The following is a 1,153,433-nucleotide window of genomic DNA, read 5'->3' on the forward strand; positions in this document are numbered from 1 at the left end:
TGAGTGAGGACCATGCAAGGTGGTACAGGCTTCTAGAACTGCATTGAATAAAAGAGGGTATTTTACTTGCGACAGTTTGGAGAAGTTTGGGTGTGGGTTTTGTTTCTAGGGGGATAATATTGTGTGTCAGTTTCAACGGGCAAAGCGAGGGTAGGAGGAGGATCTGAAAGGAATGCCTGTGCCCTACAGCATCTGTGGAGGATCCTGAGGTCAGCAGTGTGGAGGAAGGACAGCAGCTTGGAGCAAATCCATGTGTGGTGACGGGGGGGCATGACTTCTGTTGTCTGTCTGGTTCATGGGTGGTACAGGCACTGGAATGAGAGTTTAAAGGATGTTTTGCCATTTCAGAACTAGTCTTTTTTTTTTTAATTTTTTAAATGCTTAAGTTTGAGAGAGAGTGTGAGCAGGGGAGGGGCAGAGAGATGGAAACAGAATCCAAAACAGTCTCCAGTGCTCTGAGCTATGAGCTGTCAGCACAGAGCCCGGCATGGGTCTCGAACTCACGAGGAATGGGATCATGACCTATGCTGAAGTCAGACACTCAGCTGACTGAGACACCCAGGTGCCCTTAGAACTTGATATTCTTGATTCCCTTTTATGTTGAATTAAAATAAAGATCTTGGGGCACCTGAGTGGCTCAGTCAGTTAAGCATCTGACTCTTGATTTCAGCTCAGGTCATGATCTCATGGTTCGTGGGTTTGAGTCTTGCATTGGGCTCTGTGCTGGCATGCAAAGCCTGTTGGGGATTCTCTCTCTGCCATCCCCCCCTCCCCAGTGCCCCTACCACACTTCTTGTCTCTCCCTATCAAAAATAATACTAAAAAAAAAACCTTAAAAAAACAAGCCCCCCCCCCCCCAAAGATTCAGACAGTTCTGGCCTGTATCATGTAAAGGCCTTTCACTTGTAACGGAGAAATCACCGTTTCTTAGAGAAGGAAAGTAATGGGATGAAGCAGTGATGGGGCTGGGTGTGCCATTCCTTGAAAGATCAGAAAAGAAGCAGACTGGCTCTTGAGATTTATTATAGAAAATATCTTGTCATGCACCTGTTGACCAGAGTAATTGGCAACTCAGGTGCCACTGGAGCTGTGTAGGTGATATACACGAGTTAATGTATGTACCTAGTGCATTAGTTTGTGCAGACTGCCATAACAAAATACCACAGCCTGGGTGGCTTAAACGGAAACTCCTTTCCTCCCAGTTCTGGAGGATAGAAGTCTAAGATCAAGGTGTGGGCAGGTTTGGTTTCTCCTGAGGCCTGTCTCCTTGGGTGACAGATGACCACCCTTTTGCTGTGTCTTCACATGGTCTTTCCTCTCTCTGCATGCAGCCCACGTTTCTCTTTGTGTTTGGATTTTTTTCTTACAAGGACACCAATCAGATTGGATTAGGGCCCATTATAACGGCTTCATTTTAACTTAGTCACCTTTTTAAAGGCACTGTCTCCAAATACAGTCACATTCTGAGGTCCTAAGAGTTAGAGCCTCTGCGTATGAATGTTGGGGGACACAATTCAGTCTCTCGCAGTGAGGCAGTATAGGACTGCATTCTGGAGGACTGACATACCCAACTGCAGTGACACCTGTTCTCCTGGACAGGCACCTACTGGATACAGTCTCCTCACCATTGTTGGCATCCCTCATAGATGGGCAACACAGTGTTCTCCTGATGGGGGGTTCCCAGAGTGGCAAGGGGACTGAGATCCAAGTCAGAGGGGAGGGGACACTGAGTATTGGGGATGGGTCACTTCGAGGAGAAAAGACCAGAGAGGACAATGTAGTTGTCAATAGAATTTTGACAAGCTGCCTTGAGGGTTTGTGTGTTCCTGAAAGATATCCTGGGACTGATACGGAAAAGTCCTGGGAAGCAAATTTTAACTCAACATAAGAAGGGAACCTTCAAGTGGTCAGAAACCTCTGAAAATATTACGGATTGTTTCAGAAGACTAGAAATTCTTGGGCGCAGGGTATGTGTAAGCCAGAGGACCTCATAGTGGGGATTTTGCATAGGGGATGCCTGAGTCACCCTGGGGAATTAGGCCGGATGCTGTGAAGGAGTCTCCCAACCCTGGGAGACTGCATTTTCAGGTGCTTTGTATACTGTTGAATACCACACAGGTCAAAGTGTCCCTAAGGTTTTCACCATCAGGGTAAAAGGATGGACTAATTTCTGAACATTAGGTTCCCTGGCTTATTGAGCTTTTTGATAACATTGTATTTTCTAGTTTGTTGTTGAATTGCAATGTTCATTAGAGGCTGTATGTGGGTGCGTGTGTGTGTGTATGTGTGTGTAAGTGAGTCAAGTGAGATTTAGCTCTGACCTTTGTTATTTTCACTCTGAAAACATGTGTAAGGTATCTAGTAGGTGTCAGGCATGGTGAGCCAAGGTTGTATCCACCCAGATGACCGCTGTCTGGTGGGAGAGCTGGTCACTTTGTAAATGAGGTGTCTGGATACAAGTGCCAGTGACAGTTTGGGGAATCACAGAAGGTTCTATGTTTGCAGCAATCAGGGGAAGGTGGGGCTGAAGTGGTAGTGTCAGAATGACCTTCCAAAGAGTTTTAAAATTTTCAGAGTGGCAAAGAAGAGCAAGAGAATACCATGTACACAAAGTCTGGGATGAGAATGTCTACGTGAGGTTCTGGGCACCCAGAGCAGCTGTGAAGGTGCAGAATCCATTCTCGTGATGGGTGGAACCTGGAGCTAGAGCAGTGGGCAGGTGCAAAGTTGTGAGGACTTGTACGTGCCGGCCTGAGAAGAGGCACGACAGATGTCCTAAGAATGTCTCCAGCTCTGGATCTGAGAGTGGACGCCAGACAGGACAGCATTTCTATGAAACTCTATAATTGTATTCCTAGCACCACCCCACTTAAGCAGTTTCAGTTGCATATTTGATTCACATGGGAACGTTTTGGAGGCATTGTTTACCACCTCTAGTACTAACACTGAATCCTACCAGTGCTGCATTCGTGTGCCCAGTGCCGAAATGAACATTATCCGTGCGCTGTCCTGTAATCCTCACAACAACCCTAATCAGGTAAACACTGATACTGCCCTGTTACACAGAGAGGTTAAGTACCTTACCCACGTTCTCACAGCAGCCTGTGGCAGAGCCAGGGTTCTCCCTGGTGCTGGAGCCTGTGGTCCTAACCGCTGCACTCACTCTCCAGCTCTCTGCAACGTACACCTGCAAAGACACGGTGACTTGGGGAGCTTGCTGGTCCCTGGGGCCACATCCAGTGACAGGCAGCAGAGCTGAGACGCCAAGTGATCCAGGGGCATTAAGCATCCCTGGGAACAAAAGGTGACAGAAAATCACCTGTATTTACCAGAATGTTTGTCAGTGGGGGGGAAGCTGTGCAGGATGGGAAGCAACACTTTGAATGGGATACAGAGAGAGGCCAAGAGGCCATCTCAATTAAGAAAAAGCAACCCTTAAAGCCACCTTTTAAAGAGAGGGGTCAGAGCAGTTGCGGGGTTCTGCTCTAGAGAAAGGGATGTGAGTTTGGGCTGGGGCCAGAGTGCACAGGAGAAGTCAGGAGAGGCAGCCTGTAGCCACTAGGTCGTTGCTCAGGCAGCTCTCTGCTTGTCCTCTATATAAACTTGGACAAATGTTTAAAGAACATCGGTGTGAAGAAGTGCCAAGTAACCAGTTGGCCTGGGGTGCCCACATGTCTCCTTTTCTCTTGGGAAGGCAGGTGATGACATTGGGAAGTGAAACAGACTTTGCGGGGCTGGTGTGAGCTGGAAGGCAGGCCAGTGTGGGTAGCCCATTTGGCTGCCAGCAGAGTGTCCCTTGGTGTGTGTGTCAGGAGGGGACAGGCTGATGTGGTCGTCCATCTGGAGCGTGCAGCCAGCAAGCACTGGGGAGGAGGCGGCTTTGGGTTCCATCAAAGTCATGATGTGTAAAAGAGGTCAAAGTTATTCAAGCATCAGAAGCTGAGAAATGAACCCTGTTTGGGAAGCTGGCTCAGTTTGGAGGTGTAGGGCGGTCTTCAGATAGTGCCGAGACTGGTCCTAGAGACTCAACGTTGTGGAGCTCTCAGTAATCATCATGGACAGAAATGGTTCTCAGCTTGAAGCTGCTGATGACAGGGTCAGAGTATCATTTCTCCTTTCAGAAGAGAGAGGCTGAGAGGTGGTGGGGACCCTCCCTCTGCTGTGATGGCCTTTGCTTTGTGTCATCTTGCCACGGCTGGGCATTCTTCATACCCTTGGGCATCAAATAGTCCATTTATATCTTGGTCTTAGCTTTAAGTAACTACCTCCTGGGTCCAGGGTAGCCACATTGCCACTTCTCCAAAAACAGGCCCCAGGTAGGCTGAAGTCAAAGTCTTTAACTGCTTACCTACTGGCGTCTTTGCCTCCCACTACCTGGCCTATTCCTGTCCTTGCTCACCTGGCTCTGATATCCACCCCATTTGGGGCTTGATGACATGACTGGGGAGACCATGGAAGGCCGGAAGTGCAAGGTTTATTTGCCTTCTTTGTGTCTGAAGACTCTTGTGAGAATCTCCCTCTAGTGCAAATATTGGGTTCCTTGCCCCCAATTCCAGAACTTTCCAAACTCCTATGCCACCCACTCCCTCATTAATGTGCTGATGAATTTACAAAGTTTACTCACATAAAATACCTCCTAAGATAGACTTGGCTTGTTGCTTACCCAATATCCATTCTTAACACTCTGCCTCACTAAAAAATCCTGAATTTGTTTGGATAACGTGTCGAGCTTTAAATTGTTTTTTAATGTTTATTTTTGAGAGAGAAAGACAGACGGAGCACTAGTGGGGGAGGGGCAGAGAGCAAGAGGGAGACACAGAATCTGAAGCGGCTCTAGGCTCTGAGCTGTCAGCACAGAGCCCGATGTGGGGCTTGAACCCACCACCAGTGAGATCATGACCTGAGCCAAAGTCGGATGCTCAACTGACTGAGCCACCCAGGTGTCCCTTTAAAAAATTTTTTTTTAATGTTTATTTTTCAGTGAGAGAGACCGAGCATGAGTGGGGGAGGGGCAGAGAGCTAGAGGGAGACACAGAATTGGAAGCAGCTACGAGCTTTAAAGCTACATGTCCCAGCCACCTTTGTGGGACGAGGCAGAAGGAGCCTGTTGGTTTCCAAGAAAGCTCTCTAAATGGAGGGCTAATGGCTGGCTCCTACCCCTTTGTCCTGTGCTCTGCTGCTTGTTGACCGGAACAGGGCCGCCATCCTGAAGGTGGAGCAGTCGCCTGTGACAATGAGGATATCAGGGGGGAAGAGATCATTGTGAGACCTCAGCCTGAAGTCTCAGACTCCATGCCAGGAGCCTTTTTTTTTTTTTTTTTTTTTTTTTTTACCCTTATACCTCTTGTTATGTGAGAAAAATGAAACCCCAGTTGTTGAGGGCATGCTATTTTGGTTTCTGTTAGAGCTGAGTGCTGGTGTTAAGGTTGGTATCTAGTAACACTGCTTCTTTTATCTGAATCCCTTAACTGTGTCTCCTCCATTAGGCATAGGCCTGAAAGGACTCTGGAGGATCAGCTAGGGCTCCTGGAACTCCCCCAACACAGCCTTCTCACATCCAAGAAGGCCCACGGAAAACAGACCAGGAACCTGTCACCCGGCCCTGGTCCCCTGCCCGCCTGGGAGGGTGACTTACTCCATTCACCTGAATTCAAATACATTCTTAGATTGCAAGGGATGAGTAGGCTCCAGGTTGGGCTTTAGGCAAATGGAACAGGTTCTTATCTTGGGAGGGGAAAGTGCAGCATGTTCTGTAGGCACATATGCAGCTGTGACAGCTGTTGTGCCTTCAACAGACTGAAGCACGTTCAGGGCGTGCCCCCTAGGCCTCTGTCTGTAGCCTATCTGATCTGGACCTGGCAAATGCAAGGTTTGCATGAGAGGAGTGTCCCCTCTCTGGCTCACTTCATCAGGCTCTTAAAATTTCTTTTGAGTAGATACTTACTGTGTGTGCTTGGTTTCAGTAGTGCTCGGAGTGCGTTTTTTTTTTTTTCTTTTTAATCTTTTTTTATTTTTAAGAGAGTGAGAGAAAGAGTGTGAGTGGGAGAGGAACAGAGAGAGAGAGAGGGAGACACAGAATCCAAAGTAGGCTCCAGGCTCTGACCTGTCAGCACAGAGCCCTACACAGGGCTTTGAACTACTAACCATGAGTTCATGACCTGACTAAAGTCGGATACTTAGCTGACTGAACCACCCAGGTGCACCCCTCAGAGTAACTTTATGCTCAGTTATCTTTTGAGTCTGGTTTGGTCAACCAGACTCTTTTGAGTCTGGTATCTGGTCAACTTCAGGGCCTGGTGTTGGATGGACATGAGCTAAACTGCCCAACACACCTGTGTTCAAATTTTGCCTCTATCACTTAACCCTGAGGGGGTACCTATGGTGGATTCTTTGGTGAAATGCACCTCATCAGTTTAAAAAAATACTTTTGGGGACAGAGACAGCAAGTTCGGGAGGAGAGCAGAGGGAGAGAGAAACTCAAGCCAGCTCCATGCTCATTGGGGATCTCATGGCCCTGGGATCATGACCTGAGCCAAAATGAAGAGTTGGACACTCAACTGACTTTTAGAATGAGTGGAGGAGGGGCAGAGAGAGAGAGAGAATCTCAAGCAGGCTCTGCACTATCAGCCCCAGTGCAAGGCTCATGACCTGAGCTGAAATCAGGAGTCCAAGGCTTAACTGAGTGGGCCACCCAGGTACCCCCTAGACCTTGTCATCTTTAACAGGACTCCTGTGCTCATGAGGGGAAGTACACCTTTGATACATAAATGGCGAGCCATTCTAGCTTTGATTCAAAATGTGTCCTGGTTCCTTTAAAATCTCAAAACCTAATTAGGTTTAATTTAATTGCAAATAAGCATCTGCCGCATGGCTCCTCTAGGAGAGAGCAGTGCCTTAGATTTGCAGCACCCTTAGGGCAGGCTGCTCTCATTGATCAGTGGGGATGGTGGGGAACAGGGCGGGTGAGGTGGGGAAAAGATACTTTCTGTGTTCAAATCATCGATGCTCAATGCGGTTCCTCTTTTGTTACAGAAATCTTTTTTTCTATGAATACAGAAGTAACAGGTACTCATCGCACACATGTAAATAGTAGGAGAGTGCCTGAAGGGAAAAGCAAATCTTGTGCAACTCTCCCTCTCCAGTGCATCCACTGTGGCCTGTTTGTGCTTCCAGTCCTCTTCCTGCATATAAAAACACACATGCACTGGCATTCACTCACACATACAGACACACATGTTCTTAAAAGGGATCATGGTATCTATAATTTCTACATGTTTTTAAAAAAATTATTTTTATTTTTACTTTAGGGAGAGGGGCAGAGCCGGGGGAGGGGCAGAGGTAGAGGCAATATTAAGCAAGTTCCACGTTCAGCCTGGAGCCCCATGCGGGGCTCCATCCCACAGCCTTGGGATCATGACCTGAGCCAGAATCGAGAGTCAAACGCTCAACTGACTGAGCTACTCAGGTGCCCCTACATTTTTTTCTTTTGAATACCTTTCCCCAATGGTTCATAAAGCTCTATCTAATTCTTTAATTGGCTGTGCTGTATTGCATCCATTGTCTGGATGTACTGTGACTTATTCAGTACTTAGTTGTATGTTTAGAATGTTTGACTTTTTTTTTCCCCCTCTTTGAGACCGTGAAAGATGACTAACCTTTATGTGTGTACGCATGTATTTCCATGGGACTAATTCTTAAAAGTGGAATGAATGGGCCAAAAGTCATGTGCATTTCAATTTTTTTTGAAGTTTATTTTGAAAGCATGCATGTGCATGTGAGCGGGGGTGGGACAGAGAGAATCCCAAGCAGGTTCTGTGCTCTTAGCATAGAGTCTGATGTGGGGCTCAATCCCACGACCCTGAGATCATGACCTGAGCCGAAATCAAGAGTAGGATGCTCAACTGAGCCACTCAGGTGCTCCTCAAATTGTGATAAATATTGCCAAATTTCTGAGTCAGGGGTAGAGCAATGTCCACTCTCACTAGTGCTGTAATTGGGTTCCCAGCTTTTTCAGCTCTCAGTTGTGGTACTTAATCTTCACTAATCCAGCATTTGATAAATGATATCTCCTAGTTTTAATTGAAGTTTTTTATTTGCCTTGTGTAAATTCTTTTCTGTAGACTGCCTGTTCACATCCTTTGCATTTTTCTTTTAGGTTACTGGATTTTTGTGTTGATAGGCACTCCTCACATATTAAGTTTTGCCCCATAGATTGCAGATGTTTTCCCCCACTTCTGTTTGTCTTTCGGTCTTGTTTATGGTATCTTTTGCAATACAACCCCCCCTCCCTTTTTTTAAAAGCGGAATTAAAAATGTTAATGTGTGAGTTTCATGACCTCCTCAAAACTGGGAGTTAGAAGTCCAAGGCTGAATCAGGCTGTGAGCCCTTGGGCAAATCACTGAATCTCTCTGAACTGTAGTTCCTTGAGTTGCAGAAATAATCATACCTAAGGGGAATGTCGGATTGATCATGGAAAATGATGGCCCCGGGTACATCCAGAGATAGTAGGCAAATTCTCATTGCCTGCTTTTTTTTTCATTGCTGTACCAAGAAGGCCATGTGGAGAGTGAGTTCCCCTGTCTGGGGGAGTATGTGTCCTTTACAGCCTCAGTGTCTCCAGTTCCTGCCAACGGGCTTTCTCTGTGGGGCTTTGCCTCTGTGCTCCTGTCTGTGTCCACAGTTGGGGACTCCAGCACCACCAGCTGCCTGCTCACCTACCTCTGGGACAGAGGGCGTTTACCGCTCAGGATGAGTTTGACAGGAGTGCTGGCAGATGGCCGCCGATCTGGAGGTCTGAGACAGGATGGAGTTTGGAGCTCTTCCCTCAGTCTTGCTTTCCTGCCGGGAGGAATCCTGTCTGTCCTTTGGTACCCTTGGCAGTGTTAGGGCTTGATGGGCTGGCCACAGGTGCACGCAAGATGTGGAGAGACCCGAGGGTGACCAGGGAGAGAGAGAAACTCAGTACAGGGGAAGCAGGAGAGAGAGAGAAAGAGATCCAGAGGAGAAGGACAGACTTGAGGTTTGTATGTGTGTCCTCATGCAAGTATTGTCACAGGAAAGAGGGAGGGTGGGGAGGAGGAGGACCACAGCGTCAGTGCCTGTGCAAGACTGTGGTGGGCAGAAAAGAGGAGAGGGACTCCGTTTCACTGAAAAGAGGAAAAGGAGTGGAGAAGGGGATAAAAAGGGAAAGGGAGAGGAAAGGGCAGAAAGGGAATTGCATTGAAAAGCCTTGGGATCCCGACAGAGACCCTCCTCCAGTGCAAAATTTTAAGGGGATGTCAGAAAACTTGACAGTCAACATAAATATTTTTATTAAAAAAATTTTTAGGTCTCTTCTTGAGAGAGAGAGACTGACCCCGAGACTGCGCGAGCAGAGAGAGAGAGGGAAACAGAGTCTGAAACAGCCTCCAGGGATCTGAGCTGTCAGTGCAGAGCCCTATTCAGGGCTTGAAATGGTGAACTGTGAGGTCATGACCTGAGCCAAAGTTGGATGCTTAACCGACTGAGCCACCCAAGTGCCCCAAGATAAATATTTTAATACAACTAAATCAAATTACTGGCAGCCCGTTTTACTAAATAGAGTCTTAGAGCAGGAATGGATTAATGTGAGGCCAGGGAGGGGGAGGTACAAGTGCAGGGTCCATCTTGTCTTCATGCAGATTTGATTCTTTGTTCATCATGGATTTTTTGTGTTAATTTTGATATTAAAAATATTTCATTAAAACAGTGTTTACTCGGGGGTGCCTGGATGGCTCCATTGGTGGAGCATCTGACTTCAGCTCAGGTCATGATCTCATGGTTTGTGGGTTCAAACTCCAGGTCTGGTTCTGTGCTGACAGCTCAGAACCTGGAGCCTGTTACAGATGCTGTGTCCCTCTCTTTCTCTGCCTCTCCCCCACTTGGGCTCTGTCTTTCTCTCAAATGTAAATAGACATTAAAAAAAAAGGTAGCAAAAACATTCTTAGTACTGAGTTTTTTGGTGCCTCTTTAAATTTGTGCCTTATTGACCTTACCTAGTTCCTCCCCTGAAAGGCGACATAGAGGCAAATACCCTGAGTGAAAGGGAGCCAGCGGGGTTGAGGATCTGATGGAAAGAGAGGAGAGGAGCTAGATGGGGAGAGAAGGGAGTGAGCGGGCCGGAGGAGGGAGGGCAGGGAGAGGTGGAGGTCAAGCAGGTGTGAGATGAGCCCAAGATGGAGAGACATGGCTGTGCAGAGGGAGGAGAAGCTGATGAAGGCAGAGGGAGCATAGCAGAGAGACTATGACAGTCCAGAGGGAAGGAGGCAGCAGATGGGGACACGGTGACACTGAGTAAGTAGAAGGAGAGGAGAGAAGGCCCAGGAGCATGTCTACCCCTCAGGCAGAAGCTAAGGGCAGAGACAGAAAATTTCCTTGTGGGCAGTGCAGTCCTCCAGCCTGTGGCTCAGCAGTGCCTGAGGTTTTCAGGGAAAAGGGGGTGCTGTGGGTGCAGCTGTCCCGGGTGGAACTTACCCTCCTCTCCCCCAACCCTTAGACACCTAGCTCATTTGCAGAACCCCTTGGAAAGGAACTAAGAGTGAAGGGGTCTGACGGTCCTCAGGAGGGAACAGGGGAAACTTTCAGCTTGGGGTTAGAACCATCAGATTCTGGAAGAGGGGACATCTCTCAGTGCTGGTGTGGAATGACTTCTACTGGGGGATATTAAGTTTGCATTTACTTGTTCTGGGCATCTTTGTGATTTCGGTATAATTGCCAGACCTCTTCGCTTGTCATGTGTTCATGTTGCTAAAGGAGTCTACTATGAGGTGACTTATAAAAGGCGACCAGCTTGGGAGGTTGGTACAGTGGTTGTCCCCAGATACAGGCGAGGAAACTAACCTCTGGAAGATTGACAGGGCTTGCACACAGTCCGTTGTAAGAGGCAGAGCCTGGAGTCCAGCCCACCAAGTCTAATTCCACAGGTCCACGTTCACCTCTAGTTCAGTGCTGGAGGTCTGCCAGGCTGTAGCATGCACCATATGCTGAGGACAGCAAGCCAGAGGGCACCGTGGTTTATGATGTGGACACTTCTGTCCACCTACATCCCGATATCCATCCCTGTTCCTAAATACCCACTTTTGGATTTTTTTTTTCTCATGTGTGTTTTTCCTTTCCTGTAGATACAGACCATAGGACATTGGGTATTGGTTGATCATAGAGTTATAACTTCCATAAGATACTGCCTGTCCCTCCCTGATTTAATACTGCTCCAAAGAGGAGCAAAGCGAATGGAGGTAACACTTCTGAATGTCTAATGTTCTCCTGCATAAATTTGACCTAAAAGGTAGGAATTATCACTGTATTTTACAGATGTAGAAAGTGAGGTGAGAAGAGTGTAAGTAATTTGTAGTCAGAGGGTAGGGCTGGGGTTTGAACTTGGGTCCATCTGAATCTGCATTTGGTGTTGACTTCCTTGTCTCTCCCTCTGTCTCCTAAGAACCAGACACTCCTGGGCTTTTGTGTACATATTCTAAGACCATGGCACTTAGCACTCTTGTAGTAGTATTACAGTGGGACCAGCCAAGGAAAAGTTACACAGGTTATAAAGGGAAAAGATTCAATGGTCACAGTGGAACCCATCATTATTCCTTCACAGAGTAGGGCACAGGTGACCGTAGAAGGATGTGTACATAAAAGTCTTATATAGAACACAGAATGTGGTCCTTTTCCTTTAAAAGATCATATGCCCCATAACTTGTGTGTAAATGCTTTAAAATGCCTGTCTAGCCCCCTATTTCCACATCCCCTGTACTGTTTGACATGCAAAGTGTCATATTCAAAAGCAAATTAGTCTGAAATGAATCCTCTTTTAAACCCTTTTTATTTCCAAAATCCAGATTTAGAATTTAGGTTCATTAATATGCACAAACACTGCTCGGTTAAGCCTGTTTTAATTTCTCTGTGTGCTTTGTAAATAGGGATTACAAAGACGTTTGAATTTTCATGGCAGATTTTGGAGTAGTGTATACATTCGGGCCATTATCACATAATAAATAAATAACCCCCTGAAACTCAGTGTTGATGGTACCATCCCCAGAATGTTGATTTTTATTCTCCTCATCTCATCATGTGGATATGTGGCTTCATTCTCAACTTGATGGGGGTCTGAATGTGGCTGAAAAATGATGCTCTGCCTTTTGATGTCCATTTGGTGGGCATATGCCAGCCTTAGCACTGAGGGGAATGAAACCTCAGCTTGGCTCCTGAAGCTGGGCTTGGAAGAACACCCCGTTTATTAAATCTTTCACTAAATGGTGACAGTTGTAGGCATTAGTTACTCAGTGTTTGCCAAATGAGCTGGAAGTACAGGCTTTCTTGTTATATGCAGATAACAGAGCAACGGGACTTGTCGAGGAAGGTTCCAGCCATCAGAGTGAGTGGCTAGGAGTCAAAATAGGGCGGTGCCATGCAGAAACTGGGTCCTCAAGAACTCCTTTCCTACAAATGAGGGACAAGATGCATTTTCCCATGATGCAGCCTGGCACTGTGCTTTTAATCATTACCTCTGCATCAGGTTCTTGGGAGAAGGAAGTGTGTCCAGTTGGTAATAAAAGAAACAACAATAACTAGTATGTCTTGAGCACTTGGTGTTAGACAGGGAGCTACCTGGCCTCATGTTCATTATCTTATGTAATCCTCACAACCCTGTGAGATACTTGCTCTTTATTCTCATGTCACAGATAAGGAAAATAAATGCCTAAGGAACTTCCCCAAGATGACACAGCCGTAGAGAGAATTCAGCCCCAGATCAGACTGTGTCAAGCCTGTTCAAGTTCTCTCTCCTGCTGTGTTTATATTGTATCCCAAGGGCTAGTGCAGTGCAGGGTATTAGAGTAGGTGCTCAGAAATGGTTGCTGAGCGAATGAGTCAATGAACCAGTGAGTAAAAGCAGTAGCTTTGCCTTCTCTTCTTCAGGTCATGGTTACTCTATGATACCTCGTTCAAGTGATATGTTTCTGTAGAGGGTTTCCAGGCTCCAAAAAGGTAGGGTCTCTGAGCAGGGTGGCCCATTCCTAGATATGTACCCTCACCCTGCTTTGTTCTTTATCTTAGCCGTCACAGGACCTGTTTATTTGTCTACTCTTATCCCAAATGCAGGCAGACTCGAGGTTCTAACTTATTCATTGTTTTATCTATCTCCAGGGTCTAGCATAGCTCTTGGGCACAGAGAAGGTGGCAGATTTTATATTTTCTTGCACTAGCTGGTTTGAGGGTTGCTTGTTTTGAATAAAAAGCATTAATGGTAGCAGAAATCATGTCAGAGTGCTCAATGCTTTGGGGGAGAATTCCATATTTCACACACGAGTCATGTAGGCATATCCACACTGATAGGTCGGGTTTTCTAGAATTTGCATTGTCATTGGAGACAATAGCGCCTCCAAGAGGGAGAAATGGGTTATTGGAGAGTGAAAAGTTCATCTTATGTGAAAAGCACAGACATTGACACAGTACAAACCAGACATGTAATTATTTGTTATATTAAAATGGGTGTGAATGGGAAAAGTATCTAAAAAGGCTCCTGGGGGTAAATAATGGCAAAAATATTGGGAAACACTGTTTTAATGCATGAGACAGTGATTCATGTGAAAGTGATTTATTGAGGGAATACTCTCAGGAGAAGAATGAGGGAAACCGGGAAGGGGAAGAAAATTAAGCAGAGGAGCATTCTTAGCTGGAGACCAGCTTCAGGTCGAGCCCACTGGTTGCTCTAGAACATTGATTTATATCACAGAGTTGGTTCCATCTTGAGGCAAGTGGCCTTTTGTACCACCATGTCATCGCCATTGGCCACTGGCTCTCCACATGGCAGTGAGAAGGGGGAGTAGCCTCCCATGTGGCTCCTCTTGGCCAAGGACAGTTCTCTGGAGAAGGCAGTAGCATCTGTGAGCCTTTAGCAGCCATTCCTGTGGTGGCTGGGATGCAGTGTACCCACCCAGTAAAGGGGATCTGCACACGTGCCATCAGCATCCTCTATAGTACAAATCCTTCCTCCAGTGGTTTTGGAGAAGTCCTCTGATTTTTTTTCCCCTCTAATTTCTTTTTATCCTGGTAAAATATACATATCCTAAAATTCACCATTTTGCCTTTTTTTTTATGTTTTATTTTGAAAAAGACTGTACACATGCACAAGTGGGGGAGTGGCAGAGAGAGAGAGAGGGAGAGAGAGTATCCCAAGCAGGCTCTGCACTGTCAGCACAGAACCCAACATGGGACTTGATCTCATAAACCATGAGATCATGACCTGAGCTGAAATCAGGAGTCAGATGCTTAACTGACTGATCCACCCAGGTGTCCCCTACCATTTTGGCTGTTTTTTAAGCACACAGTTCAGTGGTATTAAGTACACTCACATTGTTGTATAACCATCACCACTCACCATTTCCAGAACTTTTCTCATCATCCCAAACTGAAACATCATAACTATGAAACAACAACTGCCCGTTCCTCCCTTCTTGGAACTTCTGGCAATTTCTACTTCCTCTCTTCTACTTTCTGTCTTCATGAACTTGACTACTTTGGGTAGTCATAGGAGTAGAATCATATAGTATTTTGCCTTCATTGTCTGGCTTATTTCACTTAGTGTAATGTCTTTAAGGTTCATTTGTTTTGTAGTATGTGCTAGAATTTCCTTTTTAAGGATGAACAATATTCCATTGTAGTATATACCACATTTTGTTGATCCATTCATCTACTGATGGACACTTGGGTTGCTTCCTCCTTTTTGACTATTGGGAATAATGCTGATATGAATATGAGAATACCAATCTCCCCTTCCTCTCATCTTATGCTCAGATGCATTTTAGTCTTGGGGAGAGTACAGTGGGAGGCTCTGATTCATTGGTGCATCCTCACTCGAGGTATAGACCTCAGTCTGTCTTTGGTTATGGAGCACAATGGCTTCAGCAGAGATGGGGAGGGGTCTTGCGTTTGGATAGGAAAGACCCTCCTGCTTTGGAGGGATTAGCTTGTTTTGCAAGTATTTTTAGAAAATGAATTCCTTATTCCATTTTGTAAAACATTACAAGAAGAAAAAATTAGAATGTTTCTAAAACCTCACAAATTGGACAGGTTCTGGACATTTGTTGCTTTGGGTATTTTCTTTGGGGTCTATACTTGACTCTCACCTTTGTGATTCTCCATTGCCTGCTTGATATTTAGAGTATGTAGACAGATAATCAGGCTTGGCTTAGATTTTGGATGAATGAATGAGTAAGGGAATGCGTGAGTCCACGAGTGTGTGGAATCTGCCCTGGATTTGAACCACTGCCTGCAGCATATTCACTTGCTTTCAGAGTAATAAGCAAAGGACATCTGCCTAAGGAATAAACAGGAGGGTGGTCCATGTTTGCTTTAGGCCAAGGTCTGGAGGGAAAGCAGCCTCCAGCTCTAGGGATGGCTCCCTTGCTGCTTGTCTCTGTCCTGACACACCTAAGGACAGTGGAAAAGCAGTGCTTACCTGTTGCCTCTCTCTCAGGGGATTTCTCAAGCCGAGGGGAATGAGATCGTCCCAGCTCTTTACTCTCTTAAGAAGAAAAGGAATTTTATGAGGATAATAATAGGCTGTCCTTGATACGTGAAGAACCTGCTCAATGCTCCTGGTTAGTGGGGGCATTAATTTTGAAGAGTGTTTTCCTTTTTTTTTTTTTCCCCTTGCAAGCGGTGAATTTATGCAACTCTGTGTTCCTAGCTGATGCAAGCTATTTGAAAATAAGGTTTAACGATGATAGTGTGATGATGATACAACCAGTATATATTCAGTGTTACTAATGATAAAACTTTTCCTAAATGCTTTATCTGTGTTTCCTCCTCCATTGCTCATGACGCTATAAAGGCAGTGCTGTAGTTGTACCAGTTGTGTAGATGGGGAAGCTGAGGTCCAAAGAGATATGGTGTACTCAAGGTCACACAGCTGGTAACGGGTGGAGTTTTAGAGGCAGCATTGCAAGGTACCTCACAGTAAGCAGGGTATTTTGCCCTAACCAATCATAAAGGAAGAGAGTAGATTTTCAATGGTTTGTTATGGAGAAAGACCTTTTGTAAAGGGTGCCCTTGATTTGGGGCTTGGAGGGCTAGAAGAATTTGAGGGGATGGGAAAACAGGGCGGGGCATTCCAGGGGCTTGCAGTGCGGTATCAGGGTTTATTTGGGATTCAGATGTAGCTGGACATTCAGCTTTGTGTCAGGATGGAGGGGATGGGTGGTTTGAGGATGACACGGGTAGAAAGGGAGTTTGGGGTCACACGAAGGAGAGTTCGAACGCTGTGTGTCTGCCTCCACAGGTGACCAAAGGTACGTATTTGGGAAATAGCGGCTGGAATTAAGAGGGAAGACTGTGGCCATAAAATGAAACCATGCCTGCCCTTGAAGGAGATTAACCAATCTCTCTCACTAGCCCTCATTTCTAAGAGGAGCAAATCAGGAAGCTCATCAGCTGGTAATTAGTAATTCAAGGTGACTGAACTTGTATTAATGGCCTTTGGACTGCATAGCTTCCAGAAATCCAGGACTGATTAGACATGGCAACAATTTTTATTGGAAGAATGGGAGAGCACCATGGCTTCCTGCAGGGGGTGGTGAGGAGGGAGCTAGTTCTTTAGAGAAAGTTTCTGTGGACAGCCAGAGCGATGAGCACTGAGCATTCCAGGGAGTGTAGAGTGCTCTGTATTAGTTTCCTTGAGCTGTCTTAACAAAGTACCAAAGACTGGATGGCTTAAAACAAGAGGAATGTATTCTCTCCTCATTCTGGGGGAGAGAAGTCTGAAATGAAGCTGTTGGCAGAATAGGATCCTCCTGGAAACCCTGAGGGAGAATCTGTTTCATATCTCTGTCCTAACTTCTGGTGGCTGCTGGCAATCCTTGGCATTCTTGGATTTTAAACACATGGTTCCAATCTGTGTCTCCCTTGTCACATGTCTGTTTTCTCCTTGTGTGTCTTTGTCTCTCTCTCTTTTTTTTTTTTTAAACAAGGACACTAGTCATTGCATTAGGGCCCATTTTAATCCAGTATGACCTCATCTTAACTCATTATGTCTGCAAAAACCCTATTTCAGATAAGGACACATCCTGAGGTTCAGGTGGGCATAAGCTTCTGGTGAACACTGACCCAGTACACACTGTGAGCAGAAGCCAGAGTAGGAAGTGCAAGCTGGGTTGGGTGATAGCTTCACCAGGAAGGGCTTAGCTCGTTGAGTGCGAGGAAGGGAGATCCTCATGGGAATCCTCTGAGGGATCCAACTGCCTCGAGTCTGAGTGTCTCACAGTTATCAGCACACTGTTTGGAGTTTGGAGTTGGCCACCTTTCTCAGGGAGTAACTTGATAATGAAAAACGGGCTGAGAAGGAGGATGTCTGGTGGCAGAGAGCCCAGGTGGGTCAGTACGGAAAGAGTTCACTGGAGAGGTCACTGTGGTCTGAACTAGTGTGGGGGCAGTGGGGTTGGGAAGGAAGCAGCGAGGTGGGTACACTTTGGAAGGAAGACACATAGCAGGCCTTGATGAGAGATGGGATGTGGGAAGGAGAGAGAAGGAGCATCTGAACCTGGGTGGCCAGAATAGGAAGGAAGAAAGCTCTGGTTTTATGAGAAAGACGAGGAGTTTGTGGCCATGGATGTGTTGTGTTAGTGCGGCCTCTGGGACGGCAGCTGGGAGAGACTTCTGTCCTGCAGCTGGAGATGTGGTCAGCTGCTGGGAGATGCTTGTCTTGTCTGCTCAGCTTGAGTAAACCTGACTTGTACGGAAGTGTGAGGAGCCTCCCTACTCTCTCAGGAGGTCGGGTGATCAGAATGTATGTAGTGAGAGCCATGGCCACAGATACCCAGTGAGTGGAACAAGTCAAGGGTGCATAACAGGCTAAGATGGCAGAAGGATCTTAAACACAAATCTTAATAAATAAACCACAAATCTGAGTGTGTCACTCCCTGGCCTACACTCCAGTGTGAGGTGTCCATGACCCTCAGGGTGAGGTCCAGCTCCTTAATGCACGCACAAGGTAACCTTGAGGCCCGATCACATCTTACACCATTCCATCATTCCCTCCTCACTGAAGCCTTTCTGAACCTTGTACAGTTGGAAGAACCTCTGTGCCCCCTTGCTCTGCTGTTGTGCACCTGCCACTCCCCTGGCCTGGAATCTCTTTGGCCCTCTCTCATGTCCTTCAATACCCAAGCTTGGTATCTTATGGCCTATGATAGTCTGGGCTAAGTGTCTTTTTTTCTTTTAATTTTATTGTGAGAGAGAGAAAGCTTGAGTTGGGGACGGGCAGAGAAAGGGGGACGGGGAGAGAGAGAATCCCAAGCAGGCTTCACTCTGTTAGCATGAAGCCCGATGTGGGGCTCGATCCCACCAACTATGAGATCATGACCTGAAGTTGGATGCTTAACCAACTGAGCCACTCAGGTGCCCCCTAAGTGTGTCTCTTGACAGGCCTTTCCCTCAGTAGACTGTGGGCTCCTCAAGGACAAGGGCTCCCTCTTGGGCATCTCTGTGTCCCTATCTTCTCTCACAGGGATGGGCATAGTGTATACAAGAATCAGTGGGTGAATGAGTAAATGCATGGATAGAGAAATGAAATGCCATCTATATTTAGTCCTTTTTCAGGGGTAGCTCTTAACTGTGTGTGTGTGTGTGTGTGTGTGTGTGTGTGAGAGAGAGAGAGAGAGAGAGAGAGAGAGAGAGAGAGCGCGCGCGCTACTGGAGAAGAAAACATTCATTGACCTTGAGGTGGTTTCCACCTTCCCCCTTGGCTCTTGCTCTGCCTTGCCATCTTGTCCTTTTCTCTCCAATGTATCGGGGTCATTAGGTCAACCTAACCATAAGATGCTCATGGGCCACCCCATTCTCATGAAGCATAAGGACTACCAGAATGTTCTCAGAAGGAAACTCTTGATCTGAGAGGTCAGGTGGAGGGCCCAAACTGTCACCTGGTAGATGCATGAATGACTGGAGTAGTCTTTGTGTTTACTTGGACAGTCACAGAGTACAGGAGATGGGTGAGGAAGGGGCAGCATGCATGGTCAAGAGAGAGGTCAGTCTTTGTTTCTTTGTTGATTTTAGCCACATGGTTGGACCTTGACCTCACAGTGAGACTGGATGGCCATCCCTCAGTCTTGAAGAAGAGTTCCTACTTAAGTCTTAACATGGCAGAGGTGTTACCGCAGCATTCTTCCTAAGGAGCACCAGTCTGCTAACTGTGCTAACATTTATGAGTACTGATCATGTGCCAGGCACTGGGCGAAGTCAGCACTTTCACTTGGATTATTGCATTTCATACTTGGGGCAGGTTCTATTTCTTCACCCATTTCACAGTTAAGGAAACATAGGCAAAGAGGGGTTATAACTTAGCCAAGCATGCACAGCTGGTAAGTGCAGATAATGCCTGAAGTGTCAACTCCTATGGGTAATACTTTTCTGGGCCTATAGACTCAGGACTTTTCAAATTGGGCTGAGGAATGATCCTGCCTGCATTTTAAGCAGAAAATTTGATCATGGTTTTAACATTGCTGGATGATGTTCCATGACGACAAAGTCTTTGGTTGGTAGGTTTGGGTTTTAAGTGGTCTCAAAAGTGTATAAAGTTCTGTCCAGACATTTTCCCTATGTGGTTCAAGTTGGATTCGGTTGGGTAAGCAAAATCCATAGAGAAATATTAGTGTTCCTAGATCTTTATCTTAAATCATAACATTTGGTACAGTGGCTTTAATTTACATATCAAAGTTACTGAAAATGAAATGATAAGTCATGAAGGCAAAAATGGCTAAAGATAGAAGAATAATAAGGCCTGATGCTGCATGTATTTAAAGTCAGGAGCCAGTATTTCCATTCCGATGACCATTGCTATCAACTATGTGTTTCTATTCCCAAGTAAAAACATTGGCACCAAAACCTACTTTTTGAGATTTTGTTGTTCCCTTTGAACCCTTTAAATTGTCAAAGGAAAGAGCAAAAGTGCTTTGCTAATGGATGGCTTTCACTTGTACTCAGCTGGGTATTTTATCTTCTACTTATGTGATGATGTTTCAAGTCTTGTTTAACCTTTTGATTGACTATGTGATCTTATGAGCTGTAGTCAGCTCTCTTTCTGGACTTGTCTGGATGCTGCTCTTGATTTCAGGTCGTTCTGTTTCGATTGCTATGATTGTTCTGGGCAAGGCTCATCTGGGTTCAATTCATGCTGATGTATGAGGGATTTGTCCACCTGAATTAGAATGAGATACTATTTTTATGACCTCTTAGGAACTTCACACTTACTGTGGTCCGCAGATTTCTGGGCAGACTCCAAATTGCCAAGCCACACCTTGCCTTACATCTTTTTTCATAAGTTTTAATCAGCTTATTCTCAATGTCTGCTTATGTGCCAAAGTGCTTGACTTCTCAGCAAGAGTTTGTTTCTCTTACTTGGGCCTCTTCGGAGAGGATGGGCTCCTGAAGGGCAGTGATCTCCAAAAACAAAAATTACTGAATTGAGTTCCTGAAGAGAAGTGTAAGCAGATGATTTCACTCATTTTTTATTATTAATGGAAAGGGAACAAAGACTGTTCAATAAATACATCTCACATGTTTTCAGATTATGGCCAATAAAGGAGAAGATAGCAGCTCTACGGAGAATAAGGGCAACAAGGATGTCAAGTTTAAAGGGAAGTCAGGGCAAGCTGAGTGTGAAACATAGAAGCAAAAAGAGATACGGATGGGGAAGCCAGCGCAAGGTGAAGGGATCCTCCTGAGCAGGCAGTAAAAGAGCATATAGAGGACTGAGGACTGGAGGATGTAGTGTATTTCTGTAGATTTTGAGGTGAAAGAGCCCATATTAATGATTTTTTGCTTTGGGTTTTGGGAATCAGAATAAATTATCATATGCTAGGACTGTGCTTTACATACTGATAGAATCTCAGTTTTAGCTAGAGCAATTGTCCTTGATTGGGTTTAGCCTGTCAGCCTTATTTTCAAATTTGAAAATGTATTTCAAAAGATACTTCAAAATAGTTTTGTTAGCAGAACTAAATATTATACTCAAAGAAGGAGAGATCTGTTTTTTGTTAATTATAAATGATGTTTATTTTGCATTTGTTTTAAAAATGTCAGGGCACCTGAATGGTTTAGTCGGTTAAGGATCCAGGTCTTGATCTTGGCTCAGGTTGTGATCTTGCAGTTCATGGGATCAAGCCCACCATTGGGCTTTGTGCTGACAGCGTGGAGCCTGCTTGGGATTCCCTCTGTCCCTCTTTTTCTGTGCCTCATCCACTTGTGCACTCTCTCAAAATAAACATTAAAAAATTATAAAAAAAATCATTGTTAAAAATTAGAAAACCGGTAACATTGGAAAATGTAGGAAATACACAGAAGAAACCCAAAAACTGTGACTCCTGTTTTGCACTGTTTCTTCTTGCTGTAGTATATAATTGTATGCTCTGTGTTTACTAACGTGTAGGGTTCAACTGTGCATTGTTACTACCTTTTAAAAACTTACCACATTACCTTACATTTCGTAGAGTATTTCATTTCATATAACTTATTTAAATACTTCCCTCTGGTGGGCATGCAGGTTGCTTCCAATTTTTGCTTTTGGAAGAATGTTGTAATGAACATCTTTGGCTATTAATTTTCACGTATTTCTCTGATTATTTCCTTAGGGTCGAGTCCTAGAAATAGGAAGAGATGATCAAAAATAACTTCTTTTAAACATGTTTAAGGTTCTTGATACACTGTTTAAAAGCGTGTTCACATTCATATATTCATTCATCAGCATTTGAAGGCTCTTGGGATGGCGGGTTCAAAGCTGGATTGCTGTGGATTTAGTGAAGAGCAAAATAGACCTAGGATCTGCCTTCTGGAACATGCATTCCACTGGAGGAAACAGTGAATAAGTGAACTAATACTTAAAAAAATTGCAGCCAATATGTTTCTCCTCTTCCCCCCCCCCCCAAAAAAAAAAAAAAAACTGTGAGAAGTGCAATGAAGGAAATAGGAAGTGATCTCTAGCAACAAAGGGGCTGGTTAGTGGATGCTGCTCTGGGGATATGGTCTTTGAGCTCCGAGAAAAGTGGGGAAAGGAGCATTACAGGTAGTGAAGATTGTGTGCAAAGGTCCTGAGGTAGTGAGCTCGAATGGTTCTGAACATTGTTAGAAGGCCCCTATGAAAGGAAGGATGGAATGAGATGGGGTTGGAGAGTGCACAGGGGCTGGTCACTGTCACAGAGGGCTTTGTGGACCATTACTGTCTGAGTTTGCATTTCTATGGTAAGAGTATCCAGAGGCCTGTGGAGGGAGAGCTAGGGTTTAACTCAAATTAAAAAAAAAAAAAAAAAAAAAAAAAAAAAAAAAAAAAAAAAAAGCGTCCTGGCTGCTGTGTGAAAAGTGGATATCCAGAAGGGGATGTGAGCATTAGTAGGAACTTAGTATGTAGGTGCCCGACCCAGTCCCCTGGGTGTTCGCGTGTTTTGAGGACTGTTGGACTTAGCTCTCAGAGGCCCCTGGGCAGCCTTGGACCTCGTTTTTAAGAAAAGCTTTGAGTGGTGTTTACCTGCTTAAATCTGTGTGTTTTACATACGGTACTGAATCTTCCCATGTTGTTCCATTAACATCATTTAAAATGTGTTAGTGTTCCTACTGTCTCTCAGTCTCTTCACTTTGGATCTGAAATGCTGCACAATAAATGAAATATTTCAAAGTAGCATTTCTCCTATTGATAGGATTTGAAAAATGCATGCCTAGTATATGAACAAACAAGAAAAGATCAAGAACTGTTATTTGATATTTTTACACCATTCTTCTATTGATGGATATTTAGGTTATTTTCACTGTTGTAAGTAATGCTGTGATGAAGTTCTTTCACATAGACCTGTTTGTGTATTTCCTGTGGATTTCGTCTGTTGGAAAGTATGCCTTTACGAGAATTTTTTACCACATTAAATGCCAGCAGGATTGTGTACCGGTTTAAATTCTGCCAATGATGTGTGAAGGGGTTGGTTTGCTGGCATCCATCTTAACCCAGGATATGAATGAATCTTTCTTTAAAATCTTTGTTAATTGGGTGAATGTAGGTTGATTGGCATTTCTTTGATAATTAGATTATCTTCCCTTGTAGGAAGTGACTTTGTTTTCTTTGCTGAAACAGAACTGTGAACCTAATGCCTGAAGAGTATTTAAAGCTTGTTGCTTGAATGAGTAAAGGCATAGACCTATTTGACCATTTGCCTTTCTTTTGCGAATTGGTTAATATCCTTCATTTGTTAGTTGGAGAGGTCTTTTTCTTGGTACATTTTAGTAGCTCTTTATACATTATAGTAAGTAACCTCAGCAACTTCAAATGTATTTTCCGAGTTAGTCATTTTTCTTTAAATTTTGTTTGTAAGTTTAATGATTTTTGCAATAGAGATTTTTAAAAACTTTTATGAAGTATTTCAACCATTGCCTTTATGGTTTGTGGCTTGGAAACCATACTCAGAAGGGCCTTCCCCAGCCTAAAATTATTATTTTCATATAAATTGACCTATATTTTTGTACTAATATATTTAGTATAAACTATTGCTGTATTTGAATGAACTCCACTTCTTTGTTGTATGGTGTTTATGTAACAAGGTATGGGATTCTTTTCTGTTAAAAATTTTATTTTAGAATTAAAAATTTTTTTTTTACATTTATTTATTTTTGAGACACAGAGACAGAACACAAATTGGGGAGAGGCAGGGAGAGAAGGAGACACAGAATCCAAGGTGGGCTCCAGGCTCTGAGCTGTCAGCACAGAGCCCAATGTGGGGCTTGAGCCCATGAACCATGAGACCATGACCTGAGTTGAAGTTGGACGCCTAACAGACTGAGCCATCCAGGCACCCTTTAAAGGGATTTAAAGTATCACGTGAATTACCCTAGACGTTGCTAGATTCCAGTGGCTCTTTTGGGAGCCGTGTGTGTGCACATACCTACATACATACATGTTATATATATTTAATTTTAAATTCTCAAGTTGACAAAGGAAGTTTTGAATTTTTTCCTTTATCTCTTCAAATATTTTTCTCGTTACTTTTTTTTTTAATTCTAATGTTTATTTTTGAGAGAGAGAGAGTGTGCGAGCAAGTGGGGGAGGGGCAGAGAGGAGAGAGACACAAAATCTGAAGTAGGCTCCGGGCTCCTAGCTGTCAGCACAGAGACAGAGTTTGGGGCGCGAACTCAGACTGTGAGATCACGAGTCGAGCTGAAGTCGGTCGCTCAACAGGCTGAGCCACCCAGGTGCCCCTTTTTCTCATGTTTTTTATTCTATTTTTTCTTGAATGAGACTCTTTTCATGATTCATGTAGTTTGTCTTTTTCTCAATGAGCCAGCTCTTGGATTTATTAATTTTGGTGTTTTTCTTTTTCTTCTTTTTTTAATGAATTGATTTGTGCTTTTATCTTTATTAAACCCATTTTTCCTGTTTTAGTCAGTGTTTTATTTTCTAGTTTCTTGAGTTGATTTCTTAAATAATTGATTTGTTTTATTTCTTAGTTACTAAAGTATTTAAGGCTATGAAATTTACTTTCAGTACATGTTGGCCACTTTCCATGTATTTTGATATGTGTTGGTTATTATTGCTATTCTCTAAAAAAATCTGTAATTGCTGTTTTGGTTTTATTTTTGACCCAAGAATTATTTCCAAGCTGTTGGAATAATTATTTTGTTCTACTTTTGAAATTAATTTCTCATTTATTGTAGTGTGAGTAGAGAATATAATCTATGTTATTAATTTCTTTTTTGGGCACTTAATGGGATTTTCTTCGTTATTTAATATTGGTAGATTTTATAACTATTTAGTGGGCCTTAGAAAAGGAACTTAAATTCTTTGCAGTATACAAAGTATGAATAAAGCTTTTACAATGACTTCAATAATATTAATCAAATCCCCTACTTGAATACTTACTATCTTCCTGATTAGCCACTGCAATTTTCTTTCCTTTGCTTTCCCCTTAGTATTCCCAACATTTTTTCCTTTACAGTGTTGGACTCTGTTACTCAGACCATAGATATTTTGACAGTTAGATCTCAATTGTGGCTTGTGCCACTTGTCAGTTTAAAAAATGACCTCTTTTGACAAAAGTTAATACTGTTACCCTCCGTGAATTCAACCTAATCCTCTGTAAGTAGAAGAATGTCTGCTTTGATCTTCTATGAATTTTTTCTAGTATATTTTTGCCTTTATGTATTTCTTTTGGTCTTTATATTTTAGTCTGGTATCTTTCCCATCTTTGAGTTAAAGCTTTAGTCTTCTTCCTGATAAACATCAGATACTTGTTTTTATTGGTTTTGGATTCATTTTGAGAATCTTTTAAACTGCTGAGTCCATCCTTTGTCTGCCTCTAGTTTTAATTGTTACCTTTGCCTTTAAGTCTGTTTTGTGTTCAGGAGTATTGATCTTTGTGACAGGGAAGACCTATAGTCTACTTGGATTTCCAAGTAGAGTTATTTTTGTGTATTTTGAAAATGGTAAGGTTTTATGGTTTAACATTTTTTATACCTCTGTGTACCCCCATCATTTATTTAGTGCTAATTTTAGTTGTGAATTTTATCAGGAATTTAAAATCCTTTCCTATCACCACTTACTCAGTTTTGAGATCTGTAGTTTTGATGAAGCTTTTTGGTGCTTGAAAGCATGGGTGCAAGTTGCTTCTTTAGTGGTGGTGTTTAATATCAGCCTTGTTGAGTCCTTCATGCTTGAGAATCTTGTGATTGTCCTCTTGGCCTCAGTTGGCCTCTCCTTTCCCTTCCCATTTCTGTATGCCCTCTTTCTTGCTTTCCTGTCCCCCCCCCCCCTTCCTTTGACACACGAATGTCTGGCTGGCTGGATATAGAAGAATACCTCTCCCTCAGACCTTCATGGATGTTGCTCTGCTGTCTCCTGGAGTCTAAGAAGACTTTTTATCCTTTGTATGTCACCAACTTTGCCCTACATGCTTGTGCAGATTCTGGTCTTGATCCTTGAGACTCTAGGATTTCACTAGCATATTTTTCCATGCTGTTCACTTTTCAGTCATTTTTTTTTTTTCCTGAAGCCTGCAAGTCCTCTCAGTAGACATAGTCAGATTTTCTTTACGATCATAAACATTTTCTTTTGCTATATCACTGAATATAATTTTTATTTTGTTTCCTCAGTTCTTTTTTGGGCCCACCCATTCTAGAGCTATGATGTTTATCTTTAACATCCAACGTTATCTCCCTGATTGTTAGGGTAGGTCTGCCATGTGCTTTGGCATTCTGTATAAGTGATGATCTCAAGCTTATGTTTTTTATTGTTGACTTGGTTCATTACGCTGTTTTGAATTCTTCAGTGGACTTGTTTCCCTTTTTTTTATTTTTTAGCTGTCATGTCACTTTATCTTCTTTCATATTTTAGATTTTGATTTATTGCCTCCATAATTTTTTCAATTTCTTGGAGAGTTCAAACCAGTGCTATTACAACATTTTTTTTGTCTTTTGGAATACATCTGCACAAAGAATATGCTCTTAGAGATGCACATTTCTAATTTGTTTAAAAAATTGATTTACTACTTTTTTTTTTTTTTTTTTTTGCTGCACAAGTGTTGCAGGAGTTTCTCCTCCATTTTTTTTTTTTTTTTTTTTTTTTTTTTGCTGCATTTTAACTCTTTTTGAATCTGGACTATTTTTAGGTCTCCTACTTACCCTGAAATAGTCTGGTTGATTTTTCCTTGGATATGCAACTTGTTTTGAGAGGCACCATCACATCCTCTTGAGGAACCAGGTTGGAGGGCTGTCTGTGTCTGAGGTTAGTCTTCTGAGTTATATAGTCCTTTATGAGACTGGCAAGTAGAAAGAGCTGGGTCTGTGGTTTATTGCCACGAGGGAGTTTTGCCTTTGCAGGCCTTTAAATTTTTTTTTCCTTCTCTTTTTTCAATTATTCCATGATATGTCAGAACCACTGATTTGAAAGCATATCCTGCCTCATTGTGGGATGAGATTCCAAATTGTTCCTATTCTATACCTCCATAATGTTGAGCCATATTGTTAAGTTAGTTCCCTTAAAATGGACAAACAAAATAGCACTGAAATATTTATGGCTTCCATTAGATGTGGGTTTAGAAGCATTTTATTCCCCACCTTCCCACTGCAGTTTGCCTTACTTTTGAAATAACAATTTCAATTACAGAAGTAATGCATTGCCATTGTATAAATCTCCAGGAGTCTTTAAAAATACCGAAAGAGAAACAAAAACTCCTTATAATCCCACCATATGGAAATAACCAGTGTTTGCTTTTTGACACATGCTTTCTCTGCGTGTGTACATGTGTGTGTATTAACATAACGTGGCTAATGTACATGCTGTATGGAAACCTTTTTGCTTAGCAATACATTGTGGAAATTTTCCCAGGTGGCTAAATATTCTTCTTCGTCATTAATTTTAATGGCTGTGTAGTACTTTTATTTTCCTCAGGCTTACCTGAGTTTCTTAAGAATCTGTAAAGAAATGCTATGTTTGTAACTAAACAAAAGGTGAACATGGAGGGAGGAGGTACAAAATGGACTTGGGTATAGATTTGCAATACAGTTAGAATTGACTTATGGGAAGCAGTTGGGGAAATAGTGGGGGGCTACGGCATTTCTCTCTGTACACACTCATCCTCATATAGACACAAATATTCCCGTCACTGGGGTATGGAGGGTGGGAAATGCACCAGATGGTCAGGAGTCCCAAAATGAGACTTGGCTCTTCTCATCCCAACCCAATTTGGGGATAAATCACTTGGCCATTTAGCTTTAGTTTCCTCGATGGTCAGATGGGGGATGGTAATACCTATTCCTGCCTACCTTACAAAGAGCTATTTTATTCGTAAATAAGACTGAAATGAGAAAATGTGCAGTTGTTGACTGAAGAATTCTATACAAGGCAGAGGGATATCTGGGTGGCAAAAGTCCATTTGATTCCACCAACATTTATTGAGCACCTAGTCTGTTCAGAGGCCAGTACAGGTAATCGACATAGAGGCACCATCCTGTGCTGAAATGGCCTAGTTAGGAAGGTTTCATTTTTCTCAAATCAATGATCTTCTAGGTGAGAATGCTGGCTTCTGCTCATCACTCTGAGATGATTAATTCATTCATCATGTTAGACCGATTTAATTATTTATTATGTCGTTTTGTTTATTTAATTTGCATATCAATTGCCAGGGCCCTGCATATCTCAGCTTACCGCAGAATCCTATTAAGAAGGTTTTGATGCTGATGCAGGTTCCAGTGGTCTCCCCGGGGGCGAAAACTTTTCTGTAATTGAATACTTAGGCGCTGGGATGCAGCAGCTGGAATCTTTTTCTGACCTGAGGTTCAACGTACTCCTTCCCGCTTGGGTCCAGAGAGACAGCTAGTTGTAAATTATACATTCTCATCTATCCTCTGGTCAATGTTTGCATATTTTACTTTTCCATAGAGGGGACAGCCTTTCCCTCGAGAAACTAGTATCTCCAGCTCTTCGTAGTTGGCTTAAAGGAAAAGAAAGAGCGCTAGCCATTGTTCCCTTATCCACTGTCTCCTGATTGCCTTTTTTTGACCCAAAGGGTCGTGAAGAGGCCCTTAAGAGGCGTTGTCTATGTTCTCATCATTGTACTGTCCCAGCCTTTCAGCAGGGAGCAGTGGGAGAAGAAACGCTGGACTCTTTGGACATTAGACTGGTTTACTTTCCTGTTCATCAGCAGCGGATGAAGTGAGACTGAGGTCTTGGGATTGAATTCCTGGCCACGATCCTTATTAGCTGTGTGATTTGGGGGAGTTAACGAACAATACTGACGGTGATCATATAGCTAAAGAGCATTTAACATAACACATCTCTGGCACCAAGTACTTAATATATTGTCATTTAATAATCTCCCCAGCTTTCCTTTTCTGGTTACTGTGGCTGTGTAGGAAGTCACCCAAAAACTCAGTGGTTCAAGACCGTCACCTCAAAAAAAAAAAAAAAACCTGGGACACCTGGGTGGCTCAGTCAGTTAAGTGTCTGACTCTTGATTTCCGTGGCTCCTGTCATTGTCTCACAGTCATGAGATTGAGTCCAGTGTTGGGCTCCGTGCTGGGCATGGAGCCTGAGATTCTGTCCCTCTGCCTCTCTATCTTGCGTGTCCGTGTGTGCTTTTGCTCACTTGTTCTCTGAAAAAGCATCACAGTCCTTTATTTTGCTCATGCATATGCATGTTGGGCAGGACTCAGTGGAAGAGCCTGTCTCTGGCGTATACAGTATCAGCGGAACGTTCTGTCTGGGGGCTGGCTCACTTACCTGACTACTGAGTGAGGGCTGGCAGCCCAGCCTGACTGGGGTTTGGAGGTCTCAGTTTCTCTGCACGAATGCCTCTTCATGAGTTGCTCGGGCTTCCTCACAGTGTGAGAGGCTGGGTTCCCAGAGTGGGCATCCCAAGGAAGCCAACAAGAAGCTGCAGGTTTTTTCTAACCTGTTCTTAGAAGTCAGCATCACTTCCAGTACACCTTACTGTGGAAGGGTTCACAGACCTTCTAGATTCAGGGGGAGGGGACTTAGTGTTGACATATTGATGGGGTAGAATACTGTGGGTGGGAGATGCTTCGCTTCTTTGGAAAGTACAGTTTGCCTGTACTCCTCCAAGATGGAATTTTCTCCCTCCTTTTACAGAAAGGTTCTGTAAGTTGTCCGTGGTCACAAGCTTGTGGAACAATTGGCTGGGACTTGAATGCTAACACTCTGGCTGTAGTGTGTATGCTCTTCACCACTAACAATCATAATAGCAAACATTTATTGAGTTGCTCTATGCCATTTACTCTTGTAAGCACTTTAAATGTTTTGATATTTAACCCTTGTAACAAACTTTTGTAATGGGTGCTATTTTTATCCATGTTTTACAAACGGTGACATTGGGGCCCTTGGCTGTTAAGACCCTTGCTCAGGGTCACATGGGCAAGTGTCAGCGCTGGGATTCAAACTCAGACTCCAGAGTCCACATGTTTAACAATGCAGTGTAAACGTTCTAAAGTAACAAAGCAAATCGGTTGCACCCCCACTTCTTTCCTTCCACACCAGAGACAGATCTTTTTCTAATAGCCTCCCCCCTCCCCACAGACATTCTGAGGATTAATTTGAGTCATTGAATCGCATTAATAGTGGGAGGAGCTTGTGTGTACAAAGTGTATCCAGCTTTGCCTACCATCAACACAACCCATAATGAAGAGTTAGGTTTTTAGACTGGTTTTGAACCAATCACTCGTGGTTATGGCTTCCCTGTGTGTCTCCCTCCCTCTTTCCTTCCTTTTTCATCACTACCCCAGCCAGTTCTTGTGGCTTGCGGTTTACAGATGCCGTTCAGATCCTGCCTCTCACGTTTACCAAATGGATTGGCAAAGGTTGCTGCTCAGAGAGAGCCTCACTGTTCTCACCTGTAACATATGGTACTAATAGCACCTCCTTCGGTGGGTTGCTGTAAGGATTTAAAAATGGCATGTGCGAGGAACCTTTGTAAAGAAGTTGCTCACATAGGTGCTGACTTGCCTCCTCCTTCCCTGCCTGATGTTTGTCGAAGCACACTTTCTGCTGGAAACTGTTCACCTGGCAGTCAGGCTGTTGCCCTTGCTGCATTCCCCCACAGGAAGTGAGAGGGGTTGAGCTGCCTTAAGTGGATGACTAGGAGTTGAGTTGGATTGGGGTCATGACTGAAATAGACCTCTCTTAAAACACCCCCCTCCCCCCCCCCCCCCCCCCCCCTCAAATCAGAGGCTCTTGCTTTGAGGGATGGGATTTCTGCCCTGGGTAAAAAATGCAGTCGATTGGATGGCATGATCCTGTTTGCTGGGTGTGTGGGAAGAAGACAGTCCTTACTGGTGAATCTCAGTGAAGCCTATTGTCTGTCCTCCGAACTGTGTGCTCTTCTGCCCTTTTCTTTTTTCAATGTTCATTTACTTTTGAGAGGGACCAAGCACAAGTGAGGGAGGGGCAGAGAGAGAGGTACACACAGAATCCAAAACAGGCTCCGGGCTCTGAGGTGTCAGCACAGACCCCGACCTGGGGCTTGGACTCATGGACCTTGAGATCATGACCTGAGCCAAAGTCAGACACTTAACCGACTGAGCCACCTAAGTGCCTCTGCCCTCATCTCTCATGCTTGGTGTCTCGGGCCCCAGGATCCCAGTGTTCCCAGAGATTGGAAGAGTTTTAAGAATGATCTGAGTCATCAAATGGGCACACAAACTGTGTGAGCTACTCAGGTTCATGAAAGTTTCAAAAGAGACGAGGCTAGAAGTGGGGTCTATGTATCCCCCCACCTCTGATTCCCTCCCCTTTTCTCTAATATGCTCAATATAACCTTTGCCTTAGAATCAGTGCATTCGTTTCTACCTGCAACCATTTATTCATTGATCTTGACTGTGCCCTCATGAGAAATGCTATGCCACTGGAACCAACCAGCTAAGCTGCTCCTGATTTTTCTGATCAACAGAAAATGTGAGATAATGAATGATGGTTGCCTGAAGCTGTTAAGGTTTGAGGACTTTGTTAGGCAGCGAGTGATGACTTCATACAACAGGGAATTCTTATTGATGTGTCCCCTTTAGAGGCGCTGGCCTTCTTACTGTGTTACAGTGTCTCCTTTTTCAGGGCTTTCTGTCCATTTGTCCTTTAAGGATGGTTTCAACACATTGCTGGGCCCTCCAAAACTCCTGTTGTTTATCCTAATGAAAATTTTACTATTCTAAAAAATATAAGTTTCTCGTCTTGGCCATGTCTGGGTAGGTCTTATCTTTTTTTTTTTTTTTTTTTTTTAATGTTCTTGAGAGAGAGAGAGAACGAGTGAGTAGGGGAGGAACAGAGAGAGGGGAAGACACAGAATCTGAAGCCGGCCCCAGGCTCTGAGCTGTCAGCACAGAGCCTGACGCGAGGCTTGAATCCACGAACCTCGAGATCATGACCTGAAGTCAGACGCTTAACCCACTGAGCCACCCAGGTCTCCAGGTCTCCCCTTTTATAAACACATTCAGGGGTATCCCTAAATAAAAGGACATTATTTATCTACGAGAGAAATTCTGCTGTTCTTGTAAGCCAGCCAGCCCAAATGGTAACCAGCTTACTCAATACCAGTTGTTACATCACATCATCTGAGGCTCCGGGTAGGAATGGGAGTGGGTTAGTGATCCAGTTATGAAGTAACAGAACTTGGTTTCATCTGGCTCCAGAGACTGTCTATGCCAAATGCCTAAGGATACTTCTTCAGATATTTCCATTAAGTTTTCCTAACAGCAGAAGAGCAAATGTGTGAGTGCTCCTGGGGGGTCTGGGGCATGGCCAGAGTAGTCTGCCTCAAGCAGGGCATTCCTTTAAAGTTTCATGTTTTAACTTAAAAAATTCATGTGAATTTTAAATGCTCATTAATATATTCATGTTGATCCTAACATAATATTACGTTAGGCTAGTTTTGGTTACACTGCTATAACAAACTCCAAAATCTCAGTGGCTTCCTTGAGAACGGAGTGTGTCTGGCATCTATTAGTCTATCAAGGTGTCAGGTGACTCATGTAAAAAAAAAAAATGTATTGCCTCAAATTCCAGTAGCACCCCAGTTTTGGATTTCTTAATTTAGCTCTTAGCTTTGGGATAAGAAAGAAGAAAATCTCTGTGGCCTAATACACATGAAAGTGATTTCTGATTCAAATCACATTTCATTGTGGGTTCTGTGCTTCCTCTTAGGTGGTTGCTCTGGGGTGGTTTTATGTTGTGACACATGTAGCCTCTAAAAAAAAAAAGGGAGAGAGCAAGCATGGAATGTTATATGGGGGTTCTGTGGTCAGGCTTGGAAGGGTGTACAACCCATCCAGTTGACCAGAACCCAGTCACACGGTCCTCTTGGAACTCTGAGAGGACTGGGGAGAGGTGGTCACTTCAGCAGGGTTTGATAAATACATAGCATTACTTCTGCCACAAGCATTTAAAGTTAAAATCAAAAGGTTTTCTACTGTTCCCATAATTTAATGGGTGAGAATGCATTGCTTTGAGAGTGTCACTTGAAAGATTACATTGAGCAAGAGAGCTGACAGTGTGTGTTGGGTTCTTTGTCCAGGCAATTTCTCTTGTATTTGTGCCCAAGTCTCTTAATAGGTCTTGCATAAATAGGTTATTTCACTATTAGAAGTGATATCGGGGCAATCACCAAACAGGCAGGTTCTCAATGCTGCCAGGAGGGTGGCACAATGCAATATTTTAAGCCAACCTTGGTGGGTTTTGGTGATAAGTCCGGTTACTCATATCTGTGGTCTTGTTTACCATTTGTGGGAAATGCTGGTCAAAGGAGTTTGTGAGCAAAGGAAGAGAATCAAGAATACTTTATCACTAATAACCTTAATTTTATTCACATGTAAACAAACTAAAACTCAACACGAATGAGATGCCCGATCAGGTTTTTGTCAAATTCCTGATCCATAGAGACCATGAGAGAACAATAAGGATTGTTGGTTTAAACCACTAATTTTGGAATGAATTTTTACCCAACGACACATAACTAGAACATTCCTCTAATAAGCTCTAACCATGCAATCTTCCAATTTGCTTTTTTTGGTTCAGCCATCTTGACATTTGTCATGAAAACACTAAGTTTTTGCCTTGATAACTGGACAAAGATGCTAACTTCCTTCTCTTCCCAAGGGGCAGGAAGAGAAGGGTATGCAGGACAGCTAGGTTCCTCAGACCCTAGCCCAGTTGACAGAGAGCATCAAAAGCTGAGTTTTCCCCTTCCCCCATCTTCCTGGGAGAGAAACACATAAGACAACATGGATGTGCATGTACCCCAGTTATGACCTACAGCAGCTTGTCTAGAATCAACAGGGCCTGATTCTGAATGTCCTGGTTCAATGTAATCCTTTTATCCAGACCTACCTCAAATTCTTTACCTTTTGATCTCATCTTTTTTGTTGTTTTTTGAGAGTGTGAGTGCACACGAACTGGGGAGGGAGGGGGGTGGGAAAGAGGGAAAATGAATGAATGAATGAATGCATCTATCTTAAGCAGGCTCCATGACCAGTGTGGAGCACCACATGGGACTGTATCTCAGGACCCTGAGATCATGTCCTAAGCCGAAGTCAAGAGTAGGAAACTCAACTGACTGAGCCACCCAGCGGCCCCTTGACCTCATTCTTTTTTTTTTTTCTTTTCATTTTTTAAAGTTTATTTTGAGAGAAAGAGAATGAGCAGGGGAGAGCCTGGGGTGGGTGGGTGGGGGGGCAGACAGAGGATATGAAGCAGGCTATGCACTGACAGCGCGTAGCCCCGATGTGGGGCTTGAACTCACAAACCATGAGACCATGATCTGAGCAGAAGTCTGGCGCTTAACCGACTAAGCCACTGAGGTGCCCTGACCTCATTCTTCATGTGCCACAACAGACCTAGAATTTCCTCCAAAGGTTAACAAGTTGGGGAGGGGAGTGGCAAAAACTGTGATGGGGACCAAATGGCACAGCCCTTTTAAAAATTCAAAAGCTGACTTTTGTTTATGTCTTAAATACTAATGATAAATACTCAGTATAATTTCAAGAGACATTGTGCCACATATATTAGGGTAAATAGAAAACCAAGACAGAGAACTTCTGTTGCTGTTCTCATCTGAACATGAGAAAAAATTTGCTAGGATTGGAAGTTCGCCTGTATTTGGGAGAGTTTTTAACCTGCTAGCAATCCTAAGAAGTTTTATAGGATGAGGTTGTTTGAACTTGGTTGTAAAGCTATTGCATGGAACTTGTCACTCCATTAAGTGGAAGATATCACTGGGGTCCCAATGGTAAGACACTGCCATTTGCAACAAGGAGTCACATCTGTGTGTGTCTGTAAATGTGTAGAAACTTTTTTTTATTGTAGTTAAAATATATATAGCATAAAATTTACCATTTTAACCATTATTGCCACTTTTAAGTGTACAGTTAGTAGCAATAAGTACATTTGTAATGTTATGCAGCCGTTACCACTGTCCAATTCCAGAATTTTTCATCATTCCCAAAGAAACTCTGTGCACTTTAACACTGACTCCCCATTCCCCCTCTCTCTAGCCCTGGGACTACCATTCTACCTGCTGTCCCTATGAATTTGCTTGCTGTAAGTACCTCATAGAATGGAATCATAAGTGGGATCATGCATTATTTTGGATAGCTTTTTAAAATAAGTTTCATTGGAACACAACCATGGCATTCATTTATATATTGTCTATGGCTGCTTTTGCACTGCAATATCAGAGGTAAATAGCTGTATTAGATACTGTATGAGTCGCAGAGCTGAAAATGTACTATCTAGTGTTGTACAGAAAAAGTTTGTAGACCCTTGAACTAGACTGGGGGTGCCTGGCCTCTATGATTTCATTAGCATGGGAAAGGAGTCTCTTTTCCCCATGATTAAGGGTAGATTTTTACAGGAGAAAAATAAGAACCTTGAACTCTGCTTGGTCAAGTTCCTACTCTGTTTTCAACCTTCTTCATATTCTAGTTAAAAAAAAAAAACTGCAAACCATTTTAGAGTACTGCCCACTTTGTCTCATGGTTTTGTTTTCTGCTCAAGGTCTAACCAACTTGGAAAGCCCTTTTTCCACCCCTGAGTTCACTAATTTAATACCCTTTGTTTCTACTAGATGATGTTTATTCCTTTCCCCTCTATGTAACAGAAACCCCTTCTGATCAATAGTGCCTGCTCTGCAAAGTATTTCATAGTTATGAAACGATATTAGCTAAATAATATGCCTTTACAAACTTCCCTTCTCATTAAGATGAGTAATGAATTAGTTCTTCTTATTTAGATTCTGACCTTTGGGTTTTCATTTTCTCCCATGAATAAAAACAAGATTTCGACCTGGAGTTCTAAAACCATTCCAGCACCTGTGTCTCCAAAGTCCTTCTCGTTTTACTGTGTATTTGTTGAAAAAGACAATTCACATTTCCATTTTGCTTTATTTTTCCAAGATTTATCATGTTACTCACCCTGTTGAACATTGACAGACACCACCTCCCGTCAAAGTATGATGCCAAGTTTGTAGGGCATTGGGTTTCCTGTGGCCTTGAGTAACACTGTGGCTTTTTACAGTTTTGCCCATCATTGATTTGAGCTATATATAAATAAGGTTAGTCACTTATAGATTAATAACTTCATAAATATCAACATTATGAATATAATGAACAAAACCTCAGTGAAATGAGTCATTCAGGTTGGCAAACACTTGTGTAAAGAGCCAGTTAGTAAATATATTTCCCCTGAATTTTTTTCAATAAATCTTTATTTACAAAAACAGGTCATACTGTGCCAATCTCTGTTCTCAATCATTCACAATCATGTATTTTTTTTTAACTTTTAAAATGTCTTTTAAAAAGTACATATTGTTTTTAAGATCTCTTTTTAAAAGTGTTGACTTCATGGGTGATACCCATTTTGAGCATATTATCCAATACTTTGGCACATCTTCCGTTTCTGTAATCAGTAGTAACCAGTCTATAATCCCTAAGTGCCTCCTCCCCTGCCCCTGTATAGTAACTTCTGCTGCTCTTGTTTCTTCCACAGCCCCCTGAGGGCTCCCATTGTTTTGGGAAGCTTGAGAGAAAAAACTGTAGAGTGACCTGTGACTGGAAGTTTTTCTGTCCTTGTGTCTTCAACTTTCAGGTTCTCAGTCGTTTCAAGTTTGCATCTCACAGTTTCACTTTTTAATCGTCAATTTTTCCAGTTGAAAAGATGCTTAAGGAGAGTCAGTGAAGGGTGAGCAAAATCACAAAATGCAGAAATCTGTCTAGACTTCTGCTGTTGAGGAATTCAGGGAGGCAGGAGGGGGTGGTTGGGAAGAGGCATCCAGTTGTGTGAATGAAAAACCAAGTGGGAAGGATTTGAGTTGATTCATGGGAGCCAGTGGAGTTGGGCCAAATAAGAAGAAACCAGTTCTTGTTTTCTAGGGTAGGCATGCCCTGTCCTCCAATTCCATCTGGTGGTCCCTGTCAGCCTCCTGGGGAAAGCTGCCTCCCAGCTCCCCTGCTCTGACTTGGAAGGGCGCTCTCACCCATGGTGGAGTAGATGCTCCGGGGTCCTCCCAAACCACAACAATGCCAACTTGTCCCACCTTTCACTGCCCACAGATGTTTTGTGGTCTCTGTGTTTTCATGAAGACCGATTGGTATTGCAAGGAAACTAATAGAATTCTTTAAAAAATACATGAGTTGTTTAACGTTTTTATTTTGAGAGAGCACCAGAGGGGAAGAGGCAGAGAGACAGAATCAGAAGCAGGCTCCAGGCTCTGAGCTGTCAACACAGAGCCCGACACGGGGCTCAAACCCATGAAACATGAGATCATGACCTGAGCTGAAGTTGGATGCTTAACTGACTGAGCCACCCAGGTGCCCTGGAAATTAATAGAATTCTAATTGTGTACCTTTTGTGTGAAACATTGAAGTGTTTGGTATAATAGGAAAAGAATCTTGGACGTGAAATCAAGAAGTTGAAGGTTTAAATCTAGCTTTGCTCAACAGAACCCACATGTCTTTGAGCAAATATATAGGCTTAAGTTTTATACTCTGTAAATTGGGCATAATAAAATCCATCTTGGGAAATTCACTAATTCATTTACACAAATTACTAATTCAGGTAAGTGAGTACCTGCTGTGTGCCGGGCACTGTGTGATGTCCAGCGACCTTAGGATACATGACAGATGGGGATTTACTAGTAGTAGTAAGTCTCCCAATCTAGTAGATGCTGAAAGGACTAGGGACATGGTAGGTGCTTAATACACGGTAGCTGTTACTGTTCCAGCATCATGCCCACAGCTGTTGGTAATCCCAGGTCACATGGTACATGGTTACCTTGTCAGGTGGTTTCCCTGATTCCTAGCATGTCCTGCCAGTTGACCCTTTGACTCTGTGTCAAAACTCAGTGCTGATCTCTGCTCCAGTGATTGACCTGATCACAGGTTCTGACCAGGAGCCTCGCTTTTTCTGCAGCTGCTGTGTCTTCCTGTTTATTGCCTGGGAGAAGCAGCTAATAAAAAGTCAATGGCTCTGCTGGCCCTTCGTGAGTGTGTGCTTCCCTGGTGCATAGGAAGTATAATTTCATGGGCCGTCATGAACCTGTCAGTCCTTGTGTGATACAAGGCAGGGCCATTTGCAGCATATGGGGTTTGGGAACCTGGGATTAGACCAAAGTCAGAGTGGGGGAAAGCCTTGAACATGTCTCCCACCCAAGATCCTGTCCCAGAGAGAGCAGCCCCCATGGACCGCAGATCCGCTACCTCCCCTTTATTTTAAGAGGAAGTTTTAAGAGGAAGACAAATACTGAGACTGTGAAATCAAAATGGACCAAAGGATGTTTTGGATGGGAAGGAGCATTGGATATTTCCAGGCCTGACTCCTTGGTGTCACAGATGAGGTAAGAGAAGGGTACTCAATCATACTTTGTTTCGACAGTATTTATGGAGGACTTATTCTGTGCCCAGCACTCTGAGGACACAGTGACAAATAGGACAGACAGCTTGTGGTAGCCAGTCCCCTAGATGGCTCCCAAGGACCCCAGCCTCCAGGTCTTCACACCCCCGTTGAAGTCTCCTCCACCCCTGAACCAGGCCTGGTGTGTGTGACCCATGGAATTCACAAGTAATGATGTGTCAGTTCCAGGTTATAGTACAAGATCCTGTAGCTTTCATGGTGGTATCCCTCGTTTTGAGGAAAGGCAGCTGCCGTGTCATGAATAGTCTTATGAGCAGGCCCATGTGACCTGCAGACAACAGTCACATGAGTGAGCTTGGATGACTCCCAGCAGTGGTCAGGCTTTCAGACTACTGCCTTCAGGTGTTACAAATTTAATGTGTTCCATGAAAGGAAGGACTGGCAAAGATGAGGGATTGGAATACTGCTGGGATTCAAATGTGTATCTGTGTTTGGCTTTAGGAAGTGCCAGGAAGACACCTTGAGGAAGTTGAAGTTTGAAGTGATGACTGAGGGATCTGGAGGAGTTAGCCTGAGGACACAGTAAAAGGAGGGCAGACCTCAAGGTGGAAAAGAACTTGGTATGTTTGAAGATCTGAAGAAAGGGCAGGTGGCTAGAGCATGACAGGTGTCCCACTAGAAGAGCCTGGACAGGTGACTAGGGGCCACATACCCTGTGGGTCTTGTAGGCCATGGAGTGGAGTTGGGATATCATCATCTAAGTTAGTTCTCCCCATAGAACTTTCTCGGACATTGGCAGTATTCTACATCTGCTCTGTCCAGTAGGGTAGCCACTAGCCACAGGTGACTGTTCTGCCCTTGAAATCTAGCTAGTGCAATTGAGCCACTGAATTAACTTTAATACTATTGGATTTAAATTTAAAAAGCTACCTGTGGCAGGTGGGTACTATATGGGACAGTGTAGAAAGCCAAAGTGGAAGCACGAGAGGTTTCCAGTGGGTAGGGATGTGATTTGACAGGAATCTGCAGGAAGATCTTTCTGGCTGCTGTGGGGAGAGTGGATGGAAGGTAGGCAGGGAGGAGGTGGGGCAGTGGTCGGGGTGGGGGATGGTGGCTGCCCCACCAGCTCCCTGTGCCCTTTTGCGGCCCCAGGACCATGTGAGGGTTGGAGATGCTGAGGCTGGGGTGTCAGTGTGGGATCATTCCCACCTGCTCTAAATTGATGCAGGTGGGGGTGGGCAAGCTCTCCAAGGAGAGTGGTTTCTTAGTTGCAGAAGGTATAGGGATTCCCCTCCTGGCTGTTGCAGGATGGCCCTCCTGTATAGCTGCCTTGGCAAGGTTCAGGTGCGGTGATGTATCTGCAGGCTCTATTCAGGTGGTTTATTGCCTGTGCTTTAGTTTCTTCATCTGCAAAATATGATATGAATACCATCTACCTTTGGGAGGGAATCTCACCTCCTTCCTGAATTGCCCACCGTCTTACTCTTCTCTTTTCCTCCCAACTATTATGCCCACCCTGCAGGCCTCCTAAGGCTCCCTGAGCTCTCCTGCCAGCCTCTCAATGGCACTCATTGGCTCTGCTTGCCTTGGGATATTCACTCTTTTGACTATTTTTATAGCTCACTTATTCTTAGGTGTTGAGTTCTCCAGTAGCACTTCCTGCTTACGCTTGGCATTGTACAAGGAGAATGGACTTTGGTGTCAGACGAGCACAGATTCTCCTTTCATTACCTATTGGACTAGATTAGGTTAAAGAACTTTTCTGAGCCTAAAAATAAGAATAATGATACCTACCTGGGAAGTTACTATGATATATAAAAATGTGCATGAAAGCACATAGTAGCTGCTGAATAAAGTTTGTTGTGTGACTCTTGAGTGAACTTGGAGTCATGGGTGGGGGTGGAGAGTAGTAGCATTACCTAAAGATGTTTTATTCTAGTATGTCAGTTCTGGAATGGGATTGTTGTTGTTCCACATTAGAATAATGAGAAAGCTCTTATCTTTACTGGAATCCCTCTACAGAAAGAGGAGCGCTGTATTTGTGTCAGAGATAATGTGGCCTTTTTACAAGCTTTTGTGTGATAGACAATAGTAGGGACCTTTCATCTGGTGTGTTCAGGGCTTTTGCTGTCTGTTTCTTTACATGGTCTGTCAATTCCAGTCCTTACTTGGCTTCTAAATGATTTGTGTGGCATTTGGTTTGTGAATTGTGGGGTGTGTGTGCATGTATGTGCTGTGTACTTGCATATAAATGCACGCTTGCACAACACGTGTATGCATATGGGAACGTGCCTACCTGTATGCAGGGAGCTATATGCCTGTCCATGTATAGATGTATAGATAAATGCATGTCTGTTAACACACATGCATGTGATGTTGGTAAGTTGATGTTTGTGAGTGAACTTGGCGTTTTCCTACGGATAGAACGCAGATGGGTGCAGCAGACCTGCTGAGATCAAAGTGGACTTGTCTAGGAGAATGGGGTGGTGGGGTTGGAGAGGTCTTTCTCACAGTGGATTTGGCAGCTGGTGGCTGCCTGGACTCCTCTTGGCCCTACTCTTCATAGCTCTGTGACCTTGGGAAGTTGCTCAACCTCTGGGATTAAACAGGATGATGATGTAAATATAGAGTGCTTAGGATAGGGTAGAGGAAAATCACTCAGGCAACACCTGATCTTCTTTCTAAACTTGCCTTCATTGTTATTTCCAACCCTGGGATTTCAGAGCATTTGGTAGCCAGCATGGCTCAGCCTGGCTACAAAGTGTGGCCCGAATTTAACTTAGGGAACCAAGAAGAAGATGTTTTTTTTGTTTTTTTTTTTTTATTTTTTAAAAATTTTTTTTTTCAACGTTTTATTTATTTTTGGGACAGAGAGAGACAGAGCATGAACGGGGGAGGGGCAGAGAGAGAGGGAGACACAGAATCGGAAACAGGTTCCAGGCTCTGAGCCATCAGCCCTGAGCCTGACGCGGGGCTCGAACTCGCGGACCGCGAGATCGTGACCTGGTTGAAGTCGGACGCTTAACCGACTGTGCCACCCAGGCGCCCCAAGAAGAAGATGTTTAAGTGCCTCCTTTTGGGCTCCAGGAAATGACCATCACTGCATGCAGAAGATCAAGAGCTTGAAATAAGCAGGAACAGAAGAGACAAACCCACACCTGGGCCTTTGAAAACAAGTTAGACCCAGATCTCAGGCTGGCACCTGTGTGCTGACCCTGGTTAGATGTGTGGCCTTGGACATACTCCTCTAGGGAATTAGGGGGTAGTGAATGAATCTCCTTATGGGTTATGGGAGGATAGGAGGTAAGTCTACCCAGTGCCTGGTGCAAAGGAAATAGTACCTCTGCTCATCAGATCCCCTGACCTCTGATCCCTGCAAGTGCAAGCACTGATGATAATCTGGAGCACATCCTCAGAAGGGCAGGTGTGAGAGAGAATGGAAGAGATGGAAGTTGTTCACCCTGGGGAAGTTGAGCTCATGTGGCTTCATCTGCATTGACTGACTTGTCCTTGCTTGCTGTCTCTGGGCCTTTGCACAATTCTCTTTGCCTGATACATATGCTTTTAAGTTTTGTGAATTACTTTCTTCACACCCTTTGATCTTATTTCAGATCTTACCACCTCAGTGAGGTCTTTCCTGATTATCCTGGCTAAGTGGGTACTCAAGGTCCCTGGCTTGGTTACTCATTGCCAAGTACCGCACTTAATTCGTTCATAATGTTTATCACCTGATAGAGATTGTGTTGCTTACTTGTTTACTCTTTTATGATTTGCCTCCCATGCCAGACTGAGCTCAATGAGGGCAGGTAGATGGCTTCTCAGTTACTGTCTGTCCATCACAGAACCCAATGCCCCCTCCTTAGTGGTGCTAAGGAAATAAAAATACCTGGGTCCTAACTGTCTAAGGGTAGGAACCTCTTGGGTAGCCTCTCTGGGTCTATGTAAAGTGTTTCAGGACTGAGTGTCCCTTTACTGGGTACCTGAACCAAAAGCAAGGCAGCCACATGTTGCTGATGCCAGAGGTTAGTAGGAAATTCACCTCTCCCTGTAGAAAAGTTCAGGGCCTCAATGACATTTGCCTGCTTGGATCTTCTTCCTGTGAGTCTAATTCTGATCCACTGAGCTGCAGGGAACCAGTAAGAATACTGGCAGCAGATAGCACTGCCCTGTCCAACTGGGCTGGTGACTCCTTTTTTACTAGGGCTCAGCTCTCCTAACCACTGCCAAAGCCATCCATGAGAAAAGGAAAAAGAAGCAATTGAACGCAAATTTACTGCCTGATAGTGTAAGTTAGTTTTTGCCATCTAACAAATAAATGATCCTGTAACTTAGTGGCTTAATAAACAGAGGTGTGTGTGTGTGTGTGTGTGTGTGTGTGTGTGTGTGTGTGTGTTTGTGTTTAAGCTTATGATGCTGTGTGGGTCAGGCACACAGTTGTTGTGGTCTGGACTGTTTGCTTGGTCCCTGCTAAGCATTCTCATGTGTCTGAAATGCCCCATTCATATCTCTGGTGTTTGAGAGACTGTCATCTGAGTTGTCACAATTCTTATCCTCCAGCAGGCTAGCTCTCTCCTTCCTTCTTAGGATGCTTTCAGGGTTCTACGTGTAACAAGAGGGCAACCCCCATGTGCAAGTACTTTTAAAAGCCTCTTTTTGCAGCATGTTAGCTACTGTGTCACTAGCCAAAGTAATTCATATGGCCAAGCCCACAGGTGTTGTGGGAGGGAATGACCCAATGGTGTGTTTATGGGAAGGTAGATTTTGCAAATGGTTTACCATTCTGCTTTCTGGCAGGTGGTTGCATGTGCAATTTCATTCATTCCTTGAGTTTTAGTATTTTTCAGGGATGGGGGTCTTGAGGTTGAAGGAGGTACGTTGACACAATTGGAACCAAATGACAATTGTACTGGACAAAGTTAAAGAGCCAAGGAAGACATTATTTAGGACATTTAAGACATTGCAATAGGGGAGACAGATTGAACTTGGATACACTGAAACAGAGGGTTGGAGAAGTTTTCAGAGCTGAAGTGGGGGAATTCTTAGGCTCTCTGCGGTTGCTAATTCCTTTTACCAAAGGAAAAGTTAACCTTATCATACATCTTTGACAGGTGGTAGTTTGACAGCTTGGAGCAAGGTGCTGCTGAAGTTAGGCTCTTACCCTCCAGCAGAGACTAGGAGGCAGGGGCACACTCTCCTTCAGGGCTTACATTTCATGGAGATGGTTCCTTGGTCTTGGAGAAAAACATTTTGTTTCCTGGATTATAAAACTAATAGGCTGAGAGATTTGCCTACATTTCAAAGAGGCAAGAGAAAGAATTTAGAAGTTTTCTAAAGTAAATGCTCTAAGAAAAGGGAGGTGAAGGCCCATAGTAAGAAACCCGTGTAAAGTTTAATCAATTTCAGGTAACCTTAAGACCACCTTGTTCAGAATGTGATTTGAACACCGGACCATCTGATTCCAACATGCACGCCCTCCTTCCCCCACGATTTATAGTAAGCACATAGCATAGGCTGCACTTGAAAGGTAAATCTGTCACCATTTAGAGGCAGTTGAGAAGCTTCTAAAGAATTTGTCTTATTTGAATGTAACACCTCGATGACTCTGATATAATTGCAGATGCAACATATAGAAAAAGTTGTCTTTAAAATAAGTTGTAGAATTCAAAACCACAATGTCAGAGCCCAAAGCCATATGAATACAAGGTAATCTATTCCCTTGGCTGCACAGGTGAGAGATCGGGTCTTGCCCAAGGTCACAGAGTGAGCCAGGGTCAGACTTTGACACTGTGCCCAGAGCTTCTGACTCCCAGTTGCCAAGGGCTGAGTTCCTTTGGCCCCATCCTCCAAGGCTTTGTACCAAGGGCTTCTCAGTTTTTTTTTTCCTTTCTTTTTAAGGGCTCACTGGCAGCTACTGCTCCAAGGCAGAAAATGTATTCATTTAAATGACTTCGTTTGGAAATAGAAGCTTGAATAATGATGTTACCATTTATAATTGCTCTGATTAACCACACCACGTTTTGCAGTTTAGAATAAAAAAAGCCTCATTTCTTTTGTGATGTGAATTTTAATTGCTTTCTCTCAGGAAGACCCCCTCCAGGCATACCTGCTTGTTCCTTAGCTCCTGGAACCTCAGAAAGACCCCTCTGGGCATACCTGTGTGCTCTCTGAGTTCTCTGGCAGAGATTGGGGGCTGGACACAGGGCATGTATTCTGGGAATACCAGGCTGGTTGAGATTTTGGGACCGAAATCCCTGCTGCTGGTAGGACCATAGTTTCACACTACCTTGGTGGGGGTGCGGGGGGGGGGAATCACAGCACTTAGAGGTCCCACAAGACCCAGACTGAAGACCTGGGATAAGGGAGTTTTTCTTACCAGTATTGGAAGCTCACTGTGGTTGTCATCCCTGAGATTACAAAGGGGGCAGATTCATCCATAATTTATCTGCCAGTGAATGTGTCTTCTCAGATGGATTTCCTTTTTTATTTTTTTTAACCTTAAGGATATTTTCACTTATTTTTCTATTCTTGTTTGACATTTCACCCATATGAAATAAAAATCACAGTGCAGTGAAAAAGGCAAGAGTTGAAGAAAATATAGGTGAATATTTATTTGATCTTAGTAGGAGCAAAGGTTTTCCAAGTTAAAAGCCAAGAAACAAACTATAAGGGGAAAGAAAGATGCATTTGGTTACATAAAAATCTTAAACATTTATAGGTAAAAATGACAAAGAGACAAACAACCTAGGGAAAATATTTACAACATACATGATTCACAATGATAAGTTATCCTTAATATATAAAGAAAACTAATAATCAACAACAAAAAAAATCAATGTCTTGATAGAAAAAGGAGAAAAGGGTATGAATAGACAATTTATGGAAGAAAAATTGCCAGTCAATAAAAATCTGGGGAAAAAATCAGTTTCACTTGCAGTTAATGAAATATAAGTTGATAAAGAATAATCTTTATTTACATTGACAAAAGTTTGAGCAATGATACTGGTGAGGATGAGGTGATGTGGTTGTCAAGAGTATAAATCTCTCCAGTTTTTCTGGAGGGCAATTTGATACATACTTTGAGAATCTTAAAATGTGTATACCCTTTCATCTTGTAATTGCATTCCCAGAAACCTACTTTGGAGAAATAGAGATGTACATAAAAGAGAAAAGGATTTTTATCAGAACATTATTTGGGCTGGATAAAATGGAAGAAAAATTAAAAAAAAAATTTTTTTTTAATGTTTATTTATTTTTGAGACAGAGACAGAGCATGAACAGGGGAGGGTCAGAGAGAGAGGGAGACACAGAATCTGAAACAGGCTCCAGGCTCTGAGCTGTCAGCACAGAGCCCGATGCGGGGCTCGAACTCACGGACCGCGAGATCATGACCTGAGCTGAAGTCGGAAGCTTAACCGACTGAGCCACCCAGGCGCCCTGAGGAAAACAAATTTAAATACCAGCAGAGAGTAGTTGAAATAATTACATGGATTTCATATAATGGAATTCTCTGCAGATATACAAAATGATAGTTTCAAGTTTATGAATGCCATGTGAAAAGTCTCACTATGTTCAGTTTAAAAATTAGTAAACTAATCTTCATATGCAGTATTACTGATTTCTTTTATATATAAAACAAAAGTTAATGGAAGAGAATGAGCCAGAGTGTTAGCAATTCATCGTATCTTTGATAGAATATGGGCAATTCTTAGTTTCTTTTTTAAAAGGAACTTGCAAACTACTTCTCATGCTTCCATAAATATTTATTTTAAAATCTAAGAGCCTAACAAATGATATTAAAACATTAAAATAAGAGAAAAAGAATCAAGTTTGTGATGAGTTTGGGTTTAAATCTGAACTTTGCATTTAGTAGCTGGTTGATCTTAATTTTTTTAATAAAGATTTTGTCTTAATTCCAGTCTACTTAACAGTATTAGTTTCAGGGGTACAGTATAGTGGTTCAACAGTTATGTACATCTCCTTAATCCCCATCACCTAGTTAACCTGTCCCCTGTGCACCTACTCTCTGGTAACCATCAATTTGTTCTCTATGGTTAAGAGTCTGTTTCTTGGTTTGTCTTATAAAAAAATTTTTTTTTAATAATTTTTTCTTCAATTTTATCCAGCCCAAATAATGTTCTGATAAAAATCCTTTTCTCTTTTATGTACATCTCTATTTCTCCAAAGTAGGTTTCTGGGAATGCAATTACAAGGTGAAAGGGTATACACATTTTAAGATTCTCAAAGTATGTATCAAATTGCCCTCCAGAAAAACTGGAGAGATTTATACTCTTTGATCCTTTGTTTTGTTTCTTAAAGTCCACACGTGAGTGAAATCCTATGATATTTCTTTCTCTAATTTCACTTAGCATTATATTCTCTAGCTCCATGCATATCACTACAAATGGCAAATTTCATTCTTTTTTTTAAAGGCTGCATAATACTCAATTTCTGTGTATCACTATATATATGGTGGTAGTATATATATACCATTATATGTATATATGTGTATATATATGTGCACACATATATACCACTTCTTTATCCATTCATTGATTGAACACCTGGGCTGCTTCCATAATTTGGCTATTGTAAATAACGTTGCTATAAACATAGGAGTACATGTATACCTTTAGAATCAGTGTTCTTTGTATTTTGGGGGTAAATAGCCAGTAGTGTGTTTACAGGACCAATAGGGTAGTTCTATTTTTAACTTTTTGAGGCACCTCCATACTGTTTTCCACGCTGGCTGCATCAGTTTGCATTCCTACCAATGTGAGAGATCCTACCAGCGTGAGGGTTCCTTGCCAACACCTATTGTTTCTTGTGTTTTTTATTTCCGCCATTGTGAAAGGTGTGAGGTGATACCTCATTGTGATTTTGATGTACATTTCCCTGATGAGTGATGGTGAGCGTCTCTTCATGTGTCTGTTGGCCATCTATCTGTCTTTGGAGAAATATCTGTCCATGTCTTCTGCCCATTTTTTAATTGAATTATTTGTTTTTTTGTCTGTTGAGTTGTATCAATTCTTTATAGATTTTTGGCCCTCTTTAGTGGGTATGTCATTTGCAAGTATCATCTCCCATTTTGTAGGTTGCCTTTAAGTTTTGTTGATAGTTTACTTCGCTGTGCAAAAGCTTTTTATTTTTATGTAGTCCCAATAGTTTATTTTTGCTTCTCTTTACCTTGCCTCTCTCTGCAGACCTATCTAGAAAAATGTTACTATGGCCGATGTCACAGAAATTGGTGTCTATACTCTCTTCTAGGAATTTTACGGTTTTAGTCCTCATATTTGGGTCTTTAATTTTTTTGTTTTATTTATTTTTTTATAATTTAACTTTATTTTTTTATTTTTTTAAGATTTACATCCAAATTAGTATATAGTGAAGCAATGATTTCAGGAGTAGATAAGTGCCCCTTTACCCATTTAGCCCATCCCCCCTCCCACAACCCCTCCAGCAACCCTCAGTTTGTTCTCCATATTTATGAGTCTCTTTTGTCCCCCTCCCTGTTTTTATATTACTTTTGCTTCCCTTCCCTTATGTTCATCTGTTTTCTCTTAAAGTCTTCATATGAGTGAAGTCATGACTTTTGTCTTTCTCTGACTAATTTCACTTAGCATAATACCCTCCAGTTCCATCCAGGTAGTTGCAAAGGGCAAGATTTCATTCTTTTTGATTGCCGAGTAATACTCCATTGTGTGTGTGTGTGTGTGTGTGTGTGTGTGTGTGTGTGTGTGTGTGTGTGTATATTATACCACGTTTTTTTTAATCCATTCATCCATCGATGGACAATTGGGCTCTTTCCATACTTTGGGTATTGTTGACAGTGCTGCTATAAACATGGGGGTGCATGTGTCCCTTCGAAACAGCACACCTGTATCCCTTGGGTAAATACCTAGTAGTGCAATTGCTGGGTCGTAGGGTAGTTCTATTTTAGTTTTTTGCGGAACCTCCATACTGTTTTCCAGAGTGGCTGCACCAGCTTGCATTGCCACCAACAATGCAGAAGAGATCCTCTTTCTCTGCATCCTCACCAACATGTTATTGCCTGAGTTGTTGATGTTTGCCATTCTGACAGATGTAAGGTGGTATCTCATTGTGGTTTTGATTTGTATTTCCCTGATGATGAGTGATGTGGAGCATTTTTTCATGTGTCAGTTGGCCATCTGGATGTCTTCCTTGGAGAAGTGTCTATTCATGTCTTTTGCCCATTTCTTCACTGGATTATTTGTTTTTTGGGTGTTGAGTTTGATAAGTTCTCTATAGATTTTGGATACTAATCCTTTATCTGATATGTCATTTGCAAATATCTTCTCCCATTGTGTCAGTTGCCTTTTAGTTTTGCTGGTTGTTTCCTTCGCTGTGCAGAAGCTTTTTATTTTGATGAGGTCCCAATAATTCATTTTTGCTTTTGTTTCCCTTGCCTCCAGAGATGTGTTGAGTAAGAAATTGCTGCGGGCAAGATCAAAGAGGTGTTTGCCTGCTTTTTCTTTGAGGATTTTGATGGCTTCCTGTCTTACATTGAGGTCTTTCATCCACTTTGAGTTTATTTTTGTGTGTGGTGTAAGAAAGTGGTCCAGGTTCATTCTTCTGCGTGTCGCTGTCCAGTTTTCCCAGCACCACTTGCTGAAGAGACTGTCTTTATTCCATTGGATATTCTTTCCTGCTTTGTCAAAGATTAGTTGCCCATACGTTTGTGGGTCCATTTCTGGGTTCTCTATTCTGTTCCATTGATCTGAGTGTCTGTTTTTGTGCCAGTACCATACTGTCTTGATGATTATAGCTTTGTAGTGTAGCTTGAAGTCTGGGATTGTGATGCCTCCTGCTTTGGTTTTCTTTTTCAAGATCACTTTGGCTATTCGGAGTCTTTTCTGGTTCCATACAAATTTTAGGATTACTTGTTCTAGCTCTGTGAAGAATGCTGGTGTTACTTTGATAGGGATTGCGTTGAATATGTAGATTGCTTTGGGTAGTATTGACATTTTAACAATATTCTTCCTATCCAGGAGCATGGAATCTTTTTCCATTTCTTTGTGTCTTCAATTTCTTTCATCAGCTTTATTTTTCACCTCTTTGGTGAAATACCTAGATTTATTCCTAGGTATTTTATGGTTTTTGGTGCAAGTGTAAATGGGATCGATTCCTTGATTTCTCTTTCTGTCACTTCATTGTTGGTGTATAGGAATGCAACCGATTTTTGTGCATTGATTTTATATCCTGCAACTTTGCTGAATTCATGAATCTGTTTTAGCAGTGTTTTGGTGGAATCTTTTGGGTTTTCCATATAGAGTGTCACGTCATGTGCGAAGAATGAAAGTTTGACCTCCTCCTGGCCGATTTGGATGCCTTTTATTTCTTGGTGTTGTCTGATTGCAGAGGCTAAGACTTCCAATAGTATGTTGAATAATAGTGGTGAGATTGGACATCCCTGTCTTGTTCCTGACCTTAGGGGGGAAAGCTTTCAGTTTTTCCCCATTGAGGATGATATTAGCATTGGGTTGCTCCTATATGGCTTTTATCATTTTGAGGTATGATCCTTCTATCCCTACTTTCTTGAGGGTTCTTATGAAGAAAGGATGCTGTATTTTGTTAAATGCTTTCTCTGCATCTATTGAGAGGATCATATGGTTCTTGTCCTTTCTTTTATTGATGTGATGAATCACATTAATTGTTTTGCGGATATTGAACCAGCCCTGCATCCCAGGTTAAAATCTCACTTGGTCGTGGTGAATAATTTTTTTAATGTATTGTTGGATCCATTTGGCTAATATCTTGTTGAGGATTTTTGCATCCATGTTCATCAGGGAAATTGGTCTATAGTTTTCCTTTTTAGTGGGGTCTTTGTCTGGTTTTGGAATCAGGGTAATGCTGGCTTCATAGAATTTGGAAGTTTGCCTTCCATTTCTATTTTTTTGGAACAGTTTCAAGAGAATAGGTGTTAACTCTTCCTTAAATGTTTGGCAGAATTCCCCTGGAAAGCCATCTGGCCCTGGACTCGTGTTTTTTGGCAGATTTTTGATTACTAATTTGATTTCCTTACTGGTTATGGGTCTGTTCAAATTTTCTATTTCTTCCTGTTTCAGTTTTGGTAGTGTATATGTTTCTAGGAATTTGTCCATTTCTTCCAGATTGTCCATTTTATTGGCATATAATTGCTCATAATATTCTCTTACTGTTTTTATTTCTGTTGTGTTGGTTGTGATTTCTCCTCTTTCATTCTTAATTTTACTTGGGTCCTTTTTTCTTCTTGATCAAACTAGCTAGTGATATATCAATTTTGTTAATTCTTTCAAAGAACCAGCTTCTGGTTTCATTGATCTGTTCTACTGGTTTTTTCATTTCGATAGCATTAATTTCTGCCCTAATCTTTATTATTTCCTGTCTTCTGCTGGTTATGGGTTTTATTTGCTGTTCTTTTTCCAGCTCCTGAAGGCATAAGGTTAGGTTGTGTATCTGAGATCTTTCTTCCTTCTTTAGGAAGGCCTGGATTGGGTCTTTAATTGTTTTTGAGTTTATTTTTGTGTATGGTGTAAAAAAATGGTCCAGTTTCATTCTTTTGCATGTAGCTGTCCAGTTTTTCCAACACCATTTTTGAAGAGATGCTCTTTTTTCCGTTGGTTATTCTTTGCTGCTTTGTTGACCATATAATTGTGGGTTTAATTTTGGGTTTCCTATTCTGTTTCATTGATTCCTGTGTTGTTGTGGCAGTATCATACTGCTTTGATACTGCAGCTTTGTAGTATAACTTAAAGTCTGGAGTTGTGATACCTCCAGCTTTGCTTTTCTTTTTCAAAATTTCTTTTGCTATTAGGGGTCTTTTGTGATTACATTAAATGTGTAGATTGTTTTAGGTAGTAAAGACATTTCAACAATATTCTTCCAATCCTAGAGCATGGAATGTCTTTCCATTCCTTTGTGTCCTTTCAATTTCTTTCATGAGTGTTTTATAGTTTTCAGAGTACAGGTCTTTCATCTCTTTGGTTAGGTTTATTCCTAGTTATCTTACTGTTTTGGGTGCAATTGTAAATAGTATTAATTTCTTTTTATACTGCTTTGCTGTTAGTGTATGGAAATGCAAGTGATTCTTGTACATTGATTTTGTATCCTGCAACTTTACTCAATTGTTCTGTCAGTTCTAGTAGTTTTTTGGTGCTGTCTCTTGGGTTTTCTCTATATAGGAAGTTTTTCTTCTTCTTTACCAATTGAGATGATTTTCTTTGTTTTTGTTTTCTGCCAACTGTGGCCAGGACTTCAAGTACTATTTTTTAAAATATTTTTTAAATGTTTATTTTTGAGACAGAGCATGAACGGGGGAGGGTTAAGAGAGAGGGAGACAGAGAATCTGAAGCAGGCTTCAGGCTCTGAGCTGTCAGCACAGAGCCCAACCTGGGGCTCCAACTCTGGGACTGAGAGATCATGACCTGAGCTAAAGTCAGACGCTCAACCAGATGAGCCACCCAGGGGCCCCTTCAAGTCCTATTTTGAATCAAAGTGGTGAGAGTGGATATTCTGGTCTTGTTCCTGACCTGAGGGGAAAAGTTCTGTTTTTTCCCCTTTGAGGGTGATATATTCTGTGGGTTTTCCATATAAGGCCTTTATTATGTTGAGGTATGTTCCCTCTAAACCTGCTTTGTTGAGGATTTTTTTTCATGAATGGGTGTTGTACTTTGTGAAATGCTTTTTCTACATCTATTGAAATAACCATATGGTTTTTCTCCTTTTATTGATATGATGTATCATGCTGATTGATTTGTGGATATTGAATCACTCTTGCATCCTGGCAATAAATCCCACTTGATCGTTGTGAATTATTTTTTAAATGTATTGCTGAATTTGGTTTGCTAGTATTTTGTGAGGATTTTTGCAGCTGTGTTCATGAGAGATATTTACCTATAGTTGTCTCCCTCTTTTTTTTTTTTTTTTTTTTGTGGTTGTCTTTATCTGGTTTGGTGTCAGGATACTGCTGACCACATAGAATGAATTTGAGAAGAATAGATATTAACTGTACTTTTAAATGTTTGGTAGAATTCTGCTGTGAGGCCATCTGGTCCTAGACTTTTGTTTGTTGGGAGGTTTTTGATTATTGATACAATTTCCTTCTAATCAGTCTTTCAAAATCTGTTTCTTCATGCTTCAGTTTTGGAAGGTTCTATGTTTCTAGGTGTTTATCCATTTCTTCTAGGTTGTACAATTCATTGGCATAAAATTTTTCATCATATTCTCCCATTTCTTTGGTGTTGGTCCTCCTTTTTCAGGTGTGATTTTGTTGGAGTTCTTTGCCTTCCATGAGTCTGATTTGAGGTTTATCAATTCAGTTGATCTTTTCAAAGAACCAGCTCCTGGTTTCATTATCTGTTCTATTTTTCTTCAGTTGCCATGCCATTTATTTCTGGTCTAGGCTTTATTTCCTTCCCTCTGATGGTGTTGGGTTTTGTCCATTCTTTTTATAGCTCTTTTATGTGTGAGGTTGGATTGTTTGAGATTTTTTCTTCCTGAGGTAGACTTACATTGCTATCAACTTCCCTCTTAGAACTGCTTTTGCTACGTCCCAAAGATTTTGGACTGTTGTGTTTTCATTTTCATTTGTGTCCATGTAGTTTTTGATTTCTTTCTTGATTGCTTGGTTGACCCATTCATTGTTTCAGTAGCATATTATTTAATCTCCATGTATTTGTGCCCTTTCCAGATTTTTTTTCTTTTCTGGTGGTTTATTTGTTTCATAGCATTATGGTCAGAAAAGATGCATGGTATGAACTCAGTCTTCCTGGTTTTGTTAAGACTTGCTTTGTGTCCTAATAAGTGATCTGTTCTACAGGATGTTCCATGTGAACTTGAAAATGTGTATTCTTTTCAATACACATTATTCAGAATACACATTGAGACGAACATATCTTTTAAATCCATGTGTTCCAGTGTGTCCATCAAAGTCACTGTTTCCTTTTTGATTTTCTGTTTGGATGATCTGTCCATCAATATAAGTGGGGTGCCAAAGTTCCCTACTATTATTGTATTACTATTGACTAGTTCCTTTATGTTTGTTATTAACTGCTTTATGCATTTTGGTGCTCTGTATTTGGTGCATAAATACTTAAAATTGTTTTATCTTATTATATAGTGTCCTTCTTTGACTCTTTATAGTCTTTGTTTTAAAATCTATTTTTGTCTGATACAAATCATGTTACCCCAGCTTTCTTTTGACATTCATTTGCATGATACATGTTTTTCCATCTACTCACTTTCAATTTATAAGTCTTTAGGCTTGAAATGAGTCTCTTATAGACAGCATATACCTGGGTCTTGTTTTTTTAATTTCTCCATCACCTGTGTTTTTTGATTGGAGCACTTAGTCCATTTCCATTCAAACTTAATTATTGAAAGATAAGTATTGCCATTTTGTTACCTTTTCTGTGGTTTCTATAGATTTTCCTTGATTCTTGCTGTCTTTCATGATTTGCTGATTTTCTTCAGTGATACACTTATATTTCTCAGAATAAAGATCTGTTCCTAGTTTTTGATTTGTGATTACCATTAGGTTTGTATATAGCTTTTCCTGCTTATTGCAGTCTATATTAAGTTGATGGTCACTTACGGTTGAATCCATTCTTTACTCCTCTGCCCCCTACATTTTAGGTATATGGTGTCATATTTTATATCCTTTTATTTTGTGAATCCCTTGACTTATTTTTACAGATGTACTTACTTTTCATACTACCCTCTATGGTCTTCCTTTCCAGTCAGGGTCATCTTGTAGGGCTAGTTGAATGGTCATGAACTCCTTTAGGTATTGCTTGGACCTTGACAGTTTGGAACCTTCTGTCTGTAAAGTGAAGACAAATGCAGCTCTGCACAAATTTGTTCTAAGGGATAATTCAGAATATATGGAATGTAGCCCTGAATATATTCTCAGTAACTATTGAGTAGGGTCCTTTATTCTCTCTGTTGGTCTGTCTAGCATTTGGATTTGGAAGCTAGGGTCTGGATTGGTCTTTGAATTCTCTGCTATGATTTTGTGCTTGTTTTGGATTTCCCTAGTTAGTTAGCTCCAGCCATTTGTTGCATTTTCCCCAGAGAGGATTAGGTCAAACTTGACATTGCTGTGGTTAAACATTTGAGTGGGCTTGTTTAGGTTTTTTCATTTTGGGCTATGGACTCTTAAATCTGTTTCTTTCTTTTGTTTGACAGAATAAAACTGGTATACCCACTGGTGGCAAAAATGTGACTAAATGGTCAATTCTGTACCCTGTTCATGGACATAGAAACTCATATAACCCTTTTAAAGGAAAGTTTGGAAATAGATATCAAGAGCCTTTTTAAGTACCATCGTATCTTTTGATTCAGTAATCCTATGTTTGAGAAATAGTGTGTTAAGATAGTAAACAGATATAGACCCTAACTTATGTACAATTCCAAAACTGTGTCCTTTTCAGCATCTGAGAAGATATGGCATAAATGTGGTTGTTTGTGCTTGTAAGGGTTAAGGTTCCTTTGGCAGGAGTCTAAAAGTCTACATTTCTGTCCGGATGATGGTGATGAGAATGGCTTCGAAATCAGACACAGTTCTTTCACTCATTGTGGTATAGATGAAAGAGGCCACGTGGGGTAATGGAAGGATCTGATCACTGGTATCAGCCAAAATGGATTTGCATCCAGACGTTGATAGGTGACTGACATGTGATCTTGTACAGATACCTCCCTTCTCTATGTGCCCATTGCCTCATCTGTAAAATGGGTACGATAATGCTAGCCTTGCAGTGATTTTCTGTGTAGAGGAGAATGTCTAGGACTAGGAATGTGATCCTATATCATCCTTCCTTTTTTTTTTTTTACAATGAATTGGACTGGTAATTATGGATAAGTTAGCCTTCTGTGTTGATTCTCCTAGGCTCCCTGGGAGATAGCCAGGCTTCCAGACTCCCTTACACCTCCATAGTCCCCAGAAATAGTGTTGGCTGGGTCCTTAGCCAGCTCCCCTAGAAACTGGGGGTGGGTATGGGCATGGGGAGCAGTTCTGCCTTGTTTCCCCAAACATCATAATGCCATGAGGGCATTAAGACAGAAGCTTTTGCAGGAATTGTTTTCATAAAATAAAAGCTTACAGATTTTAGGTGAATATTATTTTACAATAAAAATCTGAAAGACAAGATTTTGTTAAAAAAAAAATAACGGGTATCTGATACACAAAGTTTGGAAGGTGTGGAGGAGTAGAAAGACTAGGAAAACAAGGACACATGTTTCCTGACCACCCAAGATAACCATTGTTGGTTTTTTCCTGTATTTCCCTTTAGAGTTGCCTGTGCATTTTCATATAATTGAAATCATACCGTATATATTGCCATGCATCTTCCTTTTTGTTCATTTGGCCACATAATACAGACTTTTCTCACATTATTAAAAACTCTTTGTAAAAGTGGCATTGAATCGCTTCATGTTCCTCTATTTAGTGGATATTAGATATATAACTATTCATTTCAGTTATTTTTAAATCAGTTGAAAACAATATTTTCCATATTCGATATTTTCTGTCTCTTATCCTTAATGGCTATATCAGATATTCCTCAAATTATTTCCTTGTTCAGAATGTCTGTATATCAGGCTAGGGCTGGCAGAATTACACCTTTGAATGTCTGTAATGACTCCAGGTTAAATCTTTAATGCATTCTAGCTATTTTTTTAATGTTGTCTATAATTTCTATTGGAAATTGAGATGCTGCAGCAGCTTCGATGAGAAATCATACTTCACAAAGTGGAGAGAACGGTGCATTCCTGATTTGGAGTGGCTGTTAATGGCAAATAGAAAATGACCATTTGGGGTGGAGCTGGGAATAGCTTTTGTTTTAATTTCTGTTAAGAACTGGGACTGGGGGGGGTGGAGACAGAATGAGAGTTGTGTTCCGTTTTGTGGGTAATGTGAATACAGTAGAAATTGAACAGATTTTTTTCTTTCTGTCTCTGGCCTTAGTGGAACTTGTACTAATTTTCTGGAGTTGTTCACCCAGCGCTTACAATTGCTTTTACCAGAAACGATCTCATTTCAGAAGCCTGTGAAGAGGAAAAGGAAATGTGTTCTCACGACTGTGAGTCAGTGTAGAGTGAAAGAAGCCGCAGAGAGCTCTGCGTGTGTCTGTGGGTGTGGAATTGTGTGAGAAAGAGTGTGTGTGTTGGGGGCAATGCATTGACAGAATTAAGTCAGGAGAATGTGGGAAATAACAACAAAGTTCTGTGTGGCTCCTGCTTGACATGCTCGAGTGAATGCCAAGATCTCTTCTGGGACTCAGAAGTTTTGGGGTGTTAGGGCTTCCCTGTCACTGGTAAGAAAGTATCAGAGGGCCTGGTTGATGGGCGGTGCAGGGTGGTTGGGAGTGGAGATCAGAGAGGTTGCCTAACTTTATCAGGATTGTACAGCTCAGTTTTGCTTAATTGCAAAGCTCCTTCTGATTGCACCCTGCCCCATAGCACCTGGTCCTCTGGAATATGATCTGCTGCTGGTTGGGGGTGGTGGTTGTATGTAAGTGGCTCATGGTCATGTGCTGCTCCTAACTAAGGGCAGATAACACTCATGGATGCTCTGAACTTTTAAAAACCATAGCCCAAGATTTGCTATGTTTATATGTCACACCCCCTCAGCTCAGTTCCCCAAAACTCTTGGAGAGAAAACGGATTACAGAGCTGGGAACTGTATTCTGATTAGCATTTCACTTTTGCACCTGCCAGATGGGGCAGATCATTACCTGGAAATTATGTTCAGTTTTTGTATACAAGAAATACTGGTAAATTACCCTAAACAGAATTTATCCATTTATACCTGGGGCAGGTGTGTGAGCACACTTTTTCTACTTTTTGATGCTGTACAAATTCAAACTGGAAACCTTCCCTTTGAGGCTTCAGCTCTTATTTTTTTTCTTTGTAAGATATTTATTCCTGTTTCTTTAATTCACGTATTTGAGTACCTGCCATTTGCCAGGAACCATTCCAGGCGTGTGTGTGTGTGTGTGTGTGTGTGTGTGTGTGTGTGTGTGTGTACGTAAAACAGATGAGGACCCAGTGTGGAGTGAAGGCCATCAAAAAATTGCAGATACTAGGTGCAGGCAAAATGAGAAAGATGAAGAATTGGGTTGGGTATTGTGTCCAGCCTCCAAAGAAGTGATGTTTGAGCTGACATTTCAGGCCCAGATGTCAAGAGTAACTTGCCATCTGAAGAGTTTGGGAGAAGCAAGTTCTTTTAGTATATTTTATTTCCTCCCCGAAATTGGTGTCTTCTTCTGTCTCCATATCAAAATGGTGCCACCATCCACTTAGTTGCTTGAGTCAAAAATGTACGAATTCTCTCCAGTTCCTCATTTTCCCTTTCTATCCCCCACTCTTTTGTCACCAGCCCTGAAAGGTATTCCTAGCTGTCACTTCTCTCCATCTCTGCTCCCAGCTGTCATCATCTCTCCCCTGGACTGCTGTGATAGCTTCCTGATTAATCTTCCTGCTTGCCCCCTTGCCATGCTCCTGTACCTTATAATTATTCTCCAGCCAGTGGTGAAGGTGCTTCGGACCAGATAGTAGCTACTGGCCATGTGTAGGTATTTAAATTTAAATTACCAAGTGGACTAAAATAGACTAAAAATAAAAATTTGTCAGTTACACTAGCCACATCTGAAGTGCTCATTAGTCACATTTGGCCAGTGGCTTATTGCATTTGGTAGTCTAGATAACAGAATTACTTCCGTCATTGCAGGAAGTTCTTTAGGATAACTCGGGGATAGAGTAATCTTTCCAAAGTATACACCAGCTCGTGACACTCTTGCTTGGAACATCAGATAGTTAGGTAGTATTACAGCTCACTGAGAATAAAGGCCAAATACTTTATTCTGATCTAGAGTCCCACATGATCTGGCCCTTCCTACCTGTCTGGCCTCATCATATTTCTGTCTCCTCTTTGATCACTATATTCCAGTCATACTTTGGCTTCCTATTACTAGAACACAAAGAACTTGTTCACTCCTTGGGGCCCTCATAAGAGTTCACACCTGAGTTCCCTTGGCATGGCATGCCCTGTCTTCCCTCCCCCATCCTAAACAAATTCTTTGTGTTGATGGCTCCTTGTGGCATTTAGTCATCAAAATAAATGTCACCATCTCCAGAGGCCTTCCTTGAGTATCCAATCTTAAGTAGCCATCTGCTTGTTACAGTGAGCACTGGGTGTTGTATGTAAGTGATGAATCACTAAATTCTCCTCAAACCAACATTACACTATAGATTAACTGGAATTTAAATGAGACTTTGAAACAAAGAAGCCATCCAGTGGCTGTCATACAACTGAGTTAAATTGTCTTCCCACTCTTACTACTACTGATGTTTTGCTTATTCATTTATTGCTGAATTGTCTTCTGCTTGTCTCAGCTTACTAGTGTCTGGCTTCCCACGTAGCAAAGGCTGTCTGCCTGGTTCAAGGCTACAATCCCAGTGCCTAGAACAGTGCCTGACTTACTGTTGGTGCTCAACTAATACTTGTTTCAGGAATGAATGAATCCTCCCAGGGAAGCAGGACTGCTGCTAGCCCAGATGGCTGCTATAGTGTATGAATTAGAAAAGGCACCCTTTAAAAAAAAAAAAAAAGAGGTTAGAATGGGAGAGAGCCAAAGCATAAGAGACTGTTAAAAACTGAGAACAAACTGAGGGTTGATGGGGGGTGGGAGGGAGGAGAGGGTGGGTGATGGGTATTGAGGAGGGCACCTTTTGGGATGAGCACTGGGTGTTGTATGGAAACCAATTTGTCAATAAATTTCATAAAAAAAATAAAAATAAAGGGCTTCTAGGATTACATGAGGGGAAAAAAAAAAGGCACCCTTTGCTTTGCCTGATCTTGTACAGTGAACATCCTGCCCAACTGCCTGGTAGCGCTCAGAAGGGGGTGACCTCTCTAGGCAAGAGGAATACCAAGTACAGAGAACCTGAAGGAGGAATATGCTTCATGTGTTTGACAAAAAAGGCTGGTGTCTGTGGAACACAGTGTGTAAAGGGGATTGTACAATGAGAAAAAAATCAGGAGATGTGGTTGGGGGACAGGTCATGTGGGGCCTCAAAGGTTGTGGTAAGGAAGTTTTATTAGTGTTCCAAGTACAGTAGGAAGCCATTGGAGGATTTAAGGAAGGGAGAGACATCGGATTTACGGTTTGTTTATTCTCCGTTTTATTTCCTTGCCTTTATGGGTAAATCTGTTCTAACATTTTTCTCAGGTATATGATTTGGGGGAAACTTTTAGTTTGAACGATATTCTCCCAAGGGTCGGGGACTTCTCTGAAGACTGAAAAATCCTCAGACGACACTTTCAGGTGCAGCAATTAGGTCCCAAACGCACATTGACTGTTCCTTGAAAAGCTTTCTGGCATTCATTGCTGCTAATTTTGAAGGTTACAAGTTTTCAGCTTTCTGCTAAAGGTGACAGAGGCACAGAGCAATACTAATTAGGAAAAATCCCAAGTAGTTGATTGTGGCCATTTGGTAGAGTTTTGAAATGCAAATAAAAACATGCGTACAGGGGCGCCTGGGTGGCGCAGTCGGTTAAGCGTCCGATTTCAGCCAGGTCACGATCTCGTGGTCTGTGAGTTCGAGCCCCGCGTCAGGCTCTGGGCTGATGGCTCAGAGCCTGGAGCCTGTTTCCAATTCTGTGTCTCCCTCTCTCTCTGCCCCTCCCCCGTTCATGCTCTGTCTCTCTCTGTCCCAAAAATAAATAAAACGTTGAAAAAAAATTAAAAAAAAAAAACATGCGTACAGCTCTTTCTTTGGAATGGGAATACCTATTCAGCCTAGTATTTGGTTTCAGAATCTGTCTGCCTGTGAACAGGATGTGTGACCTCTGTGTGCATTTTTACACGTGAGTACAGATTGAATTGATAACTTACTCTGGTCTTAATTTCTTCTCTTGAAATGAAAGGAAAAATACATCACTTCTTCCAAAAGTATCCTTTACCATATTCTCTCATTTCTAAGATGCTATAAAGAAAAAAAACACCCTTGGTTAAATTGTAGCTTTTGGGGAACAACAACATAAACATTATATTAAAAGGATATATCAATAGCAAGAAGGAGTCTGGTTTCAGAGAAGTTAAATGTGAAGCCAAGTATCTGTCTTGTATCGATCATTCTCTACTTCGGAATCAAAGCTAATATGGGACTGCTAAATTCTAAGCACTTTGAATACTGACTCATTTAATCCTCAAGGCAATTCTTGAGGTTGGTTTATTATCCCCATGTTCCAGATACAGAAACTGAGGCACAGAGAGGTTAAGTAACTTTTCCAAGGCATGAAGGTAAAGTGTGTTTACATTTTCCACAGTCTGCAGTGACGTCTTCACAGTAATATTACCTGTTATTATTTGTAGATGTATTTTCCATTATCTTTGTTGAGCAGAGCCGAGCCCAACTTGACAAAGAGCCAGCCTGGTGGTCCTGGCTGGATTCTGAACACTTACCTCCCTAGCTTGACTGTCCAGTTCTGGAGTTCTGATCCAGAGCCCAGAGCATTTGGCTGATCTTGGAACCCAGGTTCATCCTCCCACGTGGACCAGCATTTTGACTGGATTTTGTTTGTTCCAAGTCAAGAAAGAAGGAAATACTCAATTATAAAACAGAAAAAAGGAAATAGGAAGAATGCCTTTTTTTTTCACCCCTAGGTAGAGTCCGCCTCTCTGCTGAAACTGTTCTTTTTTTTTAATGGCTGTAAAACGAGGGAGAAATTGAGAACAACGACAACTGCCAAAAGAGCATTTCCCTTTAGGCAAACCTACGTGTGACACTCCATTAACGATACCTGAGTCGTCTTCCATCTAGTGGGAGCAACACAATACTCACGTTAACCAGTCCTTGATGGTGCCAGAAGCAGGTGATGACTGGTCAGTTTCCATCCTGTCAGTCATTTTCAGGCAAACAGAGGGTGTCTCTGGGTTCCACGTGGACACACAGTTGAATGTTTGCAGCACTGCTTGTAGTTCCGTGAGTGCTTGATGGTTGGTCTGCAGCTTATGGCAGAAAGAGGATGAAGAGCTGGACGGACGTAGGTCCTGGGGTCTTCACCTGCCACTCACTCAGCTGATGTCTGTCAACTCTGAGCCTCAGCATCCTTCATCGTGCAGAGAAGAAATAGTAATCACTTATGTCAGCAGGTTATTGTGAGGAGTAAGTGGCTTGAAGCCTAGGAAAGTGATTTATAAATAGGAAGCTGTGGGAAATACTAGCTTCGTTATGATGTATGTTATGTTCAGTGAGCTTTTGATTTGCCACAGAGTTCGCTTGTGTAATTCTGGGTATTTTTGTGTCCTGGGACCCTTTTGCCTGTCCCTTCTCCTTCACAAGTTGCCCATCTGTGAGTTCCTTTGGTACTTGGCAGTTTGTGTATCCGTTCACATATCCATGTCTCCACTCACCCAGCCTACTGAATGCCTGTTGTATACCAGGTACTAGGCTAGGTTCTGGAAAACAAAGATGAATCACATAAGGATGGTCGTGGCCCTTAGGAAGCCTGTAGGCTAACGGGGGAATGGAGGAGTCCACGGAGGAGTGTCATCGGGTGCGGTTGGCACTGTAACTCAGGAGTAGGCTGTAGACAATGAGGATGTGAGGTGAGCACTCAGTTCTGTTAGGGTTGGCAGTAGGAGAGGGAAAGGCTAAAAGAAGTTCCTGAAAAGGAGATGGCACTTGAGCAGAGTCTTGAAAGGTATCTACTTGTCAGGCTGGGGGAAAGGGCATACCTGAAATAGCGCGTAGTAGCCTGGCACATTCAAGAAACTGAATACTGAGTCCTGCCTTGAGAAGAGGGTGTTCAGGGAATTTGTCTTGGCAGATCTGAGATCCAAGAGGCAAGCTGGGGCCATGTGGTGGGAATCCTCAGACACTAGACTGAGCATCTTGAGTTATCTCAGTGTGCATCTTTGGCCTGCCAGCCACTGGCTGCAGGTTTTAGTAGGCGAGTGTCAGTCTTTAGTTTGAATGTTGGGAAATATTTCCTGCCATCTGGTGTAGGTGAGGGATTGGCTGGTACAGGACAAGGATGAAGGCAGGGGGCTGGGTGGAGGCTGCTGCACTGGTCAGAATAACAGTCCAGGGGAGAAGGGATTTGGGGGCAGGTGAATGGGATCAACCACTGCATAGATTCCTAGGGCTGCTATAGCAAATGACCACCAATGTTTTGGTGACTCAAAACAACAGAAATGTATTTTCTCAAAGTTCTAGAGGCCAGAGTCTGAAATCAAGGTATCAGCAGGGCCATGCTTCCTCTGAAAACTCCAGAGCACACTTTGTCCCCTATCTGGTTGCTTCTGGTGGCTATTGGCAATCTTTGTGACTGTATCACTCTAGGCTGTGCCTCTCTTTTCACATGGCCATCTGTGTCTTTTCCTCTTTTGTTTCTTAGAAGGACACTTGTCACTGGAGTTAGAACCCATTTTAGTAATTCAGGATAATCTCATCTCAAGATCCTTAACATGATCATATCTCTAGACTCAGTTTCCCAAAATGGTCATACTCAGTTTTGAGGGATCAGAATGTGGACATATCTTTTGGGGGAGCACCATTAAACCCATTACACCTACTGAATGGATGGAGCTGCTCCTGTTCTCGGGGTCCCTGTAAGTAGCTATAGAAGGAAGGGCTGAGGTCTTGCACAAATGTCCTAGCAAAGTTGTATAAACTCATCGTGTGCTGAAACGCCATAGCATCTCCCCACAGTACCTTTCCAGTGTCTGATGAGTAGATAATGGTAGATCAACCACCTCTGTGAAAAGAGGTGTAAAGACACAACAAATGGGAGCTAAAGCAGGGGAGATCTTTCGAAATAAAGTACAAATTCAAGAGACTGTTATTTGCGGAGAATCAAATTTTCTCCGACAGTTCTGCAAGTACATTGCAACAGTCTCTTAAGCAAAACGTATTTTCTAAAGACAATTCTCCTTGAATTTTACAAACTTTTCTCAGCCTGATGATTGTGTACAACGGAATGAACTCCAGCCTTGCTCTGTTTCTGTTTTTCTCCTTGTTTGCACCCAGTTGCTGTAAATAATGTTGGCAGAACTATGTCTCGGGGAAAAGGCTGCTCATTTTCATGTGGTTTTGTTGCATCACTGCTGACACCCAGGTGAAGCAGCACCAAGTGCTCCCTGACCCACTGTCTCCTTCATTTGGCAGATGCTGTCAGAGGCCTACTGGAAGCTGGGCAGTGCTTTCTGCTGCAGATACAGGGAGAGACTTGATGCAATCCCTATTCCTGACTTGTAGTCTTGTGGGGATAACGGACGTCCACACGGCCATGGCACTGTGCATTGAGGACTATGATAACACAGCGGGGGGTGGAGGGTGGCAGGAGGAGGCAAGGGGGCATAGAGGAGAGATGGATTCCCCAAAGTAGAAGTGGAAACACCCAATAAATACATGAAATCCTACCAACCTCAGTAGACACCAGGCGTGCTACTTAAGACAAGGTACTGTTTTCACTTGTTAAACTAGGCAAGATAAAATTAAAGTGGAATAATGCTCTGTGTTGGCAAGCATGTTAGAAAATAGTCTCAAACACTGGTGGTGGGAATGTGAATTGGTACAAGCTTCCTGGAAAGCAATTTGATGAGAGGTTCAAAAGACTGGAAAAGCCAAGTCTGTTCAAGATGTCACTTTGTGACATTTGCAGGCTCCTTGTTTTCCCTACATCCTCTTGGGTGTCTCCTCCATCATGCTGTTTGCCACATGGGGTTGGAATTATCTGTTGGGGTATCTTTCTACCCCACTAGACGGAGACCAGGATTTCTGTTTCTCTAGTGCTTAGTACTGTGCTTTTCTGAATATTCTAGCCTCGTAATAGCTTTGGGATTGAGTGTTTCCTGAATGTTGCAGTTTCTGTAGAATTTTCCTAGATACTCTTGCATGTTTATTTTTTATGGATCAAATTTAGGATTGCTTTGTCAAAATCCCCCTTCCACTATCTCCCATGAAAATAAAATTGGATATTGGTTGAGATTTCTTAAATGTGTAGATGAATCTAAAGAGAATTAGCCTCTTTACCATATTAAGGCTTCTCATCTATAAGCACGATGACCTTCTGTTGGTTGAAGCTTTATTTTATGACTCTCGGGGAAGCTTAGTTATATATATATATATATATATATATATATATATATATATATATATATATTTTTTTTTTTTTTACAAGTGCAAATCTTGTTGAAATCTTTGGGTTCTTTAGACAGCAGTGTACTGGAGTCCGTCAGTACCTGCTCATAAGAGCTGATCATTTTCAGAACTTCAGTGTGGTGGTTGTAAAACATAGCCATTCTTAAAACTTGTTATATAAGTTTCCAGTGATACATATTATAAAAGTAATAAATACCCAAAAGTCATGACTTTCTAATTGTTTCATTAAATTTTGCTATCAGTGCCCTCGGATTTATTTGGGTGTGTGGTATATCTGTAAGCAGGAAATACTGTGTAACAGGGTACCTTGGCACATCTCCTCCTAGCTGTGCATGCAGTAAAACCATGTTGGGCATGGTGGGAATATTTAAACTGAAAAAATGAGAAATACTATAAATGTTATAAATCGGGGCATTCCCCCCCCCCCCAGCTCACTATTGATGAGTTTATATCAGTGTGTGTGTGTATGTATGTGTATTTAAACATGTATATATAGATAATGGGACATTTTCTGCCCCAGCTTTATATTTTCTTATTGGCTGATAATGTTACATGAAAAAAACAATGAGTTTATTCTTTTACTTTTATGCTAGATGTCTTACTGAATTTGAATAGAAGTTAGAATCATTTTCCTGTTGATTACCTTGGCTTTCCTAGGTAGATACAAATCACTTTAAAATAATGATAATTAAACTATTTTACTAAGAACTTAAATCAGGAATGGGTATTTATTCTAATCAAATATCATTTGGCATCTATTGATACACTTGTATGATGTTAAATTTAAAATACATTTCTCCTTGAATTAAATACACTAATTGATGCTGAAATTTCCTTGTATTTCTGGAATGAAATTTATTTGATCATGTTATAATAATTTTTTTTCATATGTGATAGGACTTGGTTTCTTAATTCATTTTTATTTATACACATGATACTGGTTTAAAAGTTTATAATTTTGTGATTTTGGTTGGATCATGGTATCATGCTTATGACAGAAATCTTTATAAAATGACTAGTGATATGTATACTTTTATTTTTTTTATTTTTTAAACTTCTTTAGTGTTTATTTTTGAGAGAAAGAGAGAGACAGAGAATGAGTGGGGGAGGAGCAGAGAGAGGGGGAGACAGAATCCGAAGCAGGCTCCAGGCTCTGAGCTGTCAGCACAGAGCCTGACACATGGCTTGAAACCATGAACTGTGAGATCATGACCTGAGCCTAAGTTGGAGGCTTAACCCACTGAACCACCCAGGCGTCCCATGTTTGCTCTTTTAAAATTGGCTAAATGTTGCTTAACCTTTGGCCTTGACATCTAGGTAACAAAGCATATAGGACTTTTAAAAATGAGTTGTTGAGGTTCTTTTGTGGCATAGTATTAAGAATTCTCTGTAGGAAAAGAAAGTTGTACATAAGTCTTTTAAGTCCACACTATTGATTATACTAGTCGTGGCTTCTTTATTTTTATTTTTATTTTTAAATTTTATTTCAATTCCAGTGTACTTAACATAAAGCATTAGATTGGTTTCAGGTGTACAATGTAGGGATTCCAGTTAAATATATTACTCCATGCTCATCAGGATAAGAATACACAGAGTCCCCTTCACCTATTTCACCCATCCCCACCCACTTCCCCTCAGGTACCCATCTGTTTTCTATAGTTAAGTCTTTCTTTGTCTTTTTCTCTCTTTGCTAAATTCCATATATGAGTGACATCGTGTGATATTTGTCTTTCTCTGACTTACTTTGTTTAGCATTATACTGTCTAGATCCACCAGTGTTGTTGCAGATAACAAGATTTCATTCTTTTTTATGACTCAGTAATCCATTTTGTGTGTATATGTACGTACACACACACCACATATACCACGTTTTCTTTATCCATTCATCTATCAGTGGGCATTTGGTCTGCTTCCATAATTTGGCTATTGTAAATAATGCTGCAATAAACCTAAGGATTGCATAATCCTTTAGAATTACTGTTTTCATATTTCTTTCAGTGAATATCCCATAGTGCATTTACTGGATCATATGGTAGTTTATTTTGGATTTTTTGAAGAACTTTCTTACTGTTTTCCACAATGGCTGCCCCAATTTGCATTCCCACTAACTGTGGAAGAGGGTTCCTTTTTCTTCATATCCTTGCCAACACCTGTTGTTTCTTCTGTTTTTGACATTTGCCACTGTGACAGATGTGAGCTGATAACTCGTTGTGGTTTTGATGACTTCCCTGATGAGTGATGTATAGCACTTCTTCATGTGTCATCCACCTGGATGTTTTCTTTGGAGAAATCTGTTCATTCTTCTACCCATTTGTAATTGGATTATTTTTTGTGTGTTGAGTAGTATCAGTTCTTGATATATTTTGGGTACTCTTTAGTGGGTATATAATTTGTAAATACTTTCTCCCATTCTGTAGGTTGCTTTTTAGTTCTGTTGATTGTTTCCTTTGCTGTGCAGAAGCTTTTTATTTTGATGTAGTCCCAAAAGTTTAGTTTTGTTTCCTTTGCCTCTGGAGAACTATCTAGAAAAAAAGTTAATATAACTGATGTCAGGGAAATTACTGTCTGTGTTCTTTTTTAGGGTTTTTAATAGTTTCAGGTCTCACATTTAGGTCTTTAATCCATTTTGAATTCATTTTTGTGTATGGTAAAATAAAGTTGTCCGGTTTCATTCTTGTGCATGTAGCTGTCCAGTTTTCCCAACACCATTTGTTAAAGAGACTGTCCTTTTCCCATTGGATATTCTTTCTTGCTTTGTTGAAGATTAAGTGACCATATAACTGTGGGTTTATTTCTGGATTATCTATTCTTTTTCATTAATCTTTGTGTTCTTTTTTGTGCCAATACCATATTGTTTGGATTTGTAAACTAAACAGCTTTGTAATAGAACTTGAAGTCAGGAATTGTGATACCTCCAACTTTGCTTTTCTTTCTCAGGATTGCTTTGGCTATTTGGAATCTTTTGTGGTTCCACCCAAATTTCAGGACTGTTTGTTTTAGTTCTGTGAAAAATGATATTTTGATAGGGATTGCATCAAATGTGTAAATTGTTTGGGATTGTATAGACATTTTAACAAAATTTGTTCTTCCAATCCAATCGCCTTGATCATGGTGAATGATTTTTTAAAAGTATTGTTGAATTTGGTTTGCTCATATTTTGCTGGAGATTTTTGTGTCTATGTTCATGAGAGATATTGGCCTGTAGGTTTTTTTTTTTGTTGTTGTTGTTATCAGGGTAATGCTGATCAAATAGCATGAACTTGGAATATTTCTTTCCTCTTCTGTTTTTTTGAATAGTTTGAGAAGATGAGGTATTAACTCTCCTTTAAATGTTTGGTAGAATTCTCCTGCGAGGCTATCTAGTCCTGGGTTTTTGTTTGTTGGGAGATTTTTGGTTACCGATTCAATTTCCTTGCTAGTCATCAGTCTCTTCAGATTTCCTATTTCTTCCAGCTTCAGTTTTGGAAGGTTATGTCTCTACAAATTTATCCATTTCTTGTAAGTTCTCTAATTTGTTGGCATGCAATTTTTCATAGTGTCTTATAATCCTTTGAATTTCTGTGGTGGTGGTTGTTATTCCTCCTCTTGAATTTGTGATTTTGAATATTCTCTCTCTCTCTCTCTCTCTCTCTCTCTCTGTGTGTGTGTGTGTGTGTGTGTGTGTGTGTTCTCTGTCTCTCTGTAAGTTCATCAATTTTGATGTTTTCAAAGAATTAGCTCCTGGTTTCATTGATAAGTTCTATTTCATTTATTTCTGCTCTAATCTTTATTATTTCTTTTGTTTTGGGTTTTCTTTTTCTAGCTCCTTTAGGTGTAAGGTTAGGTTGAGATTTTTCTTTTTGAGAGAGGCATATATTGCTATAAACTTTCCTCTTAGAACAGCTTTTGATGCATCCCAAAGGTTTTGGAGTATTCCTTATTCTTATTTAAATTTTCCTCTTTTGACTGGTCAGGACTCTGAAGTAGGTTAAACTTACTTACTGTTACTATATTTCTGTTGATTAGTTTTCTAGCAGTGTTACTTGTTGCAGAAAATGTCTTTTTTTAAAAAAATGTTTATTTTTGAGACAGAGTGAGCAGAGGAGGGGAAGAAGGAGAGGGAGACAGAGAATCCCGAGCAGGCTCTGTGCTGTTAGTACAAAGCCCTGTGTGGGGTTCGAAGTCACAAGTTGTGAGATCATGACCTGTGCTGAAAGTAAGAGTTGGATGGTCAACTGACTGAGCTGTGCAGGTGCCCTGAAGGTGTCTTAATAGTTAGGATTCCTTTGTGAGTTACAGTTTTGTTTTGTTTTGTTTTGTTTAATTTACATCCAAATTAGTATATGGTGAAGCAATGATTTCAGTAGATTCCTTAGTGCCCCTTACCCATTTAGCCCATCCCCCCTCCCAAACCCCTCCAGTAACCCTGTTTGTTCTCCATATTTATGAGTCTCTTCTGTTTTGTCCCCCTCCCTGTTTTTATATTATTTTTGTTTCCCTTCCCTTATGTTCATGTTTTGTCTCTTAAAGTCCTCATATGAGTGAAGTCATAGAATTTTTGTCTTTCTTTAATTTCACTTAGCATAATACCCTCCAGTTCCATCCACGTAGTTGCCAATGGCAAGATTTCATTCTTTTTGATTGCCGAGTAATACTCCATTGTATATATAGAGTTACAGTTTTTATCGATGTAAAATGGTTTTATTTGTATTATTTAATATCTTTTAATTCTGCTTTGATGGATAATGGTATATCTGCATTTTTTCCATTGAAAGTTTCCTGTTAAACTTGTCCATCCATTCTTTCACATTAAACCTTTTTTTGAATTTAATTATGATCGTGTCTTAGGGAAAATATTTAGTTGTCCTCTAGTTTTTTACTCAGTATGTGAATAATTGGTTTTTATTAGAAAAGTTGAGGCCATTTATACTGTCATAACTGCTCTATTTTTTCCTGATGTTAATCATCTCTATTTAATGCTTTGTGTTTCTTTAATATTTTTGATGTTTCTTTCTCCCTATCTCCCTTTCTTTTTAACCCAAGTGCAGTGGTTGGCAACCTGTGGCCCATTTTTGTATAGCACACAGGCTAAGAATAGCTTTTACATTTTTAAATGGTTGCAAAACAGTATAAAATAAAGAAGAATATGTGGCAATAACTGTATGTGACTCAGAAACCTGAAATATTTACTGTCTGATCTTTACAGAGTTTGCCAATTCTTCACGTAATAATTAGGTATTTGTACTACATCCTGCATTTGGTTTCACTGTTGGGTACATTTAGTTGTCTTAAAAACATAACTAATTTTAACTTTTTCTAAGACTTATTTCTAATTGCCTTCAGAATACAAAATGTTACCAGTTTTCCCCTGCATAGGATAAAGTAGGTTGGTGTAGTTTTACATACTGTTCCATAGTCTTTATTCATTTCCTCACTTGAGGGTATAGAATGAGATTTTTATGCATGCTTCTAATTTAATCATCATTCTTTAAAATTGTCTTTTTTTTATTTTTTATTTTTAAAAAATTTTTTTTCAACGTTTATTTATTTTTGGGACAGAGAGAGACAGAGCATGAATGGGGGAGGGGCAGAGAGAGAGGGAGACACAGAATCGGAAACAGGCTCCAGGCTCTGAGCCTTCAGCCCAGAGCCTGACGCGGGGCTCGAACTCACGGACCGCGAGATCGTGACCTGGCTGAAGTCGGACGCTTAACCGACTGCGCCACCCAGGCGCCCCAAAATTGTCTTTTTTTTTTAAAGAACCACTAATGATTTTTATATTGTTGATAATTGTATTTATGTCGTTTTTAAGATCATTTCATGTTCAGCTTCTTCTGGCGTTCACTAACAGGCTTTTGAAAACATAAAAAAAAAACCATTTTTCATTTTAAAAATGAATCCCTATTTGGTTAGGGTATTTCTTTTAGTACTTGCCTGAGGAGGGTGGGGTAGGTGGTGATAGAAATGTTTTTCAGGTATTCTCTGCATTTTTTCACATTTGTTAAATATCTTTCTGCTTCTTCCATACATGAACAAAGAGTGCTTTACACCCTGTATCTATTTGATTGGTAGCTTTTGCAGTCTAGTAATTGTAAAGGAGAAGTCTGAGATGAGTCATTTTAATTATAGCTTGTTTGTTTCTTCTTTCATACTGGAAATGCTATTCAGGATGTTTTGGACATTGAATACAACTTATTTTTTTATATGATCTATTTTTTTGGGGGGGAATTCTCTTTATATATCTGTCTTTAATATTTCTAATTTTCTTGTCAATTCATTACTGGGAGTGTTATGTCTGCTTTGGCACCTGTAGTAAGCTTACCTAGTATGCCAGATTTCAGGACTCTGAACTCTGCTTATGGAGAATCCTTTATTATCACATTGAATATTAGAACTTCAACTAATGCTAGGAAAGCATCAACACTGTGTGGTAGGTACAACATATAGAAGCTGAGAGTTAATTTCTGTATCTCTATTCCTCTTTTAAGTAAAGCATCTGTATTAGTTTCCTGTTACTGCTGTAACAAATTGCCACAAACTTAAGGACTTGAAACGGCAGAGATTTATTTTCTTATAGCTCTGGAGGTCAGAAATCTAAAATCAGAGGGTCAGCAGGTCTGTGTACTTTTTTTTTTTTGAGGGGAGAATCTGTTTCCTTGCCTTTTTGGGCAAGATAGCATCTAGAGGCCACCTGCATTGGTTGCCTTGTGGTCTCAAGTTATTCAGTCCTCTGCTTGTATCCTTCCCATCACCTTCTCTGACAATTCTCCTTCCCTCTTTTACTTACAAGAACCCTCATGATTTCATGGGACCTGCTGTATAATCCAGAGAATCTTCCAATATCAAAATCCTTAACTTGTATCTATAAAGTCCCATTTGCCACATAAGGTAACATTTTCACAGAATCTGGGCATTGGGATGTGGATGTTTTGGGGGACAGTCGTTATTCAGTCACCTCCGTACCCTCTCTTGATGTGTGCAGAAAGAACTCTTTTCATCCATGCTGCCATTTGGAAGGCAGTGGAGTTGGTCTCTTTTCCCCTGACTGTCCCCTGTCCGCACCTGCGCATCTTTGCTGACTTCTCTGAAGTATCTGCTGTATGGATGCCTGCTGTCCTAACCCTTAATTCTATTCCAGGGCACCCATTCTACTTCCAGCCAAGTGCAACTATAACTTTTCTTCTTAGAAACCACTTAGTTGTTTTCCCTTCTAACAAGTACTGTATTGTACCCAGTAACTAAAGTATCCAGCATTTCTAAGCAAGGATACCACTGAGCAAGGATACCACAATATATGGAGATTTGCTTTTACTGGGGGAGAAAATAAGGTTTTAGGTTTCTAGAGAACCAACAACACCATAACGATCTTCATTGCCCTCATTTCTTCATTTCTGGAAAGTTCTACATATCACTGCTTCAGTACTTGGTGGCATCACTCATGCTCCTGATGGCTTTTTAAATGCATTAACATTATTTTACCAACTATCGAATTTCAAAACATGTTTTATTTTAATAACATGTCTTTTTTTTCTAGCCTTTAAACTAGATCCCTTTTAAAAATCTCTTTTGATCTCATTAAAAATTTTTTTTCATAGAAACCAGGTTTTCTTGAATTTATGGAGAACACAAAAGGAGAGTGTATGAAGTTTAATGGCATTTTATGCAAAGAATCATTTTAGAAAAGTATATTTTCCCTGCATACTTTATTCTCTCTTGTTTAATTTACAAAATATCCTTCCTAGGCTCTAAATTGGTTGTATTTTTTTTTTTTGTAATCTTTTTATAAATGGGGACGGTTTTACCTCCTGTCCTGGTATGTTCTCCAAAAATAGGGAAGTGAATTATTTGGGGATACTGTTTGCTCACTGCTCAGATAGTGTTTGTAACATTGTATTACCCTGGCAGCTCCTGTCACTCTATCACCTGCTACTTATTCAAGCCAGTTTTTTAAGGTGTGTGTGTGTGTGTACGTGCGTATGTGCATATTAGCGGGGGAGGTGAGGGAGTAATGACAAGTGTTGTCTGGTGACTACATTTACATAGAGAGGAAATATTTCTATTGATTTGATTGAGTGCAATATTTCACTAAACTTTATCAGGACATGCAAATATACATTAAATATACATGTGACCTGGTTGGTGACTGTCTCTGAGCCAGCTCCTTGTAGGTAGTAGTGGGTTGAGTGGTTAAGGTAGACAGGTGCTCTCAGTCACCTGGGACAGGCATTCTGTATTAGTGGAGGGTGGGAGGGACTAGGTGCTGGGCAGTGGGCCAGCCCTTCCAGGTGAGAATGGCAGTACCCTCACAATCAGGACATGGAATGGGACAGACTTGTGAGGTCCAGGAGTGAGCTCCCTGGGGAGGACACAGCACTGTCCACTGTACCGGTTTTCTGCCTTCTGTGCTTGTTATCTTTGGGTTCTCCCTCAGGTCAGGGCTCAGGAAATCTTCCTGAAAGTTCTAGCCAGTGTCAGCTCTTCACGGAACCTAGGGTCCTGGTATTAAAGCGGGGGTGGGGGACAGTGCTATTCACAGAACCTAGGGTCCTGGCGTTAAAACCTGGGCATAGGTTTTAGTGGTTCCTACAAAGGAAGAGAGTCCAAGCAAAAGTAGAAGGGTCTACTTGATGGTCAAGTAGAGGTGGTTTTTTTTCCCATCTGGGCTCAGTTCTTGAGAGATTTGGTTTTGCAGTATGGTGATCAGTCACTGCATTTGAGCCTCTGTTTCCTCATCTGTAAAATGGGTATAATAATAACTCCTGCATTCCAGGGCTCTTGTGTGGATTAAATGAGGTGACACTTTTAAATTTTTTTTTCAACGTTTATTTATTTTTGGGACAGAGAGAGACAGAGCATGAATGGGGGAGGGGCAGGGAGAGGGAGACACAGAATCAGAAACAGGCTCCAGGCTCTGAGCCATCAGCCCAGAGCCCGACGCGGGGCTCGAACTCCCAGACCACGAGATCGTGACCTGGCTGAAGTCGGACGCTTAAGCGACTGCGCCACCCAGGCGCCCCATTTTTAAAGTACTTGTCTCCATCCCTGGCACAGAAAGCTGTGCTCAACAAAGCTGGTTTTCAGTAACATTTTATAAAATCATAGTTGGGAAATGGTAAAATATACAAGATGAAAAAAAGATACAGGGTGAACTAAAAAAATCTAATTAAAGACAGAAAATGGAATTGCTTTGAATTTTCTTGACGATTGGTGATATTAAGCATTTTTTCATGTACTTGTTGGCCACGTGTATGCCTTTGGAGAAATGTCTGTTCTTTACCTATTTTTAAATCAGACTATTTGGTGGTGTTTGTTTGTTACTGAGTTGTAGGAATTCCTTATATATTTTGGATATAATCCCTTAACATCTATGGATTCCAAATATTTTTTTCATTCTATGGGTTGCCTTTTCACTCTGCTAATCAATTCTTTTGCTGTGCAGAAGCCTTTTAGCTTGATGCAGTCCCACTTAACCAATTTTTGCAACAAAGCTTATGCTTTGATGTCGGTCATTTCCAAGATATCATTGCTAAGTCCAACATCAGGAAGCTTTTCCCTTTGTTTTCTTCAAGGAGTTTTACATTCTAGGTCTTATGTTCAAATCTTCAATCTATTTTGAGTTGATTTTTGTATATAATGTAAGATGGAGTGCACTTTCATTTTCTTGCATATGGATATCCAATTTTCCCAACATCAGTTGTTGAAAAGACTGTCTTTTCCCCATTGAGGTATCACCTTATACCCATTAGGATGGCTGTTACCAAAAAATCAAAAGGTAGGGGTGCCTGGGTGGCTCGGTTGGTTGAGTGTCCTGTGACTCTAGATTTCAGCACAGGCCATGACCTCATGGTTTGAGTTTGAATCCTATGTTAGGCTCTTTGCTGATAGCACGGAGCCTGCTTGGGATTTTCTCTCTATCCTTGTCTCCCTCTCTTTCTGCCCTTCCCCTGTTGTGGAGAAAGTGGAACCCTTGTCCACTGTTGGTGGGAATATAAAATGGTCCAGCTGCTAGGAAAAACAGTATATGGTTCCTCAAAAACTTAAAAACAGAATTACGATATGATCCAGCAATTCTAACCCTGGGTATACATCCTGATGATTTGGGGACCTTGAAGACCTGTGCACTCCCATGTTCATTGCAACATTATTCGCAATAGCCAAGATAGGGAAGCAACCTAAATGTCTACTGACAGATGAAAGGATGAGCAAAAGGTGGTATATACATACAATAAAGTATTCATCCTTTAAAAAGAATGAAATCCCTGCTATATGTCACAACACGGTTGAATGTAGGGACATTATGCTAAGTGATATAAGCCTATCACAGAAAGACAAATGCCACATGATTCCACTTCCATGAAGTATCTAAAAATACTGTAGTCAGACTCCTAGACACAGAGATTAGAATGATGCTTGCCAGGGAATGGGGGGGGGGCAGGGGAGGGGGGATAAATGGGGAGCTGCTCTTCAATAGGCATGGCGTTTCAGTTCTGCAAGATGCATACATTCTAGAGATCTGCTACACTGGACAACACTGTGCTTGTAGTTAACAATGCTGCATGGTCTGCTGAAATTTTAAGTGTGTAGATCTCCTGTTAAGTGTTCTTACCACATACTCACAAACATCAACAGAAAGTAGGAACAGTAAGAATTGAGGAGGTTGAGATTATATCATGATTATCATTTTTCAATGTGTATTGATTCTCAGGCAAATACTACACTGTATTAAGGGAACAAAAGCAGAGTTGTATCCTTGAAGCAATGGTTCTCAGGAGGCGGTTTTCAAGCTAGTAGTCAAGGGAAGACTAAGCTTGCATGGCACTCATGGGTTGGATGACCCTATATTGTTCCCCAGCATAATAATTTTAACATTTATTCATTTTTTGAGAGTGAGAGAGACAGAGCATGAGTAGGGGAGGGCATAGAGAGGGAGACATAGAATCTGAAGCAGGTTCCAGGCTCTGAGCTGTGAGCACAGAGCCTGATGCGGGACTCAGACTCACGGACTGTGCGATCCATGACCTGAGCTGAAGTCGGACGCTTAACGGACTGAGCCACCCAGGAGCCCCATCCAATGTAATTATTAATGGTAGTTCTTTTCTCTGTTGGAAGTGTCTTGGTGTAGAGGATAAATTACATACTCATCTTAGTAATGAGGTAGGGGGAGTGCCACAGATGGACCATCTGAGAGGTTGGTGAGGCCACTTCCCTATCTGGACATTGGCTCCTGATGTGCAGGTGGGTTGTTGGGTCAGTCACGGTCTGTTGTTCTTCCTTTTTATTCCTAGTCTGCCTACATGCCCACAACACACATTTTGAGGTGAAACATCCCCAAAGGATGATGTATGATTTGTATGACAGACCTGGAGCCTGTCGACAGTACAGCTCATTCTACTGAACTCTTCCTGGGCCCCCTAGCTTGACTGATTATAGTAAATGAGGTGTCATTTAAGGGCTGGCGATGTGGAGATTATGAGTATTGGGTCTAAAGTACAAAATATTAATTGATAAAAAAAAAAGTAATTAATGAAAACCTAATTAAAGCAGACATCCTGAGCAGGGCACTCCTGGAATCCTGGGACAGTCTCAATTACCAACTTTCCTCCGAGCTTATAATGTGTAATTGGGAGGTATTAGGCTCTAATGGATGAGATTAATACTAAAATTAATTAATGAAAAAGGAAATTAAATGTGAGTTTGTTAAAAATTTCCAGAGGTGGGTCCATTATGCTGGAACAGTAGGTGCTCAAAGATTTATTAATGAAAGTCTTCATGAGTGACAGAGTCTTGCATGCATAACTGACACTGGAGGCCCCCTTTCCGTGCCCAACCTCACCCCGTGTCATCTGTCTCCATTAAGTAGCATCTGATGTCAGCTAGGGTTGCAGTAACCAAGGGGAAGTCTTAATGTGGAAGAATCAAAAAGTGTTCATTATTCTCCAGGAGGGGAGGTGTATTCTGGCCTCCCCTTCCCGCAGCTTCTCTCTTACAGAAAAGGGTAAACAGACAGAGTCTTTTGGTCGCTCAAAAAGAAACTTAAGAATAACAAATCGATGTAGAGTATGATATTAAAAACATTTACTTTTCCTACAACTATATGAAAAAGTAACGTTCTTTCATATCCAGGAGAGCTGTTTTTGTAAATGTTTATGAGTAAGTGACGCTTCCTAGGGCCCCTAATTATGTTGGCTTGCCACGTGCACGGTCTCCCCTGTGCTTCTGTGCACTGCAACTTGACCTTCTGCGTGATTCATTGTTCTCTTCTATTGATCTGCAGTTAATCACTTCTGGGTTTCGATTTTTTCCCCCTTGAAAATGAGTCAGGGAATTTGGGCATGCTCAGGGCAGTTCATGACGCTGCTCAAGCTGTTTCTGAAATTAAGTGGGTGCAAAAGTCACTCGGGGATCTTGTTAAAAATACGTGGATTCTGTGATTGTATCACCAAATAAGCCTGCTGCTTTAGCTCTGGGGTGTGGCAAGGGAATCTGTGTTTTCTTCCTCTTTTTTTTTTCTTTCTTTTGAGAGATAGAGACTTAGTGAGTGGGGAGGGGGGCAGAGAGAGGATATGCATAATCGGAAGCAGGATCCAGGCTGTTAGCACAGAGCCCAACGTGGGACTTGAACTCATGAACCTTGAGATCATGACCTGAGCTGAAGTTGGACACTTAACCAACTGAGCCACCCAGGCACCCCAGGGAATCTGCATTTTCAGTGGGTGGTTTAGATACAGGTGCCTTGGGCCCTGGGATCTCTGATGAGTCAAATGCTTTTTGCCACTGAATGAAGGAGCATGGACTTTAATTCAAAGATGTGGTGGTGTGGACTGAATGTGTGATCCAAAGTACTTAAGTTAAATCCTAATGTCCAGTGCGATTTGGAAGGTGATTAGGTCACACTCATGAAGGAGGTTAGTGCCCTTATAAAAGAGGCTCCAGGGAAGCCACTTGCCCTTGCCTTGTGAAGTTACAATGAAAAGACCCAACATCTAGGAAGCGACTTTCACCAGACACAGAATCTGTCATTGGTTTGTGGGCTTTGTGGCATCTGGAACCAAGCAAGAGATTTCTAGGACAGCCCAGATGGCCTAAGACCATGGGTGTCCTGGACTCCACTTATGTGCTCCCCACATTCTCTTGGCCCTGTTACTCCCACCCCCCATGGTCCTGACTTCTGGCTCAGTGTGTGGGCCCACTCACTGATATTGTCACCTTAACTCCTGAGAGCATGGAGTCTTAGCCTCCACTCGTGGAGAAAGCTGTGCTTGGCACAGCCTTTATTACCCCCAATTTGGTGGGAGCTGCAGTATGTTTGCTGCCCAAATTCGAGCAGAAGGGGCTTGCACAAGCCCTGTACCATGAGGTGTAATGTGCCTTTTCTAAGGGCTGTGTGGAGCAGCATGGGTAGCACAGCCTGTATATGCAGGAGTTAGGACTCTGTGCAGGATGAACCTTAACCAGAAAGTCAGGAAGTAAGGCAGCAGATACATGGCTCTCCCTTATTTTCCAGGAAAGAAAGTTGGCACAACTGTGCCCAAGCAACTGGCTTGCTTGTGAGGCTGTGGCCAACCTAAGAATGTGCTGATCTGTATTGATTTTTATCCTTTTTCTGGTTTCTGTCCTGGCATTGCCTCTCAATACCCTCACACCCAATCTTGGCAAGAATGTTTTTATTTTGAGAGAAAAAGTGCAAGTAGGGGAGGGGCAGAGAGGAAGAGAGCAAGAGAGAATCCCAAGCAGGCCCTGCACTGTCAGTGGGGCTCAAACCCACAAACTAGGAGATCATGACCTGGGCTGAAGTCTGATACTTAACTGACTGAGCCACCCAGACACCCCAAGAATGCTTTGTTTTGCCTCTGCCTTTGTTTCTGGTCTGTGACTGCAGTTTGCTGGCCAGAATTCCTTAGCAGGTCAGGTAATCTTTATGAATCTCTTTATCTGGTAAATGACTACAACACTCTTAGTACTTTTCTCACAGGGACGTTAAAAAAAAAAAGTTTATTTTGAGAGAGCACACATAAGGTAGGGAGGGGGAAGAGAGAGAATCCCAAGCAGGCTCTGCCTTGTTGGTGTGGAGCCTGACTTGGGGCTCAAATCCACCAACCATGAGATGCTGATCTCACCTGAAATCAAGAATTGGTTGCTTAACCGACTGAGCCACCTAGATGGCTCTCATAGAGATCTTTTAAAGCTCAATAATACTTATATTTAATTTATATTTTAAACTTTTAAAAACATTTTTATTCTTGTGAGAGACAGACCGTGAGTGAGGGAGGGGCACACAGAGAGGGAGACACAGAATCTGAAGCAGGCTCCAGGCTCTGAGCTGTCAGCACTGAGCCTGATATGAGGCTTGAACTTGTGAACCATGAGATCATAACCTGAATTGAAGTCGGATGCTTAGCTGACTGAGCCACCCAGGTTCCCCTTCATTTATATTTTAACTTGTTAGAGTATAAAAACTATTTGTTACATAATATATGAATTATATTTTAACGTTAATATAAATATAAGTTAAATACAATTTATAATCTATATATACTTTATAATTTATATTTATAAATACTCACAAATTTATATTTATAACTTAAATAGGATGATATTAATGAAATGTTAATCATCATACTAATTACAGTTATGCTTTTAAGAAAATTCGGGCTCATTTTGTGCAGGCATGGAAGATAGAGATAGAATGAACCAAAATCTACGTTCTAGAAGTGTGCTTTCTAGAATGTGTTCTACAGCCTGTTAAAAGCTACTACTGGAAGCACATTGCATGTGGTGGGGTTTCTGAAGGTGTAGATAACATGTGGCTTTTGCTTTCCTGGAGCTCCCAGGCTGGCAGAACTTTTTGGGCACATACCACCAGGTTATCCTTTAACAATAAAAGGTGTAGAAGTGAATATGACTCCCATCCCCAACCAGGGGAGGGAGGGAGGTTCAGCCCAGGAACACTGCCCCATATTCTCCAACAACTCCCTCTTCATGTTCACACCGAGCATGGTTCTGCATTCCCATAGTTACCTCCAGGAAAGCATCTGCTGACCCAATAGTACAAAAACTTGGTCTCCTCGGAAGCTCTGTTCCTCTTGGGAAAACAGTACCCTGGAATCTGTGTTACACATAGGCCTCCTGGGAGCTGGGTCTACTAAATTAGTCCCACTGAGGCCAGGAGGCTCTGCCAGGCTTGGGGCCGGAATGTGCAGTGCAGTCTCAGGCTGGGTGACTATACTGTGGGGTAGCCATCCTATTCTGTGAGAGAGGTCTTGGAGGCCCCACTGCCCCAGCCCTCTCTCTGTGGCCCATCTGTTAATGTCTTGAGTGTGATACATCTTCCCAGGGCAATAATACTCAACTGGGGGTACTTTTGTCCCCCAGGAGACACTTGACAACATCTGGAGATAGATTTGGTTATCATAACTGAGAGAGATGTACTAATACCATCAAGTGGGTAGAGGCGGGCATGCCATTGGACATCCTACAAAGCACTTGCCTCCACAAAAATGAGTTGTCTACTCCAAAATGCTGATAATGCCAGGACTGAGAAACTGTCGCCTAGACGGGCTCAGTCATCTGGGGTCTGCCTTGGAGAGACAGCTGAGAGTCACTGAGGGGGATTTCTGCTGCCTTGGTATAAGCCAGAACATTTGGCTTGTCCATTGCCTGGCAGCCTCAGATTGATGATCCCTCTGAATCCATGGCTGGAATCTCTCTCAGGATCGTGGTAGACTGCATTCTTTAGTCTCCTGGGAAAAGCAGTGAGTAGTGCAGGTGGGGGTGAGGAACTGCCCCTCCTGAGGGGCAAAGTTCACCCAAATTCTCCTGCAAACAAGCACATTCTGGGTCATGTGCTGACTCAGGGATGCTTCTATCCAGCAGTCATCCATTGGGGGATGGTAGTGGGTGTCATGGGCAAGGGCATGTGGAGGGAGACCTGCTTTCAAATTCAGGCCTCACCTCTACTGAGCTGTGTGACCTTGCTTAAGTTTCCTAACACCTCTGGACCTCCATCTTTGCTGGTGGTGGTCCTGCCTGCCTCACTGTGTGCTGTGCTTGCCTTGGCCCTGGGGGAGGGGACAGCTCTGTCCACCCACCATCTTCATGCAGTCTTATCCCTCTGTTGACTCCCAGGTGAGGGAACTGCCATATGGTTTGGATGTGTCTCCTTTCGCTTTCATAATTTGTTTTGGTTTGACTTGGTCCAGTTTTCTTTGCAGGTTCTGTAGAGGAGGGAGTGGTATTAACTAGGAGGAGGTTGGAGGAGGGACACATTTCAGTTATGAACAGGCATGAAAGGGCACATTGAATTTATCCAGCCCAAGATTTTTTAAAAAGTATACGTAAAAAAACCTCATTTTCTCATTAGGTGCTATAGTTAGTACTTTTGTGTCTCTTCATTTAAGAAAGGAGAATCTCAGGTTCAGTGTCTACCCAAGGTCAGACAGCAAGGTGCTGACAGACTATTTCCAAACCCCTGGTTCTGTAACCCACCCTCGGAATTGTCATGTGGACCAAGTGGAAAAGCGTACTTAAGAAGCTCTTGAGGCAGCTGAGGTGTACTTTGTGGTTTTTGTTTTCTGTGTGCTTTGTGGGTACATGAAACAAGAAGGTTCTGATGGAGGAGGACATACACGATCTTATTTGTGCAGCCTCCCGATTCAGGAGCCGTGGGTGTTTGACTTTGGTGATTGCGTCAGATGGGGTGAGGGGGACCCAGGCTCCTGGAACGGTTTCGCTGGTCAAAGGAGGATGGTCTGCTCTGCGGACTGAGCAGTGTGTGAAGCCGGCTTGTGGCAGGCAGCTGGCTGATGCCTTTGGAGAGGAGGGCGAGGTAGGCTGGGCTCTGAGTGACTGATGGCCCTTCTCTGCCATGCCTTTGAGTCCTTCCTCTGGACCTTCTGCCTACTCTTTCATCCCAACGGTTTCTAGCTTCTAGCATTCCTTGTCTGGGGGCAAGTACCATGGGTCTGGGTGTTTTTCTTTAAAATGGAGGATTTTGGTCTTGAAAACATTTTCTTGGCCAGGTCTTATATCTGACTCTTTGGCGTACTTCATTTCATTTACTCCTCATAGCAACTCTGGGAGGCAGGTGCAAGGATTCATCATACATAACTGAGGAGATTGAGACTCTCACAGCCAATTAAGGGGGTGAAGCTGTGATTGAGGCTCAGGGCTTGGTCATCAAGGCCTGCTGATAGCTCTTGATCTACTTCTGCCTCCCAGTGTCCACTGCCGTTGTCCTAGGCCGAGCCCCCACCAGCTGTTACCTAGGACTAGGGTGTTGGCTCTGCACTGCTTTCTCTGCTTGCTCTCCATCCATTTCCAGCTCCAAAGATACTGAAATCTTAGCTCCTGGAGGGTGCCAACCCTACCTCACATATCCACTGCTGAATCCCCAGTGCTTAACATCATGCTTGGCACATGGCAGGTGCTCAGGAAATATGCATGAGTACATGGATGGATGCTTAGATTTGCATTTTAGAAAGATTATTCTGGTGGATGTGATTCGCTTATCCGTCCATCTATCACCCATCCACCCGTCCATCCACCCGTCCATCCACCCATGCATCCATCCCTCATCCCCTCATTCATCCATGTCTTTATTCCTGTTTATCCAATCAATCATGTATTAGAGCAGGAAAAAGGCAAAACACACTTAGTGCTGTTAGGTCAGACTCAAATAGGTATTATTAAGGGCTTCTCTGATGAGGAAAACATCGTATTATTTCTATTTTAAGAGTGATACAACATAAAAGCAGGCACCTTTCGTGAGTTAACATGTGTCTCAAAATCTGGACCTTCATCTAAAACATTAAAATACAACTTGTGATTTATCTAATTTTCTCTGCAGATGATCAAGAGACAGCATGAGTAATTCAAATACAAGCTAAGTTCTAATTCCTTGCCTGTTAGAAAGCCACTTTCACTTTGGGGTGCAAAACCGAGATTGCAGAAATATTAATATTTAAGACCTTGGAGACCGTCTAAGCTAAGGTATAGGCATGTAAAACAAGTACCTGATTACAGAGCAGATTTTTATAATGTCCAGCCGAGGGGCCATGGAGCCTCACCATCAGGGGACCTGGCCATCATCCCAGGTGCTACCTAGAGCAGGGATCCCAGCTCTCCCTGTGAGATTGGGGTTTGGAGCTGTTGGCACCCCAAAGAGTTGTTAGGGATTCCACGCTCTTCTACAGACTTCTGCCTGTGGTCATAGTTAACAAAGGCAGCTAGCTAGGTGAGGAGGGACGAGATTCCCAGTGCAGGAGCCTCATAAATATGAGATGAGATGGCTGGGATGGAAATGAAAGCTGAGATGCTCAAAAATAAAGCGTGAAAGAGTCCTGGCCCTGTATAAGAACAGGATTGATCTCTGTACGCTGACAGAATGTACGATTTCCCTTTGCTTTACTACAGTGCTTCTGTTTCTATAGAAACCACCAATTTTATAGACAGATCGGCTCCGTGAGAAGGCGCGGGGAGTTCAGTTTGAAGCCAAGTGCCGTCAGGGCACCGGGCACTCCCAACCCCGGGGAGGGGGCTTTCTTCTTTGCTAGCTAACTAGCTCTCCTGGGGATGGTTAATGATTACCAGGCTTGGAACCTGTCACAATTATTATAATCACACTTGCAGTGCCGCTTTCCTTGAACAGAGCCCCCAAAGACACGGCTGGTTGTAGGGCTCTTGGAGCATCCTCACAGAGGCCAGTGGCATGCGGCTTTTCTTTCTTCCATTCATTTGTTCATCAGATACATACTGATATCTTAGCACCAGACACTGTGCTGAGCCCCGGAGGAGTCCCCGTGCTACAGTAAGGGAGACAGACAGGCAAATCGATAACTTCATTTCAGTTCTGTGAGAGAGGTTTTTCTGGCCAGGACTCCCTGAGAAAGAGATGCCTGGTGTTGGCCACATCTCAGGGATGGTCTGGCAAAGGTAAGAGATCCCTGAGTGCTTCCGTTATGTCTGCTGCATAACCAGCTACCCCCAAACCTAGTAGCGACAACCAACACCTGTTTTATATATCCACAATGACTGTGTGGGTCCGAAATTGGGGCAGGGCACAGTGGATAGGTGTGCCTCTGCCCCTTAATGTTTGGGGCCTCAATGGTGGTGGGCTCAAAGGCTAAAGATGGCGAGCATGACCCACATGCATCCCTGTATTTTTAAGATTGTTCTCCTCTATATGGTGTCTACTGGGGCAGGGCTCCTCAACTCACATGTGTAGCACCTGGCTGGGATGGCTAGAACACCTGGGGTCTAGCTGTTGTCACACTTTTTGTCCACTAGCTTGGGTTTCCTTACACAATGGCCTTCTCAGGAGAGCCTTCTGTGGCAGTGGATGCTGCAAGGCTTTTTGTGACTTACCCTCAGGAGTTCTAGAGCATCGCTATCATGGCATTCTACTGGGGAAAACAAACCACTAAAGCTAGAGCAGATTAAAGGGGAGGAATCCTCTTTAATTTTTTCCTTTTGGATTAACTTCAGCCATCTCCAAGGGGCAAGTAGATAACCCAAAGTGGCATAAGCAAAAATGAAATTTATTGAGTCATTTAATCGGAAACTCCTAGAAGAAGGGGTAAGCATAGCTGGACCCTAGGTTTCATCTGAAGTCATCAGTTCCTGGTTTCTGTCTCATCTTCTTACTTTGCTTTTTTTGTGAACTGACAGAACTCCTAGGCACAGTCTTCCCATAGGGAGTCAAGATGGTCACAACTCCTAGCTGCTCAGTGGACAAGAGAGAACGGCCCATCACCACCCATTCAAAGCTTGGCCCAGACTTGCGTTGGTTTGTGTGGGTCACATGAGCACCTCTGAGCCATTCACTCTGGCCAGAGGCATGTGGAACTCCCATTGGCCAGTCCTGAGTTATGGGCCCACACCTGGGGCAGGTAAGGGTAATAGGGGCAGCTTCTTAGAAGATGACCCAGAAGTTCTTAGAGACCATGATGAATAGGTATAGGGTAGTTCAGGTGGTAACTGAGGCCAAGGGAATGAATGGGGTTCTGATGAGCATCTAATGGATGAGCTAAGAAGGTGCACACCATAAAGGCAGCAGAGATGGAGTCCCTGGGGAGGAGGAGGAGCCAGCAGTTTGTGGCTTTCTGGGAACCAAAGGAAGCATGTGTTTCATGAGGGAGGGGATGGTCAGCATTAACAATGCCTTGCAGAAATGAAGTGGGATTCACTCATTCATTTATTGGAAAGATCTATACTGAGCACCCACTATATGTCAGGCATTGTTCTAGTACTGGGGATATAAAAAAAAACAAACAAAACAGACAAAAGCCCCTGCCCTCTGGGATCTTGCATCCAAGATGAAGGTGAAGGGTGGTCACTAGATTCAGCAACACGGGAACCCTTGGTGACCTTGGTGAAACAGTTTCAGTGCAGCACTGGGGTTGGAGAGAGGGTGGAAAGTGAGATGGTGGGCAAGGTAAATGACAACTCTTAGACGGAGTTTGATTGTCAGAGGGAGGAGAGGTAAAGATCAAGGGCTGGACTGGAAGATTCATCTTCACTTTAGTTTTATAGTACGAGAGTTGGGCTCTCCGTTTCTGTGCATACATTGGTTGATCTTCTGATAACCTGTGTGGTCTGGTTCCCCAGAGAAGACCCTTCTACTGGTCCACTTGCCTGAAGATAGGCCCTGAAGGGAGAGGTAATACTAGGATTTTCCCTACCAGGAGTAGATACTCTGGGAGCTCCTGACATCCAGAGAGGACAGGAAGGGACTGCTACCCTTCGAGTGCCTCTGCTACCAGGGGCTGGGAAGAGGCTGGCCAGCAGTAAAGCACTGACAAGCGGCAAGGAGGATGCATTATAACATGGCCCCATCTCTCCATCCTAAACAAAACCAAATAATCCAAACTCTCCACGTGTCTGCATTCTTGATTTAAAATCCCTTCTTCCCGATGGTACCTGCTGCTTGTGAATGGTGAATTGGGGAGACCTCAGATAGTGTAGGGTGGGGGAGGGCAGGATAATGTGGATAATTGGCCCCTGGATAATTTAGAGTTGGTTGTAATTAACCTAATTTTGGAAGCACAGTGCAAGATCGCATACCTGCACTTCTCAGGCGACCTAGTGAGAAAGCTCTTTGTAGTTTCTCTTGTTCACCTGACTATATTTACATCAGTGGTTCTCAGCCAAGGTCCATTTTGCCCCTTGGGTGACATTTGGCCAAGTCTGGAGACATTTTTGGCTGTTACTATCAAGGAGGGGTGCCAGCGGCATCTAGTGGGTGGAGGTCAGGATGCTGCTATAAATATCCTACAATGCACAGGGAAGCCCCCCTCCCACCCCCAGGACAAAGAATTACCTGCTCAAATATCAGCTGTGCTAAGCTGAGAAACCCCGCTGTTTTTGCAGCAGATGGGAGTGGCCATGATGTCCAGAAGAAAGGAAGAGTTGGTACAAGAACTGAACAAGTATATACTGGAAACAATTCTGAGATTCCTGCTGGAACATAGTGGATATTCAGTACTGGGACTGCCTTTATTTTTTTTTCCCTTTTTGCAAGAGAGTTTAGCAGTTGAATTTATATTCACAACTCAGGGCCCTTGTCTAAAGACCTGATAACATTCTGACCCATTCTCTGCTGATGCCACAGTGGGGTCAGACCACGGTCTGTTGTCCTCACAGCTAAAATACTGCTTTTTAAAACTCTCAGGATTGCTTTGTTCTTGGGGTTGCCTGGTTTTGTTTTCTTCAGCAAAAGCCTACAGGCATTTAAATAAAATGTTTGCCTTTCTCTCTATGAACACAGGACCTCCCAGGGCAGGACTGGGCTGGACTCTAGTTTCCCTAACAGCTCTGGCCTTGACACCTGCTGTGGCACTCCCCTGGGTAATGCATTGGGAGGGATGCATTTGCCCCCTGAGAGGGGCTCTTGCGCTGGTGGGGGAAATTGTTAGGTGAATAGAATTCTGAATCTTCCACTTCATAGCTGGTCTGGGTAGACTGAGAGATGACCAACTGTCATGTATTCATTCTCTCTATCCTTCACCCAAAGCTTTGACATCTCTAAATGGCAAGTGGTCAAAACCCCAATGGACATGCTACAGTATGGATGAACCCCTAGAACCTTATGCCAAGTGAAAGCCAGGCACAGTGGTCACATACGACTCGATGTAAAATGTCTAGATTAGATAAATCCAGAGACAGGAAACAGATTAGTAGTTGCTGGAGGAATGGGGAGTGACTAGCTAATGGGTAGAGAGGTCTTTGGAAAAAAAATGTTTTGGAACTAGATATGGGTGGTGATTGTAAAACACTGTATAATACTAAAAATGCCCCTGGGGGTGCCTGGGGGGCTCAGTGGGTTGAGTATTCAACTCTTGATCTCGGCTCAGGTCATGATCTCTTAGTTCATGAGTTCGAGCCCCACATTGGGCTCTGCGCTGAAGGCACAGAGCCTGCTTGGGATTCTGTCTCTCCATCTCTTTGTTCTTCCCTACTTGGGCACATGCATGTATATGCGTGTGCGCGATCTCTCTCAAAATAAAAACATAAGATTAGAAAAGCCACCGAATTTTGTACATTAGATGATTACTTTTGTTATGCGAATTTTACTTAAAAAAAAAATAACCTTATGGACAGAGAGGCTCAGCTGGCCCATCTTTAGACCGCAGATCCTGGGGCCCACCCCATACTGCCCAGCCTGGGTGGGCACCAGGGGAGAGGCTGTCCTTAAGGGGAGCTGGCCCCTCAGAAGCCCTGATAGGAGAGGCCCTGCCCCGTTGGACACTGGCAGCAGGGAGTGTCTACTGGGGTTTTGTCTCTTTCATGTTCCATTGGAAGTGATAAATGAAGCTTTGCATCTGCTTCACGGCAGATTAGTCCCAGGAGAGGTAGCAGACGCTCTGGCAGACACGTTTAAATCCTCCTCAATAGCCGGCTTCCTGCAGGATATAAAACAGAGCTGGGGAGGGAGACACAGAGCGTTGTGCCAGTGGCCACTGCAGGCTCGGAGCAGTCAGCGAGGGCGCTATCTCCCCGGCCTCTGACACCCAAGTGGCTCCGCAGGTGCACAGGTGCAGAAAACAGCCCATTTTTCTTACCACCTCCCCCTTGAGCTCTGCCTTGGGATGTGTGATGCCTGTGTTTTAGTCCCAGCCCTGAGATAAACTGTGAGTGGCCCATAGTGGTAACAAAAGTCAAACAGCTGTCATTTACTAGCTGTGTGATCTTGAATAAATGACATAACCTCTCTGTGCTCCAGTTTCCTTGTCTACAAAATGGTGATGGGATTGCCTATCCTACAGGAACCTATGAGGCTTAGATGAGCACGTACAAATAGGTTTAGTTATATTTATGTAGTATGTGTATGTCCTATAAATACATAAATAAGTATATGTAATATTTAATAAAACATAAATACATTTATATATGATGTAAGTACCATATATAACATACATTTGATGTGAGATACAGGTCCTTCCACAATGTCTGGCCCACAAATGATGGAAAATGTAGTGGGTTCATTCATTGAATCGTTCAGGGAGTTTGTGCTTCCATTGTCTTCTGGGTACAGGGACCAAACCGTGCCTAAGATGAGCACATTTTTTGTCTTGATGAAACTTATGTGTCAGTGGAGAGCTAAAACGAGACCTCAAAGATTGACATAAAAGCAACTTATAATAAAAGCTATGGCTGAAGACAAGTACTTAAGGTGGAAATTAGCCAGGTGTGGCCTTTATATGTGGTGGCTGGGAAAGGCTCCTCTGAGGAGGCGCTGTTGAAACAGGAGCCTACAGAAGAGAACACGCTGGTTATGTGGAAAGTGAGAGCTTTTCTGGGAGGGGAGCACAGCAGGTGCAAAGGCCCTGCCTGTTTGAGAAACTGAGTGGACACCAGTGAAGCTGGGGGTAGCAGGTGAGGAAGGAGGCTCTACAGGAGGTTGGAGAAGCAGGGTGGTCTGCATGTAGGTCCTTGTGGGCTGTTTTACAGCAGTGTGGATTCTGTTGTGAGTTTAAAACAAAGCTGGTCCAATGCAGTGGTGGGACCAGAGTTTTGTATTGGGAGGTCACATTGCTGTTGTGAGGGGGAGTGGTTTGCACATCGTCACACGTGCATTTGGAAGAGCAGCCTGCAGGTTCCTGCATCTGTTCCTGTAAGGGCATCTGCGCCTGCTTCTCTCGTCACCTTGGGAAGATAGAAATTCTAGTGGATGCTCTTTTGGGTCTTCCAGCACCTAGGTCCTAGATGGACATCTTCTCTGCTCTCTTCTGGTGGTTTGTTACAAGTCTGCATGACTCAGTGGTGGGGTAGTGTACCCAGGGTATGGAAGGTATTAGTGGTTAGAACCCAGATCCTTCCCGTGCTACTTATTTTCATGGCTGTCCTCACTCATGCATTGACCCTAATGAAGGAAGCTCTGCTTGTGACCAGACTCTCCTCAGAGACAGCTGGAATAATTTCAAGGAGGTTTATTGTTTTGAGCTATATATCGAGAGAGATTAATCAGGTGACTCCAGATTCTTTGTGCAAGAAGAAGGGTATGTAGGGGATGCAGAAGCAAGGAAAGGGAGAGATTCTGGCCCTGGGGGAGGTTGTGTCTCCTCTTTCCCCTTTCTGATTTGCATGATTCCAAAGTACTGAAGTCATTTGTCGGTAGAGGGATGCCGTAAGAGAGACTTGTGGTCCAGCGCCTGGTGCCTGGGAGAGGAAGGGTAAGGGGCTGGGTCTTCAGTGGTAGCATTTTTTATTAGGCTAGGCTTCCCCAGGCCTGCTCCGCTCCAAGCACTGAGGAGAAGTTGCCAACCTAAAGGCTGTGGTTAACCAGCCATGGGCAAATCCCCTGAGGGGACTGGCTTTGGAACAATTGGGTCAGTTCCAGCCACTGGTGAGCTCTCATCTTACTGCTCTGGGCCAATGTCCACTGGGTATCTGGGGACACCTACTATACCGTGACCTTTTCCTCACCTCAGCCTGTTGGGCAGCTAGGCAACTGAGGCTCTGCCTGCCTGTCCTTGGAATCTATACCCTGTGAAGCACTGTTGAAAGATCTTCCCTACCCCCCCCCCCCCCCCCCCCGCCGCCCAAGTCCTGTTGGGGTTTTGTTGTAAATGATGACTGAAATCCATGCCACAGGAAAATGACAAGTGACAAGTCCTGAAGAGTAGAAGAGTAGAAATGCTAAATAGTAAAACCTTTGGGTACCCAGGCCCTTCTGTAGAGTTCAATATGCAACTAGCATAGGTCTTTCTCCTTTCATTCAGTAAGCATTTACGGACCCCTGACCAAAGTAAGAAAGTAATAATGGACATTTAATGAGCATCTCTTGTGTGCCAATGAGTTCCAAAATATTCTGTGCATATTATCTCTTGTAATATCACTTTCATGAGGATGCTGCTGTCAATATCCTTTTTGGGGATAAAATCACTGAGACTTAAAGGTGTTGGCTACCTGCTAAAGGTTGTTTAGCCACAGCTAGGGGAGGTACTGAGTACTAGAGATAGAACAAGACCAGGCCACCACTGTCCTTTCATCCTTAGTGTATTGCAGAGAGGCTGACGTGAGGCAGACGCATAGACATCTACAAGGATGGGAAAGACTTTGAGAGCAAAGTCCAGTAAGAGCATTGTGATAGGGTACCCAGCCTGTTGTGTTCTTGGATGGGGTCAGTGAGGGAAGACTTCTCTAGAGAAGAGTCTTCCAAGCCTAAGTATATACCCTGTGTAGAAATACTGCACTTGAGTTCTTCCATTGGCTTGTCCATACTCTTCTTTAGGAGCTGTGACTAGACTGGGCAGATAGATGACTTGTCTGTCTTCTCATTTGCTGAATGCCCCCTTCTCCTTTTGTTCCTCCTCAGCCAGTGTGGACATGTCACGTCCATTTGTATCTGCAGGATGTCTTGGACCTGATCTGTGTGCGCTTGGTCCAGGATACCTTTGTTATCTGGTCTCTATAAATGGACTTCTCAAGTCAGTGGCTTGCTGTGAGGGCCTGCATTTCACTCCAGCCATTGTCACAGTGTTGCTGCAGCCTGAGTATTTGTTCCTTGTGGGTTTGGCCCTTTGCTCCTGCCCCCATTCCTTAGAGACCATTATATTTTGCTGTTTTTGGTGGGGAGAGTGACTTCTTAGTCGCACTGTGGTTAAAAAAAAAAAAAAGGGTTACTTTGGTGTGGCCTCTTCTGTGACACCCCTGGGTTGTGCCTTTTAACATTACTGCAACTACAGGGGGTCGCTGAAGGCAGTGCTGTTTGAGTATGTCATGCCCAGTATCATGTAGCCGCATCTTCATGATAGCTACGTGGACTTTTCTGACTTCAGCATAATTTTCTAGTTGGAGGAGGTTCCTATTTTTTGCTAACAGTTCCCTCTCTAACCCCAAGGAGTTCATAGCCAAGCATGACATATGAGAGTAGCCTTTAAAGTTTAAATCTCATCTCTCTCTCCTTGCTGTCTCAGGGAGTGACGTCAACACAGGGTGTTATATGAAGATTCACCTGGGGCTCCGAGGGACAAGAGTGTATAAACATGAAGCATGGAGACTGGTTAAGAAGTCCTGGCAGTCAACTAGGCACTTAAGTGACTTTGAGCCTCTCTCCCTCATGAGTAGGCTTAAAGTAATAAGTACTATCACCTGGGAAGATTATATTTTTGGAATTAAGTCATCTTAATATGTATCAAGGTCCTGGCACCATGGCTGGCGCACAGCAGATGCTTAATAAATGCTAGTGTATTCTTGTTGGTCTTCCGAGAGAACGGTGGTGTTGGGAGAGGAGGTAACTGATTTTACCTCCATATCTCTGTCCAACACGTACTCCCTGAATGGCTAAGAAGATACTCAGCTTTGGTTGGCCAGAGAGAAGGAGGTAAAGGAATATATTTTGCCTTCTAATAATACTCTTTCACCGTGTATCACTTGACCTGCCCTTTTTTCCCCCCAGAGCTGTTATTTCTGCCTGAAATGCTATTTATTAATGATATAATTTATTCACTTCTTTGTTACCTTTCTTCCTTACTAAAACACAAGCCTTTGGAAAGTCAGAACCTTGTCTGATTCACTACCACAGCCCCAGCTCTTTGTCAAAAATGTAACTCATAGTGTACATATTAAGGTAATAGATGATGAGTGGATGAAAAATCTAACCAATGGATTTGTTATTATTACTTTAAATGTTTATTTTTGTCAGCGAGCACCAGCAGAGGTGCAGAGAGAGAGAGAGGGAGACAGAATCCAGAGCACGCCCTGCACTGACAGCACAGAGCCCAAGATGGGGCTCAAACCCAAACCATGAGATTGTGACCTGAGCCACAGTCAGATGCTCAACTGACTGGACCACCAGAAAGCCCCTAACCATTGGATTTAGTTCATTTTGATTAATGGCCATTTTCTCAGCAGGTCTCAGCATCAACTTTGGGTGGAGTACTCAGTTAGACACTAGGTAGAGAGCGAATAAGACAGGCTCTGTTCTCAAGGAAGGAAGGAGCAAAGAAAGGGGTCTCCAACTTGTCCAGTTTCTGAGCCAGTGTTGGTAGAAACAGGGTCTGAAATGGAAGGAGTGTCAATGAACAACACCTGGCATCAAAGCCTTGTCTATTCAGAGTCACGTTCTACTATGGATGTGGTTCCCTCCCTCACCCTAGATTAGCCTAGAAGGCTACCTTGAGTGGCAGAAGAAATTGACATCCCATTGAAATTGATGAAATAGTCAAGCATTTGCCATCAGAATACACTAAAGCATTGCCATTTGGGGAAAACTCCTTTAATAAGAGGGAGGCCTGACCCATGCAAATGGTGAGAGCTGGTTGGCGTGTCTTCTCTTTGTATGGGTTTTACAGAAACCAGAGATGATTAAGGGGGCAAGTGAGTTGGTAAAAGCATCTCTAGAGAACAAGTACTAAATGGCTTCTTTATTGCTCACCTCTCAAGAAACCTTCTGTTGAAACTGCTGGCAGTAAGTGCAGGTTAGGCCTGTGTGAAGTTATTATAAATGCTGTTCTTATGTGTAAGAACTTTATTTTTTAATTGGTATCTTTTTTCCCCCCAACTAATGCAATAGGAAGAATGAAAATTTGTAATTTCTTAAGACACAGGAACTATTGAGAGAGAGAACAAAGAGGCTATTGAAACATTTAGAGACTTCCCGTAAAACCCAAACCACACGGAACCTTCTCACCTCCTTTTCCTGCACAATGGAGGCCTCTCTGAGGAGTGTGGGGGTGGGGGAGCAGGCTGGAAATGCCCATCACAACACGTTACTGAATGAGAAATAGGCTGCGGGGAAAATGCAGAGAGCCAGAGACTTAATGTTCTTGCTGGACTCTCTTCTTCAGACCCTTATGCTCTTTGTCTCATATGCTACCAGCAATTTAAGGTCTAATCGTTTTATGGCTGGGGCTTCAGAACAGTCAGGGTCAGTGAATGTTTGAAACAGCTTTTCTTAGGACTAGGATGAAGTGGAAAGAGTCCTAAAGAACCGAGTTCAGATCCTAGCTGTCCTGGGGTAGGGAGGAAATTTGTGCCTTGGTGAAAAATGATGACTGGTGTAGGCTCTTCATTCCAGAGGACACCCCTCTGGGTCATCTGATTGTGATTTTTGTGTAACCTAGTTTATAATCGATGAGTTTTAAATAATCACTTTCTGTTCTGTGAGGCAGAGGTTCCAATGATCATCCAACCTCCCACAAACCAATCTTAGCTCCATTTGTACATCCATTAAAAAATTTCTCATCTATCGATAGGGCTGTACTTTGGGTTTTCTTTGGAGCCAGTTGCAGTATCTTCCTTTACTGATTAATGACAGAATAAAATAAAGTTAATGATAGGAAAACGAATTTAAAAAATCAGAATTCATGACAGAATAAAACAGTATGTTCATTCTATATCTCTAAGAGAATCATGGTTTTGCCATTTTTTGAAAATTACCTTTTAACACTCGTTACTGACATGTACTCTCTAACCAGCTTAACCTTTTTGAGCCTCAACATCCTCATCTGCAGAATGGGAATAATAATACACAGTGAAATCACAGATTTTACTAAGGGTTTTACCATCCATTGTCCTGTTTATTATTGATAGCTAGATAATATGTAGCAATTAATTTTTAGCTGTTATGGAGAGTGAATGGATAATGTTTGTGAAAACACTTTTATCAAGTGTGATTCATAAAGTGCGATTCAGATTTTAGCTGGAGCTATTGTTGGCATCAAATGATGATTTAAGAGTTGCTCTTAACTCTCTGAAAGCTTGTGATTTGGAAGGGAGAGGAAATTTTCTCTGGTGGCTTCAGGAGGTGAACTGGGGCCGTTGAATAGAAAGTGTAGGATCAGATTTTGGCTGATAATAATAGAGGAGGGCTTTCTAACAACTTGGTGTAATGATGGCGTGGGCTGCTTCATGGGGTAGTGAGGTTCCCGTCATGGGAAGTACGCCAGCAGAGACTGTTGCTCATGGTAACTGCAGTACTAAAGAGCATCCCAGACTTGGCTTTCATTTCTGAGAAGCTTCACGTAGAGAAACACAGGCATATGTGGGAAAAACGGTCATAGCCCACTGCCGGGGAACCTGAGAGCCACAGCCTTACTGTCCTTAGAAACCCTGTGAGCCGTGAGCCTGTGTATACATGTGGATAACATATGAACAATGCCTGGGATAGTGCCTTGCACACTGATGCACATCAAACGCTGCTTTAAGTAATCTGTCCTCTTGGGATAGTTTTTTCCTTGACTTGTGCAGTAAGACAAGAGGTGTTTGTATAATAGTGTGGTATGCACACACAGTGTGTAAAGCAGACAGTCCCATTGCACAGGTTCAGGCTGCTGCCCAGCATACAATTCTGAGGAGCTGGGCATTTGCAGGTAAGGTGAGCTACTGGAGACCAGGTGTGCCATGTGAACCATGTAGGATCCCCTAGATGGGGCTGAGGCTCACTTCCGTGGGCTCTGACTCCAAGTCTCATGGTCTCTTGTTTTCACTTACATCCCAAATTGAGCTCCTCACTTTCACTTCTAAACTTGCTCTTCCTTCAGTCTTCATTCTTCTAATTCAGTCCCATTCTTCTAATTATTGGGACCACAACCCAAGAGTTATTGATGTGTTTTTTCCTATACAGGATCTCCAGAATCCAACCTGATCCCTGCTGCTACCACCCTGGGTTAAACTGTCATCGGCTGTCATCAGCTCTCATGTGGATTAGAGCAGCAGCCCCTAACTGATGTTCCTCTTCTCTGCCCTTGCCACTTTACTGAAATTGTTTCTGCCCCCTAGTCAGAGGAGGCCTGTTAACCCACAAGACATTTTATATTGCTCCTCTGTCCCAAGCTTTTCAGTAGCTCCTTATTTCATTCAGCCTAAAGGCCAGAGTTCTTAAAAATGCCTGCAAGGCTTCATGTGATCTGCCTGCCACACTTTTCTCCCCTCATTCCTATAACTCTTTCTCATTCTCTTTCACTTTTGCTGCTGCAGCCCTATTGACTTATTCTCTTGCCTCAGGACCTTTGCATCTGCAGCTTCTATGTGAAAAGCTCTTCTCCCAGATAGGCAGGTGGCTTATTCCCTGATCTCTTTCATGATTTTGCTCAAATGTCAACTTTTCATTGGGGCCTTTTCTTTATGCTGTTGATTTCAACATGCACCCCTCACCCCTTCCCTGCTGTGTTTTATTCACAGCCGTTAGCACCATCCAACATGTTACCTTGTTTACTGCCTTTCCCTTTCCATTAGAATAGAAGCTCTGTGAGAGCAGGGATTTTTGAATTCTGTTTACCTCCCTTTCAGAACAGTGTTTGGTCCATAGTGGGCACTCACTAAATACTTGTTGAAACCTAAACCTCTGAGTTTCCCAAATACTCTTATGTGTCAGGTTTAAGACAAGAGGCTCTGATGATACTTTCCTGGGATTTTGTTTCTATAGTAGGCAGTCTTTGCCATGTTCCCAATAATCTCTGTATCCTTGTATTCATGCCCGTGTGTAACCCCTTCCCTTCCAGTGTGGGCTGGAACTAGAGACTTGCTTCTAAAGAATAAAATAAGGCAGATATTATGGGATGCCACTTGTTTAGGTTACAAAAGACTGTGACTTCCATTTTGGTAGCATTCTGTCTTTAATGGCACTTTTTCCTGCTGTCTTCCTTACTCTGATGAAGCAGGTGGACATGTTGTGAGATCCTCTGTAGAGGAGCCCATGGGGTAAGGGAGTATGGGAGGCCTCCAAGCACTGACTCATGAAGAACTAAGACCTCAGTCAACAGCCTGTGAGAGACTGAATCCTGCCAAAAACCACATGGGTGAGTTTAGAAACAGATCCTTCCCTGGCCAAGCCTTCAGATGAGACCATAGCCCCAGCCAACATCTTGATTGCAGGCTTATGAGATGCTGAAGCAGAGGACCTGGCTACACTGTGCCTGGATTTCTGAAATACTGAAACAGTGAGATAAGAAACACATTTTATTTTAAACTAAGTTTTGAGGTAATTTGTTACACAGCAGTATATAACTAATGCACATCTGTTTTTTTTTTTTTTTTTTTTTTTCTTGATCCATTGGGAACTATATTCCTTGGCTGGAGAAGTTGAATCTCTTTCCTGTTTGATTCCTTAGCTACACAAACACACACAAACACTCACTTTAGTCTGAGGCATTTCTGACACAACTTCAGGTTCAGCAAACTTCTTGAGACCCTGTTAGTGATGCCATAATGAGATGGGTAAATTCTCAGTACCTTCGGATGCTGCTCAAGGCAGAGTCATAAGTGATGCTTGTTTGATAATGCCGAGATGTGTCACTGCCCGGAAGGCCGTCTGGTATTTATAGGAAGCTGAAAGTTAGGCACTGGGGAAAAATGAGTTCCAGACTGTTGCACTTACTTTCAGATAGGATCATATTCTCTGAAAAATTGCGTAGGATGTTGAACTGATAGGGAATTCAGCATGATTGTTATGGCTCACTGGGCTTGTATTATGGCGGAGAAAAATCATCTTGTCGGGTTGGGAAGACGACAGTCACATCTCCTCAGCCGGCCTGTGATAGATGCTGGAGGACGGATTGAAGACGTGGCTCCATTCTTCTTCCAACCTTAAGACACGGAGTTGCATTTTAAAGTAAACCCACAAAAGGAAGGATGCTTTGACAGACACATTGGGAGGCTCCCCCCGTTGGCAGTGTGCACTGCTAGATGAAACTGGAAGCTTTGAGATAAGCATTTGGAAATTCAAAGAGGCATCTTGTCTGTCATTTGTAATGGCTAAAACCTTGCAGGAAAACATGGTCTCACATGGAAGGATTTGGGGGAAGTAAGTGTGGTCAATCAGTCAATCAATCAGTTGGCTAGCAAACACCTCCTGTATGCTTGTTTTGTGCCCAGAACGATGCTCCATGATGGAAAATACAGTTGAATCAGACTTGATCCTGTTACCAGGTAGGCCATGGAATAGTACATGTTACAACACATGTAAACATAAAACGATCACAGCACAGTGAAATGAGGGCTTGGGCTTTGTGGGAGGCCAAATAGAGTGATTGGTCCTACCCACTGGGAACAGGGAAGGGAAAATAAAGGCTTTTCTGAGTAGGGAAATAACTTGGGTAGGTAAGTGGCGAGGTTAGCATCTAGGGGAGCCTAAGGCATTCTAAGTTGCAAGACCAGGCTGTGCAGAGGCCTGCAGGTATGAATTAGTGTAGCTGAGTCAGGGAATTGAGAAGGCCATCAAGGCTGACATGTGTAAGGCAGGAGAGGTCAGAACGATTGCTGAGACTTGTCTGAGAAGGCCTTGAGGGCCAGGCCAAAGCTTAGATTCTGTTCTACAGGCAACAGGGAGTCCAGGTTGGGTCCTCATAGGGGAGGCATTGGAAGGTTTGGTGTTTGGAAGGGTCACTCATGGATCCCAGTGGAGGAGGGGTTGGAAGAGGTGAGAACAGGGGCAGATGGACCGATGAGATCAGAGAGAGGACATTTGTTTCTGTGCTGCTCTGACCACCCTTATTATTTGCTGTTCTGTTTTTTCCTCCTTTTGCATTAGTTGCAGTCATCTGCAAGTGGTAGTAGACACCTGAGGGGGAGGTGATGCAGGTGGAGTAGTCATTTCAGAAATTACCTAAGTGTCTAGGGAAGACGCAAGATTTTCAAGGCCCATCTCAAAGAGCACCATGAAGCCCCAGCTAGAGGATGGTTTGGCAGTGGGGTGGCCAATTGTCCTGCTTTGCCAGGATGCATGACTTGAGGTGCTAAAACCAGGAATGTTCTGGGCAAACAAGGACAAGCTAGTCACCTGAGTCAACAGGGTAAGGCTGACCAGGCTCCCTGGTATGGAAAATACAGCTTCCTTCTGTTTTGGTTTTTTTTTTTTTTTTGTTTTGTTTTGTTTTTTTGTTTTTTGTTTTTTTTTGTCCTCTTTCTCTCTTCTCAGCCAGGCAGGTCACATACCACCCCATTCCATATTTTTGAGTTAATGGCCATTCTCTGTCCTCTGACCTTTTTGTCAGGGATGTGCATTGGCTGCCCTGTAAAGACTAGAGGCCCTCACCCATTACCTCAGTTGTATGTGGGCCTTGGGCTCCTTGTCCAAACCAGGCATGTGCCCCAGTGGGAGGTTCTGGCTGCTTCATTGGACCTGCCCCCAGTCTAGGATGCTTGTGTGGCTAGGCCTCACGTCCCTGAGGCTGGCTCTAGCCTCCATTTTTTTGTACCTTAGGGAGTGGGCCTGCCTTCCCTCAGCCCCAGGTGCCTTCACAGCCTTCCATGTGTTCCCAGAGCCACCCCCGCCCTTGTGTTTGCCTCTGCCTCAGGTTTCTTTCTCTCTGAGAGGTTGGGCTTGGTGGGACTTGGCCCAAACCAACCCTGTGTGTGTGCCGTTCATGGGCCCAGGAGGAGGCTTTTGCCTCAGATGGTGGTTCTTAGCCTCATGGGAGATTTGAGATTAATGTAATCAGGAAAAATGTTGACAGGATGTTTTCAGTGCTGCCTAGCTATGATGAAAGCCACCGGAAGTGACCTTTACTCCATGCCTCAAGGCCCTGTCTCATCTGCACTAGCGTTTTGTCAGCCCCCACCTCCCCCTGCTGAATAGCTGTGAGTCATTCTGTGTATGCTCGTTTTCCAGTTAGAAGGAAGACACATTGCTCCTTCCACAAAGATGTATTGAGTGTCCGTGCTGTGTCCTCTCCACTTATTCCCACCCCGTGTGGGAGGTCTCTCAGAGTGGGGGTTCATATCCATGATGGCTCCCTTCCCTCCGTGTGCCCTTGCAGGAGCCTATGCAGTGGCCATCTGCCCCTTCTGTGAGAAGGTTCTTCATAATTCTGAGCAGAGCAGTCTTCTTCCATACACTGTCCTTACAAGTTTCCTTTCTCTGCTGATGAACCTTGACAATTACTTTTAGGAAGCTTTTAGGAAGCAGTAGCTCCCACGTCTGGGGATCTGCTTATTTTAGTCAGCTTGAGCCTCATAACAAAACATCACACCTGAGGGCTTAAACAGCAGACTTTCCCCCCCCCCCCCTTATAAGGCTCAGATCAAGGTCCGGCAGGTTTTCATTGTGTCCTCACACGGTGGAGTGGGGGAGGGTGGGGGGCAGTGATTGAACACTCTTCAGTGTCTCTTCCTATAAGGACACTAACCCTGGCAGACCAGGGCCCCATCCTCAGGATCTCAGTTAACTGTCTTAATCTGCTAAAAGCCCTATTCTGCAAATACAGTCATGCTGGAGATTAGTGCTTCAACATGTTAATTTGCGGGAGGGGGACCCAGCTGAGCCTACAGCAGTGCTCTCTTCCATGTCCAACTCCTTACCCTGCTCCTGGTAGGAAGGCTGGGCTCCTGGTGTGAGTGTACTACCAGGGTCATGGGCCGTGGTGGTAGCTAAGGTGGAGGGGATTGAGGGGATGGAGGGCTGGTTCAAATGGCATAAAGGGGTGAGGGGGTAAAAAAAAAAGCTTCTATATTCTAGGTACCAGTCACAACCATTATCGTAAGATTAGCTTATTTATTTGGCAGTAGTAGAATGCCACTGTTAGAAGGTAAATTTTGTGAGCTCCGTTTCCTAGGAGAGAGGCAAGTCTAGAGGTTGTCTGTGAGGGTAGGACAGTTGAGGCAGTTGGACAAGGACTTCAGTGGTTTATACTACAGTGCTGCAGCTCTTGGTGGGTTGGGGAGTTGCATTGAATAAATGATGAGGGCTTTGTATGGCTCCTTCTTCTGGCATAAGTGGATCTTTGGTTGATGGGCAGGTATCTGGCTCCCTAAGGGGGAAGACTTCAAACGAGAATAGAATTTGGCTCACATCTTCTAGAATGTGGACCTACAGGGGTAGTGATCTGGCTTTCTTGGCTACTGCTGATGTTGGCCCCAGAAGAGAAGCCTGGGAGGGCTGGCTTTCCATTGCATTGATGCTAAAGACGGGTGTCCTTTGGGTGTTCCAAAGGCAGGGCTCAGCTTCCTCACCATCACCAAGTGTATTGGACCCAGTGTATTGGAAACAAGTCTGGGAGATTGTGTCAACTTCTCTCAAGTGACTCCTTTCTTTTTTTTTTTTTTTCAACATTTTATTTTTTTATTTTTTATTTTTGGGACAGAGACAGAGCATGAACGGGGGAGGGGCAGAGAGAGAGGGAGACACAGAATCGGAAACAGGCTCCAGGCTCCAAGCCATCAGCCCAGAGCCTGACGCGGGGCTCGAACTCACGGACCGGGAGATCGTGACCTGGCTGAAGTCGGACGCTTAACCGACTGCGCCACCCAGGCGCCCCTCAAGTGACTCCTTTCTTGAATGGGTACCAAGCATGCAGCCTGGAGCCAGGTGTCCTAATTTGGGGATCATTTGTAGTCAGATCAGGCCTTGAGATAGGGACACAGAGCTAGCAAGGGATGAGTTACATGACCATTCTAATACCCATTTACTAATCAATAGTGGAGGAGAAATTTTGAGTACTTAATAAATGGTTTGCTCACACGTTGCCATGGTAATGGCTAATTCTTGAGAGTCCATTTAGGCATGGGTTCTTGAGGCCCTTTTTCTGACCTATGGTTGCTAGGGCTGAGAACGCTTGTGTTCCTGTAAACATCAGAGAAGAACACTTACCTGAATTGATTGAAGTGGGGGGGAGGGGGAGAACCTGTCTCTGTCATTTTGTCTCTGAGGCTGTGAGAATGGGGTAAGGTGTGCCCCACATGGGCCTTGGGCCCATCAAGTCTGAGCACTCTCTCTTCCACCCTAATCTTGCTATCTTTCTTTATTCGTTTTTAGACTTTTTTATTGACAAAAATGGTAAGTTTATATGTAACACATACTTTCTATAGCAAATACAGAAAAAAATGGAAATGTACAGAGGAAAAAATAAAACCCCATGAATAAGAACAGGTGATTTTGATCTCTTTGGTGCACTTCCTTCCTGTGTTTTTTAGATACGTTTCTGTATTTGTATATTTTAAACACAACTGGAATAATTATATATGTGGCGGTTTCTTTCACATCCTGCTTTATTCCTTAATGTGTATCATCGACATGTCCTCACTTTGGGTTATGTGGGAACTCTAAATGATGGGTGATGGCATGCGCTTCAAGTGCATGAGCATACCACAACTTAACCAGTCTGATTTCAAACGCATCTGAATCCTTTTGCATTCCTATAAATAACACTTGAGCGAGGATCCATGTATGCAAGTCATAGGATATCTTCCTGGGAGAGATTTATTTACTCTCTTAATTTCTAAGGATATTAACGATGACACAGGAGGCCTAAGTCCCTTCCCAGGGTATTGGAGCAACCTAGGTGCCCCCATACAGTAATTCTTCTGCTACCATGTTACCCCATTAATGGGCAAAGCAAAACAGAGGACTGATAGATCCTGTTGTCCCAGCTGTTTTGTTATTCTAGTATTTCTGGCTGGGAGTTACCAAAGTCCCTGGAAGGAAAGATGTTAGATACAAGAAGAATCAAGAGAGTGACTTTGACAAGGTCAGTCTTGAGGGAAGGGAATGTGTCTGTCTTCTATACTGAAATAAGGAAGGGTTTTGTGTTGAGTGCCTGTACCTGCCCTGGAATAGTTGTGGAATGGGGGATGTTTCTCACCTGGAAAAGAGAAAGTGGTAGGGCTGGGTAGAGGCTATAGTACCTGATACATAGGAGTTACTGCCACAGCAGAGTCCTTGAAGCTACTTGTCATATGCTGTCTCTTAGCTGGATGAGGGCCGTTGTTCTGACACCTGCTTCCTGCCCCACTGACCCATTCTTAGCCCCCTGGACAGCTGGACCCACACCCCTGCCCTGTCCCCCAGAAACACCATGGCAGAAGATTCCCAGAGCCCCTGCTGTCATCTCTCCTATGTTGTCACTTTCATAGGACATATACCAGATGTTCACATTCTGTGGCGCAAGGACAGGTGGACCCCAGAGGTTCCCTCCTCCTCTTGCCTGATTTCTGTCCATTTTGTCCACCCCCCAGCTCACAGCTGCAGGTGCTGGGGCTCCCCAGACAGCTGCAGTCATCTGCGTCCTGCCTGGGCTGTGTCCTCCCTTCCCCTCCCTCTGTCCCTCTCTGGGCATCTCTGAGGGCTGCCTTGCCGGGAGCAGCTGTTGATTCAGATTTTCATCAGGACTTTGATAATTAAAACTCGAAGCTCTTCAGACATTTGCGTTCCATTACATTGAAGGAGCAGCTGTTTAAATTTCGGGCAGGGAACCAGAGCCTTGTGCAGTGAGCTTGGGTTTAGATTAATCAAGTCAGTAGATTCACTCCCCTGAAAGAAAACTTCCCCCTGCCCCCAGTTTATATGAACAAATGGTATGTTCCAGGCACTGTGCTGTGCTGCTTATGGCTAATAGTGTGCAGCTTAGAGGGAGATGTCATGGCTTTGGATCCCAGCTCTGCCAGTTATTGGCTGTGTGACCTTGAGCAGGTTACCTAACCTCTCTGTAGAATTCCAGAATTGCTACTGTTTGTCATAGATGGTTTGAGGACCAAGTGAAATAAGGCACAGGGGCCTAAGTATAGCATAAGTGCTTAATTAGCGTTTGTTTATATTTTTAGAATTTTATATAATGCCCCCGATGGCTCAGTTCACCCTATCTTACCCTGTTTACAGAAGAGGAAACAGAGGTGAAGTCATGTATGAGAGCACATGCAGGCAGCAAGTGGGATACTAAGCTTTGAGCACTGGACTGCCTGACCGCAGGCATGGGTCCATCACACTGTGTGCCTGCTGCTTCCCTGTCCACCTTCTTGCCTTGCCATCTTTGTGCCTCACTTGTTCCTGTCCTCAACTTAGAAAACAGTGGCCTTGGCTCTGGGAATTGCCAGACTCTACTTCTTTTCGGGGGGCGGGGGGGGGGCAAGTGAGAATTCCTGAATGAATGGAGCCTCTTGATTCTTTATGGGACCCCAGATTTTCCTACCCTCTCTTATGGCAGACATTGAAACATTTGAACAGCAACCTTAAAAACACCACCTGTACATTATAACCCATGTTGTGTTAGCCTCCAGGCTATTGGGACCTTGAGGGAGGGAGGAGAGTCCATCTGTGCACACATAGAGACAAACACAGACACACACACGTGTGCATGCACCATCAGGGAAACGTCCTTTTCCTGGTGTTAACAGTCGATGGGGGGCCTGGAGCAGGAGTTTGAAATTTCCTCACCTAGAGCGGCTGTTCCATCAATAATGGCAGTAGTGTTGGCAGTCGCTGCCATCCTTTCCTGGGGACACATTGTAAGCCTGGCTGCCACCCTGCTGGGGCTTGGCGTACATTATTTAACTCCGTTCCTACAACAATCCTGCAGGTAAGGCATGATTTCTTCTCTATCGCAGGTGAAGCGATGAGACATACAGAGGTTCCGACACGGGCCCCAGGACCCACAGGGAGTAAGCGTGAGGCTGGAGTTCTAACCTGGCTGTGTAGATCTTGGAGCCTGTGTGCCCATGCTCATTGCCTGGGTTCTGATCCACCCGGTATATTCTCTCCTCTGGGATGTCATCTTGTTGGAGTGGAGAACTGGAGTCCAGGCCCAAGTTTCTCTGGGAAGTGCTTCCAGTGGAAGATTTCTGTGCCCCATGAAACAGGTCTCTTGGATCTCTTACTTGATAGTATAAGCTCCCTAAAAACACCAGGTGCAGTGGAGTGAATTGCAATATGAATTGCTCTGAGAAAATATTTGTTCTTTGCTGCTTGAACCTAATAATTACTGGAGAAGAGCCAGGAGTGGGGTTTGAGTTCACACAGCTCACTGCTGTGGTCTGTGATCTGGGGAAGGGCAGTGGCAGGGGGTGCGGGCAGGTCTAGGAAGTGAGGAGAGGAGAGGCGGCGTCAGGGGGGGGAAATCTAGGAGTGGGTAAGTCACCATTCATATGGAGTCTAGGGAGTTTGTAGATGTCTGAACATGGCTCAGGCTTGATCAGGGAGGGAGAACAGACCAGAAATGGTCCCTTGGTGGGTGCAGAGGCCACATCTAGGAAATAACAGGGTCTGAAGGAGATACATGGCCTGCTGGAAGTCTGGCTCACATGCTGGCTGGTTCAGCTTATGCTGCCCCAGGAGTCAGGGGGCCTCATTCTAGCCAGATTTCCTGCTCCCCCAAGCCCCCATGAGTCACCATGTGAAGAAATAGCCCACCTGAAAGACCTAGCTGGTGAGATCTAGCCTTCTTCCAGGAAGCTTCTGGAAGAATACTGGAGTTAAGCAATTGAAGGTCTTCTATGAAGCTGGTGCTTTGGGACAACAGGATAGCCAATGCTGGGAATCTTCAAAGGGACTGTAGAAATTACAAGCACCTGGTAATCACATGCAGTTGACAGTCCCTCATAGATATTTGGGAGTATGGGGAATTAAGCCTTCCTTTCCTCAGCTGCTCTGCTTTCCTTAGGCTGGTGGTCTTCGACGTGTTCCTAGAGCAGTGACAACAGCATCACCTGGGAGCCTGTTAGAAATTCAGCTTCTCAGGCTCTGCCCCAAACCTGCTGAATCAGAAACCAAAGCAATCTGTATGATTGTGATTCACCCTGAAGTCTGAAAACCACTGCTTTAGGCCAGTGACATCCCAAATGTGGCATGTCACCACTGGTAGTTCATGAAACCTTTGGTGTTGTGTGGGCAGGGTATTCAAAAGCATTGAGTCGCACAGAGAAAAGGCTTCCCTTTCCTTTACTGTCCCTCTTCAAGGGGAACTTCTCAGTTTTGGGGTATCTGTAGTGCTCTGCCTTTTAACACTACTGCCTTATTTATATCTGAGAGAAAGCAGGTCTCAGGATCAGAACCCTAGGTGAGAAACCCCATCTTGCCAGTATCTGCTTGCTTTTTGTTGGTGTTGTTAATTTTGCTTTTAGCTTCATTATGTGTTTATGGCAAGTGAGAATAGGTTTCCAGTTTTGGTGGTGATACGGAATTTCTTTTTAAAGGAAGTCGAGAAATAGCCATTTAAAAATTATTCGTGCAGGTGGCATTAGGATTTATCAGTGCTTGTGCTGGAGGCCTGGGAGACTTTAAGAGCCACGGTTAGAAGCCAGCACTGCTGTGAAAAGTGGGCTTATGGACCTGAGAATGGCCACAGTGATTGTCTTGTTGTGGAACAAGGAACCATGTGCGTTGGAATCACTTGGGAGGTTCTGTAGAAGTACAGATGCTTAGGTCCCATCCCTCAACTACTGAATGAGTACAGACTAGGAATCTGCATTTAACAGGCAACCGCCACCCTCCTCCCCAGGAGAGTCCTCTGACCAGTAGACTTTGGGAACCACAGGTGAGGTAACAACACGGGTTTGTGCATCTCCACTCAGCCTTGCTAGGTCAGCTAATCTCCCGGAACCCCATTTCCTTCTCTGTAAAGTGAGGTTGGCAGTGATGGTTTTCTGCTATGGGTGTGAGACTCTGACAGTTTGCCAGCTGTGATAATCTCTGCCTATTTGCCCCATTTTGTGTGAGCTCCACTTGCTTCACCTTGAGGATGTAATTCAAAGCTATTTCCCTGAAGCCCTCGTGGCACTGAGGTTAAGATGGAGTTTAGGATCCAGACAGAGACCCTGAGCCAGGTTTCTATGGGGTTTAACACAAGTTGGGGCTCTCTTGGCAGTTCTGCTCCTTGTAAGGTGTACTTTTGGACACCGGGTATTTTTCCCCATGAGGCTTAACATGTGTGGCCTCAGGTGCTGGCAAACACCACTCAGTCTGTGTATCAGACCGTGGCTGCTTCTGTTCCCAGAATGGAAGGCTGTTTTGCAGGCCAACGCCACGACCTTCCTCAGCTAGCTGCGTGCTGTTTTAACCCCAGAGATCTTGCAGGGCTTTGCAGCACAGGCTGTCATAGAAAAAAAAAAGGGGGGGGGGTTGTTTAAAAGGTAGGTTTGAAGTGGTGTTTAGGGGGATTCTTGGGTGAGTTCATAGCCTGTATCTGAAAGCATTGTCCAGCTTGAAATGGGCCGGGTTTTGACGACATTAGACACTGCCAGCCCAAGGGAACCAGGGCCATCTCTCAGCCTGTGAAGCATCCTCAGGCCCAGCAAGACATGCAGCGACTGGGTGTTGGTGCCAGGGCCTCTGGTTCTTTTACATCCTCCTTGTGTGACCTTGTTAAATCACCTGCTCTCTGCAGGCGTCAGTTTTCCCAGAGCCTAAATGGGGATAATAATGAATTTGCCTCCTGGGGCTATTATAAGGCAGGGACTAAAAAGAAATAACTGGAAAGTGTTTTGCCACCTAGATGGTGGTGTGTAGGTGTTGGCTGTCCCTTTGTCACTGGGAGAGTTATGTGCCGGCCCTTTCTGTCTGAAAACCTTAATTCAGTTTTAATCCCCATGGTCCTGCACATTTAGGGATTTCGTATGTCATTTGGCTTAGAGGTGGCACATTCATGGACCATGAGCCCAGCTCAATGCATAGACGTGAATTCTTCTGAGCACACAGTATTGTCTAAAAATTGCTTCAGGATGCCTTTAGATGGCATCTGTATTCTTTGGTTTATTGAACGTTCTACTCCTCTGTATTGCCCAGTCTGTGGCTTTGCACACTTATATTACCTATGGACCCACAGATCCTTGGAAGTGACCCCTAAACTTCTGGATTTTCAAGTGTAGTCCCCAGGTATAGTGGAAGAACATGCTCCATGTATGATCGGCCCTCCTGCAGTCATCTGGCATGAGTAGTCTGGTCATGGGGCCAGGGGAGGAGGAGTATTGAATGTCACCTGTCTGCCAACATAAGTTGTAGGTAGGGCCCTTCCCCGAATAGCCATGGGTGAAGTGTTGGGAACCATAAGGTGGGATGCCATGCTTGGGATGGGCAGGGTGGTCAGAGGGGGCTTCCCTGAGGAAGCCTTGATGCTTGAAGGACAATTCTAAGGGTGATGAGACAGCAAGGGAAGAGTGGTCTAGGCCTTAGCTGTTTGCCAAGAGAAGGATGTGAAGGCATTAAATGCTACCATGTATTTGAATGACCTCAGTGAAGCCACACTGAGATGTGGATCATGAGGTGGATGGGTGGCAGGGAAGGACCTCTCCCTTGAAAGGCAGCCATTCTAAACGTATCTATCTGCCAATGGTCCTGCAGGAAAACACAATTCTACTTAGAAGTAACTGAAGAGACTTTCATGAAGCAAGTTCTAGAGGCACAAACACGGCTAAGGGAGTGAATCCACAGGGGTGCTGAGGCACCAAGAGGAGTCTGAGTGGAATAGGCTGAAGGAGGGTGGTCATGTAGGTTTGACCTACGTGTTGGATATCCATGTGGATATATTATTTAGGTAGTTAGATATACAAGTCGAAGAGTGTAGGGGACAAGTCTGGAATAAAGTTGTAAAATCGGGAGTAGTAACTGTATAGGTGCTATTTATAGTCGTGGGCTTGGAGTGAAGTCCTCAGGGGAGCAGAGAGAAGAAGTTCACGGACTGAAGCCTGAGCATTCCAGCATCAAGAAGTCAAGAGGAGAATGGGGGTGGGGAAGTCTGATCTGGAGGCTGAGAAGAATGAGGTATGTGGGGGGAGCAAGAAGACAGAGCAGTGTCTGAATCTGGGAGGAGGGAGCAACCAGTCATGCCCACACTGCTGATAGGGCCAGTGTGATGATGTCTGAGAAGTGACCTTGGGATTCAGCATGGAGGTCACAGGTGACCTTGGGGAGTGTGGTGTCACCTTCCTGGTGGCACTGACAGCCTGATGGTAGTGGGTGCCGGGTACGGTGACTTGAGATTGAACAGTGGCTACAGAGGATTCTTTCCACTTCTGTTTCCTTCTAAGGTGAAGCAGAGAGACCGTGAACATGTATGCCTTTACATGCGTATAGTAGTTATTTATTTTGAAGGGAAAAAAGTAATAAAAAATTTAAAAAAGAGAAGATTAAAATGATACCCTAGACCCACCTCTCTTGTACCATGCCTAATAGAATATGTCTTAATTCTCAGCCCCCAACCTCCACCATGCTTATAATTTTTTTAACCACTTACAATGTTAATGGAGGATCAGCCCTTAAATTTTCTCACATAATGTTTCATCACAAGTGGTCTTGATGCCGTCTCTTTGCCACGATAACCTGGGTAGTTAAAACTTGCATGATCTCATTGGGACCTGTTCCCAATCTCCATATTTCCTGTGGAGTCTGAAACTAATGAAGGGGATGAAGAAAATGTCTGTAAATATGTTGTTGTTTTGCAAACACAAGCACTCTTAAATCCAGCTTAATGATTGCTCAGTTTAATTAAACACTCTTGGTCTAACTCGTTACCCACTTCTCTGCACTGATTACTGCCCTGATATGAAAGAAGAGATCCAAATGTGCCTTTGAGGTTCTTTCCCCCATCCCTTTCTTTCCCTTCTTTTTTTTCACAGATGTGAGAGGAAAAAGGTGAAGGGAGAAATCTGGTTCTGATTAGTGTGTTCTTCTGACCCATGTGCCTTAATATGCTTTTAATTGGGGTAAAGTTTTCTCATCTTTCTGTCTATAACTCTCCCCACCTCCCACCATCTCTTAAAAATGTAGTAAGATGTTATTTGCCGACTACAAGTTAAGTGTGGAGTATAGTGGATTTTGGTCACTATACAATCATGTAGCCACCATTTCATCAAGACACAGAATCATTCTTCCCCTCCTTTTCCTTCCCCCTCTCTGCGTATCACTCCTCCCTCCAACACCTTGTCACAGGTAACCACGTAACTGCTTTTTGACACTATAGTTTTTCCATCTTCACAGTTTTATATAAAAGGAATAGAATGGTATGTAATTGTTTGCACTTGACTCTCACTTAGTCTGTGGTTTGTGAGAATTGTCCATCTTTTTTGCATGTATTAATAGTTCATGCTGAGTGGTCTTCGATGATTAGGACCCACACAATTTAATCTATTCACTTTTTTCCCCGTCTCTGACTGAACTCACTCTCTTCATTCATCCTTAAATTGTAAGTGACAGAGACAGTCATAAAGCTTATTTAATATTTTTGATCAGGACATTCAAAATGCTGACTGCTTTACTTGTGCTCACAGCCTTCCCTTTATGTGATGAGCATAAATTGTAATGCTACCGACTCAAATTCTGGGTGGGGATTGGTTTCTGAAATCAACAGATGAGTTGGGAATTGGATAGTGTCACAATTACCCTTGGAAAATTCCTTAAGGCACCCGTGATAAAGTATGCTTGGTTGAGTGATTCTTAAGCATACTGCAGTTTAACATCCATTGAACTAGACTGAAGGAAAGAAGAAGAACGACAGAGAACTATGCAGATGAGTGGACAAGGAAGGCATTCTTGCATTAATGGGTGGGAATTATGAGGTTTTTTTGCTCTATTTTAAGTCTCTGCAACTTTAATTCAAATGATTTTATTTATTCATCCATTTTTAGGTAGTGGGGAATTAATGAGATAATATTTTCAAAAACGAGCCCAGGGTTTGATGTGCAGTGTGTGCTGTGAAATGTTTCATGGGTTGGAATTTACCTCTTGCCAAATCAGAATCACGTATAGAAACTGTTTTTTGAAATCTAGCTGCTGGTGTCTGGTGTGGCCCCACAGATCAGCTTTTGCTCTCATGCCATTGAACATTGGTCTCATAACTCCATTGTCCTATGTTTGTAGGTCAGTGTTCAGTCCTCAGAGGGATCTCAGATGGTGGGGTCCAGCCACCCCCAGACACAGAGTGGGGGAAAAGCACATCTAGCTCTCCTGCTGCTCAAAGTCCCCAGCAGCTGGATATTTTAAGACATGCTTTTTAAATTCTTAGCTGCTTGGCCAAATCAGAAGGTGTCCTTGATGTCTTCTATGGGGGTACTCTAGCACTGAAGGGTGCCCCTGGGTATTTTCATAGGAGAGGCATCAGCTTCCATTTGTCTCCTGGTGTCAGCCCTCAGTCCCTGAGAAATGGGAGCAGCATCTCTTCTTTGCCTGGTGAAATCTGTTTTACTTTTAGGGAGTTGTATAGGTGGTGTGTTGTTGGAGAGGAAACATTTTTCTGTACCTTTCAAGATTCTTCTAGTTGGTCTAGTTGACATGAGATAAATTACTAGGAGAAAAACTAACAAAGTTTCACAACATGGATACTTCCTGTATACATGGGAGAGACCTGGGAAGACCAAGGAACAGCCTGAAATGGCTGAAGCCATTTCCTTGAATACTGTCTTCAGCCAAAGACAAAAGATGTAGGGGAGGGGAGTCTGTTATGGGAGGAGAAACACAATGAACAAGGGTTAAGGTTGGTACATAGCTTTAAATTATTGCCTTCTCTCTTGATAGTAGTTTCTAGAGATTTAGAGTCATTCCCTTCTTCCTGGTATAGTAGAAAGATACCCTTACAGGTGGAGGTTTCCCTTTTACATGTAAATGTCTCTTTAAAAGGGTAACTTCTCCTTTTCAGAGCTGCTTCTGTGTTTGCAGTTTCTTAAAAATAACCAGCTTAAAATAGTATGCCAAAGAGGCATAGTTTTCAGTGGCAAATTTTGCTCTCCTAAAGTGGCATGAGCCAAGAGGGCCTCTTCTGGTGTTAACGAGGAAGAAGAATTGAAGAGGGAGTCAGGTGGAGTTCAGATATTTAGGGAACCCAGATGATTCTTGCTCAACTTTCCTTTGGAAGGCTAAACTGATGAAGTACACACACCAAAACCTGGAAGCAAGTACCAGTACCAATCCTTTTAATCTGAGCAGATACTGTCCAATCACTGATCTGTAGCAATAAGTGAAAAGTTGGGTTTCATGTGTCCTTTCCCTTGAAGACCATTTTGAGGAAAACATAGCAAGCAGACAGTAGGAAGGAAAGTTTATCAGGGAGGTAATTGCAATGGGAGAGGAGAGCTGTGCTTTGGGGAGGCTGGTTGTGATGGGTGGGGTAAGCAGGTGGTCTGATAAATTTGCTGAGCAAAAAGTAGTTTTTATTGAAGTTAGCCAGTCCTTGGAAGGGGCCTGTGGGGAGGAGAGATACCTTACTAACATTTGGTCAAGTTCGTTGATATTTTGTTGAGATTGGTTATTGGAGACAAATGTTTGGGCTGATCATTTCTGAGACAAAGAATTTGGGAGATCTGTATCTGGCCTTATCATAGATAATTAAAGGGGACATCCTAGGTTTCATTAAAGCCTTATGGGAAAGGGTGGGTCTTTGCAGTAAGCTGATTCCTAAATACAGAAGGGGGGGCTTTCTTCACCCTCACTCTTAACCAGGAACACAGGGCTCAGGTAAGTTGGGCATATTCACCAGCAAGCTCTGTCTTGACTTCCCACTAACCCTACTGCATGAATGGGCAGCAGAATGATGGTGCTGAGTATTGCTCAGGTGTACCCAACCTGGAAGAGGGAGGTCAAAGAGCAGACCAGAGGACTTGGCACCTGAGCTCAGGTGGGCAAAGAGGTTGTAGAAGCAAAGAGTTGTACCCCTGGGGCGCTATGGTTCTGCTCCTTTGTAAGATGGGGCCCTAGGAATGGCCAGCTTGTGAGTCAGGTGAGTGGTTCCCCCACTCTGAGTGTGATGGAGGAGATAACCATTGTTAAGCAGCCAACCTAACCAGTTTCAGACTTCAGTTCCATCCTTTGCTGGCTGCGTGACTGCTGGAAGTGGTTTCCTTATTTAAAGTGGGAACAGTGGTACCTGCCTCACTTGGCAAGCTCCTAGGCATGTGAGAGTGACCTTCCATTCTGGATTGGTGGGAAGCAGTGTGATTTCACTGGCTCATTGTTCAACTTTTCTGAGATCTTCCTTTGGTAAAAAGTCAGTGCTAGCGAGGGAAATGGCTTTTAAAAACAACAGCAATTTATCTGTCTTCTGCATTAAAGCTGCAGACATACTGGGAGGGAGGAATATTCTTCAGGCAGGTACCTCTGCTACTAACCATCACAGCAATCTAAAACACAACACCTCGACTGCATGGCATGGAGCATCACCTCGCTGGGCAGCCTGTCCAGCCCAGGGAGAAGCCAGGCCTCAGACACAAAACCATTGTGCAGACCAGAAGGCAGCTTACAGGGTACCTTCAAACTTAGAAGTCCATGAGCAGGGGAAGAAATCTGCAGGCCTTCCCTATAGTGGGCCAGGCCTGAAATGTGTGTTCCAAGGGGCTGAGAACCCTGCTGTGGGGGTCTCTCAGCTGTGCTGTAAACTTTTTAATAGAAGCTCAGACTTGGAAGCACATTGTACATAGCATTTGGACTCCCAGCGAAGCCCTAAAATGGCAAGGGCAGTAATCCTGGGAGCCGTTTTCTCTGCTTTGACCACAAGACATTAACAAAGACATTAGCACAGCCATTTCATTTGAAGGGGCCACAATTTCGGATGCCTCTGTTTCCTAATTGCATCTCTCATCTTCCCTCTTTATCTCTTGGCTTAAGTCATTGGATAGCATATTCCTGAACTAGGCCATTTAGGAAGGGTAGGAAAGAGTTGCCCAAGCTTGATTTCTGGGACCTGGCCTCATACAAATTTGATGCTATGCATTTGGTTTTTAAACTATGTTTTCTAAGACCTTAAACATGTAGCAGAGAAGTACACAGAATAACATAATGAACCCTCATCATCTGGCTTCAAGAATGATCACATCGTGGCCAGTTTCCCTGCACCCATACTCCTATCCACTTTTCAGGTATTGTTAATACATTTTTCCACTGTAGTCAAATTCACTCATGCTTCCCCTTTGTTTTGTCAAACCCTTCCCTCACCCTCAATTCCTGGTGATCTATTTGGTCTTCCTATAGTTGTGACTTTTCCAGCAGGTCAGGTAGATGGAATCATGTATCATGTAGCTTTACGAACTTAGCTTCTTTCAGTTAACATAAAACATTTGATTTTTGTTTGTGTTGTAGTGTCTGTTGGTAGTTGGTTCCTTTTTATTGCTAAGTAGCATTCCATATTTGATTTTTGAACTGGGTTCTAAGAATCCAAGGGCTTGTGGAGACAACTGCCATTGCCTTTATGGGTGATTCATCCAGATGTGTGCAATGGGCCAGGCTTCTGAGGTGCATGGGTATTGGAGCACAGGTAGCTAAATAGTCTGTCTTCCTTGAAATGAATTGATGTGACAGAAGATTGTACCAAGCTAGGAACTAGAAAAGATGCCATCTTTCTGCCTCATAATCAGAGTAGTTTCTAGTTGGTTAGGTAATGGGATTAGATTGAAGACGTTCACCTAGGGTTGATCCACAAATCTCTTTCCCGAGAAAGCAAAAACAATCCTGGTTGTGAAATTTGTCAAGGGAGAGTATATAGGGCATTTTCACAAATGAAGATGGATGCAACCACCAAAATGAAACAACCAAACAAAAACTTGAAAATCCAGTAGTATGTTAAAGGAATAACACAGCACTCTACAACAGAATTTACCCTGGAAATGTAGGGAAAATTCAGCTTTAGGAAGTTAAATAATAATTGTCACATCAACAAATCAAAATAGAGTCACCATATGATTAGTTCAATGGTCTCAAAAAGGAGTTTGATAAAATTCAACACTTACTTTGGTTTAAAAGTTAACAAGCAAGCCAACACACCAAATGCTTTGGTCAATAAGAAATTGAGAGAATAACCCTTGTAATACTAAAACAACAGCAACAATGGAAAAAAACCCAACACTTTTCTAAATTTAAAGCTAATGTAATCATTTGCTATGAAAATTTAGGAGCATTGACCTCAAAACTGATATTAAGACTAAATTGTTTAATACTTCCATCCATCAAAGTATAATAAATAATGGTGATTACAGGTTGAATTGTGTTTTCCGAAAGGATATATGTTGAAGTCCTAACCCTCAGCACATCAGAATATCACCTATTTGGAAAATAGGGTCTTTGAAGATTTAACCAAGTAAAGATGAGGTCATTAGGGTGGGCCCTAGTGCATTAAGACTGGTGTCCTTATAACAAGGGCAAATTCTGATACTCAAGACACGTACAGAGAGGACCATGTAAAGAGACACAGGGAGAATGGCATGTGAACATGATGACAGAATGGACTAGTACATTTGTAAGCCAAGGAACACCAATGATTTCCAGCAAACCATCAGCAGTTGGAGACACACATGGAACAGGTTCTCTCTCTCAGCCCTCGGAAAGAACCAGCCCTACCTACCAACATGCTCATTTCAGATTTCTGGCCTCCAGAACTGTGAGGTAGTACATTGTGTAGGCCACCTGATTTGTAGTACTTTCTTATAACAGCCCTAGGACACTATGTAATAGCTACCATTGAGTGCTCACTATATGTCAGACATGGTTCAAAGTATTCATATCCATGAACTTAATTTTCACCACAATTTTATGAGGAAGAGATGGTTTGAGTTCAAGACTTGAGATCAAGAGTTGGATGCTTAACTGACTTAGCCACCCAGGGGCCCCATAGGAAGAAATGATTATTAACTGATGTTTTGTTGATGAAGAAACTAAAGCTCCAAGATACTAACAAACTTGCCCTTGGCTATTTAATCTTGAGCATCACCACTAGTTATGCCGTGCTCAGATCCATAATAATTACAGTATGTTGGTACTGATATATTTAGACACATAGATCAATGGAACAGCTAGAAACTCAGAAATAGACTTATGTATATGTAAGCATTTAATATATGGTGGATATTAAGGAGTTGATGGATTATTCATTGGTGCTGGAACAATAATGAAAATACTTTAAAAAGTAAAATAGAGTTAGATTCATATGCCACATTATACATTAAAATTATTTCTAGATGAATTAAAGATTTAAATGTATTCATAATTTAACAAGGGAATCAAAAGCCGATACAGGTGAATATTTATTTCTTGTTCAGTATCAAATACCAGAGCATCACATATTCTCTGTAGGCAATTCTGCCAGAATGGGGGATGATTTACAGAATTTACTTTATACTCAGCTCTGTCCTATATGTCAGAAATGACTCAGTGGTGAAAAGAAACTAGAGAAATATCTATAAGAATAGAGAAAATAAGGGGCGCCTGGGTGGCGCAGTCGGTTAAGCGTCCGACTTCAGCCAGGTCACGATCTCGCAGTCCGTGAGTTCGAGCCCTGCGTCAGGCTCTGGGCTGATGGCTCAGAGCCTGGAGCCTGTTTCCGATTCTGTGTCTCCCTCTCTCTCTGCCCCTCCCCCGTTCATGCTCTGTCTCTCTCTGTCCCAAAAATAAATAAACGTTGAAAAAAAAAATTAAAAAAAAAAAAGAATAGAGAAAATAAGTTGGTCTTGATTATAGTAAGAGCGCTTACACGTTAGAATAAACAGCGTGATCATAAAATGAGTGAAGTATATGAACAGGCAGTTTACAAATGAAGAAATGCCAGTGGCCAGTTAAGCTTATGAAAATCATACAACCTCACCTAGTTCAGTAACTTCAAATTAAAACAAGAGGTCTCTGTTTCATCAGTTAAATTGACAAATATTAAAAACAGCAATACTTAGTAGTGGGGATGCAGAGGAAATGAGCAATTTTACACATTGCGGATAGCAGTATTTATTGGAGCAGCTGTTTTGGAAGGTGATTTTACTACATAAAATTATGCATGCCCTTTGATCCCCAGAAATTCAACTTTCAGCAAATTTTCCTAAGGGAATAAATGTGGAGATGTCCTAAAGTTTATCTCCTTGCTTTATGAATAGTAAATTAAGGAAACAAGAAAAATAAGAAAAGGGGATTTAGTTGAGTAAATTATGGGCTTGCAGGATGGCAACCATTAAAGTTAGGTTTTAAAAAATGTTTCATGAAAAGCATTCCTGATGTAGTAATGTCTTTTTTTTTTTTTTAATAATTTTTTATGTCTATTTTTTGAGAGAGAAAGAGTGAGCAAGCAATCCAGGGAGGGGCAGAGAGAGAGAGGCAGAGAGAAATGTCAATAGGCTCCCCACAGCCTGTTGTGGGGCTCAAACTCACAAACTGTGAGATCATGACCTGACCTGAAGCCAGGACTAGATGCTTAACTGACTGAGCCACCCAGGTGCCCCAGTAATGTACTTTAAAAGCAAGTTGCAGGGGCACCTGAGTGGCTCAGTTGGTTAAGTGTCCAACTCTTGGTTTCCGTGCAGGTCTAACAATTTGTGAGATGAAGCCCTGTGTGGAGCTCTGTGCTGACAGTGCAGAGCCTGCTTGGGATTGTGTCTCTCTGCCACTCCCCTACTCGTGAGCTCGCAAATAAACAAACATTAAAAAAAAATAAAAGGTTGAAAAAAGCAAGTTGGCTTTGGTTCTGATTTTATTTTTTAGAAAATAAACGTATATATCAGTGGGGAAAAATTTCAAAATCCATAGATCATGATATGAACAGTGGTGACTCTTGGAGAGGTAAGTGTAGAAGGTGTTGTTATTAACTTTTTTCAAATTATTTGCATTAAAAATGTATTTTTGCAATTAGAATAAAGCTAATAAACCTGACATATAGATGCATATAGAGTTTCATGTATAAATAAATGTGTATAGGATGCCCCTGTATAGTGTACAAACCTTTCAGATGTTAAAGACACCAAAAAAGGCCATGTTGTCAAATGCACTGGTGCCAGCAGGAAGTTTGAATATATGTGACTCAAGAGTAAGCGGAATAGTCTCTAGTTAATACTGATCAATAGCTGTAACTTGTCAAAATGTGTGTTGTTAAAATATGAATACGTTTTATAGGCATTCTACTCCTAATAATAAATAGCTAATATATATTTAGCTCTTAAAATGTGCCAGACTTTTTTCTAGGCTCTACGTGTTTTCCTCTGCTAATTCCTGTAAGAAATCTTGTGAGGTGTGTGTATGTACACCAAGATTCACAAAGTGCATACGATGAATATGCTAGATTTCTTTTGGAGGGAGCACTATGATTTAAGAAAATGTTCTTCTGTGATTAATTTCAAAGAAGATTGTGTTCTATAATCCGCTCCACCTTAATAAATTTTTATTTATTTTGTGTGGTGGCCTCTTAAGATGATCTTGTGGGTACCAAGGGAGTTCTCCAGGGGCTCAAAGCACTGTGAAGACTGAGCATGTTGCTCTCAGTGATGGGTTGGGTTTGATCCTGAAGCAATCTGTAGACTCCCTGGAGAGTGGATGGAATGAAGCGCCTTTAAGCCTACTCTCCGTCAACATCATTTCTGTAGTCTGTTTTCAGTAAGAAAGCCAACAGACTTTCCCTATCTTACCTTGTAACATTTATTATTTCCTGAATAACTAGGAAATGGCATAGGAGAATATGAAAATTGCCCCTGATTCTACTGTGGAATGCATTGCTCCCTCCCTCCCCATGAATTCCTGGTGTGCGGGTGTTGCTGACGAGGGCATAGCTCTATTTCTTTTGGTTTGCCTGGAGGGAGCCTTCCAGGACTGTGGAGAAACTGCAGAGAGAACTCTATGTAAAAGCTCATGGGTGGAGATGAAGGGTAATTGTAGTGAAATCTGAATCAAAGCCATTTCAGATTCCTAGGTGTGCAGCAGGACTTCTTGGTCTGGGGTGTGTCATGCGATGTGGCCTGGGGCTACTTGGGAGAGATACCTTCAACCAAAGGACCTACAGGGATTGAAGGGGATGATAAGGTAACCAGCTTTAGGTATCAGTATATGCTGAAAGGTGCAAAGATGTGATTGAGGCATGCAGGGAGCTGCAAGGGAGAAAAGAAAGGGAAAGGACTGGGAAAATTAACAGGAGTCTGCAATGCCCATTGACCTCAGCATCTTTTAGCAAACAAGACAAATGTCTGAATTACGGTGTTTTGCCAGAGCCATGGACAATAGCAGTGTTTTCTAGCACGGTTGTTGAATGTTTTACTCCCCAGGGTAAAAATCGAAAAATGTATGAAAGTAACAGTGTTGGTGACCCCACCCTTGCCCCCCCGCCCCCGCCACTCCCCATCTCCTGCGTGAGGTCTGCTGTTTTGAAGGTGAGATGCACAGCCATGCAGGTGCAGTAGAGGTTCGTAAGTGCTGGACACATCTCACACGCCTCCATCCGCCATGTGGCACTGCTGCACATAAACATATTGATGGCTTGTGGGGCCAGGCACTGTGTCACACCCCCTTCACGCATCCTGTGAGCGAGTTTCAGGGTCCTCCACCTGGGAAGCCATGGAGGGTGTCTCACTGTCCCGTTACCTTTCCAAGGCCCTGGCAACAGGTTCAGATAGTCATATATTTTATCTAATTATCAAAAGTAAGATAGTTTTTAAAGTTTTAATGACAGTGTTTTAAAATTGTTTTTCCATTTTTCATTGCTGCACTCTGCCTCTAGGTCTTAGTAATTCAGGTATGAGTCTTTCCAACTTTTCCTTCATCATACTTTGCTTCTGGAGGTTGGTGGTGGGGCTTTGGGAGTAGTCAGGGACATTTTAGGGATCTAGACAAGTGGAAGTTGAAATGTAGTTTGGGTTAATGGGGTATATTTCATATATAGTATTTACAGTGTACATATGCACATAAACATATGCAGTATTTATATACACACAGGTATAGTGTATACTGTATACATATACACGCAAGTATACGTACAGTATTGTCTTTTTACAGATGAGGGAATAGAAACTCTGGGAGATTAACTGGTTTGTCCGAGGTCACGTGGTCATGGGCTGGGGTCCGAGATGCTTATCATCTGTGGGTTCTCAGCATGATTGGGATGTGGTTTTGCTTCTCTCTGTGTTAGTGGAGTTGCAGTTGCTAATGGCCAGCACCCTGGAGGATGTGGGAGGGCTCTCTGCCGCCAGCTCCAGCTCGTTTTAGGTAGCTGCGCCTCTGGGAAGTGTTCCTGCACGTGCTGGTGGTACATGAACTTCTCTCACCTGGCTCCAGATGGGGAAAGTTGGGCAGTTCTCATAATTGCTTTGCTACAGTGACTGCTGCTGTTCTTCAACCTGGAAAATTGTTTTGCCGTTTCTCATTGCTTTCACTCTGCCCCCAGTGCTTACCAATTCAGTTTTGAGGCTCTCCCAGGTGAGACAAGGTCCCAGGGCCTCTGCGGAGAACAGGTTGGAGGGGAGAAACCAAACATGACTGAGGCTTTGGATGCTGTTGCTGCAGGGGGGATTGGGCAGCAGGTGTTCAGGTCAGGTGTCCTGAATCTTTTCCACAGCCCCTGACGTTCCCCTGGCAGATAGTCCTGGGTTTTCTGGAATTTCAGCCACTTCCTCTCACGCCTGGGCCGTTTTCTCAAGAATGAGTTTTCTGGTATGTAAATTTTTGGCATTTTGTGTGGGCCCAAATTGTCTCCCATCCTCTAAGGTGGTGAGAAAAGACCATAGGACTGTAGGCTCCATGTTTACTGTTTCTTTGCTACTTTTGCATCCTTTAGTTCATTTCAGTTGGTGTCGAGATCCGAGGGATTGATAAATTCATGTTTATACCACCATCTTTTTCGCCAATGCTGGTTTCCATTCTGCTTTTTGCATTTTCACTTTTCCTGAAATCCTTTCTTAACCCACAGATCTGTCATTCAGTCCTATTGTCTTCTCGTTATGTTGGTCTCTTTGTGGCTTTTTGTTGTCATTTCAAGGGCTGGGTCTCTCTGTATCCAATTGAGGATGCTAACATTTTCTGAAGTGTATTTCACGTTCCTGTAGCAGGTCATTTTTAGAGGTCTACTCTTTAAGTTTTCAAAATGATTTATTTTGCTTTTTTTCTATTTTTATTTTATTTTTTTTTGCTCATCGTAACTTTTCTTTCCCCTGAAGATTTTATTTTCTGACTGCAGATAGGAGACAGCAAGGAACAGAAACTGCCAAGTGTCTAAAACAGGTCTTACTCAAGTAGGGGGCCAGAGGCACCCTTTTCTACTTAGTAGATTGCGTGTATTTCTGATCTGGGGGTTCGCAGTGTGGGAGGAACACATGGTCCACCTCCTTAATTCCAGGTATATGAGGTTCAACTCCCCAATTCCCCTATCTCCACCCAGATTTTAATAAGAGTGATCTGCCATTTACGTTTCTAAATCCATTTCAGTATCCTCCATATGACATGTAATTGTTTTATTGTGAGTCCTTGTTTTCAGTTGTACAGGAAGTTTTCACCTTTTCTGGTGTTTTCGTAGGCGTTGCAGTGAGGTTCTGAGAGAGACCATCAGGGGCTTCTAGCCAGATGTATGTCAAACTGAATGTGACTCAGGCAAGGTCATGCAGCTAGCTGGTGGCAGAGCAAGTCTAATGCGGGGCTCCTTTCTTCTAGACAAACCCTCGGTCTTCAAGACCATCTACCACTCTTGGCCTGTCAGAGCCTGAGCTATGATGTGATTTTGCAGGTGGTAGCTTTGTTAGAAGGTCATTTCTGTTCCAAAGAGTTTTAGCCTGAGGCAGAGTCTTGCTGTGAGGGGCTGTGCTCATAGGATCATCTGCTTTGGGCATTTACAGATTACAAAAAAAAAAAATGTGCATGGAGCTAGAAGTTGCTGAGTGCCCGATCTAAAGATGAGAAGAGTGGTTACATGTCCTGGCCATATAAACTCCCGGGCATTGGAGAAGCAGAGGTGAGGCAGCTTTGAGGTACTGGAGTCTGGTGGTTTTTTTTTTTTTGTTGTTGTTGTTTTGGTTTTTTTGTGCTTAGGAATCTTCAAGACTGCCCTGCTATCTCCTTAGGAAATGGTCATCAAAGACCACCTCTTCCTTGACTACTAGGAAAGTTCCTGCTTCCTGTTTGTGGGTGCCTCTCTCTTGGGGGAGATTGACCTTTCCAGGGAATTTGAGTGTCACTATTTGAGAGAAGGAGCGCACAGGCTTAATGATTTACCAGGGTGGTCTGCCAGCATAGCTCTAACTGCTGTTACCCACGGCACCGTCCCTGGCCCTTGGACCTCAACACACTCCGGATCCACCACTGCTTTGGGACTGACCCAGTCGTGCCTTAAAGGTAGTTTGAACTTTAGTCCTTTGTGCTCTGTCCCTAAAACAAAACAAAACAAAAAACATTCCACATTTTAATGCACGTTTAACACATCGTGGTAGATACAGCCCGGCTGGCAACCACAAACCCATTTGCCAAAGCTGAGTTGTTTCGAGGGAGCTCCCCATACCATCTATACTTATGATAACACTCAGGCGTCAATAAATATTTTATCTACACAATGACCAGTTTGGTGATTTATATAATGCTGGATGCTATTACTGAGTTAAATTGACTCTACAGAACCCTCGTTTTTACTCTTTGTAATTAAATGTTAATACACTTACAGAAATTGAGTATATGAACCAATATCTGCCAGCCAGCCCTAAATGTTTCTGAGGCTTTTGTATGCGTGGCATTGTGCAACAGAGAGAGATGATGGCCTTTTGGGAAAGGAAGCAGAGTCAGAACCCACAAATGTAGGGAACTTGGACTGGATTCTTAATGGATTCTCAGTTTCTTTATCTTTACAATGAGAATGAGTAATTCCTGGATCATAGGATGGTTGTTATGATTAAGTGAGATTGTGTGGGATGACTGGCCTGATGCCCGGCAAAGAACAGCTGCTCGGTGAGGATCGCTTTCTCTATGTACCTTACAGATAGGTTTACTGAGGGCCTGCCATGTTCAAGGCATTATATGTGAATAAACCAAGGTGGGTACCTACCTGCATTATTTCCCTCCCATGATTTCATTGAATGTGAACTCTGTGAAGGAGGGGCAAGTTGTGAATCCCTGTTCTGTCTCTGGTACTTAGAATGGTGTCTGGGACACAGTGGATAATTGGTACAGAATTAATGAATGACATTCAAGTATGGGCTGAATTAATTCATGGAGGATAATAAGGAAGAGTAAGAGTTGCCAACTGGAGGTATTGAGTGTTTTTTTTCATGCAAGAGATACTATGATAGAGTTGAGAGGGCTGTGCTATGGGGCCAGATTGAAAGTCCTTCTATTCCTTATTCCTCCCTTTACCAGCTGTGTAGCCTTGAGGAAGTTTCTTAACCTCTCTAAGCCTCAGGTTCCAACTATGCAAGATTGGTACACTGAATCCCAAAGAGCAACTCACAGGGGTGCTCTAAGGGGAAATAAGGTCGTGCTTGTTTTTTGTTTTTTTGTTTTTGTTTTTTTACCAAAGTGGAAAAAATTTAAAGCCCTGGGAAGTTTTAAATGACCCACAGATGATCATCTCAGGTATTCTTTATGTCTCAGGGGTGAATATATTACAAGGTGTGTTCCTCTCTGGGCCAGGTGGGAGCACCTAGCCGTGGTCTCTCTTGATGATCTGTAAGCCAGGTTACTAATGGAGCTGAGGTCTGGAGTGGGCTCGGAGAGAGCCCCAGAGTCCCCAGGAGAGCCCTGTGTGTACCAGGTGATGGTCCATAACCTTGAACACCAAGACAGTGAGTGGAGACTCAGCTGACTTTACCGGGTGAGGCTTGTCTACAGAGACTCAGAAGGTGTGACTCCTTCTCTCTTTTTTCCCCCCTGGTGAAAAAGTCATATGTTAAAAATAAGTCCCTTGCAGAAGAGATTTTTAGAAATCCAGGTATTCTCACAGTGGTAGCAAAGTTAGTGATCACTTGGCTGGTGTGACCCAGGGCTAAGAATGTGTTTAGGGTAGGACTGTCTTGGTGTGAATCCCAGGCCTGTCATTTCCTACCTGTGAGATTTAGGGCAAGTTATCTAACTGGTTCTCAGTTTCATTGTGGATGAAGTGTGGGTAGTGATCATACTGTCTCAAGGGGCCCTTTGGGGATTCAGTGAGATATTTGTGGAAATGCCTTAGTGCACTGCACAGCGTATGGTAAACACTCAGTGCTAGCCACTGTCATTATCGTTCCTACTTTACATATGGGGAAATGGAAGCTCAGATTTCTTGTGATTCACCTGAGGTCACAAGGAAAGTTCCAGAACCAAACTACAGATCATCTTCTGAAGCCAAGTCATACAATCCTGAGACTTGGCCATACTCAGCTTCATTCATTCATTTATTCGGTATTCACTCAAATGCTTAAACATCAAAGTGCTGGGCTATTTGAACAGTCCTGAAGATTGGCGAATGAAATGGGCACATGCTTCCCGCTTTGGTGGACTTATGTAGTGGGAAGGCAGAATATGAATAAGCGAATAAGCAAATAATTTCAGAGTTTATACTAAGGGATGAATGAACCCTTAGTAACAACCCCATTGCACATAAGCAAGGTGGTATAATAGACAAGAACTGGAGATAATAGGGGGCTGTTTCCCCCTGGAATGTTCACTGAGGTGGCATTTTGATGCATGCGATACCCAACTGAGTCAGCCACATGAAGCCGCATGAAGCACCGATGGTGAAAACATTTCAGGCAGGGGAGGAGGAAGTGCAAAGACCCCGAGGCCCCCGAGAGCTTGGCTTGGGTTTCAGAGGCAGTCGGAAGTTGGCACAGAGCCTGCCAGAAAGCCCTCTAAGCCCATGCTTCTGTGCAGAGGAAACCTTTATTCACCTTTTCCTGACAGATAAAAAAGTTTCCCAGACACAGGGTATGACCTGTGGCCATCTCTTTCTTTCCCTGCTCCCACAGAAATAAACATGAAAAAGGCATCGCGGTTGTGTGAGAAAAGATGAAAGATGCTATTCTGGCTTCTGAGTAGGCAGAACTTTGGCCCCGGGCCAGGAGAGCGGGGTTCCATCCCAACGCTGCACCCCTCTCTGCATCCTTGTACTTTTCATGCCTGTTCCCCACCCTGTGAAATTAGGAGCTAGGCCAGATGACCTGTGTCCTCTGCCAGTGTGGGAGACTAGTGGAATCCCTGTATCTGCTCCCAGGCTGTTTTTGGGTGGCGGAGAGGGGGAGGAAGACTTTGCAGGCTGGTGGACTCTCCAGCTGGTCTCCAAATTGAGCCATTTTTCACTTTGAACTGAAGGTGACCGTTCTCTCCCCTGCTCCCTCATCCTCTCCTTGGCAGGTTGAAGCTGGAGGCTGAGCCCAAACATGGCCTTCTCCTTTGCTCTCTTTCCTCCCCGACACAGTGCACTGCAGTATTGCTGCGACCTTGCCTGGGGCAGAGATGTCTCCTTTCCTGCATGCTCTCTTGGGTCTGCTTGTAAACTGGTGCCCAGGAAGACTGGGGCACATGAGAAGACAGAAATGAACCTGCCACATTCACTACTGTGTTCTCCTCTTGTACCACACACACACATGTACCAGACCAAGGGCCATGGCAGACCACTCAGAGAAGCTGGTCTGAACAGAGGCTTCTGTTTCCAGGGGTTGCCTGACAGTCCTATATCCCAGCAATTGGAGCCAGGTGGACATGGTAGAACAGTCACTGTTTCATAGGGTATCAGAAATTCAAGTGTCATTTGAGAGAGTTTATTGTAATAGAAGGGGTTGTAATATTATACTCTATTATAATAGAAGGGATGCCTTCTATTACATGGGAAGAATCTCTGACCTGAGAGGTTAGGTGATTTGCCCAGGGTTACACAGCAGTAAGTAGAGAATGAATCTGGGACTGCCAGTACAGATCAGCATATCACAGTAGGTGCTGCTGATCCATATAGCATATGATGGGCCATTTCAGATAGTTTCTTTTAAAGTACTGTTTGTTTATGAGATTGTACAATCTGAATCTAACCTATAATGTAGTTATCTTCCCCATTCCTAATTCATACATGGGATTAAACATTAATTAAATATTTATTTGGCACCTCTGTGCCAGGCTCTGTTCCAGGTCTTGGTTGGTAAATACTGAATTGACTCAGTCCTCATAACAACCCTAAGAGATGGGCACTATTATCCTCATTTTTTTTTTTACAGATGGGGAAATTGAGGCACATAGAAATTAAATAACTTGGCCAAGGTCACAAAGCTACCTCCCCCCAATAGTGGAGCTGGGATGCTGGTTCCAGAGTTCACGCTTTTAACCCATACCTACGTATGTCTCACTGGACAAAGAAAATCATCGCCTGCCCAAAGTGGGCATGCCTCAGGGCCACCAAGCACATTGACCTCTCTAGTTTACAGGTGGGAGAGCTGGAGCCTGCAAAGGGTGTGGGAGGGCTGAATCAGGTTCTAGAACACCACTGTTTCTGTTAGTCCTGTCAGTCCTGTCTTTTCCTGCTTTTCTGAGCTGCCTTGGAAGTCTGAACACGTCTCTGGTCTAGAAGACCCAGCAGCAAGTTCATTGTTCTCCCTTGAAGTCCCTTTGCTAACTTGTACCTTTGTTGTTTTCATTCCTGGATTTATTATAATGGGCCCAATTAACCTGAGTTGCCTCATGGAGTCTGTGGGAGAAAGAACCAAATGAGCAGATCAGACACTTTCTCTGGTCCTTGGGGAACGCTCAAGCCATCAGAGAGACATCATCTTATTTATAATAAATTCACTGTTCAAAAAGCTTTAAAACATTTTTTTTCTATTAGGAGTATTGTTTCTATCTGTTGAGTCCATGAGTGTTTGACATTGGATGACTTTATAAAACATTCTACTAATTGGATTTATTAAAGCAAATAAATCAAACACTAATTGGAACGTGCCCTGCCATTATTTTTGCTTACTGAATTAGATATAATGGTGTGAAGGCCTTCTTATCATATTTGTGCACTTACTTAAACACCCCCCTGGCACACACTTCTGCAAATTCAATTAGGTATTCAAAAAAGAATTCAATTTATGCAAGTCTGGTTTACATTCATTCTGGGGGCAAGGCTCTCCTACCCGTGATAGGCTGTTTGCAGTTATAAGCCCCACTTAGATACTGCCTTGCCTTTAAAGCATGGCAGCATGAGGGTGGGATCTTGATGGTTTGGGGGTTTGGGTACTTTAACGTGGGTGTCTGCAGAGCAGGGCCAGCTTCGTGGGTGTGTGTGACCTGAGCAGTCTCATGGAGACTGGCCCTTGCTCCATGCTTATTAGGCTCTGCCATGGCCATCTTGAAATTAATTTTTAAGGAAGAAGCTCTGTATTTTAAATTTGTATTGAGCCCCACAAGCTTTGTAGTTGTATCTATCCCAGAGCTTGCCCTGGTTCTCAGAACTTTTAAGGAGGAAGTCCTTGGTTTGAGCCTTAGCCCTCCCCCTCATTGACTATGTGGTGTTGAGAACGTCATGTGCTCTGGCCGTGTTTTCTTCATCTGTGAATTGGGGGTGTGTACTAGTTTTGACTCATAAAGTACAAGTGCTGTGATGTGGGGGGCGGGGTGCTTATTTAATTACAGACAGTTACTGTGCTGCTGTCACCCTTAGCCCACAGGTCAGGAGTGTAGCTTTAGAAGACACTGGGAGACACATTGTCCCCAGAGGGAGGAAAAAACATTATACAGCTGGGAATTGGGAAAGAGTTGTTAAAAGAACATGACATTCAACAGACATCACTCAAATGGTGAAACGTGGCCCCTTTCTGTGATTGTGTTAAAATTAGAAATTTTTACGGCATTAAAGCAAATGTTGGAATGGTATATAGCCTGCAGACCAATTCTAGACCTTCACTAGTTTTCATATGGCCCACCATTGAGGAATGGTTTTTACATTCATTTAAAAAAGTTTTTTTAATGCTTATTAATTAATAAAGAGAGACACAGGGTGTGAGCAAGGGAGGGTCAGAGAAGGAGCAGACTCCAGGCTCTAAGCTGTCAGCACAGAGCCTGATGTGGGGCTCGAACCCACAAACCATGAGATCATGATCTGAGCTGATGTCAGATGCTTAACCGTCTTAGCCACCCAGGCGCCCCTGGTTTTTACATTCTTAAATGGTTAGACAAATCAAAAGAATATTATTTTGTGACATGTGAAAACCATATGTAATTCACAGGGCAATGTTAATATTTTTTATTGAATACAACTCTGCTCATTATTTATGGCTGCTTTTTTTTTTTTAAATTGTGTTTAAGTTTTTTAAATTTATTGAGAGAGAGTGGGGGAAGGGCATAGAGAGAGGGAGAGAGAGCATCTCAACCAAGCAGGCTCTGCACTGTCAGTGGGGCTCCGTCCCCTGAGATTGTGAGATTGTGACCTGAGCTGAAGTCAAGAGTTGGGTGCTTAACTGACTGAGCCACCCAGGTGCCCCTGCTTATGGTTGCTTCTATGTTGTGGTGTTGCTGCATTGTTGTGACCAAGAGCTAGTGGTCCACTGAAGTGGGCAGAATTCTAGGAAAGCTTCCAAGATCCCTGCCCCATGGCATGCGTGCCCTGTGGAATCCACATCCCTTGGGTGGGACTACTGAGAATCATGTACTTCACTCCCATGATTAGGTCAGGTTAGTGAGAAAAGTGAAGAAAATTTTCAGATGTAATTAAGGTCCTAAATCACTCGACTTTAATCAAGAAGGAGATGGTCTTGGATGGGCCTACCTGAATCGGGCCAGCCCTGCCCTACCCAGAGCAGGAGATTGGGGGCATGAGAGAGCTTATGGGAAGGGGCCACAAGGCCAGGAACTGTGGGCAGTGTCTAGGGGCTGAGAGTAGCCTGTGGATGACAGCCAGCCAGAGGACACTGAATTCTGCCTAATACCATGTGAGCTCCAAAGAGGATTTGAGCCCCAGAAAAGTGACTTCAGCCTGGTGAGGCCCTGAGCAGAGAAGCCAGCCCAGCCTTGTCTAGACTCCTGACCTGCAGAACCCATGAGCTAATAAATGGGTGCCGTTTTAAGCCCCTAAGTTGTGTTAGTCTGTTGCAAGGCTATGAAAACCAATAAAATCAGAAAAGTGGAAATATTTATTATCTGGCTTTTTATGGAAAGTTTGCTAAATGCGGAGTTAAAAGAATAATAAAAAGTAGTCCTACCACATTGCCCTTTCCTGTGCCCCTAAGCATTTAATCCTGCCACATCTTGAGTCTGAATAACTTCCAAGTGTGAACTTGGCACATATCAGGGATGACTGTGGGAGGCCTGAGCCTCCACCCCATACACCTTCTTGCCTGAGACCCCACCTCCATTTCTTGTTCTCCCCAGCACACCGTGGCCTCTATTGTGAGTTAAAAAGCATTCTGTCATGAATGCCTTGACTTCTGAGACTGTGGAGAGGCATCTTGAGCCGAGGCAGTGATTTGGAAAAAGGCACGCAGGCTGGCTCAGTGTACTTCTCACAGGGATTGGAGAAGAGCTTTACCGCCAGCCATTTCCCTCAACCAGAACTTCCTTTCAGGATCAAGGTTGCCTTCCAAGTTCATTGTCATGACAACCTGGTATAATTAGTAAGAATGTAGACTGAGTTAGTCGAGGTTCAAGGCCCTCCCTTTGTCTCTTGTGATTTCTGTGATCTTAGGCTAGTTTTTAAATATTTTTATGCCTCAGTTTCCTTATTGATATGATGGGGGATAATGACCATACATATCTCATGGGGCGCTTGGAGTAATTAAATGAGCTAACGTTGGTGAACCCTTAGAGTAGCGCCGGGCCTGTGTAGCTCAGCACCTGACAGGGAGTGTTGGTTGTCATTATTACCACTCACATCGACTTGAGATTTGTATCTGCCTGGTAGCCTTGTGTCTACATCTCTTTGACCTTGCACCATGATTACCTGGCTCTTCTGGCATGGTGCCCACCACCCTTGCTTAAACCCTGCTCATAGTTTAACCCTGAGCAGCTTGCTCTCTTTCTGGGTCTGCTGCTGGTACTCTTATGTCCCCTCTGATGCTCCTTGGCCTCCACATGACTCCCCTTTTTCCTTCGTTTGGTAGCTTCATGGTTTCTCCTGGCTTCATCCTTTGGCTTGCCTTCATTCTCTGGATTCAGACTTGCCCTCTGTCCTGAGCATTTGCAGACCCAAGGTAAATGCTTTCAAAGGGTCCAGCCTAAGGCTTAGCCCCAGAGCTCTTCTCTGCTCCAAGGCCTAAACTGGGTTTATCCTGACCCCTGAGGGAAGCCAGTGGAAGATACACCAGAGCTCCCTGTGGGGGTTGCAGCCTGGCTTCTCTGCATGAGTGCAGATCTATTTTAAATGCGTTTGTCCATTCATTGAACAATCAAGTCAAACACAGACTATGGACTAGGTGCTGGTGAAGGGATATATGGCATGCCCCTGTTTTTGTGGAGCTCTGGGGCTTGGAGAGAGAGGGGCACAGTCCTGTGGTTTCATTTCCCCCTTTCCCCAGGTCCCCAGTGCTGGATGTATCCGCAGAGCACCCTGAGGGGGATATTTGAGTTTTAGCTGTATTCTTGCCAGGGGATGGGGTGTTTCATTGTTACCCTCCTCAGGGCGCATCACTGTGGTTGATCATGTTCATGTGTGTCAATCAAAGTTCGAGCTGTGCTGGAAGTGAACCTGGCCATGTAGAGCAAGCGAGGACAAATTTCTGCTTTTCTTGGATATTTCTTTTTTCCAGATTTCTCTCTTCACTAGTTTCATCACTGGATGTTATAGGCACAACTCCCCTCCCAACCCTCCCCGCCCCTCCGGAAGCAGCAGGGTGAAACTTGGATTCTGTGCACACACACGGTGTCCTAAGAGGGGCAGGGTTAGAGCAATGGAAAGTATTCGGGCTTTGGTGCCATTACAACCTGAGACTAATGTCTTGACTCTACTACTTCATGCAGGTTAGTTTACTTCTCTGTCTATAGAATGGGTACAATCAGAATGGCAGTGCCTGCAGTGAGGAGTACACATTTAGTGGCCAATAAAAGGAGATGTTAGTATTGTTACTGCTTTATGCGAGGGCATTCTTTCTCCCTGAGATTTCTAGCTGGGCACATCCCTTAGTAACTTTGAGGACAAGTTTTCTTGTGTAAAACGGGGAAAGCAATGTTTCTTTCTTAGAGGAGGGGGTGTCAGACTGCAGCCCCTTGGTTAAGATCAGGCCCATCACCTGGCTTTGTGAATAAAGTTTTATTGGAACACAGCCAGCCACATCCATTTGTTTCTGTATTGTCTACAGCGGCTTTTATGTTACAGTGGCAGAGTTGAGTAGTTGTGGCAGAGACTGTATGGCTGCAAAGTTGAAAATTTTTTAGTGTTGGGCCCTTTTCGGAGGAAGTTTGTCATCCCCTGTCTTAGTGGGGGTAATTGGACTTCCATTTGTATGCACACATCTATAAATACATACTTAACACAGCTCAAGTGCAGTGCCTGGCATATAACAGAAGCTCAGGAAATGTTTAGTTCCTCTTCTGAACTTAATTCTGTTCAAGAAAATACAGGATTCATATCTGAGAAATGCAGAGGCAGACACATTTATATTTTTATTGAATTCTATTCCTTTCTCATTTTCAAAAGAAGAGCTCATGTTTAAAAAAAAATTCTGATTGGCACTATAAACTTTATTTATGCTTTAATGTATCCTAGAGTATGTATCCTGCACTATTTTGACTTCCCTTACAGATGCTGATCTGCTATACATTACCAAACCCAAATGGATTTCCAGAATCCAATTTCCTTGCTACGGTTTTCCATTTCTCTGTTGACTTTTTATGCTTGACTCTTGTCAGAGCATCTGGGGCCTTTGCCACATTTTGACCTCCACCTGTCCAGGGAAATAGCTCCTCTCTCTGGGTGCAGGAAGGTAGGGCTGTGTCCTTCGCCCTGTCCTCCCCTAGTTATGTGGGTCTTCTCCAAACCAGGATGTGTGCTCTGGACACATGTGCTGATTCCTATTCCTGGGGTGGGTTTTTTGTTTTCCCCCATAATGATTGTGGTCGGGTTGACATCAGTTAAATGGGTCTGCCTGTTCTTTAAAACTGAATGAGGGGTGCTTCCAGATGAGTCTTTTGGGAACCTCTGCACTCATTAGTCTTTCCTAAGTCGCCTGCCACCAGCACCTGCAGAGGCAGCCGGGAGCCTTTTCTGTCAGGCGTTAGGGACCTAAGGAATTGCATCAAGAAAGTAAACCTGATTTTTGAGATAGAGGAACAGCAGTGAGACTTGGGGTTATCAAGGGTTTGAATATTTCATGCTATGGGTCCAGAAGCAACTGGTCTTTGCTTTCTTCTCCTCCCCTTGGTGGCCGTCAGTAGCCAGTCCCTGGCTTGCAGTGTGGCTCTGCATCTTGGTGGCTTCTGAGAGTTCCCGGTTCTTTCTGCGTCGCTGGAATCCTTCCCTTTACCACGGCGGGGCTCCCTAGTGATCCGTCACATACACCACAAAACGAGGACCCAGAAACAAGGAAGAGATGTGAGCTAGAGTGGGGCTCTACCCCGCGGCAGCGTGGGTTGCTGTCAGGATGTGTAATCCTGCGCTCGTAACTACTCTTTCTCAATCTGTTGGTTGAGAGGAAGAAAATTCAGGGAGGATGGCTTTAAGGAAATACTTACTAAGTACGTTTTTCTCTTAAATAGGTTTTAACACTTGTGTCTGGGTCAAGCCAGACTAATGGGGAGCAGAACTCTAGATTGAATCCTATTGAGCCCCAATGAGTAGCTTTCCCCCTGTTGTATTTTGGGTGATGCGGTCAGTTTATGTGGAGAACGAGAAATAGTCTCATGTAATTGGCCATGTGCTCCTTGTGTGGGTGTTTCTTCCGATACAGTTCATGATGGAGCATGGGGTTTCTGTTACCAGTGGTCCTGCGGAGACATTCTTGGGTGAGCCAAGCACCTGGAATGGGTGTAATTTTCCTGTGCAATTGGCTTTTGTTGTAGGAACACTGAGTGTCCGGTATCTGAACAGATTTTCCTTTTTCTAGTGGCCATTGGAAGCTCGGAGCCAAATACCAAACTCCCTTTCAGCAGGCAGGCATGTCGGAAACTGCTTTTCTTTCTTTCCTGTCCTCAGCTGTTGTTTTTTTTTCCCCATCATGCCTAGCATGCTGTATTTGCTCCTTCCACATTGATGAAGCCACAGTGGATTTGTGAGTGGTAGTGGTCGAGTTGGGAGAGGGTATATTGGACCGGTTAAGGCAGCCTCCTTTGAATGTGGTCTTTGAGCTTGCTTCAGCCCTTCTCCATGAAGGTGTTTTTTGCATTTTTGCACCTTGAGTGTACGTTTGTGAGGCTGTCTTTCCCTGCACTCTGCAAACTGAGTGTAAGAATTCTTAGTCGATTCTGTGCCAGTGGACAGAAAACATAAAAAAAAAAACTTAACTTTGTTTCTAGAATAAGCAAAGAAATGCATTCTAATGGGAGAGATCCAACCACCTTGGAAGCCCTTTTTCTGATCCTCTCTCATAACCTTAGAAGTGAAAGGCTTGATCCTTGGTTTTGGGGGAATACATTCTCTCTCTGGTCCATTAGAATGAGCATGGGTTATGTGGCTAGGTCACCACAGAATTAATCTTGGCTCTAACATTCCCTTCTGTGTGAGCTGAGAAGGTCGCTTAACCCCTCCGTGCGTTAATTACCTTGTACTTACAGTAAGGGATAAAAATATGCCTCACCAAGTTGCAAGCATTAAGTGAAAGCAAATGAGCAAAAATAAGCAGTCAGTGTCTAGTATGTTGTCTGGCATGGAGCAAATGCTTGAGAGAGCATGCAAAAGGTTCTGCTATGGTCCTAGTTAACCTCTACGATGTCAGTAACATAAGACAAGTTGGGATTTTGCTCTTGGAGAGTGAATGCTGGTATCACTGGTCATGTGACTGGTTGGCTCTCTTCCAGTGTCTCAGGGATCTAGACTCGTTCCCCCTGGATGCCACTGCTTTCACCTATAGTTTTGGAGTTCTTCACAGCAGGGATAGGTGAGGGGGATTCCTTGTAAGAGGTCATTTTTATGGGCCAATCATGCACATGGTGAATATCCCTTTGTTACACATCTCTAGGGCTTACTATGAGGTCTTGCCCAGATGCAAGTGGCCTGGAGACACAGTGCTCTTGTGTGCACAAGAGAGAAGACTCAAACAGTTTGCTATGCTCATAGCATGGTCTTGGCCACTCTTTCCTTATCTCATCCTGGAGGCTGATGTCTATTTAGGATGCTAAATCAGGTTTCCAGTGGACTCTTGAGATGCTGCAGGTGTCCCTTGCTTATCAATTCAAGCAGGTTAAGGATCTGTTGTCTATGGCATTGACCCGATTCATTTGTCTCCTGCAGGCTGGGCTCCTGGCAGGTGATGACATGGTGATGGAGAAAAGGGGGATGGCCTACCTAAGAGCAATGGAACCACTGCCATCACTGCTTTTAAATTGTAAATATAGGGGCTCCTGGGTGGCTCAGTCAGATAAGAGTCTGTATCTGGGTTTTGGCTCAGGTCATGATCTCACGGTTGTGTGAGTTCGAGCCCTACGTTGGGGTCTGTGCTGGCGGTGCAGAGCCTGCTTGGGATTCTCTCTCTCTCTCCTCTCTGCCCCTCCCCAGCTTGTGCTCTCACTTGCTCTCTCTCTCCCCCGCAAAGTAAAAAACAATTGTAAATGTAGTGTATTGTGTTCTCATGTCTGGAGTATTCACACTGTGTTCTGGTCTGGGAAGTTTATAGAAGAACTGATTTGGGGGTGCCTGGGTGGTGCAGTTGGTGAAGCATCTGACTCTTGATTTTGGCTCAGGTGATGATCTCACAGTTTGTAGGATTGAGCCTGCTACGGTTCCTGCGCTGACAGTGCAGAAGATGCTTGGGACTCTTTGTCCCTCTCTCTATCAAATAAACATTTTTAAAAAATTAAAAAGAAGTGATTCGGGAGGATCACTTGGAATTTGTCAGGCGATGTGGGGAAGGAGCTTTCTAGGTAGAAGGGGCAAGTATGGGGCTTGGCAGAGCGGGTTGAGTGTGGGGGTACTCTGTGCTCACTGTTACTGGAACAGAGCTTTGTGTCAGGAGTCCTGTGTTAGCATTATTGGTTCATTCACTCAACAGATACTTAAGCCCCTACTATGTGCCAGAGCTGTTCCCAGCCTTCCTGTAGCTCACTGTCTAGTGCAAACTGGTTGATTGCCTCCCTCCTTGCCTTTCAGAGGCCAGCTGAGTTCTCCGCTGTATCCAGAGTGAAGTACCCTCTCCTAACATTTCATCTCCTGGCCTCCTGTCCTTGCCTGTTGTCCTTGTCAGTATGCACTGGTCATCGACCTTCCTCAGTTACCTGAACTACGAGTGGCACATGGCTGCCATGTGTGGCCTGCTCTCCCTGAGGAGCTGGGTGTAGTGGAGGAGCATTATAGCACAGGACAGGGAACTATTTCCGGTACATGTGGGAAGGCTTCCTGAACCCCTAGTAGTCTGTCACCCACCTCACCTGCAGCCTTTGTGGCACGACGCTAAAATGCATGTGGGTTATTCATTTACTTATTTACCATCATTTTGTCTTGTGGAAGAGTGACAGGACCCTTGTGTAAAGCGCTGTACGGCCAGGGCCTGGGACTCTGTTGGACCTGCATTAACGGCTCAGTTCATGTTGAACTGAAGAATGAATGAATGGAATCAGATTTAGTTCCTACCAAGGCATCAGCCAGTTTCCATCACAGGAAATTTCTTACTGGCTGTAACTTGTTGTAGGTTTCTGCTTTCCATTGTTTCTTGAATCCCTTTCTTCCTCTCCTTTACTTTGTAATTGAGGTATCCACATTAGACATCCCAAATTGCTGTTACTTCTTAGTGCAAAGTTATTTAATACTCTTGACTCAAGCCCAAATGCCTGTATTACCAGAGTACGTCCAGGCCTCCTTTGTTCAGCTGAGACTCCAAATTGGGGTGCTAAGGGTCAGTGCTTCTGGGTTATCATTTATCATTCACACAAGATCTGTCAACAGGACTTCTACCCCACTGAGAACATCCCAGGCCTGGGGTGCAGAGAAGGGTTTTTGTCCTTGGCAGCTGGTGGGGATGATGGGGAAATATTAGGGAAGGCTGCAGACCTGGGCTGGGGCCAGCAATGGATGGCTTCTGTACATGGATTGGAACCATGTTTGCATGTGTGATGGGGGAGGAGGGTGTGTAAGGGAGGCAGATGGTGATGTGATGACACCTGAGCATCAAGGAGAATGGGGGGGGGGTGGTTGCAGAGCTGGCCGGGTGTGAAAGGGGGTTTGGGAGACCATCAGGAGGCTGCTGTAGAACTCTGTCCTGTGCCACCTCTGTGTCCTGCCGGCTCACCTGGATGCCCCTCCCCCCCCCTGCTCCGCAGATGTGCTGGGTACTCCAAAGCCCTGATCAGTCCTCCTTTGGGATGTCATGGCTCCTGTTGATCCAGACCAGAATTTCCTCCTTGGAGCCCTGGTTCTGTAGCCCACATCTTTGTTCACGTCCCCTGGAGGGGACCTACCGCTCATGGTGTATGCTCAGTAAATCCTTGCAGAGTTGAATTGTTAGAACTTACTGTAAAATGGTAGATGGCTTTAAACACTATCAGCACCAACTACGATTGTCTGATTCTTCACAAATTTGATTTTTATGCCATGAAACATGATTTTTCACAAACCACTTTTATAGGGAAGGAGATAGATGTGGAGAATTTATTCCGTGCCAGTTACTTTTCATGTGTTACCCCATTTAGTCCTCATGGTGTTTCGGTCCAGTGGCTCCTCCCCTCTGTGCCACAGGTGGGGAAACTGGGCCGCAGATGGGGAAGCAGCTGGCTGGGGCTGGCCCAGGTTCGCAAGGTGGAGCTGTGTGCAGTTGGTCTGGCCGGACTCTGGAGCTGGTGCTCTCTCTCTGCTGCCCCCAGTGTCTGTCCCTGTTGTAGGAAGCAGTCACAGAGGCATGCCCTGGCATTCATTTTTTCCTACTCAGAATGAGATGTTACTGTTTACTTTCTCGGGAAGGAAGATTGAAATCAATGTAACTAGCCTTATTAACTTTTTTTTTTTTTAATTTTTTTTTTCAACGTTTACTTATTTTTGGGACAGAGAGACACAGAGCATGAACGGGGGAGGGGCAGAGAGAGAGGGAGACACAGAATCAGAAACAGGCTCCAGGCTCTGAGCCATCAGCCCAGAGCCCGACGCGGGGCTCGAACTCACAGACCGCAAGATCATGACCTGGCTGAAGTCGGACGCTCAACCGACTGCGCCACCCAGGCGCCCCTTATTAACTTTTTTAAATAGGAGGGGCTGGCAGATGCCAGCACCTTTCTGAGAGAACCAGAGCAAATATAAAAATCCAATTTGCTTGCCTTTTTTTTTTTAATCTGAGCCAAGCTCAGACACCAGGAGGTATTTACCCGTATCTTTTTTTGTCTGCAGGTGGCTGTTCCTTTGATGAACACTACAGCAACTGTGGTTATAGCGTGGCCCTGGGGACCAATGGGTTTACCTGGGAGCAGATTAACACATGGGAGAAACCAATGCTGGACCCCGCGGTGCCCACAGGTACGTGACCCACTGTGTTGGAGGCTGGGATGAGGGTCACTAACTTCTAGGATGACTTACGGGGACAAATGTATGGGTTGAGTGGAGAGGGCAGTAGACAATGTCCTTCGAGTAAGTTTCTCATCTCCAGGGGTAATCAAAACAAGGCTGAGTGCGTTCTTAAGGTATGTGGTAAGAATCACATGTCCCCTGGATTCAGGAACCTTTGGGATTTCTTTTAGCTTTAAGATTCTAAGTTTTAGCTCTAAGTAGAGCATCCCTGGGTTTTGCTTGGGAACCTAAGAGTAGTTGGATTTGGGGTGGAGAGGAAAGAACTTGTGAAGAATGAGGTCTTTCCTTTTCTTCCAGGACACATAGATAAATAACTTGTATATCTCGAGGGAAACTTCCGCAGTCAGAATATTACTCATAGTTAATGTCCTGACATCCTGAATGCCCAGCTTGTCATTAACCAGCAGGGCTAAAGGGCTAATGTGCTTTCTTGATAGATGGCTGCTTGAGGCAGGCCTATGAGAGTGACATCTGGTATATTCTAGCGGAGGTACACCTGGAGGAGAATACTCAGGAAAAACACACTTAGGGTGGGCTATGCCTGGGTGACTTGAATCTTGAAAACGTTTACCTGGGGACATATGCCAGGAAGAGTTACAACTCTGGGAACATGAGGATCACCTCTTTGGATATGTGATCCCAGGTATAGCGGTAAAGACGGCTGGTTTGGGTGTTGGAGAGGGAACATCATATTTAATGGTTCCTCCCCATCTAAGGGCAGTCTAACCCACATACTATCTTGTTCTTTGTCCACACATCTTGTGGTACTCTTCCTCGCTCTGGCCATTAAATGCTGGAGATCTCAGGCTTGTTCTATACTGCTTCCATGTGTATTAGGTTCTCCAGAGAAACAAAATCAATAGGATTTATAGAGACACATTTAAGAGGAGTTTAGTATGGGAATTGGCTCACACTGTATGGAGGCCGAGAAGTCCCATCATCTGCTGTCTGCAGGTTGGAGAACCAGGAAAACCAGTGTGTAATTTGGTCCAAGTCTGAGGGCCCTAGGATACAGGGCTAATGATATAAACCCTGATCTGAGTTAGAAATCCCAAGAACCGGGAACACCAATGTCTGAGGGCAGGAAAAGGTGGATGCCTGTAGCTCAGGTAGAGAGAGTGAATTTACCCTTCCTTTCGCTTTTTTTTTTATTTGGGCCCACAAGGGAGTGGACGATGCCTCCCCCCCCGCCCCCTGGTGAGTGCTATCTGCTTTATTCCATTCACCAACTCACATGCTTGTCTATTCTGGAAATAGCCTTATAGACACACCTAGAAATGATGTTTTAGCAGCTATTTGGGCATCTTGTAGCCCAGTCAAGTTGACACACACGGTTAACCATCACACTACAGATGGCCTTCACCACTTCTGTGCCTTTGGTTACCATCAGACATCTCATATGAACTCTAGACCACCCACTTCCTGCCTGCCATGTCTTTTTGGCTTCCTCTGGGGAGAAGAATTTAACAGGATGCACTAATAAGCTATAGACAGAGAAGACACTCAGACCTGTCCAGGTAAGGATGTGGCCTCTTTGGCCTCATGGACTTGGAGTTTGGCTGTAAAGCACGAGGCTGCTGGATGGTTCTGTATACTTCCAATTAAAGGCATAAATGGTTATGTAAGTTTTTCATGAGTGTAGATACCCGCCCCCAGTGTAATAAATCTGTCCTGTGGTACAAAATTGAACTTTGCAGATCTAGTAGGATCTTACTTTGCGTGAGCAGAGTCTCCAGCAACTACACATGCCCATTAGTGAGGTGACCGTGGGACAGCCTGTATGTGGGTTGCCCCATCATAGTTTTTAACATTGCTGACTTAATTCTCAAAGGTGCCTTGGTTTAGATGATAGAATCACTCATTCTATTAGAGTCCAGAGTACTTTGCGGAAATACACCACATCTCCTCTGTTTTGCCTGACCATCTTTGACGTTGGCCAAATGTATCTGGATCTTCTAGTGTGTGTATGTGTTTGTATCCAAAAACATCTAGCCCTGCAGGGCCTTATAGACTCTCCAAACTCAACATGTCTAACACTGAACTCTTGATTCATCTTTGCCCCTCTCCCCATGTACTACTCTCTGTGGAACCTTTTCCTCCACCTTACTGTCTTGTGCCTCCCCTTTGTAGCTCAGCTTAAACATCACTTCCTTAGGGTGGCACTTCTAGATACTTCAGCCTGGGTCAGTTATCTCTGTAAATGTTTCCCATTGCATCCTGTGCTTTTTCTCAATGATGCATGTCACATTGGATGTTGTTTGTTTGGTGTATGTTATACCCTCAGATGAGGAGTTCCACATGTGTAGGGACCATGACAATCTTGTTGATAGCTTTATCTCAGTGCTTAATACAGTGCATCATATGTGGTATGTACTAAATAACATTTTATCGGATAGATGCATGGATGGATGGCCAAATAGTCTGCACTAAGTGTACTTTATTATTTAAAATTTTTGTTTGCTTTCTTTTTTTTTTAAATCTTTATTTTTGAGAGAGAGAGTGCAAGTTAGGGAGGGGCAGAGAGAGGGAGAGACAGAATCCGAAGCAGGCTCCAGGCTCTGAGTGGTCAACCCAGAGCCCAACGCAGTGCTCGAACTCACAAACTACAAGATCATGACCTGAGCTGAAGTCGGATGCTTAACCAACTTCAGCCACCCTGGCACCCCTATGTTTCTTTTTTTTATTTTTATTTTTAATTTTTTTTAACGTTTATTTATTTTTGAGACAGAGAGAGACAGAGCATGAACGGGGGAGGGTCAGAGAGAGGGAGACACAGAATCTGAAACAGGCTCCAGGCTCTGAGCTGTCAGCCCAGAGCCCGATGCAGGGCTCAAACTCACAAACTGCAAGATCATTACCTGAGCTGAAGTTGGATGCTTAACCAACTGAGCCACCCAGGCGCCCCTATGTTTCTTTTTTTAAATTGAAGCAGAGTTGACATACGATGTTATATTAGTTTCAGGTGTACTCCAGGTGATTCAACAAGTCTGTTATGCTGTGCTAAGTACAAGTGTAGCTACCATCTGTCGCCATACAATGCTATTGACTCTGTTCCCCATGCTGTACCTTCTCATGACCTATTCATTCCATAGCTGGAAGCCTGTATCTCCCACTCTCCTTCACCGTTTGTCCCGTCCCTGTCTTTGCCTTCCCTCTGACAACCAACCACTAATTTGTTCTCTGTAGATATGGGTCTGATTCTGCCTTTTATGTGTTCATTTGTTTTTTAGATCCTGTATATAACTGAAATCATGATATTTGTCTTTCTCTGACTTTACTATCCAGTGTTTTTTAAATAAAGAAATCGTCAACATCTTCAAATCCCTTTGGGCCCTCTATTTAAACTGACCATGGATTTTTAACCTTTCCTGTAATCCTTCCATTTTACAGATCAGGAAACCAAGTTTCCAAGAAACTGTGTGGCATGGCTCCTTTGCCCACTGTGCCAGTCTCTCTTCCCAGAGGAATAACTCTTCTAATCTTAATTTTTCAGTCCCTCATTACGGGAGAGTGTCATTTCATAAATACCGGATTGTGCTAATACAATCCTCTGAGCTTTTCTAAATAGAGGCATTTGATAACGATCACTGAAATTATTCTGTCATGATGCGCCTGTGGATTGCAGTGGCTCCGTGCGCTTCTTAGGCAGAGAGGCATGAAAGTGAATTTGGATTAGGCAAAATTGTTTGTTCTTCTCATGGGCCGAAACTGAAATCTTACTTTTCCTTCTGTAAAACCAGCACTTTGCATCCTTTGGAAGTCTAGTTTGAGTCTGTTTATTCAGATGTTCCACACCCTTTGACTGATTCCCTTCTGTGGGACAAGCTCTGTGCTGGACTGTAAGTGACACTGTGTCATTTTGGCACTTAGTCCCTCTGCTGGCTTCTCCTGGCAGATGGGAAGAAATTTGAACTCTTTGCTACAGCCTGAAACGTTCTGCATGATCTTGTGTCTTCTCCAAGCTCCTTTTCTTCTCAAAATGCTCCAGGCACACTGGCTCCTTTCAGCGCCTTGGAGACTGAAAGGCTGTCAGGTTGTTGGCTGGCTCCAGACATTTGCACATGCTGTTCCTGCTCACTGGAATGGTTTTCTCCACTCCTTGTGTGGCCAGTTTCTTCAGGTGTCAGCTCGGATGACTGCTTCTCACGGACATTGCCCCTTATCAGTCTATGTAAAGAAAGATTCCCTCCTTGCTGTTCCCATGGGATCCTGTTCTTGGCTTTCAGAGTTCTTAATGTAAACATGTTTCCAGGCCAACTCATTCCAATCCTATGTCATAGCTCAGTGACTTTGGGCCCTTAATCCCTCTGCCTCTCTTTCCTCATCTTTAGCATGGGAACCAGTGTGAGAGTTAAATGGAATGATGGCTGAGTGAGTGTGAAGTGTTTGCACATGGTAGAACTTAATCAGTACTGGTTCCTCTGTGCTCTTTTCTAGTTTTTTTCTTTTTTTTTTTTAAATGTTTATTTATTTATTTTTGAGAGAGCAAGTGAGCAGGGGAAGGGCAGATAGAGAGGGAGTCAAAACTCTAAGCAGGCTCTGCACTGTCCATGCAGAGCCCGATGTGGAGCTTGAACTCAAGAGCTGTGAGATCATGACCTGAGCCAAAATCAGACGCTTAACCGACTGAGCCACCAGATGCCCAACTCGTTTCTGGTTCTTAACAATCTCTGGAGCTGTAAGTCTAAGTTCTTCTTAGAACCATGTCTCCTCCTTCAAGTTCTCCTGACCCAGATGCTTCTTTACCCAGGTGCTTGACTCAGTAGGTGGTCTGCGTGGATCCCTGAGAGACCCAGAGAGGCTTTTCAATACCCAGGGTACTTGCTGCCCTGCGGGCTTGCACATCTCCTCTAGCCCAGCTCTGTCAATTCAGCACTCCCCACCATTGCTTTCACGGCTCTTGTCCTCATCCTTTTCCATGGGAAAAGCCCTCTGGCTGGCATTCCAGGCTTCAGACGTCTGACCTCATCTTTGTTGGGGCTGTCACAGAGGAATGGGGTTACTACACCCACAGACCCTCTTTCCAAGCCTTGATCTGGTTCGTAGAACTTTATGCAGTTTCCTTTGGTTTCTAGCTCTGCCTTTCCCAGCCTTGGCATAAGTGTCTTGGGGACTGAAGGGGACTGAAGTCTCTGAGTGTCCTTTTCAAAGGCTGAAGCCAGAGGCAGTGGGGCTTGGGAGGTGTCCTTTAATTTCTTTCTTGATTAAAAAAATTTTTTTTAACATTTATTCACTTTTGGGAGAGACAGAGTGTGAGTGGGGGAGGAGCAGAGAGAGAGAGGGAGACACAGAATCTGAAGCAGGCTCCAGGCTCTGAGCTGTCAGCGCAAAGCCTGACACGGGGCTCAAACCCACGAACCATGAGATCATGACCTGAGCTGAAGTTGGAGGCTTAACCGACTGAGCCACCCAGATGCCCCTCATTTCTTTGATGCTTGTAAGCTATTATTTTAAGTGTTGGAACAAAGTAAGGTTGACTTGTAGGCTGAAAACCCAGGTGCATAGGAAATGCTGCCTTTGCATGAACTTAAATCGGACCCCAACCTTCAGGGAGTTAGACATAAATTTTTGTCATTTTTGGGGGGTCCCCCCTTCTAGAGGGGTTACAGATGTCATGGGGACTTAAACAGGCCAGGCTATTTTAGTTTCTTCTTAGAAGCCCACTGTCACATTCCTGTGGTCCCTTTGGGTCTAGTAATACTGATGCTTCTTCCCAGGCTTGGATCCCTTGTTTGGAGTCCAGCCAGCCCAGGTGCATCACCCAGCATCCCTTCTGGGGCTAGCACCACTGAGCTGTATGGGACCAGCAGACCCTCCCTTCCTTCCCCCACTGTGGAAGACTATCTGTCCTCACTTTCTACACCCCAAAGGCACACCCTTCTTGTCACAGCCCTTATTTGAAGTCATAACCTCTTGAGTAAAATTTTAAGCTTAACAACAACTAGAAGAAAGAAGGAACCTTGCACTTCAAGCAGCCTCTTCTCTGTGTCCTGCACCGATTTCTAGAGCAGATACAAAGACCCTAGTTAGTTACCTGATCGGAAGGGGCACATGTTAGGAAAAAATCCATGGAAAACACACACCTGGGTGTCTTTCAGCCAGTTGGCTTGCCATGGAAGCAGACACAATCTCAATATTGTGGTGCTAGTTTTCCTTTCTGTCACTGTGATAGCAGGCCGTCACACAGTAGGATTGGTGGAGGAAGAGAGATACATAGACAAGGAAGTGGCCATGGGAACACAGACACAGATTGGAGCAATGCATCTATAGGCCACAGAGTGCCAAGGATTACTGGCAGATACCGGAAGCCTCCTTCCCTAGAGCCTTCAGAGAGAATATATCCCTGTCAGCAACTTGATTTCAGACTTGTACTCTGAAAGTACAAGTTTCTGTTGTCTTAAGCCACCCAATTTGTGGTAATTTGTTACAGCAGCCCTGGGACACTATGACTGGGTCATTCACATATCTGTATCCTGACCCCATCACCTTTCCTACGTTAGAACTAACACCAGGGTGCTGTAAGTAGAGGAACCTTTGCTTTCTTTTAAGAGAACTGACATTTCTGTGTTCACTCTAACCAAGAACTGGATTAAACATTTTCCTGTGCATTTCTGTTTTTTAAGTGTTTATGTAAAAACATTTTTTTGTAATGTTTGTTTATTTTTGAGAGACAGAGTGTGAATGGGGGAGGGGCAGAGAGAGAGAGGGAGACAGAATCTGAAGCAGGCTCCAGGCTCTGAGCTGTCAGCACAGAGCTGGATGAGGGGCTTGAACTGTGAGGTCATGACCTAAGCTGATGTCATATGCTTAACTGACTAAGCCACTCACGTGCCCCTAGTGTGTATTCATTTTTGAGAGAGAGAGAGGGAGAGAGGGAGAGAAAGTGTGTGTGCACATGAGCAGGGGTGGGGCTCCACTCACAAATCATGAGATCATGACCTGAGCTGAAACCAAGAGTTGGGTGCTTAATGGACTGAGTCACCCTGGCACCCCACTATGCATTTCATCTAATGTGCCACCGTCCCATGAATTCAGAGATCTTATCTCCTCTTGTTTTGAGAAAATCAAGCCCCAGAGAGAGAAAGTGATTTGTCCAACCTCATGCAAGTTAAATATGAAAGAGGAGTCAGTCTTCAAATCCAGGGTAGAGAAATCCGTGTTGTATACATGGCACTGTCATCAACAAAGCATTTGTTAATGTTATTTATATTTAAAGTCATGCTTTATGATTGCAAAAATGCACATTTGTGGTAAAGACTATGCATAGTAGAGGTAGCTATAAGAAACAAAATTAAAGTCATATGCTCACACAAACTTACATAAATACATATTTTTCTCTATAATGCTATTTTTAAGTATTTTCCTATGTCATTAAATATTCCTCAAAAAGCACACTTTTTTTTTCAATATATGAAATTGTCAAATTGGTTTCGATACAACACCCAGTGCTCATCCCAAAAGATGCCCTCTTCAATACCCGTCACCCACCCTCCCCTCCCTCAGAAAGCACGCTTTCTAAAAAGCTTCATAGTTTTCCATTACAATGATTGTTCCATGATTTAACCACCCTGTTGATGGATATTTGTTTCCAGTTACTCACTCCTGAATCACATTGCAGTGAATGTTCTTGTACATCTATCTTTGCTCCTCTCCAATAGACGTTCTTACATTTGCTTTCATATATATATATATATATATATATATATATGAAATATATATAGAAATATATATATTTCTGTACTCCCTTCTGTATCAAACGTAGAGTAGTTGTACATTATTTTTGAGATCTGGCAGAATGTCCACATGTCAAACATGGAGTCCTGGATATTTGCCCACAAATTGATGTAGGGAAGATTCTTTGTGGACTCTGCAGCCCTAAACACAAGTCAAGAACTGGCTGGTGATGGCCCCCTGAGTGTAGCACGTTACAGCTCATAGTGTACTAGTTGGAGACCTTCTGAGGATTAGCAGGAATTCTGTTCAAGATAATAATCAACTAGAGAGCAGTCCGAGCACTAGTCCAGGCGGATATCAGCTGTAAAAAGCAGATTGGTCTCTCCAGTGCTGATTTGACGAATAGCAAGCCTCTTCGTAGTCTGTTTTTGAGCTAGCTTCTGTTCTCCTTGTAGGCAGGGGCAGTGAATGTTTGCCAAATGAATTACTCTTGTTAGTAATTGAACTTTCTCATGATACGATCCCAGCATCTATTTCCAGCCTGAGCCTCCATTTCAGCCTTCTTGGCTTCTCTTTCTATATAGTCATGTGAGAGAGGCTGTTAGGCTTGAGTTTAGGGAGTCTAGCCTCCAATTCTGCTTCCTGAATTTGGGAATCTCCCACTGTGTGGAATCTTGGTGGACCATGCAACTTGTCCAGAGGTGAAGGTGCCAGAAATTTACTCTTCCTCATTGCTTGGGTGTGGCTGGACATGGGGCCTGGATGCAGCCCATTGGAGGGAGGGTGGGCCAGAGGCCTATATAGGGGGGTCCCGTGATAGGGGTGTTGTCTGGGCCACAAGAGATGCTACTAAATGAGGTTGCTGAATTGCTGCCGCCTTGGCTCCCCAGAACTGCCTAAATTTCTGTTCATTTTTCAAGGCTATTCTCTAGCTTTCTGTTCATGATGAGCCTCCCAGTATTCATGCAGAACATTTCTGAGTTTGAGAAGGATTGTCATAGTTGATTTTTCTTGTTTCTAACCCCAAACCTTGCAGGTTCCACAGTCTTGTCTTTGGCTAGAAGGCATCTCCTATCTCCCTTTGTCTTACGTCAAAACCCTGAACAGATTAGCCTCCTCCCAGAGGACCTCCCTGAGTCTCCCTGTGTAGGATTGCCTCTTCTCTATGCTCCTGTGGCTGAGTTTATTATATCTTGTCTTGGATTTCTCACTATGGCTGTGAGCTCCTTAAGGGCATAGGCTGCTGATCATTGCTCCCTTCCCTCTGCCCTGCATTGGGCTTGGAACAGGGAAGGCGATCCATGTATGAAGACTGAATTATCATTAAGGTTATAAGCATTTGGAAAGTCAGGAACAAGTTGATATCAGGGAGTTTTGGGGGAGAACCCTGGAGAACTGCTGCTTTCTTTGGCATTTTTATGGTACCTGGTGCACCTGCGGCTTTCCTACCTGGCCTGCCTCCTCTCAGCCTGATGAGGCTCAGTCTGGCTGGACCATTGCTCCCAGGTCCTGCCTTGTCAAGGCTCTTTTGCTCTATAATTGACCCTTGGGACAAATAAAGGGGCCCTGCAGATTCCCCCTCGCTTCACTGTGGGGCCTGGCACGTGTGTGTGGATCTGCTTATGACCTATGTAAGACCCTCCCCATTGGAAAAATGTGATGTATCCAAAAACTGACCAACTGTTTCTTTAATGTAGTGCTTACATTAAAATGATTGGGAAGTATGGGCCTTTAACCATCCTTAATCACTCCTGATATTATTATTGATTGGCTTAAAGCTATAAGCTCTTAAGTTCCCATTTAGCCAGTATTGAATCAATAAGTTTTTCTTCCCTCTTTAATGATTACGTATTATATATTCATTTTTAAAGAGATGCTGAGTCTGTACATATAAGGTAACTCTCTCCAGGACCATCTCACTTCCCTCCGATGTCATGATTAACAGATGGAAGGGTATTGAGAAAGAGGGAGGAGGAAGAAAAGGAGGAAGGGGGTGGGAGGGAAGAGAGAATATATGTATGTGGTAATAGTGACAATAATAGTAGGGAAGCAGTATTTAGGTAGTACTCATCGTGTGGTGGGTACTATCCTGAGCACTTTAAATGTATGAACTTAATCTGCTCACAGCCCTCTGATACAGATATCGTGATCTGCGTTTTACAGATTAGGGAGCTGGTGGCACAAAAACGCTTCTGTGACTTGCCCAAGGCCATAGTTAGCATGTGGTAGAGCCAGGATTTGCCTGCAGGAAGTTTGTGTCGGAGTCTGTACTCTCGGCCGCCTCACTTTTGTGCCTCCTAAGAATGCAGATGATGAATCGGGTCATGTTCCCAACAGCTGCCATTGCCCTCCTTTCACATCACCCATTCAGATCTAGCGTTCACCTTCCAGGGCTGGCACCATCTTTCACTAGATGGATGCTCCATGCTTTATTTAACACCTAAGAAATGGCAGTGGGAGAAGAAAAGATAAAAACCCAAATGTACCCCATATGCCCCAATAAAAGGCAGGGTCTTTGTCTCCAAACAGCTCTTGAAAAAGTTCTTACAGGGCATTTTATATTATGGGATGGTCTCTTATGTCCTTTGAACCACAAAATTAATTAGGGAAACTACATTAGCCGCAGTAACCCCAATCAGTGCTGGTTTGGGATGTTTACAGTGATAACAGAATTGATAGGGGGGAAAAGGCAATAAAATTGAAGACAGGTTTTATATTCTGGAGGATATGACTGGATAATGACAAGTGATAAGGATGGCTTGTAAAAAGCAACAGAGGATCTTTTTGGTGATCAAAATACACATGTTACATAAATGGGAAAACCGGCCTGTTCTAATATCCACATGGATGCTTGCCTTGATGTTTATTTTCTGTGATAAAAAACCTCAGTTCAAAAATCAACAAAACATAAAGGCAACCTATTGAATGGGAGGAGATATTTGCAAGTGACATTATCTGATAAGGGGTTAATAGCCAAAATATATAAGGAACTTAAACATCTCAACACTAAAAAGCCAAGTAATTCAAATAAAAAAATGGGCAGAGGATATGAATAGACTTTATTTTTCCAAAGAAGACAAACAGATGGCCAATAGACACATGAAAAAGATGCCCAAAATCACTAATCATCTGGGAAATGCAAATTCAAGCCACAGTGAGATATCACTTTATATCTATTGGAGTGGCTGAAATAAAAAACACAAGAAATAGTGTGTTGGCAAGGATGTGGAGAAAAGGGAAACTTTGGGCACTGTTGGTGGGAATTCAAATTGGCATAGCCCCTGTGGAAAACAGTGTGGAGGTGCCTCAGAAAGTTAAAAATAGAATTATCATGTGATCCAATAATTCTGAGTATTTACCCAAAGATAACAAAAGTGCTAATTCAAAAAGATACATGTACCTCTTTATTGTAGCATTATTTACAATAGCCAAGATATGGAAGCAACTCAAGTGTCCATCAGTACGTGAATGGTTAAAGAAAATGTATGCACACACAGAGAATGGAATAGTGTTCAGCCATAAAAAAATGAAATTTTGCCATTTGCAACAACATGGATGGAACTCCAGGGTATTATGCTAAGTGAATAAGAGAAAGAAAAATACCATATGACTTTACTCATATGTGGAATTTAAGAAATAAAAAAAAAAAGAAAAAAAACACAGATTCTTAAATACACAGACAACAAACTAGCAGTTGCCAGCAGGGGCAGCTGTGCAAGTGGACGGGGTGATGGATGAAATAAAGGGGATTAAGAATACACTTACCATAATGAACACTGAGAAACATAGAATTGCTGAATACTTACATTGTACACCTGAAACTAGTAAACAGTAACATGGTATGTTAATTATACTTCAATAAGGAATTTTTAAAAAATATTCTTACATTTATAAACAAAATACCTTAATAAACTGTATTTTCTAGACTATTAAAAAGCAGTGCATCCAAATGCTGTAATTGGATGCAAAGGTGATGTAGACAGGTGTCAGTGAACTGAAGAAGTGCTTGCTCTAATGACAGACCCAGATGACAATGGCACAGAGGCCAAGTTCAAATGAAAGTTTCTGTAATATGTGGGAATGGACAATAAACCACTATTTTGTAACTTAATACGTGTGTGCCACTTACTGGACAGTGTTCTAGGGGCTTTACATGATTTTAAATCATTTAATACTGATATGAACTGGGTACTATTAATTACCCGTATTTTACACATGAGGAAGTTGAGCCCTTGAATGTTAAGTACCTCATCCCAAAATTAGTAGCAAATGGAGGAGCTGAGGTTTGAACCCAGGCACTCTGGCTCTAAGAGTCTGTGCTGTGGACCATCGTCTATTTTTAACATAATGTGATATCTTATGAGACATGATTTCAAGTATGTATATGTCATTAAATCATATCTTAGGCATCATAGGCAGACATTTAACTAATTCATGTGCGTGCTGAATATTTTATGTATTAACTAGCCTCAAAACTTTTTGTGGGGTCTTCTCCCTGGGAAATACCCTATTTCTAGGCACCAAGGGTTAACCATCCTGTAGCCAGCTGAATGCAAATATAATAAGCTTGTGAATTGTTCTGAATAATCTGTCATAAGGGAACATTGAATAGAAGCAGTCATGCCTCAGGAGATCTCTAACTGGACAGCAGAGATGACTTCCGTTATGACTCCTTAGTCTTCTGTTTCTACTTCGGTTACTCCCGGGACAGCCTGAGAGGAAGATACTGCCAAGAATCTTCATGATCCTAGTGATGCCATCCCAGTGTAGAGGGTGATGTTTCCATGGATTATTCATCTGACCTGGCTGCTGTGGCAGGGGCTTGGGCACCTCAAAGTGAATACCTTGTTTTTGAATACATGGATTGTCTTTTACTTAATGAGGAAACAGGTTTTTTTTCTTTTAATGCGTTGAAAACCATAGTAATTTGAGGTGTAATTACATAGTATAAGAGATTTGATAAGAAAATGATAGTTTAGTACAAATAGAGTTTATTAAATTTAATGAAAATTGAGGTGGCTTTTTTGTGATTCCATAAAATAGGGTTCAGTAATTTGGAAAACCCCAAGAGCCCATTGTGGTCCCATTTGGGAATGTCCTATGTGTATTCAGTGTGGAGGTCACTAGTCACTTGTGGCTATTGAGCACTTAAAATGTGGCTAGTTCTGCACATGTAAAATTCACAAGAGATTTTGAAGACTTACCGTGCATGAAAAAAATATATGGCATCCATTAATTTTTATATTGGTTACCTGTTGAAGTGATTACATTATAGATCTACTGGGTTAGGTAAAATTATTAAAATTAATTTAAGCCCACCCTTTTTCTTAACTTTATAAATGTGGCTACTAGAAAATTTAACCTGTGTGGCTCACATATTTCTATTACCCATCACTGTCCTAGATTATCAGATTTTTAATTATTTTTTATTTCAGGAGTAGAATTTAGTGATTTATCATGTATAACATCCAGTGCTCATCCTAAAAAGTACCCTCCTTAATGCCCGTCACTCATTTAGCCCATCCTCTCACCCAACTCCCAGCCAGGAACCCTCAGTTCTGTGTATTTGAGTCTCTTATGGTTTGCCTCCTTTTATCTTATTTTTCCTTCCATTCCCCTATGTTCACCTGTTTTGTTTCTTAAATTCCACATGTGAGTGAAATAATATATTTATCTTTCTCTGACTTACTTCACTTATCATAATATGCTCTAGTTCCATTCATGTTGCTACAAATGGCAATATTTCATTCTTTGTTTTTATGTTTGTTTAGAGCGAGAGCGAGAGCGAGAAAGCAGGGGAAAGGCAGAGAGAAGGGAAGAGAGAGAATCCCAAACAGGCTCTGTGCTTTCAGTGTGGAGCCCGATGTGGGGCTCAAACCCACAAGATTATGACCTGAGCTGAAATTCAGAGTCGGATACTCAACTGACTGTGTCATTCAGACTGCCCCGAGATTTCAGTCTTGTTGATCACTGAGTAATATTCCATGGTGTATGTATATATTCCAAATCTTTTTTTTATCCATTCGTCAGTCAATGGAAATTTTTATTGTGTCATTTGTACCAATAGGAATGCCTGTCTTTCATAATAATTAGCATTTATTGAGCACTTACAGTGTGCGAGGCACTTGAAATGTTTTCTCCTTTATGGTTCACAACAGCCCTATGTAGTGTAGGTACCATTGTCTTCCCTATTTTACAGATGGGAAAATTGAGGCACAAAGGGATTCAGTAACTTGCCTGTAGTTGCAGAGATAGTAAGTGGTAGAGAGGGAATTTGAACCAAAGTAGCCCAGTTCAGTGACTTAACTGATGTCTCCCAGGCTGGCCGCCTTTCAACACACTGACACGGGACTATTGTTCCTGGCTTGCTGTGCTCATTTGACCATTTGAGCCTCAGTTTCCCTAGCGAGGAGTAGGCTGGAACATCCCTCGGGCCCTTCCAGTGCTGCTTTTCCTGTAGTTTCTTTGCGCTTCTTTGGGGGCCATGGGAACATGGTGGGGCTGGGGTAGGCGCTGTCTCTTCTACCAGGCCAGTTAGTCTGGTCCTTCTTACTTGGTGGGCAAGGAGACGGTCCTCAGTGCCTGTTCCAGTTCTGCCACTAATCTGGGCCGGTCAGCTACTTTTCTCTGTACTTCCCTGCATCCTTTTCCATGAAATAAGTCTGAAAGGGATTCCTGGAATTTAGTCCTAACTCTGCCATTAACATGCTCTGTTAACTCAGGCCAAGCATCTTCCCTTTCTGGGTCTTACTTTATGTAAAATCAGGAGTCAATTTCTTCCAACTCTAGTGGTCTTTGATTTGTAACTTGTGACTCAAGAGGAAAAGGGTACATTTTTAAATGAAGGAATTAGGTGCCACATTTGTAAAGTAAAATGTCTGAAAAATCTTTTGGTCTTATCTCCTCATCTGTCTGTCTGTCATGGCAGCTGCAAGGAATCACCTATCTTGATAGAGGAATTTGTCTTCATGAGTGTGTGCAGATGGGCACAGGAAGATAAACCTCCCTGTCAAACTTCCTTTGTTCTCAGAGCTGCAATGATTTTCCCTATCCCTTAGGATCATGTGTACATCTTCAGATTTTATTTTCCCAGAATTGTTGATCAGTGAGACATTGGGTCACTTAGAGAAATTTCCCTTTTTTCTAAAAAAGACTTCCTGCCCTCCTTCCTTAGTCCATACAGTTTTGCCCCTGTGCTCTATGCTTACGCAATGCGACTTCAGCTTTGGAAAAGTCACAGTTGCTTTAGCAAACTGGTTTTTAAACTTTCCTAGAATCTGCCAATGTCTTTTAAAAATGCTTCTTAGGAGGATATTATGCTAAGCGAAATTAGAGAAGGACATATCATGTGACTTCACTCATGTGGAATTTAAGATCTAAAACAGATAACATGTATGTGTATTATATATCATTAAATATATAAGACACATTGTATATAATTATACATATTATATAACATAACATAAGCAAAAATAATATAAAAACAGGGAGGGGACAAAACATAAGAGACCCTTTTAAACAAAGAGAACAAACTGAGGGTTGCTAGAAGGGTTGTGGGTGGGGGGGATGGACTAAATGGGCAAGGGGCATTGAGGATGACACTTGTTAAGATGAGCACTGGGTGTTATACATTGGGGATGAATTACTGGATTCTACTCCTGAAATCTTATTGCACTATATGCTAACTAACTTGGATATAAAATAATTAAAAAAAATACTTCCTAGGGCACCTGGGTGGCTTATTCAGTTGAGTATCCAACTCCTGGTTTTGGCTCAGGTCATGATCTCATGGTTTGTGGGATTGAGCCCCATGTCAGGCTCTGTGCTGATAGTGTGGAGCCCGCTTGGGATTCTCTCTCTCTCCCTGTCTCTCTGACCCTCTCCCACTTTTGTGCACATGCTTGCACGCTCTCTCTCTCTCTCTCTCTCTCAAAAGGAATATTTAAAAAAAAAATGCTTCCTTTCCCGTAGCACCTGGCTGGCTCAGTTGGTAGGGCCTGTAACTCTTGATCTCAGGGTTGTGAGTTCCAGCCCCACAGTAGGTGTGGAGCCTACTTAAAAAAAAATGTTTTCTTTCCCAAGTATGTTCATCATCAAGAAAGCCAGGTTGTATTTTCTCAGAATTCTCAAAGCATTACTTGTCATTAGTGAAGTAATTATAAAAGCTACAAATAAGCAAAAGTCTCCAGTGTTCTTTAAGAGTCCTGAGAGTTTCTAAAGTTAAAATAAGACTTCTGGCTAAAAAGGTACAAAAACCTTATAAATGAGAGCTGCTAAAACATACAAGCACAATGAGTCTATCAGTTGGGGTTTAAGAAAGAACACAAAAACCACCCTATGTATTTCAATCAGGAAGGTATTTAACACAGGGTATTAGAGGCCTAAACCTTTGGAAACCCTCACATGGATGGTTAAATGACTTTCAACAAGGGTGACCTCATATTCATTAGGATGGCAGTAATAAAAACGAGAATAACAAAGAAAATAACAAACATTGGCAAACATTGGGGAGGATTCCAAGAAATAAGAATGCTTGTGAATTGTTGGAAGGGATGTGAAATGATACAATTCCTAAGGAAAACAGTATGAAGTTTCCTCAAAAAAGTAAAAATAGAATTACTGTATGATCCAGCAATTCTACCAAAAGCAGGATCTCTGAGATATATTTGTACATCCATGTCTTTTGCAGCATTTATTCAAAATAGTGCAGAGTGGAAACAATTAAATGTCCATCAACCGATGAATGGAATAAAGAAAATTTGTTCTATACATACAGTGGAATATTATTGAGCCTTAAGGAAATCCTGTCATAGGCTATAATAGGAATGAAACTTGAGGACACTATGTTAAGTGAATAAGCCAGTCACAAAAGAGAAGTACTTTATGATTTTATTTATAGGAGGTGTCTAAAATAGTCAAATTCCTAGAAACAAAGTAGAACAGTAGTTGCCAGGGGGAAGGGCAATGGGCAGTTGTGGTTGAATGGATATAGCTTGAGTTTTGCAAGACCGAGTTCTGGAGGTCTGTTGCACAACGGTGCAGGTGCACTTAACACTGCTGAACTGTACCCTTAAAAATGGTTAAGATGATAGATTTTATGTCCCATGTTTTTATCCCAGGTAGAAGGAAAAGGAGTTTCTAGGCTTGCAGCCGCAGTGATGTGTGAAAGAGCTTAGCAGGGTGGCAGGAATGCCGAGTACCCAGGCATGCTTTTGAGTAGGGCGCATCCTTAGTGACTCTGTGCTCTTCTTACATGGAACAAGTAAGTGGGATTGTGAACTTGGAAATCAGCTGATCGGAGTTGGAATGCTGGCGACTAGCAATTTGACCTGGGGCTGACTTGGTAGCCACTAACTGGGAATCCCCAGGAGAGCAAGAAGAGCAGAGGGCAGGGGGCAGAACAGGAAATCCCCGTGCTTTGAGGCATGGCCAGAGGATTGGGCCTCACAAGGAGCTGGAGGAGCACATTCAGAGGGATGGGTGAGGAGCAAGTCTGCATTTCACCAGGAGCACCTGTCCTGTGTCTCCCTTCCCCATAGAGGCTGGGGACCCTGGGACATGCCTTCTTGGTGCTGTGCCTTCCCTTCCTGTAGCCCCCGACTCTCCTTGCTTTACTTTTCTGTCTTCTGCCTTCTGCATCACTCCCATGTTCTTTGCCTTGGGGACTACAAACTAGGTCTCAGAATTCCCTTGTCCCGAGTTATGCATCGGTAGGAGTGGCTATATGTGATCATGCATTTAATACCCGTTATCCTCAATCAAATATTTGTAGGAACAGGAATCAACTTACCCATTCATAGCTAGCTATGTGTCCTCAGTCCTTAGGACTGGCCTTGGCCCCCACTGTGCCCTCAGATAATGTTAACTGAGTTAGGAGACCACTGAAACGTTAAGCTACTTGGAAAAGAAACAAAATCAGAGATGGCCGAATCACAGTCTTGTGGTCCAGAGCACTGTGCCCGGGGGCCTTGGGAAGCCTGGGTTTTCGGCCTGCATGTTGCTGATCCACTGTGTGGCATGGAACATGCTGCTTAGCCTCTCTGGGCCCCAGTGTCCTTGCCCACTTAATGAAGGGCCCTGATTAAGTAACAGCCCCACAGTTCTTTCTAACATCACATAAGTTCCATGTGTCATTTCTGCAGAATTTTTTTCCATTACTGCAGACAGGGACCTCATGATTCAAGAGCAGGGACAGTCTGGAGTCCACGTGGGAGTGAGGCAGGCCAGGTGTGGAAGGCCGGAGTAGATGGAGTGTGTCCAGAGAGCCACCCTGAGTGTAGTTTCAACCTTTGAAAAATAAGTCTCCTTTTTTTTTCCCCCCTGGGTAGTGGCCACAATTAGGAGAGAAACTGCATTTAACACCTATGCTGAATGTAATTGTTATCTGATTTTGACCATTTTAAGCAGTCAGCGTTATAATCCTGATTTTAAAACTACTAAATTTTTTGATTTTGCAATATGGAAAATAATAACAGAAAGGTTATTTGCTTGGATGGAAAGACTGTTTTCCTGTGTTTGACAGGAAACTTTTATAACCTGTGTCCTTGACTCTTTGTAGAGTTAACTTTTGGAAAGGCTGCCTGAAGTATACACATAGAGAGTTCATGGACACTGCAGCCAGAAGAACACGTGCAGAGGACCGTGAGCAAAGCTGTTTAGTTTTCCTGTGGCTCAGGGTTTTCTTTAACCTATTCAGCGAAGGTAATGGGATAGGAGGATGTGGAGATTAAATGAGACAATATGTGAAAACACAGGACAAAATGCTTGCTGCATGGGCACATGATAAGTCCTCTCCAGTACCCACATTTACTTCCTTCCTGTCCTATCTCAGCTGGGACCCACTGTGGGGGTACTGGGTTAACTTGTATCTACAAGGGAAGGGAAACCCTGAGGCCTGAACTGTGTGTGTGTGTGTGAGAGAGAGAGACAGACGGACATACTAGATAGTATGTCTGTGACCCTAACCGGCCCCAGCTGGCTGCCTTTGCAGACCTTAGGCCATTTATAATAAGAGCAGTTGGTAGTGGTCTTTTGTCCTTTGTGCTTGTGGAAGGTCAGGAGGTTCATTTTAGCTCGGGCCTGGGGTGGGAAAGCCTGTACAATATCAGGAGAACCAGACCCTACTTGGGAAGAGGGCTTGACTACAGGGGATGGCCAGGAACAGAGGTGAGGGGAGGTGTCTCCTGCAGACTGGAGCACCTTGGCCAGGTGGCTGGAGGGACTTTCTGAACCCGCTCAGCTCCCCTACCCTTTGGACTCTGCAGTGCTCCCTAGCCCATCTTCTCTGCCTTGGAGAGAGCTGGAGAGGTGTGTCTGGACCCTAGCAGATGCCACACCATATGGAAGCAGTCACCTGTGACTCAGACCTGAGGTTTTACATCATCTTCCCTGCCACACTCTGATCTTTAGGCAAATCCAGCTCGTTTCATTTCTATGACTCGTAGGTTATAATTGGGGGATGGAAGAGGAGATGAGGATCTTGCCACCTGTGATATGTCCACTATTTTCATCATATTTAGGAAATGAGTTTAACACATCCGAAGGCTTGTAGGACTGGGTCCTGTTGATCACTTATAAAAATTACTCATTAATTCATGAGCATTTGGGACCTAAAGTCAAACTCCTTGTGGGTTTCGCTTCTCAAGGGGAAGTAAACATTGCAGAGGATGATCCCCAGACACATAGACTGTGCTTTCCCAGTCTGTCTAGATAACCGCCACCTGAGCTAACTATACTTGGATAGGGATGTACTGTTCAGCTGAGGTGTGAACCCTGAAAGTCAGCATTCTGCAGTGTAGACCCAAGGAATTCGATCTCCTCAGGAGTCCCAGGTACCATAAGCACTTAGGATTTGCAAAATTTTAGGATTGTGCCCACTTCTTTCCTGTCAATGCACCTGCAGGACCTCAGGCTTTGCTAGAGCCTAGGCTCTGCCATAAGGCAACATGGGCAGAAAAACGGGATTTCTAGTCCATGTATACACATTTGAGCCCTGGCTCTACTCTTCACCAGCCTGTCAACATGTATGACCGAGGACCTCTCTGAATCTCATTCTTTTTGTATATAAAAGGTGCATGGGAGCACATGTCTGCTTCACCCTATTGTAAAAAAACAGTCAAGACAGTGGAGGTAAACCTACTTTCAGAACTCAGTGTAGTTGTATGGGTCAGTTGTTGTGACCTTGAATAGCTGGAACCAGGCTTCCTGTTGCAAACACACACAGTGTTTCCTGCTAAAGAGACCGCCCCCTACTTACCCACCAGGCCCATCTGAGGGCGGATTAGAACTGTTGTGGCTGTAAACCCAGCCAATACGGGTTGTAATATAGTAAATTATCACTTGTTTTGCAGTCTTGAAGAGAAAAATAAATGCAATTACACTCATGAATGTTGAAAAATGAAGCAAAGCAGCGTGGATCGGCACATTTGAGGTGCTTTTCCAAATGAAAAGCTGTGTACAATGAATGCTAATGGACTCTCTCCCTCCTACTCCCTAGCATATGGTGTAAAGCGATCTTTCTGGATTAAGGAAGTAGCTGTGCCAAGTGCCCCAGGCACAGGAGAGGGCCCTGAATGGCCCCCACTATAGGAGACCCAGCAAACAGACCCTGATTTCTTCTCTTAGCTGAGGACACAGAATAGACCCAGTTTCCTAAATCATGTACTTGAGTAATCTCGATGATGCCTTGCTGCCTATGGAACGGGCAGGTCATCTGCAGGTCTTCTGTCACTGTCCCCCGTGGACACTCGCTGAGTACCTACTGTGTGCCAGGCATGATGCTGGCATCTCATGCCCTGTCCCTCCTGATCAGTGTTCCCTGTCACCATGCCCTGATGGGCATGATGTAGCCCCGTGCCCACTGGGGCTTATTAAGTGCTCAGAATGTGGCCAGTCTGGTGCACACAACATCTCAAAAGCTTAGTACAAGAAATACCTAAGATGTCTTGTTAATTTTTTATATTATTTAAGTGTTAAAAAAATAGTATTTTATTTTTTATTTTTTTAATTTTTTAAAATGTTTTTATTTATGTTTGAAGGAGAGAGAGAGACAGAGCATGAGCAGGGGAGGAGCAGAGAGAGAGGGAGACAGAATCTGAAGCAGGCTCCAGGCTCTGAGCAGTCTGCACAGAAGCCTGACGCGGGGCTCGAACTCACGAACCGTGAGATCATGACGCGGACCGAAGTCGGTCGCTCAACCGACTGAGCCACCCGGGTGCCCCAAAAAGATAGTATTTTAGATATGTTGGGTTAAGTAAAATACATTAATAAATTTCTCCCTGTTTTACTGTTTTAAACCCGGATACTAGGAAAAGGAGAACCAAAAACATGTGGTGTGCACTGTATTTCTATTGGACAGCACTGACGTAGCCCCTGCCTACCTCTTCTTGTTCTCTACCATACACTTTGCCCCCTTGCTGGTAGCACCCCTTCCAGTTGCTCAGCCATAATATGTTCTCTCATGCCTCAGGGCCTTTGCACTTGCTACCATCCTTTCTCAGAAGGCTCTTTGGCTTTTTCTCAAATGTAACCTTCTGTGAGAAATAGTCTCTGACCATCCTTTCTAAATACATCTTCTTTGTTACTTATCAAAATACTTGTTTTTTCCTAATCATTATTTTAACATTTAGGTATTTAACTGTTTGTGTATCTGTTTCTTCTGAGAACATTAGGATAGAGAACTCGCCTTTTTTGTTTTTTCTGTACTAATCTCATTGCCTTCCACAGCAGTTAGCAGGAAGTAGGCACTCAATTTTTTTTCTAAATGAATGTTTAAATGTCACAAAGGATAAAATATTTTGATTATACTGAGATGTTGAAAGACATTTGGAAATACTTAATGGCGGATCCTAATTTATCAGTCAGTCTTTAAAGAAGGTCTGGGTGAGAAGCATATGGTATATGAAGGATTTAAATGGAGAGAGTCTGGTGAAATAGAGGTGGGATCATGATTGAGGGAATTAATAAGGGATGGGGAAACTCTCAAGGGCTGTCAACAGTGGGGAGCTGTTACTACCTCCTGGACTGAAGGGCAGTGGTAGTAAATGGTGTTCTAAGACTGCCTGACAGGATGTAGAGGAACACAACTCAATCCTTCCACCCTGGAGTATTCAGCTTGTACTCGCCACCAGTTAGACTCAGCCTGAGGTAGAGGGTACAGGAAGCTAGAAGATGCAGATCACAGAGGTCAGACTCTCAGGAGCAGGGTGGGGATCAGTGTGGATTGTGAGTGGGGTGCATAGAGAATAACTGTCATCCTGAAAAGGCACAGGAAGCTATTTTCTGAATGGGCTAGAGCATGTCTGTTCCAGACCAACAACCTATATCTTCAAAATACAAGGATGCTCATGATCACTAAAATTCTTTAACATTCATGCAGAGATTTCTAGTTACAGAATTGGGAGGATAATTACGGCAAAGGAAGAGATAAGGTCATTATTTGCAGAGGATATTATCTACTAAAACCCCCGAGAGAAATAAGTGAAAAACTATCAGGACCTATTAAGAGTCTAGCAAGGGGACTAGTTAGGGAATAAATATACAAAATCAATTTTCTAAATCCTAGCAATAACCAATTAGAAAATATAATTTTAAAAGAGTTCATTCTGTAAAAGGAACAAAAATAGAAAAGGCTGGGGAATTAACTCAAGAGGCAGTATGAAGGACCTTTAGAAGGAAACTATAAACCAAAACTGAGAAAATAAGTAAACAGATGTTACCTTATTCTTGGATGGCAAGATTGGATATTTTTAAAGTTTGTCAATTTAATTTAAAATATATAATGTGAATTACAATAGAAATGTATAAGCAGTGTTAAAGAATTGTTTTAAAGTTTGTATGGAAAAATGGTCACAGATCATGAAACAGATAACAAAAGAGAATGATGGGGGAAGACTTCTAAGTTTTACAAGTGTATCCTAGAATTATTACAATCCAAATAGCATATACCAATCGAAGAAGAGACAGGTAAATTCTGGGTCTGTGGCCTGTATCATGACACTTGACCTCCCTAGAGTATCCATTTCTCCATCCTCAGCATGAGAAAATAAATAATCTTGCTTGGTAGTGTGGCTGTGAGGGTCATTTAGGAAGACTGGCCTGGAAAAGCCTTGAAGCTATGGAATCCTGGGAAGGTAGTGTGTACTTTTTTTTTTTTTTTTTTTTTTTTAGTTTGTTTATTGGGGCAGCTGGGTGGCTCAGTCAGTTAAGCGTCCAACTTCAGCTCAGATCATGATCCCACAGTTGGTGAGTTCAAGCTCCACATTGGGCTCTCTGCTGTCAGCACGGGGTCCACTTCAGATCCTCTGTCCACCCCCCCCCCCCAGCCCCTCCCCTGCTCACATGCATGTGCTCGCGCGCTCTCTCTCTCTCTCTCTCTCTCTCTCTCTCTCTCTCTCTCTCAAAAATAAACATTAAAACAGTTTATATATTGTGATAGCATGTGTGTGAGGACACACACAGGGAAGGGGCAGAGAGGAGGAGAGAGAGAACCCAGGCTGGCTCCAGGCTGTCAGCTCAGTCTCACAAATTGTGAGATCACAACCTGAGCCGAAATCAAGAGTCAGAGACTTAGCAGACTGAGCCATTCCAGCGCCCCTGTATGCTTGATTAATTAGGGGCCTGGGACACATTTTGTTGCCTTCTCCCCCAACCCTGCACCCCTTGGACACCATCTGCTGGGACAGTATGTGCTGCTGTTTCTGCTGAGGGAAGGGTGAAGAAGAGAGAGCTTTGAATCCTTGCTGAGGATGCAGCTTTTTGTTCAACAAACATTGAGTTGCTACAGCCACACCCAAGACGGAACTTATGCCACATGTTTGGGGTAACAAAGACCTTTCCTTGACCAAACTTCAGTTAGGTTCCTTTGGTCCCTCTTCTTGACTGGGCCTTGAGGTTACCCCCATATCCTAAAGCTCCTATCCCCTATCCTATTTTTGGCCTACTTGTAGCGAGACTCCAACTCTTGCAATCTGATCACCCTGTCTTGCCTTCAGCAAGATTCCTATTAAGTCAGGTTAGCAAGAAAATCCCCTCTATCCTTGATGTCTTTTCTTAGTCTTATCCTTGCCTTAGTCCTGTTTCTTGTCTTATCCTTGATGTCGCTGATCCCCCTCACTCTGCTCCTTAGCTACAGATCCCCAACTGTCTTTGTGTATTCAGAATTGAGCCTTATCTCTCTCCCTGTTGCAATATCTCTATTACAATAGTCTCGATTAAATTCTTCCTTACTGTTGTAACAAGTGTCAGAGTAAAATTTTCTTTCACAGTGGTTACCATGGTGAATAAATCCCAGCTTGCCCAAAGGGAGCTTTGGGTTTAATGGATAGACAGGTAGGCGGACCCAAGATCAACTGCATGTAAGAGAAGCTCAATCATTGATTAATTTAACAAACACGTATTGAGAACCTCTAATATACCAGACACTGAGGGTACAACTGTGAACAAGATATTCCAGCTCCCACCTTAATGAGGCCCACAAGATGATGAAACAGATACATGACGAAAACAAACGTAAACAGAAGAAGCACAGAGGAGTTGGTCAGTCACGTTCCTTTTCCATGGGGTTGTGGGGGAAGAGGAGGTTCAGGTGAACAGGAAAATCTTCCTGCAGAAGATGACATCTGAGCCTGCTGTTTGTTGAGTTCAACCGTTGCTTGTGTCCACAGGTTTAGAGCCTTTTAAGCACATTTATGAATAAGTATGAGTTGGGTGTCTCAGGAGCTAGCCTATGATGTGCAGACTGTGGGAAGGAAGACAGCTGAGGTTTCCAGAGGCGGCCCATCTGAGACATGGATGGAGATTATCCTAATAGGATTTCACAAAGACCACTTAGCAGTCTCTGAGCTTGAGGGAAAAATAGTTATGAGCTGAGGGTGGAGAAATGGCCAAGAATCTGGCAACTCGGCGCAAGCTTGTAGAGAAAAGCTGACAGCCAATAGACAGAACAAGATGATGCTTGCAAAAAGGTTAGAAGAAGAGACCAGAGGAAAAAAGTATACTGAGAGATATGAATGGAAATGGAAGCACATTACTATAACTTGGGAACATGCATTAAGATAATTCCAGCTCTGAGAAGGAGAAGAGCCAGGATTTATTCATTGTAGCAGTTCACACTGTCGGGGAACTCCTGGAAGGTGATGTGGGCAGTGGAAGGTGAGAAGTGGCTGGGAAGAAAGCATGTATGGATATACAGCAACACAAGCAGAATTGGGATAGCTGGTCCTAACCCTTCCTCTTTAGATATAGGGGGAAACAGATGCAGAGAAATGCTACAACTTATCCACAGTCGCACAACATAGAGAGTGCTGGAGCTAAGAAGTTGGAACCTTGTACATTGCTAGTGGGAATGCATAGTTGTGCAGCTGCTATGGAAAAAAGTTTGGTGGTGCCTGAGAACGTTGAACGTAAAGTAAGTATGTGACCCAGCAATTCCACTCCTAGGAATATACCTAAGAGCACAGACAACATACTCATTTTGTCACACCCAGCCGCTGCTTCTGTCTTACATTCTTTCTCTGTCTCTCTTCTCCCTCCCTTCCCACTCCTCCTCCTTTCCTATTTATATATACTGGGGAGAGTTGGGATCTGAGTTGTAGCTCTGCCAGTTAGTAAATATAGGACCTTGGTTTCACCGTCCTGTTGCTGACTGGGACTAGATGAGGGTCTTCCAGCCCTGATAGTGTGCATATTCTTCACACACTGTCCCTGCATATGTTCAGGAACTGCAGATCTGGTATCAGTGAGGGTACAATCCCCTATTAAACATGTGCTTTCCCAGCCTTGAAAAGCCTTCATGTCCTCTGACTTCTTCATTGCTTGTTGAGGGAGTTCTTAGACTCTTCAATTTCCGTGGGATTACAAAACTGTTGTTTCTGTTTCCTGGAGCACCTCTTCTTCAAGAGTGAGGTGTTTTGTTTTTGTTTTTAATTGTTTTTGCATGCCAGACCTACATTGGGGTGACACAATATTCATTGAAGTCTTAGACTGTTTTTTTCTACTTGCCCCTCTCTCTCTCCCTCTCTCTCTCTCTATATATATATAGATAGATAGATATCTATATATAAATATATAGATATATAAATATATAATATATATAACTATATATAACAAAATATATAAAAAATATATATATAATATATAAAAATATACATATATCTATATATATTAAATATATAGATATATATAAATTGGGCCGGTTATGTGACAGTGTTATTTGATACAGATTGGGAACACGGAATTTTCTTTGGCTACTCTTCCTTTGTATTTGGACACAGTTTGGCTCTTTCCCTTATGGGAGAGGAAATCACTGGGGACTTAGGAGTCTTGTCTCTGGTCTCTGACTTTATCCAAAGTCTTACACTGGGTCCAGTCCTGCTGAATTGGTAATGGATCCAGTTTCTGGATGGAGAGCTTCCCCTAAAGCTTCTGTTGCTTATGAGTCCTCCGCTTTCATGAAAGGTCATTCTGTTTCAGAGGCTTTTGTTTTTTATTTTTCTAGGCCTAGTCACTGTCTTTTTTTTTCCCCCCATTTGAACCCTGATATGACATAACTGGTTTCCACCTGACAAGCTATTCTGGGGGTGGGATTTAAGGAAAGATGTAAATCCCTAGTGGGGAAAACAAACTCCACTCGGGATGGTTTACATTTATCCCATGGTTTGGCAATACTTTCCAGTTGATTCCCTTCAAATTGGGAGCTATCTCTGAGCTTTTCTGTTTATCCAGTGTTTATTCCCTCCAGCACTGTTACATTTGAAAAGGGAAGATGGGTCTGGATTCTTCTCCTTTCATTTGGGTTCAAGGTGACACTTAAAACTTATAACGTGAAGTTAGGGCTCTCTCTGTATTTCAGCATTAATAGTATACTTGCTCTTTTCACTACTTTTTGTTCACTTCAGTCAACTTTGGAGATGGAGTTTCTGTGAAATGGTACTCAAGCCACCATATTTTCTGAAAGATCTGGCATTCTTTCCACTCTGCCATGCTGGGTGATTATAAATACACTCTTGCACAGCCAGTATGACTTACTCTTATTAGAAAAGGTTTTCAATGACCATTTCACTGAAATGGCCCATTTATATGTCAAGTACATTATTGGATATGTGTTTCTATAAGAATAGAATAGCAACAAACAAAAGACTGAGTTCCAGGCTGCCAAAAAGACACTGTGGGGCCTCCCCAAGCCTCCTTTCCCATGTGTTTATGTCAAGTTGCTGCAGTAGGTGTCAGTGGTGAGTGCCTAAACTAGGCAGTGGGATTAGGTTTTCAGAAGATAATGCTCTTGTTTTCAGTTCAAGATCTTAATTTTGTTGAAAGTGCGGCTGCTGTTGTTGGTGCTGGTATAAATGATCTAATTTAATTTAATTTGCTTCCTTGCAAAGAAGGTGATCCCTTGCCCAGCTGCTGCTCTGGGCATAGAGGGAGCAAGCAGGCTTGGAGATAAGCTCTGAACTTTATCAGACCTCTCCTAGGTTTATGCTAATGAGCAATGCTTAGAGGTTTCAGAAACCTTTTTCCTAGTGATTGCTTTAACTACCAGGCAGAATATCCTCATGAGTCTTCATCTAAGGGGCCATCAGGATGGGGAGGGGTGGAGTTGATGTGGGATTATCTTTTTTGTCTGGTCTGTTGTTTTGCTTCCAGGTGTCATGTCTGTGATGGGTGCAAGGCACATGTCTGGTGGAAGTTAGGAAGGGTCTTTTCTGTGTATTCTCTCACTGTGTGCCAAAGGAAGTTTTGTGATATGAATTCTGAGGGGTAGCAGGTATAGAAGAGTCAAGTGGTCCTTGATTAAGCCCTGGTTGTACCTTACCAGTTTGTTTCTATTCCTGAGTTCTTCAAACTTGCTGAGTCTTGGCTTCCTCCAACCATGTGTGAATTGGGTAAGTGCCTCAAAGATAGAGTGTCTCATTCCTGTCTATATTCTCAGTACCGAATAAGGTGTCTGCCAGATAGTAGGTTTGATAAGTGTTTCCCACATGAATGAATAAATTAATGCATGTATGAAGAAAGGAAATGGATGGATACTTCTGGAAGAGAAGATGGAATGTCACCATTGTGTCTCCAGGCAGACTCATTCCTCAGACAAATACTATTTGGGTATGAGGGGATTCAAAGTCCTGCTATGACAAACAAATTGTGCCTGGTGATGGCACAGCATGCCTCCCCAGTTCTTCTGTCTGTGGTCAGGTTGGGGGCATTGGAAATGATTTGCTGTCACTTACGCAGACATGTATGTACTTGAGAAAAGGGGGCACCAAACCATGCTATTTTTCCATCTAGTCTGCAGATTTACTCAGCCATGGTCTCTGTCTACTCAAGTATTTGACTCAGCTTAGTTGTGTTTTAGGAGCCCATCCTTCAAGGTGGTGGGGATTGAAATCAGCCTCCTAGTTCAATCCTGGCATACACTCATTCTGGGGTACCTGGACCCCAATTTGCTTTAACACAAAACTGTTTTTTTCCAGTATTTATATGAGGCTCTATATCTAGAGCGTAAGTTTTTAGGTCACATTTGAAGTTATGTAACGTGGAGGAGGCATCTAGACAGGCCATGGAGGGGATAGAATCCCTGTGTGAAGGACATACTTCCAGAATGAGCCAATGGAGAAGAATCTTTACACCAATGAAAAATGCTGTGCTTCTTGAAAATCATACTACATAGTCTCTGAACAAGTGTGCTCTATGTACTTCTTGACATATGCAAATATGTCAGTTCTCCTCCACATTGATTATGCATTTATGTTATTTCAATCAAAATCCTTCAGGAATTACTGATTAGAACTTGACAAAATTTATTCTAAGGTTTATATAGAAGCTTAAACCCGTAAGAATAGCAAAAAAATATAATGTTTTAAAAATAAAAGGAGATTTACACAGTAAAAAGTTATAAAGGGTTATAAAAATAATTTAACACTACAAGCAATTTAGTTTATTGGCTGGTGAAATGAAATATAATTGGAACAGAACAGAAAAAAATAAAAAGGTTTGAGTATATGTAAATATTTATTATGTGATAATGGTGGATTTCAGATCAGCAGGGGAAAGAATAGATTATTTAATTAATGCTGCTAGGAAAATTGGCTATTTAGGGAGAAAGTTAGATCATTAACTCAGTCCGTATATGAAAATAGATTGCAAACATGTTAAATGTAGAAGAGAAAAACATAATGCCTTTGAATTTTATGTGATGTTCAAGCGAGAATATTTTAAGGGACACCATCAAAGATGGAAATTACCCTGACTGGTTGATATCATATGTGAAAATGAATGTGAAAAGTCTCCTAAACAAACATAAAATACCCTAATTTTCTATTCCCTCTTTTTCAGCATGGCTCCCCCAGAGAACTTATTCTCCCCATCTCTCTGGGTTCGCTCTGCTTGGTCACTGCCAAAGCTGTCCCTGTCACAACCGCTCAAGTTCGGCTCTCCGGTGGTGTCCGTATTGCCGAAAACTGTGCTGCTCATGTTGTTGGACCTGTTGGGAGCATTGATTCTAGTCGGTTTCTTCTTCTCTTTGAAACTTGCTTATCATTTGGCTTCTAATCCCAGTACACTTAGTGGCCCTTCATCCATGCTGTTTTTCCCTGTTCTCCTTTGCTGGTTCCAGGCCTTCTTAGGGTGGAGTTGCTGCTGGGCCATTTTCTCCAGCTACACAAGCTCCTTGGATGGTTTCATTCAGGTCAGTGGCTTGAAGACCATCTCTTGGCTGATGATGTCCTTCTTCTTCTTCTTTTTTTTTTTAAATCTCCATCCAGGACCTCTTTCAAGCTCTAGCTTGGTATATATCCATCTGCCAACATGGTATGGTCATTTGGTTGTCTGATTGGTTTCTCCAGTACAGCAAGTATACCACGAAACTTGTAATCTCCCCATATCCCCATTCCCAACTTGGACCTCCCCTGTTTATTATAAAGTGGGGAAAAATCTCATCATTAAATAACACAAATACAAATTAAATACCATCTTTTTCTATCTCCAGAGTTGGCAAACAGTGGGCTGTAGGCCAAATGTGGTTTGCATCCCGTGTTTGTAAGTAAGTTTATTGAAGCACAGTGACACCCATTCATTTACATATTGTTGGTGGCTGATTTTGGGGTTACGATGGCAGGACTAAGAAGTTGAAACAGTGACAGTGTGATCTATAAAACTGAAAATACTTTCTATCTGGCTCTTTCTAGGAAATGGTTGCTGCCCCCTGCTTTATCACATCTACAGCAAAAACTTGAGGTGAAGCCATGGCAGATTAACAGAAAGCATCTTGTTCTCTGTTGTTGGGTAGCCGTGTGTGTGTGTGTGTGTGTGTGTGTGTGTGTGTGTGTGTGTGTGGAGAGAGAGAGAGAGAGAGAGAGAGAGAGAGAAAGAGAGAGAGAGAAAGAAAGAGAGAGAGAGAGAGTCTCAATTGGGACACTTAGTGAAAGGGATGCTCCAGGCAGGCAGGGAGGTACTATAAGTATGGATACTTATAATGGATTTTTAAGAATTAGATTGAAAACGGGGAAATGCAAGACAGTGATGATAATTAGAGGTGAGTAACATTACAGTTAATGGTTAAGAATAATAGAAGTTGGATATTGGTAAAAGCACGAGGTCTAACAGCAGAGAAGAGTTTTAGGACCTTAAGGTTATCTTTGGATAATTTCAATAGAAAATTGTAAAGCAAGCAGTTATTCTCAATCTCATGTCAGACAGAATGCTATTTATTAGGTAACACAGTGGCAGAGACAAAAACTCAAGTACTCCTTAAGCTGTGTAGGGGACAGAATAGAAGATGTAAGACAAGAACAAAATGTTCAATGCTAATGAGTGCCTGAGAAGGACATGAGGAGACTAGTAACCTGGATGTTTGAAATCGTGGAGAATGGCCGACTGGAAGGAGCTGCTGTAATTAAGTGTGCATCTAGGGAAGTGGCAGGAACACAGTGCTTTGCAAGTTTGGTTTAGCAACGAGTCAGCTCCTGAGTGCTCTAACGAGGACCACAGAGTGAAGGTGTTTGTAGGGAATGAGACCTGGGCAACCAGCTTGTTCTCTTCCATCTGTGAGTTTTCCACGTGATGGAAAGAAAGTCAGTCGGGAGATAGGCTGGCCTCGGGCTGCGTGGTGAGGACTTCTAGTTCAAAATCATTTCTGCATGGTCATTAGGGGTGCTCCAAGGTAGGCTCTGGAGGAACAACATCGTGGGTTGAATCCACAGCCCATGACCTCATGAAGGAATGTGTGTGGGTGCCCTCGGGGACACCACAGGACTGTAGGTATTTAGCAACTGAACATAAGGGACTTTGGCTTCCTATTGCCAGGCGTTACCAGAAGGTTTGCTTTGGGAAGATAGATTCATAGCACTGCATAATGGTATTCAGCCTTTTCATGGAAGCATAGTCCCTTTAACCTTGTGAGTCTATCCTTTGTCAAATGAATGCCAGGCTGGCTCTCATTAGCATGTGCCTTTTCAGGGTGTGCCTGATCTTCCTTAGTTATTCCATCTGGGATCTCAGAAGGACAGAGGTGGAGACCTTCTTAGGAATCATCTAGTCCAGTGTTTTTCAACTTGAGGACCTGGGAACCTGGCAAGAAGTGGTAATGCTTGAACTGCTTTTAGTATGTCAAGATGCTTGTGCGATGGTGTGTCTGAGCTTCACAGGTTCAAAGAAATTTCAAGTTTTTTGGGTTAGAGTTTGAGTGGAATCAACCTAGTGAATAAGGTTGGTGATCGCATGCTTCTCAAGAGCCCTGATGGGGGGCGGGTAGCAGTTGTATTTTGCTTTGATTAAGAGAAGTTGGAGGGAGAGGTAATTTTTTTACTTTGGAAATTCTATTTCTGTAGTAGACAAGCCTTTGAAAATGTGAGGGTCCAGGGAGAAGTATACTCATAGCAGAGATCAAGAACCACTTGTCTAGTCCTTTCAGTAACCTGCCCCACTCCATTTTATTGATGATGAAATGTGTGCCGAGAAAGAAATGAGACAAGGTGACATAACCCACGTTTTAGGAAACAGAAACAGCAGGATCTGGCAGCTCTGAGACTGATATTTCAAGGGAAGATGAGGGAAACACATATGGAGACCTGGAAGCCACTTTCATGGCTGAAGAGTGGACATTTATTGAGGACCGACTGTGTGCCAGGTGCTGTTTTAGGAGATTCACACACATCCTCTCATTTAATTCTCTGTGATCCTGTGAGTTAGGGATTAATACCCAAGAGATTCAGATGAGGAAAGCAGGGTCCAGGGACTTGAAGGGATTTGCCCAAGGTTATTTACCAAGCAAATAAAGGAGCCTGGGGTTCAGAGCGAAGGTATTGTGGCCCCGCAGTCGACTCCACCCTGCCTTGGAGAATGTGCTTCTTCCCATTTGGGCTGATTTAGGGACATGTGAAGAGGATGGTCTTCCTCAGAAAGAGAAACCACACACAGTGCTTTAAATGCCTCTGACTTGTTTCTGCATACCCCAGAAGCAGTACAGGCCTGGATCTCTGTAAATATTGGATTCGTTGATTTGATGTATTGGATTGTCTGTCCAAGGAGCTCTTCTGTGGAAGAGAGACTTTCATTGTTCCATAGGGCTCTGAATTCACTTAGAGCAGGTGGGAAAGTCCTAGAAAGGAGGCTGGTGGTGATTTAAGAGGAGGTGGGACTTTCTGTTAATTAGAAGAATGGACTTCTTTCACTTAATAAGTTCCGCTGACTCAATAAAAGGTGGAGCCATCTTGGCTGTGACAAGCCCCTCTGTGTTCTGAACTGATGATGGCAACCTCCTTTGTCTCTTGCCCCAAGCCATTGCTTCCAAATCCTACACATCCCTAAGGCGAACTTGGTAGGTCCAGGGAGGGGCTGGAGGGGATGTGCCACCTGGATCTGGTCCTTCCAACATCTAGCAATTCACCCAGCAGTGGCTGCTAAGAGACACTGATAGCTATGGCATCTGGCTCTAAATCCCCATTCAGTGTTTTAGCGGCCAGGCCTGGACCCCCTTATTCTAGGACAACATTGTATGTGTACTGAATGCTGTGCTGGTATCTTCCACATGACCCTCTCAGTCCATGCTCTGCCCCTTCCACCCTGCTTACTGTCTTGGAAGGCTCACCTGGAGGGACCTCACTAGTGCCCTTTGACTTCTGTATGGCCCGAGATTAGAGGGAGGGAGAGAGGACAGCGTGGTCTAGGTACTTATTCCCTGGACGTCTCCCTGTGCCCTTGCTTGAGGCCAAGCCATGTCACTGGACTGAAGGTCACTGCTCCTCTGGAAGGAGCTTCTCATCACTGTTTTCTGTTTGCTCTTGCTTGATTACAGTAACTGCTCCCTCCCTGTGATCTCTGCTGTCCTGAGGGGTGGAGACAGCCTGGCTGAACTTGAACATGTTCTTCCCTGTCTGCCCCTTTATAGTCTCTTCGTTTAGCTCTCATGTATTCTCCTTGTTGAACATGCCAAGTGTGACCCTGATTGATACCTGTGCATTCTTTAGTTTGATCTTCATAAGAACTGGAGTAGATAAACATATTATTATCATCACCCTCCTTTAAAAAATTTTTTTTAACGTTTATTTTTTGAGAGACAGAGACAGAGCATGAGCTGGGGAGGGGATGGGAGAGGGCAGTCACAGATTCCGAAGCAGGCTCCAGGCTCCAAGCTGTCAGCACAGAGCCCAACACTGGGCTCGAACTCATGAACCATGAGATCATGACCTGAGCTGAAGTCGGATGCTTAACTGACTGAGCCACCCAGGTGCCCCCATCACCCTCCTTTTTAAGTGAGAAAGCTCAAGCATAGAATGACCCAGTCACTTTCCCTGGAGTCACGTTGTCTGTAAGGGTTAGACACAGAAGTGGCATCCAAGCAGTCCTTTTTTTTTTTTTTTTTGCCATTACATAAGGATGCCCAGTTCCAGCAGTTCTTTTTCAAGCAGGCCTAAGACACAGGGGAAGAAGAGGAAAAAGCAGGTTATATAATGTTTTTGGAGCCTGTCCCCAGACCTGTGTCCTCATCTTGACTCTCCAGGGGTCACTGCTGCAGCAGGTAGGAACAGTCCAGCCACAGGGCTCTCAGAGCTCCTAAGGGACATGGTAAGGGAGCCTTGCAGAGTGATTTCCCAGATCCCTGAGCTGTTAACCTCTTGAGTTAAATTAAAACTTTATTGCTTTTGAGTTTGAGCTCAATAAAATGTTTTAGTTTTACCCTAGCTTTATACTAAACGAGAGTGGTACCTCTTGCACCCCCTAGAGGCTGAGAGAGGTGGGGCAGTTACTGTGGTTATCTTGACTTTGCAAGGTTAGTTAGCACCACAGACTTGGGGACACCTGCTAAGGATGGGGAAAGCTCTAGTCCCTCCCTGTGTATGCCTTTCGTGCTTTGGAAGCATTTGCCCCAAGCCTGACATCTGCTTCTGCGATGCATTTTGCTGAGCTCTCCTCAGAGGGGGCGGTCACCACAAGGTGTTTCATTAGGTGTCTCAAAAAGCCTCGTAACCGCAGCCTGGCTCACCTCTCCCCTGTGGAGCTGCTTTCTGCATGAGGCAGGGGAGGGTGGATGGTTCAGACATAATTTGCATTGGCAGCAGGAATGTTATTTTTGCATTATAAAGCACGGTGGGTGACCTTATCAGAAATGGGAGAAGGGAGCAGGCAGCAAGCAGGTCTGTGGCTCCTTGTGACATGTGGGGGTTAGTGTGCCATGGGGCTGGTGGGAAGGTGTTAAATCCCTTAGCAGCCTGGCCCCATCTGTTCAGCTCCTGTGCCGACCCCAAATAGGTCTGTCTGTGTATAGATATCTCCTGCACGCAGCAGGCGTGGCTGTCTCGTGACCAGGGGTGACGACTTTGGTCTTTATGAGCACCCCAGGATTGAACCTGAGCTCTGGCCTAGCTGGAGCTTTGGTTCTTCTTCTGCCCAGGTCTCCCCTGTCCTCATTTCCCACAGGCTAGACTGGCCCTGATTTCCTGAGGGGTTGTGACATAACCTAGCTTGCCTTTGAGCACATGCTCTGTCTGGAGTTGTCCATTCCCCAGACTAGACCGCAGAGCTCTGCTTACACTTGCTGTGGGTTCCTGTAGCCAGCCCACAACCTGGAAGCATTCTGACGTGCTCTTCACTCAGGCTTTGGTCCATCCGTGTGCAGCAGGTGGACGTACACAGCACTCACTGCACAGGCTCTTGATTGTCAATAGGATAGTCTGGGATTATAGTTTTTAAAGTAAGTTAGTGGTTATTCAGCAAGAAGCCAAAGTCAGACTTCTTACAGGCCACATTGTCTGTCTCTCTCGCTTACACACACACACACGCTTCGGTTCATGATAGGAAATAGATTTATATAAAATCATGAACCATCAGACATCCTTGGACAGTCAAATAATACAGTCCCCCATTTTTCAGATGAAACTACTGAGACCCAGAGGAGGAGTAAACTTGGCCAATGCCACACAAGTTAGCTCTTTGTACTTTCCCCAGACTGAACCTCGTTCTGCTAAAGTTATCATATGGGGAAAAGAAACCAAACAGAAACAACTCGTGACTTGGAATGAGGTACTTGTTTGACTGCTATGATGATCTTGAAAATCTTCACACGCTCAGGCAAGGGAGAGGGTGGGCTCCTTGCAGAGCAGTGTCCAGGCCCGTTGTCCTTAAAGGCAGCACCTCTCCTTTGTGGGGCCACTCCCCTCCTCACCTCACCTACATGGTAATGGGGGTTGGCAGTTTATTTATATATTTTTTATTTCTTAAGTTTTTATTTTAATTCCAGTTCACATACAGTATCATATTTCAGGTGTCACTGAGTGATTCAGCATCACTCAGTGCTCATCACAACAGGTGTACTCCTTAATCCCCATCACCTATTTAACCCATCCAGGGGTTGACAGTTGATTGTGATGGTCTAAGGTCAGGCAGAACACCAGCTTTTCTCAGAAGGCTGTATCTCAGAGACCCCAAGCTCAACACTTGGACACATTACTAGCAAGTATGGAGAGAAAGTGCCTGGCCAGTGAGGCTGAATGGAGAGGCATGGGTGGGCAGGCAGGGAGTAGAGAGCTTGTCAAATCCCAGTAATCCTACCTCCTAACGCGGGTTTGAGCCCAAATAGGGGCTCATACTGATGGATGAATGGATGGATGGATGGATGGGTGAATGCCAGAAAAGTATAAGAAGTCAGAGGAGTCATCTTGTTGAAAGAACCTCAAATTCAGGTGGTCAGGTGGGGGGACACTGTGGTGGCAGGAGCACTGGCATCAGGCTGATCTCTGAAGATGAGTTTATAAGACTTGTCACTTTTCTCTTACTTTTTGAATTTTACAGACTTCCTACCAGGAACCTATGTTGTTTTTCATCACAAAAACATTTAAAAACACTGTTGCTGCTAGTGTTTTCCCTATCGTTCCTGCTACTGTAGCTGCCAAAGATATTTTGTATGTTTTTTATGAAAGTGAAGTGAAATCATGAAGTTAAAGTGCCTAGCACAGTGCCTGGTACACAGTTGGCATTCAGAAAAAGCTCCCCGCCCCCTCAAGCCCATCTGCATAAATGCTGTTCCCAGCATGTATATTTAACTTGACTGTTGAGTTTTGAAGTTCAGTGTTTTTCCTCATTATCTTCTATTGTTCTGACAAACTTCATTCAGGTTCTTGATCTTGCAGTTTTCTTGGCTGGGTTTCTAAGATTTCATATGCACACACACTTGCTCACATTTATTTTTTCCTGGCCAATTACAGAATTTTCTTCCTAAGGAAGGAGATGTACTCTCTGAGGTCATCGTAATGTGATGATGTGTGGCCAAGTTTTCACCCCTTCCTTCACCCTGATAAGAATGTGGTGCAGAGGTGGCTTTAGTCCAATGCAGGAGCCCCACTGGCTCGCTCCCCTCCTGGCCACCATGAGCGTGGCCCCTTTTTCTGTACGTCTCAGGGAACTCTGTGCCCTCAGTCCATTCCTTTCCCCCAATAAGTACCTGTTACACCTGCCATGTTATTTATACTTCTGCTCTTTGGATTCTGGCCAGCAGAGGTTGTCACCCTTGCCAGTTTTCTTTGGAGAAGTGACAACTTTTGAGATGCTACCATCTGCCACATTCACCTGAATCACTTCCAATTCAGGAGTTTCTGCTTCCAAAAAGAAGTAATTCCTTGGGTTGATTTCTGACAGGTCCGACTTGCGGCAGCTGCTTGAGCAGAGGCAGTGGTGGGAGCGGCCAGTCCTCGGGGGTAGGAAGAGTGGAGTTTCTGTGGTTGCTGCAGAGTCGTGCTAATATTGTGATTCCGTCAGCACACGAAGGTGGTTTGTCGTGCTCATGATGTGCCCTGTGTAATTGCTTATTTACCTCCCGCCTGTGATTGCCTATTGGAAGCTATCAATAGCTGCAGCTTACTTCCCAGATCTCTTTAGGGAACCAAAGTCCATCTCCTACGGGGAGGAATCCTCTAACTGTGGAGTTTCTAAGCCGAAGTTCCTTTGGAAAGAATGTAATCCACATGCTTACTTGGCAAGTGGAGAATTTGTGATCTAGGAAATGAGTTAGCTTCTCCAAGGTCACACGAGGCCTGATGAGATGTGGCTTTCCTAACCTTGGCCTTGCAGAGTCTGGCTGCCCGGCTCTCTGCTAGGAGCAGCCTGTGTTTTGCAGGCACTGGACCCTTCCCTATTTATGTGTCTTCTGGAGTTTTGGAAACGTTCTCAGTGCTTTCGCTGCAGAAAGCAGTTCCAGCATGCGGGGGCACCTGTGCATCCGTGTCTGGCTGCCCCTCGTGAGACCAGGCTGCTGTCGCACAATACGGGAGTGTTCTGATGCAGGGGATTTTTCTAAGAGTGGGCCTTGTTGCAGCAGTGAGTGGTGCCAAATCTTAGATGTGGAACTGAGCTAGAATTAAGTAAATCTCACTGTCTTAACAAACAAATGATTGCAACAAACGTGGCTTCTGTAACGTGCTGAGACCTCGGTGTGGTGCTGCTGGTGAAGTGGGGAACAGGGCGGGATGCCGGGCCATGTAGCCACTTTGAATGTGGAGGTGGGAGGCCTTTGGGCCAAATTACGGTGTTTTAAAGAGGGTGGCAAACTTTGGCTTGAGCCGGATTAAAGCTTTTAGTTTTTCTTTCCCAGAGTCCTAAGTATTTAATGAGCTCTGAACTAGGCATACTTCAAAGTAGCTACACATACATGCTCTCTCATAATACTTACGCAAGCTTAGGAGCTAGATTCTCTTACACAGAGTACAGAAAGCCGAGAAGCTGTTAAAATGGAAAGCGTTGTTTGTTTGTTGTTTTAAGTTTAGCACTAAGTTCTTCTGGCTGCCAGATCTGACCCAAACTGATGTTGAAGCTGTTTATAGTTTTTATTTATCTCCCCTTGTGTGAGTTTTCATGGGCTTCCTTGGGGAAATATTTATATGTTGAGCAAAGGATGTTGCTCCCAACCCCCAGATCCCACCAGGGATGTTACATGTGCCCATACTATCTTTCTAAAAATCTGAGCCATTCTGAATTCTAAAGTAGATCTTGTCCTGGAAGTTTTGGATCAGGAATGTGGGTATAGATGACATCTGCATTGTAAAGTTAGGGAAACAGAGCCTCAGGGAGGCTGAGTGACTTGACTGAGGACACTCAGCTCATGAATGGTGTACTAGGTACAGGCAGTATAGATTTTGAGGGGGTTGTGACTCACCAGAGGGGAGGTTGTCCTCTGAACATGGGGCAGGCCCCCAGATGGTGAGGTGAGATGTCTACTTTGTGGTAAGCACCAGGTAGAAGTGGGATTTGGCTGGGGGGGGTGGGAGGGGGGAGGGTACAGCATACTTCCCATGGAAAGAGGACTTGTCGAGCTTAAAAGACTGTTACTAGCCTTGGCAAACAGCTTAAAGTTGAGGATCCAGAAGCCAAGGGCAAGCAGACCCAGGTCAAAAGGCTTGGAGTGAAGCATCACAGATACCTCCATGGCCATTAATGAGAACGGCAGGAGCTCTGTGGACAGGAACATCTGGGACCCCCCTCAAACGTTGGAGTACTGGGCTTCAATTAGCAACTCCTGCTGGGAGCATGCACTTTGAGCAGTGGATGGGCAGAGTCCACAGACCAGTGCTGACTGGGCAGCAAAAGCTGGGACTGAAACCCATGGTTAGATGTTGAATTGTCACCCCTCCCCCAGAAGAAAGAGAAACACGTTCAAGTCTTAGTCCCTGTACCTGAGGATGTGACCTTAGGTGGAAATAGGGTCATTGCAGATGTAATTGGCTGAGTCATATTGGAGTAGGTGGATCTCTAATCCAGTATGATTGGTGTCCTTTTACAAAGGTGACCCTGAGAAGCCACAGACAGAGAGGGAGAATACAATGTGACCACGGAGGAGAGGAGTGGATTTCTGCAGCTGGGAGTCAGGGAGTGAGTGCCAAGGATTGCTGGCAAAATCCCCAGGAGCTTGGATGAGGGGGGGCACGATTGTCCCCTACAGGTTTCAGAGGGACCATGTCCTTGCTGACACTTTGATTTTAGACTTCAGCTCTTTGAACTGTGAGACAATTAATCTCTGTCATTGCCAGCCACCCAGTGTGTGGTGCTTGGTTATGGCCATCCTAGGAAACTGATAGGCCTGTCTACATCACCTGCCCTGGTGCTCCACCAGGGCTGACTTTTGGACCACCTGGTGCCCGACTGCACCCCAGTTTAACCTCATTTAAATCTATAGGGATGGGAGGAGTGCCTGGGTCGTTCAGTGGGTTAAGCGTCTGATTTCAGCTCAAGTCATGATCTCACGGTTTGTGGGTTTGAGCCCCACGTGGGGCTCTGAGCTGATAGCAAGGAGGCTGCTTCAGATCCTTTGTCTCCCTCTCTCTCTACCCCTCCCCCACTTTCTCCTGTGTGTATGTGTGTGTGTGTGTGTGTGTGTATGTGTGTGTGTGTATGTGTTCTCTCCCAAAAATAGCATTAAAAATATAAACCCTGTGAGGGTGGGACCCAGGCATTAGGGTTTTTAGAGCTCCCCAGTGGGCTTCAAAATGTAGCTGCATTTAAGAACCACAGCCTAAAGGGCCTGCTCCTTAAGGCTCCTGGGCGGAGTGTCCATGTCTCTGGAGTGATTGAGCACAAGGGGCTCTGAGCTGGGCTTCCCCCTGACCCTCAGGACAGTGTCACACCTGTCCCAGGATTTCCTGGGTCATTCTCCTTAATCCTGCCTTTTCTTATCTCTTCCCAGCTTTTCTGCCAGCAGGGTTCAGGGAAATAGCTACTTTCCTTTATAAGTAACACATTGAGAACAGTGGTTGGCGCACAGTAAGTCCTTTCTAAGAGTTTTCTGTTACGATTTCTCAAGCTGCCTTTATAAAATCCTTTCTCTCTTAATCCTCACTTCCTAGAGGGTGACCCCAGGGTGGTAAGATTTTATTGTCCTGGCTCAGAGGACCTTGTTTCTCATTATGCTTTCTTTTAATTAGAGCCCCCTTTCCCCCCCAATTTGCCTGAGAGCTAGATCATGTGAAGGGCACCTTTTTTTCTTTCTTTCTTTCTTTCTTTCTTTCTTTCTTTCTTTCTTTCTTTCTTTCTTTCTTTCTTTTTTTTAAGAGAATGAACACAGAGTAAGTATGGTTGAGCTTCAGAGTGACATTGAGTTGGCTTTTCACTCCCAAGATGAGGCAGAACCATGGAGAGATTCATGCCTGTAGCAGTAAGGGCTGATGGGGTCAGGGAGACTGTGTGGAACACAATCCCTCAGCCAGCATGCAGGAGGAGGCCACCTTCCAGTGCCCACTGGAGCCCAGGGGACAGTCACACCTCATCCTGGCCTCAGGAGGGAGAGACAGACGCTAAAGTAGCCAGTGCTGTGCAGCGTGACACAGGATAGGCTAGTCCAGTGACCTAGGCCAATCTGGGGGCCAGAGATGCGGGAGCCACAAGTGCTGTCTGTTCAGCGCAAAGGATGTAGCTTTAGCTGCCCAAAAAGCAGGCCCTCCCCAAAGGAGCCTTGAAAGGATGAGAGGAAGCGGATGCCAGGTAGGCAGCTGACATTGACCACCATGTTGGGCACTGGTGAAGAAGTGGGAAAGAAACATTGGCGCTCATTTGTGTCGGACCTTGAATTTCCTTGCCAGAGGGGTCAGTGTCCTGTGCAGAGCAGTGGGCAGTTACCACGTGTTCACAATTAGAGAAGGGACGTGATCAATTTTTGCCATTGGTTCCAGCCCAGCTCTTCACATGATGATGACAGGCCCATGGATCTTCAAGGTCATGTTGCAGACCCTTTGATCCAGCCACCCATACGATGCAGGAATCCTGAGCTGGGCCCCTGGTCTTCAGGGTGTTTGGTCTCAGGGAAGATATCCATCCTCCCGTCATGGGCCCAGTTTCACAGACCTCCATCCCAGCCTGGCTAGCTCAGTCTGGGCTCCCTAATTAAAAGGATATGGAGAGGGGCAAGAACTCGTAACACCGGCAACCAACTGGCTGTTTATTTGTGGTCTCATTTCATCAAACACTTTAAAGTTTGTTTGCTTGTTTGTTTATTTAGGGGGAGAGAGCATGAGCAAGGGAGGGGCAGAGAGAGAGGGAGAGAGATAACCTCAAGCAGGCTCTGTACTGTCAGTGTAGAGCCTGACGTGGGGCTCAAACTCATGGACCGCGAGATCGTGACCTGAGCTGAAACCAAGAGTCAGACGCTTGACTGACTGAGCCACCCAGGTGCCCCTTTCATCTGACACTTTATTTATTTTTTTTATTTTTTTTATTATTTTTAATATTTTATTTATTTTTGAGAGCGAGAGAGACAGAGTGTGAGTGGGGGAGGGGCAGAGAGAGAGAGGGAGACACAGAATCTGAAACAGGCTCCAGGTTCCAAGCTGTCAGCACAGAGCCTGATGTGGGGCTTGAACCCACAAGCCGTGAGATCATGACCTGAGCCAAAGTCGGACGCTCAACCAACTGAGCCACCCAGGCGCCCCTTTCATCTAACACTTTGTTTTTTTTTTTAAATATTTTTATTTATTTTTGAGACAGAGAGAGACAGAGCACGAGCAGGGGAAGGGCAGAGAGAGAGGGAGACACAGAATCCGAAGCAGGTTCCAGGCTCTGGGCTGTCCACAGAACCCGACGCGGGGCTCAAACTCACACACCACAAGATCATGACCTGAGCCGAAGTCAGATGCTCAACCGACTGAGCCACCCAGGCGCCCCTCATCTAACATTTTAAATGAGAGCCTGGTACTCTCAAATTGTTACCTCACTTGGAAAATGTTTTTAAACTTCTCTGGGATGGTAGACATATCATCTCTCCAGGTTACAAATGAGACCAAGAGTCACCCTTGATTCCTTCCGTCCCTCAGCCCTCAATTATGTCCAGTTTTCCTCTTAATTATTCCTTAAATCTGTTCTCTCTTTGGCCACCAGCATGCTGCTGTGTCTCTTTTTGGTATGCTTACTTCTTTCTGTACATGGCAACTGGAGAGAACCTTTTCTATTGCTCTAAAGTCCAGATTTCCTCAGCATGCTACAGATCCCTAGGTCACCTCGACCCTGCCCCCGGTGCATCCTCAACTGGACATGCTCATCCTCAACCTCCATTGAGTCTTTCTTTCAGGGCTAGGTGTGTTCCGTTAACTCATTAGCTGATATTAGTTGTTCTCCTGTTTCTGCCTGGTACTCCCATACCTCTGTCTCATTCCTTCACTCTCCACTCAAATGTTTCTTCCTTGGGGTCAGGCCCTGTCAGGTGATCCTACAGTCTTCCATTGTGACACATGCAACAATTTGTAACTGTACATTTATTGCAATGGTTACTGATGAAGACTTAGGTCCTGTCCCCTCCCCTGCCATGCCACTTTCCTGATGCTCATATTCTAGCGCATAGTACAGTGCCTGGTACACAATTGGAATTGAGTAACTATTTGTTGACTACATTAACAGCTGGTGAAGGCAGTGAGGCTCTGTGATACTAAGTAACTTGCCCAAGCTCATGCAGCTCGCATGTGACAAAGCCGGGACTAAAATCCAGCCGGGTCTCTCCCAAGCCCCATGTCTTTTTTGCTACCCCACCTGGTGTGACTTCTGAGTGTGTCTTTGGTCTCAAATGCTGGCCTCGACAGAGGGATTAAATGTCACTTTCTCCAGAAGCCTGGGGTCTGCCGTGGTCGTGGTGACCTGGAGGCTTCCTCATTGAAGATCTTCATTCTGCTCTATCCTAACCTTTTAGCTGTTAGAGATTGATGTCGAGGATTTGCTGACTTATTGACAAGGATGTCAGTGTAAAGAGCCACATTACTCCAACTCCTTTAGAAAGTGATTTTTAAAAGACAGGATACTTGGGTCATTCAAGGGAAAATGTCTTCAACAAAGACATTTAGTCTGTTGTGTTCTGACCTGAGTTTGTCTTCTGGAGGCAATCCCTCCGAGTCAGGAGGCATGAAAGAGAATCGTCTGTCTCTCCAGATGAAGTGTGAAGATAGGGATGAAGGGTGGGTCCTCACAGTTCATTCTGTCACTTAACATATTAATTGACCTCTTACTTGTTGCCAGGCACTGTAATAGGCTCTGAGGATCCAGCTGTGGATGACCTTATGGTCTCTGAATAAATAAATCATGCAAATTGAATGGTCATGTTATGAAGAAGATAAATCACTTGCGCTGATATGTATGAGCTGTCTGAACAGTCTAGACGGTCTAGACCCCAGTGGGGCTGGTGGAACCGGGTCCTGGAGTGTGTGTGTTCCCCAGTCTTGGTGGCAGCCAGGGGCTCTTGATCAGCGTGGAGAAGGGAGTTGACAGCTCCAGAGGGGTGGGTGAGGGCAGGTGTCATGATAGGATAGCAAGCCTTCAAGGTGTGGCTCAGGGTGGCAGGGCCCAGACACTTGCTTTGCCAACTGAATACAATGTGCATATCAGAACCAGGTGAGGGAACTGCAGGTGTCCCAGATGGTAGGCAGGTGGTGGGCAGTCTGCAGCAACAGGGTGTTGGGCACACTCACAGCGGGGCCTGGGAGAGGTCCTCTGGGTGTGCGTCCGTGAGCTCCACTCTGTGACAGTCTGCAGAATGAAGGACCTGAATCCTGGCTGTCGCCTCACCCCTGTATGCCTGCTGTGTCCTGACATTGGGTCTTGGTCTCCTTCATCTGTGGTGTGGATGGCGGAGAAAGGGTGGTGACTGTTCACCCTCAAGAATGCCTGTCATTATAGAAGCTACAGGTGCTGTGGGTAATTCTGACTTCAGACTGCCTGGAGTCCCATCCCAACTCTCATACTTGTGTGCTGAATGTCCTAGGGTGAGTTCCTTAGTCTTTCTATGCCTCTGTTTCTTTATTTTTTTATTAATGTTTTTATTTATCTTTGAGAGAGAGAGAGAGAGTACTAGTGAAGGATGGGCAAAGAGAGAGGGAGACACAGGATCTGAAGCAGGCCCCAAGCTCCAGGCTCCCAGCTGTCAGCACAGAGCCCAGTGTGGGGCTCGAACTCACAAACTGTGAGATGACAACCTGACCCAATGTCGGACGCTTAACCGACTGAGCCACCCAGGCGCCCCTCTGTTTATTTTTAACATGAGGATGATAACACTTAATTCTCAATGCTTAATTCGTGAGGATTAAATAAGAATGTACATAAAATGCCTGGCACGGTGCTACCTGCATAGCAAGTGCTCAGTAAACAGTAGCCATTTTCATATAATTCTTTGCTAGATATTTTACTTACAAAGTAAGCCTATTAAAAATGAAAATTTAAAAATTGGCAAGAAAATTGTCCCAGTTTTATGGGTGAGGAGTCTATGAAAAAAGTGTCTAAATTAGTGCCAGGAGCTAAGTGGCCAGTTAGGGATTCATACCTGGCTGTTGTGTTCAAAGCTCAGCTCATCACCTTACATTTTTTTTTTTTTTCTGACCTGCAAGCTCCAAAACCAGATTTTGGCCCTTGCCTAGGTCTTAGAGCTCAAGGACCTGGGTTTCCTGAAAGACATGGTCTTTGTTTTCATGTCTAAATGCTTTGCTTGGCTCTGCTTTTCTGTGTTGACAAGGAATCATGGGGAATAGTCTCTAATTTTAGAGGACTTTGCAGGAAATAGAAATGTCCAAGGGATTACCATTTATCCAGCAGCTCGGAGTGCACAGATCAGGTGGAGACACTGAAGTCCCAGCAGCCATTTATAATTGGTTTGGGGAACATGTCTCCTGGGAGATGGGCAATTGAGAGAGACCTAAATCTGCCAGAATATATTGGATGGGGTGTCTGGTGTAGGAATATGCTTGGCCCTACGTGGATGGTGGGCAGAAGAGGGCTCCTTGCCTCTAGGCCTGGGCATCAAGGGTGACTTATTCCTGGCAGGTTTGTGGTGAAGGCTTCTTGGAGTCAAATGATAGAACCAGACAGAGGTGGATGACCCTGAGCTCCCATCATACATCTCAGATGAGAAAATGAGGCTGGGGTGGTGGGGGGCAAGTGGAGTGGCTCGTGTTGTCTGAACCTCTCTTGTGTGTCAGGCACCAAGATCAGCTTTGCCGAATGCCATTTCATGGAAAACTTTACACCCTGAAATCTTCACTGTCTAAAATATAGGATTCCTCTCCTAAAACACAGATTTTCATTATGCTTTGCCTGATTAAGGAAGAGGGAGAAGTATTTTCTGCTCTTGAATCACCACACAAATATACTCTATCTCTCTCTGTTTCTGCTTCCTTCTTTGCTCCCTTCTGATTGTTAAGATAGGTTTCAGGGGTGCCAGGGTGGCTTGGTTGGTTGAGTGATTGACTCATGATTTTGGCTCAGGTCATGATCCCAGGGTGGTGGGATTCAGCCCTGCGTTGGGGTCTGTACTGAGTGTGGAGTCTGCTTATGATTTTCTGTCTCTCTCCCCTGCCTCCTGAGTGTGTTGTCTCGCCCCTCCTCTGTCTCGCCCCTCCTCTGTCTCGCCCCTCCTCTGTCTCGCCCCTCCTCTGTCTCGCCCCTCCTCTGTCTCGCCCCTCCTCTGTCTCGCCCCTCCTCTGTCTCGCCCCTCCTCTGTCTCGCCCCTCCTCTGTCTCGCCCCTCCTCTGTCTCGCCCCTCCTCTGTCTCGCCCCTCCTCTGTCTCGCCCCTCCTCTGTCTCGCCCCTCCTCTGTCTCGCCCCTCCTCTGTCTCGCCCCTCCTCTGTCTCGCCCCTCCTCTGTCTCGCCCCTCCTCTGTCTCGCCCCTCCTCTGTCTCGCCCCTCCTCTGTCTCGCCCCTCCTCTGTCTCGCCCCTCCTCTGTCTCGCCCCTCCTCTGTCTCGCCCCTCCTCTGTCTCGCCCCTCCTCTGTCTCGCCCCTCCTCTGTCTCGCCCCTCCTCTGTCTCGCCCCTCCTCTCTCTCTGAAAAGAAAAAAAAAAAAAAGAAGAAAGCTTGGGAAGTTTCAGGAAATGGTGAAGAAGAAAATGAAAATTACCTGTAAAACTAATAACCAGAGACAAATATTGCTAATAATTTGGTATCATTCCTAATTACCTGTTCTCTTTTTTCTTACTTTGTTATCAAAAACAGTATCCTTGTTTAGACCAGTTATAAAAGTAATGTATTCTACAAGGCTTATAGTGAAAAGCAGCAGCCCCTGTCCCCCTCATCCTCCACCTTGATTCTCTCCCCCAGGCAACCAGTTTCACCTCTCTTAGCTGTTGTTTTCTGCTGTGTTCAACACTGCATTTCTAAGTAACATACCAGTGCTGCTAGTCCTTGTTTATTTCATTTGCATATGATTTATTGATTTCTCTGTAAGCTTTCTTAAACTTCCTCTCCACCGCATACATTCACACATCCCAGCATGCTTCCTCACTCCATCTTCCTAGTATGGCATTCACAATTTGGAGGAAAGTCAGTTTTCAGAGTTGGCCTCATTTTAGCCTTATTAATGTTATTTACATCTGGATAAATATTATATTTATATTCCTTTCCTCATTTCTCCTGTCAGTTTAATAACTGCCTTTTAAAATTGATCACTTTTCTTTTAACTCATCACCTGAGTTTTTCTAACTCTCCCCTGAGTTTTTCACTCAACTCATTACATTCAGACTCATTGGGTTATCTGTTGGTTTCATTCTCTCTTCCTTTGTACTTTTGTTCACAGAGCTCTCTAACTTCCTAGTTGAATCTGGCCTGCATAACCTCTGGACCCTGGCTGCAATGGTTGTCCTGGGGTTTCCTGTTCTCTTCTTTCCATAGGTCCTAAGAGTTTCTTTGTTTTTTGTTTTTTTTTTTGTCATTTACTTCCTTGTTCTATTAGATCACTTCCTTCTTCTAGTAGTTTCTCAAGAAAGGTCATGAAAAGTAAAATTTGAAAAATATCTTGTGTGGTTCACAATAATTTTATTCTATATTTACTTTTGATTGATAGTTTGGCTGGGTATAGAATTCTAGTAGCATATAATTTTCCTTTTTTGACATCAATAGAATTCACTAATTTTTGTATATAGTTCTTTTAAAAATTTTTTTAAGTTTATTTTGATAGAGAAAGAGAGCACGGGGGGAGGGGCGGGGGGGGGGGGGAGGTGGGGAGAGAGAAAGAATCCCAAGCAGGTTCTTCACTAGCAGCCTTGAGCCCAGTGCTGGGCTCGAACCCATGAACTGCAAAATTATGACCTGAGCCAAAACCAAGAATTGGGCACTTAACCACTGAGCCACCCAGGTGCCCCCGTTTTGGTATATAGTTATATGTGTTTTGACAAATGCATGGAATCGTCTAGGTGTTACCCTAGTACATACAGAACAGACCCATACCTTTAAAAATTTTTTTATATTTATTTATTTATTTTTGAGAGACAGAGAGAGACTGCACAAGCTGGGGATGGGCAGAGAGAGGAGACACAGAATCCGAAGCAGGCTCCAGGCTCCGAGCTGTCAGCACAGAGCCCGACACGGGCTCAAACTCACAAATTGCGAGATCATGACCTGAGCCAAGTCTGACGCTCAACCGACTGAGCCACCCAGGCGCCCCCAGACCCATACCTTTAAAAAAGTGATGTCATATGGACCCTTTGTAGTCAACCCCTCCCTTCCCTACTTTCCGCTCCTGGCAAACACTGGTATGTTTTCTGTCACCATGGTTTTGCCTTGTGATAGAGCATTCTGAAATGTTGTATCAGTGGAATCCTATAGTGTGTAGCCTTTTGAGTCTGACTTCTTTCACAAAATATAATGCATTTGAGAGTCATCCATATTGTGTATATTACTAGTTCATTCTTTTAGTGCTGAATGGTATTCCATTTCACGGATTTACCATAATTCATCCATTCATTGCTTGAAGGATATTTGCATTGTTTCTAGGTTTTGGTGACTATGAATACAGCTATTATAAACAGTAGCACATGGATTTTTCTGTCAGCGTAAGTTTTTATTTCCTTAAGGTAAACATTAGGAGTGGGGTTGCTGGGTTGTATGATAAATGTATATTGAACCTTATAAGACACTGTCAGTCTGTTTTCCAAAATGGCTGTCCCATTTTGCATACTCATGAGCATTGTGTGAGGGTTCAATTTCTCCATAGCTTCAGCAGCACTAAGTATTTTTTTAAAGTTTAAGCATTCTAGTATGTGTACAGTGTCATCTTACGATGGTTTTAATGTGCATTCCCCTAATGAGCAATGGTGCTGAGCATCTTTTTATATACTTTGCTTTTTATATAGCTTCTTTTGTGATGTATTTGTTCAAGTATTTAGCCCATTAAAAAAAATCGGGTTGTTTGGTTTCTTATCATGGAGTTTTGAGAGTTTGTTTTTTAGAGAGCATGTGCGTGTGAGCAGGGGAGAGGGGCAGAGAAGAGGGAGAGACAGAATCTTAAGCTCCATGCTCAGTGCAGAGCCCAATGCGTGGCTCAGTCCTTCAACTGTAGAATCATGACCTGAGCCAAAATCAAGAGTCAGATGCTCAAACATCTGAGCCACCCAGGTACTCGTTGTTATTTTTTTTTAGAGAGAGGAATTTTTGAATATATTTTGAACGTAAGTATTTTGTCAGGTGTGTGATTTTTAAGTAATTTCATCTAATGGCTCATCTTTTCATTCTCTTATCAGTATCTTTCACACAGCAAAAGTTTTTAATTTTGATAATGTCTAATTTACCATTTTTTTCTTTTATGGATGATGTTTTGATATAATTTCTAGAATTCTTACCTTAAATCAAGGTCATAAAGATTTTCTCATGTTTTATGGGTTTATGTTTTACATTTAGGCTTATGTTACATTTTGAGTTAACTTTTGTATCTGGTGTAAGGTATGGGTCCTGGGTCTCTTTAAATGAATGTGTGATTGTTCTGTCACTGTCGATTGAAAAGACTCTCCTTTTTCCATTAATTATCTTTGTACTTTGTAAATCCCTCAGAATTTTTTCTTGCTGTAAACCTTTAAAATATCTGTCTTTCATCCCAGTGATTTGAGGGTTTCATAATGCTTCGGAGTAGATTTTTTTTTATTAATGGTGCAGGGCTATTTGGTTACTATTTCAGTCTACAGTTTCATTATCTTAAATTCTGGGAACTTTTGTGATTTTTTTTTTTTTTTGACAAATCTGATTAGTTGGCTTTTGGACCTTATAGGCCAGTCCTCTAATTTTCTTGTTCTCTTGTTTCTTTTTTCCTCTTTTGTTCTATTTCCTGGATACTTTTCTCAACTTTATCTTCTAAGCCAACTTTTGTAATTTCAGTTTCAGCTTTCCATATTTTTAACATCTGAGAGTTCTCTTTTGGTTTTCTGAATGCTCCTTTTTTTGTGGTATTCTATTCTTGGGTGAAATATCTCCTCTTTAGGTTTCTTAAAAATGCTTTTTGAATTTTCTTTTGATTGCTGTTTGTCCCTTCCCTCCCAACCCTGTTTGGATCTCTTTCACTCTGTTAAAATTTCCTTAAATACTCGTAATCGCTGGTTGTCTATTCATATTTAAGAGAAGGGGGTTAAAATGTCAAGTGCTTGCATTGGGTAGCAGGGGGCGTGTTCACTGATGGGCTTGACTATACAGAGAAAAGGCAGTAAACTGTCTTTTTCGTTGCTGACCCTTGGGATGTTCACACCTAAGGTCTTGTCTTCCTTATGTGGTCAGTTTACCCAAAGATCCTCCCTTCATGTGAATGCGAAGCATGCAAAGCCTGGCTCCCAGTGCTCAGAGCTAAGTGAGGGATACTTTTTCCACCCTGTGTTTGTTTCCCAGGGTGATTCCTGGGTTTGTATGTCCTCTTAGGCATCTTATGCAGGTCATGGAATCCTACAAGCTAGGTCATCTCTGATTAGTTACCATTTGTCCAACTGGTTTTCTTCTTCTAAAATATTGTTGATATCTCTCAGTTGATGTCTTTCTCCATTCTCTTGGTACTTGTGGGTTTATGTCTTTTTAATTCCTACATTGTCATTTTAGTGAGACTTGGGTAGAAAGAAAATGGAGGTTAACGCATGTGTTTATTACATTAAATACAAGTTTTTGTGTCTCTTTTCTGTAACTATAGATTAATAACTACACACCTGCACACTCACATATTTGCTAGTTATACACAGCTCTTCCTTGACTTATGATGGGGTTATGTCCTGGTAAACCCATTATAAGTGGAGAATATTTTAAGTCAAAAATGCATTTAATATACCTAACCTCTTGAACATCACAGCTTAGCCTAGCTTGCTTTAAACATACTCAAACACATTAGCCTCTAGTTGGCCAAAATTATGTAATACAAAGCTTATTTTATACTAAAGTGTTGAATATCCCATGTAATTTATTGGATACTGTAGTGAAAGCGAAAAAGATGATGGTTTTATGGGTGCAGAGTGGTGCAAGTGCATGGGTTGTTGTTGACCTTCAGGATGATGTGGCTCACCTGGGTTGTGCTCTCTGCCACTGCCCGGCATCAGGGGAGAGTATGAGAAGGTTTCACACCATGTCAGTGCCTTGGGAAAAGATAAAATTCAAAATTTTGTGGCTTCTAAACTTGTATAGATTTTACACCATCATAAAGTGGAAAAATCATAAATCGAACCATCGTGAGTCAGGGACCGTCTGTACATTTTAATTTACAAAATTGGGATAGCTTTTTTTTCTCATTTAAAATGATATCATTAGCATTTTTCTGTCTGAATATTAAATGAGTGAGCTTTTACGTGAGTTAAGTGATTCCATATTGATGTATTATTACTTACTGAATCATGTTTTTGCTCTTGGGCATTGAAGTTGCTTCTGATTTTTCACTATTATAATACTACTGTTCTAACATTTTTTTCATGTAAATCTTGGGATCTGTAATTATTTCCTCTAGATTGGGATTATCCATTTGGTGGTATGGGTATTTGAATGTGATATGGGATTTATATTGTGATATGTAATACATATTGTCAAATTACCCTTAGGAAATATTTTGCTAATATTAGGAATTAACACTGTTTCAAAATATTTTTATTTGATAAGAGGAAATGACACTGCACACATTTGGCTTGTCTTTATTGCTTGTGCAGCTGAATGCATTTTGTCCTCTGTGAATTATCTGCTCATGAACATTTTTATATTTGCTGTATATGTTTATGGGATTTTTATGGAATAAGTTTACCTACTACTTATATTAAAATATGTTTTCGCATTTTTTTTCTTTTCAGGATTTTTGATGTTATGATGAATACTTCTATTTTTTATGTTGTCAGCCACAGAAAACTTTATATCTTCTTTGGCTTTTGGGGTTTAAAAATTATTTCCCCATCCTCAAATATGATAAATATTTTTTAAATACGTTTTTCAGATTTTTAACGGTTTGATGTTTTCTTCCTTTTCATGTTCACCTTTTCATGTATGTTTGCTCATATTGTAAATATATGTGGATACAAATATGTCTATCTGGGGAGACACACACACATATACATACATACGTATACATATACATAGATATAATATGTATATATTTATATTTATATTTATATTTATATTTATATTTATATTTATATTTATATTTATATTTATTCACTCATGATGTGGATAAGAATCTAAGTCTGTTGTTTTCTGAATAGTTCACCAGTGTCCCAGGACAATGAATTCATAGTCTGAACTTTCTCCATTGATTTGAAGTAGGAACTTTCTCATCAAACAAATGCTCTTACAGAGTTTGTTGATGTTCTTTCTCTTTGGTGCCAATAGTTTTCTGTCAATATAACACTCTTGTAGTTATGGTAGCTTTATCAGGTTAGTTAATGCTTAATAAAACATCTCCTTGTCTTTACACTTTACTAACAAGGAAGTGTAGCCTTTCGTGTTTACTTTAAGGTGATCTTTAGAATTACTTGATCTCATTCCAAAAAAAAAAAAAAATTCCCCCCAAAACCCTTGGGTTTTATTAGAATTGCAAATATTGTACCAATTATTTTTTGTGAGAATTTCCATTTTTATTGAGTCTTCAGATTTGAAATCATTACATGTATCTTCACATTTTCACAGAATCTTTTATGTTCCTCAGTAAAGTTTTATGGGTTTCTTCATCTGGCCCTCACACATTTCTGTTTAAATTGATTCCTAGGTATTTGCTACTATTGTGATTTAATTTATTTCCTGTTAGAGTTTCCAAGTGGTTATTGCTGCTATATAAGAAAGCTGTTGTGTTTTATCTGTTTATTTTTTAACCATTCACCTTACTGAACCCTTTTATCAATCCTGCAGATTTTTGAGTTGGTGGTTTGGGTTTTCTAGGTGTTCAATCACATCACCTGTCAAATGATGACCACTTTATCTCACTTTTTATCATATATTCCTTTTTTCTTCCCTTACTTTTAACTTCCCTCCCTCCTTTTTAAAATTTCATTGGGTAGAACTTGCAAATAAGTGTTTAATAATATTGGCATCACCCTGTTTCATTCTTACATTTGGTAGATATGACTTCAGTGTTTCTTACATGGGATGCTGTCTTTTAGTTTCAAATGGCACTGTGTTGTTCCCAGGAAGTGTTCTTCCTTGTCTGGAATACTGACTTTTTAAATTTTATTTGTTTTTTAATTTATTTCTGAGTGAGAGTGTGAACAGGGGAGGGGCAGAGAGAGAGGGAGGCAGAGGATCTGAAGCAGGCTCTGTGCTGACAGCAGAGAGCCCAGTGCAGGGCTCAAACCCATGAACTGTGAGATCATGACCTGAGCTGAAATCAAGAGTCGGATGCTTAACTGACTGAGTCACCCAGGCACCCCTAGAATACTGAATTTTTAAAAGACAAGAATGTTGGAGACTTTATCCAAAGCCTCTTGAGGAACAATAGATTGGAGATTGTTTTTTTCACCTTTATTCTGCTAAAATAATGGCCTATAAATGGATTTTACACTTGCAAACAATCTTTCCTTTCTTGGAATAAGCCTATTGTCCCTGTATGCATATATTTCTTTTTCATATAAGATTAATTATGATTAATTCAGGAAGCATTTTTGTGTGTTTACATATTTATAAGTGAGACTGTTTTATAGTATTAAGTTTAATTTCCAAAAGAATTTTAAAATGTTTGTTAAAGCAAAACAAACAAAAAACAGGGTGACTATATCAAATAGCTCAGAGGGGTGCCTGACTGGCACAGTTGGTAGGGTGTGAGACTCTTGATCCCAGGGTCATGAGTTAAAGCCGTGTGTTGGGTATAGAGTCTGCTTTGAAAAAATAAAGTATTGAAAAAGGGGGGCTCATATTGAAAAGCTAACATACGCTGTCGGGTCCTCTGCTTCCCGAGTCCCACTGTCCTAAGCATCCATGGCTGCTATTTTTGTTTCTGCTGTTGGTTATGTCTACATGTGTGAATACTTTGCTTAAAGTGCTTTTCTTGACTTACTAACATGGAGCATTGTTTACTGGCTTTCTATTGAGAGAAATAAGGACTTGCCCTCTTGAGTGACCTTCTATTTCCTATTATAGTTAGATTTTACTTTGTGTCTTCCACTGGTAATCGTTGACAATCCAGATTTTCTTTTTTCTTTCTCTGTCCGTCCAAAGCCTGAAAGTTTATTTGTTTCTACACACATTTGAGGAGTTCACATAAAGCCTGGTACTAAAATAAAATGAAAGAGAACACAAAAATTAATATTTTCAGTCCAAACAGTACTACATTCTCATATAACTCCTTAACAAAGAGTATATAAGACATGAAATTTTTGAAACCTTATAGGACTCAAATGTCTGGGTCAAATTTAATTAATAGTTTTGCTGGGTATATAATTTTTGGCTGAAAACCATTTTCTGTAAAAAATTTTAAGCTATGGTGACACTTTTTTTCTAGTATCCCCAAGTGGTTGGTAAGAAGATCTGTTGACTGATTCCCTCTTGTCCTTTTTTTTTTTTCTTTTTAAATAAACTGGACTTTATTTAGGCAATCAGAATTAAGAAAAAGTTTTTTTTTTTTTTTTTTTTTTTTTTTTTTTGAGAGAGAGACCAACAGAGTGCTAGTAGGGGAGGGGCAGAGAGAGAGGGAGACACAGAATCTGAAGCAGGCTCTGAGCTGTTAGCACAGAGCCTGATGCGGGGCTCGAACCAATGAACCGTGAGATCATGACCTGAGCTGAAGTTGGATATCTATCCAGCTGAGCCACCCAGGTGCCCTGGGCAATCAGAATTTTAATTCAGGAAACATAGGTTCAGGTAGAAACCTGACTCCTATTCCTTGTCCCTATAGTTTTGAAGCTTAAATACTTGGAAACAAAAAACAAAAACAAAATCACTTAACATTTCAAAGAGACCCCAGGAAATAACTATGAATGGTCAGCTTGCTGTATGTATTTAAGATTTGTGAACTCTTTTATTTGGTTTTAATATCAAGCTTGTTCAGATATCCTAGAATGTCCTGGGAAGCAGACAACAACTCATAGATTCAGACTGGCAGAAAAATTCTTTCTTGTTGACTGAGGCAAGTGGTACAAATTTGGTTTGCTACTTGCTTCCCTTTGATGTGTTTTAGAGTCTCTGATTTCCGTCATGGTTTGGGCTTGGCTTCCACCTTAGTTGTTGCCCTCTGTCAGTCCCTTCAGTTACAGGTTAAAACTCCTCTCTCTACTCAGTCACTTGACAAACCTAAACCCCTGGGGCCAGCCCTCTAGCCCTCCCTCGCCCCTCCCCAGGGCTGTGTTTGAACCTAGGAAGACCCTACTGACTGATGTATGTGATCCAGGAGATTCCCATCATTAGCTCTTGTAAGTGAACGGTCTGCTTGTTCTCTACTCACATCTAAGTGCATTCATGTTGCTTCTTCCACAGAACCTACTACAGAAACATCCGTGAGTAGTGTAGAATTTAGTAAATATGCTGTGTGTGAGATGAAGAAAGTATACACTTCAGAGCAAACAACTGAAAATATCCAACCTTTATTTTCCAGTGCCCATTCTCATCTGTACTTCCACTGGTTTGTTTTTTGTGTTTTTTTGTTTGTTTTTTTTTTTGTTTTTTTGTTTTTTTTTTTTTTAGCTCTTGTCTCTCTGTTTCTCAGCCTTCGGTCTAGTTTGATTTGTTTCTTTTCTTTCACTATATTTTTTCTCCCCTGAATTCTGGAAAGCAGTTAAGCTGTGCTCACAGCCTCTACCCACAAACTTGCATACCTAAGCCCATCTTAGTGTTAAGCAAGGCAAGGGGGCTTAGGAAGGATAAGACCTTCTTTTTCCCAAATATGAGGGTTATTCTCAAGAATTCTTGTGAATGACTTGTTTGCCATGAGATCAGTGACCCTTGAATTCTTGTGTTGCCACTTGATGGAGCATGGTATTACAGATAATAGGGTGGCATTTATTTCCTTCTGTATGAAATAAATGGGATGGGCTGTATGATGGCTAGGATTGTTTTCAGTACTAACATTTTATAATCCTGTGAATTAGATAACTAAGTTCACTTCCGTAGAGTAATAACCGCTCATTCATTCACAAATACACTTATTGAAAACTTACTCTTCATATAAAATTTGAGAGCTTGCAAAGCAATTTACATATATTATCTAATTTAGTACTCCTAAAAAAAATCGATGGGTTCAGTATGATTATTACTGTCTAAATTTACGTATGGAAAATGTGACTCAGATGTTCAGGTGAAGATCATGGGCAGATAGATTGTGTTACAGCATTCTGCCTGCCCAGTACCCACTGAATTGAGCAGACAAAAATTTTTAAGAGCAATAAATAAAATTCATGACAATATCTAACCAAGGTAAAGGGAGTCATCAAAGGCAGTAAACTTTAAACAGGGATAAATAAGGAGAGAAAGTACTGTTGTGCTGTAGTGAGAAGTAATTGGATTTCTCTTTCCCCACCAGCAGAAAGCATGTCCTGAGATTTCTCACTAACACCCAGACATCTGGAGGAAAGCAAATTGAGTAATGGTAACCTCTCTGGTGTTTGACAAAGGAATAAGAAAAATGGCCTGGCCCAGGGGGTGGGCCAAGAGACAAGTTAAAGTGAAAAGTCACGGAGCTGGTTAGCCTTCCCTGATGGGAGCCAAAGCTGCAAGACTACATATTGGATTAGAGAAATAATAGATAATAATAGATAATATCTCCTTAGAGGAAGAGTGAGTACCTGAAAGTAGATGGGTTGTGATTATGCCTATTTCACCAAATCTGAGAAGAAGGAGCAGATCTCTAGTATCCTAACCATGACTGAACATGAACCCTGGACAGGCTCTCGCCTTCTGTCACTGGTCCATTAGGTTATAGAAATCAGGCAGCCCAAAGAATACTCAACCTTCAAACTTCAGCTTCAAGGGGAAAACAAACTGTTTGCTGCCATGTGACAAGAGAGTCAGCTGTCACTTTTGCTATATTTCATGGCAAATAGAATGTCAGGACAAAGCCACCCAAGTGGAGCAACAAAGCAACAGCATGGCAACTTTAGAGCATAGTGTAAAAAACAACAAAAAGGTAAATAAATCTAAAGGCACAGAAGAAGACAAACAAGCATGGGGCTATAGCATGCAAGAGCAATACTTTCAACCTAGAAAGAAATATTAATTAAGGAGCAGAGCTCCTTACCCAGTTGCTTTTCTGTATAGAACACAATGTGATGGGAACTAGAAGTCAGTAAGGTAAGAGTTCAACGATGAGGTGGTAAATTAACAGAATGGGATTGATAGGGACAAAAGGAAACAAGGGGAGACCCAAAATACCATTCATAGTGTTGAAGAGCCCATAGATAAGTTAGAAACAGCAAAAAAAGGAAACAGAAGCACAATAGAATATATATTGCTGAAGTAGACATATGGAGGAAAGTCTTGACCAGCATATGAAGGCAGGTGAAAGTGATGGAAATAGTCAATGGAAGATGAATATAAAGACAGCTAAAAGGAAACAAAAGATTTGAAAAAGATTTATTTGAAGATAGTATGTAGGTATGTGTATGTATATAAAACATTTATTCACATATGTCACATAAATTAATTTAACATAAGAACAAATCCTTTTTGAATTGTGCACAAGACACTTCGTTTTAGAGGTTTACATGTCTTAATTTTTCACAAGAGTATGAGGTCAGTACTATTAGTATTCTCAAATTATGGATGAAGAAAGTAAGACATAACAAGTTAGGGATCTTGACTAAGTTCACAGTTAGTATATATAGCAGAACTGTGATTCAAAAGAGCAGAATTATGCTCTTCTGCCTCTGAATAGAAAAAATTCCCTGAAATGACTGTATAACTAAATTTGCACTTCAGAAGACAGTGTGTTGCAAGTGAGGGCACCATTTCCTCTTCCTGTCAGCAGTGTATGAGGGTTCTAATTTCCACATCTCCCTAACACTTTATTGTCTTTTTTTTTTAATAGAGCTTTTTTTTTTTTTTTTTGAGTTTATTTTCAGAGAGAGAGTGAGGGAACAGTGGAGGGGCAGAGAGAGAGAGAGAGAGAGAGAGAGAGAGAGAGAGAGAGAGAGAGAATCCCAATCAGGCTCTGCACTGCCTGATGTGGGGCTTTAACTCACAAACCATGAGATCATGACCTGAGCTGAAGTCAAGAGTCGGATGCTCTACTGACTGAGCTGCCCACATGCCCCTGGCTTTTTTGATCATAGGATTCCACTTACAAGATACATATAATGGGGTGTTGTTGCGTAGGTGTTACAGAATTTCTCTTTAGGGTTAAGAGAAAGTTTTGGAAATGGGTGGTAGTGGTGGCTGCACAGTATTGTGAGTGTAATGCCAATGGATTGTACACTTAAAAATGGGTCAAATGGCAAATTTTATGTTCTGTACAGTAGTTGCCACGGTAAAAACAATTAATTAAAAAAATGTATTCCAGGAAAATTCGGTACAGAATGTTGAACATTAAGGTATGTGCTAGTGAAGCTGTTAAACCTTAGGATAAAGAAGAAATTACCCAGTGTTAAGATGCAAAAACATCCTTCACAAGAAGATCAAGAAAATTAGGTTGGCCTCATACTCTTAGGAAGCAGCATTTGGTTTTGGGAGACAATGGGATAATGTCTAATATAGACTTAATGGAAAGAAGACACAGCCCAAGAATATCACAGGATATTAAGCCTACAAACAATTGCCCTCAAGAATAAATGTACTCAGAATAAATATAACTTCCACGAGATCTTGAGAAAATTCTGAATCAGAAAATCCAACTAATTAAGAGTGAATAAAAATAAAAGATGCATGAATGCAGAACTCACGGTATAAGGAGTGATGATGAGTAGTGACTCCATATAAATGTAGAATTAACAATAAATAACTCCAGCAATTACAGTTATAGATCAGGATGTGAAGGTCACAAACCCGGGCAACATAATGATAGCAGCCACTAACAAAGCTGAGAAATCGGGAGACGGGGAGAGGGAAGTTGAGAGGAAGTGAACGAGAGCTAATGTCATCTTTCACAGCGCGGAGTCATTAAGTAGTGTTTAAAATTAAAATAAATAGTTAAAAAAACAACATAATTACTCCAGACTCTTACTGTTTTCTTCACAATCTGTGTTCTTAACCTCATAGGGATCTTTTGGCAAATACCTCCTGGTGAAGAAACATTTGAAGGTCTAGATTCCTTTCAATTTTGTTTTCCTTTTCTGTTAAATACAAGTAAAAATAAATGACATGTAGAAACTTAAAAATAGCATGTAATGTTTCCCCCTCCCACATTTGGTAGTATTTATTTCTATCTGTTCTTTTGTCTGTCCAGCCACCCATCATCCATCCTTTTCGTCTCTGTATAGATCCTAAGATATTTACTATGATGTTTGCCATATGGTAACGGTAGCTATTTCTGGGTGGTGAGACTTGGGTTTTTTTTTTTTTTAACTTGCATTTTTGTAGGTTTCTGTAGTTTTTTCAGTTCTCCAAAATGTGTATCGTTTTCACAATAACAATAAAGTGATCTTTCTTTTTTTAAATAAAAGGGCAAAGCACGTATATGTCAAGACATTAACAGTGGCTAATCCTGGATAGTGGAGCTATAGTATATTTTATTCTTTGTAGGTTTCTTTATTTTCTGACACTTTCATTAAAATGTAAAAGGCATTAAAAGAAAGGTGCAAAGGGGCTTGATCTGGGTTTCATAGTTAGAAAGTGGCAGAGCCGTGGGTTCAGCCTAGAGCCGGGGGAACTAGGAATTCTGAGACGGGGCAGGCTGCCACGCGGGCTTAAAGCAGGAAGCAGCCCTGAAAACCCACTCTGGGTAGAACCTGGTTTTCCCCTTGTGGGGGGGGGGGGCAATATTGCAGTTGTTGAGTTAGTTTGTTGTCAGAAATCTAATGCCCAAACTTAAAAAAAAAAATTTTTAACGTGTATTTATTATTGAGAGACAGACACAGAGTGTGAGCGGGGGAGGGGCAGAGAGAGAGGGAGGCACAGAATCTGACGGAGGCTCCAGGCTCTGACCTGTCAGCACAGAGCCCACTGTGGGGCTTGAACTCACAAACCGCGAGATGATGACCTGAGCTGAAGTCGGATGCTCAACCGACTGAGCCACCCAGGTGCCCCTAATGCCCAAACTTGTATAGGAATCCTAAAACCATAGGCTGTGAGAGCTGTAAGGAATCTGGAAATCATTCCATCCAACCTACACATTTAACAGATGAAGAGCTTACAGGCACCAGGTGCTGTTTCATACAGCGTAGGCTTTAGAACTGGAAAATTCTTCTAAGGCAATTGAGTACAATCGTGAATATGGGTTGAGCTTAACACTTTGTGTTACCTGTGCATGAATAGAGTCTGTGTCCAAGTCCTAACTCATCCTAGGAAAATAATCTGTGGCCTTGGCATGGGTTCCTGTTTCAGATTCAACAGATTTAAAAAAAAAAAATTAAAAAAAATTTTTAAATGTATTTATTTTTGAGAGAGACAGACAGACTGAGCACGAGCAGAGGAGGGGTAGAGAGAGAGGGAGACACAGCATTCAAAGCAGGCTCCAGGCTCTTAGCTGTCAGCACACAGCCAGAAGCAGGGCTTGAACTTGCAAACTGCAAAATCATAACCTGAGCCGAAGTCAGATGCTTAACCCACTGAGCCACCCAGGCACCCCCAGATTCAACAGATTTTTGATATGTACTTTCCCTGAGCCCGTAACTGTGCCAGGTAGGTCTTCTCCTCCCAGTACCTATTTTATTGGTATAGAAATTGAGTCTTAGCCTGAGGGCAAGTGACATTCACAGAGTCACTCACTGTAGTTGGTACAGTGGGTTGATAATGACCCCCACACCAGATACGTCTGAGTTCTAACTCCCAGAACCTATGTATGTGATCTTACTTGGGGGGAAAAAGTTATTTGTAGATGTACTTAAGAATCTCAAGATGAGGTGATCCTGGATTTAGGGTGAGCTCTAAATCCAGTGATAGGTATTTCGCTAAGAGACAGGTAGAGGGAGTTTTGAAACACAGAGAGGAGAAGGCCACAGGAAGTCGGGCAGAGGTGAGTAATGTAGCCAGCAGAAGCTGGAAGAGGCCAGGAAGGATTCTCCCCTAGAGGCTCCAGAGAGAATGCAGCCCTGCTTACATCTTCATTTCAGACTTTGGGCCTCCAGAACTTGTGTGAGAGAATAAATTGTTGTAGTTTGAAACTGCCAACTTTGTGGTAGTTTGTTAGGACGGCCCTGGGAAACTCCTCCATCTGTCTGGGATATGGTGGAAAGGGCTCTAAGCCAGGGTAGCTGACTCAAGATTGGTTCTCTCGGTCCATCTCAGAGCCCTTCTTGCCCAAAGGCCTGCAAGTAGGAAGCAGCTGCCTGGTCTGCAGCCTGAAATCACACCTGGCAGGAGATAGTGTGTCCCACATATATACTGTCCCTGGTTCTCAGGCCTGTCCAGCCTCAGAGTAGGTTTGGGGGCCCTGGAGCAAGAGAGAGAAGTGGTCAGTGACAGGAGCAGCAACATCTCTTGCCTGGGCTTTTACTTCAGCTTCTAAACTGACTGGAAGTACCTGCTTGCAACCACTTCCTGTCTAACCCAACTTAGATCCTGCTGGTCTCAGACACTACTTACTGATACACAGCCATCCAAGCAAGGACGCAAAAGCTGGAAACTTCATTTCCTACACTGCTTACCCTGGGCGGGGGTGGGGGGGGTGGGGGGGGTGGGGTGGGGTGGGGTGGATCTCAGTTGGATTCCACCAGGGAGAGATCTTTTAAGGCATGAGATCTGGGAAGCCACAAGCCTCCAGCAACTCAGGACGGGTGTTGATAGAGGTGTCAGCCATTGGCAGGTATAGGGTTGTGCCTGGGTGCTCAACAAATGAGCACTCCCTATGGGGCCATTGGCAGCCAGAACTAGAGACCCTATCCTTCCTGTGATTCCTATACTTAGGGATTTCCTGAAGAGAACTTTCCATTCCCCCAGCCTCCTAATGGTTGTGTAAAGGTCCAGTTGTACAAAAACTCTATTTGCTTGACATATCCAGCGTGGACCCTCCTTTTCTGTTGGAGCCTTGAAAAGAGGCATTGATCCTCTTGAGATGAATATTTTCTCGTGTCTCAGTTCTTCTTAAAAACAGCACATAGCTGGGCACATAACTTAGCTGTTGGTGTCGGTGGTGAAGGAAACACTCAGTCCTGAAAAGTGGATAAAGAATTGGGAGGCACAAGTTTGAAATGAGACAGAGGGCTCCACTGAGAGTCCCAGGGCCTAGCAACACTACTCTGGATGCACAAAGTCTAGTCTGAGTTCTATTGTTTTCCTCCTATCCTTTCTTCTTACTGGAGGCTGAAACTCACAAATACAACAAGGTGAAAATTAGGGAAGTGATCATGGCCAGTTGCACCTTGGAAGGTGTAGTTTCCCCAGTGGAGTACTATAGGTGGGCTGGGATGCTCCTGTTGGTGGGATTTTCATGTACCGCATCTGTTCCCAGGGTCGGACAACCAGACAGGGATCACAGAGATCAACCACTGTCTTTCTGAATCTAATCACAGTTCATGATAATAACCGCTAACATTTATTGAGAGCTTAGTATTTGCTGGGCATTCTTCCTAGGGGTCTACAAACTACAGCCCAAGGGCTGCCTCAGACACCTGTTTTGTCAGGATTTATTGGAACACCGCGTCATTCATTTGTTTATCTATTGTCTGTGGCTGCTGTCATGCTCTCAGTAGAGTCGAGTCATTGTGACAAAGACTGTTTGGGGTGTAAAGCCTAAAATACTGCTTGTCTGGTATGGAAAAAGTTGGTCAGCCTCTCTTCTGAGTCATTATGTATATATTTAAAAAAATTATTTTTGAGAGACAGGCAGAGAGAGAAGGAGACAGAGAATCCCATGCAGGCTTTTTGCTGTCAGCGTAGAGCCCATCACGGGGTTCAAACCCACAAATTATGAGATCATGACCGGAGCCGAAATCAAGAGTCAGATGCTTAACCGACTGAGCCACCCAGGCACTCTGAACCGTTGCATATATTACCTCAGTTAATATTGATGGTGATCTTGGGAGGCTGGTATTTTCATTATGCCCATTTTGCAGACTGGGAAACAGAGACATGGTGAGTCTAAGTAATTTGCCTAATGATGCAGGAAGTAGGAAGTGTCAGAGCTGGGGTTTGCCTGCATGCTGAGTCCAGGGCCTCCATCTTTGTTGTCATATTATGCCCCAAGCACAAATCCACAGGACAAAAGATTTTTCCGAACCTTAGGAATCAGGGTGGTAAATGTGTCAATCTACTTGCTTCCCAAGTAGGGGAGATCCAGGCCAGGGCCTTTGATAGGCAAGGATCAGCCTACTCTCCTTGTTCCATTAGCAGAGGGTGAGAAGCAGGAGTCTTTGCTGTTCAGAAGGGAATTGGTTGAGACTCGGGAAATTTAGTTGCAGCCTCGTGACCTACACTGTAAAAATGATGCAGTATCGGAAATGCATGGGCTCAGAAAATACACCATTCATAGGTTCTTCCTGGGGAAATAATCACTGAAAAGGTACTTCAGAGCATGGAAAGATGAGCTAAAAATCAGGAACTCAAAATGAGGAAATTACAGGATGAAAGGCTGGTGAGCATCCCTGGGGGGCCATCTACAGAAGTCCTATTCAACTTGCTCCAAGGCTCTCGAGGAGAATTTTCATCTCGACAAACTGTCTCTGATTAAGTACCTTGACTGTTGTGTTCACAGCTGTATTCCCAGGACCTACAACAGTGCCTGGCGCATAACCCGCTCGATATACATTTGTTGTAGAACAAACTGGCGACATCACTGCATAGGCAGCCCCACGGAAGGGAGGCTCCTGCCTCTCCCAGTGGCCCCTAGGTGTAGCTTCAGAGCAGACAAGTTCACTATAAATTGTAATCCCTCATTAAAGCCTCTCCTTCAGGAGGAGTTTACCAGGCAAGGTCCCAAGCCCAATTAAATGCCACAACTACTTAGAAAGCAGCTAACCCATGCCAGGAAATGTGACTATAAGGAAACATCTCAAGGTCTCTCTGTGGTGGGTAATTTTTCCACTTCCTTCTACTTTTCTGGCTTTTGTTTTTGTTGTTTTTTTCTCCTCTAGGTAGCATTTTATAATGAAAAACAATACTACAACACATTTCCAAATTTGATGTTTGGTTATTTCTGCAGAAATCCTCCCAAGTGATTGCCTTAGACACCTTTTTGGGCAGTGAGCACAGTAAGGCTATGGAAAAGTGGTTCTCAGTTGAATTGTATCTGCCCTCCATATGTTCAAGTCCTAACCCCCTGGTAGCTCAGAATGTGACCTTATTTGGAAGTAGGGCCACTGCAGATGTTAAGTAGTTACAATGAGCCATACTGGAGTAGGTGGGCCCCTAACCTAATCTGGCAGGTGTCTTTATAAGGAGGAGATTTGGAGACATACATACAGGGAGAAGACCATGTGAATCTGAAGGCAGAAGTTGGGGTGATGCTTCTACAGGATAAGGAACACCAAAGATCACCAGCAAAGCACCAGAAATGGGGGGAGAGCCATGGCATGGATTCTCCTTCGCAGTCCTCAGAAGCAACCAGCCCTTTGAGCCAACATTTTGATCTCCGACTTTAGCTTTTAGGACTCTGAGACAGGAAATTTCTGTTGTTTGAACCACTCTGTTGGTGGTACTTTGTAACTGCAGCCCCCAGCGAAGGAATATAGAACTCATCACCCACTTGGCAGTTGTGATTCTTAGAGTCGCCTCTGCTTCATTATTTCAGCTTCTGCTTCTCTGTCTTTCCATCTGTGTTGGTGGAACTGAGCTGGGGTGGAGCTGACAAGGTTATTCTCATTGGCAGTGTGGAGTATAGATAGAATTCACTGGACTGGGGGGGTGCGCAGGATGGTAGGGAGGAGGGTAACTGGGGGAGAGGGCCGTTGGCATTGTGGCCAGGGAGTCCAGAGTGGAGTCTGGCAGGGAAAGTGGGACCAGGGGAGGAGACTGGAGCTGGTACTGGGAGAAAGGGAAGACTGAAGTAGAGGGGTGCCTGGGTGGCTCAGTTGGTGGGGAGTCTGACTTCGGCTCAGGTCACGATCTTGCAGTTCGTGAGTTTGAGCCCCTCGTTGGGCTCTGTGCTGACAGCTCAGAGCCTGGAGCCTGTTTCCGATTCATTTTCTCTCTCTCCAAAATCAATAAACATTAAAAAAAAAATAAAGACTGAAGTAGGAAAGCATACCTGCAGCTGACAGGCTTGGAAACGGGCTGAGAAGTGGAGAGGAGAGTGCACACAGTCAGGATGAAGGCTTCAGAGAGTTATTAGGGGGTTCTGGGGTTTGATTTCAAGATGCTCCATTGACAGCCACGGAGACATCCTGGTAGCTTCAAGGATTCATGTAGGACTGAGAGACTCTACATGTGTGTTTGTACGAGATAGCATTTTCTCTCCAAGTATCCTCCTCCCACCTTGTGACCTGCATAGGCAGCCGTGTCCCCTCCTGTGGCAGTGAGTGCCCCTCCCATGCTGGCCCACGAGGGCTAGTGCTCAGAGGCCGTCCCTGCAGGTGGGACTGGAAAGGCAATGTCATGCAGTGGTTGAGGGCAGTGGTCAAGAGCCCAGACTCTGGACCCATTTACGGTGTTGTGACTCCCACAGGTGCCCTGTCCCTTCATGGGAAATGGAGAGAACATGCAGTGGACAAGAGGTGGCCTAAGTCTCCCCAAATAGGCTGATGCCCTGGGAACCTCTTTGAAGAAAAACTACTTCCTTTTTTTTTTTTTTTAAAGTTCATTATTTGAGAGAAAGAGAGAGATAGCATTTGTGCATGTGAGCCAGGGAGGGGCAGAGAGAGAGAATCCCAAGCAGGCTCCATGCTGTCAGTGCAGAGGCCGTTGTGGGGCTGGATCCCATGAACTGTGAGATCATGACCTGAGCTGAAATTGACAGTTGGACGCTAAACTGACTGAGCAGCCCAGGTGCCCGAAAAAGTACCTCTCAAATGCATGTGTATATCAGCATCACCTGGGGGCTTGTGAAACCACCACAGCCTGGCTGGGTCCTACTCCAGAACTTCTTCAGAAGGTCTCCGGTGGGGCCTGAGAATTTGCTTTTCTGTCAGGTTCCCAGGTGGTGCTGATGTAGCTAGTTCGGGAACCACATCTTGCAGAACCACTGGCAGCAAGAGATGCTCCTTGGGGTAAACTGCAAAGAGGCTTCCTGGTGCTTCTTGGAGTCACCCATGTATGGACAGTGACCCTGGGACCTCCCTTTTCCTGCAGGTTTGTAGGGCCACCTGTCTGCCTCTCTGTTGCAGTCAGAGATTGACAAGAGGGCCCAGGATGCTGCCACTGATGTGGGTCATGATGGTCGATGTTTACATAGATCTCACCGTGTGCCAGGCACCGTTCTAAGCACTTACCTTATGTAAGCTCCTTGGATTCTCATTACAAACCTGTGGGGCAGGTGCCATTATTACCATCACCACTTTCATTTTATGGCTCAGAGAGTTTAAGCAACTTTTCCAGGGTCACATAGCTGGTAGCTGAGAGAGCTGGGACTTGATAGGGCAATCAGAACCCAGAGTCTGTGTTCTTATCCTACAGTATTCCACTGTGCCTGCAGAAGAAAGGAGGCAAGAAATGACCCTAGTGGTGTTGGCCAAGTTACTTGGACTCTCTTTGCCCTCGTTGTTACCTCAGGAAAAGAAATAGTTTTTCCCATTTCAGATGAAAGAGATACCTTTACATTAAAGAAAAAAAAAGCTGTCAGGATTAATTGGATAACAGCTGTCAAGTTCTTGTATCTCCTTAGAGGATGGGGAAAGAGGAAGAATAATTATTGTGCTATTTCTATGCAGACCCTAGTACATTTGGGGGAGTCAGTAAGTGTCTAATGATATTCTCGGTAATTGGCAATGATTGAAGGGGGGGTTTCAGAGGAGAGACCTTGCTGAGGTTAGGCAGCAGAGAGAGCCTTCCTGTCTGATGGTCAGTGGCTAGAGTCTTCCTGCATTTGAGAGAGGTGGGAGCCTGTGGCCCAGGGTAGGAGGGGACCCCTGCAGGTGGGTTGGCACCATTGCCTGCCCTGGAGGGGTGGGGGAGGCACTACTTGTCTGGACCAAGTTTATGGACCCCGGGCAGTCACAGACCCAGTTAGACCAGTGTGACCCATGAATCAGCTGTATCTGTTTCATTTAGGAACTTGTCAGAAGTGCACATTCTTAGCCACCCCAAACCTACTGGGGGTGGGATCCAGCAGGCTTTCAATAGCTTTACTCCTAGCGCAGTCACCTTTTGGCTGTGTGACTGTGGGCAAGTCACTGTGAACCTCTCTGTATATCAAGTTCTTTGTCTATAAAACAAGGGTGAGAGGCTAGACAGGTGGTCTGTAAAGTGTACCTGGTCTGTATCTCCAATTCCTTCTCTTCGTTCCACAAAGACTGTCTTTGTCTTGCTTCTTGGCTTTGAAACAAGCTATTGCTTCTGCAGGGAACGTTCTTGCCACTCCCTCTCTATGTGTCTGGCTCCTGAGTAACCCTGGGCCTCAGTGTAAACTTTATTTGTTCCAGAGAGTTGCTTGTTGTTTTTTTTTTTTTATACCTCCTCCCCCTAAATGGAGTCTGAGTTAGTGATCTGTCCACGTATATACCCTGTCACCGAACTCCTCACTCCCCGCCCCTGACACTGCCTCTTACATGTCTGTAACGTGCACAGGGGCAAAAACTCATGCTGACTGCTGTTTCTCTGGAGTGTCGGACACATAGTGGGTGCATAAGTAATATCTGAGGGTAGAACCAATTTCATCCAATTTTTTTATTTAAAAAATATTTTTTTATGTGTATTTATTTTTGAGAGAGAGAGAGCGCGTGCGAGCACGCACAAGCAGGGGAGGAGCGGGGGCGGGGGGGGGGGTTGGAGGGAGGGAGGGAGAGAGCCACAGGATCCGAAGCAGGCTCCAGGCTCTGAGCTGTCAGCACAGAGTCCGTCGCAGGGCTTGAACTCATGAACTGCGAGATCATGATTTGAGCTGAAGTAGGATGCTTAACCGACTGAGCCACCCAGGTGCCTGCCCCTCATTCAATTTCTAAAAATCTTGGTTCTAGCAGAGTTTGTGAGGAAACCAGTGGAGGGGTTAGCCTTCATGCATGGATCCAAGTAGGGGAAACTGAGGCTAGAGATATGAGCAAGTTGACTTAGGGATACCCTGGCAGGGAGAACAAGTGGAGAAAGTAAGCCCCAGTGATGGAGGATTTGAGGGGAGGATGCTGTGGAATTGGGGTGCGGACAATGTCTGTGTACGTCTCTGTGGGACTGAAGGGCCCATCTGATACCGGCATTAGATAGCGTGATTCCCTTACCACAGACAACCATGGTCTGGTCTTCCAGTAAAGAGCAAAATAACCTGATGGCGTCTAGCCAGCCCTCATGGCGAGGAATCTACCCTGGCATCACCGGGGCAGACATTTTGCAGGGCTCGTAGGAGCTCTTAACCTTCATTTATGTATTTATTTATCACGGACAAGGTTAAGGACGACCTCTCTGAGAAGTAGGTGGACACTCTCTCCAGAAACAAAGCTCAAAACCATACACCTTCGCCACTGTTGACCTTGCCACTCAGTGGGCACGTGACCAGGTTGCTGTCAGGGTCGGACCCAGTTGTGACAGGGGAGATAAAAGTGTCAGGTGAGGGGAAGGTGGGCTTGAATGCTTCGTGTTTCTTCAAGCCCTGGTATTTTAAAGCCTGGGAAATAATAGCAGTGACCCAATTTAGTAACGTGAAGCCAAGACAGCACTATTTTAACAGGCTTAGTCATCTCTTCGCTTTGCTTTTTTTTCCCCCCTCCATTTCCATTTGTGTCTTTTCCCATTGCAAATATACGAGGTAATAATCCCGTATTTTCCATGGAGCGTGGCAAACATACTATATATAAGACACAGTTGAACATTCTGTGAGTGTAATTGGAGCATAAATGTAACTAATCAAAATATTATCATGCCAATGGATGTGTGAAGACTTTGGAGATTTAAAAAAATATATATATATTTTAGTTCCATGTCATTTCAATTTAAGAGATTTAGAGCTGCAGAAGCAAAGGACTCAGCCCAATGAATGTCAGGAACAATTTGGGGTCTGACAGTGTTACAGGCAGCACTGTTGTTCTCTTTACTCTTAATATGGCAGCAGCCTGACAACTGATTTCCTTTTTGTTCTTTCCTCCCACTCTCTGCCCCTCTTCCTGCCTGTGCCTGCTCCTAGGGCAAGGCTGGCTAACCCTGGGGAGTGTGAGATCACTCCTTGCACCAAACGTAACACACCTGCTTGTGTGGAGCCTAAGAGCTGAAGGATGGGTAGGGTTTCCTTTGTTTGAGTCTTGGCTCTGCTACTCACTGTGTGGCTTTAGAAAAGGTACCTGATCTCTCTGTGCCCCAGTGTTTTCATTTGTATGGAAAGGGTAACAGAAGCAACTACTGACAAGGCTGCAATTAGAGTTGAATGTACATGAGTAAAATGGGATAGTTTGTGTTTGCTGCTGTTGCTGTTTGCTGGCAGGTGTGTCTGAGGGAAGGGAATTGCTGTGGGAACATAAAAATCACTGTGTTTCTTTATAGAAACAAGACCCGAGGAAAAGGGCCTTTCCTCCTTCAACCCCACTCTAGAAGGAGCCTAAAATCCAAGCCAGTCCTGGCTCCTTGCCCACCTACACCTAGTGACTGTAAAACTTGTGGGGGAGGGGAACAGACTCTGCCTGCACACCCCTGTTCCAGGTGAAGAAATGGAGAGAAAATTCTTGGCTCCCAGAGGCACCGTGTGACTAAAACAGTTGCACAGGAAGGAGTGGGAATCTGAAGGGAGAATGGTGTTATATGCCCTTCAGTTCTGTCTTTACGTTGCCCAAAGAGTTGTGATACTTCCCACATCAAAAAGCAGCTAGGACAGAGCCTGTGTCTCACCCTTCATGTAGCAGAGTTCTCACTGGGTCATGGCGTTGGGTTCCATTGTCTTTCCTATAGTAACATTTATTTTTCCTGCGGCGATGTTGAGCTATGCTGAGATGTTGGGGGAGGAGAGATGTGAGGTTGTAAAAGGGGGTAGCCCGGGTCCTGGGGTGCCCCATAGTGTTTTACATGGGCCTGTCCTCATCACAAGATTATGATTAAGGTCTAGAAGGGGAATGTTGGGTGGGGGTTTTGTTTTTGTTTGGGGAGTGAAGAGATGAGAAGTATTAAGGGGGTTGTGCATGGCTGGGATTTTATTCTGCTTTGTGGCCATGCCTTTGTCCTGTCCTCCCCTCTCTCCCTGCTCAGTGTTGTTTTCCCCACCTGTATTTCTCCTGCTTTACCACCTCTGTCTCCCACTCCTTGTGCCCCTCCTCCCTCATCTTCCTGGCTGTGTACTCACTACTCACGTGCTTCCTTCTTCCTTTCCTTCTGCCTCCTCTCCCTCCCTTCCTGCTCTTTTCTCTCCCTCTTCCCCTCTGCTTTCATCATTTCCTCAGGAATGGGGAAGGAATGCAGGCAGCCCAGGTACCTGGTCTTTGGGGAGAGAGGCCCGTGGATAGACCCCCTTCAGCAGTGCCTTCAAATCCACTCGACTGGGCCTAATTCTGTTTTTAAACTACATCATCCATACCTCCATGGGTTATCAGCTGTTTCTTGGAAAATTGCCTTAACAAATTTGCATATGAAATGCTTAAACCCTAACTTCTTGGTCTGAACAAATGATTGCAGAAATAGTTATTACTTGTTCACACAAATTGACTCTGGCAAAATGTTCACAATGCTCACTTTCTTTGAAACTTCAGGAGGTTATTTTCTTTGTTTTAAATAGATATTATGTATCCATTAAGCTGTAATTAATCCCTCCTCCCCATTTTCTGGTATATTAGAAAAGAAGCAAGTTTCTTTCCCCCCCTTTTTTTGACACCTGATAATTAGATTGCTTTCATTGATAATATGGATGATGTTGAATGATATGTTTGCTACTTTGGCTATTTTAAATTGTTATGTTTATGATTGGCTTGATCATTAGTTTTCATGATACTGTTGGTAGAACTATACTTCTCTTCCTTCCATGTATCTTTCCTTACTTTATGGTGCATTTGTGTCTTTTGACATTTTGGTGCCCCCTGCCCTTTATATTGTGACCAGATAGCTAAACTTGAACATTCTGGACTTCTAAATGAAGCCTTGTCCAGAAAGATGTGATAGAGCCAAGTATAGGGCCAACAATGCGGGAATAAACATCCTCTGGGCTTTAGTGAAAGCCGCTGAGAGAAGGTGACATTTAAGTGGTTTAGTAAAGGACCATAGCTGGGCTGGGCTGTGTGGGTTTCAGGAACAACACCCCATGAACAAAAACCCAGAAGCAGGAAAGTCTGCAGTGTGTGTTAGTTTCTTATTGTTGCTGTAACAAATCACCTCAAATTTAGTGGCTAAAAATAACACAGAGGTGGGGTTTTTTTGTTGTTTGTTTGTTTTTCTCTAGTTGAGGTGATCAGAAGTCCTAAATGGGTTGCCCTAGGCTAAAGGTGTCTGTAGGGCTGTGTTCCTCCCTGGAGGCCCTAGGGGACAATATATTGTCTAGTTCTTGGGGGCGGGGGGGGGGGGGGGGGGGCTTCTGCATTTCTTGGTTCCTGGCTCTTCCATCTTCAATGCCAACAGCATAGGACCTTCAAATCCCTCTCTGATTCTGCCTTTTCTGTCTCTCTTGTCCAGAATAATCTGCCCCTATCTTAGGGTCATCTGATTGGCAATCTTAATTTCATCTGAAATTTTAATTCCCCTTTGCTATATAAGGTAACATTTTCACAGGTTCTGGAGACCAGAGTATGGCTGCTGTTTTCCTCACCACGGAGTGGATGTAGTCTGTGTAGGCAAATGATTTTCTCTCTTTTCCTCAGTGTTCCTTGCTTTAAAACAGGGATAGCATGGTATTACCTCATTGGGATGCTCAAAGATGCTAAGAGAAGTGCCTGGGACATACTAAGTTCTCAATGAACATTTAGTAATGTTAAACATAAATTGCACTGGGCACACGGACATCTGCTACTGGCTGTCTATTATGAAATTAGCATTATTGAGTCAGGTCCAGTTTTTCTTCCCTTCCCTTCCCTTCCCTCCCCTCCCCTCCCCTCCCCTTTATTCACTTTGTAAGAGACCCAGAGAGACAGTGTGAGTGGGGGAAGGACAGAGAGAGAGAGAGAGACAGAATCCAAAGCAGGCTCCAGGCTCTGAGCTGTCAGCACAGAGCCCGACACAGGGCTCGAACTCATGAACCCTGACATCATGACCTGAGCCTAAGTTGGATTTAGGAGCCGACTTGGAGCTTAGTTGGCTTAACCGACTGAGCCACCCAGGCGCCCCCAGTTTTGAAAAACTGTGTACTGAAAACAGACAAAAAAGTTTGACACGGAGCTTTCATTTTCCCATTTTCTCGATGAGAACATTGAGGCCCAGTGAGTTTTCATGACTTGCTCAAAGTCACACGACTAAGAGCAGAAGTGGGACTGAAACCCAGCACGTGCTTCATGTCACCACAGCTGCCTTGGCTCCGGGCAGCATTTGGGTCCCTGCTGCCATCCTCTCCCTTCACGTAGATGCTGGCGCTGGAAGCTGGCGGGGCCACCTGTCTGCAGGGACAGCTCTGAGCTCTCGGAGCCCCAGGCCCTCAGCTGCCAGTCGCCTGAGCACACTCATGTAATCTTAATGAACAATGTGCAAAGCCATTAAAAACTCAATTAGGGCTTTCTTTTTACTGCCGACGTGAGGAAATGCAATCCTGAGGTGCTCATGTGTAAACACAATAGCCGCCATCTGCTATGGAGAAGCCTTTTGCCTCCAAAAAGGGGATCTGTGTTGCAGACACATCAATAACGGGGCGCGTATCAAGGCATTATTATGCACGAAGGGGAAAAATGCAAAATTTATGGCCAGCCAGAGAGTACTTCCTGGTTTAATTCCACAATTTTCGGTGCTATGTATAATAACTATGAGGAAACTAATGCTGTTTTATGTTCCTTATCACGTCAGTAGATTTTTTTTGGGGGGGGGGGGAGGGAAAAGAATATATTTACAGTCTTCCCTTTCTTGTTTCTGACTGATCTTGGTGTAATGACTGGCTCATTTTTGATCTCCGGGAAACTGACAGCCCTGGGATGATATTAATTAAGCCAACCTGTTGATCAAAGGGGGCCCCCACTGAGCTGCTGGTAGAGGAGGGTTTTCAGTCCTTAACAGTCTCTAAAACGGCAGGCCTGGGCTCAACTCAGATATGGTTTCCTTCCTTTGTGGAGGATGTGGTCAGAGCTCTGTAAGGTGGGCTATGAGGTGTTTTTAGGGCTCTTCCCAAAGACACTATGCTTGCATTGCTGAATATTCTGGCTTCCAGTCCCTGTGCCTTTGCACATGCTGTTCCCTCTCTTTGAAATGCCTTCCCCAGTTACCACCAGGCACACATCCACGAAAGGGAAACTGACAGGGAAAGAGAAGAGGCTCATATAGACCTTACGTGGGGATGTAAGCTCTCTGCCTTCTGGGATCTCTTCACACATAATGTGGCTGAGGATATTCCTGGGGAAGGGGTGCCGGGAGAGAAAAAACTGAGCCTTGTGCCATGAGGATGTGAGAATACTCAGGTGCGTCCTGCGGACTGGAGGAAGCCTGTTGGCAGGGATTGACTGCAGGGTTGCTGTGGAGGAGAAAATCCATCCCAAAGGATGATGCCAAAGTGGAATTAAGGGGGTAGTGCTGCTGGGTGAGCCTCACCCTGTTTGTTGGAGGATGCCGGGGGGGCATGTAAGTTTGCAGAAGAAGCTATCTCTTGAACCTTACTGACTTTGGAGCTTAAGCATCTCTTTCATGGGTCCCCCAAGAGTGTGCCTCAGCTGAGACACTGCAAGGACCTGCCCAATCCTTGAGCCAAGGACCATTCAAGAGAGCTGTGCCAGAAGTGCAGGGGGAGGGAGGCGGGGACAGGGGGATTGGCATCATTAATTTAGTCGGCAGTGAGCACCTGCCTTGAGGACTTGGAGAAATACACGGGGGAGGATTGCAAGGAGCTGGGGTTTGTTCAGGTACATGCAGGGCGTAAAGCTGGCCAGATTCCACTACCAGGGTTCATAGTGCACTCACAGGCTGACAAAGTTTCACATTCTTCATACTCGGGCTCTGCATAGCCCACTGCTAGAAGACACCCCAGCTCCCCTCGCTGAGTTCATCACCCTTCTCTCTGCATTGTTACCACGTCTCTGCCCTGCTCCAGAGCTGTCCTTCTAGATACGTGAGGCTAGGTTTCCTGGGAAAGAGGGCATCTGGTCTTTTCTGTTCCCGTAGAGGAAGGTAGGCTGTGTTTCAAAATGGGGTAGTTACCCAAATGTAGGAAGGGAGTTCGGATATTGATTGGGTGGCCAAACCACAGGGAAAGTTTCTCCAGCTCATCAGTCTGATTAACCTGGAAGAGGTAACCATGCAGGGCTGGTATCTTAGGAGCAGTGTATGACCATGATGTTCATACTGGCCAGCAGCCCTGATGAGTCTCCACTGCTAAGAATGGACCTTCCCTGGTTATGGCCCCAAACCTTTTTCTTTTTTGTCCAAATTGGGAGCCAAATGATATGACCTTGTGTTTTACTTTTTACATCATACTTCCTTACTAATTGATGACAGGGTCCACTAGTGCAAAGAATCTTCTATACTCCCATGAGAGAGTTCAGATTCCCCCCAGGATACCTGCCCATTACACAGTGTATGCTGGCTGGCTCCAAATCGGTCTGTCGTCCTGTGTCTCTGGTTCACTGGCTTGGGAATACATATGTGTTCATGTTAATGTAAAATGATGACAAAAAAATGGTCCTCCAAAGATGACCATGTCCTAATCCCTGGAACCTGTGCCTGTGTTACCTTACTGGGCAAAAGAGATTTGCAGATGTGTTTAAGATACTTAAATGGAGAGATTATTCTACGTTGTCTGGATATACCCAGTGTGTGAGAGTTCTTATAAGAGGGAGGCAGGAGCATCCAAATCAGAAACAGGAGAGGTGACAGTGGAGCTTGAGGTTGGAGTGATGTCCTTTGGAGATGAAGGGGCCAGGAGCCAGGGAGTGTAGTCTAAGCGTGAGACAAGACAAGGAAACAGATTATCATCTGAAGTTCCTAGAATGAAAGAAGCCTACCTACATCTTGATTTTAGACTTCTGGCCTTCAGAACCATAAAAGCATAAATTTGTGTTCAATTAAGCTATGGAGTTTATGGTAATTAGTTACAGCAGCCATAGGACACTAAACCAGGATCTGAGTCTATTGTCCCCTGGTGCTCCACCTACTTGACCATTGGGCCTCTGTCCTCATAAGGCTGCCTCTGGTCATGAGTTTAAGATCAGTTGCACTGGGTTCTTCTGTTGCCAAGCTTCTTTCTGGGCTCCTCAGGGACAACCACTGTTGCGGCTGTGGGTTCCTCCCCCCCAAAGTGGTGCAGACTCCTTCCCTCCTGCTGGGTCTGCAACCTGCTGATGCTGACTTTTCACCATCCCCTTCTGTCACTTGGACCCCAGAGCAGCACTGCTCATTTCCTCCAGTTTTGCCAAGACCTTCATGAGCAGGACTCCATCCTGCTATACCTTACTGGTCTATGTCCCTTCCCTCCTTTGCCAATAGGCTGGGCGGGGTGTGGTGGGGTGGGCAGCCATCATTTTTTTTTTCTAATATATATTTTTCAATATGCTTGTCTGTTTCTGTGAGCCTTGCACCAAAACACACACCTTTCTGTCTAGTCTAAAGGCTGGGGCATGCATATCAAGTCCTCAAAATAGACATGAGGGGCCAGGGTGGTAGTGGTACCGTGACCTTGACCAGACACACCTCCAGCTTACCTTAATGAAGATCCAGGATATTTCTTGCTTTTTTAAGAATTCGTTCTCAGAGTCGATTCTTTTTCTTTTTTCTTTGTGCCTCTGTTGACACTAGGATACCGCTTTCTGTGATGTCCCTACTTTGTGTGTCATCCTATCCCCTTAAACAAAGGGACTTGTGGGAAGTAAGGGTTCTATGGGGGTGCCAAAACAATAATGCTAGCTGTGGAAATAAACTTCAAAGTTTCGATGCCTTAATAACCCAATAACAGTTTATTCCTTGTTTTCTTAAAGCCAAAATGAGTGTTTCTAATAGGTGGGTAGCCTTCCTGATGGTCATGGTCATTCAGGGAACCAGGCTCCGTTTACTGTGTTCCATTTCTCGTGGAATCCTCTGAATCCTATGCTTTCAGCTAGCTGGTGGATGGGAGAGACAAGGGAGAGGTGATTCTCACACCTCATTGTGCATACAGATCACCTGTGGATCTTGATAAAATGCAGATTTGGATTTAGAAGGCCTGGTGTGGGGCCTGAGATTGTGTATTTTTTTAATGTTTATTTATTTTTGATAGCCACAGAGTGCGAGCAGGGGAGGGGCAAAGAGAGAGGGAGCGAGAGGGAGACACAGAATCTGAAGCCGATTCCAGGCTCTGAGCTGTCAGCACAGAGCCCAACACATGAACCACGAGATCATGACCTGAGCTGAAGTTGGACACTTAACCTACTGAGCCACCCAGGTGCCCCAAGATTCTGCATTTCTTACAAACTCGCAGGTGATGGTGATGCTGTGGGTTGACAGACCATCCTTTGGGGGACAAGATAATGGAGGGTGGGGCAGTGGAAGTAGGGGTGGGGTGAGGGAGGTGGCTTTCACGAACCAAGCCTCCATGTGCCAAGTGGCACACTTCCATACTTGGGCCCCATTGGCTAGAACCCAGTTGTGTGGCCCCACCAATCTCTAAAAAGGAGGCTGGGGGATGCAGTCCAGCTCTGTGCCCAGAACAAAGAGGACAGGTGTGTTAACGAACCAGGAATCTCTCCAAATGGAGGGTAGATAGAAGGCCAAACACTTTCAGCACCTCTGCCTTGTGGGAGGTGGAGCCTCGTCTATCTGCAGTCACGGGGACAGCAGGATAGAGAGAAGCTCTAGGGTCATGGAGGTGGATGTATGTTACGTAGCTCTGCCTCTTCCATGAGCTTGCTCACCACCGGAGCTGGGATGAAGAAGTAGAAGCCTGAGCTGGTGAAAGGGAAATGCTCCCGACTCTTTGTGCTGCGGATTATATGCAGCCCGGTGTGGATTGGCAGGACAGGAGCTGAAATGCCCACAGGGGTGCTATGGGATTCTTAGTGGAGAGAGCCAGGCACTGCTTGCTTCATAGGCTGCCATCCCTACACATAGCTGTGCCACAGCTCTGTGGCAGGTGCAGTCTGCTTCATGGGGCCTGTGAGGCATCACTCATCTATCCCTGGGAAACCTTCTGGAACCCTGAGGCATGTAGGTCAACAAATACAGGCATGTATGCTAGCTCAGTCTTCTTTCTGTGCTCAGTTTCCCCTTGCCATGGTTCTTTCTTTGCTGCCTCAATGGGGAGGTTGTGATAATTAGAGATAATACATGTGCCAAGGGACATCTCTCCACTTACCCTGTGTTAGCACCAGGCCGTAAACAAGGAGACTTGATTCTCTTGGAAACATGGAGGGGTTGGGGAGACGTGGCCTCTGTGCTACTTTCAGTGGCTCCTGTCCCAGGAGGCAGGGAGTTTTCTGATTGGTGGGATGGTGAAAGTCTGATAGCTCTAGGTTCCTGTTTTTCTGTCTTAGTCACCTTGCTTCTCGTTGGCTCATTTTCGGGATAGGCCTACCCATTGACCCTAAGTGGCCATCTCTCCAGGATAGCTCCAGGCCTAGGGATCTGGGTGGAGTCAGGAGGGAGTCCACGACCATCCACCTGCTTTGTGTGCTCCTGCAGAGAAGATAATGCAGAAGCCTGATTTGGCCTCAAGTCCAAGTTACTTTCTCTAATCCAGTTTTGTGAATAATAAAATAGGAATTTTGAACTCTATCTGTCCTGTGTGAAATTAAGTTTCTTTTTTGTTTTCTTTTGAGAGAGAGAGAGAGACTGAGTGAGTGAATGAGAGCAAGCGCAAGAGGGGGAAGGGCAGAGAGAGGGAGAGGGAGAATTCCAAGTATGCTCTGTGCCATCAGCACAGAGCCCAATGTGGGGCTTGAACTGACAAACGTGAGATCATGACCTGAGCCAAAACCAAGAGCCAGACGCTCAACCGACTGAGCCACCCAGGCATCCCTGTCCCGTGTCTATTTTTAAATTCATGCAGAATCCAAGGAGTATGGGCTTTGAATGCTTGGTACCCTCTAGAATCCCAATGAGCAACAGTGCCCAGTACTTATTAGATGGCAGCTCCAATCTTCTGGGTTTTACGGTGCATGAATAAGGCTGCTTCCTAAAGTGGTTTACCTCAGTTGGGAATAAGCAGTCTTAAGGTTTCATTCTGAATTGAAGATTTTAGTGGTTAAAATGAGATTTCAAAGCAACAATGTTTTTCTAGGTAGGAGTCTTCGTCCCAGAATCCCGAGTTGATCTCCTGTGTTTTACGATGTAGTTTATTTCATAGCATCATGGGACTTTAAGTCACAGAGTTCAGCCCTAGCAGTTGATGGTGAAATTTCCTTAGACATCTCTTCACTTGTCCAGGCTCTGTTTAGCCACCTGTAGTGGCCAGGAACTATGTCTCCAGGGCCTTTGTTAGAAGGCCCTTTAAATGGAAATTTGCCTCCTGTGGTTTCTTTCATAGATCTGCCTCTCTAGCACCTTTATCAATTAGCAATTGCCACAGTAATGCTGCCCAGCAAAAGAAGAGGAAACTCAGCGGCAAACAGCAGTGAGCATTTACTCTCACACTCATGGGTCTGAGCATTGATTGTGGACTGGCAGATCTGGGTTGGGGTATTGACTGTGTGGCTGTGCTTCTAGCTGCGGTGTGGGGATGGCTTGGTTCTTCAGTGCTGGCTGAGCTCGGTTCTTGACCCCACATGTCAGTCCTTAATCCTCAGCTGAAAGAGGCAGCAGCTAGCTGGGGCAGTCTTCTCCTGAAAGACGGTGATCGTGCAAGAGGGCGAGCGTAGCTAGGCATATGCACACTTCAAGCCTCTGCCTGATTCAGTGTGTTGACATCCCGTTGACCAAAGCAGGTGCGGCCCAAAGTCAAGGGTGGGGATATGGCCTCTGCCTCTTCTGGGAGGCCCGGGACATGAATCCAGGGTGGGTTGAAGAACTATAGAAACAACCATTTAATCTGTCAAAGTAACTCCAAAGATGCTCCCTTCCTTTCTGTGGGCAGTCATCCTGCCTAATGCTTGAAAACAGTAGTCATGTCTTCTGCACAGAGTAAGAGTGTAAATGTGGAGTTGGAGAGAATCTGGGTCTCCTCCATCCTTCCCTGTCTGAGGGCCTGGGGCAAGTCATTCAGTCTTTAAATAGAATGAAAATCCTCTACTTCCCAGGCTCATTCTGAAAATTAAATTGAATAACATATTAAAAAGACACCAGGCATTACATTGGTACTCCTGAAGTGCTTAGGAATTATTACTTACCCTCTATTCCAGGCCGGACATCTTCTAGTTGTCTCTCACTTTCTTTGGGGTCTTCCTTGCTTAACTGAATATATTCTATGTTTTTTATGTCCTTCTGGGATACTTAGAATCATTCCTTGTGCTGAATGCAGTGTGAAGGGGTAGTTGTCAATTATTCCTTGAACTGCATGCAAGGGTCCAAGCAGAATATGTTGGAAGGACACTTCTTACATTGGAGATGTTTTACATCCATCAAGACAGCCTGAGCTTGCATGAGGTTGCATTTCACATTTTGCACTTAGAGTTTGCACAGGTAGCTGTGTTCCTGGGGTTTTGTTCCATGTTTCCTTTGTGACCTGCTGCATGTGATGTTCCTTCTGTAAATTTATATAGACTGTCTACTTTGTAGAAATATTCATACGTGTTGCCATCTCTCGCTTTTAAAATGTTTTTTGAGAGAGAGCGGCGAGCATGCATGCACGCACGTGCAGGGGAGGAGCACAGAGAAAGGGAGAGGTAGAATCCCAAGCAGGCTCCATGCTTCCCGTGCAGAACCTGATACGAGGCTCAGTCTCACAAACCCTGAGATTGTGATGCGAAACCAAGAGTTGGACACTCGACCAGCTGAGCCACGAGGTGCCCCCATGTTGCCATCTCTTAATTTTTAAACTGCCTTGTTCAGTAGGTTTTCTAAATTCCCAGTTACGGAAGATGATACTCAGGTTGAAAGATAGGATGTGGCTTCCTCAGGATCAATCAGAAGCTCCTAGAGTGACTTGATTTCTGGCCATTAGGTTTGTGGGTATGACTGATTATCAGAAGGATTTTCTTTTTCTCTCTTTGTCTCTACTTCCCACCCCCTTTGTGGGTCTCCAGGATCCTTCATGATGGTGAACAGCTCTGGGAGGGCCTCTGGCCAGAAGGCCCACCTTCTCCTGCCGACCCTGAAGGAGAATGACACCCACTGTATCGATTTCCATTACTACTTCTCCAGCCGTGATAGGTCCAGCCCAGGAGCCTTGAATGTCTATGTGAAGGTGAACGGCGGCCCCCAGGGGAACCCTGTCTGGAACGTGTCTGGGGTTGTCACCGAGGGCTGGGTGAAGGCAGAGCTTGCCATCAGCACCTTCTGGCCACATTTCTACCAGGTATGGCATTTCATGGTTTGAGTTTTTAAAAAGTAATCGTATATATCTCTTGCCCAACTAGAGTTGTTAGGCCAAGAAAGACTTACTTTACTCATTTGTGCAACTTGTATTTACTGAGCCTCTTCTAGCAAGACCCTGCAGGTGCAGAGGCGATCCAGCACGGCCCCCGCCTCCCTGGAAATCATGCTCAGGAAGAGGAGACTAATACATAAATAAGCAGTTACTGTAGTGTGGGACACAGTGGGCTCTCCGGGATGCTGAGGGAACAGAGACAGGGAAGCCTTTTATAAAGTAACTGCTTAAAGAGACCTGATGAGGGACATTCTGTTATTATCCCTATTTTATGGATGAAAAAATTGAGGTTCTGAGAGATGAGATAACCAGTCAAAAGATCACCCCTGAGGAATAGAGCATTTGGGGGAAAAGCAATTAGGAAGGCTTTCAGGCGGAGGTGGCAGCTAGGCTAAGTCTTGAAGGATGAATCAATAATTATTGAAAAAGGAAGGGAAAGGCATTTGAGTTGTCAGGGATGGTGCATGCCAGGGGCTGGAAGAGCGAGTGAGAGAGTTTTGCAGAGTTTGGAAACTCTCCCTTGTTTCAGGGTAGGTCACAAAGGAAATACACAGGGAGCTAAGCTTGCAGAAGAGAGTTGGTCGTGGATGGCTTTGAATGCCAGGCCAAGGAGATTAAGTGTAATCTCTAGAGCAGTGCCACTCAAACTGTTGCAAGAGACCATTTTTTTCTTCTCAACTCACTGTGGCCCAGTGCTTTCATGACTAGTAAAAATGTCACAGCAGTGCCACAGTGCTGCAATAGTTTCTGAACACCTCTCCCACTTGCCCTATTTACCTCACTGCGGGCCGAGAATGCATGGGGCGTAGGCTGGCGTCAGTCTGCAGAGCGTGCCTGGGGGAGCACCGCTCTGGGTCCGCTTGGCCTGGGACTCTTGAAAGCTTTTCTTTTTTTAAAACAACTGTATGCATTTAGGTACAATTTACATATCCTAGAATTTACCCACTGAAGTGTGCAATCCAGTGATTTTTAGTAAATCTAAGTTGTGCAGTCATCACCATAAACCAGTTTTAGAACATTTTCATCACCCCCCGTAAATCCCTTCTGCCTATTTGCAGTTATCCCCATGCCTACCCTTGAAAGGTTTTAAGTAAGAAAGTGACATAGTCAAATCAGCATTTTGGAGAAATTTCTGTAGAGTCTGAAGCAGAAAATGGACCCGAGGCTGGCAAGATTAGTGGCTGGGAGCTCCTCAGGCATCCTTCAGTTCAACATCTATGGTATGTAGTCCCTTCAGATAGACTGTGCAGGCAGCCGCAAACAATATGGAAATGAGTGGAAGGATGTAGCTATGTTCCAGTGAAACTTTATGTCTAAAAACAAGTGGTGGGCCAGATTGGACCTCCAGGCCATGGTTTGCTGAACCTTGATGTAGGTGATAAAGCTGAGGTTTAGAGATGGATACTTAAGTCCAAGGGCACACAGCAGATCATTGGAAAAGTCGGGGCCTGAATCTTGATGCCTGGGCCCAAGACTACCCCCTGTATAACTGAGTATAAAGTAAGTGTGTCTGTAAGTCCACGGATACCCCCAGTGAGGCCTTAGGACTCCAATTGGAAAACCTTTACGTAGGGCCTGATGTTAAATGGATTATAGGGTAGGGCCACAGATGCAAGTATAATGAGCAGGAAAAGTGACCCAGGTGAGGACAGTGCCACTCTTGGCGATGCTCTTCGATGGGGTATAGAGAGGGAAAAGGACATTTCTTGGATACCCTCTTTGTCCCAGCCCTGTGGTAAGCATATTGCCTCTAATTTATCTGTGTAGTAACTCCCTGTGTTGGGAAGGAGCAAGACTTGTGTTCTAGAGTAGGGCATATTATTGGTAAACTGAGGTTCCTATAATCCTGCGTAGGTCCTCTGGCTCCAAGCTCAGTTTCTTGCTTTTGGGGAAAAAAGCCCATTATGAGAATCTTCCACTCCCTAGCTGTGTAATGTTGGATGTATCCTGTCATCATTCTGAATCACTTGCTTTCATTTGTAAACTGGAGAGGGAAATCGGTACAATGGAGAGTTCTTCTGTGCATTGAATGAGATTGCATCTATATAAAATGACATGTCAGGCTTCCAGTAGCCCTCAGTAATTATTGGAGGGAAGGGGGAGGAACAGAGGGGAGAACAGAAAAAGAGGAAGGGGGAACGATTTCTTCTTTGAAGAAATGGCCACTGTGGTTGAGTTCTGCTCTGTAAGCTCTGTACCATCCCTGTGATAGGCAGCTTCATCTGGGAGAATTTTCTCATTTCCAACTTGTCGGCTACTACAGCATCATTATGTTACATTATATCCTCTGCTGTGAGCTTTGTGGTGAGAAGGCCAGTAATGCACCAAAAGCAACAGTTTAGAACAGACACATCTCCCCCACCACCTCAGACATGCATGTGCATGCATGTGTGCGCACACACAGACACACACACACACACACACACATACACACACACACAACCACTAATAGTCCCATGGCCACACACACACAGGGGCACACACAGGTGCACATACACCTGCATGCTCCCAGATTCAGCACCCACACATACATCCAGGGGAGAGAAGGGGAGATCAATCAAGAGATTCAAAGATACTTGCAAAGCAGATTTTAAAATTCATCGGACCCTAAGCTCCCGTCCTGCATGTATGATTCTGTGGACTAAATACAATTTTAGTTTTTAGCAGTGCTGGGACTCAGATCCTGATGGCTTATGTATTCATTTATTAAAGTCATATTTCATAGTTGCAAAATTGACTTTTAGCTCTGTAATAAACACAGAAATTTCATCTTTCCTATTAGTGGGCTCTGTGGCACCAGGGTTTCAGCAGGGCCCGGGGTGAACTCCCCCCTGCCTTCTAGCCCCACACCTGCCTCCTCTCAGGAGCTGGGGCTTATTAAAACTGCCTAAGCTACACTTTAAATCTCTGCCCCTTTGCAGGAGGTATTAACTCTATTTTATGTTTTTAATGATTCTAAACTGTTCTATCCCAAGATTTAAAAAAAATGAGAACTTTTTATCAATTACCTGCTCACTGTGTTTTCTATCACCAGCCTAGGTGAAGTGGTCTTATTCATTGCTTATAATTGCTATGTAGACTTGTGAAATCTAGGACCTGCCTGGCTTGGATTCAACTGGACTTGAAGTCCAGTCTCTTTCTCAGGGATCTGTCACTCTCTAGGATTAGCAACTTCACGCACAGTTCAAGGGGGTGCGTCTCACCGAGGGGGCTGCTTCTCACCGAGGGGGCTGCTTTCGCCCACCATTCACACTCTACCCCATCTCCTCTCTCCCACCTCCCCTTCTCTGCTGGGCAGCAGATCCTACTCCTCATCTTAGCCAGGCCTCCTGGGGCTGGTGTGGGCGAGAGGCCCTCTTGATTTCGCCCTAAAGAATCCCTCTCCATGAAGATATATGTGGTCTTCTTCCTGTGAGGGGAGCTGGTAGCCAACATTTTTCTCTCTCATCTTTGGATAAAATGTTTGCAGCCCCTTGAAACTCTTGCTATGCAGATTCTGTGCTCAAGGACCACCAAAAGGGAGGATAAAATGCCAGCTCCCTTAAACCATGTCCTGACATCTCCTTCCCCTCTCCTAACATGCACACAACCTGCTTTTTGGAGAGGTTGAGGATGATTAATCTCTGAGCCTCTCCTGGGAGATGATTTGCTGGCTTTTCCACAGCTCATGCATGAGAGAGATGTTTATGCCTTTCCATATAAGCCCCAGGAGGTCTTTAAGGTTTTTAGGGGCTGGGGCATGTGTAGTTGACCTTAGGTCCTCATAGTGGCCTTAAGATTGAAGAATGTCCTGCAGAGAACGTGGGTTTCCCGGCCTGAGTCTTGGACTGCATCTCTGCCCCTCGGGGTCCCTGCTCCCTTACATTGACATGGAGTATTGCTGGGTGTTGGTAAGCCTCCTTCTGCCTGTCTTCCACCCCACTCTCCCTGCCTGCTATAAACAGACAGCACTAAAGTAGCCTCTACAATTCTTTACTCACCTTAGTGCCAGCCTCATCGAGAGTGTTCAGGGGACCTGCCTCAGCAGTTGAGTCCAGGTAGGCCTTGGAGGGTTCAGAATGGACCTTCTTATCTTTCCTTTCCCTTCCAGCACTATTTCTGATATATCCAGTCTCGTATCTGTGTTGTTGACTCTTTAATCCCCAGACACTAAAGGTGTCTATCTCATGACAGCTTACATGATTTTTATTAAAAAAAAAAATTGTGATTCTGGAATGGCATGCTAAAGACGCATGCTCTGGGCTCCTTCATGTTTGTGAGCATTTTCCTCTGAGTGATCTGGCAGTGACAGAGAGAGGACTTTCCCCAGTTCTTTCTTGGGAAGCGCTTTATTCTCAGCTGTATCCAGAGTCTGCCCTTTGGTATAAATACACTATGGACCTAGTTCTAATGTCTTGTGAGTCTGGAACCTTTATCAATGAGTTGCTGGGCTGCCATGGTCCTTTTCTCTATGCTTCTGTGCTTTCTCCCGACCACCCTTCCCTACCTAACTCCCTTGGTTCCTGAAGCCACATGTGCCTCTATTTCCATGTAACTCCACATGGACCCAAAGTCCAGCTTCCACCATTTTTTGCCAGTCATGACTTACACCAAAGAGTCTGTTGAGAGAATGAACTTCAGTGGAAACTTGGGGTCGTGGCTACAGGGGACAGTCACATCAGGGAGTCTATTAGCTTCCTCCTCTCCCCAAACCTGCCACCATTCCCTCACATTCCCTCTTTTCTTTCCATCCCTGTCTCAAGAGTAAGAACAACAATAGTAACATTTACCAATATCTTACCATGTATGTTGCAAGCAATTTATAATTATTAACTCATTTAATGGAAAACGAGAACATTCTTTCCCTTGTTTATTATGGAATATTTTTCTTCTATTTTTGAGAAACCCAAATCTCACCTTTACAAAAAAACCCAAGTCTCATGCTTTACAAAAAAAAATTCTCAAGAATTCTGATGAATGAGAGATTCTCTCTTTCATTATAGAATTCTTATTTCTGCAGAAGAAGGGAGAGATAACACTGAACTAATGTATGTTTCACTATCACACACCCATTCTCCCATGACTTGTATTCATTGTATTCATTCATGGAACATGTGTTAATAATTAGGATAGCCCAAGGTCACATGCTTAGTAAGTGGTGTAGCCAAAACTGCAACCCAGGCATTCTGATCGAGAGCTCAAGCATTACACTGTCTTCCTTCTTAAGATAAAGATGGGACACTAGCTATTGAATTTGGCAACTATGAGGTTATTGGTATTTGCCATGAGAGCAGTCCTGGGGAAAGTGTTGGGGGAAAAAGTCCAGATTATAGTGGGAGGGGGGAGTTTTGCAGTGGGAAGTAAGGAAGTGTTGAGAGTGAGTGTTGATGAAACTACTGAGAATCCCAAATGTGATAGTAACACAGCTGGACTGTGCTAAAGCAGATCCTGCTGCCAGAGGGTAGCTTTTAAAGAATATGAGAAGCCTGAGCATTTATACCTATGGCTGAAGCTGATGGGAGATAAAGACCATTGGAATTAGGGAGGTCACGGGCATTAATCACAGTGTCCACATAGTCACATCTTCTAGGTGAAGTTAGTGGGTGACAAGGACAGCTGTTAACTGAGTTGTAAAATTTCCACTGAAATACACAGTTTGGATGAGAGTCAGAATGGAGAATTCAAAGAACTTGTTGCCCTTGAATTCCCGGATACCAGCAGTTGTGTATGGGGCTTATCTTCAAGAGGTATTATTAAGAAATTGAGATTGAGGAGAGAGACCAACCAAGAAACAGACTCTTAAGTGCAGAGAGCAAACTAATGGTGACCAGAGGGCAGGTGGGTGGGGGGAGGGGAGAAATAGGGGCTGAGGATTAGGGAGTGCACTTGTGATGAACACCAGGTATTGTGTGGAAGTGCTGAATTGCTATATTGGACACCTGAAACTGTATGTTAACTGTATTGAAATTAAAATTTTTAAAAACTCAGATGGAATATATTCCTGGGGGATGTAGAATCAAATCAGGGTAAACCCTCCTTGGTTTATGGTAGCTTCTAAGGTAAGCTCCTGTCACAGTTCATAAGAAAGTTTGGGATATTAGGAAGTAATTCTTCTCTGTGTTTCACTTGAAACAACAATGAAAAAGGTGCAGATTGAAATAGTTTCAAGCCATGTTTGGGTGGTTTTTCTGCATTCAAGCGTTATTTATGAAATCCGTTAAAAATGTTCCGTGTGGCTGATTCTTCTTTGGCTGGCCATTAGAATGTGGCCTTTTTACCTTGTTTTGGAAATCCGAGGCAATTGGCAGGGTAGCGTGCTAGAGTAATGTAGTGCCTCTTTGAGAGGCTCTCATGGGAAGCTGAAAGAGAAGGTTTGGGGGCTGGGCGGCTTCCTATAATGCCTACAACCACTTCTGCAAAATTGACTCTCCCCCATGTGTGTTGCAGGTGATATTTGAATCCGTCTCTTTGAAGGGTCATCCTGGCTACATCGCTGTGGACGAGGTCCGGGTCCTTGCTCATCCATGCAGTAAGTCTGTTCCCTCCTCCTCACAGCCTTGCTCCATGCCGGACTGGGGAGCTTGGAGGCTGTAGTCCCCCCACCGCCATTCATTCAGCTCACAACCATTTCTCACCCTCCTTTTTAATCCTTCAGAAATGCTTACATACTCAATGCAATCAGTCCTGAATAAATTCGTCATTTTGCTGGCCTGTTCAACAGGCAGTACCTACAGGAAATTTGCAGAGAGTGGCAAAACATCTTCGTTTGAATCTCTCCCCGTCATTAAGGGAGTCTAAAGTCCTGATTGTTTATTAGTGGGATTCAGACCACTGAAGTGGAAGAATTAGAAGGCTTTGGATGGAATCTTGTGCAATTGTCTTAAAAAAAAAAAACACCACCAAAACACTGGGCAAATTAGCCACTGCTCACTCACAGGGAAAAGTACCCCAAAGCTATTAATTCTTTAAAAGTAATTTTAGATACACTCATCAGCTCTGTGTAGACGTAGGGAGAGATTTCTCATGTGGTTAGTACTTCTGGTACAGTATCAGGAGTCCTCAAAGGCATACTGCTCCTCCCGTGCCCATCCACTTTCCCCTTGAAGCTCCTTTTGTTGTATTTAGGCTGAGATTTCTGGATGTGTTTGTGCAAAGAACTGTGGTTCCCAGTTTCGCAAAATCCCAGAGGCAGTTGGTGGCATCATATCTGGTGACATTTGGCTGGGGGGGGGGGGGACTGTAATCAGAGGGATACACATGGGGATTAGGGCACCTCCGAGGAGGGCTAGCTGGGGTAGCAGCCGTTCTGCATGTTGGAGATTCCCATTAATTTATTGGCGGCTGTCTGGTTCCAGGTATCTCCTGGAGGGCCCTCTCTACTCCCTCCTTGCACCATTGGTTGTGGTTCAGTTTGCTCTTTTCTCCACAAGTGTCTTTGCCCCTGGTTGTTACAGGGCCTTTCAATCCTTTCATTTTGGGGCTGTTTTCAGTTCAGCCCCATGCATGTTGCTTTAATTGAAATGACACTTTCCACTTCTGCAATGAATTGTTAGCATCTTGAACATCACTTCCTTCCCCGGCACTAGAATGCCATTGTTGGACTCATTGCTTAGAGCACCTTCTTTGGAAGAATTTGGGACAAGTTCCAAAGGGTTTTGGCAAAGACAGTCTTTGGGATAATTGTATTTTGTGTCTGTGCAAGAGAGCCCTTCTTCCCCTAAATCAGCCAGCCTCTCAGTGCTGAGATCCTACTGGGTTATTCATTGCTCTGGTCTAAACTTCCTATCCTTTGGGTTACTTCCTGGGTCTTTGGGATTTCAGTCATGCCTGCTGATCTAGACCTCACATGAAGAAGTCCCCCCAGCCACGCAGTGTTTATATAGTAGATACACAGTTAATCCCCTCACCTGGATTAAGCCTTCCCCTCCCTGGCCTTCTGGGAATCAGCTGCCCATTAAAGAATGATCTTTGATGTCAGACTGGACAGCTGTGTCAGGAGATGCCTGCCCTCCCTGCAGTCTACTTAATGCCACACACCCAGCTCTGCACAGCTTTCCCAGTTTTGAGGTAGTCTCTCTGCGAGACCACATTAGTTTCCCCAAGCCCTGTGCACATCCCATCATCGTCGGGGACCCTCACCTCTGCTGCAGCCTGCCACACCCCTGCTTCTTACTCAGTGCTTGATGTTTGCACTCTGTCTTTCTTTGGCTCTTCCCAGGAGAATCCAGTCTGGCTTTCTCATAAGGGATCCCAGATCTCTCCACTCAAGTTGGAGTTTTCCCCTCTGCTGTCACCCCACCTGATACCTGTCCCTTGTTCCAGTCTTAGCTCTGCCCATTGATTCCAAGCACTGTCCATGGTCTGCTATGAAAGCCAAATGCTCCCTTCTCTCTGAGAAATCTCTATGGGAGAGGGTTCTCTGGAGGGTGTTTGATGCTCCCCACCCTAAAGTCTCATGCCCCCCCCTTTGGAGTTCTGCCCCTCCTTGGGGATGCTCCTGAATTTAGGATTCTCCTGACAGCCTCGTATTCCTCCTGCTGAGGAATGTGGATTGCGTGGTTATGGAATTGCTGAGAGCCAGTTACCCAGCAAATGGGCCATGGGATATAACTCAGAAAGACGTGACTCTGGCTGTGTTCCTTTGTAATGTGAGTGCAACACGGAATTCAGCCTAGATGCTTAGGCACCTTAACCTTAAACTTCCCAGAAGTCAAAATGTGAGGACACTGCAATAGTGTCTGGAATTGGAAAAATTCCACTCAATTATATGTACAAATACTGGCAGTGCATATAGTCCTCAGGGGTCTATCCATAGCTCCTGAGTTGTGTGGAGGTGAATGGTACCTCGCAAAAGCCCCTGGTTGAGTTCTCTGCTCAGTCTACGTCTACTCCAGCTTTTTATTCATACTTCCTTTCAGTAAGTAAATTATTTGTGCATTAGCTATGTGTCAGGAATTTGTGCTGGACACAGGGGATACTTAAATGATCAAGTTGGTTAGATCCTTGTCTCCGTGGTGTTAACTTAGCAGACTTGCATAGGGAGGAAAGCTACTAAATAAGTAATCTTAAATAGTAATGAATATAATTTCAGATAGTGATAGTGCTGGGAATATAATAAATGTGAGTGGCTGGCATGAGGGGGGAGTCCTTAGAGTCTAAGGGGCAGGGGAGGTGTCTCTGCACATGTGGTCTGAGCTGAGACGGGAGTCCCCTGTGTAGTGATCTAGGGAGGGGGGCATGCCAGGCATTGGAAACAGTAAGTGCACATGTCCTGCACTGGGAATCCGCAGGTGCTGCCAGAACACCGAGAGTGTAGGGAGCGTAGATGTGGATGAAAGTGGGAGGGAGGCTGAGGCCTGACCACTCAAGCCCCTGAGAGTCCTGATGAGGTTAGGTTTTAATCTAAGAGCAAAAAGGAGCCAGTGGAGGGATTTATCCTAGGGATTGATTTGATCTAAGTGTTACAAGATCACTTTGGCTACTCTGTGGAGAACAAGTTGAAGGGGAGTAGAGAAGTGAGGAGACCTATCAGGGGGAAAGTTCTGGAATCACGGAAGACGTGGTAATGGTCCGGACCAGGCTGGTGGAGAGATGTCCATTCATCATGCAGCATATGCTTCCTGAGTGTATACTCCAGGACAGGCACTGCGCTGGGTGGATGGGAGTAACTCTCTGCCCTCATTCATTCTCTGCCCTTCCACTGGGGCTGAAAACACTGGAAATGAAATCGGCAATTATGTGATCTACAACAGAGTGTAAATTAGTTTGCTAAGGCTCCCATGCAAAACCCTAGTCTAGGGCGGCTTAAAAAGCAGAAATTTATTTGCCCGCAGTTCTGAGATGGAGATGGGGGGGTTGGTTACTCCTGAGGCCTCTCTCCTTTGCTAACTGTGTTCTCACATGGGCTTTCCTTTGTGCACACATGCTCGTGATACATCTCAGTGTGTCCAGATTTTCTCTGCTTATCTGGACACCGGATAGATTAGATTAAGGTCTGCCCTAGAAGCCCCATCTCCAAATACGGTCACAGTCTGAGGTGTTGAGCAGTAGGGCTTCAACATAAGAATTTGAGGGAGGAGGGGCGCCTGGGTGGCTCAGTCAGTTGAGCATCTGGCTTCTGATTTCAGCTCAGGTCATCATCTCATGCTTTATGAGTTCGAGCCCCATTATCTGTGCTGTTAGTGCAGACCTTACTTGGGATTCTCTCTCTCCCTGTTTCTCTGCCCCTCTCCGGCTCATGTGCGTGTTCTCTCATTCGTTCTCGCTCTCAAAATAAATAAATAAAGAATTTGGGAGGCGGAGGAGACACAATTTAGCCCATAACAGATGGTCACCAGTGCTGTGAAGAAACAGGGAGAGAGGTGGACGGATCAGAGATAACATTTAGGAGATAGAGTCAGCTGGTCCCATTTGATAGATTAGTTCGGGAGGCAGAGGCATCAGAAATGGTGCACTCCTGGATTTCCAGCTTACACAACTGGCTGGTGCAGGCTAGGCTGGTGTAGGTCTATCAAAGGTGGAGCCTGAGTGATGCCTTCCAGCGTTCCCACCATGCATGCGTCCTTGGGGGCTGCTCATGGGATCATGAGTCATGCAGACTGCTAGAGGCTTCTGAACTGTCCTTTGGGTTGACAGTGCTTCTTTCCCTCTGAAGCTTTCATATTAATGCATTTATGACTTTGCTTACGGTTGTTAAAATTTTAACTATATGGAGAAATATACATTCTCCCCAGGCCTTGTCATTCTCCACTTCTGTCCTCCAAAACATTTTTTCTATTAACATCAGGTCAGTGCTTATCAATAGGCGATTCCATGAAATATTCCAAAAGTTCCAAGGGGTTAGTGCCTGATTTGCAATTGTAGTCTCGATCGATCTGAACTGAAGTTATGACTTTGAATGATTGCCTCGCAGCTTCCAAAACAGTGACCGACACAGAGGCGTAATACTCAAAGGAAATTATTTTCTCTTACAAACTGAAACCTCTCGTCTATATTTTATAGCCCATTTAACATTTTTGTGTTATTATAAAAGTGTTTTAGCCATAGTCCCCTCTGCTGTCATTTCTCAGCGTTAGCCCTTAGCAGGGTGGCCACCACAGTGGCAACCACATATAATAAATGTCAGCACAATTTTCCACCGGGTTTCTAAGTTTCTAGCTCCCAAGTTGACTTCTGGAATTTTTTAGACTTATTTTTCCTTCTCATCACAACCTTCTGGGGCCATGTCACTGAGCCCGTGGAGTGTCTGTACCACATTTCTAATGTGTGTACTGCTCTTTCTCCTCAATTGCGTGGCTTCCTACTGAGGACCGTCAGGCTTAAAGAGCGAGAGAAAGGGCACAATAATATGTCTTTGGATGTTGCACTGACATCTGCAGGAGTTTAAATGTCACCAGCATCAAGGCATTTTGCCCCAAATGCATAGCTAGTTTTCTGTTAACCCCATTCAGCAGGATCCCACTTTGGGGTTGCTGGGTCTCAGTGGGGAGTGAGGGTGGAGTGTTTAAAACCACAAGCTGGAGGCCAACCTGGGCCCCAAGGACAAATGTGTTTGGTAAGTTGAAGCTGGCAGGATAAATTCTTTCTCAGAGCTGTAGATGGTGGGGGGGATAACAGTTGAGAGAGCATAGGCCTCAGAAGTGGACTGTGGTCAGGGGAGAGGGGTGGAGAAGAGGGGTCAGAGAGGCCAGGAGCTCAGAGAAGTGGCCTGAACAGGTCCCCAACATGAGGAGGATCCTCAGAGAGAGACTTTTGTTGTGAGGTGGGGATGAGGCCCGGGCTCAAAGAGCAGACACCAGAGTAAGGGCATGTAGAGAGAGCGCTAAGCAGGGAGGAAGGTGTTCTCAATAAGCTCCTGTGTCAGGAACCTTGATCGGCGACTAGCAGTCATGTGATCTGCAGCATGCTGCCTGCATTCATGGGGCCAGACAAAGGCAGAACCAGCCAGTGGGAATGATTCTGGATGACTTAGCTGGAGCCTTATAACAGAGACCACACCCAGAGGAGCAGGCCTGCAGATGTGTTTTGTTAGGTCTGCAGGGTGTTTGAATGGAATTCATATATATATGTATATTCATATATATATAGATATTCATATATATATTCATATATATATAGATATATATAGATATTCATATATATACATATATATGAATTCCTAATATATATATATTAGAGCATATATATATGTGTGTGTGTATATATATAGATATATATCTATATATATATCTATATATATGTTTTAGAGAGAGCACAAGCTAGGGAGAAGGGGAGAGCGAGCGAGCGAGCGAGAGAGAGAGAGAGAGAATATCTCAAGCAGGCTCCATGCTGAGTGTGGGTTGCCTTGCCATGGGGATTGATCTCACAACTGTGAGATCATGACCTGAGCTGAAATCAAGGGTCGGATGCTTAACTGACTGAGCCACCCAGGTGCCCCCAAAATTCAGTCAAGATTTTAGAATGAGAGATGTCACAGAAAACCTGGATTTCTTACTTGGGTTGACAAACTGGACACTTGGCTGCTGTCAGCCAAGTACTCTGGAATGGCCTTCATCTGCTGGATTTAAGTAACAGCTGCCTCCTTTTAAGGGGTCGTGGAGCTTTATCCATTTTCCTTAGTCCCCTCCACTCCTTATTGCCTCCTTAGTGCTGAGGCTGGTGTCAGATACCCATTATTATTGTGTGTGTAACGTTCTTACATAGAGAGAAATCTTTACTCAAGTCTCTGTCAAAAGTGGGGAAGTGAATGATGGGGCAAGGAGGTGGTGTTTTGTTTTTGTTTGGTTTTATGACTGAGCTACTTCATTCATTTATGTAAGTGGCTCCTGTAGGTGTGTGGGTTCAACATCTGCCATAAACCATCAGTGTTTAACCAGAATATTAACACTAGGGGCTATTAAGCCTCTGAACTCTCTACCATTAAACCTAGAAGGGAAGCAGGAAGAGGGATTGAAGATGAAGAAATCCAGACAAAAAGTTTTCTGCCGAGAAGCTGGGAGTCAGAAGCAAGCAGGGGACATTGATCCAGAGAAGATCCATTTCTGATTGCAGAAGTCCCAGACGTTAAACCATTTGCCCAATGTCCCCAAGGGCATGAGGAGAGACATCCCTTTGTAAAACCCAGCACAGAGCCTCCCAACATTGGAGTTAAGGCGCTTCTCCCTCCCTGCGCAGAGTGGATGTTCCTTTCCCTTTAAACCTGTGGCATAAATGGGCTTACCAGGTTTACTCTCAGTCCCACTTGAAGAATCGACTTGAACTGATAGTTCCAAAAATAACTTGACAAAATTATACAGGAAAGCAAAAAGGAAACAATTTCAGACAATCAAAGCAGCATGACATTTGTCAGGTTGACTAGATGCAGGAATCTTCAATTCTGAGAAGCCCACAAAGACAGGTCTTCCTGGGCCTTCAATTTTTGAAACCACTTTAGCAGTGGGGTCCTGAGGGTGGCCCGAGGGGGTCTCTGAGCTGTTGTCATTTGTTTAGAAGCCCGAGCAGAAGGTGTGTGTTTTCACACAGCAAGTCTGCCTCTTCATGCCGAGGGGTTTGGGTTTTGCTGAGCTCTATACCTGGTGACACAGGCTGGTGGAGCAGGTAGTGTGTAGCATGAAGGCTGTGGGGACAAATGGCAAGGAAGGGGGGTGGGGATCACTTGTGATAAGATATTCGGGAGCAATGAGAGGAACCTAGAGAGTCAGCACGGCCTGGCCTGCAAGCCCTGCCTCTGGTCTCTGGGGTCCGGGTGACACTGTGGACTTCTCATTGCCCAGGAAGCTGGACATCACGCTAGTTAAATGTTGACTTCGGGGCCAAAATTTGGACTTAATTCTGTTTCTGTCTCTTATTAACGCTACGTAGCTTTGGGCAAATTAAACTTGTTGGGCTTTGATTTCTGCCTCTGAGAGGGAAATAATAATGTGTACTTTATAGGAATGTTACAAAGTTAGATTAGATGAAACACGTAAAGCATTTATCACAGTGCCTGCCATTATAGAAGCTTTAGGTAAGTGACATGATTGTTATTATTTGTCTCTCTGGGTAGTTGACTCTCTCTGAAAAGATGGCCAAAGGCCCTTGTTGAACCTTCTTGATCCTCTTAACAACTGTTCATTTGGTCCCATTGTGGGGTAGTTGATGTCCAGTTTATCACTGATTTGGTTGATGTGTTAGGGGGTCCTTGGCACTTTTTTAAAAAGTTTGTTTTGAGGGAGAGAGAGGAGGGGGAGCGGAGAGGGAGAGAGAGAATCCCAAGCAGGCTCCACGCAACACAGAGCCCAACATGGGGCTCAATCCCATGAACCGTGAGATCATGACCTGGGCCAAAACCAAGAGTCGGATGCTTGACCAACGGAGCCACCCAGGCCCCCCAATGGGATCCTTGGCACCTTTGTGCCTCAGTGACGAAATTATACTTGTAGACATTGGTTATCAGCCCACTCATCTTTGGAGAGTTCAAATAGGCAAGAACCTGACTCCTCAAACAAGGAAAGAGATGAATCCATTAGCCCAACATAAAACTGCTTAATTCTGGAATTGATTGCTCACAGACCCTGTGAGTTTCATTTGAAAGTCCCTTTTCCTGTTATGCCGAGTCCCCAGAGTAAATGACCCACCTCCCTCCCATCCTTAGGAGACACTCTAGCTCAGAGTTAAGAGTGTAGACTCTGCTTGTTTCTTGAGTTCTTGGTGCCTCAGTTCACTCACTATAAGATGAAGATGATCCACCACCAACTGCTTTCAGTTCAGTGAGTTACTATGTGTGCACATGGCACACAGCACCGACTGCTTAGCAGTCGTGAATGATGACTACTGTTTTTCTCCTCCACCTGTGTCCCTCCTTTGCTCTGCCCTCCCTGTGATGTGCATCATCAATGCCATCACCAAGGCCAGGCACCTGGGTCTCAGGCTCAAAGTGCTTTGCTTAAGCTTTCTTCATTTTGCTCACTCAGGCTACAGGGAGGAATTTTCTATGCTGAATCCTCTCCATGTGCCCACCTCCATTTTCTTCTTCCAAACATGCCAGTATTGCCCAGAAGCTAATATTAAGGATTTTGAAGCTCTCAGAGACCTGGATTCATGTGTTAGCTCCCTCACTTTCTGGCTCTCTGTGCCAAACTATAACCCCTCAGAGCCTTAATTTTCTGATCTGTGAGATACTACTCATCTCAGGGTATTGGTGAGGTTTAAGCGAGGTGATCCTGTAAAACTCTTAGAACAAACAGTAGCTGACTCATAGTACGTGATCAAACAGCAGTATCTCCTTATTGCACCAGGCCACTTTCTAGGTGCAGGTTCCACCCTGCTGAGCGCTCATCTTGCATGGCCATCCACGGATGGGGAAGTGGTGCAGGCTGTTGAATTGAGTCCTCATATGCTGTTTGGTTTCTCTCCTAGGAAAAGCACCTCACTTTCTGCGGCTCCAGAATGTCGAGGTGAATGTGGGGCAGAATGCCACGTTTCAGTGCATCGCTGGTGGGAAGTGGTCTCAGCATGACAAACTTTGGCTCCAGGTAAGAATGGAAGTGGCCCCCTGTGTACACGTGCCCATCCCTTGGTAAGGGAAGAAAGTGTGTGCTGTGACAAAGGGCTTGGTGGGTGAGAGGAGGGGATATTTTTTATTTACCTCTGCTCCTTAGATGATACTCTGCATCCATGATCTTGTTAGATCTTAACTCTAATTCTGTTTTGTGGGCACCAGGATACCCATTTTACAGAAGAAGGTGATACCACAAACATAAAAGTGACAGAACTAGAATTTGCAACTATTACCTTTCTAAGCTGGGCTCTAACAGACTTTGTCCATTAAGCCCAGAGACACAGGGCTAAGACCAACTCAGTACTTTAGATTCTGGGTATGTGGAATCCTAAAATCTTGGGTGGAGGGAACCTAGCTGCTACTCAGTGGTCCACCAGATTCCTATTTGTTCCTCCACAGCCTTCTGGTGAAGTCTTATAAAATCACCCTTTACCAGAATATTTCACTAAATGAGCAACGCCATCTCTTCTTTGGCTGAATGAGCCCATCAGGAACGTCTGCTGGAAATTTGTTCTGAGTTTAAATCTGTCCCACTCGTAGGTCTGCTCGTTAGCCTTACTTTCAAAGCAAGATAAAAGAGAATCTCTTTTAGTGGAGGTAGGGGAAAGGATGGGACCTAGAATTAGACACAGATTGTTACAGCATCAGAGATACTCCCACGGATGCTGATGTAGAAATACCAAGGGCTAAGGCAGCACAGAGAGTCAGACTGCTGTTCAGTGAGTAGCCACCAGGCACATGCGGCTGTTGAACATATTTTGGTTTTGTTTTTTATTTTATATTTATTTATTTTTAAATGTTTATTTTTGAGAGATCATGTGCCAGCAGGGGAGGGACAGAGAGACAGGGGCAGAGGATTCGAAGCAGGCTCCATGCTATCAGTGCAGAGCCCCACACAGGGCTCGAGCTCACAAACCATGAGATCATTACCTGAGCTGAAGTAGGATGCTCAACCTACTGAGCCACCCCGGTGCCCCTGTTTTATTTTTTATTTTAAACAGATTCATTGAGGTATAATGGAGATACAGAATTTGAAGTGTGTAGTTTAATACATTTTCACATGTGTGTATATATGTGAAACTTTGATCACAATCAAGGTACTAGACATGGCCATCATGCTCAAAGTTTCCTCATTCCCATTTGTAATTCCTGCTTTCTGCCTTCTTCACTCTTATCTGTCTCCAGGCAATCACTGATCCACGTTTTGTCACTAAACAGTTGATTCTGAAACTATATGGGTTTGAACTGGGTGGGTTCAATTATACATGGATTTTTTTCCGATAAATACAGTATAGTATTTTAAATGTATTTTCACCTCCTTATGATTTTCTTTTCTCTAGTTTCCTTTATTGTAGGAATGCAGTCTATAATATAGCATACAGAACATGTGTTTATTGGCTATTTTATCAGTGAAGTTTCTGGTCAACGTAGGCTATTAGAAGTTTAGTTTTGGGGGAGACAAAAGTTATACATGGATTTTTGTATGTGTAGGGGTTCAGTGCTACTAACCCACATTGTTGAAGGATCAAGTGTATATTAATTTACATGTTCTAGAATTTTCTATAAAGGGAGTCACACAGTATGTACTCTTTTTTCACTCAATTATTTTGAGATTCATCTCTGATACTGTGTATGTATATAGTTTATTTAAAAACTTTTCTTTGTGGAGTAATACTCCATTGTGTGAGGATACCATAGTTGCTTTATATATTAATCTGCTGATGACATGTGGGTTGTTCAAATACTGGTTATTTTAAAATAAGTTGCTGTGAACATTCATGACTTGAATGGACTTAGGGGCATATGCTTCCATTTCTCTTGTGTAGAAGTGGAATGGCTGGGTCATATTCACTCCCATCAGCAGTGTATGGGAGCTATAGTTGCTTACCAATATCCTTACCACCACTTGGTATGATCAGTCTTTTTGGTTTTAGCCATTTGAATAAGTGTGTAGTGTTACTTCACTGTGATTCTAGTTTTCCTTTCCCTCATGACCAAGAATGTTGAACATCTCTTCATGTGCCCATTTGCTTCCATTTGTATGTCGTCTTTGTGCAGTGCCCGTTTAAGTATTGTGCTCATTTATTATTGGTTTGTTTGCTTATTATTGCATTTTGGTAGTTCTTTCTATATTCAGAATACAAATTCTTTGTCAGATACATGGTTTCCAAATGTTTTCTATGCGTGGCTTGTCTTTCTATTCTCTTAACAGTAGCACTGGAGGAATAGTTTTTAAATTCAGATGAAATCAGGGGTGCCTGGGTGGCTCAGTTGGTTGAGTGTCTGACTTTGGCCTCAGGTCATGATCTCACGGTTCGTGGGTTCGAGCCCCGTGTTGAGCTCTGTGCTGACATCTCAGAGCCTGGAGCCTTCTTCAGATTCTGTGTCTTCCTCTCTGTCTCCCCCTCCCCTGCTTGTGCTCTGTCTCTGTCAGAAAGAATAAATGTTTAAAAAACATTAAAAAAAATAAGTTCAGATGAAATCAAATTTATCATTTTTTTTCTTTTTTGGATCTTTTCTGGCATCATTTCTATGAAATGATGATCTTTGCCTAACCCCAGGTCACAATGATTTTTTTTTTGTTTTCTTCTAGAAATTTTATAGTTTTAGCTTTTACATTTAAGTCTGTGATCCAGTTTAATTTTGCATATGGTGTGAGGTATGCATCAAAGTTTGTGTGTGTGTGTGTGTGTGTGTGTGTTTGCGCGCGCACGCGCGCATTTGGATACCTCAGTTGTTGTGGCATCATTAGTTGAAAAGAACATTCTTTGCTGTACTGCTTTCATCCACATATGTGTGGGGCTCTTCCTGGGCTCTTCTGTTCCACTGATCTCTTTGTCTATACCACTGTCCCACTGACTTGGTTACTGTAAGCCTTATAATGCGTTTTGAAACCAGGTATTGTTAGTCCTCCAGTTGTGTTTCATTTTCAGAGTGATTCTGGCTATTCCAGGTCTTTTGCATTACCATAGGACTTTTAGAATCACTTTGTCAACTTCTACAAAAAAAGCCTGTTGGGATTATGATGGGGATTGATTGCATTGAATCTATAAATCACTTTTGGAGAGAACTGACATCTTAGCAATAATGACTTTTGTGAGTATGAACATGGTATATTTCTTCATTTATTGAAGATCTATAGTGATTTCACTCAGCAAGGTCTTGCAATTTTCAGTGTATAGGTCTTACACATTTTTTTTTTGGTCAGACTTATCCTTTTTGGTCTAAAAAGATCTCAATTTCTGACTTTTCACTGCTAGTGTATAGAAATACAATTGACTTTCGTATATTGATCTTGTATCCTAGAACCCTGTTAAACTTAAAACAGCTATTTACATTTAAATTAATCAAAATAAATAAAGTTCAGAACTTAGAAGTCCAGTCAAACTAGTCACATTTCAAGTGCACAGTAGCCACATGCATCTGGTGGCCACCATGTTGGACGAGCAGAGACAGAACATTTGCAACATTGCAGAAAGTGTTACTGGAGAGCACAGCTCAAGCTCCAAGGAAACAGGAATGTTGTTTAGAAGAAACTAACTCCAGTTACCTCCACCTTCATTTATTGAAAGATCTCCATCATGTCTTCAGGTTGACTTAGCGTGAATGTTGGTCCCTAGCCCATTCGGAATCATCTCTGCACACTTTGATGGGATTTGATAGCATTGCTTCTCTTCTTGGATTTGAACCTATCTCCCACAGTTTGGAAAATCCCTGGTGAAATTGCACCTCTAGGAGCTAACAGTTCTTTCTTGTTCCTTAGTGCAGTAGAATGAAAATAACAGTGGTGCCTGAACCTCCTGTTTCCTTGGGCTGCCTGCAGACCCCAAGAATCCTTATAAACTTCCATGTGTCACTTAAGTACTTAGTGCTATTTACTCTTTCAATTGTAATTTGTGTTGTGCATCAGGCTCTCAAGAAGCTTTGTCATTTCGGGGTGCCTGGGTGGTGCAGTCGGTTGAGCGTCTGACTTCAGCCAGGTCACGATCTCGCGGTCCGTGAGTTCGAGCCCCGCGTCGGGCTCTGGGCTGATGGCTCAGAGCCTGGAGCCTGTTTCCGATTCTGTGTCTCCCTCTCTCTCTCTGCCCCTCCCCCGTTCATGCTCTGTCTCTCTCTGTCCCAAAAATAAATAAACGTTGAAAAAAAAATTAAATAAAAAAAAAATAAAAAAAGAAGCTTTGTCATCTCAATGGTATTGTCCCAGTTGGGTCAGGAGACTGAAAAGGAACAATCACAGTATTCTCAGAACCTTTATTTAGCTTTTCCAATTATTTTATGATCATAATTGCTACATTTCTGAGTTGCACGTCCTAAATCTTGGGTTTGTCAGTGGAAGGGTGTTAGAATGTAATAGAAGTTTTGAAGAAAATAGAAACATATGGTGTGGAGCTCTTCCACACCTCATATACCTGCTTTTCAATGTAAACCAAATCTTAAGTCACAGAATGTTTTTCAGGTGGCTTACAGTGGGACATAAAGCATGACAAGATAGCATAAATTAAAAGTGAGGTGACACAAAATAGGAAAAGAAGACCTTGGAGCTGGTCATAATGTTAAAACTGCATTTCTCCACATCTGTGGCTTACCGGTGGGTCACAATTGGAGGCCCCAGTACCACAGCCGCCAACGGAATAACTTGTCAGACATACAGTTCACGGTGTCCACAAGATAAACACAAACCAATTTCTCGGGAAAATTCTAACTCGTTCACACAGAAGCCGGATAGGAATTGTTCCCAGGAGTCCTCATAAAGAAAACAATGTGTGATATAAGGAACACCGTTCTCCACCACAGCCTTATTGAGGGCACACAAGTGACTTTCTCAGGCTTGTTTCCTATAATGGTGCTCTGTGCAAGAGTAGTTTGGGGAGGTGGTCGAAGAGGGAGGGGTGGGCGTGGGCAATGCAATATGACAAAGGTCCCCAATTCTCTGCTAAATCCATCTCCATCCTGGGATACTTTAAATATAGGTGGTGAGTGAAAAGATTCAGTAGCTATTCCTTTAAGGAAACCACTAGAAATACTGTTTCCCTCATCTATATTTCAGGAAATATTGGGAGGTAGATGGTTTATCCTCTGCTCGCCGGCAAATGCCTACTTGGCTGGTTAAGTCCAGGCTTGTATTCAGCAGTGTAGCTGGAAGTAAGTTAATGTCTTTGTACAAAATATGAGGCCCCTGTCATAACACCTGTCACTCAGGATGCCACTGTGCCCTGATCTAAGACAGGCTAAGGCAGTAGTGAATTTCTCATGATTTGGCTGCTTTGGATCTGTTCCAGCGCCTAGAGGAGTAGCAGCCTGCAGACTGGCCAGAGTTCTGTTCCACATATCAAGGCTGTTGTGACTCAGCCTGAGAATCTCCGAAGCAAGTGAAACAGGCATGTTGTGGCCAACAGTCTGCCTTTCAACAATGCTGTTTCCTTCTGTAGCTTCCAAGATATGCTGAGGAATCACTAAGCCACCAAAGATGGAAACATTTTTATCCACCAGTTTTCAGTCTGGGAAATAAAGCCAGTGACTTTGTTTCCAGAATAGTATGTCGGTGCCCCCTCTCTCTGGCAATGTTTGGGGAGTGGTCAGTGGACTCCTAGTGTGAGATAAATCCCTATCATCTGTGTAGGAGAGGATGCTTGCCTTCCTTTCTGTCCAGTGGGGCTCTCTAGCTTGCTTATCCTTAAGTGCTTTCTGATCATAAATTAATAAGTTAAAAAGGAAGACCAGCCCATACCCCTGTTTTACTCTCCCCTAGAAACTTTATATGCTGTTTGGAAGCATATAAAGCTTTTGGTGCGGGCTTTCATTGAATTACATTGCAAGCTCTACCTAAGAACCAATGGACAGGACCTATGCGAAATGTGTATCCCCCAGCCTAGAACAATGAGTCCCTCAGGGAAAAGGCTGATAAAGGCCGATCAAAGTTACAAAAAACTCATCTTGTTTGGGACAGATTTCTCCTTGAGGAGAAGAATATAATGGCATGGCCTCTGGTGGAAGGGGCCTCATTTATAACTTGCTAATTTCTTAGGTGATACATTGGCCTGAGGAATCCAAACCTAGAATTTTTAAGCATTCTTTAAACAAGTAGATGGTTTGCATTCTGCGTGGAATGTCTAGTAACCAAAGCAGCCTACAGTTCGGGAGCCCTTTAAAAAAACAGAACAATTGGGACGCCTGGGTGGCTCCATCCATTAAGCATCCAACTCTTGATTTTGGTTCAGATCATGATCTCATGGTTTGTGGGATCGAGCTCCATGTCAGGCTTTGTGCTGACAGTGTGGAACTTGCTTGGGATTCTCTCTCTCCTTCTCTCTGCTCCTCCCGTTTGCGCATGTGCTCACTGCCTCTCAAAATAAATGTTAAAAGAAATAAAGAACAGTGTTCAGGGTACAGCTAGGTGGAAGTGTGCTGACAGAATATCAGTGCATTGAAAATGTGCCTGGGTACATCTTTTCTGGAAACTAATTGGGCAATAGATAGCTAAAATCTTAAATGAACATACTCGTCCAAGAAGTAATTTTACTTTTGGGAATTTACCTAAGAAAATAACCAGAGACAGAAAAAAATTGATGTATTCATGAGTATGTTCAAAAGGATGAAACCTGAGAATAACCTGAATGTCCAGCAAAAGGGACTGATTAGGTAAATGCTGGAATGTGGTCATTAAGTAACAGATTATAGAAGTATATTAAATGCCATTTCCACTGTATGTATTTAAGTGAAAGGAGCAAGTTATAAAACAATGTGCTTGTATATTTTTATCAAAAAGTAAACATGTATGAATGCATATTTATGCACACATCTACATACCTATGTAAATATGCACATATTAACACTATAAGGCATGTTATCAGGACATTCAGTAATTGATTGTGATGGTAGATTATGTATGCTTTGTATCTCCATCTTTTCTGTTTCCTCCAAATACTTTGAAATGAATATAGGTAACTAATATAAACAGAAAAAAGGGCTAGGCATAGCAGAGTTTAGAAGCAGCAGTGCATCTTCCCCCAAGGGTAAACTTAGCCTCAGCTTTCCCCCACACACTCATCACCACTAGATACCCTTTATCCAAGAGGAGGTTGGAAATACCCCGTGTGTGTCAGCTGGTCTTTATGGAACGCTGTGCTCTACGGGACTCCGTGTGTGAACTTCTCGGGGCTCCACAGCAGGCCCTGTCAGCCCCACCACAGGGCTTGTTTCCAGGCCTCTCCACAAAGGATTTGTTTCCCCATGGGTTTGTACAACAAATAACATTTGACAAGTCCCAGAAATGAGGCCGTGAGTCCAAACGTTTGGCAGAGATCTCCGTAGGGGCAGCATGTGTATTTAGGCACATCACAGGCACTGGACCGGGAGCAGACCCTAATCTGGCAGGAAAAGGCTCTTGCCCTGTGAGCTCATCAGCTCGACAGCAGGCACGCCAGGGCTGACGAGATAAGCAGACATGTCAGTCCTTTCTGCAGCTGATTTTTCCAGTAAACCTGTTCCCCTGCTCCCTGAAGGGCTGCTGCTGGCCCAGGGCTGTGAGTGTGCTGGACCCAGCTCCTCCACGTCCTGCCCACACCTGCATCAGGTGTCCGTTCCATGTGGAACTGCTGTTGAAGACCTAGTGGCCACACAACAACTAGACAATGATGGAAAGTGAATGATAACACAACAGCTGACATGTGTAGCACAGTTGGTTGCATGTATGATGGACTTAATTCTCATAGCCACGCTTTCAGGGAGTTGCTTCTTTTAGCCCCGTTTTGTAGATGAGGAGGCTGTCTTTGAAGACGGTCAGTGAAGTCCCGTAGGTCGTGAGCCGTGGAGTCAGGATGGGATTGTCAGTCTGTGTCACAATCTTTGGTCTTGAACATCTTTGCCTGGTCACCTTGTAGACCCAACACTTATGTCACCATACCAGCCTTTCTTTCCATACAGGTGGCTTCCTATTAAAAAAAGATTCATTTATGTAGCACGCACATAGTTATACACCTCTAATTGGTACTGTACTAGATACTTAAATAGGTCTGTGGTTCTCAAAATTACAAAAAAAAAATCAAAATATAAGTCAAACCCTTAAGTCATACCCTTGGTTTTTTTGTTTTTTGTTTTTCAAATTGTTCCTGTTCATTCTTCTCCCCTTCGCTCTGTTTCCTCAGTATGATGTCTACACTTGTAGTGTGGCTTTCTTCAACTCCCACCTCTTCCTGGAAGTGGCCCTTGTGAAAGTCACCAATGCTTTTCTTGTTGATGAAGCCAGTCGTGGTGATGATGATGGTGATGATGCCTTCAACTTTTCTTTCAGTGTTTGATGATGCTGACTGCCCCTCCTTCAAGTTCCCTCTTGGTTCCATGAAATCATTTGCTGACAACCACGAAGGGTCTGAGAGTTTACCTTACTTGCAGGCTAACGAGTTAGCCTACACAGCTTCATAGATGCTGGCAGAAGATGTGAGCCTCATGGGTCAGAGATCAAGGACTTTATTAGTCACCGCACCACATCACACAGCATGACCTTCATGTTTGCCACAGTCTCCCCCAACCCCTGCCAAGTCCAGTGAGAATGACATGGGGGTGGGTCCGGGTCGGGTTTGCATACAGTGGGTCTGTGCCACTTTTTATTGTTAGCTTTATTAAGATCTAATTTATAAACCATAAAGAATACTAGCAAGTCTAGAATTCAGTGTTTTTTAGTGTATTCACAGTCATGGCATGGTCATCCCATGCTTTTCTTTTCACCTGCAGGTGCCCTAGATCAAAAAATAGCTCCTTCAGGGCAACTCGGGATGAAATTCTAGCTGGGCTTTGGATCTACAGAAGGTTGCATGCTCTCAAATTCCTCTGTACCCAGTGCACCGACCCCTCCTCCCTCATCCTGTGCAACACATCTCTGAGGATTATAGCTAACTTGGACCTGGAAATCTCCCTTCATGCACTAACTCTGTCTTATTCACTTCCTAATACCCTTTCCTCAGTGTCGTCCCTCAGCCTGTCCTCAGTTTATGCACTTGAGGATTTGGTCTCTGCTCATCCCAGCCCTAGCACGTGGGAGCTGAAGGAGCCGGGAGCGAGCAGGACCTGCTTCGTGGAACTTACCATCTGACAGCAGACACAGACATGAAGCAACTGACACAGAGTTAAATATTTCGGTGTAAATGTGGCCCGGCTGTTGGGGAAGAGTGGGTCTGCTGGGTAGGGAGTCGGGGGGATCATGAGTATCTAAGAAGTGGCCTTTGATCAGAGTTCTGAGAGGGGAACTCGAAATAGTCAAAGGGAGATAGAGGCACCCAGGGAGGAGGCACGTGGGCTAGCCCTTCACCACCTGCCCATCCTCTTTGCTCAGGGCTGAACACTCCCTATGGGGCTTATGCCAGGACACTCCTGACTCTCCAGGAACTCTGGACCCAGAGATCCACCCCAAATGAGCAGTCAGTCATGCGTGCATCAGGCCCATGGGAGGGCTTCAGCATAGCTAATCACAAATGATTTATGTCCACTTCTATTTCTTCTAACTTTTAATAAAAAAGAATCAAAAGCTATTGTTGAGAGACTGCCAGAGAGGTACAAATATGTTCTTAAGAGAATCAATGAGTCAGATTTTAGTGAGTTTCCAAATGTCATGCCATTGAAGCAGTATGACTAGAAGTGAAAAGAATATTCATTACAAGTGAATTGTGAGAATTTCACTTAAATATTCCCTAGCCAGGAGATTTCTGGAACAATTAGAATAATTTTCAGCTGGAAATACTGGGCCTCGTTTTCCGTGTGTGTGTGTGTGTGTGTGTGTGTGTGTGTGTGTGAGAGAGAGAGAGAGAGAGGGGGGGGGGGGGAGGGAGGGAGGGAGAAGCACAAAGCAGCTCAGAGAAGTCTTTCTGGACCCTGTATTAGAGTATCTCCTATAAAACAGCCATCACGTCTGTTGCACACAGCTCCCTTTTATTAAAGACCATACTGTGCCCACTTCCACCAATCACAAATCAATTACAAGCCTGCATGCTCTCTCTGAAATGATGACAGCCATTTTTGCAGGCTATGTCTTATCTCTCTGTGAAGGGAATAATGCCATGACATAGCAGAGGGGAGGGGGAATTGCAAAATGATGAGGCCATTAGAGATGCCTCAGTAGCTCATAGAGTAGTGTGAAAACAGCAGATCGTCCATGGCATCCGGTGTTTCTGTGATTTCCTCTCTAGGTAGTTCCTGAGGATAGGTCTTGCCTGAGGGTGGAAGGATGCGTGCATGCTAGGGTCAGAACTACTAACGTGTGGGTATTTGCAACACCTGTTCTTGCAGAGAGTGTGACTCTCAAACAATGTAAACAAACAAAAAGCTAAGGAAAGGTGGAATTTGAGTTGTTGTAAAAGAGATCAGCAGATGAAAGTGAAGAAAGAAAAACGAGAGATTTCAAAGGAAGCTGTCGCCATGATGAGGGAGGCATGAGTATAAAATGGGATTAAGCAGGACGACAGCTTAGCTTAAACTATGCCTTTGTTCAATTAAGAAGATATGTACCTCTTGGATGGATGAATTGGGACTAAGGTTCACCTTCTGGAAAGCAGCATCTTTGTGGGCTTAGAGCTTGGCAAGCAGACAAAGCCTTTGGGCAAAGAAAACAGATAACCTTCCTCCAAGTGGACTCAGTGAGCTGGTGGTCTGGACTGGTCTGAGCAGTAAAGCATGAGCTGGATTTGAATGTCACACCAGTGGCTGGGCATCTTTGGTGCAGTGACCACTTGGTCAACCACAGGAAGTGGCCTAGATTTAAGGGATGTTTCCATTCCCATATTATGAGGTATGGTTTGGCTTCTTCCTTTGCATTCAGGGACTTAAGAGGACCATAATCTTCAAGTCTTGGAGACCTAGGGCAAAGTGAGCAGCATCAGCATCACTAGGGAACTTGTTAGAGATGCAGATTATCTAGCCTCACCCCTGACCTACTGATTCACCCTGGAGGTAATTGCAATGCCTGCTAACTTTTGAGAACCACTGCTTTAGACTGATGAAGTTGGGTTAAGAAAAGCTTACCTGAACCTAATAACATATCAGGTACGCCATTGTTTAATAATGTATTCAGAGAGTCTGTTAGCCAAGAATGTGGGACAATGCTTGGGCAAAGCATCTTCACATAGATATTTCTGGATTAGAGACCGCTGAGGTTTCCAGAAAGCTAGGCATCTGGGCTTCTGTCACAGCATTTCCCAAACTGTTTTCTCTGGAGCAATCATTTCCTGCAAGATGGCAGTTGATGTTCTTTGAATAATCTGTGTACACTACCCTCCTTTCTCAGAGTCATTGTGAACCATGTGTTGTCATATATGGATGGTATTTTGGCAATGTGATTTTAAAGTCTCATTCGCTGGAATCAGATCACCTGGGTCCACTCTGTAACTTAGTCACTCAGCAAAGTCCTATAAGGACATGCTAGTACTCGTGTCGTTGGTTCATGGACTCTTCCCCAACAGACTCACTGAATTGGAATCTGCCTTTTTAATGAGATCCCCAGGGGATTTGTATGTACAGTAGTTTAAGAAGTACTATTCATAAAGCATGTTGCTTGACCTCTCTCTGCCTCGGTTTTCTCACTTGTAGCATTTTTTTAATGTTTATTTTTGAGGGGCGGGGGAGCCAGAACCTGAAGCAGGCTCTAGGCTCTGAGCTGTCAGTGCAGAGCCCAATGCAAGGCTTGACTTGCAAACCATGAGATTGTGACCTAAGCCTCAGTAGGATGCTTAACTGGCTGAGCCACCCAGGTGCCCTGTAAAATAGCATTAATAGGGCTTATCTCATGCTTTGTCATGCATGAGAAGCACCTGGAGGGTTTGTTAAAACTGAACTGGGCACCTGGGTGGTTCACCTGGTTAAATGTCTGACTCTTGATTTTGGCTCAGGTCATGATCTCTGATCTGGTCATGATCTCGAGGTCATGGGATTGAGCCCTACGATGGGCTCCGTGTTGAGCCTGGAGCCTGCTTGGGATTCTCTCTGCCCCTCTCTACCCCTCTCCTGCTCACACTCACTCTCTCTCTATTAAATAAATATACTTAAAAAAAAAAACAACCCAAAACCAAACTAGAATGGCTCCACCCCTAGAGTTCCTGACTTAACGTCTAGGGTGGGGCCAGAGAATTTGCATTTCTAACAACTTTGCAGGGGATGCTCATATAGTGGACGTGTAGACCACATTTTGAGAGCCAGTGTTCTGGATCATTCTAAGAACATAGCTTTTTCCATGCTGACCCTGTTGTCCTTCACGAAGCATGGTGTTTTTTTTTTTTTTCAACGTTTATTTATTTTTGGGACAGAGAGAGACAGAGCATGAACGGGGGAGGGGCAGAGAGAGAGGGAGACACAGAATCGGAAACAGGCTCCAGGCTCTGAGCCATCCGCCCAGAGCCTGACGCGGGGCTCGAACTCACGGACCACGAGATCGTGACCTGGCTGAAGTCGGACACTTAACCGACTGCGCCACCCAGGCACCCCACGAAGCATGGTGTTTCAATACTCAACTTTGTGTATAGTTTACCCTTTTTGCTGTTTTGTTGGAATTAATAACAGAGTATATAAGGAGGAAAAAACTCAGATTGCCAGCCCCAATAAACAATATCTAGAAATGGATATCAGCCCTGGGATTCTCTTTAAAATGTGCTTTTCCAACAACTATTCAGGTGATGGTGATGGCCCAGGAACTTCACCCTTGGAGAAGTACTTTCACAGAGATTTTTAAAGGATTAAGTGAATTCTGTCATGTAAGCCAGTTAACACAGTGCCTAGCACAGATTGTACTTAGAAAATGTGAATGTGACTTTTACTTAATATATGCTCAGACAAATCCTGTTAGGTTAAATAAAATATTTATCAAAGTCAGTCATGGAGCTCTTGATTCCTGGGAGATGTGTTGACTTTTGGGGGAAGTAGGGTGTGATTGCAGGGGTGCTCCAACTTTCCCACATAGGGAGTGTTCTCTGAAGTCAGTTCTTAGCCTGGTCCCCCCCACCCCACCCATTCTGGCTTTTTAGACATCGATTCTGGGGTAGACTGCCAGCAAATCTCAAGGCAGTGGCTTTTGGGACTTCAGGAGACCCCGTGTTTGAGGTACCATAGGAGGAGACAGAGATGGGAAAGTGCTGGGTTAGAATGGATGCTATTGGTGTTTTTGATGGTGTCCTTTAAGAGCCAGCGCCCCCCAGTCCTAAGGCACCGGGCAGTTGGCTGCTATAGGCTCACAGCTGCCCCTTCCCCAAAGAACTGCCCTGGGGCTAATGGGAACAATTTTCTCCTTTTCCCACCTGGCAGGTCCTGACCAGTGACTGACTGACATGGGCCAGCAGTGCTGGCTCCTTGCCTCAAGCTAGGATCAACTCTGGTACATTTAAAGGCTCCCCAGGTCCCATGGAGTCAGGCTGAAGCTGGACTAAGTTTTGATAACATTCTTGCTAGGCTCCTTTTCTTACTGTGTCTTTTACCCGCTTTGTCCTCAGGGCACTCGGTAGGTCACCATGTCTCAGACTCTGCTTCTGGGAAGCCCAGCCCTGTCAGTGCTCACTGGGAAATTTATCCAATTTGCCACGGACACAGAGGGGCTGGAAATGACTCCATGTTAGAATAATGGACATAGGTCTGAAAGAAGAAAGGAAGTGTGCCTGAAATTTCAGAGGAAGGATATACTTATGTGTGCAAAATACCATAGGAGTCAAAAGAAAGTTTCCAGCGTGCGGGAGTGGTGACCTGGGGGTCTGACAGATTCTTCCCCAGGCTTCCACCAGCATCATCCATGCCTTGCTTCTGTCTGGCTTTTCCCAGGACTTTGGCTTCTCTTCTCTGTCATCCTCTTTCCTAGCACCCTAGCATCTGTATCCCTGTGCATTTACACGGCACCCGGCATCTTGGTTGGGAGGATGTACTCTCCCACCTTGTCCCTGGGCTGAGGTCCATTTCAGGTTCTTGGCATCATGCCGCTCCATCCCTCCCTGTGCCTACTCAAACCTGCTCATTTGCTTGTGGGTCTGTTCCTGGTTTGATGAGACCTCCTCTTGTTTTCTCCCCTTGTGTTTTCTTTTCTGCCTGTGTCTGGGGCTGAGACAGCGACTGCAACCTGTGCTGCTTATGTATGCCCTCTGCGTCAGTCCCTTCTCCATGCTGCCACCATGTTCTGGGCCCTGAGCTTGTCACAATGCCTGGTCTTCTAGAATCTCTCCTGATCTCGGCTCCTGGGTTGCTGCTCATGTCTTGACGTCCAGCACCTCCTTGTCCTTCCATCTGGGCTCATCTCTCTGAATTTAACCTTCATTTCTCCTTGCCTGGGGTCCATCACCGTGCCATTTCCCATCATGGCTCTGGACCCTCGTGCCCATTCCTGTCCTGCCATTGTCTGCTCCCAATATGACAAGTGTGATTATCAAAAGGCCTGTTTTCCAGAGATTTTATAAGACAACCTGCAATTTCCTATCCTTCGATGGGAGAAAGCCTGGTATTTCGGGAACTAAAGAGAAAAATGTGAATTATTCAGCGGATGCACTTCTTCTCTGGTTCTGCGGGAAGCTGACATCATTAATAAGAAAAGTAAATAATACTGGAGGTTACAGCAAAATAAAATTTGAACTAAATATGAAAAAGGAACGTTTTGCACTCAATCAGCCCTTTGCTGTTTGTGTTAGTTTCTTATTGCTGTTGTCACAAATTAGGCAGACTTAGTGGCTAAAAACAACACAGGTTTATAACCTTGCAGTGGTGGAGATGAGAAGTTGGAAATGGCTCTTCCAGGGCTACAGGGAGGTATTGGTTGGGCTGCATTCAGTCTGGAGGTTCTAGAGGAAAATTCACTCCCTTACCTTCTGGAAGCTGCCTGCATTCTTTGGCTCATGGCTCCTTCCTCCATCATTAAGCCGTCAGTTAATGTCACTCTGTCAATCAATTTAATCAAAGTTCATTTCGTCAGGATATGGACATTTTAGGGAGCCATTATCCTGTGTAACCCACTTTTCATGGTTAATTTGGAGAGCTCTGCTCCCGCCAGAATACTCCTTTATGTGCTAAGTGTTTTGTACCCCTTCTCATTTATCCATCATGATAATGTCATAAAGGGGGCACCAATATCAAATCCATCGTAGGTATGAAGAAATCAAAGCTAAGAGAAATGAAATCACAATCCAAGGCTGCACATATTGGGCATTTGTTTGTATTTGTCTTATTTCCTATCCTGTCTTTCCCTACTTCCAGCCCTGCCTTCTCTCTGAAGTACCTAGCCTCATGGGAGCTCACCTGTGACCCCTGAGGGACCAGCCACATCCAGGAGAATGTCTGCCTGGGCTTAGGGAACAATGGTGGCCCAGGAGTTTTATATCAGATTGGTTTGTTTATTTATCAGCACATTTTTTCCCTGGATTTAAAAAAAATTTTTTTTTAATGTTTATTTTTGAGACAGAGAGAGACAGAGCATGAATGGGGGGAGGGTCAGAGAGAGAGGGAGACACGGAATCTGAAACAGGCTCCAGGCTCTGAGCTGTCAGCACAGAGCCTGATGCAGGGCTCGAACTCACGGACCGTGAGATTATGACCTGAGCCGAAGTTGGACACTTAACCAACTGAGCCACTCAGGGGCCCCTCCCTGGATGTTTATATACTTCTTTATCCTTAGCATCTGATATTTTTATGAAGTAAAATGTGTACCTCAATTGTTGTGGTCTTCATAAATTCTATCAAGTAGATAATAGTCCATTTCAGTCTGAAGATTTAGGTCTTATTTTCACCCAGGAAAGTGAGCTGATAGATGTTGGGGTATGATTTGATTTCCGTTCCCTCAGCTTCTGTCTTCAGGAGTACCAGTTATTCACCTGGTGCTTCCTGGTCTGGTGTCTGTTTTCTTTGTCAGTTTGCCTTCCTCCTGTCCTTTTATCTGTCCTTTTATCCTTTTTTTGTGATCCGCCTGCCCAACCCCTCCCCCCCAATCGCTGTTTTTATACACTGTTGATTCTGCTGTTCACTTCTTGTGCCCTTGTGAATCCTGCAAATGGCATCGTTTGTTTCCCATAATTCTTTTGAGGTTGATTTTCTTTCTTCATACTTTTCCTTCTCCACTCACCTCTTGAGTCATGGTCTGTAGAGTTCATGTGCCGGCCTTACTCTTGGTGTCTCCCTTCTTATCCCTCGACACTTCTTCACTGTTCAAAGCATTGGGGGTCGGAGGAAAAGCTCTGTGTCTGATGAGCTGTCTTGTCGGGACCTGTGCATTTTTGCTTGTTCCCCCTCACACAACATCCCTTTGTTTACCCTGTCTGTGCCTTTTTTTTTTTTTTTTTGTCCTCAGCTAAGAAATTGGTGGCAAATAGGTGGATCTTGGCTGTGCCCGTTACCCACCCTCTTCCACATTTGGAAATGAGGGGGTGAAGGGTGGGGAGTAGTCACCCCTCATCTGAACAACACATGGTATCTGTAGGCCATGCTCTGCCACCAGGTGGCCTGCTTTCAGATCCCAGCTCTGCCACTTGCAAGCTGTGCCAGCCCAGGCAGGTAGGTGCTTCTCTGAGCCTCAGTTTCCTCCCATAAACAGTGGAGGTAATAGGTCATGATCTCACGAGCCCTGTGTCCGGCTCTGTGCTGGCAGCCTGGAGCCTGCCTCAGATTCTCCGTCTCCCTCTGCCCCTCCCCTGCTTGTGCATTGTCCCTCTCAAATATAAATAAACGTTAAATTTTTTTTTTTAAAAAAGAGATCAAAGTGTTAATGATGATATAAGTCAGTGTGATTAGAAAATACCCAGAACCTTGTCACTCCCTTTCCAGGTCTTAAGGGCCTGCTCAGTAGTGAGGAAAATGGGCTAAATTTTTTGGTGACTCATCTCTTCTGAGGCCTTTCCCTGGGTTCAGCCAATGTTTCCTCAAATGAGGACACGTTCCTGGCATTTGCCAGAATGCCCTCTACTTCCTCCCTGCACTGTTTTGGGAGAGGGAATTGTGTCTGGTGTCTGGTCAGTTCTCATGGTGTGAGCAGGTTGTTCCAACTCTTGGAAAAGTGTGTCACAGCATGCGGCAGGAGGTGGGCAGACTCAGCCCTGATGAGTGCTCCCTTCGGTGGATGCCTTGTATCGTTCTTGTTCGGCCGTGTTGCTTACTTTCTGGAATGGGAGGGGGTTATGGCTGCCCCTCACACTGCCATGCTTTTACAAAAAACCCACTTATTTTATTACTTTCAAGTATAAAATCCATATTTGAGGCAGAAAGTCCAGAGAATGCCAAAAGGTAAAAAAAGAAGGAAACCATCACCTGCAGTCTCCCTGTCCAGCCTGGAGCCAGTCAGATCGAGGCCTTGGTTTCTCTGTGTTTCTTGGCTTTTTGCTCACTGCCCTCCCCTGCCATCTCATTCCCTTGGGACAGCTGAGCACAGTAGCTCTACCCTCTCTCATATCCCAGTCCTGACATCACTGATGGGGCCGTGGATGGATGGAAGCAGGTCACAAGTATGCTGGAAGCATTTACTTTGGACAGGAAGTGAAGATCGCTTCGTGGAAGTTTCCGGGCATGGAGGATGCCATAAGTCCTAAGGTTTTCTGAAATCCAACTAGACAATTAAAGCACTCAATTTTACTTTGGGAAAAGAAAATTAAATAAAGGCAGTGAGGATGGGGTCTTGGTGAAAAGACGCTTGACCTGAAGTTGGAAAAGCTGGCTAAGGGACTTCCTGGCTCTGTTTACTCAGCCACACAGACGTTTGGATTCTGCTGAGAAGAGCAGCAGTAATACACATGTCACACAAGGTTGGGAGGATTCAGAAGGAGATTCAGGGTCTGGCTCATAGTAGATGCTTAATAAACATTCACACAAGCTGCCTCCTCACGCACGAGCCTTACCAGTTATCTTAACTTGCTGCTGTTGAAGGGTCTCATTCAAACTCAGAATATCACACCTGAGATGTAGCATGGTGCAGACAGAAATGTTTGTGCATCCATCTTGATTCTAGAAACGTTTACCAAGTCTGGAGGTCGGGCATGGTGCTGTAGATGCAAGGGGCAAAGTCATGCCCTTGGGGAGCTCATAGTCTAGTCTCCAGTGGGAAACGTGTGTGGGCAAAAATGCATGGAAGGTTTGCACCATACAAAAGAGAGTGACTAGTTTCCAGAAGGTGGTATGACAGGGGAACTTGCTAGAGATGGCGATGGGCTGAGCATAGGTTTTTAAGGGTGAGGGAGTGTCCCCAGGCAGACACAAGGTTCCAGGCAGGGGAAACAGCAAATGCCAAGGAGGAGACATGCCAGGAAGCCCCTGTCCACACCATGCCTGGGGACACAGATAGCCTGTGTGTGGTTATCAGGGCACCAGCCATGGAGCTGGGGGCCAGGCTGTTTGTCACTTGAGGGCCTATATTTTCAGGAACCTACCTGAATCTGTCTTTGGGGGAACCCTGTGGGCTCTGCTTAAGAGATGAAGGAAAATGGGAGGAAGGCGGGCAAGTGCCAACCTTAGACGCAGGCCAAGCAAGGAACCAAGGTGTGTTGAGAAGGCCTGTGCCCTGTATTGCCATTAGGCACCTGCATTCTTGAATCGGCTCCCTAACGAAGTTTATACCTGCATTAGATCACTTGCAAAAGCCAGCCATGGAGACCCCTCCTTATGGAAAGCCTTGGCCCCAGGGGTGTGGGGACAGTTGGGGCTTCCCAGCTGGAGGTCACCTGGTGCCCTGTGATGATATGGTTTCTGCTCTCCCCCCCTCCCTACCTCTGTCTTGCAGCAATGGAATGGCAGGGACACAGCCCTCATGGTCACCCGGGTGGTCAACCACAGACGCTTCTCAGCCACGGTCAGTGTGGCGGACACTGCCCAGCGGAGCGTGAGCAAGTACCGCTGTGTGATCCGTTCTGACGGCGGCTCTGGTGTGTCCAACTACGCTGAGCTGATTGTGAAAGGTGAGTGCCCCCAGCGCGTGCTTCTCCTGCAGGCCTGATTTCAGGGGCTGCTATGGCCCCATCCTCAGAGGGTGCAAGGAACTGAGGTGCCTGTTCTCATCTCCTGCTGCTCCTTCCTGTTATTTGAAGGACACAAGATTTCCAGTCCCCCATTTCCACACTCTGCAAAGAAAGAAGTGAAGTTACTGTAAAATCATGGAATTTTGCATTATTCTTCCAAGTTGAGTCTTACTCATAAGGTCCACCTGTGCAAGCCTGTGGGTCTATAACATGGAAGATATCTCCAAATTTGGCTTTATTTTGCATTTAAAGTTAGAATGAGCCAATGTCCTTGTGTTTTGGTTGTGTTCTATTGCCATGTTCAGAGAATAGAATTATTTCTGAGGGATTGTTTATTGAAAATTCGATGTAGGGGCGCCTGGGTGGCGCAGTCGGTTAAGCGTCCGACTTCAGCCAGGTCACGATCTCGCGGTCCGTGAGTTCGAGCCCCGCGTCAGGCTCTGGGCTGACGGCTCAGAGCCTGGAGCCTGTCTCCGATTCTGTGTCTCCCTCTCTCTCTGCCCCTCCCCCGTTCATGCTCTGTCTCTCTCTGTCCCAAAAATAAATAAACGTTGAAAAAAAAAAAAAATTTAAAAAAAAAAAAAAAAAAAAAAAAGAAAATTCGATGTAATGACAATATTTCAGAAGGACTTCTGAAATAACCCCCACCCTACTGGCCTTGATTCAATTCTTTTCAATTTTCTTGTTCTTGTTCACCTTGAGGTATTGTTGACATGCTTTACATTAAAATATGCACATTGCTTCCTTTTCTGCTTCCTCCAAGGAGCCGGATATCACATTTATTTTTGAAAGCCTATATAATCTTTGTTTTAATGCTTAATGGTTGTGTACTATTTCATCAAGTGAATCATCCCATTTCTTAAAACCTCCCTATTTGTAGTCATTTAGGTAATTCCAGGTGTTTTCGTTTTTGTTTTATCTTGCCTTTGTGCATCAATTAACACTTCAATGGAGTTCTTCCAAAAGAGAACATTTTTATTCCATTGAACCAGATTATTTCCTTGGATGAATTCCCTAGGGGTAGAGTTGGTAGGGCCAACGAATATGAGCATCTTTATGGATTTTTCTTTGTGTCGTAATACTGCTTTTGCAAAAAGTGGTTTGACAGTTTACCCTGGAAAAAAGTAGTATATGGATGTACTCATTTTCCAGCATTATGTTCACTGATTAAAATTTTAATATAGCATAACTTAGCGAATGAAATAATGAACGTATTCATCTTCTGCTAGCTGTAGAATGATACCCAGGGTGTATGAAAGTGAAAACGTGGATCGACTCCCTAGAAGTCTCCTGAGTTGGTTTTCTGGGACAAAGTATGGGTTGGGGTGAGGGCCTTGACCTCTATTTGCTGGACCCCATGTAACCGATAGCCTTGCCTGAACCTAGATTGGGGGTTGTAGTCTGAGAGTTTCTCTCCTGGGCTGTCCTGACTCTAGATGGATATTCATACAGCTGACCAATTGTTATCATTCAGGTCTTAGCTTGAACATCCTCATGCCATCTTCTCTGAGAGAATGTCCCCAACCCTTGTGCTGCTGGGTGCTATCACGTCACCTTGTGTACGTGTGATAAAGTACTTATCACACTTTAAAATTTTATTTTTCCTTTATTCATGTTCTTGGTAGTTCTCCATCTTGCCCTTTAGAAGACGAGCTCTGTGAGAATCGAGGCATTTTTCGTTTTGTTCATGGTTCACGAGGTCCCCAGACTTAGCCACGGGCATGGCCCAAGTGCCGAGTTTGCCCAAATACAAAACTGCCAGTGTTCAACTGTTTTGACCTGCGCGGTTGGTCATTTCGAAAGGCTCAACCTTAAAATACTTACTGAATGATGGATGCATAAATGAGTTATTGGCCTCAGCAGGAACTCATTTCATCTCCATAATGCCATGTACACTTAAGCTGAAGATCAACAAATTAGGCAGTCATGAACAGAACAATCAACAGAGGGAAAAATCATCTTAAAATCATTGACATTGAGTGCCATTAATACATAAAAGAAAGCATCATTTCAATCACATTAGGCTCATATGTCTGCTGTTTTGGTGCCATAAGATTGATTTTGGTAACACAGTGGCCTCTGCAGGCCTTTCAGGCAGTAGGTGAATATGTAATTTCCTGAGCCGCCCCCTGCAGAAGTTCATTATATCCCTCCTGTGGCAGCCTCCTGCTCTGCGGTGGGGACCCACCAGAGAACAGACTGTGTTTGCTCATGCTTTCTCTCCACGGACTTGCCCACACGTTGCAGGTGCCTGGCACCAGGCCGGTAAGGAGGTAACAGGATGAGTGGGGCAGCTAGTGTAGCACTCTGATCTTTTTGCACAATTGGAATCAGAAAGTGCTTGGTTTATTCTTCCTTTCTCAGTTGTGGAGGAGGAGATGTGGGTTACCAAAGTCCCAAAGCCTTTGGGACTGAGGATGGCATCTCCATGGGGAGGCATCATTGCCTTGGTTTGAAAGGGTGGTCAGGGTTCATTGGGACAGTGATTGATCCTTTGTGGGCTGTGCATGGGCTGGGGTTCGGGCTTCTGGGGGAACAGTGCACTGGCCGCATTTCTCACTATGATCCAGGAGCCCTGCTGCCCCCAGTGCCTTCACCTACAGTGCTCGCTGTTCTCTTTTGAGGGACGTGCTGGGTGTCCTCCTTCAGAGGTCTCCTTCACAGTGCGCCTTCTCTGCAACCTGCTCCCCTCTTATTACATCTTGAGAAAGGCTTTTATGGCGGGTGCCTGGGTAGCTCAGTCAGTTAAGTGTCTGACTCTTGATCTTGGCTCGAGTCATGATCTCACAGTTCCTGAGTTCGAGCCCCACATCAGGCTCTGAGCTGACAGCACGGAGCCTGCTTGGGATTCTGTCTCTCCTTCTCTCTCCCCTTCCCCCAATAACACAAGTGCTCTCGTGTGCACGTGCTCGCTCTCGCTCTCTCAAACTTTTGAAAAACAAAGAAAACCTTTTGGGATAGCACTTGTTTGTAGCGACCATTATTTTTCCTTTTTTTAGTTGGTGGCAAGCTAGAAGCTGAGCCCCTTGAATGTAGAAGTCATTTCACATATGCGATCTCATTTAGTCCTAAATATGGCACTGTACCTTAGTTTTATTTTAATTCATTTTACAGCAGGGAGAACAACCACAGCCAGTTGAGAGACTGTCCTAAGGGGCAGAGCTGGGGTTCCGCTGGGTGTTGGCTCATGCTATTTCAGCCGTCTTTGGACGGCCTCAGGGTTGTGACCTTGTTGGCACCTGGTGTCATGATGTCAAAAACAGTGTTGAAGGCAACCAGACTGCATGCAAACTCATGACAAGAGTCTCTGGAGCTGCTGTTAACTTGGCCTTTTAACTCCTGCTTTCTCCATCACTGCTCCCCTCCTCTCTGGAGTGGAGTACTTACTACCTTCCAGATTCCAGGGGAAATGGATTTAATTCTTTTTACCCACATGCTCCTAAATAGCTAACGGTTGCCAAGCCAAGTAAAATGAAAAGCAGGGGACATCCACAAGCAGCAGTGATGTCTGGCCAGGAACCCATGTGAAGGCAGCATCTGGGGGAAAGTGTCCTGTGACTGGCCTCTTGGAGCCCCTGGCCATGACTGAGCAGGATGGGTAGATACTTTAGTACTGAAATATTTGCACTTAAAAAAAAAAAAAAAGTAGGGGCACCTGGGTGGCTCAGTTGGTTAAGTGTTCGACTTCGGCTCCAGTCATGATCTCGCGGTTTGTGGGTTTGAGCCCCGTGTCAGGCTCTGTGCTGACAGCTCAGAGCCTGGAGCCTCCTTCGGATTCTGTGTGTTCCTCTCTCTCTCTGCCCCTCCCCTACTCACACTCTGTGTCTCTCTCCTTCAAAAATAAATAAACATTTAAAAAAATTAAAAAAAGAATAAACATAAATCTTCCTTCTTTCAGGGAATGGAGAAAATTTGAGAAGACAAAAGTATTTTCAAGGGCTAAGTCTTATCTTAGGGGATGGCGCTCCCCAAATGTAACTTCCTGTTCCTGGTTTACACATCACACAGATGGTGTGTGCTGAGGGGGAGGCAGCTGACCCCTGCCACGCCACGTGTCGTAGAAGGAAAACCAGCCCTGGGCACATCTTCCCCCAGGTTTTCTTCATTTTATTCCAGTTCAGACACAGGAAAGTGCCCTGATGCATGGGTTCAAATCCAGGCCTATCTTGTCCCAGCGCTATGACCTTGAACATCAGCCTCTTCTGATAAAGCTGGCTCATCTGGGAATAGAGATGTAGGATTACCTACCTCAGAGTGGTGTGTGTCCAGCCAGAGGATTCAATGAGACAATGGATGTAGAAGTTCTTAGAACAGTGCCTGGCTTGTTGCCCTTAGAAGTGTTTGTTAAATAAACAGTCGTGGTTCGTATGATTTCCCAGGTAAGAGAGTAAGAGATGGTGAAGGACTGGGTGGGTGTGTGGGGATAGGACGCATGACCCAGTGGTGGTTTGATTGCTATCTCTGTGGCCTTGGAGAAATCATGTAAGGCCTCCTCCGCAAAGGGAGACTGGTGGTCTCTCCCCATAGAGTCATGTGCTGATCATGGGGAAAGGGAGGGAGGAGATATAAAAGTGGGTGGTGACATGTGGGCTTGTTTGGGTTGACAAGTTTGGGTCATGGATCATGGGGTTTGGGTCATGGGGTCCATGCTAGGTCAGATGCCCCAGGTCCCCTCCTGTGTCCACCACTGGTGAGCTAGGAATCTTGGGAGAAAGGAAAAGTAGCTGGTCCTTCTTGCGCTCAACCATCTGACCACATGGCAGCACTCGTTCAGAACTCAGGCCATCCTGCATTTGGGAGGTCGCAGGGCCCCTCGGTGCCCAAGGGTGCCCAGAGATGGGTGGAGTGCCCTCTGACAGTGTCCATAGCAGGTGTGTGCACCGTGCCAAGTAATGTCTCTGTCTAAATAGGTGTGTTTATGGCTGGCTGGCTTGTGCTTCATGTGCTATCCCAGGATTGTGAGCATCAGCACTTCAGAAGATACCACCTAATTTGAGTGTAGGTAATATCAAATTCTCAGGGCAACACAGATCAAAATGAAAGCAAATTGGAATTACTTAATTCTGAAGAGCTGTTTATTGAATTGTGATAATGTACCTGGGCATACATTAGATTACTCTATAATTGAGGTTTTGCACAATTGATAGTCCAGTCCCTCAACCTGCCTGTTCCGGACCAGTGCTCACAAATGCACTATTCTCTTCCCATTTCTGGATTTCCTCCTTTCTTAGATTTCAAGATGTTTTTGCTTCTCCCAAGGACATAGGTGTCTTCAGTCCACATTATGCAGGTATGTGACTGATGAAAATTTGCTAAGATAAAAATTTGTTACTGGCAGTGATTTTTGAATCTGTTTTCCAACTCCATATAACAGAAGTAGAAGTCTGATACCAGCACTGAGTGCCTGATGTTCTTTTTTTTTTTAATTTTTTTTTCAACGTTTATTTATTTTTGGGACAGAGAGAAAGCATGAACGGGGGAGGGGCAGAGAGAGAGGGAGACACAGAATTGGAAACAGGCTCCAGGCTCAGAGCCATCAGCCCAGAGCCCGACGCGGGGCTCGAACTCCCGGACCGCGAGATCGTGACCTGGTTGAAGTCGGATGCTTAACCGACTGCGCCACCCAGGCGCCCCCCTGATGTTCTTTTTAAATACTCATGTGACTTCCTACCAGGGCAGCTTGATGGGATCAAGAGTAGGGATTTTGGATGTGAACACACCTGAGCTTCAATTTCAGTCCTGCCCTTCCCCCCCCCCCCCCCCCCCCCCCCCGGTCTGGGTGACTCCAGGCAAATTATGTGTTCCCCCTAGGCCTCAGGTTCCTCATCTGTTCAATGGGATGAATGTATCTAATTGGATCCATTATGAGAGGGAGACAATACATGTATAGATCCTAGTACAAAGTGGATACCCACACAGTTACATCTGTAACCATCAGTAATCATATTTTACTATTATTTAAAAAGTTTTTTACTGCTTATTTTTGAGAGAGAGAGAGAGAGTACACAAGCAGGGGAGGGACAGAGAGCAAGCAAGAGAGACACAGAATCTAAAGTAGGCTCCAGGCTCCGCGCTGTTGACTCAGAGCCCAGTGTGGGGCTCAAACCCATGAACCATGAGATCATAGCCTGAGCCAAAGTCGGACACTTAACTGAGCCATCCAGACGCTCCTATATTTTACTGTTGTTTTAAGGGATATTACTCGAGTACATTGTCCAGTTTTCCTTGTCCTACTTAAAGGAACAATAACCTGTAAGATAGATGTTTAAGATCTCTCTTGGAAATACGATGGAGATCACCAAAGGCAGCCTATTATTCAAAGTCAGTTGCAGAAATGCTTTATTGGGTTGCACTGTCTTTTTTCCTAACATTTTGTTGGAGTATTTAAAGATCTCATGGAGTTGCATCAGGTCGGGCCACACGGAGCCTGCGGTGGCGGCAGTGGTGAGTGTGGCCCCTTGGTTCTGGAGCACATGCTGTGTGGTTGACCACTGCCACTCACGTGGCCCATTTTGCTGACATCACTAGTCTGGTTTCTGTAGGCATTTGAGTTTACAGCCTCTGGTTTAGAGACTGCATGGCTGGAGTGGCAGACTTGGTCCTGCATTCATTTGTTTGAGAGCTGAATGAGCCCCAGCTCTGGGTCAGATGGTGTGGTAGGCCCGTGGTTTATTGGGAAGAATCATGCAAGCCTATAATGCACGGCCATTTAGTTTGTGCTCAGCATCTACTGTCCTGTGTTACTAATCCTACTGATGACCCTATTCTGTAGGTGCTGTTAGCATCTCCCTTTTACAAATGAGGGCACAGAGGCTCAGAGGGGTTCAGTAGCTCTCCCAAGGTCGCACAGCTTGTGCATGATGGAGCCAGGATTTAAAGCCAGGCCTGCTGGTGCTTCAGACTGAGTTCTTTCTTGTATACATTTCTTACAAAATTCAATATAGTAGCTCTGTAATTGGTGTAAGCTGAGGAAATCGAGGGTGGGACAGTTGATACAGTTTGAAAAAGCTGTAGAAGGTTTCTTCAAGTGCTCCCCTCTGAGCTGGCTCCTTGGCCAGTCTCTTGAGCAGAGATAGCCTGGGCCACTTTTCAGACATGAGTGGGTGACATGTTTGAGGTTGCAGATATAGGCTGGGGGATATATTCGGAGTCTTTGTGCCAGACAGAATTGGAGCTTTATTCCGTAGGAGTCAGGGGGCTCTGATGGAACCCCCGTCTGTGCTCCGTGGACAGTAGTGCGCACACACTCGTGAAGCTGGGCCTCTGTATCCATCTGTTCTCCTCTTGCCTGGTCCCTTCCCATGGCCCCGTGCAAAGCCCTGGTCAGGCAGGTGGCTTTGGTAAAAGGCACAGCCTATTTGGAGGAGTGAAGATCAGGGGCATTCAGGACTGGGATCCCTAGAAGCAGACTCGGCAGAGATCTGAATGCAAGAGGTTTGTTTGGGATGTCAGGAGGTAAGGTGAAGAGGACGGGCATTTCCAAGCAGGTGACCATGTGGAGCTCATTCCTACTGGGGAAGCCTAGGATTCAGCATAGACTCCTACGATGTGAGAGAGTTGGGATATTTGTACCCTACCTCCCACCAGTCACTGGTCGAGGGCTGTTCCTGGGGTATTCATATCCTGGTACTTCAGACTTGTTGCACAGGACAGGAGGGGCCTCGGGGGCTTTGGAGAAAGCCCACAGCCATTTAGATTCAGATAGGACAGTTGGAAGTTGGCCCCCACTCACTGACAAAGTAAGGCCTGAGAGAGGGAAGCGTGGGATCCAACAGTTTGTAATACCCAGACCCTGCAGCTTCTGCAGGCTTCCGAAGTGACCGAAGCTGTTGGCCTGTGCCTGGTCAGTGACCGCAGCTGTGAAGGGCCGCTGCATCATGCTAGGAGAACAGGCAGAGCCAGTAATCGCTCTGAGCATGTAGCTTGGGCAGCCACAGGAGCTCTTCCAAGGCCGATATCAGAACTGGACTTGGGAGCATCTGTTCCTGTTCTCTGCCAGCCCTCAGAGGCCAGGGGGACCTGGGGGTGGGGGTGGGGGCACCGTTTTGCTCAGCAGTCAGAGAGTGGGCTTGTGGTAGAAGATCCTGGGCTGGAATCTGGCTTCTGCCCTGTAAACAACTCCCTAGGTCTACCTAGAACCCTGCCACACTCTCCTACCTCTGCTGTGGACACCTGAGTTCTGGTTGGTACACCTTTCCTGTACAGAGCAGGATAGTTTATATTTTCAGCTTCGTAGGCCATACAGGCTCTGTTGCAGCCATTAAACTCTGCTGTTGTGGCAAAAGCAGCCATGGGAAATATGTAAATGAGTGAATGTGGCTGTGTGCCAATAAAACTTTACTTATGAAAACACGCAGCGGTCTGAATTTGGCTCCCAGGTCAGTTTGCCAGTTGGTGCACAGGACCAAGCTCTCCCCCTCTTTCAGTTGGATGACTGTATCAGCTCTTTCCCTGTTCTACCCTTGTGCCACCTGAGGTCTAGTCTCCATATAGCAGCCTGAGTGATAGTTTGAAAACAAGTTAAATTGTGGCATTTGCTTGCTCAAAACCCTCCAGTAGTTCCTGTCATACTCAGAATAAAATCTAAGCTTCTTAACATGGCTTCTAGATCTGGCCCCTCTGTCTCTTTGATTCCTGATCCCCCACCTCCCATATTTGTCCTTTTATTCTCTTTTCCAGCCACACTGGCCCATTTCCTCTTCCTTGAACCATACCGTGATAGTTCTGACCCTAGGACCTTTGTACTTCCTGTTTGTTCTCTCTTGGCTTAAAATGCTTTTCTTCCAAAGAATTATGTGGCTCATTTGTTTAATTCCCTCTGGTCTCTGGTCAGACATCAGTGTCTCAGAGAGCCTCCCTACCCTGAGTACCTTATCTAAAATAGCACCCTTCCCTACCTCCTGTAAAGCTGTATCATTGTTTCAGTCTGGGGTTTTCTTCCTAGCTCGTATCAGGGTTTGCCATTGTCATTTACATCTCCGTATTACATAATCTCCTGAAGGCAGAAGCTCTGTAGGTTTTGCTTCCTGCTGCGTCCAGGATACCTGGCGTGTAGAAGGCGCTCGAACTTGCTATATCCATCATCATCCTCAGTGCTCCCTACACAAGCCTGCAGTAGCATTGCAGGTGACTCCTCACCCCTTCCTGCTCCAAGGTTCTGTTGTTGTTGGAACCTTGGGCTTCCTCCTGTCTCTGGACAGGTTCCGTCCTCTTCACGGGTACCACTTTTTATCTTTTCCTTTAAGTCTTGTTTTCCTTTCCTTCATTCTTTCCTTCATGGCTGTGGAAGCTTTAAACTTTACAGTTCCCTGCAGTACTGCTGTGGCCTTTGTCCTGCTCTGTTACAGTCTGGGGTCTCAGTTGACCTGCCATGGCCATGCTACTTATCCAGTCTGCCATGGGGCCATTCTGATGGTCATTTAAAAGAGACCTCTGGGTTGTCTTTTAGTGCCGGTCAAGGGAAGGCTGGTCTCAGGGTGAGCCCTCCCCCTTCCCCGCCGAGTCCTGCCCACTCGAGTGTACCTGCTTCAGCCTGTGTCTCCAAGTTTAACACCTTTTCATGTCAGTCTTGGCCCATCTCCACCCCCCATCCCCTGTCTGACCTTGGCTTTCCAGAAAGATGCTATGCAAAGAAACTTGAGCACCTCCATCTTCTCTGCAGCCGTCATTTTCAGCAGGAAAATATCCTGATGCTCGGGTTCTTAGTTTCATCTTTCTTTAGTCAACACTTTTATTACTGGGTTGCTTTGTTTGTTAGTTTGCCATGGCTACTCTTGGCAAGAACACCTAGATTGCAAATCAGAGGTCTTGGGTTCAAATCTTGGAGTAACTATGTGAATTAGGAGTGTCACCTCTTGACTCCCTGATTCTAAAACGGAACAATTGTTCCAACCTGCCTAGACTTGAGAAAGGGGTCAAGGATATGTTCATCCTGTGTCAACAAAGTGCTGCCCATATGTTCATGCTTGTCTTCATCAATTGCCGTCAGCCCCGCATTTGTCAACTGCCCAGCCTTAGCCCCAACTCCCTCCTTCTTGCATAACGTCACTGCTAGCTCTTCATGGGAAGGGAAAAATGACAGATGGGAAGAAAGTGGGAAACTTAACTTGAGCATATGTGTGTAGGGGGGAGGCGAACCGGGAGAAATCTATGTATATTGTATTCTATATGGGCACAAAGACCAGCTTATTTTTAAGAAAGCGTAAATGTGGATAAATAAAACCTGACAAGTATTGGTTTCCTTGAATTATTTTGACTACTTTATCAGCTGCATGCTGATGTGTTGCGTTAACACTTTTAACGCTTTTGGAAATTAAATCAAATGGCAATTGCATTAAATCCTCATTCACTTGGAACATTATCCTCCTGTGTTCAAATGGAAGAATTATCTGGGGTGTGGAATGAGCTGTAAGGTCTGTCATTAGCTAACATTTGTGGACCATTTATTGCCTGCCAGACCCTGCCCTGGATCTTCCACGTGAGGTTCTGTTGAGTCCTCACCTGCTCCCATGTTTCAGATGGGAACGCTGAAGCCTGATTCCCCAGCCTACTTAGAGTCTCACTGCCTAAAATCTGTCCTCTTCCTACTGTAATTGAGACTTTTTTTCTGGCTCTCCTAATGCTAATTTTCCATAATGTTCTATTCTGTGGCAGATACTCATGGCATATTGCTTCTGAGAACCCAAGTTTCAGGCCCAGTTAAACTCGATTAAACCATGGGCTCCAGATTCAGAAGGGATGCTGCAGGTCACGTTCTCTGTCCCCGCCCTGGAACCGAATTCCCCTCTGAACTGCTATGCATGGCCTCCGTCCATGCCCCCTACACTTAGGGTTATTCTGTCCCCCTGGGGACATTTGGCAGTATCTGAAGACCTTTTTAATGGTCATACCTGGGAGGGTGTGGAGGCCAAAGATGCTGTAAATGGCCTACAATGTACAGAACAGCCTCCACAGCAAACAGCCAGCCCCAAGGGCCAGTTGTGAAACCGTGACCCCGACCCCTCCCCATGGGATGGTCTTTTTATCCCTGGTGCTCTACACTTCATGTGCAATCCCATGGGCTTCTGGCCAGGGGTGGGGGATGACATATGGGAGAAAGAAGGCAGAGGTAGTTACATGGCTGTGAAGAAGTGATTCAGCTTGTTTGAGCCCCAGTCTCTGAAGAATTGACATTTGACTTCTGGTTTGCTGCAGTGTGCTCTTGTGCCCCCTCCTCCCATTTCTTTCCTAAATACCCATGGGGACCCAGTAAAAAGAAAGTGCAGACTAACCACCCGCTGTTGGGAATATGAGAAACTCTGGCTGCCAGGTCAGTAAACTGCTGTGTGCACCAAACACATGAGCCTCCCCTTCCACTGAGTGGAGCTGTGATTCAGAGCAGATGCCTGACCAAGGACTACATTTCCCAACCTGCCTTGTTCTCAGTGGGACCGTGTGATTTGCTCCAGCCAGGGAAGGTGAATACAAGTACATTCAGAGCCACAGTGTTACTCTTCCCTCTTTAGTTGGCCGTATACAGATGACCCCAAGCACTTAGAAGGTGGAAGAGTCCAAATATCGAATAATTCTGGGTCCCTGAGTCACCTTTTGGAGAAAAATTGCCTGCCAGACAGGCCCGTTATTTAAGCAACAATCAATTATTATCATGTTAAGCTTCTGTGCCCTGGGGTCTGTTTGTTATAGCAGCTAGCATTATACTAATTGATACAAGTTTCATCAAGAAAAGTCATTAGCAGCCTCCCAGGCCTATCCTCTTGAACCAAAGCTTTATAGCCCACTTTTTTTTTAAGTTTATTTGTTTAATTTCAGAGAAGGCGGGGGGCAGAGAGAGGGAAAGAGAGAGTCCCAAGCAGGCTCTGCACTGTCAGCACAGAGCCTGATGCGGGGCTCGATCTCATGAACCATGAGATCATGACTCAAGCCGAAATCAAGAGTCAGACACTTAACCAGCTGAGCCATGCAGGTGTCCCTCCAGCCTGCTTCTGAAGAGATGAGAAGATAATTCTTCCCTTTCCCACTGCTACTGGGCCCAAAAGTTGGCCTGATGGCTGGACAATTATCCTTTTTTTCATGGGTTGCTTTTTTTAAAGGTTAAAAAAAAAATGTCTCTCCCCAACCGTTACTTAATGTAGAGCCTACAGATTCCAGAATAACCTATGAGGGCAGAAATTGTGTGTTTATGTTAAGGAAGGGGGGGTTGGGCATGGCCTGGGCTGTGGCCTAGGAAGCTCAGGAACAATGGAAGCTCGGGAACAAGTCTGCCACATGTGACAGCTTGGAAACCCTATCCAGAAGGCTGAGTCTTAAGTTAGAAAGGAGCTCAAAGACCAGTGATAGCCCTGTTGGGTAGTATAAGACCCCAGTCATATGTGAGGGAACATGAGAGCACAATGAGGGGACAGGGAGCGGGCTGGGGCTCTGGTCGCATAAGGTAGGCTGTTCCAGTGCGCAGTCTGAGTCAGCCCAGTGTGGCCATGGGAGCTGTCATTGTGCCCAGTCTCCCCCAGCACACCACCTCTCTAGCCACGTCACTTTACCTTCCAGTGGAGCCCAGTGATTCCAGTTAGGGGTGGATAGGATGGAGGGTGGGGGAAGAACACAGCACTTTGCACCTCAAAGCAAGCACCACCAGTCATTTAGAAGTGGTCCTCGCCACGGCAGCATGTTTAAACATTAAAAAACAAAACAAAACTGGAGTAATTAGCAAGATGCAGATGCCAAAGAGCAGTATCATAACAGTTAGGGGGAGTAATCAGTGGGGTTCATTATGCCCACACTGTGTTGTTTGTAGACCGCACAGTCCTGTCCCCTGCCCAGGATGTGCTGCCATCCCAATCCAGGGAACTCCAGACCAGTGCTTCCGTGAGGTTTAGTTTTAGAAGTAAGGTAGCTTCCGTTTTACCGCTAATTAGCTTCCAATGACTATTTTTCTGTTCTTCCGTTTTCCTCTTTGTCATAAGAGAAGGCTGTATTATACAGGTGGGCCTCAAATGTATCCCCCCACCCCCACCCTGGAAACACTAGAATGCTTTGCAAAAACGGTGAGAAACAAATGACCTGGCTCTGTAGAATGACGGGGCTCTTAGAAGGATAGAAAATTTCTGTTTCCCCACCACTTGGGCAGATGGATTTCTTTGCTTTTTTAATTTTTAATGTTTGTTTATTTTTGACAGAGTGCGAGAGAGAGGGAGAGAGAGAGCGAGAGAGCACACGCACATGAGTAGGGGAAGGACAGAGAGTAGAGGGAGACACAGAATCCAAAGCAGGCTCCAGGCTCCGAGCTGGTAGCACAGAGCCCGATGCAGGGCTTGAACTCAGGGACCGCGAGATCATGACCTGAGCCGAAGTTGGACGCTCAACCGACTGAGCCACCCAGGCGCCCCTTCTTTGCTTTTTTAAATGTGTTTGTATTGTTTTTTGAAGCATATGATCCTTCTCTCCATACTTTTCTGGACCCTGGTGGCAGTGGGGCTAGGATTCGGCATCTTCTCTTTTAAATGAAGTGTGCTTGTAGCACTTTCTCATTATTAATCCAAGTAGCAGGTCTCTTGTTTATGTATCTAGAGGCAGGTGTGACTCGTAATCCAGTCAGCGGAACTACCCCTTTCTGATGGAACTCAGCTTGGTGGTTTGCAACAGACACTGACTAGCAGAGCCGCTTGTCCTCTGTTCTCAGGGAGGGAGAGTCTCCTGTTGGAGATAATCAGCAGCAGAGTGTGCCCTGTGATTTGCTCTTCTAATCTCTCTTTCGCAAGAGAGGGGAACTGCTGGGGCCCCGTAGGACAGGACTGTGATGTTGCTTGCTACATCTTACGGACTGTTGAAAGTGCCTTTCCTGAGGGCAGACAGGGAGGCTGTACTTCAGAAGCCAGCAGGGCTTGGTTTGACTCCTGGCTCTGTCTCCTTTTTGCTCCTGAATTAGACCACACAAGAGACGGAGCCTCAGTCTCTCCACCTATAAAAGGGAAAGAAGAATGTTATTTGCTTTGCGTTTTCTGAGGCTCAGTGAAATAAAGCATGGAAGTCAAGAGCGTGGGACTTACTTCATGCCAGCTGGGGAAGTTAAAGACTCAAGCAACAATATTATTTGTTCTCTGTATCATTTACTTTTTCTCCTGGAGAGGCAGGAAGGTTACATTTCCCAAACATCCAGGTGGCCAAAGGAATGTGTGCCAAAGTGATGTGTGTCCCTTCTAGGCCAGACCTGTACAGAATCTCCCATGTGTTAGCTCCTTGCCTTTTCCCCTCCTGTTGTGACACTGGAGACCGTATGATGAGGCAGGTAGCATCTCCGGATAGAAGGCTGAGTCCCTGAGTGAGTGAGGTGTGGAGCTCTGTACCACCCCTCCCCACCCATAACCTCATCAGGCTGGGATGTGAATGAAGAGTAGCTGAACTGGCCTTGACTAATGTCCATTTCTCAGACACCCAGGGCATCAGGACAGTGCCGTACTTCACACTTGGAATTTTGTGGGAGCCCAACAGTGGTTGGAGAGGCCTTTGCTGCATTTGACCTCCTAGTGAGAGGAGTTTGCTGATTCTGTCTGCCTGATGCCACCTGGACTGACTCATCTTGAGCTGCCTTGAGCTGCTTTCTGAGCAGTGCTGTCACAGGAATTCTATACTCCTCCTTGTGACTTTTCTTTTGGGGAATTGAGCTGACTGTCCCTTTTCCCCCTCACCTTTCTTTCCCTAGCTAGGCTACTGCACTCCATTAAGTGACCAGGGAAGCTTGCAGACTTAAGGACAAGGGTGACTCCTCCAGATGTCTTTGCCTGTCTCTGCTGAGTCCTAAGCTCTGTTGATTTGGTTCCTTGACTTCTGTGAGCAGTAGGGATGAAGGGAATTGGAGAATACCCACCTCCCAGGCTTTGGCCGGGTGTGGACCTGGTCCTGTTGCCTATGCCTAGGTCCCCACCTTTCCCACCCCACCATATCAGCCATGGCAGCAGGACTGCTGATTAGCTCCTGGTCCCCAGTATCATCAAGAGCTGCCCTGCCATTTCCAGAAACCATGGAGAGGCAGCTCATAGATCTATTCTTCCTATCATTGACTTTGCATGAGAGCCCTTGCCAGGTGTTCCTAGGGTTGGATCTGAGAAGAGCTCATGTAATCCCAAATTTGTCTGTATCCAGGATGCCAACAGAGGTTACCATGCCTTTTGAGGTTTGGGTAGAATGAGATCTGTTTCAAATGTTTGTATATTTCTAGAGATTCTTATTATGGTTCCTTTTTGGTTTTCATGACTTTCTACTGAAAGCCCGCTGGGTTTCAATGTCAGTTACTTCTTCTTACATCTTTTCTCTGCTCTATACCCTCTGTATTTGGAACTCAGTCCCCTTTCCTTAATTTTCCTTCATTCTTTGCCACATACTCTTTGTGGCATGGCTGACTTTGGAGGATTTAGCAAGGGAAGGAGGTTATAGTACAGCAAGGCAAGTGCGTCCAAATGGAATGTGGGATGTGTCTGCTCTGGCAAGTGCTCTGGCCACCCCATCAAGAAGTTCTTGGTGGCTACTGCCTCTTCTGAAGGCGTTGTCCTGGCTCCCCCTTCACCACCACCCCCACCCCCCCGCCTGTTGCGAAGCTCTGAGGCAGAGCATTCTGGCAGCAGACAGTGGCTTTGGGACTGTTTGCACAGCTCATTTCTGCCAGCCCCACTTGCCAGTTATTTCCCCACTGGTTTTGGATTATTTTTGTCTGGCAGATGCATGACTCTCCCCTTGCCTTTCTTGGGCATCTCAGAAGTGGGCCCCATTTTGCCGGAGTAGATCCCACCCTTGCCTTGGTCCTTGACACTTCCGTGGAAGTCTCTGCAGGCCACAGCCCTGCCCAGACCCTTGTGCTTGTCCTGCCAAAGTGTGTGGTTATTGACACGATTGAGAGTAGGAGGGCTCAGCAGCAGCTGCTGTGAGGTGAGAATTGAGAGGGGAGCCATTCTCAGTCTGGACCCTTTCAGTGCTGAGTGGCAGTGATCCACGTGTAACTGGATACAGGCCCAGAGGGAGGGTGTTGGTATGTGTCCCCAGGATGCCCAGGCATGGAGCTGCCTCTGTGCACATTCACATGTCAGGGCTCGAGTGGTGGACTCAGGGCTCTGTCTTCTGTTTCCGGTTTCCTGGTTCCTCCTTGATGTTATCCTCATACATGCTCATGGGGAATGGTGGGGGCAAGTCAGGGGGCCTACAGCTTCAGGCCCACACCTTCTAGATTAACGGCCTCGAAGGCAAGAGAGCCTACTTCTCTCCATGTCTGAATGTCAATCCCAGGAAAGGATTCGGATCATCCCTGCCTGAGTGGATAACCAGTGCTGTACCAGGTCTCCTGCCCAGTAGCATGTAGAAGGGCCCTGTCAGAACCATGTGCTCTGGTCTGCAGCCAGCAGGGCAGAATATGAAGAGTTGAGGTGCTCCAGGAAGATGCAGTGGGGTGGGAACCTTCCCCTAACGAGGGGTTCTGGACAGACAGAAATTGGACAGGTGTGGGTGGGGCACCCCTGGTGTGTACACTGCTCTGCTATGGCTTTGTGGAGTGGTGAGGGGAGGGCCCAAGCCCATGGAAGATGTAAGATTGACTAGTAGGTGTGGTCTACAATCTGGGTCCCTGGGTTTTAGGCTTAAATGACAATGATGCACTTTTGTTTCAGTGAGTTTTTGCAGTGCTGCATGGCCATTTCAGAACCAAAAACATACCTCTGTCTGTCCCTGTCTGAGTCCAGTCTGTCTTTATCTCGGTACCTCTGCTTTCTGACTTCCTTTCTGGCTCCCACACCAGCCCTGTTCATTATTCTTCAGAAGGTCACAAATGGTAAATGGCTCTCTGTGCCTGCTTGCCAGTGCCCTCTGGTGGGATATTTCCTCCTGGGAAACATGGTTCCCCTTCCCTGCCCCCTGTCCTCCCTCCTTCCCTCCCCCTTACCACCCCCCCACCCCGAGCTTGCACTCTGTGTGTCACCCTTTCATCGCTTATTAGTGCCTTGTTGCACGCAAGCGTTTGGAGTGATCTTGGTCCTGTCCACACTGATGGAGTTGTTGACAGTGGCTTCCCTGGTTCTGATACCTTGGGTATGGGGTAGGGCTGCACAAATGAGTGACTTCAGCATCTTCCTGTGAGCCTTCTCTGGTCAAGGACATCAAGCAGTTAGCTCCATTTGCTCCTTAAACCAGTATAGAAATACATACCTGAGCGGTGCTTTCTCTAAATGCCCCTATTAAATGATGGGTCAATGAGGCAAAGGTTATTATACACCTACTACATCCCAGGAATCTTCTAGACACAAGGGATACACCAAGGGATCTGTGTGGGGACAGGGCTTCCATTATCTTGAAGCCTGCATCCCAGAGGAGGAGAAAAAAGGGAAATGAGCTAACAAGTGAGATCATTTCAGAGAGTGTTAAAAATGGGGTTCTTAATTCTGTAAATCACAAGTGCTTTGTGGACTGGGACCACTCGTGTAGATGCCTGCAGCCCCTGAGGAAGACACAAGATGACCTGTACTCACACCCCAGCTCTGCCACTTACGAGCTCTGAGACCCCAGCATGCCCCTGAGCTGCTGCAAGCCTGTGGTCCCATCTGCAAAGTGAGCTCAGAGCGGCTCGCCTCTCAGGTTGGATGGTAGGTGTGAGTAACAGTGGGGTCAGGGCCGTAGCTGCCAACTCGGGGCCCTAGTCCACAGGGTGGGGTGAAGGCAGTCATTGGGGTATTTCCGCATGCCACCCCCAGGGCTGCTAACTGGTATGGATTTAATCAACAGTTGTATTAGTTTCCTAGGGCTGACATAACAGGTGACCACAAACAGAGAAGCTCCACATAACAGGAACTAATTCTGTCAGCCTGTGCGGGCCAGAAGTCCAGCATCAGTGTGTCCGTGGGTTTGATCCTTCTGGTGGATCTGAGGGAGAATCGTTTCTATGCTACTTTTTTTTTCTTGGTGGCTGTAGGTGATCCTTGGTGTCATTTGGCTTCTGGACACATCAGTCCAGTCTCTGCCTCCATCATCACATGGCCTTCTCTGTAGGTCTCTGTGTCTAAATGTTCCTCCTCTTATTAGGACACAAGTCATTGGATGAGGACCCATGCTAATCCAGTATGGGCTGGATTATATCCACAAAGACCCTATTTCCAAACAAGAGCACACTCAGGTACCTGGGGGTTAGGACTTGAACCTATCTTCTTGGGGGACACAGTGGAACCCAGAACACCAGTCTAGTTTCATAGGTGTGACGTCTCCCCTCCAACTCCTCCTGAACTATTCTTGTGCGTCTTGTTTTCTACAGAATTCAGGCACCCCCTTTGACATTGAAAGAGAGCTGTGTGTCTTCCAGGTGAGCGGTGGCCACAGACTCCCCTGGGAGGGGAGAACAGATGAGAAGCTGGGAGACTGGAGCTGCTGCTTTACCTCCCTTCGTCCATGTCTCGGGGCTCTTCCCCTCTCCTTTTTCGCATCCTTTCCGTGTGCCACTGCCCCTCCCCCCTCCAGTGGCAGTGGCCCCACTGCCCCCAGAAGGGGCTGCCTCTGTAATTGGACCCTGTGCCTCTTCAGCCATAGCTCTCATGAGCCCCCTTCCCAGACACCATCACAGACTTTAGGCCCATTACCATTTAGTAGCATCACTGCTCACATGACCTTGTCACGTGTCTGGTTCCTGGTCTTCTGATTCTGCCTCGCCCGCCCTAGTCATCTAACGTGACCTCTCTAAACTGCACATCTGTTAGCAAATGTGTCTGCTCCATTAGACTCTGGGTTCCATGATGACAGGCATGGGGTCGGTGCTTGCTCATCCGGTATCCCATGTGCTTGGCACATTGTAAGCATTCAGTGGACATTTGTCGTATGAATACCCCAGTTACAAGACCTCAACAGCTCTCTGTTACTTCCTGCAAGGATGGGCAAAGCCCTTTGTAGTCTCTTTTCTTCCAGACATTTACACTGCACTCAGTCTGGAAAGCAGCCTAGATCATAATAGTCAGCCTCTGCACTTTTGCACATGCTGTTCCCATTTCCTGGAATGTGGTTCCCCACTTCATTAACTCTTTCATCACTCAGCCCAAACATTTGCCCTCCAGAGAAGCCTTCCCTGGCATCCTTCCCCGCCACCGAAAATTGGGTTAAATGCCTCTCATTTATAATTAATCTATGGACTAATCTATATCCACTTAGCAGGAACTCCTGCTAGAATGGAATGTCTTTGGAGGCAAGGGCTGTATTCAGTTTCTCCCTTTATTTCTGGCATTACTGTGTGTGGAAGGAATTCAGTTCACGGCTGCTTATGTGAAAGCAAATAGTTCTTGAATGTGTGCAAAATGATGAGGATGTCCCAAATAACCTATGATTATTATTATTTCCATTTTCTAGGTAAGATATCAGAGACTCAGAGGTTAAGTGGCCTGGTTAAGGACACACAGCCAGAGTGGCCTTGGTAGGTTGAGTTGTCCCAAGTTCTCCAGGGGGAAGCACATACTCAGACACACAGGAGGGCAAAGGATAGGGTGTGGGTGGCTCACAAGGAGACCCAGGACACTGAGGAAGGCCTGGCTCCTTGCAGAGACTGTGGGAACTTCAGCCACTGCCCTCCTCACGATTCTCTGGAAACTTCTGTTCTAACTGCTCTTTTTAAGTATCGCTCTTGCAGTTCAATGTGTGGGGGACACAGTTTGTTTGTAGCAACTGCTAATGACAGGGCTACTGAAAAAGACTGTCTATTTTTGGAGTTAAGCCTCAGCCTAAAAGAAATAAAAATAAACATTGAGAGGTTTGGGGTTTTTTTTCCTCTTAAGAAAAATCATATAGGGAAAAAAAAAATCAATTCCATCTCCACATGTTCTCCTTCCTAGTGATGGTAGAGTGGGAATTTACTCCAGGGCTGGCAGTCAGGGGTCCTGGGGTTTGAGTCTTGGTTGTGCCATGAGCTCACTTTTTCATGGGATGCTGTCTTCGGTTCCTACTGGTCCCAAGGACGGCCACGGGCTCAGACCTCAGCTGGCTGCAGCTTCCTTTCTCTCCTTCAGTCACAGCTGGCCCCACCGCAGATCTCCGTGCCAGTCTGGACCAGGAAAGAGGGGTTGAGCTTCCCCAGGGCCACTCCCAAGTAGCAGTCCCCCTAAATTCTGCCTCATCTACCTCAATTTTATTTGAACATCATTGAATCATCAGCAGAGTGCCATTGCTAATAGTGATACTAATACTGATCATATTGAACATATTCCGAGAGATTACTATGTGCCATGCCCTTGCCGAGCACCTCTGGAGCATTGTGTTGTTCTACAAATACTTACTTTTCATGCTCCCACCCCCAAAGGCAGAATGCACTTCCTATTCAACTTCGACAGGACCCTGTTGACTTTGAGCTCAGCCATGTGGCTTGCTTTCACCAACAGAATGTGGGAGAAGGAACAGGGTGTCAGTGTCAAGATGAGGTCACATGTTTCTACTGCTGGTCTCCCTCTCTGCAATCCATCATTAGAAGAACCGGATGCTGGTAGCTGCTCTTTCAGCCGCATTCCTGGAGTGAGGAGGGTAAGGAACAGATTTGAACCCAAATTGGAGCCAAGCCGCACTGACCCACAGACCTGAGAAAGTGAAATAAGTGTCTGTATACATCTTGAAGATTCAGGGATGTTTGTTACTGCAGCAAATGCTGACTAATAGCATCACTGCACACTTAAAGAATGATCTTGAGTAGCTCACAGCAGATCCTCTGAAGTAGCTGTAGTATTGCCTCATTTACATGTGGGATTGTACTAGATCTTTTTCTTTGAGGATGCCACCAAGCTGTGACCAGTAACCCCAAACCATGGGATCTGGCAGCATCAGCTCTCAATTCAGGTTGTAGTCGGTGGGCTCTGAAGAACAGTGTCACTGTAGTGAGTGTGGATACTAAAGGTTGACTGAGAGACCATCTGAAGGCAAGAGGCGACACCATCTCTTGGGCTCCTGCTAGTGGAAGGAACTGAGAGCAGTCCTTTATGTTCCACAGAGAAATTGACTTCTAGAAGGCCACCTGCAAAGTCTGGAGTCAGTGGTATTCCATAGGACTTACTATCCCAGTGGCCCATAAAGATCCCAGTCTCACAGTCCTCTAGCTCAGCTGGAGTGATGGCCTGCCAGAGATGTGGGGCCTGTTGGGGCCGTTCGGAGAGCTGAGATTCTCCTGGGCCCTGGTGGCCATATGCAGGGCAGCTGGAAGGTAGGTTAGGCCACAAAAGAATCATGAAGGGAAACAGATCTCAGAGACAGCGTTTTCGAAGTTTCATGTCTGAGTAAGAGATGTGGCTTTGGGGTCTGGTTCCCAGTTGGGACTCCTGAGCCATCTCTGGAACTGCCTGAGGTACCTCCCAACACAACACCTATTGTCACTAGGGCCTTCTATCCACATTGTCCTAGCACCTGGCACCCACTGGATCCCCACTTCTAGCTCCTCCCTGGAGTCCCTTCTCCCCAGATCTGGGCCCTTCTGTGTGAGGACCCCAGAGGACCAATGTGTGAAGGGTGTGGTGCCGTTCCCTATGGGGTGAAGGCATGTGTGTTGATGAGCCTGAACAGTTCTGCAGCCCGTAATGGCTGCAAGGGCAGCAGACGGAGCCGACTGGAAAAGCATTATATTGATTCCAAGAAGTATCTAAAGTGAGAGTTCAAAATACGTTCTGGAAGGCAGGCAGCCCTTGGCTCCGGTGAGGCACTAATGAGCTCCCCAGCCAGCTCCAGCTCGACCTGCATCTTCCCGGCAAAGACCCAGGGCTGGCATTGAAGAGGGCGCCAGCAAGGGCGGTGACGAGGTGATTAATGTGGAGCAGCTTTGTGGGCTCATACCAGCAACTCTCTCTGAGTCTTTTGTTTCTTTTTCCTTTTATCTCCACAAGGCAAAGAGCCTGGGAATTCCTACCCGTATCGTGTTCTGATTTGTTTGCTTGTATAAATGAGCCAGTCTTTGAGAAGAGAGTGACTCTTTCTCTTTTAAAGGGGTGTAATGCCCAGTGATTTGCCTCGTTTCCTCCCCCCTGCTCCTCAACCCCCTCCTGGCTTCCTGAGGCTGAGTCACCCTGTTTCCAGGTGGATGTCAGGATGCACATGTCGCCTGCAGGGCAGGTGCCTAAGCCTTATATTTGGGGAGGGGGTTGAGGGATAGCAGGTGTGTGCCAGCCTATTGAATGGACACCTTTACTTATGAGGTTGCATCACTGTATTTGCATGCCCAGAAGCCTTCTCAAGAGGTCAGCTTTTCTGTTTATCCATCCCGAGATTGGTACCTCATCTCCTATGCAACCTGTTTGTGCTAAAGTGTATCTTAAGCGTAGACGGCAACAAGAAGCAGGCCAGGCAGAGAATGTGGGATCTTTTGTAGCTTATTAAAATATGAGCATCTGTATTCCTTTTTTGTACCTTGGATTTAAAAAAAATGCTACATTTCTCTTACTTTTTAGACGGCATGCCTCTGTAGCACATGTTTAAATTCTGGACCCTGAAGCAAATATCTCAGCCATGAGCCCCTGAACATCAGACTTAGAAGGAAAGGAAACCTGAGTGCCACCAATCGCAAATACGAGAAACTGGCCAAGTCCCTGAACAGGAAACGGCATGATCTTTCATCCTTCTGTGCCTTTTGCTCTGCCATTCTCTTTGCTCTGTGCCCCTTCCCCTTCTTCTCACACTGTCCTCTTTCAAAGCTCAGTTTAAATGTCACCTTCTCTGTGAAGACTTCTTTCACTTTTTCAAGCAGATATGAACATTCCCTCTTCTTATCTCTTTTGAATATACCTCTCATGTAAAATATTTGGTGTTTGTTAATTCATTTAAATATGTAGGAGTCGCTACTATATGCCTAGGCTCTATTATAGGCAGTAGGGATGCGGGGGTTGATCAGACTTGCAAAGTGTGTCTTGTCGACCAGCACTGTCCAATAGAACTTGCTGTAATGATAGAAATCTGTATCTCTGCTGTCTGCTGTCCATAACTCAGTAGCCACGGGTGGCTCTCGGACACTTAAGATGTGGCTGTTGTGACTGAGGAATTGAATTTTAAATTTTATTTAATTTCCATTAGTTTAGTCACAGATGGCTAGTGGCTACCATATTGGGCAGCACCATTCTACAGGAAGAGATGGACTTTGAAAGAGTTAATAGATCAATATATTACTACCAACTGTGATGGGGGCATGTTGGAATCGAGTAGAGTATAGTGGCAGAGAGTAAGTGGGAGGTCTGTTTCGGTAAATGAACAAGGAGAGTTTCTTGGAGGAGGTCACGTTTGGATCTGAGACCTGAAGGATGAGAAGGTGTCAGCTACTTAAAGAGCAGGAAGACTTTGTAGGTAAAGGGAACATTGAATAGGGAATGTTAGAGGTAAGAATGAATGTGGCATGATGGAGGAATTGAAGGTGGTCAGAGTGGTTGGAATGGAGTGGGTGAGTACTGGGAGTAGAGGTTGGGGAGGTGGTCAGGGGCCAGATCACCCAAGGCATTGGAGGCCATGGGGCACAGGTGAGGTCTTGTGGGAAGTCCTCCCATCAGGTGACAAAAGCAGGGCATCAAGTCCACGTCTCCTGGCTGTCATCTCAGTACTTCTGCTGTGCCATGCTGCCCAAGCAATGTGGGCTCCCAGCCTTTGTGGGATGCCAGTCTGGTGGTGAGCCTCATCTGCATTCTGTTTCCATCCCTGTCTCCAGCCTGACTTATTTAGGCCTGTCTAATTTATGTAGCTGCTGTACACGGGTAGTGCATGTTGGGCTCAGGGGCCTGCCCGTATTTGTCTCTGTGAAAAAGAAATACTACCATCTCCATTGGAGCCATCTTTTCTGATCATGATGCTGGGTAGTTAAGATTCTGGGAGCATTTAGCACAAGGAGGAATTGCTGTAGTGACAAGTGGATCCTTCTGTAACCTCCACTTAATTGGAAGAAGTGACAGCCCCAGTGAAGACTCAAATAAAATTTGGTGCAATTAGACTGTACTGAACGGCTGGTGCCAGGACCAGTGTGGAAATCTTGCAGCTGGGTCTTGGAACCATGGAGGAATCCATGGTTGGACAGGAAGAGCCTGTGCTTGAGATCCAGGTGGAGGTGTTCACTTCAACTGCTCATCTCCCCATAAATTCTGTGGGCCTTTTAGCCAGAAGTTTCCTTGAAGGAAGTGGTGGGAGGCACTGAGGCAGAGGGGATCTCTTCGATTGGGCTCCCTGGAGATAAAATCTGAGACAGTGAGTTGGATGCAGAAGGTTTATTCTGGAAAGTTCTATAGAGGTTCACCCATAGATCGGGGAGTGAGGAAGGCAGAACAGGGCAGAGGGAGCAGATCTACAATGTGGTTACAACTGGAGGTGTAGGACTTGGGCAGTTCTGAAGGGAGAACCCTGGAGCCTGGATGGCCCTTCAGCATTGTTCCAAATTCAGGATAGAGGACCAGGCTTTGCATTCACACATGAACCTGTCATTGGCCATGTCTTTTGACCTCCAGCAAACATAGCCTTGGATGAGGCAAGTTCCCAGAGAGGGATTAAAGTGAGCAGTCAGAAGTTGACACTCAGCTGCTGGGTGAGGAGTGCACCTGCCTCCTTGTAAGCAGAACACTACACTACCCACTGCAAGGTCAGCTGGGACCCACAACCCATGGTTCCCTTGGATATTTCTGATCTTCCTCAGATGTTGACTCCAAGGAACCCCCATACCTTGAGCCCCCCCCCCCCAGCTTTTCTCTTCCAGTCCATTTTACTCTGTCCTCTAAATGTTCTGGGTGAAATGGAGCAAGTCCTTTGACTACCTAGACTCTACTACCCCCTCCCTCCCTCTCCTCTACTTGCCTCTAGTGCCTGCACTGGCCTCCAGGGCTCCTTTCCTACTATTTTCTGCTTTTGTTCCCCAGGACTGGTCAACTGTATCTGAAGGCATCTTCCCAGTGAACTTCCCACTCCCACTGTGATCCTTCTCTTTTGGGGGTCCAGTTGCCAGCAGGGAGTCTAAGAAACCTAATATCCACCATCTGTCAGAGCACCATGGTGGGCTCCAGGTCAGATACCAGAATGAGGATTCCCACTCTGCTGCTTTCCAGATAAAGTATACCAGGGACACATACTTTGTTTGTATCATACTTTGCTCTTTTTGAACCTTGCTCATCTGTAAAATTGGGATACATCTACCCACACCACAGAGCTGTTGTGAGGACAAAGCAAGACACACCCACAGCACAGCACCCAGCACATGGTAAAGATGATCATTATTTTGTCTTCATTGAAAGCCATGATCAACTCAGCCAGGCCAAGGGCAATCGAGGCCAAATCTCAGGGTCAAGTGGAGAACCCAGATACAGAAATGCAGTGCTGAGTGTAGCAGATAGTCTTAAATTATCCACAGTTTGATTGGGCCTCCAGCCAAGTCAAGGCCAATGCTCAAGAGATCTGAATTAATGGATGCCTCGAGGGCTACATCTAAGTGCAAAACCACATATCACAGCCAAGGGCCAAGGAGCATTCAGTCCTGGTTCACTCCCCTCCTCTACCTGTACCATCCTCCCACCCAGCTCTCTCCCTGTGCAACCACAGGCTCAGTTTCTGCTTGGGAGAAGGAGGCTCTGAGAGCTGTCTCTCCCCAGTCCTATAACTCAGGCTTAGTGTAGGCATCTTGCTGTCCTTGTGTGCAGTGGGGAGCTGACCTGGAATCCCACGCTCCAGTCTTGTTCTTCTTCCATTGTTGGATGCGCAGCAGGGCACCACAGGCAAATGGAAAAGAAAAAGCCTTGATCGCTGTTTATTTTCCTTAATTTTCATTGTGCTTCTTTTATTTTTACCCTTGATTACAAGCAACAGAAAGTTCCTCTCTGTTTTTTTCCCCCTTTGCAGCTGTTAGTTTGAATAGCATCTGCTAGACTGACACTCCTGGTAGGCTCAGAAAAAAGAGAAATTAGCTAAAAGCGAAACAAGAGAAGCATTTTTAGGTGGGAGCTTCATTTTGCCAGACCTGCAGTCTTTTGCCTGACTTCCAGAGCTGCCTTTGGATGCCAGCCCACAGCTTCTGGAGACCGTGTTTTTGTTGTTGCCATTATTTTTTTGTTCTTTATTTGAAGACAAATGGCCTCCTTGAAGCCCCTGTATGCATAGTTCTGTGGATCCAGTCATATCCTTTATTAGGGGGACAATCTACTTGTCAAGTGGTAAAGATTTCTGTTGTTTTCACGTCCTTTATTTACTCCTTCAGTCTTGTATATTTATTCATTCATCAGACACATTTATGTATCTACAAATCGCTTGCATTTTGCCAGCTAGGACGCAAGTTAAATCAGATGATTTCCCTGACCCTAGAGATACTCACAGTCTGGCTGGGGAGACTTGCATGTAAACCGATGATGGCAGTGAAGGATGAACAACGTCACCGACCGAAAGTGGTCATTGTTAATGTATGGGTGTGCTGTCATTGTCCCTTGGCCCAGTTCTCCATTTTAACACTTGCTGCCTGTGTGACCTTGGGTAAGTTACCCTTTTTGTGTCAGTTTCCTCATCATTTATAATGTGGGAGTGCTAGAATTCATCTCAGAAGGTTATGAGGATTATAGGAGATGATATATAGGTGGTGCTTAGCGGAATGCTGGGGGTGGAGTGAGGTGTTCGTAAATGTCACCTGCTGTCCCTGCTGTTGTTGAGTAAGGGAGAGCTCAGGCTGTGGCTTCAGAGACTGGGGTTCAAAATTTGGCCTCATCACTGAATAATTTAGCCTGTGGCAAGTTACTTAACGTCTCTTCCCTTGCAAACTGGTAATACAGTTTTACCTACAAGGAAGACAATGCTAGTCAAAGTGTTCTAGTCATGGACCACAGTGTCAGCATTGCTGGAGCCTTTATGAGAAATGTGAAGTCTCCGGCACCACCCCAAACCTATTGAATCAGAATCCGGAGTAGGGTATATGTATCTGCGTTTTAAAAGTCTGCCAGGAAAAATAAATAAAAAGTCTGCCCGGGGATTATGATGCGTGCTAAAACCTGAGAAGCCCTAGGATAGAGATAAGGTATGAAAGTTGTCCAGTACCCAACCTATCCAGATACTGAAGATTCATAAAGGTTTTTACAGCTATTACTGCAGTGAGAGCAAATATAAGAGATGGTGAGTAAGGGAACGTCATACTTCACTAGAAGGTTTAATTTGAGCTGACTCTAGAAAGATGATAGGAGATTTTTTGAGAATGAGATCACTTCTGGAATGGAGGCACAGTGTGAGCCAAGGCCCAGTAGTGTTTGGAGAATGGTGCAACATTTGGCGCTGCTTAGGCATAAAGCTCAAGGAGAAGGGTGGCTGGAGATGCAATAATAGAGACACAGCCTGATAGAGTCAAAGCACAAGGATCTGATTTGACCAGGACAAGGACTTTGAGCTTGATCTTGGGCACTGTTGATGGGCTTGAAACACAGAAGTGACCAGATCAGATTTGCTGTTGGCAAGATGAGTTGTGGTGGATGCAGAATGTTACCAGGAAGGCTCAGTGGGTCAGGGCAAACAGTGGTCCCCGGAGTCTCCAGAAGAAACTTGCTACTGAAATTGAACATTGACTGGTATACCAGTTGTCATTTTATGTTTGTTTGTTTGTTTATTTTTTACTTGTTCTTCCTTCCATCTTCCTGCAAATATTCTCTGAATACGTCCGATGTTCCAGGCATTCAGGCATACATACATATGACAAGCAAAAGAATCCTTACTCCACCACGACGAGTGTGATTATTACATAGTGTGATAAGGAAAGGGGGCCAACCTCTATTGATACCTGGCACATGGTAGATGTTATTGTTGATGTAATCACTGCTAGTTAGTATCCCCCGACAGTGTTCTTGAGGCATGCCAAGGATAATCTCAAGAAGTTCTCACAGTGACCCATTTTACAGCTGAAGAAGCTTCACTGAGGGGTGTCACATGTATCAGGACATTAAAAGGAAAGTAACAGATATCGAAGGGAATAGGAGGTTTGCGGAAGTCTTCTGCCCCCACTTCTCCTGCCCCCCGCTGAAACATGCAGGTGTTACAGGACAGAGCTGAGCTAGAAGGACAGTCAGGAGACAGGCTCGAGGACATCTGAGGCTCTAGACAAAGGACAGTTGTTTTGTCCTGTCACCAGCAGGGCAGTCTTGAGAAGATGTTAAAAAGGCGGGTGACATGATGAGAGCCACTTTGGAGAGATGCCCTGACATCTCCGAATATTTGCTGGCAAAAAGTGAGGTCTTGGGAGGTAACATTTTGTGAGGGACGCTGACATTTATTCATAGCATTTCTACTTCTTTGCTTAATTCTCTTAAAATCTGTGTCTATGTCAAAATCTCAGAAGGATGAGTGAGGCCCTGAAGCTCTTCTGTTCCTCACACCCCCACCCCACCCTGAACAATCCCATTAGTAACAGCTCATCAGTCCCTGAAGCATAGCGATGGCAGCCACCAAGGGCTGAACGTGGGCTGTGCATGTGTGTTCTCAGAATGGGAGGCAGAAGGAGGCCAAGAGGAGACATGGAGAGGGGGAGCCCTACCCTGTGCTGTGTTCTTGTCATGCACCAGCTCATGTAATCCTCTCTACATGGGGAATAGACACTGTTCCCATTTTACAAAGAGCAAAGTGAAGCTCAGAAAGGTTAAGTGTCTTACTCATGGTTGTACAGCAGCCGGTTGCCTGCCCTTTTGCCAAAGGCCACCTGGCCTCGGAAGGCTGGTTTTGTTTATTTCTCTGTGGAGATGACATTACTGCTAGTAACACCTTAGCAGTAAGAATCGGTCTTTATGACAGACAAGTTTCTAGCCACTTCCAAGGCCTTTGGGTCCTGTATGTAGGCAGAACAATGCTTCCTCCCCTAAGATACCCAGATCTTCATCCCCAGAACCTATGAACCTGTTACCTTATGTAATTAAAGGGGCTTTTCAGATGTGACTAAGTATTTTAAGATGGGGAGATGATACTGAATTATCTGAGCTCAATGTAGTCATAAGGGTTTTTATAAGAGGGTGGCAGGGGAGTCAGACTCAGAAGGGAGGTAACAACAGAAGGAGGGAGAGAAGGAAGGAGGGAGAAGGAAGGAGGGAGAGAAGGAAGAAAAGAGAAAGAAAGATTGAAAAATGCTGAGCTAGTGGCTTGAGGGAGGAGGAAGGGGCCACAAACCAAGCAATGCAGGTGGCCTCTAGTATCTGAATAAAGCAAGGGAAACCCCTCTCCACTGGAGGTTCCAGAAGAAATGCAGTGCTGCTGACACCTGGATTTTAGGACTGCTCACACACGGAACTATAAGGCAATACCCTTGTTTTAAGCTGTTAGGTTTGGGGTCATTTATTACAGCAGCAAGAGGAAAGTAATAGAGGTTTCCAGGACAGGTAAGGCAGGTGTCCCTGTGCCTTGCTTTGTATGCACAGACAAGATTGAATTTGTATAGCCTCAGCCACCCTTCCCTTCACTGAGCCTCACTTTCCTCACGTGTTAAGTTTGAGGGGGAGAGTGTTAATTGTCAGAGTGCAAGTTTATGATTACCTCACACTCATGGTTCCAATCCCAACAGATTTTATTTGTCGGGAAAAACCTCACTCCCTCTTTGGATGATGTCAGTCCCTGTGTTACACACTCTTCAGACACTGTATACCTCGCTTCCCATGTTTGTCTTTTGTAAGAGTTTCATGAAGAGCTTATTTAGACATAGGGCGAGATAGGGACAGAGTTAAGAAAACAAAGAATGATAAGGCAGCCACAGCAGAAAGCTGGTATTCCCCAGGCTTGGAGGGGCAGAGAAAGGGAGAGCTGGGATGGGGGACATGGGTGGGCGCAGGGTAGCTCAGATCCCAGAGGAAGCAGCTGTTGCCAAAGAAAAGGCATTGAGGAAGGGAGGAAATAGGTGCTTTCTTTTCACCTTTGATGATCTAGGATACCTTCTTATTGGCTGGGGCGAGAATCCCCACTGGGAGTTGAGGGCAAGGGAGGTGAGAGATACAGTCGATGGAGGTGGGTCTCCAGGTGCACGGGGCAGAGCAGAGACTGGATTCAGGGCTCAAACAGGATAATCTGCACAAGTATGCGGCTGATGTTAATTCATTTTCCACTGCTGTGTGATATTCTTTCACAAGATTTACCTCCGTGGTGATACAACACATGACATGTGAGATGATTATGTTAAAAGTAAACTTTCTGAAGGCAAGGATTTTGTTGCTTTGGCCACCATCATCTCCCTACAGACAGAACACCTAGTAGGTGATTAATGAATGCTTTTTGAATGGATAAGTGAATTTGCAGCTATGAAAATACATTGAAAATCACAGATTGCTCTGCATAAGTTCATTTTTATTAATTAAGACCAGCTTCAGAGATGCTAAGTAATTTTCCTAAGGTCAACAAGTACCAGAGGCAGGATTTGAATCCCAGTCTCCTGAGTCCAAGTCCAGTGGTATTCCCACCCCAGTCCAGTTGCTTAGGCCATCTGGTCTTCTTATCCTTTGTAGGCTCCTTGGGTGGCTCTTTCCCCATGACAGCATAGCCTCTGAGGTGCTGCTGCCTAGACTGGATTACTTTTCCCAGGGAAGCACAGTGAGCACGTCTCAGGAGAAGCAGCTGTCCTCTTCCTGGGAACCACTCTGGATGTAGAAGCACACAGCTGCACTGAGTGGAAAGAGAAACGTGACCTTGTATGGTAGAGCTGAAGAGGGGGGTCACTTCAGGCTTGAAGATCTAGAAAGCAGGGGGTGCAACTCCTTATCAGGTCCTTGGCAGTAGAGCATAGGCTACAACTGCACCAAAATGGCAGACCCCCCATTGCTATGTGTGGACCACCAACTGCATTAGGGGTATGACGGTGAGCTGTGGGAGAGTTGTTCCCAGGACCCAGCCCCTATTCTTCCAGATTCTGTGGTTGCCACAGTCTATAGGAAAGGCTGTCCTGGGGAGTGGGCACTATAGCCCGTGATGGGCAGCCTGCCCACAGCTGGACTGCTGGCTGCTGTGGAGCTGGGCAGGACCGGGTTCAAATCCCAAGTTTCTGTGTGCTTCTAGAGTGACCCCTTTTCCTCTCTGCATGTCAGTGTTCATGTAATACAGAGACAGCAAGACAGTAATCCTTTCTTTGCAAGACTAGTGTGAGGATTTAATAATGAAAATAGTAACAAGAAGATAACATTGATGGAGCACTTCTATACTAGGCATTGACCTAAATGTCTATGTGTGTTTACTTATTTAATGCTCACACCAGTTCCCTAGGATCTGCTATTACCTTTGTTGTACATGTGAAGATACTGAAGCTCAGAGAAGTTGTGAGTTGCTAAAGTCACTCACTTAGCAAGTGGCAGGGTCAGGATTTGAACTCAGGTCATCTGAGTCTGATAGTCGTGCTTTCCATCCACTGAAGTTTACCATCTCTTATGATACATTTGAAAAATTGTTAAAATTTGCCATAGGCCCAAAGAGCATCTGGTGTGTGATGGGAGTGTCTCTGAAGTATCCGTTCCTATAGAACTGTGCTGTCCAATATGGCAGCCACTGGGCATATATGGCCCTTTAAATTCAACTTTAAATCAATTAAAGTAAAAATTTCAGTTTCTCAGTCACATGGGCTGCATGTGCCTAGTAGCAACCCTATGGGACACTGTGGTTATAGAACATCTCTGTCATTCCAGAAAGTTCTGTTGGACAGTGCCTGCTATGGATGATGGCAGAGCCCTGAGTTTGGCAGGAGAATGGACAGACTGACCCAGAGTTCCCTTAGGGTCTTAGAAGGGACAGTGAAGGAGGATTCTGGCTCCCAGCTAGGATGGAAAAAATGGAAAGCACCAGCATTCCTTTTGAGGGGCAGTTCTTTGACCAGCTCATTTGGAGTAGAAACACCGGTTTTAAGGTGTCTCAATGTGGTGTCAAAGGGAAGGGAAGAGGCTGCTCCAAGGAGTAGAGGGTCAGATGCTAACATGCTGTGCCTTTAGCAACCTACAGGCCATTAGTGCACTGCGCAAGCCGATCTGGTGGTGTGGTGGGCAGCAGAAGCCACGCCAGAGTGGGTATGAGGCAGTGGAGACAACAGATCTAGATGATTCTTATTTGAGACCAGCAGTATTGCTTTGCCTGGCCGCTTATTTGAAATGCAGAGTTTTGCCCCAAGCCCCAGACCTACTCAGTTGGAATCTGTATTTTTACAAGTCTATCAGGTGATTCACAGAGCCGGTAACCTTCGGGAAGCACTGCTCTAGTGCCTGGTTGGGTGTTTCCAGCCCAGTGACAAAGATGAAGGGAATTACAGGCTGGCGAGTGCCACTGGAAGGGTGGAGCATGGATCCCGAGGTGGATGAGCAGGCGTGTGCAGAGGCCGGTGATGACTTGGGGGAAGTGACAAGGCCAGTGGGCAGGGGTCATGATGAAGCCGAACAGTGTCAGATGCTGCAAAGCAGGGGAGCGGGGAGATAAAGAGGAGAGCTGGGAATGCCAGGGCATTGGTGTTCTTTGGGAAAACTGGCCTAGTAGAGCATCAGGACAGACATAGAATGTGGGCCCCCTCAGGGGAGATTGAAGGGTCAGGCACTGGATAGGTGTTCACCACATGTCTTACTGCCCAACCAAATGGGTTGACCTGATGGGTGGAGGGAGGAAAGTATCTGTGAAATGAGGAGATGGAAGTGAGAAATGTATCCATGTGTGTATTATGGTGTAGGTGTGTGCACATGTGCCCATGGCACCGGGAGTGCTCTGGGAAAAAGCTAGGCCCCTGACCATAGGACTGAGGTGGGAACACTGCTGCTCTGATATCAGCCCCAGGACCCCAAAGAGCCCACAGATCCCATGGGCCTCCCAACCTCACACTCCAAACCGAGCACACAGACCCTCTTCCCCCAGCCTGCTTCTTTGTGTCCGTCTCTCAGTGCTGCTGTCCACCCACTCGTTCAGCCAGAAGCCTGACTGCCTGCCAGGTGCTCCCCAGCACCTGTGAAGGCCACTCAGCTGAGCGTGCCAGCCCTGTTGCCCAAATATTCCTTGTGCCAGCCCACACTTAAGCCCGCTCACTGCTGAGACCTTTGGAGCTGCCCTCCAGCTCTGTCTCCCGTTGACCCATCTCACCTCCAACTTCCCAGCATCATCCTCTCCTCTCCACACACCCTTGTCCCCACCTCTTGGGGGCCCCCTGATGCCTCTAAGATGTATTTCAGATTCCTGAGCCCTACTTCAGCCATCCATTGTAGACACCTTTCCAAGTACCCCATCCCTGTTTAGGCCTGAATAACCTTTGTTCTTGAAATTGCCCTGAAGGTGCACAACTGCGTGTGTGCTGCTTAGACCCCACCGATCTGTCCTTGGACGGGTGCTGCCCATTGAGAAGTAGCACTGAGTTCTGTCCCTCAGTCTCTGAGTTCTCTCCCCCTTTCATTCTTCTCTAACTTGACACTTGTCACAGTTTCTCAGCTGTGTGTTTATGTGAGTGTCCTCTCACACTTCCTCCATTCATCAGGGTTACTGAGCCCCAGCTCCACTATGCAAGCATTATAAGTGCGCTAGGTAGAGAGAGTGATTCTCAAAGTGGTCTCTGGACCAGCAGCATCTACACCACCTGGGAACTTGTTAGGGACTCAAATTCTTGACCCCTGACCCAGACCTACTGAATCAGAAAGTTTGGGGATGGACTGAGGAATCTGTATGTTGAATAAACTCTCCAGGAGATTTATTTTTTAATTTCTTAAAATCTTTATTTAAAAATCTTTTTTAATATTTATTTTTGAGGGGGGGGGAGGAGGGATTGCCAGCAGGGGAGGGGCAGAGAGAGAGGGAGACACAGAATCTGAAGCAGGCTCTGGGCTCTGGACTGTCAGCATGGAGCCTGATGCAGGGCTCGAACCCATGAGACATGAGATAATGACCTGAGCCAAAGTCGGACGCTTAACCGACTGAGCCACCCAGGCGCCCCAGCCCTCCCCGAGATTCTGATACACAGTCACAGTGCAGACTCACTGACTTAGGGGAGTTGCCATGACAAATCTGACAATGTCTAGTGGTTAAAACAGGAAGGAAGAGTGGTTTATTCCTTACTTAGGAAACATCTAAGGTGGGGGACTCTTCTCCAAGTGGTGACTCAGGGACCATGGCTCTGTCTTCTGTCAGCCATCTTGACCACGTGGCTTCTAAAGTCACCCTGCTCTTCTGCATCAGACGTTTGAAAGGAAAAGTTTATTTTCTGATGTTGCTGTTGTTTTTGTTTGTTGGGATGGACCCAGCCTGAAAGTGGCACATGTTTTCACTCACTTGCCATCGGCGAGAACTGTATGGCCACACCTAACTGCAGGGGAGACTGGGAGCATCAGCCACCTTGTGCCAAGGAAGAAAGGGACACAGACCTGTGGGTAGTGAGACAGTCTCTGCCAAGTGAGATGCTCTTTATTTATGAAAGAACAACTGAGACCCTACCTGGCATGAGGCCCAGGGCTCATCTCTGGCAGGGTCACACTGGAGACCCACCAGTCACTGGGGTATTAGTTTAGACTAACAGGGCTGCATAAGCCCTTACAAAACAGGAGCAGGAGCCAGAGAGATGAATGGGAGCTCACCACACATTTGAAGTGTTTGCAACTTATGGGCCATTTGTAGTGGGGTTATGGTGAGGGGGATCTCCTCCTTACTGTTGGTCTCTTTGTGCCAGACACAGTGCTATGGTACTTGAAAAAAAATTTTTTTTTAACATTTATTTTTTTTTGAGAGATTGAGACAGCAGGAGCGGGGGGAGGGGCAAAGAGAGGGAGGCACGGAATCTGAAGCGGGCTCCAACCCATGGGCCATGAGATCATGACCTGAGCCAAAGTCGGACACTTAACAGACTGAGCCACCCATGTGTTCTGATGCCATGGTAGTTTTAACATTAAATGAAAAAGACGATGAGGGAAGCAATGCTTAGGGAGGTTAAGTGGCTTGTCCAGGTCATATAGCTCGTTAGCTGCAGAGGAGGGAGTTGACTCTAAGCCTTATGACACTAAAGGCTGGGGTTTTCAACTACACTTTGATATCTGTATCAGAGTGCATCCTTCTAGAGGCTTCTCCAGATCAGCCTGAGGATCATAGAACTCAGAGCTGGAAGGAAGCCCTGAGGCCTTATGGCCCAAGCCTCTTATCCAAGGCTTGAGGCATTCTGTTTCTGAATTCTACTTCTACCTTCAGAGTTTCTGCTTTATGCAAGGAATCCAAATGTTGGCATCCCTCTGGGTTCTCCTCCTGCCCATGGAGATGCTCGCAGCTCTCAGCAGAGTGCCTGGCGTTCTCCACCTACTGCTCTGGCTCCAAGGCCCGCTCTTCCTGCTCTGCTCCGTGTGCCTGGGGCCTTAAACAGCCTGAGCTCAAGCCTACACAAGCATCATCCAACCCTAGCTGTCCCCCACTCATCGGTCAGTTGCTGGGGATCCGTGGAGGCCCCGAAGACACCAGGTTAAATCACCCGCAGGTGTTGTTCTGTCATTAACACATACCCCTGAGATCTCTAAATGCGAAGTCTATCTATCCTGATCAGAGTTGCGTTAGGAGGAAGGCTTCATTTCGGTTAAAATTAGATTAAAGGGATTTTTTATAAGTTAGGCTAGATTTTATGAAGATACCCTTTTCCATGGAAAGCAGTTTTCTCCTAAATGGAAAAAAAAATCAAAATAAATGAAATCTTTCCTTGATCATTTTTGTTAAAAAAAAATTGTCTTAAATATTTCTGCCATCTGTTCCCTATTATTCCTGAAACTTTGTGTTGAGTATCTGGGGGATGGGAGAGACTCAAAGGGCCATCAAAATTGTTTTAAGTAATTAAAGCTGATAAAATTTGTAAGTTTTTATCTAATCTCTGGATGATTTGATTGGAGTCAACCAGATGTAAAAATGCCTGCGACAAATTATTCTGTGCCTGGATGATATGCAGTTTTGACAAAATATCTTGAAAACAGCTGCTAAGTATGAGATCTGGGGATTTGACAGTGCAGAAGGACAATTCTGTGTCCTCAGGAAAGCTTGGAGAAAATCCAAAGGAACTTGGGTCATAAGAATTAATTGTGCTCATGCAAGAAAAGCCACATTTTTGTAATGGGGAGGCATGCAGTGTCTATGGCTGAGTTCTTTCTCTGTGTGAGGAGCAGGCTATGGGCACATATGTTCTGGTAACATCTGAGGATTAGTCAACCTTTATTTTTCTTGGCCCCTTTTCTTAGGGGAAAGCTCTTATTTCAAGATCAGACTCCTGTGTGCATTCTTTGTCGAACCACCTGTAACCATCCAACAGTTTGGATGTGTGTGGCACCCATCTCCCCATACTGCGTTATAATGACGGTCTCTTCCTCCACTATTGGCTCTGCTACTTGTATCCACATAACCTTGGACTAATCACCTAACTTTTCAAGCCTTTGTATTCAGGTGTGTAAAATAGAGATAGTGAATCTTACTTCCCAGTCCTGCTCTGAAAGGTAAATAAGATATGGCACATTTTATCACTTGTGTAAAGCCCACGGTTTGGTACCTCGGAAATGGTCAGTGTGTGTAAACGTCCCTTTCCTTCCTTATTGGACTTCCAGAAAGAGTGTGATCTCCTCAAGAGGAAGAACTGTTTCTTATTCCTGTACGTCACACAGGAGGCATTTAGTATGTGTTTGTTAAATGTGAGTGACTGAATGAATGGGTGATAAGTGGATGAATGAGGCTTGTTGTTTTCGGCAGTATCTTTCATACCTGCATTGATTGTCCCAGAGATGGGGTCTTCCCCGAAGGCATGGAGGTATCTTGTGGAGGCTTTGGGAGGAGTGACACCTTTCCCTGCAGCACCTGCTGCTACTTTGTGAGATGTATGTGTCTCGGTGTCTATTCTTTGCTTTTTCAGAGCAGTGGGAGTGCCCACCTACCTGTGGTGGTAGGGCCCGTCCTCCTTGATTACTCTTTGTGGTATCCAGGGACTTTCCCCTTCGGACTCTCTACTTGGCCTCTAAACTTGTCCCTGTTACTCCCACCCTGAGAAAGAACACCTTGCTTGATGGGCACATGCAAGGATCATGATGATTACAGGTAATGAACTCTCACTATTTACTAAATACTTGATAGGTGTTACCTCATTTGCTTCTCACAATATCCTTTAATGCAGATACTACACTACTGCCCCATTAATACTGAAGAAACTAAGGCTCAGAAAGGAGAAGTAAATTTCCCAGGGACCACAGCTGCAGAGCTAAATCCTTGCCTTTTGGTCAAGGTTTTTGAGAGAACTGACCAGCTTCCCTGGCTACTCTTGTTTGCCTCACAGTTGGGACTGGGCTTCCATGACTGACGTTTCTTGGTTTTCTGCCTATTTCTCCAGCTTAAAATTTCTGTCCTGGTCATAGGTTTGTGTTTCTATACCTTTCCCTTCAATGTGGCGTTCCCCCAGAGTGCTGCTCACATATGCCTTCATGCTCCATGTTCTTTCTGTTATTCCATCCAGTCTCATTATTTTAATTATGACCAGGGAGGCTGATGACTGACTCCCACACCCATATCTCTTGCTCAGACATTTCCAGTGAACTCCCAATTAATTAGCTGCCAGAGATGTTCCTGTGGATTGCCACAGGCACCTCAAGCTCAAGATGTTCTTCCCAAATCTTTGATCTCCATTAATGGCGCACCATTCATTTATTTCATCACCAACACCAGAAGGAAATCTGAGAGCCATCTTAGGCTACTACCTTTTCCTCAACCTTCCCTACTGCATCCCACATGTAGCCCATCAAAATGGACCTGCCATTTCATCACCTAAATGTTTCTTGATTGTATCTCTTCCCTACCATTGTTATTATCACTGTATCCACTCCTGTCAGTTCTCAACTGGACTCTTGCAGTCCCTTTTTTGACAGGGACATGGAATTATAGTTTGGAGTATAGCATAAATGCAGAAAGGTCAAAATAATACGAATAACACCATGATCAGGACATAGACTATACCCAGCACCACAGAAACCTTTGTGTCCCCTCCAACTCATTAATTCACAAAGGTGTTCTTTTAGTTTTTTTCTGTTTTTGAATTTTATATAAAGAGAATCATAAAGCTATGTATTTTGTCTTAGTTCTTCCATTCAAAATTATATTTGTAAGTCTCATCCATAGTGTGTATAACAATAATTCATTAATTCTTGACTTGAACAATGTTTTGTTATAATGAATATACCAAAATGTATCCATTCTACTGCTGACACACATCTGGGTTGTTTTCTAATTTAGCCATAATGGACCATGCTGCTATGAATGTTTTTGTTGTGTTTTGTTACTGTTTTGTTTTGTGTTTGTGTTATTGGGCACCATTTCTCTTGGGTGTATAACTAGCAGGGGAATTGTTTTTTGGGTTAAATACATATTGCCAGACATTATTCTAATGTGAGGTGTTAGTGTTGTCAGTCTGTTAATATTGGCCATTCTGGTAGGTATATGGTAATATATTTTCATGGTGATTTTTAAACTTGAATTTTACTGATGACTAATGAGGTTGAGCACTTTTACACATAATTTTTTGGCAGTTCAGATCATATATTTTGTGAATTGCCTGTTCAGATATTTTGCCTTTAAAAAAATTGTGTGGTATCTTATTGATTTGCAGGAGTTCTTTGTATTTACTGGATATGAGTCTTTGTCGTGTGTGTGTGTGTGTGTATTCTAAATTATCCTCTCCCATTCTGTGGCTTACCTTTTTACTTAAGGGTGTGTGTTGGTGAATAAAAGATATTAATTTTAATGAAGTCCAATTATCTTTTTTTTACTATGTTTAAAAAACACTTATGTTCTACAGTATCAAAAATCACACTCCTATATTAACTTTTAAAAGCACATATGTGAGCCTATGTGAGTTTTCTAAAATTGATTTTTTATAATATGCTTTATAAAGACCAGGGTTCATTTTATCCATATTATGTCAGTTGACTTAGTACCATTATTAGAAGTGTCGTTTTCCCTCAATTCACTGTTAAGTGAATACTGTTAAGCCTTTTTAATACACTAGGTGCCCATAAATATATGGGTCCATTTCTGGATTCTCTGTCCTTTTCTGTTGGTCTTTTCATCTCGTCACTATTTTGATATCTCATTGTCTTGATTACTATAGCTTTATCAAAACCTTAAAATCAGTCCTAAAGCTCTGCTTTTTATTTTATCAGCAACAACAACAAATAGGAGTTATTGCTCATCTGCCTGTGAGTTAGCTAGAGATCGGCTGATCCTACCTGGGTTCGTTGGTATAGCTGTGCTCAAGCTGTGAGGCTGAGCAGCTCCAATCTCTGCTCTGTTTTCATTCTGGGACTCAGAATGGAGAAAGCAGCTACCTAAGTGGGGGTAATGACAGATGTGCAGGAAGGCAAACCCCACTCCACAGGCACTTAAAAAACAGACTTTGTTATTTATAGGGGTTTTAGGTTCATAGCAGAATTAAAGGGAAGTATAGAGAATTCCTATATACCCCTGCTCAACACAGGTGATGTTATTTATTAAGATTGTTTTCGCTATTCTAGGTTCTTTGCATTCCATATAAATTTTAGCATCAATACATCAAGTTTTTAAAAACACTTTAGAGATGCTGACCAAAATATACACTGAGTCTCTAGAGCAATTTTTGGAGAGTTTACTCCCTTTATAAAATGGAACATTTTAAGCTACGAATATGGAATATCTCTTGAATCATTTTTAAAAATTTTAAATCCTTTTCACCGAAGTTTGAAAGATGTTTTTCTTTTGGTTTTCTTTTTTTTTGTGTCACCGTTTCTTTAAATACTTATTTATGCCAATTTTCTCAGCTCTGTCTCTCCGAGATGCCAAATATCCATATGTTAGACCACTTGGTATTCAACCACAGGTTACTGAGTCTCTTTATTTTTCAGTCATTTTTGCTGTGTTGTTCAGGTATCTACTTATCTGTTTTCACATTCAGTGACCCTTTCTTCTACAGTGTCTGAACTGTTGCTAAGCCCAGAGTAAACTTTTCCTTTTTGATGTGATACTTTTCAGTCATAGAACTATTATTATTTTTTAACTTTTTGTTCCTTTGCTATGATTCTCTGTCTGTCCTCTTGTTCTGTACAAATGTCTTTTAACACCCTCAGTGCATTTGCAGTGGTTACTTTCAAGTTCTCATCTACAGATTCTAACATCTGAATCATCCTGACGTCTGTTATTTTGACTGTGTGGGGTGTTTTCCTTCCTGAATCATCATATAACAACTGTAGCTGACATGCTGTATGTAGTCTAGATTTTGTCAATTTGCTTTCAAGGTATTGAATTTTATTCTGTCAGACAGTTAAATTACTGGCCCATCCTTCTGAAACTCTCAGGATTCTTTGTTAGGATGGATCTCTTTTGGTCTAGTCAGTCATCTTTATGTGTGGTCCCTCCTTTCAGATGTGATGCTCACTACTGTGACTTGTTCTTTCTGGGGTCTTCACTGAATCGCCACTGCACCTGGCCCAGGATTCCAGTGTTTCTCAACCCTAGACAACCTCTGGTATTTGATTTTGGCTCTGAGTCCTGTATGTATTAAATACTCTCTTCTAGATATTCCAGAGTTTTGCCTTCCATATATGCTGGCCAGCAATCATCCAGAGATTGGTAGGGAATCTCGACATGTGCTATGGTACCCTGCCTTACAAATTCCACTCTGGCAGCCCCCAAACTCCCAATTCTACCTCCTCAGTTCAGCAAGACCTCCACCCTCTGATTGGGCTCCATTTCCCAGTACTCTGGCATCTCAAACCACCCTTATCCCCACCAAGACCTCCGTTGGTCTATCTGAGATGTTTCCAGAGGACAGTTAGCAGAGTGAGAAACTACATGTCAGGTAACATATCCAAAGCTCCTTCCAGGATATAGTCTTGCCTTTGCTGTATCCCATGTGATTATTAGAACACTATAACCTTAAAGCGGAGAGGAAGGTGACCTGAGGCATCTCCTATTCTATAGCCCTTGTTCAACCACTGGAGAAACTGAGGCCCTGAGAGGGCAAGGGGCTCATCCAACAGTCTCATGGGGAATTATAACTCTTTCTAGATCCTAGTTTTGCTTACCCCTTTCCATGGCTCCTTTCTCGTATACTTAAATACGTTTTCAAAATTGAAAACATGTTAGAGAATCTAAGAGTTGCATTTTAGGTATATAATGAAATTCTGAAGAGGAGGGAATGAAAAGAAGGTAGAGAGCACAGTGCATATTAGGAAGAGGAAAGAGAGAGATTTTGTACATGAGAAGCCATTGGGTACTGGTCTCCAGGAAGAAGGTACTTGAGGTTTTCCATCTTGAGGACACATGCTCTCAAGATTTGTCTTGATTCTTAACTACTGGCTGGCAGCAGTTAAAAATTTTTAAAAATTATTCCTGTGTATTTTGTAGGTGCTATATTTAACTGCTCCAAAAATCCAAAGACACAAAAGAATATACACTGAAAATTTGTCCTTTTACGTCTTATCTCAGCCACACATTTCTCTTCCCTAGAGATTATCAGTGTTACTGTTTTCTTGTGTATCTTTCCAGAAGTGTTTTATGTGTAGATTAATCAAATTCCCATTCTGTTGTCTTCTTTTTATTACATAAATTGTAGCATATTACACAAGCTCTTTTGAGTTGTACTTTTTTTCTCATTTAATGTATCATGGGTATCTTTCTGTATTTGGACATGAAGAGCTTCCTGTTCTTTCTAATAGCTCCAGGGTGTTCCATTGTATGGATGTACCATCATTTATTTAACTGGTTGCCATGGATGAGCATTTGGATTGCTTCCAGTCTTTTGCTATCAGACAATACCACAATGAATAACCCTGTGCAAACGTCATTTTATTATGCAAGCATATCTTTAGTATAATTTCCTAGGCCTGGGGTTGCTGAACATTTTTAACTTTGATAGATACTGCCAAATTATTCTCCATAAGGGTTGTGCTGTTTTACACACCAATCAGTGATGTGTAAGAGTTGGCATTGGTTTTGACTGTGGTATTTTTCAAGCTGGAAACCACTTTATACATTACCTTTTCCATTCCTCTAGTGCTGTGGATAGAGACTCAGAGGCTCAGACAGCTGGGGTCACTGGATAATCAGTTGCAGAGGTGGGCCTGAATCTGGTACTGTAACTGCTCCACCTGAGTGGTCTGTAGGACCCCAGGATGCCCAGATGTGGACTGTTCTTGGAAAAGTGTATTATCTCACTGTATGAGATAGGTGCAGAGAACATGACTCTTAGTACTTAAAGCTCTCAGTAGGGCCCTCTTTGTTGGGCTGCAGTATGGTGTTTGCTTTTCTTAAAATAAAGGTTAATTTATCCACTCACAAATCCACTACAGACAAAAACTAAGCTGACATCCCAGTGGGGAAGAACTCACAATTAGATCCTGCAGGATTTGGTGAAAGGGGCCATCTTGGCCCCTGAGCAATAGAAACCTCTCCAGGGGAGAAGAGAGATGTCATTCAGAGACTTTGATGATATCCCTATTTCAGTCAAAATGCCCTTGCCTTGCACTTGGTGTCTCCTACATCGTCTGTGACTCATTTGTCCAGGTAAAGAGAAGCACATTATTATGCTCCTCATTTTGAAGGGGAGACTCTTGTCAACATCCTGCCTCCACTTGAGTATGGTGTTGGATTATCCAGGCATCAAGGAGTAGAGGGACGTTTGCCCAATGGATTTGAGTCATGGAGTCTAGAGTCAGCCCTCCCTGAACTCGAATCTCAGTCCTGTCATTAGGACTTAGCAGATATGGGAACTTGAGCCAATTATTTCATCTCTCAGCTTCCTTTTACTCACTTGTAAAAGGGGGATCATAACATTACCCCTACAAGATAAGATGTGCTAGGTAGTGCTGTAGTAACAAATGGTCCCACACTTCAGAGGCTGCAGACTATAAGGTTTATGTTTTATTCACACGACTCGGCCATTGGAGATTGATGGGGACTCTCTTCTACAGTTGTCCATTTCTCTGAGACCTAAGATGGTAGAACAGCCACCATCTGGAACTTTGCTGGTGACTGTGACAGAGGAAAAGAGGATGTGGGGAGCCAGTGTACTGGCTCGTAAAGTTTTCCTCTGGGCATTGTAGGTGAGGAAAGCGTGAAGTCTCCCAATCACCTTTCGTCCTTAACACAGATGGGATTTTAGCCAAAAGGATGGATGTCTCTTTTACTTCCCATTTGGTGGGTGGTGAGTGATAACAGGGAAGGTTTATGTGGAATTTCCAGAGAAAAGAGTCATTTGTGACTCTTTGATGTTATATTAATCTAAGAAATTACCTGTATCTGATGGAATTTTATGAAATCTTGGCTCTTATGTGGCCCTCTATTTCAAGCAGCTTGAGCTTTGGGGAGACTGTGCTCACTGTAAAACCTTATAGTGGTCTGTTTCACATGGTCTGGGGGCAGGAACAATCTTGTTCTTTCATAAGTTTTTAAATTCTGAAAACGATAAAAGAAGACTAAAGGCAGCTTTGAATCTCAATTTTGTCACCCTAGTACATCCATGGTCTGTCTGTCTGTCTGTCTCTCTTTTTATCCACACGTATATGTTTGGCAGAGATGCCGTCAGATGAGAATACCATACCATGTGTATTTCATACAATTTGGGGTTGATGTTACATTACCTGTATTTTGTGTATTCCTTTATGGCCTTCAACATACTTACATTTAACAGTTGTAGACAGTGAGTATACCTGTCTGTATTGGTTTTCTGTTGCTGTGTAACAGATTAGCACAGACCTGGCAGCTTAAGACAATGCATGATTATCTCAGAGTTCTGCAGGTCAGAAGCCTGAGCCTTGCCTGGGTTCTCTGTTCAGGGTGTCACAAGGCTGAGGTCCTCATAGGCTGAATTCTCATTTGGGGAAAAATCTGCTTGCCAACTCATTTATGCTGTTGGTTGAATTCTGTTCCTTGTGGTGGATAGCAAGTCTGCATCTTTTTTGCTGAGTCTCTGCCAGGGGTTGCTCTCAACTTTTAGAGATCACCCTGCCTTCATTGTCATGTGACTTCTTCCATCTTCAAAGCCTATGGTGGAGAATTTCCTTGGCACCCAAACCCTCTTGCCCTTCAGATCTTCTTTACTAGGAAGAGCCCCATTTCTTTTTAGGGCTCATCTCATTAGGTGAAGTCTACTCATGAGAATTTCCCTTTCTTAAAGTCAGGACAGCCGTGTGACATACCCTGCTCACCACCCAAGAAATACAGGGCATTAACACCAGGGAGCCTGAGTGTAGAGAGACACTCAGAATGTTGCCAACCCACCACCTCCTTTTACAGTTGTATTTACCTCTTACAGCTGCTGCAGCAAAGCCCTAAAGACAGGGTGTGGTAAAATGACAGACACATGCTCTCTCACAGTTCTGGAGGCTAGAAGTCTGAAGTCAAGGTGTTGGTGGGGCCGCACTTCTTCTGAAACCTGTACGAGAATCCTTCATTGCCTCTTCCCAGTATCTGGTGGTATGCTGGCGATCTTTGCAATTCCCTGGCTTGTAGACCTAACACTCCAGTCCTCCATCTTCAAATGGTGGTGTCCCTGTCTCACTACATCTTTAGGTTGCCATCTTCTTATAAGGACACCTATCATAGTGGATCAGGGCCCACTCTACTCTGGCATGACCATTCACCTTAACTACTTATACCTGCCAACAACCCTTTTCACAATTAAGGCGAGGTACAGGGCACTAGGCCTTCAGAATAGCCTTTTTTTGGGGGGGGGGATACAATTCAACTCATAACAATGTTCTTTAATTGTATTTTTATGTTTCAAGATTCTGTATGATAGATAAACTTGTAATGGTCACTGTTGAATATGACATAGTTTCATTCTTCCTTGTTTCCTTATAGTATAGTTCTTGGAATGAGATCTCTGCACAGGATTCTTTTCCAATAGAGCAAGAAAGGACCCAGTTTCTTAAGATGACTATGTGCCAGGTACCGAGGTAGATCTGTGTCTGTATGTTTCATTATATCTTTCCAGATATTAGCAACATTTTATAAGTGAAGAAACTCTAGTGCAGAAAGCAACTTTGCTCAAGTGTGCATATATGGTGTATTTGTCAGTCAAGGACCAGCAAGGAAAATGCAAACTCTAGGTATTTGATACAGAAGGAATTTAATGTAGGGAATTGGTTATAGGGTGAGCCAACTCAGAGATTAACAGTGACCAGAAGCTACTACCATTAGGGTGGATGGTCACAAGATGAAGATAGTGTTATTGGAGTTCAGGGTTCTGGGTTACTATAAAGAAGGTGGAATTCTTATAGAGTCTCCAGCAGGAGCTACAGGAGCTCTTGCCTGAGTCAGCGGGAGGGGGAGAGAGAGAGAGATCCGTGAGTATGTATGCCCTGGAATATATGTATACATGCATTCCATATGTATGTATATATGTGCTCTGGACTCTCCTTTCCTTCTACCTCCAGTCTCCTCTGAGTGCGTCTAACTGGTCAAATCAGAAGCCAGGTGACAACAGGATCTTGGGAAACTTGTTCTTACCTTGTAGCCCTCTCCCCTGACCTCTCCCCTGTTACACAGAGCAGAGCCAGGTCACAGAATCTATCTATCTGATAGTAAATGACCTAGGATCACCCTACTTAATAATAGTAAGAGTAGTGATAACAGCATGATCATATTAATAGCTACGATTTACTCTATGTGTAGTATTACTATATGCCAGCCACTGTAGAAATTCTCAACTTACGTTTTCTCTTTTAATCCTCATGATAACTCTGTAAGTTAGGTACTACTAAACTTCTGTATTACTGTTGGGTAAACCAAGGCTCAGAGAGGTTAAACCCTTTGCCCAAAGTCATATGGGTAATAAGTGGAGTCTGAACGCCTGTCAAGTTCTGACTTCCCAATCATTGTTCAAATGCTGGTGGTATTGAATTAAAGCATTTGTATATTTAATGTAATGCATAACTAAAGGCAGGATAGGTATAAAGTGAGACTGTGAATATCAGGCTTGGTTCCCAGAAAACCCTTTGGCCGTGAACCCATGAGCTGACTGGGCCTCCAGTGAATTTGGAGCAACAACCACCTGTCACCCGCCATAGTTTATTCCCTGGTTGTGTCCCAGCCTTGAGTCTTCCAAGTGTCTGAGCAGGTTGGAAGAGTGAGTAGAGATAACAGAAGCCAGGGTTACCATGAGGATTGCCTTGAATAAAGTAAGGTAATGAGAGAAGTGCTTTGTAAATCACAGAGTACCCTGCAAATGACAAGTGACACTATTATAACAGACCAAAGCCTTCGTTTTCACAGGGGCTTTGATTTGAACATTATCATTTTGGCTTTCATTTTGAATGTGATTTGAAATATGGCAGTCATTGAATAGGAAAGACATCTGGTTCAGTGCAGGAAAAAACTAACTAGTCAGTGTGCAGACCTATTCTGTTCCAGCCTCTGTACTGGGCATTGCACACCTCTTCCCTTCAAAGAGCTTTGCACCTAGTGTGGGAGGGTTACAAAGGGCAAACATGATTACAGTTCACTGTGACATGGGCCACGATCAGTGTATGTGCAGCATGGTCAAGTGATGGAGAGGAGGGAGGGTTTATTTACTCTATCTGGAGCCAGAGAAGGCTTCCTAAACTAGACCTCGAGGAGGGAGGGGGAGAGGGGCTCTCCAGGTAACAGAGTCTGCACGTGGAAGGTACAAACGCCTAGAATGGTATCTAGTGTGCCGTGGTGGAAGATAGATGGGGAAGTGGAGGTAGATTCAGCTGCAGAGCCTGATAATGGAGAGCATTCTGTATTGGGCCAAGGAAGCGGAGATTTTTTTTTTCCCCCCCAGGTGTCAGTGCCCTCCATCTGCAGGATGCTATGTGAGTTACAGGAAACACCTTTGTGGTTGACTAGTTGAGTTTGTGACTCACTGCGGAGAGGGAGAATGCACACCATGAAGAGCCTTGGGGAGTCTCATTAACAAGGTGTTAGAAGGACTTACTATAGGATTTGGGCTTTGGTTGGATAATTGGAGTGGAGGAGTGTCCAAGGGAGTGGGCATTTGCTCTAGACTGAAATCTGTCAGGAAGTGGGGATAGTTCTATGATCAGGCATTTGAATAAGTTTAATCCAGATGGAGGTAATACTATAGCAGGATGAAAGTGGTAATTGGTAGAGACGCCACCAGCCTCGCATGAGCCAGGAGAGGGTGCTGTGTGTTTTGTGGTTTGCATGGTGGCCTTGTTTTTGTCTTAGAAAAAATGATGAAGTGGTTTTGTTCTACCTCACTTCATCATGGTAGCAGCGAGCTGGTCTGTTTGGCTGTTGTGTGAGATTGTTTAGGCCAACCAGAGAACAAAAGGCCCTAGCTGGAAGTGTCGGGCCAACTTCCAGAAACCTGATGTCCTAGCTGATGGTAACAGGCCAGTTCCCGGATATCGGGGACTGCCCCAGAGAGCAGGGCAGGTCAAGGTGTCATCTGCTTTTGCATAGCTCCTTCAGGAATATGTGGTATCCCTAAGGTTGACTCTCAGATTCACTGGGGCCTTGGGTGAATTCTCTCCTCCTTTGAGACCATTCTTCTCTCTAGTGAATGGAGGAATGATCTGTGAGCCCTCTCCCTTGAGAGCTGAGATATCATGATTCTCTTTTTGAGAAATTGATGATTCCTGGGTCAGAGTGAGAAGAGCAGAGATAGGAGCATCACCTGGACTGTGAGGGCTCTGTGTGGACCCACCGCACACAGCTCTGCCTGCACCCAAGACTACTCTTAGGTTGAGGTGGAGCAGTGGGTTTGCTGGTCATGTGTCATTTGTCTCTCAACTTGCATTCACCCCAGTCCTAGTAATAATTTTTCCTCTTCCCTTCCTGTCCCTTCCCATCCCTTCCCTTCCTGTCCCGGCCCTCTCTCTGTTTCTGTTTTTGTTGTTGTCTTAATCAGTAAGGGAATTTATTGGTTTATGGAAATGAATGGTCAGAGAAGAGGTCTCACACACTTGTGGTGTGGGTTGATTAAAGGCTCAACCAGTGACTTCACGCATTCCAGCTTCTTGCTCGCTCTGTCTTTCCCTTTACTTTTATTTTTGGCTCGGCTTCCATCATGTACCCATTCTCTGGTCCCACATGGTTAGACAGCAGTGCTAATCCTACCTTTCTCTCTGGAAAGATGAACAGACTACTTCTGATGGTCGGTGGGCAGATTTGGGTCATGTGTCCATCCCCGAACCATCCCTGAACTACAGGGGTGGACGCGTGGATAAGCTGATTGGTGTAAATTGCACTGAAAGATGAGTTCAGCTGGACTGAATCGGGGTCCACTCCTGGAGCTGATGGCGGGTCATATCACAAACTGTCTGGTCTGGCTGTGGGAAAGAGGTCTCCAAGAAAAATTTGGAGTAGTGCTTAACTGAAAGAATTGTGAATACCAATTGAGAAGCCAAAATAAAACTATAGATTATCTTCCTCAGAGATGCCCAGCATCTCTGGCAAGCTCCAGCACTGCCACTGTCTTTCTAAGGGAGACTAAACTTCTTGTTGTCTCTTGGTCTCCATTCTCTGTGTTGTTTGATGGGGATAGAACGGTGCTTCCCCAGCTCTGTAGGGATGTGCATCATTGTCTACTGTTAGAGGACTGTGTGTTCATTGCAGGACACAGGACAGTCATGCCAAGGGGAATGGAAGCCCTTTGCTCACCAAGACCCTGCGGACTGGATCTGTGGAGGGGTCACTGTGTTAGGGGGGCTCTTGTCAGATGAAAGGCCAAGAACACATTCAGGACTCTGGAAACGATTGAGTGTTTACACCAGCCTCTTAAAGCTTCTCCAATGAGGTGTGACTTGCCTTCCTTGAGCCTTGGACTCTCTGCTTGTTCTTCATGGTTTGCATTGATCCCTGGGGTTGGGAATGAGAACTACGCTCTGGGAAGATGAACAAACACCTTGTGAATCCAGCAACATGAATTCTCCCCAGACAGCTCTAGGAATAACTGCCAGAACAAGGCCACAAATAGTGGCAGGCATGGAAACTATGTTCAAGGTTCAGCAGCCCTCTAGGGGAGGGCGGAAGCATCCTGGCCTGGGTGCGATGGGCTGTGACTGGTGGGTAAAGAATGGAAAGGGCAGATGTGGGAGGTTGGAGTCGGAGCCCCTCTGGAAAGTGTGAGGTGGCTGACCAGGAAGTTCTGGGATTGGCAGAGGGGTTGTGGGGCTGCGGGGGAGGGTGGGTACCTCAGGGATGGGAAGCTGCACACACAGTTACATCCTTGCCACTTACTAGCTCAGTGGACTTGGGCATAGCTCTCTGAATCTCTACATCCACATCTGTAACATGGGGAGACAATACTCAGATGTTTCTGGCCTGGGCCCCTCATATCCTTTTCTGTGGACCCTGCATTCTCTGGTGTCTGCAGGGTTCTTCACTCCTATTCTGCCTTGATCTTTGTTCATACAGCTTCAGAGTCTGTGAATTCAACATGGCTGGCCCCAGGGGTGACCGTGGCACTTGCACCTTTGTACCCCAAACCCCAGATCCACTTGTTCCTTCTGGGAAATCTCTTCTCCGCATTGGCTTTGTTCACTGAGCTCTGTGAGGGTGCTCAATGTTGTAGAGACTCAACCAATGAAGGGTAGTCTCGGAGCCTGGGATCTGGACTGAGTGGAGTCCTGCCATTACACACACCCCGACGCTTTCCGAGTAACATCATTAAACATCCCACAGTAGCACCCATAGTGACTGACTAATCCAACATTGTGTGGGTTACTAATGCCTCCTGTTACAGCAGCAACCTTTCCTGCCTCATTCCTGTTCCGGTTTGGATAATTTACCTTGCAGCTCCAGGATTTTCTCCAGAATGGGCAGGGATGACTCACATTATTGCCCTAAAACCCCATGGAAATGTATCACCGCTCGCTTCCTTCCCAGTGTGATAAATCTGATTATAACTTGTAGATGGCCACTCGTGGCTGTGCAGCAGTTTAAAATGCACTGAAAGATTCATTCAGCTAAATCGAAGTTGTCAGGTGGATCGCCAGAGGGAATTCTTGTTGCAGACACAAGTTGTGTTACTTCTGCTGTAGCCTTGTGGCGGCTTTCAAATTGCTGTTAGGAAATAAATCCATTAATCAGTATGGACCGCCCCGACTCACTGTGCTAGGCTGTGGGCTCCTTGGAGGCACAGTGTATGTCTTAGTCCCTCACCTGCCTCTTAGCATCTGGTGTAATATGCCCTAGATAATTGATTCTTTTTTGTTTTTCCAGTATAACATTAAATTCTTAAAAAACAAAAAATAGAATCCCCAGTTATCACAGATAGAAGTGGCCTCAGAGAGAACCTCTTCCAGTCCCTAGATGAGAGTCCTAAGGCCCAGAGAGGGAGAGTGATATCTCCAAGGTCACACAGCAAGATTCCATGAGAGAGCTGGGCATGAACCCTGGCTCCTGATGCCCAGCCCAGGGCTCTGGTTCTCTTTTGTGCTTTTCTTGGCCACTCCTGTCGATGAAGGATGCTAGAAATTCCATTTGGACTTTATTCTACTGTTTTACAGTCTCTTCTGAGTAATAAGGTCGGCTTGTTTAATAAGTTCAGCTTCAAAGTAGGTCAGGGATTTTATTTCTGTGCATGGGCCATTAGCATTCTTAAGTGAGAACACATTTTTTTTTTTAACTGAGAAAATATCCTCTGTGTAGATGAGATGCTCCACGTCTGCCTATTTCCTAAGCTGTGTCAGATCCTTTTATACCACAAAACCTCTGTGAGGGGGGCCCCAGGCTTCTCAATGGAGGCTGAGGCCAGATGGGAGGGATGGGTAGGGGACCACGTGAAGTCTGAGCCAGAAGGGCAAGGTGATTGCCAAAGGCTTCTCAAGCTAGTAGTCACATTGAAGTGAGGTTTCTGGTTTGTTTTGTCAGAGTTAATTCTCTGAAGAACTCCAAATGCTAGTTGAGAGGATTGAGCACTACATCCAGAAATCTCTCCAATCTCTTGTGACTCAAGTTTCTTCCCAGATCCGGTTACCCACTGGCCAAGCTGGTGGAAAGGAGTCGGGGCCTAGATGTTGCTGCTGCTGTTGCCAGGGAGAAGGATCGGGGCACGCCCAGGCGGGGTGCTGGGGAGGGGGGTGAAGGGTGACATGACACCTCCTCTATTTAGGGCTGCTCCTGAGGGTAATAGCAATTTTCTATTTCTAGCAATGACCTGAATTGTTTCATGAGCTCACTCCTTAGTCTGTTGCCTTTAACCTAAATGGGGCTGGTAAAACAATAAAAGAAAAATGGTTTCTATTCAGAATTCCTGTTTGAGGCACCATGTTTGACACAGTGAAGGTTGTGGAAGCAGGAGTGGCCATGTCCCCGGCTTGCAGTGACACGGTTGTAGGGAAGAAAGACACGGACATAAGCAGTGGGTAATGTGGGCAATGGTGGGCTGCATAGGCCTCTGGCAGTGTTTTCCACACATCAGTCTATTCTGAGCCCCCTTCACACTGTTTTTTCCTTACCTATTCTCTTAACACTTTTGCTTTTAAAAACGAGACACTTTCCTCGATCTTTCAAATGAGAATTCATAGCATGGTAATCTCTATATTATTATAGAGAAAGGAAGTCTGTTAGGTTTCTAACACAAGCTAAAGTACGTCTTCGCCTGTTAAACTAATTTATGGATCAGTGCCCGCTGGTGTGCACCTGATTTAATCGCACGCATATCACTAGCATGTACTGCACTTTGGAACGTGTCAGGGAGGATTTCCAAAGCAAGTGAAGTGTTGGCAGGGTCTTGAAGGATGCACCTCTTTGAGCAAGTGCGTGATGACTGTGAATAATCATATATGTTTCTGTGTAAATACATGGGGTGTCTCAGTACACAAGGTTTTGTGGGGGCATAGAGGGAGAGGTGATGTCTTGGTCCCTTGGGGTGGTGTTTTTTATTGCTCTTTAGGTAGTTTTCCAAGAAAACCTCGTGATACTGGCTTTTTCCACTGCCACTCCCTTTAGAACTCCTCCCTGTGTCCCAAGCCAGGAAGAGACAGGTGAGGAAGGCCACTTACTCACCCGCCCATTCATTCATTCATTCATTCATTCATTCATTCATGTGTTTATTTACTGCTACCTCCAAGGCTAGGATTGGAGACATAGATACACATACAACATTACTAACTAAAGGGTAGGGTGGTTGAGGAATCATTCAGATGTTCTGCATATTATGATTGTTAAGGAAGGTATTGTGGTGAACAAAATGAATGATGTAGCCAATGGTTCTCAAACCTGGCTGCACATTGGAAAAGCCTGAGGTGTTAAAAAAAAATGCCGATGCCTAGGTCTCACCCCAGAGATTCTGATTTGATTGGTAAAGGTTGGGAATTGGACATCAGGAGCTTTTTTTTTTTTTTTTTAAATTTTTTTTTTTTTAATGTTTATTTATTTTTGAGACAGGGAGAGACAGCATGAACGGGGGAGGGTCAGAGAGAGAGGGAGACAGAGAATCTGAAACAGGCTCCATGCTCTGAGCTGTCAGCACAGAGCCCGACGTGGGGCTCGAACTCACGGACCGCGAGATCATGACCCGAGCCGAAGTCGGATGCTTAACCGACTGAGCCACCCAGGTGCCCCCATCAGGAGCTTTAGAAGTTGTCCATATGGTTCTAATACACAGCTGTGGGCGAGCCATGGGTGCAATCACAAAAGGTCATTTTTAAAGAATGGTACTTGGTGCTATGGAGGAAATGGGCATGGCAGAACCCAGGCTGTTTGACAGGTAGGTATGAGTTGAGCCTAGCCCTCTCAAAGGGCTCCCCAGAGCTTCAAGCCCTGCAGAGTTTTAACAGTGGTCTTCCTGTTTCTTAGAGCGGCTCATTTCATGCTTCTTGTCTGCAAAGGAACTGGTTTCCTGTAGCTTTTGAATTGACTGTGAGACCCCCGAATGTTCCTACATCAGCTTTCTGGGCAGAACCTCTGTGGTTTGGGGTCAATCTTGAGTACATCTTAACTGTTGGGAAACCTCATTGGGATTTCCAATCAGGAACATAAACAGTTACGTTTCCTTTCCTTGAGGGGAATCAAAACTAGGAGAGGAAATTCATGGGCCAATTTTAAGAGGACATAAAGGCCTCCAAGCTGTGAAGTGTTCCATAGGAATGATGCCCTTTGAGATCAATTCTTTTTTAAAAAAATGTTAATACCTTGGGAGGATTGCTACATTAAACCTGTTTGTCCTTTAGTGTATGTGACTTTAATCAGATTGCTTTCCTGATTAAGATCTAGAAGAGGTTTTAGGCAAGACTTTTTTTTAAAGCTTTGTTATTATATGTGTTTTTCTTCAATGAAAAATGATAGTAATTTCACTGGGACCATCAATGTGCCCCACTGAACAGGCCAAGGTATATCTTTGTAGCAGGGCAAGCTTTCAAATTCACTTCTCATTTTATTGCATGTATGAGTACAAAGGTGAGTTTAAAACAGTTTCTTTCATTTTATATCACCACATTGAGAAATAAAGAGGCAGAGTTTAAGGCTAGGTTTTATTAGTAAATGGTTCTGTATGTGCTAGAACATTTGAATTTATGATACCTTGGTGTAGACCCCTCTGTCCTGCCCCTGCAGTTGGATCTATGTTACACTGAGTCCCATCTATGCAAATATCCATCCCTATCTTGTGGACAGTTTCTTTACCAGGTTATCTTTTTTCAAGTAATTAAAAATTAATGCCTTCATAGATATCACTATCATATAATACATGGAATAAATATACAAAGTGGCCATATGTTAATGACCTTGTTTGCTTACCACTGCAAAGTAAAAAGCACTGGGCTTACCAAATGTTCAAACACGCCTTGAAGTGCATTAAAATGTCTCCTTTGAGGGCATTCTTTAGTAAAAGTAGGCTGTCCTTTTATTTTTATCTAAAGTAGATTCAGCCAAGTCTTCCCCAGTCTTCTGCCTGGTTTGTATGCTTTAATTTCAAAGGTGATTCTGAAACTGATCTTAAAGGAAGCTTGAAGCATGGTGTGTATGCATTTGATTGTGCCTCTTTATATTAACTTGTTGCCAAGATGTTTCCCTTTTTAGTCACAAAAAATTCTTCCTCCAGATCTTTAATTGTTTATCTAGGCTGGATTAGTCACATACTACTCCAAAGTGTAGTGGCTTAAACCAGCAAGGATTTATTGTCTCGCAGGCATGGGCTAGGGGATCATGGTGCAGCTTGATTGGGTGATTCTGGCTTGGGGGCTCTCACAGGCTGCAGTCATCCTAAGTCTAGTCTGAGGGAAGATCTCCCAAGTTCACTTACTCACTTGGCTGTTGGGCAGCCTTCAAAAGATCTTCTTAAAGGATCACTCACATGGCTGTTGGCCTCAGAGCCTCATTAGCTGTTGGCTGAAGATTTCATTTCTTTGGGAATGTGTGGCTCTCCAGAAAACAACTCAATAAGGTTGAGGGGGTGGGGAGGAAGAAAGGGAGAAAGGAGGAAGGAGAGGGAGGGAGGGGGAGGGAGGGGGAGGGGAGAGAAAGGAAGTAGAGAGGGGAAGGGGAGAGAGGGGAGGAGAGGGAGGGAAGGGCAAGAGAGAAGGGGAGGAAGAGTGGAGAGATGGACAGGGAGAGAGGGAGAGGGAGAGGGCAAGGAAGGTGGTAGTCTTTTTGTAACCTAATCTCGGAAGTAACAGCGTCATATCACTTTTGCTATTCTCCTTTTGTTAGACGTGAACAAGAGGTCTAACCCACTTTCAAAGGGTCAGGGTTAAACAAGAATGTAGATACCAGAAGAGTAAATCATTGGGGGCCATTTTAGAGACTGTCCACAGCAATTAGGGTCTCCAAACATCACCAAAAAGTGATGGGCATTTGCAGATACTGTCCAGGATTTTTCTGGCACAGGAAAAATTGAGGTTTAGCTCTTTGTAGCTCTACAATAATAAAAGTAGCATATTAAGTGTCTAAGTATATCTTATACTTCCCAGATTGACAGCTGCTTAATAATGAATCACTGATTGAATTTGAGGTAATGCTACCATCTTCTTCTCTGTCAAGTCCAATAAAGGGATTCTGAAGGACAGCGCCATGCTGGATACATGCCTCTCAGGTTGTAGGCTCTGAATTTCACTGTCTTACATCTTTTTAATAGTTTTGAGCATATGCTTCCTGTTTCCCATTTTTAGGCAACTATCCATCATCCTGATTGAAAACATAATTTTAAAAGTATTATGCTTCTAAAAAATAAATGAAGAGTGCCACTAAAACTTGCAAAACAAAACCCATTTTTTCAGTATTTCTGTGTTACTGAAAAATGCTCTATGGCAGGAAATAGAACCAAATATAGTTATGTGTTTGCCAACTGAATGTTTGATGGAACACAATTTTGTCAGGAACCTGAACTGATTTGTGAGTACTGATGAATTTGAGTAGAGTAAAAAGTAAAAAAATTAACATGGATTTGACACAGAAGGTGTGACTTACAACTGGGAAAATGGATAAATTGAACCTGGTCAAAATTAAAACTTTTGGTCTGCAAAAGCCCGTGTGAAGAGAATGAAAAGACAAGCTACAGAGTGGGAGAAAATATCTGCAAACCACATACGTGACAAAGGACTAGTGTCTAGAATATATAAAGAGTTCTTAGAACTCAACAGCAGAACAGCAACAACAAGAAAACCAAACAGCAACCAACAGTTCAATTAGAAAATAGGTGAAAGTTAATGAGCAGACATTTCACTGAAGAGGATATACAGACAGCAGATAAGCACATGAAAAGATGTTCAGTATCAGTAACCATTAGGGGAGTGCAAATCAAAACCACAGTGATCTATCACGACATACCAGAATGGCTAAAACAAAATGGTAGCACCAAATTTTAGTGAGGATGCAGAGCCCAGATCACTCCTTCATTGATGGTGGGTGTGGTCATAAAGACCAACATGAGGGATCCCTGTGGTGGTGGAAACATGCCATCTTGATTTTACCAGTGTCAGCATCCTGGTTGTGATATTGAATGATAGATTTTTTTTTCTTTTGATGAATGACAATTTTGTTTTTTACACTTAAAGTCTGATGAAAAATCCTATTAAAGAAAATCCAACATCTCAATCAGAAAGGATAACTGTATTTATTCATTAAATATCATCTAGGTGTTCTATAACACAACATGAAAACACCCGGCATGCATATTTAATATTGGTACAATGGATTCAAGACCAAGTGCACGTGGTACAAGCATCAAGGCTAGATTACAAATTGTCATAGTCATAGTCGTCATCCCCATCTTCTCATTTTCTTTTCAATGCATTTGATGATTCTTTGGCAGCATTTTGTGATGGACTCCATGTTAGTGGTTATAAGCATGTTTTTGGACCCAGTTAATTATGGATTGATTAATCAGAACATTGTGAATCATGGACATTGCAGGAATTGATGCTTTTACAGTTGGGGACTATGAAGTGGGTGTATGTGCAGTAGACCTTTGACCTGTGAGGGACACTGGAGTCCCTACTTTATTTGACACAGACGTGGTTTGTGGGGCTGGTGTGCCATGTGTGGGAGTACTTGGACTGCTATTATTCCCACAGAAGGAGATGCCTTTTTTTTTTTTTTGTAAACACTTAATTAAGTCTTTAGTTTGGAACAGTCAAGCAGAATATATCAGATGGTAACCTAGGGCCTTGCTGTGGCTTGATTAATGGCAAAGGAGTTTGATTTCTTTGCCTTGCAATATCTAATAAAACATCTCTTGGGGGAGGATAGAGGTAAAAGACTGATCAGCATTACACAGCATTGCCAATAGCGCATCATCTGCATCAACATTAGCTTTCTTAGCATGGCTTGAATATAATTTTACATTGTCTAGAATTGTGGTCACCTAACAGAAGGCAAATTCCAATGTCTGATTTCTAACTCTTGGCTCCTAGTCTGTAATCCCCACATCCTTCAGGATTTGTACCATCATCTGTGCATCTTTTGGCATGCTCTTGGGAAAAGCCATCTTGCCAGACTCCATGATAAGACTTCTTGAGCTAAATCACCCACATTAATGTATTTCAGTCCTGATCTGGATGCAAGTTCTTTGCCTGGCACGGGTTTTTCCAACCGCTGGTGTACCTGGGATTAGGATATTCGGAAGCAACATGGTCCTCACTCTTGCATGATAGTTTTGCACAAAGTTATCTTTGGGGAAGCAGAGTAAAAGATACATAGGATCTATTATTTCTTAGAACTTGTGGAAGTCTATAATTATCTCAAAATAGTTTTAATTAAAAAGAATTAACACTTATGTTCAAAGTGACAAGCTGAGTTCTCAGCCCAAACCAGTAGGGCCTTTCTGGGCAAGGATCAGCAGCCCTTCTTCTGAGGTAGAGTGCTCTGTTCAAGACCTCTTATACTGCTGGATTTCCTGGTAATATCAAACTACCAATTCTTAAAGCCCCTCTCTACTCTCAAAATATTCTGCACTCCAAGCTTTAGTGAAACAAAACAAAATAGATTGCCTCAACTTTTGTGTTGACTCATCGATTCAACGCGTACTTAGGAAGCATTTATTGTGTGCTAAGGATCAAGGCAGTTGCTGTGAATAGGTAGAAATCTAGAAGTGGTCTCTGCCCTTGTGGTGTTTTCATTCTAGTGGAGAAGACCAGGAAGAACAGCCTCACAAATAAAACCAAAAGCATGTCTGAGAGCATGGGGGAAGTCAGGGAGGAAGTAAGTTTGAGCTGGGCTATGGAGAGTGAACTAGGTGAAGCACAGGGAAGAGGAAACAGTGTGGGCAAAGGCCCTGAGACAGAAAGGATCACAACTCATTAGGCATACTTGAAAACAGATGTATGTATCTCGAGCCTGTGCAGCGAGAGGGGCAGTGGCAGCAGACGAGGCTGAACAGACAGACGGGCCACTTCACTCATGGTATTTGAGGCCACATAATGGAATGTAGTTGTTACCTTAGGAAGATAAGTTGGGCTACAGGGTGGAGAATAGATCTGAAGAGGGCAGAAGTAGAAGCAGGGTTAGAAAGGCTTATGCATATTGTACAAATGATTTAAAGCTCTTTCCTTTTTGTTGATTGAAACTTAGCATACGATACGGCAAAGTACATTGACTTTAATATATGAAAGTATGTTAAACTCGCTTTTGATTTTCATCATAATTTGAGATTCTTTGGGATTTTCTCCATACACAATCACATAGTCTATGAATAATGAAAGCTTTATTACTTCCTTTCCAATCCTTGTATCTCTTATGTCTTTTTCTTGCCCCATTGCAGTAGCTTGAACATCCAGTAAAATGGGGGAAAGCATTCAGTATTTTACTGTTGATTGTGATGTTTACTATGTTTTGATACTTGTTATCAGATTAAAGCACTTGCCCACTGTTCTTAGTTCGCTAAGAGTTTTATCGTGGATAGATGCTGACTTTCATCAAATGCTTCCTTGGCATCTCTTGAGATTCTTACTTGATTTTTATCTTTTAGTCTGTTAATACGATGAGTTATACTGATTAATTTTCTAATATTAAACTGATCTTGTAGTCTTGGAATAAATGCAGTGTGGTCATGATCTATTACTCATTTTATGTATCACTGGATTTGGTTTGCTAATATAATGTATAGGATTCTTATCTCTGTTTATGAGAGATTGAACTGAAAGTTTCTTTTCTTGTGTTATCCTTGTAAGGTCTTGGTGTGACAGTTATCATAGGCTCATAAAATGAGTTTGGAAGTATTCTGTGAAAGACTTTGTGTAAAGGTGGTATTCCCGTGGAACCATTTATGCATGTAAAAATTCAAGCTTATTTTACATTCTGTCTTCAAGTTGAATTTTGTCCCAGGAAGGCATTCTATCTAAAAACTGTCACTTTGTAGATCCCCTCAGAGGTTGCTCTGTATTTCTTGGGGTTCCCTCTGTCTGTGCTTAAGAAATACATGATTAAGATGTTCGAAATATCTAGAATAGTGCCTGAAATGTGATAACCAATAAATTTGCCCTCTTTCTCTCTGTGCATATTCTCTCCCTGACACAAAAATACCCACCTGTAGTGGCCTATGATGGGTCCCAACATGAAGCCACCAATTCTGTTATCAGAGCCCAGTGGCTACCTGCTTGAGTCAGGATTGTGGCTTCTAGGGATGGTGATGGTGGCCCGTGGTCTAATGAGACCTTGCCATGTTCTGTTGCTCCAGAGTCCTTTCTCAAAGGGCTGCTGTTTAGGCTTGCCAATGCTAACTCTGTCTTTGCACTGGATATGGCAGAACATAGAAGTAGCCCTATGGGGGCGAGGGGTGGTGGGTTGGATGAAGCCACTTTTTCAGTTCCTTTCCATAAAGGGGGGCATTCACCTCTTCAACTCCCCCCACAAGCTGAGCAGGCAGTTGTGGGTAAGTCTCTCCTTTTAATCCATCTGGATGCCTTTTCCTTGAGAGCAGTGAATGTTTGTAGTAACTTTAGCCATTTGGGTCACTTTGGTCATTTGGGCAGCTTAGAGAGGAATTGGGTATCTCCCCCTTCCCACCCTGCACACAGGGATGTTCGGAGGAGAGAAATTTGCAAAATAACAATATCTCTAAAGCCCCATCTCCCTCCCTTTGCTCTCTCACTGTGGCTGGTAGCATAGCAACTGATGGAGCTGCCTGGACTCAGGTTGCCCTGATTTGCGTGTTTCTTCCCTCCCTCCCTCCCACCTCCTTTCCCTTTACTCCAGCTTTCCTCAGACGTGTTCTGTTAAGACGGCTGCCATGTTTTCCCCCTGGTGCTTGTTGAGTGTGGGTTGCCTGTCCCAGTGGGAGATTAGCGGCTCCCTCATGCATAAAGCTGAAATTGATTTCATCGCATGTGCTACATGAGCCCCAGATGCCCGAGTGCTGCTCAGATGCTCAGAGTGGAGATGGCAGGAGGCTTGAGAAATGGTGGAATGGCCTTATAATGGAGGGGGCTGTGGGATGGGGAGAGAGACAAGGTGGGAGGCCATAAGGGATGGGAGAAAGAGGGGAATAACTCACATTTATTCGGGGCCTGTCATGTTTCAGAGATTTGCATTTGGTCTTCTCAAGGGCCCAGTGAGATATCTGTTTCCCTGGTTTTACACATGAAGAAACTGAGGTTGAGGGGGAATTAATTAACTTGCCCAGAGTTGTAAAATTAAGAGAGAGGTTATAAGCCAAACTCTGTCTGTCTCACTGCCCATTGTAAGTGAAAATGAATACGAAAATGCAAAGGGATGGAGTCCAGAATATTGGGCCTTGTGCACAGAAGCCATGTAGCGCTCTGGGATGCCGGGCAGGGAGCCTGAGGTAGATGGCACTTGTGTGGGCCAGGCAGACATCATGGAGGTCAGAGCACGACTGTGGCTCCACAGGCATGCATGTGCCAGGACTCACCTGACCTGGTGAATCTTAGTCTTGTGCTAATACTGGTCCCATCCCCCTTGCTGCCTTTTTCAATTCAATCAGTGACCAAATCCTGGCCAGTCACCTAAATCTGTGTCTAGTCCGCTGCCTCTCTAGCCCCATGACCATTACCTTGGCCCAGCATCTATCATTTCTCTCTCAGCGATCGACATGATGTCCCCTGACTCTCATGTCTCTCCTTCAGACCTATTCTTCACCCTGCACTGAGGAGTTGTCCAGAAGGAACAGGTGCCCGTGTCACATCCCTGCTTACAAAGCCTCAGGATGAGGCCCAGGATCCTCAGGAAGACCCTTGCTTATCTGGTCCATGTTGACTTCTCCAGTTGCCTTTTTGCCATTCCTTCCCACCCCTATCTATGTTTCAGCAGGTGATGCTATTCTTCAATGACCCAGTCTCTCCTCATCTCTGTGAAGGCCCTTCCCTCCCAGGTGCCCATTAGTTTCTCTTCTTCTTTCATGACTTCATGATCTGATGTCTCCAGGAAGTCTTCCCTCATTTCCTCCATCTGATTCCCTCCTCCAAGTACTTCCCTAGGGCCACTGTAACTAATTACCACACACTCAATGGCATAAAACATGAAAATTCATTATCTTACAAATATGGAGCTCAGAAGTCAAATGGATTAGCAGGGCTGCATTTCTTTGGGCTCCAGGGGAGAGACTGTTGCCTTGCTTTTTACAGTTTGTAGAGGCTACTTGGCATTCCTCGCTAGTGGCCCATTCCTCCGTGTTCAAAACTACCTGTTCATCATCTTTCTACCCCTCTCTGACTCTGATTCTTCTGCCTTCCTCTTTCACCTATAAGGAGCCTTCTGATTACATTGGGCCCGCCTTGATATTCCAGGATACTCTCCCTGCTCAGGATCCTTAACATCATCACATCTTTGAAGATGTTTTTGCCCTGTAAAGTTCTGGGGAGCAGGATGTGGACATCTTTATTTTTAATTTGTTTAATTTTTTAAGTTTATTTATTTTGAGAGACAGAGCAGAGGAGGGGCAGAGAGAGAGAGAGGGAGAGAGAGAGAGAATCTCAGGCAGGCTCTGTGCTGTCAGTGCAGAGCCCTATGTGGGGCTCGAACTCACAAACCATGAGATTATGCCTTGAGCTGAAACCAAGAGTCAGATGCTTAACTGACTGAGCCACCCAGCCCACCACCCTCCCCCCCTCCCCCCCTCCCCCGCCCTGGACATGGACATCTTCTGAGGACCACTATGCTGTGTACCACACTCTGTGTCATCAAGACCCTGGCCTGCCACTGTCCAGGCTTTTTCACTTGATTCTAGTGTATTGATTCCTACATCTCTTTCCCTCCCTAGTCTCTTAGATTCCTCCAAGGTAGAGGCAGTTGCTTTGACTCACTGTCTTCAGAACATAGAACCAGCCCTCAGTACTTGTTCATTGAAACACAAAAAAACCTTATCTCCCTGGCTCTTATCTGCCCACCTCACTCTCCCCCTGGCTCTCATCTGCCTGCCTCACTCTCTAGCTGCCCTGGGTGTGGAGAACAGTGGGGCAGTTCAGTGCAAGTGTTAAACCCCCAGACCCGAGCGGGCCATCCCAGGTATCCCAGTGCTATCCCGGCTGCAGGACTTTGGGCAGCTTGCTCAACCTCGGTGCCTTTGTGTCCTCACGTGCAGAGCGGAGATAATTATAATGTCTTCCTCTGTCAGTGAGGATCCGGGAAGGAAACCCCAAACCATGGTAGGTATTTCAGACAGACAGTTTTATTGAAGGGAATCACACACATGTTGGGAGGTTGCCAGAGCAAATGTTGGGACACTAAGGTGGCCAGGAATTGCAGGAAGCATCTGTCACACCCGGGGCCATGGTAACACAAGGGAATAGGAGTATGGAGCAAGGGCCCCACTGGGGGATGCTTGGTCCTCCGAGGAGGGAGGCCACAGACGGTACTGCATCTGTGGGGGCAGATGGGAGATTGCAGAGCATCTTCTTCCCTCTTCCACCTTTCTAGTCTCCACATACAGCCTCCCACTGGGAGCGCTGAGCCAAAGCTGGCAAGGGAATCCAAAATGCAGTTTGTAGAATCCCTGCCCCAGAATCACAGAGCCAGTTACAATAGGGTGGCCTTGAAGCCAAAGGTCTGGGGGTAAGTAACTGGCACATATCTTTGGTTTCCTCATCTGTAAAATGGATACTATGATAGTACTTGCCTCAGAGTGTGATAGGAGGAATAAATGAGTTCATATGTGTAAATCCTGGGGTAGAGCTGGCACATGGTGCTGAGAGAGCATTTGTCCCTTGTCCCATGGAATAATAATAGCTCTCTGCATCCCACAGGTGTTACTGACTTGGATGTCTCTGGAACTCAGACACCCAAACTGGCTAAGGCCCGAGTTTCTTCCACCCAATTCTCCATAGCTAGACTGCTGGGAAAGGGTGGGGCAGAGAGTCAGATGATGCCGGATCATGGGCCTGTGCTGTTCTACGACAAGATGCTTCTGTGACATGGCCTCTAATTCTGAAGGTTTAGATTCTAGGCTCTTCCCTCGAGGAGATAGACTCTTGATTAGCAGTCAAGGAAAGAAAGGCTCTTCTGGAATGATAACTCTGTTCTTAATTTTGGGAAGTGGCCCAGCAAAGAGTAATCTCAAAAATATCAATATGCTGGGGGAAACAGAGGAGCAGGGCACAGACAGAGTGTTACAGATCATGAAATCTCGCCTGGTGCTAAGTCGCTATTGAATTATGCGTTTTTAAATGACTTCACTGGTTGCAACATGACTGTGTTAAGTAGACCGAGGCCAAGCTCTTAAATGTACTTGCTTGTGGAAATGTTGGCAGGAGTACACTCTGACATTGCTGCAGCCCCTCTTCATCCTGACACAGGAAAGGGAATGCATTTAATAGAATCTTTGTGTCTTTCTATGGGGGCCACAAAATGAGGGTACCAACTAAGTTTCCTCCCAACTTAGTGCCAACTAAGTGCACTTGCAATGTGCTGGGACTGTTTAAGACTACTGATTAGAATACCTGATGTTATCCTCATGGCAATCCACATGAGGGAGGTGTTGTTATCACCCCCATTTTACAGATGAGGAAACTGAGTCACAGAGAAGTAACTTGCCCTGGTTTTCATAATGGCTTACTTTGGATTTCTCCAAAACCAGACCCTGCAACAGCATTTTGCAAGTAGTTTATTTGGGAATGGAAGAGAACACTGGTAGAGGAGGAGAGTTAGTGAAGCAGGAAAGGAAGGAAGGCTTCTCCTAAAGGATGCATGAATGAGCTGGTAGTTCTGGGAGGTATTTGATGCTCATTCCCACTAGTGATCCCTTAAAAGACTGAAAAGGGGCACCTGGGTGGCTCAGTCAGTTGAGCATCTGACTTTGGTTCAGGTCACGGTCTCACAGTTCATGAGTTCAAGCCCCACATCGGGGTTGCTGCTGTGAGCACTGAGCCTGCTTGGGATTCTCTCTCTCTCTCCTTCTTTCTCTGACCCCCCTACCTCCCAAAAATAAACAAACATCAAAAAAAAAAAAAAGACTGAGTAGAGCAGGCCCATTGTTCCACCAAGGATCAAAGAAACTGGGGTGTTTATCCACCTCCTCATATTCCTCATTGGGAAAGAGTTGTACCTGGGAGTGATAACACCCTGGCATGCCCAGTCTACCCTACAGTGGAGCCATCAAACTCTGGCAGCTGTACAAAGCTACCAGCCAGGGAAATGCAGGTGCTGGAGGTAGGAAGTCATCAGCTCATGGTGGTATTATCCACCAAAACCACACGTGACCTCTAGATAAGTCAAGAGAACTTTGTCTGGGTGCCACCAGAATCAGCTGCATTTGGCTAAAAGGTAGCTGAGCCATAGAAAAAAGAATTGCCTAGAATCCTAAGAACTAGCAGTACTTGTGCCAGAAAAGGGAAGAGTAAATGTCCATGGATGGCCTTCCATGCTGGGGAGGTAAAACTGCTGAAGTATTGTGACTCCAGGATCAAGCCCACCATAGAGCAGGTGCTGTGATAGGATCTGGGGACATAGGCAAAAATGGCTTGGCCTCTGTCCTTGAGACAGATCCATCAACAAGTAGTCTATGTGTGCTGTACAAATTTTGTGATGAATTTGTGCCCAGGGGGTACTGAGGACCGTGTCAATTACAGAGGATGCTGTTGGTGCCCGATCCCCAGGACGATGCACCCTTCCCCTAGTGGCCATGGGTGCGGCTAAAGCCTCACAGTTGCCCCTTGTACTGGATTTAATATTGATTGTTCCCCCCAAATTCATGTTTTTCCTAGAGTCTCAGAACATTTCCACATTTGGAAATAAGGAGGGTCTTTTCATATGTAATTTATTAAGTTAAAATGAGGTCATACTAGAGTAGAGTGGGTGCTCATCCAGTAAGATTGGAGTCCATCAGAAAAGGGAAATCTGGATGTAGGGACACAGACAGATGGAGAAGATGGCCATGTGAAGACACAAATGGAAATTAGACTGACACATCTAAAATCCAAGGAAGATTGAGGACTGCTAGCAAACACCAGAAGGTAGAAGAGGCAGAGAAGCATTCTGCCCTGGAGGCTTCAGAGGGAGCATGTCCCTGCTGACACCTTGATTTCAGTCGTCTCACTTCTAGAACTATGAGAGCATAAATTTCTGTTGGTTTAAGCCACCCATTTTGTGGTACATAGTTATAGAAGTCCTAGGAAATGACTGCACCCTTTGCAGGGTAACTGTTCTCAGCCACACAGGAGCTGCTTGGCTGACGGGCAGTGCCTGCACCCCCAGAGCAGCCTGTTTCTGGTTAATGACACAACGGTGCAAATGGCTGATGCCCTTGCCTCAGTGAGGGACAAGTGAGGTTGTGCACTTAATGCTCCAGAGCTCCAAACTACATCCATGTTTGGCTTCCTGACCTTTCTCCTACCATGCCTCCTACTAAAAACTCCTCCAATCAATGACTTGCACAGAATCCTTGTCTCAAGCTTTGTTTCTTGGGACCTTGGGCTAACACAACCACAGAACACAGAGAACACAACTTTGAGGTGATATCCAGGAAGGCATCCCAGAGGAGAGCTCTCTTGAAGGACAAGGGAAGGTGAGTCACCTGGAGAAGGGGGAAGAGTGAGAGACTATTTCAGAGAAATTCCATGTGTCCAAAAGATAAATCCTGTTAGTATCTGAATTCCCCCATCCTAAAGTTAGGATTTTGATTCATCTCAAGGTGGACTGGGGCCTTTCTTCAAGTGATCTTTTCTCTTAGGAAGGGCAAGCAGACATTGTATTTCTTGCATTTTTTAGGAAGAGTCTGAGAGTGTCTTTCTGTTAGCTGTGCAACTGTACCACAACTTAGCTGGCTCTAAAATTCTTGGGTCATGAAACATCCTCTTAAAACCCGTGTGCGTGTATTATGTTATTATGGTTGGGGACCTCTCCCTCTGCCCTCATCCTAAGGCTGCGTGGGCCCCAGTCCTGGCTTCTTGAATGACTAGGTGTTGGACATTGGGAAAGTTAATCTGCGTCTCTTTCTTCTCTTAAGTAAAACGTGAATCATAATAGTATCTACCCATAGAGTTGCTATGAAGATGGTGAGTTAATATTCTAAGTCAGTAAGAAACAGTGACAGGTGCATAAAATTTTGCAGTTACATATTAGTTGCCACTGCAGTCATTTGGGATTATTACTACTACTTTCACCAGTTTCACCATTACATCACAGTATCTCGAATTGAAATGCTGAGGTCTGAGAACCAATTGTTTAGTCTTTTTTGTTTTGATGGAGATCTCTGTGTCTCTAGATGCTTGGGGGAACTTTTCTTTAGTCTTGTATTTCAACGTATTATCAGTTTGTGCTTAATTTTGAGTTTCATCGTTGATTTTTCCGGGAGCCCACTATGTTCTTCATCCTCTGTAAACTCAGTGCTCCATTTATTTCAAAGAAATTTTCTTTAGGTATGTCTTTGATTATTGTTCTGTTCCACATATTTGATGTCTTCTCCCCAGACACTTCCAATCCTTAGTTTGAATGTCCATCCACTATTTTCTGTGATAATCTCCTTCTTGTTCTTTTTTATTTCTTCATGGCAACTCCAAACTCTTATTTAGGGGAAACTTATAAAATGTTTTCTTTTGCATAAGACATCAAAAATTATTGACTGTATGTTAGGCTAGGGCACAGAGACTAATTCTGGTAGGCATGTTTTAGTAAATTAGTGCTATGTCTACTTGTGCCTTCTGCTCAGGGACCTCATGAGTCCATGCCATGGAAGGAGAAGGTGGGGTCTCTGGTTGACAAGACACAGGTTAGAGTCAGTGAACATATGCACATAGAATCCTTACAGTTCCTGGTGGAGACTTTAGATACTTTTCTAATTAGAACTGTAGAACCATCTTTCATTCTAAAGATGAAAACATTGAGAGTCTCAAAGATTGAGTGGTCTGTCCAGGGTCACAGAGCTGGTTAGTGGAAAGGCAGGTCAAAGAAGGATTTGGACCCTGATCTCCAGCTAGTCTCCCTTTTTCTTTTTGATCCTTAATTCATTATTGTATGAAACAGTGTTGTGTGCCAGTCAGTAGAATATCTAACAAGCATGATGCTTTGAGCATCCATTATGTGCCCTGTGGTCGTACAGCTGAGTAGTTATGAAGCAGAATTAAAAAGAAAAATGGGCCCGGTTTGATTAAAAGTAAAAGGAAAGATGTTCTAATCGGGAAAACTGGCATGTGCAAAAGTGTGGAGGTGGGAATAATAAAGTAGTATGAGGGTATGTGTGTATGTTGGTGGGTAGAATGGGGTGGGGGCATTCTTGCAGACTCTTCATGGGTCAGTCAATAGTGATGCAGTTAGGTGATCAGATAGGGGGCAGCGGGTGGTGGAAAGCATCAGAGGCCAGGTTATATCCACCTTAAACATGTCGAGGGTCACTTTACGTCCTAGCAACATTCAGTTTTTCTCCAAAGGTTTGATTTCTGTCTGGAGCAGACAATGCATACGCACAAAGCTTGCTCTCTAGCTATTTGAAGCACTTTTGCTGTCTGTAGGAATTTCTGGGGAGCCAAACTGTTACAAGTGCTCACAGCGGGAAAAAGAAAGATAGAATTGGTCTGGAGATTGCTGCCTGAGGACAAGGCAGAATTATATTAAGGGGTCACCTCACCACCTACGTGTTGAAGGAGAGCCTTGGCAGATCCAGGGCAGTTGCTGCCCAGGACTTATGTGTGGGTGGCTCACAGAGTCTTGTCCTTGAAGTGCTTTGATGCCTGGTTGGAAGGGGCCAGTGCAGTCTCCGAGTTCAGCTCCCGGAAGGCCAGACCTTGTCCCTCTGGATTTGGTTCCAGACTTTGTCAGCAGAGAGTGTCACCAAATGTGAAAAACTTATTCCTAGCTACACAGTTGATGGTTCAGGATCAAGTAGATAAAGGGGGTTCGTGGTTTCATATGTGAAAAGCCTCATGGATGAGAACTGGTGTGTCCTGAAAAATAATAGGAATTCAAGCATCTGATGATGTTGATAGAATTATTTGGAGATAAATGATAGGTGATTAGAGGCTCCTTCCTCCAGGTATTCTGGGGTTCATCTCTCGGTAAAATTTAGTGGCATTCTTCCCACCTGCTGGGCCACAGGCAAGCCATATTTTTGTTTATTTTCCTTAAACTTTTTAAAAATCATTGACATATAGCACAATACTGGAAGTGCAGTTTGATGAGTTATACAACCCTAGTCAAGATACAGAAATTTTTATTACCTTAGAAAGTTTTCTCAAGTTCCCTTCCAGGCAGTCACCTCAACCAGAGGGAACACTATTCTTATTATTTAATTACCCAAATCAGTCTGCAGTGCATTTCAACACTCCAGAAAGTTCTTTTATGCCTTATCCCAGTGAGTACCTGCTCCCACAGGTATGTAATTTGTTTATCACCATAGGTCAATGTTGCCTCTCCTTGAGCTTTTCATATAAATGGAATCGTTATGCGTTCTTCTTTTCTCCTCCTTTTGCCTAACATAATTTTGGGATTCACTCATGCTGTGTGTCAGTAGTTTGTTCCTTTTTCCTTGCTGTACGGTATTCTGCTGTACGGATGCACATCATTTGGTTGATCCAGAAGCACGCACCTGGGCTCCTCCAGTTTCCTCCTCCTCCTCAGCTTCTGAATTACCTTCTTATTACTTCTCTTTCTGGCAGTCCTTGAGTGAAAGCTAGAATGTGAGCTCTGGCAGCCAGGGTTGTGTCTGTTGTGTTTACCACTGGATCCTCAGCGCTCCAAACAGCATGTGACTGATAGCAGGTGTTCAGTGTTTGTAGGATGAGTGGATTAAGAGTGTTCTGAGCACCTAGTTTTAGTTGCTTACCACTCTGAGCCTGTATGGTATCTTCCCAAACAACTCAGATCGACAGGACCCCCAAGACATTCTCTCTTTGCTTGTAAACGTAACATGAATTTAAGGCCCAAGGGTTGTGAGCTTTGTCTCTGCAAGAGCTTCCCTCTGCACCAGGTTAGGTCCCTTCGTAGACCTCATTAACTGTCTCTACCACCCCCATCATGACCTTTCCCTTCCACTTTATTGGCATTGCTGCTTTAATTGACTGCCTTATGCTCTCATTCCATGGGTCCGGAGAGCCTGCATTTCTCTCTACCACTAAAGTCCCCATACCCAGCACTCTGTCTGGCACATGAGAAGCAGAGAGTACATACTGGTTGGGGTTTCTTTCACAGAGAGTTCTGTAAGGTTGTTCACCTCAAGACCATGACCTTGAGAAGAGAAGGATGCATTTGAAAACAAAGCCTCTGTTATATAATGCATGATTGTGTGCCCCCTGCCCTTTCCAAATTCGCATGTTGAAGCCCTAACCCCTGATGTGATGGTATTAGGAAGGTGGAGGCCTTTGGGAGGTGATTAGGTTTAGATGAAGTCATGTAGGTAGAGCTCCCATTATGGGATTTGTGCCCTTATAAGAGGAGGAAGAGACCAGCTCCTCTCCCTCTCCCTCTCCCTGTCCCTGTCCCTGTCCCTCTCACTCCACCATGGGAGGGCATAACAAGGAGATAATCTGCAAACCAAGAAGAGGGGTTCTCACCAGGAACTGAGTTATCTGGCACCTTAATCTTGGTCTTCGTAGCCTCCAGAGCTCTAAGAAATAAAGGCCTGTTGTTTAAGCCACCCAGCCTTTGGTATTTTGTTATAGCAACACAAACTACTAAGGCAGCCTTCGTAGAAGATTTCTAGTTAGGATATAGCATCTCATGGGTAGGGTCATGTCTTCATCCGTAAAATATTTTAGCCCAAATGTTGAAACTATTAATGTGTTAGGTGGGTCATGGCCATGAGGGACTTAGACATTTACTTCACATTATCCCATGGAAATCTTAGAATGTTTATTTTCACCCAGATGTTTGGGACCCTGGGAGCCTAGAAGCACTAGATATGTGAAGTTTACACCAAGTTCCATTTCCTTACTGATTGTACTCCTGGCTTTAGCCCCTGCATCAAAGGGTGGCTTCAGGGTCTCAAAGAAGTGTAAAGTATTATGGGCATGTGGTGCATAAGCAGGATCTCTGTGCTTTGCCTTTATTCTCAGCATAGCCTCTTCAAGGGTTCATGTATAGGCTTCAGAAGTGTTCATGAATTCCTGAAATGGTGGGCATATGTGCATTTTTCTGGGAAAAGAGTCTGAAATTTCTCACCAGATCTTTGCAAGGGCCTATGTATCCTCAAAAGTTAAAAACTACTTGCATAGACTCCCTTGAAAGATCCTTCTGGTTAATTGCTTAAACATCTGAAGTACGAGAAGAAAAAGGGAGGAGCAGGAATTCTGCTAGGGCCCAAAGTTCTAATGTTCCGCCCCCACCTTCTAGTAAACAGACCCTCCCTGGCCTTGGTTCCCTTTCTGATGACTCCAGTTGTTGGATTAGATGGCCTCATATTTCTTGCATTGTGTGCTTGAGTAGTTCGTTTCAGAGAGAACTGACAAACCTGATATTTCTGTTCATTTAAAAAAAGAGAGGTGCTTACAAAAAAAAATAGTGTGTCTCATATCCCTACTTCTCTTTGAACCACTCATGCATGTGACTTATAAAGAATCCAAAGTCTATAAAGAACTAATCAAACTCAACACCCAAAAAACAAATAATCCAGTGAAGAAAATGGGCAGAAGACACGAACAGACACTTTTCCAAAGAAGATATCCAGATGGCCAACAGACACGAAAAGATTACTCACCATCACTCATCATCAGGGAAATACAAATCACAACCACAATGAGATACCACCTCACACCTGTCAGAATGACTAAAATTAACAACACAGGCAACAACAGATGTTGGCGAGGATGCAGAGAAAGGGGAACATTTTTGTACTGTTGGTGGGAATGCAAACTGGTGCAGCCACTCTGGAAAACAGTATGGAGGTTCCTCAAAAAATTAAAAGTAGAACTACCCTATGACCCTGCAATCGTACTACTAGTTATTTATCCAAAGAATACAAAAATGCTGATTCAAAGGGGCACATGCACCCCAATGTTTATAGCAGCACCATCGACAATAGCCAAAGTGTGAAAAGAGCCCAAATGTCTACTGACTGATGAATGGATAAAGAAGATGTGGTGTACACACACACACACACACACGCACGCGCGCACACACACACACACACAGTGGAATATTACTCAGTGGTCAAAAGAATGAAATCTTGCCATTTGCAACAATATGGATGGAACTAGAGTGTATTACGCTAAGTGAGATAAGTCAGAGAAAGATAACATAGGACTTCACTCATATGTGGAATTTAAGAAGCAAAACATGAATATAAGGGTAATGGAAGGAAAAATAAGATAAAAACAGAGATGGAGGCAAACCATAAGAGACTCTTAAATACAGAGAACACACAGGATTGCTGGAGGGGAGGCGGGTGGGGGATGGGCGTTAAGGAGGGCACTTGTTGGGATGAGCACTGGGTTTTAAATGTAAGTGATGAATCACTAAATTGTACACCTGAAACCATTACTACACTATATGTTAACTAACTTGCATTTAAATTTTAAAAAAGAACCCCAATTATAATTGGATTACTAACAAAAGAGGAAATAAAATAATAATCTGATGGCTGTTTTAGAACCAGGTACAGGAAGCACTGTGATGTACTTCATGATATTTTGTCAAGGGGACAGAGGGAGAGATAATTGTATTGGCTAGTCTGCAGAGGGACATGTGTACTAGTAAGTCATCTGAGATGGAGACATCCATTTACTCGAGGGAAAGTTTGTTACTATATTGTACCTACCACCAGAAATAAGTGAAAAGAGACTAAACATTTGGAAAGATTGATACTTTATTTTCTTTCTGGTGGTCAGCAATTTACTGCTAATGCCTGAAACAGAGCAAAGACCATGGAGGAAAGTCGATTGGCCCAAGCCCCAAAGTATTGAAGTCTGCTGCTCTTAATTCTGTCCAGGGCCAGTCTGTGAATAATTATATTAAGGAGTTGAGCAGAGTTATCACAGAGCTACAAAATAGCACCCTTGGGGCCCCACTGTAGACTGATGGGGACTCTGGAGAGTTGACAATGATGATCAAAAGGTCTATATATTTAAAATGCACAAAGGATGAGCTCAGAAATTATCTGCCTGCCAACTTAACTTCTCTACCTGGAACAAATTATCAAAAAAATCAATTTGCAAACACCTTTGAGATAACAAGGCCTTGAGTAATAACCTTCATGGCTTTGTAAAGAAAAGCATCTAGCTTGACTAATCTGCTTAATTTCCTTCTCTGACCAAATGGCAGGCTATAATAGAGGCAATCTGAAGTTGTCCCTTAAGATTTGCTTCAAATCACACTGAGAAAATATTGTCCACCTCTGTTTCATAGCAATTATTCTGTCTCTGGAGAATCTTTGTGGGTAGGTGATTAATTAGAAAGCAAACACTGAATGAGTCTGATCTATCCCAAAGCTCTCACCTGAGTTCCAGATGGAAACCTGTACCTGCCTTACCCACCTGAATAGCCCAGAGGCCCTCCAAAAGTTTTGATCACATCTGCATTATACTCCACTCCCAGACGCTCCCCCACCCACTGACTCTTCACTTCCTAATTCTACTCCAAGAATCATTAATTTGTTCATATCCATTAACAGATCCCATTTCTGGCAATTGGTTCCAAGAAAATATGAGACCAGAAAAATTGGAGTCATTTGCACAAAGATGTTCATTGCAGCATTATTTACTGTAGCAAAACTTGGCACAACTTACGTGCCCAAGAATTGGAGATTAGTGTGATTGCCTGATAGATTGTTCTGTAGCTATTAAAGACTGTGATGGCAAGATCCATGTTGTCAACAAAGTCTTTAGAATCTAAGAAGTGAGGGAAGAAAAACATTGGGTCTTTATGTTACTGTAGCTGTATGAACAAGGATTAAAAATATGAATAGAAATTGTAATGGAACATGGAGAAATAAAAATGGCTGTTATATTGAGTGGTAGATAAGGGGAGTTATTTTCTCTTTATTGTTACTTTCTTTTTTTTTAAATTTTTTTCAGTGTTTGTTTGTTTTTGAGAGACAGAGACAGAGCATGAGTGGGGCAGGGGCAGAGAGAGAGACAGACAGACAGAATCCGAAACAGGCTCCAGGCTCTGAGCTGTCGACACAGAGCCCGAACCCAAGAACCGTGAGATATGACCTGAGCTGAGGTCGGACACTTAACCGACTGAGCTACCCAGGCGCCCCTATTGTTATTTTCTTTATTGCTTTGCCACTGCTATTTTTTGCTACAAATAAAAATAACAAACATAACCAGTTTGAGTTCTAGAAAATGGGTGTCTATAAGCAAACAGCTTTCCAAAGGAATAGCTGGTCTGGGAAGACATAGAGATGTGGGTTCCATCCTACCTTACCTGCTTCATGATCTTGGTTAGGTGACCCAATCACTTGGATTCTTTGTTTGTTTGTTTTTAATCCATCAAAATGGAGGTGATTGTGTCCCAAGATTTGCACAAAGCAGTGCATGTGAGATTTCTTGGTAAATAAGAAATACAAAGTTAATGTTCATTTCGGCAGCTACGCCAATGGGCTAAGAATTGCCAGAAAGACCTACCATAAGTGCTTGTTGAAATTCTAGTTTATTTAACCAAAGAAATAGAACTTAGTGGAAGAGGAACAACCCATACAGGATGCAAGATAACTCTGCATTGACTTTTCCCTTGACCCTTGATTCCTACAGAGGACACTGTGCCTGTGACATCCTCCTTACTGGAGGAAACCCGCTAGAGTTGAAAAGAAGCTGAATTTTTCCTTTGCCATCATCTTTTTGCTGCTTTGGCTCATAGCACTATTGGGGGGATAACTTCCACTAGGAATCCATGTGTTGCTATGAAGGAAATGGTTACAAACCTCAGACTCTCCTGGGTTTTGAACCAAATTCCACTTCAGTAAGGGCATGTTCTCATTTGAGGACGGAAAACAAAATATTAACCCAGGCAGCTTTGCTGTGTTCCAGAAAAACCATTTATTCACAATTACCTTCTTTCTTTACTTTATTTAAATGGAGATACGGTCGTGTGGTAGAAGAAATACCAATTCAGGTATTTACATTAAAAAAATCTCTCACCACAGTATTGAAACAAAAAAAAAATCATAGAAATTAAGGTAGGATGTGAATGGAGTCATGAAAGGGATTTGGGCTCCTGTAAGTGGCTCACTCTGGAATTCTGTTCTTGTCCTTATATGCTTGGATTCTTCTCTGTAAACCATTTGGGTCTGACATCCTTTGCTGATTGCTTGTCTTCCAGAGCCTCCCACACCCATCGCCCCCCCAGAGCTGCTGGCTGTAGGGGCCACATACCTGTGGATCAAACCGAATGCCAACTCTATCATCGGGGATGGCCCCATCATCCTGAAGGAGGTGGAGTACCGCACCACCACGGGCACCTGGGCCGAGACCCACATAGTTGACTCTCCCAACTATAAGCTATGGCATCTGGACCCTGATGTGGAGTATGAGATCCGGGTGCTGCTCACACGACCGGGGGAGGGAGGCACGGGACCACCAGGGCCTCCGCTCACCACCAGAACCAAGTGTGCAGGTAAGAGCTTCCTTCTTGACTCTGCTTCGAGAGGTCGGGCAGTTGCCCTGAGTGATCCTTCTATTGGCATTCTGCGACAGTCATTCCTAGACTTCTTTGATGCGACTGTGCTTCCTGTTGTGGAAGGCAACAGTCAGGGCTTTGGTCTTGCCTTCGAGGCCCTCCTGGCTCTGGTGATGACTGGGACCCATAGAGCCACCTGACTCCAGCCGTGTCCTGGAGAGTTCCTGGTTCTGACAGTGTTTCCGATGGGACACTGGTTGTGTGCCTCCGGGGATTCCTGGTGCCACTGTAAGTCTGAGGCTTCCTAGCGCTCGAAGTGTCTCTCAGGGCTCCTGGCTCTGAAAGTGTGCCTTGTCACGGCCTCGTTTGGACTACACCTCTGTGTGCTTCTGATTCTTGTTAGCTACCTCAGGTGCTTGTGATGTTAACTTTGTCCCTGAGGATTCCTTGCCTAGGCCTGTGACCCTAATGAGCTCTTGGTTTTGACACTTTGCCTGAGGGTTCCTGGTTCTATTTACGTCTCTGAAAGGTTCCTGATGCCAACTTTGTCTTGAGTACTTCCTGGCTCTGAAAGTGCCTCTCAGTGGATTCTGGAACTGCTTTAGTCCTTGAGAGCTTTCTGGCTCTGTATCCCTCAGGCCCTCCTGGTTCCAACCGAACAGTCTGGGTTGGGACTGTCCCTTCATGGGTCCTCTGGATTCTATATCCCTCCAAGATCCTGGCTCAGTATATCCCAGGGGACTTGTGCCTCCCCCAGTTTCTCTGAGGTTTTTGGTTGTTGCTTAAGAATTTGGTGGCTGAGACTGTGTCTGAGAAGGTTCTTTTGAACCAACTATATCCTATCCCCAGGAACTCCAGGCTTCCATGGTGATTCTAATAAGGGATATTGGCTAGGATTTTATCCCTGACTGTATTCCTGAGATGTTACAGCTCTGAATGTAACTCAAGAAGTTAAAAGAACTCAGTGTGGTTTTTCGCCCTTTAACCATTTGATGTAAGTACTTTTATCTCACATATATATGAAGGAATAGAGACTCCATATTTTCAAACCTTTTGTCCAAAGTCATAGAATTAACCAGTGGCACCGTCAGGATTTGCACTCAGGTTCTTCTGACTCTAATGCCACTGATCATTGGTCACCCCACGGTGAAAAGATAGAGAAGTCTGTGCCACTGGCATGGAATACAGTGCTGGGGTTCTTCCAGGGGGGGACCAGGGAAGCAGTAGCATGAGCCATTGGATTCCAAGGGAGGAAGAGTCACTGATGGGTTCCAGGTGGGGAGAGAAGGACCCATCGGCACAGCGACCCCCATGGAAGAAAAAAACCAAAATACAGTTAGTTCTATAATGCGACATACGTGTCCCTGAAAATCATTGTAGTATGGAAAGTTATGCGATAAAGACTATCAGGGTTATGGGGGAAAATGGGATTAGGGTACTTCGCTCATTCTTCATCAATGACACATTAAAAAAAAAAGAGGAAAATAGTAAAACTGGTCGCACAGTTCACACCTGTCAGTGGCTTAGGATATGCATAAATACTGCAGTACATAGAGTGTGTTTCCTTGCAGAGAGACCCCGGGTTTGCTTTTGAAGCAGGTTGCAGCCTGCGAGCTGGGGTGGTGATGAAGAGGGCTTTCTGAACGTGATGGAAAGTCATGACACCAGCTGTGGGTGCCTGGGGCTCACAGCACGTGCTGTGAACAGAGGCAGCAGGTCGATGTTTGAGGGGGGTACGTTCTCTGTACTCGTGCGTGGCTCAGTGGAGCCGAGTGCAGTTTTCTGCTTCCATAGTGTTTCTATGTGCAGACTCACACATAGCAAATGTAACATTCGTGCTATGCTCAGATTGTCCCCTAATAGGTCAATCATGTTGGAACACACGTGAGTTGTCAGAACAAGAGCTATAGCAGAACTGACTGTAATCACTCTTACGTACCTCAGTAGTCCGTCTGGGTGGTCTATAACCCAAGGTTAGTGAGGATGCCCGTTGCTTGCGAGTATTCCTTTGGATGTTGTCAGACCATTATAATAAATAGAAATGCCATTTTCTTGATTGTTTTCAAAAGCAGGCCTTTGCAAAATTCCTTATTGAAACCTGATTATAAAACCTACTACTTTAAAAGGACATAAGATTATGTTATTAAACCAGGTAATACCTTATCTCAGCTTTGCAATTCAATATTCATCCATAAAAGTAATTGATTTGATCCTACCAATGAGACTTTTCTTTTTCCACAGGGTAAATCTAAGAGTTTCCAGGGTTTTTGATCTTTATAAATGATACTGAAAGTCCTTTAGCAGCCCCTCTGGACGTATTTGCTGATGATCATATAATACATTTTGAAATTCAATCGGAAGATGATCATCTCAATAAAAATTTACAATCTATTGCAAACTGTTGCCACGACTGCGTAATGGATTTTACATGTTGAAAACACAATTGTCTGACTATCACTATAAAAATTATGAGTTGAAATGCTGTTTGTGGTTTTATATTTCAAAAAATGTTGGTGTTTAAGTAAGTTACAGCTAAAATCTTGAATAACCCATATTTTATAAAATGTGTCATCAAGAACATAATCTTCTTTCCCACATTGCCACTGATGGTAGAATATTCTTTGCCTCATAATTAATTTTTAAGAGGATTCCAGGGCTGGTATCCATTTGTGGAAGCTGTTTATTGGGGTTGGTAGTGTGGGTCCCCCCCTTTCCTTTTTCTATTATTAATCGCACTGGAAATGTACTCATTATTTTGCAAAACAGAAAATGAGAGAATGTGGAGTGTGGAAGGTATAATTTCTGCCCAGAGGAATTTACAGACTATGTTAAGATTCCAGCAAAACAGCAAAAAGGGTAAAACATAAACATAAAGTCGAATATTGAAATAGCATACTTCAGGGAGAAAAACCAGGTCGGTGGGGAAAGGCAGTGCTCTTAAAATGGTCTGGCACACTGGTTCACAGAGTTTAGTCCCTGGACCATCAGCATCACCTGGGAACTTGTTAGAAATGCAAATTCTCAGGCCTCAGCCCTGACCTAATGATGCAGAAATTCTGGGAGTGGAGTCCAGAAATCTATGCTTTAAGGAGCCCTCTGAGTGATGCTGAGGCATACCCACATTGAGGAATCACTGATACGCTGTGCCACACCTACGTGCCACTTTGGTGGTGTGCCCACTATGTTGCTTGATCCTTGAGGCCGCTCTGAGAGGTAAATGGGAGGAAAGCTAAGGCACGGCATCATCAGCCCAAGATTGCAAATCAATTCAGTGCTTAGAGCTAAGTCTCTTGGCTCAAGGAATTCCCCATCACATGCTTTGATGGGGTTTCCTCTCTACATGTCCTCTTGAGGGTGGGTTTGCGTGGTAGGGAGACTGGCAACTATGGAGACCAGCTACATGGTCTAGTCAGTCCACGGAGGCTGTAGGCCTTTTCTGCAAACATCTGCTGAGCTCCTTCCCTGGGCCAACCTCTGTTCTAGGCATTGGTGGCAAAGGCTTAAAGCAGGCGCTCAGGCTAAAGCATGGGTGTAGCTCAGGAAGATACCTGGGGGACAATTAAGCAAGGGCAGGTGTGGATGTATTCCAGGTCTGCTAGGTCTGACAGGCCACTTGCCGGGTATATCCTTGGTGCATCAGGAACGGGGTAACACCTTTACAGGTGGACATTTTCAAGAGTTTGGCTGCAAAGCACCATCCTAGCTCAATAGTCTCGAGTTCAGAGCAAGACTGTTAGCCAGTGATGCCAGAACCTGGACAGACTATCACACAGGGAATGTAGGGGTGAGAGAAGAGGGCCAAAGATGATACTCCATGGCTTCTGGTTTGGATGGCTGGGAGGTGAGTGGTGGAACTGTTGGGCGAGATGTAAGACACAATAGATGGGTTAGGGACGAGAGAATGAGTTGAGGTTTGCATATGTTGTGTTTGAGATAAAGATGCATAGCAGGTGATGGCATATGGAAGCCTGGAGCCCAGGAGGGACCAGCAGGGTATCCCTTCATCTTCCCTGAGAACTACCTGATTGCATCTGCATTTTAGAATCAAAGGGGCTCCTTAGTACCAATGAAAGCAGTCTAATTTTCTTTCTTCATACTATTCCCTTGAGATGCCCCATTCATTTATTTTTTTTCATTCATCGTTTTGTTCTTTTGCTCTCTTTAATCATCTGCCATCCTTCCTGAGATACAGGCGTGGGGTGCATATGTGATAATTTACATCAGAGTTCTTTGAAAAGCTCCAAATACTCTTTAGATGCCTGTAATAAAATGAATTATTACTTGTTGCTCTTGTGGTTATGAATTGTTAAAGCAGGAAATCTGACATGTCCGTTTCTCTGGACTGACTAGCATGTGAATGGGTGTACCATTTTCTTTTGTTGTTCATCATCTCACAAGAAATCCTATTTCAGAACACGATGATCATAATCAAGACTCGCAGACGTTTTCTTATCTAGAACAGTGGGTGGTTTTCTCTGGCACATCCCCAACAGCAGACATCCATGGATACTAGTTGGGTCCTGGGAGCTTGTCTGGTGCCCACCCAGCCTCACGTTGAATGCTATCTCTGATGGGAAGATCATGCGCTCCCATAGCAGACCTTCTAACTGCTGGGGATCCTGGGTGGTTACTATTACTCTCTACCTAATATTGGTCTGGTTATCATAAAACTCTGGCTGGGGTCCTATGTGGAAACAGAATATCATGTAGATTTAAAAGAGCAGAGGCTACTAGTGTCAACTATCTGGATTCCATGAGGAGAACCAAGGTCAACAGCATTGAGAATGGGGACCAGGGTCAGCAATAGGGGAAGGCCAGTGAGATGATGAGAGGTGTGGACACCACACTGGTCCAGTTCATCTTTTCTGCAGGTACCACTTTTAATGGGCCATGCACCTGCTTGTTGATGCCTTCAAGCTATCACCCAGCATTAGACAAAAGACATTCTCCCTCATTGTCACCCAGATCTGCCTCCATGCCACACCCACTTGTGTATGGATCCGGTTTTACTCTCAAGAGACCTGTTCCTCCTTATCTCAGAAACAGGTCTTAAGCAACCCAAATTTAGCTCTCTTGTGCTCTGGAAATCTCCTCCCCTTATCCTTAAAGGTCCTGCTTGAGCCAGACTCTGGCAGTAACCATCACTTTGCAGTTGTGGAATCACAAATCCACAATCTAGCATGCCAGGTGATCAGAAGTTCCCTGTGATTGCTTGCTCCCTGTAAATTAAAGGCCCCATTGCCTGGGTACCCACTTCATTGTGGTATTGCCGAATTTAGGTTTTCCAAATGAAAAGTGACTTTGTACAGCCAGAAATGTGCAATACTGCTGCTTTGGAGGGCTCACTTAGTATTCCCTCCACCTGAGGTTTGATTGCACATTATATTTTATTCACATATTTATGGATTCCTACTTGAAGTGATAGGTGTCTGTCTCTTTTCTCTAAGGAAATAGAAAGGAGAAATTCAAATTGCTGAGCTCAATGAAGTAAGAGTAGTCATTAGAATTTAGTGAAAAGAATAGGGCTTTAGAGCCAAAAAGAATCTGGTTTTTATTTCAAGGTGGCACTTGTATCTGGATGACAGTGCATCTGTCTCTCTGTTTCGTTTCTTCCATTTACAGGAGATTATGATACACTGTTTTGTGGCGAACCCTCAGTGAGATAAGTTATAAGCCTAGCAGAGAATCCAAAACATAGAAGCCCCTTAATGAACATTATTTGGAAAAAAACAAAAAACAAAAAAACATCTCCGGCCTAGGAAGAGGGTGTCGGAATCTAAACTGATGGTGTGATGGACCCTGTTGTAAAAAGACTGCTCTAGTACCATTGTCTTTATTTGCTCAGACAGTGGTGGATTAGTGCCAAAGCCCTAAGCTCCTGGGAAGATGGCGAACACTAGCTTTGCAGGTGTTCTGGGTTCGTTGATGTGTGGCTACAGTGGTACCTGATGATGAGGTCAGGGGCGGAGATAGGAGTTGCTCTTTTTCTGATTTTGTCTAAGTCCTACGTAGGAGAGAGAAGCATGTTATCCAGACCCCTCTCTTTCCTGGGAAGCCAAGGCTTATGAGGACTTTTGAACAGGGAGCGGAGGTGTTCCCTCCGCTTGATGTGTGGCTACAGTGGTACCTGATGATGAGGTCAGGGGCGGAGATAGGAGTTGCTCTTTTTCTGATTTTGTCTAAGTCCTACATAGGAGAGAGAAGCATGTTATCCAGACCCCTCTCTTTCCTGGGAAGCCAAGGCATGAGGACTTGTGAACAGGGAGCGGAGGTGAGTCCTGACTGTCTTCAGTGAGCATCCTTAGGCGGGCTCTATGTTTTCAGTCCAGCATCCAGTTCTAGGGCAGAGTGGAGGGACAGCAAGAGAGAAAGAGAAATTGAGAGTCTAGAAAACAGAACAAAGCTATGTAACTAGCCTTGTAAGGCCTTTTTAAAATTTTTTTAAAATTTATTTTGAGAGAGAGAGAGACAGCGTGAGTGGGGGAGGGGCAGAGAGAGAGAGGGGTAGAGAGAGAATCCCAAGCAGGCTCTGTGTTAGCAGCCCAGAGCCTGACATGGGGCTTGAACTCACAAAACCATGAGATCATGACCTGAGCCAAAACCAAGAGTTGGATGCTTAACTGACTGAGCCATCCAGGCACTCCAGGCCATTAAAAGAAAATTTTTGTAAGCCTCAGCTTCAATGCGCAGGTAGCATAACCTGGTCTGAGATTAGATTAGAAGAGGTCTAGATTAAAAGCAAATGGAACTTCCTTCTGAGCAGGATGGTGGTGTGAGCACAGACTTCTAACTCCTATCTCTGCCCTGTCATAATCCTGGTGAGATTACCCATGAGTCTGAGGGAGGCACAGCAAGATCAGCCAATAGCAGGCAGATCACCATCCTACCTAGAACCAAAGCAGAATCTGAAGACCACCGGGGAAACCTCCAGCACTGTGACAGACTAGGGAAGGAGGATCTTCCATGCATGCCACACCATGCTCAAAGGGACATGGTTGCCAGAGTCGTGCAGGTGAGCCCAGAAGGCACCCACAAAAGATGGTTACGACAACCACCTGTGCAAAATTATTTGGAGAAGGGGTGCTCATTGCTCTTCCACTTCCCTTTCCTTCCCTGCCTTTTTAGCTGCTTCTGTGCCTCCTTCCTCCCCTGGAGCATAGGACCATGGAGGAAAGAGGAGGGATTGAAGAGAGAGAAAGCCTGCTCTCACCATACCTGGTTCAGGAGCTGCTGCATGAGCCAGGGGATGTCTGCACATGAGCAGGCATCTGCTGGGACATGATATGTCCCCCTACTCTTCTTGCAGACCCTCTCCCCTCCTTCCCTCTATGTATACAATGTCTACAGGTGGCTACCATGGAACTCCTCCCTTGGCTTCGGGAAGATGAGTTGGAAAGCTAAAGCCTTCTTCCCTACACCTGTTTACAGGTTTCAAGACTCTCTCCTCCCAATCCACCCAGCCTCCGTGCTGTGTGGGTTGAGCCTGGTGTTGAAGGGAGGAGGGGGGGTCCAGTTGGGTGCCTCTTCCAGCCCCTGAGGACCTGAGGAAGACATCTGGAAGTGCCTCAGGTTCTCTGCAGGAGGCGGCCATACTTACTCCTTACTTTTCCTGGTTCTGTAGCCTTGGGTGAAATTCCAAAGTAACGAGAAAAAACCTGTAAAACGTTGTTAGGTTTAGATTTTTTTGCTTCCCCATGATCCCTAGAGAACTAGGGCTCAGAAGGTGAAGTATAGTAAGCCAACTGACCTTCCTGGGGAAATAAATACTCCTTGATTTCTCCTTACCTTGAAAGTTGAGATAAGAAAAAGCCACAGAGAGGTAGTGTTGATGATAATTAAATCTAATATCTTTGGTTTTTTTGTTTATCAGACTTTCTGGATTAAAAAAGTAACTCCCAAATATGTTACAGTTGGAGGTCACTCATTCCTATACCTGGGAAGACCTTGAGATAACAATACCAAGAAAGTGTGTTTCCTTTGGTTCATAGTAATGAAAACAACAGCTACCCAGTTTGAGTATCTATGATATACAAGGCCCATAGCATTGAGGTTGTTTGGAGGATTTTACTTGTAATTCTTGCAGCAGCCTAGTGGAGGAGCCATGATTTCCTCCATCATCTGGGAGGTAAGTGACTTACCCAAGGGGTTATACCTGACCAGGTGGCCTGGCTGGGAACTGAGTGTGTAATTACATAGCTACAAAGCTCTATGACCGCCAGCATCCAGCATCATTATGAAAGCAGAAGGCACCATGACCAAGTTGGGTTTATTCTAGAAAGGCACTGATGAAAAATGTTGAATGCTGGAAAAGCTATTCATATAATGCCTCATATCAATAAGTCAAAGGATAAAAACCATATGATCTCCAGAGAGGCTAAAAAATAATTTGAAAGAAATCAGTCTTCATTACCAATCAGAATTCTTAGTAAGCCAGGAATGGAAAGTCACTGTTTTAGAATTACTATTTCTAGGAGCAAATACTCTTACAGCATCAAAGCCTAAGAGAATAAACTAAACCAAGAAAAAAAAAAGGTATTAGGATTATTAAGAGATTTCAGTATTATGGTCAGACACAAAGCAAATAAACAAAAATCAATAGCCGTATGCTAGTAATAACCACATGAAAATATAATAAAATGTATCCTGTTCTCAAATGCAATTAAAACATAAATACTTAGGAGGAAACCAAGAAACGTACTGCAACTACGTATGAAAACATAAACCCCTGCAAAACTTTTCTGAGGAAGATAAAGCAAGACTTGAATAAATGGAGAGGTATATCATGTAGTTGGATTAGCAAATTTAATATTGTGGGGATATCAGTTCTCCCCAAATTAATTTATGGGTTTAATGCAATTGCAACCAAAACCCTAATGGGAGTCCTTCTGGAACTTGACAGTGATTTCAAAATTGATCTGAAATAATATAGAGGAGAAAGTAATGGAGAACAGTTTAAAAAAGTGGTGTGGGGGGACATTTCATTGTGAAATATCAACATTTATTATAGCTATAATAATTGAAGCCCAGAGAATAATCCAGTATAGAGTGAAACTAGCTATTAAAATTTATATGAGTGGAGAATTGCTTAACAAATAGTATATTTGTAATTGGTTAATAATTTGGAAAAAATAGAATGTGTTGCATGTATATTATGATACGCTAAATAAATCCTGGATCGATTAAGAACTTAAATTAAAATCAGAAAAAAGGAAGAACCAGAAGAAAATATTGTTCTTTTCTTCGGAAGGACTTTCAGCTTATTAAGAGCAAATAAATAAACCCCTGACTCGAATCTTACTGTGTAAAAAGAAAAGAACAGCTTCTCTACTGTATTAACAAAATTCAAAAAACAAATAGGTAAGCTGGATATGGGAAAAGACAACAGAATTTAGAAGAAAGGGATAATATTCTCACATAAAAAGAGCTCTAACAAGTTGATAAAAATGTCATGTGATAGAAAAAAGGGCTAAAAAATATTGACAGGTAATTGTCAAGCAAAATGTGAATGGTGAAGAACAAATTTAACGTGTCCAGTATCACAGATAATCTAAAAAAATGCACTTTTAACCTGTAAGATTACCAAAACATACCTATTTTTCACTGGTAAAAACCAGCGTTGGCAAGGAGCAGTGAAAGCAGTCTTTTACAGGCATTTCTGCAAGTGGGTTAAGTGGCACAGCATATTTAGAAGACAATTCACTAATTTTTTTTCATAACAAAATAATCAGAGCTTCACAGAAGGAGTTGTATATATGGAGGTCATCACTGCATTATTTACAAGGGCAAAACTTGGAAATCACTTCAGTGCCACAACAGTAAGACCATAGGTAAATAAATTTGTGTGTGTGTGAACAGTGGAATTCTATGCTGGTATTACAAACCATGTTTTTCATAGAATATCTAATGGCATGGGTCAGTGTTCATGCTCTGATAAGTTAAAAACAACAACAAAAGTCAGCTTGCAGGATTGTGTATGTAATTACTGCCCCAGTTTTTTGAAATACAGATACATAGCCCCATGAGCTAGTGAGTTTATCAGCAGAGCTGTGAAGTATTGACCAGAATTCCCCATTCCAGATCCTGCCCCCTACATTTCCAGGGGGAGCGCACGTGGCCCCCGTTCACTGCCTGCCCTGAGTTCTAGAACATTGCTCTGTTTCTCCTGGCTGTCCCAACTGGACCCAGTGTGGAGCTGGCCCCTCTCCACCACTCTCCGAAAGCTGCAGAGAACACAGGGTTGTTTTCTGCAGCAGCAGAACTGCTCTCAGTGTTCGGTGGGACACAGACAAGGGTTTGCATTGCTACGCTGCCAGCAAACAACTTGCAGTCCTTCTGCAGACTTAAAGGTCCTTACAGTTGGCAGGGATTTTTTACCTTCTCCTCTCCCTCCTGGATCACGTAGGTAATGCAAAGTCTTCTTCCTCCAGAGCAGTTCCACTGTCCCAAGATTGACTTGGGCTTCAGCTCCAGGCCTTTCTTTGCACATCTTTTGCATTGAGTTGAATACTCAAAGGGAGTGTGGGGAGGGCGGCTGATGCTGAGATCAAATCCTTTCTTGTAATGAGAACAACATTCCCTTAAGAAGAAGGTGTTTTAATTTATCTGTACTCCTTTGAGTGCACGGACACACCATATATGTAGTATATATTTATATGTATGTGCCATTATATATATATATATACATATATATATATTTATATATACATATATTCATGTATATACATATAAATATATACCTTTAAAAAGATTGTGGGCCACTGTAAACATTTTCTCTTTGTTTTGCTATGTTGTATAAAATGTATATAACTGGAAAGTAGGTTTCCCTCTCAGAGTCAAGTGTGGATGTGAAAGATTGTTATAAATTGTAAAGTACTCTATATAAATGTGAGAGATTATTTTTATCATAGTTAGTGCATCATTGACATTCTTGGAAGGTACAGGAACAGTTGCACGCCTGCTGAACCCTGGAATGTGAACACAGCTTTATGTCGTGTATAGATGGAGCCAGGGACAGTCAAATTAGCCCATCTGAGTTAGAATCCAGGTTCTGTCATTAGGATGCTGGGTAGCTTTGGGCAATTTGCTTAACTTCTCTGAGCCATTTTCCCTGTTAAATGGGGATAATATTGCTTACCTCACTGAATAGAAATTAGGGCCATTGGTGTTAATGATGACTAATAACTCACTGAATCTGCTTGCAACCCCATGAAGTACTTGATTGCAAGTCACAACAATTGGGAAGTGGCTAAGGATAGAGGCCCTGGATTCTGACTCTAATTCTTGTTCTTATCCAGTTGGGTATATAACTGTAAGTGCTTGGCACAATGCCCAGAATGTAGTAGGTGTTTAGTAAATGTGAGCTTTTTCAATTTAACACCGAGAGACAGACTTTCTCTGTCCCTCTCCAGGCCCTCCTAGCCAGTAACCCCTAACACCTTCACTGCAGTGGGTTCAAGGGGGCGAAGTTAGCCTCTTGCTGTGCTCCCAAAGGGATTGACTACACACCACAAGAGACAGAAGCCAGTGTCAGTCATGGTTTCTACATCACACACAGCATTGTCTTGACCTGCTGTCATTCTGAGGTGCTTAAGGAGAGCTGTGGCAGGAGCTGAGAGTGGAAGCTGGGGTGTCTTTGAGGACCCAGCAGGGAATTGTTGCCCATCCGCCATTGCCATATAGATTTCCCTAGTTGGGGATGCCTTGAATCACTAGAGCCATGTGCAACTCTTCCTGTGAGCCCTTTTCCCAGCTGGGCCCAGGGCTGCTGTGGGGGCTGCTGCTGTCCTTCCTTCATTGACCTTGATCTTCATCCTTGAAAAACATGAAGTAGTCTTGACACCAAAGCGAATTTTTGAAAATAGAACTTCTATCCCATATACCAATTAATATTTTTTTTTGCTAGTGCATATTCCCTTTCAATCACTGATCCCATTCTTACCATGTAATTATGCCCCATGTGCCATTTATAGCCCTCTCCTTTCACTCAGCACTGTAAGTTAATATTTTACAGGTTCTTAAGGAGTTTTCAATATTGTTTTAATGGCTCATCATGTTCCTCAGAGTCTAATTACAGTAGCTTGCTAAACGATGCCTGTATTGTTGGATATTTGGGTGTTTCCAAAGTATCGTCCTCTCCCGGCCTGTAGTCTTCTGCTTGAATTATTTTCTCAGACTACATTGTAAGGAGTTGAGGTACTAAAAGGTAGAGACATCCTTATGGCTTCTGCTACATTTCACAGATTGCTTTCAGTGAAGTAACTGTGCTCTTTCATAATGATATGAGCACTTTCAGCATAACCTTGGCAGAATTGTGTTACCATGATTTTTTTGTTTTAATTTGCCAATTTCATAGGCATGAAGTGGTATTTTAAGTCTGTCTACAATCTCTGCTTCCTCGTTCTCTTCAGCCTGCCTCATATGTGGCAGCCGCCACTCTGGGCTTTATTCTGTTCCTCAAAAGCACAGTGGCCAAGCTCTTGCCCGCCCCCAGCCTTTGCGCAAGCTGCTCCCTCTCCCTGGAACTCACTCCCCACCTTTCCCTTGCCTAGCCCACCCACCATCCTCCTTTCCGGGTTCCTTTAAAGCTTACTTCACAGGGAGACCTTGCTTAATGTCCTGATCTCAGTTAGGCCCCTTTCTACTTGCTGTTCTAACCATTTTTTATTAGAATTTTTTTTTAATGTTTGTTTATTTTTAAATGTCTTTTTTTTTCAACGTTTATTTATTTTTGGGACAGAGAGAGACAGAGCATGAACAGGGGAGGGGCAGAGAGAGAGAGGGAGACACAGAATCGGAAACAGGCTCCAGGCTCTGAGCCATCAGCCCAGAGCCCGACGCGGGGCTCGAACTCCCGGACCGCGAGATCGTGACCTGGCTGAAGTCGGATGCTTAACTGACTGCGCCACCCAGGCGCCCCAATGTTTGTTTATTTTTGAGAGAGAGTGCAAGCGGGAAAGGGGCAGAGAGAGGGAGACACAGAATCCGAAGCAGGCTCCAGGCTCTGAGCTGTCAGCACAGAGCCGGACTCGGGGCTTGAACTCACCAACTGTGAGATCATGACCCGAGCTGAAGTTGGACACTTAACTAACTGAGCCACCCAGGTGCCCCCCTTTCTAACCATTAATAACACTCTTCACAGAACTTATCCCGATTTGTAATCATCTGATTATTTGTGTGTCTTTGTTTATTGCATGTCCTTTCCATCAGAATGTGGACTCCCTGAGGACAGTACCCTCTTCTCTTCTGGTCATTACTGCCTTACACCCTGCCTGGCACATAGTAGGCACTCACTCAATAGGTGTTGAATGCATGTTGGGAAGATATACATGTGCACTGTGGAAACTTTGGAAAGTCAGAAAGATAGATAAAAATTTAAATGACCCAACATGGCATCATCACTTAGCAATAAAAAAGCTGTTACCAAGTTGGCTTGTTTAATAGTCTCGTGTTCTACATTTAACTCATTAATCAGTTTATTTTGGTCTTTGCTACACGGTGAGGTTTCAGCTTGGTTTACATTTGTGTGACCTTTCATTCCAACACCACTGGTGGAAAAAGCTTAGGGTGTCCCACACAGTGAGGGACTGGGTAGATGGGATGAGAAATTCTTTAGAGAAAGAGAAGGAAGGGAAGCTGGGAGCCTGACCCAAAAAAATCACCAAAGAAAGCGTATCAGAGCGAGGGCCCTAACTTTGAATCCCCTGACCTGACCTAGTGGCTGAGCAGACGGCCAGACCACCATTTGGGAAGCTCATTTTGGGAGGAAAGCTTCCTTCCTGCCCAAGTGGCCAGCACCACCTCTGTTTGCAAGTCCATTAGAGTGCTATCTTTCTAAAGCTTTTATAGCATCTCTGTAGATCTTCACTGTGACTGAGACTAACCTGGATGATTGCCCCAGTTTACACTGGAGGACACGGAGGCTCTCAGGAGTTAGGTGACCTTCCCTAAATCTCAAATCTTGAGATGTCTGTGAAATCACATCTTCTGACCCCAAGCCCTCCAGACTCCTGCCCTCTGGCCACTACAGAAGGTTTCTAAGTGTTGTGAATATTGGATTAAACACATGGCTTGGCAGAAAGGTGGAGGGGATGGGCAGAGGAGGCCGGCTCTGATTAATTGAATGTTTTTTTTTTTTTTTATTTGAAGGTTAAGCAGCAAATCCATTTAAACTTGGTTCAGACTAGTTTATATGGGATGGTATATGAACTAAACACAATAAAATTGAGCCCAGAGGAATATCCCCAAGAAGAAAGAAGTCAATAATGTGACCCTTAATTGCCTTTTACAGTCAGTACGTGTCCTTGACTACTGTACCCACCCCAAAGCATTTGATCAAAGCCACGGCAGCTTAGACATTTAAAGGCCTCTCACAGACAGTAAAGGGCTACCTCCCTGTGCTGAGCTTTGCTAGACTGTAACCCCCTGAGGACAGAAGCTTAAGCATTTCACCCTGGGATTTGGCTAGCATGTGCAGAAGTTTGAAGAATGGATGGGTGTGCATGCTCAGTTAGGTGTGGCTATCAAGGTAATGATGTTCTGTATTGTGGGGAAGTTAGGGTTCAGAATAAATGGGCATCAGGACACTTGTAGTATGCCACACAAAATATCGCAAGAGCATGATGCTTAATTCTGGCCACGTATTTTCAGAGACACCAGATGAAAGACAATGATGTAGGAGAGTGCTGGCCCTGAGGAGTGAGCTATGAAGCCTGTCATGTGAGCAGGCTGGAGATGCTGACCAGAACGTGTGCTCCCCAGTTAGGGAGACTCTGATGCCTGCGCTTCTGGCTTCCGCTGAACATGGTGAGAAAGTTAAGGCAGGTGGTCACTTTTTGATGGCGTTTTGCAGTGATAATGAAAGAAATAGTTTTCATCATTTTAATTTTGGATAAAACCCTAAAAAAGAATAGATGCCAGCACTCAGAGATAACTACTACAAATTTTGGGATGATCCTCCAAATCGGGTTGTTGTGTTTTCTTTTTTCTTTTCTTTTTTTTTTCTTTTTATCTTTTTTTATTATATTTTTTAATGTTTGTGTTTTAGGGAGAGAGAGCGTGTGAGCAGGTGAGGGGCAGGGAGAGAGGGAGGCACAGAATCTGAAGTAGACTCCAAGGTCTGAGCTGTCAGCACAGAACCCAATGCGGGGCTTGAACCCACAAACCATGAGACCATGACCTGAGCTGAAGTCAGACGCTTAACCAGCTGAACTACCCAGGCGCTTATTGTTTTTTTCTTTTTCAAATGTACAACTCCTTGGACAAACTTGAACCAATATGTATATATTTTGTCTATAACCTGTTTCTTTATTTAACAGTGTGTAATGAATATTTTCTCATGTATTTACTTTTTTTTTTTTTTTAGCTTAAGTTACTATAAATAGCTTAAGCATAAATTGAATAGCTTCATGCATCAAGTATGTAACTTGGTACTAAGAGTGTGGCATGATGAATAAAATAGACATGGTTTTTATGGATCCTGAAGACTGTTGGGAGGGACACACATTTAATATGGATACAGAAATACAGTCCGTCTTCATTATTTGTGGATTCCGTATTTGCACATTCATTTACTCGCTAAAGTGTATCTGTGACACCAGAATTAATGCTCGTGAGTTCCATGGTCATTCACAGACATGTGTGGAGTTTTGGAAAATTTACATTCCAGACTGAGGTCAAACAAGGTGATGCTCTGCCTTCTTGTTCCACACCCCCTCTGGTAAATAAATTACCTTTTTTTGTGGTCTATTTAGTGCCCTCATTTTCCCATTTTTGTGATTTTTGTGGGTGGTTTTGCTGTTTAAAATGGCCCCTGAGCGTCGTGCTAAAGTGCTGCCTGGTGATACTAAGAGCGAGAAGTCTATGATGTGCCTTATGGAGAAAATACGTGTGTTAGGTCAGCTTTGTTCAGGCATGAGTTCTAGTGCTGTTGGCTGTGAGTTCAATGCTAATGAATTAACTGTAGATAGTTATATTTATCTATAGTTCATATATAGTTAAATTATATATAAATATATAACAGTTATGTATTATAGCTTATAAAACAAACAAATACATAAATAAATAACAGGGTTGTGTTTTCACTGGTGATGGAAAGGTTGTATAAGAGGCTCCCCTAGAACAGTGGTCGAGTATTTGCTAATTCAGTGCAACTTTATAGAACTATTACAAACAGTGAGAACCAATTATACGTATACACAGATCAGTAAGGTGGGAAGGTGGTCAGGAATGGGAATATACATTTGGATTCTTTGGTTCTAGATATTCTTTAAAACTGTTAAAAGATAATTTTCAGGAAGAGATAAAATCATAATTCTCATAGATCTATAAATAGGAACCTGGTTTTATTTAATTCATTTACAAGGAATTGGTAAGGTGTCACAATCAGTACAGGGGCAAATCCAAAACTCAGAACATTTATAGATTAGGAATATTGACACAACTATGCAAATGGAGGCAAAATTGGCTTTCTCCCTCCCCTTTGGGAGGAGGAGGATTGTCCCTCCCTCTGACAGAACCATTTGCATGTGTATAGACAAATTATTTTGCATTGTGGTCAATTAGCTACAATTTGCAGCCCTGTCAAATAGCTCCTTTAGAGTCGGAATCAGATAACAAGGAAGCTTGCGCCATGGACAATGCCTAGTTTTCCATGGAAGCACAGATTTTTTCCCCACAAAGCGGTGGTGTAAATGTGATCGACCTAGATAGTGTGTGTGGGGACGACAGAAGTGAGCCCTGAGGATGGCCACCATGGTGAGGCTGGATCGCAGAGGCAGCTAGCTAGCGAAGCAGAGTGTGAAGAAAACGTGGTGCTGTCGGGGAAGCAGCAGCAAGACTGTGGGTGGGGGAAGTTGTCCACTGTCTGCAAGTCCAGTAAGCTGTACTCTAACAGGGTCCCCTTGGATTTGGTAACCTGGTGGTCACTGGTGACTTCACGGGAGCAGCTATTGAGGGGTATGAAGACGCAGAAGCCAGAGTGGCATAGGATATAGGTGAAACGGGTGAGAAGGTGGAACTGTTGCTTTGATTAATGTCTTAAGATGCTCTTATATGGATGCACCATCAATTGTATTTTATTTCTGGACATCTAGGTCTTTTCTAATTCTTTAAAAAATTTTTTTAACATTTGTTTTTTGAGCGGGGAGAGAGAGAAAGAGAGACAGAGACAGAGTGCGAGCAGGGGAGGGGCAGACAGAGGTGGAGACACAGTATGAAACAGGCTCCAGGCTCTGAGCTGTCAGCACAGAGCCCGATGTGGGGCTCAAACTCACAAATTATGAGCTCATGACCTGAGCCGAAGTCCAACACATAACCGACTGAGCCACCCAGGCGCCTGGTCTTTTCTAATTTTTCAAAAATTACAATTAATATCTTTGTAGACTATAATTTGTGCACACATCTAATATTTTTTCTAGAATATATAAATACATACATACATACATACCTGGAAGGGTCGTTGCTGGATCAGTGAGCATTTTCAAGATTTTGAAATGGTTCTTCAAAAACTGGGTCAGTTTACACCCCGCCCTCAACAGCACAGGAGCAGCTTTGTTTACTTGGACATGCTCATCTGTAGCTATTACAAGTCTTCATTCCCTTTTTATTCTTCTCCATTTCCCTGAGACAATAACTCTGCAAACAAGTGGTTTGGTGTTTGCAGCTGATAATCAATGGCTTTTATTTCTTATCATTACTCACAAGTCACAGCCCTCTGTTTGGAGCAGAATCAATTCTCTCCCTCGTCAGCCTTAACACGTGTCAAATATTTGCACGTTCTTATCTTTCTTTAGGCTTAGCTTAGGCAGGCTCTGAATTTTTATCACCTGACGTTTTCCCCTCCATAGCCATTCCTCCATTTTCCTTAGGGCATTCCTATCTTACCTCGCCTGTTCATCCTCTTAAGTCATGGCCATGCCTTCATACCCTAGAAAACTCCCATCTTACCTGGGCCAGTAGAGAGGATTTGTACCTTTACCTCCTGAAGCCTGCACTGTGAGCTCTGTTTTTCAAATAAAAACTCTATCCAGCTCATGCACATTGAGGACCTGCTTATAGGATCATATGTCCATTGATTCTCATCTCCGATTTCTATATTTGGTGTTTCTTAGGGTTCTGTCCTTCTGACTGGTTCTCTTTTCATTACACAGTAGTCTCCCTAGATAGATTTACCTGTTCCCCTGGCTTCAATGAGCTACACATTGCCATCTCTCTTCTGAGCTTCAGATCTATACACCTAACTTCTCTTCCTACCCGTCTTATGCCTACCTCAGTCCTATAGGTTGAACACCAGAAACAGCCCATCTCTGTTTGATAAACAGCAGCTTGCCTACCCAGTTCCAGTACCCGGAGTCTTCCTGTCCCCACTCTGCTGTCCCATGCAATCAGCCACAAAACTGCATTTTCCCTGTTTATCCCTTAGAGCTGCTCCCTCTTGAACTTTAGTCTCCCATCCACATACGTGACCTGACAGTCTGTGCTGCCTCAGTTCATTCAGGTATCACATTGGGTTTTATGCCTGTTACCAATCTTTGTCTTACTAGGTTTTGAATCCTGGTAAATTTCCAAGGCAGATTATTCTTTTCTTTTCTGTTCTTTTCTTTTCCTGGCACACTGTGTTGTATTTTTACATGTAATTTCATCTTGCTACTTCTGTGTCTTCCCATTTTTATTCCTTTTCAATAGACCCTGTCAGGGTGGGAGAGGCATCTATGGACCCCATTGCCACTAGGATCAAATACAAAATGACATCATTGGATCCATTGGATTGTCATGCTGGAGTCACAGTCTCATGATGACTAAATGACTTTAAATGTGTAGAGCATTAGTAACATTAGATGTTGTCTATAAATCTTTCTTCAGTGTTAAGAATACTGATATTCTTGCCCTGATATTTGTGGATTTGGGATGCAAAAGGACATTGTGGAGAAAGTATGATTTTCCCAGTTCAGACTCTGATCTCACTACTTAACTAGCTGTGTGACTTTGGGCAAGTTACTAAACTCCTCTGGACCTTCATTTCCTCATCTGAGAATTCATTTACAAATAATAGCCTTCATCTTCTTGGGCCGTGGTGAGGCTTGAAAGAACATATATGTGTAAAGAGTCATTCCAAGAGCCCAGAACTTAATAGGTATCTGAGAAAGGTGGTGATTCTGGACAGCTGGTGTTGCCTGGGTATGTTGGACCGAGAGCAGTCTATAAAGGTAACACTCTTTTGTGTGCTCATACCCCATCTCCATAGAAACCCTTTGGTATGAATAGCCTCATGCTTTCTGGAATTACATCCCAAGGGAGGTCACATCTCTCCTGGACCTATCTACCAGCCTTCTCTTTCCTGTCCCTGCTTATAGTCCTCCTTCTCTCCACCGCACGCCCTCCCCATCCTCTAAAGGACAGCCAGTGTGGCCATTTCGGAGCACATCAGGCCCTCTATCTTCTCTAATTCTCATGAACCCCTCTCACCCTTGGAGTAGCATCCATAGCCTCCCTGCCATTCAAGACCCTTCACTAGCTTTCTCAACCTCCTCTGTCTGCCCTCCCCCTCTCTAGGGTCTTTGTCTTTAGACACTGTGGCCAGGAGATTTCAGGGCTTATGGAAATGTTTGAACACATAGTAAAGCAATTTATTGACTCACAGATATGTAAGGAAAACTGTAAAAAAAACAAAAAAATCTAATCAGCATTTCATGACATATGTAAGAAATATATCTGCATGCTTATTTTATATATACTTATATATAACGTAAATATAATTTATAATCAGATTTACTGTCCAAAAGTTTCATTATGCTTAAGGATAAACTATAGATTAGCTTTTCTCACAGATGAATTCCCAAAGGAACAAAGTAATTGGAGAAACCACAGGTGTTGATAAATTACTCAGTTGCTGGGAGTCAACTAATATGGAAAGCAAAATTATTTTTTTAAATATTTCAAGATAATTTTATGACAAAAATATTACCCTTAATGTTGGAGGTAGAATGTATGTGCATCTTAATATGATATGAGGGGACATTCCAAAACCAGACTGGCCTACAAAGATCACATATAGCCTTGGGCTTCCCTTCACTTCCCCTTTAGCCCCTCACTGCTTAGCTACCTTCTGTTCTGCCATGTGTTTGAACCTGCTGATGACAGGCTCATTCACTTTTTTCCCCTGCTGTGACTCAGTCCTGTGATATTTGATGATGTTCCCAGCATGCTATAAGCCCCGTCAGACTGAGGATGTGTTAGCCTTATTACCCAGTGGGTTCCCAGCCCAGAGCACAGGACTTTATACACAGTGCAGACTCTTAATGCTTCATAGCATTGAGGGGAGGACTGGTTGGTCTTGGGGAGTTACCATGAAGAAAGGGAATGCTGGAGGAATTTGCCTCTTATGGGGTGTTCAAGACTATGCCCAAGTGTTGACAGACTCCTTCAGAACCTATTGTTTAGACGCTTCCATCACATATCCCCCATGTGAACAGGACACACTGCTCACGAAATCTGTACTAAGTTAAGTGACACAAAGATGAGTGAGGTGACCCACAGGTAGGGGATCACCCTTGGCAAGAGATCAAGCCCTTGACTTTTCCCATTGTCAGAGACTCCATGGGCACCGAAGTCCTCTGTAGCCTCTGTGGCAGAGAAGAAAGGTAGAAGGTGGGTAGAACTGGCATTGTAGGTTTCTAGAGGTCCTAGTGTCATGAGTGGAGAGAGAGACTGACATTCCAAGAGGAAAGCAGGAAATCAGCCCAATGGCAGGTGGGGGTGTGGCACGAATATGTCTGGGAGCCATGGTGGCCATCACCAAACACAGGCCAGGAATCACTGAGCACATGTGTTCTGTGCACTGCCTCTCAGCAGACTCCTCAAGGTCAGGGACCACAGTGTCTTTGACGCTCTGGTCCTTTTGAGGCCCTCGTGCCAGCACAGTGCTCAGGGAGGAGGTGATGGATTAGTAAGGGATGAAGTGGATGAACCATGCAAACAGCAGTGTGCCTTCAGAGCAGATAATTCCTCCTGAAGGAGTCTCTCTAGGTATCTTGATTTTATAATGGGTGTTTCATGGGCCGTTTTGGTTGTTAGAGTGGAATAGAAACAGAATACATAGTAGACATTTTACCTAATTCTCTAATTAAACATGAATAGCAGTGGGAGAGGTAGTATCATGCTGTTTTTAAAGATGAGGAAAAAGCTCGGAAAAGGAAGTCATTTGTCCACTAATGAGCTAATGAGTGGCAGACCCAAGCCTGGAAGCATGGGTAAAACGTCTGGTCTGTCCTCTTCTGTAGTATCACCTTGCTTGAATATCGTCAGTAATATTCTGGAAAGGAGACTATCTTGGGAGCAGAGAAGCCTCTCTGCACTTGTAGTTGCAGCAAGTGGATGCCAGACTGTTTGCTGTCTGTAGCCCTTAATGACTTGTGCTTCATGTCTCTGAGCCTCAACTTTCTCATCTGTAAAATGGGAATAAAATATGACTACATCATAAGCTTAGAACAAGGACTCAGTGGATAACATTTGTGGAAACACCTAGCAGAGTTGTTGGCACATGGAGGATAAACAAATATTAGTTGATTTTTAAAAATTGTTTTAATGTTTATTTTTGAGAGAGAGCGAGCAAGCACGCGGGGGAGGTGCAGAGAGAGAGAGAGGGAGACACAGAATCCGAAGCAGGCTCCAGGCTCTGAGCTGTCAGCATAGAGCCTGGTGAGGGGCTTGAATCCATGAGCTGCGAGACCATGACCTGAGCTGAAGTGGGACGCTTAACCGACTGAGCCACCCAGGTGCCCCTAAATGTTAATTGATTCTGATGTTAGAAATGAATTTATGGTATGCTCATGTTTTCTTACACCTGACTTTGGCAAGCACTGAGGTTTGGACTTGTTCATTAGTTCCTGTTTGATCCAGTGTGACACTTTTGTGTTGTTATGTGCAGTGCTGTCCCTCTCGGACTTCCTCTCTGTGAAGGCATTTCTCTGTACACTAGCAATGATATATACCAAACCCACTTTCCTTCTCAAAATGCTTTTTGCTTGTAGAATTCTTTATGATCTAATCTCATTCAGATGTAAGACCCATTTAGTTCACATGTAAAAGGACCCATTTGAAAAGTAAGGGAATGAGGTAGCCCTCAGTTTGGTTTGGGGCCTTTCTGGGGAGCTTAACCAAAGAAATGGAGATCTGCACTCTTTCTCAGGAATTCAAGGGTCACTGGAGTATCTTAATTGTGTTTTTTTTTCTCACTGCATGTGAGGCAATTTGCTTTTTATCCTTGTCATTCTTTGCCGTGGTGGCAGAGATAAAGATTTTCTTCACTGTAGTTGTTGTGCTAAGAAGCTAAGAATATTGGAAGGAAATTGTTTTTTCTCTTGTGCCTTATCTTTACGTAAGTATTCTCAGGGATCTCAGAGCAGCGTAGGAGATGACCTCTGCCTTATTGTCGCTGCAGAGGCAAGATAGAAATACAAGCAGTGGAGAATGAAAGCAACCCTGGCTTCTGTGACTGTGTCTCCTCAAACTGTCAAGGTGATGGTTGAAATGAATCCACTGGTCAATTCCAATTTAGTCCAGCCCCTGCTTTGACACATCTCCCACCCCTGCAGGCCATTGACCAATTGTTTTTCATGATTGATGGAGGTAACAGATTTATTTTTGAAACTGAGGCTGATTTTCATGATCCCAATGTGTCTGGGAAGAGATAGAGGTGGGGGATGGTGGTGGAGAATATTGCTTTGTTAATGGCAGTGACTTCTGTGAAAGCCTCAACAGTTCACAAGCTATGCTGCTAGGGAAGCATGTTGGATGTTGGCCGAGAAAACCTGGGTTCTCGGTCCTGGTTCTACTGTTTACTTGAACAAGTTTCTTAACTCTTCTCTGCTTTATGACCTATAAAATTTGAGCCAGGTGGAAGAGATTGCTAGTAGTCTAACTCATATTGGTTCTCACCTTCTTCCTTACTGAGATCTGATTTTATTCTAGCAGTGATGTGACCAGATAAAAGACTACATTTCCCAGCCTGCCTTGCAGCTGGGTATGGCCATGTGACCACATTCTGACCAGTGAGATATAAATGGAGTGGTGGTTGGGGTTGAGGGAGAGAAGCTCTTTCTGAGGGGAGCAGAAATTGGTGAGGCCCCCTTCCTGCCCTCCTCTTATTCTCTCTGCTGATATAGACCTGGGATGATTAATCCTTGAAGGGATCCAGTTTCTAGGGTGAGGCTCTGACTGCCTCTCTGTTAGACACTCTTGAGTGTTATGTGGACACAAAGAGGCTCTCATGCAAACTGCAGCTGGATTATGTCTTCATATTTCAAGGGACAAATATGTCTGCCCACAGGTGCAAACACTTTTGCGGTAAATGGAATTTGAACCTATGGGCTCTTCAAGGACCTTCACATAGTCCCAAGGGAATCGGGAGTTATTACCTTAACCAGTAATGAGTGATGTCTTTTTGACTCAAAAAAATCCATGGATATTTCTATAGAGATGGACCTCCGTCAGATAAATGTGCATCAATGAACTCAGGTTGTAGATGCTATGAATTGAGTGTTTGTCCCCCCCTCCCCCAAGTCTTATGTTGAAATCCTGATGCCCGGTGTAATGGTGGGGTTGGGAGGCGGGGCCTTTGGGAGATGATTAGGTCCTGAGGACAACCCTCATGAATGGTATTCAAGGCCCCAGAGAGCTCATTCACCCCTCCCACCGTGTGAAGACACAGCAAGGAGTTGGCAGTCTGCAAGCCAGAACAGGGCCTTCACCAGAAGCATGCCGGTACCATTATCTTGGATTTCCAGTCTCCAGAACTGTAATAAATAAATGGCTCTTGTTTATAAGCCACCAGTCTGTGGTATTTTGTTGTAGCAGCCCAATTGGACTAAGAGTGTAGGGCATGAGTATATAATGTGGATGATTCTGAAGTCTGATCACCCAGTCATGAGTAAACAGAAGGAGATGACTGTTGGTGTGGCCAGCGAGGCCTGTGCTTATGTGCAGGGCTGTGACCCTGCTTGGTTGCAGGAGGCACCTCTTACACAGACTTCCATGTGAATGGTGTGCCCTGGAGCGACAGGTTCAGTGGTCTTGACATGCAGGGACCTCTGCACAGACGCCTCTGCTACGGGCTCCTTACAGGGAGGCTTTTCAGCCTCCGTCAGGGGTCCAGGGCAACCCTGGATAATGACATAATCTGCTGTCTGTCCTCCTCACCCACTGGCTGCCTCCCAGTTAAAGTAAGTAAATGGTTTAATAACAGGAGATTGCTGAGGCTTCTCTCTCTGCCAGGCTGGGTCTGCTGGGAGGACAAAAGGAGTCACAGAGATCTGAGAGGGTGGTGGAGGGGAAAGACGAACCATCCACCACGCACTGTTCCATTAATGAAGGACCCCTGACTGAAACCACAGGGGTGTCTGCTCTCTCTGTGCCATCTTGTCCCTGGATGCATCTGTCCTCAGTATGGTTGCCCACAACCCAGCACATGACACAACATGGCCCAGACCCGTGGGTGGGGCCCAGGGGCTTTGTAAGAGTGCTGTAAAAACCCCAGGAAACCTTAAGGTGAGCTCCTTCCCTGCAGCATCGGGGCAGAGTGTTGCCAGCTAGAATCTGAGAAGGGCCCTGATGAACGATCACATTCAGGCTCCCACGTGTTCCTAGATGCTGGCTTGAGTGGAGCCAGAAATTTCCTGTGAAGCTTATCTCAGAGGAGAACCTCCTATCTTTGTTATTACTTAATGATTTATTTTCACCCTGACCACTCCACATGTGATTGGTAGCATCTTCTGATGAAACCAGAGGTCTAGATAGCCAGATTTTCCTCCTGATCCTGAAATCTGCGAGGAGCTGGTCACAAGAGCCTTATTTAATGAGCACTGGCTGGGTCTTGCAGACATTGTTCTTGTTAGCGAGTTCACAGAGATGCAGACACAGCCTCCATCCTTATGTGCTCTGTCCCTGCCTCTCAGAGGTGCCGAGGGTGGAATGTTCAAGCGCAGTGTCTGCAGAGATGGGGTCATGGGTTGAGTGCTGAGATCCAGGTGTGGGGCATCCTGGAGATCTGACAGACTCTACAGCCTATACTCAGGGGAACTTGCAAATTGAAAGGTTTTTATCTATTAGCTGTCGCAGCTGGGCTTCTGGGCAAGGCTGACTGGCTGAGAAGTTGAGCCTGAATTCTGCAAGTAGGAGTGCGTTAGGAGGAGCTCTGGGTTGCTGGCTGGACACCAGAGGAGCAGCATGGGAGGGGGCCACTTAGTTTACCTGATTCGTTCATTCGTTTACTCCCTATTTATTGAATGACGGCTCTGTGACAGGCCCTGTGCTAGGGATTTAGGGGGGAACCTGACATTCTCCCATGTGACTTAGTAGCTCACAGCCTTTGTCACAACAGACACCAAGACATGGACTTCTGGGTTCAACAAAAGACACATAAAACTGTCTTAGGTTGGGCTCCCTAGAAGCAGAGGTGCTGAAATAGGGGTGTAGGTACATGTGATTCACTGAAGGAAGAACCTGGGAGGGAGGGACAAAGGGTGTATTAGTGGAAGGGGCAGAGTAAGAATGTGATCAGGGAACATCGAACCTTGGCCTGATCCACAGGAAAAGGCCCCAGAGCAGCACTGTTCAAAAGAACTTTCCGTGGTAATGGGAATATCCTAGATCTGTGCTGTCCTGCAGCAGAGCCACCAGCCACATGTGGCTACTGAGGATGTGAAATGTGGCCAGTGTGGCTGAGAAACTGAAATACTGATTTTATTTCATTTAAATTCAAGTACTCACATGTCACTAATGGCCACCTTGTTGGACAGTGCAGCTTTAGAGATGTGGTGGGCAGGCTTCTTTTATGAAGGGCCAGCGAGTAAATCCTTCAGGTTTTGTGGCCCACACAGCCTGTTTCAATTACTCAATGGCTGTTACAGCAGAAAAGCAGTCACAGGCAACATGTAAAGGACTGGGTGTGGCCGCGTGCCACTAAGTATTTATAATAACAACTGTCAGGCTGGAGGTGGCCCTTGGGTCACAAAGCAGACGGCACAGGTGCCCCCTCCACACACCCCAGCAAGACTCCAGCATTACGTGGCCTGTGCCAATCCGCCATTGGTGTAGGTCACCCAGGGGAAGAATTGTACTTTCTGGGCAAGATGACACCTGTAGGTTGAGAGTGTTTCCCGGAGCAGGGCAAGGGTGGTGGTGCAGAGCTAGGATCCCTTAGTCGCAGGCAAGGAGAACCTAGAAGGTGCACTACAGTGTCTAATACAACAACAATTTTTATTGTGTGTTCACGGTGTGCTAAGCACAGTGCTGGGTCCTTCACATGGATTCTATCCATTCAGTTCTCAAAATATCCCAATGGGGAAAGTAGTGTAAGTGTCTCTAGTGCATTTCTGCAAAATTCCCTGGTTTTCATCATTTCAGTTTTGTTGTTTTAGTCACCTGTTACCTGCATTATAGCCATATATTAATTCTCTCTCTCTCTCTCTCTCTCTCTCTCTCTCTCTGTTACACACACGTATCTGAAATGCAGGTATGATGTCACCAAGTGTCAGTCGCATGCTTTTTTCTGTCACATAACTTTGTTCTCCCAGAAACCCCAGTGACCTGATCTTTCTTTGCGTTAGCTATCTCTACTTACTCCATCTCTCTGGAGTGTTTTTTAGCCTACACTTTGTCATTTGGAGGAAATAGGAAGCCCCATCTCTCCATGTCTATTTTGGTTTCCCTTGGAAACCAAATAGTTTGGGTACAGGTAGTTTACTTGGGAGATGATCTCACAAAGCACAGTGAAGAGGTGGAGAAGGAGACAGGGAAGGGAATAAAGGCAGTAAAGAAGGTGTTAACAGATTGGTTATCATTGTGGCCAATTAAGGTTTAACTCCACTGGAGACCCTGCCAGACACATACCTTAGAAAGGGTGTTTATGCACCCATTACCACCTCACATCGGATGAGGGTCCTGGAGGGTTAACTCTCCAGCACGGTCCATGGCCCAGGGTCAAGCATATTCCCTCAGAGTGAACCTCTTTTCCCAGGCAGAGTCCCGTGAAGCAGGTTGCCTGTGACCACCAGGCTGTGCTTAGGGTCCCGGAAGCATCTGCCACACTCCCCTTTCTTGCTTTATTATTAGGTCTCCAATTATGGACTTTTGTGTTTTAAGGGGTTTGTTTCCAATTTCTATAGTGCAGTAGTCTGCTTGACAGTCTGCATGGTCAGGGAGAAGTGACAGACTTATTAATGTGGGGTTACTGATGGAAGCCTGCTGTATGAGTCTTGGGTCTTATTTCTGGTTGTCCTAGCAACAATCTGAACTTCTCTGGGTCTCAGTTTTCTCTTCTATGTAATGGGAGTGATAGCAAGGCTTTTGCCGTACCTCAAATGAGGTAATGCATGAGCACATAGTAATCTGTAAAGCACATAGGGATGTGAGTTATTGATTAAGGACTAAGTGCTGTGATTAAAGCAGTGTAAATGATCTAGTAATTATTTTCCTAAGTCTTTAACATCTATCAAGCTGGGCTCTGTATTTAGCCTGCCTCCCAGACTCCCCCGGCTGCTCACAGGGCCAGACTCTGGGGGTACACACAAGACCACCTTGCAGAATCTCTGGACTCAGGGGGCTCATGGCCAGAGAAGAGGCAAGTCCCAGACCAGGGCTCTTCATGCATGGAGATGAAGAACACCATTTAGGCAGACAGAGGAGCATGAACACAGACATGAGGGAGCCTTCGCTCTCTGCTGAGAACAAGCAGATCAGTGCCTTAGGTCTGGGGGGATGTGCTGACAAGGGAGGGGACTTGAGTGCTGTATTCACCTCAGGACTAAAAAAGCAGTGTGACATATTCCAGATTCTCTGGTCTGAGATATTGGGTGATTAGAAAGTGTGAGTCTGGAGGACCCAAGAAGTTGTTGCCACAAAGGTTTGGGTGGCAGAGATGATGAGGCCTGGGCAAAAACAGAGCTGTTCATATTTATAACCTGCTTAGTCAGTTGAAGCCGTGGGAGTGAACTCTTGGAGCTCTATTGAGGAGGGGCAGGAGTGCAGGGGCAGGACACTGTGGTTTCCTGTGGGTCTTCTCAAGTTCTCACACAGCCAGGGTTTTAGGAGCACTGTGTTGTGAGTACCACCACTGCTCTCCACCACTCCACCCTGTAATCATTGGATCTCATGTGGATAGGAGGCTTCCTTTACTGAGCATCTTCCCTAATCCCAGAGTACCTTCTTAGAGAATGGGATGGCACCATAAGCTGAGAGAGGAAGGCAGGCAGCCCCTGATTGACAATCCCTGACCTCCATAGGGAAGGTTAGAAGAGGTATTGTGCCCAGGTAAGGGAAGTTTGCATGACTCCTGTAGAGCGTTGTGATTTGAGGAGGCATCCCACAGTATACACGAGGCAGTGAGTATGTGGTGGCTTGGGGTGAGAGCTCTGAAGGCAAGCTGCCCTGCTTCAAATCTTATCTCCATATGTTATCTAACAGTGTGAGCCTGGACAAGGTATTTCAGTTCTTTTGCCTTATTATTATTTTTATCTTACAGTGAAGGTACTAATAGCATATTCCCATGGGTTTTTGTGTACAGAAAAAATGGTACTGCCCATGTGAAATGTTTGGCGTGAGCTTGTTCACTAGGTGTTATCAGCATATATCCAAGAGAACAATTTCCATGGGGTAATAGAACTGGTTGTATCAGTCAGCTATTGCCATAATAATGCTGCATAACAAAACCCACAAAACCTCACAGCTGTGGTACACAGCAAACATTTATTTTTGCTCATGGGTCCATGGGTTTTCTGGAAGATTCTACTGACTTGGGCCAGCCCTGGCTGATGGGCATATTGCATCAGCTGGCTAGTCAGCTGGGGCCGGATGGTCTAAGGTAGCCTCAGCCAGCAGGACTGTACTTTGCTCTACCTGGTCTGATGTCCTCCAGCAAGCTAGCCTGGGTTTGTTCTCATGGTGGGAGGAGCAGTCTATGAGAGGAAGCAGAAATACAGGAGTATTTTTCCAAGCCTCTTGCCCAAAGCTTGCTATTGCGCCATTGGCCAAAACAAGTCACATGACCCATCCCAGAGTCAGGGGGTAGGGTTGCACAGTGACAGGTCTAATAGTGATGCAGGGAGGCTACTAAGTGTAGTCATTAATGCAATCAGTACTACTTTGGTCTTTTAATAGGTGTTACAGGATAAGGCCAATCCTAATTGGGTTATTCCTCTTTAGTAGAAAGGGCATAATACTGGTTACCATTCACTGGGCACCTCAGTGATATCAGGTACTAAATGTTCCTACTTCAGGAGGATGCTTTGAGGATTAAATGAGATAATGTATGTAAAGCCTTTAGTTGAGCTCAGTGCCAGCATATCATATTAACTCATCAAGTGTTCACCATTATTATTTGTGTTGTTGTCATCATGACTTACCATTATCTTACCTTGCCCCTCCCTCAGTCTCCAGTGTAGGCATTTTAGCTCCATTTAGCAAAGGAATATTGAGACTCAGGGAGATTAATAACTCTCCCAAGGTCACACAGGTAATAAGGGACAGAGCTTTCTCTAGTTCAGAAAATAGTCTGAAGCCTAAGTGATGTCGAAGAAAGTATACTAACCTGAGTAGAAAGTTCTAATTCTGAGCTCAAATCTGAGGCCCTCCAGCTTTGGGCCCATGACCTTAATGATTCTTTGTAGTGCCTCCAGGAGTCTTTGGGTCCTCTTTTGAGGGGGAGCCTTGAAGAGACTTGGGTTGTTTAAAAGGCAGTTGTCTCTGTGGCTGATCTCCCTGGCATGTTTAGACATGGTTTGGCCAGAATCGCTACTGGTGGACACGCTCTGGTCTCATTCTACTCATTCTGCTGGTGAGCCCTTGGGTCTTCCAGGGAAACCTCAGCTGCTCAGTCCTCTCAGCCCCATACCACTGTGAGGCAGATGTCTGGGTCCTCATGGATGATACAGAGCTCCAAGAGGCTGAGGATTCCGTATGAGGCCATAAGGTAGGCCTGCAACCTGGAGCCCTTGAATCTGAGTGTTGTTCCCTTTGTGGCTACCAGGTTTTTCCAGGGCCTGGAAGACCATCCTGCTGTACCTCTCTGTCCAATGCCTTAACTCCTCTTACCACTTCTGGGCTCTCTGGCTGCTTTGGGTGGTTCTCAAGGAACCATCAGTCATGAATGACTCATCCAAGCAATTTGCAGATTCTCTGTCCATTGAAAAGAGTTGCCTTCTTTATCTGCCTCCTGCTGAGGGAAAAGCATTTTCATACTGCTTGTGCTGGGCACAGACTTGGCAGGGGTGGGAGGAGTCTCTTCCCAAGGTCCTTGGCATTTTGGCTTATAGGAAAGCTGATACTCTGCCTGTAGCAGAGGGTTTCACTAGTAGTTCTTTAAATTGATTCCAGGCAGGGTCTGGTAAGGGAGAGAGAGGGGACTGGGGAGGATGTGTAAATTCTCCATCAAAGAGAACCCTGACAGCCTTATAATCTATCAAAATATACTACGCCCTCAGCTCTAACTGCTGCCTATTCATCCAGGATTCTGTCGTATTCTGAGCTCACAGTTCATAAGTTCTCATGGGTACTTTAGGAAGGCCCCTCACACATGGCTAGGGGTAGTACAAATGGGTATAGTCCTTTTGGAAGGAACTGGAAATGTGTATCAAAGGCCTTAAAAATGGTTTATACTGTTTAACCCAGTAATCTAATATGAGTGAAATTATAAGGAATGAATCCAGACCTAGGAGAAAGCTAAATGCAGGGCAATTTATGGTAACAAGAATTGGGAGCAACCTAAATGCCTAACAGTCTGATAATGGTTCAGCAAATCATGGTTCATCCACTTAGTGGAATATTATGCAGCCATAAAATGGTAATTATAGATGGTAACTTGGGAACTGCTTATGATAGGATTCCAAACAAACATGCCAAGAGATACCATTGAACACACATAGTGATTAAAATTGTGTAAAAATGTGTGTGTGTTGTCACAAATGGTGTGGCCCCAACAACAATCCACGTTCCAAGTTCCCAGTGGGAGAGAGGGCAGTTCTCCACTGGAAAGTGAGGCAGGACTAATGCAGAGGTGGCTGCAGGCCTCACAGAGAACCACAGCATTGTTTTAAGTTTCCCGCTCATTTTAAACATCTGTAACCATTCTTCCGAATTTGTGTTTTAAAACTTACATGGAATATAATTAAAGAAGCTTCTGTAAAGATTCTTCCAGATCTGATATCCTAATGTGCATTTTGATTGTTACCACGCATGGGTTCAAAATGTCCATCATGCCCATTTGATTTAGCACTTGAGATCAGGTGCAGTGGAGTGGTGTGGGCAGAAACCAGATTACCATGGGCCCAGGGGCTAATGGACAGTATGTTTAAACAACTCTTTCATAAGGTTTGGCTGTGGGAGGGAAGCATCATATAGGTTTATAGTTGCTGAGAGATAGCAGTTGAAAGTTTCCAGCATCAATTTTTTTTTTTTTGAGATTTTCTGGTTACTTTATAAAACAGGTTTAAACTTGATAAAACTAGTTTAAACTTAAAGGTCATCTTGTCCTCCTGTTGGAGACATTAATGGCTCAAAGAAACAATTGGGAAGGTAATTTAAAATTTTCATGTTTGAGTTACAAAAATCTATCTGAAACTTTATAATTAATGTGCTATGGCAGTCTTTGTTACAAGAGACTTTTTTCTGGCCTTTCTTTAATTATGTGGTATTTAAATCCACTCTGCCATTTAATTCCCTATTAATTTGTGGGTTTATCTTATACATCTTCTTTCTAGTGTTTGAGAAAACAGTTTATAAACAGAGTAGAACATTTAAAACCAACCTATATATTATCCCTTTTTTTAAGTTGAGAAGACACTGTGACTAAAATTTAAGCAAAAATGTTTAGCCCAAGAATAAACTCCTATAACCACCAGTAGTAAAATAATTTTTTACTGGTTCTCATTCCATTCTGTGACTTGTGGCCTTGAGTGTGTGTTTTATTTACTTGGACTCATACTCGGGCTCGTAGTTTTTGTATCCTGCCTTAGACAAATCACTAAGTTGTAAATGAGAGAGACAGAGGTGTGCTGACCTTTGTAACTGAAAATCTGTTGGTGGGTCTGAATTTAGGGTGGATTAGCATGAACCTGAGTCATAAATTCCCCCCTAGACCAGGGTGGGATCTGTTTCCCCACAGCGTAGAACAGGAGGGAAGTGTGGATATCACACACAAAAAGCATGTGTCCCCCATGTTTTAGGTGTAGATTTTGCATGTAGGGCAGAATAGATGTTCATCCTTACTGGATAGCCATCCCAGAGCAGGATTTGGATGAATTCTTCCAATTGATCCCACTTGATTCTATGTGCTATCCCATTTTTTTCTTCTTCAGTTGGTAAACAGCTCATCTGACAGTTTATAGGCTAGGTTATGTCAAACTGAGTATTGGAATGTACTGCTGTATGGGTAGGATCAGCAGTCTGCTGAGAAAGAGGCTCTTTGACAAAACTAAGCCTTGATCTGTAGTGTTTGCCAATGCTTTGGTGTAAATATTCACACCATGAGTGATCTCAAGCAATCAGTGTAAAGTAGCTGAATGTGGGGCTGGGAGGAGATCTGCACAGCTGATTCTCGTGCGTAGTTGCAATTCATCCTACCTTCTAACAACTTCTTTCATGCAATATGCTTTCTTATTTATGTGTTGTTTTCAGAGACCCAGGTTTCAAAACCTTAGGCCTATACCCCATTGGCTTTGTCAGCTCGGAGACGGGCTTATTTGTCATTTCTGTTGCTCCTCATGTATTCAATCAGTCATTCACCCTTCCATTTAACAAGTATGCACTGAGCGCCTACTATGTATTGGGTAATTTCCTCTGCACTGGGAGTACAGCAGTGAACCAAACGAAGTCCGTGCTCTTTGGAGGAGATAGGCTATTACAAAATAAGTACCGTTTTCTTCCAGGTGAACATGATGGGGAAAAAATGAAGCCATGGAAGGGGTTAGAGAGTGATGAGAAGGGGGCTGTGGATGGAGAAGAAGCACTGTTAAATAGGGTGGTTTATGGAAGGCCTCTCTGAACAAAGAACTGAACAAAGTGAGGTAGGAAGCTATTTGAGGGTTTATAGGAAGAACATTCTGGGTCAAGGGAACCGTAATTGCAGTGGATGTGAGGTGGGAACAGGTTTGGCATGGTTGAGGGCAGCAGGACAAAGAACCTGGAGCAGAGCCAGCGACGGGGACAGTGGCAGATCATGCCAGAAAGGTAGCCAGGGCCCAGATCATGGCTTCTCGGTAGAGAACCTAGACCAGTGATTCCCACAGTGTAGACTGCTGACCAGCATCCTTGTCAGTATCTGGGACTTGAGAAGTGCAGATTCTTAGGCCCTGTCCTAAACCTACTGAGGAAGCTCTAGGGGCAGCATCCAGCAACCTGTGCTTTGACGAACCCTCTAGGTGGTGCTGTTGGCTGCTAGAGACCTGGACTCTGGCTAGGTGCCCTTTCTCTGTTTAATCCCTCCCCAGTCAGGGCCACCATCTTCTCAGCAAGCTCAAATGTTATTTTTCATCATGCATGTATGACACTGTTAGGTTCTTGAAAGATACAAGAGAGTACCCACGATGACACTCACAGGCCATCAGATCTGCTCCTGCTGGGATGGGTCCTGGGACTTACACACCTTATCACAGTTCCCATTGTTAATCTCTATTTTTAAGTCTTACCTGTGTGTTCTTAAAGCCAGTGGTGATTGAATTGCTCTCTTTGCTACATGCTTGCTTCTCCCTCGAACAGTTTGATCAGGTATACCCCTATGTCGGTAGTTTTTTTTCTGTAAGGTGATTCTGTTAGAATCTGTTAGAAGTGTAACAATAAGAACAGTTTGCAACACAGCATAAAGTTTATGTAATTTATATGTAACTGTTATGAATTGTTCCATGATACTAAATCTAAATCACATTGATTAGGTCTCAGTCCCTACCCACCTGAGACTTTTGCCCTCCCTTGAAATTAGAAAAGCCTTTGGCAACCTCTATGCAGCCACAATGAACTGAAGATCCACAGCCCTTCTCTGGGATTCCTGATTGCTTGTGGGGAGTTAATGTAGCCTAGCATTATTCAAATCATCAATCAACTGTGTTAATCTCACAAGTACCAATGGGAGGGTGTATATTCAACATTAATTCAAGAACTTCAAAACCTAAGGAAGAATCCTCATAGTCTAGTAGTTAACAATTACTTTTTATAAGTTACATAGAACTGAATTGTGTATGCAAGTCCTTAACAAGCCAGTGTGGGTACCCAGCCGCAGAAATCTTGATGATAACCACAAGCTGATGATTCACAAGTGTTACCCAGCAGGTGTTTTGAACTCCCTTTGGAGCTTGTTCCAGCAGCTAGATCTGGAATTCAGTATCCATTGTCTGAACGTTGGATTTTTATCTGGTCTTAAAAGGAGACACAAAATAAAACGCAAGACTTCCAGAAGGAGAAGTTACTAATTTGGTGCGCAATTCCAGAATCCTAGCATTTCCTAAAATAAGAATTATTACAGTGATGTTTGTTCAGATGTAATCATCCAGGCATATTTCTAAACATATCTGTTATTCTTATTACAAGCAATTCTAGCAACAAAAATAATAATGATTTTTCAAGGATTATAAGTTCATATAATTAAACATCAGAGGAAAATATGGATATCAAAACCTCTCAAAATGTTGAGATGCAGCACATTTTTGCCTATTTTTCTGTTTCTCGTTCATGAATTTCAGCTTAAAATATATCCATTTTTTAAAACCATGCCCTTTTATTCAACAGATTTAAAGAATAAAAGTATTTAGGAATTTAAAATATTCCTTGATATTGAAACTCTCTCTGCTATAATGTGGTTGTTTCAGATTTTATTTACATGGTTGTCATCACTCATGTGGGGGACACATGTATCTATCTGTCTGTTTTCAATCTACTTCTAAGTGTCTGTCTTCCAAAGTTTATTATCATCCCTTCGGCATACTGATGATTTTTTCTTGTTCTGTAATAGCTCCTTGGGGGAGAGTCTCATTACTGTACCATGGCTGTGTTAAGGAGGCCCCAGGGGAGAACGTCACTTCCTTGACACCACGTGCCATGGTTGGCAAAACTTCAGTTACTCGAAGGGTATCTGTGATGTTGAACACCACATGGGGTAGTCACCTGCTGTCATTGACACTGACCCATGAACAGGCCACTTGATAGCTGCCACGTACATGTCATATGGTCATTGTGAGTTCACTCAGGCCTGCCTGTTGTAAATGCTTTCTGGTCTCAGATACTCTGTTTTCATGCCACCTGCCCAACACGTATTTCTATTTCTTCCCTGTGTGCACACACTTACGTAAAGATTTGTGGGTAAATAATGTAGGTTTTCAAGGGAAAGTTCGTTGAAAGGAATTAACGTTTAGAAACTAAGGAATTCTTCAAATTATCTTTACACCTTAAATCAAGCAACACCAGAGCTGAGAATTAGTGAATAAATTATTGGCATGCTGCCATGGTACCCATTCAGTTGCTTGATTGGGGACCTGAAGTCATGCTTAACACCACCCAATGTGGGAGGGTGGTGCAGGGCTCTTTCCCCTCTCTTGTCCCTGGTCTTGGGTGAGGCATTAGTTTCTTATTGCTGCTGTAAAAAATTACCATAAACTTAGCTTAAAACAACATAAATTTATTATTTTTAATAAATAAAAATAAAATTTTTCATACATTTATTCCTATTGCCGTTACAAATTGATTATCTTCTGACCCTCTGGAAATCAGAAGCCTGAAATGAATTTCACGGGGCTAAAATCAAGGTATTGATCATGACATGCTCCTTCTAGAACTTCTAGGGAAGAATCCATTTCCTTGCCTTTCCCTGTTTCCAGAGGTCTCCTTCACTCCTTGGCTCATGGTCCCTTCCTCTGTCTTCAAAGCCAGCAGAGGAGTATCTTCAAGTCTCTCTCACACTCTACCTCTCTAGCCTGCCTCCTTCAATATTAAGGCCCCTTATGATTACATCGGGTCCCCCTAGCTACTCCAGAATAATCTTTCCATTTCAAGATCCTTATTACATCTGCTGAGGCCCTTTTGCAGGGACTTTACCAGGTAAGGTTCCTGTAAGCCATATTCACAGGTTCTGGGGATTAGGATGTGGAAATCTTTGTTTGGAGCAGGAGCATTGTTAAGTCTATCACAGCTGGGACTCTGTGCTATTAAATCCAGTGCCAAAAACCATTGGTTTTTCTCCCTTACTGAGCAGTTGCTCAGGAATGACTGTTTTGAATCATACTTGTTTCTCCATATTCTTTGGATTCTTGGTTTGCAGCCAGGACAGTTCCTTTCTCACTACTCCTTGTCCAGTTCTGGATTCTAGCCTCTCCCTGTGCTTTAGAACTACTTGGTCAGGCTTGACTCACTGCTTGTTTCTTAAGCTGCTTGCTTTGTACAGAGGATATATTGGACAAGTAAAACATCCTAGAGTCCCAGGTAAATCTACTCTACGAGTGTGAGAGCAACACCCAGAACATATCCCTCATACCAGGCAACATTAGAAAACACTTAAATAAGCAATTGGTAGGGAATTATGATAGCAAAAGCTGAAACTAAATCCCATGGTGAGGAAATTTCCATTCTGCCATGTTTTCCCTCATTTTCCCAAGGTGCTCAGTGGCACTCATCCACTGGGGTGTGCACCAGTTTCTTTGTAGTAGTCTGTCTCCTGAGAATGTCATCATCACTTTAACTTCTATTCTCCCTAGCACACCATAAATGGAGTTAACTGATCTCTGCATTCTTTGACAACTATAGTTCCATTTGGTTTATTTAGAAACAAATGTAATTACTTAAACTGGAGAAGACAGAACTACTTTTGCAGGAAAGTCAAAACATGCATCAACACTTATCTCTATAATTATTTTACCAGAAAAAAAAAGTCCTCAGCGGCTTCTCTCACTAATGAAGAAGGCCCTCCACAGTTGTTGGCTACTTGCTAAGTAATATGTCAGTTCTGCTCTTGTGACCATAAACTTAGCCTGGCCAGCCCACCTTAAGTGTCCAGGACTCATGCAGATGAAGCTCAAATACTTCTACTCCAGGACGTATTGTTGAAGAATATAAATATAGCCTTTTGAGGCCGATGGAGCTGGGTTTAAGCCTTTGATTCTGTCTTAACTGTTTTCTTGCTAAGTGTTATTGGGCAGGGGCAGGGGTGACAAACTTTTCTCTAAAGGGCCAGAGGAGTACATATTTTCGGCTTTGTGGACAATAGGGTCTCTGTTGTAACTACTCAACTTTAGCATAAGTAAAAAATGGACATGATTGTACTCCATTTAAACTTTATTTAGAAAAAATAGATTGAATTTGGCCCAGGGGTCATATTTTGCTGACTCTTGGGCAAGATATTCAGTCTCTAAAATTTTAATGATATTAATAATGAATATTAAGAGCTGGCTTTCATGGTATTGTTAAAGTTTAATGAGGTAATGTATATTAAGTACTCAGAACAGTACCTGCCACAAAGTGGATGGGCAATATGTCTTTGAATAGACATATGCATTGGTGGGTGGGTGGAGGGATGGATGAATGGATGGATAGAAAGATGGATGGGTGAGTAGATGGATGGGTGGATGGATGGATGGATGAATAGATAGGTAAATGGTAAGGATGGAGGGATATGGAAGGAAGAAAGAAATAGATGGAGGGATTGGAACTAAATATATTGAACAATAATTTGCAATAACTGGGAGACAGCTCTTCTTTGCTACAGGGATAATGGACTGCATGGAGTAAATTAGTTAACTCATGCTTTGTCACAGGGAACAGAGCAATAGTGCTAAACAGGTAAGCTACAGAAGCTTGTGCCACCACAATAAAAATGGTTTGTTCCTTTTCTACTGCCTTCTCTATCCCACCCAGGAGCTTTGTGTGTGTGTGTGTGAATTAGAGCCATCCCACCTTTCCTCACCATAACTTCCCTCAGTGAATCCAGGACGATCATTAAAATCCCAGAGGTGGAGGCTCCAGTGGTTGCCTGTATTCCCGTCCCATTACACTTATACCTGTCTGTGTTCTCTGTGCTGGGTGTCTTGCTGATGTCCAGATGGTTAGGGACCTGTGATGGCTCTTAGGTCTTAGGGCTGTGAGATCTGTTTCTGCAAATGACTGACCTGTTCTCTTGTGGACCCTCAGGCAGTCTGGATGGGTGGAACGTGGCTAATCCAGTGTATATGTGTCCAAAAAAAGACAACCCTTCACAATTTTTGAGAAAATAAGAAGATGCCCCCCATTCATTATTAGTAACCCTTGAAAATAAATTGAAGAAGTTCAGACTGGAACTTCTGGCTTTAAATTTTTATCTCTGAAACAGACTGCCCCAGCTTGGAAGTAATAGATTAGTAAAGACATTAAAAAGAGAGAGAGAAAGAGAGAGAGAAGCGCATACCTGGGTGTCTCAGTTGGTTAGGCGACTGACTTCAGCTCAGGTCATGATCTCACAGTTTGTGAGTTCAAGCCCCCCGTTGGGCTCTGTGATGACAGCGCAGAGCCTAGAACCTGTTTCAGATTCTCTCTATCTGCCCCTTCCCTGCTAGCACTCTTTCTCTGTCTCTCTCAAAAATAAACAAACATAAATTTTTTTTTAAAGGAGAGATAAAAAAGCAAGACTACCCCACAACACTGAACCCTAGCCCTCAAAATTGGGGCCTGAGCAGAGGTGGACCCAAATAGGTGTGAAAGACCCTTTGCCTTACACTACAGTCTAATTCTTAATTTAGACACACGTGGTCTATTCAAATGAGAAAACAGAGACTTTCTACCAGGTGAGTGAGACTTTTTGTGATAAACATGTGATTAAATACTATAAAAATGGATCCAGAGCTTTATGAGAATTTAAGCGTGAACTGAAAGAAGATAAGACTATATTAAAAATTTGAGGCTTAATGTTACAGAATCTCATAGGTCATCCAGGGCTTTGGATCAAATAGTATGTTCATGTGGACAAAGAGAAGAAAAACAGAAAAAGGAAAAAGATACAGAGGTTGGTTAATGCAAGGATAGAGACGTGTGCTCGTTCTAAGGGAGCACAAACAGAAGCTTCTCACTCAAGCTTGAAAGGAAGGAGAAGCATTTGAAAAATGGTGATACTGCCTGGCAAAGTAGCATAATTCAGTGACCATGTGATCCAGAATTTCCAAGATGGCTCCAACTTTCCATGTTTTTTTCCTTACACTAGAAGATTCCCAAATTGTGTAAAATTAATTTAATTTTTAGGGCCCCTGGGCGGCTCAGTTGGTTGAGCATCCAACTCTTGATTTTGGCTCAGGTAATGATCCTTGGGTCATGGGATCAAACCCCACATTGGGCTGCACTCTGGGCATGGACCCTGGTTAAGATTCTCTCTCTGCCCTTCCAACCCCTCTCAAAAAAAAAAAAAATTTAGACCATGGTGATTGATTGATTGGTTTGGTTTAGTCCCTGGGAACATGAAAGCTCAGTGGTTAGACTCATGCCATTAGCTGGAGTCTGTGAAGATATTTGGCATCAGGAGAGCCAATACTGCATTTCCTACAAGATAGACCTTTCACCAAGATCAGAATGGATGAGGGGCACCGGGGTGGCTCAGTCGGTTAAGTGTCTGACTTCAACTCAGGTCACAATCTCACAGTTTGTGGGTTCGAGCCCCATATCGGGTTCTGTGCTGACGGCTTGGAGCCTGGAGCCTGCTTCAGATTCTGTGTCTCCCTCTCTCTCTGCCCCTCCTCTTCTCATGTTCTGTCTATCTCTCAAAAATAAACTTTAAAACAAAACAAAAGATCAGAATGGATTAGGTGGCCAGTATTTGTAAATGAGTGCCCCAGGTAGAAATATCTAGCAAAAATGGGAAGTTTTAGGATACGGTGGTTTTTCCTCATGAGTGTTGAGTGAGGGCCAGTCAGTACTTATTTCTGGGCTGAGTCTTTCTCCCACATTGTGGTAGTTGAGCTTGTGCCCGTAATCACGTGCTGCTGCTAGTAGGGCCCTGACGGTTCTAGAGCCATCTACTCGGGCTTCTACACGTGTGTTCACTCTTGAGTGCCAAGATTGAGATGGGGCACAGCTCCACTGCCTGTGGGGGTGTGGGTCAGAAGGGAACAGAGGCTGAAAAGAGCCACTCAGCTGAGTTGCTGCCCTCAGCTTACTACCGGCTACCCTACTCTTTACTACCAGATTTAATCTCCTAGAAGGAACAAAAGGAAAAACAATTATTCTGGGAAAGGATGCAGCATGTTTCAAGTGCCAGGAACTGTGCTGGGCGCTTTGTGTGTTTTCTTTCGTGTTGTACTCAATTACTTTATCATCCTGTGTTGTCCCTTTCTCTTTCTCTGACACATGACTTAGCAAATTAGGTATTTTAAAATCGCTAGTGTGTGAATAATGAGAATGTGCTGCAGAGAACATAAGGATCTTCCCCGGGGCCACAGAGTGGTCAAGAGCTAAGCCAAGACCTTGCAGTAGAGACTTCCAGCTCCAGAACTCAGGTCTTTCCCGTACACACTGGCCCCCTCCGTCTTCTGTCATGGTTTAACAGGCCTCTCGTTTCTGCCGTTATCTGTGAGGCCATGGTGTCAGTGTTTATCGTTTTACCCTGCTTTGAAAGAAAAACGCTTGACATTTCTCATTAGAGAGGATTCTCTAAGTTACTGTCCTTTTCTCTTGGGCTGCCAGGAAGCCTCAAGTCACATCGGAAACTTGCCACTGGTCCCAGTGGAAACATCATAGCTGGCACCATGTGTCCTTCTCGCCGCAGCGGTCATTAGCCCTTGTGCGCTTACCCTGACATACATTTTGCCACTGTTGCAGCATGTTCTTTTGTTGGAGGTCACGTCAACTCCTTTGTAGAATGAGGTGGTGAAATAAATGACCAAGCAGCGAACTGAACGCCAGACGTGTCTGCATGTGCCACTGACGACTGTTACTGAACTCTGACGGGCAGCTCCGCCACGTTTCTCTCCCCTCTCACACCGGAGTTTCTCAACATCCCTTGATTTTCTCTTTCATCTACCCTCTTCCAGAACATTCAGAACTAAGTTAGCTGGGGATGAAGAGTCTAGCCCCCATTTTCATTTTGACTGAAGCGGTTCTGAATCGTTTTACCTCTTTCTGTGCATTTTACCCTGTTCTCTCAAAGTGCTGCTTGGTCCTGGCATTTTACTAGATGTGGCTTTTAACAATCATTAGTTTTTCCAACAGTTTGAGCACCTCGATGAATGCTTTGGGTTACCGCAATATTAATAACTCATGCCATTTTAACCTTATGTTCCTGATAAAGGAATTTTCTACTGTTTAAAGCTCAGGGATGAATAATGGCTGAGTGTTTCTGTTGTCCTCTTAAAATGGAGATTACTGTATGTTGAATCACAGTAGAACTACTTTTTTATAGGCTGTGAATAGCGTAAAGGCCCATCAGGTTATTCCAGGCAGTGCCAAGTGAATGGATAATGGTGAGCCAATTATTATAAATAATGCCTTGTTTCCTTTTGGCCCCCGTGCAAATTTCACATAGAAGGATTCTATTAAAGGCTGGGAGATTAAATTAAAGAAGACAGCATTAACACCAGCACCTAACACAGTGCCTGGCCCAAGTCAAGGCTTCATGCTGGCTCAATCAATCTGAGCTCAGCAGGGTTTTGTTTTCTTTTGTTTTGCTTTGTTTATTTTTCATTTTATTCTTCTTTTGCTCTGATAAGGGTTGCTATCCTTTCTCTTTCAGGTTCCTTCATTAGATTGGGTCAGGCCCAGCAGGAGCATGACTTCAGGGCACTTTGCAAAGCTCCTAGCAGCCTAGATGGCCAAACAGAATGCTGCTTGGTGAGGCTGATACCACTAGAACCCAAGGAGGGAAAAAACCAGAAAGGAACATTCTAGCAGAGCAAATAGAGCTGAAGTTAGTCTGAAAGAAGAGGCAAAGCTGGGTGTGGGCACACGAGCGCAGCATTCAGAATCCAGGAGGATCAGGGGCCTGCTGAAATGTGGGTGTGGAGTTGGCTAGGATGGGAGGTTCTGGAAGAAGCACATGGTTGAGGTGAATGTGGCCAAGGTGCTTCTGGGGAGGATGCTGATGCCCCCGAAACAAATTCTGATGTCTCCAAGGCCCTGGCAGAATGGAGTCCCATTTTCTGGGCCTCTCTTGTGCCGCTGGAATAGGCAACCTCTTCTTTCCCTGCTTCCTCCCATATTCCGTAGGGTTTCACCTTGAGGACGCTGAACCATTCTCCAATCTGGGCTTTAGTATCCTTGTTGGCAGAACAGCAGCGTTGGACTACCTGTTCTTTAAGATCCATGCCTTTGTGGTTTTTGTTTGCTTTATTAATAATGATGTGAAACTTTTTCACGTAAAAGCAGGTTTTGTTTTGTTTTTTTTTTTTTTAGGCTAACATACATTTTTTTTTTAAATTATTTATTTTGAAAGAGTGCAAGTCAGGGAGAGAAGCAGAGAGAAGAGAATACCAACCAGGCTCCACGCCGTCAGCACAGAGCCCGATGTGAGGCTTGGACTCACAAAATGTGCAATCATAATCTGAGCTGAAACCAAGAGTCGGACACTTAACTGACTGGGCTGCACAGGCGGCCCATAACATACATCTTAAAGCCGTGAACATTTATGTTTCTCATCTTGTTTTTTTTTGTTTTTGTTTTTGTTTTTTAATTTTGACATTTCTTGCTCTGCACGGATTTATGTTTAATTTCCAGCTACTAGCAATAGTAATTCCACACACCAGCAGAGTCAAGGACCAAGACGAGTGGGCAGTGGGAACTTAATTTAATATGGATGGCTCACTTAAAATTGTGTGAATGTATATAGGAAAAAAAAAAGCAGTACCCATTCCAAAGCCAGCATTATGCAATTTGATGACATCTACGTGATTTTCAGCGGACAGCTCCACGAGGCCAGAGCATTGGTGGAGGAAGAATACATTTTCTAAGGTGGAAGCATGTTCAAATTTAATTCCTGTCGAGGGGAGCCCTGTCCTTTAAGATACAGCTATGCAGAAGGGATGGCCAGGAATTAAGGAAATTTGGATTTGAGAATATTTTTTGAAGCAGTAACAAGGTATTCTGCTGTCTCTTAGCTCTCCTTTCAGCACCGCTTTTCCTTACCTTGCCAGGTTCTTTGCCCCTCCAGGGTCCCCCATCTGCTGCCCATTGGCTGTCCACCTTCATAACTGTCACTGGGTGTGTGTCACCTAAGGAGGGATATAACAGTAGGGAGGAATACGGACATCTGGAATTCAGGAGCAAGAAGTATTCTGGAAGTATAGACTTGAGAGTCCTCAGGGTATAGGTAGCAATTTAATTCATAGCAATCAATGAGACCAGACAGGGAGGAGAGAGATCTAGAATACAATAACAAGCAATACCAAAATTGAGCATATGAGTAGAAAATAGAGGGCCAGCAAAGTAAACCAAGAAGGACAGCCAGGGAACTCTAGGAGCACTCGGGAGCCAAGGGTTGTGTATTTAAAGGGAGTGGTCCCTGGTGTTCTAAACTTGCTGAGTGGTCCCTTAAGGATTAAAAGAAATCCTTAGTTTAGCATGAAGGGGTCCTTGGCAGGAGGATTTCCAACACACAGGTGAGGTTAAAAACCAGATGGAAAGAGTTGAGGACAAGAAAAGTAGAGATCACTTTATTTCACTCTTTCAATTAATTAGCCTGTGAGGTAAAGGGGAGGGTTTCGCCAATACCAGAGAGCGATGTAGAGACTAGAGATTTTGCTCATTACAACAGAGAAGAGTTGGGGTTGTTTCAATTCCCAGCTGGGAATTTGGGAGGAAGCCTGTGGAGGGTGGGGGGTGATTGATGTGGCAAGGCCCCCAAGTGTTGGATGATTTTTTACCTTAGTACCCGGGGTTGTTTTGTAGGAAAGCTCTTTTTTTTTTTTTTTTGAAGCAACTGAAATTTTAATATGGACTGAGCCATTAGGTGATATTAAGGAAGTGCTGTTAATTTTGCTAAGAATGTTAGTGGAATGTGGCTATGTTTAAAAGACTAAGTCATCATTGATGCATACTGCAGTGCTCATAAGGTGAAATGTTTTAAAACTTTAAAAAAGATGATACATGGCAAAATATTAATAACTGGTAAATCTGTGATGAGCATAAAGGTATTCATTATTTTTTAAATGTTTATTTTTTTTTCGATTTTTTTTAAGTTTTAGTTTTTTAAATTTACATCCAAATTAGTTAGCGTATAGTGCAACAATAATTTCAGGAGTAGATTCCTTAGTGCCCCTTACCCATTTAGCCCCCCCCCCAACCCCTCCAGTAACCCTCAGTTTGTTTGCCATATTTATGAGTCTGTTATGCTTTGCCCCCTCCCTGTATATTATTTTTGTTTCCCTTCCCTTATGTTCATCTGTTTTGTCTCTTAAAATTCTCATATGAGTGAAGTCATATGATATTTGTCTTTCTCTGACTAATTTTGCTTAGCATAATGCCCTCCAGTTCCATCCACGTAGTTGCAAATGGCAAGATTTCACTCTTTTTGATTGCCGAGTAATACTCCACTGTATATATATACCACATCTTCTTTATCCATTCATCCATCAATGGGCATTTGGGCTCTTTCCCTGCTTTGGCTATTGTTGATAGTGCTGCTGTAAACATTGGGGTGCATGTGTCCCTTTGAAACAGCATACCTGTATCCCTTGGATAAATACCTAGTAGTGCAATTGCTGGGTTGTAGGGCAGTTCTATTTTTGGTTTTTTGAGGAACCTCTATACTGTTTTCCAGAGTGGCTGCACCAGCTTGCATTCCCATCATAGGAGAGCTCTTTACCGAGAGGGGACATTCAAAAGTGAAAGCCCTACATGACTGTAGGCAAGGGTCCTTGTTTTATAAGGTACTGGTCGAACCCCCCCCCCCCCCCACTTTCCCCCTGTTCCTTCTCAGGTCCGACCTAATGGCTTGATAGCTCTAGGTTCTGGGTTGTCCATTCCTAATTGGCTCATTTCCATTTTATGAGGGGTGGTTTATGGCCATATCATTCCTTGTGGGTTATACATTTTATGGTCTACTACTTATTTATAGCCAGGTCTTTGGTCAAATTGCTGAGGGATGCCTGAGGAGGTGTAGGTGGTATCTGTTGTGTTCATAAGAGGAACCTTATACTTATGGGGGGAGGGGGTTGCTGTGGTCAGACACTCCCAGCATTGTTCCAAAAGACGTCCTTCCCCACCCAGGTACCTCTGGTCCTAATCTTTTCCTTCTCTGCCTATTTTATCCTATTTTTCCCCTCTCATACAAGAAGACTACAGGGCAAGGGATCCAGGGCCCAGGAAAGAGGAATGCCCTTGCTTTATGACAGGGCAGAAGGAGGAAAGGAGGGGTGCCAGGAAAGAAAGGGTGTCAGAACATTTCTTTGGGATGGCCTCTTATTGCTTCTGTGAAGTGGGAGGTAAGATCATGCCCTAATGTTGGGGTAAGGAAGTATTCAGGTGCATGGTGAAAACTTGTGAAAGCAGCAGCGGAGACAGGGAGGGGAGGTGCCAGGACGTGGGGAAGAATTAGCTCAGCTGATATTGGAAGGCTGCGGTCAGTCTGTGGATTGTGTGATTCTAGAGCAGAGCTCCGTGGCCTAGTTGGAGCATGGCCGGTTGAGTTGGTACAGGGTGTTATGGGTTGAATTGTAGCCCTCAGATTTATACATTGAAGTCCTAACCCCCAGATACCAGAATGTGACCTTATTTGGAAATAAGGTCCTTGAAGACATAATTAGGTTGAGGTCATGATGGCTCTAATCCATTGTGACCATGTCTCTATAAAGATGGGAAATTTAGGCACAGACTTGGGCACACAGGGAGAAGGCCATGTGAAGATGAAGGCAGAAATCTGGGTGATGATTCTATAAGCCACGGACTGCCAGAGATTACCAGTGAGCCAGCAGCAGCTGGGACAGAGGCCATGGGACAGATTGTCCTTCACAGCCCTCAGAAGAAACCAGCCCTGTGGACATCTTGACCTTGGATTTTGGACCTCCAGAACTGTTGTAGATAGCCAGTCTGTAGTATTTTGTTATGGCAGCCCTAACAACCTGATACACAAGGGATAAGGTGATTTTTTTGTTCTTTTCATTTCCCGCCTTTCAAGTGGTTGTGAAGGACTTAAGACAAACATTTTAAGAGTACATTCTGAAAGCATTATGAAAGAGATAGCTCAAGGAGTCCAGGATGGGTGGGGAAAGAAGGTAAAATGAGAGAGGACATCTAGAAAAAGGAAAGACTAAGGTATCTGGTGCTGAAATGTTCTTCCAGCTCTTACAGTTGTAATTGTGAGTAATTGTGAGTAGCTTATAGAATCTGTTTCTCTGAACAGTTCAGCCATCTTCCGCAGGTTCCTGCAAAGGTTAATCTTAGCCTCCAGGTTCTTGCTGAAGTTATCAACGTGTTACTCCTCAAATTAGAGCGGCCGCTTAGATCACAGCCAGGGTATTTGCAAATAATCGTATCTTGTTAGGCATTGGCTTACATTTACATATGATAGCCACAGATCCGAATCTGTTCTTAGAGGGACTTTCGAGTTGTCTGAGCTGTGGAGTCTTCAAAGGGCTGTCTGACTCATGTGGATTTAATGGGCTATTTGCCCCGTGATTCAGCATTTCCTAGGCTCCAGCACTCAGAGAATTTGCTCATTAGCTTCGGGAGACAGCTTTTTAATGGAATAAAATAAGGGGGAAAGTGGGTTGTGGTTTCAAAAGCTACTGTGATTAAAATCCTATGGACAGCTGCTGTTCAGTGCGGTGTCACCCAGTGTGAATGAAAAAGTGCCCGCTGTCAGAAAGCCATTGGGCTGTAAATTCTGTTTACTGTACAACTGGCTGCTTTCTGCCGAGTTTAAAGTTTCTGGAAGAGTGCCTCAGTAGACCGCATTGGGCAAAACCAACTTTTTGAAGAAATAACTTTTTATCAAAGAAAATTTGGAAAATGTATGAAAATAATTATCTTTGTAAAAAGTAGATGATCTCTTGAGTTTATCATTGAGGGCGTCTACCCATCTGGTCTGTTATTTCCCCCATGCATACATATCTGTGCATACATTTACTGAATTGGAGTCCTACCATGGTACAGTTTTGAAGCTCACTTTAGTTAATGTTACATCCTCACCACACTCCTGTGCCACGGAAACAGTACTTCCGTGGTGACCTGTGTTCCATTATCATCATTTATTTAACTAATCCCTCTCTTTGGCAATTTAGGTTGATTCTAGATTTTTGCTATTGCACATGATCTAATGTACATTTTTCAATGTATAATTTTTTTTAAAAGATTTGGGCCTCTGGGGATTGCATTAGAATCTCTTGAAGGTCAGCCAGGGGTGTAGAGGGCTTTTGACTACAGTCCCTCTGGCTAACTCCTTTGAGCGTTAAATGCAGGGTCCCTTGGGAGGGAGGGCACTGCCTGATTCTCCCTCACACATCCCCTGGAGGGGTTTTATACATAGAGCTGCACTCAGGAGATGGATGCCCAGGGCTTGGGCTTAAGTGCAAATCGCGATTTGTGTAATACTGTGGGGGCCTCAGAAGCTGGATTGCCTCCTCTCTAATGAGTTAAGGCTGTGACTCACAGGAGGTGCGGGTTATAGCGGATGACTTTTCTTTTTATCCCCCCTCCCATCCTCTTGGATTCCTTATGATGGAAAATTCATAAACTGTTCTCGGTGACAGTTGTGCAAAATGAAAAGCTCTGTGAATGTGTGGAGAATAGATTATCCTGACTGCTGTTAAGCATTTGACAAATTGGGAGTTTTGTCATACATCAGAGAACAATGGAGGAAGAATAAGGAACGATGGGAATCATATAAATACAACACACCTGACGGCCCCCGGCATCATTTGTCTTCCTGTGTGGTGGGGAGGGCAGGGAGAGTGGGGGGATGGGCGGGCAGTGGTCAGGCCACTGGCCTCCCTGGGGCTGTGTGGTGTGCCCCACCACCAAAGTCTGTCTTGGTAACTGTTTTAGGAGATGCCAGGTGGTTTGGGGTCATGTTCATTAAAATTTCTCGAGCTAGTTGCACCTGGGTGGCTCAGTCAGCTAAGCATCTGACCTCTGCTCAGGTCATGATCTCACAGTTCATTAGTTCCAGCCCCACATCAGGCTCTGTGCTAACAGATCGGAGCCTGGAGCCTGCTTCCGATTCTGTGTCTCCCTCTCTCTGTCCCCCGTCTGCTGTGTGTGTGTGTGTGTGTGTGTGTCAAAAATAAATAAACATAAATAAATAAACATAAAAAGATTTTTTAAATTTTCTTGTACTAAAGAAAGATTTCCTATGACTCTGACACGGGATGGGGATTCCTGAAGCCACTAGTGGACCAGACAGGAGTCTCATGTATTTTAGTAGGAGGATGAAAAGGCCACCGAGTCCCCTGCAGCTTAGCGGAGCTGATTCTGGAAGTCTGCCTAAATGAGGTGGACTGAGCACCTGTGGGGGTTGGGGGGAGGGTGGTAGAGAAGCACGTTGGTTTTTTTCCTGGCCTCCTGGGCTCTTATCTACCTTCAACAGAAGGAATGCAGATAGGAGGGGATGGCCAGTCTCTGGACTTAAGTGAGGAAGGACAGTTTGGCTAGAATGTTTGGTTGCTTCTATCACTGAATATCTCAGCAATGAGGCAGATTTGGAGCACAAAGAGAAAGCTGCAGAGAGGGCTATGGGTGGTGGGGTGCATAACTGGCCTGAGAGGGCTGTCTGGGGCTGCAGGGCCATGGTGGGAGGAGCATTGGGTAGACCTGAAAGCAAATTTTCACTTCCCCTTACCAGCAGTATGACAGGGACTGGGAATTGAACTGGCCTCTGGAAGACTCAGTTTTGTGATCTGTACACAGGGATGGTGGTCCCTGCCCCGAGAGCAATGTCATGAAGATTAAGTGGGATACCGTAAGGAGAGCGTCCACATGCACACTGATGGCTCTGATGAGAAAGACAGATACAAACGTGTTGGAGGAACTGGAGACCTCATATACTGGGGGGACACATTTCAAATGGTGCAGCTACTTTGGAAAACAGTTTCCAAGTTCCTTGGAAGGTTAAATGTAGGGTTACCGTGTGACCCAGCAATTCTCCTATGTGTATACCCAAAAGAAATGAAAACATGTCCACAGAAAAACTTGTACCTGAATGTTCATAGCACTATTAGTGACAGTAGCACCAAAGCAAAAACAACCCCTATGTCCACCAGCTGATGAATAAGTAAAATAAATAAATAAATGTATATATACATGTATATACGTATATATATGTGTGTATGTGTATATATACACACAGAAATAACTGTTATTTAAAATGAATGAAATTCACGGGGCGCCGGGGTGGCTTGGTCGGTTAAGCGTCCGACTTCGGCTCAGGTCATGATCTCACGGTCCGTGAGTTCGAGCCCCGCGTCGGGCTCTGTGCTGACAGCTCAGAGCCTGGAGCCTGTTTCAGATTCTGTGTCTCCCTCTCTCTCTGACCCTCCCCTGTTCATGCTCTGTCTCTCTCTCAAAAAAAAAAAAAAGTTAAAATGAATGAAATTCTGATACATGCAGCAATGTGGATGAACCTTGAAAACATGCTAAAGTGAAGATCAAGTCACAAAAGACCATCTATCATAAGATTCCATTCATTTGGAATGTCCAGAATACACAAATCTGTAGAGACACAAAGTGGACTCATGGTTGCTTAGGGCTGGGGGATTTGGGGGGAACCAGAGAGGAGACTGCCAAAGTGTATGGGGGTTCTCTTTGGATGACAAGGTTCTACAACTGATTGTGATTATGGGTGCCCAACTCTGAGAATGTATGAAAAATCATTGAATTGTACACTTTGGGTGAATTGTAGAATATGTTAATTATATTTCAATAAATGTGTTCCCTCCACGTCCCCTCCCCCGCCCCCCACACACACAAAAGAAGGAGAAGAAAAATACCTGGTGCACAGCAGGTAACTTAGTAACTTAGGGGAACAATAGTTAGTAAGCCCTTTCCTGTCTCACAGACCAGTTTGGGAAAGTTGGCAGGGCCTCAGTTCTCCACTTTTCAAATTCAAGTCTTTGTGTTACACTAGTTAAAATCTCTGCCCTCCAAGAGAGACACTGGGCCTTCATTTGAGTCAAAGGTGTCACTGGGGACCACTCTTTCTGTGGAATCAATGTGTTCCAGGAAATCTGGGGGTACAGGCTGAAATGCCAGTTTCTATCAGTTGGATCCCTTTTTGACGCCTCCAGAAAGCACTCTTACTTATCTAAATGCCTGCATTGAATCTGTATACCATGGTGCAAAAAAGCTGTTGAAAAAAAAAAAAAAGCTATTGTGCTAGAGAAAGAAAGAAGTTCTTCCTGCTGTCTAACTCAGGTCTTCCTGTTGTAATCGAAGTCCGCTTCCCACAGCCCATTGGAATCCTGGCATCTGTTGAGGCTTGGATGCCTGGAGTCAAATGGAATAAATGCCTCTTTGAAGAACAGCTCCTGGAGGCCACTGCACATTTGTCACATGTCAGTGGGATCTGCATGTGGATGTGAAATGTATATTTAAAAATGTGCACACACTCGGCTGCACACGCATCCTGCTCCAAATGTGTTTATCCAATTGCCCATCAGAGACCTGCCCTGGGGGGCTGAGCCGACCCTCTCACCTTTGCCTGCCAACCCACAGCTCACCCCACCCCACATCTGTAAGACCCCCTGGCCTCCCTTGCTCCTTTCCCTCTCCCTAGGGGGAGCGTGACTGGAAGGTTCTGCTTTGCAGTGGGTTACCCATCTCTGAAGATAAATTTCTTACCTTGATAGAAACTGGTGGCTCCAGCCCCCATGGCATCCGGCAGTTGAGGAGAACAGGGTGAGCACTGGATTTGGAGTCACTAGTCTCCTTTTTGAACACTGGCAGTGTCACTCAGCGGCCCCCTGGCACAGGTTATGTCAAGTGACCTCTCGGGCTCGGATTCCTCTTTGGTAAAATAAAGGCGCGGACCTAGGTCTCTCAAGGATCCTGTAATTTGGAGAACCTCTTTCTCTTACGCTTCAGGAGAGTAAGAACACCACTATTCAAGTACTGGAGTGTTCTAAATTACCTCCCCCATGAGGACTGGAGGCAGGCATCTGGTCTGGAACTGTGATACTCAATTCTCAGGTCTGGTACCAGACTCTGACGTCTTTCCCTATGGTGGTTTTAAAACATGGCCCCAAGTTCTCTGGTGTTCCTCCCATTGGAACTAGTTTCTGTTCCCTTCCTTGGAATCTGGGTGTACCTGTGACTTCTCCTCCCCCTTGAGAAAAGCAGGGATGAGGTAACTTTTGAGGATGATCTCTTGGGACCCTCGCCCTTCTGGAGACACTCTTGCTCAGAACTTCCCCTTTCTGCAAAGAGAAGTCCAGATGACATAGTAAGGGTACAGGTCAGTGCTACTAGGTGACCTCTTCGGCTGAGCTGACTTTCAGCTGGCTCAGCCCAGGGGCCAGAGATGTGAGCGAAGAAGGTTGGAGACACATTCTTCCTGCTCCAACCCTCAGCCATGCAAGTCTCCTCTGGCTGTTCCAGACTAACCAGTTGATGATGTTCCAGACATTATACAGCAGAGCAAGACATCCCTGCTGCACCCTGCCTCAATTCCTGACAGACAGAATCCATGAGCATAGTAAGCTGTTTGATGCTACTGTGTTTTAGAATGTTTACTCTTGCTAGGGACTGAGTGTAACCCCCAATATGATGATGTTCAGAGGTGGGGCTTTAACGAGGTAATCAGGAAACGAGGTCATGAGGATGAGTCCCCAGGAAGGGATTAGTGCCCTTATAAGAAGAGGAAGAGAGATCTGTGCATGCACTGAGGCAAGGCCATGTGGGCCCACAATGAGCAGTTAGCTGTCTGAAAGCCAGGGAAAGAGTCCTCACCAGAGCCCGACCATGCTGGCACCCTGATCTGACTGCCAGCCTCAAAAATGATGAGACAATAAACGTCTGCTGTTTAAGCCACCTAGCCTGTGGTATTTTGTTCTAGCAGCCAGAATGGACCATGGCAGCTATGTAACAATAGGAAACTGGAATATACCATCTGAGCTCTGATGTTGGCCACCTGGTCCCTTGGTCACTTCGAGCATGGTCTACAAAGTATGAACTGGTTATGCAGATACACTCCCAGGAGGAAAATCTTAGTTTCACACGAGAAGTCACTCTAAGGGTGTCCTTTCTAGGGCAAGGGTCAGACCAAGAGCGAGAGAGATGGAGTCTAGTGGGGATGGTGTAGAGAGATGATCAGGAGCAAACACACAGAGCTCTCTGGAAAAGACTTAAGCCCCAGCCCCCATCTTCCTTCCCCAGCCTACACTGTGGGAAACAGCCCAGCATTGTGTATCCCCAGACGGAGTCTCCTTTCCTCCCACCCTGCACCAAATCAAAGCTATTATCCAAGGACAATGGGGGGACTATGGTCTTTTTCATCTGCAGTGGAGAGGAAAGCTGACAACATGGGTATTTATATCATGCTCTGGCTTTCCAGGGGCCTCATATTCGTTAATGAATTAATCCTTCTTAACAACAGTCCCTTTATTAGGTTGCCATCATGATGCATGTTCATCAGACAAGGGGACTGAGGCAGTGGCTAAGGCTGCTTATGATACATGGGGCTCTACAGCTGGGGCCATTGAGGACTCGCTCATTCCAGAGGCACATGAGGCCATCAGGTGCCAAAAGCATAGTTTGGGACTTGGGAGTCCGGGATTTGGGTATGAGTCTACCTTCGGTATAGCCCTTGGATAGACAGCTTTACTGCCAAGTCTCAGTTTCTTCTCCTGTAAAATAAGTGGAGATAGTAATCCCACCAGGGTATAGAGTTTTCACCACGAGAGGGGGAGGCATGTGAAGATGCCCTGCCAGCTGTGGCACATCCCACACACATTCATTGTCATTGCTTCCAGGTACAAGTGAAGATGCTACAATTAGCATCAGCACCTGCACCAAGGGTGAGGGTCTGCAGGGCAGAGTGGGGGCCGGCCCCTCCAGTCCTCCAGGCTTGTGATGATGACGAGGACTCAGCAGCAAAAGCAAGCACTTACAGATCCCCCCGCCCAAGCTCAGGTCTCCCTACTTTCCCTGATCCACGTCACTTACCCCTTTTTCCACCTCCAACACCCTCATGCTCTTCACCCATAATCTCTGTGAAGAGATGTAATCTCATACACCCATAATCTCTGTCATTCGGGTTTTACTTACTTTATCTTATTTTTGTGTGTTCAGGAAGTGTTTTCTTGTTGCTCCAAGTGTAAGAGTTGTCATTAACGAGTGGTAAAAAAAAAATCCACGGTTCAAGGTGGCCTCTCTCAAAGTTCTGCTCAGATCGAGTCTCAGCATAGGCAGACAAAACAATATATGTCTGTACAGTCTGGACATTCATCCCACCCGTGGTTGGTGGCTCAGTTATAACCTTCAATTCCGAGATCTGACTTTTACATAAAGGCTGCTCAGAGCTACTTTTTTTTTCCCCCTTCCCATTTAAAAAAAAAATTTTGGGTAAAATACATATAACATAAAATTTACTGTATTCGCTGCTTTTAAATGTAGAGTTCAGCACCGTTAACTCCATTGATATTGTTACTCCTCCATCTGCAAAACTCTTGTCGTTTTGCAAAACTGAAACTCTGTGGTCTGTAAACAACAACTCCTCATTCTGCTTCCCTTCTACTGTCTGCTTCTGTGAATTTTCCTGTTCTGGGGACTTCACACAAGCAGCACACTGCACTGTTCATTCTTTTCTAACGAGCTTGTTTGACTTAATGCCCTCGTGGTTTCTCCATATCGTAGCCTGTGTCACAATTTTCCTTCCTTTTTTAAGGCCAAATAATATTCCACGGTATGGGTATACCACATTTGCTTATCATTCATTATCAACACTCAGGTTCCTCTCTCCGGATGACGCTATGAACCTGGGTGTGCCCTGGACCACTTTTAATTCAGAGTGACTGGCGCCATCTGATGGAAATGCGGTGCCAACCAAACACAGCTTCTCCATGGAGGACACTGCACGGGAGAAAACATGGAAACCACCCCCCGGGTCGTGTTCAGTGACCATGTGCAGCAGACAAGCTGATCACGTTGGGTGTGAGAGCAGAAAGCCTCTTTTTGTGCTGTGATGACACTTGGCTTTCATGCTTTGGTGTTTCTCAATCTTATTAAGAGCATTGACTCCCTTCTGCTGGGAACCTTTAAAATTTTTTTTCCTTGATTCCCTATCAATATTAGTATGCTGTTATATGTATCTGCACTTCACATATAGAAAGAGTAAGATTTTTTTCACCCCCAGGAGCCCATCTTCGCCCTTTTAGGGGCACTCATTCCCACTGGAAACACGGTCTGTTCAACTGACTGCCCTACTCGGGGGTTGGGAAGAGAAGCAGCCACCCTCGGGTTCCTCCAGAAGCTCTGCTGCTCCCGTCAACTCCTTTTCTACACATTCCTGTTAATCCTGTTAGATGGAGTAGAACAAAAAGCGATAGCTTAGCGACCTGCCATCCAGTGTTGTCCACTATGGTAGCCAGTGGCCACTCCAATTCAAATCAGCGTGAAATAAAACTAAATCTTCAGTTCCAAGTCATAGGGGCACATTTCAAGGACTGAGTAGCTTTATGTGACTGCTGGTTACAGTATGGGGCAGCCCAGGTCTAGAAGATGCCCATCATTACATGCAGTTCTGCTGGACAGATGGCTCATACACTTGGTAGCTGGAGGGATCACAAGCTCATGAACATCCTGTGTGTTGGAGGGTTCTGGCACCCCTGGGGATCATCCTCTTCTGAGCTACTTGAACTTTCTTTATGGCAAAATCAACATAGATCTATGAATGTTTGACATTCTCCCTTCTAACTGCCTTCCTGTGTCCAAGCATCACCGTACTGACCCTGCATCTGAAATCAGGCAGACCTGGTGGGGAATCCCAGCTCGAATTTCTTAACTTTGGGCCAGTTCCTTAGCTTTTTGGCTCCTCTTTTTCATCACTTGTAATTTGGGGGTCGTGCTTTCTATATCACAGATGTATCAACCAGAAGGCATAATGTGTATGGCTCCCTCATTTCCCCAGGGCCTGGCACATAGCAGGTGCTCAGTAAATGTTGGCTGGGTAAATGATTATCGAATTGTTTGTTTCCTTTGCTGAAAGACAGCAAGCCTGAAGCCTCCGTTTTTTTTTCCATCCTGATTCTCTTGCTCTTCAATTGACTGTGCTGAGGTCCCCACTCTGCAGGGACACATCCCAATCATGTCAGTGCTGGTAGTCTGAGATTGGATCTAGTGGGATAGCTGTATTTATCACTGGGTGGAAGGGGTCCCTCAGAGGTAGCGGTATGGGGGGGGGGGAGGGTCACAGAGTCAGGGAAAATCAGGTGCCAGAGAAGAGCCAAGGTGACTCACATTGCGGTCTGAGTCAGCCCTTGTCAAACTTCAGTGTGCTCAGAGAACCCTGTGGAGCCTGTTCAGTATAGACTGATCCTGTAGGTCTGGGGTGAGCCTGAACTCTGCATTCCTAATGCTTTGCTGCAGTTGTGGGTAGCCTACCAACCACACGTTGAATGACAGGCATCTGAGGACCCACTTACACTGGGGATCTGGGTCATGTGGAGATTCGTGACTCTTGGACCACATCTATAGAATCAGACTCCTGGGGACCAGGGCCTCAGGACCTGGACAATGAGCATGTTTTCCAGTTTATTCTCATTCATCCTGGAGCCTGAGAACTCCTGATCCCTGGACTGATACAGGAGGTGCTGAGCGCCTAGAGGAGGGGAGAGACCCCTTTCCTGGAGTCCACGCACCTCCCCAGAACAGCTCCTCCGTGGGTGCTTCCTGACCGGGAAGTCAAAGTCAGTGTTTGCTCCACTCCTTTGTGCCAGTTTCTGAAAGCCTCAACCCTTTATGTCAATCTTCACAAACCTTACCTGGAACACTCTTTGCTCTAAGGTCTGAAGCATATTTGGATAAGACAGTGAGACATTTGCAAAAACGGAGGTTGAGAATCGATGGTTTGGGCTCAGGGTTTAGTGCAACCATGATTACTCATCTAGCCCTTGACCTTTCTGCAGAGATATCTGAGAAGTGAGTAAATTAATACCAGTGTGTTTTGGCAGGGAGGGCGGGGGGGAAGGTAGGGGGGGGTGCGGCAGTGACAAGAGCCTGATGAGCAGAACTGGGCCTGGGAGGTCAGCTGTCCTTAGGTCTCACCTGGGCTTGGATTCTCTTTGCCTGCCCCCACTGCAGGCTGTGTCCTGAGGGTCAGCCTTGGCCTGAGGCGGAAAGTGGCTGGAGCCCCACCCCAAGAACAGATTCAGCCCTGGGGCCTAGCTCTGACCACTGGCTCCAGAGCAGGTGGAAAGGGATTCTTTTTTTTTTTTTCCAGCTTCATTGAGGTATAATTGACAAATAAATTATAATATATTTAAAGTGTTCATTACGATGTTTTGATATACGTACACTGTGAAAGAATTGTCTCTGAGATAATCTAATGTATCATCTCACATATTTACTTAAAAATTTTTTTTAATGCTTTTATTTATTTTTGAAGGAGAGAGAGAGAGACAGAGCATGAGGTGGGGAGGAACAGAGAGAGAGAGAGGGAGACACAGAATCCGAAGCAGGCTCCAGGCTCTGAGCTGTCAGCACAGAGACCCATGTGGGGCTTGAACCCATGAACTGTGAGATCGTGACCTGAGCCAAAGTCAGACGCTTAACCGACTGAGCCACCCAGGCGGCCCTCTCATATTTACTTTTTAAAATTATTTTGGTGAGAGCACTTAAATTTTACTCTCCAAGCAAATTTCAATCACACAATACAGCTTTACCAACAACAGTTACTGTGGTTTGAGTTAGATCCTCAGGCTTTATTTTACAACTGAAAGTTTGTATCTTTTACCAACCTCTCCCTATTTTCCCCCAGCCCCTGACCATACCCATTTCTACTCTCTGTTTCTATGAGTTCAACTTTCTAATTAAAAACAAATTTTTTTTAAAGTCCCATTTATAAGTGAGTTCATGTAGTAGTTGTTTTTCTTTGTCTGGCTTCTTTCACTTAGCATAATATCCTCCAGCTCCACCCACGTTGTTGCAAATGGCAGCATTTCCTTCTTTATTAAGGCTGAATAATTATTCCATTATGTATCTCTCTCATATTTTCTTTATCCATTCTACCTGTCTACAGACACTTAGGTTGTTTCCATTTGTTGGCTATCGCGAATACTGCAATGAAATGAGAATACAGATATTTCTTTGAGACAATGATTTCATTTCCTTTGATGTATTTCCAGAAGTGGGATTTGTAGCTTGTATGGTAGTTCTTTTTTAACTTCTTAGAGAAACTCCATAATATTTTCTGTAGTGGCTGTACCAATTTATAAACCTATCAATAGTGCAAGAGGGTTCCCTTTTCCCCATCCTTTGCTAAGTGTTGTCATTTTGATAATAGCCATTCTAGTAGGTGTGAGATCATCTCTCATTGTGGTTTTGATTTTCATTTCCTCGATGATTAGTGATGTCGAATGCCTTTTCATGTACCTATTGGCCATTTGTATATCTTCTTTGGAAAAATGCCTGTTCAGATCCTGTGCCCATCCTTTAATTGGGTTATGTGGGTAATTTGCTACTGAGTTCCATGAGTTCATAACTGGATTCTTAATGGACTCCTTAGGCCTCTGTCTAGACCTATGCCTTACATGAGCCTCAGTGCCAGGTGCTCTAAGATGCTCTTTCTTCCTTGACCTTGACTGTCTTCCAGCCGGCCAGGAGCCCCATAGCTGGTGTCTGACACCCCTGCTGAGAGGTTGCCTGTTATGAACAGCACAAACCCCTGGTCTAGGGTGCCTGAAGTGGCAGCTTCCTTCTCAGTGCTCGCTGACCCTCAGGAGGAGCCTAGGTGAACTGCCATGTCATTCCCCCAGCCACAGCAGTGCAGGCATGGCAGGCAACTCATGATGCAGTTAGGGAGCTCTGTGACGTGATGGTATTAAAGGAGGTTTAGTCACAGCCACTCAGCTAAGCATTCCTGGGAGAAAAAGAAGGGTGGAGCCCTCGTGTCCCTCCCAGCCTCTTCCTCACCTCCTTTTCCTTCTCACATGTCGAGAAGAGGAGCTGCTGTTTCCTGGAGGGCTTCATCTGGGAGACTGGACTTTGTGACCTTTATGTGTCCTTGTGACTCTGAGCATATGGGATCCTTTATAGCATGTGTGTGCTGCAGACGTTTTTCCAAACCGGCGGCTCGAGTAGGGGTGCGGGCAGACCAGACCTTGCAGGTGGAAGAGGAGAAGGGGTATGTTGTAAGACACCAGCTAAGGGAAAACACGGGCAGACGGGAGGTGGAGTTCAGTTTCTGTGTATTTGCTTGTCAGGGTTTTGTTTTTCACTCAGTGCATCTTAAATTTTCTGCAGCAACCTTGGTTTGTGGGTACCCTTCTACCCCTCTTTGGTGGCTGGGAAACTTTGGTGTTTGTGAGTCATATGAGGAAGAGAAATGGTCTGGCTTTCAGGACCTTAGGAGAGTTCACTGGCCCTGATGGGTGCCTAGACCCAGAGGACTGGGGGCTCGAACGTCTCCACCTTCCTCCTAGTGGATGTATGCATAAGACAAGCATGAGAATGAGAGAACCTCCTTCCAGCATGTTCTCCCAAGTCCTACCGTTCCACCACTGTAACCACCCACATTGGTGGTGGCTTGAAAAGAACATTCTCAGGAGATGAAAGAGAAAGAAGCCTGCTACTAAGGCATTCTCCTGGAATATTATCGACTCATTTTTTATGAGATTTAAACCTAAATCATACTATTTTGAGGATCCAGATGAACCAGATTCCCCACTTTCAGAAGGGTGGCTTAGCCTCTCCATTTCAGGCCCAACATTAATGATGTTATCAAAATAACAGATGACTATCAAAATTGGGCATACCCTGCATATTAACTAGGATAAAGGGGAAGACACAATATTATAAAAATGTGTGGGTTCTCACCAGATGACTGTTTAAAAGACCAGAAAATGCAGAGGCGGGAGGAGAATGGGGGAGACAGATCAACTACAACGTTGTTGACTCATGGCCATCCAATTTTCAGCAGGAAGTACTGACTCGGCCCCACGTGCACCTGAGGCCACCTGCAGCCCAGGCATCCCTTGTGTTGGATAGCTAAGCATTGCTTACACACACTTGGGTCCTGTTTCCTTACTTTTTGGTTTATTTATATGGCAATCCCTTATTGTTTGATTTGCTTTTGCAAGTATGTTTTTACAGTTAGACGAAGGAAGAAGGAAGGAGATGTTGGTTCTGTGGCAGTTGTTGAGTCTGGACTCCCCTTAGGAGCTCTGGGCTGAGAAGAGCTGGATACCCATGGAGGAGGGGGTCTGGAAGGTGGGTGGGGAGTGATTACTCACCATTGGCTCCAGTTTCCTCTCTCTAAGGCATCTTGGGAAACTCCTCCAGAATTGCCATTCTTCTCCACCTAGTGAGTAAAGGTTTGAAATCTAACAGTTACGTCAATCTCTAGGTTCTGCCTTTAAGTGTATCCTGCTCAACTCCCCTTTTATCCAGTCCCTGCATCTGATCCAGAACAAGCTCTGAAGCATAAACCAGATCATGTCACTCCCCTGCTTAAAATCTCATAGGAATTCTTACTGCGTTAGGAGAAAATCCCAACCCCTCACTGATGGTGGCCCACAGGGCCTAGTATGATTTAGCTGCACCTGCCTCTCAAAACCCATCTCCTTGTCTTGCACTATGCTCCAGCTGGACTGGCCTTATTTCTTTTCCTCAGACTCTTCAAGGTGCTCCTGATTGCATTTGTGTTTCTCTGTGTAGAATGTTCTCCCCACTCCAGATCTTCAGTTGGCTGGCTGATGCATCCTCATTGTGGTCTCCGCTCAGATACCATCTCCCAGGCCAGACTAAAACATTCTTCCTTCTGCCATTCCCCGTTACCATCTCTCTGGTGTATCCTGTTTATTTTCTTCATTGCACCGATCTCTTGAAACTGTGTATGTGTCATTTGTGGCCTTTACTTTTTAATCTTCTATAACACATCATTAGACAGTAAACCCCATAAGAACAAGAACTTCTGCAGTGCCCCTTGCAACAGTGCATGGCATGTGACCGGCCCCCAATAAAGAGTTGTCGTGTAAATGTACAACAGACACAAGCGTGCTGTTCTCCAGCTCTGCCTTGGGTCCCTTCACATTCAGCATGTGCAGGACATTTATTGTCTCTCAGGTCTTAAATGTTTGCCAAGGTGCCAAGAAATAAGTATCTGTTCCATTTCACAAATGGAGAAGTTAAGGCTTTAAAGATGTTGCTCCATCTGCCTATGATCACGTAATGAGTAATCTCGGGACAGCTGGGGATGGAGACCAGTTCTAGCCAATTTTAAAACTCCTTGCTCTATCATCATCTAATAAGTGGTGGTGTTTAGGAGGTGGCCAGGAAGGCTGCCTGGAAGAGGAACATAAGTAACTCTAGGAGAAAGGAATAGCACAGTAGGAAAAATATGTACTCTGGGACCACCCTGGCTGGGTTCCAAGCCTCGCTGTACCCTCTCTTAACTTTGTGCTGTACCAAATTTCTTAACCTCTCTGTGACTTGGTTCCTCCATCTGTAAAATGGAAATATGAATAGTAACTCCCTCCCAGCGTTGTCAAGAAGGTAAAATGAAAGCCGTTAGACCAGTGTCTGGCATGGGTAAGTGCTGTATCAGAAGAGTTGACTACTCTGATCGTAAATATCATCATTCCGCAGCTCGCCCAGCAGGTTGCAGAATCTTCCTTGGGATTCTTAAGAACAATCTGGTAGCGCACAGGTCTGTTTGGAAACCCCACAGTCTGTCTGTCTGCCTCTGTCTGTCTGTCTGTCTGTCTGTCTGTCTGTCTCTCTCTCTCTCTCTCTCTCTCTCAAGACCTGTGGGGGCTTTGAGAAGCAATCTCTCCATTCTATGTGACTTTGGAGGAGAGTGGTAATGTGCAAGTGTGTCAAAGGAACATAAACTTTAAAAGCAGAGAAGAAAATGGATGAGTTAGTGACACAGAGTTGTGGGAAAAGCCACCCACTAAATTACATTTCTGCGCAAGAAAAGAGCTGCAGACAAAGCAGGAATGAATGACGCTGGGGTGGCAAAGACATCAAGAAGCAGAGCTGGTAAGGAGCTGGGAGCCCTCTATTATTTCTAGCATCAAGGAAAGTGTGCTTTTATTATTCTTTTCATAAGTGGTCTCAACTCATTTTTTTTTTGTTGTTGCTTCTTAGTCACAACTGGTACGGCTGATGTCCTTGCTCCCTGCACTGAATCTAGCGCATACATTGGCCCGACAACTGGTCTAGTTACAGAAAGGGTATTCTGGAGAGGTCCTTGGGAACTGTCTCACCTATACATGCTCATTCACAGATGAGAAAACTAAAGCCATGATGAAAAGGGACATTTATTTATTCATTATTTCAGCAGGGATTTATGGAACAAGTTTGCAAGGGCCCAAGCTAGATGCTGGAGAAAGTTGAGAGGGTTCTGTCTTTCTGAGTAAAGCATATGCAATTAACACCTACAAAAGTCTGTTTAATGGAGGTTAACTTGCAAGGAGCTGAGGCCTGAGAATTTCAAGGCTCGAGTTCCAGTCGAAACCACCACTTTTCATCTGAACTGGGGTGATTGAGCTTCAGTTCCTCGCTGGGAAAATAGGGAAGATGGTGTCTGGCCTGTGAATTGCACTAGGATTTTATGAGCACCCACATAATCATGACACGTGCTGATGCTTGATGGCCTATAAAGCAATTTGTAGATGATGCTTTTGTACTGAAGGGATGATAATTTGCAAGCAGAGAATTGCGGCCACTGGAATAATATAATGGGAAAATGAAAGGGACCGTTGTGGAGGGCAGGTTGCATGTTGGGGAATGGGCAGGGAAGAGCCAGAGGTGACTCCCAGTCCTTTATTCTAAGGGGTGGCCCTTTGTGCTGTTTAGAGTAAGTAAGAAAAGAGTCCACTACGGGGAGCAACTCATTCAACTGGGCAGCGACTACCACTTGCTCTTTCTAACTTTGTGACACCTGTGATGATGGAACACATGGAGACCTGGCACAGCCTTCTGTGAACCCAAAGTTTTGCAGGAGACGCAGAATTGTAAACAGAAAGGTACACTGTAGTGCCTTGCCAGAGGGACCCCAAACCCACCGTGTTAGAGATGGCTTCCCAGGAGAGATGATGACTCAGGGGGAGTCCTGAAGGCTATGGAGGCTTTGACCAGTTGGGTTACACTAGGAAGGGTGCTTGAGGCTGAGAAGACAACACAAAGAATGATGTGGCAAGTTCCAGAAACAGGCTGTGGCCTCAACGAGAGTCCTGGACTACAGGTGGACCTGGTGGTGGCAGCCATTTTACAAATAAGTTGAACACCAGGCAGAACTTGAGCTTGGCGAGGGGATGGTGTTTGTGGGAGCCATCTTGGGATGAATGCTTGGTGGCATCTTATTAGGATCCTTCAATGACGATTGTAATTTTTAGTTGGGATTAGTCGTCTCCTATCATAGCCTGTCTTGGAGGTCACGGACAGCTTTGTGAAGTGTGCAGCCAGTTCTGCATGGAAGGTTTCCAGGGTGGGAGTGCAGATAGGATGCACAATCCTGGGAGGCCAGGTGGAGAACATGCACACTGTGATGGGGAACCATGTAGGTGAGCATCCCCCTGGAAGCAGAAAAGCTGGCTCTTGCTTCCCAGGAAGTTACTCAGCTCATGGGGTGCCTCGTGTTGTGACCCAGCCCTTCTATCATGCCATTTTTTTCCTCCAGGTTCTGGGGAGTAATAGAATCCTGCAGGGGGTTTGGGGGGGGGGCGGGACTTCATCTTTGAGCAGGGATAGATGGATTTTATGCATGAGGCCTGCATCTGTTAAGTTCCTGTGATTTGCAGTGTCAGCCATGTGTATGTGACAGCTAGGAGAGTGACATAAGAGGCCCTTTGTGACAACTCCAGGAATGTCTCCACCTGGATGTCACTCATAGACCTCAAACCCAATGTGTCCAAACTTGAATTCATCATTGCTTTTCCCTCAAAAACGTTTGCTCCTTATTAAGGCTGATATCGCCACCATGCCCAAGTCAGACCTTCAGAGTTAGTTGCCTTCGGTGCTTGCCTGCCTTGAACCCCCAGCCCCATATTCCCCCAATTATGTCCATTCTGCATCCTGTGTATCTGTCTTGCCATTGTCCTGGTGCTGGGTCCTCATGTCCCACACCCAACAGACTGCACAGCCTGGTACCCTTTGTGTGGCAGGCCCTGTGATGGGTACAGAGGTCACTGAGACAAGGTGCTGATGGAGGAGGCAGCCTTAGTAAAGGGCAGTGTTGAACCGCTAAAGGAATTTTGTGTTCTATGCTGTGGGGCTTAAAGGGTAGAGGCAAGCCCTGACCAGGACCAGCAGAAAAGTGAGAGAGGGCCTTTTGCCTTATTCTTTTCCCTGCCTATAGTTCCTTTCTCACCAGGGATTCATTTGAAAAACTATGAAAATATTATTTGTTACATTGAAAATGCAGAAAACAGAGCTAAAATAGAAGCCTAAAGGTTTCCTATAGTCTCAACCTCTGTCCAGCTACTATTACGATTTTGTGTCTTCCGTAACAAGTTTTCTTCTTCACAGTTATGGCTTACAAAACTTGAAACGCCCTTGGCTATACTATTTTGTACACACTTTTTTTTTTAATGTTTATTTTAGTACTGAGAGCCTGAGCAGGGGAAGGGCAGAGAGAGAGGTAGACACACAGAATCTGAAGCAGGCTCCAGGCTCTGAGCTGTCGGCACAAAGCCTGACACGGGGCTCGAACCCACGAACCACGAGATCATGACCCAAGCTGAAGTTGGACGCTCAACCAACTGAGCCACCCAGGAGCCCCTTGTACACAACTCTTCTTTACCGAAGGGTACCATAGCATTAGAAAGAACAACAGAACTGTTAAAAAAAAAAGAAGAAAGAAAGAAAAGAAAAGAAAAAAACAGCTCTCTTGTTCTTTCTTGCTAAAAGGAATACATAGCTATTTCACACAATTTTAAAAGATGAAAACCAGTGTAAAACAAAGACCACCTACTACTCCCATAACCTAGAGATAGATGCCTTCTACTAACAGTTGTGTGTATGTTCTTTTAGAAGTTTATGTTCATATAGACAGTTAGATATAAGTATAAATATATGTGTGGTGTGTGGGGGGGTATTATACACCCCCCATATGTCTTTAACCTACTTTGCCCACTTAATACCTTATAGCTCTCTTTTTATTTAAATGTGTTTTGGGGCGCCTGGGTGGCGCAGTCGGTTAAGCGTCCGACTTCAGCCAGGTCACGATCTCACGGTCCGGGAGTTCGAGCCCCGCGTCGGGCTCTGGGCTGATGGCTCAGAGCCTGGAGCCTGTTTCCGATTCTGTGTCTCCCTCTCTCTCTGCCCCTCCCCCGTTCATGCTCTGTCTCTCTCTGTCCCAAAAATAAATAAAAAAGTTGAAAAAAAAAATTTAAATGTGTTTTGAATACTGTGTTATTTTTTAATATCTATAGGATATAACCGTGTATTATAACATCTGTATGACCCTAAATTAATCCAAAGGGAAGTTCCTTTGAGTGATATCCCACATAGATGCATACTAAATTATATGGCTAATCTCATATTTATGGATATTTTAACTTCAGCAGAATGATGAAAAGGTTTGTCTGAGCATATATGTGCTACAGTCCACTTATTTCTTTGGTATAAAGTTCCAAAGTGACATTGCTATGACAAAAAATGTGAACATTTTACTTTTGGGTCTGTATATGTGGTTGACAGAATTATCACATGATGACCTATGTCTCTATCTAATTAACTTCCCTTGAGTGTGGGTGGGACCTGTGATCGCTTCTAACCAGTAGAGTGTGGCAAAGGTGATGATGGGGTTTCGTTCCTGTGATGTTACATTGTATGGCACAAGTGAGGGAATTTTGCAGCTATAATGAAGATATCTAATTAATTTACTTTAAGTTAATCAAAAGAGAGATTATTGAGTGACCTTGACCCAATCAGGTGAGACCTTTTATAGAGGGAGTAGAATTCAGAGGCTGTCTGTCCTGCTGGCCTTAAAGAATTAAGCTACCTTGAGTCTATAGCTCCAATGAAAGGAATTTTGTCAATAATCATATGAGCTTGTCAAGGACCCTTAGCCTCAGATGAGATCCCAGCCCTGGTATACACTTTCACTTGTAGCCTTGGGAGACCCTGAGCAGAGTAGAGAAACTAAGCCCTCCCTGAACTTCTAACCTACTGCATCTATAAGGTAATAAATGCCTGTTAATACGTGCTGTTTTAAGCTGATAAATTTTTGGTGACTAATTATGTTGCAGTAGAAAACTAATACAGTATAGGAAAAATGCCTCTGACAAATTGTAGACAAACTTACCCTCCCAACCAGTATGAGAGCTCCCATTTCCAAGACTTTTTGCCAACACTGTGTATTCACAACCTTTTAAATCTTTGCTAATCTAAGATTTAAAAAAATAGTTTTATTTGTGACCCTCAGTTGCAAATAAGGTTTGCATATTTTCCATACTTTTATTTTAAAACTCATTTTTAATATATTGCCTCATTGTATCCTTTGCCTATTTTTTTTTTTTAGTTTTTTTTTTTTTTTTTTTAATTTTTGGGACAGAGAGAGACAGAGCATGAACGGGGGAGGGGCAGAGAGAGAGGGAGACACAGAATCGGAAACAGGCTCCAGGCTCTGAGCCATCAGCCCAGAGCCCGACGCGGGGCTCGACCTCACGGACCGCGAGATCGTGACCTGGCTGAAGTCGGACGCTTAATCGACTGCGCCACCCAGGCGCCCCTCCTTTGCCTATTTTTGAAAACAATTTTATTGGTTTGTGAGAGTTCTTTACATATGCAGAGAAATACAGATCTTGTTTTATCTGTTACAAATGTTGCAAGTACATTTTATTTTTCCAGCTTGACAATTTTGTTTTTATTTCAGATGTTGTTTATGGTATTTGGTGAGGAGTATGGTATTTGTCTTTTCCTTTTTTCTTTTGTTTCCTTCTCTTTTCTCTTCTCTTCTCTTCTCTTCTCTTCTCTTCTCTTCTCTTCTCTTCTCTTCTCTTTATTTTTAGACAGGGAAAGAGAGTGTGGTGCACATGCAAGTGTGGGGAGGGGCAGAGGGAGAAGGAGAGAGAGAATCCTATGCAGCTCTGCTCCCAGAGTGAAGCCCAATGTAGGGCTTGATTTCAGGACCCTGAGATCATGATCCAAGCTGAAATCAAGAGTTGGATGATGAACCAACTGAGCCACCTAGGCACCCTGGTGAGGAGGGATTTGAATGTTGTATCATTTTGAGTGTTAGAAAGGCTGTTCTAGTGGTCTGTGTGGAAGATGGATTGACGGAGAGAGAAAAGTGAGGAGGCAGTCACATTGGTTCAGGTGAGTTAATGAAGATGAAGCCTGAACTGCCTCAGGTATTGTAGAGATGAAAAAAAAAAAGATCTCAGTTCAGAGATATTTTGGAAATGAAATTCGTAAAGTTTGGTGTATTCAGAACTGACTTTTTTATGGATTGGGAATAGAGACTTCTAGATAAAGTAAGTGATGCATGGTCCTGCCTGCATCGGTGGATACAAAGTTCACTGAGGAAGTTTCTCCACCTCAAATCTATACCACCAGAGGCAAATCCCCTGAGACCAAGCAGCACATACCTCCTGTGATCACAGCCCTGCCTTTATTTCCAGTGGGTGGATGAATAAATCATTCCTGGAGGCTCTTCTTCCCTCCCTAAGAAATGAAAACTTCACTCTTTGGTGTGTTTTCTTTGAATCCCTGTCACCAGACAGACTTGTGGTTTTGAAGCTAAGCAGATTGGCAGGGATGTTTGCTCAAACAAGGATCTCCTTGGACATGCCTGGCACAGGATAGATTTTGCCTTCAACACCTTGGGCAGCCTTGTCTCCAGGCAGGGGTGGGGGCAGGTGGGAGGAGAGTGTTCAGCCTTGCAGGGAACAAACTTCAGTGAGATGTTAGACATCACATGAAAATTTGCTGGCAGGAACAGAGAAGGTAGACTCATCTATTTCTAGACTCTAGAAGATTCCTCACACCATCCAAAATAAATTCTGTAATGGCAGAAATGAAGATCTGTCTGAGAGAGGGTTGAAGCATGCTTGGGGTCTCCCACTGGTGGGAGTAGAGGGGAGACACCAGGGTAACAAAGCTGAGGTCCTGAAAGCCTTCTGACACTACTGAGCTCAAACCCTCAATTGGTCCCTCGGTTCGTTTAATGCAGAGGTTCTCCACCGAGGGCCATTTTGCCCCTGCCCACCCAGGGGATGTTTGACAGTATCTGGAGACGTTGAAGTTGTCACAACTGCGAGGCTGCTATTGGCATCTAGTGGGTACAGGCCAGGGATGCTTCTAAACATCCACAATGCACAGGACAGTCCCCTACAACAAAGAATTATCTGGCCCCAAATGCCACTTGTGCTGAGGTTGAGAAACCCTGTGAACAGCTGACCTCCCCCAATCCTTTACATTTTTCCCTGGGGTCTCTTCTGGGTACTGCTTGGCCTTGTTGGTGCTGAGGATGGGGTGAGAATGAGGACTCAACACCCCCAGGATCCTGGCCCCAGGCAATTCTGCTCATCCTGCAGCTGGAGAGGATAGATGAACAAGCAAATCCATTTGTAAAGAAAGCAGGATCTTTCCTCTCAAGCTCCAAGTCTGACATTTATAAACATTCACTACCGTCTGGCAGGGTTCCCACGTCCTCTGCCAACCCACAGAAGTACTGACATCAACTTTGATTCTGGTGATCCATTCACTTTGCCAGATTGAAGCACTGCGTCTGTCAGACGAGGTCAGCTGTGGGAGGAGGGAGGAGGCTGGAGTTTTGAAATTCTGGAAGTAGATAAATATTCAATATATCTTTGCAGAAGCTGGACAGTCTATACATGAGTCAGAACAGACTGTTTGGATCCTCAAGTCCTGGGACGGTGTTCCTCTAAAACAATCCAGAGACCAGGTGAAACCGAAATAAATTAGCATTAAGTGCTATCTGCATCTCAAGCCTGATATCACTTCCCTACATTTACATGTCAACAGGTGTGTTCTCTACTACATGTTAAGGATTTTTTAAAAAGAGATTCCTCATGGAACAAGGTGTTGTTGTTGTTTTTTAAATGTTGGCAGCATTTTTTTTTCTGTCCCAAGAGGTAAAGAACAAACATTACAAGGAATAAATATTGGCCCTAAACTGTCACTCACAAAGGATACCGATGCCTGCGTTCTGTTCCTGTGAGCCAATTTGACAGAAAAAAATGTTTTTTGTGTGTCTCGAATCTGTTTCTCAGAAATGGTGCCTGGGGGACAGAATCTGGACTGACAGCAGCAAATAGGATTTGCATGGAGGTACTGTCTCCAGCCCAAAATCCCGAGAGGGTTCTCATCCTCGTCTTCTTAATCCCCCTTGGCAGAAGCCACCTCCTGTCTCTCACTCCCCTCCCTTAAAATCAGTCTCCCGATATTCCTGCTTTGGCTGATCTGTTTCTATGTTGGCTTGTTGTCTAGGACTCTTCCCGCACTCCGGTCAACTCCTGCCTGTTACGGCAATTTCATTAATACTCAAGGCCTCAGCCCACTGAGTCTACAGAGAGCTCCTGAACCCGTGTCTCTAGCCTCAGTCTCTCCCTGAGCCATAGACCTGCTGGCCAGTGAGATGAAAACACATCTCCTCCCAGTAACTGCTGCTTCCAACAAAATGCCATTCCCTGTCCATCCAGTGTCAAGAACCTGGACTGGTGTATGACTTCTCTCTCCCCCATAGGTTAGCAAACAGTCTCAGAGTAGCTTAAAATGTGCCCCTTCAATGTTCTGCTGAGGAGACTACCAGATCCTTCATACAGTCACTACTGCCATTATGAGCAGCATGGTTGTCATCTTTGCACCTGTCACTCTCTGTTGTCACTTTCACCTTGACGTGAGTCTAAACAGCAACTTCCCACTCCTCACAAGAGCTTAAGTGTGTCAGCAAGTCCTCCAAACCGAGTTTTCACAGACTAGATAGACAAGCTCCCCGGCTCTCCCGAATGGCTCTCAGCTACACGGCATTACATAGGTGTGTGACCCCAGCGTGTAGCACAGGACCCAGGACAACTATGAAGAAGGCAAAGTAGGGTGAGGTACTGGACAGTGACAGGGAGGGTGGACAGGGCAGGCTTCTCTGAGGAGGTGACACAGGAGTCTAAATGAAGAGCACACCTCCCTTCCTGATACTTTCAGAGTAGAGCTTCCAGCCCGGAGGTTGTCAGAGGCTGGAGGACCAGTAGGCGAGGAGGGTGGGCAGGGGATGTCTCCCTCCAGCAGTGGCAAGGTAAGCACGTCTCCAGGATCTCACTCCTCTGGTGATTCTGAAATCCCACAGTCCTCCCGAGGCCTGGGCCGTGCAGAGACTCCTCGGCGGGGTACTGAGGCTCTGATTCTGCCCTGCCTTCCCATGTTTTCACTGCCATGTTACTTAATCCAAGACTCCCCCGCTGTTTGGTTCTATCCGTTAATGGCCTCATTGACCCTGTAATATTCCGGTGGCTGAGTTGTTCGTATGCAGGAAATTCACCGACCATTTCACTCCACTGGAAATGGAAGAAACATTTGGGGTATTCCTCAGTGTCATTTTCGTTTTCAAAGACACAGAGAACTCGAAGCTGCCTTTCAAATCCTTGATTTAAAGTGTCAGGGACTGGGGCGCCTGGGTGGCGCAGTCGGTTAAGCGTCGACTTCAGCCAGGTCACGATCTCGCGGTCCGTGAGGTCGAGCCCCGCGTCGGGCTCTGGGCTGATGGCTCAGAGCCTGGAGCCTGTTTCCGATTCTGTGTCTCCCTCTCTCTCTGCCCCTCCCCCGTTCATGCTCTGTCTCTCTCTGTCTCAAAAATAAATAAAACGTTGAAAAAGAAAAAAAAATTAAAGTGTCAGGGACTAAAGGCATGGTTAGGTGGAGTCCTCAGAAGCCTCAAGATGGAAACTAGGGAGCTGAGCTGAATGGTAGGAACCCCAGATGCTAATGTTGTAAGGTCAGCGCAAAGGGTAAACTCCCAGGAAATGGACAGGACCTTCAGAGTGGGTGGATTTTTGTCTTCTGAGCAGGACGCACCTCCACACCTTGTTTTTTCCACCTTGTTCTTAAAATGCCTGCTTAAGGAATCCCCAGCTTTGCCAGATTAAGGGAGGAGCGAGACACAGAAGTACGGGCATTTAGTGGTTCTGTCGCTTGGCCTGAAATCACAGGAGTGTGGCCTGTGACTGAACGTCCTGAGGAGTGACTTGGTGTGCCTGCTTTTTGTTTCCATGCATCAGTGGTAATAGCTCCATCCATCTACGCAATGTGCTGTAAAGGTGGAAGCAAAGAGGAGGAAGAAAAGGCCTTTCCTTTGGGCAGAGACACGCGGGTGGAGATTGCTTACTAAGCCTGTCAGGACCTGGACAGCAGTTGGTCAGGATGGAAGCCCTGGAAGTCCTGACAGCAATGGTTGCCTGCATATGCAGCTTGGCTTTTTTTTTTTTTTTAATTTATTTAAATTTATTTTTGGGAGAGCACAAGTCAGGGAGGGGCAGGGAAAGGGAGACACAGGATCCGAAGCAGGCTCTGTGCTGATGGGGTGACGGCCCAGAGCCCGATGTGGTCCTCAAGCTCACGAACTGCAAGATCACGACCTAGGCCAAAGTGGGCCCCTCAACCCACTGACCGAGCCACCCAGGGGTCCCCTGTGCTTGGCTTTGCAGTGCGTCACTCCCACTGAAACCCACGTGCTGTCTGAAGCACGCTTCTGTTTTACCAACAAGAAAGCTGAGGTTCTGCCCGAAGCACCTAGGTTCTAAATATTGGAGAAGTGAGCCTAGATTCAATGGAACAGGATGAAATCCATAGAAGCGATACCATATTTGAGCTGTTTTCCTGATCTGTGGGCTTGCTTTCATGGTTTTGTGTGGCAATCTTGATGACCGTGGTGTCAGCGTACCTGGAAAATAGTGACAGGGTTTTCCAGGATCAGGTAGGGGGCAGTGGGGAAGCATTGGACTTCCCTGCGTCCCCCAACCCAAGAAACACACACACACACACACACACACACACACACACAACACCTATTTGTTTGTGTCTTAGGTCACATAACTAGACTCAACCAGAACTTTCATTTTAATCCAGATCTCTGTAAACAGCACCATCCGACATGTCTTATTAAACATCTACTCTCTGCCAGGCCCTCTGATGGGTGGAGGAAGCTATACATACCTTAGCTTTGCTGAGGAGAGGCTGCAGTTCTCAGGTTAACATTGTATTCCTCTTATACTTGGATAGAACTCTGATTTTAGACTTAGCTTGTTTAATATGCACACTCCAACTTTCCGTCCGTCTTTCTTTTGGCATTTCATAATTCTTTTGTTACATAGTTAGGTGTATTAATCTTTTGCTTAGTGTTTCTTGCTTTTGAGTAAAGAAATAAAAAGGCTTTAGATGCCCTAAGTTTATGAAAGAATGTCCATGTATTTTCTTTTAGGATTTCAATGGATTGATTTTTGCTTTTGAATTTTGATCAATTTGATCTTGGTATACAAATATGCAATGTGATGCATTTCTAGAAAATCCTCCTTTGGGATTTTTATTATACTAAATCCTTGTGGCACTTGGACCTGCTTGTGGATTGTCTAATGTTCCACTGGTCAGTTGGTCTGCTGGTATGACAATTGATTGTTGAGGCTTTATTTTTTCATTTTTTAAAATATTTATTTATTTTTGGGAGACTGCAAATGGGGGAGGGCATGAGAGAGGGGGACAGAGGATTGGAAGTGGGCTGTGTGCTGGCAGACTGACAGCAAAGAGCCTCATGTGGGCTCAAACTCACAAACCTTGAGATCATGACCTGAGCTGAAGTTGGATGCTCAACCCACTGAGCCACCCAGGTGCCTGATTGTTGAGGATTTAATTATTGGCTTTTTGTATGCATTACTCCCATTTAAGGTATTAATTTAAAAAATTGGGAAGGTTTTCCCATAGCTTTTTTTTCTATCTATTCTTGCTACTCTCTTTTCCCAAAATGCCTTAAAATGAATAAAAAGCTGTCTTTTTATCTGATTGGCACAGATTCATTCTCTAGACTCAACTGAAAAAAAAAAAAAAAAAAAACCTCCTCTGGGGAGCCTTCCCAGAGGCTCAGACTCAGACTGAGTCCTCAGACTTTGTTAGGTTCTCCCAACCCTGGTTTGTTTCCAGAGTACCCTGTGTATCCCTCTGTCACCTGTTCATATGGCACAGGCTTGTGATTGGCTACTTTTCTGTCTCCTCCACTGGGCTGTGCTCTCCTTGAGGGCGGCTCCTGGTCAGCCACACTGTTGGATCTTTTTAGCAGAGAGCACAGTGCCTATTTCATGGTAGCTTTGATCCACTCATCTACTGATAGGTAATCAACTACCTGCAACTTGAAGACATAAGACAATAATGTTTATTTTTATTATCTCTTACTGTTTTTGTGAACTGTGATGGGGCTCAGCTAGGTGGCTCTACTTTTGGGGTCCCTGGTGTGGTTCCTCCAGACAGTGGCTCTTAGCCAGGAGCCATGGCTAAGGCTTCTTCACTCACAAGCCTGGTGGTTCATACTGGCTGTCCAGTGGGGGCCTCAGCTGGGGCTCTTGGCTGGAACACCTACTACCTATGGCCTCTTTGTGTGGTCTGTGCTTCCTCACAGCATGGTGGCTGTGCTTTTCAGGAGCAAGAAAGCCTGATGAAACCTGTATCACCTTTTATGACTTGGCTTCAGAAGTCACATTGAAGCATGCCCATCATACTTTCTTGATAGAGGCAGTCTCAAAGATCCATCCAATTTCAAGAGGAGAGGACATAAACCCCACTCATGGGGAGTGGCAAGGTCACATTGCTGAATATGTGGGAGAAGTGATACGGTAATTGCCATCTTTGAAAAATATAATCTGCCACAGTGCTCAATTATTTGTAAATACATGATTTGAGGTCACTGGGATGGTTACATTCCAGGCTCAAATTTGAGCTAGGACTTCTGATTGATTAGGAAGAGAACAGGTGCCTGAGGTGAGTGTGCTCCCTGCTTCCACCTGGGTTGGGTACGCAGCCAAATCGCTGGGTGGTCTTCCCAGTCGGGGAGCAGTTTCAGGAGCTGCATGTGAATGCGTAGTCATGTAGATAAAACATTTTGAGTTCTTGATCATAAACTTCCTCTCCCCCATTCAAAGTACTGGGTTATTAGTTTGTTTTTCCTGCTCTACTTTCTGAAGTAAGTGCTTTGAAGAAGATGGGTGTAGGAGAAATGACACATTAAGTATTTCTGCTGAAATGTGGGGTTTCTGCTCAAATGGAAGGTTCTGTGTTTATGACTGGTTCACAAATTGAAAACTGAACTTGTGTGAACACTCAGGTTTATCATTTTGCTCTCAGAGCCACCTCTCACTAATAGAGAACACTAAAAGGGTTTGAGGAAGCTGTTCCCCTTGGTTCTACCAGGTAAAGATAATTGAGCAGGTAGAGAAAGGCACAAGATGAGAGGAGAGAACTCCCCACTCCCCAGGGAGGACCCTGCTGGGTCTGTCTGATGGTCCCAGATCCCTAGTATTGGGGGTGGACGGGAGCTGGGAGGAATGGGTGTCACTGCTATTTGTGTCTCAGGGACAGCATTTAACCATCCAGTACAACCTTCTGCCCTGTCAGATGACCCACCTGTAAGAAGGCCTCTGCTGAGACCACCTTTAATAAATGTGACGGTTGTCATAGAACGTAGGGTCTGGATTCAGATGTTGTGGGTTCAAGTCCTGGTTCTACCATTTACTAACACTGCAGTCTGGAGCAGGTGACTTGACTTCTCAGTGCCTTAATTGTCCCAGCTCAGTAACAGAGATAATAATGGTACCTACATGTAGGTGTTATGAGGACTTAAGTAAGGTGTTTAGAACAGTGCCCAGTACATAACAAGCACTTAGTAAATGTTAGCTCTCATTTTCCCTGTTACTGTCATTCTTCTCATTGTCTTTGTTACTCATAAACTGCTCTCCCCAGACCTCTAGACCTGTAAACCATATATGTAATTTTAACTTTGCTAGTAGCCACATTTAAAAAAAACGAAAAAGGTGAAGTTAGTTTTAATATTTTATTTAACCCAATATACCCCAAGTATTGTCATTGCATTGTATAATCAATATAAAATTATTGAGGTATTATACATTCCTTTGTTCAGGCTAAGTCTTTGGTTTCTCATATGATGTGTTCCTGTAGCACATCTCTGTTTTGACTGGTCATATTTCAGGGGCTCGGTGGCCCCATGTCCTTGGTGGCCACCATATTGGACAACAAAGCTCTGAGGTTTACGGCATAAATTGAGCAGCAGCTGACAAAATGCCTACTAGGGCAATGAGTACTTACTATGCGTCAGGCACTTTACACGTACCATGTAATTGAATCATGACCATCTTGCCAGCAGATACTTTGTCCATTTTATAGATAGGGTAAAATAGGATAACTAATTTACCCAGAGTGACCCAGCTAGACAGAAACGGTACTTGAAAGTAGGTCTGTGAGATGGAGTCTCCTTCCTGGGGTGAGGTGGTAACTAGAGGCTTGACTTTCTGGTAGTGATACATGAGTGGCATCCAAAGCCAAGGCAGGGCTCTCACAGAAACATTTGTAATGTGCGCCGAGCCTTCTTTGTGACACATTTGAGGAGAGCCAGCTGGGCTTGGTCACAAACAGGCCGAGGACTGAGTCTGGGTCCCAGGTCAGTGCTCAGGATAAATCCAGATTTGGGGGCTGTGTCTGTGACCTAGGTCATGACTCTCTGTAAGGCTGGGATCTGGGTTTAGTATGTGAACAAGAACTGAGTCTGTGACCAGGATCAGAACTTGATCTGGGCCAGGTCAAAGTTTGACCCAAGGCAGAGGTCAGGGCTCCACTTTGGGTCAAGGTCTAAGTTCATTTCCTGGCCAAGGGGCAGCGTGGTACATGCGGCAAACTCACAGGAGTTCAACCTTTAAGGTCAATCCTGTACACCAGACACCTGGCCTGGCAGTGCCTTGGGAAAAGCCAGGCCGTTGTCTCTCACCTGCCTAGTTGTAGGAGTAGAAAACTGGGAAGCGATGCAAATGCTAGTTTAGGGACACAGCTGCAGTGAAGGTGAGGGTCTCAGGAGAAGCCGTAACTTCCCTGGGGAATGTTAAAGGCACACGGTGGCCTGCTGCCTCCACCATGTCTATGTTGGATGGGACCAGGATCTATGAAAGAAGATTCTAGTAGCTGTGTGGCATGGAGTGGTTGTGGTGAGGTGAGAAGCAGGAAGGGCAGGCGGATCTCATGGGGTGCCAGCCAGTGCAGCTGGCTTATGGGCTGAATCAGGGCACTGGGACAGCCCAGGGCTTGGCATGCCATTTGCTCCTAAGGACTGAGCTGAGTGGGCAGCACCACCAGCAGGGTCCCAGAAGGTTGTGTTTGTTAAAATGAGTCAGATAACAGACAGTGGGCCACAAGGGGTCACCTCTGGCACAGGTTAAATAAACGATGGTATAGCTATCCAGTGAAATATTATCCAGCTGGAGAAATGAATGGGGAGTAATTTTCAAATATATCGCGAGGACAAAAGCAAAGTGGAAACAGGGTGTATAGTATGTTCTCTTTGTGTAAGGAAACATGGAAATAAAAATGTAAGTGCCCAAGGATGCATGTGATACTAATAAAAGTTATTACCTAGAGGTTGCCAAGGAGGGTCTTTTTAACAAAGAGCTGAGCTCAGTTCAGGGACCAAGCCACCCCAAAAACTGATGCTTCTCCTCACACTGGAGGGCTATGGGTCTTCATTCCTGCCACTTAGGTCTCAAGGGGCCACATGGTCATCTGAGTGTGGCTAGGAGTGGGGGAGGAAGATCAGGTGAAGGAGCCCTACCTTTGAGAGCCAAGTAAATCCTCACCTACTGGTTGCTATCTCTTTGTGGTCTCCTCCCCACAGCAAGCTTTGTGGACCTGACCATTAAACTGCTTGCTTTTTATTAGTTTGAACTAAAATCGAAATGATTTTTCAAGAAACCCGAAGCAGTGAACAGTGATAGAACTAAACGTCCATTCAGTGCACATAATTCCTCTGGGGTAGAAGAGGCTTGTGTGTGCTGTTGTTGTGTCTGCCAAAAGTCTAAAGCAAACTGTTTCCAAAAAGTATTGTGCATTTATAATGCAGTTTAGGAACGCTTATGTTTTTATTTGACAGATACATATTGCATGAGCACAACATTGAATGTGTATTTAATCAGGATTTGTAAGGAATCACTGGTAATCCCTTTATGTTTCTTCTTTATATTTCTGTATTATAAACTTGCTTCGCTGCACCTACCACAAAAATTACTGAACTAAAAAGATTGACAGTACAATTGAACTAAATACCAATAGACATTCTGTATGTGTGTGTGGTTGTATGTGTGCATGTGTGTTGTGTGTGTATGTATTGTAATATGTTACAGATAGAGTAAAAATATAATTTTGGGGACCCCTGAGTGGCTCAGTTGGTGAGTGTCTGACTCTTGATATTGGCTCAGGTCATGATCCCAGTGTTGTGGGATTGAGCCCCACATCAGGGTCCACACTGAGCATGCAGCCTGCTTGGGATTCTCTGTCTCCCTCTACTCTCCCCTGCCTGTTCTGTATCTCTCACTCACTCTCTCTCAAATAAAATGAAGTTTGATTTTCTTTTGGTGGGGGAGGGATAAATTAGTCAATAAGCTGTGTTGGAGGACTTGGCAACTCTTTGGGGGAAAATTGATTATATCCTCACCTCACACCAAACTCCCAAAAAAAAAAATTTCTCCAGGGGTTACTCTTAAATATTAAAACTGAAATCATAAAACAATTTGAATAATGTATGGGTACATATATAAAAAATCTCATATAGGAAGTTATTTATAATTCCTTGCCTTAGTTTATTCATCTATATAATGAAATAATAAGTATCTTTCTTAAAGGCTTTCTGTGGGAATCAAATGAGTAATCTATGTAATGTAATGTGATATGAGTAATAGAAGTCTTTAGGAAAGTGCCTGGAACGTGGTAAGCGCTATATAAGTATTAACTATTGTATCTGTTTCTAAACATCTCAAATAAAGGAACTAAAATGATAGATATGACTCTGAAATTGTAGAATTTCCAAATGTCAAAAAATAGCATACACAAAACAAAATGCAAATGGCACATTAAAACTCAACCCAGATGACAGAAAAAAATGGGTAAATATTCTATATGTGTAGTTGTTCCAAATCAATGAGAATAAAACTTTCTCTATGTGTAGTTATTCCAATAAGAGAAAAGAAGTAGATTTCTCAAAGGACATAGGAACCAGGATTTCAATAGGCCAATCACAAAAGAAGACATTCATATGAATTCATTCTTTCAGCAAATATTTACCATGTTCCTGGTATCCACTGGCTCTCCAGGAAGTTGGGGTACAGTAGTGGGTGGAAATAAGCCCCTGCTCACAAGGAACGTACGTCGTAAGAGTCAATAAATACATGAACAAGGAGTCCAGTTCAAAAAGAATCAAATGCAAAGTTGAACAAAGAGTGAATCATTTTTTATGTACTCAGCAAATATTTTTGAATTATCATATCTCAGTGATGATGCAAGGACATTGGCCCTCTTAGACCTTCATAATGTGAGTAGAAACTAGTTCAGAGCAGTCTGTCAGGAATTTTGTCAATAAGTGCTAAAAAAATTTTTAAATGGGTGATTCCTGTAACTCAGCAGTTTAACTCATAGGAAGGTATTTTGAGGAATAATCAGAAATGCATAAAAAGATTTCTATACAAGGACATGTATTCATTGATTCATTCATTTACAAGTATCTGTTGATAGGGCATGCCTACATGTGTATGTATGTGTGTCCATATACACACTTCTTGAAAAACTTTCAGGCTGGGGAGGGTCAATGTTCAGCCATGACAAGAGTCAGGTGTATCACTCTTTCAGTAGTGATCAAGGTGTCTATTACCCTCTTGCATGGGACAGAGTTCTCCTCAATGTGAGTCCCTTCAAAGTCTTTCCACTAACCATTAAACAGGAACTATGGATTACAGGAGGCAAGCAAGCCATTGCTCAAATGACTAAACAGACTGGATGCCATTGTCATGACCTTAAACCCAGGGTGTATTTGATTTTATAACCACTGTGTTTGAAGCTCTATTAAGAGATGACTGGGTCTCTAAGGAAATGTTTCCATTGTCAAAATCCGACTCAAGATCATCTCTGTGGACCTGGTAGTCAGGGAACTCACAAATAGTCTTATCATCCATTCGTCCAGACCATCAGTGGTACCATATGACTGAAGTGGTACCATATGCCCGTGCCAGGGCAAGGTAGGGAGAGGTAAGCTCTATGTGCTAGATACTCTACTAAGCCCCAGGTTGTAGAGATGGATGAGATAGGTTCTTCGTTCATAAAGAGTTTGCTATGGAACCAGCTCTGTCATCTCTGTTTTTCTGGCCTGTATCCAAGACCGGTATTTTGTGGTAACCCTATGAATACTTAGGTGAATAGATACCAGAACCATTTTGGTATGAATTTGGGAGGGTGGGGAATCAACTGTGTAGTTCAAATCAGGATTCTGAAAATGAAGTCTGGAAAGTTTCAAAAGCTTTTCATCTGTGTGTATGTCCAGCTCTTTGAGCAAGCTAGCACTGCTAATTCTATACATTAAACCATCAAAGGGTAGTTAGGCAGACCATTAAACAAAGGGTAATCACAAACATCCACAGTTACCAGCATTTTTTGGGGGGGGGGTCTCTCTGAAAACTTTAAAAGTCAACCCCTCTTGATGAACAAATTGCAAAAGATGCCTCTCTTTCCAGTCTAACCCATTCCATAGGAGGATAATGGGTCCCAGCCTAATTTAATTCTAGCCCCATTGGTCCCCTTGACTTATGGCTTTATGTACTGTACAATCATAGATGGCAGCCCAGGTGCCTTGGATCCTTCTAGGTCATTTGTGTAACCTGCTCTGATCCTGTGTCTACCCATCTTTGCTCTGGGCAACATGGTTCAGCCACTCATTCCACCTGTAACCTCAGGGCTCCATTTGGCAGACGTGTGTTTGAGGTTCGTTTTCTTTTTTTATCCCTGAAAGTGTGCACCCCTGACCTTGCCTTCAGGTCCAGCCCTCCCCAAAAAATCTGAAAAAGGCTCTCCACACCCTGGCAAAGGGGAACTGCAGACAGGACCGAGACAGGTGCCTCCTCTCCTCCCTTCTCTCTGCAGAAGAGACCAGATTCAGATGCATCTATGGGGACTAGGGAGGGAGGGCTGAGCTGACACTCTCCCAGCAAAACCACCATTATTATTGTGCTCATCCCTTGGTACTTGGCAAGTAACCCCAAGTTCTGGGTCCACTTGGGAGAATCAAAGTCAGGATCCTGGCCCCTTTGTTCTGTGCTGTTGAACATGCATTTCAGTTATTCCTTTATAGCAGAATTTAAGCTGTTTATTGATTTGGGTGGTAAATTGACCAGTAATGCTCCAGGCAGGAGCCAGAGAGCAGTAAGAATTCTACCCCACCTAGCAGCAGCCCCTCAGCCTCTCAGTTACAGTGTAGTAGCAGCTAGAGTGGTGATAAGCATCTTTGCTTTTAGATGTCACTTTCTTTTCCAGTTTTATTAAGAAAGAACGGACACACTTTACCATATAAGTTTAAGGTGTACAGCATGGTACTTTGATTTACATATATTATGAAATGATTACCACTATAGGTTCAGTTAACACCCATCTTCTATAGATACAATAAAAAGATAAGAAGAAAGGGAAAAAACTTCTTTTTGTGATGAGAACTCTTAGGATCTCCTCTCTTAACTTTCCTGTATATCATACAGCAGTGTTAGCCATAGTCCTCATGTTGTCCATTACATCCCTAGGTTTTATTTATCTTGTAACTGGAAGTTTGTACTCCCACCCCCACCTCTGGTATCTGTAAGTCTGATTTCTTTATGAGTTTGGTTTTTACAAAATTTTCTCATTCGTTCATTCATTCATTCATTCATTCATTCATTCATTCATTTTTAGATTCCACATATAAATGAGATCACACAACATTTGTATTTGTCTGCCTTATTTCACTTAGCATAAATGCCTTCAAGGTTTATCATGTTGTCACAAATGGTAGGATTTCCTATTTTTGTTGTTGTTACTTATTTTTTTGGCTGAATAATATTCTTGTGTGTGTGTGTGTGTGTGTATCACAACTTCTTTATCCATCATCCATCGACAAATACTTAGGTTGTTTCCATGTCTTGGCTGTTGTAGATAATGTTGATAGGAATATGGGTTGCATATTCTTTTCGAGTCAGTGTTTTGTTATGTTTAGTTATATTTCCAGAAGTGGAATTTCTGGATCATATGGTAGTTCCATTTTTAATTTTTCCATACTGTTTTCTGGAGTGGCTGTACTAATTTACAGTCCCATCACCAGTGCACATGGGTTCCCTTTCTCCAAATCAGTACCAGTGTTCTTTTGTCTTTTGGTGATGGCCATTCTGATAGGTGTGAGGTGATATCTCATGGTGGTTTTAATTTGCATTTCCTTAAAGACAAATGACCTTGAGCATCTTTACCTGTACTTGTTAGCCTTTTGTATGTCTTCTTTGGAGAAATGTCTGTTCAGGTCCTTTGCCTATTTTTTAGTGAGGTTATTTGAATTTTTTGCTGTTGAATTGTATGAATTCTGTATATGTTTTGGATATATTAGTCCCTTATTAGATATGTGATTTGCACATTTTTTTCCCATCCTATAGATTGTCTTTGCACTTTGTTGTTTGTTTCCTTTGCTGTGAAGAAGCTTGTCAGATTGTTATAGTCCTGATTATTTTTTTTTATTTTACTGATGGTGCTTTAGATGTCCTATCCAAACAAATGATTGCCAAGACCTATGTCAAGGAGTTTTGTTCCTGTGTTTTCTTCTAGGAATTTCATGGATTCAGGTCTTTCATTTAAGTATTTAATCCATTTCAAGTTAGTTTTTGTGAGTGGCATAAGATATGGGTCCTGTTTCATTCTTTTACATGTGAATACCCAATTTTCCCAGCACCATTTATTGAAGAGACTATCTTTTCTCTTTTGAGTAGTCTTGGTTCCCTTGACAAATATTAGTTGACCATATATTCTTAGGTTTATTTCTGAGCTCTTGATTCTGTTCCATTGGTCTCTGTCTGTATGCTAGTACCATACTGTTTTGATACTATAGCTTTATAGTATAGCTTGAAATCAGAAAGTGTGATACTTCCTGCTTTGTTTTTTTTCCTCAGGTTTGTCTTGTTTTGTTTTTTGTTTTGTTGTTGTTGGGGTGTTTTTTTTTTTTTTTGGCTGTTTGAGGTCTTGTGTGGCTCCATATAAATTTTAGCAGTGTTTTTTCTACTTGTATAAAAATGCCATTGGAATCTTAGTAGGGATTTTACTGAATCTATAAATGGCTTTAGTTAACACATCTAAAAATATTCTTTCAATTCATGAATGTGGGATACCTATCCATTTATTTGTCTTCTATGTCTTTCAACATTGTTTTGTAGTTTTCAGCAGAGATCTTTCACTTCCTTAGTTAAATTTATTCCTAAGTATTTTATTGCTTTTGATTTTATTATAAATGAGATTTATTTCTTTGTTAGAAATTTCATTGTTAGCTCATCAGAAACATACTGATTTTTGTATGTTAATCTTGTATTTTGCAACTTTAGTGAATTTGTTGATTAGATCAGTGTTTTGTTGTTGTTGAGTCTTTAGGATTTTCTATATATAAAATCATGTCATGTGCAAATAGAGATAATTATACTTCTTCCTTTCCAATTCTAATACCTTTCTCTGTTTTCCTTGCCTGTTGCTCTAGATAGGATTTTCAGTATTAGCTGAATAGGAATGAGAGTGGGCACACTTGTTCCTGATCTCAAAGGAAAAGCTTTCCACTTGTCACCATTGAATATGATGCTGGCTGTGGGGTTGTCATATGTAACCTTTACTATGTTGAGATATGTTCCTTCTTTGCCTAATTTGTTCAGGGTTTTTATAATGAAGGAAAGCTGAATTTTGTTGAATGATTTTTTCTGCCTCTATTGAGATGATCATCTGATTCTTTTATTATATTGATGTGATGTATCACATTGATTGACTTGTGTATCTAGAACCATCCTTTTATCCTAGGGATAAATCCCATGTGATCCTGATGCATGAGCTTTTTAATGTGCTGCTGACTTTGTTTTGCTAGAATTACCTGAGAATGTTTCATCTTTATTTATCAGGGAATATTAGCCTGAATTTTTCTTTTCTAGTAGCATCGTTTTCTGGTTTTGGCATCAGTATAGCTGACCTTATAGAATGACTTTTGGAGTGTTCTGTCCTCTTTGATTTTTTAGAAGAGTTTAAAAAGAATTGGGGCTTATTTTTCCATAAATGTGTGGTGAAATTCACCAGTGAAGTCATCTGGTCCTGGGCTTTTCTTTATTGGGAGATTTTTGATTACTGACTCAATCTCCGTATTAGTAATTGGTATATTCAAATTTTCTATTTCTTCATGATTCAGTCTTGGTAAGTTGTATGTTTATATTAATTTCTCTGTTTCTTCAGGTTGAACGGTATTTTGGCATATAGTTGTTCAGAGTAATCTCTTTTGAGCCTTTGAGTTTCTGTGGTATCCTTTGAAATGGCTTCTTTTTCAGTTACGATCTTGTTGGTTTGGATCCTTTTTCATTTTATCTTTGTTAGTATAGCTAAGAGTTTATCAGTTTTGCTCATCTTTTCAGAAAACCAACTCTCAGTTTGGTCAGTCATTTATTTCTATTGTTTTTTTCTGTTCTCTGTATCATTTATCTTTGCTCTAATATTTATTATTCATTTTTCTTCTGCTAACTTTGGGGTCAGTTTATTCCTTTTCTAGTTCCTTAAAGTATAGAGTTAGGTTGTTTCTTTGGGATATTTCTTCATAATACAGGTATTTATTGCTATGAATTTCCTTCTTATAACTGATTTTGCTGCATTCCATAAGTTCTGCTATGTTGTGCCTCCATTTTATCTCAAGAAATAATTTTAGGGGTGCCTGGGTGGTCAGTCAGTTGAGCATCCAACTTCAGCTCAGGTCATGGTCTAGCAGTTTGTGAGTTGAAGCTCCATATCGGGCTCATTGCTGTCAGCATAGAGCCTGCTTTGGCTCCTCTGCCCCCCTCTCCTTCCCCGCTTGTGCACTGGTGCTCTCAAAATAAACAAACAAACATTAAAAACTTTAAAAAACAGAAACACTTTTATTTCCTCTTTAATTTCTTCTTTGATCCATTATTCAGGAGAGTCTATATTTCCATGTGTTTGTGAATTTTCCAATATTATTGATTCCTAGTTTCATGTCATTGTGATCAGTGAAGATACTTGGTTTGATTTCAGTTTTCTTGAATTTACTAAGACATGTTTTGTGGCCTAACATATCATTTATCCAGAAACTGTCCCATGTGTGCTTGAGAAGAATGTTCTGTATGTGTCTGTAAAGTCCATTTAGTCTAGTGTTGTTCAACACTATGTGCTGTTGATTGATTCTCTAGATGATCCATCCATTATTGAGAGTAGGGTATTAAAGTCCCCAACTATTACTGTGTTACTGTTTATTTCTCCTTTATCTTTGTTTTTGCTTTATATATTAGGTCCTCTCATGTTGGGCACATAAATATTTACAGTTGTTATATCTTCTTGATATATTGACCCCTTTATCATACATAATGACCTTGTTTGTTTCTTTTTATCATTAAGTTTAAAGAAGTTTAAAGTCTATTTTGTCTTATATAAGTATACTTACCCTCCTTGCCTTTTTTTTTTTGTTAGTATTTGCTTGAAATGTCTTTTTCTATGCCTTCACTCTCAATCTCTGTGTATATTTAAGACTAAAGTGAGTCTCTTGGAGGCAGCATATTGTTGGATCTTGTTTTATTATCAATTCAGCCATTCTGGGTCTTTTGATTGGAGAATATAATCCATTTACGTTTAAAGTAATTGTTAGGTCAGGACTCAACTGTTGTCATTTTGCTAATTGTTTTCTGGTCATTTTGTAGATTCACTGTTCCTTGTTTCTTATCCTCTTATCTTTTGTGTGCTTTGATTTCTTTTGGTTTCAGTAAGCCTTGACTTCTTACCAGGTTCTTTTGTGTAATTACTATAAGATTTTCTATTGTGAGGCTTACACAATGGGTTTTAAAATTATAACAACCTATTTGAAGCTGATAACAACTTAACTTCAATAGAATTCATATAGTTTACTCTTTTACTTTTTTTCCCCCTCTCACATATTAGGGTAAATTGCTGTTATAGTTTCACATATTATTAAATTTTTGATGTTTTATCCATTTAAAGGCAATACAATTGTCTCTACCCAAGAGCTCCTTTTATATTTTTTCTATTTTTTAATTTTTTAAATATTTATTTCTTTATTTTGAGAGAGAGAAAGAAAGCACAAGCAGGAGAAGGGCTGAGAGAGAGAGAGACAGAGAATCCCACTGTCAGTGCAGAGCCTGATGTGGGGCTTGAACTCACAAACTGTAAGATCATGACCTGAGCTGAAATCAAGAGTCAGATGCTTAACCAACTGACCCACCCAGGCACCCCTATATTCTTTTTTCAAGTATGAATTCCTTCTCTATTCAAATTCCTTTGTTAAGGCTACATATTCAGCCCTTCGTGTTGAATTGGGGATGAGGTACTGATTGGATATGGCTTTGTGATTTAACACATTTTCCCTTCCTGTGACTTTAGGCCTCTCTCTTCTTCAGTCACCAATTAGAAGGACCATTCAATTCTGTAAACATTTTTTGAGCACCTAGTAGATGTCTGCCACCATTCTAGGTGGTTGGAAATACATTGATAGACAGACAAATCCTTGCCTTCATGGTTCTTATATTTTGTAAGGGACACAGAAAACAACCAATAGGCATAATCAATGAATAAATTTTATGATGTACTAGATGGCCTTAAGTACTTTAAGGAAGCGTGCAGCAAAATAAGGGAGATTGAGAATGCTTGTGGTAGAAGTGATTTATAATTTTAAAGAGAGTGGCTAATCTAGGCCTTATTGAAGGTGTTATGTATTAACAGACTTGAAGGAGATAAGAAAGATTTAGTCAAATCTTTAAGGGTTGGGGAGAAGGGAGGAGAGAAGACTTTCCAGAATAGGGACAGCCACTGCAAAGACCCCGAGGCAAGAGTATGTTTTTTGTGTTCAAAGAACACAGGGGGACCAGGGGCCAAGTATGTGAGGGGCAGAGTGCAAGGAGATGAAGGCAGGGGGGGGTAACTGGAGACTGGATCATGCAAGGCCTTGAAGCCCATTAAAAGGATTTAGGTTTTTGTTCTGCATGAAATGGGAGCAGTTGACTGGTGTTGAACAGAAGAAGAAGGTGGTTTGCTTGCAAAGTAAAAAGGATTGCTCTGGCTACAGATTTGTGAACAGACTGTAGAAGGTCACTGCAAATCTAGGATCGAGAGGACGGTAAACATCCAGCCAACAGATGGGTTGGTGGATCCGTGGCAGAAGGGAGAGAACAAGAGGAGAGTTAGGCCTGGGCTTCTGGAAGGCTGGAATTGTTGCCAACACAGATGGAGAAGAATGCGGACAGAGCAGGTTCATTGGGGGAAGACCATCAGTTTAGTTGTAGGCATGTGAAGTTTGGAATCTCCCCCAGATATCTATCTACTAGACAACATGAAGCTGCGTAAAAGATACCTTCAGAGTCAAACAGGCCTTATTTGAAATCAGACTTCTGCCACTGGGTAGCTCCGTGACCTTCAGAAAAGTACTAATGTCTCTGAGTCTCAGATTTTATGCTCCTACAATGGAGACAATTCTCTCTGTATATACTGGAGATTGAGATGAAGATACAGTAATGGAGTGGGTGTGTCATGGAAGCAAAGTTAGCTGTAGAGGTGAGTCTACAGCTTAGTATATTTCCAGAAACATCAGGGATTGAATCTACTCTTAGCTCATGGGCTCTCCAGGAACTCCCTTCTCCAACTCTGGCTTCAGGTTCCTCCTCTGTAAGATGAAAGTTGACAGGAATAACCTTTCAGGCTTGCCTTGGCACTAAGGTTGCATGAATGTGAGGACTTTGGGTTGGAGGGGCTCTGCCTTCCAACTTGCCAGTATCCTGCCTCACCCTGGGGGTTAACATGCATATGTGTATGCATGTACACAGAGACATGCACATATACTCAGCCTAGCCCAGAGCAGCCCTGCAGATTTTCTTCTGTTTGGACAGATCCCGTCTCCCTGGGCATGTCAATGACTGCATCTGGCCAAGCCCTTTTTGATTGGAGGCACACAGATCTCTTTGCTATAGATCTCCTTCCTCTGTGGCCCATAGTCCGGCAGCCTGGTCCTTGCTGATGGCCACACCAGACAGCCATTTGGCAGTCTATTTGGTATAACCACAGTCACTGCCAAGGGGATGAACCCATCACCTCTTTTCAGTAGTTCTAATAAAGAGAGGAGGTAAACATCACAAATCTGGAACACCATCTTATTTACACTGAAAGGTGTTCAGGTCAGGAAACAAGTTTGTTTCCAGTGTCCTAAGATCTGCATGCTTGGCTATCCCTCCATGTGCCTTCTCTCCTCCCTTGGGGGTACCTACACCACCACCTAGGTTGTCCATCTAGGCTTCTTCCTTCCATGAATCCCATTAGACTTACTCATTCACCTCCTCCTGGGAGGTGGTGACCCCCTGATAGCTCTTGTATGGCTCTTTTTGGGGGAGTCAATTATTTTAAAACTAGTTGCTTTCCTTGCAAACTGCATTATGCTTCTGTGATCCAATTTTGAAAAAAGTCTGATGTTTCCTTTCTGTTATCACAACTGTTGGTGGTAAATTGACCGATCTAGCTTTTTTTTTTTTTTTAAACTCTCTCTATATTGGTCCTCTTTCTTGGTACTGGCCTGTTTTTCTTCACACTATTAAGTCTATTCATTTTGAAAATGCTACTTGAGCTGAACATTCTAGTATACTTTATTGTCAGTTTTCTCCTTCCTCATTTTACTCCCTGGCATCATCCCTGACCATCCATTTATCATAGCATTTTTTTTAAAGATTTTTTTTTAATGTTTATTTATTTTTTGAGACAGAGAGAGACAGAGCATGAATGCTGGAGGGTCAGAGAGAGAGGGAGACACAGATTCCGAAGCAATCTCCAGGCTCTGAGCTGTCAGCACAGAGCCCGACGCGGGGCTGGAACTCACCGAGTGCGAGATCATGACCTGAGCCGAAGTCGGACGCTCAACCGACTGAGCCACTCAGGCGCCCCGCATTTATCATAGCATTTTACCACAGTCTATCAAAATGGCCTGCCTTCCCCCACTGGGCAGTGAAGCAGGAGTTGGGAATTGGCCATCTCTCTGGGTGCAGCAACCAGTTCAGGAATGGGAGCTCAGGGAATGATGAATGATTAGGTGAGGGAATTAATAAATTAATAATCATCCACAGGAAAAGATGGTGGTAGATTTACTCCTACCAGTTGTTAAACAAGGGGGCCATCAGACTTCTGTAGATCTCTAATACTGTGGCAACCTACGTAAGCCCCCAAATCCCAGTCTATTAAATGCCTCAAGGTTACAAAATCAAAACCCTAAGGGTAGTCGGTCACAAATAGCCAACTAGGCTTTAAGCTATAGCCACTCAAATAATTTCCTTCCTTTGCTTCCGTCATTTCTACATGCAAGTCTTTCCCTGGCTCCTGTTAGCGTGCACTCCTAACTTCTGGTTTGGTGCTGCCCGATTCAAACTGATTTATGCTCAGATAAACTTGAAAACTTTAACATGCCTCAGTTTATCTTTTAAGAGTTCTAAAATATGTAAACATGTTCATGCCTTTATGTCTCCCTGGACCCTCATCCATCTTACGAAGCACAGAGAGTTCTGGAAGTTAGGTTATTTTCCTGACCAGGAAAACTCCAGATCTGTAAGTTCCAGATCACACCAAGCTATAAAGCCATGGTGACCACAGCATGAAGGGCCACAGGACCTCATGCACTTCATCTTCAGGTCCCTGGGGAATGGTGGGTACCTGGATAGTCTCTGACTTCATCTTGCCATCCTGGGTTAGTTAATTGACTCACTGATAGACCCAGCTAATCAGAAGATGTTTCCTGAGCACTGGCTTTGGGATAGGTGTGCTGCAAGGCGTGGCTGCAATGCATATAACTCCGTTCTGCATGCTCACAATTTAGCAGACAAGTAAACTGAGGGTCCAGAGCAGGCAGTCAACACTAACTCAGGACATAGGGAGGACTGCCTAGAATAAGTGATGTGGGAGGTGTAGGACAAATCTAGTGAGGAGATAAAGGGGAATAGTGTGATGGAGACACAAAGCAGGTCCACGCTGGATGATCCAGGTGCAGAGGTCCAGAGGACAGAAATCAACTGATGCCCCAAGATGCTTACCCCGACTGAATTATAGAGCATGAAGAGTGGAGGGGTGGATAGGAGCTGGTTTCTCAAGAGGCTTGTTGGCCAGCCAGAGTATAGATCTCATTGCAAAAGCATTGGGGAGCCCCTGATGAGTTTTAAGCAGAGAGATAACATAATCAGAACTACATTTGGGGATGCTTATTCTGGCTACTGGGTGGAAGGTTATAGGGGACAGAAGTGACATCAGAATGTCCAAGGAGGCAGCTTTGTGGTTGTTCAGGCAAGATAGGATTGTGGCTGGACCTATCTGCCTATCAAGCAGGTGACGGGACTGGAGAAAAGTGGGCAGATTGGAGAGATTTTTAGAAGGTAAAATTGATAGGTCTTGGCAATTTGTTAGATCAGGGGTTCAAAAACAATAGCCTATAGACCAAATCTGGCCTAGGGCCTGGCTTTGTGACCTTTTATCAGCTCATGTTCACACTACAGCGGCAGAGTTGAGTAGTCGTGACAGAGACCCTGTGGCCTGCAAAGTCTAAAATGTTTACCATTTGGTCTTTTACAGAAAATATTTGTCAACCCTGGGTTAGACACAAGGCACTGGGGGAGGTAGGGGAGGGGAGGGATTTGAGTATGCCTGCTGTTGAGACAGAAACCCAAGAGGTGGGGAAGGGACTGTCCTGGTGTCTCAGCCATGCATCAGCCTTGATCCTTAACTGGATCCTGATATTTTGCCTGGCTCTCCCTAGCCTCCTCCCCAGGGAAACTGGCCCTGCCCTTCCTTCTCTGTCTAGCTGGAACTCTGCTGGGATTTGAATGTTCTTCCAAAGCTGTGACGTTGGATTCATCTGACCACAGGATACCTGCTGCCCCATCCAGCCTGCACAAAGAACTGAGCCTCCAGGCCAGTGCCCACCTTCCTGGGTCTTTCTTGTAACCCATCTAGGACCAGACTAGATCCAGTTGTTTTCCCAGCCCTGGGCCACACAGTCCCTACCCCCTTACCTCCTCCCGCCACCTCCAGCTGTGTTGTTGCAGCCCCAGCAGCCTGTCAGTGCCCCTGAGCCTGTGCCTCAGGGAACCAAGAACCACGGGGGCTGCAGGTGCCATTTGGGCTCTGTCTCCTCCCCTCTGCTCCAGCACTGGTCACCTGCAGGGCCCTGGGCTGGGACTGTCTTTCTTTGAAACCAGGGAACAACCCCTGCTGTCTCTTTCTAAGCAGGTCACTTTTGGTGGGTGTGTAAATCCACTTTTCTGCTTGTCAAAGTGACATTTTCATGATGCCCAAAGTTATTAAGCGGCATCTTTGGGCGCCCACTTTTTAACTAAAGTGAAGCAAGCTGGAAAATGTCAATAGTGATAATGTACAGTTATGTCCCCAATATCCCCTGATTGAGTGCACGATGGTAACGCTACGAACTGCAGAGCCCTTTGCAGGGAATTGCCAGTTAAAGAATTTGTTCAGACTTACAGGTTTTTTAACTGTAAACCCTGAGTGTCTTAAATAAAATACCTGCTGCCACGGCCCTCTGACTGGCTGGGAGTGTCAGAGGCCCAGCCTGCAGTGTTCTGGAGGCTCCGCAGCCCCTGCCCACAGCTGCAGACTTGGAGCCTCCTGGCTTTGCAGCCTCCACCACCTGGTCAGAGGGGCGGGAGGAGCCCATCTGCTCTACAGTGAGACCATCATGCTGATCACAGGAGCCTTTGGTCCCCCAGCACCCCAAGCAGGAGTGATACCTCTGTAGATGGAAGTTCGAATGGAAGGGAGGAAGCAAGCGAGCAGGCAAGCAGGGTCTGGTGATAACAGAACTTGAATGGGGGTGAGGGTAAATGCCCCCGACTCTGCCCCTGGGCTACAGGCCACAATTTCTCCCAGTCTGAGACTGACAGATGCTGGCTTAATTCCTACCACAGTGCTGCCACTCAGTTGAGACTCCTCTTTGAGGCCCAGCATTTTGTGTCCTTCTTCTAGAAAAGCCTGTTCTTGCTAAGGGAAGATACTGCATGGAGACCATCATGGGCAGGGCCGGTGTGGGTGCTCCTGTCACCAGTGGCAAGGCCCTCCTAGCTGCTGCAGTGCCTGCCTGGCCCAGGGCAGGCCGGGCTTGTACTGCCCAGGTTGTTCCTTAGTTCCCACCCCTCTGTCCCTGCCAGCCACTCCTTAGCCAGACACTTGCTGTCCTCCTGAGAGGAGACATCCCACATCCAGCTCCAGTGCAGCCCGGACGCCTCTGTCTCCTCCTTCTGAGGGGTGTCGTCCATCAGAACAACACCTCATTTCTCTTGTGTGCATTTTATTGTGGGCACCTTGCCAGGGTACCTCCTGCACCCTGTGTCTTACTGCCCAGATTCTGCAGCATTCATGGCTAATTTTATTTTTTTTTAATTTTTTTTAATGTTTAATTTATTATTTTTGAGACAGAGAGAGACAGAGCATGAACAGGGGAGGGGCAGAGAGAGAGGGAGACACAGAATCGGAAACAGGCTCCAGGCTCTGAGCAGTCAGCCCAGAGCCCGACGCGGGGCTCGAACTCACGGACCGCGAGATCGTGACCTAAGCCGAAGTCGGACGCTTACCCGACTGAGCCACCCAGGTGCCCCATCACTGCTAATTTTAAATAACGTGTTCTTTAATGTGACAGACATTTGTCCAGCAGAGATGCTGGGTACTGGAGATGTGCTGGCAAATAAGACAGATGTGGGCCCTTCCCTCAAGGAGCTTAGATTCTAATGCAGGAGGCCAATATGAAAAATAATAACAGCAGGGGCGCCTGCATGGCTCAGTAGGTTAAGCGTCCGACTTTGGCTCAGGTCATGATCTCACAGTTTGTGAGTTTGAGCCCAAATCAGGCTCTGTGCTGACAGCTCAGAGCCTGGAGCCTGCTTCACATTCTGTGTCTCCCTCAGTCTCTCTGCTCTCCCTTGCTCACACTCTTTCTCTCTCTCAAAAATAAATAAACATTAAAAAAATATTAAAAATGTAATAACAGCAGATTTTGTTTATGTAAAAAAACTAATCTCTACCATTAGAGTCAAGGTAGACATTACCTTTGCGGGGAGGGTTAGTGACTGAAAGGGGCATGGGGAAGTGGTAGAAGGTAGAGAACGTTCTATTTCTTGACTTAGGTGCTGTTTGCATAGATGTGTTTAGTTTGTGAAAATTCGTAGGGATGATGTTATGTGCACGTTTTTGTATGGATATTAAACTTTGATTAAAAGTTAAATAACTAATTAGAAAGTTAATTAATTGTAATCATGGTGAGTGTTACGGAGAAGGAGAGCAGAGTATGAGAATGTATAAGTGGATCATCTGCCCAGATGTCAAGGTGGAGGACGGGAGTGGCGTTCCTGGGAAAGTGGCAGGCCACTTGATATGGGCTCTGTAGGACAAGAGGGAGTGATCTAGGCTCATAGGGGAAGGCAGCACATTCAGGCAGAAGAGCCAGCATGGGCAAAGGCCCTGAGGTAGGCAGGGGTATGGACTTTTAGCAGAACCTGAGGGAACACCTGTGCGGCTACAGCAGAAAACACAAAGGGCAAGGGGTACCTTTGGGAAATGATGTCCAAGGGTGGGCAGGCAGAAAGGCCGAACCTTGGGGCCCGAATAGGGCCTTTCTCTTTCTGTCAACAGCCTGCATGGGAAGTCATAGAAGGGTGCAAGTCAGGAGGGATGCTTTTTTTCTGATTCATGTGCTAATGGAATCTTCTTGGCTCCTGTGTGGGGGATGGGCTGTGGCTGGCAAGAAGGGCAGCAGGGAGACTAGCCAAGGGGTCGGGCATACTTCCAAGGGGAGGAGAGGGCAGCCTGGGCAAGGAGGGAAAGAAGATGTAAAGATGCATACAGCCTCCCAGGGCTTGGGGTCCTCTGTCTGGAGCATCTACCAACGATGCCCTGCAGTCCTCTTGGAAAGCAGTGTAGCAGTGTAGAGCTCTCACAATAGTGACACCCTTTGACCCAGTAATTCTAACTTTTAGAAATCTGTCCGAATAGAAAACTAAGCTTTATAAACAGTTTCATTTACAAGGAAGTTTTTATTGGTTTTCTATGGCTGCTGTAACAAATTACCACCCACTAAGTGGCTTAAAACAATGCACAGGTATACTACCTTGCAGTTCTGGAGGTCAGAAGTCTGAAATGTGCCCTACAGGCCTAAAATCAGGATATCAGAAGGGGTGCATTCCTTAGAGAGGCTCTAGGGGAGAATCCATTTCCTTGCTTTTTCCAGCTTCTGGAGGCCTCTTGTAATTGCTTGGTTTGCAGTCTCATTCTCTGTCTCCCAAGCCATCTCGGTAGCATTTTCGACCTTCCCCCCTTCTTTCCTTCTCCTCTCCATCTCCTCCTGCCCTCCACTTGATTTTTCTCCCCTACCCCCTTCCCCTATCCTTCACTTATAAAGAGCTTCCTGATTACATTGAGTCCACTGGGATAATACAGCCTAATCTCCCCATTTCAAGATCCCTAATTAACTTAGTAACTTAATTAACTTAACTAGTTAACTTAATCTACAAAAACCCTTTGGCCGGGTAAGGTACCGTATTCACAAATCCTGAGATTAGGATGTGGATGTTGACATTTGGAGAGGGTGTTTTTCTATCCACCACATTGTCATCCCCATGTTGCTGTCGTGGAGGCAGGTTAGAAACACCTGAGGCATCCTTTAGAAGAAAATAGTTAAATAATCTCTTCCTCCTCCTCACCTCTGCCGCATTACAGTGTTTGTGAAGAACTGCCTATGACATGGCCCTGGCTGATGCCATCATATGTGGTAGGAAACTGTGCAGTTTGAAGAAGTACTGTGCTTTGCATGATGTGCTAACACGTTGAACAATTGTGAACAAATAGGATTGCGAGAAACTAGTGGTTCACATTTGTACTACCTGGCAGTTGAATCGTGTGTGTGTTAGTTTCTAACTTTGTGTGTTTCCCTTATTTTCTATAATAAATACATTGATTTTTAAAAAATGAATCTACCAGCATTGGCATGGAGGGAGAGAGGGGAAGCCAGCCAGCCTGGAATTAGCAGAGATTGGAAAGAACCAGGCCAAGATTCTAAAGATTCTCTGGACCGAAAATAGGCTGTTGACTCAGTGATCCAAAAGTTCTTAACTCCCCCTTCTCCTGTTGAGGTCAGTGAGGGGGATGGGGGTGAGTGTGATCATCGAAAGACATTGTTTAATTTTCTTCCCTCGTGGAGATGCTGGTGTTCCTTAGTTACGACGGTCCACTTGCTACCCAAGGCTACTCATGTTTCTGGAAGTGTGGTCTAAGACCCTGTAGTGGGAGCTTCCTGATGACAGCCTGTATATCCACCCAGCACATACAGCCTCACTTAGTGGTTCCAAGCAAGGATGGGTACTAAGCAGTGGGTCCAAATGGACATCTTTAGGAATGTGCTGCACTGTTAGTATAGCAAATACTATAGCAACTCAGCCACGTCGCGCTTGCTTTGTACATGCAGTGAAAGCTACTCATTTGTAACCCACAGAATCCCTTGGTGTGTAAGGGAAATGAAACTTTGTGTTCTTGAACTAAAATTAGTTCATTAGGAGAGCTTTGAGGATCTACTTCATTACTGTCCTAAAAGCCCTGGCTGTCTGCCATTGCCAATGCCTCGACAACTTAAAGAGGTACCAGCGAATCTACACACTTACAAGTAGTAGGAATCTCCACGATTTTTGGAAAGGGCGTTTTGTTATACGTCCTAAGTGTGGTCGTGAACAACTGTAACTTGCAGTAGCTCTTTTTCTTGCATTAATGTATCTCCAAAATTACTGGTAAGTTTTACTTTCGTTCCTGTGATGTTGCTGCCTTGTTACGATTTTGATAATTCTGTCAGTCATTACGGTTTTTATAATTCACTTTTAATAGAATCACCAAGTTCATTGTCAGAAAGTAGGACAGGGACGAGGGGATAGCTGCGGCCTCTTTCACTTGGCCTGTTCAAGTTAGCTGTGGGCAGAAAAGTTGGGGAGCCACTGAGATAGGTGACCCACTGATGAACACAGGGAGTAGGAGATACACGGAGTAAGATGACAGATAATGTGAATTTCCTTGGAAAACCTTTGCCTGCATTTCCTGAAAACATCTAAATGTAGGAATAAATGGTGTATTAATTACAAGCCTCTCACCTTGGTAATTAAGCAATAAAGTCCCATCAGGCAGTGCATTTGTGGGTGATTAGAGCTGTGTTTGGTGGAGTCAGAAACTTGCAGCTGAGGATTAAGTGGTTTTCACCACCTGAGAGATGCATTAATCACCTGGAGCTCCCCTACCTGGTGGATTTGGTTGCTTATTTGGGATGGCATTTACACATTACAGTGAGGAATATATATACGTGCTGAGAGAGCTCTGGAGTCCAGGGTAGTTACTCAGCAAGGACAAGCAGGGTTTCCAGGTGTAGTATCCCGACTCATTTTGGCGTCTGCCCAGGGGTCACCTCTGTGCTACTTTTGGGAGGTACAGAGGGGAGAGATGCCCCAGACACTGTTGACACACCTGGGATGTCCCACCAGATGTAAACAAGCCTTCCAAAGGATGAAGGAAGACAATGTGGGGTAGGACAAGCACATCAGTGTTTAGAGACAGAGAGCTCTAAATTTAAATAGTAGCTTCCGCCCTTATTGCACACCGTTACTTCATCTCACTGATCCTCAGTTTCCTCTTCTGCAGCACCGGCATATTAGTCAGCTACTACTGTGCAAGAAATCAAGCGCAGAGTATCAGGGGCATACAACAGTGAGCATTTATTTAGCTTATGTGTGTGTGGGTTGAATGATCCCAACTGTCTGTTTACACATCTGCAGGTTGGGGGTCAGCTGGTCTAGGTGGCTGGGCTGGCTCTATTCTTTATGTAGTTCTGTTGATCTGCATCTGTTCTTGAGTCTCCCTTTTCTTGGAACCAGTGAGCTAGTCAGGACTTCATCATCTCATGGTGGAGGCACAGAGGGTGAATGGAACACGAGAGTCCTCTGAGGACTAGTGTTAAAACCGGCACATCATCGCTGCTGCCTCGTTCTGTCAGTCAAAGCAAGTCACAAGGCCAGGCCCAAAGACTGGGCCATTCCTTCAGTTAAAAGAACTGGAAAGTCACTGGGCAAAGGACCCTGATAAAGAGAGGGTAGCATTTGTGAACTAATAGTGTAACCTCTGCTTTTTGTGGGGGAGAAGGTCACGTTGTATAGAATTTTGAACAAGGCACCTTTGTGCAATTTAGAGCTCAGTGAGCCTGTCCAACATGAAACAGATAACCCTGTATGTTGCACAAAAGTTAATTTCTGACAGTTGTAAATATCACAAAGGGAATGTAAAGGATGCTAATAGGGACTTCTAATAAGGGGCCCCAAGATACAGTCTTGAGCAGAGTACCTGGAACATGGTAGGCATTCGGTAAAACCGGGTCATTGCGGACAGCTACGAGTATGTGCATGGTATAAAGCAGCCAAGGTGGGAGTTGGGCATGTGCTCTGCTCACCAAGCTTTGCATGCTGGTGTTTGTCTGTGAGGCAGCCCCACAGGAAAAGGCAGTGTCCTTCTTCCCCAGCCCCAAACAGCTCCCCGAGTTTATGGCATACCGTTTATAGAAAGCTCACAGTGGACAGGGTATCTTGTGTCCCACATGAGCCCAAACTGGAATTCAGAGTCTAAGTGTTCTGCTGAACTGGTCATCTTGTGTCCCGCCTTCCCAGGCATCTGACAGCATGAATTGACGCACATGTAGGACAAAGAGTCCTACAAGGGGGAGGAGAGGAGGATGTCTAAAGGGACACAGAGGAGATGGAGAAAAGAAGAGGGGCTCTGGGCAGTATCTTCTGGATCATGGTAACTGTCTTCACAGGGGACTTTGTGACCTTGCATATAAGACATGTTAACTCAAGGGCAAGTGATAATGTGTGGAAGAACACTGGGGGGCCTGTAGAGAACTCACTACTGTTGGCCTCAGGAAGATCTACCCTTCTGGCTGCTCTAGGGGAGCACAGTAGAGACAAGGCTGGGCAGGAGGAGCAGGCAGAAGTGGGTTGGTAGATAGGGTGCAAGTTTAGGCATTTGACTGATACTCATGTGATAGCATAAATCATTAGGTCTTCCATTTAGGGCCTCCCAAAGATGCTGTCATTCCCCAGATTTCCTGTGATCTTGATCATCCCGTGCCTTTATTCAGCAACTGTTTATTGAGCACCCATTGTGTGCAGGACAGTGATATGTATTTTAGATATAATGGTGAACCAGGCAGGGGCTGTCGCTGCCCTCTCACGGCTTGCAGTCCATTGGGAAAGGAAGCATTGGACAGCTGATTTCATGGTGAATGATTTATTCACAGCAGTTGTATCTTACATATCTGAGGCTCAGTTTCCTCATCTCTGAAGTTGCCATAACAATGTCTCCTCCTAAGGTTGTTGTCAGGGTTCATTGAGTTATTTCTGTGTGAAGCTCCCAGCTACATGTAGTAAGAGCTGAAATATCATCCTTATTCCCAGATGATTCCAGGACTGTTGAAGGATCCTGGATTTAGAGATTCAGACTGCTCTCTGTGGGCTGGGTGGGGCCCTTCTGACCTCAAGCGCCAATTCCAACAACTGGACTTCCATTTACGGCGGTTGGTTTGAGTTCTGGTGTTCAGCTTTTATTTGAGGTTCAACCCAGAGAGGCATGGAAGAAATTGGATTTATTTTTATGACAGTTCTTAGTGGAGACTGGCAATCAATCAAATGTCAAGATGCTGTTTTGAAAGGAAGCAGGTTATAGGCGGACTTTGGAGACCAGGCTCCATTTACAAAGTGTGCTATGGTAAACGCATCACTTATTCTCCCTGCTCCTCAATTTTCTCACTCGTAATGTGGGGATAATGATACCAACCTCGGAGGGCTCTTCTGGGATTCAGGGAAATAATGGGAGTGAAATTCTCTGGCACATGCTTGCTGGCACCCAGTAGGCACTCCGTGAATGGAAGCTCCAACCTTTAATGTCTTCAGGTGTTCAATAGAAGGCATTGAATTGATTATTCCAGCTATTTTGCTGCATCAATACTAATTAAGACAATCACAATAATGAGACCAAGTACCATCTATCAATGCAGACACTGTAGGCCACCAGAAAAATACATCACAACTGTAAAGCAGGCCTGGTGTTCAATAACTACTTTGCAATTGATTAATCATCCCCTACATCATGCAGTACTTCAGAGTTAATGAAGCAATTTTACAGTGGTTGGGGTAGTAAACGTTCATAACAAATAGGTGAGGTTGGCATTAACTCATTGGACAGTCTTCTCTGAGCACCATGCGTCCTGTTGTAGCCTTGACGGAGATGAGGCTCCTGACTCAAAGTGGAGGTTTGAAATGGGCAGGTGTCTTAGTTGCTGCTCTTGAGTGTGATAGAAGAAGAAAGTGTGCAGTGGAAGGGCATCTCACCCCACCAGGAGTCACAGAAAGCTTCTCAGTGGACAAGACGCCAATTCTGAGTCTTGAAATTGACTGGAGCTTCATAGATAAGAGGACTGCATTAGTCAGGGAAGGCCAGACTATAGCACCAAATATACCCAAATATATAAAGGCTCAATGCACTCAAAATGTTTTTTAGTTATTTTTAATAAGCTTTAAATTTTGGAATATTTTAAATTTAGAGACAAGTTGCCAAGATGATATAGAGAGTTCTCATCTACTCTCCACCCAGTCTCCCCTAATGTTCACCATTCAAATTTCCACGGTACATTTGTCAAAAGTAAGACATTGGTAGGTTGATATTTAAAAAACACCAGATTTGGGGGCACCTGGGTAGCTCAGTCAGTTAGTGTCCAACTCTTGATTTCGGCTCAGGTCATGATCTCCCGGTTTGTGGGATTGAGCCCCATGTTGGGCTCTGCAATGACAGCTCAGAGTCTGCTTGGGATTCTTTCTCTCCCTGTCTCTCCCCTGCACATGAGCACTCTCTCACGTACACACGCGCGCGTGCTCTCTCTTTCTCCCCAAATAAGTAAACTTTAAAAAAACAAACGAACAGATTTTATTTGGATTTCACCAGGTTTTTTTTTTTCATTTATGTACTTTTTCCATTCCAGGATGTAGTCTAGGATCCCATAGTGCATTTACTGAAGTTTGCATTTTGCTCACTCTGGATGGATAGAATGAGCAGTCTTCTGACCACTCCATCACTCAGGGACCTGGGTGCACAGAGGCCCTGACATCCTCAGCATGTGGCTTCTGAGGTTGTCCTGGTCATCTGGGCCCCAGCACACTGCCAGCAAGGAAGAGCATGGAGGGGTGCATGTGAGGCACTTGGGGGCAGAGGGAAGTCCTAGCTGTCACTTCTCATATTTCATCGGTGCGAGTCAGTCTTGAGATTCTGTACCTTGAGCTTCTGCACCAGGACACAAGGTTCTGTACCTTCTGCTCAATTTTGCCATAAACCTAAAATTGCTCTAGAAAATAAAGCCTGTTAAAAAAAAAAACAAACACAAGACCACCCATAGAACGTGGGTGGAAAATCACAAGACCACCCATAGAACGTGGGTGGAAAATATATTCTCAGGCAGAATAGCTGTTTCCCAGCCACAGCTGTATATGCTGTGAAAGGGGAGAGAATGACTTTGGTGGAGTTGGGTGTCTGTGCCCAGGAAGATACAGGAGTGCATTGGAAGCAGAAGACATTGCATTAATTAAAGTAGAGAAAGGGCAAATGTTGTCGTGCACACTGTACCGGCCAGAAGGTTACAGGGCTCACCTGGGGCGCAGCTGGTGAGTGCCGCTGCAGGAACGCAACCCCAGGTCTGCCTTGGCACGGAACCAGCCTGTGCTCAGAAGGCCTTCAGGACAGCAGCCTGATGGGCCAGATGAGCCACAGGGATGTGCTTCTATCTCCTACATTTCTGTAAGGACGCTTTATCTCAAGTTTTACAATTGTTCGATGTAGGGACAAGGCTTTTCCCCAGATTCCTTCATTCTCCCCCAAAAGAGCAAGGGATGAGAGAGGCACCCAAAGAGCTCCAGACTGATTCACTTTTCCCACCAGGCTCCAGGCTGCATCTGCGCCCAGAGGCTCCATCATGGCTGGGCATGATGGGGATGGCGACACATTGGAGACAGTGTGTCTGCCTGTCATCTCACATGTGATGCCAGTGTCTGTTTATTTCTGGCTGGATGAAATATAATTGCTCCCTAGGCTGACAGTGACAAGTGGTGGTGTGGGGAGTCTACTCCTCTGAGTGACAGGCTGGGCTTGCGCACCTAGACTGACAAAAACAGATCCCGTGATCAGGCACTGGGAGTTTGCCTCTCAGTGTGAGCACCGCCCCCCGCCCCGCCCAGGCATGGGGCTCCAAACTGCTTCGGGTCTAGTGTCTGTGGTTTGGGGGGCATGAGGGGAAGCAAGCAATGCTCTAGTGAACGGCCACATGCAGCCCTGACATGAGGGACCCAGGGCACCAGGATACAAGGTACAGCCTGAGCCACAGTGGAGGGCTCTGATTCCTCCGTGTGGCCATCAGAGTGGCAATGCTTTATTGGGCTTTTTCTTCCTTACCTTAAAAATAATACAGGTCATTTAGGGAAGATTCAGACAACGCAGAAGAGTGAAAAGAGAAACCAGGGTGCCTGGGTGGCTCAGTTGGTTAAGCATCTGACTCAATTTCTGCTCAGGTCATGATCCCTGGGTTGTGGGATCGAGCCCTGCATCAAGCTCCATGCTGAGCCTAGAGCCTGTTTCAGATATTCATTCCCTCTCCCTCTCCCTCTCCCTCTCCCTCTCCCTCCCTCTCTCCCTCCCCCTCTCCCTCTCCCTCTCCCTCTCCCTCCCTCTCTCCCTCCCTCTCTCCCTCTCTCCCTCTCTCTCTCTGCCCCCCCATGCCCTCCTTCCACCTTGCACGTGCTCTCTCTCTTTCTCAAAAAAGAGAGAGAGAAGCCAAAGTTGATTCTAAATGTTTCTAGCCAGACCTGACCACTTTGGGTTTTTGTTCTGTGTCTGTTTCCTCATGGGAAAGAGCCAGGCTGCCTGCTCAGCCCCCACCTTGCAGTTAGCGTGAGCAGTTGTGGCTGCATTGTGCCAGGAGCATGTGAGCTGCATCACCCCCACACCTGCCCTTTATAAGGCCCGCCCCAACTGTCCCTTCCCTCTAATGATGGCAAGATGCAGAGGACCAAGAGGAGGACGTCAGCACTCTGGGGTTCCTTCAGCCCCAGGAGGAACCTGGACTCCTCAGTGACCGAGCAAGGCCTCCCCACACAGATCTATACTGGACCATGATAGGAAGAAAAGAAGTTCTTGTGTTGAGTCTCTGAGGGTACATATGTTATCCTGGCCTGAATAAAACAGCTGCCAAACACTGGGTGTCTGTGCCTGCATATATACACCCACTTACACATACAATGATGGAGTCCTATCTTTAATTATTTTTTGCAACCTGCTTTAGCCTCTCAAAAGTGATGTGAACATCCAAGGTAAAGATACATTTACCCAAACACTTTATATAGACTTTATATTATATGGATGTGCAATAATTAATTGAACTACTCCCTTGTTCCTGGACATTTAGGTTGTTTCCAGTTTTTAAATTTTGTAAATACTTTATTATGAACTGGATGATATATGTCTTTGTGCACATATCCAACCATTTGCTTAGGACACATTCCTAGAAACTGAATTACTGGATTACATTTAAATCATTTTTTCTCATCATAGGAATATCTTTTTGGAAAAGAGGCACTCTGTTAGGAATATATGAGAGATCCACTTTCCCAAAACCATCAACTATCTGAATACTAAGCTTATTTTTTTTAATTTTTTTAAATGTTTATTTATTTTTGAGAGAGAGTGTGAGCGGAGGAGGGGCAGAGAGAGAGAGAGAGAGAGAGAAAGACACAGAATCTGAAGAAGCTCCAGGCTCTGAGCTGTCAGCACAGAGCCCGATGCAGGGCTCGAACTCACAAGCTGTGAGATCATGACCTGAGCCGAAGTCAGATGCTTAACCAACTGAGCCACCCAGGTGCCCCTAAGCTTATTTATAAGTGAAAAACAGTTTGTTTTAATATGTTGTTCTTTGTTTATTGATAATGTTCAGAAACTTTTTCTTGTTTATCAGACCTTATTATGAGTTGCCTCTTTTTTAAGCATTTTTTTTCTGTTGGGGTTTCACACATTTATTATTATTTTGTACGAGCTCTTTACATGTTAGACATAATGAGTTACTAATATGTCTTTCAAGTTTATTTAGTTCTTGGCATATTTATGTTCTTTCTATTCCTTCTATAAAGAAGTTTTTAATTATTTCAGTTTTTCTTAATTGCTTTCAGCATTATTTTTAAATTTTTTTTAATGTTTACTTATTTTTGAGGGAGAGAGAGAGACCGAGCGTGAGCAGGGGAGGGGCAGAGAGAGAGGGAGATCAGAATGTGAAGCAGGCTCCAGGCTCTGAGCTATCAGCCCAGAACCCGATGCAGGGCTCGAGCTTGTGAACTGCGAGATCATGACCTGAGCCAAATTCAAATGCTCAACTGACTGAGCCACCCAGGCACCTTTCAGCATTATTATTTTCCTGGGAAACTAAGGCCAGAATATGAAAATATTGTATAGATTTTCTAGCATTTTTATGATTTATCAAAGGCCTTTGTAAGCCTTTGATCTTTCTAAAATGTATTTTCTTTTTTTTTCTGTATATCTTTTATTTTCTTTTTTTTAATGAAATTTATTGACAAATTGGTTTCCATACAACACCCAGTGCTCATCCCAAAAGGTGCCCTCCTCAATACCCATCACCCACCCTCTCCTCCCTCCCACCCCCCATCAACCCTCAGTTTGTTCTCAGTTTTTAACAGTCTCTTATGCTTTGGCTCTCTCCCATTCTAACCTCTTTTTTTTTTTTTCCTTCCCCTCCCCCATGGGTTCCTGTTAAGTTTCTCAGGATCCACATAAGAGTGAAACCATATGGTATCTGTCTTTCTCTGTATGGCTTATTTCACTTAGCATCACACTCTCCAGTTCCATCCACGTTGCTACAAAAGGCCATATTTCATTTTTTCTCATTGCCATGTAATATTCCATTGTGTATATAAACCACAATTTCTTTATCCATTCATCAGTTGATGGACATTTAGGCTCTTTCCATAATTTGGCTATTGTTGAGAGTGCTGCTATGAACATTGGGGTACAAGTGGCCCTATGCATCAGTACTCCTGTATCCCTTGGATAAATTCCTAGCAGTGCTATTGCTGGGTCATAGGGTAGGTCTATTTTTAATTTTCTGAGGAACCTCCACACTGCTTTCCAGAGCGGCTGCACCAATTTGCATTCCCACCAACAGTGCAAGAGGGTTCCCGTTTCTCCACATCCTCTCCAGCATCTATAGTCTCCTGATTTGTTCATTTTGGCCACTCTGACTGGCGTGAGGTGATACCTGAGTGTGGTTTTGATTTGTATTTCCCTGATAAGGAGCGACGCTGAACATCTTTTCATGTGCCTGTTGGCCATCCGGATGTCTTCTTTAGAGAAGTGTCTATTCATGTTTTCTGCCCATTTCTTCACTGGGTTATTTGTTTTTCGGGTGTGGAGTTTGGTGAGATCTTTATAGATTTTGGATACTAGCCCTTTGTCCGATATGTCATTTGCGAATATCTTTTCCCATTCCGTTGGTTGCCTTTTAGTTTTGTTGGTTGTTTCCTTTGCTGTGCAGAAGCTTTTTATCTTCATAAGGTCCCAGTAATTCACTTTTGCTTTTAATTCCCTTGCCTTTGGGGATGTGTCGAGTAAGAGATTGCTACGGCTGAGGTCAGAGAGGTCTTTTCCTGCTTTCTCCTCTAAGGTTTTGATGGTTTCCTGTCTCACATTTAGGTCCTTTATCCATTTTGAGTTTATTTTTGTGAATGGTGTGAGAAAGTGGTCTAGTTTCAACCTTCTGCATGTTGCTGTCCAGTTCTCCCAGCACCATTTGTTAAAGAGGCTGTCTTTTTTCCATTGGATGTTCTTTCCTGCTTTGTCAAAGATGAGTTGGCCATACGTTTGTGGGTCTAGTTCTGGGGTTTCTATTCTATTCCTTTGGTCTATGTGTCTGTTTTTGTGCCAATACCATGCTGTCTTGATGATGACAGCTTTGTAGTAGAGGCTAAAGTCTGGGATTGTGATGCCTCCTGCTTTGGTCTTCTTCTTCAAAATTCCTTTGGCTATTCGGGGCCTTTTGTGGTTCCATATGAATTTTAGGATTGCTTGTTCTAGTTTCGAGAAGAATGCTGGTGCATAAAATGTATTTTCATATCAAGTTGATGTTGTCATCTGGCTTTGACTAACTCTAAAGGCCAAGAAGGGAGATAGAACCAGACATGTTCAAAACACTAAAAGAAGTTTGGGATGGCTGGCCTGTAGCACTGGAAGAGGATGAGTCACACCAAGGCTGGTGGGATCGTTAAGGCAGTTGCTGAGGGTGATGGGCATCGTGTACAGCACGCTGACTCCAGGGGCCTTTGGGACATCCAGATATGATAGTGGGAACTTCGGTGTGGGTTGCAGTGCATCCTTAACTCTCTGGGGCTGGACCTTGGAGTGGACTCAAGAGGGATGAGTGCCTGTGTCCACATAAGAATGTTTAGAATAGCTTTATAGCCCCAAACTGGAGACAGTCCAAATGGCCATGAACAGGGGAATGGTTACACATATTGGGATATTATGTCCATACAGTGGAATACTACTCAGCAATACAAAGGCAGAAGCTGTTGGCACGTTCAGTAAAGCAATCTCAAAACCTTATGTTGAACAAAGAAAGCTAAACAAAAGAATGCATACATTTATATGACTGCCAAGAATAGGCAAAACTGCCCTCATGCTGATTAAAGTCAGAATAGCAGTTCTCTCTGGGGGTGTGGAGGGTACTTCTGGGGTGATAGGAATAAATGTTCTCATATCAGTTTAGGTGGATGTGTATGTAGGGAAGGAGAAATTCTTCCTCTGCCCTTCCAGGTTTTCCCGCTGGACTAAGAATTAAGTTGACATGAGACAGAGTAACAGAGGGGGAGAAAAAAGCCCAGAGTTTTATTACATGTGTGTGGAGACCCAATATTCAAATTGAGATCTAAGGAAATGACCAAGACAAGTAGATTTTACACTTTTTAGATGAAGAGACAATAAATCTGTGAGGCATTGACAGGAAAAAGAAAACTTACCTTTGGGAGCTTCAATTAGTAAGGAATTCTATACAGAATTTGGGCTGGGGGAGTAAATTAGTAAAAAGGAGCCAGAGTTGTTTATTCAGCCTCCTTGGCTCTCTGGTACTAAGGGGACCAGGTCCAGGGAGGGTACTTTTCACGTGGGAGATGTATATCCTGCCTTTGGGGCAGCAGAGGAGGGTCTTATGCCAGCTGTCTCTTAAGTAACTTTTATTTAAAATAATCAATATGTCAAAGTGGCACGCATTTTAGGGTAGCCTGCCCCTGGCTTCTACATACACATACATAGAAATTTACCAGGCTGCGTGCTTAAAATTTGTGTATGTTACTGAATGCAAATTATAATTATTCAAAAGAAAAAAATTCTGGGAATGCATAAAAAAATGTTCGACTTCAATTTACAGATGAAGCAACTGAATCCCACAGAGGTGATGTGATTTGCTCTGAGTTGATGTTTCAGAACAGAGTTGCCTCATTTCAAGGCTGGAGCCAGGTGCTGATAGAATTGTGATTACTTTGATCAGTGGTAGAATGGAATGCATCCTAGGATCCGGCCCTGAGAGGTCCCCAGGGTGGGAGCCCACAGCCAGCGTTAGCATCAGAGCCCGTGAGGCTGCAATCCCAACAGGAATCTGGCGTGTTAGGCGCGAGTCCCTGTCGCCATGAGCTGGAAGTCTATGCATATTGGGGTTCCCGGCTCCCTCACACATCTAGCTTGACAAAAGCAGGAAGCATGATGAAGTGTGGATACCAGCATTCTCAGCCCACCCCCATCCCCCACATCCAGAGAAACGAGTTTTTGCTGAAAGATAAGTAGAAGTATATATAGTTCCAGAACTGGAGAAGCCATAAAAGGGTCTAAATATACTCTGGAGGAACTTTACACCTAGCTTCACAGGTACATCCCGTGAAATCATTCATGCCAATTTTTGTCTTAAGATGTCCCCAAGGCATGCATGCAACAGTGACAATGCCACTGGGATAGCCCTGCAGTTATTAAATATTCACTGATGATACTTGCAGTCCAGAAGCAAGTCAGACTGAGTGCACCTTCCTGCTGGGAGCTCAAGCTGTCCTGCAGCCCACCGCCTCAGTCGTCTGCAGGGACATAGGAGCACAGGCAGTGACTGCATGCCTCTGCTTTCCTCTGGAGTTTGTAGGAGGAGGCCAGAACCTCCTCGTGGAACTCAAAGGAAACTAGCACACACGTTGACTGATTCAAGAGTGGTTCATCTCCAAGGTTGTATTTCCAAGAAAGAACAAGCAATTGTTACAGTCCTTAACCAAAGGCAAAGGCAGACCTGCCTTAGAGGTGATAGTCGCATCCTGAGGACCGGCCGCATTTGCTCCCAGCCATGGGTTAACCACAGGGCACTGGTGCCACCTCAGAAGCCTCCTAGACCTTTCAGTCCCTGGGAGAAAATTGCCCACAATCTTGAAGAGTCTTTATAAAAAGAAACTAGAGAGTGGGTGGAGCAGTGTGTCTGTGTTCTGCTTCCACTGAGGAGGAAGCCAGGAGAGAGGCTTTCACAACAGACATCGGGTTCCAGTTAGATACCTGGGAACAGTCCTGGGTGGAGATGCCCTAAATGTGTGGGCTCTGGTCCCTGTCCTCCAGAAGATCACACGCTACTGAGGGACACAGCATACTCTCAGTGGCTTACAAGGAGAATCCAGATTGAGGTGTGCTTGTGCTGGTATATGTACATGTCACAGGGTCCCAGCTGTGGGCAGATGGCATGCTCAGTGGGTTAGTAAAGGGAGTTCTATGAAGGGCTGGCTACCAAGATGAAGGCTATGATCTCAAATGGGGGCAGTTTTGCCTCCAGAGAATACTGGCTGTGTCTGCCGACATTTTTGGACACATTTTCATCACAACTTAGGAAAGGTGCTGCTGTCCTATATCATATAGAGGCCAGACAAGCTGTGAAACAGCCAGCAATACACAAAACGACCCCTCACAATAAATATTTCAGCCCCAAATGCCAGTAGAACTGAGGTAAAGCAACCCTGCTATAAAAGAAGGTAGTCACTTCCCAAACCAGGAAGAGGCAGGGAGAGAATATCCCTGCTTGTCCCTGTCCTGTCATCTCTTATCCACCCTTCCTGTTGGCTGAACTCAATCAGATGCCAGAGACGGGGAGAGCCCTGTGGGGCAATCCATAGGACTTAATTTCCTCAACACTGGTTGTTGATGCCAATATCCCCTGTAAGGCAAGAGTGCAAAGGGATAGACTCAACCCATAAGCACCCACAGGTGCTCAGTGTCCCTGTACTGTCCTCTTTTCTGTCTTTACTTGTGCTGATGTTCTTTTAATGTTTGCTGTCAGAATGAGGGCAGGCCTTGAGGGTGGGATTTTTCTCAAAATTCAGGGAAGAAAGAGTGTGCAGGATGCTGGAAGAGAGCTCTGAGATGCAGCTGAAATGTCTCATGTGGATTTTCATACAGTTCAAAAACTTCTCACCTCCTACCCGGCTTGGATGAGAAAGGAAGAATTAAGGAGCTGCAACATTTTTCTAGCACAATGAACTTTAAAAATGGAATTGCCGTGCAAAGCAATGACTGATATTTCAGTAAACAGGCTCAGTACAATTGCATTATGGTTATTTCAGCTTTGACATTTCCTTGCATTTAGAATAGCATCGGCAGGGATTTTTGGAGATCAAGTCGTTCTGTCTTCTCAGGGTCCAGCTTCTTCAAGTTAAGGGTCAAAGAGCATCAGTGGAAGGTGCTGTAAGGACAGGCCATGCCCTCCAGCCTTGGCATTCCGTTCTCTTCTTGGGCACATACTACCCCTCCCTTAATAATAGCTGCATGTCTTTAGACACCATGGGGCAGAAAATACGAGTAAGCTGGACATCTATTAAGTGAACTCCCTGGAAAAAAAGAATGACATATGGGGGCAAGAGAACGTAAGTTTGTTGTTCACCTACTGGGAGCCAGGAACTCTGCTGAGTGCTTTAATGAACTATCTCTGTTTCCAGAAACAGAGCTTCCATCACCCACCCTCACTTCACTGTAGCTGTGGCCTCTGGAGTCACAAAAAGGAAAGTGGTAAGGACAAGATGCAAGGTGGCTTTCCCAGGGGACTTAGATAGTTTGGAATTCCTGAACACATCACAAAGCAGGCAGTGTGGAACTAAAATTAAGCCCTGCTCAAAGAGAAGGATTTTGCAAAGATTGATATAGATCAGGTTCCTTTGTACATTCCAATAATTTCTCCCATCCCTCTGCATTTCTGTGCCATCAACATAGCAACCCACAGTTCAAGGTAAGCACTGAGGATACTCCAAGGACAGTGTAAGGACCATACATGAACATCTGACTTTTGTCCTCATTCTGGAGGTACTTGCCGTGATAGAGCTTACCCAGCAAACTCATGCATCCTTGATGTGGACCATCAGGCATCACTTGACATCCTCCATCTTAGCCATGGTGCTCCTAACTCATTCACACCAAAGATAATGCCCAGAGTCTTGGGGACGCTGAGCCTTAGTTGACATGAATCCCAAGGATCCTATTTGTGTCCAGTTAGCTTTGCATCAATCATAACTGGCGCTAAATAATAGCCATAAAAGGATATGGCTAGGTTGCAGGTGGTTATATCAAGTCATAATTCATAAGGAGAGTCACTTCCATTAATTAGTGTTAAGAATGTCAGTAAATCCATGAAGATGAGGTGGGTTTGACATTAGCAGATGCCCAGCCCTATTTGGGAATCCAAAGTGTGTTAGTTACTACTGCCTGGAGTTGAACTTCTTGCCTGCCTTCCCAGAAGCTATAGAATGGATCTCAGTCCCTCCCCTCTGTGCCATGGAGGTTTATTTCCCTCATGATGGGGTTGTCAAGACTGACAGTGACAGTACTAACCACCTTTACATTAAATACATGATTTATTTAACCAAATGAGTATTCCTACCTGTAACTGCTAAATGTGTTGGCCACAGGCAAGAACTTATGGGTCAGATGAATGACTGTTCCAGCTTTCCTAAGCACTCTTGTCTAGGCATTCTGGGATGAGAGCTGGTTCAGTAGAAGAAACAAGGTGAAGCAGAAGTTTCTGGTTCTCCACTATGGCAGCTCAACCATTTTCCTTGTATGACTTTAAAAAAAAACAATTTTATACAACAAAAGTTGCTGTTTAAAATGATTCTCCTGTGCCTTAGCTATTTGACTGTCTGAACCCATCTACTCTTCCAGTAACAAACAGATTGGCTGGTGGTTTGACCTCTGGCATCAGGGTTGTCCAGGACTGGTGGCGGTATGTATTGACAGAGGGATGGAGACTCTAGGAGGATACTCTATCCCTACCACCTCTCCTTGGCTTTGGGACTTCCTGTGATCTGGTGGATTATTTTGCTGGTATAGAGGCCCTCTTTGCAGAGCAAAGGGTAAGGGCAGAACTTGCATTCTGTGTGTTAAAAATGAGACAGTGATGAGCATTTATGGATGTTTGGAGAATAGGGACTCTCATCGCTTTTCGGCCTTTTGGCTAAGATCAAGTGAGAATAGGGACTCTCTATTTGTTCACTGCTGTATTCCCAAGGCCTAGCACAATAACTGGTATATAGTTGGCATTCCATATACAATTAAAATGAATGAAGGAACCCCTGGATGAGTGCTGAGATGAATACTTAAAGCAAACCTTTGAAGCCATTGCTCACGACCATATAGCTTTTCCATGGAAGAAGAGCTGAGCTTCCAGTCCCAACTTTCCTGTCTCTATCACCCTCGGTTGCCTTTCATGTTGACAGGACACTAATAGTTCCCAATTGAGAAAAGTGCCCAGCAGGGCAGAAGTGCAGGGGACAGACACACATTCCTTGTCATGTGGCTTCTGTGGTCTCAGGCCAGACCCTCGTGAGGAGTAGTCCTATCTGAATGGAGTTCAGCATAACATGGGGTTTCCTCATGCACATTGAGTCTGGCCTCTCCCTGGGCGTCAGCAGCTGCTTTCTTGTCATCGATTGAGGGATGAATTGATGAAGTAGCAACATACATTGACTTTCTTTAACCACAATGTGCAGTGTGTTCGTAGCCAACAGCCAGAGTTCTATAGTTCATAGACACCTATACAGGGGGCAAGCCTCCATGCCGCACACATATTCTGGGTGGGCGAAAAATTCTTGGTTTGGACCTTGTTCCTCTAAGTTGTGAGACCTTGGAGAGTTGCCTCACATCTCTGCATTTCAATTTCCTCACCTCTATAATAGGAATAACAAACAACCTCACTTCACTCTATGGAGGCTTGACCAATCAAATATGTACAAGTTGACACACACACACACACACACACACACACACACACACACACACAAACCCAAACAAATAAAATATGCACAAGTTCTGGCAACGTAATGTCATTCCCAGATTCAGAAAAGCCAGGCGCACATCATCAATGTTCATCTTCTGCATGATTTTCAGGAAGCTGCTCAGCTCTGAGCCTCAGACTCCTCATCTGTAAACAGGAGGTGATGATAATTATTGTCCTGCCTTGTGTCACAGGCTCACTGCAGGACTTGGGTGAGAGATAACTGATGAGGCGACGGAAAAATTCAGCTGCAGAGTTGGTCACACTTGCCTTCAGTTGCAGGAGAGGAACCCATGCCCCAAGTAATTAGGGCTGGTTTGACTGTTGGGGACCTGCTGCTATCGGATCTTGTTCAGAGAGACAGGATGTGTGGCTGACCAGGATGGAGAGGCGTTGTGCCAGTGTGACTGTGGACCCGGGCAGGTCCCTGCCTGAGAGGCTGGTGTGAAGCAGCCCAGATAGAGGGCTTCCAAAATGGTATGGTTGATATCACCGCATAGATAAGTGGCTTAAGAGAGTGATATCACTTCTCTGGGCTCACTTTTATCATCTCCTCTCTTTCTGTTCTTCACTGGAATGTCACCTTCTCAGAAAGCCTTGTGGTATTCATTGGCTTTATTGTGATAACAAAAAATATATAGATCATTGGCTTACTGGAGAAACATTTTTTCCTTGCTCACATTCCCCACGGATATGGGCCTGCTGGAGGCTGTGGTTCTGTTCCATGTACTTTCTCATTCTAGAACCCAGGCAGAAGGACCAGCCCTCGCCCAGACATTTGGTTTCCATGGTGGAAGGCAGAAACAAGAGACTGAGCTAAACACACAAAGTGCACTCAGAGCTTACTATTGGATATGGTACCTGTCACATCTGCTCACGTTGCACTGGCCAAAACAAGTCCTGTGACAAGGGTCTTGTCTCGAGGCAGGGAAGAAGTACAAGTCCCGTGGCCGGGGCAGGATGTAGAATCTCCTTGGAGGAGAGGAAGTAATCGATTCTGAACAGTAACACAACATGCCCCAACTTCCCTGACTACCCCATTTGAAGTTGCAATTGCTTCTAACACCAGCATGCTTGCCCCGGTCTCACTTTATTTTATTTACCTTTTAAGTTTTGTTTATTTATTTTTGAGAGAGAGAGAGAGAGTGTGTGCACATGCAAGTGGGGGAGAAGCAGAGAGAGAGAGGGGAGAGAGAGAGAATCTCATGCAGGCTCACCATTGTCATTGCAGAGCCTGATGCGGGGCTCAAACCCACAAACTCTGAGATCACGACCTGAGCCAAAGTCGGATGCTTAACCAACTGAGCCACCCAGGTGCCCCTGTCTTGTTTTATTTTTATGCTTTATCCTGCATTGTCATCTTTCTGTGTAATTTAGACAGTTTTTAAATTGTCCATCTCTCTGTCTGATCACTCTCTAATGTCAACTCCATGGGGACAGGCATTTTTGTCTGTGTTTTTAGGCACATATCCTCAGATCCTGGGACAGTAGCATAAATACCTTGAGCTGATTCATTACTCCCATCTGTTATTTGACAATAACATTGGATGACGTGTACCAATTGATTCCCTGAGGGGCACCTGGGTAGCTCAGTTGGCTAAGAGTCCAACCCTTAATTTCAGCTCAGATTGTGATCTCATGGTTCTTGGGATCAAGCTCCGTGTTGGGCTCTGTGCTGATAGCGTGGAGTCTGCTTGGGATTCTCTCTCTCTCTCTCTCTCTCTCTCTCTCTCTCTCTCTCTGTCTGTCTCTCTCTCTGTCTCTCTCTCTTTCTCCCTCTCTCTCTCTCTCCCCTCCCTTGTCCCTCATCCACTCACGTGTGTGCATACGCACACACACACATTGTCTCTCTCTCTCTATTAAAATAAATAAAGATTGTTAAAAAAAGAACATATTCCAAATGCCTCCCTGAGCATTGGGTCCTCTCTTACAGGCCCAGTATATCTCAGACACAGAGAGGTGGACAATTTAAAAACTATCTAAATTACACAGAACACCCAGTATACCCATTAGTTTGACATCTGGGCCCAGGTGCCCTAGTAGGAGTGCCTCGACGTATTCTGAAAGGTACTCTTGAGAAGGTGGCCTATCATCGGGACACCGCAGTATGGTCTGCTGACAAGTACTCTCCTCCCTCTGTAACATAACATACTAGGGTAAAGCTGTGGGGTCAAACATCTACCACTCAGTACTTCTCTGAAAACAAAATTAAAAGTCAGATGTCCAATATTAGAATAGTTAACATATTTTTTTTTCTTCTTGTATTTTTGGTAGGAGTGAGGAGTCTAAGAATAAGAATGATCCCCAAACTATCCTCACCTTTCACATAAAATCTTCAGTGCCTTATTTCCTGCATTCTTTTGTGTTCTTTTCATTTGACTTTTTCTTTTCATTGACAAATAAACATAAATTTGACCAGTGTAAGACCAGTGAGCATCCAATTACAGCTAAAGATTTACCAAGTTCAATGATGCTTAATGATTCCCATCATTGCCTAGGGGCTAGAGAAGTGCATTTCTCATCACAAATGTACATGCTTCCGTATTTTCGTTACAGTATTCTGTTTTCACAGAATAATAGCCAATGACAGCATTGATAGAAGATTTAAAAAATTATTCCGAATCTGTTTCCTGAGCACCTACTAACAGCCTGTGACACCGATAGGCAGTTGAGACCTGGTGGTGAGCAGAGAGCAATCTCCCTACCCTCAGGGTGTTTGCAGACCCTCTGGGTAGATATTTGCATCAATAATATCCTGCAAAGACGTGATACAGCCAGAATTTAACTGGTGAATGGCAAAAGCTACTCTATTTTTTTCACCCGTTAGTGCACAAAGTTCAAGCTTTGCAGAGAAAATGTGTTTTAAGGATGTCCCTGAATAATACACAAAAGGGAGAATTGTTCAAAAATTGAACAAACGGGCACCTGGGTATCTCAGACAGTTAAGCGTCCGACTTCTGCTCAGGTCATGATCTTGCAGTTTGTGGGTTTGAGCCCCACATCAGGCTCTGTGCTGACGGCTCAGAGCCTAGAGCCTGCTTTGGATTCTGTCTCCCTCTGTCTCTGCCCCAAACCCCACTTGTGCTCTGTCTCTGTCTGTCTGTCTGTCTGTCTCAAATAATAAATAAACATTAGAAAAAAGTTGAACAAATTTCAAGGAGTGACTGTGTGTAATTATGAATTACTTTCTCTCCTTCCAAGAACTTTCTTTCCTGTCTGAAATGCCACAAGTATTTCTTTTAGATAAAGTGGCTCTAGGATCATGGGAAGCCCAGGCCTGCTGCTTCTATCAATTTTCATGGTTCTTGATGACATATCCTGGTCAGTGACCCCAGCCAGAAACCCTGGCCTCACTCTAGATTATGCCCTTGGTTCACTCCACATCCGAGCAGTTACTCAGGCCCATTGAGTTTATCTGTAATGCCTCCTGCACCCACCACTTCCCCCTGCTGCCGCTGAGTCCAGAGAACTCAGCTCTATCCTGGAGTATTGCAACAGCCTTCCTGCCTGAGGTCTCAATCTGGTCCTGGCTTCACGTTTTTCTAGAAAATCCTAATCTGGCCACTTCACTCTCTACTTAAAATTCTGTGGGTTAGAGAAAGAAAGTAAGTGGATGTCATTTGGGCCGGGGGCGGGGGGAGGGTGGGGAGAAAAGTGTGTAGCAAAGTAAAAGTGGAAGCGAGGGAGAGCAAGTGAGCATGTGGGAGGGGAGAGAGAGCAAGCAGAAGTGGCGTGAGGAAGGAGAGAGAGTGTGGGGAACGAGAAAATAAAAGCGAGTGGAGAGGAGAAAGCGAAGTGTGGGCGGGAGAGAGAGGGAAAGGAAGGCCGGGTGGAGGGAGAGGGGAAAAAGTAAAAGTGAGTCAGGGAGGGAAAGAGAAAGTAAACATGAAAAGTTGAGAGAAATTGTGGAAAGAGGAGAGGAGGGAGGGGGGCGAGTGGGAAAGGGAAAAGGTGAGAGAGACAGATGGACGTGGTCTCCGGGATCACGTGGACCTGGTGCCCCTTGCCCCAGTGTCAGCAAGCCAGCAGGTCTCCTGTTCAGCCTGCTCTGGATCTCATCATTTCTCAGAAATAGGAGACCTGATTGGTGCCGTGTCAGACACACCATCCCTGTGCACCTGGAGTGCGGCCTGCAGAGGCTCTGTTCAGACCAGTATCCTGGCAGGTGGAATCTCAAGCCACCACAGTTGATGATTTGGGTACTGGGGAGGGGAACGTTATTTTGAAATGAGTCCCTTCCGTGATACTAGTCCCCACCACTAGAACTAGTTAGTACCTTTCCCACTCTCATAGTTAAGGAAACGCAAGTTGTTGGAAGCTACCAAGATGAGTTTTCCTGTAGGAAAACAGAAGGATGACACCAGCCTAACCAAGTTTGACTCTTGGCCCCCATTGCTTTGGCAGGAAACACCAGTTAGGTTTCTATTTAACCCTTGGCCCAATTAAGCTTTGTGTTTAGACAGAACATCAGTTGAAGTATGGGCAGGAGTGCTTATAGACACTGACATCAGCAGAGATACGTAAATAAACACGTGAAGGGCTTCTCTACATGTTATCTTCAGTTTGTCTTGTGTTGCTTATACATTGGCTTCAGACTGGAGGTGGGATGTCAGGGCAAGTCATTATTCTTCAGGGACAAGAGAGCAAATGCAAATGTCAAAGCAGAAGTGTGGTATTTAAACATAGGCCACAGAAAGAAACTCTATCAAACTGGACTTACTAATGAATGCCCAAATAGAATGTATTACATAAATCTAATGCACTATCATTTTTCTCAAGAAAAAGAATATTCAGTGTTTCAAGCCATGTCAATCCTTGAGACTGTATTTTTCAAGAAGAGCTAGATTGAATAAAAAAAGTTTTGTGGTCTTATGAGTAAGGTTTCTATAAGTAGAATAGAATGATGTGTGTGTGTGTGTGTGTGTGTGTGTGTGTGTGTGTGTGTGTGATTTATCCTTGGTTTGTGCATGGTAATGTTCAAATAGTCCACTTCAAATCATTCCCAAGTCAAGTCAGGAGCTCTCCCACTGCGTCATTTATACCTTTGAGATAAGTTTCTAAGGACTTTCCCGTAGGCCAGCTCAGTACTGGGAATAAGGAAAACAGAATTACTACATGGCCCCTGCGTATATACACAGTAAGAGATTCTGGACTATCCCTGGAATATTGCCAAAGTACTTACACATCCCTTGGCTTTCTCCAAAAACCAAGCATTGTCCTACCTACTGTCCCTATTGTAGTCTTAATTCCTGTTTGTTCAAAACATGACTGGCAGAGACATCTGACTGTAGACATGCCCTTTTGTTGGTTATATTCTCTTGGTTCCTTCTGGATCTGTCTTGGATTACTTTCATCTGTACCATCCCTTCCATCTTTTATGGCAACTACCCCCTTGTTCTTAGCATAGACACAGGCTTCTAACACACTCTACTCCCCCATGCTCACCACTTCTGACCTGTCTTTTTTGTTCTTTAACCACAGTGTAATTTCTTCTGGGTTTATAAAAGGAAGACATTTTCTGTGGGATAATTGGGAAAGCTTTAACAAAGCAAAACAAATGAGCAGTTATCCCACTCAGGGTTAATCCTGATAATAATTCATTGTATTTCCTACATGGTTTTCTACAATATATGTATTTCCCTCCAAAATTGCGGACACTCTCAGTGCACTCTTTTTATAGTTAAAATAGATCAAAATAGTTTTCATATTGTGAATACTCTGGAACATCATATTTAGTTGGAATAGCATTCTCGTTTATGGATAGCATGTAATTGCTCTAAATAATTCCCAAAGGTTTTGTTTTGTTTTTTTTGGTTTTGTTACTTTTGTTGTTGTTGTTGTTGTTGTTGTTGGGTTTTTTTTTTTTTTTTAGGATTTTTCCAAAATTTTCACTACCATTAACTGTGTGAGGAGAGGCATCTACATCTTACATCAACTTCTTATTTAGGATAAAATACAAGAAATTGGATTATTGAGTCAAATTATATGAAAGCCACCATTTTATCTTTTTTTAAAAAATCTTGGCCAAGAACAAGAGCAAAATACATCTTTTGTTCATAGTTGTACTTTCTTAGCTAAAAGTGATGGTGCCTATAGGCCATCAGTCATCTGAATGTCTTTTATAAATGTAAACAATCCATTTCTGTCCTTTGCCCACTTTTAAAAACTTCCCTGATTGTCTTTTACTTGTTGATTTGTAGAGATCTTTACATAAAGTAGAATCATGGTATTTCTTATGTTATAGGTAGTGTTCTTACTTTTAATTTTCCTTTAATGTGGATTGTGTCTTAAACATGCAGAATTTGATCATAATGTTTATTACTTACTATTCTAATCACAAAAGGAAATGCATCTTCAAGCCAAAGAACTGAGAAAGAACTAGAAAAGCAGGAAAGGCAGAAAACCCAACCAGAGCTAAGCAATTTTGTCTTGTACTCAGTATTTTCTATCATATGAAAAATGTTATTATATAAGATACACATTTCTGTAGCTTTTTTCATATAAATGTATGTCACAATTTTATTATGATAGCAAATCTTTTATGATAATTATTTTGTAACTGAACAGGGTAGTCCATATAGATCTGTATTTCACAAATATTAGAGTCCAGTAATTGCCAAGCGCTGGTGCTCACTACTGGGGATACAGCTATGAACAAAATCAGCCATATTCTGTCGTCTGGACAAGGAGTTTCTGGAAAGCTAGATGTTGGAAAGGAGACCTACAGCCTGTGGAGTGGGTGTGTAAAAGGCCAACTGAAATGGTCTTGGGAGTCCAAGAAAGCTATGTGAAGGTGTATTCGGTTCTCCAGAGAAATGTAATAAAAGTAGATACAGATATAAACACAGAGTAGATATAGATTTTTTTATTATAAGGAACTGACCCACATTTATGGAGACTGACAAATCTCAAGGTCTGCAGTTGACAAGTTGGAGATTGAGGAGAGGCGATGGTGTGGTTCCAGCCTGACCATGCACAGGCCCTAGTCTGGACCCAGGAAGAGCTGATGTTTAAGTTCCAGGCTGAAGGCAGGATAAAACCAGTTTATCATCTGGAAGGCAATCAGGCTGGAGGAACTCTCTTTCAGATCAAAATCAGGGTTTTTATTCTACCCAAGCCTTCAGCCGGTCATTGAGTCCTGCCTTCAGTAGGGAGAGCCATCTGCTTTACTGGGTCTGTTCGTTTAAATGTTAAATGTTAATCCCATTCAAAGACATTGTCACACAAATGCCCAGTACCATGTTGGCTCGAGTGTCTGGGCACCCTGTGGCCCAGTCAGGTTGATATATAAAATTAACCATCATGGAAGTGATGAGTGTGTTACCTGGAGCCTGAAGAACAAGCACTGACCAGACTGGGGAGGTGCAAGTGTGCGCTAAGGTGGGGGGTAGGCTCTGTGCATCCAAGGGCCTGAAGGAAAACTGGGTGCCTCATCAGTGAGGAAAGAAAAGAAGGCATGAGATGAGGAGGGAGATACTGACAGATGCTTGGTCCTGGAAAGGCTCCAGGCCATGGTGATGAGTTTGGATTTTTTCCAAATACAGTAGATAGTATTGGGAGTATTTGAAGCAGGGAAGTGATCTGATGGGGCTTTTGTGTTTGAGCAGTCACTCTGGCTTCTCTGGGGAGAACAGTTTGGTGGAGATGAGCAGAGCAGAAGTGGGGAGGCGAGTGAGGAAGCTTAAGCAGAGGAAGACGTGTGTGACGCATTCCAGGGGTTTTCAGGAGCGGGCATTAGGCTGGCTGCCGCAAGACGGAATATAGAATCAGTGATGGCTCTGGAGTTTCTTCTGTGAGAAGCTGAGAGGTTGATGGTGGTCATGGCTGAGGTGTAAGTACCATAGGTGTACAATTTGGTGAGAAGCTGGGGGGTCTATTCTGGGACACGCGTCTGTGGGACACCAAAGTAGAGACTAGGCCAGCACTGAGGCTATAGATGAGGAACTCAAAGAAGAGGTCCAGTCTAATGACATCAACTTGTGAGTGGGGACAGCTTGTATTTAGTGGGCACTTTGTGCAAGGTACTAGTCCAGGACCTTGACATGGGATATCTCATTTTCATCCTCACAACAAGCTTAGGAGACGGGCATAGATACTGTCCCATTTTTTGAGCGAAGACACTGAGGCACAGACAGGTTAAATAATAAGTTGCAGGTCATGATAAGTGCAGAGAAGAGTATAGAACCCAGACGGTCTGTCTCCCATGCCCTTGCATGAGACTTCTGTGCTGTCCTGGCTCCTCTCACTAGCACAGGGTAATTTAATATAGTGGGTCTCAAATATTAATGTGCATATCGCAGTCTTCTGGAGGACTTGTTAGAATACAGACTGTTTGGCCCCACCCCCAGAGTTTTTGATTCAGTAGGTCTGGAGCAGGAGCCCAAGATTTTGCATTTTTAACAAGTTCCCAGATGCTGATGCTGCTGGTCTGGGGCCTTGCTGTAAGAAGCACCAGTATGGAAAAAGAACAGGAAAAGGCCTAAGGAATGCCAACATTAAATAAGAAGATAAAGGAGAAGTAGCAAGGAAAGGTCACTGGCAGTAATTGGCTTGGAAACAGAGTGTTTCAGGAAAGAAGGGGCCATTTATGTAAAATGCTGCTGGGGTAGCAGGTGAACTAAGGATCAAAAAACTTACTTGAATGTAGTGACTGAGGCCATTGGTGACTTTGTGAGTTCATTAGGACTTAGGGATCAGATGTAGATTTGAGGAAGTGGAAATGAGTTTAAGGAACTCTTTTGAGAAGAGATTCTCTTTTAAGCTAGGCTATCATTGAATTTTATGTTACTTCCAATTTTCTTCTTATACCATTTCAGAGAGCATTGTTACACATGCATCGGTGCAGATGCATATGATTCTTTCAGATAAATTACTAGAAATAGAGTTGCTGTGAAAAATTATTCACATTTTTGAGGTTCTATGGATATAGACTGTGGATAGTCAGTCTGCCCTCTAAAACTGACTGTACTACTAGTAAAGGGAGTTCTTTATTGACCCGCCCTCTCACCAATGCCTGCTGATATTTTTCATTTTAATTCATAGCAATATTATATGTCAAAAATCTTGGGGCGCCTGGGTGGCGCAGTCGGTTAAGCATCCGACTTCAGCCAGGTCACGATCTCGCGGTCCGTGAGTTCGAGCCCCGCATCGGGCTCTGGGCTGATGGCTCGGAGCCTGGAGCCTGTTTCCGATTCTGTGTCTCCCTCTCTCTCTGCCCCTCACCCGTTCATGCTCTGTCTCTCTCTGTCCCAAAAATAAATAAACGTTGAAAAAAAAAATCTTAGTGTTTTAATTTTTAATTCTTTGACACTTGAAGTGTAACAGTTTTTTCATGTTTGCTGGCTACTTAGAGTTTTTCTTTCCCAAGTTACAAATTCACCTCCCTTGAACATTTTTCTTTGGAGGCACCCATCTTTTTTCTTATTGATTTTTGAGAACTCTTTATGTATTAGCAGCATCAGCCTTGGCTGGTTCTGTGCCTGGAAAATATTTTACCATTTATACATGTACTTTTGAGTGTGTTAGTAGTCTTTGATGAGAAAATACTATCTGTTATGTGATTAAATTTATTCATTGTTAATGGTTTGTCTTTGCAAGCTTCCAGTGTAAACCTATTTCATAAATATCTAAATTGTGTCATTTTTTGCTGGCTTTGAGTTTTATTCCATCTGGCATTTGTTTGGGGGTCAGGTAAGATATTTTTCTTATATTCAGCAAAATATGACAACATTGTTTTGTTGCTTTGAAATGCCTCCTTTAGATTCTGAGTTTTTATTTATATTTGTGATTGTGTTTGCATGTTACATTGTACTCTATATATGTTTCTTCTATAGCTATAACCATCACCCCTCTCAGTGAGGGCTAAGGAAGGGGCACTTGGGTGGCTCAGTCAGTTAAGCGTCCAATTTTGGTTACGGTCATGATCTCCTGGTTCGTGAGTTTGAGCCCCGTGTCTGACTGTGTGCTGATAGCTTGAAGCCTGGAGCCTGCTTCAGGTTCTGTGTGTGTGTGTGTGTATGTGTGTGTCTGTCTGTCTCTCTCTGCCCCTCCTCCACTCACACTCTGTCTGTCTCAAAAATAAATAAGCTTAAAATACATATATTTTTAAACAATGAGGGCTAAGGAGGTATTGTTCTCCTATATCTGATTCCTAGGGCGTCTGAAATTCCTAAAGAAGCTCATTTGAAAGTTCTTTTCCTTTCTTCTTCCATTATGGTCTTGTCTTAATGAATCCAGCAAAATGCCTTGAAGCTTTTATGATGTTGCAGGTTTCCCCATATTTATTTCCTTAATAACTTCCATGAGGAAGAGACACTGTTGGAAAGAATGGTCCAGAGACTGGAAAAAATCAGGCACAGCAATGCTGGAGTTATAGATGGATATTGATGTAGAAGGGGCATTCCCCTCATGTACATGTGGAAATGAAGGTTTGAGACCAAATTACCCAGGAATGGAGAGCTAACAAGTCATAGAAGAGAAATAAGAGTGGAACCTTGGGCAACCCAACAAGTAAGTGTCTGCAAGGCCCAGAAAAACAAGAAGTATTCAAGGTAGGGTGTAGAAGTTGGAGCAGTGTTCATCTCAGAAAGCCAAGGCAAGAGAGGGTTTCCAGAGGGCAGACCTAAGGCTACCAGATCCCCAGTCAACAAGTAAGGCAATGGGAGCTTTTCCCAGTTTGAAGAACAGATCATAGGTCAGCAAGTTAGAAATGGCCAATGCATAATTTGAACTCTGAGATTCAAACTTCTTTCTATCACAGATGCAGACAAGAACACCAAGCTAGCTTATTACACTAAATAAGCATTGACTAACACATTTTGCATAAGGGGAAAATGCACTTAGTCAAACAAACAAAAAAAAAGTCTCTGTTTAGCCATCCATTTCAAATTTTTATAGAAAATTGTGTAGGCAGCATCAATTATGCTTGGGCAAATTTAGACTAATTAATGGGTTGACTAAGATAATTATTGAAATTTGTCTATGGATGAAAAGAGGAAAGATGAACCATTTAAATTGCTTTTTGTGTGTGCCTGATGACTATTTCTAAAAGAATGAGACCACTGGGAAGTGTATGAAATGGGAGTGGCCCTGCTCTTTGCAGGGTATGATGATAGAGTAACAAGGCAGATGTTTTAATCAACACTTCAGGATTAATGCCTTAAAAAGTCTAATATGCATAAATACAAATAACATATACCTTATAGAGAAAGATATGTAATTTATTGAGGGTCAGCAACATACAAGAATTCTTCCAGATGCTTTATGTATGTGAATAGCTTTCATCTGTAGCCCAGTGAAGAAGGTATCATCCCCAATTTACAGACGAAGTTCCTGAAGCATAGAGAGGTCAAATAAGTGACCAACTGACATGCCCAACAGAGAGGAACTGAGTCTGATTCCAGTGCCCACACTCTGTGGGCTCTGTCTCTTCAAAGAAGCCTTTCTGGGTGGTAGATAACTTACTAGTTAGGAGGCCACTTCTCAAAGCAGATTGGACTCACCGAGAAGAGCTTTCAGAACCCAGGTGTTTGACCTACCTGTGTCCTTCTTCTTTGTTCCAGTCCCACCAAAATTTTGAAAAAGAATATTTTCTGGATCTTCCTCTTTCATTCCATAAACCCACTCTTGGGTAATTTCTAAAAATGGAACCTATCTTAACGGATGAAACTTGGCTCCACATTAAAGCAGTTCCAAAGTGGAATGTCCAACATGCTGGGAGCTGAGGTGGCCCCTTTGAACCAGTCTGAATTTGTGCCTAGGCAAGAGACCACATGGCTCTGTAGGAAGTGACATGGCTTTGTATCAGGAAAACAACTGGCTCTGCCATTTCCTGGCTGTGAGGTCTTGGGCAGGCCATCTGTTCCTTCAATTCACTGGATAGAAACCTTACTCAAAAAACCTTAACCAAAAGAGTAACTTGATGGCTAACTTGATCAAGTAACTTGATCCTACCCTAAAAAGATTAGGGTAGGATTTGCTGATGTCTCTCTTCTGTTTTCTCCTTCGCCCTCTCTTCCTTTTCCCTTCTCATTCACGTCATTGCTTTTCTCTTTGCTATTTTCATTTACCAGGGACTCCCTTCCAAAAATTGGAAAGGTGCTCTGGAGATACCTGCAGTCTTTTATGACAGAGTCTTACTGCCCTTATTGAGGTCACAACAAAGTTGGGCAGGTATTTAGCAGCCTATTAGGGTAACACAGAGAAGGATAGTGACAGTTCACAAAAGTGAGGGTATACAGAAGACAAAACAATAGATAATTATTCATTATGGAACCATCATTTCTTCATCCACAAAATGGGCTTACAAGTTTCGTTGTGAAGGTAATGGATAATAAACGGGGAGTGCTTGACACATAGTCAATAAATGGCTCCCATGATTTTTTATTTTGAACCAGCCTGTAGTTTCCCCAAAATTATACAATCTCACACTATTCACAGTTCTTTGCCATTTTTTAAAAATTTTTAATATTTTTTATTTTTGAGAGAGAGCGACAGAGTGTGAGCAGGGGAGGGGCAGGGAGAGATTGGGGGACACAGAATGTGAAGCAGGCTCCAAGCTTTGAGCTGTCAGCACAGAGCCCAACATGGGGCTTGAACCTACAAACTGCGAGATCATGACCTGAGCTGAAGTCAGAAGCTTAACTGGCTGAGCCACCCAGGTGCCCCCATTTCATTCTCATTTTTAATTGGAAGTAGTTTAGTCTTTCTCTAAGTGATTTGGATTAAGTTCAAAATTATTCAAGAATTATTGAGATAGGTCCTTGAGATAGAAATGCATCAGGGAGGATCTCTGCCCTTGAGAATATCCTGACCTGATATCACAGTTTTCCGCAGTGCTGTTGAGATACCCTATGTATGTCTGATCAGTGGGAGAGAAGGCAGTGGGTCATAGCTAGCCACTAGAATTGTACATAATATAAATGACAACCTTCCCCTCCTGTTCTGCAGCTGTGGTGAGGGACTGTTACTGGAGGAAGTGTCTTATACAGGATTCTAGGCAAATGAATACGCAGATACTTCTTCACATGGATAATTTTACAATGTTTTTTCAATTTTTATTGCATAGAGGTAAAATGAAACTGACTTCCCTTTTGACCTCTACTAAAGGTAGTTGAGTGAATGTTATGTCTTCATTTATGACATCTAATCACATTGTTCTTCCATGGACCCCTCTCTGGTTTCATTTACTTAGTTATTCCTTAATATTCCTGTTCCCATCTCCCATTTCCAACACCACTTCCTCTGTCTTCTTAATGCATTTAATTTACATTTCTTTGTGTTCTGGAAAGATGTACTTAATTGAGTTTTTTAAATTTACACAAATGAATCATTTATAACTCATTCTTTTTCACCCTTTTTTTCAATCCACTGTATGTTTTAAGTCCCATCTGGGTTAGTATATGTACATTTCACCCACGACTTCTAACCCTTGTTATTTTCTACACTTTCCTTATCCACTCTCCCAGAATGGGCCCAGATTGCCTTCAAGTCACACCCACTGCATCTGACATCCTGATACATGTTCATTCATACAGCTCTGCAAGAAGTTCTCATAATATAACTCAGGGCCTGAATTTCTGGATCATAGATTGTCCTGGGTGCTCTAAGAACCCAGATTGTTTTCCAACAGGGCCAGTCTGAGTTGTGGTTTAGTGTTCCTACCTCCCACACCGCTCTGGCTTCACTTAGGATGAACTCTCTCTCCTACGTGTTTGCCAGCCTTATTAAGTTGAAATGCCAGTACATTGTTTTAATTTTCATTTCTCTGATTACTAATGAGTTTGAGCATTAACCCAATGCTTATTAACATTTTAGGTTTCCTCTTCTCTATTAATTGTCTATTCATAGAACTTCTGCCCATGTGTTCAGAAGAAGGATTCTTATCTTTTCTATTAAATTTTCATGAGTTGAATTTGTACTTCAGATATTATTCAGTTGTCGATTTTGCCAAGTATCTCATTCCAATCTGTGTTCTGTCATCTTTACTGAACATAAATCCATAATTTTATATAATAAAGTTCCTCATTTGTGTGTCTGTGTGTGTGTGTGTGTGTGTGTGTGTGTGTGTGTGTGCCTTTAAAGTTAGTAGAAGTCTTTCCATTCTTAAATCACAAAAATTGTCTGTATTTTGCTCTGTTAACTTTACTCTTTCACTTCTCATGTTTTGGTGTTTGATCCATTTGGAATCCATTTTTGTATGTTTTGTTTTCCATAAGGCGATCCAGTATTTTCAGCACATCTATTAATTTGCCCCCTTGTTTATTCATTTGTGTGCAATTTAACCTTTATTGTATCATACATTTTATGTTTTCAGTGGTGTGCCTTTGAGCTTGCTGTTCAGTTGCAATATAACTACGCCTTTTGAATCTGTCTCAGGATTGGATAGGGCAAGTCCCCATGCCCCACTTCAGGTAGTCATGGACTTTGGTTCTTTCTTATAAATTTTAAACTAAGTTTGTCTGGTTCTCAGAAGAACCCCATTAGAGGCTTTATGAAATTGCATTGAGTTGATAGATTAATGAAAACCTGGCATGCTTGTTATATCATTTCATCCTATTCAAGAACTTGGAATGACTGGGTTTGTTCAGTTTTGCCATGTCTGTTAGATTTTTTTTTAATGTTTATTTATTTTTTGAGAGAGAGAGAGACAGACAGAGTGTGAGAGGGGGAGGGGCAGAGAGACAGAGGGAGACACAGAATCCAAAGCAGGCTCCAGGCTCTGAGCTGTCAGCACAGAGCCCAACATAGGGCTTGAACTCACAAACCTCAAGATCATGACCTGAGCCAAAGTCAGATGCTTAACCGACTGACCCACCCAGGCGCCCCAATGTCTGTTACTAGATATTTAAAAATTGTCTTCATATCAGTCTTGTGAATTCTTGGTTAAGTTGATTCTTAAATGTATTATGGCTTTCATTGCCATAGTGGATGATATCCTTTTTTATTCTGTTTTTTAGTTATTGATGGTGTTGAAAACTGCTAATGATTTTTCAGAGTTGATGCTGTATCTGGCTACCTAGTAAAACTTTTATTGATTCTCATATTTGTTTATTGTGTTACATTTTCTGTGCTTATGATTTATGGTCTGCAAATAATGACAATTATATCTCTTCCTTTCTAATATTTGCCCCTCAGTCCATTCCTTTCTTTCTTCTTTGATAAACAGAAAAATTGATAGTGGGTATCTTTTCTTGTTCCCAATCTTAAAAGGAATGTTACTAAACTCTCTCAAAGAGAGTTAATTATAGGATTGGGGTGTATATATCTCTAGGTATATATTCTTAGTTTGCTTAGAGATTTTAATCACAAGTAGAAATTTAGTTTTATCAGTTTTTCTGTCTGGAATAATTTTGTGATTTTTCTCTTTTTATTTATTAATGATGTGATTTTTTTTCCTCCTGAGACTCTACCTGGTTTTCTGTTAGTTCAAATTACATACCTATTTCCTTATGTGTAAAATGAAAAGTCTTTTACCTGCTATGAATATAAAGTCTTTAAGCATGTATTTTTAATTCTTTAATTCTACAGTGTTTCTTTACTTTTATTTTTTTATGAAATATATTGTCAAATTGGTTTCCATACAACACTCAGTGTTCATCCCAACAGGTGCCCTCCTCAATACCCATCACCTACCTTCCCCTCCCTCCCACCCCCCATCAACCCTCAGTTTGTTCTCAGTTTTTAAGACTCTCCTATGGTTTGGCTCCCTCCCTATCTGATATATTTTTTTCCTTCCCCTCCCCCATGGTCTTCTGTTAAGTTTCTCAGGATCCACATAGGAGTGAAAACATATGGTATTTGTCTTTCTCTGTATGACTTATTTCACTTAGCATAACACTTTCCAGTTCCATCCATGTTGCTACAAAAGGCCATATTTCATTCTTTCTCATTGCCACGTAGTATTACGTTGTGTTTATAAACCACAATTTCTTTATCCATTCATCAGTTGATGGACATTTAGGCTCTTTCCATAATTTGGCTATTGTTGAAAGTGCTGCTATAAATATTGGGGTACAAGTGCCCCTATGCATCAGCACTCCTGTATCCCTTGGGTAAATTCCTAGCAGTGCTACTGCTGGGTCATAGGGTAGATCTATTTTTAATTTTTTGAGGAACCTCCACACTCTTATCCTCCACACTGTTTCCCTCCACACTGTTTTCCAAAGGCAAGGGAAGTAAAAGCAAAAATGAACTATTGGGAGGGACCTCATGAAGATAAAAAGCTTCTGCACTGCAAAGGAAACAATCAACAAAACTAAAAGGCAACCAACGGAATGGGAAAAGATATTTGCAAATGACATATTGGACAAAGGGCTAGTATCCAAAATCTACAAAGAACTCACCAAACTCCACACCCGAAAAACAATCCAGTGAAGAAATGGGCAGAAAACACGAATAGACACTTCTCTAAAGAAGACATCCAGATGGCCAGCAGGCACATGAAAAGATGCTCAACGTCGCTCCTCATCAGGGAAATACAAATCAAAACCACACTCAGATACCACCTCACGCCAGTCAGAGTGGCTAAAATGAACAAATCAGGAGACTATAGATGCTGGCGAGGATGTGGAGAAACGGGAACCCTCTTGCACTGTTGGTGGGTATTCTACAGTGTTTCTACCACATGCACATGGCAAACTTACATCACTGCTGTTGATTAAGGAAGGGTATAAAGTGTGAATATAAGTACATAGTATGAGTCAGAATTGATTTTATTGTTTGTTGGCATCCATATCAGGAAAACATTCAATGCTTTCCCAAACTTCATGCTTACTCCACGCATCTAACAGGACATATATTAAAAAGTTTTAAATTAATTTGGCACATTTGTAGTTTTTTAAACTACATAATACATTTCTGAGGCTCAGAATTCACAAAGCACCAAACGGTAACAGTACAAAGTAACTCTCCCTCCAGTCTGTGTTCCTCCGCTGCCCAGTTCCCCCCTTCCTGTGCTTAATAGGTGCACAGAATTGATAGGTATAGAAGTATTTATGCATGTGTAAGCAAATATGTGTGTGTCACCTCTCAACACTTTTTTTTGAACAAAGATGTTAATGGACCTACTGTTGGGCACATTGCTTTATTCATTTATCAGTATAGCTTGGCTATCATTCAGTTATATACAGAGCATTTTTAGTGGCTGTTTAGTATTTCATAATATAGATGTAACTTCATGGATTAGGAATGCCCTACTAATAGATATATAAGTAGTTTGTAGTCACTTGTTCTTATAAACATTGTTTCATGTATGTGTGAGTATATTAGTCGTAAAAATTCTCTGAAGTAGAATTGTTGATCCCAAGGTGGTTGCAGATGTAATTTTCATAGATTTGCCAAATTATCTTCTCCATAGAGATTGCATAATGTTTCAGTTATTACAGAAATACTAAAGAGCGTGTGTTCTCTGTATGTTCTCACAGCCAAAGTATATTATACACATTTTTTTACTTCTCCAATATGATATGTGAAAATTGTACCTCAGTAAAATGTCATTTTCTTTGGTGGAATTATAAATTAATTTGAGCATCTTTTCAAATATATGAGTCATTTATATTTTTCTTCCCCAGGAACTATCTCTTGTACTCATTTTTCTGTTGGGTTGTTTTTCCTTAATTTATTGATTTGTAGTAGTTCTTTCTGTATCAGGAAAGGTGAGTTATAATTTATTCCAACTTAAAGTCTTTCAACTCTGCTTCCTAGTGGTTTTAGCCATGCTGATGATTTATGTTATTATTTTTTTAATGTCCTTATATCAGTCTTTCCTCTTCTGGCTTCTGGACTTTGTGTCATACCTGGCTGTCTCCCACTCCAAGATTATCAATGAACAAAAGTCTCTTCTGTTACTTTCATACTTTGATCTTTTGCATTTCTGGGGGAGCCCATCTGAAGCTTACCTTTGTGTGAGGTATGGATCCAATTGCATTATTTCCCCTCAGTGGCCACCCAGCACTTTTTACTAGGTAATGTATAGCTTTTCCCACTGATATCTGTTTCACCTTTATTATATGCTAGATCTATGCTGTATTTTATCTCCTTCTGTGTTTTTTATTTAAAAAAATTTTTTTTCAACGTTTTTATTTACTTTTGAAGGAGAGAGAGACAGAGAATGAGCGGGGGAGGAGCAGAGAGAGAGGGAGACATAGAATTTAAAGCAGGCTCCAGGCTCTAAGCTGTCAGCACAGAGCCCAATGCGGAGCTCGAACCCACGAACTATGAGATCATGACCTGAGCCGAAGTCAGACGCTCAACCGACCAAGCCACCCAGGCGCCCCTCCTTCTGTATTTTTCAGTGTATTTTTTTTTTTGGCCCACTGTGTACCAACATCATGCAGCTTTATGTGCTGAAATTTAAAATATGCTTTAATGTCTTAGAGAGTGAATCAACCCCTCCCACCCCTCTCCCCCCACATAATGTTCTTCTTTTTCAGAGTTGTTGGATACTGTTGGTTATTAATTTTTCTTATGAAATTTGGTATCATTTTCTCGGTATTTTTATTGGGATAGCATTACATTTTCATTAATCTAGGGAGTGTTGATATCACATTGTGAAATTTTCTTTATATTATCAATTTTTTATACGCGTCCTATATGCACAGTCTTGTTCTTTAGTGTATGTTAAAAATAAGTGTAGACCCCCATCTCTCCTCAACCAGTAGCCATCACTTTTCACCTGCTCATGATTATGTTAAATCCATACTTCTAAATTAGCCACTTCTATTGATATTTGTGATTTTTCCACTTTATCATAATCTACTCACTTCTCCTGAGGAAGATGATTTAGCTCTCCCTGCTTATCTGACCTAGTACACACATAGGCATCCTTCCCACCTACCTTCTTCATCCTTCCAGTAAACTTATATCCTCATTTTAGTTAGATTGGCATTCAGTGTTTACAGTATTTAGGCTATGTAAATACCATTCACAGTGAGCCATGCAGTAAATTATGATTATTTTCCCTGCACAACTATTATATTTTCCCTGAAGCTAATATTTGCCTTGTTTATGGTTTGCTTGCTTCATTTTTATGTTTTTATTACTAATTCAGCCCAAACTCTTTGGCAATTATCCGAAGTTCTTCTTAAGATATTGAGATGCTTCAGTTACTTTTTCAACTTCATCCTCCTACAGAATGCTCTCCCAGAGCCTCTGGCCAGTTCTGGTCTGGTGTTTCACTTTCTCTGTCTGGTGCTCAGCTGTTGTCCTGGAATCTTCCTTCCCCGTCTACCCCATGATTTTCTGTCCTGTACTCTCATTGTCTCAGGCTCCCTCTTTCTTACTTTACTGATTTATCTTGGAGGAACACTTCCTTCAACAGCTTCTTAAGGAGGTATATTCAGGAGATCAATATGTGAATGCCTTCCACAGTCAGCCCTTACACTAGGTTAGTACTTTGACTGTAAATAATTTCCTTCATGACTTCGAACACTTTATTCTATTATGCTCCAGTGCCCTGTGTTGCTTTTGGGAAGGCGGAAACCATTCTGGTTACTGATTATGACCTGCTTCCCACCTCCTGCCCAGACATGTAGGATGCTATCAATGGCTCATCACTCTAAAATTCCACAATTATATGTCTGAATGCAGACCAATTTTTATCCATTTATTTGGTTGGGCACATGGTGGGCTGTTTCATTCTGACAATATACATCTTTTACTTCTAGGAAAATGTTCTTGAAGTCTTTTGCTGATTATCCCTTCCCTTCATTTTCTGTTCTTTCGTTTTCCGGAACCTTACTATTTGGATCTTGGAACTGCTGGGTTGGTCCTCTGCTGCGGCTGTTTGATGTTTTCTGAATCTTTGGGTTTTGGGTTTTTTGTTTTTGTTTTGTTTCTAGTGGTTTTTGTTGTTTTGTTTGTTTGCTGTACTTTTCAAGAGACTTCTCAGCTCCATCTTAGAACCCTTCTACTGAGTTTTAATATGTAATACTATATTTTTAATTTTCAAGAGCTCTTCTGAAAGTTCCTTTCTCTTCTAACATTTTGGTCAACATTTCACAATATGTTGTCTTACCGCTCTGGGAGTGTTAATAATAGTGTAGTTTTTATTTTTGGTTTAATTTGTCTTCACCTCCAAAGAGTCTATTTCGTCCAGATTTCTTTGTTTTGCTTGTTTGTTTTGATCTTTATCTCTCTCTGCTGGATACTTTCCCCATATATCTGAATTTGGTGAAAAATGTTGAGATTTAGGCTAAGGCAAGTCTGGTGGAGAAGGCGTTGATCAGACAGGAATTAAAGAAATAGGTATATTGAGGTTGATCACTGAGTTAAGCAGGGGAAGATAAGAAGGGGACCATGACTCTCTCGTTTTTGGATTCACCAAGGTCAGAAACACATAGTAGGAATAACAGAGTTGGAGGAAACTGTCTAGCACGGGAGACCATAGGTTTGGGTTTCCTGTGGCATGTGGCTTTTTTTTTTCACCTAGTAAAAAGTTTAATAAGTATAACCAATCTTGATTATGTGTTATTTTCACATAGTTTCCTGGCAGTGCAATGTCCACATTCCCTAAATCCACAGCCTCGAGCCCAGAGCCACATTAAGTGTGCACCCATCCCCAGGCCTCGTCTGGAGATCCAGAGGCAGTCAGCAAGTTTTGAGCCTTCCTGAATGCCAAGCCCTGTAATTAGGATCTGAGGATACAGCAGTGAGAATGGCACAGTACCTGATCCTGAGCTCCTGTTGCCAGTGGAGGAGACTGATTCATAGTGTGGGTAAAACAGAAGTTTGTACACATCACTGTGAAATACTAGAGGAGGAAGGTTAGAGAGAACTCCATGGATTGGCAACATTTAGACCATTTATTGGAAAGTGAATAGGGATTTACCAGACACCACAAGTAGAAGGAGATTTCCGGAAAGCAAATGGCATAGATAATGGGATAGAAGTATGAAAACGTCTGACGTAGGGGGTGGGCAGGAAGTGGCCCATGGCACTGGAAGTGACAGATTACTATCAGTGAAGCAGCCCAGATGAACAGTTAGTAATATCTGTCTGTCTTTGTCTAATACACAGCATACTCACCACTCATGGGAGGGATAAATGAGAACATCACAATGTCCCTATGGAGGCCAATTGTCTTGCCCTCTCAGTACTGAGCAATAATGTTCCCGATAATGGCACAGGTTAGTCCCCATGTGGCTTGATGTGTAATATTTTTGAGTGGCCAATTAATTCTGCTAATCACATTAGTGACAATTAGCAGGATGCTTCTCTGATTAGGGGGCTGTGGTCAAGAGGCTCTTACATACTTGCATTTGCTGAAAAATAAGTCCCCTCTTTGCATAGCCTGTTAATTTCTGCCAACAGGGGACATGAGATTTAGCCCAAAAGAACCCACCCCTTCACCCTCTCTCTGACCACCAATGGCTCTTAAAATAGGAGAGAGCATCTGATACTTACTTAATATTGCTCGAATTGCACAGAAGACTTGGAGAAGGAAACTTGGTATAGGTGTGTTTTGTTGGGTACCTTGGAGTGTTTCTCTGGGATTTCTGCGGAACATGGGGATATCAAGCTAGACAGCCTTGCGTTGAAACTGGCTCCAGAATTTACCGGGTGTGTAATCTCAAGCAAGCTTTTATTTGTCTTACTGTTTTGTTTCATCTCTGTGCCTCACTTTACTCATCTGTAAAATAAATTGTAATGGTACTCAACTTCATAGGGATATTGTAAGAATTAAATGCGGATTTAATGCTGGAATGATGCCTGGTGGCTAGTTAGCGCTCACTCACCATCGTCATTATTACTGATTCAGGAATCTGTTGGGAGAAGTGAGAAACAGGCCATGCTGGTGGTGAACTTAATGGCGGTGAGCCAGACCCAAATCTAGTTGTGCTCCCTGATTTGTCAGATGTCAGTAAAGAGCAAGTCTTCACCCGTGAATTTCGACCATGGCGCGCTGTGCTGTAAATGCATGCAGATCTGTCCACTTTCCTCACTGGACTGTGATGCAGTGAAAACAAACAGCACAACTGTCTTCTCCCCTGCTGCATTCCCAGGCCCTCGCATGCCACCTGGGATGTGGGCAGGGCTCAGAAGTCATGTTGAATGAACGAAAAGATGGAAAGAAAAGTCAGTGTTCTTTTTTTAAAAATGTTTTATTTATTTATTTATTTATTTATTTATTTATTTATTTATTTATTTATTTAATTTATTTATTTATTATGAGAGAGAGAGAGAGTGTGTGTGTGTGTGCTTGCACGTAGGCAAGGGGCAGAGAGAGAGAGAGGGCAAGAGAAAGAATCTGCACAGAGCCCAACATAGGTCTCAAACCCATGAACCATGGGATCATGACATGTGTTGAAACCAAGAGTCAGACACTCAAACGGCTGAGCCACCTAAGTGCCCTAAACAGAAACAGTCGGTTTTCAATCCTGAAATTTCCCCTTACTTCCTGGGCAAGTTACCTAAGCTGAACTTCACTTTCATGATTAGCAAAATGAAAATAATCATTCCTATTTCAGTTAAGAAGAAAAAAGATGGTGTATAAAAGTTTACTAAGTAGAGTGTGTGTGTGTGTGTGTGTGTGTGTGTGTGTGTGTGTGTGTGTATAAAAATACAAACTTATTAACTGATTTATTTTGGAAGAAAATGAATACTCAGAGTTAACACCCAATATATTATCATTATAATAATATTATTATTATTATATTTGCCTTTGTAAGTAAGCACCCAAGTCATATGTGAACATGTATTCACCTTCTAAAAAATGAGAACAGATCAGATAACACCAAGTCCCTAGGCCTGTGGCCCTCCCTCATGGGCTTCCTAGGCATGATGCTTATCCATGGAAGAGGCTTAATCCAATGCATTTCATACATACATATGTATCTTCAAAACTTATTGTCATGTTTGAGGGCATGTTTTTTAAAAACTCAAATGATATTTGCTTATAGTATAGAACTTTCCCCCCCACTTATCCCTACTTCTTCCACATAAGGATATAACATAGTTATTCAGTCATTAATCCATCAGTAGACATTCAGGTTGGCTATACTTCATTCGCCATTACCAAAATAAATGCTCTCATAACTTCCACCATATCATGTCTTGAGGCACAGGGTGTTGCCTTTGGGAGGCTATACAGAAATAGTGTTCTAGATTTTACTAAGTTTTGCCAAGTTGTCCTCCTAAGTGGCTCTATCCATTCACTCTGGTACTAGTGGAATAAGACTGTTTCTCCTCAACTTTGTCAATACTTGATATGATAGGAATAGTTTCATTTCTGCCAATCAAATTGCCCCGAAATGGTATCACATCACCCAACTAATTCAGAAGTTGAGCACTTTCTCATGTGTTGTGATAGATGCTCTGTGGGCATATTTAACCTTGAGGTGACCCAGTGAGTGAACTCTTAGTGCCTTCATTATATAAATGTGCAACAGGGGCGCCTGGGTGGCTCAGTCGGTTAAGCGTCCGAGTTCGGCTCAGGTCATGATCTCGCAGTTCGTGAGTTCAAGTCCTGCATCGGGCTCTGTGCTGACAGCTCAGAGCCTGGAACCTGTTTCAGATTCTGTGTCTCCTTCTCTCTCTCTGACCCTTCCCCGTTCATGCTTTGTCTCTCTCTGTCTCAAAAATAAACAAACATTAAAAAAAAATAAATGTGCAACAAACGGTCACTCATAACATCCCCATAGCCCACAATGTTAAAAGTGGCACGTGTTCATACACAGGAGAGCAGATGTCTCCTGACAGGTGTCCTGAGACAGAGTAAAGGAGAGTTAGGAGCTGAGAGTGGAATAAAAATCATTGATAAGAATGTTGGAACTACCAAGCTTTTGGTTCCAACCTGGGGTTCTCTGGTCACCAGCTGTGGGCCCACAGGGTGAGCCATTTACCCGATTAGGAATATCGGCGTTAACTTCTGTAAAATCAGAATAATGTGAATCTCATATGATTGCTGTGAGGATTAAAGAGAACAGGTAGGGCATAGGTGGCTTTTGAGAAACAGTAGTTTCTCTTCCCATTTGAAAAAAAAATTTTTTTTTTGGCCAGCACATGGGAAGCTGTGGCTTATGGAACAGTTAAATGTTGACACTCTCCGATGCCTGCTCCCACCAGAGCTTTTGGGCTTTGCCTTCCAGAGCATTTGTTTTTGCCCTAAACTCCAAAAGTCATTCTTTCTTCTGTGAGAGATGGTAAGAAAGAAGCAGAATGGCTAATCTTAGCAAGATCCTGTAGCCTCCTGTTGCTAGACAGGGTACACACCAGCATGTCCCATTTACAGATGGGATCACGGAGACTCAAGGTGATGAAGTGACTGCTGACAGCCCCTGCTGTCTGTGTGGGGTCCCTTCTCTGTGCCAGCTACTTCTGGTAGTGTTGGAGAGAGCACTGGGTCTCGTGTTCCCAGCCCTATCTGAATCAAGGGCACTTCAAAACTTCCCCTGTCATGGGGACTCGAAACAGATGCCCTCAGTCACTTCAGGCAGGACATTGTCACTTGCAGGACCTTACCAGGTATGATTGCCTAGTCCCATCAGCCCCCCACTCTGATTTTGTGCCTTCCTTAGGCCATGGACCACCTTCCCTGTCAAAGTGTAGCACTCACGGGAGCTGCCAGGACAGGTGCATTTTTATCATGTGCTTACTATGTGCCAGGGACTTTGTGAATAGCTCCTCATTCACAATAGCTGCATGACTTTTGGGTAAGTTCATTAGCCTCATTCCTCCTCTGTTTTCTGATCTGTACAGTGCGGATTGCTAGCAGGGCTGGCTTCTCATGGGTCATAGGAAGACTCAGTAAGACAGTGCACTTGAGGTATTGAGCACAGAACTGGTTGCATTGTGGGCTTTCATCAAACATTGACCATTGTTGATACACGCCTTCCATCTCCACATCCCCTTACATTGTAGGCCTGATGGTTAGCCCCATTTTACAGCAGAAGCAATTGAGGCAGAGCAATTACAGAGCAACCAGTAAGTAGAGAAATAGGCATCTACACGAGGTCTGGTGGCTGCAGAGTGAGGACAAGCCAGGCTTCGGGCATCTAAGCCACTAGAAATAATGTTGCTTAAGAAGTGGACAGTGTTGTTTGGGTGTGGTGTCTAGACCTGCAGCTCTGTGTCTTGTCCTTGATGTCTTTGTCATGCAAGATGCTGTCCTTGTGAAGATCCACACACAGCCTCTGCTGGTATCTGTTTGCCAAGAACTCACAACAACTCTCAAAGCTGGACATCAGTGTGGTGAAGGGGACAGGAAATACAGTGGCAGGCTCAAATATTGAGAAATTCAAGCAAACACAGCGTATTTGATTTCTTTCCCTGACCCTTAACATCACTGGCTGGAAGGGAAGGGATAGAGACCCTGTCTGCTCACCTTCTGTTTCCCAGTGGGGCTAGCCTCCCCTCTCCTGACCTGCATCCCAGCCCAGGTGCCCTTTTCTTCTCTCAGTGTTCTATGTGGGTCTCCATGGAAACTACAGATAAGGTCAGAGAGGGCAGCCAGCTAGATGGAGTATTCACAAGGTTGGCAGCTTCATGAGAAGGTGGCCAAGCTTCCAGCATTTGACCAGTAGGAGAGGAAGGTGGCTAACACTCAGGATAGCTCAGTGCCATACCCCATGCTCCCTGTTGGCCACACACTTGCCATCCACCTCAGAGAAGGGAGGTGAGTCTGAGGAAGACCACGTACCTGGCCACACGTAAGCAGGGAAGCTGGGACAACGAAATCAGACACAGATATAGCATTTTCCGTGACCCAGGTGCTCTTGAGGCACCTTCTATCTATCAAGGCATTTAACCGTCATAATGACCCCTTGAGCCAATACTATTATTTATAATCATCCCCATCTCATAGATGACAAAACCAAGGTACCAAGAGGTAACTTGCCCAAGGTTATATAGGTAGGAGTGATAGAGCTGGGACACCAACCGGAGTCCATTCTCTTCATTGTGATGCTCACTTATGTTCCAGGTGGATGCGCACCCCAGTCCAGCCATTCGTGTCCCAGATAGTGGATTGACTAAAAGTATCAGGTGCCTTGTCCCCAGATAGGTGATTGACTGAAAGTATCAGGTGCCTTGTCACCTCTCTCTGTGGCTTTCAGAAAGAAAAACAAGATCCTTGAGAGGGACACCCACTATGCAGCCAGGAAGGACCTGGGGTTAAGAGCCAGTGGTGTGCCCAAGGGTTGAGTACCTAGCCCTGCAAAGGAACCCCACACTTGTGGAACAGGCCAGTCCACATTCCACGGCTTGATTTTCTGGAATCAAATTAGGCCAGTGAATAGGCCAGTGGCATTTTCATCAATTTCTCAGCCTTCCCTTGGAACTGAGCCTGATTTCCTTGGCCTCCCGCAACGCTGCCTGCTGTTTACTGAGCACACCAGCTCCTGAAACCAGGCCTGCTTTAGTCATGCAGCAGGGCAACGTGGTGGAGGGAAGATTACAGGTATTAGAGGCCTTTTAGGATCATTTAGAATCGAGCTGTTTTCCGAGCAGGCAATTAATCCAGCTGCATTAAAGAGAGCTACTGGGGCTCCCACACCTCTCCCAGCTTTAAGAAGGATGTTTGGGAGGCTTCTGTTAAATGACTTTCATAGCCAGCTCTGGGGCTCAGTGGGACATCTTCCTTTTGCAGGAGGTGCTGGGAGCCTCTCCCCTTAGAGCTGGAGGTCTACTCTGGGAAGGAGGAGAAGTGAGTGTAGAAAGGATTGGTGTCTGTACCTGGAGCCCATGGCTGGCCAACATTAGCACCTCCAAGGGCCTCAGAACAGAAACTAGAAGAGTGATCTCAGATTTGGAGAGATGGTCTGGGACCTAAAGCAGCAAATACACTTTCTCAGGGCCTTCTCCATCATTTAAAATGGAGTGGACCACAGTGGGTATACCCTTTCACAGAAGTTTATGAATGAGTACCCGAAGGACTCCAGACTTATGCCGTCTACTGAGCACCTATGCATTGAGCACTTGTGTACCCATTATATTAGCCTCAAAAGCAATCCTATGAGGTAGAGACCACAGAAAGGAAGCTGAGGCTCAAAGAACTTAACACACTTGGGACGTGAACCTGTGAGCCCATAGTGGCTGACCCTGCACCCCAAGTTATACACTTCTCCATTGGTCAGTATCTAGGGGCCTCCATTCCCATCCCAAGCATGAGGCAGACAAAGGGTCACACAGCCCAGCCTCCTCTTTCCTGTAACCTTGCCTATCCCCAAACTAAGTTATGTATCCTGCAACTCTATCGCCACATACCACACCATTGTGAAATTGTTAGTTTGGGCATCTGTCCTGGACGTCCTGGAGGGGCCATGCTCTTTCTAGCTCCAGCATCTGGCAGACAGACAAAAGCACTGCTGCTCCGAGAACCCACGCTTGGCCAAGTCTCCTTGTTCTGTGTTTCAGTTTTCCTTTCACTAAAACGAGAGGGTAAGACCATGTGAGGTCTGGGGTCCCCTCCATCTCTGATGTGCTATGAAGCCGTGCATTCATAGGGCTGTTATAAGATAGCCAGCATCTATCCAAAGTGAAGACCGTCTTCTTCGAGTGAGTGTCTGCTCACCCTGGGGTACTAGGAACTCTTGCCTCTGCACTTGTTCTCTTGCATGTGGCATGAGCTTCTCGCATGAGCTTCTACTCGTAGTCTGGATTCTCTTGACAGCTTCTTGTTGTCATGGCTGGCTACACTCCAAAATGAAAGTGCTAGGATTAGGAATCAAGAGGGCCTGGTAGTCAAGAGGCATTCAGTACCTATTTGCTGAATGATTGCCTAAGAATGGCTGTTGACTTTTTTTTTTTTAATTTAAATCCAAGCTAGTTAACATAGAGTGTAATAATGATTTCAGGAATCGAATTTAGTGATTTTTCACTTACATATAACACCAAGTGCTCATCCCAACAAGTGGCCTCCTTAATGCCCATTGCCCATTTAGCCCACCCCCCACCCAACAGCCCTCCATCAACCCTCAGTTTGTTCTCTGTATTTAAAAATCTCTTATGGTTTATCTCCCTGTTTTTATATTATTTTTCTTCCCTTCCCTTATGTACATCTGTGCTGCATGTTAAATTCCAACTGTGAGTTACATATTAAATTCCACCTGTGTTGCATATTAAATTCCACCTGTGTTGCAAATTAAATTCCAGATATTTGTCTCTCTCTGACTGACTTATTTCACTTAGCATGATACACTCTAGTTCCATCCACGTTGTTGCAAATGGCAAGATTTCATTCTTTTTGGTAGCTGAGTAATATTCCATTGTATATATATACTACATCTTTATCCATTCATTGGTCAATGGACATTTGGGCTCTTTCCATACTTTGGCTATTGTCGATAGTGCTGCCATAAACATTGGGATGTATGTGCCCCTTCGAATCAGCATGCCTGTATTCTTTGGATAAATACCTAGTAATGCAATTGCTGGGTCATAGCATAGTTCTATTTTTAATTTTTTGAGGAACCTCCATACTGTTTTCCAGAGTGGCTGCACCAGTTTGCATTCCCACCAGCATTGTAAAAGGGTTCCTCTTTCTCTGCATCCTCGCCAACATTGGTTGTTTCCTGAGTTGTTAATTTTAGCCACTCTGACAGGTGTGAGGTGGTATCTCATTGTGGTTTTGATTTGTATTTCCCTGATGATGAGTTATGGTGAGCATCTTTTCATGTGTCTGTTAGCCATCTGGAAGTCTTCTTTGGAAAAGTCTCTGTTCATGTCTTTTGCCTATTTCTTCCCTGTATTATTTGTTTTTTGGGTGTTGAGTTTGTTAAGTTCTTTTAGATTTTGGATAATACCCCTTTATCTGATATGTCATTTGCAAATACCTTCTCCCATTCCATCAGTTGCCTTTTAGTTTTGCTGATTGTTTCCTTTGCTGTACAGAAGATTTTTATCTTGATGAGGTCCCAGTAGTTCGCTGTTGCCTCTGGAGACATGTGAAGTAAGAAGTTGCTGCAGCCAAGGTCAGAGAGGTTGTTGCCTGTTTTTTCCTTTAGGATTTTGGTGGCTTCCTGTCTTATGTTGAGGTCTTTCATCCACTTTGAGTTTATTTTTGTGTGTGGTGTAAGAAAGTGGTCCAGGTTCACATGCCCTGGTGAGTAGGGCACATCTACTGTCCCAAAGTAAACACTATAATAAATAAGATGGGAATCAATTTATAGAGGCTTCCCTTCTTTCCCAATTTTTGGTGATGCCCTTTTCACTAGTTATAACTCGTTTTAACAAAATATATAGACTGTTCTTTGTCTACCCCTGCTCTTAGGTAGATTTTCAATTTGCTATTATTTTTGTTCTGTTCTGAATACAAAGAAGATATGCTCATTGCAAAATACTAATAACATGTCAGAACATCACAGCTTAGCTTAAACAGAGAAAGTTTTACCCCTAAAGAAACCATTGTTGGTGCTTCAGCACATATTAATGCCTCCCTAACTTTCAGATTTGTTACCAACTTTCCTAGATTCCCAAAAATGTGCTTCCAAACCAAAGGTGGGTCAAAGCTATGTGCCACCAACAGTTGGCAAGAAGTTATGCTTGATCATTTTAATTGTAGTGATTAAGTTGTTTGCTCCTGTATATCACATACATTTCCTGTGTTTTGGGTTGAGTTTGAATGTGTGGGTCCCTGTGCTGAATACTGTGTCACAGGGATGATTCTAGGGCCATGTTTGTCTAAATGTGTTCCAGGGATCTGAGGTTTCACATTTAATTTGTGTGCTTGTTTAGAAAGCACTTACTTGGGCCCCACCCTAGCCCTACCATGTCAGACGCCTTGATTGTGGATGAATGACTTGTGTTACTGCTAACTTGAATGCCTTAATCCCTCTGTTCCCTTTCTATCTGGCCTCAGGTAATAGCTTGGTATGATAATGGCACAGACCAGTGGGACAGAAAGAAGCCTTGGTCCACAGGGAAAGTGCAGGCATTCTACATACATGAAGGCAAAGACCAGACCACGCTGTGCTCAAGGCATCTGTTTCTCTTTCCCAAATTGACCTGGTTAACTCCTCTTCTCCCTGTAACTCTGATCCCCAAAGTTGTCTCATCTTCAAAGCCTGCCCCCAGATCTCCAGGCTAAGCTAACTGCACCCTCTTCAAAGCTCACACAAGAGCTTATGCCTCCTTGAAGGGATATCGTGTTGAGATGATCTGTGTCTGTCTCTCCTCTGAGGCTCTGTGCTCCTTATGGAGGGGAGCCATGGTGCACAGTGTCTGGCTTGCAGCAGGCACAAAGTGACAGGAATGCATGGCTGGGTGAGTTAGCAAGGGTTCATAAGAGTGCTTAGTTTGTCCGCACATTCTGTGAAAGAAGGTGATCCTAGAAAGTGTGGTCCCCCTCCAAAATTCTTTATCAGGTCTTGTTACAGTGAACCATTTCTAATTTCTCCACAAATCTTTGGAAACTACCTCATCAGTCTATGTCCAAGCCCTTTTGTTTCTCAGGATAGATGAAATCAGTTAATAGCTAGAAGCAAACAGCACGTCCACAGCCTTATAAACTCATCCATATTAACATAGCTCAAGTTAACAAACAGGCTTAATTAGCTCATGGACTTTGAAGTCTTCTAGCAGCCTTTTCTAGCCAACATTGGATAAAGAAATAATGGAAGGACAAGAAAGTACAGAAAAGAGGCAGGGGTGAAGCTAAGCCCATTTCATAGTAGCTCAGTTATTAATATTTAAATAAAAAATCCATTCCTTGTCCAAATGACAAACCCATTAAGTCATGTTTTGACCTTAACAAGTTGTTCAGAAATAAATACAATTTCGTCAAGATTTTTAATGTACTTTTAGTTAAATTTCATCCTAGAGGGTGTTTCTAAACCATCAACAGCTGGGTCTGCCCCCCCCCACCCCACCAAACCCCATTCTTTACTCCAGAGTTGGGGCCATTCTTGTTTCCCAGGCATCAGACCATTCGTCAGGCAATGGCTGTCTCAGGCCCCTTTCATCCACATGATTAATTCACTAGGGTTCACCAGCCTTAAGATGTCCTTCCTTAGCTTGACCAGACAGATCCTTTAATGAGCATCCTTCCTTCCCCTTCTCAGTTCCTAAGGTTTCACCCTTCCCCTTCTCAGTTCAACAATGACATTCCTACAAAGTGGACCTACAAGGGCCGTGAACACTGCTGGCCACTAAGTCCCCTTCATAGGTGAGAGAACTGGATCAAGTCTATGCATAGAAACTGGAGCAAGTAAATTTAGAATAAAAACGGTCATTTCTGATTCACATAGAGGGCTGCAAACTTATCTAACTTCTTTCCACAAGAGCAAAGCCTGGCAGGAAACATAAGAGGATTCAAAAAGACAGTTGTGACAAACCAATGAGTGACAGGACCATAAATGGATAGTGGCCAGGTTTTATGGAAAAAGAAATTAGGGCACAAAGCCGACAGGTGAGATGCACTGTCAAAGAGTAAGAGCCCAATTGTTAAAAAAAAAAAAAAAAAAGGCGAGAGAGAGACTATCCCAGAAAATTTGCAGTTCTGTAATATTGAAGTGGAGACATCTAGGGATATATAACCATTACATGCAATTGATTTTATATCATGTGTTTATGTTTTAGGTATTTAAAACTGTGATCCTATGTGGAATCAGATAATAAGCTATTTTTAACGACTTTTCAGAGTTTTCACATAATTGTAATAAGGACTGCTTATAGCATTGGTCATCATAAGGATGAAACTTGGAGTTCTATGTAACATGCACATGATCCACTGAGGCCAATGACATAGGAAGTGGTTTAGGAGATAAAAAATGTCATTGGCTCCAGGCAAGTGGCTTTGAGTCTAAGAGCGCTGTCTTTGACAGAAAACATGTAATTATTTGTTTATCTAACACTTGCTTATTGGAATATCACTGTGAGGAGTGCAGGGCATATAGTAGCAAACATAAAGACAACCAGATGCTATTAGAATGTATATAGAAGGGTGATTTGTCCCATTTCAAGATCTATGAAGGTTACCCAAATAAATGGAATTTGGGTTGAACTGTGTCTGAAGGGTGGAGTAGGCTGACCGGTAAGGAAAAGATATTCTAGGCAAAAGGAAGTAAATTTGCAAAGACTTCAGGGCTGGCAGAAGCAAGACACATTCCTTTAACAGTGAGAAGGCCAGTTTGAGTAATAGTTCAAAATCAGAGGGGCCAACAGAATCAGATCATAGGCCTACCAGACCATGTTAAGAATGTTGTCTCTAGCCTAAGAATGATGAGAAACCACTGGGAGATTTTAAGCAAGAGAGTGACATAACTTTACATTTTAAAACATGCTATATTCTATTAGCTAGAACTTGGAATTCATTTTTCTATAGAGTAACTTAATAGTAGTTCTGTGAAGCCGAAATAATGTTATTAGCACAATGTATCCAGCTAACCAGCCTATTGAAAAGCTGACCTTGGTTGCCAACTTGGTTTATAACTTGGTTTCTATTAAAAAAAAAAAAAAGATTCCAAATTCCAGGCAACCTATTTACAAATGACACTTTGGTGGGGAGGGCAGCCTATAATCTGTTTAGACTTGTGAAAAGCCTCCAACATGTTCCATATCAAAGGTTGTTAAGAAAGGTGAGTAACAGACATTTGGGTTTTTTTTTTTTTTCAACGTTTATTTATTTTTGGGACAGAGAGAGACAGAGCATGTACGGGGGAGGGGCAGAGAGAGAAGGAGACACAGAATCGGAAACAGGCTCCAGGCTCTGAGCCATCAGCCCAGAGCCCGATGCGGGGCTCGAACTCACGGACCGCGAGATCGTGACCTGGCTGAAGTCGGACGCTTAACCGACTGCGCCACCCAGGCGCCCCCAGACATTTGGTTTTAAGATAGCAGAGTAAACATCCTTCTGCCCCCTTCTTCTCTGAGAAATTACCCCTCCATAAAAAGAAAAATCAGAAGAAAAGGAAATGCAAGTGCTGTGGTAAAACTGAGAAGACTCTATCATGCTGGACAGTAACTATGAGGAAGGGCTACAGGATGTAGATCAAGCATGTGGCCAGGTGCTGAGAGAAGACACTTGTGCCTGCAGACATCAAACAATGTCAGTAGAACAGCTTGTGAGATTGGTAGTGTAACCTCAGAGACAAAACCAATAGTCCTTTTGGCATCTGTGTCAGGAATAGAGTACATAGGGGGTGGGGCAGGGCAGTCCCCGGGGTACATTTTGGCACTACAGAGAAGCACTGAAGGAAGGACTGAATAAGAAACACAGATACAGTCTGAGGCACCTGGGTGGCTCAGTCGGTTAAGTGTCCAACTTCAGCTCAGGTCATGATCTCGCAGTTTGTGAGTTCAAGCCCCATGTCAGTCTCTGTGTTGACAGCTCAGAGCCTGGAGCCTGCTTCAGATCCTGTGTCCCTCTCTCTCTCTCTGCCCCTCCCCTGCTTGCACTCTCTCATGCACACACTCTCTCTCAAAAATAACGTTAAAAAATTAAAAAAAGAAAGAAAGAAAGAAGCAGTTTGTTTTAGGGCATCAGGGTAGCAGAGACATTGACCTTTTCCTGGGTAAAATAATCAATGAACATACCCAACACTGCACCATAAATAGTTTTTACTGTGAATTTGGTAGAATTCCTGCTCACTTAGAGGATGGCCCTGCCTCACTTCCAATGAAACCTTGTATAAAAAGCTAATGCAAGTAAAACTCAGAGATTGGTAATAATACTTGTGTCGAAAGGAACTAGTATGGGTTCTACAGAAAGACAATACGAGAAATTAAGGAAAGGAATGGAGTAAAAGGCAAGTAAACACACACATGCATGCACACACACTGATGGAAGGTACTACCACAGATAAAATGAAAATTGGGCCAAATATAGCATCAAAAACTTGAAAGAAAATTAGGTGATTACCTCTTCATATCAAAACACAGAAAAATCAAGCAGGGGACAAAGCACAATCTTGCTTTCATGAGAAATGAAGTGGTTCCACAAAAGAAAACCATCACAGAAATGAAAGAGCCACACCCGAAGCATTAAAAGGGTGAATGAACAGCCCTAAAAATATTAAATGGCCTCACTAACAGTGGGGAAAACAAAATGGAAATCAACAAAGCATTAAAAAGCATTAAAGACATAAGAGACTCTAAAAAACTGAGAACAGACTGAGGGTTGATGGGGGGTGGGGGGGGAGGGGAGGGTGGGTGATGGGGAGGGCACTTGTTGGGATGAGCACTGGGCATTGCATCGAAACGAATTTGACAATAAATTTAATATTCAAAAAAATAAAAATAAAAAGCATTAAAGAGAAATAGTAAGCCTGGAAGGAGTTCAATATACACATAATTAGGGGTGCCAAAGAAGAAAACTAAAGAAATATAATTGAAAAAAAATTCAAGGATAGAAAACAAGAATATGCTCCAGAAATTAAAGGAGACTTACATCTAAAGAATGGAAGGTCACACTAAATTCTCAGAAAACATTCACAATATCCAAACAAATACATATCATTGTGAAATTAATAGATTTACATTCTAAACAAGGAGTCATTTGTTGAAAAAGTGAACGTATCAGGTGACCTATTTTTTTAAAAAAAGGTTTTCCATAGAAACATTAAAACTAGATGACAATAGGATAACATCTTTAGAAACTTCAGAGAAATAAAGTTTGGCCCTCAAATTCTGTAACTAGCCAAACTTCTATTTACATATAAATGCAAGAGACAGACATTATTGAAGACACCACAATTCCAGGAGCACAGTTCCCATTAACATTTCTTGTTAAATTATTAGAAGATAAACTTCAGCAAACAGATAAATGAATTCAGTGTTCTCTGCCTAGCCTTTTTTGCTGTAGCTTCTCCATTCAAAAAAAAACCCACAACTCTTGGAATTAAAATTACAGAAATGGAAATGTGGAAATTACCCAACTGACTTCCATTATGACCAATATTGAAAATAAGGTATTCTCAAAATATCCTCCTATAGCAATTACCTATTTGTTGGAAAATCACAAGTGTGCTTTTACATGAGTAATTATGCTTTTGTAATTAAAGGAAATATTCAGGGACAAAAATGAAAAGAGAGCCAGGAACCAGAGTGATAAGTCAGTGGAAAGCACTGCTTGCCCTAGGTGAGTTTGTCAGTAGAAAGAACCCAGAGCCTAGATTTTAATAGCCATAGGGTGAGTTAGAAGTAAATCCCACTCTCAGTAAAGCTCATGCACTTGAAATAGTGTACCCTCAGTGACAAGCCAAATATAGAGGAAAAAAAATATTTAAAGCATTTAAAGAAATGAAAGATGGGATAATGGATCAAAAAAGCACCAACTGTTGATGAGGCATATTATAAAAAGAATCAAATATAATTTAGATATGAAATTACAAACTCAATGGACATGTTAGGAAGGAAATGAGACATACATGAGAAGAGAAGTAATGACTTGGAAGATAGAAATAGCAAACTACCCAAAATGTACTCAGACGAAAAAGGCAAACAAGAAAGAGGCGTGAGGAGTCATGAGACCAGGATGAGAGAGTCCCACATACACGTTCTGTAAGTGGAGTTAGGGGGAGGGGGCGATATCAGAAGAGAGAGGGCTCAAGACATTTTAGAATGGATGAAAGACAATTCTCAGTTTCCGGAAGTCCAGGGAATCCTCAGCAGAATGATTTTTAAAAAATGATACAAGGATATCTAGACTTACTATTGAAAATTGTAGAGCACTAAAACAGGGTTCAGAGAAGGCTGGAAAAAAATAGGTAGATGACCTTACCAAGAAATGACTAACCAACAGCAGCAATGGAAGCCAGAAAACAATGAAACCTCTGTGGAGTGCTGACAGAGGGAGAAAAAATTCGACCTTGAATTGCGTACTTAATTGAAAATACAGGTGAGAGAAAGATACTCTGATAAACAAAGACCAAGAATTGGCCACCCATGAAATCTCACTATAGGAAAGTCAAGAGGTTGGAGTTCTGGAAAGGGAAAATCAATCCACCCTGGAAGAAAGGCCTAAAATGTAAGAGAGAAAGATGAGCAAAGAAATGGGTAAACAGAGTGGGCAATTTAAATAAACATTGACTTTATGAAAAATAATAATGCTCAATTTGGTGTGTACCTGTGCAGAAAATACAACAGAACTAAACTATTGGGCAATAATAGTATATAAAGTGGGAAGGAGTTGATGGACATTAAGTGTTTTAACATCCTTGAGTTATTTTGGAAGTGGAGTACTGATAATATTGAGACTTTAAATGAAATATGCATAACAAAACTTTAAAAGGTATAGATTAATTTCCAAAACAGTAGAGAGAAAATTGAATTTAAAGAGGGTTAAAAAACCATTTAGAAATTTCCAAACAAAGCAAAAATGCAAAATAAGATGAATTAATGCCAAATTTATTACTAACCATAACATATGTCAATGTACTCAACTCACCTAATAAGAGAGACATTGTCAGATTAAGTTGTTGAAAAAGGACACAAAAACTACATGCTGGAAAATGACATTGGTGCCTTAGTTTTTGAATCTTCCCAAATTCCACCATATAAACAGACAAAGAAATTCAAAGAACAAAACAACAATCCATGGGTAATCCCTACAAAATACCTAGGTGACAAGCTATCCTCATGAATTACAAATTGTGAGTGAGGAGGGTCAAACCAGTGACAACTGGCTTGGCCAACATCGAGATATATTCCAATAAAATTTCTGGACTTTAAAAGAAAAATGAGAGACTCTTAAAAACTGAGAATAAACTGAGGGTTGATGGGGGGTGGGAGGGAGGGGAGAGTGGGTGATGGGTATTGAGGAGGGCACCTTTTGGGATGAGCACTGGGTGTTATATGGAAACCAATTTGACAATAAATTTCATATATTGAAAAAAAAAGAAAGAAAAATGAATTCTTGTGCTTGCAGGCAACAACAACAACAACAAAAAGACTAAATCACTTACATAAAGGAAAGAGTATCAGGTTATTATCAGACTGACAGTTACAAAACCTGCATGGTGTCAGGACTGTGCGGGGAGCAGGAGAGGAAAGCAGTGAGTCATTGTATGAACCTCAGGATCAAAACCAACCAACAGATAACCACTGGAAAGCTTGAAAATCAAAATGAGAATAGTTGCTGAATACTGTGTGCAATAGCAGATAAAAACATAGGGTCAGCAGGAAAGCGTGAAGCATCTGGAACAGTCTGGACCCTGTGAACTCTCAAAAGTAGCCAACCAGAGCCCCCTCCCAGGAATAAAAAGTGGGATTAAAAAATCAAAATTGGGTACCACAGAGACAATACTGACAGGAAATTGAAGGCCAGATAAAAGAAAGTGAGAGGGGCGCCTGGGTGGCGTAGTCGGTTAAGCGTCCGACTTCAGCCAGGTCACGATCTCGCGGTCCGGGAGTTCGAGCCCCGCGTCAGGCTCTGGGCTGATGGCTCGGAGCCTGGAGCCTGTTTCCGATTCTGTGTCTCCCTCTCTCTCTGCCCCTCCCCCGTTCATGCTCTGTCTCTCTCTGTCCCCAAAATAAATAAACGTTGGAAAAAAAAAAAAGTGAGAAAAACAGAGTTGGGGCAACTCAGAAAGTCAACCAGCCTACCTTCTAACATGTTACAAAAACAGCACAAGAGAGCTCTGTGGAGTTAGAAACTAAATGTTCAACTGCATTCTCTTCTGCATATTTAGGAAAACTAACTTCACATAAAAAAGAGGACAGAAAATGCTTGGATTCAAAACACATGCAAAGTTAGTATCATGAAACAGAATCACCAGCCTCCAGATAATAAAAGCATGCCAGAGAAATGTGGCTCCAAGTCACATGAAAATTATAATACACTATTTCAAAGAAGCTAAAGACACTAAGAAAATGATAGAAGATATGATGGAACTATAAAAATCAGAATTAGAGGGGCACCCGGGTGACTCAGTCGGTCAAGTGTCTGACTTTGTCTCAGGTCCCGATCTCAGGTTTGTGGGTTCAAGCCACGCATCAGGCTCTGTGCTTACAGCTCGGAGCCTGCTTCAGATTCTGTGTCTCCTTCTCTCTCTGCCCCTCCCCTGCTCATGCTCTGTCTCTCTTTTTCTCAAAAATAAATATTAAAACAATTCTTAAAAATCAGAATTAGAAAAACCCAGAATGAGATTACAGGACTCAGAAAATAATTAGAAATTTAAGAAAAAGTATTTTAGAAATAAAGACTAAATGAGTAACTGAAGAGTAAATCAACACAACAGATCATGCCTAAAGAAAAACAGGTTAAAGGAAGAAACTTACAAAAGAGTTAAATGGGTTGAAGAGAAAAAGAGAAATTTATAAGACAGGATAAGATCATCATTGCTCTAGTAGAGTACCCAAAGAAGAAACCCAAAGCAAGGGTCCAAGTACCCAAAATTACAATTCAAGAAAAAACAGTTAAACAACAATTCAATAGAAACAACAAAAAATTGCATACTGAAAGGGCCCATGCACTTAAGAAAATTGACTTGGAATGACCAACACTGAGACGTATTTTAGTAACTTGATTTTTACTTAAAAACAAAAAAAATTTGTGCTTCCAGGCAAAATGACTAAGTCATATGTAAAGGAAAGAAAATCAGGTTATTAGGACACTTTTTGACAGCAAAACTTTATGCCAGAAGAAAATGGAGCAACATATTTATATTATGATACTCAAGAAAATGCAAGCCAATGAGCCAAGAACTTTATATACAGCCACACAGACTTTCAGCATAAAGATTACACACCAATTGGTATCAACATGCAAGAAATAAGAAAATGTTCTCCTGGGTTCTTCCTGAAGAATCTTGTCAAGAAAAGCTTAACCAAGATGATTAGAGAGACAGCAACAAGAGGGCTGGTGGTGAACGTTAAATATTTTTAATGGAAAAAATATAACATTAAATGGCTGTGTCCTTTATGAATTCAGTACAATTATGAAGAATACAGAGATACAGGAAGAGGATCTATGAGAAAATTTCACTATTTCAGTAATCAGTGCAGCTAGTAGTGGTATCACACTGTTATCTTGAGACTGTCAAACATACAATATGGAATAAAGCGCATGAGTGGTTATATGACACCCTAATTCTGTTTTACTTTTATCTTCCTAAGAACCAGGATTCTTGGAGAGCAAAGGCAATACACATGTAAGGTGGGAGAGATAAAGTAAAAACCTGTAGTCCTGACTTCAAATCAGAAATGTTATTATGGGGTGCCTGGGTGGCTCAGTCACTTAAGTATCTGACTTTGGCTTAGGTCATGATCTTGCAGTTTGTGAGTTCGAGCCCCATGTCAGGCTCTGTGCTGACAGCTCAGAGCCTGGATCCTGTTTCAGATTCTGTGTCTCCCTCTCTATGCCCCTCCCCTGCTCGTGTGTGCTCACCCTCTCTCTCTCTCTCTCTCTCTCTCTCTCTCTCTCTCTCTCTCTCTCTCTCAAAATACAGAAATACTAAAAAGATTTTTGATTACATTAAAAAAGCATTGTTATGAATCTAAGAGATATTTTATCTTGGTTTCATGTGAAATGGCCAGAATTTGTAATACAAGAAAGAATACTGTTAGTTGGGGTCAGAGGTAACAGAATGAATTGGCTTACAGACTAGATAGAAAGATAGACAGGTAGGTAGATAGATGATGGATAAATGATAGATACATACATACATAAATGATGGCAAGATTATAGTGATAGATAAATGATAGATAGATAGATAAATGATAGATGATAGATGATAAGATGATAGATGATAGATACGATGATAGATAAGAAGCATGTATAGTTGTGTGTACACATGGGTTCCAAGCACTGTCTACCGAGAAGACCTAAAAGCAGTGATAGATACCCCAGTAACAGCGAACTCAGCTAACACTCAGATCTTGGCTTCTAAATACCATCCTCCCATAAAAGGAGCCAGGCCTCCTTAAACAAGTAGTTGATTTCAGAGCTAGAGTAGAGAAAATGAAAGATGAAACCACAAGTCTGTAGATCCAATGACCCAGTATTTTAACAAATAAATTGCACTGGCAAAAAAAAAAAAAAAAAAAAAAGTAAGTGGGATGAAAAGGAACCTACAGACCAGAAAAAACTTTAAGGCATATCTTCTAGAACAAGCAAACAATCAAAAAGGGGGATGGGGGGCTAAACTGTAGTGTTTGAGGATGAACATTTGGGACATAAAACTATAGAGGGATTATCATAGGAGTCAGGATACTGGTTGTTTTTCAGGAAAAGAAAGAGGGTTTGTAACTGGGACAGGGCTTCTGAGGTGGCTGGAAAAGTTTTATTTGTTGACCTGAGACTTGATATCAAGGATATTTGCTTCATAAACATTTATTTTGCTCTATATTTGTTTTATTCAATTTTCTTTATTTGTACTACATTTTACAACAGAAATATTTATTCTGTTTGTTGAAGCTGCATGTGCTTTAAGAGACACATCCCAAACATAAGGATGCAAAGAGCCTGGAAGTAAAGAGATGAGAAAATGAACACATTATTTTTTGTTGTTGAAATAGAGTAAGACATAATGGGCAAAAACTATCCAAAAGACAGCCAGTGCAGCTATAGTAATATCAGACAAAAAAGACCTTACGGCAAAAAAAAATTATTGAGGAAAAAAAAAGGAAACTATGATGATAGGATAAATTCACTAGGCAGATATAATTCTAAACTTGTATGCACCAAATAAAGGAGGTTAAAACATATGCAAGAAGGCGGACTGTACTAGTGAGGAAAATGTTCAAATGTGCCCTCATAGGAGAAGATTTTACACATGTCTCAGCAACTGATACATTAAGCATATAAACCATTAATGGGGATTTAAAAGATTTGAGTAGGAAAATAAGATCACCCAGAAATATAAAGAATCTTACATTTAGAAATGGGAAGATGTATTCTTGTCAAGCAGACTTTGAAAGCTCATAAAATTGATCAAATAAGGACTCAACAAATTTTAAAGCCTGAATACAAACCCACATAAAGACGTCTGTCTCTCTTTCTATCCAGTGGTCTCCTGAGATCCATTGGGAGAGACAGGGAGGAGAGAGAAGTCAACAAAATAATCCTGTATACTTGTAGCTACATAAATATTTTTTGGAATTCCAAATAATGATTCATGTATTAACAAATTATATTAAATGAAGATATAGTCACCTACTATAAAACTATAAACATTTGTGTACAGGTTCTTGTGTAAACAGTGTTCATGCAGAAACTTGAATATGAATGAATGTTTATTACATCTTCACTTGTAACAACCAAACACTGAAAACATCCCAGATGCCCTTCAGAGAGTGAACAGTTAAAACACATTGTGGTACTTGCATACCCTGGAATACTGCTCAGCAATAAAAGAAAATGAACTGTGGATACATACAGCAACCTAAAGGAATCCCCAGGGAGTCAGGCTGAGTGAAAAAACCCAATCCCAGAAGGTTACATACTGTATGATTCCATTTGTATAATGTTCTTGAAACAATCAAGTTTCTGAAATGGTGAGATTAGTGGCTGCCAGTATTAAGAAGAGGGGGGCGTGCCTTGATGACTCAGTCAGTTGAGCATTTGACACTTGGTTTTGGCTCAAGTCATGATCCCAGGATTGTAGGATCGAGCCCCACATCTGGCTCTGTGCTGATCGTGGAGCCTGCTTAAGATTCATTCATTCATTCATTCATTCATTCATTCCCCCCACTTCCCGTGCTTGCACTCTCTTTCTGTCTCTCAAAAAGTAAAAAAAAAAAAAAATTTAAGTTTTAAGAAAAAGAGGATGAGTGTGGTTGGAAAGTAGGTGTCACGGTAGAAGGGCAACATGAGTGGTCCTTGTGACAGAAATGTCCTGGATTTGACAGTATCAATGTCAATAAACTGATTCTGATCTCCTATTGTAGTTGTGCAAGATGGTAAAATGGTGGGGGGGCACGGATAAAGGGTACATAGGGTCTTTCTGTAACTGTTTCTTAGAACTGCATATAAATCTATAATTATCTCAAAATTTTAAAAATTAATAGAAAATCCATTTTAAACTGCAGATGAAAGCATGTGAATATGGCAAAAGCAAGATTTATAGCCTTTAATCCTTATCTTCAAAAAGGCTGAAAATTAGTAAACTAGTCTTTCAAACTAATAAGTGAAAAAATAAACTATTAAATAAACGCAAAGTAAAAGAATGGAGCTAATGACACAGGAATAGAAATTAATAAAATAGAAAAATATACCATAAAGAAGATGAACAAAGTCAAAAGGAAAAGCAGGAAGACACACCACACACACACAGTGAAGGGAAACAATGGTTAACCTGCAAATATGACAGAGCTTAAACAGAAGATAAATATCCTGGATAAATTAGTGGAAAATGGTATGTCAGGACACACACAAAAACAAAAGCTTATGTTATGTACATGACCAGAGGTAAATGTACCCATTATATACTGACAGATACTCCATTCATCTTGGAGGTATAACCCATTCTAAACTGAGTATGGCACTATTAACATAGCTTTCAGCTGCAAAGTGGATGTTGTTAGGGTTTCAAGGACAATGTGGCAAATACACCATCATTGTGGGCAATGTCAACGTATCCTCTCTCAGTTAGTGCTATCTTAATCAGAATAAAAGCATTATTAGTATGGATATTCGAGCAACACAATTACAAAGCACTCAGTAACTGGAGATGACATGGGTTTTTCAAGCATTCATAGGAATTTAATTAAAGTGACCATGTATTAGACATGAATCGGTTCTCAACACAATTTGTATCACACAGATACCACAAATACTGTGGTATTTAATTTGTGGATGGAGAAAAGAGAGCTAAACTTTTTTTAAAAAAAGCATTTATTTGGGATCTCAGAATTGCAATTCACACAGCATGGATTTGGGTAGCAACCCAAATTGTGTCCTACTGTGGAACAAAAATCAGGGGTTCTGAAAGAAAAAATGGAATGCTTAAATATATTGTATACTAAGAATTTTGATTGGTGTTGGTGATAGAAAATTAATCTTGGCTAAACATAATCGGTCGCTACAGCCATCACTAAGCAAGTCTGTTAACCTTAGCAAATTGCAGGTGTTTTCTGCGGAGTCCTTGGATGATTGGGGTTTGGCCTAATGTAGAAGTTTGTGGTTCTATCCAGTGGGCATAAAGCCTACCTCCTTAATGGCCTCTCAGCCCCTTCTTACAACCCCTAGACATAACTGACTCCATTTTATTTCACTTTGCACAGATTATAAAATAATTAACATAAAACCAATAAAAAGATAATTTTATAAAAATCTACATGGGAATTTAGTCCCTCCTAAATTACTCAGGGTTCAAAGAAGAAATCACAGTAAGAATTGGAAAATATTTAGAACTGTGTAATAATGAAAATACATCAAAATGCATGAAATGCAGTTAAAGCAATATTTGGAGAGAAATTTAGACAATACAGTGTTTATATTAGCAAAGACTTCAAGTTGAAATTTAATAGACTAAGCATCTGACTTCAAAGTTAGACTAAACAAAGACTATAGAAAAGAAGTAGAGTAAAAGCAGAACTTAATTAAATGGAGTACAAATGTACAATAGAAAAGATCAACAAAGTGAAAGTTCCTTAATAAAAGCTGAAATAATTGACAAACCTCTGCCAAGATTAAGGGAGGGGAAGATAGTACAAATAACCCATATTAAAGAAGAAAGTAATAAATGTATCAGTGATATAAAAGATAATATCATTTTCAGGCAAATTAATCTGAAAGATTAGGTGAAATGAACACATCTTAGAGAAATATAAAAACTGACTAAAGAAAAAATAGAAAATCTAAACAGTCCTGAAAAATCTGAAATTAAAGAATTTGCTTGATAATCAGTAGCTAATATCCCCACAAAGAAAATGTCAGGTTCAAATGGTTTAATAAGCAAGCTTTACCAAACATCAAAGGAATAGGAAATTCTAATCTTAAATAAAATCTTACAGAGAAGAGGAATATCGGAAACTTCCCCTGATTGATTTTACATGGCAAATATAAATTTTGTGCCCATAGATAAGATCAGCATGAGACAGGAAATTATAGCTTAATTCTGTCACAAACATTCAGAAACCAAAAATTTATTAGCAAAAACTCGTTAGAGCCAACCATATATACAAAATAACTTGATGACTAAGGTGAGTTCATTTTAATATGAGAGTTTACCACTGTTTCTATAAATAAGAAACATTACAACGTGAAGAACAGGTTGTATTCTGACTGGAATCCTTATGTACTGTAAGTGAATTGCTAAAACCACTTTGGAAAACAAAAATCACATGGCAAGATCTAACAAAGCTAAAGATATGCATAACCAGCAGTTCTACTCTTGGGAACAAATTAACAGAAATGAGAGCATAAGTACACAAAAAGACTTACTCAAAAACGTTCTTGGCAGCCATATCCCCTCAAACTGGAAGCTATTTAAATATCTACCAACATTAGGATGCATAAATTGTAGTCTGTTTACAAAATGTAAATCTATACAGCAAAGAGAATGAATAAACTATAACCACGCTCAACACAGATGCATCTTAAAAGCAGAATATGAGAAAAAAAAGTTAGAAAAGAATACATTCTCTTTGGTTCCATGAGTGTTAAAAGATACAAAACTGGTTTACGGTAAAAGAGGTCAGCATAGTGGTTACCTTTAAATGGGGGCAGTCACTGGTTGGGGGATAGCTCTCATGTCATCGTAATGTTTGGATTCTTAGCCTGGGTGCCGGCTACATGTATGTGCTCTTTGAAAATTAATAAAGCTGTACTCCTTGGACTTGTGCACATTTCTGTATATTACACTTGAATAAAAATCTCCTAAAAATCAATTATATTTCTATACCCCAGCTGCAAACAGAAAATATATTTTTTTAAATGATAAATATAATGAAAAAATACCTGTTTCAGATCAAACATTCATACGCTCTCCTTATGAAGAAAATTATAGCATTTCATTGAAAGTCATTGAACATGACCTAAATAAATATATTATTGGATAAAAAGACTCAGTATGTTTAAGATGTTAGTTTTTCCCAAGCTAATCTATAGATCCAGGGACAATTAAAATAAAAATCCTAATGCAGCTTGACAAGTGGATTGTCAAGTACATTGTCTGATATATAGATATGTGGATATATATATATATATATATGTATATGGTGTGTGTGTGTGAGAGAGACAGAGACAGAGAGAGACAGAGAGAAGAGAATAGGGTGTCCAAAGAAGTAAATTGCCCTCCTGATAATGAAGATATTCTATAAGTTACAAAAATGAAGAAAAGTGTGATATTAATACAGAGATAGATAAATGGAAAAGGAGTGAAAGTCCGTAGATGGGGACATACACATAGGGAACTGGTTTCTAAATTCGTAGCAAACAATCCAATATATAGCAGTGAGATAATTGATTATCCATGTAGAAAAATTGATCTGGATACTATCTCTCACCATGCAGAGAATCAATTTCTGATGAATTAAGGATTCACATATCAAAAGGAAACTTTCACATTTTAAGAAAAATGTGCAGAAAAATATGACTGTGGGTTAGGAAATGATTTCCTAAATATTATGCAAATAGTAATGTTGATAAATTCAAATATACTAAAACCTTGAATTTTTGTTCCCGAAAAGCAGCCCAAATGAATTTAAAAGATGAGCCACGCACCAGGAGAAAATATTTGCAACATACAAAGCCAACTACAAATGAGCCTCTGAAATAATATAATGGATCTCAGTGAATTAATACAATTAAGGCATTTACAAAGAAAAGAAAGAGTGAACAAAGAGAAGACATTTTATAAATTGGGAATGACCACGAAGAATTGATAAAGCACTCAATTCTGTTAACATCATGAAAATACGTATTGAAAGTACCATGTGATACGATTACACATCCTACATATAAAAAAAATTCAAAAGTCTGACATTGTCAAACCTGAGCAGGGACGTGGAGCAGGAGTGATAGAGATGCTGGTACACCGGCTGGAGGGAGGTGGAAGTTGGTAAAAGCACTTTCCATATGATTTGGCATTTTATTATCAAACTAAAGATGGATAGATATCTCCTCCATCCTAGCAAGTTCATCCTGAGCTGGCTGACCTAGACAGACTCTCATTCACATATGTCATGGACCATGCAATGAATATTTTTAGCAAATATGTATGTAAAACCTACAAATTGGAAATGACCCAATGGCCCATCAGTAGTAAAATGAATAAATTGTGGTATTTACACTCCGTGGGATATTATATGGTGGTGAAAACGAACAGACAATAGCTATAAATATCAAAATGGGTGAATTGCCAACACATTATTGAGAGAAAAATGCAGATTACAGTGAAAAGGGCATTTTCATCATGATGACTTCATTGGCATAAAGGTAAAAATCATCATTTTGCTTATTTATGTAGGTAAACAGTTGAAAGATTAGCACAAAATTTACAATACTGTTTGCTTCTAGGAGTATAAAAGTATCAATTAGGGAAGGAAGGCAAAGAAGACTTCAGAAGCACTGATAATGTTCTGTTTCTTAAACTTTGGTTATGAGTGTCCTTTTTACTATTCTTAAAAAAAAATTATGTATATGGTGTATGTCCTGGCACCTGGAAATTTAAAAGAAATGGCAGTAATGAAAGAATCTTCTCACAGATCTCTCAAGTAAAAGAAATCAATACTAAAATTACAAAATACCCAGAAAATGACAATGAAAACAGTGCACATCAGAACTGATAGGATACAGCTAATGTGGTACACTCATGGGCTTACTTTGTACTCTTTGATGTTTTGTTGTTTTTTCAAGCCCAGTATATACTCTTTCATGTTTAATGTGTGTAAAAATTAAGGAGCTAACTCAAGAGATTAGAATTTTTCAACAAAATAAGCCAAAGGAAATAGAATAAAGAAAATAAAGTATCCAGAAATTAATAAAACAGGAAAAATAAATGGTTTCTTCAAGAGCCTAAGGAGTAATTGGGGCAGTGATTGAGCTTGTTCCTAGAAAACACTGAAGAATCAATGGAGGATGCAAGAAAAACACCATAGCAACAGCAACAATAACACAACAGCAAAATTAAAAGAATTGGATGGGGGTGCCCGGGTGGCTTGGTTGGTTGAGCATCCACCACTTGATCTTCATCACAATTTCACAATTTGGGAGATCAAGCCCCATGTTGCACTCTGCGCTGACAGCATAGAGCCGGCTTAGGATTCTCTCTTCCTGTCTCTCTGCTCCTCCCCCACTCACGCATGCATGCACTCTCAAAATAACTAAAACTTAAAAAAAAAAAAAAAAAGAATGGGATAGATCTGAGTATCCTGACATATCCAGAATGAACCATAGGATGCACTGGTAATGAAAAAAAATCAAAATGCTGAATTATGTGTACAGTCATTTCCATTTGGGTTAAAAAAATATGTGAAAATAGTTTCTCAGTTATATGTCATTAAATTAGACATATGCCATCATATGACCTGTAACCCAAGTACGTATTTATCCTAGAGAAATGAAAAGTTATGTTGACACAAAAACATGTACATGGAAGTTTTTATCAGCTCTATTTGTAATTACCAAAAACCGATAACATCAACAGATTAATGGATAAACGAAATGTGACACACCCCCATTGGAATATTGCTCAGCAATAACATGGAACAAACTATTAACACAGTGGACGGGGAGTAAATCTGAAAGGCATTATGCTGACTGAAGAAGACAATCTCAGAGGGTTACAGTCATACAATCATATTGTATGATTCCAGTTATGTGGTATTCCTGAAAAGACAACACTATGGTGATAGAGAAGAGACTAGTGGTTGCCAGGGGTTAAGAATGGGGGAGAGGATGTTAGAGACATCGAAACTATGAAGGGATGGTGTAAGTGAGTTTTGGGAGGGTGGTGAAACTATTCTGGATCCTGAGAGTGGTAGCAGATACACAAGATTGATATATCTATCTTAAAATTTATAGATCTGTAACCCACCAAAATAAACATTTTTGTATGATAATTTAAAGTGGTTACATGTATACATTTAGAGGCCTATGTACAGAATATCTCTGGAAGGTTGCACCCCCAGTGCTGAGACTAATCACTTCCTGGGAGAGAAACAGGACAGATGGCTCAGCTCAGGGAGAAGGGAGGAATAGAGCCTTTTCCTGTTTGCTCTTTGTACCTTCTAAAGTTTGTCTCATGTTCATGCATGATACTCAAACTTTGAATGGTCATGTAAATACTGTACAAAATTAAATTTTGTTCCAAATGGAAGACTGGAAGTTACTATGGAAAATGGAGGTGATTTTCTGTTATTGGTAGGACCTTGCCAAAGATTGAGAAAACAAGGGTCAGATCTGTGAAGGCACTAGGTAGACCTTGCTGAGACATTGGTCTCTAAAAATAAGCTCTATACCAGTGTCTGACCATTTTTGGTCTGACCACCAAAATCACAGCAGTAATCATCAAGTTAGAATTATCCAATCCTGATCTCCAAATACATTTTTGTAGTCCCCTGTTAAGGGACATAACTGGAATAATGGTTTCAGATTCTCAACTGAGAACTAACACATTTCACTCTTCAACTTTTAGACCATAATTATCATGTCAACAAAACTACGAACAATGAGCTGTCTATACAAAGAAATTGGTGAAAACCTTTAGTCCTCTCCGAATAAGACAAAAGTCTCTGTCCTGGTACCATTCAAACTTCTCTTGCCCTTCAGTGTTTAAGTCTGGCTTCCCATAGACTTGTTCCTGTTCTTGCCTCATGCTGGTCTCTGCTAGGATGATTCTGCTGTATCAAGACCTTTCTTATTATTTGTGGAGCGGGCAAGATCTTTATTAATGCTTTTGCTCAAGAATTATTTTAAATTCTGAATTTTTATCAGTGCTCCAGCTGAGGAATGGAAATGAATAGAGTAAAATGGCTTTCCCATGTGCCTGCAAGACCCACAGCTTTGTGACTTGCATTTGGAGGGATTTGTCTTCATTCTCTTGCCAGCTGCCCCTAGGTTCTGCCCCTTTGTCTTGATTTCTTGCCAAGGACCCTTTGTCTTGATTTCTTGCCAAGGAGATCATGGGGAAGGTTGTTGTACTTCATCCATTTGGACTGGAAAAATAGCTTGCTTTTTGTGGATCTTTGCTCCTGTGTGTTCAACATAGCACTTCTTGCATAACCAGTAAGCACCTTCCCTCCTACTGTGTATGTCTCTTTGCTCTAAGTTCTTGTTTTTGTTTTGTTTTGTTTTGTTTTGTTGTTAACACTTTATGGGTGTGAATTCATGCATGTGGAAGCTAAAACTTGAGGTGAATTTTAAACTCAACAAAGTCTTGGGAATACATTTTAAGAGAAATGACCCAGATTACTCAAGAAGAATGTAGGCTACAAACTACCATTCTAAGTAGGGAAGGACCCCAGGAATGCACCATCCTGCAGACTTCTGGCACCGTTATGGTCATATGAACCACGTAAAGGGATGAGTACTGGAAACAATGTGGTCCTACGCTTATGCAAGGAATGGTGTTCTTCCACACAGCACATACCACATATGCCTTTAAGGTCCTTGTCTCTTGTGCATAGAAACAGACAACCTCCCTCCTCGTTTCTTCTCTGTGCCCAGCACTTTCCTGTGTGTGTTCACATTCTTAAATTCTTTTTTTTTAAGGGCAACCCTGATTTATAGATGTGGCTCAGAAAATGTGGTAACATGTCCTGCTACAGGTGGAGGGCCCTAGGACTGCTGTGTCAAGGTTAAAACTACCAAAACCCTTCCCCACCCAGAAAGGAGTAGTCGGAAGCCACAGTGGGGACAGTATTGGTTATCCTTGAAGAGCCAATCGTAAATGGATGCTCAACACATTTGCTAAATAAATGAGAGCTGATAGTATTTTCCAGTCCCTTTGGTTAATGAAATAGTAGGACAGCCTCATTTTATAGAGAGAGGAACTAAGTTTCAGAGTGATTCACCTTCAGCAATATAATTAGAGTCAGATTGTTTTTTTAAAATATCCTGAACTATTTGGCGGAGCAAGATACAGTGAGTATAAATAAAGGTCTGTTCCGTACTGGGCACTGAGAAATGAATTTGTGTTACACCTTACACCAGAAGGCAGTTTGACTAGAAACATATATTAAGGCAAAGGATGTTAGGATAACATGTGAGAGGAAACAAGTTGAACATACAGTAGCCTGTGTCTGGCCCAAAAGCCAGGTCTGTTAAGTCAAAATGGGCTTAGGGGACCCATAACAGGAACAGTAACAGCTGGCTTGTTTAGATCACAGACCCTGGAGACAAATGTCTAGCTTCTAATTCCAGCTCTGCCACTTACTTGCTGTGGAACCATGGTCAGGTTGCTTAACTTCTCTGTCCCTTAGTGCACTCAACTATTTTATAATAGGGACGTTCAAAGTACTTATGTTGGTAAGGTTGCATTGAGGATTAAATGAGTTAATATTTTAAATCACTTAGAATACCTCCCAGTGCATAGTAAAGGCAGTTTAAGTGCTTGTTAATAAAACTTATAAAGCATCTTTGTGTTCCTTCACAGAGACTTTATGGGGAATACTTGTATGCCATTTTACAGATTGGGAAATTCAGCACAGTGTGGTCATGTGACCAACCCTCCCTCAAACTGCTGGGATGCAAACCCAGGAGGCTTGGCATGAAGCCGGGATCCACCCCCATTCCTGGCTATGTCTACAAGAATCTTTCTTTAGAACCCACGCCTGGAATACCCTTCCCTTTGCTTGGCAGGCACTCAAACAAAATAAGCAAAAAGGGTATTTTGATGTTCCACCTTAGTCTTGTATTTTGACATACCTTAAAGCCAAAATTAAAAAGGAAACCAAAAGATAATACACACACACACACACACACACACACACACACACACACACACACGCACGCACACACACAAGGGTAATTACTGATTTTATTAAAAACATCTATCACAGAACCACATAACCATTGTTATTTTGGGCCTGGGAATACAATGCACGCTATTAAGCCATGTGATGATTAAAGATAAAAGCGTGATTAAATATGTTAATGAAAGTGCCAGGCTGTATCAAGATGCACGTCCCACGTTGGCCTCGGAGAGGTTGGGCTATCTTTTTGATCCCTGTGTGAACTTTCTCTTCATCTGGGTTTTTTTAGAGGATTAGTTATTTTATGCTAAAAAAAAAAAAAATCCTCTGGATAATGAAATTCTATCTGAACACTGGGGCCTGGCTGACTACCCTGGCCTCCTGCCCCCTGGCTGCTCTGACAGCTCATTTTCATTCTTTTCTTAGTGGAATTGGATTCTCCTACCAATTTCCTCTACTCTCAGGTCTGGAGGGAAGAGGACAAGAGGCAGCCAGGAGGGGACTAATATTTGTCTTGTCCAGGCATTGCATTGGTCACTTCCTGTATTGAGACACAGTTCTAATTTAGCTTATCTGTATCCTTATCGCTATCTTGTTTTAACAGAGCTTGGGGATGTTAAATAATTTGGTGTGGTAATCATTAGTGGACTTCTCAAATATTTTTTGTTCTCCTTCTGGATATATGACATGATTACCCTTCTCTGCCATCTTGGATTAGGTGTATTTATGTGAGTGTAAGTGACATGTATCTCATTTTGCTGGAAGCTTAAAGAGTTCACCATGTGCTCTTTCTCTGACACCCACTTCATTGGTTTGGACCCACGTATAATTAGGATGAGCAGAGCTTACTTCTAACCCTGCTCATGAATATATACCGGGAATGAGAAATAAATATTTGTTTTCATGCCACTAAGATTTGGGACTTGTTTTTACTACAACATAGCTTGGCCTGGGCCTAATTAATACACCCCAGTGTCTCAAGGTCTCACAACTTGGGTGGATCTGGGAGCTAAGATTTGAATGCAGTCTGTCTTCTTTCCTGTTTTTACTTAATTATTTTTTAACGTTTATTCATTTTGAGAGAGAGAGAGAGCATGAGTGGGGAAGGGACAGAGAGAGAGGGAGACATAAAACTTGAAGCGGGCTCCACACTCAGCACTGTCAACACAGAGCCCCACACGGGGCTCAAACTCACGAACCGCGAGATCATGACCTGAACCAGAGTTGGACACTCAACTGACTGAGCCACCCAGGTGCTCCCTGGTCTGTCTTCTTTCAAAGACGTTTTTCTTTCTACTGCCCCAAACTCCTTTGACAGTTGTCAAAGCAGAGCTTGATGCGGAGCTCAAACCCACAAGCTGTGAGATCAGGACCTGAGCCGAAATCCAGTGTTTAACCAGCTGAGCCACCTAGGCACCCCTGCCCCAAACTCTTTTAATGAGGCACAGCCCAATCCTAGGATCGAGGAAGACAGTATCCCATACTACCCTCACCATAGGAAGTACAAGGAAGAGGCACACACATAGCCCCTGGTTAGAATCCTTCCACAGACCCACTGAGGATCCCAGCAAAGGAAAATATAGGACTCAGAACCTCAAGGTCAGGTTAAAATGTTTTGACTTGTTTTGTAACCTTACACTAAAATCATCTAATTTCAGTTTTCCACATATATATTGGGAATGATACCACCAAAGCATTAATATCCATGGCCTCTTTGAAGTCTGATACTAAAAGAGATCCTTGTTTTTTCTCAAGTCAGAGATTTCACAAGATACTGTACAATGTTTACTGCTTTGAGTAGTAAAACATTCCAGAAGTACCTGGAATTGAGTGGCAATAATCTGGGTCTTGGACAAAGAGTATAGGAAGGAAAAGAAGGTTAGGAGGAAAGGACTCTGAGAATAGATTGAATTGAAGGCATCGGTGTCTCCATAAGGAATTAAGTCAATAAAGAAAGCCCAAAATATTAGCTGAGATTATATATGATTAATGGGTCTGTGGGGCTATCTGTTTGCAAAATAGTGTGGATGGACAATAAGGCTTCCAGATGTGTTTCACAAACCAGTGGACTCATTTTTTAAAATTGCAAAACATTATCAGTAAAATATTTCTGAGCACATTTTCTCATACATGCATATACTTACCAATCATGTACATGTACATTACTAGAGTAGCTTATTATGTACATTATATATACTTTGTACATTAAACACATATCGAAGGGGAGATTTTAAAGGGATGAATAAACAGAAATGCATGATGTAATATGATCTTTCCACACCCTCCAACAGATGGTTGAGCATAGGTTGGGATATAGTGACCCACTACTGAGTCAGTAGCTTTGTATCTTTCAGCCTGGAAGTGACTTTGTTGCTACCAGTTACAGAACCCATGGGGAAGGAACATAGGGAAGCTTTTCAGTTGCTTATTTTGACTCAACCTTTCATTGAGCTGAATGTTTCACAAAGGACAGTGAACAAAGTAAAATATTCTTTAATCACATTCCAATGGAAAACAGTCAAAGGGCAAATATAACTCATATTCTTTTCTCTTTCCAATGTCACACAGGGTTGTGAGCCATCTGTGTCCCTTGGAGACCAAGCAGAAAGTTGGGCACATCTTGTTGATATGCAGACAAGTGTTAATTTACATATTTAAAGCAATAGTTTCTGTTGCTCATATGAAACCCAGTCTCCACATAGGACCCTAAAAATCTGTCATCTCAGTAAATAACTAAAGAGTCGAGTGTCACATTGCTGTTTAAAATAATAAAGTAATGAACTCGACTAAGCATATTTTTGAAACTTGAGAATCCCTTGATACAGACCAGCAGTATGCTTGGCGACCCAGTTGTTTGGATGTAAAATAAGGAGACAGGAAGAGAGGAATCCCCTTCAGTAGGAACTTGAAGGTGACTTCCTTGATGGGGGAGAGGGGCAGTTGGTATTTGAATTTCATGAGATAGTATATTGCAAATACTCCCTGCCCAGCTTTCAGAATGTAGGACATGTTGAATGCATACTGTTTGAATCCATACATTTCAGAGACATGTCTGCATAATTTATTCCTGATGACTTGGAGAGTCTAGTAAAGTATTTGGAGGTTCAAAGCTAGACTTACAATAAAAAAAAAATTAAAAACTCAATAAATTTGAAGGCAAAAAGGAAGAAAAAAGCATAGAAAAAGCAAGACAACATATGATAGTAAAATAATTTTTAATTGAACAGTATTCTCAACAAATGTAAATGGACTAAACTCTCTAGTTTAAACATAAAATTGTTTTATTTTATTAGAATACAAAACCCAAATTATATAATTTTCAAAGAGACACACCTAAAAGATAAGGATACAGAGAGATTTAAAGTCAAATATGGGGAAAATATATCAGAAAAACAGTAATAGGAAAAATCTGGTTAAACCATATTAAAGAGATAAAATAGACAAAGTAAAATAATAAATTAGTACTGTATTAAAAAGAGAATTTGATGTACGTCTCAATTATGAAAGATACGTTTATTCTCTGAGTTCCAATGACTCTAAATTTCTATGCACCTAATAACATGATCTCAAAATGTGTAAAGTCAAATTTGACAAAAATACAAAGAGAAAATTTCAGATATATTAATGGGAGATATTTACCATTCATTCATTCATTCATTCATTCAACAAATGTTTGCTGAGCATCTATTTTATTTCAGGATTCCTTCTAACTGCTGAGAATGAATATGTCTAAATTTCTGCTTTTTATGAAGTACACATTCTCCTGGATGGAAAAGATAATAAATATATTTAATATGTCAGCAGTTGATAAGTATTATAAGAAAAAAGTAAATGAGAGGGGACAGAAATAAGGGGACAGAAGATGGCAGAATAAGGGGGTTGTTGTATACATGGTGATGAAAATAGAACTTTTTCATAAGATAACCGGAATGAAGTGAGGGAGAAAGGGAGGTACCTAGATTGGATAAAAGCATTTCAAGTAGGGGAATCAACAAGTATAAAGGCTCTAAGGAGGAGTTCTTGAACTGTTCTAAGAACAACAAAGATGCTAGTGTGAACAGAGTGCATGAAAGAGTTCCTGGAGATGGTATCAGATGCACATCCTTCTATAACTGATAGACCAAGCAGGCAAATAATAAAGAAATAAAAGATTTGTGTGACCTAATAAGACTGATCCAATTGAAAAATATAAAATGTTCATCTAAAAATTAGAGAATATACCTTCTTCTCTAGAACACATAATACAGTTATAAAAATTGATAATCAGCCAATAAAACAAAATCTTTGAGTCAGTATCACACAAATTACATCATCTGATCACAGTGAAATTAAGCTAGTAGTAAAAAAAAAACAAAAATAAAAATTACATTTCTAAAAATCTCTACATTTGGAAATTTAAAAGCATTCCTACAGAATATATAGGTCAATGAAGATATAATAAAGGAAATTATGTAAACTACTTAGAATTAAAAGATAATGAAAATAATACAAATAAAACTTGTGGAATTTGGCTAAACTCATATTGAGGGAAATTTATAGCTTTGAAGTGTGTATAATAATAAATAATATCCAAAAATTTAATGACTTAAGCATCCATCTTAAAAGGGTAAGAAAAGGGCAATATGTTAAAACTAAATCTAATAGAAAGTAAGAAATAATAAATATTAAAACAGGTAGTAAAAAAGGAACAAAAGCTACAACAAAGTATATCAACAAAGCTAAAACTCTTTTGACGTATATAAAAAATATACCAGCTTCCATCTTTTTTCCTTCAAGAAAAAAAGTTGGCATAAACAAACAATATTAGGAATAAAAGAGGATATCCAAAACTACAGCTGATATTAAAAATAAGAAAACACTTATATTATTGGCAATATCAAACAGCCTGAAGTGGCAAGTATTGGTAACTATTTAGAAGAACAGCAACTTTTTTAAAATTTTTATTTGGGGAGGGGGTGCACATGTGTGGGAGAAGGGGTGCACACGTGTGGGGGAGGGGCAAAGAGAGAGAATCCCAAGCAGACTCTGCACAGACAGTACAAATCTTCGCAAGGTTCAGTCTCACGAACCCTGAGATCATGATGTGAGCAAGCTTAAATCAAGAGTTGGGTGCTTACCCAACTGAGCCACCTGGGCACCCTACAACAGCAACTTTTTTAACACTCCTGAGGAGAATGTCATTTGCCATTATCTATTAAATTAAAGATGTGCTATGAAACACATAGAGTCTGTAGAAGCTCTTACACACATAATCTCAGGAGATAAGTACGTGAACTTTCTAAGCATCTTTGTTCACAAGAGCCAAAGAGTTGGGCACTAACGTAAATGTTTATGTCTGGAGAATTGATGAGTAAATTTTAGTTTCTACCCATTCATAAAATTTCATCTTCTAGGACAGTAAAAATGAGTGAACCAACACAAAGATGAGTTATCCAATATGGATGACTGTTACAAACATGATATTTGAGTGAAAAATGTAAGACAAAGAATAATACATACTCATATCCTTTTATATATACCACAAAAGCATGCAAAACCACACAGTATCTGGTTTGTGTATACATGTGTATATCTATAAAAACTGAGAATAGTGGTCACCTCCCAGAGGCAAGAGGTAGAGGGAGGGGATACAATAGATTCTATATATATTGCTAATGTTCTCTTTCTTAATACATGTTGCATACATAGGGGTGAAGCTTATTTTTCTCCACATACACATTTTAAATGCTTTTTCTATAAATGGTATATTTTTATTAAAATATTTGTGATGAAAAATACCATAAGTAACATTTTGTCAATAAGTGAAACTAAGTCAAAGCATATAATTTCCTTGAAAAAGAAAACTTTCAAGACTGACCCAAGAAGAAATCAAATTTAAAAACTATTCAATCAGGGGTGCGTGAGTGGCCCAGTCAGTTAAGTTTCTGACTTTGGCTTGGGTCATGATCTCACAGTTTGTGGGCTCGAGTCCTGCACTGTGCTCTATACTGACAGCTCAGAGCCTGGAGCCTGCTTCCGATTCTGTGTCTCCCTTTCTCTCTGCCCCTCCCCTGCTCATACTCTGTGTGTCTCTCTCTCTCAAAAAAAAAAACTTAAAGAAAAATGAAAAATAGTCAGTAGTTTAACTCAATCATTCAAGGAAATAATATATACAATATAGTCAATACACACACACACACACACACACACACACACACACACACAAGCTCTCCCAGAGAATGGAAATTAAAGGAACATTCCCTATTTATTTCACAAGGCTAGGATACCTTGAGAACAAATCCACACTAGGACAAAAAAAAAATCAAAGGGAAATTATAATGTAGTATTAACCTGTAAATGGGACTACATTCAGTGAGGAATGTTAAAAAGTAGGTGTATAAATTGGTACAACCACTTTAAAAAATTGAAAGTATGCAGAAGGAAACAGCAAACTTTCTCTCTTAAGAACCAGGTAATAAATATTTTAAATACTATAGGTCATACTATCTTTGTCACAACTATACAACTCTGCAGTTGCAAGAAAAGTCATAGACAATACATTAAAAAAAAAATGAATGTAGCTGTGCTCCAGTAAAACTTTACAAAAGCAGGTGATAGGCTGAATTTGGCTTATGGGCTATAGTTTGCAGATCCTTGGTATATATAGAAGCTACATGTATACTACCCTGTGCTCCAGAAGTTCACTTCTAGGTATATTCCCAACAGAAATACATATATATGCTCACCAAAATATTTTTAAAGGAATGCTCTTAACAGCACTATTCTTTTTTTTTTTACTGTTTATTTTATTTTGAGGGGGGGGGAGAGGGAGAGGGAGAGGGAGACACAGAATTCAAAGCAGGCTCCAGGCTCTGAGCTATCAGCACAGAGCCTGACGTGGGGCTTGAACTCGTGAACTGTGAGATCCTGACCTGAGCTGAAGTCAGATGCTCAACTGGCTGAGCCACCCAGGTGCCCCATTCTTTTTTTTTTTTTTTTTAATTTGTGTTTTAATACCAGTAGAGTTAACATACAGTGTTATATTAGTTTCAGGTATACAATATGGTGATTCAGCAGTTACATAGTTTACTCAGTACTCATCCAAATAAGGGTACACTTAATCCCCTTCACCTGTTTCACACTCTCTGCCCCCCCCCGGCCCCCACCTCCCCTCTGGTACCCATCAGTTTGTTCTCTATAGTTGAGACTCGATTTCTTGTTTTTTCTTTCTTTCTTTCTTTCTTTTGGTTCTTAAGTTTCACATATTAGTGAAATCATATGGTATTTGTTTTTTTTTTTTTACTTATTTCACTTAGCATTATACTCTCTAGCTTCATTCATGTTGTTGCACATGACAAGATTTCATTCTTTTTTATGGCTGAATAATATTCCATTGTACATATATGCCATATTTTCTTTATCCATTCATCATTGATGGACACCTGGGCTGCTTCCATAATTTGGTTATTGTAGATAATGCTATTATAAACATGGGATGCATGTATCCCTTTGAATTAGTATTCCTGTACTCTTTGAGTAAATTCTCAGTACTGTGATTACTGGATCATAGGGTAGTTGATATGTCATTTGCAAACATCATCTCCCATTCTGTATGTTGCCTTTTAGTTTTATTGTTTCTTTTGCTGTGCAGAAAGCTTTTTATTTTGGTGTAGTCCCAATAGTTTATTTTTGCTTTTATTTACCTTGCCTCAGTAGACATATCTAGAAAAATGGTTACTGGGGCGCCTGGGTGGCGCAGTCGGTTAAGCGTCCGACTTCAGCCAGGTCACGATCTCGCGGTCCGTGAGTTCGAGCCCCGCGTCGGGCTCTGGGCTGATGGCTCAGAGCCTGGAGCCTGTTTCCGATTCTGTGTCTCCCTCTCTCTCTGCCCCTCCCCCATTCATGCTCTGTCTCTCTCTGTCCCAAAAATAAATAAACGTTGAAAAAAAAATTAAAAAAAAAATGGTTACAGCTACCGTCTGAGAAATTCCTGCCTGTGTTCTCTTCTGGAATTTTTATGGTTTCAGGTCTCACATTTAGGTCTTTAATCCACTTTTTTATTTATTTTTTGTGTATGGTATAAGAAACTGGTCTGGTTATGGGGCGCCTGGGTGACTCGGTTGGACATCTGACTTTAGCTCAGGACATGATCTCATGGCTAGTGAGTTCAAGCCCCACGCACAGCTCTGCGCTGACAGCTCAGAGCCTAGAGCCTGCTTCAGATTCTGTGTCTCTTTCTCTGCCCCTCCCCCACTCATACTCGGTCTCTCTCAGAAGTAAACATTTTTTAAAAAACTTAAAAAAGGAAAAAGAAAGTGGCCCAGTTTCATTCTTTTGCACGTTGTTGTCCAGTGTTCCCAACACCATTTATCGAAGTCTTTTTTCCCATTGCATATTCTTTCCTCCTTTGTCAAAGATTAATTTACCACCTAACTGTGGGATTTTATCTGGGTTTTTATTCTGCTCCATTGACATGTGTCTATTTTTGTGCCAGTACTATATAGTTTTGATTCTTATAGCTTTGTAATACAACTTGAATCTGAAATTGTGATGCCTCCAGCTTTGCTCTTTTTTTTTTAAGATTGTTTGGCTGTCTGAGGTCTTTTATGGATCCATGCTAGTTTTAGTATTTTTGTTATAGTGCTGTGAAAACTGTTGTTGTTTTGACAGGGATTGCATTAAATGTGTAGATTGCCTTGAGTAGTTTGGACGTTTTAATAATATTTGTTCTTCCAATCCATGAGCAGGAAATATCTTTCTATTTCTGTCATCTTCAATTTCTGTCATCAGTGTTTTATAGTTTCAGAGTACAGGTCTCAGGTCTTTTACCTCCTTGGTTAAGTTTATTCCTAGGTATTTTATTATTTTTGGTGCAATTGTAAGTGGGGTTGTTTTCTTTTAAGTTTATTTATTTATTTTGAGAGAGAACGTGCACATGAGCAAGGGAGGGGCAGAGAGAGGAGGAGAGAGAGAAAATCCAAGCAGGCTCCACCATGTCAGTGCAGAGCCCAATGTGGGGCTCGAACTCATGAACTGTGACCTGAGCCAAAATCCTGACCTGAGCCAAAATCAAGATCAGATGCTTAACCATCTGAGCTAGCCAGGTGGTGCCCCAGTGGAGTTGCTTTCTTAATTTTTCTTTCTGCTGCTTCTTTATTAGTATTTAGAAATACAACAGTACATTGTACATTGATTTTGTATCCTGTGACCTTAGTGAATTCATTTATTAGTTCTAATAGTTTTTTGGTGACGTCTTTAGGCTTTTCTATATACTGTATCATGTCACCTTCCTATAGCTTAAGGTTTTTTTTTTTTAATTTCTTGCCAACTTGGATGACAATTTTTTTTTCTTGTCTGATTACTGTGGCTAGGATTTCTAGTGCTATGGTGAATAAAGGTGGTGACAGTGGACATCTTGTCTTGTTCCTGATTTTAGGGGAAAAATTCTGTTTTTCACCATTGTATATGATGTTAGCATAACAACACTATTCTTATAGCTAACTACTTGGAAAAAACACAGTGCCTGTCAGCAATAGAATGAGTAAATTGTAGAATAGTCATACAGTAAAATATTATATAGCAATGAGAACAAATGAAATGATGTTACATGTACACACTATGGTAGAGTCTCACAAATGTAAGGATGAAAAAAATAGACACACAAGTACATATTTATGATCCTGTCCATATAAAAGTTCAAAGACAAACACTGTCTAATATATTACCAGTTAGGATATTGGATATCCTTGGGCGGGGGGATAAGTTATTGGGAGGGAGCATAGTGGGGCTTCCAAAGTGCTAGCAATGTTTTGGTTTGTAAGTGTTGGTGTTGATTACATGGAAACACTTGTTTGGTAGAAATTTACCAAGAGGCTTATTTTTTTAATGTATTTTTCTGCATGTATATATCAGTTAAAAGTTTAAATTTAAAAAGTAAGAAAGAGTATATAGGTGAAATCAAAGTTAGATTCATTGAGAAAATGTCAGGACTATCTCACATTGGGAAATATGTTAATGTAATTACCACATTAATCAACCCAAATAGAAGACTCAAAGCTGAATAGATGCATTAAGTCATTTGCTAGAATTAAAAACCCACTGATAATAAACTAAAAAAAATCTCATAAATCTATGAATAGAAATTAACTTTCTTAATCTGATAAGGGGCATCTCCAAAAATCAGACAACAAGCATCAGAATAAATGATGAAATTTATAAATGTTACCTTTAATACCAGGAAAAACTGAGGAACAAATGCACCAATGCTGTTTCTATTTAGCATGGTGTTAGAGGCAGCCAGTATGGTCAGGGAATTCTTTTTAAAGAAAAAAAAGTATAATTACTGGAAAGGAAGGGGAAAAAAAATGGCCACTCGCATGTACCATGATTGTCTAGAGAGAATAAATATTACAGTATAAATTCACAGGTCTGTAATTGTAGCAAATTATAAATAATGAAGTGTTACATCAATGTTGTTAGATATCAGACCAGTATAAAAGTCATTTACTAAAATGATAGAAGCTGCAAAAGGAGACATAGGTAATGCCATTAGTATAGGGTGGGTTTTTTTTTTTTAGCAATAATATAGTTTTTATTTTTTTAATGTTCATTTTTTTAACGTTTTTATTTTTGAGAAACAGGGAGAGAGAGAGAGTGAGAGCACATGCACGCATGGGGGAGCGGCATAGAGAGGGAGGGAGACCCAGAATCTGAAGCAGGCTCCAGGCTCTGAGCTGTCAGCATGGAGCCTGACATGGGGCTCAAACTCCTGAATCGCGGGATCATGACCTGAGCCGAAGTGGGACACTTAACCGACTGAGCCACCCAGGCGCCCCAATGTTTATTCATTTTTAAGAGAGAGAGCATGAGTGAGAGAGGGGCAGAAAGGGGAGGGAGGACAGAAGATTGGAAGTGGGCTCCAAGCTGACAGCGCAAGCACGATGCGGGGCTCTACCTCTGGAACCAGGAGATCATGACCTGAGCTAAAGTCAGACAGTCATCTGACTGAGCCACCTGGGTGCCCCAATCATATAGTCTTTAAGCCTGTGTGCTCTGGAATTCTTAGATGCATACGTGTAGAAAGGAAACCTGAGTGGCTGCGTGGAGTGTCTAAGGTGCCAGGATTTGGGGGTGTATATTGTATTTCAACTTACACTGCTCCACGTGTGGTAAATCCTTCATTCTACAATTCCTTTGGGAGCTGAGCTCCTCCTTCCTTACTGGAGCACTGTGACTGACAGCCAAGCTGAAAGAGGCTCAGCCCCTATTTATCAGAAGACCCTTTGTGAATGGTCTCCGTGTCTCCTGAGAGCTGCCAGGGAATGGTTTTCTTCTCCCATGGTGCATGCAAGGATGTGCAAAATGAGGAGAGAAGGCGTAGGCTCCGTGCTTCCCCTTGCCTGTTCCTGCTTGTCCTTTCAGGAGCTGAGTCTCTGCCCTGAAACAGGAAATCAGAATGTGCAGATGCCAAAGGCATGGCCCTGTGACCTAGCAAACGGAGGCAATAGGTCTCGGTTCCCTGTGAAAGTGCTAGACCTGCTACAAACTTACCCAATGACATAGAACAACTTGAACCAAGAAAACAGGACGTGGAGAATGTAGCATTTACTTATATTTTCTGATTATCTTTTGCTTTTGAATTTGGATAGATCACGTTGCTGAGTGTCACTGCCCTCATCTCCAAGAGAGTAAGTTCACCCTTTGATCTTTAAAGATCTTTCCTGCTCTGACAGTTTATGAATCTAACACTCAGGATCCTCAGAATCCCTTGGGGAAGACAGGAGATGGACAGAAATATTTAGACTGTTAGTTAGGATGACAAAGCCAGGTATCCATTGAGAGGTCCAACACTCTTGGGAGATCAGAAGAGGAAGATCCACTCCTGTCTGAGGAAACAGGAGGTTTGTAGGAAGAGACGATACTACATTTAACCTATTTTTTTTCTATTTTCTAATTTTTCTAATTAGAGAAGCAATTTTTGCTCGTTATAGGAAATTTAGAAATCACAGAAGGTTGAAAGCAAGGAAAAACATTTATTCCACATATCCATCCTGCCATCCAGCCATCCAACGATTTGACTACCTCTTATGTGCAGACTGTCTTTCTAGGCACCGGAGAGATCGCAGAAAAACAAATACGCAAAGTTCTTTTTCTTGTGCGATTCATTTTTCAGGCCAGGGTGAGTGAAGTCAGGGAAGTAAAGAATCCCATAAATTCCATGAGATAATTTCTGCAGGTGACAAGTGCCAGGAAAGTAAAGGTGGTTGTGGTGGCGACGTGGTGGTTGGGGAGGGGGTTGGGTTGTGGTCGTGGGAGGCCTTTTTGATGAGACCTCACTCATGAACCCACCGCTCAGCATTAGCCACTAATTCCTGGTGGGTTTCCTTTCTCTGCATATTTCCTTTCGTGGATGCTTTTTGCTCACCCACCACTCCTCACACCCCCCCGCCTTTTGAAAAGATGCTTCTTCGCAGCCCCCACTTCATTACTCTTTATAACTGGGACCTCCCCATGCATTGTCATAACGTGTGCAGTGAGAAAACTTGTTTCCCTAATTTTGAAAGAGATCAATAAAAACAAATTAAAACCGGGGATTAGAGGTGCCTTTTTGCCACATTATTTTTCTGAGAACAAAAGATGTAGTGATCTCATCGTTATGTCTCCAGAGGTCTCTAACCATAATATAAAGCCATTTAGTGCAGCTTAACATGGTAATAACTCACTGCTTTTCTGCCCTTACTCCGGGGGACCCCAGGGAGGGAGAAAAAGCAGGTACATAAAGGGGTAGGGATGAGTGAGAAAAGCCCACATCTCCTCATTAGAAGAAACTATAAATTCTATCTGGCTTGGCAGTCCATTTTAAGATGGGACTTTTCTGGGAGAAAGCAGGAGAGGATCAGCACCATAGGGGGACTGTGTGCCTCCCTACAAAATGGGGAAATGAGATGGGGGGGCGGTGAAGAGGAGGAAAGAAGCTAATGTTTGAAGACCAGGTGCTGCCTTTAGGAGTGTTTGCACCTTGGGAGAATCAGGAAAGGCTGCCCTGCTTTAGATTCCAAGCAATTGAAAGGGATAATCCCGTTGAGTAAGAGAGTCTTCCTCCAGGAGTCCCCGAGTTAACCAGAGGACTGTTGGATAGATGAGTTCAGGAAGCACACTACTTCTCTCTCTTAAGACTCTTGTGGGCTACGTGAAACATTGTATATAAAACCTCTAGTTCAGTGAGAAAGACCAGGGTCTAGCATTGCAATTAGAAACATAGGCCCCAGGGGCACCTGGGAGTCTCAGTAGGGCTTAGGTTGACTTGGGCTTAGGTCGTGATCTTGGAGTTCGTGAGTTCGAACCCCGCATCTGGCCCTGTGCTGACAGCTTGGAGCCTGGAGCCTGCTTCAGCCTGTGTCACCCTCTCTCTCTGCCCCTCCCCTGCTTGTGCTCTGTCTCCCTCTCCCCCTCTCCCTCCCTCCCTTCCCCCCCTCTCTCTCTCAAAAATAAACATTAAAATTTTTTTTAATTAAGAACAAACAAACAAACAAAAAAGAAAAACATAGGCCCTGGAGTCAACACCACTGATTTCATATCCTAGCTGAGAACCCTCTCTGAGCACTTGTCTCCTCATCTGTAACATTAGCATTTTAATACCTACCTTATAGGGCGGCTGTGAGGATGAAATGAGATGATTCAGATACAGTGCTTAGTACAGAACCTAGAGCTTACATGGCAACCCTAAAAATTCTCCTAACCTCTTCCTTTTGCAAATGAGCCAACCAAGTCCTAGAGTAGAGTCACTAAAAAAAGCATAGACTTAGTTGACAAATCTGCATTTAAATGTCAGCTCTGCCATTTTGCTGGGTACATGATGTGGTTACTGCTTCTAGGCTCTCGGTGCTTTCCTCTATACAAGGGGACATTGAGACTTGTAACTGTGAGCAGTAAATGTGATTTAAGCCAAGTGCTTTGTCAAGTGCCTGATATGCAGAATTTAAAACTTTATGGGAAATGGATGAGCATTCACAAATTATGGTTGTCATGGTGGCCGTGACCATCATTCTGGGTGGAAGCTAGTGAATTACCAAATTAGGAGATTCATCTATTTAAGCAGAATAGTATTGGGGCTCCTGGGTGGCTCAGTCAGTTAAGTGTCCGACTTCAGCTCAGGTCCAGATCTCATGGTTCGTGAGTTCGAGCCCCGCATCGGGCTCTGTGCTGAGAGCTTAGAGCCTGGAGCCTACTTTGGATTTTGTGTCTCCCTCTCTCTGTGCCACTCCCCTGCTCACGGTCTGTCTGTCTGTCTCTCTCCCTCCTAAAAATAAACAAACATTAAAAAAATTTAAGCAGAATGGCATCAGGTAGGCTAAAAGCAGAGATGGTGAAGATCTGAAAAATATAATTGATAAACTCCAAGCTTATTGGCAAATTAATATTAAGTAATTTGAATATGTAGAACTGTGCACCCAAAAACAGAAAACACATTTTTGAGTGCATGAAAAATAATTGTAAAAATAGATTGTAGTAGGTCATAAAAGAAGCCCAGTTAAATTCTAAAGAATCTGTATCAATACAGACTATGTCCCCCGCCTGTTCTATAATAAAATCCAACATAATAACTAAAGAACAGCTTTTAAAACCATGTGAGTTTGACAACTAAGTAACATATTACTAAATAGTATGGGTTAAAAAGGAAATCGTGAAGAATCATGAAGTGAATAATAATGAAAGCAGGGCGTGTCTCTGTTCTAGAACAGAGCTAAAACAACACTTTTTTTAAATGTTTGTTTATTTTTGAGAGAGAGAGAGACAGAGTGTGAGCAGGGGAGGGGCAGAGAGAAAGGGAGACACAGAATCCAAAACAGGCTCCAGGCTCTGAGCTGTGAGCCCAGAGCCCAACACGGGGCTCGAACCCACGAACACTGAGATCATGATCTGAGCTGAAGTCCAACGCTCAACTGACTGAGCCACCCAGGCGCCCAGACCTAAAACAACACTTAATAGAAAGTCTGGAGCTTTCAATTCATTTGCTGGAAAACCAAAGTTAAAAACAAATGAGCTGGATATACAGATGGAAAAAAAAAATCCATGAAAAGATGTTCAGCATCATTAGCCATGAGGGAAATGCAAATGAAAACCATGAGACATCACCGCACACCTTTCCGAATGGCTCATCTGAACAGTAGTGAGAGCACCAAAGGCTGGTGAGAAGGTGAAGAAGCCGGATCTCTCCTACGCGACTCGTGGGAATATGAAACCGTCTACCTGCTGTAGAAAATACTTTGTCCGTTTGTAAAACTACAGATGAGCTTACCGTATGATCTGGCAATTGCACTCATGGGCATTTATCCCAGAGAAGTGAAAACGTATCGGCACAGAAATTTGCCCGTGAATGCCCATAGCAGATTTATTCCTAATAACCCCAAATTGGAAACTACCCACATGTCCTTCAGTGGGTGAATAATTAAGCAAACCATGGGCCACCCAGACCACGAAATACCATCTGACAACAAAGAAGAACAAACTATTGAGAGAGGCGACAAATGGGATGTAGTCAAGGGAATTATACTGAGTGAAAAAGGAAATCACAAAATGTTACATACTGGATAGTTTCATTGATACACCAGTCTTGAAATCGTAAACTGGTAGAAACACATTGGTGGCTGCCGGGGGTTTCAGGCGATGGGGAGGAGAAGGCGATCTGTCGAGAAAGGGGTAGCAGGAGGGAGCCTTATGCTGGAACAGTTCCGTACCTTAATTGCAGTGGTTTTTACATGAAGCCACACACTTGATAAAATGGCATAAAATCACACACACTCATGGATGAGTGCATTTACAAGTCTGAATAAACTCTGGATTTTGCCAACATCCATTTCCTATTTATGATATTGTACTAGAGTCACATGAGTTGTTAATTTAGGAATGGCAAGATGAAGGGTACATAGGACTTTCCAGGCATTTCTTTGCAAGTTCTTGTGAGTCTATAATTATTTTAAATGTTAAAAAATGAGCTAAACATTCAACTTAATACCAGGAAAAAAAAATAAGAAGAAGGAAATTGATAAAATAAGGATCAATATTAATTGAATGGAGAGGAGATTAAAAGAATGGATGATGATTCTTTGAAAAGAATACTAAAAAAACAAAGCAGACGAATAAGAAACATGCAATAAACACAAATATTTTTCTAGCAAAAGAATATAATGAACTATGTGCTATTAAATTTGAAACTTTATGTTGTATAGATAAAATTAGAGAAAGACATAAAAGGACAAAATTGTCATGAGGCGAAAGAGGACGTTGATATCGACCAATAAGATGAAAGAAAATGGAATGCTCATCAAGGCCTTCCTCCTCAAAAAAGCCAGGCCTGCATGGTTAAAGAGTGAGTTCTACCAGACCTTTAAAGAATACTTTAATTTGTGCTGTTTATTTTTGAAGATAAAATAATGTGTGGCTCCTTTTGTGAAGTTACTGGACTCTGGACACCAAAATAAGATAAGAATATAAGTAAAGAAAAGTATCGGCTCATTTCATACATAAATATATAGAAATTGTCTCCTAACACATATTAGCTAATGAACCCAAGACTGTTTTACAGAAATAATAATCAGATTCATATGGGGCTTATCCCAGGAGTGAACTTTTCCCAATATTAGTGTAATTTACTACATTAATATACTAAAGGATAAAAATCACATGATGGTTTCGGTCTGTGAGACACGGAATTTAATAAAGTTGCTACCAATTTGTGATGATTTTGTTTAAACTGAGCAAAGTAGGAAAGGGAGACATTTTTAAACTGCCAGAGTTTACAAGCCCAAATCCTACAGCAAACATTATATTTAATATGGTGCAGTCCTTTCCAGATCAGGAAGACAAAAATGTCCACTATCACAGCTGCTATTTAACATAATGCTGGAGTTGTTGGCCCACAGTTTAAGGAAAGAAAAAGAAATAAGACATGTAAGGATTGTAAAGGAAGGAATAAAACTCATGATTTGTAGTTGATATGGTAATCCTCCCAGAAATCAGTGTGTGTGTGTGTGTGTGTGTGTGTGTGTGTGTGTGTGTGTGTGTACAGTGAGAAATAAGAGATTTCACCAAGGTTGCTAGATAAACGATCAACTTACAAAAATTTATAGCAAGACTCTATACCAGCATTAATGAATTAGAAAATCTAATTTGAAGCAGTTGTAATACAAATTATCAAATATTTAGGATTTAGCTAGCCCAAGAACTACAAAAATCTCAATGGAGAAAAATTGAAAACTAATAAAAGACCTGAAAGAAGATCTGAATAAATGGAGAAACAGTCCATGCTCATGGATGGGATGATACTATTACACAAATGGAATTTCTTCCCAAATTTACCCATAAATTTAACGCAGTGTCAATAAAAATAACCTGTTGGATTTTTAAGGGACTTGATAAACTTTCTGTAAAATGTGTATAGAGGAATAAAAATCCACAGCAGTCAGCACTGAGGTATTAAAAGAGAGGACTTGCCCTATCAGGTATAAATACATGGTATATACTCTAAAGCCATTTTGTGAAAACACTGTGGTATCCGAGCTATAACAGGCACATGGGCCGATAAAACACAAGTGTGAGTTCAGGAATCAACCCGTGTGTGTACAGCAACTTCAGGCCTGATAAAGGCAGCGCTATAGATCAGCTGAACAGACTATTTGGTAAATGCTTCGGAGAAGAATTTTTTCACTATGTGGTAGAAAATGAAACTGAATCTCAACCTAATACCTCACACCAAGATAGTGGAGCCCAGAAGACCAAAGATGTCCGTGCGAGAGAGAAATCTATAAAGTTAGAAGATTGAAGAACACTTTGTAACCCAGCTTTGCGCAAGGACTTCTCCAGATCCTGACTTTCCCTGGGAAGGGAGTGGAGGACAGGGAGACCCGTGCTGCGTGCCATGCCCCCCAGCAGCCAAGCAGAGTCCCAGCCCGTGCAGCAGCTGGGCGGTGCCTGACAACCATGCTGGGTGAAGTACCACACACTGAGCTAACACAGTACCATGTATTTAAATGAAAGCGGCACAGGCAACCCTATACGTTTTCTAAGAAGACAAAGTAAACACATTAGACTGGCTGTGGTAGAGGAGTGGGGAATGGGGAGGAAAGGGAATAAGGAAACAAAGTCAGGATAGGCTGGCTGGGTGTGCTCAAGTAACAACCCAAAATTCTCAGTGGCTTAACCCCAAACAGAAGTGCATGCCCCTCTCTCTGTCTCCCTCCTTCCTCCCTCTCTTCCTCCTCTCCCTCACTCTCCTTCCTCCCCACCCCCCCTGCACCTCCTTCTTTCTTCCCTTCCTCTTCTCCCCACCCCATTTCCCCTCTCCACCTCTCCCCCTCCCCCTCCCTTTCCTCTTCTCCCTCTCTCCCTCTCCTTTTCACCCTCTTTCCCTCTCCCTCTCCCCTTCTCCCACTCCCCTTCTCCCACTCCCCTTCTCCCGCTCTTTCTCCTCTTCTCCCTCTCTCCCTCTCTCTCCCTCTCTGACCATGGGGATGACCAGAGGGTGACTCCTCCCTCAAGATTTCAGGATCCCAGGTTGAAAGAGGCTTCACTGCAATAGGTGCTTTGATGTAGGAGAAAGTGAGACAGACCAATCACACGTGGGGTTTAAGGATACCCCGAAGGGGCGCCTGGGTGGCTCAGTTGGTTAAGCCTCCGACTTCGGCTCAGGTCATGATCTCGCGGTCTGTGAGTTCGAGCCCTGCGTCGGGCTCTGTGCTGACCGCTCAGAGCCTGGAGCCTGTTTCAGATTCTGTGTCTCCCTCTCTCTGACCCTCCTCCGTTCATGCTCTGTCTCTCTCTGTCTCAAAAATAAATAAACGTTAAAAAAAAATTTTAAAAAAGGATACCCTGAAAGTGACATTTTCTTCTCACGTATCCCTGGGCAAAATAAGTCCTGTGGACACACCTAACTTGAAAGAAACTGCAAAGTGTAACCTGAGTGTATGCCTGGGATGTGGGAGATATGGTAGATGCTATGTCCTTCATTTGGGAGAAAATTTTTAAATAAAATTATTTAAAATTTTTGTTGATTTCAGCGCATCAAAAATAAAGAGTTTTTATTTATCACAGATCACCGTGAACAGAATTAACAGGGGAAAAAACCCAAAATATGAAAAGTCCTCCAAATGAGTATATAATTGAGCAAAGGATATGAAAGGGAGTTTACAAAGGTGAAAACTAAGGCTAATGACTATATGAAGAAATGACCAAGCCCATTAGTATTAGAGAAATGTAAATTAAAATAATAATGGAAAAAATACTTGGTACCCCTCATATTGGCAAAGTTTTTTTTTTTTAACTGGGTAAGGCTAAATGTTGCCATGGATGTGAGTCCACAGGAACCTTTCCACACAGCTAAATTTGGAGTAGCTATTCTGGAAGCAATGGGAGGGCTTTGTTGAATTAAGTTTACATATACCCTATAAGTCAGTGCTCCTGTTCCTAAGAATGTATCCCCTGAAGAAATATAAACAGATCTGGAAGGGGATATGTCTGAGGATGTCTGCTGTAGCACAGTCTCTGATCGGGATGAATTAGAAACCAACTGTGTGTCTGTCAGTGAGGAGTAAATGGATAGACTGTGAAGCATGGGCACAGTGTATGGTTGGGACCAACAGACACAGCCACGCGAACGGGTCTGAAGCAGTGTACTGAGTGATGCAAAGGTAGAACACGTTCCAGCATATGTAACTGTTGTGCATGCGTATATAAGCATTACATGCATTTTGTAAGAGTTCATTCAAGCAAAGGAACATGTGAAGCCTGCAGTGTGTGCTTATGGAGAAAGGCACGGAGAGTGAGGAGTATGGAGAACAAAATATAAAAATGAGCAGAACAGTAGTTGAGGGTTGTATTTCTTATTGCTGCTTTAACAAATCAACACAGAGTCAATTGCTTAAACCAACACGTATTTATTATCCCAGAGGTCAGAAGTCTGAACTAGGTCTAGAAGCACCTGAGTGGCTCAGTCACTTAAGCAGCTGATGCTTGGTTTGGGCTCAGGTCATGATCTCAGGGTTCATGAGTTTGAGCTCTGCATCGGGCTTTGCACAAAGCCTGCTTGGGATATTCTCTCTCTCTCTCTCTCTCTCTCCCCCTCTCTCCCCCTCTCTCCCCCTCTCCCCCCCTCTCTCCCCCTCTCCCCCCCTCTCCCCCCTCCCCCTCTCCCCCCTCTCCCCCCCTCTCCCCCCTCCCCCTCTCTCCCCTCTCCTCCCTCTCCCCCCCTCTCTCCCCCTCTCCCCTGTCTCCCTCCCTGTCTCCCTCCGCCCCTCCCTGGCTCACTCTCTCTCTCTCTCTCAAAATAAATGAATAAAAAAAATATTTAAAGTAGTTCTGTAGGTCTGTGTTCCTTCTGTAGTTTTTGGAGGAGAAGCTGCTCCCTTCCCTTTTCTGATTTCTAGAGGCTTTCTGCATTCCTTGCCTTGTGAACCCCTCCTCTATTTTCAAAGGCAACAAGATAGCATTACCCATCCTCCTCTCTGACCTGCTTCTCTCTTTTATATACCCTTGTGAGTTCATGGAGGCCACTCAGAAAATCCATGATAACCTTCCTTAATTTCAAAATCCTTAATTTAATTGCATCCACAACTGTTTCCTTTGCCATGAAAAATAATATATTCCCAGGTTCCAGGTATTAGGACATGGACATCTTTGGGGAGAAGGGAATTATCTTGCATGTCACAGCAGTTTGGGTTTGGCGCATAGGAGAGCAGGGTGTGTGGAGGGCTGTGCTCTGAACCAACACTGGGGAGGTGAGGGCAGGAGTGACTGATCTGGCCAGAGTAGTTGTTAGATCAGAAAGTTCATATTGAGATTGAGAAGAACTTCAGATGAAGTCCCTGTGAGACTTCTACCCCTCTTTCCCAGGGACACAGCATATAATAGCCCAAAACCAGGTAGAGCAGGCAAGTACCCACCCCTTGTGGTCTCAGCAGAATCGTCTGGCTGCCCTGAGACCTGACTCAAAATTAGACTGTCCTCCCATCAGGGGACCAAGCCTGTGTGATGTGAACAAGTGCTGACTGGTCCTCATGTGAATCGGAACATAAACTGATACTGATCTGTGATATTGGGTTATCATTTCCCCCCACCCCCACTTTCCTACTGTAGGAGGCCTGGCACACTGTTCTTGGGCTTGCCCATGTGACTTGCTTTGGCCAATATAGAATTAGTGGATGTGACATGAGGGAGGCCTTACCAGCTCTTGCATGGCCTGTCTTGGCTCTGATGCATCCATCAGGGAAACAACATACCTTGAGCAGCTGCTGTCGCTTCATCTTGGGCCCTAGAATAAACACACAGGAGGCAGATCTGAGCACAAGGCACAGCCTGGAGCCCAGCCGCCTGGCTGAGCCCAGCCGCCTGGCTGAGCCCAGCCTGGATCAAACAGGCAGATGCATGAGGTCATGGACAAATGCTTGTTGTCAGCCAGTGACTCTGGGGGCCATTTGTTACACAGCAATACCCTATTAACATATGAGCACTATAGTTTTTTCCCAACCGCAGATGACTCCTAAGAGGTAGGTGTCCTGAGCTCCACTTTACATATTATAAAACCAGGTTCAGAAAGGGTTCAAATTATTTGTTCAAAGTCACACAGTTTGTAAACAAATTGTGGTGGCCAGGAGAGAGAAAGTGTGAAACATCAGGCACGTGAGCAAAGCTCTTTGCAGTTGGAGGAGAGATGTGAAGTGGAGAGGGGCTGGTGACTGGTGACCCTGCCCATCACATTTTGCAGAGGGCGGCCTTGAAGGGTAAGTCAAAGTTGAAAGTCAAGGGGAGGGATAGTGACCTCCTCACAGTTCTGATGGGAAGGATAATCCTTTGCTGGCTGTGTGAGAGCCTGTGCTTGGAGTGTGGCTTACAGTGTCATGGCCATGGGCCACCTCTGTTACAGCGGTCAGCCAGGAAATACGGACTGTGCCCGGTAGGCCAGCATCTTTGCCGAGAGGTGCTCTCAGTGAGTGGGGGTGCTCCACCAGTGAGGGAGGCAGGCAGCCAGCCAGGTAAATGGGTCTTCCAGCTACTGCCCCGTCGTGCTCCCTCTTCTACTAGGGTTTTCTTGGTGGTGCTTTGCTCCAAAGTGATTGGAATAGACAGCTTTTGCTTTGTCGTATGCCCTTTCTCAATGCCTACGTAAGTCCCAAATGAGACCCGACAGAGAATGAACCTCCTTCAACTGACAGTGGTTTTTGTTTGAAAATTTTCCTTCAATTTAATTCTCCTCTTGTACATTTCAAAGAATAAAGCCTTGGACATCATAAAAAAAGCTTGGTAGGCATTTCTGGGCCTGCTGACACAGCAGGCCTCTTCAAGGCCCAGCAGCCCTGAGTAGTGTCTATAGATTAATGCTATTCCGTAGGAGATCAAGAATGTCCTGGGGTGGGGGTTTCTCAGCTGGGAGCAGCCTTGGCTTTTTGAAAAGTCCCAAATCTGAATAGAAAAAGTCAACCTGTCCAACTGCAAAGAAAGGTGGTAGTTCTGGGAGAGAGGGACTAACAGTGCATTCAGGAGATACTGCTTTTGTTGATTTGTTTTACCTATCCTAGAAACAATTTGATTTACATGTATCAGCATCACGCAATGGCATATTAGCTGCAGGGAAGACTGTTTCCTAATTCCAGTGCCCATTTCATTCATAGCCGCGCTGCTCGCCAAGGAGAAAAGGAGATGTGCAGTGTTCAGAATGTTGAATGCCTCACCTGGACCCAGCACTCAGTGGCTTTTGACCCTCAGAGATGCTTCAGATTTCCATCTTTCTCCAGCTTTTCCTAGTATTTCCTCCCTTATTTTTTTTTAATTTTATTTATTTATTTTTGTAAATAGACCAGGTAGACTTGCCATGAATTCAGTGTGAACTGAAGTGAAGCCCAGAAGACATTATAGGCTCACTGTCTCCTCCCTCCCACCCTGAAACTCTTTTCCTCTCTGGAAACCAAAACCATGTAATTTAGAAATTGCTTCTCTCTTTCCAACCCGATTTCCTCTGCCACAAAAGTAATTTTTAAACATTCTGAAGCTTTTGTTTTCAGGCTGCAATCATGTGCCTGTGTCCATTTAATTCTTCCTGGTGCCTGAGCACCTGAGCGGTCACGGTGCAGCACCCTGCCCCCAGGTTTAGCCAGCAGTCCGGGTGGCTGCATCTGGATGGGGCCCCAAGGGACGGCCGGGCTCTGGGCCACTGCTGGGAAGTACAGTGCCACCAGCTAGGACATCAGGTTGTGGTCAGGCGGTACCCAGGCAGAATGGAGCACTGGGGGAGATGGGATGAGGACATGGAATGTTCATGAAGTCTAGGCAGTAGGGCCCTGCAATCTGTCAAGGCCTAGTTAGCACGTAAATTACACCGCTGATTTTAACAGAGAGGACTGCTTGTAAGGAATTGTTCTCTCTCATGGTTCTCAAACTGTGCTGAGGGCAGCCTGGGACACCACAGTGAACTCAGAAAGGTATCACATGAGGACATTTAGATTTTAATCTTTTTTTTATGGGGGGGTTAAAATATATCGAATTTATTTACACCCACAAGTGCATAATGATGCTTTAAAATTTTAAACTAATTGGTCACTATTGGAAGATGTTAGAGAACTCAATTTACTCTTTTTATTTTTAAAATGTATTTTTAATTTTTTTTAATTTTTATTTTATTTCTTTGAATTCGAGTTAATTAACATATAGTATAGAATTGGTTTCAGGAGTAGAGTTTAGTGAGTCATCACTTACATCTAACAACACCCAGTGCTCATCCCAACAAGTGCCCTCCTTAATGCCCATCACCCATCTAGCCCATGCACCCACCCATCACCCCTCTAGCAACCTTCAGTTTCTTCGTGGTATTTAAGAGTCTCTTATGGTTTGCCTCCCTCTCTGTTTTTATCTTACTTTTCTTTCCATTCCCCTATGTTCACCTGTTTTGTTTCTTAACTTCCACATATGAGTGAAATCATGATATTTATCTTTCTCTGACTGACTTATTTCACATGAAACACAGCATCGTTTGTCTGACACTGCACAAACTATTAAGCAGAGGTGATCCAAAGTTTCAGCATTAGACTGAGCTACACTCCTTTTGATGCTGTTGTATCTTTGCAAAGCTCGGCTTCCAGTAGCTGGTATGATGAGAAGCAAGTATTGCACAAGTCACCCTGGAGCAGGAAACAAGAGTGGCTTGTTCAGTGTTCAACAGATGCATGCATCCCATTAGTAAGTAATTGTGGTTAAGAGTGACATTACAATATTTTTTGTCTTTTGATTTGTGTGTACTGTTTTCTCAAACTGCTATTAAGTTAGGATATAAATACTTATGAAGTTGCATGGACGAATAAATAAAACTGTGAGGTGTTTCTTTGGTGAGGAGCTCTTTGAAAAATTGTCAAAACCGCAAGAGCACTGTGAACCGAGCAGGTTTAGAAACCTCTGGTTAACGGTATATGAAGAAGTGGCCAGAACAGTGAAAAGGTACAAAGGGAACATGAAGGTATTATACCAGTGTAGGAGCAATGGTGGGAAGTAGGCACTGCTAGGCTGGACAGAACCAAGAGAATGGGCTGGAATCATAACCATCTAAAAGACGGGAAGACAGAGCATTTTTTGGCACGTGCTGGCATCTCTGAGGTATTGCAGTGAGGCTGGCTCTTTAATTGCTGGAGAAGCTGTAAACCACCCTAACCCCTGCAACACACTTCACTCCCAGGAGGGTGGGGGTGGGGTGGATGGGGTGAAGGAGCCAGCCTGCTCTCCCTTCCCCAGCCTCACCGTCTCCCTCTGTCGCCCCCTATGGGGCATGCAGCCAAATGGGGAAGCAGAGATCCTATCCCCAGCAGCACCAAACAGTATAGGAGTGTTGGGAGCAAGGGACACTCGCTCAGGACACAGCCCAGTGTTCTGGGGTTGCAGCTGCCATGCTCACTCTGGGCCTGAGGTCCTCCTGGAAGCTCCAGTTCCCCATCCATGCCCCAAGCTGCTTAGCTGTAGGACTGACAGCATAGGGCCTTTGGAGGAGCCCTCGTCTCACCCTGTTTTCCATCCTGGTCTTGTTCACTGGGTCTTTCCGTGGGAGGACATGAAGCAGCACCCCTCATCCACCTGTGGGTGAGATAAGCGTTTGAGAGCAAGTTTTCCCAGAACAGTGAGGCCTGGACAATCCGTGGAAGCTGGGAGAACAGTAGGAGTAGAGAGAGGAGGGAGGAGTGACAACCTTCAGTCACCGGTCAGCTCTTTAGAACCCTGTTTCCCTGACTGCCATTTTCACCAGGCTGCCCCTCCTCCGTTCCCTTTAAAACACTTAACTACGGTGTGCACTTTTGTCAGCCCACACGTCTGACTGCCCGTGTGGTCGTATCCGTCTGTCTCTCCTAGTGATATTAAGCTCAGGAGAGGCAGGGACTGTGTCTATTTTTGTCACGGCTGTGTGCCACCCCATAGGTGCTCCATAAGTATTGTAAGCTAAATTGTGTCTACAAAGACTTTAGTGTAAATGGAGAGATCAAGGAGCGGCTAGCGGGACCCGAAATCAAAGTCACGTGTTAGGCACAAGTCTTCCTGCACCCCCCAGTCTCCCTTCCCCACTTGCTTTTCCTCTAGAGCACTTACTGCTAGCTGACATTCTGTATAATTTTATGATGATCTCACATGTTTTATAACCACCCCCTCACTCCCCCGCACTAGAACATAATCCCCTTAAGGGCAGAGAGGATTTTTGTCTGTTTAGCTCACTCTTACATCATGTACAATGCCTTGTACATGGTAGGAGCTCAGAAATGTTTATTAAAAGAATGAGTTTGCCCATTGCTTTACTTTTGGCAAAGAATACTCCTATCACGCTGTTACAGCTGCCTCAGTTGTTACTCTCACTTCTTAGGAATGGTATGAGGGACTGTTACAATGCTTAACATCTAGACTGGCCTAACTCATCACTGTGTAGGGGTGTGCATGTGTGCGGGATGGCGGGGGGATCACTGTTCTCATCCTCATGACCGTTTTCTCCTTTGTTCTTGTCTCCTGAACTTTAAATGCGCTGCCTCCTTTGCCTGGGGTTTAATCTTCTCTCTCTGTAGCCCCCCTCCCCCATCCCCCCATACCTTGAACCTTTACCTGGTTAAATTGTCTTCCTCATTTGCCCAAGGCTCCCTCTTTCAAGACAACCTTCTTGGCTTCTAGACTGTATGTTACATTGTTGGTGATTTAGTCTCAAATATCTAACAGTGGAATGTTGTGGGTGAGTTCTGCATTAAACTATAGTTACAAGTCAAACCCGGGGCTTTCAGCCTTCCAGTCAGCGGGCCATGGAAGGTCTGCTGGTTTCCCTGTCAAGAAGCTGCTACTTCAGAGACCATGCTACATTGCCCAGGTGTTTCTGATACCATAGCTTGATCATCAACTCTCATTTTGTTAATGAGCCTATGAAATGTCAGAAATTGCTCGTTGTGGTTAAAATCAGAGACCTGTTGCCTAGCTTAATAATATTATGAGTGGACTCTAATTGCTGAAATTGAAGGTATTCAAAATATGTGAGTTGGCCAAAATATTTTTAAAGCTCTTTCCAGACATACATAATGAAGAAGCACCCAGTAAGACTTCTAGCCTTTAACCTTAGGGATGATTGATTCCTAACCAGTCCTGGTTACCCATTGGATAAAGAGGATTCCGGGTTTCCTAATGTGACTGTAATGGTAATTAATTTTGCCCCTGGAACAGAAGCAGGCAAACTAGAGCTCTGGTGTTGGCTGTTTTTGCAAATAAACTTTTATTGAAACAGCCACGCCCATCTGTATGCGTATGGTCTGTCTGCCTGAAAAATGTTTGCCAACTTCTGCAAGGACAGATTTCTGAGACTTCGTTGCACTTTACAGAATAGATGGTTTGACCTGTTCTGTGTCTGCTTGCTAATAAACATTTGTGTAATAAGTGGTCATTGACATAGTAGAATTTGGCCTGAGGCTTGCTTTTATTATAACCTAATAATGCAGTTGCGGGGAGAATCATTAACCTTCACTCACCTCACATTTCTTTGGTGGTTTCTGGTGTCTATGAGAAAGGATGTAAGGGTTGTGCACGAATCATGATTAAATAGGCTCAGATGAGTTTCTAGTATGAGGCTGTGTCTTTCTGCCTTGTGCTACCTGGAAAGCAGCACTTCCCCTGCAAGAAGGTGATCCAAGAGGTGCCTGGGTGGCTCAGTCGCTCAAGTGTCCACCTCTTGGTTTTGTCTCAGGTCATGATCTCAAGGTCAGGGGATTGAACCCCGCGTTGGGGTCTGTGCTGGGCATGGAAACTGCTTAAAGTCCCCCCTCCCCCGCCCTTTCTCTCTCTCAAAAAAAGGGTGCTTCAGTCTTCGTCATTCCATTCCTCACACTTGGGTCTGCATCTCCTTTTAGAGCATGAGTCTCATGGGAAAGTACCTGTCTTACTCTCATGCATCCCTCACACCTGTCCCATCGCAAAGGTTCCATATGTGTTGCAGAAATAAGGAATAGATACAGCAGCATCTGGACATGCATTAATGGGAGCTTGGCAGCTCCAAACCACAGTTAAAAGCATGAAGCCATGGGAACTAGGCCAGTAACCTACAGAACTCCTATCTCCATGCCTCCTCTACCTGCCTCCCTTCTGGCGGTGGGAGCTGCCTTTGAGGGAATACAGCCGTGTCAAGTACCATCCAAGAGCTTGGTGGAGGCTGTCTCCTTAGTTCCCCTTCTCTGAAAGGCAGAGTATCACCCATGTTTTACACATGAAAAACTGCAGCATGGATGCAGATGAGACAGTGATTTGCTTTAGGTCCAGGTGTTAGCAGAGCCAGTGTTGTTTTCATTATGCCGTAGAGTCTCCAGTGCTCGAGTAGTTTTTCATTAATTAATGAGCCAGTGAACACATAAATGAATTACCTTCTTTATTTCATCGCTACAAGAGGATAGCAACTGAATCACCTTCTCACTGGTAACCTATTCCAGTGGTGCGGGATTCTATTTATCAGGATAGGTAGGACCCAGTGACCCTCAATTGTGAGGGCACCAGCGTTCTCCAGTGAAGCCTCTGGCTTCCTGTCCTTGCTTCCTTTTGCAAGATGTCTGTGGTAATAAGTCAACAAATTCTTGTCCACCAAACATCAGCAATAAATTAAAGGAAGTGGTAGAAAGTAAGCAAGAGAGTGGGTTTGGATAATGCCGGGAGGAAGATGGATTTTAATTTTGTTCCTTTTACCTTTTTCTCCCTCTGTGTATCATTTCCATGCAGAAATTGCAAATTAATGGTCACATCGAAATATCTGTCAACGTATTACTGCTCTTCTAGCATCAAATTATGCCAGCAATAATGTTTCCAGCTGCCTAGGACTTCGTTGCAATTTAATTTGAAAGGAACTCGAATTGCATCTCCAAATGGATAAAAAATTAATTTTACATACAAGCTATCCACCTCCACATTTTCAGCCCCATGCCCCAAATTATCTCAATGTAGGTTCAACTTTGAACGGTACATATGTTACAGCCAACTCCACAGGCTAAGATGAATACATAGAAAATTCATGATTTGGAAATCTGCTTTGCTGCTCTTTTTTTAATAAGATGTTCTGCCTTGATTAAGGTCATTAGGAGAGTCTACAGCTATTGCCTTTGACAGCAGGAGTGGAAGCCAGGCCCGCCTAGAACAAAAAAAAGCCTGAAATTCTGACTTACCCGCATGACTACCCTTCGCGAGTGGAGTGTAAAGAGAGCCCTGATTCACCCCTTCACCTCTTCCCCGCTCCCCCCACCCCCCCGCAGTGTGGAGGTCTTCAGTCATCACTTCCTCTGTGTATTTACTCATTCCTTAATTTATTTATTAAGCAGCCGTGTGTCCCAGTTATGAAAATGAAGAGATCTCGGGGCTCACAAGTTAGCAGATGAGGTGAACATGAACCAAAGCTATAAACGACTCACCTGCTGTTTGATAAGGGCTATGGAGGACATGTGCTAATATGCTAAAGGAAACATGATGGGGGTATTCATTGTGCCTGGGCCAGGAGGAAGTTACAAGGAAAGGCTGGTACTGGAGCTGGGCCTTGAGTGTATTGGCTAGGGATTTGCCAGTGGCCCCCCACGCAGAGGGAAGAGCATGGGCAAGAGCAGGGAGGGATGAGAGGATTCAGGATGTGGTACTCGCCTTTCCCAGCACAATGTAGGGAGTGAGCAGTGGGAAGTGAGGAGAGGAATTTGGAGGTGGGAGGGTACAGGTTGCAGCTCGGGCTCAGGTATTAGGGAGAAAATGATACTTGAAGAAATAGAACTTGAGTAAGATCTAGCGTGCAAACGGGGAGAAGTGATCAGAGGTCAGGAGGACCAGCGTGCCTTCCAGAGGCAGCTACAGGAGTGAGAAAGCTTCTGTAGGCATGAGTCAGTCACACACAGACTCACGCACACACATACACCCCGGCCCTAACCTATGCAAGAACACAAATGAGTCTGGAGCAAGAACAAATAGAACCTTGTGGTCCTCTTCCTCCCCTTTCCTCTTACTCTGTCCCTCCCCCAAAGAGCCTCATGCACCATGGATGGAGACTTTATTCCTCATGTCCAAATTCTGCCCACTACCCTCCCCCAAACAGCCATTCTTTGGTTACCCCTTGGGCCTAGGGATGCACACACACGGGATATGGTCTGATTCTGGAAAGGCGGAACCAGGAGGTTTCCGCAGGCCCTGGAAGTGAGTTTGGGGCAGGGAATTCTGGGTTCCTGGAGCCTTGTCCAAAATAGGAAGCACAGGCACCAGGTGGATGCTTTGACCCCCTGACTCCTGCGTCAGGGAGGGCACATGCCGAAGACGCCAGCGTGGCCTCCTTAATGCGCAGGGTTCAGGACAGGGCTCCTGTTGCCAGGTCTAAAAGCAGAGAGACAGAGTACCCAGAGGCCAAGCCACTTTGATTTTTCATCAGAGGAAGATGTCCCAGCTTCTCAGACAAACCACATTCTCTCCCCACTATTTGTCTTCCCGTAGGCCTGGAAGCTGTTACTTAAGAAGGTCATATGGGTGTGGTTTTTGGTGGCAGAAACCCTAGGCCTCTACGCTTGGACATATTTACACGGGGGATGTAAATTCAACAAAGCAATCTCCACTGCACACGCAAGGCTTTCTCAGCAATTTCCAACTTGTTTGCACCGAATTGAGTGTAAACCCAAGACTGTCCCTGCTACAGGCAATTATCAGAGCAGAAGCTGGGTTTGGAGGCTGAGGTTTGGCGGGGGAGGGGTCGGATTGAAGGCATGAATGCTTCTATCATACATTTTGAAAACTAGTTTTCCTTGTGTCGGATTTCAGGACGTTCTTTTGCTTGAATGCAAAAATAAACACGTCCACCTTAAAGACTCAGGGACGTCGCAGAGGGGACGAAACTGGGACCGCGGAGTCAGTTCCCAAGAACTGGGTCCGAGTTCAGTTCCCAAGAACAGGTCACCATCTGTTCATCTCAGTTTAATAAACATGAACTGGCCCCTCGACAGCCCCTCTACCATGTGTTGGGGTTACTGGACAAACAGAATGTGGTCCCTGGCAGCCTGGGAGGAGTGACAGATAAATGAACAAGCAGTTCCTAGAAAACATGGCAAATGCTGAGTGGGCTGGACACCTGTGCGAAGTGCTGTACGAGCCCAGAGCTGGGGACTTGGCTGTGTGGCCCTGGGTAAGGCACATCCCTTTGTTGACCTGGATTTTCTATGCCAGAGAGTTGCAGGTACCTAGCCCAGAGTTACTATATGATCAGGAGCCACTGTCTTTCCCTTTCTAGAATGGTAGTTCTTGAACTTACAAAACTCTTTCACCCACACGTCTGCCAGAGGTCCTCTTGCCTTGCGCACAGGAGCTGAGCTTTCCTTGAGATTCTGTGCTCTGGGGACCTCAGGGTACCAGTAACACACGTGACCATATTTCCCAAGTCCCCTCTGTCTCTGCTCCCTGTGTTTGTTCCCAAGTGGTGTTTCATTGGTCCAAGGGAGGCATGGAGATCTCAGCCCTTTCTGTGGATTTTGAGGACCTTGTTGAGCTAGGAGTCACACGGGGAACTGTCACACTGGGCTCCAGGTGTCATTCTGCCGTCTTGTTCGCCCACATCCTTTCCTGTTCAATGCCAGCAACAAGTGGAGTCATTTTTTCTCTTCCTCTGAAGGCTGAGCCCAGCTGATCCCACGGCCCTGGGACTCCAGCTTCTGCTTCAACGTTTATTTATTTTTGGGACAGAGAGAGACAGAGCATGAACGGGGGAGGGGCAGAGAGAGAGGGAGACACAGAATCAGAAACAGGCTCCAGGCTCTGAGCCATCAGCCCAGAGCCCGACGCGGGGCTCGAACTCACGGACCGCGAGATCGTGACCTGGCTGAAGTCGGACGCTTAACCAACTGCGCCACCCAGGCGCCCCTCCAGCTTCTGCTTCAAATACACTTCTTAAGGCATTTCTGGAAGAAAGGCCATTTTCTCTAAGAGGAATGCCCACTGTTAGACAGAGGCAATTTTCTCTCTCCCTTTACAGCTCATTTTATACTCATTAACGGCCCTCTGAGATTCGCGCAATAATTTCCACTTTATAGAAGAGGAAACAGAGGCTCAGAGATGAAGTGCCCTTGCCCAAGGTCACACAGCTAGTGAGCACCAGAGTCTGGCTTCACGCCGTGCTCTGCCCGCTCCACTGTTCCCCGCAGCCTGTCTGGTGACAGTGGCATGTGCTTCAGAGGAGGCAAGTGACTTTCCCAGCGCCCTGACCTTCCCGCTCTGGAGGGAGTCTCTGCTGTGTGTCAGGCTCGCACCATCCCTTGCCCTCTTTGAAAAGGCGCCTCTGCCGGCTCCTTCCTTTAAGAGGAGCAGAAAGGTGCTTTGAGCGCCTACCTGCACAGGTGAGCTGTGGGGAGGATTCTGGAGAAGCTGGAGAGCAGAGGTGCAAAGACAGGCCAGTGGGCAACTCAGCTCTGAGTGTGATGGAGTCCCGCCCCACCCTCTCCAGCGGGTCCCGGCTCCTGAGGGCCCAGCATTTCTGCCTTACAGTTCTTGGCCTCCTCCCAGCATCCTCCCCAGGTCCCTGCTGACTGTGGGGTGCCCACGTTGATACCTTTCCCTGGTCTCAGTGCCCCGTGGTATCCCGGTGCAGCACACGTGGAGGCACTGGACCCTCAGGGGCTTCAAACCTCAGCTGTGCACTCGCTATGCGGCTTTTCAGTCACTTCCACTCACGGAGCTTGTTTTCCTCACAGACGAGACTAGAGATGCTTTCCTCACTGATGGCCATGGGGTCTACAGAATGCAGCGTCCATTGGCCTGAGACTCCCTGGGGCCCTCCCGAGTGCGTCTCTGGGCGGGGCTTGGGCTGCAGGGGCCAGCAGACCTCGATGCTCTCACGGGGCTTACTTTCTAGTGGAAAGCTCCCACAGTGGAAAATGATGAGTATGGAAGGGAACAGTTAATAGGATGAGAAAGACACAGGCACTGTACTCTGCCCAGGGACTCAGCAAGGACGTCTTCACAGAGGAGGCAAAGTGAACAGGGAGCGAAAGCAGGAGAGACTATTGCCCAACTCCAGCAGGGAGGGGAAGACGACCCTCAGAGCCAGAGAGGTGGGAAAGGCAGGGTCCATTTCCCTTGGGGGCACACAAAGCACCTGTGCTCTCTTTCCAGACCCCCCTGGTCATGCACGTCTTCTGACTTTGCACACTAGGCATGTGGTCAGATAGACACAAGTTCACAACCCCACGTTGCCACTTGCCGGTCTTGTTGCTGCTCTGCACACATTCCTAGACCTCTCTGGCCTCAGTTTATTCCACTGTAAAGTGGGGCTAGCAGTCAGCCCCTCCCTTCCAGAGTCACAAGATGATGCAGGTGATAGAACCCAGCACCATGGCTGCTGGCCATCAAGTAGGTGTTTTGTTTTTATTGTCTCATTTGTGCTGCAGGGGCACACTGGAGATTCCAAAAAATATTTAACGTGGGCTGTGGTACATTTAAAGTTGTTTAACAAAATGGACGAGTCTTGGATTTAAAAGGGTCTTAAATATCCCTGTACTCCTTCTAAGATGAGGTAAGAGAGCTGTGAGAGCGATTACCTGACTGGGGTGTGGCATCCGTTTTGAAGGCACACCCAGAGGAGGAGTGTCATGGGGTCCTAAGCAGGGTTGGGGGGCCTCCCTGCCAGGAGAGTTCCAGGATCTGGACTTACAGAAAGGCTCTGGCTGGGCCAGGCTGGTGGGAATGCACAGACCTCCCCGGCAAGTAGCTTTTTGCCCACCCTGTGCCTGTACATTGGTTCTCACGCCGTCAGGACTTGTTAAACCAGGCGACCAAACCAGATCATAACTGCCCCCCCCCCGCACTATGGGGACCACACTTTCACCTTCTATTCTGTGTGGGCTCAGCACAATGGACCCTTAGCAACAGCTTGTTCAATGTCACATTTTGAAAGTCACCCGTTTGCTTTTGGAACGCTGGCTCTCTTTTACACAAAGGACCTGTGAACATGAATAATTGGGCTGCATGAGTGACCGTGAACTCCTCAGTCTTTCCAGAGCCAGGCTGCTCACTGTCCCCAGCAGTGCGTGAGCAGGTCCGGACCGGTTTTCCCGGCTCCCTGACATTTCTGGGCATCCTTTTTAAAAGAAGACTGCTTTGAAGTATGTTCCTTGGCAAGGCTCTGATACAAGTCACAGGACATTTTCCCCACAGGGACAGATCCAGGAAATCAGCTTTCAGTGAGTCCTGCCTTCTTTCTTACTGCTACATTGGCACAGGGGCAACCTTACCCCTAAGTGCTCTGAGAGGACCAGAGGGATGATAGAATCCATCATTTTTGGAGAAGGATGCTGCCCAGCACTACCACTTAGAAGACTTTCAGAGTAGAGACAGCATACGCATCCTTATTATTTTTTCTTTTCCCACTGTTCCTATCGCCGCAAAAGAAAAACCACCATATTTTGAGTGGTTATTAAGTTCCAGGTACAATTCTAACTGCTCTGCAAGCAACATTTCATTTAGCCCCCCGCTAGCCACCAGCAAGGGTGGCTACTTGTTACTATCACCATTTTATAAATGAAATAAAAAATGGACCCAAAGAAATTACAGAATTTGGTCAGGTCCTAAAGTAGTGTGGAGGGAAGATACTGAATAAATCTCTAGTCTGTGCTTAACTACTTCCAGCTAAGATATTCAACACAAGAACTTATGGGGATGCTCATCACAAAAGAAGTTATGTTTCTGTTGTAAGAAATGCCTAAGCTTTATAGAATGAGCTGCACATGTGGGGATTTTTTTAAGTGTTTCATTTGTTATAAACCGTTTTTTCCAAAAATGCCTGCATGAAGTGTAAACAGAATATTTGTAATAAAATATGACAGCGAATGTTATATATGGGGGTCTGGGACCATATGGGGAAGGATGGCGTGGGACACAGCATTAGTGTGTGAAGTCATGACCGTATTTGCTTGCAGAATGATGTCTCTGGAGGGGCCTGTTTGGAAAGAAGTAGAGAGGAGAGAAAGGAGGTCGAGGGCTGTCATAGGAACCTAGGAAATAATGAGTTGTGTTGTCAGTGGAAAGAGGGGAAATGGCAAGAAGTCAGCAGTACCTGTGACCATGTGGACAGATTGAGTGCTGCGTGCCGAGCATGTGGCTGGATCTCCAGCCTGTACATCTCAGTGCAGTTAACCGGAGAGAGGGGACTGATTTCCCAAGGGGAGAGGATGTGGCTGGATTAAATATAAGGCAGATCAGAACTCCAGCAACCGTCTAAATTAGTGCATCCCTGGAGCGTTGTGTGTGCCGTTGATGGTACCCAGGGTGGTTTTCGGGAGTACCCTGATGAACCTTCAAGAATGTAACAATTTTGTGGTGTTTTTTTTATTTTTGACGGTTAACGATTCTGTATGGCAAGTGTTATCTTTTAGATGCATGCATTTAAGTAAGAGAAAAAGAGTTTGATTGACAGAAAAATGTTAAACTGCACGCTCTGTGGCGAAAATCATGTAGGCAGTGGCTGAGATAAGTTTGGAGGGCTATTCCCCCGTTTGAGCACGACACCCACTGCCCGCTTCCTGACACTCTCAAAACCCTTGTGTCTTGCACGCGTGTCTTGCAGACCCTGTGCACGGCCCGCAGAACGTGGAGATTGTGGACATCCGCGCCCGGCAGCTGACCCTGCAGTGGGAACCCTTTGGCTACGCGGTGACCCGCTGTCACAGCTACAACCTCACGGTGCAGTACCAGTATGTGTTCAACCAGCAGCAGTACGAGGCTGAAGAGGTCATCCAGACCTCGTCCCACTATACCCTGCGAGGCCTGCGCCCCTTCATGACCATCCGCCTGCGGCTCCTGCTGTCCAACCCCGAGGGCCGGGTGGAGAGTGAGGAGCTGGTGGTGCAAACAGAGGAGGACGGTGAGTGAGGGCGGCTGCCTCCTTGGGAGCGGGGTGTGCAGAACCTGTCACGGGGCCACGCCTATCAGTGATGAGGTGCTTGTTTTCCTGTTCGTTTTCCCTTTAATTTCCTCCTCTATGTCTGCCTCTTCTCCAAGGTCTTCCATGAAGACCCACATAGGCTGTGCATTGCACAACTCCAGGGCGTGCTGTTTCCATAGACACAGCTGTGCACTCAGCTTTGACCCTTCAACACCCCCATCCCTCTTCTCACTTTACGGCACCTTCTAGGTCCAGTGTTTAACCACACCGGTGCCTCCAGAGAGGCATTGTTGAGTCGTATTAAGTGCGTTGAATCTGGGAGTCAGACAACTCTAGAATCTCCAAGAGTTACAAAAAATAATAATAATAATAATGCATATAAGTTACTTAGCACACACATTGGATGCACCCAGACCCAAGTACTCACCCGGATGTCCTACAGGCATCACAAATTCAAAGTATCCGAAAATGAACCAATCTCCCCTTCTGTATTGATTTCTCACTCTGTGTTCCTCATCTCAGTGAACTACATCCAGTAAGTCAAAATAAAGACCCGAAGTCAGCCTGGGAGCCTCCATTTCACCCCCCATCACTCCCACCCCCCCCCCCCCGCCACACACACACACACACACACACACACACACACACACACACACACACGGTTCTAATGAGTCTGTGTGATTTCTCTCCCCGCATGCCTCTTACCTCAAGACTCCAGGAACACAGAGCCGCGTGTAACTCCTAGAACACAGCACTTTTCCCACCCTCTGTCGTTCCGTCCTGTCCTGTCCCATCCCTCCATGTCTGTGGGACAGGCTCTGTTTATCTTCAACATGCTCCTTCCTCCAGGAAGCTTTCCCTGACTGCCCCAAGCTGACTTGGGTGTTCCTTCCCTGACCCCCCCCCCCAACCCTGCATTTTGCATGTAACTCCACTGCAACAGTTACCTTACTTAGGGGAGTACAGAACTTGCTGCTTCTAGGACTTCTCTAAAAAGCACTTTTCAACAGCTGTGTTTCAGTTTTCCTTCCAGCCAAGCTGTCTCTGGCCTTGTGGGGGATCTTTAGTTAGTTCCTTGGAATCACACTTGATAGAGCTTTAAGCCACATCCAACAAAGGGGACTGTGACCTCGTCTGCAGGGCAGGTCATGCATCACTCTTGCCCCTGATCAGGGAAGGGAGCAGCCAGCATGGTTGGGGCTGGAATGCAGAGGGACGACTGGGAAGGAAATCTCAGGAAGTATTGGCAGTCTTCACATGCAGACAGAAGGCCATGGGCAGAAAGATGGTACAAAGGGGTCAGAAGGAGTGGGATCAGAGCCCTGTCATTGTCAGCCACATGAGGTAGCTACCTCCACTTGACCCAGGTGGGCCTCAGGACCTCTAGGCAGAGCCTCTTGCATGCAGTCCCACTTGGCACTCTTGTTTCACATAAGCAAGGCCAAGGACCCAGAGTGGTGGCCCCTGCTGGGGTCCAGACTCACATCCTCAGCTGCAGTGTCCCCTAAAGACACAGAGGAAACTGCCAGCCTCTGCACATCTTGTTCCCCAATTCTCCTTTCCCCAAGTCCCATCTTACAACTGGACGTTTTACACAGTCCACCTACTTGCAAACCCTTTGTGACCCCCCTTTTAAACTCATCATCACAACGACTCTTTGCAACTCCAGCAGACTGCTTTTCTGGGTAGTAGCTGCGGCGGAGACCCAGCCTCTGTTGCCTTGCCCCCACCTTCCTGCCTTGCATTGAACCTCAGTCCACTGTGGACACAGTCTCCCCTGGACCAACCTTGTCCGGTGACCTGAGTGTGTGTTTCCTGTCAACCCGTTCTCATGCAACCCCCAGTGGAGGGATGGGCGTCTCCTCTGGGCTTCTGTCTGCAGCTCAGGATCTGTGGCCTTGGGTTGGGCTCCAGGTGAGGCTGCTGGCCCTTTCCTGGATGGCTCTGTTGTTTCAGAAACGCACAGCCCCTCCTCCAGCAGGTACAAGGATGAGCTGCAACAGAAGGTGAGCTCTGGAGGATCACCCCTGGGATGAGCTGCTTACCCTCTCAGTGCCTTGGTTTCCTCACCTGTTAGATGGAGATCGAAGTAGTGGCCACCTGATGGCTTTTTATGCTCATTGAAAGGAGTGGTACATAAAGAAACTGGAATAATGTCCAGCACATTGTAGGTTTCCAATGAAGGTGGCTGCCACATTTGGATTAAGTCACAGAAAAAAAACAATATGTCTGACAAAAGATCCCAAAGCACAAGCAACCAAGAGACCATTAATCTGCCCTAGGAATCCTCTCTAGAACTCTCGACACGCACTCCCAGTTGGTTGGTGAAAATATGACCTAGACTCTCAAGGAGTGGTGATCTGGTCAGTGCCTGATCTGAAAAGCAGAACCAGGGCAAGAAGGGAGGTTCAGGAGCAAGTTGTTGTTAAGGGGGAGCCACCACCGTTGAAACTCAGCTTGAAAATTCAAGACTCAACCTGGATGAGAGGGTTTGGCCCAGGAGCAGCTCAGGGTATGTTTTCCAGGATGCTCTTCATTGCCTCAGGCTGCTTTTGGAGGATTACCTACATCTACAACAGGAAATCCCAAGTCCCATCTTTAAGCCATGCCTCAACCTCTCCCTTTCTCCTTCCTGTCACCAGGGGTGGGGGAAAATATCACAAAGCCTTTATCAAAATAACTCGAGAGCAGCAATGCTTTGAAATTAAACTTTAATTAAGCACCATTAATAAAACATCAATTCCTGTTCTACAGAGACGTGTGGACATTATCATATTAAAAACACCAACACCCAAGTCTTGGTCCTCAGTCTTAGAGCCATCCTGAGGCCCCACCTCAGGAACCACTGTGCTGAAGGAAGACCTCAGAAGATAGTAGGCCCCTCTATGTGCCAGAATCAGGTTCCCTTCCTCCTCAGGAGGAAAGAAGCACCCTTTCCGTTGCTGGGAGCTCATTCACCTCAAGGACAAACCGGATAGATCATGGCTCTGGTTGATTAAGTGAAACCCCTCTCACAGAGGCAAAGAGCAGCGTCTCGGATTGAGCTGACTGGATTCGTGCTGCTTTTGTCTGTGCTTCAAAATTGTCTTCCGGGGAATTTGCAGAATTTGTAATTTCAGCCCCCCAGTGCCTTTGAGGGCCTATGAAGTGATCCGCGGCTGTGAAAGAAGCCGTGGCTGCTGAGCTCTGTTGCATCAGTTAGGAAGTAGGTAGGAGACCAAATGGGTTCTTCACTTTCCCTGTTTCCACAGATGACTCAGATAAAACCGTGGCTCGCTTGTTTAATGTTTGCTTCTCTGCCTTTCCCCAGACCGTAGTTGCAATTATGAAATGGAATATATGAGGCCTTTAAAGATAAAATCGGTTTGATGATGGCCTCACTTTGGTTACCATTTATTGAGTACCTACCCTGTGCTAGGCACTAATAGGTGTATTGTGCGTGGTGACTTACACCTGAGATTTTATTTTGCAGTGTTTCAAGGCTATAGAAAAATTAAGAGTAGGACAAAGAAGACCTGTGAACCCTTTGCCTAGATCTAGTATTTGTTAACACTGTGCTACATTTTCTTATTCATATGTATGTATGGTATGTTTGACATGGAGATATCACACATAAAAATACATAATATTTTTAAGTATTTAAAAGTAAATTGCAGGGGTGTCTGGGTGGCTCAGCTGGTTGAGCGTCCGACCTCAGCTTAGGTCATGATCTCATGGTTCGTGGATTCAAACCCCTCATTGGGCTCACTGCTGTCAGTACAGAGCCTGCTTTGGATCCTCTGTCTCCTCTCTCTCTCTCTCTCTCTCTCTCTCTCTCTCTCTCTCTCTCTCTGTACCTCCCCTGCTCATGAACTCTCAAAAATAAGTACATTTAAGTAATAATAAAAATTAAAAAATAAAGAAAAGTAAATTGCAGAAGTCCCAACATCTTATCTCTCGACTGTTTGAGAGCATACATTACCTAAGGGTAAGGACATTTTCCTACATAGCCACAACACTATAGGACATCTTAGAAATTTAGCATTAATTTAAAAATAATCAAGTAAACAAATAATCCATATTCACATTTCCAATAATGCTAAGCATGATTTTATGTGACAAAGTCAGAAAATGAGACATTTTTGGCAAAAATGCCCCATGAGTTGGTGATGCATACTTTTCACTGTATCATATCAAGACTTACATAATGTCAGAAAGCCCCTGACATGCTGCATTTGCTCACATACATAGGTCCCTCTACTCTAAGTGTGGTCCTTGTCCCTTTGTAAATCAGCCAATCTGTGTAGTGGCCCTGTGAGGTCTGTTGACTACCCAGTTCCCCACACGCTTTTCACCCAGCGGTCTTAGCCTCCCTGACAATCCTCGCCTGAATCAGTTACTACATTAGTATTTCCAAAAGAGTGAATTTTAAATCTGTCCTTCCCTCTACATGTATTAATTAGCATTCTTTGTTATAGAAGGGTTTTCTCTCCCCATCTCCCTCCCCATTTTTAGTATCCCTACTGACTCAGAGATTCCCCCCCCCCATTTTTTTTTTTTGACTCTGTATTAAAGTCCAGCACTACTTATAATTCTCTTTGGTGCTCACGTTATCTCATCTGTGGCTAGTGGGAGTCCCTTCAGATTGGCTCCTAGGTTCTTTTGACATGTTCTCATTAGTCTTCCTTGCTTCTGGCATAACAAAATATTCTAGACCACCCTTGTAATATCTCTGCCCCAGACCTGAAGTCAACCACTTATCTAAGGATTTCTGGTTGCTTTCAGTGGGGAGTGGTATTTTGGCACTAAGATATACATCTTAGCTGTGATCGATGGGGTGTTACCGCCTCTAGACTTTTCAAGTAGGTAGAACTGAGGAATATAATTTATCTGTTTTAAATCACAAAGTCATACTGATTCATATCACCTCAGGATTCATTCCTCTGTGTTCACCCTCATTCTATACAGATCTCTCCTTCCTCCCACTGTGAGAACTCTGGTTCCCAACATCCACACATTTCTTCATTTGTTTCTTCCTACAGTACATATAAAACAGTTTCAGAAGTACGGTACCAATCCCCCTAAAAACAAGAAAGCAACTTTATTAGGTTAAAGATTTTCTTTTCAGCTTTTCTCTCCTTCAGCAGCCAAAATGCAGTGTTCAAAGGCTTCGTCTTTTCTCTTTGTGGTTATATTATCAATTTGAGGCCCATTTAGGCTCATTTGTTTCCATTTTAAGGCTCGCTTCCCCCCATCCTTTATATTTAATTTTATTTTTTAAAGTCAAAATAGTCACGTGGTTCAAAAGTCAAAACTGCAGAAGTGTATGCTCAGAGATAGTGCCACCATCTCTCTCTCACACTGTTCATGTCCACACCCCCAAGGCCACCATTTTTATTCATTTCAGATATAGTTTTCTTATAGTTCATTTTGCACAAAAGGTAAAAATTATTCCTCTCTTATTTTTATATAAAAGATAGCAAAACAGATGCGCTCCACATCATATGGCTTTGTTCACTTAGTATACTCTGGAAATCACTCCATATTTGTTTGTACAGATTTGTGTTATTCTTTTTGATAGCTGTAGGAGACTCTTTTATGTGCATATGACATGGTTTGTTCAAGCAGCATCCTATGGACACTTAGGTTATTCCCATTACTTGCTATGAAAAGTAATACTACAGCAAATAGCCTTCCACTTACTTTGGTATCTGTGGAGTTGTATTTTCATGGTAAATTCCTGCAAGTGGGTTTTCTGGAGTCAAAGGGTAAAAAAACACGCAGTTTTGTTAGATGTTGACGGATACTCCTCCTCAGAAGTTGTATTGTTTTACATTTTCGCTAGCAATGTAGATGCATTTCTCTTAACACCAAATGTGAGAAAGCAAGCAAACAGTATTATTTCTCCTACTTTGCAGTAAGGAATTGTAGGCTCCCATATAATTTATAATAAGTGTATAAAATATAGTTGATTATAATTAACATGTACATACTATATTAATATCTATATATGATTAATCACATATAATACATATATTATTTCATATAATATGGTAAATGTACTTGCATTATAGGAAAGACTGACATGTCTTGGGAATGAGTGCCTGTATTTTGTGTGCATTTGTAGACGTCTTATTATCTCATTCCTCAGGTCATCGGAAACTAGAAGGACGCTGTATGTTGCTAGGGACAGGTGCATGTATAGTAACAACATGCAGCACATGAAATCAAGAAGAGGGAAGTGACAAAAGGATAAAAGGCAATAACAGCAAGGCAATAAATAACAGTCCAGAGTCATTTAGTGGAAGGGTGTAAAGCTATGCACATCTTAGCAAGTCTGAACACATTGTTTAATTAGAGCTCAGTACATTTTAGAGTTTTACAAAGATGGCCTTGAGATAGTATAAAAGGTAAGGAGAAATGCAATTGTGGTTTTTGAATGCTCGTGTTGACCTAGGTGTTGTGCTGATATCCTTCATTCCTACAGTGAGTTGCCGAATCCTGTGATGAAGGTGTTTATTGATATGATCATGGTTCAGGGAGTTCAAGGAACCTGTCTGAGGTTACCACACAACAAGTAGCAGAACAAATAAATGCATCCCAAAATCTTACCCGTAATTTTTTCTCTGACCATCTATTAGATAATCCTGTAACCTAACCAAAACCTCCCCAACACTCTCTGTGCTTAATTTTTTTCTGTGCCATTCATCATCATCTGAAATACTGTGTGTGTTCACATATGTGTGTGTACACACACACACACACACACACACACACACACACACACGTTTGTTGCCTGCCAAACAGCTAGTAAGTTGCTCATTGACTGTCTGGTGAGTGAATAAATATTTGACATCAAAGTCCATGCCTCTTCCCCATATCACAGGATCTTGTTTATATACACTGTTTAAGAAGGAGAGGATATATGTGACGTATTTTATCTGTATTCAAAACCAACTCATAGTGGCTTGCTAGAGCTAATCATTAGCCTCTGTCTCCACCTCCTAGTTCTGTGATATCATATTCATTGCTCCAAATTGGTCACGGCGGGGAATGTGCACCATGGATATTGGCAGACCTGTTGGTGTTTTTATTTTTCTTGGAAAGTTGGTTGTGAAACATTTACTAACATACCACTGTATAGTTCCATTAAAAAGATATATTTGACAACATGTAAACATTTACCCACAAAAAAAATATCTTTCCTTCACCAAGACTAGGAAATCTGTCTTGTCTCCATCAGATGCACTTAACAGATTCTGGTGGCCTTCAAACCATTTTCAAATTATTTTGATTTTTCTTAAGTTCTGAGTCTCTTTATGAACCAATTAACCAACAAATTTGGCACCTGGAATGGAGAGCCCCGCCCCCCCCCCAAAACAAATAAAAGACCTAGATAAGGTAAACAGGACAGGAAACCTCTGTTGACTCTTCAGGGCTCGGAGCTCTTATATGATTTGTTTACACGGCTACCCACAGAGTTCACAATTATCAGCCCCACTTTCCAGATAGAAAAATGGGGAGAAGAAAGGAGAAGAGGAGAGGAGGGTATAAAACTTTCCTTGATTACACTCTGTCCCCCTTTATGTTGAAATGAAAATTTCCTTTAAATTACCACCTGACTTTTAGGCACAAGAAAACATCTGGTTTAATTACAGTGAATTTACATGAACTTACTGACAAGAAGCACAGTTAAAATTAGCAATTTTAGTGTGTTTTTTTTAAGGGAATGAAATTATAAAGTAATTAACCTTTGTTGTAGAACTCTGTCAGAAGGATGGAAAGTTCTTTGCTGTTAGATACAAGAAGAAATGAAATTGTGGGAAGGGAATATGTGGACTCATTAAAGAATTATAAAGAAAAAAGAAGACTAAAGTAACACAGAATTAGAAGATAAGACGGAAAAAGAATCTTTCTCCAAGAAGTCTTTTCATGATGAGAGAGAGTGGTGGGGGCGGGAGGGGAGACGCAGCTGAATCCAAAGAAAGTAAGTCCGCTTCATTGGAAGGACATCGTGACCTGTGGAGCAGTGGTGTGGTGTGGAAAAAAAAAAAAAAAAAGCTTTAGTGTGGGGCTGAGATGACCTGGCTTTGCTACTCACAGGCAGTGAGATTGCCTTTCAGCAGTTCTGAACCCACATCTACCAGAATAAGGAAAAAAAGGCTGATTCAGAAAATACTTTCCAGCCAGAAGGATCCGGGCTACATCCAGGCTCTATTCACTACTTTGTTACCCAGCTCTGCTTAAATTCCTTTCATATTGGGCACTGCAGTGTCCCTGTCCGTGGATTGGGGGTGGTAATACCATCAATCCCTTTAGGGTGTTCTATGTGAAGGTCTGTATGTAAAGCACCGGACTTTCTGCCGAGAGTACAGACTCGGTGGTGTGTGGCCAATATCAGACATGGCGGGCGGATTTTTAATCGAGGGAGTTAACTAGAAGAAAACCAAAGCGGGGAATCTTTGCAAAATTTCTGTTAGTCATGGGCAGGGGCCCGTTTTAGAATCACCTGTATTCCCTCTATAACCTCCATCCCAGATTTCTCACTCTGACAGTAGAGATGAATATGTGTGCGCCAGTGTTCCAGTAAAATTTTACTTATAAAACAAGCAGCTGGTTGCATTTGGCTATAGCCATAGTTTGTTGACCCTTGATCCCCACTGATTCCCCCCTGTTTTCTCTATTATCTTGACTTTACAATCCGACGACACACTGATTTCCCCCATCGGTATCTCCGGTACCTCTCCTCTGCCCTCCAGAGTCATTTAACAACTGCCTGTTCAGCCTGTCCAGCTGGATTGCTAATCGGTCTCTGGAATTAAACACGTCTAGAGCTGACCCCCAGATCATCCCTCATCCACCCCCAAACTCATTCTTCCCACAGTCTTCTTCATCTCAGTTAATGGCAACTGCCTTTTATTAGTGGCTTGAGTCAAAAGCTTTGATTGTTCACTTTTATCACACCTGAGGCCCTAAATACCTTTCAGCCTGGATTCTCTGTGGTTGGCACCCCTTCGCTTTGTGCAAAGCAGCAGCCCTGCTTACTCCCCACATCCCATCTATCAGCACGTTCTCTTGGCTCATCCTTCAGTAAATAGCATGAACTTGACCATTGCTTACAGTCTCTACTGCTAGGTCTGTGTTCCAAGCCACTGTGATCTCCAACTTGGGCTATTGCAATAGTCCTTCAATGATCTTTCAGCTTCCCCTCTAGCCCCTACACTCTTTTCTCAGCTTAGCAGACAGAGTGGTCTTGGTAAACCACCAGGCAAATCATATCCTCACCCCTCTGCTCAGAACCCTCCATCGGTTTCTCACATCACTGAGATTAAAAGTCCACGTCCTTGCAGTGGCTCACAGGGCCCCACGTGGCCACAACTTCTACTTCTGGCCACCTCTCAGACCCCATCTCCTTCTACCTCGGCCTTACTACACAGATCCAGTCATTGTTCTCAAATATACCAGCTGTGTCCCACCCTCAGCACCTTTGTAGGTGCTGTTTCTTCTCGTTAGAATGATCTTCCCCTAAACAAACAGGGCTGCTTCCTTCACCTGTTTCAAGTCAACGTCTCTTTTCAGGGAGATCCTGCTTGACTATTCTATGAACAACTGGAAGCCTCCTGCACCACACTCTGTCCCTCTTCTCTGCTTCATGTATCTCGTTAGCATTTATCATTTAACATACTACATATTTCACTATACACTTGAGTATCTGGCTTCTCTCACTAGAATGCACACTGAGGAGTCTGGGTTTTTTTGTTGTTTTTTGGTTTTTGGTTTTTTTTTTTTCTGTTTTCTGGGTATTTTCAAGCACCTAGAACAGTGCCAGGTAGAGAATAGCCATGCAATAAATAAGTTATTGGATGAATGAATCCCGAGTCCTCAGGGACAAGATAGATTTTTAAATTACCATAGAAATCAGAAGGTGCTTGTCGAAAGCTATTTAATATACTCAGTAAGTTATGGGAAGATACGGCTTTTATGACTAGCTGTGTAACACCATTCGGGAAGAATGGAGGCAAAAACACCAAGGAAAATAGTAATAATCCTGATTCTGCAGAAAAGCAAATTGGTGTTCTCCAGGATGTGAGGGACCAGGGGAGGAGCAAACACAGAGTAATACTACCTTTGTGCCAGCCACTTTGCTCAGCACTTTACCTGTGTGAATATTTTCAAGTGCCACAACACCCATGAAGCAGGTACTATTTTATCCCTACTTTAAAGTAAGGAAACTGAGCCGCAAAGAGGTTAAGCAACTTGCCCCAGGTTACACAGCCAGAAATGGCAAGAACAGGACACAAACTGGGGCAGTCTGGCTCAGCCTACGGCCTTCGCCATGATGTGATGCTGCTTTTTGGGTCTACAGGACGAAAGTGAGAGTTTCCATTAAAGGTGGTGGTCTGATTCTTAAACTACCTTCCCAAAGAAATGGAGAAGAACACCTTTATTTATTTTTTTTACAGTTAGTAAACTTTATTATTTTTTTTTCAATATATGAAGTTTATTGTCAAATTGGCTTCCATACAACACCCAGTGCTCATCCCAAAAGGTGCCCTCCTCAATACCCATCACCCACCTTCCCCTCCCTCCCACCCCCCATCAACCCTCAGTTCTCAGTTTTTAAGAGTCTCTTATGCTTTGGCTCTCTTCCACTCTAACCTCTTTTTTCTTTTTTTTCCTTCCCCTCCCCCATGGGTTTCTGTTAAGTTTCTCAGGATCCACATAAGAGTGAAAACATATGGTATCTGTCTTTCTCTGTATGGCTTATTTCACTTAGCATCACACTCTCCAGTTCCATCTACATTGCTACAAAGGGCCATATTTCATTCTTTCTCATTGCCACGTAGTACTCCATTGTGTATATAAACCACAATTTCTTTATCCATTCATCAGTTGATGGACATTTAGGCTCTTTCCATAATTTGGCTATTGTTGAAAGTGCTGCTATAAACATTGGGGTACAAGTGCCCCTATGCATCAGTACTCCTGTATCCCTTGGGTAAATTCCTAGCAGTGCTATTGCTGGGTCATAGGGTAGGTCTATTTTTAATTTTCTGAGGAACCTCCACACTGTTTTCCAGAGTGGCTGCATCAATTTGCATTCCCACCAACAGTGCAAGAGGGTTCCCATTTCTCCACATCCTCTCCAGCATCTATAGTCTCCTGATTTGTTCATTTTGGCCACTCTGACTGGCATGAGGTGATATCTGAGTGTGGTTTTGATTTGTATTTCCCTGATGAGGAGCGACATTGAGCATCTTTTCATGTGCCTGTTGGCCATCCGGATGTCTTCTTTAGCGAAGTGTCTATTCATGTTTTCTGCCCATTTCTTCACTGGGTTATTTGTTTTTCAGGTGTGGAGTTTGGTGAGCTCTTTATAGATTTTGGATACTAGCCCTTTGTCCGATATGTGATTTGCAAATATTTTTTCCCATTCCGTTGGTTGCCTTTTAGTTTTGTTGGTTGTTTCCTTTGCTGTGCCCAAGCTTTTTATCTTCATAAGGTCCCAGTAGTTCATTTTTGCTTTTAATTCCCTTGCCTTTGGGGATGTGTCAAGTAAGAAATTGCTACAGCTGAGGTCAGAGAGGTCTTTTCCTGCTTTCTCCTCTAGGGTTTTGATGGTTTCCTGTCTCACATTCAGGTCCTTTATCCATTTTGAGTTTATTTTTGTGAATGGTGTGAGAAAGCGGTCTAGTTTCAATCTTCTGCATGTTGCTGTCCAGTTCTCCCAGCACCATTTGTTAAAGAGACTGTCTTTTTTCCATTGGATGTTCTTTCCTGCTTTGTCAAAGATGAGTTGGCCATACGTTTGTGGGTCCATTTCTGGGTTCTCTATTCTGTCCATTGGTCTGTGTGTCTGTTTTTGTGCCAATACCATGCTGTCTTGATGATTACAGCTTTGTAGTAGAGGCTAAAGTCTGGGATTGTGATGCCTCCTGCTTTGGTCTTCTTCTTCAAAATTACTTTGGCTATTTGGGGCCTTTTGTGGTTCCATATGAATTTTAGGATTGCTTGTTCTAGTTTCAAGAAGAATGCTGGTGCGATTTTGATTGGAATTGCATTGAATGTGTAGATAGCTTTGGGTAGTATTGACATTTTGACAATATTTATTCTTCCAATCCATGAGCATGGAATGTTTTTCCATTTCTTTATATCTTCTTCAATTTCCTTGATAAGCTTTCTATAGTTTTCAGCATACAGATCTTTTACATCTTTGGTTAGATTTATTCCTAGGTATTTTATACTTCTTGGTGCAATTGTGAATGGGATCAGTTTCTTTATTTGTCTTTCTGTTGGAGAAGAACACCTTTAAACCTGCCCTGAGATGTATAGTTGGTTTTGAGAATCACAAGGAAGCCCCCTTAACTCTCTTAGAGTTGTAAGTGTACTACTTAAATATCCAAATAAAAAATATCGAAGGGAAAAAAAATAAACCTGCCCTGAGAACTAGAAGATGATGCCATACCCATGTTGGAAGGAAGGAATGAACGCACTGTTGGAAGAAGCGGGTGTAAATAGGGAAAAGATGACTGAGCTGTAACCATCGAAAGAAACCCCTTCCTCACCCTTGGGGGCCCAAGGGGATAGACTTACAGGTCCAACCTACATTAATATCCTCAAACTCTGGCTGACCAGGCTGAAGGCAAGGCTGGGCTATGGAGCTGGTGGATGGAGTGAGGGATTGGAGAGCAGGAGATGGCCTCTTCATATGCCAGTCTACACTGCAGAGAATGAGAGCTCTCACTCCAAGCCTGCATGTGGTGAATAAGGAAAAGAGGGGGATTTAATGAAAGGCTAGCTTTGGGAAGAGATGCTCCAGTTCAAGGAAGGGGCAGTGTCCTAGATGACTTAAAGCTGCCGTTAAAAATACCAAAAAAGTTATCTCTCTCTCTGAAAAGATGTTCTATGGCCTGGTTATTTTCCTTCTCAAACCTTCCCCTTCCCACCTTCAACCAGGTAGACCTCCTAGCTAGCCAAATGATAGATGGATGTATCTAAATTCTTCCCTTTCCCTCCAGGTTAGAAATATTTAAAACCAGTACTCATATAATCACTAGCAGAACACATTTTTTTTAAATTTTTTTTTTTTAACATTTACTTAGTTTTGAGACAGAGACAGAGCATGAACAGGGGAGGGTCAGAGAAAGAGGGAGACACAGAATCTGAAACAGGCTCCAGGCTCTGAGCTGTCAGGACAGAGCCCGACATGGGACTCGAACTCACGGACTGCGAGATCATGACCTGAACCGAGGTCGGACGCTTAACCAACTGAACTACTCAGACACCCCACTAGCAGAACATATCTTGACCCACCAAACCAAACCATCTCAATCCACCTCTTGTAAGGTTGCATAAAGAAAGATTATTGGACAGATGCTTTCATTCTTATTAAAAGGGACTGATCTGATAATTCAAAGCAAATATCCCCTGAGAATTATGGCAAGAAGCAAGATTTAAAAACAGAATAAAACACTAATCCACATTCTCGCCAGAATGTATAAATAAATGCTGGGCTAGAACATGCACATGGAATTGAATCAATCATGTAAAGAGGTTAGGTCTCCCAGACTGATTTTTGTAAAAGAGTTTAAGACTACTTATTATATTTAGTATTTTAATTTAATAATAAACCGTATAGTGCTTAGGGATACATGTTTAAGAAATAAAAATTATAATGAAAAACAAGATTCATTATTGTTATGAAGTTAAGAAGGTTACCTATTGAGGGTATGAAATTGATTATTAGTAAGTTAATGAGATGAATATTTGTTTTATACATTTGTGTAGTGGCTGTTTCACAAAAGGATAAAATGAGGATACTAAATATAAATACCCTTTTATACTGATAAATTTTACCATTTGTGGGGTATGGAAAAATTCTTGACAAAATATGAACTTCAAATTTTGACTCAAGACACACACAAAACTTATATAATTTTACAGCAAATGGAGAAATAGAATCAATAGTTTAAACTTTTCCAGCAAAGAAAACACCAGTACCGAATGGTCTTGCAATTGCAATCAAATACTCAAGGCACCGGTATCTCCAATCTTATATATACACTTTCAAAGAGCAAAAAAAAAAAAAAAAGAAGTAACACTTTCCTCTTCTTTTTCTTGCTACTAGTGTAACCTTGGTATCTAAACCACACAAGCTTATGAGAAAAAGGAAAATTAAGTGCACATACCCCAAACAGAATATTAGCAAACGATCCATTGCTGTATACGACTAGGAAAATATTAGTTTTATTTTAAGAAATCAATATTGGTTCAACATTTGTAGATCCATTAATGTAATTCACTACATTAACTAAGAGGTACAAAAAATGTGTCATTACTATAATAGATACAGAAAAGCATCAGTTAAAGCTCAGCAGGATATAAAAAGGAAATATCCTTGTATACCAGGAACGAAAAGGATCTTCTTACCCTGATAAAGGGAAACTAAGAAACCTACAAACACCATACTTGAGGATAAAATAATAAAACCATTCTCTTTAATGTTGAAAAGCACACAAATACTTACCAGTCTCTCCATTAAGTATTATATTGATGGCTCTGGCTGAAGACAAGAAAATTAAATAGAGTTAAAATATTGTAAAAGAACAAAACTATTATTGACTGCAATGCTATGATTATTTATATAGATAACCCAAAGAAATTTGTACACAAATTATTAGAATTAAGAAGAGAATGTAACATGTTTGACAAAGAAGTTGACATTAGAAAGTCAATTGTGTTTCTATTTACCCAATAAGTATGTGGTATGCTTTTAAAGATACTACTTATAATAGCAATAAAAATACAGGGTGTTTAGGAATAAACCTAATGTAAGATTTCAAGACATGGAGTATATATAAATGTATAAAGAACTGGAAGATATCAAAGAAGACTTAAATGAGAGAGATGGCATGTTCATAGATGGGAAAACCCATTATCAAGACATGACCTGGAAAGACATCATTTATTTCCCAATTGATCTGTAATTCATGCAGTTCCACTACAGAAATAAGACATTTTTCAAAAATGTACAAGGTCATCCTAAAATGTGTATGGCAGAGAAAAGCCAAGATTGACTAAGACAGTCCTGAACACGAAGTACAAAGTTGCAGGCCTTGCTCTACTAGGTATCAAGATACACAAATCTTTGCTTAATTGAGAAGATGTGGTATTGATACAGGTATAGTCTAAGAGAACAGCTGAACAAAACAGAACTTATATCTATGTGAAAATTTGATGGAAGGCAAAGGGAGTATGGCAGATCAGTTGAGTAAAAAAAAAAATTTTCTTTTTCATTAAGTCATGGTAGAATAGGGAGAAGAATTGAAATTGGATCCCTGCCTCACACTATACATGAAAACACAATTACAAAGAGTTGAAGACATTTTACAAAAGGCCTAACTTTAAAATTATTTGAGGATAATTTAAAAAAATATTGCTATGACCTAAGAGAAAGTATTTCTTAAAGAAGATTTCTTTTGTTAGAGTTTATTTTTTTTGTTCAGGTTTACCTGGCCTTAGGATAATGATTCAAATGCAGTGTGTTCAGGACACACTGGTAACAAAGAGAGGAAGGGAAGGGAAGGGAAGGAAGCCAGTATTGGTGTGTTATCAAGAAAAGTACCTTGTAAGTTCTTTATAGATTTTGGATACTAACCCTTTATCCAATAGGTCGTTTGCAAATATCTTTTCCCATTCTGTCGATTGCCTTTTAGTTTTGTTGATTGTTTCCTTTGCAGTGCAGAAGCTTTTTATCTTGATGATGTCCCAGTAGTTCATTTTTGCTTTTAATTTCCTTGCCTTTGGAGATGTGTCGAGCAAGAAATTGCTGCGGTTGAGGCCAAAAAGGCTGTTGCCTTCTTTCTCCTCTAAAGTTTTGATGGTTTCCTGTCTCACGTTTAGGTCTTTCATCCATTTTGAGTTTATTTTTGTGTATGGTGTAAGCAAGTGATCTAGTTTCATTCTGCATGTTGCTGTCCAGTTCTCCCAGCACCATTTGTTAAAGAGACTGTCTTTTTTCCATTGGATGCTCTTTCCTGCTTTGTTAAAGATTAGTTGGCCACTCAACACCTGAAAAACAAATAATCCAGTGAAGAGATGGACAGAAGACATGAATAGACACTTTTCCAAAGAAGAAATCCAGATGGCCAAGCAACACATGAAAAGATGCTCAATGTCACTCATTATCAGGAAAATACAAATCAAAGCCACACTGAGAAACCACCTCACATCGATCAGAGTGGATAAAATGAACAAATCAGGACACTACAGATGCTGGTGAAGATGTGGAGAAATGGAAACACTCTTGCACTGTTGGTGGGAATCCAAACTGGTGTAGCCACTTTGGAAGACAGTGTGGAGGTTCCTCAAAAAATTAAAAATAGAACTACCCTACAACTCAGCAATAGCACTGCTAGGAATTTACCCAAGGGATACAGGAGTGCTGATGCATGTAGCCCAGTGTTTATAGCAGCACTTTCAACAATAGCCAAATTATGGAAAGAGTCTAAATGTCCACCAACTGATGAATGGATAAAGAAGATGTGGTTTTATATTCAATGGAATACTACTTCTCAATGAGAAAGAATGAAATCCTGCCATTTGCAGCAATGTGGATGGAACTGGAAGGTATTGTGCTGAGTGAAATAAGTCAGTTAGAGAAGGACAGATATCTTATGTTTTCACTCATATGTGGATCTTGAGAAACTTAACAGAAGACCATGGGGGAAGGGAACGGGGAAAAGTAGTTACAAACAGAGAGGGGGGGCAAACCACAAGAGACCTTAAATACAGAGAACAAACTGAAGGTGGATGGGAGCAGAGAGTGAGAGGGAAAATAGGTGATGGGCATTGAGGAGGGCACTTGTTGGGATGAGCACTGGGTGTCGTATGTAAGCCAATTTGACAATAAATTATATTAAAAAATAAACTTAAAAAAATTACCTTGTGAATAACTGGGTTTTAGAATAGTGCCACTCCAAGTGTGGTCCAGGGACCAGCAGTGAATTAGAAACTCTTCCTGGTCCGTGACAAGATAATTACAGAAATAGAGGTTAAGTATTTTAAAAGGAGAGGCTTCCATTTTTCTGTTTTTAAATTTTACCTTTACTTTTTAATTTTGCTATTCTTTTGTGGTTTTGTATTTCATGGTAATACTGGTCCACTGTGGGTTGGAAACAACTACGACAACACAATAATAATCACTTTCATTGGAGGTAGTTTGGAAAGTATTAATAGAATATGTCTCAGAGTTAATCCAGTCAAGTAGTGAGGACACTATGATATTCATCTATGAATTTCGTATCTTCCATTGCTTGAAGATTGTTTTAGGGGCATTAACTCTCTGAGAGTTCTCGCTTGCCCTATGTGGAGACAAGTTTGCTTTCACAGCCTTCAAGTAGAGTAACAAACATTTTGCAGTAAGCATTCCTGTATGGGTGTGGCACCAACAGCATCTAAGTCTGTCTTTTTTTCCCAGCTTTATCGAGTTATATTTGATAAGTAAAATTGTATATATTCAAGATGTACAACAACATATATATATGTACACATTGTGAAATTATTGCTACAATTAAGTTACTAAGTCTTTTCTTCAGAAAAGATCTGATAAAATTGACTACATTAAAACTAAGAACTAATTTTTATCCAAGGGTAACATAAAGAGAAATGGAAAACAGACAAACCAAGAGAGGATTTTTATAACACATGTATCCAATAAAAGGATCAGTAACAAGAATATACAAAGAACCTCTACAAATCAATAAGAAAAGGACAGTAATGGTCAATAAGCATTAAGGGTGCTCAGCCTCTTTAGTAAATAGCTAAAAGCAAATAAATGCTCAATGAAGTATTATTTCATGTTTGCTAGATGGTCTAGAATTTTAAAATCTGGCAGTACTAAGTGTTAGTAAGGATTTAGAGAAGGAGGGCCTTTCAAAACATTGCTGGAGAGAATATAAATCTCTACTGCCCCTTTGGAAAACAATTTGACTTCACTCAGTAAAGCTGAAGACATTTATACCCTTAGTCTATCTATCCTACTCCTGGGTATACCTGAGTGAACTCTTAAAAATGTTCAACTGAACATACAAAAATATTCATAGGCACTGTGTCATAAGATAGCTCTTCTGAGAAAAAGCCCTATCATCCATCTACAGGACATCTCACCATCTACAGAATGACAAAATAAATAAGACTATATTCATAAGATGAATGAAATACAACTACCTGTATCAACTGATATGAATATCAAAACAATATTGAGTGACAAATGCAAATCATTTAATACAAAGACTTACTTTCATATGTATGTCATGAAGCCGGAGGAAGCAAAATGATATCTTGGGATAGATGCATATATTTATAACTCCAAATAAAAATAGAATGATTAGCATAAAACCTGGCTAGTACCTGACTGGGTGTTTTTTGTTTGTTTGTTTGGATATTTTTTGTTTTGTTTTTGTTTTGATGGGGAGAGAGAAGTCAGCAGTATGGAACACACAGGGTACTTCAGTGATGCAGTGATGTTTTGTTTCTTAGAGGGGATAGTTGGTACATGTGTGTTCATTTCGTAATTATTTTATAAACTATTCGTTCACTACCTGTACTTTTGTCTGTGATAGATTTCATAAGAGATACTTTTTAATAGAGTCAAAAATAATATGACGAAAAGCAATAAAGTCCTAGAAATGTAATGTGTAAGGAATTTTAAAAACATATTTCTGACTAAGGGACATAAAAGGAAGCATTAATAAATGACGATTTGTACAGCATTACTGATGGGAGGGCTCATTATAAAGAGGTGTCATTTGTCCCTCAGAGAAGTGAAGAATACAACTGGAATAAAAATTCTGATGGAACATTTTTGAAGTTTTTTAAACTTTTTCTAGTGTTCTGGAAAAACAACAGGGTAGTGAAAGCCCAGAAAACCTCGCAAAAGAAGAATAGTAAAAGAAAGGGACTTGTTCTGTCAACTATTAAAACATGTTACATGAACACAACAGAGAGATACTGTCAGAATAAGAGGCTGTGACTCGGAAATAGAGTGGGGAGCCGCTCAGCATGTGCCAGGATATAAAATAATTGAACATGCTAGGAAAGTGATATTGTAAATCACTGGGGAAAGTTCTGACTGGTCAACTAATTGTTCTAAGAAAACCGTAAAGAACAACAGTGAGATTTCTATTTCGTGCAATATATAAAATACATTCCAGACGGATCAACAAATTAGGTTCAAAAAGAAAGTGGGAAGAAATCAAGCAGAAGACAATACACATGACTCTTGTTCTGATCCGGGGTGAGAACGGGAATTTGCTCTAAACTGGAAATACTAGAGGAGACCAGGTGGCCTGAATGCCAGCTGCTTGATACTCACAGTCTTAACCTCCCCTGGATAGACGCTTGCTAAGAGTAGCATCTCCATTTCTCCGTTCAGCTCACTTTGCAGCTCTTAAATCTTCTCCCAATCCCTGACTGTTGGTAGATGGTTTCACCCTCACTTCTCAAGAAAATGGAGCCACGAGGACACCTCAGCTCTCCATTCCAAAGCAGCTGCACATTTTCCCATCTTGTCTTCTCTCACGAGGGGAAAGGTGCTTCCTCTCCACCCACCCCCATTGCTGCCTTTCAGGACTGGACCCCACCGCTTACTTCAATTTTGGATTTTTACCGGTTGCCTGTGATCCTGCCAAAACCTCTCCAGCCTTTGGAAGGGGGCGCTGCTGTGCTCCTTTTCCCATCCCCGCTCTTGCTGCATCAGTCCCCTGGAGGCCAAAATCACTGGCTTGTCTGGGCAGGGTCTCTCACCTTCTGCGCTCTCCTCTGCCCATGGCAGGAGGCTGTGAGGCCAGCATTCCCCTCTAGATTACTCTTGCTTAGGTCACAGGTAACCTTGAAGACACTAAGTTCAGTGGGCAAATTTAAGTTTGTAGTTTCCTTGACTACTCAGTCATCTCTGTCGTTGTGAACCCGACCCTTCTGGATCCCCCTTTGGCTGCTCCCCTGACAGCCCACCTTCCTGGTTTGCCTCTTGCCTCTCTGAACGTAGCCTCCCAGTTTCTCAGTTTCTTTGTTTCCTCCTGATTGTTAACATGGTAGTTTTCCTCTTGGCTTAGTCCTGGACCTGTTTTGTTGGTTCCCTTATACACAGTTGCTTAATCTTGTATATCCAGCTGCTACTCAACGTTGCCATTTGGGTGCTCTGCATACACTTCAAATGAAACATCGCAAAACTCACCAGCTCCCTTTCCTAAACTAGCCCTCTTGTAAGACTCTTTTTCTGTGAACAGCACTGTGACCCACTCCAGGTGTCTAAAACAGACAAGCTGGGGTCTATCCTTGACACATTGCTTCCATGTTTCACCCTTAACCATCAACCAAATCACATTTGCTCAGCAGCTGCAAATCTCCTGCACCATAAGCTTCTTTTCTATACTACCATTACCATCCTTTCTCCCCAGGAGGACCTTGCTCCTTCCACTGTGGCCCTCACAGAGCCAACGCACCACACTCCCAACAGCTAACCCCCGCCCCCAATTTTGTCCTAGGAACTTCTAATCCACCAACTTTTATTTTCCTCTTCATATCCTGACTTGCTAGACTAGATTTCTCTGCTTGTAATTCTCCCAGTACTTTGTGCCCTTACCTCAAAGTCCTGATGTTTGTGGCAAGGATGAATAGATAGGGAAAGCAATCAGAGATCTGATGATTTAGAAGCTTCTACTTACCTAAAAGATTCAAGAAGCAAATGAAAAACTGACAAAAATATTTGTAACTCATGCAAAAAGAAGCTTATATCCTTAAAAACAGATTGTAATTACAAACCCATAAGACAACGATGGACAAAAATGAAGAGCCATAGAGGAAAATGAGAGCAGGTTATAAAGAGCGTGTTCATAAAAGAGTCAATGCAAATGGCCAATTAAACTGAAAAAAAAAAAAAAAAACGACATTCTCCAGTTTTCTAAAAAGGATACACACACATACACTTAATTTTTTAAATAGTGTTGGCATGGATTGGGAGTAGTCGTGTTCTTCTTTTGGGGGAACCCAGAATGGTACAAACTCTGTGGAAGGCAATCTGGCAATATGTGTCAAAAGCCTTAAAAATAAAATAGTTCAACCACTTTGGCCCAATAGATTAATTTCTAAGAATGTATCTTAGGGAGATCTGCAGAGTTTCATGAAAATACTTATTTATAAGAATTTTCATTGCAGTGTTACCTATAAAAAATTCAAACCAACTTTTTTTGTTTTTGACAAAGCACTCACACACCTACATGTGTGTACATGCACATGTGGTAAAGGGGCAAAGGGAGAGGGAGAGAGAATCTTAAACACATTCCACGTCCAGCTTGGAGCCTGACTCAGAGCTCAATCCTATGACCCTGGGATCATGACCTGAGCTGAAATACAGAGTTGGATGCTGAACTGACTGAGTCACCCCTGTACCCCTCAGACCAAGTTTAATACCCAATAATGTGACTCTAATGGGGCATTAAAATGCATAGCCCCAGAGAACATTTAAGGATTTTTTTTAAACCCGTGATTTGTTTAGTGATAAAAGAAGGTCATAGCACAATATGCATGATAGGAGTTTAATTTTTAAAAATAACATATGTATTTGCATAGGCATAAAAATACGGGAAAAATATCTCCAGATATGGGGATTATGAGTGATTTTGTTCCTTCTTTTTTTTTTTTTACCCTTTTTGTATATTCTTAATATTCAACAAATTCTGTGTATCGTGTCCGTAATGAGAAAAACTAAATATATTTTAATTTAACAATAGGGAACTGATTGCAACATATGGCCAAGGCTATATCGAGAGAGGCGTACCATGATGATTAAGAGTATATGCTTTGAAGCTCATAGACAGGTGTTCAGTTCCCTCTTTACAACTTAAGAGCTGGATGACCTTGAGCAAGTTATTTAATTCTCTTAGCCTCAGTTCCCTTATCAGCACAACGGAGATAATACATCCTGGGCAGAGCTGTTTTGTGGCTTAAATGAAATAATGTATGTAAAATTCTGATCAAAGAGTAAGTGCTTAGTAAAAGTACCTGCTTTTATAATGCCAAAATATAAATAGATCCAGTAATGATTTACATGAATTCATGATTCCCTGGGGGGTTATAACTGGAAGTTTGGAGAATCATTTATTTTATGGCTCAGCATCTTCTGGACCATCGTAATGATGCTGGAATCCAGCAGGAAGGTGCTGGCAGGAAGACTGAGCTGGGTTCAAAAGCCTCCCAGGAAAGGTTTTGCTCATTTGGGCAAAATGCTGGCATTGGTCATCGATTCACCTGCTTGACCAACCAACAATGATTATTAAGCATCTACTATGTGCCAGGCATCAGAGACTCAGCAGTGAGACAAACTAGCTGCCTTCTGGGAGTGAAACAGACTTTTCTAATTGGTGTGGTTTCAAGACACATAGATCCTGTTGGGTTCAGCAATTCGGAAACTGAGGAATAGTTGGAGACTCTTTGGTAGGTCCAGGAAGATGGTAGTGATGCTCACTTTGCATTCCTCGGTTACCAGTCCTAAGGCAAGAGTCTAATTCTAGAATCCTACCGGATGGCAGGGCTGGGGCCTCTTGATGTCCTCCCTACACTGCTCAGGTTTAATTCAAACAAAGACTTTCTTAGTCTGCAGATAAAAAGCCATTTGGTCACCTGGGGGAGGGGGGATAGCAAACTATGGCCCAGGGGTCGACTCCAGTCTAGTGTCTTTTTCTTTCAAATAAAGTTTTATGGGAACACAGCCATGCCCATTTGTATATGGATTGTCTGCGGCTGTTTTGTGCTACAAGCACAAAGCTGAACTATTACAGCAGGTACTGTAAGGTCCACAAAGCCTAAAGTATCATCTGACTCTTTACAGGAAAGCTTGGCCAACTGCTGTTCTAATTCAGTGGGGCTGGGGAAATGAGATGGTAGGTGCCATCAAGTTCCTTTTCCCTTCTGTAGTTCCAGGAGCTGTTCCCCTAGAATCTATCCAAGGAGGGCCCTTTGAGGAGAAGATCTACATCCAGTGGAAACCTCCCAATGAGACCAACGGGGTCATCACACTGTATGAGGTAAGAAGACCCCTTTGCTATACCTCTTGGTTTGGCTTCATTCAATTGACTTCAGCCTGAAGTTGGAAAATTTCTGCTGGGTGCAGGGCTCCAGTGAGGGCATGAAGGTGAGTAAGACACATCTTACCCAAAGGTTTCAGACAATACAGTGAGAAGACAACACAAGGTCATACAGATGAGCAGCTTGACAGCCCCAGTGACCCAGAAGACTGGACACACCACACATTGAAGTGGTTATTTATCTCTTTAGAAAGTAGTAGGGACTCAGGGAGGCAGACTGTCCCAGCAGAGCCCAGAAGACCCAGGCCTAGCACACAGTAGTTATAGTTCACTTTATGTGGAAAACCACAACACCCAGATGATGCTCATCCTACACCTGTTAGTTTCTGGGCTTCCAGAAAAAAATCCCGAAGTCATTCTCTGCCCTGGGGGTGCGTGATTCTTAAGTTTTAATGTTGCTCTTTGGCCACAGCATATTTTATTGTTACTCAGGTGATGGTATCAGAAGCTCCCCTCCCAGCATTAGCAGGGCCTTATCCTATCAGAGATATGACATCATATCAGAGATGGAGCAGAACCTCCTCAGACAGTAAGGTACCCATCAAGCCAACACAATGTGGCTTCCTGAAAACTTTCAAACTTAGAACAAACTGTATAGAAGTCTATTGCAAAACAAAAACAGTGAAACTTCAGTGAGGCTGATATAGCTGAACTCAAGTACTGAGATGTGGTCAAGGTTGACTATCCTCCCACCCTGAATCTTCTGAGATGCTGGGAGACTGTGGTACGGGCTGCAGTAGAGACCACAGCAGTGCAGAAGGAAGGGTATGGAAGCCAAAGCTGCAGTGATGGAGCCCTGCATGCCAGGGTCTCACGTGATGAAGTCCCACATGCCAGAGTCTCATGTGATGGAGCCCAGCATCCCAGTAGCCCTTCTGTGGTATTGCATGATGGCCCCCAGCATCCCAGTAGCACCGCTGTGGTCTCTCATGACCTTTTTCAGGGTCTTCCTCTCTCCAGGCCTGCTGCTCCCCTCTAAGATGAGAGTGGTAATGGCTGCATTAGGGTTCCTGTAGAGGGTTTGAGGTGGGAAAGGTTACAAGCATCCCCAGGCTGAAATGCAGTGCAGCCCCTGAGAGCTCATGCAGAAAGGTACTGAGAGGTATTGAGGTATTGAGAGTGAGCTGTGAAAGAATATCCCCACGTAAGGGAGGGAAATCAAAGAGTATTGGTGATGGAGAAATATTTAGGATGAATTGAATGGACACAGAAGCTCTCTAGAGAGACCTGGAAGGACCTCAGAGCTCTCTGAGGAAGGAGAAAACCATCCATCATGTACAAGGTGTAACACCTTCAGAAAATGCCTTCACTCAGCAAATCCCAGCTTCCTCAAAAGAAGAGCTGTATCATATTCCATTTTGGGCCCACATGGTTGGGAGAAGCTTCCTTCCTGCGGGAAGCTGCTAGGGGCGGGGAGGTACCATATCGACCTTGCCCAGGACATGTTTAGAAGTGCCTCGTTGCGGGGGAGAGAGGGACCAAAAACTCAGCTGAAACAAAGCCTCATCAGTTCAGAGCTACCTGCCATTCTTTGTGAAGTGGAAGCTGCCATCGCATGCGCATACGCATACACACACACACACACACACACACACACACACACACACACGCTCACTTGGTGCTGTTATGTAAATGGCTCTCTATGCCAGATGTTCAAGATTTTTGGAATTCACAGGCCAGTAACATTTCGAAAGGCTTGGAGGACCAACATCCAGTTCTTTACCATTTTTTATTAACATCATTTCATAAAAGACATAACTTCAAAAATACAGAAAGGACATAATTTCAGAATAAAAGGCAGTCCTTCAAATTGAATAAATTTAGCTTTATGAATAACTCATGAGTCTCCTTATTTTTTCTTTTTGCCTTGAATTGAGGACAACTTTGTCCTGAAAAGGCCCTATAGTCTTTGTACCCAGCTGCACTTGGAAACCACTGGGCTGGGCCATGTTGCAGGGGACGTCATATCCCTGCACGGACCAATTTCTTACTTGGGAAGTATCCTGCCTCCTCTGATGTGTGCATGGAATGGGTTAGGAAACTCGCTCATGCTGTTGTGTGAGAAGAAGAGACGATGGGGTGGAGAGAGCGCAAGGGAGCGGTCCCAGCTGTGAGTGATACACCCTGTTCAAGCAGCAGCTCCATGAAGTTGAGGTCTCAGCATATGAGACCTCTGGAGCTCTGGGCTCGATGGTGGGCACAGATCAGTACAGGGCACCCTTCTCAGTTGTGTGTGAGTCCTGTACCTTGTCGATTTCCAAAGACCAGTCACCGGGGATGCTGGCATTTCTGTGATGGGCTCTCCTGGACACAGCTCTGGAGAGACACCTTCAGTTGGCTTCTCAGCTGCTTCCTGTGCTGTGATTACAGAGAGCGAGAGATGGAAGGCTGCAGCTATCTGACTTTTCCGTGAGCTCTGGAGGTCATCTTTTGGGAATATGCTAAATATCTTAGATGATGCGATGAAGGGAGCGAAGGAGTTCATGGGCTGAGGTCATTGTATTTTGAGCATAAACATGGCTGTGACCATGTGCATCAGAGGCTAGTGGGACCTCCGAAGGTAAGAATGTTGGCTTTTGAGATCAGACAGCTTCATTCTGAACTCTAGCTCTGCCATTGTAACCGTGGGTACAGCAAGGAGCTTCTCATTTATATTCATTTGTACACATACATATATGTTCAATGCTGTGTTTGGCATTTAGAAATAGCATCAATGAATGTTAGCTCTCACAGTACATAAAAATGAAGAAATTGAAACCCAGAGAGTTGAGGTGTGAAGACCAAGGTCATAGCTGAGATGGCAGATTTGTGGGTCTTGAGTTCAAGTGCCGACGCCTTGCCCCTTACTCAGTGTGGTCGGTGGACCGGCAGCATTGGCATAACCTGGGAGCTGGTGAGAAATGCAGCTTTCAGGCCCCAGCAGACCACCTTGGTCAGAGTCTCCTGGTAACAAGATTTTCTGGGTGATTCACATGGGCGTGAGAGTTTGAGAAGCACTGCTCTAGACCACACTACTCTTGAGAAAATTTCAGCAATTGATGAGCGAGTATGTCCTCCTAAGCAGAGAGAGACAGGGAGGCCCTTCCACGCTGGGTTCAACCCATTCCCATCCCAGATAGTAAGCAGGAGACCTTGCTTTCCAAGACATTTATAACAGAGTATGTGTTTATGAGGCAATTTCCAAATCTAATTAGATGAAACCAATTTGATTTTTAAAATTAGGTTCTGGTTGTAATTTCTAGAGAGGAACCCATAAATTATAACTCACCCTCCTCTGGTCTCAAAAAGTGTATTTTTTGACAAAGGAAAATAGGATAACACAAATAGAAGAGAAGTCTAGGATTCTCTGTATGTTCCTGTATACAACCTTGGACTTGACAAAGTCAAAAGCCAAAAAGGGAGCAGTGGGTGCAGTAAAGGAGGGTTATGGCTATGTAAACACTGGAAATATTATTCAGTGTAGTAGGTTCAAGTAAGTTTAAATAATTAAATTTCTTTTCCCATGAGTCTGAGTCACAACCTCTGGGTCTATCCTTGGACAGTTCTGCGCCCCAAATCTGAGTGGCTTTGATTATGTCTCATTCCGTCTCTGGGCTTAAGTCCCCTCTTATAATACGAAGGTGTCAGTTTATTCTGGGCTTCAATGGGTAAGAATCAAGAGAAAAATAAATCTATGTCAAACCCACAAAATCGAAGGTTTATACCTCATTTTGGAGTTTCTCTCCAATATGAAACTGCCTATGACTGGAGTCTTTGAACATAATGCAGTGATGACACTTGAAGGAAAAATAGCTAGTGGAAAGGCCCTGGGGTAGGAATGACTTTGGGATGTTTAACAAATAGGAAGGTCAGAGTGACTGAAGCTTCATGAGCAGGGGGATCATGATGATGAGAGCATATGGAAAGTGTGTGGGCAGGGTCGGGTTGTGCAGGGCTCCTAGAGTTCGTGCTTTATCCTGAGAGAAATAGAAAGCCCTGGGAGGATTTTAAGCAGAGGACTAAAAGAATCAGATTTACATTCTTTACAAAAGCACCTGGATTTTGTGTGACTAGTGGGCTGTAGGTACACAGGCATCTTGTAGACATCTGGAAAATGTGCCAGAGGCAAGGACATTTCCATCACCTATGATTTTTCAATGAGGACTCAGCTAGCCAGGTGGAAGATCGGAATGCTTTGTCACATCTGCCTCTCTGCTGCTGCTAACCTGGACTTTGACACCTTTCTTTCAGTCGGGAATTCATGTCTTGGTGGGCTCCCTGAAGCCATGGACCTTGAGACCCTGTGCCTCCCCCAAGGAATGGGAGTCTAGCCCTTACCCTAATGCTATTCCAGGGCTATGGCACAGCCTGTTTTTCCAGCAGTCATGACCTGTCTCCCTGCCTGCTAAGTGGGGGCTCCCAGTGGTCATTGGAGCCCACTGAAGCCAGCCTCCCCTTCACTGTGGCAGGAGGTATTAGGATGAATTAGACCATGGCCTCATATGTTTGGGGATTTGTACTGTAGTGGGATGTACAGAGTATGCGTCTGTGATCAGTTTCCTAACAGAGTGACAGTGCCCAAAGTTAAGTAATGTCAAAGGCCTCACATCTACAAACCAGCAGATCAATATCAGACATGCAGAATCTCGGGCCCCAGCCCAGACCCACTAAATCACAGTCAGTGTTTGAACAAGATCTCTAGATGATTGGTGCCCATGTTAACATATGAGAAGCATTGTTCTAAGAGACACTTCACAAGTTCACAGCCTAGACCCAGGAAGCTCTCCTTGGAGGAAGAACATGGCCACTGAATGAACTGAGTAATATTCCTGCTCACATGGGACCTGAGGGCTGAATATTTTCACCAGGAATATGGAGATCAAGCCATTCCCATAGCCTCTTCCAGAGCCCTGCTTGGGTCTGACCAAGATATCAGGGTTCCCAAGTCCAGGGCCTGGACATGAGGGTTAATGTGGCCTCTCCCACTGTCACTGAACTCTCATGAACAACACAGCTCACCCAAAACAGACCATCACAGCTGCAGACAGGGACTTACAGCCAGAACGGGGTCATGGAGGAAACAATCCAGCCAGTTGTTTAAAAGCTCCTCAATAAAATCATTCAGAGACAAGCTGTTCAGAGTTCATGAAAAACAGTAATCAATACGTGTTTCAATTCTATTAATTGTTCTCGTCTCTGTCCAAAAATAAAAACTGCAGTGTGGGAATTGGGCCAGAAGATGTTACACTAGCAACTGGGTTAACGAAGTGTGAAAATATTTAAAATTCAGACACGTGAAGCTTCCCAGTAAGAGCAGTCAGAATCACCAAGTTTCTAATTACAGTGTATAAATCTGAGAAGCTTAAAGAGAACGAGAGGACCCTAATGAGGCAGGAATGGGTGTCTTGATTATGCTAGAGTTGATTGACATTTATCTTGCAAGCTATTCTAGGCGCCTGGCGTTCAGAGTTAAATAAAACACAGACTTCGCCCCAATAAAACAAAGCGGCATTCCCATGCGGGAGCTCCTTTAAATGGTACAATAGGCCAGAGGGTCGTCAATATTTTTCCAGCATACAGATGGTTGGATTTGATCTGAGCAAAAAGCACGGGCCCCAGAAATCCACATTCCATCAGAGCACATTTCAGGAAGGCTGAGACTGGGGAAGTGTTCAGGCAATCGGAGTGGGTGCACGTGGATGGGGAGAGGGGGCCAGACGCTTGCATGAGCTCTTGAGTGGGCTCTCAGAGGGGGAGGCCCGTAGGAGGCTCAGTTTGGATGTGCCGGCACACCTTCTTCTGTCCTTTGGCTTGGCCACAATGACTTTTTAGGGTTCACTCTCCCCAGACAGTCCAGTGGCTCTGGTCCACAGAGAGGCAGTAGGGTGATGGAATGTGGTCCTGATGGGCAGGAGGTGGTATAGGAGGAAGTGACTAACACAGCCCAAAACAAGAATTTGCATAATTCAGGCTGGAGCTACGTTAATTAGGATACACAATTTGCATAAGGCAGGCGTTTATTGGGTATAACTTGAGCCAGGCTCTAACTGGGAAAAAAAAACTCTTGTTTCTTTTGAATTGTTTAAGCCAGAAATGTGGGAATCATTCATTCTTCCCCACCAGCCACACATCCGATGCTCTAGAAAGTGTGATGGCTTCTCCTGTCAAAACAGACACAGGTTAGGGCACGTGGCCCAATCTCCAACAACACCCTGCTCTGAGCACTCATCTGATGCCTGGAACATTTCAGGACCTCCCTACCCACACTCTCACTATTCCACTGTATTCCACTGCCACACAGAACATCTCAACAGGTAAATCCAACTGCGTACCTTTCTTGCTTTGGCTTCGTCTTAACTTTGGGACCCTGAATAGTCTGGCCCCTGCCTGCCTGCCTGCCTGCCTCTAACTTCATCTCCTGCCCCTGTCTCCATTGCTTTCTGTGTACCAGTCCCTCTAGCCTTCTAGCATTTTCTCAAACCCACCCAGTTCTCTGTGGCTCATGTGGCTTTGTGGATGTCATTTCTTCTGCCTGTAGCATGTGTCACTTTATAGTTCTCATGACTATCTCCTTCCTATTATTCACCTCTAAGAGGCTTTTCCCCTCCACCATCCACTTTATCCAGGAGCCTGCTTGTTTCTTTCATACCATTTTCACAATCTGAACTTAAGTTGTTTGTGCTTTATCATCACCCATGGGACTTGGAGGCTCATAAGGGCATGGGCCCTGTGATGGTTATTTAACGTGTCAACTTGGCTAAGCCATGGTGCCCAGATATCAGGTCAAACATGATTCTGGATAGTTTTATGAGAGTGTTTTTTGGATAAGGTTAACACTTAAGTCAGTGGAATTTGAATAAAGCAGATGCCTTCGATAGTGTGTTTGTGGGCCTCATCTAATCAGTCGAAGAACTGAATGGAACAAAAAACTGAGCTCTCCTGAGCTAGATGGAATTTTGCCTGCATATGACCTTCAGAATTGAACTGTGTTGATGGCTCTTCCCTTGTTTCCAGGCTGACAGCCTTTGGTCTTGATCTGCTTTTGGTCATATTTGTTTTTGCTTTTCAGTGTGTATTCAGGACCTAAAAGAGACGTTTGCACATAGTATATCTACTCCTTGGGTAGATGTGTGGCTTTGTGCTTTATCTTAACAAGGGGTAATGGTGAAAGTTTTGCCTAATAAGTTTAGTGGTTTTCAAGCTTAGCTGAAGATTAGAATCATGCCTTGAGAGCCCAAAAACATGGATAAATAAATAGGTAGGTAGCTGTATAAATGGATGGATGGTGGATGGATGTATGTCTGGGTCTCACTGCAATCCATATAAATCAGAGTCTCTGGGGAGGAGTCTTTATCCATGTGGATTTTTTTTAAAGTTCCTTGGGAAATTCTAACATACATTCAGGGTTGGGGAAAAACACTGCATAAAATGAATCCAGTAAATTCACTCTGAGATGGTATCCTAGCCAAATACCAGCTAAATAAACACAGTCTCAACTCTGGCCTTCCCCTGTCTTCATTCCTCTCTGCCAGAATCCAGCATTATCTGGTGTTATATTATAGCCAAGTCGATCATGCACAGGCTGGTGCCAGATAAGGCTCAAATTCAAGATGCATTGGCCTTTTTTCCTCAAGGTTGCTAAACAGTTCGTTGGATAACTGAAGGTACAGTGGGCTGTACCAGTCTGTCCATATTCCGTTGCATCTTACCAATGGCATCTTGCAACTCTAATGGTGCAGTCAAGCACACACCTTACCCTGTGAATATTTCCCCCTCCCCTATATGGGAGAAATTAGTTCTTTTGTTTATTTATGAGATTAATAAGAGACACGCACACACACAAAACTCAGCTTTGCCAATGGGGCTTCTTCTAAATCTTAAAAATCAGGGCCCTGGGATTCTAGGAGCCATCTTTCCTAACCCTCAGCCCATCACTCACCCTCCATAGGGTGTTTCTCTTCCAGAGACTTGAATAATGCAGGCGTCCCTGGGTAGATGCCATACACAGGTCTGCTGGGCTGACAGGCAGGTCGACAGGTGTCTCAACAGAAATGGCTGTGGGTTGAAAAGAATGATTTCTGGCACTCAGAGTCTGGAAGGAAAGGAAGTTGTGTTCTGACGTGAGTAAGTTACATTTATGTAAGTGAGACCATTAGAGCTGCCTGTCATCCGCTCGTGGAATATCAGGAGTGCCTGTATTGTTGCCTCAGGGTCTTTCTTTTTTCTGTTACAACTTGGGTGTTTGTGATGGAGCCAGGTAACGTGACAGTGGGGAAATCAACAGATGCATAGCGCTTGTTACCTACAGAACGGCAACGCATGTTCTCCTGGCAAGCAGGAAGGCTTTTACAATAAACATTGATCATTCCGTTTAGCTCTAAGAAAACTGAAGTTTCTGCAGGGAAAATGTTCCCGCAGTGTGCATCTGGGGGTATATTTGTCTTGGTGTGTGTGCGTAGGAGCATGTATGTGTGTGTTTATGTGGTTATACGTTGGCACGTGTACTCACGTATATACTTATGCGTTTGTCTGCATGTCTCTGTGAGGCTCTACCCATATTCTCAGCTGCATTCTCGGAATTGCTCTGTCTCTTTGGAGAGTTAACTGTGGGAGACACCAGAGACACAGGGCTCGGTCTGTTTTCTCCCAGGTCACCTCATATCCATGCCATAGGAACGTCATGGGAGAAACTCCCTCTTATTTCAGTAGGCTCCCAGCCATTTCTCACACCATTCTGCCATAATTCCTCTCTTAAGGAAAATTTTGAGTTAAAAAATGATCCGCAGGTCAAACTTAATTTCTAGTACTTACTGTTGTCCTAGGAGAGTGGAAGGAAGGCAGTGACCGGGTAGCTCCGCATTTGGCACAGCACACGCTCTCCTTATGTGTTCCTTACCTGGCAGGGAAGCTGTGTTTTGATGCACTGTGTGCCCACAGGACCTTGTAGAGGAACAGCTGCACACACAGCCACGCAGCTAGAGATGGAACCCTCTCTTTGGCTCCATGGTCCTTTCAGTAAGCTGTGCCCAGAGGCGGTGTCTAAGCTGCCAAGTGTCTCTTTAAACATCCTAAGCTGTTCTCTTTTCATCTCGCGTGTTTTACCTTGTTCTTCCTGTTGCAATTCCACCTGGACTGGGCAGCACATCATGGGCTTGCTGCTTTTAACTGGCCGGCTCTTTCATTTCTGTTTTGGTCAGAGCAGCCCTGTGTTTGGAACGCAAATGAAGGGTGATTGCAAGTTCTCATCTATCATCAGGACATTGGAGCCTGCCTTCTGAAATCTCTGCAGGCTGGAATTCAGATCTGTGATGCAAAGACTATGCTTTCGTTGGCCTCAGGAGAGGGCCTCTGCTTTCCTCCCTTCATCTGAGCTAAGGACCCCTTTTCTTTGACTACTTTCGCTTCATTCTTCATTAGGAGAAAAGTAGTTTCTTAAAATCTAACACCCAAGGACAGAGCCTTGGCCTACATCATTATGGACTCCATACACGCAGGCATACGTACAGCACCCACACATACTTGCATGCAAGCAAGCCCACATGCACACATACATACACGGTCTCCTTCAGAGCCCTTCAAAACGTAGGTCGTAAAAATGGTCATTGCTTTCTTGGGCTTCTTTTTATTTTATGCATAATTTTAGCATGTCTGTTTCATTTCAAGTCAAATAGTGAATCATGCAATTAGGAAATTTAAGATTGACTTTTAGTTTGCCATGGCCGAATAAGGTATTTTTAGTGAGCACCTTTCCCTACCTGGCCCTTGGCTTCTACATCTAAGACCTGGGAGAATTGGACCAGATAGATTCAAAGGATCCTTCCTGCTCTGACCTAACACTTGGGTGCCCAAACTTGAATTCTTCTTACTCGTAGTTTCATGAAACACTTTCCTCACTGGTCTCCGTGTGACCCTCTTTTGTACTTATTCGTGATTTCATTTTTGTAATAACTTACCAGCTACCAGGGCATCCCGAACTTTGACAGTATCTTATATCTACTTATGAGCTCCTCTCATTTCAGCCTCCTGACTCCCCTGGCTATCCTGAATCTTGTATATAATTCCTTTTTTATGTATGTAAATAGGCTCCACGTCCAGCATAGAGCCCAATGCGGGGCTTGGACTCACAGCCCCGAGTTCAAGATCTGAGCTGAGGTCAAGAGTCAGATGCTCAATCGTCTGAGCGACCCAGGCGCCCCCATGATTCCTTTTAACATAGCCTTACTACTTCTATGCATTCCATAAAGGCACATTATTTTATTTTATTGGTGTCTTAACTATAATAAAAGATTTTAAGTTTTATATAATCTTTGGAAACATTTTAACTCCCTATTATGTTGTTAACAGTCATCTCTATTGATGGGTTCAGCCATAGCACTTTCATCTGGACTGCTGTCTAATATTGCAGTGTGTGAAGATATTACAGTGCATTTATCCATTAGTCTCTGGTAGGCATTTGGGATTGCTTCCAGGATGTTGCCTTTGTCAACAGTGGTGATAAGCAGCCTTGTGCATATCTCCTATTGCAAATGTGCAAGGTTTTCTCTTGAGTTTATATCCAAACTAGTCTTACCAACTTATACTCATGTCAGCGAAGTATAGGGGTTCCTATATTCCAGATCCTGTCCAGTATTTGGTATTGTCAGGATTATAAATTTTGGCTGGTTAAATAGATATAAAATGGCATCTCACTGCATTGCTTTGTATTCCCTCAATTATTAAAATAGTTGAATATATTTTTGTATATTTGTTATCATTTGTTTGTATTTCCTTTTCTATGGGATACCTATTCATGTCTTTGGCCCATTTTTTACTGGATTATCTTTTTTATTATTGGTATGTAGTAGTCCTTTATATGTTGTTGATGCAATTTTGTCAGTTACATATGTAACTTGATGTTTTTTACTTCCTATAAAGTATCTTTTGATAACAGAAGCCCTTAATTATATAATAGAGTCAATTTTGTCAGTCTTTACATATTTAGTTAGCACATTCTGTGTCCTTCAGAAGCTCTTCCCTAAACAAAGGTGATAAAGATTATTCCCTCGCTATGTTCCTAATAATAGGAACCAAACAGGGTTTAGTTTTGCATTCTGAATTTAAGTCTTTGGTCTATCTGTAGTTAATTCTTATGTATGGTGTGAGATGGGGTGCAAAGTTCATTTTTTTCTGTATAGATAAACACTTTTCCCACGTCTTTTGAGAATAGCCCTGCCTCCTTCTTGATCCTCCCGGCCATATCTAACATTGACCAGAATTTCTTACATGCATTAATTTTTTCCTGAGCTCTCTGTCCCATGGGCCACCATGCATCTCATCCACACACAATCATAATTATGATAGTTCACACTTAATCTTGATCTCTGACAGAACTGTCTCCTCCTCATCTCATTTCAGAAACATCTTGGTTATTCCTGCCCTTGGCTTTTTCATCTTAAAATCCACTTACCAAATTTGATGAAAACCTCTGTGATAGTTTTGATCAGAATTGCAGTGAACAATAGAACGTCATGGGTGGTAATTGATATGTTTACAATATTAAATCTCTCCATATTTAAGTTTCCTTTAATGTCTCCCAAGGTTTTATTATTTTACCTACAGAGAATAATGTGTTCCACGTAAAATCTAAACTACCAGCTTAGGTCTCCAAGACCTTGCATCTTGCATTTTCTTTCTCTCTCCCATCTCACTGGCTTTTATGTCCTCTGACATGCTGGGTTCCCTCCTGCTTCAGGCTCCGTGCATATGGAGTTCTCAGTCAGCAGAGAGCTCTTCCACCTCCTTTCCCATGGCTAACCCATTCTCACATGATAGGAATCAACGTGTGCTACCTCCTCAGAAAGGCCCTCCCTAACAGTCTTAAAGTAGGACTCCACCCACTCACCATTATTCTCTAGCACTGCTTTCCTGTTCTGAAAACATACATCACAACTCAGAAGTGTTGTATATTTATTTATGAATGTGTCTTCCTGTATTGTAAGTGCCCCGAAGGCAGAAATCACATCTATATTACTCAGCACTGGAGAACTCAGTGCCTTATGCAGTGCTTGGAAAACAGTAGGTGCTCAAAACTTTTTTTTTTTTAATGAGTGAAAATTGGAAAGGTTCCCTTCGATGGCTAAGGTATAATGGTGGTAGAACTATCTCTTGACATCAGGTGACTCACAGATATAACCTAATATGACCATACAAAATCGTAAGATTATGTCCTAAGTCCTATAATAACCTTTAGTAGACTACATGAGGTTCCAGTGACCAGTGAGTTTACATTTAACATGTAGAACTCCACTTTCACTAGGTAAATTTGTCAAGGTTAGGGATCTAACCTGGCATAAAGTAGGCACTCTGTAAGTATTTGTTGAATGAAAAAAAACTGTATTCCAAACTTGAATCAAAGTGAAGACAGCATCTGTAATAAATATTTAAAAACTTTGTGATGAACTTGATTTTTTAAAAAGAGTTTGTTCTTCGTTAATGTTAATTACATTATATATAACAACATTGCATGGTGTTAGGGAGACAGAGGAAAGTAACCCCATTCCCATGCCTTCACACACCAACCATTTCACATGGGCTTTCTTTCTTTCTTTCCTTCTTTCCTTCTTTCTTTCTTTCTTTCTTTCTTTCTTTCTTTCTTTCTTTCTTAATTTCTTTCTTTCTTTCTTTGTGCAATTACATCTTTTGGACAATTATGACTACACTGCAAAATTTGGGTTTTCACTATGTCAAATATTTTTCCAATTTCAATGTAATCTACTTAACTATCCCATTTAATGGCTTTCTGATCCCCTGAGTACAGAGACCATATTTTACAGTCTATTGTGGGGTGTGTTAACTGATCTCCCTAGAATGTAAGACAGGATTTGAGGCATATGCTAAAAATGACCTGGATCTCTTTAAACAGCTGGTTAGCAAAGTTTGAACTTCTGCTTCCTTTTCCTTCTCAGTAGATCTGTCCGTAACAAGCAGAGCCATTCACATGCCTTCCATTGATTATAGAAATACGCTCAAAATGATAGCTCTCTTCATTCAGTAAGAATGAATCTAAGGGAGGAGAGTAGAACAATATGTACAAGTTGGGGTGGAAGTCTGTAAACCTGAAGTTGGAAGGGGTAGTCCTATTTGCTTTCTTGTTTTCAAATTTAAGTCTCTGTTTGCTTATTTCCTAACAAATGGGGGTGAATATGGGGCATGTGTGTGCCCCCACGCCTCCCATGGCAGACATCAGTAATCAATCAGGCCACACTCTTCCCTTGAACCTTAACATGGCCTCAGGATCCCTCCCTTATAGTGCTCTAGGTGGTTGGCATCATGTCATCTGTGATGCTTAATGGTCCTGTTTGTCCTTTCCCACCCACTGTGTGAATGTACTGTCTGCAATTGTGGAAGGCAGTTCTTTTTAATGATGGCGCTGCTGCTTGGGATAAGGCACCTGTACTGTGACTTCCTTCCTGAGGAAGATGCCAGAGGGGAGAAACTCAACACTCAGTGACTCATCTGGAGTGTTTTCAAGATTCTCACTAAAACACAGGGCCACAGGAAGACAGGAGCATGCATGGTGGTTTCAAGACTATTTGGAACTTCCCTTAAGGACATTATGTGTATAACCTGCCCTTGGAAGTCCTCACCAACACATGTATTCCATAATCTTACCGTTCCCAGCCAGTTCTTTTAACAGTATGACAGGAAGTTTGGGTATGAGAGAAAAATATCACATACAATCTCTTCCCCTAGCACAACAATTATTTTTCCTTGTATTTTATCTTTAATATGCATACATCTTTTACCTAACTGTATAATTACATAAAATTCGCTATCATAATTTTTCATTAAGCGTTTTATCACAATCATGATGCTTTTATAGCATCATAGAAACAGCTTATCTTTTTTAATGACTGCATAATTTCCCATTGAGTGTATACACCCTAATTTACTTACCCATTCCACTCCTGTCATCTGTATTTCTGATAACATGGTGATGAATCTCATTCACATGATGGTGTTGTGTGATGGTAGAAAGAACATGGCTTTCAGATCAGATTGACCTGGATTCAAATCCTGGTTTGAATATAACCTGTTAGATTGAAGACTTTTGGGCAAATTAACTTCTCTGAAATTGAGTTATGTTCTTAAAAAAAATTTTAATGCATATAGAAGAAGCGGTATTCAAGCCTACAATCAGGACTATTGTAAGAATTAGATATTTGTTGCCGTCATAGCTACCCAGTAACCATTCAGTGTCGTGGCTGGTTTTCTTCCTCCTCTATTCCATGTATTTCTGTCTTAGACATTCCCCCACATGAAACTACAGGGTTGAATAGAATGAACACTTGTGTAATTCTTGATATGTCTTACCATATTGTTCTCCAAATGGATTGCACCAGTGTGAGCCTGTGTTTTGAGTCTTGTGCTTTTATGCCAATCACTCTGTCTGAGAAACAGGCCTTTGGCAGCCCACCAGAGATTTATGTCAGCTTTCATGATACCCTCAGAGCAGGCTGATGTGTGAAGAGCTCATCACACATGTTGGCAGATCCATTTGCACTCTCCAAGGACGTGCCAGAAACACTCTTCCTTCATCGACTCATTGTTGGCTCCCTCTCCCCTTTGCCCTTGAGTAACAAGTAAAGTGCCTGGCCTCTGACAGTCTCCCAGAAGGTGCTGGGGGCCCCATAAGAACTCAAAACTGGAGGACTCAAAGCTAGGTTGCTCTAGGCTCTGCCACCAACTTACTCTGTACACCACTAGTCATGCCCTCCCAGGGCCTCAATCAGCTAATCTGTAGAAGAGCACTTTGTTGGCCCCGAAGGCTTCGCCACTCAAAGTGTGGCCTCTGTCATCAGCATCATATGGGAGCTCTTGGTCAATGTGTCATCTCAGGCTCCATCCCAGATCTGCGGAGTCAGGGTCTGCATTGTTATAAGACCCCAAGTGATTACAATGCACATTAAAGTTTGACAAGTACAGCACTGAATTATCTTCTGGCCAGGATTTTCTGTCATGCTAGGAACACTTGCTGGGAGCCTCATTTTTTAGAAACATGCTTTCCCTGCACCGTGCCTGTACTATGTCTGGATTTCCCTACCATGCAGTGAGATTGCTCCCCTGCCCAGAAGCCACTCCCTATGGGTCTGGATCATCACAACCAATACTTTCTCCCCTGAAGTGACCAAAGGCATTTTTCTAAAAAACAGATCTTATTAGTCACTCTGTTGTTTAAAGTCCAGCTGTAAATCTCAGCAGCTCTCAAGATAGTTTCTGAACTCCTCTTTAACTTGACCAACAGGTCCCTCTATGAATGACACCCCTTGCTGGCCTCCCTGGCATCCTGTCCTGTTTCTGTACCCACTTTCCCAAGTCCACAGGCTTTATTTAACTGCCACACCACACTCTCCATGTCCCCGCCTTCCCTGTATCTGGAGGCTCCTTCCCAAGCCTTCTTTCGCCCAGTGGAAGCCTGTGCATACTTCAGCACTTTCAAGGACTCAAGGATCCTTCCGGGGACACTTTGTTCCTCTGAACCACCTGAATGAGAGGTTCCTGCTTGTTATGTTACTCTAACACTTATTGCCCTGCACTGTGATTGTTTATTTCTGTATCTGTTTACAACCAGGCTCAGAATTCTTAGACTCCAAGGACACATTTTGTTCCCTGTTGAGCTCCCAGAACCTGGCATATGGTAGGTCTTGCTCCTGGTCTCTCCAGCCTTCTCTGCCTGCTCTCAGGAGATTGAATCTCAGACATCACTGAGCTGCCTTGTCTTCTTACCTTGTGTTCAACAAAGGAGTGCTCTGCAGCAGATAGAGGAAGGAGGGGAGAGGGGGAGGGATAGGTCATCTCTGTTCCATCTCCCTCGGGGAACGTCGCAACTCCTCTCAAGGTTACCTTCCGTGTTCTGGAAACTGCTCTCTCCTCTACCCCTGCTCCCTTGCTAAATTCCCCCTTCTGCACTATACCTGGTTTCCTTCACCCCACCTACAGTGTAAATCGTTCCTTTATTAAACTGTCCTTGAATTACCTATCTGTTTCCTGCTGGGACCCCATTGAGACCCTTGTTACCAGTGCCCTGTACCACTCAGAGTGCTTCTCATCATGTTATTGACCTCAAGCCTTAAACCCTTCAAAGTGAGGATCATTATCTCCGTTCAATACTGAGGCTTAGAGAAGGGATGTAACTTGCCTAAGATCACACAACTGCTAAACCAAGCCTAGATTCCTACCCTGCTGGATTACAAATCCATTCACCTAACTCGTCAGTCGTCTTGCTTTCTCCCAAGGCACTCAATAAATAATCATGGGATTAATCCACATCTCCCAGTCATGATCAGTCCACCTCAGTGGGATGGCCATGTGCTTGCAGATGGCGGGGGGGGGGGGGGGGGGGCGGTTAAAGAGGCAGCCTTGGGACAAAATGGGAGACTGAGGTCTGGAACCATCATGGGCCTGAAACCATCTTCCAGCCTGCATTGTGACTTCCCATCTAGAACCATCAAATCCTTGAGGAGTGGCACTCAGTCAGGACAAGGACTGGCCCAAGGCGGTGGATGGGAGAAAGCAGGTGCGGCCAGATTGGGAGCAGGAGGCTTCATGACCCTCAGCAGAGGGGACTTCACCATCAGGATCCTATTTGCAGATCCCATTCAGCCTGAACATTTTTGCAGCTGAACAGAAGTATGCAAAGCCCTGGCCCTCCCCTGTCATATGCATCTGAATGGTGTGCATGCCCCGATGGCTTTGGGAGGGTTCTGACATGAATTTCTGACACAAATATGCACTGTCTGGTATGTCAATACCAAAGGAAAGTTGCAGAAAGCAGATTGGCATAATATTTCTCAATAGTGGAGAAAAGTTGCCCATTCCAAATCAGTTTTGAAAACAAAAACAAGATGAAACCTTTTCAAACGTCTGCAGAGCAGTGTCAAAATGGGCAGAGTTCCCCATGGCAGCTCCTGAAGTTTCACGCCTTCAAACCAATTATTGTCTTTAAGTAACAAGGGAAGCCTATCCGGGGCCATGAGATGACGCCTTCTCTAATCCATGCTGACAGGAGAGCCCAGTGACCATGTTCAATTTGCACTTTCTGTGGAGCAAGTCCAGCCCCGAAGCGATGGTTGTTGGCGCTCACAGCAGTGCTCCTCTAACTAGAGTCTCTGGAATCCTGCGGCATGGACTGTCTGCACATTGGTGCTTGGGGATGTACAGGTTTTTCTGTTCCAGAAGCATAACAGGATGAAAGGCCTTTTCCTTCAGTCCTCAGCTTCTGGGGTACTTTAAAACCTGAATACATTCTTGCTTTATAGTAAGTGGTTAATAGATAGTTCTAGAAAGGAAGGAAGGGGAAAGGAGAGACAGGGGAGAGAGCAGAACTGACCAGCCAAATCAGCTGCTTTCAGACCTGGATGAGCTTTCAATCCCTAAAGTTTTGCAAAGACAGGGACTTCTGGGTCCTCCTTAAAGCTATTGAATCAGGGCACCTGGGTGGCTCAGTCAGTTAAGCATCCAAATTTGGCTCACATTTCATGGGTTTGAGCCCCATATCGGGCTCTACACTGATTTGCAGAGCCTGCTTGGGATTCTGTCTCTCCCTCTCTGCCCCTCCCCGACTTGTACTTTCTCACAGAGAATGAACGAACTTGAAAAACAAAAAGCTACTGAATGAGAAGTTTCAGGGGTGGGGCCAGACAGTACTTAGAACTGAAGCCCTTCCCCCAAAGGAGTCCCTTGTACAGCCAGGTTTGAGAGCTGCTGAACTCTTTCTGGACTGCCTCCCATCCCCCCCACCTCAGCTCTGGCTGGGGCCTCAGCTTCTCCAAGACTCCTGCCTCCATCACCTGCTAGGTCTTCCTGTGCTTGGTCATCTTACCAAGATCCACCCTCCCCATGAACTCCACAGTAACCCATCAAACACACAGGCCAGCAAACATGGATAGCCTTTTACCAGCAGAACACAGTGTGAACTCTTTAATGTTCTCCTCGACCTTCACAGTCTCTTTAGTCTCCTGTCTGGATATCTCCTGCTTCTCTGTCTATATTCTAGCAGCATCTTTCAGAAGCTGTCCTTTGCTTCTGTACCTTTGTGGACGTTGAATACTTTGTCTTCAAGGCCCCTCTGCCTCACCCACTTCCCATTTGCTGGGTGTAATGCCTGCTTCTCAGTCATCCCAATCATTACCTCTTTTCAGGAAGATTGCCCCTTACCTCCTCCAACTGGTTTTTGTGCAACTCATGCAATATTCTGGGGTGTATTTGTCATTGCATTATAGTGTATATGTGTCCGGGTCCATGCGGGTGTGTGTCACTAGATCTCAAGGCAAGGACTTCGTCCTATTCACCAAGGTTTCCCCAACATCTAGAACAGTGCTAAGCACACAGAGGATGCCCAAGGAATGTTTGACAAGTGCATGACTTTATTTGGCCTCTCTTTTTCTCCCAAAATTGATCTATATAGTCTTAGCTGAAGCAGTAAGTTAATTAAGATCAGAAATATGGCAAAGAAAAAAAAAATGCCTCACTAGCCCTTGTCTTCTAGTCCTTATCTGTTTCTCTCTGCACGTATCACAGATACATACCTTTCTTTAGCTTAGGATTTTTACTAGAACCCTCTCCCTATACATCTTGATGCTATCCTAGATTCCCTCCTGCATTCATGTCTTGGGAAGAAAGATGTTGCCAAGGATTGTTTTATATTTGTGTTCTCACCTGAAAAAAGTATTCCTGTGGCTGCGCTGACAAAGTCTATTTTGCCCTGCCCAGGAGCACTGCAATTTGCTGTAATTGCTCTGCACTTGGCGTGGTCCAGTGGCTGCTACATCATCCCCATAGACCCTGAATCCAGTGACACCAGTTCATCATGCCAGAACTTCAATCACACGTGCAAAGGAGAAAAACATTCTCAGATTAGGCCTTCATCAGGTCATCTTGCTTGCTGTTTGAGGCTTTTGAGACACAGCATTCCCCTTCTACCAACCTGCAAATTCCATCAGACCACTATTGTTCAGGTGAAGAGAGCAGGAGATGTGAACTGTCAGTTACCAACCCTGGTGCTTTTTGCCAGGGGCTCAGGGATCCATTGATGGGAAACACATATCCTGACCTATGGGAGTCCTGGGGCAGCATTGCCTTTGGTATAACCTTGAAAGCTGCAATCCTGGCTCTGTCTAGTCTCTATCAGTAAATTGAGAGTTTTTGTTTGCACGAGAGAAAGTATACCTGTGACATTGCATTCCGGCAGAGGAAAGCAGGGTTTTCTCTGTTGAGGTTTGGAAAAGCCTGAGTATCCAGAGCCACTGATTTGGCAGCGGCAAAAATGATTTGGGGGCAAAATACACACACACACACACACACACACACACACACACACACACGCACACCCTTTGAGATTGGTCCTTCCCACATCCAGATAACATTTGGGTAGTTCAGCAGATGCCAAAGGAATAGAGATCCATAGGGACCTGTTAAGTTGGAGTTTAGCACAAACTTTAGACTTGTTATAAAAAGTTAGTTTGTATTTATAAAACGTGATAATAGTAATAGAAAAAGAAGATAATTTCAATTACTCAGAATCTCACATTTTTCTTTTTCTAGGTTTCCTGCTAGCCCCTGTCTATATGCATATGAATTTTTATGCAGTTGTAATTATTGCACCTCTATGATTTTAAATGCTTTTATCTCACTTAAAAATATGTCATAGTTACGACATTATTAGCATTTTAATGGCTGCACGATGTCCCATCAGGTGGTACTACCACAATTTATGTAACCACCCTATCTGACAGTCTCCAGTATTCCTCCTTTATAAATGAGGCCTCAGTGAACATCTTCATGCATTTGCTTTCTTCCCATCTTCAGATTATTTCCTTTAGATAACTTCCCAGAGTTACGATTGTGATGTCAAAGAACATAGCCTCTTGACCTTTACCTTTCATGGTGCATCGCATCAGCCCCCATCTGAGCTAAAGGGCTGTGAGCACAGAGACTTAGCTGGATGGAGGCCGAGGCCAGTGAGGTATGTGGCACAGGATGAGTTCCAAAGGTTAGGATGGATGGGGGTGTGATGGGAAAGGATGGGGGACTTCGAACCACGTGAGAAAAGATAGATCCAGTCTGCCCCTGGGTGGTTGTTGTGTGGGCCGTTCTTGGGGCCTGATACCTTCATTGTGAGTGGGGAGAATAATGATGACTCCAGCCAGTTGGTAACCAAATCACTGACTGTGATGTGTGATGGGGAGAGGAGGACCCTGGTATGAAATAGGCTCACCCCTGATTGCTTTTTGTCCTGTGCTCCTCTCCTGCAAATACACGTACACAGCCTACCAGCAGTCTTTACAATGCTGCCTCCAACTTGTGCCTGACACCTACCCTCTTCTCTGCCTTTGCTCTTCCCACCCTAATTGTGACCACCAGCGTCTCTTGCCCCAACTGCAATAACAACCCAGCTGTTCTCCTTACTTCCATGCTTGGCCCACATCCACCATAGTCCATTTGACATGGAGCAACCAGTGTTTTTAAAATACCAGGTTGTTCACGTCATTCTCATGCCTCCAACCCATCAAAGGAAATGATGGTAGCATCAGCACGCCATTACCCCCCCAAAACCCTCCAACACACATGGGATTTGTTTGTAGTCTTGTTGAAAACACACCAACAACTTGACCAAACCCAGGTGAATCCAAGAGTTTCTGGCCCTTCTTCATGAATCCAGTAGGGTAGAGATGTAATGTCCTACACAGTTGGATCAAGTTCTTGCATGCAGGGTATCTTCTGGACATTAAACATGATTCCTCTTAGGAAGGATGAAGGGACCAGAAAATGGTCTCAGTGACTGTGTCTTAATTTGCTAGGGCTGCCATAACAAACTGTCACAAGCGAGGTGTCTGAAAAAGAGAGAGATTTATTACCTTACAGTTCTGGAAGCCAGAAGTCCAAAATCAAGATGGTGGATGACGGCAGGGTTGGTTCCTTCTGGAGACTCTGAGGAAGAATCTATTGCCTCTCTCCTGGCTTCTGGTGGGTTGCCAGTAATGCTTGGCAGCCCTTGGTATTTGTGGGTTTGGGGCTGCATACCTCCAGCTCTGCCTCAGTCTTCACATGGCCTTCTTCTCTTCATGTCTCAATTCTCCCTCTAACTTCCTCAAAAAGGACACCTACCATTGTATTTGGGGCCCACCCTAATCCAGAATGACCTCATCTTGAGATCCTTACTTAATTATGTCTGCAAAGACCCTTTTTCCTAATAATGTTACAGTCACAGGTGCCAGATAGTCTTATCTTTTGGAGGCTCACTATTCAAACCACTACAGATGACAAATCCTCTGAGAAAGTGCAATGTAGGATGTCCCTAGAAGAGAAAGGCAGGCTTCAGGTCAGTTTTCAGAAAAATAGGGTATAATTGGGGTGCCTGGGTGGCTCAGTCAGTTAAACAACCGACCTCGGCTTAGGTCATGATCTCACGGTTTGTTGAGTTCAGCCCCACATCTGGCTGTCTGCTGTCAGTGCAGAGCCTGCTTTGGATCCTCTGTCTCCCTCTCTCTCTGCCCCTACTCTCCCTCTCTCACATGTGTACTCTCTGCCTCTCTCAAAAGTAAAAATTAAAAAAAAAAAACAGGATATAATCAGTCCCTTCACTTTTTGAGGATTTGTATGGGGTCTACCTGGCTCCAAGGAGAAGCAGAAAATAAAGAGCAATTCTGTATCCACCGGGAACAGATCCCTAGGCTAACTCTGACCCTACTTTGGGGGAGCTAGGTATGACCTTGGGCAAGATTGAATGGTTCAAACTCAAAAAAAAAGCAACAGAGTAGTACTCCCTGAGGAAGGAATCACTTCCCTAATCAAGATCTAGAAACCACCTTCTCAGGTCACCTCGGCCTTTTCCAGAGGCCTCCTCCACAGCTGCTCCCATTTGTTTCAGCAACCACCCAACCCCACTCCAGACAACGTTTCCCCAAATGGCCCCAAACGTCATAAGGCTAGGAGGTCCTAGACACTGCCAGACTGCTTTCAGTCTCCTGGGGAACTTCATACTCTGGGGACAGACCAAGATAGACCATAACCCCCTGAAAACAGATACCTCAGTGCCTTGGGCATCTTAATCAAGTCCACTGGCTCAGGTTCACGGGCAGGTGGCTGGACTGCAAGGCTAGCTGAAGCCCTTTATGAAATAACCTAATGGGGAAAGAGAAAGAGAACATAACATCAACAGTGATTAGCCAAGGATGGGGAGAATAGAGAATAATTATTTTTCCATTCTGCTCTGTTTGCTCTCTCTTTCTCTCTGGGTTATCTGCTGTTTCTAACAAGCGTTCATTTAGTTTGTAATCAGAACAAAAACTGTATTTACATGGAGCAGCAGAGTGGCAGGGCGGTGGGGGGGATAGCGGGAACATGACAGAATAGTGCACAAGAGCTCAGACGTTTATCTAAGTGGAAACTAGCCCGCTTCCCATGGTCATGATAACTCCAAACTTGGGAGATGAAAGGGTTTGGACAGTCATGTTCAGACCCTCACATACATGTATTCATGTGATGGCTCACTTTTTCTCATCAAAATTATGCTTGTTGGTAACCCGTCACCTGTTATATCTTGGACACACACACACCATACTAACCAACAACACCCCTTATTAATTTCCTGGGGCTGCCATAGCAAAGTACCACAAACTAGGCAGGCTTAAACAACAGCAATTTATTTGCTCACAGTTCTAGAGACTCGAATTCCAAAATCAAGGCACAGGGCCGCACTGTCTCTGAAGGTTCAAGGGGAACCTCTGAAGTTCTTAACTTCAGGTGTCGTCAGCCCCACTTGGCATTCCTGGGCCTGTTGCTGAATTTCTCTGCTCTTCTCCCAGTGTGTCTGTGTCTTTTCTCTTCTTCTTATATGGACACCGGTCACCCCGGATTAGGGCCCACCTTAATGATCTCATTTTAACTTGATTATACTTGCAAAGATCTTATTCCCAAACAAGGTCACAAATTCATATTCACAGGTAGAGGGTGTTTGGACTTCAACATTTCTTTTTGGGGATACACAGTTCCACCCACAGCAAGCCAACTAAGCCTAGTTCTATGTTCCAGGCTCCCACTGAGGCCTGCCTCACCAGACTATGTATACACTTCCTGGAGACAACTGTCTTTGCCTCAGACCCTCCTTCCTCCCACACACAGCCCATTACCAGCACACGGTAGTTCCAGCTTCTCCCTCAGTGACACCGGGAAGCGAGCCCCACCCACCAGCGACAGGGTCATGATTACATTTTGCACAGCCACACTTGGATTTGCATGGCCAATTACCCTTCAAAACTGCACACACTCCCCTTGTGTAGGCAGCAGGGGAACAGCCAGCATCTGGTTCTGTCCCAGGCAAAGCCGCCCCTTCCCCTTAGGAGGGCAGAGAGAAAGAAAGAATTCTTTACCAATCTGCCCAACTGCCCCAGTTTAGATCCCAGCCCACCTGCTCTGCCCGGTTGGTCCTCTCCTGACCCTCCACTTCCAGAAGAGGAGGCAGAACATGAAAAGATGCTCAACATCACTCCTCGTCAGGGAAATACAAATCAAAACCACACTCAGATATCACCTCACGCCAGTCAGAGTGGCCAAAATGAACAAATCAGGAGACTATAGATGCTGGAGAGGATGTGGAGAAACAGGAACCCTCTTGCACTGTTGGTGGACAACAGTGTGGAGGTTCCTCAAAAAATTAAAAATAGACCTACCCTATGACCCAGCAGTAGCACTTCTGGGAATTTACCCAAGGGATACAGGAGTGCTGATGCAGAGGGGCACTTGTACCCCAATGTTTATAGCAGCACTTTCAACAATGGCCAAATTATGGAAAGAACCTAAATGTCCATCAACTGATGAATGGATAAAGAAATTGTGGTTTATATACACAATGGAGTACTACATGGCAATGAGAAAGAATGAAATATGGCCCTTTGTAGCAATGTGGATGGAACTGGAGAGTGTAATGCTAAGTGAAATAAGCCATACAGAGAAAGACAGATACCATATGGTTTCACTCTTAGGTGGATCCTGAGAAACTTAACAGAAACCCATGGGGGAGGGGAAGGAAAAAAAAAAGAGGTTAGAGTGGAAGAGAGCCAAAGCATAAGAGACTCTTAAAAACTGAGAACAAACTGAGGGCTGATGGGGGGTGGGAGGGGGGTGGGTGGGTGATGGGTATTGAGGAGGGCACCTTTTGGGATGAGCACTGGGTGTTGTATGGAAACCAATTTGACAATAAATTTCATATATTTAAAAAAAAAAAAAAAAGAAGAGGAGTCAGAGAGTGAAGTGGCCAGATCTGGGCAGGGAGTGGGGGACCTGGAGGGGAGGAAGATGGCATAGAGAGGCATGGGGCAGAGGAGCTCAAGCCTCCAGCTCCAGGGTCCCCAGCATTAACATCCAAACCACGTGCCAGGGGCTGAGATGAGGGGCTGTCTTGGGGTGAGGCCAAGCTCTGTGAGGAGAGCGTCTAAAGCAGAGAGATGCGCCAACAGGAGAAGTCACAGACACACACTTTTACCCCCCAGATCTGGCCCTTTCTTTCTGTCCCTATACTCGTGGGCACCTCAGAGCTCCTGCCTACTCCACTTATTTGCTGAGTGTCTCTTGTGCTCAGGTAAACCCTGTGCACATGCAACCAGACTTCGGGGGCCCAGGCTCAATCTCTGGCTGTGTCGCATACTGGATAGGATAGACCCACATGTACAGTTGTAACACGGAAACCTAGGAAGGCATGGCACCATACACAACATACACACTCACGTGTGCTCCCAGCAAAAACCGGTCTTGTTATAGCCGTCACAGACTCTCCCTATAGGCCGTGTACCATGGGAGTCAAATTCATTCACTGGCTCATTCATTTATTCAGTATTCATTGAGCACTTAACCGTGTGTCCGGAACTGTTCTAGATGGTTGGTATGATACATCAGTGGGCCAAATAGACACAAATCTTTCTGCTCCTGGAGCTGATGTTTTGGTTATAAGAGGGGGCAGCCTTTACAAAGACTTGACAAGCCTTTGTCAAAAGCCAGAGGAGGCAGATTAGGGCTTTTAATGGCCTCTGCTTACTCCAGGACCACAATGGAGGCCTCCTCCAGCCTGGAGGGCCTCTCTCCCATGGATGGGGCTGGGGTATGTGCTGTGGCAGGGACTTCCATGACTTGGCCTTGCCCAGTGACGCCTGGCTGGCAGATTCCTCTCCCTGACCGAGCAGCAGATTCTCTCTCTCAACCCAGAACACTCCTGATAATCTAGAAGTGCCTCTTCCATGTGCACGTAATTTGCATCTCTCTGTTCTGATCTGAGCTGCACGTTGACTCTGAGGGCAATCTGATGGCCACATTCTTCTTACCTTTCATTTATCAGTTACAAACCACACATGAAATATCGCTGGCTGAGCTTTTTCCCCTTCCCCATGTTAACCATTTGTACAATATGTCTACAATATATTCTTTTAATTTTCTTTATTTTGAGAGAGAGAGAGTGAGTGCAAGCAGGGGAGGGGCAGAGAGAGAGAATCCCAAGCAGGCTCCACATTGTCAGTGCAGAGCCCAACACGGGGCTCGAACTCACGAACCGTGAGCTCATGACCTGAGCTGAAATCGAGTCAGATGCTTAACTGACTGAGCCACCCAGGCACCCCTAAAACAATTTTTTTTCTAACTCGTGGTCTTCACTGCAGAGGCAAAGACCTAAGCACATGGTCTGTTTTGGAGTCCTACTCCTGGGTCTAATCCAGACTTTTGTACTGCTCAGTTCTGACATTATAGAACAACACCTTCCAATAGAAATATAATGTGAGCCATGGGTGTAATGTAAAATTTTCTAGTAGCTGCATTTAAAAAGCTAAAAAGAAACAGGAAAATATAGTTTAATTTTACTAACATATTTACTTCACCCAGTGTATCCAAATTAGCATCGTTGTAGCTTGTAATTAATATAAAAGTATTGAGATATTTTACATTCTTTTCTTCATACTCAGACTTTCAGATACAGTGTATATTTTCCACTAACAGCATGTTTTGGTCCATTCTAACTACATTTCAAGTGTTCAATAGCCAAATTTCAGTTTTGTCATTTGTACAGTGGTCATATGAATACCTGTTCGGTGTCACTGTGAGAACAAAATGGATTTCTGTGTGGGAACTCCTGGGACATTGTCGGGGATCAATAAATGTCAGGCTTTCCTCACCTTCATATCATTCATCCATTTTGAGTGTGTTGGACAAGAGTTAATGTTTGCCTCAAACTATAAATGAACTTTTGAAATATAATAGATATTAATTTGTCCCTTATTTTGTGCTATTTTGTTACTTTTCTCCAACTGTTATTTTTCGTTTTGATTTTATCCCTAAAATTTCCAGGAAGATTACTCTCTGTTGGGGGTGAAATTGCATCCCCCACCACCACCCTGCCCCCGCCAAAAGATATGTTAAAGTCTTAATCCTCAGTACCTATGAATGTGACTTTATTTGGAAGTAGGGTCATTGGAAATGTCATTAAGATGAAATCATACTTGGGGCGCCTGGGTGGCTCAGTTGGTTAAAGTGTCCGACTTCGGCTCAAGTCATGATCCTCGTGGTTTGTGAGTTCAAGCCTTGTGTCAGGCTCTGTGTTCACAGCGTGGAACCTGGAGCCTGCTTTGGATTCTGTGTCTTCCTCTCTCTCTCTGCCCCTCCCTCACTCGTGCTTTGACTCTCTCTCAAAAATAAACATTAAACAAATTTTTTTTTTAAAAGATGAAATCATACTGGACAACGGTGGGCCTAAGGCAATAACTACTGTTCTCATAAGAAGGAAATTTGGTATATGCTAACTAATTTGGATGTAAATTTGAACAAATAAACAATAAAATTTTTAAAAAGGAAGGAAATTTGGGCACAGAAGCACAGAGAGAAGACCATTTGGCAACAGAGGCAGAGATTGTGGAGTGATGTGTCTACAAGTCAAGGAATGGCAACCACCAGAAGCTAGGAAGAGGCACGGAAGGATCCTTCCCCAGGGCCTTCAGAGATAGCATGGCCCCACCCACATCTTGATTTCAGACTTCTAGAATCTAGAAATGTCAGGAAATAAATACCTGTTGTGGAAGCCGCCCACTTTAGGGTCATTTGTTATAGCAGCCCAAAGAAACTAATACACTTTCAATGAACTACTGTCTGTCCTTCCCATCCACTCCTTAGCCCACTCTGCTTCAACTTTATACTCTATCATGAATTTATACTGTGCTCTTGGAGTCTGCCCTGACCTTTACGTCCCCAAATGCAGTAGCCTGAAAGCCTGTCTGTCCTAAGGAGCTGTGCCCCTGGCCTGGATGTTAGAAATGAATGACCAGGGAAGCTGGTCAGTCTCCAAGACTCTGAGCTGCATGTGGCCTCCTGGGACTGGTGCATCCCTAGAGCTCCAGGATTTGTTGTCCTCATCTGCACAAGCCAAAACAGGGATTAGCCTGACCAGGGAAATCCACAAAGACTCAGAGCCTTGAAGAGGGACTAGATGGTTTGTTTGTTCGCAAATGGGAGAAGGACACACCTTTTTCTGTGTGCATGCAGGCAAGAAAAAAATAAAAAACAGGGGATGCCCAAGAACTAAGGAGGACTCTTCAAAAGGAAGAACATAGGTGTTTGTGGTGGTTAATATCCAAGAAGGCCAGATCACAGAAGGCCTGGAGAATGGGGTTGTCTGTGTGTTGTGGCATACCCAGGGATAGGTAAGATTCACCTGGAGTTTGCCATTTGGAATTTGAGTTTCATTCAGAAACACAAGACTCTATATTGTTGTATGAGATACCCAGTTCTCCTTCAGGACAAAGTTTGCTGGAGTATCTATTCCTGGCCCTTCAGTGGGTGATGTTTTACCATCCTTTCTCCCTCTGCAGCTTCTGTGATACCCTCACGTAAACTGTAGGCCTTGGCAACTTTTCTCTTTTACTCTAGCAGAAACTCCATTACATCCCTAAGACTCTAAATGAAGGGAAAAAGAAACACACCCACAATCGATCCCACAGACCCAAAACTGAAACTGTTTCAACTTCTTACCCACATCTAGGAAGATTTTTTTTTCATAGTTACTGTGATAGTGTAGATACAATAACATACTTTCTACCGCTTAGTATTATGTCAAAAACCTTTTTTCCTCCATGTTGCTAGTCTTTGTCATTATCTTATTCGGTGACTATGTAATATTTCATCAAATTGATGGACTCTAATTTACTTATCCATTCCCCTGTTACTGGACACTGCTACTCTAATACAGATAATGCCATTATCTCTATAACCAGTGGATCAAAAGCTGACACAGCAGATACAGTCAGAGTCATCCATGAATTTTGCATAGGGTCAGGTTACAAGTGGTTTCCTGTCTTTAACTTGAGGGCAGCAAATAGGCTAGAGGGTCCTGGGGAGCGGGGAAGAAATGTATTCCCTCAGTTCCAGACCCAGAAGTCCAAAATCAAGGTCCTGACAGGGTCAGTTCCTTCTGGAGGCTCTGAGGGAGAATCTGCTCCATGCCTCTCTCCTAGCTTCCGGTAGCTCACGGGCAGTCACCAGGATCAGTCACCAGGTGACTGTCTCCATCCTCACATGGGCTCCTCCTTAGTGTGCCTTCTACTGCTCTCTTCTTTTATAAGGACACTCTGTTGCATTTAGGGCACACTCTAATCGGGCTCTCTCTCATCTTGAAATCCTTAACTTAATAACATCTGCAAAGATCCAATTTCCCAATCAGGTCAGAGTGCCATCTTCCCAGTGGACATACTTTTAAGGGGTCACCATTCAACCCACTATAGGAAGAGAAGGCATTTAGATTCATGAATACAGTTAGAATTTGCAGATTCCTGTTTCATACATGTTAGCCTATAATCTGCTTATCCTTACAATATATTAGAAACATCTTTCCCTACCCGCGTATAGAGGATCTCCTGGGTTCATTTTTATTGACTGCTGAGTACAGCATAGCATGCGTTTCACTGTTACATACTCTTACCTCATTTTTTTTTAATTCCGTGGATTAATAATGTTTCATCAGTATAAATAATGGCAGAGATGAACATCCTCATGCATAGATTACTACCGTGTGTATACTTTGTCCAACATATCTAATTAGTCGTCTTAATAGAATTAATCAAATATCTCTTTTCTATAAGCTTAATTATGTATGTATATATAGACATATATAATACATATGTGTATATACTAATATTGAATATTTACTAAATGTCAAATGTCAGGCCCTGTGGTGGCATTTCTATATATGATTTCATTTAATTATATCAAAAACATCTGACATAGTTACTGTTGTTATCCTAATTTTCCTCTTCTACACGGAAGAATGCTTTCCAGAAAGGTTAATCAGTTTGCCTGTGGTCCCACAGCTAAAAGAGGCATAGCTGAGATTAGAACCCAGTGCCCAGCCATTTAACCACTAACCTCTGCAGTTGACTTTTACACTGAATATATATGTGTGTGTGTATATGTGTGCGTGTGTGCGTGTATATTATAGACACACACACATATACACATATATATTTTCTGTTCTATTTTTAGACAATACCCTGTTGTAATTGATTGCCATATGTTTTTTTTTATTTTTTTTTATTTTTTTTTTCAACGTTTTTTTTTTTTTATTTATTTTTGGGACAGAGAGAGACAGAGCATGAACGGGGGAGGGGCAGAGAGAGAGGGAGACACAAAATTGGAAACAGGCTCCAGGCTCTGAGCCATCAGCCCAGAGCCCGACGTGGGGCTCGAACTCATGGACCGCGAGATCGTGACCTGGCTGAAGTCGGACGCTTAACCGACTGCGCCACCCAGGTGCCCCGATTGTCATATGGTTTTAACTTTGTTCTTTTATAGCACATTGCTAATATTTGACAGGCTTATTCCCCACTTCCCATTTTTAAAAGTTTCTTACTTTCATCTATTTATTTTTCCAGATAAATGGTAGAGAATTTTATTAAGTTGCAATATAAACCCTATTGGATTTATATCGTACTTGCATTGAATTTATATTAATTTAGGAAGAATTGATACCTTTACAATATTGAATTTCTTATCTAACAGCTAGTATGACTCCATAAAATCTTTCATGTTTCTGAAAGGATTTTGTAGCTTTATTCATTTAAGCACTTCATTTCTAGTTAAGCTTGTTCCTAGATTTTTTTTTCTGACTTTCATGTGTAGAATTTTTCTTGCATTACGTTTTCAAAACTGATTATTACTTTTGTTATATTTTCTGTTTGTTACACATTATGAAGCTATTAGCTTTTTTATATTAATTTTGCAACCAGCTACCTTTGTAAATTTTTCTAGTCCTTTCTAATATGTTTGTCAGCTGATTTGTCAAGGCTATACCTTTTATTTCAACCTCTTAATTGCTTTGGAAATTATATCTGGAACAGAGACATCGTCATTTGTTCTGAACCTAATGGAAATCTTTGGGTTATTTCAACATTAAACGTGAAGCAAGATTTGGATACGAGATACCTTCTAATTTTTATCATGTTAAAAAGTAGCCATTTATTTGTAGGGCGCCTGGGTGGCTAAGTTGGTTAGCTCTTGATTTCTGCTCAGGTAAAGATCTCACAGTTGATGGGTTCGAGCCCCACATCAGGCTCCGTGCTGCCAGTGGGGGGAGCCTGCTTGTAATTCTCTCTCTTTCCCTCTCTCTGCCCCTTCCTGTACATGTGCAAAATAAATAAACTTTTTAAAAATGCAGCCATTTATTTCTATTTCACCAACTCTTACCAGCGGTGGATGTTGAATTTCTTTAAAAGCCGTATAGGTAGCTATTGACTTCCATGCCACAAGTATTTATTGAGTAGTGGCAGACAATGCTGTAGGCAGTAAGTAGTCTCTACCCTTATGGAGAGAGATGGTGCTGGGCTGGAGGGGAGGTTGGAATTTCAGAGAATTAGTCTGAGAAGGCAACTCTGAGGAGGTATCATTTAAACAGAGACCTGAATTCATTGGTGGGTGAGCTGTGTGAGATCTTCAGAAAGAAATCAAGCCGTGCAATCCAAAATGATCAGTGACCTCGTCTTTGACCTCTCAGTGTGTTAATGAATGAAAGCACATTTCTTAATGTTGAGTCATCGGGTACAGCCAAAGTAGATCTCCTTTCATCACAGCGTAGAGTTATTTTAATGGGCTGCTAGTTTGACAGTGTTTAATTTCAGATTTTTGCATTCATATTCATAAGTTTGTCCTGGGGATTTTTAAGACATTCTTTGTCAAGTTTTGTTTTGTACATTAGACTGGCTTAAAAATAGGAATTCTTAAGTTCTCTTTCCTTTTCCTTTTGCTTAGTACCATTTCATTGATGCAGGAATTATTTGCTTCTTAAAGGACTGAAAGTATTCTCTCATAGAACTAGATGTCCCAAGGGCACCTTGGTGGCTCAGTTGATTAAGCATCCAGCTCTTGATTTCAACTCAGGTCATGATCCCCGGGTTGCGAGATTGAGCCCTGCATTGGGCTCTGTTGGAGTGGAGCCTGCTAAAGATTCTCTCTCTCTGCACCCCCGCCCCCAACTCAAGCATGTGTATGCTCTCTCTCTCTCTCTTGCTCTCGCTCTCTCTCGCTCTCTCAAAAAACAAAACAAAGACCCTAGACGAGACTTTGGGTGTAGGAAGGGAACACAACTCACCCAGACATTCTTATGTGGTTTAGTTTATTTTATGCTTATGGATTTATTTAGATTTTCCTTTTTTTCTTCTTCTTTTTTTCAGTCAAATTTGTTAGTATCCGATTGCTTGGAAATTTATCCAGGTTTTCAAGTAGGATAGTGGTAGGGTTGGGAAAAATATTGTACCATATCATTTTAATTTTATCTTTGTCCATGATTATTTGCCTTTTCTCATAAGTAATTGTGTGTGTATTAATTTAATTAAGGTTTCTTCCAAGTGTTATTTACATTTAATAAAAAATGCCCTGTTAGCAGGACAATGTAATGAATTTTGACAAATGTGTGCAGTTGAGTAACTACTACCACTATCAAAATACAGAATATTTCTTTAACCCCACGGAGTTTCCCCATGCCCCTTGTAATCAATTTCTCCTTCTTCCCAGACCCTGAAACCAGTGGTCTGATTTTTGTCACTATAGAACTGTTTCATATAAATACAGTATCATATAAATAAAATCTCATGGGATGTAGCTTTTGAGTCTTATTTCTTTCATGAAGCACAGTGCTTTCAAGGTCCACCCACTTTAATGTCTGTGTCAGTAGTTTGTTTCTTTTTGTTGCCATTTTTATTGGCATATAATTGACATATAACATTGTATTAGTTTAAGGTGTGCAACGCAATGATTTGATATATGTACATACTGCACAGTGATTACCACAATAAGTTTAGCTTACATCCATCAATTTCTTTCCCATTTGCTGAGTAATGCTTCATTGTATGAATATATCACCATTTATCCATTTGTGGATGGAAATTTAGGTTGTTCACAGCTTTGTCTACTCTGAATATTTGTGTACAAGTCTTTGCATAGACATATATTTTTATCTTTCTTGGGTAAATCTTCAGGATTGGGTTTGCTGGGTCATATATAAAGTATATGTTTAACTTTATAGGAAACCACCATTATGTTTTCTAAAGTGGCTGTTCTATCCATTTTGCATTCCCAACAGCAGTATATAAAAGTCCTAGTCATTTTGTGACTTGTCAGTCATTGTCAGGACTTTCAGTCCTCTTTCCCCCTTTACTCTTTGGCCATATAAATAGGTAAGTGAGTAAGGGGTGAGATCTCATTGTGGTTTTAATTTGGGTTTCTCTAATAGTCTTGAACATTTTTCATGTGTTGCTGCTTTCTATAAATCTTCTTTGGTGAAGTGTTTGTTCAGATCACTTGCCCATTTAAAAAATTGGGAGTATCTCATATTTTTGAGCTTTAATAACTCTTTATTCAGGATAGAAGCCCTTTGTTAGATTTGTGTGTTATACATATTTTGGTTTTGTCTGGGACATCTCTTTTTATTTCCTTAACAGTGTCCTTTGAAGAGTAGACATTTTTTCTTCTTCTTTTTTTTTTTTAATGTTTATTTATTTTTGAAAGAGAGAGAAACAGAGTGCAAGCAGGGGAGGAACAGAGAGAGAGGGAGACACTGAATCCAAAGCAGACTCCAGGCTCTGAGTTAGCAGAGAGCCCGACATGGGGCTCAAACTCATGAACCACGAGTTCATGACCTGAGCCAAAGTCTGACCCTTAACTGACTGAGCCACCCATGTGCCCTGAAGAGTAGAAGTTTCTAGTTTTGGTGAACTCCAGCTAATCGGAGTGTTTGGTTTCATGCTTCTTAGGTGATGTCTGAAAATGTAGACCTCGCCCAAGGTCACAAAATATTTCTCCTATGTTTTGTTTTGATTATTGTACCTAGTGTGGAGGATGGTTGAAGATTCATTTTCTTACATGTGGTTGCCAGTTCTTGCACCATTTATTAAAAATACTACCCTTCCTCTAGTGTGATTTATTTCCTTAAAGTTTTAGTAGAATTCCCCAATGAAACCATGTGGGTTTGGATCTTTCTTATAAGAAAGGTCAATATATTACACCTTCAGCTTATTTAATAGATATGGGGATAATTGGGTAATCTAATTGAGCTTTGATAGTTTGTGTCTTTCATATAGTTTATTTAATATATGCTATCAAATTTTATTAGCATTAAGTTGCTCATCACATTCCCATTTTTTCCTTTTAATGTCTCAAGATGGGTAATGATGTCCCTGCTCTCATCCTTGATATTAATGATTTGTATGGTTTTCTTTCAGAATCTTTCTGGCCAGAATTTTGTCTATTTATTGATCTTTTCAAAGAATCAGCTTTTGATTTTATCATTTTTCTTCATTGTTTTTCTGTTTTCAATTTCACTGATTTCTACACTTTATTATTTCCTTTTCTGTGCTTCCTTTATATTTAATCTTCCCTTTTCTGGTTTTTTAATATGCAACTGACATTATTGATATGAAAACGTTCTTATTTTCTAATGCAGGCCTTTTAATGCCATGAAGTTCTGTGTAAGTATGGCTTTAGCTGCCCCCCACGATCCCACTAGTTGAACATACTATGTTTACATTTTCAATCAATTTGAAATACTTTAGTTTCCCTCATGATTTATTTTTTGACCTATAGGTCATTTGACGTGTTTTGTGTGATTTTAACAAATATTGGGGGACCTTCCAGATATGGCTTTGGAATTGAATTTTAGTTTAAATCCACTGTGTTTGGAAAACACATTTTCTGTGATTGCACTTTCTTTTATATTTGCTGAGGTTTATTTTATAACCCAGTATATGGCTTATTGTGGTGAGTGTGCCAGATGAACACGTGCCAAAAGAATACGTGTTTTGCTGTCATTAGGTGTGGGGTGCTATAAATGCTAATTAGGTCAAGGTGGTTTATAGTTTTTCTCAGGCTTTCTCTAGGTGCAATGATTGTGTACTGTTCTGTCAGTTGCTGGGAGCAGTATTGAGGTTTCTAACTTAATTATGGATTTGTATATTTCTCTTTTCAGGTCTATCAGCTTTTGTTTCATGTATTTTTGTTGTTGGGTATATTTTTGTTTTGTTTCATGTAGCCCTAATGTTATTAGGCACATTTTAAATATTTTTATATTTCTATTTTTTTATTGATTTTATTAGCTGTTGGCTTATCTGTTATCTGTTTGCTTTCCAACCGATTCTGTTTTATTTTTTTAAGTTTATTTATTTTGAGAGAGAGAGAGAGAGAGAGGAAGAAAGAGAGAGAGAATCCTAAGCACACTCTGCATTGTAGCCTGGAGTCCCACATGGGGCTTGAACTCACAAAGTAAGTGTCAGATCATGACGTGAGCCAAAATCAAGAGTCAGACGCTTAACCTACTGAGCCAGCCAGGTGCCCCCAACCATTCTTTATTGAATATAACTTTGAATCTACTTGTTTGTTACCTTTTTTTTTTTCAGCTTATTTATTTATTTTGAGTGAGACAGAGACACCAAGTGGGGGAGGGGCAGAGAGAAAGGGAGAAAGAGAGAATCCCAAGCAGGCTTTGCACTGCCAGCAAAACCACGAAACTGAAATCATGACCTGAGCTGAAACCAAGAGTTGGAGGCTTAATGGACTGACCCAACCAAGCACCCCCACTTTTTTGTTACTTTTCATTTTATTAGTTCCTCCTTCTCTTTACCTTGGATTTTCATGAAGGTGTTGTGTTGTTTTTTTTTTTTTTCATTTTCAATGTGTTTTTTTTCTTTTTGAATTAAAGACTGTCAATTTATTTTCACTCTTTTGTATGTAATAAAATAGGCAGTTTTGGCAGCATTCCCCAAGTTTTTATAGGAAGCATAATAGTTACTGCTCCTTTCTAAAATTTCTGGGACAAATTGTGCTTTTGACTTTTTTAAATTAAATCTGATTAGACTTTCTAAAATTCCCAAATGATTTGAGTTTTTGTTTCTTTGTTCCTACTTGTAATTTCTTTCCAAGTTGTCAGAGACTTAGTCATCTCTGCTTCTAAAGTTTTCTTTTAACCCAAGTAGGTAGGTTGTATGAAAGCAGTCACGACATGAGGTAACAAACCCGTGTGACTATTTTCCAGTAAAACTTTATTTACAAAAAGAGAGAGAAGGCAGGGTTTGGCCCATGGGCTGTGCCAAATGCTGTCCCGAAGGGACCAATAAAACATTAATTTGTGTTGTGTTAGTTCTTATATTTCCTTTAACATTTACTTCTGAACCTAAATCAGAAAAGAAAACAAAATACAGTCACAAATTATTTGAGGATGCTTCATCTTTCAAACATTTTGCCTTCCAACCACCTATTGGTACTTTTATAACTTGAGAAATTAATTCACGAGTTTGTACAAATACTGCATTCATTTTGACATTACTCCTGATTTAGTTCCAATTTTAATACAGTATTATAACTACATCTTAGAACGACTTAGATTTAGTAGATCTATCAATTATCATCTTTTTCTCTATAATTTCATTATTATATTACATGATAAATGATTCTGTTATCAGATCTAACTCTCTGGTTACCCATGTGTAGGCAGCAAATAATTTTCTCTTAATAAGAAAGAAATTAATGCTAGGTTTAACACAAAGGGTACAGTTTCCTATTTAAGGAAGGGGTTAGTTCTTTTGCAGAGATCATTTTATATATGTATATATAATTTATTGTCAAATTGGTTTCCATACAACACCCAGTGCTCATCCCAACAGGTGCCCTCCTCAATGCCCATCACCCACTTTCCCCTCTCCCCCACCCTCCATCAGCCCTCAGCTGTCAGTATTTAAGAGTTTCTTAGGGTTTGCTTCCTTCCCTCTCTGTAACTTTTCCCCCTTCTCCTCCCCCTAGTCTTCTGGTAAGTTTCTCAGGAACCACATACTAGTGAAAACATATGATATCTGTCTTTCTCTGCCTGACTTATTTCACTTAGCATAATACTCTCCAGTTCCATCCACGTTGCCAAAAATGGACAGATTTCATTCTTTCTCATTGCCAAGTAGTATTCCATTGTATATATAAACCACATCTTCTTTATCCATTCATCAGTTGATGGACAGTTAGGCTCTTTCCATAATTTGGCTATTGTTGAAAGTGCTGCTGTAAACATTGGGGTACAAGTGCCCCTCTGTATCAGCAATCCTGTATCCCTTGGGTAAATTCCTAGGAGTGCTATTGCTAGGTCATAGAGTAGATCTATTTTTAATTTTTTGAGGAACCTCCACACTGTTTTCCAGAGCGGCTGCACCAGTTTGCATTCCCACCAACAGTGCAAGAGGGTTCCCATTTGGAGAGAGAATTTTTGATCTATCTTCCAGATTCTCTAAATGTATTTCCACAGTTTGTTGCCAGTAGAATACATTTCCTTAAGTTTATCATGAGAACCATATCTTGCATGATAACCAAACTCCTTCAAGGGAAATACATTTATGCCTCCCTGAATTAAAATTCAACCTTTGTCACTTATGTACTCATATAAAGTTAGGTCCACCTCCATTCTGTTCCACTGAATTATTATCTGTCTGTGGGTAAATGATGTATTATTTATAGTAACTTTGTTGTAAGCTTAGTGAAAGGAAATGGTGGTTCCACTTTTTTTGTTATAGTGTTTTTTTTTTCTTTAGTGATACCATGCAGTACTTTTCTTTCTCTGTCTGGCTTATTTCACTTAACACAATGCCCTCCAGATTCATCCATGTTGTCACAATTGGAGTGATGTTGTCACAGTTGGAGTGATGTTTTTTTCTTTTTAAAGACTGAGTAATATTCTACTATAGATAGGTAGATATAGATAGGTATAGATATAGGTGTATACACACACACACACACACACACACACACACACACACTTTCTTTATCCATCCATTTATCTGTGAACAGAAACCTAGGCTGTTGCCATACCTTAGCTATTTCAGACAATGCTGTAATGAACATGGTGGTATGGATGGGTATTTCTTCAAGATACTGATTTCATATTCTTTGAATGTATACCCAGAAGTGAGATTGCTGGATCATATGGTAGTAGTTCTATTTTTAATATCTTGAGAAACCACCATATTATTTTCCGTAGCAGCTCTACAAGTTTGCTTTCCTACCAACAGTGTGAAAGGGTTCCTTTGTCTCCATATCTTCACCAGCCTTCTTGATGAAAGACATCCTAACAGGTATGAGGTGATAGGTTTTGGTTTGTCTTTCCCTGGTAATTAGTGATGTTGAGCACCTATTCATGTACTTGTTGACCATCTGTATGTCTTCTTGGAAAAATGTTCAAGTTCTTTGCTTTTTTTTTTTTTTTTTTTTTTTTTTTTTTTTTTTTTTTTTTTTTTGCTATTGAGTTGTGTGAATTCCTTGTATATTTTGGATCTTAATCCCTTATCATATATATAGTTTCCAAATATTTTCTCCCATTTAACAGATTGCATTTTCATTTTGATGTTGGTTTCCTATACTGTATAAAAGTTTTTCAGTTTGGTGTAGTCCCACTTAATTATTTTTGCTTTTGTCGCCTTTGCTTTTAGTGTCAAATTCAAAAAATCATTGTCAAGACCAATGTCAAGGAGATTACCTCTCATGTTTTCTTCTAGGACTTTTATATATTCAGGTTTTACATTTAATTCTTGAATCTATTTTGACTTGATTTTTGTGTATGATAGAATAAGTATCCAGTTCATTCTTTTGAATGGAGATGTCCAGTTTTTTTCTAATATTGTTTATTGAAGAGATTATTCTTTCCCCATGGTGTACTTTTGGAAGACTTGTCAAAAATTAATTGACTGTATATGCATGGGTTTACCGCTGGGCTCTCTGGTCTGTTCCATTGATGTATGTGTCTGGTTTTTATGCCAATACCACACTGCTTTGATTACCATAGCTTTGTAATATAATTTGAAATCAGAAGTGTGATGCTTCAAGCTTTATTCTTCTTTCTCAGAATTGCATGAGCTATTTGGGGTCTTTTGTGGCTCCATATGAATTTCATGATTGTGTTTTCTCTATCAGTGGCAAACACCATTGGGATTTTGCTAGAGATTGCATTGAATCTGTAGATAGCTTTGGTAGTATGGACATTTTAAACAATATTAATTCTTGTAATCCATGAACATGGAATATCTTTCCACTTCTCTGTGCCTTTGTCAGTTTTTTTTTTTTGTTTCTTCTTACGTTTTTTTTATCAACATGTTATATTTTCCAATGTACAGTTCTTTCATCTTCTTGGTTAAATTCATTCCTAAGTATATGCTTTTGATGCTTATTATAAATGTTTTCTTAATTTCTCTTTCCAGTATTTTGTTCTTAGCATATAGAAATGCAACTGAGTTTTGTATATTTGATTTTGTATTTTACACCTTTACTGAAGTTTTCATTTATTAGTTCTGACTGTTTTGGTAGAGTCTTTAGGTTTTCTATATATAAGTTCCTGTCATTTGCAAACAGAGATAATGTTACTTCTTCCTTTCGATTTGGATGCCTTTCCGGTATTTTTCTTGCCCAATAACTCTGGCTGGACTTCCAGTACTGTGTTAATTAAATGTGGTGAGTGTGAACATCCTTATCTTTTTCCTGATCTTAGAGGAAAAGCTTTCAGCTTTTTACTGTTGAATATGATGTTAGCTGTGAAGCTTGTCATACATGGTTTTTATTATGTTGAGGGACTCTATCTGCACCTAATTTGTTGAGAGTTTTTAATCATAAAAGGATGTTATTTGTCATGTTTTTTGTCAAACGTTTTTTCTGCATATATTAAGATGATTATATAATTTTTATTCTTCATTTTGTTAATGTGGTGTATCACTTTTATTGATTTGTGTATGTTGAACCATCCTTGCAGCCAAGAAGTAAATCCTACTTGGTCATGGTGTAATAATCCCTTTAAAGTTCGGTTGAATTCAGTTTGCTAATATTTTGTTGAGGATTTGTGCATTTGTATTCATGAGGTGTATTGGCCTATAAATTTATCTTATTGTAGTGTCTTTGTCTGGCTTCAGAACCAGGGTAGTTCTAGCCTACTAAAATAAAATTGGAAATGTTCTTTCCTCTTTAATTTTTTGGAAGAGTTTGAGAATGGTATTAATTCTTCTTTACATGTTTAATAGAATTTTCCAGTGAAACCATCTGGTCCTGGGCTTTTCTTTGTTCAGAGGTTTTTGATTACTTACTTAATCTCCTTACTAGTAATTAGTCTGTTCAGATTCTTTATTTTTTCATGATTCAGTCTTAGAAGTCTTGTATGTTTCTAGGAATGTATCCATTTCTTATAGCTTATCTAATTTGTTGGCATAAATTGTTCATAATTGTTTCTTATGATCCTCAGTATTTCTGTGCTGTCAGTTGTAATGTCTCCTCTTTCATTTCTTATTATATTTGAGTCTCCTCTGCTTTTTTAGTTTGTCTAGCTAAAAAAGTTTGTCAATTTTATCTGTAAAAAAAACAGTTCTCAGTTTCATTGATATTTTTCTTTTGCATTTCTAGTCTCTATTTCTTTGTTTCTTGGAATGCAGTTTTCCATATAAATTTTAAAATAAATTGGAACTTAATTTTATGAATTAAAGTCATAAAGACTCCAAATGACATTAGGTTCCATTAATGTACTGGCTTTGGAAGGACTGACTAATTTAGTTATGGAGTTTTCTCATTTGTACATATGGTATCTCTCTTTGTTCAGGACATGTTTATGTCTTCAGTAAAGTTTATTGTTTATCTGTTCTTTTAAAACGTAAGTCCAGAACCATTCTTGTCAAATGTATTCTTACTTGTCCCATATTATTCTGGTTTCCAATTATGAATGGGTTTTTTGTTTTTGATTTTTTGCTATTGCTTTGTATGTATTTAGGTTAATTCTAGCCAAATGAGCAACACCTGTAGAAATTATAAGCTTTGAAAGTGGTCTCTCAAGAGGTGTCTGGGTGGCTCAGTTGCTTAAGCGACCGACTTCATCTCAGGTCACGATCTCACAGTTTGTGAGTTCCAGCCCTGTGTCGGGCTCTGTGCTGACAGCTCAGAGCCTAGAGCCTACTTCAGATTCTATGTCTCCCCCTCTCTCTACCCCTCCCCTGCTCTCACTCTGTGTCTCTCTGTGTCTTAATAATAAATAAATGTTTAAAAAAATTTTTTTAAATAGTCTCTCAAGTTTTCTAAGTTTACTATCTCATAATTTGCAAATAGATTGAGTTTTGTCACTTCGTTTTCAATATCTTTCTTGAGTATTTCATTTCTTGACTAAGTGCATTGGCTTAAGCCACCAAAACAATATTAAAGAGAAATGGAGTTGGTAAATATGTGTGTCTTGTTCATGATTTTGAAGGAAAGAGATTCAGTATTTTACTCTTTAATGTGAGGTTTACTGGGGTGTTTTTTTTCAATTTTTTAATTTTTTTAATGTTTGTTTATTTTAGAGAGAGACAGAGTATGAGCAGGGGAGGGGCAGAGAGAGACACAGAATCTGAAGCAGGCTCCAGGCTCTGAGCTGTCAGCACAGAGCCCAACGTGAGGCTTGAACCCACGAACTGTGAGATCATAACCTGAGCTGAAGTGGAATGCTTAACTGAGCCACTCAGGTGCCCCAGCTCTTTTTTTTTTTTTTTTAAGAGTCCTTACATTTAAGTACTGCCCATCAATTCCTATTTTAGTTAAAGTTTTCATTAGGATATTTATTGGATTTTATCGAATGTCTTTTGGCATGTATATAAATGAAGACTGCCTCTATGACAAGTGCCAGGAAATCTTAACTCAAATTGGTTTAAGCAAAAAGTGAATGCATTGGCTTTAATAACTAAAAACATACAGATAAAGCTGACTTGAAACCAGCTTGACGTAAAGGCTCAAACTGTATCACCAGGATCTGGCATTCCTTACAGACTCTCCCCTTGTGGCCACTTGATATGCTGTAGCAACTCTAAAATCCATGCATTTAGCTCAAGTGCAGTAATGGGGGGGGGGGTGATAGGTATTCCTAGAATTCCATAAGATGTCTTATTTCATCTCACTGGTTTTGGAAGGGCCTTAAGCTTCCCCTGAATCAGAGAATCATTATAACCAGGGTAATGTGATATGCTCCTTTGCTTAGATGTAGAGCACAAGCTTCACCCTTGAACTGGGTAGAGACCCATCCAATACTCATCTGCTGAGAGGAGAGGAGTAAGTGCATCCCCAAGACAAAGCTTTGGTTTTACTTCCCAGCATAAGAGAAAACAAGTACTACATAACACAATAACAGATGTCACTTTAGCATCTATTGACTCTACCATATGGCTTGCCCCCATTAATTTCTGGTAGCAATACATTGTCTTGATATATTTGCTGATGATGAACCATCCTTAGGATAATCCTTATTGAGTCATGGTTTATGCTTTTGATGCACTGATTGGTTCCATTTGTTTATAATTTTCCATCTGCACTTTGTAAGTAAAACTGATCCCTGGTTTTATTTTTGGCCTTACTTGTATCATGTTTTGGTGCTAAGATTATGTTTGGTACCAAATATTAATGGGAAAGTTTTCTTCATTTTTATATGGACTGAAATAATTTAAGTGTCGTTAGAATTATCTTTTATCAAGGCCAGATTAAAAAAAACAACTGGAAAAAGGATCTAGAGTTGATATGGTTTTTATAACAAATGTTTAAATAACTTCTTCAACTGTTCCATAATTTTTACTCCTTTATTGAATTTCATTTTTTCCCCAGAAATAGCATTAGTTTCTAGATTTTAAAATTTGTTGCCATAGAGTTATAGATAATAATTTCTTAAAATTTTAAATTCATTTAATCTCTTTCCTATTCATGGTTACATCACATTTCTCTTTTCTAGTACTTGATATTCTACTTCCTTTATCTTTATTTGCTTCAGCAAATGTGCATATGTTTTTCACAGGGCCAGCTTTAGGTTTTATTTACATACGTATTTTCCCTTTTTATATTATTATTTTCAGTTTCTCATAGTCTACTAATTTCCTTTGGTTTATTTTGTTATTTTTTTCTAGTTCATAAAGTTGAAATTCTTGGATCACTTTACTCAGAGTATAGCTTTAGCTGCTGCCACATCATTTCACATGAAACAGTCTCTATCTTTTTTGTTCATTATTTTTTAGATAGTTCATAATTTTCATTTGGATCTTGTGCTTGATCTGAGGTTTGGGTATTGAGGATGAAATTTCTTAACCTCCAGAAAATTAGGTTTTTATTTTAATTTGATTAGGTTGTAGCTAGAAATATGATCTGTAAAAAATTGCACCTGTAATAGAATTTATTATGCTCTTCTTTTTAGCCAAGTATATATGTGTGTGTGTGTGTGTGTGTGTGTGTGTGTGTGTGTGTGTGTGTATACACACTTATCAATTGATTTAAGGGATTCTATGTTTGGCTTCTATGTTGTTTATGACTATTATCCTTTTTATTTTTCAAAGTGTCAAATTCAGATTTTTTTTTAAACTTTTACATTAAAAGTTTTGTGTCACTTGTTATTTTTCAAATGAGTAAAATGTTAGCACTGAAAAATTCTTAGGCGTGTCATAGAATAGCCTCTCAGTTCTACTAATAGGGAAACCGAGATCAAGAAAGGAGAGAGGCCTTGTCTAAAGCCACATAGTAAATCTGGTGAATCTGAGCTCTTTCTACCATACTTCATCCTCCAAGTGTCCTATGACCAAATTGCTTCTGTATGAAACTACAAGACTAGATGATCTGATACAGGTGAAAATGGAAATGATGACCAAACATAAATAGTTATTGGTCTTAGAAGGATGAGTTAATAAATGATGAGGAGTATGTGGGTGTGAGTTCTTCACTCAGTGTCCCAGGTTCTTCTTATTTGGTATCTCCATCATCCCCTAGGGCATTTGATTATCTTCTGGATCTGACTGGCAGACAAGGGAAAAGAGAGGAAGGGATGGATTCCACATGAGTTTTTATGAGCAGACCTAGAAGCAACATACGTCACTTCCACCCTCTTTCCATTGCCAGAACCCAGGCATATGGCCCCAGCTAAGTGCATAGCTTTGTGTAGCTGTGTGGCCAGGAAAAGAAGGGAGTTCAGTGGACATCGATTTAGTTGCTACCACATCACATCCTTGGCTGGAGAAGAGCCCTGAATGTGGATGTGGGGAAAGAAGCTAGGTTGAGCCCAGGGCCTCTGGATCTGGGCATCAGAATGAGGCTCCAAACTGAGTCTGGAGGACAGGAGCTTTTGTTGGAAACTGGGGCAAAAGCCTAGAGGAGGTCCAAGAAGGGTCCAAGAAGGGTCCAAGAAGATGGACTCCTATATGATGGAGACAAAAGATCCCAGTCTTCTTTTATGTATTTCCGAACACCATAAGTATTACATTTAGAATAAGGAAATATCTTTAAAATTGTGTCATGGTTGGAGCTTCCTGTTTTAGCTGTTCAGAGAGTCAAAGACTACTGTGCTCCTTGTTACACCCACACTTTCGCACATGAGCACATGTAAGCGTGTGCACACTCTTGCGCAGTCTTCCTGAGAGGGTCAGGACCCCAAGACAGCATGAGAAGCAGCAGATGTTCTTGCAAACCCTGCAAGTTCTTCAAGATTAAATGCTGTATAAAGCACACTGCATTATTATCTCTTCTACTTTTTTGGAAACCAGATTCTTGATTCCTCCTTTCTACTGTTCTCCTCTCTCTCTCTTTCTGTCTCTCTCCTCTTTCTCCTTCTCACTCCCCCTTCCCTTTCTTTCTCTCACCTGTTCACTCCCTCTCACCCTCTCTCCCTCTCTTATAAAGGCTGCATATTATTGAATATAGGTCATGGGGTCAACCTGACACCCATTCAGAACTGTCTCCACACTGTTGCCAACATTTCCCTTTTTCCTACTCCATTCTCCACGAGCAAATAGGGCATCTTTCTGAGAATGAACATGTAAATTTCTTTGCATTTTTCACAAACATCTTGGTTGTGTGCTTGCCTCCAGTCTCTTGGGCTCAATTATCTGAAAATAGACCCTCATTTGTCTTAGCCCAGGCTTGGTTAGTTGCAAATAATAGAAACCTACTCCACCTGGCTTAATCATGAGAGGAAGATTTGCTGGAAAGGTACAGGGATAACTCACAAATCTCAAGTCAGCAAAGCTTTGGGGAACCAAAATCGTCAACAGAAACTGAGGCAGCAGCTGGCTCTGTCTGTCCTCATCTTTCTCTCTCCACCCGTCTGCTTTCTCTGTTAACCTGTTCATTATCTCCATTGATCACCTTTCTCTGCTCTCTCATAGTGGCTTCACATGGCAGAATATTCCATTCTAGCCCCTTATGACAGTTCTAAGCTTGATTCGAATCAGAGTGACCTAATTCAAGATTCTTGGGACAAAGGGCCTGATGGATAGGCCAGTTGTCCACCAACTGTGACTGGTGAGGTAGATAGGAAGCTCTGGGTAGCAAAGACATCCCTACCGCCTAGACAGTGAAGTTCAGAAATCACAAAATATTTTAAATATCCTAAAATGTAGCACTAAGAGAGTGTGTTCCAGTGGTTTTGGGCTTGTTTCTGTGACTGACTGTGACAGTGATAATGACTGGGCTTTGAACGTCCTTTCGTTAAGCTAGGAAGATCCATTGTAGCAGGTGATACTCACAATACGACTAACCCCATTTCATAGGGCAGGGCTTGGGACTTGCAGAGAATGGTGACACATCCAAGCCCCCACACGTGCATCATCTGCAGAAATGGTGTTTGAATCCAGCTCTGACTCAGTCCAGTCTTCCTCCAATGTTCCACGCCTGCCTTTGTGTTACTGTGTATGTATATATGGTATGTGTCATCTGAAAATGATGGTTAAAAAAATAATACTCATATTTTTCTTATAGGCTTGTTATTACACTAATATGGGTAGAAGCATTTTGGAAACTACAGAATATGATGTAAATATTATTATGATCTCTTTATCCACTTACCTAGCCACTTACCATTCTGTCGAGGTTTATATTAAGTGATGGCTTGATTCAGTATAACTTCCCTTGTATGTTGTTTTGTTAGGGGATGTTTATAAGGAATGATGGGCAGAGCAGGGGGAAAGGAGACTAAGACAATAATAAACTTCTGAGATATTAAGCCTGCAATGCATTAAGATGTCAACCCTGCTTGAGTTTTGTTAGGGTTTTTTTTAAAGGTTGGTATGTGTGTGTGTGTGTGTGTGTGTGTGTGTGTGTGTGTGTGTGTGTGTGTGTTTAACTATGTTGACATTTTTAGCTATTCCAAATTGAAATCTGAATTATCAAAACTGCTTATGCTCCTGTATTTCTGTCTTGGTAGAAAGTAGACCCACCACCCATAAGCCAGAGACCTGAGGGCATCTTGGACTCTACCCTCTTTCTCGAACCCCACATCCAACTGTCCACCAAAATACCTATTCCTTCAGTATAGTTTCTTCAGTTAAAAGCACTTAAAACCCCATTCATCCCCAAAGAGCCCCACTGTTTTGTTGTTTGTAGTTCATCCTCAGGATTGCTACCAGTTTTCTAAGATGTGCATTTGAGTGTGTCGCTTCACCTGCTCAGAGCCCCTCAGTGGTTCCCATTCTCTAAAGCCCAGGCACTTAGTTTGACTTACAGGGCCCTGCCTTTCTCTTCTCTTGCCTGAACACATCAGAGTGCTTGGCATACCCTGAATATACCATCACCTTCCAACTCCAGCCTTTACAGGGACAGTTCTTTCTGCAGAGATGCTCCTGCATCCTCTCTCTGCATTGTACAGTCTTCTTTATCCAACAAGTTGTGACTTCTTGAAGGTATCTTTCCATATGCAGTGAGAGAGGGGGATAGTCCTGTCCTTATCTGGCCTGCTCTCAGCTCCCCCAGCTTTGCAAATATATTCACATTGTCACTTCTGATAACACACAGCAGCGATTTAAATACCAGCTCCTCTCTAGACTTGAACTCCTTAAGGGCAAAAATTACAATAGCCTTGCTTATATCCCCAGGACCTAGCACAGGGCCTGGCAAAAGATGACTCAATAAAAATTATTTGAATACATTAATCAATCAGCTGTGTCCATGTAAAGTCATGTTTCCTTAGAGGAAAAGAAACTGTATTGAAGCCAGCTCCCTGTGACCCTGTGATTCTAAGAGGGTCTGAATCAGGCACTGGAAGAGTTTTGCCTTCAAAGTCAACAATCAGTTTTATTGCACATTGCTGTCTCTTTAATAAAGCAAGAAAACATAATCTAACCTTGGAAATGTGCATGGCTCTGACATGGGTTAAAGACAACATGAGATATCTTAGGACCATGTCAAATGTTGACGTGGGCCGTGCTGATGGGTGCATTCCAAAGTGGACTGAGGCTATTTCTTGTCTTACTGGAATACCATCTGGATTCAAATGTTAATGTTCAATCCAATTTGTTGCTAAGGCAACCAAGTTATAGGCCATCTTCAATTTAGAAAAGGTGATATTGCCAAAGTCATTTCATAAGTCAGATATGTGAAAAGCACACAACATTTTCCGGGGTGAAGAGTGATATAAATGGTAGCTGGAACCTACAGAATTGTATTTAATCTATATTGTTGCAGTGCTTATGCAAGATAAGTTGGTAAATCCCATGTCTTCTGGGTTACAGCAAGTCTCAGAGCAGTCTGGCTGTGCACCCACGAGCTTTCCAGTATTCCCCAAAACTAACTCAGGATATACTGTGTTTAGTCCAGAGGTTTCAAAATCTGGTTCAGCATCTGGATTACCTGGGAAGGATTAAAGATTCATTGGTTCAACTTTAGACCTGTCTCATTAAAATCAGAATCTCTAGTGGGCTCCAGGAAAATATACCTATTTTTAAAGCTCCCAGGTGATCCTGGTATTATTTGTGAATTGCTATCTAGGTTTCCTGGATAGCACTGCATTTTTTTTTCTTCCCCTGCTTTGGTACTGGGAGGTGGCTTCTCATATTGCTGCCCAAGGTCAAGGTGGTAGTTATGTGGGTAATGACGTCTGAGGGTACCATAGTTCCTACTGACAAAAGATGAACTTGGATATCCTTTGAAAGCACTGACACTAAGCTCATCCTGGTGTCTGGACCAGCACTGCTGATGCTCACAGGGGCAAGCTCTTCCATCCTTGCTAAAGGGGATAACCGAGAGCCTGAACACAGACCATTGATGCTACAAAGACCAAAAACATTATCAGAATCATGGGATTCATTAAAAATAACTTATAGCTCCTTTTCTCCCGTATCCTTCTTATCTTAGGACTCAGGCCTGAGCTCCTAGGACAATCTGATTATAAGACACTGAATGGGTAACTCCTCCCCAGACACTAACCCATGATCACTGGATATTACGTCGTTGCAATGACTGTCTTTCTTATTATAATAAGCTACAGTGATGAGCCCACTATGCCTTTTGTGCATAACAAAGCCCTCACCAAACTCAGCCAACCTAATCCAAAGATGAACCTAAATTGGGTTCAAGAGAGAATCCTGAGAAGGCCTGTTGAGTTGGGGGAAAAGTAAATAATTTGTTAGAGTTTATCTGTTAGATTTCTTAGAGTATTATAATAATGGTTCTCAATGAATCATACCTTCTTGTGCCTTCTTGTGTGACATTGTCACTCTTCCCAACAAGAGATGGGATCTAGTTTCTCTGCCTTTCCACATCTGTGCTGACCATGTAATTTTCTTTGATCAATAGACTGGGGCAGGAACAATGATGTGTAAGTATGGACACTAGGTCTTTAAAGGACTTAACTTTAAAAGTCCCATTCTCACCCCCTAAGGCTACCATTCTGTGGAGAAGTCCAATCTGGTCTTCTGGAAAATAAGAAATCAAATGAGAAGCATCAAAGTATTCTAACCCATAATCAACTAGACATATGAATGAGGCCATCTTGGAACCTCCAGCCCCAGTTTAGCCTTCAGATGAGGGAATACAGCTACATAAGTGATCCCAAGCAAGCTCAGCAGGAAAAACAGTCCAGAGTGCTAACATACAGAGTTATGGCAATAACAACTCATTGCTGTTTTAAGCCACTAAATGTTGAAATACCAATAAGTATCTGATTCAGTACTATGTCTTTATATACAAAAAAAAACCTGCATGCAAAATTGAAAGCATCACATATGATCTATCTGTAGTAAAGCTTGCATTCTTCCAGAATTTTGATATTTAACCGGAGACATATACAGTGTTTTTATTCTATTTGATGCACAATTGAGATTCTACTGTACATGCTATTAGATAACCTGCATTTTTCATATAATAATGCACTCATCATTTTTGTATCTCATAAATAATATTTTATATGATTTTAATGACTATATAATACACCATTGTTAAGATGTGCATAATTTATTTAGCCAGTTCCCGTTACTGGATATTTTTCTACTGTTGTAAGTAATGCTGTGATGAAAGTCCTTGCACATCAGTCTTCCCACCCATAAATGATCATTTTTGTTAGCACGTTTTAGGGATAGTATTGCTTAATTATTTTTGCCAATGTAATAAAAAAAGGAAGAATATTTCACTAATTTTCTTCCATTTTCCTAATCATTTGCATTTACCTTCATGTGGGAATCTGTTGATTTTTACTCCCCTTTATGTATCTGGGAACTTGGGAATACAGTCAGTTCAGACCAAAAATGGCTTATGCATTCCTAAAAATCACCATACTTTGCAAAATTGCACAGTAAAAACTGAAGGGATTAATGGGAAAATGGGATCAGCAACATACTAAAAAACTTTATCAGTAACAGCAACAACGACAAAAAGAACATAGGAACCTACTAAAAATGGTAGCACAAGTTTACATGTTAAATGGTTACAAATACATGAATACTACCATAAATAGTCTTTATTTTTAAGTTTTTGTTTTAGTGCCCCAGTACTCATCACAAGTGCACTCCTTAATTGCCATCATCTATTTAACCCAACCCCACCCACCTCCCTTCTGGTAACCATCAGTTCTCTACAATTAAGAGTCTGTACCTTGATTTGTCTCTCCCCTATTTTTTTTCCTTTGCTTCTTTGCTCTGTTTCTTAAATTCCACATATGAGTGAAATAATATGGTATTCTATCTCTGACTGACTTATTTCACTTAGCACTATACTCTCTAGCTCCTCCATGTCATTGCAAATGGCAAGATTTCATTCTTTTTTGTGGCTAATATTCCACTGTTTGTGTATGTGTATATGTATACATATATATATATACACACACACACCATGTCTTCTTTCTCCATTCATCAATTCACGGACACTCGGGCTGCTTCCATATCTTGGTTATTGTAGATAATGCTGCTATAAACATAGGGGTGCATATGTCCCTTTGAATAGCGCTTTTTATGCTTTGGGTAAATACCCAAAAGCGCGATTGCTGGATCACAGGGTAGTTCTGTTTTCTACTTTTTGAGGAACCTCTATACTGTTTTCCAGAGTGGCTGTACAAGTTTGCCTCTCCACCAACAGTGCAAGAGGGTTCCCCTTTCTCCAGATCCTCACCAACATTTGTTGTTTCTTGTGTCATTGATTTTAGGCATTCTGACAAGTGTGAGATGATATAGTAGTTTTGATTTGCATTTCCCTGATGATAAGTTATGATCACCTTTTCATGTGTGTGTTGACATTTGGAGAAATGTCTGTTCATGTCTTCTGCCCATTTTAATTGGATTATATGTCTTTTGGGTGTTGAGTTTTATAAGTTCTTTATATATTTGGATACTAAACCTTTATCAGACATATTATTTGTAAATATCTTCTCCCATTCCATAGGTTGCCTTTTAGTTTTACTAATTATTTCCTTCACCGTGCAGAAGCTTTTGATTTTGATGTATTCCCAATAGTTTATTTTTGCTTTTGTTTCCTTCACTTCAGGGGACCTATCTAGAAAAAGATAGGTCATGTCAGAGAAATTACTGTTTGTACTGTTTTCTAGGATTTTTATGGTTCCAGGTCTCATGTTTAGGTCTTTAATAACATGGTCTTTATTTTGAAAAAGACTTGAAGTTTGCATGTGGAAGAGAACATGAGGTTGAAGCTTATGAGTTATTATGAATGGATGGGAGGAAGTTAGTCTGAAATGGGAGGGAAAGTTGGAACACCAGATGTGGCTGATAACACATAGTGAACTGAGGGAGCAGGCAGATGTTTGAGGCGTGTGTGTGTGTGTGTGTGTTGTGTATTTTGTGTATTCCTGCATGATTCAGTGCAGTTGGGTGCAGTTTTCTGCATCACCTGTGTTTTTCCTGTATGAAATGACATGTAATCAAAACCTGTGTTATGTTCAAATTATTCCCTAATAGACAAGCCTGCATTTTCAAAATAAATGTCATAGCAGAACTGACTTTCCTGAGCTTGCCATCTTTGTCTCCTTCAGTCCTGCTCTGTCTGCATCCAACCTCATGGAAAATCTTCAAAGTTCTTGTACCCCTTTAAAAGTTTCCAGGGCCCATGCAGGCTTTTCCCATCATTGTATTGTGAAGCCCCAAATCTCTGGGGATATGGAGAGAACACACCAGTTGCTTTTCTAGAATCCAGACTTAGTTCTGTCTGACTCTGTAGCCCCTCTCTTCTTCCTATGCCAAGCCAAGTGACTGTGGGTCACTGAAAAATGTTTTGTTTTTTTTTTTAAGGTAAATATGTAGGTTGAGGTAAAAAAAAAAAATGAAGTGGATTTTTTTTGAAAAAGCATCAGAAGAAAGATTAGTAAAGTAAATGCTCTCCACCAGAAGAAAATGTCAACCTCTGTTTTCTTAACAAAAACATATAATTTTACCTTTTTTCCTTTTGCTTGGTATATGCGAACAGCCCTCTTACCTTTCAGGTCCTTAGTTGACTCACAGCTAGAACAGAGGGAGGGAACAAACACATTTCATGCAAGGTCTGAGAAAAGGGTGGGGAAGAAATGTCTGTGTTAGAACTAAATGACTTTAAGTAAGATCGCCTCCATTGGAATTAGCCAAAATAGAAGCGAGATGTGAGGGGAAACGGAGTGCCCTTTGGGAACAAATTAACCATGAGGGTGGAGAGGTGGCACCAGGTGTAAGTGTGGGATAGAACCCTTTAAGAGCCACTGGGAAGCAGGAGAGGACATGGGCTGAGCGGGACACAGAGAGGCGGTGAGGGCAGTGCGCCCTGCCCTGGCCATCGCGCAGTGTGGCAGCAAGTTGGAGCCCAGTGGAGCCCTTGGCAATCTTGTTGACACATGCAGGACATCAGACAGTGATAAACTCTTCTATTGGGAAGAGTGTCAGCTGTATCCACGATGATTAACATGCTTCTACACATTAAAATTAAGCACATTTAAATTCTCTTTTCAACATGTAGGACTTGCACAGTGATACTCAGGGGCAAGACACATCAGCTTTCTTCTGCTTTATGGATCAAATGAAACATCTCATCTTCCACTAGTGGGCCTGGCAGCTCATCCAAGCCCAATTATTGTCGCACCCTCTCCCCCTCGTATCCTTTGGGAACATAATAGAACTGCAGGCTGACCCACTCACTACAGGAAGGTCCAAGAAGGGCCTCTTAACTTTGGCTCTTTGGGTTGCCTCTGAGCTGTGAGTTGTTCAGGCCCAAGGTGCTCTGGAACCTTTGCTGGTGGTGGTCAGTCCCATCTTATCAAGCTCAGCAAACAGGATATTGACCAGGGCTTGGTGCTCAGAATGTCTCCATTCTAACATGTCTGTGTCTTTGCAAGTAAGATAATCCTGCTGCAGCCTTCCACACTGCTATGCTTGTATTTAGGGTCAAGCCATACCTCTCTCATGTTCTTGCTGCAACACAAAAGTCTCCTCCTCCCTCTGCGAGGTGGAGTTGAAGGGTATTAAATAGAAATTCCTCCCTGTGTTGAAGGAGCTCAGAACTCACACTTAAAAGGACAATTGCTTTTAATTATTATTTTAAAGAGTTCATAATAACCTCCTTTTCTTCTTCCTCCAAAAAATCTACATACCTCTTTAATTTATCCATCAGGCACTTACTACATATTATCAATTTGTTTCTAACTGGGGCCCTTAAAAGTGGGTGTTATTATTATTTTAAAAGCAATGGAAAGAGCTAAGCAATTATTCAGGGTCAATTATATGCAGGAGTAAATCTAAATAAAAGAAGTTTCAACCTCAAGCCTGACTCCACAACCTAGTTTCTTACTCCTAAATGGTATCTTCCCGATCAGTACTTAAGAAGATAGCCCTTGCTGCCTGGTTCATTTTTTCCCCATGTAAAGCATCAAACATTTATTACCTTACACAGTTTATGAGGGTCAGGAATCTGAGAATGACTGAGCTGAGTGGTTTTAGCTCAGGGTCCAGTTGTTAGCTGAGGGTGTATCATCTGAAGGTTTGACTAGGGCGGGAGGATCTGCTTCCAGGATGGCACATTCACAGGACTGTTAGCAGAAAGCCTCAGTGTCTCACAACATGGGCCGCTTTTATGACGTGCCAGATGGTTTCTGCCAAAATGAATGATACAAAAAAGGGAGAGAGAAATCACAGTATGTTTTATGACCCAGCCTTGGAGGTGGAAGGGGACCACACATGGATGTTATTACCAGGAGACAGGGATCACTGGGGACCAGCTTAGAAGCTGGCTTGCACAGGGCATTTACTTTAGTTGATTTTACTACCATGTGTGTCTGCAGTTCCAGGGTGAAAAATGATTTCCTGGTTTATACTTCTTTTAATGAATTAATCCATTTATATTTTCCATTAATTTTTCCAGCCAGAGATGGACATTTTTCCAATTAGAAATATGGATAATTTCAGAGACACAACCCACCAATTAATTGTGTTCCATCTTTTGCTGGTTCATTCATTAACTCTTCGTTGATCATCTACCACGTGCTGGGCATAGTACTAGTTGCCTGGATACAATGAGAGGGAAAATGAATGTTGTCCCTACCTTCCTAGAGTTGTCGATTGAGGAGGGGAGAAAATTATTAGATGAGTAATCACACACATTGATATATCACCACAAAATGTGATGAGTCCTTTGAAATGAGAGCTTATGTGCTATGAAAATGTGTATTATGGGGGGTCTAACTTAGTTTGAAAATCAGGGATAGTCCCATAGCAGGATGTCTTGACCTGAGAACAACTGAACATTCTTTGTTCTGGGCATTGTCCTGTGCATTGTAGGATATTGACAGCATCCTGGCCTCTATCTACTAGATGCCTTCATCCCTCCTTAAGTTGTGACAACCAGAAATGTCTCCAAGTATTTCCCTATATTCCCCAGGCACAAAATATCCCCCAATTAAGGACCACTGCTCTGTAGGAAATTTCCAAATGAAAAGTGTTAGGGGATGGGGCATTTCAGGAAGAGGAAAGACTATGTTAGTGAGATTTTCGTTGACAGATAGTTTCAAATAATAAGGCCCAAACAAAAACAAAAACACAACCCAGTTACCTAATTCTGATTCTCAAGTTTAAATTCAGATCAGACGCTTGCCCAGATAACTTGTTGGCGCCCCTTTAAACAGAAATTCACACTCTGTAGCCAGTCCGCTTGTGCTGAATAAGGTGTCTCCATATAATTGCTAAGGAAAAAACAGGTCTGGCCTGAAGCTCTCTTCCAAAACGTATTTTAACTTATTGAATCTCTGGGCTGGCTAAAGTTGTTTGGCCTTCAGCCTGCTGGTTTATATCACTGCCCGAAGCAGGGTATTATCACTGAGAAATACATGGCCTCACTTTTATTGGAAAGATATTTATAGGTGCTGCTTATATCCTATATGAATATATTTAATGTGGATAGAGTATATAACCAGGCCAGGTATAAAGCCAGATTACTTCCACCAAGACTTGCCTTATTTGAATTTTGAACAGACAAGAATTAGCTTGTGTGCTTAGAATCCTGAAATCTTGAGTGAAAAGAGAACTTAGAGAATCTTATGGGAAAAGCATGGCATTTGGAATGCAGACACTTCTGGGTCAGATTTTGCCTTGGCTCTATGATCTTGGACGCATAAAATAGCTTCAATTTCCTCATATGTAATGAAGATAATAATTCTTATTTCACAGCGTTGTTATAAAGATATATAAGATCATAGCAATGTCTGACATAACAATAGATGTCCAGTAAATGAAATGTCCCTCTTTCCTCCAGATGATCCAGTTCATATTCCTCTTAAGCATCCTCAAGAGATGATCCCCTCAAAATCTGGGAGCTAGTCTGTCCTCAGCTCTTCCCTCACTCTCTACATCCAGAAGATTATCAAATTCCCTCAAGTTCACCTCTGTGTTTTATTTGGGCTGCCATGATTTATTTTTTGGATACTTGCAATGGTTTTCCAATTTGACGGTAGCCACAGATTTTAAAATCTAACTATGTCAGCCCCTAAGTATTACCTCTCATTGTCCCACAGGGTCCAAAATTGATTATGTCTTACCTGTCCAGACTTAGCTCTTTTATGCACCTCACCTTTGATCCTGTGCTCTAGTAATGTCCTTTGTGATGGAGTCCTACAATCTGTTTCATATTCTCAAGCCATTTCAGACATTTCTATGGGTAGAGATTCATCCCTCTCTGACCCTTGTCCACCCACCAGATTAATCCTCAAGGACCAATCAACCACCAAAGCATCTTCTGACCTCCCACTGGCCTCCCTCCCCACTTCATCACCGGTTTGCTCTGACACAACCTTGTTCATATTCCCACACTGACATACTTCATGCCTTATTGACTTAAGTATTTATTTATGGTCTGTCTTCTCTACTTGAGAGTGAATTACTAGGATGCAAGAACTAGATCTTACTAAAGCTTTGTGTTCCCAGCTATTTACACTGACTCCATACTGGTCCATGTTTCATAAGCATTTGACAAATGAACCCAAATTCAGCTTGAATCCCCATAGGGATGTGAACTTGTAGCATTCAGGACAGCAACCTGATTTTGACCGTGTGTCCCATGTCAAACCCAGACTGATTCGTGTTGCATCTTTATTGTCATATCTACTTCTCAACTCCTCCTGCCCATTGATTCTACTTAGAAATAATACATATAGTCCTCAATGTGGCTGCCATTTGACTCTTGGAATGCTGCTGACATCATGCAGCAACAAAATCTTCTCTTGTTGGAGAATTCTTCCACTTACTCCTCATGTAACGTGAAGTTCAGGTCCCTTATCACCTTATCTCCCTGATTGGGATCTGTTGTGGATCACCAGTACCATGGCTAGACCTGAACCCAGGATGCTGGATAGATTCTGACAGCATGGAGGGTCTTCGTCCTGAAAATGATACTGTGATAAGAAGAGGAGAAAATAAAACATGCTTGCATTTATTCCTATGTTTTTCTATAACACGAGTAATAGTAGCTAACATTGTTGAGTCCTTAGCGCATACCAAACACTATAGGAGGAGCAGTCCCAAAACTAGTTACTCTCTCTGTAGTCCCCGAACTCCACTGCTGAACCGTCTTCCTGACCTCCCACATACACCAGAAGCTCCCTGTTGAGACATTGCATCATGGTTATCCACCAGGGTAGACCAAACAAAAGGATTGTTTGTCGATCTCTGATCTCTGCTTAGATGCATCCTTCTGCCAACCTGGCAAGAACGAAGTTGCATGAGCCCATGGTGCTCATAGTCACTTGAGCCACAGTTTATAGCATCTTGTCAAGGCACCCAGGAAGCCAGATTGTACAACCTCAAAAATCACTGCTGAGGACATCATTCAAGGCTCTTTCAAATCAAAGACCCCATATTCCATTTCTTCACTATTTGGTTTTCAAAATGGTTCCAATTTCAGATGTTCCACCCTCTGTCAAAATTGCTAGGATTTTATTTATTAAAATTTTTAATGTTTATTTATTTTTGAGAGAGTGAGTGAGAGAAAGAGAAACAGAGCATGAGCATGAGCGGGGAAGGGGCAGAGAGAGAGTGAAACCAGAATCCGAGGCAGGCCTCAGGCTCTGAGCTGATAGGGAACTAGAACTCACAGACTGTGAGATCATGACCTGGTCTGAAGTCGCACACTTAACCAACTGAGCCATCCAGACGCCCCCAGTTAGCTAGGATTTTAAAGTACCCAAAGCTATTTAATTATACTTATAATCACTCTCATGTCTTGAACACATTTTAGATATCAGGAATTGCAGTTAACTTTTCACATTTATATCCTTGCTGAGTCTTTTCAACTAACCTAAATCAGACAGATTTTTCAATTGAGGAAATAGATGCAGAGAGCTTATCTGACTGGGCTCAAAACATAGGACTATTGTTTAGCAGCTAGGAGAGTTAGGATTTGAACCCAGATATAACTCCAGTGCCCTGACTCCTACACTCCATAACCTATGGCCTCCTGAATCAGTTTATTCTCATACCATAGGGCTAGGTGGGGATCCCATGGGCAATATGCATCTAGAAGCCTGGAGCAAGGAAAGCCTTCAAGAACATCTGTGGATGAGACCATTTATGTATGGCACAAGTGGGGACAAAGACCACTGGAATAGCCATTGCTGTCCAGTAGGATACCATCTTGGTGCCCTGCCAGCACCCTCTGGCTCCCCTTATAGCCACCCTGATACTCCAGTTGTGAGGGTGTCACAGTTCAACCACCAGACTTTTTTTTTCTGTATAATTGATTGCCATTGTGTGAGGATTCTTTTATTCTGACTTCTCCCCCCTTTGTATTTTCTTTCTAAGCACTACAAACATTTTATCCCCTTACCTTTGCCCCTAGATGTGTTCAAATCCTGGCTCCCCTATTTTCCTGGACAGACTTGGCACCCACTCCCATGATACCCTCCACCTGCCCTGGAAATCTGTCCTTCTGAAATCCATTCTTTATATCCAGTTCCAAGACTGCTACATCTTGTCCACAAGGACCCATGAAAGATACCGCCTAGTGTTGTGCAGGGATCTGGAAATAGTCTGCCGATAATGTACCCAGGCAGGAGGCATTATGGACTTCTGGAGCAAGAAACATTCGAATGCTTTAGAACAAGCTCTACTCCAAGGAGACAGAAGAGCCATTTCTCCTAAGAGGAAAATCTCCCTGAACCCCAGCCCCACCCCCCAGCAAAGGCCATCTCAGTCCCAGAGTCCATCAAAACTTCAATTTTCTCAGAGTCTCCCCTATGATGCCATTTTATGTGCTATTAAACAGAACAATGCAGCTCACCAGTAAAATAATCTGCAATAACAGCCCATTAAAAGCCTCCCTTAATATGGAACTTTCTAATTAATGTAAATGGGGTGCAAAGCTTGGAAAGCCAAGTTGATTCTAATGTTCAGGAAGTAGGTAAAATAGGAAAGGGTCTTATTTTTCATTAGCGATCTATTAGGGAATCGAATGAAATCTTTATGGCTTGGATATATTACCCAAAAAGTTACAATTGCTTTGTTTTCTGCCTCATTTCTCTGCCACCTTTCTCTATAAATATTGCTATGTGGTGTTTTCCATGTGGGAAAATAAAATTTTGCATGGATTTTGTGTCTGAGTCTCTCAGGTTCTGAGGATGTTTGGAGATGAAGGGGCAAAGTAGATTAACCCTAGTTCTCACCTAAGTTGGCAGCTGAACCCCAAAGAGTTGAAGACTAGTGTAGTCATTTCCTTCTTCCTCCCTTCCTCCCTTCTTTGTTCCTCCTGTCTTTCTCTTCCCCTCCCTCCTTCCTTTCTACCACTCTCTCCATCCTCTCTCCCTGAAGTATTTATTGAGCCGTTGATCAGTCAGGTTAGGTTAGGTTACCTCTCCTGAATGATAAAACATGAAAAGTTTATCTGTCATCTGTACTGCATGTTCACTGGGGGTCAGTAGGGCAGCAAAGTCACTCCAGGATCCAGGCTGACGGCACAGCCACCATGCTGAACATTGCCAGTCATCCTGTCAGAGGAAAAAGACAAAGTAGCAAAGTGGGATCTGGCTCTTCAAACATCTACCTGAAGGGTGCCTGGCTGATTCAGTTGGTAGAGCATGTGACTCTTGATCTCGGGGTCATGAGTTCAAGCCCCATCTTGGACATAGAACTTAGGTAAAAAAGAAGAGTGTCTACCTGAACACATGGGTCACTTCTACTTACATTTCATTGCCCAAAGTCAGTCATTTGGCCATGCCTAACTTCAGGATCATGGAAGTATCATCATATAGTGATTCCAAAAGGCCCTTCCCATGAGCCAAGCAATGCAGTAACAATCCATGGTATCACAGTGAATTAGAAACAGACCTTTCTCAGGGCGCCCTGGTGGCTCAGTCGGTAAGTGTCTGACTTTGGCTCAGGTCATGATCTCACAGCTGGTGAGTTTGAGCCCCGTGTCAGGCTCTGGGCTGACAGCTTGGAGCCTGGAGCCTGCTTCGGATTCTGTGTCTCCTCCTTTCTCTGCCCCTCCCCTGCTCATGCTCTGTCTCTCTCTGTCTCTCAATAATAAGTAAACATTCAAAAATATTAAAAAAATAGAAACAGACCTTTCTCAAGGAGCTCAGAATCTAGTGGGAGAACCAGAAAGCCAGAGCTTGGTAAATGGGGTACAAGGCTGTACTGGGAGCCCTGGGACCAAGTGGGCTCCAGCCTTCCCCTGGAGCTTCGCTGCAGCTGGTTGTATGACCATCTTCCTCTTTCTTATTGGGATCTTGTGTCCAGGAGGGAAACTCATCCTTTGACCCACTTCTCCAGGTACCTGTCTTCAGTGTCATAGACCCATGATCCAGGGGCTTATTAGAAAGGGAACTATCTGAGACCAGCCAGCCTAGACAGGCCTGAGGCTCAGGAAGGGAAGGCCCACATTCAGGCAGTATGGCCTGAAGTCAGTCATTTGGCCGTGTCTAACTTCAGGATCATGGAAGGTGGGTGTGGGTTAACCTGATTGCTTCATAACCTACTGGTGAGTGCCTGTTGTTGCATCCTGGTGCCAGGAAGTCAGTCATTTCAAAGGATAGGACTCTTTCACCTGAAGGGGGCAGTAGAGCAACTTAGAGCAGGGATTCAGACCCCACAAGGGTAGTGGGAGAGTGGAGAGTGGGATGGGGAAACTGAGGCAAGAACTCAGCAGAGAGCAATACTGAAGCATAAGGTTTTCCTTAATCAGGTGACAGGAGCAGTTGGGCTCCAAACCTATCTGCTAAAGTTGAATGTAAGTTCTTCGAGAACTTCCCCACCACACACACACCGTATAGGCCATGGGCAGGATTGGCTCTGAGGTTGGGGGAGCAAGGGATTAAACCTTAGGAAGTGAAGGGAGTCATTGGCTATGGTGGATGTACCGTAGATAGCCAGACATCATACACTTTATATTCCTGTGCAACATGCCTCTTTAGAGCCCAGAGAGAATGCCCTGGCTAACTTTGTAATCACGTTCCAATCAGCTTTACGGAATTGTGAAACTGATTATCCTGCCGGTCTCTCACAGACTTTGGAGCAAGGCAAAAGGGGCACCTTAATTCTTTGTTGAATTCCATACACTGATGTGAGGAGACTTTAGCTTTTCTATCCATCCCCAGGAGGAAAGGAGCTCAAATTACCTTGAAATTACAATTTAGGGGCATCAAACCTTGGCCAGTCTGTTTCATTTCCCCAATCACCCAGCCAGGGCGGGTAGTACTTGACATATTAACTCTGCTTTAAGAACATGAAAATGAGGTGAAGTGAGAGAGCAAGATCCAGGGGTCCCATGCAGGCTCAGACTCTCTAGGATTAGGAAAATGGGTGTGTGTGGGTGCTTTGAACTTGGGTCCAGGAGTTCTAGGCCTCCCCACAGGATGGTGTGATTGGGATGTCCTAGTCAATTGATATACCAAGGTACTCCCACTGGTTTTTCTTTGCTTTCATTTTCTGTCTTGATGAAATATTGGGGAGTTTAGTATAGCTGCCGGGAAGTGAATACAACTTAGTCATGTGTTTCACCAGCCTAGAGATTCAGAGAAATCTTCCTGCAGTCAAGGAACCTGCCCAGGGTCTTAAACAGTGACCAGGGGCTACTCAGTTGGAGGAAAGTGGGAAGTCCATTACAGATAGGAGGGACTTCACATGCCAAGGCCCAGAGGCACTTGACTACAACAGGAAGAGGGAGGGAGCAAATGGTGGAGAGGAGACTAGGAGGGCCCAGCACAATGAAGAGATCAGAGTCTAAAGGCAGAAGAAGAAGCACGTGCATTAAAAATGAAATATGGGATCACAGGTATAAAAATGGAGATGTGGATAGCACAGCAGAAGCACAAACTGTGGAGTGGTCCCCTTGGAGCCTTGCTAGAGCTACTTGACTTAATGTCACATCTGTCAACTCATGTCTGGAATTCACAAGGAATTTCTTTTTCCTTCCAGTTACCTAGATCGTTATTAAGTCATGACAGTCCTATTATAATAGCTGGTAAGTGGTGAGTGCTTATTATATTTCAGGACCTTTCTAAGAATTTTGCACGGGTATCTTATTTAATCTTTTCACAATCCCATGAGGTGAATACCATTAGTATCCCCATCGTACAGATGAGGAAACTAAGCCTTAAGGAGTTTGTCACTTTGCAGAATGTCACAGAGCCAGTGGTAGAATGGAGGTCCTAACATAGGAGTCTGAACCTAGAGCCCATATCCTAATTGCTGTACCATGATACCTCCAGTGATGAAAATAGAGCTTTTCTATTCCTTCCTTCATTCAGCAGATATCCACTGAATGAGATATGCAACAGGCATAGTTGTGCTGAGTATTGGGAAGACAGGGCTGAACAAGATGGCAAGCTGCATCTTCACATGGAGCCTCCAGTCTACTGGGGGGACAGAAAATCAGTAAACCAGTTAATGCAAAAGAGAATATCAGGTTGCAAAGAAAAAGTAAAATAGACCATGAGGAGAGAAAATAGCAGAGCTTGAAAGGATCTTCAGTGCCGGGCCAAAGAATCAAAACCACGAAAAGGAGAGTAATCTCCGTCATACAATAGATTGACAACAGGGTTGACAAAAGAATCCAAGACTCCTAATAGATTCAGTAGCTATTTATCCGGTGCCTACTCTGTTCTAGGCACCAGAACAAGACAGCCACGGCCCCTCCCCTCATGGATCTTACATTCTCTCCCCCACCATGTGCTGCCTGGATACCTGACGCTTTGCAAGACACACTTTTTTTCCATCAGTTGTCGGTTCTACTAAAAGATGCCCTCCACCTTTGTTTTTCTCCTGTGCTCAGCTCATGGCCAGAAAATCCCAACAAGAGTATTTCCTTCTTACGATAGCCCAGATTCCCCTGCCAAGAGCAGAACATTGGGGAAAATAAAGATAAAGGATTTAGGCCTTTCTCCGACTTCCCAAGGAGGGAATCTATTAATGACTGTATAAAATACGATGGTTTCTACCCTGCTGCACTATTGCTTTTAGGCAATCAACACATACAGAGTTTATCTCTCTTGAATAGGGAAGCAGAGAAAGGGGAGACCCCAGAAAAGTGAAAAGATATTAGTTAATGCATCAAAGATTTGCCCTTATATGTAATGGCTTTTCTTCTCTTCTGCTCAGCCGGGGCAAGGGGCAGTATGGGCTCTGGCTGAACCTGCAGCTTCCCAGATACCCTGCTGAGGTCTCAAACCCCGAGACTCCATAGGGCAGCCTGCCAAGGTGGACAAAAAAGGATTCCTCTAGATATAATTCCTACTGTCGGGTGTAGCAAGGCACCATAGACAGTTTAGCAGCCTTCTTTGGATCTAGATAACTCATATCCTATCTCTAAGCCTGACCTGTTCTCCTACACCCTGTCCTTGTAATCTTCAGATGTAGTGTGTAATCTTCACGCAATCTTCGCAACGAATCTAAAAGACAAGTGCCATTATACAGACAAAGACGCTGAGGCAGGGAAACATGAAACAACTTTCCCAAGGTCACACAGTTAGTAAGTAAAAGACTGTGTGTTTAAATTCAGGCTGGAGTCTGGATTCTTAGGCGGTGGGATATACTGCATCTGCTACCCCTGTTCTGCCCCCAGCCCTGCTGCTGACACTATCCCTGTTGCTATGAGCAGGACCCCTTGTTCTACTGCTGTACTATTAATGATAATGATACTATTTTTTTTTTTCCTGCTGCTTCTCTGATGCTGCTGTGAGGTTTGTAATGCTATCACTACACTTCTGTCTACGGTGTCATTATTGCAAATCACAGCACCCCCGCTACCTACTGCCTTCCTCCCTGTCCTCCTCCATTTCTTCCTTCCTCTTCTCCAACCCCCCCCCCCCATGTTTATTGCCCCAGTCCCAGATAGTCTGCCATGCCTTCTACAGACATTATTCACAGATGGGGAATTGAGGCTCCAAGCTAAGAAATGTCTCCTGTATGGGGATGAGGTTGACCAGTGGCAGCACGGGATTTTAGTTCTCGGTCATTTATTTCAAGCCCCACGGAATTTTCAGATTGATACAAAGAACTTGTAGCTGAGAGCCGATTAGTACTTGGAACCTCTCTATGCCAAGAGATGTAGGTCCAAGGGTCACCGGGGAATGTTAGAAATGCAAAATCCCAGACCCCACCCCAGGCCTGCCGAATTGGAGTCCGGTTTGATTACATGTGAAAGTGGGCCAAGCACTGAAAATGCCCATAGATTCATCCTCTCACATTTAATCCTTAAAATCCAGTAAAGAAACAGAGCAGACGGTGCTATTCCCACTTGAGTCACCCGAGTGGTTCAGAACCAGGAGTGAACGGCAAGCTAGTACAGTAACTCCCTTTCTGTGGGGGGTCACTAAAGATGTGAGAGTCAGGAGACTGAAGGGACTTGAGGGCAGCCAGCCAGATGGGTGTCAGAGGTGAATCTGGATTCATTGCCTTTGCAGTTACCTTTGTACATGAACTTCTGGAAGAATATTTGTTGATGTTATAAATAACTTGGTAGGGGGTAGAATGAGTGCGTGCGTGTGTGTGTGTGTGTTGGGGCAAAAAATGAGGGTCAGTTAGACCACCATCTAACCAGAAGGACTACAACCTGGGAACACTTCCCCCTGGGAACACTAGCCTGGAATTGCATGGGGGGCCCCCTGCTTGAGGACTTCTGGCATTGTGCCATGACTCCTGGGCTCACCGACAGGTCTCTGGCTTTCTACTCCTCCCCATGTAACTCTACCCTATGCCTGACTGCTGTGGCCTGTGAGCATTTCCAGTGAAGACTGATCAAGCAAAGGTGAGAGATGTTTAGTGCCCTGGAAGTCCTCCCTCCGTGGCCTCACACACAGTGAAATGGCTTTGTTGAAGGAAACACAGTAGTAAAAATGGCATTTGTCCAAGTTATCAAAGAAAGGCGGTAATTGCAAAACAAACTCAGAGACAAGCAGCTGACAGCCTCACTCCCTCTTGCTATGTATCTTCTTTTTACACGGATTCAAACTATCACCCCTGTGTTCTTTCTTTAAAGAGGAAAATACGATAACATCACTCTGGTTTAATTCCAGAGTCGGCTTCCTACAGCTTTGTCACAAAGCCTGAACCCTTTATCGTGCCTTTTAAGGCCTTTACTTATCTGACCCCAGCTCACCCCTCTGGCTCATCTCCCCCACCAGATACTCCACTACACAGAATTTCTCACCATTCTTCAGACCCCCTCCCCCCCCCCCAGGCTTTTGTGACTTGGGATCTTTCCTCAGGCTCTTCCTTCTGTCTGAAATTCTTTGCCCCAATCTGCTCTGAAGCTCCTTACTCCCCATTTCATGCCATAAGCAGTGCCCGTGTCTGTCTAACAACAAAAATCTGGGTTCTTAAACCATTGTACCTCCTGAAACTTCCCTCACAGAAGGGGCTAGCAAAACAGGGTTCTCCGGGGTGAGGGTTAGGGTTTGGTGTGAACTTCTCCCAGAGAGGCCGCCATGATTTTGGACAGGAGCGCCCTGGCGTGTGTGTTCCAGACAGGCAGCTGGACTGTCTGGTGGACGAAATGGAGCAAAAAACAAATCTACATAATGGAGCCATTGATCACTGTCACAACGTGCAACCAGCTGTGGCCTGGAGAGGATGCATTTTTCAGGAGAAGTTTTCCTGGGGAAAGAGTATTTGTTGATGTGAGGCTCTTATGAGTATGGTGAGAGTTAGTCAGTGTGAGGGAGATTCTTTCCCTGATGACATTTCAGAGACAGTTTTGCACTGAATCAACTTAAAAATGTCTCTCCTTCTGCTCTTGGAACTTGGGATTGCTCTTTCTCCCCTGCAGGGTGAGAGCATTTCCATCTTCTGTCTGGCGATCTCATCTCTTCAGCCCTGCTCATGACAGCTTTCTAGCGTAATTGGGGATGCGGTTTTCCCCATCCATTGTGATAGTTTGCTGTTGGCAAAATCCAGTCTTTGGCTTCTGGAGATATTTTAATTTGTATAGCTTTCACACCCTTTTCTCCAAAGAGTTATACGATCTTTACACCCTCACACACTGCTCTGTTTACAGCTGCTGCTGTTTGTTTGTTTGTTTGTTTGTTTAATTCCAAGTGCCTGCATTTTGATAGCAAACTTGAACCATCACAGTCTGACCAGGCTCCTCTTCCGCGTGTCTGACTTTTATGGGACTGTCCTGACTCTTTCTCCACTAAATGTGAAGTTAACTGTTAATCACGCTCTTCCTGACTTTATAGCACCTGTCACTTGCTTGTTTTTTAAAAAATGGTTTTATTTACCTGTTTACTTGGTTACCACCTGTCTCCCGCACCTAGAAGTAACCTCCAAGGGGGTGGGAGCTTGTCTTGTTCCCATTTTATCTCCTGACATGGTGGTTACTCAGTCGATAAATGGGGATACAGTATATGATCTTTCCCTCCCATGAAGAAAGCCTTCTTTCTTTCCTAGATTTACACATACATTGCCTTTGCTTCAGAAATTGATGGGAGTTTTGTCAAATGCATTGACATATTTTGGAATCCACTTCAGCCTGTGGATAAGATTCATTATTTTAGGAGAGTCTTAATTGTAATAATCCTTTAGTTTCTCTAAATTTTTTAATGCTTATTTTGTTTTTTTTTAATTTTTTAATGTTTATTTATTATTGAGAGACAGAGAGAGACAGAGCATGAACATGAGAGGGGCAGAGAGAGGGGGAGACACAGAATTTGAAGCAGGCTCCAGGCTCTGAGCTGTTAGCACAGAGTCTGGCGCAGGGCTCAAACTCACAAACCGTGAGATCATGACCTGAGCCAAAGTCAAATGCCTAACCGACTGAGCCACCCAGGCACCCCAATAATCCTTCAGTTTCCTGAAATAAATTCTTATTGGCAGTACTATATTATTTTTTTTAAATTGGTTATTTGGTTATGGTCCTCCTCTCTGCATCAGGCTCTGGTGTTACTAACTTCTTGTGGGAGGCTTCTAGCCATGAGATTGGCCCCCAGAATGAGATGTCCCATCCTACCAGCAATGCATGAAACTGCCCTCTCTGGCAAAGCTCTGTTATTTTAAATTCACTTTACTATTTAGAAAAGCAAACCTAGATATATAACTTCAATTTGTACGTACTTGGATTCCAGTGAGGTTGAGTCTCTTTTCTCCCCACTGACAAATGTGTGTATCTTTGTGAATTTCCTGTTCGTGGCATTCATCATTTTTTCTCCATTTGCATGTTTGTCTTTTTTTATTGACTTGCAAGAACTTATTTTATATTAAGGATTTGACTGTCTCTGCCATATGTATTTTTATATCTCTTGTTTCAGTTTCCATTTTGTTTACTTTTTAGCAGCATTGATGGTAGATTTTGACAATTTTTTTAATGTTTATTTTTGAGAGAGAGAGACAGACAGAATGTGAGTGGGCCAGGGGCAGAGAGAGAGAGACAGACACACAATCTGAAGCAGGCTCCAGGCTCTGAGCTGTCAGCAGAGCCTGATGCGGGGCTCAAACCCAGAAACTACGAGATCATGACCTGAGCCAAAGTTGGACATTTAAAGGACTGAGCCACCCAGGCACCCCTAGATTTTGACATTTTTTAAAACTTGACTTTAAACGCTATCATTTTTTTAAGGTATACTTTCTTCATTTATTTGCACGTGTAAAATGTCCAGGCCAGAGATCAAACAACTGGGCACCTTTATTTCTCTTACTTTACAATTTCATGTATTTTTACATTTGACCACTTAATGGAGGGAGGTTTCTCCTTGCTCACACCTGATGTTCTCCTTAAACCTTAGACACAGCCTTGATAAGGTTTATGAAAGAAAATAAACCCCTGTTGAGTGAGACAGAGGGGGAGGGACTGCAGGGAGGCTCCCTCCTGAGGGAGGCTGAGGGATTTCCCTGAGGCAATGCAGAAATTGAATGTGGTCAGCCTTGAATAGGGTCACCACCTTCTTATGCAGATGTCAGGGACTGGGAAGGCTAGCAAGGCGCCCAGGGCACAGAGTTTAATTAAGGAGGCCCTCCCTCTTGGATGCAGACTTACAAGAGCCACGTTGAGTTTGGCTCCTGGCTGTTGCTTGCTCATTTCCACAGCCCTCCCCACCCCTGCCCCACCATGCCTCTAGGGTGGGGGAGGGCAGCTCCCCAAATAAGGCCCTTGGCTCCTCCCTACTCCTCTGGTACCAGAGACCCCTGGTCCTGTGTAACTCATGCTGTGAGGTGGTCTCAGGGTCATCCCTGGCCTGCTGCTTCTGCTGTTATCATAGAAGTAGGGTTCTGCAGTGCAGGGAGCACAGAGCCTGCCATGGGGTGATGCGCTCAGACCCAATCTCTCATTTTCTGGTTGTGGCACACCTCTGGCTTTCTTCTCTTCCCCACACTCTGTAATATGGGGCCACACCTCTTCTGCCCACCACTCAGAGCTGTGGCCAGGGTCAAGTTGAGTCTGTACTTTGCAAATGACAAAGCCCAACACATATGTCCGTGATTTTCATTACTGCCGCTACAAATTAATATTGGCATCAATGGGTTCGTTTCACATCAGGGCCTGCTGCCTCTGGCCGCCTTACATCAAGGCTGTTGGAAGCATCGATACAGCAGAAAGGTCCTTTGGGGATGTGACCATCAAAAAGGAGTGAATTCTGTTCCCTCTGAGAGTTCTTGTCAACGGCAGAATCCTGTCAGTTTACAAATAAAAATCTAAATATTTAAAAACCCTAAGCCCCTGCCTGAGAATAAGGATTAAAAATGAATATTTATGAACTGATAGTTCTGTAATTCTGTCTTCAAATGCTTCATCTGGTGACACGCACAAGCCTGTTGTCACCCTGTCTTTGGCTCGAAGTCAGAGCCCAGCTGGGCAGTGTACCTCACTATGTGTATGACCTAGATGAAGTCACTCACCCTCTCTGAGCCTGTCTCCTCAGCAGGAAATTGAAAGAGTTAATACTTAACTCATAGTGTTATTCAGCCAATCAAATAATACAGTGGATACTGGGGAGCCTAGCAAAGTGCCAGGCACACAGTAATTGCTCCATAATGGTGAGTGCCCTCCATGTGCCCTGCCTTGGCTGGCATCTCTGTCATTCTTTCTGGCCAGAATGTGACAGAAGTCTCAGGGCCTTGTTTTGTTTTTCAGTTTTGTTTTTATTGTGGTAAAATACACATGATATAAAATTTCCCATCTTAGCCATTTTTAAAGGTGCAGTTCAGTGGTTAAATACACTCACGAGGGGCGCCTGGGTGGCGCAGTCGGTTAAGCGTCCGACTTCAGCCAGGTCACGATCTCGCGGTCCGGGAGTTCGAGCCCCGCATCAGGCTCTGGGCTGATGGCTCAGAGCCTGGAGCCTGTTTCCGATTCTGTGTCTCCCTCTCTCTCTGCCCCTCCCCTGCTCATGCTCTGTCTCTCTCTGTCCCAAAAATAAATAAAAGTTGAAAAAAAAAAATTTAAAAAAAAAATAAAATAAATACACTCACGATGTTCAACATCCATCCCCAGAATTCTTTTCATCTTGTGAAACTGGAACTCTGTACCCATTAAAGGGTAACTATGTGTTCCCCCCTGCACCCACCATTCTACTTTCCATCTCTGTGAGCTGGACTATTCCAGGAACCTCCTAGAAGTAGAATCGTACATACTTGCCTTTTTATGACTGGCTTACTTCATGGAGCATAGTGTCCTCAGAGTTCATTCATGTTGGAACCTGGGTCAGAATTGCCTTCCTCTTGGGGTGCCTGGGTGGCTCAGTCAGTTAAGCATCCAACTTCTGCTCAGGTCATGATCTCACTGTTCATGGGTTTGAGCCCCACGTCGGTCTCTGTGCTGGCACAACTCAGAACCTGGAACCTGCTTTGGATTCTTTGTCTCCCTCTCTCTGCCCGTCCCGGCTCATGCTGTCTGTCTGTCTGTCTCTGTCTGTCTGTCTGTCTCTCTCTCAAAAAAAGCCAAAAAAACAAAAAAAAAAAAAAATCTCTTTCCTCTTTAAGGGTAATGGTGTTCCATGATATGTATAGACCACATTTTATTTATCTGCCTGTCGATGGATGCTTACATTGCTTCCACATGAGTCTCCATGTCTTCTTAATACTTTATTTGCATGTCCTCTGAATTGAATTAAGGACCCATTATCAAAATTGAGCAGACCTTGTCTTCTTTTTACCAAAATTCTAGAATTCCTATTTCCCTTCAATGCAGAATTCCTATTTCCTGACCCAACTCTCTTGCTAACCTGTCTTTAGTTGCCCTTCTTCAATTGGGAACATAGCCAAGGTCTAAAGGGGCTTCTCATCTTTGATGGGTGGACCCTCTGCTCCTGCACTACACCCTGGGTTCTTAGGGAAGCAAAGGACCTTTGAAGCCCCTTGGTTCAAGGTCTCTCAGCCATCTTCCCTTCCACCAACAGTTGGAAGACAAACGGTATCAAAGTCCCAGGAGGAGGAGAGGCTTGGGAAAAATGCTGGTACCCTGCCTGCATTCTCAACCTGCTTACCTGGAGCCTCAGCCTGGGACCACCCCCCTTATGATCCTTCTAAGTTGATCCCAGTCTTGCCCCCTGGGTTCACATAGGAAGAGGTAGGAAAACTCAAACTCAGCAGCTCATCTAGACACAACTGTCAATTCTTCCCTTAACAAAAGGACTGATTCTCAAACATACTAGTCCATGTGATTGAGGCCTCTAACTCTCTTGCCCTTGAACTGAGGACTGGGCTTGATAATTTTGGGCTAGAAGACAGCCCTGGGTATTGAAACTGAAGCTTATTCATTCATTCAACAAATATCGATTGAGGGTTTACCCTTTGCCCTAGCTGCTGGAGTGAGTACCATGAATGCTCCAGATGTGCCCTGTTCCCATGTTATTTAGTCTGATTGGAGTGGCAGGTATTAATCAGAGAGGCAAACAAATGTGAAATTGCATATTTAAGATAGGTGTGAGGATCCCCTTCCATGGTCACTGTAGCAGGGGATCTGAAGTGGGGTATCAGTTGGCTTTTCTTCATGTACTCTCTGAAAGTGGTACGTTGGCTGAAAGTGGAAAAGTGGTGAGACTATAGTAGAAAAGCCACGTGAGACATAAGACTGAGCCATCAGTGCTCAGACCCTAAGTCACAAAGAAACTGTTGACAAATGGCGGTGTCTTTTTGATGTCCTTATTCCTTTACCTTCCAATGGTGCAGCTCCCCCACGGACACCCCCATCAGCCCATCCCTGTCTCTAGCCCAACCCCCTACCCTGCTTGGGCTGCAGCTTTGTACAACTCTAGGGGGCACCATCCACGTGGATATAATATGATTAATGCTCCCTAGAGTTGTACACAGTGATCCTGGCCCTTCAGAGGCAATCATGGCACACTGGACTTGGGCAGGGAAGGTTTGCCTGGGAGCATGACAGTAGAATGGAAACCTGAAGGAAGATGTTAACCAAACAAAGAGGGGATGGAAGAGTGTGCTGTGCAGAGGGAACAGTGTGCCATAAGCCTTTATGGTGGGGGATGCAGGGCTAGTACAAGGTGTAGAGAAAAGGCTAGTGTGTCCAAGTGTAAGATCAAGGGAACATACGTGGTCACTGAGATGGCATGGAAGTGACAGCAGGGGCCAGATCATTCAGGATCTGTGGGCCACAGTGTAGATAGTGGTTTTATCTTACGAGCAATAAAGAACCATTAAAGGACTTCAGTGTTTTTGCAGTAATAATGGTAGGTGCATTTATTGAGGGCTTACTGTTTTCCAGGAGCTGTTCTAAGGTCTTTACCAGTATTCTCCCAATAATTTACTCACTCACATCTATAAGACAAGGATATCATTACCTCCATTTAGCAGGTGAGGAAATTGAGGTACTGGGAAGATAAGCAGCTTGTCCAGAGACTCACAGCTAGTTCTTAACCAGTACAGAAGGCTGCCTCCTGGTTCTAGGGAGTGAGTAGAGACTTATGTTATTTTGTGGTATAGCAGGAGAACCCCAATCTGTCTCCTGAGGGAATACCCACCCCTCTGCCATGGATATGGTCAAGCAGGGTGGGGTGCTGTGTATACGTGTGGCCTAAGGAGACCACTTGATATCTGGGACAGGTGCTAGACCCCATCACTGGCCCTTATCCGGAGCTGGTGCTGAGGACTCTGACAAGGCAGAAAAGCCCTTATCAGCCCACACAGCTGCTTCCTGGGCTGTTTCCCCAGGGAGTTACATGGCAGCAAAATGAAGGCATCCACATTCAGTTCTGCTTGCTGCACAAACTGTGCAGCCATGGGGAGCACCACGTGCCCACTTGAATTAATGTGGCTTGAAGTGTGCACTTGGGTGAATCCATGCCTCATGGCAGGTGGGCGTGAGCCTTGGGATAGGGAAGAAAGGACTGTGGACACAGAGGAGGGGCCATGGAGGCAACTACAGAGCTAGGGGAGCCAGTGACTTTTGTCTGTCTGCTGAGGAAAAAGTAAGAATAGATTGACGATCCAAATGAGGTGATTATGTAGATGAGATGTTCTCATCAGGGAAATATACTTTTTAAGAAACCAGAGTTTCTCAAAATAGTTCAGATTGCTTTACAGACAATCCTAGGCAATGGATGAAAAATGATTTGGTGTCATGGCCATACAATCGGAAAGTTGAATACCCAGGTTTCTCTCTTTCTCTTCCCTGTTGTCCTTACTTCCTGTTTCCTTTGGTCTGTCTGCCCCATCTTCCTTTCTGCACACTGACTTTATTCTTGGCCTGGTTGTTGATTTCTGTGCCACCTGCTTCAAAGAACGTTCATCTTCAGCCTGCAGTGGGATAACTCTGGCCTCCACTAATGCTGGGCCTTTGAGCTGCCCTTTGGGCTGAGCGCGGTCTCTGTCCTCAGAGCAATTGAAGACAAGTAGGCAAGTGTGTCCATGACACCGTGGACTCAATTGACTCAGAAAAGGCAACTATGGGGGCGCCTGGGTGGCTCAGTCGGTTAAGCATACAACTCTTGGTTTTGGCTCAGGTCATAATCTTTTGGTTCATGAGATAGAGCCCTGCATCAGGCTCAGGCTCTGTGCAGACAGTGCAGAGCCTGCTTGGGATTCTCTCTCTCCCTCTCTCTCTCTGCCCCTCTGCTGCTTGCGCTTCTCTCTCTCTCTCTCTCTCTCTCTCTCTCTCTCTCTCTCTCTCGTGTGTGTTTGTGTGTGTGTGTGTTTGTGTGTCTTTCAAAATAAGCTTAAGATAAGCTTTATTTTCAATAAATAAGCTTAAAAAATATTTAAAAAGAAAGAAATGGCAATTGTGGTTCAGGGAATAGGGAAGGTAGTTTTCAACACACAGATTCAGGATGGAAAGGGTAGGAGATACAATTAAACCTCTTCAAGGATACCCAGATTTGAAGACAGATAGCACACCCCCTCCTGTGAAAGTCCCATTTGTTGTTGGAATACTCTTATAGCTCCTGAATTCTCTCTTTGGAGGCAAAATCTGGGCCCTAGGTTTGTCAATGAGGGAAAGAACCAGACCCAGAGAGGCAGTAACTGATGGAGGACTGCCCCCAACCCTACAGCAGGTTAGGCAGCCCAAGGCAGTGTGTGGCCACTCCCATCACCATATCCAAGGCTGACAATGAACCCAGTAATATAGCGGTAAGATGAGAAGCCAGTCCAGACAGGTCTCCATGGGAGTATTTCTATATTTATATTCAGAGCAGTTCAAAGAACATTTCAATTGCTATTACTTTAGCAAACGTCTTTCATGCAAATTTTGATATTTTTCAATGAAGAAGCTTTCATCCGAATCAATGGAATGACTCCACCTCCCACATGAAGCACCCAGTGCCTTCCAGATGCATACCTTGTACATGTTGCCTTCTTTGCATTTGAGGAATTTGTGAGTCCTGCGTCTTGATAGGAGGCTGGAATCCCAGGAGTGGACCCCAGAAAGACATTGTGTACTTTACATACTAGCCCATCAGTATACCTTGAATCTGAGGCTCTGCTGAGGCCCCAGCCCTAATTTCTCTACTTAAAGAGCAGTGAGTTTCAAGGTCTCAGGCTTCATGGGAGGCTAACACTAAAAGCCACACCAGCCAAAGCTCTGGGGTCTCCCACTTCAGAGAGCCCTGCTGTTAATAGCCTTTGAATGGGGCACAGCCGGTGGCTCAGCCAGATAAACATCTGACTTCGAATCAGGTCATGACTTCATGGTTTGTGGGTTTGACCCCCCACATTGGGCTGCACCCTGGCAGTGCAAGGCCTGCTGGGGATTCTCTCTGTCCCTCTCTCTCTACCTCTTGTTTGCATATGGTTGGTCTCTCTCTCAATCAATCAATAAAATAATAGCCTTTGGCCTCCTCAAATCAGCTGCTCCCCTTGAGGTCCAGCTTGGGGAGGCCATGCTGGGTGGTCATCTTCCTAGACATCTCCTCAACATCCTGATTTATGTTCACTTCTCCTGCCGGGGGTCTAGACCATGTTCCTCGTTCACCCCTGACTCACCCAGCAGGGACCCTCAAAGGAAACGGGGGGGATGTTGTTGCACAGGGCAGCTGGCAGGGACACAAGATCCAAAAGCTGGTCTGCTTGGAGGGCATGGAAGTGGCCCAGTGTACCAGTCTGTCCTCCCAGTTACCCAGGTCCCAGGGCCTCGTTGGAGTTCCAGGAGCTCATGGGCCTCTACATCCCTGGCCTGAGTTGAAGCAGTCATTAATCACCTTTTAGGTCAAAGAGTTTCAGTCCTTCCAGTCAGTCCAGACACCAGGTCTGTCTCAGGGGCTGATTCTCAGTCTGATGCTACTCATGACTTTCAGGGGCCCCCATTCCATCCAGAGCAGAAGCCTAAACCTTACAGGGACCCCATTCACCCCTCTCACCCCATCTCCCCTCCTTTGTTCACTGGCCCCTTGCCACACAAGCTTTCTTGCTGTTTATCCAGTCAACCAGACATGATCCCAGTTCAGGGATCATGCTCTTCTCTCAGATACCCACTTAGCTGACTCCCCTTCCTGAAGTCCTCACTCACCTCACTTTCTCGATTCAGCCTGCACAACCCAGTTCCTCGTGTAGCCTGCATGGGTCTTCCCCAGCACTCCTGTGCCTCTTGCTCTGTTCTCCTGAGTTCTTTTTCTTTCTTTTCTATGGCACTTACCATCCGCTAACATACTAAATAACAGACGCATTATGTCCTGTATACCTCTCTCCCCTCCCCTCCTGCCCTGGCTAGTGGAAGGTGAGCTCCAAGAGGGCAGGGGTTTTATCACTCTCTTCACTGGCATATCTCTAGTGCCTAAAATACTGACTAGTTTGTATTAGCTGTGTAAATAATTGCTCACTCAAGTTGAACAAATCTGTGGTTTACCCCAAATCCCCTCAAAGACCCTCTAATGTTGCAAACTGAGGTCTGACTGACCTGCTTGGTATCCTACCAAGCCCTAGGCATTTCCCAGGGTTCATACACATATGGACACATTTTAGCCTCACAGCAAGCCTTTTCTCTTAATGATGAAAGAGTCTGCCTGAAGATCCCCCAGCTGCTAAGCATCATGGCCACAAACCAACCCCAGGCCCCCAAGATCACATGCACACTGTTAATTTAAGTCTTTCAGAAGTCAAAGTTCAGCCTTGTGTTCTCTTTGAATCTTTACTGATGAGACTCCAAACTGATAAGATTCAGTATCTTTCGAACCCCTTCTCAAGTAAAAGGTAGGAGAAGGTTTATATCTAAAAAGAAGCACAAGAATCCAAGAAGTATACTTTACTATGAGGCAAAAGGAAAAAAAAAAAAGGCAAAATCCCAAAGCCAATTTCCTTTCCAGTCTACAGCGTGGCTTCCCCCTACAGTGGGTGCCTAATGAGGCATGGCTCTGGAAGACCAGGCAGTCAGACTGTTCACTGCATGGGTTTTACTCTGCCTTCCCCAGCTCAGGACTCCGTCATTGCCTTTGCAGCAAGCCCGCTCACATGTGCCATGTAGAGTCGTTGGAAGTGCTGTGCATGGAAGCCAGCCAGCCTTGTCTGACCCCAGCACCCACGTTCTCACAGCGCTGTCCACAGGCAGAGCCACAGAGCAGGAGGAACCGAGGTCCCTGTCTCCAGAGGTATTCTGCGTGATTCCCCAATGATCCCCGGCATCGCCTCTGAGGGTGTCTCACTTAGGTGGGACAGAAGGAGGAACTGAATAGAGTCGGCAGAGTTGTTGATGATAAGTTAGAACTCCTTGGGGACCACAGGTGCAGAGATGGATGTCACTGGCCTCCATGAAGGATTGGGATGGGAAGGGAAGAAGGTGCTAGAATCAACGAGGAGCTAGGGCATCACATCTATATCTTCATCTCTAGAGGGCATGGGCTTTTTAGGGAGAAACCATGTTAGCCCACAGTTTGCACCCTCTGAATTCTGATATTCTGTGGGGGGAGAAGGTGTTGGATGGAATACATGTCATGTGTCCCTGCAGAGATAATAAGCCTGGGGCCACCCCTCTGCCAGTGGGCACTTGGGGGAAGAAGAAAAGCTTGGTCCGGTATCAGGAGACCTGGGTTGCCCCTCAGGGGTGCCTCCTAGCCATCTGGCATCAAATCAGTGTCCAGCAGGAGAGAGAAGGCATTGAAGCAGTGATGTACAAGGTTTTGGTGTTCTTTGCTGAGCTGCGGCCAGGCTGAAGGACAGCGGCCCTGGTCCCTCCCTGTGATGGCCGAGTGAGGACATGGGCAGTTAGCACATGGCCCAGGAGTAGCCTGCAGATGGGGGAGGCAGTCCTAACTCCTGGCACCACCAGCGGTGTGGGAGGGAACCACATGCTGGAAACACCAGCCCCACCGGGTTGTAACATCGGTGCCGTGCTCGGCACTGCCAGATGCTTCTCCAAAAAACTGTTCTGTCCACTCACGAGTCCTTGTTTTACAGATAAGAAAGCTCGAGGCTGCCACTGCTTGTTCTAGACCGTATGTTCTTAACACAGTGTTACCACCCACAAGAGATGAAAATTGGCTCTTGCAGGGACCAGGATGCTCAAAAACCTTCCTCTTGTATTCAGATGCATAATAAAGCATACAGTACACAAGCAGCCATACAGATACGTAAAGAGTCCATATACAGCTATCCAGCGTACCTGTAGAGTTAAAACTTCATGAGGGAGATTGAGGGGGGAAATGACTAAATGGGCTTCTTAGGAGGTGATCATGGCAAGGGAACAAGGGTTGAGAAACCCTGGTCTAGACCAGCACTATCTAGCCACTAGTTCTGTGTGACTGTCGATCACCTGAAATGTGGCTAGTCCGGATGAAGATGCTGTGTGAAGTGTCAAATTACACGTACCAGATTTCAAACACTTAGGAGGAAAACCAGGATGTAAAATACCTCATTGATCATTTTGTGAGGATTATATGGTAAAACAATAACATTGTGAATATCGTGGGTGATCATTAAAAATTAATTCCATCAGTTTCTTTTACTTTTCACGTGGCTCCTAGAAAACCTAAAATTACAAATGTGGCTCACATTCTGTTTCTTTTTTTTTTAATTTTAAAAAATTTTTTTAATTTTTTTAATTTTTTTAATTTTTTTATATTTATTTCTGAGACCGAGAGAGACAGAGCATGAGCAGGGGAGGGGCCAAGAGACGGGGAGACACAGAATGTGAGGCAGGCTCCGGGCTCTGAGCTGTCAGCACAGAGCCCAACGCGGGGCTCGAACTCACGAACCGTGGGACCATGACCTGAGCCGAAGTCGGTCGCTCAACCGACTGAGCCACCCAGACGCCCCTCACATCCTGTTTCTAGTGCTGCTGCAGACAACTTTCTGCCAGGATTTGTACCTGAGTTTTCTGACTCCCTCCCGGGCTGTCTTGTTATCCCACAGCTGGCTCCTCAGAGAAGATCCGCCTACTGTGTGACTTTAGGCATTCCCCTTAGCCGGTCTGAGCCTTGGTTTCTCCTGAGTGCTTTGAAAATGAAAAAGTTCCCTCCAGCTGTGAGGTTCCACTGTGGATCCAGCTGAGGGCCTGGGGTCACCACAGGTAGGAGGGTGTGGGCTCCCTGATGACCTGTTTCACCAGAAATGACACCTCCCTAAATAGCAGTGCTTCCTGCTGTGCGTCTGCTTCTGGGAAAAAACCACATGGGCAAGATTAGAAGAAGGGAAAACTTCCAACCCAAGACCAGCAAAGAAAGGCTTAGAATAAATGACCATTTTACCCAAGAAGGGAGAACCAAAAAACAAAAGCTTCCATTTCTTGTGAGCAGGAGGAGACAGAACCAAAAAGGCTTTCACAAAACCTTCCCCTGCCAATAGGGACTCATAAAACATTTTACATACGTGCTCTCTTGGAGTGGATTGATGTTCAGGTCTCCAATATGCCCACCCTTGTATTCCTTTCCTAATGCCTAACTTGAGGGGGAGGGGGTCATAAAATCAATTCTATTTTAGTTTCATGAGGAAGATGCCGAATGAGAGGAAAATGCAGTAGCGTGAAACTTGAGCCTTCAGCTCCCTGCTGCCCCAGAATGTGTTATTATGTGATCAGTGAAGCTGTCCTCAGAAAGCCCTCTGGAATCTACCCCTGCCTCAGCCTTCTAAGGGGGAGGCAGGAAGCTCCAGATGGGAAGGAGAGACCCTCTGGGGCGCTCTGGAATTGCAGTCTGGTGGCAGGTCCCCTATCACCCTGCTCCCCCCCCCCCCCCATTCTCCAAATTTATTCCACCCCAGTCCTCCTGGACTTTGGTTTCCATAATCCCCAGCTCTCTAACCTGAGCTCTCCCCATACCTCCACATTCCAGCCATGCCCTCTCACTTCAGCTAAACCTTCAGCAAACAGGTTCCCACAATAGAGTTTCTGGTGTCCCAGCGTCTGGAAACAAGACGGGCCCGTCTTCATGAGGACAGCAGAGCCCTGAGGCGAAGCAGCTGGAGTCTAGACCCACACTGCCTGGGTTCCAAGCCTGCTCTGCCTCTCACTAGCTTTGAGAACCCTGGAAAGCGACTTCTTCTCCTTAAGCCTCAATTTCCTCATCTGTAAAATGGGGCTCATAATGGCACTGGCCCTCCTAAACTTGTGATGATTTAAGTGAGTAATGTGTGGAAAGTGGTTGGCATGGCTCCTGGCAGATGTTGAGTGGCAATAAATATTAACTCCTATCATTATTATTGTAATGAATTTCTACAAGAAATTTCTACAAATTTCTACAACCCTCTGGGAGGCAGAGGGTTGAGCCTTCTGACCTGTGGTTCCCACAATTCCAGATTAGCCAATCAATGTGTTGTGCACATTTTGGGCGAAAATACCACACAAGGGGTATGCCTTTGTCTATGCCATCTTATCAGGAGGCATCCAACGTCCATATTTCTCATTACTGGAGTTGCTAAGTTTGATCACGTGGTTAGGAAAGTAGCAGGCATTTATTGTGTTTCCTTTTTCGGGATATAAAAGTGAATAAAATGTTACCCATGCTCCCAAGAAACTCTCAAGTCTGATGGACACATGGTGTCCTAGCTACTATTGGCTATAACAAACCATGCCAGAATTTAGTGGCGGAGAGCAACACCTTTATTCTGCTCACAGATTCTGGGGGTCAGGAATTCAAAAGGGCATGACAGAGATGGCTTGTCTCAGCCCCATGATGTCTAGGGACTCGACCAAGACTCAAATGACAAGGGGTGACCAGACAGAGAAGTGGAATCCACTGAAGGCTTGCTCACCTACCAGTCTGGTGCCGAGATAGCCTGGATTCAGCATCTACACACGGCCCCTTTCTGTGCCCCACACATCCTCACTGCTTGGCCACCTCTGATACGGCAGCGTAGATGCTATAGACCCAAGTGTCCTCCTGCGGACAGGTCAGAAGCTGCATTCATTGCCTTTATGACCCAGCCTCTGGAGTCACACAGCATCCTTTCCCCTGCATCCTATTTGTGAAATCATTCACAAGTGATCCCAGACTCAAGAAGCGGGACATAAGCCCCATGTCTTGAGGGGATGAGTGTCAAAGCATGCTGGCCATTTTTAAAAATCCACCAAAACATGGGAAAGCACTGAAGGATCTTTCTACTTATACAGGTTTGGCAACTCAGCCCCAAGAGGGCAAGAGCTTCACCAACTTGGGCCTCTTAATTACCAAACATGTAATTTAATCGAGGGCCAACTATGTACCAGACAGGTATGGACCCAGCTGCCAGGGATGTTCACCAAGCCCCTCCATGGGGTGGCAGGCCCACACAGACCCACCACAAAGCCTTGTGGTCTCACCATTGCACAGGCATTTCCCCCCTCTGGCAACTGGTCACACACGGATGTGCGCAGAGGGCCCAAGACTCGAGGTGCAGGGCAGAGTGAAAAATGCTGGACTTTGGCATCACAATGACTTCAGTTCAAACTCAACTGTACCACATTCTGTGTTTGTTACATTTCCATCCTTAATCCTCATTTATTCAGTAAACCTCATTGACTCCTGTCCTGTGCCAAGCTGGGTGCTGGCCATCACAGCAGTAAACGAATAGAAACCAGACCTTGTCCTCCGTGAAGGATTCCCCCGGCCCCCCCAGGCTGTCTCTGCCAGCAAGGCCTGTGGGTGGCACTGTAAGCTTCCAGGGAGCAGGGTCAAGGGATTATTCAACTTCTCTCACATCTCTGCGCCCAAAGCCAACTGGAGAGGAATTGGTCACACAATTTAGCAACTTAACCAGGTTAAACTCAGCAGAACGGAAATCAGCTGAGTGTGAAGTTGGAAGGCAAGCGGCTTACATTTAGAAACCCAAGAAGTATTGCAATGCAGACTAGAAACAACTGGGAATATCACTAGACAGACTCATTAAGCAAGAAGGTTTCTGTGAAAATGACAAAATCATAGCACCCAGGGCACCCCAGCATGAGATTAAAAGCTGAAAGCAAGTTCAAGCTTCCTATTATTAAGCTGCATTATGACAGTTTAGGAAGAAAGATTTTAGAGCCATCAGAGTTTCTGGTGGCTCTGTTATGGGAATCTGACTGTGTCTTTGAAATTCAGAGCAGTTTGACAGAGTGAAATGATCAGAATATCCCTCCCTTGTGAGGACCCTGAGGAGGGGAGAGGCAGACACTGAGAGTAGCCCAGGGATAAGGATTAAAGGGGCTGCGGGGTGGGGGGCATGTATTGACAGGAACATACTCACCAACAGTCTGTCCAGGAGCTGAAGGGCAAGGTGTTGATTTAAGGAAGGGAGTGAGGTGCCCAAGGTAAGCACTCAATAAATGTTAGTTCCTGTTATTACCACCTGCTGACCAAACTTTGCAGGTTGGGTTGCTGGGTGGTGAATATTAATGACCCTGGGCCAACTGGATTCTGAGCATGCTTTCTCCTAGTGTTTGATCCCAGAGCCACCAGGAAACCAGCCAAAGTCAGTGAACGGGATATTGATTGGAAATCAGCAAAAGCCATGTTGGGCAAACAAGCCAGCTTCCTTCTACAACACCTCTTTGATCCTTGGCAACCGAGGGTGTGCACACACGTCTGGAACGAGCTCCCTGCAGGGCGGCCGCAGGACTGACCGACCCGGCCATTGTAGGCACCGTGCCTTGTGCTGGCAGCTCCAGGGAAGGAGCGCAGCCCAGGCAGGTGCTGGCACAGCAGACCAAACCCACAGCCTGGGCCTCTGACCCTGGGAACCACAGAAGGCTGGCAAGCCCTGGCAAGTGTTAGCAGAGCGCTTTGGCAGGTGAGGTTACAAAATAGATCCTAGGCACTCAACTCTCAGTAAGTGGTGGTTTGGGGTTTCAGCATAGGTTTCTGCGAGACAGAAATCCAGTGGTCTTCCCTCCCCCACTCTTCCCGTTCCTGAATGTCGGCAGCCTCGGAAGGACCAGGCCAGGGGACATTCACAGATCTTCCCATTGGTGTTCAGCCTTAGAAGTCTCATCACCTTCAGGCCTGGTGCCAGTGTTGGCTCCTCCTTACTCGCACATTTGTGGGGATCTTCACCAGCCAGACATTCTGATCAGTAGGTCTGGGATAGGCCCATGAATCTGCATCTCTAACAAACTCCTAGGTGATGCTGATCTTATCTTGCCTATGGACCACAATTTCAGTAGCATTGTTCTTACGCTAGGGTATGACCTTGTATCTCTCTTAATAGCCTACCATCTCCTTTAATGGCTCTCTATTATCCTCAAGGTAAAATTGAAGCACTTAAGTATTCCTAAAAAGCTTTCCATGACCAACCTCAAAGCAGGACTGTCACGTTCTGTTGCATAGTTCATGTACTGCACAAAGACACACCACCAAGAGGGTGAAATCCACTAAGCACAGCAAAGCACTGGGCTGTATTTGCCCGTAGGACTATGATTAGGCATTAAGAAAGGTATATCTTTTTCTTGTCACTGAGGCACCCTCAGCTCACTGATGTATGGGGGGGGGGGGGAGGCTGGGATGGAGAGGGCCTGCATCTGCCTGGAGAGGTGCCTTTTCCTAGTTTGCACAGAAGCACTGCACAGGCCGGCAGCCATCCTCCCAAGAGCATCTCTGTAGCTTCCACTTCCTCCACTGTCCTCTGTCTCCCAGCTTCTCTCACTCCTTTACCTGGTTAACACCTTCACACTCTGTGGGGAAGACTTTGTGGCCCCGGAAACCTTCTCTGTCACGAGAAGCACTGTCCCTTCCTTCAGAGCAGTAATCCTCCTGTGCCTTTGCCACTCCTTCCTGTGGGTGTGCCTATCTCCCTGACCGGACTGTAAGCTTCCGAAGGCTCCCCACGGCTCAGCATGGGCCCCAGGCAAGAGCTCAGTGAATATCTGTTGTAGATTCTATTCTGCAGCCACGAAGACCTCACCGGTGCCAAAACCCAGCCTGCCACTTTTTGTTGTTGTTGCTTAAACATTTTATTTTGAAATAATTCTAAATTTACAGAGAAGTTGCAAAAATAGTGCAGAAAAAAAATAGTGCACAACTTCCCTGAATGTTCATGTTTATGTAGTCATGGTACAGTTATCCACTCTGAGAATTCACATCAGTGCTTTACTGCTGACTAGCGTGCAGACTTTTTTCTCAGATTTCCCGAGTTTTTCCACAGGTGTCCTTTTTTCCCTTCTAGGTTCCCATATAGCATTTAGATGTCACGTTTCCTCCTCCTCCTCCTCCTCCTCCTCCTCCTCCTCCTCCTCCTCCACTCTGTGATAGCATCTCAGTCTTTTCTTGTCTTGATGACCTTGACAGTTTTTAAGAATCCTGACCAGTATTGACTCTGGGTGTGCCTGGTCTTTTTTGTTGTTATTGTTGTGGTGGTTGTTGTTGTTGTTGTTGTTTTTATTGATGGGCTGAGATTCTGGGGCAAAAGCCCACAGTAGGTGTGCACCCTTCTCATCACATCATACGAGGGGGCTCTTGAGCTCAAAATGACTTTTCATTGGTATTGTTGACCTTGATCACTTGGTTAAGGTAGTGTCAGCTGGGTCTCTCCTCTTTAAGCTAGTCTTTTTCCCCTTTTATCCTAGGTCTATTTAAAGTGAGTCACTAGGGGGAGGGCACCTGGGTGGCTGCTTCAGTTAAGCATCTGACTCTTGACTTCAACTCAGGTTATGACAGTTCATGGGTTCGAGCCCCACATTGGGCTCCACAGTAACAGTGAGGAGCCTGTTTGGGGTTCTCTCCCTCCCTCTCTGTCCCTCCCCACTCTCAAAAATAAATAAACATTTAAAAATAAATAAAGTGAGTCACTAGGTCCATCCTCAACCAGAGAGGAATTAGGCTCCCCTTCCTAGGGGGGGAGGGGTGCCAAAGAATTTTTTCTGCTGCTGAAGCCACAACAGCAGCTAGTAACTCTGGGGGAGATGAAGCTGTGCAAACATTTTATTCCTCCTCAGCGTGGTCCACCAGCTCCAGCATTCACCCACAACCCTGCCTGCAGCCGTTACCACTGTAGTGCTCCCGTGGTCAGTTTCCTTCCTTCAAGCATGCCATGTGAGGGCACGTTTCCTTGGCACAGGCCACATTGTGTAATTCTTCTGCTTAATCCCCTTTATGGTGAAGGGTCCATTTCTACCACTGTCATCCCTGGCTGCCCAATCAAATCTCCTGGAGAAATTGAAAATGGTTCCAATGTCAAGGCCTTTGTACCCAGAAGAGTTTGATTCGCTTAGTTCAGGGTAGGGTGCAGGCATTGATATACTGTTTAAAAGGTCTCTAGGGCATTCTGTGCTTTGGAGTCTGGGCTGAGGAACATGGGCCCAACCCAACACTGTGGCAGCTTCTCTGGATGCCTGTCCTCACTCTCTATGGCAGAACTGGTCACTCCCAGATCTGTGCTCCTCCAGGACTCGGTTTCCTGCAATATCCATTAATGCCTCCACTTGTCCCCAAAGTCAGGAACTGGGTCTTCTTCACCGATGTTTTTTCCAGAGCCCGGAGCAGAGTCTAGCACAGAGTAGGTTCTCGGTGAGCATTTGTTGATTGAGAAAATGACCCCGTTTCAACAGAGGCAAAAGCAGTAGCTGTCTGTGCACAAAGTGGCAAACCCATGCGTTCTTTTGCTGGCTCAACAGTGTTAGAAACACCGGGAGCAGCAGTATTTGTGTCATTCACTATCATTTCTCTGCTGTTGTTACAGTCCTCCGCTCTCAAGGAAAAACAAGGGCCCCATGGCCAAGAAGTCACTGGCATGTGCATTTCAGCCATCTGTGCATTCACGCTGTTGCAGAAGGAACATGTTTGCATTTTATTTTTTTAATTTTCAGGAAACCAAGAGACAACATTAACACTTCTAACAAGAAGGGATTACCTTGAATAGATCTCTTTTTGTATGTTTACCTTGGAGGTCACCAAGATGGCTAAGACCGTGCCTGTAACACTTTTATAGTGGGTCCAAAAAAGGACAAAATATTTTAACCATTGTTTTTTTTTTTTTTTTAGTTTAAAGAAAAATAAAGTTAATGTAACTGTTTTTAAAATGAACTGACAGGGGCGCCTGGGTGGCACAGTCGGTTAAGCGTCCGACTTCAGCCAGGTCACGATCTCGCGGTCTGCGAGTTCGAGCCCCGCGTCAGGCTCTGGGCTGATGGCTCAGAGTCTGGAGCCTGTTTCCGATTCTGTGTCTCCCTCTCTCTCTGCCCCTCCCCCGTTCATGCTCTGTCTCTCTCTGTCCCAAAAATAAATAAACGTTGAAAAAAAAATAAAATAAAATGAACTGACTGTGTTGGTAGCCTTAAGACTCGACTAGGTTGAGACCTCCAGGGTATGGGCTGGAAGCCATTGGGGGAAAGTTGGGAGTAGATGGGATGCATAACTTCAGGGTGCTGACATCCCCCTCCCCCACAGGGCTTAAGATGAAGACAGCATGGGCATAGCACGAAGGTGCTAAGCTATAGAGTATGCTTCTGGAGCATCAAGCTGTAGGAGGGCTGGTCTTGATGCAATTTATACTACCCCCACTGCCAGCTGATGCTGTTAGGGGTTTCCTCCACTTGGGGTCATCTGTTGTTGAGTGAGCTCTTTGAACAGCCCTCTGGTCCTCCCAGGGCATCTCGAGGTATTCTAGTAGACTTGTCCAAGTTCTTGCCGCATAATGGCACCCACATACACACACGAGCTGAGAGATGAGACCAAGGTGAAGTAGAGGCAGCAGAGAATGCTTCATGGTTCCCATCTGTCCTTGTAGCATACCACCTGATGGCACACATCACTTCCCTCACGCCAGCTTTGACTTGATACCTCTCTTGGCCTCGGTTTCCACAGCTAAGAAATGGGAATGACCATAAAGAGCCCACATCTTCTTTTTGAGGATTAAATGAGACGGTGTTTGTGTGAGGCCCCCTCACAGTGCCTGGCACAGAGTGAGTGCCCCCAAGTTGTGTTTTTGTCCCGATTGCATCTTCTGACCCTCCCCCCCCCCCCCCCCCCCCGCTTCTGCATTCTGGCCACTTCCTTCATCCCTACTTTATCTCCTATCTTCCCTCAACCCTCATGTAGCATCTCATTCTCAGGACGAGAATCTTGTCAGCTCTGCCATCTGAACTCACCCCGTGCTCAGCCAGTGCCCGGAGCGTGGCACGGCGCTGTCTCAGTGTGAGTAAGAAACAGGCCCTTCCTGATGGGGCTCTTTGAGGAAAATCATTGCTTCTGTTCCTCCTGCCTCTCTTGCCCCATCCTCTGTAGCCCAGGGTAGAAAGGCTGCTTGTTCCTCTGGTGTGCTGCAGCCAGAGCCTTGATGCAAAGGCAAGAGAAGTCATTCGTGGACCCCCTGGAGCCTTACTTCTGAGCAGAGGAGCTGCTTTCCAGGAGTAAAGAAGCAGGGGTCGCTCTGCAATATAAAACGGAAACTGGGGGCGCCTGGGTGGCGCAGTCGGCTAAGCGTCCGACTTCAGCCAGGTCACGATCTCGCGGTCCGTGAGTTCGAGCCCCGCGTCGGGCTCTGGGCTGATGGCTCAGAGCCTGGAGTCTGTTTCCGATTCTGTGTCTCCCTCTCTCTCTGCCCCTCCCCCGTTCATGCTCTGTCTCTCTCTGTCCCAAAAAATAAATAAACGTTGAAAAAAAAAATTAAAAAAAAAAAAGCCAATAGCACTTGGGGTGCCTGGCTTAAAAAAAAAAAGAAAAAAAAAACGGAAACTGAAGTTAAGATTATGATTTAACCCTTGAAGAACCCCTAGCCTCAGGGAAGTTAAGCAAATTGCTCAAGCCACCCAGCTAGTTGATCATTCATTCATGCGTGCAAGGGGAGGAAGTGTGGAACAAAATCTGCCTCAGATCCTTGCCATTTTGGAGCTTAGAGTCTACTACAGGGTTCAGCAGACTCTTTCTATAAAGCACCAGAGAGTGAATATTTTAGAGAGTGTGAGCCGTAGGCCCTCTGCCACAACGACTCAAGTCCCACCCTGGTAGTGGATAAGCAGCTGGAGGTGATACATAAACGAGTGGTGTGGCTGTGCTCCGATCCACTTTTACTTACCGAAACAGATGATGAGACCCATTTGGCTTTCTGGCTTTACTTTTTCAACTCTTGGGCTAGTGAAACATTGAGTGAAACAATTGCATGGTTAAGGCTTTCTGGCTTTACTTTTTCAACTCTTGGGCTAGTGAAACATTGAGTGAAACAATTGCATGGTTAAGTGCAAAATTAGTTGTTCAAAGGAGGGAGATGTTATTTGGGGGAACATAAAGTAGGTGGACTGGAGAGTCAGAGGAGGCACTCATGAAAAGTGACATTTGTGGGGGGAGGGTGCCTTTAATTTATTTATTTTCTAATTTCAGTAGAGTTAACATGCAGTATTATATGTTATGGTATTATAGGTTCAGCTGTACAATGTAGTTATTCAGCAATTCTTTTTTTTTTTAATGTTTATTTCAGAGAGGAAGAGAGACAGAGTACAAGCAGGAGTGGGGCAGAGAGAGAGGGAGACAGAATCCAAAGCAGACTCTAGGCTCTGAGCTGTCAGCATAGAGTGCAATGTGGGGCTTGAACTCATGGACCATGAGATCATGACCTGAGCCGAAGTTATATACTTAACCAACTGAGCCACCCAGATGCCCCAGTTATTCAGCAGTTCTATACATTACTCAGTGCTTATCATGATAAATATACTCATAATCCCCTTCCCCTGTTTCACCCATTCCCCCACCCTCACCCCTCTGGTAACCATGTTTGTTAAAACATTTTAAGTGTGATGTAAGGATAAGGAGTCATTAATTGGGTGAAAGGGAGGCATGGGAAGGGAAAAAGTGTTCTGAGCTGACAGAATAGTTGGTGCAAGGGTCCTGTGGCCAAAGAGACTGCAGTTCTTTTCAGATATTGAAATAGAGTCTTGGAATGCAGGAGGGAGGGGAGGGGAGGCCAGCTCATGTAGAGAGCTGATGAAAACCACAGCATAAGGACTTGCTCTTAATCCCAAGAGCAATGGGGAACCACTGCTTTTCTGATACTAAGGGGTAATGTGACTGGATTCTCCTTACAAAGTTCTCATTCTGGCTTCTGACCAGGAATCTCACTGACAGCAATCAAAAGAGACTCAGGTTGACAGGCAGCTCAGCACCCTTTCCCCCACAAACTTTTTATTTTATGTTTGCCGTTCTAACAAATCTTGCGCTTCCTCCGCTTCCAAAGATTCACATTACATTACACATTTTACGGCCACAAGCTCCATCCCATTCCATTTTTCTCACCTTCTGGCTTTCCTTACCCAGTCCATCCCCCCACTAACTTCGTAAAACTTGCATGTTAAATTTTTCAGAGACTGTTTCTGACAAAGCAGTGGGAATTAGATTTGGTGAAGCCCTTCATAAAAAATTGAAGGCACGCTATATTAACATACATTGATTTATTCATAGTGTTTCATTACAAGTAAGTGAGGATCCTGTAATACCAGGAAAGGTTAGGAGAGCAGGGGAGCGCGGTATATTATATTGACAGCTCGGTGGAAATTGAGTCGCTTTTGGATTGAATTTGGAGTGCAGAAAAGGAATTGGCTAGTAAATAAGGCATGAGTTTTACCTCCCAGTGTCTGTATATCAGTGTGGTTGCCACCAGCCCAGGCAGGGGGACGGGGACAGAATTTCAAAAGGATGCATGAGCACTGGTAACCTAGGCTTGGCTGCCACCCGTCAGAGCTCTCTGGGTGTCTCTGTTCTTGTGTCACCAGGAAACCTGAATCCAGCTGCACACTGGGGACTCAGCTCCCCATTTGCTTGGCTCACCACTGCCGGTCACACTGGGTTTTCCTCAGTTCTCCCAAGACTGTTCCTACCCCAGGCCTTTGCCCAGGTGGTTCCGTCTGCCGAGACCCTAGAATGTTTCACTGCTGCTCTGACTCTGTGTTATCCTCTGCCATCAGCTCACTTCTCCCCTGAGATACCTCCCTGAGCACACTGTCTTAGTTTGGTGACCCTGAAACACCGAGAGGTGGGAGTGGGGAAGGGAAAGGAAGGGACTGTAGCCAGTGATAGATGTGTTTCCCAGCCAGCTATGTTGGAGGCAGTCGGAGTGGAATCCCTCCAGGAAGTCCCCTGGGATGCTGCAGGAGTGTCACATGGGGGGAGCCCAGGGACTGTGTGCATCAACTACCATCATTCTAGCCGCTGGGGGCGCCAATTACCCAGCGCAGGCGAGTGCCCCCCCCCCCCCCCAGGACAGCCCTCAAGCACAGAGAGGCAGATGGTTGCCTTGTTTCTCTCTGAGAAGCGGAGCAGGTGGGGGTGACCAGAGGGAAAGCTGGGGACAGGTTCACTGAGGACCTGCAGGACAGGTATTCCTGCCCAGGCTTTCCTTGCAATGTGCCCAAATCCTTTAGCTCAGTGTGTTTTTCCTCTGGGGCTTGCTCTGCTCTGAGGAGTCCGGTCTGTCTCCTTCTCGGCATGTAGCGTCAATTGCTACTGCTTGACAGAGAAGTTACCTCTTTCTCTAAAACACGTGGCGCCCTTGCCAGAAAACGCAAACGGCTTATTTTTGAGGTAAAGTTGGTGTGTTCCTGTTTCTGTCTGGGTTTGGCCTTCCTGGCACATAGAAGACATTCTTGACCGAAGACAAAGTGATAGAAGGTGTGTGTGTCGTTGACCTACATTGCTCAGAAAGGAAGACACCTGGGCACGGGGTCAAGCTTGTGTTCACATTGGCTGTGTATGCAACAGTTGTGCAGTGCAGGCCCCAGGGTGCAGGCGTATGCAGGACACGTTTGTGAAGGAACAAGTGAATCAATGAGTGAATGCATCCTTTAGTTAATGCGATGTTGTCTCCGGGCCGGGCAGCAACTTCTAGAGTAAGGAGCACAGCTTTTAGATCCAACAGACCTGGGTTTAGTCGTGCGTCAAGGGTAGAACCCTGAACAACCATGAGGATGCATGGCCTAGAGCTACACATGACAGCCCGCACGCCTCTCACAACCGCAATGTGGAGCGAAAGAAGCCGCCCTGTATACTTCCACGGATAAAAAGTACAAGAGCAGGCAACACTAGTCTGTGCTGTGTGTAAGTCAGGATAGAGGTTATCCTTGCTGAAGGGTGGTGGGGAGGGATTGGAAGGGGGCACGCAGGCTACATCTTGGTTCTGGTAATGTTCTTTCAGCCGGGTGCTAGTGATACGCATGTGTCCAGTTAATAAAAATTCGTTGGACTGTATAGTTTCTGTATGTATGTTATACTCTAATTAAAGACATTTTTTTAATGTTTATTTTTCTTTTTGAGAGACAGTGTGCAAGCAGGGGAGGGGTAGAGGGAGAGGGAGACAGAATCCAAGTCAGGCTCCAGGCTCTGAGCTATCAGCCCAGAGCCCGATGCGGGGCTCGAACTCACAAACCGTGAGATCATGACCTGAGTCGAAGTCCGAGGCTTAACCGACTGAGCCACTCAGGGACCCCTAATAAGACATGTTTAATAGGACAAACTAGATGAAACAAATAAACATACAATCCTGTGTTTGTCACTTTAACAACTGTGTGACCTGCAAATGTGGCACACAAAATTGTGATCTATGGGGGCTGGTGCTGGGATGCCAACGGTTTTTGTTACTCTCACAGCAGGGTAAGTGCAGAAATAGAGAGTGAGCACTTAGAAGCTCTCATGGTCCCTTGACATTGCCACAGCCTCCGTGTGGGAGGAGTGGGCGTGTCTGGTTACACAGAGTGCAGACCGGTGTGGCTATTACCAGACTCACATGATGAGTCCCACGCGATGGGGTCTGCAGATCATTATGGGCCAGCAATGGATTGGGAAACACAAAACTGGGCCTTCACCACAGAAAGTTTGGAAAGTGCTGACTTAATGCAGGTTACTTTCAGTTGAGTCTCCATTTCTCCAACATTTAAATGAGATAAATATCCTGATGCCCCGAGGTTTAGGGAAGAGGAACAAGACACCGCATGAGAAAGCAGCAGAGAGCACCATGGGGAGGAAGGGGTGAGGAGGCTGCATTCTTAAGTGGCCTTCCAAGCCATTCTTGTCAGACGTCACACATAAACACTGCTCTACAGCTGTGCTGTCCAATGTGGCAGCCGCTGGCCACACGGGGCTACAGAGCTTTTGAAACTTGGCTAGTCCAAATGGAGATGTGCCATAAGGACAGACTACGTACTAGATGTCTAAGACTTAATATGCATAATAGAATCTAAAATACCACATTAAATGTTTGTGTTGATTACAGGTTGAAATACTAATACTCTGCATATATCAGGTTCAACAAAATGTGAAAATTAATTTTACTTTCTTCTTTTACTTTCTTTTCATGTGCCCACTAGATGATTGAAAAGCGTAGGTGTGGCTCACATTCTATTTCTGTTGGGCAGCAGCACTCTGGCGCATGTCCACAGTGCTCTTCTTGCGAGGCTGGGACCATCTGTAAGATGGACGATCCCAGCAGAACTTGCTGTTCAAACTTACATGCCTCCTTCTCCTTTGCTCTCCTGACATTCCCCTGGATGAGCTCCATCTAGCTTCCCGTGCGAGGTATTTATTTGTTTGCTGGCTTGTTGTACAGATCAACTACAAGGCTGTTGGCTCGCTGGACCCGAGTGCCGACCTCTCCAGCCAGCGGGGGAAAGTGTTCAAGCTCCGGAATGAAACCCACCACCTCTTTGTGGGTCTGTACCCGGGGACCACCTACTCCTTCACCATCAAGGCCAGCACAGCAAAAGGCTTTGGGCCCCCTGTCACCACTAGGATTGCCACCAAAATTTCAGGTATGTGTCTTAGAAAGGGGAAAGGAAGAAGGGTGGTCTGTTTTTTCCCCATTCATAATTTTCCTGGGAGTGAAAAAGGGCAGAGCCAGCTGTCACCTCATGGTATTGGAGCAAGTAAGAGGATGCATCCCCTGGCGTGTATCACTGTAGTTCGTGAAGAAACCAAATCCACAAACCTCCTAAAGTGTAAAAAACATACTAATTAGACTAGACCAGAGGGAACACTAAGTGATTCACCAAATAATTTATCATACAATTGCATTAAATAGGACATCTTCTTCCCATACAAATTCGTTTGTAAAAATATGATTTCTTTTCAAGAATATTCTTTTGGCAGTACAGGGCACAGCCAAAGGTTCTCATGAAATGTTGGATGGATGGATGGATGGATGGATGGATGGATGGATGGATGGATGTTCCAATGCCATGGATGTCTGAGATTTCACCCGCCTGGTCACCAGTAGGGTCCCCTCCACTGCCAGACACATTCAACACGGAATTATCTCAGATCCCATTTTAAAATTTACAAGTTTTGCAAAACCTCTGGCGTGCATGCATACGTATTTTGCATAGACACCCACAGTGGTTTTTGCAACTTAATGTTTTCACTTATCTTTATACCATAAGCATCTAACATGTTGGTACATTGCTTTCATGATAATGTTCTGTCAAGCGGATGGACGTAATTTAATTAAACATTCCCCTGTGGTTGCATGTTTTTAGAAAATAACTCTTCAGTAAACATGTTACAGAATACAGTTTAATTCCTTGGTTTGGATTATAACTTCAGCATTAAATTCCAGAAATTGAAATACTGAATTAAAAGGGCTATGGGTTTTAATAGCTCATCATACAGATGGCTAGATTAGCTTCCCAAGGGATTAGATTACGTTGTCTTCCCATCAGTCAGGGATAAGAGAAGGGAGGGTCTCGTGAAAAAGAGAGAGAGAAAAGATAAGAGGAACTAGTTCATCACTGCTGTAATTTGCATTTCAGATGTGTTTAAGGAGGTCGACTCTGCTTTTACATCTTTGTTAAGTACTTACCCTTCCTGCATTCATCAGTTTATGGTGTGGAACTCTTTGATTGCTGAGGGCTAGTGGCCACATCACTGCCATCCTTCCCCTCTATCTTCTGCACCTTGAAGGGACCCACAGGCAGGTTGGAAGAACTGTGCTGAAAACCTGGGATGCCATGTGACTCTCGCCCAGCCCTTTCCCAGTGTCCTCCTTCTGGCCATCCTGGGTGTCTTTAGGAATGGCAGCAGGGGAGGTAGTTAGCAGGAGTTCTGTGCTGAGTGCCCTCCTCTCTCTGTCCAGCTCCATCGATGCCGGAATATGACACAGACACCCCACTGAATGAAACGGACACGACCATCACGGTGATGCTGAAGCCTGCTCAGTCACGGGGAGCCCCTGTCAGGTGAGGAGGGTTCTTCTCCTGGACTTCGTGCTTTTTCTTCTCTGCACCGTGCAGTGCCCATGAACAGGACTGGCTAGAAGTGAGGCTTCTGGAAAATGAGAATCAGCAGCCCCAAACTCAGTTCAGGGGGTGCCACTAGGCCAAGAGTCTCTCCCCCAGCAGTGAGGAATTAGGACGGGTTCAGAGGGAACATGCTGATGGGGACATGAGGAGGGCTGGGAGAGAACTTCCTGGAACACACCTATGGTCAGTTTATTTAGTGGGGTTGGAGGCATGGAAACAGAATCTCCTGGAAGGATATCCTTTCCATATATGACTGCCATAACAGACACATGGACCGACTTGCTGAATTCTACAAACAAACTAATCATGTAAATGGGACAAGACCTCCAGGCTGGTCCAGTTAGGGCCTTGGGGTACTAGAGTCCCTCAGGAGGACTTGCAAGGTCATACTGCTGACTTTCACAAGAGGTTGTTGGAGTTGAGGAGCATACTTCTGGCCAAGGCAGTGCAAGTAGTTCAGTAGCTAAGCTGAGCCAGTGCAAGTCCCCAGGCTCACGGTTGCCAGGAAGGTGGGTATCTCTTGGAAACAACTGCACTCTGCACAAGGGCAGTGGCTTTCAATTTGGCTCAGTTCAGTTAAACAAGCATGCATTGAGTATCTTATCTACCAGGAATGGTGGGGCACAAGGGACCCAAATGATTCATTTATTCATCCATTCCTTCAAGAAACACCTGTTGAGCAAGTTGCTCAGGGCCAGCCACTGTTTAACCACTTAGGAGACAGTAGCAAACTAGCTGTGAATAAGTCATTTCCTAAGGAAAGTTAAACTTCAGTTGGGAAACAAGAAACATGAAAACATAATTGCAATACAGTGTATGCTTATAGAGAAGAAATTCCCAGCTGACATTCTCAGGTGACACCGAGCTGTCTCTTAAATGTGATATAAGATGTTGCCAAGGCAGTAAGAGGGTCGAGCATTAGGAAGGCATGAAGGAGAGAAGCAGCCTGATGCATGGGTAGTAGTTAATCCAAGGCTCTGGAATTTACTTTAGCCTAAAGGTCAAGGCAGGAGTGGTCGGGTGAGAATGGGGGCCATGTTTGAGAATCTCCAGTTTGTTTGAGGGGTCACAGGTAGCCACTGGATAGCCACATGCAATATCACTCTTGTGACACCAGAGACTGGGAGACCAGCCAGGATGGAGGCAACTGAGATGGTCTAGTTATCTGTTTTCCAAACCAGATCCAGCTCTACCCAGAAATTGTAGGTGGCGGAGCAAATGAAATCAACTGCAGCAATTTGGAAGTTCTCATCTCTTCTAAAGATTTTGGACTGTGTTCTACCCTAAGTCAGGTGAATCCTTCAGGCCTTGCAGTGGGTGTGTGTGGTGTTTGTGGAGCACCTGGCTATAGAACTCTCGCCTTATGTTCTCCACATAGGAGAACTATGTTCTCCACATATGTTCCAGGACTGTCCTACCTGTGATGAGCCAAAACAGGTGGTGGCTCTTATGTCATATGAATAATTACTTGAGTTACTACTTTTCTTCCTGTTACTCTCATGCAACATTTTCATTTGATTCTCTCTGTACATAGATTTCACTCTCTTACACATTCTCTAAGTGATGGTCCTCATTTTCACATGAAGAAATTGAGGCTCAGAAGTGCCCAAGGGCACACAAAAAAGTAGGAAAGCTGAACTTGAGTGCAGGGCCTATAGGTGCCAAATCATGTGTTCCGTTCAGGCCACCAGTGCCTCGCTCCCTTTCCCAGCTCTTACCTCTCATACAGCAGCATCAGTCACCACTTCAAAATCTTAGAAAGCTTCTCAGATGATGAAAGTATGGTCCAGAAAAAAGCAACAGCTTGCCCCACTTTACACAGCAAGTTAGCTGCTGACCCAGGTGCATAGGTCAGATCTGACCAAAAGCCCACGACCTTTATATTGCAGACCCAGGTACTCCCTTTCATTACTGCAAGGCTACAAATCAGCAAGGGGACTTCATCACTTGCAATCCCACTGTGGCTTCCCGGCAGGTGCAGATTCCATGTAGCTCACTGTAGTGTGCTGGCTGCTGGGTGGGGCGATGGACCTCTCCATCCTGACTTTGGTGGCAGCGGACCAGCAGTAGATTGAAATCCCGCTCTGACACTGCTGTGTGACTTTGGGCGAGTTACTTAATCCCCCTGACTCTCAGTTTTCCTTATCTGGAAAGCATGGATGGTAGCTATTTCGCAGAGGCTTAGCACAAAATACGGAAGTACCCAAAGCAGAGCAGACCTTCGAGAGTTATTTGTTAGCTTTGCTTCTTCTCTGTGGCACTTGGAGGTTCTTTCAAAACAGTGTTTGACAATCTACCCTCTCTGTAGGGTCACGGCGTTCTCCACTGCCTTCCTGTTCAAATTTCCAAAGCCTTTTGAGACCCTAATTCCATGATGGGGAAGGAAGGACTGTTGCTTTTTACTTAGGAGCCCCTAACTACTTTCCAGCACAAAGTCTCAGAAAAACTTCTTTTTAAAGAAAAAAATTTTACTGAGAAAGAAGCAATCTTGGTTTTGCCCAGTGGCAGGATAAAGTTAATTCTTCTACAGAGGATTCAGGGTCCCATCCTCAAGATGAATCAGATTATATGTCTGTGAACCCCTGAAAACTCATCGAAGCCAGCTGAACACAGATGGGAGTAATTATCACCATGTTTTATTGGGCAACTGGCTGCTGGGTGGGATTGCAAGTAAGCAACTGTTACGTTCCAAGAGTTTAACCTTGACTAACCTATTAGAATTATTACATCCCTGTTAGAAGTGAGGAAACTAAAGTTCATGCTCACATAGTCAGCAAGTGATAAAGATGAGATTTACATCCAGCCCTTCCCAAAAGGGGTCCTCTGAGCAGCCCAAACTATTTTTTTCTGGGGAAGCTTTCCCAGTTCCCCCAAAGAGGTGCCCCTTACACTTTCCCTCTGAGCCTACATGCTCTTAGTTTGCACATCTTTGTAATAAGCTCATACATCCTAAGACTGTAGTAAATTAGGAGGTGGGAATGGAAATGCCCCAGTAGCAGTGAGAAATGACAGTGAGTAGCAGCAGAAAAACAGGGCAGGTCTACAAAACAGACACAGAGATTCAGCAAACAGGGAGGCATACGTGCTATAGCCCCTCACAGCCATGGGTGTTCATTAGCTGTTCTGGTTCAACTAAAAATGTAGCGTTAGGTTCTGTGTCTTCAAGTTAAAAGAGGCTTCTGGTTTCCATTTAACAAGTAAGCCCTTGCTGCATGTCTGTCCCTGTACATAAATTATCTGTATCCTCACAACGTTGTGATAATCGTCTCCCCCATTTTGCAGATATGGAAACTGAGATAAATAGAAACCAAGTAAGTTGACTCAGGCCACAAAACAAGCAAGGGGTACAGACAGAACTTAAACTCAGTTCAGCTGACCCTAAGCCAACACTCATTTCTCACAACCTCCCGAGGAGAAAGTTGTGCGTGACATACTTTGGTGACATTTCCATTGGGAAAAAAAAAAATTAAATGTCACTGCTCAAAGGGGCAATGCTTGGTGTCTGTAAATGTCTGACTGCTTTTCTTCCCAAGGCTCTGGATCATTGAGAGTGGGTATAGGCTCAGTTTCTGGGATTATTTTCAGACTGTTGCTTGGGCATTTGCCAAGAAGGGAAGGAGATTAACCAGTGCCAGTTAGTATGACTTCCAGGTCAACTGCAGTGACAGTAGTGGCAATATCCCAGTAGATTTCAGTTACCTTAGCCCTCATTCACCTTGAACTCTAGGCACTAGGATGCCCATCTGGGAGGCAGTGGACCATTATATCATTCAACACATATTTATTGAGCCCTTGAGATGTCCCAGGAACTGAGCTAAGCAGGAAACAAGGTAGATACACACCTGTCCTCTTGAGCCTTAACTTTCGACAAGTGTGCATGTGAACAGGAAGGGGGGTGGGGCATCAAGCAGGTGAGCAGACACAATACTGAGCTGAAAGTGGCAAAACAAGATGCTTTGAAGCCTGTGGGGACAGTATATTGATGGAAGAACTGCACTGTCCAGAGAGATGAGCACACCCCTGGCAAGTGGGCCAGTGAAGAGTCCCGCAGGTGGGGGACATGGGGGCATAGAGAAGACAGTGAAGGCTCCTCTCTAACCACAGGGCACAATGAGCTCACTAGATAGATTGGGTCACGGATGCCTGGACTCCTACTTTATAGTTGAATGCTCCTTTAATTTCACTGTATCATGTGATCATTACTCAGTGAGCTGGGTGGGACATACCATCTCTGTATCACAGGAGGGAGCTGAAGTCTAAGATACTGAATGGTCCAAGGTCATGGAGCTCATTCTGCACAAAGTCTGTGTGTGGACCTTGCTTCCTGCTTCTGAGTTCGTTGCTCCCTCAAGAAGTTCTGGGTTCCCCGTGTCTGGGATGCTCAGTGATGACTCAGTAACTTTTCGGTGGGGCTGTTGTGGAGTGAGCTTCCAGTAACTAGAGAATCCGGGGCAGGCAAGATGCCTTCCCAGGGGACCTCCAACCCTGGACTATGCAGGCCCAGCCCATAACGGGACCCCACATCTCTGGGTGGAGCAGCCCATTCTCCAGCAGCCTCACCCCTGGGCCTCAGCTGCAGGCCCCACCCAAGTAGCTTTCTTCCTCCGTCTGCCAGCAGCGTTCTGGTCCTGGCTTAGCCAGACCCCAGCTCCTGCTTGGCTGCTTGCTGCCCCTGGGGAGCCCCATGGGTCTAATCTACTCTGCCTGGTAGAACTGGGCACACAGGGAGGCGAGGGGGAGAAGGGCAGATTGTTGTGTGGGGCTCCTGCACCCCCATCCCTCCATCCAAACCACCTCGGAAGCTTGGCCTATTTTTCTCATACTCCACAATGGAGATTTATTGCTTTTGCATTGCTTTCCTCAGGCCTTCAAAGATTTATTGGTTTTTAAGTGACAGAATCCCAGAATTGCTTAAAAGATCAATCAAATAGTGACTAGAATCTAATATTCAGCTCCAACTCGAACCCGCCAAACCTTCTTCCCCCACGCCCCACCTGTCACGCTGATGTATCTGTAGTAACCTTCATAAGAAAGTAACTTGGCCATGAATTTATCACCCAAAATGCAGTCCCTGAAGCAGAGCCCCAGATTCTGTAGCAGATCCTGCCCCAGAGCCCCAGTTGGCTTCTTCAGGGACGTTCCCCTGTGTTCCTTCCCCTCCCATCAGTCACAGGGACCTGTCCAGTGCAGTCTAGAATCACTTCGGGATTAGCTGCTGCTTCTGCCCCTCTGCCACGCTTCACCTGTCCTGCCCGGGTGGTCTTGCTGGTTTGCCTCCCATCAATTTTTCTTCCTTCAGTCCATCCTCCACTGAGCTGTTGGAGTGTCCCTTAAAATTCTTCTTATATAATTTATATGTATAATTTATTGTCAAGTTAGATAACATACAGTGTATATACAGTGTGCTCTTGGTTTTGGGGGGTAGATTCTCATGATTCCCTTAAAATTCTTAAATGGGTCATTCATTGGCTTTCCACTATGTTGAGTTCAAGCTTGTTAACATGGAACGCCAGGTCCATCAGAATCTGGCTGCAACCTTCCTTTCTAGTTTTATTCCCTTTCACTCCGCCCCGTTACCAGTTTTTACTCAACAGGGCCCAGGGGGCTTCCTTCATAATTCTTTCTTTAATTGTGTTATGCACTTGCCAGTATGTTTCCTTTGGTTTTGTTTCTTGCCCTCCCCTCCCTAGACTGTGAGCCCCAGGAAACCCGAGGCTTGACACTGATGGATTCCCTTTCCCTGGGACAGTGTCCGGCATGTAGTAGGTGCTCAAAACACAAGTAAGTAAGTGACTTCGCACGTCTGTTTTGCGCACCTGGTAGATGGCAGGTGCTGGGACTGGAGGTACCCTTCACAGGCCTTGCCTTCAGCTTCTAAATCTGGAAGAGTGCTACTGCCCCATTGACTTTCTGCCCTGATGGAAATGTCCAGTCTCTGTGCTGTCCAGTCGTCGCCACCAACCACATGTGGCTATCATTGAGCACTTGAAATATGACCACTGTAACTAAGGAACTGAATTTGTTTATTTCTTAAATTAATTTAAATTTAAAGAATTTCAGGGTCATTCATAGCTCGCGGCTACCATTTGGGACAATGCAGTTCTGTCGGGAAGATAATCAGAAAAACTAAAAAAAAAAAATGCTTGGTCAGAGGTTTCTATGAGGGTTCAGGGCAGAGGCACCCATCATTAGCCTGATGGGCTCAGGTGCAGAGAGGGCTTCCTGGAGACAGTGTTGCCTGACCTGAGACCTGCCAGCTTGCGGGGAATTTGCTTAGTGAAGGAGGGGGGAGCAGCATACACAGGAGCCAAGGCAGAGAAGGTGCACGGTGTGTTCAGAGGCGGCAGGGACCTCAGCACACTTGGGCAGAGGGGAGCAGGGAGGCAAAGGAACAGGCTGGGGCGCGGTAAAGAATCATCGTTTTGGGTTTGGACTTTGTCCTGAGAAGTATGGGGAACATTTGGCAGCTCTTGGCTCTCCCGTAAGCATTCCAGCCCTTGTCTATGCCATTCTCTGTGCTGAGCATGGCATTCTCTACCTGTCCAATGTGCAGTTCAAATCTGCTACACCTGGGGCCATTCCCCACCGTGCAGCAGGATACATTGGCTCCCCTGGGGGCCCCCACTCTGCCCTGGCCAGTCCCCGGTCAGGGACTTGTCGTTTCAATCTCTACCAGCCCATGACATCTTAGTGTCCTCCTGCCGTAGCTAACTTCCCAGTGGGATACGCCAGAAAATCAAAGCCTTCTGCAGTCATACCCAGCCTCATGCAGTTGACTCATGAGTGGCCTTGAGCCAGTTACTTAACTCCTCTGATCTCAGAGCTGCTTGTTAGAAAAATGGGAAGTACCCACATCACAGATTGTTGTGAAGATCAAAGGAGGTAAAGTGTGTCAAATGCACACTTGTTCAACTTCCTCCTTGGGTTGGCCAAGCCGTTGAGACCAAGAGTGGCTCCCTCCCCTAGTAGCCATGGGAGAGGTGATTCTCTGAGCCCTGCTGTAAGCTTATGACTATTCATCCTTTGCTGCTCTGACACCAGGGAAGATCTGCATGCAGGGTGCTGACAAGTGTGTGGCTCATAAGGAAACATGCAGTTATCTCCAAGAGTGTCACAAAATCCTCAAAACAATATGCCTTAAAAACAGATCCTCAAATTTCAGCACATTTTCAGAAATACTAAATGAAACAGACAGGGTTAGGGTACCTCAACTGCTTAAAGGCCAGCAAATCAAGGGCTGAGAGCAGTGCCGTCGGCTTGGAGGAGATGCCCATATGTGTTGTGAAATCGAAGTAAATCAGATCCAAAGCATCATCAGGAATGATCATGGGGACCCACGTGAGCTTCCTGAAGTGAGATCTTATAAATATGGGGAACCAGAGTAGGTACCTGAAATCAAAACCAAGCAGGAAAGGTGGGAGCAGATCCCAGTAGGTGAGCCAGGTTTATCCGTTCACAATTCATTAAGTCAGTCAGTAAATACCTAACTGGAATCGGAGCAAACAACCACGTGCCAGACATTGTGCAGCCCTGGAGATCCGGAAATGAGCACACGGTCCCACATGAGGCTGATAGCCTAATGGCAGAGACAGCGCTGTTCACGTGGTGCCACAGACACTCATTGACAACACAGACTGTTAGCCGTGGCCGCCGGTTCTGACTAGGTTGGTGCTACCTCCCCACCCCACCTCTGATGTCAGCTGTGGCTGAGCTGGCCTGTTCCCTGCGTACTAAGTTACAGGATCCCTCCTCTAACACCAGCACCCCCTCCTTTTCTCGTCTCTGCTTCTGTACTTTCTCCAAAACCCCACAGACCTTGTTTGGTCTGAGCGGGCAGGTACAGCTCAGACACCCGGGATTTGGGACACCTGGGTGGCTCAGTCTGTTAAGTGTCCGACTCTTGGTTTGGGCTCAGGTCATGATCTCACAGTTCGTGAGTTTGAGCCCCACAAGGGCTCCACGCTGACAGCATGGAACCTGCCTAGGATTCTCTCTCTCCCTTTATCTCTGCCCCTCCTCTGTTCTCTCTGTCTCTCAAAATAAATAAACTTAAAAACAAACAAACAAACAAACATGGAATTTAATGCCAATAGGAGACAGCAGTCCAGCAGTGCCCCGCCTCCTGTCCTTTGGAGGAGGTGTGTGCCACATGGTTCCCTACACACCTCCATTAGGATTCATTCAGCCCTGCTTGCCCACAGTGGGAGCCATTTCAACAATGCAAACCTTACTGGTGTTTTGTTTTGTTTTTTTTCCCTAAAAGGGAATCAGACCAGGCAGGAGATGAAGTTAGAAAGACTAAAACGAGGCCAGGAGGACAGCAGTGGGCAGGAAATGTGAAGGAGAGTGACACCTGATGAAGCTTGATGGGAAAGGGCCAGAACATTGGTGTCCAGGTGAGAAAGGACATTCACCCAGGGTCTAGTGGTGGTGAAGGTAGAGAGAGGGCCTTGAGCTGACTAGGCAGCAGCTTTGATGATGACTTCTCTCTAAGGAGCAGGCAGGTCGGTGGGGAGGAAAAGACATTGTCCAGAGTGACTCCCACATTTTGGCCTATTCATGGATTGGAGGATGGAGCCCTTCTCTGAGCCAAGGAGCACTGAGGGCAGCAAGAGTCTGCAAGGACATATTATCCAGGAGAGACCATTGGTGGTGAACATGGCCTGGGCACCTAACTGGGGATTAGCAACCAGCTGCGCAAGGACAGGTTGTGTGGTCCAGGAGAGCTCCCTGGGGAGCTCTGAGGGATGTCCTTCAAAGTCAGGTAGGACTTGTGACCTGCTTTCATGGGATGCTTAAGGCCTAGTACACAGGGGGTCAGCTCTGGTTTGGAAGGCCAACAGTATGACAGTCTGAGTACAGGGAGACAGAAGAACATGGTGAATGGTCTCTAACACAACTGTAAGTTCTTTTCACTCCTGATGAGGAACCCCAATCCTTTGCATTTGACAGGTACAGATAGTTAAGACGGTGGCTTTGAAATGCACAGTGACTAGCTGCAGTACAAATTGGAGAGGCAGTCAACTCTTTAAGTTTTTTTTAATGTTTATTCATTTTTGAGAGACAGAGCATGAGTTGGGGAGGGGCAGAGAGCGAGGGACGCCCAGAATCCAAAGCAGGCTCCAGGCCCCGAGCTGTCAGCACAGAGCCCAACGCAGGGCTTGAACCCACAAACCATGAGATCATGACCTGAGCCGAAGTCCAATACTTAACCGACTGAGCCACGCAGGCGCCCCAAAGATCCAGTCAACTCTTAAAGAAAGAAAAAACTTCATTGGAAAGAAAAGGAAAAATTGCCAAGTTTCTTCCAGGATTCCTTTAGTAACTGTGGAGCCCAGATGGGGAGTATGAGACACAATCACAGAAGGCTTTTGCTGGTCCCTTGGAGGTGCAGTGACCAAAATTGGCATCGTTACCATTTGATTCTAAGATAGGAGCACAAAAGGTGTCCAGTTAAGAAGGAAAAATGAAAATTTTGAGGAGTTATTAGCAGGTAGCCTGAGGTGTTTCTGAGTCCATGTCCACTTTGGGAGGGATGAGAAATGACAGTTATACTGGATACTCTTTCTTGAAACATCATTTATTTCACTTAGCTCCCCACTCTCTGGGATACCTTTGCTGGGGCCTGAAGATGAGGAGTGCTATGTGTCCCACTTTGGTGGAGGGATGGGCAAGAGGCACTCCCACATAGACTGTGAGATTTAGCTCTGAAAGTAATACCATTTGTTGCCAAGTCTACACGCTGGCCGGGATTTCATCACACCAACTGGGGAAGAGGAGGAGCCAGATACAAAAAGAAACAACCAGAAATGAGGCATAGTGGGATAAATACTACTGCAGAGCTGTTCCCAGTGGGGCTGCCCCTTACTCTAAATATGACGACTAAGGGCATGTGTAACTGTGATTAGAGGGACATGTAACCACCAGTGAAACTTCCCAAAGAGAGAATGAGTCTGTTGAGTATGGCACAGAGTGCAATCAGGAAGACCACCCAGAAGAACAAAATGGAGGAAAGGTGGGCCCCAGATAATGTAGGTGAGTTTGCATTCACTTCAGCTCACCCTAATTGTATTGCAGGTTTCCCTTTATCGACCCCCCCAAAAAACCCAGTGACCCATCTTACCAAGAATTGGTTCTGGTGTTGATGGATTCTGGATTTTATTCCTTAGGTTCAAACCAAGGAGGAAAAACAGGTGTTTCAGAAAGAATATTTTAAATGGAGCAGGAGGAGCAGTTGCTGGAACATGAAGAACGAAAGAGTGTTCTATTTTGGACCGTCTGCCATCTGGAGAGATGGAAACAGACTGTCACTGGCATGAGGGAAAAGAGACAGTGTGGTTGTCATGTTCACCTCCTACCATAGGGACTATTTAAATTCCAGAAGGCTGGAGAGCTGTAGAGGCATGAGATCAGGGGTTTTAGATTTGAGAACCATTAACATTCAAGTGGTATTTGAAGCACGGGAGGAGCAGGTGACCTTATCCAGGGAGAGGATCTACAGGAAGAGACGAAGAAGACAGCTCTATGAAACTCTGTCAAGGAACAACACAGGAGATGGAGAAGGGCTGGCCATAGAAGTAGAAGAAAAACCAGGGCAGAGTTAAAACATGAAAACCAAAGAAGGTTGTTGTTAATTGTTTTTTGTTTCTGTTTCTGCTTTAAACAGGAGATGGTTGAAATTTTGTTGTTCAGAATTCTCTAAGAGCTCCCAGCAGCTCTTACAGTAGAAAAGAAGAGAGACTCATACCTTGATCAAGGACCATAGGAAAAGGAAGATGATGATACCAACAAAAGTGCTTAAAATGGGCCATATGGTCCAGGCTTGATTTGAAAAGCCCATGGAGCTAGCTGTGCAGATAACAGAGATATTGAGGGCCAGGTGACCCCAATGCTGTTGAGGAATCTGTGCAGAGGGTACAAGGTTGGGAGAGGCTGTACAGACAAAGTGGCATTCAGAGAATAAATGATCAAAGATAAGGTTTTAGTAATGGAACCCCGCAATGGAATAATGTGCCTCCAGGAGTTACCATGTTGGTAGTGGTAGTGGAAGAATGGTAATGGGTTGAAGGTAAACGTCATTGAAGCCAAGTATTTCAAGGACCAAAGAGGCCAGGCTTATCATGGGCAGCCTGTCTAAGGAGATGTAATCCTTACCATGCTAATCCTCCCAACCCCGGGGAGGTGGTGAAACCCTTTGCAAGAGCAACAGGGATTCTACAGGGTGCCTTCTCCTGAGTCTCAGTTTTACTCCAACTTTTATTCTGCTGACTTGTATTTCTCACAGTGTTCTGGGCCCCGTGACAGCTTGCATCACTGCTTTGTCTCAGATCTTGCACAGCTGTAACTGATGGTTCTTAGTCTTTCTGTCTGCAACTGCCCAAAGGTCAGACTTTCAAGTCAGCCTCCATCAAGTGCATTTCTATAGCCTAATCTATTGATGTTCTTCTGAGCTGGTACATGGATCTGTGCCATGTTAGATTCCAAGGAGGTTTACTCTCATCCAAAAAGCATTCTGCACAATGCTCACTCCAGCTGCCTGCGGCTGCTCAGAGAGTTGCCTCCTCTCAGCAGCATTGAGGGAGGTGATCTTGAAAGCCCTGGCTTTTTGGTAGGACAAGCACAACTTAAAGGTTAGAGTCTCTGCCATGAGGCAGAAGAAATTTGTACTCATCCCCTTTCACAACGCAACCCATCATTTTCTTGCCTGGCTATAACTGCTTGCAATTTGCTGTTTAACTGGTGCATTTTCACTTGGATGTAGGTTCCCTAAGCAATTTCTAAAGATTATAAATGTATAAAATAAGTGTTCCTGGTCAGGGCAGGAGGTATAGTAGCACCGATAACACAAGGATTCATGGGCAAGATTTTAAACCTACTCTGTCCAGTACTGAAGCCACGACTCCATGGGGGCTATTTAGATTTAAATTAATATGAATTAAATTAAAACTTTATTTCATTAATTACATTGTCCCCATTTCAAGTACAATAACCATATGTGGCTAGTGACTACCATATTGAACGGCATTTCCATCATCACAGAAAATTCTGTTTTTACTGCAGGGCTCTAGGCCCTCAGGGGGCTGGTAAAAAGAGGTCAAGCTCTGTATATGGCTTCCAAGGGGCTGTTAATGAGGACTTAGACACAGGCATAATGTGTAAGACCCCAGAGCCAGAATGGGACCTGTGACTGGTCCCATTACTGCTGAGACCCTGACCTACTGAACTAGGCTCCCCAAGCTCCACTGCATCACTCTGCATCTGGGAAATGATTTAACCCCAGGGTTATCAAATCACAGTGGCTATTAGAATCCCCTAGGGGGCTAGTAAAAATGTAGATTTTTGCCCATCCCCAGGGATAACAGCACCAGACCTGAGAATCTGTATTTGCACAAGCTCCCAGATGATGGTCATGCTGGTCTTTAACCACAACTCCAGCACCACTGGGTTAGCTTACAGCTGGACTCCCATATGGGGAGAGGAGCTCTTAGGGAAGTATTCTCTTCTGTGGCACCGATGCTTACTTGTTCTCCTGACATGGGGAAGTAATTGTTTTATGTGTTACTGTGAGGTTGCCCCTGTTGGTTTTACAGCTTTTGGAACTTGCGTCTGTTTTGGTGTATGTTTCAGCATGAAGATAATGAATTTTAGTCAAACTAGGATCTCTGCCAGCTTACTTCTCTTTGTAAGGTCCATACGGGGGCCAAAAACACACCCCTGTTTTCCTGCGATGACAACAATGGCGTGTGAAAGAATTCATGTTGTGTTGTTACATGCTGATAGCACATCTGAAGATACCACTTCTGTGCAGATACGGGGCTTAGGTAGAAGATGGATGTTTGGTGAGATGGAATGTCAGGATCTGAACAAATCTGTATTCTTTTGTGGAAGGCTCCAGCAGCCTGGGAGAAACAAATCCATTTCCAACTTTCACTCTATAAAAAGTTGCATATTTTCTTAGATCAGACAAAATATATTGAATGCCAAAATGTTACAGCAATATGGGCGCGTCACTCAGCTGGGTTGGAATCTGTATGCATTGTCCCCCCGGGCCAGTTTTGATTATGTTCTTTTTCCTTTTATTGCAGTCAGCAAATCTGAATTTGCTATTGTGGGGAGAATAGGAAGAAGAGAAAAAAATGAACGTTTTTAACCTTCAGAAAGTTCAGAGGTTCAGTCTGAATAAGCACAAAAACTTTCAGTGTGCCTCTGAATTCCTTGAATTTGCAGAACTGCTCAGAATCCCAAGAGAACTACCTTGCACACAGGATTCAGGCCCTGCTTTGTAGCTAAAAGGCAGAGCAGAAATTATGAGAGGAGCAGAACTAGAGAAGTGGGAAGAGGAATCACTGTACAAAAAGGAGTTTGGTCCCAATCCAGGCTAAGTTTTAGCCTATTGTTCAGTTTCTTCAATTCTAAGCCATCTGCTTCCCACGGCTCTCAGATAACATCTCCCCTGCCAGGACACCCTGTTCCTGCTTAATTGAAGTTAGTTTCCAAGAATAGTTGTCCAAAGCAGTTTCCAATGGCGGGAACGTTTTGAAAGTCACAATAGGAGTTGTAGCTTTGGGATGCAGATGTCTACACATGAGCCAGATGTTCAAAGACATCACATGGTCCACAGCAGCCTTCACATTACCAAAGCCAAGAGTTCTCTCATTGGCCTCTGCAACTCAGAAATGGTTCCTTTGAAACTGGCATCATCTCTCCATTAGGGACCTGTAATACTGCAAGTGTGAAGGGAAACAATCACTTCTATTCAGGTTTAGAGCAATGTGTTTCCCAGGCTTAATTATACCACAGGTATATAAATTACAGAAACATGTTAATGCTCCCATGATTAAAATTATAGAGTGCCTAATTGAAAAAGCATAAACTGAATTGAAGAATTCCTAATTATAGTTTGCTTTGAGGTGTTAATTTCCTCCATAACGAATGCATAATTTCTTGGAACCTAAAAAGGTGGCCTCTTGCATCAGCACGTAGGCTGCAGGCAGATGGGATGGGGTTGTCATCTTTCAGTACAAGAAGTTGACAAGGGAGGTTTGGTTTGGTGGGAGAACCTTGGAAGGGAGCTTTGGAAGGAGGCGGAACTGGTAAAGATGCCGAATCAAGGTTCTACCTAGTGGGCATTAGGACAAAGGACAGGTTAGGAACCCATAGAAAAACTTGTTCCACCTGCCTTTTTCTTCTCTCTCCAAAGCCTCAACCTTTATCTCAGTTGGTTTGGGTGATTTTTGTGCTGTGTCCTGGACCAGTGCTATTATCTGGGAATCTGTTAGAAATGCAGATGTTCAGGCCCTGCCTCCTGACCTACTGAATCAGGAACTCTGGGAGTAGAGCAGTCTGGGTTTTAACAAGGTCTCTGGGAGATTCTGGTGCATGCTAAAGTTTGAGAAGCCCCGTTCTAAAGAGCAAGTCACAGACTGCCAATGTCACATCTAGCTGAGCTTTGTTGAGCTCCTACTCTGGATCAGAACTGGTGATTAGTGACTTCCCAAGCAACATTTCACTTGATATTCAGAGCATCAGACTGAAGCAGGAAAAATTCACCCCGTTTCTCAGGTGAGAAAATAAAGATCCAGAAAGCTGGCTTGCCCAGCCTGTAGCATTTTTGAGAGCTATAGGCCTTGTCTCTAGGTTCAGATGGGGACTCACATGCACTGTGTTGTCCATCTTTTTCATTGTTGTCACCTAGTTTCATCAATAGTTTGCTAATAAATGGGTTTTCTGAACATTGTGGAGCTGAAGGCTGAGCCGCTACTGAGAATGAATTCCAGGTGAGTCATGACTTTGCTAATGCTGAGTCTGACTTTAGAATGAGGGAGGGGGCTCCTAAGTGTCTGTAATAATTGCTAGTAAGGGCATCGATTGTTAGCATGCATCCCTCCTGAATAGTGATGTGAATTCTAAGCATAAAAGGCGAGAGCTCACAAAGAAACTTTTTGAGGTTTGGAAGTAATTCCCCTTCTCTAGTGACCCAAGCAGCTGTAAGTCCTAGATTAGAGACTCTAAGGGCAGAGGAAGCTGCCCTAAGACATACCGCATCTCTGTCTCCTCTGTTCAGACATCTTGGTTTTCTCAGGTTTCTGTTTCCTAGTCTAAACACATAAGAGAGAGAGTCAGTCTCTCTCTCTCTCTCTCTCTCTCTCTCTCTCTCTCTCTTCCCCCCCTCTCCCCACCCCCCCCCCCCAACAATGTCTCTCTCTTTCAATGTATTTGTGTGGGGGCAGGTTTTAGCCAGCCCATAGCCATATGAAACAATAAGCTTATGTTCTTGGCCTATAGCACTCTACCAAATTTTTGCATAATACTTAGCCATTCCCATATGGTTGAAAATTTAGGTCATTTCCAGTTATTTATTGTTATAAATAACCCGGGGGAAAAAAAGTACTTATTTTTTCTTTTGGTATTGCATCTTTAAATAGGAAAAATTTCTCAGTTCAATTACTGACATGAATAAAATCGGACTAAAATGTATTGAATGCCTACACTTATATGCCAGGCACTGACAGCCAATTCATATATATTAACTTTTTTCATTTTTTAATTAAAAAGAATCTCAAAGTAACAAGTATACATAGTTAGGAAATCAGATAGTCGAAGACCATTCGCCTGAGCCACCTTTTCAAACCCACTCCTGTGTCCAGAGGCAACTGCATTGTCATTCTTTACTTCTTCTGGGAATTGGCATTGTCACTACATAATGTGCTGGAGCCTTTGTTTCTTTGTGTTTTCTATCAGCATGGAGCCCGATGAGGGGCCCAAACTCATGAACCATGAGATCATGACTTGAGCTGAAATCAAGAATCGGAGGCTTAACCGACTGAGCCACCCAGGCGCCCCATATAATGTGCTGTTTTAAAATGATTGGTCGTAGACATTATCTGTTTACTTCCTATTATTATAAATGAGAATTTGGCTTTTTTAAATCATCTAGTACTTCCCCTCAAGCTTCCCAATGTAGTTATACCACTATTTTTAGTTAAATAAATACACAATGGCTAATTTTATAATTCTATAAAAGCAGGGCACTTCAGTGCCAAGTGGTATACTATTTTTGTTATAGTATTGTATAATTAGCTCAAAGCTTACTATGTACGAGATACTATTTTCAGTTCTTTACATACATTAACTCAGTTAATTCTCACCCAAACCCTTTAAGGTAAGAATAGCATGAACCCCATTTTAAAATGTGGAAACTGAAGCACTGAAAGATGAGATAACTTGCCCAAGTTCACACAGTTAATATGTTGTTGATCTAGGATTTGAACACAATAGTCTGGCTTCACTGTCTGAACTCAACCACTATGCTATACCACCTGCCATTACTCTTCCTGTCTTGTACAGTTTTTTTCAAAATTCATCCTAGAATACACAATTATTCTATTTTATTCAAGTAATATCTTTATTATGCTATTCATACGTTTTTCTTCTCACAGAGCCCCATCATTTCAGGTTTACCCCTAATTTTCCTTTCTTTTCTTTTCTTTTCTTTTCTTTTATATATATATATATATATATATATATATATATATATATATATATATATATATATATATATATTTGGTCTTTCCGTTCTATTTTCTAGAAAAATAACCCTTGTATAGCAGTTGTTTAAAATTTCAGCAATTATAATTTTTTAAGAGCTATATATGGTTCTCTGAATTTATTTTTCTCATATCATCATCACTTATTGTTTCTAGAAGGAGTTGTTTCTCGGGGCGCCTGGGTGGCTCAGTAGGTTGAGCATCTGACTCTTGATTTCAGCTCAAGTCATGATGCCAGGGTTGTGGGATGAAGCCCTGTGTAAGGCTCTGTGCTGAGGGTGAGAGCGTGGTTGGTTTCTCTTTCCCTCTGCCCTTCTCACCAGCTCACGCTCTCTCTCTCTCTAAAAATAAAAAAAAAAAAGTAAATAAAAATATTTAAAAGAAAAAAGAAGCAATCATTTCTCAAATTTTCTGAAGATAGTATTTTGATTATGGGAGAGAGGCTTTGCTTACTGCTGTATCATCCCCATTTCCTCTTGAGTCATTTTATTTTCCATTTGAATTGACTCTTCTCTTTTATATTGGTGCGTTTCTCACCTAACCAACAAGACTTGTAGTCAGTATTTAAAAGTAAGCTATCGTGATCAGAAAGAGAAATGAAGAAGGCAATTTCATTTGCAGTTGCACCAAAAAGCATAAAATACCTAGGAATAAATTTAACCAAGGAGGTAAAATGCCTGTATACTGAAAACAATAGGACATTGATGGAAGAAATTGAAGAGGACACAAACAAATAGAAAGATATTCCATACTCATGGATTGGAAGAATTAATATCATTAAAATGCCCATACTACTGGAAACAATTCACAGAGTCAGTCCAATCCCTTCAAATTTCCAATGGCATTTTTCACAGAAATAGAAGAAATAATATTAACATTTGTATGGAATCATAATAGACCCTGAATAGCCAAAGCAATCTTGAGAAAGAAAAACAAATATGGAGGTATCACACTCCCTGATTTTAAACCATATTACAAAGCTATAGTAATCAAAACAGTAAGATACTGACATAAGCAGGCATATAGATCAAGAGAACAGAACAGAGATCCTAGAAATAAACCCACAATTATATGGTCAGTTAATTTATAATAAAGGAGGCAAAAATATACAATGAGGAGATGACCACCTTTTTAATAAATGGTGTTGGGAAAACTGGAAAGCCACATGCAAATGAATGGTACTAGACTGATGGCTTATACCATACACAAAAATTAACTCAAAATAGATTAAAGACTTGAAAATAATACCTGAAGCCATTAAAATTTTTTTTTCAACGTTTATTTATTTTTGGGACAGAGAGAGACAGAGCATGAACGGGGGAGGGGCAGAGAGAGAGGGAGACACAGAATCGGAAACAGGCTCCAGGCTCCGAGTCGTCAGCCCAGAGCCCGACGCAGGGCTCGAACTCACGGACCGCGAGATCGTGACCTGGCTGAAGTCGGACGCTCAACCGACTGCGCCACCCAGGCGCCCCACCTGAAGCCATTAAACTCCTAGAAGAAAACATAGGTGACAAGCTTCTTGACATTGGTCTTGGAGATGATTTTTTGGCAAGAATAAAGGCAAAAATAAACACGTGAGACTACATCAAACTAAAATGCTTCTGCATAGCAAAGGAAAACATCAGCAAAATAAAAAAGCATGCTACTGAATGGGAGAAAATATTTGCAAATCGTATACCCAATAAGGGGTTAATATCCAAAGTACATAAAGAACTCCTACAACTCAATAGCCAAGATTAAAAAGTGGGCAGAAGACCTGAGTAGAAATTTTTCCAAAGAAGACATACAAATGGCCAACAGGCACATGAAGAGATGCTCAGCATCACTAATCATCAGGAAAATGCAAATCAAAATCACAATGAGTTACCAATGGCTATTATCAAAAAAAAAAAAGATAAGAAATAACAAGTATTGGCAAAGATATGGAGAAATAAAAACTTTTTTGAACTTTTGGTGGGAATGTAAATTGGTGTAGTCACTTTGGAAAACAGTATGAAGATTCCTCAAAAAATTGAAAATGAACTGTCTGATCATCAATTCCACTACTGAGTATTTATCCAGAGAAAACAAAAATACTAATTTAAAAAGATATATCCACCCCTATGTTCATTGCATTATTATTTATAATAGCCAAGATATAGAAGCAGCCTAATTGTCTATCAATGAGTGAATGGATAAAGATGTGGTACTGTATATGTATGTAAAAAAGAATTAAATTTTGTCATTTGCATCAAGGATGGACCTTGAGGGAATTATGGTAAGTAAAAAAAATCTAACAGAGAAACACATATATTGTATGATTTCACTTATCTAGAAAACAAAGCAAACAATACAAAACTCATAGATCCAGAGAATAGAACAATGGTTACTAGACAGGAAGGGGGCAAAGTGAGTGAAGAGAGTCAAGAAATAAAGATTTCCAATTATAAATAAGTCATGGATATGTAATGTACAGCATGGTGAGTGTAGTCAATATTGTAGTGAAGTTAACCAAGAGAGTAAATCCTAAAACTTCCCATCACAAGGGAAAAAAATATATAACTTTGTATAGTGATGCATGGTAACTAGACTTATTGTGGTGATCATTTCACAGTGTGTGCAAATACTGAATCATTGTTAGACACCTGAAGCTAATAAAATGTGTGTTTATTATACCACAGTGAAAAAAAAAATCCAGTCGCCATGTATTGTGTGTGACAAGTAACCGTTTTAAGACATACCATGTACATGGTATCCTGCTGTGTTACCCCTTTTAGATGGTGCACAACTAAGTGTCTGTGCCAGGAGGCTTTCTTATGAATTCATTACTCTAATGACCATATAATTGATTGTCCAAATTGGAGCACTTTGAGAATGAAGGGGATCAAATAAATACTGCAGGAGCATGGGCATAAACCTGGACTCTTGTGGGAAAACTGGAAAATATGGTTACCCTGTCTATAATCTGCTTGAGGTAATGCGATTTCTTTCAGTAACAATAAAACATTAAATGACACATTATTAGTTATATCAATCTGTATTTACCTTTTGTTTTCTCATTCATAGCTTAACAATAGTGTTCATTTTTATCCTTCTATTCTCAGTGCCTCTTCCATAGTTTTTCAGAAGTGAAAAAGTCCAAAATTTAATTATCTTTGGAAATTCAAATATCTCCAAATACTGTAGCATTCTTTTTTATTTTTTTTAAATATGTTTATTTATTTTTGAGAGGCAGAGACAGAGTGTGTGTGAGCAGGGGAGGAGCAGAGAGAGAGGGAGACACAGAATCCGATGTAGTCTCCAGGCTCTGAGCTGTTAGCACAAAGCCCAACACATGGCTCGAACTCCCCAACCATGAGATCATGACCTGAGCCGAAGTCAGGCACTTAACTGACTGAGCCACAAGGTGCCCCCAATACTATAGGATTTGAAATAAAATCCTGGTAAAAAATAAAGAGTAAATTGTTTATGATATTTAGAATACTTTTTATTTTACAAAGTAAATGTTTAATTTATACAATAGGTCAGTTAATTTTCAAGGTGTTTTTCTTTTTTTTTTTTTTGTAAGAAAAGTTGGAATGTTATATTTTGAAAAACTTTGGTTATTAGGAGACCTGTCGAATTTTCTTCTCTCCACTTTTATAGAAAAATAATTGCCATACATGACTGTTGTAGTTTAAGGTGTACAGTGTGGTGATTTGATTTACATATACTATATCGTGAAATGATTACCACGATAGGTTCAGCTAACATTCATCTTCTCATATATATAATAAAAGGAACAAAAAATCCTCCTTGTAATGAGATCTCTTAGGATTTATTCTCTTAACAACTTTCCTATATGTCACATAGCAGTGTTAGCTGGAGTCATTATGTTGTCCATTTCATCCCTGTATGTTTGTACTTTTTGACCACCTTTCTCCAATACCTCCTCTTCTGTACCTGCCTGCCTCTGCTAGCCACAAATATGGTCTCTTTTTCTAGAAGTTTGGTGTCTGTTTGTTTGCTTATTAGATTCTACATATAAGTAAGATCATATGGTATTTGTCTTTCTCTGTCTGACTTAATTGAGCCTAAATGCCTTCCAGGACCATCCATTATCCATGGATAATATATATTATCCATGTATAATATTCCATTGTATGGACAGACCAGTTTCTTTATCCATTCACCCATCAATGGCCATTTAGGTTGTTTCCATGTCTTGGCCACTGTAAGTAATGCCATGAACATGGGGGTTGCAGATACTTTTTTGAGTTAGTGTTTCTGTTTCCTTTGAAAACCTATCAAAATTAACAAAGGATTATCTAGCTCCCAAGTTGGAAAGGCAGAAGGGAGAAGTTGTACCATTTTCCTCCTGGTTAAATGAGTAAAAGAAATGTTCACAACATAATGTTAATGAAAAAAGGTATCATGTAAAATTACATATAATACAGTTTTAATTCTGTATTTAAAGTGTATACAAATGATGGTTAAAAGTCTAGAAGAAAACTAAAAGACATAAAATAAAGAAGTAAAAGTAAAATGTAGAACTTGATTGGAAGTGCCATGTTTGGGGGAGTGAAGACGTTCAGATTCTCCAGAGGTGGAACTTCTTTCTCCTGCCTAAGGTGTGAGGATAGACAAGTAGAGGCCCAAGTTCAAGAGTTTTATGGATTTATCTACAGACTTTGGATCAGCATCCCTGTTTTCAGCTCCACATTTCACTTCCACACCCCTATACCTTTCTGCTTCAAGATCAGTCTTGCTTGAAATCCATTGGCAAATGAACTCCCTTTGTTCATTTCTCTTTACAGTTTGGCTTTCTTTATCTTCCCACACCAGACACCCCTTCTCTGGCCATGTTTAGTCTTCCAGAATTTTGTTGAAACTTCTCAACCACGAATGGCCCTTCTCTTCTTCTTTATTTCCTTGTAGATTTATATGCTTTTTCATCTTTTCCCATCGTTTAATGGAATTTCAGGAAAAAGGAAAGATAAATGGAGTGCATTAAATCTTCCACTTGCAGCTAGAAGTTCACTTACATTATTATCTCATCCAGTTCTCACAATAATCATTTGCCGTCTTCGGATTTTCAAATATCTTTTAAATATTTAAAGGAAGTTCACAGAGCTAGTAAGTTTCAGAGCCAAAATTCAAATTTAAGGCATAGTTTAACATCTAGGCTCTTTGTACTCCTCAGTGATAAAAGTTGTTTGCGACTTTTGAAATCCATTGCCAAATTATTTCCCCAATTTGATGATTCAATTTACAGTGTTGCTGGAGTTCTGTAATCCTACCATTTCCAACACAACTGTGCTGAGATGGCATGTTATGATTTACATTTACTTTGATAATAATGGCCTTTAAATGGGAGTATATTATCATCTTGATTTGCATTTCTTGGCTTAATGGCAAGGCAGAATTTTTTTTCCCCATGTATTTTTATACTATTGACATTCCTTTTTGTAAATTGTCTTTTTAACATCTTTTTACCTATGGCAGTGGTTCTCAACTAGAGTTAATTTGTTCCACAGAGACGATGACTGAGACATTTTTGGTTGTTACAATTCGGGGGTGGGGACTGCTATTGGCACCTAGTTAGTCAGTAGAGACCAAGGATCCTACTAAATATCCCTCAGTGTACAGGACCGCCTCCACAACAAACATCATTTAATCAAAATGTCAGTAGTGCCAACACTGAGAAACCCTGACCTAGGAGGATCTTGATAACCACCTTCTTTTTTTTTCCTTTCTTTTTTTTTTTTTTGAAAATTTATGAATAGATCAAAGCTTCTCAATCTTCTTGGTCTCAACACCCCTTTACATTATTAAAAAAAATAATGAAGGGGCACCTGGGTGGTTCAGTCGGTTGGGCGACGGACTTTGCCTCAGGTCATGATCTTGCAGTTCGTGGGTTCGAGCCCCGCATCGGGCTCTGTGCTGACAGCTCAGAGCCTGGAACCTGCTTCAGATTCTGTGTCTCCTTCTCTCTCTGCCCCCCACCCCTGCTCACGCTCTGTCCCTCAAAAATAAAATAAATGTTAAAAATAATAATAATAACAAAGGTCCCAAATACCTTTTGTTCATGTGTGTTTTGTCTATCAATATTTGCTATATTAGAAATTAAAGCCACATTTTAAGAACACTATAAATCATTCAAAAATAGTAATAAAATCACTACCTCTTAATATAATAAATTAATATAATATAAATATATGTGTGTTATATATAATTTTATATAAATTGTGTATATATAAATTATTATGTATAAATATAACAAATGTTATATAAATATAAAGTTATATTTTCCAGAGCAATAAAATTAGGGAGAAGAGGTACAGTGTTTAACATTTTTACAAACATTTTTAATGTCTGGCTTAGTAGAAGATAATTAAATTATCCCATCTATTTCTGCACTTAATCTGTTGTCATGAATTGATTTGGTTGAAATATGTAAAGGAAATCCAGCCTCACATGGATGTGTAATTGGAAAAAGTGAGACTAGTTCAATAGCCTGTTAAGGTAATTGTGGATATTCTTTGATAATACACCAAAACTCAGAGAATGGTAGTTTCCACAAGTTTAGTGCAATGAAACTGTATCAGTGAATTTTCATAGTCTGTTACATTAAAATATATCCCTTTACATTGCACTTTGAATGGATATTTTATCCTCATTGATATTTTCTCCTTGATTTTTGTAACATTATGCTTTGGTCCTTTGAAAAAATTTCACTGAATTATAAAAATCTTCCAAATGTTGACACATTTTATTATACAGTATCAAAATAATCACATTTGCTAATATCACCACTGATCTCATCATAAGTTTTTAAGTATTGGGAATCTGTCAAGTTCATAGTGACAGAAAACAAGTTTTCCAAATTGTTTTTTTTGGAATATAGTGCAACAATGATTTCAGGAGTAGATTCCTTAATTCCCCTTACCCATTTATCCCACCCCCCCTCCCACAACCCCTCCAGTAACCCTCAGTTTGTTCTCCATATTTATGAGTCACTTCTGTTTTCTTCCCTTCCCTGTTTTTATATTATTTTTGTTTCCCTTCCTTTATGTTCATCTGTTTTGTCTCTTAAAGTCCTCATATGAGTGAAGTCATATGGTTTTTGTCTTTCTCTGACTCACTAATTTCACTTAGCATAATACCCTCCATTTCTATCCACGTAGTTGCAAATGACAAGATTTCATTCTTTTGATTGCTGAGTAATACTCCACTGTATATATATATATACGACATTTTCTTTATCCATTCATCCATCGATGGACAATTTGGGCTCTTTCCATACTTTGGCTGTTGTTGATAGTGCTACTATAAACATGGGGGTGCATGTGTCCCTTCAAAACAGCACATCTGTATCCCTTGGACAAATGCCTAGTAGTGTAATTGCTGGGTTGTAGGGTAGTTCTATTTTTAATTTTTTGAGGAACCTCCATACTGTTTTCCAGAGTGGCTGCACCAGCTTGCATTGCCACCAACAACGCAAAAGAGATCCTCTTTCTCCGCATCCTCGCCAACATCTGTTGTTGCCTGAGTTGTTAATATTAGCCATTCTGACAGGTGTAAGGTGGTATCTCATTGTGGTTTTGATTTGTATTTCCCTGATGGTGAGTGATGTGGAGCATTTTTTCATGTGTCGGTTGGCCATCTGGATGTCTTCCTTGGAGAAGTGTCTATTCATGTCTTCTGCCCATTTCTTCACTGGATTATTTGTTTTTTGGGTGTTGAGTTTGATAAGTTCTTTATAGATTTTGGATACTAACCTTTATCTGATATGTCATTTGCAAATATCTTCTCCCATTTTGTCAGTTGCCTTTTAGTTTTGCTAATTGTTTCCTTCGCCGTGCAGAAGCTTTTATTTTGGTGAGGCCCTCATTTTTGCTTTTGTTTCCCTTGCCTCTGGAGACGTGTTGAGTAAGCAGTTGCTGTGGGCAAGACCAAAGAGGTTTTTGCCTGCTTTCTCTTCAAGGATTTTGATGTCTTCCTGTATTACTTTGAAGTCTTTCATCCATTTTGAGTGTATTTTTGTGTATGGTGTAAGAAAGTGGTAAAGTTTTATTCTTCTGCATGTCACTGTCCAGTTTTCCCAGCACCACTTGCTAAAGAGACTGTCTTTATTCCATTGGATATTCTTTCCTGTTTTGTCAAAGATTAGTTGGCCATTCGTTTGTGGGTCCATTTCTGGGTTCTGTATTCTTTTCCATTGATCTGAGTGTCTGTTCTTATGCCAGTACCATACTGTCTTGATGATTACAACTTTGTAGTATAGCTTGAAGTCTGGGATTGTGATGCCTCCTGCTTTGGTTTTCTTTTTCAAGATCGCTTTGGCTATTCAGGGTCTTTTCTGGTTCCATACAAATTTTAGGATTAATTGTTCTAGCTCTGTGAAGAATGATGGTGTTACTTTGATAGGGATTGGATTGAATATGTAGATTGCTTTGGGTAGTATCAACATTTTAACAATATTTGTTCTTCCTATCCAGGAGCATGGAATCTTTTTCCATTTTTTGTGTCTTCTTCAATTTCTTTCATAAGCTTTCTATAGTTTTCAGTGTATAGATTTTTCACCTCTTTGGTTAGATTTATTCCTAGGTATTTTGTGGTCTTTTGTGCAACTATAAATGGGATCAATTACTTGATTTCTCTTTCTGTCGCTTCATTGTTGGTGTATAGGAATGCAACCAATTTCTGTGTGTTGATTTTATATCCTGCAAGTTTGCTGAATTCATGAATCAATTCTAGCAGTTTTTTGGTGGAATCTTTTGGGTTTTCCATATAGAGTATCATTTCATCGGCTAAGAGTGAAAGTTTGACCTCCTCCTGGCCGATTAGATGCCTTTTATTTCTTTGTGTTGTCTGATTGCAGAGGCTAAGACTTCCAATACTGTGTTGAATAACAGTGGCGACAGTGGACATCCCTGTCTTGTTCCTGACCTTAGGGGGAAAGCTCTCAGTTTTTCCCCATTGAGGATGATATTAGCAGTGGGTCGTTCATATATGGCTTTTATGATCTTGAGGTATGCATCTTCTATCCCTACTTTCTTGAGGGTTTTTATCAAGAAAGGATGCTGTATTTTGTCAAATGCTTTCTCTGCATCTATTGAGAGGATGATATAGTTCTTGTCCTTTCTTTTATTGATGTGATGAATCACATTAATTGTTTTGCGGATATTGAACCAGCCCTGCATCCCAGGTATAAATCCCGGTTGGTCGTGTGAATAATTTTTTTAATGTATTGTTGGATCTGGTTGGCTAATATCTTGTTGAGGATTTTTTCATCCATGTTCATCAGGGTAATTAGTCTATAGTTTTCCTTTCTAGTGGGGTCTTTGTCTGGTTTGGGAATCAAGGTAATTCTGGCTTCATAGGAAGAGTTTGGAAGTTTTCCTTCCATTTCTATTTTTTTGGAACAGTTTCAAGAGAATAGGTGCTAACTCTTCCTTAAATGTTTGGTAGAATTCCCCTGGAAAGCCATCTGTCCTTGGACTCTTGTTTTTTGGCAGATTTTTGATTACTAATTTGATTTCCTTACTGGTTATGGGTCTGTTCAAATTTTCTATTTCTTCCTGTTTCAGTTTCGGTAGTGTATATGTTTCTAGGAATTTGTCCATTTCTTCCAGATTGCCCATTTTGTTGGCATATAATTGCTCATAATATCCTCTTATCATTGTTTTTATTTCTGTTGTGTTGGTTGTGATCTCTCCTCTTTCATTCTTGGTTTTATTTATTTGGGTCCTTTTTGATCAAACTGGCCTGTGGTTTATCAATTTTGTTAATTCTTTCAAAGAACCAGCTTCTGGTTTCATTGATCTGTTCTACTCTTTTTTTGGTTTCAATAGCATTAATTTATTCTCTAATCTGTATTATTTCCTGTCTTCTGGTGGTTTTGGGTTTTATTTGCTATTCTTTTTCCAGCTCCTTAAGGTGTAAGGTTAGGTTGTGTATCTGAGATCTTTCTTCCTTGTTTAGGAAGGCCTGGATTGCTATATACTTTCCTCCTATGACCACCTTTGCTGCATCCCAGAGGTTTTGGGTTGTGGTGTTATCACTTTCATTGACTTTCATATACTTTCTAATTTCCTCTTTAACTGCTTGGTTAGCCCATTCATTCTTTAGTAGGATGTTCTTCAGTCTCCAAGTATTTATTACCTTTCCAAACTTTTTCTTATGGTTGATTTTGAGTTTCATAGCATTGTGGTCTGAAAATATGCACGGTATGATCTCGAGTTTTTTGTACTTAGGGCTGATTTGTGTCCCAGTATATGGTCTATTCTGGAGAACGTTCCATGTGTACTGGAGAAGAATGTATATTCTGCTGCTTTAGGATGAAATGTTCTGAATATATCTGCTAAGTCCATCTGGTCCAGTGTGTCATTCAAAGCCATTGTTTCCTTGTTGATTTTTTGATAAGATGATCTGTCCATTGTTGTGAGTGGGGTCTTGAAGTCTCCTACTATTATGGTATTACTATCAATGAGTTTCTTTATGTTTGTGATTAATTGATTTATATATTTAGGTGCTTCACATTTGGTGCATAAATGTTTACAATTGTTAGGTCTTCTTGGTGGATAGACCCCTTGATTATGATATAATGCCCTTCTGAATCTCTTGATACAGTCTTTATTTTAAAGTCTAGATTGTCTGATATAAGTATGGCTACTCCAGCTTGCTTTTGTTGACCATTAGCATGATAGATGGTTCTCCATCCCCCTATTTTCAATTTGAAGGTATCTTTAGGTCTAAGGTGGGTCTCTTGCAAACAGCATATAGATGGATTTTGTTTTCTTATCCATTCTGTTACTCTATGTCTTTTGATTGGAGCATTGAGTCCATTGACATTTAGAGTGAGTACTGAAAGATATGAATTTATTGCCATTATGATGTAGAGTTGGAGTTTCTGGTGGTGTTCCCTGGTCCTTTCTAATCTTTGTTGCTTTTGGTGTGTGTGTGTGTGTGTGTGTGTGTGTGTGTGTATACACACATACATACACATTTTCATCTTTTCTCCCCTCAGAGAGTCCCCCTTAACATTTCTGTCAGGTCTGGTTTAGTGGTCACAAACTCCTTTAATTTTTGTTTGTCTGGGAAACTTTTTATCTCTCCTTCTATTTTGAATGACAGCCTTGCTGGATAAAGAATTCTTGGCTGCATATTTTTCTGATTCAGCACATTGAATATATCCTGCCACTCCTTTCTGGCCTGCAAGTTTCTGTGGATAGGTCTGCTGAAGACCTGATCTGTCTTCCCTTGTATGTTAGGGACTTTTTTTCCCTTGCTGATTTCATGATTCTCTCCTTGCCTGAGTATTTTGTGAATTTGACTATGATGTGCCTTGTTGATGATCTGTTTTTGTTGAATCTAATGGGGGTCCTCTGTGCTTCCTGGATTTTGGTGTCTGTGTCTTTCCCCAGGTTAGTAACGTTTTCCACTATGATTTGTTCACATAACCCTTCTACCCCTATTTCTCTCTCTTCCTCTTCTGGGACCCCTGTGATTCTGATGTTGTTCCTTTTTAATGAGTCACTGATTTCTCTAATTCTTAAATCGTGCTCTTTTGCCTTAATCTCCCTCTTTTTTTCTGCTTCATTATTCTCTATAAGTTTGTCCTCTATATTGCTAATTCTCTGTTCTGCCTCATCCATCCTTGCTGCCACTGCATCCATCCGTGATTGCAGCTCAGTTATAACATTTTTAATTTCATTCTGGCTGTTTTTTACTTCTTTTATCTCTGCAGAAAGGGATTCCAATCTATTTTCGACTCCAGCTAGTATTCTTATTATCGTGATTCTGAATTCTGGTTCAGACATCTTGCCTGTATCTGTGTTAGTTAAATCCCTGGCTGTTGTTTCTTTGTGCTCTTTCTTTTGGGGTGAATTCCTTCATTTTGTCATTTTTGAAGGGAGAAAAGGAAGTAATGAGGTAGAAAAATTGAAATTAAAAAAATTAAAATTAAAAAAATATTAAAATTAAAAATTAAAAACACTCACACACAAATCGAATAGATGATGCTAGATCCTAGGTGTGTTTTGGTCTGGGTGTTGAAAGTAGTTTGACAGATTAGAGAAAAAAAGGGGGGTGGAAGGAAAAAAAAGGAAATCATTTGAGAATTAAAAAAAATGAATACACTGAGGTAGACTAAAATGAGATGATGGGGGTAAAATAGAATTTGAAAAAATGTACACAAAAGTAAAGAATATAGTAGAAAAAATTAAAGAAAAGTATTTTTAATAAAAATTAAAAATAAATATGAATTTTTTTCTTTTTCTATATTCAAGAAAAAAGAAAAGAAATGAAAAAGAAAAAATATTTAAAAAGAAAAAAAATGAAATTGTTTGAAAATTTGAAAAAGTGAGTACACTGTAGTAGACTAAAATAAAATGATGGAAGTAAAATAGAATTTGAAAAAATTTACATAAAAGCAAAAGTATAGTAAAAAATTAAAAATATTTTAATAGAAATTGAAAGTAAAAATGAAGTTTTTCTCTTTCTGCATTCAAGAAAAGGAAAAGAAACGAAAAAGAAAAAAATACAGAAAAAATAAAAAGGAAATTGTTTGAAAATTTGAAAAGGTGAATACACTGAGGTAGACTAAAATAAAGTGATGGAAATAAAATAGAATTTGAAAAAATTTACACAAAAGTAAAAAATACAGTAATAAAATTTAAAGAAAAATATTTTTAATAAAAATTGAAAATAAAAATGATTTTTTTCTCTTTATTCAAAAGAAGTGTAAAAGAGAAAAAGAAAAAAAAAGAAGGATATTGAATAGATGGACCTGCTAACAGATTGAAGTAGGACTGAAATTGCTTTGTTTTCCCCTAGAAGTGAGTCTATGTAGCACTTTTTAGTCCATAAACTAAGCCGGTGGTGAGACTTGTGTTCCTGAAGAGCGAGGTTGGCCCAGTTTGGAGGGGCTTAGTGCAATGGCTCCGTTCTCCACTAGATGGCGCTGCTAGCCTACTGGGGTGGATATGTTGAGGTGCTCGTAGGTGCATATGCGCATGTGTGGGAGCGGTGAAAATGGTGCCACCCAGCTGCCCAGTCTGTTCTCCTGGATCAGCAATCCCGCACCCAACCTCTGTCTTCAGCTTCTGTCCACTCCCTGCTTTTTCACTCTCCGTGACCAGGCCCCAGGCAGTACCTGTCTCCTGAGTTTTGTCTCAGATGTGGCTGTTTTTCCCGGCCCCTTAGTTCTGAAGGACTGTGGCTTTGACCCGTTCTGCCCCTCTGCAGGAGGGTCTCACCCAGCAATGGCCAAATGTCGGCTGCACCCAGAAACGCTTGCTGGACCCTGCTGCTGCCGGTGCCCCGAGACTGCGGCCAGGTGCCAGCCCGCCCCAGAAAAAGTTCACGAGACAGTGTAGCAGCAGCATTTCAGGGATTATGGGAAATCACAAGCCACATCTGGCACCAGGCTTCACACTTAACGACCTTTTCCAGCACCAGCGAATGTGGCCGTTCTCTGGGGTCTGCTGGGACCAGGTGGCTTCAACAGTCTCTACCACATGTCCTTCCAGCAGTGGAACCGCTTTTCCCCGTGTGGCCCGAGAGCCTCCCGGACCCCACTCTGCTGCTGGGGATTCACTTTTCCCACCAGAACACTGCCAGGTATGGAGCTGCGGAGTTGCAGCCTTTGTGCTCCCCTTGTTTATAGTCTTAATGGAATTTAAACTCCTTTCTCCTTTCTCCCTTTTTTAGTTTAGTCCCCGCGGCTCTTTCCAATTTTCCACTTTCTCTCCAGCTGCTTTTGGGGAGGGGTGCTTTTCCCATATTCTCCCCCACCCCCAGTGTCGGTCGTCTCTCCACCCACAAAAGCAGTTGCCTATCCTCCGCGGCTTCTCGCTCCCCAAGTTCACCTCTCTCTGCCGCTTACTTGCTGAATTCTGTGGTTCAGGTTGTGCAGATTGTTGTGTTAATCCTCCAATCACTTTTCTAGGTGTGTAGGATGGTTTAATGTTGGTCTGGCTGTATTTCCTGGATGCAAAACACACAAAAAACTTCCATGCTGTTCTGCCATCTTGGCTCCTCCCAAGTTTTCCAAATTCTAACTTTCACATGAAAACTCAATTATGAACAAATACTGTCAGTTTTCCTTAAGTGACAGATAAATTTCATTTATTTTGGAGAAAATGTATGCCAAATATCCAAATGTGAATAACCATAATTTGTTAGTCCCTCTTTTAAGAAAAAAATGGTGCTTCATTTAAAATATGCCTATGTTAGCATGCAACTCGATCACAGAAATACTTTTCCTTAAGAAACTGTAGAACTTCAATAAGCAGTAGAAGGGCGCCCTGGTGGCTCAGTCAGTTAAGCATCTGACTTCGGCTCAGGTCATGATCTTGCGGGTTGTGAGTTTGATTCCCCACATGGGGCTTTGTGCTGACAGCTCAGAGCCTGGAGCCTGCTTCAGATTGTGTGTCTCCCTCTCTCCTGCCCCTCCCCCACTCACACTCTGTTTCTGTGTCTCTCTGTTTCCCTCAAAAATAAAGAAAAACATAAAGATTTAAAAAAGAACTTCAGTAAGCAGGAGAAATGATTGATAAAAAGCTTCCTCTTGGGTCACATGAATGTTAAAAAGACATGTATTCACGGGTTGGAATTAACACTTTTTACTGCTTCATCAAGGACATTCTTTTATTTCATTTTTCTTAATGTTTATTTATTTTTGAGAGAGAGAGAGACAGCATGAGTAGGGAGGGGCAGAGAGAGAAGGAGACACAGAATCTGAAGCAGGCTCCAGGCTCTGCGCTGTCAGCACAGAGCCTGATGTGGGGCTCGAACACATGAACCATGAGATCATGACCTGAGCCGAAGTTGGATGTTTAACCGACTGAGCCATCCTGGTGCCCTTCATCAAGGACATTCTTAAGTAAAACTGGCCTTTTTTTTTTTATAGTGAGTGGAGAATTCAGTGACAAGAACAGTTGGGTATCATTGCTTTGCTTTGTGCCAAGACATAAAGCACTTTGTGCCCACCATCGCATTTGTACTCAGTGCAAGTATCAACACACTGAGAAAAGGCAAATAGAGTCTTAGTATACTATTAAAATAATTTTGATGTTGCAGAATCACAGAAAGGATCTTGGTTGAAAGCTGCTAGATTAAGTGATTATACTATACCCATGGATCTCTTTGATTTACATCACAAAATCAGGGCAAGGTTTCTGCAGGAGGGTCTCTGAAATTTGGTATATATGAGAATACTTCAGCAGGCTTGTTCAAAGTTCATATTTCCAAGCCCCACATCCGGAGATTGTAGTGGGGTCTGGAATTCACAGGCAATTCTATTGTTGGATGGAGAGCTGGCACCTACAGTTCTCTACACTTAGGTGATTTCCAGCTTACTGCACTCCTGCAAATAAGTTCACTGTGGGGTTACATTTCCCCATGGGAAAAGTGTTTTCATTAGTGTAATAATTCTTCCATAGCTTTTATTTGCTCTATCTGGCACTAATATGCCCATTATTATGATTAATTTAGTGGTTAATTAATAATCATTCCATCTACCTTTTTAGAGCTTGGAAGGGCTTTTTTGAGGATAATTGATTTCAGATAGTCTTATAAAAAAAGTGCACAGAGTATTTTCACGTGTCACTTTCCTTAAGCAAATGTCTTTGTTGGAGGTAGAGACATCCAAGGCACCCTATCGATTACTCTTAAAAACAGCCACTGTAACATCTTCTTCTACAGAAGCATCACTATGGGTTTGAATCATGAAGTTTGGAGCCTGAATCCCTATTTAAGCTAGCCTTGTTCAACTTTATTTATTTATTTTGTTCCTCTTACAACATAAAGGGACTCTAGAAAGAACAATGACATTTCAGCTGAGAACTTGGCAGGAGGGTAAAGGGGTTGCTTCCTAGGACATCTGAAGAAGATGACAATGCTAGGAAGCCTGGGGGGAGGTAAACAGGCTGGCTTTCCACTGGGGGACATAAAATGCTTCCAAATGTTTGTTAAAGAAACAAAACAAAACAGGAAGATTTCTCGTTCCCTGGAGTGTTCTATTTCTCTTTCTTGCTTTTCAGAGTTTAAAGTGTAGATGAATTACCTGCAATCTTTTAAAAACAGTTTCTGACTCAGTAGCTAGAGGATGGGGCCCAAGATTCTGTATTTTCAGAACCTTCCTAGATGATAAGGATACTGCTGGTTCAACGCCCTGTGGCAAAGCCCTATGGCATGCTGCTTCTCCTTGTCGATTGGCACTGGTTGCTGTAAGCACTCTTTATTACTTATGTTGACATAAACTGTTTTAAAGTTATTTTTTAAATGAGCTATTGTCATTAGCTAACAGAGCTGTAGGTCAGTGGCCATTGTAAATGGAGTAAACTTTCCTTCATCCATTACTGGATCCTTGATTGACTGAAATGAGACTTTTCAACATGAGCTGGGAAGATAACACTCCCGAAGTACCTTAGGGGTGGAGTATATTGACTATATATTCAAGAGTCAACATTACTCATCAAGCTAGAGGTGTATTGGGCGTGGATTATACCATGTCACCCAAGTACAGAAATCCATCCATCAATTAAAAATATGAAACTACAGGGGTGCCTGATGGCTCAGTCATTTGAGCATCTGACTTCGGCCTAGGTCATGATCTTGCAGTTCATGGGTTCGAGTCCCACTTTGGGCTCTGTGCTGACAGCTTGGAGCCTGGAGCCTGCTTTGGATTCTATGTCTCCCTCTCTCTCTATACCTCCTTCTCTCTCTCTCTCTCTCTCTCTCTCTCTCTCTCTCTCTCAAAAATAAAGATTATAAAACAACAATAAAAAATAAAAATATACTATAGCCAGTTGTAACGTGTTACATTAAATAATCATTTTTAGAGTATTTTCACGTTCCTAATTTTGATTTTCATCACAACACTGAGGTCGTTTATATACCCTTATTTTGAATAAAGTTTAATTTAGATTCATCACAAAAATTATATTTGCTTATATAGAAATTACAGAAAAATGAAAAGGAGAAAGCAATCTCTTATCCATCATAAAATAATAACATTTTGGGTGGGTTTTTTTTTTCATTTTTCTTTATCAAATTAAAAACTTAGTTTGTTCCTAATTGCGATACTCCCTTACAATGTTGGATCCTCTTTTTGCCACATACCATAATAGCAGTTACCATTTTGATGATATTTACTGGGTACTTATTCTTTTATCTTTCCTAGTAGTTAGCAGATTTCCTCCACAGTATTGACTGAATATTCCCTGTGGTACTGCTGACTTGTGATCTTGCCTGTGTGTGTGCACGCTTTGTGTGTGTGTGTGTGTGTGTGTGTGTGTGTGTGTGTGTGTGTGTGTGTTGCGGGCACGCGCACATCCCACTATGTTCTTGGTTTGCCTTCACTGTTCTGTTAGAACTGCCTCTTTCGAGCACTGTGCATATACCACCCATTTTAATTATAGCTTCCCCAACTATTTTAGGATCTAGTCTTCCTAATGATTCTTGTTGTTCCAACTGTCCTTCGCTGTTTTCACCCACTTACATTTCCCTATACATTTTAAAATCTTTTTATCATGTTGCCTAAATAGTCCCCAGTGGAATTGACCTAAATTGTATTAAGACTCTTACTTAATCTGAAATGGTTACATTATCATGAGACTTTGTACCCTGAAAGAGGGCAAACCTATCCATTTGAGGCTTTACTCTTGCTCAGGAAAATTAAGTAGATTCCTTCGTGTAGATGACATCCACAGCTATTTTGTTAAAATTGTTTCTTGCTAATATTGTTTGTGGTAATTTTTTTTGAGAGAGAGAGAGAGCGAACATGGGTGAGGCAGAGAGAGAGGGAGACGCAGAAAGTGAAGCAGGCTCCAGGCTCCGAGCTGTCAGCACAGAGCCCGACATGGGGCTCAAACCCACAAACCGCGAGATCATGTCCTGAGCCAAAGTTGGTGGCTTAACCAACCGAGCCACCCAGCTGCCCCTGTTTATGGTATTTTATGCTGTCTTTCTCCCATTACGTTTGCTAACTGGTTTCACTGGTCTTTAGGGAAACCGTGTGTGACTGTGTGTGTGTGTGTTTTATCCATTCCATTTGCTGAAACGTCTTGTGAGTTTCTTTAATTAAATTTTATTATCTCGGTTTACCAGTCTAATAATCACATCACCTATGAATAATGACAATTTTAAGTCCCCCTTTCCAGTTATGATAGCTTTTCTTTTGGTTTTATACTTTGTTGCATTCGGTAGAGCTTTCTGGGGAATGTTGCCAAATAGTGATGGTTGACCTTTTTGCGTTACCCCCAACCTCAAAGACTAGCCTTACAGGAAATTACCTCTATGTGTGATGTTAGTGGTAGGTTTAAAATAGATATTTTTAAAACATGATAAGAAAAATTACCTGTATTTTTCCACTTATATTGGTGACTCTTTTTAAATGAGAAATGGATGGTAAATTTTATCTTGTCTTTTTGGTGTCTATTCATATGATCACTTTTCTATTACTAAATCTATCTTGTGTACCTGAGCTAAATGACCTGTTTATAGGGAACCAGTTTAATAGTGTTCTAGAGGAATAATTTGCAACAATTTGAGATGCTTTCCCTCTGTTTCTGTCTTATGTAATTGTTTAGATAGCATGGGAATTATCAGTTGTTGAAAGATTGAAAAAAAAATCATTGGAAAAGCCATCTGGCTCCAGTGTTGTTTATTCTAATTTTCTTTTTATGGAATGCTTAATTAATTTATTGTCATTCTTTTTTGTTTAATAACAAAGGCTTTTCAGATTCTGAAAACAGGTTTGGTCCTATCCCATAAGCATTAGACATCATTGTTCTCAGCATAATAGTTTCTAAGGAGTGTGAAATTGTGGTTTTGATTTCCTACTTGATATTAGAGTTATTTAGGAAAGTTCTTATTTTCCCCAGCTGGAAGTTTTTATTTGCTTAGAATTTTGGTTTAGTAATTTCCAGTTCTATCTCATTATACAGAGAGAATATGGTGTATACCTCTGTATACAGAGGTGTTATTGGTTTTTGTGTGTACCCTTATTTTTATCCTGCATATCAAATATGATCTCAAATATTAAAATATTGTTTCCTTGGGGCACCTGGGTGGCTCAGTCGTTTGGGCATCCAACTCTTGATTTCAGCTCAGGTCATGATCCCAGGATTGTGGGATCAAATCCCTCGTTGGGCTCCATGCTGGACGTGCAGCTTGCTTGGGATTTTCTCTCTCTCTCTCTCTCTCTCTCTCTCTCTCTCTCTCTCTCATTCTCTCAAATTAAAAAAAAAAGTTAAATATTGTTTCCATCTCTGTCATAATTTCTGGGACTAGTTTTTCTGATTTTTTGTTTTATTTTTTATTCTTATAATCCGACATTTCAAATTTACAATAGCTACATCTTGTTTCTTTTAACTTTTGTGAGCTCCATTGTTAATTCTTAAAAAGATTTTTTCCACTCAATATCTGGGGTTTTTTGTCAATTTCAAACTTACAGGATGTTGCAAGGATAGAACAGTAAACATCCATATATTCTTCCCCACCCCCCTGACCCACCAGTTGTAAACATTTTGTCGTATTTGTTTTTACCTTTCAAATGGCTGGTGGGTATTTCCTAAGAAAAAGGTCAATCTTCTCTACAGCCACAATACAGTTAGCACATTCAGGAAATTTAGAATTGATACAATAGTAGCATCTGATATGTAGCTCATATTCCAGTTTCCCCAGTTGTATCAATTAATTAACTATCCTTTAAGGCTTCTTAAAATCCAGTCATGAACCCGTTACATTGCATTTGATTGCCAGGGCATCCTGAAAATTTTTAATAAATAAATTCTCTTTTGAGCCAGTGGAGCGTACTGTGGTTTGTCATATAGGGTGATGCCTTAAATTTGGTGGTTTTTTTTTTCCTCATAATTATGTAATTTTCCCCAGCACTATTTATCGATAAAATTTTCTCTTTCCCATTGATTTGTGTGGCTTCTGTTTCTGTATGTAAAATTCATACCACACACACACACACACACACACACACACACACACACACACAAATTTATCCCATTTTCTTTTATTTTTTTTTAATTTTTTTTCAACGTTTTATTTATTTTTGGGACAGAGAGAGACAGAGCATGAACGGGGGAGGGGCAGAGAGAGAGGGAGACACAGAATCGGAAACAGGCTCCAGGCTCCGAGCCATCAGCCCAGAGCCCGACGCGGGGCTCGAACTCACGGACCGCGAGATCGTGACCTGGCTGAAGTCGGACGCTTAACCGACTGCGCCACCCAGGCGCCCCCCATTTTCTTTTAATCATACTCCAGTACCCATGATTTAATTGTTTTAACTTCATTATATGCTTTAATATCCAGTAGTGATTTTGCACATTTATTTATTCATTCATTCATTCATTCATTTAAAAAAAGTTCTTAACTATAATTCTTATTTTAAACAAACCAAAAAAAAAAAACCTCCCATTGAAATTATTAGAATTTTCAAATTAGGGTCATGCACGTCTTCATGGCTCCCAGGGATCACCTAACTAGCCTCATGTTTTATACAGTTTGCTTTTTCCCAAAGGAAAAGCCTCAGTTGGGCCAGAACTGACATCTTTACAGTGTGTGATGCTTTCATCCAGGACTTGAGCATTTCTGTCCCTTTATTTGTCTTCAGTTCTGCACAATTATTTAACACCAGCTCTGCTCAGCCCTATGCTAGGGGCTGGAGATACTCTTTTATTTCACTCAATAGAGAGCTTTATTTTTCCTTGCCATGTCAGTCCTGTACATTTCTTATTTGTTGTGTGATCCTTAGTTGTTTTTAAAGGACTCTATTCTAAAAGGACTTTTTATTGCATCTTGTAGCTTGGTTTTCATGCTGTGCAGTTTATTTATCTCTATCTTCTATCAAACCACTTTACTGAATTCTTTCATTAATTTCAGGAGCCTTTCAGTTGATTCTCTTCGATATATTAGGTCACCATCATATTATCTACAAATGATGATAAATTGCTTTCCTCTCTAAAATGTATATCTTGTCTGTTTTGTGTCTTACTGCATTGGCCAGACTTATCCCATTTTAGATGCAAGTTCTAGAGGCAAAGTGACTTACTCAGCATGTCAGACAGAGCGGGGGAGTGGTAAAGCCAGCACTGAAACCCCTACCTTGCGTTTTAGTTCAGTGCTGCTTTAGAAAAGGTTACCAAATCAAGGTCATCTATCCAAATACCAGCTAACTGGCCTTGTATCTATCCAGTTGCTTTTTCCTGGAAAGAAGGTTGACATTTTCACTGCTTATAGTCCTCCCTTAAAATGACTTCACCTTTCAGGTGCATGGGTGTGCATGCACAAGCATGCATGCACAGATGCACACGGTGTGCATGATGATGATAAATGACATGAAGAAAAAATTTTAGGCAGAAGAATGTAACAGGGTTTGTTAGGATTGGGGTTGTATTTTATTTTTTATTTATTTTTTAATGTTTATTTATTTTTGAGAGACTGAGAGAGACAGAGCATGAGCGGGGGAGGGGCAGCGAGAGAGGGAGACACAGAATCCGAAGCAGGCTCCAGGCTCTGAGCTGTCAGCACAGAGCCTGACGTGGGGCTCGAACTCAGACTGCGAGATCATGACCTGAGTCGAAGTCAGATGCTCAACTGACTGAGCCACCCAGGTGCCCCTGAGCGGTTGTATTTTAAATAAAGTGGTCAGGTAAGACTTCACTGGCAGAGATGAAGAAGCAAGCCTTCCAAGGGTTGCGTATATCTGAGGAAAAAGCATTCCAGGCATAGAAAGTATCAAATGCAAAGGCCTTGAGATAGGAGCATGCTTAGGGTTTTCAAGGAGCAGCCAAAAGGCCACATAACTAGAGAAGCATTAGAAGAGATGACATCCGAGAGTTTGTATGAGAGGGCCTTGTAGACGTTGCAAAGTTGTTGCCTTTTACTCTAAGTAGGAAGGCTTTTAGTACAGGAGTGTCATAACCTGAGTCATGTTTTTAAAGGGTCACTCTGGCCACTGTTGTGTGAATAGATTGTAGGGAGCAAGAGTGAAAGGTGGGAGATCAGCTGAGAGGCTATTGTACTAATCCAATCAGCTGTGGAGGTCCTAGAAGTGGTCAGATTCTGGATATTTATTAAAATTAGAACCATGGTAGTTCTTATGTATGGTATTATGAACAAGAGAGGACCCATGACTAAAAGAAAGGATGTAAGGGCCATCGCCAGATCTTCTGCATTTTGATTTAAAATCTATCTCAATGGAAGTAAGTGCATGCTCTGTGAAAGCTAGTTATGCTTCTTTGAAATGTTGGAGAAGAGGGTATGTTGGAGAAGAGGGTATGGCCCTAGCCATCATCTGATGGTTGTCTGGTTTTTCCTCATAAGGTTTCTTTTGCTTTCATCTGATAAGTAAAACTTAATTGGAACCCTTCAGTTGAATTGTTATGGCCCCTTTACACAATATATTTATATCTCTAAATTTCTACTCAGCATCCACTTTCGCTAAATTTACAAAATGCAGTTCAATCACAGAAGGGTCCAAATGGAAAACAAGGCAAACTTTTGTTGTCTAATTGATAACACTGTAATAATGATGCATGCAGCAATTGTGTTGGCTCCAGCCAACTTGTATAGAGCACTCTACTCTATGGAAAGCACTCTCTAGACACATTATCTCATTTTGTTCCCACACTATCCTGCATGTGCCTCTCTCCTCAGAATCCTTCCCTGTTGGAGCTCCTCGTTGTGCCCTTACCTCCCTGAATTATGCTGAACAGTTAATATCTGTCTCCGCATCTCGGGTCCCCATCAACCAGGGAGCATGTTATTTTCAAATTTGCACCTGCTGCACTGTAGTCACTTGATTAATATCAGATGAATAAATGAATAAGTACATGGAAGACAGAGGGGGCAGTAGGTCACACAGCTAGTCAGAAGCCACGCGAAGATAACACGTGCACATGCCAAACTGTGAATGTCTACCTCATCCCATTTTCTTGCCTTCTCTAAGGGCTATTGTGCAAGGCAAACAGTGAGGGGAAGAAGGAAACCAGGAATTCCCAGAGCCTTGGATTAAAGGTTGGCTAACTAAGACATATCATTGTAAATTTCAGCTTCTTAGTTCTGAGTGACCTTTAATGTGGGGAATGTAATTGCAAAGCTAGATTCTATCGGGGATTATAAAGCTCGCATTTGTTTCTTAGCCCGACTTGTACAATAATGCCAAAGGTTTATCATAGCATTTTTGTATTAAAATGTGTGCATAGTTGAATGCTAAAGCACAGACTTTTGAGAGGAGGAAGAACATCCAAGATTATTCAGTCCATTTCCCTCGTTTCTTTAACAGCTTTATTGAGGTATAATTTACATACCATAAAATCCACCCATTTTAAGTGTACAATTCAGTGATTTTCAGTAAATTTATAGGGTTGTGCAACCATCACCACAATCCCATTTTAGAACATTTCATCACACCATAAAATACCCTGTGCCCAAGTGGAGTTGATTCTTGTTCCCACCTCCAATCCCAGGCAATCACTAATCTGATTTCTATCTCTATAAATTTGCCTTTTCTTGACATTTCAGATGAATGGAATCATACAATGAATAGTCTTTTCCATCTGGCTTCTCTCATTTAATACAGTGTTTTTGAGCTTAATGCCTATTGTAGAACATATCAGTCATTTGTTTCTTTTATTGCTGAATTATATTTTATTATATGGATATACCACATATTGTTTATTTGTTCACCAGTTGATAGACATTTAGATTGTTTTAATATTTTGCCAATTATGAATAATACTGCTATTAGCATTTGTATACAAGTTTTTGTATACACATGTTTTCATTTTTTTGGCTAGGTGAATAGTAGTTTTACATTTACCTTTTTTAAAATTTTATTTATTTTGAGAGAGAGAACACACATAGGTGCGCACGAGTGTAGGAGGGGGTGAGAGAGAGAATCCCAAGCAGGCCTCATGCTGTCAGCGTGGAGCCACTTTAAGGCTCAATTTCATGATCCATGAAATCATGACCTTAGCCAAAATCGAGTTGAACGCTCAACTGACTGAGCCTCCCAGGCACCCCTATATTTACCTTTTTAAGGAACTTCCAAACTGTTTTCCAAAGTAGCTGCCCCATTTTTTTTTAACCTTTCCAACAGCAGTGTATGCCAGTTCCGGTTTTCTCATGCCTGTGGCAACACTTGCTGTTGTCTGTTTAGTGATAGGCATTCTTGTGGGTGGGTGGGTTGGTGGGTGGGTAGTTTCTCATTCTGGTTTTAATTCACATTTGCCTAATGACTAATGAGATTGACCATCTTTTCATGAGCTTATTAGGCACTTATATTTCATCTTTAGTGAAATGTCTAGTCAAATATTTTGCCAATTTTTAATTGAGTTGTTTGTCCTCTTGTTATTAAGTTGTAATGGGTCCTTATGTATGTTGCAGAGAAGTCTTACCATACATATGATTTTTCAAATATTTTCTCTCAACATGTAGCTTGTCTTGTCATTTGCTTAATAGTGTCTTCTGAAGTCCAATATGAATATATATAATATATATACTATATATTACATAGTATATATTCAACATATATAAATTTAATGTATATGAGCTGGATGTCATTATATGTATTATATATTACACGTGTGTGTGTATAATTTTTCCCCCATTAATGGATATTTTTGATGTTGTATTTTACACTCTTTTCCTAATCCAACATCATGAAGATCTCCTGTGTTTTTTCCTAGAAGTTCTATACTTTTAGCTCTAACAGTTAGGACTATGATCTATTTTCTGTTAGTTCTTGTATATAGTATGAATTTAAATTTATATTTTTGCATGTGACTATTCAGGTGGCCTAGCATCACTTGCTGAAAAGATTATTCTTTGACCATCACATTTTCTTGGATTCTCAAGAATCAATTGATCACAAATGTGGGGGGTTATTTCTGTACCCTCATTTCTCCTCCCTTGATCTGTAAGTCTATCCTATGCCAGCACCACACTGTGTTGATTTTCATATTGTTAATCAGGAACTTTAAATCCTCCTTTATTCTTATTTTGTAAAATTGTTCTATTATGGATATTTGCATTTCCGTATATATTTTAGTATCTGCTTATTAATTTTGGTAGAAAGTCTCCTGGGATTCTGATAGAGATTGCATAGAATTGCCATATTAACAGTATTGACTGTTCCAATACATGCACTTGACTATGTCTCTGCATTTATTTAGGTCTTCAATTTTTTCATTGGTGTTTTGTACTATTTAATGTACAAGTATTTCACTTCTTTTGTTCAGACTTATTTATAACTATTATTTTTGTTACTATTGTGAATGGAATTTTCTCTTAATTTCACTTTTAGATTGTCTTTTACTAATGATAAATATACAGTTGATTTTTATGTATTAGTTTTGTGTCCTGTGATCTTGTTGAAATTGTTTATTATAGTTGGGTATCTGTGTGTGTCTGTGTCAGTTTCTGTGTCTATGTGTATTTCTTACGATTTTCTTTGTGTAGGATCATGTCATCTGCAAATGAAAGGTTTCACTTCTTTCCCTCCAATGCCTTTAATTAATTAACTAGGCTCACTGGCTAGAATCTCTAGCACAATGTTTTATTTCACTGCCTAGACTCTATAGTACAGTGATGAGTAGACATCTTTGTCTTGTTCCTGCTTTTAGAGGGAAAGCATTGTCTTTTGCTCTTGAGTGTTAACTTTAACATGTTTCATAGATGACCTTATAAAATTTAGAAAGCTTCTCTCTATTTCTAGCTTATCAGTACTTTTTATCATAAATATGCATTTGACTTTGTCACTTTTTTTTCTGAATCTGTTGGAATTATCATGTGATTTCTTCCATTTATTCTCAATAGATGCTAGATTGCATAAATTGATTTTTGGATAGTAAATCAACCTTGCATTCCTGGGATAAATCAGTTATGATGTATCATCTTTTTTATATGTTGGTAGATTTAGTTGGCTATTATTTGGTTAAATATTTTGGGGCCTATATTCATGAATGCTTAGGCTCTAGTTTTATTTTATTATAATGTATTTCTCTGGTTTTGATATCAGGGTTTCATAGAATGAGTCAGGGTGCATTACCTCCTCTGCTATTTTCTGGGCAAGTTTATGAAAAATCAGAATTATTTATTCCTTAAATATTTGGTAGACTTCACCAGTGAAGCTGTATGGGCTGGGCTTTTTTGAGGGAAGAATTTTAATTACTAATTCAATTACTTCTTATGAGTACATTGAAATCTTCTTTTTTTTCATGACTCAGTTTTGATAAATTATGTATTTGTAGGAATTTGCCCATTTCATCTAAACTGTCTAAGTTTTTTTGGCATAAAGGTTTTTTTAATTTTTAAATTTATAATTTTTAATTTATAATTTTTAAATTTTCTGTAGAGTCCGTAGTGGTGTTTCCTTTTTCATTCTTGATTTTGGTAATTTATGTTATCTCTTTGCCTTTTGGCCAGTGGAGATATAGTTGCCAATTGTGTTGATCTTTTCAAAAAATCAACTTTTGCTTCATTGATTTTTCACTCTTACTTTTATGTTGTCTATCACATTGATTTGTACTTTAATCTTTATTCTTCTTTCTGTTTGGAGTTTAATTTGCTTTCATTATTCTACTGCCTTAAAATGGAAACGTAGATTATTAATTTGAGACTTTTTTTTCTTTTCTATTATAGATGTTGCATATACATGTTTGCAATTGTGAGTTTTCTCCACCCACTCCTGAAATCATTAGTGTGGACAGTATTGTTCAGTTTATTCATTGCTCTTTGGAGAGAGATCTTTGTGCTGAGCTCCTCACAACACGATTTCAAGAAGGCCCACACCACAATTTTAAATGTGAGGAAGTTGAGGCATATAGAGGTTATTTTAGGTTGGGTTCTCTCAGAAACTGACTCATAGGCCAAGGATTTGGAGGCAAGTGATTTATTGAGGGGATGCTCCCAGTAAAAACTAGTTCAAGAGAAGGGGAAGCTGGAAAGAGAAGGTTAAGAAGCCAAACATGGGTGTGTTCTGTGGGGGGCTCTGGCGAGTGAATTTCACCTTGAATAAGTGCCCCTTGAGGCAAAGGAACAGGATTTTTTCACTACTGTTCAAGACAGTCACTGGAGATGCTAGTCTAAGGCCAAATATAGGTGAAGGTTGGGGAAGAGCAGGACTTAAATTTTCTAGCCCTCTTTACCATGAGAGGAAGTGCCAATAGTTTCAGAACAACTCTGAAGAGGTCCGCAGTGCCCTCATTAGCAACAGAGCACACAGAGGCTGGCTGGTGGACACAGAACCAGAAAGAATGACTAAGAAATGTAATAACTGTTCTCTCTTGTGAGATTAAATTACTTGCCCAAGGTCACACGGATGTGTATTGCACTAGAAACCAGGTTTATACATGCTAATACTTTAATCAAAGTTATTAGAAATCCACTAAAGGTGTATTATACAGCCCTTGTTTTATTTACTAATGATAAACTTTTTTTGATGACTAAGGGCTTTACTGTCTATATATGCATCAACCCTGATGCCAGTTGCTGCTGTCTGGGACCTTTCCCCATAGTCATTCTGGCCATCAGAAGGCCCTCTGGTAATCTAGGAAAATAGAGAAACTAAGCACCTTCTTTAGTTATTTAATGAAATTGCATTAACCTAAGGAAGTACAGAGAATGCATAAGAGAGAACAAAGTTAACCTCAGTGAGGAGTGCATTTACAGTGTTCCTGTAGATTATTGTCAGGGCCATGAACACCCAACACCTACATGTTCCTATAGACCACTCAGTCAAATGTCCTTTGGAAGAAAAGGTATTAGCAGACCATGTAAGTATTAGTATGTTTGAGTTAAGACCTTATGCCTTTAACTATTTTCATTGTGCCAATACTAAGAGCTTCTTAGTTGACAAGTTTCCTAAGTCACTAGACCTCCTGGAATAAAGATATTTGCTACTGGGGAGCCTTTTGTATATAATATTAAAACTATGTTTAAAACAACTGAGTTAGCTTTAAGATCAAATTTTTTTAAGAAGTACATTATTTGGTGGGGTAAATTATAGATGATGGTTCAACTTAGGGTGTGCTAAAAAGATGTTTAGCCTTATGGATAAGACTAAGGGCTCAGGAGTCAGACTGTCTGCATTCAAATATTAACCTCAGTGTTCAAATAGCAGTGTGGCTTTAAGTTTCTGAGCCTCTCTGTGCTCTATTTCTCTTATTCTGTCACAATAAGGTAATAGTATCTGTCTCTTAAGAGTTATTATGAAGGTCAAATTAAATAATGTGTTGAATGGGCGTAAGCATGATGTCTAGTAGGTAGTAAGTGCTCATTAAACATTTTCTATTGGGTGAGGTAATCATTGCAATGGGAGCTATGGTAGAAATACGGACAGAGAGCTATGGGAACAGAGGAAGGAGAAACTAGCTCTGGATTGCAAGAGAGAGAAGTCTCTTCAGAAAGAGTAACATCTGATACAGGTCTAGATTGGATGAAGAATCCTCAAGATGCAGAAAAAGGAAAAAGGCATCTTGGGGAGATGGAACAGCATCTAGAATAGCATTGAAGCATGTAGTAAGAACTGACATGAACATGCATCTAAAATTCATTTTCTAAATTTTGCCAATTTCGTTTATTTAATAAGTACTTAGTGAACAGCTGTTATGTGTTTAGCAGGGTATTAGAAGCTGGGGGTGCAGCAGCAAACCAGGCAATAAGATCTCAGACAACAAACCAGGCAAGAGGTCTCAGACCTCATGAAATTCACGGACTATTAGGGAGCAGGCAGAATAATCAGACAAGACCTATTTTACTCGTGATGAAAGCTATCAAAGAAATAAATCAACAGATGTAATTGACAGTGACTCAAAAAAACTGATAATTATGAAGGAATGCTGAGGTAGATTGGAATGACCCAAAGTAATGATTTTGTTTTTATGTATTTTTTTTATTAAAAAAATTTTTTTCTACATGTACTTATTTTTGATAGAGACAGAGCATAAGTGGGGAAGGGGCAGAGAGAGAAGGAGACACAGAAGCAGAAGCAGGCTCCAGGCTCCGAGCTGTCAGCACAGAGCCCTATGCGGGGCTCGAACTCACAGACCGTGAGATCATGACCTGAGCTGAAGTTGGACGCTTAACCAACTGAGCCACTCAGGTGCCCCCAAAGTAATGATTTTAAACAAAGTAAGAATGTTTGAGGGGGATGTCCCTGCTAAGACAAAGGTATAAATATTAGACTCACCTAGGTTTGTGGTTTCATAGTCGCACATTAGGATCATCTGGAGATCCCCTAAAGATTACCCCTAGAGATTCTGATTAGGTTGGTCCAGGGTGGGGCCAAGGAATAGCATTTTTTTAAAAGTCTGCTGGACAATTAAAATGTACAGCCAGAGTTGGGAACCCCTGATCTTCAGCAGCATACTTCTGACTCTGAGATGACTGTTATCTGCCCTCACCGGAAAAATCAGTGACAGTCTCAACAAAATATTAGCTGACTGAATTCATTAAAAGGATTATGGTTGGTCAAGTAGAATTCATTTCTGGGGTGCAAGGATGGTTCAACATACACAAATCAATAAATGTGATGCATCCATCACATTAATAGAAGGAATAGGGAAAATCATATGCTTATCTCAGTAGATACAGAAAAAGCATTGGACAAAATGCAGTAACCATTCATGATTTTAAAAAATGTCAGTGAACTGGCTATAGAAGGAACATACCTCAACGTAATAATATGACAAGCCCACAGCTAGCATATTCAGTGGTGAAAAATTAAAAGGTTTTCTTCTAAAATCAGGAATAAAACAAAGGTGCCCACTCTCACACCTCCCATTCAACATAGTACTGGAAGTTCTAGGCAGAGCAGTCAGACAATAAAAAGAAATAAAAGGTATCCAAATTGGAAAGGAAGAAGCAAAATTATCTGTTTGCAGAAGGCATGATCTCATACATAAGGTGTAATATCGTATGTAATATATGACTGATATAACAATAACTTTATATATATATTATGCAATATAATAGCTTTATAATAAAAGTTAAAGGATAATTTGATAAAGCTACAAAAAACAACATATAAAAATTGTTGCATTTCTGTACGCTAACAATTATCTGAGAAATAAAGAATACATCCCCATTTACAATAGTGTCAAAAGAATAAAATACTTAGGAATACATTTAAATAACAAGATGAAAGACCAGTACACTGAAAACTGTAAGGTACTAATGAAAAAAACTGAAGAAGATGCAACTAAATACAAAGATATCCTGTGTTTATGGATCAGAAGAATGAATATTGTTAAAATGTCCATACTACCCAAAGCCATCTAGATTCATTGTAATCCTTACCAAGATTCCAATGGCATTTTTACAGAAATAGAAAAAAACAATTCTAAAATTTACATGGAACCACAAAAGGTTTCAAATAGCCAAAGAAATACTGAAAAAGAAGAACAAAGTTGGAAACATCACACGTCCTGTTTTAAAACTATATTACAAAGTTATAGTAATCAAAACAGTATGGCAGTGATACAAAAACAGACACATTAACCGATGGAACAGAATTGAGAGCCCAGAAATAAGTCCATGCATATACGGATATATATGTATATGCATATATTTCAAACTAATGTTTGACAAGGAAGCCAAGGATACTCAATGGGGAAAAGATCATCTTTTTAATAAATGGTATTGGGAAAACTGACTATTCACGTGTAAGTGAGTGAACCTGGACTCCTGTCTTGCATCACTCACAAAAATTAACTTGAAATGGATTAAAGACTTAATGTAAGACCTGAAACATAAACTCCTACACGAAAATGGGAAAAGTTACTTGAATTTGGTGTTGGCAATGATTTAATGGAAATGACATCAAAAACACAAGCAACAAAAGCAAAAATAAACAAGTAGTTCCATCCCAAACTAAAAAGCTTTTCACTGCAAAAGAAGCAATCAACAAAATGAAAAGGCAGACTGCAAAATGGGAAATAACATTTGTAAAACACATACCTGATAAGGGACTAATATTCAAAATACATAGGGAAATCCTATAACTCACCAGCAAAAAAAAAATAAAATGAAATAATCTAAGAGTGGAAAAAAGGACATGGATAGACAGTTTCTAAAAAAAAGGTATTCATTTGGCCAATAGGTACCTGAAAAGGTATTCAGCATCACTAGTCATCAGGGAAATGCAAATCAAAACCACAATGAGATATCACTTCATACCTATTAAAGCAACTGTTATCAGAAACACAAAAGATACTGTGTTGGCAAGGTATGAATAAACGAGGATTTTGTACGCTGTTGGTAGAAATGTAAACTGATGCTGCCATTATGGAAAACAGTATGAAGGTTTCTCAAAAAAATAAAAATAAAAATACAGCTAACCTATGATCCAGCATTCTCACTTTTGGTTATATATCCAAAGGAAATGAAATAAGTACCTCGAAGAGATACCTACACTACCAACTTCATGTGTTTTTGAAGTCCTGTGGCTTTTTAAGAACTCCACAGTAGGATGGAACTGGAGAGTGTTATGCTAAGTGAAATAAGCCATAGAGAGAAAGACAGATACCATATGTGTTCACTCTTATGTGGATCCTGAGAAACTTAACAGGAACCCATGGGGAAGGGGAAGGAAAAAAAAAAAGAGGTTAGAGTGGGAGAGAACCAAAGCATAAGAGACTCTTAAAAACTGAGAACAGGGGCGCCTGGGTGGCGCAGTCGGTTAAGCGTCCGACTTCAGCCAGGTCACGATCTCACGGTCCGTGAGTTCGAGCCCCGCGTCAGGGTCTGGGCTGATGGCTCGGAGCCTGGAGCCTGTTTCCGATTCTGTGTCTCCCTCTCTCTCTGCCCCTCCCCCATTAATGCTCTGTCTCTCTCTGTCCCAAAAATAAATAAAAACGTTGAAAATAAAATAAAAAAAAAAACTGAGAACAAACTGAGGGCTGATGGGGGGTGGGAGGGAGGGGAGGGTGGGTGATGGGTATTGAAGAGGGCACCTGTTGGGATGAGCACTGGGTATTGTATGGAAACCAATTTGACAATAAATTTCATATATTAAAAAAAAATGTATTTTAAACATAAAAAAAAAGAACTCCACAGTACACTTGTGAGACACCAAAAGTGCAAAAGGCAAATAATATCTTAATGGTATTCTGAAATATTTTTGATCTTGTAGATCACCTGAATGGCCTCGGGGACACTAAGTTGTTTCTGCTCCCCACACAGGGCCACCACGGCTTTCCCCATCACATAAGTTTGCCTGCCTTGCTCTGCCCTGCCTAATGGCTTTAAGACTGAATTGTTCGGGAAGGAGCTGGAACAGGGCAGTAGAGAAACCTTGAATTTTACTTTTTAAGTCTTGAGGCTGGTTTTGGTGTTGATGAGTTCATTCTGAAATGCTTTTGTGTGTATTGTGTGAAAGAGTAAACGAGTAAAAAATAGTGATATTAAAAACCAGGGTTTTCACTGTAGGAAACAAATTCACGATGGGGAAGGTGAGGAAGAGTCTTGTGTTAATGGATTTGAATTGGCAGTGTCAGTATGAACTGATCATATAAATTTATGAAGCCTATTTATGGGAGAACATGGGTGTTAAATGTCCCCTTTTCTGATTCTGGGCAGTCTTCACCTGTGAACTACAGCATCCTGTCTGTCACCTGACTTAAGTATTCTGAATGGGTAATAGCACCTTGCTGGAGATCTCTTCCCCAGATATAAAAAGGGGGCCATAGGATGTGTTAGTGATTGATGGATGGCTCTGATAGGCCCCTGGTCCTTCATAGAGGAGCATGAGTTATCACCCAGACTGTCAACTCAAGAATCAGAGGGGCCATGAGGCCCCAGTGGCAGGGTCCTCCTCTAATACCTGCAGAGGAATTCCCGCACCTCTTACTCTTCAAGGTTTCTGAAGCACCTGTCCTCTATGAGCTGAGGTCTTGGGACCTCAAATGTCCATCTTCTCACTGGAAGAAATAGAGGAGATGTCACAGGATGGGGAAATGTGGGGGTGAATGCTGTATGTGGTGAGGTGAGCATCTTGTTATTCTTCTCTAATACTATCAGGATTTTTCTACTAAAAAAAAATCCTTTCTGTTTACAACTGCTCCGGAATATGTTTTAATCACTTCTTTTGCACTAGAGATACGACTTTGGAGGAGTTCTTCTCATTTAGATATGATTTTATCATTACCAACAAGCCATAAAGAGCTTAGATAATTATGTTCCTAAGAGAAGGACAATGAGAATGAAGTTATCGCAAGAAACAAAAAGAAACTGTCTGGTCCCCCCACCCCACCCCTGCTTCCTAAAGTGTGCATATCAAGGAAAGGACACTCACACAGCTTACACGTGCCATTCTCCTCCTTAATCAGAGTCCCCTGATCTTTAAGAGGGGCTGGGTCCACTGGAAAAAAGATTTTTACTACCAAATGGTTTATGGCTTCCTGGCATGGTTGCACATTTGCCTCTGAATGGAGAAGCTGCAGGCACAGTAGGCCTGAGGGTGTTGCTGGCTGCACTCAGGCACATTAATCCCAATTGTATGTGAACTGTATGTTGACAACACGGTTTAACCACCACCACCCCGCCCCTCCCCAGATATCCTTTGCCAGGCTTTATGATTTCAGAAGAAGCCGATAGAGCTAAGGAGTTCAGTCTGCCAAGTAAAAACTATTCTGAAGGTCCTTTGTCACATGTTGTTGGCTTATGGAAAAAGAAGGGAGATGGAGAAAGAAAAGGATACTGAACTGTGAATGAAAGTCTAGCTTTTTGCTTTTGCCACAGTTTGACACAGGGCACTCAGCCTGCCAGCCTCAGTGTCTTCACCTGTAATCTGGCTGCTGAGTTTGGTTGAATTGACAAGTGAGTCCTCAGTAGTGAGATTGATGGCATGGCGGGATCCTGGGCTGGCCCCTGGAGACATGTCTTGCCTCCCTCTGTAGCCTTTGGCAGCATTCACGTGTTAGAGCCCAGTGAAGACCCACTGCTTAGCTGTCCATGACCACAGAATCTCATGCCAGTCATGTGCAGTACTCAGGCCAGCCTGGCGGCTCTGCGTGATCCATCCCATCATAGTAGGGCCAAGGACAACAGAAAGCGAGTCCGGGAGTGGGATCCGGCCCCAGTGAAGTTCCAAGGCTTTGGATTCTCAATTTAGAGGGAGAGGGTAACAAAAGGACTCAGGGGTGGCACAAGAGTTTTCAACTTAGAAACAAGGACAGAGGTCTTCTCATGTGGACAGGATTAACCCAAGAATAGTAAGGGATAGATTGGACATCAGAGGAAAGCAAGGACTCACAGGTCTTTGCAAACCCCATTCCTAGAGATGGGGCCTGTTAGTGCCTTCCAACCCAGTCAGGAGAGCATGCAGGCTGGATAGGCTGAGTGCCTCCAAGCCCAGTTCAGTCTTTTAGATCCTACTGCAAGCCTCCACACATGGACCCAAGAGACTGTTGCTCCTTCACTCTTCATTGCCTTTTGCCCTTTTCCTCATAGATTAGAGTTGCATGAGTCAGACCCTCAACAAGCAGTCCTGAGCACTCTAGCAAGATTCAGAGTTTTACTTGAGACTGCTGTTATATGTAAAGCAATGGAGGTCCTGAAAACTCTTAGAGACACCCCTCCTCTAGGTTTGGGTCTTGGGTCTTGGTGATGTCTTTCAGAGACTGTTTTGAGCTTGGCTGTCTTGATAAACATAGTGGTTATACTGTTGAGAAGGACCCCAGAGTTGAGGAGGGAATGTGCCCTGAAGTCATGATTTAATTTAGGCATTTATTGGCTTCAATTTTTTAAATACATACTTTTAGTGTTATTTATTTATTTATTTATCTATTTTGAGAGAGGGGAGCACAAGCAAGAGAGGGTCAGAGAGAGAAGGAGACAGAGAATCCCAAGCAGGCTCTGCACTGTCAGTGCAGATGTGGGGCTCGAACTCACAAACTGAGAGATCATGACCTGAGCCGAAATCAAGATTCGGAGGCTTAACTGACTGAGCCACCCAGGCACCCCAGACTTCAGTTTTATGAACACATATAGATGTCACACACACATATACTTTGGGATGTTAGACGCACTCGCATGTCACACACATTTAGGTGTCCACCCACATTCATCTGAATGTCACACTCATTCAAAGAGTATATGTGTTCTCTCGGTTTTTAGACACCCAGGTCCTACAGATGCTCATTTGGACATTATTCACACTCAGATGTAGTCTGCCCTCCCAGAGAAGTGGCCGTATCCACTCACATGACACTCACCTGCACTCTGGGCTGCTGAGTTCTCATCCAGTTGTGCCCATCAGAGAGTACACATGCTCACTGAGCTATTGCTCTCCTCCACTCAAGGTATCACTCTCTTCCAAGTGTGGCAAACATTCACATGGTGTATTTTTTTTCCATCTGCATTGTTGACGATCCTCATGCTCAAGGAGATTCAGGAGAAGCCCTGCCATATTGTATCATGTTTCCTTGGGTTAGTCCCTCTATACCCTTTTATTTTAGTGAAATAGTCCTCTGCCTCTGTCTTTGTCCAAGTTATGTTTCTTAACCAAGTGTATTTAGATGGACGGCTTGATTAAAGGATGGTAGCGCTCACCATGCTCCATTTTCATAAACCATGTGCTATCTCACTATGCCATCTTTAGAAGATTGGTTTGGGTGACTGCTGAAGTCACCTTTAATTCACAAAAATTTCCTGGAGGCACTCTTTGGGCAATTGATCTTTTGTCTTAGGTCATGAGTCCAGAGAGCTCTGCAAGAAAGATCTTCTAAAAGAAAAGTATTTACAGAGAGATACAAACTGTGGACATTCAAAGAGATGATAAAATGCCATCCAGATCCACCAACGTTTAGGATAACTTTTATAAAAGGAGCCTACATATTTGGCCTACAGCTGGTGTTCAAGGCTCAGTCATCTCTCTTCACAGACTGGTACCTTCTTACTTCCTTCCAAGTTGAAGGGAATGGTACACGATCACTAGACAGGAGCTCAGAGTATTCACTGTTTATTTTGATTAGGGATTCTGTATCCAGTCACATTTAGTTTCATGCCTACTTTCAATTTTAATTTAATTTGGTTTACTTGAACAAGCATTCAGTGATGACTTTATGGGTATCAGGCAACCTAGTGGGCAATGTGGGGTTGGGGTAAATGATGCAGAAATAACTAAGCCACAACTCCCACTGTCCAAAAAGGTAACAGTCTAACCAGAGAAACAGTCCTGTGCTCATATTCTTACAATCCCAAGAAGATATCCATTAGTGAGTTGTAGGGGAACTAAGGTGGGGGGAAACTCATTCAGAGTGAGAGGGTCTAGACAGGCTTCATTGAGGAGATGAAAGATAGACTCAGCCTTTAGGGAAAGTCTTCCCCAGACAGAAGTGGATAGAAGACATTGCATGTGGAGGAAGCATGAACTGATGGAGTGAAATCCCAAGGATGTTTGTCTGGATCCACTGGAATGAGGGGTCCAAACTAAGAGTTTCCGAAAGACAGACTGGAAGCCAGGCACAAGTGTCCCCAGTGCCAGGATGAGGAGTTCAGATTATATCATTAGGATAACAGCTTATGAAAGAGTTTGAAGAGAGACTGTGTTTATATGTTTAGGAAGATCAATGAGTTGACTAGTTTATCAGGTAAGTTAGAGGTAAAGAGACCAGTTGAATCCGGGAAGAGGTAGGGAAGTGCCCAACCTAAGCATTATCAATGAAGGAAGAAAAAGAGGTGGGGCAGATGCAGATTGCTGATGTCAACTGGGCTTTTTGTTTATAGGGGCAGAGTGAGATCTAAGGAGGTAGGAATTGAAAATGAGCCCCAGACTCAATATCTGGTCACTTGATGGTCAATGCTACCCTTCACTAAGGAAAGAAAGGTAGAAGGAGGAAGAGGCAGTTTTGTAGGGGTTGGGACCAAGTTACATTTTGGATATATCCAGTGTGAGCTGGCCTTGGGACATCTAAATGGAGATCTATTTCTACACAGCAGTGGGTTTATAATTCTAAAACTCAGGAGGGAGGTTCACTTGTAGACAGAAATGGTAATAAATAACAAGTGCATCCCTCCAGATCATTGCTCATCTGCTTCTCTTTCCTGTTCAGTGTTTATCAGCTGGTTGTCAAGGAGGAGCGACTTCAAAAATCACGGAGGGCAGCTGATATCATTGAGTGCTTTTCGGTGCCTGTGAGCTATAGGAATGCCTCCAGCCTTGATTCTCTACACTACTTTGCTGCTGAATTGAAGCCTGCCAACCTCCCTGTTACCCAGCCATTTACAGTGGGTGACAACAAGACATACAATGGATACTGGAACCCTCCTCTTTCCCCTCTGAAAAGCTACAGCATCTATTTCCAGGCACTCAGCAAAGCCAATGGAGTAAGTATGGCCACATGAAGGCCATTTCTTGCCTTGTTTGTATTTTCCTATTCTCAAATGAGAAGTAGCATGGCTTTAGAGCAGAGGTTGCCAAACTAAGGCCTGTGGACCAAATCCAGCCCCATGACTGATACACACACACACACACACACATGCACACTTTTTTTTTAAGTACAACAATGCCTTTTCATTTACTTGGTCTAAGGCTGCTTTTGATGCTACACCAATACAGTTGAGTAGTTTAGACAGAGACTTTATGCCACATAAAGCCTAAAATATTTACTATATGACCCTTTACAGAAAAAATTTGCAGACCTCAATATTAAAAGATAAAAAAGGTCTTTCAAATCACCTTTGGGAATATTGCATGCCCATCTAAGGATTAATTTCCTCATCCATAAAATACCTATCTGTTACTTATGAATGCACTAAGCATGTTGTAGTTAATCAGTGAATACTAACTCTTTTATTATTAGCAATAGTCACATTAGAAAATATTCTCTTCTCCCAAAGACAAGGGAAACTTTTTTAGTGTCAGATATTTCTTTGGTCAAGATGGGATACCAGTCATAACATCACAAAATCACGGGGCTGAAAAGGATGGGAAAGGTCACCAAATATCTACCTCTCTCCCCCTACACATAAAACAATCAACATTACAACATCACAGTTGTTAACTGGTATTCGTGCTTATTCTTGAATATCTCTAATGACCGAGAACTTCTTTATGTGGTAATTTTACTGATCTTTGGGGTGTCCGTGGCTCTAAGAAAGCCTTCTATTGTACTGCCTGAAATATGTTTATTTTTTTTTCATGTTTTTAATGTTTTTATTTATTTTTGAGACAGAGACAGAGCATGAGTGGGGGAGGGGCAGGGAGAGAGGGAGACAGAATCTGAAGCAGGCTCCAGGCTCTGAGTGGTCAGCACAGAGCCCAACACGGGGCTCGAACTCACAGACTGTGAGATCATGACATGAGCTGAAGTCGGACGCTTAACCGACTGAGCCACCTAGGTGCCCCAAAATATGTTTCTTATTATAGGTTCTACCCAATGCTCTTGGTCCATACCCTTAGGTCCCAAGAGAACCAATGCAATCACCTTCTTAGGTGGTATTCTTTCAGTTACATAAGATCTTTCCTACCATCCACTTCCCCTCTGTTCAGATACACCCATCTGGTCTTATTTTCTGCAAACTAAATATCTTTAGTTCCTCTTATGACACAAGTATTTCCCATTTTGCTTTTGTGCATATATCTCAGGTTGCCATATTTCACTCAACAAATATACAACAAACACTGACATAAGCTAAGCCCTATAGTTCATATTAAGGTTACATAGTATGCGCAACCCTCCCCTCCCCTGCAAGACTTTTTCTTAACATAAGGGAGTCTGGTGTGTGCCATGTTCCATGGTGTATCTGGAGAAGTGAGAAACTCACTGGAAAAAGGAAAGCTGAAACAAAAGCAAGATTTGGTGAAGTGTGTGCTGAATAGCCTCTGTAGGCTCTGGTGGCCGAGATAGAGAGTTTAGTCTGTCAGTGGCAGTCATTACCTTATGAGAAACCTGGATTGAGGAACTAATTAACATTTTAAATGTCCACATACCCATTTAAATTCCACACTGGTATTTCAGTTCTGCATTTATTACTTGCCCAAGCAACATTCCTCAGAGTCTAAAACTACAAAGAGAAGCTGCCAGACTGCCTTCCATCTGTCCATCTGGTATTTCCTCTGCATGAAACACTCTGATGTATTGAGGAAGAAGACATAAAGATGGGCAGAAAGCATCTGGGGGCTCATCTTGTCTCTGTTTCTCTGCATCCCAGACTGGCCAGTTTGTTGGTCGAGCACAATTCTGAGAAGGTGTGGGTTTCTCTGCTCTTGGCGACATGTCAAGAGGTGCTGTTTGGGTTTCCATGCTGTGAAGAAGAGTAGCAGCTGTACTCAGTTCACTCTATATCACATTCCTACCATGACTCTAATAGAAACCCAGCTGGAGACCGAGTCTATAGAGACAAATGGACCCCAGGAGGAATTCCCCAACCCAAGTGTGGTTGGCCTTGAGTGGAACAAGCAGGTGAGGCAAGAGAACTGTGGGAGGTTTGGCTTTACAAACTTCACACAGTAAACTACTTCCTCAAGGAAGGAGGCTTGCCATTGGGAAAGAAGTCACCCCACTCTGAAGCTACCTCATCCAGGAAGTAGTTTCTACTTCTGCTTCCGGATGAACAAGGCCATTTAATTACTTATGCCTTCCATCCCACACCATGTGTGCTCCCATTTTGGAACTAAGATTTGCAGGAAAGGAATTGGATGGGTGCTTATGCCAGGTGTCTTGAGGGAAACATAGAGGGACAGAGGGACAGGAGGAAACAGAGAGAAAAAGGAGCAGAGGAAGAGCTGTGGGAGCCGGATGCTCAGCATGTTGTATTTTTCTGACAAGGAAAAAACTACACACTATTTCAAATTACTGTATTTAGTATTAAGTTATACTGAAAAGAGTTAAGTTAAAGAGTCATAGGAGCAGAAAAGCCATTCTCAGTCTAACAAATCTCTGCTGGCCCCTCTCAGATTTCTCCATCTCATAAAGGGCAGCAGACAATGCAGTTAAGCCTGGAGGATTTTTGAGGAGAAAATGTTATAACCCACAAATTCTTTATCAGCCCAGTTGTTGTTCTTGTGTAAATACATCAGAAAGACATTCTCAGTATCCAGGGGCTCCCGCATGCTCTGCCTCTAATAAATCATTCAAAGAGCAATTGACCAAGCAATGAATCAAAATAAAGAAATCAAGAACAGAGAAATGTAGAATGAAAAGACCAACACTGAACTTGGAAATTAACTAAACATAGTGTTAATGCTAAATAATTGCTATAAATATGTTACAAAAGAGAAGGTTAATATAAAAAAGTAATTAAAGAGAACATGTAAGGAATTAACAATTCTAATCAAGGTCTGTAATCTGCTGTTATGTCAACAGAAACTGAGAAGGAGCTGGAGGATTGATGAGTGTAAATAAAAATCTGCCAATTTCCCCAATTTAGACAGGATGGAACAAATAGCAACTACTTTATTTTTGATACTGAGAATTTTTGAAAAGTAAATTTTTTTAAACATAAAGGCAGATTTCCAATCTAACCTTTAAAAAACAGGAAACAACAATCTACAAAGAAAATGGGGAGAAGCAAAGGAAACTGTAAGTGATGAAACTGTAAGTGATGAAAATCAGCAACTATAAAGCAAGCCAGAAGACAAAAGTACCAGGTTTGATTCTTTTAAGTGGTTCTTTGTTCCCCTCTTTAAAGAGGAAAAAATATCTTGGATCAAGCTATTTCCATATTACTAGAAGATTAAAACCAAACAAAGGATGAGGCCAAGTCACATTAAATTAAAACAAATTAAAGGAAAGCAAAAAATGGCCATTTGTTGCAGGATAGTCGTTGGCCAGATTGAATAACTTACTGTCAATCAATTTTATTGCTCCCAACCCTACCTGCAAGTTTCATCAGAATGGGGTAAGAAAATTTTAGGGTCCAGGTATATTTATTCTGGATATTAAATAGAGTTTTTTTTTTCAGTTCATCAGACTGGATAAATATCCAGCCTGTGCAATCAGACTACCTACACACAAAACCCTAATAACTCTGATTTTAAGTAAGCTATTAAAAATAGTTACATATGATTGATCAATTAATTAAGTAAACCTCTAGCAAGTGCATACCAAACGTCAAAAAAAGGCATTTCTTCACTCATTAAATGTTGACATAAGATCTGTGTTGAATATTAATGGGATGAGGATAAGGATATTCTGTAAATTCTACAGTAATCTACATAAATGTGGAAGTATTTTAATCCATCTCTGTAAACACAAGGGAGAGCCCAAGTATGATGTACATCATGAGGCATGGTGCTCAGAGACCTTGCAGGTATTTTCCTGAAGTGTGGATTGTTGACAGGCACTTTTACTGGGAATTCTGATCAGATTAGTAATATCACATTTAGCCATTGATGCTTTCTTATGGAGAACAAAGGCAGTGTTGGCTGTTAGAGCACTCTCCTTGGTTCTGACTCCTCAGTGCCAGTCTTTCTTGTGAATCAAACCATATTGTAACCATTTATTTTGGATATGGCTATATCATAGATCTATTATATCATTTTAGAACTGGGTAATTTTGCAGTGTCATCTAATGCAGACCAGCAGCCTACAAAGAAATCTCCAATAAGGTGTTCTTGGCAGGGCATTATAGAACCTCAGCTTGATCACTGCAATTCTCTGGAGGGAAAGAGTTGATTCCTTTGTGGAGCAGGTAAAATTATTAGAACTTTCTTCCTTCTATAAAGCCAAATTTGGTCTTCTTAACTCTGTACTCTTGGGCACTTGTATTTATTTGAACAAATCAAATCTTTCTTCCCATGTCAGCCTCTTGGAGAAAATAAGACCGTACCAATTACCATCTTTGTTTGGTCACCCAGGCTATATCTTATTGATGTCTAACATGCAGTTACTTCTGTTTCTCACTTGGAATGATTTTCTCTATCTTCTTAATCCTATTTATTCTGTACTTTCATAGACATACTCCTTTTTTTCCAATGCCCTCCTTCAAAACGATGCCTAGAACCTAGAATTGTACTTCAAAGATAGTTAGACCATGCCTGCTACATGTTCACTACCCCTCCTCGCCTTACCATTTTCTAAAACATTATTTCCCTAACATTCCAAGATATTTTTCTCACTTTGGGGCCGTTATGCAAGCTGTAATTCTACCTGACTGTCTCTTCTCTTCATTCTTTGCAGAACTAGTACCTTCTCATTTTCCAGGCCTCCTTTTCGATGTCCCATCCTCTGAGAACTTTGCATTTATATTTTCTTTTTTATAAAATTTTTTTTTCAACGTTTATTTATTTTTGGGACAGAGAGAGACAGAGCATGAACAGGGGAGGGGCAGAGAGAGAGGGAGACACAGAATTGGAAACAGGCTCCAGGCTCCGAGCCATCAGCCCAGAGCCTGACGCGGGGCTCGAACTTCACGGACCGAGAGATCGTGACCTGGCTGAAGTCGGACGCTTAACCGACTGCGCCACCCAGGCGCCCCATGCATTTATATTTTCTAAGAGCTGTCCATGCCAGTACTCACTTACATGTTAACCTGTTCTTTTTTTTTTTTTATAACACTGAGCACACTTTTAATTGCACTTATTTTTGCGTAGTGCATGCCTTCATCCTTAAACTGAGAGCTACTGGAGGTAGCAGCTCTGTTTTGTTTGCCTCTGTATTCTCCATACTAAATACAATATTTAACACATAGTAGATACTTGATGATTGTTGCATGAGTGAATGAATGAGAGTATGAACTGTTTCGAACTGTTTCTTGTTTGTGAGTCTGTTTTCTTGCTTATGAAATCGAAATGGTAATATAAAACTCACACAGTCATTTCGAAGATTAAATGAGAAAAGATCTTGAATTCTGAAAGATACCGGGTAAGTGTCAGTGCAGTCTGAATTTCCATTCTGTGTGGCATGAGAGATGTGGTTCTGAGCTATTTTCACCATAGACAGATGAGCCCCTGGAGGACCTTCCTTCCATCGTAGCAGTAAGACTTTTCCCCAGCTGTCTCATTTCCCAAGCTCCAGGCTCCTGGGCAGCCTTGATTTCCTCCAAATCTTCCAAATGGTACCCAGAGTAACTGTCTCAGTTGTAAACAGCAGGTGGGTGCAGTTTTGCATTGTTTTCTCCCCCACTCCTCCCAGAATGAGGTCTGCTGAATCTACTGTTCTCTGCATCCCCACCACCATTAGCCATAATTGTGAAGTTGAAAGGACCATAATTAACGGTTGGATGCAAAACAAGTGTGGCAAATTCATGCAAATATCCACCAGAAGCCACCTTTTCTTGGGCAGGGTTGTTGTGCATGTTATATTTATGCAGAGGGAAAACTCTTTCCTTGCCATATCTTTTTCATCATGTAGGAGCACATTTAACCTGGATGATGCCTCTGCCAAATGGTGATCTAAATAAGAGAATTGGGAAGTAGAGGGTGATTGTTCTCATTCTCTCGCTTTCTCTTCCAGCTCCTGAACTCAATTGCCTCTTGAGAGCAGTTGGAAGCCAGATGCTATTTTGAAGGGGTCCTCATGTTTGCAGTGTAATCACATTATAATAGTGAGGATTATCTAGGTAGAGTGTGGTTATGGAGAGTTCTGTGTCTCTGAATGTACTGGAAGGAGCTATATTTAGTTGTGTCCAAAAACTGTTAAAAGAATGTTTGCACATGGATTGGTTTTCTGAGGCATGGTGGGGTGGAAAGAACTGAGAGGTAGTCAGTCATCAGACAGACTTGGCTTTGAATTTGGGCTATTTCCAATGATGTGAACTTGTGCTGTTACTTAACGTCTCAAGATGAATGACCTACCTCCCCCACCCCCTGCCCAAGTTCTTTTCCTTTTTGCTGCTTTCCTGCAGCTCCTCTCCTGAGGCAGGGGAAGGTTGGAGCGTCCTTATCTAACCTCAGGAACTATGTCTATGTGGAAGCTGTTGACTGTCTTGACTCACCCATCATTTAATTGCTTCATAACTTCACTTCAGGCTTTATTTTTATTAGTTTAATGTTTCACACATGGTCCAAGTCTGACCTCTGTTCTTGTTAAATCTTGTGACATAATTGATTTTGTCTTTGGGGAGTGATCTTGCCCCTCCCAACCCCGTTTCCTGATTCTATTTCTCCTTTAGTGACTTCTCACTTGTCTCCTTTAGTGACTTCTCACTTGTCACGTGAGGAAAGCTCAGGTGGACCATGGAATGAGAAGATAGGGGAGGCCCAAGCTCAGATGGGTTAGGGTTAAGATCATACAGGGCTATCTCATGACTTGGGTTTTAGATATTCCAATCAGGGAATTTATAAGAAAACCCCTGTATTGGTTAGGACAAACTAATTTATGCTATAGTAGCAAACAACCATGAAACCTCCATGTATTATCAGAAAAAGAAATATTGTTCATTCCTTCTGCATGTCCAGAATGGGTCAGCAGAAGGACTCTGTTCATCATAGTCACTCAGGGAGCTGAGGCTAAGGGAAAGTCCATTTTGACATACGCTTACGCAGTCACCAAGGCGGAGAAAGAGAAATGTGGCAAAAGGGCGCTCATTCTAAAAAGTTTCCACACAAAATGATACCCACCACTTGGACATTTCATTGGCCAAGGCTATTTATGCGGCCATGCTTAACTTCAAAAACAATGAGGCAGCTGATTCCAGCCAAGTGCCAAGAATGTGAACTTAAGGTATTTGAGAACATCCTTAATGACCACCACACTTCCTTATTATTGCCCATAATGAAACTTTTCCATAAAATTCCCATGATACATTCAATCTTGAAGCACCTGTCCATTTCCTATTACAGATCCTGAGAACTTTCTATTATTGTGCTCCTACTGCATCCCAGACACTAAGAAGATGCTATCACCTGTGCTACTTCCCAATTGGTCTCACAAAGCGACTCCATTTAAATCAGTGAATGAATAGACTGCCAGGAGCATCCAACAATCTCATAGAATCTCAGTTACTTCATACTGAAGAAGGGATTTTAGTAACAGCTTTCTTATTTTATCTACATCGATACATGGTAAAGAAATGTCTAATACTCCCTGTTGACACTATTCCACTTTGAAAGGCAGTGGTTCTTCCAAGTCTACCATGAAGTATGGTTGAGAGGCCTCAGAAAACTTTAGATCTCTCCCACCCATCAATTGCTGCCAAAGTATCAGAAAACTGTGAACTGAAGACCTCCACGTATTATTTTACTGACTTGTTACCATAGTCCTATGTTAGGAACTTGTCTCTGGATTGTATCAGCTCTGCTGCAGCTGAGTGAAAGTAGAGAGGGAGACTGAACTGGACATTTGGAAGCCAGGGTTATCACCAAAACCTTTCTATAACCACTTTGGAAAGCTTAGGCCTGGTCAGTGCCCCTCCAAGTCCTGCTTTGTCACCGGAGCCTGCTTTGCCTGCCGCATCAACCTGCCCAGTCCTCCTTCCCAATCCTCAGATCCTGGGGATCACCCAGCCTCCTGAGCATACCTACCTCTAAGCTCCATTCTACCATGTGAGCCTTAGCACCTGCTATTAAAAGTTCTGAACTTCTATTGAAGCCCTGTTGGGGCTCAAACTTCTCTTACTAAGTGAGAGAGAAATTCCCTGAGTGTCACCTTGTACAAATACCAAAACGAGCTCTCCCAGGTTGCTAATTTATTTTTTCACTCACTCCTAGTTCCTACAGATTTTATTATCATGGTATGAGACCTGAGGGACCAAGAACATTTTCCTTTCAACACAAAGATACTTTAGACTCATTTGGAAAAGGAAATGGAGGTTACCCAAATGTTGATAGCTGATAATCTTGTCAGTCTGGGTGTTGAGGCTCCAGCCCCCAGCCCTCAAAAGGCTCATGGAAATAGCAACCTAAGTTTCCATTTAGCAGGGGTTTCTGCTTCTATCAGGCCCCTTGCAAACCAAGGGTCCTTATGAAGTTTGGCCCAATTGGCCTCCAAATGGTGAAAAAGTTGGGATACCACTGAATTTGGAAACTGGATCTATGACTTTAAAAACTGGCTCTGCTATTTTTCAGCTTCATGAAATGAATACCTGCCTACTAAACTTCAGTTTCCCCATCTGTCAAGTAGGGACAAGATATGCCCTCCCAAGCTCCCCGGAGTCTTTGTAAGGAATAAATAATAGATTGTGATAACTTTATTCATATTCCTAAGTACCTTTTGAATGAAGATATCACATATACGTGTATGTGTTTGTGCATGCACACATGTGCAAATTCAGCATATGTGTATATATGCATAATACACATAAATATTTTAGCATGTGTATATAATTATGTGTGTATATACGTGAATACGTATGCATACTGACTTAATATAAATTTAAAATTAGCTCAAGAATCTTAGGAGAAGAAACGTTGTCATTACACTAGAGGCCTAACATAGGTGGTTAATGAAATAGAACATTAGCTGTACCTCCTGAGCTTCCTGGAAGCAAAGGCAAAAAGGAATGTATGGCAGATTTGCAAAGCTTCTCTTCGTGGACAGAAGCATACATACTTTCCATGGGAGACTCTAGAAGGGAGATTTATCATGTATATTCTTACATAAGGGGCTCTGAGGAGATACTGGCCAATATCATACTATCTCTACTCCAACACTCAACACTATCTCTACTCCAATACCATACCCAATCAACATTGTGATACAATATTAAATTGAAATTTAATGGACTCATTTACACTCAGTGATTTTGTTTCTTGTGCTGTATAATAGCATTAATGCCATCAATTAATTCCATTAAATAAATTAATGGATCTCAAAGTTTTTTTCCCTAGGCATTGTTGATGAACATACCTGGTACAGAGTCTGTTGCATAGGTTGGCACTGACCATCCATGTGACCTTAGGAAAGTGATTTAAACTCTATGAATCAAGTTCTCATTTGGAAAATTTTTATGCCCATAGTATCAACTTTATCAAAATGTAAATATTAAATAAGATGCATTAAAAATGCTTATCATGGTGCTTGGCTTGCAATAAACACTGAGTTAGTGTCAGTTATCATTATTAGAATATCACAGGTGATATATATGAGGCAGAGGATAGAGGTGTACTAAGGAAAGGACACGAAAAATCAGTGGGTGCACAGACTTTTGAAACCCGTCAATCAAATTTGAATAGACTGGGAATAGGATTCAGGAGGAGGTAATTAAGGGAGGAGAAACAAAATCATCGAAGTCCAAAGTGTGCAAAGACACCAGTTGGCACACTGGATACATCGAGGAGACAGGAAGAGTGAGATTTCAAAGGGAGGTTAGAAATGTACTTACAGAGAAACAAGTGGGCAGTTCTGCAAGCCCTTCCTGGAAACTGAATGTTGGTCATGTTCCAACCTTTGCATCATGGCCCCCAGATTTTCCCATTAACTCAATTTATTGGGCTGCAGAGTTGATGAGATTCACAGAAACCAAACCTACATGAGACTGGTGGAGATAGTAAGCAATGACTTCTTAAAAACTGAATTGTTCATTCCTCCCCTCCAAAAAGATCCCTGAGTCTTTCCTATCTTAGAAGTCTGGGTTGCCCAAGACATCTCACTTGCTGTATCCAGTTGCTCACCAAATCCTAATGGTTCAACACTCAAATTTTCTTCAATCTACATATTCTTCTCATTTCCAGTGTCACCATCCTCATCCTAAATATCATCATCTTGTGCCTGGGAAACCTCAACAGCCTCCTAACTGGTCTTCCCACATCAGCTCTTCCTTGCCTCAAGCAAGTGTAAATTCATACTGTATGTATCTTCATTTAGCAGATGAGCAAGCCAAGACTGAGGATGTGCCGAAGCACATTCCAGGAGCAAGAGACCGAGCTGGGTTTGAACATGAACATGTAAAAATGCCATTAGGCAGCCTTATACATTTAGTGCCTTGATGCTGATTCATTACCCCACAAAGTGGAATCTGACTAGACTGAAATCAGCAGGGTCTCTAAAAGACCTCAGATCCCCCACACATCACATTTATCTCTTTCTCTGCCCAGATATGGCCAGCCTCAATCCCCTGCTTAATCTTGAAACACCTGCTGGCCCTGCCGTTAACATCAACAAATAATGAGGAGCTGTACTAATAACAATTATCATAATAAATTGGCCCTTGATTACATCTGTCACCTGAGAATTTCAAAGACTTTACAAACATCAATTAGTAATTACAGCTCAAAGGATCTCTCACAGAGAGCCGTGAGAGCCGTGATCATTAAGGTCAGATAAGAGCTGTGCAGGGAGGCATGAAGGACGGCTCTAGCTTCCGTTGGTTTAGACCTGGGAGTTCCCAGTCCCTTGTGGAAGGTCTAACGCTCTCTCCATGAGGCCCAGGAACCACACTTTGGACATCCCAGTTAGAGTATAATTCTGGTGTTGAGGAATGGGAAGCATGAAATGTAGTTTTAGAAGGGAGTGTATAGATTATACGGTGCCCTTCTTACAACAGAAAAAGAAACTGTTGTCCAGAGTGGGGAAGTGATTTGCCCAAGGTCAGAGCCATGACTTGAACCCAGTCTCCCCCATTTATCTGCATTTGTTTATTCTGCAAAACTGTGTCATCACTGGCCATTCTCTCCTCTCTAAGGAGATGCTGCTGCTGCTGCTGCTGATGGTGGTGGTGGTGGCAGCAAAAATCCAACAGTCATTTATTAAGGGCTTGCTCTGATCTGGTGGGGAGATACACAGGTAAACAGGTAAATAAGGTACAGTTCCTGCCCTGGAGAACCCACAGTACAGTGGGAAAGACAGTCATGAAAACAAATGTGTACTGTAAACCGTATCAGGGGTCTCATTGGTGGAGTACCCACTGTACCCCTGGAAGCCTGGAGATGGAGGGGATGAGAAGGTACTTAGGAAAAGTTTCATAGAAAAAAATGACAATTCATTTGAATTTTGAAGGTAAGTGGGTATTTCTCATGCAGACAATAGGTCAGAGGACTGAGCGTGTCCTATAAAGGAAGCATCTGAGCAGAGGCCCAAATTGTATCATTCCATGATTTGGGAAGATTTGATAGGATTGATTCTGAGATATAGATAGAAGGCCAGAGAGAGAAAGACAGGAAGCAGATAATGAGGGGTGGGAGGACTTAGCAGGCTATAGTTAAAAGCTTAGAATTTATTCTCTTTTAGACAGGGAACATGATTTTGTCAATAATCCCAGTATCAATTCATTATAATAATAAAGCCATGCACGTCTACTTCTTTGCATCTCTCAGGCACATGTGCGTTCAAAATTTTGTTTAACCCAGTGAGATGTGCATTGGGTATTGCTACCATTCCATAGATGAGGACAGTGTGATTCAGAAAGATTAAGGAATTTGCCCAAGGGATTTGCCCAAGGGATTTACCCAAGTTCACTCAACCAATGAAAAACAAAACTAGAATTTGAATGTCTAACATCCCCCATTTTTTATGGCATGATCCGTATGTGCCAGGTACTGTGCCATCAGTGAAAAGAATGAGCAAGTCTCTTGCCTTCATGGTCTTTCTTTATATCTGGTGGGAAGCATGGAAAGTTCACAAAAATTACAATTTCATGTAAGGATGGGTGAGAATAGAAAAGAATGATCTATGATAGAGGGTGACTGGAGAGTGTGGCAATTGAGTGGAACCATCAGGGAAGGCATCTTGAGGAAGTGACAGATACAGAACTCAAATGATCAGGACATGAAGATTATGAGATTCCAGGCAGAGGGAACAGCAAATGTAAAGGCCCTGAGGACGAAATGAATTGAGTAGGTTCAGGGATTGTAAACAAAAGCAATCTGCCTAGAGGGAGAAAGTAGTAAAAAGAAGAAATGGCAATGTTGGTTTATGCAGGGAAGTAACAATCAAGGGGAAGAGCTGGGGTTTTACCCTTAGTCTACCAGGAATCCATTGGAGAGTTTAAATAGGGATTAGTGGGATCTGTCCTAGGCAGTTAAAAGATTACAGAGAGGCATGAATTATCAGGGTCAAGAAAGGCTGTAGGTAGAGTGGACAGAAAGCTATTGCAGCCATTTAGGAAAGAGATAATGGCTGTAGAGAAAGGTGGTAATAGCTGAGACAAAGAGAACACAATATATTCAGGATGTAGCAAAAAAATATTCTCTCCCTTTAAGAAATTTGTTAATATGGAAAATTTCAAACTTGTACAAAAATAAAGAGTATCATAGACTCATTTCTGTATGCCCCTTATTTCAACAATGATCAACCCATTGCCAGTCTTCTTTGATCTACCCCAATTCACTCCCTCTACTCTGGCAAATATTTTTGACTCCTTGTTTCAAAGTCATTTCAAACTTACAGGAAAGTGTCAAGAATAACATAAAGAGCTTTCATAGACCACCCTAGCTCCCTAATTGCTTACAGATTACCATATTTGCTTTACCATTCCGTTCTCTCTCTCTCTGTCTGTCTCCCCAACTCTGTCTATCTATCAATCTGTCAGTCAGTGATCTGTCATCCCTTTACACCTAAATGCTTCAACATGCATTTCCAATACAGTACAATACAATTACCAGGAAATTAATGTTGATGTAATACCATTAGTCCCAGCTTTGCCACTTGACTCAATTATATCCTTTATGTCAGATTTTTTTGTTTTTGGTTTTTTTTTAATCTGGTCCAGGATCACTTGTTACATTTAGTTGTCATGTCTCTTTAGATTCGTTATATCTCAGCCTTTCCTTGGCTCTCTTGACCTTGAGTCTTGAAAATTATGATAGGCCAGTTATTTTGCAGAATGTCCCCGTGTTGGGTTTGCTCGGGATTAAAGTTATGCCTTTTTTTGGCAGGAATACTACAAAAGTGATATTGAATTCTTCCCAGTGCATCATATCAGGAGGCACTTTATATCCATGTGTGCCATTATAGGTAATGTTAAAGTTGATCCTTAAAGTGTTCTCCACCAAGGTTTTCCTCACTGTAAAGTTACTGTTTCTTTTTAATGTATACATATTTTGTGAGGATTTATTTCTAGACTAGGTAAACATCCTGTTCTTCATCAAACTTTCTTCCCTTAGCTTTAGCATTTGTTGATGATTCTTGTCTGAATCAATTCTTGATAAGATGTTTGCCAAAGGATGTTTTTTCTCATTCCATGATAATTTATGTATTGGTTAACATCTATTGTGAGGATGGGCTCTCCTTTCTCCCTTGTTTTTAATGTGTTATTTATTTCTATTAGTGAAAACTCATAGATTCTGATTGTACTGAGTCCATGATAACATATTGCCATTATTATTTATTTTTATGCTCAGATTGTCCCAGTCTTAGTGGGAGCCCCTTCTAGTCAGTTCCTATATCCCTTTTTTTTCTTTTTTTTTTTTAAGATGTATTTTGCTGACTTATAGCCAGGTGAAAACTATACGTGTATCTTCTGATTTTTGTTTTTATGTACAGATGCATTTGCCAAAGTAGGATGGAACGAGTATATCTCATTTAACAGGTCATTAGTTTGATCTATTGATTTAAGCATTTAAGTAAGCAGTTTGTGGCTCTCATTTGTCTCTCTGTCCAGATCGTGCAAATATAAGAAGTATACCTTCAGAGAAGTACCTTTGTCCTTGTGATATGTCCCCATAAGTTCTTGGAAACTTTTTTTTATTTTTCTGGTACGATTTATTGTGCTTTTTGTGCACCAACTCCAATTCCTTTTAATAGAGAATGGTACTTAGAAACCAAGATCTGAGAGCTGCTGAGTATCGTTGCTGATGGGTATTATTGCTTCTGGCTCTCACAGTGAAAACAAATACAAGATATACATGTACCTATATACTTTCCTATATCTATCTGCCTCTCTGACTGCCTACCCAGTTAATAATAATCTCTGTATTAAAAATCAAGAGTTTATAATTATAGCCCTCATTCCAATCCGACATCACAGGATTCATTTCACTCTTCACCCCTCCCATATTTCAGCTCACTTCTCTGGCAGTGAGAAATTTTAATTATTCTCAACATATTTCCTTATTCACTCAACCCTGGAATACCTAAAAATTATTTTCAGAATTACTAACCTATATCACTTTGTAAAACAAACCAACTAACTAGGATTCAACATAGACTTATAGATGGTCTGTACAAAATATTGTGTTCAGAGTTAGTTGGTTCTTTTTTCTTTCTCTAAGGTATGGTTGTTTATTGGGAATGTAGTTAGGTTTATTTGGTTATCTTTGTTACTAATTTTGGGTTCATTTTACCCATTTATTTTTTGAGATGGGGGGAGGAGCAGAGGGAGGGAGAGAATCTTGGGCAGGTTCCACGCCCAATGTGGGGCTTGATCTCACAAGTGTGAGATCATGACCTGAGCTGAAATCAAGAGTTGGCCACTTAACCGACTGAGCCACCCAGGTACCTGCCCCTTTCCCCATTCTTACTGCTTTTTTTTTGGATATGTAAAACATTGCAACATGGTTCCAAAAGTGTAAGCTATACAAAAGAAGTGTATGCAGAAAGGTACATACCATTTCTTTCCCCCCCATTCCCACTATCCCCTGTGGGAAATCAGTGTCATTGGTTTCTTGTAAATTATTGGAAAAAATTAAGAAGTTCACATATATTTTATTTCCTCTTATAAAAAAGGTGACATACCACAGAGGCCTGAAAATCACTTTATATTATTTCATAGAGATCGTTCTTTTTTATAGCTTCATAGTATTTCATGATGTAGCTATATTAGTCTACTCAATTATTCTCCTATATGTACATATAGATTTTTCCCAGTATTTTTCAATTCCAAGCACTACTGTAATAAAGGAATGTATGAATATATATTTCTGTATTTTGGGAGGTGTCTTCAAAGTTATACATAAGAAATTTTATCTTGGGTATTAAATAATGCTGCAACAAATGTAGGGGTGCATGTATCTTTTTGATTGAAACAACCTAAGTATTCATCAGTGGGTGAGTGGATAAAGAAGACGTGTCATGTATGTACATATATATGTTTATATGATGTGTATATACACGTGCACAGTGGAACACTACTCAGCCATTAAAAAAAAAAAAAAGAATGAAATCTTGCCATTTGTGACAGCATGGCTAGCCAGACTTTGAGGATATGATTATGCTAAGGCAAATAAGTCAGAGAAAGACAAATACTTCATGACTTTACTTCTATGTGGAATCTAAAAAACAAAGCAAACAAATATAACAAGACTCATACTCATAAATACAGAGAACAAATTGTTGGTTACTAGAAGGGAGGGGCTTGGGGGAGAGCAAAATGATTGAAGGGGAACAAGAATGCCAACTTTAATAAAATAAATTGGTCAGGAGCAATGTATGCCATAGGGAATATAGTCAATAATATTGTATCAACTTTGTATGGTGACAGATGGTAACTAGACTTGTTGTGGTGATCATTTCACAATGTATAAAAATGTTGAGTCACTGTGTTGTCTACATGAAACTAATATAATATTGTATTTCAATTATACCTCAATTTTAAAAGAAGTTTTATCTCAATGTTTTTAATCTCCTTTCTCTTATTATAAGTGAAGTCATATATTTTAAAATATATGTTCATATATTTAGGAGACATTTTAATTTAATTTTTTAATTACTGCTTTATATATGTATATTTTTAAGTAAACTTTGTCCCTATTGTGGAGCTCAGACTCATGATCCTGAGATCAAGAATTGCCTGTTCTACTGACAGAGCCAGCCTCTTTTCCTTATGTCTTTTGCCTGATTTTCTATCAGGCTTTTTACCTTTTCCCCTCAATTTCTAAGGTCTATTTATATATAAGGAAGGGATATTAGCTCTTCTCTTTTTAATTTTTTTAATGTTTATTTTTTAGAGAGAGACAAACAGAGTGTGAGCGGGAGAATGGCAGAGAGGGAGACACAGAATCCAAAGCAGGCTCCAGGCTCTGAGATGTCAGCACAGAGCCCTGACGGAGGGCTCGAACTCACGAACTGTGAGATACGACCTGAGCCGAAGTTGGATGCTTAACTGACTGAGCCACCCAGGCAGACCCTCTTTTCTTTTTACTTTAAAGTGTTTTTTTTTTAATTTATTTATTTTGAGAGACAGAGAAAGCACAAGTTGGGGAGGAACAGAGAGAGGGAGAGAGAAAGAATCCCAAGCAGGCTCTGCACTGTCATTGCAGGGCTTGATGGAGGGCTCAAACTCACGAACCCTGAGATCATACCCCAAGCCAAAAATCAAGAGTTGGGCGCTCAACTGATTGAGCCACCCAGGCACCCCAAAGGATATTAACTCTTTCTCTCTGCTATATGTTACAATTTTTCCCAGTTTGTTGTCTTTTGACTCTGCTTATCAGTGTTTTTGCCACACCAAAAAAAAAAAAAAAAAAAGGTAGTGAAATGCATCAATTTTTTTTATTGCATCTACACTTTGAGTCAGAGTGAAAAATCTTACACCAAGTTTATAAAGGAATTCACACATGTTTGCTTCTACTGCTTGTATAGTTTCATTTCTTTACATTTAAATTTCTGATGTTTGGTGTTTATTTTTGTGTATGGTGTGAAGTATGGATTTAATTTGTCTTTTTTCCCCAAATGTCTGTTTGGTTGTCCTAGCAACATTTATTTATAAGTCCATCTTTGCCCCAGTAATTTGAGATGCCCCTTTTCTCATATTTTAGATTTTCATATGTTCTTGGGTCTTTCTCTGGATTTTGCATTCTGTTCCCCTGGCCCATTGGCCTATTTATGCACTAATACCGCACTGGTAAAATTGCAGAGATTTTATGTTTTTAATATGTGTTAGGGCAAGTTGTCCTGCCTGGACTTTCTCTTTCAGTGATTTCCTACTTTTTGAATGTTCATTTTTTCATGCAAGTCTTAGTATCACTTGTCCAGCTCCATAATAATCCTATTAGTAATTTTACTTCTATTACCACTCATTTATACATTAATTAGGGTGAACTGACATCTTTAAGATGTTATATTGTCCTAGCTGAGAACAGAGCATAACTTTTTTTTGTTCCAGTCTGCCATTATGTTTTTCAGGGGTGTTGTAAAATTTTCCTTATAAAGGTTTTGCACTTCTTGGTAAGTTTATTACCAAGTATTTAAGCTTAGTTGTCATTGTAAATGGGATTTGCTGGCATCATATCCTCTGACTATCAGTTGTATATATGGATACTGTCCACTTTATATGTTAATTTTATATCCTGCTAATTTTTATCATTAATTCTGTAAGGATTTCTAGATATACCATGATGTCATTTGCAAACAGAAATATTTTAAAGTTTATTTTCCAATTTATATGCCTCTATTTGATTTCTTTTATACAAGTTGCACTGGCTGCTACTTCCAGTATTTTCTAAAGGGGTAGTGGAGACAGAGAATATTCTACTCTTGATCTTGATGTTAGTGGGGATGCCTTTACTAAATCCCCATTAAGTAGGATGCTGATTTTAGGACTAAAATATATTTTTTCATTATATTATGAAAGTATTCATCAATTCCTATTTTCTTGAGTGGCTTTTTAAATTAGAAATAAGTATTGAATTGCATCAAGTGTTTTTTTTATGTTAGATATAATGATAGGATTTTCTTCTTTGATCTCTTAATACAGTGTGTGTGTATGTATCATATGAATGGATTTCTTCACATCAAACCAACCTTCCACTTCTAGAATACATTCCTCTTGGTCATAGCATTTAACTTTTCTCAATGCAAGTGTTGAATTCTGTTTACTAACATGTTTAAGAGTTTTACACATTCGAACATAAAATTGATCTATAATTTCCCTTTTTTTGTTGTTGTTATTATCTTTACTAAGTTTGTGTGTCAGTGTTAGGCTGGTTTCATAATGAAATGAGCAAGCCTTCCTTCATTTTCCATGTTGTAGAACAATATATGTTAGTGCTATCTTGTCTTCAACAGTCTGGTTGCAGTTTCCCTGTGAAAACATCTGGGCACCGTTTGCATAGTCCTTGATATCTTTCTCTGTTTCTTCTGTGGAATGTGCTGTAAGTTTTTATTTCTATTAGGACCCATTTTCCCTAGGCATTTATCAATTTCATTTAGCTTTTCAGAATTTATTTCCAGACATCTAAGGAGCAGTCTCATTTTTACAGATTTCTTCTTTTTCAATAGTTATTTCCCCCTTGTCATTTCTTATTTGTATAATGGTGCTTCCTCTCTTTTTACCTTTTTTATTCCTTACTATTTTTCTCTTCAGTAGTTTCTGCTTTTGCATTTATCATTCCCCCTTGTATGCTTTTCGGCCCATTTTTTGTTCCTTTTCTAGATTTTTGTGCTAGAAATTTGATTTTTTTTCATTCTTTCACTTTATCACTGCTCTGTTTTTCATAGATTCTGATCTGTAGGATCTTCATTATGTTTTAACTCCACATTCGGCCAGGAGTAAGTCAAAAGAAATTATTTTGGAACTTTCCAGGAGGAAGGACCTGTTTGGTTTTTTAATATTCTTAATAATTTCTAATTTTATTACACTGTAATCATAGAATATTGATAATAATTCTACTTTATGGAACATAGTGATGCTTTCTTAATTAGCTAATGCATGCTCAGTTTTTGTAAATGTTTCATAAGCTCATAAGGGGGAGGTTTCTGTGTGTTAACAGGCTGTAGGGTTTGATGTACATCCACTGGATCTGCCTAGTTATTTTAGCTTTTCTAGGTCTGTGCCTGTCTCTACTCACTTGATCTGACTTATTCTGACAATAGTCTATTATTCTTGCATCTCTTCTAGTTTCTACTTCATAAAAGTGATTATTGTGGGTTTGGTGTGTAGATATTCATACCTGTTATATTTCCCATTAATTGTAGGTTTAAAAAGTGTCCTTTGTTGTGTTTAATGCTTTTTGAATTGTATTCTGGTGTGTCTGATATCAGGATTGCTATTTCTGCTGGGTTTTTTTTTATGTATAATTTTCCCCATTCCTTTATTGTTGCCTTTCTGAATCACTTTGTTTTAGGTGTGACCTTTATACATAGCAGATAGTTGGGTCTTGCTTTATGAGGCAATTTGAAGTCTCTTTCATTTAATTGTGTGAGTTAAACCCATTCACAAGTGTTGACATGACTGACATGTTTGGTCTCAACTCTAGCACCCATTCTTTATATCCTAATTTAATATGTGTTTTCCTTATTCATATGTGCTAAAATATCTTCTGATATTTAGAAAGGTTTGTACGTTTGTTCTGGTACTTACCTTTGTAACTCTTTAATCCTCTTTTCATATCTAACCTTTTCTTGTCTGGTTGGTCAGCATTTTTTCCCAGAATTATTAAAGTATAATTAACAAGTAATAATTGTATATATTTAAGCTGTAATGTGATGTTTTGATGCACATGTACATTATGAAATGATTACCATAATCAGGCTGATTACCATACCTATCACCTCACATTGTGTGTGGTGAGAACACTTAAGACCTACTCTCTTAGCAAGTTTCAAGTATAACATAGAGTGTTTTAGGGGCACCTGGGTGGCTCAGTCAGCAAGTGTGCGACTTTGGCTCAGCTCATGATCTCACAGTCTGTGAGTTTGAACCCCACATCAGGCTCTGTGCTGACAGCTCAGAACCTGGAGCCTGCTTCAGACTCTGTGTCTCCCTCTCTCTCTGCCCCTCCCCCCTCGCTCTCTCTCTCAAAAATAAATAAACATTAAAAAAAAGATAACAATATTTTACAGATCTGCAGAATTTATGAATCCTGCATAACTCTTGGACCAGTATCTTCCCATTTCTCCTGCTCTCTAGCCCCTTAAAACCACCCGTTCCCCTCTCTGCTTTTATGATTTCAACTTTTTTAGATTCCACTTTGTGAGATCACACATATTTGTTTTTCTTTGTCTGGTTTATTTCATTTTGCATAATGTCCTCCAGGTTCATCCATGTTGTTGCAAATGGCAGGATGTCTTTCTTTCTTAAGGCTCCGCAATAGTTCATAGTTCTGTATATACCACATTTTTCTTTTCCCTGCTCCAAACATCCCTCAGACTATTTAGCCATGCTGATCCCCTCAGTGTTCTAGTTGGGGCAACAAAGAAATGGGTCTCTTGGGCAGCATCTTGCCTGTCTGGGGAAGCCAGGCATTCACTGTGCTCTCACATTCCCCCAGGAGAGAAATCGTGGGCTGAGGGGGTCTCTCTGGGCACTGGGCTGTGCCACTTTGGGGGACATGTGACACAAGTAAAATGAAATTGCTCTTCTTACCCTCTTGGATGCATTTGTTTTCAGACTTTTTGCTCCAGTGGGGTACTGCAACCTCTCTGCTGGACTTCTGAGCTCTCATAAAGGTACTCTCCTCTGTAGCTGGGAGGAGAAAATTACATTTCTGTGGGAGGATGAGTGCTGGAAATTCTTATTCTGCCATCTTGCAGACATCACTGGCTTGTCAATTTTTGATGGTATCCATCGACTTTCACCTAGTGCCTGTGAACAACCAATGAATTTGTCCTACTCTCCTTTTCCCCTGTTTATTCTCTTTCTCACTGTTTCTTGCATTACTCCTGCATTGTCAGAAAATATAACATTTCTGTGTTCTGCTCTCAATTATGTCCCTACCTTGTTTTAGTCTTATATTTACAATAAATATATTAAATGCTTACCGTTAGTCTTTTTGCTGAAATTTTCTTGGTCCACTCTTTGTTGAATGAAATTTATCCTCTGATACATTCCTCAAGAAAGAGTCACAGGAGTGGTATTCATTGAGCTGTTGAATGTTGAAAGCTACTTTCCTATAGCTTTGATATTCAAAAGACACCTGGCTGCTGTAAAACTCTTGGTTCATAATTTCATTCTTTGAGTTTCTTGAAAATGCTGCCCCTTATTTCATGGACTTTCATGTTGCTTTGGAGACATCTCATGACATCTCTTGCCCTTGTGATTTCTTTGCCTGGAGTCTTTGAGAACTTTTTTTTTTTTAAGTTGAATTGTTTTATTAGAATCTTGGAATCAATCTTTTGAGTTTTTGGGTCCTTTCAATATATAGGCTCAGGGTGTCTTTTAATTCCAGAAATTTCCTTTGATTATTGTTCTAAATCTCTCCCTATCCAATCGTTCCATCTGTCTTCTCAGGAATTTCAAGTCTACACATACTGGAACTTCTTTGTCTTCCCTCTCAGTCACCTTTCACTGACCCTTGCTATTTTATTCTTTATTTTATTTTCTTTTTCTTGGTTGCTTTTTCCTTTCTTCAGTGCCACTTATTAAAATTTTTCTTTGGACACCTTGTTATTTAAACATCATTTCTGAAGTGCTTTTGCCTTTCTTCTTATTTTCCTAAGTTCACTCAACTCTTTTTTTTTCTGCTGATTTTTTATACATATCAGTTTTTTTATTTTTATTTTTATTTTTATTTTTCAACGTTTATTTATTTTTGGGACAGAGAGAGACAGAGCATGAACGGGGGAGGGGCAGAGAGAGCGGGAGACACAGAATCGGAAACAGGCTCCAGGCTCTGAGCCATCAGCCCAGAGCCCAACACGGGGCTTGAACTCACGGACCACGAGATCGTGACCTGGCTGAAGTCGGACGCTTAACCGACTGCGCCACCCCGGCGCCCCTACATATCAGTTTTTAATCTTTGCATTTCTAATTCAGAGTTGTTTGAGGAAATTTAATTCAATTTGGAGTGGTGGTTACAATTTTCTTTTTGGTTTGTGATGGTTTTGTTTTGTTTTTCCCTTAATTTGAGGGGGGTTTATTTTTATCACTTCAGATGTTTTTATTTTTATTTTCTGTTTTCTTCATAGAGTAGCTTTATTTGGCACTTTCCTTTTATTCATAGTGTAGATTGAAGGTGGCTTACAAGATTTTAGTTTAAAAACACAGTATTCTGATAGGGGAGTGAAATATGATTTTTTAATGGATGACTAAGTCTTGTCTCTGATGGAGGATGGGTGGATGTGTGTTCTTGGACTCATGTTGCTGCTGTTTTCTCTCTCTCTTTTGACTCACAGGATCTTAAAATGCCTCTTGCCTCTTTTCCTTTTCCTCAATAAATCCCCCAAGGGCACATTTCCCTTCTTTTTACCTTATTTTCCCCTATAAGCGATCTATTTAAGGTTGCCACCTTGAATTATGTGTGCCTTCAAGTCCTTTCCCTACTCAATGTCTTAATCTATCAGCATTTTCACACATTTTCAGATTTTTTATACATACAAACTTGGTCTTGCTAGAGATCGTTTTTATTATTATTATTATTATTATTATTATTATTATTATTTTATTATTATTTTTTAGAGAGCTGCACATAGACAGGGGTGGTGGGAAGAGGAAGAGGGAGAGAGAATCCTAAGCAGGCTCCATGCCCAGTGTAGAGCCCAATATGTACTTGATCCAATGACCTTGAGATCATGACCTGAGCCAAAGTCAAGAGTCAGATGCTCAACTGACAGAGCCACTCATGCTCCCCTAAAGATCATTTTAGATCAATCTTACACCGTCTACTAGCTCACCTCTCTTCTCTTTCATGTTGCTTTTCCATATGGCCCTTGCTGTCCACAAAAGCTTGTGCTGAAAACCTTAAAAATATTCATTTGTGGTGTTTAATTTTTTTCCTAACAGTGATTATGAAGTTTTGAGCATTCTCTGTATTTTAATGATGCTAATGTTGTGTACTTTGTGGATTTTTGGAAGAGAGTCAAGGAGAATTGGGGTACAGAGAGGCTAGACTGAGGACCCAGTTGGTGTCCGTACCAGAAGCCAATACTGATTCATAAGCATGGGGTGGGGTGAGGTGTTGGAAGGTCTCTAGGATCAGGCACAGCCAAAATATGCCTTCCAAGGATGGGGGAGGTTGAAACAGGATCCCTGCACTCACTGTCTTGGCCACCACCATCTCTTGGCTAGACTACACCACATTCTTCCTACTTACTAGTTTTTCTTATACAATAAGTCTGTTCTGTATATAACAGTCTCTACATTTTATTTTTTTTTTAATTTTTTTTTCAATGTTTATTTATTTTTGGGACAGAGAGAGACAGAGCATGAACGGGGGAGGGGCAGAGAGAGAGGGAGACACAGAATCGGAAACAGGCTCCAGGCTCTGAGCCATCAGCCCAGAGCCCGACGCGGGGCTCGAACTCACGGACCGCGAGATCGTGACCTGGCTGAAGTCGGACGCTTAACCGACTGCGCCACCCAGGCGCCCCTATTATTTTATTTTTGTAAGTTTATTTATTTATTTTGAGAGAGGGAGAGAGAGAAACAGTGGGGTTGGGCAGAAAGAGAGGGAGAGAGAGCATCCCAAGAAGGCTCCTTGCTTTCAGCACCAAGCCTGATGCAGGGCCTGATCTCAGGAACTGTGAGATCATGACCAGAGCTGAAATCAGGAGTCAGAAGCTTAACCAATTGAGCCACCCAAGCACCCCTAAATTCTTTACATTTAAAAAAAATGTAAATCTGAGGGGTGCCTGGGTGGCTCAGTCGGTTAAGCGTCCGACTTCAGTTCAGGTCACGATCTCGTGGTCCGTGAGTTCGAGCCCCGCGTTGGGCTCTGGGCTGATGGCTCAGAGCCTAGAGCCTGCTTCCAATTCTGTGTCTCCCTCTCTCTCTGTCCCTCCCCCATTCATGCTCTGTCTCTCTCTGTCTCAAAAATAAATAAACATTAAAAAAAATTTTTTTTTAAATGTAAATATGAAAACTTCATTGTTTCTGCAAATAAATCTTTGATGGCTTCCAGTTGTTCTTAAAATATAGGCCAAAACTGTACAGTCTAAAAGGCTCTACGAGGCTTCTGTGTCTAGCTTCACCTCATATCATTCTCCAAGTCCTTCTTTATAATGTAACCATTCCAGACTTGTTTATATCTTCCACTACACCATGCATTTTCTCACGTCCAAGTCTTTTCACATTTGTTCCTGAATCCAGGACACATTTTTTTTTATACTTCATATATCTAACTCCTACTTATCTCCCAAGTCACAAGTTAAATGGTCTTTTCTCAAGGCAGTGTATCTTTTTCCTTCTCATCCACACTTCTTCTTACACATACTTCTTCTTACACATACTTAGCACCTAGTACTTCTTCCTCACAGTGTTTATTGCAACTTGTAATCAGATACTTACTTGTGAGAATAGGTATCTAATGTTAGTCACAAACATTGGAAAATAATGTGTACATGCTCCATGAGGACATGGACCATGTCTGTTTTGCTCATCCTGTAACACTAGTACCCAGCACAATGCCTGGCACATAGTGATCATTCAGTAATCATCCATATAATCAATAGTGATCACATCAATAAATAACTGTTGATTGGCTGACCAAATGAATAAATAAATAAAGGAATAAGTGGGCTGTTGAGGCCCTAGCCAAGTCTTAGAGGAATATTAAGGCAGGAGCCAAAGCAACTTGGCAAACTAGACTATGGTGTCAGGGCTAATTCCCATTGTATTTACTAGGGTATCTCAATCTTGGAGAAGACAAAGGCATGAGTTATGGTAAGTGGGAAAATTATGTGAAAACTAGGGTGAGAACCAAATCCCCATCCTATACATAGGGCAGTCTAATGGAAGTAGAGTAAGAATTGTATGTACTACTCAGGTACCTAGGGCTTCTTGGTCAGGGTAGTGACACAACTTAACCTAAGTCTAACTGGATAATAATTAGCATCTACTAAAATACTTGATGCCTTGGACACTATGCCTCTGAATTAGAGAGACATCCTATAATTTCAGCAGATGGTGAAAGGATGGATGTATAGATGAGACAGACTTGATCTACTCTTGAAATGGGGCTATGAGTAGGTAAGTAGTTGTAGACATGAAGCATTTGGGTTTTTTTAGTGAGCTATGTGTTGTGGGGTGTGGTATGATATGGAGTGATGTCAAGAAAACAGAGTACTGAAAGAAAAGGCATACTGCCAGTAGCTGAAACCAGACTCAGCATTTTGAGAACTTGAAGCAACCTTAGAATACCCTGCCCACTCTACCAAATTGGCCTTTTCCAACCCTGTCTCTGTATTTGATTCATGGGGAAATTGAACCATAGAGAGCAGCAGTGACTTGCTTTATATTGCCCAGCACTGGCAGAGCTTGAGTAGAAGCAGGTCTCAACAGAATCACAACAGTTAGGATATTAAATTCTACTCTAAGGTGATATATACCTGTGTCCAGATTTGCCAGTCTGGAGTGGGGACTGGGCTGTGAGTGAAGTTAAAATGATAGGGAAAGGAAATTATATTGTACTGTCCCAGAATATATGACACATCTAGAAGTAGGATATAATTAATGGAGATAGAACAGAAAGTATACCAAATGTTTCTCCTTTCCCCAAAGCTTTATATAATCTTGGCACAAAGAAAGTACTCATTTCCTGTTTATTGAATGGATTGGGGACTTTGGGTATGTGCACACTGGCCAGACTTCCCATATGTTGGGATGCAGAATGTCTAGCATGTTCCCAACTTGCTTGCTAACAATTCAATCACGCAGAAGGGCAAGAGAGTGACTTAGGACTTTGTTATTCTGTATCTAATTCTAACCAACAAAGACAAATTGGTTATGGAATTAGAGGTGTCAGGAATTTGGGAGAAAGCAGACATGTCAACATCATGTTTGTGAGAGCCAGGGAGAGTCAAGTATAATGAGACATGTGCTCCAGATTATAGAAAACAGCTTTTTTTTTTTTCAACGTTTATTTATTTTTGGGACAGAGAGAGACAGAGCATGAACGGGGGAGGGGCAGAGAGAGAGGGAGACACAGAATCGGAAGCAGGCTCCAGGCTCTGAGCCATCAGCCCAGAGCCCGACGCGGGGCTCGAACTCACAGACCGCAAGATCGTGACCTGGCTGAAGTCGGACACTTAACCGACTGCGCCACCCAGGTGGAGGAGGTGGTGTCAGAAATGGCTCACTTTCACACATGCAACTATGGAAGGGAAGAAGATTCTCAGAAAATTGTCACAAATGACCCAATGAAGGAAAGCAAGCAGTAGAAGAAACCATTGAAACTACCCAGATTCCCTTTAATATGACCCATTTTACAGAGAACATTCCCACAGAAGGCAGGTTAGTGTTTTCACTACTGCAGGGATGAAGTGACCCAGAGGGAGCATGATGTGCTGGTAATATTTGGTGTTTTCATCTGGGGTGCTAGCCATAGGTGCATATTTACTTTGTGCAAAACTTGGCAAACTTGGGTGCCTGGGTGGCTCAGTCAGTTAAGCATGTGACTCTTGCTTTTGGCTCAGGTCATGATCTCATACTTCATGAGTTTGAGCCCTGCTGGGCTCCACACTGACAGCAAGGAGCCTGCTTGGGATTCTCTCTCTCCCTCTCTCTCTTCCCCTCCCCTGCTAACAGGCACATGCACTCAATCACACACACTCTCTCTCTCTCAAAATAAATAAAACTTTTTTTAAAAAAGATTCTTTTTCTCCCTCTGCCCCTTTCTCCTATGTGTGTGTGCTCTCTCTCTCTCTCTCTCTCAAATAAAAACTTAAAGATAGAACACTTGGAAAATTGTAGTTAAAGTTAGTATACTTGTCTCTATGTATGTTGTACTTCAAATGAACCAAGTAATGCCTCTTAAGTATATTTCTTTCACAGATTATTTTTAAATGTTTATCTTTGCATGTTGTAGTAAAGATTGTACTTTGCTTTATTCCTTTAATCTATTCTTACATGTACTATGCCATGTTATTATATGGTACTCACAATTAGTTTTGGTTAGCTTCATAATATTCCACTGTGTGGATAGACTACAATTTCTTTACCATGCCTGTAGGGTTAGACCGGTATGTGGAGCTACACTTTAACTTTTATAAAGACCATTGGAACCAACATCTTAGGATATAAACCTTCTAACATTTCAGGTTATTCCCTGAGAATAGATTCTTAGATGTGAAAAGATTAGATTGACTCTCTTTGAAGTTGAGATCCATATTTACCAATTACCCCCAGCAGTGAAACCTCATCAAACTCTTGCCCGTTGCTGTATGCAATAATCTTGCACAATTGGCAAGTTTCCTAATAATAGCACTTGTAAAAATCTTTTTTCATTGTATTAATACAAAGTTGGAGATTCTTCTTACCATTCCTAGTCTCTTGGTACGGCTCCCACCCTGCACAGTTTCTGGGTGATGGTCATTGCGGTGGTTGCACAGCCATGTGAAGAAAGCTTTCAGTCCTCAGGAGCTTGTGCTTTCTGTAACCATCTCAGGCTTCAGCTCACTGACCCTTTAAACCAGAGAGCAGAAATGGAAGCCAGCAGGAGTTGAACATCTGCTCTTTCTCCAAGCTTGCTTGAAAACAAAAAATTAGTTGGCTCACTTTTATCATCATTTTCAAGTTTTACCTCATTTGTTACTGAAGCTTCTTTGGCATCACATTTAGAGAGTTTTACTTTATTTTCATATTTTTTATTCATAATTTTTCCTTCTTTCTGCCTTCTGGATGTACTTTTTAAAAAACATTTTTCTTGGGGCGCCTGGGTGGCTCAGTCGGTTGAGCGTCCGACTTCAGCTCAGGTCACAATCTCGCGGTCCGTGAGTTTGAGCCCCGCGTTGGGCTCTGGGCTGATGGCTCAGAGCCTGGAGCCTGCTTCCGATTCTGTGTCTCCCTCTCTCTCTGCCCCTCCCCCATTCATGCTCTCTCTCTGTCTCAAAAATAAATAAATGTTAAAAAAAATTAAAAAAAAACATTTTTCTTGAAATGTAGCATTCTTCAAATATCATATGAACATCTCAAATGAATACTTCATATATTTGCATCATTTCTGCATTTTCCAGTTTTTTAATAAAGCAATTGTTTATTTGAAAAAAGAGCACTTTTCAGCATTAAAGAATGTAAAGGAAACACTTGTCCCAAAGAACAAGTCATGTCAACCCAACCTTCTTTCTTTGAGAGAGTTCTTAGGCTGATAAATTGCAGGAGTGCAGTAGACAGAGCATGAGTATCTGAAGTGAATTTGACCCTATTCTCAAAATATTTTTGTGGAAAAACACAGCAGTAGGATCCAAGTGCATAAACAATTGAAGAGATGAGCAGTTAGATAACCACCACAAATTCTGATGAGCAATAAATGCCAGCCCGGAAGATGGATTCTGGTACATGTCATAGAGCTCTATCAGTGCCATTTTCTAGGTTATCACTTATACTAACGATCTGAATAAAAATATAGAAAAAAAATATTTTCAAAAACTTGCATATGGTGAAGCATATGAGAACAAGCAATAGCAATCAGATCAAAGAAGATGGAAGTCAACAGTGGAAGTCAGTATATGACTCTGTACTTGGATTCCAGAAACACAACCACATTTATGTATGTAGGAGCAGGCAGGTATTTTTTTGTGGGGGTAAGTTTGATGGCACATTCATCATGATGACTGAAAAACTGGGATATTTGCTATGTTTAACAGAAGCCCAATATAACTAAGGAAAATAGAATATAGTGATAATCTAGACAATCATATACTGACAAGACCACATGCAGACTGCTGTTTCATATTCTAGTCCCTTCTCATTAAGAGGGACAAACTGGAGGATGTCCTAGGATGAGTACCAGTATTGGTTCAAAGGACTTGAACTCTTATCATTGGAATTGTTGAGGAAGAAGAATGTTAGTGGATGTGAGAACTATCTTTCAGTATCCAGACATCTCTGCTACACAAGCCAAGGGCAGACTTTCTGTGGTCTGAGGAACAGACTCAAGACCACTAGGGAATCATACTTCAGTTTAATCAAAGTGACAGTCTCTAGCATTCAGAGGTATGCTTAGAGAAAATAGACTCTGCTGTAGACATTACCATTTCTTCCTTCACTTAAGTTAGGTATGGCCACATGACTGCTTCTAATCAATGAAACTTGAGTCAAGCAAGTGTAGTTTCTGATACAAAGCATTTAATTGCCAGTGCCCAACTCCAGCATTCTCTTCTCCTGCCTCAGTGAACACTGAAGCCTTGTGTTAAAATGGAGGTATCAGCCTTGGTCTCTGAGTGACTACAGTGGTTATAGTATCCCCCAACCACCACTACTACCCCACTTCAGACCGTCATGCACCTACATTGGACATGTTGGTTTGAGTGGGAAATATACCTTTACTGTTTTTTGCCCCTGCAATTCGTGGGTTTTATATCTCTGCATAACCCTGATGCAATATTGTGATCTCTTATAAGAAATATATTTTTGGTCTTTCAGATGACCAAAATATATTTCTCATATGTATTTGGTCTTTCTTCATGGTTTCTGGTTCACAGCTTCCCAAACCTTAGGATTTTTCTAAGTGTCAATGGTGATAAAGGTGTCTTTTGTTACGTTAATGAAGGTGACTTTGGGACCCCACCCAAGGAGGATGCTAGTTGCCAGGAGGATTAATTTTGGATTAGAGGGTTGGAACTTCTAGTCCCACAGTCCCACCCCACCCCAACCTACTGGACCTCTGGAGAGGGGGGAGGGGCTGGAGGTTGAATCAGCCAATGGCCAGTGACTTAGTCAATAATGACTATGCAGTGAAGCTTTCCATAAAAACCCAGAAGGACTGGGTTCAGAGACCTCTGGGTAGGTGACCACATGGAGTTTGGGGAGAGTAGCACTTCTGGAGAAGGCATGAAGGTTCTGCGCCCCTCCCCACATACTTCACCCTATGCATCTCTTGTATCGGGCTGTTCCTGGGTTATATCTTTTTACAACAAACTGGTGATTTAGTAACCTGTTTCTCTGAGTTCTGTGAGCTGCTCTAGCAAATTAATTGAACCTAAGGAGGAGGTCATTGGAATCTCCAAAATGTAGCTGGTAAGTCAGAAGCACAGGTAACAGCCTGGGTCTTGAAACTGGCATCATTTGAAGTGGGGGATAGGGAGCAGTCTTGTGGAACTGAACCCTTAACCTGTAGAATCTGACACTATCTCCAGGTAGATAGTATCAAAATTGAGTTGAATTCTGTGACAACATTAAGCAATTGAGGATTGCTTAATGTTGTGGAAGGGGAGGAACCACCCTCCCAAAACAGAATTGGGTCCAGGAACCTTCAAAGACCTGACTAACACAAGTGCTTTCAAGATGCAGTAATTTCTTATGAGTGAGCATTAGCAAGACACACATTTGATTTTTGAGACCCATACACTTGCATTCCTTTTTGCCTTTTATTTTCATTGCTACACTATATTCAGATTGTTGCTGGGCGTATTACTTAGTCAACTGGAATTTTCAACTGATTCTAGGGCCTCCTTAGAGATGATCCCAAGAAAGCACACTAAAGTGATGATCTTCCTGAGCACACTCTTCTGTAACTCAACTGCAGGCCCAGTAATATCTCAAGTTTATGGGTCTTGTCTATTTGGGGAACAGTCAACAATAACTAGATAGTTTACCCACCAAAGATTCGATCGCCATGCAAACATACACACACACAACATTACCCATGAAAACTGTGAGGTTCACCAGAGATCTCAGGGCCAGTGTAACTTCTTGAACATGAACTTTGCAGTTTGATTCTTACACATTCATATTGCCTGGGATCTTGTCTAGTATCTGTTTCAGTCTGTGCAGATAGATGCATTTTTTACTTATTATTTACTTACCAACATAGTTTCCCAAAGATGCTCTTGGTGCCATCTACTAACATATGCCACAGTGTACCCATCTAGTGTTATTATTAAAGTTGTCCTGTGCTGGGCAGTCATAGTATTTGATGTTTATAAGTGGTTCTGTCTGGGAGGCAGCTTATGAGGTGATGGGAGCCAGGAATTAAAAGGCACAAAATATGCACCTTGCCTGAAAATAAATGAAGAAATAGAATTAAAAACTGATTCCTGGTGTGCCTGGCTAATTCTGTTGGTAGAGCATGTGGTTCTTGATCTCGGGGTTATAGGTTCAAGCCCTGCATTGAGGGTAGGGATTACTTAAAATCTTTAAAAAAAAAAAAAAAAGGTGATTACGATGGGGGAAGAAATGGAAAGGACACATTTCAGGTTGTAATTAAAAATACATATATAGACATATATACAGGTATACATATGTACATCTTTTCTTTATATAACAAACCAAACCCACAACTAATTAACTGGAACCTCACTTTTGTTGTTCACAGGAGACCAAAATCAACTGTGTTCGCCTGGCTACAAAAGGTATGTTGGCATGTCCTTGTCTGTCTTCAACCATTTAAGGATTTCTCCATCTAGCCACACAGGGAAAGTTTAGGCAACAATTACTAAAAATAAAAGAAAGAATTGTTATTTTCATTGGAGTCATTATACCTACAGTATATGTTAATAAATACCTACAGTGTATATTAATAACACAGTGCCAAAAACATAGTAAGAGCTCAAAAAATACTTGTTGAATCAGTGGATGGATAGATGGATGGGGATCGTGGGGCAGACAGACAGACGGACTGACAGATAGATGAATGGACTGGTACATTAATCAGTAGAGTGATGAATATAAATTTTCTTAAATATTCTTCTATATATTTTCATTATATTTGGGTTTGTGCTTATGTGGGTATTTTTTTAGCATGTCTGGTACACCTGTCTTCTGAGTTTTGTGCTTTTTTCAGCTGGGTTTGGCTTTCACAAATGAGGTGATAGTGTCGGTGCCTTTAATAATGAGAAAACAAACACTGCATTGTTATGTAGTTGGCATTTTCAATACTTATCCCAAAAACTAAGGCAGCATTGTTCAGGCTCATCACTTTTTGTTTTCCTAATTATAATTGAATTGCCTGGCCCTTTCAATTGGTACATGTTTCTGTTTATTACTCTTTAAGAAAAAATCAATGAATGGTTTGTTATCATTTAACCTATTACAAGGTTGAATGGTTAGAAATCAGGTTTATCTTTTTGTTATAGGATGGATATTTTTAACAGCTATTCTCTCTATATAACCACATGAAAATTGGACAATTCTGTTGTCCCTTGCATTTATTGACAGTGTATATAGTTACATAGGATGCTTCCCCAGAGATGGCAATTATAAATATAAGTAGGCATATAATCATAGATATAAAACATAGACAAAGACGATGATCCAAGTGTGTATGTACATATGTGAGTATATACACGCATGCACAGTCATACAGAGGAAAACACATACATATGTGTGGGAAGAGGTAGAAATGAGGGAGGGGAAGAGAGAGGAGAAGGAGGAGAATATGGCTGTTTCACAAAATATGCACCAAGACCTATCACTCATATCTTTCATAACTTTGAAGAAAACCAGCTCAATATGTAGGCTGAGAAGGAAAGATGATACAGGAGGAAGGAGAAGACAGAAGCACCAAGGACTCACTGTGATAAGAACCCCCTCTGATTTCACATAAGTCATGAGAGGCCAGCATGTCCCTAACTTGTTCTCTTTCAGGAACTCAGGCTACTGGACAGACAGAGATAAACTACTCTTTGTGAGGCAAGGAGAATTGATGGCCTGCAAACAAAAGTGACACAAATCACAGGCCTTAGAAGGCTTTCCCACTGAGGAAAACAGATAATCCAAGAGGAAGAACATCATCAATTAGATAGCATTAGAGCTCCGGACAGCTGAGCGTCTGCTGCATCCCGCTTAAAGGGGCAGCCGGGGGAAGGAAGGAAACGTACAGGGACACCTCCTTCACCCACCCCTCCAGCTTTGACCTCTAGACAAGGGAGAGGTTGATGTGGTTGCTCTGCCCTCCATGGCGGGGGTAGGAGGATGTGGTATTCTAAGGATACCCTCTGGGACATAAGCCCCCCTAAAGGGTAGTTTGTTGGATCCTGTTTTCTAAACTGAGAATTGGGAACACATGGTTGGATGGACAAGAGATAGATATGGGAACTTTACAAGAGAATAATTAAAACTCTACTTCTGGGGAAACTTCAGGATCCACTGTCCTCATAGTCCTAGAGACCCAGCATGAAGCACTTCTCCCTGCAGTACAGCTGCACTGGTCCTGAAAGAACTAGAGAGGAAAACATGTACCTCTTCTAAGCATAAGGATTTGTCCTCACATTTGACTTGTAGGATACTGTCTTCCTTAGGGGGGTGTGCACATGTAACATGTGGATGTGTGGAGGGATGGGAACAAGTAAGTGAATGAATCTGGATTCTCAGATGGCTGAGCCCTGGCAGGGCAGGAAGGAGTCAGGAGTCAGAGATAGATTCCCAGCACTGACACCCTCACTTTCCAGGTCTGCGAGGGCCAGCCCTTCAGCCCAGACAAGCGGAGCTTTAGGAGCACGTTGAATAGGACAGAGAGCTGGACAGTGGAGAATGCCAGTCTCTCAGAGTCCCGGGGAGTTACCCCTCTCAGTGCCACCTCAGATAAGAGGCTGCTTGGTGAGAAAAAAGCCAGGAAAAGACAAAGGAAAGCAGACCTGTGTTTGTTTGGTGTCTACTCTGTGCCTCACATTAGCTTTGGAGCACCTGGGGTTGATTAAGGGCAAATCCTGTCTAATTCCGTGCACTCTTCATGAGGACTCTGTAGCAAGGATCTAAGGCCAGGAATGAATATTTGGCCCATCTCTTTCTGGAATCAAATTTCCCCATTTTGTGGGTTTGCTGAAAACACTATTACTTTTAATAGAGAAAAATAAGATACTGGGAATCCCATAGGCTTTGGCAGTATCTAAAGTGCCAGTGACATATTGCACTGGCCATCTGGCTCCCTCCAAGCACTTGGCACTTCTCTGTCATCATGGCACCTTCCTCTTGGGGCTTCCAGTGGGCATCCAACCCCTGGAGTGTGATCACATGTGCAAACTTAAGGCCACTGCTCTGCTGATGTTTTATCCCTGACTCTGGTGACTCCTGGTGGTGTCCATGGTCACCTGTGTGAGTCCTGCAGAATAGAAGGGCTCCCAGGGAGAATGTAACAATCTCCAGCACTCAGGCAGGGTCATTCTGACCTGACCCCAAGCCCAGTGCCTCTTCTGTTAGATTCCACATCTGGCTCCAGCATGACACTCTAACCCTTGTCTGTCTGCAGCATTCCTGTTAGTCACTTGAACTCTGATGCAGCACTGCCCAGTTTGGAGGGTTGCAAAGCAAGGGACCTAGAATAGTTTTCTATGGCTGCTGTACCAGAGTACCAGCAGCTGAGTGGCTTAACAACAAAATTTCTTGTCTCACATTCTGGAGGCTGGAAGTCTGAGGTAAGGTGTCAGTAGGGTTGGCTCCTTTGAGGACTGTGAGGGGAGGATGTGATCCATGCCTCTCCCTAGCTTCTAGCAATCTTCATTGTTCCTTAGTTTGCATCTTCACATGGCATTCTCCCTGTGGGCATCTCGTGTCCAAGTTTCCCCTTTTTTATAGGGACACTAGGTACTGTTAGATTAGGAGCCCACCCTGTTCCAGGTTGACCTCATCCTAAATTAACTAATTACATCTACAAGGACGCTATTACCAAATAAGGACACCTTCTGAGGCACTGGGTGTTGGGATTTCAACATATGAACTGGGGGATGGACGCATAGTTCAACGCATAACAGGACCCATGCATTTAGGGGCAGTGTCTATGTGGTTTCCACTGGAGCCTCTGATTGCTCATTATTCACAGTATAATCCCAGTGGCTTTTAAGGGTGTGCAAGGAGCAAGAACCAGCCCTGTCAGAGGGGGGCCCTGGCAGTGGACTGGTCTAGATTGGACTTCTGTTCCCTTGGGAAGTTTAGGCTGCTTTGGGCAGAGGAATTGCAGGTTCTGTGGAGGGAGCCCTGGGCAGCGGGTAAATACAGTAGGTGGTCCGCACACACCCAATGGCTGGGTCTGTGACAGCAGGACCCTACTCAGACCCTACATGATGGTGGAGCATCAGGTCCTGATCTAGTCAGGTTTCAGGGCCCTGAGCAGAGCCTGCTTTCTGGGGCAGGCACCAGCACTGCTGACTTGGAAGGTCTCTGATGAGGTGATCCTTGGTCTTAACCACTAACTTCCTCATCACATTTTGCCATGGCAGAAGTTCCTGGCACATGCCTGGCAATCAAAAAATGCTCACTGAAATGAATAAATGCATTTGAAGCCGGCATCTTACTGCAGCAAGAGTCAGAGACCTTGAGAGTCTCAGTTGATCTCTCTCAAACTCCAAGGTGCCATGTTTCAGGTTATCCCCATCTATCCATTCACAGAACATTTTTTAAACATACCTACTGCCAGTGGTTTCATGATAAACCTGCTCTTTGTAAAAGAAAAGCCCTTATTTGTAGTCTTTGTTGATCTCCAAAGTATAAATATCCCCACCATGTCCAATATCAAGTTACCAATGGTTTAATAACTGGCTTGCAAAAAAGTCCAGAGTGTTTAACACCCGGGTCTAGCAAGCTAATACAAGCCAGCTCCAGCACACCAAGGCCTCTACCACCCAGTTTGTTAGAGGATCAGACGATATAATAAACATCTAAGTGTTGTATTTACTGTGAGGTGTTTTGGCAAAAAATATTGTCAATAAATGTTATTTCCTTTGTGTAGTCTGCTCAGTCAGCATCTGTGAGCTGGGTACCTTGAAAAGAACTAGGGTTTTGTGCTGAATCAGCAGGCATGATGCCTGTCCTCAAGGAGCTCACGATCCAGTGTGGAAACAGACCTTGCATGAGTGATTTTGACAGATAATCGTGGACTTATGATTATGATCAATGCTTCCAAATGGAAGTGAAATGTACTGAATGGGGGCTAAAGTACCGTTGGGGCCAAAGCTCCATGCAGTAATGGCATGTATGTTCCTGGGCCTTCATCTGGGGTTCTGTTTCTCTGGGACTGGTCCAGTATGGGAGATACAACCCTTCTATTACCTCCATCACTACCCCTTCTCACCTAAACACTGGGAATTGCACAATACCCAGACCAAGGGTAGGATTGGAAGGCCAGCTGACTCAGCATCTCAGATTGTGAGAGGAGCCATACCCCTGGTCCAAAGTCCCTGTTAAGAGTCAAGACTGTATGTATTTAGAGGATTGAGAGGGTAGGGATTTGCATATCACCAGGGGGCAATATTTATCTACAGAGTGAGGGCAGAACCACAAATTGAAGGCCCAGCTAAGGGACTGTGGGGTGGGAGTTTGATATTTGCTAGTAGAAGGGTAATTCTAGCATCAGGATAGGCTCACCTCAAAAGCCTTGAAAACGGTCTTTTTCATCGATGGAAGGGTCTTGTTGGCATTGCCCCAGATTCACATTCTTTTTTATCTTGTTGATCAGCCAGGGGTTGCCTGTTATTAACTTTGGCTAGAGATTTAGAGGAATTAGAATGTGAGTTCAACCATAGTGGGGAAGTGGATTTCATCGATGAGTAGATAAAGGCAAATAGGAGCTGTCTTAAGACAGATTCCCTGGAAGCAGAGCCTGAAGCAGGGATTTGGGTGCATTTAATGTATTGATGGAGGGCGCTTGGAAGAAATCTATAAATCAAAGAGGGAAGTGGGATGGTAAAAAGAAAATGTTAAAGCAAGAATCTGTTCTCAGATAAATGCAAGCCTAGGCTAGATGCAAGTGGAGTATAAAATTCTCCAAAGTTCTGCCTTGAAGCAAGAAGACCAGGTTTTCTGTGTCTCTCCCCCATAACAATTAGTCCTTGGTACTTTCCCCTTTCCTTACCCTTCTCCCTCCCCTCAATTTCTCAGGTGGCTCCAGGGGAAATGGTATCCCAGAGCCTTGGCCAAAGTCTCTGGAGAATGTCACAGGTGTGAGCCCTTAGTCTTAATACCCACAGCAGCAGGGGCACGGGGGTGTGGGGGAAAGGTTGGGTATGATACACTGACCTGCAAAGGGGATCTGGGAGTGGCACCAGTGGCACCACTGATCTTATTATAAAGAGGATGTGTTTCATCATCGGGTTGAGGGATAGCAAAAAGCTCATGGAATTGCCTCAATTTCAAGAGCTAAAAGAAAATCCTGAAAGTCCTGTGCTTGGCACACTCTACTCTGAGAATTTGTTCAGAGCTGCAGAGAGAAAACTTCAGCTAATGGGTAAATAAGCATTACATTTTTGGTTTAGAAGCAGAGAATTATTATCACTCATTCTCTGAAGGGAGGGCAGTATGAAGATAACAATGAGGCTTCATTTGTGTTGTTAAAACAGGAATTGTGAGATAGAGCAAGTATGTGGGAGGTACATTTAGACCCATTAAGTAAGGTTTACCTCGTATTTGGAAGACGAGGGATGGGCTCAGTTTCAGAACCAGGTCGAAAATGGAATCTGAACATACTCAGAGACCACTCTTGGGAAGATAGAGCATGTAGAAATTTGCAATGAAAGTGCAACCTTAGACTTCCAAGGTTCTGAAGCTTAGGCTGGAGGGAGTGTGGGGGTGGGGAACTGCCTTTCCTGTGGAAGATGATTATCTTCTGTGGTGGAAGGTGCCCCAGGCTATAGCTGCTGAAGGAGGGACCTGAGCATCTGTTTGTGCCTTTCTGACTCAGAGCAGGCCAAGGGGAAAATGGTTTCTGATCTAGAACCATACCAGTCAGTTTCTCTTCCAGAAACTGATGTCCATTTCCACCCAACTCCCTGTCCTGTCTTATTCTCCCTTGCTTTCCTCCATGCACCCCTCCATTCACTTCTCTACTTTCTCTTGCCCACACTCCCTGCCTCCCCCAGACTTGTCTGCATGACCTGGCCCCTTACTACCTTTCAGCCTCTCCCAAGCTTCTATCCTCATACTTGCTATATTCTTCTGACTTACCAAGTTCCTTCTAACTTCAGGGCCTTTACTCATCCTTCCCCCTCTGCCCAAAATTATCCAGCCACTGTATGTGCCTGTATAACAGATAAATATCTTTCTAACTGCAGCATAGACACACTTCCTCAGAAAGATCATCCTGACCTCCAATCTGATGTATATCCCCAACATTTTCCACCTGAAATCATACCCTGTACTTTTTTTCATAGCATTCATTTTGACTTGCAAATATGTACATTTTTTTTTAGTTTGCTTACATGTTTAGTGTCTATCCCAGCCACATTCCAAGTGTAGTAAAAGCATTTTGCCTATTTTGAGCACTGTTGTGTCCCCAGATTCTAGCATACTTTCGTGCTCAGTAAAATATATTGAATGAACAAAGGGATAAATCAATGGATGGTCAATTGATTAATGGATAGATGGATGGATGGATGGATGGATGGATGGAGGCTAATAGGTTATTCTTTCATGGCCTCTTTTTTTTTCAAATACAACCTATTTGTCAGCACTGTTCTCTTTCAATGTAGGAGTAAAAAGGAATGAGGTAGAGATCAACTATGTAATCTACAGTACCCATTCACAAAGGCCAGCCAGGCTCTGCTGGGGTATTTGCTATAACAGGGACCTCACTACTGGCCCAAAGAGTTCCTCCCACCATGGGAGGACACTTCATTTGGAGGGAGCCTCAATATCATAAGTCCATATTGGCTCCCCGTTATTTCTGCCAATGTGTCTTTGAGGCCACATAGATCCTGTCTGCCTTTCCTCCCTCCAGAAAATAAAATTTGCTTTCTCTGTGTCCCTCCGCCCCAATTAGGGTCAAGCAGGTACTTACTTGCCTGTCTGCCCTCTCCCTGTTGGAACCTCTCTGGCCACCAGCAGACAACAGCACTCCCATCTCTGGCACAAGCCAGGGAGGGAACACAGCTGGTTCTGCAGACTCCCGCTGGGTGCGCCCGAGTGGCAGTTAGAAAAATCAGCTTTGATTTGATTTGCAAACTGAGCCTAGTCATTGAGACAAAATAAATCCGGAAACCCATAAAGCCATTTGCAGAGTTGCTTTGCAGAAGACAGCCACAGTTTTAATCTAGTAAACACTCTCTAACGATCCCATTAAAACAGCCCCCTCAGAGTAGGTGCTGAAAGCTGAACTCCAGAATAATGAAGCATGAGATAAGGGGCCAATGTCACCAGTAGATCCATGCTGCCCTGTGGTGGTGATGGACTAAAACCATTGTCCCAATGGCAGTAGGCAAGAGACGTGGGCAATGGTCTTTTGTAAATGTGGTTTATTTTTATAATGGCTAAGCCTGAGGTGGAGCATTTCATCCAGCATTTTCTCTTCTCTCTTCATAATGGATTCTCACCCCTGCAGAGAGTGGCAGGACAATAAATACCCATTCTCTAGTGAGATGCCCTCATTTTGCAGATGCTAAGACTGGAGCCAGGAAGGGGAATGATGTGTCCATAGATTCCTTATCTGTAAGAATAACATGCCACAGGTGGTGTGAGAAGCCAAGCAAGATGTAGGTATTGTCTCCTATCAGATAGGAAATTCCCATCACCTGCCCTCCCCTCTGTTGACCCAATTCTATGCAGAAGGTTCTATCTTTATGAAGCTTCTTTGAGAGGTTGCATGGAATAATGGGGAATCAGAGTCACCTGGATTTAAATCCCACATCCTAAACTTAACTGTTTGACCTTGGGTAAGTCAACCTTTATGAGTCTATCACTTCACTTTTAGGCTGGAGATCATTCATTCTTTCTCATGATTATTTGAGGTAATGCACATAAAAGGTCAGGAATATAACAGATTATAAACATCTTTAGCTTCCCTCCTTCATTCTTCTGAACCTTCTCAGATAGGAGACCTGGAGACCCACCTCTCTCTCTGCTGTTCTCTAAGGAAGAAAACCCAAAGCCCAGGCTCTTGTCATTTCTCATACAATTTCACAAATCACACATTTATCAAATGCACTCAGGCTAGATCCAAAGTGCAGAAACAGGCACAGGAATGATGCTGGCCTCACTTCTTGGTATTTAACCTCTTCATCAATAGGTTGTTATGTTTAAATGAGATTCTACATAGCAATCATGTATTTTTATTGACTATAGCATTTTGCTCATGCACCTGCTGCCCTTTGACTGTAGCACTTTTCCTTTCCTTCTGATCTACCTAACAATTTCAGGAGGGACTCAGGACCACAGGATGCCCAAATCTAGCTGTGGTAGCTGAAGTAGAGACCCCAGTGAGGGATCACTTATGAGAGGCAAACTATAGTGAGTCAGTCTATTGGAAAACTCTTGACTCTTGTTCAGTCTTTAGAAATCCTGCCAGAATTTCAGAGGGAGAAGTCCAGGGTGTGTGCTTGGGGGTTAGAGTAGGGTGGTACTGTTTCTCTCTAGCCAAACCCAATAAGGTGAATTTTCCATAGTGAGGGTTCTCAGAATTGCTTGAGTATAACAGATCTCCTTGGCCCTTGGCCCCTTTTATTCTTACCCAGTGTCTTCTAGGCCCTAAAATTCCAAAGGAATAATTTGGCTTTTCCTGAAGGTTTTGTGACAAGATAGAAGAAGAAGATTATATCATAAGTAGACCAAAATAACCCAAAGATGACATTCACGTTAATATTTTTCTTTCTACAACCACTGACACATCTCTCTAGTCTTCTTTTGTCCTTACCCTATCCCTTCTCTCTAGACTGTTCATACTTCTCTCTCTCTCACACACACACACACACACATACACACCTTTTCCCCCACCCCACTCAGGAAGACAAAGCTGGAGCAATAGAGTCCAGGAAAACAAAACCAACACCAACACTTGCCCTTCAAGCATGTCCTCGGGAAGCCTCAGTTCATCCCTATGAACTACAAATGAGAATTATCTACCCAAGACCTGAGACACCTGAGTTGACCTTAGCTCAAATCTGATGCTCCAGAGCAACTGTATCTCACAAAGGGATAGGAGGAATTTTAAAATCATGAGTCAGAGAAAGAGGAAAATGTTTCTGGAGACAGGGTTAGAAATAAAGAGAATAAAGCTCTATTAGAGCTTTCTCTGAAGGGGTTTCAATGTAGTGTTGAAAGGGGGGGTGAAGAGGGCTAGCAAAAATTAACCATCTGTGATACCAGTCATGGTACTATGGTGCTGTGTACCAGTCATAAGGCTGTGTATGTTGACATGAGTTTATAATGAGATGATAGAATCAAAGCCTGGCATGTATTACACACTAAATAAATAGTGATCATCATTATTACCCTTACTCAAGAAATGAAGCAGTATAATCCCAGAAGGGTTGAATAAAGAACACAAGGTTCCACAGAATTGCAGCTGAGTTCTAACTCCAAAGCTCATGGCATTCCCATGACACCATTTTGAATCTTGTCAATGACATAGACGGTGTGAGATTCTGTGAGTCAGAGTCCCCTATCTCCTATTTGTTAACCCCTTCTCATGACTCTATTCCAATAATAGTCGATAATAGAATATTTAGAGCATGATGGGTCTTTTGTTTCTCTTTGGCGGTGTCCAGGCTAAGTCCTGAGATCTGTAGCAGACCTGGTGCCTCAAGGAGCCCTCAGCTTTTTACACTACTATAATATATTGAAACTAATAAACCAAGAAATTAGTTTGCCTTCAAGGTTATCTATTCTAGTGTCATCTTTAGTCCATCAGCATCTCTTTCTATTCAACATTCTTTGCTTGAGAAGGAAATAGAAGTCAAAAATCAGAAAAGAAGTCTGAAGCACTTATAATTCTGATCTTCTTCTTTGCACAATCTTAATATTTTTATCAATATTAATATATATGAATGGGGGCTGGAAACTATGGAGAGAGCAGGGTCATGAATCCTCTAACAGAAAATCCATATGATGTGGGAACCAGATGGCAGAAGAGAAAGCAAGGGATTACTACCTTTTCTTCTGCAGGATTAGTTAGGATAGGTCAGGCTTAGCTGCAATAACAAATTAATACCCAAGTATCAGTAGCTTAATATCAGAAAGTTTTCTTTGTTGTTATGCCATATAGAATATATGTGGTCTCAAAAGATGCCATATTAGGGAAGAGAAAGTATGGGGATAGTAACCTGGATCTTGAATACCTCACTTGGAAATGACTCTAGTCACTTCTGCTTACATGGCTCTGATGAGGCTTGGATTCTTCTGTGTGACTAAGAAGGAGTGATAGGCCAGGCACAAGTAAACACTAGTCATCTCTACACAATATTATGAGCTCTTTTCCTGTTTCCACTTCCCTTTGTGTCCTGCTGAGACCCATTATCCATCGCCCGTCTTCTGCTACTGTACCCACTAGAGAGACGTCTTCCCATCCCAACACCTATGCAGCTGTGTCTGCCCTTCATAGCTAAGCACTCCTACCCAGCAGAGTTGGAGCCCTAGGTGGTAGAGTGGGGAGGCTCCTCTGGGCCTGTCAACCAAACTAAGGCTTTAACTTTTTTTTTAATTGATTTAATCCTTAAAAGAACTTCATGAGATACTTATTAGTATTCCCATTTTATGGGTAGGGAATTGAAACTCATAAGTGTAATTTTCCAAATGACACAGCTAGTAGGTAAATACTAAACCAGAATTTCATTTCTTCATTTAATTTTCCATAGATATATATTGAGTGCAACTTAGTATTGACAGTGGCCTCTTGTCCCATAGAGGTTAAGAAATTTGTCTTTGGATTTGGACAGTCTTTGATTCTAGGCTAGAAGAGGCACTTAACTGCTCTGTGTCTTGTTTTCCTCATCTGTAAAACCATGACAATAGCACCACTTATTTTATGGGACTAATGTAAGAATTCAATGGGCTAATGCATATAAAGTGCTTAGTGCAATGCCAAGCTTATAATAAGCACTCAATGGGTAGCTAGTGGAACAACAAAAAGATAAATTATATCAATATAGCATGATAAGGGCTGTGATAAAGGTAAATCCAGGATACTGTGGGAGCAGAGAAGGGAAACATAAATCACTTTAGGGTGTGCATTCTCAGGTACGTGGTTACTGAGACAAGTTTTAAAAGAGTGACAGTTATCATATTGAACAAGGCTGGAGAGTAAGGCAGGGAAGTCTTCTGAGTTGAGGAAGTAGCATGTGCAGATCTTGGAGGCAAGAAAGCATGCCACTGAACTTGAATGGGTCAAAGCAAACAGACAGATGCCAGTGTGACCAGAGGGCAGGAGTGAACAGAGGTGGAGGCTGAAGTGGCAAGCAAGGCCAGGACACCAAGGACTCAGCATAGCCCCATAATATATGTGATATATATATATCATATATATATATACACACACATATATATGTATATGTGTATATATATACATATATGTATATATGTATATGTGTGTATGTATATGTATATATATATGTGTGTGTGTGTGTATATATATATATATATATATATATATATATATACATAGTCCTGAGACTGTGGGAGCCCTCTTGGAGGTGCTTAAGCAAACTGCCTTTGTCCGAAGGCCACCCTAGTTATAGCTTAGAAGATGGATCAGAGATGGGGTTTCAGAGCACAGACAAGGTGGGAGCATGGGAGAACAGGTAGAAGCCACTGAAATGGGACAAGTGAGAACATTTGAGTCATGTCTTCTCAAGCTTTCTGTTTCTTTTTCTGACATGCATGCAAGCCATATCCTGCCTACCTCAAAGGTGGGGGAAAATTAATAAAAATAGCCACTTAGACTAGGGGTTGGCAGACTTTCTGTAAAGGGCCAGATAGTAGGTATTTTCAGTTTTGCAAGGCCTGTGGTGTCTGTCACACCTACGTAGCTTTGTCATTGCAGCACAGAAAGCAGCGAAATAAATATAAAATGAGAGTGTGACTATGTTCCAATAAAACTTTATTTCTGGACATTGAAATGTGGATTTTGTATAATTTTTGTACACCATAAAGTATTACTCTTCCTTTTGTTTCTTTGTCCCCCAACCATTTAAAAATATAAAAACCATTCCTAGCACATGGCCACACAGGGAACCGTGGGAAGCTGGATTTGACCCATGAGCCATAGTTTACTGACCTCTTAGTATGTGCTTTGAAAATGGCACAGTTCTTCATACCTTAAAGGGAGGAATATTATGATGACAACTAAGTGGTAGTTACATTTTATAGTATTTCATGACCTCGATCAAGCTTGGTATTTGTGTGAATTTTTGAAATTATGTATTTCCTATTTACCAGTTGGTGTGGAACACCCTACCTCTCTCTCCATTTGCATAAGGGCTTTATACGGTTTTGTTGATGAATCAGTAGAGGAACATGCAGCCTTTTACCAAGCATAAGACACCTTACTGCCTTTTGTATCATTTTCTTTATAAAGACAAGTGGTTGGTCTCAGAGGGCAGGAGCATTAGTCATGCAAACCAGGGTTGGAATACTGCATCTGCCAGTTGCTAGTTGTGTGATCTTGAGCAAGTTACAGTAGTTCTCTGGTTCATGTATTCACTTGTCCATTTATCCAACAAATATTCACAGAGTACTTACTACATGCCGGGTACGAGATTGCCTAGTAAATGGAACGCTGTGACTACCTTCAAGGAATTTACAGAATCAAGGAGAAGTCAGCCATTAATAACACGGGAAGGTTTATCACTGTATAAAGGGAAGACTAGGGTGTGATGGGAAAACAGAGCGGGCCATCTTCTCCATACATGGTGAGATGCTCAAGACTCCCAATAAAGGAATTCCAAACTGATTTCCTGGAGGATGAACAGTTGCCAGCCAGGTAAAGGGGCAGGAAGGGAGTGCATTCCACACGAGGTGATGAGGCTGGATAAGGCCTACAGATAAGAAGGTAGGGGGCTGTTGATAACAGAGAAGATTTCATTGCCCTTTGGGCAGAGAGCGTGGACCAACAGGCAAGGATCTGTCATTGAGGGTCTGTGAGCTGGTGGAGGGGATTTGACATTTACCTTTCTCATGCCCTTCAGCTGAAGGGTGGAGAGTGGATTGATAGGGGGCAAGACCGGAGACAGGAAGACCAACAGGAGGCTGCTTAGGTAATCCCCAGTGAAATATGAGGGTGGCTTCAACCAAGAGGAAATGAAATTGGAGAGAAGGAGGAGGAGGCGTCCAGAACCTTCCTGGAATATAATAACTAAGGCATGCTGAGTAATTAGAAGTGGGAGGTCAGTAAAAAGGAGGGGTAAAGGATGACTCCCAGATTGCTAGACCGAGGCGCTACGTGGGTGGGGCCACCATTTACTAAGAAAGCAGAGACTGGGAGAGAAGACACCAAGTGGAAAGATGATGCGTTCATTTGTAATAATACCGACCTTTCTGGGATGCTCTCAGTCTCAGAAACATTGTGTGTGAGGCACCTGGCATGTCGTGGGGCCTTGATAAATGCTGAATCTTATTCTCGTTTCATTTTTAAAAATCTTTTTCGGGCCTTGTTGTGTTAGATCACGATGTTCTTTTGCTGTTTAGTGTGAGCTCTTCAGAGCCACAAGAACTATGGTTTTGTTCACCGTGCCACACGTTTTCATGTGTGTTTCTTTCTCTCCTTCTCTTCTGCATGCTGCCTGGGGACTGGCTTCCTTGTGGTCAGCACCAATGGGCAGCGCCCAGGTGACCCCGGGGACTCCACTCTGCCTCCTCACCACAGGTGACCATCAGAGCCCTGGGCGGGTGGGAAGGGATTGAGAGTGGCCCATGCTCAGGGCATCCTCCAGGCCAGGTGCCCCAGAGAGGAACTGGCAGTCCCTCCACCCCACCCATCCATCTACCCACCTATTCTTCCAGCCACCCACCCATTCACCCATCCACCCATCTCTCCATCCCTCCTTTCATATGCATCTATCCACTCATCCATTCTAATGCTTACTACTAAGTACCTGCTGTGTGCCAGGCGCTGTTGCAGGCATTGAGGCATACAACGATGAGGCAAAAAAGACATGTTCCTGTGACTTTCTGGGAAGGGAAAGAGCCACACAAATCAATGTACAACTGTAACCATGAGTAGTGCCACAAACGAGAGGTATGTGGTGTTCAAAATAGACAAACACATATACCTGGAGCAAAGGGAGTGTGTCCCCAGGAAGTGACAACTTAGCTGTGGTCTGAGGTTAGGGAAGAAGTTGACCTACTACGTCTGTGCTTAGGAAGTAAGTAGATCAGGCTGTGATCCCAGGCCTACTATTTGTCCCAGACAGGCCCTTTATTTTTTTTTAACGTTTATTTATTTATTTTTGAGAGAGAGAGAGAGAGCGAGCAAGCACGCATGCATGCACACAAGTCGGGGAGGGGCAGAGAGAGAGGGAGACACAGAATCTGAAGTGGGCCCCAGGCTCCAGGCTCCAGGCTCCAGGCTCCAAGCTCCGAGCTGTCAGCGTAGAACCCGATGCAGGGCTCAAATCCACAAACCGTGAGATCATGACCTGAGCCAAAGTTGGATGCTTAACTGACTGAGCCACCCAGGCACCCCTGGGACAACCCCTTTCAGTGTGATGATCTCAACTTCTCCTATGTGTGAAGCAGGAGTAATCATGGTTACCTCTTAGGGGGCGCCATTTTCTCGCAGTCTCTGCACAGGCAGCGTCTTCTGGAGGTGTATTCCAAAACCATACAAGATGACGAGTGTAAGAAGGGCTGGTATGGGAGTGCCCAGTCCAGAGTAGGTATATGTTTGAAGTAAATACCAGCCCCTTCTATCAAATACACTGCAGTTTGATCTCATGTCGCATAAACATCCATTGCTCTTCAGAGACTGGGCTGCAGAGCCCATCTGTGTCAGAGGCTAATGCCCATTTCAGGGCCTGATAGACAAGGGATGCTGCTGACCTAGAGATTCTACCTCAGGGGCTCATTCTTGTCATTACAGTCGTTGGCGATTTCAAATCTTTTACTGTCACCTCTCTCAGTTGTTGCTCAGACAATGGCCTCCTCTCTACTGGTCCCTGACTGGCTAGTTTGTCATAGGGGGAAAGGGGGTGCGGCAGGCAGTCATGACAGGAGTCTGGCCATCCAGTACCTCACAATCCTCTACTGTCCACCCCCTTTCCCAAATTCAGAAATATCACTGCTGGGGCACCTGGGTGGCTCAGTTGCTTAAGCATCCAACTCCTGATTTTGGCTTAGATCGTGATCTCATGGTTCCTCAGTTCAAGCCCCATGTCAGGCTTTGTGCTGACAACGTAGAGCCTGCTTAGGATTCTCTCTCTCCCTCTCTCTCTCTCTGCTCCTCCCCCATTCATGTTCTCCCTCCTTCCCTCCCTCCCTCTCCACACACACACATACACACACACACACACACACACGCACTCTCTCAAGATAAATAAACATTAAAAAAAAAAAGAAATAGCACTGCTAACGAATGTCTCTGGGTTCTCTAGACACAGAGCCTGAGATAGGGATTCTTGTGCAAATCATTCATGGAGGAGTATTCTCAGAAGAAAGTGAGGAAGACAGGGTAGGGCAGGGAAGAAACTAAGGGAGGATGTGGAGGCCTGTGTCAGCCTGAGCCCACAGGGGCCTCTGGAGTGTGGGCGCTGCCCCCACCTTGAAGTCAGGGGCCAGCAGTTGTGCCACTGTGTCAGCCAGCCATTGGCCACGGGCTCCTGTGCGAGTGCACAGCCTCCTAGAGAGGCAGCTCACCTCCGCCTTACGGCACTTCTGCCGAGAAGGAGGTATCTGTGAACCTTTAGCAGCCAGCACGCTTGGCAGATAGAGATGAGGTGCACCAGCCCTGGAGAGGAGATCTGGGCAGACCCTCCATGTAGCATTTGCTACAGCCCGGCCCAGCTTTCCTCCATAGCCACCTCCATAGCTCAGCGTGTCACTGCCCACGCCCCAGGAGTGTCCTCCTAGCCACTCATTACCTGTGTGACTTTAAGCAAGTTGCATTGGCTTTTTTCACCTGCAAATCTAATTGTCACACTTCACAGTCATTTTACCGATGACTATTAGGGGACCCTGGAGAGTGCCCTGCTCCACAGCAGCACATAGTAGGCCTTCAGGAAATGTCAGTCTCCTACTATCCCCCCATCATAGGCCCACCAGCCTCACCCTCACTCTCACCCCCAGGGCTGTGTGGTCAGAGTGAGGGGCCAGTGACTCCACCCCCGTGCCCACACCCACTTTACTGAGAAACCGTGCTTCTCCAGAGCAGGTGAGGGAGCTCCATTTCCACTGGGCCATTGTTCTCTGGGATCTATTCAAGTCGAGCAGCCTGATAATGTTTTCTTTAAACAGAGCCAATTCTGTATCAGGCACATTTGTTCTTACCTCCTGCCTCTGAGGTGTCTGAATGTTCCTCCTCTGACAGGTTTATTTCATCGTGTTCCATTGGTTTCTCGGCCTCATTTGATGGGTGAGGTGCCTGCGAGTGTTTCTCTTTGAGCAGAATGTCCCTTTCAAAGGGTGTTTTTGTTAATGCTCTTCCCCTGGTAGCAATAAGGGCTGGTGTAAATAATAACTGTCGGATGTGAATGACGAGGAGTTTAGACCGTGAGCGCAGGCTGCCTCATTTCAGATCAGCAGCAGCTCGGAGAACTGTGGAGCCACGTTGTGTGTCAGGGACAGGCCGGCATTTGGAGTCGAGGCTGTGTTCAGCTCTCGGCTCTGCCCCAGTTCTGGCCTGGCGATGGTGGGCAAGCGGTTTCTTTTCTCTGGGCTCCCTTCTTTTCCGGACAAGTGGGGATAGCAGTGCACCCGGCCATAGTTAATGGGGAGAGCGAAATATGATAGCAGCCTTAGCTTCCTTGCTCAGCTAACTCTGACTAGCTCTTCAGGTCTCTGACTTCCTGACCTCACCTTCAGAGAATCTATGTTCAGGGACAGGGCTTGTCACCCTCGGCACTAGGGACACTTGGGGTGGGCAATTCTCTGTGGTGGGGGGCTGCCATGTGCGTGTTAGGATGGTCAGCGGCACCTCCGGCTTCTACCCACTAGATGCCAGTAGCACTTCGTCCCTCAATTATGACAGCCAACTATATCTCCAGACAGTCCCCCCGGTCCCCTGAGGGACAGTAGCTCCCCCTCTTGAAATCCTTCAGAGCTGCAATGTTCAATAAACATAGAACTTGAACCATGTCTGTAACTTTACATTTTTACAGAAGTGTTTATTTTTGAGAGAGAGAGAGAGAGAGAGAGAGAGAGAGAGAGAGAGAGCGAGCCCGTGCAAGAGCAGGGGAGAGGCAGTTGGGGAGGGGGGGGGTGGCGGGGACAGAGGATCCAAAGTAGGTTCTGTGCTGACAGCAGAGAGCCTGATATGGGGCTCGGACTCATAAACCATGGGATCATGACCTGAACCGAGACACCCCTATAATTTTACATTTTTTTAGAGTCACATTAAAAAAGAAAAAAATAACAGATGAAATTAATTTTACTAGGTATTGTTTAATCCAATGCATATAAAACATCATTTTAACATGCAGTTATTATTTTAAAATCACTAGTGAAAGGTATTTTATGTTCTTTTTGCCCTAAGTCTTTGAAATCTGGTATACATTTTACACTTAGAGCACTTCTCAATTCAGATGCTACATTTCAAACAGTTAAAATGAAATATCACCCTAAAAAGATAAACATTGTGTTTAACAAGTAAACATATTTTAAACTAGCATAGTTTTAAAATTTAAATTAGTTAAAATAAGTAATAAAATAAGTTTAAAAACTCAGTTCCTCAGCCACACTAGCCACATTTCAGATGCTTGGTAACCACATGTGGCTTAGTGGCTACCATTCTGGACAGTGCAGATCTAGAGGTAAAAAAAATGTCTTGATCATCTTTGTGCCTAGTCATTGAACAGAAGTGTATATTCACAGAGTAGTGGCTCAGGAAATGTTCAATTACTTGATTCAGATTTCACACACACACACACACACACACACTTGACAATGTCTGGAAATGCATTTGGTTGTCACAAGTGGGTTTGAGGGTAGAGAACAGGGATGCTGGCCTTGAAAAAATAAGGTAAAATCTCTCGTGGCCAGTGTTGGATGTCTTTCTGTTGTTGACTTGAGGCTGCAGTGGACAGATGACTAGCTCACATTTCACCTGAAGGACTTGGGGTGTCACAGGTCCACCATGAGAGAAAGAATGCCCCTTCTCTGCCCCTGCAGTAACTGAGCCATGCCTCCAGTCTGAACCGCTGGGTCCATTTGGAGGCTGGAGTGATGCACTAACTGTCTGCCTGAGCCGAACCCCTGTCAGACTCCAATTCACTACCTTGGCTCTTCCCAGTGCCCACTGTCAGTCTGTCACAAGGAGAAGGGCTTTGGGACAAGCCCTCATATGGAGATTCTGTTCCTTAAAACTGGGGGAACTTGGGCAAATCATTCAGCCTTGCTGATCCCAGGTCCTCATCCATGAAATGATGTGGAAGAGTCCCACCCCTGGGACTCGTGGCGATGGTCATCAGAGAAAATGGATGCGTTTCTAGCATGGCTCCTGCTTAAGGGGGTGTCAGATACACCTCCCCTCTATTGTTCCTTTCTTTCCCGTTCACTTCATGTTGAAACCCTCTATTGTTGTTTTCCTGGCAGTTTTTAAAATCAGAGCCTTGCCGCAGTAACAGGATTCAGGCCATAAAACACTTCTCTGAGATTGCTTTGCAACTGCTTCTAAAGCCACCTTCCCAGGGCCAGCTTATAAATTCTGGACTAGGTAGACTTTGAGCCTTTGAGACAAAAGTGTGTGGGCCCAGAGCAGATGGGGAGGCAGCGCAGCAGCCTCCTGAGGGCTCCGCTCGGTGCCTGGTGGCTTAGGCAGACTGGGACACCCTGGGGCCTCAGGGACCCCCGCAGGGATGCTATGCCCCCTGGCAAGGATTGAGGGATGGTATGAGAACAGGAGCTGGAAGCATTAGGACCAGATGTAGTGCTCTGGAAAAGGCTGAAACCCAAGCACCTACAGTGACAGACTGTGCTTGGTGGACCCACAGCTGAGACAGCCTGCCAGATTGGCTGGAGAGAGGCAGCAGCTCTTGGGGAGGCGGGGCGGGGGGGAGGGAGCTTCAGGGATGTCTAGCAAGATGAGGAAAAGAACAATGAAACAAGCCAGGTGTGTTACAGACTTCCTTCATCCTGTGGCATGTGCAGAGGGCTTCACATCATTAATGCAGTTAAGCTTTCCACCAACTCTACCCCATAGGGTGCTATTAGCATCCTCATTTACAGATGAGGAAACTGAGGCTCTGATGATTGAAAATCACACAGCTCAGAAATGATAAAGCCAGGAACTGAACCTAGATTTCTCTGGAGAGTCTGTACTCTTACCCACCATGCTGTGTGCCCATGGTCACCATTAGTGGATACCGATTATGGGCCAAGAACCAGGAAATACCATAGCAAAGGGGCTCAGGACTGTGCTTCAAAACCACATAATGACTAGCCCTGGGACTTTGAGCCGCAGAGAGGTTACAATTGTCCTATTTCCTTATAGGCAAAATGGGGATACTAATAATAACTATTGTTAAGAGGAATAAATGAGATAATACATTTTGAGTGCTTAAACTTGTGCTGTTGCTTTTATTATTATCATAAACCCATTTTACAGATGAGGAAATTGAGGTCCAAATAGGAGGAAGCAGCCAAGCTCACCTGTGCCATGGCATCCTGTGCCATGTTCACACTGATTACATCAGCAGGGCCTGCCTTCTCACAGCCCCTCCCTTTGCTGTGATGCTCTCCCTCTGTTGTCTACCTTACTCACCCGTTACGATCAAGTCTATACAAAACCTTCCCTGACCCCCACTGTCTCGGGCTACACTGAGCGGCGATGCTCAACTGGCCAGGCCAGTGTATACAGAGGATCCCCTGAGTCAGCCCCGAGTGAGGGGCCTCATCAACATGGCCACATTCACACCCCAACCACACTTTCTTGGAGCTGTGTGGTTTCTGTCACTTCTTAGCCTGTGCCCAGACACATACAGTGGTCATTTACACAACCCCATGCATGAGCAGACTTATGGGTTGAGTGGATGATTGACAGTAATAGATCATGTGCCAAGTATTGGGTGCTCTCCCCACCCCATCCTCTGCCTCACCTCACCTGACTTACCATCTGCCATTTGGTTAGGCTCACTGTGAGTCACTGAGCACTGGTTGTCTATCCAGTATTTGAACTCTGTGCAGCCCCATCTGCCAAGCTTCCTAGAGGATGATTCTCTGGAGTTTCTGGATAGAGGTCCCCTAAATCTACTGGTTCATCCCTGCATAGGCTGTCTTGGGCTCACCTGGTGCTGACCCAGGAGAGGTCAGGCTTAGAGGCAGAATGCATAGGCACCTCCGGACAGACATCTCAGTCCTCTGAGCATGCCCCTGGAAGCAACAGCCATGGCTGCAAATGCTCTGGACCTCACTCCTAGCCTCTAACACAGAGCTGCTTTCCATCCATCCTTTGGGGAGAAGGGTAGATCAGCTTTTAGTACAGAACACGGTGATTCAGTGTTTCTGCTTCCAAGAGCCAAGGGGCAAAGGCTAGAAGAAAGAAAACATGTTCATGGTGGATTTGCCTGGAATCTCAACAATCGATGCTGTTCCCACTGCTGGTTTTATTACCCTTGCTCAGTTTCGTTGCACTAATCTGAATTCTGTGCTGCGTGTTTACCGGTCGTTCCCTCTGATCCCGCTCGTGCTTCCACTAATCCTTCCTATAGATTTCTTGTTCCCTTCCACGCCTCCCCTCCTTTCCAGGCTCTAAGGCTTGCTGTAGGCAGCATGTTCCAGAGGCAAGATCTGGGCAAAGCTACCTAGGCTGGGCAGATCTTAGCATTTCCTCCCCCTTCCTCCCCCTTTGGGTCAGGTAATGTGGTCATCCCGTGAGAGATCAGCTTGGCCAGAGTCGGTTGGAAAGAACTGAATTCTGTTTCTGAGTAAGAGCCTTGGGGACACCTTGACCCAGCACACCCTGCTGTACTGTTCAGACAAATAAAGCCAGTCATAGTGGCCTTCCTGAAGCCTCCTGCGCTGCTCAGCCCATGACCAAGCAGGGGTGTCCTATCCTCTTCCCATATCTAATTGGCCCTAACCCCTATTAGTGATTGCATTTTACTCAGCTAAATGCTAAGACCTCCCTCCTATTCCCAGCCCATTCCCAGACTGCTTAGAACATGCCCGAGCTTAGCCTGGTGTTGTGGATTCAGTGTCTTCCCCCAAAAGATATGTGGAAGGCCTAACCCCAGTTCCTGTGAAAGTGATCTTATTCAGAAAGAGGGTATTCACAAATGTACTTAGTTAAGATGGGTCATGAGGGCAGGCTCTAATTCAATGAGACTGATGTCCGTACAAGAAGGAAACATCATGTGAAGACAGACCCACCTGGAGGATGCTGTGGTGACGGAGGTGGAGTGGGCTGCCGAGGAAATTGCCTAGCAAACCTGCAGTTCAGAGGAGGCAAGGGAGGATTCTACCCAGTCTCAGGGGCAGCCTGGACATCTTGATTTTGGACTTCTGCCCTCTAGAACTGTGAGAGAGTACATTTCTGTTGCTTTAAGCCACTCAGATTGTGGTAACTTCTCATGACAGCCCTATAGAACTAATACACTTGGAAACGCAGGAATCCAGAGCACTGGGCAACGGGAAGGAGTCCACCCTCAAGGCTGTTCCCTTACAGTGGACAGACCTCCATGAGACCAGGGCCAAGAGTTGCCATCCCAGAGAATTTATTTGGCCAACCTGTGGGGCCTCCATGTTGGCTGTATTCTGTGTTTGGCTCACAGCCAGCCTCTGCTCTGTGGCTCTGACCCTCTCCTTTTTGGTTCTTCCTCCTGCTTTTGAGTAGTCCTAGCATTTGCTGCTGGTCACACCCTGGCCTTGACCTCTGCCTCACCATTCAGGCAGTGGTAACCTATTCTCTGTGTCCTGACCTTGTTTGGCCTGAATACCATCCCAGTGGGCTTTTGTGCCCACCGCTACAGTGACTGCTCAGGAGAAGGCTTCCCTTGTTCCACAGCTGCCCCAGACTTCCCTGAACTCCACAGGAAGAACTACGATCTATTCAGGGTGACCATGCACTGTCTCACACCGGCTGCCTGGAAAGTCTAACAGGACCATCTACTTGGCCACAGGGCACACCAATGAGTGTGTGTTCTCCTCTCTTACATCTGTGCTTCAGACTAAACCCTTAATCCCCAGTGCAAACTGTGGGTGCTCCTCTCTGCCACAGCTAAGCAGCTTTGAGCCCCCCAGGCTCAGGCTCAGGCTCAGTGCACAGATTTCTACAAGCAGGGAGCCAGTCCTGCTGGCACTGAGATGGCTCAGCATCTTCTTCCTTGTTGGCAGGGCGAGCCTCGCCTGGACCGTAGGGAGCCAGGGTGGGGAAGGGAGAGAGGAGGCCACTGGATGGTCTCAGGGAAGCCCATGACATGTCCCATACCACTGATGACATGTGAAAACCAACTTTGTAATCTAGCTTTGGCTAAGCAGTCATGCATGCCCTTTGCTGTATACACCTGTAATAGCTTTGATTTTCAGCTTGGAGACTTCTCTCTCCTGCCAGGTAATGAGCTCCTAGACAGCAGGACTGTCTCTTAATTACCTCACATGCCCAGCACCTTGCTGTCCTCACTGTCAGCATTGTAATCCTAACACCACTCATCAGGCAGTGTCCAGGACTTTTTCTCTGCGGCCAAGAGTTGAGTTGGTGCTAATGAGATCAGGGTAATGGGTTTAGTCCATTTGGAGGTCACTTGGCTCCATCCAGTCCCATTACATGGGCTAAGTATCACTGCTGGCCAAAGTCCTGTCAGAACTCTAGGCATAGGCTGACCTCTCACTGTGGGTAGGTACAGGCAGAGCCCTAAACCCCACACAGGCTGGCTCCTGATGCCTCCTTTAGATTTGATGCCTACCTCAGCCACATCTTGGTCTTTAACCTTAACTGTAGCAGTCTACAGAGTGCACCCAGCTCTAGCCATTGCTTGTGGCCCTTCTCTGGTCACGGGCTAGGGTCTTGGCACTCACACTGTGGGCTTCTGGGCACACGAAGGAACAGTTGAGGGTATAGGGAAGTATGAAGGGATTCTCAGCTCACCAGTGGTGAAGCCCTGGAACGTGGATACCTTACAAGGGATGTGTCAATAATGACAATGTCTGGCATCAATCAGGCATGACTCCTCTTAAATAAGTATAATGCAGAATTATGAACACATAAAAAAAAATTCAGAAGACCAATTCTCCTGCACCCAGAACACATTAACCATAAGGGTTTTACATAGCCAGCTTTTCTACTGTATGTAACACGACTGAATTAGAATTTGACCTACACAGAGCATTTGCTGTGTAAAGCAAGGTCCACCCAGAAACAGATTCAGGAGATGCATAGGACCAAGCAGAATCAGCATTTGAGGAACAATTTATTTGAGTGGCCGGAGTGCTTTCAAACAATCAATTAAAGCTATTCCCATCTCATGAGGTGCTAACCTCCATTTAAAGCTGCAAAAGAAGGCAACCTCTGTCAGCAATATTTAGCAGTTTTAGTTGTATAGGCTGTGATGAAGTCAATTCCAACCTCTTAGAACCAGCTGGGTGATATTGAGGGAGGCTGGGATATTAGAAATCTGTATCTTCTTTACACTTAACTCAGTACTTATTAAATGGTTTTCCCCAACAAGGCTAAAGCTATCTTTGAAAAACCCGTGTCTCTGTAGTGTTTTCCAGCTCCTTGACATTGACTCAGAGTTAAATCTTGGCTAAAAGCAATTACTGTCATATGATGAATTGAAGCAATTTATTTATTACTTGAGAAACATCCTAGGTGATGTCACTTAGAAGAATGATGGAATAATCCTTCTCAAGTGCTCCATTATCAACCAGACCTAGTGAGGGAGGCACCGTTCCCAGGTGTGGGGAAGGTAGTCAGAAATTTTTAAAAATTATCATCTTGAGACCAGAGAAAGAATATTAGGAATAAAGTAGACAACAGTTACTTAAACTTGATCTAGGCTTGTCTCCCTGTATAATTATATGAGATGCTGTGGTGGCTAAATATCAAGAAAGGAATTATAGGGAAAGCCCAGAGATTAATAATAAAACTGAACTCAGTGTGTTAAGGGCTTAGAGATGGTGGTTGATATACAAGGAAAGTGAAAAGGATGAGTGAACTTAAGTTAAAAAGGTCAAGTTTAAATATCATTTGAGCAAAGTCTGTATAATTTGACCCATATAACAAGATCCACATGACATGTTCATCAATCCCTTCCATATTAGAATATGATATGTTGGCAAGAGGGCATGAGGGGAGATAATTTCAAGAAAAGCAGGTATAAAATGGAGCTGCGTGATACAGCAGGTGGCAAACTCAGCAGGGACAGGCATATATACAAAGGCGTCTTAATCTAGCTGATCAAGATAATATTCTAGATCAAAATACCAGTAAGCAGTACCTGCTGAGCAACCTAGTTTAACACCTAGCTGTCCCGAAAGCCAGCCACAATTTCTCTAACTTGGCCTTGACCTTGCTGAAATTAACACACGGTCCTGGGCATTCCTCCTGGATTATAAGCCCAGACATCTCTCCAAAGTGGCGATGAATATCATCACTTGTTCATAGGAAGCCCTTGGTGGCCCTTGGCCTGTTTGGCCTCACATCCCTCCTTTGTTCTTCCCTTGCTGCCTGGGATGTACAGGTGACCCCTGCAGGCTGTGTTTCCTGGGCCGCATGTCAACTGGTATCTGGGTTTGGCCAGTAAGGAGACATTAATTACACAGGAAGAGGAAGGAGAAGCCTTTCCCTCTTGGCTTCAGGCGCCTTCTTTGGCAGTGACCATGTCCCCTCCATGACTCCACTTCTGGCGATCTTCCAGAATCCTAACTTCTTTTGGGTGACCCCAACCTCTGGGCTCTGATGATACCACCACCTCCTTTTGTCTCCGGTCTAGGTTGGGTAATGACTCCTGGTGTTGCTATTGTCTCGGTTGCCTCACCATCTTCTCCTGATCCCCGTGTGTCAATTCTCTAGTAAATATGTTCCATTTTAAATGTTTGGAGTCGTTTCCCTTTTCCTGGTTGGATACTGGTGGATGCAGAGCCTGTGCTGATTTCTAGTGATTCTTCCTTCCTGTAGTAAATGGTAAGGGAAAAAATGTGATTTAATCATCCAGTCTGTGTGTTTTTTTTCCTGTATCAACATCACACTTTACTCTTGTGAAATATCTGGAATCCACATTTTCCCATTAAAAAAAAAGTCAACAACAGCATTTGTTTCTCCCCAGGCTTCTCGCACCCCTCCTGTTTGCTACAATTTCAATCCTCAAAGACTGCCAAAGTAGTTCATGATCACAATTACAAATGCTCTCAATGCCTTGGGATGCAATTTGTAAAGTCTGGAGGCTTGAATCTAATGAAGTATCCAGATGCTTTCCTACCAACTTTTTTCCTATCTTGGACTTAAATTCCATCTTAAAAATAGCCTACCATTCTGAGAATTCGCTTCCAGCAAAATCAAGAAGGGATATGGTACATACCTGACTTTAGAAGAGCCAGAAAGTTGCCCAGCTTTCTCATCTTTTCCCTGTTGCCTCCTCTTGGCAAACCCCCCATAATCAGAGATGTCTGCAATCCTTAAAACCTTCACTGGCATTGAGGTAGCAGCTCAGAGTCAGAGTTTGAAAGGTTTTCTCTCCTGGGTGCCAGATGCGTGCAAAGCCAGAGTAAAGACAGAAAAACTCTCCAACAAGAGAAGTCATTAAGTAGACAGGGGTGAACTGCCAGCACAGTAAGATTTGGGGATAATATGCCCTTAGATAGCTAGGAGGCGACTGTGTATTTTAAAGACTGCGGCTATTAGGAATTGTGTTCCCGAGAGCCAACTTCCTTTCTTTACCATCAGCAATGATCACCAGCATGGGTTATGCATCCACTGGGATTTACTTGGTTTTGTCAATTGCAATTAGACGTTCTTTATCTGAGACTTCTATTTTTGCTCCATATCTTTACAGGGAAGTTCTCTGAAATAAAGCTATAGAATTGGGCCTGTAGCCAGTGAGAGCACTTTGAGAATGAATCGTTAATCCCTTGTTGCCACATTTTGTTATTGCTGCCATTAAGTCATCCAGATGTAAGCCTGATACAGGCCTTGCCTATAGGAAGAGAGTTAAGTGAATCACTCTGGGGGTCTCTGCCTCCCTTCATCCTAAGGATTAGATGAACTCAGGCAGCAGGTTGCAAGGAAGCGTCACCCCAGTACCCATAGTGCACCCACAGTTTATAGACATAGAAACGCCCACCTACCAACCCTGGAACTAGTTCCAAGGCCATGCCATCATTTTGCCCCATGTGTGAGCAGTTCCTCAGAGTTTGTCAAACTTTTTTACCTCTGTTCTTACATTTGATTCTTTGAAAATCCCTGTGAACTTGGCATTTACTCCGTATTTTACAAATGAGGATATCAAATCACATGGTGGTTAACAGGTTTGGTCAAGGTCACACAACCAATCAGGATGGAATCTGGATGCAAATTCATGTATTTCTGATCTGAAACCCATTGCTTTTGACTGATCTCATAAAACCATAGAATCTCAATCCCAGAAGGGTTGTAAGAGGTTGTAGAGGCCCTCTACATGATGGGAGAATACCAAGTTTCCAGATAGTGTCTTTCATTGTTGGTGACACATTCTCCTGCTTTTGTGGGTAACTTGGGGACTTGGGGGTTGACCCCATGGGAGTTTCATGTCTCTAAAGATGACAGGGAGAATGTCTCTCACCCAGGACATGGGTATCACTGGAATCAAAGGATGCTGACTTGAGGTGGGAAGCAGGGTCAATAAGCAAAGAAAAAAGGTCACTGTCCTATGACAGTGAAGTGTTGAAGGCTTGGTTAAGCATTCCAGAAGCCCGGGAGGTGAGAACACGTAGAGACAAAGTAGGCAGATACAAAGGAGGGCCAACTCTGGAATAGGACTGGGGAACTATGACTGCTTTTATGCTCCTCTCTACATTATAGTACTGTATCACAGGCTTGAGCCTCAGCTGGATAGTGATTCCACATAAAAACCTTTCTTTGTGTTGGCCCCTAATTTACCCCCATCACTCTACCCAGTGATATTAGCTCCAATTTTTAAAATTAAAGGGATCAATCTATTATTCCGTCATCCACAGTGGCTTTTCAACATTTTGAAAGCAAGAACTAAGTCTCATGTGAATCTTCCACTCTCTAGGCCATGAAGTCCTATTCTGACTGCCATTCCTCCAAAGTCAGTGATCTCTGATTTTAGTATGCACTTGAATAACCTACATACCTTGTTAAAATACAGGTGCTGATTGATTACATCTGGAATGGGGCCTGAGATTCTGCATTTGTAATAAGCTCCCAAGTGATACTGATGCTTCTGGTCTTTAGATCACACTTTGAATGGCAAGCCTCTTGACCTGTCTTTACCCTGGAGCCCCCTCTCCAAGGGTAGAGTCAACAACTGGATAAGCCTCACCAGAGTGAACTGACTAGTACAGTGTTAAGCAAAGCTAATTGCCCTTGGTGGATATCAGGAATCCTTGGGGAATATAAACTGCGATGGTTGTTTGACAGCATGGGAGGAGATGGTAGGGAGATGGAGCATGGTGACTGGACTCTATGTATGGAGGAAATACTGAGGGAGAGGGGAAGGCTTCAAGAGACCAAGAGCTATTCCTTGGGCACCAGGTTTCCATATGCAGCAGTGAGTAGGTAGTACACTGAAAGCCAGATGTGAACTCTGAGCTGGAGCTGGGAGGAATCTGGATTCTAAGACATCAGTGATTTCATGGACAGAGGACAGAGGGCAGCAGCAACATCTTTGAGAGGACAGGTTTGGCCTTTGGGAGTGTTCAGAGCTCAGAGGGCCCGGTTGGCTAAGATATAAAGTTGGGCATGCAACCTCATGTAGAGACAGTAGTTTCCTGTCAGTGTGGGCTGAGTTCATAAGATTGTTTTTGATGATTACATCACACAAGGGACTTAGGTAGAGGCTTGAAGCTACTCCAGTTGGATAAATTTACCACCTGGTGCATAGCTGCCGGTTCTGATTTACGTGGACTATTCTCAGGCTGGCTCCCAGTGGATGGCAGAGATGAAGAGGACACATCCAAGTCCCTCCCTCTTCTCTCAGTTACTAGGCTTGTCCCTGCTTAGTGGATAGAAAGTACCCAAGGCCAGAAAGAGGGCTTTTTAAGGGACTGGGAGACTGATACAATATGAAGTTTGACTCTCATGAAAAGGGTGGCTTAGAGCAAAAGTAACACACCTCCCATGTTGCTTCCAGTTCTTCCTCTGAAAAATTCCTCTGGATTTCTGGCCAGTGAGTCAGATGGCCAAACTTCTTTGTGGACCCAGTCCTGGCATGTCCTTAACTACACCTCTGTCAAGGACAGTTCATTATAGTGATAAGGGGGTGAGCCCTGTACACAAAGTCCCATCTCTGAAACTCACTAGTTATATGGTCTTGGACAAGTCATTTAACCCTTCTGTGAAGTTTCTTAATCTATATAAAAGGGGAAACAAAACTAGTACCTCCTGAGTTTTTAGAAGTTTCAATGACTTCATGTATGAAAAGTGTTGGGCACATTACTTGGCACCCAGTAATAGATCAGTACATTTAAGCTAACATTTTATTTATTTATTTACTTATTTATTTATTTAGAAAGAGAGTATGTGCAGGGGAGGGACAAAGAGAAAGGGGGAGAGAGAGAATCTCAAGCAAGCTCCATGCTGTCTGCTTAAAGCCCGATGCGGGGCTTCATCTCACAAAGGTGTGAGATTATGATCTGAGCCAAAATCAAGAGTCAGATGCTTAACCGACTGAGTCACCCAGGTGCCCCTTAAGTTGATTTTTTTTAAGTAGTAGTAATTGAGCTTCTGTTTGATGATGAGCTCAGTGCCTGCCTGAGACAGCCCATTGTATTGCTAGGAGACCCCACCATGAGCCAACCCTTATGTGCTTCCCCATAAGTCTCGTCTGCTCATCTGCTCTGTTGAGAACTTATATGTAAGGCCTCATGTAGATTCGTCTGACTCTGCACCAGGCTCAGGGCTAGCCCATGCTCTGTCTCTGTCCCTCTTTTCTTCCTCTCAGATGAAGGAGCCACATGGGAATGCTCTCTGGCCTTCAGTCCCAGAGACATTTCCTCTGTACCTGTACCACCCACCTTTAAGTGCTGTTGGCATGCTTACTTTTTCAACAGAGGTACAGTTCCACAGTGACTCAAGCAAATGCCCTTGAAAGGGTGCTAAAGTGGACATTGGGTTGGCCATGTCCCAGGGCTTGTTCCTGTCCCTGTACCTGGAGTCTGGTTGGGCCAGCCAAGTATAACTCCTCCTCATCACTTCCTGTATAGAGTTTGTGATTTCAGCCCTGATGCCTGTCGGCTGAGCTCACTAAATCTCTCTAAACCACTGGCTGGCCTTTCCAGATAGATTCCCTGGTTCAAGTATGTTCCATTGTTGGTTCATGGTCACCACTTAAATCTAGGGACGTCTTGGAACTTAGTTGGGAAAGGGTTTCTAACACATATCCAACACCTTCACTTTCCTTTGGATGGAGCTTGATTCTATCCTAGGAGCAGTGTTTGACCCAGCTGATTATTCCTTCCTTCTTGAAACACTCTTCTCTTGGCTCTAGGGCACTCTACACTCCTGGGTTGTTTTATTAACTGTCTGGCCACTCCTCCTCTGCCTCCTGTGCAGGCATATCATTGTCTACCCACTCACTAAGTGCTGTAGACTCTCTACTCTCTCTCTAAGCCTCCTTCTCCTTTTACTCTTTATTCTTTCCCTGGGTGTCTCCATCAACCCCGAGCTGCAGATACCATCTATCTGTATGCATAAATCACACATTTTTACCTCCAGCTCAGACTTCTTTCCAGAGCTCCAGACCTGCACTTTTAACTGCCTCCTTTTCTAGAGTAGATCTCCAGCTCAGATTGCCCCAAACACACCCATTCTCTCTGTACAGTTATACTTTGCCCATTGTTTCTTGAGCTCATAAACAGCACCATCACCCACCTTCTTATGAAAACCAAAAAGTTGTAGTCGTCCTCCACAGTTCTTTGCCCCTCACTCTCTGCATCCATCCCAGCAGCAGGTTTTATTTATATGCATTTCAGTAATTATCTCTTTTATTGCCATCACCATCTCCTAAATCCACACAGCTATCATCTCCCACATAGATGCCTGCAATGGTTTCAAAATTTGTCTCTCCAAGTCACTTTGGCTCCACACTGAAGCTGGAATGATCAGTCGGAAAAGTAAATCTGACCATATTATTGCTGCATGAACAACACTTAAATGGCTCCCTGCATTTTATGGGGTAAAGAACAAAAGCTTTTATTGTAGCTTCTGATGCCCTGTGTGGATGGGCCCCTGCTGCCTCTTCAGCTTCCCTCTCATCATGCTCTCCTTGCTTTCTTGCCCACATTATTCTCTATTTCTTTCATTTCTCAAGTGCACCAGTCTCCTTGCCCCATCACACAGCCTCAGCCAGTGCTGTTCCTTCCACAGCTCCCACTTGCTCCTCTTGTGTTCTCTGCCCATGTCTTCCCAGGAATGATTCACTTCCCTATTGTGTGCTTCCCGAGTGCCATGTGCCTCTCTTTTCTCATTGTTAACAGATTTGCAAGCTTACTATTATTGATTCTCAGTTCATTAATTCCGTCTCCTGAGTCCCACTCATCACTCACAGTAGGCTCCTCGAGGGCAGGGACTGTGCCTGTTTCACTCACCACTGTGTCACTGAATGCCTGTGCTTGTGATCATTTACTGAAGGAATGAAGTGTGAATCTCTTTAAGCCAAGCCAGTAACAGTGTTCCTAGGGTAATAACATCCTCTCCAGGGCTCTTTTGCCTTTGTACCCCCAGTCTCTAGAATAGGATCTCACAGCAGGTGCTAAATAAAGTTCAGCTATGCCAGTGAATGCTCCCGAGCCAACTTCCTTCCTTCAAATCAAAACAAAAAGACTGACACAATTGAAGAAATTGTCATCTGAGGTGTTCAGCTTCCTTGATGTTTGGTACACAGTGGACTAGCCTTATCTCAGAAAGCATGACTCCAAACTAGGAAATGGGGGCTATGTATGGTTCCTTGGAACTAGCCCCCATGCTGGAATATGAGACCAGCCCTGCCAAAGAGGTGGTTGGCTAACTCCCCCATGAACTCACTGAGGCAGAGATAGGCAGAGCTTGCTCAGGCAGCCCTGGGATTTGATGAGCTGGTCTTGCCTTTAGCTGATTAAGGGAACTGAATAAAATCTCTGACCCGTAAGTCCATCCAAGAGAAGGATCTCTCATCCCATAGACAGCATTGTTTGGCACACAGTACATGGGTGCTCAGTAGCAGATGAATGAAGCAAACAAACATCTTTATATCCTTCAGTCACGTGTAAGCCGACAGGAGGAGGGCAGCCTGTGTGAGACACTGACATTAGAGAGCTGAGAGCCACACTCCCTGTTCTTGAAGACTTGCCGTTCCCACGGGGGAGACTTGTCCCAGTTACAAGAGAGTTTGGGGAATGTGCTCTGATGGGGGAAACACTTGACACTCTTAAACAAGAAGAGGGGATGCATCCTTGTGCTGAAGGGCTGTTCTTAAACATCAGTGGGCTTGGGGAATCAGAATCGTAGCTTATGGGCATTAGCTTTCCTTCAGTTCAGCTGAGTTCTGTGAGCACGTGGCTGAAAAAGGAGAAATTCAGTTTGGTTCCATGAGAACAAATGTGTGTGGGCAGCAGTGTCTTCCCTTCAGCTAAACGTCGAACAACCGCAAACATTAAGAGAACACCTAGTACAAGCCAGGCTCGGTACTACCATGAGGAAACAAAGATAAAGGAGGCATAATCTCCCCCCCAAGGTGCTGGCAGAGCACTGGAGGAGACAGATGGAGAAACAAATAGCTAATAATATCAGTATATTGAGGTATGTGCAAAGTGTTACAGAGAGTTAGGATTTAGTAGAGAGAGAGGCACTCTCCCAGGGGCACAGGCAACCAGAGGAGACGCAGATGGTGATGAAGGATGAGCTGGTGCTGAAGTGGCAGAAACTGGGAAGTAGGGATGTGCCAGGCAGAGGAGTCTTTGGACTTAACCTGCTGCACACAAATGTGGTGCTGGGGAATATGAACGGCAGCAGGAAGGAATTCACTCAGGGTGCTGGTAACCCGTGGACCACTCTCCAGAAGTGTTCCTGTAGGTGTCTACAATGAGAAGTGGCCTCTGATCCCCGGCACATTGCCTGAAGAGGCCAGGCTGAGGTATTTTTTGGCTACCTGGAACCGAATCAGAGAGTTTGTACCTGGCAGAGCACATAACATTGGCATTAAATTCCAGAAATGGAGTTAGTCACATAGAAGTGTTTTCTGAACCCCAGGAAATTAGCTTTAATGCACCAAATTTCTGACACACCGTTTGTTTCATAGAAGGCAAAACAAAAACTTTATGCTTTTACCTTTAAAATTTGAGTGATTTTAATCATGTTACCTTAACACAAAGCTCTTGTTTTCACCATTTACCAGAAAGAATAAAGTTGGGTTTGGGATGATTTCATGAACCCAAGAATAAAACTGTAAATAGATCCATGGTTTGATTCGAGGGACAAATCAGTGTGAGGGATGAAACGCTCCACTTGACCTCACCAGAGGATAGGGATTCCCTGTCACAGCAGTTGTGCAAACTTGGGACTTTCACTTCATTTCTCTGCACCTCAAAAAGGGGGAGGTATAATCCAATATCACAAAGGATTGATCCTCAAAAAGAGTACAAGGGACAATATGTGTCATGCTCTTAACACAGTGCCTGGCACATAGTCAGCGCTCAGTAAGTGGAACCTATTGTCATTATAATTGTTTTCTGGTCGTATGTGTGAGCCTTTTCCACATCTTTCTTCTTCTTTCCCCTTGAAGGTGCCTCCACTCAGAATTCTAACACCGTGGAGCCAGAGAAGCAGGTAGACAACACCGTGAAGATGGCTGGTGTGATCGCTGGCCTCCTCATGTTCATCATCATTCTCCTGGGCGTCATGCTCACCATCAAAAGGAGGTGAGTGTCTGGTGCTGCCCTGCAGACTCTGCTGACCCCAGCTGGCCCAACGCTGCCGTGTGGCCAGGTCTTTGCTCTGCTGATCTCTCCGGAGCAAGCACCTTCTTCTGTGAGTGTTCAAGTCCTGAAGTAATTGAGCTAATTGTGGCTCATTGTGTTGGCATCTGAAAGGTGTGTGCTGCCTGCTTGGCAAGTGGCCCTGTGATGGTCAGTTTCTTAGGGAACCATCGATCCCTATGGCTGGGCCACCCTGGTGTGCCATGGGGTTCCATGTCGTGAATCTTCTCAGAGTTAGCTGCTCTGTTGTGATTGATCATGTCTCATCAAGGTTACTAGGGAGCCCCAGAAATACAGATGCAGGAAAGTAATGCTTTATTCTTTTTGCTTTCACTCACCCTGATTTCTCTTTGGTCCTCCAGCAGCATCCTACACTGCCCCCTGCATGGCAGAGATAAAGCCTCCCATGGGGTGATAGTCCCAAGGGAAGATTCCTTCCTACTCCATGTCCCATAAGGCCTTCCCAGCTGGATTGTTGCTACTTGTTCTTTCTGAACGGATGTCTTCCTGGGCGTCTCTGGTCCACTAACACAGTTATCACATGTTGCATGGCTCATGAAAGCCAGGTACAGGCTCCTCCTTATCTCCAAGATTCAACACACTGACATCTTCTGTTTTCAGACATTCACAAGGCTTGAGGCTAACGCAGGGGAATTGCAGAGAGGGAAAGGAGCCATTCATCCAGGAAAGCTGATGAATATCAGCTGTCACTGTCCCAGGATGCACTGTTATTCCTCCAAACCGGAAGTCCTGGGGCCCACCTCTCCTTAGCCCCTGGACTGCCCCCATGTATCCATGTCTACTACGCACCCTCATGTCTTCTCAATTTCAACATCGTGGTCCCAACCTTGGTCTCCACCTTCCTGCTCCCCTCCTCTGCCAAAGCAAACAGAACCTTTATCTACATTACATTATGTGCTTCAGTGCGCCCTGCCACCAACTTGAAGATACTTTTACATCATTAAACAAGCCACAGCCTGAAGCTCTGATGTCTGGTTACTGACAGAGTTCAGAGCAAACCCAGTAACAAGGACCAGGGACTTGCTTCCATCTGTGGAAGGAAAAGTGCTCGTGAAATTTGTGTCTCACCAGAAAACAAAGGGACAGAATGCCCTAAAGACAAAGTGCCGCTTCTATCTAAGGACTCTCATGAGTATAAGGAAAGTTTTTTTAAAAATCCCCTTTTCCAATTATCAGTGAGTCAGAAATACTGGGGTTCCCGCTGTACATGGCAGTCAGCCTTCTCTTAGCCATTTCGGCTCCAGAATATCCCTGTGTCTTTCATGACTCTGTTCTGAATCAGCCAGTCCTCCCTCTGGCCAGGATATCTTACTGGTAGGACCTTGTCCTTTTCTTGACATCTTTTGTCTAACAGAACCACTCCTTTCTTCAGGCTCTCAGCAGAATAACTGGAGAGTTAAGGTTCTTATCCAGCTACTGATTTTCTGGTTGGAGAGGGGGAAGGGTAGGTACTACATTAATATTGGGGAGCAAGAGCTCCCAAAGCATTGAGGACAGCATTGCATTGTCATATCATCATCAACCGTATGACCATATTGCAGGTATCAGTGACAAGTCAGCTATTAGATGAAGTCAAACATGAAGTCTGATTTCTCTGGGGGCGATGGTCACATGTAAGATTGCTGACATGTTTCTTAGAGACACACGCATTAGAGGCAGAGGTGAGCTGGGGATTGTCTACCTGGAAAAAGTAACTGATTTAATAGAATCTCATTCCTCTTTGATAGACCTGAAATGTTCTCATTCTTTGCCACTGATTTGTAAGTCAGATAAGCTCTTCCAATTTTGCTCTTTCTAAAGCCTGGCTTAACCCACGTCACCACCGTCTGTGAGCTTGTGAAGAAATTTCACTTCCTTCTCCACAGCTATTTCTGCAATGTGTGACTTCTCAGGAGGGAGGAAAGGGCTTTCTGTTTCCAGGGTGGGAACAAGTATAAAGAGAGCCCTTTGTGTGGCTTTAACCTCTATTGCGTGTCTTCATCATCTCTCACCTCTATCAAAACTGTCCATCAGACCCAACCAACAGGCATCACATGACCACCATTTGTCCCGAGAAGCAAAACTCAGATGTTTTGGCAGTGAGGCAGATGGGTGGAGGTGGAGGTTGATCAGTGTTTGCATATACAGTATCTTTTGGAGAAAAGAAGACCTTTTGCTGACCTACTTGATAGTGATAATTTACAGATAGGTGTAGGGCAAGGAAAGGAGAGGAGAGGAGAAAGAGAGCATAAAGGTAGGTCTACACACTTTCTAACCTACAGTGTCTTCTGATGTCTAGAGATGCCCCCAAAAGACAGTGGAGCATTTGGTGAGCTCCCTTAGGTCTTCTTACTCCAGCCCTGTGTAGAAGTATGGGGAAAACTTCATTGTTCAATTGAGTCTGTCACTATCTTACTGCTGGCCAGAATGCTGCCCACAGCTACCTAAAAAGAAGAGATATTACACAAAAAGAAACCCCCAAATAATAGGCAGATCATCACAACTCAGGACCCTGGTGTGTCAGCGTCTCTTCAGTGTCCCAGTGTGACCTAGAGTTCGTTCCTGGTTGCAGGAACTCTCAGAAGTCAAATGCCTGCTACGTCCTCTCCACTGATTTGAGCTGGGTCTTCTTCCTCACCTCTACAGACATGGGAGTAGTGGTTTCCTGTTTTCTCTGCTACTAAGGGATTCAGCTGGCTTGAAAACTTCCCCAAAGCTTCAGACAAAAGGTTTCAGTACACATGAGATGTCCCTCGATTGTTCTGTAGAGTTCATCATCATTGGCCTTATAGGGCTTCCTTGTGACTCCCTAAAGAGAGTCTTTCTCTTGCTTTTAGGTGTTTTCTTTTGTGATACTAAAATAGAAAACCAACTGAGAATGGGCTAGAGATACAGAGGACCAAGGGAAGGACTTAATGAAAGCAGCTAAACAATTTACATTCCAAAGGTGGGGGTGGGCAATAGAGGGGTAGAGACATAGTCTGAGGGATGTTTTGTTGCTTGGTTGTTTTGTAATGGATAGAGAGGATGTTGAGAAATATAAGGTTGCAGAAAGGGGTCTGAAATGTTGGGGGGTGATTCAATTTTTTTAACGTTTATTTATTTTTGAGAGAGACAAAGTAAGAACAGGGGAGGTACAGAGAGAGAGGGAGACACAGAAACCAAAGTGGGCTCCAGGCTCTGAGCTGTCTGTCAGCACAGAGCCTGATGCAGGGGGCTAAAACTCAGGGACCCATGAGAGCATGACCTTAGGTGAAGTCACACACAACCAAATGCGCCACCCAGGAGCCCCTGTTGGGGGATGATTCAAACAGGATTCCCTTACAGTTTGCAAAAGATACAAGTTAAAGTATTTTTTTTTTTGTAGTACCTTTGGCTGTTTGGAGAGGATTTCTTTGAATGCAGACCAATGCAGAATCAGGACTACATGGAGATATAAAGGTTTACAGGAGCATTATAAGAAGGGAGCCTGAAGCCCCTCCCTGATATATCAAGTTACTTACCAGGATATTGGATATTGGCTGGATGATTGGCTCCATCCTTTACTCCTGGTTCCCTTGATCACATGTGGACCTCAGAATGGTCTAGAATGGGTTTCTGTATGCACCTAGGTAATAGAACATACCTCCTTTTCATGACCACCCTGTTGAGTTTTGAAATAGAGACTCATTACTACAGTCCTGGTCATCTTCTTCCCTGGCCTCCTCCCTTTAGAATTGCTAGACATCTGGGGCACCTGGGTGGCTCAGTCAGTTGGGCGGCCAGCTACAGCTCAGGTCATGATCTCACGGTCTGTGAGTTTGAGCCCCGTGTTGGGCTCTGTCCTGAGAGCTCAGAGCGTGGCGCCTGCTTCTGATTCTGTGTCTTCCTCTCTTTCTTCCCCTTCCCTGCTTGCTCTCTGTCTGTGTATGTGTGTGTGTGTGTGTCTCTCTCTCTCAAAAATAATAAACAATAAAAAAAGAATTGCTGGACATCCTCTCCCAAAGAAATGTGCAGCCAAAGGGTTGCTAGGCCACCCCTGTGGTCCCTTGGCTTACTACCTTAGGGCTCTGGGAGCTTTCAATGAAAATTAAGGTGGCAGGCTCAAGCCTTAAGGCTTTAACCTTGATGTTTGAAGGTATTTATTAGCCACTCACATATGAGAAGTTCTACATTTTAATGTTTGTTTGGGGGGATATGCTCATAGGCGCTCATGCCCACAAGCTTGCCATAGTCCCAGTTTATTCCTTGGGACATACTTCCTAAAGTCTGAGCATGGTCCTCCAAGGCTTAAGGCATAACCATTTACTTTTGCATGGGGAAACAGTGAAGGCAGTTTAAGCAGGATTCTTTGGTATATTTGTACCCCAAGCCTTGTCTGGATCCTCTATTAACTTTTCATTCCCTTTTTACTTTTCAAATGGAAACTGAGCAACTTTTAGGAGACCTTTTTGAAGTCAGTTCCCACACATGGTTCTAGCCACTTCCTTCTCCCCTCCTCCTCCCCCTGCCCAGCTCTTTCTGGTCTAGCCTCAATTTTCTCCCAACCAGGTCTGTCCAGATAGTAACTTTTCCAGGAATGAATTTGAAGTATCTTGAGTTTGAGATATGAGAGTCTACTTTGAGATAAATGTGCATCTCTTGGTGTACTTTGATTCTCTGTGACTTCAGTCTGCCCCAGAAGTTCCCAGTCTCATGGGTACATACATCTTGTTTTTGTGGACTGGGAAGCAGAAAAACTGGGTCCCATTTATGTGCTGTTTGCCTTGGAGACGCAACAAAGCTCAGCCTTTCCTTTCTCACCTGTGAGATGTGGCTAATCCTATGGGGTTGTTCTGAAGATCAAATGAGCTAATGGTCTGGACAGGCTTTATTTCCTATCCCTGCCTAAGTGGTTATAATGCACAGTATTAACAGAGACATTCATCTCACACATGACCATCACCTGTACCAAGCCAGCTCCTATGCTAATATGCGAAGAACAGTACTGCAATCAGTACATATCATCTAAGCTAATTTGTTTATTTTCCATTTAAACTGTCACCATATTGTGATTTTAATACTACAAATAATCATGGTAGGATAGGACATTGGTACACCTTTGTTTGAGAAGAGGAAACTGAAGTTCAAAAAGGTTTATAAGTTGCCCAAGGTTTTGGGTACAGTTGAAATACAAAACCAGGCTCTGTGACTCCAGAGAGTTAACTGAATGCTGTTACCTTCTATTCTATTAGTCCACGCAGACTGGTAGAAAGTAAGTGAATCCTGAAATAGGAAGCTGGCAACCCAGGTTCAGGGGTCATTTTCTACTGCTCTCTGCTGTAATGCATATTGTGTCCCTGAATCAAATGTCAGGTGTTTGTGTTCACCTACAAGTTTCCTGTCACTCTCTAACCCTCAGCCCCAAGTTCTTCCAAGTAGGACTCCCAACTAATACCTCTAACGTGAGTCTTCCCACAAGCCCCCAACCCCAGAAAGATGCATTGATACTCCCCTGCATGTAGCCACTGTACCATGTACACAGGTCTTCAGGTGTGAATTTAGCCATGTGGTGGTTGTCATTTTGCTGGCCTCAAGGTGAAAATGACCTGAGAGGGCAGGATCTTCTGCTTTAGCCTTTTCTCACCCTATATCATCTGCCTCTGGACATCTGCCTTGAAAACCCCTCAAGGTTTTCATGGTCAAAGCCCAAATCATCACCTGTCCACCTACCTGCTCACAGTCCTGTGTCCCCATCTCAGTGGCAGGCACTCCCTCTCACTCCATCAGCCAAACTGATAGGGTTGCTTCGCCCTGATACTTCTGAACCCGCATCTTTACCTTCTCTTGGTCACACTCTCTCCTCACTCCCTGCACTGCCCCTTCCCTGGTGGAGGCCCCCATAGCTCTATTGTATGAGTCTCCTCCCCAGCCCCGCCCCTCCAACCCATCCTCCACAATGCAGCCAAAGTAACATTTCAGAAAGGAAACTTGTACTCCCAAACCTGCTGTCTAAAATCCCTTGATGGCTTCTCCTGCCTTATAACAATAGTTCCTGGGGTAGAGATGAGAAAAGAAGCACATGCTTTAGGACATCTGGAGAATTTTGTCAAGCTGCGCTGTCCCCCTGCTCACAGTAACTCTGGAACATTTCCTAAAGTCTTATTCTACTGTTATACCCTTGCTTGTGAAGCTTCCTCCTCATTCAATACCTGTGTACCTTAGTTCCATGTGACCACATTCTACCCCTGTTTAAGATCTAATTCAAAAGCTGCCTTCTCCAGTAAACCCTTCCTGACCTCCAATCTAGACACAATCTCTTCACCATCTGGATCCCCTCTGTGAGGATCCATATTGTATCCTGTTATATTTGTCATTTGTATTCATGTCTTATCTTCTTTACTAAACCATCAGCTGTCTATTCTGATTCATCCTTATCACAAATGTGCCATGTGGATACTGGGGATTCCCTAAAAACGTGTTGAATGGAGGAGTCTGGTGAAATTAGAACAGATGGGGCCCAGAATTAACACTCCATCCCTTGGGCAGGAAAGCTTCACTCAGGACATAGACCTAAATATCAACATGGAGCACCAAGAATAAGTCCAGTCCTGTGGTGAGGGCGTAAGACTAAAAGGGCAGCATAGGAAAGATATAGCATGATCTGAGCCTTCAGGGAACACACTGTCTATCAAGGGGGGGGGGGGAAAAGAGTGAGTCAATAGGGAAAGGGAACTTGTGGGTCAGCCAAAAGAGACTGTACCACTATGAGATTATAGTGTGCTGCAGATCACAAAGCTGAAATGTGGAATTGAAGGAAAGTACCCCAAATCACATAGCTAATAAGTGGCAGAGCTGGGTCTCAAACTTGGCCCGTCTGATAATGGATATGACACTCTTAAACACCTGAATGTCTAGCCTGAATGAAATATAAAATAGGACTTGCTGAGATGCTGAACTGTAAGTCATGATTTTGAGTGGTTCGTTGCAGTGGATGAACAGCCCAAATTAAGGATGTCATGCTGTTTTGTCCACCCCATTCTAAACAGCTCCTTGCTCCATCCACTGAAAAGTGAATCCTTCTGTTTGCACTCCCTACGTAGCCACTCAGGCCAGAAACTTGGAGGTCCTCTTCAGTATGCTCACATTTAATCACCTACTTTCACTTTCACATCTCCTTCCCCATGGCCATTACGAGATAGGCCCCCAACATCTCTTGCTTTGACCTCTGCAGCAGCATTCATGACCCCAGTCCCTCTCCCCTACAACTTTATTCTCACAGTTCTGCCAGAATCATTCATCTAGAAAAATATTTGGTCACTGGTACTTCCTATGCCCAATGGTGTTGAGACTGAGCTCCATAAGCTCTTTGGGAACTAAGACCTGCCAACATTTTGACATTCTCACCTTGCTAACTGACCTAACCATTCTATAAACAGTTCCATCTTCCTGGAAATACCCTTCCTCCTACTCCATCTAAATGCTCCTTGACTTTATAACTCAAGCATCATAGACTCTAGGCCACCTTATCTGTCCCCCTCCCCACCCTTCCCCCCTGAATATGGTCCCACTGCTCCCTGTGTTGCCATAATACCATTTATCACTCCAGAAGACACTAGAGCCTAGTGGTTATTAATGGAGGCTCCTAAAGTCAGACTGCTTGGATTCTCATCCCATACTCAACTATGTAAACTTGAGCAAGTTATCTAAGCTTCACTTTCCTCATCCTCAAAACAAGGATAATAGTGCTTCATAGTGAGGATTAAATAAAATAGTCCACATAATGTACTAGATCAGTACCTGGCACATAAGTGACCTCCTGCTGTTTAAGTGGTAGCTCTTATTATTTGTTTTATAAGCTCCTTATCTGGCTCTCTCATCAGACATTTGGGCTGGATCAAGATCTCATTTGTCTTTCTATCTCTGGTACTTAGCAGGGAGCAGGCACACGTAGTAGGCCCTTGAGAAGTTTTTGCTGAGTTGATGATGGAAAGATGGACGAGTAGATGATAGATGGATTGTTGGATTAAAGGGAAGATGAGTGGATGGATGAATAGATGAGTGTGTGGGTTTATGGGCTAGATGGATAAGTGGGTGGATAAATTGCTAAGTGGGTAGATGGATGGATGGTTAGATGGGTGGAGGGATGGGTGGTTGGATGCATGCATAGATGGATACATGGATGGGTAGAAGGGTGGATGGGTAGGTTTATGAGCTAGATGGATAGGTAGATGATCAAATGGATGGTTAAATGGACAGCTCGGTCCTGTTTAGTATGGAACAAAGGAAAGTTGTGCCTCGCATCAGTTTTGTCAGCCAGCTGAAAAGAAGATTGTGTAATATGTGATTTATTAAGTTTGGAGTTGTTTTTGGTTTTTTTTTTTTTTTTTTCCTAAGCACAGCTGTCTTCCTGCTCAGGATTTTTGGTCTCAGGCAATCTGTTACTTACAATATCACTGTATCCTTGTGAATTTAGACCTTCAGTAAAACTTCTTCAAGCCTCAGAGAAAACACACATGTATACTGTGTTTTGGCCACACAGAAAAGAACTATAATCCTTGCCCTGGAAGACTTTGCAATGTAATTGGGAAAAGATACTCAATTAATAGAAGTTTGTCAGTTGCTCTTAATCTGGAGTTGCCTTAAAGCTGGGTCAGGGATAGCACTGGCTTTTGATGACAACCAGGATAACTCAGAAAAGCTACTTTGAAGAGGTGGTTTGAAGATAGGGAAGTGTGTTGTCCTGAGGAGGTGGCCCAACCATAGGTAAATCCTGAAGGTTGGAAGCAGAGAAGCCCAGAAGGTCCAGAATATTGAGTGCAGCCTGGGGCCCAAGAGCACAGCCTGGGGCTGCTGATGATGAGGAAATCTGGCTCAGGATGGAGGCCTTGCCATTGGCCCCAAACTGCACAACAGCAGTAGGATCCTCACTATGAGTGAGGAGTGACCCCTTAGAGCCTCAGATACCTCAACCAAAAATGAGAAACATAATGCCTGCTCCATGGGGTTATGGGGAGGATTAAAAGATTTAAGGCATGTGTCATATCAATGCCAGACCCACTGTGCTGCTCAACATACACCTGTTTCTTCCTTCATATAGGCAGCATAGGCTGGTGGTCAAGTACGTGGGCTTAGACCCATGTTGTTGTCCAGCTTTAGAGCCTCATTGCTATCAAGTCCAGTTACTAGCTGCAAGATCTTAAGCATGTTACTTAACCTTCTCTGCCTCAGTTTCTTCATCTGTGGCTGATAATAATACCCACCTGTCATGGTGGTTGTGAGGAATACATGAGTTAATATTTGAGAGCCTAGAACAATGCCTGACACATAGTAAGTGCTACGTAAGTATTTTCTCTTCTTTTAATACTATTTTAAATATTCCTAAAGAGGTGAACACTTTGTTCCTGGTTACCGGAGTGAGAAGCAGCAAACCTTATATGTATGGATAAGGTGGGGGCATAAATTCCCCTTTACTGAGCATTCATAATGTCAGGTGTTTAGCTTAATATAATTTACTTAAAATACTTTATATATTATATATCATATATAATCTGAATATGATTTAGATTAATCTAATATTAATGCCCACTTTTGGGAATAGGTAATTATCACTCCCAACTTTGACATGGAAAAACTGAGACTCAGAGATACCTAAATAGTGACTTATCAAAGACATGTAGTTAGCAAGTGGTGGTGCTGGGATGCTAAGACATCACATTTCCACTCCACAAAGATGTTTAGGCTGGCAGTCATCCATGCCATTCACCATGGTACATGGATCAGGAAACACAGGGCCAGGGGGAGGAACATTGCCCAGAATGTCACAGTGAGGAAGTGAAAGTTCTGGGATCAGAACACTGCGCTCTCGATTCTCAGCCTGCTTATTCTTGACAGAATGGGGAACATACATGTCTAGAAGTCTTCATCAAATGGATCCTGCACTTTCTTCCCCAAGGAATCAAATTTCCAGTCACGGGACCACAGAGCCAGCAATGAAGGAGAGGAATGATCTCCTTACAGCATGAACCTGTATGGTTGGTGGGAGGGATTTGGTGACTTACATGGGCTCTTCCACTCCCACCCATCACGGCAGGGAATTCTTCAACCCTTTCATCATCTAGGGTCCCTGTTCATCTGACCCAAGACACTGAACAGTTTTATGAGTGAACAGATCTTGCTGCAATGTGGCTCATTTTCCCCAGCCCAGCTTCACAAGCAGGCATGGAGCTGCTTTTCTGCCATGACTTCTTAGCTCTCAGAGTCACTTATCTTCTGTAGCTGGAGTTGGGCTCTCCTGATAAATAAGAGAAAGCCTAGAGATCGCCTGCCTAGAGGTCACCCTGCTTAGAGGCTTTGGCCACTTCGAACTTGAGAGGGAGAAATTTGAGGCTCTGAGGACATGTTCCCACCCTGCAGATATAAAACTGTATCTTCCTGTGCCAAGCAAACCGGATAACACTTGCAATTAACCAAATAACTCAAGAGGGAAGGGAACTTTTCTTGCCTATTCAGATGGATATTTGGGGACCTTAATTATCAGCAATTTTTCTCAATCCACAAATGTTTCACTTATTGTCAGTGCGGCTAAGTCTGTAAGATAAAAGCATTCCTATTTATTTTCCTACAAAATACAAAAAGTTATAACAAAGGGAATATCATGGACTTGTTTGAGATTTTTATTATTCAGAAGCCAAGAGCTAGAAGGGACATCAGAAAGAGATTGCAGGTAGTGATTTTTCAAACATTCTTTTGGAGAGTGGAATTCTTAGTCATGTGACATTTTAAATGAAACTCCCAATTTATAAAAGAGGTAAAAATGGAGAAGAAGTGCTTGCTGGCTTTCATGGATAAGCAATCCTACCTGCTCAGTTTCCCCCATCCCATTTCAATGAGGCTACTGTATAGAGCCCCCAGGATCCTGCACACACAGTTTTTAAAACTAATGGTCTGGTTCAGCTCATCTGAGGATCAGATAAGGAAATAAAGGCACAGAGAATTTTTTAAGGTTGTAGTCTATTTAGATTGAAAGTTGGAATTCCTTTCTCTTCGTCCAGTGCTTTTTAATGATGAAGTTTGAATTTTGTTCCGGTTATCTACTGATAGGTAACAAACTTGAATTTTAGTGACTTATATTTCTTATGAATCTATGGTCTGGTTAAGGCTTAAAAGGAATGACTTGTTTTGTTCCATGATACCAAGGGTCTCAATCGACATAATCCAACTGGTGAGGGCTAGCTGGATATCTCTCTTCATACAGTTTTAGGGTCTCTCCACAGGATCTTTTCAGCATGGCTACCTCAAGATACTTAGACTTCTTACATGGAGAGTCAGAGTTCGAACTCAGAGTTCAAAATACCCAGGCAGAGCTACAAGTCTTCTTCCTCATCTATCCTAGAAAGTCCCAGAATGTAATTCTTACCACATTCTTTTGGTCACATAGGGCCATTCCTGCTTCAGTGTGGGAAAGAACTACACATGGGCATGCATACTGGGAAGCGTGGATCATTGGGGAGCCATCTTTTTTTTGGGGGGGGAGCCATCTTGAATGCTGCTACCTGATTACCTTGCTTTTGGCAAGACCTTACCTGACTTATTTAAATAGGTTCTGATGCAGTTTGACCTGAAACAGAGAACATAAAGTCATTATGGCTTTCCTTAGATCTTAAGGGAACTGTCATGTGAAGAGTGGTAGAGTAGTTCTAGAAGGCCACAGAAATATGACCCAGGACCAAAAAGTCGTAATTACAAGGAGGCTAGTTTTGACTGACTATAGAAAAGGACTTATAAACAATTAAAACAGCCAACATTAGATGTGGCTTTCTCTGCATGAGTAGTGAGTTTCTCCATCATAAGAGAGGTCTCTCTCATTCCTTCTGCCACTGGAAGTATTTGATTCTCAGCAAAGATGATTAGAAGAGAAACTTGCATCTCCTTGAACTTTGGGATGCTGAAATACTATGTGCATTTCTAAGAATCAAGATTTCATATAAATCTAATTCTTGTTTGTTTGTCTTTTCTTTTTCCCCTTTTTTGGACATTTCCTTCATCTGACTGCCCATCAATATATAGAAGAAATGCTTATTCCTACTCCTATTACTTGTAAGTATCGACCCGGGGAAACTTTGCTTCGTGCCCTGTAAGGGAACCTGTAGCATGCATTTCCTGCACCAACCAAGTGTCTGTTGGTTTCTCATACTCACTTCTGTCTAAGTCATCTGTAGCCCCAAAGTTTTTATTTCCCATAGATGTTTTCCATTTGAAAATGCACTGTCATTGTTGCATTGTTGATGTCTGTTATGTTTCTTCCATCTTGGACTCCTCCCTCCCCGTCCCCCCCGCCTTTGTTTGGAGCTGTGAAGGGCTGTTTCTCCTTTGGCAGTGTCGTTTTATAGTTAGAAATCCCCAAATTTCAAGAAGAGGTCAACCTAATCCCCCTGCAGGACTTGCAGACATAAAACAGAATCACAGATCTCAGCAACTTCAGAGCCCATTTATGTCTACTTGGGGAATGTGTCGCCTTAAGGGGCTCAAAGGTTAGAGAGAAATTCATTGGCTGTTTCCACTATTTCATCAAGTCTACAGGGAAATGGGACTTTACCTAGAACCAGCTTCATAGGTGACAGAAACATCCGAGGTCTTTGGGCTGGAATTATCTCAGTCTGGTGTTTGGCAATAGTTATCTCCTGTTATCAATGCATTTTGTTGGTAGTTATGTGTGGGCTGTTGCCTGTCAATTTTTTTGCACTTTCTAAATAAAAATGATGATTTTTCTCATTATTAAATCAGACATTTTGAAAACATGAAGGTAAAGAGAAAGAAAAACTACACGAATAGATCCTTGGTATGAAAAGTTAAGAAAACCACTGAAGTAACCCCATATCCTTAATATGCATTTCCAGTGTTTGAACATTGAGGTCCAGAGAAGTGTGTGAAATCACACATCCAGTGGGATTAAAACTCAGAATGTCTGGCTTCTGGCAAAGTGTATTGTCCATCATTCCACGTCTAGCTCTACCCCGGCATACCCCGCCTTACGAGAGAGGCCATGCCTGTTAGTGACCATCTGCTGAAGCCTTCACAGACGCAGATTTAGCCAGCAAAAGGCTCTCCCACCCACTCTGCTCAGTGTTTCGGTCTAAGGTCAACAGGCTAGGCACTGAGTAAATAAGATTCTGGTGCCACCACCATCATGTTCTATAGGAACCGATGGACCCCACCATCAACACTGAAAGTACCGGAGAACCTGTTTTGTTTGTTCATTCACTCATCTGGCAAACATGCATTGAACATGTTCATTATGTTCCAGACACTGTGGATGGAGAGATGGCCAGGACTTTGAACGCTACCTTCCTAGTGTTCAAGCCTGTCTGGGGACTAGTGTAAAATCAAATGCTTGAAATGTTGGCTGAGACGCACCTATATGTACTGTCCTATAGAGGCATTTACTCAGGTGACTAATTTTTTAATGGGGCAGGGGATAGTTACCAGTGTTTGTAGAGATGGATTTGCCCACTCCTGAAGAAACAAGAATTCTAAACAGAGGGGAACCGCATCTGGAAAGGCACAGGGGTTAAAATGATATGAGGTGTTGTTGCTGTGGTGAAGAGAATGAGCTTCAGGAATCATGCAGCTCTGGGTTCAAGCCACATCTTTGTCACACACCAGTTATGAATCCTTGAGGAAATCCTCAGAACTCCTGGAGCCTTATTTCTCTTAACTCTAAAATGGGGGTAACAGTGCCTAACTCAGGGAATGAGGGATTTTATAAAGTGCCTCGCACAAAGTTGGCACTAATGAAATGTTAGTATTCTTTATTTCCTTTTGTAGAAACCATAAGGGGTCAGGAAAGTAGTGGTGGCCCCTGGGAGCTCCTCTGGCCTTCGAGAGGTTCTTCTGGCACCAGTGTTCCACAGTAGTTACAGGCATGCGATGACCCGTCCCTGTCTCTGGGCACCTCACCTCCTCCGTCTGTTAGACAGTGTGCATAGCACTGTCTTTGGATGCCCACTTCATGCCAGGCACTGTGCTGGGTAATGTGGCAGAATCCAAGATGCACAGTGCAAGAGTATAGGAGACAGACTAGCAAGTACTTGTACTTCGAGGTGCAGTGATAAACAGTTGTGCAGTTGTGCAAACTTAGAGTTCTAAGTCACAGATTTATTTAATGTTTATTTCTGAGAGAGAGAGAGAGAGCAAGAGAGTGCACACGAGCAGGGGAGTGGCAGAGAGAGAGGGGGACAGAGGATCCCAAAGCGGGCTCCGCACTGACAGTAATGAGCCTGATGTGGGGCTCAAATCACGAACCATGAGATCATGACCTGAGTGCAGTCAGACACTCGACTGACCGAGCCACCCAGGTGCCCCCTAAGTTACAGATCTTAGCGTGTGAAGCTCATGCCAGCTGGGGAACTGAACGTGGTTGAAGATTCAGAGGAGGAGAACTGGAAAGGCAGACAGAGAGGTAGGAGCAAAGCTTTAAGAACCAAGTCCGTTGCAGAAGGAAGATTTGACAGTAGAGATGCAGAGAGATGGCAGTGGAGAACGTGAGCGTGTCCCAGACATCTGAGCATCAGCAGTCATTTGTGCAGGTCATGGGGTGGGTTGAGGGACAAAGCCAGCCTAGAGCCCATGAGGAGGAGGATACTTCTTTTTAACCACCAGACCCTAAAGCAGAGGAGGAACATGAGAGTGGCTACTTGAAGGGTGAGAAAGTCCTGGGCACTTGTATACAACGAAGTAGAGGAGTCTGTGCAGAGGAAGAGGCTGAAGATGCTGGTGGGGGGTGGGTGGTTAGGGGGAGGGCACGTCTGGAAGGGAAGGTCTGGAGGCAAAGTGGGGATAGGGAGCAGCCTCAGAGGGGAGGCACGACAGGTTCTGTGAGACTGTAGGATGGAGAGATGAATGTAGGTGGAGAAAAGGGAACAAAAAGGAAATGCTGACACCCGTGATTTCCAGATTCAGAACTCCATTCTTAGGTGTCGACCCCAAGTGGGTGCTTTCAACCTGCCTGGAGAACCTCAGTTCTGTTCATGGACATCAGTACCTTGCTAGGGACAAGAAGTGGTAGCTATTCCTGGCTGACAGGGACACCCTTGAGGCACTTCTGTCTTTGCCATCCTGGGTATTTGCCAGCTGGTCAGAGCTGAGAGCACTGGGCTGCCAGATCAGAAGTAGCCAGGGGATTAGAGTGAAGAGGGACCAACAGAGTGCTGATAATGACCAGGATAAACAGAGCTGTAGACCAAAGGAACCGAGACCTAAGGACAGAGAAGAGTCTATAATGGGGCCCTTCATTGTCCAGCACATGCTAAAAAATAGGGAGATAATGTGAGTTTTGTTGTCAGACCTAGATCCCGATTCTATGTCAGACTGTTCAGACCTTGAACATACATGGAACCACTCTGAGCCTCAGTTTCTTCATCTGCAAAGTGGTGATAACAATGTTAACTCCCCAGGTTTTTGTGTTTTTGCCAGGGCTGGTGAGAGGGTATACGTAGAGTGGCTACTACAAAGTAGCAGCTATGATTCCTTACATTCCAAGCTAACCGAAATGCCTCTCTAGAATGCCTTTTTGCTTTTCCCTATAGTAAAGAAGCTCCCAACCACTTCAGTGTCTGCTTTTTAAAAGGATATTAAGAGTTGGAATGTGTTCACAGATTAATTTATCTCAAGGTGTGTGATGGGCACTGTAATTGTTTCAAACAGAGACATTTTAGTGTAGCAGTTCTTGAAAAAGCACTAAGTTGTTTACCAACTGTTCCAGCAGAGAGAGAGCACTTAACTGTTCCACTTAGCCTTAGGTAAATGCCTGTACACGTGTCATGGAGACAGAAAACAGTGACCTGGGCTGGGCCTTGTCTGCAGAGACTCTGGAACTCTTGAGTTCCCATATCCTTCCCATCTTTCCCCATTCCAGCATATTTGAATCCTACATCTACCCTTCAAGGTCCAGATCTAACAGTGCTTCCTACAGGAAGTCTTCCCTGATTCTCTCCACCCACGGGAATGGTGCTTTTCTCTGAACTCTCACTGTAATTACTTGGTATCATGGGCAGGAAGGGGCAAATGTGTCTTAAGAATATTTCTTGTTCTTTCTGGTTTTCCTCATGTGAATGAGAAGAGCAAGATGATATTAAAAGCCATAACAGCTGAAGTCAACAGGGAGATGGTCTGTTCTCAAAAAGAAAATAAATGGCAACAATTTTTAGCTACCTCCAGACCCTTTCCCTTCCTTGCTTCTCTATCTTTAAGGCAACCTCTGCTCCTGTGCAGCCTCTGGGTCTCAGTTGACTAAGATGTAAAGTGGGGACTAAAAATGGGTACCTCGCAGAGATCTTTCAAGGATTCAAGGACATAATAAAATGCTTATTATGTAGTAGATCTTCAACCAAAGTAAGAAATCACCTCCGTTGGTCAGTGCATACACTTTTTCACATCATAGGCTGTTGCAAATCAAGTATTGTTGCCTCAGTACATGTAAAGAGGAATTTAAAATGATTATATCAAGAGATACTCAAAAATCTTTTTATGTAATTCATCAGCCACTTCAAATAAAAATGAAGAAAAGATAGGAATTGAAGGAAACAATTTAGAGATGATAAGTATCAATTACCAAAAGCTGACAGCAGACATGTTGACAAGCGGAAGGGGAAGGTGTCACCATGAGGGCCAGGCAGAGATGGCAGCCATGTTGCTGTGCAGCCAAGGGGAGGACTTTGGTGAGAACTGATTCCTCCCCCTCAACCCCCCTGGAGCAGCTCAGTCCCTTTGAAAGTGCAGCCTGGGAATCTGCATCTTAGCACACACCTCAAGTTCTTATTTTGCATGCCTACTTTGAGAGCAGCTTTTCTCCTGACACCCTTACATCACCCTGATACAACTTTCCCTTTCTCAGTATCACACCTTTGCACTTCGCCCTCTTCCTGGGATGCCTAGCCACCCTCTGTGCCTGGAAAATTCCAACTGAAGGGGGAAATTGCCATTCGTATTTAGGCAGACCGTATTCGTGTCCTCACCTTTGTTGTTGCATCCAGCCTTCATTCCTTTGTCCCCTGACTCACTCATTCACGAACAATTCTTAGGTTATTCTGCCCGTGGTGTATTTGCACGTCTGTCTCCTTGTTGACAAGGACTGTGTGTTACTCATCTTTCATTTCCTGATGACTAACTTGGAGCCCAGAACAAATCAGACATCATCAGACTGTGTCGATTACTTGAATGAGTGCACCCAGGTGGGTGTATGTGTGAGGTTGCTACCCCCATTTTGTTTTCTCTCCCATTGAATTATGCTTTTCCATTCTCGTGAAGATAGTATCCATCTTCATACATTTTTGGCGTATGGTGACGGGGGGGGTGTCTTTCGGATCAGACGTATTTTTGTAATTTTATATTGGTTTTAGGTTTAGAAATGTTGTACTTGCATTTCACAATTATAAATGCATAAAATTAATGAATACTGCCACAACAAGATAGATATAAATGCAGTGGGCTAGATCATGTGCACAGATAGATTTGGATAGGGATTGCAACTGAATGGATGCTTTATTGTTCACTCTATTGAATTAGAGTCTAAACACATCAGTCATAAATACCAAACAGAGCAAATCTATAAGTCAGAGGCTCTGTCAACTTAATCAGGGAAGATACAAATGAGCATTTCTCCTCCAAAGAAGATAGAAGATGTGCATACTTCAGTTTTAAGTTTATACTTTAAGTTTTAAAACCCAACTAGGTTTTAGTGATGCCTTGAGGCTTGGAAAGGTCTGCCTGTGATTCTGCTTCTGTTCTGTAAATGCATTTGAACTTTGTAAAGCAGGTAAACAGGAGTATGGGGAATACTGCTGACAGAAAGCAGTGACATACCAAAATGTGGTTGGAAAGAGAAGTTCTCGTGGAGAAAGTTACGATGTGCTACTCACAGCTCCCTTCACGAATGAAGGACTTTGGGTGGATATCCCGTAGTGTGATTATAAGAGCAGAGGGTAGTTCTATTTTTTTATTTTTTGAGGCACATCCATACTGTTTTCCACAGTGGCTGCCCGAGTTCGCATTGCCACCAATAATACACGAGGGTTCCTTTTTCTCCACATCCTCACCAACACTTGTTGTTTCTTGTGTTTTTTATTTTAGCCATTCTGACGGGTGTAAAGTGATACCTTATTGTGGGTTTGATTTGCATTTCCCTGATGATGAGTGATGTGGAGCATCTTTGTACGTGTCTGTGTGTCTTCTTTGGAAAAATGGATAAAGAGGTTGTGGAAGTGTATGTGTGTGGGGGGGAGGGTATAAAACGTATATGTATATAAAATGGAATATTACTCAGCCATAAAAAAGAATGAGATCTTGCCATTTGCAACAACATGGATAGATCTAGAAGGTGTAATGCTAAGTGAAATAAATTATCTGAAGAAAGACAAATACCATATGATTTCACTCATGTGAAACTTAAGAAACAAAACAGAAAAAAAGAGACCACCAACAAAAAAAACTTCCTGAATACAGAGAACAAACCACTGGTTACCAGAGACGAGGTGGTGGTGGGGATGGATGAAATAGATAAAGGGGATTAAGAGTACACTTACCTTGGTGAACAGTGAGAAATGTATAGAATTGTTGAATTATTATGTTGCATACCTGAAACTAATATAATACTATATACTTCAATTTTTAATTAAAAAAATTGTTTTTTAAAGAATGAAAGACTTACTCCCTTAGTGACCAGAATTACTGCTGGTAGACAACTCTTGGCTGACAGCCCCTTTTGGGATCATTTTTCCTTCAGAGCTGCTTCATCCAAGGTCGTCCAGTAGCTATTCAATACAGGGGTGTGAGAGTCACCCCAGCTTCAGAGCTTCCCATGGGGTTGCCTTAAGTCTTCATTTCCCATGCATCACCAAGTTCCCCTTCCACCCACTCTTTCCCTTCCCTTCCCTCACCTGTCTTTTCCTTTCCCTCCCATAGATGTTGACCCCAGAAGCGCCTCCTAATTCATCTCCTGCCTGTCAGTCTCTGTCTCAGAGTCCAATTCTCAAGGAACACAGTCTGCTACATTTCCATTGGCTTCTCTTCCATTTGTCCACTGGAGACAAGTGGATTTGAGTATGTGGCATGCCCCTCCCCTGCACGTGCACGTATCATTGCCTGTGGACCCTCTGTGTACCAACTAATTGGGGTCACCACTTGTTGCCTGCTGATGATAAGTAAACTCTAAAAACTTCATCCTTGGGCACTCATTCATTCACAGGCATTTGCTCTTCTTTGGGCTGTGGGCATCACCATGCATAGCTCTCGCCTGGGGGAGCTCACTGTGCATCACAAAAGTGACTGTAGCTTTTGCTGGACCAGCCAGAGGAGAGAGCGAGGGTCAGAAGTGCCCACCACCATGCTCCTCAAGGCCCTCCAGGGCAGGATGGGTTTAATTCTGAAAGCCCTTGCCTTTAGCAAGCATCCCCAGAGTGGGAACGACGCTTTCAGCTAGGGCTGTAGCAAAGATAGGATCCTGAGGGGCTCAAACTGGAAAATGCCTTTCTAAACGTTTCAGTGTAGTGCTTTTAATGGAAGGAAGTGCTTTAGTTAAGCTCTGCAGTGTTGATAATGATGATAATGATTATGTCGTGTTTGTATATACAGCTTTACCTCTTCCAAAGTGCTTTCCCACTTAGTGCCTAGGTGTCTGGTTGGGCTTGGAGGCACTTAGCAAGGTATTATTGGATGGATGCCTATGCCGTGCAGGAAAGAGCCCCAGCATCCTGGCTCTGCACCCTCAGGAACTTGACTGAGTCCCACCTTCAGTGTCTTGTCTGTAAAATGGGGGTAATAACATCTACATTGCTGTTTCCGTGACATATTCTTTCATTCATGAGCATTTACTGAGCAGTTGTTCTTTTGTGCTAAGTACCGAGCCAGGCGTTAAGTATTTAGAAAGAAATACTCTTCTTTCAGGAAGCTCACAGCTTAAAAGGCAACTTTCACATATTAAAAAGTTATAAAATAATGTTATATATACTTGGAAGAGGAGAGTGAAGACATGGCAGAGGGAAGAAGTCACTGAATCTGCTTTGAGGAAAGACACCTCTGGACCAACTTAAGAGGGTGCCTCACCAAAGAAATGATACCCACATTTCTCTTTGGCCTCACTGTCTAGAAATACACACACACACATCGCTTCTCGGCCTTTTGGCTAAGATCAAGTGTAGAAATACACACACACACACACACACACACACACACACACACACACTCATGCACACATTGTATGACTAAATAGATTACATGCTGGGGAATGAGTTGGGAACAAAGAAATAGAGTAGAGAGGGAAAGAAAAGAGGAAGGAGAAAGTGTGAATCCCAGTGCCACTACTTAGCAGCTGTGAATCCTGAGTGTTCTGAGTTTGTTTCTTATCTGTATAATGGGAATTTTAGTGCTCACTTCATGAGATTATCTTAAGAAATTAAATGATATAATGTCTGTGCCAGGGGAATGGTTGTCTTTTATTAAATGGCAGAGCTGAGCTGGGACATAGCCGTGGTGGGTGGTGTCGGGTGTTGGGGGAAGATAGAAGTTCTAACTTCCAAATGTAAGTTAAATGGAAGAAGAATTTGCCCAATAGAATGAAGAGGGTCTATTGTAGATAGTGGTTCTTAAACTCACAAAATGTCTCCCTGAGTAATCGGATAAGACATGCCTCCTCCTAGCATCTGTCCATGCGGATATCGGTGAGAGAGGTCAGAGTCAGTTAATGATTCTGGCCAGCGTCACGAAGGTGGACGAAATCATTTCAACACAAGAAGACTTTGTAGACCAGTGGTCAGAAAAAAGGCTGGGGTTGTTAGAAGGTCTACCCGTGGTTATTTCTAAAATAGGAGCTGGAGAGTAACAGGTCTGTCACTACCAAAACCTGCCTTAAAAGTGGAAAAGGTCTCAGAATGCAGAAGGGCCACTCTGTTGTGACCAGTCCCATTGTCACATTAGGAATGTCGCCTCCTTCCTGGCCACAGAGTTCAGAGTGTATGTTTGAGGAGGGCAGCGAGGTAGGGAGAGTACCATAAGTCACAACTCATAAAGACTGGAGAACTGATTTCATTGGTCTCAAGGGTTGGCTAGACATTTTAAAGTTCACCAGGTTACTCTAATCTGAAACCATGGCTAAAAACCATCCAACTGAGAGACCTTGAGAATCCAGGGTCATGGAATATAATCATTTGGAAGATAAGCACGAGGGCTTGTTCTGGCCACTTAACCTAGAACCTCAGTTGGGAATTTGTTCCCACTGTATCATCAAATAGACACAGCTTTGGTTATGCTAATGGAAATCGAGTTTGGAAGGCAGAGTCCAAAGAAGACAGAGCCCTATTTGCCAACACTGTTTCCTTCCTTTAGATATTGAGGTAGACAATCTGTATGCTATTCACAAATGTGTAGATGCCATTTAACAAATGGCAAAAATGACCCAGGCACATTTTAAAATATTATTTAATTTATCATAACAATCATTCCTCTTAGTGGTGTTGGTACCACTGTGAGGAGTAAAGACCCCTCAGCCATCATCTGTCTCCTGGGAAATAGGGGTTCATGAGCCTTCTCTTCATCAGTGAAACCTCAAGGAGCCCAGTACTACTTCTTGTGAAATCTGATTTTTATCAGAATAAACATTGTTTGAGCTTCTTTCTGGAGCAGTTTTTAATTCCAATGGCTTTGAACCACTGGGCAAAACATTCTAAAAGGGTGGGGATTGTTGGGTATATGGCAACCACACAGTTTTTGTTTTTGTTTTTGTTTTTGTTTTTAAGTAGAAGTATTAAAAGACCCAGTTTTTAGGGGGAGACTTGACTTTGTAACGAGTGAAAATGTGGTTTAATAAGGTTATAAACCAAATCGAGCCTTAAGATTAAAGAAGGCTTGTTTTGTTTTGAAAAATAGCTTAGCGACAATGAACGTTTTTAGAAATGAAGAAAAGCTAAGATAGTCTGCATTTTACTTTATTCTGCCTTCCCACATCATTTATGACTTGGACATCTGATGAAGAGAGAGCTTCTAGTGAAACCTCTAAATTCAGATACACTTAATAAGGGATCTCATTCTATTCTTTTGTGTTGTCTTTGCTTTCTACAGCAAAACTACTGTGAAGATGTGGGATGTAAGGTTTTTCCAGGAGATCAGTGGCTGGCTCAAAGTGTATGCATCCACTATATTACTATGCAGGTGTAGTAATCTAAGCTGGGAGCAATTTGCTCAATAAATTATACTTTTATAATCTCATCTCTCACCTCTTAAGGGTATTAAACAGTACTTTTGCCTTAGCTCTTAATGGTGAGGAAAACCATACTCAGTACCTAGAAGCAATGTTGTAAAGAGAAGAGCATGGACTGAATTGGTGTTTGAATCCTGCACTTGGCCACTTTCTTTCATTTTTTAAAAAATGTTTATTTATTTTTTAGAGAGAGAGCGGGGGAGGGGCAGAGAGTGAGAGGGAGTCATAGGATCCAGCGCAGGCTCTATGCTGACAGCGGCCTGCCTGGTGTGGGGCTCAAACTCAGGAACTGAACTGTGATATTATGACCTGAGTCGAAGTCGGACGCTCAACTGACTGAGCCACCCAGGTGACCCTGGACTCTGCCCCTTTCTAAGCTAACCTGAGCCTGTGTTTCCTCATCTGTCAAAGGAGGACAATGATACCAAAATTGGAGGGTTGTCTTGGGGATTTACCAAGGATTACATAAAATAATACAACACGTGTACAGCATCTAATTTTGTATCTGGTACATGGTTGGTGCTTGGTACATTGCAGCTATTATTGTATTTTATGTTATATGTCTACTGGTGTTTTGCACTTTAGAAAGTGCTTTTATACAGATCTCTCCTATTAACTTTCAAGGCACTCCAGTGAGGAAGTATCATTAAATGCAAGGAAATGAAGTCTCACCCAACTGAACAGGGTCACAGGCTACTCGAAGAAAGAAATCCATGGAACAGAGTTACCAGTGACTGGTACTGTGCTCTCATGATGGATTGAGAGGTGGTTGTGACAGGGATCGGGCAGCAGAACTGGGAGGAGCTATGCCCTCTGAGATCAGATGGAGTATGCCATGAGCTAAGTCCAGTGTCGGTCACTGCCTGAAAGTATATAACCATTGTTCCAAATTATAATTGGAGAAAAGAAGAGAAAAACACCTGTTCCCACCCCCTTATTCCATTAAGTACACTCACTGTCTAAATGGGACAAGACTCAAACAGGAAAAAGGTCATTCATCTTTTTCTAGCTGTAAGAAATTTTATAATCTGAATTGGAAGAATAAGGACAAAGATTAAAGGAAAGATAAGGTCGGGGGTGATTTTTGTTATTTCTTAAACGGGCTTTTTGAGTTCCACTTTTAATATTTTAGAGCAAACTTTTGTTTCTTAACATGTTTTTGTTTATAATGTCTTACGAATAAAGTTGTGCTATGGAGAGGATTTTATTCAAATTCAGCTATGCCAGACATAGAAGAATAACATTATATAAAAATGTACCCAGATGATTATGATATTTAGCATGACAACAGGTGTCTGGTTTCATTTTCTGGACAGTTAAGGTTTGAAAGCTTCCTCCCCCCCTTCTTTAAAAATAAGTATACGATGAGTTCGAGCCCCGCGTCGGGCTCTGGGCTGACGGCTCAGAGCCTGGAGCCTGCTTCCGATTCTGTGTCTCCCTCTCTCTCTGCCCCTCCCCCGTTCATGCTCTGTCTCTCTCTCTCTCAAAAATAAATAAAAAATAAAAATAAAAAAAAAATAAGTGTACGATGGCATTTTAGAATCAGATGTTGATACCTGAAAGAAATCTTGCTTGGTTTTGATTGGGCTTGTGTTGAATCTATAGATCAGTTTGGTGAAAATCAACATCGTAACAGTATTGAGTCTTTTGGCCCAGGAATATGGGGTTGTCTCTCTGTCTGTATGGGTCTACTTTCATTTGTTTTATCATCCACGTGTTGTTCTCAGTATGCAGGATCCCTGCATCTTTTGGTGGATTTATACCTGAATGTTTCATTTTTCCATGCTATTTAAATGGCACCATTTTTTAAATTTCATATCTAATTGTTCATATATGGAAATATAACTAACTCTCGTATGTTAAAAATTATTGCACCTGGTAACACAAAAAACAAAGACAAAAAGGTTTCAGTTGGATAAAATAGTAACTTGTTTCAAGCACACAGGGCTATTGCGTGAAAGAGGGATTAGACAAGATAAATGGATAAGAAAGGACAAACGTGTGCGTGTGTGCACAGACACACTGCAACATTGCACAGCCATAAAAAAGGATGAGATCTTGCCATTTGCAACAACATAGGTAGACCTAGACAGTACTACGCTAAGTGAAGTAAGTCAGACTGAGAAAGATAAATACCATATGATTCCATCACATTTGGATTCTTTAAAAAAAAAACAGACTAATAAACAAAAAGAAAAATCAGTCCTATAAATACAGAGAATAAACCGATGGCTACCAGAGAGAAGGGAGTGGAGGGAGGGACAAAATGAGTGGAGAGTGGGAGATATAGGCTTCCAGTTGTGGAATGAATAAGTCACGGGAATACAATAAAATAGAGATTATGGTCAATGATACTGTAATAGTGCCGTATGGTGACAGATGGTAGCTACACTTATGGTGAGCATAGTATGTAATATACAAAGAAGTTGAATCACTGTGTTGTACACCTGAAACCAAAGTAACATTGTGTGTCAACTGTTCTCAAATTAAAAACAGAAAAAAGTTGTATGGAAACCAATTTGACAATAAACTTCATATATTGAAAAAGAAAAGAAAAGAAAAGAAAAAAGATTGATTAGGCTCACCCAGGCCAGGTACTTAGCAAAGTACCCACTACATACCCAAAATGTTAGTTCCATCCGTGTTGCCTTCTCACATTCTGTGTTGCTCTGAAAGCCAGGCTCTATTCCATGAGTGGAGGTTATGGCAGTTAGAATTATGTGATGGTTAAGACGTTAAGACTTGGTTTTAGGCAGACCTGGGTTTGGATCCTGGCTCTACCATGCACTAGCCGTGTGCTCTTGAGTATCTCTCTCACCCTCTCTGCTCTTCAGTTTTCTACACTATAAAGTGGGGATGATTGATCCAAGATAGGGTGCTGACTTTACCAGAGTACAGTTCCTGGCACCTAGCAAATGCTCAGTGAGCATTAGCTACTCTCATTGTTGCTTTGTTGTTGTTGTTGTTGTTATGTTGCAAGGAGGAAGATGCTGGAGAAGCCTAAGTAAGAAAGGCCTTTCTAACAATGCTTGTCCAACAATAGACTAGGTTGAATGTGGGGTAGTGAGCCTCCCATCACAGAATAATGGACCACCGTTATCTAGGCTGTCCCAAGGGAAGTCAGGCTTCCCAGAGAGTTTCCCCTGTGTCAAAGTACTGATTCCCCCATGGCATCAGAAGCAAGTGGCGGTGGTGGTGCCAGTCTCCCTGGTCACCTAAGACATTTGACCCACAGACACCAAGAGCTTGGAGGAGTAGACAGAAATGGCATCCACGAAAAAATGAACACAGACCAGACTTATCTTTCCATCAGCTGCAGTTTATGATTGCACATTAAATTCAATTGCTTTCCTTAGGAGTCTGGTGTTGAGACCCATCCTCTCCAGCCCAGTGCCATCCATTCTGGCTTTCCCAAGGAGTGCAGACAGACCAGCCGCCTTCCTAGTGTACGCTAATTAATTTATCTCATGCTTGTGATTTTACGGTGCTTAAGTGCTGGAGCATTTCTGTTTGTTCTTCTCCCTGCAAAGCACCTCACGTTACATAAAGACCATGAATCTCCATTGCAAACGCCGTCTGTCTTGGGCTACGGAACAGCCCGCCGGCAGCCTGTTGTCTTGCTGGCTCTGCCTCTTACAGCCAAAGTAACACATCCATTAATTTATCCTTAATGACATTTTGACATTCCAATCAGTTCATCAGATGTGCCTTATGCAAGCCTTCTCCCGCACGGCCAGGCCAGGGTGCCAGGCCACTCTTGATGCATAATGCATGAAACCAGTGCAGTGCACGGTACACTCTGACAGACACATCGCGTGCTTCTCACAGCCCTGGCTCCCCGAGTGATCCACACTGATGCCTTCAGCAATGTTTTCCTCTGTGCTTCCAGCTTGCTGTGCTTAGGGGAAGTGGGTCAGTTCAAAGAGAGATGTCCTGGCTCAGAAACATACATGCAACTGTGCTATCTGAGGAGAAGTGATAGCGTATCAAACCCCTGCCACACTCAAAGGATTAGAGAAGCTTTAGTTCCACCAGTTCAGGTTCAAGGAAGACCTATGACAAAACCTAACATCCTGAATTTCATTACCCTGCTTCTACTTAAAAATAATGATGGCAAAGACATTCTGATAACAATGGTATCAAAGAAGAAATGAAAATTATCCTTAATACCCTCCATATAACACGTTAGCATAGACACGCTTCCTCACAGTGGTAATCACAGGGTACACAGTTTCATTCTCTGGGTTTTTTTTTTAACTTAATGTAAGCCAGTTAGCATTCTTCAATGTTGTTACATAGTTTTCATTTTTAATGGCACTCTATCATTTTAATAGCTGCATAATATTCCATCCGGGGGATGCACCATCATTTACTGAAGCAATCCCCTATCGGTAGACATTTATGAGGTTTGCAATTGAAGAAAAGCTGCAGAAAAGGCTAACGGGGAGAACAGGACTCTGCAGGCTAAAGAATCGGGGCTCCATTCCCTCCTGGTCCCTTTACCTGTTTTATGAGTTTGGGATTAACCTCTGGGCCTCCGACTCCTCACCTATAAAACAAAAGAAATAATCATTCCTTTGTCATGCTGCTGTGAGGGTTACAAGTGTTTTCAAGGTATGGAGCACATGCTGGTATTTCCTACATGTTACACTGTTATATTCACCTGTCTGTACCAGTGGTTGTAGATCAGGGGCAGTACTGCCCTCCCCAGCCTCCCTCCTGGGGACATTTGACAGTGCCTAAAGACATTTTTTATTTGTCACACCTGGGAATGAGAGGCATTCCTGGAAGGTGGTGGGTACAAGCCACGGAACCAGATAAACATACTGCCGTTCACAGGACAGCCCATGCGGCAAAGAATTCTCTGGCCCCACATGTCAATCGTGCTGAGATCAAGAACCCCTGCCATACACACAGCTGTTGTCCAATGTCCACGTAATACATGGATTTTTATTATTATTTCATTAGGATAAAGCCCCAAGAAAATGGAAATGCTTGAGTAAAGAGTATATTGTGCTCACAGGCAGTTCTAGGAGAAATGAGCTGGGGTTGGGGATGGGAATAAGGTTTGAGGTGACTGATGGAGAATAGAGAGCAGGTAAGTAGTATGTGCTCCACAGTGGGGCCGGAGATGACATTCCATAGACCAGTTCTCCAAGTATAGTTCCAGCATCTCCTAGGAACTTGGAAATGCAGATTTTCAGATCCTACCTCAGATTCACCAAATCAGAAACTCTGAGAGTGGAGCCTAATCATCCCTGTTTTCAACACGCTGTCTAGGTGATTCTGGCGCACCCTCAGGTTTGAGACTCTCCATCGTGCACCATCCGTAGAGAAAGGCCCTCCTGTAGAATAATAAAAAGGACCTGTTCCAGTACAGACACTTGGTGCAGAAATAGATTAAAAGTGTCAGGTCTAAGTCATGGGGATGCTCAAATATGGGACAGAGCAACAATAAAGGAATTAAACGTGTTACTCATTCATTCATTCATTTAGTCAGTAAACATTTTTAAAGCTTTTACAACGTTGTGCCAAGTGCTGAACTAGGTGCTAGGGAAAAGTGAACTAATGGATGTTATGGAAGCCGTTATAATGAAGGATGGTGAGAACAGCAGGAAGATGACTAGGAGATGAAATGTAGGTAAAGTATGTCCCATCAGGGAGAGATCAGAAAAGGCCTCCTGGAAGACATAGTGCTCCAGATGGAACTTAAAGGGCTTGTGATCTGTTTATACGTTAATTCAGCAGGTGCTTGTGCCAGCAACTGCGTGAGGCCCTGGGGAGTGGGAAGCGCCCGAGGCCAGCATGGCCCCTGCTGGTGTGGTCACAGTCTAGCAGGGGAGATGACCCTGGGGGCTGGCCATCCAGCAGGCCATCGTGGTTTCTGGAGGGAGCCAAAGGCCTGTAGTGGGGTGGGAGGAGGGGGAGAAAGAGAGGGCCCTGGGTCAAGGTCTGAGAAGAGGAGTGGGCACAGGGATGTGGAGTACAAAAGGTGGTTCGGTGAACTAGGGAAGGAATAGCTGCAGAGCCTCAGGAAGGAGGAGAGATGGTTTAGAAGAGTTTAGTAAAGTCTGAAGGCTTTGTGGTCATCCATCCATCCATCCATCCACGTATAGGCTGGTTGGGTAGAACAGGCAGCCCAACCCAGGGCATCCAAGAGGGCATGGACAGGAGACATAGTTCAGCTCAGCCTCAGCTCAGAGGAGAACATCCCCATCTAGGGACTCGCCTCTCTGGGAAGAGGCTGCCTGGAGACATGACAAGTCCCTGTCACTGGAGTTGACAATCAGGACCTGCATGTCCACTTGTTGAGGGATGTTGCAAGGGACCTTCCAGCCATGGTGGGAGAATGTCTCGAGAGCCCCAAAGGCCATTCCAGCCCAGAGAATCCAAGACTCTGTAACCTGTAATGAGGGTCAGAACAGGACCGGGAGCAAAACATCTGCCCGAGAGTCTGGCTTGGTTTGTGGTTGTGTAAGCAAGGTATGGATGGAGTAGGGCAGGGTGCGGGGAGAAAAAGTAGTCATTTTGGTTCCCTGGAGTGTTCATCTCGGGGAGAAGATCAAACACAAAATTAAGGTAAAAATAAAGCAGGGGAAAAGCATGTGGTCTGCCAGTGTGAAGAAGGGAGAGAAAAAGAACTGGCATTTGTGGAGTGTTTCTTACGTACCAAAGACCATGCCAGGAATGTACACTTACTATTTCTAATCATCGTAGTCACTCTGTGAACAAGGGCCTATCAAATACCATTTTATAGAGAAGGAAACTGAGTCTGATAGTCTCAGAGGCGGAAACGCAAGTAGGATTCAGCAGCTTGTTAGAATCAGGTTAGCCTGGAGCCACAGTCCATTTCCACAGAATCAACAGCAGAGGGCTGTTCACTTTGCCCAGAGGTTCAGAGCTCAGTGGCCTGAAAGCACTTCGGGAACTCAGCACTGTCTCAGCCAAAGATTCTGTCCTCACTGTCCTATGAGGCAGTTACTCCCTTCTCGTTGTTTATTATTTAACAAACACTTAACACAGAGCTTATCTGGTAGGTGACACATCCTGTCGTAAGTTCATTAGTATTTGTAAGTTAGTAGCTATTGCAAACAGTTGTCATAAGCATTCACTGTAAGTACCCCCTATTTTAAAGATAAGGAAACTGAGTTGTAAAGAAGCTAAACTGTCCAAGGCCACATAGCTAGTAAATACTGGAGCTGGGACTTGAACCAAGGCACTCTTGGCTCCAGAGCCCATGCTGTTCCCTCTGGGTTCTGCTGCAGGGTCCAAGAGATAGTGTGGCCATGTGGGCAGTGGGAGGAGGGCCTAGCATCTGTCTTAGGCCTTCTTCTGCACTGGTTCCCCTGCCAGCCTGCTAGACAGTGGTCAGACTAAATCTGACTCTGTCCTTTGTGAAAACAGCATAATACATAGGAGAGTCCACCTGGGCAAGAAAGAGAGAGGGGCAGCCACAAGGAAGAGGGAAGCAGAGGCAGACAGGTAGAGTCATACACATGGAGAGCAAGACAGTGGAGAGATGGAGGTGACAGGCAGTGGCTGGGATCCTTCAGTCTTTCAAATTGTGGTGGCATCTGCTGTGGTTATTTCTATAACTTCGCCATTCCAGTGGAAACACATAGAAGCCCCAGGCTAGGGTGATGGGGGTGGAGGAGGAAGGACCCACCAGCTATGTTCTAGAATTGGTACCCAAAAGAAGTAATGGGCTGACCCAATGTGCATTGCCTGCAGGATGTGAGCAGATGTGAGTGTGAGCTTTCTGCCTGCACGTGTGTGCTTATGTATGTGAGTGCGTTTTTGCCTGGAAAGGAAGGGACCCAGCTGAGAAAGCTTTGGGACAAGGGTGGATACATATAGGTCCTTGGCTAAGCATGACACAGCAAGGAATCTTAGAGAACATTCAGAAGCCTGACTGCCTGAGTTTGAATCCCAGCTCTGTCTCCTAAAGCCTGGGTGACTTTCCATGAATTTCTTCCACGCTCTCTGCTTCTCCCTCTCCTCTGTGAAATGGGGATGTGTTTACCAATCTCCTACAGTATTTAGGAGAATTAAAGGAGCTAACACATTGTGTTTGTAGTAGCCTTAATAGTGCCTAGCATGGAATAAGTGCTGTTTACATGTTTATTAAATAAATGAAATGGATTTGGGATTTAGTATTTCATGGATCTTGTATTCATTTCCTAGGGCTCCATAACAAAATACCACCAACTGGATGGCTGGGGGGAAAAAAAAGAAAACAGACAGACTTAGTCTCTCACAGTTCCAAAGGGTAGAAGTCTGAAATCCATATGTCACAGGGTCATTCTCCCTCTGGAACTCTGGGTAGAATCCTTCCTTGCTTCTTCCAAGTTTCTGGTGGCTGCTGGAAATCCTTGGCTTCTAGTTGCCTCACTCTGTTCTCTGCCTCTGTCATCACATGCCTTCTCCATGTGTGTCTTCATCCAAATTTCCCTTTTCTTATAAGGATACCAGACCAGTTGGAGTAGAGCCCACTCTGATGACTTCATCTTAACTTGATTACATCTTTAAAGACGTCATTTCCAAGTAAGGTCATTCACAGGTATCAAAGGTTAGGACTTTAACATATATTTTAGGGGGACACCCTGCAACCAGTAACAGTCATTTAAATAGCATCTGTTACTGCCTTGGTTCTAAGATGCCAACTACCCCCCGTAGAGAAATCAATACCCAGTAAGGGGAAAGGGCATGTCTCTGGTAACAGGAAGATATTTGGACCTCTGAGGCTGGCAGCCAAGTCACCTGCCTCCTGCTCCTCCACTTCCACAGGTGAAGGATGATAGGGACTCCTCACTGATTCAGACCAGCTAAGGAGTGGGTTCTCAAACATCCGGGTCTTTAAACTTCAGCATGCGTTAGAACTGCCCGCAGAGATTATTAATCATCCAGAGTTTCTGAGTCAGTAGGTCAGGGGTGGGGCCAGGGAAATTGCATTTCTAATATGTTCCCAGGTGAAGCTGATGCTGCTGGTCCAGAGACAACCCTGTTCTATATCAGTGGTGCTCAAGCTCGGTGGCACATTTATAATCACCTGGAGAGCTTCTGAAAACCCACACGCCCAGGCTGCACCCCAGACCAATTAAACTAGAATCTCACCAATAGTTTTTGAAGCTCCCCAAACGATTCGTGCAGCCAAGGTCGAGCAGCATTGCTCTAGAATACATCAAAGAACGTTTTTAGAGAAAAGGCATTCTTCAGAGCATCTGCTCTAAAGGATTCATGTTTCATAAATAATGAGGCCATTTAAATTAACATGGCTACTCCTTATATTTAAAAGATTACCAGAGAACATGTATTGAGTGCTTACTGTGTACGATTCTCTGGGAAAAATGCTTTGCTAGCCACATACGATTTAATTTTGCAGCCACTTTCTGGGAAAGTACTACTGTTACCTACTTTTCAGACTGGAGGAAACTGACATGCCGACGGATGAGTACTTGTAAGAGCTCACACAGCTAGTCTGAGATGGCGCCAGGTTTTGATGCCAGGCTGTCTGGCACCAAAGCCAGTGTGTTAACTGCTTTGCCATTCTGCCTCCTGATGTAAGAGAAAGAGGTGTGTTCTCCTTTGAATTCTGCACATACCCATATCCTCATTTATACTACCAACTCTAATGTGGTAAAGCCCAGCCTCTGCCTCAGTTACAGTAGTTCTGGATTAGTGAGGTTTGGATTAATGAGGTTTTGCTGCGTTCATAAGGAACTAAAATCATATGTGCCATGGACTGAATTTGCACTTCTAATTTCATTCTGAAAAGAGAGGTGGAGGGGCGCCTGGGTGGCGCAGTCGGTTAAGCGTCCGACTTCAGCCAGGTCATGATCTCGCGGTCCGTGAGTTCGAGCCCCGCGTCAGGGTCTGGGCTGATGGCTCGGAGCCTGGAGCCTGTTTCCGATTCTGTGTCTCCCTCTCTCTCTCTGCCCCTCCCCTGTTCATGCTCTGTCTCTCTCTGTCCCAAAAATAAATAAAAAACGTTGCAAAAAAAATTTTGAAAAGAGAGGTGGAGGAATGTTGGAACAGGTGCACTGGCAGGTAGAAAGCAGGGTTTGGGTCCTGTGGCTTCTGCCATTGTGCTGTGTGCCTTGGCTAAGCCCCTCCCCTGTCCAGGCCTGCTTCTTCTTGAAGAAATTGAGAGGCTGGTACTTTTCCCTTACAGTTCTGATGCATCACTTTAATTAGAGATCTGATCATGTCAGCACAGAAGCATCCTGGCTTCAAAGGGTACAGTGCTGCCTTTTAATAGGAGTAGAGTCTCAGCTCTGTATTTTCTTTGTCCACCTCCTATGGGCTGAGGATTTCTCTCTGGCTCCAGTGTTCTATCTAATCTTTGTGGCTTCCTAGGAAACTGTCTAGAGATACCAACAGAGGATGAGCCCTATGTGGAAAAAAAAGAGTGCCTTATCCATGCCTCCCCAGGAGCATGGGCATAGCTCTTCACATTTAGGGAAAAATCCTAGGTGGAGGCCCCAACACTCTCCCCCCATTGGCTGGAGCCTCCTGTTCCCAGCACAGAAAAGATTCAAGGGTTTTTCAGGATCCAGATGGTCAATTCCCTACCACCTCTATTCCAAGTGGCTTCTCAGTCTCTACTGGAACTTTGCCAATGAGAGGCAATGCGTTACTTCCAAAAGCCCAAACAGGGCAAGGGTCATGCCTGGCTTTTTACATCATGATCTCTTTCTAACAGCCACTGGCACAAAGTAAGGGCTCATTAAATATTTTTCCAACAAATTAATGTGCAAAGAGGAAGAAACTACTAACTTTGGGAAGGAGACGAGTAGGGGACATTTGAGTTGGGACTTAAGAGGTGTAGAGAAGGTTACCAAAGAATTAAAAATGGGAAGGACAGTCAGGCATTAGGTGCTTCCAAAAGAGACCCAAGCAATTGTACTTTGTTCTTTCTTCCTTGTTTCAAGCCAACCTGGTTCTAATTCTGCCCCTGGGGCCACAACAGAGCCAGAGAGTCAGATGTGTGAAGAGGGCATTCCTGAATATTCCTTCTCCTTGAAAAATAATCCCCATTGTTTCAGACATTTCTTCTCTCAGAGCATGATTTCAGAACCCTTCACAGCCCCGCATTCCTCTCCCTTGAGTCATTCCACCTGCCACTATCCCTTATAAAGAGTGGTGCTCAGAATAAATCATAGGACTCACGGTCCATCATGGGCACATCCCCTGCCACCTACCCTCACTCAGCTAACAAGCAAAGGTCAGAAAGACCTCAGAGTGATCTGTTAGAAGAAAGAATGCCAAGAGCTATGGTCACATCACATTGTCCCCGCCTGTCAGAAACAGTAAACTTCGGATTGCTATGTCTTAAAATGTTCTTTGGCTCTAGAAATGTCCCTGCAGAGGAATAGATAGGCTTATGAGTGCTCTCTTTTTACCAGCTTCTGGTACCCCCTACTGGTGAAATTGTGTGACCCAGTTGGCAAGAATCTCAGAACAACTAGAGAAAAAAATTCCAAGTTTCATAAGTCACAAGTACTTGAATCTTGAAGGATCTGAAGATTCCATAAGTTATGTGACTCTCCCATGTATCATGTAACTATTTTATGTGATTAAAAAAAACCATTTTATAGCTATGGCTATAGTGTGGGCTTTGAGGGAAAAAAATCTGATTTCTGTGAGCATTCCATTAATTCTGCAAACATCCCAAGAATTCTGTGACAACTACCGGAAGAAAATGCTAAGTTGTCAGCCAGAAATATTCATAAGTAGAAATATTTCAGGTCACAAACTAATTTTGTGCAAGTTTTTCTTCCTCTTTCCTTGTATGTATCTTTTTTTAAAGTGGTTATAATTTGCAGTCGGAGTAGGATGGCAATCTCTTCTGCACTTCAAATTGTAGACTTTTAATTATAAATTTGTACAACAAATTTATTGAGCACTGGCTGTGTGCCAGACACTCAGCAAGAAATCAGAGTAGGTGTGAGAAGTCAAAAACCCTTCATCCAAGAGGCTCTTGCCCTAGTGGGTGGGAGAGTTGGATCCCTGCAATTCAACTAAACAGGTGCTTAGCTGGCATGGCAATGAGGCCTTCCTTGATCTGAGAAGGTTCAGACCAACCATTGGTGTTTCTTAGCTCCATGCATTTCTTCTCCCTGGCTTTCATCACTTTCGTGATTTTATAGCTGTGTTTGTGTTTATCTGTTTAGCACCTGTCTTTGCCGTTAGTCTCCGTGCTCTGTGAAGGTCAGGGTCATGTCTGGCTTTTGTCACTGTGATCTTACCTCTAGCAGAAGCCGGTACATGTAGGTGCTCAATAAATATTTGTTCAGTGAATGAGTCAACCAAGAAGAGAAAATCACAAATCTATGTAGAGGAGCAAGAGAAACCTTCAAGGAGATGTGACATTTGAATGACACTGAGCCTTGAAGGATGGAGAGGAGGGGCCAGTGGAGAAGAATGGGGACATATTAAGGAATGTATAGTATTGAGGAATGGTTGGGGGGTGAAGATGAGGTGGCTGGTGTTCCCTAAGAGAAGGTGTGTATGGAAGATAAGGCTGAGTTGAAGCCTAGAGCCATAGCCTACGGGTCTTTCATGCCCTACTCATAGACTTGGATTTCCCCCCTTCTCTTAAGGAAAAACAGGGAGGGGGGGTCTGAGTTAACTCGATGGCTATAGGAATAAAATGATTTTTCCTGTTTTACCAAGATGGTTTTTTAATTCTTAAATTTTGAATTCTGATAGAATATAGATCCCAAAACTATAGTTTTATGTTTCTTTCTTTCCACATCCCTTCCTTCTATTTCTACTTTGTAGCTGTGTTTTCCAGCTGCTAAAACACCTGTCTGTACATTTTTAAATTATTATATAGCATCATCATCGTGAACACATAGTGTCAACCATGGGCTGAATACTAAGGATGCCATACTCCTTAGTTTTTACAACTCAGTTGGTTGTCGAGTTTTTAAATATCTATGTTTCAGAGAAGTTCAATTTTTCATTTTTCGTCCAGGTTTTCAGAGCTACCCAAACATTTCTATAAAAGGCCATTTTTCACAGATGCAGCAAGGCCTTTTTTTATTATTATTATTCCTTTGGAAATGAATGACTTGTGCCCAAGACAACTCTCTCCATATTATTTTACCCCTAATGGAATGGGATTGGTTGGGAGTTATGCCCCTACGGAAATATCAAAGCCTCTTGTACACACTCACTTATAGTTTTAAAGTTAACTTTCTTATTGGATTTCCTTTTATTTCCTGCCAGGGCAATGTGAGCAGAGCTTAGATAGAGGCAAAGGATCTGCTGTATATCTTTTCAAATTTATGATTAAGAAGGTCACATATACATTTTTAAACACACTCCTTTTTGATAATAAATGAAGAATAAAATTTCAAAATGTCATCAGCAGTAGACCCACTCATTTTTCCTTCGTTGGCACTCCCCCTGGCCCCTGTCTGACTGCCAACACTGGTCCAGTACTTCCTTTCTGGTTGTTTTTCTGTCTACCAGGAATAGTTTGACTCCTGGAACAGAATGCCTGTGGCTAGAGCATTATATACAAAACACGCATTCCTATTCCCAAGAACCCCTCTTTTCTCAAGCCAATGGGAGGAAAAACGGAAAAGAAAGGGAAAAAGGGAGGGAGGGAGGGAGAGAAGAAAGAAAGGAAGGAAAGAGGGAAAGAAAGGAAGGAAAATAAGGAAAGGGAAGGAAGGGAGGGAATGAAAGGGAAGGAAAGGAGAGGAGGAGGAGGAGAGGGAAGGAGGAAAGATGGGAGGGAAGGAAGGGAGGGAGGGAGGGAGGGAAAGAGTGAAGGAGGGAGGGAGGGTACGTGTGTTCCATTTTAGGCTGCATTTGTCTTCAAATTGTGGCCGAAATGGGGGAGATAAAATTCTCTTCTTGGCGGGGGTTTCCTGGATCCAGATTCCTTTGCCTGGTTCTCCACTGAGCTCTCTGCTTCCAGAGCTAGCACTACCTGGACTCCATGCCTCTGGCTTCCAGTTGGGTTGAGCAAATGAGACCCACTGTTCATTGGTCAGGGGGAGAGAAGAGGATGTAGCCAGGGTGTTGATGCTTCTTGTTCCTGCCATGTGAGGATCAACTGAGTTCCTCGAGAGAAGGCTGCTGCTTCTGAGCCGGTGGTCTTATCTTCACAACTCTCTCCTTCAGGGTGCCAGTGACTGCTTCCTCTGCTTGTCCCTCTGGACACGTGGGTGGCCAACAACTCACAGGTCACTATAGTGGACCTTAGGTTCCCCTTCACCCTTCTTACTTTTGTCAGTAGTCCTTTTGCACATAAAGTCTCCCCAAATCATTCTCACTTGAGTATGCCATCTGTCATTCTTCCGTGCAGTCCACATCTAGATCCAGGGATCCATGGGAAGGGTGTTACTCCCCATACTATCAAACTAGAATTCAACCTAGATGAACTCACCTAAAATACTTCTGTGTCTAGGTTTTATCTTCATTTCATACCTCCTCTGATAGGGAGATCATTCCTCTTGAAACTGCATATTTCAGGACCAGGCAGGCTCAATTTTGGAAAAATTTTTCCTGAATTTGACTCCTCTGGGAGATCTGTTGTTTCCATGTTGATATAGGAGTGATTAAGATTGAAGTTGAAACCAAGTCCTATGGAAAATGGAGCAAGAGACCTGGGATAATTTACCCCCAAGACATTTAATGTGTCCATCACCTTCCGTATCACAGGAACATAATAGCTATATTTAGAATTGGAAATGTGGGGAAATCTCAGAGGGACTGCATTGGTTTTTTAGAAATGTTTGAAAAATTGTCATATGCAAGAGGGGTTACTAATATTTTTGTACTTCTAATGATCTAAGAATAACCGGTTAAAATTTAAGAGAAGTAGGTTTCAAATCCATATGAAGGACTTTTTAAACCTTCAGCTGCCTAGGGAGGCGTCCAAATCTCTACCACTTGATATCCAGAGATTTCACAGTGGGTCTCTTGAAGGGGGATTTGGACATTAGAATGTGGTTGGACCAGCAGGGATGATATAAAAACAAGGATGCAGCTGTCACGTGTTGAATGTTCACTGTGCGCCAGGTGCTGTATTCCATGCGTTTCACATATGATCTCAGTTAATCATCACAGGCCTAGGATCTTGGTCCCATTGTTGACTGATGTACCCAGAGGACGAGTTCAGAACTTAAAGAGGTTAAAGAACTGGCCCTGGGTCATGCAGCTGGCAGGTGGCGGAGATAGTATATGAACCCAGGTCTTCCTGATGCCAAAACCAATAGTTTTAACATCCAGTAGATGGTGTCATGATGACCTGGGGAACTAGGTGGCCATGCACAGGCCTAACCCTGCCCTACCTCCATGAGCTGGGGCCTCTGCGTGCTTTTATCCGCTCTCAAAATGATTCTAATTTCCATCACACTTTGGAAATCACTGATTTAAACTAGTATTATTATAAATGCCCATCTGGTTCTGAAGGTCTTTCATTCCTATGAATGATCGTCAGGCATCAAGTTCAGCTTTAAAGTTTCTCCTTTCAAGCTACAGGACTAACTAACCCTCACTCTCACCCTCACCCTTCACCAACCACAAGTCTCTACTTCAGTTGTCCATTGTTTGGCGTGTTATTTTATTAGCTTAGTCCCTGAGAAAGGTCAGACTCCATTTTGAATCTCATTCAGAGCCATGAGAACAGAAAGGGCCACTCAGCTTCTTCCCCACTTCAAAAGGAGAGCAAGGAAGCATCATGTAAGTCTCATTGGTTTCCGATTTTAAGCTCAAGTAAAGAACATACCTGTTGTTGGAGATGATCCAGAATAAGCCTCATATTTCCGAGTAAATGAAAGCCATTAATGGTTTCAGGAGGATTTAGGCTTATTCCACCTTGACATTGGAGGACCCATCTTGGCTCTCTCTGTTCCTGGAGAATGAACCAGGTTTGGGGGTTGAGGATGATGGGTAGGGCGGAAGAACAATCTGATCTTTCCAATGCTTTAATGCAGCTGGAACCATCTGACTGTGATTTTTTCCCCTTGCACATGTCCCAAAGGAAGCTGGCCAAGAAGCAGAAGGAGACACAGAGTGGAGCCCAGAGGGAGATGGGGCCTGTGGCCTCAGCCGACAAACCCACCACCAAGCTCAGCGCCAGTCACAACGATGAAGGCTTCTCCTCTAGCTCTCAGGATGTTAATGGATTCAGTAAGTTGACCCAGCTAAGGGGAAGGGAACATCCATGGTTCAGCTTGACCCTGGTACCTCTGCTGTGGACCCCTCACAGTGGTCAGATGCTGTAGGGTATGGGTTCGGGATGCTTCCTTGGATGTTCCAAGGATGAATGTTCTCCCTGGCAAGGACTTGGGGCAGCCCATCTTGAGGGAAAAGGAGGATTTAAGAATATTCCCCCAAAGCAAATGGAAATGGGGCAAGCCATCTTAACTGCTTGTGGAAATAAATAGATACAGGTTAAAACTAATAGTAGTTTAAAAAAAAAAGAGGACATAGTTATGCCCATAAGGAGAAAAACATGCCGCATTGAAATGAGTGTCTTACAGTTTTCAAAACGGTGTTTCATATAAACCATGTTAGGTAGGTGTGCCACTAATTGCCATCTCTGTTTTGAGTGCTTAGGAAACTGAGGCTCAGAAAAGCAACTTCTGCAATGTCCCAAGGCTGATGAGTATACCTATCCAAACCTGGAACCCATGTCTCCCAAGCCTGGCCAGGTCCAAATTATAGCCAGTGTTCCAAGGGGCCTTTAGTCAAGAGCACCTGAGCCCTCATGCAGAATTGATACAGGGTCTAAGATTTCAGAGTTAAACCTTATCCAAAGGAAAATCTCAAGACTGGTAACCTAAAACTAACTTTTGTTCTCATCTCTCTTTAAGACAATTCTTTTTCCTAGATTTAATAGAAATGCTAGATTCCCCAGCCTCTGCTCCAAATTAGGGAATTCAGGAAATCTAAAGGAACGTGAGCGTAGACAAATGAATGTCCTCCACACAGTGTGTGGCAAATGGAAGAAACCATAATTTGTATAAATCACTTAGATATGATCAGTTGGGGGGGGGTTCTATGAGAAAATGAAGAAAGAAAGGAAACAAATATTTATAGACCATCTTCGTCCTCACCATGGCCCCGTGAGATACTGCATATGATTGTTCCCATTTTATAGGTAAGGTAGCCAAGGTTCAGTGCATGCGGCTGACCTTCTCAGAGTTGCATAGCTAATTCCTGATGGATCCATGTTCTGAGGGTAACTCAGACCCGTGATTGCTCATCTTAAGTATAGCACAGAACTCCTCTGAGAAAGTTTTCACAATACACATATGTAGGCCCTACACCTTACTGACTAAATCACAATCTCCTGAGGGAAGAGAGGTAGGGAGATGAGGGGAGGGGTAAGGTGGGATGTGGATTTTGTAAAAGCCACTTAGACGGTTCTTACAGGCACACTGATTAAGAACACTGAACTTTGAGGGAAGCAATAGCCATTTTCAAATATTGACATGCCGCCTTGGGAAGGAGATTAGTTTTAAACCTATAAAAAGGTTGAGAAAATAGTAAAATGAATATTCCTTTACCTTGTACCTAGTCTCACCAATTATTCACATTTGCAATATTTGTACACACACACTCTCTCACTCCATACTATATATTATATATGTATACATATATAAAAATATCCTGTATATATATAATTATATTATATAAAATTATATTAAAATTTTATAAAATTTTCAGAACCATTTAGAAGTAGGTTGCAGACATCATGACACTCTACTTCCAGAGAATTCCTAAGAACTAGGAAAACTCTTCAACGTAACCATTATAAAATTATCTGACCCAAGAAATGTAACCTTATATCAGTATCAAATATACCAGCATACAGTTAAATTTCCTCACTGGTCCTAAAATATTTATTGTTGTTGTTGTTGTTGCTGCTGCTTTAATCCAGGGTCCACTCAGGTACTCACATTATACTTGGTCATCATGTCTCTCCATCACTTTTCATCTAGAACAGCCAGCCCTCCCTCCTTTTTTTTTCTTTCAGGGCATCGACACATTTTAAGTCTAAGCCAGTTGTCTCCTAGAATGTGGCACAATCCAGATTTATCTGATTTTCTTCACCATGATTGCACTCAGGTTAACATGTTGGCAAAAATTCAACATAGGTGGCATCATGTCCTTCCCTTTGCATCATCTCAACAGACAAATGCTATCATTTTGCCCGTTATTGGCAATGCTAAGTCTGCACACTTCTTAAGATCGTGTAATGGCTTTAAAGACAAAGTCTAACAGCGCATACTGATTATTTCATGAGCAAATATTTAACTTGCATTTTCCTCAGAGAGCAGAGCAAGTGTGCAGTCTGCCTACCCACGAAGCCAGCTCTTTTTCCTTTCTCAACCCAGATGAATCGCTGGGATTCATACATTCCCTTGGGCCCAGAAAAAGGCGATAGTGACATAGGCATCCAGGAGAGGCACAAAAAGGGTTGACAAGGAAATGGACTTGGTGTGTCCTGAAAGAAAGGCCCATCTGAAGATCCCTGAGAGTCTCTATCTATATTCATCTGTCACTGATTCTCCTGCTTTCCCTGGGAGAAAGGAAGGTCAGTAACAAGTCTAGCTGATAGACAATCCTGGCCAAGTGATACCCATTCACCCCAGACCTTTCCTATATAGGCCAGATTCTTGTGCACACCTTTTTCCATGTGTAAAAATGCCTGGGAAGGCTGAATGTCAAAATGGAAAGACTTCTGGGAAGTCTGAGTGCCAAAACTATTATAGTCAAAGATACATGACCTCGAAATTCTAGGTATTTGATCTTGTTTTCTGATCACAAGTGGAAACCTGGGTAACACTGATTTCTTGGATTTCAAGGGGGAAACATCACTGTATTCCCCAGGGCTAAAACTTAAACTCTTAAGAGGAAAGCATCCAAGACCAAGGTAGATTAGCCAGCCAAAGAGGAGGAGAAATCCTATCTAGTAGAATCTAATCAGACATTTTCAAGTCTAGAGACAATATTTCCAAATGATTGATATGTGTGTTTGTTTTATATGCATACACACACAGATACACACACACATACCTTTTAATGGCGTTGCTTTTAAAAAAAGACATTGAAATTGAAAAAAAGTTCAGTTGACAGTATACTCAATTATTAAGAAATTTTGCATTTGTTTGAGTCACTGAATATTTTAGTACTCTATCTATGCATCTGGTGTCCTCAGGCTATAGCCACAAACACGCTCTGGGGATTCTTTTTAATACCCTGGAATGCATCAGGTACCTTTAAAATGCCCTGTGGAACCGCTGGGATGAGATTTGAGGGGAAAAAAATGTAAGTAATGCTTACACTAGAGATGTAGAAATTGCTTCTGAAATCACCCTGATGTATGTAAAATTGAATCTATTTTCTTGGCATTAGGGAAGTGACTGTCTGGCTTCTGCAGCGGCTTTAGGAGGCCCTGAGATTATTTGCAAATGTTAAGGAAGCAGGAGAAAGACAGAGTACAAGAATAGATGTCACATCAGAAAAGATTACGAAGAATGTGCCCTGAGCAATTATTTCATTATTGAACAGGTGGGCTCCTGCCTGATTCAAATTCTGCATCTCCCTGCATAGGTTGATTTTCAGGGGTTTTCTATTCCAAATAACTGTTGCTGTTCCACAGCATCCATTCTGTCAAGCTTCCAGATTTTGTATAGGAGCAATGACCTCTGGGAAGCAAGGGTGATGGGGCCTTTGCCATTGTCAGGTGTGGGCCTTTGCTTTGGAGTGCTTCAGCATTCTTGAAAAAGGAGTGCATGTCACATTTAAAGGACAAACAACATGCATTGTTTTCAGTTTAAAGAAATGGCTGGCTTTTATTAAGTAATCTCATTTTGATCTTATTGCCCTGTGTACCTGATTGTTATTTATTTACTTATTTTTTTCTTTTAATATCTTTCACTCACTGGGATAATTTTTCCAAGTCTTTCTTCTGGTGCTGTCTTTTTACACCCATGCTTAACTCTTTTTCTTTATATCTGTTGTTCATGGTATCATCTTCTCTGTGTTCATTTTCAGTCCAAATCAAAGTGCTTCAAAACAAATCCCTGTTGAATTTCTGTGCTAGTGATGCCTGCTGGCAGGCCAGGTCCAAGGACCAGAGGGGTTCCTGCGGGACCAGCCAAGAAGGTCCCTGGCTGTGCGCAGGATAGAAATCAAACACGGGCCAGCAGGAGGTGAAAGCAGAGTTTATCGAACATGTAAAGAAAGTGCCGAGTATCCGGGAGACTCAGCGAAGGAGTCTCATCTTTATTTGGGGCCTGGAGCTTTTTTATTGGCAATTATAGTCTGGTGTACATGTCCCCTCGGGCATCCAGGAACTGGTTGGAACAAAGCCAGGGGCCCAGCTGTTATTACTTGGAGTGGGTGGGTATTGGCATGGAGACGTCTAGTGCTGGTGGTCTGGTCATTCTCTGTTCTAAGGAAACCAATAACCCCTTGTCCCTTACAAGGAAGACATACACTGCATTGTGAGGCGTGTGTAGAGTGGGGTGCAGGTCCTAGCAAAGGATAAAAACAGGTTTTTGTGGAGTCCTTCAGTTTCCCTATCTCAGTGTGGAGCTCAGTTGTCTAGGCTTCCCATGCTGGCATCTGACAGACTCACTTGCCCTCTGGGTGCTGTTGGTAAACTCTGTCTTCATTGCTTTGCTTCCATTGTACTGAAAGGCTGCATATCTGGTGGATGTGAAGGCAATTGGTTTCTAAGCAGCATCAGAGGCTGGGCCATCAAGCTCTCTGCTCTCTAAGTAAGGATGTAGGCATGGTTGAGGCCCTGGAGGTGAGATTCAGTGGCCACTTGCCCAACACTTGGTACATGCCAGTCCCTGTGCCATGAGTCCTGAGCACAGTTTGGGGAGGGGAATAATTATACCGATGAATAAAAATGGGCATTGTCTTGCATATAATGTGTTTCTACTGAGTTTTTCATAGTTTACAAAAGTCCTTTTGCAGAATATTGGAGCCATAGATCCTTATTCCTGCACCAAAAGAAAGCTTGTATGTTTATTATCACCCCCATACTACAGATGAGGAAACTGAGGTTCAGAGAGACCCTATGCCCCAAATCATACAACCATTTGCAGAGTTAAGGGTCTATTTCTTCTGACATCAGTTTGCTTCTATCCATCTAGCTCTGTATAGAATTTAGGAACATATTCAATAACAGTACCTACAGCAAAACAATAATAAGAGAAATAAATGATCAAGATGTCGGGAACACATAAATGAAGACAAGAAGGTCAAGACCAGGTTGTATTAGAATGTAATTTATTATGTTAAAAAACAATCTAAATATGTAGACTGGTAACTTTCATATTCCAGTTTGGCTCTGAGCTTTCTAGTAGCAAAAGCCCAAATAGGAAGGTAACTTTCATTGGCACCCATTACATATTAGGCCATATGCTCTATATAAATCCCACTCTTAAGCCTCCTAGGAACCCAACAAATTAGATATTATTCCCACTTCATAAACGGGGGAACTGAATTTCAGAGAATCAAAATAAGTAAACCCAACATCACATGCGCACAGAGTGGGGATGGGATTGGAAGCCAAATAGGGTTATCTGACTCCAGAACCAGCGCCCCTTGTCCTGTACCATGAATGGTAGCCCACACTCAGCAGTCTAAATGGTGGCCACTCATGGCCAGGAGACAGGGAGAACACCACTCCTCTCCTGATGGCCAGCCAGCTCTTCTCCCATGTGGACAGGAGCTACTACCATAGCCATGTGCCACATGGAGGCCTGTCCCAGGCCTGGGCACTGGCAGGGAGCCCATCAGATTCCCACAAACTGCCAGGCTCTGTGATAAGCACACTCAGATACGCATCTTCATCAGTCCTCACAGAACCCTGTATAGTGGTATGTTTATTACTAAACCCATTTTACAGTTGAGGAACCTGGTGTTCTGAGATATTGCAAGATCTTCCTCAAGTCACGTGATGAGTAAATAGTGAGGTCTGGACTCCAAACCAGACGTTCTCCTTTCAGAACCGAACATCTTTGTCTTTCCTGTAACCTTTAGCTTTCTGCCCACCACAAAGCTAGGTGAAGGAGAGAAAGGAGATTAAGGGGAATAGCCCATTCTGCTGGCAGGACAGTGCCTCCTCTTAGTTCTGTCTAACTTGACAGAATTAAGTCTGTCTGCTTGAGAGCCTGAAGCTCCTCCCGCAGGAAGACAGCTGTCCGGTCGATGCTCTAACAGGAGATGGGACTGTAGACCAGATGGCCCCATCTTCAGGCATCCCTGATCTGGACCAAGCCCTAGATAAAAGGGATGACCCCAGACACAGAGAGCTCACAGCTGGGGAGGGGGACAAGTAGTCCAACAACAAGCATCTTTTCACAGCCCTATAGGGGCTACAGGAGCAGCCTTCCTACAAAAAGAGCCTCAAGATTCTTCCCCTGACTTTGTGCCTCCAACGCAACCAAAAACATATTCAGTAGCCTCAGAGCTTGTGGTAGCCTCAGAGATGTTTGCTGCTGCTGAAGAGGGTTGGTCCTGAAACCTGATTCCTTTCTGATCTCCACCCCACAGAGCTCCTAAAAGGGTGTCCTCACAGGTATGTCAGGGAATGTCCAAGCTTGGTATCCTGCAGGATGGTTTGGCAGAGATGGGGCAGGCAGAGGGAAGCACCAGGCAAAATTTTAACCTGATGATTTTAAGAACATATTATGTAAATTAAGAAATTCAAATGGGAAACACAGTGTTTGACTTTAAAAATTTAATGGCTGAGGTTGCTGTAAACTCCTTCAGGAAGATTCCCGCACCCTGTCAGGAGGATGTTGAGCCAGCTGGAGAAATGGGTCTCTGGGAAAATTGGTTGGGCTGTGTCCTTCCCTGGGGAAACTATGCCCCTGATGATGTGTGATATTAAGGATTGCTAATGATGCCTCGCCTTTGTTTGGTACCTGCTGGGGCAGTCATTTTGTTAGATGCTGTTCACATATTATCTCTAATTCTCAAAGCATTGCAACCAGGTAGGAATTATTATCCTGATGTCATAAATAAGGAAACCTAAACTCAACAAAATTAAATACATTTCTGCTGTCCTGTCTTTGCACTATTCCAACTTGACCTTCCTTTCTTTTGCTTAAAACCCTTCAGTGGCTCCTTGTAGGCTAAAATCCTAAGCTGACCAGAATGTACCCTGACCACTGCCCAGCTCTCTGGCCCATTTGATACCCACTGAGCATTTGTTTAAATGTATGAATGAGAGAACCAGTGATGAGCTGGAATTCAATGAAGATCTGCTAGCTCCATGCCCATATCTGGTCCCAGCTCCTCTGGTAGTGAATTCTCTCTCCTTTTAAGCTGCAGTCTGCTTTACGTAACTTCCATCCATTTATTCCAGTTTTTGCACACAAGTGTATTGGTCAAGTGTATTGATGGCCCTTGGCTGCCCTCTGATGTCACATAAAGTAGGAAAGTCGGTCTTTCTCTTCCTACAGTACCCACCCCCCCATCCCTTGCTGTTGGACTTCAGCCATGTGTGTGCCCTGAAGGTCGTTCCTTCAGGCTGAGTAGCCCACATCAGCCATCAGCCTTCTTCAGGATACATTTCTGTTTTCCAGTCAGCTCAAAGTCTCAGTTGGCACCTCTGTCTCCATTTGGTCCATGTTCATGGAGTTCATGGTCTCCAAGATGAATGTGACTCTGCATTAGGTTGAATTGCTGGAAGTTTAGAGAGCCACTATCACCCTCACTCTAGATTCTAATCCTGGGTTCAGAGTACACTGCTCATGTATGAATGAACCCCCAAATATCCATCACATATCTGCCTAATGCAGAGCTCAGGGCTTCCAACTAAAACTTTCTCATTCAGCCCAAGTAAAGATGATTTGGGGGGCCCAAGTGAAGGACTTTATATATCATCTGTGCTGTCTTTGTGTTAGATTTGACCCTGTTATCTCAGCGTACTGAGATTATTTTTGATTTCTGTTGTGTCAGCCAATGAGCTCACTTAATCCTCCCAGTTTGGAGCCTCAAAATGTAATAATTACTAGATTATTAATATTCATAATACCAGCTATCCTCTGTTGCTCATTATGTGCCTATTTCCATCTGAAATTATATGCATTTATATGCATTATCTTATCTCATTGGTATGTTGGGAGGATTAAATAAGTGTTATAATTGTCCCTGGTGATTTACAAGTGAGGAAACTGAGGTTTAAACAGTAATGAACTTTCCTAAGGCTCATAGCGTTAAGTAGCAGAGCTGGAACTGAACCCTGGATCCGACACACCAAAGCCTTCAGCCAAGACAACTCCATTAAACCACAGGGGTTGTTATTCCCATTTTATAAAGAAGGAAACTGAAGTCCACAGGTACTGAGTAGTGAGTCATTTGCTCAAAGCAGTGGTTTTCAGAGTGTGGTCCCCTAATGAGAAGCATCAGCATCACCTGGGAATTCTTTGGAAGGAATTTCTTGGGCCCCACCCCAGACCTAAGGAACCCAAAGTTCTCAAGGTTTCTAACAAAGGTTTCAGGTGATGCTGATCCATGTTTGAGTTTGAATCACTGGCTTCAGCTAAATCCCAGGACTGTCAGACTCCAAAGCCTTTGCTCTTTACGTGCTAAGTTGTCTCTGATAATGGTAGAGTTACAGCACCCTGGGAGATAAAGGCTAATAGCCCCTTTCTCAGGGTGGAGGCACCAAGAAGGCATTGCCCTTTGGAGGTACTGGACCTTAAGGTTGCTAAAACCCATTATAGCTTTGAGGATCCCCAAGCCCAGGATTCTTTCTCAACTATCTCTGGAGCTTTCGCTCCTTTTATCTGAACAGCAAACAATCTAACAGAATGGAAGGAGTGGAAATTTACAAGAAAAAGCAATCATGAGTCACACAGTGAAACCAAGACCTCAACAGAATATCATGAAGAGAAAAAAAATGCACAAAATTCTGTTTGCAGGGACAATTATATTTTCTCATTGCTCCAAGATTAAATTGAATCTAGAAGAAGAATTGAATGTTACAAGCTTGCCACCTCCAGTTTTATTGAATATTTTACAGAGATTATTGAATATTTTGTAATCATCCACTTGGCTGACAGATTAAAGGACATACTTGATTCCTGGCAATCCAAAGTTGAATGGAATTATTTATTCTCTGGAAGTGCAAAATAGAAATTTAAGTGGCCTTGAAAAAGTAGACAGACTGTCTATCACAAACACTGAGGTAAATTAACACATGTTTCAGAGAAAGATATTAGACTCAAAAAGGGACATGATAGACCATCAAAACTAAACATTGCCTTAGACACCACCTGATCCAACCGTTCCATCTTAAAGAAGAAGAGTTGAGTCCTAGAGAGTTTCCTCAAGGTCACTCATTGAGTCACTAGCAGAAGAATCTGGGCTAGTATTGGGGGCTGTGACCACTCTAGTTCTTGTCCCCCAGTCTCCTTCAGATGAATGAAATATGGTCAGTAATGATTTATCTTCTCTAGAACCCCAATCCAATTTCTGCACAAATAAAATCTTCTCAAATTGAATTATATTTTTCATCTCCTGGTTATGGGAGCCAACGTTTTCCTTTAAATATTCATTGAATACCAACTATAATGCCAAGCAGTGTAGGGGTTGTGAAGATAAATAAGGCATGGTCTTTGCCTTCAGGGATATTATTGTCCTCCAAGAAGAGACTTGTAAGTGGATTAGTTTCAATAAATGTGATAAGTGATGAAGAAAAGGTGTGTATAGTGCCCTAGGAACACTGATCATAGGATTGGCAAGTGATTGATTCTACATCAGATGATACTGCATGAGAGAATGGATTTTGACTTGAAGGAGGTGCAAGAGGAGGATTGTCCCTGATGGAAGGGACAAAGGCTTGGACAAGGGTCATGGTAGGCTTAGAAAAGGGGGCTTGGAGTATAAGGTGGTGTGTGTTGAGAGGATACGGCCAGAGATATGGCTGGAATAGTAGCTGGAACCTGCCCGAGAAGAGTCACATTTGTAGCCTACTTAAATTCACTTTCCAGGAAGGGCTACCTGTTTGGAAAATAGAATGATCCTAGTTGAAGTTGCCTCTGCATGTTATTGGAACCTGGCCTCATATTCCCTTTGATTTGTATAGATTTCACTTTCCGTTGTAGTTAAGTAGGGATGGCATTGTATCAGCCACAGACTTTTATTTTCATTATGAGCTGGCCCAGCCATTCCTTCTCAAAGAGATCTCAGTAAAGCTACAAAGCTAAATTTGCTTTTGACAATTTATGCTGGGTCACTACATCTTGAGAAGAAAATAGATTGTGCTCTGTACCTCACAAGCAGTCCTGAATCACAACAGGGCACTTAGAAAGTGCTTGTTAAAGTAATCAGGGATAAAGAAGTGAAGTTGAACATGTAAATATGTAGTTGCTAGGTAGCAGAATAAACCAAACTTAGAGACCAGGTTTTTTGTTTTTTTGTTTTCCCTCAGCTCAGTGCTACAGCCTTGATGAGTTGAAAGCATAAATAGTAATTCTCCTCACTAACATTTTATGTGTAATTACTGGACAAAGCACTTTACATGCATCATTTCATATTCTCAACAACTCTGTGAGGCATATTAGGGAAACTAAGACTCAGAATTTAGGTAACTTGCTCAAGGACACCCAGCTACCAAGAAATCAAATCTGAGTTTGAACCTGGGTTTATATGATTGACCTATCAGCAGCCCATCTTTCTTGAACCAGTTTTCTTCACTTGACTTTTCCTTTTCTGGTTTTCCTCCTTCCTCCCCAGCCATTTCTTCTCATTCTTCATCAATCCTCTTATCCCCAACCTCTAACCACTGAAGCATCCCAGGGCTTAGTCCAGAATCTTCTCTTTTCTGCTCATACTCAGTATAAGTGGGTGGTGATGACATTAAATGAGATCATGAGCACAGGAAGAGGCCAGATTTGGAGCGGAAGAGGGGGAGTTTACACATCTTGACAGGTTAGGTTGGAGATATTATTGAGTCATTGAAGGGGTGTCAAGTAGGTAGTTGGATCTGTGGGCCTGGAGCTCAGCAAAGGAGCGCAGCCTGGAGATATAAATGTTTGCTACCTTGTGTACACAAGGTGATTGAAGACTTTGCCATGAATAAGGAAACTGAGGCCCATTGAGATGAAACACATTGCCTTGGGTCACTTAGCAAGTTAATGGAAGAGCCAGAATGTTGAACCAGGACTTATACATCAGGAGAGCCTATAGAAAAGCAGTTAAAGCTGAGAGCAAAACACAGGACTCTAAAAGGGACTGTGTGAATGTGATCCAAGAACAGAACCTTCTGGTCGTCCATCTGGATTCTGAGATGGAACTCAAAGTGTGTGAAGAAGTTAATGGGTTAGGTGGTCTCATGACTGTCTACTCAGCCTGGATATGATAGAGTCTCAGTATTCAAAGCAAAATTTTCTGATTTGAAGTAGAAATTTCGAAGAACCTGAAGTCTGATTTATATGTTAATGGGTCAGGAGTGGATCTATATATCTTGGGAAGTCCATGAAGGAGTAGTCATAGGGTTGGCTCCATCACACAGTTTGAGGAGCCCATGTAAAATTTTTGCCCACAGAGGTGGGCAGCAGGTATGAGGTGAAGATAGGAAGTAGAGATTTGCCAAGAGGACATCTTTAAGAGGTAGCATTTGAGGAAGTGGAAGAAAAGATCAGAAGGCCACAGACAGGCAAAATCCCTCTGTTCCCAGCATTACCACCCTCCTTATTCTCTGGGTGGTGCCCCACATATTTCTGGAGGAGGGTGTCATGAAGTTTAGTTACTTAGGCTGCCTTTCACTGAGATGCTCTTGACTCAGCTGTGAGAACTATCCACACCACATCTAATACATCTGTAACCCGTACCTGCATCTACAGCAGACAGATTTCAAATGAGGAGATCCCCCAATCAGAATATGAAGTGTTGGTGACATAAACAAGAAAAAGGCAATTCCTCCCTTAAAAAGCCTGTGATGTGATAGGGAATGCAGACAACGGTGATCTGGAATGATTCCTCCAGTAGAGATAGGTGTGGGAAGCTGCAAGGAAAGTGGTGTCTGGTGAAGAGAAGTTATCCTGGCCCATTAACCATGTGCTTCATTTCTCTTCAAGTGATTTATTTTTCACCTCACCAACCATGTGAGTTGACTTCCTAATTATGTGGAGCCTGGAAATGAAAATAAAATTTCAGGTCCTTAGCACCACAGCAAGAGAAGATGCATTAGATGTAATCATAAAGATACATTCAGCAGAGATGCAGTGCAAATTAATCTTGGCATGTTCCTTTCCCTCACTTTCTACAAGTTCCACCTCACATTTTGATTATTCTTTGTCTTCCATATAACTAGAACCCATTCACACCCACTATCTCCATCTTTGTCCAAGTAACTGCCATCTCTTGCCTCCGTAAGATCCGTAACCCCTAAATAATCATCATATTCATCCTTGTGATTCTGTAGTCCACGTTCTTCTTAACAACTAAGGAGATGTATTAAAGGCAACTTGGAACATGCTTATCCTTCCCTGGCTTGAAACAGTTCTATAGCTTCTCATTATTCTTAAGCTACAAACCAAAGTCCACACAGGTTTTTCCCTCTCCACCTTTCTCAAACTCTCTCACATCACTGTACCCTTCTCTGTGAGCTCCAGCCATACTACCTTCTTCTCTTAGTAGTTCACCTTTTCCACACTCCTTCTACCACAGGACCTTTTCCTACACTATTGCTCTATCTCATGCAGACTGCGCAAACTACAGCCCATAGGCCACATAGAGCCCACTCTTTGTTATGGTAAATAAAGTTTTATTGGAACACACCTATGTTTATTTGTTTACAAACTGTCTATATATAGCTGCCTTTGTGCTATATCAGGAGAGTTTAGTAATTGCTACAGAGACTGTCTATCCCACAAAGTCTAAATTATTTACTATCACTTAACAGAAATGTTTTCCAACTCCTCATCTGGTTATACCCACATTCCCCTCCTAACTGACTCCTTTAGATCTAAATTCACAGATTTATAACATTCCTAACCCTTTTCTCCCCAGTCCAGATTGGATTTCTTTGTTAGGTGCTTCATAGAATTTTGTTCCCCTTTACTTCTCAGCACTGATTTCATCTCCCAAATGTGTTTGTTTAAGGCCCAACCCTTCTGACAGATGGCAGGTTCCAAGAGGAGAGGACCACTTATGTTTTGCATTCTACTGTATCCCCAGCATGTAGCATGGTGTATGGCACATAAAAGATACCCAAAAATGTTTGTTTTATTGAATGGATAAATGAATGGATAGATGTATAGACAGACAGGACTCAGACAAAGAAATCCTATATACTAAGTCAGAATAAAAAGGACTATGCTTAGTACAGCTGACATTATATTCTATTGTCCTTTTTTCTGCATCCAGAATTGAGTGTACACAGACCAAGAAATCAAAGAATGTTTTTTTTTTACCAACCAGTTGATATCCAGATTTTAGCATGTCTCCTACCTCCTGCCACTAATCCCTAGTCTTTCAGCACCAAAGGGAATTTTATAAGTTCCTTTTCATAGTTTTTGCAAAAGTGGGAACTGCTACTCAAAATATTCTCAAGTGCTCTACTATTGGTTGGTTTGGGAATGTGATGCAATCATTCTTCCATTCATAGGAACAAGAAAGGAAAACAGTTCATAGTTTTTATATCACAAATACATGCAAAAACTCAGGTGGACCGCTATTTGGCTTTGCCAGTGGAAGAAGAAAAAAAAGTTAAATACAAGAAGCAGATATAACAACAGATTATGGTTCTCTGTTGGCTGGATAGCCTTACAACTGGCCATGGGAACATCAGTTGTCTGGGAAGGTTCTGGGAGACAATGGGCACTCATTACATGGATCCAATTTCTGTGCTCATAGAGAGTTGGCTTCCTCATACCATTTGTCTTGGAAGCTATTTCTTTGGCTATTGAAACTCACCTAGTAGAAAGGAAGTGAGTTGGTTTACTAGGTGAGAAGAAGCTAAGATGAGTTGATAGAGTATCAGTAGGAAATAGAACTAGGCTCCTCAGGCTGTGTCAAGTTGATCCAGGAAAACATGGAGGAGTTGAATTTTAAAGGATGAGTGTTATGAGTTTGTCAAGACAGAAAGAAAGAAATATGTCACTGTTCTTTGCCTTGTTATAATATACCATATCAACATTTAATGGCCTAAATCAACAGTCACTGTATTTTGTTTGTAATTCTGTGGGTCAGGGGTTTGGGCAAGGCACAGCAGGGATATCTTGTGTCTGCTTGAAAATGAAGAGACAGCTGGAATGACTTCAATGGCTGGAAATGACTGGGGCAGCTATTCAAGGTCCATATGTTTGGGGCCTCAGTTCTTCCTTAAGTGGCATCTGCTAGGGATGGAATGCCCAAATGCTCCTTTATTTGCACATCTGACCCCTTGGTTGAAATTGCTAGAACAACCAGGGCTAGCTGGCATTGTTCTTTCTCTATGCATCTAACTTAGGCTTCTTTGTAGCATGGCAGACTTATGGCAATCATACTTCTTGCATGATGGTTGGCTCCCCCCAGAGCAAGTGTTCCAAGAAGGCCAGGAGGAATGCCAGTCTTATTAAAAACCAGGCATCACCTCTGCTGGCCAGAACTGGCTAACATCATCTCTTTTGCTTATCATTATTAAAACCAGTGACAAGCCAGCCTAAGAGTGGAGAAACAGGCTCCACCTCTCAATAAGAGAAATGGCATATGCCTACAGGAAGGGAAGGACTCAATTGTGGTCCTCTTGGAGGTGAACTACCACACTGTTCTAAAGGAAGAGAAGAGTACATGTACAGAGGCATAGAGGTACAAGAAAGTCTACTTGCCTGTAATCAAGAACAGGGGTGCCTGAGTGGCTCAGTTAGTTTAGCACCTGACTCTTGATTTGAGTTCAGGTCATGATCCAAGGGTCATTGGATTGAGTCCTGGGTCAGGCTATGCACTTAGTGTGGAGCCTGCTTAAGATTCTCTCTCTCTCTTTCCTTCTGTCCCTCTCCCCACTCATACTCTGTCTCTCTAAAATTAGAAAAGTGAATAAATAAATAGAAATACTTTCTAGAATTCCAGTTAGGTTGATAATTCTTCGATTACTAGCACAGTACAACAGTGTCTCTAAAGATTTTCAGCATCTAGAAAGAGCCTTTGGTAACTCCTTGTAAGTGTAAGTGCATTGCCTAAAATACAGAGTCCAAAATATGTCAGTGATGTTAACTTCTCTGTAGGGCCTGAGAGAAAATGTGAAGAGCAGAGATAGAGCTTCGGGTCCTTGTCCAAGGTGCTGATTGTCCTTGAAGTCAAGCACCCTGACCCTTTTCTCAGAAAGTCCCTTCCTTTGGACTTGTAATTAGGAATATTCTGACCTTTTGGAGTGTTAGTTGCATGAGGTTAAGTGGTAGGAGATTAACTTGGAAAAATAATCAAGGACTATGTTTTAAAGGGTCTCAAAAACCTGTGAGTTGGAAATTTATTGTTTTCTGCAAGGAGCTAACACAGATCTTAAGAAGTGGATGGGCAGGGATGAGCCTAATTTTGGAAAGATCATCCTAGTGACAGTGAGGAGAATGTTATTGGAGTAAGGGTTAATAAGGCTAGTAAAATTCAGTATTGTCTCTGCATATATCAGATTCAGGGAAAGTGACTTAGCACAAAATAGTGGCGTCCATGGAAATTTTATTGTACACACATACCCACACCCACACATACACACATACCTGATTAGAGCATTAACATTCACTAAAACCCAACTAGTGGACCAACTATTTGTAATGAATCAGGTGATAGAGAAAGGATACTCTGTGACATTCCATTCTTGGGACTGTTGTTAAATCCAGAAGTATTGATTAGATCTCCCTGCTTGCTCCATATTTTCTTGATCAATCAATATTTTGATGCTTTGATGCCTGGAAATACTTGCAGATGTTTTAAATGAGTGTCCTTATTCAGCTAATGTCTCATTGGGCCAGTTCAGTTTTTCCAAGGTGAAAGCCCTTTTCATCTTCAAGGTCTTTGATGTAGGTCAGATGAAATTCCCTCAGATCTATAGATGTGACAGAGACTCAGAAAGTAAGACAGTCATTCCAGACTAGCAGAGTCACTTCTGCTGCCGCTGCTGCAGTGAAGACCTGTGTGGTCCTCCACTGAGTCTTCAGCCAGCTGTGCTCTAGCAAATGTATGCACTTGCAAATCTGGTCCCTGGGCTCTCTCTTATTAATAACCCTTCTTATTCTATCCATCACTCTCATGTCAAATTGATCATCAGCCAAGGTTTGCCTAATAATTCAATATCATTATTATGCTTTACTTATAAAATAAGTACTTGACTAGCCTGTTCTGCAATTTAAAAATGCAAATTTTTACCATGCCACTGCCCAGCCAAAAGCCTAACACAGGCTTCCCATTGTTCCCAGGATGAAGTTAAAATGCATCTCGTGGGCTACACAATTCAGAATGATCTGATTCCTGTCTATATCTTTGGTCTCATCTCTGGCTACTCTCTGGATTTCTCACTATAATCCAATTATATTAATTTTCTTTCTGTGCTTTGAAAACGCTAAGTATTTTCCAACATCATGACTTTCACAATTCTGTTTCACATTCCTCTTCCCAGAACATTCTTCCTGTCATTCATGGTTTAGCCCTTATTTATCCATCAGATCTGTGATTAACTGTCACCTTTTGAGGGCTTCCCAATCACCAATCTAAATAAGTGACCATTTATTCCTACTAGCCCTGTGTTCTACTCCTTCTTAGCATGTATCACAAGTATCATGTATGCAAATGTTTATTCACTGAAGATTTATTTGGCTCATGTCTGCCTTCTTCACTAACTTATAAGTCCAAGTGCAGAGGCCACTCCTATTTTGTCTACCACTGTATACCTGGAGACTAGTATAGTGCTTGGTATATAACATATACTTGGTCAGTATCTGTTGAATGAATTACTATGTTAATTTTGTGATCAAGATGGATCATAATGATTCGCTTTTAACTATTCTGTATTTGACCAGTTGTTGCGTGCTACTGGAAAGGCAAGGACCTTTAGGCATAGAGATGACTAATATAACTCGGGCTTTGATCCCATTGTGGGGGTAGGGAAACCAGAAGGGAGACCATTGTACTAGTCTGAGAAAGATATATGGGGTACACTTTGTAATTCCATGTCTTAGGAAGTTCTAATCTTTGTATCTTTGTCCTCGTCATTAATGAAAAAGGTCTCATCACCAAATAACTGGTTTCCTTGGACTCCACCATTCAGTGCAGGTCTGGAATACAGAAGGAACACTCTTCAGAACTGCTGTGTGACCCCAGCTTGCCCCTACCCTCATGACCTTCTCTTTCTCTTCCAGTGGCCTTTATGCTTCTAGGTTATTTTTCTTTCCACACCCTCACCCCAATCACTGTTTACCCTCCTCCAACGTGATCCCCTTGTGGATCTTCCCAATGTCTGGGAAAATGGGAAAAGAATGTTCCTGCTAAAGGCTCCCAAAGCCAGGTGCCTGATGCATTCAAGGAAAAGCAAGGAAACCAAGACCCCATGCCAGCTCAAGGGTCTAGATAACAAGGTTTTCATGATGAAAAGTCTGCATTATTCTTCATTGTATAGCATTTGCAATTCCAAACCAGTGGACCCCAAGAGAAGCACAGACTTCTCTGATTCCAAATCCTTCCAGAAAGCACCAGTGTAAATGGGATTGCCCCAAGATGCTTCTAAAGGACAACAAATACCCTTATACCTTATGAGGGCTGAGTCCCACTGCCATGCTAGCTTTCTGAAGCTGAAGCCACTGCTTTCAGGATCTCTCCTTGGTGCTGATTCTGATCTTAGCCCCTTAATGTCCTTCCTCCTTCTGCTTGCCTATTACTGGGTTCTGCTATGACTCCAACCTAGCTATACTGGACTATTCCAAGTTCTCATTTAAGCTACTCACCACTCTAGTCCCATAATGATTCCCTGCCTGTCCCCCAAATCTAGTACATCTACCCCATTCAGACTTACTCACTTAGTCCCTGCTTGGCATGGAGCCCAGTGTAATGCTGTCAAGGATGTTAGCTGGCACAGTCACTTCTGTCATTGTTTTCTAAAAGCATAGTTGCTTTTTCAACTGACCCTAGACATGGTGAGTGTTTAGTCACCATTCCAAGTCATTTATTTAGCATGAAAATTTATTAGTTAGGCCATTGTTTAGCAAATTCATCACATTGCACTTTTTACTTAGCAGAATCACTTAATTAGTGTTTTATTACTGGAATTGACTGTCAATTATGTGGCTAATTCATTTACTTAGGGAATGAATTTTTTATCTCGGTAAGGCAATTCAAAGTGCACTGTTAACTCTTTAATGATTAAAGACTGTTGTCAGTGGCAATTCATGTTGTAAGGAAAATTAAACCATTTATTTCCCTTGAAGAATCAGATGTTGGGAAAATCTTTGGAAAAGTGTAGAGGGAGTAGTTTAGAACCTTGCAAAAATTAAAGAACCTTCATTAACCGAAAGACTCAGAACACTTGGCAAAGCTGAATAAAACTGGCTGGAGAGTTTTCATTGGACTCATTTCAATAAATTATTATACTCTTATATGTGTATATTGCTGTAAATGTCTGTAATGCTCTTTGATTTACATTATTTTGGGGGCCTCTCACAAAAACATTGTAGAGTGACACTAGAGTTTATGGTTGGCAGCCTCTAAGGCAGCCCCAGTGATTCTTGTCTCTTATTACACCTTCCTATAAAATCCCTTCCCTTGGATCCCTTCCCTAGTGACTGGCTTATAATGAATGAAATATGGCAAAGTATTAGGGTTTAACTTTCAATATTAGGTTATAAAAAATACTATGGCTTCCATTTGATGCTTTCTCTCATTCTCGCATTAACCTGCTCTGTGGGAAGCCAATTGCCACGTTGGGGGTTGCCCTATGAAGAGACCCACTGAGCAAGGAACTGAGGGAGGTCTCCAGGCAATATCCAGAAGGGACCTGAGTCCCTTAACTCAAATATCCCCTGAGAAAATCAATCTTCCAAAATCACATGAATGAACTTGGAAATGGATTCTCCCACAGTTGAGTCTTCAGATGTGACCATAGTCACAGCTGATAGCTGAATGCAACCTCATGAAAGAGCTTGAACCAGAAGTACCCGTTAAAGGCTACACTGATCCCCAGAAATTCATGTTGTAAGGAATGATCCATTGTGAGGCAGTAGATGTTTGTTATTTTAAGTTGCTAAGTTTGGGAATCATTTCTTATGTGGCATGGCTACATGCTACTACATGGTTTAGCATGTGCAGTGTTACAATAATTTACCAAAAGCCTTTTGGTTAATCAGTAGTAAAGCCAGCATTTAACCTCAGCTCTTCTGATGCATTGCTGTAGACAAAAAAAGAACATGAACTACAGTGAAGACACCTCATTGCAATTTTCAGGGGTCCTTAAAGTTTTTTTCTGTTAAGAGGCTGCTTTTCTAGAACAGTGGTTCCCTTGTGACCTGCACACCTCCATTACCTGGAGATGTCATTGGGATTCTGGAAAAGCTTGCTTGTGGAACTACTCTTCTTTGCCATGTTTCTATCAGGAATTGAGTCAAAATTTCCCTTTCTGGCCCCCAATCACTGCCCTGCTCCCTCATTGTATGGTTATAACTTTAGTTCCTCAACATGACTGGCTCAAACTAAAGCTATTGAATTATTAGGTGCAGAATGTGAAGCTAAGGTATTTATATTTCATATGTTCACTGACTGACTCTTGTATAGTACCAGGATAGGGATCCACTATATCAAATAAAGAAAGTTGCCATTTCATGGATCAACTTGTATAATACAGCAGGGCTGTAGGCTAGGGCTGCTAGGCTAAACCGTGATGTGCTTTATTAGTTCACATGCTACTTATGCATTGTTTACTTCACATATTTGGTACACATTGCTCTGTTAGCTCTAACAAGAGAACTATTAGGCATGTGTTCTTCCCAAAACAAAGGTCATCAGCTTTGGGTGCTTGAATTTTTTTCCTTGGTTGGTTTTGAACAGTACTAAGCTGTAGTACCTCATTCATTCACTAAGAGTAGAAAGGACAGTGTTTGCTTTACTTATGAGCGACTCTAGGATTGTTAATGTACAAATTGTATTTAACTCAAAATTGCCTCGGAGAGATCATCTAATCCATTGCTATTCAAAGTACAGGTCCATGCACCAGGAGTATCAGTATCACCTGAGATCTCATTACAAATGCACTCTTGGGCCACATTCCAGACCCACTGAGCCAGAATCTGCATTTTAAACTATTTCCAAATGATGTGCATTAAAGTTTGAGAAGCACTGGTCTAATCCAACTCTGTAACTTTAAGGTTAAGATACACAAAGGTGAAAATAGTTGTGCAAGACAATTTAGTGGCAAAACCAGGATGAAAACTCAGGTCTTGTAACTTCAAAACTGTGTTATTCCCATTCTGTTAATGCTCTGTTGTCTTAGTGGTTTATTATATCCACAAACTGCTTACGTATCCAGGGCATAGTTTGAAATGGGGAAACCAGACTGCTATCCACCCAGTACAATGGTAAACTCATTTCAAACAGCTGTTGCACATTTAAATTTCATCTCCGAGACAAGTTTAGCCATTTCATTTTCTGTTTCTTACACATCAATGAAATACAAAGTCACCTGTCAGGCTGAAAGTTGTAAAATCTGTCAAAATTGAGTTTTTCTAGTTTAGCTAAGTATTACTTTGCAACTGTTTTGCATACCTTTGTCTTATTACGATTTTGATGAATGAGAGGGAGAAAATAAGATAAGCCATGTTTTCAGTGTTGGGCATTATTTAAGGTTTTTTCCTCTCATCACACATCTTCCTGTGAGGATGGGGGTCTTGGAGTATAGCGATACATACGTAACAAATGCTGGGCTGGCCATTTTTAGTATGAGCACAACCCTAGAGACACTGATAATGTCTCATGTCCAACCTAAGCTGACAACCTTCAGTATGAGAGAAGCACAATGCATCTGGTGATAACTAAAATCACCACAAGCCCATCTGGGGAAGAAATGCATTTGGAGTAAATGTGGCTTCTTGCTCCCTACACCCATCAAGGCTAATGGAACTGAGGCAGGAAATAAAGATCTTGCTACTCTCACCATAGAAATAAAAGGGCATGAGAGATGAACCTTGAAAACAGGTATCATGTCTATCAGCAAGATGGCAGATGGGTTTCAGAGGGGCAGGTGTACTTACCAAATAAACAAGTATTTACTGAACAACCACTAGATCCTAGAGATGTATTGGTAAACAAGAGAGATATGGCATCTGCCTTCATGGAGCCTACAGTCTAGAGAAGGACACTAGACATTAAATAACTTAACTATTAATTGTTCAACCACTATTGTGATTCATGGAGATGACATCTATGTCCAGGAAGATACATTGTGGTTCACGAAGATGATATTGTTAGGCTCTAACATGATACTTTCAGATGGGGATAGGGGCAGATAGGAATGTTTTCCTTGATATCTTGAAATATTCATAAAAGTTAATAGATTTTTTAATAAACACCCATCCACTATTCATCACCTAAATTCTACTATTAACACTTTACCGCACTTATTTGATCACCTATTTCCCACCAATCCATCCCTCAATCCATCTTGATTTTTTGTGCATTGCAAAGGAAATTTCAGACATTAGTATACTTCCCTTCCCCCAAATACTGCACTTGCATATCAATAATGCAAGCTCAATGTTCTGTTTTTTCTTTTCAGGTAAAATTTACAAAGAAAAGCATGGATCTTAAGCTTTTGATTCCATGTGTTCAACGGTTGCATACACTTGTACAACCCAAGCCCCTAACAATATACAGGCAAGCCAGGAAGACCTCTCATGCCCGTGCCCAATCAAACCCTGCCCCCACTCCGCCTAATAGGTTACCACAGTTCTGCTGTTTTTTCCTACCATGGATCTGTTTGTCTATTTCAGAAGCGGTAGTGGCTTTTGAGCTGAGTTCTGAAGGATGAATAGGAATCCACTTGGCCTTGGAAGGTTCAGGAAGGTTAACAATTCCAGGAGAATAACACATCATGTACAGTTTCTCAGGTGGATAAGAACTTGCGTGGCTTCAGCCTAGTAAGCACAGGACTGACAGACACTAGATGAGGCAGACGCTAGACCAGAACCTTGAAACCATATTAATGATCAGGAATGTAGCTAAAGGGCAGTGAGCAGCCAATAAATGGCTTCAGCAGGGAGGTGACATGCTCAGCTTTGGACTTCTGAAAAATTATCATGCCTCATTGTAGAGAACAGAACATGGAGAAACAAGAAGGGATTCAGGGAGATGTGAAGACACTGTTCCAGCTCTTATGGAGAAAGAGAGAGGGGTAGCGTATATGAGGGTCCAGGCTGTGTCCATCCCTTCTTATATTGGACTGACCTCAGGTATGTTGCACTTCTAACAATTAAAAATCACAGTGTTTGGTTTTCCCTTTCTGACTTCATTTTTCAGTGATAGCATCCAGAAATCTTTTGTGGAAAACTATGGTTCAAAGAGGTTAAGTAACTTGCCCAAAGTCACACAGCCAGCGAGCGGTGGTATCACAGTTCTCCCTCAGGTGTATTAACGTTCAAAGCCTATACACTTTTCACCACTTCTGTGTCTTCAGGGAGTGATGGGAGTTTCTCAGCCTTTCTAATTGGAATCATTCTTCCCTCATTATATTAGATTCCTCGTCCACTCCAGAATGTTCAGGGTAGAAGACTGTGCCAGCAATCCCAACGAACTTGTGTGTACTTTGAGGACAAGCTCATCATCTGTAGCCCAGATTTTTCTTTAAGTGATGGTTTTGGGATGGGGGCAGGTGATCCAACATGACTCTACCAATAGGTGGTTTTATTTATTTTTATTTATTCTGGTTGTCGCTCTGCCAAACACAGAACTGACATGTAAGAGCCACCTGAATTTTCTCATGCTTGCAGCTCAACCAATCCCTCTATGTCTGTCTTACACCCTTCCTCATACAATCTCAGTGTTTCCCTCTATTCAAACTCCTCTCCAAAGCCACCCCATTGTCACTCTTTTTTATGTTTGGAAGAATATCAAAACTACACAATTCACTGGTCTTTGTTATTTCTACTTCAAGTAACTGACCAAATATGTTCTTTGAAGTTCTTTTGAATATTCTGTTCACATTAACATGCATAGCCATATACAGATCTTCTTGCTGATAATATTAAAGAACTTCACAATAATATTAATCTTCCTAACAAGTGACCTCAAAGTTTCCTCTTACTTTTATAGACTTCATTCTCATCTGATAAGTAATACACTCCCTAGAAATCCATTTCTTCCCAGCCAGTTTTTCTATTACACTTTGTCATGAGTTTACAAATTTGTTTAAATACATATCTCAGTGTCTATTTATGGGGTATTTTTCTGTAAGTCAAAGTTCAGGTAGTCCATTAACCTTGAAACATCATTGTCTCTGAAAGTACAAATAAATGGTGGGTATGGAATAATTAAGCATTAGATATTGCAGGAAAGGACTTGTGTCTGCAGGAGCTAAAGAAAGCATTTTCAAAGTCCAGAATTGTATCCCTTCTCCTTTGTGCTTCAACAGTATGTTTCCAGGATCCCGCATACACCCCCTTACTTCCTAGTTTGATCACTAAATACACAGGACCCCAAGCACCCTGTTGTTGCTGTAGGTATGTTGCTTCTGGCAACGCCCAGTGATCTGCATTTTTATTTCTGTTGAATTCGGTTTATAAAACCTACGTGGTAGAATACTGGTATCAGCACATTAGCTGTCTTGTTCTCCCACAGATCTTCTTGAAATTGTGACCAAAAAAAAATGATTTTAAAAGTTTTTTTTAAAATAGCAAAATCCTTTTTTCAGAAACAGTCATACCCAGAAGTCTGTTTTATGAAACAGATATAAAACCATCTTGCTCTGATTAGAGAAAAGGTGAGGGAAAACCCATGGGCTTTCCAGGCCATGCTCGCACATGCACACACACGTACATGCACAAAACTCGTCACGGATCCAATCCTCTGACCCACAGCAAACTCTGAACAGAGGTCTCCCTTCCTAACTCTGGCTCAGTGTGGACACCAAGGCCACAGACTAAGAATTCACTCGTTCCCTCCCCTCTAGACCCCATAGGCGAAACTTTCCACTGTATGTTTTACAAAAAAATGAACATAATGACCCCAACCACTAGTCATTTGAACAGGAAAATACTGGTGGCTTTTAATTAACAGGACATGGGTCATAAGAGCAAGGCTATCACATGAATGACACTTTAACATTGAGCAGTGTATGGAATGCACAGCCATTGTGGCAGCCCTGTGGGCCCCTGGAACATAGGAGCATCAGGAAAGATGAGGCTCCAGCTGGTGGGGCTCTTCCAGACTTAGGGTTTCACAGAGAGGCATTTCTTTTCATTATTGCTATAGTCACCCAGGGTCCAATAACCAGCTCTCAGCTTAGAGACAAGAGAGCAACTCAAAGGCTAGTGTTCTCTTGCATGAAGGATCCTTATGCCGGAACTGCTGCTGCCTTTTGGCTGTGGTAGTGGCCACAGGAATATGTGATACAGTTGTATGAAACTAAACACATGAGCACACCCCCACACGAATACACACACACGTGTACACACACACACACACACACAAAAGTGCACACACACACACACACACACAAAAGGTTTATTCTAAACCTGGTAGAATCTGAATGCAGTCAGTGGAATGTGTCTGTGTCATTTTCCTGATTGTGATGTTGTGCTGTGGTTACGCAAGATGCTAACATTGGGGAAAACCACGTGAAGGGTATGAGGGACCTCTCTGCATTATTTCTCATGGCTGCACGTGAATCTATAATCCTCTCAAAATAAAACTTCTTGTTTAAAAAGAGCTGGTGCTCTGGTGATGGGCTGAGGTAGAACTTCTGGTTCTGGTCACATCCATCACCGTCTTCAGATGTCCTTCATGGTTTTCCCAGGCATCTACTCACTCGCCAATAATCGAGCATGTGATAATAGCATCCTGCCAATTTCTAACAATTGTGAAGTGGCTTATTTGTGTCTTTTTTTCTTCATCATTTTTGGCAGAAGTTTGTCAGATTTATTGGTGTTTTCAGAGGAAACAGCCAGCTTTTGCTTTTCTTCAGCATCTCTGTTTATCTTTAACTTCTATTGTGCTCCATTAACATCTGTTCTTATATTTATTTACTTATTTTCTACTTCAAATGACTATATTTTTCATCTCTTGAAGTTAAGTTTGTACTTCTCAAATTGACTCATCCTTTTTCCATGATGTGCTGCATTATTGCCGTGGTTCATAATCCACCCCCCCCCCTCATTTTCTCTTTAATCAATCTGCATGTATTTATTTTATGGCCCCTTTGATTGTTTTATTATTTTCAATTCTTGGGAGGCACATTTCTCTGTGTACCACGTCTGCCGACTCTCCCTCACAGGAATAAGCTTCTTCACACGGCTTGTCTTTCTTTATGTTTTGTTTTCCACTATGAATTTATCATTAGTGGAAGTAGTTTTGTTCTGGGGGAATTCACGTGTCTTGGATTATGAAAATACCTCCATAGGGTGGTTTCCCATTTGCCTGTCAGGACAGAGGGTTTTGTATGTTGCTTTCTATGTTTGCAGTTCATCACACAAGTAGCTATGGACCCCAGACCCACGTGTGGTAGAAGTCCAGGGTTTCTTTTGTTCTGTTTTTGCTTCTATTTGAAAGCTATCCACCCTTGTTTTTATTCTACTAATTGATACCTTCAGCTCACAAACACTCACACACACACACACACACACACACGCGCACACACACACACACACTTAGATATGCACACCCATGCTTGAAATTAGATCCTTGAACTAAGATCAAGATTGAAATAATATAGATTGACTATCCATTTATGAAGGATGAAGGAGTTGATACGCTTTTATTTCTGGTGATGCATCAGTCACCCACATCTTTTTGTTGGTAAAATTTCAGATTTTAGCCAAGAATTGTTATTTTAGATATTTTTACATACATTTTCTTTTCTCTTTTATTCATGTTTGTTTTGATTTTTATTCTCCTATCTATGTTTAACTAACTTTGGTGTTGAACAAATCAATTCTTTTATAACATGATTTCCTCCAGCGTCCTGGGGTTTTTACTTTTTATTTTTTCCCTTATTTCCCTACCTCCCCAAGCCTCTGGAAAAGAATCCGAGCCAGTATAATTTCTGAGTCTTTGTATAGCAGGTAATATCTTCCTGGAACCTCACGAGTGAAAAAACAACTTACATCATTGTATAATTTTGGGGTCACAGCCTTCTTCCCTCAAAAACTTTCTTCCATCACTTTCTGGCATTTAAATTTGGGCAAGGGAAAATAGAGTTAGTGTTGTTGCTCTTCCTTTATAGATAACCATTTATTCCAGCCTACATGTTTATCTAAGTGCTTTTTCATCAATAGTATTTAATAGTATTTAAGCAGTTATATCTGGAGACTTATTCTATCTTTAAGTTGTACACAGAGAAGGGCACCTGGGTGGCTCAGTTGGTTAAGCGTCTGACTCTTGGTTTTAGCTCAGGTCATGATCTCACAGTTCATGGGATTGAGCCACACATTGGGCTTTGTCCTGACAGTTTGGAACCTGCTTGGGATTCTCATTCTCATTCTCTCTGTCTCTCCCTCTGTCTCTCCCTCTGTCTCTGTCTCTCCCTCTCCCTCTACTTCTCCCTCTCCCTCTGCCCCTTCCCTGCTCTCTCTCTTTCTCAAAATAAATAAATAAACATTTTAAAAATATTTTAAACATAGGGGAAGGGAAAGAAAAATAAGATAAAATCAGAGAGGGAAGCAACCCATAAGAGACTCTTAAATACAGAGGACAAACTGAGGATTGCTAGAGGGGAGGCAGGTGGGGGATGGGCTAAATGGGTGACAGGCATTAAGGAGGGCACTTGTTGCGATGAGCACTGGATGTATATGTAAGTGATGACTCACTGGGTTCTACTCCTGAAACCAACACTACACTGGATGTTAACTGACTGGAATTTAAATAAAAAAAAAAAAAGAACACACATACAAAAAAGAACACACACAAAATATTTTTATTATTATTTTTTTAATATATGAAATTTATTGTCAAATTGGTTTCCATACAACACCCAGTGCTCATCCCAAAAGGTGCCCTCCTCAACACCCATCACCCACCCTCCCCTCCCTCCCACCCCCCATCAACCCTCAGTTTGTTCTCAGTTTTTGAGAGTCTCTTATGCTTTGGCTCTCTCCCACTCTAACCTCTTTTTTTTTTCCTTCCCCTCCCCCATGGGTTTCTGTTAAGTTTCTCAGGATCCACATAAGAGTGAAAACATATGGTATCTCTCTTTCTCTGTATGGCTTATTTCACTTAGCATCACACTCTCCAGTTCCATCCATGTTGCTACAAAGGGCCATATTTCATTCTTTCTCATTGCCATGTAGTACTCCATTGTGTTTATAAACCACAATTTCTTTATCCATTCATCAGTTGATGGACATTTAGGCTCTTTCCATAATTTGGCTATTGTTGAGAGTGCTGCTATAAACATTGGGGTACAAGTGCCCCTATGCATCAGTACTCCTGTATCCCTTGGGTAAATTCCTAGCAGTGCTATTGCTGGGTCATAGGGTAGGTCTATTTTTAATTTTTTGAGGAACCTCCACACTGTTTTCCAGGGTGGCTGCATCAATTTGCATTCCCACCAACAGTGCAAGAGGGTTCCCATTTCTCCACATCCTCTCCAGCATCTATAGTCTCTTGATTTGTTCATTTTGGCCACTCTGACTGGCATGAGGTGATACCTGAGTGTGGTTTTGATTTGTATTTCCCTGATAAGGAGCGACGCTGAACATCTTTTCATGTGCCTGTTGGCCATCCAGATGTCTTCTTTAGCAAAGTGTCTATTCATGTTTTCTGCCCATTTCTTCACTGGGTTATTTGTTTTTCGGGTGTGGAGTTTGGTGAGCTCTTTATAGATTTTGGATACTAGCCCTTTGTCCAATATGTCATTTGCGAATATCTTTTCCCATTCCGTTGGTTGCCTTTTAGTTTTGTTGGTTGTTTCCTTTGCTGTGCAGAAGCTTTTTATCTTCATAAGGTCCCAGTAATTCATTTTTGCTTTTAGTTCCCTTGCCTTTGGGGATGTGTCGAGTAAGAGATTGCTATGGCTGAGGTCAGAGAGGTCTTTTCCTGCTTTCTCCTCTAGGGTTTTGATGGTTTCCTGTCTCACATTCAGGTCCTTTATCCATTCTGAGTTTATTTTTGTGAATAGTGTGAGAAAGTGGTCTAGTTTCAGCCTTCTGCATGTTGCTGTCCAGTTCTCCCAGCACCATTTGTTAAAGAGACTGTCTTTTTTCCATTGGATGTTCTTTCCTGCTTTGTCAAAGATGAGTTGGCCATACGTTTGTGGGTCTAGTTCTGGGGTTTCTATTCTATTCCATTGGTCTATGTGTCTGTTTTTGTGCCAATACCATGCTGTCCTGATGATTATAGCTTTGTAGTAGAGGCTAAAGTCTGGGATTGTGATGCCTCCTGCTTTGGTCTTCTTCTTCAAAATTCCTTTGGCTATTCGGGGCCTTTTGTGGTTCCATATGAATTTTAGGATTGCTTGTTCTAGTTTCGAGAAGAATGCTGGTGCAATTTTGATTGGGATTGCATTGAATGTGTAGATAGCTTTGGGTAGTATTGACATTTTGACAATATTTATTCTTCCAATCCATGAGCATGGAATGTCTTTCCATTTCTTTATATCTTCTTCAATTACCTTCATAAGCTTTCTATAGTTTTCAGCATACAGATCTTTTACATCTTTGGTTGGGTTTATTCCTAGGTGTTTTATGCTTCTTGGTGCAATTGTGAATGGGATCAGTTTCTTTATTTGTCTTTCTGTTGCTTCATTGTTAGTGTATAGAATGCAACTGACTTCTGTACATTGATTTTGTATCCTGCAACTTTGCTGAATTCATGTATCAGTTCTAGCAGACTTTTGGTGGAGTCTATCGGATTTTCCATGTATATTATCATGTCATCTGCAAAAATTGAAAGCTTGACTTCATCTTTGCCAATTTTGATGCCTTTGATTTCCTTTTGTTGTCTGATTGCTGATGCTAGAACTTCCAGCACTATGTTAAACAACAGCGGTGAGAGTGGGCATCCCTGTCGTGTTCCTGATCTCAGGGAAAAAGCTCTCAGTTTTTCCCCGTTGAGGATGATGTTAGCTGTGGGCTTTTCATAAATGGATTTTACGATCTTTAAGTATGTTCCTTCTATCCCGACTTTCTCAAGGATTTTTATTAAGAAAGGGTGCTGGATTTTGTCAAAGGCCTTTTCTGCATCGATTGACAGGATCATATGGTTCTTCTCTTTTTTTTGTTAATGTGATGTATCACATTGATTGATTTGCAAATGTTGAACCAGCCCTGCATCCCAGGAATGAATCCCACTTGGTCATGGTGAATAATTCTTTTTATATGCCGTTGAATTCGATTTGCTAGTATCTTATTGAGAATTTTTGCATCCATATTCATCAGGGATATTGGCCTGTAGTTCTCTTTTTTTACTGGGCCTCTGTCTGGTTTAGGAATCAAAGTAATACTGGCTTCATAGAATGAGTCTGGAAGTTTTCCTTTCCCTTCTATTTCTTGGAATAGCTTGAGAAGGATAGGTATTATCTCTGCTTTAAACGTCTGGTAGAACTCCCCTGGGAAGCCATCTGGTCCTGGACTCTTATTTGTTGGGAGATTTTTGATAACCGATTCAATTTCTTCGCTGGTTATGGGTCTGTTCAAGCTTTCTATTTCCTCCTGATTGAGTTTTGGAAGAGTGTGGGTGTTTAGGAATTTGTCCATTTCTTCCAGGTTGCCCAATTTGTTGGCATATAATTTTTTATAGTATTCCCTGATAATTGTTTGTATCTCTGAGGGATTGGTTGTAATAATTCCATTTTCATCCATGATTTTATCTATTTGGGTCATCTCCCTTTTCTTTTTGAGAAGCCTGGCTAGAGGTTTGTCAATTTTGTTTATTTTTTCAAAAAACCAATTCGTTGATCTGCTCTACAGTTTTTTTAGATTCTATATTGTTTATTTCTGCTCTGATCTTTATTATTTCTCTTCTTCTGCTGGGTTTAGGCTGCCTTTGCTGTTCTGCTTCTATTTCCTTTAGGTGTGCTGTTAGATGTTGTTTTGGGGATTTTTCTTGTTTCTTGAGATAGGCCTGGATTGGAATGTATTTTCCTCTCAGGACTGCTTTCGCTGCATCCCAAAGCGTTTGGATTGTTGTATTTTCATTTTTGTTTGTTTCTATATATTTTTAATTTCTTCTCTAATTGCCTGGTTGACCCACTCATTCTTTAGTAGGGTGTTCTTTAACCTCCATGCTTTTGGAGGTTTTCCAGACTTTTTCCTGTGGTTTATTTCAGGCTTCGTAGCATTGTGGTCTGAAAGTATGCATGGTACAATTTCAATTCTTGTATACTTATGAAGGGCTGTTTTGTAACCCAGTATATGATCTATCTTGGAGAATGTTCCATGTGCACTCGAGACACATACAAAAAAAGAACACACAAAAAAATATTTTTTAAAAAAAGTTGTACACGGAGAACTTTTTGCTTTTGAAGGTTGCATTTTTTATTCTGCCAAAGAGCTGTTTTTACAGATATCCTTTATTATTGCATCTGCGTCATTTATTCTCTTCTTTAGTAACACCACTATGTCTTTTCTGTGTCTGTTTTCTGTTCTCTGAAAATGTCTTTCTGGTGTCTGAGCACATGAACTCATGAGCGCACATGAGCAGGTAGGGACAGAGGACCTAGAGTCCCCTGCAGGTTAGTTGTCCTCAAGTTTCTGCCTGTTGCTTATTCTCATTCCAGGCTCCAGTGTCCACGTTAATACCACTGTTGTGTTTGGGTTTCCTTAAAATCTCCCCTTTCCTCACCCAGCGAAGTTTTTTCCATTTGTTATTTTATTTTTTTTAATGTTTATTCATTTCTGAGAGACAGAGCACAAGCAAGAGTGGGGCAGAGAAAGAGAGAGACAGAGAGACAGAATCCAAAGCAGGCTCCATGCTCTGAGCTGTCAGCACAGAGCCTGACGCAGGGCTCCAACTCACAAACCTTGAGATCATGACCTGAGCAGAAGTCAGACACTTAACTGACTGAGCCACCCAGGCATCCCTTGCCATTTGCTTCTTGACCCACAATTTGAAAAAAATGTTCTCAGTAATCTTTCACTTCCTTTATTCTTCTGTGTTTTCTTGAATTTTGTTCCCAAGAAAATACACGCAATCTAGAATTCGTTTCCATTTCCCGTTGTTTAGGTTAACATGCCAGTAACAGGAGAAAAAAAGAAATCAAACTGGCTTAAACAGTATATTAACATGTCAGCTCACAGAACTGGAAGTCCAGAGTTTAGGGCAGTTCCCAGGGTTGGTTGAAGTATCATTACGGACCCAAATTCTGGTAAGCTCTTCACTTTACCAGCTCATGTTGGCATTGCCTTCTTCTTGGTTCTCCTCATGGGTGCAGGATTGCTTTAGCAGCTCCAAGCATCAAACCCACAAATGGTGTAATGCCCAATAGGAGAGAGAGGCCCCCGGAACAGCCTTCTTAGAGATAGAGAAATCTTTCCCAGAAACCCCCTCCTATCTCACTAAAAACTTTTGAAAAATTGGCAAAGAAGATAAGAGCTCCTGATTGGCTTAAGGAAATCCCAATTTGACCCTATATCTAGGAATAGGGTCATCTACCTGAGTCACGAGGAAAATGTGTGGGCACCTAAACTAATTTGAGGGCTCTGCCAGAAAGGATAAAGGTAGGGGATGATGGTTGGGTAAAAAGTCAACACTGGCTGCTTTTTTACTTTTGAAATTTATATTTTTCTCTGCCTTCAGAGTATCATTTTCCTTATTTTTAATATGGTAGAATTTTCTAAGACCATGTTGTTTCATTTCTGTTTACTTACTATAAAAAAGGAGGAGAAAATTTCTCCAGGACTGGTGTTTGCTGTAAACAGAGCAGGAAGATTCTCACTGTTGTCCTTACTGCCCAACTGGCGGGAACCCTTTTCTTGTGGCTTAAGCAGAAGGAGGAAGGGATGTTGACAGCCCCCATCCCTCTGCAGAGTGTCTGATACCATCCCTCCATCTGATCTGAGTGCTATGGAGGGAAGAATTTATGTTCTGCCCACAAAGAGGAGGATTGATCTCTTTATCAGAGGAAGTAAGTCAATCCAGAAGTCACCTTCCCCATGACTACTCCGGTCCCCCCCTTTTTTTTTCCTAATACTGAATCTGCTTCCTAGGGTATAAAGGTCTTTGTCTACATTCTTTGGCCTTTGCCATGTTAGAAACCCCAGTGAAAGCAGTTGAGGGGGAGAAAGGGCTTGGAAATACCCAGCCTCCCATATTTGGTCGCTTAATCTTTGATTATCAGAGCCCAGAGAAGGAAATAAGAAGGTGAAGCATTTTTTTTTCCTATCCTTCAGGCTAGTGTTACTTGAAGTAACAAAGAATCTCAGTGTCAGTTGCCAGTTATACAATGTCCATTTCAGCTCTGTAAAGTGTGGCGCAGCAGGGTGGCATTGTACTTACTACCAGTGTTACAAGTTCAACCCTACGCCATTTGGCCAGACTTCAGAAGGAGAAGGAGAAGAAAACATAGACAATATTTGTGGCCTTGAATTAGAGATTTCTTGCACAAGACAAAATAACCAACCATAAAGGAAGATAATTGATAAATTCAACCTGATCAAAATTAAAACTTATGCTTTTCAAAAGATACTATTAAGAAAATAAAAGGGTAAGCCTCAGACTGGGAGTAAGTATTTCCAAAACATACATATGATAAAAGGCTTATATCCAGATTACAAGTCAATAATAAGATAACCCTCTAAAAAAATGGGCCGAATATTTGAACAGACACCTCACCCAGAGAAGGAAAACAAATGTCACATAGGTACATAAAAATATACAAATTAAAATTACAGTGAGATCCTACTGTACAACCACTAGAATGCCTAAAATTAATAAAAGTTACCTAAAATTAATAGAACCGTGAAACAAGAGCTGGTGAAGATGTGTAGCAATGGGAGCAAACTAGCTATAAGCAAGAACATGGAAGAACCTCAAAAGCATCATGCTAAGTGAAAACATAGGAGCACCTGGGTGGCTCACTGGGTTGGGCATCCAACTTCCGCTCAGGTCATGATCTCACAGTTCATGAGCTCGAGCCCCACGTTGGGCTCTGTGCTGACAGCTCAGAGCCTGGAGCCTGTCTTTGGATTCTGTGTCTCCCTCTCTCACTCTGCTCCTCCCTTGCTAGTGTTCTCTCTCTCTCTCTCTGTCTCTCTCTCTGTCTCTCTCTGTCTCTGTCTCTCTCTCTCTCTCTGTCTCTCTCTCTCTCAAAAGTAAATAAACATTTTTTTTAAAAGCCCAGCCACAAAACACTGTATGCAGTATGATTGCATATATATGACATTCCAGAGAAAGCAACTACTGCAACAGAAAGCAGAGTAATGGTTGCCATATGCCAGGGCCAGGAAGTATTGGGTACTGAATGCAAAGAAAAAGAGAGAGAGAAGGTTATTTCACCTGCCGTTGCATTGAAAGGCAGTATATCCTGAGTAGATATGAGATGGGGGGGGAGGTGTGAATCTACTGTGTCTCAAGAAGTGCAAGTCAGTACACTTATACTAGTTGAAGTCCAGAATTTGGAAATATGGAACACAATTTTCTTACAACATGGCTCCTGAACTCAAGCCAACTACTTCATCTATGCTTCACCAAAGAAATTGCAATCCTTTTCAACCCAAGAGGGAAAATTGCCCTATGTTGAATCAGGTGAAAGGTGATTTTATACAATTTCAGAGATTTTTTTAAAAACTGTGACAAAATGAAGTCTCCATCTTCATACACATATGCAGTGTGATACTGACATAATTAATGGGTATTCCTCCCAAATTCTGATGCTAGGTTAGTTCACCGACTTACATTTTAATGCTATTATAAGTTTATTTTCTTGAGGCTTTACTGATATTTGGTAGCAATGGTGGGGATCAGGCAGTGCCTGCTAGCAGCCAGGGGTCACCTCGAGACGTCTTCCAATGGATCCCATTTAAGGTTACAACGACCTTCTTCCACGATGATAATGGTCATCGCCATCTCTGATGCCAATTACAAATAAAGATCTTAGTAATCTTTCTGAAGTCCCATAGCTAGAAAGTTGTGAGGTTCGTATCTGAAGCCAGATTTTGTCTTCAGGTTCTGTACTCTGACCCTGACACCTGCTGTTGCCACAGCACCCCCGCTGTGTTTGTTCTAATCACGTCTCCACTCTGAGCAGGTGAGCCCGCCTCATCCCCACCTCAAACCTTCTCTCCGGTCCCAGACTCTCCCCTCTCAGCAAGCAGTCTCCAGATATTTACCCATCCCCTCTTTGTGCTCTCCTGCCCTAAAGGGTACACAGATTGAGAGGAATTATTTTAGATGAAATAAGAAATAGAAACTATAGGAATTTGGTTGGCTAGTTAAGAAATTGTGTCTTGACTCTGTGGAGGCTTTTGCTCAGAAGAATGACTTGATCAAAGCTGTGTAAAAAGAACTGTGAAGGCAGAAAGACCCCTGGGGAACCTGATGGAATAGTCTTGTCATGGGGACTCAAACTAGGACAGTAACAGCAGGAATAGAGTAAAATATTTAGATGGCCATGGAGTGTGTCCTGAAGGAAAGAAGAGAGAAGCCCTAAAAGACTCCCCAGATGCTCTCGCCAGTCTGTGATTCTCATGTGCCAAACAGCACATCTTGTACAACATCAGAACAGCAATGGTTTCTTCCCTGTTCACCTGAAACCAGGCACTTGCAGGCATTATTTCATTGAATCCTCACAACACCTGTCTTTCCTGTATTATAGATGAAGATACTGAGCTGTGAAACTGTAGTCGCTTGGCCAAGATCATCGAGCCCATAACTGGGTGATGAAAAATACGAACCCCATTCTCTCTGATTCTGGGACCCAGACTCACAGCATTTCTCAGGGTCCTGCTCTTCTCATGGGACACGGTCAGGCCATTTCTTAAAAAGTTATATAAACATTGTAGTGAGCATTAAAAGTAAATGGCATGTTGCATCCATGGGCTAGAGCTGTCTTACACTAGATCAGTTGTCTCTGAAGTTCACTATAACTCTAAATCAGCTCTCTTTAGAACTTGACTTGGCTCTGGGTAAGTCTGTGTATACCTGCATTGCCCAGTAATCACCTATGCTGTTGAGCCCTGGAAACATGGCTAGTCTGAAGTGAGATAAGACTACACTGAAGCGGGGCACCTGGGTGGCTCCGTCACTTAAGTGTCCAACTTTGGCTCAGGTCATGATCTCGTGGTTCATGAATTTGAGCCCCACATCAGGCTGTGTGCTGACAGCTTAGAGCCTGGAGCCTGCTTTGGATTCTGTGCCTCCTTCTCTCTCTGCTTCTTCCCCACTCTCACTCTGTGTCTCTCTCAAAAATAAATAAACATTGAAAGAAATTTTAAGCTTACACTGAAGCAAGTGAAAAATTTTGTACTTTGGATTTCAAAGCCCTAGTACAAATAAAGAGTGTAAAATATATCATTAATGATTTTATACTGACTGTTGAAATATTATTTTGTGAATTGAGTCAAATAAAATTTATTTTTTAAAATAATTTGACTTAATTCACTTTGCCGTATTTAATGTTGCTACAAGAAAATTTTAAATTACTTATGTGGTTTGCATTACATTTCCTTGGACCTCTTTGCCCTATTATGTAACTCAAGTATTCTCCATTTCTGTTCTTCTTTTTCTCTAGATCTGTGCTGCCCAATATAGTAGCCACAAGCCACCATGTGGATAGTTAAACTGAAATTAATTAAAATTAAACAGAACTTAAACTTCAGTTCCTTGGTCACATTAGCCGCATTTCACATGCTCATGAGCCACACGTGGTTAGTGACTGCCATATTGCACAGCACAGATATAGACCATTTCCATCATCATGGGAGGTTCTATCAGACAGAGCCGATATAGGCTGTACATACTTATAGCAAAAAACCACAGAGGTGGGGTGTGAATGCCTGTAGCTTGAAAAACATTTCTGGAGTGCCCAGCTCCACAGCACATCCCCCTCCCATCTCCCAGGCACCTGTCCCTTCCCACCTTTGTTAGACTTGTTTATACACACCTTATCTCTTTTTCTTTCTTGCAAGGGCTGTGGCATGCTTATCTCCCTCTGAACACACTTTCCTCCACCCTCCTGTATGTATGTGGTATCTAACACCAAACTTTATACAATATAGGTACTCAGTAAATATTTGTTAACCAGTCAGAGTGGCAATTCCTACCAAGTAATTGGAAATATGTGTCTGGAGCTACAGGGAGATCTATAACGGGGATAAAAAAAATAGAAAAGTCAAGGCCAGAAGGAAGGAGAACCAGTAGAGGGACAGAGGAAATAGAGGGACTGTGGTGACCCAGGATCTCCTATGCATTACCCAAAAGCCCCTGACAGGCAACCACAGAAGTTGTTGCAGGGGAACTCCCAGGCTTAGGCAACAGCTATAGAAAAAGTGCAAAAGAAATCCAAAATATTATCATGTGATAAATAAACATGCAAAACCCATTAAGGAGAATTCAAAATTGCATGAAAACCAAGGGTCTGGTGAGGAGAAAAATGAGCAGCGTTCTCTCCCAGGGCCAGCTGGTTTGAGTTACATTTTATGAGCAGCATGTGAATTCCAGTGCCCTTGTTGAATTAGCCGCGGAATCGCACGTTAGTTTTAAGGCTCCCACTCGAATAGGAACATCATAACGCTTTTTAATTGGGGCTGATAAAAACGTAGCATTACTTGTAGGTTCCTGAGAGAAGTGAGTTGTGAAATTGGGTTTTCATTAAACCTAATGATGGAAAATTAAGTATAGTGCGTCTGGTGAAATGGGCTGTGATAAAAGGCATCACTTCTGCATTATCGGAGGTTAATAAGGAAATAGGTGAGGTAAGATACATTGGAGAAGGGAGTCCAACTAGTTGAATTAATAAACCTTGAAAGCCCCTTGGTTCTGAGCCTTTACAGCATCATTAGCACCAGCGTTGACATTATTACGAATGTTACAGCAATACAAAGTTGTTAAATTTCAAATGCATTTACTTTCCATTCCAGTGTTGGTTTTGCTGACACCAAGTTTACAATCTGTCTAGCACTGTGTTTAGGGAAAATATCCATATTGGTTTGGGGAACATTTGGCATCTCACAAAATTTGCCAGGTGCCCATTCCTAAGAAGCCTGTCTCTGCCAGGCAGTCAGTCCGTCTTCCAGGCAGTCCGTGCCCCAGGTCCTTTGAAAGACCATGGATCTCTGAAGACACCTGTCCCCATGTGTGATGGCGGTTTAGGTGGGAGACACTCACAGGGCTCCAGGCACTGACTCTGGCCCATGCTTTCCTGGGCGTCATGAAGTGCAGCATCCAGAGAAGTAAACAGAAATGCCCCTTCTCCATTCCCAACCCCACCATAGGGTCACAGGAGTGATACTCGCTGGAAGGGTGCCCCCTATCTGTGACAGCTGGGGCACCGGCAAGAACTAGTGTGTCCTTAAAGAAAGGAATTCTTCTTAAAACCCTTCAACAGCTTCCCTCTGGCTGGGAGATTCTCACATGTTCACAGCCTTCTTGACCTGCCTCACACCATCTCTGAGAGCTTTGCCCCCATCACGTGCCCACCCATCTCCTCCGCCCCTTCTCGGCCTCCTTCTCTTCCCTCAGTGTGGTTCCCTTCTTCGGCTTCTGTTCTTGTGCTTCAGGTGGTTCTTCTTGTCTGTCTGCCATACTGGACTGTCAAGTCTGGAGGGTGCGGTCTGTGTTGTGTGCATTGCCAGTGCCTACCACAGTCCCTGGCACATTGACAGTGAATTCTCAGTAAATTGGCCTCCTGATCACAAGGGTGTGCTGGAGAGTGAAAGCAGCCCCCACATTTGCAAGGCTCTCCATTTAATCAATGTCGTTGAAGATGTACTACATGTTACCTACAGTCACAGGAGGGAAAGGAAGCAGGATTTTTCTTCTGTGCAGTCCAGGAAGCTGTGCTAACATCTCACGTAGGCCCTTCTTCCTTGTACATAAGCCTTTGCGCTCTAGGTCTTTTTGTTGGCAATCCTTCCTTACTAGGAACAGTTTAGCTCTTGCTGTCACATAGGAGATTCCACTTCCACATACAGAAGCATTGTCTGAGGGATTATTATGACATGAGCGACAAACAAGCTAACAGGGAACACAGACTTTGAAAAGACAAGTTGCAGAAAGTCAGGAATATACACTGAAGCCTCCCTGGGAGTGACTGTGGCATAGGCTTAATGGGGTCTGTGTGGGTACCTTAATGTGCCTGAAAACACCAGGATCATCATCTGTGGCAGTTCTGATCTCATACATGCCACAACTGGAGGCTCTGGGGCATAGACAGTCCATGACTTTGGGAGGAGGTTGAGGAAACCAAGCATAGATGGTTGTGAACTGGCCCTGAAAGATCAACAATGTATGCCTGGCAGGGAGTCCATAGGGCAAGCATGTGGCTGTCCTGGCCAGAGGGGAACAGAGGAATTCAAATTTCCCCTCGGCATGCATCAATTTCCAGTTGGTGGGGGGGGCAGGAGGTGAGCCAGCAGAGGGCAGTTAGCATGACTCAGTGGGTATAGAGATTATTATCAAGGAGAGTACAGATCTTATATCAAGGAGAGATTTGATAAAGGAGATGGGGCATAGGACCCAGGCCTGGGAGAAGTAGCTGGCAGGACTGAAGGAAGAGGTTCAGCGACACTCCTGGATCAAGAGTGTGAACTGGTGGGGAAACTAGATAGTAGACAGAAGCCAAGCACGTTGCAGAGCCCAGAGCTGGAGAGAGCAGCTGAGGGGGTCAGGGTCCAAGACTGGCTTCAGTTCCTCCCAAGGATGTAGGCAGATGGAGCAGGAGCAGACACATGGCTCTGGTCTCCAGAGACCTGGGCTCTCCTCACTTGCAAGCAGGCACCAGAGATGATTTCCAGGCATCCTAGTTCCTAAACTGCTGTCTGGCTTCTCACTGGCTCTGAGATCGGCCCTAATTGGCCAAGACCACCCTCTCAAGCCTGGAGGAAGGACTGAGACAGGCAGAGGATGGCAGCTAACCTGGAACTTGGTCACTGCTCCATCGATAAGCACCCTTGAAATAGAAACACACCCAGGGTTATTGTGTTCATTGGTTCGTTTGTTGTTTTAATTTTTAAATCTGCCTCCACAGCCATGCGAGGGAAGCAGTGTCCTCAGCTTCCTGATCACTTGAGTCCTGAGTTAGTTCCCCTGCCCTGGGGGGTGGTGGAGAGGACAGAGGACAAAACTCTCATAGGTGATATGTGCTTTGCCCCCTTCTCTTTAAAGCAGATGGCAGCCGTGGGGAGCTGTCCCAGCCCACCCTCACGATCCAGACTCACCCCTACCGGGCCTGCGACCCTGTGGAGATGAGCTATCCCCGGGACCAGTTCCAGCCTGCCATCCGGGTGGCGGACCTGCTGCAGCACATCACCCAGATGAAGAGAGGCCAGGGCTATGGGTTCAAGGAGGAATATGAGGTAAGAGACCACCCTGTGGAGAAACTTCCTGATGGGCACAAAGGCTTCATGGGTGCTGAATCCTTGCGACTCAAAGGATGGTTCCCAGGCCAGCAACAACAGCATCGCTTGGGAGTGTGTTGGAAAGGCACCATCCCAGTCCCCACTCAGACCTACTGAATCAGTTTGGATTCCTGCCTTCCTTCAATAGGAAGATGGAAAGGATCAAGTCCCATATCCCACCTGTTGTAAAAAAAAAAGCCAGCCAGTCTCCCCTGCCAGTGATTTCCCGGAGACTTGCTTGCTCGTAGTCCCCTCTGGGCCCATTACCTTGCTTCTGCCGTGTTCTCAACACCCACCCCCTGAGTCACTTTCACCTCTGGTATCTGCTTCTCTCTCTTTGTACCTTCTCCTCACCCTGGCTTTGGACATCCCTTCTCTCCCTCCCCAAGGCAACTCCAGTGCAGAGGACTTGTGAGTAGTGGCTGTTACTGAGGTTTGGGGAATAACAGAAGGATTGCAGCAAAGTACAGGAAGTGCCTGAATAAAAGTCCTTCTGAGGTTCCGGCCTCCTGACAGGTCTCTGTCCACTCTGTCCCCAAAGTTCTTTGTAGTATCCTCAAATTTTTCCTTTTTTTTTTCAATTTTTCCCAGCATCCAGGAAAAGAATTCCCACGCTCTCCCCACACTCATTTGTTTATGCAAAACAGTTTAGCTTTCTCCGTCTCCCTCCTTTTGCTTCAGACCTTGCCCCTCAGGCCTCACCTTTTACAAAGAAGAAAATAAAATAGAAGGAAAAATTCATTAAGATGTTTTCCTGAACTAAAGAGCACCACCTCACTCCCCAGGAAGAATTTTGCAAGCCTCCTTGTGCAGCCAGCTTTGAAAACAACATTTCTTTCTTTACTTTTCCTTTCCTCTCTCTCTCTTTCTCCCCCTCTCCTCCTTCCTTCCCAAAATATCTTTCGAGCGTCTACTGTGTGCCAGGCTCTGAGTTATGTGTACTAGTTTTTGTAGGTTTTTTTTTTCACATGCACCATGTTCCCCAAATATGCTAGGGTCGGTAACACTGTATGCAGTGCAAACGCATTGACTAAGACTGTACATATTTGGAATTCTTGATAGTGCAGACTAAGTTTATCTCTCAGACTATATTCTGAGAAAGAGCTTACAAAGCAGTATTTCAGAAGCTATGTGAGCTCATGAAATTGTGCTAAACTTGGGGGGAGGGGCGGGCTGCTGAGTCCAGACAGCCAGATTCCAGTACAATAAACTGTGTGATATTAACATATCATTTTGCTACCTGAGTTTTAAATTCTTTATTAGTTGAATGGAGAGTTTGGATAAGGTGATGTCTAAAGACCTCTCTGGTCCTAAAATTTTACGAGAGTATAAAACACAGTGGCAAGGGGCATGTTTGACACATTTATGAGAACAAAAACGTTTATGTCCATGGATGTGAGTAATTACCAGCTCAGGAGAACTTGCGCTTAATTTCAAATATGATCCCAGTAAAATAGCATTTTTTCATATCCTCAATCCACAAATTTGGGGAGGAAATCGGGGTAATATTTGGAGGAAATGGTCTCATCACTGCTCATCCCTGGGCCTTACTTCCTAGGGGGTTTGTTGAATGGTCCCAGTCCCTGAAAGTGTGGAGGCGTACATGGGTATGTGCTTATACACACCTGTGTACATATCTTTGGTGAGTGAATGACAGGAGACAGTGTGCTGTTGGTAAATGCATATTCAATGTCATGATGCTTTATAAGTCATTAGTCATACTATTTCATTTAAGGTTCCAATAGCATGAAGGGAGACTGGGGACTTATCAGAAAGGGGAAGAAATAGTCAAAGACTGAGAAACACTGTTCTAAGAAACTGAGGTCTAAAATTTGAAAACAAAAAAACAAATACATTTGACTACTTTAGTGCATTTCCTTCCAGGGTAATATCTTTTTGGAAAGTACATCCCTGTGTGGTATGATTTGGATTGATTTTTTTAAATTTATTTTTCTGCCTTTTTACATTTCCCAAACTTTCTGGAATGGAAATGATGTGTTTTTATAATATAACAATACATTTTGCTCCATCATTTAGACCCCAAACGGAAATATCACTTAGTGGACTAATCCTGCCTTCACTTCGTTCAAATTATATTAACCAGTTAACTTGAATGTTTAGCTTCCAGTTAACACATTTTCTGATTAGCAGGAGGTAAAGTGGGAAGCAGCCTTATTTAATGGGAATCTTCCCACAATCTGCCAGTCCCCTTTCCTAGACATTAGGTGGATATGGCTTTGATCATCAAAGCACCCATGATGTCTGGAATCTACATAGTGGGCCTACGAGCCACAGGTTTGCTTGAAGACCATGCCCTGTTGTAATCATAAGGATCCTGAGCCTCCACTCCTACTCTTAAACCAACATGTTCTGTGCTCTTTCTTGCCTATGACTCCTGCTCAGCTTTTTTCATACAAATGGGTGGGTTTGACAAGTTGACATATAAGGGACCTCTAACCTATAGCAAACTGTGTCTTCTAAAATTCAGTTCAGCTGTACAGTCACATAAATTTGTTCAATAAATATTCACTGAGTATTTACCATTCCCAAGGAGCGTTCTACATATTTGGATACAGAATTGAACAAATTGGACAAAGATTCATTCCCTCATGAAACTTGTGTTCTAGCAAGAGAAACAAGAAATCAATTACAGACTTAAAAACAAGTTATTTTATTAAAAGCCTTGGAGAAGACATTTACTGCTCTTCAATCTAGACCTGAGCTAATGTTGGAACAGATGAAGTGTGTGTACCTTTGACACTTCAGTAATATTCTCTAGTTTTTCAACAAGAGGACAGAGAAATGTCTTACAAATGCATATTGATGTGAAAGGCTAGTTTCACCTTTCTTGATGCCTCACAAATAAGGGGAAATGGCTTGTGAATAGTGTAACTATAAAACAAAAATAATTATAATTGAGAATTCAGACAAAAAAGACAAGTCATTTCACAACAATTCACTTAATATGTTAGTAAATAATATGTTCAACAGTGAAACATACTATTTGCTGTGCTACACACTATCCCAAATCTTAATGACGTGAAACAACCAATTTACTGTGCTCATTGATTCTGTGGGTCAGAAAATTGGACATAGCACAACAGAGTCTGCCTCTGCTCCTTGATGTGTGGAAACCTTGACGTGGAAGCCTCTAAAGCTGGGGCTGTAGTCATCAGAAAGTGTCTTCGCTTTCATATCTAGTGATTGCTGCAGGCTGTCCCCTGGGGTCTCAGCTAGGGTTGTCATCTGGAACACCTACACACGGCCTCTTCAGGTGGCCTGGACTTCCTCACAGCACGGGAGCCTGACGATGCTGGACTTCATACATAGTAGCTCATAGGTCCAAAGGTGAGCCTCTTAGCTAACAGTAGAAAGTACATCATCCTTTGTGACCTAGACTCGGGCATCACACAGCATCGCTACTACCTCATTGTATTGGTTATAAGCAAGTAATAACTGCCTATATTCTAGGGAAGGGGAATTAAACTCCCTCTCTTGATAGATGGAGGGGCAATTGCAAGATTCTACAAGAGAATGCAGAACAGGAAATACTGGACAATACAATCTTTGGATGATACACACTGCCACAAATACCATGGAAAAAGAAAGGATAGAGCAAGGAAGGGAGATAGTATATTCCAGGGACGTAGAGTAAACAGGGTTCCAGTATTAAATAGGGTAGAAAGGTAGTCTTTAATTAAAAGAAAAGTTTTGAGCAGATACATGGTGGAAGAAATCTAGAGGCAGAAAGGTCCAGATCAAGGGAGTACGAGGAGGTCAAAGGTGGTATGAGTAGAGTGAACAAGGAGTAAAAGTAATAAAAGATGACATTGGAGAAATAAAGGGGGAATCTGACCATGTAGTGCCTCATAAGCCATTTTAAGGACTTTGGCTTTTACTCTGAATGAAATGGAAAGCCACTGCAGAGGTTTGAGAAAACAAAAAACTATTTCACATTACTTTGAAATGTTCATTCCAGCTACTGTGTTGAGAAGAGACATAAGTAGGCAAGGGTCAAAGCAGGGAGACCAGTTAAGAAGCCATGGCAGTAACCCAGGCAAGAGGCAATGGTGACACCACCAAGGTGTGGCAGTGGAGGTGGTGAGAAATGGTTGGATTCTGAACATAGCTTCCAGACAGAACCAACAGGGTTTCCTAATGCATTAGCATGGTGTGTGAAAGAGAGAGGCTTCCAGACAGAACCAATAGGGTTTCCTAATGCATTAGCATGGTGTGTGAAAGAGAGAGAGAGGATTCAAGGGTGACTCCGGGGCTATTACTTGAACCACTGGGAGGATGGAGTTGCCACTACCAGATATAGGGAAGCTACAGGGAGAACAGACTCAGGGCCAATGGAACAATCAGGAGTTCAATTTTGAACTGAGTTTGAGATGTCCATTAGACATGTTAGTGAAGATGGAAAGTAGGTAATTGGACATACGAGTCTGGAATTTGGGAAAGAAGCCTGAGCTAAGGAGAAAACTTTGGGAGTTACTGTCATATAGATGATATTAAAGCCACAAGCCCTTGCTTCAAGGTCACGAAGCAAGTGAGCATTGATTGACAGAGATGATAACCAAGGATGAGCCTTGCGGAATGTCAATTCAAAGATGTTTGAGGACTCTCCATAGGCCAGATGTTGTACTAGGCTCTAGGAACTGAGAGGAGACAGAGCCCTTGCCTTCTGGGAGAACTTAGAGCCTATTCTTAGACACAGACATATGAACTGATCACTTCAGTATCTTGAGAAAAAGTCACAATAGAGTACTGTGGGAACCCTTGTGGGTGGTGTGCATGAAACCTAGCCTGGGGATGGATGGCTGTTGGCTTTCTGGAACACATAAAGCCTAAACCAAAGCTTGAGAAATACGAATCACCAAATTCGAAAGCAGGGAAGGCTGTTCTGGGCAGAGGGACTAGAAGAGTCTGTGGCATGGAGGTATGCATAGCAGGTTGAATTATGAGAACCAGAAGCAGTTTGGTACAAAAACTATGTTTGGCATACAAAGCATGGAGGGAGATAGGGCTGGAACTATCAGTAGGAGTGGGCTGTGGTGGTGAAGCAAGGGGATATTTTTCAGGCTAAGTAAGGAGTTTGGATTCTATTCTAGAGGTCATGCAGAGCCGTGGAACGGAGTAGCATTTTTTAAAGTTGAATTCACATTCTAGATGTAACTGTCTGGCATTGATCAGAGCAGGGAGACCAGAGGCAGGTAGGCGGCTGGGACAGTAATTGAAGGAAAAGATGGAATTGCTCAAACCAGGAGACTGGGCCCAGAGCCCAGATAAGCCCACACATGTTCTCTCCTGTAGAGACATAGAATCAGTTCGTGCTCTTTGGCATGTAAACGTGAGTCTCTCAATATGTATTTTAAGTTCAATGACTTGAAGTCATATATGAGTTGTTCTGAGTTAATAGTCAAAATGCCTGGATTCAAGTCCTATATCTTTAATTAAGTATCTGGGTGACCTTGGGCAGGTCATTCTCCTCCTCTGGGCCTCCATTTCCATATTTATGCAATAAAGGAAAAAAGGGGTTGGTCAGAGTGATCCAAACAATGCTTATGTCCTGCATATTTTGTGAGCCTAAGGAGGAACTGATTGTCCCGGACTGATAGTCCAGCTAGACCCCTTTCTGGGGCTGCCACCCCCATAGTTACATGTCAAGTCCCAGCAACCGTGGTTGACCAGGGGCCCTGGGTTCCTAGGAACTCAAGGAGACCTAAGGCTAATTAACCTCACTTGCCATACAAATAGGAAGTTTGGAGGTTTTCAGTCTTGGCCACACATTAGAATTACCTAAGGAAGTTTTAAAAATGCCAATGCCTAGGCTGTCCTTCAGACTAATTAGAATTCCTAGAGGTGGGATCCAGAGATCTATATTTTCTAAGCTCTCCGGATAACTATAATTACTTCCAAGGTTGAGGGATGCTGGCCTAAGGAGACTCCTTGGAGTCCCCAGAGCATGCTCTGCCTGTGCCCCCAGACCTATCACCTCACTACTCTCCTTGCTGCTAGTCACATCTGATGCCATGGGGCATGTGATAGCCACTCACAGAGGTGATAGAGCACAGCCATGTTGAAACTAAGGGGCTTCTGCTCATGATCTTGGACTGCAGAATCTTCTTCCCTCTTTCCTGTCCTGTTTTCCCAGCCCAGATTCTCCTACCCTCCCCAGCTACAAAACAAAAGTCTTAGCACACTAACAAATGCTAAGAGATGTTGGCTGGAGAGAAGAGTTGCCTAAAGCCCAGACATCATCGCGGTCAGAAGAGCAGCAGGCTCAAGGAAGATGAGGAACAACAGGAAGGGGTGACTTTGTCATGGGGAGAAGGGAAGCCTATTAATCCCAGTTCAATCCAGCCAGTCTGTCATCGCAATGAATGATGAGCCCAGTAGGGTGACCAGAAGGTATCTGGTTATTATAGCCCCGTGAAGACTATTTAAGGCAACAAGGAACAGCTGTGAGGAATAGGATACAGCCTAATGAAGAGCAAACATTTGTTCATTCTCCAGCTCTGGACAGACACACTGCGTGCATGGCGTCTGTTGGGTGAAGCCAGTGTTGTCATGTGTCTGCTAGTCGTCTGTGGGTGACACTGGCAGGCAGCCTTCGGATGGGGCATAACCATAAAGATGGATGCTTCAGGATGCCCCAGTGCCCTCTTGTCTGCTCGGAGTCACCTGAACAGAGGCAGAATAGACCTTCACAACTTTTCTCTCCTCGGTTGATGAGGTTAGTCACAGAGCATCCCACTGCAGGTGATTCCTGAGAGATCTGGTCTACCCCCTCAATAGTTTACGAGTGAGAAGAGAGATTCTGGGGAGGGGCCTGGGGAGTTAGCAGATGCCCCAGGGCATGAAAGGGAAAACCATGGCTGTTCTCCAACTGTGGGAACTCATAATGACCAAAATAGGAAGACTTGGATTCCACCTGCTCATATCACTCCACTCCTCATGGGTTAAATCGAGGAGAAAACGGGCCATTTCCGGAGGGTGGCCCAAAGATATCAGTAACCCACGTGGGTTCAGACTTGAAAGATTTTCTAGCAGGAATAAAACTCATGTAGGAGAGACTATTAATGCAGTGTTTTCCTTTGAGCTTATTTTTATTTTTCTACTTAGAATTCTGTTTGGAACCCAAAAAACAGTATTTTCTGTGTTTGGTATGAGAGCCCTCCCCAACCAAGCAAGCAATTTTCAGATGGTACCAGAGAAAAATTCCCTTGACTAAGAGTCAAGACTTGGTTTTCAGTCTGTTTCTGACATGCTGGGTGGTCTTGGACAAGATTGCTCCCTCCCTGGGTCCCCACTTCTCTCCTGTGAGATATTTGGCTGTGTGGAGTGGACTCCTGAAGCTTCCACTTCATTTGGCCAGAAACACTTACTGAGTACCTACTGTGTACCTTACCTTACACTGTTTGGAGACCTAGATATCATTAGAAAGCTCAGCAAAGGAAATAAGAAACCCTACGTTAAAGGAAGATCGTGGTCTTAGTACACCATGTACTTCTATAACAAACTCTAGTTAAAATGCTTTGTAGCACGTGGGGAAGGGCAGTCCAGGATGAGTGTGTGGGAGGGTGATAGTATTGTTTATTTTTGCTTTTTGTCAGTTATTACTGTCAAGATCAATCAGAATCTTGACAAAAGATGAGACACTGCATTGAAGAAGAGTAGAAGAAGGCTGGGTAGAGGAAAAGGATGGGTGGCAGAGGGAATCTTGTGCTCAGGGTCTTGGAAAAAAATCATTGACGTGTTTCAAACCACTTCTTAGAAGGGAAACATAGTTGTTTGCCCATGAAAAAAGAGAAATAAAAATGAAGCCAGGTGGGGAATTCACACCCTTTGCCTTGTTTTCCTGGACAGAATTAACAAGGCAGTAGTTTAACAGCCCTCCCTCAACTCTGGCTGACTCTGTTTCAGGGAGAGCTGTTGGCCCAGAGACAGCCACGCAGAAGCTCGTGCATGAAGACAGAGACAGTATGTGGAGGGGTCCAACAGTCTGTAGCCTAGAATGGGATGCAGGAATCCCCCAGATCATGGTCTCAGAGCTGGGAGGAAAAGAGGGGCCCTAGTGTGAGCTTCTTTGTTAGACTATCGGCCTCATGAAGGCATGGACCGGGTCTTACTCATCTCTCTTCTCTGAAGCATCTGCAAAATAGTATATAAATACTAACTATTAACTTAATGGAATTACAGAGTGCTGGCAGAAATCTTTGTAATTAAGAATAGTTCCATCCGGGGCAGGGGGCAGGGGATGGGAAGCAGTATTGCTTAAAGAAAGATACCAATGTAGAAAGACTCGCACATCTCTCGCTGTCTCTATAGGTACACTGAGTATCTGCCTTAAAATCTAAGTTGACTCTTCCCCAGGAACGTGTTGTTTCTGTTTACCTTACTGCCGAAGACAGTGGCTCTCAAACTGTGATGGGTGTCAGAATCACCTGGAGAGTTAGTAAAGAACATTAGGACACAATGATAGGACATAGGTCCCATCATTGACACGGGACAGGACCCAGCCCTCTGCATTTAACCAAATTCTGTAAGGAGATTTGAATCACTACCAGTTTGAGAAGCACTGCCCTGAAATTTGTTTTTAAAAGAGACCTTGTAGCTTTTCAGGGGACTTTTTAAATGGTGCTTTGTGACTCTGCACACGGACACACGTGTACTCAGCAATTCCACCTTGATCAAAGCTCCTGTCACAGACAAATACCCCATCTTGCTGCCATCTGATTTTCTACTCAGCTTCCCCAGCAGAACTCATAAATTACCGTCTATTTAGTGACATGGTCGCAATAATATTTGCTCTCCTGATGCCACTCTGAGTAGATATCATCAGTCATCCTCTCCTGCCTTCTCTATCCACATTTATAATCCCTAAAGGCATGTGGTTTTCAGCCCAGAAAGAAGCATTCATTGCGAGCTTAGCCTCTGCCAGGGCCACCACTAATTCATGCAGCTCCTTAGAGTGAAATAGCGAAAGGTTCACCTGTCTCAAGATGCCTGTTCATAATATATCCAGAAATTTACATGCCTACCAGATGTATCATGCTTCCTTAGATGTGACGCTCTTGCTTTGTGCACAACCAGTACAGCCATCCACGGCAGCCCTTGCCATCTACCAGCTAACCTTGGACTTCAGTAAGTGTGGGTGTTTACCGAATTCATGGACCTCAGTTGAGATGAGACCTTGGGCTTCCTGAACAGCTCATACAACTCTTTCTCACTTCCTGAATACTCTCTCTTACCTGTTTCTAGGGTGAACGATTTGTCCTGGTTTGTCCAGGATGGTCCAAGGTGTTTTTTAATTTTTTTAAGTTTATTTATTTATTTTGAGAGAGAAAGAGAGAGAACACAAATGGGGTAGAGAGAGAGGGAGAGAAAATCCCAAGCAGGCTCCACACTGACAACCCAGAGCCTAACATGGAGCTCGAACTCACGAACCATGAGATCACGACCTCAGCCGAGATCAAGAATCAGATGCTTAACTGAATGAGCCACCCAGGTGCCCAGGATGGTCCCAGTTTTAAAACAAAAGTCATACATCTTGGGGAGCCCTGTGGTCCAAGGCAAACCAGGATGGATGTTGTAAGGAGCCCCCATGTTTGGTCTTGTGACAGTAAACTGGATGTTTCCGATCAAAGGGAGGCAGGGAGTAAATTCCAGAAGTCAGCCACAGGCACTCAAGAGCACATTCTTGGGCAAGACTGGGATGGAAGAGTCTCCCACACCTACTGTGTGCCAGGCATGGTGTTAGGAGCCCACCAGCTATTTTGGGTAGTTTCTAATCATCACAGAACTCCATGGGGTGTATTTGTTTTTCATTTTTTTAATTTGCATGCTATAAAATCCATTTTGTGGGGAAGGAGGGAGGTGTACCGCTCTATGAATTTTAACAAATGCACAGAGTCATGTAAACAACAGGATATATGAGAGTTCCATGGTCAAAAAAAATAGTCAAACCTTTCCCCCACCCTAACCGGAAGGGTGTTTTTTGTTTCCGGCTTGTTAGGCTACAAATCATTCTTAGTGGTCACTGTTCTGAGCACTGAGCATAGAAATAGCCACTTTCTCTTTGCCCCAGTGTCACACGTGCAGCAAAGCAGAGCAGCTGTTCTCACCCACTGAGCCACCCAGCCTGGAGGCCAGGCTCAGAAACATGGCAGAGCTGTGAAGGGTGTACTATTGACTCAACTTTTAGAAAAGTTTATTGAGACTGGAAGTGATGGAATATTCATTCTAGTGCCTTTTGCAAAGCCCTGCCTTTCCCCTGACTCATATGCACAGTGGGTGGGCAAGAGGTATTCTTGACAAGATAAATGAATGAAAGACCCAGGTAAAATGGTGCATCCTTGGTAAAGACTCTCTGGAGTCTTCCCTCCGCTGAGAGAATGCCATGGTGGGCAGGGATGCAGGGAAGTCCTGGCCAGCTGGACTGCTCAGGCAGGAAGGAGGCCCTCGGCTGTGCCCCGAGGCATCAGCCAGGAACTGCCTGGTCAGCATTCTCTGGGCCTGGTTTTGCTGTACCCCAGGGCGTATCATATCCAATTATCTCCAGGAATACAGTCAAGCCAAAGGGAGGAAGAGGGGAATCATAAGTGACAGAATCTGCTGAGGATAGTGAGTGAACAGGTAAATGAAATGGACCAGGACACTCTCAGCCTTGAATTGGAGGTGAGTTGCTCTTGGAAGCTCTGTGTTTTGACGTCTCACTATTTGGGCATAACTCAAAGAAGCGTAGGTACAACGAAGAGTGTCCAAAGAAGGATAGCAAGCTCCAGAAAGGACCCTCATATCTCAGGAGGGCCAAACCAATAGGTAGAAGGAACCAGCCAGGCATCAGGGGGCAATTCTTAGAGCAGGGACCAGAAGTAGTAAGTGGGGAAATAGGTAGGTTGAACAAGCCTATGAACTGATTCAGCACAGCAGAGCCTAAGAAGCCCGTGACCCCTACTGGGGTCGCGATAGGTACAATGAGTGTCTGGCTTACTGAGTTCCATGGCTGGGAGCGAGGATGGATGGGTGGGCAGGTGGGTTGCAGCCACAGGGAGAGTTAGTCTGGAGTAGGCACCAGAAAATAATTTTATCCCAAAGTCTGTGAAGCCCGTGAACAACGATGAAGGGAGGGTTTGAGACACAAGAGCTCTTACCGCTTATCATGCTGCTGGTACTGGCTCAGCCTCCTCACCTTAAAAAATGTTCAAAGCATTTTCATCAACCTAGAAGAAAACATATTCTTGGTGTTGATCCACTGACTGCCATTCCGAGCTATACCCTCCCCATCCACATTTTGCATCACTCACTTGCTCTCATCCTCCAGGCCCCAGAGAATGCCCCTTCAAGTTCTAGAACACACCAAGCTCATTCCATCTCAAGGCCTCTGCACTTGCTCTTCCCTCAGCCCTGGAACATTCTTCCCCCAGCTCTTGCCATGGCTGGCTGCTGCTCATCATTTAGTTTTCAACCCAAAGGTGTCCATAAGAGACAAGTAGGAATACACCTGGAGTTGAACAAGCCGGGTTTAAAACCTGCAGGACATCTCAGGAAGAGGATGTGAGAAAGGCCTCCCAGGCTGTGGGCTATGTCGGGTGATTTGGGGCTTTGTTCTGGATTGGACGTTGTTAGGAAGTGGTAAAATTGGGTACCTTGATAGATCTTAACTCTAAGAAAGGGACACCAGACAGAAGCCAAAGCTATAAGTGACAGAGAAGCAGCCATAACTTATATTAGCCAGGATAGGGGGATGTTATTTATTTATTTATTTATTTATTTATTTATTTATTTATTTATTTATGGTTTGGACAATGTTCATATGTTTCTGTGTTTAGATATGACTACACAGTGGTCATGTTTTTGCCTTGCCCCATCCTGGTCTCAGAGAAGCCTTGTCTGGTGTTGCAGTTTTGCAGAATTGTTTATGTACAACAGTAACACAGCAAGGTCCAGCTTTGAGTGCCAGGCCAGCTGCTGGAAGTCATGGGCTGTTTCTTTCCTTCTCAAATGTCTCTGTTTTGAAAGGTCCTGCACAATCCACTCAATCTGAATGGTCTCTTCTTCCTAGTTGTTGTCTCTCCCGGCCCCTTATTTATCGCCTTTACAGCACTGGTTCTAAGCAGTTATTATCTTGTCTGTTTATTGTCCACACCTTCCCACAACTAGAGCAAAGTTCATGAGATCTTGTGTGCTGTGACCATTGCCGCTATTTCTGGGACCTAGCATCCAGATGGTCACCGCGGAAAGGAGGAAGAGAGGGAGGGTGGGAAGGAGGCAGCAGGGACAGATTCACTCAGCTTGCATTCCTAGTCAAGTCATTTCCTGTTTCTGGACCTTACTTGGCTGATCTCTAAAGTGAGGCAATAGTTTTTTCAAAAGAACCTTCCAGGTCTGACTTTTGAGGATTCTATGAATACCACAGCTCAGACCTCCAGGGATGAGGACATCCCCAAATGCATCCTTCAGGACCGAAAAAAAAAAGAAAAAGGAAGGAAGGAAGGAAGGAAGGAAGGAAGGAAGGAAGGAAGGAAGGGAAAGAAAGAAAGAAAGAAAGAAAGAAAGAAAGAAAGAAAGAAAGAAAGAAAGAAAGAAAGAAAGAAAGAAAATGATTGCCTTAGGACAGCAACACTGTCGAAGTGTAGGAAACATATCCACACACAGAGAAGAGTGTGAAATAGAGCCCACACCCTCAGGAGAAGAGGAGAAGAGGGAAGCCGAGAGTGATAATGGATGAATATAATGAGATGGCAATTTTGGTCTGAAAAGAATGTGATTAGCTCCTAATGACTGCCACCATTCCCCGGTCAATCTACTGTAACTAGCTGCTAATGTAAAAATAATGCCCCTTGGCTGGCTCCCTTTGAAGATGGAGAGAAGTCTCCCTCATACTTTTACCCCCTCTTATTTTTTTTCCTTCAGGAGATTATCCCCTATTACACCGCAGCTCCCTAAAAAGGGAAATGGATGTGTGATCAAAGTCAGCCAATAAGGGGGTCATTACAGCTCACTCCTGGGAGGCTCTGTTAGACCTTGCCTCCTCTGCCTAGGTCAACAGCATCACAGCCCTTGGGCTCACACCTTCCCCCAGCCCAGCCCCACCAAGGGACATAGGCTCCCAGAGCTGTGGCAGAGGCCCATGTGGTTTCCCACAGAGTAGGGCCACTCATCACAACTGCTTTTGTTTAGCTTAAGGTTTTCCAGATGGTATCTGAATGCTGGGTGCATCCTGAGGGCCATGGCAGATTTGACAGGACTCCCAAATTGCCATTTAAGGACGTTGCGGGTGGACAGGGACCTTCATCAGATCTCTGCAGTGTCACAGCACAGAAGGTACATGCTTATGCCGTGGGGCCCCCATGGAACAGGGCAAAGTACATGGAGGCAGAGGACACAAAACACTGTCCAAGCTGTCCAAAAGTGGGACCGGAAGCATTATGGGGAAGTGAGCTCTCTGTTGCTGAGGGTATCCAAGTAGCACATGCTATGCATCAGCTTATCAGCTGCCTAGAAGGCCACTAGGGGAGGGAACACAACCAAATGATTTTCAAAGTCACTTACACCTCTGAGATTCCAGAGAATGTGCAGAAGCCATCCCACCCACTAATGTTTTCAGCCATCTGCCCAATCTATTCATTTATTCCAAAGGGGATTCAGGCACATATGAAGTACAAGGCCAGTATTCAGACATGAATAAGATGCTTTTTCTGGAATAGCCCATCAACAAGTTAAGAGACAAGATTTTCAAATTAATAGATATAAAAGAGCCCATCTGATAATAGAAGTGATTTACTAGCTGGGAATGAAGCAGAGTGATGGGAGAGTGAGCAAGGAAGGTTTCACAAAACAGATTTTTGAGTTGGGTTTTGTAGGGTATGTAGGAGTTTACCAGACAGACTCAGGTGGAAGAGAATTTTAAGCAGAGGGAAAAGCATATATAAATTCAGTCTCAGAAGTTTGAAACACCTGAAATTGTCTGTGGCATTACATTTGGTTCTTTATCTGTGGAACGTTAATATAAGAACAAGAAATGAGGCTGGAGGGGCATGTGGGGTGAAGTCATTAAGGACCCTGTATTAAAGACTTTGGAATGTATGCTGAAGATAATGGCAAGGGGAGTAACTGGGTCCTATCCGCATTTTAGAAAGATCTCCCTGATTATAGTAAAGAATGGATTTGAGGGGACAAAACCAAAGCAAGAGAAACCAGTGAGGAGACTCATGGGAAAGTGTCTCTCCAGGTAAATTTGCTATTTGCAAGAACCATGGCTGCTCATTAGAATCGCCCAGGGAGTTTAAACACTGCTGATACCTGTGTCCCATCCCCAGAGAGTCTGATTGAATTTAATAGGCTGTGGCTTTGGGAGTTTTTTTTTTTTAAAGCTTCCCCAGATGGTTCTAATGTACAGCCATAACAAAACCTTAAGCTAACTGTATGTAACCTAAATCGTAGCACAGAGTAGGTACTCAACAGATTTTTTCCAAAAACATCATTATGAAACTATTTGGAGTGTCCTGTTCTTGGCTTCAGACCACTTTTAGGTGGATATAATTGAATGAACAATTGGCTTTTATCACAGAGGGTTTTGCGTAGAAAATCCACGCCTAGGAGGCGCCAGGGTGGCTCAGCTGGTTAAGCGTCTGACTTCCACTCAGGTCATGATCTCCAGGCTCCTGAGTTTGAGCCCCACATCGGGCTCTGTGCTGACAGCTCAGAGCCTGGAGCCTGCTTCAGATTCTCTGCCTCCCTCTCTCTCTCTGTCTCTCCCCCACTCACTCTGTGTCTCTCTCTCAAAAAAAAAAAAAAAAAAAAAACACTTAAAAAATTAGAAAATCCACCCCCAGATGGGCTTCTTGGTGGCTCACTCAGTTAAGCATCTTACTCTTGGTTTCAGCTCAGGTCATGATCTCATAATTCATGGGATCAAGCCCCAAGGGGATTCTCTCCCTTTCTCTCTGCCCCTCCCCTGCTTGCGCTCGCTCTCTCTCTCAAAATAAACATTTTTTAAAAAAAGAAAGAGGGGCGCCTGGGTGGCTCAGTCGGTGAAGCAGCCGACTTCGGCTCAGGTCAGGATCTCATGGTCCGTGAGTTCGAGCCCTGCGTCGGGCTCTGGGCTGACAGCTCAGAGCCTGGAGCCTGTTTCAGATTCCATGTCTCCCTCTCTCTGAACCTGCCCCGTTCATGCTCTGTCTCTCTCTGTCTCAAAAATAAATAAATGTTAAAGAAAAAATTTTTTAAAGAAAGAAAGAAAATCCACCCCCAGAGTATCAGCTCAAACCTTGAGAAGCCCAACATTGCCAGTGAGACAGCACAGCTCACCGTTGCAGAGAGTCAAGAATGTACAGGCTTGGCAGCTTGTCTGAAACAGCTGGCACTACCTGGCTGGGGGAGGAGGCCCAGGGCTGGAACCTTTGTTCCAGGAGTTAACATGCAAAAGCAAGAACCACATGAGGTCTAGAGATGTCCCGTGCTGGTGCAAGAGGGATACGGGGTGATGGTCATTTGTAGTGAGGAGTAAGAGGAGGAGGAGAGAGGAGAAAAAGGAGAGACGGGCCCTCCATTTGTAAAATGAGCACTTTCTTACCTCCATAGTACTTTTGTCACACTCACGTTTAGGGGGCAGACTGGTGCCCAGAGCCTAGAACCTGCTTAGCTTCTCCTCCAGGGTGCCTGGGGGTTTAGGCCACACAAACAACAAAATGCTGATCAATTAATGGCTGGGAAGACACTCGAGAGCCCCGGTCTGAAACCCTGGGGCGAGCTAAGTCGGAGAACACAGCTTAGCCAGGCAGCCCCAGCAAGGGCCTCCCACCCCGTCTGCATTCCACCTGGAATAGCCAGATAGGAGAATGAGCACCAGTTCTACCTACCCAGGCACCGCGTAGTTGAGGATCATGGTTACGCTTCTAGAAAAAAAAGGTCAGCAACATACAGCCACAGGCTACATCCAGTCCAACGCCCACCATGGTAAATACAGCTTCATCAGAACAAAGCCACGCCCATGTGTTTGCATTTTGTCTGTGACTGCATTTGCTCTGCAACAGTAGAGGATGAGTGGTTACAACAGAGAATGTGGTCTGCAAAGCCCAAGCTGCCCCCTCTGACATTACAGAAAGTCTGCCACCCTCTTCTCTAGAAGACCCACCCAGATTGGCTTATTAACACATGGGAGCCTGGAAGCAAGAAAGGGGGTATCGTGCATGGGCTGGGCTTTGAACAGACAGTGGTCCCGCTTGCCTATAAAACACAGCCCACTGATTGGTGGAATTTCTGACCACTCGGCTCACACACTGCTTGTCTTGGCTGAACATGGTAAGGGATGGATGAGCAAAGGCAAGGCCAGTGCAACAAGATGAGTGGACACTCCGCTCCCCTGCACTGCAGACAGGGTGCTGTGTAGATGGAGGGCAATGCAAATCCAGCCTCAGAAGCAGTGTGGCACCCATGAGCAGGGCATTCAGCCCACTCTACAGGGTGCAGGGTGGGAACAGAAATCAAAATGTAGCCTGGCCTTCATGCTTCTGCAGACTTCCTAAAGTGGCTCCTGCTCCCTTAAATGCCCATCTTCCTTCCCTGTATGATAAGTGACTGCCCCCTCCCCTGTGTCTCCGTGACGCTTGGCTCATAACTCTGTTGATTGCTCCACGTGGCGGTTGACTTGTCTGTCTCCTCTTGGACTGATGACTCCCATACCTTCCCTCCCCCTGTGACTGTGAACCTCTGCCTCCAGCCTCCTTCTCAGCATCTCAGCTTGGACGTCAAGTAATCAGCCTCAACATGGCTGCTGTTGCCAGAACATCTCAAGAAGCACACTGTCCTCGACAAGGGCGAGCCACTGTTCTGAGCACTTTGTGTACCCAAAACACAGCACAGAATTCCCGCCTCCCCACCTCTTTTTCTCCCCATCTGTTTCTTCTCCATCTCCACAAATGGCCTGGCCCTCCACTCAGTTCTTCAGGCCAGCAGTCTGAGAGTCAGCCTTCACACCCCCTTCCCTCATAGTCCACACCTACAGCAGATGTGTTGGTGGCCTGCCCGTTTCCCCTCTACTCTCAGTGTTCCTACTCATGCTCACTCAATGCCCGCCTTCCAGAAGCACCTGTGGCTTTTCGCCTAAGGACTTCCTTAACACAAAAGAATATGCACACCTTGCCTGCAGAGCATAGCAGAAGTGCCAAGGGATTTCCTAAGAGTTGTCCTCAACCAATGGTATATCGGAATTGATGGGTAAATACTCCAGCATGAGATGGGCCTGTGAGATCAAACCCTGGGTGGACACAGCAGTGACCTGCTCATTGAGGTACCCTGGACCAACTTCCTTCCCTTGATTGCCTCACTTCCCCCAGTCTCCCACCCATGGGCCTTAGGATTGCCTACCAGATAAGATCTTATATTCAAATGCTTGTTTCCCAGTGTGTTTCTGAGGGAACCAAAATCTGCAATATTCAGTGGAACGTCCTGACAATGATCACTTCTAACCACGTCCACTGCCACCATCCTGGTAAAAGGTCCAAGGTACCATCATCTCTTACCTGGACTATTGCAACAACTTCCTAACTGATCTCTCTGCTTCCTCCCCCGGCCTCCTAGAGCCTGTATCCCATATGTGAGCCAGAGCATGCTTTGTAAAACATAAATCAGATCAGCCAACTGCACGACTCACATCTCTCAGTGGTCTTCCCATCTTACTTAGAGTAATACCCACCTCATTACTGGTGACCACAATGCCTTATATAACCTGAACTGTCCCAGCCTGTCCAGTTGCTTCCATCACCACCCTCCCTGCCTCATCCTTGAATATGGTCATTTGTTACCACCTTTGCACCTGCTATTCCCTCTGCCTGGAAGACACATTCTGCTTTTGGCATGACTGGATTTTTTGCATCATTAAGAAGTTAGTTACCTGTTACCTTCTCAGAGAAGCCTTCCAAGACTGTATCATCTGAAGACATTTACATCTTCCATCACTGTCCTTTTCCCTGCTTTTTTCTTTTCTTGTCTCTTTCCGGTATCTAAAATCCCATATGTTTGCTCTTTCATTTGTGATGTCTTCCAGTTGACTGGAAGCTTGAGGGGGACTTTGTCTATTTCTCTGTATCCTGAGTACCTAGAACAGTGCCAGATGCATATTAGGGACTCAATAAATCTGTCGAATGAACAAATGGGTTAATGAACAAATGACTCCCCTGCTGGGCCAGATTTGGGCCCACGACACACACAAGACATCAATGGCATTTGAGTCATGAACAAGTGATTAAGTCCATGGAGGGGCCAAGTCTGTGTTCCCTCCAGGTCACATCTGAGAACACAGAAACCTTTATAATGAGTCACCCATCCCAATGGGTCTCTTTCTCCACCTGGCTCAGCAGCACATGGATAAAGTCCTTATTGCAGGCCATTCTAACCACTCTCTCCTTCTCTTTTAGGCCTTGCCAGAGGGGCAGACAGCTTCATGGGACACAGCCAAAGAGGATGAAAACCGCAATAAGAATCGATATGGAAACATCATATCCTGTAAGTGCCCTCAGGGTTTGGGGAGCAGCCAGCTTGGGGCCCAAAGGGGCCCCAGGCTACTCTGGTCACACAGGAAGCACAGTTTGAGGTATCATGACTTTGGCCAGACCCCACTTCTAGGGCTGCAGGTGTTATAAGGTGAGCACCTACCAAGCAGGGCCCGTGTGGGCCAAAACCCTTAGTGGCACTGAGCCTGCAGGAGAGCATGTTTTGTGCAGAGGTAGGGAGGCATGCAAGGTCTTTGCCTTTTGCTCAACAATGAGCTTTTACATTTCTATAATCACCTCTGATGCATAGTTTGATGAAGGCAGTGGTGCAGAGCAGTTAGAGCCCCCCTGGAGTCAGACTGCCTGGGCTTCTACCCCAGCTGTGGTGCCCTGAACACATTACCTCACCTCTCGAAGCTTCAGTTTCTTCACCTTTGAGATGGTAAAAATAATAAAGATAGGGTTGTTTTAAAAAGTTACATAAACCCTTTCACGGTGCCTAGCACCATTACTCTTAGCCATAGAGTTAGTTTCTCAGGGTCACTCATGAGCAGCATGGATAAGTTATTCCACCTTCTTTTAACCGGAAATCACCGAATACCCATCTGGGGACATGGAGTAAGCCAGGTTGGTGGGGGATGGGCATGATCGGATGTCCATTTTGGAAAGATCATGAGGGTAGCTGATCGGGAGGGTGGATCTGACTGGGAGAGATTGGAGGCAGAGGGACCAGTCGAGAGGCTACTGCAGTGGTCCCAGCAAAGGATGATGAGGCCTGAACAAGAACAGTGACAGTACTTGTATGTGACTGTGCCTAATATTCAGTGCTAGAAGGTGAGGGAGGGAGATATTGTAATGGACCTTCACACCATGCACAGGTCACACACAGTATTATCCCTGCCAAATATCAGTCTGTACAGCCTTCAAAGCAACATAAATACAGAGAGGACAAAGTTACCTCATACAAAATGTTGACCACGTGGTCTGACTAGAACAAGAGTCTCTAACAGCCTTTGTCCACCATGATGTAGTCAACCTGAATCTTTTAACATCTCACCAATTGTGTGTATAGCATTTCTGGTCTCAACTCTCAGGATAACCCAGCCTAGCAAAAAAAAAAAAAAAAAAAAAAGGAGGGGAAAAAAGGACCCTGAATAACAAATTATTTCTAGCATAGTTCAGTGTTTTGTTTTGTTTAACTGTCTAGACATTGCCTAAGAAAAAAACTTGGAGGAAGAAGGCATAAGATACAGGCAGCTTGCAAAGGAAGAAAGAGGCAGAAGTTTTAGCTTAGCTGTTTCCTGTGCTGATTTAGGAATGGGCTATGAATGGTAGAACTAATCAGAAAACACTTATAATTTGTCTCTTGGAAGATAGTAATGCAGGCAGGAAGATTTCTTGCAAGTGAAGTGTTGGAAAGAGATGCTCAAACAATCAGGAAATGTATTATTAAGACCTGTGATGCGTGAGCTTCCTCTGAGCCAGCCCTGTGCTGGGCCCTCAATCTCTGCTCCCAGGGTCCCGTTCCAGGCACATGTAGCTTCTCACTCTGACCATCCTCTGCTTCAGCACCGTAAAAACCATGTCCTAAAATACCTGGTCCCTTGTCTGTTCCCCCTATAAGACTGTGAGTTTAGGTAGGGTTCACTAAATTATAGGCTGTGAAACCTTAGGTGACTATGCCAAACCTTAGTCTTCTCTCTGTAAAATGGATACAACAATGTCTTCCTCCCAAGGTGTTGTGCAGACAAGAAAAGATAAATGACTAGAACGTAGTGAAGAGACAGACCCTGCCTCCCTGAGAGGCAAGAATATCCAGACTGGGCCGGGCATCCAGGCGAAAGCCTGTGGGGGCCAAGGATGAGAAGCCGAGCCAAGCTGTATATCTTCCAGACTTCCCTCCTCATCCTCAGCACCCAGTACCTTGGCTGTGCCATTGTCCTCTCTCAACTGAACTCTGCCCAAGCCTTCTTCCTGATGATGCACATCTAGTCTGACCCCCACCTTCCACCTATCTGGTATCTGACAGAAGCCAGCAGGACCTCCTCAAAATGTGAATTGGATCCTGTCATTTTCCTACTGAAAATCCTTCAACTGCCTTTCCTTCATTTCTAATTTTTTTTCCACTTGGCATTTTTTTAAATGTAACATTTATTTTTTGAGAGACAGAGTGTAAGCAGGGGAGGGGCAGAGAGAGAGGGAGACACAGAATCTGAAACAGGCTCCAGGCTCTGAGCTGAGAGCACAGAGCCCAACATGGGGCTCAAACTGATGAGCTGTGAGATCATGACCTGAGCTGAAGTCGGATGCTTAATCGACTGAGCCACCCAGGCGCCCCTCTTTCCTTCCATTCTATGCACTTCCTACCCAAAGGCCCTCAGCCACCTCTCCACTCCCACTCCATACTGTGTGTTCTCCATCACAGTTTCCTCAGCTAAGCCATACTTCATTCAGTCCCTTGAGCTTTCTGTGCTCATTCATGCCATAGGGTCTTTGCACATTCTGTTCTATCAAAGTGCCCTTCCCTCCTCTCTTTGCTCTGCTAAGGTCTACTTATTCTTCAGATCCTACTTGGTCACCACTTCCTCAGGGAATTCTTCTGACCCTTCACATTTGGTCAAAACCTCATTATTCATTATTCACTCCTTGAGCACAATGTATGTCTTATCATCACTGTGATTTGAGAGGCATTTGGATGACTGTCCGTTGACTGGCTGTTTTCCTCACTGAAAAATAGATGCTGTGTGACAGCAGGTGGATGACTGTCTTATACTTCTGTGTCCCCAAACCTGGCATATGACTGGAACTTAGTAAATAGGAACTTAATGTTGGCAAGCAGACGCTCTGCAAAACCCCAAAGGGCTTGAGCCATGGCCCTCTCCCTTCTGGCTTCTCAAGTAAAATAGAAAATACGCAGGAAGGTTGGAGGGAGAAAGACTGGAATAGGACAATGTGGGGCACGGTGATATGCTGGTAAGGAAGACGGTCCTGAGCCTGGGTGGGGGCAGAGACACGGGACACAGGAAGGGGCAGAAAGAGAACAGCCCTGTCCTCTGTGAGAGCTGTACCTTGGACGCAGGATTCCAGGTAGCAAGGAAAAACAATGAAAGGGATTAAACTCCACCACTGGGGGTGCAGAAAATGCTATCAGCACGTGTCCCACCCACACCCCACAGCCTCACCAGCAGGTGGTCTGGCATTCTGGATCAAGACTAGGGTGAGCAGGCAAGGCACCCACAGTGCAACATTCAAGGAGATGCCACCCTCAGCTGCAGGAACCTGAGAGCGAGCGCCCCTTTGAGGTGTGTGCCCTGGATGCCTCACTCGGTTCCCCCTCGTGCTGCCCTGTCTGCCTTTCTTCACCTGAGGGCTTGCTGCAAAGCTGGGCAGGACTCTCCGTGCACAAGGCAGTCTCTCCCTGGCCGGTGAAGTAGCCCAGCTCCTCACTATCCCACGGAGGCTGTGTTCTCCACTTTTTCCAGACCCCACAGGGACTGGGCAGCAGCTGTCCACCACAGGAACGAGCTTGAAAACTCCCCCTTATGGGGGCTACCTCCTCAGCCATCTCACTGTCCCTTCCTCACTGCTGCCCCTGCTCCTTTACAAACTATGTGCCCTGGAACCCTCTTCTCACATCCACTTCTGGGCAAACCGAGAGGAGGCAGAGGGAATTCAGACACCTAACGATACCACCTTGACAGGCTGGAACAAGCCTGAATCTCAAGGGTCAGTAATTCTACAGTATACTGTGGCCGGAGTGGGTCTGCGCTCAATACAAAAGGAGACAGTATCAGGCAACCAGTGTGTTCAAAAGCCCTGGAAGACATACCGGGGAACTGAGCAAAGAAAGAGTCCTGGAATTGAAACGAGAAAGGTGAAAAGAGAAACAGCCCGGAGGAACAGGAAGTGTTCCTGCCCTTGTATGTGTCCCTCCCTAAGGCAAAGTCTGCCGTGGTTTGATAAATAGAAATATGCTTGGCACAAGAAGAAAACCGGGTGTGATTAGCATCTTAAGGAACCCAGAGCTCCGGGAGGCTGGAGTGGAGGACAAAGGCCCAGGCCAGGAGGACAGAAAAGATTAAAGGGGGGAGAGAAGGAGGGAGGGCACTGCCTGCAAATGAAACAATGAAAGAGAATCCCTGGCTAAATAACCCCTTTCTTCCAAATGAGGCTGTTCAGAATTTAGTAACAGAGACAGTGGGGCTTCCAAGGGGTGAAAGCGGCAAGGAAGCGAAAGGGAAGGAAATGAATGGGGAAACAGAACAAAGAATTCTTTGCTCTCAAGCAGCTCTGGGCAGAGAGTGTGGACAAGGGGAAATTTCTAGAATACCAAAGCATTCCCATGCAGAAGTTCTGGTGGGGGCTTCCTGGACTGCTGGAAAGAAGTTACACTGAGGACAGGAAGTGAGCTCAGGGGTTGCCAATGTCATCAAATGAGGCTCCCCTTCTGGGATCCATCAGGGTCCCAGCAGGAAACAGACGGGACCCTCAAGTAGGATGATTTGAACAGAATTTAATCAAATCTTGTTTGTATAAAGGTGGGAGCTAGTTCTAAGGAGATGGCAAGGAACAGTGCAGTGCTTGAGGCTAAATACTCCCAAGGAGAAGCTGCCAGGACCCCCAGAAAGAGAGAGGGCCTGGCCGGAGGCATGGCCCTCAGGGGCATTGCAGCCAGCCCCAGGTGACCCCAGCAAGCAGGGCTGAGGAAATGAGCACCTTGATGGAGTTCTCGGCTCATCCGGTCTTCTGCAGGTGCTTTGCCATTGGCCACACCCAACCCAAAGCCAGAGAATAAGGGAATCTGCAGACCTCATCCGCTGGGCCCCCGTGTACTGGAATATTGGACATGGCTTCAGGCAGAGGTGGGGTTCTGCTCTCAGTTCAGCCCTTGACCTTCTGCATGTGACCTTCAGCGAGGTCACTTCATCTCTCTGCCCCTCAGTTTCTCCATGCACAGAGGGCAAATTAAGATGAATGAAAACCAAATCTAAATGTGGTATACAGAGACTTTTAAACCCCGCTGAGACTTAGTCCAGCCTCTTTGAATTCACAGGCAAGGAGCGGCGGTCCAGAGATGTAGAGTCCCTGCCCAGGTCACACAGCAAGTGTACAGGACAGCCACAGCCAGCACTCTGGTCTCGTGCTGTCAGGGTCCCACATGGCCCCTGGCAAGGAGTCCTTCTGCATCAAAATACATCATGTTCTTGGTGCAGGTGGTGGGGGCAGATGGGACATGCTAAGGGCTCTAACCTCAGAAAAATGTCAGGCTGGGATGAGCAATTCAGAGAGGCCATTCTCACTTCCAGGGAGGAACCCAGATTCGGAATAAACCCAGAGGCTTTTCTCTGCTGACTCCTGGGAGACAGCACTGGGATGACAAAATGGGTGCCTTTTTCAGTGCTCCCAACACTTGGCCCCCTCTTCTCCTTTGCAGTCTCTGAGGGTGGCCCTTGCCTGGGTCCCACAAATGGGTGCTAGGGCAGAAGTCATCAGTGCCCTTGTTCATCACAGGACTTGTTCTGGCCACTGGAGCCCCCTCTGCCAGCTTGCAGGGCAGGCCGGAGGTGCTAGGACGCGAACCATCCCCAGGAGCAGCCCCGAGCCACTGACAGGGAGCGGGTGCTCCCACACTGGCCGCTGTCCCCTCAGACGGAAAGACTCACTGGAGCTTCCAGCAGGGCGAAGCCACAGCTGTCTGCGGTGGCAGCTTGCTTGAAGACACATCCCTTACCAGATGCCTTCCTTTCTCCGTGTCCTTCCCATTCCCCTTCCCAGCGTCACCTCCCATACCAGCTACTTGCGCTCAAATCCTTGTCTCAGCTTCTGCTTCCAAAGGAACCTGAATGAGAAACCCTCCTCCTTCCCTCCAGAAAGTTCCCTCATTGACTGGGTGAAGGCTGGACAGCCTGCTTAGGATGAAGCAGTAAGTGCATCAGGTAGGCCACTGTGCCTGTGACTTCTCCAGGCGCTCTGCCCCGCCAGGCCTGACCCCTCTGCCTGCCAAAGGCTCCATCTAGGGCCCTGCAGAGGGGAGCCGCCCAACCCAGCCAGCCCGGAATGGGCAGAACAAGGAGGTATGGAGACCGTCAGGCTGTTTCCCTCCCCTTCCCCAGCCACCCTCTCTCTTGATAATGGTAATTCAATCAAGATTGAATGTGCAGACCTTTAGCTTCAATGAGGTACCCAGGCAGTCTCAGCAGAATTGTCTCCCTCCTCCCTACCCACTCGTGCAAGATGATGGCATTAACATTTCCAATCCTTCTAGGAAATGATTTTTCAGCTCCGCAGTTCATCGTAATGAGCCAAATCTCTTTTCTCTGAAAAATTACACCTTTTCTTTACCTTCCTCAGTGCCCGGAAGACAGGAAGAAAGAACATCATATATCCAAGTGATATTCTCTCCCCAGCCCCACCTCTCTCAAGTGATTCTCTCTTTAAGTGGATTCTACTCAAGAAGACCCATTTGTTGGGTTACTTTTGGTGGGGGAGGAGGGGAGGAGAGGTTGTGGTTTGTCTGCAGAGTGAGAGCTGCATGCAGGAGGAAATAGCCCTCTCCTGCGGGCTGGGTGTGGCAACACAGTGGGATGGGCAGTGTTGGGACCGGAACTGGCATGGAAGGGGTAGATAGGGGCAGTGGGTCTTGGGGTTCCAGGAGGAGTAGGGATCCCACCACTCTATGAGAAAGCTCTCGATCCTACACCTTCTCCTGAGTTGTTAAACTTCTTGGAGGCTTGAGTTTCTCATCCATCAAGTGGGGTGATGATATTTAGAGAGACTTCACAGGGTTACTATGAGAATCAAGCAGCTGAGCCTCCATAAGCTTCTAAAATAGTACCTGGAAGGAACATCCTACTCATTGCCCATGGGTAAGTTCCTCTGCCTCACAACCCAACACAGGCTGGGTGTCCAGTCTCAGGGTCCAATTCCAGTAAGATCGTTTGGTCTTTCCCAAGACAGATTGAAGTGAATAACCAGGGCACTTCGATGCTACATAATTGGACACCAATCTGCACACCCAGACGTGAGGGTGCATCAGCGTCTCCTAGGGGGCTTGTTAAACTATGTATTTCTGGGCCCCACACTGTAGTTTCTGGCTCAGCAGGTCTGGGCTGGGACTCAAGAATTTGCATTTCTAACAAGCTCCCAGGCATTGCTGAAGCTGTTGGTCAAGAGACTACATTTTGAGGACCGCTGATCTAGAATAATAATTAAACCGAATTTACATATTTGTTTTTGATTTCTTACAACACCCCAGGTGCTTTCATATCTTACCTCTTTTAATCCTTGCAATATATCTACAAAGGAAGATTTGATTTTGATGTTATAGTTGGATAAATGGAGGCTCAGGGAAGGTAAGGAACATGCCCCAGGTGATATGGTTGGTCTGTGACAGAGCTCCTGCCTGCCCCCAGAGTCTACCTGATCCCTTAGTCTCTCCCGCGGAAGGCAGGGCTGGCCGCCAACCTGGGCACAGGGCAGAATGGATCTGCGGGTGGGGTAAAGGGTCAGCTCTGGGGAGAGGCGGAAATTTGAGCCCAGGATCCAGGCACACTCTGCCAGTTCTGTGCAGAGGAAAGAGCCTTGCACCGGAGGCCAGGTTACCTAAAATCAGCTGAATGGCTTTTGAGTAAGGGGCCCTGCCCCTTTCTGGTTCCCAGCCTCTCAGACACAATTATAATGATTATTGAGTACCTGCTGGGTGCCACACACTGTAGACGACTTCAGTAAATAGGGTGCCCTTCCCTAAATAGGATGTGAAGAGGGGAGCCACAGGTTAATCAGGTCGTCACAGAAATACAGCTGTTCTAAGAGCTCTGAAGATAAGTACAGGGAGCTCTCAGAGTCTGGAGTAAAGAGATCATAGGAAACTTCCTGAGTAAGGAACACTGCACTGAGACCTGAAGAATGAGATGTTCCCAGACTTATGGAGGTAGGTTGGGGGTGTTCCTTTACATGTGCAAAGGCCCTGTGGTCAGAGTAGACATTGTGCATTTGAGCAACGGAAAAAAGAGCATAGTTATCAGCTTAGCGTTTAGGGAGGGAGATATGAGGCTGGACTGGGAAGTGGGTCCCAAACCATCAGATCATGCAAAGCAGTATGGGCTCTGGTAAGGCTTTGTTCCTTGTTAGTGGTGCCCTGAGCGGATTCATACCAGCTTGCAAGAACAGATTGTTAAATTTTCAGGAATCTTGTGAGCTAGTTGATGCCATGTTGGTAGCTTGAAATTAGTCGTGGTGGGAGTATTTATACCACAGAAATCAGCAGACTGTACCAATCAGGGCCTTTTTTTCCCTCCAGAGAGCTGTTTGTTAAACATTTAGCAGCATACCACTGGTCTTTGTCTTAAAATGACAAGGAACAGATTGATTCCAGAGGGACAGTGTTTCTGTTCCCCTGGCGTTGTGTTCGAGGGAGCTCTTTGGATCTCTATAGAGTCATTGCAGTTATGTCTCCCCTTCTCTGGCTGCCACCCGTTGTCTTCTCCCCACAAGCCCATCCTTGCCCATCTCCCACCTCAGCTGAGAACCAGGTGGGGCCAGCCTCTGCTCACCTCACCACGGAGGGGTCTGCTTCTCCTCTGTATGACTCTTCTCAACTCCTCTCCTTGTCTGGAATATCAAACGAGGAGTACCAAATTAGCTGTTTCTCAGGCTTGCGAAATGTAGATAGAGCATAATGAACATTCTGGGCTGCCTGTAAATTACCTTGTATAAACTCCTTCCCATCGCCCGCTGCCCCATCTTTCTCCATGTGCCTGTGGATAAACACAATTTTTTATCCTTCTAATTATATAAAGTTAGAAGGAGAAGGGGATGCAGAATAATATTAGCATCTCCCAGAAGGAATAAATAAACCATGAGGACACTGCTACCCCTTGCAGTCCCTTTCTGGGGAGCCTATGGCTGATTTCTGCCCTTTAAAGTGTACGTGCAGTAGCTCCTTGCCTCCACAGAAGATGAATTTTCATTTGGTACTGAAGGGCAAATGGGAACACTACATTTCTAAGCATCTCAGCCCTCCGCTCACAGCCTGCCTCATATCCAGCCCAGAGCCACCGTTTATTAATCATCTGCTTCATACCAGGCACTGTCCTAGCACTGTTTTTTTTTTGTTTGTTTTTTGTTTTTTTTTAATTTTATTTTTGGGACAGAGAGAGACAGAGCATGAACGGGGGAGGGGCAGAGAGAGAGGGAGACACAGAATCGGAAACAGGCTCCAGGCTCTGAGCCATCAGCCCAGAGCCCGACGCGGGGCTCGAACTCCCGGACCGCGAGATCATGACCTGGCTGAAGTCGGACGCTTAACCGACTGCGCCACCCAGGCGCCCCCTAGCACTGTTTTTTTTAGAGCAGTCTTAGGTTTCAGAGGAAGGGAGCAGAACATACAAGAATTCCCATATACTGCCTCCCTCCCACCTACATTCAGATTCCCCTATTATTAACACTGTGCATGAATGTGATACATGTGTTACAATTGATGAGCCATTATTATTGGCTAAAGCCCGCAGTTTACATTAGAGTCTATTCTTTGTGTTATGTAGTTCGAAGGGATTTTGAAAATGTACAATGACAGGTATTGATCACAGTATCGTACAGAATAGTTTCACTGCCCTAAAACTCCCCTGTGCTCCACCTGTTCATCCCCCAACCTAGTCCCTGACAACCACTGATCTTTTTCCTGTGTCCATACTGGAACGTCCCAGAGTTGGAATCACACAGTCTGAAGCCTTTTCAGACTGGTTTGTTTCACTTAGCGGTATGCATTTAAGTTTCCTCCATGTCTTCTCATGGCTTGATAATTTATCTCTAAATATCACTGAATGATATTCCACTCTATGGATATACTACATTTGTTTACCCATTTATATATTGAAGGACATCTTGGTTGTTTTCTAAGTTTTGGCAGTTGTGAGTAAAGCTGCTATAAACATTTGTGTGCAGGTTTTTGTGTGGACATAAGTTTTCAACTCATTTGGGTGACTACCAGAGACAGCAATTGCTGGGATCTCATATGATAAGAATATTTTTAGTTTTGAAAGAAACTGCCAAACTGTCTCCCAAAGTGGCTGTACCATTTTGCATTCCTGCCATGAATGAACAAGAGTTCCTGTTGCTCCGCATCCTCACCAGCATTTGATGTTGTCCGTGTTCTGGATTTGGGCCATTGTAGTAGGCGTGTAGAGGTATCTCATTATGGTTTTCATTTGAAATTCCCTAATGATGTATGATGTTGAACACTTTTGATACACCTGCTTTCCATCTGTGTATCTTTTTTGCTGGGGTGTCTGTTCAGATCTTTTGCCCAACTTTTAACACGTTATTTTCTTGTTGAATTTGAGAGTTCTTTGTATATTGTGGATACGAATCCTTTATCTGATATGTCTTGTGCAAATATTTTCTCCCAGTCCATGGCTTGTCTTTTCATTCTCTTCATTCCGTCACACTTTTCATGCCTGCATTTTCTCGTGTAATCCTCCCTGCACTCCATGAGCTATACAGTATTGATTCTACTTTGCTAAGGAACCCAAGCTAAGAGAGATCAATTGACTTACTAAGTGGTAGGGCTAAGATGTGAACCCAGATCTGACCCTCAGCTCCATACCTCACATCGTCAGTGTATCCCACTTGCCACAGGTTAGCACATGCGGGAACGAATTTTTGTCCTTTCATAATAAAATGGCCTTTTGTAGACTCAGAAAATAGAGCTACCCTGTATTTGGATGCCTTGCAGAGCCCAGCATGGGTACTTGTGTCTGAGTACCTTTATACGGCATGGAGAGCCCTCTGTAACCTAACCCCTGCCTGCCTCCTCTCTCTCTTCTCCTGTTGCTAGTCTCCTCACACTGTGTCCACAAGACAGGAAGCGGTTTTCAGCCTCCCTGAGTGCTTGCTTTTTCAAGAGTACTGCCTTCACTCTTGCTGTTCCCTCTGATGAAAAGATTCTTTCTCATTGTCCACTGGTCAAGGCTTGACCACTTCTCTTTTTTAATCTGAGAGAGAGAGAGAGAGAGAGAGAGAGAGAGAGAGAGAGTGTGTGTGTGTGTGTGTGTGTGTGTGTGTGTGTGTGTGTGTGTGCATGAGCGGGGGAGGGGCAGAGAGGGAGAGAGAATCCCAAGCAGGCTCTGTACTGTCAGCATAGAGCCAGATGTTATAGTTGGATAACCGTGAGATCATGACCTGAGCTGAACTTAAGACTCAGACACTCAGCCGGCTGAGCCACCCAGGCACCCCAAGCCTTACCCACTTTTAATTCACATAGTATTTCACAAAGCCCTCCCGTCTCCACTTTCTAGACTTTGAAGCTCTACTTCTGTGTACAGTCTGCTTCCCGAACCACACTGACAGATTTCTTAAGCATGTGTATCACTTTGGTGGCACTCCCTTAGGCCAGCCAGCCTGTACGTAGTAGGTTCTTCGTGAGTGAATGAAGAGAAGAAATTGACAAATACCGTCATCTGGTGCATAGAGGCCCCTTTCACCTTTGAGAATATATAACTGAAATTTTGTTTCTTTTTGATTTTTTAAATCGTTTTTGCCTTCAGGTTTTAAGTTTCATTTTAGGTTAAGAAAATTCTTCTCAACGTTTTAAACCAGAATTTCTGTTTCCAGTGCTATAGACCCCAGGGGCAGTCATAACTCAATAAATAAAGGAGATGTTTGAATCAATAAGTCATTAGTGAGACCAATGAGTGAAAACACAATGTGTGTTTTTACTTTTTTAGGGCTTACAGTTTCTTTTTAAGTTTGTTTGTTTGTTTGTTTGTTTGTTTAGAGAGGAAGAGAGAGAACCAGTGGGGGAGGGGCAGAGAGGTGGAGTGGGAGGGACAAATGAGCCAAAGCAGGCTCTGTGCTGACAGCAGCAAGCCCAATGTGAGGTTCAAATTCACAAACTATGAGATCATGACCTGAGCTGAAGTCAGATGCTTAACTGACTGAGCCACCCAGGCACCCCAAGGCTTACAGTTTCTGTAACCACTGGTAACAGGGCTTACCAGCCCCAGCTGGGACTCGGGTGCTGGGCCTTTCCTGAGTCCTTGCCGGAGCAGGGGGTCCCCCTGGAAGCCCCACTTCCAGGGGCTAGAATGCTGCAGGAGCTGGGACCGGCCATTTGCACAGACTTCAGGAGCAGAAGTCCAGGGACAGCACCTTGTGCGGGTAGAGCTCGGGTTCAGGGTGAGAGGGACCTGAGCTAGAATCCCAGCTTTGCCACTCACGGGCTGTATAACATTGGCAACTTACTTAACCTCTTTGAGCCCCTGTTTCTTCATCCGTGAAGTGGGAAGGAAAAAAATACCATATCATTATGGCCTTACTGTAGTAATCTACAGAGCTACGTTGAGGAATTAAGGGTTGAGTGAGATCACTTGTGTAGAGTCTGATACCTGCATGAACTCCATAAAGGTGCACTTTATACCCCACTCCCCCCAGCAAAGGGATGAGTTAGACCTCCCCCCTGTTTCCTCTAGCTGCTTCCACCGAAACTCTTGCCCATGATGAGTAAGAAAAGTGGCATCTGGTATATCTCTGTGTCTATCATAGTGCCTGGCAAATGACACATGCTCAATTAATAATTTTTAATTATTTAATTAATGGATATGAAGTAATGTCCTGTCCATTCCCGGGCCTGTTTGTCCATCCTAGGACCCATTCCTGGCCTTCTCCTGTTCAACCCCTGCAGGCTTCATTTCTCAGTCTCTTTGCCAGCTGGCCTCCAGCTGGGTTTGACCAAGGCCGTGCACTGGTGAGAGACTGGAAGGCAGGGAAAGGAAGAAGCCGGAGTACTTCTTCTCCTCTGTCCCAATCGCAGACACCTCCTATAGCAGCGAGTGAGGCTCCTCTTTTTCTCCAGCTCCCCGCCCCCTCCAGAGAGGCCCACGGGCTCTAGCTTCCATGGTGGGGCTGTAGCCCCCAGCTCGGATAACCTCGCCTCCTCTCTCCGTGCCGCCATCCCTAGGGAGGCAGTGTCTCCTTGCTGGTGCCGATCTCTGAGTTACCACCGCCTCTATTTGCCCTGTCAGCTCTTCCATCACCAGGTGACCCCTTGTCTGGCATTAATTCTCTCTGCCATGTGCGCTTGAAGCAGTTTCCAAAACCCTGCTTAGACCTCCGCTTCGGAAGCAGGAGTGTCTGAGCTCAGAGTTAGGAGAACCCCATGCTCAAGTTCCACCATCCATGGACCATGTGGCTAGTCAGTCGTCCCGAGCCTCAGTTTCCTCATTTGTAGCGAGGGCTACACTGCTTGTCTCACAGGATCATGAAGTGATCCACTCGTATGCTCACCAAGGATTTGTGGAGCTCTGAAGGCACAGAGGATGGAACAGGGAACAGAGCAATAGTGTCCCTGTTCTCAGGGGCTTCTGGTTAGTAGCAGTAGATGTGCATGAAAACTGCAAAGTGCTTCATGAGTCTTAGCAGGACAAGCTGACCCCACTCCCTGACCCCGGGGACGCTTGTGGGGAGCACTCCAACCCACTGGCTGGGAACCCTGGCCTAGACTGGACCGTGGATGCAGTGACTTACAGTGGTGGGCACACAGTCACCTGGACAGCAAGCTGAGCCCCTCCTCCAACCAGACCCAACCAGGGTGTTTCGTTTTTGTGTGTCTCTTAGCATGGCAGAGTGCACTTTAGTTAATTGTAAAGGATTAGCCTGATTCTTCCGTACAAGGGGTTTTTTCATAGTTTTTATTTGATGTTATTTGAAATAAGCATGCCATTGACTAAACCTTGCAAATCTTGTTTATGCCTGGATTGGGTTTGAAAGGGTATTCTCTGTAACATGACTTTTGGTTATTGATGATCTCTCTTATAATGATGTAAGCCATCTTCACTTGAATGATTGTATTGGTAACAGTATGTGGCCAACAATTTACTTGCACCAATACCCCAAGAGGCAAAACAACAGCATTTGTGCACATGTGGAAAATAGGTAAAGTTGCCATTTTTCAGCAAAGCAGGAAAGCGGAGCATGTTAGTCCAGATCCAACACTTCTCACTTCCTGAGTGTTTTGATCTCTCTTGCACTGTCCTATGAAGAAGGTATTTCTACCTCCCTATTAATGACAAAATCACTGAGACTTAAAGGAGCAGGTGACTCACCCAGATAGGTAATGACAGAACCAGAAGGACAGGCGGAAACAAAGAGAAGGCGCACGTAGTGCTTTTTAAGGCACGGTGATCTCCCTGAGCCTCAACTGCCTCATCTGTAAATGGGTATAATAACTGCAGGTGGGACCAGGGGTCAAATGAGAGAGTAAGAAAGCAGTATGATGCCCCTATTGCTGATACATGGCAGCTCTTCAGGAGGGTAGTGCGGGCCCCTCACCGGCAGGCCTCTTACCACCCACCCCCTTGTTTTCTGCTCGCTCTCTCTCTCTCTCTCTCTCTCTCTCTCTCTCTCTCTCTCTGCAGATGACCATTCCCGAGTGAGGCTGCTGGTGCTGGATGGAGACCCGCATTCTGACTACATCAACGCCAACTACATTGATGTGAGAGTCTTCATGGGGCTGGGCGGCTGGGCTCTGGGGCCGGTTACAGCAGGCTCAAGATGGATGGCTGTCCCCCAGACGCTCCCCCACAAAGTGGCCCTCCCAGAACATGTCCAGATGCAATTAGCATAACCCAAGTTGATGATCCATCTAAAATCGCATCCTCTTTCAGGATGGCTGGAGTAGCCTACTCTGTGGGGTCCCAGGACAGCTGCCCATCTTGTTCATTCACCCATTAATTCATTTGTATGTGTGTCTGTTTGTCCATTCATTCATTCATTTGAAGGTATAGCCATTTATGCACCACAAATTTAAAAGCGCCTGCTGTGTGCCAGATGCTCTGGGAACCATAAAGCTAAAAGTGCCATGGTCTCTACCCTTTAAAACCTGAGCAGGAAGATAAGCTATGCACATCAATAATTCCAGGGCAAACGGAAAGTGGTAAGTGTCATATGTTCAGATAAAATGCTGCAGGGATTCAGAGGACGGGGAAAAAAAATCTCTTCTTCCATCAGGAATGCAAGATGTGATGTGAACCAAACTTCAAGCATGGGAAGAATTTAAAATTAAAGAGGGAAAATGGGCCTCTGGTTAGAAAAGCACAAGCCAAAATGTCGCAGCTGGAAGCAGAGGGTGTGTGCAGCTGAGGCTGAGGGGAGCTGAGGCTACATCACGGGAATAGCGGACAGTAAGGCTGGAGCTAGCTAGATCATTGGTGGTTTACCATCAGACTTAGAAAGCCGGACTTGGTTCTATAGACAAGAGAGGGCTACTGAAAGTTCTCTATCATGGAGGTGACCAGTTCAGAGCTGAGCCTAGGGATGATTTCTCTGTCACCAAGGGTAAGATAGCTCTGAGGGAGGAGAGTCTGGGATTCAAACACCGTTAGGAAAGGGGCTGCTTCACCATGGAACTGAGAGACTTTGTGAAGGGGGAGCATGGCCACAAGGGCCAGACGGACATGCTGTTATAACCAGTGTAAGACAGCCTGCTCAGGACCTCCGTCCGCTAGGAGCCCGGGAGCCTTGACGAATGGCTCAGAGATCCACCTCGGTGCCTCCGATGCCCAAGTGCTTTTACAGACAAGCTGTGAAGTGCAGTGGTATGCTTTTAAACTCCCCATAATCTAGGCTCATCCAGATGATTCATTGATTCAACAAATATTTATTGAGCCGAGCCTTACGGTAGTCATTTGTCTGTTTGTTCTCAGATCTCTTTCTTATCCTTCCCCGTTCTCCTTTGCATTGCTTATATGAGTGTGTGTGTGAGGGTGGTTGTATGTATGTGAGAATGTGGGTGTGTGAGTGTGAATGTGAAAGCATGTTGAGAGCGTGTGTGTATTGGAGTGTGTGTGTGACTGTATGTATATGAGAGTGTGTATGTGAAAGTGCGTGTGTATGTGTGTATGAGTGTGTAGGTATGTGAGAGTATGTGTGTGTATGTGAGACTGTGCATGTGAGTGCATATATGTATGTGAGAGTATGAGTGTGAGAGTGTGTGCATGTGAGTGCGTATATATATGTGAGAGTGTGTGTGAGTGTGTATGTGAGAGTGTGTGTGTGTGAGACTGTATGTGAGAGCGTGTGTGTGTGAGAGTGTGTGTGTGAGAGTGTGTGTGTGTATGAGTGTGTAGGTATGTGAGAGTGTGTGTGCATGTATCTGTGTGTATGTGAGTGTGTGTGTGTGTGTAAGAGTGTGTGAGACTGTATGTGAGTGTGTGTGTGTATGTATGTGAGACTGTGCATGTGAGTGCATATATGTATGTGAGAGCATGAGTGTGAGAGTGTGTGCATGTGAGTGCTTATATATATGTGAGAGTGTGTGTGAGTGTGTATATGAGAGTGTGTGTGTGTATGTTAGAGTGTGTGAGACTGTATGTGAGAGTGTGTGTGTATGTGAGAGTGTGTGTGTATGTGAGAGTGTGTGTGCATGTATCTGTGTGTATGTGAGTGTGAGTGTGTATGTGAGTGTGTGAGACTGTGAGTGTGTGTGTGTATATGAGAGTGTGTGTATGTATGTGAGACTGTGTGCATATGAGTGCATATATGTATGTGAGAGTGTGTGTGTGTATGTGAGAGTGTGAGTGTGTGAGACTGTATGTGAGTGTGTGTGTGTATATGAGAGTGTGTGTGTGAGAGTGTGTTCATGTGTGTATGAGTGTATACGTATGTGAGACTGTGTGCATGTGAGTGCATATATATATATATATATGTGTGTGTGAGAGTGTGTGTGAGTGTGTATGTGAGAGTGTGTGTGTATGTGAGTGTGTGTGTGTATATGAGAGTGTGTGTGTATGTATGTGAGACTGTGTGCATGTGAGTGCATATATGTATGTGAGAGTGTGTGAGACTATATGTGAGAGTGTGTGTGTATATGAGAGTGTGTGTGTGTGTGAGAGTATGTGCATGTGTGTATGCGTGTGTGTGTGTGCGGCAGGAGGGAGAGCAAGCTGATGCCTACAAGGAAGGCATTGATGGGAGATTGGAAGGGGAAGGCTGGTGTAATTTTCCTCCTCTCTCACCTCCCTGGGTGCTGACTCTGGCAGTGGCCGCATCCCAGCTGTGGCGCCAGCTTCTCCCAGGCAGACCCACTGGAGTTCCCGCCTCTGCCTGGCAACTCCTCTGCTCCAGGGTCCGGCCGCTTCTGTGTCTCCATCACCCACTAGTTCCAGGGGCTGTCACAGCCTCCCTCTGGGAGTCCCTCTGTCCCCTGGTTAGCATCCCAGCTCCTCTAACACTGATAGGTCCCCAGCTCCCCATACCGAATTCCCCGTGTCTGAAACACCCACAGTGGATTCTAGTCCCTGCCTGGACCCTGGCTTACAAAGGGCCTACACGTGGTCAGGAACAGGGGCTGGAGTTTCAGTGGAGGTCAAGGTAGACACAGTCTCTGTCCCTGTGGCCCTCCCAGGAAAGTTCACAAGGAGATGGCCAGTTCAGAGTAATCTGTCTTGAGCCTGGAGAAAGCACTCGGAATATCCACCCCTCACACCTCCGGCCTCTCCCTCATGCATCTAGTATTCATTTCACAAACACTGAGCAGGCCCTCCACTGTGTGCTAGAAACCCAGACCTGAAAAGAGACTCAGGTCTGGTGAGGGACTCAGGTAAGAAAAGAGACCCTCAGAGCAGGGCCTATGGGAACATAAAGGAAAACCAAAGCCTTCAGGTATAGAGGTGGGTAGTCGAGGAAGCCTTCCTGGAGGAGGTGACACAGTGCCGCCTTAGCCAATGAGTAAGAGTCCGACAGGCAAGAAGGATTGATTGTAACCTCACATCACCTCTTTTGTATCAGCATTACCTTAACTAGTACCACATTCTCCTGAAGTAAATGCCATTGCTACCCATTTCCAGATGGGTTAGCTGAGGCTGTCAATTAGTTATGTAACTTATCTAGGTTCACACTGCTAGGATGTGGAGGGGGAGAGAGCATGAGTCTGAATCTGGGGTGACTCCCCTACCATGTTCTGCTGGCTTCAGTTATAACAGTTATAATGACAACAGCCAGTGGCTCTAAATGAGTCCTCTTTGCACCCTGTGATGGGTGGAGGGTTTTAAAGGAGTCGGTTTATGGAGACCCCTCAGTGGCCCTCCAAGTAATCCTCCCCACTTTTCAGAAAGGGAAGCTGAGGTTTAAAGAGGTTGTGAAGCTTGACTAAGGCCATGCAGCTGGTCGGCAGCAGAACCAAACTTAGGAACCAGACTGGAATAACTCCAAACCCAGGGCCTTTCCTCCTGCCCCTCCCCATCCACTCCCAGACAGCACCTCACATCCAGCACCCAGTAGGGATTCAGTTAGCATGTAGTTAACCAGACTGAACTAGTTCCTTCCAGTTTCCTTTTGACCTTGTCTCCAGCTGAGTGCTTGTGGCAACACTGATGGCCGTGGCCCACATGAGGTGTGCCGGCCTAAGTTGCCTAAGTATCTGGTGTTTGTCATCTAAGTGGTAGCCACCAGCAAAACTTACTTCCCTAGATAGACACTCGATCCAAAGTTGCACGAGCATCTTGCCATAGTCAGAGCCAAGATGCACTCCGGTGTGTTACAGGCAACAAATGAAATTGCTGACGATGCAGGTGGATCTCCAACATCGACACTGAGGACGCGCCCCCCCCCCCCCCCATGCCTACCAGCTTCCATCGTTACAATGCATTCTGCAAGCCTTTGAGGATAAGAAGCCAGGGATTGGGCTTAAGATTCTTGCTCAAGGTTACATAGCTAGAATCCAGTTCTCTGCACACTAAGGACACCCCACCACCCTTTCCCTCCCTAGAAGTACTACATTGTGCACACAGGCCAAACAGCCTCTGCTAGATGCTGTCTTAATATATGACACTGGCCTCTGCTGGATCTCATTGGTTAGAGTCAGTATCACTTGTTAGAGTCAAAGGTTCGTGAGACCAAAGTCATGAATTCAGCCCTTGTTGGGTTTATTCAGTCCTGCTTACCAGCCTTATGATCTGGGTGAATTATTTACTTGTTCTCATATCTGTAAAGTGGGATAATAATGCTACCCCAGCAGGATGTGATAACTGATGTACCTCTCAGTCTCCCATTAGGAAACAGAGGCTCACTCAACTGAGGAGAGTTCAACAAGGGTGGGGGCAGGATTAAGGGAAACCAACAGGGTGGGGTGCAGTATTCCCAGGCTAGGAGTAGTAGCCTCTGACAGAGAGTCAGTGCTAACCTCAGTGGCCTGATGCGGGCAGACCTAGAACATACACCCAACCTCCCCACAGTCTCTGAGTCCCTGCTTCTGACCCCCATTTGCTGAACACAACTGGAAGCTGGAGGCCACAGAAGCCCATGATGTGGTCCATATGGGTCAGCATCCCATGGCACACGGCAGAGCATGGAAGGGAAAAGTAGAAACCTGGAGGGACAGAGAAGACACCAAGCACAAGCCCCTCCTAGCACGCTGTCACCAATATAGGGTGGAGTGACGGGTGGGGAAGCGCATTAATTGTGAACCTACTATGTACTGCAGCAAACTTAAACTGCCTTAGTCTCTTTGGAGATTCCCAGCCAGAAACACCCTAGACAGCTCTCTAGGTCCTCACCCTTTTGCCCTGGTCTCCAGCCCAGTTGAAATCATCCTGGCTCTCAGAAGAGCTAACTGCCCATGCTAGAATCATTTATCCACAATTGGATCTTGACGATCCATTAAAACAACTCCATTTGGATAATGAGCTAGATGGGGCCAGCCCTGTCGGTGCCTCCAGAGGCCATGGTTCTGCTACCATCTGAACCATCCCGCCGGCGGGTTTGTTTGCACGCCCGAGAATGTATTGGCCACTTGAATCTGTTATAAATTACCAGCCTGGAAATAAATATCGTATCTGGGTCCCCAGTAAGTAACAGATGCATGAGTCCAGAGTGAGATAAATGTGTTTTGGATGCAAGCCTCTTTCCCGTTGCTCACAGACGGATGGAGGCAGCCGGGGCCGGTCGGCAGTGGGTCTCTGCTGTGTAGGTGGGACTTCGGTGAACTCAGAGTTCATTTAAGGTTAGGAAGTTTCCTGTCCCAGTTCCTGGCAAATCTCCAGCAAAGACCCCAGTTAAGCAATACGGTTCCTTTTATCTCCATTGTTGAGGAGTCTCGTGGTTAGAATGTTTTCTCTTTGGGGACTGTCTAGGGTCTTAGAGACCAGAGGGCCTTTTTACTCACCTGCAGTGTGCGTGAATTTGATACATGTGTATCAAGGCTGGTGGCCCAGGCAGACTTCTCTGTGCTGGGGACACAGCCATGAGCAAGCTGGATACAGCCCTGCCCTGCTGGCCCTCCCATTCCACTGGGGAAACAGTGAGCATGTACATAAACAAAGAACACTGTGCCATTTGGTGACAAGTGCAAAGGAAAGTAAACCACAGAAACTTGAAAGGGGCTGGCAGGGTGGTCAGGGGAGGCTCTCTGTAGAAGTGACGGGTAACAGAGCAGTAGCCCAGATGGAGGGAGAGAGCAAACCGCTGAGTTAATGGGGGACACATGTAGCAGGCACAGGGAATGGCCAGTGCAAAGGCCTCTAGATGGAAACACGACTGCTGTTTCTGAAGAAGAGAAAGACAGCCAGTGAGCCAGGGGAAGAGCATTCGGAACAGGAAAGCTCCTGGAGGGATGGAGTGGCGATACCATTAAGGTGCCCCAACCTCACCCCAGTGACCTATTCATGCATGTATGCCACCAGCCAGCCTTTGCTAAAAACGGCACCCAGCTGAGTGTCACGTGCTGTGGCCCACGAGGAGAAAAATACAAAGATCGTATTGCAGCTCACGTTGTGAGTATGCTCATTGGGCATCTGCAGAAGCCTGTGGGACTGCTCAGGAGGAGGGAGGTCTCATCTGAGGGGTAGCGCGGGGAGGCTGGGACTTAGGGAACACAAGAGGGCGTGCAGAGGGACAGCTGGCAGTGAGGCTGGAAATGGATTGGCAGTCCTGAGCTGAGGCATTTGGACATTACTGTGCAGACAATGGGGGGCCACGGTAGGCTGTTTGGTGGGGGAAATAACAATCAGATGTGCACTGGAGACTTCGTTCTGGCAGGAAGCAGATGAGCTATGGGACCAGACTGGATGCAGGGAGGCCAACAAGAGGCCGGAGCTATGGCCCAGGTCAGGGAAGACGAGGGCTGTAATTAGGAGAGATGATGGCAGGGTGTGGGGGAGTGGGCATGAGAAACCGCATCCTCCCACACTCTAGGGGACTGTTTTGTGTTCCCAGACCTACTCAAGAAAACTCCTAGAGCCTAGGAAACCTTGTCCATTTTGACTTGAAGGAAGAGTTACCTCCTGGTACCTCTCACCTCCTTCCTACTTCCCATGTGTCAGAGAAGAGCTCTGTTTTACATTAACAGGCAGAGCAATGAGGAGGGAAGGGCTGCTGATCTCACCATCTCCCAAGTGGCCAACACAGACTCTTAGTCGTGGTAGGCACCCAATAAATGTTTTCCAGATAACCAGTAAAATAATATAAAGTCCTATATGTTAAATCTTAGGATAGTGCCTGGGACACAGTAAGTGTCATATAACCCTAACAGCAATCCCGCATTTAACAGCAGAAAATCAATTGAGGCACAGGGAGGTTAAGTACTTGCCCCAGACCACCACACAGCTCTTAAGGGTCAGGGCCGGGATTCAAAACCAGGCAACAGGGTCCAGAGTGTGTGCACATAACTTCTTCCTACCTTAATGTATTTAGCTGACCTCTCAGCAACTTGTTCTTGGACACTTGCTCCGAGTCTCACACTGTACTAGGCTCTATGGAAAATATGTTTAAAACTTAGGAGGCAGTGTTTGTCCTCGAGAAGCTGACAACTCACTAAAAAGACAGGACTGCTCAAACAGAGCTTAGGTGGGGCCATTGATTCCTAGTCACTGTGGTTAACCCAATAATAGCTCAGGCCATGACAGTGGCCTGGGTTGGTGCTGACAGTGAACTCCGGCATCTCTAGAGTATGCCCAGCAGTTAAAAGGTACCTACTGAATATTTATGGAGCAGGTGGAAGATTGAGGTGGAGGAATATATAGGGGACCCAAAAACTAGTCTTCGAATCAGAAAGTGGATCCAGAACTTCAGAGATAGCACATCTGTTTCACCATAAGCCATACAGGTGGCAATTCTGGCTCATTTCCTGAGAAAGAGGAGGCAGCCCATCCACCCCGGCAGGGAAGAAAGACTGATCACCAACATTTAAGAGAAACTAGATATTCATCAAACTTTAGGGCTTGTTTTCTTTTGAGATAGTTAACCATAAAGGAAAGGGGATTTCAGGACTGTCAATAATAATGTCTCCACCAGCAGGCTCCATAATTGGCATCTGTATTTTGAAATTTTATCCATCCATCCATCCACTCATTCACTCGTGTGTTCATTCACTAAATACTAATTACATTCAGTGTTATGGACTAAATGCAAATCTTTGTCCCCAAACTTAAACTCTACCCAGAAGGATATAATTCCTCTCTGGCATTAGAAAGGGGATCCTCCAGTATGGCCATATCCAGGCCAAAGAGAAGGTTATCTTCAACCTCTTCCCCAATGATTAGGGTTATGGGGCACAGAGTAACCCCACACTAGAGCGTGCATGGCAAGGCCTATTCGGACACTCTGAGATGGACAGGAATATCAGGAACTAGACTCTGAAACAGAAAGTGGCTTTATCAGCCTCTGGGTCACACCTGCACGGGGCCCTCCCTGGTGAGTGGGACTTCCAATCCCAAGCCCAGCCATGTGGCACAGAGACGGTCACATTGTGGCGTTCTTACCGATTTTTTTTTCTAATTGTTACTAATTCAAGAGGCTTGAATGGCCTCTTGAATTGAGTTGAATGGCAACTCAATGGCTTTCTTCTGGGGGGTGGCCTACAGGGACTCATACAGTGTTCTGCACACAGTTATGGCTCAGGAAAGACTTTTTGGTGGTTTATGTCCCCCCAGAAACCCCGAAATTCCTTCTCCACCTCTTTCTGGGTGCATGGGCATAAGTAATGTCCACCCAGTTCTTGCTTCCAGGGCAAGCCTATATGGGCCCCTCACAAGTAACTATTATAAATTGAGTGATTTAATAAGCTCTTTACATGCATTACCTGATTTAATCTTTGCCACTTCTCTGGGAAACATCTAACGCTATTCCCACTTTGCCTATGAGGAAACCATGTCTTGGAAAGGAGAACTATTACTATTAGGGTGTTTGCAAGCTTTGACTGCAGGCCCTCACTGTGCTTCTGTCCTGTTGTCCAGGGATACCATCGACCTCGGCACTACATTGCAACTCAGGGTAAGTACTCTCCTCTTCCTTGAAAGGGTCCTCGCCCTTCACTGTAAGAGAGGGATGGGCGTCTGCCAGCAAAGAAGCTGCAGAGGAGTAGGGCTGGAGAGCCTCCAGGGGTCCCTGGGAGCGTCCATTTGTGTTTTTTGTGAAGGAAAGAGGTGCCAAGTTCAGCTCTAGGGGAGGGACATGAGCGAGAGATGAAGGAGATGTCACTAGGCAGCGGTCAGGCAGGGCAGACCAGAAGCATCGGCTTCAGGATCCACCATCCGGAACTGGAGTTGATGCTGCCTTATCTCTTTGATGAGTATATGCCTAGAAGACGGAAGTAGAAAACAACGTGGCTGTACATCATCAGAGGCTTAAAAATGATCCTATCTCCCCAACCGTTGGGGGAGGAAATCCTGTAGATAATTACATATACGGACAGGGATATATATAAAGATACTCTTCACAGCATTATCTTCAATAGCAAAAAAGTGAAAAGTCTTAAATGCCCAACCATTGGTAGATGAGTTAAATAAAGTGTGATACTTCAATATTCTAGAAAATTATGCAGTGAATGCATTTCATGCTTGGTCAGAATTTTTAAGAGAGTGCAAAAATGCATATAATGATGATGCTTATTATAGCAAATACATACATAGAAATAAGGGTACATACACAGAAAAGTGTATACATATACAGAAAAATGCTATTAGGATTTTGATACAAAACACATGTGTTACTTTAGTAATTGTGAAAGCGATGAAGGCCCAGGACATTGAAAGAGAAATTTCCAAGGAAATTGCTTTGGACTCTCAGATGCTATCTCTCTTGCCTTGTCTGTTTCTTTCCGTCCCTGCTGTTTGGGCTGCAGACGAATGCTCCCTGTGTTTGTCAAGCTCACAATCGGGCCTCTTCTGTTTGTGCCGTGAGCGTCTGGCTCCCAGCAGCTCTCTGTCTCTCCTCCCTTCCCTGCAACCCCAATTTCCTCCCTGTCTCTCACTGAGCTTCTAGAGCCCAATTCTGAGCGAGAAAATCATCTCCAGGGAAGGGCAATGGGTGCAGGACACATGGGGGCTGCGGGAGAGTAGAGGGAAGAGAAGAAGCTGTCGACGTGTCCAGCGGATGCTATAGTCCATGCTCTGCTTGGTTGGAAAGCTGCTTTTCTTTCCCATACTCTGGCCCTGGTCTCGATGACTTGGGTGTCCCAGCAAGGATCATCTGGCCTTGCTCTTGCTTACCTCTGCCGAGCCTTGACTGACCACGCAGGAGGGACGGCCACTTGGCTGCTTCCTTGACCCTGTCACCTTCTCTGTCGGCAGGTCCAATGCAGGAGACCGTCAAGGACTTTTGGAGAATGATCTGGCAGGAGAACTCGGCCAGCATCGTCATGGTCACAAACCTCGTGGAAGTGGGCCGGGTAAGCCCCTCCCGCAGCCACCTGGACAGAGGATGCTAGTGCTGCCCTCCAAACATTCCTCTGCTCTGGGCCTTGTGCCAAGTGCCCCCACTCAACAGTGTTCAACAGTTCGCCCCACGGCAACCTGCATGGGAGACATCCTCACTCCTGCTTCCCATTCGAGGACTGGCCTTTCCCTTCAAATCATCCCTCTCTCCACCCTCACCCCGTTGATGATGTCATCTCATGCACTTTGAGGAAACTAAAGCCATCAGACGTGAACTCTCATCTTCACAACGCAAAGCCACAATCCTACCCGCATCTACAACCACCTTCTCATTCTTCCCCCTCTCTCATCAGGGGGATCCATAAAAAATGGCCATTTTTGTTGACCCCAAATGGTAGAATATCTGCTGTTTCTAATGGTTCCGCCTCATACCAAGGAGGAAGTGACTCTTGCCCTTTCAAAGGCAATCCCAGTGCCTTAAATCACAGATTCTATTCAATATTTTTTTCATTTCTCTGCTCACTTGAAAAGTAGCTCTTTTTCTCATTGCTAGATCATTCCCCTGAACGTAAAACATCCTGAGTACCTTCCCCCTGAAAAATATAAAGCAGGCAAACAAAAAGGATTCTCTTGTCCGTACTTTTATGCCAGACTCTAAAGACACACACAGACTCTGCTTCTCCACTCCCGTTCTCTTCTCCCCCATCCAGCGTAACTCCTCCCTCCATCCCACCCATAGTGACACCGTCAATATCACCAGCATCCTTCATGTGGACGAACAGCCACTTTCTTCTCATTGACCTCAGCCTCTCAGAGCATTCGACCCTTTGCTCCCTTACCTCTAAACCTGGATATTCCTCAGGGTTCAGGCCTCGGTCTCCCACTCTGCTCTATCTTGACTCTCTCCTACGTCATCCTTAGCTACTCCTAGGGCTTGGAAATGGGACTGTTATTCCCCAGCTTGCTTTTGCCAACTTGGTAAACTGTGGCATGTGGGTGGGCGGGCTGCTGGGTTTAAAGGCAAGGTGCACAGACCCTAGAATGAAGAGGGCCTCTCCACTTACCATATGAACTAACTGAAGAGTGGGCAGGTAAGTTTTTGTTTCGGCAAAAACCAGATAACCCATTAAAATAGAGTCCTGGCCTCCAAGATAACGGGAAAGAGAGAATCTGGGCTGTTGTCATAATCCAGGCTATGGACCTCTCGCGGCCTCATAGAACTCTAGGGCCAGGAGGGACTTTATCCTCGAGCCCACTCTTACCTAGTCCTTTCCCCAATTTTACAGATGAGGAAACAGGCCCAAAGGGGTGGAGTGACTACCCTGGAGTCCCCTAGCCAGAGCCCTGCCAGGACCACTGACTCTTGACTCTCATGCTAGTATCGAAGCCCCTCCACTCATGACTGCTCCCCAGGGACCCAGGCCTGGGGGAGGAACTGCTGTGGACAAAAAAACAAAAAAAAACAAAAAACTAGGATTTAAGAATTCAGAGGTAAACTCCAGTCTGTTCTATAACATATCCCATATTGGAGACAGACTCCCTTGATGGACAGATCATGAGTCTTATTTGGATTTGGGGAGGGAACAGGGGAGTACTCTCTTGACAAAACTCCTAAGAGCCAAGCCCTGTGCCAGATGCTTACTGTGTATTACTTCATTTGGAGTCCCAACAACTGCCCCAGGTGGTGTTTCTGGTAATTATTCAGATGGCCTAGCTTTGCATCCTGGCTCCATCCGTTACTGACATTGGACACTTTTTTAGCCTCTCAGTGCTTCTTATTCCTCATCTGTAAAATGGGGTAATAATAATATCTGTATGAGGTTGTAATGATAAGCTATTAAAATAACACATGGAAGGAATTCATAGAACACTTAGTAAGCAGTGAGAAACAGTAAGTTGTCAATAAGTGTTAGCTATCATTTTTTTAAGTTTATTTATTTATTTGGAGAGAGAGAGAAAGCACGAGTTGGGGAGGGGCAGAGAGAGAGAGAATCCCCAGCAGGCTGTGCGCTGACAGGGCAGAGCCTGACTCGGGACTCCAGCTCACGAACCGTGAGATCGTGGCCTGAGCCGAAAGCAAGAGTCAGACGCTTAACTCTCAGAGCCACCCTGGCGCCCCTAGCTGTCATTATTAATAAGAAGTTGAGCCTCAGATTTCGGCACTTTCTGGAAGCTACACAGCTACTGAACGTTAGCACCAAGCAACGCATCCATTTGCCTCCAAAGCCTGTTGCACTGTACCAGCATTTCCCTAAGTGGGTTCCACGGGATGCTAGCCTGCAGGATGTCTAGTGAGAAGAGGGTTCCATGGTTAAATACGTTTGGGAAATGCTGTGCACTCTTTGCCCCTCTTGGAGAGTCGAAAATACAGTAGCGTTAGCACATTCGATGAGCTGAGGAGTCTGGTAGCAGAGCGGCCTGTTTAACTTTGTTTAATCCAGCATTTCCCAAACTCATTTGACCACAAAACCTTTTTTTTGTTTGTTTTTTGTTTCTTGTGTTTTACCTAACACCTATTAGCGCCCAGCGGAACACACTGTGGGAAATGCCACTGTAGGCCGCGCGGCGTCCCCCGGAATGGTAATGCTTTTGTTCTTTTTAGGGGAAAGCAATGATGATCTCTTCTTCCTCCCGCGGAGTGTGACGCAGAGTCAGGATGTGGGACTGGCTTGTCTGTAGCACCTGCACCCACCGCCCGGGCACAGAGTGGTCACAGAGTCCTCCCTCTGAGCCCAGCACCTTCCATACTTTTCCCAAATGAGAGCCTTTCTCCTTCCAGCCCCCAATTTCCACCTCTTAATAGTAATGTCCCTCTCCCGACCACTTCTGCTTCCACTCCCTTGCTGTTGCCCACCTTTTATTCTCATCTCTGCTCTGCTGACACTGCCCAGCTGCCCCAGCCTGACCTCGCACAGAGAGGGCTCAGCCAGAGCTAGGAAACTGGCCAAGTGACCCCAGAAGAGTCACCAGACCTCCATACTCGAGCGTTATTCTCATCTGTAAACGGGGTAACGCCACCTGCCTACCTCACCTTGATCTATTCGATCACTTAGGGTGATGATGGACTTGGAGATTTTAAGGAGCTCTGCAAAAGAAGGTACCACCATTATCCCTAACGGCTCCAGTTCCTTGGGGAGAGAGCGTGGCCCTGTGCGGTTTGCCAGTCCCTGGCCAGCTGAGAACCCCTTCGACCGAAATTCCACCCAAATCGCCCTTGGGTTTATCTGAACAGGAAGGCCAGACGAGGCGGCTGCTCGTACTCAGCCACCCACTCATTCGTCCTTGTCTCTGTCTTTTCTCACAGGTCAAGTGTGTGCGATACTGGCCGGACGACACGGAGGTCTACGGAGACATTAAAGTCACCCTGATTGAAACAGAACCCCTGGCAGAATACGTCATACGTACCTTCACAGTCCAGAAGGTAAGCTTGTTTGTTCATTCTGGGCATGCACTGAGCAAGGGTCTGCTCTGTGCCCATCCTGTGTTTGGCACCAGGGACGAATCAGCAATCAGGTTGGATGTGAATCCCATTCCAGAAGATGCCCCCCTCTAGCAGGAGAGACAAACAGAATTCAACAGACAAGTAAATGGACTAATGCCATATGGTGACAAAAGCCATGGGAAAAAAAAAAAAAACATGCCATGAGTGGAGACAGGAAGATGATGTGGTGAGAGAGGGCTTCCTAGAGGAGGAGGTATTGAGGCAGATAATGAAGGATGAGAAGGAGCCAGCTGAGGGAAGAACAGGAGGAATACTCTGCTAGGCAGAGAGAAGGAAACATGCAGAGTTGAGGGGAAAGAGGATTTCAACATGTTCTAGGCCTGTGGTTCTCAACTGGTGGTGATTTTGTCCCACAGGGGACGTTTGACCATGTCTAGGGACATTTTTAGCTATCAAACCTGAGGAAGGAGGGGTGCTGCTGGCGTCTATGGGTGGAGGCCAAGGACGCTAACATCCTGCAATGCATAAGACACCCCAGCCCCCAACCACAAATGTCGGTGAGGTCAGGGTTGAGAGATGCTGGTCTAGGTATTGAAACGAGGCTAGGGTGCAAGTAAGCAAGAATGAGATTTCATAAAAAAAAAAAAAAAAATGAGAAAAGCTTAAAATGAAAAAAAAAAGAATGAGATTCCAAATAATTATTAGATTAGTAATTTAATTGGTCTCATAATGCTAGCTAACATTTATTGAGCAATTACTAAAGCAGGTGCTTTTCTCGGTGCTTTGTATACATGAACTCATTTAATCCTCCCAACAACCTCTTCATGGAGGTACTGTTATTACCCCCATTTTAGAGGTGACAAAAATTAGGCACAGTGCACGTACATCAGCTGTCCAGAGTTGCCCGGCCATAAGCCGGCCGAACCACGTTCCCACCTCAGCCCTTGACTGAGGCTCGCTGTGCCTCCACTACTCCAACACGCCATTTTCTGAAAGCACCTGTACTACTGGACCAGGTGGCCCCAGACCCGAGGATGCAGAAGCATTGGGCATTCACTGCTGTGAAAGCTGTACTGTTGAGGTTTGTGCAAGTACTTTTGAGGACCGAAGCAGGCACATGCACGGTATGGTGCCTGCACACGTGGTTGAGTACAGGACATGCTCCTCCTGGCCGTTCCCTCTCCAAGCCCCGTGCTTGGAGCCTACATCTGTAGGCTCAGGTGAAGAGCCAGGAGAGAAGGGCCCTTCTTCTTGACGAGGAGGAAGACAACAGGTGCATTGATGTGGCCTTAGGTCAGGTTCCTTAGAAGCAGAGCCTAAGACAAGGATTCAGGTACATATAGTGCACCCTGGGACCACTCTCAAGAGAAACTTGTAATAGAGGGCAGAAAGCGGGAGAGGGAAGGAGAAGGACCTGGGCAAGAGAGTCTTCCGCAAAGTCTAGCCCAGGCCTGCTCCAGGGGGCTTCCAGAGCATGACCTGCACCAGAGAGTTTGCCCCCTTGCCTCAGTCTGCCCTCTGACTGTAGACCAGCCACTGAGAGGTCACCTCCAGCACAAGTTGGCTCTTGTTGGCTGAGGGCACCGCTCCAGAAAAGGGGAGTCACTCGCAGTCAGCACTCCTGCAGTGGAGAGTCCTGGGGACACAAGCCACAAAAAAGGTCCTTGGATGGGGCTCCCATCTCACCTGGCACATAAGCAGTTAGTGTGGAGAGTGAGATGAGCAGTGGGGACATAGTGGCCCATCCTGGGTCCCACACCTGAGCAGGGAGGCTTTGGAGAACCGTACACAGGTGCTCAGCAAACTATCTGGGTCATTAGCTCACAGTTGGTTCTTGAGCCAAGCCCGGGAGCCAGAAATAATAAACAGGAAGCAGCATCTGCCCTTGAAGAGAGCACAATCCCAACTGGGAGAGAGGGCCCCGATACATAACCGCAGTGGAGGTAGTGAGGTCTCGAACAAGGGCTTCCCCGAGCTGAGGTGACTCTGAGCATGGAATGAAAAACTGAGTATTCCTGAAGCTGTTTTCTCCTACTTGAGCTCATCCATCAGGGCCCTCGCCTGGGCCTTTGTTCACTCCCACCTGGACTCCTACCCCAGCCTCCTGGGGCCTCTCTGCTTCTAGTCTCACCCCATCTTAGTCTGGGTTTCTGGGAGCCGAGCCTGAGGCAGAGCTTTGGGTGCCCTTGTTCTGAGGAGAAGAGAAGAGAAGGAGGAGGCGGGATGGGGCAGGGGAAGGAGCCAAGCAAGGGAATGCTTTCAGCCTGAGACCAGCATCAGCCAGATCCCATGGGAGCTCTAGAGACAGGTAATCCGTCTCAAGGCAAAGGGATCTTCTGTTCCTCCATTAGGGTAACCCAACGTCCCGGTGTGCCCAGGGCCATCCTGGCTTTAGCACCAAAAGTCCCATGTCCCGGGAAACTGCTCAGTCCTGGGCAGTCTCAGCAAGTCAGCTGCCCACTCTGCTGTTCTCCAGCCACTGAAGGCCAGCTGCCCACCCCCACCCCCAGGGGAAGTGGCTCCTGGTTGGCTGAGCAATTCTCTGAAGGAGGAAGTGGCTGTGGGCATCAGCCAAGACTCAGAGGAGCTGGGGATGGGGTTTCTGGCCCAGGAAAGGGGACCTGAAGGGCACTGTCAGCGCCCTCTGCACTGCCCCCCAACACACCCGCTCAGATCCCTGCTTCACATAGCAGCCTGCATAGTCCTCCTAAAAATGCAAGTCTGATGACGCGCTTCCCCTTCTGTGCACCCATCCCTGCAGCCTCCCCAGAGCTCCCCAGTAAAGACTCAGTGTGGGATACAAGGCCTCCTGGGATCCAGCACGTGCCCCGTCTTCTACTTTCCTCTGGGGGTGCCCCGTTTGTGATTCTGTGCACGAGCTGTGCTAAGTAAGCCCTGTCCCCACATGGATGCCCCGGCTGCCGGTCTCCCACGGAATCCCGCCATCTGTTCCGCTGGGCAGTACTCGGACATCAGTGTCTTACAGTGATTAGGAGTGCAGATGCGAAGTCCATCAGCCAGGGTCCAGACTGGGTTACAACTTACTAGTTGTGTGACCTAGTTATGTTACGTAACCTTGCTTAGCCTCAATTTCCTCATCCACAAAACAGAGATAACAACATAAGGACTGGTCTGAGGATTAAATGAGTTAATACATTGAAATGTTCAGAAGAGTAACAGGCATGGAGTCTGTGTTTAATAAGTATTAGCTATAGGGGCACCTGGGTGGCTCAGTCGGTTGAGCGTCCAACTTCAGCTCAGGTCAAGATCTTGTGGTTCATGAGTTCAATCTCCACATCAGGCTTTGTGCTGATAGCATGGAGCCTGCTTTGGATTCTCTGCCTCTCTCTATGCCTCTCTCCCACTCACACACATATGCTTGCTTGCTCTCGCTCTCTCCCAAAAATAAACATTGAAAAAAATTTTAAATCTTTAAAAAAGACTTCTTTAAAAAATTATAAAATAATAAAAAATAAAATAATAAATTAAAAAATAAATAATTAAAAAATAATAAATGTTAGCTATTATTGTGTCTCAAGACTCAGGCCATGCATCACATCCTTTAGGAAGCCCTCTCTGATTTCTCCTTCCCCAGATGGGGTTACCTGACACTCCTTTAAATACTTCAGTAGAATTATCCACTTAGGGGTCTGCCTCCCCAGCTAGACCATGAGCTGTTCCAGGGACGGGGGCCATAGCTTTTATTTCTGCCTTCGCAGTGCCTAACACGAGGCACAGATAACCTCAGTGAATATTCTTTAACTGAAGGAATGAACACTCTTCCTATTCAGTGTTCCCTGCACACCTGCGGGAGATTGCAAGGTAAGAAAGAGTGGGCAAGGACACTGCCTAAGCTCAGGCTCCAGGTGACACCTGACCAGAGACTGGTCAGAGCAGTGCCCTTAGCCCGGAGGGTGTCTGTAAGGAGCGGTGAGAGGGGAAGAAACTGGAGGCCCAGGCCCCCGTCTGTCAGAGGAGCTCTAGCTTTTATTTGTTTCCTATCTTACCATTCTAAATAAGAATCTCATAACTAAAGAAGTCTGACACGTTTTTTTAAACTTAAAAGCCATGGAGTCAATGATAGGACTGGAGAACTGAGGGACACAGACCCCAGTCACAGAAAAAGCCATATAGTGTACTGGCAAGGACTTGAACTTGTTGTTTAAGGCCAACCTTTCTCTGACTCTGTTCTGCTGAATAGAAGACCCATGACACTTTGTCAAAAGAGGGTCCCTTGGACAAACGCTGTGGGAGGCTGTAACACTCCCTTGGGGATGCAGAGTGTACATGAGCCCACGAAAGTCTCTGAGAAGTCCTGCAGCAAAGCCACCACCTCTACATTACCTACTTCCATGGCCCCCAGGCGCAACAGATGACAGAAGTCACTCTGTGTGGCAACCCCTGCTCACGCTGGTAGGGTCCTGTCCTCCCTGATGGCAGGGAGGCTGGTTCCTCGGTGCAGCAACTGTGTTCCCCACGGGTGCTTGGGGCAGGAGGGGGCATGTGGGTGCAGCAGCTGGAGGAACAGAGGCGCATTCTCTCCTCAGAAAGGCTACCATGAGATCCGGGAACTCCGCCTCTTCCACTTCACCAGCTGGCCTGACCACGGCGTCCCCTGCTATGCCACCGGCCTCCTGGGCTTTGTGCGCCAAGTGAAGTTCCTCAACCCCCCCGAGGCGGGGCCCATAGTGGTCCACTGTAGGTAAGTGAAGTCCTCCAGCTCTAAACAAGGCTGCTTCTGCTTCTGCAGCCTTGCTCTCGCGGAGAGAGACACTGTTTTTCCAGTGGCCTTTATTCTTCGCCTTCCAGACTGCCCTGCCCTGTGTCCCCAAGCCCAGCCCCAGCCCCAAGGGCTGATGACGACGACAATATTGATAACAAAGTAATAGTAGCAGTACCAGTTGGTATCATTACTGTTGCCCTGAAATAGTAAAGCCACCTGGGGACGTGGCCTTGCACCGACAGCCTCTGCCCCATGTGCACTTTGCACAACTTCTCACGCGGCCTGGAGGGGTGGGCGTTATCATCCATCCCATTTTACAGATGAGAAATACCGAGGTACTGAGAAGGTGGACACTTTGCTCGGGGCCCACAGGGGTGAAACGGCAGAGCCGGGAGTTCACAGCCATGGCCGCAGATGCTCGCCCTCAGCTCCTTGCCGTGGCGTCAGGGCGCCTCAGTGGAAGCCCACTTCTCTTCAGTTCTTGTATTTTAAAAATCAATTGCTGGCCTGCAGGGTCCTTAATAGAGAGTAAATGGACAGCGCCAGGCTTCACCTTATTATGGAAAAGAGATATTTTCAGCTCTGACCTAGAAAGTCCCCTGGGAATGACTGGCACATCTTCCAATCCTCCTAAATGGAGATGAAGTGTCATGTCAAGGGCGTTAAGAATTGGACCAGACCCGAAGGCCAGCTGGCCTGCACACTCCTTCCTCCCAGTGCCTCCGTTTTCCAATGTGACCCTGGGCCCAGCCCCGCTTTTCAGACACTGCGTGTTCTTAGTTGCATGTTAAGTTATCTTACCCTTGCCCTGGTGGTGTCCACCTCAGTCGAGGTGCTGAGTCAAGCCAAGGAGGGTCTCCACAAACTGCAAGCATCAGGGAGCCAGCCCCTTCTCACTTAGCATCCATTTACCCTCCCCCACCACAAGCAGGTGTGAATTAGCCAGCCCATTTCACAGATGAGGTCGCTGAGGGTTAGGAGAGAATACTCATCATCACCTCTGGGCTCTCCAGGCATTTGGCATACATGGTCTGCTTTACACCACATGACAGTTCAAGGACGGGAGAATGTTCACTCCCCGCCCAGTCCTGTGCCCCAGAGAGCAGCCAGAGCAGGGATAGGGAGGAAGGAAAACAATGGCAAACATTCATCAGGCTCTCCTTACATGATGGCTCTAGGTCTTACCCCCATAATAAGTCAGCCTTATGCGCCAGGCACAGTGGTCCCCACTCCTGGGTCTATTCTGAAGATTAAATGTGTTGGGTAACAAAATGAGGTGCCTAAGAGTAGTCCTGCCATGTAGTAAGCACATATAAAATACCACCGTTCTCTGCTTCTAATATCAGCCCCACTCCCAATCCCAGCACCTAGTGCATACAAGGTGCTCAATAAATATTTGTTGAATGTGAGTAGCAAGCAACCATTTATTGGGAAATTGCTAGGTACCCAGGCATAGGGCTAAGCAGTTTCCATGCATTGTGCTTTTTCAGCATAATGTCATGCAACTCACACGTACTGTGCTATTAATTAATGCTACATGGTGGGCTTATTTATTATTATCAGCCTCGTGTTATGGTTGAGGTTATGGAAGCCCAGAGAGGTTAAGTCATTTACCCAACGTCACACGGCTCGTAAGTAGTTGAGCCAGGATTTGATTCCAGGGGTCTGGCCCCAAACATCATGAGCTCAGTTGCTATGTGAGGCAGAAATAAATACAGCTCAGGTGCTCAGGAGAACACTGCAAGGAGGCACGTTGTACATGTGAGGCTCGCGGGCACCAGGCAGCTTGCTCACTGGTGGGGGATCCAAGGTGGATCCTGGTTGTGTCCCCTAAAACAGGCTGAGGAGGAGATGTCAGGAAAACACGGATGAGTGCCTCTTCGTGCTGCCTCCTAGCCCCTGGTGTCCAGCCCACCGAGTCCCTTCTGAGGGATCTGGACCGGAGGTGTAAGGGTACAAATACAAGTCAAATTTAACTCAGTTTAAACCATGCAATTTTACTAAGAACAAAGAGTGCTTCCCAGGGGTTTGTTTTCCAGATCATTGTGGGTGACAGTCCCCTCGGGCCTGTCCTGCCTGGACTTACGGTCGGCCAGCATTGCTCTCCTTCCTGCCCCAGCCCTGGTTTCCCCAGGGGAAGCAAGATGTGAAAACGCAGCCAACATGGGCCTCCTTGGTGGTCTGGCCTTCACTTCCTAAACTGCGTGCATTCAAGGTCAATGTTCTGTTTGTCTCTGATTCAGTGCCCTGACCAGAACCAGTGCTGGTCTGGGACCCATGCCGTGGTCCATGGGGGTCGTGCTGAGTTCTTCTGCTATTTTGTACTTGGTCTGAGATTTTCCTGAAGGAAACACCAGTGATCAGAATGGAGTATGAATCAGAATCAGAGCATATATACCAGACCAGGGTCTTGGAGCCATCACCTGCTCCAGTTTAAGGATGCTCCTGGATCATGTTTCTGGCAAACAGGTGCAAGCAGAGCCAAGCCCCGGGCTTGTGACATGGGACTTGGGACTCACTCTGTGCCTTTGAGCCAGCTCAGAGGATCCGGTTTCTGCCTTCTCCCCTTTCCTCTGCTCCCTCGTCTCTCCGTCCTTGCTGCCATCTGTCAACCTGTTTGCTGACGAAGGGAAAAAGTGGAACAGAAGGGGGACGGGGGGTAGGGAAGACATGTTTATTAGGCATCTCCAGTGTGCCAGGCACCATGCCTTGCATGATACAGACGGATTGGCTGCACCCACCAGATGAGGCAACGGCAGACATACGTGTTGTTGAAGCGTGCATTTCGTGCTGTTACTAAGAACGTATAAGAACACAGGCCCTGGAGCTAGATTGCTGGGATAAAAAGTCCCACCTCCACTGCACGCCAGCTGTGTGACCTTGAGTAAGGTCAGCCCTCCATGCCTTGCTTTTCTCACCTGTAAATGGGGTAAGAAAACAACCTCACAAGGGAGTTAATAGGTAACATTTGTAACACACTTCGAACAATTTCTGGCACTTTGTAAGCATGAAATAAGTGCTTGCTAATGAGTACAACAAATATAAGCAGGTTTTGATAAAACAGCCCCAAAGGCAAGCATTGCTCTCCCATTTTACAGAAGAGAGCTGAGACTCTAAGTTCACTTGCTTGCTCTGAGTCTCCCCGCAGTGCTGGGATTCAGGCTTTTATGTCTGACCTCTACAGCATGCCTCGGGACAGGGCTGAATGGGGGCGGGGGGCCTCCCCAGGGCTGGTCCTGTCCCAAGGTCCCTAACATAGACACTGTCCTCTCTGCCAGCGCTGGGGCTGGGAGGACCGGCTGCTTCATCGCTATCGACACCATGCTCGACATGGCCGAGAACGAAGGGGTAGTGGACATCTTCAACTGTGTGCGTGAGCTCCGGGCCCAGAGGGTCAACCTGGTGCAGACAGAGGTGAGTCCTGGGGCACCAAGCTGGCCAGCCAGCTGCAGCCCTGGCCAAGGAGAAGCAGGGTAGAACACTCACCCATGGGTGAAGGCATCCTAGAGAAAGAGACCCAGGGGCGGGAGAAATGGAGGAAGGGGATACATGGCTGACTGCGAGGAGACCACAGTAGAAGCCAGGACACCACTGCCCACCCTGAGGCCCCTCGGTGCAATGACATCCTCCAATGAGGAAAGGTAAGGAGTTCCCCAGTGCTGAGGGTATCTGAGCAGGGGCTTAATGGGAACTTCTAAGGATTCTTCGAATGGTTTACTTGCATTGGGGGAAGAAGAGAGAGAGGGAAGGATTGGCATTTGCGGAATGCCTGCTGTGTGCCAAGCATTGCTTCAGTCCCCGCAAGAATGGCTTAACCAACAAAATTATTGAATAATTGGGCTGGGTTCCAGGGATTCCAAGAGAGATAACATATAGCCCTTGCCTTCAGGGGGAAAGCAGACCTTCAAGCCCCCCTCTGTTCAGGTCAAGAGCCCAAGCCCCGTGGGAAATGAGAGGAGTCCATCTTTAGTGTTGAGCATCTATCTACCATGTGCCAAGCATCATGATGGGCCCTTTGTATTCAGGGTATTGTTCCTACTCACACCAAGCCTGCCAGGCAGCTCCTACTGGTATCCCCATTTCATAAAGAAAGAAACTGAGAAGCTGGGTCCGTGTGACTCCAAGGCTCAAGCACTTTCCCCTGAACCATGCTCTCTTGTTAGGCAGTCTTTTCTGCCTACCCTACTCCTCAGAGCCATGGCTGGTTATTATAAAAGCCCATCATCTGATTCTAGGGAAGGCTGTGGGTGCCCAGGCAGTCAGCTAAGGCAGATAAGAAGCTATGTCCATCACCAATCTTGCAAAGGGAAGTTTTGGCTTTGGGCATGGCCAGTCACTGCCGGCCCTGCAGAGAATCCGGCACTTAAAAACATAGGCCCCTGCTGTGGGGTCTGAGCTAACTCCCACAGGCTAGTGTCTGGACTTCTTGGTGAGGCTGCAGTAAAGCCAAGAGGCTGCTTTATCTGTTCCCAGGTTCATGCTTGCGGAAGACAGCCTTGCTGGCTGGCATCAGGCACATGGCCCCTGCTGTCTGGTGGGGGAGACAGACATTCAAATAGATCATCGTGATGCATCGGGATAAGTGTTTTATGTAGGGCCAAGTTCTGCAAGAGAGCACTCAATGTTTGTTAAGGGCCTGGGAGCAACAACAGCAACAGCTTCCACCTGGTGGGTGTGCAGAAGACTGTCCAGAGGGGATGAAGCATAGGGGCCATAGAAAAGGGGGAATGGGGTTCAGGGAGAAGAGAACAGCAGGTGCAAAGAACAGAGATGGCCAAGGGGCACAGGGCGCAGGAGCAGACCCTGAGACAGGGAGTTGAGGGCAAGTGATTTATTTGAGAGGTGATCCCAAGGCTCACCAGTTGGAAAGCAAAGAGAAGGAAAGGACACTAAGCTTTATGAAAGCGTTAAGGTCTTTTGTAAAGGTGTTTAATTAACCCTGTGAACAACTGGAGGCCAAGCCTACTGGGAGCTCTGAGGCCGTAGGAAATGTTCCCTTCCAAATCTCCTACCTGAGAGAGAAGGAAACTTAGGTATTTATGCCCCAGCTCTCCAGCTGGCACTGCTTGAGGGCTCCTTTCCAGAGCATTGGCTCTTCAGCCATGCTGGCTCGCCCTGCACCCAGCCCAGGTGTGCTCCTGGGACTAGAGGAAATCCCTCGGCATGAATCTCACGTGCTTGCAGTACGTAGGCTTCAAAGTAAAGGTGAAAGCTCAGGGGACACAGGCAGGTACCAAGAGCCCTACTGCAGCACATTCAGAAGTTTCTTACTTTCCTCAATGTCTACACAGCTCAGTCTTACGCTGGGGACAAAACTCACCATTGCTCAGGTGGTCACTGAGAAACATGGAGAGTTGGTCCTTCAGGTTTTCAGATAGGAAGCAGTGATTCTGCAGTCTGAATCCTGCCCCTACTTCACAGCCGTGGGATTCAGTTTGGACCACAAATTCCCAGGCCACTGTCCTTACCCGGCACCCTGTCTCTTCTCTTCTTGGCTGGGCAGGAGCAGTACGTGTTTGTGCACGATGCCATCCTGGAAGCATGCCTCTGCGGCAATACCGCCATCCCCGTGTGTGAGTTCCGCTCTCTCTATTACAACATCAGCAGGCTGGACCCCCAGACCAACTCCAGCCAAATCAAAGACGAATTTCAGGTATGAGCAAATCCCAGGCTCAGGGACCCAGCCAACTTCAGCACTGAGCACGTTCATGGGGTTTTCCTCATGAGAACTGATGAGTCTGGTGTTTCCAGTGTCTGCAGCTCCAGACAGCTGCAGAATGAATTCTTGCACATACAATACACAGCCACGAGCAACTGTTAACCAGTCACTTGGTGACTGCTAACGCTTGTTTTAACTCTGCATATGTTTTTGAACTAACTTTGTTCTAGTCCAATCCTAGTTGTGGGTGGAGACAGGTTTATAAACACAGGTGTGAGTTTCATGCTCTGCCGTCCCTGGAGGGACTCGGGTTTTTTCTTACCATTTCTGTGCAATTGGAGTGTGTCTGTCCTAGAGCCTCACTACTCAGAGTTGGGTCTGGAGACCAGCACCATCAACTTTACCCGGGAGTTCATCAGGAATGTGGTATCTTGGGTCCCACCCACAGCTACTGAACAAGAACGTAGAGTTTAACAAGATCTCTGGGTGACTTATCTGCATATTGAACTTTGGGAAGCACCATCCCAGAGCTCAGCTCAGACATAGCACATCTGTACTTTGTAACCCAGGTAGCCAGAATGGTGGCCACCTTGGTGTGGAGGCCTTGATGTGAGTCACTGAGTAGGCCAAGAGGCCAGCCCTTTGTCCTGAGGTCAGTGCCAGGGTCTTACCTAGGCAACAGGTGCTGAGAACCAGGTAGTGGGAAGCAAGGAAGCTCCAGGAATTGAGGGGAAAGTACCCAGCCCCTGGTTCCATGGGTATATACCCCAGCCAGGCCAGTGCCCCCATGCTCCCTCAAGCAGAAGCTTTACTGATTGGGAGGGGAGACCAAGTACTGAGTAGGGGAAAGACAGAGGCCACAGCCCACTCGTGGGCGCACAGAACATCTGGTCTCCTGGCTGGGCAATTCAGCTGTGGCCCCACACTTGCAAGACTCACTCTGCACGACACAACCCTGAAATTTTCCAGACTCCTAGAGTTTGCTTCCTGGGGGTCTCTCACCTATCCTGGGAAGCTCATCCAGACACCCTTCCATTCTGAAAACAGCTTTCTCTAAGAGGAGCATTGGTGAAATCCTTTCCCTCCTTCCTTGGCACTTCAAGGGATGCATGGGGGATTCCCCACCCCCACCCCTACCCCCTGACCTCCTGGCTCGCCCACCCTTCACAGAGCTGAGCAGCTTAGCTCAAATGGTTGGCAGGTGTTGGGAGCCTGTGTCTGCTCTGTGTGTGGGCATGCAGTCTGTACATACTTGGCATCATAGGGGTGTCTCACAGCCCTGGTAGGGGCTCTCAGCCTGCATGGAGCAGCTAACGGGAGATGGCAGAACATCACATGGGAGAGGAACAAGTCCTGGGGAGGGACCGGAGGGCCAAACTTTCAGGATGCAGATAGGGTGGGGTAGGCTGGCTTTGAACCTTGCTATCTCCTCTGTTTGGGGCTACCACCTGAGTAATGCCTACCTATCTGTCTTTGCGCCTTACAGACCCTCAACATCGTGACTCCCCGCGTCCGGCCCGAGGACTGCAGCATCGGGCTCCTGCCCCGGAACCACGATAAGAACCGGAGCATGGATGTCCTGCCTCTGGACCGCTGCCTGCCCTTCCTTATCTCGGTGGATGGGGAACCCAGCAACTACGTCAATGCCGCACTGATGGACGTAAGCTGAGCCCTGGCTGGCACTCACTGGGAAATTTCTTCAAGGTGGAGATGGCTGGAGCCCAGGGCACTGACACCCCACACCACCACCCCCAACCAGCCTCTCTTTGCTTCTGCTCTTCCTGGCCACAAGGACCTTTGCTCCCCCTGAAGGCTCTGGTCCAAACCTATATACAAGCCATGTGCTTGGCTCTTTGCTCCCATACTCCTGTCAAGAATAGACCAAAAGCATAAAATCGGTCCATGACGGCACAGCACAAGCCTTCCCAGTACACCCTCCTGCTGCCCATAGAGCTAACTCTCAGCCTTAAGTTTAGTTCAGGAAACATTCTCTATGCCAGGCCCTGGCCTGAGCTTTGGGAATGCAGGATGGTGCAGACATAGGTTCTGCCCTTGGGGAACTCCCAGGCAGGCTCCCAGAACTCATGTGCAGAGGCAAGAATGAGGCTGGCAGATGGTAGGTGCTCAGTAACTGGACAAGTGATGGGTTTAGCAAAGGGCATGGGCCATGTTTCTGACTGTTCTATCAGAGGCACTTTCTTCTGCTTTCTCGGCAGCAAATCTAAGAAGGGCACTCCTACCCTGACCTTGTTTAGGAGTCATGACCCTAATTAGAAGGTCATGTCCATGTTCCTGACTCATATGCTTTCCTCCTGGGTCCTTCAGCTACTTCCACTGATCATTCCTCCACCTCCTGGATGTAGAGATATTTGCAGCAGGAATGAGCCATGGATTATCTGGTCTCATCCTTGTACTTTTAAGCAAAGGACAGTGAGGCCAGAAAGAGGAAGAGACTTGCTCAAGGTCACCCAAAAGCTACTGGCAGAGCCAGAAGCCAGGACTCAGACCCTGGAATTCATTCCTTGGGCCTCCCCACAGTTTGTGCAATCCACTAGGACACAGACATCCCGAGGCTCAGGACCAAGAATACCATTGCCTGATTGGGGATAAGCCCTTCAGATTCCGCCCCCACCCCCAACCCATGTCCATGGTTACATCCATCCAGCCCACGTGGACTTCCCGTCTCACCCGGAACAGGCAAGGATGTGGGGTGCTCTGTCCTCGGGTCAAAGCCAACTCCTCTTCTGACCTCTGACCCTCCTAAAACTCTCCCCAAGGGCTGTCAGTGTTGGAGGCAGGTGATGGGAGGTCAATGCTTATCAGCTCTGTCAGGGCTTGCCCTGACCTTGGCCCACAGGGTGCCCAAGTCCTCCATGAAGACCCTGGCTATGGGTCCAGATGCAGGGAGCATTGTCCTGGTCAGATCAAATAGCTAAAGATGGAGGGAGTACCTCTGGCCTTTACCTTAGAGCTCTCTAAGGTCAATGTGTGCACGTATGTGTATGTGTGCATGCATGTGTGTGCACGCATGTGGCAAGAGAAGGGGCCTGCGGGTATACTCACACTTCCAGGTTCCCCATTGCTTTTCTCCCATTTGTCCCAACTCCCTCCCCACTGGCTTCCTCATCTATGCAAGGATCAAACATGTTTCTGGCCTCTACTTAGTAGGTTAGATGCTGCCTGGAGCCAAATGTCTTCTGCCAAGCTCTGATGCTGATTATGTTCTCTTTGTCCACAGGGCATTTCTCCTGTGAGCCATCACTGGGCCTTTGCCTTTCTTAAAAAAAAAAAAAAAAGTCCTTATCTGTATTCCAGTTCAGTCTGTGCATTATCTGGTAACCATAGCAGCTTTGCTCCTAGCAGAAAAATATGAAGTCCTCTGGGTTAATTTTTAATGTTTCCCCTGGTAAAGGATGATGTTATCCATGAAATGGATTGCCGGCTGATCCCTGAAACCCAGCAGGAGCGCGGATCTTGAACATATTTTCAGATAAGGCTTTGTCAGGCATGCTGGCCTAATAGAGCATTTATCACAGAGACAGGGAAAAAGGAAAGAGAACTAACATTCACCGAGTGTTGGGCAGGTACCATGTCGGGCCCTGGACTTACCCTGACTCATTCTGTGTTTGGGTGTTATTGTCCCCATTTTCCAGATGAAATACTGAGGCTCAGAGTATTTGCATGACTGTCTCCAGGTCAACTAGCTCAGAAGGGTGGAGTCCAGGGTCTGGATACTGTTTTTTGACTTTTAAAACCTAGGATCTTTTCTGTGTCTAGAAATGGCTCAAAGACCTGCTCTCTGCAACTAGAGTTTCACTTTTGGGGAAATTAAATATTCTGCCCTCCCAGACTCCCCCCTTTGACCATCCCACTGACCAGGAGAAGGTCCTTGGAAGACAGGACCCTCGTGCCTATGTGACATCCACAGTTGCTAGGCATTTTTTTGTCCAGGGCATCAAGAGATAACAGAATGGACAGGTGCTTTATGTAATATGGTTGGCAGGGTCTTTTGCCTGGGTGTTCCCCTGGTTTGGACAGGCAAGCCCCTCTATCCCCCCCATTTCCTGCTGACTGGACACTCTACTGAAAACAGCTGTGTCTGTCACAAGGCCTGTCTCTCAAAAAAGCTTATTAAGAACATAGGCTATGGGTAATCTCCAGTTTCACAGACCACTAAAGGAGAAGCTCTTCAATCTTTCCAAACCCCTCACGAGATACTGTAATAAATGAGGCCCAGTCAGAGCTTCCAATGTAGCCCAGACTATCACAAGCTAATTTCTGGGGGCCTCAGTTTCCCCATCTGTAACATGGGATTGAGTGTATGCATTTGTTTGCTGGACCTGTACTGGGTGTCTCATGTGCTAGCCACAGCATTAGGGCCAAGGATGAAGAACCAAGTTGTGTTTCTGCCCTGCCAGTGGGCTCACAGTCTTTTCTTGGGTGCTGGTATTTTCAAGTGCAAATCTCATTCAATCCATATGACAGTATCCCTTCGGAGTTGTGATTCCCCTCTTCCCAATGAAGAACGTGACTTTGGAAAGATCTAATAACTGGCCAGGGCTTACCACCAAAAAGAAAAAAAAAGGCACTCTACAAATGATGCCTGGATGGATGAATGGATGGATGGATGGATGGATGGATGGATGGATGGAAGGAAGGAAGGAAGGAGCAGATGGACAGATTGATACATGACTAATAACCTACAAGTAAGAATGGTGGATTTGAACCCCTGGCCTTCCTGACCCTAAAACCTGAGCACCTTCCACTGCCCATTGTCTCACAGCACACAGTGTCCATCTTCTGCCAGGCCTTGGGGCAGGAGTGAGCCTCCTGCAATAGAAGCCCCTTCAGGAGGCTCTCTGCCTTGGGCTGAGCCAGCCCCTCCTCCAGCATTGTGGGCACAGGACCACAGATATCCCTAATGTCCCAAGAGGTGCTTTGGCCAGCAGAGCAGCAAATCTGCAGCCAGAATCTTTCATTTCATATTGTAATGATGATTATTTGCTGAGCTCCAAAACATAAATAATTTATTTGAATAATCCCCAGCCGAGTGACACTTTCCTAATGAAATGTCTTAGTTTAGAGGAGAATGAGTTCATTATGAGAAGGCCCCCTTTGTCACCTGGGCACCCAGAGATAACAGAACAGGTAGGTGTTTTGTGCAATCTGTTTGGCAGGTTCGGGGGCCTCTGGCAGCCATCCAAGCCTCATCGCCATCAGAGCATCACTGATGGATGTGTATTTTACGAAGCCTATGTCGTTCCTTTGTCAGAGCCACAAGCAGCCCGCCGCCTTCGTGGTCACCCAACACCCTCTACCCAACACCGTGGCAGACTTCTGGAGGCTGGTGTTCGATTATAACTGCTCCTCCGTGGTGATGCTGAATGAGATGGACACTGCCCAGGTAGGAGGGGCCCAGCCACTGCCCGAGGTGCTCAGGTGCATTCGGGAAGCCATGCCCAAGAGCTGGAGGGAGAGCCTGAGAGCCAGCATGGTGTTTCCCCTGCCCGACCGAGCTGCCTGCTGATGGCCACTGTCTGGCTTTGAGCACCGATCCAGCCCATCCTGCTGCCAGTGGAAGCTGGAGGTCTCTTCCTGGGCCCTGCCACCCCTGAGCCCTCTCATTCCCAACAGTGACTCCCCCCTGCTTGTAGGCTTTGTCCAGCCCTCCCTCCCTATGCAGAACCAGATTCTGCTCCATCCACCACACTGATTAGGGCTTTGCTCCAAATCACACCAAGCACACTGAGCTGAGAGGCTCACAGAGCCTCCCCATTGCTGAGCGTCTCCAGCCCTGCGGAATATTCTGATGCCTTGCCACACCCACCCACCCAGCCTGCCCCCTGGGAGATGCACCCAGCACTGACAGAGCCTGGAGCTTGAACTGTAGACCCTCTGCCCACTAGCCACCCCGACGATCCCAGCTTCATCCCAGGTGACCCCGGTGTCCAGGCAGGCTTCATGCTTTAGCCCCCCGGGGTCTGATGACTCCAAGAGTGCTAAAGCACCTGTCATGGGACAGCTTCTGGAGCCCAGGTCCCCATAGCAGGGGAGCCGTTCCTGGGTGGGAAAAGTGAGAATGTCCTTTCAGGTTTTTGAAAAGTGATCCTTTCACTGTCTTGAAAGAAACTCAGAGAAACTCAGTGCACTCCTGTGTGCGTGCTGGCCTTGTGTGGGAATAAAATAAAATGGATCTGAGCTGTGGTCTCAGCCCTGCAGGAGCTCACAGTCTTGCTACAGAGACGGATGAGCAAATTGTCCCAACCTCGTGTGGCAGCGCTATAATAGAGGTCAGACGCAAAGTGCTGTGCTGGCCGGGAACAGGGAGCAATTAATTCTGCCCAGAGGGTGAGGGAAGACTTCAAAAAGAAGGTGACTTTGGCCTTGAAGAAGGCAGCAGAAGTTTGGGTGTGTGGGGCTGAGCGAGCTGGGAAAAGGCACTCGGAGCAGAGGGAACAGTGGGGCAAAGGCAAGGCAGTATGAATGTGTGTGGCTTCTCTTTAGAACAGCTGGGGTTGCAGTGGAGCTGGGGCTCAGGGTCTATCGGGAGCAGAAGAGGGTGGTGAGGCTGCAAAATGTAGCAGCGTCCTGCTTGCAGAGGGCTGCCCATGTGGGCTTCAGATCTCAGCCTTGGCCTGCAGCATAGTGTCAGACCCTTACTTTGTAAGCAACAGAACCCTCTCTTCGAATAAAAGCTTTTGTGTAAGCGCTGTATTGCTCAAGCATGTGTGATCAAGAGATGTTCGTGGTGAAACCACCTGGGGTGGGAGTTGAGCTCCACCCAGACTGGTCTTCTGGTCCCCCCAGTGTCTCTTGGAGAGTCAGGACTCTGGGTGCTTTTGTGAAGCCTCGGGTTTCCAAGGAGCACCGTTAGACAATATTTGCTATCCAGGGAGGAGGGATTCTGCAGATTTTAAGCCATGGTGTGGCTGGTTCCTGATAGAAAGTTGAGTCTGGGGACCAGTGAGGAGAAAAAGTTAGAGGGAAACCTGGAAGCCAGGAGACTGGGAAGCGGATTCTGCAGATGTACAGAAAAGAAAGGTAGTGATCAGGAGGCGGGCTTGGATGTGAAAGTTGGTTCCCAGATGGAAATCTACAGGTTTGGGGAGCAGTTGGATGTGGGAGGTGAATGAGAAGGAGACGTTGTGGATGGTGGCAGGAGCTCAAGTCTAGGCAGTTAGACGTCTGGGGTCACATCGACCAAGATGAGGGAAGACAGGGGGAGGCGGGGAGAGGAGCAGATCATCAGGATGAAATTGAGCGCCTGGTGGGATGTGAACATAATACGTTCACGAGAGATTTGCTCATCATTCACCTATATTTGTGGAGTATCTGCTGTCTTCCAGAAGCTATTCTAGGTGCTTAGAATGCATCGTGAACAAGACACAGAAAGCAAAACAACAAATTCCCATCTCTGGTGCAACTTCTAAAGTGAAGGAGACAATATGTAACCAAGTCCCTATAATGTACTCAATTATATGTTAGAAGGTGATGAGTGTTTGGAAAAAATTAAGAGGAAGACTGGAAGGCAGGTGTGGGGCACTCTATTGATAGAGTGATCAAGGCAAGCTATATTGAGAAGGTCACATATAAGCGTATTTTTGAAGGAGGTGGAGAGAATGAGCCGTGTGACCATCTATGGGAAGAGCATTGCAGGGAGAAAGGACAACCCACACCAACACCTTATGGTGCGCACATGCCTGGCACATTTGAGGAACAGCACAGAGGCCATTGTGACTGGAACAGAGTGAACATGGAAACAGCAGCAGCAGGTGACACAGACACATGGCAGGGCCAGGTCATGGAGGCCCTTAGGGGTCCTAGGAAGAACTCGAGTTTTACTCTGAGAGAAGAAGGGAGCCACTGACAGGTTTTGAGGAGAGGAGTGACATACTTTGACCTTTAAAAAACAAACAAACAAACAAACCATCCCTCTAGCTACTGTGTTGAGAACACACTAATGGTCTTGGAAGGAGAGTGTATTTGCTAAGGGACGTGATGGCAGCTTGAACCTAAGTGGTAGCCGTGGAGTGGATTCTGGATATCTCCTGAAGGGAAACCCAACAAAATATCCTGACAGACTGAATATGGTGTGTGAGTCCCCAAGGGGCTCAATCAGTAGATGTGGCTGGAATCCAAGATAACCATGAAATTAAATGGATTCCCATAAAACAAAGACTTCTGTGGAGTTCCAGACTCAGAAGGCATCACCACCCTATTCCTTTGCCTGAGAAATTAAAATGTTGAACTCTGCTCACTGAGTCCATGAATGAAGTAGAGCCTGTGAAAGCCTGTTTGCTGTTCCCCCTTTTCCAGAAGCCCTTTTTGCAAAACCAGAGCTTGGGCATGGAGGAGGAGTGTGAAAGAATCTCACTTTGGGACATGTAGAGAAGCAGGGGTCTAGGTCATTGACTATAACTGCCCCTTCCAGGGTGTGTCTTGGGTGAATGAAGATTTCTCAGCCCCAGATGTTGATACAGCCTTTAAGAATTGATTAACTGCAAAAACATCAGGTTTAGAAGGGCCATGAGGTTGGCTGCCATATGCAGCTGGCAAGCATCCCCTAAAATCGACAGATGAATAGAACACTTATTGATATAAATATCATCACCGCAACAGCTGGGTGCCTTGCGAAAATAAACAATGACACAGCGTGAGCAGCAGAAAAGCTGCCCTCAGCACCTGGAAGGGCGGTTCTTTGAAGCGGCATCAGCATTTGTCTGCCAGCATGCCCATGCCAGGACAGCTACAGCTTCCTGGCCAGCCCAGCAACACAGATGGGTCTGTCATAGGTCCTGAGCATCATCAGAGGACCAGTGAATGCCACATCCTCTGGTTTGACCACAGGCCAACCATAAGGGCTTGTGTGCAGGGTTGTGGCAGGACTACCTGTAAGTTGCAGCAAAATAAGGTTGAGGAGAGGAGGAAACATCTCTAGTGACTTATTTTCTTGCACTGCTGGCCAAATCTGCCTGCCTCTGCTCGGAATCCTATACTGCATCATTCAGTCAGCTATCCCCAACCACAGATATTTTCCCTTCTCCACAGTGGCTTCAGTTCAAAGATAATTACAAGCAGTGGGAGCTAGAGATAAAGACTCTGAAGGCAACTACATATTCAACCTTAGAGATTTTCTTTTTTAGCTCTTTGGGACTCCAAGGCCTATGATCAGATTAGTGGAGCAATATCCTAGAACCACAACATCCAGCAAATGACAGTGTGGTTTCCAGTGGGCACATCAGAAAGAATCTTTCCAGTCACACCCAACAGCATTGACCCAAGATCTCTTCCATCTTTGTGGGCTCTACAGATAGACCAGAGCTCATGGGGAGCAGACCCAAAAAGAAGCCCTCGTCATGGTCATGCCACACCTGCCACATTGTTTAGACAACTCAGGAAATCCTCTGTGCCAGCCATGGGTTGGAACTGTGCAGTAGACAGAATCATGCCCCCGCCAAAAGATGTCCACATCCTGGTCTCTAAATCTATGAATATGTTATCTCATACAAGGGACTTTACAGATGTGGTAAATTTAAGGATGTTGAGGTATGTAAATTGTCCTGAGTTATCCAGCTGGGCCCCATATTAGGTTCCTAGTCAGAGGGGTGCAAGAAGATCAAAGTCAGTGGTGATGGAAGCAGACCATGGGATTATGGAAGCAGAAAGTGGAGTGACACAGCCACAGGTCAAGGAATGCTGGCCGCCTCTAAAAACCTGGGGAGATGAGGAATAGTTTGGCCCCTACAGACTCCAGAAAGGAAGACAGACAGCTCTAGTGACACTTTTATTTTAATCCTTTAATACTCATTGCAGATTTCTGACCTCCAGATAATACATTTGTGTTGGGTTAAGCCACCACATCTGTGGTAGTTTGTTACATTAGCCATAGAAAACTACTGCAGGCAATACAACTGAAAACAGGAATTCAGACTCAGAGTTGTAGGGATCAGTGCAGGTTGTGAGACTGAAATCATGGGAACGTCCAGAATCACCAGTGTTGAACTGGAAAGTGGCTTATTCTAGAGAAATCCATGCCTGAATCAGAGTCCATCAGGAAACATGAGAGAACAGGATGGGGAGAGCCAAGGAGAAGGCAGATGACCTGCCTCCACAGGACTCTTGCTGACCCAGAGGAGGTCTTTTAAAAGTTAAGGTGCATATTTTCTGGGTTGCATTCAGTCATCAACATGCATGGATTGAGAAACTACCCTGAACTAGGCACAGACCAGACATAGCAAAAGACAACAGAGGCACCAAAAAAAAATAAAAGCCAGTCCCCATGGAGCAGACATTGTAGTGAAGTAATATCTACCTGCCAGACTCCCTTTGGCATCAAACAGGATGGAATCATCTTTAACTGGAACCATCTCAACCAAGACCCTCAAGTGGCAGGAAGGAGCTGACCAGGAAGCAGAAGGAATGGAAAAGCCAGTGTCCAGGCAGCATGTCACTCCTGAGCTCTGTGGTCAGCTCTGGAAGAATCCAGCAGGAGATGGACCGTATATCACCCCACCAGCCTGTAATCAGGTTTGGGGTCATTGAGACCCAGGATCTCTTTGGTTGTCTCCACATATTAAGTGGTAGGTCTTTAATATTCCTTGAATATTCTGCCCATTTATTATATTGACCAGGCGTACAATGTCCCCTGAGTTTCTCAGTATTTCACTTGTCACTCTAGGGAGTACACTTTATCTGGCTTTTATCTTAGCGATTTTATCATCTAAGTGATCTCCAAACACCTTTTGATATTTCCTAGGTCTTTCCTCCATAGACCTGCTATTTTGGAAGCTTTTGTTTCCCAAACTGTATTTAATAATTAATAATTTGTTTACTTGTATGTTTTTCCATGAACATAACTATCCCAAATGAACTTCTGATCAGCAGACCATATACAGAGCTAACACACAATGGTCTAATTCCAGCCCAAAGCCAGAGATTCGGTGTCCTCCACTCCAGGACAACAACCTGATAGCATTTGGCTTTTAATCACTTTGGGGATATCTTATTGGCTTCTCCTGCCAAATTTACGGACACCACTTTGGAAACCACTGATCTGACCAGGGTCTATTTCCCCTCATGTTGCATGGCATGAAGCTGAGGTCCAGGAAAGAAAAAAAAAAAAAGATTTAAAGGCACCTGGGTGGCTCAGTTGGTTAAGTGGCCGACTTCGGCTCATGATCTCATTGCTGGCTCGAAGGCTCGTGAGTTCGAGCCCTATATCTGGCTCTGGGCTGATAGCTCAGAGCCTGGAGCCTGCTTCCAATTCTGTGTCTTCCTCTCTGCCTGCCCCTCCCCTGCTTGAGCTCTCTCTCTCTCTCTCTCTCTGTCTCAAAAATAAACATAAAAACAATTTTTTACAAGATTTATCCAAAGCCCCACAACCCATCACTGACTTAGGCCGAAAGTCCCCTTCCAAGGGTTGAAGATTTTGGTAGCCATTTAAACAGTAGCGTTTCCAGGGCTCTGGTGCCTGATAATCACTGGCTGGTACCTGGGTATACGGAGCAGGAAGAAATATTTTCTGGTTTAAAACAAACAAGAGCTATATAAAAGCTGAGTCACCCAGTTCTGAGGCTCCCACCATGGAAAGTCTGAGAGTTCAGGTGATGCTAGGCCAGATAGAAAGGTGAGGGAGGGTGAGACCAAGAACAGTGCATTTCCACAGAGCTTCTAAAAGTTGACAGGCAAGCTCATCATTCTCCCAGGAGAAATGCAGCATGATGTCTTTTTTTTGTCATTGTGCCTTCAGGGCAAATAGCAAGCACTGATATCCCCATTTTTATCTCCGTTTGTGAAAACACAGCCTAACATGCTAGCAAAACCCACAGAACACCCAAGTCTATGTCTCCAAGAGCCTCAGGTCTGACTTTGCAAGGAGCCGTCCTTCTGTTCCAGAGAGGGTAACAGTAGAATAAGAAGTCTGGGGCCGTGAAACCAGAGTTCAAGTTCTAGCCTTGCCACTTAACTTGGTGTGTTGCCGTAAGCCAGTTTCATAACTTCTCCAAGTCTTAACACAATCCTCTATTAAATTCATTTAACCCTGATGTCAGCCAAGTTCACTCTGTCTTTGAAGGTTTAATTGAGATGGGCTCTGCTTCCTATTCCCCAATCCTGTGGGCAAGTCTGTTATCCACCCCACAGATTTCTGGGAATTGCAAGGAAGTCCTGTTTGCATGGCCACTTCCTAGTTCATGCTACTTCCTGCTCCATATACCCAGGTGGAGTTTGAATCCCAGTAATGCCCATGACCAGAGGTTGAACATTGCACATCCTCATTCTTAAACCCCCCTGCCTCCTCATCCTCATGGTTTGGAGCACATCTCCCCCCAACACCCTGTTGCCCAAACAGCCCCTGCCTCGGCCTCTTCTCCCATACCTCCCCAAGCAATGCCACCTTCTACCCAAAAGTTGTTCCTTTCTTCAGCTGTATAATTGAACTCTTTATTTTAACATATAGTGAACATATACTGCTGCATCAGTTTCAGGTGTATAATATAGCCATTCAACAATACCGTACCTTACAAAGCGCTCATCAATATAAGTGCACTCCCAATGCCCTTCACCTATTTTACCCAACCTCTCCTCACCTCCCCTCTGGTAACCATCACTTTGTTCTCTACAGTTAAGGGGTTTTCCCCCCTCCATTGCTCCTTTGTTTTGTTCCTTTAAATTCACATATGAGTGAAATCATATGGTATTTGTCTTTTTCTGACTGTATTTCACATAGTATTCTCTCTAGATCCATCAATGTTGTTGCAAATGGAAAAATGTCATTCTTTTTTAATGGCTAAATAATATTCCCTACATATACCACCTCTTTATCCATGCATCTACTGATAGACACTTGGGCTCTTTCCATAGTTTGGCTATTATTGGTAATACTTCTATAAACATCGGGGTGCCTATACCCCTTCAAATCTGTATATTTGTATCTTTTGAGTAAATACCTAGTAGTGTAATTGCTGGATCGTAGAGTAGTTCTATTTTTAACTTTCTGAGGAACCTCCATACTGCTTTCCAGAGTGACTTCACCAGTTTGCATATGCACCAACAATGCATGAGGGTTCCCCTTTGCCACATCCTCACCAACACCCTGTTGTTTCTTTAGTTTTTGATTTTAGCTATTCTGACAGATGGTATCTCACTGTGCTTTTTATTTGCATTTCCCTGATAATGAGTGATGTTGAGCATCTTTTCATGTGTCTGTTGGCCAGCTGGATGTCTTCTTTGGGGAAATGTTGGTTCATGTCTTCTGCCCATTTTTTATTTGATTATTTGGTTTCTGGTATTGAGTTCTGTAAGTTCTAAATTTTGGATACTAACCCTTTATCAGATACAATATTTGCAAATATCTTCTCCCATTCAGATTGTCTTTTGGTTGTTTTGATATTGGTTGTTTCCCTCGCTGTGCAGCAGCTTTTTATTTTGATATAGTGCCAACAGTCTATTTTTGCTTTTGTTTCCCTTGCCTCAAGAGACAGATCTAGAAAGATTTTGTTATGGCCAATGTTAGGAAAATTATTTCCTATATTATTTTCTAGGATTTTTATGGTTTCCAGTATCAAGTATAGATATTTAATCCATTTTGAATTTATTTTTGTATATGGTGTAAGAAAGTGGTCTAGTTTCATTCTTCTGCATGTTACTGTCCAGTTTTCCCAACACCATTTGTTGAAGAGACTGCCTTTTTTGCCATTAAATATTCTTTCCTGCTTTGTTGAAGATCAATTATCCATATAATTGTGGGTTTACTTCTAGATTTTCTATTGTTACATTGATCTATACATCTGTTTTTGAACCAGTACCACATTGTTTTGATTACTACAGCTTTATAATATAACTTGAAGTCCAGAGACAGGATATCTCCAGCTTTGCTTTGCTTTTTCAAGATGGCTTTGGCTATTCAGGCAGAGTCTTTTGTGGTTCCATACAAATTTTAGGATTATTCTACTTCTGTGAAAACTGCTTTGGTATTTTGATAGGGATTGCATTAAATGTGTAGTTTAACAATATTTGTTCTTCTTACATGCACATGGAATGTCTTTCTGTTTCTTTGGGTTATCATCAATTTCTTTCATGAGTGTTTTATGGTTTTTAGATGACAGGTCTTTCAGCTCTTTGGTTAGGTTCATTCCTAGGTATCTTATTTTTGGGTGCCATTGTAAGTGGGATTGTTTTCTTAATTTCTCTTTCTCCTGCTTCACTACTGATGTTTGGTAATGCAATGGCTTTCTGTACATTGATTTTGTATCCTGCAACCATGTGGAATTCAGTTATCAGTTCTAGTAGGGGTTGTTTTTTTGTGTGTGTAATCTTTCAGGTTTTCTATATATAGTATCATGTCATCTGCAAATAGTGAAATTTTTACTTCTTCCTTACCAATTTGGATCCATTTTATTCCTTTCTCTTGTCTTATTGCTATGGCTAGGACTTCCAGTACTTTGTTGAATAAAAGTGGTAAGAATGGATAGCCTTGTCTAGTTCCTGATCTTAAGGGAAAAGCTCTTAGGTTTTCCCCATTGAGGATGATGTTAGCTGTGGGGTTTTCATATAAGACCTTTACTATTTTGAGGTATGTTCCCTCTAACCTTGTTGAGGGATTTTATCATGAATAAATGTTGTATTGTGTCAAATGTTTTCTCTGTGTGTACTGAAATTGTCATGTTTCTTCCTTTCACTTATTGGTATGATGTATCACATTGATTGATTTGCAAATATTGAATCACCTTTGCATCTCAGGAATAAATCCCACTTGATCTTTGTGAATGCTTTTTTTAAAGTCTATTTATTTTGAGAGAGAGAGAAAGAGCACAAGTGGGGTAGGGGCAGAGAGAGGGAGAGAGATTCCAAGCAGGCTCCATTATCAGCATAGAGCCCAACAGAGGGCTCAAAACCATGAACCGTGAGATCACGACCTGAGTGGAGATCAGATGCTTAACTGACTGAGCCACCCAGGCACCCCTGTGAATGATTTTTCAATGTATTGTTGAATTTGGTTTGCTAGCATTTTGTTAAGAATTTTTGCATCTATGTTAATCAGGGATATTGGCCTGTAATAGTCTTTTTGGTAGTGTCTTCATCTGGTTTTGGTATCAGGGTAATGCTGGCCTCATAGAGTGAATTTGGAAGTTTTCCTTCCTTTTCTATTTTTTGGAATAGTTTGAGAATAAACATTAACTCTGCTTTAAATATTTGGTACAATTCACTGTGAGGGCATCTAGTCCTGGGCTTTTGTTTGCTGGGAGGTTTTTGATTACTGTTTCAATTTCCTGGCTGGTAACTGGTCTGTTCAAATTTTCTATTTCTTCCTGCTTCAGTTTTGGCAGTTTATATGTTTCTAGTAATTTATCCATTTCTTCTACATTGTTCAATTTGTTGGCATATAATTTTTCATTATATTCTCTAATAATCCTTTGTATTCCTGTGGTGTCATTTGTTATTTCTCCTCTTTCACTTCATTTCTGAGTTTGTTTGAGTCCTCTTTTTTCCTTTTCTTTATAAGTCTGGCTAGAGGTTTATCAATTTTGTTGATCTTTTCAAAGAACCAGCTCTTGGTTTCTTTTTTTTTTTTAGTTTCTTTTTTTTTAATTTATTTTTTTTGATTATATGAAATTTATTGTCAAATTAGTTTCCATACAACACCCAGTGCTCATCCCAAAAGATGCCCTCTTCAATGCCCATCACCTACCCTCCCCTCCCTCCCATCCCCCCCATCCCCCATCAACCCTCAGTTCTCAGTTTTTAAGAGTCTCTTATGCTTTGGCTCTCTCTCCCACTCTAACCTCTTTTTTTTCTTATTTTTCCTTCCCCTCCCCCATGGGTTTCTGTTAAGTTTCTCAGGATCCACATAAGAGTGAAAACATATGGTATCTCTCTTTCTCTGTATGGCTTATTTCACTTAGCATCACACTCTCCAGTTCCATCCACGTTACTACAAAGGGCCATATTTCATTCTTTCTCATTGCCACGTAGTACTCCATTGTGTATATAAACCACAATTTCTTTATCCATTCATCAGTTTGGCTATCGTTGATAGTGCTGCTATAAATATTGGGGGTACAAGTGCCCCTATGCATCAGTACTCCTGTATCCCTTGGGTAAATTCCTAGCAGTGCTACTGCTGGGTCATAGGGTAGGTCTATTTTTAATTTTTTGAGGAACCTCCACACTGTTTCCAGAGTGGCTGCACCAGTTTGCATTCCCACCAACAGTGCAAGAGGGTTCCCATTTCTCCACATCCTCTCCAGCATCTATAGTCTCCTGATTTGTTCATTTTGGCCACTGACTAGCGTGAGGTGATATCTGAGTGTGGGTTTGAATTGTATTTCCCTGATGAGGAGCGATGTTGAGCATCTTTTCATGTGCCTGTTGGCCATCTGGATGTCTTCTTTAGAGAAGTGTCTATTCATGTTTTCTGCCCATTTCTTCACTGGATTATTTGTTTTTTGGGTGTGGAGTTTGGTGAGCTCTTTATAGATTTTGGATACTAGCCCTTTGTCTGATATGTCATTTGCAAATATCTTTTCCCATTCCGTTGGTTGCCTTTTAGTTTTGTTGATTGTTTCCTTTGCTGTGCAGAAGCTTTTTACCTTCATGAGGTCCCAGTAGTTCATTTTTGCTTTTAACTCCCTTGCCTTTGGGGATGTGTCAAGTAAGAAATTGCTGCGGCTGAGGTCAGAGAGGTCTTTTCCTGCTTTTTTTTTTTTTTTTAGTTTCTATATAATTTACTTCCACTAATCTTTATCATTTCCTTCCTTCTGCTAGTTTTTGGATTTGGGTTTTTTCCTTCTTTTTCTAGCTCCTTGAGGTTATGAGATTGAGTTATTTGAGATTTCTCTAGCTTCCCTTTTAGAACAGCTTTTGCTAGATTCCAAGGGTTTTAGGCTGTTTTCATTTTTACACGTTTCCATGTATTTTTTTATTTCTTCTTTGATTTCTCAGTTGACCCATTCATTGTTTAGTAGCATGTTATTTAACCTCCATGTACTTGTGGTCTTTCCAGATTTTTGCTTGTGGTTGATTTCTACTTTTATAGCGTGGTGGTCAGAAAACATGCATAGTGAGACTTAGATCATTTTGAATCTGTTGTGTATGTTTCTCTGGGCTAATATGTGATCTATTCTGGATAATGTTCCATGTTCACTTGTATATTCTGTTTTGGAATTGAATATTCTGAATACATCTGTTAGATCCATCTGGTCTAGTGTGTCGTTCAAGCCCATTTCCTTGTTTATGTTCATTTGGATGATCTGTCCATTGATGTAAGTAAGGTATTAAAGTCCCATAGAGTTATTGCATTATCATCAGTTAGTTCCTTTGTGTTTGTTACTGAATTATATATTTGGGTGCTTCCATATTTGGTGTATATACATGTGTGTGCGCACACACACACACACACACATATATATGTATATATATATATATATACATATATATATATATATATATATATATATATATATATATATAATTGCTGTTATCTTGTTGGATTGTCCCCTTTATTATATAGTGTTCTTCTTTCTCTCTTTTCACAGACTCTTTTAAAGTCTATTTTGTCTAACATAAGTATTGCTATTCCAGCTTTATTTTGATATCCATTTGCATGATAGGTATTTCTTCATCCCCTCACTTTCAATCTGCGGGTGTCTTTTAAATATATTTTTTAATGTTTATTTGTTTTTGAGAGAGAGAGACAAAACGCAAGTGGGGGAGGAGCACAGAGAAGGAGACAGAATCCGAATCAGGCTCCAGACTCTGAGCTGTCAGCACAGAGCCCGACGTGGGGCTTAAACTCATGAATGGTGAGATCATGACCTGAGCCGAAGTTGGATGCCCAATGACTGAGCCACCCAAGGACCCCCAATCTGCAGGTGTCTTAAGACTAGAACGAGTCTCTTATAGGCAGCATATAAGTAGGTTTTTTATCCTTTCCACCACCCTGTGTCTTTGAGTGTTTAGTCCATTTACATTCAAAGTAATTATTGATATAGATGTATTTATTAACATTTTGTATTTGTTTTGTGGTTGGCTTTGTATATTTTCTCTGTTCCTTTCTTCCCTCGCTCTCTTCTCTCACTATAAATTGGCTTTCTTTCATAATGTATTTGACTTCCTTTCTGTTTTTTGCAGATTACTTTTTATTTTTGATTTGTGGTTACCATTATGTATATAACATCTTCTACATATAGTAGTTATATTAAGTTGATGGTTGTTTAAATTTGAACCCATTCTTTACTCCTCTCCTCCCCATGTTTTAGGTATATGGTATCATACTTTACTTCCTTTTATTTTGTGAATCCTTTGATTTTTACAATATACTTATTTTCACTGCTTTTGTGCTTCCTACTCACTCTTACTTATGGTCTCTCCTTTCTACATAAGTCCACTCTAACATTTTCTTGTAGGGCTGGTTTAGTGGTCATGAACTCCTTTAGTTTTGGTTTGTCTGGGAAACTCTTTCTCTTTCTATTCTGAATGATAGCCTTGTTGGTTAGAATATTCCAGGATGCAAATTTTTCCCATTCTGCATTTTGAATATATTATGCTTGCAGAGCTTCTGTTGAAAAATCTCCTGCCAGACTTATGGGTTTTCCCTTGTAAGTTACTGACTACTTTTGTCTTGCTGCTTTAAAATGATTTTTCTTTATCACTACTTTTTGCCATTTTAATTACTATGTGTCTTGGTATAGTCCCCCTTGGGTTGATTTTGTTGGGGGATCACTGTGCCTCCTGGGTCTAGATATCTGTTTTCTCCTCCGATTAGGAAAATTTCAGCTATTATTTCTTCAAATAAATTTTCTGCCCTATTTTCTCCCTCTTCTGAGGTCCCTGTTATTATGCTTGATGGAGTAACTGAGTTCCTGAAGTCTTTTTTCATTTCGTATAATTTTTTTTTTCTCTCACCTGCTTAGCTTGATTACTTTCCATGACTCTGTCCTCCAGGTCACTAATTCATTCTTCTTCCTGCATGCTATTTATTCCATCTAATGGTTTTTTTTTTAATTTCATTTATTGTGTTCATCACCTCTGGTTCTTTATCTCATTGTTAAAGTGTCTCTGATGTCCTCCACTCTTTTCTGAAGTTCAGTGCTTCAAATTCTCTATTTAGGCATATTACTTATCTCCATTTCACTTAGGTCTCTTGTTGTGGTTTTGTCCTGCTCTTTCATTTGGGACACATTCCTCTCATTTTTTCTAACTCTCTGTGTTTCTGTGTGTTAGGAAAGTTAGCTGTGTCTCCTGTTCTTGAAAGTAGCGGTGGGGCAAGCACTTTTAAAAAGGTGGCACTGTCCTTTGCGAGAGGAGATGTGCCTCCACTGCTGAGACCAGGGTGGCTGGGGCCACCCCACAAAGCATGCAGGGTGAGGCATGCAGTTTTAACAAGGTGCATGTGTCCTCTGTGAGAGGTTACCAGCTGCTGCCCTATCACTGCCAGGACTGAGTCCCTGCAAAGTGCACAGTCAGAAGATATAGTGTTGGCAAGCTTTGCAAGGTATTCTCAGGGAGCAGCCCAAGCATCAAGGCTCAGGCAAATATGACTGGAAAGGACAGATCCGCCAAAGCAAAGGAGAGCAGGGCTTGGTGTAAGCAAGGTAGGTAGTTAACGTGGGTGCTGTGCTGGTTCCCGCAGGTAGCCGTGTGTTTATGCTGGGGGGCAGGGGAGGAAATTGGCACCTGCCAGCTCTTTTGTTTCTGGAGGAGTCTCCCTGTGAATCCTCCCCTCTGGGACACCCTCTGAAATGAGTAAATAACTCTCCCACCCATATGCCCCTGGCATTTTTCAAACTGCTGCTTCTAGGATGGATCTCTGTGGGCTGTTATGCTATCTCTTTAAGCATGGAGACTTTGCTTCCTAATGCCCTCCTTGACTCTCCCAGAGCCAAGCCTGCTGATTTTAAAATTCCAGGCTCGGGGCGCCTAGGTGGCGCAGTCGGTTAAGCGTCCGACTTCAGCCAGGTCACGATCTCGCGGTCCGGGAGTTCGAGCCCCGCGTCGGGCTCTGGGCTGAAGGCTCAGAGCCTGGAGCTTGTTTCTGATTCTGTGTCTCCCTCTCTCTCTGCCCCTCCCCCGTTCATGCTCTGTCTCTCTCTGTCCCAAAAATAAATAAACGTTGAAAAAAAAAAATTTAAAAAAAAAAATTCCAGGCTCTAAGTCCCCCTAGTTGTAAGAACTCACAAAATTCACCCCCTTTGGTTTCAAAGCCAAATGTTATGGGGATTCACCTTCCCTGTGCAAGCTCTGTTGTGATAGTTTTTTTCCTCCCCTCTCCTCACCCACAACTCCCTCCCTCCCAAGGATGGCCCATGAGTTGGTTTAGCTCCCCACCACAGCTCCACCCTTCCTACCATCTTTAATGTTGCCTCTTCTCTACATTTAGTTGTGGAATCTGTTCTTCCAGTCTTCAGGTTATTTTTTGCATTATTTTCACTATTGTGTTATCTAGTTGTATCCATGGGATGAAGTGAGTTTAGGGTCCTCCTACTCCAACATCTTCCCCATAAGTCCTGCCTGAGTGCTCTCTTTAATACCTCTTTCTCAAGCCTGCCCTGAGCCTTTGACATCCCCTCATTCTACCATCCTCTGTACATATTCTCCTAAACTCCTACCCTGAGAACAGATTCCGATGCAACTGTCATAAGAAAGTTCCCCCACTGCATGGGGATTACATTATTCACCCTTGGGGGCTGTTGAGAGGCAGAACTGAGAAAGATACACTTTGGTCACCAACGATGTGCCTTTCTCTCTCCCTTGCTTTTTACCTGCCACCTCACCCTCTCTCTTCCTTAGCTGGCCAATTATATGTTTTGGTTCTTAATAGAATCTCTTTAAAGGAATTTTATAATCACTGATCTGAATCTTATAACTAATTCAGGTGACTTTCATATTATTTCTTAGAAATACTAATTCAACTACATCTTCAAGTGGCCCAGGATTGATTTCCCCTACTGTGAACCTTGATAAGCTTGATAAGTAGAATCTTTCATTTCTGAAGCTGTGTGATATTACTGGCCTTTCCATTTTATCAAAGTATTGTTTAATTAACAAAAGGCATAACTAAGGTGCACTACAATGTGCTTTTAAATTGTTTATTCCAAAAATAGGCCCATATGGTAGTTTTCATTCAACTCATCAGAGTGTGTTTATTCCAGCAACTAACTAGCTTTCTGATTCCATCAGCAAGAAAATGATGTTCAACAGTGAGGGTACCTCCACATTTGTTATATTTCACGTGTGAACTTGCACTCCCAAAGGACATCTTTTCATGGCCCAAACAGCTATGGAGATCACTAGGTGGAATAATGTATGGCAGCTGCTCCAGGGCTGTCCACACATGCTTGGTTTAACTTGTTCTAACAATAAATAGCAAAAGGCCCTCTGCTTTTCTGGAAGAAGCATGGGCATTTCTAAATCATATGCTGCAACTGGACTGGCTTCCTGTTCCAGATGTGATAAGCAACACACTGTGCGTATTTGCAGTAGTGAAGCCCTCCCCTCTAAACCATCCCTCCCCAGGCTGTTGGGTGAGAAAAGGAGGAGGGAGGGGCCAGGACATGATGTGGGAAAGGGCCATTGATCCAGACTCTAGGCTAGAGGATTGAAACCTATTCTTGGAAAAAGCCTCTTCAAAAGGTTTTCAACTGAATTAAAAAAAAATGCCAAAGTTGCATTGAGTGTTCATGAAGCCCCAGGTTAGCTGTGTTCTCATGTTCTTAGAGCTAAGTCGGCCTCCTTGAATCCCCCCATTTTCCAGGACCTCCTGGAATCTTTGGAAGAAACCACATGTCTCCTTGGAGTTCGGGAAGATGAAAAAGTAGGAGGACCCTGACCTCACCCTATCCCACATTTCAATTAGATATCACTCACATCCCAAGTCAACAAACCAGAGAGTGATACAAAGACTGGCAGAACAAACTCCACAACTATAGATAAGAAGCTGCATCTGAAAGGTTAGAAAGGTCAGAAAGGTAAAGGGATGTGGCCCACAGGAGGGAATGAACTATGTGTGCAGAGGAGAGAAATGAGCCCATGAACCAGGGAGTTCACATGAGGAAGACTAATGTTTGGCTTTAAAAACCAGAGGGGCTAAATTCTGTGAGTTTATCAAAGCAATGGTTACTTGGAGCCTAGAGTTTTAAAAGTCAACTGACTCAGCACTGGGCAAGCCAGGACAGTGAATGAAAGCTGGGTCACCACCCTTAAAGAAATAGCAGCCTACAGAGAAAAGCAACATAAAAGCAGCAGTTTATACAACACCAGGACAAACAGAAGGCCTGTTCATACTGATTTAAGAGTGTATTGTTGGAATTCTCTGAAGGCAAGGGAGCTGGCAGTCACCATGTTCCTCCCCTGCCTCCCAGCATAAATACAGAGCCACCTGCAAGAGGCAAGGATGCACAGATAACGTCTGCCTGACCCTTTGGCAATGAACCACACCCATGAGTTCTCCTGAAGACTCACCCACTCCAAGACTGCTAGCCTCTGCCTTGGGCTCAGGGCAAATTTTGTTAAAGCTGCACGTGTGCCCTAAGCAGCCAATGGGTGCACAGCTGCCTCAGTGCACCACGCACATCTGCCATGCCCCCAGCTGCCATTTCATGACACACCTGGCCACATACCCACAGCCACCATCATGCACCAGACCCAGCTGCTCCCAGCCTCGCACCCCTGGCAGCCCTGACTCACAGCCCCTACCAGCCCCAGCATGCAGCCACAAGCCGACAGTGTTTCAGTGGACCTGGCATAGAACTGGTGGCCCAGGAAAAACTTTGATAATACCACTATCCTGCTCCCAATTTCCCCAGCAGCAAGCCCCCTTGGAGCTGGCCTTCCTGGGTCCCACAAACACCACAGAGAGCAAGCACAGCCCACAACAGGCAGAGTCAGTGCAGACAATTTCACTGAAAGGAAAAGTGACTCAGACACAACAGTAAGGTATAAGTAGTGCCTCGTTGCTGAAGTGCCAGTTTTTAGTGAACAGGGGACACTGTACTACAGGGTACTCCAGGACCTCCTCTTCATAAATTCACTACTTTCAAGAGCAAAAGACACAGTTGGCTTTAATACACAGAAACAGGCACAAAGCGGTAGAGAAAATAGAAATTTATCCCCAGTGAAATAACAGGACAAGGCCACAGGCAGAGATCTAAGTGAAACAGATATAAGTAACATGGCTGATAGAAAATTTAACGCAATGAACAAAAGGATACTCACTTGATTTGAGAAAAGAGTGGAGGACATCAGTGAGACCCTTAACAAAGAGATAAGAAATAACTTGGCAAAGATAAAGGGCTAAATAAATGAAATGAGAAACACACCTGATAGAATGAACAACAGGATGGAAGAAGGAGAGCAACGTATTAAAGACTTAGAAGACAACTAGAAAGTAATCAGGCTGAACAAAAGAAAGAATTACACAAAACAGAAATAGACTTAGAGAGATGGCTTCATCAAACATAATAATATTCATATTATGGGAGTCCCAGAAGAAGGAGAGAGAGAGAAGAGGGGCAGAGAGTTTATTTAAAGAAATAACAGTTGAAAACTTCCCTAATCTGGGAAGGAAACAGATATCCAGATCTAGGAGGCACAGAGAACTCCCATGAAAAATCAACAAAAGCATATCCACACTAAGTAATTAAACTTGCAAAATGTGATAAAGAAAAAATTTTTAAGCAACAAAGTCAGTAACTTACAAAGGAAAACCCATAAGGCTAGCAGGAGATTTTTCACAGAAACTTTGCAAGCCAGAAGGGAGAGACATAATATATTTGAAGTGTTAAATGGGAAAAATCTGCAGCCAAGAATATCCTATCCAGCAAGGATATCATTCAGAATCTATCTCAGAAGGAGAGATAGAGTTTCCCAGACAAACAAAAACTAAAGGTGTTTGAGACCACTGAAGGAGCCATGCAAAAAATATTACAGGGGACTCTTTGAGTGGAAAGGAGAGACCAAAAATGACAGTATAAACATAAGAAACACAAAGCCAGTGAAATGAATATTTCTGTAAAAAAAAGTCAACTAACTCAAAAAAAGAATATAAAATATAATACCATATACCTAAAACGTGGGGAAGAAGGAAAAGAATGGATTCAAACTTAAATGACCATCAACTTAATACAGACTGCTATATGCAGAAGCTGTATACAAACCTAATGTAACCATATCAAAAACCACTAATAAACCTATAAAGAGTAGAGAAAGAAATCTAAATTGTCACTAAAGAAAATAAGCAAAACACAAAGAGCAGAGAAAATCTTCAGAAAAAAACACAAAACAAGTAATAAAATGGCAATAAATACATATCAGTAATTACTTTGAATGTAAATGGACTAAATGCTCCAATCAAAAGACACAGGTAACAGAGTGGATAAAAAGTGCCTATAAGAGATTCATTTTAGAGCTAAAGACACCAGCAGATTCAAAGTGAGGGGATGGAGAAACATCTATCATGCAAGTGGATGTCAAAAGAAAGCCAGAGTAGCAATACTTACTTTGGACAATATGGACATTAACACAAAGACTATAACAAGAGACAAATAAGAAACACTATATAATAATAAAAGAGGCGATTTAACAAGAAGATATAGCAATTATAAATATACATGCTCAATGTGGGAGCACCCAGATACATAAAACAGTTAATAACAAATATAGAGGAAATAATTGATAATAATAAAATAATAGTAGGGGACTTTAACATCTCCCACTTACATCAGTGGACAGATCTAAACAAACATCAAGAAGGAAACAATAGCTTTGAATGACATACTAGAACAGATGGATTTAACAGATATATTCAGAACATTCCATTCTAAAACAGCAGAATACACATTCTTTTCAAATACATGTAGAACATTTCCAGAATAGATCACATATTAGCCCACAAAACCATACTCAAAAAATTCAAGAAGGTAAAAGTCCTGCCATGCATCTTTTCTGACCACAATGCTATGAAACTACAGGTCAACCACAAGTAAAAATCTGGAAATACCACAAATACATAGAGGTCAAATAACATACTACTAAAACAATGAATGAATCAACCAACAAATCAAAGAAGAAATCAAAAAGTACACTGAAACAAAACGAAAACATAATGGCCCAAAACCTTTGGGATACTTCAAAAGCAGTTCTAAGAGGGAAGTTTATAGCAAGCTAGACTTATCTCAAGAAGCAAGAAAAATCTCAAAAAGTTAAATTCACACTTAAAGCAACTAGAAAAAGAGCAAATGAAACCTAAAAGATCAGAAGGAAGGAAATAATAAAGATTACAGCAGAAATAAATGATACAGAAACTAAAAAAAAAAAAACCAAAAAAAAAAAATCAATAGAACAGATCAATGAAGCCAGGATCTAGTTCTTTGAAAAAATCAATAAAATCAATAAACCTCTAGCCAGACTTATCAAGGGAAATAAAGGACCCAAATAAATAAAATCACAAATGAGAGTAGAAATAACAAACATACATACGACAGACGTACACTCAGAATATTATGAAAAACTATATGCCAACAAATTGGACAACCTAGAAGAAATGAATAAATTCCTAGAAACCCAAAACTGAAAGAAGAAATAGAAAATTTGAACAGACCAGCAAAGAAATTGAATCAGTAATCAAAACATTACCAACAAACACAAGTCCAGAACCAGATGGCATTATAGGCAAATTCTACCAAATGTTTAAAGGAGAGTACTTATTCTTCTTAAACTTTTCAGAAAAATAGGAAAGAAAGAAAGGAAAGGAAAACTTCCAAATTCATACCAAACCAGATACCAAACTGATACCAAAACCAGATAAAGACTCCACTAAAAAAGAGAACTACAGGCCAATATCCCTAATTAACATAGATGCCAAAATCCTCAACAAAATACTACTAGCAAACTGCATCTGATAATACATTAAAAAGTCATTTACCACGATCAAGCAAGATTTAATCCCGGGTTGCAAACATGGTATAATATTCACAAATCAATTGATGTGATCAATAAGAGAAAGGATGAGAACCATATGACCATTTTTTTAATATGAAATTTATTGTCAAATTGATTTCCATACAACACCCAGTGCTCATCCCAACAGGTGCCCTCCTCACTGCCCATCACTGACTTTCCTCTCCCTCTCACCCCCCATCAACCCTCAGTTTATTTGAGCATTTCAATAGACACAGAAAAAGCATTTGATAAGTATAACGTCCATTCATAATTAAAACCCTCAACAAAGTAGGTTTAGAGAGAACATACCTTAACATCATAAAGGCCTTATTTGAAAAACCCATAGCTAACATCATCCTCAGTGGGAAAAACCTGAGAGCTTTTCCCCTAAGGCCAGGAACAACACAAGGAGGTCCACTCTCACCATTTTTATTCAGTGTAGGACTGTAAGTCCTGGCGACAGCAATCAGATAACAAAAGGAAATAAAAGGCATTCAGATCAGTAAGGAAGAAGGAAAACTTACACTATTTGCAGATGACATGATATGATATATAGAAAACCCAAAAGACCCCACCAAAAACTACTAGAACTGATTTAAAAATTCAGTAAAATCACAGGATACAAAATCAATGTACAGAAATCCCTTGCATTACTATACGCCAATAATGGAGCAGCAGAAAAAAATTAAGAAAACAATCCCATTTACAATTGCACCCAAAACAATAAGATACCTAGGAATGAATCTAACCAAAGAGCTGAATGAAAGAGCTGTACTCTGAAAACTATAAAGCAGTCATGAAAGAAACTGACACAAAGAAATGGAAAAACATTCCATGCTCATGGATTGGAAAAACAATTATTGTTAAAACATCTATATTATCCAAAGCAATGTACATATTTAATGCAATCCCTATCAAAATACCAACAGCAGTTTTCACAGAACTAGAGCAAACAATCCTAAAATTTGTATGGAGCCACAAAAGACCCCACCCAAATAGCCAAAGCAGTCTTGAAAAAGCAAAGCAAAGCTGGGGACATCACAACTCTGGACTTTAAGTTATAAACAAAGCTGTAATAATCAAAACAGTATGGAACTTATATAAAAATAGATACACAGACCAATGGAATAGAATAGACTATCCAGAAATAAACCCACAACTATATGGTCTATTGATCTTCAACAAAGCAGGAAAGAATATCCAATGGGAAAAAGTCTCTTTGGCAAATGGTGTTGGGAAAACTGGACAGCAACATGCAGAAGAATGAAACTGGACCACTTTCTTACACCATACACAGAAATAAATTCAAAATGGAGTAAATATCTAAATGTGAGGCAGGAAACCATAAAAATCTTAAGGGAGAACACAAACAACTTATTTGACATCAACTGTAACTTCTTTCTAGATGTATCTCCTGAGGCAAGAGAAACAAAAGCAAAAATTAACTATTGGGGCTACATCAAAATAAAAGGCTTCTGCACAGGGAAGGAAACAATCAACAAAACTAAAAGGCAACCAATGGGATTAGAGAAGATACATGCAAATTACATATCCAATAAAGAATTAGTATCTAAAACATGTAAAGAATTTAGAAAACCCAACCCCCCAAAAACAATAATCCAATTTAAAAATGGGCAGAAGACATGAACAGACATATCTCCAAAGAAGATATCCAGATGGCCAATAGATACATGAAAAGACACTCGTTATCACTTATCATCAGAGAAATACCAACCAAACTACCATGAGCTACACCTCACACCCGTCAGAATGGAAAAAATCAAGAACTCAAGATACAACAGATGTTGCTGAGAATGTGGAGAAAGGAGAACCCTCTTGCACTGTTGGAATACATACTGGTGCAGCCACTGTGGGAAACAGTATGGATTTTCCTCAGAAACTTAAAAATAGAACTATCTTATGATCCAGCAATCACACTACTGGGTATTTACCCCAAAACTATAAAAACACCCATTCAGAAGGATACATGCACCCCTATGTTTATAGCAGCATTATTTGCAATAGCCAATAATGTTTCCATCGATTGAAGAATGGATAAGCATGTGGTGTGTGTACACACACACACACATACACACACAATGGAATATTATTCAGCCATAAAAAGAATGAAATCTTGCCATTTGCAACAACATGGATGGAGCTACAGAGTATTATGCTAAGTGAAATAAGAGAAAAACAATTGCCATATGACTTCACTCACATGTGGAATTTAAGAAGAAAAACACACCAGCAAAAGGAAAAAACGAAGAAAGACAAATCAAGAAGCAGACTCTTATCTACAGAGAACAAACTGATGGTCACCAGAGGGCAGAAGGGTGAAGGGATGGTTGAAATAAGTGATGGGGATTAAGGAGTACATTCGTCATAATGAGCACTGGGTGATGGATAGAAGAGCAGAATCACTATACCGTATACCTGAAACTCACAGAACACTATGTTAACTAATGCTAATTAAAATAAAAAATTTTTAAATAATAAAATACTAATTGTTAGCTTAAGAAAAAAAAGAAACCATAAGCCTCCCTCCCCAAGAGTTCTGTAAATCACTGGTATTTACATGCTCATGTAATTTACGTGCTCATGCTCAGGTTCCTCAGTTCACATATGTGGCCTCTACTCCATTTCCATGTTTCCCAGGGAGCAAAGTTCAATTCTTCACTGGTTTCTACAAGAAATCCATGTGCATTGAGCACTGTACATGTTATCAATTTACTGAATACTTAGGAGTTTGGGGGGTTACATGAAACAGTGATCCACCTTCCACCCTTTCACTGGCTCTCCTATGCTCCCAAACTTTGTCATCTCCCAGGTCCCTCTTAATAACAACCCACAGCTCTCTCTCCTTTGACATGCAGAGCAGTGTCCCCATGCCCAGGATACTGCCCACCCCACTGCTACCCCAAGCTGGCTGAGCAGGAATTTTCACAAGGGCAGTCGTATGGCTATTATCCTAAGGCGAAATTTTCATAAAGGATACTAAGTAGAGGGGGGAAATAAAACCCTCAGTTCATACCTCTTGTTTTGAATAACCACCCCCCCACACACACACACTGCCTGCTAACTATAGCTCACATGTGTTGAATATTCACTAAATATCCCATGATAAGTAACACATTATGATTCCCAGCCACTCATAACCCAGAGAAGCTAAAAGAGTTGGCCAAGTTACTCAGCTGGAAGGCATCAGGGCTGGGATTTGAACCCAGAGCACTTCAAGTGGGAGCCCCACTACGTTTTGCTACACAGCGTACACAGACCTAAATGGCAGTACCCGTACTGAGGCACCATCCCACCACTTGGACACCAGGACAGCCTTGAGCTAAACAAAAGAGGACATTCTTGTTGGTGGAATCCTTTCCGAGCCCTAAAAGGTCACTGGGAACTGAACATTGGCTTCCTCTCTTCTTTCTCCTGCTTCCCATGGCTGGATTATGTGCGACATCCTGGGCTGTGGGGAGACCTGATGATGTTTGGCAGCTCAAACACCACATGTGCCCACACATCACCCAGCTGGATGTCACGGTGCTGCTGTGGTCTCACGAATTAAGGACCTTAAGTGACAGGATGGCTCCGATTTAGGATTAGAAGGACCCTGCAACCTTCCCCAGCCCTCTGGGCATTATGGGAAAGTGACCTGGAAAATCAAATGTAGAGAGGTGTCCCAAAATATAGGAGTCTTGTTTGAGGCACAGTAGAACCTATTAGCTTGAGAAATTGGTCTGGAAATCTTATTAAAAGAGACAAATCATTCCACCTTCTCTCTGGACTGAAAATATTGGGGGTAATAGACTTTCTCTGAAGCCTGGGACCCATGTACCTCATGTCAGGATCACAGCCAACCTCTGGCAAGACTCAATTCAATGCAAGTGATAAAGGTTATTATTTTTTTTAATGGGCAGTTCTGATTAATTCTGATTTCTTTGGCCAGCCACCGACTTATCTCTACTAGTCCCTCATTACTGTGAAGGTTGCAAGCCAGAAGAGCCAATGGCAAAGAGAAATGAAGTTCAAATTATGGATTTGTCATTATTGCACAGCTCAGCAGATAACTGTCCTGCCCCCTCCACCACCCCCCCCCCACACACACACACACACACTGAATATGCTCAGTTAACCTGCAGTGGGGATGGGAAAGCAAGGCACCATTGCATTGTGAAACCTAGCCTTGCTAGTCTTGGCTATTTAAAGGAAATGATAAAAAGAGTACTTCAAACGTATAGGTTAGCTATTATTATGGTGGTTGTGTTTGCTGGATACTGATAGGTTCCGGAATAATGCAAATCACTGGAATTTAGCAGATGCTTATTCCATGCCTGGCACTGTGCTGAGGGCTTTCTTTACATATGTCATCTCCTTTATCCTTAGAATAACAATGAAGGTCAAGAGTTGGCAAACTTTCTCTATAAAGGACAAAAAAGGAAATATTTGAGGTTTTGAAGTCTATTTTAGGTTATGCAGGGTATTCTCAACTACTCAAATCTGCCATTGTGGCTTGGCAACAACCATAGACAATATGTAAATTAGTAATTATGTATGTGTTTCAATAAAACTGTATTTACATATTCAGCCAACTGGCCAGGTTTAGCCTGTAGGCCATCATTTGAACATGTTATTCCCAATCTGGAGGTTGGGTTCTTTTCTCTCTCCTACATCCTCCTTCCTCCCTGCTCTTCCATTCTGGTTCTAGTTCTGGAGGAAGAATAGAATAAAAGATGTTTTTGCACATGACTGCCCAGGGAGAGTTGGCTGTTCTCTGTCAATAAAAGGGAGAAGGATTGTTTTTATGAAAATCCTGCATCCGTGGTGGCTGTAGGGGGCCATCGGAGTCCCATGGGTCACCTGTCAATCTAGCTCCTTGTCTACAAGCTCGATGTAGGCTGTGGCAGACCCCACTGGTGAAAGACTTGATCCCAACCTGCTCTCAGAAGACATGGTGGGTCTTTATGAGCCTCGGGTACATTTTCCAATACCTTGCCAATGGTCTAACACATGACCTCTTTGTCCACACTGGGGTGGTCCCCAACAAGCCTGCAGCTGCAATCTTAGCTTCCATCGGAGCCCCAACCATGGGCCTGTAGACCTGGACAGGGTCCATCTCCATGCCCCTTAGAAACTGGGGATTTGAGGAAGCTTTGTGCCTCTCTGAGCCACAATACCCGCCACCTACCTGAATATTCTTTTCCCAACTAAAGTCACGTATCAGCTCCACAGATACCAGGGAATAAATTATCTGTCTCTCCTTGATGGCACTATAAACATAGGGAACAATTTAGGATCTCAGACTAGGGTTTCTCAATCTCTGCTCTATTGATATGTGGGGCCAGATCGCACTCAGGAACAATCATGCACACTGTAGGATGGTTAGCAGCATCCTGGCCTCTATGCACTAAATGCCCATAGCAACCCCCAGGTGTGACCATCAAAAGTGTCTCCAGACACTGCCAAATGTCCCTTAGCTGACAAAACAACTTCTGGCTGAAAGCCACTGTCTGGTTAAAGGGCAACCATTGCATTGCCTTTTGCTCTTAGCTGTAGGTTCTAACTCAATTCCAGAAAAATAGGAAAGATCACAGGCAGGATCACCATTTCCCACCTAATACTCTAATACTTCTAGCCAGTGTTTCCTGCAGGCAATAAGAAAGGCTTGGTGGTAAATGAGATCAGCACCCCCCCCACCCCTCCTTGACCTCTCCCTCTGATCTCTCCTTTGCCCCAGCTCTGTATGCAGTACTGGCCTGAGAAGACCTCTGGATGCTATGGGCCCATCCAGGTAGAGTTCGTGTCTGCAGACATCGATGAGGACATCATCCACAGAATATTCCGCATCTGTAACATGGCTCGGGTAAATGGATGTCCACTATCACTTCCTGTGCTGCTCCCCCACCCCAAAACAGATGAGGGCTAGTGGGAGAAGATGATACACACCAGCCAGGAGTCTGTGCTGTACTCTCCTGATAATCCCAACTTTGGGGAAGCGGTACCTCTGCCGATTCCGGCTCCAGACCCAACCATGGCTCCAGCACTCAGACATGCATGGGGAGACACCCAGCCTGCCATCTGCCTGTTTCCGACACACTTGCTGCCGTGTAGTCAAAACTTCTCAGGAATTAGTGCTTCCCCGCTGTGTCGCACTATGTTGGCATGAGTTGATGCAGCCTTTGATTGGATCCAGTAGGCTTTGGGCTAGACCTGAAGAACACCAAGATGAAAAATAATTAGTTGCTTCCATGGGGAAATTCACTGGCTAGGTAGAGAAGTATTAGGTGGGAAGGGCAGATCAGTAGTCTATGAAATGGGTAATGAAGACTTTGGTCTTTACTGGGGCCCTGGGGTGAACAGAACTGTGTCTCTTCCTCAGTTCACTGTCCAGTGGGAACATGAGATATGTTCTGGCACGTGAACCTCAGGGAGAGAGACAAATTCTGGCCAGTGGAGTGAGTCAGGGAAGGCTTTTCCTATAGAAAGGGACATTTGAATTGGGTTTTGGAAACTGAGTAGTTTTGCAGGTAGAGGGACATGCAGGGAAGTCATGGTAGGAGAATTAGTGTGCACAAAGGTGTAAGGATGAGAATGGGGAGAGACAGACTGTGGCATACAGCCCATTTAGTCTGTCTTCCACTGCAATGATGCAGCCCCCAGGGTAGCTGAAGGGTCTGTATCCCCAGAAGCACAGCCCTAACAGCTTCTCCGCTTTCAGCCTCAGGATGGGTACCGCATAGTCCAGCACCTCCAGTACATTGGCTGGCCTGCCTACCGCGACACACCCCCCTCCAAGCGCTCTCTGCTCAAAGTGGTCCGCCGGCTGGAGAAGTGGCAGGAGCAGTATGACGGGAGGGAGGGCCGTACCGTGGTCCACTGCCTGTGAGTACCGTGGTGGGGCCTCTGGGGCAGCAGGGTGGTGGTGACAGGGCGTCTGTCCTTGAGGATGCCACTGCCCACAAACACCAGCCATAGGCACACCTGGCCATACCACCTCTCAACATCTCTCAAAGGCCAAGGGGCAGGTGTTCAAGGAAATATAACCTTTCATGGACTGGGGTTGCCAGTTTGTTGTCCTGAATTAAGATTATATGACATGTCATTGATACAGAACCTGGTAAACTTTCATAGACATAGGGAGTGGGCAGGCCACTCCATATCATTCTTTTTTAATTTTTTTAATGTTTATTTATTATTGAGAGACAGAGACAGAGAGAGACAGCATGAGCATGGGAGGGACAGAGAGAGGAGGAGACACAGAATCTGAAGCAGGCTCCAGGCTCTGAGCTGTCAGCACAGAGCCCAATGTAGGGCTCCAACTCACAGACCACGAGATCATGACCTGAGTTGAAGTCGGACACTTAACCGACTGAGCCACCCAGGTGCCCATCCATATCACTCTTAATGGGGAGAGGAGCCCCAACCCCCAACAAGAGGCATGATGTGTCCTCTTAGTCACTAGAAAGCTACAACAGAGTGGGTTCCACTGACTAGATCCTCCAATTATTTCCTAAAGGAGGAAAAGAAAGGGCATGTGTTGATTGAGTTTGATGCCAGATATTTTAAATGAATTTTAAAATTAAAATACCATCTACAAGGTAGATATTACCATGCTATAGTGAAAAAACTGAGGCACAGAAGGGGTGAGAGATTGGGTAGTTAAGTGAGGAGCTTTGATCTGAATCCACCGACATGCAAGTCAATATGCTGTTAACCCACACTGCCTCTGAGTAAACCAAAGGACTCATCAGCCGTGTCCTCCTTCAGGGGCATCTCTTGCTATGGGCGTACTGGGAACACAGGGACACGGGGAGCCTGAAGGGAAGGCAATGCCCCTGAGGGGTTGATCGATGGGTGTGAAGGGCCCTGGAAACACTGTTTCCCATGGCACAGTGGGCTCACAGCTGTAGTGATATGTCCATTACTGGGGTACACTGTAACCTTTACCACCTATCTCAGAATGGGCAAAGCTGGGGCACAGAGTTTCCAAAATAGACCTTGATGTCATAATGCCAGGTGGAGCTCAGGACCCTTAGGGGACTGTGGCTGACAGGCTGTCATCAAGAAAGTTAGTTAACTGAGTGAGCTTCAGTTACCTCATCTGCCCAGTGCATATGTTAAAATAGGTCATCTTAAGACCCTATCGTGCTTTGTCGTTAAATATTTAGAGAACAAACACGAGTTATCTTCCAACATACAGATTCATGACATCATGGTAGCAAATATGCAAATGTTATAAAGACAGTTACTTCAGAGCCTGTGTTGGAGTCTACCCTAAGAATACAGAGTGACCTCCGAGAAGGATTCCGCAAAGATCTCGGACCCAGAGCACCTCTGTAGCTGTAACAGCCATATGTGGAACATATGACTGGCAACCATTCCCTTTGCTGCTCAGAACGTGGAGGGTTGGGGGAAAGTGACTGAGAGGACTCAACTCTCTTAAAATGTGTCAGAGGAGATGGGAGTGAGCTTTTCCCTTTTTAGAGTAAATATGTCTGGAGCCCATTGAAAACACCTTACTGACCTCAGAATCGAGTTCAGTCTTTTCAAAACCAGCTATTGTTCATTGTTCCCCTCTTTCAAATAGGTGGTGTATGCACATGTCAGGAAAACCAGACACACACAAACACACACACACACACACACACACACACACACACACACACACGACTTAAGACCACCACCTATAACAATCCTTTTTTTCTCAAAGGATGCAAATCACAAACTGGGGTTCAGGAAGATGCTGTGAGGTGTGTCATGATGGGTGACATCAGCCAAACCAAGCTAGTTCTATCCACATCCCAGAAACTGGCAGCTGGTTCCCTGCCAATTCACCCCTGCCCCTTCCACATCCCTCTCACAGACTCAGGTGGCCTCACCTTTAGCACAGAGTCATTACCATCACATCAGGGTCTCACTCCATCAGACCCTTGGATTCCTGTGCCCACTTACCTCTTTCTCTTGGACTCTGTTGTTCTTGCTTCAGAAAGTACTGAACACTCCCTCTAGGGGAATCCCTTCCTACTCTTTACCATGTGATTTTTTTCAGCCTGCTTTTTTGCAGGAGTACCTTTTTATCCATATCGCCCCTAGCCAAGGTGAGCAGCAGTTTGAACTGAAGGAAAGCATAGGCATGTTCTCCTATCAACAGGGACCTTGGCATCCTTGGAGGCCAGAGATACCAAAGAGACATCGAAATGCAATGGCCAGTGAATGGAGGGCAACTGTCTGTACTTGAAACATCTGCTCATTGGGTGTCCTATACATAAAACATCCGGGAAATCAAGTGCCTTAGTTTCCATCCAGATGTTCTTTAGACACAGGCCATTACATGAAATCATTAGTTGCTCTTGGCAACGTGCCCGGGATTTCCGAATCAGGTAGTTTCCTAAAGGGACTTTCTGTAAATAGTTGGAGGGGCATTTTCATGAACATGAATTATGGAGCACCAGAAAGGAGGGACAGAGAGATGACCCTGCCGGGAGCCCTCTAGCTCGACTCTCCAGATCGACAGGGTCTTGCTTCAACCAGGATGTCCAGAGACCTATCATCTCAAAATAGAGCATTTCAGACCCACCCAGCCCCACCCCTAAACCTAGACTGGCTGACCTGAGGCTAACAGTGATGTCTCTGGAGTTTCTATCCTTAGTAGAGGGGAAGAACTAGGATTAAAACCACCTGGAACCTTCCCCTGTGTTCACTGGATGTGTAGGTGGACCCAGATCCTCCTTTTGAACAAGGATACAGGTACCACATGTACAGAGACACACTGTCACACTGTTTGGGTCAGTGTACCATGTATGACTTTCACATGCTCATAGAACCAAAGAAACATCAGCTAACTGAATTCTCAAAGAGCATCTAGTCCAGCTCCTCCATTATATGAACAGGGAACAGCTCGTTCAAGGTCAAAGCAGGCTCATGGCACCAGTGGGACTGACACCGCTAAGGCTTTCACCATAGCCTGACCTTGCATTTGCTGGGGCAGCCACTCCCCCACTACTGCTGATGTGGCTTTAGGATGAGCAGGTGCTGGGAGGGTGCCTAGGAATATAGCTCACCTCTTCACTCTGTGTGTAGAAATGGGGGCGGCCGCAGCGGAACCTTCTGTGCCATCTGCAGCGTGTGTGAGATGATCCAGCAGCAAAACATCATTGATGTGTTCCACATTGTGAAAACACTACGTAACAACAAGTCCAACATGGTGGAGACCCTGGTGAGTGTCCCAAGAACCTTTTTCCACAGTCTGGGGGCTGGCCCTAATTCCCCTGACCTGGAGAAAATAGCATCAGATAGAAAAACACCCAACAGCAGGGCGCTTAGTGAGCCCTTACAGTCTAAACCCTTTGCACAGTTATCTGCTCTGCTCGCATCCCTTCCAACCACACAAACTTCCTTCTCCTGCAGGGCAGTCCAAATATTAATCCTGACACACTAATCCTCATATCACTAATTCAGGCTTAGGGGAAGGGATTCTGGATTAGTGGAGTGTGAATTATATTTTCAATTCAGTCCAGTCCTATTCTAATTGACCTATGTGAATTGCACAGTGTAAGCACAGGGCTCGGACACTGTGGAGAAAGTGATGGAAAGTACGTGAGCAGGCAGAGCCCAGATCATAAGGCCTGGTGCAGTGATGGAAACAGACCATACACAGGGAACTTTGATAGAAAAGCATGGTCCTAGTTAGATTCTCATCCATAGACCAGCAGTGTCAGCGTCATCTAGGTGCTTGTAAGAAACACAGAATCTAAAGCCACTCCAGATTTACCCAGAGTTTGCATTTTAGAAAGATTCTTGGGTGCTTCATATGCATCTTTCAGTCTGAGAAGCACTAGTGTCCGAAACAGGGAAAAGGAAGAGAATGATCCCATTGGGCATCTGGGAAAGCATGGGTGTGGACAGGCCCGGGGCACAACTTGGGGGGAATGTCCAGATACAGATAATTACATGGATAATTTTGAGTCAACTGTTAGTATGGATGTAGATAAAGTTTCTTCCAAAATCTGTGTCTCTAACCTAAATGCATTTCTCCTTTCCTTTTTTTTCCTTCTCTTGCCTCCTCTGCTTCCTCTTTGCCTCTCCCCCTCTCAGGAACAGTATAAATTTGTATACGAGGTGGCACTGGAATATTTAAGCTCCTTTTAGCCCAATGGGATGGGGAATCTGCCGGAGCCCAGAGGCTGCTGCAGCCAAGCCCCCTTTTCTGTGAATGGCAGTGACTGGGCTCAGGGGCTAAGAGGCGGCCCCCTGCCCAACTCCAAGGAGAAGACTGGTGGTCCATGTTCCGTGGTGGGCCTGCACCTTCTGAGGGTCTCCTGTAGCTGTGGGGGATGCTGCTCTGAAAGGCCCAGACTTCCCTTCCACACCCAACCAGCCACAGCCATGGGCCCATGCACACGTGCACCCATGGCGAGGCCCTGGATTTTTTGGTTCCCAGACCTCTTGCTTTTGTTCAAGTTTGTGAATCTCATGGCAAGCCGACTGTGCGAGCGTTGGGGAGTGACAGCCTCAGCAGCACCTCCCTGCCTCACTTTTCCTTGAGAGTAGAGGAGATATCTGTTCTACTCCTCCATGCAGTCATGGAAATGATGGGGTTCTTGGAGGGGGGGGGGGCCTGCTCTGCTGCCTGCTGTAGGCTCCTTCAGGGATCTCTGGCATTGGACACCTGCCGGTCTGGATCAGTGTGACCTCGGAATGCTCCTGAGACCACAGCAGAGGTCCCCATTCTCAAACATAACCTGCATGGGGTTTGGCCCGATACCATTTTGAACCCCTCCCCCAGCCTAGGCCTTGACCTGTTGTTCACTGGCCAGTCCGCTGTGTCCACGCCCTTTGATAAAGGTTCTCTTTGCTTTTTTTGTAATCAGTGGGAGGGAGAGTGTGGAATGTTGCTGCTCTTCCTTTTCTTTGTGAAAAGGAACCATCTCTTGGAGGGCAGGGCTGACCTTGTGTCTCTTGGGTGGTGGCTTCCTTTAGGAGAGAGAAAAGAGTTGGTTATTTTCTGAAGTGTATAGGGAAAAAACTTTATTTGGGCATGTAAAATCTTAGTCTCTTACGTCAAAATAAAAGGGGGAGAGAAGTTTGGGTATGTAACTATAAGACAAATCTCTTGGGCCTGTAATCTTTCCTGGCAATGTCCTTAAAAGATCCCACCCTAGGACAGTGATGCCATTGAGCAAGGGCGACAGGCTAGTCTGAAGATGGTCCCTTCAGATGGGGCAGATGATACTAGCTTTGTGCATAATCTTGGATCCCCAAATTTGAATTCCTTCCTAGAGAAACCCCTAGCTGACATCTTGAAAAAGGTCATCATGGGCCCAGTTATGCTCTAGTTTAAAATAGGCCAAGGAGATCACACCAGGGATCTAGGATCTTATTGAAAGTAGAGTATGGGTGACCCAGTGACAGGGAAGCAATATTTGCTAAGCATCTACTGTATGTCGGGCTTGGCACATTCCTTATGACATCTCACGCAGTCCTAGAACCCCCATGAGAGAACTACTAGCCTGTCATCTCTACTTTACAATTGAGGAAACTGAGGCATCTTCCTCAATGATGAAATCCTGGGTTCCAGAAAGGCAGATATTGGTGATAAGACCCGTTTGTACTGTTTCCTTCATCTTTCTCAGCAAAGCACTTATTTTATGGAGGGAAAATAAGGCCAGAAACTTCTGAGCAGAGAACTCCACAATGGAGTTCTTTCTTTCTGATGCAAGTTCTTCTGGGAAGCCCAGTAGTTCAGATATATTTTAGTAAGTCATTCCCAGCTCCCCAGGAAAACTAGTCCCATCTGATTTCTTGGCCAATGAAAACAGTTGCCTGTTTCCTCAGGCTGTGAGGTCTGTAAGCCAGGGACATGCTCTACTTTGGCCTCTACTAGGTGTTGAGGCACAGTATTTGGCAGCCTCAGGGCAGCCTGGGATCTAGGAAGCTCCACGTGGAGGCTGGTCTGGCCCCAGACAGGAGATAAGGAGCACAGAATTCAATAAGGCACAGTTTTTCTCCCCAAGAGCTCCCTGTATACTGGGGAGCTTGAACCCCAGTACGGGAGTGGTGCAGCATATGAACATCATATGAAACTGGGAGCAAGAGACCCTCTGCCTGCCTACGACTTCCTAGAGGAAGTAGTGCCCATTCAAGCTGGGTCTCAACAGGTAGAAAAAAGAGGAAAAGGAAATCAGTCCAAGGGATCAGGATGTATAGTGGCAAAGAGGTGTGAAAACTCCTTGGGATGGGAGGCAGGCAGGTGAGAGGTCAGCCCAGCTGGAGCAAAGCATGACAGGAGGGGCGGCAGGAGATGAGCCAGGGTCAGGGAGAAGAGTGTTCCACCAAAAGCACAGACTTACCCCTACAGGCAACAGAGAGCGAGGAGAGCATCTGAGTGATGTGCTCAGCTCAGTGATAGAGAAGACTCTCTCTGGGGCCAGTGAGGCTGCCTCCTTTCCTTTCATCAGACACTGTGAAAACATTCCCTTAAGCGTGTGCTTTTTACTATCACATCTATTTGTCTGTCTGCTCATTATTTTGTTGCTGGAACAAAATATGCAGTGGATCATGAGACTCCACTCTTGTGAGAAACTCAGGGTCTCTGCTCTACCGTGGAGCAGGGTGACCACTGCAGGCCCATGAGGATGGGACATGAAAGGAGCCCACAGAAACTGTTCCCATTGGTGTGGGCTCTGGAGCTGTCTGGAAGTCCAGGGACACCAGACGTGATCACAGAAGGGCTGTCACTTTGCAGGTTCAAAAGGAAGCATCTCAAAGGGAAGGAAGGCAAAGAAGCCCCCCAGTGAACTCACTCTTCTCCTTTGATGGGTCCTTTCCCCAGTGTACTTGAGCAGGTCCCCAGGCCCCAGCTCCCACTGGTCGTGCTGGCTTCCCCTGGCTCCAGTCCACTGCTCCTGCCAGCCCTCACACAGCCTTCAAGGAGCCTGTAGCAGAGAAAATCAAATGCTCTTTGCTCAGACCCTGGCTCATCCATGCAGAATGGGGGAGGGGGGCTATCCAACACAAATCCTAGGATTTATTTTGCTCTGGAAGGGGTGACAGAGCTGGCAGATAAAAATGACACTGGCTTCTATCATTTCAAATGGTAGGAATTTAAATTTTGACTTTAGGGATAAGGGAAGTTGTAAAAATTCAGGCCATGGTGGGGTAATTGACCCAACAAGGCCCAGCGATGGTTCCCCCAGTTCAGCGCCCCCATTTCCTCAAAATGCAGCTACTCTCCAAAGAAGGCATGGCAGTGAACAGGTCTTAGGCCAGTTTACAGAGGAAGAAATTAAGGCTCATGATGGGAATATTTTCCCTAAGATTGCACATGGCATGCATGTAGCAGGGCATGATGGATGGGATGGGGGCACTGATGCCCTGGAATTTGGACTTGATCCATTGCCTGGGAAATAAGAGAAAACACCACCTCCCCCAAGGTATCTTCCCACCCCATTCCACTTAGAGGATGGGCTACCTTTTACAATTCAGAGGAAAACCGTATCAGTAGTATCAATCTCTGGGTTTCCACATCAAAGACTAGCCTCTCGTCTCTGGGGAGCCAAGGGAAGTACCCCCAAGTAGTACAGAGCCTCAGGGCCACCTCCTAGGTATGGACCCTGTTTGGAGATGTGCAGAAGAAGCCAGGAACTCTCCCCAAGCTGCATGCATTTGTGGCCTAGATGGCTTTAGGCAGTATCTTAGCTGTGCCTCAACATTGTGTCCTTTCGCCCTTTCTGGGCCTCTAGATGACCACAGAAGGCCTCCCTTTGTGGGAACAGAGGGATCAGATTGCTTTTAGTACTGGCCTCCTCTTTGGGTGTGGCCTGAGCAGTGGCCTGCCAACTGTGAGCCTTCACATGGAACCAGAAGACCATGTGCTGGGGACTCTTAACAAGTGAGCTCACAGAATTCTCCCAACATCCCTAAGATGTGTTTGCAACTGTCACCATCTTACAGATGAGGAAACTGAGGCTCAGAGAGGAGAAATCACTTGTCCACAGTTCCCCAGTTAGTGAACAGAGGGGATCCAGGAATTAAACTGATTCTTCTGACTTCAAAGACAATATTTTTCCTCCATTGTGTCTCAGGTTTTCCTACGGGTCTACCCATAATAGCAAAGCCTGGGGTGGAACAGATAACCCAATGGATCTTGTAAAGCCCAAATCAGACAAGCTTAAAATTCCTCCACAGTTTCTTGTTTTACTTTAACAATTCATGTGATACCTGCCTTCTACTCTAATTTGCCTGATTTAATAGGACTATATTTTTTACATGATGTGCCCTGGTCCTTCATGTGGCTTTGGTCCCCTCAACTCCCTATGACAGACCCTAGGGAATCATATCCCAGTCTGAGAGGCACCATGTCTGGCCATGCTGCTTCCTTCCTCCTGAGGCCAATTCCAGACTCAGGCTCAAGACCAGCTCAGCTTCCCCAGGCAGATCCTTTGGTGTGGGGGTACCGTGACCTCACTGTTCATGGGTTGATCTCAACTCGTTTCTTCCAGTTAGATGCTGGAAAGAACCCACTGGTATATCCTAGAATGATGAGGATGTGTCCATCTGGCATAGTGAAGGGTGAGCCCACAACACTGTAAAGGGAAAGGATAAGATGCACACAGGCTTTCTCAGCAGATTCCTGAAGGCTGGGACTTGGAGAAGGTGTGATGTACTCTGTCCAGGTGGAGTCACATCGTTGCTAATGTGGGCAAATCTAAGGACATGCTTCACATGAGGGGCTGGGGGTCTGGAAGGCTTCTTACTTTACTTCAATCACACATACTTGGCTCCTGCCACATGCCAGGGCCCTGGAAGGGGTGCTGCCAGGAACAACAGGTTATTATGGGACAGTTCATCCCGTGGTGAGGCATTGGGGTGGCAGTGGAAAGAGCTTAGTCTTTGGTTCAAATCACATCCTGACCATTTCTTAGCTGTAGAATGTTAGGCCAACCAATTAATGGGAAAAGATGTGAAAAGAGGAGCCTCGGCCAAGGTAGAAGGCACAGATTTGGAGAGCTTTGGGCAGGAAAACAGGAAGGCAAGGCCAAGAAGTTGGGACCCAACGGAAACACTCAAGTATGCACGTGAACTACAGGGAAAAGTGGTCATTTCTGTGGCCCAGCAGGACAGGGGACAGGGAAGCCTGGCCAGGACCACTGGGAGCAAGGGTGTCACTTTAGAATAAGTTTCACTGTCTCAGAAAAAAGGCTGTAATTCTCCTTGTGACCAACCAAATCATGTCTATCCATCATCTGCTTGCTGTTGCTAAACCAGCTCCTAATCTGTGTCCTCACCAGGGTCCACATTTCCTCAGCTCTGGCATGAATCCTGCTGTGTGCTACAGGTGTCAGTCTACTTAGGCTGCTCAGACAGCAGAAGGGTGGCCCAGGGAAGGATAGCCATGCAGGCACCATGTCATCTCAGCAGGAGTAACTGTCCAACCCCGACCCAGAGACACTGAAGGAGATAATTCCCCTCCACCTCACTACCTTAGAAAAGAATGAAGAAAGCCACCCTCCTTTTGCCTTCATCTGGTCACTGCTGGGCTAGACAGGCCATCAGCACCCAGCTAAGTCAGGAGGAATGCTGTGGGAAACGTGAACAAGCCCAGGACTAAGAGGAGCAGGGTGCTAGCAGATTGTTCTGGGCCAGATCTCTGGGGTAATTAGCACCCACAATGGTAGACCCTAGGCTTGGCATCCTAGCTATCTAAGTAAGAGCTTGGGGGTGGTCCATAGGGGCTCATACAAGGAATGTGAGAGGACTCCAGATGAAAGAGGCTATAGGTAAGACCCCTTTGGGGCTGGATCACCATGTAATCTCCTTCTGTATCCAAGAGCTTCTCTGGGTGTTGGGATTTGGACCCTGATTCTTGGTTGGCATGTTCAGAGAATGAGCGTCTGAGGGCAGTAGAACATTAGACAGGAAGGTATCGGTGTGAAAGCCTGGAGCTCAGGGTAATTAATGTAATTCATGGTTCCTTGGTGAGTCGAATTCTTAGATTTGGGGGAGGAAAGGGAATGTGAAGTAACCTGCCAGCAGTGCAAAACTGGGTAAGCACACTTCAGTGCATTTGAGCTTGTGAATACAAATCTGTAGGCCTCCTGTGAGATGGTCTCACAAACTCACTATGCCCCCACCTCTCCCATGGAAGATTAACGATTGAAGATGTTCCTTGGGTCAAAGCACCAGGGCAGTCCAGAGGCTCTGAGAACCAAGTAGTGCCATCCCAGTTCAAATCAGACTTCCAAAGGGTCAGGCAGAATGCTAGTGCCCATATGCTCCATAGGTCTGTAGATCATTGGACAAATTCAAGCATGGTTCTCTAGTCCCAGGTCACTCCTGTGAGTGGAACTAGGACCACTAGGTAAAGCTTGATGACTATAAGGAAGAATTTGCTATATGCCAGAGAGGATAAGCTGCCCATATGAGCAGTGGTCCTGCAGAGCCAGATATCTCTTTAAAGGGAAGAAAGAGAATTGCTGAGATGACCTTTAACTTTCTTCCACCCTAGATGAGTGATATTTAATGCAGGTGGGACCATATTTGAACTCCTTCATTCCTGCAGAGCACAAAACCAAGGCTGGGTTTGGTTTGTGCAGGTTGAAGTTCCCTGCTCTCCTGTCCAAGTCTTCCCACCATGCAGGCGAAGATGCTGCTCTGGCCCCATAGCCAGCACTAATCCAGGCTGGTTATCACCAGAATGTCCAGAGCGAATAGCTGCTTTGCCACAGACCCAATGCCCACCAAGATCTGTGATGAGACCAACCATACTTCAGATCCACTGGCCAACAAAGCCTTCAGTGGTAGCCAGAACTAGTAAAGGTCCAAGCAGGACCCAGAGCAGGGTTTTGCTTACCACACACATGGTCTCCAGAGGTTACTTCTACCCCACTCCCCACTCAAGGCCTGTTGGAGCAGACTGCATAAAGTAAAAGCACAGTGACTCTGTTGGCACATAATTGTAATCATCCCCAAAGCATCCATTTCATTGCCAGGTGGATCCTGGGCTAGCCCAAGTTAATCCAGGCTAACCCGTGTTGGCAATCATACTCAGAAGCACTTTTTCACCCTAAATCAACTAGCCAATAAAAGGCAGAGTTGGGGCTTCTACCATTGCCTTGGCTACTGGACACCATCACAGCCCTCTAAGGGTCATCATGGGGTTCCCACATGACTTGAGGGAGACTGACATTTTCACATCCACTGGGCATATGATATTGCATGAGACCAAAGTCTCCACACTGTTTGCAGCCTCCTCCATGAATCCCAATGGCCTGCACTTGTACAGTTTGGGTGTTTGATAGATAAAGCACGTATGAGAAGAGAAAACAAAATAAATCAACTTTTTTAAAAAGCCAGCACTGTGCTGTCAATGTTCTTTTTTTTTTCCTTTTCCTTTCCGATTCTAGCTTAAAAAACCAGAAGGTAAATAATGTCAGGTCAATGAATATCAGATATATTTTTTGACTGTACATTACAGTGAAGTGTAATCTTTTTACACCCTGCAAGTCCATCTTATTTATTCTTGTAAATGTTCCCTGACAATGTTTGTAATATGGCTGTGTTGAAATCTATACAATAAAGCTGTGATCCTGAGATTCATGTTTTCCTAAGATATTCGCACTGGTTTCTTCCTGGGGTTGGGTGGGAGTGAGGGGAAGACAAGTGGAAGAAGGAAGATGAGAAAAATCTATGACCTTCTAGGTTTCTTTATGTTTGTTTAATCCTCACATCTATAATGCAGGAAGGGTGTATTATCCCCTCTTTGCAGATGAGAAAGTTGAGGTTCATAAACATTAAGGGATTTTCCATGATTCTACATTGAGCTACTGAAAGGGTAGAGTCTAAAACAGTCCCCCCCCCCCGCCCCGTCCAAGTGTGGTCCATAGAGACCTGGCACCACAATTACTCAGGAAATTTGTTAACGGACAAATTTTTAAGCCCCTACAGAATCACAGTTTCAAGATCTGCATACTAACAAACTTCCTGGATATAGAAGTTAGCTACTGCCGCATAATATACCACCCCAAAACTCAGTGACTTAAACAGTAGTCCTCTCTGGTGTTCAGCTGGGGTCTGACTGATCTAGGCTGGGTCAGCTGGCCCACTCATGGGTTCTACTCCAGGCCAGGCTTGCCTGGGATGCCTTGGCTAGGGCATCTTTGCTCCCTGTAGCTGTTATCCTCCCCCCTGGGGACAGCAGGCTAGCCTAGTCATGGTCTTCTTACGGTGATAGGAGCACGACAAAAAATGTCCAGTCACATCAGCTGCTTTGAAACAGGTCTGCAACATCCCATTGGGTAAGACTGGTTCCACGGCATCAAGATGCATAGAAGTCTACTTCTTGACACAGAACCTCCTTTTCAATGTTCTAATAAATGCTGACGTTAGGCACTACACCAGTGATGCCAGATGCAGACTTTAACCCTCTCATCTCAGACCCATAGATCATCTACATCAGCTCAACTGAGAAACTTCTAAACATGCACAGTCTAATTCAGTTGGTCCAGGATGTGTGCCCAGAATCTTCATGCTTAACAAGGTGCCCGAGGTGATTGTAATACATGCTGGAATTGTGCAAGCACTGTTCTAAATGCTGTTGCTATTACAGAGGGCCAAATCCGACAGGGAGACAAATCAGTTCCCAAACTAGTGTATGAGGCTGCCAGTCTCTGAGTTGGATGCACAAGCTCTCTCCAGGTAAGCAGAAGAAACAGCTGGAACTAATTATTTGGAGTTTACTGGTTCCCAAGTTTTCTGTACATATCCAGATAGAAGCATGAGCCATAGGGTCAGAACCCAGGGTACACTTGTTCTCATTCAGCTTTAGGAACCCTGGCAGGGTTCTTCAACCTAAGAGACCTATATTTACGACCCACCAGAACCCACCTGCACTCCCAAAAGCCACAGAGCCTGGAGAACCTATACCTCCCAGCTTGGGTCCTGAGTGGGGAACCTGGTGGCCAGCCAGCTAGTAATCCTTGTCCCTCTGTCCTTAGTCATGTTAATCTCACTTACTCTGCCTGCTATATTTATTCATTTGCCACAAATGTAATAGTTGACATTGGGAAAAATAAAATTAGAAAGAAGGAAAAAATCTCACATATCTCCTAATAACCAAAATACTTTAGGGCATATTGTTTTTCCCCAAAATGGAAATAACTTTTTAAGAGTTATTATAAAAGTAGCATATACTCATTTGAAAGAAGACACAACAGATGAACATAGGGGAAGGGAAGGAAAAATAAGATCAAAACACAGAGGGAGGCAAACCACAAGAGACTCTTAAATACAGACAACAAACTGGGGGGTTGCTGGAGAGGAGGTGAGGGGGGGATGGGCTGGATGGGTGATGGGTGTTGGGGAGGGCACTTTTTGGGATGAGCACTGGGTTTCATATGTAAGAGGTCACTGGGTTCTACTGAAGCCATGACAACACTGTATGTTAACTAACTTGAATTTAAATTTAGAAAAAAGAAAGAACTCAATATAAAATTGCTTGAGACATAAGGTAAAAGTCACCACTTCTCAAAGGCACTTGTTAATATTTTTATGCCATTCCAGACCTTTCTATGCGTATATAAACATATATACATATACATACATGCTGATAGGCTCCTTACCACTTAACATCATGCTGTGGTAATATTTCTATGCACATATGCTTAGATAGCTATCATCTTTCTTGACACGCTCCCAGTACTTCTGCAACCTGAGGGTAACCTGTTTGAGTATGTCAAGACTCAGGTGCTCTCACAGTGATATCTTTGAACCATACCCCTGTGTGCTCCAAACCTGGAGACTGGCCAGAGAGGCACAATTCTCCTTACATACCTACTAGCTGCCCAGGTGGGTCCTAGCCTAGCCCTCCTTTCTGGCTGGACCTGAAGTGAGGGTCCACATCAAACCTTAAAGCACCTTGGTGAGACTCTGATGGGTAGCTCTGGTTCAGCCTAAGATCTTCCTCCAGTCCAGGAGTTTAAGCTTTCCATGTGAACTCCAGCGGATCTAAAAGCCCTCAGACCCTTAAGGACATAGCACAAGGTTACCAACATGCCATGCAAGACGCGAGAAGAGGGATTTGATTTCCTCTGGCAGGGTCTAGGATAGTAAGGAGAAAGGAACCAAGAGAAGTGCAGAAGCAGCTGATGGGATAAGGAGAAGAAACCATTCTTGGTTAATTTTAGAAAAATCTTGACTCCACAAGGACTTCGCCTAAGTAGCTTTCTCTTGAAAACTAGCAAAGGGACTGAACCTGAAATCTCCATTAGCATGCAGTAGAGATACAGCACCGACACAGAGACGACCCCCACAGACTGAGAACTAGAGGCTGGAGCATGGGAATAAACCCATGGAGATTGGAAGAAAACTAAGGAGGATTTCAGTTTCCACAATCCATGGATTACGCATTGAAATAAAGCTGAACTAATTGTTCAAGGAATCCAAAGTGCATGGAAAGATAGAGAAACATACAGAGAAATACAGATGTACAGAGAACACAGACTGAATATACAAATGAATGACTGTATCAGTATATCCATAGTGATTATCTCTCTTCACAGAGAATATGAGTGACTTTTGTTCTTTATATGTTCTATGTTTTCTAAATTTGAGGTTACTCTCATGCCTTGAAAAACCACTTATAGGGGCGCCTGGGTGGCTCAGTCAGTTAAGCGGCCGACTTCTGCTGGGGTTATGATTTCGCAGTCTGTGAGTTCGAGCCCCGCGTCGGGCTCTGTGCTGAGAGCTCAGAGCCTGGAGCCTGCTTCGGATTCTGTGTCTCCCTCTCTCTGACCCTCCCCCGTTCATGCTCTGTCTCTGTCTCAAAAATAAATAAACGTTAAAAAATTTAAAAAAAAAAAAAAGAAAAACCACTTATATAAAAAGGTAGGGGGAGCAGCACATAGAAAAATGAAAGCAGGATAGACACGATGGTGCCAGGAATGGGATCAGACCCAAAAGACTTACCAACACCTGGGTCAAGAGGTTCAAAACCTTGGCACTGCCAAACCACCCAGGAAGGAGAACACAGTCAATTGGCTCGATGTCCAAAGGGGAAAATAAGCCAGTTGCTCAGCATAAATAGAAGTGTTCCAGCTACAAAAGCCAGAAGTAATCTTTTTCCATGATTCCCCTTAAGAAAAAGAATGGTTTCAACAACATCCTTAGCAGAAGGCAACATTTCCCTCCCTGAAGGCTGGTGGCCTCTTGCCATGGAACGATTCAGTGAAAGCTCCTTACTGGGGGACCAAATTGAAGGTGCCCGGCTACACAGTTCTCTGCAAGTCAACCTGAGCCAGGTATAGGTATTACCATCTCCTGAAGGATGAGGACCCAAACAACTGTATGTGCCCAAACAGAAAGTGGATTCACCCCTCTCTGGGGTGGGGTGGGACAGGACCAAGAAGCCATTCTCATCCTAGGTTCTGACCATGGCTGACTCCATCTGATCCTGCTTTCCTCTAAAATGCCTAGATATTCATAAAAGCTGGACACTGGGCTACCAAGCTGCTAAGTGAACCTGGGAGGAATTTCCCCCTGATTACAAGATACAAGGGGCTGAAATAAGAATCATAATCAGTGGTTGGTGCTGATTCATGGTTTGCCCCCTAAATGATGTGAAGGAACCTCAAAGAAAATGAAGTGGTTCATCCCTCCAGATGGTCTGCTTTCACTCATAAAATTGGCCATTGGTCCATTTCTATCCCCCCAGAGATGAAATGACATTAATAAAAACCTCTATGAGAGGGGGAATTATGGGGAGAAACTTGCAGAAATGCAAGTGCACTTTCATGCCCCCCCCACCTTCTGTTCAGAGCAGCCCAGAGGGAAGCAGGGAGAGGAAGGAGCATGCTGTCATGTGAATATACATGAGACAGGGTAAAGCACTTCAAATATCCTCAGCCTCACCTCTGATCTCCTCTGTGGCGGTGGTGACCAAGCAGCCTTCTGCAGATTCCATGGAGGGGCAGCCAATGCGCCTCCCCCGAGACCTTTTGCTTCCCACCCCTCAGCTTGATGCTGTTCTCTAGGCTGCCCAAAGGAACCCGCTTAGCAATCCCATGTGTGCCACCCAGAAAAGTGGGGGAGTTAGCCACCCTGCCCCCTATCACCATGGGGCAAACTTTGACCAACAGGAGACTGGAGCCTGTAAACAAATGCTTTCTCCTTTCTTGCCTCTGAAAGCAGTTCTGAGCTACATTTTATGTAACTTTTCAAATAGTTCCATCAAGCAAACAGATCCTTGTAGGAGCAGCCAACTCCATAACACAACCTTGTATTGCCTCTCTCTCCCCCCTTCTCTTATTTACACCTCCTCCCCTCATTGCTTCTTGGAGTCATATCTCCCAATAAAACATTGTCCCAGGCTTGGCTTTGAGGGAGGTACTAGCAGGGAAATTGGGCTAAGCTAGGCACAGCATCCCATCCTCCAACTGCTAATCTGAAATGGGATTCTGCCAATGCGCATAGAAGGCTTCCAGCTGTCCAGTAAAGCTTTTGATCCAGGGACAAAAATGGACTTGGTGTAAAGTGATTCATATGGGAGAATCTATAGTCACATCCTAGGCTCATCCTATGTGTCATGTTAATTTGCTACTCAGATTTGGGAACAGGAGTCCTGCATTCCCATGTCTTTGCTGAAAATAGTAAGCCTGCCCAATAGACAGCAAGGAGGACTGTAAGCGGCTCCATGGGAGCCCTACTGTGAGCACTAGCACATTGGGGCGGTTGGCCGGTGGAGCAGGAGAACCTCTGCCTACAGAACCAGGAGCCTGAAGCAACACTTACTCCCAGGCTGCCCTTGGCAGGACATGGCTCCTGACAAATTGTGTAGGCAGCCAGCTCCTAATGGGGGAAAATTGTGCCAGGAAAAGGTGGGGAGGAGGGGTGTCCAGCCGACACTAAGCATAGATACAAGCCTCTTCAGGGCTAATGAAGCTCCTGTACTGAGAGCCCCAGCTCTGGCTAAGCCCCTTGCCCTCACAGTCTGTCAGATTTCTGAATTGGCAGAGAAAAATAATCAAATCTCACTCCCTTCCCCTTCCCTCTTCTTCCCTTCCCGTGTTCTCTGGCAACTCCCAACTCTGAGCAAGCTCAGAACTCCACTTATAAGATGAACAAACAGGAAAACATCACCAGACACATGAAAAGATGCAGGAGTTCAAAGCTGAGGTTCGCTTTGAGAAATCAGAGAAAGTGCCTGCCCATGAAATCAAGTCCCTGCCAGGGAAAGGAAGACATTTTACAATGAATCCAAATGCAGAAAAACACCAGATTTCATAACTGAATCCAAGAACTCTTTTGTTGTTGTATCCAGCAAAAGAAACTGCTGACAACTCTAACCAAAATCAAACACAAATATTCAAAATTAGGAAACAGAAAAGGGATAGTATAGTGAAAGAGAAAATTATACAGCATTATATAAGGATATTATGAATAATCCTGGAGAGTAATTTTAAAATCTTGATCAAGTGGATCATTTTGGAAAAGTATGAATGTTACCAAAATTGGCTCAAGAAATAGAAAACCTGAGTAGACCAATTATCAGAAAAAAAAAATGTTTAAGTGGTTAATTTTCCCTAAAACATACAAGAACAAATAGTTTTATAAGGGTACTTGGTCAAACTTTCAAACAAAAATGTAATTCTTATGCTGTATGTACTATTCTAGAACAATGCAAAAAGGGAAATCTTCCCAATTTATATTATGAATATTATGAAGCTAAAACAGCATAGATACCAAATATTAAAGAGCGCGCACACACACACACACTCAAAGCTTTTAGACAAGTCACATTTATAAATGCAAACATTTTTACCAAATTATATTTAGATGATTTTTAAAAATATATATATACCATGTTCAAGTAGCCTATATACCAGGACTCCAAGAATAATTCAGTATTAGGAAGTCTAAAGATAAAAGGAGAAAGACATATAATCAACTTAATAAATACTGAAAACACATTCAACAAAATTTAGTATCAATTTCTGATTAAATACAATAGTCTCCATAAGCTGGTAATTATAAGATACTTTATTAGCATAAGAAGTTAAAATTATGAGTGGAAGACATTATTAGAATTTACCTGTATCTACTTCTCCTTTCCATCCAGACACAAAAGGAAGATTACACCTTCCTACCCTCCTTGAAATTAGTAGGATTATGTGACAAGTCCTGGCCAATAAACTTGAGCAGAACTGATGTGTGTCAATTCTATGCCTAAGTAGTTAATTGCTGGTAAGAGACTCTACAGCATTTCCTTTCCCTGCCCCATCTATCAAGGAGGTCCTGGGTTCCAGATGATGAAGCTGTAGGATGGAGGAGCCCTCATCAGCCTGGATTACTGAATCATCACAAGGAGTACAGTTTCTCCTGGGGGTAACCTGGATCCACAGAGATTTGTGGCACTTAGCCAATGAGCGTTTGGAGTTCTGTATGGCTACAAAATGCCTAATAATAGTCAATGTATTTAGTAATAGAGAAAAAGTATATTTCTATTAAAATCATGAAGGCCTACATCATTGCTATTATCTAATATTTTTGGCTAATGCCAATGCAGTGAATGCCATTAGGCAAGAAAAAAGAGAGATTACTATTAATGTTACCATTACTATACAACCTTCCCCCCCCACACACACACACACATTTTAATTTTTTTCATGATTTTCTGGGTCAGGAATTCAGGGAGGGATCATCTGGCCAGTTCTGGCTTAGGATTTCTTCTGTGGGTACAATCAGATGTCAGTTAGAGCTATAGTCATCTTTAAGCCTTGACTGGGTGGGATGTTCTGGATGGCTCACATACATGGCTACTGTTGATAGCAGCTACTGACTGGGAGGTCAGTTGGGTTATCAACTAAGGTGTATACATGTGGCCTCTCCAGCATGGTGGTCTCAGGGCAGTCAGACTTATTACCTGGTCCCTGCTTTCACACAAAGGAGCGTCCCAGGATTTCTGGTGGAAACTGAGTGACCTTTTTGGCCCTGGCCTTCAAAGTTATACCAAACCACTTCTGTTGGATTCTACTGGGTGTAAGGGATTCAGTGAAGTCAACCCCTGATTCAAAGGGAGAGGACATCATCTCCTTGATAAAGGGAGTCTCAAGTAATCTGTATACATGTTTTTAATTTGACACAATTACTTTCTAAATGAAGGTTCAAAATCATCACAACCAATGATGTATGCCTAGTAACCCCAAACTTACTAAGAATAATAAGGATATTCAGCAAAGGTAGAGGTTATAAAATAAGTTTGCAGAGTAAATGGTTTCCCTATTCATACTTGCAGAATGAAATAATGAATTTATTCATTGATATAGCATAAATTATGTGTTATGAAACATAATGAGAAAGAAGTATTATATTCACAATAACAGCACAAAGTATTAGAAATCTAGGAATCAACTTTAAAATTTGGAGGATTCACATAAATAAAACTACAGAATCCTATTTCAAGACCTCAAAAAAGACAATAATAAATGAAGAGATGTAGGAGAGAGAAAGAATAATTATAGTTAAAATGCCAATTCTAACAAAATTAAAAAGAAATTAAAAAAATTAATTCAATTTCAATCAAAATCCAAATGAGTCTTTTAGTAGGTAACTTGAAAAATTCATATTAAAGTTTATCTGAAAAAAAATTAACACACAAGAATAGCCAATTTTAAATGAGCTACAGTAATTAAAACTATGTATTACCAGTGCAGGAATACATCTAGTCAATTCCTTGGGACTTCTTATCACACTAGATATTAGGAAGACAAGTTTCACATCTGTTAAGATACAATTTGAATAAAACTGGTTTGATATTATCAAATATCCATTGATCAAAGGCAAGAGAAAATGAGAGGGAAACCTTTCTGAGAAAACACCAAAGCAGAGTTGTTGTATTTTGGGTTTAGTTCAACTCAATGCATTTTATTGTATCCAGGACATCCATTTATGTTAATGTATGAGACCTAAAATGTGCACATTATTACTTTGCTTAATTTTAACTACACAAATAAAACACAAATACATTCTCCCGGTAAAATAATCAGAACATTACCGATGAAGTTAGGCCCTCTTTGGCCACCATCCCCAATCCCTAACCCCTCCCCAATAGAAAAGGAAAAGCCTTTGGTCCATCTTACTCCTGTGGTGCAATATCTCCAGGAGACCATGATGGAAAATGGGCATCAAGACACTACTCCACGGAAAAGAAATGGCTTTATCTGGTTGAGAACATCCACTTGAAAAAAGAAGCAGAGAGGGACCAATTTTAATATACTGACTCTCGGATAGGAATGATGGGCAAAGCTTCCCCCAGGGTTTATGCCATATTCCACAATTCAGCTCCAGCACGTTGTTTGCAAACTAAGTAGTTGGGTGAGGAATTTTCCTTGGAGGTGAATACATCTGCCTTTTTAAGATTGGCCTTGGAGAGCAATCAGCCATCACTAATGGCTCCAAGTAGGGCCCCAAGGGATACCCAGACACAGTTCTGGCATCCAGTTCCCCAGAGATAATGAATTTTGCCCTGGGGTTATGGAATAAGTGCAAGCTAAAAGATCCTCAGAGAGGCACCATATGTCCAAACAGACTGTGGGTGCCTTCAGAGGGGAAATGTGCTAAGGCAATTCATGTCCCGCTTGTCAGAACCAGAAAGACAGAATGTCCTGGTCACAAGAGCCAAAGAGAGCCACAAAATATATACAGAAAGAAAAATGTTGGCCAATTTTCCATTATCTACGCTACTGGAGAAATATAATATCTGAAACCATGAATGTGACCAGGTGAATATTCTAAATTCCAGGCCTCTTGGAAAAAAATAATTTTAAAACTTACATTTAAAGCCAAAGCATCAGGATATATGCCTTTATAAATATGTCCAGAAGAAATGCCCTGTCTCTGAAGACCACATTCCAGATTGCTCACTGCATCTGAAGAAGCAGGCCTTGTTACCTATAAAAGTCCTACGTCCCCAAGAAGCACTTCATCTAGACTCTTACAAGCCCAGCTAACTGGTCCAAAGTCATGCATTGCTTACCAGTTCCTGAAGCAGGTAAAGAAACTGTAGATTTTTACAGTGGAGAGAGGAGTACTGGACAATCAGCCAATCAGCCAACTAGAGAATATTCCCAGAAACAGTGGTGTAGGCACAGGCAAGAGGGTCTATGATTCTCTGTCAATAAAAGACAGGAGAGGAGGGTGAGGGGAAGATGGTGGCAGAGCAGGAAGGCCCTAGGCTCACCTCATCCTATGACTACAACTAGATTAACTATCAAATCATCCTAAATCCCCCAGAAATCGATCTGAAGATTAGCAGAAAAAAATTCCACAACTAAAGGTAGAGAAGAGGTTACACTGAAGAAGGCAGGAAGTGTGGAGACACGGCTTGGAAGGTAAATGGATTGTGGCCACTGTGGTGGGGAGGGAGCCACTGTCAAGAGTAGGGTGAGAGACAGACTAGCACATAGGGGAGCTCATTGGCAAAAACAAATTCCCATAGCAGGTAGCTTGGAAAGCAAGAGGGCCTGAATTTCTTGAGTTCTTGCAACCAGTGGAGCTTAAAGCCTGGAATTGTAAAGGTCAGTAGGCTTGGCTGGGATACAGCCTGGAGGCATTGTGCTGCTCTTGGACAGAAGGCAGACAAACAACCCACAACACACAGCATGGATACAGTGATCTGAAGAGCACATGGGGCACACAGTGGGGAGATTAACTGTTCATCTCGGAGCATGTCCGAGAGAGAGAGCATTCAGAGAGAGACCGCTCCAGGAATAAAGGAACTGGCCAGTGCCATTTCCCTCCCTGGCCCCTAAGCATAACCACAGGGCTACCTGTGGAAACAAGCACAGCACAGACATTCACTACCTAACTTGCTTACACCAAGACTCCACCACGCCCCCCCCCCCCCCCCCCGGGAACTACCCTTCCTAATCACACTTGCCTGTCGCAGTACAGCAGGCCCCCTCCCCTAAAAGACTGGTCCAAACCCCTGCCAAAACCACATATCCCTACCTGGGAGTTTTGCAAGGCCTTGGTTCTGGTGGTGACAGTGACAGGCTTAATTTCACAAGTAAACCAGAGCATACCTAGTTGAAACATGCTACATTCAGGCCAGGCACCAAACACTGCAGACGACTAGCCTGAAGGATAAAACAGCCAAGACACAACAGCAGAGCACATACAGCACATAATGGAGACACTCCCAGAAGTGCCAGGCCCTGGAGAATAGGGGACACTACACTGCAGGGCACTACAGGACCTCTTCTTCATAAGGCCATTACCCTCAGGAATATGAGAGATAGCTGACTTTCATTACACATAAAAACAGGCACAGAGACTTAGACAAGATGAGAAGACAGAGGAATTTGTCCCAAATGAAAGAACAGGACAAGGCCACAGCCAGAGATCCAAGTGAAGCAGATATAAGTAACATGCTTGATAGAGAATTTAAAGCAATGATCATAAGGATACTCACTAGACTTGAGAAAACAGTGGAGGACATCAGTGAGACCATTAACATAGAGATAAGGAGTAACAGCAGAGATAAAGGGCTAAATAAGTGAAATGAGAAACATGCCTAATGGAATGAACAGCAGGGTGGAAGAAGCAGAGGAACAAATCAGTGACCTAGAAGGCAAAGTCATGGAAAGTTATCAAGCTGAACAAAAGAGAATAAAAAGAATTATGCAAAATGGAATAGACTTAGGGAACCCAGTGACTTCATCAAACATAGTAACATTCATATCATAGGAGTACCAGAAGGAGAAGAGAGAGAAAAGTCAGCAGACATTTTTTTTTTTGAAGAAATAATAGCTGAAAACTTCCTCATCCAGAGGTTCAGGGAACTCCCATCAAAATCAACAAAAGCAGAGGTGCCTGGGTGGCTCAGTTGGTTAAGCATCTGACTTCAGCTCAGGTCATGATCTCATGGTTCATGAGTTTGAGCCCAGCATCAGGCTCTGTGCTGACAGCTCAGAGCCTGGAGCTTTGAATTCTGTGTCTCCAACTCTGTCTGCCCCTCCCCCGCTTACACTCTGTCTCTCTCTCTTTCTCAAAAATAAATAAACATTAAAAAAAATTTTTTAATCAACAAAAGCAGATCTACACCAAGACATACTGCAATTCAAATGGCAAAATAGAGTGATGAAGAAAAAATATTAAAAGCAGCAAGATAAAAGATGACAGTTATGTACAAAGGAAATCCCGTCAGGCTAGCAGATTTTTTTCAGCAGAAACTTTGCAAGCCAGAAAGGAGCAGCATGATATATTCAAAGTGCTAAATGGAAAGAGCCCACAGCCAAGAACACTCTATCCAACAAGGCCATCATTCAGAATAGAAGGAGAGATAAAGAGTTTCCCAGACAAACAAAAACTAAAGGAGATCATGATGACTAAACCAACCCTGCAAGAAATGTTAAAGGGGACACTTTGAGTGGAAAGGAGAGACCAAAAGTGACAGTATAAAGGTAGGAAACACAGAATCAGTGAAAATGAATATTTCTGTAAAATATCAGTCAAGGGACTCACAAAATAAAAGGATGTAAAATATTACATCATATACCTAAAGGTGGGGAGGAATAAAGAATGGGTTCAAACTTGAATGACCATCAACTTAATATAGACTGCTATACGCAGAAGACGTTATATACAAACCTAATGGTAAACACAAATAAAAAAATCAGTAATATATATCCAAAAAATAAAGACAAAGGAATCCAAGAATACCACTAAAGAAAACTTTTTAACACATGAAAAAGAGTAAGACAAGAAAGGATCAGACAAAATCTTCAGAAACAACCACAAAACAAATAATTAAAAGGCAATAAATACATATCAATAAGTACCTAGACTCTAAATGGACAAAACACTCAAAAGACACAGTGTGACAGAATGGATTAAAAACAAGACCCATCTGTATGCCACCTACAAGATACTCATTTTAAACCTGAAGACACCTGCAGATTGAAAGTGAGGGAATGGAGAAACATCTCTCATGCAAATGGATGTCAAAAGAAAGCCAGAATAGCAATACTTATATTGGACAAAATAGACTTTAAAACAAAGACTGTAACAAGAGACAAAGGACACTATATAATTATAAAGGGGACAATTTAACAAGAAGATTACAATGTAACAACTGTAAATATTTATGCACCCAACATGAAATCATCCACATACATAAAATAGTTAATAACAAATATAAAGGAACTGATTGATAATAGTACAATATTAGTAGGGGACCTCAACACCCCACTTCACCAATGGACAGATCATCTAAACAGAAAATCCACAAGGAAACAATGGCTTTGAATGACACACTGGAACAGATGGATTTAACAGATATATTCAGAACATTCCATCCTTGAGGTACCTGAGTGGTTCAGTCAGTTAAAGTGTCCAACTTCATCTCAAGGCATGACTTGCAGTTCATGAGTTTGAGTTCCCACATCAGGCTCTATGCTAACAGCTCAGAGCCTGGAGCCTGGTTTGGATTCTGTGTCTCCCTCTCTCCCTGTCCTCCTCTTCTCACACTCTCTTTTTCTCAAAAATAAATAAGCATTAAAAAAATTTTTAAAAAGAACATTCCATCCTAAGACAGCAGAATACACATTCTATTCAAGTGCACATGGAACATTCTCCAGAATATATCACATACTAGCCCATAAGCCTCAACAAATTCAAAAAGATCAAAGTCTTACCATGAATTTTTTAAGTTTATTTATTTGGGGGTGGGGGGAGAGAGAGAGGGAGAGAGAGAATTCCAAGCAGGCTCTGTGCTGATAGCCCAATGTGGGTTCTGTCTCATGAACCATGAGATCATGACCTGAGCCAAAATCAAGAGTTGGAAGCTTATCCAACTGAGCATTTGGTTAAATGCCTTCCATTTCTATACACCAACAATTAAACAGCAGAAAGATTAAGAAAAAATTATCCCATTTACAATTGCACCCAAAACAGTAAGATAACTAGGAATAAACCTAACCAAAGAGGCGAAAGACCTTCCTCTGAAAACCATAAAACACTCATGTAAGAAATTGAAGAAACATAAAGAAATGGAAAGAAATTCCATGCTTGTCAATTGGAAGGACAAATATTATTAAAATGTCTATACTATCCAAAGCACTATACACATTTAATGCAATCTCTATCAAAATAGCAATAGCAGTTTTCACAGAACTAGAACAAACAGTCCTAAAATTTGTATGGAAGCACAAAAGACCCTGGATAGCCAAAGCAACCTTGACAAAGAATACAAAGCTGGAGGCATCACAATTTCAGATTCAAGTTATATTACAAAGCTCTATTAATCAAAACAGTATGGTACTGGCACAAAAACAGACACACTGACCAATGGAACAATCGAGAAATAGACCCATCATTACATGGTCAATTAATCTTCAACAAAGCAGGAAAGACTATCCAATGGCAAAAAGGAAGTACCTTCAATAAATGGTGTCAGAAAAACTGGACAGCAACATGTAGAAGAATGAAACTGTACCAATTTCTTACACCATAAAAAAATAAATTCACAATGGATTAAAGACCTAAATGTGATACCTGAAACCATAAAAATCTTAGAAAAGAGCACAGATGGTAATTTGTCTGACACTGGTCATAGCAACTTTTTTTTTCCAGATAGGTGGCCCGAGGCAAGGGAAATAAAAGTAAAAATAAGCTATTGGGACTGCATCAAAATACAAAGCGTCTGCACAGTGAAGGAAAAACTCAACAAAACTAAAAAGAAACCTTCTGAATGGGAGAAGATATTTGCAAATGATATATCTGATAAAGGGTAGTATCCAAAATACACAAATAATTACAAAACTCAATACCCCAAACCCAAATAACCCAACTTAAAAATGGGCAGAAGATGTGAATAGACTTTTCCCCAAAGAAGACATCCAGATGGCTAATAGACATACGAAAAGATGCTCATCATCACCTATCACTAGGGACAGGCAAATCAAAACTACAATGATGTATCACCTCACTCCTGTCAGAATGGCTGAGATAAAAAAACACAAGAAACAACATGTGCTGGCGAGCATGTGGAAAAAAAGGAACCCTCCTGCACTGTTGGTAGGAAAGCAAACTGGTACAGCCACTATAGAAAACAGAATGGAGTTTCCTCAAAAAGGCAAAAATAGAACTATCCTATGATCCAATAATCATACTCCTAGGTATTTACCCAAAGAATACAAATACACTAAATGAAAGGGATACGTGCACCCCTATGCATATAGCAGAATTATTTACAATAACCAAGATATGGAAGCAGCCCAGTGTCTATTGATTGGTGAGTGGATAAAGAAGATGTGGCATGCTGGGGCACCTGGGTGACTCAGTCAGTTGAGTGTCCGACTTTGGCTCAGGTCATGATCTCGCAGTCCATGAGTTTGAGCCCCACATCAGGCTATGTGCTGACAGCTCAGAGCCTAGAGCCTGCTTCAGATTCTGTGTCTCCCTCTCTGTCCCTCCCCAACTCATGTTCATTTGCTCTCTCACTCTCTCTCTGTCAAAAATAAACAAACATTAATTTAAAAAAGAAAAAAGAAGATGTAGCCTGCATACACACACACACACACACACACACACACACACAGGAATATTATTCAATCATAAAAAAGAATGAAATCTTGCCATTCGCATCGACATGGATGAAGCAAAACAATATACTACTAAGTGAAATAAGTCAGTCAGAGCAAGACAAATACCACATGATTTCACTCATATGTGAGATTTAAGAAACAAAATGGGAAAAATCAAGAGAGTGAGACAGAGAGAAAGCATGACACAGACTCTTAATTATAGAGAACATTCTGATGGTTACCAGAGAGGAAGGAGTAGAGAGATGAGTGAAACAGGTGATAGGGATTAAGGAGAGCACCTGTGATAAAAATAAAAATTTTAAAACTAAAAAAAGAAAGAAAAGACAGGACAGAGACCTCTATCTCGGGCTGGGCAAGAGATCATGCAATTGTGGGATCAGAGGTCACATTTGTATGACAGAAATACCATTCTCAGAGTTCAGTGGAGACGGGGGAAGGAGGAGATCTGAATGATGCAGGGCAGGCTGTCATTATGGTCTCTCTCTGCAAGCAGATAAAATCCCTCTGCAGAGACAACACCCCCCAAGCTTCCCAGAAAGACATCTATCAACCTTTAGACAGACAAATCTAGAGCAGAGAACCCCAAACCTGATTTTTTTTCCTGATGCCCCAAGAGCTTTCCCAGGAGGACTCCAGGCCCCTAGTCTTCAGTGGAATAAGATTCCCTTCTTTTCAGATTCTAGAATTCTTAGCCAACCCACATTGACTTATATGTTCCTGACAAATGCAGTTAACCTCCCAGCTGACTGCATTCAGAAAATCAGAATATGCCCCTCTTTGCAGGGCTTCTGCTTAATACTTCCCATAAAAGGAAGGGAGTTAGGGGCCCACACAGCAAAAGGTATCCTAACACCTGCAGCTGTGGGGAGTGGGTAACTCAGGAGGAAGTCTTAAGGGTTGGGTCGTGCCACCCACCTGTGGGTACCTGTAGGAAAGGTCACCACCATCTGGCTCTTCACAACCCTGGGCTGGGGTACCTCCCTGAACAGGACCTCTGTTAGCCATGCCCCCTGGGTTGTGCCTTACTACTGGCATGGCTTGTTTAACTCAAAAGGCAAAATTACAAGTGTCAGAGACTGGAGTTAAAACATACAATACCTTGCATCAGACCTAGAAGAAATGGCAGTGGTAATACCTTTCCAACAAGTGAGGCGTGCAGCTGCAGGGGAGAGCAAAGCCCTGGAGAGACTGAACTGTGAATCCCATAAACATCCCAGGGCGAGATCCTTGGAAAAAACTACAAGACTTACTTATCCAAAGGGACCCAAGGAGGAAGTAGCTGGAGTGAGAAGGATGGTGGCCCCTAGATTTCCCAGGTATTGGCAGGTTTCTCATTCCTCCTGTCCTTGCCAAACTACTTATTGGTTGTATAAAGATAAAGCCAAATCAATGAACAACATAAAAGAACAAGAAGTGATAAAATTTTAAATTGAGAGTAAAGTAAGAAATAATCAACAGGAATAAAATACAGGCTTCCAGTAAGATTAAACTATCAACACACATAAAAATGAGACTTCTTTAAAAATAACATTTATTTCATATTTAGCAAAACTGATGTATTACTGGCAGAGACAGGGGTGGTCACCAAACAGTTCTTGCATTTCCCAGAATCCTTCAGAACTATATTTGAGCCCACACGACTAATTCCAACCAGTAGATGCTGAGGGGTGATAACAGGCATCGTTTTCAGTAGGACTATTTGAGAGGTTCTGGAAACCATGTGTGAAGATATTTCACAAAATGAAGGGAATCCAGATCACTAAATCGAACACGGAGGGCCCTGGAGGTTTACCCAACCCCCATCAGACTCCCTATGAGCGAAAATCAAACCTTTGTTGGATTAAGCCACTGAGTTTTGTAGGTTTGTTACTACAGCATATCTTGACTAATACAAGTGCTTATAATTTGCTCATTTAACCCTCCATATAATCTTATAGGCAACACCATTATCTCCATTAAGCGGGGAGAGGCAGAGAAAAGTGTAGTAACTTTTCTCAGGTCTCATATTTGTTAAGTGGCAGACCTGGGATTCAAATCCAGGCAGCCTTTGTTCTTAACCACTATGCCAGGCTGGCTCCTACCAACAGAGGTATCTCAAAGGAAAATTCAAGAACTTGATGGCCATGGACCTTCTTCTACAGAAGATTTGAGGATGTTGAATCAGAGTAGGGGAGTAAGGAGGCAGGGCAGCCCTAGAAAGGTAAACTAAGGTAATCCCTTCTTCCCATCCCCATGGGATAAACCTGCCAATCCCTGTGTGACAAAGAAAAGGGAGCACAGACCCATGGAGACCAATTCTAAACACCAGCCTTTCAAATCAGGCCTTCTCTTTTTTGGTGCCCAGAAAGACCCTCACACACAGGAGTCAGGAAACCTGAATTCTAGTTCCAAGTCTACAGTAAAACATTGTACAACTTGAGCAGTTGCCTAACATCTTTCTGGGCCTCGGTTGCTACATCTGAAATTTAGGAATGATGATTTCCATCTCACCAGGTTGTGGAAACTTCAGACCAAACAATACATGCCATGATGCTTTGGGAAGCTGTAAAATGCTTTGCAAATGCAAATAATCACTTTTATTAGACCATCAGAACCAAGGAGACAGGAAGTCCCTCTGACATCATGTCCCACATTTCATTGGAGAAATCTGAAGTCTTAGCAAGTTGCCCAAGAATAAAAAAGAATTGCTTGAGTTATGGATGTTACCTAATAAATACAATAATAATGATAGTAACAAAGGGGCAGTGAGAGAACCAGGCACTAGGACCTCAAACCTTTAGCTACCTAGACATTACTTTTCTCACGGTTATGATCTGAAAGCTTCCAATTGCTTTCTTTCTGTGGGAGACTGCAGCTCTGAGGCTCTGAACCAGGCACACCTAAGTTCAGATCTGAGCCTGTAGCGGTCGCTGGGTCTCCTTTTTCTCATTACCTCTTCAGTGCTGCTGGAACTATGATGTCCCATCATATGCAACTGCCATTTCTGTAGGTCAAAAATGAACAGACACCACAGATTCATAGTAGAATATGGTGCTGCATGTCAGGAACTTCCAGTGCCTCTCCCCATCCTTGGACCTGACCCTGGTGCTTGGACCACCTTCATACATCCCACACCTCTTCCCTTAGAGTGAACGTTTCCCATGAAGTTCCTTGGTCTTTATGCAAAGAGACTCCTCCTGGCTCTTCTCCAAGCATGCTTAGATACCACACCGCCAGGCACTCAGACCAAACACCTTTCCAACCCCTTTTCATTTTCCTGCATCCACACACAGCCAAGCAAAGAAGGCAGAGCAGGGAGCAATCCTGTGTTGTGGAAAGGGACAGCAAGTCAGGAAACCAGGGCCTGGCCTTTGCCCTGCTGTGTGGCCTGAGGCAACTTCATCTCCTTCTCTGGCCTTCAGGGTCCTCATCACCAGGAGACAAGGTTATGCGATGAGATCAGCAGCCCCTACTCCTCACTGTGCAGCAGAATTACTTGAGAAGCTTTTACAAAATGCAGGCGCTCAGACCCCCCCCCAGTGGTTCATTTTTCATAGGTCTGATAACAGTATCTTTTAAACCCTCACCAGGTGATCACAGTGTGTCGCCAGGTTGAAAACCACTTGACTGGATGATCCAAAGGCCCCATGACTCTCACATTTACTAAATCTCTGAAGAAGTGTGTGAAACTGCTCGAGGTTCCAGGACTGGGAAAGCACAAAGGGACAGGCACTCCTAGAAATGGGTCCAAGGCCTCATTAGACTTTGGAGTAGGTCTGCTTGAGCTCCAGTTTCCCGCCCCCTGCCGTTAGAAGGATGTCTGGGCTCCATCAGGGCCCAGCTGGAAGGCCATTTCGTTTGGAGAAAGATTTCCTCTCACTGCCTCTCAGAGGCCTCCTTCGCTGATCCAGAGAACTGAGGCTTTTCATTTTAATTAGCAAATTCTTGTCGCTGCCGCTGGAAATGAGCCTCTGTTCTCATTTCCTTTACAGACTCTGTCAACTGAGATGGTGAGGGAGGCGGCAGGAAGGTGACTTGGGAGCTGTTATCTGATGCAATTTCTGTGCTGGTGGGGGGCTCAGAAGATGGGAGTGTGGCTGAGACGGCAGAGGAACCAATCATACACTTAAGGAAATGGCTTCCTGGCTTTGGGACACAGTGACTTGGGTTAGCGTCTGTGGATCTGTACACATTGTGTTCTGGGGCCAAATGAGTGTTATTAGAGCCACCCTGGCTCCAGGGCCTCAGTGGATGGCTATGTCACATCTCGAGCTAAGAGAACCTTATTAGAAGAAACACACACACGTTTCCAAAATACCTGTGGATGGAGAGAAATGGAAGGAGGCATCTGTCTAATGCATATTTTATAAGCCCGTGAACTCTCCAGGCTAGCAAGAGTGCTCATTGGTCATCTAGTTAGTAGCTGACATGGGAGAGAGGCAGACTTCCTGAGGTACCAGAGATCACAGGAAACCCTGTCCTGGGGGTTCAGCAAGAGGGAGAGGCTGTGAACTCATTTCCAAAGTCGCCATCTTGTTTTCAGTCAGCCCTAGCATCTCTTATGGGTTTCCCTAGTTGCTCATCTTCTGCAAAACTGAGGGAAATCTTGATCCAGATGAGGAATACAAAAAGGTAGAGGTAATTAGGAGAAATGTCCTTATACAATTAGCCAGATCAGTGAAAGGAGGACAAGGAAGGATTATTTGCAGATGCCTTAGAGTTCATTTACTCAAATTTCACTGAGGGAAAGGAAGGTGAGGTGGCCACAGACCAGGGTCTACAGTGTGCCCTCCCCATGGCCCTTCTCCACAATACCCCCAAACCCTGTGATGCAGCCACCCTGAGCTCGATTCACCTCCCATGCACACCATCCTGGCACCAAGGCTCTCCCCCACCCTGCCCTGGCTCTCTGCCCAAATACTATGCTTCCAGGGCCTGCCCTAGTCTTCCCCTTCTTTCCTCAGGTGCCCTGTCACCTGGCTAAGTAGGACAGCATTTCAAGGCTCAGACCACTCACTCTTTCAGTATTTACTGAACATCCATATATGATCAAGGAAACCATTAGGATGGTCCCATCTTCATGGTGTGAGGGAGGCAGATACACATTGGTTACACAAATGCATATACAGCCATCTCAGGGAGAAGTGCTTGGCAGGGGAGCTCCATGGGGCTAGGAGTGTATATGAGGAAAATCTGGTGAGGTGGGGACAAGCCTGGAAACTCTTCCCTGGGGAAGTATGATGGAGCTGGGACCTCAGTAACTGGAGACAGATAGGAATAGATGGGGAGAAGCCACTTGGAGGGTACAGAGGGAATTTTTCCAGGAAGTCCTCTGCCCTTCCCTGTACCAGGCATTATGTAAAGTGACCATATGTCTTGGTGTGCCTAGGACAGTCCCAGTCCATGCTTGTCCAGGGGTTAGCACTTGTTCCAAAGGTGTCTGAATTTGGACTATGACAAATTGTATGATCACCCTATAAGTGATGCTCTTGTCACACTTCATCACAGACTCCATGTCACTGCCTGCCTGTCACACAAAGGCACACATGCACACAGACACCCACCACCATGCGTATGTCCTGCACATACACATATGGTCACTGTTTGGCAGATGTATTTTGATTAAGTAAACAAATCACGCAGAGATAAGGCTTCTAAAAATTCCCAGACCTCTGGTGCCCTCCACCTCACCTCAGCTGTCTTTTTCTCATGCTTCTGCAAGCCTCCAAAGCATATTTGGTGCACATTTTGAGTTTGTCCAGAGGCCAAGGGATCTGAAATATATTTTTTCCATGGCCTGACTTGGCCTCAGACATTGACAAAAGCGTCATCTCATTAGAGGCTATTTGAATAGAAATTATAGGCTTGTTCTCTGAGTGTGGACTTGAGAGTACTTCATAAGACAATTACCGCTAAATATCTGAAGAGAAACACCCTCATTGGTTTCTAAAAGCCCATCTCAGGTCAAACCAACCTAAATTCCTCTCAATACAATTAGAACTTCAATAAGAATGAGAGAAACAAGCTTCCAGGAACATCAGGACCTCGAAGGGACAATAAACAGCACTGTTGGAGGACTGGGAGGGGGACAGGGAAGGGCAGAATATTCTGGAAGGCAGCATAAAGCATGTGGAGCACAAATCCACCCACGCTTTGACCAAGAATCATCAGCTGGTCTACAGAGAAGAGTAAACATGGATGAACAGATCACTGGGCTCCTCAAATTCACTCACCCACTTCTCTGCCCTTTCTGTTTCCACAGAGGACCAAGAAAAGGTATGTGCTCCAGCCCAGTGTGAGCTGCCAGGCCTTCACAAAAGCAGTTCCTCCTGCTCCAAATGCTCTTTTCTTCTTTCTGCACCTCTTTCTCTCCTATACCTCTATGAGGTCTTCCATTTTCCCCAGCTCCCTATAGCCATTTCTTTCTGCAAGCCCTGACACTATCTTCAGGAATCATGCAAGAAACCCAAATGTGGCCAGGGGAAGACCAGAGGGAGGGACAGTACTTGTGAGGGCAGGCTGCACTGCCTGCCTCCAGGGGGAGCCATTCACATGGTGGTTTATGTAAATGGCACCCGCCAGAGTTCAGGCATCCCAGTTTGCTCCATTAGCCTACTGCCGAAGCTCTACGGCTCTTTTTTTTCCCTCTCTCCCTCCCTTGCCTCCTCCCTCACCTCCCAGAACCTTAAAGACAAGACAGAAATCCAATCTTCCTAAATATCCATGCTTCAAGCCCTTAGCACAGTTAGCAAAAAATTAAAACATCAAAAGAATGAATACACTTAAAAACAAGAATGAGAAGAGTTGATAAACCAAGTTCTTGGTCCTACCTAAAGGAAGAGATAGCACAAAAATTGGAAGAAAATCCTTCAAAATTTTAAGTGCCATTTGGAAATGTTCTTTTACTTGTTTCATGGAAAAACAAAAGGTGGACAGAACATGTCAATGCTGGAGTCTCACCTATATATTCACTTTAAGCACACGTTCCCGTTGAAATATTAGGGAAAAGCAATGTAACTCATGTGGACAGAACCTTCTTTAAAACAATTCTTTTCCCACAGTGTAGGTCTTTGGAAAATGAAAAGACCACACCATTTCTCCAGGTGCCAGATCTCTGTCAGTCTATGTCCCTCATTGCCCAGTTGTCCATAAGACAGATGCTATAGCCACTGCCTTGAAGGGCAGTGGAAGGGCACCTGTTCTGAATATCCTCTTATGCACCTGTCTCAAGTGAACACACCTGGACACCAGTGAAGAGTCCAGTTAGGTCTTCTCTGAATGGGCAGGAATGCTAAATCCAAGGGGGAGAGGGAATGAATCCAGGTGGAAGAGGGCTGGGGTGGAAGGTGGGGCAGGGGAGACAGAGTAGCATGCTCTTCTGACTACCCTGCTGTCAGATCATATAGAGACCCCTTCACACTCCAACCCCAGCGTCTCCACAGGCACCGCCAGAGAAACAGATAAGTCCAGAGAGCACAGTTTAAAGACAATTAACCAGAACAATCCTCCAGCTCTGACATTGTGGGTTTAACGTGGAAAAATATTCAGCTAAAATCACTGGCATAGTTGGGCAGTGGCTTAGCAATACCTTTTTATGAAATAAAATACTGTCTCTCAAAAGTGCAAAATAGCTTTCTGCTTTGGAATTATGATTCATCCTTAAGGTGGGCTGATCTTTAAATCTTACAATGGCTCTCATCCCAAAACTGGTTCTACAAACACGGTCTTTCTGACCAGACTGCTCCCCCACCTTCACCCCAATGAGTAGAGAATACTCTAATGAGAAGGTAAGAAGATACTCTGGTCCTACTAAGTCTCTTCCTCACCTTGTTCAAGATCATATGGCCCTGTTGTCTGGGAACAAATCTATCATGACTGAGATCAATGTTGCCGGCCATGAGAAAGACCACCCAGGATGTCCACCCATATCTAAGGCCTCTCTGTGCCAATGAAGCTCAAAGAAATAGACCTGTGTGTTCTATGACCTTCTCTGTTTCCTGACCAGAAACTGATCCCTGATCCTGGGCCCCAGAATGACTCCTGATGTAGCCCAGACCCCTGCCCCAAACTGATTCCTGATTCTAATACAAGACTGACTCCCCTTCTCCCCAGCCACTCCTAAATGTATTCCCTTGGTCACATGAATCAGAGTGAAGTGAAGACAAAGACAATGTCTGACTCAGCTATACCTCCTGAATACCAGAACAGGAGCTGGCTCCAAATAGGTGCTAAATACATGCTAGCCAAATACATGAAGGAAAAATTCAATGAATAAATGAGTGAGTGAGTTAAGTGGGTTCAGGTTTATGGCTCAGGTTGATTTTTCAAAGACATGGGGCCAAGGAGAGGGGTTTGCTTTCAAAGTCTCCATCTCTCATGTCCACTCTGGAAAGCTCCAAGCTCTTCTCCATGTGACTTATTAATAGTCTTGTCCCTATGCTTAACTGTGCAGTGGGCAGTTCGTCCTGAGCTAAATGGCAGGCAATTGAAAACTAATGAGGTGAGAAATGCTCCCATCATCTGAGCCCACTGATGCCCACAGCTGAGCTCATCACACCTCTGGTTTTCCAGGGAGGGTTTCCAGAAGTCCCTGGGGTAGAAGGCACTGGCACAAACATAAGGGATTCTGGTCTGGGAGGAAGACCAGAACTTGGCTCTCAGCTTTGCCATGGATCCAACTGTGCTGCTGTCATTGTCCCAGCAGAAAGAGATGAGCTGTACTGCGTTTCTAGCTGCGATGCACAATTATCCATGTAGTTTTCAAAAATACACATTCATGGGTCCCACCCCAGAACTACCAATGCAGAACCTCCGGATAAGGAACCTAGAATCTGGGCTTTTAGCATGCACTCAATAAATGATTGCAACCAGCATAATTATTCTCAGAGCTTAAGCTCCAGTTCAGGAGTAGCAAAACTATTTATTTGCACATATGTACCAATGACAGGCCTAGACGGACTCCAGAAGGTGATCTCAGTATTTAGTGTAACTTCATTGCTTGCTTCCCTCTTTCTTGCTCCCCAGCATTAGCAAAATATAATCGGTAAGCTAAATCCAGCCCCTTGCTTATTGTTGTAGATAATGTCTTACTGGAACACAGCCATGCCTTGTCATTTACATATCGCCTATGGCTGCTCTCACACTACGTGGCAAAGTTGAGCAGTTGCAACAGACACTGTGTGACCCACAAAGCCTAAAGCATTTACTGTCTGGCCCTTTACAAAAGAAGTGCGCCAAACGCTGCTGTAATTTGCAGGTGCTTCCGGTGGGTGACTAGGATGAGGTGTCGGACACTGGCCCACCGTGTTCACTAGAGAAGAGCACGTTATTTCTGACCACTGCACAAGGAGAAAGCAGGAGAGTGCCAAGCTGCAGGAGCCCGGAGGCTGACTTGCATGGGGAGCACCTTGGTATGTAGGCTGTCACTGCCAAGTGGGAGGGGAGGGCACCTCCAAGATGGGAACTGGGGGCTAAAGGTGAGCATGAGGCCCACCTGAGAACCAAGTTCTGGGTCTCCGCAGCTTGAGTCCTGGAGAGGTGAGTGTGGACAGTGTGCACAGAACTGAGTTTAGCTCCTTGGTTTTAAATTCCCATAGCCATGCTCTTCGGTTCAAGGCTTGCCTGATAGATGAAAGAAAGTGTGGGAGGGGAGAGGGGAAAAAGGGAAGCAGTCTGGGGGCAGCTCTTCAAGGCTCTAAATTCTCCAAAACACAAAAAATAAGCAGGCAAAATAACTGAACTCAGAACAGCATGGGACCCACAGGATTTCTGAGGGGAAAGAGGCCAGCCAGGCCAACTGTCGCCCCAGCCACCTGCCTTATCAGGAACTCTCTGGAGCCCAGGAGAGCAGGTCTGAAGTAGACAGGGGCCAGCAGGGTCTACTCAGAGCACAAGGGTCCCCGGGCCCCATGGATACCAGAGCACCTGGCTGGGCATGCATGAGCCCAAGACTATTCCTACTGGAAGTCCTCTCCAATGAAGCTGCCCATGCCAGGTCTGCCTTCCACTGTCCTTCTATGCCCACCCAGGCACACCATCCCAGATGTTGGGAAACACACTGCTGTCAGTACTGGGAGTGTAGGCAGATTTGAGTTATTTAAAAATGACTTGAAACACACACATCAATCAATGTAATCTGTTCAGCTGGCAAATGGAACAAGGCCTTGGGGAAATTCCAGATCAAACAGATCCACCAGGAGCTAAACAATCAGAGAGTTGTATCTAGAAATAGCTGCTCGCACAAGAAAGGCTGGGAAATGTGGCCTCCCACCAGGTCCTTCAGACATGAAAACAATTCTCTGCAATTCTGCCCTAGTCCCAGAGAAAACTGTGACTTCATCATGATGTCAGTGTCAAGACCTATGTTCATTTGTTTGTGCATATGTGCCAATGGTGGGCGTAGATAGAACTCCAGAATGTGATCTGAATGCTTAGTGCGCCTTCATTTCTTGCTTACTTCTCCCCTGCTCTCGAGCATCAGAAGTGGGTTTATCCCCAGTTTCCATGAGATCTGACACCCATTCTGACTGCGAGTATCAGCCTATCCCTTGCCCCTCAAGCCACCCTCACTGAGGGACCCACCTGGCTTTTGCAGGTGTCCATTGTCGCATTAATCCACTGCAAGAGGCTGGGGCAATGGTCGATGGAAGACTAGACTCCTCAAAGCAAGATAGGAACGGATTCTCGTAATTATGTCCCTTTCCTGTCTCACTTCCCCGTTTCCCCATAAGCCTTCTGGGGCCACTGCAATCAACCACTGCACCCATCCCTTGTCTGAGTCTACTCCCATGGAAGTCCAGCTGAGAGTGTGGGACCCTGTCCTCCTTCCACTCCTGGCCCCTAGTACAGACCACCAAAATGAACCTGCTGGCACCATCCGCTTTTAGGGCTTGGGGAAGAATCCAGGCTACGGACATCTTTGGTACTCTGGCCAGAGTGAGAGGCAACGACTCAGACTACGGCCCAAGCCCATGCCCCAGTCTCTCTGTGGTGGTGCTGGGATATCGGTGCACCCCCCAGCATCTTGCAGATAATCTCTGAGCCTCTCCTGTGTAATGCATTTACAGCAGCTACTGAGCCATCTTCCTCCCATTTAGTTCTTGGTAGGTGGCATTGATGCTGGCTTTTCTCTTCCTAGTTGAGCTGATGCTTCTCAACAGGGAGTGCTATTTTCATAAATTTGTGTTTTGGGATCACCCACAGTTCTGGGCTCCACTTTTAACATGTCAGTAACAGCCAGTCCCCCTGAGGAGCACAGTGACCCAGTCACAGGCACCGCAGCCCACACTGCTACCCCTCCAAACAGGCCAAGAGAGCAGAGAACTTTGCCCCTCACTCTCCTCCCTGACTCAGGACATGAGCATCTCCTCCTGCTCCAGCTGGTGCTCCTGTGGCTGTACCCTAAAAGTTTCCCTGTAGAATTAAAGCCTTGCTGCTACTCACACCTTGAGGCACACATATTCCTTCACAAGGAATATCTCTTAGGCAGCAGTGTTGGGGATACAGAAAAGAGTTTAGCGAGGCAAATGTCCCTGGGATCACATGATCTGATGGGGGAGGCATCCCAACACACTGTGTGCTGGGCTCAGCACTCAGAGGGACAGGGTGGTTGAGAGCATACTCAGGCCAGACTTCCTGAGTTCAAAGCCAGGCTCTGCCCCTTAAAAGCTTTGTGACCCTGAGCAAGGTACTTAACCTTTATGAGCCTCAGCACTTGAATCCAAATATGGGGGGTTTGTGTCAAGTGCTTAAAACAGGGCCTGGCCAATAATAATCATTAGTAAATGTCCCTCTCCTCTGAAGGAGGCCAAGCGACCAAGACAAAAAGAATGATATGAAGCAGCAACTCTGTTTATATGCAAGAAACCACATCCTCAAGAGACCAGGAAAGGGAACTGTCCATCCTGCTCAGAGGACAGTTGCTAATAGACATCACTGAGACTCACAGACTGGTAGTGAAAATATTCAGGCTGTGAGTACAAGCACCCCTGGAGTTCGCAGAAGGATTTCCAGAAGGACCAAATGCTTAGTGCATGTGCAGATGGGGGTTCAGAGCTCTGCCATGTGGAGGCTGCCCATCCTTAGACTGGAGAGACACCAGCTATCTGAGCTATGACAATGAAACTACACCAGAGCACCACATTGGAACACCAGCCAGACCCCACTCACATACCAGAGGAAAGGATCACGACCTCATCCCCTCTCAGAGCCAGCCCTCCTCTTCCTAAAGGTTCCCTTGAGCTCTGAAACCAAGGATGGAGAGTCTCAAAATTCAGTGTGATAGAGGCATAAAGACTTCTTCAGGATGTTGCTTTCAATTCTTTTGGATATATACCCAAGAGGATTGCTGGATCATATGATGCTTCTATTCTTAATTTTTTTGAGGAACTTCCATACTGTTTCCCATTATGGCTACACCATTTTACATTCATACAAATAATGTACAACTTACCTTTATTTTTTCAATAGTAGCCATTATTTTTCAAGAAATCCATGAGATAATATCTGATTATGGTTGATTTGCATTTCCCTGATTTAATGATGTTGGGCATCTTTTCATATACCCTTTGGTCATTAGTGTATCTTCTTTAGGTGTCTATTCAAGTACTTTGCCCTTTGTAAATTGGGTTGGTTTTTTCGTGTTTTGGGGTTTGTTTGGTTGTTTTGTTGTTGAATTGTGGGAGTCCCTTATATTCTTTGGCTATTAAGCTCTTATCAGATACATGGCTTGCAACCAGTTTCTCCCATTTCATAGGTTGCCTTTTCACTCTGTTGACTGTGTCCTTTGCTGTGCAGCTCTTCAGTTTTATGTAATCATACTTGTCCAATTTTGCTTTTGTTACCTGTGCTTTTGGTGTCATAGTAATGAAATTACTGCCAAAACCAATGTCCTGGAGCTTTGCCCCTATCTTTTCTTCTGGGAGTTTTTCAGTTTCAAGTCTTATATGTAAGTCTTCAATCCATTTTGAGTTGGGTTTTGTGTATTGTGTAAGATAAGGGTCAAACTTCATTCTTTTGCATCCAGTTTTCCCAACAGCATTTGTTGAAGAGACTGTCCATTCCCCATTGTACATCCTTGGCTTCTTATCAAAAATTGGTTGTCCAGGGGCGCCTGGGTGGCTCAGTTGGTTAAACATCTGACATCAGCTCAGGTCATGATCTCACAGTTCATGAGTTCAGGCCCCACATCAGGCTCTATGCTGACAGCTCAGAGCCTGGGACCTGCCTCGGATTCTCTTTCTCCCCCCCATTCTCTCTCTCGCTCTCGCTCTCTGTCAAAAGTAAATAAACATTTCGGATGCCTGGGTGTCTCAGTTGGTTCAGTGTCCAACTTCAGCTCAGGTCATGATCTCACAGTTTATGAGTTCGAGCCCCACATCACGCTCAGGCTCTGTGCTGACAGCTCAGAGCCTGGAGTCTGCTTCAGATTCTGTGTTTCCCTCTCCCTCTGCCCCTCCCCTGCTCATGCTCTGTCTCTCAAAAATAAATAAATGTAAGAAAAAAATTTTTAAATAAACATTAAAAAATAATTTTAAAAAATTGGTTATCCATAGGGAGTGCCTGGGTGGCTCAGTCAGCTAAGCGTCCATCTTTGACTCAGGTCACAATCTCATAGTTCGTGGGTTCAAGCCCCACATCAGACTCTGCACTGACAGCTCACCTGGAGACTGCTTCAGATTCTCTCTCTCTCTCTCTGCCCCACCTGCTCACCCTCTCTCGCTCAAATACAAATAAATAAACATTTTTAAAAAATTGGTTGTCCATATATGCATGGGTTTATTTCTGGGACCTCTATTCTTATCTGTTGATTCGTATGTCTGTCTTTATTCCAGTACCCTGTTGATTTAATTATTGTGGTTTTGTAATATATTTTGAAATCAGGAAGTGTGATATCTCCAGCTTTCTTCTTTCTCAAGATTATTTGGCTATTCAAGGTCCACTGTGGTTCTATATAAATTGCACGATTGTTTTCTATCTCTGCAAAAATATTCCAGTAGGATTTTGATAGGGATTGCATTGTATCTGTTAGATCACTTTGAATAGTATGGACATTTCAACAATATTACATCTTCTGATCCATGAACAGGGGATGTCACTTCATTTATTTATGTCTTATTAGTACTCCCATGTTCATTGCAGCATTATTCACAATGCCAAGATGTGAAAACAACCCAAATGCCCATCAGCAGATGAATGAATAAAGTACAATACATAAATACAATGGAATATTATTTGGCCATTAAAAAAAAAAAGAAATCCTGCCATATGAAAAAACAAGGATGAACCTAGAGGACATTATGCTATGTGAAATAAGCTAGTCACAGAGGACAACTACTGCAAGAATCTACTTTTATGAAGTATCTAAAATAGACAAGGCTGGGGAAGGGGGAAATGGGGAATTGCTGTTCAGTGGGTATAAAGGTTCTGTTATTTAAGATGAATAAATTCTACAATGATATGCTGTACAAAAATATGCATATTGTTAGCAATACTGTATTTTATACTTCAAAATTTATTAAGAGGGTAGATCTCATGGTAAGTGTTTTTACAATAAAAAAAGGGGCGGGAGAGATATTTATTCCAAAAGGATGGGAAAATAGTCAACAAGCACATGAAAAGATGCTCAACATCGTTAGCCATCAAGGAAATACAAATCAAAACCACCATGAGATACCACCTCACACTCACCAGGATGACTGTAATTGAAAAGACAGATAATAACAAATATTGGCAAAAATGTAGAAAAGCTAGAACCCTCATACATTGTTGATATGGATGTAAAATGGTGCAGCCGCTTTGTAAAATAGTCCAAAAGTTATTCAAAGAATTGAACACAGAGTAACAGGAGAACTTAGCAATTCCAGTCCTAGAAATAGATTCCCAGGAGAAATGCAAACACACATTCACATAAAAATTTGTACGTGAATGAATGTTCATAGCAACATTATTCATAATAGCTAAAAAGTAGAAACAATCCAAATGACCATCAACTGATGAATGAATAAAACATGGTATATTCATAAAACAGAATATTATTCGGCAATAAAAAGTAATGAAGTCCTAGTAATGCTACAATGTAGAATCACAAAGACGTTATGCTAAGTGAAAGAAGTCTTTCAAAAGACCACCTATCATATGATTCCGTTCATATGAAACGTCCAGAACAGGCAAATCTATAGAAGCACAAAGTGGATTAGTGGTTGCTAAGGGTTGGGAGAGTTGGGGGGAATGGGGGAGGTGACTTCCAAAGTGTATGGGGGTTCTCTTTGGATGACAAGGCTCTCTGATTGTGACGATCAGTGCCCAGCTCCGTGAATGCGCTAAATAAATGGGGGCACCTGGGTGGCTCAGTCAGTTATGTATCCAGCTTTTGATCTCAGCTCAGGTCTTGATCTCAGGGTTGTGAGTTCAAGCCCTGCATTGGGCTCTGCACTGTGTGTGAAGCCTACCTTAAAAAAAAAATTGGATTTCTGGGCTACACAAAAATGCTTACTCTATGGGGTCCAGTATCTGCATATTCAGCCAGCTCCCCACAAGATTCCAACACACTTTGAGAGCCACCATCTCAGGAATGAGGGTACTTTGTTATTTTTTGTTTTTGTGGCTTAGGCCCTGAGGGTTGACTTTTTTTTAAAGTTTTATTTTACAGAAGTAGCTTCAGATTCCCTTGAAGAAGTCTGTTTATGAAACTTGCCTTCAGCCTGGCAGAAGTTATTATGGTGCTAACAGAGGGTTTTTATGATTTTAATTAGATACAGGCAGTGGAGCCCATGTAAAACTTTCCTTTTAACTTGACAATAAACGCTCCTATTTCCCAAAGGGGAGGCCAGGAGACATGGAAAGAGCTTTCTAGAAGGTCAGAGAACCACAATTTCCTGAGCACCTACTGCGTGCCAGCAGCTTCAATATACATATATTGTTGCATTCATACCACGTGGAATGGAGATCATTGTCCTGTGTTTGGTTCAAATAAGGGTGTAATTCCAAGCCACAGAACCAGTGACCATTCCAGTTCTATTTGCTGCATAAACAACTGCCCTAAAACTTAGTGAAATAAAGCAGCCATTTTATTATGCTCGTGTACTCTGGGGTCCGGAATTAGGCAGGGCAGTGGGAGGGTGGCTTGTATGTCCTCCATGTCTGGGGCTTCAGCTGGAAAGATTCCAAGGCTGGGGGTGACTCATGGCTAGGGACTGGTACCATCTGGAGGCTCTTTCTCGCATATCTGGTGGTTGATGCTGGCTGCTGGTAGGGAGCTAAGCTGGGAAAGTCAGCCACAACACCTACATGTGGCCCCTGCGTGTGTCCTAAGCTTCCTTACAGCAATGCAGCTTCAGTTCCATATTCTTATGGGATGGGCAGGGTCCCGAGAGAAGCAGGAGGAAGCAGTATCTCCTCTTATCACCTATGCTTAGAAGCCACACAGCATCACTTCCTTCCATCCTGCTTGACTGGTCATCTAGTCACTGAGGCAATACCAAATTCAAAGAGAGGGGACACAGACCCCACCTTTCCACAAGAGGACCATCGGTAAAATTCACAAATTCTGACTTTATATCTGTGCTTCTCTGCAGATTCAGGAAAAACTGACTTTTCCTTAAGAAAAAAAACACCACATCTGAGTTTTATTATGAACCATAGGAGTCAGGGAATCCTCTTGGGCCTTTTCACACCTCCCTTCTTCTGGTATTCACACCTGAAGACACTCCTGGCCCTCCCCAGCCTCTGACATTCTCCTTGGAGAGAAAAACTAGGACTCAGTGAGCTTCAAAAGAGGAAATCCAGTGAGCAGACCAGAGAGCCCAACTTCTGTTGTTTTCCTCTCCTGCACCAAACTGGGAGAGTTTTTTTTTTAATGTTTATTTTATTTTTGAGAGAGAGAACAGGTGGAGGAGGGGCAGCCAGAGGGGGAGAGATGATCCAAAGCAGGCTCTGCATTGACAGCAGAGAGCCCAACGTGGGGCTCAAACTCACAAACCGTGAGATCATGAACTGAGCCGAAGTCAGACACTCAACCGACTGAGCCGCCCAGGCACCCCAAACTGGGAGAGGGATAAAGCTCTCATCCCCACCTCTGTTTCCACCCAACTTCTCCAGGGCAGAACCCTAGCTACAGAAAGTCTGCACTAGGAGACCAAGATGAGGAAGGTGATGCTGGGAATCAAGAGAGAGCACTGGATACAGAGTCAGCAGATAGACTGTCAATTCCTGCTTCCCTCAATACTAAAAGTCAATGACCATGGGTTTTTAGATAGACTACAAGGACCCAGTGTCACCCAGAAAAGGTGGCAGATTTTTCAAAAGAACTCACCAAGTATAGCTGTTTAGTTGTAGCTCCAAATTTCAGGATCTTGGCCTTGCCCTGAACTAAACAGTGCAGCCATCCCTTGGGGCTAGACTCACATTTACCAAGCTTATAAGAAGCTGATGTATACACCCAGATCCACCACGAGAAGTGCAATGGCTAAATCAACTGTTATATATCCACAGAGAATCTACACTGGAGGCCAATTCATCATGAGACAGTTGTCAGGTGACTGTGGGCTCAAAGCAAGGAAGCTATGTGATCAGGATGTTGACAAGCTGGATGGAGAGGGCCTGATGGTCTACCTCTCAAGAAAGTACTTTTCTCAGGAACAGACAAGATCTCTGATAGCTTAGGCAGCAATACTCTGGAGGGTTACACCTCCTCAGCCGGGTTCCTTGTTTGTTAGTATTGGGACAGATCCTAGTCCCCTTCTCCTGCCCAGTTGATGATAGCTTTCTTCAGACACGACAGTATCCCCCATTGGGCTGTGCCAAAGATCTTTTCCCACTTTTGGTCTAAATGACATTACATATTTAAGGCGACCTCCCAAATAATTGTAGGGCTCCTTTGACCCTGGTAACTTATTTTTTCACACGAAGCCTCCGTGTTTCCATTGCAGACACTTGGTGGAGCTGATTCAAGAGTGAACTCACATGGCACAACACAGTATCTAGCTCACAGGAGGCACTCGGTAAACAGCAGTTGGCAATTCTAGGTGATACATGAGTGATGGTATCAGATGTCCCAGCTCATCCTCAGAGAGGCTGGGCCCCAGCTGCCATGGAGGCCCCAGAAGAAAGGAGTCCCTTAGGCACACTTCTGTGGCTGCAGGAAGAGCCAGGTATCCAGATGTACCACCACGACCTCCTCCCACCCCCAACACACCCACACACTTTATGTGACAACCTTTTCAATCTGTACACATAACCAGCAGTGTTCTTCCTTGGCCTAAGAAAACAAATTGATCAAGAGTCAATACAGGTCCTAATTACGAGCTCTGCACTGGAAGACTGATGGTGGGAGATGAAGAGGGCAGAACAGGCCCTTGATGGGTGCCTGTAATGAGGTGTCACTGGTCCCCACTGTAAGTCGTTTATAAACATGGTCGCATGTCGGCGGCTGTCAGCATCCCTGCCAGAGTTTAATGAGCTGCTCCTTCCTGCCCTGGGGTTAATGTCAGAAGCTGATCATGTTTTCTGCTGTGAGAGGCACTGCCTGATGGTTGGTGGGTTTCATCTACAAATGTCCCCATTCACTCAGGAAATGCATTATCCCAAAACTCCTGGCAGAGATATGCATTGATTTTCCCATCTGAGCCTCTCAACCTCCAGGAAGTGCCATTGCTGAATTCCCACTTGTGGCCTCTTCTCCTCACTTGGATGGATATGGGAGGGCGCCTGCCAGGTCTGGCACCGGGGTCCTGGAGTACAATGGGTAAGAAGGGGGTCTTAGCATCCGACTGTTCAGGCTTACATCTTGGCACTACTATTCACGAGGATGTGACTTCTCCAAGCCAGAATTTCCTCCTTTGTAAACTGAGAAAATAGATTTAAAAAAAAAAAAAAAAAAAAAAAAGGCCTTTTCACTTGAAGCAACACTGAGTGCTGGGTTTCACCCACTGGCTCTTTTATTTTTTTTTTTAATTTTTTTTTAACGTTTATTTATTTTTGAGACAGAGAGAGACAGAGCATGAACAGGGAAGGGGCAGAGAGAGAGGGAGACACAGAATCCAAAACAGGCTCCAGGCTCTGAGCTGTCAGCACAGAGCCCGACGCGGGGCTCGAACTCACGGACCGCGAGATCATGACCTGAGCTGAAGTCAGACGCTTAACCAACTGAGCCACCCAGGCGCCCCACCCACTGGCTCTTTTATTTATTAGCTGCAGCTAATAAATATCTACAGACTTGAGTGACCCACGACAGGAGACCCTCCATAGACCTAACTGAAGACTCTTTCTTAACTAGTATACAGTGAGACTTCTTTTAAACAACCATATATGAACAAATGGACTCATTCCACCCAATCTAGAGGGAAAATGGCTATTCTTAATCAGCATAATCACAATGAAACTTCCTTTCCTAGCACATAAAATTTCCTGACATCCTCCCTTCAAGGAGTTACCTAGTGAATTTCTTCCCCAGCACATCTCCCTTTGGTTGGTAAATAAGTAAACTCAGTGTTCACTCTTCTAATCACCATGGTGGCCTTTGTCTTTCCATGAACAGCACATCCTTCACCAACAGTACTCTCTGGTAGACAGAATAATGCCCCCCATCCAAAGATGTCTAAGCCCTAACCCCCAGGATTCATGAACATGTCAGATTACCTAGCAAAGGAGAATTGTAGTTACAGATGCTAGCCAGCTGACCTGAAGATAAATAGATAGGTCTGGATGATGCAGTTGGACCCAATGTAACCATAAGCATCTTTAAAAGGGGAAGACAGAGGTAGGAGGAAAGCAGTGATGCAGCATCAGTAGAGCTCAGGCAACACTGAAGATGGAAAGGGCCATGAGCCAGGAAATGCAGGTGACCTCTAGGAAGCTGAAAAAGGCAAGGAAATGGATTCTCCCTGAAGCTTCCAGAAGGACTTCTGACCTCCAGAACTGTAGGATAATAAACCATGTCATTTTTAAGCCACGATGTTCGTGAAGACTCATCACAGCAGCCATAGGAGATGAACACCAGTACCTCCCTCACTGGGATGTGAGCAGTAGGTGAGTTCTACCAGGTGGAGTGCTTAGACCGATGCCTGGAACATCATCGTAAGTATTCAGTTAATATCGTTATGATGATTATAATGTCATCAACTTCTTCATTATAGAGCTCCTTGCCTTCTCCCTCTCTTTGACCATTTCTACAACTCAAATCCAGCCAAGAGAGTTGGAGGAAGGAGAAGAACTGATCTTTCCTGAACATTTCCTATGATGGGGGCCTCGTGCCAGGCACCTTGGCCAGCACTTGGCACATGCCCTCCCCACTGGTGAGTATCTGGAACCACCTCCCCTGGAAAACCAGACCAAGTCTGGGTCCACATTATTGTAAGATCCCAGTTGCAAATCATCACCACTTGGGGCGTCTGAACAAGTGTCCTCATCTATGACCACCCATTCTCCAAACACAAGCACGAGGCACTGTTCTGCTTGGCATCTTCCACATCGTCATCTGCCAGGGAAGCCGAACTGCCCTCCCAGCCCCGGCTGACGAAGCTTTTGCCTCGTCTGGGTTCCCAGGCTCTTGGTGCATTCCCCGCCTCCCTGGGAGCCAACCACCCCATGTTGTCCTCAATCATCTGCCTTCTTATTTCACTATGACCTCCTTGAGGGCCAGGCCAGTGCCTGGCTCTGCAATGTGGTTCTCAGCACGTCTTTGTTGCATGATGGAGGGGCTGAGATTACAAATCATTTTTTGTTTTCTCCTTTAAAAAGCAGGAGCTCTCCCCAGCTCTGCTTAGCTTAACAGGTTGGGCCTTTTCCATTGCCAGTGCCAGGCCTCAGATGAGGCAAGTGAGGCACATCAGGTGCAAAACTGAAGGAGGTGCCCATTCTCTGGGGCTGACCTGAGAATGAGCACCTCCTTCAATTTTATACCCGACATGCCTCACTGGTCACACCTCACCCCAGCCCCGTCCCCTGCAGATACTACTCCACCCCCAACTATTACCAGATTGGGAAGCAAGTCTCATTAAACTTCTTTTTTGTTTAATTTTTTAATGTTTATTTATTTTTGAGAGAGAGAGAGAGAAAGAGAGAGCGAGAGCATGCACAGGCAGGGGAGGGGCAGAGGGAGAGGGAGACACAGAATCCGAAACAGGCTCCAGACTCTTAGCTGTCAGCACAGAGCCCGACATGGAGCTTGAACTCACGAACCATGAGATCATGACCTGAGCTGAAGTGGGACCTGAGCCACCCAGGCACCTCTCATTAAACTTCTCAATGACACATAAATCAATTGTCCAACATCACTGAAAGAGGTTGAGTTTACCTTGTATATAGGAAAGAATAATGCTAGGTGATGCTGTGATAAATTAATACTGAAATATCAACTCAGCTATAGGGTTCTGCTCTACACAGCCACTCAGGGAGCCAGGAGGATGGGGGTCCTGCCATCTTGGAGCTGTACCAGCTGGAAAACCTGGCCTCCTGGGTCACCACAGAAAGAGAAGACAGGACCCTCCTGCTTTTCTATACTTTGGCCCAAAAGTAATAAAATTTATTTCTACTTACAGCCCATTAATTAGAAATGATTACATGTCTCACCTATTTGCAAGGGAATTAGAAGTCAGACTCTTTCTTTGTGTCCAGGAGGAGGAAGAGGGGAGCCAAGATTGTCTGCTTTAAGAATAAAATTGAGGTCCCTGCCCGAATGGAGCTCACAGTTTAGAGCAGCGATTCTCAAATTTGAGGATGCAGAAGCATTAGCAGGGCCCTTGTTAAAAACTCAGATTCTTCATCCATTCCTCCTGAGGCTCTGATTCGGCAGGTCTTAGGAAAGCCCAGGCATGTGTATTTGTTGCACACTAGCCAGGTAATTCAGACGCAGGTGGTTGATGAGCACATTCTGAAAAACAACGTCTCACAACTGGATCCAGACGTATATGCCATTTCCATCTAATAGCTGGGCCCTGCCTGTGCCAGATATGGTCTTACCCCTGAGTACTCTCTGAGGTCATGCACTGTCACAGACTCTCTGAAGGCTGTGAGTTTTTGTAACCTTCATGAAGGCACAGACTTGGATGGACTGGTCTTAAGGAGAGACAGCATGCTCTCACTGGGTCTTCCCAATGGGTAAAGATAGCCTATGGCATGGAAAACCTATTATAGAGCCAACTGCAGCCACATGAAGCCACACAGCCCTAGGGAGGTGCCTGATACCACACTTCTGGCATTTCTGTAAGTCAGGAGAGCTACCGCATTGGAAGGAGCAAATTCTCCACTATGTGCTTGTGTAGTTGAAAAAGAATAAATATTATTAAAATGTCAATACTACCCAAAGCAATCTACACATTCAATGCAATCCCAATCAAAATTTTACCAGCATTCTTCTTGAAGCTAGAACAAGCAATACTAAAATTTGTATGGAACCACAAAAGACCCCGAATAGCCAAAGTAATATTGAAGAAGACCAAAGCAGGAGGCATCACAATCCCAGACTTTAGCCTCTACTACATAATCATCTACTACTGTAATCATCAATACAGCATGGTATTGGCACAAAAACAGGCACATAGATCAATGGAATAGAATAGAGACTCCAGAATTGGACCCACAAAAGTATGGCCAACTAATATTTGACAAAACGGGAAAGAATATCCAATGGAAAAAAGACAGTCTCTAACAAATGGTGCTAGGAGAACTGGACAGCAACATGCAGAAGAATGAAACTAGAATACTTTCTCACACCATTCACAAAAATGAACTCAAAATGGATAAAAGACCTGAATGTGAAACAGGAAACCACCAAAACCCTAGAAATCAGGAAAAACCTCTCTGACCTCAGCTACAGCAATTTCTTACTTGACACATCTCCAAAGGCAAGGGATTTAAAAGAAAAAATGAACTATTGGGACCTCATCAAGATAAAAAGCTTCTGCACTGCAAAGGAAACAATCAACAAAACTAAAAGGCAACCGACGGAATGGGAAAAGATATTTGCAAATGACACATCAGACAAAGGGCTGGTATCCAAAATCTATAAAGAACTCACCAAACTTCACACTCAAAAAACAAATAATCCAGTAAAGAAATGGGCAGAAAACATGAATAGACACTTTTCTAAAGAAGACATCCAGATGGCCAACAGGCACATGAAAAGATGCTCAATGTCGCTCCTCACCAAGGAAATACAAATCAAAACCACACTGAGATATCACCTCACACCAGAGTGGCCAAAATGAACAAATCAGGAGACTATAGATGCTGGAGACGATGTGGAGAAATGGGAACCCTCTTGCACTATTGGTGGGAATGCAAACTGGTGTAGCTGCTCTGGAAAACAGTGTGGAGATTCCTCAAAAAATTAAAAATAGATCTACCCTATGACCCAGCAATAGCACTACTAGGAATTTACCCAAGGGATACCCAAGGGATAGCACTGCTAGGAATTTACTGCTGGATAGAGTGCTGATGCACAGGGACACTGGTACCCCAATGTTTATAGCAGCACTGTCAACAATAGCCAAATTATGGAAAGAGCCTAAATGTCCATCAACTGATGAATTAATAAAGAAGTTGTGGTTTATATATACAATGGAGTACTACTTGGCAATGAGAAAGAATGAAATATGGCCTTTTGTAGCAATGTGGATGGAACTGGAGAGTGTTATGCTAAGTGAAATAAGTCATACAGAGAAAGACAGATACCTTATGTTTTCACTCTTATGTGGACCCTGAGAAACTTAACAGAAGACTGTGGGGTAGGGGAAGGGGAAAAAAAGTTACAGAGAGGGAAGGAGGCAAACCATAAGAGACTCTTAAAAACTGAGAATAAACTGAGGGTTGATGGGGGGGTGGGAGGGAGGGAAAGTGGGTCATGGGCATTGAGGAGAGCACCTGTTGGGATGAGCACTGGGTGTTGTATGGAAACCAATTTGATAATAAATTTCATATTAAAAGAAAGAATCTGGAATTGAGTAGAAGTGAAAACACAAATTCACTGGAAGGCTGGTCAGTGAAGGTAGGTTATGACCCGAAGGAGTGGTAACCCTGTCTTGTGCGACATATGAAGAAACATTTACCTTCTCAACAGCTGGTGTGAGAGCTCATTGATAGGGAGAGGACTTCCATGCTAAAAAGTATCCCTGATCAGCACCTTGGGGGTTGAGGTGAGCAAGATGCCAGGGATCCAGCAAAAGATAGAAAAATTCAGACCACCAAAGAAAGGAGGAGGGAAAAGGGAGGAGGGTCCGGGGTAATGGGCAGAGGATCCTAGTAAGCTAGAAAAGTGTTCACTATGTGCTTTGCTGGATAGTGTGCAATGAAACTATATCCTTGATCCAACCTCCAGTAAAAGCTCCATCGCTCACTAATGTTTCCGAGTGGGTTTTCTCTGGGTTTGGACAGGGAGCTCAACCCGACAGGAGGGCTGAGTCCCATGTCCGGGGTGCAGATCAAAGGACAATGAGCCATTCTCCCTGTTTCACTCTGGGTCACTCTGCAGGAGAGGCTCTGGAACCTCCAAGTGGTCTTAGAAGAACTGCTGGACTCGCATTAGCCGAGGAAGAGGCAGTAACACCCAGGGAAGCCAGGAAGCAGTGCCAGGGTCAGGGTGAGAGTGACAGCAATGACCAGCAGAAGACTGTGCCTGTTAGCTTGTTACAGAGGAGGGGAGCTGGGTGCTAAAAGGCAGGTGAGACAGCAAATACTTGGGAGCTCTCCAAATACTTGGGGCAAGGTGAACTCCCAGGGCTCGGATGGGGGAACTTGGATTATACCACTAACCTACACAGGTGGCCATGAGAGTAAACGTATTAACAATGACAACAACAACAACAACAGTAGCTAACACTTATGTAGACCTACTACGTGCAGTAGTAGTATTTATCAACTTATCTATCCCCACAACTTACGATTTAGAGATGTGATTGCCCCGAATGGATGAGAAAACAGAATCCGGGAAGAGCACATTGCTCGAGGTCACACAGCCTGCAGGAGCAGAGCCATGACTTGAATTCAGACAGCGAGGCTTCCACGTCTACGTTCTAAGCCAGTGCTCTCTAATAAATGTAAAAGTACTTTATTAAATAATGCTGAAAGTGCTGAGCGATGCAATGTATCAGTAGGCTCCTGAATGTCTAGACAAAAGATATTAAAACAAAGGAAATCGAAAACCGACCCAAGAATCAAGGACTTCAACTGCAGGTTGGATATTCCCACGTAACCCGTGGCCCTCTCCCTGGTGTGCAGGAACCACACCCACCATCTCAGCCCTGCTTCTCGGTAACAAATGTTCCAGGCACTTCTCTTTGGCAGATCAAAAATAAAAATAAAAGCCAGTCAATCCTTGGGAACGCTCTGGACCAGATGAGGCATCGTCCAAGCCCAGAAAGTCACAGACCTGGACAGAGAAGACAAAGGAGGAGCCCAGAGGGTCAGTACTGGGTTGGGCCTTTTCAGTACCGGCAATCGGTGAGCAGCGGACAGTCTTGGTTACAGCCAGGAAGTTAGCACAGACCAGTACAGAGGTCACCAGGAGATGCGGAAAGGATGAAGGATGTCTGAGTGTCAGAATCTGGAGGATCTCTGTGAGCACAGCCAGGAACACAGGAACCAGCCCCAGACAGTCTGTCCAAAGCTGCAGAGCCCCAGCCACTGGACACCCCCCCCCCCCACCCAGTTTCAGGCACAAAGGCTTTGCCAGGCATTTAGAACATGGCACAGAAGACCCCTCCTCCAGGTGACACTAGGCCCAAAGATCAGAGAGATTCAGGCTTTTGCCAGCAAGATAAGGCCCAGGACAGGTACAGGATGTGTCCCTGCATCTCTGCCAGGCAGCATCCCCTGCAGTGCGCAAGGCAGGCTTTCCCAACTTCCAGGTCTGCATTTCATCTTTGTTGATGTATTTATGTCAGATCTTGCTCATCACACTTTCCTACAATTTAGGCTGTTTTCTTTCCCAACACACTAAATACATGTTATTGCTAAGAGACTGAGTTCTCAATTTACACTGTTTTGCACTCATTTTCTTAAAATATCTTGGTGCCATCTCAACGTGAACCACGAAGCCAGCCCTGACTGTGTTCCTACCCACAGGGAAACAAGCGGGCATTCCCGGAGCGCCCCGACAGACGCCAAGATCCCTGCAGCCATCCTGTAGACGGAGGGGCCTCCTTCGTGGGCAGGAAATGCTTGGGATCACAGAGAAAGCCAAGGGCGGGGGTGGGGGTGGGGTCTTTGCTCAATTTAAGCGTATTCTCCTAAGCGGACCCCAAGCCGGCCGACAGATCCCACTCATCCTCTGTGTGTGGAACACGAAGACATCCTGTGGGATCTGCCAAGGCCACCAGCAGGAGGAGGAACCCGCTGGCACAGCCGGTCCATGACTAGTCTGAAGGCAGCTCTGTGGCGGCCTCTCTGGTAAGAATAAAGTGCTGTGAACTCGACCAGCAAAGAAGCTCCTGGAAGACTATTCTCTGAGAGGCCAAGGGAACCACCAGGTGACTGACCCCAGGCATACGATGTCTCAGCAGTCAGCCAACCCCCAAGAGTCCCCCCAGTTCCCCAAACAAGGCAGGACTTGATACCCAGGGGAGGGCGGAGAATGGGAAGGGTCAGGGAGGAGCTGCTCTGGAAAAGCTGTCACACAGGGGGCTATGGACGCGCCTCCCTAATTCCCACCCATGGTTCCCGTACTACCATACTACCACTGTCGGCTGCTGCTGAATCAGGTCAGGGCTCCTCCCCTGGAACCCGAGGCTCTCCACATTTGCCCTAGCTTACTCACCCTTCTGCACCCACTTGCCCCGCTCATCTGCCTCTGTGCATCTGCCCTGACGCAGATGCTCTTCCACCCCACCCCACCTTACCCATCTTTCCAGGCCTCACTCAAACCCCACCTCCTCCACAGTTCCCTCCCCCATCCCCCCAAGCTGGACATCACACCTGATATTCCTGCTGGGATTCCTAATGATCTGGAATATAACCTGGGCTGTTTTCTTCTCATGAACTTGTAAGAGCAACCTATATTCCAATCCAGGTTTCCCATACATGTGAGCTGTGTGGCCTTGGGAAAGCCAGTTTCCCTCTCTGAGTTTGTCTCTCTTGTTATAAAATGAGGACTATCATCTCTACTTTCCAAATTGCTGGGGAGAGGAAAGTATACAAGTCATTCAGTGAATGTTAGTGAAGCTCCATCCTCTAGGGTTTAAGAGACCGGCTCCGGAGCCAGATCATCCGAATTCAGTCCCTGGTTCAGTAACTTTCCAGTCGTGTGTCCTTGGACAAGCTACTCATCCTTTCCATGCCTGAGTTTCCTGCTCTTAAAATGAGAACAAGAATAGAATCCACCTATGAGGTGTGGCAGTGATGCAGTTAGTTAACACATTCAGGGTGTTTAGAACAGTCACTCACTTCCTCCTGGAAGGAAGGGCCACACCTCCCACACCTTAGAAATCTACACCTTGCCCAACCTCAAGCCTGTGCAGCAGATGAGTGGAGTCAAACCACAAACAGCCATCTCACCCCTCCTCCAAGCCACACACCTCCAGCTTGCAGGGACACAGTCATAAAACACACATGCTTCCCATGTCCTTCCATCATCTATCTTCAAACCAGAACATTTACCCATCTTATTCAGCTGTGCACTTCACAGATGGGGATGGAGCACACAGAGAGGCTAAGGAACTCCCCTGGAATCACACAGCAACTACATCTCCTCTCCCAGGAAAAGAAAAGGCAAGGAGGACAGGGGTCTGATGTGACAGGTTTCTGTCCTTGGTTGAAGTGCAGGTGGTACCGGGGTCCACTGTGGCCCCCCCACAGTGCTGGCTCCAGCTCTGAGCCCAGCATCCCCTGCAGACTGGGCTGGGCAGGGCTAGGGGGCACCACGTGAACCTGCACCAGCCATGGGATGGGCAGGGAGTGCGGACTCATCTCTGTAACCTCCTGTGACGCTCACAGCCACATAGCGAGGCAGAATCTTGCTTCTCTCTACAGAAGGTGATGAGGCTGGGGTTGGGGTAATTGACTTGCCCCAGTTTGTAAGTTCACTCGGAGGCGCAAGGGTCAATTTGTAAATGGCAATGACTGATCCATGGGTGAGAACCGGGATGCCCAGCAGGTTCTGCTCTGTGGCCATGGAGGAGCCATTTCCCCTGGCCACTCTGTTTCCCCATCAGAACAGTGAAGACCTGGCCAAATAATCTCCAAGGGAGGGTCCTTTGAGCTCTGGCATGTTGTCACAAAAGGGTGATCCCAGAGGTTTGGCAAACCAGAGCAACGCCCAAATGATTCATTCAAGCTGGAGATCTTGGGGTCCCACTGATTCTTTATTGCTTCTTCCATTTGGTGCATTTTGTCAAAACCTCTTTCTGCTGATTTGCAAGGTGCTTTGGGGTGTATCTGGAGCTGCAGTGTGTTCTCTGCCCTCCCTGAAACACACTGCAGACTCCCCACGTCTCCGGACCCACAACGTTGTCTGGCTCTGCTGCTGCCGTTGACCTGGACCTGCCACCTGGAGCTTCTACTCTCCCCTTTCCTTGCTTTTTCTTTCTCACCCAGTCTGTGGCTAGCCCAGGCCTGCATCTTCTCATGCTGCACTTTTAAGTGATCTCTGGGATTCCTGCTTTTATTGACATTGAACCCCCTTCATCATCTTATTTGTAAAGCACCATCAGAGGTGCAATGGAGCAGAATGACCACCACCTGAAGAATCAGACATACCCACGGAGGACGCCAGACTCTGCCGCTCACCAACCTGGACAAGTTAGGTAGTTTCTCTGAACCTCAGTTTCCCCATCCATAAAATGGGGCTGATGCTGGTCATCCCATGGTTGTGAAAACTACATAAGATCATACACATGCTAGGTACATAGAAGTTCTCCATAAGCCTTGGCTAGGAGTGTCATTAAAGACCTTGCTGCTCCAACAAGGAGATGAGTAGATGCTCTTGGCATCCTGACTTGTGCCTTCCCATATCCCACCCCAGAGGGCATCTGTGCCAAGTTTCTGTGTGCACCAGGGCCTGCAGGACAATCACTGAGGGACAGGAGTTGGTGGATGACTTTCCCAGCTCCCTCACCCCAGCAGAACCATCCTGAGGTCTGTTCCACACCACCTCTTGGAAAGCTGCAGTGGGATTGAGCCCACAGCCTGCTCCTCCTTACTTGCCTCTGTCAACCACAGTTTGCTCTGCTATCCCCTCCCACAGAAACTACTCACACCCAAACTCTTGTTTCAAGATCTACTTTGGAAACAACACAAACCACTGAGGGGAAAATGAGTGAACATTCCATTGCAAGCTGGTGCAGTCTGCGTGAAGATAGAGAGAGCATGGAACTAAGGGCATTATTCCAGTTTAAGGGCTGCATAAAAATAACCAGTCCTGGGAGCTCCCGTTGGGAAATGGCTACAGTCATACCCGAGAACCATCAACTTTTACTGAGTGCCTATTTGCTACCAGGCACTCTGCCAGGTGCCAGCAATAGTACCCAGCTCCTATCCTCCAGAACTCACCGACCTGGGGAAAGCAGGAAATGCTTACAATTCAACGTGCTGAAAGCTGCAGCAGGAACCTGTGCAGAGACTGTGATATGGACACTGTCATAAGATGGGACTACCATGCTGAAGCCTGGGGGGTGGATAAGCACTGGCTGGGCTGTGGGAGGAGAGGGTGCTAGGCTGGTGGGTCTCTGTTGCAAAGACCCTAGCGACTCCACGAAAGCCACTGCCAAGGATGACAAATGTCAATGCTGCCTCCCCCATGGGAAGGACTGCTCAGAAGTTCTGGCTTCCAGGGGCTGCTACTGAGCCGTATGTTGGAAACAGCCTGAAATTCGGGGTGTCACTGGCCTGAATTCCAGTCCTGGCTCAGTGTCTTGTCACCTAGGTCACTTCAACCATCTGGCCTCAGTTCCTTCATACTTAATAACTCGAAGTCAACAATATATATCTCTCCTGGCTATCGTGCAGAGGAGACGAAATAAATTCTGTCAACACACAGTGACCAGGACCTGAGAAAGCAGTGGGCACTGCAGGAAAATGCTGAGTGAAAATCTGAGCATGGGCTTCTTGAGAGATGCATTCAAGAGGGATGCTGGATGTGGCATCTGGGTGGCAGGGATTCAACTTGCCCTCCAAAACCTGTTTTGGATTCCAAGGTCACAGCTTCTCAATGAACCCCTATCCATGAGTCCCTCAATGAACTCCCATCCCTGAGCCAGCTCTGGAGAGACCCCCATCAAAGTCCTAAAGCTCTGATTGGGCTGTGGGAATCGAGGACCCAAGGCTGGGCTATGTGGGCCTGTGACCATAGATTCCAAACACAGAGAGTGATCAGCGTCAAAGCTCCAGAAGGGTCTAAGATCTTCAGTGACCCTCATGGCATTCACTCCACTGGTCCTGATATAACGGGTGGAAACCACCCAGACAGAAGTAGCTTCATCCAATATTTAAACTTAAACTTCTCACAGAAGTTTTCAACAGAAGATCGCCCAGTACAAAACCATATCATCTGTCTGAAACAATCTTTCCTATTAACTCACACAGTGCACACATAATTGGGCAGTGGTGGGAAGAGAGAGTGGGCATTGGAGTAGGAGGCCATGGTGCTTAACCCCCATGTGAGTGCTGAGATAATCCCCTCATGGCATCTCTCTCTAAGCCATCACTGTGGAGAGGACCCTACATAAACACTCTTGTCACATGAGGTCCAGAGCCTCTGAGTCTCTGCTCAGAGAGGAGAGAGACTAAGAGAGAGCATGAGTTTCCATCAGGGGAACAAGTATCACAGGGCTGTGAGCCTTTATCCCCCATAAATCCTAACAGGCTGGTATTAGTGTAGATGCCAACTTTACTCTTACCAGTCTGGCGGTATGTTTTACTTATGCAAATAGGATCCCCTTGGTGTGGTAGGCAGCTTCTGATGTGGCCCCAATTCTCTGGTATTTCCATACTTGTGTAATCCCCTCCCATTAGTGTGGGCTGGATCTGGTAACTTGCAAAGTGATGGGATATTGATTCTGAGGTTAGGTTACAAAAGACTATGAATGGCAGGCTGGCGCACGCATTCTCTCTCTCTCCCCCTCCCTCCCTCCCTCCCTCTCATTGGCACTCTTGCTCTGACTCTTGTGTACTTGCTCAATGAAGAAAACTGGAGACGCCCATGTGGCAAGGAACTGAGGGCGACCTCCAGTAAAGGGCCAGCAGGGAACTGAAGCCATGAGTTCAACAGTCTTCAAAGGAATGAATACTGCCATCAGCCGTGTGAGCTGGTAAGAGGGTCCCTATGCAGTCAGTCCTTCAAATGAGACTGTGAGAGACCCAAAAGCAAAGGACCCAGTTGGGTTGGGCCCACATTCCTGACCCACAGAAATTATGAGATAACAAATGTGCACTGTTTTAAGCCGTTAAGTTTTGGGGTAAACTGTTACACAGCAATAGATAACTAACAAACCCAATATATTGATTCCGATAACACACAAACTTAGATAGCTCTTATGGGTTGGTACCGACAAAGTGTTGGGACCATAATGAAGACTTAGGGTCATGGTTTATACATGCAATCATTCCATAACAGCAACTGGGGAAATGTAAGACAGAGGAAAGGAATCTGAGTGGGAAACAGCACTTGAGGCATCACGAACAACAGCAAGCGATACTGCCGGTAAATACCTCCTGTGCTTGCACACCCTGCGGGCCATCTCATTTAATCCACACAACAGCCTGGGATGCTGGCACTGCTCCACTCCCTGCCTTACAGACTAATGCACTGAGACTCAGAGAGGTGGAGTCATTTATCCAAGCTCACACAGAGAGTGCTGGAAATCAGGATTTTAACGTGGGCCTGACTTCAGAACCTACCCTCTTAAACACTGCAGTATATATAACCCTTACCAGGCTGCACACAGGGCAAGGGTCACTACTGGCTGTGAGAATGAGGGCAAGGGCCCACCCCACACTCCAGTCTCCACATCCACGCCAAATGCAGCAGTTCCACAGGGACCCTTCCAGACTTGTGCCTGAGACTGGGGGGGTGGAGCACAGTAAGTCTTCAGTGAGCCCCATAATCATGCAATAAGCTACATGCATTGCATTTTATTAGAACATTAATGACAATAAAGAATGATTAGAAGAAGAATAAAATAAAAACCCCTGAGGCGGAGAGAACCGTAGCCTTGAAATCAATTGCGGTGAAGACTGCTGAATTTATAGGCTTACAGGGTCCAATATTCCAAGGATTTTTCAGATTCTTGGCCTTCCTATACTTGTTCATTCAGATAACCCACAAAAATCCCTAGAGAGTGATTCTACAGGGGGAATCTGACTTTATAATCAAGCCTCCTTAGCCTAGTGTATACAGTTACAATTTCTCTGGCCTTATCTCCCATTTCTGCCCCAACTCACACTCTGTGTTCCAGTTGGTCAAACATTGGCTATTTCCTCTGGCCTCTCTGTTCCATTATTTAGAATATTCTTCCCTACTTGGTAAACATCTGTCATTTTAAATCGCAACTTAAATAAACATTTTTAAAAAATTAACAAGGGGGTGTCTGGATGGCTCAGTTGGTTAAGCTTCTGACTTTGGCTCAGGTCATGATCTCACAGTTCATGGGTTCAAGCCCTGTGTCTGTCTCTGTGCTGACAACTCAGAGCCTGGAGCCTGCTTCAGATTCTGTGTCTCCCTCTTTCTCTGCCCCTCCCCCACTCATGCTCTGTCTCTCTGGCTCTCTCTCTCTCAAAAATAAATAAACATTAAATTGCAACTTGACTCTATGTTCCTCTATAAAGCTATTCTGGAAAAGCTTTTGTCCTGCCATGTATTAGTTATCTATTGCTGTGTAACAAATTAACCCACAGATGGCAGCTTAAAATAACAACTATTTATTACCTCACAGGTTCTAGAAAAGTGCTTCTGGCAAAAGATCTTTCTTGAGGTTACAATTGAGGTGTCAGCAGGATCTACAGCTCTCTCAGGGCTCAACTAGAGCTGAACAATCCACTTCTAAGCCTACTCATGTGGCTGTTGACAGACTTCATTGCCTCACGGGCTGTGGTACAGAAGGCCTCACTTCCTCACTACTCCTCAGGGGTCTAGGACTGCTCACAACATGGCAGCTTGTCTCCTTCAATGTAAGTGATATGAGAGAGAGAGAGAGAGAGAGAGAGAGAGAGAGAGAGAGAGAGAGAGACGTGTCACATGTGACATCCATCACTACCGCCATTTTCTATTCATGAGAAGTGAGTCTGTAAATCCAGTCCACACTGAAAAAGAGGGGATTACGCCAGGATATGAATACCAAGAGACAGGAATCACTGGAAGTGGATCTCAGAGCTTGCCTAGCACATAATCACTTCTCATGAGGAAGATGTTACACTTTTTTATTTCTCTCCCTCTCTTCCCCCAGGTACCAGACTACAAGTACCTTAAGGGGGAAGACTGTGTCTGTTCATACAGTTTCCCAATTCCCAGTTTTAAGGAAAGCCAAAACCTTTTGTCCTTCAGGGTAATGGTTACTACCATAGACTATGGAATCGGCTTGCTTAGGTTAGAATCCCAGGTTTGCCATTTACTAGATGTGTGACCTTAGGCAAGTTACTTAATTTCTCTGTTCCTCACTTTCCTCCTCCATAAAATTGCAATGATGATAGCATACATGTCTCATATAACACATCTCATGTTGTCAGAAAGATTTATTAAATACTTAGAACAGTGCCTGACATACAGTATTACAAAAGGGTGTGCCCAACAAGTAAGTGACCCTACCAAAGGATGTGCTGGGATAAAATTAATAATTACTACCTCTTATCCTTATATAGTGCTGAATTATTTACAAAATGCCTTCATATAGAGATTCACCCTTATTAGGAACAATACTGCAATGAAGCAGTATTTATTATTATCCAATTTTGCAGATAACTGAAGTATAAAGAGGTTAAATGTCCTGCCCAAGGTCACACAGAGACTTAGTGACAGAGCTGGGAGTCGACCCAGGTGTCTCGACCCCAATTACTCTGCACCATGCAGGAAAGCCGATACTCCTCCAAGCTAATGCCTGGCATCATTCTCAAGTCACTGCATTTCTTATTCTCTTGTAAGGGTAAATCAACAATTAAATGAGCAGCATGAGGTCCCTGTTGATGGAGTCAGCTCACAGTAACATCTTTCTCAGTATGTTGATTAGTCACAGAAATCTTGAGCTGCCTGTGAGGGCTGGTATGCAGGTGATTCTATACCATCATGAATTGGCTCAGACACAGAGCCCAGAAGGCACTACAAAGGTTCAGATTGGATCCACACCTGCCCATCTTGAAGAAATCCATTGCTGTCATTATATATTGACTTCCTGTATGTTCTTTTTCATAATGGCTCTGCTGAGATATGTTGCTAAATTGGTTTGTCATCTGTAAAATAAGGAACTAGAACTTGCTCCCACCTTGAAGGAAATGATTGTCTCTTATCTAACCCTGAATCCCCAGAACCTGACTAGTGCCTAGTGATTATATGCTCTGAAGAGCTCCTTATGAATGATCTTTGAAGTGTCTCCCAGCTTCAGTATTTTAAAAAGTTGATAGCAAAGCAGTGACAGAAGACTAAAACTACCAAAAAACAGACACAGTAACTGAATGTGCAGCTATCTGGGGCCACTCACATGTGAATAAACAGGCTTAAACATCTCAGTAGATATCTGAGAGTATCAGTGGGTTCACTACTTGTTCAACAGATGTCCATGGTGATGCTACTGAGGTGCCAGAGTATAGTTCAGTCTAGGAGGCATTGGCTGGTGCTGTATGATTAGTCATGTTAACTATACAACCTCCATACTGAAGGGATGATCTGAAGACCATGTCTGGTGACCAAGTAAAACCCAAATAAATTCAACTCAACTGACACTTTTTGGTATCCACTGTGCAACAGATACTCTGCGAGTTTGGTTTGGGTTCTCTGAGGAGCAGATACAACATGGGATTAGATGTGCAAGATATTATTGGGGAAATGCGTCTGAAGGATAAAGGGAGGGTCCTCAGAAGGAGATGCAAGTCTGACACCTGTGGGAAAGGAAAGGAAGAATCAGGAAGGAAAAGATCAGATCACATGCATTTCTGAGACAGTGCCATCCAGGTGAAGGAAGAATACCCAAGCAAAAGTTGTCCCCTGGAGGAGCTCCATTTGGGGCAAGAATGATGTGGTTCTAGACTCTTGAAGTGTTTGGTCTGGGGCAGGAAGTCCAGGGGAAGCTTGACTGTGGCCTGGATGGCAGAGAGAGTCCAAAAGTACAACCAGGAGGCTGCCTGTTGCCCTACAACAGGCTCTCCTGGAGAGGGCAGCCACAGGTACTCCTAAATCCCAGAATCCCAGACCTGCATAAGTTTCACCAATTCCCTTTGAAGAACCTTCTTTCTCTTAAAGGAAGGAGATCGTGAACAAGGAAAACAATATGAGAAGGGGCACATGTAGCAGAGAGGAATGAGTCATTAACTTACTTGGACAAATGATGGCACCTCAAAGAAGTCTCTGGAGAGGACATGACCCCCAGTTAAAGTGTTGAGGCATCATGGCTGGAATAAAGGGGCAGGAAGTGGGTGACTAGATGGAATGGTCTACAGGGAAGAACAGATTTCAGAAATCAAACTGCCTCAATCTGTGAGGAGGTCAACTAAAAGGAGTCCTAATCAAAGTGCACAAATTCATAAAGGGAGAGGGTGGAAATGAATTTGCTCATCAAATCCCACAAACCAAAGAGGGAGAAGAGAGTGTTTTAGAGAAGATGAGAAAAGGCCTGCTTTACACCAAGGGTTGTCACCTTTTACGACTAATCAGAAGGAACTAAAGATGTTACGGCAATGCCCCAGTCATCTGACCCTACCAGGAGAGGAATTTTTCCATGCATATAAAATTTCCATATGACAAGATGTACTTCTTTGAAGGACAACTAGGGGGGGAAAAAGCATGCTAGAGAGAAGTGTTTCTAAAATGAATTGGCCAATGCCCTGCCTTCTTAAGCACCATTTAAATTTTTCCGGGTGACTTGAACGAGCTTGCGATAAACATGAATGACTGTGCCCAGATACAGCAATACCCTCAAATCCAGTAAAGTGTGGAGAACTATTTCCTCCTGCACCAAACAGCTCCAAATATCCCACTCCTGCAATCTCCTTGTCGCCTTCTCACTCCACTATCAAGTATCAGTGGATCCTTTTTCCTTGCCCTCAAAGAATCTGCTTATAGGAAATTTAGACCCACAATCACTTCTAACCAATTGCTTCTAATCTCCTCTAGGATGGAAAACCTGATAACCCTTCTCATCAAAATTATATTAACATAAGACTAAATATGCTCTGAATGAAGAATTGAGGTTCTGTTCTATGAATAAGTTGACTGATCCATTAGGAGTCTGTGAATTTGATGGCGTCTACTTTTGCCACAAATATGTTTGTCTGCCTGCGTTGATGGTGGAACAGAGTGGATACCGTTTGCTTCTTTCTCGGTTCGGAGCTGTATTCTGGATAACTGAGGTTGCTGAACAAGTGACTCCTGGGTAAGTGAAATTCCAGATGACCTCACCAGGATGGACAGTTAAGGGAAATGAGGACATTTCAAATTTTGCTGCCCTGCAAACACTCCTCAGCTCCCTTCTTGCATGGAATAAATGGCATGTTAATGTGAGGTCAGCTTTCCCAATGTCCATGTTCAGGGGTGTTTCTTCTGTAGGTGAAAAGTCTGTATATATAACTGATATTATTTTTTATGCCTCTTCTAAACACAGTCAATGCTTGAAAGGTAAAATCTGGCTTCATTTCCACTCATACTCTGTGCTCAATCAAGCCCTTCCAGAAGAGTTCAGTACAACAGGAACAACCATAGCCTGGACCAGCACTCATGTGTGTGTGTGTGTGTGTGTGTGTGTGTGTGTGTGTGTGTGTGTGTGTTACGAAAACCATGGAAACACTGTGGCCCCACCCCACACCATGCCCAAAGATATCAGTGTTTGAGAACAGATGAATGAGCAATGATTACTAGAGTTCCAACTGTGTGCCAAGCACTGGGGCTAGATGTCTTAACATTCATTATTCATTTTTTAAAGATGAATAAACAGAAGCTCAGAGAAATTAGTGAAATTGCCCAAGGTCATGTGGCTGGCAATGGACAGAGCTGAAGGTCAACTCTGCATTTCTTATTTCAAGTCTGATACCTTTTCCTTTACATGCAATATTGTAAGGAGCCTGAAAATCCCATCTCCCACATGCAGGCAGACGGGAGGGAGGGACAGCATTACACATTCCCCTTTACCTTCTTCCACACTAGACATTTGACCTCATCGCTTGGTGCATCCCCAGTGGTCAGCTCTGAGTCCTGCTCCCCATCAGCCTCCCTGCCTCCAACTTTCCACACTTGTTCTACTTGGAAGAGCATTACATGTCCACCTGTAATTTAGCAACTCAGACCCCTCTCTCATTTCCCCATCATCTCCAGCTCATCCTTTCTGACGCAGCCAAGAAAACCTTTACACAACCCTCCAGATGGCATATAGTTCTGCTTCTTTCTACACCTTCGCTTTGGGTATGCATCTGTCTCATTAAAATACTGTCTCCCCTTCCTCTGTCCATCTGGGCTCCTCTCCTCCTTCAAATCCTTTCTCACACTCATCTTCCCTGGGAATAATAACTGGTTAAACTCAGCTAACTCTCTAGCTCCTTAGCACTTGGAAAAAAAAAACCATAAGACACTGAAGTCAGGAAGCTGGGTTCTAGTCCTAATGTGACCAGCACCTAGCTGTCTGATAGGCAAATGAGTTTTTTAAATCTCTTTCCTTAGCTATAAAACAGAGACACAAACACCTACACCTTGCCGACCACAGCAGAGGCAATGCAGTAAGGGGTGCTTGAGTACTTGCCCTCAGGAGTCAAACTGCAAGAGGTGAATCCTGGTGATATCACCTTGAGCCAATCATTGAATTTCTCTGAGACTCAATTTTCTCATCTGGAAAATGGGCTGACGTTATAGCTATGTAGAGTTGTGAGGACTGCTAAATAAGATAATATACGTAAAAAACATAGCAGAACATCTGCATTGTGTAACTGCTCCGCAAATGTTAGTGGTTGCTGTTATCATTACGTATTACCTACCTCAGCAGTTGAGTGTAAAAACAACAAAAATAAAAGACCTTGTGCCAGAGGTGTGCTGAAGCTGGCTTGTATCCACTCGGGAGACTCCCAGACTCTGTTATTTAATGTTATTTAACGTTAGAAGCTTTGTGAACAGATTGATGGCAAGTTAGTAGCTTGAAAACAACAGTGATGTGAATATTTCACTACAGAAATCAACAAAGCTACAAATCAAGGATGTTTTTTTTTTCTTTTTTCCTTTTCAGAGAAAAATATTTGTCAGTACACTATTGCCTAGAACTGTGCCTGGAACACAGTAAACATTCTGCGTGCACACACACACACACACACACACACACACTGTCATTCGAATTATTCTAAGACTCCTCTTGGATCCTACCCTCCTAGGGTAATTCCTGGCATAATCCACTCTTGCCCAAATTCCCAAGTAAAGCCACCAACCATCCCTCCATTTCACCTCACTAATAGAAGGGCGCCATCTAGTGCCGGAAATAACAACACCGTCTCTTAAACGTCCACTACAACAGGGGTCAGTACAAACGACACCTGGAGGCCAAATCTGTCCCCTGCCTGCCTTTGTAAATAAAGTGTTATCATAACACAGCCCCACCCATTCATTTACAATTGTCTATGGCTGTTTTGTTGCTGCTGCTGCTGCTGTTGCTGTTTTTGTACTAAAAACAAAGGCAGAGTTGAGTAGTTGTGACTGACAGTACAGTTTGCACAGTCTAAAACATTTACCACCTGGCCCTTTACAGAAATTTGCTGACCCTGCCCCACCGTACAGTTGCATAAGCTGCTTCCTTTATTTACATGTATCCATCTAAGTTCACAGACCTCAATGCTCAGATTTACTGGCTCCATGGCATTTGATGCCCTATTATTGTACACATAGTTCATTTCCAATATCCCTATTATAAACAATATACAGTGAATCAGTTGTCATGCCATAGTAAAAACGTTGAGGTGTCCCTAAGGTAAAGAGCTCGCTGTCACCAGAAGAAAAACACAGGGTGTCTCTGCTATTCACTGCCTGTGGGATTTAAGACAAAGCACTAATGCTTCTTGAACCTCAGCTCCTTCATCTGTTAAGTGGGACGAACAGTATTATTTGCCTCCCTAGGTTGTTGTAGGAGCAAATGAGATCGTTTATTAGCTAGCCTTTTCACAAGCTACAAAAACAGGTTCAGTACTGTTGGTTTTATTACCTATATAGCCGAGGGAGGAGTATATGATTTTCCTCATTAATCACCTAAGATTCTGCAGAGAACACAAGTTCTTATTTTCAATGTTCTTCAGAAGGTGTTTCCAACATCCCTGGTCTGGTCCCTAAATCCCACCTATCCGCTTAGAATGGGATGCAAATGCCCGGCATGGGACATCTGTGGAATAGGATGTTTCAGCCTGATCTTGAGAAGAGCCCTCATTGCTAAAAGGAAACAGAGCTGGGGGCTCCCTCCTCAGCCTCACAGAGGAGAAGCCTCTGGTGCTCGACCTCAGCAGGAGAGCAGAGAAGCAAAGTCCACTCCAACGAAGGTGAAAATGTGACCCTCGGGGATATGGCCCGCTCCTCTGGCCTCAGCGAGCCCCTGAGCCAGCTGCTCCCCAATGCCATCTCTGGGGAGGGTGTCTGCCGAAGTGTGGGGATTTTCTTCTCCTTTCTGCCAGTATCTGTGCCATTTCCTCCTTCCTTTGTCCTTGCTGCCCTCACCCCTCCCCCATATATGTGGTTTCTAGAAGAGATACTGGATGCCCACTGTAGCAGACACCATAAATGCCCTACCAATAGTGACTCAGCACTGCCAGCTCCTACGCACAAACTTGAACATTTCCAAATGAAAACACCCAAGACATTGCCTGCTCGGCCCTCAGGCAAGCTGGAAGTAAGAGTCCCCAGGAGCAGCCCTCAACCAGTGACTGATGACAGTTGGTGCATAAATACCCCAGCTCCTCTGCCCCTCAGTTAGAATAACTAACAATGTTGGACACTGTATCCTAGAAGTTTCGTGGGGAGCCCCACTTGCCCAAAGCAGTAACCTGTTCCATTGTTCCACGTTTTACTGTTATTGGTTCCTTTCTTCCCCCTTTTCCCCACTCATGTGCTGGTGCTTCCTGGGATCGCGGCCCAAATAAACTGCCACCACTCACTTTCTTGTCTCAGGGTCTGCTTCTAGGGTATCCAATCCACGACATCCAGTTATGCCCATGTACTTTGTGCCAGATTCTTTGCCAAGCAACTAATAATACAAAGAAGGAATACAAATTCCAAATAGTGAGCCCACAAAGTCCAGCATGGTCTGGCTCCTGCCCACCTTTATCATATCACCTCCTATCACTCCCCTACTCACATTTTTTTTCAGCCACATGTGCACTTCCACAGTTCCCCCAACAAGGCAAACTCTTTCTGGCCACAGGCTCTTTGCACATGCTATTGTGTCTGCTTGGAACACCCTATCCCATCCCTTTGCCCAGGTGACTTTTCAGCCTTCAGGTCTTAGCTTAAGTGTCACATCTTCAGAGAAGTCTTTTCTCATCATGTTACCTAGGTAGGGCCCTCCCTTTGTCCTCATTACTCCATCTCAAGAATTTATTTATTTTCTGATTTAATAGCACTTATCAAAATTTGTGATTATGAGCTTCACTCTTGTTTGCTTCTCTAAACACTATGTTCCTTCCTAGACTAGAGAGGGATGACATCTCCTTTATTTATTCTTATATAACCTGTGCTACTCAGAGTACCCAGAACATAGGAGGCATTTGATATATATTTGTTGGATCAATGAAAGGATGAAGCTAAGAGCTGATACACTTTGTCTTCCATTATCCCTACTTGTATACTCACCTACCTTGCCCTCACCAAAGACATGCATAATTGCAATCTTCTAGGTATACTAACATGTTTTTCCCTCCCTGTGCCCTCAAAGAACTTTAAATCAGTTAATCAAAAGCTACTTGTTGAGAGGACAAATGGAAGGGGAAAGACAGATAATCCAGAAGCTCTGCGTCTTTTGTTAGTGCCAGTCTATGACCATGGAATAGGAAATGTCTTCAGAGACTCAGTTTCATCATCTGTACGATGAGCACAATGATCTGGGCACAATACCACAGAGCAGATGGTGTGTGTGGAAGGAGTTCACCAACTGCAAAATACCATACCAAAATCTTAGTGACTTCCCTTGTGAAGTTTTGTGAATTGCCACATCAACCTCTTGCTTCCAACATTGCACACAGCAAAATGTTGCAAGCCTTGAGAGTTTGCTTACAGTTGCTAACAGTTACCCACATATTTCATGTTCCCAAGTGTACCTGAGGCAGAAAGCCAGAACAGAAGCTTCCTGAACCAAATGAAGCCTGTGAAGCATGAGTCTTTAATTGCCTACAGCTGGATTCACTAAGCCGGGCGCACGGTGGGTTGTTTCAGGATGCTGGACAGCTCCAGGACCCCTCACAGAGCCTAGAAAGGGCACCAGGAAGGCATCACCATCCAGAATAGGATGCGATCCAGGGGGGACCTCACCTGATGAATCTGCCAGTTGAAGGTCAGTGGAGTGAGGGGCAGGGGTAGCAGAGGTGGTAAATGACTTTGGTTTTGCATGCAATGAGTTCAAGAAAGGTCCAAGTGTGAGTGAAGTGGAAAGGGTGGGAGATCTAAATAGGACATGAATCTTAGACTTTGTTCAACTTCTCACTCACCTGAGAGATGAATTCTAGGCCACAGGAGGACATGGGTTGATGTCAGGGAGAGTTTCAGTGACCCCCTGAAGTTAGGATTCATAGAATTCTCTATAAGAATCAGAATCAAGAGGGAAAGCATGGCCTTTGTGCCCAATAACCCTGGACTTGAATCTCACTTCCATACTTTACTATCTGTGTGATAGATAGTTCAATCTCTCTGAACTCAAGATTCCCCATCCACACACTGAAGGTAATAATACTTGTATTATTGACTTGCTATCCTCAATTCAACACCCTTTCCTGCATCCACACCCTGGCCATGGCCTCATCATGGGTCGAGTATACTCCCCTGTCCTTTGCTTTTATATTGGCTATGTGATTTTCTTGGCCAATGATATATGAATGGACATGCTATCAACATGGGATGAACATAGTCTGGCTAGCTGATAATAGGACAAGAAGAGAGATATGTAGACCAGAGTCACATTAGCCAACCTACAGACTTGAAGTAAGAAGCAAGACTATCCCAGCCAAGTTTGGCTTGAACAAGTCAAGCTCCAGCCAATCCAGAGATATGTAAGTGATAACAAACTATTGTTTACTGACGATGGGTTGTGGGGTGGCTTGTTACACAGTAATAGCTAACAGATGCAATAGCTAATAATACCTACCTCTCAAGCTGGTCACACAAATTACATTAGACAATATTTAAGCTTCGAGTACAATGTCTGACATATATGAGAAGGCCAGAAAATGGAGACCCTTTCTTCCCTTACCCTGAATGTGAAGTTGGTCTGGTGGTTGCTGTCAGCTTCTACATTATCCTGCTGTTCCCATCTGCTGCTTCTGAGATACCCACAACAACTTTAAGGAGATGCATGTTTTCCTTTCCTGTTTCATTTGCCTGATGCCAATTAAATCAAATTTATGGAATTTACTCTGGTTGGTAATTATCCTGGGAAATTTATCTTGGACTGCTTACAAAGCCACTTCAGCCCCCCACCCCTTCCCCACCTCCCTGAATTTGCTGGCTTGGAACAGAGTTATGACTGCAAAGTCTCAGTTGTGGGGGGTGGGGGGAAGCTACTGCATTATTTATTTCTTTGTATTTGTATTTATCAAGACAGGTAAGGGATTTCAGGCTATTCGAATCTCTTATTAGAGAGGAGGGAAGTTTCAAGGATCTGGTCTCTCAGGCTGCTATAACTTCACGATGACCAAGTTCAAACTGAAGTTAATTATATCACTAAGCCCTGAGTGGTTCTACAAGGCCATGTGACTCATGCATATATTCTTTTATTTATTAATTCTTTCATTTCTTCTGCCATAGGAGATAGTGGTGGCACACATGAGCTCTGGAAGTAGATTGCCTGGGTTCAAAACTGTCTCTGCTGATTGCCAGAGGTGTGATCCTTGGTAAATTACCTAATCCCTATGAGACTCAGTTTCCCTGTTTGTAAACAAGAATAATAGTGGCCACTTCATACAGTTATGAGGTCAAAATTGTAGGATGCATAAAGATGTAAAGTGCTCAACACAGTGCCAGGCTTGATAGAGGTTTCCATTTTTCCTGTGGGCTCCCAGTGGGCTCTGCTCTGGGGACTGAACAGCAATGAAAGAGACATCACCCATGCCTAGGGGAAGGCACAGTCTTGTGACAGACACAGAAAACTGAGTCAGGCTAAGGATAGAGTGCTTCAGGGACAAAGAGAACCCACCCAACCCAGCCTGGGAAGTAAAAAGTCAAGGAGAGCTTCCTGAAGGAGGTGACATTTAAACCGAATCTTGGAGAATGGTCTGGGTTTTAGTTTCTTTTGTTTGCCCAGATTCTTGCCTAGAATACCACAAGTCCCCAGAGCCCAATGTAGTTCCACATGTTCCAGATGGAATGACAGAGGCACAGAAGGGTCTGGAAGGAAGGACAATTAACTCATACTCATTAAGCCCCTAGGATGAATCATATATTTTTGTATAACTTTTCTTACTTGATTCTCACAAGCCTGCAAAGTAGCAACCTTATTGATTTCATTCTACATAGGAGGAAATTAAGCCTCAGAGAGGCTGACTTGCCCAGAGTCACACAACTGAGAAACAGCTGATCAAAGGTTCACACCTGGATTTCTCAACTCTAAGGACACTTCTGTCTTTGTTGTGCCCCCTAGAACATTCTGACAGGAAGAGAGCACAAGTTATTGGGTTGCTAAAGAAGGAAGGGTCAGATCTGCTAACTGAACTCCTACTTCTGCAATGCAGTTAATATATAATCAATAATCAAAGTCTAAAATCAGAGTCAGAATTAAAACTTCAACATTCCCGGAGGTTATAGGAACACCCTTTATCAAAGGTTCCCCTTCCCCCCACCCACCCTCCCCAAAAAAACCCTCAGGGATCTCATACGAGAAAGCGTCTTAGTTTAGGGCTGGTGTTTGGGTTGTAATTTTCTCTGTCAGGCTGAGAGGAGGAAATATACACTCTGTTTCCTCTGCCTTTAAATTCAGAGCAGAAAGCACCAAATACTAAAAATACAGCAAGGATGTAAATGTAGTTAATTTTCCAATTATGACAAATTAAGATAGAGGAAATGAAAGGAGTAAAACCGAAAGGCAAGTTTGCAAAGCAGACAACGTGAGGAAGAGTCTGAGAGAGTAGAGAAGAGACAGACAGACGGACCGCCCTAGTTGAAAAAAGACAAGACCCAGAGAGAAAGAGAGAGAAACCACGTCAAGAGGGAAAACGTGGGAGGGTCAGGAAGCAAGGAAAGGCAGTGAACCAGAAAGAGGGAGCTGGGAAACTAAAATCGCAGAGAGAGGCTCAATTTGGCTGATGAAGTTGCACTTGGCTATGGCTTTCACCTGTTCCTCCTTTTCCCCTCCTGCCTGCCAAGTAGCCATTCTGTGTTCTTCCACCTCCTTGTTCCTTAAAGGACCATTACACAGCAGGACCTCTTACAAGGAAGAAAACTATTCCCGGGACGAGAGCTGGGTGAGATTAAATAGAGAGCCAGACTTTCCCTGGCTTACTAATTTGAGGTGTTATTAGAAAATCATTTCACTGCATATTCAAGATACTTCCTGGAAGGCCAGGTCAATGACCCATTGCTCTGGAGGCCCTTTTAAGCTCTAGGACCTCAAAAACAACTCCAACCAAGTCGGGTCTTAAGAAGTGATTGAAGTGAAACAGAGCAGAAACCAACGGATTTTTCTGAAATCCAGCAGGTTTTCCTGGGGAACAGAGATAACCAGACACACTGGCTGATAGACCTGCATCCTCCTCCGAATTTTTCCTTAGGCGTTTTTGTCTCCCCGAGCTCAGGCCCTTGCAGCCCTCTATGAAACATAAGCAGAAAGAACTGCTGGGGACCAGGGAAGATAAATAAATCTGGCCTGACATCTCAGACTGTGGTCAGCGTGGCCACCAGCATGCAACTGGCCAGAACCAGTTCTGGATCCACCAGGCTTAAAGGGCCATGGCATGAAAGCCTGAGAGTCGTCTCGTGCTCCCCAGTCCCTCAGACTCCTTCCCTAAGCCCTGAGGCAGTCTGTCAAGCCAGCCTGGGCCCCTGAGAAGAGACAGGAGTGGCAAACATCTGGGAGGCTCTTTACAGCCCGAGACCCTCCCTGACCTAAGATGTGCATGCACTCAGTCCCCACTCTGAACCGCAGGGTATGGCTGAAGCTCAGAGAAACCTGAGGTCATGCCTCTATATTCTGTTACCAAAATAACAAAAACAAAAAGTAACAAGTTAAATATTAATGCAATATCACAAAAATTAAAGCAATGCCAAAATGTATAAAGATTGAAAGTCTGCTCAGTATCCATGACCCCATTGCTTTCTTCTCCCCAAAGTAACACTTTTTTAATTTTTTTGAAATGTTTTACTTATTTTTGGGAGAGAGAGAGCGTGCAAGTGGAGGGGCAGAGAGAAGGGGAGACACAGAATCTGAAGCAGGCTCCAGGTTCTGCTCTGTCAGCACAGAGCTGACCCGGGGCTCGAACCCACAAAGGTGAGATCATGACCTGAGCACCCACGGGGCTCAAACCCACAAACCATGAGATTATGACCTGAGCCAAGATCATGACCTGAGCCAACGTCAGACGCTTAACCCACTGAGCCACCCAGGCACCCCCTAAAGTAACTATTAATAGAAGCCTTCTGTGCAGCCTTCCAGACTTTTTTTTTAATGCACTTTTTTATATGTCCATACACCTGTGCAGAGTTTAAGGGCAACTTTATTTAAATAAATAGGATTGTGCTATATATACACAATCCCACCTCTTGCTTCTGGCATTAAACAATGTATCTTTCCATGTTTTCTCATCTATTTCCATGTCTGTATACAGAGCTCCCCCTCCATTGTCTTTATTTGTTACAATCATTTGATAGATAATTAGCTTGTTTCCAATTTTTTGCTCTCTGGAGCAATGTTACAGTAAACACTGCTGGTCCCTCCAGCTCTGTACCAGCACCGCAGCATTTCTGCAGGATGAACACACACCTTGGAGGGGAACTGTGGAGGTGGTTTTCCATTTAGGGAAACTGAAGCCCAGAGAGGGAAAAAGTTTCTCTAGGTTACATAAAACACCAGAAGCAGAACTGAGAGCAGAAGTTAAGGGTCCCAAGTGCCAGGCCAGGCACCCCTGTGACACCACCCTCATGACTGGGCATGAATTTGGCCATGCCCAGTCTGCTCCCATAGGCTGCGAGATTTCAGGCTGCTCTGAATAAAAGTTCAGAGGCAAAGGAGAATGTGGCAATCCTGGCATGAGGAGGGAAAGGTTAGGGTGACCAGAAGGTACCCAACAGAGGACAGGGGAAGGAGCACTGAGCTTAGATTTTAAATCCTTCAACTCCCATCCTGGCTCTCCTACCCTCCACCAATGTCATTTCATATGACTGAGCCTCTGTTTCCTCCACTGTAAAATGGACTCTATTTCCATCTGCCAAGTTTTTTTTTTTTCAACGTTTATTTATTTTTGGGACAGAGAGAGACAGAGCATGAATGGGGGAGGGGCAGAGAGAGAGGGAGACACAGAATCAAAAGCAGGCTCCAGGCTCTGAGCCATCAGCCCAGAGCCTGATGCGGGGCTCGAACTCACGGACCGCGAGATCGTGACCTGGCTGAAGTTGGACGCCTAACCGACTGCACCACCCAGGCGCCCCTCCATCTGCCAAGTTTTAATGTGAGAGCTGAACAAAGTGGTCTACTGACACGATAATAGTTTGCATTGCCTTAGCTCTTAACTATGTGCCAGCGACCCTGCTAAGTACTTCTCCTGAATCATGATTTGACCTTTACAACCCTCTGAGGTCAGTCCCATTTTTGTCCCCATTTTACAGATGAGGAAACAGAAGCATGAAGAGTCAGCCCCTGCCCAAACTCACCCAGCTAGCAAATGACAGGCTCCGGAGCTGAAGCCAGGCAGCCTGGGCACAAGGTCCCCCAGAGAGGGCAGGGCATGGCTCTGGAGGTGCAAGGCCCCAGAGTAGGGGACGAGCCAAGGAGGCCCAGCTAGAATATGCTGGACCTGGGCCACTGCCAAGTCCTGCTGCCCAGCCTCGGAGGTTCTGCTGCCCAGCCCCACTGCTGTGGGCCCTTCCATTACTGCTCCACACCATAATTAGCCAGCCCCGCAGAGGGTCCACAGTACCTGGGGCTGGTAAGGCCCTAATGGAAGCATGCTGGCCATAATTGCCTCCATCCATCACCCTGGCCCACGGAAGGGGACAGAGTCTGGCTAGAGATTTAAACAAGCCGTTTCTCTGCAGGATCCAGGGCCAATGACACGACCTGCCTTGCTGGGAGTTTGAACAGGCTGTGTGGGCCGAAGGAACATGCAGGCTTTCTGGCCACAGAAGGAGAGAGAGGAACAGGTAGAGAAGGGAGGGAAGCATCAGAAGGGGAGGGAGACAAAGGCAATGAAAACAGAGGTACAGAAAGATGGTTAGCATAGCAGAAAAGAGAGGGAGGTGATGTGCCAGGGAAGTGATTCTTGAACTAAACTCTCTGACTTCTTTGGGGAGTGAAAGAGAAAAAGAGAGAAGACAGAAATGGAGAGGGAGGGGGGGAGAAAGAGATGGTGGGGGTAGGAAGGGAGAGAGATGTGTGTGTGCATATTATATGTATATTGCATAAACATACACACATAGATGTATATAGTCTCATCTTGATGATACCTTAAAAGATCAATTTGATCATATTCTGGATTACTCAGCCCATGACTCCTGAGCAGAGTACCGTCATCCTTTTTAACTGTTCAGCCTGCTTCCCACCATTCTGTGAAAGGAGGATAACCCTCCCTTCTCCAGTGTGTGAACAAAGTAAGATGGCGTATATAAATAGTGCAGAGTACATGCTTATTAAAGAGGAGCTATCATTACTGTTTCTGTTTGCAAAACACTCAAAGTGTGGTTATCTGTGCAGACTTGGGAGAGTGCGTTTAGAGGAAGGGTCATATGAGCTGGGCTCTGAAGAATGAAGAGTTCCCAAGGAAGGGAATCAGCTTTCCAGGTAGAGGGAGGAGGTCCTTTAAATGAGCAGCCAGCTAGGCTCGGGAGTGGCTGGAATGTTAGGAGTGAGATGACTGTGGGAGGTGAGGCCACGGAGCTCCTCAGGAACCAGAACAAGGAGTTCTGGCCTTGTGTCATTGGCTGTGGAGCCCTTCCCCGGGGCCCGTGCTCCCAGCCCACAAAGTTCCCCAAGCTCATCATGTTAATGGGTGGGGGGATTTGCATGGCAGACCAGAAGAAAGACAGTAAGTACTTGTAGTTCTTTTTGACGTTTCTGCCACCCTAGACAGAAGCTAAGTTGTACAGTTTTTATTATACCCAGAACGGGGGCATCTACCCTCCCTACCCCCATGAGGGAGGCACTGCTTCATTTTACCTGGATCCACGTTTCTCTTCTTCCGGAGGAGACAGCCAGGTTGCACTTCCCAGGTCCCCTGGCCATTAAGTGTGGCCACACGTAGTAGATGTTATCCGTGCTTTGCCCAATCCCCTTGGGTTCCATTTACTATTCCCACATGTCCATCCTCCTGTTTCAGAGTGCTCTCATTCCAAGTGCTTGCGCCTGCCACTTTCTCCTGAAGCTTGTCCTTGGCTAATGGAGTGCTGTACTTGTCAATCCAGAAATGCCCGGGAGCTCACGTGTCCCCGGGGTAGCCCTCAGCCAGTGTACGAAAGCCTGGACCCCTTGCCTTGAAATGGGAACCTACTCCAAGGGGTCATTTCCACCCCATGACCTCCCTCCTCGATCATACCAACTTTGGTGACTTTGTCTGAAATGACACCCATGTTTACCCTCTTCCCCTTTCGCAGTCCTGCCTGCCTCTCTACTGGCTTCTCCTGGGAATGCTTCCTAAAGAATCACCTGCACATCAGTCCTCACTCAGGGCCTGCTTCTGGGGACCCCGTCCCTGCACCATGTTTCTGCATTCAAGCCAGCAGAAAGTGAGCACTTCCTGGCCTTGCACAAAAGCCCACCTATGCTCCTCCATGCGCTTTTCTCTCAGGCTGATGGGAACAGAAATGACCGAGAGGGTCGGTCACCTTGGAAGACGCTTATTGATGATGACAGAACCTACAACAGCCTGGATCTTTGAAGTACTGCATGGAAGAAAGATATGTGCCAACCCAGAACTCTACTTTGGACAAAGTGAGAAATAAACTTCCACCATGCTAAGTCACTGAAATATTTATATTCGTCACGGCAGCTAGCGTCACCCACACTAAAATAGAAAGTGACTTTATTCTAACCCTCAGTGAAGCCTAGAGTGGGTGAAAGGCAGCTGAGGAAACCATTTACACCCCCCAGTTAGGGCCCTTAGAGATCTCACACAAACTGGGCCTGTGAGCTGGGGGTACCTGTGGCAAAGCAACAGGACTTAAGGCCTCTTCTACCAGGAGCAGAATTCCCAGAAGACAGCTCTGCATAAATTCCCAAGTTCCTGGGGTTCTGTTGAAAGATGACCCATCACAAAGCATTTCACATCGTGCCCATGTAATAAGGACAAAAAAAAAAAATATTATCATCATATAACTATACATCATTGTCTGTTCTCCCCCTAGATTCTAAGGAAAAATGATTCTTGCTTTCTGAGAATATCCCTAAGATGTCCTTTGTTGAGGGGAATCTGGATAAGAGGCCAGTGAGAGAACATATTAATAGAAGTCAAAGGGGCTAAAACAACATACATAAAAAAGAATCAAGACAATACAGCTGGAAGGTCAGAAGAGAACCAGGAAATCCATGTGAGCTGGGTATTAGAAAGAGCTTAAGAGTTAAGAGTGAATGTTAGAGTAAGAAGGAAGGTTTGCAGGAGCGTCTGCTGTCTGGGTAGAAGGTGGGAGGGCACAAAGGCAGTCATCTGTAGACAGCAACTTGGGTCATGTCTTCTCTGCAATAAGGATGTCCTCTGTCTTTGGTATTTCCTTAAGAAACTGAGTGTAGACTTTAAGTACTCATAATTAATTTTTGGTTCCTGGAGTGTTTCTGGGAATGTCACCATGAAGACTGGTCCATTTGGAACCCTGGGATATATTTAGGATTTATCCTTCTAACTACTTTCAGGGGTCTCCAGGATTTTGTGGCAGCGTCCAGAACTTTCTGTCTCACCATTCCCACGATTCAAGGCACACTTCAAGTATCTTAGCCTCAACGAATTTCTTTTTTTATGAAATTTATTGTCAAATTGGTTTCCATACAACACCCAGTGCTCATCCCAACAGATGCCCTCCTCAATGCCCATCACCCACTTTCCCCTCCCTCCCACCCCCATCAACCCTCAGTTTATTCTCAGTTTTTAAGAGTCTCTTATGATTTTGGCTCCCTCCCTTTTTTTTTCCTTCCCCTCCCCCATGGTCTCCTGTTAAGTTTCTCAGGATCCACATAAGAGTGAAAACATATGGTATCTGTCTTTCTCTGTATGACTCAACGAATTTCTTAAATCTCTACCGTGAAAATTTACCACCACTTTCACCATCCTATTCCATACTCCCCTAGCTATCTGCCTGTGCCTCTAGTTCTTAGTTTTATCAGCTATGACCCAAGGTAACTGATACATTGTTTGATTTTTGAACCCTATTATAAAATCTTTGAGGATGGGTATTGTGTTTTTATCCTCACATCATCTGTCCTGCCCTCAATAAATGTAAAGATTTCTGTCTTGTTCCTCACCCTCTCTCTAGCACCTTTGAGATTACCTGACTCGTGGTAGATGCTTAGAAAATGTTTGTTGAATGAATAATGGAAATAATCAATCATCTCCATCAAATCTGAGTTGTGAGCAAGTCATAACATTTGCCTCATTGCTACTTGGGTGTTTCCATGAACATTCACCTTTGCAGTCAGATTTGCCCTGCACTTAACAGACGGAACCTGTCTTAACACCCAGCCTGCCTCAGATGACAAAGACAAAGACTTCTTAATTTGGAAATAAAACCAGAGCTCAATACACCTCACCTACTTCCTGGATTGCTAGAGAAGCCTCTGTTACAAATATCCAACAGGGTACAAATACCCTTTTGGCCAAAGGAAAATCATACCTGTATTTTGGGCTCCCAAATCACACTCTCCTTGCTTCATGTAAGGGGCAAAACACAGGCCCTACAGTCATACAAACCCACTCTTCTGCTGGCTTTGGTGAAGTGATGTGACATCTCTAAACCTCAGTTCCCTCCTCAGCAAAACAGACATGGCAACACGTACCTCCCAGAACAACTGTGAAGATTAACAGAATGATCCAGGTAAACTCCCAGCACAATGTGAATACGCGCCACAGCAGGAGCTGCAAGATTACTTGTTTCCTCCCTGGATGATAGCATAGAGACAACAGAGATGGAAAAAAAGAAAACCCATTCTGCTATTTTCTGGATGATCGTCTTTCACGTCCTTTACATTCATCTGAGGAAGAAAATTCTCCTCAGTTGCTCCCTCCATCATGAGTTAGTGTTCAACACAACACTGGCAGAGGGAGGAGGCGGGAGACTGATCTCCTCATGCTGTAACCCTATCTCCTCAGACAAGGATGAAACGATAGCTTTGTCCATTTACCTCACTTGGACAATTTAGGACTGTGGCTCAATTTATAATGGAAGAAAAACACTCCACCTCTATTATTTTTTTTATTTTTATTTTTTTAAGGAAATAGTGAGAGAAATTTACATAGCTAAATGTACGAGGGCCAAAAGTGAAACCTCCCTTGTGAGAACAGAGAAAAGACCAGACTTTGTTCTTGGTAATTTCCTTCCACTTGAGAGGTCACTGACAATGCTGGGCGACTTCCAGTTTTGAAATGACCACCTTCCAGGTGCTGCCTACTCCCCTACCAAATATGCCACAGCAACTAGCTCTTGAGAAATGGCCACGCGCACACTCTGGTGATCTTCTGCCTGAGTGAAGAATATAATTGTTACTCTAAAAAATATTTGGGGTGTTAAAATTATATGGTATGTCAAAATAGAGCCTTCTCTCAATGATATTTAAATTTTCATGGGTTTTTTACTCTCTTTCATAATATTGAAGTACTTTGACTATGAGACTAAAACATTTGCAAAGGCAAGTTTACTTACAGTATTTACGGCCCTTCAAACGGACCCACATTCAAAGGTCTAAATTCTCTTTTAAAATGTCTGATTTGTATCCGAAAAGAGGAGACAGGGGAACAGTGTAGATCATTTTAATTCAAAACCGCTTTTGAATTAAATCATCTGGATATTTCTGAGGGAAAATAACCCAAAGACCAGAATGACCCGGATAATTACCTTCATTATTTAAGTCAGTCTGCTAAATCTGGCCTAAATTACCAGCCTTGGAGAGCTTTTGAAGGAGTTGTTTCAGAAAATCAAAACACAAGGAATATTTAACAATATTTTTTTCCACTGGATTCACAGGCCCATGTGATGGAAAAGGTCAATGACTTAGACAACCAAAAAAAATCTTAGACTCCAAACAAACCATATGTTCAACATTTTGATAGAAACTTACAACTTATACAAAAAAAAAAAAAAATACTCGCAAGAACACTCTATCTTTTGATCCTAACAATCACTGTGTGAAAGATGGACCATAATCTCCACGTTTACAGATGAGTAAACAGATTGAGAGAGGGACGTGTTTTGTTCAAGGTCACATGACAAAAAAGTGACAAACTAGGGCTAGACCCCAGAATGTCTCACTCCACATCCAGAGCTATTTTCATTGTGCCATAGCTAAATCTAGATGGCTCCAAGGGCTGGGCTGAGAACCAGTGGTCCTACGGAGGTAAGTTCCCATGTGACTCTCCTGCTATCCTTGGCCTTGTCTGTCTCAACACAGGCTAAATACTAAACTCGATTCATGTCAATGCCTGTGCCTCCATCCAAATTCAATCTGAACCTCTAAGGATTGGGTCTAGAAATAAGTGTTTTTGAAGTTTCCCAAATGATTCTGACGCTCAGCATCAAAGAATCAATCATCAACAGCATCAAAACAATTTGAGGATCACTATGCTAGATTGAGTTTTGGACAAACAGATCCCACGTCTGGGTTTTAGCAATCACAGACAGTTTAACTACAACATACCTGGTTTCAGAATCACATCTTTTCCAGGCCTACCACCTTGCAACCTTGTGACATTGTGGACTCATGTTGGGCCTGTAGTGACCACACTGAGCCTCAGCCCTTTTCTATGAGAGTAGATGCTAAATCAGTTCTCCCTTGACCTATGTTTATAAGGGGGGATTTTTGAACCTGAATTTTTTGTGGATTATGATAAAGGACTAACCTGAAAACCAGGACTGAGGCTCAAGCTAAAGAGTAAAGCTGAAAATGGGAAAATTGGCTCAAGATTGGAATCCGTAAAGATGGAAAGCAAACAGGTGAGTTGGGGTCCTGAAAAATGATGGATGAAAATAATCTGACAGCTTTCAAGCTCACAACTCTCAGGAATTCTGGATAATAAAGTATTCCTAACTGAACACAGCAAGTTGCACATTCTGTTTTGGTTAAACAAACAAACACACTCTCTGTATCTGTATAGATATGCCTGTGTATGTTTTCTCACAAGGAGAACTGCAAGAAGGGATATTCACCAGGCTGGCAACACTGGTTATCTTGGCAGAGAGGAAATGCTTGGAGAATGGCAGGGATATAATTAGTGTTCCCTTTATATAGCCAACATGTGCTCTGTAATTTAAAAAAAAAAAAAAACATATGTGATGCTGCGATTTATAAGAAGAACTATGTGTTTGGTCTTCATCCCCATTTCTCGCACAGAGCTCTTACAACTCTTGGAATTTCCTAAGTGGTGGGAGCTTTAAAGGTGTCTTTTGTCATATGAATGAGGTGACTTGGACTACACCTGAGGATGGGAACTGGTTGCCAGGAGAAGCAACCATGAGATTGATGAATGATCAATTATTTCATTAATCATGGCTAATGAAGCCTCCACAAAAACCCAAAGGACTGGGTTCAGAGAACTTCCTGGTGAGTGGGGCCCCCAGAGAGGGCACAGAAGCTCCATGCCTCTTCCCCATACCTTGCCTGGCACATCCCTTCCATCTGGCTGTTCCTGAGTTCTACAATAAACCTTCTATCAACCAGTGATCTGGTAAGTAACATACTTCTCTGAGTTCTGTGGGCCCCTCTAGCAAATTCATCAACGCTAGGGAGGAGCTCATGGGTCCTCTGATTCATAGGCAGTCAGTCAGAAGTACAGGAAAAAACCTGAACTTCTAAGTGTCATCCTAAGCTGGAGAGGGGTCGCTGGAACCTCCAGTTTGTAGCCAGTGGGTCAGCAGCACAAGTAACAGCTGGGCTTATAACTGGCATCTGAAGCAGGGGCAGGGAACAGTCTTGCAGGACTGAGCCCTCAACCTGTGAAATTGATGCTATCTCTAAGTACATAGTATCTGAATTGAGTTGCACTGTAGGACACCCAGCTGGTGTGTGGAGAATTACTTGGAGGTAACCCCCCCCACCACACACACACACATGTGCATACACATACATGTGTACACACACACACACACACACACACATACACACAATTACTTGGAGGAAACTGCCCCCACTGCCCCCAACAGACTTGCATTGGAAATTGAGCCTCAGAACTATCTTAACATAAAATAAAGAAAATTGAATAAATCAATATATAAATTCACCAGCAGTCAAACTTTAGAAATTAAAAACTTAGTAATCTATAGTTTACATTTTATGGTGAAATGAATATTAGGTGGAAGTCGTTGATATGTTTTACACATGTGGAATGGAATTATCATTCTACACACATCTGTACTTCCTGCTTCTTTGGATGTAAGAGTCTAAAATCATATCAGTATCCCTAGAGCTGTCCTGCTGAGTCCATTAAACATCCCTCTCCTCCACCCATCCTGCACACACAAAAGAGGTGAGGTATAACTATTTTAAATATACAGCTGAGCTTAAAGGAAAGAAAAAGCAATTTTTCAGATGCCAGAACTGAAGGAGGAAATATGGACCAGTTGTAAGCAAGAGAGATGGCATTGAGCTACCAGGAGGGGCAGGAACTGGGAGGGAGAGGGGCTGCAACACAGGTCCTATGCACTGGGGGCTCAGATTTAATGTTCATGCAGGGAATGGGACACTGAAGGAACTAGCAAAAAAAAAATGCAATCAGGGAAAAAAAATTATAACAAAGATAAAGAAAGGAAATGCAAGATGCCAAGAGTGAAAAAGGAAACTGCTAAAAACAGATCAGGATCAGCCCAGAGCCCGACGCGGGCTCGAACTCACGGACCGTGAGATCGTGACCTGAGCTGAAGTTGGACGCTTAAGCGACTCAGCCACCCAGGCGCCCCCATATGGTTTTAAAAATATATTTCTGGGAGAGGTTGCGGCAAGATGGCGGCTTAGGAGGACGCTGGGCTCACCGCACGTCCTGCTGATCACTTAGATTCCATCTACACCTGCCTAAATAACCCAGAAAACCGCCAGAGGATTAGCAGAACAGAGTCGCCGGAGCCAAACGCAGACGAGAGGCCCACGGAAGAGGGTAGGAAGGGCGGCGAGGCGGTGCGCGCTCCACGGACTGGCGGGAGGGAGCCGGGGCGGAGGGGCGGCTCGCCGGCCAAGCAGAGCCCCCGAGTTGGGCTTGCAAAAGCGGAGGGGCCGGGCGGACTGTGTTCCGACAGCAAGCGCGACTTAGCGTCTGGGAGGTCAGAAATTGACAGCTCTGCTCGGAAAGCGGGAAGGCTGGAGGACAAAGGGAGGGAGAGCTGCTGAGCCCCCTGACAACAGAGCTCAGTTTGGTGGGGAACAAAGGCGCTCGCCAGCGCCATTTCCCCCGCCCATCCCCCAGCCGAAATCCCAAAGGGAACCGGTTCCTGCCAGGGAACTTGCTCGCTCCGCGCAAACACCCAACTCTGCGCTTCTGCGGAGCCAAACCTCCGGCAGCGGATCTGACTCCCTCCCGCTGCCACAGGGCCCCTCCTGAAGTGGATCACCTAAGGAGAAGCGATCTAAGCCTGCCCCTCCTGCCCCCGAGCACCTTGCCTACCCACCCCAGCTAATACGCCAGATCCCCAGCATCACAAGCCTGGCAGGGTGCAAGTAGCCCAGACGAGCCACACCACCCCACAGTGAATCCCGCCCCTAGGAGAGGGGAAGAGAAGGCACACACCAGTCTGACTGTGGCCCCAGCGGTGGGCTGGGGGCAGACATCAGGTCTGACTGCGGCCCCGCCCACCAACTCCAGGTATACACCACAGCACAGGGGAAGTGCCCTGCAGGTCCTCACCACGCCAGGGACTATCCAAAATGACCAAGCGGAAGAACTCCCCTCAGAAGAATCTCCAGGAAATAACAACAGCTAATGAGCTGATCAAAAAGGATTTAAATAATATAACAGAAAGTGAATTTAGAATAATAGTCATAAAATTAATCGCTGGGCTTGAAAACAGTATACAGGACAGCAGAGAATCTCTTGCTACAGAGATCAAGGGACTAAGGAACAGTCACGAGGAGCTGAAAAACGCTTTAAACGAAATGCATAACAAAATGGAAACCACCACAGCTCGGCTTGAAGAGGCAGAGGAGAGAATAGGTGAACTAGAAGATAAAGTTATGGAAAAAGAGGAAGCTGAGAAAAAGAGAGATAAAAAAATCCAGGAGTATGAGGGGAAAATTAGAGAATTAAGTGATACACTAAAAAGAAATAATATACGCATAATTGGTATCCCAGAGGAGGAAGAGAGAGGGAAAGGTGCTGAAGGGGTACTTGAAGAAATCATAGCTGAGAACTTCCCTGAACTGGGGAAGGAAAAAGGCATTGAAATCCAAGAGGAACAGAGAACTCCCTTCAGACGTAACTTGAATCGATCTTCTGCACGACATATCATAGTGAAACTGGCAAAATACAAGGATAAAGAGAAAATTCTGAAAGCAGCAAGGGGTAAACGTGCCCTCACATATAAAGGGAGACCTATAAGACTCGTGACTGATCTCTCTTTTGAAACTTGGCAGGCCAGAAAGAATTGGCACGAGATTTTCAGGGTGCTAGACAGAAAAAATATGCAGCCAAGAATCCTTTATCCAGCAAGTCTGTCATTTAGAATAGAAGGAGAGATAAAGGTCTTCCCAAACAAACAAAAACTGAAGGAATTTGTCACCACTAAACCAGCCCTACAAGAGATCCTAAAGGGGACCCTGTGAGACAAAGTCCCAGAGACATCACTATAAGCATAAAACATACAGACATCACAATGACTCTAAACCCGTATCTTTCTATAATAACACTGAATGTAAATGAATTAAATGCGCCAACCAAAAGACATAGGGTATCAGAATGGATAAAAAAACAAGACCCATCTATTTGCTGTCTACAAGAGACGCATTTTAGACCTGAGGACACCTTTAGATTGAGAGTGAGGGGATGGAGAACTATTTATCATGCGACTGGAAGCCAAAAGAAAGCTGGAGTAGCCATACTTATATCAGACAAACTAGACTTTAAATTAAAGGCTGTAACAAGAGATGAAGAAGGACATTATATAATAGTTACAGGGTCTATCCATCAGGAAGAGCTAACAATTATCAATGTCTATGCACCGAATAACGGAGCCCCCAAATATATAAAACAATTACTCATAAACATAAGCAACCTTATTGATAAGAATGTGGTAATTGCAGGGGACTTTAACACCCCACTTACAGAAATGGATAGATCAACTAGACACACGGTCAATAAAGAAACAAGGGCCCTGAATGAGACATTGGATGAGATGGACTTGACAGATATATTTAGAACTCTGCATCCCAAAGCAACAGAATATACTTTCTTCTCGAGTGCACATGGAACATTCTCCAAGATAGATCATATACTGGGTCACAAAACAGCCCTTCATAAGTTTACAAGAATTGAAATTATACCATGCTTACTTTCAGACCACAATGCCATGAAGCTTGAAATCAACCACAGGAAAAAGTCTGGAAAACCTCCAAAAGCATGGAGGTTAAAGAACACCCTACTAACGAATGAGTGGGTCAACCAGGCAATTAGAGAAGAAATTAAAAAATATATGGAAACAAACGAAAATGAAAATACAACAATCCAAACGCTTTGGGACGCAGCAAAGGCAGTCCTGAGAGGAAAATACATTGCAATCCAGGCCTATCTCAAGAAACAAGAAAAATCCCAAATACAAAATCTAACAGCACACCTAAAGGAACTAGAAGCAGAACAGCAAAGGCAGCCTAAGCCCAGCAGAAGAAGAGAAATAATAAAGATCAGAGCAGAAATAAACAATATAGAAACTAAAAAAACTGTAGAGCAGATCAACGAAACCAAGAGTTGGTTTTTTGAAAAAATAAACAAAATTGACAAACCTCTAGCCAGGCTTCTCAAAAAGAAAAGGGAGATGACCCAAATAGATAAAATCATGAATGAAAATGGAACTATTACAACCAATCCCTCAGAGATACAAACAATTATCAGGGAATACTATGAAAACTTATATGCCAACAAATTGGACAACCTGGAAGAAATGGACGAATTCCTGAACACCCACACGCTTCCAAAACTCAATCAGGAGGAAATAGAAAGCTTGAACAGACCCATAACCAGCGAAGAAATTGAATCGGTTATCAAAAATCTCCCAACAAATAAGAGTCCAGGACCAGATGGCTTCCCAGGGGAGTTCTACCAGACGTTTAAAGCAGAGATAATACCTATCCTTCTCAAGCTATTCCAAGAAATAGAAAGGGAAGGAAAACTTCCAGACTCATTCTATGAAGCCAGTATTACTTTGATTCCTAAACCAGACAGAGACCCAGTAAAAAAAGAGAACTACAGGCCAATATCCCTGATGAATATGGATGCAAAAATTCTCAATAAGATACTAGCAAATCGAATTCAACGGCATATAAAAAGAATTATTCACCATGATCAAGTGGGATTCATTCCTGGGATGCAGGGCTGGTTCAACATTCGCAAATCAATCAACGTGATACATCACATTAACAAAAAAAGAGAGAAGAACCATATGATCCTGTCAATCGATGCAGAAAAGGCCTTCGACAAAATCCAGCACCCTTTCTTAATAAAAACCCTTGAGAAAGTCGGGATAGAAGGAACATACTTAAAGATCATAAAAGCCATTTATGAAAAGCCCACAGCTAACATCATCCTCAACGGGGAAAAACTGAAAGCTTTTTCCCTGAGATCAGGAACACGACAAGGATGCCCACTCTCACCGCTGCTGTTTAACATAGTGCTGGAAGTTCTAGCATCAGCAATCAGACAACAAAAGGAAATCAAAGGCATCAAAATTGGCAAAGATGAAGTCAAGCTTTCGCTTTTTGCAGATGACATGATATTATACATGGAAAATCCGATAGACTCCACCAAAAGTCTGCTAGAACTGATACAGGAATTCAGCAAAGTTGCAGGCTACAAAATCAATGTACAGAAATCAGTTGCATTCTTATACACTAACAATGAAGCAACAGAAAGACAAATAAAGAAACTGATCCCATTCACAATTGCACCAAGAAGCATAAAATACCTAGGAATAAATCTAACCAAAGATGTAAAGGATCTGTATGCTGAAAACTATAGAAAGCTTCTGAAGGAAATTGAAGAAGATTTAAAGAAATGGAAAGACATTCCCTGCTCATGGATTGGAAAAATAAATATTGTCAAAATGTCAATACTACCCAAAGCTATCTACACATTCAATGCAATCCCAATCAAAATTGCACCAGCATTCTTCTCGAAACTAGAACAAGCCATCCTAAAATTCATATGGAACCACAAAAGGCCCCGAATAGCCAAAGGAATTTTGAAGAAGAAGACCAAAGCAGGAGGCATCACAATCCCAGACTTTAGCCTCTACTACAAAGCTGTCATCATCAAGACAGCATGGTATTGGCACCAAAACAGACACATAGACCAATGGAATAGAATAGAAACCCCAGAACTAGACCCACAAACGTATGGCCAACTCATCTTTGACAAAGCAGGAAAGAACATCCAATGGAAAAAAGACAGCCTCTTTAACAAATGGTGCTGGGAGAACTGGACAGCAACATGCAGAAGGTTGAAACTAGACCACTTTCTCACACCATTCACAAAAATAAACTCAAAATGGATAAAGGACCTAAATGTGAGACAGGAAACCATCAAAACCTTAGAGGAGAAAGCAGGAAAAGACCTCTCTGACCTCAGCCGTAGCAATCTCTTACTCGACACATCCCCAAAGGCAAGGGAATTAAAAGCAAAAGTGAATTACTGGGACCTTATGAAGATAAAAAGCTTCTGCACAGCAAAGGAAACAACCAACAAAACTAAAAGGCAACCAACGGAATGGGAAAAGATATTTGCAAATGACATATCAGACAAAGGGCTAGTATCCAAAATCTATAAAGAGCTCACCAAACTCCACACCCGAAAAACAAATAACCCAGTGAAGAAATGGGCAGAAAACATGAATAGACACTTCTCTAAAGAAGACATCCGGATGGCCAACAGACACATGAAAAGATGTTCAGCGTCGCTCCTTATCAGGGAAATACAAATCAAAACCACACTCAGGTATCACCTCACGCCAGTCAGAGTGGCCAAAATGAACAAATCAGGAGACTATAGATGCTGGAGAGGATGTGGAGAAACGGGAACCCTCTTGCACTGTTGGTGGGAATGCAAATTGGTGCAGCCGCTCTGGAAAGCAGTGTGGAGGTTCCTCAGAAAATTAAAAATAGACCTACCCTATGACCCAGCAATAGCACTGCTAGGAATTTATCCAAGGGATACAGGAGCACTGATGCATAGGGCCACTTGTACCCCAATGTTCATAGCAGCACTCTCAACAATAGCCAAATTATGGAAAGAGCCTAAATGTCCATCAACTGATGAATGGATAAAGAAATTGTGGTTTATATACACAATGGAATATTACATGGCAATGAGAAAAAATGAAATATGGCCTTTTGTAGCAACGTGGATGGAACTGGAGAGTGTGATGCTAAGTGAAATAAGCCATACAGAGAAAGACAGATACCATATGGTCTCACTCTTATGTGGATCCTGAGAAACTTAACAGGAACCCATGGGGGAGGGGAAGGAAAAAAAAAAAAAAAGAGGTTAGAAAGGGAGAGAGCCAAAGCATAAGAGACTGTTAAAAACTGAGAACAAACTGAGGGTTGATGGGGGGTGGGAGGGAGGAGAGGGTGGGTGATGGGTATTGAGGAGGGCACCTTTTGGGATGAGCACTGGGTGTTGTATGGAAACCAATTTGTCAATAAATTTCAGAAAAAAAAAAAATAAATAAATAAATAAAAAAAAAAAAAAAAAAAAAAAAAATAAAAAAATAAAAATATAAAAAAAAAAAAAAAAAAAAAAAAAAAAATAAAAACAGATCAGCAAAACAAAAGAACCAATGAATGTATAAAATAATTATAGTAGTGGTGATGATGATGATGATGGTGATGAATTTGAAGGTATGAAAAAGTGCAACATTTTAGACAATAATTACTTGCAACATGGGAGGGATGATCAAAGTAAAGCAGAAGGTAAAACTTTGATTACCTTTAGTCTTAGTAAGTCAAGAATAAATATTAAAATATTAAGGGTAATAGCCACTAAATGGAGAAAAAATAAGGGGAACTACTAAGGTACAAAAGAGTAATGAAGACCAACCACTTGTATTCTTGTGACAAAGGGAGGGGGGGAAATAAAATGGAGAAGGAGCACAGTCAACTGTAGACACAAAGGGACAGAAAGAAATGCAAATGTATCAGTAAGGATAGGAAGTGTTCATAGGGAAAAAGGGATGGTTCAAATTCAGAGAATCTGAAATTGGATTTTAATACAAACCCTGTTACAAGATAATCACAAATGATACACTCAAAACACAATGACACAGAAAGGTTGAAAATAAAGGGATAGCAAAAGGTACCCCTAATAATTGCGAAGGAAAAGAAAACTGGTGTGGCTGTATGAACAGCTGATACATCATTTCTAAGGTAAAAATCATTAACAATAGAAAGAGTCCTTACAAAAATGGTAAAAAGAAAAATTCCTACCAAAAACAAAATTCTAAAACAAGATGCATAAAAGGCACCACAAAGCTAAAACCCTGGGTGAATGTATTCGCAACCCAGATAACTGAGAACTAGAATCCAGAATCAATAAACGAAAGACAAATGAATAACAAAATTAGATAAAGGGTATGAATAATCAAGTCACAGAAGCAGAAACGTAAGAGTCAATAAGTATATTAAAACATCTCCCGTGCTGGTAAAGAGAGGAATGCAAATTTGGAAAGGAAGAGTATATTTGCTATTCATTAGATTTGTAATTTTAAAAGATTGATGGTATAAATAACCAGTGAAGAAGGAGCAAATGTGAAGTGTTTACAATTGCTGATGAGAGGGGTGCCTGGGTGGCTCAGCCGGTTGGGCAGCCGACTTCGGCTCAGGTCATGATCTCGCAGTCCGTGAGTTCGAGCCCCGAGTCGGGCTCTGTGCTGACAGCTCAGAGCCTGGAGCCTGTTTCGGATTCTGTGTCTCCCTCTCGCTGACCCTCCCCTGTTCATGCTCTGTCTCTGTCTCAAAAATAAATAAAACATTAAAAAAAATTTTTTTAAATAAAAATAAAAAAGAAACAATTGCTGATGAGAGTGTAAACTGGCCCCATCCTTTGGAGATCAGAGTAGCAAGCTTAGTGCGCTCAGAGCTACACGTCAGAGCGTTTCTCCTTTTGGGTGTCTAGCCCAGGACTAAGGAACTACTCTCAACAGCTGTGCCCACGGAGATGCACTCAGTGTTCAATGCTGCCATTTATATCATAAGGTGGAAACCACCTAAATATTTCTCAGAGAAACTGGCTTATTCACACAACACTTAAAGTAAAGGGGCTAGCTTTTGGATAAACCTGAAGAACACAGCCCAGGGTGTGGGACGTGGGGGGGGGGGGGCGTGGGGGAGGGGAGCAAGTCACAACTGATAGGTACAGTAGATACCAAATCTGTACATTTTGGAAATACCACCAACGGTTTATACTGTTAACGAATTCAAACATATGAACAGAAGTACAAACCCAAGGGAGGAAAGATACAGAGGAATTTCAGAGTTCTGGTTACCTCTGAAAAGAGACAATTAGGGAAGGAATGAGGAGGGTAACTATCTTGGCAATATGCCTTTTCTTAAAAAAAAATTCTGAAGCAAATATGGCAAAATACATAAGACTCTTATACCTCACCAAAAAAATAAAAAGACAAACAAACATGCTCTTATACCTGGATGTATATAATTTTTTAATTTGTGTGTATTTCAAATATTTCTTAAAAGTTCAAAATAATGCACTTGAAGCCCAGAGAGGCATCAAGGAAAGGAGGAAGAGGAAAGGGTGAGGAAATTGGCGAATCTTTAAGGGTGGTCAGTAAGGGGCTCCCTGGCAGGCAGATTCTGATAAAGAAGTCATGGGTTAAGCAAGAAGAGGTGTTACAGAGTGCAAGCTATGGTTTCCAGAGGATGTGGAAGGATGAGAGTGTTGAGTGGCTTCAGAAGAAAAGCTGAGCAGGGTTTTCTGCCTGGGAAAAGACGGGGTCTGATTACCTGCATGCTTCTTCAGTTGCTACCACTTGGGCTGAACTCGACTGTTTTTATCGTGGTCTTTATTCCCAGCAAACATGCTAGCCAGGGTCTAAAACCAGTCAAGTTCAGCACTTCAGCATTGTCAGATTGCAGAACCTGCCACTTCATGGAACATTATTATTCTATACAGTACAATAACAACAGGAGATGAACAGCAGGCTCAGAGAGGTCAAGTGCCTTGCCCTGGGGCACACAGGAGGGCTTCTCTGGCATTCCCACTCTGATTCCAAAGGTTTCCCTTCCCGGACACTATACACTTCCTCTTAGGGTTCAAATGAGCCCTTTGTACATTTCCTATGTCCTGCAACAGATCCCAAGCAGTTTGCAAAGGGTTGTGGATAACTTTTTTTTTTTCCCGTTGCCAGAATTAGACATGATTTCGAAAATAAGGATAAGACATCATGAATGTCCAAGTATCGGGCCTACAAGTCTGGGTGTAATTTGCAGGTCTAATATGGAAGTAATGATGGAGTCTTCAGGGCTTGGCAGCAATTGGTTTAAGCTAATCTCAGGGAGGGACTTTCTCTTGGTGGGGACAGATATCTTCTTGGTCCCCAGGTGAAGACCTCATACATCCCATCTAGCAAGAAGGCTCAAGCACTGAACCCTCTCCATGGTAAGAGCCCTTTTTCGAGTTGATGCTGGGTTTTACAGGCCTGGAGAGCAGCTCTCTGCATTCTGCGGAAGGACATCACCACTGGTTTGATTCAAGGGTGGGAGCTGTTCCGCTTGGACAGCTCCAGTTCCAGGCCAGTGTCTCCTCTGCCTCCCTGATCCTTAGTCTGGTCTGACAAGATGGGCTCCAGTTCCCACCTGAGCTTCAGTGATTCTAACTGCACCATTAGGAAGGAAATCAGAGATCCAGTTAGAAAGCTAAAGCTGAAAGATAACCACCAGCAGCAGCAGCCACCACAAAATTCTTCAGCGTCCTTTATCTTGTCAGTCAGCTCTAAAACTCAGCTGAGACAGAAATAATCCGCCCCCTGGTGTGGGTTTTTACTGTGTCTTGCTATTTGGTGTCCAGGCATTGCAACGAGTCAAGAACACTGAAGAAAAGAACTTGGCTTCTGGTCATGTCTCTGCTCTGGGCAAGGAGCTGCGTGAACCTGGACCTCAGTTTCCTCATTTTATGAACTTGGTGATTTCTTTCTCTAACTTGATTTGCAAGATCCCTTTAAGTTCTGATTTTTAACACTTTGAGCACCTACTATGTGTTGTAGGTAATGTAAGTGAACAAAGGGATGTTTATTGTATGATCTAACAGTCTGTGACAGATAATAAAGCAAGGGGTAAACTGGGCACTGGAAAGCATGGCAGTGGAAAGAAAGGCAGATCTCTAAGGGCTGGAGGAGCAGGATGGGCAGGACTTGGTGAAGGGTGGGTATTCCAGGTAAGGGAAATGACATCAGCCCATACCTTCTCAACAGCCCATGTATTTGTTGGGCTCTTTCAGTGGTAAGTCCCAAGACCCCAATTCAAACCAGCTCGAGGGAAAAAGGGGTGGGGGAGATTTGCTGAAAGAACAGCTGCAGAGACACAGACTTGAAGACACAGGACAGAGCCGGAGACTTGGCTACCAGGACTCTGTCTCCATCTTCTTAGTTGTGCTCCATTCAGAGGGCCTCCATGTAACAAGGTGAGGCAGGTGGTACAAGGTCCTGACTGAACCACAGTCTTAAAACCTGCGATCCAAGGAAAAGAGAATGAACTTGCTCTCCAACTTAGAAAAATCTGGAGAGTAGTTCTGAGGGCGGGATTATCTGAATCTGCATTACACATCACCACTGTGGGCACAGGAATGTGGGGGTTACTGGGATTCCCACAGAGCCACATGGGCTAAGACAGGAGTGGTTCTCCAAAGCAAGCAGAAAGTGCTACATCAGGGGAAAAAAAGGGGGGGTGGGGACAGAATCTGGGCAAACACCAGTAACTAATATAGCACTTCATATCTGTGAACCCAATTTTACAGAGGAAAAAGCTGAGGCTCAGGTTAGGTAACCTGCCCAAGGTCACATGTTAGAAACTGGCAAAGCCAAACCCTAACCCAGATCCATCTGGTCAAATCTGCTGCCCAGATCTGTTGTTCTCTCTTCTGATTTAAAAAGCAATGCATGCACCTATTTTTTTTTTTTTACTAAATGATATTCTATTTTTTTAAAAATGAAATTTATTGTCAAATTGGTTTCCATACAACACCCAGTGCTCATCCCAACAGGTGCCCTCCTCAATACCCATCACCTACCCTCACCTCCCTCCCACCCCCCATCAACCCTCAGTTTGTTCTCAGTTTTTAAGAGTCTCTTATGTTTTGGACCTATTTTTAGAATGTGGACAGCATGTTAAAGAATGAGAATGGTATTAAAGTTACCATCACTAGGCAATAATCATCACCAAAATGTTGTGTTTTCCTCTCGGCCGTTTTTCTTTGTATCTATGATAGATATTTGGCATGTGCCCTTTAATCACCTGAGGTCTTGAGGAATCCGCCAAGTACAGCCAAGGGCCATGGCTGCGGTAAGAGCAGCCCACATCCCGACAGACCAGACCACCCATCCCCCACTTGCCGTGAGTGTTAGCTGATGGCTCACAGCTGCCCCCACCCAGATGCTTGGGAGGTTTCACCTGCTTCAGGACCCCACCAGCCAAAGACTGACTACAGCTGAGTTATAAAAGCTCGGCAGCCTCTCCCTCAAGGCAGAGAAAGCTTGTTATGCTCAAGCTTCCTATAAAAGCAGGTACACTTTAGTTGAAAGGGCATCTTTGACTTCCTTTCCTCCCCTGCCTTGCTTTTATCACCTCCTTAGAGCTGTCCCTCCACTTCTTGCTGCTCAAGAAATCTCATCTACAGTCTGCTTTGCAAGAAACCTACTGCAGGTTAATGACTGAGAACATTTTAACTGTGCTAAGACCTGGGTTCTAGTCACCTGCCTTTTGAAGATGGATGGGCCATTAAACAGCAGGCCAAACCAAGCCCCAGGGACCACCAGCATTCACCTCTCAACATGGCTTTGTGATTTTCTGTTCCTTTTTATCCTCAAAATAACTCTTATGAAGTGCTAAGAGCTCTGTTTCCTGGTTTAAAAAGCCAATTACTTTATACATTTCTATAGTCATGTATTTATAGAATCATTAAGGCTCTGAAGAAAAACATGCATTATTCAGTTAAATTTCACTGCAGTTTATGGGAGGAAAGTATATGCTGTAGTAGAAGTCTTAATTTAAGGATTCATGAAGATTTTGAATGGATTGATTATCATAGTCCCTCCATTCTGAGATACACAATTTAATGTTTTTCGAAGTCTTAGAATCAATGAATACATTTAGTGAAGGTTTTTTTCCCCTCCCATCCCAATCCCTTGAAATCCTATTAAATATTTCCTGTGTATTCATCCACATGAATTCTAGAATTACCTCATTGGATTCCAAGACATTGCCCACCTACAGTGAATAAAATTTACAATAAAATTAACTCAAACCTATAAATTAATCTGGGTAAAAAAAATGACATCTTTATAACATTGAGTGTTTGTAACCAGTACTATGGTATGCTTTCCCATTTATTCAAGTCTTCCTTTATTCTTCCCAATTGATCACTGTCAGTTTGTCTGTGTAAATCCTCTACAATTGTTATTAAAGTTAGTATTTTGTATTGTCATTGCTAATGGGAATCTGAGTTGTTTTCCCTCGTATCTTCTACTTGGTAATGTTAGTCTATATAAAAGCTGTTTTTAATATTTCTTAAACATTTGGTTAACTTATACATCTATCCTATTAGTACTATTAGTATTTCAGATGATTATTTGGGGTAAGCTGTACAAATAATTGCATCACTTGTAAATAATGTCTCCTTTTTTCCATTGTTATGCATTTTATTTCTGATCCATGACTCATTATATCAACTAGCACCTCTATAAAAATTTTAAATAGAAATAAAAGAAATCATTGGAAATGACTCTGGTATTTTACCACTAAGCATGAAATTGAGTGTTTAATATATTTTTCAACATGGTATATACAATGTGTCTCCCTTAAGTAACTGAAGAATTTCCATCAATGATGGGGTTGAGTACTATCAAATGCAACTTTAGGCATTTATTAAATCAGACTCAGGTTGATGTATGAAACATACTTTACAATTTGGACTAAGTTGGACACGGGGTTAAATGTCCGTTCTAGTGTTCACCTTGGCATTGACCAATTTATCTAACCTCTCCCTGCTTAGTTCCTTTAGCTATAAAATGATAACAACTCATAAGGTTCCACAATCACTAATTAATTAGTCTTGCTTGTATGACATGTCTAACACACTGATGATCCCACAATAGATGTTCAATTACCCACCATTTCCAAAGTGAATCCTACTTGGTCATGGTATATCATTCATTTAATATATGCATGGATCTAATTCACTGGCATTTGATTTAGAATTGTTGCCTTGATCTTCCTCACTGTGTGCCAAATGGAAACATCTTATTTTCTGTGTATTTGTATCACTTGGAAGAAAACTATGCCTTAAAAGTTGGAAAGGATACACTTATATTTTTATAATATATATGCAGAAAATTGCATGAAAGAGTGCATTCATAAATATGTTTGGATACAAAGTGTTTGAAGACTTATTTCCAATTTCTGTTCAATGTCAATGGCCATCATTTATTGGACAATTGTGGGCCAGCACAGAGCTAAGCCTTTCACGTGCATCATTTAATATCATGGTCACAAAAAACACCATGAAAGGAAAATTTCTCTTCCCACTTTATGGATATGGAAAACAAAGCCAGAAGAGGTTAAGTTGTGTGCCCAAGGTTACACAGTAAATGACAAAACAAGATAAGTCTAAAACTAAAATAAATCCTCTTATATACTAAGCAATGATGTATTTATTGAAATGAAGAAAATCTCAACTGATCTAATCCTTTGTTCATTTTTGGCAATTCACATTTGCTCTCAAAAGCATGCATTTCTGACAAAATTTGAGATATATTAGAATTCAATTGTCTCTCATATTTTCTTAGAATATATAATCTCCCCCACTGTCCACTTATTCCTCTTCTAGTATAGTCCTAATTTTATACATTTATGCTAGCTTTCTCTCATTTATAATTGCCAGAAGTTTATTAATTCTACTGTCATTTTGAAAAGACAGCTCTTGGACTTACTCGTCATTTTTATGTTTTTCCTGTTTTCTCATTAGTTTCTGATTTTATCTTTACTACTTTCTTTCCCTGATTTATTTGAATTAGTTTTGAATTCTCTCTTATTTAAGTTGAAAATATTAAAACAGGGGTACCTGGGTGGCTCAGTCGGTTAAGTGTCTGAGTTTAGCTCCGGTCATGATCTCAAGGTTGGTGAATTCGAGCCCCACTTGGGGCTCTCTGCTGTCAGGGCAGAGCCCACTTCAGATTCTCTGTCTCCCTCTCTCTCTCTGCCCCTCCTCTGCTTGCGCACACACTCTCTCTCTCAAAAATAAAATAAACATTAAAAAAAAGAAAATATCGGGAATGCAAGCTGGTGCAGCCACTCTGGAAAAGAGTATGGAGGTTCCTCAAAAAACTAAAAATAGAACTACCCTAAGACCCAGCAATTGCACTACTACTAGGCATTTATCCAAGGGATACAGGTGTGCTGTTTCGAAGGGACACATGTACCCCCATGTCTATAGCAGCACTATCAACAATAGCCAAAGTATGGAAAGAGCCCAAATGTCCATTGATGGATGAATGGATAAAGAAGATATGGTATACATATACAATGGAATATTACTCAGCAATCAAGAAGAATGAAATCTTGCCATTCGCAACTATGTGGATGAAACTGGAAGGTATTATGCTAAGTAAAATTAGTCAGAGAAAGACAAAAATCATATGGCTTCACTCATATGAGGAATTTAAGAGACAAAACAGATGAACATAAGGGAAGGGAAACAAAAATAATATAAAAACAGGGAGGGGGACAAAACCGAAGTGACTCATAAATATGGAGAACAAACTGAGGGTTACTGGAGGGGTTTTGGGAGGGGCGGTGGGCTAAATGGGTAAGGGGCACTAAGGAATCTACTCCTGAAATCATTGTTGCACCATATGCTAACTAATTTGGATGTAAATTTTAAAAAATAAAAAAAAATTTAAAAAAATAAAATATTAAAAACATAACTTTCCTTCAAATACACCTTTAGCCACTTTCTTTTTTTTTTTTTAAGTTTATTTTGAGAGAGAGAGAGAGAGAAAGTGCATGTGCTAGCAGAGGCCGAGGAGCAGAGAGAATTCCAAGCAGGATCAGGGTGTACTCAGCACAAAGCCAGACATGGGGCTCAAAGTCACATGAGACCATGATCTGAGCTGAAATCGAGAGTCAGATGCTTAACTGACTGAGCCACCCAGACACCCCTGACCACTTTCTATGAGCTTTTAAATTTAGGACTCCTCTTTTCCTAATTTTCAAATAATGCCTAATTGTCGTTTTGATGTTTTCTTGGACCTAAAAGATATATGGAAGATACTTTTATCAAGGATTCAGAATTTTTCATTGACATTTTATACTAAGTTTAATTTTATTTCATTCTTATCAGAGAATTTAATCATAACCATTTCTGATATTCAGATTGGCAGGGTTTTTTTTTTCATAAACTAGCATAGGTTGATTGTGGTAAATACTCCATGAACAATGACTATTTTTTTCTCTCCATTTTCAGAACACAAAATTTAATCCAAACCCGTGAAATTGAAATCAATGTGATTAAATCACCTATGTTCTTTTCTATTTTTTGCCAAAGACTATGTGATGGTTTTCCTATTTTGTTTGGATTAGGAGTTTGAGGTTTTGGTTTGGGGGAGTTTTGTGTCTGTTTATTGCCCCAACAGCTGAAGCATACAATATATGCCCATCAACAGTGATTCAGGATCATGTAGAAATGGGATCACTCTCTGAATATCAGGGGTGTGTGTGTGTGTGTGTGTGTGTGTGTGTGTGTGCGCGCGCGCGTTTTAAAAAGACTATGCAGAGACTCTAATACGATCTTTTAGATGTTTTATACCATTAGTGCTGAGAATCACTAAGCATAAATTAGTATCATAGCATTCTTGTGAATTCTACCTTTTACCAATATAAAATGACTTCCTGCATCTTAACAACTGCATTTGCCTTCCACTATATTTTTCTTTTCCTGGTATTAATATTGCCACTCCTATTCTCAGTTTCACTTTAATGGTTTTCTCCCCCTCTCCCTTTTAGGTGAAGCTTTGACAAATAGCTGTAAATGGCTTCTGGCGCGTTTTGAACCCAATCGGAGAGGAATTGTCGCTGAATAGGGGAATCTAATCTAGCGCCATTTGCTGTCACTGATGTTTGGCTCTCGCGTACGTAACTGATAGCTTTGACTTACATCAGTCAAATCAGCTTTTAACTTAATCAGCTTTTTGTGATAAAACGCTTCCTTCAAGTTTTATGGGCCAGTCCTATACCTGTTTGTCCTCGCGTCCATCCCTTGCCCTTGTCCTGACCCTGCCGGGCTGCATATTCCCGTGGCTCTCATAGGCTGGCTCCAGGCTACGTTTGGCCAGTGGGAGACATGGGCAGCGGAAGGAACAAGAAGTCAGCCTATCCCCCCCACCCCTCTCTCCACTCTGACCTCTAGATCTCCTTCCCTTTTGTCACTGTCCCCTTTCTCTGGGCTTTTCCTCTGCATCCAGAAACAGTGTCTTAACTTTGCCCTCCTTAACACTAATCCTATCTTCTGCAGTGTTATTTCTTTACTGCTTCTAATGCAAGCTTTATTAGGCTATTGAGTTTCCATTTCTTAATTTTTATTTCAGATCATCTCTGCTTGCATCTAGCAACTCTTTTAATCTTACTGTCTCATCTGTCATTCCATGAATCTCAGCATTCAAATTTACTGAGAGCACCAAGAAGCCTCATTGTAGTAAATGGTGTTAGTGACTTTTCCATTTTTTTTCCCAAAGGTTTGTTATTCCTTTGAATCTAATATCCCCCATCTTATGTCCCAGAAAATATTCAGAGATCTCTTGATTTTCTTACTGTTTGTGCTTGATAAAGGAAAGACCTACTCAGGTGTGTGCCAGCAGAGAGTCTGGATGGATCTTCTTTATCATTAGTATATGATGACGACCAGAATCCACATCCAGACCTTAAGCTAAGGGCTGCTTCATATGTACAGACTCTTAAATTCCTAAGAGTCTCGTGTGCATGCTGGACCAGAACAGATTCTCTGACTTCACAGCCTGGCCTTCTGAACATGGAGAAGGGAATTGATTCCAGGATAACTTTATGCAACCCTCTCCTCCTCGGGGAAAGCAGTACACAGATCTCTCCACTAACCAGTGATCTCTCTCTTCCTTTGTCCTTTCGGCTTTACAGACTTCTGCCATGATCCCTTCCATCTTTTTAATTTCTCAGGAACTGTAGTCCCATGATGGCTAAATACACAGAGGGGATAATAAGGAGTGGTGGAGGTCAAATGGCCTCAGAACCAATCAACTTTTGGGTAAGAAGTAGAAGTTTCCCTCCTTTTTGTTCAGAGGAGACCCTGTGTCTTTGAGGTGGGAAGTAGACAGAAGCAATAATTGAACATCTCCTCTCATGTGTCTCCTACTCTTTTACCCAAGAGTATCATCCTTGCTTTACTAAAGCAAAAATTCCTCCCTAAGTCTAGAATCCTTGTCATTGAAAAGCAGTGGTGTTTTCCTGAGTAGTTTCAGAGGAAGATGGTGGAAGAAAAAGAGAAGCCAAGTGCCACACAGGTAGACGCCACCTCAATTTGGAAATCCCATCCATGTTCTTTGAAAAAACATCTCCTGGGGCACCTGAGTGGCTCAGTTAAGCATCTGACTTCGGCTCAGGTCATGATGTCATGGTTTGTGAGTTCAAGTGTCGCGTCGGGCTCTGTGCTGACAGCTTGGAGCCTGGAGCCTGTTTTGGATTCTGTGTCTCCATCTGTCTCTGCACCTCTCCTGCTCGCTCACTCTCTCTCTCTCTCTCTCTCTCTCTCTCTCTCTCTCAAAAATAAACATTTAAAAAGAAAAACACATTTTCTTCCCCCTCTCCAGGTTTTCCTGCCTGATCCATGGTGTCCCTATCCAAAGGGGACATCAAGACATTACCCTCTCTGTACTCTTGCCACGTAACAGGTCAGTATCAAACTGCCCCAGGTCTGGAGGCCTCACGCCTCCTTTTCCCATGGCTCCTCTTCCAGCCCAGCCCTTCAGAGGATGGGGTCCGCCCAAGCCCACTTCCCATTTCTCTATGCGGCTGTTCCCACAACATATCATTAGTACTCAAGGGGACTGTTGTGGAGTTGCCTGCTAATTCAGCATCCTGTGATGTTGACCCAGATTTGGATAAAAAATAAACAGAAATATTAAAATAACACTCCCGTTTCAACTAATTACTATGTCAGGAACCAAGAGTTCGTACAACAATAGGAACAAAGAATTGGATGTGAGCAGAAATTTTGCAATTTATTATGACCTACAGAACACATTATTTTTTACTCCTCACCAGACAGCCTCCTAAAATTGCCATTATGTACTTTAACACGTACTTAATTTTGACTTATGTTTTTCGTGACTTGGGTGTGTATCCATCTTCCACTTAGGCTCCATGTTCATGTAGGACAAGAATGGTGTCTCACTCATCACTACATCCACAGTACTGAGTGTTCAATTCTCCCCCAAAGGAAAAGCTAGGAGCTAAACTGATTCGTTGGGTCCCATAGAGTCAAAACTAGCATTTATTACGTCTCTTAACCTGGAAACACAAGTGTCCCTAAATAGAACAGAAGCACAATAAGAACTGGGTGAGTCAGGATAATGAGTAATACTAGAAGAGGAGCTAAGTGACTATAAACAATAGCCAAAGTATGGAAACAGCCCAAATGTCCATCGATGGATGAATGGATAAAGAAGGTGTGGTATAAATATACAATGGAGTATTACTCGGCAATCAAAGAGAATGAAATCTTGCCATTTGCAACTACATGGATGGAACTGGAGGGTATTACGCTGAGTGAAATTAGTTAGAGAAAGGCAAAAATCATATGACTTCACTCATATGAGGACTTTAAGAGACAAAACAGATGAACATAAGGGAAGGGAAACAAAAATAATATAAAAACAGAGGGGGACAGAACAGAAGAGACTCATAAATATGGAGAACAAACTGAGGGTTGCTGGAGGGGTGGTGGGAGGGGGGATGGGCTAAATGGGTAAGGCATTAAGGAATCTACTCTCGAAAGCATTGTTGCACTATATGCTAATTTGGATGTAAATTTTAAAAAATAAAAAATAAAAATAAGAGGAGCTAAGTGTAGTTTCTGAAACAAGAATGAAGATTTTAGGACAGATACTGTGGACTACACTATAAGCCAGGGTATCTAAGAAAATGGAGCAGAAACTGGAAGATGGAGCTATTGTCCCTATTTAGCTTGAAATGTGAAATGTGGACAAACAAGCTATATTTAAAAAAATTTTTAATGCTTATTTATTTTTCAGAGAGAGGTAGAGAGCACGGGCACACACATGAGCGGGGGAGGGGCAGAGAGAGAGGGAGACACAAAGTCCAAGCAGGCTCCAGGCTCCAAGCTGTCAGCACAGAGCCTGACGCGGGGCTCAAACTCTGAGATCATGACCTGAAGTCCCACACTTAACGGACTGAGCCACCCAGGCACCCCTAAACAAGCTATATTTAAAAAACAGCCAGAGTGAGTGTGAAATAGACAACTGATGAATGTTTAAATGTGCACAACCAAAATAAATTACAGAAGGGAATATAACCTTCCATCCTCTCATTCCTCTGCCACAAATTCCCTTTCCCTAAAAACGTTATATAAAAGTTATCCTGTACCTAGTAACTGCAAACAAAACAAAACAAAACAAAACAAAACAAAACAAAACAAAACAAAACAAAACAAGGCTTGGTGTGTAGGATTGAAATTGCCCATATGTGTCACTTCAAGACCCATCCCTCACTTCTGTCTGCCATCTTGGGTGACTCCCCTTTCTGAGCGCGGCTTCCTCAGCTGTAAAATGAGAATAATACTACCTATGTTACAGGGCTTTTTAGATTGCATCGCATATAAAGTATCTGGCACACTGGAATCATTCAATAAGTGTTCGTTTGCATCGTCTTTCATCAGAAGCCCTCGTGAGCCTAATGAGAGTAAAGGAGAGATGCTTACTTAACAATTTGGACCAAAGCGACTCTGGTGAGCTGACGTGCATTCTTGATTTCATTACGTGCCAGAGGATAAAAATGAACAGTCCTCTGATGGCACCCCAGCCCTCGCAGCTGCCTCTCTGCTGAGGGATTTACGTTCTGCGTGATTAGGCCTGAAATGGACAGGAAGCTTTATTGTGCTAGGCTGGCAGGGTATGGAGGAGCAAATTGATAAAGATGCCTGGGTCAGTGGCAAGCTGGGTGGTTCCTAATTTATAGAAACACATCGAGAACCATTACTCAGGCCCTTTCTTCCTGCTCCCATCCCCCCGACCCTTTCTACTAGACCCTTCTCTGCTCCTCTTTGCCAAATAGGGACTTATTTATGGGAGGGAAGAGGATTTACTGATAAGGATGAGGCATCAGCCAACCCACAGCCAGTAAATTCCCAGAGAAATAACATCTGGTAATTTGCCTTAATACAGCAAACATTTGTTGAACTCTCTCTGCCAGGTGCGTGGACAGCAGTGATGTGGGGGACACACAGGTTAGATCTAGCCTCAGCTCCTTATGCATACAGCCTCTCTGAGCCTCAGTTACCTCCTTGGGAAAAAAATGGGGATGATGCTAGTTTTTCTCGCACAGAGAGTAAATGCTCAATGGAAATTAGCATTTATCAATATCGTCCACCCAGATTTCCAGACTCCAAACCTTGGCATCTTCCTTAAAAACTCTTCCCATTGACCAAACCAAGGCTACAGATGCCAGGTTTACAGGAAATATCCCGCCCCTCTCAGGACAACTGTGCTAGTTCATCCCTTCTCTGGACTTCTGCTTCAGGGAAAGGGGAGGATATAGGAGGGGCAGGAAGGGCACTAACATTCATGGAGAAACTCCTTTGGGCCAAGGTGTAGTCATTTTAGACCAATCCTTTTAGTAGTCTCCTAGTGAGTCCCTCGCCTTCGGGTCCACACTTTCCTTCAGTCCTCCAGATCAACCAAGATATATTTTTCAAACAAAGTTCTGATCCTACTGGGGCCTGATTAAAATCTTCAAGAGCTTCTCATTGGCTGTCATATGAAGGTCACAGTCTTTGGTCTGACAGCCAAGAGTCTTCATGATCTGCTCCCAAGTAAACCCAGGTCCCAGGTAAACATCTAACTACTCTTCACCACCAACTCCACAGTCTACCCAGATTGCTTACGTTCCAAGCATTCCACTCTCACATCATCCTTGCTTTTATTCATGCAGATTTTTACTGATATTGCATTGAATGTCCATATTAATCTGAGAAAGACTGACTTAAGCTATTGATTGACTCTTCCCATTCAAGAGCACAATACGTCTCTTCACTGATTCTGGCCATTCTTCATGGCCTTCAGTAAAGTTTTATAATTGCCTTCACATAAATCTGGCATATTTCTAAGTAATCCCAAAGAGTTTTATCTTTTTTGTTATTGTGCTATTATGAATGAGATCCTTTTATATATTACATTTTCTAATTACATGTCTCTGATCAATAGGAATGCTATTTTTTCTTCATGTTCATCCTGTATCCGGACCTTATCGAACTCTCTTATTAGCATCAACTGCTTTTAGCTGAATCTCTTGAATTTTCTAAGAAAGCCACATCATCTATTAATCATGACTTTGAGTTTAAACAAGCATGGTAAATTTATGATAGGGATATCGAGGCACCTCACAAAGCCCAGGAGCTCAGGAACAAGCAGAATCAGAGTCTCAAATCCATGAGAATTCTGTCCTTCCATCTGTCTCTAATGCTGAACTTAAATTCAGCATTTTCATGTTAATTTATTTTTGAGTGGATTAAAGTGTACAATCCTTTCCTTGTTGGTTTGCTTCAATTACTTTATGCATTAATTCAAAAAATCTTCATGTTATAAAAACACATATATACACATACTTAGCTACAGATTACTTTTTAAAGACATTTTTCAAAATAGCCTGAAAACTCAAACAATATAAAACAAATTTGTTTTTTCCCTAAACACTGCAAGATAAATAAGTGTTGCACATGTAGCTAGAGTCTATTTTTTATTGTATTTTTTTAAAATAACAATACAGGAAAATTGGATCTTTTTTGGTGCACAGTTCTAGGAGTTTCAACACATATATAGATTTGTATAACCAACACCAGTCAGGCTACAGAGCAATTCCAAATAATTCTTTTGTACTGCCTCTTTTTAGTTAACACTTCCTCCCATCCCCAACTCCTGGCAACCTGTGACCTGTTCTCCATCGTTGTAATTTTGCCTTTTCCAAAATGTCATATAAATTAACCCACACAGAAAGGGGAACCCTCTTTCACTGTTGATGGGAATGCAAACTGGTGCAGCCACTCTGGAAAACAGTGCAGAGGTTGCTCAAAAAATTAAAAATAGAACTACCCAACGACCCAGCAATAGCACTGCTAGGAATCTACCCAAAGGATACAGGAGTGCTGAGGCATAAGGGCACTTGTACCCCAATGTTTATAGCAGCACTTTCAACAATAGCCAAATTATGGAAAGAGCCTAAATGCCCATCAACTGACAAGTGGACAAAAAAGATGTGGTTTATATATACAATGGAATACTACTTGGCAATGAGAAAGAATGAAATCTGGCCATTTGCAGCAACATGGATGGAACTGGAGGATATTACGCCAAGTGAAATAAGCCAGGCAGAGAAAGACAGATACTGTATGTTTTCACTCATATGTGGATCTTGAAAAACTTAACAGAAGACCATGGGGGAGGGGAAGGGGGGAAAAAAGTTACAGAGGGGGGGGAGGCAAACTATAAGAAACTCTTAAGGACTGAGAACAAACCAAGGGTAGATGGGGTGGGGGAGAGGGGAAAGTGGGTGATGGGCATGGAGGAGGGCACTTGTTGGGATGAGCACTGGGTGTTGTATGGAAACCAATTTGATAATAAATTATATTTTTAAAAAAATTAATCTGTACAGATAATGACATTTTGAACCTTCCTAATATTTGTATGTTTCTTTTTTCTTGTCTTACTGCTTTGGCTAAGATGCCATTAGATTCTGTTGGTTTATTTGCACTTCCCCAACTAGACTTTGAGATTCTAAAGAGTGGGGATGGTGTCTCCTTGAGCACCTAGGCCAATTCTTAGCCAATGTACGAGTTTACTACATGTTTGTGGAATAACACATCAGGGCATAGTTGTCAATGGGTGGACTTCCTATAGGGCCACCATTCAAGCTTCCCACAACACCAAAATTATTTTCCAGGAAAGGAGTACTTTCTAGTGCCTAGATGGGTCGTAGGCCTGGAAATAAGTCCCCAGGCCCATTTTTGTTAATTAACTCATCAAGACACAAAGGGAAAATCCCACTTATTACATGCTCACTGTGATACATGCAATTGTCAGCCTCTAGTTAGAATTAATTACCTAATGTGGGTTTCAAATTTGAAAGACAAAAAGCTCTGCCTATGTGCTCATTTGGTGTTAATTATTATGGAAACGTGTTTCAACCCAGAGACTCACTCAAAGGGCTGAGGCTCTCCCTCCCATGTAGGATCAAGAAGATAACCAGTGTGATGCTGACTATCAACAGGGATCTCTTGTTATAGCAACATCTTGGGGAGAAGAGAACTCACACTCATGGTTCTCCAGGATTTTTATCAATGTTTCCCTCTTAAGAGAACTTCTGTGGAGAATTCAGGATATCTTAGCAATCCAAGAACAAGAGTTCCAAGTTCAACAGGCAAATGGAAATAAAATTAGGAGGGGCTGGGTCTGGAACCAGATCCCCCCATTCAGTGGGGAAGCAGGAAAATTACTCCCAACCACTATCTATGGAAGGGTCTCTACCCTTCCTTCGAGACTGTGCAGGATGATAGCTTCTTATACTTGCCAAAAAACGAATAGAACAACCTTCTTGTCTTGCGAGATATTTGTTACATTTCACACAGATATTCCACGGAAGCATATCATATTCTGATCTGGTACTGGCCTCCCATAATGTGTGGGTATTTTCCCCCTTTGTTCCATAGCCATTGATGCATCTGGATCCATCTACCTATCTAGACCACAGCCAGAGTGGGAATCAGAATTCACACTGGGGCCAGCTGGGCAGCCAGCAGTTCTAATTTTCACAGCTGAAATAAGTCCTACTTTATCATTCCTGTAAAATTCTGCTGCCTCTTGCTCATTGTTTAGTCAGGGCTGGTAATACAGCTGGTCCCTTAACAAAGGCACTGAGGATAGGTTAATGATTGATGGCAATAATTCCAGAATCAAAGATTTACTTCTACCCTAACCTCAGAACCATGAAAAAAGAGTAAGACATTTAAAAGATAAATTAAAAAGTTAAAATGATTTTCAAAATTCAGGTCCTCTATTGGCTAGACTTAGATAAAAGTCTAAGCTTTTTTTTTTTAATTTTTTTCAACGTTTTTTATTTATTTTTGGGACAGAGAGAGACAGAGCATGAACAGGGGAGGGGCAGAGAGAGAGGGAGACACAGAATCAGAAACAGGCTCCAGGCTCTGAGCCGTCAGCCCAGAGCCTGACGCGGGGCTCGAACTCACGGACCACGAGATCGTGACCTGGCTGAAGTCGGATGCTTAACCGACTGCGCCACCCAGGCGCCCCAAAAGTCTAAGCTTTTATCTGGACAATAAAGCGGGAGAATGGGCTCATTTTTGCTTCTGTCTCTCAGCAAACCTATTTCCTTCCCTTGGGTTGGGTCCTACCAAATCTGGACTGATTTCAACCGGAGGTAAATCTGTAGGCAGGGACCCCGGGAAAAGATTGCAGCATACATAGTAATATGCATTGAAATCACCTGGATTTGATATTGAACTGCAAATACTGATTGGTAGGTCTGAGGTTCTTTGTTTCTGAAGAGCTCCCAGATGATGGTGATGCCATAGACCACACTTTGAGTGGTCATGTGTATTAGTTTCCTATTGCTGCTATAACAAATTACCATAAATTTAGTAGTACAACATAAATCTATCTCCTACAGTTAATGGTGGTCAAAAGTCTGAAAATCTATCTCCAACAGCAGTTAATGGATGTCAAAAGTCTTACAGGACTAAAATCAAGGTGTCAGCCAGACTCTGCTATTTCTGGAAGCTCCAGGAAAGTATCCTTCCTTTGCTTCTTCCAGCTTCTAGAGGCTGCTCACATTCCTTGGCTTGAGGCTCTGCCAACAATGCCAGCATTCCAGCCTCTGCTCCCATTATCACATCACCTTCTCTGAATGTGATCCTCCTGCCTCCCTTTATAAAGACCCTTGTGATGACATTGGGCCTATCTGGATAATCCAGGATTATCTCCTGGTCTCAAGATCCTTAATTTAATCACTCTATAAAGTCCCTTTTTGGTATGTTAGGTAACATGCATAGATTCCAGGGATTAGGCCATGGATGTCTTGGGGAGTGGGGGTATATCATATTCTCTGTCCACCAGGGATTAGCAAGCCTGAATGAAATGGTTAAGGATATGGTGGTTAGGTGGTTGATGTTTGGAACTGGTCTGGGTTCTCACAATGACTACGGGCTGTAAAGAAGCAATATTGGGAGTTCCTATGATTTGAGCACATGGGTGGACAGGTTGTGATAGCTTTCAGGAAGTCTGAGAGCAGGTACTGTGGTTTGGCTGAAATTAAGACAGGACTTCAGGGACTGCAACAGAGCTCAGGCAGGGGCCAGTTCAGACCAGCTCTAGAAGTGACAGAAGCTTAACTTGCTTCACATCTCATTTAAGAACAGAGAATTGAAAAAGCTCTTGGCTTCTCTTTCTCACTATCCCACCTCCCAGGAGACCTGCTTCTCCAGCCCTAATTATTACCAGCAAAGAGGAACCAGTTGGCAAAGTGTAAGTGACAGGAGCCTTGAGGGAAAGTGACCATATCAGCTCAGAGTTCCTAATGGCCAAGAAAAGGTTGGACACATACCCTAAAAGTTAAAGAAGCTTTCAGAAAGTCCAGACAAAGATTGGCGTAGGCTGTGACAGAGAAGATGGGCAGTTCTCAGAGCCCCAGTCTGATCATTTGCGGCCCTGGAGAGAGAGGCAGAACATGTGTAGATAGGGATCTCCCCAGGGGCTGTGGGTTTTTGAAGGTCAAGCAAAGATGAAAACTTGGCATATACCAAAGGGTGGCTGGCATGAGGGTGATACTAACTGGTAAAAATGGATGGGGAATCTAAAGCCCCAAAGAGCTGGGGCTACAAAAAGTGTTCAAAAACAAGATAAGCTTTCAGAGTTTGGTTTAGAAGACCAAGAAGATCAAGTAAGGGAAGAGGTCTGATCTTGGGTCTTGTGGGGGATATTCTCTGCTTACCCACCCCTGCCCCCAACTCTCTACTCTGCCATGAATCCCTAGAGAATGAATGATCTCTATGGACTCTATCACCAAACTCTCTCTCTGGTTTTGGCTGGGCTTGAACAATGGGAGACATAGGCAGGAGACAGAAGGGTAGAAGTAAAGAAAAGTCAAGGTACTCATTTTCCAGTTCCCTCCCTGCTGGACCAGAGTGGGCCATGGCTGTATTCTCTTACTCAAGGCCACAGCCCCTGGCAGATAGCCCTCTCCTAAAGCTACAGCTCTCTCTTGGGTACTGGCAACTGCTCCCACTAAAGACCTTCTGTGTTCAACCAGCTCCTGTTAGTTTCCACTCAGTTGGCCTGCCCCTTCCTCAAAATCTCTTCAATGAGCCCTCTGAGGGTCCCTCTGTACCCCAGCACAGCACTTGTAACCTGCCTTGTTCCCCACCCACCACACTTCCCTCTTTCTGCCCTACTTCCCCTCCCCTTCTCCTCCAAGGCGCTCAAGCTCCCTGTGTGCCCCACCCTCCCTCCGCACTCCATACACTTGCTTCTCCGGGTGCCTGTGTTCATGCACAATATGTCTACACTGGGACTCATTAAAAAGGAAACAAGTTATATTCAGAGCTTGAAATTTTTCCCCAGTTGGAGAAATTGGCAAAGTCTAACTTCTGGAAAACATGGAGAAGAGATTCTTCTAATTTTATAATTCCATTTTGCTTGGTCATATTCTGTTTGGGTCTCTGGGGCACAATTAGCTACAATTACCTATAAGGCAGAATTATCCTGAAATAGTCCTGAAACCCAACAGTCATGCCAACCACTGGAATGGAGGCTCTGGCTCTGTATATATAAGTCATCGTTTCCCCTCCAAAATAGCCCTTCCTCCTGTATCCATATTGATTGGCTCCATCTACCCAGTGACCTAAACCAGAAACCTGTGGATCACCTAGACTCTTAAGAGCCCTCACTCTCCTGTGACCCCTGGGTATGTGGCTCAGTCACTTAAGCATCTGACTTTGGCTCAGGTCATGATTTCTTGGTCCGTGGGTTCGAGCCCCACATCAGGCTCTGTGCTGATAGCTCAGAGCCTGGAGCCTGTTTGGGATTCTGTGTCTCCCTCTCTCTCTGCCCCTCCCCCGCTCACACTCTGTCTCTCTCTATATATATATTAAAAATAAACACATTTTTTTTAAAAAAAGAGCCCTCAGCCTCCTTCATCCCCTGTAGCTGATGAATCATCAAGTCCTGTCCAGTCTAACTATATAAAAATCTCTCATGGTTCAACCTGCTTCTCCAGTCCATTTCTCCTGCCTGCTTCAGGACCCTATCTATCAGTGCTCTCTTAGATTATTGGAACTGCTTCCTGTTTCCTGACTCTAGTTGTCATACATACCCCCTCCAGTTATGTATACCAGCTGCCACTTAAAACCCCCCAAATGCTCAACACGCGCTCTCTATTCAAGAACCTTTGGTGGTTCCCTATTGTCCAGAAAAAAATGACCTGAATTTGGAACATGCCCTTTGAGTCTCTTTGTGATCTGAAACCCTGCCTATGTGTCTGTCAGAGACTCAAAATGGATAATGATGATAATTCAACATTTAACTGCTGGCTTTTTTGCCATGCTCTGTGCAAGAACGTTACATGGAACCTCAAGTCTCAGCTCAGTTGGAGGTCTCCAAGGGATCCTTGACTTCCAAAAACTTGCAGTAGGCTGAGTTCTGATGTGTCCTCTCAATTCCAGCATCCATGCACCCCAAAGCTCAAATTAGAAATGCTACTTAACTGTCAGAGAAAACCCAGGTCTCTTTCAAGAGGGCCATGAAAATGCAGAATAATGTGGGGGTAGATATCCTAAAGCAATTAGTAAAAACAAAGACAAACCATTATGTAAACACACAACTGTTTAGTTCCATGCAGATTGCAGTGAAGATACTGAGAACAAGCAGAAGGAATCGAATCCAAGTTTTTTTTCTGCCTCTTCTCCCAGTTCATTCTAATTCTCTTTGAAAATTAGGCTTCCATATGGTTAATATTAGGTCTCTGTAGCATTAAGAATCTGCAGCCTTAGCTCGTTAATACTCATTAACAGGAAAGGCTCATAATAATAACCCTTCGCGTCTGTGCGGCCCTTTATGGTTTTAAAGCCATGCCATATGCATTATCTCATTTAATCGTCTGTAATCCGTGGGATATAGGGCCCAGCTAGAGGAGTTCATTGATTGAGGAGGAGGATACCCCCACTCAGAAACCACAGGAAAGGATGGGAAGAAGACCAAGGGTGTCTAAGATGTAATGAGATGTGATGGCTAAATCAGTTCAGTGTAAGGCTCTGATTTACAAAATATTTTTAAAAAGAAATGCTGTCAGTGCTGCTTGCAAGAGAATAAAGGAACAGGAATGGATTTAACAGAGGACTGCCCAGAACAGACCCGGCTTTAATGAGCAGATAAAAGCTAATTTATAATGAGCACATCAGAGTGTGGCCCATCCAAGACTGAACTTGGCATCTTTTGAAACAATGTACTTGAAAGACCACAGCATTCTCAGACTGGGTTAATATCATTCTTGCCCTTGGCCTTTATTTTCACCATAAACCAAGAGGGATGTTCCTGCTTGTGCAAGGTGGGCACCCACATTCACACATAACACAGTATGATAGAAGAGGAGATTTAGAGTAGAGCTCTGGAATCCCAATGACTTGTGCTCAGCTCCTTTGAAAACCCTTCTCCTTCCAAGATACACCAGCTCTTTCAAGCTTGGGTTTCCTCATTTGTTAAAAAAAAAAAATACTACTTATGTCATAATGTGACTGTGAAAAATCAAATAATCCAAATGACAATTCAACAAGTTAGCAAATCCTCACCTAAGTTTTCCTATTAGTATTACTTGTATTTAAATATAGACTTCTGTGTGCTTGCTGGGTCTCCAGTGTAGCAGGATTCTCACACAGAGAGATGGACATGGAGACTCTTCTTTCCAGGAAGCAGCTTTATTCGTGCCAGCAGGGACTCAGCAGGCTAAGACTCCAAAACTGCTGAGTCCTGAGCACAGCAGGGCATAGCCTTTTATGCAATTTCTACTTCTTTGTCTCCCATATAGGGTGACACATATAGTCTGATTGGACACAGTCCAAGTTACAGAATCATGTCAGTTATGCATATGTGTATAGGAGGTGATTGGGCCATGTTGCACATTGCCTTCCTTTGTTCTAAGAAGACCTCTACCACATTCCTTAGGGAGGGGCTCCACCACACCACCACTACACTTTGAACCCCAGAAGAGCAAGTACTGTAGCTGATCTCTCTATCCATCTAGTGAGCCAGCACAGGACAACCCAATAGCCCTGCTGCAAGGATTAGATGAGTCCCTCCAAGTCACATGATTTAACAGTGCCCGTCATAAGTACACGATCATTACTGGCTCTTATTGCTATAGTCTGTTAATATGTGTGGCCTTGAAAAACTTCTAAGTCCTTGAGAAATGTTGCTTTGTAAATATTTAGGGACCCCAAAGTCCACGGGGGTCCACAGGAGTTCATATAGCAGACAAGGGCCAGACCCCAAGTCAAGAAAAATGGCTCTCTGGCTGGCTCTACCTCCACTCCAAATGCAACTCCAGACAGCACACTTTTGCTCTCCAGACCTCTGTTGCTACCATCTGTTAACTGAAAATAGAGTGAGAAGTTCCTTGAGGGCCTCTCAACTGGAGATAGTACACCCTAGGGCTGGAGCTATATAGGTGATGAGGGAACATAAGGCAAGCTGACACCCCCTACACACCCCCTCCCCAGGTGGGTTATGTGTGACATTTCTCAGGCACTCCTGGCTCCCCAAGAACAAAGAAGGGAAAAACCAACACTTAACTGATAGAGATCACAATCATGTAGGACAGGAGTCTGCATCAGTTTGCAACTGCCTTAATGATTTACAAAACAAAAAAAAGGCAATCTTATCAATAGCCTAACCACCAAAACCCATAGACTCAGTTTCCTGGAACCCTAACATCACCCTCCCCTCCACAGTGATGTGGGGGAACAAAGGCAAAAAGGAAATGGTAGGTAAAATTAAATTTCTTCATAACCTGCAGCCCATTGACAAATACTTGAGGCAAATACAGAGTATAACACTTCTCCAGGAACTCCCTACCTTCCTAATGCTAATACCCTACTCTTGGAAAACAACCTTAGTTTGATAACAGCTAGGCCTCCAGTATCTTCTGAGTCTCTTTAGCATATGAATGTCCTTTTGGAAACTTACCTCCCCCAACTCTACAGTATATAACCAGTCACTTCTCACAACCCCCTGTGCAGCCCCTTCTGCCCACAGGTCCTGTCCCCATGCTTTAATAAAATCACGTTTTTGCACCAAAGATGTCTCAAGAAGAATTCTTTCTTGGCCATTGGCTCTGGACCCCCACCACTCCAAATCCACATCACGTGGGCTTCAGTAGGCCTATCTTTTAGTGCGGGGAATGTGTTAATCCAGAAAATACAATGAATCTTGCATCCTTTGCAAAAGGGAAGTGATCTTGTCTATACTGGAAAGTTCTAAGGATTACATGAACTGAGATGAGCAGGCCAATGACAGGTAGCAAACAACAACTGTATATTCCTTTTCTCCCCATTCCCTAGCATGCTGTGGTTCTAGAGTCTATGGTCATAAGACAGGACTGGGCAAATCACAAATCCAGTGAAATATTACCAAGAAGATCCAATGTGTTACCATATTGGGGTTACCATATTTAACAACTTCTCCATTGAGACAGAAGTAGCCACACCAGATTCCCCTCTGAGAAATGGGGCAAAGATCTCAGGCCACCTGGGGAATGGCTGAACTCATAGCCAAGGTCTTTGTAAGAAGTTCTGCCCCACTCTGGGCCTTGAATTACAAGGCATGATGCTCTTGGCTCTGGCTTGAGGCCTTGTTTCTGTATGTGATAGTGAATTTTCTATGCCAACTTAAAGGGGCTATATGGTACCCACATATTTGCTGAAACATTATTCTTTGTGTGTGTCTGTGAGGATGTTTTTGAATGAGATTGACATCTGAATCAAGTAGACTGAGTAAAGCAAATTGCCCTCCCCAATGTGGGTGAGCCTCATCCAATCAGCCAAAAGTTTGAATAGAGTAGGCTGATTCCCCTTCAAATAAGAATAAATACCTCCTGCCTGCCTACCTTGACCTGGGACATTGGTCTTTTCTTGCCTTGAGACTCAAACTGAAACACTGCCTCTTCTTGACTATCCAGTCTGCTGGCCTTTGGACTGGATGATACCACCCCACCAACTCTCCCCAATGTGCAGAGTGCAGACTTCAGGACTTCTCAGCCTCCATAATCATGTGAGCCAATTCCTTATAATAAATCTATCTATCCCATTGGTGCTATTTCTCTAGGGAACTCTAACATGCTTGGTCATCGCCCTGAGCTACAACTAGAGTGGAAATAATCATCCCATTAATGATGCCCACCTTGACTACTGGCTGCAGATATCACTGTTAATCCCTCCGGAGAGAGAGCCTGCTGACCCAGCCCTAGGCCTTGGATCTGCTGCAAGGGAGTCTTGGATTAGTCCATGCAGCATGAAGGGAAGTTCTCTGGATCAGTAGTTCTCAAAGGGTGGCCCCCAGATGAGCAGCAACCGTATTACCTGGAAACTTGTTAGAAATGCAAATTCTCAGCCTCAGCCTGAGATCCTGTGAATCAGAAACCCCAGAGGGAAAGCCTAGCTATCTGGTTTTAACCAGGCCTCCAGATAATTCTGATGTACTCAAGTTTGAGAACATGGCTGTATAAAGTTTGGTGTTTGGGAGAGGGGCTATATCCATTGAATTGAGGCAGCTGGAACCATGCAGTTTAGAAGTCTGGGTTCAAGTCCTGACCCTACTATCCCTCCACCTATCCATGGGATCTTGAGCAAATGATTTAATCTCTGTAAGCCTCAGTTTCTCCCATGTTCAAATGGGTATAATAATGTCTTTCTAGGTGCTCCTAGTTCTTCAGGGAATACAACACCTCCTAGGGTATGAGAAGTTAACATGCACAAAATAATGACCTGGACCTTGCACAGAGTTCTAGCTCTCAAATCTTTACTTTCCCTTCCCATGTGGCTAAATAATTCTCTTCATATTTCCCTGAAAAGTCTCAGTTCTTTCTCATCCTGTTCACTTGATGTTGGTGCTTCTCAAATTTTAATAGGGCCTATGAATTACCTAGACATATTAATATGCATATTCTGATTCCTTAGATCTGAGGTGAGATCTGAGATTTGGCATTTCTAGTAAGCTCCCAAATGTTGGTAAAGCTTCTGGTCCATGGACCAAACATTATTTAATAAAAGTCTAACCAAAATAGCATCCAATTTCCACCAGATAAAGTTCTACTCACCTTTCACTGCCCAGTCCTAACAGGACAGCTTCCATCAAGACACTGAAAATAGATTAAAGTATGGGTTGGAGAACAGAAAGGCTGAGGGCAGAAAGAGGCTTTAGGAAAAAAAATATGACAATATTACTGGCATGAGGGGGTCAGCCCTCTAACTAGGGAAGATCACTGGTGGAAGCAGTTAGGAGGGGACATGACTGAGAAATCTGAGCAAAGGTCGAGCTTATTGACCAATGAGTTGTAGAGAACCAACCAGAACAGGTGATATTTATTGAATCAGAGAACAATTGAGAAGGAGCAGGTGAGAGAAAAGGAAGTATATAATCAGCTTGGGTATGGACCCTGGGTTGGGGTACCTATAGGTCATCCAATTGCAGATGCCCAGTAGGTATTTAGATATTTGGGTCTCGAATCAGCAGAGAGGTCTATGATAAATGCTGAAATTTAGAGGTCACTTGCATGTAGAAGTAGTCATAATTGTGGCTGAGATTGTCCAAAGGAGGATGGAGAAGGTACCAGAGCTATATGAGCAGTAGGGTGCATGCACATACCCATCCATGCCTGTCCTATCTCAACCCCTGTAATAGTCCGTTCTTTAGGTCCATCTCTCCCAAGCCAGGGCTTTGAGGGGCTGGAGATCTGGAGAGGAACTTACGTATCTCCTTGGTGGAAGAAACATGTGAGAATTTTGAAGGCAGTTAAATCCTGGTTAAACTTCAGCTCTGCCACTTACTAGTTGTGTGGCTTCAAGCACATTGACTCAGCTCTCAGAGTCTCTATTTTGTCATCTATAAAATGAGAGTAATAACATATCCCCAGCTGGGTAGCTGCTTCTTGGCACCCAGTAGGTGTTCAGAAAACATGAGGTCCCTTCTCCCTTTCATCCCCTTGCTGCCCAAAGGCCAAAAATTTAATGGTTCTCAGTGGTGACCCTCTTGGATAGTGGCCATTTCAAATCTGCCTCTTTGAACCTATACTCCATGGGGCTCAGGATGCTTCAACTGCCCAAAGCAGAGATTTCTTTCACCATCTTTCTGTGTCTTACCAAGAAGCATGGTTCCATGCACCTCTCTTCTGCCCCAACGCCATCTCCATACCTGACCCTTAAAACTACAGCTATCCACACCCCCCAACACTATTTCCCATCTTAAATATTTGTTGAATAAATACATCTACATATGAAAATTCCTAGGCCCAGAGATGTCAAGAAACTTGCCCAAGATCACATTTTTGCCTTAAATCCAAGGTCACACAGTTGAGTACAAAATCTGTGCAATTTTCATGTTCCAATGATATCTTAACTTGTTTTCACTTGAGTAAGACTTCTGATGTATTTTTATTTTTAATTCTGCTTCTCCCAAGCCCAAATTTATGGTCTGCAAATGGACCCAAATGGCTTCTGCATTTGCCAAGGTCATTCTCTATCTGTCCAAGGGAGAGCTCTGCCCAGGGGTCACTGTGTATAGATGCTGCCCCAGCAATGCAGCTGTGAGGAAGTTTCCCCTGGGGCATAATGGACTTTAGGGGTCAATGCTGTTGTTCCTGGCTTTACACTGCCTCTTGTTAATGTGCTAACTGCCTCCCAAGGAGAAAGCCCTAGTCAAAGTGGTTGATATTACATTATGCTCTTGAGAACTAGAAAGCAATTCACAGTGACAAGGAAAAAAAAAGCAACAGATGATGTTAGGAAGCCAGGGAGCAGCTCCTCCATCCCTCATGTTTTCAATTGGGCTTCCTAGCAGGGGGTAAACAACAGGTCTTTCTCTCTCCCCCACCCCTCTTGTTGTCACCACCCACTGTGGAGCTGAGCTGGGCCACCACCCACCCCTCAGACCCCTGTCAGACACCACAACACCACCACTGCCAGCCAGCATCCTCCTAAGATCTGTGAGCTCTCTTGATTTCAGAAATAATTGCATGCCCCCTGGTAACAGGTCTCTATTTCCTAAAACCTTTCATTAAACAAGACGACAAAGCATCCCATTCAGGGCTCATGGTTCAAGCTTAACAGCATTTGACCCAAGCTGCAGTTCATAACTGGGAGGCAGGGACAGAGTGTTGGCTTATTAATAATGCACCAGCTAGAGTTACCAGACCAGCAGAAGATCAACACATTCACTGGGCTCCTTTGCTCACTACCATACATTGTTTTTCACCCTGAAGCTGTACAGAAGAATTTTTAAAGTCCTAGGCCATCTTCCCAAAATGTTAAGAAGCAGGTAGTCTACAGATTTCCATGCCAACTTAGTACGGAGTTTGTAATTACGAATGTGTGTGGTTATTTGACTGAAAGCTGTCTTCCCTACTAGGCTGTGAACTCCATGAAGACAGGGCTGGCACCTGTTTTGTTTGCATTTCTTTCACCGGAGGTACTCAACATTTATAGCATGAGTAAATGAATGAAAGATATACACAGAAAGGGTAGAACTTTCTAACCTCCCTACTCTGTCACTATGCCACAAGGCATGCTGGGAGCCAATGGGGAGGAAGCTGGAAGACTGAGTCTAGGGGAGCCCAACCAGCCCTAATGATCTGGCCCCATGAGGTCAGCGGCCAGAATCATATAGTCTGAAGGGGTTGTCAACTATCTCTTCCTAAGAGTCCATGTTGATGGTCCCAAAGGAGGTAGGAGATTGGTTTCAGAGTGGCAATGGCTAAGATCTAGTGGTTCAGTGGCCAGAGAGGGATGCCTGTGTGCACAGTGAACACACACCCACACATTGGCGATCAGTGCGTGTTATCAATGTCTATCAACACACATACAACACGAGTTGCTCAGATGAGCGAACCCCATCCATTTCCCAGCAACTAGGGTTACACCCACATGAACAATCCTTTAGCCCAACCAAAATTTCATTCAACCCTGATCTAATCATTCTTGACTCATCACATCTTTCCATGTCAAGGACTCTCCAGGGATTCCCAGGTAGCAACCTGTGCTACCATGGAGTACAATCAAAATCAGAGAAGGAGTTGGAGTTCTAAGCAGAAGGAAGCTTTAGCCCTCTTTGCTGGGTGCCCCTAATCCTTAACTACATCAGTGATAGACTTCCACCCACCAGCACCTTGAAGTTCTTTGCCTGGGGGGCTGTCTCCCACTACAAAAGCTTACTTTTGCCCATGAAAATAGCCAGCCAGGAGGCATTAGGCATTCAGTCTCCATACTCCCCCACTGATTTCATATGCCCAAGGTAGCCTTCAACCAACATTTGATGGGGGGTCAGTGTGTAAATACCCCAGTTCTCTCACATTTCCTGTGCGATAGCTCTGAGGCATGTTCTGCACTGGCTCCTGGACCCTCCCCAGTGGGTTGAACCCCAGCCACCGCAGGTTGGATGACACCCCTTCTACCATTCGCCTTTCCTTCCCAGTCTCTTCACCACTCCTTCTCCAGCGCTTGGTGGGATCAGCTCTTAAACTACTTGCACTTGAAACTTTGCCTCAAGTTCTCCTTATGGGGGCGCCTACTTTAACACAGGACTGTTTGTGTGCAGGCAAGTGGCCAATTTGGGGAATGCCAGTGTTTGGTGGAAGTGGAACAGAATACAGATGAGAATGGGGGAGCTGAGGCAGGAGGGGTTGCCTGGGGGCACTCTTGAGGGGCTTCTTGTACCAGGCTGGGGAGTCTGGTTTTACCTGAAGGGCAATCACCATCTGTTACCCAAGGGCCCATGTGGCAGACGTCCATGTGGGAACAGCTCTTGAGACCACAAGGGACCTGACATCATCTAGTCCTGCCCCATCCAGTATCTGAATCCCTTCCCTCCTCAAATGCTCCCAGTAGATTGAGAGCTTCTGCTCTTGCCAGGCTGATTCAGGTCAGCCAGGTCTGACTACTATTAACTTTCAAAAAGGTTTAGAAGTAGACCCCTTGTTTCTTAAAGAGACCTAATTGTTTTCTCATAGGAAAGTCTTTCAATATATAAACCATGTCTCCTCCCTGACTCGACTCTTCTCCGGGTGCAATCTCTCCAGTTCCTTTCCATCCTTCTCTATGTGACAAGGTCATTTGTCCCTGTTCCACCCAGGCCTGTCTTCCTCATGGACGCTAGATTCTCAACTTTGGGAATGATATTCCAGGTGTGATCCAACCAGCCCAGAGAAAAGGAGACTTCCAGTTTCTGCTTCCTCTCTGGCCCACAGGAAACTGTTGACCAAAACCATTTTCATGCCCTCATTCGTTTATTCATTCAATATCTATTTATCACTTACTTATCATGTGCTAAGCACTCTTCTAGATGCTGGGTATAGGTCCATAGAATTTGTTTAAACCCTGCTCTTACAGAGCTTATCTTCTAGAGCAGGAGTCAGCAAGCTACTCCTAATCCGGCCTGCTTCCTGTTCTTATAAATAAAGTTTTATTGGAACAGAGCCATGCCCATTTGTTAGTTTACAAATGGTCTGTTTTCACATTACAACATCAGAATTGAGTGGCTGTGACTGAGATTGTATGGCCCACAAAGCTGAAAATGCTTACTGTCTCTTTACAGAAAGTTCCTGACCAACCGTCCCTTTGCAGAAAGTTCCTGACACCCATTCTAGAGCACCCACCAGAATGTTAACACCCAAGGTACAACAACAGAGATACAAAGTCCCTGCTCTCAGAGCTTGTGTTCTAGAAGCCCAACTATACACCAGGCAGTTTTGAGGACACTTGGGATTCTGCAATGAGCAGTCAAAGAATCTTCCCTCATGGAATGTTCTAGAGGGCTCATAATGTGCCAAGCTCTGAACACACTAGTACAGAGGCAAACCAGACTGACAAAATCCTTATACCCATGGACTTCCCAGTCCAACTGGGGACAAAGCAATAAACACACAAATAAACAACAGCACAGCTTTCAATGGTAATGCATACTATGGGAAAGTAAGCAGGAGCTGAGATGTCCTTGCATGGACTGTTACCGTGTGCTCCCCAATCTCCTCCTTGTACACTTGTTCAGAGTACAACTGGAGGTCCTGATGTGGAAGTAATTATGTTAAACTCCATCTAGTTGGGCTGGGCTTTTGGTCCCAGACTGTTGAGATGCCAAAGGGAACAGAGCCAATGTTGTCAGTCCCCTAGGGCAACCAGCCTGACCCCAAGCCCACAGATGCACAACACACCCTGTGTGTCTTCTCACCCCTTCCTTTCAAAAGGAGGACGGCTGGATGGGTGTGTGTCTAACACTGACAGCAATCTCTACTGCTTCGCTTAAGTATTTTTGCACACAAGTTCCCCTGCTCAAGCATTCCTTCTAATTACCATTTGCCTTTTACAATGTGTTGTGCAGAGCTCACAGGAGTGAGCTCGTGGTGAGCAAGGGCCCCTGGGGTGGCAGGGAAAATAAGGCCCAGCTATTAGGGGTCTCGGGGAAGTGACGGCTTCTGTATCTTCCACGCAGGGGGGAGAAATGGCCCAGAAACTGCGTGGCACCAGGCCAGATGCAGCACCGTAGGACCTGGCTCTGAGATGGCTTTGTGAGGTTAAGAAGTACCACTGACTTTGGAGGGGATGCAGATGCTCTTTCTAGAAGCTTGGAATGTACTGGAAAGTTTCCATTGCCCTGTGGATTGAGGGACAACCAGCTGCTCCACCAGAATCTGATTTCTTTATGCATGCAATGCACTCATTCAACAAATATGTGGTGGGTGGGTACTATGAGGACCACAGGGTTAATCCCTGGCAGGCAGTTAAAACACTCCCTGAAACATACTATGCACGCAGTCAGTGCTCAGCTGTCACCATTATTATGATACTCAGGCACAGATCATCATTCATTCATTCATTCATTCATTCATTCAGTCTTCCAGCAGACATCAGCAAAAGGTCAGTAATGCACCAGGCTGCTGGAGGTAGAGACAGGAACCAGGTGACAACAGACATGACTTGTCAAGGAAGGGGATGCAGGGCAAGGGAGAGGGAGGGAGGAGGGCTGCTGGCTTGCGTTCTTAGGAGGACGGTAGTGGTGTTCATGGAGACAAGGAACCAAGGAAAAGGCCAGCAGCACTGGGCCAGGGGTGGGGGGTGGGGGGTGTGACCAGTAGAGTTACCTGCAGATATCCCAGTAGAGATGTTCATTGGGTAGCTGGGATATAAGCCTGGGGCTCCACAGATCTGCCCAATACTCAGAGGAGACCAGAGAGAGGCTGCTGGGGTACTGGGGGTGTTGGCACAGGCTGGCTTTCAAAGTGGCTTATTTAACTGAAAACCAAAGGCAGTGATTTAGCCTCAGCCCTCAGCCCAAGAAGCAGGTGAGACTTATCTCATAGGCCACATTTATTTACATACACACATTATATTTTTTATATATAAATTTACGACATATATGCATTTATAACACACATACATGTATATCCCATATTTATATATGTAATGTTTGGGGCATCACTCCACCAGTATTTACATATAATGTCTGGGGCATCCCTCTGCCAATGTCTGCTAGAAGACTGAATAAATGAATGAACAAATGAATGCATGAATTAGGGACAGCGCCTGGGTATCATAACAACCAAAGCATTGATTCAATGTATACTGTGTTGCAGGTACCATTCTTTTTTTATTTTTTAATTGTTAAATGTTTATTTTTGAGAGAGAGAGAGTGCAAAATGGGGGAGGGGCGGAGAGAGACAGAGACACAGAATCTGAACCAGGATCCAGGCTCCAAGCTGAGAGCACAGAGCCCAATGTGGGGCTTGAACCCATGAACCATGAGATCATGACCTGAGCTGAAGTTGGACACTTAACCGACTGAGCCACCCAGGCGCCCCATCCAGCCCCCATTCTAACACACATTTCTAACATACATTAACTGACATTCATTCTCTTTCTCCATATATAGTATACACATACGTACATATATTCATAGGTACTGTGCAGCCAGGCTCTGTTCCATGGGCTTTACAAATATGAACTCATGCTCACTACAACCCAATGATTAGCTAGTATTATTCAATTTCACAAACAAGGAAACACAGAGAGGGTAAGTGACTTGCTTAAGGTCTCCCAGCTATTAAGAGCTGGAATTCAAACCCAGGCAGTCTGGCTCCAGGGTCTCTGCGCTTAGCTGCTGGGCTTTTGCTGCTTCCTAGCACCCGTGTAGCCCCCGTACAAGCCTGGAGAAATGGCCCTCCCCGCCCAAGTGCCATGCCCAGATCTTGTGGGGCTCACAGCAAGGGTGCCATGCTCCTCTGTCCCTTCCCTGGGGCCTCTGCCCACATGCCCCTCTCCTCAGACAAACCTGGCCCCCCTGCAGCCTTGGCTCCCTGCCTTCCTCCCCACAAGCTGGGGCCAAGGACAGTCCCAGGACCCTGGACTCAGCAGCAGGGACTGGAGTCTTGGTGGCAGGATGTCGGCTCAGTATCTCTGTATGGGCTGCCTCCTCCAGCTTTATTAGAGGTCTTCTAAAATAGACTTTTCTATTTCAAACACCCCCACTTACCACTCGCTGCTCATCTTTCGGCACAGCCACTGTGTTTCCCTGTCATCATAATATGCTGCTTAGACTATCACAGACAGGCTGACTTTTTGTGAAATAGCAGCCTCTTGAGAGAGACTTCTTTCTCTCTTCTAATTATGCCATTTTCCAGCTGGCCCTTTTCTTTTTGAAAGGTGAGCCTCGGATTACTGGCTGTTCAACTATTAATTTCAACGTTTTGATCACACTTATCGGATGAAGGCAGGAAAAGCCTTTACATGATCGTACAGTTCTACTGTCCTACCTTGCAAGGGAAACAATCATGTCTCAGAGAAGGAGCTTGGCTTGTCTGAGATCACCCAGCCAATTAGTGGTGGAACTGGGGCCAAAACTTGAGCCAGTTAATATAGCGGCAGGGGGGTGGGGATTTAATAATAGAGTAATCATTTTTTTATATCACAGCATCAAAGTATACAAACCATGATTTAGTTCTCAGGTCACTGGACTCTCTGTCTTCTATTGATTTATATGCTGGATCATCTCATCTAAGGAGAGAGGGCCCTCTTCTCCCAAAGCCAACTGTCCACTCTATCCACATTTCGAATTCCCAGTGCTCTCATCCCATAAGAATCAAGTGCCCACAAAGACATTTGAAGCTTATCGAAAGGCAAGGAGTACAAATTTGAGAGCCATGGGTCAATCCCAAAGTAACCCCAAGGCTAATTCTGCAGCCCAGACTCCTCCACAACTCCCCAGACACCTCCTCTCCCTCCTCTTACTGGTGTCTGTTTCCCGTTGGGGTAGCAGGAAGGGACTGGGCTTCCGCCATCTAACAATGAAGTATCTTTCCTACAGAGTCTCAGCATCAATGAATGCCAACACTAGATGACCCACAGAAAGTATTTCATTCAGCCCTCCCACTTTATAGATTGGAAAGCTGAGGCCCAGAGAAGGAGAGTGGATTGCCCAAGATCACACTGCTTTGAGACAAGAAACATGTGCCTGGACCAGATGTCTCTTGTTCTTTATTTTCTAAATACCCAACATCAGCCTCTAGCTAAATGCTGCCTTGAATAGGATCTGCCTTATTGTCTTGTTAAATACAAAATATTCCAAGTAGAACAGCAATAAAACTGTAGGGTAGTATCTAACAACTCACCCACTTCACCCCTCCACTGTCCAACTCAATCTTGGTGACACATCAGAATTCCCTGTGGCATTTGATAAACATTCAGATTCCCAGGCTCACAACAGACTGAATGGATAAAAAGCCCCAGGCAGTGGGGGCCCTGGCATCTGTGTTTGTTCAAAGTAGCACAGGTGATGGGAACAGGCAGTCAGGGACGGGCAAGACTGGTTCACCTGATAGCCAAGAATCACATCAGCAGGTGTGAATCATCATGGTTGAAATGGAATGTAACTAATTATATCTTTGAGCTTTAAAAGCTTAATTCAAATACAATTAAAACATGAAGTTGACAGAGCAGGACAGATTGCTGACCAGAGGAGCACTTTAGGAGTCACGCCCAATTCTGGAGGGCAAACTCGAAACGCCTCCACTCACCCCTGCTTGCAAAAAAGAACACATCAGACCACACACCCATGAAGTCATCATGTGCCTCACCAGTGAAAACTGCAAGCCCTCAGTGCATGAAGGGCCATTCTCTTTTCATGTTGCAAAGTAAGGAAAATAAGTGGTAAATAATAAAAGGTATAGATAAAAATCAATCTTAGCCCTCCCACACGGTCTTTCAGCATCTCCAGCTGTTGCTCCCGATATCCGGTCTGTCCCCAGATCAAGTGTGAAGTCTAAGTCCCAAGTCAAAATCCTTTTGAAGGGCAAGGTACATAAGAAGGTAGAAGGACCCAAGAAAATTCATAAAATAAAACGGAGGCCCTTGTAGGAGTCAGAATAACCATACTTTGAGCCCAAGCTGAGGGGCGACAAGGCTGCAGGGAACCAGGAAGCATCCTTGAAAGTGACAACTGGACAAAAATGCACAACTGGAAAAAATGCACTCCTGATGAGTGAGGAGATGGGATAGAGGTACATCATCCTCAAGCTGTAGAAGAATAATAAAAATCAAGAGGTTTTTCATGTGTTTTAAGAAACACAAGACAATAAATGTTCAGGTTTCCCCTGAAATGAAAAGGAGCACCTGCTCTGCTAAAGGGAGAGGAAAAAGAAGTAGAAATAAGCACAGGCTCAGGGTAGAATGCTTCTCTGGCTCTGTATTAGACCCATGTCTTCCACATTCACCTGCTCCTGATTCAATCATCAGCACTCCTGCATGAATGGATAATTATAATTACCCGCATAGTGAGAATGAGAGAAATGATGTTTGGAGTGGTCAAGACCTTTCGGAGATCCCACAGGCTAGAAGCCAATGCAGCCAAATTTCAATCCAAACAGAGAGTTAGATGTCTTTCCATGGTGGAGACAAAGGTCTGCTGGGGCATGGGGGAAGGCTGGGAAGGAGATAAGGCAGAGCTTCCTTTATCGGTTTTAGTGGGAGCCATGGACATCAGGCCATTGGACCAGGATATTATGTTGGAACTTTCCTCTAGCTGAGAATATCAGAAACATCAGCTTTTAGCACTTCTGGCTAATAAATAGAGGTGTATATGAAGACCAGCATTGGTTAACCCTCCCCTTGCTTGCTTTCTGCAATTATTCATGCTTCTCCATGTGTCATTGTTTCAAACCCTCAAATTGTCTCTTTTCCCTTCTCTCAGTCCCTCACCACGTCTCCCTTCTCTGGGGAGCTAGGAGTTGTTTCTTTCCTCTCCGTAGCTCTACCTTCCAGGCCTCAGGACAGAACCAAAGCCAGCTGTCCAACAGAAGGACAAGAGGCTGAGCCCAACACAGAGTCAGAGCTCAAGAAAGGGAAAGACCAGGGGAGCCAATGTTTATATGTGCCAGACCCTGAGCTAAAGGTTTGATCTACATTGTGCTGTTTGATTTTCATAAAAAAAAAAACAAAAAAACGGTGAAGTCATGTTGTCCCCCATTTCACAGCATGGTAAGTTAAGTAACTTGCCTGAAGCCCTACAGTGAGTGTCAGTACCAGGCTTTGAATCCAACACGGACCGGAAAACTGTTGACCTGACCTGAAAAGCATTGTTTCCACAGTTCAATGCATGCCCCAGAACAAGGAAGGAGCACCAGAGTGAATGGTTAAGGTAGGAGTAGAGTCATGGGGTCTGCCCATAGCTGGTTAGCTAAAGATCAGAAATGGCTCGAACTGAAGCCCAGGGATATCAGTAAGTGTCCTGATGGGAATGAGATGGCAGGCTCCAACTGGATAATTTAAGGACACTTGAGTAAAGAGACATTTACAAAGGTGTGGGCAGGGTGTCGGAAAACCACAAAGAAGAGTGCAGAACCCTGGGGATAGGAACAGGCTGCTCTCACCCACCCTAGACTGGAAGGAACAAGGGGAGAGAGCAATTACCAGAACCTGGAGGCCTGATGATGCAGTCCACACAGGTCAGCCTCCCAGGCACAGAGCTGGGTAGGAAGGGGTAGAGAGCACATCTAGAGGAGCATACAGAAGAAACCCACCCTCTCAGTCCCAAGGAGAGGCAAAAGTCACAGAAAGATCCAGAGTGAAACAGATGCAGCAGTTGTAGGGTCCAGGTTTCAGAACCCAGGCAGTCATGAGTCCCCTTAGATAAGACCTGCCTGCCAAAATCCCCTTCCAAGGGCTCAGGGCTCACTCTGTGGTTACAGGTTCAACTGTCTTCAAGATTCAGCTCCCTTCAAGATTCCTCCTCCCCCCTTGCTGCCTTCAGAGGACACAGTGGTTATAAGCAGAGGTTTTGACCTAGATTCAAATCCTGGCTCTACTTCCACCAGCTGTGTGATCCAGAACAAGTGACTGAACCTCTCCCTGCCTCAGTTTCCTCCTCAGCAGAATGGGTACAAGAATGGGGCATCCCTTAACGGAATGCTATGAGAAATGAATATAGTAAATGGTTCACACAGTGCCTGGTAGAGATCAAATATTATTAGTGATTATCATTAGTATTATTCTCCCTTGCACATATTTAGTGAGCTTCAGGGCTCAATGAGCTAGGAGAATTGTTTGCAAGTAAATGCCCACGTGAGAATGTGCCAGTGACTCTGGCCAAATATACGTAGATGTGGTAATGAGCAAGTATGCCGTGCCTCTGATGAGGGACCTGGGGGCTCCAACCATAAATCAAAAGGAAACCAGAGGCTGAGAATAATAAGTCAAAGGCAGTAATTACAAAGTGTAACTCAAATGTATGTGAGATTGAAGGAGTCAAATTGCAAAGGATGGATCCCAGCCTCCCTCAGCAGCTGCGGGTGAAGGATGTCGACTGAACACAAGCAGCAGCCGTGGAATTCAGCCAACACTCCACCTGGAAACTTTTTGGTTTTGTTCTGCACCCTGGAGCCAAGCAGTCCTTCCTGGAGCACTGAAAGACAGCGTTCCTGGGCAGCTCACAGAGGCATCTCTGCAAACGGTTTTAGCAGAGTCCATTTGCATAGAAGTAGCTGCATTTGCATGAATCACTACAGGAGCAAATGGGAACAGAATAAGCTAACACAATAAAAATAAGTTGGCGAAGACTTTTAAGAGGCTAGACTGTAAGAACTGTCATCATGCATGCTGACGTATCTCTGCAATGGGTGTATCCAAGGAAGCAGATTGCCAATATCCCTACCAGGCAAGCAAGGAGGGCATGAGACACTTTGCCCAGAGGCCCATGTCCTGGAGCCTGGCTGTGACAGAAGTGCTGTGCTCTGGGTTAGCTCTCAAGACAGCAGAACCAAAAGTGGAGGAGGGCCAGAAAGGAGCAAAGTCCAAATCAGATCACCAAGATGAAGTGATCCAGGTGTGAAACCAAACAAGACAGGGTTCAGAGGGGCAGACAGAGAGCAGGTACCAGACCCCAGGCGTGTCTAGGACGGGAACAATTTCTGAGTCAAAGAACGGGCCTCCTGATTAAGGTCTTCTAGTTCCTGCAACCATGGGCAAGGACATGCTAGGAGAAGATAAAGGGCCAAGGAGCAAACAGTGACCAGGCTGACCTGTTACAGCATAAGCCATTACATGAATCCATCCATCCATCCATCCAGCAAACATTCATTCATCACCTACCCTGTGCCAGCTACTATTTCAGGCAAAGGGTATACAGCCATGGAAAAATAAGTCAGGTCACTGCCTTCATGTAGCTCACACTCTGGTAATGGGAAACAGAGACAAGCAAGTAAACTAACAAATACATAATTTCAGGTAAAGACAAGTGCTAAAATAGGCGAATACAGTATGCTATAAAGAGAGGTGGGGACAGGGGAATAAATACACGAAAGCCTAGCCTTCCCCTCCCCTTCCCTGGCTTGGCTCACCCACAGGGGCTACGCTCTAGGACACTGCCTGGTGGGGGTGTCACCTCACTTTCCAATGGGTGTTGTATTTTCTCTTTTCTTTCTCTTCTACCCAGCTGCAGGAACAGCTAGCCATCCAGGAGCCATCTTTCAGAGCAGACCTGGCTGGCTGCCTCTTCTCTCTCTCTCTTTTTCATGCATCTTAAGCAGCAAGGTACTCTGCTCAGGCAGAGCTGGCTCTGCCAGAACATGTCTGACCGCCTCCCGGTCTCTTCTGGCCACTTTCCTACATGCAACCCTGCACACAGAGACCTAAGGCTCAGATTTGGACACAGTGGGGACAAGGACAGCAGTGAGAGCCCACTTCAATCTGACATGGTCCAGCCCAGCTCATCAGCCTTTTCTCCTTTGGGTTTGGAGAGCCAAGAGTAGTCAATAATAACATGGTGATTCTTCACCACTTTCCAGTGTATCAATCAGCTATTGTCACTTAACAAACAACCACAAATCTCAGTAGCATTCAACAATAAGCAGTTATTTTTTTTTTTGTGCACCTGTGGGTTGGCTGGGGGTTCTGCTGATCGTGGCCTGGCTTGGCTGAGCTAGGAAAGGCATAGATGGGTAGCTTTAGGCTGATGGTCAGGTGTAGTTCTGTTGTCACCGTTTCCAGTGTCTTTCAGCCTCCTCTGACCAGCTGGCTAGCCAGATGTGTTCTTTCCATGATGATGACAGAGGCACAAGATAGCAAGCAAAACACCAAAGGCACCTTATAACCTAGGCTTAGAACTAGCACAATATGAAGTGGTCTGCTTCTGCCCACTTCTTCCCCTGAGTCACATGTCTGAGTCCCATATCAAAGGGCAGGGTCCTGCATCTGCCATTAGTTGAGCAGCCACAAAGTTGCCTGGCAAAGGGCATGGTTATAGGAAGGAATAAAGAATTAGTACCACACGTTCTCAGGTGCACACCTCTCTCAGGAACGGTTTAGGGAGAAAGGGAACTTATATGGACCGCCCACCTCAAATGTGAGCTCACCTTTGAGTAGAGATTGCCAATAAGGAAGCAGTTGACTTGTTAATAATTAATGAGCCCTTATTAATAATTTTTAAAGCCAACATTCACTGTTTGTTTGTACTTACAGTGTTAAGTACAAACACTCTCTGTTAGGTAGGTACCATTCTAAATGCTTTGTAGGAATAAATCCTTTTTAATCCTCATAAAAATCGCCTTCATTTTGCAGGTGAAGGGGAAGTAGCTTGTTCAAGGTCACAGAGCTAGAGAACACCAGAGCCAGGATGGAGACCCAGGCATCAGGCTCCAGGACACATCCTCCCAAACGCATGTAATACTGCCTTCGTCAGAAAGCATGGCCCGACTCTGCATGTCCCTGGTCTGTTCTGTGCCTTTCCACAATTTCAGTAGATGTTGACAACCAGCAGAGACTTTAGACTGGGGATGAGGGACACTCAGGAGCTTGACCAGGACAGCAAGGAGAAGAACTAGAAAAGGAATGTCGGCTTCTTGGGAACCCAGGGAGGAGTCATGTGGGCAGAAGAAAGGCTGGGTGGACTCCAGTGCCTACAAAGAGGCTCTCAGGACTAAAGAGAGACTTGACCTTAAGATTCTGCATGGCTGAATCTCTCAACATCCCTTGTCTCCCTAAATATGTGGGACCTGGGGATCCTCGCCAAAGCCCTGCTGAGTGAGGGCAAAGGACAGGATCTGAGGAGCCAGAAGCGGATGCCCTGGGGTCACGTCCAAGGCAATTGTTAGCATTGAGTGGTGAATAAAGAGACAGGGAGACAAGGAATCCCTGAGGCATATTGCTAGTTTCTAGTCAACTTGTCCCTCACTTCAATCATTCCTTGTTTTGTGTGATGATAGGCAATGACAACAGCTTACTCAGGGAGTGTTTTGTAAGAGACAAGGCATTTTCAGATACAGGGATTGCATGTGACACTCACAACAACGCTGTGTGGGAGCCAGCGTGTTTTAAAAAGAAGGACACGAGGGCTCAGAGGGGTTAAGTGGCTTGTTGGGGATCACACAGCTCATTAGAGGAACTGGAATCAGCACCTTCACCCTCTCAGCCCTGCACCATCTTCACATTTTTCCCTGGAAGGAGGGGAAGCAGAATTACGTCAGGCTTTGCTCTCTTAGGAGAAGGTGGTGTTTTGTCTCTATCAATCATTCACACTTTAGTATGATGTATTTCCAGTCCTGTCCTGACAGTAAGAGGATTAGGTGCACTGGAAGGATGCTACAAGGGCTCCACCAAGAGGTAGAGGGGAAGCAGTGCAGTGAACATGAAAACAATTTCACCCAGTCTCCACTTCTCCCTCCTGTGGGACTCAGCTGGAGCCACGCTGACAACATCTGACAACACAGATGTCAGATGAAGACATTCAACGAACACTAATATTATTATTGGGGAGGCTGGGTGGCTCAGTCGGTCAAGCATCCAACTCTTGATTTCGGTTCAGATCATGATATCACGGTTTGTGGGATCGAGCCCCGGGTCCGGCTCTGCATTGTCAGAGTGGAGCCTGCTTGGGATTCTCTCTCCCCACCCCCCTCTCTCAAATAAGTAAACTTAAAAAAAAAAAAGAGAGAGAATAATAGGATCATTACTGAGCCCCTTCCGGGTGCATGGTGCTGTGCCAAACACTTGGGAGACCATGGTAAGAAGGCACAGACGCTTCCACTCCGGGATGGGGGAGGCAGTATGAACAAGCAGACAATCCAAAGGTAGAGTGCAGTGGGTGGTGTAGACAGAGCCATGTTATAATGGATAGACAGTTTTGAGAGTGGCAGAGTGGGGCTACTACTTTGGGTTTGGGGGGTCAGAGAGGACCTCTCTGAGAACACAGCATTGGCGTAACACGTGAACAAGGAGAAGGTGCCAGGCTCGCCGAGATCTAGTTCACTGGAAGAACAACGTCAGGACCCCGTGTCAAAGGTGACCATGGCGGCCACACTACCATGGTGGTGGAGTAGCAGTGGTTGCCAGTGCTGTTGCGACACTTGTGTGACGGGCACCGCTCCAGGTAGTCCGAACACTCACCACAATCTCGCGAGGCATGCATCGCCGCCCTCCACGCTGAACAGCGGAGGAACACAAGGCACCCAGAAGTTGAGTGGTTTCTCCAAGAGCAAATAAGAACCGGAAGTAAAGAAAGTTGCTGGGTGGCCAGTGGGCCTGTGCCCAGGGTGCCAGCACTGAGTCCCAAGAGGCAAGATGATCAAAGAGCCCAGGGCTGAAATCAGGCAGCATTTTGCAGACTATGTGAAGGCCCCCCGTTTCCATCACCAACCTCGATGCCAAAAGTCCACCTGAGCCACAGCACCAGAGTGATCACGTGAGCAGATGCATGGTTTTGGCAACAACCTCCCCACAGATTCCTCCACTCAGAGAACGTTTGCAGCACAGGACTGAGTGTGGGATGGGAGGGGGGCGGTCAGCTACATACCTTCCGCTGCCGATCTCATTTTGGCTACAGATAACATAGTTTAGAACAAGAAACCCACAGGGAGGGGTGCTTTTATTCTTAAACCCACTTTCCCGTCCGCTTGCACCACCAGAGTGATGGGTGACCTGAATCTAGCCTCAGACAGGGCAACTTCAGTGTGACAGGAAATCAAATGGTTTATATCAAAAGATCAAGGCAGAAGCCCTCGTCTCACCACAAGCAGGAAGGGGTGTTTGCTCTCTTCCTGCAGGCCCTGACCTCAGCTAAAATTGCCATCATCCACCTCCCCCGTTCCCCTGTCCCTGTCTCTCATTGTTGTGGGTCTGGTCATTAATAGAGCACGTGTCACACTGTAGCATTACAGGACTTGCATAGATCCGTAGGAGGAAAGGAAAGTGAGAGGGAGGGAAGGTCCAGGCTGAAGGGTAAGGAGAAGGACATTGCAAAGCCTGCTCCTAAAGCGCTCCTAGCTAATGGGACATATGGGCACATAAATATGTGAGGACAACCCAGTATGGCACGTGGTTTAGGAAAGATCTGACCAAAATGTGGCAGCAGAGCCAGCAACAACTTCTGCTACGGATGGCAGGAAAGTCCTTTGAGCTGAGCCTTGAAAGGTAAGTAGAGGTCTTCCAAGTGGAGAAGGGAAGGAGAGGGCAGCCCAGGCAGAAGAAAGAGCATATGTAAAAACAAGACACATAAAGGAGCCCACTGTGTGTCGGGAGACAACACTGGGGTATCCATCAAGGCTGTCGATGTCACCAAGCTTGATTCCTCCTCCAGAGTTGAAATCTGAGAGCACCTGATGACTCCTCACGGCCATCTGCTCCCCATATCCAGACACCAGGCCCAGCCATTTCTGCCTTATAACACTTCTTAGCTTTGCCCTTGACTCTGGTCCCCACTGCCACCACTGCTGTTGAGGGTCATTCATCCATGGCCTCTTTGCCAAGCCTTTCTTTCTACAAAGGGGTGCCTCCTGGTTCTCCTCACCCCAAACTGTCCACTCTCAATGACCTGTTTCTGAGCCAGTTTTGGAGAGCCTCCCGGGCTAACGGTGACCCAAGGAGGATGACCCTTGCTTCTGCTAGAACCCAGAGAGCCCACCAGAAGACGGATTAGGAAAGAAAGAAACCTGCAAAAATCAGAGAACCAAGCAGCAGGACCGTAGCTGGGCTGAGGATACAGGCAGGATTGATTAATTAATTAATTCCACAATACTGCAGACTACTTACTCTGAGCCAGTCTCCACTCTAGGCACAAGGTATGAGATGGCACACAAAAGAAACCCAGTCCCTAATATCCCTGCCCTCATGGAAACTGGAAGAGACAGCTATTACTCAAACAATTACACAAGTAAATGTAAAATTACAAATCGTGATAAGCACTAGAAAGCAAGCTTCAAGGGAGCTCTGTGTGCTGACAGTGGTGATGGAGGCAGTCAAGGAAGACTTCCAAGAATGGGATATTTGAGCTGAGATCTGAAAGGTGGATTATGAGGTGAATGGTGAGGAACAGCTTCGTGTATTAGTTAAAAGAGTCAGCCTAGGGGCGATCTCCTCTGGATTTGAATCCCGTCCTCACCAGTAGTTCATTTGGGCACATTATTTCACCCTTGCATGTCTTGGTTGCTTCGTATGGAAAATGGGGATAGTAATTGTATTTACCTTAGAGATTTGTTACAAAGAGTTAATAAGACTGTAGCGAGTACGGTACAGAGCAAGGGCTCCATAAATGGTGGGAGTACCAGTAACAGTTGCCTTAGCCGTGTGATGCTGATTGGAGTGATGCTGCTGGGGATGATGATGATGAAGGGGGTGGTGGTGGTGATTATGGGGGTGATCTTGATGATCACGATATTGATGGTGGTCATTATGAGAATGATGGTGGTAGTAATGACACTGATGAGGAGGAGGAAGAGGACAATGGTGACAACGAGGATGACTTTTGTGCCCACAGCAATAGGAACACCATATGCAAATGCCCTCAGGTTGCAAGTATGGTCAGCATGCAGGATAGGAAGCGCTAAGGGGAGTTGCTAATCATGTCTCTTAAAGCAGACAGAGCCAGGCTCTGCAAATGCCAATTTATAGACTCTGGATCCTAAGCTTCTTCAAAATGTAATCAAAGAGCTCCAAAACGGATCCAAGAGTGTGCTGTTATAGTTGATCCTTAAACAAGGTAGGGGTTATGGGCACTGATTCCCCATGCAGTCAAGTATTTGCATACAACTTCTGACTCTCCCAAAACTTAACTACAAATAGTCACTGTTGACCAGAACATAACATACCGATAACCTAAACATGTGGTCAATTAACATATATTTTGTATGTTGTATTACTTACTACATCTCACAACAAAGGAGCTAGAGAAAAGAAAATGTTAAGAAAAACCTTACAGAAAATACATTTAGTATTGTATTTATCGAAAAAAAATCCACACATAAGTGGATCTTCTCAGTTCAAGCCTGTGTTGTTCAAGCGTCAACCATACAGTGATGACTCAGATTCAGTTAAAATTTATTGATTTCCCGGCCTTAAAAAGTCCTGCCCTTATGCCAACAGTAGTACCAGGGGAGCCAGTGTTAACTGAGCGCCTACTATGTCAGGGACAAGTATTGATGTGTTGCTCCATTCTATCCTCATGACACTTACCAGTTGACGGACACCATACTGAGTCCTGCTAATATGTTTGTAAACAGGATACAGATATTATGCCCATTTCACAGAAAGGAAAATAAACAAAGCATAGAGTCTTTAAGTAATTACCCAAGTCACCTGGCTGATAAATAATTAAGACAAGGTTTCAACTCAGGCCCAAGTATCTCCTAGTTTAAGCCCCTTTTGCAATGTACCACAATGCCTTTTGGTGCTTAGGCAGAGGACTTCAGACTTACGGATGCAGGGCTATAGGACCCAGGGCCCAGTTGACAAAGGAGCTCTCTCCTGCTCTATCCCTAGAGTGGGGACAGCTCCCCAGATGCTAGCAGAGCTCACAGAAAGTCCTCAAGTTGGGCCATCTATAATTTGCAGTAACTGTTTATAAGAGATGACCAGAGGGGAAAAGGATATAAATGTTCACCGAGCCCCTCCAAGAAGGTAGGTGTTTTATATACATTAGTTCATGGAGACCAATCCCATTCCTTACTCTTACTGTCCCCATTTATACAAAGAAGACTCATAAGGGTTGCAAAACTCATCCAAGGTCACACAACGGGAGCATCATGTCTGATGTCTGACTCCAAAGCCCAGCCTCATTAGCCCAACTATGGTCTTTCGTGGTGGAACGCACACAAGCATGCATACACACACATACATACACACAGGCATACAGCCAAACACAGTGATGGACAATTAAACGGATTTTACTCCAACTCTGAATGCATATAAATTCATAATGCTTTGAAAGATGCCCCACCTTGGAGACCCAAGCAGGAAGAATGAAGTAGAGAGCTGCCTGCTTTCCTTATGTGTTCAGGCTGCAGCATGGCTTTTATAGATTTCCAAGCACCTGGCTGCTTGTTCCATGCTCTGTGAAGGATAACAGATGATAACAGCTGAGGTTTCAAGGTTGAGGCTTTAGATACTGGAAAACAGGCTTTTGTTGGCTATTTATTTCATAGTGTCCTCAGCTCCTCCAGGAACTGAAGTTACTGCATATCTCCAAGCCAAGGGCTGAGTGGGGACCCTGGAAACACATGTGGGCCCATGAATAATGACTAGTGACTGTGCCTTTCTGGAGACAATGGTTAAAAGTGAGTTTCTAGGCAGACTCTGTCCCTTTCTAGCTATGATCTGAGCAATTCATTTAACTTCTCTATGCTTCAGTTTCACCATCTGGGAAATGGGAATAACAGTGTTGCCCACCTGTCTTGTCTTAGCTGCCGCTGAGATAAATATGGAGTAAGGAGCATCTCAGAGGTTTGCCACAACAAGCATTTCATTCTCACTCACAGGCCTGTAGGCCAGCAGGGCAGCTCTGCTTCAGGCTGTAGGGTAAGTTTGGGTCTCTTTCATTTTAGGATAAAGGGAAGCAGGTATCTGGAACATGATTGTCCCATGGCCAGGCACAGGAGTGCAAGAGGGCTGGACAAATTACCTGAGCATGTTTAAGGCTTTTGGTCAAATGTGGAGTGCATTGCATCCACTCATTTCCCAACAGCTAAGATTAATCGTGTGACCAGGTCTAAAGTCAGTGAGGTGGGGAAGAATATTCCACCCACAGGGAGGCATCAGAGTGGCATTCCAGTTGCTGTTGGTGTATAAAACGTACTCCAAAGCTTAGTACCCCAAACCAGCCACTTTATTTCACTAGTGACTATACTGGGCAGGATTTGGGGGAGGGCTCAGCTGGGCTCTTTGCTGTGGCTGCAGACAGGTGGCAGCAGGACCTGACGTCATCTGAAAGCTCAACTGGGCTGGACATGCAGGATGGCTACCTCACGTGGCTGGCCCTTACCGCTGGGAGTCAGCTGGGCTGTGGACCAAAGTGCCCAGATGTGGCTTCCCCAGCACAGCCTTCTCGGGGGAACTGAACTTCTTCCCTGGTGCCTGGCTTTCAGGGAACACGTCCCAGACTAGCCTCCTAAGGAGCATCAATTCTATGGCATTCTACTGGTTACAAGTAAGTCAGTAAGAACAGCTCAAATTCAAGGGCAGAGGACATAGACACCCCCCCTCCTCAATAGGAGGAATATCAAAGAATGTGCAGGCATGGTTTTAAAGCATCATGGGAAGCACAAGAGGAAGGGTAAATGAATAAATATTGTCTGCCTACTCCCTCCCCATGGAAGTGGTGGAGAGAACGTGTGTATGACGAGGGGCAAGCACTTCACTAACGGTAACCACACGAATCACAGCTGGGCAGAGATGCCAGCTGACTCACCTGTCTTGCTTGGTGACTTGGTAGACTAAGTGGACTACCTAAGGCCAGAGAACAACGGGACTACTGTTCACAGCTCACTAGCAAGGTGCTAAGTGTGTGCTAGGAAGTCTCCAACCAGAGTCTCAGCTAACCTCAACACGCCTGTGAGGCGGCATGGTTACCGTTATCTGTATTATCTGCAAAGTCTCACATCTACGTCACCTCTACAAGCTCTGTGAACATGCTCCCGTCAGTGAACTGGGGAGAGCAGCCAAGCATCCCCTCCCCACCCCCACCCCTCCTCCTGGTTTAATGATCCCAACAACTAAAAGTCCATGCAATCTGCTTATCCTCTGTCACGGCACTAATCCCACTGTGTGTCTCTCCTGTCCCGCTGCCACGTCCCAGAGAGCTCCTTGGAAACGGGGACCATGGCTGATCTAGCACCGGACCCTGGGTCCAGGGCAGGACCTAGCCCAGAGGAACATGGACATCTTCCATTTGTTCTTCCAGGTCCACTTACTACACTTCTCTACCTGTATGGACTAGATCGACAGGTTCCCTTGACCTCTGTTTCTGGAGTCCCAGTCTTAGTATACGTGCTGCTGAAGCAAGAACTCCATTGAGGAGTCTTAGTAGGGGTCAGAGGAAAGGAGGAGAGCAAAGCCAGGGCATTTATGCCTCCAGGCCTCTGCAAGGTTTCCTGGATCTGGCTGGCTCTCACTGAGGGGTGCACCTCCTACCTCCCAGCTTTCTCTCATGCCTCCCTCCACCCAGGCTCCGATGCTTAGTGCTTCCTCCTGCCCCCTCCCTTTGGCTCTAAGGAGGGGACTAGTCCCAGCATGGCACTACCTGATCTGATTTCCCTACACCGTGCCCACTTCTTAATAAATAGCCCTTTTATTAATTCCTCCTTGAATTAACCGAATTGGACCATGCCATCTGCTTCCCACTGACCCTCACTGATATGGACATGTTTGGGGGACAGTTACCAGACATGTGTGTCCCCAGCTTTAAGGCCTAGGACCACAGATTCTCCTGGATACACTGGCCCAGCCAGAAGACCCAGGATGCCATGGAGGTCACCACCAGTTCCGTCTGCAGTGAGTGTTTAAACTGCCAGAGCACCTCCTACCTGGGCCATCAGGCTTCCGTCCAGGACTTCATGCAGGGACAGAGCCAGCTCTCCCCTGACATATCAGTGACAGAGAGGATTTCAATTAGAGCCATGGGAGGCCTCGGATACCTGACGTATCTCACAAGTGACGGTGAAGCGAGCAGGTCCTGCTGTGCCCTGAGGCTTGCCAGTCTGCCTTCCGCCCTCTCCTCCTCCCACGAGGCCAGACAAGCATGGTGAGCCTGCTCCAGGCCCACGGCCAGCCGAATGCTTCAGGCTCCCACCTGAGAAAATCTCCCAAAGCATCCCCCAGCAGGGAGTGTGACCACCATCTTATCTGCTTACAGTCACGGCCAAAATCCCCACCCCTTGTTCAATCCCCCCAGTGCCCTCCATTTACCCTAAGGCCCAAATGTTACCGGAGCCCTAAATGAGCCCTCCTGTCCCCCCAGACCAAGTCAGGGTCTCCTGTCTTACACCCTCTGAACACCCTGGATTCTCATCATACTTGTGACGCATCAGTCATTTACACAGTCATCTACATTCTATTCTCCATCACTGCACACCTGTTAAAACCTAAGTAAGATCATGAGATCAGGTCACGTCATTCTTCAGCTCAAATTCTTGGCTGGCTTTCCTTTTCACTAAGTAAATGCCAGTCTTCACAGTGGCCATGAGGTTCTATCCAGTCAGGGCACTGTGACCTTCTGCCTCTCCTTCTCCTGAGCTCTGCCCCAGCCAGCCCAGCCTCCCTTCACTGCCCCCAAACAGGTCAAACATGCTCCTGTCTCAGGGCCTTTGCACATGCTCCTTTGCCTAGAATATCCCTGCTCACACAGCCCCAGTATTTCCACTTCCTACCTCCTTTTCATCTCTTTTGAAAGATTCACCGTGTCCAGGGCATAGGCAAAGACACAGGATACATGAACATTCTCTTTTTCCACAAAAGCAAATGTATATAGTCCCTTTATTGGCAGAAAATAGCAGGCTCAAGTCACTGCCATTGTGGGACCTGGTTTTCCAATGCCAGGTAACCCCTGGTGTGCTGCTCTTTTCCTGGTTCTTTCTTGGGTCATGTGACCACCATTCTGGAAGCGAGGATGTCACAGTGAACGCCAGCTCCAGTCTATGAGGTTCCCTTTTATGCCTGATCACAAGTTACACGTTGCATTATCTGTTTCATTGCTTTTTTTAAAAAAAATAATTGAGGTAAAATTCATATAACATAAAATTAATCTTTTTAAATTTTTAAAGTTTATTTTGAGAGAGATGGAGACAGTGGGAGTGAGGGAGGGGCAGAGAGACAGAGAGAGAGACAGAGAGAGAGAGAGAGACAGAGAGAGAGAGAGAGAGAGAGAGAGAATCCCAAGCAGGCTCCACACTGTCAGCACAGAGCCTGACGTGAGGTTCAAACCCACAAACCGTGAGATCCAGACCTGAGCCAAAATCAAGAGCTGGACACTTAACCCACTGAGCCACCCAGGTGCCCCCACTTTCTTTATAACATCCTTTGATGTAAAAGTTTTTAATTCTGACAGAGTCCAGTTTATCTACTGTTTTTCTTTAGTTACTTATGTTTTTGGTATCGTATCAAAAAGTCCATCGCTAAACCCAAGATCACAAAGATTTATCCCTATGTTTTCTTCTAAGAGTTTTACAGGTTTAATTTTTATATTTAGGTTGTTGACTCATTTTAAATTATTTTTTTTCCTCTGATATGAGTTTGTGACCCAAACTCATTCTTCTGTGTGTGGTTATCACTTGTCCCAGAATCATTTGTTAAAGATGAAGATTTCCTTCCCATTGAATGGACTTGGCAACCTTGCCAGAAATCAACCGGCTCTAGATCTATGGGTTTATTTCTAAACTCTCCATTCTATTCCAATGATCTATATGTCTATCTTTATGCCAGTGCCACACTGTTTTATCTTTATGGATAAGAAGTCTGAATCCTCCAACTTTGTTCTTTTTCAAGATTGTTTTGGTTTTTTCGGGGGCCCTTGAAATTCTCTAGGAGAATGAGGATTGGCTTTTCCATTCCTGAAAAAATTCCTTTGGAATTCTGATAGGGTTTGCACTGAATCTGATAATGTTAAGGTAATATTACACCGGCCAATTCATGAACACAGAATGTCTGTTGATTTATTCAGGTAGGCTTTTACTTCTTTCAACAATATTTCGTATTTTTCAGCGTACAAATATTTCACCTCCTTGGTAAAATTTATTGCTGAGTATTTTATTCTTTTGGATGCAATTGCAAATGGAATTATTTTCCTAGTTTCCGTTTGGATTTACATAACCATTCTTGTATGCTGCAGCCAGAAGACAATCTGATACAAACTTTCTGAAGTTCAGCTTGGTTATTTATCTAAAAATACATGTACCTTAACGGGAGGGTGCCTGGGCGACTCAGTCCATTAAGCATCCAATTCTTGATTTCGGCTTAGGTCCTAATCTCATGGTTCATGGGTTTGAGCCCCAGGTTGGGCTCTGCACTGGCAGTTCAGAGCTTGCTTGGGATTCTCTCTTTCCCTCTCTCTCTGCTCCTCCTCTGCTCTTATGCATACTCTCTCAAAATAAATAAATAAAACTTAAAAATAAATAAAAGTAAACAAAAATAAAAATACATGCACCTTATGACCCAAACTTTCCAAATACAGGAATTTACTCTAAAAAGATAACAAGATATGAAGATATTTGTGCAAAAGTGTTCATTCTTGATTGTTTCATTAAAATTTTGAAACAAACTAAATGTCAACAAGGAACTCGTTAAATGATACATCCATACAAAGGAATACTACCACAGCCGTTTATAAAATGATGATGTAGAATTGTTTTACGAAAATGGAAAGATGCTCACAATATGTTGAGTTATTTTAGTTTATAAAACAGTGTGTGCACCTCATAAATATATATTTATGTCAGTGTGTATGCTTTCAAAAATCCGATAAGGTACTGGGACAGATGTCAATAGTGTACGTCTTTGGATGGTCATATTTGAGGGTTTTTTTTTTTAATTTTTTTTCAACGTTTATTTATTTTTGGGACAGAGAGAGACAGAGCATGAACGGGGGAGGGGCAGAGAGAGAGGGAGACACAGAATCGGAAACAGGCTCCAGGCTCTGAGCCATCAGCCCAGAGCCTGACGCGGGGCTTGAACTCACAGACCGCGAGATCGTGACCTGGCTGAAGTCGGACGCTTAACCGACTGCGCCACCCAGGTGCCCCATTTGAGGGGTTTTTTAAGAGACATTTTTTAAAACTTGCAAGGAAACCCATGTCATGCTTTGGAGTGAGAAAACCCAATATAACAAAGATTTATTCCTTTCTAAATCTGTAAATTTCAGGCACTCCAAATAACAAAATAAGACTTTTAAAGGTATTTGACAAAATAACTCTAATATTTATCTAGCACAAAAAATGCATATAGATATTTTAAATGCATAGAAGATATTTTAAAGAATAAGTGAGAAGAGATTTGTCCTACCACATTTTAAGTGTATCACCAAGGTACAATGTGGTGCTGATGCTGGAGTATGTTCATTTTGCAAATAACATGGAGGTGGCCCTCAATAACTCTCTGTAGAATGAAAAAATAAATGAAAAAATAAATATCCCTGGTTATCAGAGAAATGCAGCTTTAAACTATGGCTACAAGTGGCAAAACACACATAATAACAATACTTAGTATTGAGGAGGGTGTGCGAAAGGCACTAAGCATTGCTATTGAACATTTAAATTGGTATAACCTTTGTAATCGAGCAAATTAGTTACATGTTCGCACGTAAATGCCAACTACAACACTGTTTATAATACATTGGGAGGCAACGTTTTGTCCAGCAATAGATCAGTTCAATTATGGTACCTCCATACAATGGAATACCATGATCCCATTAAAAATGACAATGTAAATATACATTTCTCGACAAGGAAAGATGCTCACAACATACCGTTAAGTGAATTTTTTTAAAAAACAGAATTTTAATCTTCTACTTCACAAATACTTACAACGGGCCCTCTGCTGGCCTGACACAGAGGGGAGTGGAAGACCCAAGCTCGTCAGGATCTATTCTCGTAAGTCTTACCACCTAGCAGCAGCACAAGAGACTAAAAACAGCCTGAGTGTTCTGGCAGAAAAGTGCAGGCTACTGAGGGGTGTCTAACAGGCCACATCATTTTACATGAAGGCCCCTGAGTAAGGATGAGGGAGGGATGTCCAGGCACAGTGGGAGTGGGGCGCAGGGGGAGGATTAAGAGTGAGTGAAGTCCCACATTGGGCTCTGCACTGGGCATAGAGCCTGCTTAAGATTCTCTTTCTCCTGGGGGACCTGGGTGGCTAGGTTGGTTAAGCATCCAACTTCGGCTCAGGTCATGATCTCATGGTTTATGAGTTTGAGCCCTGTCGGGCTCTGTGCTGACAGCTTGGAGCCTGGAGCCTGTTTCGGATTCTGTGTGCCCCTCTCTCTGGTCCTCCCCTACTCGCGATCTGCCTCTGTCTCTCAGAAATAAATAAAAAAAATTAAAAAAAATTTTTTTAAAGATTCTCTCTCCCTCTCTCTCTGCCCCTTCCCCGTTGCGCACACGCATACACTTGCTCTCTCACTCTCAAAAAAAAAAAATTAAAATTAAAAAAAGGAGAAACTTAAAGACTGCTGGAGGTTGGAGTTCAAGCATCCCTTGGCTTGCCCAGGACACAGGCTCAGCCCTGCAACAGGACCCATCTCCTAGAGAGATCCCTGGGCTGCCTTGTGTCTCCAGACCCCTCCCCTGCAGGACTGTGTGGAGGGACCCCTGTGTTCTTAGAGGGAAGGTATTGTACTTGCAGCCTGGGTCCCCAGGAGACAGCACAATGCAGAGAGTCCCTGGAGTTAATTAAGGCACTGCAGGATCCCCAGCCTGCAGGGACAGCTGTGAGCCGTGGACACTAAGGTTCAAGTCACGAAATGCAGACCAGGAGCTCATGAGCCTCCAGTCTAGAAAACAGAACAGGACCCCCATCCCTGTGCTCTCTGGAGGGTTCTGGCTCTTGGGCTTACAAATGGAGCCAAGAGGGTCCCTGACAAGTCCAGAGTGAGAATGTAGCCCAGTGACAGCCCCAGTGTCTTGTGGGTGCCTGGCAACCAGAAGCCCCAGGAAACAAAGGGATTCTGTCCAGGTCTAAGAAAAGCAGAATTTTATGTGCATATTTATTGCCCTCCTGGCAATTTCCAAATGCACTGTCAGTAGGAAACTGTCTCCCGGACACTAAGACTAATCAAAAGCCTGTTCAAAAACGCATTATGCAGGTACCTAACATAACCACATACATTAGTTTCTTATGGTTTTATATTCAATTCAACAAAAATTTATTGAGCACAAGCTCCATGTGAGACATCATGCCAGGTGCTGTGAGAGCCCATGGAAGATAATACACAATCCCTGCTTGCCCCCAGTCCTCAGCTGCTCACGTTCTGGGTGGGGGTAGGGAGCCACTAACACTGCAGGCCTCTAAGAGGAGGATTGCTGCCCTAAGTGCTGTAACACAAGTCCAGACAGCCAGATGGGAAAACTGAGGAAGTGATTGCCTCTGGCTGGGAATTGGGGATGGTTTAACGCAGATACTAATTTTTCCTGAGCACCACCTCTACTATCTTATTTCCTCCATATAGCAACATATGGAATAAGTATTATTATTACCCCCATTTTACAGATGAGAAAATTGAGGCTCAGAGAAGTTAAGTAGGTTTCCCAACAGCACACAGGTAGTCAAGTCTGTTTGAGTCCATCGCTTGGACTCTACGGATGATATCAGTGGTACTTTCCTAGAGGTATATAGATCATCCTACGTAAGGAAATTCTTCAGGATACACATGCCCACACCTCACAGCAGATACTCTTAATCAGTCTCTGGGGCAAGTCCCAAATATGTAGGTTTGGAAAAAACTCTGGTATGTATCTTGAGTTATGCCCTATTATAAGAGCTTGAATGGGACTTCAACAGGTGGGTTGGGCGAAATAAAGCAAACCAGGCGGATGGAACTGGATAAGCAAAAGTGCAGAGCTAGGAAAATGTAGGGCCTTTTTAGGAACCAATGACTTGGCCCGAGTAGCGGATCAAAGGAAGACAGAGGCAGTGTCTGCCAATGCACTTGGGGGCCTATCATTTCACTAGTGCCCCTCCTGAATGCTCAGACCCACCCCCACCCCGCTCAGGGCTCAGCCGCACCCCCACATCTGTCCACACAGGCCAAACACGCCTATCAGCTGTCAATGAGTGAGATCTGCTTGCACCTTAACTGAAAGAAACCAGCCTCTGTTCAGAGTAAAGATGAAAGCCTGTCTGACATTATTGAGCACCTACTAATTGCCAAGCACTGCATTAAGCCCTTTGCATACATTATCTCATTGATTCTTTCTGACAACTCTGAAAGTTGTATATCATTATCTACATTGTTTAAAAGATTAATGAGGTTCAGAGAATAATTTTCCCAAGGTCATATAGTCAATAAGTGACCTAGCCAGGATTCGACCTCACATTTGTCTGACTTCAATGGTGTGCTCTTAGCTCTGGGATTAAGTGCTCCCGGAAGGTTGTCCAAAGGGGCTCGCTCGGAAAAGAGGAAGAGAAGGCTGGGTCATGTGAGGAAAAGGGAATCAATGGAAACTGTTCCTGAGTAAACAGAATATAGCTCTTTAGCCTGGGTTCCCATAAAAAGAAGAGCCTGAGACAAGGATTTGGATGCAAGCAGTTTATTTGGGAGGTGACCTCAGGAAGCACCAGGAAAGTGAGACAGGGAAGAGAAGGAAGCCAATAAAAGGTACAGGCTACCACTGTGGGCAACTGGGGCTCAGTACCACTGGGGACCCTCTGGCAGATTGTGTGGAGCATACATCAAAGCTGCCCCACTGAAGAACAAGGAAGCTGCTGTCTTTGTGATTTCACTGTCAAGGGCTATTCCCAGAACACTAACCCTCCAGCATTGCCAGCCTGCCCTATTTGAGGGCTGAACATAATACCCTGGCCAGAAGAACACCTTCAGGCAAAGAAGTTACTGGAAGCCTTTGGTGTATATGGGAACTGTCCACAGGTTACCTCCAGGGCTGGCTGATGGGATATCTGTGGGACATCATTGGCATCTCCTGCAATGACTGTGTTCAATACTTAGGGACTAGAACAAAGCATCCCTCAAGAAGGCCTCCTTATGTGAATCCAATCTAGCAAACTGGTAGGAACCAGATCAAAGAACTGAGCAGAATCATGTGAGACAAACAAGAAGGCCCCCAGGCCTGAGGGTCAGGGCTATAATCTGATCAGATTTATCAAGGTCTCTCAAAAAGCAGGTGTGGGGTTGGAAGGGGACTGGTCAAACACAGAAGGACAGATCAAGCTGTCCCAGCAGCAGGGGTGATGGGGTCTGTCCCAGCCCTGTCCAAGGAAAGAGGCTCATGGTCAGTGGATTACAAGGACTTCTGGTCCCACTGGCCAGACAAGCCCTATTATAAGATGGAGATATCTCAGCCTGGTACCCTTAAAAATCACAAGACCGTCTCCCCTGGTCGGCCCACTGGTCTGAGGGTGGACTCTTCTGGTACATTCCCATGTGAATCTGGCCCTAGAGAGAAAACTCCTACAATGGTAGTTTTTACCACCAGGGTCATAGCTCAATATCATAACTCCAGTTAATGTGCATCTACCCAAAAGATGGTCCTGTTCCTCACAATGAAGTAGATAAGGATCCCACTCTGCATGGCCAAAGTCCCAACCCCAAACTAACCTTATTCTGAGTGACCCCACACACCGCCCTCCTGCCTTCCCCAGCGAACACCCTAAATTCAAACAATCTGAGCAATGGCCTTTTCTTTCTATTTAAGTTTCTACAGTAAACAATGTGAGGAGGCTTCAAGGAGAAGGTGGCTAGGGACCCAGACCATTGTTCTCACAATCATAAGCCTCAGACTCATTCTTTGTGGGACATTCTCCTTGATTATGTATGTACATGTGTGTGTGTGTTTCTGTATCTGAATGTTTAGGTATCTGTGTGCATATGTATTTATGCACATGGATGTTTGTGTAAATATGTGTGTGGAAACAGCAAACGTGAGCTCTGTAGGTACTATTGTGAGTTCTGTGATCTTGGGCAAATCATTAATAACCCATCCAAGCTGTTTCCACACTTGTAAAATGGGTATAACAGTAGGGCCAACCTCACACAATGGTTTGGGGGACAAAATCGGGTAATACCTGTAAAGCAGTTTGATTTAAGCCTGAGTGAATGCCCAGTTAATGCTAGCACTTAACATTTTGGGTTATCACTCAAGGTGATTCTGTGCGTATGCATGCACACTGTGGCCCCTTTAAGATTCCACTGGTACTGATCTATTCATGACTTTTGCCCTGTGTCAAGTTATGGTCACCAGTGGGGTCAGTCAAGGGAAAGTCTAACAAATAACCATAAAACCACATGAGAGAATGGTTGCCATACCAGTAGAAAGGCAACCCAGGAGGATCCAAAAGCCAGAATGGTGGACACAGGGATAACCAGTCAGGGAGAAGTGTGTCTGTGGCTTCAGTGGACAGGACAGCACGAATCAGCACATGATGCCAAGCCTTCTTTCACGCAACACCCCCAGATAGACCATCAGCCTCAGGCCAGTGGTATTCCTCAGCACAAAATCCCAGCCTATTTCTTGGCTGATTGATGGTTTTAGCTGGACTGTAGTTACAAAGTAACAAGTCCCCACCCACGCCTGCCCAAACACATCTAGGAAGACTGCAGAAAAACATCTCTCCTTCTTACCGCATAGTGGGGCTCTGGCTTTGGCTGTTTATCTCCAGTCTCAAGGCCTAAGATGATTATTCTGATAAACTGGAATGAATCTCGCAGCAGAAGGGGAGCTAGCAGTAGCCATGCTGATTTATCACCCTTTTCAACCCAGTTGGGTTCCAAGAGAATAAATCTTGCTTGCCTCTGGCTAGGTACCCGCAATCATGCCATGGACCATGACTTTCATATCCCATTAACTCTGAATTACTCAGTCTGGGGCTGAGCTGAGAGGTAATTTAAAATGGCAAAAGGGGAAAAATGTTCTGATTTAGATCTGATAGAGACTGGATTAAGTCCTCCTGTTTTTTAGGGCTTAAATGTGAGCTCTGTGGAGGGGAGCACCTGCGGGTTGGACTGGACTCCTGCAAAGGACCTGACTCAAACCCATGTTCCAAAGGTCTGGAGGCTCCAGCTCATACCCACTACGAGGCAGGGGCTGAGTTTCTCTGGACTCAGTCCATTAAAAATCACCATCCCCTGGAGCGTAAATTCCCACAACCCTTTAGGGTGGCAATTTGGCAGAGGACCCATCAAAATGAAAAAGACTTATGCCCTCTGACCCAGACATTTCACTACAGAAACACTTGGCCGTGCTCGAGGGGAGGTATACAAGGATGTTCGTTGTAGCCTTACTCACAATACCAGAAAATCAGAAACAAACCAACTAGCCCATCAACAGGGGAATGCCTTAGAAAAAAAGTGGCACACCCTTCTGTAAGATGTTAAGCAGCCATTAAAGAGAATGAGGGGGAAGGAGGCCCATGATATGTTATACAGTAGAAAGGAAGGAAGGACAGATGGAAGGAAGATAGCCAAGTATGGCATAGCTGCATGTAAAGTGCACTATCTGTTTAAAAAAAATTATTTGGAGATTAAATTGAAACCACTTTGTTTTCCCCTCCATCCTCAGCACTGGCACAGTTCCTATAGTTTGAGCCACTTTCAAGGTCCCACAATAAGTTTCACATCCAGTCCGGCCAGGTATCTTAGTCTCTCTGATCAGGCCTCCTGGCCAGGACAATGACTAGTGTCCAGCTAACATTCTTGCTCCACAGAGCCACAGAGACCACTGGTTGGTGGGGGCGGGGAGGGTGGGGGAGAAGACAAGGCTTTTCTCAGCAGGAATCTGCCTGGTTCTCATCTTTCAAATGAACATAGAGGCCAGGCCCTCTTGGCACTGAATCACCTGTAACAAGTGCAGAAGTGAGCACTCAGTCTTCCCCACACCCACAGCTCTACACTGCATGAGTATATGGGAGGCAACAGGCATGGGGCTTTAAGAGCAGAAAGTCCTGGGCCTGACATTCAAGGCCCATGGCAATCTGGTCCTGCATTAGCCAGAATAGAATAAAAGATGCTACAGTAACATACTGCCCCCAACTGCAGTGGCTTCATGTAACCAAGGTTTATCTGCCCCTCACAAAAAGTCTGGTGCCAGCCCCACCCAGTGACTCAGAGATCCAAGCTGTTACATCCTGTGGCTCTGCCGTCTTCACACGTGGCCTCCAGTGTCGCTGCAACAGAAGGGTAACAGGAGAAGGCATATGTGCTCTTAAGTGCCTCAGCCCACAGGTCACTCCCACTAGTCCACTGGTCGGAACAGGCACGTGGCCCCAACCTAACCCCAAGGGAGACTGGCAAATAGAGCTTTCTGTGTCCCATGACAAAGACACCATATATTTATCCCCTTTTCTTGACTCAAGATCCCAACATGCCCTTCCAATTTTATCTCACATACACTTCCTCCCTCGCCTGTGATGCACAGCACCCTCTGCTCTGACATCCCCACCGGGGAAGGAAGACCCGACTCTAGCCTCCAGACAGATGGGATACGAGTTTCCTCACTCTAGGCTTTTGCTGACGCTATTCCATTCATTCATCCATTCATGCAACACACGCCAACTGTGCGCGAATAATCAGCCAAGCACTCTGCTAGTCCTGAGGAACCAGTAGCGAGCAAGAGAGATACAGTCTCCCCCCTCAGGAAGCTTACAGTCCAGGGACCCATTCCTTCTGTCTCTGCCTCCTCAACCCTACCGGGCTCCTCAGCTCAGCTCCTCTCCTACCTCTTCCCACCTCCGGTGTGTCGGGGAGATTCACTCAGCTTGTGCGTGGGAGGATCATAACCTGGGGCCTGGCACAAGGCAAATACTCAAAAGAGGTGATCTGCCAGTAAGAGCAGCCACCGTAGCTCAACAGCAGCCCCGACAGGTTGCCCTTGACGGTCCAGAGTCTATTCAGCCTCTTCCACTGCACCTGTTCCCAAAGGCTGAAGGCCCAACCGCTCTTCGTCACTTAGAGGGCCCTGTCTATGAACAGAGCATAAGGAAACCAAAAGATTTAACAAGGGGCGAAGCTTCTCATGCAGTTCTTGAAATTGCTTCCTTTGGGCTTTGAGAGAGACCTGGTCTCTTCGAACATGAGGAGGCCTGAGGCTCCTTGAGGGAGTTCCGGGACCTTATACCAGATACGGTGACACAACAAATCAAGAATGAAGAGAAGGGCTGTTAAGACGTTTGGACTCACTTCCTGCAGGTGTCTGCTCAGGTTTCACTCCCCAGAGAGACCCTTCCAGACCTCTGTATATAAAAATACCATTTCCTTCATTCTCTATTCCTTTACTCTGCCTCATTTTTCCTCCAGCCATTTATCACAACAATAAACAATATGCCTGTTCAAGGTTTTGGAGCCCCAGCCTGGAGAGTGTGCTGTGGCCCTGTTGCCGAGGGCACGGACTAAATCTCTGTACTAGACGGCTGGAGGACACAGAATGGACGGAGCAGTCCTCCTGGGCACCCTTCCCAGGGCCTAGCACAGAGTCCGGAAGCATCCATGCTCCCTAAATATGCTTCCTAGACTGAACAAGTTTTACAGAACAAGACAGGAGGGAGACCACAAGGAAGTATGCTTCTATACCTTAACTTTGTAAATCATGTCAAAACTTCAGGATTTCTGCAGGCACTTGTTTACAAATAAAATTAGATTCATCCAAAATTGAGTTATTCTTCATGGTCGGTTAGTTATTACTGGGAATTTAAAAGCACTTATTTGGATAATATCCAGGTCATTTGGAGTCGGCATCTTCTAAAAGTTGGACCCATTACAGATAAACACCCATGCTGGGCTCCAGCATAAAAACTAGCAATATGGTTCATTTCCTAAAACATCTGATGAAAGGGCAACTCTTTCCTCCATCCCCTAAATATAGCCTTTCTCTAAACAAAATATCCAATACTTAGCATGGGATTGCATTTGTGTCCCAACATGGGTTTCTGTTAACATACCTCATGCTGCTTTTAAAAATCAGATAGATTGGTTAAATCCTTTTAAGAAAATTAGGCAAGCAAAGATGCCGTTAGTTCTAGAAACCCATCACATACACAGCAGAAGCAGAGTAATTATTTTTAAGGCCATTCTTTTTTATAATGCTTGTCATTTCTGGGTATTAGCTCAAACAGCCAGAACTTGGAGCCTCTTTAGGAGATGTCCTTAGTATCAAAGATAATATAACTCATCACAGAATTTGCTGGTGGCTTTTTATCTTCCGTTCAATTCACTTGTCAGTTTTATACAGGACGGCCATATAATTTACTGCCCCAAAAAGACACTTAGGAGGGTGAAAAGGGTTCTGTTAATATGAATAATGATGTCAGCACAACAAACTGGGCATGCAGTTACCCTAGCTTTATATCTGATAAAATATAGCTTCCCTTATGAGCCACAGACTGAGCCAGACTCCGCAGTAAATGTACTCAAGTGCTGGAAGGTAAGCAAGGAGAGAAACCCTGGAGCTAGATCAGGGATTAGCAAACTTTTTTTTTTAATGTTTATTTTTGAGACAGAAGAGGCAGACAGAGGGAGACACAGAATCTGAAGCAGACTCTAGGCTCTGAGCTGTCAGCCCACAGTCCAACGCGGGGCTCAAACTCACAAACTGCAAGATCATGACCTGAGCTGAAGTCAGACCCTTAACCAACTGAGTCACCCAGGCACCCCAAGTAAACTTTTTCTAAAAGAGCCAGATGGTACATATTTAAGCTCTGGGCACCAAGAGGCCATAAGTATCCATAGAGGATACTGTGCAGGTACTTCTATAACCATTTAAAATGTAACCATTTAAAAATGTAAAAGCTATTCTTAGCAGTTGGCTGGATTTGGCCTATGGGCCCAAGTTTGCCAACCTCTACGCTACAGCATTACAGGTATTAAATACTGAGCTAAGAAGTTTGGATTTAATTCTGTGGCCAGGAGTTTCCAGCAGTATCTTTATTTTAGGAATAGAAACATGTCCTCAAAGGAAAGCGTGTATGGAAGCCCAATATATATGCAAAACAGATAAAAATGGGTCTGCTGTGTTTGAAATGGGAATAAGAAGCATCCAGCACATCTCTCACCCCCAGTGGGTCCCCCCTGAGGGGTCCTACTGATCACAATTTAAAAACCACAGCCACAGTCGTGTGGGGGGAGGGAGGTGTATTAAGGACCTCTGAGCAGAGGCGTAAAGTGATCACAGCTGTATTTTACAACAATCACTCTGGGCACAGTATGACCAGGAGGCAGAAGGCCCAGGGCAGACAGACCAGCAGGGAGGGTTCTCCCTGGGAAAACAGGTGGCAGGGACACGGATGAGGGGGACTAAGGCATCCAGGCAGGGCCAGCTTCATGGGCGTGTGGCCTATGCCACCCCCAGAGGGTCCCAGTCTTGCTTTAATGTTCTGCTGTCACCATCCTGAAAGTCTTAGCAATCTTCCCACCAGGGCCCTACAGGTTATACAAGTCCTGCACCCAGGGGTGACTCTGCATGTGTCTGCACCTTCCTCCCACAGTCCTGACCAGGGGCACTCTACATCATCCCTGGTGACAAACGCTCTCTAGAAAAAGGCACTGGACAGCACTTTCTCCAAGCCTCAGGTCACCACCCCCCACACACACTGCTGCCCTGGGCTTCGTGGGAATCCTGCTGACCAGCAGCTACCTCCTGCTGACCGGCAATCCAGAGACATTAAGTCCTAAGGGTCCCTTTGGGTGGGACTCCCCCAGGAGCAGACACCGAGAAAAGGATTCAGGCACAAGCATGCTCGGGAGGGGGTGAGGCAAGGAGACAGCCGGTAGGGGTGTGAGCAACCACCGTGGGCAGTCGGGAGACCCCCGGAGCCTCTGATTACACCCAAGGACTTCTCCCCAGACGCGCCAGCAAGCTGAGGTATTCATCACCAACTCCACCCCTCCCCCAGAAATAAGGGCTGGCCCACAGGCAGGCCAAATATCCTCTGTGACCAGAGACTGCCCTCACACAGAGACACAAAGCTGCCACCGTCTACCAGAACCGTCTGCGGGTGGCCTCTGGGTGGGCTGGGGACCTCTGTGTATGGCACCACCAGTGTCTGAGCCACCCTCAAAGCTGCTGTAAAGGAAAAACACCGATTTGGGGAACAACATGGACTTCAGGGCACTCCAAGTGTGGAAGCACTCCCGCCATGATTCCTTCAGCAGGTCCTTCAAAAGGTTCCTGGAACACCTGTTACCTGCAAACTTCTATTTGTGTGCACAGTGCTGTCCTATGCACCAAATTTACAAGCAGCAGTTGTCAGACTGAATGCCAGGAAGAAAACAGATGTGCTCATCCACCAGAGGCCAGGACCACCTCCCCCTAATTTCTTAACACATCCAAACCTCAGCTTTCCTTTTATACCTGAGAACATCCCAGACCACCTTGGAGCCTTGAGGGTAAGCAGAGGATGGGACCTGAACACACGGAGAAGGGAACTGTAGCCATGAACTAGAACTTTCGTAAAGGCTTTTAAAGGGGCACAGATGGCATGTGTTTGAATATTATCATCTCCTGGTTAAGACTTTTTTTTTTATGTCTATTTCCTTTGAGAGAAAGCATGAATGGGAGAAGGGCAGAGAGAGATAAAGGGGCGGGGGGGGGGGGGGGAGAGAGAGAGAGAGAGAGAGAGAGAGAGAGAGAGAGAGAGAGAGAGAGAGAGAGAGAATGAATCCCAAGCAGGATCTGTAGTGTCAGTGCAGAGCCCAACGCAGGGTTTCGATCTCAGAAACCATGCGATCATGACCTGAGCTGAAATCAAGAGTCACTCAACCAACTGAGTGATCCAGGTGCCCCTAAATGAGATTTTTAACTTTTTAAAAAAAAATTTTTAATGTTTATTTTTGAGAGAGAGAGAGAGAGAGAGAGAGGAGAGAGACAAAGCACAAGCAGGGAAGGGGCAGAGAGAGACACACACACACAGAATCTGAAGCAGGCTCCAGGCTGTGAGCTGCCAGCACAGAGCCCAATGCAAGGCACGAACTCACAAACCGTGAGATCAAGACCTGGGCCGAAGTCAGACGCTCAACCAACTGAGCCACCCAGGTGCCCCAAGAGATTTTTAACTTTTAAAATACATAACATGACCCCCATAAAACTGCTGGTGGGATTATAAAATAGTAGAGCCATTTTGGAAAACAGTGTCACAAAGGTTAAGCATAGAATTACCACATGACCCAGCAATTCCACTCCTAAGTATACGCCCAAGAGAAATGAAAACCCAAGTCCACACAAAAATCCCGTATATGTTCATAAAAACAATACTTATAATAGCCTGAAAATGGAAACAACCAAAAGGCCTATCAACTAATACAAGAATAAATAACATATGGCATATCCGTGCAATAGACTATTACTTGGCAATAAAGAGGAATGAACCACTGACACATGCTACATCATGAATAAGCTTCAAAAACTTTAAGTACAAGAAGCCAATCACAAAGGAGCACATATTATAGGAGTTCATGTACGTGAAATTCCAGAATAGACCTATCAGAGTCAGAAAGTAAATTTGTGGTTGCCCCAGAGGCTGGGGGGAGCAAGAGGGGCAATGAACTGACAAAGCATTTCCTTGGGTCGTGGTGAACACATTCTAAAACTGATCATGGCAATGGCTACACAGCTTTAAAAACATAAAGAAGAGGGGTGCCTGGGTGGCTCAGTTGGTTAAGCGCCCAACTTCAGCTCGGCTCATGATCTTGCAGTTGGTAAGTTTGAGCCTCACATCCAGCTCTGTGTTGACAGCTCAGAGCCTGGAGCCTGCTTTGGATTCTGTGTCTCCCTCTCTCTCTGCCCCTTCCCCATTCATGCTCTCTCTCGCTCTCTCTCTCTCTCTCAAAAATACATAAACATCAAAAAAAATTTTTTTAAAGATGTGGTATATACAATGGAATATTACTCAGCTATGAAAAAAATGAAATCTTGCCATTTGCAATAATGTTGATGGAGGTAGAATGTATTATGCTAAGTGAAATAAGTCAGAGAAAGATAAATATGATAATTTCACTCATATGTGGAATTTAAGAAACAAAACAGATGAACATAGACGACAGGAGAAGAGAATAGAGGGAAACAAACCATGAGAGACTCTTAATGATAGAGAACAAACTGAGGGTTGGTGGAGGAAGGTGGATGAGGGATATACGACAGAGGGCACTTGTTGGGATGACCACTGGGTGTTGTATGTAAGTGATGAATCACTGAATTCCACTCCTCAAACCAATACTGCACTGTATATTAACTGAAACTTAAACTTGAAAATGTTCATAAAAATAAATAAGAGAAGTCCAGATATATATATACACAGAAACAGCAGAAATTACTGCAAGGTTTGTTCTAAATCTTGTTTCTGGCTGGAATATAGAATAACCTCATACAGTTCAAATATATGAAGATGTGTTGCATGATTAAAATGAGTATTAAAAAAAAAAAAAACAGGGGGCGCCTCGGTGGCGCAGTCGGTTAAGCGTCCAACTTCAGCCAGGTCATGATCTCGCAGTCCGTGAGTTCGAGCCCCGCGTCAGGCTCTGGGCTGATGGCTCAGAGCCTGGAGCCTGTTTCCGATTCTGTGTCTCCCTCTCTCTCTGCCCCTCCCCTGTTCATGCTCTGTCTCTCTCTGTCCCAAAAATAAATAAACGTTGAAAAAAATTAAAAAAAAAAACATACTGGGGTTCCTGGGTGGCTCAGTCAGTTGAGTGTCCCACTCTTGATTTCAGCTCAGGTCATGATCCCACGTTCCAGGGATCGAGCCCCATGTTGGGCTCCACACTGAGCGTGGATCCTGCTTAAGATTCTCTCTCTTTCTCCCTCTGTCCCTCTCCCCCACTCACGCTTTGTGTCTCTTGTTCTAAAAAAATAAATAAAAATAGAAGATAAACACACACAAAAAAACACTGAATTGTACACTTTAAATAAGTAAACTGTACAGTACGTGATTTATATCTCAATAAAGCTGTTATTTAAAGACGTCACATGAAGTTCTAATATCAACAAACTGACAATAGCACTGCCTCTTGGAGCATCCATCCTGGTGAGGAGAGAGGACAGTAAATGCTATAAATCAAATATATTGTCACGGAAGGTGACCGGTGCTGTGAACAAAGTGAGAAGGTAAGGAATCTGGGGTGGCAGGGAGAGCCACCGTTTTAAATGTGGCAGTCAGGGGGGTGCCTTGGTGGCTCAGTCTGCTAAACATTTGACTTTGGCTCAGGTCCCAATCTCATGGTTTGTGAGTTCAAGTCCCACATGGGGTGAGCTCCAGCCCCACTTGGGATGAACACAAGCCCCACTTCGGGTGAGTCCCACTTCTCTTTTTCTCTCTTTATCTCTCCTCTCTCTCTCTCCCCCACTCACTTGTGCCCTCTAAGAGTATAAATAAAACAAACAAATAAATATGGCAGTCAGGGAAGGCATCATTGAGAAGGTGACCTTTGGGCAAAGGTTTGAAAGAGTTGGCCATAAGGACATCTGGGATCAAGCATTCTAGGCAGAGGGCATGGCTGGGACAAAAACCTGGAGGCCAAGGAGTGCCAGGATGTTCGACAAATAGCTCCAGTTCTGCTGGAGCAGCAAGAGGGGGGATGGAAGGAGAGGAAACGGGGGTTCCTGTGGGCCATGCCAGACTGCGGGAGCCTTGCCACTGCTCGGATCAGATGTGCAGCTTCAAAGGGAAGCCGTGTTACCCAGGGGGTAAGGGAGAGCTGGTCTCTTCCCCACAGTGGCTGGCCCAGCTGGAGACCAGGGCTCTGGCCACCATCATCCCTACCCACCCCCACCCCCCAGCAGAGGAACCAGGTCACCCAAGCCCACCCAGGCAGAGGAGGGGGTATACTGTGGGGATGTGCCAAGCTCGAGCCCTGAAAAGCAAAAATGAGAAGTCGGGAAGCAGCAGGCTGACAGGAAACTGCAATTTCACCATCTAATAACCCAGCATGTTTGTGATTTTCAGGTTCCAATTTTTGTATCGTCACGGTCAATTACAGGTCACAAATGATTTCCAAAGTGGGCTGCCCAGGAAGATGGTTGTGCAAATCCATTTTCCACGCCGTCCCGTTTCAGGGCTGCTCAGAGCACATGGAGCCAGAGTGAGGGGGAGAATGGAAGGAACCAGCCTGGGGCCCCAGGTGGTGTTCCCAGCCCAGCTTTGCTGCATACTCGGCTGTGAGACCGTGACCCAGGCACCTCGCCCCTCTGGAACTCTCCTTACAGAGAAGGCTAGACCTGAATCACCTCACAGGGATGCTGTGAGACACCCCACTGCAAGGGACAGTGCGTTGAGACATAATTTACATCCCCCAAAATGCATTCATTCTAAATGTATGATTTAATTATTTTTAGTGGACTTATAGAATTGTGCAACCATTGCCACAATCTGATTTTAGAATATTTCCATCAACCTACAAAAGAGAATCCCAGAGCAGTCCTCTGAGTTTAGAGTTCCATACATAACATTAACGCCATATAAAAGCAAAAGAGAAAAATGGCGACTTATTAGGTTGAGTCACAAGAAACTGCCATTTCTATGTGTTAAAAATGTCCAAATATTGGCAACTTCATGTAGTTTAACCTTTTATAAAAGAGAACACTTACAAACACAGTACAGTAAAATTATACTTTGCATATTAACTCATATACAATATGTGATTGCTTGTGAATTGCCTGTTATGAATTATACATTATTATACAGAAAACCATGCATGTTGGATTTTGTGGGTGATTTAAGGGATTTGGGATTTTTCAAGGGAGAGATTTTGACTGTATGGTTTTCACCTTAGGCACGGTCTTTGAGAACACACCTTCATGGAGATTGCTCACTTTTGAGCTAGCTCAAGCTAGCATCTCCAATTTGCAGTTGGAAAAAATAAGACTTAGAAAGCATTGCTGCACTGTCAGCTACCCCATACTGTTCCAAGAAATGGGAATAAAACTTTGTAAATGGAAACACCTTGCATTTGTAAAGCATAAGAGGATTATGGTTTGTACTGTATTTGTCATTATTTTGCATGCTTACTTCTTTTGGTGGGGGAGGGGTCTCTGTCCCCTTATGAGAGTCTAAGATCCATGAAGAGAGAAGCCAAGACTTCTCTCACCTCTATCTCCTCTTGCTTGGATGTATAGTTCTTGGCATTTGCTACATGCTCAATAAACATTAAATAAATGAAATAAATTTGATAGAAAAGATGCTGATTCATAACTATCTCTCATTCATACACACACACACACACACACACACACACACACACACAGCCCATCACTGAAGACACCAGAAGAGAGTTTGTGAGGAAATGGCTGCATACAAGGGTCCAGAAGGCTTTGATGTCAGTGTCTAACAGATCCATTTTGAGTCAGTTCTGTATATCCTTCTTCAAGGTAAGATACTTTCGTTTGCAGAGAACATAGGACAGTCTGCCCTCTAGCACCAAAGTCAGGACTTTCCAGTGCCACGCCTGGGGAAGAAAGGGGCATGAAGTGGCACTAAGAACACCACATCTCACCAGGCACCTGCTGTCTTCACAGGGCTAGAGGCCAGACCCCTGGCAGGGAAAGGTCTGTAGAGATAGTGCCCAGAGAATCAGGGACACTAGATGCTAAAGCTGGTGCAGATGCACCCAGGTGGACTCTCCGGGGCTTGCAGACTACAGTCAGCTATATAGATGGAGGGGGAGGACTTGCGTGCAGGCGTGGGGGCCCTGTTACTGCTCGAAGACCAGGCTGCTTTCTGCAATCCCGCAGGGAGAAGATGCTACAAGCCCTCCTCCCACCACCCTCTTCCCCAGCTCCCCTAAAGGGAAGAGGTGTCGCCAACCTAACTGAGCAAACCCTAAGACATGGATCGAATGTGGGCGCTAACAGACAGGGTCACTGTGTTAAAGAGTGTGTGTGTGTGTGTGTGTATGTGTGTGTGTGTGTGTGTGTGCGCGCGCGCGCGGTGAAGGGGACAGGCCCAGCTTCAACTAGATTCTGCATCAGGAGGTATCAGTCACCATCTCCACTCTTAACAAAGCAATTTTGCATCTCCCATTGGGTGTCTGCTTCTAGCACATAACTCCCCCAGGAAGCCCATGTGGCAAGAGCACTAGGCGTATCACACTATGCTCTGTGTCTAGGACACAGCACAGCTCTGCACACAGAAAGCACTCAGTGCTCATTTGTGGAATGAGCACTTATAATGGAAGCAGCCCTACTAGAGGGAGGCATCCTCATTTTCACAGATTGGGAAACTGAGGCTCGACAAACTTCCCTGTTCCTATGGATTAAAGGAGAGAAGAGAAGGAAGGTTGGTGCGGACAAGAGAAGATAATGAAAAGAAGGAAGAAGCTCCCAGAATCCAAGGAATTAGGTTCCTATTTGAGTTAAGTTGCAGGAGGGGGGAAAAATGCCATTTTGGTGGATAGATGTGTGTGCTGCCTATTGTCAAGAAATAAGCATGACATACTTTTCGTTTCTTCATCTGCCATGGCAACCGGAAAGCTCAGAATCAGATTTATTTGCTTAAGAACCAGCTCTATAGTCTAGGAGTGCCTACCCCTGCTCCCCTCCCAGAGACGCTGTTTTCTGATTTATGTTTCTCTCTGCCCCATGCAAACACCCAGTCCCTGCCCTAAACCTGAAGCAGCCTGGAGGTGTTTTCACATATTGTATTAATTGGCCTGTTCTGTGATTCCTTATATTTCACTAGCTCCACACCGATCATGGGAGTAATATCAACCATAATTAGGCATCATAAGGATAATGATTTCATTACAGCTCCTTTAATAGGTTCGGACATGTGTGAGGAAAGGTGTTATACAACACAGTCAAATACTTTATCACCTTGTGATAATTGGAATCGCTGAATTACAGTAACAGAGCAACCAAAGATAATTTCCTATTTGGCCAAAGCCGTCTGGCCTCCCCCAGGCCTCCAATTATCATATTTCTTCTTGGAATCATGTCTCGCATCCACCCAGAAGCTGAAGCAAGCTCCAAGCTATTACAGTGGACTCTAAGCTTGCACGGGAGCTGTGAAGTTCTAATTTTCTCATTACACAACCTCATCTGTCAGCTTTACTGGTGAGCCAGCTCTGTTCTTGAGTTCAGGTGATAAATAGGCATAAACAGCTTAGGAAGCACAGAGGCAAATAAACATTTGAAAATGATCAGGCCCTGAGAATCTTCTATCAGATAGTGTTGTGGGTCAGAGATAACCAGAGCAAACCACAGAATGAAATATGGAGAAGAGGTGGACCAAATTTACCCTCTTTCACTCAGAATCGCAATGACAGCAAGCGTTTCTTCCACTACTCAGAGGGTCTCAGACAGTTCCTGAGACAGTGCTGTCAAACTCCGCAAAGTAAGCTGGTATCGGGAGAATAGTTTACACTGTGCACATTCATGCATTCATGCATTCATTCATTCATTCTCATTTAATGAGATCACAATGTTAGCTACCAGCTTCTGTTCATTCACATGAATGACTTGGGGCTTACTTTGAGCTGAGTACCATAACAAACATCAAAGGTGCATTGTGAATTCGACAGACACCATCATTGCCTTCAAGTTACTTCCTGTTAGGGACTGAATGTTTGTGCCACTCCCTCCCCCGCCACTCAAATTCCTATGTGGACACTTGATCCCCAAATGTAATGGTATTTGGAGGTGGGGTCTCTGGGGTGATTAGGTCATGAAGGTGGAGCCCTCACGAATGGGTTTAGTGCCCTCCCCCTTTGCACCACATGAGGACACAGCAAGAACACAACTGGCTAAGAACCAGGCAGTGGACCCTCACTGCACACCAAATCTGCCAGTACCCTGATCTCAGACTTTATAGCCTCCAGACTATGAGAAAGAAACGTGCTGTTTAAACCACCCAGGCTATGGCATTTTTGTTATAGCAGCCCAAATGGACTACGATGCTCCAGTCTGGTAGGGTAGAGATACTCTCTAGTTGGCATTGTTGCCATTACGATGAATACGATGAAGAATAAGTACAGGTGCCATGAGAAACTATAACTAGGAACCTGACATAGTCTGGTGTTAGAAGGAGGGTCAGCAAAGGTCTCCCTGAGGAGTGGTCTTTAGACAAAGATCAGAAATTAGCTAGGTAAAGTGGTAAGAGGAAGAATATTTTAGAAATAGGGAACAGCATGAATGAAGTCTCTATGAAGAAGGAGCTGGATGTCATAAACAAGGAAAGGGACAATCTGGTCGCAGCTTACTGAGCTCTGATGGGAGGTGACAGACACAGGTTGTATGTGCCTTGCAGCATATGATAAGAAGGTGAATTTATTCTCCAAGCAATGGGCAGCCATTGAAGGACTTACCCAAGCACTGACTGACTGAGCAATCATGATCTGTATGACTTCCAGACATACTGACCAATCCATCCAGAAATATTTATTTACAAACTCCTATATGAAAAATGGGGCATCTGGGTGGCTCAGTTGGTTAAGTGTCCGACTTTGGCTCAGGTCACGATCTCGCGGTTCATGGATTCAAGCCCTGCGCTGGGCTCTGTGCTCACAAAGCTCGGAGCCTAGAGCCTGCTTCAGATTCTGTGTCTCCCTCTCTCTCTGCTCCTCCCCCTGCTTGCTCGCTCTCTCTCTCTCTCTCTCTCTCTCAAAAATAAATACATTTTTTTTAAATGGGGTGACTGGGTGGTTTAGTTGGGTAAGTGTCTGACTCTTGATTTTGGCTCAAGTCATGATCTCATGGTCTGTGGGATCAAGCCCTGAGTTCGGCTCTGTGCTGGCAGTGCAGAACATGCTTAGGACTCTCTCTGCCTCTCCCCCACTTGCATTTTTGCTCACATACTATCCCTCTCTCTCTCAAAATAAATTTAAAAAACATTAAAAAACAAGAAACTCCTATATGAAAATTGCTTGTGCTGTGATGGGAAAAATCATAAGAAATCTCTCACCACTTGCAGAATTATTTAAAAAGAATAGTTTGGCCAAAGCATAAGATTCAACAGAGAACTGGAGGAGGATGACGTTGGAAGACCTGTCAATTTAAAATGCTAAGACAAGGGACCTAGACTTTTTTTCTTTTAGAGAGAAGAAAAGAGGGGCAGAGGGCAGGGAGAAACTAACCTTCACTGACTGTCTCTCATCTGCCAGGCACTGTGCAGGATATTTTATCTATAGATGATCTCATCTGATAATCAAAACTCTCAGAAATTAATTTAAGCTACTCTGCTCACCCTCATGTCATCAAACTTTTCAGTTTTGAACAGTGGGGCTTAGAGATATTCAAGTCACTGCCCAAGCTGAGCTCAAGATGCCCAGCATCGTCTCCCCATCCTCACCTTCTTCTAGGACATTCTAGCCCTGCCCTCATTCTTGCTGCCACATAGAGAGCCCCATCCACATACCTCTCCGGACACAATTTGTCACCCCCAGGATCCTGCCATGAGGATCCGGTTCCACAGATCAGATGAGGTGATCAGGGCCACTACTGAGAATCTGAACTAAATGAGCCAGAGATGAGAGGAATTCAAAACCCAAGCTTGAGCCATGCAGGTGAACACTGAAGTTGTGGGGAGAAGAGCCGATCTGCAGAGAAATGCAGGCAGCCAGGGTGCTTTGAGGTGCGGAGCAAAGGGAGTGCAGCCTCATTAGGACACTGGGGGTAAACTTTGGTTTTCTTATGGTGAATATTGTAAATGTCATGTAGATTTTACCACCATTAAAAGTGATTTTTAAAAGAGTAAGAGTCTTCATCTATGCATTCACTCATGGATTCTCAAGTGCCTAAAACAGTGCCTGGAACATAATTGACATCCAATAAATACGTGTTAAATGAATAAATACCAGAATCTCCCACAGAGTTTTTCTAAGTACCAAGCAGATACAAGCAGATTGAAGGCACAGAGTTTGGAATTCTCTCTCCCACCAAAGAGTGGTCCATCTGGGGACAGAGTGCATGAGATTCTGAAAACATTGTAGGAGACACTCTACTCCTGGCTCATTTTCAACAGTGAAACTTTTTCCTGACACAGGCAGGCAAAAATGTTGCAAGTCTGAGTAAGGAAAAAGTAAACACTGCAATAAAATTTTTATTCATGAAGGAAAAAAAGACAAAATTTTTACCAAAAAAAATGCAATAATGCAGATTTAAAAAAAAAATACTAGAAGCTTTCCTAGGACATAGGTCGAAAAAACAATAAAAATTTTAAGAAAGATCATAGAAACGAAGGACAGAAAATGGCAATGCAACACACGGATAACTTATTTCCAAATCAGAGTGGGACAGAAACAACAGTAAGAAAGAAGCACAGAATGCTTTCCCAAACTAGACAAATAATCTGTAAGAACATTACAGGGATATCTACATTTCCTACATCTGACTTCAAAGTCAGTTGAAAGAGATAACTATTTGGAAAATTTTGTGACCCAGGAATTTTAGACCCAGAAAAGCTGCCTTTCTTTAGAATAGAGGCAATAGGAAAACATTCCCAACCAAACACTGAGAAAATGTGCCACCATGTATCCTTCTGGCAGTAAAAACCAACTTGAGGGACGCCTGCGTGGCTTCGGCTCAGGTCATGATCTCATGGTTCGTGAGTTCAAGATCAGCTCTGCGCTGATCTCAGAGCCTGGAGCTTGCTTGACATTCTGTGTCTCCCTCTCTGACCCTCCCCTGCTTGCACTCTGTCTCTCTCTCTCTCTCTCAAAAATAAATAAACATTAAAAAAAAAAAAAGCAACTTGAAATGAACACTAACTAGTCAAGATATGGTCTAAACAACCCAACTTTGGGGAAATCGAAGCATAAAAAGGACAATGGTGAGTTTTGCAACCAGTTAAAAAGGAGAAATGTCTAAATGATACTTGCAAATCTGTTTATAAAACAATGTAAATGCCAAAAATTCTTACTAAATATGAATAAGCTGATACAAGACACTAGATGATGTTAATAAACTCCCCAAAAAAGTTAAGGGTAAGAGAAAACATGCTTATGCTGTATATTAAGTGGAAAACACTCAAGAATACATTTTCATATTTAGTTCTAAAAATTAGAAAACCGTCAATTAAAGACGACCTTTGAAAACTTAGGGTGGGGCGCCTGGGTGGCGCAGTCGGTTGAGCGTCCGACTTCAGCCAGGTCACGATCTCGCGGTCCGGGAGTTCGAGCCCCGCGTCGGGCTCTGGGCTGATGATGGCTCAGAGCCTGGAGCCTGTTTCCGATTCTGTGTCTCCCTCTCTCTCTGCCCCTCCCCCGTTCATGCTCTGTCTCTCTCTGTCCCAAAAATAAATAAACGTTGAAAAAAAAAAATTTAAAAAAAAAAAAAAAAAAAAAAAGAAAAGAAAACTTAGGGGTGCCTGGGTGGCTCAACTGGTTAAGCCTCTGACTTCGGCTCAGGTCATGATCTCACAGTTCATAGGTTCGAGCTCCATGTTGGGCTTAGAGCCTGGAGCCTGCTTCAGATTCTGTCTCTCCCCCTCTCTGCCCCTCCTCTGCTCGCTGTCTCACTCGCTCTCTCTCTCTCTTTCTCAAAAATAAATACACATTAAAAAAATTTTTTTTTAAAAACTTAAAACCACTACTCTAATATACATCTTCCAAAATAACATTTAAAAATGTAAATAGAGTTCTGCACTAAAAAAAACAATACAAAGACAAACAACATTGAGGTATAAAATTTAAAGGTATATTGGGGCGCCTGGGTGGCGCAGTCGGTTGAGCGTCCGACTTCAGCCAGGTCACGATCTCCCGGTCCGTGAGTTCGAGCCCCGCGTCAGGCTCTGGGCTGATGGCTCGGAGCCTGGAGCCTGTTTCCGATTCTGTGTCTCCCTCTCTCTCTGCCCCTCCCCCGTTCATGCTCTGTCTCTCTCTGTCCCAAAAATAAATAAACGTTGAAAAAAAATTAAAAAAAAAAATTTAAAGGTATAAAACAAACTTAAAGAAGTAATACAAAATGGCTTGAACAGGAAATGCCAATGTGTTAAATTCCACTATTAAAAGACAAAAATTCTCAAATTAAGTCAAAGACAAAATCCAATTATAGTTTTCAAAAGACACAAATGCAACTGTCTTTTTATATTAAACATAAAAAGGGCAAGTGTGTATTAGGCAAATGCAAATTTCCAAAGCGTTTAAGTACAACGTTCACATCAGATGAAGTAAATTCAAGGCACAGACACATATTAAACAAGATGGTAAAGATTGCCATATACTGATAAAATCTAGGCTTCATAATGAAGATTCCATTGTCATGTCTTAGCCTCTATTTCTCCAGAAGAACATGGAACAAAGGCTTAAGTTCAAGGACACACATAGCATGGATTACAAAGACTGACCATATCCTGGACCAAAGCAAGAGTCAACAAATTTGAAAGGATTTAAACCATGCAAAGTTAAGGCCTCTACCTACAGTAAAATTAAGCTGAAAATCAAGAACAAATAATAACAAGAAATTCCCATATGTTTAGAAATACAAAAATATATGTATGCTTTTAAACAACCCATGAGTCATAGAAAAAAATCACTAAGTAAATAAGAAAATATTTTTACTTAAATCATAATGAAAATATATAAAAATTTGAGGGCTATCACTAAGCCATGCATATACTAGGGGGAAAAAACACAGGCACAAAATCAATGACCAAAGAATTCAATCTCAAAATTTGAGAAAAGAAGAGCAAATGAAACCTGAAAAAAAAAAAATAAGTACAAGGAAGAAAACAAGAAAGTTAAGAGTAAAAAGTAGTAAAAGTAAAAAGTAGAATATCATAGAGTGTCTTACGGTAGAAAAAGGTTTCTGAAACCACACATGGAAACGGCGACCCAAATAGAACAAAGGGTAGTAAGTCGCACTATGTTGTAATGAAGAATTGTCCTTATCAAAAAACATCATTAAGAAATTCATGAAAAGAGAAGTCCAGAGAAGAAGTTATAGCTAAACATAAAACCAACAAAGAACTCATAACCAGAACATTTAAAGAACTCCTTTAAACCAATAAGTCAACCCAATTAAAAAATGGGCAGGAGACTTGAAAAGGTACTTTCCAAAAGACACAATCCAAATGGGCCCCCATAAGAAGATAACTATCTCTGTCTTACTAGTCATCAGAGAAATGCAGATTAAAACTAGAACAAGATACCACTCATCAGAGTGACTAAAAATCAAAATTCTGACCATGCCAAACCAAGCTGTTGGCAAGGATAGGTTCATTAAAAATCCTCCTACACCACTGGAAAAAACACGTATGGGTATGGCCCCTTTGAAACAGTTTGGCATTAAAGACACTCAGACCCCCTTCACCCAGCAATTTTACTCCTAGCAATGCATGCTCACATACACCAAGAAACATACACAAGAATGTTTATAACAGCACTATTCGTAAAAGGCAAAAACTGGAAACAAACCATTTAACCCCATTTCACGATTTATCCATTATCGACTCATTAACCCCAACGCTGGAGAGACCCATTAACCAAGACAACCCGTAGGTAGTCAGATGAATAAATGGTCGTATGTTCATGTACTAGAATAAACAAATAAATTGCAGTATATTCATATAATGAAATAAGCAGCAATTAAATGAGTGAACTACAGCTACGCATCATAAAGTGAGTCTCACAAAGATAATGTGAAGCCAAACAAGCCAGTGAGACAAGAATAAACTGCATTATTCTGTTTATATGAAGTTCAGAACACAGGAAAAACTATACTGTTGAGGTACCTGAGTAGGGGGTGGTAGTAAAAGAAAAGCAAGGAATTAATTAACAAGAAAGTCAGGATAGTGGTTACCTTTATGGGGAAGGAGGTGCAACAACTGAACTGAGGTACAAAGGCAACTTCTGGAATGCCAGCAATGATCTACTTCTTTATCTGGAAGGTAGATACTTAGGTGTTTGCTTTCCAATAAATCATCTAACTATAGGGGCGCCTGGGTGGCACAGTCGGTTAAGCGTCTGACTTCAGCCAGGTCACGATCTCGCGGTCCATGAGTTCCAGCCCCGCGTCAGGCTCTGGGCTGATGGCTCAGAGACTGGAGCCTGTTTCTGATTCTGTGTCTCCCTCTCTCTCTCTGCCCCTCCCCCGTTCATGCTCTGTCTCTCTCTGTCCCAAAAATAAATAAACATTGGAAAAAAAAATTTAAAAAAAAATCATCTAACTATAAAAATAAAAATTATAAATAAAAATAAATTTAAAAAAATTTGTAGATGTGGCCAATGCTAGCCAATTTTCAAGGGAAAATTCATACAATTCAAGGTTTTACTTTCAAACAATAAGGAATATAAATTATTCACTAAACCTAAAATTCAAACCTTAACTATAAAATAGAAACTCTAGAAAATCTGAGATACCATGCAATAATTTGTTCAACACAAATCTCTTGAAGGCCTACTATCTGGTCAGCACATACAAATTTATAAAAATGCATATGATAAGTAATCATTTAGAAATGAAGTTTCATACACATACCCACATACCCTTCAGGGTGCATTCTGCATCAAAGAGGATGTAACCAGTTGATTGATGGACACACCATTTGTTTTCCAATGTACAGTGCCACAATTTGCATTATGTGGTAGATTAGAAAAATGTCCAGAATTCTCCACCCCTCACCACAGCCCTGACCTTTGCAATGTGACCTTTTATCACTTGCCCTCTAGAGATGGAGTCTACTCAGCAATAGAATATGACCCTGTGTGGTTCCAACCGTAGGCCTCCAGAAGCCTACACACTACCCCTTAACTCTCTCCTGCCATCATTATGTGGGCAAGCCCAGGCTGGCCTTCTGGAAAATGGGAGAACAGGTGTAGAGATAAGCCATCCAAACTAAGGTCACCCCTTGGTTAACCAGTCCCCAGGTGGCCTGGCAGCTGACCATTCATCTAAGACCAGAAGAATCTCCCAAGTGATCCCAGCCCAAACTGCCAACCACAAAATCATGTTGATTTTTTAAGGTACTGCATTTTGAAATGGTTGGTTATGCATAAAAGGCCGACGAATACACATTATGGGGATGATATTGGTTCAGAATTAGACAAGCTGAAGTCTGAAGATAGGAAAGCCAGCAGTCTTTTGTTTGAGTGGTTGAATATCATCATAGGAAGGTATGTGTTTATTTTGCTGCTGACTCCTGTAATTGTGCTACAAGCAAAAGTGTAAGGTCAAGTTCAAGGGTGAATCAAGGAGAATGGGAGTCTTCAGCTTGTGCGACTGTAAGGACAAATAAGGAGACATTTGGGTTTGTTTCTGTCAGTACTGATAAATCAATTTCTCATTTTTAGTTCGCAGTAACAAAATATGCCTGCGGAAATAAAAATAAGTAAACCTTTATTATGACATTTCTATAAGAAAAATTACTTATTGTGTGTCTAAAATTCTCTGACTTCTAACCCTCTTGTGTCACATTGAAACAAATTTTTTCATATATAATCTTTGAAATTCAGTGTTTCTAATAGTATGATTGTTTTCTACCAGAAAAGCTAGTAAAAAGAAATCAGAAAATGTGCATGGGATTTTTCACAATAACGGGCATATCCCTTTTTACTCATAAGAAAGTATTATGTATAATCCTGTGCTAATAAATTTGAAATCCTCAGTAAAATAAATTTTGGTAACTTATATTTTCCTAAAAAATATTTAAGAAGTTGGAATACTCTAGCAAACCATTATTCAGGTAAAAAATATTTCTGAAAAAGAGAGAGAGCTTATACTCTAATGATCAGAAGTATCAGATATCCAATTCAAATTCATCTTGGCATAAAGGGATTTATTGGAAGGATAATGGGACATCTCATGTAACTGTCAAAGTGAGAGACAGCCCTTAGAGCTGAGTGTCAGAAACAGCTGGAACCAGATAATGGGGTCACCAGTACTCTCTCTCAATTTTTAATTTTTTTTCTCGGAGTATTCAATTCATTCTGTCCTTTAATGTCAAGGATACAGTTGAGCTATAATTCTGGATTCTTCATCTTAAGGCTCTCACAATCAAAAGGGGACTCTCCCTACTCTCCTACTTCCAAATCAAAAATCCTAGAAAAGACCCAACTAGCTATGGCCGGGGGGGGGGGGGGGGGGGGGGGGGAGGCTCCCAAAGAACATTTGCAGCCCCTGGGAGCCCACCTGTGTATACTGCTGTCACTTCTGGAAAAGGGAAAGCTATCATACACCCAGAATGAATTACCTCCATGAAAGGAGAAAATCCCAAGCTGTTTTGCAGGCAAGTTTTTTTTAATGTTCAAATAGCAGGTAATTATCATCATAAACTCTTCCAGAGCAAAGAAAAAGCAAAGAGACCACCTCCTCTATTTTTCCAAGTTAGCAGAACTGAATACCAAAAGTGGAGGAAAAAATGAACACCTCAGGTCAACTTCACTTATGACTATAGCTACAAAATAACTAATGAAACATTATCAAATACAATTTAAGTTAAAAGGGTGAAAAGTATAAGAGACAGTTCTATTCAGGAACACAATAAGGAGGCTCATTATTATTTAAAATTATCCTAGAAGTACTGGTAAGCGAAGGAAAAAGAGAAAGAACAAGGTGGGGGGAGGGGACAGAGAGCGAGAGAAAGAGAAAAGAATATTGAAAAATTCACAAAATTAATTATAGCTATAGCACATAATGCCAGTTTCTATTTGAAAACCCAAAAGAATCAACTTTAAATTATCAGAACTAATAAAATAGTTCATTAAATTTGGTGTTTACAAAAATAAATACAAAAAAACAAGTACCTTCCCATACCTAAGCCATGGACTGGTTAGAAAATAGAGAGGAAGTAATCTCATTCATAATTACAACAAAAATACAAAATAGCTAAAAATAAATTTAATTAGCAACATGTAAGACTTTTATGAAGAAAACATCCAAACTACAGAAGCCATAGAATAAGACGACTCCCCTCACAAGAGGGAGATGATGGAATATTTCTGATGCAAGATTCAACTACATAAAATATAAAGGATCCCAAATCAATTATAAATTTGAAGCAACTGATAAAATTCTAAGGACTACTCTAAAGTTTAACTGCCAGAATAAACATCTGGAAGGAGCCAAATTTTTTTTTTTTTTTTTTGAAAAATGGGAAAATACTGAAAGAATAGGAGACAGGAGCAATTGCCAAAAGGTAAAAACATTATATAGAGTTTCAATTACAAAACCACTTGGGTGGAGTCCAAGATTAAACAGATCAGTGAACACAATAAAAAGCCTTAGTATAAATATTTAGTATATGATAATGACAGCATTTTAAATCAATAGATAAAAGCTCCAGTTATATAACTATTTGAAAAGGGGAAAAAATGACTATTACCTGTACCATCCACATACCAAAACAAATCCCAGATGTATTAAACATTTTTAGGTGTAGGAAATGAAACTACTTAAGTGTTAAATAATATATGTGTAGAGATTTATAGAAGCTTGAGTTCTAAGCAAGCAACCAAAGGAAGGAAAACCATCAGTAAAAACTTGATTGATCTAAACTATATAAAAACGTAATATTTCAGTACGTCAAGAAATACTATGAAGAAAATTGGAAGCCAAATGATAAATGAGGAAAATAATTGCAAGGTGCGTGCCAGACAAAGGGTTGATATCCTCAATATTTAAAGACCCCTTACAAATTAGTGAGAAGAAGAGGAAGGGGGCAGTACAAAATTGAATGCAATCTGTGGCTAGAAATTTCATGAAACAAAACAAATAACCACTAAATATATAGAAAAAGTGTTTACCCTCCCTAGTAGTCAAATCAATGAAACTTCAAAAAATAATGTAACACCATTCCTCTTGCAGTGAATTGACAAAAAAAAAAAAAAAAAAAGTTGAAGTCCACTATGGTGCAGAATGTCCAGATACAGGCATTCTCAAACACCACTGATGGCACACAAATGGACACTTTGTGGAAGGCAACTGAAGTACAGAAGCTTCTTAAATCTCCACACCCTATTCGCTCTACTTCTGCAACATGTTTGAAATTTTTCACAAAAAATATTTTTTTCAAGTTCACATGCTTTTACCTAGTCCATTTACCTCCAAAATTCAATCCCAAGAAAATAATAAAAGATGTGCCTAAGATTTATGAGGCTATAGCTGCTAGTGACGGTCATGATAATGGTAAAGATAATAAGGATTTGAAATGAGATACAACTTGTGTTTCAAAGTCAAGGAATTTCTTTGGCTTATAGTCCACATAATCTGTGACCCCAAGTAACTAGATGGAAAATGAAACACCCCGCCCAGTTAGCAGAGGCCCCCAAAGTTTCCAAAAATGAATGTGACGCCTTAGTTATATTTGCATAATAAAAATAAATATTTCACATATTCATCCTCCTGTAACATCTTGGAAATCTCTCCTCAAAGGTGGTATCAGGGAGAGATGAAAATCTGAATCTGTTTCTTGGAGATGATCTCGTGAAGCCTTCATTATCTCCATTCTTCTACCTGTGTCTTGCCCTTTCACAGCACTGGGAAAACAAACAAACAAACAAACAACCATCTGGTGGGATAGGACCTTCTCCCTTCCAGGCAGGCTGGAGCCGAGTCCCAGACTCTGTGGTTCTGGTTTGACAGAAGCTGTCGGAGTTCATCTGGTCACATCTACCCAGGTTTCTTACTGAGAAAAAGATTTAAGATGAACAGCCCTGAGCACATGGCCTGCCACACAGCACAGAAACCTTGCATTTTCAAAATGGCAAATGAGGCCTCGGAAGCAGAATGAAGGTTCACCAACCATAAAATAAAACATGGTCAATTCAGACAGACAGAGGCACAATGGGTCTTGGCCAAACAGAAATTCAAAAGTGTTAAATATCAGGAGATGGCAGGAGAAGGCTTCATTCTTCTAGGAAAAGGTAAGAATTAGCAAGAAGTGCTCATCTTCCAAGAATCCTTTATGGAAGAAAACCTATCATGAAGGAATATTTCTTTCTTCTTCTGGGCTCTCTCCTCCTTTGCTCACGTCTAGGAGCTTGGACAGATGGTTCTGGGGTAGTCCAGACACTATGTAGTGATACCCAGAAGGGCCAAACTTCTGGGTGTTTCTCAGAGTTTGCTCTGTAGCCACCCTGCACCTTTAAAGCAGGTGACTTGTCTCCAATATCACCAACCAGAACTCGCTAAGCCTGCTAAAATTAAACCCCACTGGACTCCCACAAAGGCGAAGGTAAAAAAAAATGGGTTTTAAGCAGCCCCTGGAGGGGTGCCATACTGGGGTCATTTTGGATCTCTCCCAAGAATGTCTGGAGAGGGATGGGTCCCCAACAGAAGGGATGGAATTCCAGATGGCCAGAAGAAAGATCTGCTCAAGGAGAGCCAGATTCAGCTTTGGGCAGCTGCCAAGTCAGCCCAACAGCCACACACCCCCTAGTCATAACACCAGGTCACCACAGCACCAGCCAAGGAAGATAATTCCTGCACCATATGTCTTTTCTCTCCCCCAGTCCCAGCCCTAGAGAAGCCAGAGATGTGGGGTGAGGGACAGAAGAAGGGAAGAAGCCAACCACAGACCACCTCCCTGCCTGCTTATACTTTTCTAGCCTGAAACAGGAATAAGCTGGGAGAAAAGAGAAGCTTGAACTTCTTTTTCCCCTTCCTGCAACTAGAATGCTGTATGTGACCTAGTATCAGCCGAGGAGATGCTGTAACTGGGATTCTAAACCCTGAGGGATTGCAAAGGTGCAGATACAGTTGAGAATGCATTCACAGCAGCAGGGGTCTCATTAAGAACCCAGGGCAGCCACATCCTGACCAGAGTATTCCCACGGCCCCTGATGCCCAGCTGCCTGCCTGGTTCTGAGCCCTTCCAAATTCTTTCTGTGAGCTACCCACTATCCCACCAACAATTTCCATTCTGCTTAAATTAGCCCTGTTTTCTCTTGCCTCTGGGACACACCCAACTGCACTATTTTTATCTCTTAATGACTCCTACCTCCCAGGTACCACCATCTTCCTGTAGAAGCAGAGCAACTTAAGACTGGAAATGAGGCTTCTGACAAGCAACAGCGGGCATACTCATGCTGGGATAATCTGAGGAGGGTTCAATGAAAGGGCCATTTCCATAGGTGTGGGGAGGCTGTAGGGAAACTACAAAGGACAGAGCAGTACCCTGGAATGAGTAAAACAGTGTGGTTTTTGCCCTTTTTCAGCTCAGAAGAGCAAGCGAGAGAGCAGATGCCAGAGGGCTTGAAGGAGCGTCATACAAAAGAGGCCACCTTGGGAGGAAGACTTACCTCCAGTCAGGAGGTACGACCAGGGAAACAAATGCCCTGACCACACTCTCTCCTCCGTCCCTACTTCTGATCTCCTGCTAGGGGTCCCCATGGGCAGGACTCACCTGGCTGAAGCCAGAGGGCACAGACCCTGCTGACATGACCCTTAAGAGACAGTCTCCCAGGAAAAGAACACGATGGAGGAGGATGAAGAAGGCATCTAGGTGTGGGGAGGCACCTGGCAGGCATTAGACATAAACACCTAAGAAAAGATGAGCTTCAGGTATCCCCACAGGCCCACGTACTTATCTAACCTGGGTTCCTCCACCCCAGTCCCCTTCCAGACAACCCCAGGTCAAAACTCCATCAAGACACAAGAGCATACTTCCTAGGTACAGGGGTACTCTGCCTCAGCCTCCTTTATCTGTCCTGGGACTGCTTTTGCCAATGCACCTGCTTCTGCTTTGTTACCTCCCTGACTTCCTTCTCTTTCCCACCCATCACATTTTCATTACTTCTACTATAGCATGAAGCTGCCTACACAGACAGGCTGAGACTTTTTCAGCTGCGGACAGATCTAGAAGTTACTGTTTCTGCCAAAGCGCCAGGGGACTCGGGGACAGTCGAGAGACAGAACAGCCTCAGATCACAGGGTGCTTAGACCCAAGAAACAAAACAGCAGTAAATGATGTGAGCCATTTGCCATTTTTGCAAACAACTGTCTGTAGGCATTTTGCTGAGAATATTGGAGGAACACGAGATCCTTTTAAAACATAGTTCAGAAAGAGTCTGTACTTGAAAATATTAAGACTGTAAGCAGCTGCAGATGGAGAGACCGAGAATTCTTTGAAACCACTGAGTATGAAGGGCTTTGATACAAGAAAACCCTTATCACGTAGACCGTCTTGAGATATAGAAGCAAAGCAGTGAAAAAAACTGACCCAAGATCCATTTATTCAACTTTCTGCAAATATTTATCAAGCATTTACTGTGTTCTAGGCACTGAGCTAGGATTATAAAAGGCCAAATGAGCTACAACAGAATGTTTGCCTTTATCTATATCTAATTATGCCTTTCCCCATTTCCCTGGGGAAGAGGGTTTGGAAAAACAGTCAACAATTAGCTACCATTTATTGGGCATTTACAAGTGCCAGGTATTATACTAAGCATGTCTCATCCACACCTCTCTGCAGCCCTAACAGCCCTCTGTAGTACCTAATAGAGAGGTACTATTGTTACCCCCCATCTTACAGATAGGGCACTGGAGTCCCATAACTTGGAACAGGTCACACAGAGAAAGATGAGGCAGAAAAATAATACCAGAACTAAGACCATCGGGGACAGTATTTCACTAACTATGTAACACTTTACATAATAAAAAGTACGTACGGGGTGCTATGGGGAAATGGCTGAGGCAGGGGGGACAGAGGAATACATGCTACCCTTGGACACCTTTCCAAGAGGTTCAACTAAAATTTCAGTATAACTGATTCCCCCTCCTGTAGTTATTTTCTCCACTCACTGGTCCTCTGCCACAAGACAGTCCACTGACAATGTTTTGTCAGAAAATACTGACACCTGGACATTTAAATCAATTAATGCATCCATTTCAACCCGCTCGCCTGTCAGGAACACCAAGTTCTCTTGCCAAAGTAAGTACAGAAATGGGGGAGGTGGGGGAAAGGAGCACAGAGTGTATTTGGGAAAGGATGCACAATTATATGTAAGTATTTGTGGTTTGTTAAGACAGAACGACTGAGTATCTAGCCCTGCATTCATACTGCCTGGGTCTGCATGGCAATTCTAGCTTCAGGACTTCGAGAAGAACCCTCACCATCCTAAAACCACATGGCGGTAATAACATGAAGGGGGATAAGAGCTCCACTGTTTGCTATTGAACAGACATTCTCCACTCTCTGTAAGACATGATGGCCTGGCCATGGCACTACAAGGTTCAGGGCTAGAAGGCTACTCTCTAGCACACCTGCACTTGTGTTTCTAACAGTTGGGCTGTTTACTTCTGTGTTGGTTCCAAGCAGGCTGATGCTAGGTAGACCTGATACCGTAATTACAGATATTGAATTAAATATCCTATATAAAAGTCAACGTGTCTATAAAAACTGAGTTGGAATACTTTGCACAAGGCAGATCACTTTAAAAAAATTTTTTTTCAACGTTTATTTATTTTTGGGACAGAGAGAGACAGAGCATGAACGGGGGAGGGGCAGAGAGAGAGGGAGACACAGAATCGGAAACAGGCTCCAGGCTCTGAGCCATCAGCCCAGAGCCTGACGCGGGGCTCGAACTCACGGACCGTGAGATCATGACCTGGCTGAAGTCGGACGCTTAACCGACTGCGCCACCCAGGCGCCCCAGATCACTTTTTAAAAATTCTACAGAATTAGGAGTTTGGGGAAGAAGTAAATTCTAGAAGGATTCTGCTCTCAGATTGCTGCATACCTTAAATTCTTGACCACTTCAAAGAAAGCCAAACAAGATAGCACAAAAGATAAAGAAATTTAAAGCAAGAAAGAAGGAAGATTGGTGCTCAAGGAAAAGGCACTGAGCCCCCACATCAAAAGATGGGTGTACATGCTTGGGTTAAAAACCAAATGTTTAATGTGAGTCTATTTTGTATGATTTCCTGCCTTAATTGACTTTTTCAAGTATCCAGCCAGAGACTCATTCTAAAGAAGAGGCTATCTCCCAGACCTACCTCAAAGGTGCGGATCAAGTGGGAAAATTCAGGGACCCATGCCAAGCACATAGTAAGCCCTTCTATAGAGCGTATGAACAGTGAGGCAATAGTACCTCCAAAGCAATGACCTTAGAAACCATGCATTAATGTTAGCTATTAAAATGAGTAGGATTTAGAGCAATCTAGATGTGTCACCAACTTGTGGGACATCCACCATGTCATTTTGCCTCCTGTCAACAGTAAATGGGGGCATTTGGACTCAATGACACTCAAACTTTGATGTGCACCTTGTTAAAATGCAGGTGCTGACTAAGTGGGTCTGGGTGTGGCCTCGGATGTTGCCTTTCCCAGCTGTTACTGCTGATCTGTGGTCCACACTTCAAGTATCAAGGGCCTAGAATAATTCTCAAACTACAGCATGCATCAGAATCACCTGTTTCGAGTTTACTTTCTTGTTATTGTTGTTGTTTTTTGTTTTTTCTTACCTGTTCAAACATAAATTGTTGGGTTAAAACACAGAATGCCTTGTGATTCAATAGATCTGGGAGGGGACCAAGAATCTGTCTTTCTAACACATTCTCCGCTGATGCTGATGCTGCCGGTTTGGAGACCAGACTTTGAGTATTCTGTCTTAGATGATCTCTAAGTGCTCTGACGATGTGAAGTAAAGACTAGAAATGGTACTTGACCATTTCAAGCTGCAAAAAGCACTGTGGTTGTGTTATATAGAAGGAGACCAGGCAGGCTTTTGACTTCCCTATCTCAGAGGTCATATCTGGAATCAGAAAGATAAGACAACAAATCTGAGCTCCCACTGTCCCTATGCAACTCACATCACGTCTGAACTCTAATTTCCTCATTAGTCAATGGGGGAGGGGGTGTCTTTTTCCCCCTGCTTTCTTTTTACTTTTTCCCCTTCCTTTTCTTTGTCATCAAGAAGCCCACCAGAAAATCTTGTGAAGGGGGTGGGAACAGAACTTCAGCTCTAATCCTAGTGTCTTGACAAGCTCAAAGATGCAAACATCACTTAACGTGACAAGCAATACCATAACTGCACTGCGAAAACACTGTTAGTCAGGTAAGGAGATAATGTGCACAGAACATGCTGAGAAAATAACAGCCCTTTGTGAATCAGCATTAGCATAATTACTGAACATCAGTAATTGCTGAAATTATGTTCACTAGGATCATTTATAATTCTAAGTGAGAGGCTTCCTCCACATCTACTCCCAGCAGGGAGGTGAAGGTGGCTCGCCAGCTGGTGTCAGACACTCAAAAAGCACTCACCATCGTCCACAGGACATCCCAAGCATGGACTCTGGATGGATTGTCCTCACTGGGCAGGACCCAAATTCCACCCAAAGCTTCCTGCCTCCTCACCTTTGTTCCTGCTGTGCCTTTCCTCTGGAATTTTATCCCCTTTTAGTTCAGTGCACCCAACATTGCTTGGCCAGCAAGACACCGGCATAGAGTAAAATGTAGATGTGCTTCGATTATGGCATACGGAAAGTGCCGTGGAAGCTGCATCATCTGTCCAGGTGGGACCTTCTGAAGATCAGATTCAACCAGGAAAGGGGCGCCTGGGTTGGCTTAGTCGGTTGCACATCTGATTCTCGATTTTGGCTCAGGTCATGATCTCACACTTCATGAGATCGAACCTCCAGTCGGGCTCTGTGCTGACAGCTCAGAGCCTGCTTGGGATTCTCTCTCTGCTCTTCCCCCCACTCCTTTTCTCATTCTCTCTCTCTCTCTCTCTCTCTCTCTCTCTCTCAAACATACATTAAAAAAAATTCAACTAGGAAGCTGCCACATGCTACTAAGTGCAGGACAGGATGTAAGGCCTGCCATGGCTGCAAGAAAGCACGCGGGTAAACGGGTCGTGAACGGCACCTTGCAGCGTGTGACAACAAAGAAGGAAGCTCCTTAAACCCCAGCACCTTGCAGCCTGCAGTGTAGACGGAGACGCACAGGCTGAGTGGACAGACCCTGTATGTGAAAAGCAAGCTTTAAGCACACTAACGCAGACACTGAGAAGTCCCTCCCATTAGTGCCATTGGCCCCCTGCACTAGGACGCAGCTGGTGGAACACAGAATGCACTAGACCTCCAGAAGAGGCTCCAGAGCCTTTCAGAGGAGGAGGGAAACTGGGGTCGTCAAGGCAGGCTGAGGCACCCCAGAAGCCTGTGACTAAGGGCCTCAAAAACACTTCACAAAGCAAATAGCAGCACACCATCCCTTCAGACAGGAACCTGGAAACCGTCCCTCCTTGTCCTTCCCCTGCATTCCACTTCCCGTCAATACTTCAGCTATATAAGCACATTTTTGCTTGTTTTGTGTGCTGCTATATCCCCAGAGCCTTGAACAGTTGAATTAATGAACTGATGAATAAACCAGCAAAAGTCCTGACAGCTCTACCTCCAAAAAGACCTCGCACCTGTCCGCTGCTCTCCATTGCCACTGCTAACATCCCAGCCGGAGCCATCGTAGATTTCTGGCCAACTGCATTAGCCTTACCTTGTGTTCCTGCCCCCTCTGAGCCACACTCCTTGCAGAAACCAGGTCGTTACTAACCCCCAGATTAGGTGACACACCTGCCTTTAATAATCCAGATTGTCTCCAAAGTGTAAAAAAAAAAAAAAAAAAAAAAAAAAAAAAATGGCAGGATTCCCTTTTACTGCATCAAGGCCTCTATTAATGCTTATAGCTGGGTTTGCAGTGAGTTAGGCCCAGGTGTGCCAGGCAGTCTTCCCTAGACTTTCCAAAGCCCCCACTCCCTTGCAAAGCCCAGTTCAACCCCACCCTTTTTGGCAGATCCTTTAGGGACAATCCCTGCCCAAAGTGTCTCTCTTGATGCTGAACGTCTGTGTCCCACACATTTGGTGTTCAGCATTTACCATTCACTATCACAGAATGACCTTTTCATAGATCTCAAAAAATTACCAGCCCATGTGCTGTGCATTTCGAGTCTCAGAGTGGTTTTGTCACTAACACACATAATAAGCTTGCTTCTTAATCACTGTGATTTTATCCCCATTCTACAGGTGAAACGGAGTTCCAGGGACATTGCTCAGACTCATGGAGTTAATGAGGCAGAGCTGAGATTCTAATCTTCCCACGTATCTATCAGTTTGCCTTGTGTACATCCTGCCTCCTCCAACTAGCCTTAAATAGGAGTCTCAATGCCTAGCAAAATGGCATATGTGAATAATAAACACTGGTTAATGTTCCACACGTGCTTATAGTATTCTCTACATTTTCTAAGTGGTTTACATGGGTTATTATGCAATTCTCACAGCCTGGGCTATATATCCTTTCATTATCCTAAGGTGCAAAATGAGATCTCTGAGGCTCAGAGAAGTTAAACAACTCTCCCAATGTCACACAGCAATTAAACCATGGAACCAGGATGTAAACCCAGGCAGTCTGGCTCCTGGGCCTACACATTTAGCCACTGTGCTATGCCATCTCCCTTTCTAATAGGCCCCCAGAGAACCTCTGTGGGTTGGTTGACCCCACAGACTGTCAGAGCCAGGAGAAGGGCCTTGGTGAGATCAAACATGTATGCCATCCATGAAATATCTGTCTTGGAGTGACAGCTGGCAGTTGATAAGGTTTGACATTTTCAAATCAATTTCTATTGATTTCTTTCTCCCAAAGAAAGGACACAGGCTTGATGGATAAAGCCAGCACTCGATGTGCTTGGAAAGGGTGGGGAAAGAAGGCCAAGGGTTAGCTCTGCTGAGGCCAGCAGGGAAGGCGGTCACAGCTGCACCGCAGTCTGTGAGAAAAACCGTTTCTTGGCAGAGTCCCCCTCTGAGGGGTCCCAACACAGTGCCGGGCAAATAACAGGCTCCATTTTGTTGTCACATGATGTTCCATGCTGACAGAGTGGAGGGGAAGCAGAAGCAATGGTGTGTGCTTGGGCACCGCCATGAAGTTATGAATATTTATGCAGTCAACACATAATCCCATTTTCACAAATACCATTCTGATGGGTTTAACAAATTAATCTAAGCCACTTCCACATCCCGGTGGATGCCTGGAAGAGATAAACGGATGGCGTTGAGCAAGGTAACCTCTGAAACAGATGGTGTATAAGCCCTTGCTCATTTGGTAAACGCATTATTTTGTGTGTCACTGTTGCCAACATGCATTGAGCCTGCATTATGTGCCCAGCATTGTGCCACTGCTTTCTAGTGACAGACCCCCATGACCACACTAGGTGGTCTTATCCCTACTGGGTCATGCGGCTTTGGGTGACAGCCAGAACTGGGACAGAGGGGGATGGGCACCTTGAAGGGGCAGCCGACGATGGGGGTTACATGCATGAGGCTACGTAATGGAGGGCCCCAGCCTGGCCTCAGATGGAGAACCCAACACCAGCCAGGCAGCCCAGACAGAGCAGGCTCAGCGCCCCCACGTGCTGCTGCCATGGTCCCCTCTCACCTTGTCTGCCTCACTGACCTCTAGGGACAGCTGCTCCTGTTAGCTTCTTCCCCAGATTTGGCTGCTCTGGACACAGGTCCCACATTTCAGCTGGCAAAGCCTTTTAACCTGCTTGACCACAATTGATCCTCTCAGTAAGCGATTGTACTTTTGCCTCCATTTCATGGTTAAGGCAAATGAGATTCAGAAGAGTTTCAGGGGTTGAATCACAAACATATAATTAAGAAGTTCCAGTCTGATCAAGGATACAAATACAGAATCTTGTCATTCCAAATCACGTACTGTGGCCCCTAAACCCGGTTCTTATCCGTAAGACCTCTGCTCTGGGACCTACTCTGTGGAGTGTTTTATTCCACAAATCGTTTCCACCTGAGGTAGGCTGGATTGCTGTCTCCGATTCTTCACTCTCTCCCTGTATTAGAATTGCATCCCGAGCCCTTCATATTGGCCACCATGCAGAGGCAGAACGCATTTCTTCACCCCATTGATGTTGGGCTTGGCCACGTGATTGGCTTGGGCCACTGGGGTTGCAGCAATAACACAAACAGAAGCTACCCATATGCTTGTAGGGTCTGGCTTGGCCTCTGGTACTTCTGGGACCCTCCGTGATATGAACATGCCCCAGATAACTACCAGCCCAAGGAGGGGGAGACACAAAGCAGAGTCCTGAACCAAACTGCATCCGTTTTCTGTGGCTAAGGTAACAAATTATAAATTTGTTGTCTTAGGACAACAGAAATGTGTTCCTTCACAGTTCTGGAGATCTCAAGTCCAAAATGAAAGTTCAGGCAGGACTATGCGCCTTCCAAAGGCTCTTAGATGTGTCCTTTCTTGTCTCATCTAGCTTCTAGTGTTCCTTGAAGGATAGACGGATCACTTCATTCTCACTCTCCATCTTCACATCATCTCATCCCTTGTGTGTCCCCCCCCCTTTTTTTAACATTTATTCATTTTTGAGAGACAGAGATAGAGTGTGAGTGGGGAAGAGCAGAGAGAGAAAGAGAGAGAGAGAGAGAGAGAGAGAGAGAGAGAGAGAGAGAGAGAAGCGGAAGCAGGCTCCAGGCTCTGAGCTGTCAGCACAGAGCCCAACACAGGGCTCGAACCCATGGACTGTGACATCATGACCTGAGCTGAAGTTGGACCTCAACCAACTGAGGCACCCAGGCACCCCACTCAATTTTTTTAAGTTTATTTATTTGAGAGAGAGAGAGAGAGAGAGAGAGAGAGAGAGAGAGAGAGAAAGAGGAGAGAGAGGAGAGAGAGAGAGAGAGAGAGAGAGAGAGAGAGAGAGAGAGAGAGAACGAACAAGCTGGAGAGAGGCAGGGAGAGAAGGAGAGAAAGGATCCCAAACAGGTCCTCACTGTCAGTGCAGAGCACAATGCAGGGTTCAAAGTCATGAACCATGAGATCAGGACCTGACACAAAATCAAGAGTCAGACACTTAACCAACTGAGCCACCCAGGCACCCCCCTTTCTGTCTCTTATAAGGATACTCTCTTTGGATTTAGGGCTCATCCTAAACCACTATGATCTCTTCTTGATCCCCACCCTTAACCACATATGCAAAGACCCTATTTTCAAATAAAGTCACGTTCTGAGGTTCTAGGTAGACATGAATTTGGAGGGAACACTATTCAGTCCCACTACAGTGTTCCCTCTGGCCCCCCAAATTCACATCTACTCCATGTGTAAAATACATTCATCCCAACATCCCCCAAGGTCTTAACTCATCCCAATATCAACTCAAAATCCCAAAGTTCATCTAATATCATCAATTCAAAAAGTCCCAAATCTCATCATCTAAATAAGGCATTTGTATGGTCCATCTTGGGGCAAAATTCCTCTCTATCTTTGGACCTGTGAGACCAAAAACAAGTCATCTGCTTCCCAAATACAATGGCGGAATGAACACAGGATAGACATTCCCATAGGGAGAAACTGGAAGGAACAAAGAAGTCATGGACACCTGGGTCCATGGCAATGTCTTCTATGCTACTCAATCCAAACCAGTTGATTAGTCTGGAGCCAGGTTTAGCTGACCTGCAGAACTACAAACAATAAATGTCTGTTATAAGCCACTGAAATTTTGAGGTTAGCTGTTACACAGCAAAAACTGTCTGATACACTCCACAGCAGCGATGGAGAGGCCTTCTGAAAATGTGCTCAAGAATCCACTACAGAACAGATTCTCATCTCTTCTCCACCAACAGTTTTTTTGCCAATGAGCACTCTAAACCAAACTGCTCCAATATCCGTCTTGCCTTATCAGGTAAGATTACTTTATATATAATTACTTTGACTCAACAAATATCAACTCCTTGCTTAGGCTGAACATATATTAAACAAGAAGCAGGACAGACCACCATGGAGACAGAAGAAATTGTCTGACTCAGTCTTCACCGGTTCACAGTCAATGGCAGAGACAGAACTTGAGGAATAGTAGCCAAGGCCTTGAAAAATAAATGCTGTAACGGGGCACAAAATGGCATCTGGTGGTGGGCCTTACGAAGTCAACATGGCAAAGAGGACACTTGAGATGGGGCCTTAAATGTCAGAAGGGATTTTCAAAGGCTAAGAAGGAATAATAGGATAAAAAGACAAATCTGAGCAAGAACAATTAGACAAAGGCCAGAAAGCCAAGTTCAGGAATATCTTTTTGCACAACTAGCCAATGGACAGGGTATCCAAAATGGAGTGCTAGGAGACAGAATATGTTGGTTCACAATCCTGGGAGCTCCCCAGGTGAAATCTGAAGCTGGCCCCATAAATGGAGGGTGGGGAAAGACAGCAGAAAGAGGCCACTCTAGATCAGGAGGTGGCAGGGTTAATAAGCAAGAGAACTTACATAGGAGGCTTGTCTTGGGCAGCTGCAAGATAAATAGATCTCTGCATCTGCCCACCAGAACACTGACAGTTTATACAGAAGCTTTAAAGAGGCTCAGTCCTATGTACGGTGCAGATGGTCTCAACAACATGTTTCTCTCTCAAGATTGTGTCCTTGAAATGATTCTAGCTATGGAAATAGTGGCAGAATGTATACTGGCAACGACAGGGGTGGGGGTAAGCAGCCTCTGATTGCCCGAGTCCAGCTTGCAGATCAACCAGCCATCATGTCCTCCTGATGGCCTCCTCCAACAGAATGCTGTCATGGAAAGCCTCTGATGCTAGACCCTAGGGTTTGCACGAGGCTCGAAGGACGGTAGGGAGACATGTAAAGTTTGAGAGTGAGGGAGCACAATGGGGTTTTGTGCCTTAGGAGATCATTACAGGTGAGTGCTGGATGGAGGGATCAGAGGATCTGGACCAGAGCTGAGGACACCAAGTAAGAGCCTACTTCAATTGTCCAGCTTAAGGCAGGGTGACAAGGACCAGACCACCAGGCACATTAGCAAGAACCTGGTGTCTGATGGAACACTGCAGGCAGGGCCCAGGAAGAATGTCCAGTTCACTCTGATTTACACCTGTGCCTTTCTCCCACTGAGCTCCTCTACATTCCTGAGCTATTCCTGTTCCTCTTTTTCTGGGGAGCCTGCAGGGTTATTCCTGCCACACATTCTATCACTCCAGCAAAGCATTAGCAAAAGCCATCCATCCATCTGCTGAGTCCACAGAAACCAGTGAGTTCCAGATCCAGGGACAGAGGAGGAGGGAGAGGGGAGGGGACACTGTCTTGATTACAATATTTTATCCTCAAGCGTTTGCCATGATCCATCAAATTTGCTAACACGGCAAAACTTCAGGAACTGAGTTGTGATGGGCGGAGAGGGGTTCTTGTCTCCCAAATGACCTAATAAAGCTTCCCCTGAAGGCTGGGGCTTGAGGGCAGGCTGGTCATCAGGATGACAGGGGCTGAAGCAGCCAGATTCTGGGGGTCTGGGTCTCTGAGAGGTAGTGGGAAATATGGGTAGGAAGGGGGCTGGGACCCCAGCAGAGCCAGGAGGGGATGCCAGCTTCATTTAATAATCACTCAGAGAGGGACACCTGGCTGGCTCAGACAGTAGAGTGTTTGACTCTTGATCTCGGGGTTGTGAGTTTGAACCCCATGTAGGGAATAGAGATTAAAAATAAAATATGTGAAAAAGTAATAATCACTCAATGATACAGTATATATTTTAGAGGGAGAGTTAGAACAAAAGGCACCCAGGCTTATAATTCCAATGGAGTCTCCTTCCTCATTCCAAGCAGAGGGGTAGCCTCTGACTGTGTGCCTCATCCAAGTCCCGCCATCTCTACCCATCCCCTCCATGGTTCCCTCCCTCCTTTCCTCTCCCCATCCCTTTCCCTCACCCACCATGGCACCCCTAGCATCTCAGTCCTAACATTTATTTTCTAGGAGCCAGGAGCCACAGCTGATTGGTCTCAACATCTTCAACAGCTCATACAGGGTCTGCCACTGTGTAAACACTAATAAGTGCTTTTCATCAATGGCCAACAGAGGCATGCACCACCAAGCTTCCTTCCCAGAGGCTGCCTTTTAAGCCAGCTGACCCAGCTGCATAATTAGGAGAAGGAAGGTGCCAGCACTCCCATGACCATGGCCTTTCTCTGGGCCATGTCTCACCAGGCCTCCTGCTCTTTCCTGACCTTGCACTACTGGATTTGGAGCTTCCACGCAGCTCCTTGACCACAGACTTCGGCTCACATGTGTCCTTCAGGTCATTTCCTGCTCAAATGGCTCTCAGCAGCATCTGTCTTCACCCTCCCTGGACATTGGGACCCTGAGACACACCCCACACACATGTATATGTTCCATGTATACCGCATGCACACAAGTGTAGACATGCCATGGGCACCCACACACACCACGTATGTGTATACACAAACTACACATGCCATTCACATATATACACACTTATACCACATGTCCACACACACCGATGTTTACACACAGCACACATATGTATACACACCATGTTTACTCCACACATACATACCACACATGTGTGCACACGTGTGTGTGTGTGCCGGTCACACATGTATACGTGCACCATGAATACTATGCACACATACCACACGGGTATATGTACATACCATGTACATGCTACACATCCATGCCACACATATGTTTACACATCATATAGACATGCCCACACAGGCCAACACATCACATACACCAGCACATGCAGACACAGAGCATTCAGTGTGACCGTACTTCCTCCCGAGTGGGCAGCTCTGGTCTTGCCAAATCAGAGGAGGTTATTTCCTTCTAAGGCCCCTAGAAACCTAATTTCTGTGCCCTTTTTAAAAATAAAACCCGGGGCACCTGTGTGGCTCAGTCGGTTAAGCGTCTGACTTGAGTTCAGGTCATGATCTTACCATTCGTGGGTTCAAGCCCCACATCGGACTCTGTGCTGACGGCTCGGAACCTGAGGCCTGCCTCAGATTCTGTGTCTCCCTCTCTCTGTCCCTCCCCTTCTTGTGCTCTTTCTCTCTCTCAAAAATAAGCATTAAAAATAATAACAATAAACAAAATAAAAATAAAATCTCACGGGGCACCTGGGTGGCTCAGTCAGTTAAGCATCCAACTCTTGATCTTGGCTCAGGTCATCATCTCAGTTCATGGGATCGAGCCCCACATCAGGCTCTGCACCGACAGCATGGCGTCTGCTTGGGATTCTCTCTCCCTCCCTCTCTCTCTGCCCCTCCCCAGCTCATGCTCTCTCTCTCTCTCAAAATAAATAAATAAATAATAAAAATAAAACCTAAGCCTCTTCCCAGTTTTACTGGTGTATAATTGACAACTAAAATTATAATATGTTAAAACTGTACAACATGATGGTTTGATATGTGTACACATTGTGACATGATACATATAATCCAGTTAATTAATATATTCATCACCTCACATAGTTTACCTTTTTGAGTGAATACTTCAGATCCACTCTCAACAAATTTCAAGGACACGATACAGTATTACTAACTATAGTCACCATGCTGTATAGTAAGTAGATCCTCAGTACTTACTCATCTTATAACTGAAGGTATATACCCTCTAACCAACATCTTCCTATTTCTCCCACTTCCTGGCTCCTGGAAACCACTATTATACTCTGTTTCTATGGCTCTTACCTTCTGTTCTTTTTTAGATTATACATATAAGTGATACAATGCAGTATTTGTCTTCATCTAGTGCACTTCACATATATGAATATTCATACATATGAGCTCATATACATGAATATTCATATATATGAATTCACATATATTCATATATATGAATAATATGAATATTTATATTCTGCATTTTTTATCCATTCATTTGTCAACTCTTAGGTTGTTTCCGTATCTTGGCTATTATGAATAATGCTGCAATAAACATGGAGGTGCAAACAGCTCTTCAAGATAGTTATTTCACTCACTCTGGATAGATAATCAAAAGAGGGATTGCTAGATCATAGGGTAGCTCTATTTTTAATTTTTTGAAAAACCTCCAGATTATTTTCCCTAATAGCTGCACCAATTTACATTCCACCAACAGTGCACCAGGGTCCCCTTTTCTCCACATCCTCACAGATACTTGTTATTTGTCTTTTTGATGATAGTCATTCTGACAGGTGTGAGGTGATATCCCATAGTGGTTTTGATTTGCATTTCCCTGATGATGAGTGATGTTGAACATCTTTTCATGTACCTGTTGGCCATTTGTATGTCTCCCTTGGGAAAATGTCTATCTAGTCAGGTCTTTTGCCCATTTTTTTAATTGGGTTGGTTTTTGTTTGTTTGTTTGTTTTTGCTATTGAGTTGTAAGAGTTCCATACAGATTTTGGATATTAATGCCTAATTGGATATATGATTTGCAAATATTTTCTCCCGTTCCCTAGGTGGCTTCTTCCTTTTTATTATTTCCTTTGATGTGCAGAAACTTTTTGGTTTGATATAGCCCCATTTGTTTATTTTTGCTTTTGTTGCCTTTGTTTTTGGTATCAGATTCAAAAAATAATTGTCAAGACCAATGTCAAGAAGCTTTTCCCCTATGTTTTCTTCTAGGAATTTTATGGTTTCAGGTCCTATGTTTAAGTGTTTAATCCATTTTGAGTTTATTTCTGTGTACTGTGTAAGATAAGGGTCCAGTTTCATTCTTTTGCATGTGGATATCCAACTTTCCCAGCACCATTTATTGAAGAGACTGTTTTCCTGTTGTACATTCTTGGCACAGTCTTCAAAAATTAATTGACCATATATGCGTGGATTTATTTCTAGGCTATTTTGCCCCATTGATCTATGTGTCTATGTTTTACACCAATATCCTACTCTGAAAGCCAAGACTTTTGTATAAATGGGGGACTTTTCAAGTCTCAGATAAAGAAGAGGGCCATATTGGGCCCTAGGGGAAAAGTAAGTCTGAGTCTGGCCCACTCTGACATCTTAAAGATGGTGGTGGATGGCAGGTAGAGATGGAAGGTACACTGTGAAGAAGCAGTGAGGCCAGCCATTGCGAGAGGGTATGGTCCTCTTCTCACCGGGGCTGGGGCTGAACTAACCAGGGACCCACCAACGAACTAACAGAGGTACAAGTTTGGCACAGTGCTAATGCCAGAACTGGACCCAGGATAATGGTGAGCAATGGGAGCGGAGGAGTCAGCCAAGCCCATGCACACAGGCAAGCCAAGGTCTAGATACCAAGCAACACATATATCAAGCCCAGTATCTGGGGACAGAGTCAGGATCCAGGTCGTTATCCTAGAGATGAACTGGAGCCCAAGAAGTTCTGGAGCAAAGAAAGTTAGAGAAGACGAGGTAAACAGAAACTAGGGCTCACTTTCCTGGACAAGCAAGGACATGGGATGGAGAATGGCAGACTGGCTTAAAGGGTTAGGGTAGAATAGACAGAAATCAGCTGTGAGAAGTAGAGGCAGAAGGTAGTTTTTAGAGTGTCATTCGTTCCTTCAACAAATACTTATTGAACTACTACTACATGCCAGACACTGATGACATAACAGCAGTGAACGCGCTCCTGCCATTATGAAATTTACCAATTTATTACACTTAAAAACTCAGAGAAGAGCTGTACAAGAGTTTAATTCTGCTGTGCGGCCTCTCTGGCAAGAGTTAATTTCTGAACCTGAAGTCCTCTGACTTTAACTTTTAGCGGCACCAGATACACCCCCTCTCAAACTCGCTCTTTTTCCCACCAGCATGCCAATCTTGTTCCTAATTTAGCCCTCAGAATAAACCAGGTTGTCAGTTTGCTATTCCCTAATCCCTTCTCACCACGGCAATTGAAACTGATGATTGTAATATTGCCGAGTTCCTTGTTCCACAATCTATTGTGCTCAGAGTGTGGGTAATCACTGTCACAGACAGCTTATGGGAGCTCACAGAGCCAACACCAAGTAAACAACACCTCCCTGTCCCTGCTCTAGTCTGGTCTGTTTCAACAAGCCCCTGTGAAGTCTTTATGATGGGAGAATAGCATCAGCCCCTGCACCCCAGGGACTCACAGCCCAGTGAGAAAGGCAGACTTTGGTGGGTTATTCAAACAGTACCAGGGAGGCCCCCTGAAGTGGGTGGGGTGTGGAAAGCAAGCCAGGGGCATCTTCCTGGAAGGGAGGCTGCCTGGACTGAATCTTGGAGGAAGTGAACACCTAAAGACGTGGAGAAAGAATTGGAGAATTAGCAGGGACAGTGGGAGGCCGAAAGAGCACAATGAGCCAGATAATACACTGATCAGAGTTGCTGGGGTCCAGGCAAAGTGCAGCAGGAGATGAGGCTATAAGGGAGCCTGGGGCCAGCCCCTGGAGGACCTTGTCAGCCAGGCTAAAGAGCCTGAGTTGATTCAGAAGCTGATGGAAAGTCACTGAGGGACATTTTGCAGATGATGCCGGCTCTGTGGCTGTTACAATAGTTCCAGGAGGTCTGACTGAAGGGATAATTTAACCAGGTCACCCAGATGGAATGGTGGGGGTCCTAAGACACACTGAATCAGGATATCTGATGACATGCTCCACAAACTCCCTTTTTAATAAGGTGCCCCACTCTTAAAGTTTAAGAGCCACTGAAGATGATTAAACAAGTCTGATAAAGGTGCCAGCCAATGCACCACTTGGCTTATAAAGCAGTACCTGACCCATACCCAACTTATAGAATACTCTTAAGAAATCCCTTAAAAGGTTGAAATCTCAGGGATCACGGCAAAGAACATACCTTTGTAGCAAAAGTCTTCTGTTTCCTGTTAAACTGCATGACACTGATCACTGCAACTTCTTGGTATGCAATCCACTCACATTTACACATTTTGTCAGCCTAACTAGGGTGTAAGCAAAAAGGGATACAGTTAAGAACATGAGTGCTAGGGTAACTGACCCACGTTCTGAACTGATCCTGTTGCTGACCAGCCATGGAGCTTCAGGAAAGTTGCTCAACCTTCCTGGACTTGAGTTTGGGGTGACAGTTCATCTTGGTTTGCGGGGTTAAGTGCTCAAAGTCCTGTGTTTCAGGCAATCCCTCACTTTGGGCAAACCAGGATGAGCTGTCTCCTGCAAGCACCACTCTTTAGTTTCCTCATTTGTAACATAAGAGCGTTAATATCTGCCTACAGGGACATTGTGAGGATTTGAAGTTTTCTTCAGAATCAGAAACATACACAGTAAGTGGTCCAAAAATGCCAGTTTCCTGTTCCACTCCTATCCTGTCACTTGGTCTTGTTCCCCAGGTTGCAAATAAAAGCATCACATCCTATTTGATTGGTGGATGCAGTTCAGCTCACCAAGCACTTCTATGGATGGGATTTCATCGGACTCTCACAATTACTCTGCATGGGAAATAGGGCAGAAATTGTGTGCCCACTTGATACATAGGGAAATGTAAAGTCAGACAAGCTAAATGACTCTGTGGGCAACAGCCTCTCCCACAGCCCTTCAAGTTTCTGCCCAGACCCTAAAGAAGGAAACTGGTACCCATACTCTCAGCTCCCTTGGGAGGAGCAATGGCTAACAGTATCAACTGGGGTGTGACTTTCATGGGGCCACATCTCACTGATGGGTGACATGCAATATGCCCTCCCTTCTGTCAAGTTGTTCATTGTCTCTATAGAATTATAGGTTTGTCTTGTAAAACCAAAGTCAGATTTAAGCAAAAGTATCTAGCAGCATGGAAACCTATAGAAGCCTAGTAGCCAGAGCAAAGCTTCTCCCACGGGACTTTTGAGTTGGGATTTCGTGCACGGACTCAGTCACCTTTAAAGCTGGGACTTTGTTTCTCATCTAGCAATGGATCCTTTTCCAGGGGAGCCAGAGGTGGGGGAAGGGGATGAATGGTAGCACTACAGGCCTAACAACTAGACCTCCAAAGCACTCACAACAGACCCGATGGCTCAGCCACTAAACAGGTCTTGAACCCATGGCAACTGCTTTTCCCTACACCATGTAGCTGCAACTCTGAAAACCACATCTCGTAGGAACTCAATCAATTCTTGTTAACGCTCTCACCTCAGACAAGCAGCTTTGAAAAAAGCTGTTTTAGGCAACACGATCAGCCTTTTGCTGTCGTTCATTAAGGGTTTAGCAGCTCGGTATTGATTTCCTTGCAGCTGCTTCTGAACTTTAATTCCTACAGCAGAAAAACAAGGCTCTGTCTGCGACATTTCCTGTCCAAGTGGCGGGTAACAACCATTCCTGGGATGCTGATTTCCCCAGTGGTGCTGTGAACTGCGGGATGCCTACAATGTGTCCTTTGTCTATTCCGAAGAGTGATTTCTATCACTGCAGGAGGGCCCTTCAAATGTGAGCCGCAGCCCCACCTCCATCCTCAACAGCAGTGCCTTCAAACTCCTGCTCTTGGAAATCCAGTGACCCCTCCCTTCTCCTCACACTGACTTACAGCCACAGGCTTCAAGTCAGGCGCTGTCTTTATGTCATTTTTGTTGCATCCAGGTTTCTCTTAAATGTTAATTCCTAGCAATCTGAAAGGACCTTAACCATCTTCTCTAGAAAGCACCGCTCTGATGTTTTATCCCCTCTACAACATCCCCACCAAGTGGCCATTCTGGCTTCACTTGAACACCTCTTGGGACAGGAAACTCACCCCCTCCCTAGGAAAGCTATTTCCTCTCAGGAAAGCTCTGGGAGTTTGGAAACTTCATTGTGTGGGATCAAAATCTGTTTGCCTAAAACAGCAGTCTTTCAGCTAGACACTCGGAACATCCCAGCACCTAGAAAGGGCATGGATCTCTTTGCCCACCACTGAGTATCACCACATTTTCTGACACAGAGTGGGTGCTCAATGTTTGTTAACTCATTAAGTCCACAGTGATGGAGTATCTAGCCAGTGTCATTCATCATCTAGAATAATGCCGTACCCTCAGATGGGAAAAAGCCCTGTTGATATGGAATCCAGCAAGACAACAGCTTCCCTGATGGTGCTTATTCTAACTTCCAGAACTCTCAACCCTATAGAATGAATGGCCCCATCCTGTCCAGGTAGGTCTGAAGGGACTGTTTAACTCTGGGTCCATAAAGACAGAAGAGGGATTTGAGGATCTAAACCCACGGGTGACAAGAGGTGAGTTCATGCTGTTGAGAGGTAGCATGTAATGATCAAAGTGGACTCCAGTGCTACTGAATGGCTGAGTGACTTTGAGTATGTTACTTAACCCTTCTGGGTTCCACAGTTTCCTTGTAAGGTGGGGTGACAATAATCATTCCTACCTCCTACATCATTGTGAGAATTGAGTTCATACAAAAAAGGCCTGAAATCAATTTCAGCTGTTATTAGCCATGCCATGTACTGCTCCAAAGACACCCATGAAGAGTAGACAGTGGCTTTCCCGGCCAGATTCCTGCTACTCATCACTGATGACCTGGACCATATCCACAACACCTGTGTGGGTAAAGAAACACCTCCATGGTGGGTCCTGCTGGCGTCCCCATGTGTGTTCTCTCTACTGTTCATCCCAATTTGGTTTGAGTCCCTACTGTGTGATAGGCATTGTGCTGTGTGCATCTGTGCATATTTCCACATATTTATCTCATGAGATGAACCATGATATCCCCATTTTACAAACCAAGAAACTGAGACTCAGAGAGGTTAAGTAATTCCCTAAGGATACACAGCTAATCAGCAGTAGAGCTGGGATCCAGTCTTAGAGTTGCCTGCTCCCGAGCCTATGTTCTCTCTAGTGTTCTTCTGTGCTTTCTAAAAAAAATGGGGCAAATCCTTTAAACTGCAAATAACTGTATCTTGCAGGACATGTCCCAGCAAAGAAGCAAGTTTCTCGTAGCCACTAGGGAGGCTATGGGGGAACCCCACTCCCGGCACATCCTTCTGGCTCTGCAGTTAGAAAGCATGGAAGTGATGCCAATGCCAATAGTTCATGAGGCTGGAATGAATCAAGTGGTCACTCAATGGTCCCTGGCAGCCTGCCTGCAAGTAGTGCCCAGGGTGACAACTGGTGCCCAAACCTGGTTCCAAGGCATGGCCATATGAATGGCATTTTCAAAACAGAGCTATAGCCCCCCCCCCCCACATACTTATCAGCCCAAACCCCTCATCTATCATTCAGCAGCCACATTCAGAGCCCTGCCTTCTGCTTCTAAACTGTAATCCAAGCCCTGTTTCAGGAACTAAGGTCCGTAGGCTCCTCACCAAAGCTTGGGCTCTCATTGCTCCAGCCTGCCCCCCCGCCATCACTCCAGAACAAACCTCTGAGGCTCACTATTTACCTGGAATGCAAACACTCTGAAAATCGATCTGAGCCCCTCCTACCCTAAGGACAGGTCCAAAACTAGACACTGTCGGCCACACACCACCACCACCATTCTTGCCTCATTCACAAAGCCAGAAATATGACAAGGATGGGAGAAGGAAGGCAGAGGTAGGAAAAACAGCTGGGAGGCTTTTGCAACTGTCCAGGTGAAAGATAACAATGGACCAGGAAAGGGGCAGTAGAGCTGGATAGGAAGAGCCCAAGGTATTACAGCTGAGAGAACGGAATGCAGTGGCCAACAGCATGCAGATCAGAGTAATTGTCAGGATGTTGTAGCAGGCAGCTTCTAAGATGTTTACAGTGATCTTAGCTGTCTGGTATTTAGGCATTTGGTATTCATGCAATTCCCCCACTTGAAGGTGGGCTGGACCTAATGACTCATTTCTTTTTTAAAAAAATTTTTTTAATGTTTATTTTTGAGAGAGAGAGAGAGAGAGAGAGAGCGCACGTGCAAGTGGGGAGGGGCAGAAAGAGAGGGAGACACAGAATCCAAGACAGGCTCCAGGCTTCAAGCTGTCAGCACAGAGCCTGATGCAAGGCTCAAACCCACAAACCATGAGATCATGACCTGAGCTGAAGTCAGACGCCCAACCGAGCCACCCAGGCGCCCCATCTAATGACTCATTTCTAGTAAGTACACTACTGCAAAAATTATCGGATGTCACTTTTGAGATTAGGTTATAAAGACTCCATCTTCCATCTTCCCTGTCTTCTCTTATGTTCTCACTCATTCTGAAGGCAGGCAGGTGCCATGATATAAGCTGCCCTAATAAGCCCATAAGGCAAGGAAGTTAGAGAGACCCCCAGCCAATACCCAGCAAATGACTAAATCAAACCAACAACCACATGAGTGAACTTTGAAGTCGATTTCCTTCCAGTTGAGTCTAGAGATGTCAGCGGCTCCAGCTGACATGTTGACTGAAATGTCATGAGAGACACTGAGCCTGAGGACCCAATACTCCTGGATCTTTCTCCACAGAAACTGACCCAATAAATGTTTGTTGTTTTAAGCTGCTTTGTTAAACAGCCATAGCTAACCGATACAGACAGAAAAATGAACAAGGAATGGTTTTACAATACATGAGTTCAGAGTGACCAATTGGATGTCCAAAGTGAAGGAGACAGACCCAAGTTCTATCGCGAGAAACTAGATACATGTCGATGCCATTGACTATGTCTGGGAACCCAAGTGGCAAAACAAGTTTTGAAGAAAAGAAACCAAAATGAGCTTTGGCTATGTTAAGTTTGAGAATGCCTTTGAGACATGTAAATGGATGTGTCCAGAAGACAGATTTACGACTCTGGTGTTCAGAAGAGAAATTTTGGCAGGAAATAACACCTTGGGAGTCATCAAGTCTCTCTCTCTCAGGTCATTTGCATTACAATGTTTTCCTCACCCATATGACAGTTCTTGAAGTATTTCAGATGAGTTCTCCTGTCTCCCTCAAGCCTGGCATGGGTGCGTCCACTTTCTTCCACTTTTTCTCAGATTGGGTGGTCTGAGTGCGCACCTGCCTTTGAACATCTCAGATAACTGTGGGCAAGTTACCTAATTTTTTATTTCCTTAATTTTCTGTAAAACAGGGTTGTTTTGAAGTGTAAATAATCCATGGAAAACACTCTTCAATGTGCTAGCACATAGTAAGTATTCAATCCATGTTACTTACCTTGTGAAATTATGGCATCTAGAACAGGACAGTCCATATTATGCCAACAACACAGGTCACTTTTAATTTTTCAGTAGCCACATTTTAAAATGAAAAGAAACTGGAGAGAAAGGAGCTTGGGAAGATGGGGGAGTAGGAGGAGCCTGAGCTTGCCCTGTCCCACGTTTACAACCACATATCATCTACATCTAAGTCAACAAACCAGAGAGCAACCTAAAGACTGGCAGAACAAACTCTACAACTAAATATAAAGAAGATGCATCTGAAAGATTAGGAAGGTCAGAAAGGCAGAGGGAGGCTGCCCACAGGAGGGAGGGAACTAGGTGCATGGAGAAGGCAGAGAAACGGGTCTGCACACCGGGGAGACCATTTCCATAATGTTTGGCTTTGAAAACTAGAGGGGCTAAATTTCAAAAGTTTGTAAAACCAATGGGATTTGGAGCCTGGAGCTTTAAAAGTCAGCTGACTCAGTACTGGGAAAGCCAGGAGGGCAAATGAAAGCTGGGTCACTGCCCTTAAAGAGACAGCCACCTGTCCAGAGACACCACATAAAAATGGCAGTTTATACAACATCAGGCCAAACGGGAGACAGATCTGTTCATAATGATTTCAGTGAGTGTTGGAGTACTTCTCCAAAATTGAGGGAGCTGGCAGGCACCATTTTCCTCCCCATCCCCTAGCCTAAACACAGAGCTACCTGCAGGAGGTAGGACTGCACAGATACTAAGCCTGCTTAGCCTCACCAGCTAGCAGTACAGCACTCCCACAAGTTCTCCTCCAGATAAGCCCACTCCAAGCCTGCTGGTCTTGGGCCTTGGCTCAGGGCAAATTTTGTTAAAGCAGCAAACACACCCCACTCACCAGGTGTGCTAGGCACTGAGCCACCACCACCGCATCTCCCCACCCAGCCATGCCAGTGGACAGCCCCCAAACACCACAGTGCATCTGGGAGATCCAGCATAGGACTAATGGCCCAGCATAAATTTTCCTAACACCACTGCCCCACTCCCAAGTTCCCATCAGGCACACTCACTCAGATCTGGCCTCCCTGTGTCCCCCTAACACCACAGAGAACAGTCACAACCCAATAGGCAAAGAGACAGTTAAGATGACTGCACTGATGAAAGCGACTCAGTAACAATAGCAAGGCGTAAGGAACACACATAAGATACTCTCCTGAAGTGCCAGGTTTTGGTGAACAGGGGACACTGCACTACAGAGCCTCTTCTCTGTGAAGTCACTACTTTCAAGAACAGAAGACATAGCTGAGTTTATTTTTTATGATTTTATTGTTAGCGAGAGAGAACACATGGGTTGAGGAGAGGGGGAGAGGGAGAGAGAGGGGGGAGAGGAGGAAAGAGAGAGGGAGAAAGAAAGAGACTGACTCTTAAGCAAGCTCCATACTCAGCACAGACCCTGACACCGGGGCTCAATCCCATGACCCTAGGAATCAGACACTCAACCAACTGAGCCACCCAGGTGCCCCCATTGCTGACTTTCTTAACACAGAGAAAGAGACATGGAGAGGTAGACAAAATGAGAACACAGAGAAATTTATCCCAAATGAAGAACAGAACAAGGCCATGGCTAGAGATCTAAGAAAAGCAGATATAAATAACAGCCTGGTGAAGAATGTAAAGCAATTATCATAAGGATACTCACTGGACTTGAGAAAAGAGTAGAAGACATGAGTGAGACCATTAACACATCAATAAGGAATAACATGGCAGAGATAAAGCACTCCATAAATGAAATGAGTAACATGCTTGATAGAATGAACAGCAGGATGGAAGAAGCAGAGGAACAAATTAGTGACCTAGAAGACAGAGTAATGGAAAATAATCATGCTGAACAAAAGAGGAAAAAGAATTATGCAACAGGAGAATAGACTGAAGGAACTCAGTGACTCAAATCAAACATAGTAACATTAATACCATAGGAGTTGCAGAAGGAGGAGAAAGAGAAAAGGGGACAGAAAATTTATTCAAAGAAATAATAACTGAAAGCTTCCTTAATCTGGGGAAGGAAACAGATATCCATATCCTGGAGGCATAGCGAACTCCCACCAAAATCAACAAAAGCAGACCCATATAAATACATGTTGTAATTAAATTGGAAAAATAAAGTGATAAAGAAAAAAGATCTTATTAAATGTTTATTTGATTTTGAAAGAAAGAGAGAGAGAGAGAGAGCACAAGCATGAGAGGAGAATAGAGAAAGAAGATAGAGGATCCAAAGCAAGCTCTGTGCTGACAGCAGAGAGCCCATGCAGGGCTTGAACTCATCAACCATGAGATAATGGCCTGAGCCAAAGTTGGACACTTAACCAACTGAGCCACTCAGGCACCCCAAGAAAAAATGTTCAAAGCAGCAAGACAAGGCTACAGTAATTTACAAGAGAAAACCCATAAGGCTAGCAGGAGACTTTTCAACAGAAACTTTGTAAGTCAGAAAGGAATGGCATAATATATTCAAAAAGCTGAATGATAAAAATCTGCAGCCAAGAACTCTATCCAGCAAGGCTATCATTCAGAATGGAAGAGATAAAGACTTTCTCAAACAAAAACTAGGGGCGCCTGGGTGGCGCAGTCGGTTAAGCGTCCGACTTCAGCCAGGTCACGATCTCGCGGTCCGTGAGTTCGAGCCCCGCGTCAGGCTCTGGGCTGATGGCTCAGAGCCTGGAGGCTGTTTCCGATTCTGTGTCTCCCTCTCTCTCTGCCCCTCCTCCGTTCATGCTCTGTCTCTCTCTGTCCCAAAAATAAATAAACATTGAAAAAAAATTTAAAAAAAAAAACAAAAACTAAAGGAGTTCATGACCACTAAACCAGCCCAGCAAGACATACTAAAGGGGACTCTTTTAATTGAAAAGAGAGACCAAAAGTAACAGCATAAAGGCAGGAAATACAAAAGTAGTGAAAATGAATATTTCTGTAAAAAAAAAAAAAACAGTCAAGGAACTCAAAAGTAAAAGGATAGAAAATATAATAACATATACCTAAAATGTATGGAGGAGTAAAGAATGGGTCCAAAATTAAACGACCATCATTTTAATATAGATCATTATATGCAGAAGAGCTTATACAAAGCTAATGTAACCATATATCAAAAACCACAAATAAACCTGCAAAGAATAAACAGAAATAAATCCAAATATATCACTAAAGAAAATTGGCAAAACATGAAAAAGAAAGACAAGAAAGGACTGGAGAAAATCTTCAGAAACAATCATAAAACAAATAATAAAATGACAATAAATACATATCTATCGAAAGTTACTTTGAGTGTAAATAGACTAAATGCTCCACTCAAAAGACACAGGGTGACAGAGCGGATAAAAAAAAAGAAGACACATCTATAGATTGCCTACAAAGGACTCATTTTAGACCTAAAGATACCTGAAGATTAAAAGTGAGGGGATGGATGGGAATGCAAACTGGTGCAGCTGCTCTGGAAAACAGTGTGGAGGTTCCTCAAAAAGTTAAAAATAGAACTACCCTACGACCCAGCAATTGCACTACTAGGCACTTATCCAAGGGATACAGGCATACTGCTTCAAAGGGACACATGCACCCCTATGTTTATAGCAGCGTTATCAACAATAGCCAAAGTATGGTAAGAGCCCAAATGTCCACTGATGGATGAATGGATAAAGAAGATATGGCATGTATGTATATATATACATATACAATGGAGTGTTACTTGGCAATCAAAAATGAAATCTGGCCATTTGCAACTACGTGGATGGAACTGGAGGGTATTATGCTAAGTGAAATAAGTCAGAGAAAGACAAAAATCATATGACTTCACTCATATGAGGACTTTAAGAGACAAAACAGATGAACATAAGGGAAGGGAAACAAAAATATAAAAACAGGGAGGGGGACAAAATAGAAGAGACTCATAAATATGGAGAACAAACTGAGGGTTACTGGAGGGTTTGTGAGAGGGGGGATGGGCTGAATGGGTAAGGGGCACTAAGGAATCTGCTCCTAAAATCATTGTTGCACTATATACTAATTTGGATGTAAATTTTAAAAAATAAAAAATAAAATTTAAAAAACAGAAAAAAACAATTAGAAAAGAGAAAGTAAAACTTTAAAAAAAAAAAAAGAACTGCACAGGGATGCCTAGGTGGCTCAGTCAGTTAAGCATCTGACTTCAGCTCAGGTCACGATCTCACAGTTCATGGGTTCAAGCCCCACATCGGGCCCTGTGTTGACAGCTCAGAGTCTGGAGCCTGCTTCAGATTCTGTGTCTCCCTCTCTTTCTGTTCCTCCCCTGCTCGCTCTCTCTTGCTCTCTCTCAAAAATAAAGATTAAAAAAATATTAAAAAAAAAGAAAATATCTACAAAGTGATAAACCTCTAGCCAAACATATCAAGAAAAAAAGAGAAAGGACTCAAATACAATTACAAATGAGAAAGGAGAAATAACAACCAACACCACAGAACTATAGTGGTAAGAGAATATCATAAAAAAAGTATATGCCAACAACTTGCACAACCTAGAAGAAACAGATAAATTCCTAGAAACATATAAATTACCAAAACTGACACAGAAAGAAGTAAAAAAGTTGAACAGACCAATAACCAGCAAAGACATTGAATCAGTAATCAAAATAGTTCCAACAAACAAGAGCCTAGGACCAGATGGCTTCACAGGTGAATTCTATCAAACATTTAAAGAAGAATTAATACCTACTCTTCACAAACTATTCCAAAAAATAGAAAAGGAAGGAAAACTTATAAATTCATTCTCTGAGGCTAGAATTACCCTGATACCAAAACCAGATAAAGACACCACAAAAAGAGAGAGAGAGAGAGAGAGAGAGAGAGAGAGAGAGAGAGAGAACACCACAGGCCAATATCACTGATTAACATAGATGCAAAAAACCTCAACAAAATACTAGTAAACTGAATCCACCAATACATTAAAAAATGATTCACCATGACCAAGTGGCATTTATTCCCAGGGTGCAAGGGTGGTTCAGTATTCAAATCAATCAACGTGATACATCACATCAATAAGAGAAAGGATAAGAACCATATGATCATTTCAATAGATGTGGAAAAAGCATTTGACAAAGTATAACATCATTCATGATTTTAAAAACTCAGCAAACTAGGTTTAGAGGGAACATACCTCGACATAATAAAGGCCATATTTTAAAAACCCACTGCTAACATCATCCTCAATGAAGAAAACCTGAGAGCTTTTCCCCTAAGGTCAGGAACAAGTATGTCTACTCTCACCACATTTATTCAACATAGTACTAGAAGTCCTAGCCAAAGCAATCAGACAAGAAAAAATAAAAGGCATCCAAATCAGTAAGGAAGAAGTCAAACTGTCGCTTTCAGTATTTGCAAATGACATGATACTAAATATAGATATACTATATATATGATACTTACAGCCCAATAGACTCCACCAAAAAATTGCTAGAACTGATAAAGTAATTGAATAAAGTCACAGGATACAAAATCAATATATAGAAATATGTTACATTTATATACACCAACAATGAAGTGGCAGGAAAAGAAATTAAGAAAACAACATCCCATTTAAAATTGCACCCAAAATAATAAGATACCTAGGAAAGAACCTAATGAAAGAGGTAAAAGACCTGCACTCTGACAACTATAAAACACTGATGAAAGAAACTGAAGAGGTCACCAAGAAATGAAAAGACATTACATGCTCATGGATTGGAAGAATATCATTAAAATGTTTATACTACCCAAAGCAATCTACACATTTAATGCAATCCCTATCAAACACCAGTATCAGTTTTCACAGAACTAGAACAAACAATCCTAAAATTTGTATGGAACCACAAAGACCCCAAATAGCCAAAGCAATCTTGGGGAAAAAAGAGCAAAGTTGGAGGCATCACAATTCTGGACTTCAAGTTATATTACAAAGCTGTAGTAATCAAAAAAGTATATAGTAGTGGCACAAAAACAGACACACAAATCAATGGAACAGAATAGAAAACCCCCAAATAAACCCCCAAATATATGGTCAATTAATCCTCAATAAAGCAGGAAAGAATATCCAATGGGAAAAGACAGTCTCTTCAACAAAAGGTGGTGGAAAAACTGGACAGCAATATGCAGAAGAATGAAACTGGATCACTTTCTTACACCATACAAAGAAATTAAAAATGGATTCAAGACCTAAATGTGAGACCTGAAACCATAAAAAATTGAGAAAAGAACACAGGCAGTAACCTCTTTGACATCAGCCATAGCAACTTCTTTCTAGATAGGTCTCCTGAGACAGGGAAACAAAAGAAAAGGAAACTATTGGGACTATATAAAAACAAAAAGCTTCTGCACAGCAAAGGAAACAATCAATAATACTAAAATGCAACCTACAGAATGGGAGAAGATATTTGCAAATGACATATCTGATAAGGGGTTAGTGTACAAAAACTTGTAAAACTCAACTCCCAAAAACCAAATAATCCAATTCAAAAATAGGAACACATGAACAGATATTTCTCCAAAGACATCCAGATGGCAAAGAGATACATGAAAAGATGGTCAACATCACTCATCAGAGAAATGCAAATCAAAACTACAATGAGATATCACTTCACACCTGTCAGATGGATAAAATCAACAGCACAAGTAACAACAGGTGTCAGTGAGAATGCAGAGAAAAGATAATCCTCTTCAACTGTTGGTGGGAATGCAAACTGGTGCTACCACTGTGGAAAACTGCATGGAGATTCTTCATAAAGGTAAAAATAGAACTACCATAATCAGCAATCACACTACTGAGTATTTGTCCAAAGAATACAAAAGCACAAATTCAAAGGGATATATGCTCCCCAATGTTTATAAGCAGCATTATTTATAATAACCATATTATGGATACAGCCCAGGTGTCCATCAATGGATAAAGAAGATGTGTGTGTGTGTGTGTGTGTGTGTGTGTGTGTGTGTGTACACAGAATTTAAGCAACAAAACAAATAAAGGGGAAAAAGGGGAGAGAAACAAATCAAGAAACGGACTTAATTACAGAAAACAAAGTGATGGTTATGAGAAGGGAGGTGGTTGGAGGAATGGGTGAAACAGGTGATGGGGATTAAGGAGTGCATGTTTCTGATGAGCACCAGGCAATATATGGAATTGTTGAGTCATTATATTGTACACCTAAAACTAATATAACACTGTATGTTAACTAGAATTAAAATCAAAACTTTAAAAAAGGAAACTGGAGAAATTGATTTTCATAATATATTTAATTCACCGAGTATACCTAAAATATTTCAACATGTGAACAACATAAAAAATTGCTAGTGAATTACCTTTACATCCTTTTTTCATTCTAAGTGTTTGAAATCCAGTGTGTATTTTTCTCTTAGGAGACATCTCAATTTGAACACTAAATTTCAATAAAAATACTTGATCTGCACATAGTGGGTCACAAATCAGCCCTCGATAAGTACAAAAAGATTGAGATCATTCCATGCAGATTTTCAGACCACAACACTATGAAACTTGCAGTCAACCACAGGAAAAGTTTGGAAAGACCACAAATACATGAAGGTTAAACAACATTCTGTGAAAGAATGAATGGGTTAACCTGGAAATTAAAGAAGAAATGAACACATACATACATGGAAGCCAATGAAAATGAAAACACAATAGCCCAAACCTGTTGGAAAGTAGCAAAGGCAATCTTAAGAGGGATGTATACTGCAATACAGGTCTACCTCAAGAAGCAAGAAAGGTCCCAAATGTACAACCTAACCTTACACCTAAAGGAGCTACAAAAGGAAGAGCAAACAAAGCCTAAAGCCAGCAGAAGAAGGGAAATAATGAAGATAAGAGTGGAAATAAATGATACAGTTTCATTTATCTGTTTTGTTTGTATGTTTCTAAGAGTTGGTTCTTTCAAAGAATTAACAAAATTGATAAACCCCTAAGCAGACTTATAAAAGAGACAGAGAGAAAGAAAGAAAAAAAGCCCCAAATAAGTAAAATCACAACCAACACCAAGGAAATACAAATGATCATAATATTATTAAAAAACATATGCCAACAAACTGGGAAATCTTCAAGAAATGGGAAAATTCCTAGAAACACAAACTACCAAAACTGATGCAGAAAGAAGTAGATTTGAACAGACCCATAACCAGCAAAGAAATTGAATCAGTAATCAAAAACCTCCAACACAAAAAAGTCCAGGTCCAGAGGACTTCCCAGAGGAAGTCTACCAGACATTTAAATAAAAGCTGTGGTGCCTGCGTGGCTCAGTTGGTTAAATGCCCGACTCTTGGTTTCAGCTCAAGTCATGATCCCACAGTTCATAGGTCTGAACCCCACATCGGGCTCTGTGCTGATGGTGTAGAGCCGACTTGGGATTCTCTCTCTTCCTCGCTCTCTTTCTCTCTCTCTCTCCCTCTCTGCTCCTCCCCTGCTTCCTCTTTCTCAAGATAAATAAATAAGCTTAAAAAATAAAAAAAAAATTAAACAGGAGTTAATATCTATTCTCAAACTGTTCCAAAAAAAACAAATAGAAGGAAATCTTCCAAACTCATACTATGAAGCCTGTATTACCTTGATTCCAAAACCAGACAAAGACCCCACTAAAAAGGAGAATTCCAGGCCAATATCCTTGATGAACCTGGGTGTAAAAATTCTCAAGTTACTAGCAAATCGAATTCAACAGTACATTAAAAGAATTATTCACCATGATCAAGTGGGATTTACTCCTGGGCTGCAGGGGAGGTTCAATATTTACAAATCAATCAATGTGAGACATCACATTAATAAAAGAAAGGATAAGAAACACATGATCCTGTCAATAGATGCAGAAAATGCATTTGACAAAATACAACACCGTTTCTTGAATAAAAACCCTCAAGAAAGTAGGGACAGATGGAACGTACTTCAACATCATAAAGGCCATATGCAAAAGACCCACAGCTAATATCATCCTTAATGACAGAAAACTGAGAGCTTTCCCCTTAAGTTCAGGGACACGACAGGGATGTCTACTCATTGTTGCTCAATATAGTATATAGTACTGGAAGTCCCAGCCTCCACACTCAGACAACAAAAACAAATAAAAGGCATCCAAATCAGCAAGGAAGAAGTCAAACTTTCACTATTTGCAATCGACATGATGTTCTAGGTAGAAAACAGAAATCTGTTGTATTTCTATACATCAATAATGAAGCACAGAAAAAGAAATCAAGGACCCAACCCCATTTACAATTGCACCAAAAACCAGAAGATACCTAGGAATAAACCTAGCTAAAAAGCTAAAAGATCTGTACTCTGAAAAATAGAGGACATTTATTAAATAAATTAAAGAGGACACAAAGAAATGGAAAAACATTCCATGCTCATGGATTGCAAGAACAAACATTATTAAAATATCTATACTACAAAACAATCTACACATTCAACACAATCCCTATCAAAATACCATGAGCTTTTTTCACAGAGCTTAGAACAAACAATCCTAAAATTTGTATGGAATCATAGAAGACCCCAAATAACCAAGAAATCCTGAAAAAGCAAAGCAAAGTTGCAGGCATCACGATTCTGGACTTCAAGCTATACTACAAAACTGTAGTTATCAAAAAAGTATGGTACTGGCACAAAAAGAGACACCTAGGGCAATGGAATAGAAAACCCAGAAATGGACCCACAACTATATAGTCAACTAATCTTCGACAAAACAGGAAAGAATATCCAATGGAAAAAAGACAATCTCTTCAACAAATGACGTTGGGAAAACTGGATGGTAACATGTAGAATGAAACTGGACCACTTTCTTACACTGTACACAAAAATAAATTTAAAATGGGTGAAAAACCTAAACATGAAATAGGAAACCATCAAAATCCTAGGAGAACACAGGCAGCAACCTCTTTGACCTCAGCCAGTGCAACTTCTTACTAGACATATTGCCAGAAGCAAGGGAAACAAAAGCAAACATGAACTATTGGGCCTTCATTAAGATAAAAAGCTTCTGGGGTACCTGGGTGGGTGGCTCAGTTAAGCATCTGACTCTTAATTTCAGCTCCGGTCATGATCTCATAATTCGTGAGTTCAAGCCCTACATCAGGTTCTGTGTTGACAGTGTAGAGCCTGCTTGGGATCCTCTCTCTCAAAAATAAACTTTAAAAAAATGATAAAAAGCTTCTCAACAGCAAAAGAAACTATCAACAAAACTAAAAGGCAGCCTATAGAATGGGGGAAGATATTTACAAATGATGTATCGGATAAAGGGTTAGTACCCAAAATCTATAAGGAACTTACCAAACTCAACAACCCAAAAACAAATAATTCAGTTAAGAAATGGATACAAGACATGAATAGACATTTTTCAAAAGATGACCTCCAGATGGCTAACAGACACATGAAAAGATGCTCAACATCACTCATCATTGGGGAAATACAAATCAAACCCACAATGAGATACCACCTCACATCTGTCAGAATGGCTACAATTAACAGCTCAGGCAACAACAAATGTTGGCAAGGATGTAGAGAAAGGAGAACCCTCTTGCACTGTTGGTGGGAATGCAAACTAGTGCAGCCACTCAGGACAACTACCAGATATTTACCCAAAGGATACAAAACTACTGATTCAAAGGGGCACTGCACCCCGATGTTTATAGCAGCCTTATCAACAATAGCCAAACTATGGAAAAAGCCCAAATGTCCAACGACTCATGAATGGATAAAGATGATGTGATAAATATAAATATAAACACATACAGCAAAATATTACTCAGCCATCAAAAATAATGAAATGTTGGGGCACCTGGGTGGCTCATTTGGTTAGGTGTCTGACTTCAGCTCAGGTCATGATCTCATGGTTTGTGGGTTTGAGCCCCGCATTGGGCTCTGTGCTGAAAGCTTAGAGCCTGGAGCCTGTTTCGGATTCTGTGTCTCCCTCTCTCTCTGACCCTCCTCTGCTCACATTCTGTGTGTCTCTATCTCTCAACAATAAACGTTAAAAAAAATTTAATGAAATATTGCCATTTGCAATGACATGGATGGAGCTAGAGTGCATTATGCTAAGTGAAATCTGTCAGTCACAGAAAAAAAAATACCATTTGATTTCACTCATGAGGAATTTAAGAAACAAAACAGATGAACATATAGGAAGGGGGAAGGAAAAAAGAGGGAAGCAAACCATAAGATATTCCTAATGATACAGAATAAACCCAAAGTTGATGAGGCAGGTGGGTGGGGGAGGGACTAGATGGGTGGTGAGTATTAAGGAGGGCACTTGTTATGATGAGCACTGGGTGTTGTATATAAGTGATGAACCACTAAATTATACTCCTGAAACCAATAATTCACTTTATGTTAGCCAGAATTTAAATAAAAATTATAAAAGAAAAAAAATACTTGATCTGTGTTTAGAGTTCACAAAATATACAATTGGAAAAAATAGAGTCCCACACCCGAAATCTTCCAAAGATAGTTGAAAGTTTTCCAATAACTGAATTGAGTATCCCTTTATTTATTTTTTTTTGGAACAAGCAAATGAATTCCTTTTTTTTTAATATGAAATTTATTGTCAAATTGGTTTCCATGCAACACCCAGTGCTCATCCAAACAGATGCCCTCCTCAATGCCCATCACCCACTTTCCCCTCCCTCCCACCCCCCATCAACCTTCAGTTTATTCTAGTTTTTAAGAGTCTCTTATGGTTTGGCTCCCTCCCTTTTTTTTTCCTTCCCCTCCCCACATGGTCTTCTGTTAACTTTCTCAGGATCCACATACGAGTGAAAACATATGGTATCTGTCTTTCTCTGTATGACTTATTTCACTTAGCATAACACTCTGCAGTTCTATCCACGTTGCTACAAAAGGCCAGATTTCATTCTTTCTCATTGCCAAGTAATATTCCATTGTGTATATAAACCACAATTTCCTTAACCATTCATCAGTTGATGGACATTTAGGCTCTTTCCATAATTTGGCTATTGTTGAAAGCACTGCTATAAACATTGGGGTGCAAGTGCCCCTATGCATCAGCATTCCTGTATCTCTTGGGTAAATTCCCAGCAGTGCTATTGCTGGGTCATAGGGTAGATCTATTTTTAATATTTTGAGAAACCTTCACACTGTTTTCCAGAGCGGCTGTACCAGTTTGCATTGCCACCAACAGTGCAAGAGGGTTCCCGTTTCTCCACATCCTCTCCAGCATCTATAGTCTCCTGATTTGTTCATTTTAGCCACTCTGACTGGTGTGAGGTGATACCTCAGTGTGGTTTTGATTTGTATTTCCCTGATGAGGAGTGATGCTGAGCATCTTTTCATGTGCCTGTTGGCCATCTGGATGTCTTCCACTCACGGATGTTTAGAGAAGTGTCTATTCATGTTTTCTGCCCATTTCTTCATTGGGTTATTTGTTTTTCAGGTGTGGAGTTTGGTGAGCTCTTTATAGATTTTGGATACTAGCCCTTTGTCCGATACGTCATTTGCAAATATCTTCTCCCATTGCATTGGTTTCCTTTTAGTTTTGTTGATTGTTTCCTTTGCAGTGCAGAAGTTTTTATCTTCATGAGGTCCCAATAGTTCATTTTTGCTTTTAATTCCCTTGCCTTTGGGGATGTGTCAAGTAAGAAATTGCTACGGCTGAGGTCAGAGAGGTCTTTTCCTGCTTTCTCCTCTAGGGTTTTGATGGTTTCTTGCCTCACATTCAGGTCCTTCATCCATTTTGAGTTTATTTTTGTGAATGGTGTGAGAAAGTGGTCTAGTTTTATTCTTCTGCATGTCCAGTTCTCCCAGCACCATTTGTTAAAGAGACTGTCTTTTTTTCCATTGGATATTCTTTCCTGCTTTGTCAAAGATTAGTTGGCCATACGTTTGTGGGTCCAATTCTGGAGTCTCTATTCTATTCCATTGGTTTATGTGTCTGTTTTTGTGCCTATACCATGCTGTCTTGATGATTACAGCTTTGTAGTAGAGGCTAAAGTCTGGGATTGTGATGCCTCCCGCTTTGGTCTTCTTCTTCAATATTACTTTGGCTATTTGGGGTCTTTTATGGTTCCATGCAAATTTTAGGATTGCTTGTTCTAGCTTCGAGAAGAATGCTGGTGCAATTTTGATTGGGATTTCATTGAATGTGTAGATTGCTTTGGGTAGTATTGACATTTTAACAAGTACCCCTTTAAAGTTTAAGAATTTAAATCTCATGCCCCCATTTCAACAGCAAAAGATTGTTAGCAATGACAATATTGGACAGCAGAGATCTAGAACTCACTTTAAAACTTTATTGGGTCTTGATTACTTCAATTAGTTTGCATCTTCAGAGAAGGAGATGCTGAAAGGCATTAAACATGCAAGATATTTATTGGAGAAACAGGTAGGAGGGAAATGGGGAAGGAGCTGGAGGAGGAAGGGAAAGCTGGTCTGATGCCCCTAAGGAACAGAGAGAAGGAAAAAGGGGTGGGTGGGCAGGCAGGCAGGGTCTTAGACAGCAGTGTACTTCTAAGAGAGTTGTAGCAAAGCTGATGGGGAGCTGTATTAGTCTCTGTTGCTGCTATAACAAACCACCACAAGTGTAATATCTTAAAACAACATGAATCCATTACGTTACAACTCTTTAGGTCCCAGGCTGACATAGCTCTCACCAGGCTAAAATCAAGGTGTTGACAGGGCTACATTCCTTTCTGCATGCCCTAGAGGAGAATCTATTTCTTTCCTTTTCCTAATACTTGGGGCATCAACATTCCTCAGTTCTTGGTCCCTTCCTGCATCGCAAAGCCAGCCACAGAAGGTCAAGCCCTTTGCAGGCCCCATTCCACATACCATTTCTCTGGCTCTCTTTTCATCTCTGCATCTCTCTTTGATGACAACCGGCCAAGTTTCTCCACTTTTAAGGAGTCATGTGATTTCATTTTTTAAATTCTTTTAAATTTATTTTTGCTCTTTAATTCTTAATTTACATTTTTTATATTAAATATAATTTATTGTCAAATTGGTTTCCATGCAACACCCAGTGCTCATCCCAACAGGTGCCCTCCTCAATGCCCATCACCCACTTTCCCCTCTCCCCCACCCCTCATCAACCCTCAGTTTGTTCTCAGTATTTAAGAGTCTCTTATGGTGTCATGTGATTTCAATGGGTCCACCTGGATATCCCCACTTCTCCCCCATCTGGAGGTCAGCTGACTGGCAACCTTAATTCCCTTTTGTCGTGTAAATTGATATACTCCCAGATTCCAGAGATGAGGATGGGGCATCTTTGGGAGTCTGTTATTCTGCCTGCCACAGGAATCCTTGAGCCAAAGTTACTCATCACAGAAGCCCTACATCTTGCAGAATGTGGCTGCCTTAGACCTCTGCTGTGCTCAGTCCTGGGCTGAGAGCAGCCCACAGGAAGAACAGCTGTAGTTGGCATGTACTCAGTGATGGGCACAGAATGCAGCAGTTGGAGCCTTAGATCAGTTTCACCCCCTGAGGCAGGGGATCTGAAAGGTGCATTCCCATAACAACTACACTCCTTTGATTTTTTTAATTAGCAGAACAATAATAATCCCTTCCTTTTGTAGCTTCTTCAGAAAGCTACAGAAATTTAAAAGAAAATTCTTAGAAAGCTGGTAAAAGGGAATAAGAAAATCCCATCAAAACTGACAAGCAGAGGAGCCCTGGGATCCCAGCCTGATTCTGAAATGACTTAGACACCTCGCTAAATCTAAGCAGCTGTTACAGATAGCCTTTAACACGGGTAATCGCAGGTAATAAAGCCACCCCCCAAAACACAGGAATTAAGAGATTTTAGAGATCAATACAGTGTGCATCAAGAGCTGGAGCTGTTCTCCCAGTCACACTTTGGTATTGATGTTGGACATCTCGCTGGACAGGATTCCAGCCATGAGCAGATCGGGGACACTGTCTGTTCTCCCTTGCTATATTCTTACTGACCAGGCCTTAGTGGTTTCCAGGCAAGGGGGAATCAGCTTCACAACTGTTCCCCAGATGTCAGTTCTTAGTGCTTCCATGAGCTCAAATGGTGGTAGGAGAGAATGAGCATCTGCCAAAAAGGTCCCCTGGTGTCACAGAAAGAACCAGATGCTACAGCCCCAGGCCTGAGTTTGCACCTCAAGTCTTAATCTAGCTTGCCATGTGATCTTATTTTGGCAAATGGACTTTGTCTCTCTGTGCTTCAGTTTTCCTCTCTGCAAGATGCAATATTCACCTGACCTTGGATGTTGTGAGGGCTAAATGGATCTGTGAAAGGAACTAGCCCAGTGCCTGACACATAGTGGGTACTTAAATGTCCAGTCAAGTCAGAGGGTGGTTAAAAATCAAGGCAGAATGTGACTAAGGAGTAAGAGAGGGAAAGAGAGACAGATGGTATAACAGTGATCCCACAATCCACTCCTGTGGCAGCCAGCCTCCACGATGCCCTCTGTTGATCCCCACCCTCCCACATTTACCAGGACTGAGCTATTGTGACCAACACAATGCAGAAGGAATGATGGTGTGTTACTTCTGAGATTAAGTTATAAAAGGTTGTGTCTCCTGGGTGGCCCAGTCAGTTAAGCATCCGGCTCTTGATTTTGGCTGAGGTCATGATCTTGCAGTTTGTGGATTCTAGCTCTGCGTCAGGCTCTGCACTGACAGCAGAGCCTGCTTGGGATTCTCTGTCTCCCTCTCTCTGCCCCTCCCCTGCTCTTTCTCTATCTCAAAATAAATAACCTCAAAGGTAAAAAAAAAAAAAAAATTGTTGTGTTTCCTGTCTCAGTCCCTCGTTCTCTCCCTTAGATCACTTGCTTTGGAGGAAGCCAGCTGCCCTGTGCAGGGACACTCAGATAGCCTATGGATAGGTCTGCTTGGTGAGAAACTGAAGCCCCCTGCCAACAGCCATGTGAGTGAGTTTGCAAAGTGGTTCTCCAGCCTCACGATGATTGCAATCTCTTGATAGACTCCATGTCAGAACCACCCAGCTAAACCACTGCCAGATTCATGATCCACAGGAATCAAGAATGGGGTAATTCATTATGCAGTAGGTGGCCTCGTGAATTGTCTGAGTGAAAGACAGCAAAACATAGTATATTCTGAGCACCGATCTTGATCCTAACACTTACCAGGCAAATAACCTGAAGGCTCAGAGGTACTCTCAGCAAAATGAGGATAAGAAATCCATCAGGCACATGTAACAAGAACCATGAAAATATATATTTCTATTTAAAAATGCTGATTCTGGAATTCCAAGGTAAGGAAATAATATGAAATGTGTTAAAACTATTATTCACAAAGATGCTCATCACAGCATGTCTAATGATTTAAAAAATGAAGTAACTTGGGGCGCTTGGGTGGCTCAGTCAGTTGAGCATCCGACTTTGGCTCAGGTCATGATCTTGCGGTTCAGATCATGAGTTCGAATGCCCCATCAGGCTTGCATTGTCCCCCTCTCTCTCCACCCACCCCACCACTCGCATTTTCTCTCAAAAATAAGCAAACATTTTGGGGCGCCTGGGTGGCTCAGTCGGTTAAGCGTCCGACTTCAGTTCAGGTCACGATCTCACTGTCCGTGAGTTCGAGCCCCGCGTTGGGCTCTGTGCTGACTGCTCAGAGCCTGGAGCCTATTTCAGATTCTGTGTCTCCCTCTCTCTCTGACCCTCCCCCATTCATGCTCTTTCTCTGTCTCAAAAATAAATAAACATTAAAAAAAAATTTAAAAGGGAAATAACTTGATTCTCCCATAATAGAGAAAGAGCATCTTAACTGTAGGGATATTATATATATTATAACCTACTCAATTGCCACAGCAGCTACTTTATCCCCATAGTAGATGAGGACTTGAGACTAGAAGTGAAGTCACTACCCTAGATTATACAACTCTTAACAGTAAATCAAATAATTATTATTGCCAGACCTCACACTTACACAGTATTTATTATGTGCTAGGCACTGTTCTAAATGCTTTGCATAGAAGTCATTTAAATCCTATCTTGTGTGACTCTAGAGTGTTCAAAATTTCATTAAAAACCACTCTGTGGGCCAGACACAGTATTGTGGACTTTAACTGCTATACCTTATTTATTCCTAACAACCCTATAAGGTGTGCTATTGCCAGATAGATTTTATGGATAAGGAAACTGGGATCATAGAGTAAATTAGCCATTATATTATTTGCCCTCACTGGAGTAAAGGAAACACTTGAGTAGAATCTACTCCTATGTCACAGGAGGAGGAGGTCATAAGAAAGAGCTGGCAAACAGGAAATATATATATTTACTCAGCATGAACTAACAGACCAGATACTACTTTATAAATTCTATGGGCACAGAGATCAAGCCCTTGATCTCCTGGCATAGGAGTTAGAAGAATGGTTAATAAACATATATGTGCGTGCGTGCGTGCACGCACGCACACACACACACACACACACACACACACACACAGTCAACTGGTGATTAGCACAATAAAAGAAAGATAAATCAAGGATACAGCATGTCTGGCATGGGACAGAGTTGCTGTGGTACACAGAGTGATCAGAAATGACTTCTTTGGGGGTGCCTGGGTGGGTCAGTTGGTTAAGTGTCCAACTTCAGCTCAAGTCATGATCTCATGGTTCGTGAGTTCGAGCCCCAGGTCAGGCTCTGTGCTGACAGCTCAGAGCCTGGAGCCTGCTTTGGATTCTGTGTCTCCCTCTCTGCCCCACCACTGCCCACTCGCACTCACTTTCACTCTCTCTCAAAAACAAAACAAAACAAAAAAACAAGAATGTTCTAGTGTGTTTGAAGAACAACAGTGATGTTAGTGGCAGTATAATGAAGTGACCTAGAGGGAGAACAATAGGAGATGAGGTCAGTAGCCCAAATTGCATAGGCTCCTGTAGGCCACAGCAAAGTTTTGGCTCTTACCCTGAATGATATGAGAGCCAATGGAAGGTTTGGGGGAGAGGAATGACAAGATATGACTTAGGCTGCAAAAAAGGAAAGTAATCACTTGAGCTGCCATGTTGAAAATAGGGTGCAGAGAGGCAAGGTCTGAAGCAGCGAAATCATTTAAGAGCCTACTACAGTGATCCAGTGACAGATGCTAGTGGCTTAGATTGGGATAAAAGCAGAAGTAGTGGGAAGTGGTTGGATTCAGGATATATTTTGAAGGAGAGACAACAGGATTTGTTGATGGATTAGATGCAGTATAGAGAAGACTGTCAAGACAACTCCAAGGATTGTAGCAAAAGCACTGGACAAACAGACATGTCTCTTACTAAAGTGGGAAACACTAAAGGAGGGACAGGTTGGAGGAGGAGGAAACCATGAGTTGGATTTTGGTCAAGCAATGTTTGAGATGCCTATTAGACATTCAAGTGAAAATGTTGACTAGTCAGTTGAATATATGAGTGTGTAGTTCAGAAAAGAGATCCAACTTGGATTATAAATTTGGGAGTCTTCAGCCTGTATTTAAAACCACTAGAATAGGTGAGTTCACCTAAGTAGTGAATGGAGATAGAGAAATGTCTATAGGTTGAGTTCTGGGGCAGTCCAATCTTTAGAGGTCAAGGAGATGAGGAGGAACCAGCAAAGGGGAGGGAGAAGAAGCTACCAGGAGTGTAGTGTCCTAGCAGTTAAGTGAAGAAAGCACTTCAAGGAGGAAAAAATTATCAACTGTGTCAAATGTTGCTGATGAGTCAAGCAAGATGATGGCTAAGAACTGGGCATTCAACTTGGAAACATGGAGGTTGTTTATGACCTTGACAAAGAACTGTATTGGTGATGTGATGGGCATGAAAGCCTGTAGTAGGATTGGCTTTACGAGAGAATAAAAGGAGAGGAAGTGGGGTGAGCATGGATATCCCTCAAACTCAGGTATCTACTGCAGTCACAAACTGGTCCACCAAAGTGACTTAGGTAGACGAAGAGGCCACTTTCCTCTTCACTATAGTGATAGAGCTCAGGACAAAGGAAAGGCTTCTCATCAGCAAGAAGCCAAAGAGGAAAATGACATGCATATCAGGCACAGATCCATGCCTGAAGTGGCAGGAAGAGCATGGCAGGGACAGGGAACATATATGGCCATTCTTCTAGGGGTGGGGGGAGGCAGGCAGTCCCAGAAACTCATAAGGAAGTAGGAGTATGGGGTTTGGGCTACAACTGAGCCAGGCTATGTCAACTCCCCCCACCATGGATGTGACCCTAGAAACTGAAAAAATGTAGACAACTTAAAGAGAAAAATCAGTATCATGGTATATATAGCATGATTGCTATGTGGAAAAAGAAAATTCCAGGAAAAGACACTAATGAAAGTTATCAAAATGTAAAACAATGTCAGTGTTAAAGCAATAAATTGTGGGTGAGTTCTTATTTTCTCTATTTTGTAACTTGTAGTGCTCAGGCAGCTTTTATGATACAAAAAATAATAATAATTTCAGGGGATAATAATCCAAGCCTTTCTCCCAGAGTTGTTATAAAGATTATAATAATGACTAATATTTAAATAGCTCACAAAGTGCTTTTCACACATGTAATCTCATTTAATCTTCACAACCAACATGTCTTTCTTTGGCATTTTGCAAATGCCTTTATTACTGCACTTAGCAAACAGTGGTGCAATGATCTGCTTATATATCTATTTCCCACCCTAGACTGAAGTACCCCAAAGATAAGAATGTCTTTTCATCCTTCTCCTTCACAAGTAATACAAGCCATGGCACATAACAGGAGCTGAATAAATGTTTGGCAACAGGTGGATAATGGTTTGAAAGATAGATGGATGGATGGATGGATGGATGGATGGATGGATGGATGGAACGAAGGAAGGAAGGAAGCAAGCAAGCAAGCAAAAATGGATGGACAGATGCAGGGAGGGATGGACAGACAGACTGAGATCAGGGATCAATAGATTATGACTTCAGACATAAGCACTTAATTGTCCCCAAATCACATACGTATCCTTAATGCCTACAAACTGAGCCAACTACCACTCCCTCTCCCCCCAAACTAAGTATTTTTAAAACCCCATGGCTAGCTGACCTTCTCCATATCTCACATGTCTGGTGATGTTGGCCAGTCCCTCCTTTTAGCTGTCTTCTTGTATACTTGTATTCCCATGCTGCTCTCTGCTTCCTCTCTGCTGCCCTAAATCCCATTCCTCCCATCTCCACCCCATAAATCATATCTGAACCATAAAAAATGTTGCTACATCCTCCAACTCTCATGTTCTGCCTAACATAAACCTGGCTCTCACCATGTGGCCCCACTTTACCTTCTCTAGGGAGCTTCTCATTTTTCCCCATCTCCAGGGAATTTTTCTAGAACATCTCTGGGTTAGATATTCTTCTATCTGCTAGCATAATAACATTGATTAGATTTGTCAGTGTATTAGCTCTTTATTTTAGCAGTTTCCTTCATGTTTTACAGAAGCTCTACACACAAAGCCAAATTTCTGTGTGCAGACAACTCAGGCTCATTCATATATCTGGGTAGCTTCTACAACTAGATATTTGCAAGAAACATGACATACTTAGCACAAGCATCAGGACAATTCCAATTGCAGGGGACAAAAATCTAGCTCTACCTGACCTACATTAAAATAAAGTGAGTGAACTGTCTCATGCAGCTCAGAAAGTCGTTCTGGCATCCTATGTTCAAGACCATCAGGGCTTTGCCTTCTTTCTTCATGGTGGGAAAGATGACCACTGGAAACCTTGTCCCTACATGGCCCATAGTCTAACATGAAGATATCCTCTTTCCCCAGTATTCGTCTGTCAATCACATACAAGAGCTCTGACTGGCCCTGAATTGGGTATCAGTTATGATGTCCAGAGGAATGCAGTACTGTGACTGAGAGCCCCAAAAGGAGCACAGGAATTCAGAATGGTGGTGGCAGGCATATGGATCCCTTGAGGTAAAACAACACGCACACTCCATTTAAGTAGGATCCATATCATCTCAAAACAGGTCAACAGTGGACTGGTTACACACACACCAAACCATTCATCCTTCCACTTTTATATCTGCAACACTTTCCAACTTGCTAAGAATTAGCAACATCTAAATGGAACAGGATAAGCAAGGATGGAGGATATGCCCTTTGATTGGAAATTTACATATAAAATTATTAACCATGGTTTCTTCTATCAAGAAAAGTGAGGGAGGGGAGAAGTAGTGTTAGAAAGGAATTTGATTTTTTTTTCCTGTGCTTATTTTTCTGTATTGTTTGGTGCTTTCACAAAAAGCATGAAGGAATGGAAACACCCCCCCCCCCCCCCCCCCCCCGTAAAGGAAAGAGAATGAAGATGCAGAAGTTTGGTTCAAAGAGAGACTGGAGATAAAAGGGGAGGAAGTGGAGTTTGCTGGGAGGGGTGCACAGAACTGCAGGGGCTCCCCAACGCCCTTGTTCTTATACAGCTAACCCAGACATGAGGCAACAAGTGGCAACATCTGTAGTCCCTTCACAAAGCTAAAGACAGGCATAGAGCAGAGGGAAAATTGTTGTTTTTATTAGTGCTATATTTGCCCACTGTTTAAATTCACACTCCAGTGTATTAGGAATTAATTCAAATGTGGAAATTCATTTCCTTTGAACAGTATGTTGGTAAATTAAAAAGTTAAATTGGGTCTAAAATCTATCCTGTATTTAAAACAAAAAAAAATTAAAGTCACAAATTAAAAAAAAAAAACTGGCCAGCATTAAAATAGGAAAAGACCAAGTTGGGAATTAATATTTCATCCAAATTTGATAATTATTGAATTCCTGTGGATGTAAGTTCCAGTTGAATTATCAACCTTGTCTGGACAGAACAAGAATGATTTTTAAAAATAGGCTTTAAGTCAAGTTGCATGAATGATGGTATACAGTGTTGGTATATTTTGGAATGGGGGAAAAGTGAATGATATATTTGAGTGTCATTAAGGCTGTCGTGGATGAGAAATGAGGTCACTAAATCTGACAGCGTGCCATGATTTGGCTCCATGGAATGTAAAATTAAGAGAGAGAAGCATGGCATACCTAATCCTTGTGCAGGATCTGATCGGTTTCACCCAGAACACAATGGCATTTGCTGAGAACTACTACATTTAAAGATCATCAATATTGTCTATTTTAGAATCAGTTTCAGTTTGGAAAAGGGTATGGGTAAATTGAGAAAATACAGTTTTACTGAGACCACCTGACATTCAAGAATTTTACACTAATCTGAGTGGATTTAATTTCCTAAAGCAGAGTATCTGTTGTTGTCTCGATCCCCCGTGGATGTGGGGAACAGAAAGACAGATAAACAAGTGTTTAACATTCCTGACTAGACCAAACCTCTGTGCATTATTCAGAATGCAGCTGCTAGGAGGGAAAATTACATACAACATCTTTCCACCCAAAAAGCAGAAACATGTGATCTTCCAACAGATACACTCAGAGATACCTCCCCTTTTTTGCTCAGTTAACAATAACTCTACCCAAAGGAATTTCTATACCAGATGTATCCAAGGGACCAAGGAGAGTGGGAGGTATTCCAGAATTAAAGGCAAAGAATAGTGACACGAAATTAGTGACTGCAAACCAGATGTTTAAAACAAGAACTATTATGGGACAGGGCAAGAGGGCCATTTTTCCCTGCCTCCTGCTATCTCCAAAAGGCCTCAAGCAGACTTCTGTACTCTCTTCCACTGACTCTTGTACATCCAGTCACAGAGCAAACTGACAAATGTTCATCATACAGCTTTAACCCTGCGTCTCTTTATCAGACCCCACCCACCTGTAATGCACCATCAATTAATTCTGTAGTTAGGTTGTAAAGAACATAATTATATTCCATTCTTTGAGTGCTAAAGTGTTAATTTGTTTAATGTTATTCTCTTTTAAGATCTAGAAATGTGTAGCTCTGTTTTAACAAGTAGGCTTTTTTTCTTTTTTTTCTTTCTTTGAGCCTTAAAATATACGGGGGGTAAATAGTTCTGTTCTCTTTCATCCCTAAGAAGCCATTGTCACTGAGGAGGATGACTATGAAGATAGTTAATGTAACTGAAAGACATAGGGTGGTAGTGACTGTAGCAGACTAAAGAGCCTATGCCCAGATGCCCCACTGAGAAGAAATGGTACCTATTTAGCACCAGCTGATTGTTGCCACGTGGAAATTCGGCCCAAGTTTACTAGACCTCTCCGTATTTTCAAGAGAAGCCATAAATCCAAATTTTAAATGAAGTATCTCACTTTTTAAAGGCTGGATACATTTTTATTACACTCTGTATACCAAAACAGAATATATCTGCCATCCAGAGTTAGCCTGTGGATCATCAGTTTGGACTCATGACATACTTAAAGATAAAAGTCCAGTTGTAAGGCATTTAAAGGCTCATGGCAATGTGCTTGTCACCCTAAGGACAAGACAGTCAGGACAACCATGTCCTGATTGGGTCCTTGTGCAAACAGGAGCCAAGGCCAGACTTGAGGAGATGACCCAAAGCCATTTCTTCAGTGCAGATGTAAAGTAAGTGTTCCTGGGATATGTATTCCATATATTAATTGGGGCTCATGCCATTTTAAACGTGTGAATGTTTCTGTTATAGTCACTTTGTATAAACCATAGAACATTGCCTTTTGGAAATCATAAACTTTTATCAAAAGAAAACCAGTAACAAGTGGATTCTGAATTATTTAACTATAGAAATTGTTCTTAATAAGTTGAGATTGAACTTAGCAGACACACAAGTACAGACATGGGTTTCAAAGAAATAATAACAGATAAAACCATAAGATTTCAAGGAGTCGAATATATCCATTTACTTATTCAACAAAATATTTACTGTGCTACAAGGTATACATGCATATGTTCTTGAATCTTTATGACAACCTCCTGCCTTGGTTTGGGTTCCAGAAGAAGCAGAACCCGAGGCAAAAATTTGAGTGTTTGTGTTTAGCAAAAAGGTGATTTTAAGCAACACTGGTGGGGGTGGAGAAATGAGACAGAGAGAAATTAAGTCAGAAAAGGGTGTGCTGTCACACGCAGTCACCACCATGGGGAATTGGATTTCATTACCACCATCAAGCTCCGGGATACTACGTAGATAAGGTGTTTCAGTTACCCATTCAAAGAGTGATGGAGCTGGGATATTTGTACAATTAGTCCCTTTACTCGTTGGTTGAAAGCCATTCACAAGGAACATTAACTCCTTGGCATTTCAAGCTGCCGTGCTAGCAAGCAGAATAGTCTTTGGCAAAAGAGAGCCCCCAGGAAAAGAAATGCAGGTGCTGGCAATGAAAAGTTAGGCCAACACGCACAGAAATGAGCCACAGAGATATGGGTGGAACACAATGAGTGTCTGCTACAGCCCAAAGGTCCATCCTACCCCTATCCCCACTTCACAAATGAAGAGACATGTGGGGTTCACTCTTCTAGTAGAAAAGTACTCCTCCCTTGCAAGTTTGCCTTGCCAGTCAGGAGCAAGCAGACAAGACTCCCTGGAGAAACAGGGACGTGGAGGGTACAACTAAGTTGTGAGCTGCAATGACAGCCATAGGAGAAGGTACTGGTAGTCTACACCTTGGTCCCCAGGTTTAAGCATCAACAAACATCAGCAGGCATCAGCAAGCAGGGCTCCGATGCCGTGATGTGTATGATCTTTGGGCATCATCAGTGATGATGGGAAACATCACAGCGAGTGGAGACAGGAAAGGAGGAAAATGACAAATACGGTCATAAAAGAGCCATTGTGAAGGACCATTGAGCTACCCCGAGACCTTTGATACTGTTTCATGAAAAAGTGAAGGTGCATATACTTACCTAGACTATTTATGACAATTTAGAGTGACCTAATTTTTACCCATAAGTGACAGAAATTAAACACTGAAGGTGCACTGGGCTTCCTGAAGTACTTTCTCTTTCTCCATTGAAGGTTGTACCAATTATTTAAGATGACATAGATCAATTACCAAACTATTAAATGTCAGTTAACATCTCTGGAAACTGAATACAAAATGAACCAACTAACACTGCCTTGTTATAGCCCCATTGTGTATAAGAATTAGGTTTAAATGCTTAATGAATGTCTGAAAATATAATTACCAAGTTATTGCTCTTAGAGAGATGATTAATAATCATATCATTGACTTTTCCACTGTGCTCTTGAGTTGTTGAACTGGAATATTTCTGCCCTTTCAAGAAGGGGAAGAGACATGAGAGTGTTGCCTCTTTCTCTCTCTCTCTGCACACACTGAGGAAAGACCATGTGACCACATAGCGAGAAGGCAGCCATCTGCGAACTAGAAAGGGGGCCCTCAACAGAAACCAAACTTGCCAACACCTCGATATTGGACTTCCTCGCCTCCAGAACTGTGAGAAACTAATGTCTATTGTTTAAGCCACCCCAGTCTACAGTATTTTGTTAGATAGCCTAAAACACACTCCTACTAGACTCTAATCTGCTTGGGAATTGGACACTGCTCCTATTCATTCTTTATTTCTAGTACCTAACGGAGAGACTGGCACATAGTAGGTGCTTATGAATGAAGGAGGAAACCTACCTTTGTGGTTGAATACAATTTTTGCCTTTATTTTGGGATACGACATAGAACTGAATGATCATATTTGAAAACATCTAGGAGTTTGAATCTTGAGTCTACCACTTATTAACTGAGCAACCAGGATCAAGCCTCTTGACCTCTCTGAATATCAATGTTCTTAATTGCAAAATGATGGTTATCTTAGCTTGGCTTCCTTGAAGTAGGCTATGAGACAAGGAGTTAGAAGCAGATGATTCTGCAGAGGGTGAGAAAGTGAGATCGAGAAGAGAGAAAAGCCAACCGAGCATGTGTTCATGAGCAGGTTACTGCCGTGGGCCACTAGCACTCAATCCCACAAAGAAGCTCTGGAAAAATGGTGTAAAATGTGCCCCCAGAAACTTCACATATGTCAGAAGCTTAGACAAATTATCTGCTCATTTCACTCTCTCACTGGTTCAGAACTACACACCCCGCCCACTCTGGGATCTTTACTTCTACTTTCAGGCTTTTCTATGTGCAGTAGGGCAAGTCTCCGTGATGCCAGATAAAGCCCTTGGGCACAGGAGGTAGGGAGCCGTTGTGCTGATAGGAATTACAGCCGCAGGTGAATTCAGGTGAGCCAAGGGGAGGTAGGATGGGGCGTTACCAGTGTCTGCTACAAGAACCACCTCACAGAGAGGCTGGAAGCATTAACTGAGAAAATGTATACAGAGCACCAACCACAGTGCATCATCCATGAAAAATCACCTACAAATTTTTGTGGTGGTGGTTGCAGTGGTTGTTCTTGTTAAATACGGTGGTGAAAATTGCAACTCGTAAAGAGAATGCTTGAATTTACAAGTCAATTCCACAATGCTGCTGCCTGTTCTGAATCAAGGTCTTCTGCAGGTCCATGAATTATATAGCAGTGAAGAAAATATGATCACTGCTCCCACGGAGCTCACATTCTAGGAGACAGCCAGACTGCAACATAAATGTTGATTCCCCGATCTGTCTGCCTTCATCTCTTTGGGTGGGCTTGCTCTTTCTTCATGGTATCAAGGAAAAAGAAAATCATCAACGCACACACATTTTATTACTAACTAAACTAAAATACCAAATACATCATCACTTCTACAAAACCTTGTGCCACATACATACATGCCTTATATGCAATGACCACTGCCTTAGACTGTAAATATCATTATTCTAATGTGATTATTTTTCTTCCTAACCACTATGGCCCATCAACAGTATCTTAGTTTATGTTTTCTAAGAAGCAGATACTGAGAAGATTCAAAGGCAAGGAGTTTATTTGGGAGGTGATCTCAGAAAACTATAAGCAAGTGGCAAAGTGAGGCAGGGGTAAAAAGACAATGCTGGGTGTATTATCAACCTGTTTCATGGTGGACAACTGGATCTTAATCATACTAGGGAACTCTGTGCATCAATGTAGAACACACACCTTACAATAGTCCCACCTGGAGGATGAGGGATCCCAAGTATTTAATAATACCAGCTTCCGTTAGGCACCAGTTGAGGAGGGCTCCCAGAGGGGGTTAATTCTCTGGCTCTTCTGAGCTGCTGAACTTTGTCAACAAATCAGGTTCTGGTGGCCAGAGGAAGCCTCGGGCAGTTGGAAGTGAAAACAGAGGAAGCTTAAATAAGAGCTCTTGAGTAGTCATATGTCAGAGCCACGGAGACAAGATTTACTGCCCAACGTAAACTATATGAGGCCAGAGACTGGGTCTGTCTCCATCATAGATCCCCAATTTCTAATACATTCCCTGGCACATAGTAGGCATTCAATGAATACTTTTGGATGGATGGATGGGTGGATGGCAAGCAGGTAAGCAGGCAGGCATTTGCACTGAACCTTAAAGGATGAGTAGGAATTCACCAAGCACTCCAGGATAAAGAAACATCATAGTCAAAAGTACAGAGTTATGTAAAAACATGCCTCCATGTTAGGGAAGCTCTCAGGGCAACCCATTACTTTAAAATGTACAGCTGCTCAGAAAGTGTTTCCTTCTACAGAGACATCATATGCCTCCCTGTAAATTCCACTCTCTCCTCCTACTTTTGGCATTTGAAGCAGCAGCAGCAACAACAACAACAAAAAAAACCTAACTTCTCCTTCATATCACAGTCCCTCGGATACTTGATGACATGTCCCCTTTCCCCAAACTTAAAAATCTCTAGTTTCTGGTCAATGCCCCAGAAAGAAGATTTTCATCCAGGTATTGTTTTTGACCACATGACATTAGATTTTAGGTCCTCAGATTAAGAGTGTAGGATACAGCACTGTGTACTTAAGTGTCCTCCAAATGTGGGTTCCGATTTTGACACTTCCAGTTGTATTATTTGGGGTAAGTAACTTATCTTCCCTGAACCACACTCTTCATCTGTAGAGTGGAGGTCATAACACTTATCTCACTGGAAGCTCTAGTGGGCATTTAATAAAGTTCATTCTCTTCCACTGAACTTACTGACCTTTTCTCCACTATGTTCCTACTAAGCCACATCTCTCTGACATACCTCCCTCCCCTGCAGGACTTGTGAGCTTACAGTGTAGAACAAGGATGAGACCAGATGAAGACCCATGTCACCCAGGCCACTGCACAGAGAATTTAGTCCATAAGAGGCTGCCCTGGTCCTCCCTCCCTCCTCTCCAGCAGCTCACAGTTAAGCAGCCATTCTTGCTCTACAAAAGTAGAAATAAGTACTGCTCACTTGTTCACCTGATGAGCAAAGGGCCTGATTATCCAAGAAAGGGAAGTGTCACCTACAGGAATCAATACAGATGAGGCTTTGAAAAGGTTGGCTGGCTGCACAGGATTAGGTATTGATCTCGCTTGTTTTCCTAGTTATTGCTCTGTTCACCACCTATGGAGGCCACTTCTAATCTCCTAATACCAAACAAGACAAGAGAGCTCAGCCCAGAGCAGACTGGGTAGATGATGATTGCAGAACATGAAGGAAATCCCAGTACCCCTATCTAGAAAACCATGAACATAGGGGAAGAGATCCCTCTAATACCGTATGACAAGTTGGGATTGACTGGAGGGTTAAAACAGAACTGGGCACACAGTTGGTGTGAAACCCAATCTTCAACTGCCCCATGGAACTCTGAGATGTCCAGAAAAAAATCAGGAAGACAGTAGGAGGGATCTACATAAATGTCTGCCGGTCCTCTGGGAAAACCTATTAGTGGAAAGTTAGTGCATAAAAATAAAAGAACATTGTTTTGCCTACCAAATTGGAAAGGTTTTTTAATGATAACATTGAGTGATAGCAAGTGTTCAAGGAAATGAAAGGAGTAACTTTTCTGGAGGGCAGTTTGACAATACATTTCAAATGCTGTAATAGTCATCATACACTTTGAATCAGTAATTCCACTTCCAGGAATTGAGATGGAAAATGTAATTAAGAATGTGTACAAGCCTTTCCTCCAAGTTGAAAGGCACATGCCCCTTCTTGGAATACAGACTGGGGTGGAGAAGGAAGGCTGGTTATGAAGCCCAGGATGGAGTAGGAACTACAGTGAGCAGTTCCCAGATGTTATGTAATAGAGGGTCTAGATCTGATGCAGAGAAAACTCTATCCAGGAGATCCTTGACTAGTTGATAACCATGCGGGCATCACTGTGTTAGGAATATGGAGAGGACCGCATCCTTGCCTTAGAAATGTTCACTTTATAAAAGGGTGCATGGGCAATGAACTGGAAAAGTACACAATCTTTTAGTGGCAACTGGAAAATCAAGGTGGGTGGATGCACGGAACTAGAGGGTTAATTCTACATAACGGGTTAGTAAGGCTCCATCAGGGTATGACTCATGACCTGAGTCTTGAAAGTGAGTAACATTCAGTAAAGGGGACAAGTAGGGGAGGAACATTCTATGGTATAAGAAAACATTCATGAAGTGCATGTGTACAGAGAAGAGAAGGTCACTTGGAGAAGAAACAAGGTAAGATGTCAAGAGCCCCTAAGACCTACAGTGAGGAACATGGGTCACAGTGACCCAAGTTACGATTCCAATGCGAGGAGACATGAAAGCTGAAACAGTGGCTCGTGTTTTTCTTTAAAAACAAAGTCAAGTGCCTTGAACTTTTGACCCAGGTCTTCTTTCTGTCTCCTTATGACATTCCTTCAAAAATAAAATTTATTACGTGGAACTGGAGAGTGTTATGCTAAGTGAAATAAGTCATACAGAGAAAGACAGATACCATATGTTTTCACTCTTATGTGGATCCTGAGAAACTTAACAGAAGACCATGGGGTAGGGGAAGGAAAAAAAAAAAAAGAGAGGGAGGGAGCCAAACCATAAGAGACTCTTAAAAACTGAGAATAAACTGAGGGTTGAGATGGGTATTGAGGAGGGCACCTGTTGGGATGAGCACTGGGTGTTGTATGGAAACCAATTTGACAATAAATTTCATATTAAAAAAATCCTTTGTGGAAGCAACAGAAACTTCTCAAAAAATAAAAATAAAAAAATTTATTTGAAAGTTCAAACTCTGAAAAATACTTGTGGAATATCTCTTACTTCCAGAACCATTTGAGACTGCTTTGGGTAGAAAATCTAACTCTCACCAATCTGCTTTAATTTTACCATCCTTGCAGGGATGGGCCCCCATTCATCTTTGCAGTCAATATTCTATGAGACATAATCACTGAAAGCCCATTTATTCCACTATTGATTGGTATTCCACATCATACAGAAATCTGGTTAAAGAACATATGAATGGGGCACCTGGGTAGCTTAGTCGATTAAGTATCTGACTTCAGCTCAGGTCATGATTTCGAGGTTCATGGGTTCAAGCCTCATGTCCGGCTCTGTGCTGACAGTTCAGAGCCTCGAGCCTGCTTTGGAATCTGTGTCTCCCTCTCTCTCTGCCTCTCTCTCAAAAATAAATATTAAAAAAAAATTTTTTAAAGAACACATAATTATGGATCTCACTGCCTTTTTCTTCTGTAGACAGAAACTGGTCATGGGCTACATAAAATCAGTATTTATCTCTGGTTATTTAAGCTCATGTAGAATCAGTCCCTAATACCATGTGGGAGTCAGGGTCAATAGAAAGTCTTGACAGCTAAGATTATAATTTTCAGTGGGGAACAAAACAAGAAGTGTTCTAGCCATCTTTTTCTTTAACTTGTATTTGAGTAATTCAAATATGCCTTTGGGTAAGATAGACACATATCTACCAGCTACAGAGGGCAAAAGAAAGATAAACATTCACTTATAAATTGATAACATGGTTTTGTTGTCACACACTAAAAAAGTATTTATTGTAAAAACTGTCCCTGCTATGAAATCACTGACAGAAGAAATAACTTAAGATTAACTATTCCCAAACCAAAGCTGCTCTTCTGGTAGCTGCCTCCCAATATTACCTACTAATAGCCATAATCATTAAAGCAAATGACAATTATTTCCCACCCTGTGTCCGTGTCCTTTTTCAATCTGACTTTCAAGCTCATCAAGAAGTAGAGTCCAGGGGCACCTGAGTGGCTCAGTTGGTTAAGCATCTGACTCCTGATTTCAGCTCAGGTCATGACCTCATGGTTTGTGAGATGGAGCCCCACTTCGGGACTCTACACTGACAGCATGGAGCCTACTTGGGAGTCTCTCTCTCCCTCTTTGCCTCTCCCCCACTCGCACGTGTGCACACTCTCTCCCTCTCTCTCTCTCTCAAAACAAATAAACATTTTTTAAAAAGAAGTAGAACCCATTCTGGGGTGCCTGAATGGCTCAGTTGGTTGAGCATCTGACTCTTGATTTTGGCTCAGGTCATGATCCCAGTGTCATGGGATTGAGCCCTACATCAGGATCCATACTGGGCATGGAGCCTTCTTAAGATTCTCTCTCACACGCGTGCTCTCTCTCTCTCTCTGTCTCTCTCTCTCTGCCCTTCTCCCCTGCTCTCTCTCTAAAAGAAGGAGGAGGGGGGAAGGAGGAGGAGAGGAGGAGGAGGAGTCCATTTTTTTACTCTTTGAATCTCTATCAGCTTTGTAACTTGCATGATTGAAAGAATGTGGGAGAAAAACTCAGGTGTCAACAAAGTCTAAGTGGAAACCTAGATGTCAACCCCACCTACTATTAATAAGGCAGCATGCCCCTTCCCCTTGATGGTATCAGAAAAATGCAGCTAAAACAGAGTTCAAGAAGATCCAGAGTCTTATAATAACCAAAATGTCCCAGTTTTAATACATAATAACATCATACCAAGAACCAGGACTCTAACTGAATGAAAAAAAGATAATTGGTAGATGTCAATGATGAGATGAGAAAGCTATCCAATAAGAACTTCATTTTTTTATTTTTTTTAATGTTTATTGATTTTGTTTTTTTAGAGAGACTGAGCATGAGCAGGGGAGGGGTAGAGAGAGAGGGAGACAAATTTGAAGCAGGCTCCAGGTTCCAAGCTATCAGCACAGAGCCCAATGCAGGGCTCAAAATGACAAACCATGAGAACATGGCCTGAGCCGAAGTTGGTCACTTAACCGACTGATCCACCCAGGTGCCCTAATCCACTAAGAATTTTAAAGCAACCACCTATAAGCAATTATGAAAAGATACAAAACAAGTGGAAAAATAGAAGGCTCAGCAAAAAATAGAAGAAATAACGATGAACCAAATGGAGGATTTAGAACTGAAAAATACAATAACTGAAATTTTAAAAACTCATGAGATGGTCTCAATCACAGAATAAAAGGAATAAAAAGAATCAGTGAACTGAAAAACATAAAAGCAGAAATTACCCAATCTGGACAACAGAGAGACAAATAATCTGGGGAAAAAATGGAGGCTCCAAGAATTTGGGGGGCTTTAACACAAGATCTAGCATTTGTGTTCATTGAGTCCAGGAAGGAGAGGGGAAAGAGCAGGGCTGAAAAAAGTACTAAAGAAATAAAAGTTGTAAATTTTCCAAATAACGGCAAAAGATCTAAACCTGCAGTTTTTTTTTTTTAATGGTCTTTAATGGGGCGCCTGGGTGGCACAGTCGGTTAAGCGTCCGACTTCAGCCAGGTCACGATCTTGCGGTCCGTGAGTTCGAGCCCCGCGTCAGGCTCTGGGCTGATGGCTCGGAGCCTGGAGCCTGTTTCCGATTCTGTGTCTCCCTCTCTCTCTCTACCCCTCCCCCGTTCATGCTCTGTCTCTCTCTGTCCCAAAAAAATAAACATTGAAAAAAAAATTTTTTTTTTTTAGAAATCTAAACATGAAAGTGCCATACAACTCAGAAATTATGCTCCTGGGCATTTATCCAAGAGAAACGAAAACTTACATTCACACAAACATCTACATACAAATGTTTATAGAGGTTTTACTCATTAATGGCCGAAAATTGGAAGCAACCCAAGTGTCTTTCCATGGGCCAATAGTTCCACAAACCGGGGTCTCTCCATACCACGGAATAGTACTCAACAATAATGGGGGAACTACTCATTCAGGCAACAACCCGGCTGAATCACCGGAGACTTATGCTGAGCAAGAAAAGTCAATCCCAGAGAGATACAAAATTTATTATCTCATTTATATAACATTCTTAAAGTGACAAAATGGTAGAAATCAAGAACAGATTCGTGGTTGTCAGGGGTCGAGGAGGGGATGAAGAAACGAGGGAAGTGGATGTGGTTCTAAAATGGATGGTCTTGGTGGTGATGGACACGTTCTACATCTTGACTAGATCAGTGCCAGTATCCTGGTTGTGGTGTTCCACAGTTTCATAAAATATCACCACCAGAGGAAACTGGGTAAAGGGTACACAGGATTTCTCCGTATTATTTCTTATAACTGCATGTGAATCTACAATGGTCTCAAAACAAACATTTTAATTTAAAAAGCAAATAAAAAGATGTTGCCAAAATCTTAAGCCAAAATCTTAAGAAACCTTCAGAGTTCCTTTTTTTTGGAACCCTACCCAGACACTGTGTGAACACCCTAGGTTAGCCTGCTGGTAGATGAGAAACCCCATGAAATAAGACAGGCCATCCCAACTGAAGCCATTCTACCTCAGCCAGCTCCCTGCCAACCGAGGAATCCACCACATACACAGGACAGAGCCCAGCAGAGACCAGAAGAAATGCCCAACTGTGCCCTACACACCTGCACATTGCGAGCTAAGTAAATAGTGGTTGATCTGAGACACTAAAATACGGGGTGGTTTGTTACACAGCAAAATCAAACTGATAAAAGTCAACATATTTACATATTTTGAAACCAATTTATCTTAGAAGGTTCCCTACAAAGTTATTGTGTTTAAAGTTAGATGTTTTGAAATATCTAATGTTTGATTTGGACATTTAGTAAGCCCCATTTTTAAATCACCTAGGCCAAAATGCCTACCAAGCTAGACCCTCCAAGTGGAGGACTGAGTCCACATTTTTAGTGCACACTCCCCACCACCAGCACCACCACTAAGTGCTTCTGACAGTCCCTTAAGTGCATGAGCTATAGCCCCACCCAGGGGACTTAATGTCCCCAACAGCCCTTAACCTGACTATTGGTTTGAAAACTCAGGAGCTTCCCAGAGGAAACCTAAAACTGGCCCCTAGAAGCAGAGAGCAGGGAGAGACAGAGAGGCCACTCCAGACATGGAGGTGGCAGGTTCAGAATAGGAGGCTTGTCTTGGGCAGCCTTAAGGCCAGCTCTGCCTTCCAGGATGTTAATAGTTTATAGAAAGGCCTTAATGGGGCTCAATCACGTACGCCATCCAACATAATGGGGCTCAACAACACATTGTCCCCTCAAGGCCACATCCTTGAAAATGGCTCCCACTGTGGGAAAGGTTGAGTGGAACATATATTCCAAGAATGGAGAGGGGACAAAGCCTCTGATCACCTGGGTCCAGCTCTGGCCTCCCACTCCCCCCCCCCACCCCCCCAGTGCTCACAACTTCTCGATGACCTCCAACATCAGTGGGTATTGAGAGAGGAACCTGGCTCCCCTGTTCCTTGGGTAGGGAAATAATGAGGCATGTTCTATACCACCCCCCAGAGTTCCCATAATGCTAACCTTCTCAACCATGCATCTTTCACTGCCTTCCTTCCCCTCCCTGACTCACTCCCCCTCCCCTACTGGTGCTTCCTAGGGTCACCCCCTAAAAACACCACCTGCCCTGGAATCCTTGTCTACGGGTCTTCTCCTGGGAGGCAAAACAGACAAAAAGCCAAAGACATCCCTCAAAACAGACAAAAGCTAGAGACATTGAGATGATAAATATTGGTTAGATTTTAAATTTTTTATGTTTCATTTTATATTTGAGAGAGAGAGAGAGAGAGAGAGAGAGAGAGAGAGACGGAGCACAAGCAGGGAAGGGGCAGAGAGATGGAGATAGAATCTAAAGCAGGCTCCAGTTTCCAAGCTGTCACCACAGAGCTGGACATGGGGCTCGAACTCATGAACCACTAGATCATGACCTGAGCCAAAGTCGGACACTTAACTGACTGAGCCACCCAGGCCCCCATTTATGGGTTAGATTTTAAAATGCTGTATGTGTAATAATTATTGCATTCCTAGTAGGGATCAAGTTCTATGCTGGCCCAGAAAGTGCACAGGGCAGGAAAGCAGGATAGGATGAGACCCAGCTGCAGAAACGTGTGAGATACGGTCCCCTCCTTGGATAGAGCTGAGAGTTTAGTTGGGGGCAGGGAAGCTGGCCCATGGTAACACAGTGAGATAGAGACAGAAACATGGAAATAAGAGAGGCATCAGGCCAGGCTTGGGTCTCCAGGTTAGGCATCTAGATACACAGCTGGAGTGGGGCCACCACTAACCAGGGTTTCCTAAAGTGGAGAGTCACCAAGCCTCCTAGGTCTGAAGGTGGCAAGGTATTTTCACCTCCTCAACAGCTTTATAGGCAAACAGGAATAGTACCATCATCATTCATGCCATTTTTCACAGATGTGGGAAAAATGTGGGAAGTGGGGCACAGAGAGGTCCAAATTTGTACAATTCAAGTCCTTCTGTTGGTCTGTGTTGCCAGAGGCTTCCTCGAGGGTGGAAGTCAGCCAGGACCCCATTCTGCTAGAAGTGTCCTTAGCTAAGTGGAACTGATGATTTCAGCTAAGGGAACACCAAGATATTGTTCTGAACCCCGGGGGGAGGAGTGTTTCCAGAAGGAAGGGTTCCTGGGGGCTCGGTTCTGATCCCAGCTAAGAATGGGGACCCAGTCCCCACCTGAGGAAGGGGGAATTTTCCCATCCTATTTCTTAACCTCACCTACCAAAACCCAGGTTTTCTGCCTCCATACCCATTCCCCTGTCTGGCTTGGCCCCTCTACTCCCAAGGGACACTTCCTTACTCCAGAGAGCCACAGGGAGAGCAGAACTCTGGTTCCCATAGCAACATGGCCAGGTTCACAAGGCAACAAGGTCTTGCCTTTGCAGTCAGCTCCATTATAACTGTCAGTGGCCAAGGCAATTTTAGGTCAGCCTACGAGGTTAATTTGCAGCTTTCTCAACACAGAAGCCCCCAGCATGGAAGAAAAGGTAAGTCGTCAGCCCAAACCACATGGGTAACCCAGGATGAAATCCAGTGATCCTGAGTTTCCCCACTCACACCTGAGGAAGCTCGCCCAGTTAGATTGCGTATGGTCTGCTACTCAGCCCATGATCTCTGAAAATGTCATGGGCAGCATGCGAGGGTGCATAGAGACTTCCAGTATGGGCCAGCACATGCTGATACACACTACATCAGGGCTGGTGCTCACCTCTCTCTCAGCCCCACCCCTGGGTCAAGGGTCGAGGGCTTCCTTCCTGTTTAGGAAGGAAAGACATAAGCAGCAGCTCCAAGGAGCTCCAAGCAGCAGCTCCACATGGGTGTGTGGCTGTCAAGAAACACTGTGTTCCTTGTATTCACCACTTCAGAGGGAGTTTTGACAACCTCTTTGGGACCTGCCAGAGCCTCGTCCTGCTGGGCAATGGTGGTCTGCCCAATAGGAAGGCTCTGCCCCAGCCCGAGCCCTCTCATGCTTCCTCAATGGTCTCCCTAATAATGAGCCAGCACTGTGCACGAACAACAAGGGCCTCTTCATTGCCTGAGGCTCAGTTAGAAGACCCTTCATCACGGGCGCTGCGTGGAGCCCTAGCGACACCTGCTCCACTGCTCCACAGCTGAAGCCTATGATACCGGCAGGCGTGATGTTGAGGAGGAAAGCCTGGTGCCGATCCTCACCGTGTTCAGGTGAGTGCATGCTCACGTGCGCCAAGGGTGTGAACAGGTCATTTACTGCCAGCCGGGAATAGTTAGGGTAAGCCTTCCAGCGTAAGTTTCAATCCACTGCATTTGAACAACATATTAAAAGGCCTACTATGGGGGTGCCTGGGTGGCTCAGTAGGTTAAGCGTCCAACTTTGGCTCAGGTCACGATCTCACGGTCGGTGAGTTCGAGCCCCGCGTCAGGCTCTGTGCTGACCGCTCAGAACCTGGAGCCTGTTTCAGATTCTGTGTCTCCCTCTCTCTCTGACCCTCCCCCGTTCATGCTGTCGGTCTCAAAAATAAATAAACATTAAAAAACATTTTTTTTAAAAAGGCCTACTATGAAGACAGCACATTGCAAAATCCTTATTAGAACAAGTGGACCGAAGGAGAATAACAAGTGCTACCAGTTAACGTGTGCTCAGGGCCAAGCCCTGCACTGAGCACCCGACACGTACTATGCTCTCCATGCCTCACTACAACCTGATAGAGTAGGGCTTGGTTTTTTTGTTTTGTTTTGCTTTTACAGAGAAGGAAGCAAGGTTCAGCAAAGTGAAGTTACTCACCCAAGGTCACACAGCCAGGAAGCAGGGCTGCTGGAATTTGAACCGAGAATTGACTCCAGATCCCACGTTAATACTCTTCCACTGAATCTGGAAGAGCAAATAAAAAGGCAGTTCAAGACAACAGTCCGTGTGCAACCACCCAACACCGGGGAGTCATCAGCTTAAGGAGTCAGGAGGGGAAAAGGTAGCAAGTTTACAAGGAAAAGTGACAGGGGCCACCCTAAAACCTGTCTCACGGAGGCGAAGAGTCTCTCATCAGAATGATACTGTGCACAGGAGAGTTCAGGATGGGGAGGGACATAGGTATGCTGTCGTTTTACCTGTTAGATCTAAGCTGCACGTGGAATCTGAAACCCGCGGGAACAGGGAGAGCAGGGAGAGGCCAAGGAACGAGGCCGCTCCCCATCAGCAGGTGGCAGGTGGAATAAGCAAGGGGGCTTGCACACGAGGCTTGTCTTGGGCTCCGGAGGACAGCAGATCTCAGTGCCCACCCGCCAGAACCTTAACAATTTACACACCGGCCTTAACTGACAGGGTTAATCCCATGCCTCTGGCCTCAGCAACACCTTGCTCTCTCAGAGCTACAGCCTTGAAAATGACTTCCACTGCGGGAATGGTGGGCGGAGCTATATTCCAAGAACAGGGGAGGGGGAGGAGCCTCCAATTGCCCTGAGGTCAAATGGCAAGTCACTTCCCTTGATGACCTCCTCCTACACACCAGAGAAAGCTTCACATGCCCACCACTGTTACATGAACAAAAAATGAACACCTAGTAGTAACAGCAATGGGACCTGGAGTCCGGGAGGGTGCTCTCTTAGCCTGCACGGACACGGAGAAATTAGGGTCTGGGCTCACCATGCCTGAGGGGCTGTGGGCAGCTGTGGGGGGCTGTCCAGTAAGGCCTCAAGGAAATGGGGGAGGATGTGGTCCTGAGACTGACGAGTGTGCGGGGGGGGCGGGGCTGGGTCAAGGCAAGGAGCTGATCTGCATAATCAGGAGATTGTCTACCAGCTGGCCTGGCTGGGCCATTGTAAGGCATTTGTAAAAGACAAGGTTAGGTTGAGCACAAGAGGACCCAGGTTTCTCCTGTTGGAAAGGGAGGCACAACCGAGCAGGGGAGGCAGCAAGGAGTTAGATTGGAACTGGAGACACAGGGCCAGGGGATTCAGTTGTTAATGGACACAGATGACTATCACTAGGATTTAATCATGAAGAAACCTCAAAGCCAAACTGAGAAACGTTCTAGAAAGTATCTGATCCATACTTTTCAAAAATGCTAAAGTCACAGGATGGAAAAACTGAGGCACTTTTCCAGATTGAAGAGCACTCAAGAGTTGTGGTAAGAAAGTGCAGTGTGGGATCCTGGATGAATTCTGGAACAGAAAGCAAGGACCTAATGATACAAGACATTTACTGAGGTAATCGGCAAGATATGAATGGCTCTGTAGATTGGACAGTATTCTTGTATCAGTGTTAATGTCCTCACTTATAGTCGTACTGAGGTTATGTAAAAGAGTGTCTTTGTTTGGGGAAAATACCTACTGAAGTATTTAGAGGAAATGAGCCATATCTGCAGCTTACTGTCAAATGGTTCAGAAAAAGCACTGGGAGACAGACACAGAAAAAATAATAAGACAAACATGGGAAAATGCCAATAAATGAAGAATTTGACTTACGAGTATACAGGAATATTTGTTCAGTTTTTTCAAACTTTCTATAAATTTTGA

The 1,153,433-nt window shown here is 43.6% G+C and overlaps 1 protein-coding gene, 1 long non-coding RNA gene, 1 other non-coding gene and 1 pseudogene across 3 annotated transcripts; 1 reads left to right on the forward strand and 3 right to left on the reverse strand.

Annotated features, from left to right (window-relative positions):
• The first annotated feature begins 131,196 nt into the window (after nucleotides 1-131,196).
• Nucleotides 131,197-926,415, forward strand: PTPRT (protein tyrosine phosphatase receptor type T). Its single transcript, XM_047852741.1, has 34 exons — nucleotides 131,197-131,238; nucleotides 133,632-133,764; nucleotides 135,761-135,886; nucleotides 215,590-215,861; nucleotides 222,360-222,441; nucleotides 231,309-231,424; nucleotides 250,154-250,328; nucleotides 324,357-324,650; nucleotides 520,310-520,606; nucleotides 543,581-543,690; nucleotides 633,774-633,975; nucleotides 635,295-635,397; nucleotides 689,048-689,321; nucleotides 720,880-720,916; nucleotides 735,004-735,060; nucleotides 754,259-754,394; nucleotides 766,479-766,507; nucleotides 792,652-792,810; nucleotides 832,084-832,274; nucleotides 850,739-850,826; nucleotides 865,225-865,301; nucleotides 874,036-874,072; nucleotides 875,371-875,468; nucleotides 877,975-878,034; nucleotides 878,759-878,875; nucleotides 883,444-883,598; nucleotides 886,898-887,033; nucleotides 889,123-889,272; nucleotides 890,765-890,938; nucleotides 894,551-894,682; nucleotides 920,951-921,076; nucleotides 921,932-922,095; nucleotides 925,294-925,429; nucleotides 926,308-926,415. Exons 1-34 carry the CDS (start codon nucleotides 131,197-131,199, stop codon nucleotides 926,359-926,361), a joined length of 4,539 nt encoding a protein of 1,512 aa, XP_047708697.1. The 3' UTR covers nucleotides 926,362-926,415.
• LOC125162978 (uncharacterized) lies at nucleotides 239,141-245,560 on the reverse strand. The gene is made up of 3 exons (XR_007151217.1): nucleotides 245,419-245,560; nucleotides 241,948-242,294; nucleotides 239,141-239,381 (listed from the first exon to the last, which is right to left on the reverse strand). It is a non-coding gene; the product is annotated as an uncharacterized LOC125162978 (long non-coding RNA).
• LOC125162977 (transcription initiation factor TFIID subunit 9-like) lies at nucleotides 306,455-307,221 on the reverse strand (annotated as a pseudogene).
• On the reverse strand, nucleotides 842,326-842,456 carry LOC125163162 (small nucleolar RNA SNORA43). The gene has a single exon (XR_007151319.1). It is a non-coding gene; the product is annotated as a small nucleolar RNA SNORA43 (small nucleolar RNA).
• Nucleotides 926,416-1,153,433: the final 227,018 nt, after the last annotated feature.

The sequence above is a fragment of the Prionailurus viverrinus genome, chromosome A3 (genome assembly GCF_022837055.1).
Source record: "Prionailurus viverrinus isolate Anna chromosome A3, UM_Priviv_1.0, whole genome shotgun sequence".
Taxonomy (NCBI): domain Eukaryota; kingdom Metazoa; phylum Chordata; class Mammalia; order Carnivora; family Felidae; genus Prionailurus; species Prionailurus viverrinus.

Coding starts and splice junctions, on each gene's coding strand:
- PTPRT (XM_047852741.1), top strand. CDS start 131,197: ATGGGGTTTCTGTTACCAGTGGTCCTGCGGAGACATTCTTGG. Junction 735,061..754,258: donor ACTCTGCCTCCTCACCACAG/GTGACCATCAGA, acceptor TTCCCCTTGAAG/GTGCCTCCACTCAGAATTCT. Junction 875,469..877,974: donor ACCTCGTGGAAGTGGGCCGG/GTAAGCCCCTCC, acceptor AACACCTATTAG/CGCCCAGCGGAACACACTGT.